General features: G+C 46.7%; 3 protein-coding genes, 1 long non-coding RNA gene and 2 pseudogenes across 4 annotated transcripts; 5 read left to right on the forward strand and 1 right to left on the reverse strand.

Moving 5' to 3' along the window:
- The first annotated feature begins 13,584 nt into the window (after positions 1–13,584).
- LOC126524303 (TWiK family of potassium channels protein 7-like) lies at positions 13,585–546,712 on the forward strand. The gene is made up of 3 exons (XM_050172643.3): positions 13,585–14,365; positions 358,447–358,781; positions 542,827–546,712. Exons 1-3 carry the CDS (start codon positions 13,897–13,899, stop codon positions 543,229–543,231), a joined length of 1,209 nt encoding a protein of 402 aa, XP_050028600.1. The 5' UTR covers positions 13,585–13,896; the 3' UTR covers positions 543,232–546,712.
- Positions 546,713–620,049: 73,337 nt separating this feature from the next.
- Positions 620,050–622,660, forward strand: LOC140216621 (putative nuclease HARBI1). Its single transcript, XM_072287003.1, has 3 exons — positions 620,050–620,505; positions 620,596–620,737; positions 621,258–622,660. Exons 1-3 carry the CDS (start codon positions 620,050–620,052, stop codon positions 621,437–621,439), a joined length of 780 nt encoding a protein of 259 aa, XP_072143104.1. The 3' UTR covers positions 621,440–622,660.
- A 163,667-nt stretch (positions 622,661–786,327) lies between these two features.
- LOC140216655 (uncharacterized) lies at positions 786,328–787,519 on the forward strand. Its single transcript, XM_072287028.1, has one exon. The coding sequence runs from the start codon at positions 786,409–786,411 to the stop codon at positions 787,357–787,359; it is 951 nt and encodes a 316-aa protein (XP_072143129.1). The 5' UTR covers positions 786,328–786,408; the 3' UTR covers positions 787,360–787,519.
- Positions 787,520–794,476: 6,957 nt separating this feature from the next.
- LOC140216656 (uncharacterized) lies at positions 794,477–852,484 on the forward strand. The gene is made up of 3 exons (XR_011893232.1): positions 794,477–794,699; positions 831,558–831,608; positions 852,230–852,484. It is a non-coding gene; the product is annotated as an uncharacterized lncRNA (long non-coding RNA).
- Positions 852,485–905,092: 52,608 nt separating this feature from the next.
- Positions 905,093–906,290, forward strand: LOC140216622 (uncharacterized; annotated as a pseudogene).
- Positions 906,291–997,384: 91,094 nt separating this feature from the next.
- On the reverse strand, positions 997,385–998,105 carry LOC129383025 (uncharacterized; annotated as a pseudogene).
- Between the last annotated feature and the right edge of the window lie 155,328 nt (positions 998,106–1,153,433).

The following is a 1,153,433-nucleotide window of genomic DNA, read 5'->3' on the forward strand; positions in this document are numbered from 1 at the left end:
GGCAGGAAATACTCTTTCTGGATAGTCGTACAGGCTAATAAAGAATTTTTTATTAATATTGTAGTAAGGAAAAAGAAACAGATGTACCTATTGATCGTGAACATATCAAAAAGATATTCATTTCAAAGGTGATTCATTTGACAATAACGCATTAGTCACCGCATAGTTCTGAGAACCAATCTGTATCTAGCAAAATGAAGAAATAAAGCAATCAAATAATCAAGTCAAGCGTATTCCGCGCGAAATGTTCATTTTAAGCGACGGTAACTATTCCGTGGGATTGGAAATTTGTCTGGTGTACGGAAATGCGATGCGTAGCCCTTTCTCAAATGTTAGAAACGTAAAAACACAACTTGAATGCACGCGAACGCCCACCGGCTACGCACTTTCAAGTACGGCGGAGAAATGGGCCCAGGCTACCCCTGCTGCCTCCTTACGCGAAGCGGAGGCAACTCGCGAACAATCGCGTCTTGCGCGGCGCATTGGCCCCCTCTTCGGCCCCCTCTCCTATTCTACCACGGCGGTCCTAACTCCCGGCATCGGCTCAACCCCCCTTTTGCACCGGGCGCAGTGAAGCGCGGGAGGGTCCGACCTTCGTGTGCGCGGGTGCTTTGTGTCGCAGCATACCAAACGCCTGCTGACGCAGAGGCCACTGCGGGAATCTTAGTCATCGTGATCATCAGCCTATTTTATATCCACTGCAGGACGAAGGCCGTTTCCCTGCCATCTACAATTACCCTTGTCTGGCGCCATTTGATTCCAAATTGCGCCTTCGAGTTTCCCAAGTTCGTCAGAACCAGCTAATTTTTGGCCGTCCTCGACTGCGCTTTCCTTCACTTGGCTCCGATACTGTAACCCTAATTGTCCAACGGTTATCTAACCTGCACATTACATTTATTTCATTCATTTTCATTTATTATACCCCTCAGGGCCAAGGGCATTACACAGGGGGAGTGGTAAATACAAAAGAATGAAGAAGACAAATACAGTTGGTTACATGAGTGTTTAAATGGCACCTGTGTTACAATATTAGCTAAGGCTTCACGGAACTGTTCATAATTAATAAGCCCTACAACTTCGGTGAGAAGATGGTTCTAGTCACGTGAGGTTCCCGGCAGGAATTATTCTGAAAAACTTTTAGTGTTGCATGACAAAATGCCGACTTTGTACTGATGATCAATGCGACGGGATACATAAATTGGATGGGGGATGAGCTGATCTCGTAGAGTATGATGATGGTACAACTTGTGGAAGAGGGCAATACGAGACACTTTTCTGCGAGATGCAAGCGATGGGAGGCAAAGATTAGATTTCATGTTAGTTATACTCGCTGTGCTGTTGTAGTTAGCAAGAATAAAACGTACAGTTATTTTGAAACCTCTCGAAGTCAGTGATTAGGTTTTCATGAGCAGGGTCCCATACCGGAGTCGCGTATTCGAGTTTGGGTCGTATTAAAGTTTTATATAACAAAAGTTTCAAATTAGTAGGTACGCTGAAAAAGTTTCGAAGTAGGTAGCCAAGCGTGCTATTAGCGTTTTTTTTAATTATGCTCTCAATATGAAGAGACCAGCTTAGGTTAAAGTTATGTAATTACCAAGATATTTATATGAAGAAACTGATTCCAACGATATGTTGTTAATGTAGTACGACGGTATTGTAGATGTTTTTCTAGAAACACCCATGACTTTGCATTTGTTAATATTGAGCTCCATTAACCATTCATTGCACCAGTGCCTTATAGTGATAAAGTCCGACTGAAGTAATTGAATATTGTTAGCATTGGCAACTTCTCTGATAATGACGCAATCATCAGCGAACAGATGGAAATGGGAGTTGATAAGCGAGGGAAGATCATGAATATAAATTAGGAACAGTAGAGGTGCGAGGATGGAACCCTGTGGAACACCTGAACGGACCTCTGTAAAACCGGAGTTAATGCCGTTGGCACAAATAAATTGCGAGCGGTTGAGAAGAAAACACTCAATCCATTTCAAAAGGTTACCGCCTATGTTAAATTGTTTTAGTTTATGAAGTAATAGTTTGTGACACACCTTGTCGAATGCTTTTAGATAATCTAAGAATATACAATCAGCTAGTGATCATTTGTCAAGAATATGGTGTAGTGCATGTGTAAACGATATTAATTGCATTTCATAGGAGTAAGATTTACGAAAACCGTGTGGTGCTGAGGTAGAAAAATGAGTTGAATTCAAGGAAATTAACCAGGTTGGTAAAAGTAATATGTTCGAGCATTTTACAGCATGTACTGGTGAGAGATATGGGACAATAATTATTAGGGGATGCTTTGCTGCCGGATGTATACACTGGAATCACTTTGCCTATTTTCCACTCATTAGGTAGCGTACAATGGTCAAGGGATTGCTGGAAAAGTTTGGCTAGTATGATAGAAGAATAATATGAAGTGCTCTTTAAGAATTTCGAGTTAATACAATCGTATTCGGGAGCAGAATGAATGCATAGTCTATCAATAAGCTTACCGACACCGGATGGAGCAACAATTATGGAGGGCATGGTAACATAGTTAAGGTGCTGTGTACTTGGCCTATGTGTGCTAGATGTGGCCATGAAATTTTCTGAAAATGTATGGTTTAGTATGGTGGCAGAAAGGTCGGAAGGAATTGGAACACCGGAAGATTCGGTTAAGACAAGGCTGTTGTCAGTCGAAGGAATAATTGCAGGCAAAAATTTGTAAACATTAGTGGTAAGTATTGAAGGGAGAACATGTGATTCGAAGTGCTTTTTGGCGTCTTTGAGCGCTGGCACATGTGCGTTTGACGCCGCAGTATACGATGCCCAGCGTTCAATTGTTGAAGACTAAATCTAGTGCATTCGCCGTGGTAGCTGTTATTCTAGTTGCCTGAGTCCAGATCTGAACGAGTCAGAATACTGAACACACATCTAAAAAGTCACGAGCTTGAAGTGAGAGTGGGGATATTAAAAGGGGGTTGGTATTCCATGTTATGTTTGGTAAATGAAAATCGCCAAGTAGTAACAGCGGTGATGAAGGAAAGCGTGTTGCAACAATGTTAACAGCGTCATACAGTTCGTTACTAAAATTTGGTAACGACGAAGGTGGACGGTAGCATACCCCTATTACAACTTTCTGATGATTAAGTGTTATTGTTGACCATACTAATTCTAGTTCAGTCTGCACGTGTATACATGATGATGGTATATTATTGGAAATTGCCACAAGCACGCCGCCGCCTCTCTGCGTGCTACGATCACAGCGATAGAATGAGAAGCGATGAGCATTGGCGAAGATATCAGCGTCGCAGGCATGCGCAGTAAGCCGCGTTTCCGTGAGCGCGATTATTTTAGCAGAACATGTATCGATTGCTGATGCGAGTGAGTTGTACTTGTTAAGGACGCTTCTGATATTAGTAAAAAGAAGCGATACTGAAGCCGAGGATGTCTGGCCACTACCCCTCACTCGTTCCTACGAAGTGTTACCCGCCGTGGTTACTCAGTGGCTATGGTGTTGGGCTGCTGAGCACGAGGTCGCGGGATCGAATCCCGGCCATGGCGGCCGCATTTCAATGGGGGCGAAATGCGAAAACACCCGTGTACTTAGATTTAGGTGCACGTTAAAGGACCTCAGGTGGTCGAAACTTCTGGAGTCCTCCACTACGACGTGCCTCATAATCAGAAAGTGGTTTTGGCACGTAAAACCCCATAGTTTAAATTTTTAGGAAGTGTTGGCAGAGATAGCGGCAGAGGGCGAGCTGGCGTGTGCGCTTCTCCTATCAGTGAAAATGGCAGTGATAGGGTCATACGTGCAAGATTTCTTGTTCATAAGTAACTTGCTGTGGCGCAACTTATGGGTTGGGGATCCAGGATGGGTTTTCGGAAAGTCGAGCAACTTTTTTCATGTCAGACGTGTTGGGACCGAGTAATCTTCACTAATGGTGACCTTACTTTCCTTCAGGCTGTTGCGTTTGGCGAGTATTAGGTCTTTCGTTTCGAGGTTGAAAAATTTTGCGATGATAGGGCGGTATTTGTTAGGTGTGAATATTCCTAAGCGGTGCGCACGTTCGATTTTGTGAAGGGAAAGGGGCGCAGTTAGGCAATCACTAAGGATAGAAGCCAATTTTTCCTCAGTCGCCTGCCAGGCTTCATCGGAATCTCGGAGGCCTTAGAAAATTAAATTGTTACGCCGTGACCGGTCGTCAAGATCATCCTGCCGTGATTGCAAAGTGGTGACCAGTGAAGAAAGTTCGTCTGTGTGAGTGTGTATAGTGGCAATACCCTGGCTGAGTTCGTCTAACCTTTTACAGTTTTCCTCTAGCTCATCTAACCGGTTTTGAATCGCTGTGATTTTGGTTTCAATGGATTTCTGTCCAGTTTTAATAGCTTTCACGTCAGCTGCCAATTCCGTTTGTGTTTTAGAACTATGCAGCGAACGGGTGTGTACGTCCTTTAGCAAGTGAAAAATAACTTTCATCTGTTCAGTGGGATCCGATGGTAAATATTCAATATCTAAAAAGGCTTCCGAGCGGGCGGTTGTGGGCCCAGGGTTGCTCTCAACATCTCCCGCGCGCAACAATAAAAGGGTCATACAGAAACATTCACAACAAATTTCGCACAACACTTGTGGACACGGGAACATCAATAAGCAGACGTTATTGCTCTTCTTAGCATACAAGGGAAGGTTTGTATACTACTGCATAGCAAACGGGGAGCAGTTCAGTGCTCTGTCAAAGATACTGTCGCCATGTCCACTGAAGCAGCTGTTGCAGGGCCGGCTTCTCATGTACTGGGCCGAGGATGATGTTGCTGTCGATCCGAGGGGTGTTTTAAGGTCGAGTTATACGGGACAGAATGAGTCGACAAAGGGTGCGAAAGCAAGATGCAGTGAAGGCACCTCGTCACTCGCGCAGGCGTAGCGATGGTCCATGGTTACGGGTGACAGAAGCTGGCATATCAGGTCGCATGGTCCAACGGTTATCTAACCTGCGCGTTACATGATCTGCCCAACTCCATTTCCTTCTCTTAATGTCATTTAGAATATCGGCTATCAACGCTCGCTCTCTGAACCACTCTGCTTTCTTCTTTTAACGTTATGCCTGGCATTCTTTGTTCCATCGCTCTTTTCGCGGTCCTTAACTTGTTCTCAAGCTTCTTTGTCAGTCTCCAAGTCTCTGCCCCATATGTCAGCACTGGTAAAATGCACTGATTGTACACCTTCCTTTTCAATAATAATGGTAATCTTCTAGTAAGGAGCTGACAATGCCTGCCGTGAGCGATCCTACCCATTTTTATTCTATGGATTTCCTTCTCGTGATCAGGGTTCTCTGTGATTAGTTGACCTAGGTAAACGTACTCCTTCACAGACTCTAGAGGTTGACTGGCGATCCTGAACTCTTGTTCCCTTGCACGGCTATCGATAGTTATTTTTGTCTTCTGTATATTAATCTTTAACCCTACTCTTACAACTTCTTTGTTAATGTCCCCAATCGTTTGTTGTGACTCGTTCCCAGTGTTCCAGAAGAGGAGAATGTCATCTGCAAACAGAAAGTTGACATATTCGCCGTCTATACTCACTCCTAAGCCTTTCCAGTTTAAGAACTTGAATACTTCTTCCAAGCATGCAGTGAATAGCAGTAGATAGATTGCGTCTCCTTGCTTGACCCCTTTTTTATAGGTATCTTTCTACTTGTGGAGAATCAAGGAAGCCGCGGTATCTTTTTATATATTTCCCAAGATATTCACGTAAGCCTCCTGTTCTCCTTGATTACGTACAAGGTCTTTGACTGAATCACATGCCTTTTCATAATCTACGAAAGCCATATAGAGATGTTGATTTTACTCTGCAGATTTCTGGATTACCTAATTGATCATATGGATGTGATCCATTGCAGAGTACCTCTTTCTCAAGTTTGCCAGTTCTCTTGGTTAACTGAAGTCAAGTGTTGTCCTTATTCTCTGGAAATTATTTTGAAGATTTTTATACAATACTTGAAGTAAGCTAATTGGCCTATAATTTTTCAGTTCTTTAACGATTCCTTTTTTTTGTGGATTAGTATAATGTTGGCATTCTTCTAGTTCTCTGGAACCCTTGAGGAGGAGGAGGAAGTAAACTTTATTGCCCTAGAAAGAGTAATTCAGCGGTCGGGCCGGATGTCTTCATCTTCTATTGGTTGATGCCGATCTCCGGCCTGCATGGTTGGCGCCCCTATTCCAGGGCACCACTGAGCGTGGCTGCTCGTCGGGCATGATCCACCAGCCTCCGTTGGACGCTAGGGTCGCCGCTGGAGAGCACGCTCTCCCACTGCTCCGCACTCGGATTTTCTATTTTGTGGAATGCCTTATTCGTATTGCACTCCCACGTGATGTGATAAAGTGTGGGTATTGCGCCACACCACGGGCATGTGTCCCTGTATTGACCTGGGAACATTTTGTATAGTTTATGTAAATTTGGGAAAGTTCCTGTCTGCAGCTTTCGCCAGTAAACTGCCTGTTCTTGAGTGAGTGTATTGTGAGGCGGGGGATATCTGATCCTCGTCCCTCTATGGTAATTTAGTATGTCAGAGTACGTTGGGATCACTGTCATGATGTCCTCAGGATCTCTGTTTAGGTCCGCTCGGTTTGTATGCTCGCGAGCGATCCTATCTACCCTTTGGTTGCCCTCAATCTCAGTGTGCCCCGGTACCCAAAAGATGGTGTGTCTAATGTGTTTATTCTGTTGGCCAGCGCGGAGGAAGATTTGGAGCGCTTTTAGACCGATTCTGCCGTTAATGTAGTTTCGGCATGCTTCCTTGGAGTCTGTTAGAATTATAAGGGATTTATTTGTGCGGTAGCCCTCCACAGCTGCTAGAGCAACAGCCATTTCCTCTCCCTCGGTTACCGTACAATCCCGTGCCGACGCGCAAGCGATTTCCCTATAGTCCGAGCCTATTACTGCCGCGACGACTCTTTGTTCTTTTTCCCTTCGTTCTCGAGGATATACCGCGGCGTCCGTGTATACCGTGTTCGCCTTGGTTGCTAGGTATTTTTCTACATACTTTGCCCTAGCGTTCCGCCTGGCTGTGTGTAAATTCGGGAACCCTTGAATTGGTGAGACATCTTCAGTAAATCCAAGCAATCTTATTTCGCAACCTTACAAGGCGATAAAGGTGGCCGAAGAAAAAGCTGCTACACTGCAGCTTGACTGGGCTCTAGCCACCCATCAGCAATGAAGACGAAACAGATTTACCATTACTAAACCTTCATAAAAAGCACTGTACCAGACATACAATGAATCCAAGATTACATTACAATCATACACGCCTGTCTAAGGACATGTAGGAAGTAAGAATGAAATAGAAACGCTAAGTACTCATAATATACATACATAATACAATGGCCAACAAAACAATTTTTTTCTATAAAGGACCGCAAACTTGCCACGCATTATGACTCCTCCGTCTTTGAATAAATCGACTGGTAGTCCATCCTCTGTTGCCGCTTTTCCCCGTTTGATGTCTTGCAAGGCAATTCTAACTTCATCCCTAGTTATAGAAGGAGCCTCTGTGACCTGTTCATTACTTCTTCGAATGGAGGAATCGTGGCTACCCTGGTTACTGCACAGGTCAATACGAAATCCTTCCGCTTCTTTTACTATGTCTTCGAGATCACTGATGATATTACCCTGGTTATCTTTTAGTGCATACATCTTGGCTTGTCCAGTGCCAAGTTATCTTACTGATTTCATGCTGCATATTTTTTTTTACTGCTACGTCAGTCTTTCTCACGCTATAACTTCCAATATCAGTTACTTCCTCCTTATTGATCAGTTTCGACAGTTCGGCGAATTCTATCTGATCTCTTGAGTTGGACACTTTCATTCTTTGTCGTTTTTTCTTAAGTCCTTTGTTACTTGGGAGAGCTTACGTACTGATTGCCCTAATGCCTTACCTCCCACTTCAATTGCTGCTTCTGAAGCGACCCTAGTTACGGTTACATTCATGATCTCTATGTCATCCTCATCGCTCTGTTCCAAGGCTGAATATTTCTTTGCAATTACCAGCCTGAATTGGTCTGATTTTAGCCTTGCTACGTCTAGCTCGGCCTAAAAGACAAGTTTTTTTGCCGCAAGTTGAAAGACGCACAAAAGCAAGACACATAAAGACAACACGGGTGGCTTCTTCTGAACAATTTTCTTCTTTCCCCTTGACCAATTGTACTCTTTGTCTCTTCATATTGAGGTGAATCCTAGAGCTTAGTAGCCTATCATAACTTCACTTTACCTTACCTAACACTTCTACACCCTGCACTATGATGGGATCGGCTGAAAGTATGAAATGTATAAATCCACAACAAGCCGGAACGCCAGGCAAGTTCCGGGTTTTGTGATATATATTCGCTAATGTTCCAGGCGACAGCACCTCTAGGATGTGTTTAAGCAAATAAATTTTTTCTTGCAATAGAAAACGTGCTCCGGGAGGCAGCTTGATTGGGCCTGCGAATCCACACGCTGGGCAACGTAAAAATCGTGTGGCGCTGCGTATACTACTTCGGACAAGACACGGGTACACGTTCACGAGGGCTAGCCCTGAAGAGGGTTTCGTCACACTGATCTGCCCACATCAGCCGGAGGTAGGGATGTGAGTGCGCGGTGAGCACTGACGTCAAAAACTGTCTGTGAGGAGGTCGGGCTTGAAGGACCGTCACCAATGAGAAAATTTGCAAGCCCACACGCACACGAAAACGCACCCACATATATACCTACACCGACACACGCGCGCACACACATACGTACGCACGCTCTTTGTTGGACGTTCCTCGTCGGTGTTTCTTCTGGAACCTCCGAGCTTCCATGCTGTGTTATAGCAGTGTGTTAATCAGGATCAAAACGTTGATATAACGCAGTAGGGAAGATATGACGGAGTGCCGTCCAAGTACCCTCTTGACATTCCAACGGGCCCACCACGTGGCGGAGGAGCTTGGTCTTTTTGTCGCGACGTGAAAGCGGCCCGCTACGTGCTAGTGCACGATCCCCGATGGATCTCAATAAAGTTTTTTTCATCCATCGATTGCTGACTGTAAGTTGTTAAAGTTAGATAAATGCCTTTAAATACCGTATATTCAGCATGATAGTCCTTGAGTTAGGCTGGTGCATTGCTGTGAAGTCCGACAGTTGGCCGAAAGGGCGATGTTCAAAATTCGTGCACATTCTTTCGCGTCCATATTTGTACGCCTGCCTCTGATTGACACGAATACCTACTAACTTGTTCAGCTTTCACTGTTTCTGTGCTTGGTGGGTAAGTAGGAGTGGCGTAGCCAGAAATTTCGTTCGGGGGGGGGGGGGGGGGCTCACGTTGCAGCTCGGCCTCCTGCTTAAGAGGAAGCTTTAGCTCGGGTGCTCCTATCTATATAGTTGTAGAAGGAGAATTCGTTTTTCTCGGCAACCACTGCACCGAATTTGACTAGGGTTGTTGCATTTAAAAGAAAAACTTAAATTCTAGCGACTGTTGGTTTCGAATTTTTCAGTTAGGCTGTTAATTATTCATTAAAATTGACCGAAATCGCAAATTCTCAGAAAACGATACTATCAAGTTTAAAACTCTGTAACTCAACAAGCTGATATCGATTCTGTAAATTGCATCTAATAGTACATGTACAGCGGACAAAATTGCTATGTTACACATGAATCTCAAAAAATTTAGTATTATGGAAATACGGCTTTGGAGAACCCTTGTACACAACGTAATCAATTCACCTAAGATACAAATTGACAAACCAAATTTCTCCACTTTGACTGTTATAATAGATGCCGTTTACAGAACCACGATATATGTTCTTGATGCAGAGCTATTAGTTTGTAAACGTCGTGCTTCTAGGTTATTTCGAACTTTCGAATTTTTCAAAATATTCTCAACAACGTTCAGGCCCTAAATCGATATTCCGCTTCCAACAGACACTACAAGTCCACTTTGTCTCTCAAATGCAACAAATTTCATTAAGACTGATCAAGGGGTTATGCCAGAAACGCGTTTCTGAGTTTTGCATGTATTTGAATAGGCCGCGTCGGAGTTGGGGCCGAGCTAATGCTTCCTCTTAAACAATTCGTCTTGAGATCAAATACATGAATAATAACTGCATCGCTATTACCAACGATGCTGCAAACGAATTCTTGAACGCTGCGCACTGTCATAACAAGTAAAATATGTATTTTTTCATAAAATTATATACTTGTATTTGCCAAAAATTGTGCCCAAAATAATTGATATCAATGCTTCTATGTATTTTGTCAATTTATAACTAAAGAAAATATCACACGAACTCTATAGCTATATCAGTTCGAAACCAGCAAAGCAGTGCTGATATGAAAAATATCAAGGCCACAGTCCCAACGTGGGAGCGGCCCGCGTCAACGTATGGTTGACCTTCAGGACCCAATAAAGTTCTCCATACCATACCATGAAACGAACAAGTTGAGGACAAATATGTTAATGAAACTTTGCCATTCAAGAACCTTGTTGACATTCTTTTACATATGCGACGGCCAATGAAAACTCTCAATGACGCTGTCATTTGTTCCAATGTATTACGCAGGAGCAGCTGTCACCGGTCGTGTATCGTCAGTAATTGCACCGAAATTATAGTCACAAGAGAGAGCACGTATAAAAAGAACGAGCTCTGGAAAAATTTACGAGGGGGAGTCAAATGAAAGTGAGCCAATGCGAACATATGTCAAACGGGGTACTTTATTTAAAAGTAGTCTCCATGAGCATTTAGACATTTGTCCCATTGACTAACGAGTCGAGTGATTCCCGTCTCATTAAACTCCTTGGGTTCCTGCTTCAAAAAGTCTGCAACTGACTATTTCACGTCATCGTCCGACACTAATCTGCTTCCCTCGAGCTGCTTTTTTCCGTTGCCCCAAAATGTGGATGTCTCGAGGCGACAGGTCTGAGCTGTATGGCGGTTGTTGCAGCGTTTCCCACTTGAACATTGCCAATTTTGGGTTAACGACATCAACGACGTGGCGACGGGACTTGTTGTAGAACAAAATGACCCCATTCGTCAATTTTCCACGTCGTTTGTTCTTGATTGCGACACGCAGCCGATCCGGCACTTTAGAATATCGGAAACAATTGATAGTCTCTCAAGATTTAGCAAATTCTATCAGTAATGGCCCCCGAAGAGCGAAAAAAAAAGTCAACATCTTCCCGGCGGAAATGACGGCCTTTCCTTTCTTTGGGGGTGGTGAATTGGAATGTTTCCACTGTAAGCTTTGCCGTCGTGTTTCAGGCTCGTAGTAGTGGCACCATGGTTCGTCCCCGAAGGCGGCGTGCTTGCTCCCCGCTTTTCTCCTTTGCGCACAAAAGACAGCCACCATCGTCGGCTCACCCATTCGAGCCTCCCCCCCCCCTCCCTACGCTTTCATTCGCACATACAGCATGCGGCGCGCGGTCACGATGTTATCGCCCGTGGACTTTATACAAAACATGAGGGCAACAGCAACGGTGGGAGTGCGCCTGGAGTGTCCACATAATTGCTATCGCAATAATATGATAAGGATATCCGGCAACTGAAGCGTCCCGTGGCCCATTACTTTCCGCAAAAGAAGTAACAAAATCGAACTTTCACCATACGACAATTCGCTCCGCTGCAACGATGCCTGTTTGTTTTTAGTGTGGCCGGGGCCCCGAAATAAAAAAAAAAACAAAATGAAAGTACTATGTTGGCCACAATCGAATGCCTACTTTGGGCATCTGATGTGGCTACCGACGGAATATCGGAGAAAATGTGAGACACTTGGTCCACCGAGAACCATACGCATACTTCTCGGTATCCTATATTGGCGAGACAAGGGTTTCCGGAGAGGTTGTGCTCAAGCGAACGCGGTGCGATCCGTCGAGTCCGAGCAGTGATGGCGGCGAGTGGCGATTGTTTCTTTTTCTCGTCTGCTAGCCAGTAAGCGTCAAAAACTCTGCCAGGTGAAAATCCACTCGGCCAGAGAAAACCGAAGCGCACCGAAGTTCGCCGCGCGGTGGTCTGGGCAACACGAGAAAAACGCATGCGCTCTGGCTGGCTCTGGCAGCCCGCGGGTAGGGTAGTGGGAATAAAGAAATTGAAGAGGCTCAATTTTTCCTCGCGAATAAAAGTCAAAGTACAAAAAACAAACAAGAACGTAGTTACCTTGGCTGGCTTTAGTGTCTTGACATGGATGCTTTGGTGTAGGTGAAAAAAAAAAATGTAGATATTTTTTCATGTGACATGACGGCACAACTGAACCACCACAATGCTTCGTCTCATCGGACCTCGCTGCGTGCTTTGTCAACTTGTCTGATAGTGTGTTAATTTGGCTTGTGTCGTTGTATGTTCCGATGTAAAACTTTAGAAAAGTCAATGCACCTTTGGCGTCAAATATTTATAGCAACATTAAACCCACAGAGTTCCGCAGTTGAAAATCTAAAGCACAACTTCATTTTCAGTGTACCTTTCACATGAAAAGTTTATGAGAACTTTATACCCACAATGTTTCGGGAATGGAAATTCATGCGATCCGTAGATACCGCGGCGTAGATACCGCGGCGTGCCCGTTCGCCATCAAAACGCCCTTGAAACTTTGTGCTCGGATGGGGCTGCTTGGCGTTATGTTACTCCCGGTGCATGGGCGTTGCCGCGAGATCCAGCCCGAGTTTGCAATGTTCGCGGTGAAATGTGTTTTCGAGCGGGAAAACGAAATTATAGACAGAATTCAGAATGATTTCCGGCGCCGGGGGTTGCTTTGGTCGGCGGTGCATGGACAGCACGAAAAAATTTCGGGGGGGGGTGAAACTCCATAAGCCCCCCCCCCCTCTGGCTATGCCCCTGGTAAGTAGGTATGATCAAGTGGCTTGCAGGGGACCTGCTGTTCATAGAGCCAAGTATTTCGCTCTTTTCTGCCATCACACTTGACTAGAAACATCATCATAAGCGTCGTGGTGTTTGCGGGGCAACAAGCTTAAGAGCACAATACGGCAAAACTCTAGGCGCTTCACCTTGCGTACACTACCGATTAAATTAGATCACTACCGTTTCATGACGTCACCAAAGCCCGTGCTTTTCGCCTCTCGGGGGTGCCTCGGTGAACAGGTCTCGCTAGCAGCGCGGGAGTAAATTAACTCCTTTAAATAGGACCATCCGCCGGCTTCCCTCGGTCGGCGATCATCCAGTCAGCTCTTCATCGCATCCCGCGAATCCGATTGCTCGTGCGTAAATTGCGACCCGTCACCCTTGCTGGTGGACGTAATCTGTTCCATCCAAGACAGGCGACGTCCCGTGGGCCGCACTGTGGCGCATTCATCTCTCTCTAATCCCAACAATGAGAAAGCGTGTAATCTCCTCGCTGCCTATTGTCTTGGCAGGGCTCCCATCGATCGGGCGGCCACTCGGAGTGTGGGTCCGGGCTGCAACGGGGGCCAAAGCGTGCGAGGCGTCACCGAAACCTCCAAGGATGAGAGGAGAAGCACCTAGAATCAAATGCGAGAGACGGGCCGCCGGCAGGAGTCTCTTTGTCATTCTTTGAGCCTCCGCCAGATGGCGATGCGGGATGAGAGAGCTCTTGCATGGCCGCCGCCGTTCCCGCGGCGCTGCGGCGGGAAAAAAGTCGATTGTGTGAAGTTGTGCCGAGCGTGTTCGGGGGGGCGCAGCCGCGACGGTGGCCTCCCGCTGTCTAGTCGTCCGTCGCGTCGGCGACGCTTCTTTCCCGGAGAGGCAGCGCCAGTGATGCCCTGCGAGCGACGCAGCGCCGAGCGCTGAACGACCGTGTTGTTCTCCATTCGAGCAGACGACGGCGATGCCGGCGGCCTCTCGGACGCCGATAGGACGACCAAGTAGTTATTCGTGCTGCCATGGCCGCTGGTCTTTGGTCTCGTAGTGTAGCGTCGGGGCCGACGTGCCACGATGCCCCTGGACCGGTCACCGTCGCGCCGAGGCGGCAGCGTGGTGCGGCGGCAGCGAAGGCTGGCCGCGTCGCCGCCGTCGTCCGAGGGAAGCAAGTGCCGCTCGTGCTGCCGCAAGTTCGCCGCATTCCTGTTCTCGCACGTGGGTCTGTGCGCGCTCGTGGTCGGCTACAGTGTGCTCGGTGCGTTCGCCTTCCGCGCCCTCGAAGGGCCTTACGAGGTGCGCAAGGCGAGCCAAGTGCGCGCCCTGCGCGAGCAGACCGTTAGCCGGCTGTGGGACGTGACGGCGGCACTGAACGTGCTCTACAAGGACAACTGGACCGCGGCCGTCAACGAGCACATCCGCGAGTTTCAGCTCAGGCTGGTGGCCGCCGTCAAGGACGGCTACGATGGCAAGGAGTCTGGCCGCGAGCAGCAGTGGTCTTTCTCCGGGGCTTTCCTCTACTCGCTTACCGTCATCACCACCATAGGTGAGCTTTCCCCACCCCTGCAGTGCTGGGAAGTCGCGCTTCGCTTGTTCGCAGCCCCACAGCACTACGCGCAAAAAAAAAAAGAACCAGAAAAAAAAAAAACCACGTCGTGTGTTCCAAGCGAGACATCCGCATTCAGATGGGAGCTGTCTACTACGGTAAAATTGGTCGATTGAGGTCAGTGGGCCATTCATCCACTCATTCATTAAACCCTGCAACTAATCCGTCATACCCAATTGTTTGCTCCAGAACACTGCACAGAAACCGACGAGGCGTTGTTCAAGGAAAATATGTTTTGCAGTAGATGAGCCTCTTTCTTCGGCTGCCTCTTCTGTAGGAAGCGCACCGTTTGCAAACACCTTTTCGTGACGCCGCACGAAAGCGTGTTTGCGTAGGTATAAATTTAGCGCAAATCACATGGAAACAGTGCCACAACTTGAAACAAGAGCAAATGGTGTGAGGTGTGATTGGCAAATGGTTGCATTGCCAGGCTATACTAAACCACACACATACACGCTATATATATATATATATATATATATATATATATATATATATATATATATATATATGTATATAATAGGAATCCAACAAACACTGACACCAAGGAGAGCATAAGGAAAATTACCTGCGCTTAATAAATGAAATAAACGATAAATTAAGGGAAATGAAAGTGGATAAGAGAGGGAGAGAGAAGTTTAATGGTAGGAAATGCAGAGAGGTCGGCCTGAGGTATATCCCTCTAGCCAGATACTCTGCGTTGGGGGAAGGGGAACAGGTAAAGAAAGAGGTAAGAAAGAGGAGCATGGTGGGTGACGATGACGAGAGAAGGAGGATGTAAAACATATGTATGGCAAGCAATTTGGCATGCTCAAAGCCTACAGTCCAGGCCCGTACTTCTTAAAAAGTTCAGTAACGCCTGGATGGCCTTGAAACTCGATTGAGCGTCTGGCCAAGGGCCTAAAATAACGTCCTCCGACAACGGTGGGCTGTCGAGACGCGTCATTGTTCAACTTTTGACGCTCTTCCACGTAGTTAGGGCAGTCAGAAAGCACATGACTTATAGTCTCATTCACATTGCACAACTCGCAGTCTGGAGAGTCAGTGCGTCCATGAGGTGTACGTAACCGCGCGTAAACGCTACCCCCAGTCTTAGTCTGTGCAGAAGACTGGCACAGCTGCGTTGAATTTTCGTTGGTAGCCTAAATTTCATGGTAGGGTCCAATCTCTGGAGTCGTCTGGGGCGATTATCCGGATTTTCCCGGTGTTTTTCTGTCGATTTTCGGATGACACTGGAGAGGAGGCGGTTGGCGTTTGCTCTTGAAAAATGAATTGCAAGCAGTGACTCTGGTTCTTCGAGTGCTTTCTTCGCTTCGGCATCGGCCAGTTCGTTGCCGTCTATACCACAGTGACTCGGAATCCACTGAAACGTGATGTGGTAGCCGTTTTCTTGCGCTAAAGTGTAGAGCTCGGCAGTTTGAAGAGCCAACACTCTGCAAGCGCTTTCTTGTTGCAGAGCCGATTTTGCGTCACTGAAGGCTGTCCATACTTGAGGAGGCTGTCGCGAGATATATTGCCTCTCTGATTGCCACTCGTTCCGTAGGTGTCTTCTTGTTACACAGACGGTACCACCGAATGCGTTGATGCGCAGGTACGACGAAAGCCGCACCAGACGCATACGACGAGACCGATCCGCCTGCATACACATTCACCGAGGAGTCGTATTCTTTCGACATATATTCAAGTGCTAAATGACTGAGGTAGGCATTCGCGACTTTTTAGAAATTCCGGGAATAGATAGACGTACCCGTATTTTGGACAGTATACCCATGGGGGCATACTTGGAAGGTCAGCAGGGGCAAAGCATGATGGTATGCAGATTCTTGGCATTTAATGTCTGTTGAACAAGTGGAGTGTGGCCATATGTCGGGAAGTGTCAATAAGGGCTGGCGTCCATACAGGCGCAGCAGTCGCCGGAATACTCGAAGAGGTTCGCATCGTAGATAGACAGGTAAAGGGGTGATGCGAGCCTCCTCAATTGTTCCGTAGGTTGAGGCGCAAGTGGATAAAAAAACTAACACTCCCAGGGTTTTCCCGTTTCCCCATCTACAAGAAAGTGGATGGGGAAACGGCGCCGCGGTAGCTCAATTGGTAGAGCATCGCGCGCGCAATGGGAAGGTTGTGGTATCGTTCCCCACCTGCGCCAAGTTGTTTTTTCGTCCACTTTGATTTCCACTAATTTATCGTATATTTCATTTATTAAGGACAAGTAATTTCCTCTATGTTGTCCTTGTTGTCAGTGTTTGTTGGGTTCTTATCATATGACTAATAAAAATGTTGCACCTTGGTTAACCCCCTCTCTTCTCTTTTATATATATCTATATATATATATATATATATATATATATATATATATATATATATATATATATATATATATATATATATATATATATATATATATATATATATATATATGTATATATATATATATATATATATATACATATATGTATTGTACACATAACTACAGCTGCGCCAAAGGGCTACACTTGCTGTGACGAAAGCGTAACACTGGCTCGTATTACGCCCGAACTTCACCAAAACAGCGAGCGCGACGAGCAAGGGTTCGTGTTCGGGCGAAATTAGGAAAAGATGGAAGCTCGGCGCAATACCTTGGGTTTCGTAGACTTCGTCCTCGAGATATATGCAGTCGCCGCAGTCGTCTAGTCTCACACGAGCCCGGCTTTCTGGTGGATTTACGGGGATAGTGGGCGACAATATGAGCGCGCCTTAGAACTCGAGTTTGCCATTTGCTTAAGAATGATGAGCTGCGTGCCTTCTCGTTTTATCCCTCGAGAGGCTAAGACGCGTACCAGCGGAGTCGGGAGACACCGCGGTTCTTTTAAGTGACTTTTCACGTGACAGCTGTTAATACTTATTTATTTTACATACTTTCAAGGCCCGGAGGCGTTACGGAAAGAAGTGCAGAATGAAAAAGAAGATGCAGCAAAATACTGATAAAACACATTTTGTACAGCGATGGGAAGTCATCTGAAGTCGGTGATGAGTGCGACTGATGCGAAATGGCGATTGCAGAGCTCGGCACGGTAAACGCTTGTGGGGCATTTGATACCCCAACTTCCCGGCTGTGGTCGGTGCAAGACGAAATTGAAGATAGAGGTCCGAAAAGCGTTTTTTTCAAAGGAGGATTGAAATGAAACACTTTGTGAAAATGGCATAGAGGGATACACTTGCGTCCTGACGAAAGATTAGGGAAACTTAGGGTTTCTTTCAAAGATGTAGCATAGCATAGCGAAAATAGCTCGACAAAATGAAACTTGCTGCACGATTTCCTACGCTTTCCAAAGTGAGAATTAGTGAAAACTGAGACGGATCCCCAATGGCTGAAACGTAGTTCAACTTGGAGCTTATCTTTGTTTTGTAGATAGATAATTCTAGGCCTGACGGTTGACATTTTGCTTGCTGTAAATAATTAAACGAGTTTATGCGTGTGTGCTTCCCTTACGTCGCCACGACAATTGGGGGCGAGCTCCACCACTGGAGCAGCTGGCGCTGCCGTCGGCGTGACGTGGTATGAGGGATCACGTGGACACAGCGGCCGCGTCGGCTGCTTCGGAAGTGCCGATGCATGCTGAAAACGAAAGCCTCACCGGGGCCGCGGTTCTGGTTGAGAGGTTTTCCCGCTTCGTGTGTCTACTTGACAACACTTGAAAGCACTATCTTCGAAGGCGTCCAGCACGGTAGGCTCGGTGCCGCAGTGGGGGACGTGCGCAACGGAACCCAGTGTCAGCCTTCACACGTACACACGGGACTAGAAGCTGCGTGAAGCTTGGATCGCGAAACTTAGAACCAGCGCGCAGCCATCGGCTCGGGTGTGCAGCAAGCACTTCCGCGAGGACGATTTCTGCCACGGGGCGTCGATGTAGCAGAGAGCGCCGAGACGCTCGCCGGCGCGCGCGGCCTTTCTACCAGCTGTGTAAGGAGGCGCCACGACCACCGATGGGCCGGAAGTGCGAGCAGTATTGCTTTCGCAATAAAAAAGTGAATAGTCGCGGCGGCACATTACAAGTAGCCGTAGGCGTTGAAGGTCTCTAGTTATAACAAAATGATATTTGGACAGCTCTGGTAGTGTCTGCGTATCAATGAATGCTTGTGTACTGAAAATATGTGCATATGCCGAGGCCTTACGCTCGTGGCACGGTTCGAAAGCGTGCTCGCAGCGAAACATTGTGCCCGGACATGCATGCTGGCGCGCAGACGGTCGCTGCATTCAGGTGTTATTCTGTTGTGCTCCATTTCATTACACAGACAGCCCACTATAAGAACATATCTTTTACGTAGTTTTCTCTCAACGTTTGCCTGCCTTTCACGCGGGGACTCAATCGCGGCAACCGCACGCTGTGGGCGTTCACTGTGCGTATTCGGTAAACCATTCTATGCTTTATGTTTGGCCTACATTATTACTTTGACAGCAAATAACTTCTGTCGTTTCGAGGGTACTTACAGAAATGTCCAGCAGGGCTCCTGCGTGGTGTTCTTATTGAGCGCCCACAGCCAAACCTACGAGGAGCGCGTTATCCCTCGTGCTACGCAAGCGAGGCACTTCCGACAGATGGCGACTCCATAAGTCCTCGCCGCCAGTGTATATGCTCATTGTAAAAGGCAATTGTTAAAACTTGGAATCGTGTGCGCATGGGTCGCGAGGACCGCCTAGCAGCTGATAAGTCGTATCCGAGTCTAAAGACATTCGTTTCAAATTCATTTGAAGCGCCCACCTTGAAAGAATGTTACCGCTTTTGCCGAATACTATTTTGTTTTCTCGCGCGGAGCTTGGGTACTATTAAGGGGATCATACAGTGGTTCAAGTAACGCTTAGCTTTTCCCAACTGGAATTCCTTTGTTGGAAACCTACACCACACTCCAAGTGTTGCCGCATCACCTCATCGCAACTGATTTAAACACGTTTAGTCATTTTACGCGCTTTTACATTTTACTCTGGCTGCGCGGTGGCCGCGGCGTCTGCGTTAGTAAATCATAACTAATATTGTTTTTCGGGGAAATGCATATGGAAAAAAGTAACGTGCATGGACGTGTTTATGTCGATCGAGATTGATAGGCGCGAGAATACTGGCACTTCAGTACTGATTGGGTTGATAACGTACAGCGTACGACCACGTCGGCCACAGGTTAGTGACGAAAGCATCTGAAGTGGGGACCGAGAATTAGTAGCAAGCGCGCCCTGTCATCGACGGCGTGAATGTCGAAATACTACGCGCCCACCGCATCCGTGGGGGAAGAGTCCCAATGAAAACGCTTCCTCCGTAGGACATCCGAGTCATGCCCCAAAGTCCGTGAACCGTTTCGGAAACAAGACATCCGTCGGACGGCCATTTCCGGACATCCTACCACGGACGTCCCAAGCATATTGCACATGGACCTTTTCCGACGTACACATAAATAGTTGTCCTGCAAGACCCTTTGTCATTGAGTTTCTTCGTATTTGAATTAAGCTTTCTAGCATATTCTAATTATAATCTGTAGCTATCATGTCTGGGCCTCGTGTGTTTGTCGCACATTGCGATTCTTCTGACAATTTTAAAACTTTAGTTAGTTCAATATACCACATCTCCCCGACGAAAGCTCTAGAAGAATGACGAACACTATACTTCATTTCCACACGCGAGTGTGCGCGCGTAACATGTGCACGCAGTGCATCTGTTCTTGCCTTGTGGGTGCTGTACCTGTTGCACCTGTGACACAGCGTGTGCTACGAACGTAAAATTCAATATAGCAAACACTGTTCAATAGGCCCTGACATGTCCGTGAAGTATACGCAGAATGTCGCCATGATGTTCCTTGCGGAATGAAAGTAATGACCACATGACATGGAAAGTGTAGCCAAACGATCGTGTGAGGGACGGCCCCAGCGACACATCGACACCTCCCAAGGGTATCCATGCCCTGGCAGTGGATGTTCAGATAGGATTTCACTGGAGGTCATTGCAGTCATTGGGGCACGCTTTCGAATGACCAAAATTATTTCTAATTGTAGAAAAGCGTTCGTTTACAAATAATTTTTGAACAAATGATGGTTTGTGTTATTGGAAGAATGCCTTCAACATGAAAAGCAACCATCTAGACAAACGCGGACGGAGCTGCAGTTCCGCTGCCCTACCGACGTCACGTGGGGACGTGGTCACAGACAATGCGCGGTGTGCAGAAATGATTCTCTCTCTCTCGAATTGGAACGGATTGGAACGATATAGTGGGCCGTCCTCTCCAGCGCTTTTGCTCGTGAATGGCGCTCGTGCTGGGAGTCCGTACCCTGCTGTAACGGTCTGTCCCAAACAGCGGGGACTAATAAACGCCTTTACAATGTGTGTATAATATATATATATATATATATATATATATATATATATATATATATATATATATATATATATAAACATATAATGAGTGGAATTCACGAGCACAAGCGCTGGAGAGGACGGTGCACTATATCGTTCCAATCCTTCTCCACAATTACCCTCAGCAATGAAAAGGGAGCCGTCCGTTGACCAAACAGCTCCTTACTTTGAGTGGCTTGAGGCGCTCGACGTTGACAATGTCTCTTTCACGACGGCACATGTCCGAAGACGGTTCAACAGGTTCCATCACGTAGTTGACAGGGGATGCGCGTTCGACGACACAGTACGGCCCCTCATACTTGGGTAGTAGTTTTGAAGAGAGGCATGTTGCAGCAGAAGGAACCGAGAGCCACACAAGCGCTCCAGGAAGGAAGGTGGGCGCAGAAGTGGTGCCACCGCAAGTGTTCTTCTGGCGCTCTTGGCCATTGGAGGTAAAGGCCCGAGCGAGATCTCGGCACTCTTCAGCACGTCTTGCCGTGGCATAAATGGGCGCACATTAAGATGCGTCCGGTAGGTATGGTAAAATTGTATCGTTGGTGTGCGACGGGTGCCGACCGTGCATTAAGAAAAAGAGTGAAAAGCCGGTGGTGCTCTGAGTAGCGGTGTTGTACGCACAGGTTACGAAGGGAAGAATGACGTCCCAAATGGTAGGGTCGGAGGCGATGTGCATGGCAACCATGCTGCCGAGCATACGGTTGAAGCATTCCGTAAGGCCAATGGTTTGAGGATGGTACTCCGTAGTTGTACGATAAACAACGGGGCACTCTTTAAGAATGGCTTCAACTATTCGGATAGGAAGACATGTCCGCGATCACTGAGCAGTCCCTTAGGTGGCCCATGACGCAGGATTAATCAATAAAGCACGAAGGAGGCAACATCGCGCGCTGTAGCTGCCGGGAGGGCGGCAGTTTCGGCGTATCGCATGAGGTGGTCGACTGCCACAATGGCCCAGCGATTTCCAGTTGATGTCAGGGGAAGGGGCTCATACAAAGCGATGCCGACGCGCCCAAACGGCCGGTTAGCACAAAGAAAAAATTGCAAAATGTCTGTTGAGAGGCGGGTTGACGATTTCCGACGCTGACAGTCGGGGCAAGAGTGAACGCACTTCTGAACGTAGCTGTACAACACTCGCCAGTACTACTGCTGTAGAAGGCGCTGGTGTGTTTTCAGAACTCCCGAGTGTGCACACTGTGGATCGGCGCGGAAAGCTGCGCATATCTCGCAACGCAGACGGCGAGACACTACTAACAACCACTGGCGCCCGTCGGGGTTATAATGGCGTCGATGAAGCCGGTTGTCGCGAATGATGAAGGGGTGAGGTTGACGATGCAACGCGCGAGTGGTTTGTTGTGCTGATGAACCAGAAAGCAAGTCTATAAGGGAGGCAATCCAATGGTCCTTGCGCTGCTAAGAAGCGACGGTGGTAATGTCGAGCGAAGAAACGGTAAACTGGGATAGTGAGCAGCAGGCATTGTCGTCAGGTAAGGGAAAACGCCAGAGGGCGTCGGCGTCAGAATCGTGGCTTCCTCAGCGGTACAGCATGCGGATATGGTAATCCTGCAGGAGAAGTGCCCATCGGGCAAGATGACCTGAGGGATCTTTCAAGGACGACAGCCAACATGGTGCATGGTGGTCCGTGACTACATCAAATTGGCGGCATACACATAAAGCCAGGACTTAGTAAGAGGCCAGATGATGGCCGGGCATTTTTTCCTGTCGCAGTGTAATTGGTCTTAGCTTTTCTAAGCGTGCGACTTGCATACCCCACGACATACTCAGCAAGCCCTTATTTGTGCTGGCGCCGACGCCAACACCACTGCCATCCTTGTGCACCTCGGTAGGGGCTGTCGGGTCGTAATGTCGCAAAATTCGCGGATACGACGGAGCTTTGTGAAGGCCTCGTCGCACTCGGATGACCACGAAAATGACGGGTCCGTTACGTTTAAGTAGCTTCATCAAGGGCGATATGATGGCGGCGAAATTCCGAATGAAGCGTCTGAAGTGACAGCAGAGACCTATGGAACTGCGCAATTTATTGACGGACGTTGGCAATGCAATTGATGGCTTGCTATTGCGATTGCCGATGGTGACTCAGTTAGCAAGCCATCAATTGCATTAACATACAAAGAACTGGTTTTTCTGAGGTCGCACATGCGCTCTCGTTCATCCTAGGTCATGAATTTTGAATGCATACTCATGTCGGGTTGATGCTTTGTAGGGGGCGCTTTTGTCTTGGTTTGTCAGTACATATATGTTTGTTTTTCAAAATAAAAATCAGTTGGAAGTCAGCGCTTGTCTTCGCCGTCCTTTTTTGTCCCTCGTCTATGTATGTGCTGTAAGTGACGATTGATACCCTGGGGAACACCCGATAAGACTGCAATATCAGATGAACTTGCGCCTTCAAGAATAACGCGTTGCTTTCTACCGACGACGTACGCTTCGAGCCATTTCAGCAGGGTGGATGGAACTTTGAGGGCAGACAGTTTCAGTAATAATAAGTTATGTGCGACAGAATCAAAAGCTTTTTGAAAATCCAAAAATATGCACTCAACCTGGTTACCTTTGCTAAGTGAAAAAAGCGATATCGTGAGCAAACTCTATCAGTTACATAAAGCAAGAAAATCCCTCTCTGAAGCCGTGTTGCAGTGAACAAAAAAAGTTGTTATCCTGGAGGTGCTTAAATAGATTAGTGTAAACGATGTGCTCTAGCGATTTGCATATGATGCTTGTAAGGGAGATAGGCCTATATTTTACAGTTTTTGTTTTGTTGCCGCTTTTATATACAGGAATTACGTTGGCGCTTTTCTAGTCATCGGACAAGGCGCCGACATCCATTGATTTTGAAATGGTGTTACTAAAAAGGGAGCGACAGAAACTGCACAGTTCTTCAAGATACAGTTCGGAATACGGTCAGGACCGGGTGCCGTGTTTACCTTGAGCTTCTCCAAAAGTAACACTATTCCATGTACTGAGAAATCTATGCCACTCATCTCCATAAACTCATTCACAATATGTAAGCCGTCGGTAGGGTATGCCGATAGGGAAAAAAATGACTGAAGATAACGTTTAAACTGTTCAGCCTTGCCTTCCAGATGCTATAGTTAAAGTCATCTATAATATCGGGAATGTTGTCTCTTACGCGCTGCTTCCTTTTTACCTACTTCTAAACCTGCTTTAGATTATTCTTTATTTTTCCGCCAAGAACACCCAGACACGCACGTTGGGCCCTGCGCATCTCCCGCGTTATAATCTTGTTCAGTTCTTTCAATTTACAATGCAAGGAAGGCTTGGGTGATTGACAGTACCTACGATATAAGCGGTGCCTTTTGTTTATCAAGGTTCGAATGGCGGCATTCATCCAAAGCTTATCTGTTCGACACTTCGACGAAATGGTGCGTGATGGAACATACGCCTGCACTAAGGCCTCGAGTTTTGTCTTCGGTAAGTGCCACGTGGAATGTATATCAAGTCTGTAACTGTGATGTCTAAATTCTGGAAGAAGGGCATCGAGTTCACGCGATAGCGTGACATAGTATCCTCTGTCGTAATGAAATACCGTACGTGGTGGCGGCTTTCTGTGGTGCTCGGCAAAACAGGATAATCTTGCGATTACCACTTCATGGTCGCTTAAACCGGGAATTGTGGTGGTTGAAGAAACGAGGGTGCGATCGTTGCAGAAAATCAAATCAAGTACATTTGCACTACTACAGCCTATTCTAGTTGGGCATTCCACAAACTGAAATAGGGAATGAGTGTCAATCATTTCACGAAAAGCAGTATGAAGAAGCGATGTGGTCTTTATATTCGGTTTAAGAGAGACCCATTCTATATTAGGTAAATTAACATCGCCACCTAAGATAACGTAAGATACATCCATGGTTAGTAAGATGTTGCTCAATTAAGTAGGGGCTGGAGGTCTGTAAAATGAACCAATAGCGAATGAGGAACCGTTAGCCAGTAGGACCTTACACAAGACTGTTTGGCATGTCTTGCTTTCTCTTTTAAGAGGTATGCTGTTCAGTCCATTATCAACAATGACAAAGACACCACCGCCATGCTTGTTACGGTCCTTCTTGTGTGCATTGTAATTAGGCGGAAATATCTCGCAGGTGCCTATTGTTTCGTCCAACCATGACTCGGTGCCAATGACCACTTGTGGTTTGACCAATTCCAAGAGCGCAGCAAACTCTTCTTTTTTATTCTTGAGGCTGCGGCAGTTGACAGCAATAATTATCAAGTTGGATTTAGGATCTGCTCTTTTCTGCGATGCAGGATTCTTTGATGGCTATTGCACTGATTAGAGAGGCTGATTAGATGGCTATTGCACTGCCGTTGGACTGATTAGAGAGGCTGTCTCGGCATATCGGCTTAGGTAATCCGTCGCTATTACAATCCATCGTTTTCTTGATGACGATGTCGGAAATGGACCGAGCAAGTCCATTTCTACTTTTCCGAACGGAGATTATGGGGGTTCTGTTGGTTGAGGGACGCCTGGACGTTTTAATAGAGGCGTTTTGCGTCTTTGCGAATCCCGACATGTTCTTGCATAATGCTGTACCGAACTCAATAACATTGGCCAGTAGTACTTGGTAATGTTCTAATACATGCGAATGTAGTACAGATTGCCACACAGATTCCTTTTTTGAGTAAGAGCCCAGTGTTACCGTCTGCTATTCCTTCATAGTCGCTGAATACTATGCTTCTTATGGCGGCAGCTATTCTGGATCTTGGGAGTATCGTGACGTCGTCGTCAATAATTTGAAGCACATCAAATGGTTCTTGCCACTTGAACATCACATTGGCGTACTTCGTTGAGAACGACACACAAGGTTCCTACCAGTTGATTACGGCGTCGTTCGCCTGCAAAACGTCCATTCCAATAATCAAATTCCTTGAGCATTCTGACAGGACAATGAAACTAACGCCGTATGTGAAGCCGCGTATTCCAATTCTAGAAGTCCACCTGCCCACCAGGTCGATAATATGTCCTCCGATGGTTGGAATTCGCGGTCCTTTGGAAGGATTCAGCACTTTCTTCAGTCCTCTGGCAAGTTCTTTACTTATCTGAATGGTCTGCGCCTGTGTCTACTAAATCAGTAATTTCGCAGCCGTCTATAAACACACATAAATCGGAAGCAACGTCAATCTTTTAACAACTGCTCTTGCGTCCATCGTTATACTTCGGAATAAGCACTGCAGGCTCTGTTCTTGCGTTGACAGCGGCCCCACATTCACAGGTCGCCAGTATTAGTTTTTCCTACGTGGGCTTTGGGAGTGTCGCATTGGGGCGCTTGAGGATGGTCGTGGGCTCGGTGATCGACACCTCAGGGGCACTGTTCACTGAGGTTGATGTTGCTGTGAAGTGGGAGGGCTTTGGCGCGTTGACAAATACTGTATTTCAAAAGGGCGTTCATTGTTTCATGGGCAAGAAGCGTTTACATAAAACCCCCAAAGTCCCGCACTGCCGTAATCGCATATCCTGTAGAGATGACCAGCTTCGCTGTGCGATTCTATCAGGAGTGCGCCATATGTCAGCCTTCCGAAATCTCGCCTCAGGCGGAGGCGGCATGAACCGAGGTTCCGGTACATGGGTAGTTGCCGTGACGACAGTACGTCCAGGGGATCCTCTAAGTCCCTCGGTGTACGATACCATCGGTCGTACCGGTGACGACGCTTGCGGCTGTGCTTGCGGGTGCTTTTCGTGGACTCCTTATCTTACTTCTTCGCGAACGACTTCTGCCATTGAAGAGACTGCTATAGGGCCATTGTTCAGCTGTTGCCTATGGAGCTCTTCTCGAACCATAGATCTTACGTGTTTTTGTAAGACCACTACGCTGTTCCGGAACATTGCCGATGTTGCATCCACAGATGCGACGTTCATATCGTGGTTGCGGAGGCTCGCTCGATGTTGGAGTGTCCTTTCCATACTTGTCGCCTCGGAGCAGTGTTCGGCGACGGAGCGTGGAGGGCTTCGAACTAAACCGGCAAAAAGCGCGAATCACACTGCGAATCAGATGCCGGAGCTTCTTGCCCTCCCTCACGATCGGATCAGCCCAGCGGAATAAGCGGGACATATCTTCCACATACGCTGCCACGCTTTCGTTGTTTCCTTGGCGTCTTCTTTGCAAAGCGGCTTCAGCTCTTTCCCTGCGGTCTGTGCTCGCATACGTGACCAGCAGCTCCCGTCCGAAGTCATCCCACGACCGGAGGGCAGCTTCATGGTTTTCAAACCACGTTCGTGCGCAGTCCTGCAACGCGAAGTAAACGTTGCGGTGCTTCCAGCCTTCGTCCCATCCATTGTAGTCCGCGACGCGTTCAAAGTCTTCTAATCAGTCCTCGGCGTCTTGGAATGTCTCGCCGTGGAAGCGCTCGGGTGTCCGCGGTTGATCGACGACGATGCGGGTTGAGGCGGTCTGGGATGTCATTTCGGTATTGTCTGCCGCTGCTACTCTAGTTGCCTGCGGCGAAAGAGTAAACTCAGGTGGCTCACCACATAGGCGACGGCTCGTGCGCTGGTGGACAAGCGCGAGCTAGTTGGCTCTGAAATTACGCGGCTCCGGGCTGCTTTCTCCAACTCGAATGAGGCTGGAAATCATTACCGCGCAACTTTCCCCAGAATTTTAACGAACATTTCAAGGAGTTCACGTAGAACTATGTATTGTGGGCTAACTTGGGCCTGGGAGTAAATAAAAAAATGACAGCCACGTTTCAAACAGGATATCAGGAATGCTTTCTTCTCTTTCCCTCTCGAGTGTCGCTTCACCTCTTCTTCTTCCTGTATATCCCGACAACGGTCGCATACGATGCGAGTGCGTGCGCCGAATGCACGTGCCATTATTTCTTCGTCTTTTTCACCAACACGCCGTTGTCCTCTTGGAGGGTGCACGAACCTGCGCGCGCTGTATAAAGATTGTTTCGGCCTTGTCTTTATATACATATATATATATGAAGGACATGGTTCTTCGGCACTAGTGTTTAAGAAATTGAAAAAAGAAACAAGCGCTGGCGCACTTTGACAAGCCAAAAACAAACATTTAATTTTGGCGTTCCGGCCGTGGTCCGACCTTCGTCAAGATTGTGATTGCAAGCAGCGAGGGCTCAGTTTTATCTGTAACGGTGCAGCATATAAAAAAAAAAACTACGTAGGATGTATATCAATGATAACACGCATACATTCACTGAAGTATTGAAAAATAAACACAAAGAAAAAAACGCAGGTAGCCTATGAATACAAATACGCGTACATTCAGTAGCGTCCACAAGGGAGGGTAGTGAGTAATATAAGATCGAAAGACGCAACCATTGGAATGCAGGGGGAGGGGTCACATGTCATCATGGAGCATGCGAGGGGTGGCAGCTGCCAGAAGAGTGTTTCTCTTGTTCTTAATTTGAAAACAGACGCATTTTGTCTACTTTGAAATTTTTCTATTTTTGCGCAGATAATAGAGGAGAAGACGGTTTGAATTGCACTTTTTCTAAATTTTGTTTACAATTTGCTCGGTACTTATTTAACACGTGGGCCGGTGTCACCACTTTAATGACATAGCTCGAATAAACGTCTAGCTGCTAAGGCAAGTTCTCCGTCATTGTGGTCCTTAAGGTCCCTCTCAAAATTGTGAAACTTATGGCTATAGTTTCGTACCAGCTTTGCAGAGGACACCGAAGAGAGATTTGTGGCTCAATGGCATTCGGTGCGGCGAGGGTGCGAATTTGTTACAGGATTCAAGAACACTAACGGCAATTTTGCAGATGAAACAAATAGAACGCATGCTTTCCCAGAGGTCAGGAGACTGTATGTCGTGTGGCCCTTTACTGCTTGGTAAAAGAAAGGGCTTCCTTTTCTTTTTATTTGACACTTTGATGAACAAGCTCAAGTTCACAGAAGCTCGTAAAGAGAGTCCGGAAAGCGGTGCGAGTGAAAGGCTGGACGATGGTTAAAAAACACCATGCGCCAAAGGCGAAGAGAACAAAGACGAATAATTTTATTTCCTTGGTATATGTACACTCGCGCCTACCTTTCCGTGGGGAAAGAAAAAGAAAACGCACTATAGGCGCCAGCCCCCTACATTGTTCACGTGCTGTCCTTGTGAGCGCAGCGTAAAATCCAGACGCCGTATAGCCGTGTGGTCTTACGGACAAGCACAGTAATGATCTGAGATCTCCTGTGCAGGCTGCCTGCACCGGATGTGCTCTGGCCGAAGCCGTAGTGGAGATGCGCTGAAGATCCGGCACAGCTAGTTGTGTCTTCGATATATACTTTGAAATATGTTGTTGACTTTTCTCCAACACGATTGACACGAACCACAGCGCATGTAAGGCAAGCTGAAATTGTGGGCTTAGTCACAGCCCCTTCTTTAGCGCACTCCCGTGGGCGGCGCCATGTTTGATGACGTTGTGCTTGCCTGAAACGGCCTCCTCTGTTTACAAGGGCAGCGCAGGACGCCTGTGCGGCGCAGCGAGCCGCTGTTTCGGCTTGTCGCCGAACAAGACTGAGGGAAGAGCATGAAACTTTTGCCGAAGCTTCGAAGCACATCGTCGCCTATCCCTGCTTCGGAGCTCATTACCCCTTGACTAAAGGCTGCAAGCACTGCCGTACTTTGGACCTACTGGAAGGGGCTACTATATTGATTTCCAAGAAATAGTGGTGCGTACATTCTGCCGCTGTAGAAAAACAGCACTACTGTTATTCGCCCACCGTTTGCCCTTTCTTACTTGTGATCAATGGCTTGTAGGCCACAGGTCGTTATGTTTTTGGTTCAGTAGGTTAGTTCAGGAATGTAATGTAATCACATTATTTATTTTCTATATTCTGCACAATCATTCCGTGAACGAGGCACTCGCTCTGAATTTCCTTATGCCGGGCTCCGAGCGTTGAACATCCATTTTCGCTGTTTTGTTGAAGCTTACATAAAAGACGTATCGTTCGTCACTCGTTCCCGTTGTTGCTCGTGACAAACCTTCAGTCTCGAACGTTCTTACGTAGCATACCATGTAAACAGCTCATTGGTCAGCGTACTCTTTAACGAGTGCACTCATACCTGATGCGTGACTGAATCATAGTGAAGTTCAGGGAATGGGGCTGCGCATTACGATGATGCAGAAAAACAATATTCTGGCGATGCTTTTATCTAAAGATGAATGATGAAAAGGGGCCGCGACGACACCGAGCCACTGCAAAGACAAGCGCACTTCGTTCTCCTCTTCCTCCGTACTTCCTGTAGCTGAAACGTAACACTCCTCATTCCACACACGAAGCCCGCAGGGCGAGTCACGGGGATGGCAGCATTTCAGGCGGGTGACGTGCACAAGCTGCGTCTTCTTAGACCGGTAGGCATTATTAATTTATTTGTTTATTTATTTACAGATACTGCTGTCATGGGCAGGACATGTAATGACGAGGGAAGGTAACCGATGGCTATTAAGGGTTACGGACTGGATTCCAAGGGAAGAAAAGCGTAGCAGGGGGCGGCAGAAAGTTAGGTGGGCGGATGAGATTAAGAAGTTTGCAGGGACGACATGGCCACAATTAGTACATGACCGGAGTAGTTGGATAAGTATGGGAGAGGCCTTTGCCCTGCAGTGGGCGTAACCAGGCTTATTATGATGATAACTGCTGTCTCGATACATGAGACATATAAGGAGTGGGTCCACCAGACACTAGATCAAAACAACATACAATGAATTTGAAACGTAATTACAAAATGTGGTTAGACAATTCTTTCAAAAACTCTTCATTGGGTTTTCCCCGCAAGGAACCAGCAAGGTTGTTCCAAATTTCAACAGCGCTTGGAAAAAAGGAATACTTAAAACAATTTACCAAAGACTGGAAAGGAACAATACTAAGTGGGTGGGAACGGCGCATGGCACGCCCAGTGGGATGACTGAAGGAAATCGTTGCATGAGCGCTGCTTTTTCCGTGTACAATATTATGTTGCAAAATGATACAATTCAAGTGTGCGTCGATGAGCCAAGGGTTCTATCGACAATGCGCATGCGTGAGATGAGGGAGAAAAGTTGCGGCCATATCGGCGAAAAATGAACCGTATTGCTTTCTTTTGTGACTTCAAGCTTACTAATGTCAAGTGCAGTGTGTCAGTGTGTCAAGTGCACATACCACTGAGGCGTACTCTAGTAATGGTCTGACGAGGGCTTTATAAGCTGTTAATTCGCGGTCCTTAGTAGAGCCCCTGAGGGTTCGCTTTAAATATCCGAGTTTCCTAAGTGCCCTAGCGCAAATTGTTTCAATATGAAGGCGCCATTTTAAGTTTTGAGTGAAGGTAACTCCAAGATATTTGAAGGTATTCGCAGAATTTAGGTAGGGCCCATTGGAACTATAGCTGAAACTCAACGGTGGCTTTTTATTAGTGAAAGTCATTTGTACAGATTTTTGGTAATTAATACTGATTTGCCACGCGTTGCTCAAAGCACAAAAGGACGAAAATACGTTGTTAAGAACCCCTTGATATCGTCTGTTAGTTACTCTGGTATAGAGCACGCAGTCATGAGCGTACAATCGCTGTTTCACTGGTGTGTCCCTAATGACCTGTGGGACATCATTAATGTAAATAATGAACAGTAGGGGCCCAAGGACCGAGCCCTCCGGTACCCCAAAGTGACTGTGGCCGACGATGACTGCGCGTGATTAAAAGTAACATATCGAGACCCTTAAATGTAGCCAATCAGCTATCCAGCCATTATTTTGTCATCGTTAATAATTTTACTGAGCCTAAGAAGAAATCTTCTGTGCAACACCTCCCCCCCCCATATCAAACGCTTTGCTATAATCTATGAACATGGCATCAACCTGACCTCGATCAACCTCACCTCGAGACGAGCAATCGAATAGGTCACATCACTTAGGCGATTGGTGATGGCGAAAAGCCCGGTTTAATGAGCCAGACACTTCTGGCACAGGTCGCGCTTGCGAAGTGGTGCCAAAGCCATACTACATACCCTTTGTCGTACGACACATTGTTATGGCGTGAATCGTAGCTGAACTTGAAGCGCTCCAGGGGACGTCAACGTACGGAGCTGAGCTATGCGGCGTGCTTCCTCAGCGAGTCTGGACAATAGAAGAGTCCGCATGAGGAGTAAAAGGTAGACTGGTGTCAATGAAGCTGCGGGGTGGTCTGACATAAAGCCAGAAAGGACTGTAGCCGGCAGTTTCATGCTTCGCAGGGTTGTAGGCATATGTGATAAAAGGCAAGATATCATTCCAATTTTGTGCCTGGAATCGACGTACATCGAAAGCATGTTGGTCAAAGTTATGTTATCGCGCTCGGTGAGACCATTTTTGTACGCGTGATACGGGGTCGCGTGGCGAAACCAGCAAGCACAGAGACGCAACAGCTTTTCGAGTGCGTCGTCCACGAACTGGCGACCACGATCGCTCACAATAACACGAGGCGGTCAACGACGCAGTATAACGGAGGACAGGAGGAAGCTCGAAACATCAAGAGCCGTGGCCGTTGGCATCGCTGCGGTTTCAGCATAATGCGTCAGGTGGTCGACGCAGACTATAATACAACGGTTGTCGTTTGTTGAGCGCGGGAATAGGCCGAGAAGGTCCACTCCCACCATTTCGAAAGGAGATGATGGTGGCGCCGCAGGGTGAAGGAGTCCGACCGGAGTAGTATTAGGGCGCTTGAATTGCTTGCGCTTGTTAAACTGGCCACATACTTTTCTATATCCCGTCGCATACTAGTCCAGTGGAATTGGCCATGAATCGGCATGTTCTGGTGAAACTTCGGTGCCCAGCGGTCGAATCGTGGTGCATAGCACGGATCACGTGGGTTCTCAAATTCTTTGGGACCACTAAGAGGAGGCGGGCGCCTGTTCGTTGAGCAGCTGAGGTGAAGAGGGCACCCAGGCTGCGGTCGTTACGCTGCTCTTCCCAGAAAGTGGCCAGGTCGGGAAAAAGAATGTCGTCGATGGCGGCCAGAAACTGATAGAAATTGTCGGCATCACTGGCACTTTTTGGTAGAGGGAGCCTCGAAAGACAGTCGGTGTCTGCAAGATGTTGGCCACTATTGTAACGGACTGCAAATTCAAATTCCTGCAAATGCAGCGCCTATCGAGCAAGGCGGCCAGACGGGTTGCGGAGACCAACCAATCAACATAGTGGATGGGGATCAGTAACAATCGTGAAGCGGCGCCCGTAGAGATATCAGCGGAACTTCTGGACTGCAAAGACGACAGCGAGGCACTCTTGCTCAGTGCCGGTGGAATTCTGGTCGGCCTTGTTCAACTAACGGCTGGCATAGGCAATGGCATGCTGGGCGTCATCAAAAGGTTGGACGAGGACGGCGCCGAGGCCGATTCGACTCGCGTCGGTGCGCAATTCCGTTGTGGCAGAGGGGTCAAAATGGCGAAGTATGGGTCCGGAAGAGAGCGAGAACTTCAGTTGTTGAAACGAGGAATCGCAATCTGCTGTCCAGGTTAAAGGGTTATCCTTGCGCAGCAATGAAGTCAGAGGGTAGGCAGTATCGGCAAAGTTGGGCATAAAACATTGGAAGTACGAGCAAAGACCCAAGAAGCTCCGCAGCTCGCGTGGAGACTGCGGTTGTTGAAAACCGCTAACTGCAGCCACCTTCTGTGGGTCTTGTCGCACTCCCTGCTTGTCCACTAGATGTCCAAGTACTAGTGCCTCTCGTTGGCCAAACGGGCATTTCTTGGAGTTGAAAGTAAGGGTAGCTTGTTCAAGGCACGTCAGAACAACGTGCAGTCGATGGTTGTGCTCTGCAAAAGTGCGGCCAAAATTGACAAGGTTGTCTAGATAACACAAACAAACCTCCCATTTCAAACCGTGTAGTACCGTGTCCATAAACCTTTCAAATGTTGCAGCCGCGTTGCACAAACCAAACGGCATGACGTTGAATTCAAGCAAGCCGTCTGGGGTCACAAAAGTGGTTTTCTCTTTGTCAGTTGAATGCTTGGGCATCTACCAGTAGCCCAATCGGAGGTCTACAGACGAAAAGTAGGATGCGGAATGAAGGCAGTCGATAACGTCATCGATCCGGGGAAGTGGATACACATCCTTTTCCGTCACACAATTGAGATGCCGGTAGCCGACATAAAACGTCCAGGACCATCTTTCTTTTTCACGAGGATGACCGGCGCAGCCCAAGAGCTAGAGGAATCTTGGATGACGCCCTTGGCTAGCTTGTCGTCGACCTGTTCAGCGATGATCTTGCGCTCTGACGCGGACACGCGGTGAGGATGCGTGATGCCTCATGGGACGCGTGGACGCCGTGTCGATCCTGTGCCAAGTCCGCGTATTTGGAACGCGAACTTTGATAGCGTTCTGCGCGAAATTAAATAATGACGCATCCTTGCTAAGGACGCTGACCAGGGCTTGACGCTTCTCTGAAGACGGTGGCTTGTTGATCATTTTTAAACAAGGCGACGAGTCTTCAGGGACACCGTGGTCAGCCTCGTGCTCTCGGGATTCGTGTGACGTGTCCTCAGTTACAGCGCCTATGCTGAAACTGGTATCCACTTCAAGAGAGTCAAGTCGCATACCGCTGGGTAGCACAACAGACTGGGAGGCTAAATTCGACACCCACAGTGTAGTTGTCCCGCAGGCCACAGAGAGGACGCATCGAGGTACGAGCCCATTTTTCTTCACACCCATCGAAAGCACAGCCTCAACAATTGCATCAAATATATGGGCGTCGACGCCGCGAGCAGCAACTCGAGCTCTGGATAAGGAACGTGCTGGTAAGACAGCATCTTCAATGACGCCGACAACGCGTGAACAGGTTGGCCGGCAAGAGGAGACAGGAAAAGCTAGACAGTACCGCAGTCCACAGTGGCACCGCACTCTTGTAGGAAATCGAGGCAAAGAATTACGTTTTGAGTGAATTGAGCACGCACTGCGAATTCGGCTTGATACACGTTATCGCAGAAATAAACGTTCATGGTGCACACACCAATAGGTCGGAGCAACTCTCCACTCACAGCACGAAATGCATTAGCGTTATCTCACCGGAACATCAATTTACGGCCTAGTCGGGTTTTGAAATCCAGGCTGATAACGGAAACACTCGCTCCTTTGACCACTATAGGGCCAACGTAGCAACATTATTGGTCCACGAAAAGACGAATCTTGTTATGACACATGGTGACTGGCGGAGGCATAGGGGCGTGTAGTTGATGACTGACAACCTCACCTCCATTGGTCGCGTCGGCTAGTTTCCTGGCGGCGGTGACGCCGTCGTGGCGATGGAGACCTGCGCTTGCGTGAAGGCGGCGGCGTCAACCTCTGCACAGAAGGTAGTGAGTCGCTGCCGTAATTCGACCGGTGGTTTGTCCTGCTATCGGAGTCAGAAGGCCAGCGTGTACCGTCGCCGTGCCGATTACTACGCCGATAAAAAGGGCGCGGTCGCTCATGTGACGATGATGACGTGCGACGGCGATGCGGACAAAATCTGGCCACCTGACCACAAAAACCGCATTGGAAGCAGATGGTGCGCTCGCGGGACGCACCGAAATTTAGCACTGCCGTATTACTGTGCGGTAAGTATGGTATACACGGTACGGTATTACCGTTCCGTGCTAACCTGCCGCGATGACCGAAGCCGTTTTAGCTGCGTGTGCCGCGCGATGCGTACGGTAATGTGATGGCGATGATAGTGGCTAACATTGGGCCTTTGCAGAATACAATAACTATATGCTGAGCGCGAAATATTCATTTTGGCGAATACTAAAAAGCTTTAGCTTGCCCATACACGCAGTATTCTGTACAGAAGTGCCCGGCTACGGCAAACGAAGGCGCCAGTCACAAGGCCGGTAGCAACATCTTGTGATACTTTATTCTGAAACATGTGAAACTTTCTTTGTTACATAGGTGTTCTTATCAAGCCATAAAAAAGGGTTTGCTTGTTGTAAATTGCACCGCTGCCGACACTTTACACCAGCAGATAAGTAGAATATGGTTACTCGCTGCAATAAAAACTCTGCGTCTCCTCTAAATAAAGTCTGCATCACCATATGGCGCCACCAACCTGAAGTGTTTTATGCCACTTTTTATTTTGTTTTTCTTTTCGATTATTTTCTCTTGTATTAACTTTTTTTTTCTCATTCAGCCAGAGTATATTGATCGCCTGTTACGAAGGGTACGTACGGCCACAAGCTCAGTTCAGTTCAGCCCAAGTTTACCTTTCGGTTAGAAGGGCTGTCATACTTGCTATCACTTCATCGCTCCGCAGAAGGCAAATTAAAGTGTACTCTTGCCTTGGTCCTATCATGATGAAAAATGCACGCGACACGTAGCCATCCACGACGTGGACTGTGTGACCGACGCATGTTTCTCCCTGTTTTGGCTTGGTGCGGGTGTTTTGCGAGCCGAGCCTTCCGACTCCTTACATTCCAGCATGCCGTACGGAAAGTCTTTCCGTACGGTAAAGTGCCCGCATGCGCAGTTCTCGACCGGTACAGTATTACTGCGCTTACCGTACGGTAACTTGGCGCTGCTAAAACTCTCTAGTAGCAGGATAACTGGCACGGCCGTCCCACTCTTGAGAAACTGCAAGTGGTCTGGGTGAGTAACCGTCGTGTAATTTATAACTGGGATGCGCGTTCATAGTAGGGTTTGGCGCTCTTGAACGAGGAGCGAAGTTGTAGGCGTATACGGAGGCGGCGTTGATGGACGTCTCACGGAAGTCGCAGTGAAAAAAGGGCTCTCGAGCCCACGAAGTCGAGAGGGAAGCTGTCTCACGTTGGTCAAGCTCTTCGCGCACCGTTTGCCGAATAACTGACGCAAGGTCGGATGAAGTTGCGACCGCGTCAACGCTAGCGACGTTAGTTACCTTGGCCAGGCGGCCGAACTTCGGTGTGGTACGCCGAGCTTTCAAGACTTCAAATGTACAGTAGCGCCGAATGACGTCACTTACGGAGTGTCCAGACTGTCTTTTAAAAGACGACCAACTTTGTCCTCTTCTGTCATCTGAGGGGCTAGGGCCTTGCACAACTTCAGCACTTCCTCGTTGTACGTCGTGCAGGTTTCACCGGGAACTTGGACTCGCTGCATTAGGGTTTGCTCTGCACGTTTCTTTTTAGCTGCTGGATCTCCGAAGCACTTCCTGATTTCGTCTACGAACTTTTCCCACGTCGTCATGCTTTCTTCGTGGTTTTCAAGCCACAGAGACGCGGTTGCCTTGAGGAAGAGGGCAACGTTGTTAAGCTGGGCAGTCGCATTCCAGCCATTGAACCGACTTGTGCGTTGGTAAAAACTGAGCCATCCGTCCACGTCTTCCCCGGCTTTCCCGGCAAAGGCTTGTGGTTCGATGTAGGGCTGCCATGGGTAGCTTGAAGAAGGTAGCTAGTTGTCGCCGTCGGAAGACATCTGTGGTGGCAGACCGGCAATTCGGCGACTTCGGCGAAGCTCCATGGATTCGCTTCTGTCGTTGGGTCGTCGTCGTTCTTCGGGGGCGCCGTTGTTTTACCTCGCACCGTCCACCAAAACTGTTACGGTTGGGTGCGTTTGTTTAAAGATGAATTCATGAAAAGGGGCCGCGTTGACATCGAGGCGCTGCAAAGACTAGCGCACTTTGTTCTCCTCTTCCTCCATTTTTCCTGTACCTTTAGCGGATGAATATTAACGCGACAGTGTTAAGGGCCTCGGGTCGTGCCAAAATCCGGTGTCAGTTTCGGGCACCGGCGCTGGCGTCTCGTGGGCGAAAATCCCCTTTTATGTTCTATACAGCACTAAAGTTCTTCTATCTATAAAGTTGCTCATACCTTGTCTTATATTCTGTCTTACAGATTTTTGAAAATGACACCGCACAAACAAATGTAATGAAAAAAAAAAGAACTCCGACAGCGCATGCCTTTATCTTAAATCTTCTCAGACTAAAATATCAAAAGTGCGAAACAATAACGGAAGTAAACTGCAGAAGAGTACGCATTTGGGTTGGTTGGTTCATGATTACGAGCAGTGAAACAGCGCTAAACAACAGGACAAAGAGCCAGCGCTGTTGTCCCCCCTTCTTGTCTTGTTGTTAAGCGCTGTTTTACTGCTCGTAATAACGGAAGATCAGCCCACGCAAGAGGCCGCGTTTCTGCTAGAAAGCTTGCCTTCGTGCAGTGTTCGCCGCCAGCGTTTCCCGGCATGCATTACGGTTACATAAGCTGCAGTGCTGCATAAGAAGCAGTCAGGGAATTTTGAATGCTATCGTGCTCCACTCTTAAAGGCGAAGCTTAAGCGTCCGTCAAATTTTTACAAGCGCGAGCAAGTCTCTACTAAATTTGCAGTGCTATCTAGCCATCATACGTTTCAAGGAACTTTGTCCTCGATAAAATAGCACAAAATCGTTTTGCAACAGCAATGACATCGTTTGAGCTCGGTAATGGTCCAACGTCTTATTGCGGCGTTTTGGGGAAAGAAGGACAAAGAAAACCTAAAAGGACATAGGTATTCAGTAAATAAATTTTGCAGGACGCCACTCACGATTCATGCGTCTTCTTTCGATGCTTCTCCATTGTGAACGTAAGCGCTGCGAGTCAGTAAGCTCCGGCTAGAACGAAACAGTTGTTAATCCACTAAGAAGCAGCCTTACTCAAGCGTGTACGCATAGAAGGTATTTAGGGGACTTAAACGAACGTGTAATTTAGCTTCTTTGAACTGTACAGTGGATTATGAGGATCGCGGTAGCGCTGAAGCCTCTGGTTTATGTCTGTTCTGTAACGTACACGTACATGTGCGCCCTCTCGGAACGTGCCCGCCACGACCGGGAATGTGGCTTGCGTGGCGTCTCTTGAGGCAACAAACGACTAGGCGCAAGAGCTTTATAGTGATTGAACTAGCCGGTGCGTTCAGGGTCTTGTTTCCTCTTTACGAGTGTGGTTGCCCATATGTAAATGTAAAGCATCACCAATAACGTGCCTTTTACAGGAGTCACAGAAGAGTTCCGAGGGTAGCAATGAATCAAATTATTACGTTCCTTCCTGCATAGAAAAATAATATTTGTATAACGTTATACCTTATGAACGAAACGAACTGCTCTGAAAGCTGTCACGAGAAGTAATGATATATACACAGGTGCTGAGCAATTAGCAATTGAGCAATTAAGTTTTCATTTGAGCAGTTTGGCGGCTGTTGACAATCGAAGGTACCGTGTGCAGCAGTTTAGTATTTGATCTATCATCAGTTTTATTGCGATATCAATTGTACGGACATTCCAAGCAAATTTTCGCCGTTGGCGTCGGTGTTGTCGTGAGGCTCCGCATATCTTTAGGTACAGATATGCTACATGCCGTGCCATGTTTATATGCTATACTGTGCATGCTGAATTTATATTGCTGCACTATTCTACCTCTAAACTTGCTCGTAGCAGCTGTTACATTCTTGAATAAGTTGTTCTTCAGAATCATGTGAATGTCAGGCCACTAACACATTTCATGCAAAATAGGACTCGTAGCACTTGCCTTTTGTCTTACATCTTCTCAGACACATCAAAAGTGCAAAAGAATATCATAGCTAAATCCTGAAAGTGGTAAAATTTTACTGGGGCGGCCGTTTACGCGCAGCTTAGTGGAAGCTGTTTGATCTCATTATAGGGCCTACAAATAGTGGTAACGCTTTTCAGGGAACCGTAAATTCTGGCGCGCCCGCATGTTAACGCGTCCGCGTTAGCCAGACCCCCGTATATTTAGAGCAACGTCCGAGGAGCTCAAGCACAACGCCGAGCCTTGGTATCGCAGTCAGGGCTTCGCTTTTCGAGGAAATCCGCCAATTTCGTTTTCCAAATGGACATAATCTGCGAAGCCCTCTTCATGACGAAAGAAACTGGGCGTCGGCTCATTTCAAGGAACCGTCAGCTGGCAATGTCGCGTGACGTTTCACCGTCTCGACTACACAGATCTCCCTTGTATGGACGTGTCGAATCCGCGAGTTATCTCTCACCACGCTTCGTCACTGATGTGTCAAGACGACACTTGTCATTAGCTGCTCGGTTGACCGTGTCAAGAGGCTAGATTGGCTTTGCGTTCCCTAATACGGCGGACTTCTGTCTGTCAAAAAAAGATTTATTTTTCTTTCTGCACACGCCATACCACTGGATGAAATGTTCGTGCCATGTTTTACTGTTTCCGTCAATATTGACACGTGTACTTATCTTTATCGGGCGACCACGTTTCGCCGCCTAACAAGTGTTATCGCACAGCGCGGGACGCGCCTGCATGTATCCGAAGTTTCTGGAAAGTTATTGATGCTTCTATTCGCTGTCTGCTGTCGCCGAACCTTATGTTATCTGATTTTATCGCCTACCGCGAATGGTGTAGAACTTTGTGGAAGGCACGCGGGTCCCAACGATTAGTCTGGAACATTCGACGACTGCTGTATAAAAGCCGACGCGCTTGACCCGCTGATCAGATTTTCGACGATCGCCGACCGTTTTCGCCGCTATCGTTGTGCTATAAGTGTAGCCTGTTTTGTGGGCACAGGTTCGCCCAATAAAATTTAGTTTTGTCGTTCACAGTATTGCTACTGTGTTCTTCAACGTCACCACCAGGTGACAATATCAAGCCTGTCATAAAGTCGGCGTTTGCTTGGCCATATGCTGATTGACTTTCTTGTTTCAGCAGGCGCAAAGTGGAAGTAAGATTTGAAGTAAAAGATAACGTATATCGGTACAATAAATTTTGTGTTCATGAAAACAAGCGTACAAGAAACTGAGCGGACCTTCTTTTTTTTTTTTTGTCTAGAGAAAAAAAACCTTAATAAGTTCAAGAAGCTTTAGCTCGCCCACAATTCCGATACCGCCGATTCAAATGCACGTGAGAAAGCAGAAATATGTTTCGGAGTTAATCGGCCGGACCGATTTTAATGAGATTTATCGCATTTCATACAGAAAGTTGGTTTAGTGACTATTAGAAGGAGAATTTTTATTTAGGGCCCGAATTGATTTACATGAATTTCTGAAAATAGGTAAGTTTTATAGAAACAGAAGGAAGTTTATAAATCCACAATCCTACAAAAACAGAAATTGCATTTTTGTCAACTGCAGCTATTCAAGTCAGTTTATTCGCACCAACGGTAAAATAAAGGTACATGTAAACAATTTGGGCCCATAGCCTTCTCGGCTAGACATGGGCCCACGCAGGAATTACTAGAAACGGCAGGGAAACAACTCGATATTATACATCAGTTTCATGCACAACAATGTTATACAATGGTTGCATACCAAAAGAAAATTAAGACACACAATAACTTGTACAATAAAAACACAAACAGTAGAAAAAAAGAAAAAAAGAAACGTTAGTTTACAATGGATTCACGTATTGATCACTTAGAAGAACTTTTTAATATCGGCGATTGAAATATGACCTAACTAAGTTTGCAGGTACTTTGTTGCATATTATGGCATCAGCAAAACAATAGTTCTTTTACCGTAACCATTGTTAACAATTGGAAAGTTGAGTCGACAGTTGAAAAAAAAAAATATTGTTGGACGAGGTGGATAGACAAAAGCAGATAACGGTAGTGGGATGTTCTGATTCAATATGTGCATGACCGCAAAAGCCAGTGTGTAATCCCTCAAAGCAAAGAATGGTGTAATATTTAGATTATTAAAGAGCGGAGGGGATCTATATGAGAAATTACTATGTGTAATTATCGGAAGAACCCTTTTTTTGTAGTATGAATCTTTGGATTAAATTCGTGTTGTATGCAAGTCCGCAAGGCTCTATACAGTGAATCATGTGGCTGTGAAAACGGCAATAATATGGATTCTTTTGCTGTAGAAAATGGAAAGAACTTTCGATATTTTATTAGGACAAAAGAACCTCGTCTTACTTACTGTACTTTTGTGACGAAAAATGTTAACAGGTGGACCGGGAGCTATACTGAGATAGCGGTTGAACGACTAGGTCTAAGAGGTTTGAGCCAGTTTATATGTAGTTAAATTGTTTCAGATTTCATAAGGATTAGACAAAACAATGTACTTAATTTGACGTATTCATTGTGAATTTATTCTGTAAGAACCATTGGTGTATCTCAGAAAGATCCCTATTAGTATTACTTCCGACCATTTTTATTTCCTGTCCGGACGACAACATCCAAAACGGACGACATTGATACATTTGTTTTTATGTTAAGGGACTTTATTACAGTCTACGGATGGATTTTGCAAATGTCCTGCTTACGTATTACTGGTGTATTTGGGATCTCAGTGTTGTGTATCAGTTTGCGCGTTTTAATTGTACTCATAGGTACATAATTGTGGCATCATTTTACATGGCTGAGCTAGAGTTGCAAACTTGATAATTTGGTTTCCTAAAAAGTTATGATTTTCACCAATTTTTATAATAAACTCGACGGCCTAATTAAAGAATCCGCTTCAACACTCATTAGACTAATTTTTTCTTTGAAATGCAACAAACCTCATCAAATTTCCTGCAGTGGCTGCCAAAAAAAACGATTTCCCTATTTCCATGCATTTGAACAGAAGCCCTTGAGCTGAAGCTTCACCTGAAATGCAGTTGCCTGCCATTGGTGTCCAAAAGAAGTCATGCCATGTAGGAAATACTGTAGTCTACACCTAGCGGACGTGCTCGTTTCGTCTGCTGCTGAAGTTCTGATTGGCTGGGCTGAGGCAGGTGTTCGATCATTCCACGCCAAATCAACCAGCGTTTCTCCACCGTCACAGACATAGTACAATTTCCACATGTTTGCTGAAATTGAAAACTAATTCTCCCCGCTTATTTCTCATTCCAAAAATTTCTAGCATTTTGGCGAAAATTTGTTGTTCTGGCCCACCTGGGCATTGATCAACGTATATTTTTGTAAGGTTTGAAGGGTCAGCAGATTGGCCGAAAAAGAACTAAAATTTCAGTTTTTAGCAAAAAGCTTCGTGTTCATGGTCAAGAAAGTAGCTTTGTTGGTCGGCTTAAAAATATATGTAATATATCCTTTGATAGCTCTACATGTCTGCTAACTACGGCATAATGTGCTGGGGTAACACTTATAACACTCACTTGGCTTCCTTCTAGGTAATCCAGAACCAATATATAAGAGTTATTACAAGCACTTCACGCTTCGCTAATGGAAAATCACTACTACATGAAAAGAACATCCTAACCATTTCAGAACTCGCCAAATATAATCTAGGGATTTTATTCTACAAATACATGACTAAGGAACTACCGTCGATCTGCTTGTCACCTTGTGACCTGATAGCTGATAGTCACACTAGATTTGCACTCAATAATAATTTCCGTCTACCTAAAGTGAGTACTAACTATGGTAAACAGATGGTGGCATTTTCCTCGATATCGCTTTGGACTTCTCTACCACCTACCAATCAAAATGGAAAAATGTATACCAATTCAAAAGGGAACTCAGAGCATTCATAATAAATACTTACTGATATTGTCCGTTCTTTCTAATTTTATTTTGTTTGTATATTGACATGATCTTAACAAGTGTTCTTATTACTCATATGCTATAAACATGTTTTGATATTACTCTTAGCTCTCATCTGTACTACTGTTGCTTTAAACATTGTATACCATCATAAATGTCTTTAACTGGAGGTTCCGATACTCTTTTCGACTATGGGACCTCCTTATGTATACTACATACATGCAATTTTCTGGATTTTGTACGAATAAATAAATTATGAAGTTATGAAATTATACACGTGAGAAGTTACAAAAAGGTATTGATATTTAAACGCAATAAATTATTCTTTGAATTCTTGGCAAGAAAAATAAAGAGGGAGAATGAGTTTTTAGTTTCAAGAAACACCTGGAGTGTTTTGCTTTTTTTTTCAACTATATCTGTGACCGTTAAAGAAACGCTTGTTGATTTTGCGCGGAAGGACCCTGTTAGAAAGGAGACAGGAGCCGCCAGCCAATCACCACTCGAGCAGCGGATGAAACGGACACGTCGACGAGGTGTTCACTTGCGCTGACGTGGCGCATGGAAGGCGGGTACATGACTGACAGGTAATTTTTGCTTTTGCTATGCCGTTGTTTATGGTTGACTTATTCGTTTCCTAGTACAAGAGTGACAATTGGAGCGTTTAGCATCGTTGTCACAAGTGCTGCATCGCAATGCAAACAGAGTGGATTATTGTTTCCATAAAACGACGCAAGCACGTTTCAGGAAATGTGCTTCAGTTCATGTGCACGGACGAGAGTAAATTATTATTTTTATTATTGTTATTGTTATTATCATTATTATTAAGAGAGATTGTCCAAGGATCAAGTGCATAAAGCAGAACGACAATAGAAATTTTCTGGTTGGAGGTGCCACTGAAGCTGCCGTTATGCTGCTTTTTCTACGCCGTCCTAGGCACTAGTGAACATTTGTCTCATGCACGGGTGCGTTAAAAAATAAAGCTCAAACTGCAAATTAAACTTCATGTGTGCACGCACGCGCGCGCTCTCTACGCCCACACTGTTCGCCCGTCCGAACACCGTTGTATTCCTCATCACGACGCTCGTCCTCTGCAAGAGAAGGTGGCGAATTGCACCACTCCAGGGCAATTTTGGGCTGCCGACGCACAGGTGCCGTTAGGGCCGTCCTTCGCCTCGATCCGCTCCTTGGTCCCCAGTCAGGAGCACTGTAGCCTGAATGCGACTCTGAAAATTGTTGTACAACGCGTAGTATGCCCCCGACCCTCCCCCCGCCCTGCCCACCCATTACATTTAGGGCTTGCGTTATCGTAGCGATCGGGGGTTAGTGCGCCACAATGTATAAGAGCCGTCTAATGTGTAATCTATATTGCAGCGACTACAGCGCGGAAACAAAGTCCTTCCTTTCGTCCTTCATCTGGTTCTGCGCTGTAGTCGCTTCCGCTTGTATGCCTCTAGTTATGCATGTGGTGATTAAAAATGTGGGTCCTGGGCGTAATGAATTAACCATCGATTACAAAAAAAAAAAAAAAAATCTTAGCGGTTGTTTAAGTCATTGGTTTTCACTTGTTGACGCATGCATATACATGGCACGGTTAATTTTTTATTTATTTATTTCAATACCCTAAAGGCCCAATGCGGGCATTACATAGGGGGGGATTCATCAAAGAAAACTTAACCATATACAACACAGATGAAGACGGAAATAAACAAGTTAAGAAGCCAGGTACAAGTTAATAAGGGAAAAAATGGCTAGGAAGAGGAACTGAAAAAATTGCACATGCAGGAAATCCCACAAAACAAAACAAAAAAAATTGGCTGGGGCTTAGCTAAGGTTAAGCCTGGATATGTCGAAGCGAAAAGGTTCGGTGATTCGTATGATTTAGCCTATGGATATGCTTATGGTTTAACTTATGGATATGCTTACGGTTTAGCTTAAGGTTATGCTTTATAATTTAGCCTAGTTTAATTAGCGTGCCTGTCGTACTTCTGGCGTTTCAGACTCGGCTTTGCTGCGTCGTTTAGCGAGACGTTCTTCTCGTTGTTCGGCTGTCTCGGACGCTCGTTGAGCTTTCAGCCTTTCATTTCTTTGCTCCTTTTGAGCCAACTCCCGTGGTAGTCACTTCTGTATCGGTAGTATCACTCTCTTCTCCTTCCATGTTGAATGCGCACGCATATTCTTGGCAACCGGTTGCATAGTCGGCCTCCGCGATAAACACGCGCTTGTGGCGAACGTCAAACGACGACGCATAGCGCGCGGCAGTGGCCCCCTGCGCGGCGCGCGACGCGGCAGCGGCGAAAGGTCAGGCCACGGAGTCGGCGGCGGCCACCTGCACCGTGCGTGACGTCACTCGTACTCCGACATACGCCGGCTCGCGCGAAGCGCGGTGTTGACTAGCGTAGTGAAGCTTTTCGCTTCAAAATCGCACCTTCAGAAGTTACAAAACATGGCATCTAACATTTCACGGAACGTTACGGCCGACACGCACACACATTAAAAAGAAAAAAAGAAACAAAACAACGCACATCATTTTACATTGGAATTTTCTAAGTATGACCAAAGAGTTGTTTGAAATGATGATGTTCCAGCGATAGCCGCAATGCTAGAAGGAAGCGATAGCCAGGACCACAGGTGAGTATTTGTATCGTTCTGTCGGAGCGACAGGTAAGCGAGAGACAGATACTTTCCCGAGACACTTGGTCGTTTTGCAACGGAAAATCCTCGAAAATTCTGGCAGTACCTTTCGAATAAGGACAATAAAAAAGTTAGACCAAGTAACGGTTGACGGGGAAGTTGTCACAGACAAAAAGGAAATGGCAGACAGGTTCAACCTCCATTTTCAAAGCGTATTTTCCAGACCTGATGCAAGGATTGATAACACGTCTGTTAGTGATGGCTCAAGCAACATTACCATCTCTTTGGAAGGTGTTACCGAGCTTCTATTGCGATTGGATCCAAAAAAATCAGCCGGCCCTGATTACATTCCCGCAGCATTCTTAAAAAGGTATGCAGAAATTCTGGCCAGATTTCTCGTCGTAATCTTTGAAGAATCTGTAGAGTCAGGCGTCGTACCCCATGACTGGCGTGTTGCGCGTGTTGTACCAGTATTAACGAAAGGAAACCCATCGGAAATCAACAATTACCGCCCAATATCTCTCACCTCTATTCCTTGCAAACTAATAGAGTTTAATATACTCAAATACCTTAACAGCTTTTTAGACACGAATGAAATAATTAGCAACAGGCAACATGGCTTCCGGAAACATTTTTCCACTATTACACAGCTAATCGATACCGTACATAATCCAACAAAAACTCTCGACAGTGGCGGTCAGGTAGATATAATTTTTATGGATTTCTCCAAGGCGTTTGATAGGGTTCCTCACTCCAAATTAATAGCCAAAATGAAAGAAATAGGTATCCCTTCCTGTATCATCGTTTGGGTTATGTCATATTTACAAAATAGAAAACAATATGTGGAAATTGATGGCAACTGCTCCCGCTTCTTAGATGTTCGCTCAGGTGTTCCTCAGGGCTCAGTCTTGGGGCCTGTGTTATTTAATATTTATATTAACGACCTGCTAGGTATTCTGGAACTAAGCACGTCGGCCAGGTTATTCGTCGATGACTGCATTATCTTCATAAGCATTCATTCTGTATCCGATCAACTTGTCCTAAATTCGAACTTGCAGCTCCTTGCAGACTCGTGTAACAAGTGGGATATGACAAATAATTATGACAAAACCGTTTATTTATGTGCTACGAATAAGATCAACAAAATGAAATTTCCGTATGGCATTGGGGACAACATAATTAGTCAAGTGGAAGAATACAGATACCTGGGCGTGACTCTAACATCTGATCTTAAATGGTCATCCCATATCTCCAACATCTGCTCCTCTGCAAGGAAAAAGCTAGGTTTCTGAAAAAATAGATTAGGCAATTCTTCAAGCGTACATAGACTTCAAGCGTACAAATAAATTGTTAGACCTACCCTTGAATACGCCAGCATAGTATGGGACCCACGCACCACAATAAACATAGATAAATTAGAAAAAAATCCAGAGATTAGCAGTAAGGTTTATATATAACCGGTATACGCGATGGTACTCTCCGTCCGCCATGTTACATCAGGCGGCCCTTGAGCCATTGGCTGAAAGAAGAAAGGCTGCCAGCTTTTTTAACTCCTTGTATTTTCATAAACTAGACATTCAGCCACAAGACTACTTCGAAAGGGACACAACCAGAGCCTCACGACACAAACAGAGTCAGAACATCAAGCCAATATTTGCCCGCACGAGTTTCTTCAAGCATTCATTTTTCCCTAAAACAATATCCGACTGGAATTGCCTGCCTGATGACTCACCTCTCCTTTCTTCAACTTTTTGAGAGCCTGTATATAATTATGTGTATGTATGGTTAGAAATGATGACTACCGGTGCATAGTGTGCTTTTTTGTCTATGTACCTGTGTTTGGGGCATGTGCTGTCACAAAGTGTATTTGCTTTGTAATCTCGTTTAGTTTCGTTATTATATTTTCTGGATGTAAATAGTAACTTCACCATTGTTGCTGATCCTAAGGCATAGTGATTACTAACAAATGTATGTACACTCTCCTGCTTGGACCGATCCGGTCTGCAGTATTCTGTAAATAAATAAATAAAAAAAATATGTTTAGTCGTCTTCATATGATCTACACGAGCCGATGTATGCTGCGCCGGGAGAAGATGTGAGCTTGCAAATGGTGTGTTGCTGTGGTAGAGAGTATAGAAAAAGGATAAACGGCTGAATTTTCGGTCCATGACCAGAGGCGAAAGATGGAGCGATATTTTCAGTGCTGTTACACTTTGATACCGAGAGTAACCGGGAAAAATGAATCGAGCAGCCTTGTTTTGTATAGATTCCAACATGTTAATAAGATTCGTATAATGAGGGTTCCAGATTATTGACGCGTATTCTATCACAGGCCTGGTTAGCATGTTGAATGCGTGAAGTTTTTTTATCCTGGTTGTCTTGGTGTTGTCGGCGTTTAAGAAGACCAAGTTTTTTTAAGGCTTTGGTTCAATATGAGTGCTCCAGGATAAATTAGAGCTAAAATTTACACCGAGGTATTTTACCGATGCTGCAGTTTCAATGATAGTGTAGGCATTAGGACTCGTGTTAGCAGCGGAATTAAACTTGAGATGTTTAGTTTTATCTGCGCTAATTACCATTTGCCACCTGCCGCACCAATGAGTTAGCTCATCAAGATCAGTCTGGAGAGCAATGATGTCGCAATGGCTCGATATTACTCGGTAAATTACACAGTCTTTTGCAAATAGTCGTATTGTTGATGTTATGTTCGACGTGATGTCATTAATATATATTAAGAAAAGCAGTTGACCCAGCACCGAACCCTGAAGCAACACCTGTACGTCTTGATAAGAAGCTCCCTAACTTAACTGACTGAAAGCCGTTTGTTAGAAATGCGTTGATCCACTGCGTAGTACGTTGTATCCAGCTGCAGGTCGCATATCTTTATCATCAGGCGGTTATGAGGCACGCGATCAAAGGCTTTAGAGAAATCAATAAAGAAGGAGTCAATGTAGAGGGAAGAGTCGATTGCTTGACGAAGTACGTTATTAACTCAAATAACTGTCTGACAGGATAAATGTTTGCGGAAGCCATGTTGGTTGTTATGAAGCAAGTTGTTCTGGTTAAGATGAGTCATAATGTTAGTCTATAATATGTGTTCGAGTACCTTGCAACATATCGATGTTAGTGAAATTGGCCTGTAATTATTAGGAACGGATCTATCACCAGATTTATATACCGGGATTACATAAGTGGTCCTCCAATCTTCTGGCACACATGTCGTATCGAGTGACTGTTGGAAAATGAGAGATAGCAGGAAAGCTGTGTGTTGGCAGGAAATGTTTAACAGTTGCGCGTTGATACCATCGGGTCCTGGGCTAGTGTGGTGAGGTAGGCGTTCAATTGCACGAGCCCCGCCAAGCGCAGATATGTGAATGGGTGAAAAGGGAATCTGGATATCGGCCTCAGGAAGCACCAGTGGATTCTGAATGGGCAATTCGTCCGTAAAAACTTGTGAGAGCGGCTATTGAATTGTTGTGCACACTGTTCTATAGGTAGGGTGCTGCCGTGTGTACCCAAAAGAACAAGAACCGTACTAGCGCTTTGAGGATTAACTGTGTTCCAGAATTTCTTAGGGTTGGTTTTTATCAAACCAGGAAGTGTAAAATTAAAATATTTGTTTTTCGCTCCAGAATTTTGTTTTTCAGCTATTTTGGAAATGCTTTTGTAGTTTTCCCAGTCTGTAGCTTACTTTGATCGAACCGCTTTCCTAAATGCTCTTTTTTTTCCTATTTAGTGCCCTGTTGACATCTGTGGTAAACCAAGAATCGTTAGTACGTGTGCTTATCATTCGTTTTGGCACGCAGGAACCTTCAATTTCTTTGAGTTTGTCACGAAAGAACTTCCAATTTTCATTAGCCGTACGGTTATGACAATTGGCCTAAAAGTTATTTGTGGAAGTTTCCAGCAACAGGTTCATTTTTTCATCATCCGCACGTGCGTAGTTGTAGATAAGCTTGGTTTTTGTTTTGTCGGTCCGTGGAAGTCGAAGAGAACAGTGCACAACTTTGTGGTCACTTATTTCTTCCAAGACGTGGATGTCTGAGAGCTCAGGATGGGTTAGGATGAGGTCCAGGATATGTTTACCGCGAGTGGGCTCGTGAACAATTTGGGTGAGCTGGTGATATTGAAGTAAATGAAGAAAGTTAATCTTCTCCTGTCGGTTATTATCGGAGCCAACAGTTAGCGTCGTCGAGTTAATCGGGTGAAAATTAATGTCACCAGCTAAAAATAGGAGGCAATTCGGGTGCTTAACAAGGATCTGCTCGATAGCGTCATTTATCAGTTCAATGAATTCAGGTTGGCTACTTGGTGGCCTATAACAGGCGCCTATAATGCAAAACATATGACCAAGTTGAGCACAAACCTCGACTATTTTAAGGGAGAGTCGATAGGGGTAAGAGATGCATGGAAGTCTTTGCTTGTCGCAATGAGCACTCCTCCTCCTCGTCGAGAATCAGCCCTATCTTTCCTAAATAAAACGAACGATGATGGAAGCGCGATGTCGTGACATGCAACGTCTTCGGTTAGCCACGTTTCCGTACCCACGATGATATCAGCTGAGCAGGTATGTGCAATAGCTTTAAGTGCGTCTACTTTGGTATGTATGCTGCGGAAGTTTGCCAAGACCAAGGAGATTGGTTTTGTTTTGTTATGGTTGGCTTTCTTTGCGGTAGACTGTTAATTCTCGAGGGGCGAGTGCTTGGGAGGAAGTTTTTCCACTCTATCTGTTGCCGAATCATACCGGTAAACACCATTTTTCATTTGAAGCTTATCAAATGTTACAGAATAACGGTTGTTTTCTCTGATATTCGCTTTGGCGAAGTGCATGTAGACTTGCATGTAGACCTTTCGGGGAGAAGTCTTCGTCTAGCCAAACTTTTGGTTCCGTGAGATTTTTTTTTAATTTATGTGCATTTTGAAATGCTTCGAGTTTAGATTTACAGTTCAGAAATTTAACTATAATTGGTCGAGCTTGATCAGAACGTGGTCGGCCAAGGCGATGGGCACGTTCGATGTCAGCGCTCTATATCTTAAGATGCTCGCTAAAGAAGTCTAACTATTTTTTCTGTTTCTGCATAACCTTCGTGTTCTTCTTCAGCGAGTCCTTTATTAATGAAGTTCTTCCTTCTCATTCTCTTGTTCACGTCTTCGACTACACCTGTAAGTTCATCGTTTGTTTTGCGTATATCTGTCTTGACGTCTTCTACAAAAGAAGACACGGTGTCGAAGTTTTTCTTCATATCAAGTACAGCGGACATACTTTTCTCTATCACAGCAACACGGTCCTGGATGTTGTTTATGTACTGTTTGATTTGATCTAACGTGTCTGATGTTTCAGCATGACATTGTTTTAACAGTGCGAGCACTTTATCAACCTTTGGTCCGGGGTTTGCTTCGACATCTCCTGCACAAAGCAAAAGTAGGGTCAGGCATGTAGAAAGCAGGAATGTAGTGGATCTCGGGCAAAGTTCACGGACTAGTCCAGCCCCTGATCTAAATCGAGTCTTGTTCACACACATGTACGTGACAGGAAGAAAATGAGCCCATGCGAGCGCGATACGTGCACTAATCCACGCCATTGAAATACAGCAGTTGGGATCCGCGGCCACAGGAATATGCTAAAAAGTGATCAATAAGTAAAAAGGCCTACCTAGAAAGCAAAGTGCACAAGTCACCGATATGCTCTCGTGGCCGCGAATACCAGAAATGCGAAGCCGTAGGGTGGCTTTATAGGCGTCCCTGGTGGTGAGTGTGCTCCAGGCGGCGCTGTTTATGACGTCACAGGACGGGTCCCGTTCCGTGGTGTCACGCAACGGAGTCACCAGTCAGGCGCTCGATGATGCGATTATGCATATTGGGTCTCCTTGCGGAATATCGATTATCAAGACATTGCTGAACCGTGAACTGTCACCTTTACAGTATGCGCTTCCGAGACAGCTGTTATGAGGGTACTGTCTAAATCGTCAACTTGTGTTAGCCGATTGAAATTCTCAGTATAGGCATAAAATTCACGCACAGGCTCTTCTTGGAGTCGTCCCAGTATGCGTAAGCATTGTGCCACTTGCTCATCTCCACGCAGCCCGGTGTCGTCATCCAAGTTATGAAACTCCATCCGACCGGCATATAAACGACGACGCTGCGGCGACACGAACGGCTGCGGTCGGCAGCGCAGTGTGAATTGATGACGCCAGCAAACCACTACAGGTGGCGGCGCTAGGTGCGCTGAAGGCGTCCTGAACATCATCGCGCCTTATCTGTCCGCGTAGCGCCGTCACCAACCGTTCCTCCAGCGGCGTACGGTGCGGCCTTGCGGGCGCCCGTCTCGAAGGCGATGGGGACAGAGTGCGCCGAGTGCTTCGTGTGCAGCGTGTTCTCGCCGCTCAGTTCGCGATCGTCGAACGCGACGGACGGACGGGGTCCCTCACTGGGTAGAAATTGCATTGAAAAGATCTCGTCATCCCGGCCTACCGAAAGTGGATGTCCAGCGAAGCTGCTGAATACCACCACTATAACTGCTGGTGGGGCTATGCAATGCCTTATTTCTTTAGAGTAATGGTAGTAATGATAATTTAGAATAATGGTAGTAATGGGAGTAATAGTAATCTTGACGGAGTGCCGCCGCTGGCCGTATTGCCGTTTCTTTTTCCCTTTCCTGCTGCTCGTATTCACGCTGCTCCTCGGGAGTCCTCTAAATATGCGTTGCCTACTCATGGCGGTGCTGCAACAACAATGAAATTAGTTGCTAGGCTGGTTCTTTTATATAGGAAAGGCTAATGACGTCACTGCCCTGCCGGAAGCTGCCGTCGCCGCGGCAGCTTGCGCAACAGTTCTGGTTATCCGGAAACGTTTGCAGTTGACGCTATGTGCTTCGCATTGTTATCATCAATTATGTGGTTAGAATGCTTGTTTTGTGCTTATTCTTTATTGAAACGAATGCTGTTCTTTGTGTTGTATGCGTGGTTCCAAAAATTGTACGCACGTTTCGTTTGACTTTACCGAGTACTTGAAGCTTGTTCCACCTCCGACGCCGGTCGACCCGGTATAGCACTATTTCAGGGATCGGCCCACGTTTTTGCCCACAGGCATAGACACGAAAAGTGCCGACCAACGAGAGGCTAACAGCTTCGCTGTAAAGGAAATTGAAAACGGGATATTGAGCATGCCGGGATTTTGCATGCTGTCGCTAAACCTGGCGTGTGCATTTTGAAAGTATTTACATCCCCCAGTCACGCAACAAGGGAAGGATTCCTGGCAAATGCTCAGCCGAATGTAGCTTCGTGGATCGGTGCCCAGATGCTGGCTCACTCTATCCAGCAACACCCTTGCGGGACAGCACCTCTGCCCTGTGGCAGTGCCGACAATGCGGCGTCAATCTGCTGCGTCCCATCTGTGGGTGAGTGAGGCCGCCTCCTCATTCTCATCTTCACCCCTTGCCACGACCACCACCACAAGGATGTGCAAGTTGGACGCGCCAATGTCTGCTCTATTGAGGAGCCTTGCTCTCGGTAATTTGTGAAGGGTTCGTGGCCCACGCAGATCATTGGGTCCTGGGATTTAAAATATGATAATTAGTAATCATATTAGACAAGCTGTGATGCAGACGCAGATTCTGCTTACACAGGTTTTTCAAGCGCTATAGCAAACATAATTTTCGTCAGAAAGTAGAATGAGCGAGTACATAATTGCCAAATATTTTATTGAACTTGTTATATTTCGGAATTATGACACATGCTTAAACTTGAAGTCAATGTAATTTGAAGACAAATCCATTCGACTCTTCTAAAACGATTGTGTTCGGAAATATTAATGAAATTAGCGCTCAGCACGCAGTCACTGCGTATTTATCCATGAGCGATGCCAAAATTTTCTCGAGGCAAATATGGTTCTCGGGCGGTTTTCAGGTCATGCTAGGTTCTTTTTAGTGTTGAGCAACGTCTCATTTGGTTTGTGCTTACTGGTACTCAGCATGTCGAAAAGACGTTGTTTGCTTGTGCCTTCTTTATGGTGCGAATGCAGGTTACCGTTGTAATCGTGAAATTAGCGCTGCTTCCTGTTGCTTCCGCTGCATGCCTATAGGCCTTCCTTGAACGAGTGTGTGGGCAGTTTCTACAGTTCCGACGGTTCAGACTAGTAGGATAATCAAAGGCGCGGCTTAAGCACGTTCTAACATGAAGGATGACGATATAAAAATGCATAAAATTTGCGAAATGATGGCAGAACGCGTTTGAAAACCGCCAGCTTGGAATTCGAAGCACAACGAAATGAACGGAGCGGGCGTTGTTGCAAACAGATCATGTGTGCAAAGCAAGTCGTTATAAGTACTTGCGGTGTTACCTTGTAGCACATAAAAGGAATGTTGATTAGTACTTCTTTATCCTGTATTGCTTTCTGCAAGGATAAAAATATGCTAAAATGATTTTTTTTCAGTCGTGCGCAATGCAGGCGCCGTAAAAATTTGCTCGATCAGTATATTTTCGATCGTAGCTTCAAGAATTCGGGTTTTTAGTATTTTTCGGGAGACAGAGAGTTTGAATGCCTTGTCAAAGCTCGGCTCACAGGACCTGGCCATTAGTTGACAGCTTCATTCCCAATTTTTCGGTCAGCTGAAACTCTATGCCGTGCCGGAGCCGAGAACTAGTTCTGTTCGTAGGCCTGAGTGTTTGGTCTTTCCCTGTTGCAGTAACGAAACATTCTTCACTGTACGTCAAAGAGGCATCCAGCAATCACAAAGAAAATTGTTTAATGGTACTTTGCGCGAGTAGTGTGCAAGTGAACATGTTGCATAAGTGCACCGATATATCATTACGTGCCGCAAATGGGCTTCACTTCCAAACTTTATAGTTTCTGGTATGTGAGATTATTGCGTGCTGTCACCTGATCCGGGTATATTGACTTTCTCCTTATAATATAGTGATATACTGGCTTGAGCGACATACCTGCAATACGAAATCTTCTATACAAACGCCGACGTGTCATGCGCGCAACACGTTTGCTTTGTTTATTTGTTTTGCTAGCGCTGCAAACTCGCAAAAAGAAAATGAACCTTGACGTTTAGCAGAGTGATACGGCTATAGGCGAGCATGTTTCCCTTCAAAATGGACGTAGAAAAAGCAAGTTTAAAGGAATATAACCTGCGAAGAAAAACTAAATGCGAGGAATGTAGGGCGTACTGCATTTACGCCTGAAATCGATGGTGCGATGAGAAAACAACGCTGCTGTTTCCCGCGATTGTTTGGAGACTGAGCGCTTTTTAAGGGGCCTGCTTTTGAAAGCGTGCAGCGTTGGTTGATGCCGTGTCGGCTGAGTGGCTGACATTCCGTTAACTGGCGATTGCTTGTCGGTTGGCGTCAAGTGTAACTGCTGCAATTTCGAAATCTGTAGGTATCCAGAAGCATAGTTTCATTGCGGCAATAATACTCCTGCAGGAATGTATCCAGCGTTCCTTCGAATTGCAAAGCAGGAAAATAAAACCGCAAGCATGTAGCTTTGCCCAAAAGATAATGCAGATGGTACCCGAGCGTTATTTTTGATAACGACAATGCCACTTCCAGTGCGTGTGGAGCATGACTAAAAAAAATGTTTGGGATGAAACTGTGTAGTGTTTCCTTTGTTGCTAAAGTTGCGCTTGCAAAGAAGCGAAATAGTTATATCGAACGATTTCGTTAGCACCTCTATAGGGGAACAGCCCTTGTAATATAGTATACACCGTATAGTACGGATGCACCAGATTTCTTTTTTCAAGCTCAAATTCTTTGCACATAGATATAACACAGAATTATCCATATGCAAAAGGAGATGACAAGGCTCAGTGAGTGTTCGCGGGACCTGCTACGGAAATAAAAGGAGTAAAATTCTAAGTAAAAGACAAAGCAAAGGTAACAAAGTTTGTAGCACAAAAAAGATCATATAACGGCATCAAAGCACGACACTTTCAAAGGCAACAGAAGTAAATGTTCACAGGTAGACGACATTAATCGGGCTTCAGGAACTTAAATACTAAAAGGGTCTTCTAAAAATATGCAAGCAAGTTACACATTTCATGTGTTGTTTGAACTATATTCGAAATGATACAGAGGAAAACGTTGAAGTGGAACAGCCATTTTGTTCATATTCCCTTGGTCTAACCCTAACACCGTGTTCAGGGAAGCATGACACAAGAACAACTGCAAGATCATTTTGGTGCGGGGGTAGGAGAAAATGGTTCTTGTATGGTAATTGGTGCTTTATATTACATGTCATTTTGAAAAGACTATGTACGTAGCTCTGTCCAAAAAATAGAATAAAAAGAGAAGCAATAGAAAGGGAAGCGCGAGCAGAGGATATAGTTGTTGTTTCTGTGCAATCAGGCGTGGCGCATGTGCTTATTTTGGCGTGCTGCACTTTGCATAGCTGCCTTTTTCATTATCGTGTGTGCATTTGCAAGAACGCTTAAGAGACAGCAAGAAAGAGGGCTTTCCTCGGGGGTCTCAGACTGTCTCAACCCCCTGAGAAAATAAGTTTGTAAATTACGTTTCTACAGCTTGGCCGGCAACTGGACTCCCCTTTGATTCCGTTTTTCGGGGCGTTCGAGCTAGAAAACTCCCGCATGTATATGCGCACCGCCGTAAAGGAATGCATGGGCCAAACCAACCGAATTTATTGTTAACATGATAAGTCAGTTCTTCCTGCGATCATCGTTTGTCGTAGATATTGTTTAACTGTTTAATCATAGCGATTGTGCGATATCTCTGTATTATTAATATTATCTTTCAAGTATTCATTGTAATCACATATTTCTAAATTCATGTCTCTCACAGACATCTTAAATCCTTTCGGCTCTTGACCAACGCCTGGAGTGGGTAGGTGGCACAGCTTTTAAACTTTCTTTTTATCACCATCCTCAATTGTACGTGACCTGCGCCCAGTGTGACCACACTAGAGCTGTCAAGTCGGTTATCTTGAGAAGGCAGCTTAATTTCTTGTGATCGGAAATGGGGGTGGGGGGGGGGGGGGGTTGACTCCCAAACATCTTTCATCTCTTTGTCAGCAACCGTGTGGTTAATTACACGGACTACCAGATGTCTGTTCTACACATCCAATGTCTTCCTCTTGATCAGGCAAGAACACAATTATTGCTTGTTCTCTTGTACCTACAGTCCTCTTTCGGTCCGTATACCAGTCGCATAAATTGAAACGCGGAGATGAAATAAATCATTAGAACGCCTGTTAAGCGTGGTTACATGGAAGTGCGACGTGTCAGTGCTCTGCAGCCGGTTTCTAAGCATGTAGCACGGCCATATGTACGTTTTGGTATCTGAATTAAGCCGCCGCTAAAGATGCAGGTGAACCCGGAAAGTCAACAAAGCATTGGAGCATTTCATAGCCTGCTGGCCTATGTAATGGTCATCTTAGTTTCCTCAAGAATGTTCGCGTGTCGGGCTGAGCGCACACCGGTCCACGCAAGTCCTGGCGTCCTTCGTTTCCCTGGACTGCCGGCGGTGATACTATCTCGCTACGAGCTGACAATTGAGTGTTGGTTCCAGCTGTGGCAGCCGCTGTACGCTGTGAATTAAAGCGGCTGCGAGATTAGAGGTGCCGCAGGCATTGGTAATGAGTGGCCATGATTGGACGCTGTTATTTTCCTGCATTTGGACATACCTTTCTTTCGTTATTTTTTTGCGTAAATTAAGTGGCGCCGCGCAAGTGGTTTACAGCAACTACCAGCGATTGCGTAAGGTCGGCCATGTCACGGTGCAAAATTAGATGTGCACATTTTGAGTTTCGAAGTTTGGGCCCACCTGCGAGTTCTAAGCGAGTGTTTGTGTGCAGTTACGCTCCCGAAACAGATTTTCGCGTTTACGTTCAAAGGACGAATTCGCTTAGGCAAGTCTTTTTCGGTATCTTCTGCAGTTAGAGGGGCCCCACCGCAGTATACGCGTGAGGTCCTGCATGCTTTATTGGTTATGACGCTGAAGTGTGTGATCCTGCTGTAGAATCTGATTGTACCTTTGGTTAAATGGCGTGTGCCACTTCCTACGCCTTTGATTGAAGAAATTGGCAGGCGATTCAAAGTGGAGTCGAGAGACACGTGAGCAATTTTTGGTTCTAGTGGAGTCACTGCGCTCGAACCCTCGAGTGAGGGGAAGGGCGTCGGACTGCTTCGATTTCAGTGTGACTAGCATTCTCAGGATACTTTCAGTAGTCTGCCTGTCCGTATTTCTATCTGTATGTCTAACTGCGCCTTTAACCGTTTTCCCACCAACTTGGGACACTGCGTAGTTATGGTTTAACGGGCAGTGTATTGCGGGGTGGCTGTTCTGAGGTAAGCGGATCTGAAACTAAGTGTCACGCCAACTTCGGTCACTGTGGCTCTAGGTATGTAAAGCACTTTAATGAACCTGTTGCAACGCCACTGGAGTTAGTGGGTATGTATAGTTGGCTATGCTCCGCATGTGAATGAACCTCGTTGGCGTCACACCGGGCACGTGCAGTTCTTCAGCGAGCATATCTGACGCAATCATGCGTCACCGGGTTTTCGCCCCTGGTCCATCTTGAGTGAACATCTTTCACACCATCTTAGGTCACTGCGTATGTGCCGCAGGGAATCTCTTTGACGCCCACTTGGTGCACTTGAAAATGTTCCGCTAGGCACATGCCTAGCGTGCTTTCTATGACAAAGTGCCTTCTAAAGCACGTGCCTTCTATGACAAAGTGACAATACATGACGCGTGTTGTTGGTGGAAGGCCGGGCTGTCGTCATTGCATTGCTTTAATGCTAATTGACATTCATCTCTGACATGCATCTTCCAGTAATTTCTTACTGCATATCTTCGGACCACATTTTGAACTATGTCGACGTGTTAATTAGCACTAAATAAGTTCTAGAATTCTACATGGCAAAACTACGATCTGATTATGAATCACGGCGCAATGGGGCAAGGCGCGTCCGTGGCGTAATGGTTAGTGCATCGGCCTTTTTGCTTTTTGTGCCATAGATCCTCTTTGAAAATTTGGTCGTCGGATGAATATATATATATGTATATATATAGAATATCTATGCCAACGGCGCCGTTCTCAGTCCCCGCCAACTGGCCCCAGACCTGGCCGGCCGCACCCAGCAGCGGCCAGCCAAGCTCCGAACCACAGCTCGCGCTCAAGAGTCACTTTCTCCTCCACTTCTTCAACTGGTGGGTCCGATGCCGGACTTCCCATAATATATATATATATATATATATATATATATATATATATATATATATATATATATATATATATATATATTGTGACGATTATTCATATTCTCATCTGTACCTACTCATCATGACCGTTTTGGGGCTTGGTGATGGGGCTCTCACTCGGGAGAACAAAGAAGAAACTGGCTGCCTAAACCTTGTCTCACAAGCGGTGCAGTGTGCTGTCCGGTTCCTTCGTCCTCTCGCTCTCGATCTCTCTCCAGCCTCCCCTACGCTACATCCCAGGAGCTCCGCTCGGGTCGCCGCCTCTACCAACTGCACTCGACCATTTACCAAGACCAGCAGACCAGCACGGCGACATCCACCTTGCCAGCTTCTGCGGGAACCCCTCTTGGGACGGTCGCCACCCTTCAGAAGGATCCACCGGTGTTTGCTGGACTTCCAGGTGACGATGTTGAAGACTGGTTGGAGCTATACGAGCGCGTGAGTGACTTTAACCACTGGAACGAAACTACAAAACTTGCCCACGTCGCCTTCTACCTAACCGGCGTCGCGAAAACTTGGTTTTTTAATCACGAGCTCGATTTCGTCAACTGGATCACCTTTAAACACCACCAACGCCAGATTTTCGCAAACTCGTCTGTGCACTTCGATAACGCCAAGAAGAAGCTTGCTGAGCGTGTTCAGCACTCGGGCGAGTCGTACACTTCGTACATAGAGAATGTACATAGAGGATAGGGTGGTGTGTACCTTGTGCCAAGCGGTCGCTGCATTTATAGTGGGCTTAGCCGTACTCCTAGCCTGGTGTGGTTTCAGGACGGTAGACCGTTCGTCGCTATTCGAAACCCTACTTTTTCGCCAGTTGTGCTCTCCCAGGGCACCACTGTGACTTGTTTTACTGACACCGAACCTCTTTCGCAGGTACCGCTTCACACCGAATCACCAGCTTTGTCTACCACAACTGATGATCGTACTGCTGCCGTTGCGTTAACGTTTGCGGTAAATCCTGATCTGACTGCTGCGAAATAAGATCTTCTGGCACACAGCTTCTTATTTGACGTTCACTGGAAGCTTCTGGGGCGCACTTCAGTCATAGCAGATCGCATCGAAACCGAAAACAGTTCGATTATATGCCGCCGCCCGTATGGCGTGCGTTCCGCAGAACGGAAAATAATTGCGGATAACGTTGATGACATGCTCAAAAGAGATATCATTAGGACATTGTCTAGTTCTTGGTCGTTTCCTGTTGTTTGGTTCGCAAGAAAGATCGCTCTGTACGATTTTGCGTCGATTATCGAGCCCTTAATAAGATCACGCCCAAAGACGTATATATCCGATGCCAAGGATCGACGATGCCATTGACTCCCTCCAGGGTGCAGAATATTTCTCAAATCTAGACCTCCGATCCGGGTACTGGCAAATCCCCATGCACGAAGTGGACAAGGAGACGACAGCCCTTGCAAGACCAGATAATTTTACGAGTTCAACGTCATGCCCTCCTACAACATTTAAACGCATGATCGACACAGTTTTACGCGGCCATAAGTGGAAGACCTGTCTCTGTTATTTAGAAGCCATCGTTATTTTTTCTACAACTTTTCGTAGGCAACTTGAGCGTTTGGACGAAATGGTCACATGCATTTCCAACGCTGGACTCAAACTAAACACAAAGAAATACCATTTTGCCAGGAAGAACATCAAAGTGCTGGGCCACCTTATCAGTAAAGATGACGTTCGACCAGATCCTGACAAGGTTGCTCCCGTGCTTCGCTTCCCTCGCCCTGAAAATCAAAAACAATTAAGAAGTTTCTTGGGCCTGGCATCCTACTTCCGCCGCTTCATCGGTCATTTTGATGCAATGACGTTGCTGCTGCGCAAGTAGCAGACGTCGGTCACTGCTTTCCTTTGGACAGATGACTGCGAACTTTATTTCCAAGCCCTCAAGCAAGAATTAACCACCGACCCTGTACTCTGTCACTTTGCACACCGACGCTAGTGGCCACGGGATCGGTGCTGTCCTTCTACAGCGTGATACTATCACACGAAAGAGAGTTGCCTATGCCAGTCGCGCATTAATGGCTTCCGAAAAGAACTACTCGATCACAGAGCAGGAATGCCACGCAGTAGTTTTGGCCATACAAAAGTTTCGACCAAATCTTTATGAATGCCACTTCACGGTCATAACCGACCACCAGGCCTTATGCTGGCTGTCGTCAATGAAACATTTGTCTGGATGCCTCGGTCGCTGGTGGATTTTGACGTTGTCTACAAGTCTGGGACGACGCTCTCTCTCTCGCTGCCCGCTGTCACTCTTATTTTCGAGCGCATCTCTCCATTGCTTGCCCCTTGATGATGAGACTAAGTCTCCACTTCCGTTATTGCCCCTAGCGGTTACTGGCACGTTATCTTCCAATCGCGTCCCTTAGCTCGCCTCGTGCCAACGTTGTGAACCTTGCTGCAACATCATTATCCAACGCCTGTGTGGAACTACTGCTGCACCAAATGCCAGATTACTTCGACAGCTGCGACTATTTAAGCTCGATAACGATGTGCTGCACCGCTACATTTACAACTCCGACGGACACTGCTGGGTACCTGTTTTTCCACGTTCGCTGCGTGCAAAAGTCCTTAAAGCCTTTCACGACGACCCATCTGCTGGATATTTCAGTTTACTTAAAACATACCACCGCTTTAGGAGCCGTTTCTTTTGGCCAGGCATGTCGCTTCTTTCGTCCAGCGGCAACGGCGGAAACGACCTACTTCGCCTCCTCCTTGCCTTTTGCAGCCCATCACATGTCCCTTTGCCATCGTTGGGATAGACTTAGTCGGCCCTCTGCCCATAAAGCTGGCAGATCATCGATGGATCATGACAGCTGTTGACCATCTCACACGTTACGCAGAGACCACTCGTCTAAGCTCTAGTTCGGCCTCCGACGTTGCCATTGTGCTGCGTCATTGTGCACCTCGTGTACTGTTAAGTGACCGCGGCAAGACTTTCATGTCAACAATGATCGAAGACGTACTCGGAGCTTGTGACACAGTTCATAAGACGACGTCCGCATAACACCCTCAAAGAAATGGCTTAACAGAGCGACTTCATCGCACACTAACAGATATATCAATGTATATCGGGCCAAACCACTACAACTGGGACAAACATTTGCCTTTTGTGACGTTTGCTCACAACACCGCTATCCAACGAACTACGGGCACTCACTTTTCTACCTAGTTTACGGGCGTTCACCGACATTAACCATCGACGCCGCTTTCTTCAATGCCCCAACACCTCAGCCAGTATACCCGAACAGTTCGTCTCGACGCTTGAGGAATGCCGCCAACGTGCTCGCTTCAACACAGAAATCAGTCAGCTGAAATTGCAGGCAACGTTACGACATCTCTCTTCGCGACGTCTTCTTTCGTCCTGGAGAGGAAATGCTCTTTTGGACGCACATTCGTACACCCGGTTTGTGTGAGAAGTTTGAATCCCGCTTCCTTAGACCCTACGTTATAAATGAACAAACATCCCACGGGAACTATCGCGTTACTCCCGTAGACGTTTCTTCGGACCATCGTTATTGTGGTTCGGAGATCGTCCACGTTTCGCGTCTCAAACGATTCGTTCGGCGTTTCTGTCCCGGCTAAGTCCAGGCCTCCTAGATGGCTACTTGCGTGCGCGGGGAAATTAATGTGAGCATTACTCATACGCTTCATATTCTCATCTGTCCATACTCATCATCACCGTATTGGTGCCTGGTGGTGGGACTCTCACTCGGGAGAATAGAGACTGGCTGCCTAAACGTTGTCTCACAATATCTATCTATCTATCTATCTATCTATCTATCTATCTATCTATCTATCTATCTATCTATCTATCTATCTATCTATCTATCTATCTATCTATCTGTCTGTCTGTCTGTCTATCTATCTATCTATCTATCTATCTATCTATCTATCTATCTATCTATCTATCTATCTATCTATCTATCTATCTATCTATCTATCTGTCTATCTATCTATCTATCTATCTATCTATCTATCTATCTATCTATCTATCTATCTATCTATCTATCTATCTCTCTCTCTCTCTCTATATATATATATATATATATATATATATATATATATATATATATATATACGTGTGTGTGTGTGTGTAGCGTTCCTAGTTAAAGGACACAATAAACGGAAAGTATTGCTTAAGGAACTGGCGTCCATCTTGTCTACCATTTTATTCTCACGTCCTTCTTGTCTTCTCCTGAACCCAGACTCCTGCGCTTCTTCATCTTCTATTCCAAGGCTCATACCGCTTCACCCTTCCAGGTTTCTTTTGCTAACCCCTCCTGGGGTAATACTTGAAAACTTTTCCAATCGAAGCACATTCAACTGAGCCAGGTTCGCCAATGTACCACACAGTCTTCAATATTCCTTTCTGAGTGGCTGTCTTTGTCGCAGAGTAATGACCATAAAATTTGGCACTGGATTCTCTTGCTCGTTTCCTAACTAGAATGAGGTCGGTGACTTGAATGTCTGGGATATCTGAGCAATGTCTCTTGTAAAAATTTTTTTTTCATTCGTTTACGGTACCTCTCCTCCTGCGATTTCTGTTTCCTCTCCTCGACGATCTTGAGATTTTCTAACAGCCCCAGTTCACGCTGCGCCTGAAGAATAGGGGTTTCTCCTGAAGAAGCGAACTGCGGGCTGCTTGCCAAGCCACTGGTGTAGGAGCGATTGTGATGTCTTACAGCTGCTTCTAAAGAGCATTTCCAACCACCAGGGAAACTATCGTACATCCTGATGTATTTGTTCACATCTCGTATAGCACGCTCTGGAAGCCCATTCGCTACGGGATGGTATGGCGCACAGAATTGAATTGATATATTGTGGTCTCGAGCCCACCTTGCTAGCTTTTCACACTTGAACGCTGGACCGTTGTCACATACAATCGTCCTGGTTGTCCTAAACATATCCCGTTCGAGAAGGGCGATGACACTATTCGCATCTTCTTTTCCTGCCCGTGCCGCGACCATCCTGGTGCATTCATCTATGGCCAGAAGAAAAGCTTGCGTTTTTCGGACTCCTTCTCGTTTCTTATTTAGCTCGGCGAAATCCAGGTGTATAACTTCAAAAGTCACGTTCGAGAGGCAAGGTATTATCATGGCGTCTGTAGGCTGCTTATATTTCACTTTGTTGACTTGACAAATGGGGCATGAACGAACGTATCGATTGACGTCTTCTTTCATGTGAGGCCACGTAAATCTCTTGAATAGCTTGTTGTAGGTGCGCCAAAATCCGTCGTGTCCTCCAGATTCTGGGCTATCGTGGTACAAATAAAGCACCCTGGAAACCAGCGTTGGCGGGACTTGATAGCGACCTTCCATAAAAATCAATTGTTCAGTGCCTTCCCACAATTTAGTTTCATTGATTTCTTCCGATTGTTCGGTCCCGGTCTGTGGGAGACGGTGAAATCGAACTGCTGCAAATAGTTCACCCATCTGGCGATACGTCCCTTAGGTATGGTCATATTCAAGAGATGAGTGAGGGCCTGGTGATCGGTGAACAAAGTAAACTTCGCACCTTCTAGGTACGTACGGAAGTACTGAATTGCTTTAAGGACTGCAAGAGCTTCCTTTTCAGAAGTGGTGTAGTTGACTTCAGGTGGCTTGAGGGTGTAGCTGTAGTAACCTACTACGTGTCGCTTTTCTCGGCCGGATGCTTCTGGACATTTCTGGTACAAGACTGCACCTGTCCCATAGTGTGAGGCGTCGGTATTCAGTTCAAAGGGTAAAGTGAAATCTGGCATGCGTAGAATAGGGTCAGCAGAGATTCTGTGCACCAGATCATGGTAGACTCTCTCACATTCGTCATCGCACTCAAATGGAACTTCTTTCTGCGTTAGGCATCTTATTTTGATGGCAAAGTCTTTTATGAAGGGTCTGAAATGTCCTGCTAATCCCAAAAACACACGCAGTGAGTGTACGTCATATGGTTTTACCAGTTTGGATATCGTCTCGACGGACTCTTGTTTCGTGCTTTTGGTAGTCCCATCAAAGACTCTTCCAAGAAACACAACTTTTCTTTGAAAGAACGCACTTTTCTTAAAATTAACCTTGAGGTGTGCCAAGCTCAAGGCATTTAATACACAGACTCCTGCGCTTCTTCATCTTCTATTCCAAGGCTCATACCGCTTCAATATACATATATATATATGGCAAAAAAAAGCAGGCCGGACCCGTTGGTTCCGTTGGGGTGTTGGAACAAACCCAGCGGTAGTTGCGGCAAGACCATCACAGCAGCAGCACCCGGAGTATCGCGAGAAGTCCCAAATAAAGACTAATTCATTACATTATAGCGTTTTACATGCCAAAACCACGATGTGATTATGGGGCAGGCCATAGTGGGGGACTCCGGAAATTCGGACCACGTGGGGTTCCTTGACGTGCATCTAAATCTGAGTATATGAGTGTTTTTGCATTTCGCCCCCATTGAAATCCGCCGCCGTGATCGGGATTCGAAACGCGACCTCTTGCTTAGAAGTCCAACACTATAGCCACTGTCATAATTTCCATAAAAACGAGATTATCATACAGGACACGCAAAGTTTATGAATCGCGCAGCCTTTAAGTACGCTATACCCTCGTGCAGATGTGTACGCGCGTTCTCGCGATGCTCCATGAGCAATGCTTATCGTTGGATCCTCAGCGCACTGAACGCAGACGCTGCCTCGTTGCGAAACGCAAGGCTGCTCGCATGACGTTCTTGGCACTCGCTTTACTTGCTCGCAGAATGTTTGGGTAATAGCTGTCGGGATCTAATCACCCGTCTCCAAAGCGGTTAGCGCTTGGTGGTCTCTCCTCATCGTGCGATGGTGGAACGAGTAATCGCTGCTCTAGCGGCTCGTTCTCAGCGACGGCGGAGCAAGAGCAAACAATACGCGTCAGCCGGCGCACGAACAGACATCGCTCGGTGATCCCCTGGGCAAACACTCGGTGGCCGCAGGTCGAGCTCGAACGAAGAGATACTCGAGCTGGCTCTCGCGAATGGTCTTCTTCAGCGCCCCGCCTCTTTCCCAAACACAACGGTGTGCGGCCATGCGCCGCTTACCATATCCTATGGGCCGGACTCGTTCATGGGCTCACAGAGCTGTTCCCTATGAAGCGGATCGCTGGCAATAATTCTGAAGTGACGTAATGCGCGACCCATCTGTGCCCGTGCGTGTAACACTGCGTTCTTCCGGCTCGTTCACAGCGGATCTTTTCTCTATAACGCTGACCATTTCATGAGAGTTCCCGCAGAGCAGCGCCACCGCATATGCACAGGCGTCGGTTCGCGGAAGCTCGCCTGCCCCACATCGTTGCGCGCAATTAAGTGCCTCCGAGCGTCATCCGCGCACATGGTGTCGCCGCTGAGAGACGCGCGCTTGGGGGACAACGCCATGAGAGGCGCGTGCGGGTCGCCGCTTTCGTCGGGCGCGAGGGTGGAGGAGGAATAAGCATTTATTGATGAGGAAAAACAATGGCGGAGCGGTGCAGGGTGGGTTCCCAGACTCCAGTGGCCATCACGACCCGCCCAGCTTGGTCCAGGAGGCCCTTCTGGGCCTCGAGGTCAGCAAGAGCGACGATGGCCTCCCAGGGCTCCCTAGTAACGTGAGTACCAAAGGTGAACTCCCATGTTACGTGAGGCAATCAAGGTCATGACGGGCAAGATTTAGTGTACAACGTTGGGTATATCTTATGGTATCTACCGAAATGTGAGTAGGTATGCGTCTGTATTCTTCTATGTTTCTGCGCCTCCTCTACATGTAGTTTGTGTGGTGGGGCGTACTGTTGCCTGGTTCTTCGCTGGTGCTCCAGTATATCGCGGACAATAGGCAATCGTCTTTTTCATCGGTTTGCGTATCTCCAGCTTGGTTAGTAAAGCCTCGAGCTAGAGTGTGTGCCTGTTCGTTTCCCGAGATACCCTCGTGGCCAAGACACCATAAAATTGCATGATCTTCTTTTAATGTGTCGCCTATGATATTAAGGGCGACTTGTGGTATGTTGCCTTGTAGATACATTCTGCATGCCACTTGTGACTCGGACAGTATTAAAGCTGAGCTGTTTTGCTTTTTCTTGTATGCGATAGCGAGAGCAATCGCCGCTGCTTCCGCTGTAGGAGTGCACCTAGTACGTATCGAGGCTGATGTGTGAAGCGTTCCGTGGCGTGTGGGTTGAACTGCCACTATTACATGTCCTTTGCTAAATCTAGCTGCATCAGTATACATTACGTCTTCATTACTGCCGAAGGTTTTCTGAAGATGTTTAGCTCTTGCTTGTCTTCTCGCTGTGTGATAAGTTTTGTTCATGTTGCGTGGGATTGGGGAGACCACTATGCGCTCGCGTATTGTATCCGGCATTGTGGTCGTTTGTTCCTTGGAGTACTGCGGCCGCAATGGGTAGCCTAAACGCGACAGAACGTTTCTACCTGTGCTTGTGAGGTATAGTCGTTCTCTTTGTGTCATAAGAACGGCTGCTCTTAACTCTTCAAATGTGTTGTATATGCCTAGAGCTTGCGCCCTCTCGTTTGCCGCATTCTTAGGAAGCCGAAGCGCTGCCTTATACGCGCCACGTATTAGTAGGTCGATTTGTCTGATTTCCGACGGGGTTAGCTCTTGATATGGTAGTCCGTATGTTATTTTGCTAAGAATAAAAGCCTGGACTAGTGTTATCGTTTCGTTTTTCTGGAGCCCTTTACCTTTCTTTGTAATTCTGCTTATTAGTCTAGCGATGCTCCTCGTGCTTGACTTTAGAGTCGCAATGGTTTGGGTGGCTCATTTGTTACTTTGTAACCATAGTCCTAGTATTCTGATCATATTTATTTCTGGTAACGTCTGGTCACCCATAGTTAGGTGGATGCTCGGTTTGTTTCTGTAGTTACGCCCGTGGATCCGGATAAAATATTTTTCCGGAGCGCATTGCATACCGTTTTGTCCTGCGAACTCCTTCACCGAGTCGATAGCCTCCTGGATAGCTTGTTCTTTTTGCCCTAACGAACCTTTGCAGGCCCATAAGGTGATGTCGTCTGCGTAAAACGCGAAGTTGAGCTCGTTAATTTTCTCAAGTTGTCGTGCCAAGCGGTTCATTGCGACATTAAATAAAAGTGGTGAGAGGATGGCACCATGTATTGTGCCTCTATTAGGCATTGGGAGTTTGGAAGATCGAATATTTTCCATACCTATTGTGGCTTTAAGTTCAGTAAGGAAAGAGCGGATGCAATTGTGGATCTTAATTCCACAGCCAATTCTTTCGAGCTCTTCAAGTATGAGGTATGAGAGATCGTATCAAAAGCGCTTTTTAAGTCAAGCGCTGCTATGATGTTCTCTCCCCCCTGTAGGGATATGTTGCAGCACGTCATCTCGTAGCCTTACGAATATGTCTTGTGTAGAAAGATGTCTGAAGCCGTACATGTTGTGCGAAAGAAGTTCTTGCCCTTCGATAGAGCTGGTAAGCCTGATATAAAGGACCTTTTCGAAAAGTTTGCGTAAGCAGCAGGTTAGAGACACTGGCCTGAGATTCTGCAATGTTCTTGCTTTCCCCGGTTTAGGTATTAAGATGATGGTCGCTTCTTTTCATTGATTAGGAAGTTCTCCCGTTTCCCAGATTTTCTCATTGAAGTATCGGGTTAGGCGTTCCAGTTGCTGATCACTCATATATCTTAACATAGCATTCGTGATGCCGTCCTCGCCTGGGGCTAAGTTACGTTTCAATGCTAGAGCGGCGGCATATACTTCTTGTTTCGTAATGGGTGCATCAAGCGTGGAATTGTCCATGCCTTTGTACTCTCTCTTATGGATGTTATCTCCTCCTGTCCTGATGTATCTGTCTGCCAGGGTTTGGATCAAGGATGCGTCATCCCCCTTAAATTCTCCTACCAATATGCGTAATGCTCTAGTAGTGACTGTTCTTGTATTGTATAGGTCAAGCATGCTCCGCAAAATTGCCCATGTCTTGGTTGTTGAAAACGTTCCTCGTAACGAGTCACAAAATTGTATCCAGTTGTTCGTTTGTAGTTCCCTAGCATACTCATTTGCTTGTTCTGTCAGTTCTATTTTAGCTCTGAGCTTTCTGTTTAAGCGCTTTCTCTTCCATCGTTTAGTAAGACTTCGCCTGCCTTCCCACATACGGACGAGGTGGGGATCCACTACCGGTGTTTTTTCGCTTAGCGCGACGTGCTTTGTGTTAGTTTGGTATGCCTGCATCATTTCGTCTAGCCATTCTTCTATTGTATCTATTTGATGCTGAGGGGTCGGGTAATGTCTATATGCAGTCCAGTCTGTAAGTTTCGCGTTTCTGAAAGGCTTTTTTTAATTTGGGAGTCGTAGTGGAGTAACTAATAATATAATGGTGACTTCCCAGATCTTCATCCAGGTTCCTCCACTGTCCCTCTTTTACGTTAAATGTTAAGATGAGGTCTGGGTACGTGTCTCCGCAGATGCTATTTCCAAGTCTCGTGGGGGCGAGGGGTAAGGTCTCTAGTTGTATGTTATATTTCTCTACTGCTTCCACTAGGTTTCTGCCCTTCTTTTGTATTTGTCCTAGAACCCCAATTGGTGTGGGGAGCATTAAGATCCCCGACTAAAATAAACCTGCCTTTTTTTTCCAGATGTCCAAGTGCCCATTCAAGCATCTCGGGTAACGCAGTCTGCCGTTCTTTCAGTGGGCTGTACACGTTGCCAATAAACGTTTTGGTTTTACTCCTTTTTGTAGTGTGTAATTCGATCAATTTGTGCTCCGTTGAGCATTGGGGATAATAGTGGTAACTGGCCGCAATATTCTTGTGTACCAGCGTCGCCACTCTAGGATACATGGGATTTTGAAGGGTGTAGTAGTCTCTAAGCTTAACTACTCCCTTTACAACTTTCTGAAGACAGATGACGTCCTGTTGAATAATGGCGGCGTCTAAATAAGCTTGTAGCGCTGCCGCTCTTTTCTGAAAAGAGCGGCAGTTCCATTGCCATATCTCAGCGGTGTCCGTGGTTCGGGTTGTTTTACTGGCCATGGTTAGCTACGATTTCGGTTTCCGTCGATTCGGAAACAGCCCCATTTTTTACCTTTCTCGCCGTCGGTGTTTCAGGGTTATTGCTGGCTCTTTTACGTGATGTTTGCTGCAGTTTAGACATTTGTTTGTCCACATAAACTATGTGGTTCTGCACCTCAGCAAATAATTGCTGTTGAAACGTTTGCAGAGCCTGAATTTGTTCTACTACCTGATTCATCATTATTTCAATGTTGCTAATTGTTGTTTGTTGGGCGGCAGGTTTATCCCCTTGTGCTGGTTTAGCTAGCCCAATTTTGGTATTCTGAAACTGTGCCTTCAGCGTTGCCATCTCGATTATAAGTTCTTCTACTGTTTTTAAGCTGACGATTTTCAGAAAGGATTCTTTGGTACTCAGGGTTGGCGGTTATTGGAGCCCCTTTTCGTGCCATCCCCGCCCAGCTCACCTTGCGTTGGGTCGAGTCTCCTAGTGCCACTGAAGTCCTGGATGGGGTAGCGGATCTGGAGGACATTCGGTGGTGTCTGGAGGCGGAGTGGTCAGATAGTCCTTGGTCTCGACTCTTCTGTCGTTCTTGTGATCTTGATTTTCGAATTTGGGCTTGCGACGTTGGAATGTCCCCTTGAGTACGCAGTGGAGGCCAGTACGCATGGGAAGCAGGGAAGCTCCCCTGCCATATATTAGACGTATCGCGGTATGATGGGGCCAAAGAAGGTAATTACCGCTGTTTTCGTTTCACCCAACATCCTAGCTCTTAGTATATCGACGCCTTGCGTACGAACACGTAGGTTGGCTAGCAGGGTTTCGGGCTTGTGTGAGGAACGATGCCATGTATCACTCCTTTCTTTGTGTCGTCGCCTATTGCTGCGTACGCACTCACTGCGTGCAGGCGACCGTTTAAGGCGAGGCCGGTAATTCTTCTTGCAGTATCTGCCACCTCTTCGGTAGGGGTTGAGATAATAAAAATGTTTGATCCTGGTTTCAATCTCAGCAGGCACTGGTTTCCATTCACTTTTTCTTGGCAGGCGTTTACAACTGCTTCTGCGATCTGCGGTGCCGTGAGTTCCCTGATAGGGAGACCTTGGTGAGGGCGCCGATCACTTTAAAGTCGTCCTTACGCAGTGGTGGAAGCCGCCTTGTCTTGGATTTCTTTTTCTTCGCTGGTTGTACCGGGGGCTTGGACGATGGTCCCGATTATTCGTAGCCACCCTCGTGGAAAATGGCCTTCTTGCCCGCTCGTGCGAGCGCCTTCTTTTGGCGCACGGTCAAAACCGTTTGCCAATCTCCGTCGTCGTCTTGGCGTCCATGGGGTCCGCCAGTTTCTTCGGTACACTGGAGGACGATGCAATCCTCATTAACGGTCTCTTGGTATTCCATGTCATCTCGGTCCAAGTCCGAGGAAGTGAGTTGCGCGTTGGGTGTTTTCTCGGGGCCTGCTGCTCCGTTAAACGTTGTCGTCGGTGTTCTTGGCGCTTCCGTAGCTGGAGTCGGCGTAAGCGTCGACATCTGTCGCGGCCGCGTCGCCGATGCGTTCCGCGTACCAGCGGCCGCCGCCTCACCGCCGCCGTTAGCGTTCACACTTCACACACGTTTGGGCCCGTCACAAAGGTTTGGTTTGGTGCTCACCGGAAAGTTTGGTATCCACAGTGTCCTCACAGGTTGCCGAACCTCGTGAAGTCCTCGAAATTCAGGTCACAGCAAAAGATCACTCTCAAAAGGCGAAAAGAGATGGAAGCCGATCCTGAGCTCACCGCTCTAGTCGACGCCACCTAGCGGTCTGGGTGCGAGGGCGAGCACCTCGCTGGATCTAAACTTGGCAGATCTCGTGCATGACTCAGCCAAGGAATACAATGCTGAAGTACAGCTTTATATAAAGTCAGCAAATGTGTACTTTTCAGGGAATGTGATCTGCCACTAAGGGTTAGAACAAATGGTGTTGATGCAAAGGTAGGCAGAGAAGTGAGAAAATGGCGTTCCAGTTTGCATAGCCATGCTATGTCAGAAGAGAGAACAAGATACGAGAGCAGCTGCCGCCCAGTCATTCCTACGCATGCTACGCTACGCATCTATGGATGAGTAGTGTTTAGTCTGGAGCACGGAGTAAGACATTAGGAGGGGAAACTCCCGTCAGCGCGAGCGAGCGCGGGCGACCAGATAAGGTCACAATTGTTGTATGCGCCGACGGCGCCGTATACAGTGGCGGCGCCATGCGGCGCGTGGGAGAAGCCGCAGCGGAAAAAAAATGCAGCGCCCGGGCACGCGGCTCCGGCGCGCTCTCAACGGCGGTAATTTCTTTCCAGGCCGCCAGCCGCCGCCAGCACGATAACGGCTCCGCGGGCTTGTGACTTTCTGGTGGCCGCAAACAGCGGAGTTTCCACTCCTAAATTTTCCTTGCTCCGCGGTCTGGAGGTTCGAAAACAAATGTTTATTAGACTTTCTCAATACGCAAGTAAGGAGCTCGGGCAAAATCCCATCGAACTACTCAAATGGCCTGATTGGACCTGAGACCACTGCCACAGATGTGCGTAGTCACCAGAAGAAAAAGGAAAATGCTAATGAAAAAGCATGCCTAAACCCATTAGCAGGGATGCGTACTAAACATTCAAAGCATTATATTGTGAAAGTAAAATTATATATAGGTGTACAGACAGTGAGTACACTAGTCAAAACTGTTGCTAGCTGTACACCGTAACAGAACTAACTATAGCAGTAAAAGAAACGCGCCCTCTTGCTTCACATCACGTGATAGCGACACATCAAAATTAGCAAAGGTAAAAGCAAGCTTGAGTGTGAATTCGGAAGGTGGAGTGAATACAACAGAAAAGAATAGCATAACAAATGAAAAAAAAATATATAAAGAACTACTGTTAAAATATTTTCAGCAATGTTGGTAGCACAAATAGAAAAGAGCTGGTGCTCGTATTTAGTTCTTGCATGCGGAACATGAGACCTCATGGCGTGCGTTGTGTCATACTTAGGATAGTTTAGTGTAACTTTTGATAGATATGAAATAAAGTTAGTGCAGTTCTTTCCCTCTTGTATAGATTAGCTGGCGTAAGCTGTATATGGAGTGAATGGTACAAATACCGAGGCTTTGGAAAAAGAGTCTGTATGGGCAGCGTAAGCATATTTGGAAATCGCACGAACAGCCTTCTTTTGTAGGGCGTATAGTGTCCTGATACGGACAACTGTTATTATTCCCAGGCTGGAAAACAGTATTTAGGATGAGATTGAAAAAATCCAATTGCGAATTAACAACTTTACCTTTGTCAGTCAAGTGAGCCATAGCTTATCAAGCACTTCAAGTTTGCGCGCGAGTTTTCTAACAACCGTATCTGTGTGTTTGATCCAACTTAAGTGTTCTTTGAAAATAACTCCGATGCTTTTGAGAGAGAGAGAAGTGGTTCTTGTGGGGAAAGGAGGAAAGGCTAGCACTATCTTCTGCAACCCATTCAGGAGCACGGCTCAGCGCTTGCAGGGTCGGCGAGATGGGAGTAAAGGAGAGAGTGGGTAGGAGGGAGAAAGGTAGAGGGTCGTCCTAGCAGCATCAGACCAGTGGGTTCGACAGGAGGAGTAGGCTGGTGATAGACCGTATAGGAGGTGGCCCAGCAGAAGCGAAGTAGTGGCGGATCAGGAAGCTCGAGGTGGTGGGATGGCCATTAGGCTATCCGTCTTTGTAGAAATTTCCTATAGTCTCGCCGAGAGCCCCGACGAGTCGAGGTACTCGACGACATTTAGGAAGGCTGGTAGCTGATTACGACAGGGGAAGAGGATATCTTCCTGTCGTGAACATGGGAGCCCCAGGCGGTGGAGCTCCTGCAGACGTCGGCCGCGTTGTTGCAGGTGAGCAGGGCAGGCCCGCAGCAGGTGCTCTAGAGCCTCTGGTTCACCGTAGGAGGCACAGGCTGGCGAGGTGGCTTTCCTAAGGCGGTGTCGGCAGGCTTCCATCCAGTCGCGGCCAACTCTCAGTCGGAGCAGCAACGAGGCATCCCTTCGCGGGAGGCCATGCTGTGGAAGAGGCCGTGCTGCCCGGCACAGGGATACCCGTTTGTCCCCGGGTGGCAGGCGATGACCTACCAGCGCAGCCTGTGTCTCGAGAAGTCTGCGGCCGTTACAGCAGGGCCGAGGGGGACGCTTGAGTGGTGGGCACTCTTTGCAAGAGTGTCTGCCTCTTCATTGCCCGGGATCCCCACGTGTGCCGGTAGCCAATGCAGGGCTAGTGAGCATCCTGCGTCCTGAAGGGCCGTCAGTCTTGTCGAGAGCAGCGCAACCCCAGAGTTAGCCCTGTCAGGGCTCTGCAGGCAGAGCAGCGCCGCCTTGGAGTCGCAGAAGATGGCTGCCGGTGTCTCTGGTAGCTCCTCTGCCAGTAGGTCCACAGCAAGGTGGAGTCCTGCTAGCTCTGCTGCGGTAGAGCTTGCATCTCCCGGGAGATGGCACAGCTTGCTCTTTTGTAGGGCCGGTGTAACACAGGCTTCTGTGGATGAGCCCGTCTGCGGTATCACGGATCCATCGAGGAAGATGTGAAGGTGGTCCCCAAGTCTCTCTTGTAGGAGAGAGGCTGCCGTCTGCTGTAGGGCACATGTTGGGGAACGGTTCTTCGAGACATCTGGCAGCTCCGTCGAGATAGGGATTGGTGGTCGATGTGGTGGGCGAGGCTTGTACAGCGTTTGTAGGCGTGTCCCCTATGACTTCCTTATAGAGGCCACAGAGCCGTCCCATGTGTGATGCTGGCCAGGAGCGTAGGCGGGTTAGGAGTGCTTGCCCTTCTGCGGCATGGTGTAGGCGATCGATGTCGTAGCCTCTGTTGTAGTAACAGTAGTGACAAGGGCCCGGTACCTGCCTCAGCAAGAGTGGCGGCAACTTGTGAGGTTCGGGGAACTCCAAGTCAGAGCCGTATGGCTGACCGGTGCTGCAGCTCAAGTTTCAGCAGGCGGGGGGGTGGGGGGGGGCAGCGTCACAAGAGGGAGGGCATAGAGTAGCCGTGAAGTGGCTGCAGCTACAATGAGCTGAAGGCCCCTCTGGTGGTACAGCCCTGTCTACGGGCAAGGAGCTGTGAGATCGCCTTGCAGACCCGAAGCGTCTGGGCGCACAGGGTCTAGGTAACCGGCAGCCAGGTCAGCCGATGGTCAATGGGCAGCCCCATGTAGGTGTCCGCCTTGTTCCGTGGGATCTGGACGCCCTCCAAACGCAGCCGGGCAGCTGAGCGGTGGGCTGCTGCTCAGAGATGCAGCAGCAAGGCCTCGGTCTTCCTGGCGGAGATGGTAAGGCTGATGTGGCACAAGAAGACAGCCACAGTGTCCAGAGCTCTCCAGGGCACGTGCCTTGCGGATGTGTCGCGGTGGTCCCCGCACCCATAGGGCGATGACGTCCGCGTAAATTGAGGACTGCACGGGGAATTGAGGGTCGATCGGCAGGGCAGCAGGCAACCTAGTCAAGGCCAGGTTGAAAAGGAAGAGGGTCACCACTGACCCCTGTGGCACGCCTGCATTGCCTGGATGGGGGGTGCTGTTCGATCGACCCACACGTACCCTGAGATTGCGATTGTGCAGTAATGACGAGAGGAAATCCTGCAGGTTGCCATAGATGCCGAGGAGGTGGAGGCCCTGCTGGACGACTGCGTGAGGGAGGCGGTCTGAGTTTACTATGTCGGTGATAAAGGCACTGTTTTTAGGATTCCCTTTAATGTGCGTACGGTGGCATTATGGCCGCACGCAAAGGTATCGCCCTTGTTTTAGTGTTGTCTACGACGAGGGAATTTAGGATGCACCACTCATTGAGCTTGCCTAGAACATCGTTTACGTTGTCTATTACTTTTCTGATTTGATGAGATGTACACATTGCTGGCGTGTGCATAAATGTTTGCGTGTGCGATCGTTTTTGTGATTTGCTAAGTGATCTCACTAGACTCCGATGTAAAAGTGATAGCTCATTATTGGCAGTGGTATTAGTTCACGAATGCTTTTAACGAGCTACGAACCGTATGAGAAGGTGTACCTGAGAAAGTACAATGCTTCGTGATGTTTTCAGCCAAACTTAACCTTGTGATACGAATATCCCGTGCAACGCAGTGCCTCCCTACCCCGTCTTTTTCTTTTGTAGTGATTTCTGCATGGACCGTTCAATCGGTTCCAGGGACGCAGAAGCTAAAAGAACACTTGGCATCAAATCTGTCCCTAGAATAGATTTGTTCACGGCTTTGGTACTTGCAGGAAGGGGGCACGTGCGTGTGTGTGTGTGTAGGTTCTTTCTTCATTTTACTTATTTTTTTTATCCTTCTGTCTCTCACCTATCGGATACCCTTGCCCCTCCCCAGTACAGGGTAGCCAACCGGAGATAATCTCTGGTTAACCTCCCTGTCTTTCCTTTGCGTTTCTCTCTCTATCAACTCCCGTGAACGACTGCACCAATAGCGCGCGGTGACCGGGTCTTGCTAGGCGCGGCAGTGAACTGGGGGCTGTGGCTGCTTCACAGGCCCTCGAAGCCGCACAGGGCCTCGATGACGGCGAGATGATGACGGTTTTCTTTAAAAAATGGCAATACTTGCATAAAATTACGTGGACAAAAGCGCAAAGGAAACTAGAAAATTAACTGGCCAGAAATAAGGTAAAGTAATACTAACGTGTAACGGAGGAGCGTGCCCTCGAAAAAAAAATTGCGCAGGCACCACGCAATGTGAGAATCGATGCTATGCGATGTATTTTGCAGGTACCTGGTTATACAGCATCTGTAAACCGATATTAGGTGGACCAACGTGTGCGTATGAATTGGATAGTCGCGTGTGGTTGGCGACCGTCCCTTTAATTGACGACAGCAGCGCGAGGACGTTGAAGACGAGACGACGGGCTGTAGAACTCTAGCTTGCGACATAGCCATTGTTGGGTTCCGCGTAGGTAGGGAACGAGTGTGGGCGACAGATACATGGATCGCAAAGTCATCAACGACTACATGTTATGCAATCGTACATAGTACATATGGCTATGTGACGGGGCGTATGTCAAACGACGAACGTCGATGACATTTGTACTTGGGCGAGAGAATCCTGAAACATGATTAACTTGGCCGATGATGAAGTCCGTGCAACGTTGCCCAGTTTCTGCGTAGCGCGACCTCCTGCGAGCAAACTACTGGGCAAAGTTGGCTGGCCTCGGAGAGAGAGAGTAAACTTTATTCAGGAACCCCGGTCCGGGTTCGCCCGCTTTGTTCTAGTTGTCTGCCAAGCCGAGCGTCGTGATGAGCTCGATCATGGCACGCACGTAGTCGGAAGAGGAGTCTGCCAGCCGCTCCTCAAGTGTCGTAGGTCTACGGGTGGGTGAGAGTTTGGCAAGGCTAGCCTGAATAGCTCTCGGAGATTGTGCAGTCTAAGACGGCGCCTCAAAGCGCGAGTTCTCACAAGGAAAGAAGGTGAGTGAGTGGTACAATGGCTCACGCGCCTGTTATTTCATAGAGATGGCTGGTTTTGCAGCGACAGAAGTATGCGTGCCATAGTTTGCATTTCCTTAACGCAGGCTGTGTCACTGTAAAAATGCTGACGGTCACGTTAACGCACGCTAAAGAGGATGGATGCGAAATCCTGCTAGCTCACGAGACATTCAGTACATTAATTAATATTTTAATTTAATGGTGTTGTTACCTCCGACTACTTGCTTTCTCCGACCAAAGGTCGTAGGCTCGAGTGCCTTAATTAACTCTAGCCTAATGAACTGAGCCTTAATTGACTTTGCCGTAATTAACACCGAAGGTCGTGGGTTCGACTCCCACCAAAGCTCGAGGGTTCGGCCCTTAGTTTTGGTGCCATTGAATTTTGGTGCCATGATGGCGGACGGTCAACTTTTTGGTCCCATGAGCCGTCGAGTGTTTTCTCCTGAATAAAGAAAGTAAGCGATCGCGCATAACCTCATGGTTGGAGCACCCGTCTGTTGTGCTTGACGGCAGAGGCTCGACTCCGACATCGTTCACGCTTTATTATTATTATTATTATTATTATTATTATTATTATTATTATTATTATTATTATTATTATTATTTATTGAAGCGAGGCAAGACAGGAACCTACATAGGTACTTGCCTGCCGCAAAGTTACAAGAATGGGGCATAGAACGCGTTGCACTAAAGATAAAGAGATCTGTAAATAGTTAAAGAAAGGCGCAGCAGTCTCTTACATGCTGTCCCAGAGGTGTTTACTGAACTTTTTTAGTTTTTCTTTTTCATATTGAGATCTTAGAATTTTGTTAAGGACAAATAAGTGACGGAGATGAGTTATTAGAATTATATGATTTCTCGTGGCCACAAGCAGTGGCTTAGGCCGTCGTATTCGGCGGTTGCTGCGCCATGTGCTGCGTAATAGTAGTTGTCACACGTTTTTTTTTTTTTTCATTCCCGACGTGTGCATTTATGTGCTTGTTTGTGTGGGCTAGTTGTGCCTCCAAGTAACTACTCTGTAATGTGGGCTCATTCTGGTCTAAATGTGCGGCTTGAAGAATGATTAAAAAAAAGAATGTGTTTCTGCGGCGAAAACGAGAGCGAGACAGTAATTTTCGAGAGGGAGAAAAGTGGAACATCAGCTAACTTGCAGCAGGAATGCAAGTTGAGCCTAATGCGAAACACACACACACACACACACACACACACACACACACACACACACACACACACACACACACACACACACACACACACACACACACACACACACACACACACACACACACACACACACACACACACACACACACACGCACGCACGCACGCACGCACGCACGCACACGCACGCACGCACGCACGCACGCACGCACGCACGCCCCAAAACAACAGGAGAGGACGTGCTTCAGCGTTCGTGTGTCGTATGTTGTTGGCCTGTTCAAAAGCACTGCTTCTTGGTTCATGTGTACGTACGAACCGGCCCAAATTACCATTCTGTTTACGTTGAAAGAAACGAAATTTCATGCTTAATGCTGTCTCGTAAATATCAACCTATTTCCGCTAGACCGGCAGAAGCACAGTAAAAAATGTGCCTTGTCTGTCTGAGCTCATTTGAGTGTTCCTGTTCACTGGATCTTCAAGGAATGGCTTCGTTGCTTCCTGCGGCAGCGAGGCTCACGGCGCAGGAAATTTTGTTTCAGAGTCTAACTGATGCTTGCAGAGTATTACTGGTTTGGCATCGCACGACCTCACAAAGCAGAGCGTTCGTATTTCCGTTCACGACAACGGAATGTCGCTTCAGAGGCATCGTTGCTTAGTGTTTTGTGGCTCATTCTGGAGCGCTCGACAGTGCTGGAGGTATTCGAATGATTGTGTTGGGGTTGTTCTTTTTACGAGATCACGATGGTTTTGCATGTATACGGCTAATGCATAATATATGCGCCGTCTCATGGTCCAATAAATTGCCTCCAGAGCTGGCTTCATATCAGAGTGTGCGAGGTGGCTTCCCGCACAAGAAATCAATTGCCTCCCGCATAGAGAGAGGTTCTTTGGAAGGTGATGTTGAAATGTCAAGCATAAAAAAGCGTCAACAGAAAACGCTCGGAACTAGACGACACAAATAGAGTGCTAACTTTAACTAAAGTAATATAGAACAAGTTGCAGCTTGCATATATTTTCTTTTGCCCACCCGTCGTTTCAACCGTGCTACAGAAAGTAACCATCAAACCGCCGCGGTGGCTTAGCGACTATAGTATTGCTCTATTGAGGACGAGGTCGTTGGATCAAATCCGGGCCACAGCGGCCGCATCTCGATGGTGGCGAAATGCAAAAACGCCCGTGATCCCCTGCATTGGGGGCACGTCAAAGATCCCCTGGTGGTCAAAACTCATCCGGACTTCCCCACTATGGTGTGCCTCATAATCAAACCGTGGTTTAGGCACGTAAAACCCCACAATTTATTTTTTAAATGTAACCATCTGATGTCTCCGCGATGCTGGCAATATTTGCATTAGTAAGAAAAGAAAGGAAAGAAAATCATACTAAAAGATTTGACATACGCTTTGCGTGAATGACAACGTGAGGGTCTCCTAATTTACCTTTAGTTACAAGTTCACGCTCGCGCTGTTTTGCATAGCTCTTTGTAAGGCCTGTTGTTGCTATTGATCATCGGTGATTTTACTCCAACTGGCCTGCAGTACCACACTTAGTCCAACATGACTAGCCGAGATGTGATCTGTTGAAGAATTACGAAAGCCACTCTAGAGTCAGACGAGGTGACATGCCCAATTGTATATATTTGCTTGCTACTTACGCACATACTTATGGAGCTCCGCCTCAATAGTTTCCTCGCGTGGTTCACTGTTGTTTTAGAGTTTAACAAATATTGCAGGGTAAATGCCGTTAATGCTTAATGTGGAGTGATAATCGACATGTCTCATGTTATGTCGTGCAGGAGTAGAGTAAAAGTACGAAGAAGAGATTGTAGAAATGTGAAACAGGACAGTAACTTGCTTGGGGAAGTGAGATGGAACGGAGTAGTTCGCAATTCCAGTGATTTGAAGTTGGATAAGATATCTAGGCAAGACGCACACATGGGCTGTGGAATACAGCTCCTTCTCCATGCCACCGGTATGGTGGCATGGAGAAGGAGCTGTATTCTGCGTAATGGCATGACAGCGTGGTAAATAATAATTTGGTGATATTTTATCTGGGTGAGTAGTTAGCTTCTATTTTACAATTACCTACCAGTGCGAAGGTCAGAACATATGTATTGTCGAACATGTATTAATATTCACACAATGAGCGGAGTAAGACGGGAATACACCAATAGAGAGAGAGAGAGAGATGCAAATGAGAGAAAGGCAGGAAGGTTAACCAGAGTTAAAACTTCCGGTTCGCTACCCTGCACTAGTGGAAGGGAAAGGGGAAGTAAAAACGGAAGGAAGAGCGTGAGAAAAATAACAGCGTGAAAAAAAATGAAACGTGGCAGTCGCCTATTAGAAAGGCAATAATGGATACACAAATGGTGCGTGTTATAGTCATGCGATATTATTCGGCAAACTGTATAGGTGTCTATGTATCAGACTTAAGTATGGGCTTCCATATCGACTTCACGTGGGTAGTGTGTTAAATTATTTTTCCCAACGGCAGAGTCTAATCTGGGGCGCTATAACGTGAAGCTATTCAAAACTTTTCTATACCGCTTCTGCAATCACCCCTTCACGATTGGTCAAGAAATTTTCGGGCCACCCCCACTAGGCCTGTTTGTGACGTACACAACATCACGAAAACTGCAATAGCTCCCCATCTGCTATTACGTGTACACACTGATTAGGCGTGATCACAACGAACAAAAGAAAAATAGTTCTTCCTAATTCTGAGCTTCCTTGCCATTAGCCCTCTGCTATTGGTCAAAAGCTTTCGGGCTGCGCTCACTTCGCCTATCTGCCACGCGACGTCGCAAAACTGCGAACACTCATCGTGTCAAAGAGACGTGTACGTGTTAATGGTGCATTAATATGCCGAACAAAATGGATTTTTTTTTTCTGAATAGCCGGAGGATGCCCCGTTCCGAAAGGAGTAGAAAATGGCTGCCCGCCGATCGCGCAGGTACTGGCTACTCGAAGCGACTGGGGAGCATGGATTTATTTGCGCTGTAATAGTGGGGGTCGGGCATGCCAAGAGGGCTAGGTCTGGCCCGTGCCGTCGCCCGACTCATTGACGCCGTTGTTGAAGGGAGGACCGTGTCTTTGAGAACGATGAGTACTGGCTTTATTTACAATATTTGCATGAAGAGTGGAGAAAGTTACGTATCATCAGTCCAGCATGTCGGAATTGGAGCACACTGAGGAGCCGGAAAAGTCTGCTTTAACCCCCTCTGTTTTCCCTAGGCCAGGGAAAACTGTCATCCAAATCGAGCGTCCGAAGTCGTCGAAGGACCCGCGTTGGAGGGCGAGGGTTCACACAATCACTTCCGCGCCTTTGTTCACTCCACACACACAAAGGAAGGGAGCTTCGTCGACAGATATTGTCACGCGTGACTCAAGCTGGTGTGTCTTGGTTTCTGGCATCACCCAGCAGTTAGCTGGAGTGTCTGTTAAACGACCGTGGCGGCTACCGGAGTCCGTGAGGAAACGTCGTATTCCCGGGAGTTTCTTGCACCCATCGTCCGTGAAGGCGATAATGAACCAACAAACAATACTCAGTCCGCCAAACGTGTCCCGCCTTACTGGCGCCGCACGTCTGTCCCAAGGGGACGCATTGTTGGCTTCACGAAGCGATTCGTCGCAACGGGGCAGTAGAGGCTAGAAGGTCAATATCCCCGTTGGCCGATCGTAGCAGCTCAATATACAACTTTTTGCGTGGCTGTGTAGCGTTATTGAGCTCGTTCGGCACGTATGCGACATCGCTCTGCCAACTATTCCTTGCTGGGGATCCGTTTGAGCGGCATTCTTAGCCTTCCGTTGCACGGCGCCGCGATTTTTTGACCAGCCACCGTAGTCTAAGTAATGGAAGCGGACCAATCGCAGACGCTGGCGCCAGCCTCCTCATCAGGTTATTTATTTTTACTGTGCTGGCTCGGCGCCATCGACACCCTCTCCATTTAAGCGTGCTCCTCGCCTCTTGTCAGGCAATTAGATAAGACAAGCCGCTTGAAGTAGGCAATATTAATCGCCTTTGAAGCAAACAAAAGTGACCTCCTATGCAAGAGGAGAGGTTTCATCGGTCTGTTCAGACAACGTTGCGGGTCACTGCCACATGCTGGCGTTAGCGGTTGCGTAGTTTTGACGGCCAGAGATGAGAATAAAAGCAGATTGGAATAGCTTGACGTTATAGGGCGCCTCGTGCACCGCAGTGTCAGCAATATCATATCAGACAGCGGCTTATATTTGCATGTAGGGCACGCTACATGTACGAATAAAAATCCGCAACTTCCTCATTAGAAAGATAAGACATGTTTGTGCAGTTTGTTTCCACATTTTGTGTTCTTCATGATCACCTTGGACGTGGTAGAAACGCGCACTGGTATTTGAGACGAAAAATTTATATTTAGAAGTACCGTTTAACTATTCCTCCTGTAAACCTGTTATATTACTGGTATGGCATATGGGAGTAATAGTTATTTATCTTAAATAACTTAGCAGAAGGGTTTTGGAGGCGCCCCCCACAAATATAAAATGATATTACGGCGATCAGAAGGTTGCGCATAACGCGATACACATAGCAGGTTGCCTTCGGGGTATTTTTTCTGTCAGACCGCGAAATATTGAGTGGGCATGAGACTGCAGGACTTGTTACGTTGTGCTTTCTGTGTTGTTCCTATTTATATTCCGTTTTGTTTAATGTTTGACTCGGAAATATGGAAATTGCCCTAATGAAGTAGCTTTGAAGCGAACCTTTTCTTTGCGAACGACTGTTGTTGCTGTTCTTGTTGCTTAGTGATATGGTGAAATCCACTCTGGGGGATCGGCCATGAATCGAGCGGTGAAAAGAGTATAATGATTTTTTAAGGAAGATGAAGTGAGATGTAATAAGGGGCGCTATAACGTAAAACTATTCCAAACTTTTCTATTCCAATTCTGCTATCAGCCCTCCACGATTGGTGAAAAACTTTTTTCGACCACCCCCACTTCGCCTATCTCTCACGCGACGTCACGAAAACCGCGATACCTCCCGATCTGATATGATGCGTACACACTGATTATGCATGATTTGACAGAACAAAGAAAAACAGTTATTTCTGATTCGACCCCTTTTCGCCATTAGCCCTCGGCTATTGGTAAAAAGTTTTCGGGCTGCACCCACTTCACCTGCCTGTCACGTGACGTCACGAAACCGCAAGAACTCACCACGTCAAAGTGACGTGTACGCGATAAAGATGCATTAATATGCCGAACAAAACTGAATTTTCTTCGGAATAGCCGCAGGCTGCCCCGTTCCGAATGGAATAAAAGATGGCTGCCGCCGATCGCTCAGACGCTGGCTACTCGCACCTGCAAATACACCCATGCACAGCATGGGTGTATTTGCGTATAATAAAACTTCTTGCATGGCCGTGTAACGTTTTCGAGCACTTTCGGCACGTTTACCCCCTCATTCTGCCAACTCTTCTTTGCTGACGGTCCGTTTTAGCGTCATTCTTGAGCTTCCGTTGCATGCCACCGCGATTTTCGACCAGCCACCGCAAGCTAAGTAAGGGAAAGCCGACCAATCGTAGACGCCGGCACCACCCTCTTCATCCGGTTATCGATTTTCAGTGCACTGGCTCGGCCCCATCGAATCCCTCTCCACTTGAGCGTTCTCCTCGCCTATTGTCAGCCAATTAGATACGACAAGCCGCTCAGTGTAGGCAGTGTTATTCGTTTTTCAAGCAAACAAAAGAGACCTCCTATGAACGAGGAGAGCGTTTGATTGGTCTGTTCAGACAACCCTGCGGGTGACCGCCCGGTGCTTGCGCTGGTGGTTACGCAAATTTGACGTCAGGAGACTGGAATAGAAACATATTGGAATAGTTTTACGTTATAGGGCCCAAGTACGTCGTAAAGGTGAAATAATAATGTCTACCGTTAGGGATATGAATGCTCAAATATCTAGATATTGCAGTAAAATTATGCGAACCTAAGAAGCAACAAATCAGTTTCTAGCATGCAATTTGTTTTGTCTGGGACAAAACGGAGTCCGGAGTCCGTTTTGTTATGGAAAGTTGCAGAGGGCTTCACGATCGCTCCAGTTACTATAACACAGTACGGTAGCCCCAGACGGAAACAATTACAGGAAGAGTCAAATTCAAGCCAAGCTTATGAAAGGGTTCTTGTAAAAATCTTTTCCGTTTAATAATGAAACGGTGGCATGTCAGAAGGAAGTGTTGAAGAAATTTACTCTCATTGCATCAAGGACACAGAGGTGGTATAAGTAGACTGGACCTGTGTAGGTAAATGTTCAACGGGGCGACCCGGCATCGTTTTCTAGTGGAGCGCCATTTGTTGTTCGAAGGAAAATTCAGATGCGGGAAATCAGATGCTGCCAACGAGGATTGCTCGAAGTTATTCGTACTAGTATATTTTCCGAATCGCGCCGCAGTGATGAAAGACAAGATTGGTAAAATAAGAATGACGGGACCATCCTGGGCATCTTACTGCGAGTGTATATATTCTTTAAAGGGTAAACCTTTGTTCCTGACGCGCACACCAAGCGAACGAGACGTAAATCTGTTGGGACGAGAGAATAAACTGTTTCTAATTAATTTGACTAGTTAAATGTGGTTAGCAAAGGGCAGACAAATAATCCGTTAAGATTACTGCTGATGAGAGATGGTAATTTGCGTAAAGTTAAAACGTCAGGTAGTCGAATTGAAGAAGGCCAATTTAGATACGGTGATACAATGCCCTTCTCATTACGATATTAGTATCTAGGTGTGTAACATGTTCTTCCAAAATACCATTCTGATATTGATAGAACAAATGTTTACCATTGTTTGGAGAAATATCATGAAATTGAATTTCAGCGACTGCAACAGAGGAATTTACTAACCCCACCACGCATTGGTGAAAATTTAGTGGATCAAGTAGTTTTTGTACCCAAACAATTTGAACGAGACCATTGACGGTTAAAAAATGAGGCCGATTCAATAATGAATACTTTTTGCTACCTCCTCAATGGATATGAATATATATTTAGGGAAGTTTTTGCTGTTAGCACATGAAATAGCACAGAAGGAGAAGCCAAGCGTGCTTCTTGAATATCATTCGCAACAAATTAAGAAAGTCCAAAATGTAATGCATCTCGTTCAACATTTGGAAGCAGGTCCGCCAGAAAGTGAAACGCCGCCATTTGACGTCTCGGTGTGAGCGAGTAGGAACGCACGCACGCTTCCACCTATGAAAGTTGAGTAACGGCACGCGAGGTTCAATGCGACACCATCAGATGGTGTTGCCATCCGCACGTTACTGCGTTGGATTTTGTGGCGGGTGGACGTGTTTTTCCAGGGCTTCGCGGCGGCGACATTTTTTGTGCATGCTTTGAGCTTGCTTTTGTTTTTAACTTTGCTGTTTTTTACGCCCTTAAGTAATAATTGGGTAGTTGTCTATTCTTTTTCGTGTGCGCGGGTGTGTTTTGTGTATGTTTGGTTTTGAAGGATAGTCAGAGCGTCCTTTCGCGCCACGTGCTTCAGCACGTGCAACCGTGTGGAATGTTAAGTCTTTATAGACTTCAAATAAAGTTTATAAAATCTTAACGTCCCACCAATACTAACTAAAAGCACTAATAGCTGTTAGTCTTGCCCCTTCCAAGCTACAATTTAAATAGCAGGTAGAAATTGGCAGAACTTACAGCTATTAGTGGATTTACTCTGTGCTTCGGCATTGGGAATATTGCTTTGGTAGGAAAGTGAGAGCGTGGCCGTGATGGAGCATTTGCGAAAACGTGTCATACCTTAAGTTCGTGCAGCGTTGATTGGTTTGAAGACATTACTGAGAATTACTTTGCGACATTTTAGGAATTTATATTCTATGCGTATCGGTCTTTACTAGAAGGTACATGCTTTGGAAGTTTCGGTATTTTCATTAGAAAAAGCTGTGCAAGACATGGCAAAAAAGACGGGAAAGCGTGCAGTGTACGGGGGGTCCCTCAAGGCAGACGAGGGCATGGATTAGAATGGAGAAGGTATCGAGTCAATCGGCAGACACTCTGATGTCGATGCTAGGATGCAGAAAATGGAGGCCTTCCAGGATGAGCTTGTCAAACAGGTTGAAAAGCTCAAAAATGAGCCAAATATGGAGCTTGATGCACCCAAGATGGTGGAAAAGAAGCTTCAAGAAGCCGCGGAGAAGCTGAGCAGGGCCGCCATTGTGAACGAGAATGAACATAGTCCCCCGACGTGACAAGAGTGGGCATGTCAGCAAAGTACGTGGAATATGTGCAACGCGGGGAGGGGGTAGCGGGAAAAAGCCGCACCTACCTTAATGCGGTCCACACAAAAAACAGGACTGCAGGGGTGAATGCCCCTTGTCAAGTCCGAATCACGCGGAAAAGGATGAGAAAGGGAAGCAGGGAGAGGCCTCGGCGGTAGGAGAGGGTGAAATCTTGATTGACGCCGCGAGTCATATCTGGCTAGATGCTCAGAAGCAATTGTGATGAGGGTGAAAGGCGATAAAAGAGTGGCGGTAGGGACATTTTCAGGGCGGATAATGGGTTCTGTTATGGAGCGAGCGAAAGCAAAGCTCGCGGAAAATGCCTACGTGCACAACCTTGTCATAGCACTAGATGGGCTAAAAGTCGTCCTAAACAGGAAAGGGACAGGACTAGCCCAGCGCTTGGCGAAGGGGGTAGACGATTTGCGCGAGCTCTCCCCTCAGGTGCAGATCGTGGTGTGCACGGTGTCGCAGGTTCCTGTACGTGACGGTCACGTACAAAGAGCCGTTGTGGCTGCTAGTGGGGTGATATCGAAAATGAGCCGACAGAAAGCGTTCGAGGTTGTCGAAGTAAACAGGGGAGTGAGAAAGTGTGGTGGTTTCCAAGGAGACGGGATTGACTTCAACTACAGGCTTGGACGATAAGTGGGCTGTTGATTTGCTGGTCGCGCTGTTGCTCTTTTAGGCGGCCCACGGGCGTTCAGGAGGCCAGAGTAGGTAGTAATGAAGACGGTCCCCTAGGGGAACCTCAGAATAGCACCGCCGTCAATAACAGAAAAATGAGGAAAACAAGAAAGAGAGCTCGCCATGGAATAGGCTACATAAACATAGGGGGCGGCTGAAGCAAGGAAAAGTTTTCAAGAATTTAGGGCAGTTAAATATTGAACAAATAGGTGCGTATGTAGTTACAGAAATGCACCTTTGAGACTCCGAAGAGCTGCCAGTGATTGTGATATATGTTTAGGAAGGGTGCAAAAGAACTAAGTCTGAAAGAAAGGACGGGTGAGTCGGAATGCTCATCCATCAGGGAGCCAAATGGAAAAGAGCAGATTCAAAATGTGAAGAGCGTCTTTGGTTGCCATGTACAATGAGTGCAAAGAAAACTTGGCGTAACGTATTTGTGGACCAGAAATATTTGCACAGAGAAGAATCAAGAGTTCGTGGAGTGCGTAAGTGCTGATATTAAGTGTTTTGAGAATGATTCCGAAGTTATCATATTTGGGTGACATAATTCTCCACATACAGGATCTAGATGGCTATAGCGACAACAACGGGAAGTCAATCCTAGATCATTGTGAGCAACATAATCTTGTTTTCGGGAATACAGGGCCTCAGTGTGAAGGGCAGACAACGTGGGAAGAGGGAAACCGGCAGTTGACCATTGATTACTGTCTGATGACAGAAGGAATCCATAAGTTGTGATAAATGGTCACTGACGAGGAAGGGTGTAGCAGCATAGGGAGTGACCATAAATGCATCATTTTGAAAATGGGATATATAGTCGGGAAAGAGAGATAGGAGTGCAAAATGGCCAGCCCAAATTTCATCCCCATCATCATCATCATCAACATGATTATCATCATCATCAGCCTGGTTACGCCCACTGCAGGGCAAAGGCCTCTCCCATACTTCTCCAGCTACCCCTGTCATGTACTAATTGTGGCCATGTTCTCCCTGCAAACTTCTTAATCTCATCCGCCCACCTAACTTTCTGCCGCCCTCTGCTACGCTTCCTCCCTTCCCTTGGAATCCAGTCCGTAACCCTTAATGACCATCGGTTATCTTCCCTCCTGATTACATGTCCTACGCATGCCCATTTATTTTTCTTGATTTCAACTAAGATGTCATTAACACGCGTTTGTTCCCTCACCCAATCTGCTCTTTTCTTGTCCCTTAACGTCACACCTATCATTTTTCTTTCCATAGTTCGTTGCGTCGTCCTCAATTTAAGTAGAAACCTCTTCGTAAGCCTCCAGGTTTCTGCCCCATACGTGAGTACTGGTAAGACACAGCTGTTATGCGCTTTTCTCTTGAGGGAATAATGGTAACCTGCTGTTCATGATCTGAGAATGCCTGCCAAACGCACCCCAGCCCATTCTTATTCCTCTGATTATTGCAGTCTCATGATCCGGATCCGCAGTCACTACCTGTCCTAAGTAAATGTATTCCCTTACCACTTCCAGTGCCTCGCTACCTATGGTAAACTGCTGTTCTCTTCCGAAACCTTTAAACTTTACTTTAGTTTTCTGCAGATTATGTTTCTACCTTGTCACCTCGTCATACGCTCCTGTAATGTGTAAAAAGGCCACATATAACGGCATCCTTTCTACTTTTGACATTTCAATACACTGAGTGAGAACAAATAAGTTATCATCCAAACACCTACCTATTCTGAAGCCACTCTGAAGTGGTCCCAAAATGCCATTATTCTCTGCCCATGTTTGCAGCTTTAATTTGATTGCGTGCGTTGCTAACCTGTATATTACCGAAGTAATAGTCAACGTAATGGGTCTAAAAATTAATCTGCAGAAAACTAAAGTAATGTTTAATAGTCTCGGAAGAGAACAGCAATTTACAATAGGTAACGAGGCACTGGAAGTGGTAAGGGAATACATCTACTTAGGGCAGGTAGTGACGGCGGATCCGGATCATGAGACGGAAATAATCAGAAGAATAAGAATGGGCTGGGGTGCGTTTGGCAGGCATTCTCAGATCATGAACAGCAGGTTGCCATTATCCCTGAAGAGAAAAGTGTATAATAGCGGTGTCTTACCAGTACTCTCCTGCGGGGCAGAAATCTGGAGGCTTACGAAAAGGGTTCTACTTAAATTGAGGACGACGCAACGAGCTATGGAAAGAAGAATGATGGGTGTAACGTTAAGGGGTAAGAAAATAGCAGATTGGGTGAGGGAACAAACGCAAGTTAATGGCATCTTAGTTGAAATCAAGAAAAAGAAATGGGCATGGGCAGGACATGTAATGAGGAGGGAAGATAAACGATGGTCATTAAGGGTTACGGACTGGATTCCGAGGGAAGGGAAGCGTAGCAGGGGGCAGCAGAAAGTTAGGTGGGCGGATGAGATTAAGAAGTTTGCAGGGACGACATGGCCACAATTAGTACATGACCGGGGCTGTTGGAGAAGTATGGGAGAGGCCTTTGCCCTGCAGAGGGCGTAACCAGACTGATGATGATGATGTTGATGAAGGGCGTCTGACACGCCGGTGGGGAAAAAAGGAGGAAAGCAAAGGGGAAAAAAGGGGGGGATACGCCAAGAAATCAAACGAAGTGTTGTTGCCTATAGCTTGAAATTTAGCGTAGCGAATAGATTCTAAAGCTCCCTTTGAAACGTTTATGTCTATTGGTTGCAATGTCTTGGACTTATGGATAAGGTATGATTCTCTGTATTTTCTTTCTCGTTCAGAACGGTAATTTGACTGTAAGATGTAGAGTTCATCAAAGTTATGACCTGGTTGGTTGAAATGCTCGGCGACGGCTTTGGAAAGCTTTTTAGCTGTGTGCGCGCGATGTCCGTTGAATCTGATGTTCATTGATTGTCCTGTTTCACATATATATTGTTTCTTACAAAAGGAACATTCAAGCATATAAATCACATCCGAACTTGTACAAGTGAAGCTAGATTTGACTTCATGTGACTTGAGATTTGACTTCATTCGCGGTGCTTTTAATTTTAATGTCACTTTGAAGGTGCCGGCAGGTTTTGCACCTAGGGCGACAACATGCTTTTATTACGGGGGAATGCTGGTGGCTGATTTTTGCGTGCACTAACATGTCTTTAAAGTTCCTGTTTCGGCGATAGGTCACCCTAGGTACATCAGGGAACGCTTTTCTCAGACGCTCGTTACTTGATAATATTGGGTGGTATTTTCTTAGGATGTTGTTTATGTTTGGGAGTCCATTAGAATATTTTGTTATAATGGCCGGCTGCCTGTCAGATTCTATTGTGGGCTGTCTCTTCGCCAATTCCAACTGTCTCTCCAATCTTGACGCGGCATCATAAGCTCTATCGAGAGCAACTTGGGGATAGTTCCTTTCTGCTAGCGTTGTTTTAATGTCATTTAGGTGGTGGATATAATCGTGGTCTTCGCTGCAGATTCTTCTTATTCGTTTCGCTTGTCCGACAAAAATTCCTTGCTTGCAATGTCGCGGGTGAGGACTGTTGTAGTCTAAATATTGCTGGCTATCTGTAGGCTTCCGGTAGAGTGTCGTTCTCAGTTTTCCGTTTTCTAAGTAGACCGTCGTGTCCAGGAAGTTGATCTGACTAGGAGAGTGGTGAGCAGTAAATTTAATACTCGGGTGAATGCGATTGAAATGGCTAATTAAGTCGGTTAAGGCGCTTGTGCCGTGTTCCCATATTATAAATATGTCTTCAATGTAACGAAGACAGGTGTGGGGCTTTAAAGGGCAGGATTTCAACAGGTCTGCTTCAAGCTGTCCCATGAAAATGTTCGCATATGTGGGAGCGAATGGCGTACCCATGCTAGTGCCGAAAGTTTGCAGGTAGTGAATAGAATCGAATTCGAAATAGTTGCGCGTGAGAACTAACCTAAGGAGCGATAAGTAAACTTCAGAAGCGTGTGCTTGGGGCTTGATTGCGAGGGATCTAGAAACGGCTTCAATTCCTGCACTCATGGGAATGTTGGTGTAACGGGCAGAAACATCTAAAGTGACTAGAATAGCGCGGTCGGAAAGAATTTGGTTGTCGTTGATGCCGTCGATAATTCGAAAGAAGTGCGGCGTGTCTTGAACGAAAGATGGGAGGGTGGAGGGTATGTTTGACAGGTGGTGATTTAAGAATTTAGATAGTGACTCAGTAGGTGGGTTGTTGTTAGACATAATAGGCCGACCTGGGATTTCTGCTGTAAATATTTTTTCGACCGGAATTTATGTATTTTAAAAAGAAGATAAAAGCGGCCTGCTTTTTTGTTCTTGCGCATCATGAAGCGATATTCAGATTGCGTGATTAGTTCCCTGAAGAGGAGCTCCGCTATTGTGTTTACCACAATATTGCTCTAATCTGAAGTTGGGTTAGACTCGAGTTTTCTGTAATGGGTGTGGTTGCTCAGTTGTTTAGAGGCTTCATTCTTGTACTTTTCCATAAGCCAGATTACGATACTGCCGCCTTTGTCTGCTGGTTTTATTACAATATCATTCATTTGGCAAGTTCATTAAGGATTTGGTTTTGAGCGGGGGTCAAATTTTTGCGTTTCCGGCAATGCCGCGCTGACTCTAGAATTTCCTTTGATATCAGCTTTATGTATAAATCGAGGTCTGGGCACTGTTCAGTTTCCGGTGTCCACGTGCTAGGTGGTCTAAGAGAGTCTCTATCTTCTTTTCCGGCATCTGGTCTATCGAAAAAGAACTCCTTGATGCCCATGCGTCGTGAAAACTCTGTAATCTTTGTGGAGTTCGTGTTCGTTTACTGCGTTCGTCGAACAACGCAGTCCGACGACCGCGTTTCAGGAGATCAACTTCTTTGGGGCTTAGACTCTGGTATATGTCTACTACATTGCTGCAGCGCTCTGGATGCTCGCCTGTAGGACTGTCGCTGGAGCTACGTGTTGCAGGGCTTACATTAGTTTCTTTGGGTGGATCTGCAGCTCTAATATCTTTGCGCTGGTATTTAACTAGTAATTTTTCCTCCTTAGTTTGGACGAATTGTTTAAGTTCTCTTCTTTCCGGTTCAGATAACTTTATGTAGTTGAGTTGATCAGCAATTATCATAAGTTGTTCCTTGCAGTGTTCTTCGAGAATGTCATTAAGGGAGAGCGATGCATTTTCTAGGACAGCATTCCACTTTAATAATAGCCTGGAGGGTAGAGAACCGAGGGCGCATATAACCTTAATTCTGAGACCTTTTGGGGATTTTCCTCTGTTTAATGCAGCTCGTGTAAGTTTTTAGGTGAAATCTGTAATTTGTTTGTTTGGCGACGAGTTTGCGGGATTGGAAGAAAGGGCGAGATTTGTTGCGTGTGCTATCCCTAGTGCGTGGTAGTCATTTCTGTTTAGTTCGGGCAGACGTCCGGGGCGAAATGTGTGTGTGGCGTCTTTTTACGCTTAATTTTCTTCTCGAGGCCTGCACCGATGTCTGTATGTGTATCTGTCTGCGTATCGGTTCGCTTATTAGTGTATGTAGCTGTTTGCGTGGAGGCTTAACTGCAGCTGTTTAATGGCGGACGCACTGGCTTACACATTCGAGATGAGGATGTTAGTTCGAGCTCAGATATTTTTGCAGCCATTTTATTTTGGCACGCAACCATTCACATAATTTTTCTACCCTAATTCACCCTCCTTCGCAGAAGTACAAGAAAAAGTGTACTATTTTTTTCCTTCTAAAACAATCCCATTTTGAGCAAATTAATTGCTGGCGTGTATTTGCAATTTTTTTTTGATCATCTGGATAGTTGCAACACGTCTTCTATGTGTTTTGCTTCTGCAATGTTATTGCCATCACGCCAATAATTTCCAACTATTTTCCATTATTCCAGTGTCACACGACCAATTTCGATCGCGATCAAGTCCGATCCGGATCGAAATTCTCGGCTGCTATTGGTTCCGTCGCGCAGCTTCCGCAAAAGAACCAATCGCGACCGAGAAATTCAAATCGGATTGGGATTGATCGCGTTTAAAAGTGCGCTGTGTGACACCCGTATTACCTGCATTTCGCAGTTTCTTCCAGTTTTCATGTACGTGCCTCTTACGACCTTGCTGCAATAAATTGCTATTTTCGTGTTCTTGACTGTGCAGCAAGTTGATTTATATTTAAGGAACCTGGCACATTCATTTACGATACACCTTTTGGCGTGAGTTACTAGACATACAATATCGTAAGCGATGAAGTTCTACTTCGACAGTTGGCATGATTGTTGCGCTAAGTTACAGCTTAAACAGCAAATATGAATTAATATGAAACTAACGTGAAGTGAAACACCTTTGCAAAAAAAGGAAAAGAAACGAAACTAAAATGAGGGCCACTGAGATTCGGCGGCGTGCGCGACCATCTCCGATACGGCTATGTGCGCTGAGAGCCAAAGTCGGCCGCAAGCGCCTGTGGCAGTGCCCACTCTTTACGTTCACTATCTTACTCTATGCTAGTGCCGCAGATTGCTACTGCTTGCTGGCTCGTGCAGCACGTACCGCTATCGTACGTTACTCATCGCGAAAAACTGTGAAGGATAGCTCAGCGGTGTTCAGTAGGACATTGATGTTTTCAGATTCACTGTTCATTATAGGTGCCAAGTCTCCTCGGATTTTGTTCATTCGCTACATTTCAATGGAACGAAACGGTTATTTCCCTCGGTGCTTTCCTTGACTTTATTTTCGTCCGGATTCGTGTGTGTGTGTGTGTGTGTGTGTGTGTGTGTGTGTGTGTGTGTGTGTGTGTGTGTGCGTGCGTGCGTGCGTGCGTGTGTGTGTGTGTGTGTGTGTGTGTGTGTATGTGTGTGTGTGTTTGTGTGTGTGTGTGTGTGTGTGTGTGTGTGTGTGTGTGTGGGAAGTCGAGAATATGATGAAAGCCCGTCTGGTCCGAATGATGCATACATAAAAGTAAGAGGTCCGGGCACTGACCAAAATGGTTTAAAAGGCTACCGTGCGGGAGCCGAAACGTAAACATATTTTGAAACCATTTTGTTCGGACTCCGGACCTCTTTCGTTTATGTATGTATGTATGTATGTATGTATGTATGTATGTATGTATGTATGTATGTATGTATGTATGTATGTATGTATGTATGTATGTATGTATGTATGTATGTATGTATGTATGCGTGTGTGTTTCTTGACGCCGGGTAACGTTCAGCCATACTCAACACCACCACTTCTTCGCTTAGAGAAGTTCCTAAAACAGCACAGAATTGAAAATATACCGCGCATGCATTGCACCAAAGCCGAAATTAAAGTGCCAGAACTAATTATCTGTACTGCATAAAACAAGAAGTTGCTGCAGTGCGCGCAACGAAACAAAAAAAGATTCCTTTCGGTTTTTCGCCGACGGGATCGATGCGTCTGTGATCTCAGCCGGTGGAGCGAAGATGGTCTGAACACGGCGTTGCATATATTCTGCCTGGCTTCATAAATTGCAAGGAAGGCAACAGAGACAGAGAGAAACAAGACTGCGCAACAGATTTCGCTTTCGCCGAGCTAGCTCTACAGCTGGACCACTTCCCAAAACATCGTCGTTCCAGACAAGCCAAGCATAAGCAACACTTGTTTGTTACGACCGGGCCTGACCTCTTCCTGTAGCGCTTGCAGGTTTGTTTCGAGCCGCTGCAAGTAATGAGACGGGCGAAAGCATTCATCTCGGAACCGTGCGTGACGCGGTGCGCGCTGCAGGCTTACAGCAAACACTGATGCTTATTTCAAACTCACTTTGTGATTATCAGCCCTGCATAGGGCTCGCGTTGCGTTCAGTCGGCTGAGGGCATCATGGCCGCCGTGCACGAACTTTCTGTTTCGGGAGACTGGGCGTTTTCAGAACAATAGTCTTCCCGGCAGGCGCCGAAGTGTCTGAAAAGACGACGACAAAAGCAGCAGTGCTCAGTGGTGAATGCAGCTTGAGGAAGCGCGGCAGTACGAAAGTATTCTGTAGAATCTTTCACTTCTAAACGCTTGTACGGACGACAGCGAGTGTTCGAATCAGTATTGAAATCGACGCTTTTTGGCCGAGATCACGAAAAACGAACGTGAGGAAAACGCAAGTTCTCGCGTCGTACAGCAGCTTGCTCATTTCAGAGATGTTGATGTTACGTAAAGGCTCGTTGCTACGAATAGCTTGCAATTTTTTTTAACACGAACGCAGTGGGTATTTAGTTGCTGTAAGTTGCAGTAATCTACTTCCTCATTGAACCATTATACGCATGCCACAAGGCCGCTGTTTTTAGACGCTCTTGGAAGATTCCATTAGGAACGGCAGGAGGCGTAGTCACTTTTGTTTACATTGCACAAGTCTATGGCGGGTCCTTTGTGAATCCATAGAGCGCTAGCTAACTACTTGAAAGTCGCAGATCGATTTATTCTTTGCTACCATTGCTAACAAGATCTGTCAGCGCAACAACTTGACTAAGACGAAAATGAACAGACGTCTCTTGTTGCATTTTTGTCTGGTTGTTGCGCTCACAGATAATGAACATATTCCAACCCACCATGTCTCGCTACTTGTGCTGTACCATTGCTAAATAATGTTTTGTTTGAGTACGCAGTGTAGTTGTGAACAACTATGCAGAATTATTGTTGGCTGTGTCGACGTTGCACGCAGTGCACTCGACTATAGTGTATCGTGAAAAGAATCTTACATTGCACATTACAAATATTCCAACGCGTTTTCCGAGAACTCTAGAGGAAGCAACATTATCATGGAAAACGTTTTACGAAAGTCAGGCTAGAAATTACACTCCTCATTCTCACTGGTGTGTCTCTATACATGCGGTTATGTGTTAGACAAATCGCACCGGAACTAATTGACTAAGAGGTTCGTAAGTAATGAGACACCAAAAGTTAAGTTCTACGCCAATTAGAGAAAACAACAAATATAACATTAAGTAAACATATTCATCATCATCATCATCAGGCTGGGTATGCCCACTGCAGGGCAAAGGCCTCTCCCATACTTCTCCAACAACCCTGGTCATGTACTAATTGTGTGCCTGTCGTCCCTGCAAACTTCTTAATCTCATCCGCCCACCTGACTTTCTGCCGACCCCTGCTACGCTTCCCTTCGAATCCAGTCCGTAACCCTTAATGACCATCGGTTATCTTCCCTCATCATTATATGTGCTGCCCATGCCCATTTCTTTTTCTTGATTTAAACTAAGATGTCATTACCTTGTGTTTGTTCCCTCACCCAATCTGCTATTTTCTTATCCCTTAACGTTACACCCATCATTCTTCTTTCCATAGCTCGTTGCGTCGTCCTCAATTTAAGTAGAACCCTTTTCGTAAGCCTCCAGGTTTCTGTCCCGCAGGAGAGTACTGGTAAGACACAGCTATTATACACTTTTCTCTTGAGGGATAATGGCAACCTGCTGTTCATGATCTGAGAATGCCTGCCAAACGCACCCCAGCCCATTCTTATTCTTCTGATTATTTCAGTCTCATGATCTGGATCCGCGGTCACTATATGCCCTAAGTAGATGTACTCCCTTACCACTTCCAGTGCCTCGCTGCCTATCGTAAACTGCTGATCTCTTCCGAGACTGTTAAACCTTATTTCAGTTTTCTGCAGATTAATTTTTGACCTACCCTTCTGCTTTGCCTCTCCAGGTCAGTGAGCATGCATTGCAATTGGTCCCCTGAGTTACAAAGCAAGGCAATATCGTCAGTGAATCGCAAGTTACTAAGGTATTCTTCATTACCTCTAATCCCCAATTCTTCCCAATCCAGGTCTCTGAATACCTCCTGTAAACACGCTTTCAATAGCGTTGGACAGATCGTATCTCCCTGCCTGACGCTTTTCTTTATTGAGATTTTGTTTCTTTCTTTATGGAGGACTATGGTGGCTGAGGAGCCGCTATAGATATATTTCAGCATTTTTACATACCGCTCGTCTATTCCCTGATTCCGTAATGCCTCCAAGACTGCTGAGGTCTCGAGTGAATCAAACGCTTTCTCGTAATCAATGAAAGCTATATATAAGGGTTGGTTATATTCCGCAAATTTTCTATCACCTGATTGATAGTGTAAATATCGTCTATTGTTGAGTAGCCTTTACGGAATCCTGCCTGGTTCTTTGTTAGACAGAAGTCTAAGGTGTCCCTGATTCTATTTGCGATTACCTTAGTAAATACTTTGTAGGCGACGAACAATAATCTCATCGGTCTATAGTTTTTCAAGTCTTTGGCGTCCCCTTTCTTATGGATTAGGATTATGTTAGTGTTCTTCCAAGATTCCAGTACGCTCGAGATCATGAGGCGTTCCATATGCAGGGTGGCCAGTTTTTCTAGAACAATCTGACCACCATCCTTCAAGAAATCCGCTTTTACCTGATCTCCCCCTGCTGCCTTCCCCCATTTGCATAACTCCCTAGGTTTTCTTTACTTCTTCCGTCGTTACTTGTGGGATTTCAAGTTCCTCTAGACTATTCTCTCTTCCATTATCGTCGTGGCTGCCACTGGTACTGTATAAATCTCTATAGACCTCCTCAGCCACTTGAACTAACTTATCCGTATTAGTATTTATATTGCCGGCTTTGTCTCTTAACGCATACACCTGATTCGTGCCAATTCCTGGTTTCTTCATCACTGCTTTTAGGCTTCCTCCGTGCCTGAGAGCACGTTCAATTCAATCCATATTATACTTCCTTATGTCAGCTGTCTTACGCTTGTCGATTAACTTCGAATGCTCTGCCAGTTCTTTTCTAGCTGTAGGGGTGGTGGCTTTCATACATTGGCGTTGCTTGATCAGATCTTTCGTCTCCAGCGATAGCTTACTGGTGTGCTGTCTAATGGAGTTACCACCGAATTCTATTGCACAATCCTTAATGATGCCTGTAAGATTTTCGTTCATTGTTTCAACACTAAGGTCCTCTTCCTGAGTTAAAGCCGAATACCTCTTCTGTAGATTGATCCGGAATTCCTCTATTTTCCCTCTTACCGCTAACTCATTGATCGGCTTCTTATGTATGAGTTTCTTCTGTTCCCTCCTCAAGTCTAGGCTAATTCGAGTTCTTACCATCCTATGGTCACTGCAGCGCACCTTGCCGAGCACGTCCACACCTTGTGTGTTGCCAGGGTTAGCGCAGAATATAAAGTCTATCTTATTTCTAGTCGCGTCATTCGGGCTCCTCCACGTTCTCTTTCGGCTACCCCGCTTGCGGAAGAAGGTATTCATTATCCCCATATTACTCTGTTCTGCAGTCTACTAATAACTTTCCCCTGCTATTCCCAGTGCATATGCCGTCACTTATCCGTTACAGTTCTTTCTTTATATGCCACCCATCAGCTTGCATATCTTTATTTCAGTAAAGTTATTTCCTCCTCCTCACTTGGCTTTCGGAAGAGGAACTCCATTATCCCTTCACGCCCGCATTGATTACTCGACCCGCGTTAACCAGACTTTCTGCACGGAGTCCCACTGCGAGAAGCATGCGCGATTCGCATGTTTGCTGCATTAACACCAGCTGGAACATGTCTAGCACCGTTTCAAAGGCACCCACAAAATTGGTTCGTTTGCCCGTTGCAGTCCTTTGGTAGTTGTTTTTGTACTGTGCCGGAATTTACTCTTCAAGGTGCCACAGCCCGTCCAAAGGTGAACTACATCCAGCCCGCCCACAAGCCAGCCAGCAGCGGGATTATGATTTTCCCCAAAGATGCCTTCTGGAATTACACAGATAGGTCGCTTGACGTAGGGCAAGTTATACAAATGAAGTTATAAAACTATGCCTATTTGTTGACAAGCATTGGGAAGTTCCCTACTGTGCTTCTCGAAGATGAGCACACTGGCGTGATTTGTTGCGGTTGGGATGGTTTGTGTACAGAAAACGTTTTCTCTGTCTACAATTCACATTTCCTTGAGCAGCGACTGAATGCCAACATAAAAACAAACCGGACAAATGCTGTAAGAAAACTATGAGGGAAAACCTGTGCCTACCATGATTCAGAAAAAAAGAAAAAAAACCCTAAAGACACGAACAAAGAAACCTGTCGTACGTTTTGGTTACTAAGGGTGAAGAAATGCGGTAACCCATGAACATGACAAGCAAGCTATTTCCTTCAGTGCGCATGTGCGCAGTCTTTCTGTCACACCTTCCCTCTCCCCTTATCTTTTCTTTATATTTCCAAGCGTGAAATAAACCCGGCGTTCTTTGGCTGGAACGACTGTCTCGTTCACTACGGGAGGGGCCTTGCCTCCGCCCGTCAACCATCGCAACAGAAACAACATATTGCCATATGGTGTGGCACAGCAAGGGGATGGAAGAAGAGGAGAACGAGGTACGTCTCGGCGTCGCGCGTCGCCGCCTACGTTATCGTGAAGTGCAACCGACTGGATCTTCATTCAGCATGTATACTCCAGCAGGGTACACGCGACAATTTAGTGGAGGTGCTGCGTACGCTCAACTTCTGCAGGAGAACCCACTGGGCAGCAAGAACTTCGTCCCACAATTGGCGTTGACTCCAGTTCACCGCACAAGCCGGCGAATCTGAGGCCTCGCCCCAGAATTTGGAAACCTCCAGCAAAAAGTGGTGACTGCGACCACTGCGACTTTTACGGGAAGGGTGCGCCGACTTACCTAACGCTGCTGAACCCCCAAGTGCCGACGGCTTTTCATGGCGACACATTGGAAGACGTGGAAGACTGGCTGTGGGAGTTCGAGCGCGTGGCTGCGTTTAACGTGTGGGACAACAACGCCAAACTCAGGAACGTCTACTTCAGCCTCCGGAGCTCGCACGTGGTTTATGAACCGCGAAAGTGCCCTGTCATCCTGGCCTGAGTTCCAGCGCAAGCTACTGGAGACTTACTCCAGCCCCGATCGCCGGGAAAAAGCGGAGCGGGCCCTTCAGTCACGCGTCCAAAAACCCAACGAGAGCGTCACAATGTACGCGGAGGACATGACGCGTCTCTTTCAGCGTGCCGATCCGAGCATGTCGGAAAAGAACAAGGTGCGTCATCTGATGAGAGGCGTAAAGGAACAGCTCTTTGGCGGTCTTGTTTGGAATACGCCCAAGACTGTTGCGGAGTTCCTCACCGAAGCCACCGCGATGGAGAAGACCCTTCAGCGACGGTTGAACCTGCACAACCGACAAGTAAACGCCGCCTGCACTCCGGATTCGCAGGTAGGCTTCGGGTGCGACGTCGCCTGGATTTTCGAGCTCCAGAAGCACCACGGTACGTCGCCACCTCCAGACAGCTCTCTCGCCAGCGTCGTACGCAACGAAGTACAGCAGGCACTGCAGGCACCTCTTTCCAGCAGCGAAGCACCACCTCTGCCAAGCGAGTGCGGGCACTAGACTTACGCAGAAACATTACTGAGCCCCACCCAAGCTTTCGCACCTACTTATGTTGCGTCGCCAGTCGCGTTGCAATCGGCGCAAGCCGCTCCGACAACTCCGCTACAACTTCGAAGACCGCCGAACACTCGCGAGGGAATCAGAGGTTTGGCGAGCAGCCGATCGACGACCGCTGGGCTACACCACTGTGGCGAAGGTGGTCGTATGTATCGGGAGTGCCCCTACCGACGACTCGGACGGCGGGGTTCTTCTATCGATTCGCCTCGACCTAGGTTCGGCCAAAGGCCACCCGGCAACCCAGAATTCCTCGAATAGCAGCGCAGGCCGAGCACATCGCAGCGGCACTCACGCTCACCCTCACCTCGGCGATATTTCCCTGCTCGCGATACCACCTCGAGGACAACGCAAGGGCGATCACCAAGTCCACGCCGGGACAACTGACGTCAGCGACCTTCCGAGGCGGGGCCGGTCATACTCGACGCGCTGAAGACCTCGTATCGCGCCGACCGCCGAATAACGAAAACACGATGACGCCAGAACCAGTTTCCGCGAACAAGATTTCACTGGACACACCTGCGTTGATCGACGGCAGAAAAATGAGTGCACCTGTAGATGCCGGCGCCGATTACTCTATTCTTAGTGGCAAACTGACGAGCATTCTGAAAAACGTTACGTTGCCCTGCGATGGGGCACCACTTCGTACGGCAGGTGGCCACGTCGTCACACCGCTTGGCCTATGCACAGCCAGAGTGGAAATTCGCGGTGCTGCTTTTCTCGTCACTTGTCTAGTTCTGCGGGGGTGTTCCCGCGATTTAATTTTTAGGATGGACTTTCTCAGGGAATACGGTGCCATTATTGACCTCCGCGAGCGCTGCATCACTTTCTCAACACAAAGGGTGACAACACAGACCGACCCCCTTGGACACAGATCCGCACTTCGCGTTTCGGATGACAGCATCACGATACTGCCACGTGCGAGTGTTATGGTTCCGGTCAAGTCCGGCGAGCTACAAGACGGTGAAGCCATTGTAGAAGGCAACATTTCTATGTGGCTTCTACAAAAAAAGAAAGACGGAACGCTTCGTTTCTGTGTTGATTATCGACGCCTCAACGATGTTACTAAGGAGGACGTGTACCCAAGGTACTTGTGTAGCGCGAAGCCTTGTGGAACTTCGTGATAGCCAGACAACGGTCCTCGTTACCAACTTTACCTTTGAGCATTGGCACGTTTTTCGTGGCACTGCCATTGCCTTCGCCGAAGCATCAACGGACATCGTCGAGTGCTTTGCTTCTGAAGTGGACACAGACGATGGTTTGCTCAGAGACATTGATGTAAATTTCGAGCTTACGGACGACCGGAAGAGCGCACTGCAGGAACTTTTGAACGAATTCCGCGCGTGATTCGCTCGGGCTACTAAGGTGGGCCAAACGCCAATCACGAAGCAGCAAATAACGACATCCGCCGACGCACTCCCCATCAAACAACAGCCTTATCGTGTGTCGCCTAAAGAACGTGAGGCAATTCAAGCCCAAGTAAAGGAGATGCTAGATTATGGTGTCATTCAGCCTTCGCACAGTCCGTGGTCCTTCCAGGTCGTTCTGGTCAAGAAAAAAGACGGAACGCTTCGTTTCTGTGTTGATAATCGACGCCTCAACGATGTTACCAAGAAGGACGTGTACCCACTACCACGTATCGATGACTCTTTAGACAGGTTGCGGCGAGCTAAGTATTTTTCGTCTCTCGATCTAAAGAGCGGTTACAGGCACATTGAGGTAGATAAACGAGACAGCGAATAAACTGCTTTCGCCACTCCAGATGGCCTTTACGAATTCAGAGTACTTCCTTTCAGTCTCTCTTCGGCACCAGCAACTTTCCAGCGAATGATGGACTCCGTTCATGCTGGTCTGAAGTGGCAAAGCTGCATCGTCTATCTCGACGACAGCACAGCTCATTGTAGACGTTTTTAAACTCAGCTGCACGACCCATTGAAGGACAACTGCCTATCATCCCCAGACCAACGGCTTGACCGAACGACTGAACAAAACGATGACTGGCATGCTGTCTATGTACGTAGACGTACAGCACAAGAGGTGGGATGAGATACTCCCTTACGTAATGTTTGCCTATAATACTGCTACGCAAGAAACAACACGCTTCACGCCGTTTTACCTCTTTTACGGCCGTGAACTGCAGACTATGTTAGAAGCAATGCTGCCGTGCGACAGCATCGACCATCTGGACCTTGCCCAAGATGCCGAACTTTTCGTGCAACGCGCGGAGGAAGCCCGTCAGCTTGCCCGAGTGCACATAAACAAACAGCAGAGCATTGATGCGCATGGTTACAATCTCCTCCATCGACAAGTCGAGTTCCAACCTGGTGATCAAGTTTTGGTCTGGACTCCCGTGCGCCGAAAAGGACTATCCAAGATGCTTTGAGTCGCTACTTTGGAGCTGACAGAGTGTTGTATTGAATTAGTGACCGGAATTACGAAGTCCTTCCTGACGGAACCGCAATCTGAGATTGTGCACGTTGTGCGGTTGAAACTGTACTATAGCCCTTAATATTCGACGTTTTCAGCCGCTTCGGTTAGTTTTTGTTGTTGCTCGTCCCTTAGTGCCTTGTGACTATATCGCACACCACAGTGATTGTGTCTATAGCCTATGTGTTCGTCCTAGACCATCTCGGCGCTCGCACGTCAAGGCTATGTATGTTTTGCTTGTTTTTTTTTTTGTTTTTTTTTGAGGAGGCGGTAATGCCACATAGTGTGGCAGAGCGAGGCGATTGAAGAAGAGAAGAACGTGGTTCGTCTCGGCATCGCGCGTCGCCGCTTACGTTTTCGTAAAGTGCAACCGCCTGGATCTTTATTCAGCGTGTATACTTCAGCAGGGTATACTCCACAATATTTACAGTAACCGCCGCTAGCAGCCGGTTAATTTATTTACGCCGAGAACCAAATGATTACAGACGATGCAGAAACGCTTAGATTATTTCTTTTTGCTATTTTGAACATGTTATTCTGTTATCGGCGCGTGATGTTTTATTAATACGCCCTGTTTCAAGTGCCAGCGCCGTGTCGTCGTTTTTTCTTCCTTTTTTCGTTGTTCATTTGTGCTTTGTAGCACGTTCAAAATAAATGTTTCTCGTTGTTTGTTTAGTGGAGAACCATCAACCTGGTAATTTCCTAAATGATACTTCGGAAGATTTCATTTCCTTTCATTTATTTACTCTCAAGGCCGTACAGATATTAGAGAGAGGAGTGGCCATAGAAAAAGAAAAAAGAAGGCTAATGAGGCAGCACATGGTCACAGATAGCCAACTTGAACACGTCATGATCTGTGATAGTGACCATGGATGCGGGAAGACGATTCCTGTCTTGGCTTGTTTTCGGGATGAAGGCTTCGAGGTATACATTGCTTTTACACTGAGGCACCTCAGCCTTCATTCGATGATGAATATGGAATGACGAATGGCTCGCTGGCGAAAATGTCATTTTTAGGTCATTATTAGTGTAGTATAATTTATGAAACTGGCATAAGCGGGAAATTCGACCTCGAGTAGAAAGGAGATGTAGAAAGGAGAGAAAGGCGAAAGATGTGAACAATATTACCTAACGGTAACTTCCACCGCCGTTGCACCCGGAACAAGTCACATCTGACACGATCGAGGATAAGCGCCCTGTCGACTTAAGTTGAAGAACTGACGCCACCGGAAAGCACTGATAATATAACGTCTCCCTTTATACTTGCAGCGCAAAACTGAAGCCGCACAAGCTCAGTTGAAACACGTGTGACGAGCGCTGGTCCCGTCCATTGGATTTACTCCTTTGTTTGCGCGTCTTCTCGAATATTCTAGTGTTAACAGTGCAAAACGTAGACGAGAAACGAGACGAGAAAACGACGCCACAAGCGCTGTCTACGTTTTGCGCTGTTAACACCAGGATGGAAAACCAACAAGCCCAAGCTGCTATTCTCGAATATTGCACCGCGAATATAACTGCAAACTGTAGGAACCACTTAGCCGGCCTCACTGACTTCGCAATAGACATTATACGCAGGGTGTCTACCAACCGGTAAAACCGAGAATTCTCAGGGATTTTGAGTATTGTGGAAGAAATCAGGGAAAACTCGGGGAATTTTTGCCTCTATCAGGGAAAATAAGCAGTAATTTTATTGAAAGGGACGAAAGTCGCTGTGATACTGGCTCGAGTAACAGACAGGAATCGTAATGAATCGTCTTTGACGCCCTGTCGTCGGCTGGAGGAGCTGTCAGTGTGCAGTAACCGACCAACTTTCCGGAATACCCATAATTTGGACTGCTTCGCGGCACCACCGCGTACCCCATAAAGTCAATATATCAGATCGTGTGAAATTTAGGACGCAAGAACTCTTCGCCGTCCGATTTCCTGGGTGTTTTTCCGTGACCGCAGGTCCGAAAAGGCATTAATCAAAGCCACGACCGAAGCCGTTTTGCTTACCTCGCCGCCTCAAACCTGCGCTCTCGCACGCAAATCCGCTGGCAGCCGTAGCCACCACCGCGGCAACGCTAGGCCTAGCTACTTAGACGTTCGCTATTAAGGTTCTTGCCGTTGAGAGCCGTGTTTTTTATTGAAAGAATTTGCTGCTGTCAGCAATGGTACGGACTCCGCCTTTGCGGTCCTCGCGATTGGCTTAGAACGATTGGCTTAGAATGGGACGCTAAAGCAGGCCTAGAACGACGCTGGCAAAGGGAGTGTTGCAACCGCACCCGGACACTTAGGCACCTCCTCGCCCGTCTCTACAAAGAGATGGACGCACGTGGCGACTCTCACGGAAAAGCTGGGAGTCGTTATGCAAGAAGCTAGATGGCAATATGAGTTTACCTCAGACCTGGAACCTCTTTAGACAAGAGACTCTACACAGTCTAAGACTACACAAAGACACAACATAACCATGCTCATACACCGTACAAAACATTCATCATTGCCAGTTGTTGGGCCTGTTGGTAAACTGACTTCGAAAGCATATTTAGCGCCAGCAAACAAGGACAGAAGGGAGACGACACCACAATGCGCTAACTTCAACTTGATTTTCATGGAACGCACACCTATTTAACCCTTGCACAGTGGCGCCAGCTCATCCAAATCTTAACCATCGAAAACAGCCGTCTCCTTATCTAACAAGTCGACCGAAGGGGCGCTAACACACGTATCACTATTCCGGCAGATAGCCTGAGCTTCAATAACATCTCGCACATCTTTATCTGTGTGCTTCGCAGGAACCCGGCAGGATCCATGCACCGGCGCACAGCCGCATTCCTGACAGTGATTTGACAGATGACCGTATTGCTTATTTTTCACGTTTAGGCTATGTTCCCGCAATCGGTAATTAAGACACCTTTCCTGTCTGTCCGACGTAATTTTTTCACAGGACAGCGGAAGCTCATAAGCAGCAGCTTATACGCAACACACTGGTGCTTTACAATGATTCGTAGAGCATCCCACAACTCGCTTACGGTATGGGTCCGTTAATCGACATATTTTTGCCAGCTTTTCTGGCGCTGAAAAGACCACTTTTGTGTCCATCCGGCTAGCCATTTTCTTAACACTATGTGGCGTTCTATGCAGGTAGAAGGGTGTCTACCAACCTGGAAAACCGGGAATTCTCAGGGATTTTGAGTAGTCTGGAAAAACTCAGGGAATTTGTGCCTCTATCAGGGAAAATTAGCTGTAATTTTATTGAAAGTCGCGGTAATGCTGGCTAGAATAGTAGACAGGAATCGTAATGAGTCCTCTTTGGCGCACTGTAGTCGGCTAGAGGAGTAGCCAGTGTACAGTCAACGACGGACTTTCCAGATGCCCGATAATTTGGTCGGCCTCGCGGCACCACCAAGGTACCCCGTAGAGTCAATGTATCAGAACGTCTGAAACTTCGGACGCAAGAACCCTTCGCCGTCCGATTTTCCGGACTTTTTACCGTGACCGCAGGTCCGAAACGGCATTAATCAGATCCACCACCGCTGCAGTTTTGATTACCTTGCCGCCTAGAACCGGCGCTCTCGCTCGCAGATCCGCTGGCAGCCGTGGCCACCACTGCGGCAACGCTAGGCCTAGCTGCGACGTTCGCTATTGAGCTTCTTGCCGTTGGGTGCGATGTTTTTCTTTGAAATAATTTGCTGCTGTCACCAATGGCACCGCCTCCACCTTTGTGGTCCTCGCAATGGGCTGGGAAGCTTGGAAAGCGCGGTGCGTTGCATAATGCCGGTTCGCGAAAGTCACCTTCGCCTCTGTAGAGAAATTTTGCTTGTTGAAGCATACGTAAAATTATTGCAGTGAAGCGTAAGAAGCCAGGGAAGGGGCTATTGCCACGGGACACAGTATGTATTCCTTAATTATACACGCGTGCACCCGGTATTTCCTGTCACAGTACGAGCACCGATATGCCTAATACATGTACGACAGGCCTTCAGAGCGTTTTCGAATGTGCCTATGGTGGTTTGAGCCCGTAAGGGCAGTAAATGACATGCATTTATTTTTCCCCAACTGGCCGATTTTTCTGACGTTCTCACGGCCCCTAAGGAGTTCGAAAACTCGGACGGGGACTCTCCAACTGAACACGAAGATGCTTAAAATGGTCCGTGGGGCGAACGAGTTTAGGAAGGACGACAAGAACAGAAAGGACCTACGCATTGAAGAATAAACGGGAAAGGAAGCGTCCTGCCGCCGTTTTGAAGGATCTTGAGCTCAAGAAACTAAGTGTTGACTGATACCGAGATGCAGGTGTCCCCCCTCATCCAAACAAAATAAACTGTTTAAAGCAGTGAAACGCAAAACTGAGGCGTCGTGCGAGGCCTGAGAGTATGTCGGTACAGTTGCGGTTGACTTACGAGCTGTTGAGAGAGAATCTCAATTGCGACAAAGTTCGGGCCTCATACCACTGAGCTTTCTATCAGTTGATAGAAATAGCTCATATTCGAAAATATTTGCTTTTGCATGCATCGCCTTTTTTATTCGTATTTGAGAATGTACGACTCGATTCGCAATTCTTTTCGAAGACATTTTATTTGCTGTGCATTTGCTAACCCGTCCCTTCTATTCCCTTTTCGAATAATGTAAACACTACTCCTTAGTATTTAAACTGGATAAAGTAGTTTTTTTTTTTCATATGCTTACTATAGAGTGACAGCTTCGGGCGATATGGTTTCAGCCCGTCTTGAGGTTAAACATAGTTCCGCATCACTCAGGAAATTTTGCAAAGGCGCTGAGGGAAAACCTGGAAAACTCCGACAATTTGTAAATGTCAACTTGGTAGACACCCTGTATGCGTCATGCAGTTCCTTGTAGCTTTCACCTTTGGCTGCCTTGGGCCAAATGACGCTTACCTTTTGCGCTCATGGGTAAGGGGAGCTTCTGCTTCTGTCTAATATTGGCGTTACCCTACCTCCTGCTTCTTCGCCTTGCTCTCTTCTTCTCTCTCTCATAGCTGCACAAGATGTCTTGGGGTGGATGCGAAAAAGTCAGGTATGCCAAATCCCAAAGTTAATGCACGTTGATGTTGTTTGTTTAAGAACGACTTCCTTAAGAACCAGTTTCATGGCGTCTAAACAAGAATGCGCAATGCATTTTGTGCACGTCTAGCAGTTTTACAAGAGTATTTCTGATCTTTTTACAAAATAGGGAAATAAAATAGCAGGTATTACTGATTTGTGAGAACAAGATTGCGTTGTATTAGTGTGGCGCTAAACTGTTCGCCGCATAAGGTGCCATTAAAGAATAATATTCTGGGGTTCTATGTGCGCAAACCACGATGTGATTATGAAGTACGCCGTAGCGGGGAACCCCGGATTCGACCACCCGGTGTACGTGCGCCCAAAGCACGGCGTTAAGTCCCCATGGAAATGCCGCCGCCGCGGCAGGGAGCCGACCTCGTGTATTGCCATGCGAATCCAGAGTCCCCAAGGTGGACAGAGTGTCCTTCCATATTGCCTTTAATGTGCGGCTCTCTGTTACGGGGAAAGCGAGCGGACCCGCTTGTTCGCACGTGAGTTCTCGAGTAAATCTTTAGGCCCTATTCGACAAGAAATGGGCAATTGTTTTCTTTTTCTTCCTTTTTTTGAATTAACTGTTCTGCATAGATGCGTACTGATATACATGTATACTGTATCGCCCAGCTGCCACGCTCTCAAATGAGAGTAGCAGTATTGTGAATAAATAAATAAATAAAGTAAAACTCCAGTGCTAGCCGCAGCAAGAGAAAAGACAGTGTCTGTCACGTGTTCATACGCGCGCACGACGTGCTTTCAGAGAAACTAAAAACGTCCAACTCGGTCTGCGACGAAAGACGACGTTTCTTGAGAGGTGTTTTAGATCGGCTCTTGTTTTTTTCTTCTTCGTCTGTTCTTGCGCTGACAGATCGTGAGCCTATCCAACTCGCCCAGTTCTCGCTACTGGTGCGTTCTGGATCTACCCCAAGGGGCAATTTCTTCGGTTAATTTATTTGTACAGTTGCAGGCTGTGTTCTGTATACGTATTTCTGAATGTGCACAAAGAACGCTGCATAGAGATCAGCTTATAGAGAGGGTCGGTTTGGCGTCGTCGGCAAAATCAGTTTTTTTAACCTTCTTTTTCTTTTTTTTGTACCGCACTGCTGCCGATGTAGGAGCCGACTTCGTGGCACGTTCGACGCACTTCCTTCTCATCACCCGGAGTGGTTCCCATTCTCGGGTGGCTGCGTTAAGCCGCCGAGTTATCGATTGCTTTGCAATCTCGCTCCATTTTTATTTCGGACGTGCGCCGTTTTGGCGCTTTGCTCTTTGCCGTCGCGCGAGCGGGTCCGACAACGAAAACAAATGCGTCGAGCATCCGGACGATTACGGCTGTCGCGTGCCGAAATAGATGCAGCCCATTGGTGCAGTTGAGTTCCCAGGGAAAATGAGGAGCACGTGCCGGTGTCGATGGTCTTGTCGGCTTCACTATTTAGTCTGCGACAATGCCAGCTGGCTTTGCAGATCTGATCACTCTGGTTCGCCGGCAATACGTACGTTTCTTCCCAACCCTGTGCGGTGATTCTGTTCTGGAGCTTGGTGTGTTATCGACCTACTCTTGAATTGAGGAGTAGCTAAATGGCAAAACGTTTTGCTTTCTCCTCTTTTTCTTACTGGGACATCTGTAACTAAGTGTTCGCAAGGAAAATCTCCCAAAATTTCTCCAGATTAGTATAACCACAAGTGGGAAGAAAAAAACTAAATAACATAAAACAATTGCTCGGAGAAAACAGCTACACAGTTTTATGAGTTTCTCGTCTCCACACTAACATCTAAAATTTAATGATATTTGGTGGGGCGTGAAAAAAACTGGTTCCTTTCATGTTATGGAAAAAAAAAGGCGCACAGAGCACGAAGAACCCTGCTTATTTATTTCCCTAACACTCAAAAGAATTCATTGTTACATTATTGCACCACAAAAGTCCGAGCAGATCTTCCAGGTTAAAAATCTAGGCACGATTTCACGTCAAGCCATTGATTTCAAATGAAAGCGTCAAGACCGACGTAGTTTTTTCAATTTGTGTCCGATTCATCTGAATTGAGGCGATTGGGATAGGTTTACTTCTGTTGCAATAAATTTGTCTAGTATGGTTTCCATCAAGGTTTTGAAATACGTGCATTTCAGCCTTGAGTAGAAAAGGACGTATTGATATCGACCGCTTTTCGGTTTCCCTTTTGAAGCGAAGCTTGTATTGGATCACGTGGGGCGTTGACGAGGTCACGTAAAACCAGTTGCTCCCAGAGCAGCTGTAGGAAAGCGCGGTTTGATGAGTTGACAGCTGCGCCGGCGCCGCAGTCGTTAGCAAGGATATTAGCTGCATAGGCGCGCGCCTTCACGCCACGCGCGCAACCAATCAGAGCCGGTTCGCTTCCGCAGCGCTGGGGAAGCGCAGGAAAGGGTTTCGTGCGCGCTGCACCGGCTTCGCTTCCGCTCGGAAAACGGAGGAACGGCCACGCGTTGTGCGTTTTCTCGAGCCAGCATTCGACGAGCGGCAGCGAAAACTCGCCCGCGCGAGAGGTCGCTATCGGCGCTCCGGTCCAGCCGTCAGAGGTGTCCGAGCCCAGGCAGTCCGATAGCAACGACAAGATCCCGAGCTGATGGAGCGGGAGGCCGAAGCAATCCGTTGGCTGTGGGTTACTCAACCGTGGCGAAGGTCAGGTGCACGCAGCACATGCATCGATTACCATCATTTTCCCCTAGGGGAAGGGTTGGTCACTTTTTTTCTAACGTCCTCCTCCTCCCATCTACTGTTGGAATGCAAGCAACAGCATTGATGACTTTTACTCTGTAGCTCTTGATTAGTACGCTCTTAAGCAAAATTACACCCTTTTGCCACACAACGATAATCTTCCTTTCTTTAAAGCGACGAGCCCGGTACTTCCAAGTCACTAATGGCATACCCGTTATCAGCATGACAGAGCGTTCTCGACAGGAAAGAAGCGAGCGTAGCGTTTTCAAGGAAGGAAACGCAAGCAAGACAGATAACGATTATTTTTGTGTGGCAGATACACCCCAAAGGGCGTACATTTGCTTAAGAGTGTAGCTTTTAAATTTTAGCAATTTTTAATAGCGGTGAGTTCTGCGCTGTTCAAGAGAGATCGAGCATAATCTCATATGACTTATAAAACTTCGCTTGTTTTAAAACAAACTGTTGCTTAGAAGCTCTAAAGCAGCATGTCTGTTAATCTTCAAGGGGAGTACGGTAGCGCGATTAAAAGACGGGACAAAAGAAGACACATAGGGACACACACAGCGCTAACTTCCAACAATGTTTATTATCGAAAACCAGGTCGTACTTATACACTCAGCCAACATGAGTCACAGCCACGTAAACAGATTAACAATCAGAGCGATACATTTTGTGATATGTTAAACCATGCGCAAAAATTTCAGTTCTTTTTCAGAGAGAGCCAATGATGGTTTGCTGATACATGAATCCCCTAGGGCAGCAATCTGCTCGGCTTCTATTATAAGTCTAGTGAGTTCGCACTCATTTCTACCGGTAATGATTGTTGATCCGAAGAGAGGGGAGCACTTATGTTGCTTACAATGAAGGGAGAGAAACCGATCTCATACAAGTTTGTCGACTTTATTTTTGTGTTCGCGCAGTCTATCATTAATGCATCTGCCCGACTGTCCGACGCAATTCTTCCCACACGATAAGGGTATACGATATATAATTGAAGTATCACATTCTTTAAACTTCTTCCTGTGTTTAACTTGGCAGCTAGGGCCACTTTCTTTTCTGGTCTTGCTTTCCTGCGCAGGCTGATTAGTTTGTTGGGGGCTGAAAAAAAACAAATCAGTGTTACGAGCTCGGCGGGCAAATTTCTTTAGGTTGTTCACGTGGCTGTGACTCATGTTGGCTGAGTGTATAAGTACGACCTGGTTTTCGATAATAAACATTGTTGGAAGTTAGCGCTGTGTGTGTCCCTATGTATCTTCTTTTGTCCCGTCTTTTAATCGCGCTACCGTACTCCCCTTGAAGATGCATTACCAACAAGCCCACATCGCAAGCCTCGTGAACTCTATGTCTGTTAATGTTCTTTTGCTGTCGTTCACTTTGATGACGAACGTGTAAAGACCTCGTTTACTGTAACTGGTTTCAACATGTCAAGTTTGTCTTTCTGGACATTAATGAAATGACATACCGCCAGATAATAAAAGGTTGAAAATTGGAGGGTTTTAATCGGAGTCTTCCGTTGCCCTTTGCCAAGTCGTACTATTAAAGCGTACATTCGAATGTATGGGGCCAGCTCATTTGCTTAATATAAGATATATATATATATATATATATATATATATATACCAGTTTACCAGTTTATTGTTTTCAGAAAAGTGTAGGCTTGGGCTGGTTGGTAATACATACTAGAAGTATAGCGCGGGAAAGACGATCGTCTAGCCAGGACAGCTGAATCAGTTGCGTACATTCCGCAATAAACTCTGTGTTGAAAGTTGTCGCTTGTCCTGTCTAGTCTTTGTCGATCGTCCTTCCCGCTCTATACTTCTAGTGTAATTATTGTTTTCAGCCTGCTATGATGTTTTCACTGAGAAAGATACATCAATTTATTCTGTGAGGCACGAAATGATTGCTGTGGCATAAGATTTTATTGCACAACACTGGATGCAGTAGCCAACCATAATTAAAACTCAGAAGATATGATCAGCCACATAGCATATTATTACACTTTCTTAATTCATGCCTTTTTTTGATTGCACGAAAGCTACTGCACTAAAATAATATACTAGTACATACTTAAAAAGCATGATTTTGTACTACGACAAGAATAAATCATCCAAATGTTTATTATAGTGCCTGGGAACAGCTAGAGAGCATTCGTATTGGTGCACATAACGATCAATATGTAAGACAGATTGTACGGAAAACATGAATATGGTAGACAAAATAATGAAGGCTAAACAAATACGGAAAAAAGAAAACAAGCAAGAGTAAAAGGGAGTAAATCATACATTATCTACAGATTCACAAAACACAGCAAATGAACTCTGAAGTATGTCTAGACAGGCACAGTTCTTATATGTTTTGGAGTCGAGTCATATATAGCAGTCTTGCAACAAGTCCAGGCAAAAAATGCGAAATGCTGCCTGGTTTACTGTTGCGGCACGAACAAATGCGTATGATCAAGAAGCTTTGCTGAATGTATAGTGTCATGAAGTACCTTATAGAGGAACAAAAGGTGTTATGTTTTGAATGTAGACGTGCGAGTTGAGGTGTATTTGAGAAGGTTCAACTGTGGTCGCCAGAATGGAAAAAGTGGTGCTTGAAGATAGATATCAATTTATTCTGGAAGCGTTCAGTGAGGTCAGAATTAGATAGGCACGTTGCACACCATCCAACAGAGGCATACTCTAGTAGTTGGCGGCACACAGCAGAATTTCAGAAACACAACACGTCAGTGGAAATCATGCAATATACGGCATGCAATTCAAAGAGCGTGAAGGGCATGTTGTGTAATTATCTACGCGAAGAGAAGCTTAGAATTTTGTCGAAGTACACACCAAGATCTTTCATTTCATCGACCCTAAGGAGTGTAGCATTCCATAGGGTGTATGAAAATTTCACAGGGTGTGTTTTCCTCATATAACTTTATGCCACATTATTGGAAGCATTTAAGGGTACCACCATTCTGCACCAGTTTCAGAGTTAAATTGTGTGTTTGTAGATCGCTACAGTGGTGAACACTGTTGACAGTCTCAAATAGTCGTCGGCACACAAAGCCATGCTTTTCATTTATTAAAATGCTCTTAGCACTAAAAGAAAGCAAGGAATCAATACCGATTCAAACACTTTTGACGCACTGCAGAGGATATATATAGGCCGGCAGTTAATAGCTGCACATCTAGCACCCGATTTGTGCACGGGCAATGTCCATTCTACCTTCCGAGTGCTAGAAAACGTACTAGACTTTAGGGAACTATAGAAGATGCTTGTGAGAACAGGGAACAAGTATGCTTCCTTACGTCTTATGCTCTGCAGAAGAAATACCATCAGCACCACAAGAAAGGGTAGGTTTGAGGCACTTCATACACATGAAAAGAAGGTTTTCATTAACTGATAGCGTACACACCGTGCCAGACTGAGAAGGAAGGTTACTTGAAGCATATTTTACACCATATAGTGACAAACAATGTTCTGCAAAGACATCAGTAGTGTTTAAGACAACATCAGCATTTTTACGAAGAAGACATACATCCTTGGCGCTCTTTTTAGAAGAGGGAGAGCGCACGGAGCTCCAGAAGTATTTTAAATTATGTGTGTCACACTAGATTCAACACAATCAATGTAGTTGTAGTGGCGATTCTAATAATAATAATAATAATAATAATAATAATAATCTTAGCGGTAACTTGGCACTCTAGACTAAAGAAAGCCTGATGCCTGTATGTTAGAGCGTCTGATAGCCAGCCACTAGAGCAGGAATTTGCAGGGTGCAGAAGACACCTGGTTCCCCTCCACGTGCACACACACGCACACACACACACACACTTGCTCAATCACACAGCACGGCCCACACGCACACAGTCGATGGGTGCACACCACACAGGAGTGCCGATTCAGTCTGGTCGCGAGGAAGGAGAATCCAAATGGCCAGGGGGTTAGATAGAAAGCTCTGTATGACTGATATAATCATGGAGTCGTGGTGTCGGGTCATACAGGCGTGATGGCGGCTCAAGCTGTGCTGACCACTTGTTCAAACGAACTGAAGAAGAAAGATGAGTGCTGCCCAGAGAGCCGTCGAGCACCCTGTATAGAATACACAGACTAGTGCAACGTTGCGCTGGTACTGCAAGGTGTGCCACTTGAGGCATTTGAGGCAATCGTCGTGGGTTGGCATGAGTTTGTTACAACCGAAAATACGGGAGTAGAGGGTGCGTGTTGTCCGGCGCTGAACAAGCTTAAGTTTGTTAGCGTCACGAGTTTGGTACGAGCACTATACTGATGAGCAGTACTCAAGTCATGACAGAATGGGTACGAGCACTATACTGATGAGCAGTACTCAGGTCATGACAGAATGATAGAAGTGTAACAGATCCACTACCGCGAATAGATGACGTCATTGATTGCTTACATGCTGCTTCTTACTTCTCTGCACTTGATTTGCGATTGGGATATTGGCAAATACCTATGGACCCTGCCAACAAGGAAAAGACCGCTTTCGTGACTCCAGATGGCCTATTCGAATTTAATGTTATGCCTTTTGGCCTTTGCAATGCTCCTGCCACCTTCGAAAGATTCATGGATACAGTACTACGTGGTCTGAAGTGGGAGATATGCATGTATTACCTCGATGATGTAATTTTTGGCCGCACGTTTGAAGAACATAATGAACGCCTCAGCCTTGTTCTCGACTGCATCGAGAAAGCTGGACTGGTTCTAAACTAAAAAAATGTCAAACACTGGTCCTGGGACATTTAGTCGACAAGGATGGCGTCATACCCGATCCTCGTAAGATTGAAGTGGTGAGCTCCTTCAAGCCACCGCACTCAGCACGAGAACTTCGCTCATTCATTGGCCTATGTTCGTATCTTCGTCGTTTTGTTCCCCGGTTTGCCGACATCGTTTACCCGTTGACAAGTATTTTGCGACAAAATGCGTCCTTCAATTGGACACCAGAGTGTGAAATATCATTCTCTCAACTGAAGTTCATACTAACGTCAGCACCGCTCTTGCGTCACTTCGGTCCATCTTGCCCGACTGAAGTTCATACTGATGCCAGTGGAATTGGGATAGGAGCGGTGCTTGTACAACGTCACAGTGGCGCAGAACATGTCGCATATGCCAGTCGTTGCCTGAGCAAATCTGAACGCAATTATACGGTTACGGAACAGGAATGCCTGGCAGCCGTTTTCGCCATACAAAAGTTTCGGTGTTATCATTACGGTAGATCATTCAAGATTGTCACCGACCATCATTCTTTATGCTGGCTGGTCGGTTTGCGTGATCCCTCTGGTCGCCTCGCACGTCGGGCGCTGCGCCTCCAGGAATACGACTTTGTGGTGTCGTACAAGAGTGGCCGTCATCACGCTGACGGAGACTGCCTCTCTCGGATTCCTCTTGCGACTACCGACTGCGATGCTGAGAATTTTGACGACTGTCTCGCTGCTGTTTCTTCTACGTTCCCTGACGCGGCAGACTTTCAGTGAGAACAACGGAGTGCTGTTACCCTCGATCCGCTTTTTGTCGCCGCCCGTACTTCTCAAGGCAGCGGTGGCTTTACTCTCCGTGATAAATTACTCTACAAAACTACTTATTCCGGGCATGGAGCGCGTTTTCTGCTTGTTGTCCCGGAGAGCCTTCGCTCCGACGTTCTACGCGCCATGCATGACGATGTGACATCCGGCCATTTCGGTTTCGTACGAACGCTACACCGCACGCAGGAGCGCTTTTACTGGCCCAAGATGTACGAAACAACCAAGCGCTATGTCGCTAGTTGTGAAACGTGCCAACGTCACAAGCGACCGACCACCGCTGCCCCGGGTCCCCTTCGGCCATTGACACCGCCCAACACGCCCTTCGAGCAAGTAGGCATTGACCTTTTCGGTCCATTCCCGTTATCTAACAACAAGAACCATTCGATAATTGTCTGCGTAGACCATCTTACACGGTATGCAGAAACTGCAGCCATACCATCTTCCACCGCCGCTTGCGTGGCGGTCTTCCTGTTGCGTTCCGTGGTCCTTCGTCATGGCCCACCACGTGTCATCATCAGCGACCGTTGTCGCCAGTTCACGGCTGATGCCATTGAAGAGTTACTTCGTTTGTGCACTTCACAGTTCCATCATTCCACGCCGTATCATCCACAGACCAATGGCCTCGTTGAAAGGACGAACAGAACGCTGACCAACATGCTTGCCATGTACGTCTCCTCCAATCATAAGAACTGGGACGACGTGCTGCCCTTCGTCACTTACGCATACAACACGGCGAAACACGAAACCACGAACTATAGCCCATTTTATCTCCTCTATGCAAGGTTGCCGCGAAGCCCTCTCGACACTTCCTTACCCTTCGTTCTGCACAGTGAAGATTGTGTATCGAAGACTTTGTGTCTCGTCGAAGAAGCCCGTCGAATAGCTCGTCCTCGTACTCTGGCCTCGCAAAATCGTTCGAAAGAGCGATACGACGACCGTCACGTACAAGTATCGTTGGAAAAAAGTGACTTGGTCCTTCTTTGGACACCGCAACGCAAGCGTGGATTGTGCCAAAAGTTCTTGTCACAATATTCAGGCCCATTTGTTGTTGTGGGCCGCCTGAGCGAACTCACTTACGTCATAGCTCGCCTACTGTGCAACGGTCGGCGATCAAGCAGAACTCAGCTGACTCATATTGCTCGCCTGAAGCCTTTCTACCCTGCTTGTGCATCCTGACTCGCCACACGGGCTTCGTCTGCTTGCGGGGAACTGTAACAGATACGAAAGGCACGGACAAGAGGAAAGAAGAGAAGAGGAAGAGGACGAAGAGTTGGAGAGGCCGAGCTGCGTTACTATCACACTGCGATCATCATCCATCGCCTGTAAATAAAACCATTTCTTCGCAACTCTTCGTAACAGAAGTGTAGAGTGCTCGGAAAGCCTCTGGTCATCAAGGAAGGGAGACATGGGACACAAACCCAAGAATGGGCGGACGCGTAGATACAGAGCTGGTGACATCTGCGGAAAAGTTGAGAGAAGAGCTGAGTGTTACACCCAAAATGGGAATGGCCCGAACCGTCTTTATAGAGATGCCTCCGAGGAAGTACGTTGGGCACGCAGCAGTTTTGTTGGGGCTGATATGCATGGGAGCACTTTTTGCAGTGCTACTACAAAGTTTGTTATTGTACGCCCAGTCGTTCACCTTTACGGAATGTATTTCTTTCAAGTATATATGCTGTGCATCCGCATAATGTTATTGTGGAAGTATTATCTTGTTACTCAAACACATTCTGCGCAGATGCATTAGTAACCTGGTTTTTGAGTTGATCTTTTTCCTGACTACAGTTTATAGTATCGCAGCAAGAAACATTTTCGTAGAAGCTGAAGGGATTCGAGCAGTTTTTAAGCATACAGACTGCACAAAGCCCTGATAACAACTTTTCACCTTCCCCAAAATGCACTCACATCATCTACCTTTTCGATAAACAAAAGGTGAGATAAATAAATCAATTACAGTTTCATTGACTCAGTACTTGCTGCTTCTGAAGCAGGCATCGAAGCAATCCTTGTATACGATGCTACATGCATAGGTCTTGCATGATGCAGGTCCTGCTATGCACTGCACACGGGGCACACGTTGCAAACAGGTTTCTTTTTGCAGTGCTCAAGTATAAGGACACACTGACACAAACGTGACTGCGTTGTCACGTATGCCTCAGTGCGTCAGTGTTCTTGATTGCTACACGAGCGATTTATCTCCAACTAGCCGAAAGGACGGATGCACTTGAAAGAAGTGAGGGAAGGAGCACAGTGAACTTGTACTGAACTGGATTCACATGCTGAATAGAAGAGCGCAGTGTCAGCTGAAACGGGCGGCATGGCTGATAATGCAAGTACTTCCCATAGTTCGGCAACTAGTGTCTTTCGCTTTCGGGTTATCTTTGCCACTGGAAACAGCGCAGAGCTTGCCCGTTAAACTTGAGTCGCCCGACTCCACACGAAACACGCGGCGGTTGACCAACCCAAGTTCCACACGGTTTATTCACCACATCACGCATCACACGACGTCAGGAGTGCCATATTTTAAATCACTGCAGCACCAATCGGACCTGAAAATTCATTTCCCTCGACAGAGTTTCTCAGCTGGGTTCGTTCATTCGCCAGTTACGAACTCGATGGACGGGCTAGGCCTGCGCGGAACGTAAACAACATCGGCGGTAGGTGAGTGTTGATTATCCGGACTTCGGGAGCTGGTAAACATGTTTACATTCGTTTTGAGCACAACAATATACACACGAAACAAGCAGAGATGTTGCGGCAATCGCGATTTGGTTGGCTGCTTTAGCAGACGATCGCACAGAGCCCGGCGGAACCCAGTGGGCAGGTTGGATTAGTCGGCGTCGTTCGAAGTCGCTTCGGATCCACATCGCACTGCCACAAACCATGGTCGTCGGCCGTGTCGTTGTCGGCCTACTATTACAGCAGTGTCTTTCGGGAACACTGTCGGGCGGGTCGTGCGTCCAAAGAACTCGGACGATCGTTGGTGTCGGCGCCTTCGCATAGGCGGCCATCATAGGCATAGTAACCGAAGGCTTCGCAGCCCCCGACTGGTTGACGCCGGCGACGCGTCGCAGCCTCTCATTGGTGCGCGCCAGCGAAGTTTCGTCTCTAACGCGAAGTTTAATGCTCTGTAACTAAGCAATGAAAAGATGATATCACGATTCTTTGAATTGCATCTGATAGTAAATCAAAGCGGACAAATTTGATATTGTCACGCAGGTGACGGTGAGCTGCCTGGCACACAGGCAGACATAAAGGGACACTGCGTCGGCGGTAGACTTAAAGAGAGTTTAGTGGGCGAACTTGTGCCATAAATCAAGCGAACAACTCGGTGACGGCGAAAGCAGCAAGCGCGCCTAGGGCGTTCGTCGGACTGAGACAGCGCAAGCGGACTTGCACATTTCGCGTCCACGATCGAAACGCGCCAAGCGACGCCGGTCACGTCGCTACAAGCCGAAATAAACGCACGCGGCAATAAGTTATAAAGAAATCGGAAAAAAATCTGTAATATGGAAATACAACTTTTGCAGAACCTTTGTACACAACGTAACAAATTCACATCAATAAAAATTGACATGTAGAATTAGACCGCTTTGAATGAACTAATGGATGCCATTTATAGAATCGCGATATCTGTTCTTGATGCACAGCTATTAATTTGTAAACTTCTACTTATATTATTTTCGATCGTTCGAATATTTAGAAATTATTTTAACGATATTCAGGCCCTAACTTGAAATTCCGCTCCGAACAGTCACTAGAATTTCCCTCTCAAATGCAACAAATTTCATTAAAATCGGCCCAGCTGAGGTTATCTCAGAAAAGCGTTTCTGCGTTTTACATGTATTTGAATAGGCCGCGTTGGAGTTGGGCCCGAGGTAAAGCTTCCTGTTAAATATTCATTCTACAAGGCTACCCTGCAGCGGTCGCCCAGTGCCTAGGGCGTTCTATTGCAAAGGTCCATGGTTCGATTTCAGACCACGGCGGCCGCATTTAGATGGGGGTGAGATGCAACAACGCTCGCGTATTTTGATTCAGGCAGACCTCAAATAAGTCAAAGCGGCGGGAACGAAACCGCACACCTTCACTTGTGCGCTCTCGCCGCCTTTCGGGAAGCTGCTGAAGTAGCAGGAAGGCATTTGAATGCATGACATGTAGGAGGAGCACATTTGTGTGTTTAATTGTGTGTTTTGCATAGTCACGATTTGGACTTATTTTTAAAGATAATTTTATTCGTATAGGCGAAAGCAAGCTGTACTTTTTATTAGTATTCGGTGGCAGGGTATCACTACCGCTGCTGATTACTAGTGTTGCCGACGTCCGTACCCACCGATGTAAGACTGCCGTTTAGAAATTGTGTGCATGTGTTATAAGGAAACCTCTATTGGAGTAATAATTTCGTTAAGATTTTATTTGCGCTGCAAAGGGCGTAAAAGTACAAAGTCCCTAAAAATTGTAAGACTCTGTGGCGTTGACCACACGTGATTTCCTGCGGCATTTAAATGTGGAATAAGTGAAATCAAGACGGGTGCATAAGACTGACTCTTGGACGTGAACCAACTCGCCCAAGTAAATATTTTACTAGAAGACTGCTTTGTGGGTCTTTGAATATGGCTGCCTGGCCACCCGTAATTCAAACGCCGCTGACAGCTGATCCTAACAACCGAAAAAAAAAATCAACATAGTGTGCAGATATGGCACCTAGATCCTTTCAAATATTCGGAATTTCAGAACTGCAGGTACCTGTGTGCGCTCAACGTAGTGCTGGGCAAGAGAATGAGAGGCATGCGGGCGGCTGATTCTGGACACTGTCGATAAGTGCAGCGCACATTATCGGTGTAGTAATTGCAAATGGGACGTGGTGGCATTGTTTGAGGACAGAATATGTAAGAAATGGTACGGCTATTGTTTTAACGTTTGTTTCTTTCTTTCGCACCGATTGTCTTGCCGTTCAGTAGCTTATGCGCCGGTTGCCTTGGCTGATGTGGGCTCTCCTTTGCGAGAGTTTCTTTTTTTTTTCTTTTTGCAAACCACGCCAACTTCCGATGAGGCTCGGTGTGTTTCTTCCCGCGTCAGTGCTTATATCGCTCCGAAATGCCTACGTCTTCTTTAAACGGAGGGAAAACACGGGGAAGGCGGGCGATGGAAATTCAAGACCATGAGCAAAACGAGAACAAGGTGAAAACAGGAGCCAACGTTTCGACAAGTGGACCTGTCTTCTTCAAGGCGACATATGGTTTCCTCGCAACAGTATATATAGCAGGGGTTCTTCTAAAGGGGAGAGGGCGTAAGGCGGGTGGGTGCGGCAACAAACGAAGGTGTGCTAGCGTGTCGAATTGAGAATAAAGGAGGGCTGTGCACAAGGCCAGGGACCTGGCCGTCTGTTAATCACGTGTCAACGCTCGCGTGTCAGCCGGCGTGTCAACGGCGTGCACAGCAGCCCCTCTATTGCCTGTTTCGCTGGTGGTCGTGGGCTATCGTGTCTCTGAATGAGAGAATAGAAGGAGTGGCAGAAACCGGTGCTCGTAAAAAAAAAGAAAGAAAAAGAAGAAAATACTGAAATAGTATAAATAAATAAAGGGGGGGACGGAAAGAAGAAGGAAAAAGAGAGAAAGAAAAGGAAAAAAAAATGAAACACTAAGAAAAATTAAAATTAAGGGGTTTTACGTGCCCAAACCACTTTCTGATTATGAGGCACGCCGTAGTAGAGGACTCCGGAAATTTCGACTACCTGGGGTTCTTTAACGTGCACCTAAATCTACATTAGTAAGATCTTGATGAGGGCTAGTTGGTTCATACTTAGAACTGAGGTGAAACAGCGCGAAAAAGACGAGGACACAAGGAAACAAATACCACAGACAAGCGCTTGTCTGTGGTATTTGTTTCCTTGTATCCTCGTCTTTTTCGCGCTGTTTCACCTCAGACCTGAATCTAAGTACACGGGTGTTTTCGCATTTCGCCCCCATCGATAGCGGCCGCCGTGGCCGGGATGCGATCCCGCGACCTTGTGCTCAGCAGCCTAACACCATAGCCACTGAGCAACAACACTAAGAAACCAAACTAAGTGTTGTTGGAGTCATATAAATGGAGTCATATAAAGAAGTTGGCGAACCTGGCTGTGCTTCGGAGATTGTAGGCGTTCTTGCATAGACACCAAGCTGGCAGCGTTTTTCGTGTTTGTGGCGTGTTTTTTTTTTTTTTTTTGTTAAGGAAATGCTGAACACGGGGAGAAAGACTGGCACGGAATAAAAGTAACCCGAGTCTGCTGCAATAACTGCGAATTAAGCTTTTAATGGAAATATGTGCATGCATTTGTTCTCTTTCGTTGTTGCCACGGTGCCCGTTCCTTTCATGTGTCTGGTTGTCGGTATTCAACATGCGAAGCCCGCATGCCCCAATTCAGATCACTCAGAATTAAGCGATGTCTAAATCGGCTGAGCGCTGCCTTTATGATTAGAAAATACTGAACACGGGTAGAAAGACTGGCACGGAATAAAAGTAACCCGAATCTGCTGCAATAACTGCGAATTAAGCTTTTAATGGAAATATGTGCATGCATTTGTTCTCTTTCGTTGTTGCCACGGTGCCCGTTCCTTTCATGTGTCTCGTTGTCGGTATTCAACATGCGAAGCCCGCATGCCCCAATTCAGATCACTCAGAATTAAGCGATGCCTAAATCGGCTGAGCGCTGCCTTTATAATTTGAAGGGCGGATTTTCGATGTCAGCACTCAAGCTGTTCTCCATATATTATTTGGCAGCGCCTACGAGTACTGCATATATAATGTTGTAGGACCATGCCCACTCAACACTTCCAACATGCACATTGTTAACTTTGCTACGAGCGTGCTGGGTGAAGCGGGCTTCCTGGCACTCGGACACTCGTTGTGGGGACATCAAGTGTCACGTACTCGTTCATCTGGTAAGTTGGTTCACGAACACAAATTGCGTTATAAAAAACAAACTTCATTGAAATGACAAGCGAGCACCGATACAGACGAAAATAAATACCTTACAGTATATAAGATGAAAGTATAGAAAAGTACTTAGCTGTGTAGCGGGTGTTATACGTTCTACCAATGTTCCGCGCTCCCCCTTTCAATACCGCGTCCCTCAATATCAACGTCCTAAAGCAACCACTTCGGCTAGACATCGACGAGTACCGAAGAGTCAGTCGGGAGCATCGTCGTCGGTATTGTCGGTAGCACTCCTCTGTCAGCATGTGTGCGTGAACAGCGTCGCACCCGATGACGCCTCGATGGCGTCGCTCGGTGGCTGCAGCGCATCGGCAACTGTGCCGCTTCGTGTCGCGCGCCAGAATAGCTTCGGCCAGTGGTCAAGAACAGCTCGCGCGCGGACGGCCAGAGCCGCTAGCACGCCCTGCGGGTGGCTCTGGACCAGCTGTGCAGCAGCAGCCTCGGTTGCCACAGTGCTGGCGCGAGGGCGGCGCGCCTCCTCCTCTGGGAATGCCGCGCCTTGCCACCGCTTCCGTTCATCTCTGGGCGCCTCCGTCTGCCGGTCTGTAAGATGGCTTTCGTTGTTGGCTTCCTCCCTATGCTATGGTGCGCACTCACAACGGGGGACTGGCCAAGAAGCCCGCGGTTAAACGGATATGGGGAGAGAAAACTTGAGGGAAAAGTATATGTCAGGGTAAAGTTCGAGCTGTACAAAGAATTACAGTAGACACACTAACTTAAGGGACATTTATTGTCTCCTTCAGCCCTCGTTCTTTCGCGCACTGCGTGGTTCGTCGTCCCCTTTTTTGTGCCTGCTTCGTTTGATCTCTTTTCTCTTAGTCAAATCTGGTTCATTCATCCTTCTGGATCTGATCCAGTCTTCCTTCGATTCTCACTTGGCATGCCTGACACCAAGTGTGACGAACGCTTTAAAGCTAGATACGCTCTTACGAACGACGGGTCCTTTCCTGTACGTGTTGCAATTATGACATACAAGCGCGTATAAGAAACATGTAACCCTACTAGGTAATGCGGGATAAGAAATATGCTAAGGTAAAACGTTTGACCACTGCTCTCCGTAATAACGGTCCTCAAGGTATCGGTTCTGACTTATAGCTAGATCCGTTTATACGTGATTGACTTAACCGCAACCGCACATTTATACAATACCGCACTGAGAAAAGCAGACTTCATTGGAGTTTTAAGTAAATACCAAATGTCCATGGAAGGCGTAACAGATGATTCAAATTTCATGTGCACTTCGCTGAAGGCTATGCTTAACTTTGGAAGCGATGGCTTCACCGTAGGCAGTGGCATTCAAAAGCCGAATCTGAAATTACGTAACCGGCTGCACATTGTTCACTCGGTTCGGAATAATTCACGAAACGCTTTTTCACAAAGGTCGGCGCGTTACCTCAGCAACGACCCTCATACTTCGAAGGCGTTTGAGGTCTTGAGAAGGCATCTCTGGAGCCTCACCGGCGGGAGCTATTGCGTCGAAAAGAGTTTAAAAAGCGCTTGCTAATAGCAGAAGCACATGCTATGTTGTGAGGCGATCACGTGAGAAGGTGAACACCGCTCCCCGCAGCAACCACTATCCCGTGCTTCCTCATCCGCAAGTGACACTCCTCCTCTTCTTAGTTCCTTATTGGAGCCTAATGTCAATGTAAGATGAAGCTTACGTCAGACCCACGGCTGGCTTTATCATTGCAATATCAACTAAATAGACACTCCAAGCGCACGGCATTGCCGTGAGGTTCCGTATAAAGTCCAAGGGCCATAAAATCGTTGCCGTGCGCTGTGTGCTGTATATGCGAGTGAAGGCGTGCGAGGGGGAGCCGCCCATTGGGGATCAATCTCGCGCACGCAAGGGAGGGAAACGGCGACGGAGCGGTCCGTCTTCCGTCGCGCGCAAGGCTGCAGGGGAGGGAAGGCATGGAGGGTGCATTCTACTCCGGGCGGCCGCGCGCCCCCGCCCGCTGTATCTTGGAAGCCATCTCCGACGGGGACAAAGTCCGCCGCGCGCTGTGTTGATACGAGTTCGCGTGTATGCAAGAAGTACCACGAAGGTCAATTCGCCCATGGCTGCTGCCGTGCTTCCTCCAGTGTTTTGACTGGGAATTCGCGCGGCCATCGAGTGAGATGTGTTCATGTTTGCTTGTGCAGGCGTGACAACATGCTTGTTAATTTAGTTAGTATGTATATGTTCCCAAGTTAACACTCCCGATAAAACTACTATCCTTACATCGCATAGCTGTCCACTATTTTGCTATCGCAATCGATGTTTCTACTTTCGGGCGAAACTGTGAGTTCCTTTGTACTTCAAGATACGTACTTTGTAATGTACATCATCCTTCTTTTAGTAGAAGATGGACTGTTTCCCGGCGTCCCGATCCCTCGGAAAGGCACAAGGTTCAACTCTTTGGAACACCGCCGTTTATCGTGTTGAACACAACTTTCCATACGAAGGAAACCATAAGCGCACTACCATTTTCTTAAACACCACACTGTGAACGCCACTGCGTGTTCTGTCGAGGCTTTTTCATTCTTCCACGGCGTCGGCAAACCTTGACTTCGCAGCGCCCCTCGAGCATGTGCTCGAGGGGCGCTGGGAGAAGTAGTGGGAGACTGAGAGATTGGGAGTAGTAGTAAGCAATTCACGCTTACTACTTCTCCCAGTCTTACCTGGCCATAACAACAGCCGGGAGAGCACGTTGCGGATGTCACAGTGGAACAAAACACGGAAAATAACGCAATCCAGTGAACACGACGTCTTTGCCACGGTACGACACCTACGCGGCAGCGCACGCATGAGCACACGCCATCGCAACAAAAGCCCCATTGTGCCTCGATAACATAGTCGCTATAGCGAAAAATACCATGTGCGTTCATCCACACTTTCACCAAGCGCGTGGAAGGGATAAGGCCTCGCCTTCATTTTGATTGCGACATCAATTATATGGCCATTCCAGCGCATTCTTGCAGTTGTCGCCGTCGGCGTAACGTTCTGCAGAAAGTGCAAGGACGATAACACCGTCGCCGCGGCCCGTGTGCTGTACTTGCGAGCGAAAGTTTGCAAGGGTCGACGATCGCGGCTCAATCTCATGCGCACAATGGGGGGGAAAGCGGGGAGCTTCCGTTGCCCGCGAGGCACGTGGCGAGGTAGGGATGGAGGGGGGGGGGCGTTCCACTTCAGTGACTGCTGCGTACCGCACGGCCGCCCTGTCTTGAAGCTGATCTGCAATGTTGACAACGTGTGCCGAGTGCTGGTAGCTTTGTATGGTCTGTGGGCTTTCGACGCTGATTTCACGTTGAAGCGAGACGCAGCACGAATATCTGTCCATTCGCTCACTACTGCTGCCGCGCTTCCTCACCCCAGTGTTCTGACAGCTAGTTTTCGCGGTCGTTGAATGAGATGTGTTCATATTTGCCATTGCGCGCTGACACCATGCTTCTTAATTCGCTTAGTGAGAGGATGTTTCCAAGTTTATACGGCTGGTAATACTACTATTCTTACTTCGTAGCAGTCTACTAATTTGCTATCGCAATTGCTTCTTCTCCTTCGTGGCGAAACTGCTACTTTTTTTCACTCTCTTCCCCTCTTGTTGGATGGTGCACCTTTTGAGGCCTTTTCCTGGGCTTCGGGCTAGGAGAAAAAGGGAGGAAAATATGAAGAAGAAACCTTGGTTTCTCTGCAAGAGCGCGTTTAGGATGCTTTGGAAGGTTGTTAATAGTGGGTCTCACCATGTGTGGTTCTGTTACCACCGTGCGGTACCAGGTAGTAGCGGGCGTTCGACTGCGCTATTTCGGAATCGGTCCACGAGAACGGTTGGACAGTCGCAAGAAATCGCGCTCACTTCCCTGAGAACACTCCCTGCCGAGGCTAGTTGACCGACTCGCTAGCAGCGAGTCGGTCAACTAGCCTGTCTGATCAGCTATGCTGACGGGGAAACGGGCTGCTTTTATAGTAACGATGATGTGCAGTCAGTCTCAAGTTGTAGCGTGTTTAGCGGCGTGCATAGGCGTAAAGTTTTGTAGGCACGAATTTCATCGTGCGATCCACACACAGAGCTTGTTCGTTTGGAATGCCTAGTTGAGGGACCATTTAACTCCGGCCCTTATGTGTTCTGTTTGGCTTATGATTCAAAAGGCTACGCCATGGCAGACCTATTGGGAAGCGTACAAGCATTATTATCGTGCAGGATAAATATAGAAAAGCTTCATGTTTTGAACAAGCAACCCGTGACGCCGCTAGCGCGCAGGCGCAGTGGCAGAATAAAGGCGAAGCGCTTTTCGCTATTTCTCGTCGAGCCTCTTCGTGGCCGCCATAATCTGCGGCTTCCTGGGACCACAATGACAAAAGACTCAGAACCAATGCAATCACGCGCTCGTGCCAAAACCAACAAGTTCGTGGAAGGCAACGGTAGGCAGCTATCTGTATGACGTCATGGCGTGGAGCAGGTCTATTGGCGTTGGTACCGGGTAACGCTGTAGGTCGAAAAGATGTCGTAAATATGTTTCACGTGGCTACCACTTTATGGGAAACTTTCTCTGTGGCCTCCGAAGGAATCCCGCACCCTACGGAAACATGAAAGAAAAAGGCGGTGCTATAGCCGTCCGCGCGGTAAAGACGCCCGCGTGTGTGCGGCAAAAGCACAGACCGGAGCCTGGTGATCCGCTTTTCCGGTTCTGGCTCGTGGCTTGTCATTTGCGGCTCTCCATCTTCGGGAAGAACTTGCTGAGCTGGCTTGTTGGCTTACCCTGGATGCCGGAGTCGATCGCTCCTTTGCCACACGCATGCGGGCTTCTTTCTTTGGGCGTACGTTGAGGGCTGTGCGGTCGAGGCCCCCCCCCCCCCCGCAGCGATTCCTTTCTGTGCCATATTTTGGGTGGCTTCCGTCAGATCCTGGTAATAAGGAGGCGTAATCCTAACCTCAGGAAAACGCCTGCGTCGACTATTTTAAAACACGGTCGGCGATTTTCTCATGTTACACCTATGCCACAAGACGTATCGTTACTAATTTTGGTCATTGCGAGCATGCGATGAGCTAAGTAAGTGCGCTGCGGAATATACTCTGAATGTCAAGTTTGTTGAGGCTCTCAGCGCGCAGAAATAGCTTGAGAGGAACGCTGATATCACGTGGTGGATCGCAATACTAATGGGCATGACCGCTATAATCAGAGAGGCGTTTTGTGGCACACTGTGGGATTATGGGTGCAAAATAAAAGTTTGTATTGGACCACCGTTTTAATCCGCTGCTGGCCTAGGAAAAATGCTGTTGCTGGCAGATATGTTGTCAGACTTGTTCTCAACTGTATTTGGTTCACTGGGCTGGTATTTTCGCAGAGAAAAAAAGTGCACAATTGTTTGTGTTTAACCATTTCATCGGTTTTTGTGCGCAATACCAGAGAAGTAAGCCGACCGAAGTAGTACCAGTTAGCCCTACCTGAAACATTATTGAATTATTATGCACTATGGATCTAGTAATAAACCAATGAAGGGAAAGAGAGAGAGAGAGAGAGAGAAACACTCATTTGGAGAAAGGCAAGAACACCCGTGTACTTACATTTAGGTGCACAATAAAGAACCCCACGTGGTCCAAATTTCTAGAGTCCCCCACTATGGCGTGCCTCATAATCAGAATGTGGTTTTGACACGTAAAATCCCAATATTTTTGTTTAGAGAAAGAGTCTTTAAAGGTACGTAGTATATGTACATGAACACATCGTGCACAAACACGCAGAGTTATATATTAATTGACTTATCTGGTGAAGGTCAGTACATCTGAGGAAAAGCTAAGAACGCCCTCCTTGCGAGAAAAACAGTGTTTCCGTGCTTCGCCAAGGATAAAGTAGGCAAAATTAATCTAAAGAAATATGCCTAGTGAGTTGGGCTTCCGTTCCTTCTGGAAGTACGCTCATTCTCTGAAGCTACAGCGGAAGGCCTGTGTACCGCATCTTTATTTTGACCGACTGTAACCCGAGCCTTGAGTGCGCCCTCCGCCAGCGCTTTGCGTAAAACCCTTGGCAATATCACCATCGCCGATTTCCTGGAAGTGTGCAGTCGCTTTTCTCTTCGATTAAAGAACAGCAGGAAAGCCTAGTTTTGGTTTGGCGAAGGTAGTTTCTGTGTGTATCTTGAGCTGCTTTGTTGCTCTCGCTTGGTGCCATTTCTGCGTCCCGGCTGACGACAAACTTCAGCAATCATTGTTCGCTAGAAATTGGCTCGACGAGCGTCACCGCGCGCTTTTCGGGCTAGTTCGTACGGCTGGTCCTCTAACGGCTAGGTATGTCGTTCGAAATCAGTAACCATCGAGTTGAAGCAGAACCGTGGAAGTTGCAACGTCAAACAAGCAGCCGAGGTTAGGTCTTGTAAGCTGAATGAATAAAAAGGGCAGACGGGAAAATAACATGTGACACGGTTTTCAGGGGGCCAAATATGAGACAGATGTATGTATCATTTTGAGAATATTGCTTGCCCACCGAGACGCACTAAGCCTTTCCAGTAGGAATTGTATACCTACATTGGCGGTATACATGCGGTATTTGATGCATCTATTTTAGACTGTTAAGCGAAAGCCAGGAATGTGGTGAACGTGTTTACCTTCAAGTGAAAAAAAAAAGTGCAGTTTCGCGCGACAGGCGATGCATCCATTGTAATGGCAAATTAGTGGACAGTAATACGAGGTAAGCATAGTAGTTTTATCGACCGTATAAACTCGTAAACATAGTCATACTAACTAACAAGCTTGTTGTCAGGCGCGCAAGCAAACATGAACACATCTGACTCGATGACCGCGGAAACTCGTTGTCAAAACGCTGGCGTGAGGAAACGCGGAAGCAGCAGCGAGCAAAGTGACATTCGGGCTGTCTATCGCTTAAACGCAAAGTGAGCGCCGAGAACGCGCAGCACACACAAAGCTACGAGCCACTGATGCAACTAGACTCTGCCACCAACGCAGGTCGCCACCAGCACACGGCGGCCGCAACACGCGCAGCTGGAGTACGACGCCGCCCTCCCCCCTCTTTCTCCTCCCCCGGTGACTTGAAACGTTGAAATAAGAAAGTTTACACCCTTTCGTTTGCATGTTTGCTACACAACAATAATCGTAATCTGTCTTGCTTGCATTTCCTTTATTGAAAACTCTGCGCAGAGCTCGCTACTCTCCTGTCGAGAATGCTCTATCATGCTGATAACTCGCATAAACTAGAAGAAAGGGGGTTGACCGACGGGCCCGATTTTCATTAGTCATATCATAAGAAGCCAACAAACACTGACACCAAGGACAATATAGGGCAAATTACTTGTCCTTAATAAATGAAATAAAGAAACGATAAATTAATGAAAATGAAAGTGGATGAAAAAATAACCTGGCGCAGGTGGTGAATGATCGCACAACCTTCCAAGGACAACATAGGGGAAATAACTTGTGGTTAATAAATGAAATAAAGAAGCGATAATTTATTGGAAATGAAAGTGGATGAAAAAACAACCTGCCGCAGGTGGGAAATGATCCCACAACGTTCGCATGCGAAGTTTATGGGATCAAGTAATTTCCCCTATGCACAAGTAATTTACCTTATGTTGTCCTTAGTCTCAGTGTTTGGTGGCTTCTTATGATATGATAAGTCGCATACCGTTCTTGACTTGGAAGTACCGGGCTCGCAGCGTTGAAGAAAGGAAATGCGGGCAAGACAGATGATGATGATTATTGCGTGGCAAGATGCGACACAAAGGGTGCAATATTGTTTCAGAGTGCACACTCTAAAAGAAAATTACGCCCTTTGGGTTGTATCTTGCCACACACAATAAACGTTATCTCTGTCGTTCGCATTTCCTTTCTTTAACGCTGCGAGCCCGGTCCTTCCCAGTAACGAACGGCATGCGCGTTATCAGCATGGCATAGCATTCCTGACACGAAAGTAGCGGGCGCGGCGTTTTCAAGAAAGGAAACGCAAGCAAGGCAGATGACGATTATCGTTGTGTGGCAGATATACAGCCCAAATGATGTACCTTTGTCTACACTCTAAAAGAAAATTATACCCTTTGGGTTGTATCTTTCCATACAATAAACGTCATTCGTCTTGCTCGCATTTCCTTTCTTTAACGCTGCGAGCCGCCCAGTACTTCCCAGTAACAAACGACATGCGCGTTTTGAGCATGACATAGCATTCCCTACAGGAAAGTAGTGGGTGCGGCGTTTTCAAGAAAGGAAATGCAAGCAAGGCAGATGACGATTAGCGTTGTGTGGCAGATATACACCCTAAAGGGTGCACCTTTGTCTAAGCGTGCAGGAGTGCAGCGCACGACGGAAGGCGCAGCGCCTCCTCCCCGCTTTCGTCTCTTTCGCGCGGGCGAGATTGAACTGCGATCGTCGGCTTCCCTCGCATTCCTTCACTCCCGCATACAGCGTATATCGCCCTTGGACTTGGTACGGAAACTCACGGTGACGCCCATGCCCACGCCGACGGCGAAAACGCGCTATGAGTGTCCATAAATTGTTATCGCAATAAAACTTGCCAGTCATTACGATACTCCCTGGTGCTAATTTTGAGCGCACCTCTATGCGTGTTTTTATTTCGCCCGTCAATATTTTGTATTATGATTATATAGGCACATAGTCTATATTAGGAACAGAAAGCTGTAAGTAGCGTAACTGACGCAGACAATCTGTCTCGTACGGCACATTGCAAACGGAGCGCAGTGTGGTGCTACTGCCCCGCTAATCGGGTGGTCGCGAGAGGCGCGCGTGGGTGACGCGTGAGCGCGGTTCACAGCAGCGTCCGCAGAGACACCTCCGCTCATGCAGCGCTTTGTTTCTGTAGAGACGACGGGCGCTACCCTGGCGCCATATCATAGTTGTCTTCGCCCCGCAGCCTGTCTTGTGCAGTACTACGTTTTTCGTCTCGCGCTTTTGTTCTACCAACGACGAGAGCGGCCGTTTTTCGAGGAGAAATCGTGCCACCAGTGCCAGCAGCGACAGCACCCAAGGGAGCGTCACATCGAGCCTTACTCGTAGCCAGTCGCCATCGCCCTTGCAGGAGCACTGATACCCGTCACACACGCTGGTACCGCCAGACTGGCCTCCGAAGCTGACGCCGCTTTCGAGCGTAGCCATTTCTACCTTACACCTTGCGCATCCACCCGACCAACAATAGTTTCACCATGGAAACAACACACTTCCCAACAGACGAGACTTTCAATATGCTTACCTCCCTCACCATTGAAGACCAAACCTCACCATGCGTGGCTTACGTGTCGCCGCCACCGGGGGCTACCAGAGGAGTCATCACACCAACTGCTGTCCTGCGCAACCCTGCAGGAACCCTCCAGCGCACTCATTCTTCCTGGCTATACTCCTGCCACCCACACCCGCCCACTCTCCTGGGTAGCGTTTCTAGTTAGTCGCTCAATCACCAGCATCTCCCATCCCCTAGCGATTCAAGACATTGGTCACCTTCTAATTGAGCGTGTGCCGCAACGCGCTCGAGCGAATGGTCTCTTCATCCTACATGTATGGGCCACCATACGTGCCTACAAAACAACTTCGAACGCATCTTTACACTTGTGAGGCGCATAGCAAACAAGTGCCCCTTACTCATTGTAGGAGATTTCAACGCCCTGCATACGGCCTGGGGTGACTCGCATGGCACACCGAAAGACCGCCGGGTGTGGTTAGCAGCGCAACAAGCTGATCTCTCCCTATACACCGACCCTACGTCGCCTACACTCGCGGAAACCAGTGCTTGTAAAAACACTACACCAGCGAGCTTCCGTTCCCACATCGCCTCCCTCACGCCACATGGTGCAACACACAAGAGAAATTACTTAGTGACCATTGCATCATCGAAATTCTCGTAAACATTCAACTACCCCGCGGACCTCCCAGATGCTCCACATTTAAGAATTTAGACTCGTTACGATCATGCAAAGCAGCCCGCACCTCCGTCCCCACTACAGACATCACCGAATGGTCCAAACAACTACAAAGTGATGTCCGATCCGTAAGTCGTCCCCTACGAGAGGCCTGCCCAAACGGCACAGTTGACACCCGCCTCCTACTTTTATGGGACGCTAAAGCAGGCCTAGAACGACGCTGGCAAAGCGAGTGTTGGAACCGCACCCGGACACTTAGGCGCCTCCTCGCCCGTCTCTACAAAGAGATGGACGCACGTGGCGACTCTCACGGAAAAGCTGGGAGTCGTTATGCAAGAAGCTAGATGGCAATATGAGTTTACCTCAGACCTGGAACCTCTTTAGACAAGAGACTCTGCACAGTCTAAGACTACACAAAGACACAACATAACCATGCTCATACACCGTACAAAACATTCATCATTGCCAGTTGTTGGGCCTGTTGGTAAACTGACTCCGAAAGCATATTTAGCGCCAGCAAACAAGGACAGAAGGGAGACGACACCACAATGCGCTAACTTCAACTTGATTTTCATGGAACGCACACCTATTTAACCCATGCACAGTGGCGCCACCTCATCCTAATCTTAACCATCGAAAACAGCCGTCTCCTTATCTAACAAGTCGACCGAAGGGGCGCTAACACACGTATCACTATTCCGACAGATAGCCTGAGCTTCAATAACATCTCGCACATCTTTATCTGTGTGCTTCGCAGGAACCCGGCAGGATCCATGCACCGGCGCACAGCCGCATTCCTGACAGTGATTTGACAGATGACCGTATTGCTTATTTTTCACGTTTAGGCTATGTTCCCGCAATCGGTAATTAAGACACCTTTCCTGTCTGTCCGACGTAATTTTTTCACAGGACAGCGGAAGCTCATAAACAGCAGCTTATACGCAACACACTGGTGCTTTACAATGATTCGTAGAGCATCCCACAACTCGCTTACGGTATGGGTCCATTAATCGACATACTTTTGCCAGCTTTTCTGGCGCTGAAAAGACCACTTTTGTGTCCATCCGGCTAGCCATTTTCTTAACACTATGTGGCGTTCTATGCAGGTAGAAGGGTGTCTACCAACCTGGAAAACCGGGAATTCTCAGGGATTTTGAGTAGTCTGGAAAAACTCAGGGAATTTGTGCCTCTATCAGGGAAAATTAGCTGTAATTTTATTGAAAGGATCGAAAGTCGCGGTAATGCTGGCTAGAATTGCAGACAGGAATCGTAATGAGTCCTCTTTGGCGCACTGTCGTCGGCTAGAGGAGTTGCCAGTGTACAGTCAACGACGTACTTTCCAGATGCCCGATAATTTGGTCGGCCTCGCGGCACCACCAACGTACCCCGTAGAGTCAATGTATCAGAACGTCTGAAACTTCGGACGCAAGAACCCTTCGTCGTCCGATTTTCCGGACTTTTTACCGTGACCGCAGGTCCGAAACGGCATTAATCAGATCCACCACCGCTGCAGTTTTGATTACCTTGCCGCCTAGAACCGGCGTTCTCGCTCGCAGATCCGCTGGCAGCCGTGGCCACCACTGCGGCAACGCTAGGCCTAGCTGCGACGTTCGCTATTGAGCTTCTTGCCGTTGGGTGCGATGTTTTTCTTTGAAATAATTCGCTGCTGTCACCAATGGCGCCGCCTCCACCTTTGTGGTCCTCGCGATTGGCTGGGAAGCTTGGAAAGCGCGGTGCGTTGCATAATGCCGTTTCCCGAAAGTCACCTTCGCCTCTGTAGAGAAATTTTGCTTGTTGAAGCATACGTAAAATTATTGCACTGAAGCATAACAAGCGTGGGAAGGGGCTATTGCCACGGGACACAGTATGCATCCCTTAATTATACACGCGTGCACCCGGTATCTCCTGTCACAGTACGAGAACCGATATGCCTAATACGTGTACCGACAGGTCTTCAGAGCGTTTTCGAATGTGCTTGCGGTGGTTTGAGCCCTTAAGGGAGTAAATGACATGCGTTTATTTTTTCCGAGTGGCCGATTTTTCGGACGTTTTCGCGCTCCCTAGGGAGCTCGAAAAATCGCACATGGACTGTGCAACTGTCCAAGAAGATGCTTCAAATGGTCTGTGGGGCGAACGAGTAGCGGAAGGAGGACAATAACAGAAAGGACCTACGCATTGAGAAATGAACGGGAAAGGAAGTAGGCAGCCGCCGTTTTGAAGGAGCTTGAGCTGAAAAAGCGAAGAGTGGCCTGAAGTCGAGATGCAGTTTTCCCCCCTCATCCAAACCAAAACAAACTCTTTAAAGCAGTGAAACACAACACTGAGGCGTCGCGCGCGGGCTGAGAGTACGTCAGGGCAGTTGAGGTCTACTTACGAGCTATGGAGAGAGAATCTCAATTGTGACAAAGTTCGGGCCTCATACCACTGAGCTTGCTATCAGTTGATGTAAATGGTTCATATTCGAAAATATTTGCTTCTGTATGCATTTGCTTTTTATTCGTATTTGAGAATGCCCAACTCGATTAGCATATTTTTTGAAAATATTATATTTGCTGCGCATTTTACTAACCCATCTCTTCCATTCTCTTTTTGAACAACATAAACACTACTGCTTAGTATTGAAATTGGATTAAGTCTGTTTTCTTGTGTTTTTTCATATACTTACTAGAGAGTGACAACATCGGGCGATATGGTTTCTGCATCACTCGGGGAATTTTTCAAAGGTGCTCAGGGAAAACCTGTAAAACTCGGGGAATTTGGAGATGTCAACTTGGTAGACACCCTGCACTACCGCTATCTTCCCTCTGCATTCCGTCCATTGATTTGCAGCGTCCCGAATTGTGCTATGTGACCCGCACCTTCTAGCAGCCCCTCTACGACAGAAACTTGCACTGATTCCGGAAACCCTGCTGCTGATAACCTTCCCGCCTGATCCATAAGACTCGTGCAGATCTTATGGTGGCAAGATTTCTTTAATGAATTTCCAAAGCACGAGTTGGCAATGATCCTCTTGACGAACTTTGAGTGGACTGACTGTTACGGCAACATGGGCTTATAAGCTCTAGGTTTATACTCCCAACACCTGTGCCGTTCCACGAACTCGTGCTGAATATATAAGAAACGCAGCACGTTATCAGTCGGCTCTTCAATCGTAAGAGTAAGTGGCCTAAGGCCTGCAGAAAAAACTTCGTAAATCTTGTTTCTGTAGAATGTGCATCTGGATCGAAAAGGACTAGATAGTCTTCAACGTACCTGACAACTTTAACCACCCTGTGCTCCGACAGGGTACGGTACAGGTTTTTGTTATGGTGAGCTAGAAAAATGTAACTTACTATAGGCGCCAAACATCAATCGATGCAAACCCCCTGCTTTTCAATGAATATTCCGTCATCCCATGCTGCATATGTCGAGTGAAGGTAGCAACTAAGCTTATCCAAAAAGCCCTGAACGGATAAACCGGCTGAAATTTGAAATGAAACTACGCCTACTAGTAAACGCACTCTTCTACGCTGTTCAGGAATGCGGCTGCGCGCCGGTGTATCGATCCTGCCGGGTTGTTGCGAAGCACACAGATAAAGGTGTGCGAGAGGTTGTTGAGTTTCAGGCTATCTGTCGGAATAGTGATACGAGTGTTAGTGCCCCTTCGGTCGACTTGTTAGATAAGGAGACGGCTTTTTTGGATGTTTAAGGTTTGGATGAGGTGGCGCCACTGTGCATGGGCTAAATAGGTGTTGTAACAAGCATGTGACTCTCCCTGGGGCATAATTTTCGTTGGCCCGCGAGGCTCGCTGGCTGCCATGCTCGGTAGGAAACGTTGGGCACCGCACCCGATAAACACCGCCGAGCACAGCTGCTCGGCGGTCAGTCATCATTAGTCACCACCACGCTGCGGAGCGTCTGTCTAACGGAAGGTGCCTCGAGCCCTCCCTCGTTCACGAACCCGGGCGGATCGTGACACTGGCGTCGAGTAGCCACGGATGGTCGCACGCCGCCGCGAGCGGCGAAACACCGCCCCGCGTTACTGCCGCCATGCCGCTGTACGGAAAGCTCGAGCCGTTCGAGGGAGATGGGTCTGCCTGGCCAATTTACGAGGAACAAGTCCACGTGTTCTTCCGGGCAAACGACACACCGAGGCCAAACAGCGGGATATTTTCCTGGCCATCTGTAGGACTCGCGTATTCTCTCCTCCTCGACCTTCTCAAGCCATCCACGCCGCATGTTAAGACGCTGGGTGATCTGCTCGCCATACTGCGCTCGCATTTCAAACCAGCACCGTCCAAACTAATGGAGCGTTTCCGCTTCAGCAACCGGAGCCGCCGGGAAGGAGAGACCCTCGGGCAGTTCGCTGCTGCGCTACGAGGGTTCGCGAGTGCCTGCGTTTTCAGGGACCAGCTGGACTCGCTGCTCTGGGACCGTTTCGTCTGCGGCATCAACAACCCCGCCATGCAGACGCGATTCCTGGACCTTCCCGACCCCTCGCCAGACGACGTCGTGAGTGCAGCGCTGGCAATGAAAGCTGCTGCCAAGGACTCCGGCGAGATTTCCCGTGGGACTGGCTCACCGTCGGCAGAAGTGGCGGTCGACAAGTTGGCGACAAAGAGCTGTACCTGCGGTAACTGTGGTGGTGCCCACTCCCCCTCAGAGTGCGAGTTCTCTGAAGCACAATGCTTCACGTGCGGGAAAACTGGGCACCTGGCACGGGTATGCCGAAGGGGGAGGACGAACAATAGACAGCAGCAGAAGCGTGGTTCAAGCCCACGTACCACACAAGCCCGCGGCCACGGTAGCCGTCGCAAAGGTATGCGGCGGGGGCGTGCGGCAGCAGGCTCAAGTTCTTCAGCGGCCAGACACCACGTCGTGGCCGAGGACCCGCCGATTTTGACATGTGGCACAAATGTCTTGTACCGTCGTCTGTGCCGCCGTACATGCTGACCGTCGAAATCAGCGGGCACCTCATTCCATGGAGCTGGACACAGGGGCCAGCGCGTCTGGCATAGCCGGGAAACGGTTCAAGCGTACCTTCCCCGGCGCGTCCGTCGACGTTTCGGGCGTGAGGCTGCGCAGCTACTCTGGGCAGCTCTACCAGTTCCAGGGTCAGGCACAGGTCAGCGTTCGCTTTGGCTAGAGAGAGGCAACGGGTCGTCGCCGACGCTGCTGGGCCGAAACTGAAATCATGAACTGGGCGTTTGTCTGTCAGCGTACGAGGAGGAAGCCAGCCTGCATGCGGCGAAAGATGTCCCCAGCCTCCTGACCGAATTCAAGTTCCTGTTCCAGCCAGGGGTGGGCACATTCGCCGGCACGAAGGCTGGCATCTATGTACCTGAGAAAGCCTGGCCCCGTTTTTTCAAGCCTCGCCCACTGCCGTTGGGCCTGCAGGACGGGGTCACTCAGGAGCTGCAACGGTTACATTGAGAGGGCATCCTGGTGCCAGTCAAGACGTCTGGATCGGCTCCTCCAATCGTACGAGTCCTCAAGCGAGATGGCAGTGTCAGGATCTGTGGGGATTTCAAGGTTACCATCAACCCCGTCGCTGCCGTCGACAAGTACCCGTTGCCTCGGATTGAAGATCTCTGGTCAGCGTTGTCCGGCGCACAGAAGTTCACCAAGCTCGAACTCGGAGATGCTTACCAGCAGCTGGATCTCCAGGATGCCTCCCGGAAGTATGTCACAATATCGACAACTTTGGCGCTCTTCCAGTACACGCGCTTACCGTTTGGCGTAGCCTTTGCCCCAGCCATATTTCAGAGGGAGATGGACAACCTCTTGAGGGGCGTGAGGCGCGTGACGGTGTACTTGGACTACATCCTGGTTACTGTCAGCGATGACGGGGACCACCTGCAGACGTGTTCAGCGTCCTGGCATGACTGCCGGACGCCGGTCTCAAGCTCAAGCTGAAAAAGTGCATTTTCTTGGCCCCCAGTGTTGAGTACTAGGGACATGTCATTTCCCAGGCTGGCCTAGCCCCGGCTCCACTCAAAGTTGATGCTGTGCTTAAGGCGCCTTAGCCCCAGTACAAGGAGCTTCAGAGCTACCTCGGCTTCATAAACTTCTACAAGAGTTTCCTGCCAAACCTGTGGGAGAATCTACAGCCGCTCCATGTTCTGCTTCGAGATGGCCAGTGATGGGTCTGGAAAAAGGAGCAGGACCGGGCCTTCCAGCGCAGCTCCTTGCTGCGCTGGAAGGCCCGGTCCTGCTCCTTTTCTGCTGCTCCTTTTCTGGTGATTCTGCTGCTCCTGAGCCCAGCAGAATCACCAAGGCTCCAGTGATGGTGCACTTCGATCCTGCCAAGCCTGTTGTCTTTACCGTAGATGCGTCGCCGTATGGCGTGGGAGCCGTCCTGGCACACCGGGACAAGGATGGCCAGAAACGCCCTGTGTCGTTTTCTTATCGTCGGCGTCATGCTGCAGAGCAACGATACAGCCAGTCCAGGAAGGCTTGGCCCTCATGTTCGGTGTCGAACGCTTCCACCAGTATCTGTGGGGGCGGAAGTACGAGACGGTCGCGAACCCCAAGCCGCTGTCGGGGCTCCTAGGGCCTGACAAGGCAGTTCCCGTGCAGGCATTACCTCGAGTGGTACGCTGGGCCTTGAGGCTGGCAGCTTACAGTTACCAGCTGGTTTAACGTCCGGCAAAGAACCTGAGACCTGCTGATGACCTGGGCTGCCTGCCCCTGCCAGAGGTGCCTGGTGCTGTTCCAGAACCTGCTGAAGTGTTCATGCTGGAGCACGCGTACCAGGAGGTGCTCTCCAGATCTGCGGTATCGCAAGCGACTAGCCGGAACCCAGTCCTGTTTCAGGTGATCAAGGCGGTGTCCCGTGGGGAGGAATTGGTTCAGCAAGCTTATAGCCACAAGGCCGCTGAGCTGATCTTGCAGCAGGGCTGCCTAATGTGGGGTTCCAGGTTGGTGATCCCACAAAGTCTCCGGTATAGGGTCCTGCATTTACTATACGCGGGTCCTCCTGGCATGGAAAAGACCAAGATGGTGGCCCGGTCCCTTGTTTGGTTGCCTGGCCTGGTCCAGCAGGACATCGCTCACAGGGTGCAGTGCTGCCAAATCTGTCAGGAGCATCATCGGGCCTCACTTCCTGTGGAAATCACCCCCTGGCCGTTCCCACAGAGACTCTGGTCCCGGCTGCATGTGGATTTATGGGGCCCTTCAAGGGTCATTACTTCCTGGTGGTGGTGGACGCCTTTTCGATGTAGGTGGAGGTTCTGCCTGTCACCACTGCATCAGCAAGCGTGACCATCGCTGCGCTACAACAGGTCTTCGCCGCCGAGGGGCTGCCGGACGTCATCGTGTCCGACAATGGTCCTGCTTTCGACAGCACAGAGTACCTGGCCCGGCTTACGAAGAACGGAATCCGCCTGATGATGTTTCCGCCGTACCACCCTGCTTCAAATGGTGCAGCCGAGCAGGTGGTGCGAACCAGCAAGGACAAGCTCAGGAAGAGCCAGACGGGATTTCCGGACGCAGATTGCCCGGATACTGTTACAGTACCGGACCACGCCCCGTGATGTCACTGGCCGTGCCCCTTGTGAGCTCCTGCTGGACCGGATGGTCAAGGCAGTTCGGACATCTTGCATCGGGACCTCCGGTCCATAGTGCAGCTGAAGCAGACCAAGGGTGCCGTCCCGGGCCTTTGCCGGAGTCGGGAGCTCCAGTTTTCACCAGGAACTTCAGTCCTGGCCCACCCTTGTCCGCCGGACAGGTGGTGCCTCCTGCCAGCGCCTCATCGCTACTCGTCCGTATGCCAGACGGGGCCATGTGGCACAGACACGCCCACCATGTTAGGCCTCGCCTCTGGACCTGGTTAGCACCCTCGACTGCCGCTTTCGAGTTCCAGCACGCAGGAGGACTAGCGGCAGCACGAGTCGCTTCCAGCGGAGCACCGCCCACCTTGGAGGCGGCAAGCGTTGTCAGTGGTGTGGCGCCCGTTGGACCGGTGTCGAGCCCGTCACCACTCACAAGGCTGACCACTGTGGACCCTCCGGACGGAGCGAGGCTGTCTGAGGCAGCACCCGGCGTTGCCGCACCCGGCCGGTCAACAGCGGTGCCCAGGCAGAGTAATCGACGGTGGAGGCCACCGGACCGTTACTCGCCTGGGTAGCAGGCACTGTCGACCCGGCTAGGACGGAGGCAGAGCCTCGTACTTTGAACTTGGACGTTTTTTGTTATCGACAAAGAAACTGGGGGTAAGGGGGTGTAACAAGCATGTGACACCCCCTCGAGCATAATCTTCGTTAACCCGCCAGGCTGGGTGGCCTGCCATGCTCGGTAGGCAGCATTGGGCACCGCACCCAATAAACACCGACGAGCACAGCTGCTCGGCGGTCAGTCATCGTTCGTCACCACCACGCTGTGGAGCGGCTGTCTAACGGAGAATGCATGGACCACTCCCCCGTTCACGAACCCGGACGGATCGTGTCAGGTGTTTCCTAAAAATTAAAGCTGAGGTTCAGTGTTGCGCAATAATGTGTTGTATCCCTTCTGTCCTTGTTTGCTGGCGGTAAATACGCTTTCCAAAATATTCATACCATCCAACAGGCAGAAACTCATACTAACCTTCGCGGTAGCCGACAATCAAGCAAAGCTTCTAAACTCCATCTCAATCATCATCAGTTCCTCCACAGAGACAGAAGAGGCAGCCATCGTGCTTGTTCTCATCGCTACATCTGCCACCACAATTATCAGTGATTCCAAATCTGCCATTCTCAACTATGTCAATGGCTACATATCCCGCACCGCTGCGCGCTTTCTACGCTTCTGGCATCCCCCGCGCCCCGTAACCCTAATCTCCACGGTAGCACATGTCGGTCTCCCGGGCAACGAGGTTGACTCCTTGGCCCAAAGTCTCTTATTCCGAGCAGGAGGAGTCGAGCCCCCTCTACGGCCCGGGGAGGGCGTACTCTCTTTCCGTGATATTCTGTCGCACTGCCAGGACAAACGAAAAGAATATAATCCTCCAGCGCTAACCCTCACCATAGTGCAGGCCGCACTCTGGCGAGGACTGTAAGCTCGGACTGCTTCATGCACATACTACTACTTGCCTGATACCCAAACCAATTCCGCTCAGCAAGACTTTGCGGCAAACCAGGAGACTTCCCACACACCTTCCTCACATGCCCCACCGTCGCACCATTCATATCATTGCCAGTAAATGTTTTTACCGCTACAACGCCTCCGCTCCTCCTCCACTTTCGTCCTCACGTTCTCTTCTTTCAGCTCCCGCTGCGCTTCGCCTTCATCTTCCACTGTGCTCGTTACGAGGTACGACGTAGAGGCACGCTGACTTTCAACGCAGGAACGGGCGCCGATGAGCGGCGTTCTAAAAAGTATGCTGCTTAGAAAGGTGGTTTTTTCGGCGTGGAATATAAATCTAGTGAATAATGGACATATTCAAGCGGAGAACATCGACGTTAGAAAGAGACAGCTAAAGAAAGAAAAGGTAATGCGGGCAGGTTAACCAGGTTGTGCGTCGAATGATAATTTGTGAATGCTGGTCATTTTTCTTGGCCTTTCGTGCTCTCATATGCCTGCAACAGCTTGATAAGCAATAGTGCGGCAACAGTGTTGACACGTTTCGCCGGTGACCGCTGTTGACTGGCTAACAAATGTTCAGCGTTATCACTTAGCGCAAGACGCACCTGCATGACGTGGAACTTACACGAATGTAACCGTTCGTTCTATTTGTTGTGTATGTCCTCGCCGAACCTTGTGTTATCAGATTGCATGTGCAACATGAATTATGTAATATGTTGAAATCACGCTGGTACAGCGATTACAGTAGAACCTTCAACTAGTGATCTATAAAAGCCGACGATGATCGCCCACTGTGTTCGCCGGTATCGTCGTGCTTTCATTATAACTTGATTTATGTGGGCACCGGTAGGCCCGTTAAAAAGTTATGCTATTCGCAATTTTACTGCTGTGTTTTCAGATGCCACGTAGTAATGACGGTGAAAAAACACACTTTGATTAGAATTTGTCATGTTTGATCCCACACGGTAGCATATGAAGGCTTGCTGGCCAGCTGCCTTTTCCTAAACAAACGGCTACACGACATGCGCAATTAAAATGGCGTTATCCGTCCGCCGCGTTGGCCGTGAGCGGCGATGGTTAACTGTCGGGGCTAATATACGCTCAAAGGGACGGTGCCACAATGGTGAGCAGTGGTAGTGGCACACGATATGTGAGCCCTATAACTACGGCAGGTGATCATTTCGTTCACTCTCATTTTCCATTTTCTGAATGTGTGAACATTTTGTTCAAATGAATAAACTTGCGTATGCTTTACTAGGATTCATTGTATGTCATTTTGTGCCATTCTGACAAAGCGCTATGTGGTGGTGGACCGACACAAACGCAAAAGAGGGAACGAGGCACGTACGTCCGCCTTCTGCGTGCTCGTGCCCGTCTGCAACTTCGTGCTATGTTACCACAGCCTCTGTGATGCCAGTGCGTTAACATCACAAATTGTTTTAAGTGGGTGTATATAGTGAGGGCAAGAGAAGACCGTTTCTGAAGTTTGCAGTGCGAGCGATATCTTAAACAAAAAAATATGTCAATAATGTTTGCAAAGTCTGCGAAGGCCTTGATGAACTGCTTCGCTTCCTGCAGGCCTGTAGCGTGTAACTTTGATCCTGCATTCGAGAAAAAAAGAAAGAAAGACGGAAGAAAACAGCTGTGAAGATAGAGAACGAAGAAATAATTTTCCTATGGCGCCTGCCTCGAAACTCGCGATTCTTTTTCTCGCAAGGGTAAAACAAGAGCCCGAGCAAAATAAAAGTACGCGCAACGTCTATTGCTGCAGGGAAATCACCAAACACTGCCATTAAATAAATTACACGAAAAGCATTAACACCATAGCCGTGCGCTGTCGTGGCAACTAAGTTTTGAGGGAGGCAATTTCGCCTTCAGCCTCGGTGAGTGAAGTGGGTGCCAGTGCAAGAAAGAGGGTCTCCTTCCAATCTCGTATAACGCTCGAGTGACCTCGGTCTAGGGCGAAAATAAAAGTTATCGCAAGGAGCCCAGCGCTCTCATGTGGCACCAACGTTCTTTTTAGCGTTCTCTGCTTGCCCGAAAATATTAATCGCTTGTGCGGGAAGCGGTTACCGCCGTGTTTTTGCCTTGCGGCATATCTTCTTTGTGGGTCACTTTACGGCGCTTGTATGTCCGTTTTCTTTCTTCTTTTTGTCTGTGATGTAAATGGAGTTTTCTTAGTTTACGCCTTTCGCATGAGGCGCACTACATTGCTATGCCTTAAGTTGCATTCTGTTGAATAATGCCCCGTAAATGTGCTTGGTAGCTTTAAAGATCGTGCTAGTTAATCTGTCGTGATTCAAAATGTAACGATGGAACTTTTACAAAGGGGCATAAGCCCTAGACCATCCAAGGAGAAGAGCTGGCTTGTTCTTTTCTAATTTTCGGTTTAAACAGTGGTACAAAGTAGTGCTGTTCAATTTTGAAACCTGATATAAAGAGTACGTTACGATGTATTCCATCGCTAAAGTGTATTGTATTTTCTGATGTCAGTCGGTGCTTCCCGAATTTTCCTGCAAGTGTTGAGTCTTTCACGTGTACTTATCGCTACAGATCTCGGAGTTGGTAACATAATTACTTTGGTACCTTACGAATAGCTTGGTACCTTATATTTTGGTACCTTACGAATACCTTTCGAACTGATAAACGATAAATGCTTTATAGATTCGCTTCTAGACGTTGCGAGGCGTTTAGATGGTCGCGTTAATTTCAGTCATCGGCCGTTCTGTTTTGCTGTTCAGTACAAGGTCGTAGGTTTGATGGCTGTCCTCTACAGCCATATATACACGCCGGCGGAGCGTGAAAGAGAAATAAAATTTAAGGTAGATGTTAGGGGAGCTCCAAAAGTTGAAACACGACTAGGAGCCTTCTGCAGTAGCGCTGCTTATACGAGTAGCTAAGCGTAACTTTTCTATGGTAAGCGCCGTCTATAATCTTTCGCCAACAAGTGCACCGCGTTCGTGCCACTATTTCGGAATTGGCAAATCGCCACTGAGTCGAAACGCTTTTGGAAGGCGCTGCTGTCACGCGCTCAATAAATCCCATTGATAATTTGAAAGTATACACTCTGCTCCTCGAGGCGCTTTCCTCCTCGATTCTCCTCGCCTGCCGGCTGCGCACGGCACGCTTTTTTACCTGGGCTCGCGTGGAGGGACCGCAGCATTCTATGGAGGCGTGTTATGTTAAGCCAGTTGCGCGCTCCAGTGGTGTTTTTTTCTGCCGCATGATGAGATGCTTTACTTACTTTGTGCATCTGATCTAGTATTGCTTGTGGTACATCCCTTCATGTGTGACTTATTAAGCGAAAGCCTTAGATATCTGTTTCAAGGTCGCGTTGTGAATTACAGAAAATATCACGTGACCTAAGGAAGGCGGGAAGTGAACCAGAGCATGTGCAGCCGTGTATAAGAGATTATTACTGATTAACAAAGTAATGATTCATTAGTGATTGGATTCAGAATAATGAATGGTATTAAGGAGGATTAAGGTGCATTTAGGATAATTAAGGTGGATTAATGTTGATGTAGGGGGATTAGAGTGAATGAAGGTGGATAAAGGAGTATTAGAAAGAATTAGGGCGACTACATGACCGGGGTAGTTGGAGAAGTAGGGGAGAGGCCTTTGCCCTACAGTGGGCGTCACCAGGCTGGTGACGATGAGGACGATTAAAGTGAATGAAGAAGTATTAGGGTGTATAAAGGAGGATTAATGTGCAGTAAGGAGGTTTATCGTGGATTAAAGCCGCTGAAGGTGGATTAGGGTGCATTACATAGAATTATCGCGCATTAGGGTGAATGAAGGAGGATTAGGGCGGAATAAGGAGAAATAAAGAGCATTAAGGAGGATCATGGTGGAATAAAGTCGATGAAGGTAAATTAGGGTTCATTAAGAAGAATTATCCTGGATTACGCTGAATGAAGGGGTATTAAGGCGGATTAAGGTGCATTAAAGATGTTTACGGTGGATTAAGGTCGATGAAAGAGGTTGAAGGTGGATTATGGTGAATTAGGATGGAATAAAGTACATTAAGGAGGATTAATGCCGACTAAGGTGGATGAGGGATTAGCTTCATTAAGCTTTATTACAGTAGACCTTACAGCCATAATCATCCTTCATCAACCCTAATCCACACTAATCCTCCTTAATCCTTGTCCATGCATCTTAATCCGCCTTAATGCACCCTAATCGGTCTTAATACTCCATCAAGCCTAATTCACCTCAATCCGCCATAATCCACCCTAATGCTCCTTTATCCACCTTAATCCTCTTTTATCGACCTTAAGCCTTATTCATGCACATTCATTCTTTTTAATACACCCTAATCCCCGTCCATAAACCCTAATCCACCTTAATCTACCCTAATACATCCTAATCGGTCCTAATCCTCCGTTATCAACCTTAGTTTACCTTAATCTACCCTAATCGATCTTAATCATCGTGCATCCACCTTATTCCTCCATAAACCTTGTTCATACACCTTAATACTTATTCATGGACTGTAATCCTTCTTATAATATAATAATACGTTTATTTCCAACAACGAAATCAGTACATTCATACAGGCCTGCCGAAGCCTTTGAAGGCTTGAGCGGCAGAGCTTCGCAGGCAGCAAAACCATACACGGTACATAATAGATCATAACCAGCGAACTCGAGTATAGCATACCAGAAAAACAGTTATTAAATTTTATACAGTGTCTAATAGAAGAAGTTTCATCGAGAATAATGAAACAGAAATGCAGCAATGCGTGTGAACGAAATGACCATGAGAGAATATAATCATACACCAATCTAACCGTCATGATGCAAAGGAATTGCACAATCACATGCATGAACACAAGAAATAACGGTAAACAAAAGGAACAAATACGCCTTCACACACAGATACGCCATAGCAGTCTCTTTAACTTGTATTATGTTTTTGCATAGAGGGTGCTGGGGGGTAACTTATTAAAGTAGGTTGGAACATAATGGGCGCGAGCTCTAGTACCGTACCTTGTGGAAGAACGTGGCCTCCAAAATGGGTCCCTGGGCCTTAATCAACGGGAAGAGGTGTAGGGAACTAGGAATTTACTGCACTAGAAGTGTTTTAAAAACAACCGTTTGCATTAAAAAATCGTCGAAATTCGGCATCGAAAATATTTTGTAGCGGTCTGTGTCAGCATTCTGGCTCAGATCATAAGATATGCTTTTAGGAGGGTGTGCAGTATTGCATTTATTCTGTTGTGCCAGCGAACAGCACAGTGCCCGTAAATTGTTATGCCATACCGCAGCAGTCTGTAGCCTAAAGCGTGTGTTATTGTTTTACTTACCGATAAGGGCATGTAATATCTTATTTATTTATTTTTTTATTTTTATTTATTTATTTATTTATTTATTTATTTATTTATTTATTTATTTATTTATTTATTTATTTATTTATTAGTACCTCAAAGGCCCCATTGAAGGGGTACTACATGAGGGGGTGGAATTTCCGCAGTGCATTCCTTCTATGGATGATCTGAATGACGATGAGTCGATCTGATCAACGATGGCGTTTGGCAGGTCATTCCAGTCCCTTGCTGTATGGACGAAAAATGATGATAGATGCGCAGAAGTGCGAGCAGGGGGCGGGTAGACGGCCTTCCCGTGGTTTGTGCGACTTGAAATGCGATGGGCGGGCCTGATAATGGCATTCAGAGATGGATGATAAAAGAATTTATAAAACAGACACAATCAGGAAATTTTTCGGCGGTTCGCTAAAGTTGTGAGATGAGCATTACATTTTAGTTCAGTTACACTTACATGATAGGAATAGGCGGAGAAAATGAAACGAGCTGAGCGATTTTGTACAGATTCCAGACTAATGGAAAGGTTATTTTGATGAGGGTCCCAGATCGCGCATGCATATTCTAATTTGGGGCGGATAAGTGTTAAGTAAGCAAGGGATTTCACTGATGGGGGTGCTAGTCGCAGGGTTCGTCGAAAGTAATCAAGGGCGCGATTTGCCTCGTTAGTAACCTGTGAAATATGAAAAGACCAATTTAGATCAGACGCCAAATAGATGCCTAAATACTTGTAAGTTGATACTGATACTGATATTGTACAGCAGACATGACACGGCGCGAAGTTTTTTGCAAGCGTAAGCAAGGTGGCTGTTCCAAGAAAGGTCACTGTCAATATACAGACCAAGGTATTTTACAACAGGTCAGTACTGTAATGGTCTACAAGAACAAGATGAACAATCTGAACAATGCAAAACAAGAGGATAATCAAGGGCTACATTCCTCAAAGGATTATGGAAGCAGATTAATTGAGTCTTAGATACATTTATATTATTAGGTTATTTCGAAACCAGTCCATAGCTTTTGTGGCAGCAGACTGTAAAGAAGCAATTGCATCGTAATAGCTGTGGGCAGAAGTTACGATCATCGTGTTATCGGCGTATTGATAAACAGAAACGGGTATCACGCTATAGAGGTCATTTAAAAAAATAATAAATAATAACAGGCTGAGTATAGATCCCTGCGGAACTCCAGTATGAATAATGGAGAATGCGCTATGAACTTGTCCAACTGAGACGACCTGACGCCTACCCTGAAGGAAATTTGCTAACAACGACCAGAAAGCACCCCGAAATCCCAACAAGTAAAGCTTCTGTAACAACAGACCATGATGAACACTGTCAAAAGCCTAGCTAAATCAAGAAGGAAAGCACAAGCTACTTTATTATTATCGAAAGCTATATTCAACTGATCGGAGAAATCTTCCAGAAGGGTTTGAGTGCTTTTGCCGCGCCGGACGCCATACTGACTAGGTGACAAAATGCTGTGGGCGTCCAGAAAACTTGTCATCGTTCACAATAAGTGTTTTTCTAGTATTTGAGCAATAGAAGGTAGAATTGAAATTGGGCGATAATTTTCAATTTTATTACGCGCACCCCTTTTGTAGAGAGGTACAACTATTGCTGTTTTCAGTTTTACAGGAATTTCACCACTTGAAATTATGCGATTGAGTAGTGCTAGCAAAGCCTCTTGGATATATTCATATGTTCTGCGCAAATCATTAATGCAATTACCGCCGATTCCAGGAGATTTATTACATTTTAAAGTGAAAAGAATCGATCTTCGCTCTTCCTAGGAAATTGAAGGCAGATACGCCGATTCACTAATACTGTAACGCAAAGTGCACAAATATACCTGCAAGTTTGTGTTTCTAATTAGACGAGAGAAGTTGTTGTTAAACTGATAAGAAATATTTTGTGCGCCGCTGGATAAACCGGAAGGAAAATAATTCATTATATTAGCTCGCGTATTAGTGCCTCTAAAGCTTTTAATTAACGACCATGCTTTCTTACTACTGTGACTAGCAGCTTGACTAGCCATGAAATATGGTGTTCAAGTAATCTTTTCAGCAAAGAACTCCTTAAACAAGATTTGCAATCTTGTCAATAGACCTAAACAGGCGTCCAAAGCTACATGCCACGTCAAACACTCGGGGCAGCTTGTGGCATGCTCGGCGGGAGTGGTCTACGTCATTCCACTTTCGTGCGGCAAATTGTACTTTGGGCAGACGGGACGCTGCCTTAACATCCGCCTTAGGGAGCACCAAGGTGCGATCAGGAATGAAACAGGTTCGAATCTGGCCGCGCATTGTAGAGTTTGCTCATGCAAACCCATGTTTGAACCAACGGAAATACTGTATAAAATATGCATCAAATTAACCGCGAGATTGTAGAGGCCTACTTCATGCATGTGAACTCAGGAGCATGCGTCAGCCAGCCTTCTATCACTCTACAGGATAAAGAAGCCGAATTTTTGAATGGCAAGATAGGCTAACACCCTTGTAAATGTCACTTTACACGTGTTTACATTTTCTGTATATTATAGTCCGTTGCTTGAAATAATAAACCAGTTGTTAGTCTGCGCTCGTGTTGTGTTCTGCCTCTCGTCCTTCGTCCGGGTTGCGCTGCCCACCCATAGGAACATGTTTAAATTTGTCGCGAAAATGTATTCGTTTTGCGGAGCGGATCATGGCAGTAACTTTATTTCTCAACTGCTTAAGTTGGACCCGTAGGTCTGCACAATTTGGGGCACGCTTGCATTGGGCCCAAAGCAAGTCTTTTTCTTTTATTGCAGCAAGTATGGCATACGACATCCACTTGTTATCCACGTTACGTTGCTTGATATGTATTGTTCGGGTAGCACTTGCTTTTAAGTTCTGGAACACTTCTGCGAGCTTGTCATAAAGGTCAGCAGGAGACACTATTGCTAAAAAAGATTTCAAGTCATATTGAGCCACCAGCTTATCAAATATTTTCGTATCAAGCACTGAAATTAGTTTCTTAGAATCTGTGGGTGCTGTCGCAGTATCTGGATAATCATTGAGCCGCAAAGGAAGTAATGGTCAGCAAGTTTAATTTTTACTATAGCGGATTTTACGGCTAGATTCTGAGCGCGAACGATAACGTGATCAATGCAGGACACGGTGAGCTTACCGGCCAAAAATTCCTCACGAGTCGCTTGATGAATGGAGCATTCCAAGCCCCATTTGGAAAGGCTATCGAGGTAATCTGCGATCAAGCCTACAGTAGGACGCTAAAGGTCAATAAATTGATATCACCTATGATACACACGTGCTCTTCGAGCGATAAGGTTGACAATGTGGAATCGAGTTCGGATAAAAAAAGTCGCACATTGAAACTGGGAGGTCGGTAAACCGACAAGAGTATCACCGAAAAAACAGGTGTGCTCAAGCGCAGCGATATCACTTCAGCTTGGGAAAAGGAAAAAAGTTAACTGTGAAGCTGCCCATCTGTTACTTATAAAAACTGCGATGCCTCCTCCTTTTTAGGTTGGACGCGTGTGCGAAAAGGCTTGGTAACCCGGCAATGAATACTGTGGAATGCTCTCGGAATAAATGTTAATTTCAGTCAGTACAAAAGCATCGAACGTTAGGCCAGATGATGAAGTGATGGCATAAAACTGATTCCAATGTTTCCGAAGGATGCGAATGTTCACGTGTGTAACTTTGAAACTGCTGGTGCGGGCATCAGAAAAAAAACAAAAAAACATTTACATCCGCAAAGTCAGTGCATTTGATACTCTCTATGTCAGCCATGTGTAGACAATCTTATCCAAATTCGAGAATTTTTCAACTCGAGTGAAAGGTGCTCCCTCAGACATTGTCGCCAGAACCTTTCCGTTTCTTGTCCACACGAACTTATACCCATTTTCCTTTCCTTTGGAGCGGGCCAACCGGAAGAGCTCCTGGTTCATCCGCGTCAGGTTTTCGTTGATGAACAGACGAGGAAACTTCTCCGGCCGAGCAAGATCCAGGAGACCTTTCCGAGCGCGGAACCATTTTTCTCTCACTAAAGCGTTTTGTGCTTGTACAAGAATAGGCGGGCTAGTGCTAGATTTATTCTGGGTCGGTAAACGGTGCATCTGGCAAATTTCATCTTCCTGGAAATTCCTTAGGCCCAGTTGTCCAGCTAAGTCGCACATGAAGGATTTCAAGTCTTCGCCAGGTTTCAAAGGGAGGCCATGAATTTCAAAGTCGCAACTTGTGCCATATTGCTCAAGTTCATTTATTTGCACCGTCGTTTGGTCTAGAATCTCAGCCTGACGGGCGACTGTACCGGGAACTGACTCCACTTGAGCCTGTAGCTGAGACACTTCGGTTTGATAAGTAGTCACAGTAGAGAGCAGAGAATCATACTTTTCAGAAAGAAAATTGATAGAGGCTTGAATGTCGGTCACCGTATCAGCCATCTTTCCACAAGTTGCCTTGAAAGAAAGCAGTTCCTCAGCCTTCACCGTGAGCGTTTGAACAGTGCTGGTTAGTTAGTCCAGTTTGGTATTAATAGACAAAAAGTGAGGGCCAAGTGAGCCATCGCTATGACTGGAACCGGTACCAGACCTACAAGTCTGACACGTCCATGTTTCACGTTTAACAGTGGACATTTTGGCGTCAAGACCCTCCGTTATCGCGGAACAGTGTTTCCCTAGATGGAAGCTTGCTTTGCAACCGGACCATACAAGGTATTTGCCCTCTACAGGCTTATCGCATACCGAACACACAGAAGACATTGCAGTGCAGTGCAGTCAGCGGCAAAACAGTAAAATGTGTACGTACGAAGGCGGTTTAAGAAGCCTACCTGCCAAGAAACGAAGTAACGTTTCAGTGACACAGGCCGGTTTTGCCGCTGAGGCAGGCTTTAAGTACGTTGCATCAGACACCAGGCGGACCGCGTTGAGCTGTCTTGCACCAGGGGATGCTGCGGAGCCGTTCACGGATGGGACCGTGAATGCAGAGGCCGCATGCGTCGCAGAGCGTCCGTGAGGCCAGCGACCGACGACAGGGATAAGATCCGGGGGATGCCGCCGCGTCCTGCCTGTGAAATCTGCCAAGAAAGGAAGTAACGTTTCAGTGACACCGGCCGGTTTTACCGCTGACTGCCAATACACTATAATACACTATAATCCACCTTAATTCGATCACTAATAAATCATTAGTTAATTTGGCTAATCATTCTCTTATACAGGAGTGGACATGCTTTGGGTCGCTCTGGCCTTCCTTAGGTCGCGTGACATTTTCTCTTCACAATGCCACCTTGAAGCGTAGAGATCTAAAGGCTTTCGCCTTAAAATAAAAAAAAAAACGCAATGTGGACTAGCTAGCGCTCACCACCTGCAATACCGCGGTTATACTTACCACTAATTGTTTCAGGGCTTGCATTCATTGTATCTGACTGACGCACAGATCGACATAAGCTACAAATAATAGCTCCACTACAAGCCGCTATTTTAATTTTCAGTAAAACAGGCAGCTGATTCTAACAATCGCGAAAAGTGCGATCGAGAGGCTGTATCTTCGCACAGAGCGGAAAGCAGAATCTATAGTGCGGCGTTTCCGACTGAATAAGAACAGTTGGCGACGTACCAGGTTACGGAGCCGCCGAAGAATATTAAGCATACTGAGGACAACCGCATTTTTGTGCAACGTTCAAATTATCGCAACGAAAATACTGGTGGACAGGCCGAAAGAATGAAAAAAAATTGCAGCATTGCGGGGTGCTTTGCTACGAGCAATAAGAAACACGTCTCACCTCGCGAACAACGCTGTTCTTTGTTGGAACAAAGTTCTTTCGGCCAATGTTATGCATCCACTGCTTCCTGCGCAAGCCGTCATGCTTTCCTTATGGTGGTATCATAAAAACGGCATAACCATCTTCAGACTTGTTGCTGCAGTTGTATGCGTAACAGCATGGCATAGCGCTAGCACATTGCGAAGGAAACACAGCGTACAGCGTTCGCAGGGTAATATCATGGTAATATCATCAGCAATTTAGAAGATATAAAAAGCAGCGGAAGAATTCTATACTGACCTGTACAGTACCGAGAGCAGCCACGATTCCTCCATTCGAAGAAGTAATGAAGAGGTCACAGAGGCTCCTTTTATAACTAGCGATGAAGTTAGAATGGCCTTGCAAGACATGAAACGGGTCAAAGCGGCAGGAGAAGATGGACTACCAGTCCATTTATTCAAATATGGAGGAGATATCATTTCTGAAAAATTTGCGGCTCTTTATACGAAATGTCTCACGACTTCAAGGGTGGCAGAAAACTGGATGAATGCCAAAATTATACTAAACCGCAAAAAGGGAGCCGTTAAAAGATTGGAAAATTACAAGCCCATTAGCCTGCTTCCAGTAATGTCTAAAGTATCCACCAAAATAATTTTTAATAGACTCAGGGCAACACTGGCTTCAGTCAATCAAGAGAACAGGCTGATTTCAGGAAGTCATGCTCTACAAGGGATCACAATCAGGTAATTCAGGAATCTGCAAAGTGTAATGGACTTTTCTATATGGCTTTCATATATTACGAAAAGGCATTTTATTCAGTGAGGATACCAGCTTTCATAGAAACATTACGTAATCAATGAGTACAGGAGGCTTACGAAGGTATATTTGAATATGTCTGCAGAGATTCCACAGCTACGTTAAATCCCCACAGGTAGAAAGGCACCTATAAAGGAACAGGTCAGGCAAGGAGGCACAATCTTTCCGATGCCATTCACTGCATGCTTGGAAGTTTTTCAAGCTATCAAATTGTGAAGGCTTAGTATTGTGGATCAACGGCGAATAGCTCAACAACCTTCGGTTCGCAGATGAGATTTTCCTGTTCAGCAACACTGGGGACGAATTACAACAAGTGATTGAGGACCTTAACAGAGAAGCTGTAAGAGTGGGGTTAAAGATTAACACGCAGAAGAGAAAGATAATGCTCAGTAACCTGGCAAAGCAACAAGAGGTTAAGCTTGCCAGTCAGCCTCTCGAGTCTGTGAAGGAGTACGTTTACCTACGTGAATCACTCACAGGGGACCCCGATCATGAGAAGGAAGTTTACAGAAGAATAAAAATGGATTGGAGTGCTCACGGCAGACATTGTCAGATCCTGACTGGACGCTTACCACTATTATTTAAAATAAAGGTGTACAATCAATGCATGCTACGGCTGCTAACATACAGGGCAGAAACTTGGAGATGGACAAAGAAGCTTCAGAACAAGTTAAGGAGCGCAAAAAGAGCGATGGAACGAAAAATGCTAGGCATAACGTTAAGAGACAGTAAGATAGCGCCATCTATCAGAGAGGAAACTGGGATAGCCGACATGCTCATTGACGTTAAGAGAAAGCAATGGATTTGGGCAGCCCATGTAATGCATAGGTGTTATAACCGGTGTGCCATTAGGGTTACAGAATAGGCGCCACGAGAAGGGAAGCGCTGTCGACAGCGCTAGATCACTAGGTGGGGTGTTGGCGCAGGACAAGGGTAATTGAGAGGCCTTCTTCCTTCAGAGGACACAAAATGGGCTGCTGCTGCTGAAGCCAGTGTTGCCCCGAGTCTATTAAAAATTATTTTGGTAAATACTTGATATATATATATATATATATATATTGTTAAGATGCGTTATAGTTCGTTTGATTGGACGCTCAGATAGCAGAGCACGTAGCGAGAGGACACAGAGCATCGGCAACACAGACACAAGGCTTCGAACCACAGGTTGTCGTCGTCGTTCTCGAAGCGATGCCTGCTGCGCGTTCTTCTCCAGTACAATTGCCTCCCCGGAAAAGACGAGCCGTCTCGGCGACCTACGGGCAAGATAGCACAGGTGGATCAAAGTACGGCTTGAGCCGCTGAACGTGCACGATTTCGCACCCTCGGCGGCGCTTATCGGAAGGCGGCTCAAGGGGTTCTACCAAGTAGTTCACAGGAAACGTTTGACTGACGACACGGTAGGGACCCTGCTACTTGGAAACAAGCTTTGGTGAAAGTCCAGGGCTGGTAGCGGGAACCCAAAACCAGACTATGGTTCAGGGGCATATGGTACAGGGAGGCAGGTATATCCCGACAGTGCTTCTATAGCTGCTGATCCTCGGAAGCAAATGTGCGGGCGAGCTTTCGGCACTCTTCCGCGTGTGCAGCAGCTTCGGACAGGGAGTGTCAGGGCGATACGGAAGGATGGTGTCCATTGTACAGGAAGGCTCGCGTCCGTAAAGAAGAAAGAACGGGGAAAATCCTGTAGTGGTCTGTGTGGCGGTATTATAAGCGTACGTCACGAAGAGTAGAATTCGGTCCCCATTTGTTTGGTCAGATGCGACGTACATGGCTAACATATCGCCAAGAGTGCGGTTAAAGCGTTCAGTCATGCCATTAGTTTGCGGGTGGTATGCAGTAGTAGTACGGTGAATTACGTTGCATTCCTTGACCAGGGCTTCTATAACATCAGACAGAAAGACGCGGCCTCTGTCGCTCAGCAACTCTCTGGGGGCTCCATGGCGAAGTATGATGTTACGCAGAAGGAACCCGGCAACATTCCGCGCAGATGCATTGGGCAGAGGCGAAGTTTCCGCGTAACGCGTGAGATGGTCTATCGCCACTATCACCCAGCGGTTGCCGTCTGAAGTACTCGGAAGGGGCCCATAAAGATCAACTCCGACCCGGTCAAAGGCCCGTCCTGGGCAAGGCAAGGGTCGCAGCGGAGGAGCTAAGGCATGAGGGGTATTCTTGCGGCGTTGGCAGGCGAGGCAGGAGCGGATATATTGGCGGACGAATCGGTACATCCCGTGCCAGTAATAACGAATTCGCAGGCGCGTGTATGTTTTGAGTACTCCTGCATGTGCGCATTGCGGGTCATCGTGAAACGCTGCACATATGTCCGAACGTAGATGCCGAGGAAGCGCGAGTAACCATTTGCGCCCATCCGAGAGGTAGTTACGGCGGTATAGGAGCGCGTCACGAACAGCGAAGTGGTGTGCTTGGCGACGCAACGCACGTCCAGTAGAAGGCGCTGATGGGTCTGACAGAAAAGCCAGCATAGCAACAATCCATGGATCCTTCTGCTGCTCCGAAAGCATATTCGTACTTTTTGATAATTGGGCCGGCCTGACACTGGGGAGCGAGACAAGGCATCCGCGTCCGAATGTTTACGGCCTGAGCGGTACAGCACTCGAACTTCATACTCTTGGAGGCGAAGCGCCCATCGAGCGAGGCGACCTGGAGGATCTTTCAAGGACGACAGCCAGCAGAGTGCATGGTGGTGCGTGATGGCGTCGAACGGGCGACCGTAGAGGTAAGGACGGAACTTATTTATGGCCCAATTGATAGCCAGGCATTCTTTTTCTGTAACGGAATAGTTTGCTTCCGCATTCGTGAGTGCGCGGCTAGCGAAGGCAACAACGTATTCATCGAAGTCAGTCTTTCGTTGTGCAAGAACAGCGCCAAAGCCGACGCCACTGGCACACGTGTGTATTCCTGTCGGTGCGCTTGGGTCAAAATGTCGAAGTATGGGTTGTGAGGTTAGAAGACGTCGCAGCGTCGTGAATGCGGCATCGCAAGCTGGCGGCCAAACCAAGAGGTCGTGGTTACCCGCCAGAAGCTGCGTCAAAGGCGCTATGATGGTGGCGAAGTTGCGGATGAAACGACGAAAATAGGAGCATAATCCGATGAAGCTGCGGAGTTCTTTTGTGGTCTTTGGTCTTGGAAATTCGGCAACGGCTTGGAGTTTGGTTGCATCTGGGAGCACACCATCTTTCAAAACAACGTGGCCAAGGATGACTAGCTGCCGGGCGGCGAAGCGACACTTCTTTAAGTTGAGCTGGAGTCCAGCATCGGCAAGGCAAGTGAGCACGCGTTTGAGTCGGAACGGGTGAGAAGAAAGGTCTGGGGAAAAGATGACAGCGTCATCGAGATAACAAAGGCATGTCTGCCATTTGAGGCCCCGGAGTATGTTATCCATCATTCTTTCAAAAGTTGCAGGCGCATTACAGATGCCAAAGGGCATCACGGTAAATTCATATAAGCCGTCAGGCGTAACAAATGCCGTTTTCGGACGGTCTGCATCAGCCACCGGGACCTGCCAATAACCGGATCGTAAGTCTAAGGACGAAAAGAATTCAGCGCCTTGGAGGCAGTCCAGTGCGTCGTCGATACGGGGAAGAGGATATACATCTTTCCGGGTTATCTTGTTGAGTCGTCGATAGTCCACACAAAAACGAATTGTACCATCTTTCTTTTGGACCAGCACTACCGGAGAAGCCCAAGGAATGTGTGATGGCTGTATCACGCCGCGTCGGAGCATGTCTCCTACGTGATCAACGATGACACGACGCTCCGTCGCGGACACAAGGTATGGACGTTGGCGTAGCGGCGCGTGGCTGCCGGTGTCGATGTGATGAACGACAGTGGAGGTACGGCCTAAACCTTGTTTCTGGAGGTCGAAAGAAGATGAAAATCGCTTAAGAAGGTCGACGATCTGCGTGCGCTGGCTCGGAGTGAGGTTGGGGTCAATAGACGGAGCAAGCTCTCGGTCACGTGCAGGCGGAGGCGCAGAGACAGGGAGAGTCATGGCGTCCACGTGAAGAGGAGTCGAGTCATCAGGCACATCGTAGACAGAACTCGTGTCGAATTCATCAGCAAAACCGAGGCACTAGCCATGATGTAAGCTTGATGGACACGAAAACGGATTCAAAACGTAAAGTGCGCTGGTGCCCTGGCGAAAGGGAAGGAGGGCAAAGGGAAGCAAGAAGGGATGACGGCGTGCAGCAAATTGAGATGGCGTGAAAAGAACTGTGGAATCGTAGAAAGCAGCACAGGAAACGGGTACAAGGGCGGAAGGTAAAGGAGGGGTATCAGTGGCGGTGGCAACGAACACTCGAGCAGAAGGTGGAGGCAAATCTTCAGAAAGACTGCCGCAGAATGGAGCCAGCGGAAGTTCTGCACAGGCGCAATCCATAATAGCGTGATGAGATGAGAGGAAGTACCATCCTAGAATGATGGCGTGAGAGCAGCGGTGAAGAACAACAAATTCAATGTGGTATAAACTGTCTTGTATGGCGACACGGACGGTACATGTTCCTAAGGGCTCAATTGGTTGAGCGCTTGCTGTGTGTAGCAAAATGGCAGAAAACGGTATGGCGACTTTACGGAGTGTACGGTGAAGCTGGTTGGCAATCACGGACACTGCAGCACCCGTGTGGACAAGCGCGTGAACGGCGATACCTTCGGCAAAAACTTCAATGACGTTCGCTGGGAATAAACGAGGGCTTGAGCAGTTCGAAGAGGTCGCAGTTCTTGCCTCCGGAACTGGGCCTTTTAGTTTTCCTCCACAGCCGGAGGGCGGTGGACGATGGGGGACAGGGAACGTCGACGGGGAGATGGAGACCGACGAGTGTTGAAGCTTTGGGGAACACCAGATGAAGGAGCGAAGTGCGGAACTGGTGGTGAATAGCGGGACTGGGAGTCAGGAGCATTCCCTTGAAGTCTCGCAGTATCGGGAGGATACCAACCTCGCCGGCGGCAGAACCGTGCCACGTGTCCAGCAAAGCCACACGCGAAGCAGATCGGCCGATTGTCTTGCGTACGCCACGGATTATCAACAGGGGGTCTAGGTAGCGGAGCCCAGTTTGGAGCTGGGCGTAGGGGCTGCGGAGGCGCGCAGAAGCCGCTTCTGGGCTCGTAGTTCGCAGCTGCAGAAGGCGAGGCGTAGAAGCCGCTTGTGGGCGTGTAATGCGCAACTTCAGGCGGATGTCCTGGCCTGGCAACGACGGCAGCGTAAGTGAGCGGGACTGTCGCTGAAGGTGGTTGATTAGCGAGAGGTAGTGCGTCGCTGACTTGTTCATGGATGACGCGTCGCAGTTCCGGGGACAAAGAGCACTCGGACGACTGGGTAGCAGGCAGCAGTGACAGTTGGGGCGCGACTTCTTCGCGAACAAATTGCTTGATTTGGTCGAGGACCGAAGAGTGGGCGGAAGCAGCACTAGAACGGTCAGTTAAAGCCGAAACCGTGTCGTCCGGCGCGACAGCTCGGCGCGTGGCAAGGCGTTGTTTGCGGAGCTCATCGTAGCTCAGACACAGTGTAATGACCTCGTCGACCGTTTGAGGATTTTTCGCCAAGAGCATTTGAAAGGCATCATCCTCTATGCCTTTCATGACATTCTTGATCTTTTCAGAGTCGGGCATGGCGGGATTAATGCGCCGGCAAAGGTCAACTACGTCTTCAATGTAGCTGGTGAAGTTTTCACCCTTTTGCTGAGCGCGACCACGCAACCGTTGTTCTGCGCGAAGCTTGCGTACAGCAGGGCGACCGAAGACTTTTTTGAAACAATGGGTAAATGCTGTCCAGGCGGAAAGGTTGGATTCACAATTCCGGAACCAGAGGTTCGCGACTCCAGAAAGATAGAAGATGATGTTAGTCAGTTTAGCTTTGTCATCCCACTTGTTATGCGCACTCACGCGATCGTATGACGAGAGCCAATTCTCCACGTCATGGTCGTCGTTGCCGCTGAAGACCGGAGGATCTCGTTGGCGTAGAGCACCGGAGCCGACGTGAGGCGGTGCTATGGGAGGATCGGGATCGTTAACGTGCACCTAAATCTAAGTACACGGGTGTTTTCGCATTTCGCCCCCATCGAAACGCGACCGCCGTGGCCGGGATTCGATCCCGCGACCTCGTGCTCAGCAGCCCAACACCATAGCCACTGAGCAACCACGGCGGGTATATATATATATATATATATATAGTTTGTAACGCAGGTAAAAGACTAGGTGCATGCTTAAACACCTGGAAAAGTGCCGTTTTCGTTCTCTTATTCTCTTGTTCTACTGCCGAATCCTATGATTGAACGCTTACGTATATTTGCAAATATATGCCCCATATCCTTGGCTAGACCTCTTATTACGGTTTCTCGCCAACTGGCTAACCAGCATGTGCTCAGTAGATTGCATTAGCACACTTTCGGGGCCACCAATGTGAACGCTGTCCTCAGTGAGTCGTTAGGCGTGCCTACAGAGCCATTCCCACTTTTCTCTCTCGTGCGGCTTCGCTGTCCTTTGGTTGTCGCTGTTGCATGCGGCAGCCGCCGATATTACGCCGTCACACGGCAAGTGTGACAGCGTTGGGACGGGGCGCGGGCGCGCAGGACAAATTAGTCGCGGTGTTTTCCTGTCCCGTTGTCGCCGAGCAGCTTTCTTTCCCCACCTGCGTCTCTCTTTCGAGATGACGCTGCTCCGAGGCTGAAGCTGGAAGGACTTGGCTGGTCAAGAGGGGCACCAAAGACCCAGCAAGCGACGTCAGTGGGCGGACTCGCAGTAGTGTCGATTATCCCGACTTGGTGAACTCGTGCACGCAAAGGAACTTGTCTGCTCCGCAGCTGCTGTCGTCATCAATCGCGTAATGTAAGAGAAAGTGTGAGCCACGTAAATTCAGTTGCAGTACACAGGCGGTATATGGATAATATATATATATATATATATATATATATATATATATATATATATATTGCCACGGCCTCGACACAGCTGACAGCCACTCGGTGCGATTCGGTGCCACATGCTAGGCATGTCGGGTGGCTCCGAGAAGAAGAGAACGACGAGAGTGCCAGGACAGCGACATATATAAAAAGATCTTTAGCGTCGACCGAAGTCTTTTGTGGCTTTGTCTGTGACAAACTGGTGGAGGTGCTGGGTACACGTCTATGTACTCTGACCCCCAGGAACAGAGCGCGGACAACCTACGCAAAAGCCGACGGCTTCAAAGACTGCCTCCGGAATACGGCCTCCAAGATCTGCCGAGGATGTCCACCACAACTGCAAGCCAGACACAGGAGACGTACGGTACGGGACAGCCTCCTGCGTCGCTGGTTCTCCACACCCCACGCTGGCCGCGGCCGTTCCATGGTGAGCCTTTTGAGGACGTGGAAGACTGGCTCGACGAATTCGATCGTGTGGCTGACGTCAATTATTGGGACGAGCAGAAAAAGTTAAGGAACGTGTACTTCGCCCTAGAGGACTCTGCCCGAACATGGTTCGCTAACCACGAGCCATCCATCACCACCTGGCAAGAATTTCAAAGGCCGATACGCGACACGTACAGCAGCCCCGCAAGAAAAGAGCGAGCAGAGCAAGACCTTCAGAATAGGGTTCAAAGGCCGAACGAAAGCGTAGCCATGTTCGTAGAAGACATGACGCGGCTTTTCAAGCGTGCTGACCCTGGCATGACAGAAGCGAAGAAAGTACGCCTACTGATGCGTGCAGTTAAAGAGCAGCTGTTTGCTGGACTGATGCGAAGGCCTCCAGCTACAGTAGCTGAGTTCGTCAGTGAGGCGACAACAATGGAGCGAGCCCTTCAACAACGCTCCTCGGTCTACGATCGCCAAATCAACCTGGGATCAGCATCTTCTGTCTCGTTACCCTATGACACCGATGCGCTTCGAGAGCTTGTGCGTAGTGTCGTGCGTGAGGAGCTCGACCGGCTACAGGGAGTGCGATTTCAACCGACCGTAACATCCCTCACAGATATCGTCCGCGAAGAAGTTCGCCAGGCAGCACAGCCATTCGTGCAAACCAGACCTGAAGCCGCCCCCGTACTGACTTATGCGCAAGCAGTGAGGCTACCTGCGCAACCCGGGAACCATCGTAACCCGCCTTCTTCTGAAGAACCGCTGTGTCACTTCCAGGGCCAAGGTTCACGTACAAATATGTACGGGTCCACGAGCCCCCGAATCAATACGCGAAAGTCAGACGTGTGGCGCACACCTGACTACCAGCCACTCTGCTTCCACTGTGGCGAAGCGGGCCACGTGTACCGTGCCTGCTACTACCGAAGAATTGGACTCCAGGGCTATCACCCCGGCGCTCGTCGCCCACGTGAGGGAGAGCGCCCGAGAGAAATCCAGCAATATCTGGCCAGTCAACCTTCGTCGCCGTACGCGCAGTTCCCACCGGTTGAACAGTCCCTGCCAACGACCCGATCTCCGTCTCCGCAGAGGCGCCAGTCACGATCACCACCTCCTCGACGATCGGCGTCACCTAGCCGCTACACTACGTTCTCCGCTTCCGTGGGCAATCGGCCCACGAGCCCAAGTCGGGGAAACTGAGAACAGCGACCTCCGGAGGTGGGGCCGCTGTCCAACGCACTTCGAAAGATCCTCCGCTGCGACACCCCGACGACGACGATAACGACGACAACGACGACTGCGCACCTTCGACACCTTTCTTCGAAAACCCTGAACCTGTTTCAGCCGACATACTCGTTTCTGTAGATAACCACCCGGTCACCGCTCTTGTCGATACTGGCGCCGATTATTCTGTCATGAGCGGACAACTGGTTACGGCACTTCGCAAGGTGACGACACCGTGGCCAGGACCTAAGCTCCGTACAGCCGGCGGTCATGTTCTCACGCCGATCGGCAAATGCACTGCGAGGGTACAAATTCGCGAGGTCACATTTGTTGGCTCATTTATTATACTGGAAGAGTGCTCTAGGCAGGTCATACTCGGCATGGACTTTCTTCGGGAGTACGGCGCAATCATAAACCTTCGCGAGTTGCTTGTCACATTTTCCAGCGAACACGCAACTCATTCGGACGACTACCACCCACAGTCCACGGTGTTACGCGTTTCGGGTGACTGTGCTACTTTACCACCCCGGAGTACTGCGTTGATCACCGTAGAAACAGACGATGATCCTCCCCATCTCGGAATCGCTGAAGGCAATCTGTCAGTCTTGTTGGCTCGACAGGTTTGCGTAGCCCGCGGCATCTTGCAGCTGTCGTCACGGACTGCTCAGATTTTAGTGACCAATTTCAGTCGTGAATACCAGCACTTCGCCCCACGAACTGCCATCGCCTATTTGGAGCCAGTCAGTGATTTTCCCGCTTGTTTAACTGTAGGGCAAAATGATGGAGATTCTAACTGTGACGTACCAGCCAACAGCAATATTGATGTGAATTCTAAATTATCAGGTGAACAACAGGCTAGCATTCGAAGCCTTTTACAGTCTTGCGGACTGTTTCGCTTCAACATCGAAGGTCAACCAAACGCCTACTGCGAAACACAGAATTATTACAAATCCCAATGAAAGACCCGTGCGCCAACGTGCCTACCGTGTTTCTCGTAAAGAGCAAGACGCCATCCGGAATCAAGTCAAACAAATGCTTACCGACGATATCATACAGCCCTCCACCAGTCCATGGGCGTCACCTGTGGTTCTGGTGAAAAAGAAAGACGGCACACTGCGTTTTTGCGTTGACTATCGCAAGCTTAATAACGTTACGAAGAAGGACGTTTATCCCCTTCCCCGCATCGACGACTCTTTGGACCGCCTTCGAAATGCTCGATACTTCTCATCGATGGACCTTCGCAGCGGCTACTGGCAAATAGAGGTTGATGAGCGTGACCGTGAGAAAACGGCATTTATTACGCCTGACGGACTCTACGAATTCAAGGTCCTTCCTTTCGGATTGTGCTCTGCGCCTGCCACTTTTCAGCGCATGATGGACACGGTTCTATCAGGTCTCAAGTGGCAGTCATGCCTTGTCTATTTAGATGATATCGTTGTCTTTTCGGAAACTTTTGAGCAGCACCTCCAGCGCTTACAAGCAGTTCTTGACGCAATTCGTACTGCTGGCCTGTCTTTAAAGCCTGAAAAATGCCATTTCGGGTATGACGAACTCAAATTTTTAGGCCATGTCGTCAGCTACGAGGGCATTCGACCAGACCCCGACAAAACCATTGCTGTTGCTTCGTTTCCAACACCTTCGAACAAACACGAACTCCGCCGTTTTCTAGGGCTTTGCGCTTATTATCGACGCTTCGTGGCAAACTTTTCACGGATAGCCGAACCTTTGCAGCGGCTGACTAAAGATAATGTTCCGTTTGTCTGGGAGCAGGAACAACAAGAGGCCTTCTGTGAACTCCAGAATCGTCTGCGCACACCTCCTGTTCTAGGACACTTTGACGAAGACAGTGACACCGAGTTGCACACGGATGCCAGCAACGTTGGCCTTGGTGCCGTCCTCGTACAGTGGCAAGATGGAGCCGAACGCGTCATTGCGTACGCAAGCCGCACTTTGTCTCCAGCTGAAAGTAACTATTCCACTACGGAGAAGGAATGCTTGGCCGTTGTGTGGGCAATTGCTAAGTTCCGACCATATTTGTACCCACATGCTAGGCATGTTGGGTGGCTCCGAGAAGAAGAGAACGACGAGGGTGCCAGGACAGCGACATATATAAAAAGATCTTTAGCGTCGACCGAAGTCTTTTGTGGCTTTGTCTGTGACAATATATATATATATATATATATATATATATATACACACACCATCAGCCTGGTTACGCCCAGTGCAGGGCAAAGGCCTCCCATACTTCTCCAGCTACCCCGGTCATGTACTAATTGTGGCCATGTCGTCCCTGCAAACTTCTTAATCGCATATATATATATCATTCATTCATCATGGGTGAGGGAGCAAACGCGAGTTAATGATATCTTAGTTGAAATCAAGACAAGAAAAAGAAATGGGCATGGGCAGGACACGTAATGAGGCGGGAAGATAACCGATGGTCATTAAGAGTTACGGAATGGTTTCCAAGGGAAGGAAATCGTAGCAGAGGGCGGCACAAAGTTAGGTGGGCGGATGAGATTAAGAAGTTTGCAGGGACAACATGGCCACAATTAGTACATGACCGGGATAGTTGGAGAAGTATGGGAGAGGCCTTTGCCCTGCAGTGGGCATAACCAGGCTGATGATGATATATATATATATATATATATATATATACATACACACAGGCACGTACCCACTATCTTTTCTTTGGGGGGGGCCATGCCAAGGTAAGCTTTCTATAAAAATAGGGGGGGGGGGGTAATTTTACTAGTATAAACATGAACAATGCCTACCGTTCGCTATAAAAACGCGTAATCCCGCAAAAGAGAAATGAAATAAGGTGTATATCATAGGTAGGCCTATGACATACACCTCTCTTTTACTTGACAAACAAGGAACATCAAATGGACTCGCGCAGGAAGAACACTCCCAAGAAAAAGTAAACAAGCGAAAGTGTAAAATAAGGATTTGTATTAGCGTTTTTTTTAATTAGGTCTGCAAAAATTATAGAGAGAAACGTACCCATTTGGGCAACAATCACAGTTCATTTGTATCCCTCGTTTACTGCTCTACCAATTGACGTGCCGAACCGACGACTCGTGTTCTTATTGGGGAAGTTGCGTAACGATCCGTGGTCACCAGCCCCGCGCAACCGCGTAGAACGCAGGACGCTGCGGTTCTAGACGTACTTCGCCCACTGCGAAAGGTTAGAGAAACACCCGCATAAGCACAGCAGAGAAGTGGCCACGTCAGGCGGCTCGACTGATGACTGTAGAAGCATTATTCAAAACACAGGAAATCATTCTCCACTTCCGGCGGCGTTTCTTCTACTTCCTTCTTAAACAAAAAGATGTTGACCCATAAATATTTACACTAACAATGGTTAAATTTGTTAATTTTCTCTTTTCCTTCCTGTTTGGCTGTTGCCTCGGCTCTCTCCCTTAGTTGATCGCGTAATTTTTAAACTCCTGAGTGCGTTGGGGAGGAAGAGAAAGAAGTGCCCAGAGGTCACTGGTGCTCTGGGCCTCTCGCTGTTATGCAATTTTTTACGTTTTTACCATATTCGTGAGAGTCATTTCATGAAGGACGAGCAAAAAGGTGTTCCCACAACCACCTGAACAAGGTCAGTCGTGTACTTCATCGCTCATTTTTGGACGACGTGCCTTTGGAAGCTCGGACCAGCTCGATCCCTGGGAGAGCTCCACGCCAGAAGCCATGGACTCTGACAGAGAGTACACCGTAGCCATAGGCCGGCGCATGAAGAAGATGCACCGTATGTCGACTGAGACGACTTCATCGTATCAGAGTGAGCAGGAATCCTTCGTGGCTTCTTACGTGCCGCTTTCACCGTCACACAGCGTGAACTTCCTTAGTTGGCAGTTTCTAACCGAATATTTTGAAAGGTGGCCCCTGGGCAACTCAACGAGATCAGGATAAACGCTCGCAAGAACATTCCTAAAATAGATGTGAAAAATTCCGCAATACTGGAGAATTTAGAGACAATACCATAGTTAAGCGCAATCCCCGTCCGCTACTTTATTACTTACAGGAAGGAGACTGATGTTATTGGGTGCAGGATCACTCCAGAAAAAGGCAGAAGCGGCACGCAGAAGCACAAACACACATCAGACTTGTATTGACGCACATAACATACAGAAAACGGCACACACACGCGACAGTTCCCCAAAATACCTCAGACGACATGCAGCTATATATATGTATCGGTCAATTGTAATCTACCTACAGTTCAGGCGGAAGCGCGTATCGCCGTGTCGGAGACCTCGTGTCCGATGTCGGCCAGCGGGGTCGGACAGCAGGGACGGACAGCAGGGTCGGACCGCCTCGCGGGGCTCAGGTGGCCCTGTGCAGCAGTCGATATACTGGAGCCTCCGCGTGCCCGGTTTCCCTCGGCGGGGTTTGCGCTCGGGAGCCCACGGCCGCAGTCACCGGGTCACGTCTACAGCTGGCGGGGTAGCCCTGTGGCCGCTCACCGGAACGCTCGATCACCCCGGTTCAGGACCGCCAGCCCTCCTGGACCAGTTGCCCAGCGGAAGAGCGGGGCGAGGAAGCCTCTCAGCGGGTGACAGCGCTGACTCGGGTGTGGCGTAATGACGCGGGCGGCGACAGCTCCTATGGGTCGGACGCCCTGCGAGGAAGCTCTTTGCCGTCGATCGCCGAACTTCGCGCACTGCTCACGCCACGGGGCCACGGGCCACACTCTCTCGCGCCACGCTTTTTGAGGCGCCACTGCCGACGTTCCCAAATTGGTGTGGATGATGATGATGGCTCTCTCGCGGGTATTTGCGAAGAGTCGCTGCCCTCTTCACCACCGCACGGCGCACTGTCTTCGTATGTTTATGCTTCGCACTCCCGCGTACCACATATTGTCACAGAGACAACGCCTAGTGTGATTTCCGACGTGGAGCTTGAAATCAAGTATGCGTACCTCAAAAATCTTTTGAGGTCATCGGTGCGCATTCTTGAGATTCACCGCTTGGGATACTCCCGATGTCTCAAGTCAATATTTGCTTCTTAGATATTACCAGCGTCTGTCAAAGTGGGCTACGTGATACACAGTGTACGACCATTCGTTTCGAGACCTGTTCAGTGCCGGAAATGTCTCAAGATACGACACGTGAGCGCTGTTTGTAGAAGTAAAGCCACCTGCTCGCGTTGCGGCGGAGAGCATCATATCACCGACTGTCATGCGTCTTCATTTAACTGCCCCAACTGTACTGGCTCTCACGAAGCGACTTCGAAGGAATGCCCGAAGATGAAACAAGAAGTTCGTATTCTTAGAAAAATGACAAGAGACCAATCTTCACGTAAAGAGGCTGCTCAATCTGTTCGCCAAAGTGACCAATGATCACGAAAGAAGGGTCACAAAGCCATTTCAGAAGTAGATAGCGGGGCACACGCACCACGACCACATCTGCCTTTGTGTGCATCGAGAACGGTAACGGAGCCTACTGTTCATTCAAGGTCGTTGACAGCACGCGGCAAACATTCACCTCCTGCTGATAAGGACACGGAATGGCTTTTGCTGCCCTCTAGGCCCACAGCCATGCCAGCGGGCCCTAGTGGTCCTCTGCGCCATGAAACCATGAATTATAGGGCCAATGAAACCGGTGACACTACGGGCAAGCAAGGAGATAGACACAATGAGAAGGAGAGTGTACAGAAAATGCTGAAGCACCTGGTAGAGTCAATGCGTGTGATTTTCGGTGGTCTCGAGAATCCGGCGGCTAAAAGTGCCCTGCAGGTGCTCGCCCCGCTGGAGCCGCTTACCGCAGCTCTTTACATGCTATAAAGCTTTTAAAGCGGAAGCTTTACTACGACAGCCAGCGAGCCATTTCGGCTCGTTGCGCCGTATGCCGTATACAGGCAGCCGTATGCCGTACGCCATATGCCGTGGCCGACGAACGACCTTGAGCCGCTGTTGCCTAGCAACGCCGCAGCCGCGCTCCAACAGATGGCGCCGCCGTCGCCGCTCGCTCCACCAGATGTGCTCCGCTCGGTTAGAGGGAGAGGTGGTGTAGCCTTGCGGGGGGCTTCGCGTCAAGCCTGTTTCACATGATGCGATTTTCGTCGCACCGGAAGTGCGATTTCCGTCGTTTGCGATGAAAATCGCAGTCGCAGTGCCGACCCCCCGATTTTCGGCTGCGACCAACCGGTTGGTCGCACAGTCGCACCGTCGCACCGATCGCTGCGATTTTCCGTCGAAATTGCGCGGAGAGCTGTCAACGGAGCTATTTCGCCGGTTTGTTTTGGAAAATGGCGTCTCGTACGACAAGTGCAATGCGCGCAGACGTGGATCGTCGAATTCGGTACGTACGCGCAGGGAGAATAAAAAAACTTGTACCGCAGATTGCATTCTCCGATTGCTATGCGTTTGTTGACACGCTACACAGCAAATGAAGTGCATTTTCACGTTTGCTTCGTACGCCTTTGCGAGTTGCCAGTGCTAGGAGGTGTTCGATCCCCAGCAGACGACGAGGTCGTCACAATGTTCTTTTGTAAAATCGCGCTTACGGAGCAGCTTGAATTATTTCAACCTCGGCAAGGGCAAATGACAAGACAGCAAAGCACCCGAAGTTTCAACGTTGCGCTGAACGCGGTACTGTTCAGTTGCATTTTCTTGTCGGTTTTCAAGCATGAATTTCCCGATGCATCTTGAAAGCTTATCTTGCCTCTTATTAAATTTGACAGAGCAAAAGTGTAGGCTATCGTAATGAATTTGCTACGATAGCATTAAATTCGTGGTTTGAATAAAATATTACGTGCATGTTAAGTTGCACCTCTTCTCTGGAGAATTTTTTTTCCTTGCACAGAAACCAATAAACATAGACTATGTTGCGGACTTTGTTCACTTGCTCTGCAAGGTAATTAACTGCACAGCTAGTAGATTAATTAAATTGCTTGCTATAGTGGCAAAGTGACGACGTACCCTCCTGCACAATTATGTAGAACTCGTGCAACAATGCGAAAAGCAGGCAAACGGCCTGTTCTTGTGGGGATAAACCAGTACAAAACGACACGCTGAAGAAAAGTAAATCAAAACTGTGCAGTGAAGTCAGCCAGTACAAGCAGTTCTTGCATGTTCACAGCTGATCAAGTGTGCAGAAACATTCATGCCTTACATGTTTCTAGTAAGTTTCTAATAAGTTTGTGATCACATATATTAGTGTGTAAACCCATATAACGATATCCGCTGCGATTATTATCTTTATAAGTAATGAAATACCATGCTACTTGCAAGAACATACATCACCCGAGGATTTTAGAACAAATTGCTGCATTTCAACTATACACAATATGTGGTTTATTCAATAAAGGACCACAAACTGGGCTTTTTTTGCAATGACAAACTTATTCCAAACTTTACTTACATACAGGCAAGAAAAAGAAATTATAGACAGACATATCGTTCTTCAACTTGTTCACCTGCCACTGTGGCTATAGCATTCTGCTGCTAACACAAGGCGAGGGGTTGATTTGCCAGCCATGGAAGTCGCATTTCGATGGGAGTCATAGGTAAAAAAAAGCTCTTGCACTTAGATTTAGTTCACCACCTTATATTGAACCCTTAAACTTCAAAATACTACTGCATAGGGGGGCATACTTAAGCAAAATCTAACACCAATAGAAAGCAAAGGGCAGAATTGTAAAACAACCATCTTTCATGATAATTCGAGTGTGTAAATATTCATTGCATCAATATGTATTGTTCAACAGCACTGCACAAATAAGCATGATCAGGTATAGCAAGTACTCTGTCAGGAAGCTGGTTCTACAGATGTATAAATGTCAAGGCATGAATGCTCATACTACGTCGCACACATAGCACAAAAAAAACCTTTTTCAAGAGTTGTCCCTTCTGGCAGATATGAGTGGGCCATAAGCAGCAGAAACTTTATTACAGGACATTGTGTAATACCGCTTATGAAAGAATGAAGAGAGTGAAGAGGCTTTTAACAGCAGTAGCTCATGCTGCTCTAATAAGAGGAACGATGAGCAAAAACATTTCTGGTAGAGCACTTAAACAGTAACTTTCTGAAAGACAGAAAATTCCAGGTGAGAGTTGGAGGTACATTAGGCCCACACACACCAACAACACAGGCATACTACAAGAAACACTACAGCCTATGGTGTATTACAGTCTATGGGAAAGCTATCTTATACAGAAATCAAGAATGATGCAACAAGCCCTCGACAACACTGCAGACTTTCTTGGCCAGTCTGGCCTCGCTTTCTGATAAGTCAGCTCATATCGACGTTGGCAAAAAAAGAAAGACTAGAATCAAGAACTACCCCAGATTGCACATTGTGATCCACATAGCTGGACAAATATGCCCGCAAGTCAACATCCACAAATCCTCAGCTAGTGTAAGCCCATGACGGCAGAGCCAGCACGTGGGTGAAACAATTATGCAATGCCTGGGCGCAACTTCCACACCTGGCGAAAAGAATAATCTTGAAATAATGGGGGTGGACGAGTGGATACTATAGAAAATCACAGATGCTGTGCTTGTGTCCAAGGTGTGGTACGGTATGCATTACCAGCAGCACACAAAAAAGACAACTCATCGAATACAGGCATCGGGTAGTAATAACAGGTCTTTCCAACTGTACCATGCTTGAAGACCTCCATGAGAAAGAGCTAACGAACAAGCACCTAGACAGAGTAGGGTTGCAGCCTGCAGCACAAATTCTTTGTCTCAAGAGCTCAGAACCTCGTCCCAAGATACTATGCCAGCTAGCATATAAGATGCAAAGACGGCTACCCCTCCCTTCAGAAACACAACCTCGGGAGTACCTGAACTTGAAACATAACAGGCCCATACCGTGGAATTTGGGGGCAAGCAATTAGGCCAGGAGACTGTATGCAACTGCCAAACACACAGAGGAGGTTGCTAATCATGAAGATGCAAGCAAACATAAGGCACATATAGTACACTGATCTGGCAATAGCAGTGTAACAGTAGTATGACACTACATAAACTTAAACCCCATATAACGTTTCGACAAGTGGACTTGTCTTCTTCAAGGTCCACGTGTGGAAACGTTGGCTCCTACTTTCACCTTGTTCTCATGTTGCTCATCGTCTTGAATTTCCATCTCCTGCCTTCCCCGAGTTTTCCCCAGAAAAAGAAAGACATCTTTGAAGGATAGATAAAATTGGTGCTTGATGCAGCCAAACATAAATAAATATGCTACAGAAAGAAAATAGAGAAAAATTCCAAGTGCAGGAAAAAATCATTACAATTGCCAATCCTGCATGCCGGCACCTTTCAAGAAACACTGTTGTTATTCCAATAGACAGACTGACAGCTTGCTTATGCAAGCACATTCTTCCACTTCCATGCCATTGGGAAAAAAATGAGTTTCCTGGAGGGTAATCACATGCACACTCGGTGATCACAATGTTTTTTCCCCTGGACTTGTATATCTATATGTATTTTCTCCTTTTCCCGCTTTTATGTTTGGTTTCATCAAGCACTAGTCTTTATCAGGTTTTATTGCTGTACTACTTTGTGGTAACCTTTATAGATCACTGCATTTTCACAATAACCCTTTTAATTAGAAGTTAGCATACCCTGTTCTTACTGCTTCACACTGTACATTCTTGCTACATTGGCCAAATAAAAGATTTTATAAGGTATCATGAGGGCCATTAAAGTGACTTGTTGCAGTCTAAAAAAAAAATGAATAGCCTGGCTGCAAATGGCACCAGAGAACACATAGGACAAACAAGAAAACCGAGATGATCTAACAACCAAAAGTTTAATGTACACACCGAGTAAATGCTCGCTTACAAGCAATAGACTGAACATACACAAAAAGGAGAAGCAAAAATGCATGTGCGTTTCCTGACAGGAAATGCATCCATTTCTAAAGGAGGCCGTGCTGACAAGATTAACCCAGCATTTTTAGATTTACAGCTTCCGTAATTTCTCTAGGCAGCCGATCTGCACAGAATGCTAGCTTCTTCCTCTACAATGCACGCTCAGATGTGGAGAGTGCATTGTAGAGGAAGAAGCTAGCATTCTGTGGAGATCGGCTGCCTAGAGAAATTATGGATGCTGTAGATGCAAATACACTGGGAGAATCTTGTGTCAGCATGGCCGCTGTTACACTTTCAGAGATGGATGCGTTTCCTGTTGAGATCTGTATGGACACACATCAGATCTTGCTTCTGCTTTTTGTGTAAATTCGATTTATTGCTTGTCGAACAGCATTTACTCGGCATGTTCAATAAACTTTCATTTGTTAATACACCTCATGATTGTCTTGGTCTCTAGCAGAAAGGCGTTCATTCTTTTTACAGTGAAGCTGTATATGCCTAGGCGAAACACTCATGGTCCGATCCCAAAAAACCCTACTGTAGGGGTATGAGCCATTGTTTAAGGGGGTGTGAGCCATTGCATTCGCCTTGCATGATGGACGGAGACATTTCTTGTTGGGTAGACATAGAAATGCTTATGCATTTCAAACATACATTATATCTGCGTATTATTGCAGGGAAGGGACACAGAGGGGGATGGGGTTAAGACAAGATCATGATGTCATTATTATCACAGCAAAGGTGTGGTGGGCCATTGGCTAGACAGATAGTGACGTCGTTTCTCTCTAGCAGCAGTCTCTCCGACTTCCCAATAGGTTCGAAAATGTGTCCCTGTATTTAATTAAATGAAATGTGCAGCCCCAGTGTGTCACTTCGTAACTACAGTGCATAACTGAGTCATAAACATTATGATTAACGCATTACAAAATACAAGTGCGTAACATAATTCAGAAAGACTTTGGTGGACCCACTGGATTAACACAATGAACCACTCCATTGCACTTTCTATGATGGTGATCTTGCATAGTGCAATGTGTGGCATTCCAAATAAAGAATGTGATAAACCCAAGCCAAACATGTGCATAACCTCATTAAGAAACGCAGACATAACCAATAATACAGAAAGACTTGAATAAACCATTGGAATTAACCCAGTGATAAACACCGGGGCTGCACATTTCAGCTTTGCTGGTTCACCGTCTCTACAGGGTGCATGGGCAGTAACTTTTTCTGTTATTGTTTGTTAAGTATTGTATAATGTTGTGCCAGTAAAACACGTTGGGCTAGTTGGTGCAATGTATTGGTACTGCTTTTTTTGCTGGTTTTTTTCTTAATGTTGTGCCCTTCTTCCTTTTGTAACAACTTTTTTATTCCCCCTTGCATAATACTCCAACCTTGCAGCCTGCGAGGTATATAAATAAATAAGTGCATAAGCACGTCATGCATTCATTTTGTGCGTGGAACAAAAACGCATTGATAAGCTTAGACATATAGTCATTGCTTCACACTTTCGAAATGAATAATTATAGCTTGCTATCGACATTGAAGCAGCCTTTCGACAGCTAGAAAAGGAATCAGTTTTTCCAGCTCTGAACATTGAATTGCAGGAAATGCAAGCAGGCATAAAATTCTGCCAATGTAATCTGTTTAGGAATACCAAATTGGAATAAACATTGAGGCTTGCATTTGTACTTTCTCTGGCTGAGCAATCTAGTTTGAAATGACTCCCATAAGCATGTCGTAACAATGTTGATCTAATACAGACTAAATGCATGACTAGCTTAAGAAATCTGGATGATTGCTATATATTACAGTGAAGAAACTATAATATCTAATAACATTAATAATATAATAATAATATTTATTTCCACAAAACAGGCTAACCGTGAGAGGCGTGCGAGGCTGAGCTGAAAGCTGAAAAATTCTACGGCAAGTGCGCCTGCCGTGGGCCTACGATCCTGCATTACGAATAGCGCGTATTGATATGGTCTTCTTGTTAGAAGTTCCGAGTATACTACCAGCGCGAGACACGGGACAACAAAGTGGACGAGAAGCGTGTCTTTTAGAATGCTATGTTACAACGTACAGGTTTCTACAAAAGTGACGGTAACTGCCCGAAATATTTGATGCGTCGGCTTTTGCGCCTTTAGAAATATTTAGAGAGGGCTCCCATATATATATTCGCAGCGCAAGCACGGCGATGGACGAACCAGGCTAGCGCTAAGGTTGAATTTCACAACACGATTTTCATTCCACGTCGTAATCACACAGATCGTTTGAGGCTTCGTTCAGGGGCACACGCGGGCGTTCGGGTTGGTGCTTCTTGTTGCGTTTGGCGTAAGAATATGGCTAGGAGCAGGTACCACATATGCGCAATGACGGGCAATATACACGCATCATTTCTCCAGAAGCTGACGCCGAGCACGGGTAGCGCGAGGATCTTGTTGGGCTGACACGACAACTTCGTGGCAGCCGAATTCCGAATACTGCATATACGGTGAGGGTAGCTATATGAACTTGTCGATAGGTCATCTTGTAGATTGTTGTAGCGCAGGCAGAACGAAACGGTCATAGAATGTAGATAAGACAACACACAGCGCTGAACCACCTGCGAACAGCTGTTTACGTGCGCGATGTCGCACTGAACTACAGAAACCGCCGTCGCGCACCCCAAGACAAATCTTAACTAACGTTTTTAAATTAGTAAACGTACATATTATTTGTTTCTAATCAAGAGAAGTCAATAATATTATAGTGTAAACGTTTTATTCACTACAATAAAAGAATTATGCAGCGTGTGCCACGAAGCCGAACGAGACCCTGGCAATAAGCAACCCTGGGCGTCGCACCAGTCGCATTGTTGAAATCGCAATCATGTGAAATGAGCCCTCAAAAAATCGCATTGCGACGCGTGCGACAGCACCGATTTTCGTCGTTGCAGTCGCAGCATGTGAAACAGCCTTCAGTGTATTAGTCGTTATGGAGAGCGCGAAAGAGACGCAACAACGACAGAACGAACCGAGGAAGAGAGAACGCGCTCAAGAGACGCCAGAAGAAGCGTAGCCATGCAGCTCTTGCTTTTGCAATTCAACTAGGGTTAACCAGAGCTAAACCACAGGCAATTTTTGTTTGGCGCTTGTGCTTAACACACAGGGGAGGCCCACTCACCAGCTTGGTCCCTAGCGCCTTTATCTTTAAGTTCACTTGAATTGGTGACTACAGACTTGATAAGGAACCTGATAGTGGCTTCATGGATGAGATTTCAGAGTGTTTATCATCAGAACTTTGAACTTGCTTTCACCGTTGCGCATCCCTCTTTCTTTGTCATCATCATCCCTCATCACACCTTTATGTCCCCGTTCCCCCTTCACCGATGCAGAGTGCAAGCTAGAGCGGGTTAGCTCAGGCCGACCTCTCTGCCTTCTTTCAAATAAATTACCTCTCTGTATATTCGTGACGGCTCGCCGCGACGCTGGCAGATCCTCGAAACCATATACCCATGATATGGCTTAGAAAGGTGAAAATAAGATCACGCTAAACAGCGTCCGTCATTCAACCGTGCAATAATCATTAAACCCATGAGCAATATGAATGTCACCTGCTTCCTAGTCTGGATTTTCCCAAATTGTGCAGCAGTTTTCGCGCAAATTGGCAACTTGAACCAAGAGTCGCAAGGAGTTTAGAATATACAGACAGACGTTAGGAGGTCCTGACAGTAGCTCCTCAGGATTAAATAAAGTTCGTTGTCTGTCTGTCCGTCTGTCTGTATATTCTAAACTCCTTGCGACTCTTGGTTCAAGTTGCCAATTTGCGCGAAAACTGCTGCACAATTTGGGAAAATCCAGACTAGGAAGCAGGTGACATTCATATTGCTCATGTGTTTAATGATTATTGCACGGTTGAATGACGGACGCTGTTTAGCATGATCTTATTTTCCACCTTTCTAAGCCATATCATGGGTATATGGTTTCGAGAATCTGCCAGCGTCGCGGCGAGCCGTCACTCGAGGAAGTAAAGAGGCAAAATGAAAAGTTAAAGACAGCGGGATTTTTCTCCGGTCGCAACTCGTTCCAAGAGCATACAGACCAGCTTGCTACGAACTGAATCCCTTTCCTGGTCCCTGGATGAGTGTAAACAAAGAAAGTTGAACGAACGAAGCAACAGCGATGCGCATGACCGGTGCCATCGATGGTGGCAACTGAATGCATCGGGACTTATCGCGCGGGCACCGAATCGAAGAGTAAACTGGCCTTCACACCCCAGAAGATGCTGGTAACTACCGCCATCCAAAAGGAGTGAAAGAGGCAGCAAAATGTTGACTGCCGAATAGCTGTCAAGCCTCAAGATTGATTTGGCGGTGCTTTAGGAATGTGTAAAGAGTGGTGACGTGGACAGGGGGGGTATGCCACTTTATTTCGGAGGGGGCCCCGGGCCCCCGGGTCCCCCCTTGGGTACGTGCCTGTATATATATATATATATATATATATATATATGTGTGTGTGTGTGTGTGTGTGTGTGTGTGTGTGTGTGTGTGTGTGTGTGTGTGTGTGTGTGTGTGTGTGTGTGTGTGTGTGTGTGTGTGAAGTTGCAAATGGCATTGATAAAGAGTTAACTGTATGCCAGATCAATAAAAAAAATTCCTTTTCACACATTCGAAGAACAGATTCCATAAGGAAACTGCACCCCTGCAGGGGCGGAGTTTTATGGCGCGTCATTATAGACGCGCCGTCCTAGAAAGCGCAATGATATAAAGTACAATAAAGACTTGCATTATAGTTCCGCAGCACTGGCGTCGTGTAAACGTCCGCGAATGAACCATCTTCAGCGGAATACTAACAGACCCATATGAAATGCGTTTTCAATGCAAGATATGTCGACTGTATCCTCCTAGGAACACTTGTATACGATGGCGAGCATTCACTGTAATCCTTTTCATAGGTAAGTCGCACACAATCACGTAAATATTTGAAATAGCGTAGGTTAGGGCGTGTTGGTATTCCGTAACTGAGGTCTTTAGTGCACGAAAAGGGACGAGTGGCCGAGGCAAGACGCGGACACAGCGCTAACTTCCAACAATAGTTTTATTCCACGAAGCGGTACTCATATATATAGGTAAGAGACAATAGCGTATGCATGCGCACATTTGCTGGTTTCTAAACGAATGAGACAGCAACAAGACATGTGTAATGGGAAGTTAAGATCATATCGAAGATGAAAAAATGACCATGCATAGCCAAACATTTTTTTTGCAATTGCAAGATTAAAATGTCATCTCCATCAGGCGCTCCCCAAACTAGCGATCCTTGCCGCTTTAATAATCTCACGTGCTCTTTGCGTTGGGCTTCTTCCTATCACCGTGCACTGTTTATAAATGGGACTGCGCCCATGCTTTCTGCAGTGAAAAGCCAAAAGCCCCAGTCCTCCAGTTCGCACATTATTTGCGTGTTCACGCAACCTGTCATTGCACCTTCCCGTTTGGCCGATGTATTTTTTGCCGCACGACAGGGGCAGATCACACACATTATTGTTCTCACAAAGAACGTAGCATTCCTTGTGATTTGACCGCCAACTGGGCTTCTCAGAACCACAGTAGCTGGCCGTGCACAAGTTGGACAGCTTGATTGGCGCTGAAAAGATGACACTTACATTTGCGTTATTGCCAATCTTCTTCAGTCTGTGCGAGATATCGTGGACGTACGGTATTCTTGCGCGTTTCTGCTTCACTCGCGCAATTTGCGGTGAAGTAAACTGCTCATCCTGTCGCCCGCGTTTTGCGGTCTTAAGGAGACCTTCGAACACAGCTGTGATGATATGCTGTGGAAAACCGGCCTGTTTCAGGCGATCCACTTGCGCCAGAAAACTGGACAAACACTTGTGAGGACATGAGTGGTGAAGCGCATTCATTAGGGTTGACTTCGCGATGCCCCTCCTAACCAACTTAGAGTGGCTCGATGAAAATGGCAGTAGCGGCTTCTTCGCCCTTGGTTCATATGCCCAGCGCACCTGGTGCCCCTGAAGAAACATTCTTATATCGAGGAATCGCAAAGTACCATCCTGTGGTGTTTCATGCGTAGCAGTGAGCGGTTGTAAATACTTGTTGAAAAGATCTAGCACTTGCGTGACATCAAGACAAACCTCCCCGCTAGGACTTGGATCGAGAAGCACAAGGTAGTCGTCAACGTACCTATACACCTTTTTACATTTGAGTTTTCTAATATGGCATCCAGTATCCTGTTTACACGAGCAAGATAAATGTCACTTCAAATTGGCGCAATACAGCAACCAATGCAAATTCCTTGTTTTTGAAGATAAACACTTCCATCCCACTTGGAGAACGTCGAGCGCAGATACATGGACAATAGTTCAAGAAAACCCTGCGTAGATATGGAGATGGTGTTCACAAACTTCAGTTCATCGTAAGCATCAATAGCCTCTTGAACACATACTAATAACTCATCATGTGGCAGTGAATAATATAGATATTTTACATCTATAGAGAAAGCTCTCAAATTACTGCCTACATGCGTCTTCAGGTAACCTATTACTTCTTCTGAGTTCTTGGTCAGAAAAGGATCCCCCCATTCACTGTTAGCAATTTCAACTTGCGTTGAAGAAAAAGGCTTACCAAGTTTTGCCAAGTTCCACCTTCCGACACTATAATACGCAGTGGCCATTCTGTTTGATGGGTTTTGATCGAAAAAAACATTTCAAGGCTTCCAGATTTTTTACTTTCGATTTCGCGGACCAGTTTACTCAGGTTTAATTTCTGACAAAGCTTCTTAAAACGACTGAAAGCTGAGCTAGTTGGTAAGGATTCATTATGCAAAAAAGACGTGAGGCGTGCAGACAAGCCACTTCTCTACTCTTGTGTCCTGTCTGCACGCCTCACTTCGTTTTTGCATAATGAAAGCTTCTTAGCTTCCAATTTCACTTTCCCAAGTGAGACATCTTTCCTGCTATGAAAAACGGTATCCAAAGCCTCATCTGCCTTCTGTTTTAACGAGTTATGTGGGATGACCGCAAAACCACCTTCCTCATCTGCAGGAAGCAGTGCGAAGCTATTTGCGCGAAGGAAATGTTTCACACGTTTTAAGGGCGCGGCTGGCCTGGATGGCCTAGGTCGCAACACAACATCCACAGCTGCTGAGATACACATTCCTTCTTCATTTCCCTCAGCGCATTTTGAAACGTCTCTAACCAAGGTTAATAGTTCAGGAGCAGACAGTTTAGGTTCAACAGCAAATTTTGGTCCCAGCTTAAGGGTTTTCGATTTTTTACACGTGACACAGAGCCTGATGGAGATGACATTTTAGTCTTGCAATTACAAAAAAAAATTTGGTCTATGCATGGTCGTTTTTTCATCGTCGATATCATCTTAACTTCCCACTACACATGTCTCGTTGCTGTCTCATTTGATTAGAAACCAGTACATATGCGTATGCGTACGCTGTTCTCTGTTACCTATATATATGTGCACCGCTTCGTGGAATAAAAGTATTGTTGGAAGTTACCGCTGTGTCCGCGTCTTGCCTCTGTCTCTCGTCCATTTCGTGCGCTAAAGACGTCAGTTACGTAAATATTCATGCAATATATAATTTCTGGTGTACTTGGATCTATATCAAAGTTGTTGAACAATATTTTTCTGTCATCTTTCGAGAAAATTAACACAAACTTCAATTACGCCTTTCTGTTGCCGCAGACGACGAAGCACAACCGCCTATAATGTGCTTCTAATCCGCGAGGTGAGAGGAAAATGTATGATGCTGCTTCGACATGGCAACCCAAAATGCGATCCTTCATCGATGTGCTTAGGCAACGTCTTCCTTCGATGCCTCCCGCACGCTTCCGTGCCGCTGCGTCATGGCGCGCGCTTACGTGGCGAGGCGATGTGCACTACCGCTACAGGTGAGGCGCGGCTCTCATTTCTGCGTGATTACGAGATTACGCAATAAAGGCTAACAAAATATTGTCATGAAATATATGCCGCGAAGCGCATTATTTCTTTATTAAACCGGATGTATTCCCTTCACGTTTTCTCCCGCTATTCGCCTGTTTCCGTATGTAACGCTCAGCCCCCGCGCTGCGCGAGGGAGCTGTGTGGCTTCTGCAATTAAGACGCGGTGACAGTCGGCAGAGCTCTGTCGCGTCTCTCTGCCGCAGAGGCCGTGCTTTCGCAGACGTCCACTGCTCGTCTCTCGTCGAGATGCACCGAAATGTAATCTTCTTCCACGGGTAATACACATTTTGGTGCCATGTACTTTCAAACTCATTTGTGTCTCCTCCCTTGACTGGCTGCTGCTTCTGCGGCAACCTAGTTTGGGTGAGAAATCAAATAGACCTAAAGTTTTTAATGTGACGAATACAATTTGCGAGGTTCAGCCAGTTTGCAGTGTGTACGTTTGTGTTCACCTAACCTCTCTCACGCCAACTAGGATTCCCTGGGTGTGTGTTACTGGGTTTGAGCGCGCTCATCAATGACCAAAATGAATGATTGAAAAAATATGCGGTGCTTGGCGCAGTCGAACAAGCGTCGTATGAATTCTCAAAGTATTGGCCTCACGTGTATTGAGACATGCGCCACGCGCGGACTCCGAGGCGTCGTCGCTCGACGGCGCGTCCAGAGGGAAGCACGCGGCAGGAGCTTGTCTGCATTCGCGCTTCGTACAGCGTGCGTTTTGGCGGTGCCAATACCGGGTGCCGCTACATAGGTTCGATGCTAATCGCACTAATTTCGCCGATCATTTGCAAAGGCTGAATGTGGCGCTAGTTTTTTACCTTAGCAACACTAAAGATGCGTATGCTTTGTCTACGTACACACAGAAATGTGGCATTCAGCGTGTACCCTTGGTAATTAAACAATAACATGTCTTTGGCGTTAGTAACATGTATACCGTGCTATAATAAGCCATTTTTGCCCTGACCTCTATTCGAGTTGTCGGAGGTTATAGGCGAAAGACAAGTTCACGAGAGAGAATGAAACAAGTTTAAAGATAGATAATTCAGAGAGGTCGGCCTAGGGTCCTCTGGCCAGCTAATCTGCGCGGAGGGAAGGGCAACATGAAAAGGGCGCGATGGCTGACGATGACGAATGAAGGGAGATGCGAAACATATAACAAGTCTGCCCACTCGAAGGCTGGAGACGTCACCTGTACTTGACAAAAATTTCCAAGAAGCATTGATAGCCCGAAAACGTCACGTCAAGCGCCTAGAATAACGTACTCTCACAATGGTTGGCTGTCCATGCGAGCAAGCTTCTTCTGTCGAACTTTTGTCGCTCTTCCCCGTATTAATGCAGTCTCATAGCAGTCGTCCTGTGGTCTCGTGCATTTGACACAGTTCATAGTCTGGGTAACTGGTGCGTGTCATTGAGTGTACTTACGTGTAGCAAACATAACAGGAAGGTTGAAATTACTGATGTGTGTGGCGCTACACTCTGTGAGTTTACTTCTTGTATTCTAAGTAATAAGTGTCTCACATTTATTGTTTCAAGGCATTGTACATTGTTATCCTTAAAAACATTCACCCACGATTACGACACTCCCTAGTGCAAAATTTGAGCGCATCTGTTTAGGTGTTTTAAATTTGCAATATTTTGAGGCAGTGAATTTGAATGGCAATGGCAGGGTCCTCTGCGTGGCGGCGCTGCGCCTCCGCTGGGGCAGCTTGTTCGGCAGCAGTGGCAGGCAAGCACTTCCAGCCGTTGCGTCGCTCTTTGTTCAGAAAGAAAGCGTGACGCCCCGTGTACACGAGGGGTCAGGCAAACGTTTGCCTAGTGGCTATGGTGTTGGGCCGCTAAGCACGAGGTCGCGGGATCGAATCCCGGCCGCGGCGGCCGCATTTCGATGGGAGCGAAATGAGAAAACACCCGTGTACTTAGCTTTAGGTGCACGTTAATGAACCCCAGGTGGTCAAAATTTCTGGACTTCCCCACTACAGCGCGCTTCATAATCATATCGCGGTTAATGCACGGAAAACCCCATAATTTAATTTTAAAGAAAGCGTGAATACGGGAACGCGCGGCTGGTGCGGAGCGCATTCCCTACCGGTGGCGGCGCAGGCAAAGAAGCGCATGCGCACTGGGGCCGAAGCCCACGCGAGTGGGCATCGGGGCCAGTGTGCATGCGATATAAGGTATCGGTAGGTGCGCTCGCCGCATGCCTTAGTAGTGACGTCATCGGCGAATGGTTGATGGCGCACTCTAGCGTGGCGCCATCTTCGATCCTCACCGTTTCCTCGATCCTCACCCTTTCATTATGCTCTCCTCCACTTTCCTCTTTGTGCTTCTGTTGTACCCTCCTGCACTTTCCCCATCGCGCTCTTTTCGCTTTTGCCGCCTTTCATCCTTATCTGCGCTTCGTGTTCTCTCGTCTCGGGCGGCACTGCGCTTTCCTCCTCATCCACTCGCCGTACTCTCATCCTCGCGCTCCGTTCGCTGTCGCCGTCTCCCGTGCTGCGCTGTGCTCCGTGTTCGTTCTGCCGGTTACGCCGACGCCTAGGCCGACGCTCAACGCAGGAATGCGCGCTGCGCTGTAAAAATCGCGTCATAGTTGATGCTGACTGAAAAGTTCACCGACGACTACTACATTCCTGATACCACGTTAGCTTTATGATTGCATTTGGAAAGAAATAAAGTTTACAATTACTGTATGAAATTACAACGAACCGTTAATTTGGAAGTGGAATCGTGTTTCAGTTTAGTTTCAGTTTATTATTCTTTAAATGCAATGAATTTGGTAAGATGCAATATGCAGACAAGGTTATTCAAGGTTACACAATATACAAGGTGTTGAATATTTTCTTAAGATGTGCTTTATAATATTTTTTCGGTGATTCAAAATAATTGAATGAAGGGACGTAGAAGAAAACTCAGGATATTTATTGGATGCTGTAGGCAAAATACCTGTTAAGGGCGTACGCACCATCGGAGCAACGCGCGCCGTCGGTGGCAGAACGCAGCTGCGATGGAGCGGCCACAGAAGCGACCCGCTGCGGCAGTCACGTGACAGCCACGAAAATCTTGCCTCCTCTCTGCGTGTAGGTGCGAGACGTCGCGTGCTTTTTCCTTCGTGTGCTGATTGATCGGCGCTGTATTTACGTTGCTCGTTTTTCACGCGAGGTATGTCTTATGAAGATGGCGACGTCGTTGCCACTAATCGTAATCTGGTTGGTGTGCTCAAGTCTTTGAACGCGTTCTAAAGGAAAGGTGAATGAGATGCTGGGTGTTGCCTCCGCGTCCTCGTATTCAGGGTCCGTCTTCTCGTACAGAATCGGATATGGCGCACTCTCTCCAAATACCTTTCCATAGGGGTGTCTCGGTTTAGACTCATGATTGTAAAAAAAAAAAAAAATACACAGAAGCAAACCTTAAGAATCGGAACATGCGCAAGCAAAAGCTGACGCGAGCAGACGATAGCACGAAACGAACACACCGGCTCAAACCAGATGAGTCGAGCGGTCGGGTGAAACCAGCTTCCCTCGCTGACGTCACTGAAGGTGATGGTGGTGAAAAGCATAGGGGCCGCTCTCATTGGTCTCCGGTGTTCGCGGCTCGGTTGCCACCGCGGAAAGCCGCGAGAGATCGGCCCAGGACCGATGCATCCCGTGGCAAGACGCATAGAGTAAAAGCAGGCTTACCGAGTGGCTGTGGTGGCGTCCCAGTCGGGCAGCCTCCTCGCTTCCAACAAAGAGCAGGCGCAATGACCTGGACTGCAGACGAGGTACCTGGATTTCACGGAAGCGGGCACAACGTGTAGCGACGGATAGTCGCTACAAGGGCTGCCCCCTTGAATGCCGGAGGCTAAGGTTTCAATGGCGGAAGGAATGAAGCGTTCAAGACAGGCTGTTCTCACGTGGTCGCACAACATTGTCTAAGCTTTGTCGCGTACGTCAATGTTCAAGGTATTCTCTGAACGCGAAACCACACGAATGGTGCCTTCATCGGAAGGAGTCAATGGTGGCGCGTGACAGAGTTGCGCCTCATGAAGACGTGCGTGGTTGTGTGCCCTCGTAGCGACCGTCCATCACTAAACGCCTTTAGACTATGCGCGATGCTACGCCTACGCTCTTAATACATATCACTATTTCTGTACTCGTAGACAGCTTTCTGTGGCTATGAATTGAAAGCTACGAAGGCAAAGCTCGCACAAGTGCTTATGAAAACAGTCTCGCGTTTTCATCCTCGTTAGTTTAAGCTGAGGAAGATAAACGATACACACCTTGTTAGCAACAATAACACGAAACACACATCTGAATGTAAAAAAAAAAAAATATTTATTTTGCGGTTTTTCCCTTCGGAGTCTAGGCAAACGCAAAACGGTCGCACGGGAAAGTTACGCCGATTCAGCGTCTGTTCCGAGTAGCCAAAAAGCACTGTCAAATGCTGCCGGACTACTTGGCGCGGTAACACATGTGGAGAACCTCCGCCCCCGTAGCTTTCCTTTCATAGCCACAGAAAGTTGTCCGCGAGTATAGTATCCAAGTACAGTAAAAGAGTCCTCTCTGGCTCAACAGTGGAGTCACAAGTTGTTGAATTGCAGTTGCTGGCATTTCATTAACTGTGCTGCAAGGAAAGGATTGTCTCCGATATTAACCCATGATAAGATGAACTGGACTAGAGACTTCGGGTAAGGCCGAAAGTTAGAAAGGTTCCACGGTCCAGGTGCTTTGCTTACAATCACCTCATCTAGCGATTCGGTACAATTTTTTGATGACGCATCCGAGTTATGAGGTAGGCTGATGTCAGCTTTTTTTGGCACCTTTAAGGAAGGCACTGTTCTTACTTCATTACCTGCTTTAGTCAGCGGGATAAGAACTACGCACATCTTTAAATCTTGACTATGACACAATAGTGTGAAGTCCGGACGTAATTTTAGCGTGGATCAAGCCGGATGATGTATGTTCTTGGTGGACAGAGCTGATGGTGGTATCAGCAGTTGCAGATGACCGCAAATAAGTTTTTGGGGTGCTTTCATTATACTTTTTTTTTTTTAAATTGGTTGGGACGAGCGGAAACTGCAGTGTATGACAGTGTTTTTGGTGTTTATGTAATTACAAAATCACTAAATGTACCTCTTATTATGCGTTTATTGGCGCTCAACGAGCTTCGACGCTGTTCCATTTTTTCTCTTTTCTCTGGTACAAAATAATTGGTCATGGCATCAATTATAATGGAACGGTCGGCAATTCGCAAGAAATATGTCATCGCTATGTTGAACTTGCTTAACTGGGATAAACGAACTTAATATACAGCACAGAATTCTACGTAATGACCAAGGTAATGCAAAGACGACGATAATTTCTCTTTAAGCTTGCAATGGCAAAATAAAGTTTATTGTTTTTAGACAATAATGCAGGAGGAAGTTGCCGGGCAATACGTTGTACATGATCTTTCCATTTTTACCGTGAAGCCGCCTATGGCTAGGATCTGGAAAAACTGTGCACGAGATATTCACAAAAACAATGCGTCGGAGCGATGAACGCTGTTGCGCAAACGCTATTCTATGAAGATGCATACCGGAACGTCAGTGAATATGTATGAAGTAAAAAAATAAAGAGTAAGAAAATTAATAAAAAATAAAAGCAAGAAAGAATAAAAAGAAAAATCAAAAATAGAAAAAAAACACATGAAACAAACAACGAAGTTCTGTGTGTGGGCCTTTCTTCAAGCATAATAGCATAACAACCATGAAGAACTTAATATAGCTATTGAGCAATACAGCTTCGCTGGTCTTACATCTTCGCATAATGGAAGGGCTCTGAATTTTTCTATTCAATCTGGTGCTTAATCATGTCTCGAACGAATCAGCAAGACGTCTGGAGTTAGCTACTTCGAGGGAGGTATCATATATTACCAATACGGACCCTGATTTCTAGCCCGACTTAACTGTCAAGGAAATGGCACCTAGACTAATCTATACCGGGTGGCTTAATGTGTCGTCAATCACATTTCAAGCTATGCCACGCGTTTCCATGTCACACATGTTGCCACAGCAGCATGTCACTTTTTAGGCATGTCACTTTAGGCCGCCGCAAAAAACTAATAGTGAAATCAGCCATCGCTTAGTCAGACCTTTTGCTCCGAGCAGGACACTGGACCATTTTGTAATAGTCAATGAAATCAATCAATCAATCAATCAATCAATCAATCAATCAATCAATCAATCAATCAATCAATCAATCAATCAATCAATCAATCAATCAATTCAACCTTATTTCCCTTGGAATAGGAGGAGTACGGGACTAAAAGCTTGAGCAGCTTGACCAGGTCCCGACCCCTTCACAGTTGGCAAAACAGCAGGATGACGGTCAGTCATGCACGAAGAGTTCAAATAAATCAACAAATATTAAATAACATCGGACAACACAAAATTTTGTAACAAAGCACAAGAACAATACAACGCATTTGCATAGGCTTAAAATGGGATGAACATGAAACGCAGCGATCGACAAGTAGAGGGACAAAAATTGTTTTAATCCACTGTACTTTGGCGTCCATTAAAGAAATTTCACATAGTGCTAGGCGTGTATCTGTATAGTCCAGAGCAAAATATTCAGCTCTTTCCTTATAGCTGGTTTTGCTTTACCGGTCTTAAGGCTGAAGAAGGTGGGAGCTTGGAGGCAATTGAGTACAGGTAGGTTAATAAAGTTCTGAATCTCAAAGGCAACATAGCGGAAAACTTTTTTCGGTAAATAACGACGGTGTATGGGATAAGTGTCCCCTCGTATGACATCGTTAAGCACTTGCTTCGGCAGTTCGAATTTGGACGGAAATTGCTTGATACGGCAGTGGACCCCCATCGACCTAATTCCGCCATTGATGAATGTGGTCAATGATGTTGGTGAATGACACTGTTACAAAACTGGAGACAGCTATTTCGGAATATCACCGCACCACGATTCAAGAAACGGCTGCAAAGTTCAAGAACAGTGTAGGTTCATAGGGATTAATAATTCAGGAACATATGTGCATGAGAAAGATGTTGCCACGTTGGGTTCCTCGCTTGCCTTCCGCTTTTCGAGAAGAGTTACCTGCAGCCGTAAACTTTTGGCTAAGTGCCTGAGAAACCACGGTTCAGAGCGCAGCTGTTAGGCGCCCATTCCTGGGCGAGCGTCGGCATCGTCCCTCGGCGTCTTCGTAACCGAGCGAATGACTATAGCGAAGGGTGAAAAAGCGAACGCGCCGCGCGGAAGGAAAACGGCAATAGCGAAGAGTGAGGAAAGCGGAGGAGGAGGCATGGCGAGAGCGTGAGAAGAAAAGCGTAGTGCCGCGCAAGACGGGCTTTGTGGGCACGATGGCTATGAGATGGCGCCAGGGTAGCGCGCATCTTCTGTTCACTGATGATGCCACCGATGCCATTTATGGAAACAAAGCGCTGCATGTGCGGAAGTCTGTCTGCAGCGGCTGTTGTGAATCACTCCCACGCGCTGCCTCTGGCGATCTCCTAATTATCGAGGCATTCACGCCACACTTCGCGCCGTTTGCAAAGTGCCGCCCGAGGCAGATTGTCCGCGCGAGCCAAAATGAATATTTTTGCAAGTTTGGTTACATTGGATGAAACATGGATTTTTTAACACGAACTAGAAATTGAATTACAATCGGAACAATGAAAGTTCTTCGACTCCCCACCCCCATAAAAACGCATGCGTGCAACTTCTAACTATTGAGGTGACCGTTCTTTAGATCAGCAAGAGGTAGATATGATAGATTTCCTGCTGAAAGTGGCCACCGTAAAGGGAGACCTGTTATGCAAACTTGCTGAAAGAAACTGACGAAAGTCATCAAAATAAGCAGGCGTCGTAGGCTTTTAAAGGGCGTCTTGTTCTTTCCAGACAATGCCCCTCCTCAAAACTCGCATGTTGCGCAAATCGATTCACGTCCCTCTGCATATGAATCTCTTCGCTATCTCTCGCGCACCTCTGACCTGTGGTCCTCAAACTTGCACTCCTCTACATATGAAGTTATTTTTCAAAAACAGGCAGTTTCCTGATTATGACACACTGATGGCCGAAGTCGAGTCATGGATCCAAGTCCAACCTGAGGATTCTACAAGGATGGCATCCATTCTACGTAACACGATGGCAGACGTTCGTGGCTCTCGGTGACAGCTATGTAACGAAAGGGAAACAAATATTCAAAGTTTCGCGCTGATATTAGCCCACCGCAAGTGGGTCGGGGCAAATAGTTATTGACTGTCCGCGGTATCTTGCTGAGGTGTCTATAATAAACACAACACTCCAAGTTGTTGACCTTTTTCTTGACTTGCATCACTGGAGACGCCCATGAATTAGAGGACGCGCTTTGATGGCGTACTTGGCCAGTATCTTCTTCTTTCCATATTGGTCTACGTCGATTTTCGCGTCGGAAACGCGATAAGAGCGCCGGTTAATGGAGTGACATCGCCGGTGTGAATATTATGCATAACTGTGGTCTGCCATAAATGGGCGATTGTAGATGTCAAAGACGTCGGCGCATGACAGCAAGATACGACGAAGAGCTTCTGCTTGGGTAAGTGGGCGGTCTGCAGATATCAGTCATTCTTTCAGAATTGGCACGTGGCGAAGTGATGGCATTGAGAGAACTCGAATGGCTCCGAGTACCGTCAAAATTGCTAACGCAGAAATGTTGCAATAATATAACGACGATACGGTGGCAAGCGTAATACCGCCCGGTAGTGGATGCATAGATAGTCTAAAGTTCAAATAGTCCAAAGATAGTCAAAAGCTAGGTTTGGTTTCCGCGTACGGTGACCACAGTGTGCGGGAACACGACAGAACGCGTCAGTACTACGTTGAGAACTGGAGTAACAATATGTTCACCATCGCCTACAGGAAGACAGGGGCCTAAGTGTTGGTGATAGCTTGGGATGGAGTACAGAGGCGCTCTACATAACGTGAGTGACTGAGAGCATCGGAGAACATGCGAACATCAAAAAAGAGTTTCTTTTGAAGAACGGAGGTCGAGAGGTCTGGAAGGGCTGAGTACGTGGGGAGAAAGTATGGGCCGATCATCTCGTCATGAGGACACTGCGTGAGCAGCACAAAAAAAAAAGTGGTCTGGAACAGGGGCCATCAATCCATACTCGGCAGTGCGCATTGCAAGACATATGTGCTGTCATCGGCGACCCGTAGTCTGTGCTAAATAGTAGCGGTAATAAATTTGCGGAGATTAGCATGGAGGGTAGCGCTCATTACTGAAATGTACGCTCCGCTGTTTATGAGGGCCATAATGGTCGCACTTGTTGGGAACGTTACGGCGCGCAGGTTCTGTCAAAAGAGAATTTTTATGCCGAGTCACTGATGCTGCGTCACCTGCAGGGCTGCACGGCTTAGTTTTGCGGAGCGCAGATGTCAGTTCGTGCAGGGGACGAGGAGCGGCGTGGTTGTGGCGTTAGAGATCGCCAGCCTTGTGGTGGCGATGAACGGTTGAACTTGGAGTGTGGAACAACGGCTTCAGAAGCCTGTGTACCAGGGCTAGGAGAGAAACGTCGAATGTTGCCTTCTGGATGACCAAACTAGGCTCCCGTGCTCCAGTTTGAAGGCGACGGCTACCGACTGCAGCAGTGATGGGCAATGCGTCCGAAGCGAGCGCAGTATAAAGATGTGGTTCGGTTGTCTGCCGTCAGTACCGCGGAGGGTAGACCTGGTTTTGAGGGCATTGGCAGGAGTACGTTCTGATGCGCGGAGAGAACCGACCGATGAAAAGTCCAGGTTCGCGAACTCCTGGCGGACGACTGCTTGTATGAGTGACGGGGTGGGCGGGATGGGAGACTGAACGTCTGGAAAAATGGTGGTCGGCACCATTGGTTCTAGTTCGCAGCGGACAATGTACGTGCCATTTTGTAACACTGTACACAGAGCAAATGTTTGCAGGACTTCACATGATGATGTGGCAGCGCTCGTACGTGAAGGTTCAGTCTTCGACATCCAAACCGTCCGTGCCCGAAAAGTTTCCCGGGTCCAGTGGCTGCAAAAGAATCACTGGAGCTTGTGGCTACTGCGCCGTCGTCGCTTCGTTGTTCATGGCGGAGCAGTGAAGACGCCAACCGTTTCGGAGTTCCGCGGGATAGCGTATATTAACGAATTAAAATCACATACAAATTTGTAACAGCTAACTCTTATTGTTACTGTGACCACATATAATATGCACCGTGGTCCCCCATTGCAATAATGCCTTTATGCCGCTGGAGGAATTATGAATAAATAAATAAACATCCACAAGCAACGCAAACAGATGCAAGGCTCTCACGTGCCTCTGTCCATTTCGTCGCTGTCGTCTTCATCCAACTATGTATATACATCCGCAGCCTTTTCACTGTCTCGCGACAATATATATTCAAACGTGGACTGGATAGCACGAAATTACAGGTCTTGTAATGCGTGGTGTACGTGTATCCAGCAATAGCGATATCTTGCAGACTTCAAGAGTAGGTGTTCTTATATGCTGCGTTAACATACACGAATCACAGGATGTTTAGTCTGCGTGAAAGTGAAGGAGTAGTGTATGCTGATTTATGCGTGCCGAAACTAATGCTTGATAGGCAGTGGTGGCTGTTAAGAGAGGATGGCTATATTCCTGAACATATGCCGTAGCTGTGGACTAGGCGTTGCACATTTTAAGGAATATAGGTGGTTTAAAGGTAGACAAAAACCCAGGGGCACTATGCCGGCCAAAGTAAAGTTTAAAAGAAAATGAAACGTTTCGGCTCCCACACGGGAGCCTTGTTCACAGGCAAAATAAAGTTTTTCGAGCAGCTCGTTTAAATAGTCTTGAACACGTGACGCAGGGAGCGCGCATACACTGACGACAGATTGCCATCGCTCCTGTTCAGAGTGTGTGGCGTTGTCTGAATCATGAACGACTCAAGATAAAGGCGTCGAAATAGCCCTTTTTCCCTGGCAAGGACAAGTGCCTTCCTCCAGTCGATTACGTGGCCGCTTGAAGCGGCATGCTCAGCCAAATAACTCGATTTCACATTTTGTTTTCGGACATCATAATTGTGCTGTTTAAGACGCCTTTCAGAGTCACCAGTTTCGCCAATGTACACGTAGTCGCAATCCACGCTTGGGACAACGTACACAACACCTGGGAATTTCTATTTTGGTAATTTTTCCTTAACATTGACGAGTGATTGTCGTGATTTCTGGTTTGGAAAGTGTGCCACTTGAACATTCTGTGAACGCAGAATACGGCTTAGAGCTTCACTTGTGGACGGGATATATTGTATTCCGGCGCGCTTTTGACTAGAGACAGCATAGGGTAACTGTGGACGTGCCATTTGTCGTTCAACAGCATTCAAGAAAGAACACGGGTAACCGCAGGCTGGTAGTTCCCGCCGTATCGCGCTTACGTCGGCTGCGTAGTCTTCTTGTTTCGTGCAGATTTTCTCCGCGCGTCGTAGAAGCGTGGAAACCACTGCCCTTTTGTGAGAAGCAGGTTGCATAGAGCCGAAATGGAAGTAGCGTCCTGTGTGAGTTGGCTTTCTGAAAACTGCGAACGACGAAGTAGGCCCCTTTCTTTCAATCAGCATATCAAAGAACGGGAGCTTGCCGTCGACTTCTTCTAGCCAACTAGTCCAACAAGCTACTCTCATGTGTAGAACGGATTTCTGAATTTCAGGATCCCGTTAAACTTGCAGAAGCGCGTTACTTGCTGTGAATAAGCAAAGGAATCGTTAGAACAAACGCGGTGCCGGCTTACTTGTAGTCGTCCCCTTGCTTATGTGTTGTCCGTAGTGCGTTATGGTGTGTTTAGTGTCAATAACCATCTCGGCTAAGTTAACGCCTTGCTCAGCCTGCTAAATTGCTTAGCCTACTTTGAAATTCGCCTCGCCTTGCGAGGAAGGTGATTTCCATTGACGCCCAATGCGACCAACGCAACGCGACCGCGGAACCAGCGACAGAGCACGTGCGCTTCGGAACGCAGTCACCATTTCAACGAGAAGGGCCGTGCGTGGCAAATTGAGCAGCAGCAAATGCGAGCGCGCATGCGTCGGACACACCTCGCTGCGCGTTGCAGGCCATTCTAGCGCATGCTCCGTGCGTTCTTTTCGAGGCCTGGTGCCGGGCGGTGTCGAGTGAGCGTCGTCAAGGGCCACCTCTTTGAGCACTTAGGGAAATTGCCTGGGAATGCCGGTTATGCGACGCCGCCGCTGGGCCTTCTCTTTCTATAAATATCTCTCGCGGCCAAGCCCACAAAAAGCAAGACGGACGCTGAGCGTGTGAACTGCAAAGCGAGCGAAACAATCCGCTCCTTATCGCTCTGCATCCCGCGTTGCCGCCGCGATTTGTTTCAGGGAGAATGTAAGCGCAGGGAGGAGGAAATCAAGATGTCTGCGCAGGTATGCGCGAAGGCCCCCCTCCGCATTGCGGGAACAAAGGACGGCAGTCGCTGCGCGCGACACAAAGGCGACGCTGATGGCTCGTCTGCTCCGGACACGCGGCTCGCTGGCCCCGCCGCGTGCCAGCTCGCGGCGTCGCTGCGCACATCGCTGGCGCCCACAGCGGGCGCGTCGTCGAAATGCACGCGTTGATTTGCAGGAGCAGCGTTGCGAGTAGGTCGACTGGGAACGGTTAAGGGAATGCTTCTGGGACACAAGCACGCACAGAAACGAGCGCGCACAATAAAGGGTCTGCCGACATAATCTCTAGAATGCTGCGAGAGGATTAGGGAAATGCGGCAAATTCTGTTATTGCTGAGACAAAACTCCCTCTAACCCTTCTTATGGCGACGCTTTACGGAAATGTCGACTCTTCGTTACATTGAAAGGTTTTCGGAAATGAGGAACAAAAGTTCTGTTTCGGTCACACCGTGCACTTTGAACGAGCCCGATCGCGATCGAATTTCTTGATCGGGATCGGTTCCCCTAGGGAGCTTGGCTTGCGCAAAGGCCCCATTCGCGAATGAGAAATGAAAATCATTTTCGGCAAGGTGGCAATCAAGCGTCCCTTGTTACGTCGTTATTGACCGATGTGTGCCATGCTCGTGCGAAACTTTCAGGTTCAAATTGTCATTGACCGATACGCTTATAATGATGCGGAAAAGTGCGACAGACGATATCATAGCGGTATATTGGAATATAAAGTTACCGTAAACATCTGTCCTGCACTTTATCGTCTTTGTTTTTCTCAGAGACACGACATTCAACCTGGACGAAGGCATCCATTAGCTGAGGCTAAAAGCGGAATGTAGCAATGGTATATTTACTTTCCAGCTCCTTAATGTCAGGATTTATGTACCTGCAAGAGACGAAAACCCAATTAAGGAGTTTTCAGTACCTGTACTAGGGTTAACCGATTCATCTGATATAAAATGAAACCAGCGCAAATAAGATGCTCAAGGTAGTCTCGTCGTCTTTCTCTTGTTTCGCGAACGGTGCGTTCGAAAACCCGCTCATTGATTTATTTCACGACGTTGTACATGTTCACAATTTTCGTCGTCAGCTGTATCACGTTTTGTTGTCTGATGAGCATTCAGAAATGGCATGAAGTAATGCCACGTCGTCTGCGACGTTCCTTCCAGCTAAGGCGCGTGATGTGGGGTTTAAACACCGTTCATACGCTTCGTGTTATGACCATACTCGTGTTATACGTCGACCGTGTAACATCACATCTTATTCTGGCTTCTCGCGATGCATGTTGCTTGGTCGACGAATGAAGGACTCGACGAATGCCTTGCTCGAGGAAGTAGCTCCATCACGGCCACGAAGCGCACTAGCGGCACCCGACTTATGGGTCGTGGTGCGGCGGTGGAAATATGTTACCCGTCGTATGAACTACTAATTGCGTACATTTGTTAGCGAATCTGGCAAGGATATGAGACGTCAGGTCTGCTTTACCTTCTTGTTCAAAGAAATGTCCATGCCACTGACTATGATAGGTTTCGCAGTAATGCTCTAAAATCAACAATTCCTTAATATGCTTTTCTTAATGCCGACGTATTTGCAGAAGATGCCAAGCCTAAACAACCACACAAACTTAACGATGAGTACAGATAACTGAACCTGTGGCATACACGAACTCTTAAATCCGAAACCTGACATATTTTCTGTTCTGCATACACAAAGAAAGTATCGCTTTCTGCGTTTGATTGATTACCGCAGTGCCTCCAAGCAGGCTTTCAAGCGCTCTCTCGATGTCTGAGCAGCAATAAATCCGGGTGTTATAGAAATGTATTGACCTTTCAGTGCATTTGATCTGAAACGTCGCTTTCTGACGTGTACCTGTCAACGTGAATTACCTGAGCATGAAATTGCAGGGGGGAACCTATGACCGTAATGATTTATTGTATTCTGGCTAAAGTTAGGAAAAACAATGAATCTCCCGTAGATTACAGAGATGTGATGCAAGGGAGCTTCAGAATCGGATGTCCTTGCGCTGCACAGACATTCCACGATTTTTTTCTTCTTTATATTATAGAACCTTAAGAACGAAGTTGTATTACCACAGAAGCAATCATTGGTTATTTGCTGCATATTACAGTACTTCTCGTACTTAACCAGACGTTAAAAAAAGGAACATTGCAGTTTTTATTGTCTTCGCAGAAGAAAGAGGTGCAGTAGACTGCATTTGCTGAAATTTCTTTTGTTCAAATTACAGAAAAGCACACTAATCACATTCCATAGGACATTGCGTTCATGTCACTGCAGACAAACATGACATCCAATGCTGGTTATACGTGCGGCCTGTTGAATTGTTCACGAAGTCTGTAAGCGAGTTTACTTTGACAGGAAACTTAATGAGCCCCGCGAGGTGTATGTCTATACGTACATAAACGTGCGAGAAGGTTATTCACATCTTACATATTTACATTGCCGGCGCAGCATATTTCCGGTGCCGTTGGCCTTGCTCGTGAAGAGACTTTTCTACAGCAGCACGCAAGCACACAAATTGCCCAGTAATGCTAACTACTCTATTCGCAGGGCCTGGGCAGTGTACACAATATGATCATCACAAGGTTTAGGAGCGCTTCACTTTTGCTCTACAACTACTACGAAAAGACATACAGAAGGCTGACACCTCGTATGATACCCCGTATTACACAGGGATCCTACACTGAAGAGATTCTAACATTTACTTGTCAGCTACCCATTTTTAAATAAATTACTGGTTTATGCCACGTGTACTCCAAAGTAGGTGCAAGCAAGAATTACTTGTCTATTTTACCATCAAAAAGTTACACATGTAATATAGCACCGCCTGCCTCTTCGCCATCACTCTTACGCCGCTGTGAACCGAGGGCGATTTCTTGAGATGAAAGCGTTCTTCCTTTATTTTTCTTTTTTTTTTGGGGGGGGGGGGATCTTCTGTAAGTATCCACCTAGTCGACTGTCAATGGTGGCCGCCGATGATTGGTTGGAGGTGTGCGACCGAGTGGGGAGGAGATTGCCTCGGGGCGCTTACCTTTTCTGGCTGGTACAATCAGTACTTCAGCTGAGGCCGAAATGAGCAGCCCACTAGGTGGACTGTTATAGAATAATCACCTCCCAGCGCGTCGTAGCGGCCCCTAGGGATCTTTCGCACCGTCGGATAAAGCTGGTGGAAAAGCGGGCGGCGTGCGCGATGCGTCTGATACCCATGCTGCTGCGCAAGGAAGCTCGCCCCTTTCGATCAGAATGCGAGAACGAAGGAAGTGGTGCGCTCGAATACAAACATCCAGTCTGATGACAGCAAGTGGCGTCAACCAATGCAATGCCGTGATTTGAACATGTTCAGTCCCATGCGCGCGTGTGTTTATTCGCATGTGCGTGCGCATTAAACACCGGAATTCGACAGCCTGAGAGCGCGCCCTCGCATAAATGTTTAGCCCGCTCTTAGTAGAACAAATTGATTTACGTGTTAGCGGGATTCAAATAACATGTGTTGACACTAGACAGCGACTCGCGTACTTTCCACTTCAATGTCGTAGTAGCTTTTGGTGCGTGAAAATCGCACAAATTGTGCTCGCAATATTGTTTTGCATCCGCTGAAGAACGTGGCCGTAAACGAATGCTTGCGGTCGCGCGCGTGGTTCTTTCGTTATACGTCTAAGCCTGCGTATCTCTTAAGCATATGTCCATTATGCTTTGCAGTACTTTAGAAATAAGAACAGAAAACCGATATATACATATATATATATATATATATATATATATATATATATATATATATATATATATATATATATATATATATATATATATATATATATATATATATATATATATATATATATATATGTTGTGATGAATGCGAAATGCGGGCGATGAAGGGCATATTTGCAAACAATTGACAAAGAAAGCTAGGGAAAGATGTGTGATCCGGCCCACGTGTAAGCGACCTCATCATCGGTTTCATCGCCCTGCCAAACCTCGCGTTCACCCACGTATCAATCACTCCGGTGGTGACGTTGAAGAACACAGTAGCAATACTGCGAAGGAAAAAACTAACTTTTATTGGGCGAACCTGTGCCCACAAAAGCAGGCTCCACTTATAGCACGACGATAGCGGCGAACACGGTCGGCGATCGTCGAAAATCTGATCAGCGGATCAAGCGCGGCGGCTTTTATACAGCAGTCGTCGAACGTTCCAGAGTAATCGCTGGGACCCGCGCGCCTTCCACAAAGTTCTACATTATTCGCGTCACACACGCATGCATCACATTACACAAGGTTCGGTCAGAGACAGCGGATGGAAGCATCGATAACATTCCAGAAACTTCCGATAGATTCAGGCGCGTCCTGCGCTGTGCGATAACATTTGTTAGGCGGTAAAACGTGTCGCCCGATAAAGACAAACAAGTACACGTGTCAATACCCCCCTCTCAAAAAAAGCATCGACCGGATGCTGCAAACGAAAATACTAAAGAAAGACACCCGTAGCAAAGAGAACAACAAAATAAGGAAGTTCGTCAGCGTCCGTAAAAGGGTTTAAGGCGCACTACGTGGACCACTTCAGATCGTGCGCGGCGCCGCTATGAATGAGAAATGCCGTCAGGCACGACCTCATATTCCAGTGCGCCAATACGTCGGATGACCTTGTAGGGTCCGAAATGACGTCGCAATAGTTTCTCACTCAGTCCTTGTCGGCGTATCGGGGTCCATACCCAAACACGGTCGCCCGGCGGGTAATCGACGAAGCGTCGTCGGAAGTTGTAGCGTCGGCTTTCGGTACGCTGCTGGGTCTTGATTCGTAGGCGGACGAGCTGTCGGGCTTCTTCGGCGCGCTGGAGATAGGTAGCGACGTCAAGATTCTCCTCGTCAGTGACGTGCGGCAGCATGGCGTCGAGCGTCGTCGTCGGGTTCTTGCCGTAAACCAGCTTAAATGGCGTGATCTGTGTTGTTTCTTGCACCGACGTGTTGTAAGCGAATGTTACGTACGCCAGGACGGCATCCCAGGTCTTGTGTTCGACGTCGACGTACATTGCTAGCATGCCGGCGAGGGTCTTGTGCAGGCGCTCCGTGAGACCATTCGTCTGCGGGTGGTAGGCAGTTGTCCTCCTGTGGCTTGTCTGGCTGTATTTCAGAATGGCTTCGGTGAGCTCTGCTGTAAAAGCCGTTCCTCTGTCGGTGATGAGCACTTCTGGAACACCATGGCGCAGCAGGATGTGCTCGACGAAAAATTTCGCCACTTCGGCTGCGCTGCCTTTTGGTGGAGCTTTAGTTTCAGCGAAGCAGGTGAGGTAGTCCATCGCCACGACGATCCACTTATTCCCGGATGTTGACGTCGGAAACGGTCCCAACAAATCCATCTCAATCTGCTGGAATGATCGACGAGGAGGTTCGATCGGCTGTAGTAATCCTGCTGGCCTTGTCGGTGGTGTCTTGCGTCGCTGACAGTCTCGGCATGTCTTGACGTAACGGGCCACGTCGGCGGTCAGACGCGGCCAGTAATACCTTTCCTGTATCCTCAACAGCGTCTGGGAGAATCCGAGGTGCCCAGCGGTTGAATCGTCGTGTAGGGCGTGCAGTACTTCTGGATGCAGCACTGACGGTACAACAAGAAGGTAGCTGGCGCGGACTGGTGAGAAGTTCTTCACGAGCAGGTTGTTTTGTAGCATGAACGAAGATAAACCGCGCTTAAATGCCCTAGGGACAACGTCGGTATTCCCTTCCAAGTACTCGACGAGGCCTTTTAGCTCCGGGTCTGCTCGCTGCTGTTTAGTGAAGTCTTCCGCGCTTATTATTCTAAGGAAGGCGTCGTCATCCTCGTCGCCTTGTGGCGGGGGATCGATGGGGGCGCGAGATAAGCAGTCGGCGTCAGAGCGTTTTCTTCCGGAGTTGTATATTACGGTGACGTCATATTCTTGCAGTCCGAGGCTCCATCGCGCCAGCCGTCCTGAAGGGTCCCTTAAGTTATCTAGCCAACACAACGCGTGATGGTCGCTGACGACTTTGAATGTCCTGCCATAGAGGTAAGGGCGGAATTTTTCTTTAGCCCAAATGATGGCGAGGCATTCCTTTTGAGTCGTAGAATAATTGCCTTCCTCTTTTGAGATCGACCAGATAGCATAAGATATTACCCGTTCAAGTCCGTCTTTCCTCTGGACTAGGACGGCACCGAGGCCTTGTCTAACGGCGTCAGTGTGGATTTCAGTATCGGCGGCCTCGTCGAAGTGTGCAAGTACCGGCGGCGACTGCATGCGTCGTTTGAGTTCTTGAAATGCGTCGGCCTGCGGCGTTTCCCACTTGAACTCGACACCATATTTCGTTAGATGTGTTTGCGTCTCCGCGATGCATGAAAATTCCTTGACGAAGCGCCTATAGTAGGCACACATGCCAAGGAATCTGCGCACTGCCTTCTTGTCGATTCGCTGCGGGAACTTTTCGATGGCAGCTGTCTTCTGCGGGTCGGGGCGTACTCCAGATTTGCTGATGACGTGGCCTAGAAATGGAAGCTCCATTGTAAGGGAAGCGACACTTTTCCGGCTTCAGAGTGAGCCCTGATGACTTGATGGCCTCTAATACTGTCGCAAGCCGCCGAAGGTGTTCGTCGAAATTTCCGGCGAAGACGACGACGTCATCCAAGTAAACAAGGCAGGTCTGCCACTTCAATCCTGCTTAAACCATGTCCAGCACGCGCTGGAACGTTGCAGGCGCCGAGCACGATCCAAATGGCATAACCTTGAACTCATAGAGGCCGTCTGGCGTGATGAAGGAGGACTTTTCGCCATCCCTTTCGTCGACTTCTATTTGCCAGTAGCCAGACTTGAAGTCCATCGATGAGAAGTATTTAGCATTGCAGAGCCGATCCAATGCGTCGTTTATCCGTGGGAGGGGGTATACGTCTTTCTTCGTGATTTTGTTCAGTCGACGATAATCGACGCAGAAACGTAGGGTTCCGTGCTTTTTATTCACTAAAACAACTGGAGACGCCGACGGGCTTTGCGACGGCTGGATGATGCCGTCGCGCAGCATTTCGTCGACTTGTTGTCTTATAGCTTCGCGTTCTGGCGTCGAAAATCGGTAAAGACTCTGGCGGAGTGGTCGAGCGCACTCTTCGGTTATTATGCGATGCTTTGCGACTAGTGTTTGTCGAATCCTCGATGACGTCGAGAAGCAGTCTTTGTATCGTCGAAGCAGACTTCGGAGCTGCTGTTGCTTAATCACGGGGAGACTTGGATTAATGTCGTAGTCTGGTTCGGGAATTATGGTCGTCGGGGTAGATGCGGCGGAATCCGAGCGGACAAACGCATTACTGGTTTCCCGAATTTCCTCGATGTACGCGATCGTCGTGCCCTTGTTGATGTGCTTGAACTCGTGGCTGAAGTTTGTCAGCAATACTTCAGTTTTCCCTCGATGCAGTCGAGCGAGCCCTCTTGCGACGCAAATTTCACGGTTGAGCAGTAGACGTTGGTCGCCTTCGATGACGCCTTCTACGTCAGCGGGTGTTTCGGTGCCGACCGAAATAACAATGCTGGAGCAAGGCGGGATGCTCACTTGATCTTCGAGCACACTCAAGGCGTGGTGACTACGAGGGCTTTCCGGCGGTATCGCTTGATCTTCCAACAGCGTTATTTACTTCGACTTCAGGTCGATGATTGCGCCGTGTTGGTTCACGAAGTCCATGCCGAGAATGACGTCTCGTGAACACTGTTGCAGGATAACGAATGTGGCAGGGTAAGTCCGGTCATGAATGGTAATTCTTGCCGTGCAGATTCCACTCGGCGTGATGAGGTGTCCTCCAGCGGTCGGAATTAACGGGCCTTCCCATTCATTCTTAACTTTCTTCAATTGAGCTGCGATGAGTCCACTCATGACGGAGTAATCGGCTCCTGTGTCTACTAAGGCGGTGACTGCGTGGCCGTCGAGAAGCACGTCGAGGTCGGTGGTTCTTTGTCTTGCGTTACAGTTAGGCCTTGGCGTCGGATCAGGGCTGCGTCGCGTTGACCTGTGGTTGGTACGTGGCGTCGTCAGGTTGTCTTTCGTCAGCGTGTTCTTTCCTGCCAGACTTAGTCGGGACGGCGGTGTGTCGTCGTTGTTATGTCGTCGAGATAGTCTTTTCGGCGTCTTCGTCGGCGGCGGAGGATCTTGGTCTGTTCGACGAACAGCAACCGCACCTTCATCGGTTGCTGCTTTTAGTTTTCCGGATATGGGCTGACGGACCGGCCCCGGGCTGGGCCAGTGTATGGTCGGCGCCCGGCGACAGGTAGCGGCCTGGTGACGGCGAACGGGACGGTCGTCGAGGGTTCTACTGAGTAGCGTCGAGGTAGTCGGCGATGTCACGAGGGCGTTCACCTTCCCTCGGGTGCTGTCCGTTTACGGCGAAGCCTCGCAATCCCAGGTCGCGGTATGGGCATCGGCTGTACACATGGCCGGCTTAGCCGCAGTGGTAGCAGAACGGGCGGTTGTCGGGGGTGCGCCAAATGCCCGTCTTTCTCGCGTAGGTGCGCTGGGCGACGGGTGGTCGTGCTGGTGGCGGCGGACGACGGAATTGCGGCGTTACAGGGCCCTGACGCGGTCACGGAGGGGGACCTTGACAGCGTGCGACGGCGGCGTAAGTCATTGCTTCTGGCTGGGGCTGCGGTAATTGTGGTTGCACCTCAGGAATTCCAAGCGATCGGTGCACCTCTTCTTTCACGATGTCAGCGATCGAGGCCATTTGAGGCAGCGACGATGGCAAGACCTTGCGCCCTATGGCTCTGATGGTCTCGCCTAGATCGCCCGGGGCCAGTGATTGAATTCCGGCGTAGCTTGTTGGCTTGGTGCGTCGGTAGAATCGCCGGTTCCGCAATTCCAGTGTCTTCTCGATGCTCGTCGCCTCACGAAGAAACTCGTCGACAGTCTTCGGTGGGCTTCTTACCATTCCGGCGAAAAATTCCTCCTTTACACCACGCATCAGTAGGCGGACTTTCTTCTCCTCGGACATTTGTGGGTCGGCGTGGCGGAACAGACGGCTGATTTCCTCAGTGAAGATCGCAATCTTCTCATTCTGGAGCTGCGCTCTGGTCTCCAGTAGAGCTTGGGCTCGCTCTTTTCGCACGACGCTTGTAAATGTTTGCAGGAAGCCGCTTCGGAAGAGGTCCCACGTCGTCAAGGTGGCTTCTCAATTCTCGAACCACGTCTTGGCGGCGTCCTCCAATGCTAAATAGACATGTCGTAGCTTGTCGTAGCTTGACGTCAAAGGGTGGAGCTTGTGTCACCGTATCACGAGGCAGAGTAGCGAATGGCTTAGTGGCAGCTGGGCTGTTGAAACGGTTGCAAGTCACACATTTCTTGAGGACCTTTTTCACCATTTGCCTTCCCCGCGCGATCCATTACATTTCCCTCAGTTCGGTAAGAGTCTCCAGTGCGGCGGCATGCAGGAGACGGCGGTGGGCTGCGCTGATCGTTAGCTCTGTGAAGGGATGTCTCTACGGTAAGATAACAGGATGCTTCACGTTGTAGGACAACTCGGCTGCGCTGAGTCTTCCCCCCACTCTGAGCACTCCATCGTCGTCGTAGACGACGCTGAGATCACGTATCGGAGAATCACTTGGCATGCATGTCGAGCGGCGAAGACACTAGAGTTCCTCTTCGAAGGCCTCGAATTGTACCTGAAGAATCAAACATGTGCCTGTTGAACTTATGTCGTAATAGGTCCCTCGTATTTTTGGCCGGGGTGCTTGGCGTTGTGGAAAAATCGTAAAACCCAGGCTGTCACTCGAACCAGTCTAGAGAGGGAGCTATATTTCTGCAGAGGCAAGACGGATTCCTTTACAGTCACGTTGTGATCGCGCAGCGTTTTTCTTTCCTCCTCTGCGATAATCATGTCAGCGGTGCCTTCATGCCTTGGCCAGCAAGTAGATGGCTTCGAAAGCCAAGCAGGTCCACTCCACCAAAGTGAGCTCGACTTGAGTGCCTGAGGTGTGGCTCCCCTTGTCAAAAGGTCGGCGGGATTTTCGATCCCAGAACAGTGATTTCAGATGTGTGGATCCGATCGCTGCTGAATTTCCACCACTCTGTTGGCGACAAAAGGTTTCCGTTGTTGGGCGGGACCTCGCACCCAATGCAGCGCAATAGATGAATCAGTCCACAGATACCATTTGGCTATTGGAAGGCTCAGTGACCGCTCCAAATATTCCCTCAGTCGAGCACCTATCACCATGCCCATCAATTCCACTCTTGGAAGAGAAATTCTCTTAATTGGTCCTACTCGGGAGAGGACCAGAGTAAACTTTGCTTGCTTGACCCCGGAGATGCGCAAATCGACAACTGCGCCATAAGCTTTGGGGCTCGCATCTGTGAAGACGTGTACTTCCTTCCAGCTATCGTTGGGTAAGCTACCATACCGTCTTGGCACTGTTATGTCCGTTAAATGGTGTAGCTGGGTGCGCCACTGCGTCCAAGCTACTTTGACTTCTTCAGGCAGAGGGGCGTCCCACTCAATGCCCAATTCCCACAGTGTTTGAAACATCAACTTGGTTCTCACTGTGACCGGAGAAATGGGTTATATATATGAGCCGATGCTTGAAGAATGAATCGTTTGGTGTTGCTGTCTCGGTCTAGAAAATCTAAGATCGCCTCCATGGAAAATGCTAGGTGATCTCTGTCCTTATCCCATACAAGTCCGAGGACCCGTGAGACACTTTTTGTTGGACATTCCACGTAGCCAAGGGCACATCCGGTTCCTTCGTCATTGAACAGCTGTTGCAGCTTCTTGGAATTTGAGTTCCACTTACGCAGTGTCATGCTTGCTCGATTCATGGCATCCAGTACCCCTCGGTAGAAATCTGTAGCCTCCACTGTGCTCGCTCCTGTTATGAGGTCGTCCACGTAAAGGCTCTCGCTGATGGTTTCTCTTATTTCGAGATAATCTTTTGTCCTGGAAAGATGGTGGCGCACGGTGGCTGCGAGGAGGAATGGACTACTTGTCACTCCAAAAGGGACACGAGTCATTCTCCAGACCTCAATAGGAGGCTCTGGGTCTTCGTTCGTTGGAAGATGTGCATACCAGGGAAATCGGAGAGCATCGCGATCCGCCGGTTGCACCGAAATTTGCAGAAATGCCTTTTCAATGTCTGCACTTAATCCAATGCGATGAATTCTGAAGTTCAGCAAAACCTTAAGTAAATCTGGATTCCTGTTCGGTCCTGGTTCTAGGGCTTCGTTCAGAGATATACAACCTGCATCGTGAGAAGATGCGTCAAAGACGACTCTAATCTTGGTCGAAAGGCTGTCAGGTCTAAAAACTGCACGATGAGGCATGTAGTATAATCTGCTTACATCGTTGTTGCTTTCTTGCGATGGAAGTCGTTCTGCGAACCCTTGTTCCAGGAACTGACGGATAGTCTCGTCATACTTGATCAGTGTCGCCTCATCTTTCATTAACTTCTTCGGGAGGTTAGTGAAGCGCTTCTTTGCAACAGCTTTGTTGTCGGCGAGTTGCATGTTCAAGGGTTTCCAGGGCAGTGCTACCTCATAGCGCTTGTTCATTTTCTCTACCGATGCCGATAATGTGCTCATGACTTCTTCGCTTTCTTCGTTCGTTTGGCCACAAGAGTCGGTAATTCCAATGCTCTCAAGTTCCCGGAACGATTTAAGCTCCTTGGACAAGCTGGTGGTGTCGGCGAACACTCCGGCACGAAGCACTGCCACGGTTGAGCAGTATGCAGCTGAGCTACTGGTGGGAATCGCTCCTTGTAGAGTCCAGCCAAATTCAGTCTTTACCGCAACTAGTGCGCCTTGCAGCTTCTTGACTTCAGCACACAGCAAAGTCCAGTAATAGTCAGCACCAATCAGAATGTCGATCCCACTTCCCATCAAATGGGCTGGCGCAACAGTCATATCTGCCAGTTCATCCATATCCGCTTGCACCTCTTTTAGGATGTCCTCAGGAACGTGAAGCCGATCAGAGCAGATCTCCGGTATTTCCAGAGCTTCGATAGAGTGCTCTTTACGGTCGTATTGACTTCTTAGCCAAATTTTTACTCTTCTGCGCTTCTCTTTGATAATGTTTCCTGCTCCTCCGAATGGGTAGAGTGTGATGTCCTCTTCACCTACGACCTCTAGTTGCAGTTCACGTGAAAATCTTTTAGTGACAAAGCTTCGTTGGCTACCTCCGTCAAAGAGTGGACGAGTGAGCGCTCTTCTATGTCCCTCTGCACATACTTGAGCTGTTTGGAGCAGTACAGTTGTACCTTTTCAGATTTCTTTTCTGTGCAAGAATGCAACTCTGTGGCCTTGTTCTCGGGTGGCTTCCATGTCGGGTCACACATCTGAGTCAGATGTCTTCTGCCACATTCCTTGCATTTTATTCTTTTGTGGCGGCATTCCCTTGAAGTGTGCCCTGTTATGCAGCATCGGAAGCACCGGCCAGCTGCAGTGAGCCTTTTCTTCTTTTCATCCAATGAGATCTTCGCCTGACAATTGTGAGTCGCATGATCTTTTGCAGCACAGAATGCACATGGATCGGCCTGCTTCGAAGCACCCGCAGAAATAAGAGAAGCTGCTGACCCTTTTTGAGGTTTGCTCTTTTCTTTGTCTCTATGTTTTGATTCTCTGGCTGCGAGATTACCAGGTTGCAGTGCCTTTTCCCTGCTCTCTACTTCTGTTTAAAAAAAAAGCTTGGAAACTCTTGATGCTGATCCCTTCATTTTTGCTTGCAGCGGAAAGTCCTTTGTGGTATCCGACAACAATATCGGTTGGCAGCATTCGCAGGAGTGCGGAGGAGAGCAGGGTACCGTAACTGTCTTTTTTGACTCCGACCGCCGTGAGACCAGCGATATTACGTTGCAGGTGGTCATAGAGTCGACGTAGGCCGATGTGCTCCTTTTCGTTCTGTACCGTTGGCAAGTCGAGTAACTGTGTCAGATATTCTTGAATCAACACGTCTCGACGACCGAAGCGCTCTTTCAGAAGTTCGATGACAGTGGTGTAATTTGCCTCAGTCGCTTGAATGCCGGCAATGGCCGCTGCGGCTTTTCCCGAAAGTACCTATCGCAAGTACAGAAACTTCTCTGCGTTGGAGAGGCCGTCGTTTCCGTGCACCGCTTGCTCGAACTGCTCCCAGAAAGACTGCCACTCCGTGGCGGCGCCGCTTAATCGTTGTAACTCGAGCTTCGGCAGTTTCACTGTGCACTTTGCCCCCGCCGGAGGGCCGTCGGTCCGCACCCGCGTCGCCGCCATTCCTGCTTATTTTCTTCGCACGTCTTTTCCTGCTTCTTGGCGGAGTTTTTCCATGTGTGCGACGATACCGTCGTTGTATTCTATGGTCCGTACGTAATTTTGCTCTGCGTCTTGGTCTTTCACTAAAGGCTCGATGGCTGCGTCCACCTCGTTTAGCTCTATTTGGAGGGCGCTAATCCTCGCAAACAATACATTAAGAGCTCCTTCGTCTGCATGACTCTCCAAGAATAAGTCCACTACAGAAATCAGTTTAGTCACTTTAATTCTCAATGCACTTCTTTTCAGTTTGAGCCGTTCCATCGTGGCATCAATGTTTACAGTTCGCTTACCGCGATGGGGCTTGAGTCGTGGTGTCGGTTTCGGTTGAGCGTGGCGTCCCTAGGCCTTGTTGTTGAAGGCGCGCCTCGTCGACCGTTTTCTGCCGGAGGATCGTTGCTGGTTTTCCCCGAGCTCGTTGTGGTGTCGACGTCTGTTGACCTCGTTGCCTCAATAGTAAGTTCGATCGTTTCTCCTGGGTTTCGGCACCAAATATTGAGGAAATTATGGTAGGTCGAAAAAGAACCGACTGCTTCGTTTGAGGTGAACAAAACAACTAAACTTTATTTCGATAGTGATGCCCGTTGCCGAGCGAGTTCGGAGGAGCACAGGGTTGCCCGTTGACGAAAAGAATGAGGCTAAAGTTGGCAGTTTCTTCACGCCACCGCCAGGAATTTTGTCCGGCAGCAGGTGTGCAGGAAGGGTCGTCAACTTCCTTCCAACAAGGAAGTGCGCCGGTGACAGTGGTTCTGGCTCTTGAACATCATCCTATATAAAAGTGAAAGGGCGTGAGTTGATCACGGCCTCCACCTTATAAAGAATCGTGGTCATTTTTTCGAAACTCAAGCTGCTCTGACCTAACACCTTTCACAATGCTACTTTCACAGATCGCATCATCCGCTCGCAGAATCCGCGCCACCAAGCTGCCCGTTCAACAATAAACGTCCATCTGATCTGGTTTCCGGTGAAGTATGACTGCAATTCCTCGACTTGCAACAGCATGAATATGGCCTTTAGATCCCTGGTAGCACACTTGAATGTGAGCGCGTTGTCCGAATACACCGTCGAGCAAATTCCACGGCGTGCCACAAAGTATTTAAAGGCCAAGAGGAAGGCCGTAGCCGACAGGTCGCTGACAAGCTCAAGGTGGACGGCACGTGTCACAGCACAGGTGAAAATAGCGATGAAGCATTTTTTGCTGTCGCGTGACGGTCTACAAATCAAGGGCCCTGCAAAATCGATGCCAACGATGTCGAACGTGTTTCCCTTTGGCGCTATGTCAGCTGCAAGTGGTGATACTCATTCCGTAGCTGGAAGGCAACTTTGTGACAAACGAGGCACTGCTTGATGACTTTCTTTACGGGCTGACGTCCTAGGATAATCCAATATGATTCTCACAGCTGTGCTAGATCATTGCGTACGCCCGTGTGCAGCATTCTCAAGTGTTCCTTCCGTATGAGCAGTGACACGTGAGGGGGGTGACTGCCAGGGAGAAGGATGGGATGCTTAGTCACTGAATCGCAAGCGTCCACCAACTCGCATGAGGCCCTCTTTGTCGAAGTACGGGTTGAAAGGCATAACAGGAGAGCTCTTGCGCAGCGGTCTTCAATTCTTCAGGTTTGAAATGTCGTCGCTGAGCGCATCTTCTTGAGCTTTAGCCAACCAGTATCTTTCGGCGCCAATTACTTCTTCAGCTCGTAATGGGCCAATCGTCTTTCCTTCTTGGTTGTGGCAGTTGTCGAGAAAGCGGCGGACCCACGCGGTTACATACACGACTCTGCTGAATGAACTATAATTCTCAACACTGAGAATTGCCATGAATGACGATGATACTATGAGCATCACCGTCGCCTTTCGCTCTTCCATTTGGCACTCCCCAACCTCCGAGCTCGGCTCACTTATCGTTGCCCGACGCGTGTCATCCTCCTGAAGCCAACGGGGTCCTCTCCACCACAATTCGCTTTCCCGCAGGGCTGGTGGGAGAATGCCGCGGGTGATTAGGTCAGCGGGTTTGTCTGAACCTGGGCAGTGTTTCCAATCCCTGGGATCGGTCAGCGCTGATAACTCTGAGACTCGATTTGCCACGAAGGGCTTCCATCTGGCAGCGTTTCCCTTGATCCAGTACATAGCTACTGTAGCGTCAGTCCAGATGATGGTATCAATGTTCTTCAGATCCAAAGCCTTGGAAACGTAGTGGCATAGTCGCGCGCCAACAAGGGCTCCCATCAGCTCCAATCGGGGTAGCGAGAGGCATTTTAAAGGGGCCCCCTGGATTTGACCATGACCAAGCTGACATTTATTAGTCCGAACGGAGACTTGGTCACGATATATGCGAGAGCAGCATAGGCCTTCGGGCTTGCGTCACAGAAAACATGCACCACTTCCTCCGTATCATCGTTTCTAAAGTCTGCCGCTATCAGTCTTGGAATAGACACTCCTTCAATGCATGGAAGCTCCTTACACCAGCAGTCCCACTCAGGCTGCAATGTTTCAGGCAAGGGATCGTCCCAACCAATTCCCAACTCCCACAACTTCTGGAACATTACCTTTACGCATAATTTTGTGGGAGCAATAAACCCAAAAGGGTCGAAAATTCTTGCCGAGACTTGCAGCGCTAATCTCTTGTTGTCGGCTCTTGCGGAGAGTAAGTCGATGAGGGAAGTTAGGTTGTATTGAATGTGGTCAGTCTGAGCATTCCAACCTACTCCCAATACCTTTGTAGCTGCAGCATGTCCAGCATCAGCGTTCGTTCTTTCCACATTGCCATTCTCTAAGTTGACGAGATCGCGGTCGCTCGACATCCGCTTGTGTAGCCGCATCCCTGCTTGAGACAACATAACTTTTGATTCCTGGCACAAGACTTTACCCTTGTCAGGGCTGTCAACCCCAGTTACAAGGTCGTCCACGTAAAGATGCTTGCGCAGGATACCCGCAGTGTCAGCATACCGTTACGGAAGGCCTTCAAGATGATGGTCCAACATTGCAGCCAAGAGGAATGGGCTCGACGTGACACCGAACAGCGCACAAGTCATCCAATAGGTTACAACAGCTGGAAGTTCTTCCCCTTTATTTGGCGTCATAGCGTACTAGAGGAACTGCACAGCGTTCCGATTGCCCTCTGATAGTGATATTTGGAGAAAGGCCTTTTTAATATCCGCAACGATGCATTGTTGTAAGTGCGGAAATTGATCAGCAGATCAATGAGCTCTGGGTTTAGGTTTGGGCCACTTTCCAAAACATTGTTCAGTGAGAGGCGATTTTCGGCACTTGATGCATCGAATACTACCCTCAGTTTTGTCGTCTGGTTTTCGCGACAAGCAACTGCTTGATGTGGCCTATAGCAACACGGACCTTCCGACATGCCGTAATCCTTGCTGGCTGGCTCTGCATAGCCCTTTTCTATGTAGTCTCTTATACTGGCGTCGTATTCCCTAATCAACGAATCTCCTCCCGTAAGACGTCTTGTTGCAAATTCGTAGTTGTCGCCAAGCTCGTAAACCATCGAATTCCAAGGGAACGACACCTTAGAGCGGCCATTCTCAAAGTTGACGGTTTCTTCATAGTGCTGAAGGACCGCGTCCTCGTGACGAATTGGCTCATGTTCCTTGATACCGACATGCTGGAGCTCCCAGAAGACTTTAGCTGTGCTGATATTTCCTTGTCAATTTGTTCACACACTCCTATCCGTATCACGTCAGCAGCCGAGGAGCAGACTCCTGTTGATTTCCTTGTGCCGACCTGCCCCTTGACTGTCCATCCTAATACATTCGCCACTGCCATTAATTTGAAGCTGAGACGCTTAGTGGATCCCGCGACAATTTCCCTGTAATGATCAGCGCCTATCAAAAGGTCAATATTTTCACTTTCGCCTCCCTGCGAGGCGTCTGTGACTTAGAAGTGAAATCTTGCAAGTTGAAGTAGAACAGAATTTGATGGAGTAGCCATGATATCTGCACAGATGCAAGGAACTGCCAGCGCTTCCACTCGCACCCCTTTTCCGTCGTACTGGCTTCTAAGCCACAGCTCCACTCGACGCGTTTTTGTGCATGTTATGGCTGATTGCTCACCAAAGGCAAATATATTAAGTTCCTCTTCCCCCAGCACCTTTAACTGCAGCTTTTCGGATAGGTTGCGATGGATGAAGGTTCACGGACTGCCACCTTCAAGGAGAAGCCTGACAAGTGTACGTTCATGTGGACCCTCCGTCCAAGCTCGCGCTGTCCGTAGGAGAAACTGCTGCTCCCCATTTCACATCAAGTTATCTCCCGTGCCTAATGAGGACTTCAACACCGTCGCTTGCTCAATCACGGGAGACGAAGATGCATCCCCTTCATCAGCGTTGCGGTGTCTTCTAAAGTCAGGGTCGTACATTGTTGTTAAGTGTCTGCTCTTGCAATGCGCACACCTGAGCCACTTAGCTTTCGTCATTCTCTTACCGCGTGCCCCTTTGTTGTGCACCGGAAACACCGATTATCACGCTTCAGCACCACTCTTATCTGCCACAGACATCTTTGCGTTGCAGTTGCCGGTCTCATGGCCGTTCGAATTACAAAATAGACATCCTGTGCTGTCCTTGATCGGGGTGTGCAGTGCTGCTGCAGTAGGCATGTTCGCCGCTTTAATGTTGCTGTTGCGCCTTTCCTTTGCCAATTCGGCACTGTTGTCACTCGGAGCTTCGGTTCGCTGTATGATCTCCCGCGTTGCAACATCTTTTTTCAAAAAACGCAGGAGCTCTTCCAGCTCACTTCCCTCGTTCGTAGCCTCGGTTTTTCGTTGGTATTCCAGACGAAGGTCGGCAGGCACCACTTTCTTTATTACGGTCAGTAACAAAGTAGCCGTGACATGTGGTGCTCTATAATTACTTCCTTTCTGCTGAACCTCGCCTTTCATAGCGAGAGAACAACATCGTAGTTTCCTTCCGACAAGTCAAGCCCTGCTACCGCAGCCGCCGCTTTTCCTGTCAGGTAGCTGTTGCGGTACTTGAATTTGTCTACGTTTGAGAGGTTCTGGTTAGCTTTGATAGTCGACTCAAATTGACTCCAGAACCCTTGCCACTCTCGAATCTCTCCGTTCCGCGGAGCACCTCAACAGCAGGAACCATTATAATGGCTCAAGACCATCCGATCACGACTTACATCAGCACCGACTCGCTTAGGGCCCATGTTCGTCATATTTCACGGATTCAATCAAGCTTTCTTGCCTGTCTGCCAGAACGACGACCACAGGCATCCTTCTCCAACGAGGTCAGCAAGCATCGTGCCTCCCTACCATCGGGCTTCACACCATCAGCACGTTCAACCTCAGCTTTGTGGCGTTTAAAACAACCTCAAGTGCGTCTTACGGTTCCAGGGATAAGAAAGAAGACCGACCTGCCTACCTTGGCCTTGAAGCAAGCAGCTCTGGATTGTTTGCACACTTTCTACTTTGACCGCGTCCACATATATACGGATGGCTCTTCCACCCAGACCAGCTCCACCGGGGCAGTGGTTATACCATCACGATCACTAAGCATCCGATACAAGATTTCTCACTTGACAACATCGACCGGTTCGGAGCTTGTTGCCCTCCGAGGTGCCGTAGATTATATTAACAACCAACCGGCTAATCGGTGGGCAATATTCTGTGATTCAAAGGCGGCCTTACAATGTCTTCTGTCATCTCTTCGTCGCGGGTCCTGTGAACAACTCGTATCGGAGATACGAGAAATGCACCATCACATGATTGCGAAAGGGCACGACGTCGTGTTTCAGTGGCTGCCTGGCCATTGCGGTATCTCCGGCAACGACGTCGCTGACGAAGCTGCTAAGAAAGCACATGAAGGAGCAACCCTTGTTTCTATACCTTTATCGCGGACTGACGCAGCCCAACACTTAGGCAAGCTAGCGCACCGTATGACATTGGAGAAGTGGCACACACCTGATTTCACTCAACATCGATTGCATTCCCTCGATCCATCTATGCAACTGCGGCTGTTACCAGGGTTTCCGCGTAATGAGGAAACAATGCTGTGCCGCTTACGCTTGGGCGTCGCATTCACGAATGCATATACGTTTTTAATTGGAATGGCTGATAGCGCCGAGTGCAATGCCTGCGGTGTCGAAGAAACTATAGACCATCTACTGTGCTACTGCCCATCATTTGAAAATGAAAGACAAGAACTCTGCACAGCTCTCAACCAGTTAGATAGAAAACCGTTCACCGTGAACAAGATCTTGGGACCATGGCCTCGCATATCGCAGCTACAAAAGGCCACAAAAGCGCTGCTGCGATATTTGAAAGATACAGGATTGAGTCAGCGCCTGCGATCCGGACTGAGTGACTGAACGATATCCCCGGTGGACTTTCTCTTCTTTCTTTAATCTTTCCGTCCCCGTTTCCCTTTCCCCAGTGTAGGGTAGCCAACCGGGCTCAGTCCTGGTTAACCTCCCTACCTTTCATTTATCATTTGCTCTCTCTCTCTCCGTTGAATTTGTTGATTTCGAGCTTGGGTAGCTTTACGGTGGGGCGTATTTGCGAATCGTTTGCGCTAGGTTCTCTTTGATCTGAGGAGTTTAGTGTGCGATCTGATGAAGCATTTGTGCAGCTAATGTCGCGTAGCATGCGTTGTACCTTTGTTTTCGCCACGCTGATCTGTTCTCTGTACATTTCTGAGCATGCAACTTCCTCTTCAAAAGCTTAATCTTCAACGCCTTTTTCTATCTCCTGATCTAGCTCTTTCAGTGAGTTCTCTTTAAGAGAAAGACCAGCTCACCGGTTGATGCGCTGCCGTCCATGGTGGATACTTCGTTGCGCAGCTTGGTTGTAGATGTTCGCACCACGGCCCTTCTTCGCTTGATTCTCTCGATATGCGTCTTTTGACGTCCCTATTCCCGGGTTTCGGCATCAAAATGTTGTGGAATAAAAGACGGAGAAGTTTTAAGTTATGGAAGAATGACAGACGTCCGTTCGCTTCGAGCGCATCAAGAAGACTCCTTTATTTTTGACTAAAAGGTTTAGGAAAGGGGAGAGAGTAGAGAGAAAGGGAAAGTCAGAACACACCGTGCCAAACAGGCATTCTTGCACCCCGCACGTGCAAGAAGCCGCTCCACCCCTGGAAGGCACCATCGCACCACCGATCGCTGTTCGTAGATTGCGCCCTCCAGTAATGCACGCAGTTTGAGGGGTATCAAGTGTTCGGCGCCTTCGGGGGAGGCGGGTAGTCCTCCTTGCCACATCGTCGGCGGCCCCCAGCGCGGGGGGTGGGGGGAGGGCTTTGGCTGAAGAATGGAGGATATACAACAGCGCGTCTGGTTTACCTCGCTGCCTTTCTTTCTTCTATTCTCTCTCTAACTATTGTTTCTGAGTAGGGCAATATATTCTACTGAAGGCTCAACATTACTTGTTCCCAAACAACCTCCTCAACTCTTTCTTACGGATGTTCCGTGAATAACAACATGAAATGGTTTCCCTTTGCCCGACGCCCATTGTAACTAGTCTTGAAGTGGAATGAGCTAAAATAAGGCGCATGGGAAAAATTAAAACAGTGCAACAGCAACCAAACAAAAGCACTATGAACATTGGACTTGCCCCCCCCCCCCAAAAAAAAAAAAAAAAAGGCGAGGAGACGAGACGTGAACCCTTGCTTGGAAACACATTTGCTATACGTAATTTGGTACTTGCAACGTAACGCACCGTGTTTGCTCATTGACTCTGGCGTTGGGCAAAGCACGAGGTCGCAGGATCAAATCCCCGTGGCGGCGGCCGCACGGGCCAAGAACGCCCGTGCGCCGTGCATTGGGTGCACGGCCGAGGAGGTCGCCAGTGCTGCCGTTGCACGACGAGCCTCATAATCAGATCGCAGTTTTGGTACGTAGAAACGCACAATTGAATTTGTTATTTTTTACAGGCACTAGACGTTTCTGACGACTGTTTTAGATAGCAGAACATCTAGGAAATATTTACTCATTATGTATGCATAGCAAATGTGTGATAAAGTTACGGTTTGTGTATGTGTCATATGATCTTTTATACTGCATACTACTTAATATATATATTGTGCACGTTATTATGTAGCGTAGATTACGTAGTGATGTTTAGTATGTGACGATAAAGCTAGTTATCAAAGTCTTAGAATTCTCCCCAGTCTAATGCCTCTTGGTGAAATAAATAAAAAAGGAAGAATAATTGTCAAGCACTACGTTTCCTTAACACTGTAGTATTTGTGCCCGTGTAATCAGGCTCGTCGAGAAGCATTGTATCGCAGCAGGCAGAGGACGTGGTGTGCGCGATACACGTTCGCTTCGCGACTGCGGCCGGTGTCTCGGGGTCGTGGCCTGGGCTGCGACCCCCGCGGCCAGATCGATGGCCGCGTCGCCCTAATCACCCGCGCCTCGCCAGCGCACACACCGCAGTGCGGCCAGATAACGGGCGCCGCAGGACAGAGAGAGTCGGGCCTCCCATTAATTACGCCTAAAAGAAAGAGCGCGCACAGCCTTCGGGGCAGCCGCGTGGGATTTCTGCTGCTTTTCTTGCCGTTCGGCTGCGCGTAAAAATATGCCCTTTAATTGTGCGGTCGAAATTCGCCGATAGATCTCCCGACAGCCTTAAGCAGATGTTGAATATAATGAGCTAGCTTTTGCCGAGTACTGGCATAAATGTGTCTGATTGCTTTTCACATTGCAGGTTTTGCGGCATGTTTCTGAATCTTTTCTATTCAAGTAATTTGTAGTTTTATGTTTGTTTTAAATACTAAAGCCCTCCAGAACTATCGAGTAGTTATTATGCAGCATCACGCGTCACGTTGTCTAATCGTTACACTTACAAGACCCGGAACTTGGTTACCGCACATTTCTTCTTGACTGAGAGATATTGAATTGAGTAGCAATTTCTTAATTACATTCGATGCTGTAGCGTGCCGCTTTTTTAAGCCCATAAACGTTGACATTCTATCGCGACGAAGAATCTTTGACAGTCTAAGAACACGTTTATGTTTCGCGAATCGGTTCTGGGCATACACACTCGATGTCATCCGCGAGCAATGCGTTTGGTTAACGCTACACCCTCCAGGAGGGGCCCAAGGTCTTTCTTTCGTCAGGAACAGAAGCCTCGCTTTTAGCTTTAAGTGGAGCGGCTCACTGTCGTTAGATCGTGTAGAGAAGGGAACCTCAAGGTGTCCATCAACGGGCCATGCGACTTACTACGTCGCGCTCACTTGTCAGCCTTTGTTCACGCAACATGCCCATTGACGATTCGCAACGTAGCTAACGTTGCTCCAGACCACGTGTCTGTGACCGTGCGCGCGCCAGGCGTGCCGATCGCGAACACGGCCTCTTCTGGAATGCCAGCTTACGTTGGAAGCTGTCTACACTGAAAACAAGCAGCGCACAGGACAGGCCTTGGGGCCGTAATTTAAACGATATAGTGCGTATGCTTTCCCTGCTTCGATTGTTTTAATATACAGGTTGTTTTAGGTAATTTGAGCCAAACTTGTAAAATACGCAGATACCACGTAGGTAGACGAAAGCCACGTAATCTTGTTTGCCGTCGCTTGGAGATACTCTAATTATTCTTTTGTATTTCGCCTAAATATATATTTAGTCTTAATTAGTTAATCAACTACTAAATTGTTATAGTTAGATGAAAAGTGTCAATCAGAAAATTCTAGAGCAACATGGAAAAATCCCGATGCAGCTTTCTCTTGCTCAGTACGTGCTACGTAAAACTGCTTGGGCTCTTTACTTGCTCGTCCTGTGTGGCGATGTTCCTGTTTTTGATTTTTCAAGCCTGCAAGAAGCCCGCGAATACACACAAAGTTTCCGTGCAACTAGGCGCTCTGGGCACTTGGCATGCATTCGCAAAGGAGGCATTATGCATCATGAAGCAGGCATCGTTACGTTGTGAAGCACGGAGTAGTCGGGGACTCCGGACTACTTTTCACCTCCAGGGGGTCTTTGACGTGCCCCGAATGCACGGCACGCGGGAGTTTTTCGCCAACATCAAGATGCGACCGCCAAGGCCGGGTTATGCACTGCCGTAGGCGCTAAGCCACCGCAGCGGGTTCGCCGATGATTTGGCTAACGCACAATCTCAGCATAATGCACAATCTGCTTCCATGAAGTGGCTCTTGGAGCTTCAGCCCCCCCCCCCCCCAAAAAAAAAAAAAAATAAATTATCTCGTGCTGTCCATGCACTGTCTACCAAAGCAACCCTCGGCGCCGGAAATCATTCTGCATTTTGTCTAGAATGTCTTTCACGCTCGAAACGATATTTCACCGCGAACATTGCGAACTCCGGCTAGATTTCGCGGCAACGCCCATGCACCGGCAGTCACATAACGCAAGCAGCCCCTTCTGAGCACAAAGTTTCAAGGGCGTTTTGGTGGCGAACGGGCTCGCCGGCGAACCTACGGAGCGCATGCAATTCAATTCCGAAACATTATGGGCATAAAGTTCTCATAATCTTTTGATGCGAAACGTGCATTCACATTTCCAAAGTTGTGCTTCGGATATTCAATTGCGGAACTTTGTGTGTTTACTGTTGTTATAAACATTTGACGCCAAGGGTACATTGGCGTCAGGGTACATTGGCGTCTAAAGTCTTTGATCGGAACATACAACGAGACTAGTCAAATTAACACTCTATCGGACACGTTGACAAAACACGCAGCGATATCCGATAAGACGAAGCGTTGTGGTGGTTCATTTGTGCCGTCATGTCGCATGAAAAAGATCAACATTTTTTTTTTCACCTACGCCAAAGCATCCATGTCGAGACCCTTAAGCCAGCCAGGGCAACTACGTCCTGATTTATTTTTTTCTACTTTGACTTTTATTCGTGAGGACACATTGAGCCTCCTAAATTTTTTTATTCTGACTACCCTACCCGCGAGCTGCCAGAGCCAGTCGGAGCGCATGCGTTTTTCTCGCGTTGCCCCGACCGCCGCGCGGCGCACCTCGGTGCGCGTTTGGTTTTCTCTCGCCGAGTGGATTTTCGCCTGGCAGACTTTTGGATGCGTTCTGCCTTGCAGACGAGAAAGAGAAACAATGGTCGCTCACCGCCGTCACTGTGAAGATTCGACGTATTGCAACGCGCTCGCTTGAGCGCAACCTCTCCGGAAACTGTTGTCTCGCCAGTGTAGAATACCGAGCACTCTGCGTATGGTTGTCGGTGGACCAAGCGTCTCACGTTTTCTTCGATATTCATTCGGTAGCCACATTGGGTGCCCAAAGTAGGCATTGGATTGTGGCCAACATACTCTCCTTTGCGTTTCTTTTTCATTTCGGTGCCCCTGCCCCAAAATAAGAAAAAAAAATACATTGTGGCAGCGCGGCAAATTGTCGTATGGTGAGAGTTTGTTACTTCTTCTTTTGCGAAATGTAATCGGCCACGGCACGCATCAGTTGCCGGATAATATTGTTATGTTATTGTGATAGCAATTCTATGAACATCCCATGCGCATTCCTGCTGTCGCCGTCGCCCTCATGTTTCGTATGCAGTCTAAGGGCGCTAACATCGTCACCGCGTGCCGTATGCTGTATGTGCGAGTGAAAGCTAATGGGGCGGGGGAGGAATAGATGAGCCGACGATGCTGGCTCAGTCTTGTATGCGCAAAGGTGAATAAATGACAGTGTCATTGAGATTTTTCACTGGCCGTTGCATATGCAGAAAAATGTAAACAAGGCTCTTGAATGACAAAGTTTCATTAACATATTTGTCCTCAACTTGTTCATTTCATGGCCTTTACACTTTGCATATCAGTGACATGCACTACTTTAGTGGTTTCGAACTGATATAGTTCTAAAGATCATGTGATATTCTCCTTACTTATTAAATAGACAAAAACATGCAAGCTATGATAGCAGTTATTTTGGGCACAATTTCTGGCACATACGAGTATATAATTTTGTGAAAAAATACATATCTTACTTGTTTTGACAGTGCGTAGCTTTTAAGAATGCGCTTGCAGCATCTTTGGCAATGGTAATGCAGTTATTATTAATATGATTTGATCCCTCGACAAATTAATTGTTTAAGAGGAAGCTTTAGCTCGGGCCCAACTCCGACGCCGCCTATTCAAATACATGTATATAGATAACTGCTGGATCGCTTTTAATGAAATTTGTTGTATTTGAGAGAGGAAGTTTAATTCTAGTATCTGTTGGAAGAGGAATATCGATTAAGGGCCTGAATTTTGTTTAAAATAATTTGAAAAACTTGAAACTGCGAAAAAATAGAAGCAAGACGTTTACAAACTAATAGTTCTGCATCAAGAACAGATATCTAGATTCTTCAAACGGCATCTATTATAAGAGTCAAAGCGGACAAATTTGTTATGTCAATTTGCATCTTACGTGAATGGTTACGTGGTGTACAATTGTTCTGCAAAAGCCGTATTTTGATATTAACAACTTGTTTGACATTCATTTGTAAGGGGTCAATTTTGTCCGCTGTAGATGTACTATTATATGCGATTCACAGAATTGTGATATTATTTTTCATTGTTGAGTTACAGAGTCTTAAACGTGATTGGCAACATACATGAAAAATTCGAATCCAGAAGTCAGTAGAATTTAAATTTTCTTTGATATGCAGCAAATCTCGTCAAATTAGGTGAAGTGGTTGCGGAGAAAAACGAATCCACCTTCTACATGTATTTAGATAGGAGCACCCGAGTTCAAGCTTCCAGTTAAGGAGAAGGCGAATCTGCGACGTGAGCCCCCCCCCCCCCCCCCTTCGAACGAAATTTCTGGCTAGGCCACTGAATCTTAAGGAGAATTATTTAAGTATGATGTCACCCAGGGATCCATTCTTGGACATGTTCTATTCTTCCTGTTCATTAATGATATGGCAAATATTGCGGGACATAAGAAAATAATATTGTATGGCAATGACGCAAACGTATCTTTCCTATGTTCAGACAGATGTAGAGTGCATAAAGAAGCTAGTGCATGGATGAATAATTTCATTATATGGTTAAAGGCCAAGTTCAGTTAAACATAATTAAAAAAATTACCTGCTTTTGAAACCTAAACAAGTAACAAATATTCCATACAGACCAATTTACTTCCAGGGCAGTAAGATTGAACAGTCCACAACAATAAAATTGTTAGGAGTTCATTTCCACAAACACTTTTCTTGGTGCCCTCAGATCGATACGATAAAAAAAGATCGCCCATATTGATAGGGTGTAATAAATAAAGAAAGAAAATAACGGAAATATATTTCTATAATAATCGGTATTTTAAATCATCATCATCAGCAGCAGCAGCAGCAGCAGCAGCAGCAGCAGCAGCAGCAGCAGCAGCAGCAGCAGCCTGGCTACGCCCACTGCAGGGCAAAGGCCTCTCCCACACTTCTCCAACTACCCCGGTCGTGTGCTAATTATGATCATGTTGTCCCTGCAGATTTGTTATTCTCATACGCCCACCGAACTTTCTGCAGACCCCTGATCTTCTTCCCTTCTCTTGGAATCCAGTCCGTAACCCTTAATGACCGTCGGTTATCTCCCGTCCTCATTACATGCCCTGCCCATGCCCATTTCCTTTCTTGATTTCAACGTAGATGTCATGAGCTCGTGTTTGTTCCCTCATCCAATCTGCTCCCTTCTTATCCCCCCCTTGATGTTACACCCATCATTCTTCTTTCCATAGCTCGTTGCGTCGTCTTCAATTTAATTAGAACCCTTTTCGTAAGCCTCCAGGTTCCTGCCCCGTAAGTGAGTACTGGTAAGACAGAGCTGTTATATACTTTTCTCTTGAGGGATAATGGCAACCTGCTGTTCATGATGTGAGAAAGCCTGCCAAACGCACCCCAGCCCATTCTTGTTCTTCTGATTATTTCAGTCTCATGATCCGGATCCGCGGTCACTACCTGCCCTAAGTAGATGTATTCCCTTACTACTACCAGTGCCTCGCTACCTATCGTAAACTGCTGTTCTCTTCCGAGACTGTTACACCTTACTTTGATTTTCGCCAGATTAATTTTTATACTCAACCTTCTGCTTTGCCTGTCCAGGTCAGTGAGCATGTATTGCAATTGGTCCCCTTGGTTATTAAGCACGGCAATATCATCTCTTTATTTGATTTTTGCTGTTCCTGGTTTCTTCTTCACTGCTTTTAGGCTTCGTCCGTTCCTGGGAGCATGCCCAATTCTATCCATATTATTATTTTTTATTTAGGAATACTGTAGCCCTCACTTGAGGGCCATTACAGGAGAGGAAAAAAATATAAATTTCAACACCGACAATACAACGTTATATATTATTGTCAAACACAAATTACAGGGAGAATGATCAAATATACACAGTATACACAGAATGACAGTAAGAATGATCAATTCTTAATTATCCAGTTGCCTGTAATACAATTCTAATAGAGTTTAAAATTCGTTAACATTTTGTGCGGTTACAGTGCTGTCCGGAAGGCCATTCCATATATTAATACACGAATGAAAGAACGAGTATTGCAAACCATAAAGACGTGTTTTATAAGGCTGTACACTAGCACTGTGGTTTAAACGCGCACTGTGTTTTAAAGCGCGGGGGGGGGGGGGGGGGGCGAATGTATGTTTCTTTGTTTATTCTTATTTGATTTCTGGTTATCTGGAAAAATAATTTCATTCGTTGTTTTTCTCGTCGTGTTTCTAGCAATTCCAAGTCGCAACATTTCAACATGTCTGTCACAGAATCGGCTCTCTGATAACGCGAACAAACAAAACGCGCCGCGGTTCTCTTAATTTTTTCGAGTTTATCTCGCAAGTACAGGTGGTGAGGGCTCCAAACTGGGGAGGCGCACTCCAAAACCGGGCGAACAAATGTTATGTACGCAATGAGCTTGAAATGTCTTGGTGCATGCTGCAACTTTTTTGTCAAAAAGAACAGTTTCCTGTAAACCCTAGAGCAGACCTCCTCTACTTGTAGGCGCCAGCACAAGTCATGATTATTAACAACCCATAAGTACCTAAAGCTACGTGCATTCAACAAAGAGTTGTCACCAATTTTATAGTCAAAGGAAGGCGCAGCTTTCTTTGTTGTTATGTGAGCAAACATCGATTTCGAATAATATATTTCCATTCCCCATTTTATGCACCAGGCATGTAAACCTTGGAGGCACCGATTAATTTTCCTTTGGTCGGTTTTATCTGCCACTGTCGTACAAAGCAAACAATCGTCAGCAAAAAGTTTCATTTTAACAGGTGACTCAAGAACACTGGACATATCATTGATGTAAATCAGGAGCAATAGCGGCCCCAATACCGACCCTTGTGGAACCCCAGACAATACTTCTAGTGAATGAGACATGATCTTTTCAATGCGGACGGATTGTACACTACCACTCAAATAGGCTGCAATCCAGTTCACAATGTCTGGAGCAATACCAGCGTTCTGGATTTTAAAAAGCAATTTACCATGCGGTACCTTATAAAAGGCCTTTGCGAAATCTAAGCAGATGACGTCAATTTGTTCGCAGGCATACAAAGCTAGATAAAAATCATGAACCGTCTCTGTGAGTGGCGATATAGTGGATAATACGCTTCGAAATCCATGTTGTGACGAAAAGAAAAAGTAATTGGCTTTTTCTCGGCCCACTGCTATTTAACGTTTATGTGTCTGATTTGGGTCTATTGCAGACTAAGTCAAAAATATTTCAATACGCTGACGATACAGCGCTTGCACTTGAAGTCACTTACTATTGTACTGACAGATATAACTGAAATAGTTGATTGGTTCTCACAAAATTTCATTTTCTTAAACCTTCACAAAACAAAACTGACATGTTTTAAAAACCCCCACAAAACAGTTGCCTTAATGCAGCCACTGTACTTGTACTCATCCCGTTGTTACCTGTGTGATTGCGAAGCCATGCAAATAGAGCGAACAGTTCAATATATGGGTATCAATTTCGACCAACATCTCACTTGGAACGAGCACATCGTTTACCTCTCTAGAAAGATTAGGGCCATTGCGGCTATGTTGTATCACCTTCGGGGGAAATCTCCGCTTCACCTTAGACAAGTAATCTACACAGCATTACTGGAACCTGCTTTAAAATATGGCATTACATTATATGGAAACTGCTCGGAATATAAGAAGCAAGCACTAAATGTCATACTAAAACGAATCGTGAACAGTATATCTTACGGTACCAAATTACACTCGCTTGACATGAAAGAGAAATACGTTGAGTTAGGCATCCTACAGATTCGCGAGCTGTTTTATTTTGTTGTGTTGACGCGGTATTATTATTCAAATGAATATAAAACTCCTGTAAAAAAAGATGTTACATTGAGGAAAACAGAACGTTTTGTTAAACCACGGGTCTATACTAATTATGGTAAAAAAATGAGCAATTACTATGTACCAGCTGTGTTTAATGAAATTCCTGATGATATATGTCTTGCAAGCACCAAGAGAAAGATGATGATTGGTTTACGAGATTGGTGCGTAAATTTATTGCCTTGTGTATAGTTTTACTTGTTTTGTATGTTATCCTGTGCTGTCAGATTTATCGGCAATGTCGTGTATAACATAAAATGCATGTATATGAAGTTATTCTTTTAGAAGATTCTCCACCTGCTGCCTGACCAGCCAACAAGCACAACATGCTTAGGCAGGTCAGAATTTATGTATTTGTATGCTGTATTGACAAATAAACTTTGAACTTTGAACTTTGAAGGAAAAGAATGATATGCTTTGCTGCTGCATGCTCTATAAGCTTACAAATCACAGAAGTAAGTCATATGGGACGATCATTGCTAACTTGATTTCGACTGCCGGATTTAAAAACCGGAATCACAACAACGCTACGCCAATCTTGAGGTAGTGAACTGGTTTCCAAGGATTTTCTAAAGATTATGGTTAAGTAAAATGACACCCATTCAGCATATCGTCGTAAAAATTCACTTGGGATCCCGTCTGGCCCGCTTGCTTTCTTGGCATTAAGCGTAAGCAATTGCTGAAATCTGCCAGCCTGAGTGATTTCTAGTGGGCGCATTGCGCAGGCGCCCAATTCACTGCGCTCATTGTTTCCTTACTCTGTTCGCGTCTTCGTAAATACTGACTGGAAGGATACGTTGAAGCAGTCTGCTATTTGCGTGTTTTACCGTGATCATTTGAGATCCGCTTTTTATCTGGTGTATCTCTTCTTTTTTATCCCTTAAGTGCATCCAAAACTTTTGTGGCGAAGATTTCAGGAACCCAGGAAGCGTTATGTTAAAGTACTTTTGCTTAGATTCCCATGACGCTAATTTTATTTGAGCACCCAAATTGGACATCTGGGCTGGGTTTTGTTTAGTTTCGCGTAATCGGTTTATTCTGTGTTTTAGGTGTATTATTTCCCGAGTTATCCATGGGCTATGCTGCTTTGTTTTTTTCATGCGGGTAGGAATAAATTTATCTACGCAATGCTTGACGATTCCCTTGAAACGTTGCCACAATTCTACACATTCACTAGATGACTCAAGTTCAAATTCACTCATTTATAGACGTAAGTTATCTACTATTGTTGTATCGTCTGCCCGTGCGTAGTCGTTTATAAGTTTAAAAGCAGGCAATCGCCGGCGACTGGATATATCAATTGGTATATCGACAGATATCATTTTGTGGTCCGATATTCCAGGTTCGACTGACACACTATTAGCAGCTATTTTGCAAGATAGGAACACAAGGTGTAACAATGACTTAGCATATAAAGTTTCTCGCGTATTTTCTTCAACAGTTTGCCGTAAATTATGATAAATCATAATTTCCTGTAGTTTTTCAGCACTCGACAATTCCGTATGTTAGGGCGAGAGAGTTTTCCAGTTTATGTGGGGTAAATTAAAATCTCCATTCATTATTAGCCTTGTATTATTATTCAAATGAGTGCACAAAAAAAGTGTTTAATTCGTCCAGGAACTCAGGCGTGGTAGCAGGAGCCCTGTGTAAACCTGCCACTATGAACGCAACGCCATTTAATGAGATTTTGCATCACACTGCTTCTGAAAGACTACAGTCTATACTTTCGGCCCCAACTGATGATTTCACAACTACAGCTACGCCCCCACCTCTTGAGCCCGTATCCCATCTGAATATATTATACCCTGGAGGAACTACACAGTCATTGGGAACTAAACTATTGAACCACGTCTCTGTAATAATAACTACGTGTGGATTATGGGAGAGTAATATTGATCCAAGTTCTGTGATCTTATTTGCAATACTCCGTGCATTCAACAAAAGAAGACGTAGCTATGCGTGCTGCTTAAAATTAGAAGCGCCCTCCGGAGCAGTAGTTGCAGAGAAGCAGTGCAATTTTCGGGCAGTTTTGTCCCTGCTTTGCGCTATCTCCCGACGCTGTCCTCGTGCTTGGTGCCAAATGTGCCATTTGTCTTTTATTTTCAGTTTTTCATGGATCAGTGAAACATTCACCCCATTACCTCTTTCCGAAGCAGCACTTTGCCATAACTTCTTTAGAATTTCCAGCGTTTCTGGTGCATAGTCATTGCTGATGGAGTAGGAGGATCCCTTCAGTTTGTAGCAGTTTTTCATCACGTGCTCCTTTTCCTTATAGACATAGAATCTCATGGCAACCGGCCTCCTTTTTCCGTCTTTAACCCGGCCTAGGCGATGTATTCTTTCTCTCGTTTTTACCTCGATGCCGAACTTGTCCTGAAATACCTCTTCCATGACTACTTTTTTAAATATCAATTTCTGTTTCAGAGGCACTTTCTTCGACACCAAAAACGAGAATATTGTTGCGTCTGCTTCTGTTTTCGTATTCTACCAGTTTTTTGGCTTGTAACCGCACGGCATCCTCAAGAGAATCTATTCTGGCTTTTATTTCCTGGATACCATCTAGTGCATTATATACTTTGTTTATATTTGCATTCAGTTCCCAGATTTGAACCTTAATGTCATTCAAACCACTATCAGCCGCAGTCTGGTTTTCTAGCATCATCTGCAATAGCCGGGCGGTCGTTGGCCCAAGGTTTTCTTTAATATCACCCGACATTATAAGCAGTAACAACATCGACCAACAATCGACAACAGTCTGACAAAATCTACGAGGGCACGGTAGAACTAACAGAAAACGGTTGTCACTACGGAAAGATGGAACTTCATATTGAAAACGAACCTGCAAAAGCAGCAGTAGCGGCTTAGACATGTTGTCCACAGGCTGGGTGCCGTGCCCTCTGAAGTGGCCCCTGTCTCGCTGGTCCTTTAATACTGTTGGTGCCGATGACGTCACTCCACAAGGCAGGTGATCCACCAATGCGTAGGCAGTGATTCTGTCGGCGAGATCATGTGGCAAGTGTGGCGTCCGGTCGCTATCGCTTGAAGAAGCCAGAACGGAAAAACACGGCAAGACCATTATACTTCCTTATCTCAGCTATCTTACGGTTGTTGATTAACTTGGAAAGTTCTGCCAGTTCTATTCTAGCTGTAGGGTTAGGGGCTTTCATGCATTGGTGTTTCTTAATCAGATCCTTCGTCTCGTGCAATAGCTTACCGGTATCGTGTCTAACTAAGTTACCACCGACTTCTATTGCACACTCCTTAAGATGCCCATAAGATTGTCGTTCATTGCTTCAACAATAAGGTCCTCTTCCTGAGGCGAATGGCTGTTCTGTAGCTTGATCCCGAATTCCTCTATTTTCCCTCTTACCGCTAACTTATTGATCGGCTTCTTATGTACCAGTTTCTTCTGTTCCCTCCTCAAGTCTAGGCTAATTCGAGATCTTACCATCGTATGGTCACTGCAGCGCACCTAGCCGAGCACATCCACATATTGTATGATGCCAGGGTTATCGCAGAGTATGAAGTCTATTTCATTTCTAGTCTCGCCATTCGGGCTCCTGCACGTCCACTTTCGGTTATCCCGCTTGCGGAAGAAGGTACTCATTATCTGCAAATAACTCCGTACGGCAAACTCTACTAATTATTCTCCCCTGCTGTTCCAGAACCTATGCCGTATTATCCATATGCATTTAAACATGCATTTTAAAAAGACGAAGGTATTACGTTCTATCCAATGTTTTTTACTTTGCTATATTGCATATGCGCCTAACGCACTGTTCATTGGTTTGGCTAACCACGATTAACACAAACCTTAATTCGCTACATATATTACAGAAGCGCTCTAACGCACAATTTCTAACACTTCATTCAACGACAGCGCACGATCAAATTTTAAGAGCTACAAAATATTACCTATAAGGCAGTTATGCAGGCACCAACTATATTTGGAGATACTACGTCAGTATCGGACAAAGACACTACATTCATTAAATACATGTTATGTAAAACGAACCCCGTGCAACTACGCAGGCGCTTAATATACAAGCCTCGGTCACGCACCAACTACGGAGACTAACGTTTAACTTCACAAATAAGAGACATGCTAAATAGATACCCAACCGTACTACATTTACTGGAATGTGGAATTTGTTCTGAACCCTTCAAAGACAATTGGAGAGCTATCGCTGAGGAATACGAAAGTTCTCAGGATGTCTAAATTTCCTACCAGTGTACTGGAGTCATTGTGCAATAGTGCCTTTCGCAATTTTGTTTACTACTGCCACTTCACTCATGCGGACAGCGATTATATGTAAGCGTAGACCTTCAGCCGCGTCTACGAGGGCAATGTAGTACCGAATGTGCCTCGGGTAAGCCAAAAGAAAATGAAAAAAAAAATATGTGTCGTGTGGCTTGCCTCAAGGATAAGCTCGCTTCGGTTTTAGAACATGTGCGTAAAGCTGCTAATTAAGCAGCACTAAACAGCTGCTAGGGTAATCAGCTATTAGGGGGAATCGCTCCCAGGCTCTCCAGAAGCGTAGAAAAGAACGCGTCGACGGTAGAAATCGTTTTGTTAAGGTTGCTGCATCTTCCTTTAGAAACTGATTCATGCACTGCCGCTGACAAAAAATCGATATGTAGGTAATATTGTTGCAGCATCCTCTCGCAACAGTTACGCCTGCATAAGAATTTGGGCAGTCATCGCATACAACCGGCAGGGGGGGGGGGGGGGGGGGCGTATATAAAATTGCTAGTAGGTACAGTGGGGCATGGCACTTGCGGAGAGGACGGACGTTTGTGCGCATGCGCGAGTAATAGTGGGTGCGAGAGAGGAAAGGTGGGGACTTTTGCTCTTTGAATATACCACTCTGCCTAGGCACTACGGAGGAGTTTCTTAGCGCGCGTTCTATGCGCTTGTCCGTAGGCGGGCCTGCAGAAGTCGCGGGGTGCGGTAGTGCTGAACTTAGCATTGCAAGTTGGCGGCTGGACGTAATTATATTTATTCAATCGTGTTTTTTACTAATTAAATCAACGTGTCACTGTTTCGCATTTTTGGCGTTGCCTCTAGGACACCAAAGCGGCAAGGGGTACATCAAAGCTAGAAGCAGCGTGGACCGTGGGGTGGGGCCGCGGAAGCCGAAGTGTGCCAGGGGTGTTCGCATAAAAAATTGGCTGTTCGCGATAGCGGACAGCCGATCCTATACTCTCCTGGCACGCGCTGGCCTCGGCGAGCCCCAGCCCACGGACCAGTCCGGGTTCTAGTTTTGATGTCCCCGCTACCGCTTGGGTGCCCTGGAGATCCTGCGCCGCCTGCTTTAATGTAACCTAAGGTGCTCTCCTGAGGGCTCCGTTTGCCGGTTATATGTGCCCTCCCAGAGCAGTGCTTGTATAAATGCAATCTAATGTCGCGACGAAAAAAGCGACCCGCGACATATACAACACCAGTCAGAACCTTGCCCCTTCAAACACAGCGATCACCAAAGGGGGCGTCCGTGCCCACTGCCTCACTGCGCGGGCAAGCCAGCGGCGGAGCGTATACAAACTGGACCGCACTCCACAATGCCGGCATGCCTAGGGGACAAACGCCTACAGCACCCTTTAAGAGACCTCCTCCGTTGTGCCTATAGGCAGACACATATTCAAGGAGCAAATGCCCCCAGATTTTCTCTCTCGCACCCGCTCTTACTCGCGCCTGCGCAGAAACGTCAAGCGCTGTGAGAAACTCCACGCTCCGCTGTACTTACCAGCAATGTTAAAAACGAGACCGGGGGGGAGATTCACCGAATGTGTGGCGAGTCAGCTTGAACGCTATGCGCGCCGATTTCTATCTTTTTTTTTGTGTGTGTTTGTGTGTGCATTTACGCAGAGGAAAGACCCAGAGACTGTAGTGCACTGTTCCTGTACGCGCAGGGAAGAGGTTCCACTGGGTGCAGTTTTTGCCTTAGGTTTGTTTCTTGTCCTCTCGTGCTTCTAAGATTGCTTTCTTTTTTTTTCCTTTATCGGACATCGCGGCTGGCCGAGTGCACCCCAATCAGCGAGAAGTTGCATGGAACGCGCGCAGAGTATAACGGGCAGCTCTTGTGTGGCACAACTGTCGGGGCCTTTGTTCTTATCCGCGCAAGAGATCCGCGATGCTTCACCGGACTCATACGCGTGCCGTGCGAAACAAGAAAGGGGCTCGCTCAATTCCTGGCCGCTGCGAATCCTTAGAAGTGTGTGCGCGCGGTGGATGGCCAGCCCACAGCGCATACATTTCATGCAGGGCGCCGGTGAGCCTCCATCCGTGCTCGTCTCTGAGCCCGTGGTTTATGCATGCCGCTGTGGGCACTTCTGGCCCCGGGCGCCAAGTCCCGAGCACGCGGGCTCACTCGCCGGGAAAGGCGCGCAAGGGGTGGGGAGGCGGTAAATGGTCGGTGAATGCGGAAAGCTCCGTCCTCGCTGCGCCGTCCTTCCTCCGTGGCGGCGCCCGCTTCAGGCCGCTTCACGTGCGCTACAGTTTGTGGCGCAGGCATCTCAAGTAGTGCTGAATGCGCTATGCGAGCCTTGCGTTGCAAGAACAACCGAAATGCGCACAACTGCACTAACAACAAGTTCGCGGGATTTAAGCGCCGATGAGAGTTTACGTGAGCGCCACCATCTTCACGTTGCCAGCGCTTGACTGTCCTTCTTGTGTTCAGTGTCCTTGCACAACGACTCTGAAAGCAAAACACAGGTGTTTGTTATTTCTTCATTCGGATGTTCCGGCAGCTGTCTCTGTCGTGTCAACGATAGATTCAATATCTGAGCATGCTGCTTGTGTTTCTGGTGCAAATATCTCATTAATTCTCCAAAGCGTTACCACGTGCGTCACATTGTTTATTACATATTTTAGGCGGCATATTTTTAGCTACTTCACCCACTTTGGATGCTAGCTGTTTCTCGTTCTATAACAAAAAGGCCAGTCGCGTATGGAGGAATAAAAAGCGGAGTGCGCGATTGTAAAGTTTCAAAAGCTCCCTTGCCGGCGTTGCGAACACGTGCACAGTGCGCCGGATCGGGTTTGAAGAACTTCCGCGTCTTCGCCGTTGAGCCATCGCAAACGCTTGCACAGGGCGTGCATATCGCCTTTGCTGGATCACGTTTGAAAGATATCAACTCTCCTATGCCGTCGAAGAATCATATCGCGCGACAACTCAAGCGGCGACACGGAGTTTGGCATCGGGGTTAACAGCTACGTTAAGAAGCACATTACTTTCAAATTCTACTGCGAAATTGACATGATTGGCTTTGTGGTTGGCGGTGAGGTTTTGCGCTGTAGTGTCTGCTAGTGAGTCTACAAAAGGTTTACCGTACGTGTCGGGATGGCATGTCGGTAGGCTCGGTTCACCCACGATAGCCATCGCTGACTTCCAAAATAATCTACGATAGCTTCTGCGACAATTTTTTATCGCAGAAGCGGTTCTCCACCTGCGGCCTTTCTGCATCCGAATGAAACAGAAACTACGTCGTCGTTCGACATTGTAGCACCCGTTGAATGAAGTTTTATATTCTTTCGATACCCTTCGTCTAATCTCTTCGGCGTTATCTCAGCGACATTATTTTCATTTGTTCTCGGCATCAGAGAATTAAGTCTTCGCTTATGATATCGAGACGCCTCGCCGTGTCGCTGGCTCGGATTGACGTGCCTTCAGGCAGAGTGCGCTCTTATTCGTTTATTGTATCTAGCGCCTTGAACCGATTGAAGTACTTTTTGACGCACGCCACTACCCTATTTATTTCTCGACTCAGAAGCGCACGCTTCGCGATCGTGCTGTCACATGAAGGAGGGGGGGGGGGGGGGGGGGGCTAGTAAACTTTTAGGTTCAGTTTTGATTGCTTGTTTGTGAGCCGTAGGGATTAGCCGAGTTTCGCGGCAACATGATAAGGTTCCGTCATGAGAAATCTGTGTATTCATGGCAAAGAGGAAATGTGAACGAGTTACATGAAAGTTAGCTGAACGGGTTAGTGGTAGCACCGCCAGTGTCCGAATGCTTTTGAAACTAGCAAGAGACGCTGATGGCACAATTGTCGAGTACACTGAGAGTATTCGCCAAGCTCTAGTTTGACTGCTTGTGCAGCGTTCGCCAACCTCAGCTTCTGCGCTCAACATCTTAGGTTCACAAATCAGATTGAGGCATTTATTGATTTATCTTTCTCACTATTTTTTTTGAGCGAGGGGGTATTCATGGATCGTTGTGTTTAGTTCACACGCGCCTGCCTGAAAAGTTGCTTTGTTCGTTGCTTCTCTGTCGAGACATTCGAACGAGCATTCCTTAAGACAACTGCCGGCACATTCCCGAGAAGGGAATATGGTTCTAAAAAAAATGGTGTCTCAAGTGTTTCAGCGCAGCCTTGAGCAAAATCTACTATCATTGGGTTACGACAAGCGTTTATGAGTATACGACAGGGCTCTTGTTTGCAATGTCGCTTACACTTTGCTGTTTTCCCAAGTATTCTTAACCATACTTGGTTGACTTCGGGTGTCCAATAATCTGAGTACGATTTGCTGAATTAGAATGTGCATTCGTCGCAGGCGATAGTAAATGTCATATATAGTTCGTCCGGTGCCACAGGTGTTGATTATCTTTTGGCAATGCGGCTTTCGTGTCGCTCGTTCATGCGTGGAGACAGGTTGTGACATTATCGACGATTGCGAAGTCTCTCCTGGTTGATAATGGCTATATTTCATTTTTTGATTGAATATTGCAAAGCGAAGGCCGTGGCACGCCCTACAATTCCTCTGTAGTGATGGCCGGTTCGCTGCTGCCCAAGTTTTGATGAACAACTCCGTTTAATTTAATAATACAGGATTGGGATTAAACCGGCTGCCATCAGTATGCAAGCGACAACATTGGCGCGTTGGTTATGTTCAGTTTGCGCCCATAATGGGATATTAACTGTCACCGTTGAACGTAAAAACATATCCGAACGTAATATATCTCCATTGTGACTCTGATGCTACAAACGTTGCTATGTCGCAAGCGTCCTGCTACGACTGTGTTTGCGACACGCCATAATGGGAGAAAAGTAGAGTTCTGCTGCGATGAAAATCGGTGAAACGGCCCTGAAGGCATATTCAATGTGCGACCTGCTCTTAAACCGGGGCTCCACGCCCGGAATCATGTCAGTGAGTGGTGCCGCTCACACTATACCAACGATAGCTTGCGCACTGCAATGTAAACGCGCACCGACAGCGCTTGACGTTGTCGGCAGCACTACACGTGTGCACTGCAAAGGTCAGGCGTTGATTAATCCTCGGGTTTCAATGCCAAAGTGACAAAGAGCTCAACACTAGGTTTGCTGTGACGATCCTTTCCGTTAAGCTGTGTCAGTCATTCCGCCACCGCCGTGAGGACGCCTCATCACTTTCCGACCCCTGCATTTTCGGTTCACCCAAATTGAAAGGAAAGAGCTAGGCGAGAACTTGGCGCTGCTAGCCCTCTAGGAATGCAATAGTCTGCTCATACTGGGATGATTGTGACATCTTGAAAGCTGCTCGCGCGTTCGTCACGGGCGAACTTGCGCGCTCTTTATTGATCTATGCGACGCGTTTATACGCCTCGTTCTCTCACGGACATCCTGTTGCGTGCACACTGTGACCAGGTCCAACAAGATCGACATACCTCGAGCTTTATGTTAAATACCTCAAAACTGCGTGCTTCAGTGCTATAAATGAAATTCATGAGCGATGGTGGGATTCAACGTCTGTCTTTTAGCGCAGCATTCCAATGCCATGTTAGGGCACGATAGCAGACGTCTTTCTGTTGTGCCGCTCTTTGGACCAACTGGCGCGCGCGTCACGTGTCAGTTTCAGGCATTATTCTCCCCCGGTGGCAGCTTTGAAACGCTGTGCTGTGGGGCACTTGCTGTCAGGCCACGTTTTTCGGCGGAGTAGCGTGACTTGACCTCCAAAGTAGGTCAAGTCCACCTGTAATTCATTGATTCATTTTACTTGTGCTTAACTACAGTTGCACGTTGTCAAATAGGCCAAGGAGAAAGCCGTTAAACTTGACGGCTATAGAAAATCCTTGGTGCCGCTTTTGACGCCCACAGCAGCGGAGCAACATTGTTTTCAATGCACGCAAAGAAAAGAATGGGCAGACACTTTATTAGACTACGTTATACACTGAGACAATACAAAGCATACCAGAAAGATACGGTGCGAATTCATGAACAGCAAAATGTAGGCGAAACATGTTGGCGGGTTGGATTTCGTTGATGTAAAATGTATTTTGTGCTGTTAGAGAGATTTACAACTCATGTCGCTCGTTTCAATTAGCAAAGAACATCGTTAGTTGTGTGAAACTGATTTCTGTAATATTGACGCTCCATTTCAGGCAATACTTTAGCAGTAGAGGCAAGGAAGTTAGGAGCATTTGAATGCTGTTTTAACTATGACTACGTGGCATTTTTGACTGATCAATATTTCTATATTCCGTTTCATACATCAGGCGCAACGCTGTGGAGGCTAGATATACTTTTTGCAGTGGCTGCGTTCGCACTTAGAAACACTTCGGTGTCTTTTGACCGATTTTTCTGAAAATGTTCTTTATATAAGTTCAGTTCTGCATGAACATAAGATTTTATCCTTAGAAGCAGACAGACCATGCGCTCATACGGCTGCTAACACGTTTTATATGACTTTGCTTTTTGTTGTTATTTGTTTGCATCGCGTCGCAGCAGCCTAACGTGCATACTCGCGCGAGCAAACGCCACGAGCGCCCAGTCAAGCATAGACGGAACGCGCGGAGACCGCACTATTTGCGTAGCTTCCACAGAGTTGCACTTGATGTATGACACGGAGTATAGTGTAATGCGTAGGAATCTATAGTTGTAAGCTTGGAATGTCCGCGAAAATATTGTTGTCTTTCTTAATGGTAAGCAAGAATCAATGGGTTATTTTGTAACCGATATAGCTTATTTACTTTTGTGAAAATTTTGGGACTAAGTGCTGAAGCTGGTAAATTACCAATCACACGCAAAGCCTTTTTTTTTTATTGGGGAAGACGCGTAACATTTCTTTCAATGATGGTACTCGAAAACTAAAAGCAAATAATTTATGTAAGAAGCAAATAATGCATTATGAAAGCATATCACGGACTCTGAGAAGAGGTTGCGGCTTTGATTAAGTGTATCTGGTATTGAACTTAGCTTTCTTGGTATTAATTTATGTAATCGCCCACTGTAACAGTGACAAGAAATGAACACCGAGCAGGTTTATACTTTCAACTATTTCGATCTTCGTAGATATGAACAGATTTTTTTCCCGCGGCAACTTGAAAAAAAAATGAACACCGAACACTTTTACTGTTATGTCCTTGCCTTTGGTGTGAAAAATTACCGCCTTGTTTTTTTTAAAATCGTTAGCAGGTAGTTCTTCGTCTAAGTACTTCAATTTTAAAAAGCTGTATTGGCCAAGCCAGAGTTGTGTAATAGAGAAAGATGAAACAAATAGTGTGGTCTTGTTAGCATGCATGTATAATAATCTTAACATCAGGTGAAGTGAGCAGCGATCCTTTGCACTTGAAAGAAACAGTAGTGTACCAAGAACGCTCCCTTTTGGAACGCCTGAAATTATAGACTTTTTTTATACCTTCCTAAAAGACGAATACAGTTATAGGACATAATTGCTTTTCATGCTGGTTTTTAGTGTCTGTTGGTATATTAGGAGCGTGGAAGGCATGTTCTTTAATTCAAGCACCATGGCCAGATGAATATCCATTTACGTGGAAGAAATATATATGTTTATGTTTGCTATGGTAGAAAGTCGCTTTTCATTGCCTGAATGCACAAGTGAAGATTGACCGACGTGCAGTATATTGCCATGTTGATGCTGCATCCTGGATTTTCATGCAGTTTAGATGAAGTGGAAACACACTTCAATGTTGCTTTCCGACATCGGTGACAACAGAGATCTGAATAAATTTGGTGTGAAATTTTGCGAAGCCGGCTGAAAAAAAATGTGAGTAAACCACTTCCGTACAGTTTCACGTACACTGGACTTCATATCCAGAATAACTATATTGAGTAATCGCTTCCGAGTGAACCTTGAAAAAGGTGGAATGCAATGTGCAATGTCATTTTTGTAAGAAGATGCAATGTTTTCTCGAATATCGTAGTTATTGAATTTATCGAATAATATATGGCGATTAATATATGATTAGCTTGTGCAAAATCTAAATATTCCGGTAACATGCTTTCTTTGTTTCAATGGTTTTGAGAATGTATTCTTTGTTATCGAGTATCGCTAACTTGAATTTGGTAGATCGGTTCGTTTGAGAGCCGTACTGCGATTTCGTTTTTAAATTATGATAGACACGGAAGTGGAACAGTCGGGGTAATTTTTTCGGAACCTTTCGCGAAGAGAAGAACAAGGCGGTAGTTCGATACGTCGCGCTTGTCACTTTTTTCTTGAACTGCTACCACTCGTGCAATTTGCGTTTTAGAAGCAACCATTGCTGTCGATATACCAAGGTTTAGTCTATGCGTCAACGCAGGGCCTCTGTTAATAATGACATACTTCATTGGCCGAATATAAAATCATCAGCATCGCAGCTTTATGAACGTTTTATATTGCTAAAGAGGCTTCGGTGACGTGAAAGAATGTATATTCGCTTGACAGGCCATGAATAGTGCTCTGAACTTTCCATGCCGCATTAAAATCTCCCCGTACAAACTATTCAATAAAATAATTAACCATAATGCCATCTATTAGCGTTTTTTCTTCCTGAATGATTTCATTTACGGGTTCATTGCTCTGACCTCGGCTAATTAGGACATTTAATTTGTTCCACTGTTTATCAGTCCGCATTAAACAGCAAGAAATATTTGAAAGTAATATGCATCTCTACGCTTTCCGAACTCTTTATTTAGTGTATTGCCAAAGATATCAAATGCGAGTATAGAAGGAGAGAGAGATAGCAAAGGGAGGAAAGGCAGGGAGGTCAACCAGGCGAGCGTCCGGTATGCTACCCTACACTGGGGGTGCTGGAAAGAGAGAATAGAATGAAGAAAAAAAGCAAGGAAGTGATGACTGGGTATGCAGTGAAGCACCGTGACACCAAAGTGGAGTTCCATAGCTGGTGATCTGCGTGGATGACATCTGAGACGACCAAAGGGCCAGTGGTGGTTGCGCGAATAGGAGGCTGCGGCTGGCTTAAGGGGATTACTCGAGAGTTGCAAGCGCTGGATTAAGAGCATCCAGTATTTGCATTGCACTTAGCGCTGACTGGCTATGCCACTGGCTGCAAAGTACGCGAAGGGTATTTATGAGGGACCGAAGCATCACAGCCACTTGCTGGTCTTCTTTGGACAATTTATCGGTAGTCGGCGATGCGGACTCTACGGCGGTGCGCTGTATCCTTTCACGTGACCGTCGTAGCACCGGCTGTGGTGCCGGCTCTGGCACCCGCTGTGGCACCGGCTGTGGCATCGGCTGTTGCATGGGCCGTGGCTCTGGCTGTGGCTTCAGCTGTGTCATCAGCTGTGACCCCGGCGGTTTCTTCCGCTGTGGCTTCAGCTGTGGTGGGAGCTGTCGCTTTGGTAGCGTGGGCCAAGCTTCAAAATTGGTGTTGTGCGGCACGACCTTAGACTCAACTCCGCCAGGCCTAGGGGGCCGAGGAGGAGTTGTCGGATGTGGCGCGCTCTTCACGGTGGCGTTCTTTAAAGTCCGACGGCGTCGAGAGCGTCGCTTTCTAAAGGCCGAAACAGCCTCCCGACGAGACAAACGGTCTCTCGCCATCTGCTTCAAGACCTCCCTTCCCTTCTTTATTCTGGGACAGTCGTTTGAGGTAGCATCATGGGACCCCATGGAATTGCGGCATTTGGGAATTTGCGAACCGTGGCTACACGGGAATCTGCAGCGTGGGGCTCTGCGAGCAAACTCTCGTGTTCTCGTGCACAGCGCTTACGTTCTCCAGCCTGATAGAATCGCGGCATTGGAGTGGCCTTCGGATAAATGCTCGTGCGGGGTGCATAAAGTGGCCCACCTGGACGTGTGAGGGAAGAGATTCGCCCGTCGTCGCGAGTGTGCATGCATTCCTTAAGAACGCGGTCCTTCTTATGGAGCTCACGTGTGATCGATGACTTTGTTTACTTTTTTTACGTTCCTTGCGAATGGAAGTGCTTTCTGTAAATAGATAAAAAAATAAGCATCGAAATGTTACAAGCCAGTTTAACATAACTGATATTAAAGATATTTCACCAACTGGCTTATACTGTGTCCAAACGAAAATAATCTGCGTGGTATGATGATGGACGGCATCGTCGCATTGCGCCAACTTGGGAAGATTAGTGTCTCTTTTGCAGCTTATTAGCATATGGTGACTTTAGGAATGTGTTGAAATAGCGGTGATAATACAAGTCATGTCAAAACTCACCAGAGACAAGTCTATGGCAGTTTCGGAAGTAGGTATCACTCCAGTGGCTGAAGCTAATAATATTAAAGCAACCATTGCTGCTAAGCACATTTTGAAAGTAAATTTTGTCAGTAATGTCCAGACACATCTCAGCATTAAGGTCGCCACCAATGCTTACATGGTATCGATTTTCATTTGCATAGGAAAATTCACAGAGGAAAACGTGTCGTTCAAAGAAGAAATTCTGGCGCGCTGCCACCGGGCGATCAGCAAACAGCAGCAATCTCAATATTCAATGCAAGTACACACACTATTGCGTAAGTGCTGGTCACACAAGAAAACTCTGCAAGCACATCAGCATTTAAAGAGCTATCAACAACTAAGGACACACCACCACATCCTCGTTTGCGCCTACCCGCATAATACGCGCTATTGTTAGAAAGCTTGGAAAGCTTAACTTCGGTAAGCGTAACCGCAGCTAATCATTTTATTAGACTTTTAAAGAAACATTCAAGTTCCGCTATTTGTTTTGTAGAGACTGAGCATTTAATGGAAGCAACTAAGGTGTTTGCTCTCGTTGTCAAATGGATTGATTAATTTTTTCAATGAAATATACCGGGCGTGAGCCATTTTACTGTCACATAAATACACATACTTGGCATAGCACGGCGAAAAATTACTTTGTTAGAACGAAATCTTCCTTACATTTGATGCAAACCTCCCGATTCCCCTTTATTTTACGCACTTGGACGTTGCCGTTTGAGTAACATGCAAATCGGTACCAATTTGATCTCATCCATGCTTTAACAGCGGCAAAAAGTGTTCCGTAGAACCTAGTTATGCCGGGAGAAATGTAGAAGTTACTCTGGTAATGGGTTTTCTTCTCTTTCAGCCAGCTTTCACGGAGCTGTCGGCCTGCATACCGAATAATGTTTCCGTGCACATTCACATGTTTTGCTGTTAGCCTACGAAGGACCACGATATTCCCCCTTTTCAAGCTGCTCAAAACCTAATCTTCCTGCTGCTCCATTAATTTCAGGGAGCATGTCTTCTTGTAGAGATTCGGGAACTCCGACTATTTCAGTAATGCTATCGCATTTTCAACACCGCCAACGTTTGTCGTAATCGCACGTCAATTGACGCCGTTGATTTGGGAGTTGGATGGGCCCGCTAACGAATGACCTATCGTGGAGCAGTCGCACTTGAAGGATTACGCGTGTTACTGTGCATAGTTTTCCAAGTTTCGACGCAGACGACACACTGAGAACGAAACACGCCCACGGGCGCTTTTCTGTATTCCGTTCTGTGCGCTGCGATTGTTTCGCCCGGTTGCAAAGAGCGTCCACGAAACCGCACCACCAACTTTTAACGTTATGCGGGGGTCTTGTGCGCAACGCATGCTCTGAGGGTGGTCGCTTTGGCTCGCATGTCTTAGATGCCTGATTGGGCAGCATTCTAGCGAACACAGGCGACGTTGCACGCATTGGGATGAAGTTGTTATGAAGAGGATGGCCTTCGCTTGTGGGAACCTTCGGTAACAAATTCGGTTGACAGCTTCGATGTGACCTTCTTTCAGCATGCTCACGCAACATTGCTGGTGTTTAATGCGAGGGACGTTGACAGCGTAGCTTTCAGCGCAACCGCCACAATTAGCGTTCCGTTCGTGTAGCCTTTTCGTTCTTTTGGATTTCACTCAGCGAAGTTCCGAGTTCTGCATACATAGCAAACTAAGTTAGCGACGAAGACGAGTTGCCGCGAATCTTTCGAATATACGTACGTACAGGACGTATTTCACTAGCTATATCTGTGCAAACGCTTTGTTCCTCTGCATTCATAAAAGATTAAAAGTGCTTTTATTTGCACTCTTTTACTTTCAGCTTCTTGAAATTTATTCATCGCTACAAGTGCGTCCTTATTTCGATTGTGCGTTTCCGCCCATCAGAAGGTACTCAAACTCGTGACCTTTACTTCGCTTATACACAATGATTTAGCTATACATACGGCTTAGATGACGGCGCCTACGCCGTAATCGTACCCATATCGCGGCACGACTGAGAGCAGTATTGCGAATTATGCAATAAAACATTTCACCGACAATTACTATACTCCCTAATGCGAAATTTGAGCGTAGCTCTATACGTGTTTTCATTTCCCAATCTCTTGGCTGACGCGGAGAACCCGTCTCGTGCGGCAGTGGGGCGAGACTGCTTCGCTAATTGAGAGATCGCAATTGGCAGCGCGCGGGTAATGCGTGGGCACGATTCACAGCAGCCGCCGCAGACAGACCTCCGCTCATGCAGCGCTTCGTTTCCACGCCTGACGCTTGCTGATCTGGCGCCATCTCATAGCTATAGTCACCGCAGAGCCCGACTTGCGCGGCACTACGCTCTTCTTCACGCCATACCCTCCTCCGCGTTCATGGTTGCACCCTCCTCTTCTGCTTTCCACCTCTCTTCGCTATCGCCGCCTTTCATCCGCGTTCGGTCCGCGGTGCTCGCTCGGTTGCGCCGAGGACGCCGACGCTCGCAGCAGGAACGTGCGCCCAAGAGCTGCGCTCTAAAATGCCGGCGATTTTCCAGATCCCCCGCTCACTGTTCTTCACGGTAATAGGTGTGGAGTACAATGCTTTCACGCAGTCGTCAAATATGTGATGTCCTGGACTAAGTCCCACCGCACTGTAGGCATAGGTTTGTCGCAGGGATCGGATTTTTAACTGTTGTGCTTTGAGATCGCCCGAAAAGTGTAGTATTTTCGCACTAACATCGGTATCTGCTAAATCTGTTCCGATGCAGCCAGACTTAGCGTCCGTGCTTTTTTTTTAATTTTTGGTGGCCAGGGTGTATACGCCGCTTTTATGCCTATTACATTGAGGCGTCAAGTAACTTTTTGAAACAATAACTTGGAAAGTGCTTCGGCGCAGCACCTGTAGTGAAGGAAAAGTACGCGTGCCTTTCGATTGTTTTTCTGAAGAAACCATTTCTATCGGTATGTTGGGAGTATTCTGTCATCACTTTGTTTTCTTTCCACGGTGCTTTATAGAAACGTTTAGCTTTATGTTTACATGTTTAGATATTCGTCATGTCATGGAACTGTAATGTTAACTCTTGCATGGCAAAGTGATAAATACATGTTGACTTAGGGCTAGCTCAGTAACAATTCATATGTCATGTATTCGAAAAGAGACTATGCAATGGGTTGATGTTGTAGTTCAGTGTTAGCATTTAGATGATGATGCCTTATTTAATGATATTGCCACCAATGCCTGTTTTATGCCTGTACTTCTTTAAGAAATCTTTGATACCTGTCGATGAATTTTTTGTGCACCCACGTGATGTAGCCCGCGATAAAGGTTCCGAAAAAAGTTTAATTTGGTTAAAGGTTTTAATAGTTTTTTTTTTTGTTGTTGTTCGCAGCACCGAATCATGCCATCAGGATCACGCGCCTTATTGAGCTTCGCAAGCGCCTAACCAAACGACGTGCACAAGACCCGCCGGTGGGCTCGCGCAGAGAGGGCGTATTGATTACCTGGCGATCAAGCGGCGGGTCAAGGAGGCGAGCTCCCCCGCCGCAAAATTAGTTCGAGGAGCGTGACCGTTGTCCAGATCAGGGATCCGTTATTTGAGTACTCAATTTTCCTTCACCTCGTTTCTTCCGTTGTGCGAGTCCAGCGCTGCACTCCGGTTGGGTGCTTGCGCGTGCTTAAATGAAGGCGATGCCAGAACCAACAAAGAAATCATTTCTGCACACGCAGAACTTGAAAGAGCGTAAGTTTGGACATTCCATAACTGTTCACGTTTTTAGCGCACGAAAAGGGACGAGAGACAGAGTACGACGTGGATAGAGCGCTAACTTCCAACAATTGTTTTTTATTCTACGAAACGGTACACACACACACACACACACACACACACACACACACACACACACACACACACACACACACACACATATATATATATATATATATATATATATATATATATATATATATATATATATATATATATATATATATATATATATATATATATATATATAGAGAGAGAGAGAGAGAGAGAGAGAGAGAGAGAGAGAGAGAGAGAGAGAGAGAACAGAGAGCAGCGCACGCATGCGCTTGAACCTTAAGATATATCGACGATGAAAAAGGGGACCATGCATAGTCAAAAAAGACATTTTGTAACTGCAAGATTAAAATGCTGTCTACATCAAACCACCCTCTGTGTCACGTTTAAAAAGATCGAATTCTCTTTTTTAAAGATCGATTGAAGGCGCGCTAACACAAGCGTTCCCCAAACTAGCGATCTTCGCTGCTTGAATAATCTCGCGTGTTGTTTGCGTTGGGATTCTTCCTATCACAGTGCACTGATTATAAATGCGACTGCACTCATGCTTTCTGCAGTGAAAAGGCAGATGCACCACTCCTCCAGTTCACCCATTACTTGTGTGTTCACGCAGCCTGTCATTGACGCACCTTTCCGTTTCGCCGATGTATTTCTTGCCACATGACAAGCGTAGTTCATAGAAGATATGGTTCTCACAAAGAACATAGCCTTCCTTCTGATTTGCCTGGCAACTGGGCTTCTCAGAACCACAGTAGCTGGCCTTGGACAAGTGGCACAGCTTGATTGACACTGAAAAGATGACGCTTAGATTTGCATTATTGTCAATCTTCTTCAGTCTGTGTGAGATATAGTGGATGTACGGTATTATTGCGCGTTTCTGCTTTTCTCGCGTAATTTCCGTTTAAGTGAACTGCTGATCCTGTCGCCCGCATTTTGCGGTCTTAAGGAAACGTTCGGCCACTGCTGTGATCATATACTGAGGAAAGTCGGCCTGTTTCAGGCGATCCTCTTGCGCCACGAAACTGGACAGACACTTGTGAGGACATGAGGACGCTCGTCGGAAGCCTGTTAAACGGAATGCTTTGGTGGAGGCGGCAGGGAGACATTCTGCATCGTGTCCTTGACTGGCGGCAGGTAGACGAAGTTGTCGCGCTGGAATTGAGGCACGTCACATTGCGAGGAGCTAAGCAGATCACGTTTGGCTTGTTTGTGTTTGTGAGTTTATAGTGTTCACCATGTGAAATTGTGACCAATAAAATGAACAAGTGTTCATGCGCCTTGGCGCCGTGACGAGCCCGACAGCAGCGGTTGCCTTGAAAATCACCACTTGTCAGCACGCAGCCAAATGAATTGCTGTCAGTGATTTCTAGTGAGCTGTCGCACTTAGCTATAGGCATACTGGGAATGGCCACGAATTGTGTGGTTACCATGTGTTAAAACGTACGTTGGTTTGTGCCCTTTCAGTCCCAGTTAAGCTTGGCTTTACGAAACGGCGGCACCGATGGTGTCCTACTTAGTGGTCGGAAACGTCCCATTCATTTTTTTTTTTTTTGCTCCAGGTGCATTTCTGGCATCGGCGTCGCCGTAGCCGTGGTGTTGTGTATAAATTGTTATGCGATGCCGCCGTCGCCGCCCACTCTGCGCCGTATGTGCGAGTGAAAACGTGCGAGGAGAGCCGACGATCGCCGCTTGCACTCGCCAAAGGGAAGAAAGCGGGGAAGGAGCGCGCCGTCTCCCGTCGCTCGCTAGGCTCTCAACGTTGCGAGGCCACGGGGGGAGCGCACCCGCCGTGGTTGTTTAGTGGCTGTGATATTGGGCTGCTAAGCGCGAGGTCTCCGGATCGGATCCCGGCCACGGCGGCCGCATTTCGATGGGAGCGAAATGCGACATCAGTGTACTTAGAGTTAGATGCCTGTTAAAAAACCCCGAGTGGTCCGAATTTCCGGAGTCCTCCACCACGGCGTGCCTCATAATCCGATAGTGGTTTTGGCACGTAAAGCCCCATCAGATCGGGAGGAGGAGAGGAAGGGGTGGAGGCGTTCTACTTCGCCAGCAACTATGTATGTGGCGACTGCACGCGATCACGCTGCCGTATATTGAGAGCTATCTGTTTTGTTGCCAGAGCCTAGGTGCGTCTGCGGCTTGTAGCTTTGTGCGTGATGTGTGTTCTCGGCGCTCAGTTCGCGTTGAAATTATGCAAAGCACGCAGGCCACTTCGCTCGCTGCTTCTGTCGGGCTTGCGCACACCAGGCTTTAGACAGCGAGTGTCCGCGGTCCTCGAGTGGGATGTGTTCATGTTTGCTGTGCGCGCGGACACCATGCTTGTTCATTTATTTAGCAACCGAATGTTTACAAGTCGATAGGGCCGATAAAAGTACCATCCGTACTTCGTATGGCTATCTCCTAATTTGTTATCACAATCGATGCTTCGCCTTTCGGGCGAAACTGTGACTTTTGTTTTTAATTTGGGATTCAACTAGAGTGGATAAAGTCTGAAAAGCTTCAATATGAACTTTTATTTTTCGAGGGGAATATTTTTGTTCACCGGACTGCATCTCGTCTAATATTGTCGTCCTGGGTGAAGGTGGAAGCACAAACGTAGAAAATAGAAAGTAGCGCCATGATCGGATTGAACTTTTGAGAATTACTTACGACGCATATATTCCAGCTCGTTTCTGGGTAAGAACGAAGCATTCGCTATTTCAGTGGTGTTGTGTACCCGTCCAGTCTAACCTGATATTTTCGTTCAGTGTCGCTTTAATATGATGCTCTTTGGAACACTGTGTTATGGAACACTGTGTTAGAAGCATAATTTGTTTATGCTAATTCGCGCACTAAGATACTGTAGCAGATCTTATGTAATTGAAGCAGCAAAGATTGATACGTTCCTCCAGAGCGTTTTTTTAAGTTCTGTTCTATACACTGCTCGCTTGCTCTGACTATGTAATAAACATTTTACGGTTTATTATAATTTGGTGACATGGAAAAGTCAACGTTGCATTCACAAGCGTGAAGCGAGTTACACTTTGTGAGATGAAGGTATAGAGGTTACGGAGTGCAGATAAAGAAGCACAAGGCTTGCATACGAGACGTAGTATTTCTACAGCGAGATTAAGAGCGAATTACATGTTCCGAGCGCACTGCGTGCAAAGGGCGACGTTCTTGCCGTATAGCGACCTCAAGAAAGTGTATGTGAACTTCCCCTCGTTGGGATTCGGCACGTAAACGGGACGATCATTCTGAAACATCACGCTGATCAACTTTGCTACACAGGACTGATTCCGAGAAACGCTTTACTGTATCACATGCACTGCTAGGGCGGAACGCGCAAAACGACACGCAGTGCAGCAACAGACGTTGAAAGAAGAAACAAAACAACGACGTCACTGCGAATGGCGTACAACGACGTGCAACCGACGGACCAATTATGCCATTAGGCTGCGCTAGTCTCTAGAATGCGATTTGATTTCATTCCCACGTGTATTTCTGAGTCTCACGTACTTTGTAACACGTTACAGATTGGCGTCGTTGACAGTGTCAGGAAGAGTCGTTGACCCTGGCTTCCTTCGCCGGCGGCAGACGTACTTGTCATGATCAAAGCAGCATGATGTTTCGGCGTGTAAACGGAAAATTGCCGCAATAGAGGAGTGAAAGATTACCGAAAGTAACTGACGTATTTCGTAAACGCATAGGAGCTATGCCCGAAAAGACTTTGTTTTCATGCACATCGGAGCTACAAAAGTAGACGGAATTACCCGTGTCAGAAAGAAACAAAAGGCTTCTTTTCATGAGCTTCTTTTCGTTCCACTTCCGTCGTGTGATTTGCGCAAGAAAGAGCGTAGGGCACAGACAAGTAACCTAGATAACACATAACACTAACATGCTGAGTACAGCAGCGCTGAGGCTTGGTCATGATGTGCGTGGGTAAGCTATGACACCAGAGAATGTTGCCAGATTATGAAGTTCGCTGGGGTTTGTCGGGGTAGGCTCATGTACTGGTGTAGTATGCGAAACTGGCATTCTACAAAAGGCGTTTTAAAGCCGTAGTACTGGACTGAACAATCAGTGAGTCATTCTGCTTGAGTGGCAGGCTTTAATGATCGTCCTAGCCCAATGTGTGCGCTAATAATAAAGTATTAAGAGAAACGTAACATCAAATACTGTTCTCGAATACTTAGTTTACTTAACATACACTTCAGATCACTAGGCAGTACGGAAGGAGTGGCGAAGCGAGTCATACTGTACTAAAACGTTAACAAGCGCAGGAAATGGTTTGTATATAAAACAATATTATGCAAAAGCTGATTCAGTAGAAGAAACGTCGTTTTTACAGCGCATTATGTCACAAAATAACAAATACACCCGGAAATTGTGCAGGGCGTATCCGATCGAAAGGAGTATCATTTGGTTTTAAAGTATCGGAATGCCTATCCCACGGCCATGGTTTTAACGTCGTGACATGTAGCAGGGAAGGCTTTCTGATCGGCTTGGATGACAACCAAATTCGGGAATAAGCCTGAGACAGAACATCTTAGGTTTGTTTGTTTTTATTTCCTCCTCCCCTTTTTCTCCCGTGTAGAGTACCAGGCTAGAGCAAACTGACTGACCACTGTGCCTTTCTGCAAAATAATTTATGCATCTGTCTTCTTTTCATTGACGTGATGCGCGCATCCTTGTTATCGTTGAACCGTGCAAAACGAACCATGTCATTCTGTCGGATTTCACAAAATTTAGATGCTATGGATGTTTAACTGATGTGTATAATGGTTTTGTGCGTAAGGATGTTTTGTATTACATTGCCAGCTGTCCAACTAGAAGAAGTGGACCCGAGGGGCGCGATTTTTATTATTCGCAAGTATACGAAGCCAAAAGACAATGAAGCGAATGAATGCATAGGTGGCATTACTAGTTGTTTTAGCTGAAGCGTAGCAATGGTAATGGAAATGAACGTGGGCCACTGCTTGCCGCCAGTGGGAGCCGACAACCCCAGCGACACGCGTGCAATGTTCGACGAACTGGATTAACGCAGCGGCTGTTCTCCAGATTTCTTGTTGTTTTATGTACGGGTGCAAGATCTGGCTCTTGGAGCGTTAGCCAGCGCCACACATGGGCGTGAAACATCCCTTTGACCAATGCGTAGTGCGCCAGCGGCTACAGCTGTTAACTGTTACTTATTTACTTGCAGAGGGCCGTAGTAGTAGACTACCGAGGAGAAACGAAAGATACAATGTAAAATGCCCCCATAGGGCCTGTAAGGTATTTTAAATAAATAAATAAATAAAAAAATAGGAACGCAATATTGAAAGCAATGTGGCGAAGTAAAACAAAGAGAAAGAATTGAAACGAAAGCTGTTGATTGTTCAAAAACAACTGCGAAAATGAACATCTGGATAGGGAGCAATTTCGTGTGCTAACAGAAATACGCTATAACAAACAGGTCATAGTGGGGTTGTGAGTGGGTTTGGCTAACATTCACATGGCTACGTTTAGTGCGCGCACACATACATTGCATGCACACAAAAACGGACGGAAGGTCTACCGTCACGGTAACATTTTGGTAGAGCATCGCGTGCGTAATGCGGAATATGGGGTCGCTGTCATCGGCGGCACACTTTTCTTATTATTTTAGGGCGAATACAACAGAATACACACAGTTACAAGGACACACAGACACACACACAGACAGTTACAAGAACACAGGATGAGCGCTGTCTAACAACTGAAATTTATTGACGAAAACTATTTATAAAGAAAACACGCAAAATAAAGCAACTACCCGAGTGCGCAGGGAGCCTAAGACACGTGGAATTAGCGAGCAAGTGCGTCTCACAATCTAGCAGCACTGCAGGTGGCTCAGATATAGAAGCATGGCGCAGCCTTTCTACATGGAAGGCTTCTGCAAGTTCACGAGCCATTCTCTCTTTGTGCCTGATGTGAGGGTTATGAAGGAAAGTTTGCTAACAAGATCTGCAATGCGCTGAAAGTCGAGAGGGTGGCGTTCCTTTTGAGGTATCATTATGCTGGCGCAAGTGTTCATTGATGCAGTTGCCCGTCTGGCCAATGTTGGCTTTTCGGCGAGGGAGAGAAATTCGATAAACTACACCTACGGCGCAGGAAACGCAGGGTTTGCGATTATTCTCAGAGCGACCAACTAAAGTTGATCCGCCTGCTTTTCTCTCAATTGCAGCACAAGCCTTACCTTCTTTACGGTAAGCCGGAAAAACAACATCCATGTGAAAGCCTTTTGTGATCTTAAAATGATCGGACAAGCTATGTACATATGGCATGACAGCAAATTTGCAATTCTTCGTAGTGGCCATATCGTCAGTTTGAACGGGATGAGATTGATGAAGAGATTAAAGAACACGGTAATGAACTTGTTGGAAAAACTAGTGATGTGCTAGCTGAGCCCATAACTCCTTACATTGAAGTTTGTCACCGTGTGCCCACCTGAGGATCTGGCAAATCTAATGTGGTTGTCTAATTTAACAGCAGACAGAAGAGGGACAGTGTTCTTGAAAAAGCGCGGAAGGCTAGGTTGCGAAACAATCAGGTTGGAATTCCTGATGATACCTGAGTATTTATTGATGGGCTCCTCTGTCCCACCTCGAAACGTCTTCTTTCGCTGGCACTAGCAAGAAAGCGCGAATGTCAGTGGCGCTTTGTCTGGACACGAAATGGGAAAGTACTTTTCACGCTAGACTGAGGCCAGTAGTGTCGTGCACATTGCCTCAGCGACTGACCTTCAAAGGATAGCCAAAATTGCGGTGTCTAAAGAAGTTCAACTTTGCTCTCTTTTGACTACACCATGTAGCGTGAGTACAGCTTACCAAGTGAAATTGCTTTGCCTGCACACGCAAAAAACATTTCCGCACTTCACGTGAGTTCACGTTCACTTGCCTATAAGCACGACATACTAACTATGTTTCTAGCCGAGTTTAGTTTTCCATTTGACATTATTTATTTATTCATTTATTATCATGTTCTCTGAAACTTGGTATCTGGAACACAGTGAAATGCTGATCATTGATGGTTACAAACACTTTGCGGCAACGTGGTATACAGTGTGATGTGCTTGAGGAATTCACCTGCGTTACGCCACTTTACCAAGTGCTAAGCGTTTAACTGACAATAACCTGTTTTTTGTGATGTACCGAGCACCTACTCGTTATATTTCTAATTTCTTAGTATTTACTGAAAAGGTCTTAGAGCATCCTACTTTTCAGAATTACAAAGTGCTTCTTGGTGGTGACTTCTTTCATTGGCTCAGTTGTCTTTTGGCTTTCGGTGGTTGCCTGTAAAAGAGAACAACTCTGTTTCTCTTGCTCACCTCGCTCCTCATCATACGAATGTGATTTGGTGTCGTTAAAGCTAGGAATCCTAGATGGCTGTTTCCGCTATTCGCAATGAATGACGTACAGACATTCCACGTTACTGTTATGCTAATATGCTCTCTTAGCTACTTGTATACAACGTGGGCCAACTACCATGCACGCTGGATTTAAGAAAAGCGTGGATTATTCTACTTGAATAAGAGCAATCGTGTGTGACTTAGAGTCTCGTTGAGAAACCGCCGGTGATTTATTTAATCCCTGACATCTAATTATATAAGGAAATTATTTTATCTGATTTTAATTATAGCTGTAATCGTCAAGATGTCAATTAGGCGGGTACAGAGAACCCTGACACAGGTCCAATTGACGTGTTTCTAGTGAGGTACGGCTAAAGTGTTCACGTTTTCCGGTAAATAGAGAAAACCCGGCAAATATTAAAAAATCGCATGATACTGGGCATCCTCGCGCAGGCAATAGAGGCGCCGTCGAACAGTGTCAGTGAGAAAGCCAGCTGAATGATTCGTCTCGCGTTCGGCGCTAACGTACGAAGGACGCATATAAGGGAAACCTTTGTGGGGCCACAGTATGCCTCCATGCGATTTGCTAATTACGATGTAGATTGGAAACACCTTTAAACGATTTTCTAGAAATCGCGAAGCGGTTTGATTGCACACTGCCTAGTACACTCAGTGATACCGCATTGCTGACAACAGTTCTTCGAGTTCCTCAATCTCAACTGCGTCAGCTGGTCTTCCAGTGCTTTGCTGCCGTAAAAATAAAATAAAGAGCAGAAAAGGAAAGCAATAAAGAAGAACGCCGCACAGGAGAGCTGCGTCACTTGATTGCGTTGTTAGACTGTGTGCTCGCCAGCAGTCGCCGAGCTTTCGAGTCACGTGCCACCCGCACCGCAGCGGCTGTGCTCCACGCGGCCCCTGGAGTGATCGCGCGTCTCTCCCATTCATCGACGGCGGTGCATTTAGCGCCCGTTAGCCGCCGCCACAGGAAGCGAGGCTTTCGAGTCGAGGCAGAATGCGACGGAGCAGCGCACGTTGATGCCAGAAGCGCGGTCTCCGGCGTCGTGCCAGCTCCAATCAAATCGCGAGAAAGAGAGACGGAGAAAGGCAAAAGAAATACAGGGAGGTTAACCAGAGATTATCTCCGGTTGACTACCCTGTACTGTGGGCGGGGCAAAAGGATGCGATAGGTGAGAGAGAGAAAATGATAACAAAAGTAAAAAAGGGAAAACACACACACACACACACATACACACGGTACACACGATACACACGAAATGTTTAGGCGCTAAAATCGCGAGAAGAGCTCCAGCGAAGTAGCTCAGCTCTGGCGCGGTGAGGGATTTGGAAGCCCGAGAGTACGTGATGCTTAGTTTTGGACGCCATCGAATGTGGCTTTCTCTAAAGCGACATCGTGAGCGAATGCATCGCGCTGGTTCTGTTCTTGAGAAAACGAGCGCCTGTGTGTATGCAGATGTGCTGCCAACATTGACGTTTATACAACTGAGAGGGAGACACGGTCAACAACATCATTTTTTTTAACAGTTACCTAAAGGGAAAATCTGGTGCTTCAGCTGTACTGCTGTTTGCAGGGGAATGTATGGGAAGGCGTCGTTTCGGATTGAAACATTTCTCGGAGCCCAAAGCACCGTAAACATGCTGGATAGCAGCATTCCCTCTGTCCGAAAGGTTTGACCTTTACTAAAATCTTCGTGGTAATAAACAGCGTGTATATAGTCGATATTTTTTTAATGTTAAGTTAATGCATTTTTTATTAGAGCATGGGAACTCTGCTGTCTTGTGCTGTTATATCAAATGCGAGCGGTGCCGCTGGCAGCTAAAGTTGGAAAAAAAAAGCTCGATGGTCTGAACAAGCAAACCGTATCATAATTTCATTCACCCGCCGCAGGGGCTTGTCGGCTATGCTGTTGCGCTGCTGAGCTCGAGGTCGCAGCATCGAATCCTAGCCGCGGCTGCCCCATTTCGATGGGAGCGGAATTCAAAAATGTCTGTGTCCCGTGTATCGGGGGCACGTCGAACATCCCCTGGTGGTCAAAATTCATCCGGAGTTTCGCACTACGGCGTGCCCCCTAATCAAATGGTGATTTTGGCTCGTATTCAATTGAACAATTTCATTTCAAGAGAGCATTGCACAGAAATGGCACAGAAAAAAGTGAAGCCAGGTGCGAGAAAAGTCTGGCGAACCCCCATGCGGGGATTCCCATTAGCGGCGCAGGGCCTGTTACGAAACTATCTGGGGACAAGAGCGCGAGTGCACATCTGGCTTGCACAAGGAGCGAGACGCGAGAGTGCAGTACCTTGATGCCTTGTAAAATGGTATTTTATGCATAATGTAGGCTCATCAAGAGGAGCTGACACCTCCGAAATCAAGTTGTCGGCCCGATACGGCCAGCGTACGATGACATCAGGCTTCGTGCTACAAATATAATAAGAGGGACAAGTAGGTTCTTGTCTTTGAAGTCTGCGAATTGATGCTGATGGTTTCTTGCACGTAACAGTACATAGTTATTTTAATAGCTCCATGCTTGCGCGCTTTTACAACGAAGCTCTAAGCCTCTAGTTTGTCGAGAGTTTTCGTGGCGTGCTCACCCAAAGAACGCCAGCTGGAAAAGAGGTTTGTGCATGAGTTTCCGCGTAACGGAATCATGTTTTCTCGTATGTCCCAATTACATTGCGACCCTACGATGTCTGTAGGTTGCGTCTAAGTCGTACTTTGCTAATTTTCTGACACATTTTACTTTGAGAAATTCAGTTAATTCAATAACGCACTTGCGCTAAGCGGACGGCCTACAAGAATGAGGATGTGTGATAGTGACGATGATTTATTGGCATCCCCTTTGAAAGGGGGCGTGGGCAAATCGTCACTTAGCGTGATTGAGTTGCTCGGGGATGCTATCAATGCTTTCCCTTCTAGCCTCCTTGCATACACCTCTTTAATCTTCTCTATCTACCTTGTACCACTGCCTATGCCTGTAATGGATCATGTAGGGTCACTCTCTCCCCTGCTTTTTTTGCCGCCAAATTAGTCTCTCGCTTATTCAATAGCTGACCGGTCGATACTTGGATGTACTTTAAACCCGAGTGCTTCCAGAAATTGTACGTTACGTTACATCACTGGGTGAACCACTTAGCATTCCTTTAGGATGTGCTGAATGGTCTCCGTATTTTTGCTGCAACTGCTGTGCTCACAGTACCGCCACCTTGCGACCGCGGTCACTCAGACGGACCTCAAACGGCAGCTGGAAAAGCCCTCGGTCTTTCAGTTGCTGCCTAAGGGATTTATGTTTTCTCGTATATTCGAATAACGATCCGTAGCTATCATGCTTGCAGCTTGTGTGTAAGCCATAGCTTACGCATTTTCTTGCCCAATTTAGTTTTGAACAACAATTCAGTTGAATAAGACACTTCCGCTCGACGGACGGCCCAGCAGAATGGAGCTGCAGCTGCGCCTGCATGCGCGACGCACGTCGCGTGTGGTGGTGGCGCCTCCTCAACTGTCGTCCAACGTCCGCACCAGCTCCCTGGTGCATCCAATTTCGCAGGCTTCAATGGATTCCCGCACTAGAACGTGGTTTCTCGCACATCGTCATTACGTGCTACACAGAACAGGTACAGTAAGGAAGCACTCAATGCGGAGCAGCTTCACTGTCAGCAATGTAACGACGTAGCACCATTTGTAGGCTTATTCTTAAACAAGCACCTAATTTGGAAACCGTGCTAAAAACTGTGCGATATTATCAATAGAGGGAGTAAGACGGAACGGGCTCAGAGTCGACGATTTAAAAAATGGTTCTAGCGTTCTGCACGGTGATACCGCGACGCTTGCGGCATTGGGGCAATGCCGCTCTAGCAGACGCGCAGCGCCCCTGCAACTAATCTGCTTGGGTTTTTATTTCGTTAATTATTTAAACATGCTTCCTGCACAAATGAAAGCGGAAGCGTGTTCTACAGTTTTTCTCAACTAACTTTAGCCAGAGTTTAGAACCAAGGTGATGTTGCTTAAAATTGCTTGGAGATATTCAAATACTTTTTAATGCCGCCTAATTAGATAGTTAGTCATAATTAATTAACTTATCAAATGTTATACCTACACGAAAAGTGGCAATGAGAACATTGTCGAGCAACATAAGAAATTCCTGATACAGCTTTCTGTGGCTGAATACGTGCTACATAAAAGTCTTTCCGAGCGTGAAAGCAGCCCGCAAGTGCACGCAAAGAGCCCCTAGTGGCCACTTTCTGAAAATGTGCAAATGTCTTCCACAGTTCAAATTCAAATTTCTTTATTTCCAAAACAAGTTTTGTGGTTGACAAGGCTAAAAGCTGCGGTCTGCAGCTTCACAGAGACCCGGACACCATATTCAAGGGAGTGCTTGACCTCGACGTGCATGTTCAACCGTTAAACGAAAACATAACAGTTCATCAGAATAACAATACAAAATACTAGATATATTGCCATAAATGGAAAAAAAAAGATTGCTATACAGAAGAAAAAATATGAAGAAGTCGAATATAATGAAAAAAGGGGAAAAATAACATATATATATATATATATATATATATATATATATATATATATATATATATATATATATATATATATATATATATATATATATGAATGCACATATGCATACACACAAACACACATAATACATCAGGTAAAGATATCACATTCTAGAACACTGCAATGTGAAATACAAGCAGACACAGGAGGATTTAGCTTCTGTTAAAAAACGAATTATTGATGTATGTAGCTTCCCGAGAATAGTGGTAGGTACGATTTAAATAAAAAGAGCTGATGGAGTAATGCTAGTGTGGGCTTCACTATATCTTTGTATTTATTGAGGTTTAACAGAAGATTATATTTCAAAGACTGCAGTTTGTAAAAAGTGCGGAAACGTGGTATTATCCAAAAGTCAGGAGAACGTGTACCAACATTGGTATATTGCTGAAACAGTGCTGTTGTGCTAATAAAGTTTTTAAAAGTGGGTGAAGACACATAGAATTAACGCAAAACACGAAATTCATACATATGTTGTATTTTCGTTAATTGTGCAACCTAAAATAGTATTCCGTGGAAGCTAAATAATCAATATTTGCCATATAGCGAACAACTTTCTTTTGTATTAAACAAATCCTCGTAATATTCCTTTGTGTAGTGGTCAACCGTACGAGACTGCAGTAATTAATATGGGAAGCGAACAATGCAGAATAAATTTGTTTTATTTTTCTTGCTTCCACTGAGACAATTGCACGGCAACGCGGTATAGAGCTCCTGTGGTCATTGAAAGTTTTTTGTATAAATTGTCAACATGCGATTCCCATGTGAGATTTGAGCTAAATGTTACTCCGAGAATTTTATATTCATTGTCGATTTCAATTCTGTGCCCCTCGCAGTATATATCCTGTTCAAAATTAATTACTTTATTTTTTGCACGGAAGAAAGGTACGTTAGTTTTAGCTGGGTTAATTTTGAGGCAGTTTTTTTAATTGACCAAAATACGAGCTTCTCAAGGACGTGATTACATCTTGACTCTAGATGGGCTTCATCGGTTCCGGAGAGTAGGATAGTGCTGTCAACGGCATATGTGATAAATTTTGAGCTTGTGTCAATACGGACAATATCGTTTATGTATACGTTGGAAAAAAGAGGACCTAAAATACTGCCTTGGGCACACCAAATTTTATATGGAGGGGAGATTCATGGTAATTGTCAATGTACACACACTGGGCCCTGTTGGCTAAGTACGAACGCAATAGTTCGAGCTGCTTACCACGAACCCCGTAGTCCGCGAGTTTTAGTGTAAGTATGTTATGTTTAAGTGAATCGAATGCCCTGCTGCAATCTACGAAAAGACCGAGAGTTATGTGTTTATTTTCAATGTTTTGTAGAGCACTTTCTTTCAGAGTTAATAAAGCTGTTTCAGTAGAGCGTCCTTTTCTACAACCAAACTGCGCGTCGGAAAGATTTATTTTGTCAAAGAAGTTAGTCATTAGAGAAAACAATAGCTTTTCTAAGCTTTTAAAAAAATTGGTATCACAGATATTGGCCTATAATTTTTTGTATCATTTTTATTGCCCCCTTTGTAAATGACTGTTACCTTGGATCGTTTCAGTGCGTCAGGAATTCGACCTGATTGGATAGCGAGATTAAATATGTGAATAAGCGCAGGTGTAATGCATTCGATAACCTATTTTGTGGGCTTTATTTGTAGGTTATATATATCTAAAGCGTTGCTGTTCTTTAGACCTAGAAATGTTCGATAAACTTCAGCTTCACTTATATCATGCAGAGCAAAGCTCTCAGCAGGGCAATTGCTTGACGGTCTGATAACCTGTAGGTTACTACCTGGAAGGGCATGTTTTATAAACGCTTGGTTAAAATTATCAACAAGCGCCTGACCAACTATTTCACGGTTATTGTGCGTTAACTTTGAGGGCGTTTCCGTTTTACTTTCGCGACCGGGAACCCTATTTAGCACTTTCTATGCGGCGTCAGCTTGCTGTTTCTTTATACCAGAAAACAACCGCTGATAATATCCTAACTTTTGCCGACCTAAGCTCGGCGTTCAGTTTATTTCTCAAAGTTTTAAAATCGTTCAAGTCAGACCGTGCTCTTGTACGTAAAAATGTGTGAGATAATCTATTTTCGTTATTAATAGCTTTCCTGTGGCAGGAGTGACCCAAGGTTTTCTTATTCTGTTTGATGGTTTGAAAGTTGTACAAGGAAAATGTATAGCGTATATTCGCTGAAAAATTTCAATGAAGTTATATTATGGATCATTCACGTTTTTTATTCCGAGTCTAAAAGACCACTCCTGAGCACTGATGTCACGCTTAAATAAATGTAAAGCATCGTCTGATACATGCTGCACTGTAATTGCGTTCCTTCGGCTATATTTATGAACTTTAGGGGGGGGGGGGAATAAAATCATGAAGATTGGGCAGTGGTAACTTATGTCAGAAGCTATGGTCCCTTGCTTCAAAGCTTGCAATGTGCTCCAGCCTTCTTTTTTTGCTTCTTTTTTTTTTGATGACCGGAATTTTCAATTTTACTTGCGGCTGGCGCAGACACCTCAATGGGGCTGATAATCGTGTAGCAGGGGTGAATTTCTTTGGCAAGTAGGGCTGATGTCTTACAATACTTTTGACAAGAGAGAGAGCCAGAGAATAAAAGAAAGGGGGGTTAACCAGAGGCAAGTTTTCGGTTTGCTACACTGCACTGGGGTGGCGGATATAGGGCTGGTAAAAACGACAAAGAGCGAGAGGAGAGAAAAAACGAAAAACAAACGAGAAAAGAAGAAAAGAAAAAAGGAATCGGATAACAGAAAAGGCGTTCCCATCAAAGGCGTTCACACAGGCCGATTGATCTCAAGAAGCGCAGTAGCGCTTGCGCGTCCTTCTGATGCGATGTCAAGTCTCGTCGATGTTTCAGAATTCTTTCTTCCGACAGAGGCCGGTCGTCCAACTCGTTCAGCACGACGGAAAGCCTCTGCGCACTGTACTGCGGGCACTGGCACAGAACATGACGAATGGTTTCCGCGTCGCCCTCAATCAGCACATGCTGCGGTGTCGGCCATCCCTATGCGGAATGCGTAGGCACTTGTAAACGCGACGTCGAACTATAGACTACACAAAAAGGTCGCGTCTCTTCGGGGAAGTCTTGGTGGAAGTCGGAGGCTTAAGGTTGGATCCGGGGTGTATAATCGGGCGTGCATAAAATATGATTCATTCCACTTTTAAGTAGTGCACTGGCGTGCAAATAGGTGGAGCATCTTTGCAGCATCTGTCCTAGACAGCGGGATCGACAGGTGGTTGTCTTCTGCGTGAGCTGAACGAGCAGCTTGATTGGCACGTTCATTGCCAGTGATACCACAATGACTTGGTAGCAATTGAAGAATTATTGCATGACCTCATTCAATCAGGTGGGGTATGGCTTCTGCGATTTCAAGTACCGACTGTCCATGAGGACCGCGCCCTAAGACTGACAATAAACACTGTAGTGCCGTTTTCAAGTTGCAGAAAGTCAACCATTTGTGTGCCGGTTCGTCATTAATAGAGTGTAATGCGACCGGAAGCGCAGTGAGTTCTGCTGCCCTCGACGTTGTCAAGTGAATTGTTTTCAACTTGATAGTGGTGGCTTTTGCTAGAATGACGACAGCTGCTGTAGAGCTCTTCAGCAGGACGGAGCCGACATTGTATTTGTGGGTGTAATACCGGTACTTCTCATTTAATAGAGGTAAGGTATGCTGTTTATGAGACGGTGATGACATATCTGCTTTTTTCCGGACGCCAGGTATTGTCAGGTTGATCTTTGATTGAATGAGGCACCAGGGAGGAGTCGAAGCTCTCGCGGCAGGTGTGAAGCGGGATGGTATAGCCTTACGATGTGCGGACACCGTTCGGCAGAACGAAGCACGTGGTCTCTCCGCAGGTAAAGCGGCTGTATTGTGGCAAGGAGTGCGGTCAAGGGGCTCTACGTGCACCCGTACTGCTTTAACTGTGATGTAGGTCTTGACGAGGTGCTCTCTCGCGATTGCAATAGTTTCCGCAGTTGACGCACTTCGAGGAAGACATAAACAAATCCGGAGCGCCTCAGCCTGAACGCTTTGTACGTAGGCTTGTTTTTCTTGCGTTATTCATTGCTGGCAAGTTGTACGGCAACAAGCCGAAAATATGTACCCTATTTAGTTGCAGCATAGCTCTTGTGCACATTACTTAGGTCTTTCCAACGAAGAACTCGAAAAGGTGACAGATGCCCGTCAACCGTTTCTTCATGTGGATACATGGAGACTCCATGAGATATCTCTTTCAATTATGACACCCAAGAATTTGTAAGTGTTTGTATTGTGGTATCATCTGCCCATTGATTAAAACGCTGCAGTGCGTCATGGGCTTACGCTTAAGTGCCACAAGTGCATATTTATCCAATGAAATCTCTAGGCATTCATTGCGCAAGTACAGTGTGGTCTGAGTGGTGGCTCTTTCCAGGCTTGCGCGCAGCTGTAAGCGTGTAACTCTGGGCGCGCAAACGCATATGTCGTCCGCGTACATTGATAATATAACTGTGTTTAGAAGGTTATCAAGATGACCAATCAGCGCGAGGCTAAACAATGTAGGGCTAAATACGCCTCCCTGGGCTACGCCACAGTAGGTGTAATTTATAGGGGTACGGCCGTCCTCGGTGCTCACAAAGATCGCATATATCCATCTAAACATCCGACCACCGAGGTCAACCTGTTCGAGAGCGGTGAGGATGGCTTCGTGTAACGTTGTCGTACGCCCTTCTGACGTCGACGAACACAGGAGCGCAGAGATGCTTACATTCTTTTTGGTCTTGAACGTAGGTAAGCAGGTCGACGACGTTATCAATCGATGAGCGGCCACGTCGGAAGCCTACCATGGCATCTGGATAGACGTTGTGGTATTCCAAGTACCATTCCAGGCGTCCGAGGATCATCCTCTCAATCACTTAGCCCACACAAGTCGCCAATGCAATCGGGCGATACGATGAAAGCTCCAAATAAGACTTGCCAGGCTTCAGTAGCGGAACTACGCGTCTAGCCTTCATGCTTGGGGGAAGTGTGCTGGTTAGCCAAGATTAATGATACATGTCAAGCAGAACACTGCTCGCCCGCTCACCCAGATGACAGATACCTCTGTAAGAAATCCCGTCAGGTCCTGGTGAAGGCGTCCGTATGCCCAAAGCTAGCGCCGTCTTGAATTCACGGATGAAAAATTGTAAATTTATGCGGGGGTCACGTGGTGGCGGGAAGCTGATGGAATGTGATAAGTTGCTGGAAGCTCTGAGTTGCCCCAGATAATCTGGCACAGAATTCTTCTGCTACACCAATATCTGGTCGCTGATGGAAGAGGGCCAGAGCCTTGGATGGTGACAGCTGTAAGGGTGGTGTCCTAAGCTCTCGTACTGTCCTCCACAAGTGTGGGAGGGGCTTAGAGGGTCTAGCGATTCACAGACAGCAGTCGAGCGTTGTGACTCCAGTTTATCTAACCGGTACTGGATCTTCTTTTGTACGCGTCTAGCAGTCCGTAGATCGTCCATGGACTTCGTGCGTCAGTGTCTACGTTTGGTTGGTCGCCCGATTGCTCGAAGTCGCTCTAATTCTATAGCAAATTCAGTGCATTTCGAAGAGCGCATTAGAGTGCGCGTATTGGCGTTCACTGTGCTCTTGATATTGTCTTCTAAATTATGTAGTATATTACCCTGACAGAGGTCTCCCATAACAGACTGGAATTTCGGCGAGTCCTCTCTTTGGGTTGTGTCATTTGTGTTGGAAGAGGAAAGTCCGCTGAGCTTGACATACGTGGGAATATGGTCACTGCCGTGCGTTTCAAGGTCCGTAAACCATCCAGTACGCCTGACGAGACTTCGTGAGACGAAAGCCAAGTCAAGACAGCAGCTGTATGTGGAGCCGTGGAGAAATGGAGGACTGCCGTCATTTAAAACCCAGAGTTCGCTGTCGGAGGCGAAAGGTGACAAGTCTCTGCCTTCCTCGTTTATTTTCGTACTTCCCCAGAGTGTATGATGAGCGTTGAAGTCCCCGATGATCATCCATGGAGTAGGAGAGGTTGACAGGATGCCTCGTAATCTTTTGTAACAAAATCTGTTTGATGGCCATAAGTAGGCACCCACAGGTAGGTCTTTACTGTTAAGCATTCGAATCGGTTATCGTCATGAGGCGGTATAGGGTGAAGAATGTAAGTGAGGTCACGGCGAATAAACACCATAACCTTGGTGTTTTCAGCAATAGTTGGCTACATAAATAAGTTATTCATAACCGGATAGCCTGATTGAGTTCCACAAGTTCGGCTTGCAGATGATGATGGGAGACTTGTTGGCGTACACGAATTGTCAGAAATCAACGATGCGCGGTCGGAGCTCCCGGGCGAAAAATTGCTGCTTTTCGAACCTCCTCCCGTAAGAAAGTTGCTGGTGAGAAATTGTTTACTCAAGGGCTGCTAGCACCGTACTTAGTGTGTCCAGTACTTGCACTGCACTTCTGGCTGACGTTGTGTGCATGTTCTTTACCAACACGCGAATGTCATTCATAGAGGATCGCAGTAGCGATACCGCTTGCTAATCTGCAAGTCGTACCTCCTCTGATGTTCCTCTACTGGATGTGGCGACTGCTGTTCCTTTCTTATAGGTCGTCTCCTTGAGGCGATGGCCATTCATTTGAAGAGAGACGTTTCGGAGGTTTCTGCCGTCCTGCGTCAGCGCTTGCTGCGCTGGTAACTGCAGGTGACGTCGTTACTTAAATTGATAACGCATTTTTCGAAGCCGTCGCACTCCTACGTGAGGACCGTCTACGGCGACGTCGTCTACGTCGCACTGATTCCGCGGCCTGCTTGTGGGTTGAATTGTCCCTACCCATTTGTTTGAGCACAGAAATTTTTTTCCTAATCTTCCGGCAGTCATTGAAAGAAGCACTGTGAGTGACTTGACAGTTAGAGCCCTTCAAAACAGTCGCACTGCAATTTTGTTCTGAGTGGGGCTTGGCGCATGGGGGTACATGGCAGAGTTTGTGGAAACACCCTTCACATGGCCGATTCTCTACCCGTTATAACATTGCAGCGGTTTTAGCACAAATGGTCGACCCGGTTGCGGAAGTGGCCAACCTTCACGTAGGAGGGAAGGCAGTCACCCTTACGTGTTAATTTCACACAACGTGTCTTACCCAGACGGCCGGCGTGCGCAATAACGTTGTTCTCACTCGCTGGTTTTATGGGAACTGGAAGGTCTGAATCACGGATCTCAATTTCAATGTCATAAACGACTCCTGCAATGGTGGTACCATCGGCTGGGACAATGGACCGAACCATGATGTTGCCCAGCTGCGTTACACGCTGCAGAAAGTTCAGCGCAGTCGGGGCGCAGTCGGGGTCGCAGTCGATGGCAAATATATTTTTCCGTGCGTTTAGCCTCACGTCCTTGATCTCGTTTGGAACAGTGTTGTCAAGAAACAAGGACAGTGCTTGCCTGTTGAGGACGTGCAGATTGTCAGTCGAGTTCTATGGCACAAACATGACGCTGTGAGGCTATCGTTGAAGCGCATGTATTACCGTTACTGAATTGGACACCGCGGATGCATAGACGATCCTTCGCTTTGCTTCGAGCTGCAAGACAGGTTCGAAACCATCTTGCGATGACTTATCAGCTGAGGCGAAGTAGAGCTCAATGTCCTCACTGTCGCTAGATGTATCTCCCCGCTTCCTCGATTGGATTCCCACTGATGAACCGGAGCCGGACGGAGCCTCGGGAGCTTTCACGTCCACCGCGCGCAGTGCGGAGCGGCAGAGCCCACAACAGCAGTGAAAGATCCAGAAAAGTAGGAAGACGGGCATGATGTGTTCCACAGAAGAAGCGCTTCGTCGTCGCCCCCTGCTTTTTGCAAATGTTGAATGCGGCCTCCTTTCTGGCAAGCAAGCAAGATGGTGTAAGGAAATCCGATACAGGTGTGCTTTCAGGACATCTGTAGCAATGTTGACTGGCATAGCAGAATCTCTGGCAATGGCCACTGTTGCTGTTGATGATCTATTTTTGGGCAGAACAAGACAAGTTCTTAGAGCTTGGACTTGCACAATGTGGAGTCTGCGAATATTTGTAATGTCAGTATTTTCTAGTATATGTAAATTGTACCGCAGGAAGCCCCGCAAGAAAGCGCTTTGTATAACTGCAAGATTGATGGTACTGTAGTGCCCCATGGCTTCCCGCCGAGAAATGCGAGAAGTTGCACAATGGCAGCCAAACGTTTCGTCACAAACGAGACGCGAAGGCTTCGAGACAAGTCTCGACAAGAAATCGGTGCGGTGCGCTCGTCCGTTCGGTACATTTTGGCCGTTATTCCGCAAAGCATACTTGGCCATCGCTTCGCGAGTAAAAGCAGCGAGCGCACACTTCTCAGGTGACAGCTCCAGGCCTTGTCTTCTCACGTAGATAAGTTGACACGACTGTTGAAGCCGTGGACTTGTACACGTGTCACTCCTGAAGCCCATATTCCAATGTCGTGTGTATATACGGAGAGCTGTACGGTTTGCTGTAACGAATCGACCACATAACGAGAAACAGGTTGAACTGGGCAGGGCTAAGTACTCCGCCACGACTGGTGTAGCTAGACCGCGTTTGTGCGCCTTCAATCAAAATAAAGAAAAATTTTCTATTCAAATATCTGCGTGTCCAAATTTCTGATAAGCTCACTACGTCTGTGCCGCTAAATCTGTCTTCTGCTGAAATCACGAGATCGCTGCTTCGCAGAGAGCGGTACTGAAAGGTGCTGCGTTTATCTTTTCCCAAAGGCTTGCGATAGGCAACCAAGAAGTTTGTATAACTACAAACCGGCTGACGGGAAGTTGCATGCTTCGGGAAGGGTGCTTTTAGATTTTATTAGAACAGAGAATCTTGTACCACCTTGTTGCAAAACAAACGTGCACTACTCTAGCCATCACTGCGTATCTGCAGTCGGCTACGTTTCTTTGTTATTATTAACCCAGATCGCGCCTACAAGCCAGCGTGTGGTACCATAAGCAGATAACTACATTTCTTAAAAAGGCTATGATTGGGTAACTTACAACAGCGAAGTCACGAGCCCTTAGCTACAGGCAGCAAAGCAGTGGCTCACCCGCTTAGAGCGGTGCCGCAGCATAATTCCCGTTTAAAGTAGCTGCTGCGTTGGCAAAAGCTCACGGCCAGCTCCACCAAAGAAGCCATCGAGCTGCCTTTATTTACGTGTCCCCGAGAAAGGCTGTACAGGCTATGAGTGATTGCGCATGACTATCAGAGAATATCGGCTGCAATTGAGCGGGCTTGCATTAACTTGGGTAAAAAAAGCAGGTCGCCTTGGCTGAAGTTGCTTTGTGTGCCCTTCGTTGATGGTTAGGGATGCTGTATTGGAATCTGTCGCAACTTTCGTGGTGAAATATACGCAGAAATGGTGTGGCCAGAGTTTCCTCACTATGCCTACTTGCCGTAACTTGTAAGCTTCGGATTTTGGAATTTAATTACCTGAGAGGAAGTACAAGAACAGCGCACTGCAATACGCTGCAGCGCCCCTAACATTCGCGCTATGATATGAAGTAGTTGGCTCAGTGTGCGGCTTGTTCAAGGTGTGTTGAAAGAAAATAGATCGTTGGAAATAAGTAATAGAAGTTGTGCGGCGGTGTGCCGGATGAGGTATATGATTAGTGGTGATCGCTACCACTTTCTAATGCTTTTGAGGCGTTATGCTTTTTTAAATGTTTACTCTTTAGCGCTACGCGTAGTTGCTGGTACTGGCCGTACTTTCAACAAAGAATTCTGCGTTTACGGGGCTTGGGCTACACGTGCCTTCACTATGTCCAACGGCCTCTCGGTGCATTTCTCACTGCAAAAACCGCGATGTGGCGGCGAGAACTATAAGTATACCGCTTATGGAGCTGGCTGTTCATATATCTCAAAGGGACTTTTTGCGATATTCTAAGGTGAACTCGATTAATTCACCATGTCATAGGATTGAAACTCCCGTTTGTAATGTGACCTTATGCGCGTACCAGGCAAGTCATCGTGAACCCTTTGTAGCGAATTGCGACTGCGTTCTAGCTGAGATTTCAATCGGCCTATAAAGCGAAGTCGACAAGGCCGTTGAACAAGGCTGTCGAGGTCGTTCGCGACACCGAGGGGCCGAATGGGCAAAACGCGAGCCCATAATGCACCCGTTTGAATGAAGAGGAGCTGCAGTGATGTCTTGCCTTTTGTGCGCAACCATTAGTCAGTGCTCGTGCTGTTTTACCTGACTCCCTCTTACGAAAAATGAGCGCCTGCATTCTTTTCGGTTTGTGGATGCTCGCTCGAGATCGCGTTGGAGAGTAACTTTCAAGTTATCGCCGGTGTCGGATGAACGGCGCCGATCGTCGAGTTCCGTCGCTGTGTGCGCAGAGGAACGTGCACCGCCGTGAAGGACGGCTCGCGGCGGCGCCCGAGGGCGGCGGTGTTTATTCCGCCTTCGTGCGACCACGTTGCGGCTCACGACAGGTCGTTAGTCTCCCGAGAGCAAATCGAGCTCGTCTCTCGCCAGAGAATGTTCGCCGCGCCCTTCCTTTTTTCCTAATCTGCTTCCTTTATGACGTCGTGCGCCGGGACGCACTTTATGCTGACATCGATCGGGGTGCTCTGGGCACTTGGAATTTCTTTTCTGTCTGTTCATCTGTCTTCCTCACTGCATTTCTTTTCTCGCGCTTCGTCTCGTTTTGGTTTTTATATCACGTTTTTTAGCTCATAATGCGCATACAGCTGTTGTTCTGAGGGTTTTGGCCAGAGTCTAGTGACAAGCCGTACAATGCATATCTCCAACGTCCGTGCACTTCTTTGCCACTATTTTCATGCGTCGTGCATGACGCACTCCAAAGTTTCGCAGCTTTGGCTCGTTGAATAACGAAGAGCTTATTTATCACGTGACGGGTGCTCTACCGCAGCATAGTTCTGACCATGTAGTAAAGATATGGTCACTGAGTGGGCGCTTTTATTGAGTGCCGAAAATAAAGCCAAGCGGTGCATTTTAATTTTGCTTCAAAAGAGTGCCGTGTTCTGAAGGGGCGGGTGGGCACGTTAAACGCGGCGTAAACGTTCTGACCCTGTTTTGCTGTATCACGAATGTTGCATTTTGTTCGTTCTGTGGAAGCGTTTCCGAAGTCTCTGCTGACTCTAAAGTTCGCCCATCCGCAAGGAGTCTGTAGCGTCTGTTAGCTCGTTGCATATTTCCTGGATTACAGGTAAAAAGATGCGCATTTCACGCTTGTCACCTGCTCTCCGTCGGGACAACAAGAAAGGAACGCTGAAATCAGCCATTGCTTTGTCTGATTTCACGCTGAAGGAAGATTCTTAGCGATGGTAACAGCTGTTTCCTTTAAACGTATGATTTCTAAAGCAGAAAGGAAAATGAATACAGTATCCTTGCGTGTTCTTGCAAACGCAAGGAAGCAACCCGTGTGATAGATGGACGGATGGTTAGGGGTTTGTGTATACATTTTTCATGATGGATCTCTTAAAACTAAACCTTTACAATGGGACCATAGAAGCAGGGTAGAGCGCTGCAAAATGAGGCACGCGTTATTTCGAACTTGCCGCTCTCCATCTTTGCTCTGCGCCGTCTAAGCGGCGTGATATCGTGCCTACAGGTGGCTGCACATATCCAATTTGCTTGACTGAAAAACTGTCGTGATTGAGCGATGGCCATTAGAGGAAAAGATGTGGACCGAGTGCATGTGAGCAGGAGCCCCCCCCCCCTCAAAAAAACAAAAACAAAAGAAAGGTAGAAAAATCAGCTCAACTTTTGGTGCCGGCATTCCCAGTATACTTTTCAATCAACGAAAGTGTTTTGTTTTATTCATTCACTTTACAAGCTGCATTTTCACAAAACGCTCGTTCGGTGTGTCTTAATATTTGCCGTGTTAATATTATTTGAGTAATACTAAAAATAGAGGCAAATCGGGATAGTACGACGTTTGTAAGCCTTAATATCACATTTATGGAGCTCTTTGGCTGTGGCTGCTCTGTAGTATTGCTGTCTTCTTGTATAGGAAAGCACGGGCGCACAAGAGAAAGACATCCAGTGCTGCTTTCGATGAAAATGCCATGCAACGAACAGATGAAGCCCGGAATCACAGCACCCGGTTTACTGGAACTGCGACAAAAAATTTTGGTCCAGCGCAGTGGTGTTTGAATAAACCCGTTGAGCCTAGTGAAAGCCATGAAAGCTTAAATAAAACTGGCCTAGTGCGAAAAATAATAAGAAGTGAAGCAAAGAACGCGGATCTAAATGAGCACAATTTTAATGTAATCTCCATGTAAGGCCAGTTTGCTGTAAAAAAGTGCCAGAAGGCTCGGAGTCTCGTTGACTACGAAAAATAGAAATCGAATAAGGCAAAAGGGGAAAGCGACGGCAAATGCACCCATTCAGTGCGCAAGCATCCGAATAAAAATAGCGCTGTGCCAGCCAGATGACTCGCCTCAGAGGGCGCTGGCAGAGCTTGGTGTATGCAAGTACGTGAATGCAGTGCACAAGCTGCAGCTAGTGTGCCCGCGAAGTGTGCGTGTCGGCCCACGTGGACAAGTGTTTCATTTGCGAGCAATGAATTGTCTTATCATCGATAGTTGTCTCATGTTGTCCACTCTACCTGTATCATTTTGGCCCCACCTCGGCGCAAAATGACACAGCTCTGACTTGTTAAAAACAGTTTCACTTAGTGCTCTAATTGCAGCGCGATAAGTTTTCGTTGGCTGTCACGGACAATTGAAGGTCCCCTAAACGCGTCTCCTTTCGCATCATCCGGCTCTGTTCCACGTAAACCGGAGCGGCCGTGTAGCCGCGCCGCTCGATGGCCGTCCGTGAACAGACAAGGAGGGCTGCGGAGGCAGGCAGCTGTTGTCGGCGAGGCCGGGGCCACTTCTATTCCGGGGCGCGCCTCGGAGGCGTCGTGACGGCGGGCTATTTTCGAGCCGCCGTCGGACTCGCGCGAACGTTACTCGCCGAAGCGCGCGGAGTGTTGCTTGGTGTATGCGAACTCAGCGGAGAGACTCGCGCCGCAACAAACTATGCGCGCAAGGTGCCCGTCGTTTCTTTTTTCGCGGGCCGCGCACAATGCGCGCAGAAGCTGTCGCTCGTTCGGGGCCTCCGGCCGGGTTCGCGGTTTCACTCGTCTCGCGCTCACAGCTTTGCCGGCGCTCGAGAAGCTCTTCGAGGCCGTGTGAGCGAACGAGGCGTGCGGCGCTGCTACGTTTACGCCAATCATCGGGGACTTGTTTTTGCTAACCGGACGCAGTGGCGCCTCTCGAGATGTTGCCACTTTACCGCGGTTCAGGGCGAGGTTGCACGCGAGGCAAGCACGGACAGCGAGGCAGTACTCGTCGCTGTATTTCGGCTTACCGAGAAAAGAGCGTGAGAAGACTGAGAAAGTGCGAATGCCTCCCAGATGGTGCAAGGATTGACGCACAATAAGATGAACGCCGATGAATCGCCTAATATTACTTATAATGATTTTATAATATTGTTTCTATATTTATTGAAAAATAACAGTTCAGATTTCCGGACCGCTATTTAGCTTCAGTGACTGCGTTTTATGGTTGTAACTTACTAAGGAATAGACTTGCTTTGGTTATATGCGCTTGCTTCTGACAATGGTGCTTTTAAATCGCTACCAATATACCGGGTGCTTCAGCGAACACTTTCGAAAATTCTTAAATGTTGCCTCTGCCAGGCAGCACAGTTCTTGTTCGTCAGCTCGTCTGCTCGAAGAGGCGGACATTACTTGCACGAAAAAATTGCAATGCGTAACCGAATAATAAACAAAAAAACACTAAACAAGTTTTTACATAATTACCATATTACCTACATTGCAATTAGCAAATTCTTTGAGTGGCAGAAGAGCCGCAGAAGCAGCCGCCCCCAGTACAGCAAGGTGCCGTATCCGAGGAGTCGCGGAAAACAGATGAGCAAGTAATAGCTCTTATTAGGCCTTTAATGAATGCCATTCGCGTGTTGCTAGGCAACATGCACGCACCGTCTGCCAGAAGTGCACTTCAAGTACTGGACGCTATGAGTCCGGTGCTGGCAACCCTTGAATAGATCATGGCTCCCGAGCCACTGTCTTTCAGGGATGAGGTCCAACAAGCGATACGATTTTTCAGTGGAATGCCCGCGGACTCAGAGCGCGCATTTCGGATTTGCGTGGCTTCGTGTATGCCATTATGTTTCCGATTATCGTCATTTGCGAGCCGAACTTATCGAACCCGATCAGGCTTTCTGGATATGAATCGTTTATGTCGCCAACAGTTGGTGAAAACAGTAAGGTTTTGGTGTTTATCCGCCGTGAGCTCACTTATATTCATCAGCCTGTGCCACCTAACGACGATAATCAATATGTATGCCTAACAATAAGGAAAAAGAACTTGTCCTTTACCTTTGTGGGCGCCTACCTATCTCCGTCAAGTCCATTTGGTCACAAGAGACTACGAGAAATCCTATCCTCAACTCCCGATCCCTGGTCATCATTGGAGCTTTCAACGCCCATCATACACTCTGGGGAAGTTCGAAGGTCAATGCGAGAGGCAGAGCTCTGGTACCTTTCGCCTCCAGTAATTCACTTTGGCTGCTGAATGATGGAAGCCCGACGTTTCTACGTGGCCCCACATACAGCAGCTGTCATGACTTGGCTTTTGTCTCACGAAGCCTTGTCAGACGTGCTGGGTGGTTTGCGGACATAGAGACGCACGGAAGTGACCATATCCCCACGCACCTCAATATCAGAGGATTGTCCCCTTCCAAAATGCGAGATACCATCCAGAGAGTGGACTGGTCTAAATTTCAGTCTGTAATGGAAGAACACTGCGACGCCAATCCATCGTTCGACTTGCAAGAGGCAATCAACAGCGCGGTGCAAGACACTATGCGCACTCTCGCATGCTCTTCGAAACTGACGGAATTTGATGTGGAACTAGAACGCCTTCGAGCAATCCGACGACGTGCTGAACCAAGATACCGACGTACGAAGACAGGGGGCGATTTACGGACCGCCAGGCGCACGCAAAAGAAGATCCAGCGCCGGTTAGACAAGCTCGAATCGCAACGTTGGACTGCATTTTGTGAGTCGCTAGATCCACGCAAACCTTTATCGGAACTATGGAGAACGGTGCGCGGTCTCCTGACATTCCCCGTACAGCGGTTCCCATTCAAGGCACTTGCCCTCTCTCCAAAGGGACCGGAGATTGAGGTGGCAGAGGATCTCTGCGCCAGATTATCCGGCCAACTCAAAGCTCCTTACATCCCAACGCCTTCGAGTAGTTGTCCGCCACCACGTGATCACCGCATGGATTTACCATTCTCAATCCACGAACTTAAGGCAGCATTAACTGTGTGTGGCCGTGCATCAGCTCCGGGACCTGGTCGAATTTCCAACCGAGCTTTGTGTCATCTGGGTGAACGAGCGAGAGGTGCTGTCCTTGAGCTGTACAATGAATCTTGGAGAGATAGTGCGCTACCAACAAGCTGGAAGACAAGTCGCCTTGTTCCACTGCTGAAGCGTGGCGAGTCGCCGTTGGAACTCCCGTCATATCGCCCGATCGCTTTGGCGAGCTGTGTGGGCAAAGTAACGGAGAGGATGGTCTTAGGACGCCTGGAGTGGTACTTGGAGTACCACAACACCTACCATGGCGGGCTTTCGACGTGATCGATCATCGATCGATAACGTCTTCGGCCTGGTCACCTACATTCAGCATGAGAAATGCCGTAAGCGTCTCAGCGCTTCTTTGTTCCTCGACGTCCAAGGGGCGTTTGACAACGTTACCCATGAAGCCATCCTCTGCTCTCGCAGACGTAGGAGTGGGTGGTCGGACGTTTCAATGGATACGGAGCTATCTCTTCATGCGAACGTTTTTTGTAAGCACCGAGGAAGGCCATACTTCTCTACATTATAGCTGCTGCGGCGTTCCGCAGTGCGGTGTACATAGCCCAGTGTTATATAATCAAACTAATTGCTCTCCTTGAGCACGTGCCAAGCACAGTCAGGTTATCAATGTACGCGGATGACATCTGCATATGGACGTCTGCAGTAACACGCCCACAGTTGCGAGCGAGAATTTAGAGAGCCGCCACCCAAACTGCTATCTACCTCCGTAATCGAGGCCTGGCAATTTCCTCCGAGAAAGGCGCACTAGTTCCATTTACGCGCAGACCCATGACAAACTACAGCGTAATGATAAATGGACAAATAATACCACGTGTTCGATCGAACAAGTTTCTAGGCGTCATAATCGACAGGGACTTTTCATGGAGTCCTCACGTATCATATGTAAAAAAAAAAACGGTTGATAGGCATCTGCCGCCTGTTCAAGTTTTTCACTGGCAAGACTTGGGGAATGTCGACAAGTGCCATGTTACAACTGTACAGGGTGCTTTTTCGGGTCTTTCTGCGATACAGCTTGCCAGCAATAACCAACACATGTGAAACGAATCTACGCACAATACAAAGTGGTCAGGCTCAAGCACTCCGGATCTATCTAGGGCTGCCTCGCAGTGCATCCACAGTGGCTACGATAGTAATCGCTAGAGACCACCTTGTCAAGACCCGCATTGAAATTGAAGTGCTCAGGACCCATATAAGGCATCTAACCAGGACTCCTCGTCACCACTTAGCCTCTCTACCAGCAGACAAACCTCGAATATCTTTCAAACAAACGATTACCGCACATGAATCACTGCCATCTTGTTTCACTCCGGCTACGAGACCTTCGATTCCTCCATGGTGCCTCACTCAGCCAAAAATCGACCTCACAATACCTGGCATCACGAAAAAAGCTGATCTATTATCACCAGCCCATAAACAGGTCAGTCACATTGTTCTGATTCCATGGCACGCGTTGGGGCTGCGGCCACTCCTCAGATAGTTAACGAGTCGCAAATACCAGAAAAATTAAAACTTTATCCTGTGCATTTACAAACTTGTAAAAACGCGGTGCTGCCACAGTCGTGCAGCGCGAAAGAACAAAAGAGACTCGGGTCGCGTAAACAAGGCACTCCGAGAGGGAGCAAGCATAGAGAAAGAAAAAAAAAATCTATGGCGCAAGCGAGAGTGAGGGCGCACGGGGAGAAGGAACAACAAGGGAGGGGAGAGGATTCCAATATTCGCAGACGAAGGCGGCCCCCGGGCGGGAAATTTGAAATGGACACGGGACAGCACACACTTTACTATTTTTGTGCGAGAGCTACCGTGACTCTATACATATCTACACTGATGGATCTCTCTTGCCAAACAGCTCCGCGGCGACAGTTGTGATACCAGCGACAGCCACAACAATCAAATTTAGGACAACTCACGCGACAACGTCGATGGCAGCAGAGCTCGCAGCGCTCTTTACTACCCTTCATTACATTGGTAATGAACAGCCACACAAGTGGACGGTATTCTGCGATTCGAAGGCGGCACTGCAGTCTCTACTGTCACATTTACGACGCGCACCGCACGAGAAGCTAATATTTCACATTACAGAGACGTTACACCATATAAGTGATGCAGGCCATGAAATAACCTTCCAATGGCTTCCAAGTCACTGCGGGATTATCGGCAATGAACGGGCCCATGAAGCTGCCCGCTCAGCCCATATTGAGGAGCACCACGTACCAATTCCACTTTCTAGAACTGACGCAGCATGGAAGCTCCGCCTGCTTGCTCGGCAGTGCACCACGTCGCAATGGAATGAGCCACATTTAAGAAATACTGAACTGTACTCTCTTGATCCAACATTAAGTCTCTGAGCGCCATCACAGCTTCGCCGTGGAGACGCCACGCTCTTGTATCGACTGTGGTTGGGCGTTGCCTTCACCAAAGCCTATGCATTCCGCATAGGGGTGACCGACGCCAAAACCTGTGACCACTGCGGCCATGACGAATCAATCGAACATATTTTATGCACTTGCCCGCATTACAGTCCACACAGGGAATGCCTTCGCCACGAACTTGACCAACTGGACGACCAACCGCTATGGGCACCCTGCAATGCAGTTTGCCTGTACATGTCGCGCCACCTAGCAGTGGCGGTGAGCACCCGCGGGTAGGCCCTCAGTGCCCTCGCTGTCATTTCTCCATTGTCCGTAATGCGCTCAGGCCCGCCTGAAAGCCTGCTTTTCCAATTTTCCAATGGGTTCACCGCGGCCTCTTGGCAGCTCCTTCGTGAGAACTGTGAACAAAAAGAACAAGCGCAGATACTGCTGCGTTAAGGATTGTCACAACCGCAAAGGGGATGTCGGCATCAAATTGCCCGCTTCCCTTCAAAACTTGGGGAAGCAACCCGGCGGCTGCAGTGGATCGTCGTGGTTCGTGTCAGTCTTGCGAATTCTGTTAAACGAACTAAGACTTAAATGCAAAAACAAGAAAAAATAAAATGAAAAATAACCAGCAGCGGCCTCCGTAAAAACACACAATAAAGCGTCAACTACATAAAAACGCATGAACCGATTCCCGTTCTTGTAAATCAGTTTAGATAGTTGTTTAGCTCGTCTTGCTCCAAAACAAACGTGCAGTTGTTGTTAGGTGTCAAATTTAGGTTCGTATGCGCTCCATGCTGGAGCTTTTGCACGCGCTGTGTTTCTTCCTGCGCCAAGATCAAGACGCGAATGCTGGAACCGAGCTCATTCGTGCCGATATTTTCTCGCGCTTAGAACAAGAGAACAAAGGTTGCAGTACACTGCAGCACACGTCGAGTATTCCAAAATTAGCAGTTCTCTCACGCACGCTCGCGTATATTTGTTCAGTCTTCATGTTGTTTAGTCTCAGCTGATTGCTCTCTATGATGCTTTAGCGGTAAAGCCCGACGACAACACCAGAATATGTTCGAGGCACTTTGCCAACGGAGAAAGGAGCACTTGAGGTGCAAGGCACGCTCCAAGTAATGAAGTGACAAATGACAGTTCAAAGACATCCACGGCCGTATTTGCTTACTTAAGTGGCATCAAATAATGATTTGTTAACTGACGTTCGACGTAGTAAGCATGCTTGCTTTGTTGTGACAAATGCCTCGCGACCTGCGGTGGTTGCGTAGTGGCTATGGTGTTGGGCTGCTGCCTGGCCTTGTTGCATTGAAGACTGCGCTATATATGACTCGACTCCAACAAAACATGTAATAAGAATTGTGCCTATATTGATACCTCAGAGTTCATTTCCTGTATTTTGTGTATCTGTAGATAATCATGTATAATTAGCTCCCTTTCACCCCTCCTCGTTTTCTTTTCCGCTATTAGTTTCTCTGTCTCGCATTGTTTCCTCTACCACATTCATGTTTTCAGTACATTTTGTCTCACATATTGCTTTTTACGTGCACCAGTACGAAGGCTCCCTGGGCACTATAATAAACATTTGATTGATTGATTGATTGATTGATTATTAACCCTCTCGTGTGGCATCGCGATGACAGGGTTTTGCTCGGTCGCCGTGCAGTCGGGAGGGGGAGGGGGTAGGTACTCTGATTAGTAAGTGATACATGATCTCAAATTGGCTGGTAGCGATATTGAGTACGTCATGGTAGCGATCTTACTTGGTCGGGTCAACCGAGGCAGCATACATGTTCTTAACATTTACAGTAGTCCCAACGGAAAAAGGCAACGATATAAGGCTCTGTTCCGCAAGGCCGTAGACCTGGCAGGCTCAAGCCCTCTTATTGTCGCAGGGGACTTTAATTCCCTGCTTCATGTCTGGGGTTATAAATATGATACCAATAAGGGTAAGCATCTCTGGCAGAATGCCATGGATCTGGACCTGACGCTGATCACTGACCCTAACTTTCCAACCCGAATCGGGACATCCACGGGTAGAGACTCTACTCATGATCTCATCTTTGTCAAGAACGTGACTGAGGCCAAATGGAATAACTTGGCTCAGAAAATTGGTAGTGACCACTATATTTGTGAGGCGCAGCTTCCTATCGTGGGTAAAAAAGTGCGTGAATTCTCGTACACGGACTGTGATAAATTCCGCAAGCTTCGGGAGGAGAGGCCTCCCTCAGATTCCCGACCTACCATAGAGCAATGAATGGTTCAGGTCCAAGAGGATGTTCAGCGTGCAATCTCTAAGGTCTGCACCGACCTTCCTGTTAAGAAAATGGACAGCAGGTTAGCCCATCTGTTAGAGGCCAAACAGTCCATTCTCAACAGATGGAAGTGTCAACGACTTAATCGTAGGCTATGCAAAAAAATATCTGAGATTAACAAATACATTGAGGAGCATTGTGTAACCGTCTCTAAACGGCAGTGGGAGACGAGGTGTGCAATTCGATAGACGGCCAAATGCGGAATGATAAAACTTGGAGCTTGCTTAAGCATCTGCTTAACGAGAGCAATACTAAGTCTAATCAGAGGCATGTCATTGATAGTACCATACATGAAGCCCCACGAATGACCTCTGAGGATGCATTAATCCTCACGCTTGCTGACAAATATCGCAGTCGGCTCAGGGTGGTCTCCTGTAGATCTCGATTACCAGGGCGAGGCCAATTCCTACCTGGATGCGGAGTTTGGCGTTGAGGAGATTCGTAGGGTTCTACATGGACTGAATTGTAGATCCGCACAAGGGCCGGATTGCATCTCCAACAAGGCGTTGCGAAATCTGGATGACAAATCAATCGCATACTTCACAGATGAAATTAATCAAATTTGGAGGAATGGAACCATCCCATTACCTTAGAAGACTGCTCTCGCAGTACTCATCCCCAAACCTGGCAAAGACCTAGCGTTGGCAACTTGATGCCCATCTCGCTTACATCCTGTGTGGGTAAGGTAGCTGAGCACGCGGTCCTGTGTCGACTCTCCCGGTTCCTGGAGAATAACGACATTTATCCCCTTAGTATGACAGGATTCAGACCAGGCCTATCCATACAGGATACCACAAAACTGATTAACCATCAAATCACAGACGACCCTAGCGGCCGTTTTGGGACTTGATCTCGAGAAGGCCTTCGACAACGTTCTACATTCGCATATCCTAGCCTCGATATCGCGGCTCAATCTGGGTGAGAAATTTTACAACTATGTTAGATCGTTCCTCTCGGATAGGAAGGCTACCCTCCGATGGCCGATTTCGAATCACAACTGCTGGCACTTGGCGAGAGGGGCACGCCACAGGGGTCAGTCATTTCCCCCTGTTTGTTCAATATAGTCATGGCCGACCTAAGCAGAAAGCTTCTCGAGATTGAAGGCATCAAACACACTATGTATGCTGTTGATATAACTATATGGTGCAGAGGAGGCAGTGACGGTCAGGTTGAGGGAGCCTTACAGGAGGCCATAGACACTATTGTAACCTATCTCGAACCCACCGGTCTCAGACGCTCCCCCTTGAAGTCGGAACTATTACTGTATAGTCCCAAGAAACGCGTTCCAAGGCCCAAGGGGTGGATATCGTGAGAAGACAGATACATTAACCTATGTACAAGAAACGGTTGCCGCATGCCCATAGTCGATTCAATCAAGGTCTTGGGCATGATCGTTGAGTCAGGGGGTACAAATGGAAAGACTATACGCAAGCTAATTGCTAAAACTGAAAGAACTGTTCGTTTAGTTTGGAGGGAGGATAACTAAAGGAGGATAACCTCATTCGTCTAATGCATGCCTTCGTTCTGAGCCACTTTACATACCTGGCAGCCATGCAACGATGGAAACGAACAGAGCGGGATAAATTGAATGCACAGCTCAGGAAGATTACTAAGCGGGTCCTCGGGTTACCCGTATACACTTGTACAGAGCGCCTAATGCAGCTTGGCATTCATAATACTCTCGAAGAGATTGCAGAGGCCCAGGAGCGCGGATAGCTAACTCACCTCACTACAACGAAGGCAGGGAGATCCATCTTGCAGGAACTCGGATATCACCCCCATAGAATAGCGGAGGAGTTTTCTGACGTTCCTCCGTCGATTCGTGAGAACATTACGGTCGCGCCCATACCTAGGAACATGCACCCTGATCAAAATCGCGGTAGAAGGAGGGTAAGGGCGGCCAACCTCCTTAGACAAATACACAGTGATCAGCGGCAGGTCAGCTTTGTCGATGCCGCTTCTTGTAAGGGACGTCGGGCGTTCACCATCGTCTCTGTCGATTGTCGGCAAGAAATCACCAATGCTGCCTCGGTTCGGACGAGGGACTCCGAAATAGCTGACCAAATGGCTATTGCACTAGCCTTGCTGGAGAGCTCACGGGATGTCAACTATAGTGAATCAAGACCTGCAGTCAGAGCATTTGAAAAAGGCACGTTTCCAAACAGGCCCTTGGACTTCTTGGTGGCAAGGCAATCACGCACCACTTCATTGATTGGTTTCTTGCACATCAGAGTCAGATAAAGGGTGCTCCTCCCAACCTCAACGAGTCGGCTCACGGGGCTGCCCGTGAACTTGCCCACAGCGCTACCTTCGACAAATCGGAAGTCTACTCCCCAGAGAACAGGGACACGGCCTTCAACTACAATACGATTACTAAACACTACTATATCAGCCGTAGTACCTACTTTGTTCCTCATCCACAGCTCAATAGAGCTCAAGTATTAACGCTCCGTCTACTACAAACGAATACGTATCCGAATCTGTCGCTCTGACATAAAATCTATCCGGATACTTACACCAATGCTACCTGCCACGATTGTGGACAAATAGCTACGTTCGACCACATGCTCTGGTGGTGTGCCCGGTCACCCTCTATCATCGATAACAGCTCGGCCAGATGGCAGGCGGTTCGCCGCAGCACTCTTCTGGCTGACCAACTCTGGGCTGTCCAGCAGGCCCACGATGTGGCCGAGAGGCTCCGCCTTCCGGTTCCCACGTGGGAGCGGCCCGCTTCGTGAAGACTCACGATCTGCAGGACTTCATTAAAGTTTTGCATACCATACCGTACTTCTTATTCTGCATGTTTCCATATCATGGTCCAGCTTCCAGATGGCTATATTGTCGACATTAGATAAACACGCTTCTTCGCTGCTTCACGGGACCGACTACTAACGATGGGGTATTGTTCACTGCTAGCCTTATTAAATTTAATTATACTTTTGGAAATAAAGTTGAAAATACTCCTAGATCATGTCGATTGAGGCTTTCGTCCATTTGTTCCGCGTCGCCTTCAACTTTGCTGAAGCGCGCCAGCTCAGCTGTAACACCCTTAAACAGTAGGCTGCTCAAGTACTCCTCGTTAATATTTACGCCCGATCTCTCCCAGACTAGTGTATCATGCAAGTTTTAACGCCCGGAATAGTAGCAGCGGACACATTGCCATGTTTTTGCTTGAAGATGCATTATTGCAAATTCGTCGAAATACTTAAGGCGGATAATAATGCAAGCATTTCTCGAGTTATTTGCGTTTTTTTCTAAGACAAATTTCCCCCTTTTTTCTCATTTATTCATGTCGAACTACTTGTTTAGTATATACTATCAATGGAGCACTCCTTTTCAACAAGGCTTCGAAAGGCAGTTTGTGAGCAGGTTTCATTGATCAAGCGCGCCATTGCGCAAGCATCGATTGGACACTTGTGCGGCCATGCAAGCTACCTATAAACAAAGTCCGGTCGTGTCAGCTTAGAGAAACAAAGAAGACGGATCGGTTCGTATTCAATTGGAGAGCACGCACGCGATGTGTACCAGGAAAAACAAACTGGCGTCTTATACGCCACCGTCGTTTGGTGCATACGCGTGCGGTTAGCGGCGGCTGGCAGAACGACCCGGAGCGACAGCCGCGCGTTTTTCTATTTGTAAACACGGATTCGGCAGTCGTCGTCACACTGTCTGCAAACGCGCAAGGTCGTACCCTGCGGCGCGGCGGCAGGCTTTGCACTCTCCGTGGGGCGAGACGCTTGCAGCACCGTCATCCTTCTGCCCTTCTTTCTTTTTTTCTTCTGCTGGCGCACTGCCAAGATGAAGATGGTTGCACCAACAGAAATCGAAGTTTGCTGTAAGCAACGGCTAGAAAAGAGAGGCCGCCTCGAAGCGTGAGATCGCCTGTAGGGCTGACGCGGGACGCCTCCGTCGAAAGTAAGCGTTTTAACGCCCTTTGGGGTACTACAGAAGCCTTTTTACATGTTACATCCTCCGTCACATTTAGTTTACTCCTTTCTTACACCCATTTTGCTAAAGACACAGCATCATAAGAGCGTGTGCGCGATCATCATAAAAAAGTATAACAACCATATTGTTGTTGGCGTCCCAGCGTCCATTCCCGCCGCAAAGGAGTACATTTCTTTCCTATAACAATTTTTTTTTATTGCGATACGGAGACTCCAGGCGCATTTATGCCGTGGCAGATGGCGTCGCCGTGAGATTCTGTATAAGTGTGACGGTGAGCCGGCAAACGCGAACGGGGAACGCGGCGAGGATGCGCGCCCTCTCCTGTGGCGCGCGGCAATGGGGGTCAGGCGAAGGAGGAGGGAAGTTCTTCTCTGGCGGCTTCAGGGTGTCCTCGCTCGCCGCTCCGTACATAGTGGAGACATTGCGGCGCCTACTACGGCGTTGGCCATGCGAATCGCGGACGCCGTAGTAGACACTTTCTTGGCGGACGCCGTAGGGACGCGTTGCCGGCGCTCCTGTGTATGGAAAGCAATCTGCGGCGTGGACAAAGTGCGCACCCGCGTGGGCGTCATCTTCAAAACGACCTGCGATGTTTGCCGAGTGCGCGCAGTGCCGGTAGCTTCGTGTGCGCTGTGCTTTCGACGGTTTATTCGCGTTGAAGCGACATATGCACGGAAGTCGATTGGCTCGCGGCAGCTGCCGCGATGCTTCACTCCACCGTTTTCAAAGACAGTTTCCGATGTCATTGAGCGAGGGGTGTTCACGTTTACCTGTGCGCGCGTGACACCGTGCTGGTTTAGTTAAAACACGTTGACGGGCTAGCTGGTTTGAATCCATGATAGAATGGGTAAGCGCAACTGAACAAGGACGTAGAAAGAAGCAGACACGCAATGACAGCGCTGTCTCTGTGTGTCTGCTTCTTTCTACGTCCTCACTGAGTCACGCTTACATATCCTGTGATTGTTAATTTAGTTGGTAGGCGAACGTTTACAAGTTTATACGGCCGATAAAATTACTATCCTGAATTGCTACAGCTATCTACTAATTTGCTATCGCAATTGGTGCTTCGCCTTTCGGGTAGAACTGCTAAATTTTCCTCTCAGCACACAGACAGACATGCGCGGAGGACGCTGTCAAGGAATTCCAAAGAAGGTCGTTTTTTTTTTTTTTTTGCACTGACGCATTTCCCTCATCGTAATTCAAGAAAGACATGAAAGGTATTGCGATGTTAACGTGGGTTAACCGATTTCTGTGATCAGCGATGTCAACAATGGCAGCGACACAGTAATGATATACGATGTTGCAATATATATATATATATATATATATATATATATATATATATATATATATATATATATATATATATATATATATATATATATATACACACAGTGAAGCAGACGCGCGTATGAAGCGGTTTATTGACGTTTCGGCCGGGGTCCGGCCTTCATCAGAACATATATATATATATATATATATATATATATATATATATATATATATATAGCAGGGGCTTAGCCAGGGGGGGGGGGAGCTTTGGGGCTTCAGCCCCTCCAGAAAATTTTTCGTGCTTTCATGCGCCGCTGACCAAACAACTCCCGGTGCCAGAAATCATGCCGGATTTTATCTAGAATGTTCTTTTCACGCTCGAAAAGACATTTCAGCGCGAACATTCCGAAATCGGGGTGCATTTCGCGGCAAAGGCCATACACCGAGAGTCACATATCGTAACGGAAGGAGCCCCATCCGAGCACAACGTTTCAAGGGTGTTTTCATGGGCTTGTCGTGGCATCTCGCGAGGCCGTGGAATCTACGGAGCGCATGGATTTCAATTCTGAAAATTTATGAGTATAAAGTTCTCATATACTTTCTGGGTTTAATGTTGTTATAAATATCTGACGCCAAACGTGGATTGATTTTTCTAAAGTCGTACATCGGACCATTACAACGGGACAAGCCAAATCAATACAGTATCAGTCAAGTTGACAAAACACGCAGCGAGGTCCTGTGAGACGAAGCGTTGTGGCGGTTCATTTGTGCTGTCATGCAAGAGAAAAGAATATCAACATTTCTTTTTGACCAGCGCCAAAGCATCCATGTCAAGACACTAAAGCCAGCAAAAGTAACTACGTTCTTATCTATTTTCTTATTTTTATTCAGAAGGACACATTCATCCTCTTCAATTTCTTTTTGTTTGTTCTCGCTACCCACGGGCTGCCAGAGCGCATGCGCTTTTCTCGTGTTGGCCCTACCACCGTGCGGCGCACTTTGATGCGCGTTCGTTTTTTCTCTGGAAGAGTGGATTTTCGCCTGGCAGAGCTTTGGACTCGTTCTGGCCAGCAGACGAGAAAAAGAAACAACGCATGCTCGTTCACTGTCATCACTGCCGGCACTCGACGGATTAGAACGCGTTCGCTTGAGCGCAACGTCTCCGGAAAATTTTGTCTCGCAGGTGTAGATGCCGAGCAGTATGCGCATGGTTCTCTGTGGACCAAGCGTCTCACGTTTCCTTCAGTATTCCTTCAGTAGCCACACTAGGTGCCCAACGTAGGCATGCGATTATGGCCAACATGCTTTCATTTGCGTTTTTTTTTTTTTTTTCATTTCCGTGTCCCCGTCCCACACACACAAAAAAAATCAAAATAAAACATTGTTACGGCTCAGTAAATTGTCGCATGGCGAAAGTTCGATTATGTTACTTGTTCTTTTGCGGAAAGTAATGGGCCACGGGACGCTTGTTGGCGGATACTGTTATTAGATTATTACGGTAGCAATTATATGGACACTCCAGGCGCATTCCTGCCATCGCCGTCGCCCTCATGTTCCATATGAAGTCCAAGGGCGATAACATCGTCACCGCGCGCCGCATGCTGTATGTGCGTGAAAGCGGTGGGGAGTGGCATGGGTGAGCCGACGATGACGGCTCAGTCTTGTGTGCACCAGGGAGAAAAACGGGAGGAAGCGCGCCGCCTCCTGTCACGCGCGATGCATGAGGAGGAATTGAGGGAGGGGGTGCTGTGGTTGCGCAACGTGTTCATTTGCCTTGTTTGACGCATTATATACAGTGACGTTTTCTTAGATAGATAGACTTATTCGAGACCCATACGTATATTTAAATATCTGGTTGCTAGGTTATGAATATACGTGCAGTGAACTTCGTTTACAGTGACATTTCTCTGCCTTGTATCCAGATTTATCTTGGCATGTGTATGTTACATTTTATTTTCGCATTTCTAATGTACGAGGGCGAGTCAAATGAAAGTGGGTCGACCCACCCCGCGCACTAATGGTTCGGTTCATTATGTGCGAAACATGCGCGTAGCACAGAGGCATCTCATTTACAAAAGTGACACGCAGATGTGAAGACAAAGGTTCTTTAATGCAATCACACACTGGGTTGAACATGTTTGCGTGACGTAATAGACACTCGCAATAGTTGAAGAGCGTGGTGTCAGGAGGTTTTTGACAGGTGAAGGCGTTTCCTAAAAAGAAATTAGTCGCCGTGTGGCTGCCGTGTACGTTGAACATTTCATTTCATTGGCCACTGTAAAGCGTTTGAGAAAACGGTTCAAAGAAATACGTGAAGTCGCAAAGACGATCCAAGATCGGGCCAAAGCCACCGTGCAATCACCTCCAACACAACTGCAAAGACTGATTAGACAAGAGCGGAGGATACGCATCGATTATTTGGCAGGGCGTGTGTACATCAGTCATGGTTCGGGTCACACCATAATTCATGAACATCTCTGTCATCGGCTTTTGTGGCGCAATGGAATACAATATTTTGAAGTACCACCAGAAGACGGAGAGGTTCGGCGCTACCTTGACTCACCTAATCCGGTATCACAATGAGGTGGCGACTTGTCTGCAATTGCGACCGGGGACGAATCATGGTGCCGCTACTGCGAGCCTGAAGCACCACGGCAAAGCTTACAGTGGAAACATTCGAATTCACCACGCCAAGGAAAGCAAAGGCCGTCATTTCTTTCAAAAAGGTGTTGTTGACTTCTTTTCGATCATCAGGGGCCATTATTGATCTAATTTGCTAAACCTGGAGAGACTATCAATCGTTTCCGATATAGTGAATCCTCGTATCAGCTGTGTGTCGCAATCAAGAACAAACGACGTAGAAATTTTAGGAATGGGGCCATCTTGCATCACGACCATGCCCGTGTCCACGTCGCTGATGTGGTTAATACAAAACAGGCAAAGTTCAAGTGGGAAATGCTGCAACGTCCGCCATACAGCTGAGACCTGTCGGTTTGCGACTTCCACATTTTGGGATAAATGAGAGAACAGCTCAATGGAAACAGATTCGCGTCGGACGATGACGGGAAAGAGTCAGTCGCAGATTTTTTGAAGCAGCAACCCAAGTAGCTTGATGAGACGGGAATCACGCTACCCGTTAGTCAGTGGGACAAATATCTAAATGCTCATGGAGACTACTTGTAAGTACAGTACTCTGTCATATACTCGCATTGGCTGACTTTCATTTGACTCGCCTTCGTATATTTTGCGGAACTCCTGCTTTATATATGTGCTCTCTTTTATGACTATAATAGCGGTGCAGTTCCTCACAATACACGACCGGTGCAGCTGCTTCTGCGCAATACATTGTAACAAAGGACAGCGTCATTAAGGTTTTTCTCTGGTCGTTGCATATGCACAAAAATGTAACCAAGGTTATTGAATGACAGAGAGAGAGAAATAGATGCAAATGAGAGAAAGTCAGGGAGGTTAACAAAGTTTAATTAAAATATTTGTCCTCAACTTGTTCATTTCATGGGCTTCACATTTTTCATATCAGCGGCAGGGACTGCTTTGCTGGTTTCAAACTGATATACTTCTGAAGTTCGTGTGGTATTTCCTTTACTTATGAAATAGACAGAAAGCTTGGAAGCATTGATATCAGTTATTTCGGTTATCAGTTATTAGTTAGTTCAAGAATTCTTTTTCAATATCTTTGGCAATGGCAATGCAGTTATTAGTAATGTATTTGATCTCTCGACAAATGCTATAAGGAGGAGGCAGAGCTGCAACGTGAGCACCCTCGCCCACCCCCCCGAACGCAATTTCTGCTACGCCACTGATATATATATATATATATATATATATATATATATATATATATATATATATATATATATATATATATATATATATATATATTTAAGATACCTTAAAGGCCCTATGGGGCATTGTGTAAGGGGGGTTACAAAATCACGGGGGAAAAAAGAGTAAACAGCCTTCTAAAGAGTAATACAAAAAATACGCCTCAGTGCAGGGCTCATCAACATTAATACCAAACACATGTAAAAGGAACAACTGAAGTAATGAAAGGCCACAAAGGTACACTTAAGGAAATAACACGAGTGATACTTAACGTAAGGCACTAATACCAGAAAGCAAAATACACGAAAAATGAACACATCAGGGAGTACAATTCTTGAAGGGATATTTAAGGAAACAGACTCAAAAAAGCAATAATATATACAGGGCATACAAGTGAGCACGTGACGCAGCAAAAAATAGCAATTCACAGGAGCGAGATAGCAATGCGTCATAAAAAAAATCACGAGAAGTTCGAAGCACATTGCCAAGTGTAAGAAACAAGATCAAGTGATTTGTAAGTGCTATTATGAAAAATGCTCGTGTAGGAGATGACGAAATCTTTCTTGATCTGACTAGGAAGCAATGTGATCAGGCAGATTGTTCCACAAGCGAATGGCCGTAGGGCGCGCGGAAAAGTTAAAAGCATGTGTGGTACCGTACATGCGCCCAAAACTGAAGTGGTTATTTAATCGGCGAGATGGGTTCGAGGCGATCTGGATATGTAGTGTAGATTGTGTGGCATTACAAACATATTTGTGAAACAAGGATAACAGAGCGATATTACGGCGAAGAACTAAAGGCTGTATGGAATGATCGAGTTTCATTTGCGTTACGCTGGAGTGATGGCTATAATTACGTGAAATGAAACGGGCAGCTCGGTTTTGGACTGATTCAAGCATGTCAATTAAGTATGTAGAATGCGGGGACCAAATGGATGATGCATACTCGAGCTGTGGACGAACAAATGTCTGATAGGCCAATTTGCGGATGTTGGAAGGTGAATTACTCAGATTACGACGTAGGTAACCTAATGTCCTTGAAGCTTTTGCGCAAACGGCTGCAATGTGGTCTGTCCAGGAGAGGTTTTCGGTTAGGTGAACACCCAAATATTAATACGATACTGTATGTAACAATTCTTTATTATTGATGTTGTATAAAAAATGTGACTTCCCACGCCTACGACTAAAAGAAATTACCTGACATTTTGATACTTTTAAAGCCATTTACCAGGTGTTACACCAATTATTAATTAGGCTAAGGTCATTTTGAAGGGCCAGATAGTCGTCAGTACTGTTAATTGATCTGTAAATAATGCAGTCGTCAGCGAAAATACGTAAGCGAGAAGAAACATTAGGTGGCAAATCATTTATGTAAATTAGGAAGAGTAAAGGGCTTAAAACGCTGCCCTGAGGCACACCAGAAGTAACGTAAGTAGGAGGCGAAGCGATATTATTAACTACTGTGAACTGTTGACGATTCGAAAGAAAATTACGAAGCCATGTTAGAGTGAAGGAGTCAATTCGAAGTGCAGTTAATTTTGCAATAAGGCGACAATGAGCTGCACGATCAAATGCTTTGGAAAAATCAAGGAAAATGCAATCGGTCTGCTGGTTATTGTTCATGTTAAGGTGCAGGTCAGTCGTGAATTCGAGTAACTGTGTCTCACATGATAATCCTTTCCTGAAACCATGTTGATGGCGAAAAAAGAAATTATTGGACTCTAGGTGATTATAAATATGAGAAGCAATTATATGTTCGAGCATCTTGCAGCAAATGCAGGTCGATGAAATTGGACGGTAATTTTCCGGGAGTTTTTATTCCCACTTTTAAATATGGGTATAATTTTGGCCATTTTCCAGTCATTGGGCAGCTCTCCCGATGACAAAGACTGCTTGAATATATGGTACAGAATGTTACTGGATATAGAAATGGTATTTTTTTTAATATCTTGGAACTAATACCCGCCGTGGTTGCTCAGTGGCTATGGTGTTAGGCTGCTGAGCACGAGGTCGCGGGATCGAATCACGGCCACGGCGGCCGCATTTCGATGGGGGCGAAATGCGAAAACACCCGTGTACTTAGACTTAGGTACACGTTAAAGAACCCCGGGTGATCGAAATTTGTGGAGTCCTCCACTACGGCGTGCCTCATCATCAGAAAGTGGTTTTGGCACGTAAAACCTCATAATTTTTTTATCTAATAATATCAATACCAGATGAAGTAGATAACTTCAAGTTATTAATAAGACATGCAATTCCCTCCACCGAGATTTCAATACTTTCCATGAATTGCCAGTCATAATCAGCAACATCAGGTACATTGGTATGATCCTCGCGGCTGAAAATCGATGAAAAAAGACGTACTAAACGCAGAGGGGCATTCATTGTCAGAGAGAGGAGTGCTTGTATCGCTTTGTAAGGCTATCCGGTTTGAGTCACGGTCAGGTGATATAACTCACCAAAATTTTTTCGGATTCGAATGTAAGAGAGAAGGTAAATCTGTGGAGAAATATTTATCTTTATCTGCAGCTAAGACAGAACAGTACGTTTTTAAGGAAAGCCTGTACCTTTCCCACGAAGGAGCATTATTGACGCGTTTAGCGGTATTGTACAGACGTTTCTTTTTATTCCTGAGCTTACGTAGGGCATTATTAAACCAAGGATTTGTTTTGTCATTTGTTATCGAGATCAACAGAATATATTTGTTAATTAGAGCAGACATTTTATTCTTGAAAGATACCCAGTTATCTTCCACCGAGCGATTATAGAAAGAAGGAAGTGGCGTGCGGTTGAAAAATACTTCAAGTTTATCGTTTATTTTAGAGTAGTTTGCTTTGTTATAATCACGTATTATTTTCTTTGAGATCCCTGAAATGGGTAGTGGAACACTGATTATTACCTGAAGTAGATCGTGATCACTAAAGCCGTTTAGATTAATGACGGATTCAGTCGTTTCGGGAGTGTTGGTGAGTATAAGGTCTAGAATGTTAGCACCACGGGTAGGTTTGTTAACGACCAGGAGTAGGTTGAGATCTAAAGTTAAGAAAGTCCACTGATGTTCGACAAGATGATGATAGATTACAGCATTTTATGAGCGGAAAGTTGAAATCACACAATAAGTAAACAGAATGCGCTGGACAGAGCTGGAGGGCCGTGGTTATGCTATTGCGTAGTTCTGTAACGAAAGAAGTGCTGTAGTCAGGGGGACAGTAACAGGCACCTACCAGTAGTTTGGCCGTATTTATGATTACTTCAACCGACACAATTTCAAGAGATGAGTTCGAGTCAATAATAAGTGAAGATAATGATTTTAAGAAGAGCGCCACCGCCTCTCTTGCTAGTTCGATCTTTGGGGTAAATATTATAAGAATGGTTATCAGGAAGAATTTCGTCGTCTGTAATGTCAGGACTTAGCCAAGGTTCGGTAAGAAAGGGAATATTAGATTCGTTATCGTCAAGCAGAGAGCCAACTAATTCGCGCTTGGGCATGATGCTTCGTATGTTTGCGTAAGATAGTGTCAACAAAGACCCAGTGATAGGTAGCTTTGACTGTGGAAGAACCCGTGGGCAAGTGCTTATGTCTAGCTATCTTTGCGACATGAAAACTGTATCAGTGACTTTGTCGTACGTGTAAGTCTAGTTATTTATAAGCAGCCGATCTACTGACAGTTTAAAAGGCACATTTTGAGGTTTCGCGAAGTCAAGCAGCTTCCTTCTATAGCTTGTCGCGTAGCTAGCGAGAAATCTTCACCGATTGAATATTCTAAGCCTTTTAATTTGTGTGCAAATTACAAAATGCGTTGGTTGTCTTTAAAAAAAGTTAGTTTAGCTATTATAGATCTGTTCTTTCCTTCTTGGTATTTACCAAGCCTATTTACGCGTTCAAATTGCGAACTGATTGTTGCAATTTGCAGTTTTTCAGAGCACAGTTTTATGACTTTCTTTTCAGGGGTAGCCCTGTCCTCTTTAGGGTCATCTTCTATCCCGAAAAACAGCAAATTACTTCGTCTGAGCCTGTTTTCTGCGTCCTCACATCTTGAAGTAATTCTTTGCAGCTGATCTGAGACATCACGTAAAGTCTTACTCCCTTTTTCCTTCACGCTTGAGTCTGCAACACTTCCTGAGGAAGTGGCTAACTCAAGCGACGCAACCCTGGCTGTTAGAATGACGAGTTCATTATCAGTGGCAGCTTGTTAGTCCTTCGCGCTTTTTAATTCCGCCAAGAGCGCCTCTTGTGCGGCCTCTATTTTCTGTGTTGCCTCAAGAGCCGAGGCAAACGCATCTGCCTCAGCTTTTGACATTGGACCTGGGTTCGTCTGAACGTCGCCAGAAAGCAAGAGGAGCAACTCAAACATTGCAGAGTAGAGCGAACACAGAAGTAAATTAGAACGCTTTAAAACATCAATCCACTCAACTGGGCACGATACGGCGATCAAACTGCAAGTTGTTACTCCTAATGCATGAAGCACACCGTACGTAACTAATCTGCAATAGCAGTAGCTGAGTACGCTGCATACTCGGTGCGGTGCCGTGCCCCTATATATATATATATATATATATATATATATATATATATATATATTGTAAGCCAACAAACAAAAAGACCAAGGAGAACACAAGCGACATTACTTATACCTAATCATTGAATTACATAATTGCTAAATTAATGAAAATGAAGGTCGATGAAAAAACAACTTGCCGCAGGTTGGGAACGATACCGCGTCTTTGCATTACGCTAGCGATGCCCTACGTAGTGAGCTACGGCGGCGCCCTTTCCCCATCAACTTTCTTGGGAATTTCTGTTTTTACTGTTACAACTAAACTTGGGAGTGTCAGTCAGCGCCAGATCTCACAAACCTTGGCGGCAAAACTTGGCGCCCCCGCCAAGGTTTGTGAGAACTGGCGCTGGCTAACACTCCCAGAGTTAGTACTCGCACTAACACAGAAATACCCCAGAAAGGGGATGTGAAAACGGCGCTGTGGTAGCTCAATTCGTAGAGCATCGCAAGCGTAATGCGAAGACGTGTGATCGTTCCCCCCCCACACAGACACACATGCATACATACATACATACATACATATATATATACATATATATATATATATATATATATATATATATATATATATATATATATATATATATATATATATATATATATATATATGACGAACTTGAGCGATGCTACAAGCTAAACAACCTTGTAGCTTCGCTTACGTTGTTTACGCTTGAAAGGTATCAACATCATTTCTCTTTAGTTATATAAAATTTATAAACAGGGATAAGGTGCCTCAGAAAGGATGCCCAACGTTTCGATAGGAGGACCTATCTTCGTCAAAGGCGGCCTCATCATCCTCGGCATGTTAGTTTTAAAGGGTTAGTGCAGCGACGTCACGTGCGGTTGTTGTCGGTGGCGGTTGGTTATAAAGGGAGAGACTTCATAGATAACGATCGCTCTCGCCTGACGTCGGTGAGTGTGGTTCCCAATACGCGGGGACAAGAGCGGGAGAGTGGTCGGAAGCGGGGAGAAAAGAACAGAAAGAAGAGGAGAGAAAAGAAGGGGGGGGGGGGACACCGAGAAGAAAAAGAGAAGAAGAAAGCACAAGCAAAAAAAAAAGGGGGGGGCATTGGAGGGCGTTGGGGAAGCGAGAGGTTAGGGAGCATTCAGGGGTGTCGTTGGCGGCATGTTGCTGTGGCTTTAGAAGAGCCGGTCAGGCGGTCAGTGCGCGAGTAACACAAAAGACCCCTCGATATAAAAACCATGATTTGGAAGAGTGACTTTAGTAGCATAGCAGCAATGCGTCGAGTAATTTTGAAGTAGTTAAGATGGCGACACGGAGTCTGGGGTGCAATGCATGGGGGAACTGTAAGGCAGCGGCATGGTCTTTCAAGGGACGTTAGCCCCAGTAGCTCAACGTAGGTGTCATTAAGGCGGTATACAGAAGTGGCGATACCCTGTGTGGCTGAGGCGCTGAAAAAGGTATACTGACATCTGGGACTTTGGAATGTGTTGGTGAGGGTGTTTCAAAAGATATATAATAAAAAACTTTAAAAAAATAGAGGAGGGGGAACCTAAACCGGAATAACAAATAGGAGAGTGGTGTGCGCAGAAGCGGATGGGGCAGGTATACATTGAAAAAGGGGGTCGTACAGTAGATATAAACGTAAAAAATGAAAGAGTATATTAAATTGAGCAGTAGGCAAGAAAAAAATTATCGAAATGGAGGAATTGGTGAGGTTGAGAATTAAGGTTAGCTGATGGCCTAATGTGTTTTGTACCTTGGTTGATGATACGAGAATTTCAGATTTAAGTTACGCTTTTAGAGATTCTAAGTTGCCACGTGCCAAATAATTCCAGTCGGGTGTATGCAATTAAACTTGTGTATTAGGTATAATTCCGTATATTTCCTTTCGCGAGGTGAACGGAAATTTGTAGTATATAGAGCCTTGCTTTGTCCAATATATGACCATGTTCATTAAATTGGCTGGCTACTGCTTTAGGTAAATCGTGTTTTGTGTCCGCGCGGTGACCGATGAGTCTTGTATGAATTTGTTGTCTAGTCTCACCTATGTATTGTTTGCTAGAAGTGGCAAATTCTAGACAGTAGACTACGTTGCTTGATGTGCAGGCGAAACCCGAAGTTACCTTGTGTGTGTAATTCGAAGCTGTACTTTTTACTGTAGTTGTAGATTGAATATGTTTGCATGTAGAGCACCTGGGGCGGCCGCAGGGACCGGTTCCCAACTTCGTCTTTGTCCTTAGTTTGGCATGCACAAGAATATCTTTGAAATTAGTGTTGCGTCTGTAGGGTTACTCTGGGAGGGTTAGGAAAATATCTTAAGTTTCTGGTTGCTGGTGAGAACTGGGTAGTATTGACTGAGGATGTTATTCACGTTTGGAAGTGCGTTCGAGAATTTAGTAGTAAGAAGAGGCGTTGTTGTTGTTGTGATCCTCGAACGGGGCTTGAGGACCTCGGCTCGATGAAGTTTCTTTGCAGCGGTGTAAGCTTTTTGAAGGTCACTCTTTGGGTGATTCCTGTTTGATAGGGTTTCTTTAAGGTGATCGAGTCTATCTATGTGCTCTTGGTTTTCAACGCAAATGCGACGTAGTCGTGTGGCTTGGTCTAAAGATGCTTTGTTTGCAATGTCTGGGATGGTGGCTCATATATTATAGGTACTGTTCCTTGTCGAAAGGTTTCCTATACAGCCTTGTCTTTAGCGCACGATTGTCAATTTATATTGTTGTCTCCAGAAAGTTTATGCGCTCAGTTGAGGATTTTGATCTGAATTTTATACACAACAGGTTTTTAAGTCTCTCTCTTTATAAGCAACCGCCACCGGCAACAACCACACGTGACATCACTGCACTAACCCTTTAAAACTAACATGCCGAGGATGACGAGGCCGACTTTGACAAAGATAGGTCCTCCTATCGAAACGTTAGCCAGCCTTTCTGAGGCATCTTATCCCTGTTTATAAACTTTATACCACAGTGTGCAATTCCATCTGTCAGTCCCTTTCTTGAACTTGGTCTTTGGTTACATACGCACACACTCAGGGGCTGCTTCAATGAAGGCAGGACAGCGCGCACATTGAGTAAATAACAGGATCGTATTCATGCTAAACTGAACACGCAAGCAAACTCCTTCATTTTGGAGGTTCTTGCTCTCTGTTGGCCTGCGAAGTCAGCTGAAGGCTCCCCACCCGTGAACTAGCGAGCTACCTTACGTTTGTTGGGGCAGTGAAGGTAATATTTCGTAACATCACACAATGAAATTGCGAACGCGTTCATGTTCCGGCTGCAATGAATATGTTTACTCGCCGCGGTTGCTCAGTGGCTACAGCGTTGCATTGCTAACAAGCTCGACATCGCGCATTTAATCCCGGCCGTAGCGGTCGCATTTCGAGGGTAGAGAAATTTAAAAAAAGAATGGTGGAGTACTTATTTCTTGGTCCCTGTTGGGAAGCCCAGGTGGTTAGAAAAATCCGCAATTGTCGGCTACAGTGTGCTACAGAATCAGATCGTCATTTTGGCACCTGAAACTGAGGAATTAAAGAAACAACGGAACTTTTATTACGCCCGCTCGGTGAGGAACCCGAAAAAGAAGAAAAAAAAAGGAAAGCGTCGCCTCTGCTATCGTCGGTTACCGCCATGTCTTTGCATGGAGGCTCTGACGTCTAGAAGCAACATTAATTGTTGCGAGGGACAAAGACTAAGAGAAATGCGCAGTTTGTTTCTAGACAAATATGGAAAGTAACTGCCGAAAGGTTTATATGTTTAAGTAATGTCTAGGCCGCCAATGTCGCTTTCGTCGTCTGCGATAAGGCCGAGCATGGCTTTCGCCATTCGCTCGGGGGTTCATTTGGGAGGTGCAGGCAGAGAGAAATGCGCAGTTTTTCCTTGACGGACTAGGCATATAACGCTTCGTTTTACAATGAACCATCCAGGCTATCAAATGTAATCATTCTGCAAAATGTTAGCAAAAACAGAGCTGTGGTAAGCGCAAGGCCATTTTCTACGATTGTATGCCTTCTATATTCTACGAAATGTTTACAGCCTTTGAGTCGTATCCTGCCACACAACAATAAAGGGCATGTGTATTTGTCCACATTTCCTTTCTTTAACGCTGCGATCCTGGTACTCCCCAGTAACGAACGGCATGCGCGTTATCAGCATGACGTAGCATTGTCGACGGTGAAATAGTGGGCGCGCTGTTTTCAAGAAAGGAAACGCAAGCAAGGCAGATGACGATTATTGTTGTGTGGCAGATACCCCGAAGGGTGTAAACTTTCTTTAGAGTGTATATAATGGCTGATGTAAGCTTCACCGCAATAGAGATATGTATTTTTCTTATACCATTTGTTACACGAAATATGACACCGGTCAATGGAGGCCTCAGGACCCGAAATTATCAGAAAGCGGATGGCGCAGGACCTCAGGTGCGGTCCTTGGATTGTGGCTGCCAGAGCGTGCCGGGAGGGCGTTCGGGTACAAGACCGGCTGTCGGCGATTCTTACTTTTCGCATCAATACACGGTGTACGCTTCGCCACATTGCATAAAGGTGTTGCGGCGAATCTATATGACTCCCTGGCCGCGACGTCTCCTTTGTTAAGCCTTTCGTCGTTGTTGTTGTGGTTGCCTATTGAACAGCGTGCAGGGTACACAACACTGTCGCGCGCTACATTTCTTCTTTTTCTGCTGCATGCGTACGGCGTTGAAATAATTGTTCAGTGCTTGCCGAAATTTCCGCAGTGTGCACCCTTGCAGCTCCCAACCGAGAAGCACGAATTGTCAGTGAAAACTTCGAAAGAAAAGCGAAAAATTGCGTACGAACCCTTTCCGTTCCCGTTAACGACAGCTTCCCGGCGGAAAAATAAAGAGGAAAGGCAAGAAAAAAAAAAAGACAAGAGGCAGCCAGGTGATCGTGCAGTGCTTCCATTGGGGCTGGGGCAGCTGTGCAGTGCTTTGATTGCGTGAATCATCTGCCGGCAGAGGTAATGCATGGACATGGTTTAATAAAGAACAGTCGCTACCTAAAACGAGTCCGCAATTTGATTGGGCCGGCTGAACTTTAATCTGAGGCGCGAAAGAAGACATGCAGCAGAAGGCCACACACACACACACAAATACGAAGCGTAGTGTTCGCTTTCCCACCCAAACTTAACGTTTAATCGTGCTAAATTATGCAGCGATTTGCGCAAACACTTTTGCAAGTCCCTTTCTACGTGGTGATTCGCTAATAGCGTGATAAACGTTAGTCAGCTGGGCAGCAGTTGCTTTCAACGCGGTGCTAGATATTCTGTGTTTTATCCTGCAGGTTATAAATGTCCTATTGTCCGTGCAGCCAGTATACACTGGCTGCGCTCTGAGAGAGTTAACGCGGTAACGTTTAATCAAACGGGAGCATCGATTCGTCTCTCCTAGGATGAAGGTTTCTTGCTAGCCCGTCAAGACACCTCTGCGCGTTCCAACTTCTGCGAATCCTCACTGCGTGGACACGCCCATAGGCTTCTATAAGTTTCGCGCTGCCGACAGCATGATTAGCGCCGGGCATATAGCCCAGTGCTAAGCGCTCTTTGCTTCATGGTGCGTGTCGTTACCTAACCACGGGCCCATTTCAAAAAGAATTCATAATCACCAGTTGTTGCTACTGCGACGACCGATTGTCTAGAATGTTCTTTCCGACATTCGTGCTTGCAAAATTATCCTTGTCATTAAAATTGCCAGCACACCTTTACAGCGAGATAAACCGCCACGGTGTCGCGACAATACTTCCTTTATTGCAATAATGTCCGTGCGAAGCACATGGATGGATGGATGCTATGAGCGTCCCCTTTGGCACGGGGCGGTGGGTTGCGCCACCAAGCTCTTGATACTATGCTGCCTAATATCCTACCTAGGTTAACCAATGAAAAAGGAAAAAAGAAAACACTATGAACTACCACGTCCAAACTTTCTGATCCCCTATTGCGAATTGTGCTTTTGTACGTCTCCGTCTTTTGTCGTTTCCCTACTTTTCTTCCACCAATCCTCCAATCGCCTCTTACTAACGTCTATTGCGGACCTGCTTGCTTTACCACTGCTCCCGCTGAACCCAAGGGTTTCAAGGAGGCCAGTGGTGCCTAAATCGACCGCTGGGTAGACGCACATAGCGCACGTTGGCAGCGCCCTCTAAGCTGATTACGCGTCACACTTACAGCGATGCTTCCATGTGCTCTTTTTTCCCGCACACATAAACGCACGAAAGCGTACCTCTGAGGCCTTCAGCATCCTTACCCGGAAGTGTAGGAAGCCTATTATCGATTTACATGTTGTTAGGAATGGCCTGCCGAGGTGGCAACATGCATGGCCAGCTGCAGCTGCGAGCGTGGCGAGCTTCCCCGAAGGTACCATGGAAGCCTTCAACACCTGCCGCGGTGACTCGTTTCGTAGGGGCCGCGAGGTGCCGCGTCAACAACCCCTTGGTGCCGCATGACTAAACGCGATCAGCTATAGTTAGTGAAATCGCCAACGCCTTCACGGTTCGACTGAGGCAAGGGGATTTCCTGGAAGGAGATGCCTTGCGGTGCCTTTTCACGGGTCTTTGAAGACGCCAGACAATGGGCAGCGGCGGAAGCCACTGTGCGAAGTCCGCTCTGGAATTTAGAGGGGCCGGCTGGGTCGGGCGTGACCACCTGGCTACGGGGACGCAGGACAATGGACAACACGACGGCCGCGTTGCGAAGGTCAGCGCCGAATGCTGTGAGGGTCGACTGCTTTGACGTTTGACGCTGCTAATCGGCAGTGAAAACTGTGCGCACGTGTGTGTGCAAACCGTCCCGCAGACAGGCGGCTTGTTTACGATGCCGTCGAACGTTTTGCCTCACCTAGGGATCTAGGGAACACGAAGTGTTTAAAAACGGCGGTTGGTCGGCTGCTAGGTGCGCTCGTCGTCGTGCTCTGTACTCGTGAGCTGTGTGCTCCTTTGCTGTATGCTTCGTCTTGCGGGAACCATTTGGGAGTCACGCTAGACTGTGTAAATGTACCACTTGTTTAAAATGTAAATACTGTAACTAAACCCTGTACGCCTAGTTCTTCCCAAGGTGCTCTCTACGACCTTCAACTCCTTCAAATGGTGGCAGCGGTGAGATCGTCCGACAACTCCTACAACTGGTAACAGTGGTGGGATCGTCCGACGAATTTAATAATGTGTGCTCATGTGTTCTATTTCGACAAAAAATTCGAATTTTAGGCTTTTTCTCTAGTTTCTTCCTGTTGGCTTTGCGCGGCTCGCATAACTCTTCATGCTCTCTCTTTTCATGCTCAGTATTTACTATGCGCTAGATATCACATCGGCAATAAGAAACAACAAACACAGCGTAAGTACTTCCGTTTTCACTAGCGATTCAAGCAGACGGTGTTGGGATCAGTTTGTGTTCTGTAATGTACAGGGTCGTCCACTCTTAGTTAGAATGCCGCTCCGTGCTGCCGGCGCTCCGCGGGGCGCCTCTGTCGGGCGCCGGAGAAACTATTGCGCAGGTGCAGTCAGAGCCGCAGGCGGAGCTTCACTCGTCGTCTGCTACAGTGCGCCCTGTACTGCGTTGAAGTGGACTTCAAATTTGCACCGCCTCCGCAGAACGCCGATCGGAGAAACGTTTCTGAATAAACAAAAGACTGCTGAGAAGCCTATCAGCTGCTTTTATCCCGTTGGAGCAACCGTAGCAAAGTTTCCTGCGTGCGTGGTGAAGTTGAAACACACAAATAAGCATACCGGGGAGAAAATGCGCGCCGCGTAATATTCGAAGCTTTGTACTACTGCTGCAGCACTACGATTCGCCAATATTTTTTATTTTTGGCGTCTTGCTGAGTAGCTGGTAATAAGTGTTAGCAGACGACTGCTGTTGTCTGCTGAAATCTCGGAGCAACGAAAATTAATCGGAGCAGAATAGTAATAGTGGAGGTGGAGCTACATTTTCAGTCTCCTATTTTACCTTCCCACAGATAGAGGTAGACGGCCAGGTAGACTCATCAGCGTATGTAAACAATCCTAAGGTTTACCAGGACCTCAGTCTTCAGCTTTGCATGGCTTTGCACAGATAGAGGTAGACGGCCAGGTAGACTCATCAGCGTATGTAAACAATCCTAAGGTTTACCAGGACCTCAGTCTTCAGCTTTGCATGGCTTTAAGTAGTTGCTAAAAGGATATTTATTAAGGCGACAGCGTTTAATTGTTCCTACTAGCGTCCGTCCATTACATTTTAGGTCACGTGGCCTTAATATCACGTGACATCACAAGGTCACGTGACATCACGGTGCAGCGCGTCGTGATGTCACATGATCCCTCTGCCACGCTTGCGCCATCTGCTCTTCTCTTCTGTCACGAAATGAATTCAAGCGCGGCAAATTCAACTCAGTGGAATGAGTCGCAAACGGTTTTCGCCTTCCCGCAGTTAATAAACATCTAAGTGCCTCCAACGAATTTTACACTTCACAGGTGGCCGTAGGAAAATACGCCGTACTGTGTTCCCGCTAAGTTCCAAGTATGTGGCTCGCGTATTGAAGCAGGACATCTTGAATCAGGTGTGTGGACAATTTAGTCAGCCGCCTTTCAATCTGCCTCTAACACTTCCATCAGGGCTTTCGGATGAGCGCTAAAAGCATAACCTTTTCTTCGGTTTACCGTGACACTGCAACTTCCAGGTTGCAAAATTTCTATGACGAAGTTTATCTATAGACGTAAACCGTCAAGTCACCCAACTGTCTGCCGCCGAATGCAACTGCTTTCGTGAGTCATTCGGCGATTAAGATTACAAGAACGTTGCCGTATCACCACTGCGGCCCAAGATGTGATTCCCGCCTGTCTAGACCGAGAGCGCAGGTGCGTCTGGTCGCTTCAATGTTTTCTGCTTGTGGGCCGCACTAAACCGAAATGTCGAGAGTGCCGGTGAACGAAAGGCGGCTAATTGTGGACTTAAGTCTGAGGGGCTATTCGCAGAAACGAATTGCAGCAGAAACCAATCGTGCAATTCACACAGTGAATAGAATAATTAATGCATACCGGAATGAAGGCAGGCTTCAGGATGCCCCTCGGCAGCCTCGTCACAGAGTGAAAACAGATCAAGAAGATAGACAGCTAGTAGCTGCTGTGGTGGATAACCCAAAGACGTCTGTACGGGAGCTGCAAGTGGAGCTGGGTTTGAAACATGTTTCTGCCACTACAAGCAAACGCCGCATTTACGAAGCTGGCCTTAAGAGCAGAACTGGTGCACAGAAGCCGCTGCTGCGTGCTCAAAACAAGGCGAAACGCCTGCAGTTTGCCCAAGACCATGCGGATTGGTCGGTTGAAAACTGGAAGAGCGTCGTCTTCACAGACGAGTCTATTTTTTCTACTAGATGGGACCAGAGAGCTCGAGTCTGTTCCTAAACCTTTCTTATAAATTAATGGGCGGAAACCTTGAAAAATGTTTTAGGAGCATTATTCAGCTTGCAATTTAGCGTTCTGATAAATGTGTATACTTTGCGTAATATAGTTTTCAAATGCGCCGCAGCTCACTTTTTTGTAATCGCATCGGGCAAAGACGGATCGATGTGTCCGGCTTAGGTGTATGTGTATAAAGCTAGTAAAAACAAGCTTGAATACATAACTTAAAGCTTGAATACAGTTGCGCGCAACCCGTTCCGATTTTGACCACTGTCTTATCAACAAGCGTTGATTGCGGGCAGCGTAAAAAAAATTGTGTTGCGCATTGTGCACTGCTTGGAGGGCAATACTTTTCCGTGCACAAGGTGCTCACGCTAAACTACAGGTCAAAATGCATATGTGCAGGTTAAAGCGTGTAGGCAGCATTCAGAATTGATATTTGCCAAGTTTCCTAATGACACTTTCAATAACATAACTGTTTAAATGCACGTCAATTCTCAATTTTTTGTCATTGTTTCTCAGCCACTTGACAGCGCAGCCGATTGAGGCAAAGACAGTGTCGCTAAAAAAGCACCCAAGACATTATTTTTTTTCAGTTTCTTGTGGTCAATCTTGCCTTACATGCCTGAACGAAGATACAATTGAGATGGTAACGGAACAAATACAAAATAACACTAAAAAACGTCAGTTTAGCCTGACATGTTGTATGCAAGAACGTATCTGCATTTGTTCTGCAGACTATAGTTGGTTGCTAGCTGAAGAAACGTAATGTAACGTTTTCCTGAAAAATTATTCGTCTGAATATGGTGTCAGCACATGAGGGAGACCACGGCGCTCAGTGCTTTCCAACACTTCAGCAGTTCTTTTTTTAAAGGAAGGGTTCTGAGGACTGTCGTTACTCTGCATCTTAAGAGGAGGGAGCGAGAAATTCAGCAATTTAGTGGGCTTGACGGGTACCATGCCCCATTTCCATGCATCTGCTGCAACATATGGAACACAACTATCAGGCGCTAACAGAGGGTACTGTAAACCTAAAGCCAAGTTTACTAGAATATATGCCACGTGTAAATCACATGAAAATAATGGAAATACAATATCATGAAGTAGAAACTAGTGAGAAAAGGTCTGCTGTGTAAGCATAAAAAAATAATTTAATACGGCAATGACTTTGCAATTGGGTATTGCAGAATAAAAATTAGCAAATGAACACTGCTTTAAAGTGTGAAGAATATGAGACGTAAGAGGTGAGAGCGAAAATAAAATGGAAGCTGTAATAAATCCAGTCATATGTGCACTATGTTAAAGTATACTTTGAATGAAGTGTTCTTTCTGTGATTTAGGTATGGCAGCGTCAGGACTAATGCTAAGTGCTAGCAAAATATATGTGATGGACGGTAACTGGGACTGTAATTTTCGGCATCCATAGTTGATTCTGCTAAAAAGAATGTGCCCAGCTGGAGACCGACAAAAGTGGCATGTGTGTGAATTTTGGTTAGTTTAGAAATGTTCTGTAGTAGTGCACCATTTCTCTCTGAGCCTTTTACGTCAGGCGAATTACAGATATAGGTAAGTATTTAAAAAGAATCATCCTAAACTCTTGAAGCAAGAGATTACTATTAACCATAAAGAATGCTGGCTATGATACGAATCGTTTTCTTTTGCAAAAGCTGCCTTAAGGTTAAGCTGCAGTGGTGCCCCATGCAAGATGAGTGCATCCAAGGTGGCTGGAAAAAAGGAAGTTGTAAACAAGTAGCCTGATTACCTGAGCTGGAGTAATCTTCATTAGCATGCAGGCTTTGGAAAGGTTGCTATTTTTATGGCTGACTTGTGAATTCTGTGACAGGAGGTTCGGTAAATGTCACTCACACTTTATCTCACTTACATGTGTGATACTTGTATTATCGAACTATTTGATTTGCGGTTTCTTTTCATACTGTATTTCTTGTTGTGAAGACAACAGCTTTAGTTTTCTGCGTGTTTATGATGAGCAAGTTGGCAGTGCCTCAATTATGAAGGTTTTTTTTTATATGTGGCACTCAGATACAAGATAATTCATTGTTAATAACTGCATCCACAAAAATGTTACCTGTGTAGCAAATGTCAATGCTAAATTTTTTATAGAATTGTTCCTGTAAAGATGGAGCTATAACGGACCGAAAATGGCACTTCGAGGCACTCCTGCATTGATAAATAAGAATTCAGAGTTGGTTTCATTGATTACTATAAATTGGGTGTGGTGATTAAATAACTTGACATTAAGTTTGGAGCTGTACCAAGACACCATATTGCTCAGGTATTGAAGGCAATGTAAGATGGTTAAGTCTACCGGAACCATGCGATAAATGTATAAATATGCCTATTGGCAGTATTTTACATTCAAATCCCTGCAGTATTCTTTCTTTGTTCAAGGTGTGCAGGAGTGCATGGGGTGGAGACCTAAAGTGATGTTGAAATATTTAGGTAATTACTGTAGCTGGTTTGCTCTTTTCCGCATTGATGTGGCATTACACGAGTCCTTAATAAATACAATCGAAAAGCTGTAGCCGAAGGCATAGACACTCAAGTGACTTCACTGCTTGTTCAACAAGCGAAACTTTCAGGAACGGTAAACAGCCTTTCAAATTCAAGCTGAAAACAGTAGTCCTGCAGTTGTGCCTACAGTTGATATTCTAACGAGTTGGAAATGTTTACATACCATTTACTGATGAGGAACCACCAGATTGTAGATGTTGCTCTACTGCTGGACCTCCTGACAGGGCATCAGTTGCTGCACTGCCTGTGGTACAAGACAAAAACATGCACAATATTTATACATGGCTACTTCATCTCTGAACAAGTTCAATCAGTCAGGTCGAGCAGGCTGGTTAATATTGCTTACACAAAGCAATGCCAGATTGTAGAACACATAACTGGGCTAGTTCGTAATGATTGATTACAAGTACAGCAGCGAAACACATGATGAGAACAAGAAACTAGGCAGGATGAGTGCTTATCAAGGTTAGCACATATGAAGGAGCCCAGGATACTACAAATAACAGACAACAGAACTAAATTGTCAAAAGGCTAGTTGGCAGCGATGCATGAAAACTGCGACAGACAAGAAAAAGGAAGTAAAGAGGAAGGGTGCCCGCCCAATTTACTTCCTTGAGCTCATCCTCTACAGCGCTGCCATACTCGTAACCAATATCAGATTATTGCATTCACCAAAATACTTTCTACAGTAAGAGCTCATTGTTTTTAATGTAGAACGGTACATGGCAGCACAAGAAAGCCCTTAGCCATGTTTGTGGAGGCAATATGCAAGCAAAAAAAAAATGATTTAATGACAAGCCCTCAGTGCACCCAAGGTCAATATTACACCTTATTTTTAAGAGTTATGATAATCCAGCTAATACTAACTTCTGTGATGCCACACCTGGAACACTTAGCATAACAATATGCCAGTTACCATGAATATCTGCTGAAGCAGTATGATGTTATGTGCAAGATGAGGTGTAGATACATGGAGTGTATTTCCACTAGAGTTGGGGAACTTGAAAAGCTAGTTGTGCAGTGTGAATTGATATGACTTTCTGAGTCACAAAAAAATCCATGGCGTAGCACTGTGTAATGAACAATATGAACCATTGTCTTCAGTTTGCAAGCCTAGATGGCTGTGAGAGAGCAATCCCTATTTTGCCATGTTAACTAGTTCAAACAGCTGTTTTATGCAAACCGTGCTGAATTACAGACGCATTGTGGTTACACACACAGCAATATAAGGCGCTGGGTATCATAGCTGCTATGCCAGATGTTCGGCTTCAAATGGCTATAAAATCGAAACGCAGTGTTCGTGTTCAGAAACGGCAGGAAAAGCATCATACCCAATACTTAGGATGCCTTCGGATGGATTCTGGTCTTTCACTTTTCGTGAGTCACGTTGTAAGCACACTGCAACCTTACATTACAGTGCAGCATTTAATATAGTTGGGTGCCATAGAAAGAAATGGCATGCACGCCTACAGTCGCACAATATCGGCAGACTATTGCTATAATAACTACAAAGGAGATAGATCTAACAAAGCAGCTATTACACATGTCGATGTGAAAAGGTAAACGCTTCCTGAAAAGGCATGTATTTTACGAAGATGGCTATTATGGCAGATGAACATAACTTTCAGCCTCCAAGGCAAATGCCCCGTACAACATAAGCACACTGCAACAAAATATAGACATCATTATGTCTTCGGTTGTTTCGGCTGTTTTTGTTTTTGTGGGACAACGACACATACACATCATGTGCACACGCCTGATAAAAGCAGCATTTGGCAAGCATCACCAGTCCAGGTAGCAAGAACATACCAGCGAAACGTTGTTTGGATCAGTAACTTTTTTAAATGGTTAACTGTGACAATCAATACTTTCACCAATCCGCTGCGTCCTCACGAATCAACTGTTTACACTAAACAGCTCCAGTGAACTGATTGTTTTAATGCAGGTTCTCTGTCAACAATAGTGTTTGAGCAGTATTACTGGTTGCGCACTGCTAAGGAAAGAGGCTAGCGACTAATGGCAGGCACGTTAAACAACCACAGGTGGTTACAATATGGAGTCCACCACATACGGGATCCTGTATAATCATATCCTGGCTCTGTAACGTGAAACCCAACAATTTATTTTTAACCTATCACAGGAGTACCAAACTCCAACAACAAAGCCGGGGCAATATAACCAGTTTGCAGCAGTTCAAGAATTCGTACAGAGGTTTGGTGCAGTACTTAACAAAAACTTACCGTCCACAATCATCGAGGCGAAAAGAATCTGAGGAGTTAGCGACGATACCCTGGATTCCTGCGTCCCGCCCGTGGTCTCGCCGAACGGCCATGCGTCCGCCATTTTGCTTGAAAGCGTCAGGAGCATTGGCTAGACTTCGACACGGCTTCGACTAGAAACCGGATTTTTGCTATAATCACGTGCTTTCGCGTTTGCTGTTTTTTCCTCCGTGAGGGAGTCACACGTTCGGCTTGAGTAAAGTCCCTTAGGCTTGAGCGCTTGCTCTCGGCCTCCGAGTTCGAGGCACGCCGGATTTGTCCTACTCTGCTTCGGGGGATGGAGGCGACCAGTCGAAGATAGCATAAGCGTGAACGACCCTGTACGTGTGACGCCACATGAGAGAGGCGGCGCCAACAGCGTCTGTGTCTGCACGGCGGATCACGTGATGCGCCGAGCCTATATAAGAGGCGTTCGCTGAATAAAAGGGGGCTCTCCTCGATCACCCTAAGGACAGCGTCCTGACTGCGTTCTTGGGACACGGGGTCTCATCGCGACATGGCGTCAGAAGCGGGTGAAGAATCTTTCCTCTGAACGACGCAGCTACGAGCAACGATGTCAGAGAAGCCATCAACGCACCTGTATGGGTTCCAGCAACCGCCACCGCTGGCCTTTGACCGCACGTCAGAGTGGCCAGCATGGATCGAGCACTTCGACGATTACCGGTTTGCAACGGGACTCAATGAACGCTCCGGGGAAGCCCAGGTTCGCACGCTACTCTACACAATGGGACGGCAAGCTCGTGAGGTCTTCACTACGTTCAGGCTGTCAGAGGAAGAGGCTAAAGACTATAAAGTCGTAAAGAAAAAATTCGATGGACACTTTGTGAAAGAACGTAATGTTGTGCATGAGAGCGCCTACTTTCACAGACGCGCTAAAATGACATGAGAGTCTGTAGACCAGTTCGCCGCTGCGCTACATGTCTTGGCGGACCGTTGTGACTTAGGTAGCCTGACGGAACGGATGATCCGAGACAGTCTTGTCGGGCTTCGCGACGCAAAGCTCTCAGAAGCTCTACAAATGGATTCGCAGCTCACGCTTGCTACAGCGCTGGCAAAGGTTCGCCTAAAGGAGAGCGTCCAGCAGCAGCAGTGTACTCTACGGGGAGACTACTGCCAGTCATGAGAACTTCGAGACCAAGGCCCCAACGTTGACGTTGTGGCCCAATAGAGACTCCGGCAGCACGGCCAGGTGCGTCCGCAGGTTAAAGCACCGCCAGCACGGACAACGCGGGAGGAACGCTGTCGCTTCTGCAGCGGCGCCGCCCACCCGAGGACTGTGCCCGGCTAGAGCTGCCAAGTGTCACCACTGCGGCAACAGAGGATACTTTGCTAAAGCGTCTCTGAAGAAAAGGACTACTTCCGCCGAACGAAAGGTCGACGTTTCCGCCGTTAATCAGGAAACAGGAAAGACTGTGGTCGGAGAAGTAAGCGCTAGTGGGAAAGCACAATTTCCTCAGGTGCGCATAAATTCTGTGCCAATTCTTGCTAAAGTAGACTCAGGCGCAAAAGTATCCGTGCTACATTCAACATTTCTGGGTTTACCAACCGGACTAGCGAAAGCGGATGTAGTTTCGCAGGGTGCCGGAAGCAGTAAACTGAACGTGCTAGGCAAATTTGAAGCCGAGATCGATCGGAAAGGGAAAAAGTCCTATCAAACATTTTACGTCGCCAATCCATTGCGCGACATCCTTCTAGGATTGCTAGCAGTAGAAATCTTGGGAATCGTTAAATTTGCTGATGTAGTCAAGTCAGGAAACATGCAGTACGAGACGCGTTTTCCAGATATGTTTCGCAGTCTGGGAACGATGTCTGGCCAGTATACAATCAGGCTACAACCTGGTGCTATCCCACATGCCATAAGCGCTCCACGCAGAGTACCAATTTCCCTCAGTGAGTCACTGAAACGTGAAATAGAGAGAATGGAGCGTATGGGCATAATTAGAAAGGTGGATAAGCCCACTGAATGGTGCGCATGTATATATAGTTCCTGTCGTGAAGCCATCAGGAGACCTGCGATTATGTGTAGACCTTACCAAATTGAACAAGCATGTAATTCGAGAGCGTTTCACATTACCAACGATAGAACAGGCTCTTACTTCACTGTCGGGCTAAAAGTGGTTTTCAAAACTCGACGCTAACTCGGGCTTCCACCAGATGCGGCTCAATAAGTATTCGTAAGAGCTAACGACATTCTTGGCACCATTCGGTAGATATTGTTTGACTCGACTACCGTTTGGAATTACTTCGATTCCGGAATATTTTCAAAAAAGAATGTAAGAGATTCTATGTGGCCTTCCGGGTGTTGTTAACGTTACGGAGGATGTCCTAGTCTTTAGCGAAACAAAAGCTCGGCATGATGAGCGGCTAAGTCATGTGATTACACGCCTAGCAAAAGCAAACGTGACATTGAACAAAGAGTAATGCTTGTTTGGGGTTAAGCAAGTACGTCTTTTGGGCCATATTCTTAATGAAAACGTCATTCATACTGATCCGGCTAAGATCAGTGCTATCCAAGATTTGAAGCCACCCAAAAACGTGACTTGGGTACGAAGCCTCCTACACTTGGTCAGTCATTTGAGACGCTTCCTGCCACATTTAGCTGAGGTCACTGCTCCTATACACGTTCCTTTGCACAAAGATAGAGACTGGCTTTGGGTCTGTGATCAGGAAAAAGCGTTCCAAAACCTCAAAGATCTCATTTGTTCAGCACAGTGTATGGCAATGTACGACGCTTCGCTACCAACAATTTTTTCTGCTGACTCCTTGTCTTTCGGTCTGGGAGCAGTCTTGTTTCAAAAACAAAAAGATAGAGAACGCAGACCAGTTGCGTTCGCGTCTCGTTCGCTAACTAATGCTGAATTCCATTGGCGGAGTCGGAGCAAGCGTTTCTGCTCGTTTCGGAGCAAGTTTGTTCCAATGGCAGAGTGAGGGCGGGAGTAAGGTGTTCCAATGAGAGAGTCGGAGGGGATTCAGAGCGGGAGTCGGTCCGTGGAGCAGAAAAAGATGCTCCGCCAAAATCGGCGGAGTGGACCGGAACTCTGCTTGACGTATTTCCTTTACCACGTTTGTCTGCTGGGGGGCGCCACCGGTCACGACTCGCGAGGAAGCAAAAGCTGCTGCACGCTTGGCGAGATATCCATTCCGCACTTAAAAAAAAAAAAACTAAAAAAAAAACCCAGGTGAACGGCGCTGAAGAGACAAGTGACTGGTGCGGCGGTGCTGGGAGCAAACAGCGGAAGGAAATGACAACACGCAAGGTATCCTGGGTAACTCGGTGATAGAACTTCCGCTTCCGCCTTGCTCCGGCGGCGCAGGTTGTGTTCCACTCGCGGATCTGGAGGCGTTGCTCTGCGCCAGAGTCGAGTGCTCGCTCGCGGAGTCCGTCGGCTGCTCCGACTGCGCCATTGGAATTTCAACATAAAACCGAGCAACGCCACTCCCAGATCGAAAAGGAAGCGCTTGCGCTAACATGGGCAGCGGAAAGGTTTGATGAGTATGCGCGTGGTTTGGACTTAGTTTCCGAAACAGACCCTAAACCTTTAGTATCATTGTTGGGTGACATGGCAATTGACGCTATGCCACCAAGGATTCAACGTTTTTGCTTACGGCTGATGCGATACAGTTTTTCTGTTGTATATGTTCCCGGAAAATCGCTCATCACTACAGACACTCTCTCACGTTCTCCGTTAGCTCACACAAATCTGTCAAGCTACCTGAAGGCCTCTGAAGTTACAGCCTAGTCGAAAGCTTGTTTTTTCGGGGTAGAAACAGGAGATGTTTTCCTGACAAGGCTGAGAGAGGGTCAAGCCAGCGACGCAGTGTGTAGAAGCCTGCGTAAACTGCATTGCTGGTTGGCCGAAGAAACAAAATGTTCCTGGCTATCTTGCACCTTACTGGCAGAACCGAGCATGCATTACGTTGGTGAATGGGCTGTTGCTAAATGAAATGAGGTTAATCATTCCTCAATCTCTTCGGAAAGAAGCACTATGTAAGCTGTATGACGGTCACCAAGGCATCTCACGACGCCGTAGTATACGTAAAGGTTCCATCTGGTGGCATGGTATAGTTGAAGGTTCCACCTGGAGAGAATGGAACCAATGATGCAATCGTCAACACCTTCTTATCCGTGGGAAAGAGTCGGTGCAGATCTGTGTCAAATGAACGGACAACCGTATCTTGTCGTAGTAGATCATCTTTCACGCTACCTATAAGTAGCCGTTCTTCCATCTACACAGTCTGCCGCTGTGATACACAGACTAAAAAGCATTTTCGCTAGACATGGTATTCCTGAATGTATGGTGACCTACAATGGACCCCAGTTTTCGAGCACAGAGTTCGAGCAATTTGCCAAATGATATGGTTTCCTTCATGTTACCTCGAGTCCGAGGCAACCCCAGGGAAGCGGTAAAGTGCAGCGTATGGTACAGACGTTAAAGCATCTAATTTTGAAATCGAATGACCCTTACTTGGCCCTACTACCTTATATAGTAACGCCTAGTGTCTTAGGAGTCAGCCCAGTGGAGATCCTTATGAATAGAAGGCTCATGACTCGAGTTGCAATGCTGCCTCGGCACCGTACTCCAGGACAGTGCTCCCCGAAAAAGGTGGTGGATAATGATCGGAAGGTCAGGAAGAGAGAGAGCTGCTACTTTGACTGACGTCACCAATCTAAACATCTCCCCATGTTGGAAGCAGGCGATATGGTGTGGGTGACTGACTTCGCTACAAAAGGTACCGTGCTCGGACCAGCGCCACAACCACGTTTATACCGTATTCAGCCAGAGAACGGGGTCGATGTTCGACGACATAGGCGGATGCTCAGCCCGAGAGATTAGATAAATAGTGGAAGTTACGAGTTTCCAGATAGTCAGGAACAGCCCAGCTGTGTTTCACTGAATACTAGAACAGGTGACAAAAGGAACGAATCCTGGGTGCTCCTGACTCAAAAGGAGACAGGCGCTAACAATTGCCAGACTAAGACTGGGACGACTACTAAGTCCGGTAGAGTAGTTGGAAAGCCCACCAGGTGGGTGCAGACGAGTATTGTATGAAGTGATCTTGTTCTTGTGGTCCTTTGTTGGTGTGTATCCAACCTTCCGGCCCCCACGTATAAATTTATAAATGCTTGAAAAGGGTGTGTGTTGGAATGAGGTATGTGTTCTGTTACGAGGGTCGTCCAACTCACTGCGATACTTTCTTTCTTTCCCGCTTTAAATGGACGCCTATGCTGGAGGTCTTTTATGCAGTACAAAGTGGCACCTGTGTCCTGTTACTGGTAGACGGCGCTCATTGCCCGCGCTTCTGGATAGAATGATATTCAAAATGATGGACAACAGTGTGAACGTCTACGTGGAACAGCGCGTTGTGATGAAGTTTTTAGTGAACGAAGGCGTAAAACCTGCTGAAAGTTACAGAATATTTCAGGTTCAGTACGGTGATGTGACACTCAGTCGCAGTAAGACATTTGAATGGTGTAAGCATTTCAAAGATGGCCGTATCTCTATTACTCACAATCCCGATCGTCGTGGATCACAGCCCTCAATAATCATTCCTGAGAACATTCAGCGCGTGGAGCAGCTGACCGTAGACAATCGTCGCATCACCTGTCGTGGAATTGCAAGGGTGTGTAGTATGTTGTTAGGAACAGTGAACACAATAATTCATGATCATTTGTTTATCCGAAAAACGAGTGCACGCCGGGTCCCAATGCAGCTCTCTGATTTTGACAGACAGAGACGAGTTGAAGTCTGTAGAGAACTGAAGGGACCCTATGAAATAGAAGGCCAGGATTTTCTGAATGGCATCATGACATGAGACGAAAGATAGGCTCAGCTTTTCAGCCCAGAATCCAAAAGAGCATCGATTCAGCAGAATCATACAAAATCACCACCTCCCAAGAAATTTCGAACAGCTGCGTCTACTGGTAAAGTGATGGGAAGTGTATTCTGGGATAAACAGGGAAATCATTCACGTTGATTTTTTACCCCATGGTGTCACTGTTAACAGTGAGTATTACTGCGTGTTCTGCATGATGTGCACAAAAGTTTACGGAAGAAACGTCCGAGTTTGATAACAAAGGGTGTGGTCTTCTTGCAAGACAATGCACCCGACCGCATGCCGCTCAACGAACATTTCAAACATTCCAGGAACTTGGCTGGCAGATAGTACCACCCCCCCCCCCCCCCCTATAGTCCCGCCTTAGCACCAAGTGATTTCCACCTGTTAGGGCCCCTGAAGGAATTTCTTGAAGGAAAACATTTCAACACTTATGATGAAGTGAACAATGGTGTCCTACAATGGTTCCATCAGTATAATAAATCTTTCTACGCCGAAGCATTTCAGGCGTTTGTTAAACTCTGGGATAAGTGTATAACTGTACCTGAAGCTTGTGTGGAAAAATATATCCACTTTCTAAACTTTAAATTTGTTCTTCTATTTGTTTAAAAAAAAAGTCCCGGATAGACTTAAACGACCCTCGTATGTACACGCGACGCCACATGATAGAGGCGGCGCCAACAGCCTCCGTCTGCACAGTGGATCACGTGATGCGCGGAGCCTATACAAGAGGCGTTCGCTGAATAAAAGAGGGCTTTCCTCGATCACCCGAAGGACAGCGTCCTGACCGCGTTCTTGGGGACACGGGGTCTCACGGCGACACAGACAACGCCATTGGGGCAGGAAACTGCGTCTACCCTCCATATTGAACAAGATAGAATGTTTATTCCCCTCGGCGCGTTCTGGTGGTTCCTTCCCACATGAGCGATTTCATCGTCTAGGCCGTTCTTCTTTAGCTCGACTTCCAGGCAAAGCGTGTACGGTCACAATGTACACGTGCGCTGTCCCCAATTCTGACTTCACAATGGCCCTGCATTCTGGAATCGCCTTGTGCATTATGTCACTTTCCCAAGCGGCGGTTTTGTTATGAGAGTATTCCGCACGGCGTCAAAGCGCAGAAATTGCTTTGCTTACCCAATGTGCGATTGGTCGTTGCGTAGTTTTCTTAACGACGCGCCGACGCGTCAATGGGTGGCAGGAACACTCTTATGCCCCGTTCACACTGAGACATTCGGCGTCTGGAGCGGCGCCCAGTTCGGCGGAACCCAGTTCGGCGGCGGCGAGATCCGCCGGAATAGCCCCTTCCGCGCCGATCGCTCCCGTACCGATTTTTGCGGCAGCTGCCGCCGGATTGCCTCGCCGCCGCGCGGCGCTGACCAATGGGGGAGCGCGAAACAGAACTTCCAAAGAAGGCGGCCGAGTCGCGCTCTTGCAGAGCTGGGCGAACCCACCAACGCCGCTGCCGCCGTCTCTTCGGCGAATGCTTCTGCGCGTCATGCATCGCCAGAAAGGTGCTTGCCAACAGGCCGAGCAGTACTGCCTCTTCTTGCTCGGGGTTCATCATTGTCTTGGCGCAACGTAAACACACGAACTCGACGCGAGCGGAGACAACTGCGCAATTTCGAGCCGCGCGAACATCCGGGATATCCGGAGCTTGATTGGAGGTTAGCACTCTATGGGGCAGATGGCGCTGTATGTCTTTCCGGCGGCGCGGTCCGCAAGCAGTGTGAACTACGCGATTTTCGGCGGCAGGAGAATTCCATTCGCTGTAGACGCCGGATTCCTCAGTGTGAACGTACCATTAAAGAAGGCAGGGAGATTGGAGGAACAAGCCGTTTTCCTCCCTCAGGCCGGTGAGTTCCTCCTTCACGCGCACTTCACATGTCGCGCCATCTTGTGGCAATCAAGAGGGGAGGAACGTTTTTCCCTTGCGTGCGTATCTTGCGACGCTGTCGCCGGTGTGGCCCGAACATCGGCTACAGTAACCTATTTTCGACGGAAAGTAATGCTAAGTAGCAAAACCTAAGGTCCAAACGTTTCAGGACAAGCGACCACCAGTGTCAAACCACTAGCTCAAACGGTAGCTGCGATACGAGAATAGTTCAACTCAAAGCAACGCCCGGCTGCTGACGCGCAGCGAGACAGGCCCGTACTCAGGCATCTGGGCCTGGACACCGCAGATATCAGCCAGCCTTTCTCGTTTTGATGCGTGAAATTGGGATGGGGAGAAGGTTAAGCTATCTCAAATGTGTGCATTTGTGGCCGTTTTGAAGAGCCGTCCGCGGCGGCTTCGAAGCGAAACCAAAATACGCTTGCTGGCGCTGTCGGCACGGAGCTGGGCGGTGTGAGCGCATCACTGCCGCACGCGACGCCGGCAAATCCACAGCTGGAACACAAACGCAGCAACCAGAGCGACGAGGCACTCGAGTGCAGCATACAACCAGATACACAGCTGTATATCCAGCATATCCAGCGGGGACGCGCCGGTTCCTCTGCGTCCCCAAACGGCAGGAGCGGCTTCTCCGTGATGCGTCGTGTAGCGCGCACTACACTACAGAGACAGGAAGCACCGACCAACCATCGATGATGTATTTCGTAAAAGGCGGAGTAGAAGCAAACGTACAAACAAAAATATCCTGAAAATATATTTCAAAAAAGCTTTTACAAATTGCTGACTTCCGCGTTGCAGTTTTGCACATACGGCTGTCGGCATCTGTGAAGGAAAGGTGACACCCTCGAAGATAACATGTAGAGGGACAATTGAAACAATGTAAGAAAAGCCTAATGAAAGGGACAAGGACACGGGGCAAACGGATATGCCCAGACGTGAACGGGAGATCAAGCTAACGGGACACACATGGGTACGGCAGCGTTGTGCACTGTTCGAATGCCGGGACTCTAGACAGCTGCAGGGCGCTGTCGAACTCGAACGTCGGTACGAAGCGAAACCACCTCTCTCTAGCAGAAAGCACGGCAAGCACGGCGCAGACACAGCTTTGCAGTAGAGGCGCTCAGAGAGAGACCGCATACTCCAAAGTCGGAGCTATCCTTCCTGGTCACTTGTCGCGATGGTTATACTTCAACCACTGCGTTTACGCTGTGGTTGTAGTAGTTGTAGCCTAGTAGACTGTATCGCAACAATATTCGTTATCGCGAATCTCCAGATGATGGATATAACACAACAGACAGCAGCAGTTAGCCTTTTGATATCATAAATGTTGTGCGGGGCCAGTGACGCCAACCGCGTTGAGTAATCTTTGGTTCTCGTATGTAGTAGTATCCTGACAACACGGCGAGTAACTTGTATCATAGCCTCCTCGGATGGGATGCTAGTGTTTACGTCCGCTCTCCTCCAGTATCCTTACAAATCGCACGCAACTGCTCATCGTGTAGCACCGACCGACGCCCTCGACGTAGCCGAGTACTTTTGGTCTTCAATAAAACTTGGTGCTGGGCTAGTTGGTGATGCACTATTTCACTTCCCGTGACTGTTTGCGATATTGCAATAAAGAAGGCGGGCGCTGTTGGGCTGTGCGCATATGTTGTGGCTTTCTCAAATATTGAACCTTTTTCAAAAAATAAAATAAACCAGTTGTCAGTAGCGTTTCCTCGTCGTTGTGTCGTCTTTTCACCGTGTGTCCGTCGTTTTTAGCGCTACCATCAGTTTTAAAGAATACTTTTAGTCTGTGGACAGGAAGGGAAAACATGATTTCGAAGGCTTGCTCGAGAGCGGTGGCTTCAGCGGTCAGGTTGGTCACCACGCTGTACGCCCGGCCTCAAGCACGGCACACCGCGCGCCGGCTCGCACAAACTCGCAGCGGCGTGCGGACGCCGCGGATGACAGATTATTTGCCATTTCTGTGTGAAATTAGGCGAGAAAACGTGCAAGCGTTTCTAACAGAAATCATTTTGTAAACGTCAGCGGCTCCTGAAGCGCCATCGGCTGAGGCTTCGAAGTGAGAGGCTTAGATCGCTGTCGCCACTGTGTTGATAATCGAAAGTCGCTGGTAAAAAGCATTCATTATAGTGCGATTTTATATTAACAGGTATGTGTGAATTTCCCGTGCCTATCAGGTGACTATACTCAAACAAGTTTTCTGTCGAAATTTATTGCTGATAAACGTATAACAGAGAGTCACTCACTGGCACTACAATGGCTGAAACATCATGGCTATATGTTGATGCTATAGGTGCCTCGAAGGCATACGGACGTGGGCAGCTCCATCAGTGTTTGTGTATCGCGGGTTGTGGTTATTCGCCTCTTGTCAGTATACTATGCTGTGTAGTGTTATTCTGTCGTGACCTTGCCGAACGGAAAATGCTGAATGGAGCTTCTTTTTTCTTCGGCTTTTAGCGCCATCTATCGGGCCGCTCAAAACTATACACGGTTTAAGAATTCTAAGCCTCTCCATATGGCGCTAAGCGCGTTGTTTACATAAGTGTGCGTGCGTGTTTGCGCGCGACGGTTGTATGTATATCCCTATGTTTACTGAAGCTCAACGCCGCGATGTTCTAGCGATTCTATTATTTTTTGCGCTTCGACAGTGGTTAGAGCGACGCTCCGCCAACGTTATTAACATGATCTGACGGCCGTCAATGGTCGGTGATCAGCGGAGCAGTCGAGCGGAAGGCATCGCTACAAAATCCTGTCGTCCCTTGTATGCGTCAGAAAAAAGCTTTGCGGAGGTGTTTGTTTTTACTTTTTTGTAAATATCAGTAACGTACACTGTGCTTATAACGCGTACATTGTGTTCCAGCTGCGAACTAGTCGTAGGCCTAGTCGCATCCATCGCTTCGCTTGCCTGTTGCCATGTTGGTTTTGGAGAGGGAGGAACCGTTGCTCCAATGCATGAGGGAGGATCCATTTAAAGACGAACATAAGGGACATCGCCGTTTCTCCCTTAATGGAGCAAGGGTCACTCCTTTCTTTCTTAGAGTGAAGGCGTTTCGGGGTCCGGTTACGCTTTTATTTTTCTGCATTATGAACGCTGCCAAAACTACTTTAATACGCGGCTGTTTGAAGAAAACGAAAGAAGGTTTAGGAGGCTGGTCAGATAGCGTGAGGTACGACTCCGTGTACACCCGCCCCTCGCCGTACTGCGCCGCACTAGAGCGCGGTGTGCACGCTTCAGCTAAGTCGGAAATGTCAGCGGCCCGCAACTGAGCCGGCCGCAGACATGCCCGCGACTCTTCTCCGGGGCTCTGTAATCCTACGAATAACGATTGGGCTCTTCTATCCCCTCAAGAATAGTGTGCTCCGAGTTTGTTTTATTCATCACCTTCTTTCCGCCATTACCGTTCTTTCGCAAAGCTGCTTGAGTGCGCATTAGTAACGTTACCGCATAGCTCCTCTTAAGCCCGACACGCCGATGAAGACTGAGAACGTTGAAGCCGCGGATGGTTTGTGACGAAGTGTGTTACAAAATGTACAGCTACTTTGAGCGCGAGTCACGACTAAGCTGAAGAACACCTGGGAATTCACCGCTATAAGTAGAAAAATAAAAGTCACGTAGCAGTGACACGTACCGTACTTGATTCATTAGAGAGCTTTATAAGAGGAGACTAAAATAATGAAGATGGTGTCTAGTAATTGATTCCCTGTACATGCGCGCAGAAGGAGGCACGAAAGTCGTGAGACCACAAGTGAACGGTTAAAGCCGATCGCAATCGAAGTTTCAGAAATACGCACGTCTATAACCAGTGAACACTGGGAGAAAAACGTGGCAAGTGCAGTTTTCTTGGGAGGGCATAGTTTTGTATTTTTTTGCCAATAAAGAGACAGAAATACCCCGATGAAGATCCTGAATGGCGAGCTGCACAGCAAACATGAGCATTACTTTAACGTACGGCGACACTTTTACAGTCAAACATCTTTATTTAAGTAGATAAACTTATGGTACGGCTGTACATTGTAAGGAAGTCCGTTTGAATGCTATTTACGAGTTTAAAGTTTAAAGAATTGTCACCTTGTAATTAGGAACTGCCACATTCACTCCTGTCGGGAACAAACGTACCTATCTAGGCCTAGCGTCAGCTGTGTAATGAACTAGAATAAAAAATATATAATGTTGATGTGTATTTGATAAATTGTTCATCAAAGAGTGAAAAAAAATCTACCTTTACGCAAGGCGATGCTATGAGCAAACTGGCCAGAATATAAAATGCCATAAGTAGAATTCAATAGTCCTAGTCCATTGCGTGCCTTTATATATAATAAAACAGCGTGCAATGTTTCTAGAGAGAATCTTTATTGAGTAAAAGTCCATAAATGCTGGCGTAGCACAAATATCAAGGAATTTGCATTCCATGAAAAAAAAAAAATTCCAATGTACTCATCAAAGCGAAGTGGCGGAGGACTTGCAACAAAGCTGTTCTTGAGCATTCTCTTTGTCGTGTTTTACCCATTCATCAACTCAAACATTTTTTTCTGGGTGGCTTTTGCTTCACCAGACCATAACGACAACGGCCACCAGAGAAAGTGGCCCTTCAAATGGCAAGCTTCAAAACTGAATGGACGAGGTTGAATTTCAATTTTCTGCAAGATATCCAAAGTTCGTGGTTTTTCACTGTCAGAGCTGCAGATAGTATCACAAGTGGCTCAACTTACGGATGAGTAGTCTGACGTACACGTTATTTGGAATCCATTGCCAATGATGATACTTTTGATTTTGATTGGCGTTCCGCTGAGACGGGATAGAGGGTGGCGACTAATATTCACCTAGCCTGCTCCATGTGCGCAGGTTTTGCATCTATTGCAGTCCTTTTTGCCTGTCTTTTTTTGATATTTTCTTTCTTCAATATAGCTTCCACTTTTACCCAGGTTGATTCAGCGAACACTTCAAATTAAAAAAAAAAAAATTGCTTTGGCAGATAGCACAGTTGTAGTCCATGAGCTGGTTTACTCGAAGAAAGGGACATTACTCGCAGAAAAAATTTAGATGCCTAATTAACAAAAATTCAAGAAAAAGTAACTAGTTACTATCTGGCTAATATTGCAATTCACAAATTCCAGCGAGTGAGACTACAAGGCATATCCACTGGAAAGGAATTCTGTGGGTGATGCCATTTACCAGACATGCGCCGTCAAACTTGCTCTGCTCTGTCGTTCTACTTATTTTGTTTTAAAAAAATGCGAAATACGAAAACACCCGTGTACTTAGATTTAGGTGCACGTTAAAGAACCCCAGGTGGTGGATATTTCCGGAGCCGTCCACTACGGCGTGCCTCATAATCAGAAAGTGGTTTAGGCACATAAAACCCCATAATTTAATTTCTTTTTCTTCAAGAAATGACGTTTTATGCATTGAAGCAGGAAAGTGACTAGAGCACCACTGCATTTCTCGGCGAAGTTCCTGAATTAATATCTCGAAACTGGTGTCATCCTGAGAATTCGTTACAAGTGGATCCGCCTTGCGGACTCCGCTTCTTTACTTAAAATCTTAATTAATGATTTTTTTACATAATGAGTTGTATATGCTATTGAACTTTTTGTACAAGTAACGTCCGTGTTTTGGAGTAGACCAGCTTATGGACTTGAATTGTGCTATCTGCCGCAGACACTTCATTAAAAAAAAAAAAACATTTCAAGTTGTTCGCTGAAACCCCCAGTATTATACAATGGCCGCTCCTTGCAACGACTACGATTCTATCAATCTCTCCCTTTCTTTTTTTAGCAACCGTCTATTGCTTACCTCGACTGCTGACCAGTAAGTGCCTCCATCCGCTTTTATTCTGAGCGCATCGGAAACAACGACGATTCCTACGGGTATTGCCCAATCATGCCATGGAAGCGGCCACTAAAGTCAGCGTTCAGCAAAATATTAGTGAAACATTGAAAAATGTTAAGTTTTTCACGTCCCCCTTATTTGTGCTGCAAGCAAAAAACAGTACTTAGCTTATAGGATACCATTCTGCAAAAAGAACGTCAAAAAAAAAACGAGTTTAGGTTTTATTAAGTACGGTGCACGCTATAAGTTAACCTGCACTGTTAGCAGAAATTTGCCGGGATTGCGATTTTTGCCGCTCGTGCGCCTTGAAAACTCCCTCGTGATAAAAAGAAAAAAAATATTACTCTGGCACGCTGGAGTAAAATGCGCTACCTTACATCCTTTTACTACCACCTCTAAGAAACGTAGTAAAAGGATGTCATTAACGCACATTACTAAGTACGGAGTTTTTAGATCACATGGATGGAAGCCATCGTTAAGGAATTTGAAACCACGTGATCTAGTACCAAGTTGACGGGAATGCCTCGGCGAGCCCTCATAAGCGGCGTCCCTTCCAGTGCCGTGGTGGCGCATCGGCCGAGATGTCGCTGTGTTTATTTTAGCGGGGCTCGAAGTACGCACGCCAGCGCCGATCCCGCAAGTGCTTGCTCGGGCGCACAATTGAACAAGTTGCGAGTTGGCTGAGTAGTGAAAGCTGTGTATACGCGTGTTTGTTTGTTTACGCGCAAGGCCTGTCTCACTTGCGTCGGAGCTCCAGCTGCTGTAGCAAGCCAACCATCGCGACGATTTGTCGTCTTTGTTTCCTACGCTATGGGGAAATACGGTTCCACCGTTTCAAGATGAGGCTGCATATTCTCGAATACACCTTACTTGGTGTCGTAACCGGTGAGCTCTCAGGAACAACTCTCAGGAATATAGGCGCAAGAACACCGTGAAGGGAGTAAAAAATAGTCTCCCTATTCTGCCCAACGGCCTTCACTTCCGTTTTTACATGCGAACATACGGTCAGCAGAGAAGTAAGTTTTTAACTAGGTTTGTGCTTAGTATAACGAACACAAAAACGGGAATTCGATGCGGCACAAGCGGTTACTCCCATTTCACGTTACTTTTTGTGTACATAAGTTCCGAACGGCACGAGGTAGAGCCATTATTCCTTTTTGCGATAGATAGAGGAGTGGGTGTGGTTTCATTAAACAAACGTAAAATTGAAAAAATGCAAATTTTTTAAAGGAAGTTAGGTATTTTGAATGTACCCTCATACCTCGATGCGATTGGCGTCGTTGTTCTACATCACTCAGTTCTTGCTGTCTGACCACTTGGGTACCTAACCGTTTCCCCGGCCTCTCGGTGAAAGACCTATGTCATTTTTCCCGTGCTCAGCAGAATCGAATCCGAGGCCCACATCGTCTCCTCGCTGCGCGGGGAATGCCGTTATGAGGCCAAGCCTGCCTACTGTTCGAGCTTTTGCTCGCCTGCGTCGCAGCGGCCTTCGGTTGGTTGGGTTTGTATCCCGGCGGATATGCTTATTGGATGCGAACGGTTGAGTCTTCAGTCTTTCATTGTTCCAGACATCTACTACATCACATGGCTGAGGAGATGGGAAAGAAAGTCGCGACGGCGTGACAAAGATCCCATCTCCCCTAAGTGTATGAGGCATTTGCATACCGACTAATGATCAACTCGATAAGAATATTGCAAATCGTCCTTTCAGCAAATCCTATAATAACAGAACTGAAATGTAAACATGTACCTCAACAACTGCAGAAAGAAAAAAAAAATATTTTCTGGAGCTCTTTATAAGAAAGGTTCTTAGTAGACAAATCATTTAAACTATGGCTATTTAGAGTTGGCGGAAAAGCAAATTTCAATGCTTCCATTCCATAATTTGTGCGCGGACGTGGGACAAACCAGCACTCATGGTGAAGTGTTGTATAGTGATTTGGGTTTTTCCGTCAATTCGCAGTTTCCAATAAAAATGTAATTCTGTGCTTAATTTGCGACTGATACAGGGAGAGAATAAGCAGGAGATAAAGAGCAGCTACTTTCCTAACACAGAAACTTTAGTACAGCGCTATTGAGGGAGCTAAAATAGGTACATTGGCTATAGCTCAAACGCCCCTTTTTGCCCCTATAGCCAATGTACCTATTTTAGCTCCCTCAGTCATCATCGTGATGATAATGATGACTGAGGGAGCTAAAATAGGTACATTGGCTATAGCTGTTAACGCCCCTTCTTGCCCCTATAGCCAATGTACCTATTTTAGCTCCCTCAGTCATCATCATGATGATAATGATGACTGAGGGAGCTAAAATAGGTACATTGGCTATATCTCTTAACGTCATTTTTTTGCAATGTTATTAATATGTCCATATTTGCTAGCGTGGTGGTTCCCCATACCAAGTGGGAGTATGTTGTGTGCGATTGAAACAGAGCAAGATATATTAGCCGCTTAGCTTTTTGAGGCGATGTGTTTTGAAACCTTTGAATTCCCGAAGTCCGGGATAGTCTGCCTGTGTGCTTCAGTGCATGAAACAACCTTTTGTTAACAAATTAACTGGAAGGCCAATGCATTTCTCCGCAAAGTTCGGGAAGTTATACCTCGAAACTGGTGTCATCATGAAAATTTGTTCCAAGTGAATCCGCCTTGTGGACTCCTCGGCCAGAATTTGTAAATTGCAATATGGGCCATAATGTAATTTGTTAAAAATAATTAGTGTGTACTGTAAGATAAGGAGCAGTCGCGCTGTGGCCAGGAGAGAAACAACGACGACGAGAAAGAACAACCTTGTTTCGGTGCTCGATCGGCTACACTACCTCTAGCTGCTCCAACGTTCTAGTCGCGAACGCTTACTGCTCAAAGTGCTTCGCGACAACTGAATTAGTCGATTTCGCATCTCAATTTTGGTGCAGGTATTGTCTGTCGCTTCGAGCAGACAAACTGGTGAAGTAGAATTGTGATGTCTGCTACAGGCAACATTCAAATATTTTTGAAATTGTTCGCTGATGCACTCTGTATGTGAGGTATTGCAGGTCTGATTCCATCTACAAAATAGGTAATAGGTTTTATTTTAAGACCGACCAGGTCTTCACTATTGCTCATTTTCATTTGTTTAAAAATTGACAGCACATCGGCACTACTACAGGAGGGAAGAAACATGCTATCTAGGTCTAATCGGCAGTCCATCAGGCTGCAGTACTGTAAGCAACCTTCGAAGGACTAGCTTAAGTCACTGGCTATGTGGCAGTATGTAAGTGCCGCTGTTCAATGAACCTTTTCAAATAAATATGCAGGGGTTATACGTGCCAAAACCACGATGAGATTATGAGACACACCGTTCTGATGGACTGTGGATCAATTTCGACCACCTGGCCTTCTTTCCACGGGCACCTCAATATATGGTACACAGGCGTTTTTGTGCGAAGCATATTACTAGAGCTCAACCCAGCTCCTCAGGCGCGGCGGTGTCGCCTTCAATGACCTTTGACCCCATGCCATACCACGTGACACCGTGACGTCACGACAGAGGAGAAACGGGGCTCCAACTCGCGCCGTCGCTCGCGGCGTCGCCTTCAAGGCTGACCACGTGACACCGTGACGTCACGACAGAGGAGAAACGGGGCTCCAACTCGCGCCGTCGCTCGCGGCGTCGCGGCGGTATATAAGCAGCTGCGCTTGTTTCTAGGTGGCTTTGGCTCAACTCTTGCAAGATGGGCTGGGTGGGAATCGAACCAGGGTCTCCGGAGTGTGAGACGGAGACGCTACCACTGAGCCACGAGTACGATGCTTCAAAGCGGTACAAAAGCACCTCTAGTGAATGCGGTGTTGCCTTAGAAACGAGCTGTTTCTAAGGCTCAGGCGTGCGTCGCTTGCTCAGGCGCACATTTCGTTGCCGCGCCGAACGCTGCGTTGCTCGACGCTCACCGCGTCCAATGCGCGGCGCGTAGTCGCTGCGCCGTAGCCCATTGTCTTACACCCCTTGGCGGGTCGACGGGAACGCTGTCGCGTTCCACTCTTGAAGGCGAAGCAGAGTAACGCATGAGTTGTTTCTTCGTCTAGCCGAACCAAATATAGCCAAGCAACAGCAGTTCACCAGGCTAAACAGTGGTTCAACAACTAAAATAAAGGCTAGTATGCTTCGCATCCTGGGCTTAACCTTAGCTAAGCCACAGCCATTTTTGCACTTCGCCTTTATCAAAACGAGCTGGCCACAACCGGATTCGATACCGCGTCTTCGATCTTAGCATTGCAACGCCATACCACTACACAACCACGGCGGGTTATTGATGAACCTATTTGATATCATCGTGGGCCACTGAGTACGTGCTACTAGGTCTTTGCCACTCTTCGAATCTCTTTCGTGCGAATTTCGGTCACTTTGTATGCGCCGCTAGGTATGCGCCGCTCTTGAATGGACATCTTTCACGCCAGCTTGGGTCATTGTGTATATGCGTTTCGGTGACTCTATAAAACCGTTTTCAATTCTTTTCATCTCTGAAATTCATCTTCATATAAAAAAGGGGAAAACATCCGCCGAAAATTTTCTGGTTCTGGCCACAATTGAACGCGCGTGATATATATTGGCGCGAAGTCAGCTGCCCACTACAGGCACCGATCGCCAGAGAGAAGACACGAAGGGCGCAGTTGTGCCCCGGGGTTTTTTGCGTGTCGCCCATCATAAAAAGAAGGCTGTTCTGCTTCCGCCAGCCCGTCTTAGTTATTTTCGCGACATTTTACTGGTGGAGGTGGGGGTACGTGCTACCATTGCCGGAGACGCATATAGCCCTGACACGTCTCCTGTGAGTAGTCCTGGAGTGATTACGCCTGTGCACGCACATACCAGCCGCCGTCTGCAAGCGCTCCAAACTGAGCACGGTCTTTTGCCCGAGCGTATACGGACAATGAACCCAAGCCCACCGCCTTCTGTTGCGGTTGTGCCGGTGCAATTCATCATCAACCAGCCGCAGGCGCCCATTGTATTCCATGGAGATGCTACTGAAGACGTGAAAGGTTGGCTAGACCATTTCGAGCGTGTCGCCGACTGGAACGAATGGAACAAAGACCGCAAGCTGTGCAACGTGCACTTCGCGCTCCAAGACTCTGCGAGGACGTCGTTTCTTAACCATGAAACGGCATTGTCTTCGTGGGACGAATTTAGACGACAGCTGAGGGCCACATACTCCAACACGGATAGGAAAGAGAGAGCGGAGTTGTCAATACAGGCAAGATTCCAAGCCCTGAACGAGAGCGTCTCCACGTATACTGAAGACATGGCTCGCCTTTTCAGACGTGCGGAGGGCCTCAGTGGCCGAAGACAAGAAGGTCAGATATCTGATGCGAGGCGTAAAGCAAGAGATTTTTGCTGTGCTTATTCGAAATCCGCCAACTACACAAGCGGACTTCCTTGCTGAAGCGACAGCAATGGAAAGGGCACTTCGACAGCGTGCCAGACAATACGACCGCAACGTGATGGAACTTTCGAACAGCTCCCCTGCCATGACTTCGGGGAACCACCTCGAGGACCTGCGCGAAATGATAAAGGCTGTGGTATGAGAAGAGCTTCAGAAACTGCAGGTAACCGACGCGCCGACAGCACGAATTTCTATGGCAGAGATAGTGCGCGACGAGATAAGGCAGGTCATCCAAGCTCCTGAACGCTACGATGTACACGACGGTGGGAGCCAGTCCGAATGACTTATGCGGACGCACTACCACGACCATCGCTGTACGGCCCCTCAAACGTCATTCGCCCCACTTAAACCGAAGTATCATTCAGGCGTCGCAGTCCACCGTCCACCGAGGTGTTGAGGCCCCGGAATAGCGACGTCTGGCGGGCTCCTGACCTCAGGCCCCTATGCTTTCATTGCGGAGAGGCTGGTCACGTCTACAGGATGTGTCCCTATCGGCTCGTGGATCTCCGTGGGTTCCCTCCAGTGCTGCTCGTCCACGACCTAGTGAGCGCCCTATAGAGATAGAGAACTTCATCGCGCGCAGTAGTAAGTATTTGGGCAGCGAAGGCACGAGGTTGGCCCGTCTTCATCGCCCGTTCGATAGCGATCGCGAAGTCCCGTGTTTCCACGAGACGCTCCTAGGCGTCGTTCGCCCAGCCATACAAACCCGGAAGACTGAGTCAAGTGACCTCCGGAGCTGAGGCTGCTGGCACAGAGCGCATCGAATATCCTCCATCACGACGACAACGACGACAACGAAACGACGTTCAGGTGCATTCCGGTGATCAGCGACAAGTTGTAACGTCAGACATACCGGTTACCATAGACGACGAAGAAGTCACCGCTTTAATTGGCACTGGTGCTGACAGCTCGGTTATGAGCAGAGGCCGTGCGTCAAAGTTAAAGATAAGTTTTGCACAGTGGACTTGGTCGCAGATGCATTACTGCTGTAGGTCATTTAATACTTCCCGTGGGCAGATGCACTGCTCGAGTAAATATTCGCGGATTTACGTACGACGGGGCCTTCATTATTCTGCCCAGTTGCACGAGGAACTTGATGCTTGGCATGGACTTTCTACAGGCGAATGGAGCCGTAATGAACCTATAAAAATCGAGTGTGACGTTCTCACGGCGAAAGCCATAGCAAGCGACGCTGGCAACGAGAACCACAGCGAAAACGCCTTGCGCATCGTCGGTGACAGCATAACGGTACCACCAAGAAGCAGCCTACTGACCCTGGTAACGTGCGACGCATCAACAGCTATGAGGGCATCGCCGAGGCAAACATTCCGTTAATGCTTGAGCGGAACATCTGCATTGCACGGGGCCTCGTCCAGCTTCAGGACGGACACTCATTAGTCCTGCTGACCAACTTCAGCAACGAATATCAGTACTTACCGCAAGGCACAGCTGTCGCTTTCCTCCATAAAATTGTTGCCCTCACGGATGTTGCCTCACTCGGATCTGTTTGGCCTAATTCATTGGAAGCGGCCCACCTGAGCGATCGCATTCAGATTAACTCCGGCTTATCGGACGGACAGAAAGAACTTCTCGACGCTATCAATGACTTTTCTGCCTGCTTCTCTACTGAGTCTAAAGTACGGCGCACCTCGGTTGCGAAACATCGTATTCTTACGGACCAGTCAGCACGCCCGTTCGTCAACATCCGTAGCGGGTTTCAGAGATTATCAGTGATGACCTGATTCAGCCGTCCATAAGTCCATGGGCGTTCCCCTTCGCGATGCTTAAAAAGAAGGACAATACACTACGCTTCTTTGTGGACTATCGACGTCTTAACCTTGTCACGAAACGCGACGTTTATCCCCTGCCACAGATCGATGACGCTCTGGACCGTCTATGCCACGCCCAATTTTTCACCTCTTTGGATGTTAAGTCAGAGTATTGGCAAATCGAAGTAGATGAGCGCGACCGCGAAAAAGCAGCATTTGTGACGCTTGGTGGATTATATGAATTTAAAGTCCTCCCATTCAGCCTGTGTTCCGCACCTGCCACATTTCAGTGGATGATGGGCACTGTTCTCTCTGGACTGAAATGGCAGACGTGCTTAGTCTACTCAAATGACGTTGTGGTGTTTTCGAGGACGTTTGATGAACATCTGGAACGACTCAAGCACGTACTCATCGCTATCAGCAAAGCAAATCTGACTGTCAAGCCTGAGAAATGTCATTTTGGCTTTCAGGAGCTCAAGTTCATCGGACACGTAGTCAGCCCCCGCGGTATCCTGCCAGACTCCGAGAAGCTAACTGCCGTCGCAGAGTTCCCGCGTCCAACTGACAAGAAGGCAATTCAACGCTTCTTAGATTTCTGTGCTTACTATCGTCGATTTCTCGAAGGATTTTCAAGGATCGCCGAACCATGAATGAGATTAAGACGCCAAGATGTACGCTTCGCGTGGATGGATTAGCAACAAGCAGCATTTACAGAAAATTGCGGAGGCGACTGCAAAGAGCGCCCGTACTCGCGGATTTCGGCGACACGGCTGACACAGAAATCCACACAGACGCCAGCAACGTGGGGCTCGGTACCATACTCGTCCAGTGACAAGACGGCGCTGAACGAGTAGTAGCCTATGCGAGCCGTAGTCTGACAAAGGCGGAAGTCAACTATTCCAAGACTGAAAAGAAGTATCTCGCCGTCGGTTGGGCCATCGACAAGTTCCAACCCTACCTGTAGGGCCGACCTTTACTAGTAGTAAGTGACGGCCGCTCACTGTGCTGTCTTGCGAGTCTTAGGGACCCTTCAGGCCGCCTCGCTCGTTGGAGCCTCCGCATTCAGGAGTACGACGTCACAGTAGTTTATCGATTCGGACAGAAGCACCGCGACGCCGACTGCGTCTCACGTGCACCTACACCTTTGAAGCCAAGTGATTTAGAGCAAGACTCCCCGTTTCATGCTGTAGTAGACACTGTCAAGATGGCTGGCCTCCAACGTGCGGACAGTACATTGCTTCCCTTCATCCTGTACCTCTAGGGAGCCGACGTTGTGGTTCCATGACCGGTGTCACGAGCACTGACTTCTTACTGCCTCCGCAACAACGTTGTCTACAAAAGGGACTTCAAGAACAGCCAGGAAACGCTCGTTCTCGTCGTACCAGTTTCAATGCGCGAAGTGTTGCAAGCGTGTCGTGACGACCCGTGTGCCGGAAACCTAGGCTTCGCCAGGACGTTAGCGCGCATATACCAAGAGTATTATTGGCCACAGCTGTTCGCGTCCGTTCAGCACTACGTGAGAAGCTGCCGTGATTGTCAGCGGCGCAAGGTTCCACCTTTGAACCCTGATAGTCTTCTGCAAGCCCTGGAATGGATCAGCAGGTTGGAATGGATCTTTTCGGTCCATTCCCTACGTCGTCCGCAGGCAACAAATGGATATTCGTTGCAACGGACTACCTAATGCGGTACGCAGAAACAAAAGCTATACCCCGCAGAAGATCTGCAGAAGTCACCATGTTCTTTATCCATGACATCGTGTTATGTCACGGGGCCCCTTCCGTCTCAATAACTGATCGAGGGACTGCATCTACTGCTGACTTAATACAGGAGATCGTCACACTGACCTACATCAATCATCGGAAAACTACGGCCTATCACCCACAAACTAGTGAACTAGCGGAGCGCCTCAATGAACTATCGCCGATATGATCTCGATGTATGTTGACGTCGAGCAGAAGTAATGGGACCAAAGTTTACCGTACGTTACTTTCGCATACCATACGGCTATTCAGGAAACCACCCGATTCACACCATTTGAACTAGTTTATGGGCGCTGCGTAACAACACCTTTAGACGCCATGCTCCCGGTCGACAACATAAAAAGAAGCAACAATGCTGACGACATCGTCCAGAAGGCCGGAGAAGCTCGACAGCTTGCTCGCAACCGCCTCCAGCATTTGCCTCCAGCAGAGTACGCCCGCCATTACAACAGTGGCCGAAGGAACAACCAGTACAAGCCCGGCGACTATGTTTGGGTCTGGACACCCATCCGTCATCAGGAGCTGTCGGAAAAATTACTCCGTAGATACTTTGGCCCGTACAAGATCGTCAGTCGACTCAGCGACGTGAACTACGAGGTAGTCCCTCAGAGTACTACTACGAGCTCGAGCCGACGACGGCCAGGAGCCGAGATTGTCCACGTAGTATGGATCAAACCGTACTACGCCCGCGAAGAGGTGTCTGTCTCATAGACTTTCTCCCGCGCCCTCTGTCGCCTTCCGATGAGCGACCGGGACGGTCGCTTTTCACGTGGGGAGTAATGGCGCGAAGTAAGCTGCCCCCCACAAGTGCCGATCGCCAGTAGTCAGCTGCCCACTACAGGCACCAATGGCCAGAGAGAAGATGACGAGGGGCGCAGTTGTGCCCCGGGTTTTTTTGGGTGTCTGCCATCATTAAAAGAAGGCCGCTCTGATTCGGCGAGCCTGTCTTAGATATCTTCGTGGCAATATACACATAAAATTCTTTTTCTACATATTTTTGTTAACACACACGCCATGTGTGGTCTTCGCGGCGTGGACCCTAGATGGCACCGCGTGTCCAGAGGGATGATGTGTTCGCGCAAGAACTTTCTGGGACAATATTACTTTTTGTATAGACAAGATTATTCTTACGTGTATTGCGTCTGCAGTGCGCATCCGCATATAGGACAACGTGTATATAGTATCTCATTGTACCATAACCTAATCACCCGCCACCTACCTTTCCCTGTATTTCCCACTTCCCCTTTCCCCAGTGAGGAGTAGCAGGCTAGAGACACGCTCTCCAGGACGACCTCTCCTCCTTTCTGTTCATTAAAATCTACTCCTCCTCCTCCAGAGGGAAGCGCGATAGAGGAACCTGGTTGCATGCTCATGTGTGACCCATTTCGACAGGGGCCTTATGATGCGTCGGTACGTGACTGCAATGCGGATTGCACTGACGTCGACATTCAGAGTGAAATGCGTAGCGCTGGAATTTCAAGTTCTTTTCTTTTAAGTTTCATACTTGTAGAAATCTTACCAAAGCAAATTCTGCTGATAGGAAATAGTAGGTTCTTTGCCAGGACAGGAGTTTCTGACAGGAGATATCACTGTCAAAATGGCGATGGCAATAAGCGGCAGTAGTGTGCCGAGCAGGGTGATGTAGAAGCAGGGCAATCAAGGAGAGGAGAGCAATCGGACGATTGTCTAGCGTGTTACCGAACCCTGGGGGTAAGAAGGAAGGGGGAATAGAAGGAACGTATGAGGCAGAGAGCGAACATTGCGTGCAGCTGGGTGGATGCATTCGGGGATCAGAAACTGCCACTCAGGTCTTTGCGCATTCATGGCAGCACTATGCACCAACATATTTTTGTGCCAGTGGCGGATGTAGCCACGCTTGGCGCATCTTTATTCAGAAAATCTTTTGTTCTGCCGGTTTAAAGTCGTCTGGAGGGAGAGGCGTTGGACATCGTACTTAGGATAGGCGCATAAAAGATGCTCGATCGTTTTCTCGCACTTTGAGGATGATGCTGAATAGCACTGACTTCATGGGGAAGGATATCGGGTATTGCGAATAGCACGTATGGGACAGGCAATCAGCTTTGGGTTCCTAAAATTTGCGAGGCTGGGCTTGAACGACTGCTTTGTTCTTCCCTTTCTAGATGACACTAAAACGAAAATCCCCAAAAATAAATAAAATAGCCTTTTCTAAAACAAGGGGGAAACAAGAGCATACTGTCGCACTGGTCAGTTCTTTTTTCATATCCCTTACTGAGAAACCGCTCGACTGTCCAGAGAACAGCCACCAATGACAGGTTTCATTCATGTGTTGTTTTCATTTAATCTTCTTTGTTAAAACGATCTGCAAGTCTGATGGCTGGAACGATAACATGGTGTAGGTAGGTATACATCTGCATATATAAATATATCGGCCTTTTCCGAATAAGGTTGTATGTAGGGAGCTGTGGTGTAACGCCCCTTTGCCTTCGTTTTCCGCTACACATTTAGCCCTTCTGTACGAACATGCACCAGCGGGCCGTTATGTCTCGTTTTCTTGGAAGTCAGGAAAGCGATCGGCAAAGGCTTGCTTCTCGCTGTCGCGTCCGAACTTGCGTGCGAGCGGTGTGCGATATCGGACGCCGTGTTTTTAAAAAGTCCTTTGCGCACCGCTTGCTTGGCTTGCGCATTCCACTTTCGAGCACAGCGAAGAAACGAATCGTATATTTAGTGTCTTAGGTAGTATGCCTATAAACACTTTTGCATAAACACATATGGAATATAAAAATATTCCATATGACTTATGGCAAGGTACGTAAGATACTTTATATAGGATCAGCACATAGGTACATTTAGCGGGGGTGTCAGGTAGAAAGGCTGGAGGAATGTGTTTCCTGCTTTCACATTTAGGCTTTATATGGACTAAACTGATAAAAACCAATCGAAAAAGGAAGGCTGGTGGAGATGGGAAAAATAAAAGGAGAAGGAGATAGTGAATAATGTGCACACTTAATTTAAGCAAGACATTGCAGAACCAATTAAAGTTCAAACGCACGTACACTGTCACTCGTTGGCACCGAACACAGTGCACAGCACTAAGTGCCTTACGTCGCAATGCCTGCTGTGGAAAGCTAGAGCCCAAGTAAATTCCTGGAGAGGGCCAATGACTCACCATTGCTCTAAACTTGACGCACAGCTTCTTTTCCACATCGTGGCTACGAAGCGGACAAGTTAAGCGCACGTGTAAAATATCGTCGCATTGGTCACCACAGGCGCATGATCGCGTTGCTCTCAAATACTTTGTGTTTGAGGACGCTCCATTTTATGCAGGAACGCCTTGTTCATGGCCGCACTGCAATCTATGAAAGGATGTTTTTATGTTCTGTCGATGGGCTAACAGAAACTGCGAAATTTAGTTGAAGGTACACGGCGTACGGTGCACTATCGACGTGTGTTCAAATTTATGATTGCATATCGGGCCGTGGGGCTCACGGGCTTGTTTGGTTAGGATGCACGTACATCTAGAGCAATATTAGGTGCAGTTGAAGTAAATAAATTTTTCATGGAGTATTGTGACGAAGTATTGTGTGCATATGTTCGGTGCATTCACCTGTCGTGTTGGTTCTTACGTAATCGCCCCAATACGCAGTTTTCCTAGGCAACAGCTGTTCAAAAGTAAGTTGTCCCCATCGACGCGCCCTGCGCTATTTCTTGGAATATTCATTAAACTTTTATACAAATTATTAACATTGACTGAATAAATAGTTACGTAAGAAAAGTAACAACTCGCAGCCGCCTAAGTGCCATTAGAAGAAACAACCCTCTGCGAATGCGAGTACTCGATCGGCTGTACTGCCCTGCGAACGCGCGACGGCCCCTCTCGGGAGCCTTTTGCATGGCGCTGCTCTCGGCAGCAGGCGCGGTGAGAGGCGCCACCGGGCGGTGGCCACGCTTCGCATGCTTTCACCGGGCGAGCGTGCAAAACAACGATCGGGCCGGCGGGATGTAGGAGGCCAATCCCGGATCGCGTATGTGTCCTGCGGGAGCGCTGACCCGCATTTTCGGTAGCGCCCGTCTCTCCTAGCCCGTGGCGGCGACAAAGCTGGCCAGGGGTATAAAAATAAAGCAAATATATTTCGAGAATGTTCAGTGAGAAGGAAAGTTGCATTTATTCATGATATTGCCTATAGCTCGCAGCGAAGCCATGGCTTTTCAGAGAAGTTGTTAGGTGAATCCTTCAGGGATCACGAGGGGAAGAAACTCGTAAAACGAGAATTCTCATGGACCGCTCGACAGGAACCACCGTTCGCGAGCTCTTTGTCGCGTGAACGAAAACTCACGGATTTCTTGCGCAACGCTGCATGCGGAATGTACTAGGAAGGGCAAGATGCACAACGCAAGCTTCACCGATTTTGACGTGGTGGTATGCTTTGTCCGGTTTGCTGCGAGTCATCCGACGTTTATCTGTAGGTGTTCTCTTATTCCAAGCATGGAAGGCCCTTAGCTCCTGCTGCTTTTCTCCATCTTGACCGCACGAAAACTCTAGTCAACGAGAGTGAAATTATTTTACAAATAAATTATATTTTGTGACGCACCCTTGAAAGGAAGCGGCACATTACGCGTAGTAGAATTATAGAAATTTAATTAAGTTAAGTCAAGCAGGAAGCGCTTTAGCTTGAAGTAAAGTGTTGGAAAATCACGTAAGTGTATATAAAAAATTACCTCACATGTTATTAGGCATAGATGCGTTGTTTCCGCCACTACATTAGCATCCTACCTTCCAAGTCTCATTACATTGTCACCGCAACGTGTTGGATTTAGCAGCTACTAAAGTTAGTTCTTTGTAAAGAGCTAACCTTTATTTGCCTTTGTGTAGAAGCAAAACGCAATAGCGTGATAACGATATCCGGTTTGCTACGCAGGTTTTCGCACGACATGTACTTGAAACGGTGACAGCCTACGCCAGCCGACCGCTACAAAATGCGGAAGCCAATTATTCCACGAATGAAAAAGAGTGTCTTGTCGTCATTTGGACCAGTGCGAAATTTCGGCCTTACTTGTAGGGCGTTCTAAGCGGTGAGTGACCACCACGCCTTGTGTTGGCTAGGAAATTCGAATGACTCTTCGTGCCGGCCAGCATGGTGGATAGCTGGGACTGCGCGAGTTCAACATCACCGCGATCTACAAGTGTGGAGGGAAATAATCGTGCAACCGCCGCGGTGTCTTCGAGGCTACGGTGTTGCACTTCTAGGTCGCGGGATGAAATCCCGGCCACGGAGGCTGCATTTCGATGGGGGCGAAATGTAAAAACGGCCGTGTCCCGTTCCATTCGGGCTGCCCTAAAGATGCCCTGGTGCTCAAGATTAATCCGGGTCCCCCACTCATAATAAGATCGTGCTTTTTGCACGTAAAACCCCAGAATACCATTCAAATAAAGAAAATGGCGGAACCCATCACCTATATATGTATGTATACGGTGATGCGTTAGCATAGTATCAATATAGTGACACAACGTATTGCCGCCGCCAAAACGCGTTATGTATGAGTATGTACGTGTACTGCAGTGGGACTCCTCTTTCGTTCTTTCCTAAGGACATTCGGTGCCACCTAGAGCCGCCGCCGCGAAGCCTGCGCGTGGCTTCCGAAACACATGGCGCGCCCGCGAGCGCTGAGAAACGCGTCATGCGGCAGCCGCGCTCCTCTCTTCGGATGGATGGATGTTATGAGCGTCCCCTTTGGAACGGGCGGAGGAAAATAAAGACTTGGGAAGGAAGAGAACGAAACGACAGATTGAGCGTCGTTTCGTTCTCTTCCTTCCCAAGTCTTTATTTTCCTTTTTTGGGGCAACAATGTATTCATTAGATCCCAACCAACTCGCCCAGTAACAAGTTCTACTCTTGCTATTATACCGCCTAATGTCCTACCTAGGTTGAACCATGAAAAAAAAAAAAAACACTGCGAACTACCACGCCTAAATTTTCTGATCCCCTATTGCTAACTGTGCTTTTGTACACCTCCGTCTTTGTCGTTTCCCCTACTTTTCTTCCAACAATCCTCCAATCTCCTCTGACTAATGCCTATTGCGGACATGTTTGCTTTGCCACTGCTTCTGCTGAACCCAAGGGCTTCAAGGAGGCCTGTGATGCCTAAATTGACCGCTGGGTAGACGTCTTCACATTCTAATAAAACATGCTCCGTCGTTTCTATAGCTTTACCGCAGCAAGCACATGATTCTTCTTCCTTCTTATATCTCGCTTTATAGGTGCGTGTTCTAAGGCATCCCGATCTCGCTTCGAAAAGTAATGAGCTTCCCTTTGAGTTATCATAAACGGTTTCTTTCCTGATTTCGTTTTTTCCTCTTAAGTACTTACTCATGGCAGGTTTCTTTTCCATTGCCGCCACCCATGAGATTATTTCAGCCTCTCTGACTTTCCGCTTGACCTTCTTTGTTGCTGTGTTGCCCACCCAACAAGCCGCATACTTGCTGGTAAGCTTTCTAGTTCTTTTCCTCCACTGTGAATCAATGTTTTTTCCTGCACAGATACCTGAACACTCTCCCAGCCCATTTACTTTCTTCCGTATTCCTCAGCCGTTCTTCATACTCAATTTTTCTGCGAGCTTCCCTCACTTCAAAACTAGTCCAGGCCATATCACCCTGCACAGCTTCATTTGTAGTCTTCCCGTGAGCGCCCAATGTGAGGCGACCCACTGACCTATGGTTCCCGTCGAGTCCTGATTGTACCCCTGATTTAAAGCAAACAACGGCATTTCCAAAAGTAAGTATTGGAGCCATTACACCTTTTCACATACCTCGGAAGACTTCGTACCTATTGTATCCTCATAGCGCTGTGTGCTTCATTATGGCTGCATTTCTCGTCCCCTTTACTGTTATGGTTTTTTCCTGTGTTTCTATATATCTATTGCCATCGTTTATCCATATACCAAGGTATTTATATTCTGTTTCCCGAGGTATTTCTTGGCCCTGTATCTCCACTGTCTGCTCACTGTTTTCATTGAATGCCATAACACCTGATTTCCTAACAATAAATTTCAAACCTAAATTGTTGCCTTCCTGTCCACAGATATGAGCCAGACGTTGCAAATCACTTTGCTTGTTAGCTAGCAACACAATATCGTCCGCATAAAATAAACCTGGAAGTTGCTGCTCTACTACTGTACCCGCCTGTTTGTATGAGAGATTAAACCCTATATTACTTCCTTCTAGCGCCGTCTCCATCCTCACCATGTACATCATAAACAGCAGCGGGGATAAAGGGCACCCCTCCCTCAGTCCCTTGTTGATATGAGCTTTCTCCTCGCTCCTCATCCCTTCCCATTCAACGTTCCCATTCCCATTCTCCTCGCTTCGGACATGGTGCGCCATCTAGCGGAAGTGTCGAGAATGGCCGCCGAGACGAGAAGCGCGACGCGCTGGCGGTGCCTGCGAGCGCTGAAAATTGTTCCCTCGCTTGCCGCACACTCAGTGGCACATGCTGGGTGAGGCAAGTTGGCGAGATGTTCATTCAAGAGCTGCACATGCCCAGTGCATTCATGGCGCAGCTCGCTAAAGCGTTAGCGTGAAAAGCGAACAAGCGCACGGTGTCTACCAACGGGGAAAACCGGGAATCCTCAGGGATTTTGAGTAGCCTGGAAAAACTCAGGGAAAACTCAGGGAATTCGTGCCTCTATCAGGGAGAATGAGCTGTAATTTTACTGAAAGGGTCGGAAGTCGCGCTAATGCTGGCTCGAGAAACAGACATGAATCGTAATGAATCGTCTTTGACGCTCTGTCGTCAGCTGGAGGAGCTGCCAATGTACAGTCAACGACCGACTTTCCGGATTCCCGATAATTTTGACAGCTTCACGGCACCACCACGCACCCCGTAGGGTCAATGTATCCGAACATCTGAAATTTCGGACGCAAGAACCCTTCGCCGTCCGATTTTCCGGCGCTTTTTGCCATGACCGCAGGTCCCAAACGGAATTAATCAAAGCCACCACACCTGCCGTGTTTTGATTACCTCGCCGCCTAGAACTGGCGCTCTCGCACGCAGATCCGCTGGCAGCCGTAGCCACCACTGCGGCAACGCTAGGCCTAGCTGCTTCGACGTTCGCTATTAAGCTTCTTGCCGTTGGGTGCCGTGTTTTCCATTGAAAGAATTCACTGCTGTCAGCAATGGAACCGACTCTGCCTTCGTGGTCCTCGTGATTGGCTTAGAAGTTTGGAAAGCACGTTGCGTTACATAATGCCGGTTCCGAAAGTATTCCAGGGAAGCATAACAAGCGTGGGAAGGGGCTAATGCCATGGGACAGGGTATGTATTCCTTAATTATACATGCGTGCACCCGGTATCTCCTGTCACAGTACGAGCGCTGATATGCATAATACGTATACCAACAGGCCTTCAGAGTGTTTTTCAATGTGCCTGTGGCGGTTTGAGCCCTTAAGGGCAGTAAATGACGCATTTATTTTTTGCAACTGTCCGATTTTTCGGACGTTTTCACGGTTCCTATGGAGTTACAAAATTCGGACGTGGACTCTGCAACTGAGCAAGAAGATGCTTCAAATGGTCCGTGGCGCAAACGAGTGGCGGAAGGAGGACAAGAACAAAGGACCTATGCATTGAGGAATGAAATGGAAAGGAAACGTGCTGCGGCCGTTTTGAAGGAGCTTGAGCTCAAAAGAAAAAGTTTTGGCTTATGCCGAGATGCAGGTGTCTCTCATCCAAACCAAAACAAACTCTTTAAAGCAGTGAAACACAACACTGAGGCATCGTTCGCGAGCTGAGAGTATGTCAGGACAGTTGAGGTTGACGTACGAGCTGTTGAGAGAGAATTCAATTGCGACGAAGTAGAGGCCTCATACCACTGAGCTTTCTATGAGTTGATAGAAATGGCTCACATTCGAAAATATTTGCTTCTGTATGCATCTCCTTTTTATTTGTATTTGAGAATGTCCGACTCGATTTGCGGTTTTTTTAAGAAATGTTATTTGCTGCGCATTTTACTAACCCCTCCTTTCTATTCTCTTTTTGAATAACATAAACACTACTCCTTAGTTTTCAAACTGGATTAAGTCGTTTTCTTTGATTTTCATATGCTTACTAGAGAGTAACAGCATCGGGCTACATAGTTTTAGCCTGTCTTGACATAAAACATATTTCTGCGTCACTCAGGCAATTTGGCAAATGCACTCAGGGAAGACCTGGAAAACGCAGGGAATTTGGAAATGTCAACTTGGTAGACACCCTGAAGCGGCACATACGCAGTGTATATTTGTGGCCCAGCCTGCTAATGTTCCACCCAGTGTCGAATAAATTTAAAGGATCCTCCTTCGTCATTGTAGAGCGGCACATTCCCAGTTACCCAAGCAGGCATCAGTGAGATTCACGGGCCGAGGGGCACGCACCCCAGCGCTCCTCGTCGGCGCCAAGGAGCTTCTCCGGACAGCGGTGCCTGTGCCCGCACCTAGGGTGGCCCACGCCGGCGTCAAAGAGGTTCGTTGAAAAGCGGTACGTATGTGCACATTGCCACATACGCAGTGACCCGAGCTGTTCCGTTAGTTAGTTTGGAACCTGCCACTGCAGCAGAGCAGCCCAATGTACTACCATTGGACCACGCACTACCTAGTCACCCATGTAACACGAAAGCGGTTACGTACATACATGCATGCATACATACATACATACATACATACATACATACATACATACATACATACATACATACATACATACATACATACGTACGTACATACATACATGCATATGTGCGTATGTATGTAGCCCCCTGAATGTGCGCCAAGTATCCCAAGTGCGCTAACGCAATATTATTCGGGTACTGACTAATCTCAAGCCCGCGCATCTATTGTCGCGTCGTTTGAAGGCCAACACAACGATGACACCTTCGTGGGAACAGTAATCGCTCACTAGCTTTGCCTCACTACACTTTCCTGATTATGTAAGCGTTGCTCTCACTTATGAGGACGCGCTATAGAGAGATCCAGTTCATTTAGTTTGCACAGTTATCCTGCTGTCACGGAGTCGTAGACCAATTCAGGCCGCCTTGCAGATAGTCACGTAAACGTTCATTTTTACGTTGCACCATTTCTGCCTACACATCTGTAGCAGTGGCAACGTGGTGACACCTGGTGTGATGTGAATAAACATACCTGTAACATCAGTGTTGACATCAGAAAATGCTCCTATTTTGGGTTTGAGTTGAGGCATGTAGTGGAATAACCATTGCGCCGCAGTAAGTGATACTTTGTATTCACATAGAATGACAGATGATGCAGGCAGTGTACGCTAATTTGTTAATTCAAAAACGTTTATCAAATATTTGCTATTGTGTACTCTTCCTTTTCAATGTCGCTCACTCCTGTTCCAATAAGCGGCAAACCAAAATTGAAGCCGCTCCGCTTACAGTGCACTGCAGCTTACATCGTACCGGGTGTTTCTTTCGGGGCCGTGTGCCTGCTTTCTAATACTTCCAGGTTATTTTGCGTTTGTTCCAGATTAAAGAAAAAAAAGAGGCGTGTATTTTTTTTTATTGATGAAATGGCTGATTCAAACCTTATCGGCCATTCCGAATATTAGCTTGAACCCACGCATGCAAATGAATGAATTTTGAGATTACAGAGAGCACAAGTGAGGGTGCGTGCAACCAAAGTAGCGAGCATTATTCTGTAATCGCGTTACAGCTTGTAAAAAACAGCAAAGAGTTTTGAATGAACTGCGCGGTTGCAATGGCAGCCTCATGCGCACTGCAACCGTGCCGCACGGAATAATAACAAGGCCTGTGCGGCAGACACGGCAGACCTGCTGGCGACGTAACGGTCTTGTCGTTCGACGCTCGATATATGAAAATCAGGAACCCATTTACCATATCGAACGCCATCGCTCAACCAAGTGTCGCTGAGTAACAGGCCGCCTCTTTTGCGCGTGTTCTCCAATTCGTTCGTTTCTCTTTATTTTATTTTTCCACAGCAGGGACTCTCGTCGAACTGTGCGGGAGGCTGCACTGTTTCCGATACGTTCGCACACTCGTCTCGAACTTGCGTCCTGAATTTCTAATAAGGTCTTTTTCATGCATTCTTAAGGCAGGCGCCGGGCCACCGAGGGAGAAAAGGTGTTTAAATGTATGGTTCGCTCGCGACGGCCACGGCTGACTCACGCAGCGGTGGCCACTGTAAATCGTGGTCTGCTCCACATCATCGCCCGCCACCGCTCCCGCCTATGCGCTCCGTCCCTCCGCAGCTCCAGAAGGCGCCAAGCAACGAAAGTGCAGGCACGAACAGGCGGCTTGTGCACTGGCATACAAAATCTGTTTGGACAGCGGCCAAGCTCCCGACTTAAGAAAAAATAAATAAATAAATGTATAATCGTGGGAGAGCTTGAGCTTTATTTTCATTTTTTATTCTTGGCAAAATGCGCAAGAAAGCGAATGTGCTCGTGCGGATATATATTTATTCCGCGTTATTACTTCTTACAGCTGGAACGGCTACTTGGAAACATTCTCGGAATTTTGGCGCCTCGGAACTTGGCCTTGGACGTTTTGACGCCTGAATTAAAGATATCGGTGCAATGTTGGTTCCGTCTCAACATTTGGCTGGTTTTGTTCGTGCGAAGGGCCTTTATTGAAGCACATCCGTACGCTGTATGCTTACTGCCTGATATTTTTCAAAGCTTGTTTTCTCTTTCAAATGCGAATGGGTGCACCTGCAGCGCGTACTTATCGCTGGTTGGTTAAGCGTTGGTGGAGCAACTTGCTTCGGTATCTAGCGCATACATATAGCGTCCGGCCGGCAGGCAGAAGAGGTAACCGTGCCAAGCTCTGCTTCGCCTCCGCAAATACCGTGGAAAGATGTCACGACCACCGCTCTAGCATATTCATAAAAACATAGTTAACTGGGAAGTTAGCACGTAAAAAAAGAAACAGACGCACACACATTGGCGCCTACTATTTTTTTGAGAAAGCCACAATACCGCAGATACAACAATAATGACCAACCTCATGTCTCTTCGTGTAGTTCTGAACATGTAAAAAAAAAACGATAAAAAACAACTCAAAATTTCATGTTCCGATCAAGCAACCTTACCAGAACGTGATGCGAACGAGGTATTTTGTCAAATACTTAGTCTATTCTTACTGTTCTTGTCATTTAGAACAGTTGATTGAAAAGTAAACACCGTTGAGCGACTCCGCGAAGTTTGAATTTACACACCAAAACAGCAGCTAGCTCTCACAGAGGAGGTCGCCATGTTGTGAGGAACACCTTTGCGACGCTGAAAACGTGTTTTTGATGTTACTGTGGCGTCGAAGCACGAGCACAACAAGGAATGAAAAGGTTCAGACAAGCACCTTTTCATTTCTGCTTTTTTTTTCGCTCTCGTACGCCTGCCGTTCAGCAATGCCATTGTCGTCCGCTGAGCGCTAAGGTATTGCCCGCTTATTCTTCGCAAGTACTAGGCGCACCGTCGCCACCACTGCCGGATTCTGCATGAGGCCCGAAAAGAGGACATGTAATCAAGCGTAAATGCAGCGTGGAACCTCCGTGGATATCGTGCCCAGCTCCTTAACAAAATCTTTCCGAAAATTCTGAAACATAATTCGTGCCAGTTAACAGTATCTCTTGAACTAGATTCCTCTCAGAGGCGGACAGAGCACGAGAACTCAGAATAAGTATTTCACTAATTGACGAAGCTTGGTAGTTATCGTTTAATGAAACTAGCTTAGCGCACATATTGCAATTTACCATTTCTATGTAAACGGTGATATCAACAGTCGTATTCACTTGGAACGAATTCTGAGGGTAGCGCCAGTTTCAAGATATGCGTTCCCAAAGTCGGCAATAAAATGCGTCGGCTTTACAGCAATCTTTAAGCTTCAATACATCGAAAGACTTTGTGTTAAATGACTTTATAAGGGCAACAAGAGTTCCTGCTTACCGCAAGTATTGCAACCTGTATCTCTGAACTGGTGTTAGATTCAACTGGTGCTGATTGTTTCCAGGTGGATGTACCTTGTAAACTTGCTCGATTAAGTTCGCTTATCGCACAGTGTGCGCCAATCTAATTAGTTAGAAAGTTCAATAATATCATTTAGTTAATTATTCAGTTATTCATTTTGACTTTCAGTGTAACTAACGTCCACGTCTTCGAGTATTCCAGCTCACTGAGTAGATTTGTGCTATATGTCAGAGGTGATATGAAAAAGTTCGACAGCCATTCCACTCTGGTGAAGGTGGATCGCCAGCGAATCTGTGTAGGTGGTATGATGTACAACAGAGAGATACATAAACATTTTACTGTTGTTTATTATTTCACGCAAGTTAGTATATATTTGTGGTCGCTATGGTAGACGGCCAAGAATTCGATGACGACGACGACAGACAGGTGCTTTGTGAACGTTAAGTCCGAACACGAACGCCTCCGGGTCGCTTCCAGCTTGGGATCAGTGTAGCACTGGGGCCTGAAGCGTTCGAGCATAAACCAGGGCAGCCAATTTTTATCTGGCCGCGCCACGACCCCGTTGAACTCGCCAAACACGAGGACTGGAGTTCGATCGTCATCGACCAAATCGAACAACAATCCAACGTGGTCTTTCATAAAGACCTCTACGTCGCGTTTGGAGAGGCAGGTCGAACGTACGTGGTGGCAGCGACTGTAGTCTTCACGGCATGCACGCCGGCGCAAAACGCCGCGCTTTCTAGATCTCAAGGCCCAACCGCTGGCACGAGTCGGCAAGCTTTGGCACGCGCTGAGAAGCGAACACTTCGCGTTTGTCGGACGAAGAGGGCACGCAACCCGGCCTCGGAAACTCCACCGCTTCCGTTGATGGATAGATGGATGTTATGAGCGTCCCATTTGGAACGGGGTGGTGGGTTGCCAGAGGTAATTGGCGCCATCCATCGGGAGGGCGGGAAAGCAACTTCGCTTCCCTTGCACGGCCTCTTAGATCGGCGTACGCCAAACCAGGAGGCTGTGCCCTTTCGCCCCTCCCTCAACCCCTCTCCCCTTGCCCTCCCACCTAACTCCCTCACGTTCGACTGTCATCGCGCGCGCGCGCCCGCCTGCCCGGCGCCAGCTTAGCCCGCTGCCTGAAGTTTCATGTTTCGTTATTTGCTGATTATCGGGAAGCGTGCGCTGCTGTCCATTGACCAGCGTGGGATGTTTCGTCAGTTTTATGGTCCTAGATAGCGGTGTACTGGTGCTTCGCGATGTTTCACTTGTTTCACGACTCGCGCCGCTCGTCCATCGTGCAGTGGCGCACGAATACCTCAAAAACAAGCCCTGCAAGGTTCTTCCGGCTGCCTAAAGACAACAGGTGAGCCGGCAGACCGAAGGATATCAGAAGACGCATGTACACGAACACGGCCTCCTGCATGTGTGTGCTCCATGAGTCTCCGGACTTCGTTGCGCCTTAATTGTGCTACACGTCCCACTTACCGGTAGAGAAGGCTGACAAATAGATGTTCCTCCTCATTGTCACGAGGTCTATGACTTGTTTTTCTGTGCCAAGTCTCATTCTGCAACTTGACTAGCTCGCCCAGCCTTTCCATTCCGCCCTCAGTGCTTTTTCTGTGTGTCACCGTTCTACAAACGTACTAACAGCTGAAAAATTACCGTTCGTGTTTGTGAATTATCTCGGTAATTGCCGATGGGAAAACCATGCGAACAACCTTCATGTGTAGGCATGATATGCTTTTACTTTATCACACAAAGGAGTGCCTAGTAGGTATATGACTTAGTGCCTTAAGTAACGTAATTTTGCATTGCATTCGTGGTGAAAGGAATGTCGTGCTGTTGGCTTATTTCACCTGGGGAGCTATAACGTAAAACGATTGCAAACTTTTCTATCCATTTCTGCAATCAGCCCTCCGTGATTGGTCAAAAACTTTTTTGACCACCCCTACTTCACCTGTCTGTCAGGCGACGTCACGAAAACCGCATCTGATATGATGTCTACACAATTACTATGCATGTTGTGACCCAACAAAAGAAAATAGTTATTTCTGATTCGACACATTTTGGCCATAAGGCCTCGGCTATCGGTCCAAAGTTTCCGGGCGGCACCTACTTCACCTGCCTGTCACGCGACGTCGCAAAACAGCAAAAACTCACAGCGTCAAAGTGACGTGTACGCGTTAAAAATGCATTAATATGCCGAACAAAACTGATTTTTTCTTCTGAATAGCCACTGGCTGCCCCGTTCCGAAAAGAATAAAAGATGGCTGCCGCCTATCGCTCAGGCACTGGCTACTCGTACTTGCCGGAGAGCATGGGTTTATTGGCGTATAATAAACCTTCTTGCGTGGCCGTGTAACGTTTCCGACCACTTCCGGCACGCTTACGACATCGTTCTGCTAAGTCTTTTTGCTGAGGATCCGGTTTAGCATAATTCTTAACCCTCCGCTGCATGCCGCCGCGATTTTCGACCAGCCACCGCAAGCTAAGTAAGGGAGAGCAGACCAATCGCAGACGCTGGCACCACCCTCTTCATCTGGTTATCGATATTGAGTGCGGTGACTCGGCCCCATCGAATCCCTCTCCACTTGAGCATGCTCCTTGCCTCTTGTGAGCCAATTAGACGAGACAAGCCGCTCAGCGTAGGCAACGTTATTCGTTTTTCAGGCAATGGTCAATGGCAAAATGTTTTCAGGCAAAAGATTAATGATCCTAAACAACAATAAATGTAAATCTATGTCAATTTCCCGCAGCCGTAATCGGCATGACTCTCTACACAATTAATGGCATCCCAATCGACGCTGTAAACTCTATTAAGTACCTAGGTATTACGATCACGCATGGTTTAAACTGGTGCTCGCATATAGCTAACACCATATCATCTGCTAACAAAACCTTGGGATTTCTGAAACGCAACCTCCGCAATGCTCCTCAACAGGTAAATATACTAGCATATAAAACACTGGTTAGGCCAAAACTCGAATACGCATAACCCATATGTCATCCTCATCAGAATTACTTCAGCAACTCATTAGTATCCTTACAGAACCGTGCCGTAAGATACATTCACTCGACATAATCGTATGATATCAGCGTATCACCATTAAAATTGGTCTGGTTTGGACGCACTAGCGCACTGTTGCCGAATCGCGAGCTTATTATTCCATAAATTCTATACCAGCTCGCTTCGCCACGCACCTTACATTTTACCACCTTTAGGCGTATCGCTGCGCACAGGCCACCCACTAAATGTTGCTAACCCTAGCACGCGCACTGTCACCAGCTCGTCATCATTTTTCCATCGTACAGCTAAATACTGTAACGGCGTTCCCCACTACATCGCTACCATCGCCACCTCATCTGCCTTCGTGGAATAAATAACGAGTGTTCTGTCTGTAAAATAATATAGCGGGCAACCTCCTCTATTTTTATGTACCACCCACCCCTTATGTAATACCCCGCAAGGGGTCTTTAAGGTAATAAAATGAAATGAAACAAAAGTGACCTCCTATGAACGAGGAGAGCGTTTGAAAGGTCTGTGCAGACAACCCTGCGGGTGACCGCCCGATGCTTGCGTCGGCGATTACGCAAGTTTGACGTCAGGAGATTGGAATAAAAAACTATTGGAATAGTTTTACTTTATAGGGCGCCCGGTCTTTGAATTAAGAATAGGCCTTTCTGTGAACGCATTCTATGTGCTGCTGCAAAACTGACTACCTTCTGCTCCCCCTTGCCACCGGTAATTACTAAAGTTGTGGCCAAGTGCAAAATAATGAATGTGTATTTCCGTTTTTAGTGCAGTGTTATCTTTGTTCTGCCATGTCTTTTTAGGTTTGTTCAGTAGCAATGAACATGCCACGAATTTCATATACTTTTGTGCAGGTTAATAGGTAAGTTCTTGTGTTTTTTCTTGATATGGCTGCCAATAAAACAATCTTAGCATTTTATTCGATTTTGGAGGTATTTTGCAAGTCATTGTTTTTGCCATTACCAGTGAATTTCGCCTTCCTTTAGTTGTCATGACTATGTCATACACGTTGGACAGTTTTGTGCAATATCTCCGCGAGTATATCAGACGCTCTTCCACACTTTGGTCTTTAGGGCGTTATATAAAAATATGTTATATGTGTGTACATGAAAAGGCCTTCGCGTTTTCTCGAGTTTAATAATTTATTTTTGTTATTTCATTGTCTGTGAACTTTTGTGTTGTTTAGTAGTCATGTACATGTCGTGCCTTTTTCACTTTTACTTTCTGAGTGCGTATTATACCAAGTAATGCAGAAATATTTGTTTTTGGATACGGAAGTCGATAAAACGAAGCGACAGATCTGTTGTGTTGCAAGTGGAATGTATATACGTTCGGGCTGGCATACTCAATGCGTGGACAAGACTGCATGCTTGCTAACGCATGAAGAAGCCACGGCGCACCACTCGCCAGTTCACAAACCGCGCCTGGGGTAGCGTACATGCGCGATAATAAAAAAATAAAAAATGCTCGCCGTGGACAGGCAAAAATAAAGCAAAAGTAAAGGCGCGCGGTGCATGGCGAAGGGTGGAGAGAGAGCGGAGCGCGTGGGCTTAATAAAAACAAACATAAAAAAACGCTAGGGAGAGAAGGCGCTGCGCGGCTGCTGTTCGTGTTGCCATGACAACGTAAGCAATCGTGTGCGCCGCCATTTTTCCTAAAACATCGCCCTCCTGTTAGGGCCGTAACTGAAGGGGATGTTGGCGCTAGCGTCGAAAGAGCATGTGCTTCAAAACAGCCAATGGCAGCCATGCGGAGATTCACCCGTGGGACGCTACTGCTGGACACGAGCTCTGACGCGCGCCGAAGCTCGCTCCTCGGCTGCCGCGCGCTGTTGCTGGACTATTTTGTCTTCGTCCGTCGAAATCCGGCATAAAACAGCCTGTTGTAAACTAAGCTTGAAACAACAAGTTAGTGATCTGTATGCGCTTTTAGGTATAACAAACACGTCTGAATAGTGAATGTACGCCTGCCGCAAGTATTTATTTTTTATTTTTGAAGTAACAATCAGGCAAGCAGTAAAAGCAGGCCATGTTCTATTGTAACTGGTTTAAACATGTCAAGTTTGTCTTTCCGGACATTAATGAAATGACATACCGTCAGATAATACAAGCTTGAGTATTGGAGAGTATACCGCCCGCGCTCTTTTTGTGTTCTCTTCCGCTTTCCCCGTCTTCAGTTGCCGTCAATATGATATGGATAGTTTTAATAGAGGTCTTTCGTTACCCTTTGCCAAGTCGTACTATTCAAGCGCTTATTCAAATGTATGGGGACAGCTCATTTGCATAATATATATATATATATATATATATATATATATATATATATATATGTAGAGAGAGAGAGAGAGAGAGAGAGAGACAGGTTATCTTCACATTTATACTCATCGTCAGCACAAAAAGAATACCACTTTATCGTTTTCAGCCTGCTATGATGTTTCGACAAAGAAAAATATATTCAACTTCTTCTGTGCGGCACGCAATAATTACTGTGGCATACTATTTTACTGCAGAACACTGGATACAGTAGCCAACAATAATTAAAACTCAGAAGAAATTAATAGCACAATAGATATAATCAGGCACATAGAATATTATTATTGCACTTTCCTAATTCGTGCGTTTTCTTTAATTGCGCGAAAGCTACTGCGCTGAAATAATATACTAGTACATACTTAAAAGCAAATTTTATACAACGATAATAATAAATAATTGAAATGTTTGTTATAGAACCCAGGAACAGCTATAGGGCCTTCGTACGGGTGCACTTAACGAGCAATATGTGAGACAAAATATACAGAAAACATGAATGCGGTAGACAAAGAAATGCATGATATAGAAACAAATAGGGAAAAAACGAAACGAGGATGAGTAAAAGGGAGTTAATCATACATGATTATCTGATACCTATACTATTCACAGCCTGGGGCCCTATAACGTAAAACTATTCCAATATGTTTCTATTCCAATTTCCTGACGTCAAATTTGCGTAACCACCGACGCAAGCACCGGGCGGTCATCCACAGGGTTGTCTGAACAGACCAATCAAATTCTCTCCTCGTTTATAGGAGGGAACTTTTGTTTGCTTGAAAAACGAATAACATTGCCTACACTGAGCGGCTTGTCGTGTCTAATTGGCTGACAAGAGGCGAGGAGAACGCTCAAGTGGAGAGGGATTCACTGGTGCAGAGCCAGTGCGCTGAAAATCGATAACCGGATGAAGAGGGTGGTGCCGGCGTCTGCGATTGGTCGGCTTTCCCTTACTTAGCTTGTGGTGGCTGGTCGAAAATCGCGGCGGCATGCAACGGAAGCTTAAGAATGACGCTAAAACAGACCCTCAGCAAAGAAGAGTTGGCAGAATGAGGTAGTAAACGTGCCGAAAGTGCTGGAAAACACTACACGGTCACGCAAGAAGTTTTATTATACGCAAATACACCCATGCTCTCCGGCAGGTGCGAGTAGCCAGCGTCTCAGCGATCGGCAGCAGCTATCTTTTATTCCTTTCGGAACGGGGCAGCCTGCCGCTATTCCGAAAAAAATTCAGTTTTGTTCGGCATATTAATGCATCTTTATCGCGTACACGTCACTTTGACGCGGTGAGTTCGCGCAGTTTTGTGACGTCGCGTGACAGGCAGGTGAAGTGGGTGCAGCCCGAAAACTTTTTACCAATAGCCGAGGGCTAATGGCGAAGAGGGTTCGAATCAGAAATAACTGTTTTTCTTTTTTCTGTCAAATCATGCATAATACGTGTGTACACATCATATCAGATGGGGAGGTATTGCGGTTTTCGTGACGTCGCGTGACAGACAGGTGAAGTGGGAGGTGGTCGAAAAAGGTTTTTGACCAATCGCGGAGGGCTGATAGCAGAATAGCAGTTTTATGTTATAGCGCCCCTGTTTACAGGAGGTATTCAGAGACCTGGATTCGAAAGAATTGGGGATAAAAGTTACTGGAGAATACCTTAGTAACTTGCGATCTTCTGATGATATTGCCTTGCCTAGTAACTCAGGGGACCAATTGCAATGCATGCTCCGAGTTTGGCATATGCGGCCGACAACGCTTTCTGTCTGGCCAGCGCTAGTAGTAAAATCATGTTTTGTCAACAATTAAGTTAGCGTGTTAACGCTACGTGAAACGTCGGCCGCTTCCGTATCGCAGCTCTGTTGGCATTCGCTTTGTTTTTCTTATTGTGTTACACAATAGGTGCGATTGCGATCACTTTATTCCGACGGTTATGCCATGTTATGATAGAGCAGGCAGGCCGGATCGAGGTGCCGTACTCGCTAGGGTTTTTCCTTGCCGTGCTGCGCGTACACTATCACCGATAGGTCGTTTATATGGAGGGTAGGTAATAATAATAACGATAACCTAGAGAAAGGAATCCATTGGCATACTGGCCCTGAAGATAGGTTCATGTTTGCCGAATCGCACCGTATGTATGTATGTATGACTCGGTCGAATGGACACGTACAGTTGAGAGGCTCTCTTGAGATATGCTCGCGGATGACATGCCGATGAAGTGCTGTTTAGCATTTTTCTCGCACACAACTATATAAACGAACTTCCTATTAGCGTGTAGACGAATGATGGGGGCGGCATATAGCTACAGTACCGTACATATTCGCCTGAAGATGAACATTACAAATGTGCACATGGTATTCACGTTTTATTAATTTAATGATGATATATGTGGGCTGTGTGGACCTTTAGGGTGTAGTGTATTGTGCAATGTAGGAATGAAGTATTAAGAACACAACAAAATTTATGGTCATATGACCAACTGAGTAAAATCTGATTTTCAAATGAACAAACCTACCCCACAGGAATGCCACTTGTAGCTATTTCAACTGAGCTACCACATTTTTAGTCACATATACAGCTAGGGTATGCAATTCAATTTTAGAACATGGCTTAATTAGCAAAAAGCTTGCATAATCTTGAATACAATTAATGCATTAGAGGTGCAGCGTTGGTTACTGTACACATTGCATAATCTGTACTGCAGAGCATTTGCATATACTGTTTTGTACTTTCTTCTGCGTGTGGCTGCAAGCCTTTGTTTTCAAGAGTGCACCTAAGAAGAAAAGTGTTTGTGTTCGGTTTGGATGATGCACTCCGGTGGCGAAGAGAAGAAACATGCAAATTATAATATTTTTTATTAAGATAGCTGCATTGGACCAGCAGGACCTACCTTTCATACCATGATTAGGGCAAGACAGATGGCACCTGACAAAATCCAGAAAATGTATCATCCACTCTAAGCAATTGGTGAGCAAGCTTCAATACCATGAGGGACCAGTGAGCCTTGGCTTTGGTATGACAGGAACAGTCTTGAAAATAGCGAAACATATGTGAGTAAGGGACAGGAGTTGCCTCTGTCTGAAACCCACTGATGACTCCATTATAAACGTAAGCAGCACTGCTTGTGCCATTCCCTGCTGCTTAATTTCAGAGCGACTAAGAGATGAACGGAAGGCATAGATAGAAACATTGAGAGGAGCATTATTTATGTTCTTTTGGAATATCATGCTGCACTTACCACAAATTATAAACACTGCAATAGTTGTATCTAGCTTGCTCATTTTAATAATGGCTCCATTCACAGTCTCAACTCAACAGCATAACACAACATGTTAACTTATTGCGCTAAAGTCTGAGAGTGTGTTGATTACATATACTACATTTGGTTACATTTACGTATACTGGATGAGTGAGGGGCATATGAACACACTTAGTGCTGCTTTCCGACTGAGATTATTCAACCCATTGAGCAACCTGACTTTAAACTTTCGCAGGTGACTGTTCAAGTCAATGCACATACATTTGCCCACATCTACTGTTTGTTCTATATTGATTTCTCTTTTACGAGTAATCACGGTGGATTATAAGGGATATTACAATATAAACATTGAAGGCCATAATTATGAAATTAATATGGCCTTTGAAAACAAGAAGCATAGACAGGCCATCAAAATGACAGCAATAATAAAGAATACATTAATTGTTTTTTTAAAAAGAAGCCTAATAAACTTATTAAATCATCCATGACATGCCTCTTAATTGGCTCTTGAAAGTTGAGCTCCAAGACTGGCATGCTGTGTATATCACTGACAGTAAGCACCAGACTAGCAATACCAGAGTAACAGGGGAATCACCCATTGCAATCACCTCTGAAAATTTAGTCAATGGAGTTAGAGAGCTCTTCTAAATCACCTTTCTAACAGCGGAGTAACACTGTACCATTTTGGAACAATACATTTGTGTTTCTCTTACATGACGCAAATACCTCAAATGGATCCCGGCACATATGGGAGAAGTAACCATGAATGGCCCTCCCAACCTCAATGAGAAGGCCGACCGAGCCGCGCGAGAACTAACCCACCGCGTGTCGGACAGTGATGGCCCAACACCCCGCAACCCCCGGGGAAAGGGGAAGGACTGCGGGGAGGCGACGACAACGAAGTAGCGATACGAGACAACAGGGACAGACTGGTCACGTACCACGACATACTGACAAACTATACGAAACAAGGAGGAACATACCCACAACCCCGCAAACAACTCGACAGGTTTCAAGAAACAGATTGGAGGACGTTGCAAACCAGAACATTCCGAAACCCAGTACATTTAAACAGAGTCAATTCAGCACAATACCCAGACGCGAGCTGCAAGCTCTGCAAGCACGAACACGCAGACATGGCACAGATCTCATGGAAGTGCACACAGATCAGATCGATATATGTAGAGGACAAGATAGAACCGGACCTTCTCGAGGAGCGATAGCTAAGCGCTCTGACCAGCTCGGAACTACACGACCAACTATGGGCTATCCAGTGGGCCCGGGCAGCGGTGGAAAGGCTATGCCTCACCGCACATAATGCCCGGGTGGCCTGAGCCTGGGCTGGAAACCTTGGAGATCCTTTTCTCATTAAAGTTATTTCCGTACGTCCCTTCCTGGTTCAAAAATGTTTACCTTCTTAAACGCCATGTGCATCTTTAGAGGCATGACTTATAGAGATACACTGGCAATTTAATCTCTCCACCACGGATGCTAAAAAGTCTCAAAAGGCAAAATGCTACTCGCTGATAGATGCTTCATTTCAAAGAACATTTGCCCTTTTTACACACAATGCTTTGTTTAAGGTCACATTCAGAGCAAGTGAAAAGCACAATTAGGCCTATAATTCCCTGCTTGTAATGATACTTTGTACAAACTTGCTGTGAAACAGTATTGCATGAAGCGACACGGACTCTCTACAACTGCAGAAGATTACTCTTTTCATTCAGGCAGCAGTGACATTTCTTTCCAATCATAATAAGTGAGTCAAGATGCCTGTGCTCACATTATTAAAATTACGTGTATCCTGATGATAAATTGCAGTTAAGAATACTGCGTCCTTGACAGTGCTTGCAAAATTGATGCAGCAATGGCTGTCAAATTTGAGCGTAAAAGCATGTGTCGCATCAGAGCAAACTTTTCGGGGTAGAAAGACGGTAAGTGAGCCTGGCACAAGAGGTGCGGGTAGATACATGTTCTTGATGTTGTTGTGTCCTTTGTTATCTGCCATGGCATTGAAAAGGCCAGAGATGTGTCCCTGTACCTAGTGTAAGCAAGCATTAAAAGTGAGTAGTTGTGAAGCTTGTGTATCTTCTGACAAAGCTATGTGGCTTTACTGTCTTGCTTCAGCTGTTAAATGGCACTCAAGGAATTGGTGTGTCTGTATTTGGGTGATGTTTTATAAAAATGAGGCTGCCTCATTGGTGTCATGTGTGACTTTACCGTGTACCAGCCCCGTTCTGCAGACTCTTGTCATGTATGGTATGAAGCTCAAGTAGAGTTGCAGACATCCATTGTATATTCCTTATTTTTATAGAGGGAAGTACTTAAGGCTGACTGATACTATGCTTCCATCTCCTGTAATAGCAGCGTCTGTACAAAATACATTGGTCCAAAGGAACATCAGTGTACAGCCGTGCCATGGCCTTAAGTCTCTTCTAGCACCCAAGCAATCAGAAGTGACTGCAACATGCAACTTCTTTAAATCACATGCTCATTCAGATTGAATTAGCAATGCTGCTGTGGTGTTCACCTGAGCATGTTCTTGAGCGAACACAGGGAGAGCAGCTATTACCCTCATCACGTTCTGAATAATGATCTCAGTCTGGTCCCTCTGCTTCGGTGAGGGCCAGTAAAACTGAGCCTGATAAATAATATGTGGCTGGAGTACAGACGAAACAACATTACTGGCTATTTCGGTACAATCTTCTCCACATTTAGACGCAATCCTTCATATCAGGTGGAAAGTTGACATTGGTGTCTTCCTTATTTTACCTAGGCAATTTGATCTTGTTCCGGATTGGCGAACATCGAGACCACGGATCCGTACTTCTATTTCTTGTAACAAGGACCAGTGCTGGTAGCCAGGAATATATTGGTGCGTGTGTTGGGGGGGGGGTGGTGGCCGAGGAGGGCAGGGGGCAGGTGAGCATTGTCTGCACATCGCCCCATGCCAGGTAAACAGAAATGTTGGGTTCGGGGGCAAGGAGTTACGTTCCCGGTGTAGAACATGCTGCAAGGCAATGCCGGTCTAGCCTGGTGTGGTTGGAAACGCCTTTCTCAAACTAATTGCCAATAATTGCTAGAAAGCTATATTGTGGCTACTTTTCCTTGCAGCAAGGTGTGTATTGTCCAAAATGAGTGATGCACAAATGATGGATGTCGCTGCACATATTGCTGCCTGCAAATGTGAGCCATATTTCAGGAGCACAGCAGTACTGGACGGTAGTGCGAGCAAATTTACATAATTAGCAAGGCCTCATTATACATACACTGGAGTTAAATGTCATTTTTGATTAAAATGGCTGTGATATATCAGTAGGCTTTGTTATTTGTGGCCATTATCTGGCTTTCGTGCACCCCCTGGATGGGCTGTATTATTCTTGCATCCCTCTGACAACAAACATTTGCTTGTGAGTACTTCTTGCTACCTTTATTACTGATTTCTTTCCTTGATACTCAGATCCCCGTCTTTGCAGTGTGGCCTCTGGCTGTTTATGTTCTTAGGAATGCAGAGTTGTATGATGTTAACATATCTGAAAAGAAGCAGTATACAAACTGAATACACGAATTATAGAAAGCCACTGCTGTAAGATTAGTGGTCAATCTCGCAAAGGGTCAGCTGAATCGGCCACAATGAATAATTTACTGAAGCTATAAAAGCTGCTTTTCTGAATAAATTTCGCAAGACAAACACAGCAATATGCGTGTCATGTTTGACGATAATTCACAATTGCCTGAAGCATATTTGCTTTGAGAATTAATCCCAGGTGCCACAAGCACACTTAATGCAGAAGCTTGAAAGCAGTACAGTAACAGCCACACACCTCTACCACGTGGAATAAAAAAAAAATCCCAGACGGCAGCACACTACTCACCGAGTTAAATAAACAAACACATGTTGTCATTTATTGAAATTGCTCTTTATTTTTAAAAGTTCAATTAGGAACAAGTTACTACAGAGTGTATTAATGTTTATGATTGTGCTGCTTTGCAAGAAAAGTCCTACAAATCAAGATCTGAGGCGGCAAAAAAGGCCTGGAAATGCGCGACATGCAAGAGCGCTGGATTGCGGGCTAGTCGCAGTGAGGATGACGTTGCCATAAGCCTGGCACTTACTTCAATCAACGAGAAGCTCGAGGGCCTGCCGGCTCTGGTAGAAAAAGTGAACAGCATGGAACAGGCAGTTCAGTTTCTGTCAGAAAAATTTGGTGAATTTCGGGAAAAGATCTCTAAGCAGGACAATGAAATTAAAGATCTAAGAAAAAAGTGACAGAACTGGAAGAAAAAGAAAAGTTGCATGCGTCCGCAGAATCCAGTCTTCAACAGCAGGTGAATGACCTAGAGTTCCAGAGTAGGCTACTGAACTTAGAAGTCCATGGACTCCGTGTTAAGGAGAATGAAAACTTGATGTCTTCTCTCAATGAGGTTGCTGAAAAGCTACAAATACCTCAGCTTGTAGAGGCTGACGTTGTATCCGTGCATCGGCTGCCCACGAGGAGAGACTACGTGCCGGGAGTAATCGTTCGTTTCACAAGGCACGAGACCAAAGATGCATGGCTTAAAAAAAAGAACTGCCTGCGGGATGAAAAACCGCGAATTTTCTTTCAAGAAAATTTGACTCGGCAAAGCAGGGAGCTTCTACGATCCGCAAAAGAAGTGGCAAAAGAGAAAGGGTATAAGTTTGCTTGGTACGTTAACGGCAAGGTGCTTGTTCGAAAGACCGAGGGAGCTCATGCCCTTCACATTAAGGATAGGGGCGAACTGGAAGAGCTATAATCGATAGTTTTTTTTATGTGTGTGATAAAGGAAGGATGCAATAGGAGGTGACGTTTCACTTGCCTAATGATGTAGATGAAATGGTCGCAGCATTTTCTGCACCCTGCATCAAATGTATCCATCTGAATACACGATCTGTGAGAAAGAAATAAGGTGCCATGTTTGGAGGAGCTGTTCACCAGATTTTCTTTTGAATTTTCGGTTATCATGCTAACCGAGACATGGAGTACTAATGACTGTGATGTTTTTAGGTTGCCTAATTATAATACCTATTATTTAAACAGGTCACACTCGAGAGGGGGTGGAGTAGCGCTGCTCATTATGGGTGATGCTGAACGTGAAATCATTGAGCCTTATACCGTAATGTCTCCGGACTATGAACTGTTGTCACTGTGCACAAATAAGCGTGTATTTTCAGTGTGTTATCGGCCACCGTCTGGTGATATATCAGCGTTTCTAGAGTTTTATGACCAATTTCTAGCATTTGTGGCTTATAATCATAATTCTAAGACAATAATAGCCAGTGGAGATTTTAACATTGACATGAGTACAAACAGTTATCTTTCAAACGCTTTCAACATGGCTATATTATCAAATGGTTTTGCCAACTTAATTAATGTGCCAACTAGGATTACACCGGAAGGTGAGTCAACAGTTGATATATTTATTACTGATTCCATGTAGTCAAGCGTTAAATTTGGAGCTTTATCGTGTTCAATCAGTGATCACCTGCCGGTGTTTCTGTGTGTAGAATTAAGCGAGTCAAAAGGAAAAAAGTTGCCACCAGTGTTGTACCAGATAATTACAGATGAAACACTGAAGTCTTTTCGCGACGCCCTGATCTCAACAAAATGGGACACTACCACTAACCTTACAGATGCCAATGAGGCTTACGACAAGTTCTTAGATATACTGACCCAACTATACCACAATAGCTTCCCTTTCAGAACACGTAGAAAAAGTAAGAAAACGCGGAAACCATGGATTACTCCTGAATTACTCAATGAAATGAAAATTAGGGACAAGTTATATCAACATTTCCTTCAGACACGATCAACCGATGACCGTGTCGCATTCAAAAAGTATCGCAATAGGCAAACAAAAAAATTGCGACACGCACGCACAGTACACTATTCAACTTTGCTGGACATTGAGTGTCGTCAACATAGTTTGCTATGGTCGAGGTTGAACTCTCTCCTAAATCGGACTCACTCACACAGGCCTTTAACAAAATTACACATTAATGGCAAAGATTTATCCGGTGTTAAGCTCGCTGACGCATTTAATGATTTTTTCACCAGTATCGGTAACACTGGGTCTCAATCCTCTCAGGCTAGTAACTACGTGTGCGCTCATAATGACAACGCAATGTACCTTCATCCTGTAACACTGAATAAAGTTGCGTCCGTTATAAAAGCCTTGAACAACAGCACCAGTTGTGACATAGACGGTCTTCAAGTTGGCCCTATTAAACACGTGGTTGACATTATTGCCCCAGTACTCGCTCATATTTTTAACACGTGCTTCCAATCAGCAATTTTTCCGGCGAAAATGCAGTTTGCAAAGGTTACTGTTATTTATAAAAAAGGAGATCGTAATTATCTGGGAAATTACAGGCCGGTATCCATTCTACCCGCGTTTTCAAAAGTGTTCGAAAGAATTTTGTGTTCAAGGATGACAAACTTCATTGAAAAACATAACTTGTTAACACCACATCAATACGGTTTCCGTAAGAACAAATCAGTCGAGTTAGCATTACTAGAACAGAAAGAATATATACTAACAGAGTTCGAGAACAGAGCAATAGTTGTTGGTATTTTCGTAGACTTTTCAAAAGCATTTGATTTAGTTGACCATAAGATTTTGCTGGAGAAATTACAGAATTATGGGATACGAGGACAATCACTATCTCTTATAAAATCCTACCTTTCCAAGAGAGCCCAAGTTGTTAAAATAGATACTTTTACTTCAAAAGCCAGGACTGGCCATAGCGGAGTGCCACAGGGAAGTATTTTAGGCCCTATACTTTTTAATATTTATATTAAGGATATCGTCAACATAAACCCTCAGGCAAGATTTATTATCTATGCAGATGACACCAGTGTTTTTTTCGCAGGTAATGACATCCATACTCTCATTAAACAATGTAACAGTACAATGAAATCCTTAGAGGAATGGTCGAAACTTAATATAATGAAGGTAAATGAGAGCAAAACGAAAACAGTTATACTTAAGCCGAAAAACAAACATATAACTCTGCATCAAGATATTAAATTAAACTCGCGCAGTATTGAAATAGTCGAGAATTTCAAATGTCTGGGTGTCGTCTTTTCCGCGAACATGTCTTGGGATAATCATGTCAAAAATGTTGTAATCAAATTGAGCCAAATAACAGGTGTAATAGGCCGAATAAGGTACATTCTTCCTACGCGCATCAAACTCTTGCTATATAATTTCCTTTTTTATTCACACTTGAACTATTGTCAGTTAGTGTGGGGAAACACGACATCCAACAATCTAGAGCATATTCACTTAGTACAGAAAAAATATCTCCGACCTACATATAATGCTCCCTACACTGCATCGACAATAACTTTCTTCATGAACACCGGTGTAATTCCAGCGTATAATCTGTACAAATATCGATTAAGTCGTGTCTGTAAGGCAGAAGTCTATAAGAATATTTCTAATCTGCATAAACTCGCCCAATTGCAAACTAGACCACCACATTATAGCACAAGACACTTCGAAGACTGGGCAGTACCGACACCACGGTCAAACTATGGGAAACAGTGTCTGAGGTATACATTACCCACACTGCTAAACTATTACAATTCGGTTGGTTTCAATCTCTTCTCTTCGTCTCTCAATGAGCTCCGGCTTATGTATGTGATCGATTTGTAATACTTCTATGACCATTATATGTGTATTTTTCCTTGATGATCTTCGTGACTTCTTGAGTAATGTATATGATGTGCAATATTTTGTATGTACGGTATACATGTGTATATTTGAATGAAAGAATGTGATGCTGCCTCTGCCCAAATGAGGGATGGGGGACTTGTCAAGCTGTTCAATGGACAGCTTTCTTTCCTCCACCCCCCCCCCCCCCCCATCTGTATCTTACAAGATCTGTACCTTACAAGATGGAAAAATAAACTTTCATTTCATTTCATGTCGGTTTCCATATTACATGCCCCTCTGTGGCAACAAAATGCTGCATATACGCAATCAGTCATGCATGCCCTCCTACAAAGAGTGCATTTTCTGAGTGGAAACTGAGTGAATCAAGTGACATGTGGCTCATTTGTAGTTGCAGGTAAACTTGATGGCTGATAGCACAAAGGGCAAGTAATAGTAGTATAAACTTTATTTCTCTTAGTGGTTTGGGCGGTCGGTGCGTCCCTCAGTTTAGGGCTCCACTGATCTCTGTGGTTGCTTGATCGAGAAGAGCTCTCTGGCTCTCAGCATCTCCACTAGTAAGCCAAACATCCAAGTGCCTGTTACTTGGCACTTGCGGCGTTAGGGGCGAATTGGAATTTGGAGGCTGTAGTTTATACATTCATATTACGTGGGCAAGAGTTGACAGCTCCCCGCACCAAGAACACATACTTTCATAGAATGCAGGGTGTATCTTAGTGAGTATTTGTAGGTGTAGATATGTGTTAGTCGGTACACAGCGCGAATCCCTGGCCTGTTCTTCCATAAGGTTGGAGTGCGGGCGGCTGTATTTTTGTCTCTCTTTTTCCTGGTTTTCGAAGGTGTCGTGTGGGTCAATGGGAGTTCCTTGAAAGGACTGACTAGTGCTCGGATGCTTATTGCTCAAGCAGTTCTGTCCATCCTCTCATTTTCCTCGAGTCCAGAGTGCGCCGGGCACCAAATTACCACTTAGTGCGATTCTCTGAATTTTTTGTGGGACGGTACCCGTCATGCACGAACAGCATCCTGCCTTAGAGTCCGTCATGGCCAATGTAGATTGTTTCTTTTGCTTCTGCATCTCGAAAGGCCAGCGCTATGGCTGCTGCCTCCACGGTGCAGTTAAAGGGTTCCGAATGGAGGTTGTCATTCCTGTGGACCGAATGAAGGCCACTATTTGGAATTTGTCTGTTGCCACTCTACACGCATCTGTGTAGTATATGTCTGGATTTCTCTCACATTTCTTTTGTAAAGCCTTTGATTGCGCTTTTCTTCTGCTTTGGTGGTGTTCCGTGCTCATATTCTTTGGGATTCATGAAACTAGAATTTTCTCTCTTGTTTGTGTGGGTAACAAAACTGTTTTTTCTCAGCCATACTGCTCTATCAGGGGATATACCACATTTTGTAACAGAGCCTTTCCTTGTTTTGTAGAATTCAGATGTTCTCTCTGAGGCGTGACCACATGCCGTGTCATGTTCTTCAAATGTGTTGTGAATACCAAGAGCCTCCAGCTTTTTGGCACTTGTGTTTTTGGGAGCCCGAGCTGCCCTAATGATGGAGCTCACTTTAGACATTTCAGCCTTATTTAGTTTTTGAAAGGGGAGGCTATAGGTCACCCTGCTAATAATGAATGCTCGCACAAGTCTGACTGCCTCCGCTTCTTTGAAGCCTCTTTGTTGTTTTGTGACTCCGTGGATCATTTGTGCCACATTCCTTGTTCTTTGTTTTAATGTTTCTAGCATGTGTGATGCCCTGCTGTTGTCTTGGTACAAAAACTCAGAATACATTCAGGTATGTGGACACCAAGGGCAAGAAACAAGGAAAAAAATTGAGATTGGCTGGGTGGTTTCTTTTGAGTGAGTGAAATGTAACTAAAGTCCAAGTATGCATTCACACGACATCTGCATATGAACACGTTACTAAAATACATCAAAGCCTGACCGAGCGAACAAATTCGCAGGCCTCTTTGAATTTATTCCATCTGTCCTTTTCAGCACTGGTCAAACGTGCAATACATGACTATGAAAACGCAGTTAGTGTCTGTATACAGAAAAAAAAAAACTGTAGGCTGTAACTGCCTGAAACTGTGGTTTCCAATGCACAAACTTTTGTGCATAGATAATTTGATACAAGGAAGTGCTGGTACAGATTTCCCAGTGAAAATGCATGCAGTTTAAAGCTTATTTCACAAAACTGAAAAAAATGAACATAATTGTGTGCACACACTGCGTGCCTCCATTTAACACAGAAACAGGCTGGCTGTTCGCATTGTTCATGCTGCATAACAGTAATTTGCAGCCTTAAAAATAATGTTGCTGTGACGCAAATCGCTCCCAGTTGAAAAAGACAACAGGAATTCCTGTCGCAACTACGGAAATTTCTGTTGTACGACAGAAGTTCCTGATGTTTCTGTAGTTGCGACAGACATTTCTGACATTACGACAGAAATTCTGATGTCCCAACAGAATCATCCTGTCGTGAAGACCAAGAGTTCTGAAGTCGCAACAGAAACGTTCTGTCGGGCAACAAGAGTTCTGAAGTCGCAACAACAACTTTCTATCCCAACAGCGATTCTGACGTCGCGACAGGAACCCTCTGTCGGGACTACACATTTTCGGTCGTGGCGTTAGAAATGTGCCACTTTCTGTCGCCGCGACATAATTTCTGACGCCGCGACAGAAGCGCTTTCAGTCGCGACGCTTTAAAATTGTATGTCAATTTCGCATCGGTGGTGTACCCTGTACTTTTCTCTTGCGCGGTATTCAATCGTGCTTCTCTGAAGCCGGCAATGCTGATTGCACCGACACCGGTATTAAAGTCGACGTGGCAAATTGTTATAATTGTGCCGCGAGGACGAAGCACCATAAATGCCCTACCCGCCGCCTCAAAATCGGCCGCTGATGAAAATCTATCATCTGCGGGAATGGCTGCGTATCCGTTTGGTGTTATTTGGTAAGATGTGGCACACAGGCCTGTGGACTTACATGTGCTGTTACACTGACACAGTTAACTTCCCAGAAATATTGCATAAGCTTTTACAAAGCGGAAAAGAAGTTTTGGGTTGTTCCACAAAGTTGCGTGAAAAGCTGTCTCGCTCGGGTCTCATTATTCTGGTACAGCGCTGCCGAGAGAAGCCAGTATGCTGTCAGAATGAACAATCGTCCATGAATGTTTATGTAGCTATTTTGCATTGAACACATAATTATATACGCGCTCAAAATTGTAGAGCGAGAGACAACTGTCGAAATTAGCAGTAACAACCTTACAGTGTCCCCGGTCACCGTTGTCTATTTCTGTATTTCTTATTTAATATGGATATCCTACAGCAAAACCGACGTTCTAGCACTACACAATTTACCTGCCGATGGTAAGAACACTTTTACTTTTTTAGAGAGGCAGCAGTTGACGCGGTGGAATAAAAGGCATCTTGGCTCTTAAAATGCAAATGTAAACCTAAACGCAAGGTGTTTGTATAGCTAAAATAAAGACAAGGACGCATGTTTGGTGTGGTGCAGTGGTAAGATGCTGGGCTCGGGATACTCCGGCCCGAAGTTCGAATCTTCGGCAGGGAGGTTTATTTTTTTCTATTTATTGTTCTTTTTTCTACAAACAAATTTACATAGCCTCAAAGAGGCCTCTGTGAATTTTTAATTGAATATTGATCAAGAACTACAGACAACAGAACGACAGACTTAAGTTTCCTGTTGTGTTTTTCAAGTGGGCTGTCACTACCTATATCGACACTTAAGGCGAAATGGTTATCAAACACACCTGATGACGCAACTGCAGCACTCTTTGACCCGCCGTGGTTGCTATAAGCGTCCTTGGAGTTGTGCTTAGTATTAAGCACGAGGTCGCTGCTACAGATCATGGTTCTGACACGTAAAACACGACAAATTGAAAAAGAAAAAGAAAAAAGTTGAAACGTCTTCTTTTTGTGTGTGTGTGGCACTAGCTTCTTGAGTTTTCTTGAGAGGACCGATAAGTCTCAACAGCGCGATATAAAAGGTGTGAGCATTATGCGCATAGCGCAATGCTTCCGCGCCGTACTCACCACCGCAGCTTGAAAAGGCCGCGTGAAACATGAGGCAACTGGGCAAGCGGTAATCCGAAACGCGCCGTTTCCAAAGCAGTCGACACCGTACGCGGTCCGATTTTGTGAGGACTATGGGTGAGGTTTCACTAGCCGCTGTCATATCGTGGCGCAGGAGGGAATGCCCGAGTGGGGCCGCGCGAACCACGAAAGTGTATTGTAGTACACAGATCACGTTAAAGCGATGGCTACGCGGTAGCCGATCACCGCCGTGCTGCGCAGTGGGGCAGGTAGCTTTCTTGTGAATTTCCACACTACACGAAACACTCTCCGACGGCCGCCAAAATTACCTCGTAAGCACGCATATAGACACACACGCAGAACTACGATGAGCAAAACAGGTGCCGTCACCGGCGCCGACGACAGTGGCGCTATGCGGGCTTTGCCTTCAGTTCCACTTTTAGTTGATGGGAAGACGAACAGAAGCGAGAACATTCTGTGGCCTAAGCCTTCGAAGTTTTGCATGGTCTCGCTTCCGAAGACAGCTCGTCAGATGCCGACCGGGGCTTCTGGCAGCGCGACAGGACATTGTGGTTGACGAGACGAACAAATCATCTATTATATCGCCCTAAATAAGTTCGCTTGCACTCCGGAAATGTATAGATTTGCAGAAAGAAAAAAAAAAGCAGAAGAACCACTTGGACAATATATCTCTACTTTCTCGTTTCCTTCTCACAGATGTGTAAAAGAAAAAAAAATAACGCATAAAATAAGAAACAGAACTCCGTTTACGCTAAAGGGAGGCCTGTATCTTCTAAACTACCTCTCAAAAAGGATGTAAAATTGAGGTTCTTTTTCCTTCTTTCATCCCCATTTTGCGAGGGAGAGAAATGGAGGACGCTGAACATTTCTGCACCACTGTAAGGGAGCATGGTTTTCAGGCACGTAGTCTCAAGGGAGGTCACATCCCTTAAAATGCCTTTTTCGGCTCATTTCCGTTTACAGTGTAGGTGCTTTGACGCAGTCTTCGAAGGCGTCACAAAGTGTTACATAGTGTCACAGTGTCAATATCCCACCAATTCCCTCTACGTCACAGTATACACTCACAATTTGTCACAAAATCCGGTGTCTTATAAATAATGCAGCAGTGCCTTCATAGCGACTGGCGTTGATGTTCGTGTTGGCCAATTTCCAAGAACGTTGTTTTTTGTTGGCAGGCGCTTGTCCAGTTTGCCTAGCGTGGCTGAGAGAGCAGCTCTTTGCAGGTTGAAACGAGAGCACTGGCAAAGAAGGTGCCCGATCGTTTCGCTGCACTCGCAAAAGTTACAAAGTTCACCATTGCCCATTTCGAGAAGGAAGGAGTATGCATTTGAAAATGCTACTCCAATTAATCCTTACAGGAACTAGAAGGGTGTGGTGACGTCGTGGAAGGTCGGGCGGAACATGGATCTGTAAATTAGGGTCCATAGTAAGAAGGCGCGTGCTTGTGAAGTACGATGAATTCCATGGAACGAACGTTAGGTTGCGCGCTAGCGCGGAAAGTTTTTTGCTTCGTCAGATTGCTCAGCTGCGTCCCCTTTACCATTGCCATGTAGGCCACGGTGACTAGGCAACCACTGATATAGTATGTCGTGTCGTTCAACTACTTGTCGGTGGACTGGTTTGATCTCTGCGTCAAGCTGCTTATATGATCCATGGCGCAGTCCTGAGAGTAAACTCTGGAGGGCTCCCTTGGAATCATAAAAGGTTGACCATAGATGGGGTGGCTGCTCCTGAAATTTGATTGAAGTGCACATACAAACTACCGTGTGTTGATGAAAGGGTGTACGCCTGATATCAGCTGTGCTTTGCTGATTTAAGGGTTACATATAAGGCTGTGCATCTACATTTCGAACATTGACCTCAGAAATGTATTGGGCCTTAAAGCGCGGAAAGAAAGTACGTTACTTCTTGGAAGGCGGACTTTCTTTTATCGTTCTCAATCAAGCAGTCATATAATCGCACACTCTGCGTGTATTGAGGTGCAACTACCGCAACAAAAGTAGAGGTATATTGGCGTAGGCCCATGTTGCACAACCTTGTAACTTGCTACTTTGCACAGCCACTGAATTGTGTGTGATAATACTTGGTCCATTTTACAAGTGCAATGCGTTGATTGGTGTTCTTGATCGCAGGCTACGGGAACATCGCTCCCAAAACCAACTGGGGCAAGATCGTGACCATCTTGTACGCCATTGTAGGCATCCCTCTGATGCTTCTGTACCTGACCAATATCGGCGACATCCTGGCCAAGGCGTTCAAGTACGTGTACCGGCGCCTGTGCAGCTGCGACCACCGCGGGGGCGACTCGTCCAGCCGCCGCGCGCAGGCGGCCTCGTACTACGGATCCTCGACGAGGAGAGTTGCGGGGGGCGCCCACTGCCGCGTCAACCATATTGCACTCGAGGACGGTCTGCTCACGGGAGAGGCCATCAATGGATTTGCGGCCCCGGACCGCATCGGACAGGACGTGAGTGAATGGCTGGGAAGCACCAGCCCTACTCTGCCTTGAATCGCGTGCCGCCGGTCTAGCATGCCAGTAAACTCGGTGGTAGAAGGGATGTGTATCGGGCACGTAGGTATTTTTTTTTTTTTTGCTGTAAGCACGATTTGTCCTAATAGCCGGTCATCTTGAGGCTGCGTAATAACAGTCTGAATTCACTGCTACTTAGCAGAATACTGTGTCGTGTTTTCCAGTAGACCCACCACAATACCGCCATAGTGGAGATGTATTGAAGTAGGACAACTAAAACGTAATTTGTTGCTCGAGAATTTTGATCCACAAGGATTTTTCACATCAATTTTTTCGCTTGTACCTGTCCGTGTCAGTATTGACTGAGGGCTCTGATGTACGGCCACTGTCACAAGGTACATGTCACGACGGTGGTACGCTATGGAGCGTGTTTGAAGTGTTTACAAGTAGTCGGTGCTGTTAAGAAGCTTGCTTTTGGGCACGCTCTCGCTCTTGTGTTCGAATTATTAGGGAACTCGAGCACGCCGCAGCGTCGTGATATCTGTGATGTGTACTATATCTGCCTGCCGGCTGTGATATCTGCCGTTTGTGTTGAAGGAGATCGAGCATAGACAAAACGTGGGCGCCGGTGTGTTGCTCGATGTAACTAGGCGGATATGCAGCATGCCCTGAAAGGTAGTCGGCTTCTTGGTTAAGCAGCCGAGAGTAGTGCACGCTCGAAAGCGAGCATTCTCGAATGCCGAGAACCCAATGAGCCTACTTGAAAGACGGAAGTTAGCACAGGACATACTGGTCAGTTACGATGTTAAAAGTGCGTCCAAACATGTAGGAACGAAGTATTGCTACAGCCCAAACAAGGGCAATGCACTCTTGTTTTGTGATTCAGTAATTATTTTCCGATGAGGATAGGACGCGACTAGCGTACGCAATAACGCAGTCGTGTCACTGATTCCATGGCCGCTTGCACCTGTGCCAACTTCCATCCGATAAATATGTGCTGCAATTCGAGAAGTCGTGAGGGCATCGATAAGCGCACAAAAAGCAGCAGCTTGTGGAGAGCCGCCGTGTTGAAAAAAAAGTTTCTTTTTCAGGAGCGCAGGGAGCGAACGAGCAGTATTGGTGAAATTGTGGATGAAACGACGGAAGTAGAAGGATAAGTCGATGAAGCTTTGTACATCCTTAGCCGAACAGGATACGGGAAGGTTTTTCACGGCGCGAAATTTGTCAGGATTGAGCTGGACATCACACGCGTTGACGAAATGGACCAGTACGCTTATTTTACGACATCCGAAATAGCATATTGAGGATTTTGCAGGCCGTCATTTCAGGATACCTTAAGAAAGGCAGAGAGCCACTGAAAGTGGCTGTCAAATGTTGGTGAAAAAACGGTGACATCGTGGTGGTAGCACAAGCAGTTTGAGTATTTGAAAATGTGAAGAAGCGGATACGGTATGCACTCGATTGTGACCGGCGCATTGCAAAGACGGAAGTGCAGAATTTTAAATTATGGAGGCCATCTGGATCACCAGATTCTTTTTTTTTTAGTGGAGCAGTGGACCAAAGCGATCTGCAAATATTGTCAGCAAACATCAGGAGATGAGAAGTATTTGGCGTCGTGGAGACAGTCGAGCGCGCCGTCTATTTGGGGCAAGGGATGCAAGTCTTTCTTAGTTTCTTTATTCAGGTATTGATAATCAACACAAGACCGTCAGGTGGTGCCCTTTTTGTTGACTAGTATAACAGGAGATGCCCATGGACTAGAAGACGGTTCGATGACGTCTTTGACCAGCATTTTCTCGACTTCTTTCTCGATTATGTCGTGCTCCGCGGCGAAAACGCGAATGGACCTTCGTGTTGTCCCTCGCGTCAACGCGACCGGAACGTCGAATGCGCTGCGCAGACGAAGCTACCGGCACTCGGCGCATGCACTTTGTCCACATCGCAGATCACTGTGAAGATGAGGCCCGGGTGGGCACGCACTTTGTCCACTGTGTCCATCGCTTTCAAGATACGGCGCCCGCGCCGTAAGGAGCAGCCACCGGAGTAGAACGCGACCCTCTCATGCATCTGTCTGCCGCCTTGTCTCGCGCACGAAGGAACACGGTGCGTTTCCCCTCCCACTACCTCTCTCGCGCGCGCAATATCGATCCGCGATCGTTCACTCGCACATACAGCTTACAACGCGCAGAGCAAATATTATCGTGTTTTAATTTTATACGAAAGATCACGCTCAATAATGAAATCTGCAGTCCGGTGTTTATGAGGACCGTAATGGTGACGTCGTCAGCTTGAATGTTCAGAAGGTTACGGTGCGCAGGCGCAGTCAACAGGCGATAGTCATGGCGGGACATTGACGCCGCGACACCTCCTGGAGCTGCACGTTTTCGGAACGTGGTGTCAGGCTGTGCGGAGGACAAGGACTGGGATGGTGGCGGCGATAGAGATCGCCGGTCCCGTGGTCATGATGCATGGTTTAATCTGGAGTGTAGAACGGTGGCATCAGAAGCTTCTGGATCAGGATCAGGAGAGAAACGTCGAATGTGGCAGTCAGGACGATGTCAAGCTCCAGTGCTCCAGTTTGACGGCGACGGCTACCGAATGCGGCAGTGACGGGCAAGGTGTCTTTACCAAGAGCAGTTGAAATGTGCGAGTTGATTGTCGGCCGTGCTCCAGGAAGCCGATTTTCAGTAGCGCGGAGGGTACACCTGGTTGTTGGTGCCATTGGCAGAGTATGTGCGGATGCACGATTAGAAAAGGCGGATGACAAGCCCTGCTTCGCGAACTCCTGGCGAACGCGTGTTTGTGCGAGCGACACGATAGGCCGGTTGCCTGATTGAACGTCTGGAAGAACTACCATAGGGGCTTTAATTTGCGGCGGCTGTCCTCTTTTCACCCTATAGATTGAAGAGACCTTAGCGGGTCCTCGGATGATGATGTGATGGTGATGTTCAGCAGATGAAGAAACTAGCGGATGGCGCGGCAGCTCTTCGCTTGTTCGAAGCCTTGACAGTCCTTAACAATAGCGTCCACCGCAGTGTAGTCCTTGAAAACAGGTAAATGAAGGCTCCGTTGGTTATTACCTTCTAGATGTGAGGAATCTTGTCAGATTCGGTCACTTTAGTGACAACTTTTCGATAAAGGGTGAGCGCGTCCTTTATGTAGGAAATATACAACTCAGTTGTAATTTGGACGCGGGATCCCAGCTATTGCTGCTCGGATTCCGCACCTTCTTATCGGCCAAACGGCCTGCCGAAGAACTCAAGAAGCTTCCCCTTGCAAGCGTATCAAGTGTTCAGACGCTCTTCTTGCGTCTGGTACCACATGTGTGCGGTTCCTTTCAGGTAAGATATCACGTTGACATTCTCACTTGTTGTGGTCGTTAACGCGCTCCCACATGTCGACCCAGTCTTCCACATTCATATATTGCGTAATAAGAATGTCAGATATAAATGATTCTTTAGGCTAAAGAGCTGGCTCGTTATCGCCCTAATTCCGCACCCATTTAGCGGCTTCCAGTGGGTTGTTTAAAACCGCGTTTCTGATCATTACATACCTGTTTTGCCTAGTATATAATACAACTTATTGTATACAATAAGTTGAATGTTCACGTGGTCTAGGACGCTGCCCCTCAAACGTGCCGATTCTGCCGTCTACGGTGAACGCATGGTTTGGTGGGATCATTTAACGCCACTCGGAATATATCTGATACTGAAATTGCGCACAAAAGTACACATGTTTCCAGGATTAAAGTCCAAGTATTTATCACACGCAGCACCAGGCTGATTTTCATGTTTATGGACCAAATATACGTAACAGTTCAGCTTTATCAACCCAAAAAAACAAGGGTACCGGTAAAACAGCAAAACACGTTGTTGGGCTAGTTGGTGCATAGCTTTCAAAAAATGAAGCGCCAACGGTAACGGCACACAAAGAAGGAACAAAAGACAGGACAAGGTGCTACTTGCAACTGTTTATTGAAGTCAAAGGTGGCTGATTATATAGCCATGGGGAGAGGGCGACGAAAAAAGAGGGACACTGATTATGTTAAGGCGCACGTGCGAGAACACCGAAGAAATATTCGAATGGAATCGGGATTAATAAAAACCTAAAACTTATCTGAAAACATGCTTTCATTGTTATAAATATTCAGAGACGGGGTGCTCACACAGGCGTCCCCTCTTTTCTTAATCTGTTTGGTTTTTTGAAACCAGTAAAGTTTCGTTCGTTCTCTGTTGTCCTCGCTTCTCTGTTGGAACTTGAAGCTTCTCGGACGATGATCGGCAGTTGTTGATCAAACGCAGGCAGGAAGCGATGAGATCAGATGTACAAGAAATATTTATAGGTAAACTTTTCTATATACATGGCAGGTAAAACAAATACATTACAAACTCGAACAATTGAGAAACAAAGTCTCACTCTTCGACTGTCTCAATGACTGTTAGAGCCCAGACTCGTTTTAACGTACATAGTACGGAGGCTCACTGATCTATCAGCAATCCTGATTTCAGCCAAGTCTAACGTACATGGTACGGAGCCTCACTGATCTATCAGTAATCCTGATTTCAGCCAAGTCTAACGTACATGGTACGGAGCCTCACTGATCTATCAGTAATCCTGATTTCAGCCAAGTCTGAGGGACAGCATGTCCCGATTTTTATAGTCCAAATATACAAAGAAAAAAAGGCGGTAGGGCCGTTGGCCCGTCCCACAGGTTCAGTTGCCAATCAGAGTGAACCGTTTGTTAAGCCACAACCCACAGGGATGGGCTTACTCTTAAAAATAAACATATTGGAAAACAAAGCTCTTTTCCTTCTTTCTTAAAACTCCGTTGCCCTCTCATTTCTCCGTAGTTAGTGACGGGCTCAGCAAAACACGCCAGGCCCGAACAAGTTATCGCTAGGCCGCCTGAAATCCCAAGGGCGTCTCTAGGCCGCAAATGTCTCGGAAGCAGGGGCGTCGACACCACACAGGCAGTCGCACCCAACAACAAGGCTGGCGATTGCGTTCCGGACGCGTAGAAGAATAGATCCCTGCTCCGTATATGCGGCACGGGGTCAAGGTTGCTAAGCCCTTCTTAACCTCGGCGGCGGCTCCAATTAGTCAGGTACTCGGGCGCCAGACCCACAATACCGTGTACAGCGGTCCCTTTCAAGGCTGGTCCGTGTGGACTCGTGTGACCGTCGTCGGACTGCCAACACCGTGCGCACAATACCGACTTCCCGGAATCGGCACTCGCCCTCCTGGCGCCTGCCTCGACGCGTCACCCAACACTGCGCGGTCCGTGACCCCACATAACACAGAGACGGTTGCCCCGCTGACATGGGGGGGGAAGTGCACCCCCTCTCTATACACACAGCACGTGGCCCATTCGTGACGCTTAAGAACACGAACAATCAGAGCGACCTTACAAAACCTATGCACCAACTAGCCCCACAACGTGTTTTACTGCAATACCTTTCTTCTACAATGGGCCCTTTTCTATGTGTACCTTCCAGTGCGCCGAATCCTTCGGTGGTGGTCTGCCATATCGCCCTTGCGACGTGTCGAGCGAGAACCCTAGGATATTGCATTAGGAAGGGACTTGTGCCTACAGAATTCACCGGTCAGTTCGGTTGCGTTAGACCGTCGGCTGGCCATGTGAAAAGAATGAGCTGGATTCTACGTTCCGAGATATGGTGACAGGTCCGCCTGCTCTACGACTGGCTTCACCTGGTATGCTTTTCGCTGGATCCAGTGAACATTGCAAGTATTGAGCTGCAGTCCCTTCGGAAGCTTGCAGCTCAGAACAGGGAATTTTTATGGCGTAAGACTCTAGCCATCCTTCCCAAAGGAGGCGAAACAAACAAAGCCAGCAGCATGGCGCTGCAAGTTCTCGGGGGAGCCTTCATCCCGGAAGACATCGCTGACGTCCTCAAGAAAGGCCCCAAGTTCAGCTCCAAGCCTAGGATCCGGGCACATGAGCTTCTTTCCTTGAATAGAAGTATTTCCAACAAAGCCACTCCAGAGGACAAGGAAAGGTGTCTTCTGGACGGGGTTGACAGCCTGACCAGAAGTGTGTCTGACAAAGGAACTCGTCCAAGAACCCCCACAAAACGTATAGTCATTTTTTTCAAGGACAATGTTCTTCGACTCCTGCAGGCCGACAAAGAAGGAGGGTGTGTAGCCATGCCGTCGGGCATGTTTAACGAAAAAGCTCTACTAGCCATCCAGAAGAATTTCAAGGTAACGAAAATGAAGCTAGGTAAGGAAAATACCTGTGCCATATCTTGGTGTGAAGACCTTGGACTACAGAAGCTCGCTAATGGCGTCCAGAAATGTAGGGAAAACTGTTTAAATGTATTCTTTACTGCAAAAATGCACAAAGATGCTATACCGTTCAGACGTATTGTGAGCGAAAGAGGTTCCTGGCAAAACAACGTTAGCCGTTACGATCAAAAGCACCTTAACACCTTGGTTATAGATGACCCGTTCATGGTAAAGAATAGCCTTGACATCATAGCTTTTTTACGCGAGACCAAGTCGCTAGGATGCTTGTTTTCAATAGATGTTGATCTTTTTTACTCTAGCCCGCAAAAAGAATTGTTAGCTGTCGTCCTGACCTGCATTGAGATGAACGGGCAGGTATCCTTTCAGAATAGCGCAGGAAATTGTGTGGATAACTTCATAGCACTCCTGGAGTTTTATTTGTGTCGAAGAGTTGTTTGTTTTCAAGGTCAGTTTGATGTGCAAAAGAAAGGAATTTGTATTGGCTCCTGCGTGGCTCCTGTACTTTGCAACATTTTCCTTTCGGGCATCGATAGAGCCCTAACCAAGGTGTTTGACGGAGGCAAAGTGCTCAAGGTTTTTAGGTATGTTGATGATTTAATTTTACTGACGGAACGATCACCCATGACTTACTCGCATACTGTGCAGGGCATTTTATCCGAATTTAAACAGCAAGGCAAAGGCTTAGATTTTTCTTTTGAACTAGCCAAGGACAACAGCTTACAGTTTTTAGATCTTGAAATAACCCTTACTGACGAAGGTTCCTGCTGGATCTACCGACCCCGTGCCCGCAAGGAATTGTTGCCGTATGAGTCTACACACTCCAAGACTGTAAAACGTGCGATTGCCACTGTGTGCCTCGAATCCGCCCTTAAAAGATTTTGAAGTTGAGGAAGGCTGGCTTTCCTTGTTTGGTTTTAAGCGCAGTTTCGGAGGCGCTTTTGAAAAACGTGAAAAAAGAAGCAGTGAAGAATGTCAAACATTGGAAAAGAAAACTGAACCAGGGGTGATACCGTGTTCTCATAAAGTGGCGCATAATCTGTTGTGTCTCAGGTCAATGGGTGATCAGGCAAGGGTTCCAACAGGAAAACGTTGTTTAGTGCCCGAAGCTTACGGGCTCCTGGTTACATCAAGAATCAACGGTTAGCGCACATAACGCGACAACTTGTACGTACATGCGCACTAACAGCAGTCTGCTTATCAGGCGCGTTATCGCCGACACAACATAATCTGAAACACGTTGCCGTGAAATAGAAAGTCCCTGTGGTCTTTTCCGCGCCCCGAAAGCTTGCTACTTTGTGCCGCCTGATTGGTTCTGATGACTCGAAAAAAGTAGGGTGTTCTATTAAACATAAGAAGCCTCTTGTTAAGTGTGACGAAGGGGTCGTATACCGCATACCACTCAAGTGTGCAGTATACCGGCCAAGTATACCGGCCAAACTGGCCGATGTATCAATGAACGCCTGCTGGAGCATAAGCTTTAATTGAAAAACGGTTATGGTTCAAGCTTGCCGCTTGATTGCAAGGCCTGCGGGAATGAGAAGAAACAAGTATGTGAAGCAAGGCTTCATGACACAACAATCATGTTTACAAGTAAAGATTCTGTGGTGCGTGAATTGTTCGAGGCCAACCAGATTAACCCCGTCTCTGAACATTTATAACAATGAAAGCATGTTTTTAGATAAGTTTTAGATTTTGATTAATCGCGATTCCCTTCAAATATTTCTTCAGTGTTCTCGCATGTGCGCATTGACATAATCAGTGTCCCTCTTTTTTCGTCGCCCTCTCCCCATGGCTATGTAATCAGCCACCTTTGACTTCAATATACAGTTGCAAGTAGCGCCTCGCCCTGTCTTTTGTTCCTTCTTTGTGTGCCGTTACTGTTGGCGCTTCATTTTTGGAAAGGTACCGGTCATATATACATCAGTGAAGCATAGAATCACAGGATCCGGCGCAGGAAATGCCTTATGCGTATCCTGTAGTGTGCGACTATTATAGATGTAACTATAGACGATATAGATGTAATTCCATAAATGGGCGTTTATGGAATTACATCTATATTTCCGCATCACTTATTAGAAATTCTCTTCGCCCTGCTGTTGTGTTAATGCTTATTAGTTCACCTTGTCGTATAGTTTTTCACTTTCATTTTATTCTTCACGCACACATAGACATTGTATAAAAAACAGCTTTCCCACAACACAAATAATACCACTTGTGCAAGAGGGAAATGGAATTTAGTTTCGTACAACTCAGCGGTCTCGTGGTGGAAAAACTACAGGTGCCTTCCGACCAGGTGCGGGTATTGTCCATCTTCAATGTCGCAGGAGCTGCAACCCCTGTTGCACCTGTCACCCTTCTCTGCATTCCCGTGGCTACGTTTGTCATCGTCCGTTGTGGACACGGGTGAATGTGCACCTGTCGACGTGTGGTTCCTTCACAAACTGCTTACCAGTCTGCTTTCCTTCAAGTTTGTTCTCGTTGTTTACTTTTTTTCGTGCATGTTTGCATTCACCTCTGTTTTCGTTGACTTTGACATAAGTCAACGCCGATGTTGTTATTCTTGACGCCACTGATACGTTTTTTTTTATTGCACACGCGCAAGTTCCTAAAGTTGGTATTCATGCTTTCGTTTCCTTTCAGTTGCTTCTTTCTCTTCTCACTGAGAAAATGTATAAATTGAATTCTCTGTGCTTGAAGTCGCACTCTTCGTGATAGCAGGGCCCTGGCCGAACCACCAGTAATGTCCGTTTATTTTTCCTACGTGCTTTTATTCTTAGCAGAGAGTGCTAAGAATCTCTGGAACCGGACAGGCCGCCATTGGAATCTGAACCTGGCAACGTTTAACGCTAGTACGTAATCTAGTGAGGCGAGGCTAGCAGTGCTGTTGGAGGAATTAGCGGGCATTAAACGGGATATAATAGGGCTCAATGAGGTTAGGAGGAAAATCAAGCATATACAGTGCCAAAAAGCGGGCACGTCCTGTGCTACCGGGGCTTAGCGGAGAGGTGAGAACTAGGAGTCGAATTCATTATTAATAAGGATATAGCCGGTAACATACAGGAATTCTATGGCAATAACGAGAGGGTGGCAGGTCTTGTTGTGAAACTTAATAAGCTGCAAATAGAAGGTGCTACAGGCCCACGCGCCTACATCCATTCATGATGACCAACAAGCGGAAAGCTTCGATGAAGACGTGGAATCGGCGATGGGTAAAGTCATAACAAAACACACTATACTGCTGGGCGCGGGTAGGCAAGAAGGAGGCTGGAGACAAGTCAGTGGGGGAATATGGCATAGGTTCTACGAATATCAGGGGAGAATTATTAATACAGTTTGCAGAACGGAATAATATGCGGAAAATGAATACCTTCTTGCGCAAGCGGGATAACCGAAAGTGGACGTGGAGGAGCCCGAATGGCGAGACTAGAAATGAAATCGACTTTATACTCTGCGCTAACCCTGGCATCATACAAGATGTGGACGTGCTCGGCAAGGTGCGCTGCAGTGACCATAGGATGGTAAGATCTCGAATTAGCCTAGACTTGAGGAGGGAACGGAAGAAACTGGTACATAAGAAGCCGATCAATGAGTTAGCGGTAAGAGGGAAAATAGAGGGATTCAGGATCAAGCTGCAGAACAGGTATTCGGTTTTAACTCAGGAACAAGACCATAGTGTTGATGCAATGAAGGACAATCTCATGGGCATCATTAAGGAGCGTGCAATAGAAGTCAGTCGTAACTTTGTCAGACAGGATACCGGTAAGCTATCGCAGGAGACGAAAGATCTGATTAAGAAACGCCAAGGTATGAAAGCCTCTAACCCTACAGCTAGAATAGAACTGGCAGAAGTTTCTGAGTTAATCAACAAGCGCAAAATAGCTGACATAAAGAAGTATAATTTGGAAAGAATTGAGCATGCTCTCAGTAACGGCGGAAGCCTAAAAGCAGTGAAGAAACAACTAGGAATAGGCAAGAATCAGACATGCGTTAACAGACAAAGCCGGCAGTATCATTAGTAATATAGATAAGATAGTTCAAGTGGCTGAGGAGTTCTATAGAGATTTATACAGTACCAGTTACACCCACGACGATACTGGAAGAGGAATTTGACATTCCACAAGTAACGCCGGAAGAAGTAAGCCTTGGGAGCTATGCAAAGTGGGAAGGCAGCTGGGGAGGATCAGGTAACCGCAGATTTGTTGAACGATGGTGGGCAGATTGTTCTAGAAAGACTGGCCACCCTGTATACGCAATGCCTCATGACCTAGGGCGCACTGGAATCTTGGAAGAACACCGACATAATCTTAATGCACAAGAAAGGGGACACCATGGACTTGAAAACTTATTGACCGATCAAGTTAATGTCCGTTGGCTACAAAGTACTTACTAAGGTAATCGCAAATAGAATCAGGAATGCCTTAGACTTCTGTCGACCAAAGGAGCAGGCAGGATATCATAAAGGCTACTCAACAATAGACCATATTCACACTACAATCAGGTGATAGAGAAATGTGCGGAATGAAACCAACCCTTGTATACAGCTTTCATTGATTACGTGAAAGCGTTTGATTCTGTCTAAACTTCATCAGTCATGGAGGCATTACGGAATCAGGGTGTAGACGAGCCGTATGTCAAAATACTGAAAGGTATCTATAGCGGCTCCACAGCCACCGTAGTCCTCCATAAAGAAAGCAACAAAATCCCAATAAAGAAAGGCGTCAGGCAGGGAGATACCATCTCTCCAATGCTATTCACAACATGTTTACAGGAGGTATTCAGAGACCTGGATTGGGAAGAATTGGGGATAAAAGTTGATGGAGAATACCTTAGCAACTTGCGATTCGCTAGTGATATTGCCTTGCTTAGAAACTCAGGGGAGCAATCGCAATGCATGCTCACTGACCTGGAGAGGCAAAGCAGAAGAGTGGGTCTAAAAATTAATCTGCAGAAAACTAAAGTAATGTTTACCAGTCTCCGAAGAGAACAGCAATTTATAATAGGCAGCGAGGCATTGGAAGTGGTAAGGGAATACATCTACTAAGGGCAGGTAGTGACGGCGGATCCGGATCATGAGACGGACATAGTCAGAAGAATAAGAATGGGCTGGGGTTCGTTTGGCAGGCATTCTCAGATCATGAACAGCAGGTTGCCATTATCCCTCAAGTGAAAAGTGTATAAGAGCTGTGTCTTACCAGCACTCAGCTACGGAGCAGAAACCTGGAGGCTTACGAAGCGGTTTCTGCTTAAATTGAGGACGGCGCAACGAGCTATGGAAAGAAGAATGATAGGTGTAACGTTAAGGGATAAGAAAAGGGCAGATTGGGTGAGGGAACAAACGCGAGGTAATGACACCTTAGTGGAAATCAAGAAAACGAAATAGGCGTGGGCAGGGCATGTAATGAGCAGGGGAGATAACCGATGCCATTAAGGGTTAGGGACCGCATTCCAAGAGAAGGGAAGCGCAGCAGGGGGCGGCAGAAATTTAGGTGTGCGGATGAGATTAAGAACTGTTTGGGACAACATGGCCACAGTTTACATATGACCGGGGTAGTTGGAGAAGTATGGGAGATGCCTTTGCTCTGCAGCGGGCGTAGCCATGCTGGTGATATATATATTGTGACACGCTGACGAAGAAGATGTTGTCAGCTTGGTCGGAAGAAGACAACGCTCTGGACTTCGCGCGCTGGCTACCATCTTGTCAGCCGCTTCGATTGTTGCAAAGATCCTGTAAATATACGTCTGACTGTTTTTAACCCCGTAGCATTTTTGAAGGAGGTTGCGGGATCATAATCAAGACAGATTTACGCGCCGCGCGCTCCGTGGCTGCATCTACAATGCCACCACAAGGCTAGGATGCTTCGGGCCCGTCGGCACCCACACCCACCGTCATTCTAGCACAACCCCGCGACCCAGGAACCTTGTCTGGCACCGACGACACTGATGTTGAAGACTGGCTTCAACTATATGAGCGGGTGAGCTCCAGCAACCACTGGGATCAGACCATCATGCTCGCTAATATATTTTACCTCGCGGGCACCGCACGCGTCTGGTTTCACACCCACGAGGAGGAACTTACCAGCTGGGACATTTAAAAACAGAAACTCAAAGATTTGTTTGGTAAACCTGTTGGATGTCAGCGCGCCGCCCAAGGAGACCTCGTTTCGCGTGTCCAGACGTGCACTTTATTATATCTCACGTACATCCAAGACGTGCTCGCTCTGTGCCGCAAAGTGGATCCGAAGTTGTCCGGACCTGATAAGGTTGCACATGTCATTAAGGTTATAGCAGATGATGCCTTCCATCTCCTTGTTTTCAAGAATTCTTCCACTGTGCAAGCCATCATTACCGAATGCCGGTGGTATGAACAAGCCAAGAGTCGCCGCATTGCCCAGCCATTTCCCCGCCTTCCCAACACGTCTGCTACGTCCACCTACGAAGACCTCCGCAGTACGCCCACGCCCGATCGCCCTGATGACGTCCTACATATCATCGGACGTGAAATAGAAGCAGCATCTCCTGTCACAACCCCAACCCATGGCCCCGACAAATGCCAGGCGACCGTTTCACTGATACAGTCCGTCGTGCGCAAGGAATTGGCCAGCATTGGCCTGACCAACGTCTGCTCAGTTAATCGACCTGACTACACTCCGTCCAGCACTGGCACACGCACCCGCAGCCTGAATGTTCCAACGCGGTATCGCAATCGCGCCGAATGGCGCACTCCAGCCTATATGCTTCACTTGTGGCCGTATCGGTCATATTTCACGTCACTGCCGGTCTTCGTGGGTTTCCACCCCCCGGTCCTACCTCCCATACCACGGCCCTCATACTGCTCCTCGGTTCCCCTCGCAAACGCAGCCAGTACATTCTGGCGACACTTCTCTGCCTACCTGCTCTAGCCGCTCTCCTTCGCCACGTCGCCGGTTCTCCCGATCGCCACCATCTTGACGATCACCGTCCCCTAGCTCCTTCCGGCGCACCCTTCCGGTAAACTAACGGGTGCTGGACCTGTTGGTGATGCTGCCAAAGCGACCCGACGCAAAAATCCTCTTCTGACATTGCCCACACATCGGAACCTCATTAAAGCGAACGTGGATTATGTACCTGTTACGGCTCTGATTGACACTGGCGCGCACATATCTGTGATGAATGTTCACCTTCCGAATCGTCTCAAGAAAGTCCTTACTCCTGCCCCGTCGCCTGTGGTCCAAGTCGCCGACGGTGGAACACCAGCCGTTATTGGCATGTGTCCGGCTCGCGTGAGTGTCGCCGGACATCATACTTCTGTTTTATTTTATGTTCTAGAGCACTTCCCTCACGACCTCATTCTGGGCCTTGACTATCTCTCTACACATTCCGCTTTGATAGACTGTTCTGCTGGTGTTGTGCAACTCGCTCTACCTGCTGCTATTGACCCTCCCGATAGTGCTCCGACTACGACAGATGCCCTACGTATGACGCTTGGCCACAACGAGTACAGCCGCGTCTTTACCCCATAGGCCCTGTGACTTCTGTCAGGCCGCGACCAGAGCAGCACCGACTCTGCTACAAGGACACGACTTATGACCGATACAGTGGATTTCAGCGAGCAGCAGAGACACGCTACTCACATGACAACAAACTTTCTCGCCACCCTGAGCCGCCTAGCATTTGTTTCGAGGAATATGCTGGGAACCGCGACCCTCCCGTGTTCTACAACTGCGGTTCTACAGAACATATAACTCGGTACTGTCCCCACCGCCGTGAATCACGACTGACACCACCGATGTGCTCGCCACCCGGAACGCGTGGGCAACAGAGCAACAAAGACCGTCAAGCGGAAAGTCAGAGAGGCCGAAATAATCTCTTGGGTGGCGGTAATGGAAAGGAAACATGCCATAAGTAACTACTTTAGAGGAAAAAACGAAATCAGGAAAGAAAGAATTTATGATAACTAAAAGGGAAGCTGATTACTTTTCGAAGCGAGATCGGGATGCCTTAGAACACGCACCTATAAAGCGAGATATAAGAAGGAACAAGAAGCATGTGCTTGCCGTGGTAAAGCTAGGGAAACTATGGAGCATCTTTTATTAGAATGTGAAGACGTCTACGCAGCGGTCGATTTAAGCACCACTGGATTCCTTGAAGCCCTTGGGTTCAGTGGGAGCAGTGGAAAAGTAAACATGTCCGCAATAGGCGATTGGAGTATTGGTGCACGAAAAGTAGGGAAACGACAAAAGACAGAGACGTACAAAAGTACAGATAGTAAGAGGGGATCAGAAACATTGGGTGTGGGAGTTTTCCTTGAGGAAAATCAAACTGATTCTGATAGTGTTTCTTTTTTATTGTTTAACTTAGGTAGGACATATGGCAGTATAATAGCAAGAGCTTGCTGGCGCAACCCACCGCCCCGTTCCAAAGGGGCGCTCATAACATCCATCCATCCATCCATTCATCCATCCATCCATCCATCCAGCGTACTTCACATGACTTCCGGACGACCAACTTGGGATTGTTTCTCGCACGAGACCAGGCGCAGCGTATTCCGCGGCACCTAATCGGAGTTTCACCCCACAATCCAACCGTCCCCATCGCTCTCCGTCCTCTCGGCGCCGTTCTTCCTCACCGTCACCTTGAAATTTGCATGCGCGGCCAATGGAAGTGTGGTCGCTGGACGGTCTTTGCAAGAAATACCTCTGCCTGTTGTGATGCTCAACAACTAAGTGAATGTGTTGACAGAATACAGATTATGGAGTTAGCTGATACTGCGGTGATTGTGTCTGTGATGAGTCTCGCGTTCAACAATCGTCTGGGCCACAAAGTTGTGTTTCCTTGAAACGACGCTGTTACTTTTCGTGGATTAGGCGGCGGTGGCCTCATGCCCTTGGTGTTTGTGCTGTGGGTGTTTTGTTGGCCGGGAAAATGTTTGTGTGAGAATTCCTGGTTCTTCTAGTAGTTCGCACGATGTAATTCTTGGTGTGATTGCAGACAGAAGAATCCATCAGAAGATGGAAGAGGCCGTCTGAAGCCGCGATGATCTCTTTTCTAGAGCCCAATAAATGTTTTCCGATCCGATTGGTGTCGATTTTCTTGAACTGTGCGGCGCTTCCATGGACTGTGGTAGTGCCGAAATATTGTTGGACAAGTTGTGTATACCAGCACATTCCGAACAAAGCTCGCATGGCGAAAACAGGGACACAGTCAGTGTTCTCGATGAAGTGATTGCACCATCATGGTGCCTGACGCCGGTTCGTGTTTCTTCAACTATTATTGATGCTGCTTCCGTTAACCTTGTATATATGCATCTTAGCATAAACTGTGCCAAAAAAAGATGCGGCTGCCCTGCTCTATCGTGTGCATGACGAAAGGAGTCGCCACATTTTGGGCGCTGAACTGTTCCGCCACGCCGATTGTTTTTCCGCGTAGTGCGAACATCGCTCTCTTCGATGACGCCTCGAGCATCTCAATAGCGGCACTAACTGCGGATATCATCACAGCCTGCTTTTCTGGCGTTAATCATCATTCTGAAGAGCTAATGCTCGTTATGATCAGCAAGGATCTCTGTACATCGGAACGGCAAGCACTGGTACAAGTCCTTTCCTGGCATGTTACTGCATTCGACTTCACGCATGGAGTTGCACCCCTTCATTTATTGTCGTCCCGCGCTCGCCGCGGAATAGATACCGGCTCAGCACATCCCATTTGCCAGAAGCCCTACCGATATTCATTCTCCGAACGCAAAGTGATTGCAGGACAAATCTAGAAGATGATGAACGAAGGCGTCGTTGAAGAGTCGTCGAGCCCATGGGCAGTCCCAGTAATCCTGGTCTGAAAAAAAGATAGCTCCTGGAGATTCTGCGTGGATTACAGACATCTAAACGCAGTGATGAAGAAGGATGTGTATTCGCTACCGAGAATCGATGACGCCATTGAGTACTTACACGCTGCTTCTTATTTCTCAACGCTTGATTTGCGATCGGGGTATTGGCAAATACCTATGGACTCTGACGACAAGGAAAAGACCGCTTTCGTGACTGCAGATAGCCTATTCAAAGTTAATGTTATGCCTTTTGGCCTTTGCAATGTTCCGACCTCCTTTGAAAGATTTATGGACACACCACTACGTGGTCTAATGTGGGAGATACGCGTGTGTTACTCCGATTATGTAATCTCAGGTTGTACGTTTGAAGAACATAACGACCGCTTCTGAACAAAAACAATGTCGGTTTGGCGAACGCCAAAAACTGTTCTGGGACACTTAGTCGACAACGATGGCGCCACACCCGATCTTTGTAAGATTGAAGTGGTCAGCTCCTTCAAGCCACTGCTGTCAGCATGAGAACTTCGCTCGTTCGTTGGCCTATGATTGTAGTTTTGTTATTTTGTTTCCTCGTTTGCCGACAGCGCTTACCCGTTGACAAATATTTTGCAACAAAATGCGGCCTTCAGTTGGCCACCAGAGTTTGACGCGTCATTCTCTCAACTGAAGTTTATACCAACGTCAGCACCCCTCTTGCGTCACTTCAATGCATCTTGCCCGACACAAGTTGACACTGATGCTAATGGAATCGGCATAGGAGCGGTGCTTGTACAACGTCACAGTGGCGCAGAGCATGTCGTTGCATAAGCCAGCCGTTGCCTGAGCAAATCTTAACGCAAATATATGGTTACGGAACAGGAATTCCTGGCAGCTGTTTTCACCGCACAGTTTTGGTGTTATCATTACGGTAGACTATTCAAGATAATCACCGACCATCATTATCTCTGCTGGCTGGTCGGCTTGCGTGAAACCTCTGGTCGTCTTGCACGTTGCACACGGCGCCTTGAGGAATATGTCATTGTGGTATCGTACAAGAGTAGCCGCCGTCACGCTGACGGAGCCTTCCTCTCCGATTCCTCTTGCGACTACCGACTGCGATGCAGAGAATTTTCACGACTGTTTCGCTGCTATTACTTCTACTCTCCCTGACGCGGCAGACTTTCGGCGAGAACAACGCAATGATCTTACCCTCCATCCGCCTTTTGTCGCCGCCTGTACTTCGCGAGGCAGCGGCCGCTTTAGAGTTCGTGGTAAGTTCCTCTACAAAAGTAATTACTCCGGGCATGGAACGCGTTTTCTGCTACTTCTGCCCGAGAGTCTCCGCTCTGTCGTTCTACGGGCTGTACATGACCATGCGACATCCGGCCATTTCGGCTTCGTACAAACGCTACATCGCATCTATATATAGGAACGCTTTTACTGGCCCAAGATGTAGGAAGCAACCAGGGGCTATGTCCCTAGTTGGGAAACGTGCCAACGTCACAAGCGACCGATCGCCGCTGCCCCGTGTTCCCTTCGGCTATTGACACCACCTGGTACGCCATTAGAGCAATTAGGCATTGACCCCGTTATCTAAGAATGGGAACCGTTGTATAATTGTTTGCGTGGACCATCTTACACTTTACGCAGACACTGCAGCCATATCCTTTTCCACAGCTGCTTGTGTGGCAGTCTACCTGCTGCGTTCCGTGGTCTTTCGTCATGGCCCACTGCGTTTTATCATCAGCGGCCGTACTCATCAGTTCACTGCTGACGTTGTTGAATATTTGCCACGTTTGTGCACTTCACAGTTCTGCCATTCCATGCCGTATCACCCACAGACCAATGGCCTTCTTCAAAGCACAAACAGAACGCTGATCAACATGCTTGCCATGTACGTCTCCTCCAATCATCAGAACTGGGACGACGTGCTGCCCTTCATCCCTTGCGCATTCAACATGGCTAAACGCGAAACCACGAAGTATAGCCCATTTTATCTCCTGTACGCCAGGTTACCGCGAGGCCCTCTGGACACTTTCTTACCTTTCATTCTCCACACTGAAGACTCTGTATCGAAGACCTTGTGCCTCGCTGATGAAGCCCCTTGAATAGCTCTTCGTACTCTGACCTCGCAAATTGGTTCGAAAGATCGATACGGTGACCGGTACGAACAAGTATCGTTCGAAAAAGGTGACTTGGTTGTTCTTTTGACTCCGCAACGCAAGCGTGGATTCTTTCAGAACCTTTTGTCGCAATATTGAAGCCCATTTGTAGTTGTGGACCGCCTGAGCGAACTCATATAATAACTCGTCTCCTGTGCAAGGGTCGGCGATCAAGCAGAACGCAGCTGACTCATATTGCTCGCCTGAAACATTTCTAGCCTGCTTGTCCATCCTGACAGGCCCTTCGGGCTTCGTCTGCTTGCGGGGAAATGTAACGGAGATAATAAAGGCAGTGAGAAAGAAGAGAGGGTGACGAAAGAGATTTGGAGGCCGGACTGCGCTACCACTATCATCCATGTCCTATAAGTACACTCATTTTGTCACAAGTCTTCCTAACGATATAATGTAAGGACCAGATAAGACAGGCAGAGCGCTGGTGCCTTTGCGTTGCTCTTTCCCTTCTGCTTTCTGCTATTCTCTTCCAGCGCCCGCCTTGCGAGCGTCCGCGGCCACGCTCACTTGACACTCGGTCACGCTGCAAGCTTCCGGCGTGCTTGCAGCCAAGAAACTTAATATGGAGGCAACTAGTCCACGGAGTGAGGTCGTTGTTGGTCAGCCATCTAGCGCGCAACGAACTTTTCGGGTGGGTGGCTCTGACTGTTAAGCCCTGACCTCAAGTCTCGCTGAGTCGCAGGTAGGCAAGTATGGCCGGTGATTCTGCACAATGAGACAGCTGCTCAGTTCATCTGTCGCGTACCTCTTTTCAGTGTTGCCGCTCACTGATCAAGACTCGCCGATGGTAAAGTCTTGCCCATGAGCCCCGTCCACGGAGCAATGCTGGTCGGGCTCATCGCAGGCGCACGTGAAAGGGCAGAAAACAGCTAGCGAAACTGCGCTCAATTCTGCCCAGGAGCGGTATTTATGGGCTTCGTACTTGTCCCATGCCTTGGCGTCACATCGAAGCTGCCCTGCTGCAACCAGCCATATCTTGCTGTCTGGCGAGGCGTGGTGAGCGATGAGCGCGTTAGCTGCTTGCACCCACAGAATGGGGTAATTATGGAATCCATTGATCTCTGATACATCCGAGACAGCTGTTAGTGCTAAGGCTGCTGGCAGGAAATAGGAGGTATACCGGAAAGATGTAGCCCAGCTGCTGCCACAGTAGCGAGATGGCTCGCATGACGTCCGGCAAGCTGCATGCTGAGCCATCAGATTCAAGGGGGGAATCCGAGCAGCACGAGGCGGTGTGAGTGGCGGCAGTACTCATGCCAGTCAGACCCATGGCCAAGGAAGCGTGAATAGCATTCGTTGAATCACGTGCAGTGGCGGCCGCGGTACTCACTGCATCCGAAAGCATGGCCAGCAGAGCGTGAACGGCATCAACGAGGGTGCGATATGGGTTTTAGTCGGTGATCATAGAATGATGTCTGGATAGCGCACCCAAAACGCGCTCACAAGGAACGGTCGAATACAAGCGCTAGTCTTCGTCTGTTCGTTTGTTCTGTCCGTATTTTGTTGCGCTATGCATTCCATGGTGAACGTCATCACTTGGCGGCCAAAGGGTCGGTGAGATCCTGGGAAAGAAATCCTTGGCAAGGTAAGCGTGGACGGTCTTCCCTAGGCGCGGGAGGCACCCATGTTGACAGGTCCCTCGCGGCCTGTCTTTAAGGCCGGGGTGCCTTATGCTGCATTTTCTTCGGCTGTGCTATTCTAAGAAAGAGAAAAGACAAGCAGAGGGCCGGTCCCTTTAAGCTGTTCTCATGAAGGTTGTTGTATCGTAAGGTGTAGGGTAGCTGGGTCAGGAGGCCAGACGCACCGAGCCACACTCGGGGCCCTCCGTCCCAGAAGAACAACCACGACTCCAATCGTCAGCGATCATATCTCTGTCTTCCCTCTCTATCTGCTCCTTGACTGCACCAGCCTTCTTGTGGCCACTCTGACATCAGGTATGAAAGTAACATGGAAACCGAAACTAGAAACGAAACCAACTGCACAACAACGACACAACATACACCTGCCCTTAAAAGAAAAAGAAAGAAACTAGGAAAGAAACTTGCACACTTCACAAAGACTGTCTAAGGGGTCACAAAGTCACTCAGCCATGCTGGAGTTCGGCGGATTCTAGTTCTGCGTTCCAACTGTGCTGTAACACTTCTGGATGTCGATGGGGGCTCTAGTCGATGCTCCTCTCCACTTTGCTCGTTCTCTGCTTGATCTGTTCGTTCGGTGGTGTCAAGAACGCCAGGGTGCTCAGCTGGCATAATTTGAGGCTCGGAAACAACAGGAAAACTGCATACCAGTCGCCAGCCACAGGAGCAGCTGTTGTCAACGGTGAGCCTCCTTGACGACCCGTGTAGGGCACCTTAGACAGCCCCTCGGCATTCCATGTGTTGTTGTCTTCCAGGGTGAAAGCACTATTTCCCTTTTTTACCCACTATCTTCAGGGGTCCACTGTAGGACAAATCGCCTTTCCTCTAAACATGAGGATCTTTCGCCCTCACGAAGTCACCCGTACGGAACGTTGGCACTTTCGCCCCTCTTTTTCGATCTGTATACTCCTTGCTGCTCATTTGTTTATCTCTCACCCTCTTCCGTAATTGGGCAATTTCTGGTGCCGGCTTGTAAAAGAAACCTGGGTCTGGCGATATGCCCACTATGTCCAACATGGTGCGTGGAGCACGTCCATGCAAGAGTACAGCTGGTGGAACGCCCGTTGTTGCATGTGGTGTACTGCGATAAACAGCCAGGTGCTCCAATAATGCTGCCTGCACGTGCTCTTTAAAAAAAAATTAAATTATCGGGTTTTACGTGACAAAACCACTTTCTGATTATGAGGCACGCCGTAGTGGGGGACTCCGGAAATTTCGACCACCCGGGGTTCTTTAACGTGCACCTAAATCTAAGTACACGGGTGTTTTCGCATTTCGCCCCCATCGAAATGCGGCCGCCATGGCCGGGATTCGATCCCGCGACCTCGTGCTCAGCAGCCCAACACCATAGCCACTGAGCAACCACGGCGGGTTGCACGTGCTCTTTCAAGACCCTGTTGAAACGTTCCACCTGTCCGTTACTTTGAGGATGATAAATCGATGAGCAGGACTGCTTAATTCCGTGCTTTCGGAGAAAATCCTCGAACAGGGTAGACTTCAGTTGCCGTCCATGATCTGGTTAATATCTCATCTGGGTACCCCTCTCGACTGAATACTGCTGTCAAGAATCCGATTACAGCATCAGTTGTCACACTTCAGACAAAGGATACTTCAGGCCACTTGGAATAAAGGTCAAATAACGTTATTGCAAACTTGCAGCTCTCCTTAGCTCTTGTAAAGGGACCGACAATGTCCAGCTCTAGTTTCTGCGAAGCACGGCCAGGTAGCGGAATGTGTTCCAGTGGTGCTACTGCGGGCTTGGCTGACTTATCTGCCGCTTGGCAGACACTGCAAGGCGAGATTGACTGCTCTACTTGTTTGTCGAGTCCTGGCCACAAAGCTGCACGCGAAGCCTCTGCTTTGTGCGCACAATCTCTTGGTGACCTTCATGCGCCGACTCCACGAGCGTTGATGTTGATGCAGCTGGTATGACCAGGCGCTCATCCCGCAATAGAAGGCTGTCCATAACTGTCAACTCATCCCGCACGTAGAAAAAGGGCCGCAACTCAGGCTGAAGACTGCAATTCGCCGGCCATCTAGTTGTGACGTAAGTCATCACCTGCTGTAGCAGCAAGTCGGATTGAACAGGTTCCTGAACTTGTTCTTGTACGTTTGACAGAGGGAATCGTGATAGAGCATCCTTCACCTTGTTATCACTTCCACGGTGATATAGTACATCAAAATTGTAGTACAGTAGTCGTGCCGACCATCTTGCAATTCGGGTAGAGCGGCGGTCTGTGCCCCTGGATGAGAGGAGAGTCACCAGAGCTTGATGGTCAGTTCGTAGCTCGAACTTCCTTCCCCAAAGAAAAACGTGCCATTGTTCACACGCCCATACGCATGCGAATGCCTCCTTTTCTCCCACCGAGCACTTGCGCTCCGTTTGCGACAGCGTTCGAGACGCGAAGGCAACGGTGCGGAGTTCAATTCCGTACCTCTGTTGTAGCACTGCTCCCAGACCGTGGTCGGAAGCATCTGTAGTCACTACCGGAAGTAGCGAGAGGTTAAACATGTGCACGGCCTTCCTTGTTGCGAGTAGTTGCTTCACCGCACGGGTGCTTTGAGCAGCCTTGTCGTCCCAGGAAAAAGAAGCTGCTTGACGAAGTAACTCGCGAAAAGGCTCTACGACGTCAGCAAAGTGAGAAACGAACTTTGCATAATAGCTAATAAGGCCAAGGAACGAACGTGGCTCTGTCGTGTTCGTGGGCGCTGGGGCATAAACAATAGCTTCCACCTTCGATTTCAAGGGTGACAAGCCGTTGTGGCTGACGACATTTCCCAAGAATGTCAGTTCTTGCGCATTGAACAAGCACTTTTCGTTAAGCCGCAGGCCAGTCGCTGAGATGCATTGGAGAACATCATGAAGGTTCGCAGAGTGCTCAGCCGCAGGTGTACCGTAGACGATGATATCGTCTATGTAGCAAAGTACACCCCTGCAGCTTCTCAGGATTGAAGTCATCATCTTCTGAAAAGCGGCTGGTGCAGAGGCGAGGCCGAAACACACTCGACGGAACCGAAAAAGACCATCGTGCGTAATGAATGTCGTCAGACCGCGGCTTTCAGGCGTTTATTCCAGTTGATGGTAGGCTGATGCCAAGTCAATTTTTGAAAAGTGTGTTGTCCCTGCTAGCTGATGTAGTAAGCCGTTACTATGGGGAAGAGGAAATTCATCAACGATGATAGCTTTGTTGGCTTCACGAAGGTCCACACAAAGCCGAATGCTGCCGTTCTTCTTTCGGACCACTACCACCAGAGAAATCCATTCAGAAGCATCCACTTTCTTGATTATACCTGCTAGCTCAAGCCGCTGTACTGCCGCAGAAACTTGTTCCCGAAGGGCCAGAGGAAGTTGACGTAGCTTAGCGGCCACTGGAGTCACATCCAGCTTGCGGTTGATGTGATGAGCAAAGCCTTTTACTAGTCCTGTCTCATCTGAGAACTAGTGGCTGAATTTCTCGCGAAATTCCAGAGGTGGAAGGTCGGAAGCAAGACTTTTCATTTGCAGGCATTTCAACTCAGCCCCATGTATATGCAAGTCCAGGCTCCTGATCGCGTCCAATCCAAGTACTGCGGTTTCTTGCTGTACAACATACAAGAGAACAGGGACAGTGCGTTGCTTGTAAGCAACGGTAGCGGGAAAACAGCCCATCACCGAAATCTTGCTGTTAGAGTAATCCAATAAAGCAACAGCAGGTGGTAGCAACGCCTTCATACTTTGAAAATGCTTCATGTAAATATCCTCCATTATAATGCATACTGACGACCCTGTATCTACTAAAAAGTTCACAGGAATGGCTTGAACTTGCAGTTCGATGGAAATGCTGAGGCGCGAAACGCCGGTCAGACATGCGTCCGCTTGCACTTGCGTTACGCGTTGCTCGGCTCTCTCGGCACTTGCGTTACGCGTTGCACGCTCTCTTTAAATTCCGAACTGCGGCACATAACCTGAAAGTGACCTACTTTTCAGCATCCAGAAAATTTCTTATGTTTAGCGTTGAAATTCGGCGAACTTGCCAAACGTCTAATCAACCCGCAGCGGTAGCAACGACGCTGCTTCGTATCCCTTGCAGATGCCGGCTGCGTCTGTTGACACTTCAGCGGCGGGGGCGTAAACTCTTTACGGCGACCGTCACGCGACTTCGACACGGAAGCCCCTGAATGTCGTCCGTACTTCACCTCCTCCGCTGCGCCGAACTACCGAAGGCTCTTCCAACTGGCTTCGTAATGCTCTGCTATTGTAACTGCCCTGTCCGAGGTCAGCTTTGTGCCTTCGAAAAGGAAACGCTCACGAAGCCTGTCCGATGCGATACCAGAAATGAGTTGGTCGCGGACAGCTATGTCAGAGGATCCCGCGGACTCACAGTTCTTTGCTAGTTTGCGTAAATTAGCAATGTAGACATCCGTATGCTCACCCGGATTTTGTATCCTCTGTTTGACGCGGTGCCGTTCGACAAGCACATTCGTCGTGGTTGAGAACTGGCGGTCACAAATGCACAGCGCGTCTTGAAACGCATCTTTAGACGCAGTTTGGCTTGTAGAAGTAGTATGCTGATCTGGGACTGGTACCGTGGGAGTAGTAGCAGACAGAATAGTAGCACCGTTCGTCGATGCGTTGCGGAATTTACGTTGCCCCTCGACACCAAGCGAATGCAGGAGTATGGCTCTCCGCCGAGACACAGCAAACCCGGTGGCGCCCGACGCTTCCAAGTAGGTAGAAAATAGTTCCTTCCACTGCTTCCATGGTATGCGTGACTGACCTGGGGTTTCCAGAAATGCAGGTGGAGGCGTAAGTCCCGCGAAACTCATCGTAAGGCCAGCTCGTCGCCAATATGTTGTATCGTAAGATGTTGGGTAGCTGGGTCAGGTGGCTAGACGCACCGAGCCACACTCGGTGCCCTCCGTCCCAGAACAACAACCACGACTCCAATCGTCTGCGATCAAATTTCTCTCTTCTCTCTCTACCTGCCCCTTGACAGCACCAGCCTTTTTATTGCCACTCTGACGTCATGTATGGCGTAACAAGAAAACCGAAACTAGGTACGAAACCAACTGCACAACAACGACACAACAATGGTGATAATGATGATGTCCCTATAATAGTGCTCGTGCCCACCCTGGGAGGTTGGCGAAGAATATGCTCTTTGCATATTCTGTTCGTCATTTAATTTTTATACTGCTAGTTTTAGAGCTCAGCTCTTAGGCGCCCGTTCCTGCGCCGAGCATCGGCGTCTGCGTTGTCCCCCGTAACCGAGCGAACGAGCAGAGTGAAGGAAAAGAGCGAACGCGGAGCTCACGGGAGAGGAAAGATGGCCATAACGAAGAAAGCGCGAGGAGAAAGCGTAGGCGGACAGTGCAGCGGAACCGTGAGGCGGAAAGTGGAGGAGGAAGCTATGGCGAAACCGTGAGAAGAAAAGTATAGTTCCGCGCAAGACGGGCTCTGCGGAGAAGATGGCTACGAGAGGGCGCCACAGTAGCGCGCGCCGTCCATGTGGAAACAAAGCGCTGCATGAGCAGAGGTCTGTCGGCGGCGACTGCTGTGTATCGCGCCCACGCTTCACCCAGGCGCTGCCTCTCGTGATCTCCCGATTAGCGAAGCAGTGGCGCCACACTACGCTCCGTTTGCAAGGTGCTGCACGAGACAGATTGTCCGCGCCAGCCAATATATCGCGAAATGAAAACACGTATACAGCTGCGCTCAAATTTCGCGTTAGGGAGTATCATTATCGTCGGTTACTTTCTTTTTTTGACACAGTACGTAGTAGAGGTGCAAAGTATTGCTGCAAGCCCACTTGATGAAGTTTTATCCAGCACTGCAGAATGGAGTCATGAGCTAACATTTGGAAAACTACTTCCTACTGAGTGGCCACAGAATCGTTCTCTGTAGTGTTGCCTGAGTGGCGTAAACTGCAGATGCTTGTATATGTACATGGTGTTCCAGGTAACTTGGACCAAGACTTTGAAAAAAAACCTATGCGTTCTTCATAATAGAAATCGCGTGGATGTTGTTCGCGTTTATCTAAACTTATAGCACCATTTTTTCACTAATTAGCCGAGATAAATTAACTAACTTTTTTAAATATAGCTTGAACGTTCAGGCGTCAATAGGAAAGTTCTGAAGCTCCATAAATATTCCCCAACTCAGGCGCTTCCAACGAGATAGACTTAGCGTGGCCGTTTTTATTCGGGAAAAACAAAAGCCCGCGGAGTTTAAAATATACCACGTGACAGCGCGCTCTGTGCGCCCGAATGCGCCACGATTACAGCGCTCTCAACCGTGCTTTGTAAAAAAATATCGCTCCCTTCGCGCCTTTCGTACTGCGCACGACAGAGCGTCGTGTTGTGCTTGGTTCCGAGATAGACGCCAGTGGGTTCCGGCGGCAGTTGAAATACAGTGCGTCTCCCATTTCTGCGGCGATAATTGCACCCTCACGCTAGCAGAATGCATGCGGAGGAAAAATGACCAGCTCATGAGTTCAAATTTGAGAGCAAGACTCCAACAAGCAAACACGCATTTAGCAAGCTTGATAACGTCGTGTGGATTACGCTGGTTGTCACAAAAAAAAGAATTGTAAACTGACACGAAAGGTTGCGTTTTAGCTTCCTGTCCATTCCCAGTCGGAAAAGGATTTGTAATTTCATGCTACTTACGTACCTTTTCCACGTCGTACAAAAGTTTCACACAGATGACTCTTTTTATGGATAACGGTTGTAGATTTATTCGCTGTGATATCTGTCTAAAGAATGTGTTCAAACAAGTCGCCCTTTGCCATAATGCAGTATTGGCACCGTTTCAGCACGTCCGATGTAGATTTTTTGATGACGCGAGGCGGTATCTCGCTGCAGGCCTCAGAAATCTCCGCCTTTAGCGCTTCTGGTGTAGTTGTAGGTTTGCGGTACACTCGGTCTTTCACATGTAGCCACAAGAAGAAGTAAAGAGATGTCAAGTCCCGTGACCTTGCAGGCCATGCCACTGGTCCATGCCGCCCGACCAACTGGCGTTTGAAGGCTTCGTCAAGCAAGGTTCGGGCAAGGCTGCTGCTATGAGCTGGTGCACCGTCGTGCTAATACCAAGTTCGCTTTACAAACTCATGCGGAAGATCACAGCGAAGATCTTCGACTGGGCCTTCCAAGATGTCGTTCACGTACCGGTGAGCAGTGAGCGCGTGGTCAAAAAATATAGGGAAAATTTTTCTTCCGTCAAAGATACCGCACTGAATGACAATTGGTACTGGTGTCTGGTCTACGCCACCCAATGTGGATTCGTATCGCTCCAATAATGCGCAATGTGGACGGTGATTTGAGAATTTCTGGGGAAGGTTGCCTCATCTGTCCACAGCACTTTGTCAACAAAATCTGGTATTTCGTCACTGTTCACAAGGATGCAATTTGAGAAATCAAGCCACCATTGAAAGTCTCGTTCTTGCAGCTTTTGATGCAGTTGGAGGTGATACGCACGCATTTCAGCCTTCCTAAGAACTCTTGACACTGAAGAATTTGAAATGCCGACCTCACCACTCACATCACGCACGCTGGATTGAAGGTTCGCAGTCATGAAAGCCAAAATGTCTCCTTTAGTGTCTTCACTGATGGTCTCCTTTCTGTGCCACGTCTTCTTGAAGCTACCTGTTTTTTCAGCGTCAAGTAACTCCTCATAAATGTTTTGTGCTAGGTCTTTCCCCACATTGCCAATTTCGGTATACCTTGTCAGCTTTCCTCTTGTCGCCCCGTGCCGCTCCCAAGGCTGAGACCATGTTCGCCTTGTGCTCGCTTGAGTACGGCATGCTTTCGGCACTGCTAACAAATTCTTCGAAAAGGTTGCGCGGCACCACAGTAATAAACAGTCGAGCTCATCGGCATTTAGCCGCTGGCACAGCTTGGAAGAAAAGCGGCGTTGTAACAAGTGATGCTCTCTCTCGCGCAGGTTCGAGATGTATGATGCATGTATTGTGTGTATTTTTTCTATTCCGCATCGACTTGAACGCTGCAAAAGAAGTGCTCTTCTCGTCATGTCGGAATAAACGGCTGATGACGGCGCGTCCTTCGGCGACAGGCGCGAGCGGCTGCTGTCGAAGCGCTTTTTCAGAGCGCCATCGCCAGCCGCTACCGCAAATGGCAGAACCGAGCTAAGGTTGAAGCCCTTTCTCGTAAGTGAAGGGAAGGCGCAGTGCTGGCGATGTTTTTTGCAAACCACTCATGAGAGCGCTGTAATCGCGGCGCATTCGGGTGCGCACAGCGCGCTGTCACGTAATATTTTTTTATACTCCGCGGGTTTTCATTTTTCCCGAATAAAAACTGCCACGCTATGTCTATCTCGTTGGAAGTACCTGGGTTCGGCAATATTTGTGAAGCTCCACAACTGTCCTATTGACGCCTGAACGTTTCAAGTTATATTTATAAAGTTGATTAATTTATCTCGGCTAATTACTCAAAAACGACGAACACGAAATGGTAGTGTAAGTTTAGACAAACGCTAAGAACATCTACGCAATTTCTGTTCTGAAGAACGCATAGGCTTTTTCAAAATCTTTATCCAAGTTCGCTGGGACACCCTGTATATTCTCACTTGGAAAATACGGCCACTCCAAATGCGGAACGAACAAAGTTCCTGCAGCAGTGTGATGGCACGAGATGGTCTCCGTTCTGAATTCATGAACTGAAGGTTTATCTGATGCAGCAGAAAGACACAAGTCTTGTTTCAAAAGCCTGCAACTAGTTTAGCTTGGCTGGAGCAATGATTGATGCAAGGAAGCATAGTGTGGCTCCAAGATGGATGTTGATTCTCGATACACTCTGAGGGGTGGGACTGTAGAATGTGCGGCGTTCTTCTTTGTTGTTGCTGCTGTTGTTGTTTTTCAGACAGAAGCTGCGGCTAGATTCAGTGCACCACTTGACTGGTTTCCTTGGGCTGCATGTCATGTGGCAGGATGAAGGGAGGACTAAAACATTGCGGCACTTCGTGTTTACATTATTTCAGGTCCGCGGTTTCAAAAAGAGCCCGAAGAAGTGGTGCGATGTATTTTCGTTACTTAGCTATTTTGTTCACACCGTTTGGAACAGTCGTGCCATGCGAATCCATCACTGTGGCCCCTCAGCGTTTCCATACGAGTGTCACTGCGCGCAAAAAGAGGAATGTTCCAGGTGCTCCGCAGAAAAGCGGGCTCAACAGGGGGATCGCCCTAGCGCAACGGCCTTCTCCATCGCTCAATGTCAGGAGAGCCGGAGTACTCGGGCGGTATCCGCAAATCCCGAAACACGTGAGACACGCCGAACAACCGTCCTTCACGCCTGCATACCTAGTCCTACGAAAGCACAAAAATAAAGCACGTCTAGATACTTTGTACGTTCAGGCCCATTCGGCATTGCGAGAACGCCGGTCAATAGCACCCTCTATTCCACAATTAGCAATTTCTGGCTGTACGAGCCTGTGGTAATTAATGTTTGGCAACGCAATAAATCTTATCAACTGATTGTACTGCAGTGGGAATTTTCTAGAATGTTGTGCATGAAAAGATTAGTTGTATGCATTGCCTCACGCAAACAATGGAAATTGCACGACGACAAATTCGTACTCAGCGCACGAAAAGACACATACGCCACTTTTTCCTGTTCCTGCTAAGGCAAATGAGTGAAGTCACACAACGTTCAGGTGAAATGAGCTGTTGCGATCGGTGTACACTAGTTTCCCGTGCAGCAACGCAGGACCGTGGATTATAAACAATAGCGCAACCAAATATACGCGCAATAAAACCACAGAATCAACGGTTACCTGTTCGCACGTGACTGAGCGTGTGACTGGCTATGCAGTATTGGTTGACGCTCGCTGTGGTTAGACTGTTGTCCAGAAATGTGCGTCGTTGGTGAATGCAAAATTTCTCGACAATTACAATTCGGAAAACTATGAGACTCAGTTTTTCTAGCTTGTGGTTGCGCATGTACTCAACGATCCTTAAACAGACCGTGGAAGCGCGATATTTACTGCTGCTTTGGAATCCGCATACTTAGAGCAACTGCTCTTAGAGCAACTCTTAAATCACAATTGTTTTCTGTTTTTCACGTAGCACAATGCAGATAGCTCGCTGTAAACCGTCGGCCGATTTGGTTTCGCTCGGTACCTGCGCAACATGTGACGCAGGCGCTGTGTGCCTACTTCGGGCGAGGCAGGTTAGGAAATCCACTGTAGGATCAGTTAATTCTCCTATCTGGCAGTTTTGAAATAACAATACAAATGCATCAGTGAAACTTTGGAACACTCGTTGACGTTGCTTTATATTGCTTCCCGCGTGGCTCTAAGAAGAACGTGGCGCCCTTGTGACGATTTGGCGCTAGCTACTTCTGTCGACTGCAGAACCCTTTTGTTGTCGGAAATAAAAGTCCATATTTTGTCCGCGTAACTCAATAAGCGAAGATGCGGCTTGTACCACCGGTGTCTCCGAGATTCCAACTGTGCACACGCTTGTGCGGTCCCGCAGGGCATGGTACCACCAGAGTCCTTCCATATTTTCTGTTCACGAAACTCTGCCGTCACGCTATGTGAGAGGCTTGTGCGCTGCTCAAAGCTGCCACGACGCGGCGCCACTGTGCCTCTGAGAGCGTCGATCGCGTACCGAAACGCTTGCGCGGTGCTAGGCGAGCTGATTGATAAGGTGCGCTCTGTGCACGTGCAGTTCTGGGCTGTTTAGCTGAAGTGGCTGGGCGGGACGACCATGAACAACAGGCGTTGCGTGGTCGGGTGTCGTACCGGCTTCATTGGAACGAACGAAAATGCGTCTTTGACTTGTTTACCGAGTTACAAGGAGGCGCGCGAGAAATGTAAGCGTGCCGAACCGCGACAGGGAAGTAGTGGTGTCAACTTTGAATGGAGATGTATGCACGCGTTTGCGCGTGAAACGCTTCGGCGCCTCGGACATCATCATTGCCAACAATTTCGATATAAGCTGCGGCGCCGTGTCAAGCGTGAAAAGCCAACCCTGAAGCCTGACTCCGTCATATGGATTTTTGATGGCCTTCCAGCTTACCTCACAAAACTCAAACCACGGTCCTGCTCATCGAAAGTTAGACCCCCATGCACATGACCGGGTGTGTCGTCGGGTACGATTAAAGATTTCCGATTTTTTTTTCGTCAGATTAAGAAGAAACTGCAGTATTGGTGCTGTGGTTACTTGTGTATGTTTAAGAGTTGATTCGCCTTGCGATATGAAATGCTGGTGCTTTTTAGTTTGTTCTATATAGAAACAATCGATTATGCATTCTGTATGTATAGCCATTCGTTTGGTGGTGTTTACTGCGCCCCAGTGCATTTCTCCTATGTTTCGATGTTCTTTCTTCAGGTTTCTGACATCAGTGCCGTGATCTCCACAAATTCCGTGCATTGTGAATGGTGGAGCATTCGTGACCGCACGCATCTCTGTATTGTCTATATGTCACTTATATTACTTAACAAATAAACGATCGTATTTGTATGCTGTTCTTGCACCAACACGTTTTATTTAACTTTCTGATTGAGTTATAAAACTATCTTTTTTTTTCATTTTTCGACCATGGCAATAATATAAAAGCCGGCGATGAGAATATTTTAACCTTTGAGAAATAGTTGCGCATTAAGAAACAAAATACCAAGTCTCATTGTTTCTGCGTCGAAACTTCGAGCATAATGAATAAGTTACTGACCCTTCTAAACTACTTCTTGCTAAGACAGTTGCCTAATTACAATGCAGCGTGAAGTGCACGGGTCCTAACGCTTCACGTTCGCAATAATCCTATACTGAAATCAGCACCGAAAACATTTAGTTGTGAGGTTTGCCTCACACTCATCCAATCTAAATCTCCTTCCGAAATGGCGTCGCTTTGCCGAGGAATCTGAAGCGCACGCATCTGCTCAGTTTCCTTTTCTTTGTCATGAAACGAAGTGATTATTACGGAAGTAACCTTTGCAATGACTATTTCTTTGTTTTGTTCTCCTGATAAGATACTGCTGACGGTTTAACAGAAAGTGAACAGCCCGGCGGACAACCTGGCGCTCTGCGCAACCGAGAGTTGGCGCTTACACACAACCGTGTGATCATCGCGCAGTTTTTTGCCTCTGTTTACAAATAGCACCACTGGCGCCGTGTTGCGAATGCGCGGTGTTTAATTGCAGGCAAATATTAAAAAGCAGAACCTTTCGAAGCATTCAGACGAACGGCGCAGAGAAAGAAAGCTGGACTGATACCGGCCGGCGACGGCGGCCGCATTTCGATGGGAGGGGGGGGATGCAAAAATACTCGTTGATTTAGATTTAGGTGTAGGTTAAATGAACCCAAGGGGTCAAAATTAATCCGGAGTCCCCCACCACGGCGTGCCTCATAGTCATATATTGGTTTTGGCATGTATAATGCGATAAATTTGTTTTTCTAACAGACCGCAGCAAGCTGCATGGCTGGAGCGGCTATATATATTTTTTTTCTGGACGCTAATTCCATAGCAGAAGATGCGCTCAGGCAGTTATTGATGCGTGTGGAATGTTGAAAGTAGTTACATGCAAATAAAGCGGCGCTTGCGGAAGTTTAGAATACCGATGCTTGCCCACTCTCAACCACGGTGGTAGCGGCGTTCGCATGCCCTCTCATGCACAGTTAAGCCTCTAGCGGCAGGCGCTGGCTATGTACGGAAATGAGGCGGCAGTTTCGTGGCCAGAAAAAAAAAATTCTAAGAACTAAGGAAGAGGAAAAAGGGCCAACCGAGCAGACCTGCTCCACATGTGCTCCCGATTCAGCTTGAAATTCCTGCGGATCGCCCCCTCGCAACGCTTGATTGTCCGCAGCATTCGACTCAGCTCAAGAAACGCCATTCAGACAGACCACGCACGCCCACGTGAGTTTATTCTTCACCGAAGTACTAATCCTGAAACTTGAAAGGTGACGGCCGTGCCCAGCTAAGCCTGCTCACGATCGCCGAGCCCTGCTGCCTGAGGCCACGCGCCTCGCGCCTCCAGATCCACGTGCACGCCGGGACAACGGATTTTTAATGTTTTTTTTCTATCTTCAAACGTAGCCGCAACCTAGCGTTATGGAAGTTGACAGAACAAACTCCATACCAGGAATAACAAATAATGACGCAGAGATGAACGACACGGAGCCGACGTTCGACAGCAACAGCGGGAAAACACTATGCAAGACCGGACCGTGGGTGATGCTAATAGCGCGACATCACAAGAAAAAAGGATCCACCGCAAAGTCGAAGGCGCAGGAGTTCTCATACGAATACAGCACGGGGCAGAACACGAATGATGAAAAACGGCAACAAGCCGCTCAAAAGCCATGGGGCGAAATCAACGCAAGCAAGCCAAGTCCTTGCTGGCCAACGACCCCACCGCTACCAGAAAACCATCACAAGATTGTTTACAGACCTAAAGCCGGTTTGGAAGTATCAAACTGGAAAGACGGAGTGATAGCAAGAAGATTAGCCCGAGCATGCGGAGTCACACCCCAGGAGCTCTACACCAAGGTGATGATACAGACACAGTGGCAACAGAACTTAATCCTGACAAGTACCGAAGAAGAGGATCGAGCACTTAAACTAGCAGAAATAACAAGCATCGAAATAGAACACGCAACATACGAAGTCACACCGTACCTCAAGTCAATTCCGGGCATTGTACGTGTCGTTGTTCACGGAATAGAGGAAGGCACCACCGAGGAGCAGCTAGTAGATCTACTAGCAATGACCAACAAATGCAAAATCATGTACGCTAGAATCCTGGGAAGATCGACGTCAGCAGTGATCACGTTCGAAAGCCCGCACGTGCCGTTCTATGTTAAAGTTGGATGTACGCTCACACGCTGCAGACCCCACAGAAAGTCTGTCGAGTACTACAGGTCTTGCGGGGAGATAGGACACAGTCTGCCCTAATCCAAACGATGAACTATGTGACAACTGCGGAGAATACAACGCTGATCCAAATAACAACCAATGCGAACCGAAATGTAAGCTCTGCGGAATGCCCCATGAAACGGCGAGTAAAGACTGTCGAAGGAAGCTGAAACCGACCCCGTCACCGTTGAGACTCAGGGAGCGCTTCAGATCGAAACAGAGAAGCTTCTGGTACCAGGCCAGCGTAGTAACTACCAACGACAACGAGCACATGATGACCATGTCACCATCACCACAGTCACCGGTTGAGACCGAGCAGACAAAAAGATCCAGATCCAAGTCTGGATCGAGATCGAGGGAAAGAAAACAGAGCGTCCCCCGGACAACGGCAATGGGCGTGGAACACGACAACACCCAGCGCAAGGTAAGCTGGGCCAACGTCGTCATAGGGCACAATCATACGTCCAGGGAAAATAATGGCGTTCAAACCACAAGACGCTCGAGGTACGAAGACACGATAGTGATTTTCCGAAGACAGAACGATGAATTGAAGCGAGAGCTAGAACAGCAAAAGAAGAAAACGCAAGAGAAGGAAGCCAGCACAGAAAAACAGCTCAAATACTTTATGCGAGAAATAGAACTACGGAGAGAACAGACCCAACAATCGCAAACACTACTACCGCGGCCTTCATCCCCACCACCATCATCATCACAAATACGACCAGAGCCATCGACACTGCCGAACCAAGCGGTGATAACCCAGAACGATCTCGAGAGACTTGAAGACCGCATCAACGCCAACGTTACCGTCATGATGGAAACCACACTGTCCCCAGTAACGCAGGTTATGCAAACCACGGTAACACAGATGATACAGACTGGGTTCCAATCTCTCAAGAGCGAAATAGAGAACCAGATTCAGGCTCTACAGACCAAAATGACATAATCCGGAGAACTTTCAGTCAACGCATCCACATGCTAGAAGAAAGAGATAATGCTCGCAAGAAACCTAAGTACCCTGCGAGAGAAGCCTAGATAATCCAGACCCTAAGGGAACAAGATGGCGAAGCTAACTAAAGAGAAAGATGACTACAAGCAACACTCACGGCTCAAAATTTGGCAATGGAACTGTCATTCTATTCGATGTAAAAGAAACAACCTTGCACAATTCTGCACGCAGTTTGACCACGATATTATAGCCTTACAAGAAACCCAAGCTGAAGACTTCAAGGTCAGTGGTTACCTCACTCACGTCACTGACGGTAAAACGATGACAGCAATCCTGACCAAGAAGGCCATCGACGCTCAACGACACGACATCCAACACTGCATCGACCACACCCTCGTCGAAATCGTACCCGAGAAAAGCAGCAGCAAAGCCTATTTATGTTAACTGTGTACAGCCCACCTAAGGACCACCTAAAGGATCTGGACAAGCTAATACCAGAGGTGAAGAAGCTGAGCAAAGCTAACGGGCTCAATGACAGTCGTTGGATATTTTAATGCTCGCCGTGTAGCCTGGGGTTATGCGGCCTCAAAGAAAAAAGGAGAAGATGTGCACAACGTAGCCCAACAACACCTCCTCACGCTACTTAACGACCCGCAGACACCCACGCGCATCGGCAACAGTGTGTCTAGAAACACCAGCCCCGACCTAACATTCGTACACGGACTCAAACAGTATGAGTGGAGCTGCATGGACGAGAATATGGGTAGTGACCATTATATAGTGCAAACAATCATCCCGCACCACAAAGCAACGATGGAGATCGGAAAAGCCAAGATCATGGACTGGCAGGCCTTTCGCAAAAACTAGAGCGCCATTATTGCGACGATAGACGACACAGAAATATGGATCAGAGGAGTCGTGAAAAGAGCCGAGGAGCATACGAGGACAATCCGGCTGTCGCAAGTCAACCCTGTGGTCGACCCCCACTTACTCCACCTGTGGGAGGCGCGGATGGGTCTCGCGAAACGCTGGCAGCGTAACAAGTGCAACTGCAAACTCGAAATTCGAATCTCCAAGCTGATCAAGGAAACGCAAGAGTACTCTGAACAACTTGAAAGAAAGAACTGGCGCGAAACATGTAACAAGCTTCAAGAGACCTTAAGCAGCAAGCGCACTTGGACGGTACTCAAGACTCTCCTATCAAAGAAGGAGAACAAGAACGCCGCAAAACAGAAGGTGCAGAGACTCATACACAACCACCCGGGGAAAGAGGAAGACATTATCAAAGAAGTGAAGGAGATTCACACTGTAGATTCACACTTTGAGGAGTATCGAGGCAACCCAATTATAGAACTGGATTGGCTCTTCACAGAAGCAGAAATGGAGAGGGCCTTGAGCAAGCTCACCCGCAACACGGCGCCGGGGTATGACAGAATAAACAAGACACTCCGGAACCATGACGGACCCTCTGTAGACGCGCTCTTAAAATACATCAACGAGTGCTGGGAACACGGTAAAGTACCACCCGAATGGAAACATGTCTAGGTAACCATGATACCTAAACCCAACAAGCCACTCAGCGTGCAGAACCTTCGACCTATATCCCTCACCTGGTGTGCTGGAAAACTCTACGAGCACATGGTGCGCAACCGCATGATCGAACACCTCAAAGGCAACGAATACGTCCAAAAGACATGTTCGGATTTAGAGCTCACCTGTCCACGCAAGATGTGTTACTGCAGATCAAGGAAAAAGTCATCGACAAACTGGAAACGCACAGCACAAGAGCCATCCTTGCGCTTGACGTGATAGGGGCTTTCGACAACCTGTCACACGAAGCCATACTGCAACACCTCAACGTATATAACTGCGGCGAAAAATAGATAATTATATCAAATCTTTTCTGAAAGAACGGACAGCCACAGTGGGGACAGGCAACTTACGCTCTCAGAAATTTGACATACCGCGAAAGGGAACGCCACAAGGCTCTGTCATTTCGCCTATGCTGTTCAATCTGGCGATGAGCTCGCTACCCAAGCAACTGAAGCAAATAGAAGGGATTCGTCACGCAACATACGCTGACGACCTCACCATCTGGACTACGGGAGGATCGACATGTAAACAGCAAGGCGCTCTGCAAGAAGCGGTTGACACAAAGGAAAGGTACCTGGAAGCATGTGGACTGACTTGCGCACCTGAAAAGTCGGAGCTCTTGGGGCTAAGAAAGCGCACAAGAGGCAGACAACCGCAGCAGATACCATACCCGGTAATAAAGGCGAGAGGCATCATGATTCCGCAGGTTACGACGCTCCGCATCTTCAGACTCCTGATTCAAAAGGACGGGGCCGGGGGAGCAGAGTTGGAAAAAATTCGAAGAACAGTGCAACAAATAACCCACCTTATCAAAAGAGTGACGAGCAAAAGTCACGGACTCAAGGAAGAAGACTGCATGAGAATGATACAAGCGCTGCTCACGAGCATCGTCACGTACGGGACCCATATGAAGAACACTTAACGAGTCAATGTAAACGCCCTGATGAGAAAATCCTACAAAATTTCCTTGGGCTTGTCCCCCTCCATATCCACAGCGAAACTACTCAAAATGGGACTCCACAACACGTGGGAAGAGCTCGTAAAAGCGCACGTCAAACAACTGGAGAGACTAAAGCTGACAAAGACGGGAAGAGCCCTGCTCCAAGATCTGGACTACCAAGTCGAGGATGAGAGGCACCTACCTCAGCGTATCCGACACGAGATCAGAGAGAAGCTACACATAAGTGCCATTCCCAGAAACATGCATCCCGAGTACGACAAGGAAAGGAGACAGGCGAGAATACAGGCGCTCAAGAACATACTCGTACGTACCAAGAGCAAAGATGAAAATGTTATATATGCGGACGCAGCTGCGTACAGAACAAACGACCGACTTGCAAACAGCGTGGTCGACGAGAAGGGTGAACAATTTACAGCCACATCCATGCGTGCCAAGGACGCGAGCGCAGGGGAAGACCTGGGCATAGCCCTGGCGATCGCAATGTGCAAGAAGACCCTGGTTACCGTGGTGAAGGACTCGCATGAAGCATTCAGAAGGTATATGAACAGAAGGATCGCAAAGACAGCTCTACAAGTCTTGAACAACACGGAGATAGAAGGAGCACGAATCCTCTGGACGCCGGGACACGAGTCTCTCGCGGGGAACCAGGCGGCGCACGCCCCGGCTCAAGATCATGCATGCCGAGCCATCTCCGACACGCAGAGAACACGGACCAGCGACTGTGACGAGGATGATGAACGAATATCTAAGTAGTACTCGGATATCTTGGCGCACTACAGGAAGCAGAGGCGTTGCTACTCGCCTGCGCATAAGATGATGAGTAGGGAACAAGCGGTAACCTGTAGAAGTCTCCAGGCGGGAACCTACCCTCATGGAACACTGCTGCACGCCTTGTATCCGGGCACGTACCTACGGGCGTGGCTGCAAGTTCTACCCGCCGGACACACCCAACAGCTTGCGCCATATGGTGCTAGGTGCAGGAATAATCGAGAAGCACCACCGTAATCATCACTACCAGGCGATAACATGCAGAAAGAAGCGGATTCAGAGGAATAATTGGAAGGCCAGTGGGAGGCTTTGCTGGTGACGCAAGTCCACGACAGCCAGCTGCGGTTGGTGAACAGTGCTAGGGCGGCAGCGTGCCATGGCTACTTGGACGGAGGAAGCCTCTGTCGTGTGCTTACATGAACAACCATATATTATCACAGCCACCCGCCTTTGGGCTCAAGAAGCCTGGTCTAACAAAAAAATTTATTTCTCCTTTTCTCTCTAAGGACTCTGCAACTACCAAGCAAACTTCGCCACCGGTATAGTGAAGACCAGCGTTCATCTCTCCCCTTCGCAACTTTTTTGTATCTCAGGCGAACTCGTGAAGTCATTTCACCTCGAAAGAAGAACCATTCCCACCCCTGACCGCAAGTTGAACAGAGCACAGGCAACCATCCTTCACCTGTTACAGACAAATACATACCCCTCCGTCACACGCTATCACATCGTATCTACCTAAGCCACACGTGCGAGATGTGTAAAACTCAATCAGCAACACTCCCCCACATGCTATGGGAGTGCAAACATCAATACCCAGACAATCCCGTGACCCTCTGGCCGAGATGGCACGCCGCCCTGCGCAGCTCCCATCTCGACGACCAACTCTGGGGCTACCCAACAGGCCTACGAAGCGCCGAAGAGGCAAGAACTGGACATTCCATCATGGGAGGTTAGGCCGAGCCGACTAAACTGGTGGTTCTCAATAAAGTTCTCTCTCTCTCTCTATCTCTCTCCTACGAACTCCCTGTTAAAAAGTTAACATTTGTACCGTGATATTTAGATAATATAATTGGGGAAAATTCGTTTGAAAGAAATTTGAGAAGGAATAGCATTTCGCGCTAGACACTCCAGAAGGCAGGCTGCCGCATGATAGCTCAGAAATCGCGATTCCATGTAAAAGCTGACAGCTGCACACAAGCGCGGCGTTGCCCGAAAACCCTGCCCGTCGCTAGCGCCGGTCTCCTCCTTTGGGTCGATATCGCGCAGGGCGACGACAAAAGCGCTTCCTTATCGTTACCGGCTGGCTGCACTCAGACGCCAAGTTCAGCCTGACAGTGATGGAGAGATTGTCTCAGCGCTTGTGCGCGAAACTGCTGCAAGTGATCCCGAGCCTGAGACTACGAGCTCTACTGCGAGTAACGTTACTGCGACTGTCACTGTTGCTGTCTTTCTTGTTTTTTGCGCTTCGAGCGAAAGGGCGTATTTTCGCTCACGTGTGTTTTTGCAATGAACTTTTAACCGCGTCTCTTTGACAGCGTGCGCCCATCAGCTCTCGTTGTACAGTTTGTTTCGTGTCAAATAGGAACGGAACACATATTCGCTTGATCGCAGGAAGCCATAATCGCCATGCCGTCCCTAAACTATTCTGTTACATTTAGGTTTTTCTAGCCCGGAAGATTGTTTACAGGATGAGATTTTATTGTTGTGGAAAAGAAATTACAGGCCCTGAAGAAACATAATTGGTTATAAAAGAATAAAATTTGTTTAACGTAACTGTTGTTATGATTAGGGGCTCAATCCCATCGCTCGTGATCCGTTGTCAAGATTGGAGTCGGGCATGAATTAGAAGGTAGCTGGCCCATGCCGTCGTCCAACTTATCCACGCTGAGGACGTTGATGAAGGGAAGGACTGCTTCTCATCGAGAACGAGGAATATGGGTTTACTTACAGTGTCTACATCAGTATAGCATGACTGCTTAGAAAAGTACATCAGCCTAACATGACTACTTGAGAGTCTGTACGTCAGTTTAACAAGACTGCTTAAGAGAGTCTGCTGAGCAGCCGCACAACAGCGGTTCATAAAAACCCGGTCCTCCTCTTGATTCCAAGGGGACGGAAACCTTCATCCAGTCATTGCAAACACGCCGCCTCTCCCCGGGATGGCTTACACACACATACGGACACACACACACACACAGGTTCACGGTCCGAAACCGACATCACACGAATTTCGTAGAACTCGGAGCGGAACCTTGCAGCGCACCCGGGTAGCCATTGTCCTGCGTCTTGGTCGGTGCGTGGGAAGGGGGCCCCGACGATGTTCCCGCGGCAGATCAGGTCCGCGTAACAATAGTTGGCCCGCCAAACGCATTCAGCCACAATGGCGATTTAGTGATGCCGTGGCTAGAGGTTTGCGGCGGCACTCTAGCAAACGTTGACGCCCGTTGTCGCAACTGGCTGGCAACAGTTTCACCTCAGCTGGGCCGTTCTTAACACGGTTCAAACCTGAGGAGAGTGCGGAACCTATCAAATACCACTTCATTTCCTGCTCGGATTCAAAGTCTACCGAATCTAGTCTAGTACAGTTCTTGCTGGGAGAATTGTAGGAGCTTGTGTGGTGGCTCGCGAAGCGATTTGCAACAACGAACCGATGCGGCACAGTGCACTTTATCGGCAATATCCAGGGTTCATTTCTTGAAAACACTACGTGTGTGTGAGAGGAGCACAGTAAACACAAGCGCTGATTCTAAGATGAACCTTTAATGAAAAACTATCACACTGGATAGCAAGACGTGCGGGCCCATAATTTAAAACTATTTTATTCCAATCTCCTGACGTCAAATTAGCGTAACCGTCGATGTAAGCATCGGGCGGTGACCCGCAGGGTAGCATGAAGCGACTAATGAAACGCTCTCTTCGTTTATAGGAGGTCACTTTTGTTTGCTTTAAAAACAAATAGCATTGCCTACTCTAAGCGGCTTGTTTGATCTAATTGGCTAACAAAATGCAAGGAGCACGCACAAGGGGAGAGAGATTCGATGGGGCCGAGCCAGTGAACTGAAAATTGATAACAGGATCAAGAGGGTGGTGCCGGCTCTGCGATTGGTCCGCTTTGCCTTACTTACCTTGCGGTGGCTGGTGGAAAATCGCGATGGCATGCAACGGAAGGTTAATAATGCTGCTAAAATGGATCCTCAGCAAAGAAGAGTTGGCAGAGCGAGGTCGTAAACGTGTCGAAAGTGCTCGAAAACGTTACACGGTCGCACAAACAGTTTTACTGTACACAAATAAGCCCATGCTCTCCGGCAGGTGCGAGTAGCCAGTGTCTGAGCGATCGGCGGCCGCCATCGTTTATTCCCTTCCCAACGCGGCAACGTTCAGCTATTCAGAAAAAAGTTTTGTTTGGCATATTAATAGCTCTTGAATGCGTACACGTCACTATGACGCGGTGAGATTTCGCTGTTTTGTGACGTCGCGTGACAGGCAGGTAAAGTGAGTGCAGTCCTAAAACTTTTCACCAGTAGCAGAGGTCTAAAGGCGAAAAAGCGTCGAATCAGAAATAACTACTTTCTTTTGTTCCGTCCAATCATGCATAATTAGTGTGTATACGTCTTATCTTATGGCGATTTATCGCGGTTTTCCTGATGTCGCTTGACAGACAGGTGAAGTGGGGGTGTTCTAAATAGTGTTTGACCAATGGCGGAGGGCTGATTGCACAATTTGAACAGAAAAGGTGGGAATAGCTTTACGTTTTAGCGCCTGTTGCCTTATAGCGTCTTTACGTTATACTCATCCGTTGAAAAGAAAATTACATAGAATGCAAGTGCTGAATCACTCATACATATGTATTTTCTTTGTGAGATAGTTTTCCCTTGAGCAGGTTAGTAACAAAGAGGCCAGATCTGCGGAAGTAAAAGTTTAGGTACGGAATTGTGGGAAGGAAGCCTGATACAGCTGAATTTTGTTTGAAGTGTAACGGAGACTAGAAAGCGAAGAGAAGCTAGGAAGCGACAGGAAAAGCACGTTTTAACCTCACTGTCTTTGTTGTGCTTCAGAGAAAACTCAGCATAAGCAGCTTCACAAGCTTCATGAGGTCATGGAGTCTTGTGAAAGAAATTGGCCTATTTTACACGATAATTGCAAGTGTTGAAATTGAGTGGATGGCGGCATTAACAGTGTGTCAGTGCTTTAGTAAAATAAGGACTGTTTGTATCAAACGGCTGTAATAAAATCAAAACCGGGTCACTGAGTGAATACAGTACTAGAGAATCAGTGGATTCCTTTATGGAACTTCTATAGTGTCTGGTGACCCAACCTTAGCGGGCGTCACGCAAACTTGGCGTAAGTGCCGAAAGCACACGCTTCATGTAGACCGCTCAGTACAGGTTCATTGACAACAGAGACAGATAACCTTAAGTTACCAAGCGACTATATCAATGGTGGCTAAGACAACTGCCAGATTGTATGCAAGAAAGTAAAAGATCCAAACTGTGTGTCTTTCTAAACTAAGCGGCGTCCGTAGAAACAACAGATATAAAAATCGAATCAGGTAATGTTGAAAGAGACCTTCAAGGACACGTGTAAACAGATTCTCTGCGTGTTTTAAAAGCATGTGCCTAATAACATATTATAATCATTGCCTCTTTTATCTTACCCTCAGCCGAGACGACGAAAGCACAGTCGAATGTACAGGCGTTCTGTACTTTCTGTCTATACTGGCAAAACCATCTTATGGTTTTTCGTTCCCGGCACCCTTTATCTTTCTGGTGTCCTTATAGATACTTGCATGTGCCTTGTAAGACTGCCGCCCCATCCAAGGCAGCTTCAATATTAACCGAGTTCTCGTGTGTTACGTGTACATAGGAGCGCAATTTTCGTATTTTCTTCTTGACCCCTATGCCTTGCGCGTATGTCCCGTGTGTTCATAGGCACGTCTTTGCAATGCAATGCAAGTTTTTATTGTATGTGTGGTCCTTATCAAAGCAATGAATTGGCCACTGCGGCCTAACGTCTCTGTAGAGATTGGCTGTAACTTGAGAATAAATGAAATCGAGTCAAGAACACTCCGACGTGAAGATGATAAAGCACCCAGTGGACATAAGCTGGGGCCATCAATAGCGACAGCGATGCATAGCAAAAAAGAGCACGCAGAGGGACTGGAAACGATCATAGAGCTTTAGGAAGGTCCGCACGATATTCTGCTCAATATTGCAGTCCAGCAGGATAACACGAGCATTCAAGTAAAGCAGATTATGAACCATAAAGTTCGACACACGAAAACACAGCCACGTTGTCTGGCTTGACAGTATTAGTAGAAAACGCAGCTTCTAAGCTGCACATTCTCAAAAAAGGTTAAAAAAAACACATGCGAATCACAGTATGTTACGATATAAAATTTATGAATCGTCAGTAATGTATCTATATCGAATATTTAGTATATTTATTACTCAGCTTGCGCAGCAGTACCATAGCACGTTCTCCCTTGGGAAAATTACCGGGGACATGCGGCTGCCACTCTGCGTTATTTTCGGAAATAACCCGTGGATACTTTAGTGACGTATACTGAGGCACTAGCTCTTGCCGATAAAGGAGAGAAATAAGGCGTCCATTTTGCAGTGGGAAGACAAGTAACGAGCATTCACTGCTCTAGGAGACATAGGAGGTCCGTCAAGCCAAGAGGCGTGCTCCGACAGATGAGATTCTAAACTGTGGTAGAATGTATTGACCGTCGGCATTAAAATAAGTTTAAAAATGCCAATGAACAGATACAAAAGTTGATAAAATAATCAAGACCGCATAAACGACTGACCCCTGTGGCAGGTTTTAGACTAACTATACGTGTACACGTGACCCTAGCCCAGAAGCGGAATGTAGATGAATAATGCAGATGACGAACACATTTAAAGCAGGCGTCACACTTGCGTACAGCGCGCGAACGGCGGCCGCAGGGGCGCTCCGCAGCCAGCCAGCGCCGTCTAACGGCCCGTTAGGCGCGTCGGCCGCGCGTGCCCAGGCACGTCGGATCTCGGGCCCAGCAGCCACCGTAAGACCTTCGGAAGGGCCCGGCGGCCGCCGTTCGCCCACTCTACGCCATGGCGACGCTGACTGTGCTCAAATGCCCAACAAGGTGGACGGGAGCATGGCTGCTGCGGCGTTCACGCGGTATATTGCGGTAGCTCTAGACCCCAGGAAAAGGAAAGTGACAAGCCCCAGAGCGCCGTGAATGAGTGAATATAATGCCCTGTCTACAGCCAGTTTGGTGCCATTTCTACACTCTTGTGACATCATGCCGTAGTAAGGGCTCACGGGGGAGCAGGACATCGCGACATTTTGGCAGTCGCTACGGCTTTCTCGGTAGTCCTGTCTGCTGCTTCAATGGCCTTCGCAACAAGTTGCAGCCTACGAGACAAACCTTTGATTTGGCAAAGTCCCGCATGCATAATGCGGAACATGTGGTTTTCGGTTCCACCTGCGGTATGTTGTCTTTTCACCAGCGTTCATTCAGCCCTTCTTTTATATCTGTACATTTGAAATAAATACAACAATCAATCTTTTTCTATTCCGTCTATGATTTACTTGTCTGTTTTTTATATGGCTGTTTTCTGTATAGAACAGCGGAATTGCCCCAATAAATAGCACATAATAGAATTGCCCCAATAAATTCTTTTTTCTTTAAACTTTCACAAACGTCTCCTCCAAACATCTGTTTTCAGGCAGTGCGAGATGCGCTGAAAGTTGTCCTGCTACCAGGATTGCACTAAAATTAAGGGTTTAAGTCACATCGGAAAACGTGCATGGTAAAACATACCCGTACAAGGCAACAAAGGAAAGGAAATCTTCGCATATAGACAAAAAGAAAATAGAAGAACTAGTGTCTTCTGGCTAATTAAATTGTTGACAGGTAAGGCTTCAGGGGTGAAAGGAAAGCAGCCGAAGACGAGCGTTCCACACCGTCGGTTGGAAGCATGTTCCAACAGAACTGCTTGTTGGCCTAGTTGGTGCTTGCTAAAAGACATGTTTTTTGCTGCAAATGAACACTCACAAAAGGAAGACACATAAAGACAACACGGGTGGCACTTCCAACTGATTTCTTTTAGGCTGTGACCCAAGAATATATATATATAGCACGATAGATGTATCACTAATGCAATTTGTACCTTTCTTTTTTATATAGTAGGCTTCCATAAGCTCACGTGCAGTTTGAAATTTACTTCTGCCAAGAATCCTAATCTCAGAAAACCGTGGTTTGCACATGCAGGCCTTGCAGTGCGCGGGCAAATGTGCCACGCCATCTTTCATTAGATTTAGTTCGTGTTCCCTGGCTCGTTCATTTATGCAGCGTCCAGTCTGTCCTATATAGGACTTGCCGCACTGAAGGGGAATTTCATACACCACGCCTCCAGCGCATCTCCCGTAGGACGTGCTATGATTCTTGCCACAGCCTTGCGAACCGGTCTCCGCGTGTGGTTTTCGAACAGAATCGAGCCAGTTTGACTGGGGCAGAAAAGTCAATGGGTACACCATACCGGCCTGCCACCTTCTTGAGGTTATGGGAAACCTTACCAACATAAGGAATCACTGCAGATCTTACGGTTCTGGCTCTACCTTCCTCCCTTGTGGCGCTGGTACCTTTAACCTTCTGTAAAAGGCTTTCGGTGACTGAGGTCACCAACGAGTCAGGGAACCGTGCTTCTTTCTGTCGCTTAATCTGATTATTGAACGAGGCCTGCATCGTGTGTGTACACAATTTTTTGAGGGCAGCCTCCAGGCAGAGCATAGCAATTCCACGCTTGACCATTTTAGAATGGCATGAATTATACGGCAGCAACCCTTTCTTGGCACGTGGGAAATATTGCAAACAAGCTTGTCCATCATGAAAGGTTAATCTTATATATAAAAATTGCAGGGTGTTACGCTGTGGGACTTCATTCGTAAACGAAAGCCCTTTACCATTGTCCCTAAAAATGTTTAAAATATCATCGCAGCGCTTGTCTGTTAATAAGGATTAAAAAGGCGTCAATGTATCTAAAAACATTTTAAAAATTTTAAGTGCTGTCCCGTTTAAAAGCCTCTTGGAGCAGGTGGTCAACACTCGACAAGAATATGTTGCACATCAGCGGTGCAATACACGAACCACTGCAAATGCTTCGTTTTTGCAAGGAAAGCTGTTTGTCAAAGGAAATAAAGGTACTATTAAGATAGGCTTCCAGTAATGTTAAAAATCCTCAAGCGTAACACCAGCTGCATTTTCAAAAGCTTCATATGATGCCGCTTTCTTCTATGCACATCTTTACCGCAACAAAAAGTGCATCATGTGGAATTGAATAAAACAGATCCTCAACATCTACAGAAAACGCATTGCCTATGCATTGTTTGTTTCGTAGAAACTGCACTATGTCTTGTGAATTGCCTGCCGAGAAAGGATCATTTACATTGAAAGTTTTTAGCACCTTTAGAATGTGCCTACCAAGTAAGAACTGCCACGTGCCACGTTCGCTCACGATGCTCCTAAACGGCGCATCGGGCTTGTGCACCTTTGCACTGAAAAATATGTTTAGTGCTGTAGCTCTCAGATTGCTAATATAGATTGTTTGTTACGTAGAAACTGCACTATGTCTTGTGAATTGCCTGTCGAGAAAGGATCATTTACATTAACAGTTTTTAGCACCTTTAGAATGTGCCTTCTAAGTAACAACTGCCACGTGCCACGTTCGCTCACGATGCTCCTAAACGGCGCATCGGGCTTGTGCGCCTTTGCACTGAAAGATATGTTTAGCGCTGTAGCTCTCAGATTGTTAATACCTTTGGCCAACTTGTCCATATTGAACGCCTTACATAGCCTGACAACTTTGCTCTTTAGCTTTGATTCAGATTTCCTAATCTGTGCAAAGTTTTTGTGTACAGCTTCTGCGGCTTTCTCATTCTACATTCCTCTAGGAAGTACCACAAAACACCCCTCTTTGTGTCTTCCAAAATAATTAGGTTATGAACTCTGCAAAACGTAACAGTCTTCCGTATAACAGCAGCATCACGACTTGACCTACACCCTGAAGACAACACGGGCGGTACTTCCAACTGAATTATTTCGGGCTGTGACCCAAGAATATATATATATATATATATATATTTATATATATATATATATATATATATATATATATATATATATATATATATATATATATATATATATATATATATATATATATATACGCCTGCGCTGGCTGTTCACAGATCTACATAACCGAGCGGTCAAACAATCTAGTTTCTGATTTATAGAGCACGATAGATGTATCACTAATGCAATTTGTACATTTCTTTTTTATATAGTAGGCTTCCATCAGCTCACATGCAGTTTGAAATCTACTTCTGCCAAGAATCCTAATCTCAGAAAACCGTGGTTTGCACATGCAGGCCTTGCAGTGCGCAGGCTAATGTGCCACGCCATCTTTCATTAGATTAGGTTCGTGGTCCCTGGCTCGTTCATTTATGCAGAGTCCAGTTTGTCCTATATAGGACTTGCCGCACTCAAGGGGAATTTCATACACCACGCCTGTAGCGCATCTCCCGTAGGACGTGCTATGCTTCTTGCCACAGCCTTGTGAACCGGTCAACAGTTTCACTTTTTCAGGGTAACACTAAGCCCAATATAATCATGAAAGAAACTGTTTCATTGTTAAAATGAACCAGCGTTCTTTTGCTGTTGAAACATTGTCTTTAAGAGCCAGGCGTACGTCACAAATACGTTGACTTGGAAATGGCGTTGCCAGCACGTTTTTCCTGTCCTTTTCGCCTTGCGTTCAAGACGAACAACCTCCTTATTAAGCCACGGATTTGTGTATTTAATTCTTTTTGTTTCGTGAGGCACGAAATCTTTGATGCACTTGACCACGAGACTTTTGAAGAAGTGCCAGAGCTCACCGACGCTGCAATCGCTCGCTTGATATAATGAAAGAAAATCAGAAAACGGGCAGTACAACACATCCAGAACGCCTACGTCATTCGCACGTGCTAAAACGAAACGATTCGCACCTGTTTTTTTTTTCTTTTTCGGTATATGACCCAGATCAAGCGTTAGAGTTATTATTCTTGTAGTCTGATATATCCTCGAAGGTGTGAACTACGGAACTTTTCCCGGGCATACCTCTCCCAACAAGAAAAACATCAAGAATAGATTTAGGAATTTTATGAACACGAGTAGGTTCTTTAATTGTGAGAGGGTCATGAAAGGTAACTAAATCAGCGAACTGTTCTACAATAGCAGTGAGAGGCTCTAGAATATCACTGCTCCATTCAATGGATGGTACATTGAAATCACCAGCAATCAAAAGGTTATTGGAGCGGTCGCCATGCATGGTCACAAAAAAATTCATTTAGTACTTCGAAGAAAGCGCTTTTATCATTTGGTGGGCGGTAAACCCCACCTATTACCAAAGTGCACTCCTTGAGGCAAATTTTAGCAATGACGCATTCTAAACCGCGTAGATAAGGTAGTCTGATCAACTGTAATGTTTTTTTGGTACAGAATGGCAACCCCTTCACCCCGGGATTTTCTGTCCTTACGAAGGATACCGCATCCGGATGGTACTATTTCAGTGTCCGATATATCCCTGTGAAGCCAAGTCTGAGTTACTATAACTTATGAGGTTTATGCGAGGGAGCAATATTTTCTAATTTATAAATTTTATTTATATTACTGCGATCATTGAACTGGAGACAAATAAATGGCTTGGCTTTGACGTAACGGTCATTGTTGGTGACGAGGGTTCGTGGACGGGACTAGAAATCTCATTTTTAGATGTCATCCCATTCAAAAATGTCATTTTTAATTTTAATTTTCTCGTGTATCAGCCTAACTTTTTTGCCCAGCTTTCTTTCTGATGTCCACTGTGCTCGCCTAAAGGTACGTTCTTCTCTGTCTGGTGATCGCCGAGTAATCCTCTTTTATAGAAATTCGCTGCCCTTTTAACTTGTAGCCGTTCTTCAATACATTGCTCTTTTCGCGATTGTCTATTAGCTTCAAGATCACTGGCCGTCGTCTACCAGTATTTCTTCGGCAAATCCTATGGATTCTTTCAGTAGACGTTACTTTTTTTCATAGCGTCTTTTCAAAAAAGCCTTGAACAACACTACGTTCAAGGTCCGCCTGCGTTTGGCGCGGTTTCTCTGGAATTCCAAGTACCAGAAGCTTCTTCCTTCTCCCCTAGTCCTCAAGGTCGACAATCGTTTTTTCCATGTCTTTGACTTTTTTGTACAGAGCGCGAGTGACTGACTAGACCTCTTTAAACTGAGCAGCTGATGTTTCAACATTTCTAAATCTCTGTTCGATCTCATCAAGCCTTTTTTGTATTACTTTTTTCCTGCTAGGATCTCGGCCAGTAACTCGTCGGTGGTGGGACCAGGGTTTGACTCGATATCGCTGCAAAGAATCAGCAAAGTACGTGCAAAATCCTGCACAAGCATGGCCACAGCAATAATGTACTCTGGGCATGTCATCTGGTCAAAACAGCGATTACTAGATTTACAAGAACCCGCAGGATTACTGACCTGCAAGAAGAACACGAACGGATTGAGTTCCATGTCGACCTCTGGCCAACTGACTTGCCTACTGAAGGAAGTCGAACGATGTGGCGTATTTATGTCCGGATCTGATGACGTACACCATGCCGCACGTGGCTTGATCCCATTGGCAGCGCAGTTTAGCAGAAACCATACGTTATCGCCGCGGGGGGTCGAATAGCACACACGCACACACACACTCGCACACACACACACGCACACACACACACACACACACACACACATTATGCCTCTTGCAGAGCAAATATCCACTTCTTATTTATACCTACATTCTGCATTGCTGTCATCGCCTGAATTTCAGAGTTTTCTTATTTCTGTTGCGTGTGTTTTTGCGAATATGAGGTATCGGAAAGAAGCCTGCTCATGGCGGTAAGAATGAGCAAAGAAGTCTTACAATGTGATACAAATGTTACGAGGACATCGCGCTAACATCGTTTACGAGCGTTTAAGTGCGACAGTAATTCTATCGATACTTCAGGCGCATTTTTGCCGTCTGCGTCACTGTGATGTTCCGCATAAAGTCCGAGGGCGGGCGATAACATCGTCGACGCGCGTCGTATTCTGCATGTGCTAGTGAAAGTACGCAAAGGAAACACGATTGCGGCTCAATCTGGGGCGCGTGAAGGAGAAAGAGAGCAAATGCGCCCTTCGCGCGAAAGGCCGTGGGAGGAAGGGAGGTTGGCGGGAGCAGCTGCGCATTTCGCGACCAAGCGCAATGGCAACGACGGTCACGACTCTGATTCGCGCGTCATACTGACGCTTTTCTCGAAGCAGCCTACGCTTGAGAAACGAGACGGCGCTTTCGGCGGCGCGCTGCACGTTGCCTGAGCGAAAGCGCACGAATGCGAAACCATTATCTCTTCTGCCCTGCTTCTGTGAGATCAGCTGTCGAAAATACAACTGTTTTTCGCTAACACACGGTGCTCCATTCATGCTGCAAAATATGGAGCGGTTGAGTGAAAACATGTGCAGTATAGTCGGCTGCAAGAATTGTGACGGGCATTTAAGGCATGGAATGAATCTGTGTGCCCACGGACCGCTGCTACATAAGGACTGCCTGTCTTGCCGGCTCTTGGCGATGCACGGCTTTTCTCGAGCGAGTATCCCTTCTTACACGTGGCAAAGCGAGTACAGCCGGTTCTTGGCATATCGCAAATTTCTAGCACGTCATCTACACACATCCACCCAACTGCCACGCAAACGTTCGTCCGCTCCTTCGCCAACATTACAAGCTAGTGAACGGGCGAACGCTTGAATCATTGCGCCGAAGCATGCGTGACGGCGACTACACCGACAGCACATTAGTGCTAGAAGCTGAACGTTTCACAACGGTCCACACAGTAAGCGAATGACTAGCGGTAAATCGTATTTGCTACAGGCTATCACAACGTACAGAATATTACGTTACAAGCACTGGCGCAGCCAGAAATTTTGTTCGTGGGTGGCTCACGTTACAGCTCCGATTCCTCCTTATAAAAGTTGTTAAGGGATCAAATACATGAATAATAACTGCATTGCCATTTCCAAATATGCTGCAAACGAATTCTTGAACGCTATACGCACTGTTAAGACAAGTAAAAATGTGTATTTTTTCATAAAAGGAGATAGGCGTATATCTCAAAAATGGTGCCCGAAATAACTGATATCAATGCTTCCATGTTTTCTGTCTATTTACTAAGTAAAGAAAATGTCACACGAACTTCAGAACTATATCAGTTCGAAACCAGCGAAGCAGCGCATGCCGCTGATGTGGAAAATGTGAAGGCCATGAAATTAAGAATGTAATATTTTAATGAAAATATCTCATTCAACAACTTTGTTTACATTTTTGTACATATGCAACGGCCAGGGAAAAATCTCAGTGACGCTGTCCTCTGTTACAATGTATTGCGCAGTACCAGCTATCACCGGCCGTGTATTGTCGGTAATTGCACCGAAATTATAGTCGCAACAGAGAGCACATATAAAAAGCAGGAGTTCTGCAAAATATACGAGGGCGAGTCAAATGAAAGCGAGGCACTGCAAATATATGACAAACGGGGTATGTTATGTAAATGTAGTCTCCATGAGCATTTAGACATTCGTCCTACTGACTAAAGAGTAGCGTGATTCCCGTCTCATAAAATTCCGTGGGTTAATGCTTCAAACATTCCATGACTGACTCTTTTCCGCCATAGTTGGCAACGAATATGGTTCGCCTAAGCTGTTTTTTCAAATGCCCCAAACGTGGAAGTCGCAAGGAGACATGTCTGGGCTGTATGGTGGATGTTGCAGCGTTTCGCACTTGAACATTGCCAGTTTTGTGTTAACCACCTCAGCGACGTGGGGATGGGCATTGTCATGGAGCAAGATGACCCCATTACTGAATTTTTCACGTCGTTTGTTCTTGATTATGACACGCAGCCGATCCAGCGTTTCACAATGTCGCAAACGATTGATAGTCTCTCCAGGTTTAGCAAATTGGATCGTAATGGCCCTGACAATCGAAAAAATGTCAACACTTTTCCGGCAGAAACGACTGCCTTTGCTTTCTTTGGGGGTGATGAATTCGAATGTTTCCACTGTAAGCTTTGCCGTGGAGTTTCAGGGTCGTAGTAGTGGCACGATGATTCGCCCCGGTCATAAATGCAGACAGAAAGTAGTCACCCTCATTGTGATAACGGATTAGTTAAGTCAAGGCAGCATCGCACCTCTCCGTCTTCTGGCGGTGGTTCAAAGTCTTGGGTAACCATTGCGCACACAAGAGCAAATAACCGAGATACTCATGAATTATGGTGTGACCCGAACCATGACTGATGTTTACACAACCTGCCATTTCATCGATGCTTATCCTCCATTCTTGTCTAATCGGCTCATCAACCTTTGCAATTTTGTTGCGGGTGATTGTACGGTGACTTTGGCCCGGTCTTGGATCGTCTTTGCAACTTTCACGTCCTTCTTTGAACCGTTTGCTCCAGCGCTTCACAGTGGGCAATCAAATGCAATTTTCAACGTGCGCGGCAGCCATACGGCGACTTTTTTTTTAGTGCTATGACATAAGGAGACGTTGACGCACAATTTAACGCACCGGCTTCTCCTTATCTCTTGAATGTTTCCATTATACAACATACAGGGTTCAAGATTACATATCAAATAACCTTTTCACACAAACACCAGGACTTGTCACGCAAAATTTTCACTGGAAGACTACGACGTAAGAAACACATGGTACATACAATATACAAGGTAAATGTCTCCACAGTTATGTAGAAAGAAGTCTCAAAAATACAAACGATACTGTCGCCTAATAACAGAGTCTCTAGTCACATACATCATGTAAATGCATTATCACATATAATCGCAACAGAACACTTTCCATAACATAATGCGCAAACACATGCATATATACTGCAGCATTGAAATGAAAGGAACAATAAAAGCGCTAATAACGTCGAAGAATGCCGCTGTCTTCAAGAAAAATCTTTAGTGCGTTTAAAGCGCTCTTCTGCGAGGACGTTGTGCTGCTTCAAAGGCTACTGTGTTGTCAGGAATGTTACAATGCCCTGGTATCCACTGGAATGCTATTGCATTTTTCGCTTAGCTCGCCTTTGTGAGGTTATTAAGTGTTGGGTATACTATACTATCACTGAACGTTTTCCCTTTAGTGCTGCAGAGTGATGTTAGAGCCGCCAGTGAATAGCTGAATATTACCCATTTTTGCGCATCTCTTACTGACAATATAAATTTTATCGCACATAGGATTGCGAACAGTTAAGCCGTTGTGGACGAAGTCACACGAGATAATTTAAATGATTCGTGTTTGTTGAGGTGCGGTATGATCAATGATTAAGTTGAAGCGGTTGTTGTACTTGAGCCATGTGTATAGACGTGTGTGTATCCTGAATAGCGCATATATATCTGCTAAACAGGGGCGTAGCCAGGTGGCGTTTATGGGGCTTCAGACCCCCCCCCCCCCCCGAATTTTTTTCGTGCCGTGATGCACCGCCGACCAAAACAAGCCCCGGCGCCGGAAATCATTCTGGATTTTCTCTAGAATGTATTTTTTACGCTCGAAAAGACATCTCGGCGCAAATATTGTGAACTCAGGCTGAATTTCGTGGCAACGCCCGTGCACCTTGAGTCCCATGACGCAAGGAACCCCATCCGAGCACAAAATTTCAAGGGCGCTTTGATGGCGAGCGGACTCGTCGCGGCATCTCGCAGAGGCCGCGGAATGTACGCAGCGCATGGATTTCGATTCCGAAACTTTATGGGCATAAACATCACTAAAGTTTTGATGCGAAAGGTGCATTGACATTTCCTAAGTCGTATTTTCCATTTTCAATTCCGTATCTTGGTGGGTTTAATGGTCCTATAAACATTTGACGCCAAAGCTGCATTGACTTTTAAATGTCGTACATCGGACCATACAACGAAACAAGCTAAAACAGCACACTATCAGACAAGTTGAAAGAGTACGCAGCGAGGTCCGATGAGACGATGCGTCGTGATGGTTCATTTATGCCATCATGTCAAAGAAAGGAATAACAAAATTTTTTCACCTGCGCGCCAAAGCATCCATGTCAAGGCACTAAAGCCAGAAAATATAACTGCGTTCTTATTTATTTTTTCTACTTTGATTTTTATTCGCGAGGGCACATTGAGCCTCTTCAATTTTCTTGTTCTCGCTACCCGCGGGTTGCCAGAGCCAGCCAGAGGTCATGCGATTTTCACGTGCTGCCCTGACAACCATGCGGCGCACTGCGGTGCGCGTTCGTTTTTCTTTGGCCGAGTGTATTTTGGCCTCAGAGAGTTTTTGACGCTTTCTGGCTAGCAGCCGTCTACGGAAAGTATTTTATCTCGCCAGTGTAGGATAAAGAACAGCATGCATATGGTTCTTAGTGGACCAAGCATCTCACGTTTTCTTCGATTTCCTTAGGTAGCTACATTAGGTGCACAAAGTAGGCATTCGATCGTGGCTAACGTGCTTTCCTTTGCGTTTCTTCATTTCGTTGCCCCCCCCCCCCCCCCTTCCACACACACACACACAAATAGACATTGTTACAGCGCAGTGAATTGTCGCATGCTTAAAGTTCGATTTTGTTACTACTTTTGCGAAAAGTAATGGGCCACGGCACTCTTCACTTGCCGGATACTCTTATAATATTATTGCGATAGCAATTATATCGACATTCACGGCGCATTCCTGTCGTCGCCGTCATGTTCCGTATGAAGTCCAAGTGCGATAACATCGTCAGCGCGCGCCGCATGCTGTATGTGCGAGTGAAAGCGTAGAGGGGGGGGGGGGGGGGGGGTTGTGAGCCGGTGATGGTGGGTCAGTCTTATGCGCGCAACAGAGAAAAGCGGGGAGGAGGCGCGGCGCCTTCTGTCGCGTGCGATGCATCGGGGTAGCGGAGGGAGGGGGGCGTGCCTTAGGATTGTGTGATCTGTGAATCTGTGATTGCGTAGCATGTTTATTTGCCTTGTTTGACACGTTATACAGAGTGTTTTAGCTAACTTTAACCGGAGTTAAAAAATATGCCGATGCACTCTAACACAACGCGACCAAATGCATGTTGCTCACTTTTGTATGCAGTATGTCACGCAATCTTTGTATTTTGTTTAATTAGATAATTAGTCAAAATTGGTTAACTAGCTTTTCAAGCAACGAAGCTAGGAAAAGATTTCCTACTAGAAAGTTGCAGCGCGGTTTTCAAAACGTCCGAATAAACAGTTTCTGTCTATCTATCTATGAGTATTAGTGTTTTTCAGGTCACTGCGGATGCCCGCGAAATACAAAAAGCACAACGAGACATGCACGCTTGCGCGTCGTGATTGCACTACTCCCAAGCGTTCCGCGCACAAACAGCCATAGGTGCGCTGCCGCTTGAAAAGCGGCAGGGCAGCGACGCAAGCGTTGGCTGTTCGATTTAAGCTAGCAACCGTTATCTCCTGCGCTGCGTAAAGCGACTGACGGTGGTGGTAGGTGGTAGTTCAAGACAGCGATAAAACAGACTATAGTGCATCGGCTGTTAAAGCGCGAGCAATTTCGTGATGCCTTTTTCCAACGAGGAAAAAGCAGACATGATCCTTGTCCTAGGAGCTCCAGGCGGACAGAGATGGCAGGCTGCAAGAATATTTCGAATCTGGCACCCAGGTACGCGATCGAGCGCGATGACAATATTCAACACTTATGAGTCGCTGAAGCAAACCGGCAGCTTCACAAGAAAGAGGCAGAGAGTTTCACTCATAAACAATGAGGTTAGCTCCGACGCTTTGTCTTTCATGGCGGCTAATCCACACGCTAGCACGCGCAGCGTGAGCGCACAGCTCGGTGTGTCCCACTGAACTGGCTGGATGATATTGAAAACAGCTGGACTGCACCCTTATCACCTGCAGCTAAAGCAATGCCTGGAGTGAAGGGATCTTCAAAAGAGATTCGATTTTGCGAATTTGATTTTGATTCAGGAGGAGCAGGATTCTGACTTTCTCACCAAAGTATCCGGGCTGACGAGAGAACTTTTCTCGAAATTGCCAAGTAAATATCCACAACGTATAGTATTGGAGTGAGCAAAATCCCACTGGCTGGGAAGATCCCGCCACCAATATCAGTGGTCTTTTAACGTTTGGTGCAGAATATATGACAGCACAGTGATTGGCCCAGTGTTTTTTAACAACACTCTGACCGGCAAGAGGTATTTGAGTTCTTCAAAGGGCCGGTTGAAGACTTCTGCTGCAACATGCCACTAGCGCGGCTTGACGCAAATTGGTATGAACACGACGGGGCCCCTGCCCACAGCTGCAGTCAAGCACGAGCATGGCTTGATGTTACCTTCTCAGAGCAACGGATAGGGAGAAATGGGCCTGTCCTGTGGCCGGCAAGGTCACCCGACCTCAGCCCTCTTGACTTTTTCTTGTGGGGTTATATTAGGGATTACGTATACACGACGGAAACGACGACTCCAGAAGCGTTACAGGAGAATATAACTGAAGTCTGCCACAGCATTTCACCGACGGTGCTCAAGGCAGCGACAGCAAGCGTTCTCAGAAGATCCCAGTCTTGCATCGCTGCAGAAGGTGACCTCTTCGAGCGCTTGCTGTGAAAGTGCATGAGAAATAAACGTAAATTCAGTGAAAGACTGCGTCTGGTCATTTAGGATACTCTTATTCTACCATTTTCAGCCTTCTGAAAACTTGTTTTATTTTTTTTATTTAGGGATGTTCAATTTGCTTACAGGTATCGCGAAATGACGGGCCTGTTGCTTCCAGCAGCACAAGCGATAACCGATGCTTCTGCTTACCGCTATAAGGAACTTTGGCAAGGGGAGCACATCACCGGTGTAAATGGCACTGCCAACGTCTACGTGGACGCCTTTCAAGCGGCTGCGTGCCTATGGCTGTTTGTGCGCGGAACGTAGGGGAGCAGTGCAATCACGACGCGCAACGGGCATGTCGCGGGCAGGATCAGTCAGCTGAAATACACTAATACTTATTTTTACGTATACAAAGACAGAAACTGTTTATTCCGACGTTTTGCGAACCGTCCTGCAATTTTCTAAATGTAATTTTTTCCTAGCTTCGTTACTTCAGAAGTTGGTTTAATAAACTTGATTAAAAACCTAGTTAAGCAAAAATACAAAACATAGCGTGACACACTACGTACAAAATTGAGCAACACGCACTTGCTCGCGTCGTCTTAGAGTGCGTCGGCATACTTTTAAACTCTGACCAAAGTTAGCTGACGCACCTTGTATACAGTGACTATTGCTTAGATACTTAGATTTATTGAATACTTATACGTTGGTTCAAATAGCTTGTTGCGAGGTTTTGTGGATTCATGCAGTGAACTTTGTTTCCAGCGACACGTTTTGGTTTTTATCAAGCTTTATCTTCGCATTTGTGTATGCCATTGTACTTCGAATTTCTAACGTGTATTTCGCAGAAGCGCTGCTTTTTATATGCGATCTCTGTTGCGACTACGATTTCCGTGCAATTACAATACACGACCGCTGACAGCTACTCCTGGGCAGTGCATTGGAACGAAGGACAGCGTAACAGAGAATTTTCCCTGGCAGTTGCATATGTACAAAAATGTAAACAAGGTTCTTGAATGACAAAGCTTCATTAAAATATTTGTCCTCAACTTGTTCATTTCACGCCCTTTACATTTGTCATGTCAGCAGCATGAACTGTTTGCTGGCTTCATACTGATGTAAGTCTAAATTTCGTATGATATTTTCTTTATTATTAAATAGACAAAAAGCATGGAAGCATTGATATCAGTTATTTCTGGCACAAGTTTTGGGACACAAGAGTATATTCTTTTATAAAAATGTACATATTTTTGTAGTCTTGACAGTGCGTAGGTCCAAGAATTCGTTTGCAGCATCTTTGGCAATGCCAATGCAGTTACTATTCATGTATTTGATCCTTCAACAAATTCTGTGAGGAGGCGGAGCTCCAACGTTAGCCCCCCCCGAACGAAATTTCTGGCTACGCCACTGGACACAAGAATATATTCTTTTATAAAAACATACATATTTTCCTATCTTGACAGTGCGTAGCTACCACGAATTCCTTTGCAGCATCTTTGGCAATCGCAATGCAATTATTATTCATGTATTTGATCCTTCGACAAATTCTGTGAGGAGGTGGAGCTCCAACGTGTGCCCCCCCCCCCCCCACCGAACGAAATTTCTGGCTACGCCACTGGACACACGATTCTTTTATAAAAATATACATATTTTTGTAGTCTTGACTGTGCGTAGCGTGCAAGAATTCGTTTGCAGCATCTTTGGCAATGCCAATGCAGTTATTATTCATGTATTTGATCCTTCAATAAATTCTGTGAGGAGGCGGAGCTCCAACGTGAGCCCCCAGAACGAAATTTCTGGCTACGCCACTGGACACAAGAATACATTCTTTTATAAAAATATACATATTTTCCTATCTTGACAGTGCGTAGCTACCACGAATTCCTTTGCAGCATCTTTGGCAATGGCAATGCAATTATTATTCATGTATTTGATCCTTCGACAAATTCTGTGAGGAGGTGGAGCTCCAACGTGTGCCCCCCCCCCCCCCCCCACCGAACGAAATTTCTGGCTACGCCACTGGACACACGATTCTTTTATAAAAATATACATATTTTTGTAGTCTTGACTGTGCGTAGCGTGCAAGAATTCGTTTGCAGCATCTTTGGCAATGCCAATGCAGTTATTATTCATGTATTTGATCCTTCAATAAATTCTGTGAGGAGGCGGAGCTCCAACGTGAGCCCCCAGAACGAAATTTCTGGCTACGCCACTGGACACAAGAATACATTCTTTTATAAAAATATACATATTTTCCTATCTTGACAGTGCGTAGCTACCACGAATTCCTTTGCAGCATCTTTGGCAATCGCAATGCAATTATTATTCATGTATTTGATCCTTCGACAAATTCTGTGAGGAGGTGGAGCTCCAACGTGTGCCCCCCCCCCCCCCCCCCCCACCGAACGAAATTTCTGGCTACGCCACTGGCCACACGATTCTTTTATAAAAATATACATATTTTTGTAGTCTTGACTGTGCGTAGCGTGCAAGAATTCGTTTGCAGCATCTTTGGCAATGCCAATGCAGTTATTATTCATGTATTTGATCCTTCAATAAATTCTGTGAGGAGGCGGAGCTCCAACGTGAGCCCCCAGAACGAAATTTCTGGCTACGCCACTGGACACAAGAATACATTCTTTTATAAAAAATATACATATTTTCCTATCTTGACAGTGCGTAGCTACCACGAATTCCTTTGCAGCATCTTTGGCAATGGCAATGCAATTATTATTCATGTATTTGATCCTTCGACAAATTCTGTGAAGAGGCGGAGCTCCAACGTGAGCCTGCCCCCCCCCCCCCCCCCCGAACGAAATTTCTGGCTACGCCACTGGACGCAAGATTATTTTATAAAAATATACATATCTTTGTAGTCTTGACTGTGCGTAGCGTCCAAGAATTCGTTTGCAGCATCTTTGGCAATGCCAATGCAGTTATTATTCATGTATTTGATCCTTCGACAAATTCTGTGAAGAGGCGGAGCTCCAACGTGAGCCTCGCACCCCCCCCCCCGAACGAAATTTCTGGCTACGCCACTGGACACACGATTCTTTTATAAAAACATACATATTTTTGTAGTCTTGACTGTGCGTAGCGTCCAAGAATTCGTTTGCAGCATCTTTGGCAATGCCAATGCAGTTATTATTCATGTATTTGATCCTTCGACAAATTCTGTGAAGAGGCGGAGCTCCAACGTGAGCCTCGCACCCCCCCCCCCCCGAACGAAATTTCTGGCTACGCCACTGGACACAAGATTATTTTATAAAAATATACATATTTTCCTATCTTGACAGTGCGTAGCGTCCACGAATTCGTTTGCAGCATATTGGGCAATGGCAATGCAATTATTATTCATGTATATGATCGTTCGACAAATTCTGTGAAGAGGCGGAGCTCCAACGTGACCCCCCCCCCCGCTCGAACGAAATTTCTGGCTACGCCACTGGACACACGATTCTTTTATAAAAATATACATATTTTTGTAGTCTTGACTGTGCGTAGCGTCCAAGAATTCGTTTGCAGCATCTTTGGCAATGCCAATGCAGTTATTATTCATGTATTTGATCCTTCGACAAATTCTGTGAAGAGGCGGAGCTCCAACGTGAGCCTCGCACCCCCCCCCCCCCCCCGAACGAAATTTCTGGCTACGCCACTGGACACACGATTCTTTTATAAAGACATACATATTTTTGTAGTCTTGACTGTGCGTAGCGTCCAGGAATTCGTTTGCACCATCTTTGGCAATGCCAATGCAGTTATTAGTCATGTATTTGATCCTTCGACAAATTCTGTGAAGAGGCGGAGCTCCAACGTGAGCCTCGCACCCCCCCCCCCCCCCCCCGAACGAAATTTCTGGCTACGCCACTGGACACACGATTCTTTTATAAAAACATACATATTTTTGTAGTCTTGACTGTGCGTAGCGTCCAAGAATTCGTTTGCAGCAGCTTTGGCAATGCCAATGCAGTTATTATTCATGTATTTGATCCTTCGACAAATTCTGTGAAGAGGCGGAGCTCCAACGTGAGCCTCGCACCCCCCCCCCCCCGAACGAAATGTCTGGCTACGCCACTGGACACACGATTCTTTTATAAAAACATACATATTTTTGTAGTCTTGACTGTGCGTAGCGTCCAAGAATTCGTTTGCAGCATCTTTGGCAATGCCAATGCAGTTATTATTCATGTATTTGATCCTTCCACAAATTCTGTGAGGAGGCGGAGCTCCAACGTGAGCCCCCCCGAACGAAATTTCTGGCTACGCCACTGGACACAAGAAAACATTCTTTTATAAAAATATACATATTTTCCTATCTAGACAGTGCGTAGCTGCCACGAATTCATTTGCAGCATCTTTGGCAATGGCAATGCAATTATTATTCATGTATCTGATCCTTCGACAAATTCTGTGAAGAGGCGGAGCTCCAACGTGAGCCTCGCCCCCCCCCCCCCCCCCCGAAAGAAATTTCTGGCTACGCCACTGGACACACGATTCTTTTATAAAAATATACATATTTTTGTAGTCTTGACTGTGCGTAGCGTCCAAGAATTCGTTTGCAGCATCTTTGGCAATGCCAATGCAGTTATTATTCATGTATTTGATCCTTCGACAAATTCTGTGAAGAGGCGGAGCTCCAACGTGAGCCCCCCCGAACGAAATTTCTGGCTACGCCACTGGACACAAGATTATTTTATAAAAATATACATATTTTCCTATCTTGACAGTGCGTAGCGTCCACGAATTCGTTTGCAGCATATTGGGCAATGGCAATGCAATTATTATTCATGTATTTGATCGTTCGACAAATTCTGTGAAGAGGCGGAGCTCCAACGTGACCCCCCCCCCCCCGCTCGAACGAAATTTCTGGCTACGCCACTGGACACACGATTCTTTTATAAAAATATACATATTTTTGTAGTCTTGACTGTGCGTAGCGTCCAAGAATTCGTTTGCAGCATCTTTGGCAATGCCAATGCAGTTATTATTCATGTATTTGATCCTTCGACAAATTCTGTGAAGAGGCGGAGCTCCAACGTGAGCCTCGCACCCCCCCCCCCCCCCCGAACGAAATTTCTGGCTACGCCACTGGACACACGATTCTTTTATAAAAACATACATATTTTTGTAGTCTTGACTGTGCGTAGCGTCCAAGAATTCGTTTGCAGCATCTTTGGCAATGCCAATGCAGTTATTATTCATGTATTTGATCCTTCGACAAATTCTGTGAAGAGGCGGAGCTCCAACGTGAGCCTCGCACCCCCCCCCCCCCCGAACGAAATTTCTGGCTACGCCACTGGACACACGATTCTTTTATAAAAATATACATATTTTCGTAGTCTTGACTGTGCGTAGCGTCCAAGAATTCGTTTGCAGCATCTTTGGCAATGCCAATGCAGTTATTATTCATGTATTTGATCCTTCGACAAATTCTGTGAAGAGGCGGAGCTCCAACGTGAGCCTCGCACCCCCCCCCCCCCCCCCCCGAACGAAATGTCTGGCTACGCCACTGGACACACGATTCTTTTATAAAGACATACATATTTTTGTAGTCTTGACTGTGCGTAGCGTCCAGGAATTCGTTTGCAGCATCTTTGGCAATGCCAATGCAGTTATTAGTCATGTATTTGATCCTTCGACAAATTCTGTGAAGAGGCGGAGCTCCAACGTGAGCCTCGCACCCCCCCCCCCCCCCGAACGAAATTTCTGGCTACGCCACTGGACACACGATTCTTTTATAAAAACATACATATTTTTGTAGTCTTGACTGTGCGTAGCGTCCAAGAATTCGTTTGCAGCATCTTTGGCAATGCCAATGCAGTTATTATTCATGTATTTGATCCTTCGACAAATTCTGTGAAGAGGCGGAGCTCCAACGTGAGCCTCGCACCCCCCCCCCCCCCCCCGAACGAAATGTCTGGCTACGCCACTGGACACACGATTCTTTTATAAAAACATACATATTTTTGTAGTCTTGACTGTGCGTAGCGTCCAAGAATTCGTTTGCAGCATCTTTGGCAATGCCAATGCAGTTATTATTCATGTATTTGATCCTTCCACAAATTCTGTGAGGAGGCGGAGCTCCAACGTGAGCCCCCCCGAACGAAATTTCTGGCTACGCCACTGGACACAAGAAAACATTCTTTTATAAAAATATACATATTTTCCTATCTAGACAGTGCGTAGCTGCCACGAATTCATTTGCAGCATCTTTGGCAATGGCAATGCAATTATTATTCATGTATTTGATCCTTCGACAAGTTCTGTGAAGAGGCGGAGCTCCAACGTGAGCCTCGCCCCCCCTCCCCCCCCCCGAAAGAAATTTCTGGCTACGCCACTGGACACACGATTCTTTTATAAAAATATACATATTTTTGTAGTCTTGACTGTGCGTAGCGTCCAAGAATTCGTTTGCAGCATCTTTGGCAATGCCAATGCAGTTATTATTCATGTATTTGATCCTTCGACAAATTCTGTGAAGAGGCGGAGCTCCAACGTGAGCCCCCCCGAACGAAATTTCTGGCTACGCCACTGGACACAAGAATACATTCTTTTATAAAAATGTACATATTTTCCTATCTTGACAGTGCGTAGCTACCACGAATTCATTTGCAGCATCTTTGGCAATGGCAATGCAATTAATATTCATGTAGTTGATCCTTCGACAAATTCTGTGAAGAGGCGGAGCTCCAACGTGAGCCTCGCCCCCCCCCCCCCCCGAACGAAATTTCTGGCTACGCCACTGGACACACGATTCTTTTATAAACATGTATATATTTTCCTATCTTGACAGTGCGTAGCGTCGAAGAATTCGCTTGTAGCATCTTTGGCAATGGCAATGCAGTTATTATTCATGTGTTTGATCCTTAGGCAAATTTTGTGAGGAGGCGGAGCTCCAACGTGAGCCCCCCCGAACGAAATTTCTGGCTACGCCACTGGACACAAGAATACATTCTTTTATAAAAATGTACATATTTTCCTATCTTGACAGTGCGTAGCTACCACGAATTCATTTGCAGCATCTTTGGCAATGGCAATGCAATTAATATTCATGTAGTTGATCTTTCGACAAATTCTATGAAGAGGCGGAGCTCCAACGTGAGCCTCGCCCCCCCCCCCCCCCCCGAACGAAATTTCTGGCTACGCCACTGGACACACGATTCTTTTATAAAAATGTATATATTTTCCTATCTTGACAGTGCGTAGCGTCGAAGAATTCGCTTGTAGCATCTTTGGCAATGGCAATGCAGTTATTATTCATGTGTTTGATCCTTAGACAAATTTTGTGAGGAGGCGGAGCTCCAACGTGAGCCCCCCCGAACGAAATTTCTGGCTACGCCACTGGACACAAGAATACATTCTTTTATAAAAATGTACATATTTTCCTATCTTGACAGTGCGTAGCTACCACGAATTCATTTGCAGCATCTTTGGCAATGGCAATGCAATTAATATTCATGTAGTTGATCCTTCGACAAATTCTGTGAAGAGGCGGAGCTCCAAAACGTGAGCCTCGCCCCCCCCCCCCCCCCCCGAAGGAAATTTCTGGCTACGCCACTGGACACACGACTCTTTTATAAAAATGTATATATTTTCCTATCTTGACAGTGCGTAGCTACCACGAATTCATTTGCAGCATCTTTGGCAATGGCAATGCAGTTATTATTCATGTGTTTGATCCTTAGACAAATTTTGTGAGGAGGCGGAGCTCCAACGTGAGCCCCCCCCCCCCCCCCAAAAAAAGAACAGAAATTTCTGGCTACGCCACTGCTGGTAAACTGCTAGTTGTTGAGCAGCTTGAATGAATATGTCTCTTTTGCTAAATATCCCGTCTACTGACAATTCGATTTTTGGAAGTGTAAGCAGCCATGGAGCATATTTGACATCCGAGTTCCAAAATTCATTTTTTGGAAATATGTGAAGATTTTCTCGAATTTCTATATGGACATAACTTCTACCTCGTTTCATTATGTCTAGAGCCAATGGGTGGCTTTTATGCTGTGTTTGAATGTGGAAATAATGTCGGCACGTTTCTGTAGTTCGCATAACTGGAAATGGCGATTGGCGAGCCTCAGCTATTACAATAGAGCTAGAAGTCGCTCGTGGAACTCCTAGACATATGCGTAGTCCTCTTGCTAAAAGTCTTTGAAGTCGCTCTTCTCACGTGTGGGAAAGTCCGTGTAAGATGGGCGCGGAATACGCAATTTTTTGTCGTATTAATACATTGTAAACAGTCAGCATGGACGATAGGCATCCGCCCTATGATGTGTCTGCAAGTCTGCGAAGTACAGTCACTATGGCATTGACCTTGTTTTCAAGTTTCTTTATGTGGGGTGCCCAGGATAGCCGCCTATCAAGTATTACGCCAAGAAATCGATGTTGTGTGACAATCTTTAAGAGTGTGTCCTTCCAGATTAAGAGTAAAATTTTTAACTGTCTCCGAGTGAAAGGCAATACAGCTGTCTTTGAGTGTGATAGAACCATTCCCTTCTCTCTCAAAAATTGGTAAATATATTTATACTGGCTTGCAATGCCATCTGAGGTAGTTGGGCATCAGATCCAGATGTCCAAATACACACATCATCAGCATACAGTGAAAACTTTAACTGTGTTGACAGTCTTCTTGTTAAATCAGCCATGACGCAATTAAAAAGAAAGGAGCTGAGTACGTTTCCCTGTGGTACTACCTTTTCGACAACACGTTCAGCACTCTTTGCTTCACCCGTCTAAACAAATATTTTGCGACCTGATAAAAATTCAGAAATCCATCGCAAGGACCTGCCAGACAGTTCGAGTACCAATATACTTAGCAAATATGAACGTGACTAACAGTGCCAAATGCCCCCTTGACGTCTTCGAACACTGCTATCGTCATGTTTCCACGTGCACGCTCGTGTTCCACACAGGTTACTATATCTAACATTGCATCCATTGTACATCTATGTTTTCTAAAACCTACTAAGTAGTTGGACAACAAATCCGTTTCATTTCACCACCATTGAAGTCGCGCGTCAATCATTTTCTCCATTACTTTGCATAAACAACTTGTCAAACTAACTGGGCGGAAGGATTTAAGGCACAAGGGCGTCTTACCCGGTTTTAAAATTGGCATGATTCAAGCAACTTTCCAAGAGTCAGGTACAGTTTCTTCTATCCCCTAAATTATTATAAATGTCTAAGAAAGCATTTGTACCTGTCGGTCCGAGGTTTCTTCGCATATTCTACGTAATGCTGTCCGGCTCATCAGCGGACTTTTGGCGACATGATGCAATTGCACATTGAAGCTCGCTTAACATGAAAGTATGATATAAATACATTATAATGAGCTATTTTGAAGATATCTACTTGCGCTTCTACGGAAATCCGGTTTGAATGTTGTGGATATAGGTTAATCTCTGTTATGCAGAGCTTGCCAATGGATACTTTACATACGATCAATTCCGGGAAGTCTCAATCAGGGGACTGAATTTGATAAGATGGTAGGTCTTTTCTGACGCATAGGAGCACTCTGCTAAGAGCACCTTGACGAGAAGTCTCGTATACTATATAATTCGAGAGGCGAAAGTCGTCATTGATTCCCGCCTCTTGAATGCAAAGTATTGGAAAGTTGTATCGTACAAGCAGTTTACGAAAGTCAGCACACTTCCTTTGAAGACTGTTGGCTTTCCACTGAAATATGGAGACATTTTTGTAGAGGTTATTCACGTACTGCTTGCCGCAATTTCGGCCCGGATAGCTGACAGAATAGTGCTTCCGGAGGCAACAAGGCTTTCACTACTGGTAGGTTGTTTGCTTCCGGCAGAGCAGATGGGATTGCCTTAAGAGCTGCGAAAAGCATTGGCAAAATCAGTTGTGTCACCGATGCGGTGGTATGTTCGCTATTAGCTGACGTTATTTCTGCAGTAGGTGCGTAAGGTCGCCGAGAAAAATGTGTGCGAATATTGGAGCTTTCTTGTGTATTACTTTCTGCCTGTTGTCGTCTGGGTTTCCGTACCATTGATGCATAAGACTGCGCGCTTGACTGTGATCCTCTTGATTAGTCTCTTGATTGCACTGTTGGTTGTTCTCTTCAGGAGGAATAGCTTGTTGGTTCTCTTGGCTGTGGTGGTTCCGGTGCCGGCTAAATGGGTGATCTTGCACTGGATGAACAATCTCAAGGTTTCGGGCAGGTTCATTGCGTCACGGTTGTCTTCCATGGATAAGTTCATGTCGACGCATTTGTGCCGCTGCCTTGTTCTGAGGGTAGCCTGAGTAGGAGGCGGCATGGTTTCCCGGACAGTTCGCACAATTAGGTTTAAGAAATGACTTGCACTTCTTGTGGTCGAGATCTTGTGAGCAGGTCTTGCATCGACGTGTGCTGCGGCAGGTCTTCGCCCTGTGCCCAAATCTCTGGCAATTACACCAGCGAAGTGCTGGTCCTAGGTATTCCTCGACAGGATGACTGGTGAAATTCAAGAAAATTCTTTTTGGGAAAAACCTTCAACTGTCAAAAACCTCACGACACAACGGTCTTTAACTTTCGGAGTGTGTCTTATGTCATGCAAACATGTTCAACCCGGTGTGTGATTGCATTAAATAATCTTAATCCTCACATCTGCGTGTCATTTTTGTCTGCCTGTGTGCTACGCGCATGCCTCGCACATAATGAACCGAACCATTCTTGCGCGGTGTGGGTTGGCTGACTTTCATTTGACTCGCCCTCGTGCATTAGAAATGCGAAAATAAAATGTAATATACAAACGCCAAGATAAAGCTAGATAAAGGCCAAAAAAGTATCACTCTAAACGAAGTTCACTGCACGTATTGGCCTCGAGCTCCACCACTGGAAAAGCTGGTGCCACCATCGGCGTGACGTGCTAGGAGGGATCACGTGGACATAGCGGCCGCGTCGGCTGCGTCGGGAGCGCCGAAGCGAGCTGAAAACGAGTTTAAATTCCCTCGTACGCTGCGGTCCTCATTTAGTGGCGAAATTTTCCCGCTTCGAGTATCTCCTTTACAACGCTTGAAAGCACTACAATAGGTTGTGGCTGCCTTTGAAGGCGCGCAACATGGTAGGCTACTTCTCGGTGCCGCAGGGCCGGACGCACGTAACGGAGGCCGGCGTCAGCCTTATTCACACGTAGCCGCAGGACAAGAAGCTGCGTGAAGCTTGGCTTGCGAAACATAAAACCGGTAAACAGTCATCGGCTACAACTCGGGTATGCAGCAAGCACAGACGCGAGGAAGATTTCTGCTACGGTGCCCGGTCTGCGATGTTCTGAAAACGCGCACTGAGACGCTCGCCCGAGTCCGCTGCCCGACTAATGTCATGACGGTTTGGTCTATGAACTTGTCGATGCTATAGATACTGGCAAGTTCAGTGGAGTGGAAAGGCAGCGGTAAGAAGCACATTTAAAGAAAAGCATGGTATATGGTCTTGTTTGTGTTATGAATTAATGCACTGGATTACAATAAAGGAGCAGCGGGAAATTGCACGCTGGGAACACCGATAAACCTACAGTGCGACGCAACTCGAGAAATAATATTGAAATGTCAAAGAATTTAGAAGAACAAAAAAAGATTGAATCGTCGCGACGGCACATCACAGTCCCCGTAGGCGTCGAAGTCTCTGCAATGAAATTATTTTTGAACAGCTCTGATAGCGCCCACGCAACAATGTTTGCTTGTATACTGTCAAATGCTCATATTCTGCGGCCTAAAGCTCATGGCACGGTGCGAAAACGCGCGCGCGGTGAAAGCGAAACAGTGCGCGGACAAGCATGCAGACGCGCAGTCGGTCGCTGCGAATCTGCGCGATCGCTGCATTGACGCTTCGTTCTATTACGCTCCATTTAGTTATACAAACACTATAAAAACATATTTAACATAGTTTGCTCACAGCGTTTACTTACCTTTCACGCAAGAAGCCAGTTCGGGAGGCTCCATCGCGGCGACCGCGCGCAGTGGCGTTCACTATACGTATTCGGTAAAGAGATAGCGTCTGTAAACGATTGTGTGCTTTCAGTTTGCCCAAGATTATTATCTAGACAGTAAAAAACTTCTCTCGTTTCGAAAGTACTTACAGAAATGTCCGGGATAGCCGCGTGATCCCTCATACTACGCCAGCGAGGCACTTCCGATAGATGGCGACTCCGTAACTCGTCGTCTCCAACACACAAAACCTCGCAACAAGATATTTGAATATACGTATAAGTCTCCAATAAATCTACGTATCTAAGAAAAGTCACGGTATATTGTCACGTGGTGGTGACGTTAAAAAAAAATTAAATTATAGGGTTTTACGTGCCAAAACCACTTTCTGATTATGAGGCACGCCGTAGTGGAGGGCTCCGGAAATTTCGACCACCTGGGGTTCTTTAACGTGCACCTAAATCTAAGTACACGGGTGTTTTCGCATTTCGCCCCCATCGAAATGCGGCCGCCGTGGCCGGGATTCGATCCCGCGACCTCGTGCTCAGCAGCCCAACACCATAGCCACTGAGCAACCACGGCGGGTGTGGTGGTGACGTTGAAGAACACAGTAGCAATACTGGGAAAGACAAAACTAACTTTTATTGGGCGCACCTGTGCCAACAAAAACAGGCTACACTTAAAGCACAACGACAGCGGCGAACACGGTCGGCGATCGTCGAAAATCTGATCAACCGGTTAAACGCGTCGGCTTTTATACATCAATAGTCGAATGTTCCAGACAAATCGCTGGGACCCGCGTGTCTTCCACAAAGTTCTACATTATTCGCGTCGCGCACACATGCAATCAGTTTACACAAGTTTCGGTCACAGACAGCGCCTGGAAGCATCAATAACATTCCAGAAACTTCCTATACATGCAGGCGCGTCCTGCGCTGTGCGATAACATTTGTTATGCGGTGAAACGTGTCGCCCTCCAAATGGCACGTGTCAATATAATGTGTCAAACAAGGCAAAAAAAAAAAAAAGATATGTCGCGCAAGCACAGGTTCACAGATTAGAGTGTACCCTCCCTCCACTCCCCATGATGTATCGCGAACGACAAGAGGCGGCTAATGGGGCTACTGCAAGAATATGGAAGAAAACGTGAGACGGGGGGCGACGAAATCATAAGTTTTTGTGCATGCTTTGAGCTTGCTTCTGTTGTTTATTTGCTGATTTTTTGCCTTTAAGTAGAAATTGGGTGGTTTTATTTTTCTTTCCTTTGTTTTCTCGTATTTCGGGTGCGCGGGTGTTTTGCAGGATGGTTAGAGCGTCCTTTCGTGCCACGTGCTCCAACGCGTACAGCCGGGTGGGACGTTGAGTGTTTGTAGTCTTCAAATGGTAGCTTGGAAGTGGCAAGACAAATAGCTATTAAAGGTTTTACTGTGCGTGTTTTGGTAGGAAAGTCAGAGCGTGGTCGCGTTGTTGAGAGCGTTTCATACCTTTGGTCTCCGCGGCATTGATTGTTTTTGAAACAGTGGTGAGAGTTGCTTTGCGACATTTTGAGGATTTGGATCCTGTAAGGCACGCGCTCTGCATTGATATAGTACTAAAGTATTATAGCATTTGCATTAGTAGTAGCATTATTATAGTATTGTAGTATTTGCAAAAAGACGTGCAATACATGGCGAAAAAGACGGGAAAGCAAGCACTGCGCGGGGAGTCCCTCAAGGCAGATGTGGAGACGGATGAGAATGGAGAGGGCATTGAATCAACCGGCACGCAATACACAATGTGATGTTTATACTAGGCTGCAGAAAATGGGGGCTTTCCAGGAAGAGCTTCTCAAACAGGTGCAAGAGCTCAAAAATGAGCTAAACAGGGAGCGTGATGCACGGAAGGTAGTTTAAAAGAGACTTGAAGCAGCCGAGGAAAAGCTGAACAGGGCCGTCATTGTGAACAAGAATGTGCGTGACAACGGAACGCAGACCCCCGACGCGACAGGCAAGGGAGTGTCAGCGAAATACGTGGAATGCATGCAGCGTGAGGAAGGGTTAGCTGGAAAGAGCGGCAGCTACCTCGAGGCCGCCGCGCGGAAAAAGCTGCAGCCCAGGGCACAATGCCCCTTGTCGAGTTCGAACCACACGGAAAAGGACAAAGCGAAGCAGGGAGAGGTAGGAGAGAGTGAAAGGGTGATTATCGCCGGCGACTCAAACATGGCTAGTTGCTCAAAAGCAATTGTGGAGAGGGTGAAAGGCGATACAAGAGTGGCGGTAGGGACATTTCCACGGCGGACACTGGGTTCTGTCATGGAGCGAGCAAAAGAAAAGCTCGCGGGAAATGCCAACGTGCGCAACCTTGTCATAGTAGCAGGTGGGCTAAATTACGTCCTGAACAGGAAAGGGACAGGACTAGCCCAGCGCTTGGCGAAGGGGGTGGACAACTTGCGCGAGCTATCCCCTCAGGTGCAGATCGTGTTGTACATGGTGCTGGAGGTGCCTGTATGTGACAGTCACGTACAAAGAGCCGTAATGGCTGCTAATGAGGCAATATGGAAAATGAGCCCAGAGAAACGCTTCGAGGCGGTCGAAGTAAACGGGGAAATGAGAAGGTGTGGTGGTTTTAAACGAGACGGGATCCACTTCAATTACAGGCTGGCACAAGAACTGGGCTGGCGAATTGGTGGTCGTGCTGTTGCTTTTTTAGGGGCCCCGCGGGCGCTCAGGAGGCCAAGTAGATAGTAATGAATAAGGTCCCCTAGGGGAACCTCAGAAGAGCATCGCTGTCGATAGCAAGAAAAGGAGGAAAGCAAGAAAGAGAGCTCGCCATGGAATAGGCTACATAAACATGCAGGGCGGCAGAGGAAAGGAAAAGTGGGCAGAGATTGAGGAGCACTTAAATAGAGAACAAATAGGGGTGTATGCGGTTACAGAAACGCACCTTAGAGACGCAGAAGAGCCGCCAGTTATTGAGAATTATGTTTGGAAAGGGTGCAACAGAACTAATTCGGACAGAAAGGGAGGGGGAGTCAGAATGCTCATCCATCAGGGAGCCAAATGGAAAAGAGTAAATTCAAAATGTCAAGAGCATCTTTGGTTATCAGGTACAATGAGTGGGAAAAAAACTTGGCTGGGCGTTACGTATTTTGCACAGGAAATAAATGCACAGAGAAGAATAAATAGTTAGTGGAATGCATAAGCGCTGATCTCAATGGTTTCGGGAATGGTTCTCAAATTGTCCTATTAGTTGACATGAATACCCACATATAGGATTTAGATGGCTATACCGACTACAACGGGAAGTCAATGCTAGATCTTTGCGAGTAATATAAACTTGTTATCGTGAATACAGGGCCGCACGATGGCCGGGCCGCGTTTTTAGAATTGCGAGTAGGTACAGCGGGGCGTGGCACTTTTGGCGGAGCTCGACGTTTCTGCGCAGGCAGGAGTAAGAGCGGGCGCGAGAAAAAAAATCTGGGGGTTTTTGCTCCTCGAATATATGACTCAGCCTAGGCACTACGGAGGAGGTTTCTTAGAGCGCGTTGTATTCGTTTGTCCCCTATAGACATGCCGGCATTGCGGAGTGCGGTCGAGTTGGTTTGTACACTCCGCCGCTGGCTGCCCGCGCGGTGAGGCAGTGGGCGCGGACGCCGCTTGGTGATCGCTGTGTCTGAACGGACAATGTTCTGACTGGTGTAGTATAAGTCGCGCGTCGCTTTTTTCGTCGCGACGATAGAGCGCGTTTTTTACAAGCACTGCTCCAGGAGGGCACATGTAACCGGCAAACGGAGGCCTCAGGAGAGCACGTGAGGTGATATTAAAGCAGGCGGCGCAGGATCTCCGGGGCACCCAAGCGGTAGCGTGGGGATCAAAGCTGGAAGCAGGGCGGTCCGTGGGTTGGGGCCGCAGAAGCCGAAGCGTGCCAGGAGGTGTTCGCATAAAAAATTGGCTGTCCGCTGTCGCGGACAGCCGATCTTATACTCCCCTGGCACGCGCACGCCTCTGCGAGCCCCAACCCACGGACCAGCCCGGCTTCTAGCTTTGATGTCCCCGTTGGCGCTTTGGTGTCCTGGAGGCGCCGCCAATAATGCGAAATAATGACACGTTGTTTTCATTAGTAAAAACATGATCGAATAAATATGATTGCGTCGAGAAGCCAACTTGCGATGCTAAGTTCAGCACTACCGTGCCCCACGACTTCTGCCGGCACGCCTAGGGACAAGCACATACAACGCGCGCCAAGAAACTCCGTAGTACCTAGGCAGAGTCGTATATTGAAGGAGCAAAACTCCCCTCATTTCCTCTCTCGCACCCGCTCTTATTCGTGTATGCGCGCAAACGTCCGTCGTCTCCGCAAGTGCCGCGCCCCGCTGTACCTACAAGCAGTTCGAAATACGAGGCCGGACCAACACGAGAAAAGCGCATGCGCTCTGCCTGGCTCTGGCAGCCCGCGGGTAGCGAGAGCAACAACAACAAAAAAAAATTGAAGAGGTTCAATGTATCGTCGCGAGTAACAGTCAAAGTAGAAAAATAAATCAGAACGTAGTTACCTTTGCAGGCTTTAGTGTCTTGACATGAATGCTTTGGCGCGGGTGAAAAAGACATGTTGATATTCTTCTCTATGACATAACGGCAAAAATGAACCACCAGAACGCTTCGTCTCATTCTACCTCATTGCCTGCTTTGTCAACTTTTCTGATAGTGTGTTTATTTGGCTTGTCTAGATGTATGGTCCGATGTACCACTTTTAAAAATTCACTGCAGCTTTGGAGTCAAATGTTTATGACAACATTGAACCCACAAATTTCCGGAATCTGATACCTAACGCACGACTTAGGAAGTGTCAATGCACCTTTTCCATCAAAAGTTTATGAAGATTTTATACCCATAAAGTTTCGGAATTGAAATCCATGCGCTCCGTAGATTCTGTTGCGTCCGCGAGATGCCGCGACGAGCCCGCTCACCATCAAAACGCCCTTGAAACTTTGTGTTCGGATGGGGCTCCTTCTGTTATGTGACTCCCGGTGCATGGGCGTTGCCGCGAAATCCGGCCCGATTGCGCAATGTTCGCGCTCAAGTGTCTTTTCGAGCGTGAAAAAGACATTCTAGACAAAATCCAGCTTGATTTCAGGCGCTGTGGGTTTTGGTCGGCTGTGCATGACAGCACGAAAAAATAAGCCCCCCACCCCGCCTGGCTACGTCCATAATTACAGGCGTTTTGCCCACCAAGAACAAATGTATCGCAACCGAGCACAACAACGAGCAATGAGGCAGATAATAAACAATCATATAGTGACCGCCCGGGGAACATTACTGAGTCAGATTCGTGTCGAGCCGCTCCCTAAAAGTATTTGGTAAATAAAGAAGGAAGAGCTAAACACACTGATAGTGATTCAATTCATAAGCAGAAAGCAAGGATAGCTATTTATACATTTTCAGCTCCATTTTATTACAAGCACCGAACATGCTGCCCGCGCCATTTGGACGAAGCTTGATAAGATACGAAAGCGCTTGCATGTCTTTTGAAGCTGTACCAAAAGCTTTGCGTGTCGTCCACCCAGTCGCCGTCAACGACATCCGCGTAAACAGAGGTTTCATGCACAACTACTGTAAACACAAAGGTAATGCAGGCAGCTGAGGCAAGCAATGGACGCGTCACCACGTAGTCAAACATGGCAGCGCCCACAGGCTTGCCGTGAAAAGAGTCAATATGGGGAGATAGCGGGGAGGCGGCGTAGGAGGGAGGGGTGTGGCTTCAACTCCGCCGACATGTGCGTAGTTTGCACGGCCGCGCGCATTCGCGCGCGCCGTATTGGCGGCGAGGACTTGCGGAGTCGCCATCTGTCGGAAGCGCCTCGCTTGCGTAGTATGACGGATCACGCGCTCGTCATAGGTGTCGCTGTCGGCGCTCAATAAATACACTACGCTTGAGCCCTTCTGGATATTTCTGTAAGTACTCTCGAAACGACATAAGTCCTGTACTCTCAAAATAATAACCTTGGGCAAACAGAAAACACAGCAGCGAATGGTTTACAGACTTACCGAATACATACAGTGAACGCCCACTGAGCGCGGTCGCCGCGATGATGTCCCCCGAACCGGTTTCTTGCGTCAAAGGCAGGCAGTCGCTGAAAGAAAACTATGTGAAATGCGTTCTTGTAGTGGGCTGTCTGTGTAACGAAATGCAGCATAACAGAGGAGGAGGAGGAATAAACATTTAATTGATGAGGCAAAAAAATTGCGCAAGGGAGCGATGCAGGGTGGGTCCCTATTCCAAGACTCCAGTGGCCATGGCGACCCGCCAAGCTTGATCCAGGAGGCCCTTCTGTGCCTCGAGGTCCGCAAGAGCGAGGATAGCCTCCCAGGGCTCCCTTAATAATGTGGGTACCTAATTCACCTTAATAAGGTGAATTAATGGTATGATGTTTTTGGCGCACTCCCATGTTACGTGAAGCAATGAAGGCCACGACCCGCACGACAGGCAAGAGCTTGTATACAAGGTTGGCTTTATTTTATGGTATCTACCTAGATATGGGTAGGTATGCGTCTCTATTCTTCTATATTTCGGCGCCTCCTCTGCATTGAGTAGTTTGCGTGGTGGGGCGTACTGTTGTCGGGTTCTTCGCTGGCGCTCCAGTGTATCGCGGACCAGCAGGCGATAACAGAATGGTGCCTCGATCGTACGGGTTCGCAGCGGCCCGTCTGCATGCATGCCTTCGCACGATGTTTCGCTTTCGCTGTGAGCACGCTTGCACCGTGCCGTGAGCGTTAGGCCGCAGCACATGAGCATTTGACCACACACAAGCAACGATTGTTGCCTGGACCCTATCAGAGCTATTGGAGAATAATTCCTTTATAATTAGGGATTTCGACGCCTACGGCGACTTTTGATTTGCCGTCAGAACGATTCAATCTTATTTTTTATATATTCATGGACTTTTCAATATCATTATTCTTGAAGTTGCAATGCACTGTATGTTCATCGGTCTTCCCAGCGAGCTATTTCCCGCTGCTTCTTTTTTTCTTGGTCAAGTACATTAATTATTTGGTGCTAACATAAATGCGAGCACATGCCATGTCTTTTTTTAATGTGCTTCTTAGGATTCCTTTTCCATTCCAGTGAAAGTGCGGGTATCTAGCATCAACTAGTTCATAGACCAGGGCTTCACGGCATTAGCCGGGCAGCGCGTGCTGGCGATACTCACCGCAAACATCGGAGCCTCGATGCCTTAGCAGAAAGCTTCCTCGCGGAAGCGCTTGCTGCGAACCCGAGTTGTAGCCGATGGCTGCTTGCCTGTTCTGAGTTTCGCGGTTAAAACTTCATGCAGCTTCTAGTCCTACGGGTACGTGTGAAGGCTGACACCAGGCTCCGTTCTGTACGTACGGCACTGCGGCACTGAGTAGTAGCCTACCATTTTGGACGCCTTCAAAGGCAGCCACTACCTATTATAGTGCTTTCAAGTGTTGTCAAATAGACACCCGAAGCGCAGGAGATCCCCACTTAATCGGTACCGCAGCGCAGGTGGGACTTAAGCGATAGACCGCGCGAAGGTCATTTCGCTCGCTGCTGCTGCCGCGCCTCCTCGGATAAGTGTTTTGAAAGTGAGTGTCCGCGCCCATCGAATATGATGTGATCATGTTCGCTTGTGCGCGCTGACACCATGATTGTTAATTCAGTTGGCGAATGTTTCCGATTCCATACGGCCGATAAAACTGGGGCCCTATAACGTGAAACTATTCCAATGCGTTTTTATTCCAATCTCCTGACGTCAAATTTGCGTAACCGCCGACGCAAGCATCGGGCGGTGACCCGCATGGTTGTCTGGACAGACCAATCAATCTCCTCTATTATAGGAAGTCACTTTGCTTTAATAACGAATAACATTGCCTACACTCAGTGGCTTGTCTTATCTAACTGGCTGACAAGAGGCGAAGAGCACGCTCAAGTGGAGAGGCATTCGATGGGGACGAGCCCGTGCACTGAAAATCGATAACCGGATGAAAAGTGTCGTGCCAGCGTCTGTGATTCATCCGATTTCCCTTGCTTAGCTTGCGGTGGCTGGTAGAAAATCGCGACGGCATGCAACGGCATGCAACGGAAGGTTAAGAATGCCGCTAAAACGAATCCTCAGCAAAGAAGAGTTGGCAGAACCAGGTCTTAAACGTGTCGAAAGTGCCCGAAAACGTTACACGGCCGCGCAAACAGTTTTACTGTACACAAATAAGCCCATGGTCTCCGGCAGGTGCGAGTAGCCAGTGTCTGAGCGATCGGCGGCAGCCATCGTTGATTCCTTTCCGAACGGGCCAGCCTGCGGCTGTTCAAAAGAAAATTCAGTTTTTTCGCCATAGTAATGCATCCTTTACGCGTTCACCTCACTTTGACGTGGTGAGTTCTCGCGGTTTTGTGACGCCACGTGACAGGCAGGTGAAGTGGATGTCGCCCGAAAGCATTTGACCAAGAGCTGAGGGCTAATGGCGAAAAGACATCGAATCATAAATAACTATTTTTCTTTTGTTCTTTCCAGTCATCCATAACCAGTTTGTGGACGTCATATCACATGGGGAGCTATCATGGTTTTCGTGATGTCGCGTAGCAGACAGGCGAAGTGGGGGTGGTCGAGAAAGTTTTTGACCAATCGCAGAGGGCTTATTGCAGAATTGGAATAGAAACCTTTGGAATAGCTTTACGTTGTGGCGCCCCTACTAACTTTACTTCTTATAGCTGTATGCTAATTTCCTATCGCAATCGATGCTTCGCCCCTTGAGCGAAACAACGACTGTTTTACAACAAAGCTTTCTTTGTTTAAATATATACGAAAATTCGGCGCTATCCATCTCACGATAACTGTCGACGGTAATGCGTTTAGCATTGAATCAATAAAGCGACACAAAGTATTGCTACCGTCCAATTGAGGGATGTAAGAAGCCTGTACTTAAGCGCGGGAATTCTCTCTCGCGCTTCTCTAAGAACTCTAGGCGGCATCTAGCGCCGTAGTGGCAAAGCCAGCGCGTGGCTCCTAAAATTGATGGCGCGGCCGTACGCGCGAGAGCTTAGAAACGCGTCTTATGGCTTACTAGCTAAACTTCCACGCTTCTTTCTGGACACGCTGCGCCACCTGTTGGCGATGCCGAGAAGTCTGCGCGTGGCGTCCAATACGCGCCGGTGCCTGCGAGTCCTGAGAAAGCTTCCCTCGCTTGTCGCTCACCAGGTGGCACGTTCTCAGTGACCCAGGTTTGGGTCATTTGGATTTGGGTCAAAACGGTTTGGAATTTCTGGTGAATGGATGGGCTCCGTGGCGGCGACGAAATCATAAGTTTTTGTGCATGCTTTGAGCTTGCTTCTGTTGTTTATTTGCTGATTTTTTGCCTTTAAGTAGAAATTGGGTGGTTTTATTTTTCTTTCCTTTGTTTTCTCGTATTTCGGGTGCGCGGGTGTTTTGCAGGATGGTTAGAGCGTCCTTTCGTGCCACGTGCTCCAACGCGTACAGCCGGGTGGGACGTTGAGTGTTTGTAGTCTTCAAATGGTAGCTTGGAAGTGGCAAGACAAATAGCTATTAAAGGTTTTACTGTGCGTGTTTTGGTAGGAAAGTCAGAGCGTGGCCGCGTTGTTGAGAGCGTTTCATACCTTTGGTCTCCGCGGCATTGATTGTTTTTGAAACAGTGGTGAGAGTTGCTTTGCGACATTTTGAGGATTTGGATCCTGTAAGGCACGCGCTCTGCATTGATATAGTACTAAAGTATTATAGCATTTGCATTAGTAGTAGCATTATTATAGTATTGTAGTATTTGCAAAAAGACGTGCAATACATGGCGAAAAAGACGGGAAAGCAAGCACTGCGCGGGGAGTCCCTCAAGGCAGATGTGGAGACGGATGAGAATGGAGAGGGCATTGAATCAACCGGCACGCAATACACAATGTGATGTTTATACTAGGCTGCAGAAAATGGGGGCTTTCCAGGAAGAGCTTCTCAAACAGGTGCAAGAGCTCAAAAATGAGCTAAACAGGGAGCGTGATGCACGGAAGGTAGTTTAAAAGAGACTTGAAGCAGCCGAGGAAAAGCTGAACAGGGCCGTCATTGTGGACAAGAATGTGCGTGACAACGGAACGCAGACCCCCGACGCGACAGGCAAGGGAGTGTCAGCGAAATACGTGGAATGCATGCAGCGTGAGGAAGGGTTAGCTGGAAAGAGCGGCAGCTACCTCGAGGCCGCCGCGCGGAAAAAGCTGCAGCCCAGGGCACAATGCCCCTTGTCGAGTTCGAACCACACGGAAAAGGACAAAGCGAAGCAGGGAGAGGTAGGAGAGAGTGAAAGGGTGATTATCGCCGGCGACTCAAACATGGCTAGTTGCTCAAAAGCAATTGTGGAGAGGGTGAAAGGCGATACAAGAGTGGCGGTAGGGACATTTCCACGGCGGACACTGGGTTCTGTCATGGAGCGAGCAAAAGAAAAGCTCGCGGGAAATGCCAACGTGCGCAACCTTGTCATAGTAGCAGGTGGGCTAAATTACGTCCTGAACAGGAAAGGGACAGGACTAGCCCAGCGCTTGGCGAAGGGGGTGGACAACTTGCGCGAGCTATCCCCTCAGGTGCAGATCGTGTTGTACATGGTGCTGGAGGTGCCTGTATGTGACAGTCACGTACAAAGAGCCGTAATGGCTGCTAATGAGGCAATATGGAAAATGAGCCCAGAGAAACGCTTCGAGGCGGTCGAAGTAAACGGGGAAATGAGAAGGTGTGGTGGTTTTAAACGAGACGGGATCCACTTCAATTACAGGCTGGCACAAGAACTGGGCTGGCGAATTGGTGGTCGTGCTGTTGCTTTTTTAGGGGCCCCGCGGGCGCTCAGGAGGCCAAGTAGATAGTAATGAATAAGGTCCCCTAGGGGAACCTCAGAAGAGCATCGCTGTCGATAGCAAGAAAAGGAGGAAAGCAAGAAAGAGAGCTCGCCATGGAATAGGCTACATAAACATGCAGGGCGGCAGAGGAAAGGAAAAGTGGGCAGAGATTGAGGAGCACTTAAATAGAGAACAAATAGGGGTGTATGCGGTTACAGAAACGCACCTTAGAGACGCAGAAGAGCCGCCAGTTATTGAGAATTATGTTTGGAAAGGGTGCAACAGAACTAATTCGGACAGAAAGGGAGGGGGAGTCAGAATGCTCATCCATCAGGGAGCCAAATGGAAAAGAGTAAATTCAAAATGTCAAGAGCATCTTTGGTTATCAGGTACAATGAGTGGGAAAAAAACTTGGCTGGGCGTTACGTATTTTGCACAGGAAATAAATGCACAGAGAAGAATAAATAGTTAGTGGAATGCATAAGCGCTGATCTCAATGGTTTCGGGAATGGTTCTCAAATTGTCCTATTAGTTGACATGAATACCCACATATAGGATTTAGATGGCTATACCGACTACAACGGGAAGTCAATGCTAGATCTTTGCGAGTAATATAAACTTGTTATCGTGAATACAGGGCCGCACGATGGCCGGGCCGCGTTTTTAGAATTGCGAGTAGGTACAGCGGGGCGTGGCACTTTTGGCGGAGCTCGACGTTTCTGCGCAGGCAGGAGTAAGAGCGGGCGCGAGAAAAAAAATCTGGGGGTTTTTGCTCCTCGAATATATGACTCAGCCTAGGCACTACGGAGGAGGTTTCTTAGAGCGCGTTGTATTCGTTTGTCCCCTATAGACATGCCGGCATTGCGGAGTGCGGTCGAGTTGGTTTGTACACTCCGCCGCTGGCTGCCCGCGCGGTGAGGCAGTGGGCGCGGACGCCGCTTGGTGATCGCTGTGTCTGAACGGACAATGTTCTGACTGGTGTAGTATAAGTCGCGCGTCGCTTTTTTCGTCGCGACGATAGAGCGCGTTTTTTACAAGCACTGCTCCAGGAGGGCACATGTAACCGGCAAACGGAGGCCTCAGGAGAGCACGTGAGGTCATATTAAAGCAGGCGGCGCAGGATCTCCGGGGCACCCAAGCGGTAGCGTGGGGATCAAAGCTGGAAGCAGGGCGGTCCGTGGGTTGGGGCCGCAGAAGCCGAAGCGTGCCAGGAGGTGTTCGCATAAAAAATTGGCTGTCCGCTGTCGCGGACAGCCGATCTTATACTCCCCTGGCACGCGCACGCCTCTGCGAGCCCCAACCCACGGACCAGCCCGGCTTCTAGCTTTGATGTCCCCGTTGGCGCTTTGGTGTCCTGGAGGCGCCGCCAATAATGCGAAATAATGACACGTTGTTTTCATTAGTAAAAACATGATCGAATAAATATGATTGCGTCGAGAAGCCAACTTGCGATGCTAAGTTCAGCACTACCGTGCCCCACGACTTCTGCCGGCACGCCTAGGGACAAGCACATACAACGCGCGCCAAGAAACTCCGTAGTACCTAGGCAGAGTCGTATATTGAAGGAGCAAAACTCCCCTCATTTCCTCTCTCGCACCCGCTCTTATTCGTGTATGCGCGCAAACGTCCGTCGTCTCCGCAAGTGCCGCGCCCCGCTGTACCTACAAGCAGTTCGAAATACGAGGCCGGACCAACACGAGAAAAGCGCATGCGCTCTGCCTGGCTCTGGCAGCCCGCGGGTAGCGAGAGCAACAACAACAAAAAAAAATTGAAGAGGTTCAATGTATCGTCGCGAGTAACAGTCAAAGTAGAAAAATAAATCAGAACGTAGTTACCTTTGCAGGCTTTAGTGTCTTGACATGAATGCTTTGGCGCGGGTGAAAAAGACATGTTGATATTCTTCTCTATGACATAACGGCAAAAATGAACCACCAGAACGCTTCGTCACATTCTACCTCATTGCCTGCTTTGTCAACTTTTCTGATAGTGTGTTTATTTGGCTTGTCTAGATGTATGGTCCGATGTACCACTTTTAAAAATTCACTGCAGCTTTGGAGTCAAATGTTTATGACAACATTGAACCCACAAATTTCCGGAATCTGATACCTAACGCACGACTTAGGAAGTGTCAATGCACCTTTTCCATCAAAAGTTTATGAAGATTTTATACCCATAAAGTTTCGGAATTGAAATCCATGCGCTCCGTAGATTCTGTTGCGTCCGCGAGATGCCGCGACGAGCCCGCTCACCATCAAAACGCCCTTGAAACTTTGTGTTCGGATGGGGCTCCTTCTGTTATGTGACTCCCGGTGCATGAGCGTTGCCGCGAAATCCGGCCCGATTGCGCAATGTTCGCGCTCAAGTGTCTTTTCGAGCGTGAAAAAGACATTCTAGACAAAATCCAGCTTGATTTCAGGCGCTGTGGGTTTTGGTCGGCTGTGCATGACAGCACGAAAAAATAAGCCCCCCACCCCGCCTGGCTACGTCCATAATTACAGGCGTTTTGCCCACCAAGAACAAATGTATCGCAACCGAGCACAACAACGAGCAATGAGGCAGATAATAAACAATCATATAGTGACCGCCCGGGGAACATTACTGAGTCAGATTCGTGTCGAGCCGCTCCCTAAAAGTATTTGGTAAATAAAGAAGGAAGAGCTAAACACACTGATAGTGATTCAATTCATAAGCAGAAAGCAAGGATAGCTATTAATACATTTTCAGCTCCATTTTATTACAAGCACCGAACATGCTGCCCGCGCCATTTGGACGAAGCTTGATAAGATACGAAAGCGCTTGCATGTCTTTTGAAGCTGTACCAAAAGCTTTGCGTGTCGTCCACCCAGTCGCCGTCAACGACATCCGCGTAAACAGAGGTTTCATGCACAACTACTGTAAACACAAAGGTAATGCAGGCAGCTGAGGCAAGCAATGGACGCGTCACCACGTAGTCAAACATGGCAGCGCCCACAGGCTTGCCGTGAAAAGAGTCAATATGGGGAGATAGCGGGGAGGCGGCGTAGGAGGGAGGGGTGTGGCTTCAACTCCGCCGACATGTGCGTAGTTTGCACGGCCGCGCGCATTCGCGCGCGCCGTATTGGCGGCGAGGACTTGCGGAGTCGCCATCTGTCGGAAGCGCCTCGCTTGCGTAGTATGACGGATCACGCGCTCGTCATAGGTGTCGCTGTCGGCGCTCAATAAATACACTACGCTTGAGCCCTTCTGGATATTTCTGTAAGTACTCTCGAAACGACATAAGTCCTGTACTCTCAAAATAATAACCTTGGGCAAACAGAAAACACAGCAGCGAATGGTTTACAGACTTACCGAATACATACAGTGAACGCCCACTGAGCGCGGTCGCCGCGATGATGTCCCCCGAACCGGTTTCTTGCGTCAAAGGCAGGCAGTCGCTGAAAGAAAACTATGTGAAATGCGTTCTTGTAGTGGGCTGTCTGTGTAACGAAATGCAGCATAACAGAGGAGGAGGAGGAATAAACATTTAATTGATGAGGCAAAAAAATTGCGCAAGGGAGCGATGCAGGGTGGGTCCCTATTCCAAGACTCCAGTGGCCATGGCGACCCGCCAAGCTTGATCCAGGAGGCCCTTCTGTGCCTCGAGGTCCGCAAGAGCGAGGATAGCCTCCCAGGGCTCCCTTAATAATGTGGGTACCTAATTCACCTTAATAAGGTGAATTAATGGTATGATGTTTTTGGCGCACTCCCATGTTACGTGAAGCAATGAAGGCCACGACCCGCACGACAGGCAAGAGCTTGTATACAAGGTTGGCTTTATTTTATGGTATCTACCTAGATATGGGTAGGTATGCGTCTCTATTCTTCTATATTTCGGCGCCTCCTCTGCATTGAGTAGTTTGCGTGGTGGGGCGTACTGTTGTCGGGTTCTTCGCTGGCGCTCCAGTGTATCGCGGACCAGCAGGCGATAACAGAATGGTGCCTCGATCGTACGGGTTCGCAGCGGCCCGTCTGCATGCATGCCTTCGCACGATGTTTCGCTTTCGCTGTGAGCACGCTTGCACCGTGCCGTGAGCGTTAGGCCGCAGCACATGAGCATTTGACCACACACAAGCAACGATTGTTGCCTGGACCCTATCAGAGCTATTGGAGAATAATTCCTTTATAATTAGGGATTTCGACGCCTACGGCGACTTTTGATTTGCCGTCAGAACGATTCAATCTTATTTTTTATATATTCATGGACTTTTCAATATCATTATTCTTGAAGTTGCAATGCACTGTATGTTCATCGGTCTTCCCAGCGAGCTATTTCCCGCTGCTTCTTTTTTTCTTGGTCAAGTACATTAATTATTTGGTGCTAACATAAATGCGAGCACATGCCATGTCTTTTTTTAATGTGCTTCTTAGGATTCCTTTTCCATTCCAGTGAAAGTGCGGGTATCTAGCATCAACTAGTTCATAGACCAGGGCTTCACGGCATTAGCCGGGCAGCGCGTGCTGGCGATACTCACCGCAAACATCGGAGCCTCGATGCCTTAGCAGAAAGCTTCCTCGCGGAAGCGCTTGCTGCGAACCCGAGTTGTAGCCGATGGCTGCTTGCCTGTTCTGAGTTTCGCGGTTAAAACTTCATGCAGCTTCTAGTCCTACGGGTACGTGTGAAGGCTGACACCAGGCTCCGTTCTGTACGTACGGCACTGCGGCACTGAGTAGTAGCCTACCATTTTGGACGCCTTCAAAGGCAGCCACTACCTATTATAGTGCTTTCAAGTGTTGTCAAATAGACACCCGAAGCGCAGGAGATCCCCACTTAATCGGTACCGCAGCGCAGGTGGGACTTAAGCGATAGACCGCGCGAAGGTCATTTCGCTCGCTGCTGCTGCCGCGCCTCCTCGGATAAGTGTTTTGAAAGTGAGTGTCCGCGCCCATCGAATATGATGTGATCATGTTCGCTTGTGCGCGCTGACACCATGATTGTTAATTCAGTTGGCGAATGTTTCCGATTCCATACGGCCGATAAAACTGGGGCCCTATAACGTGAAACTATTCCAATGCGTTTTTATTCCAATCTCCTGACGTCAAATTTGCGTAACCGCCGACGCAAGCATCGGGCGGTGACCCGCATGGTTGTCTGGACAGACCAATCAATCTCCTCTATTATAGGAAGTCACTTTGCTTTAATAACGAATAACATTGCCTACACTCAGTGGCTTGTCTTATCTAACTGGCTGACAAGAGGCGAAGAGCACGCTCAAGTGGAGAGGCATTCGATGGGGACGAGCCCGTGCACTGAAAATCGATAACCGGATGAAAAGTGTCGTGCCAGCGTCTGTGATTCATCCGATTTCCCTTGCTTAGCTTGCGGTGGCTGGTAGAAAATCGCGACGGCATGCAACGGCATGCAACGGAAGGTTAAGAATGCCGCTAAAACGAATCCTCAGCAAAGAAGAGTTGGCAGAACCAGGTCTTAAACGTGTCGAAAGTGCCCGAAAACGTTACACGGCCGCGCAAACAGTTTTACTGTACACAAATAAGCCCATGGTCTCCGGCAGGTGCGAGTAGCCAGTGTCTGAGCGATCGGCGGCAGCCATCGTTGATTCCTTTCCGAACGGGCCAGCCTGCGGCTGTTCAAAAGAAAATTCAGTTTTTTCGCCATAGTAATGCATCCTTTACGCGTTCACCTCACTTTGACGTGGTGAGTTCTCGCGGTTTTGTGACGCCACGTGACAGGCAGGTGAAGTGGATGTCGCCCGAAAGCATTTGACCAAGAGCTGAGGGCTAATGGCGAAAAGACATCGAATCATAAATAACTATTTTTCTTTTGTTCTTTCCAGTCATCCATAACCAGTTTGTGGACGTCATATCACATGGGGAGCTATCATGGTTTTCGTGATGTCGCGTAGCAGACAGGCGAAGTGGGGGTGGTCGAGAAAGTTTTTGACCAATCGCAGAGGGCTTATTGCAGAATTGGAATAGAAACCTTTGGAATAGCTTTACGTTGTGGCGCCCCTACTAACTTTACTTCTTATAGCTGTATGCTAATTTCCTATCGCAATCGATGCTTCGCCCCTTGAGCGAAACAACGACTGTTTTACAACAAAGCTTTCTTTGTTTAAATATATACGAAAATTCGGCGCTATCCATCTCACGATAACTGTCGACGGTAATGCGTTTAGCATTGAATCAATAAAGCGACACAAAGTATTGCTACCGTCCAATTGAGGGATGTAAGAAGCCTGTACTTAAGCGCGGGAATTCTCTCTCGCGCTTCTCTAAGAACTCTAGGCGGCATCTAGCGCCGTAGTGGCAAAGCCAGCGCGTGGCTCCTAAAATTGATGGCGCGGCCGTACGCGCGAGAGCTTAGAAACGCGTCTTATGGCTTACTAGCTAAACTTCCACGCTTCTTTCTGGACACGCTGCGCCACCTGTTGGCGATGCCGAGAAGTCTGCGCGTGGCGTCCAATACGCGCCGGTGCCTGCGAGTCCTGAGAAAGCTTCCCTCGCTTGTCGCTCACCAGGTGGCACGTTCTCAGTGACCCAGGTTTGGGTCATTTGGATTTGGGTCAAAACGGTTTGGAATTTCTGGTGAATGGATGGGCTCCGTGGCGGCGACGAAATCATAAGTTTTTGTGCATGCTTTGAGCTTGCTTCTGTTGTTTATTTGCTGATTTTTTGCCTTTAAGTAGAAATTGGGTGGTTTTATTTTTCTTTCCTTTGTTTTCTCGTATTTCGGGTGCGCGGGTGTTTTGCAGGATGGTTAGAGCGTCCTTTCGTGCCACGTGCTCCAACGCGTACAGCCGGGTGGGACGTTGAGTGTTTGTAGTCTTCAAATGGTAGCTTGGAAGTGGCAAGACAAATAGCTATTAAAGGTTTTACTGTGCGTGTTTTGGTAGGAAAGTCAGAGCGTGGCCGCGTTGTTGAGAGCGTTTCATACCTTTGGTCTCCGCGGCATTGATTGTTTTTGAAACAGTGGTGAGAGTTGCTTTGCGACATTTTGAGGATTTGGATCCTGTAAGGCACGCGCTCTGCATTGATATAGTACTAAAGTATTATAGCATTTGCATTAGTAGTAGCATTATTATAGTATTGTAGTATTTGCAAAAAGACGTGCAATACATGGCGAAAAAGACGGGAAAGCAAGCACTGCGCGGGGAGTCCCTCAAGGCAGATGTGGAGACGGATGAGAATGGAGAGGGCATTGAATCAACCGGCACGCAATACACAATGTGATGTTTATACTAGGCTGCAGAAAATGGGGGCTTTCCAGGAAGAGCTTCTCAAACAGGTGCAAGAGCTCAAAAATGAGCTAAACAGGGAGCGTGATGCACGGAAGGTAGTTTAAAAGAGACTTGAAGCAGCCGAGGAAAAGCTGAACAGGGCCGTCATTGTGAACAAGAATGTGCGTGACAACGGAACGCAGACCCCCGACGCGACAGGCAAGGGAGTGTCAGCGAAATACGTGGAATGCATGCAGCGTGAGGAAGGGTTAGCTGGAAAGAGCGGCAGCTACCTCGAGGCCGCCGCGCGGAAAAAGCTGCAGCCCAGGGCACAATGCCCCTTGTCGAGTTCGAACCACACGGAAAAGGACAAAGCGAAGCAGGGAGAGGTAGGAGAGAGTGAAAGGGTGATTATCGCCGGCGACTCAAACATGGCTAGTTGCTCAAAAGCAATTGTGGAGAGGGTGAAAGGCGATACAAGAGTGGCGGTAGGGACATTTCCACGGCGGACACTGGGTTCTGTCATGGAGCGAGCAAAAGAAAAGCTCGCGGGAAATGCCAACGTGCGCAACCTTGTCATAGTAGCAGGTGGGCTAAATTACGTCCTGAACAGGAAAGGGACAGGACTAGCCCAGCGCTTGGCGAAGGGGGTGGACAACTTGCGCGAGCTATCCCCTCAGGTGCAGATCGTGTTGTACATGGTGCTGGAGGTGCCTGTATGTGACAGTCACGTACAAAGAGCCGTAATGGCTGCTAATGAGGCAATATGGAAAATGAGCCCAGAGAAACGCTTCGAGGCGGTCGAAGTAAACGGGGAAATGAGAAGGTGTGGTGGTTTTAAACGAGACGGGATCCACTTCAATTACAGGCTGGCACAAGAACTGGGCTGGCGAATTGGTGGTCGTGCTGTTGCTTTTTTAGGGGCCCCGCGGGCGCTCAGGAGGCCAAGTAGATAGTAATGAATAAGGTCCCCTAGGGGAACCTCAGAAGAGCATCGCTGTCGATAGCAAGAAAAGGAGGAAAGCAAGAAAGAGAGCTCGCCATGGAATAGGCTACATAAACATGCAGGGCGGCAGAGGAAAGGAAAAGTGGGCAGAGATTGAGGAGCACTTAAATAGAGAACAAATAGGGGTGTATGCGGTTACAGAAACGCACCTTAGAGACGCAGAAGAGCCGCCAGTTATTGAGAATTATGTTTGGAAAGGGTGCAACAGAACTAATTCGGACAGAAAGGGAGGGGGAGTCAGAATGCTCATCCATCAGGGAGCCAAATGGAAAAGAGTAAATTCAAAATGTCAAGAGCATCTTTGGTTATCAGGTACAATGAGTGGGAAAAAAACTTGGCTGGGCGTTACGTATTTTGCACAGGAAATAAATGCACAGAGAAGAATAAATAGTTAGTGGAATGCATAAGCGCTGATCTCAATGGTTTCGGGAATGGTTCTCAAATTGTCCTATTAGTTGACATGAATACCCACATATAGGATTTAGATGGCTATACCGACTACAACGGGAAGTCAATGCTAGATCTTTGCGAGTAATATAAACTTGTTATCGTGAATACAGGGCCTAAGTGTGAAGGGCAGATCACGTGGGAAGTTGGAAACCGCCAATCGGCCATTGATTACTGTCTCATGACAGAAAGAATTCATGATAAGTTGAGAGAAATGGTCATTGATGCGGAAGGGTATAGCAGCATAGGGAGTGACCATAAACGCATCATTTTAAAGATGGGATATGTAGTTGGGAAAGAGAGCAAGGAGCGCAAAATGGCCAGCCCAAATTTGAACGCTGAACAAATAACAAATATAGTCAGTATAGTCGAGGAAGAACTTGGCAAATGGCCAAATAAAGCGTGGGAACATAGTGGGCTTCTAAGTCTAATAACGACAGAAATACGGAAAGAGAAACAACATATTCGCTGGAAAGGAAAAAACAAAGTGAAAAGCTGGTGGAACAGGGAGATACGAGAAGCGATCGCCGAACAACAGAAAGCATCTCGAGAGCACAGGCAGGCAAAGAAGGAGCAGTTGCCACAGGATAAAGTAACCAGCAAATGGGAAATATGCCGGGAGAAAAACTCTATCGTTCAAATACTCGGGCAAGTAAAATTAAAAGGTGAAAGTGAAGGTTGATTGTCAGAAATACGTGAGAAAAAGAAGGCCACACCTACAATATTTTGGAACCACATAATGTTATTAGGCACGAAGTCAACAAGAATACAAGAACATATCCTAGACAAAGATGAAAACAGACTGGAAGGAGATAGGTAATAAATTACATTCGAAAAATAACATCCGTATCTTCCCAAGGCAATGACGAGGTTGTATTTGAAGAAAAAAAGAGCATGAAAGAGACCCAGGCGGAAATGGAGCTGGTGCTGACAAATTTCAACTGGTAGAAAGCCGAAGAGAAAATTTCTAAGCGCACAGCCACAGGGCTAGACGAGGTTCCCGTCAGCCTGATTAATGAACTAGGACCAAAAAGCAAGCAAGCTCTGGTGAAAGCAGCGGAAGAAACTTTAAAATATAGACGAATACCAGGCAGTTGGCGACAAAGTAGAATCAATTTAATTTATAAAAGTAAGGGGGAGAAAGATAGAATTCACTCGTATAGACCGTTGACCATTACATCGGTAAATACAGGCTAGGAATGCAAGCAATCAAATTAAAGCTTCAAGCTTGGGCAGAGAATAATGGCATTTTGGGTGAACTTCATCATGGCTTCAGAATAGGTAGGCGTTTAGATGATAACTTATTTGTTCTTACTCAGTGTATTGAAATATCAAAAGTAGAAAGCAGACCGTTATATGTGGCCTTTTTAGACATTACAGGAGCCTATGACAACGTAGACCGCAACATCTTGTGGGATATTCTGGAAGGGGAAGGCTTAGGTGACGATTGTCTACAGCTTTTGAGAGAGGTTTACCTAGAAAATACCGTTTGCGTTGAATGGGAAGGGATGAAAAGCGAGGAGAAAGTTCATATCAAGAAGGCGCTGAGGCAGGGGTGCCATTATCCCTGCTGCTGTTTATGATGTACATGGTGAGGATGGAGAGGGTGCTAGAAGGAAGTAATATCGGGTTTAATCTCTCGTACAAACAGGCGGTTTATTTATTTAGGTTTATTTTATGCGGACGACATTGTGTTTCTAGCTAACAAGCAAAGTGAATTTTAACGTGTGGCTAATATCTGTGGACAGGAAAGCAATAATGTAGGTTTTAAATTTAGTGTTAGAAAATCAGGTGTTATGGTATTCAATGAAAACAGTGAACAGACTGTGGAGATGCAGGGCCAAGAAATACCTCGGTTAAGAGAATATACATACCTTGGTATATGGGTAAACGAAGGCAACAGATATATGGAAACACAGGAAAAAAACCATAACAGTAAAGGGGAAGAGAACTCAGCCATAATGAAGCACAGAGCGCTATGGGGATACAATAGGTACGAGGTCCTCCGAGGTATGTGGAAAGGTGTAAAGGTTCTAGGACTTACTTTTGGAAATGCAGTGTTTGCTTTAAATCTGGAGTACAATCAGGACTCGACGGGATCCAAAGGTCAGTGGGTCCCCTCGCTTTGGGCGCTCACGGGAAGACTACAAATGAAGCTGTGCAGGGGGATATGGGCTGGACTAGTTTTGAAGTGAGGGAAGCTCGCAGTAAAATTGAGTATGAAGAACGGCTGAGGAATATGGAAGAAAGTAAATGGGCTGGGAGAGTGTTCAGGTATCTGTACAGGGAAAACATTGATTCACAGTGGAGGAAAAGAACTAGGAAGCTAGGAACTGGTATGCGGCTTGTAGGGAGGGCAACACAGCAACAAAGGTCAATAGGAAAGTCAGAGAGGCTGAAATAACCTCATGGGTGGCGGCAATGGAAAGGAAACCTGCCATGAGTAACTACTGAAGAGGAAAAAAAACGAAATCACAAAAGGAACCATTTATGATAACTCATAGGGAAGCTCATTACTTTTCGAAGCGAGACCGGAATGCCTTAGAACACGCACCTATAAAGCTAGATATAAGAAGGAAGAAGAAGCATGTGCTTGCTGCGGTAAAGCTAGGGAAACGACGGAGCATGTTTTATTAGAATGTGAAGACGTATACCCAGTGGTCGATTTAGGCACCACTGGCCTCCTTGAAACCCTTGGGTTCAGCGGGAGCATTGGTCAAGCAAACATGTCCACAATAGGCATTAGAAACAGACGGCTGGAGGATTGGTGGAAGAAAAGTTGGGAAACGACAAAAGACGGAGAAAAGCACACTTCGCAATAGGGGATCAGAAAACTTGGGCGTGGAAGTTCATAGTGTTTTTTTTCTTTTTTTCATTTTTAACCTGGGTTGGACATTAGGCAATATAATAGCAAGAGCTTGGTGGCGCAATCCACCGCCCCGTTCCAAAGGGGACGCTCATAACATCCATCCATCTATCCATCCAGGTTGGCAAGAGGTTCATTGAAGAGTGGCACATAGCCAATGAATTTATGGCGCTGCCTGCTAAAGCGTGGTGTAACGTGCCAAGGGGGACGACGCTTACAGCAGCATGGTCAGTGCAGGAAAAAACAAAGGTTTATTGAGAGCGTGGCTTATAAAGACATGAATGCAGCGCGCTGTACACACCGCGCATCACCGATCCGCATCCGCGCTGATATAATCAGTACACGTGTCAGATACATCCTCCCTCGGGCAACAAACAAAAAGAGAGACTTAGATACATATACACATTTGCCAAAACTTATGACACTTGCTGGAAATGTTCATCATAATGAAGCTTCTGGGGAGGCCGGACGACACGAGTCGACCTTCTAGTAGCATGCGTCGGTTGGATGCCAGGCGAAGGCTCGCCGTCACTTGCTGGTAGCATTGATCCTACGGCTGTTTCTAGAGATGACGTCTCGGTGACTTGCGCTGTTGGTTCAGCTGGTTCTGCAGGCGCCGGCGCACGGGAGTTTTCATAAGGTGGAGTCTCCTCGCAGTCGTCATCACTTTCACCGCTATACTGTTCACCCGTCCTAAGTAGATGTCGGCGGTTGCGCCGCAGAACACGGTGTTCTTGCGTTCGTACCAAACAGGAACGTGGAGCAGTTTCACCAACCACCTTCGCTTTTGGGGACCACGCAGGCGCATCCTGAAGCCTCACCTTCGTGCCTCTGCGCCGTATTGGCAAAGGCTTCCCGGCCTTGGCTTGGTGGTGCTTCCTCACAGGGGTCCGGGACACCCTACCGGGAAGGTTAGAACGAAGTCGCCTTCTTTTCAGAAGCTCACCCGGAGAATGCCCATCTTCCAGTGGTGTTGAGCGGTAGGCTAGTAAACCCAGCCAGAAGTCCTCCCTCGCCTCTCGAGTCTTTTTTCAGGATGCGCTTTACGATTTGGACACCTTTCTCAGCCAAGCCGTTCGACTGCGGATAACGGGGGCAGGAAGTTGCATGCTTGAAGTCGTATGTTTTGGCAAATCTGGCAAATTCATGGCTTGAAAACTGGGGTCCGTTATCCGTGCAAACTTCTACAGGTACGCCGTACCTGGCGAACATGGCGCTAAGGGCTGCGATCATACTTGCTGCAGTTGTGTCGTCAAGTTTCTCAACCTCAGGGAAATTGGAAAAGGCGTCGTAAGCAACCACGTACGAACTTCCAGCATAAGAAAAGATATCTACGCCGACCCTATACCAAGCACATTTTGGAACTGGCTGCATTAAAAGTAGTCATGTGGTTGCCTGTACGCATACTTTCGGCAGGTTACGCAGCTTTCTACAAGCGCAGCTATTTCGCCGTTCAGACCGGGCCAAAATACAAGAGTTCGGGCCCTCTCTTTGCACTTTTGCAACCCGAGGTGGCCAGCATGTATTCTGTTCAGGATGCTTTGTCGCATACTCTTCGGTATTACAACTTTCGAGCCCTTCAGCACTATTCCATTAACGACTGACAGCTCTTTCGCAAAAGGCTTGAGTTCCCCGTTCACCGGCTGCCCGCTTGTTAAGCTCTTCCTCACGGCCTGTAGGTATACGTCACGAGACGTTTCTTGCTGCAGTAACCGCTGCGTTTCGGAAGTGACCATGTAGCCCAAGGAATGCACCGCACGGATCTCCACGTCATCTGTGGTACCAGAAGTAGTGCCAACTTGATCTTTGCCCTGGTGAGCCGTTGAGCGTGGCATGTCAGCGAGAACCAGCTGTTCCCCGGCAATGTACTGCAAGACAAAGTTGTATTTTAGTAGCCGCAAAAAGAATCTTTGCACTCGCGGTGGCATGTCGGCGATTTCCTTTTGTGCGATTGCTATAAGCGGCTTATGGTCTGTTTCGTTAAGCACTTTTCTTTCGTACACAAACTCGTGAAACCTTTCAGAGCGAAAACAAATTCCGCGTGCCTCCTTTTCAATTTGTGCATAGCTTTGCTCGGCTCGGGTTAATACACGAGATGCATACGCTACCGGTCGCCATTCACCATTGTAGCCTTGCAATAATGCTGCGCCGACACCTTCCTTTGATGCGTCGCACTTTATCTTACTTTGTCGTTGCGGATCAAAGACTGGAAGCAGGGGGGTGGTAGTCAAAACTTGCGTTAAGATTTGCCACTCTTACGCGTGGTTTTCTGTCCATCGGAACTCTGCGCAGGACTTGATAAGCTCTCGTAAAAGCGTCGTTCGCTCGGACAACCGTGGCACGAATTTGCTGAAATAGTTCAGCACTCCCAGCCTCCGCTGGACGTCAGTCTTGGACGTTGGTGTCGGCATGTTCGCCAGGCTTTCGATAAGCTTTGGGTCAGGCGATATGCCCGTTTGGCTTATGACGTCACCAAGGAACTTGACTGATTTCACACCGAACTTGCATTTCTGCGCGTTGAAAGTCAATCCTGCTTTCTCGGCAGCCTTAAGCACTTCCGTCAACTGTCCATCGTGTTCTTTTTTACTGGAACCCCAAACTAAAATGTCGTCAATGTATACCAGCACCCCAGGTAGGCCTTCGAATACTTGACTCATGGTTTGTTGAAATACCTCCGTTGCGGACGAAATGCCGAAGGGCAGACGCAGAAAACAGTATCTCCCAAACGGTGAAGAGAAAGTGCAGATCTTAGATGTGCGCTCGTCAAGCGGTATCTGATGATAGCCGCAGTTCGCGTCAAGACAGCTGAAGTACGCGGCATTGGTTAAACGGGCTTCCAAATCTTCGCGCCTAGGAAACGGGAAATGCTGCTGCTTTATGTACTTGTTAAGAGCTCTGGGGTCCATGCACACCCGTAGCGTGCCATCTTTCTTTTTTGCCAGAACTAAAGGACTGGTCCAGTCAGTAGGCTCGTTCACTTTAACAATTATGCCAGCACGCACCATTCTTTCAAGTTCCTTCTTTAGAGGCTCTTCCAGTGCCAAAGGAACTCGTCGAGCTGGTTGCACGACTGTCACCGCTTCAGGTTGCAGGACCATGCTGTATGCCTGCTGCAAACAACCTAGGCCCTCGAAGACATGCCTCAATTTCTTGAGAAGTTCGTCGTTGGAAATCTTGTCTACGGCGCCTACTTTACGCTGGACCAGCCCCAAAGCCTCACTAGCTTCCAGCCCGAGTATGGCCTAACGGCCATTTTTCACAACAATAATTATGACCGTAGCAGAAGTATTACGAAGCCTTACTTCCTGCGTAGACGTTCCATAGCACGCTATGGTACCGCCGTTATACGCCCTGAGCACCGAATTCGTTGGCTTCAACTCTTCAGCTCCCCTCAGTTGGCGGTAAATTGACATGGGAAACAGGCTTGCCTGCGACCCCGTGTCCACTTTAAAGCTTATCTCGCGATTGTCAACTTGGATTTTAACCGTCCAATCCCTTTCCTGACTAGATGTCGTGATCTCGAGAATGTCGAAGTTCTCGTCGTGCTGTTTTTTGACTTCGCTGACTACCGCTGACGCGCAACTACTTGCAAAGTGGTTCAGCTTGTGGCACAAACGACACCTCTTTCCAAACGCTGGGCATTGCTTCGGTTTATGCCAGCGGTTGCACTTACGACAGTGAAATTGTTCTTTTCCTTGCTTCCACTCTTTTGAGGGTAGCGCCGTGCGCCTCGATACGGCATCGACTCTGTCTTCCCCGCTCCGCCATACTTCGTTTCGCTGTGCTGCCGTCTCCGCTGCTTTACACATTTGCTCTGCTTTTTGCAAAGTCAGTTGGCTGTCGCGAAGCATTTTCTCCCGTAGTCTAGGATCGTGCGTGCCAAATACGATCTGGTCCCTTATCATGGATTCTTGCAAAAAACGAAAATCACACTGCGCTGCTTGCTTTTTCAGGTCACGAACAAATTTTTCAAATGGTTCACCCTCCGCTTGCTTTCTTGAACGGAATACATATCTCTCGTGCACTTCGTTGCTCACTTCGGCACAATAGGCATCAAACTTTCTCACCACTGTACTGTAGTCGGTCTTGTCTTCATCCAGCGCGAACTGGAAGTTGTTGAAGACGTCCAGCGCGTTGTCACCTGCCATGCTCAGCAGGAGGGCTGCCTTCGATGCTTCCGTTTTCGGCTGGTCCTTTGTCGTCATTGCCTGCAGAAATAACTCACATTTCTTCTTGAAACGCTTCCAGTTTTCCGTGACGTTACCCGTCAGCCGCAATGGCTGTGGTGCCTTCAGCAGGTCCATAACGCGCTCTTCGCGGCTACGATTCCCCTCAGGCGTCGACAGGCAGCGGAGCAACTTCTGACACCATGTAACGTGCCAAGGGAGACGACGCATACAGCAGCATGGTCAGTGCAGGAAAGAACAAAGGTTTATTGAGAGCGTGGCTTATAAATACGTGAATGCAGCGCGCTGTACACACGCTCTCAATAAACCTTTGTTCTTTCCTGCACTGACCATGCTGCTGTAAGTGTCGTCTCCCTTGGCACGTTACACGTGGGGCTGCTGTCCTTGAGGAACATGGGTTTGATTCCTCTCAGCATCATATATGTTTAGGAGATGTTTTGCCTCATTTTCGGGTAGTATATTCCTTATGAAACATACGTAGTTACCCACGCTGGCGTCAAAGAGGTTCATTGAAATTGCGACACGCTTCTACTGGTACATACCCATTGACCCATGTTGGCATCAAAGAGGCTTATTGAAGACCAGCGCAAACTTACTGGCGCAGACCTCCAAGTCGGCGTTAAAGGGTTTCCTCGAACAGCGGTGCATCTATCCAGTCCCGCATCTACACTGACCCTTGTCGGCGTGAGAGAGGCTCCTTGAAGAGCGCCACATGTGTAGGCATTGCCTCAAACTGAGTCGCCTAAATTGGTCCGCCAATTGGTTTGGGACCCTCGTTTCTCAGCACAGCAACTCGGCGCGCTACTCAATCGACCATGGTCTACAGAGAGACCCAGGCCGGCGGGAAAATGGTTGCAAACATACAACGCCCTTGAAATGTTCGTGAAGGACCCTAAGAATGCGAACGCATTAAAACATTTCTGATGTCTCGCTGGATGTGTCAAAGCAAGCTTATCTATTTTTACTTGATAGATGGTAAAATGTAGTATATTTAACAAATTACACGTTCACTGTATGCTTGCTTCGAGAAAACTGCTTGCTCAAGCTCGCATTTTTCGCATCAGTAGATAATGTGATCGATGAATTCCTTGCATTTTCTGGGGTCAGAGTGGTGCATGGCGTCGGTGGGCAAGTTATTCCAGTCTTTGACTGTTTGTACAAAAAACAATGAATGCGCACGGGCCGAAGAACGTGCTGCTGGTGGATAAATTACCTTTGCATGCCTAGTGCGGCATGAAGTCCGGTGGGCGGGAGCGATTGCAGATGGGGAAGGCGATGCGTGAGAAATTGACAAAGGCGAGAAATTTTGCTTCGCGAGGCTAAGGTTTTAATATTGTCGCGGGATTTAAGGGCAGATACGCTGGTGTAATATGAATAATCCGAATAAACAAATCTTATCGCACGGTTTTGGACAGTTTCCAGTGTATGTATATAGTTAGATTGAAAGGAGTCGCACACTGCACATGCGTATTCCAACTTGGGCCGAACTAGTGTTAAGTACGCTTGGATCTTTAGCGACGGAAGAGCAAGTAATAAATTTCGTCGCTAGCAGCCAAGTGCACGCTTAGCGTCGTCAGTAACTTGTGATATGTGCGATGACCAAGAAAGATCGGAAGTTAATTTTATGCCTAAGTGCTTACGGGGAGAGTTTCTGATCCAGAAATGGTGTACTTAATAGTTTCGTACGGCTGTCTACGATGAAATGAATTTAGCATGATTGTTTTTAATATTCAAGCTCATTAACCATTTTTCACACCATGCCTGAATGCGGTTAAGATCTAACTGAAGAATGGGAGAATCGGAGGGATTAGGTACAGGGCGGTAAAGAACGCAATCATCGGCAAATAGCCGGATGTCAGATTGAATGTTAGTGGGAAAGTCATTAATGTAGATCAAGAAAAGTAAAGAAGCAAGGATAGTGCCCTGTGGTGCGCCAGAAAGAACGGGGCACATATGGGAAGAAGTGTTAGCGTAAACAAACTGCTGACGGTTAGTAAAGAAGTCATGTATTCAATCAAAAATCGGGCGGCTTAAATTTAGGCGTGATAGTTTTAAAAACAAGCGTTTGTGCGGAACTTTATCGAACGCTTTTTCGAAGTCTAAAAAGAGGGCATCTACTGGTGTGTTAGTAACTATACTAGAGCTAATGTCACTCACGAATAGTGCAAGCTGTGTGTCACAAGATAGTTCCTTTTGGAAGCCGTGTTGGTGAGGATAGAAGAATTTGTTAGCTACTAGGAATTTTACCATGTCTGAGTAGATGATATGCACCATAACTTTTGAACAAACACAAGTTAAGGAAATGGGACGGTAGTTGGCATTGATTATGATTCATTGATTAATATTGTTTGAGGAATTCATTGATGTATTGGCTCATTGCAATATTTATTCATTAACCTTAGCGGTAGGCGAAGTAGGGTCAAGCGTAAACCAATGGCGACACGTCTAAGCATCCGGGCATATAACTCCGCTAATGCTGATCGGAGTTGCGCACACCTGCTCGTCATTTTCACTGTATGCTCATAGTATTCCCAAATATTTTCTTGAATTGGAGCAAAAATGTACATACACAATTATTTTATAGGTACTTCTAGGGCATTTCTAGTATATTTCTGTACCTCTATGAGTATAGCCTGAGTGGTAGGGCACGTGAACCCTCTTGGAATGTACTGAAGGTTATCCTATCGTACTATTTCTGTTCATAAACGAGAAGAAAGGGGGTTAACTGAGGGGCCTGATTTTTATTAATCATATAATCACAAGCCAAGAAACACTGACACCAAGGACAACATAGAGGAAATCGCTTGAGCTTAATAAATGAAAAAAAAGAAACGATAAATTAATGGAAATGAAAGTGTATGAAAAAACAACTTGCCACAGGTGGCTAATGCTGATCTCCAAGAAACGATCACGTCCTCGTGGCGCCTGCGGCAGAAAGGATGTTCTACATCTGCCGCCACGGTTTGTGAATGGTGGCGCTCGCTAACACTCCCAGGGCTCTACTAGGAAACATAAATACCCAAGAAAGTGGATGGAGAAACGGCGCACCGGTAGCTCAGTTGGTAGAGCATCGCACGCGAAATGCGAAGGTTGGGGGATCGTTCCCCACCTGCGGCAAGTGGATTTCTGATTCACTTTAATTTCCGTTAATTTATCGTTTCTTTATTTCATTTATGAAGCACAAGCAATTTACCCTATCTTGTCCTTTGTGTCTGTGTTTGTTGGCTCCTCATATTTCTGTTTCTGGAATATATGTACAAGATAATGGTTTTCGCATAGCTTAATGTTGGCGGGGCCTACTGCCTGACATTTTCTTTCTATCATAATGTTCGGTGCCTTCCTCCTCTTCTTCCCATGGTAAACGAGCAATAATACAGTAAAACTCCTTGATACAAAGCAGGCCTTATTTCAGTTCTCCTTAGGAACACACGTGTTAGCTTGTAAAATGATTTACCCGAAAATGCCTTTCGATAAATTGCTGAAATCCTCAGCCACGCCATAAAATATACTGAAAAAGGGGATCCCACCGTTTGATTTAGTTGTTAGCCACTTATTCGCTCTACTTCAATTTGGCTTTGCTATTCGATGTGCTCTACCGCGCGTATGTCGCGATGCATAATATTGCCCCCAGAGAACAACGAATGAACGAGCGCTCTCCCAGATTTGCCGCCGAATATCTAGTGGCCCTCAGACTGCGCCGAAGCTAAGCGGCACCACAGAAGCGGCGCCGATTGCGCCTGCGCCGTTCTTGCCGTGCGGGTCATCGATCAGCAATCATGAATGAGTGCTGGATGCACTTCGCAAGACCATCGCTCACCGTTCGGCGGCTCACCGCTGGGGCGCGCTTCCCGATTCTCCCGAGAACCGAACGGATGAAGGCGCGTGGGTCTTCTTCCCTTACGTCGGCTCGTGCTGAACCAGCTAGGCGTGGCCAGTATAGCGGAAGATCCAGCAGAGCTATGCCACTTCCTTTGTCGCAGCCGACTTTACACTCTAAAAACAAAGAGTTCCGTGGACTCTCTTCGAAGGAGTATTTGCTTGTCCCATATTGCACTCTATTTTTGAGAGTAAATGGACCCTCTTTGAGAGGGAGTAGAATAACTCCTCCAAACCGAGTACTTCCACTCCTACAAACCGAGTGTTTCTACACCCCCAAACAGAGTGCTTGTACTGCTTCCGAAAAGAGTGATAGTACTCTTCCTAATAGTGGAAAAGCTCGATGTAGAGCCATGGTCACGTTAGAAGGGATTCGCAATATTTACATGTGGGGAATATTCGATTCCTTCAAAGCAGCTCCTGCACTTATGCTTGGTGAATTAGATGTAATATGTTGTCACCGAGTTACTCAAATGAACCATTTTCTCTCTTAAATAGTCAAAACCTTTATTGATCATTCACAAGACAAACTGAATAATAATTGGAGAAACATGCTGACTGATATGACCTAGTGGCCACAAAAGCAAGAACACTTTATTCACAAGCGTATACATTTTATAGGCAGGTGTGACGTCACATATGAGATAGTACCAGCGCCGTTTCCATGCGGCGCACGTTATCACATTGCCTTCCATCTAACATTTATTTGTATATTTTGCAAATTCCTCGTGCTTTAAACAGTCCGGTGGCTTGCGGGTGCGCGTGCTGCGCCGTAGCGGTTCCCTTTCCGCTGGCGCTGCAGCTGACTGTGCCTTCGGCTGTGGCATCGACGTTAATGGCGTAGATGCCGTTGGCGGTGTTGGGCAATCTGTGCCGGCAGGTGGAATAGGCTGTTGAGCTTGCTGAACTGGATGTGTTGGAGCTGCGTTTGCTGCGGCCGATGACGTGCTATCTGCTGCAATGTCGCAGTGCTGCGTCACAGGATTTCCGAGTCTCGACTAGGATTTTAGCCTTGCTGCTGGGTCAGCATGACGTGACCGCAAGTGGTCGGCGTGCGTAAACAGGAGTTGTTCGCGCACTTATACAACATACGTCACAGCACTTACAACCTGGTGCACAACACCTTCCTCCCACGAGGCACATTAACCGCGCGCAGTTTTCACAAGCACTTGATCACCAACATCAAACAAGCACTCCCTCCCGCGACACCTATCTCGCTGTTCTTTGAGTTCCTGCTGCTTGGTGAGCATTGCTCTCGAAAAGTCTGGTTTCAACAATGCAAGTTTCGTGTGTGGCTGTCGTTTGAGAAAAAGCTCAGATGGTGTCTTTCCTGTCACACTACTGGGTGTTTCGTGGTATGCCATCAAAAAACTGTCAATACGTTCCTGGAACGAATAACGTGTACCTGGCGAATCGCTTTCCAAGACTTGCCTCATCAGAGCACGTTTCACAGTTCGCACGGTTAGCACTCGTTTGAGCCAAATCTACATGCACGCGTGACCAGCATCTAGTTGGATAACTCCATGGATGAAGTGGTACAGGCTGGGCTGCGGGTTGCACTGCCTGGCATATTTTACATTTCCTTACGTACTCTTCTATGGCTTGGTCAATTCCAGGCCACCAAACGAAACTGCGGGCCAGCATTTTCATGCGACTTGCCCCAGGATGTTCACAGGTCGAGCACGCGATACCTCAGCACTTCAGGGATAGCTACCCGGACTGCCCACGTTACGCAGCCCTGCTCCAGTGATAATTGATCTCGGTGTACGTAATACGCCTTGAGTTCTTCTGAGCAGCAACTAGGCCAACTATTGAGAGTAAAGTCAACTACACGACCTAATGTCAAACATCGTCTGGACGCTTTGGCGATTTCGTCGGCTGTCAATGGAAGACGTTGAAATACTGACATACATTCTGCCGATTCTTCTTCAGCCGGCACTACTTGAGGCAATCTGTACAAGGCGTCAGCCACATCCATGTTCTTTCCGTTACGGTATTTAAGGCGGTACCTGTAGGCTGCAAAGGTCATTGCCCAGCGCTGCATGCGTGCTGCAGCTAACACTGGTGTAGGCTTTCCTTCGCCCAAGATACCAAGTAGCGGCTGATGGTCGATGTATATTGTAATGTTCCGCCCATACAGATAACGGTGAAACTTTTAAGTCCAAATATCATGGACTAAAATATTGCGGGTGCACGATCCGCACCATATAGAAGGCGCTGAAACTGGAACAAACCCATACTGGTGTGCACAGTCAACAATGGTCGTGACTCGGCATTCAATGGTACCTGCCGATATGCTGCGGACAGGTCAAGAACACAGAACACTTTACCGCCTACAATTGTTGATTACAGGTCTTCTAGCTTGGGTAGAGGGTAATGGTCTGTTTCTAACACTGGATTAATGTAATTTTGTAGTCTCCGCAGAGCCTAAGACTGCCGTCTTTCTTGGGCACTACCACTAGCGGGGTTGCCCAGTCGCTATGTGGTACTTGTCGCAGCATGCCTGTTTCCACCATATCGTGGAGTTGTTTTTCCACTTTTTCTTTAAGTGCAAATGGAACAGACCTGGCACGACAAAATGCTGGCACAGCGTTTGCATTCAGGGCTATTTGTGCATAAAAATTTTTGACAGTGCCTAGTGCCTGCGAAAACACTGCAGGGTACTTTTTCTACAATAAAGCAACTCTGTCCTCTGCAGTTACCTGACCAATCTCGCCCCTAGTCTAGCTTAAGACGTTCAAGCCAGTCCCGCCCAAGCAATGCTGCTAGTTTCCGTCCCTTATCTTTAACTACTACTATTGGCAGCATCATGCTCTGATCTTTGCACACAACCGATACTTCACACTGCCCTTTAAGCATCATTTGTTCTCCTGTGTACGTGCGAAGTTTCACTTTGGTGGGCTTGCATGCGATATGGGCAAAATGAGAATCGTACGCGTGCTCTGGTACCACACTCACAGCCGCTCCCATGTCAATTAGCATGTTAAGTGGTTTACCTTCCACCTGAATATTGACATCAAAAGACGAGTGCCTCATATTTACAAAATAATACACTTCGTGCTCGGAATCCTCATCAGAACATTCTACTGCATGTGCTCTCGTTGACTGCGCTGCTGTGCGCATTTTTCTCAAGTGTCCTACTTTTGAGCAATTACGGCACACGAAGTTTTTGTACGAGCATACGCTTGCAGAATGCCCTCTGCCGCATCTTTCACATCGCTCTTTCTTAGGTACGTGGCTCACTTGCGCCTTTTTAGTCCATTTCTTCGAATGGCTCCTAACTGCATTTAACGACTCTTCCTTGTCCCTTCCTTTCATAAGCGCCGCCTCTCTTGCAGCCATTTCTCGGTCCAAGGCAACATGCAGGCACTTTCAAAGGTCAGCTTCTCTTCCGGGAACAAGGCGCGATGGATCTCCTCAGTCCGTACCCCTGCCACAAGCCTGTAGCGGAGAGCATCCTCTAGGAAATCGCCATAGTTGCGTTTCCTAGCCAAGTGCTTTAACTCCACTATGAAATTTTCTACGCTTTCACATTCGTGCTGCGTCCGTTTATTAAATCTACAGCGCTCAGCTATCACCGAGCTTTTTGGACTGTAATGCTCTTTTAGCAAACGCTTGGCTTCCACATATGTTGTCTCGCTTGGGGAAGCTGGCGCCACAATGTTCTTGAAGGCTTCATAAGCTTCCGCTCATATCACCGTCAAGAACACCGGTAGCTTTTTCTTCCTGCTTTATGTCATTCGCTTGCACAAATAGTTCAAATCGCTCTAAGTAAGATTCAAAATTCTGCAACTTAGGATCAAACTCGGCGATCTTGCCTACGCGCGACATTTCTGTCCGTGAGTAGGAACCGTAGCGTCACCTCTGTGCTGTTCCCGTTGTGGTCGTTGTTGCAGACTGGTGCTAGATTGCTCTTTGCCGGTCTGTCCCGCGTCCGCAGGACCTGTTGCCTGAAGCTTCGATATCGGTCTCCGCTCGGGTTGCGCTCCGTAGCCCTTCAGCATGAAGCTTCGCTCGCTGCATTCATGTCGGCTTCGGTTGACGCATGTGCGGGGGCGTTGCTCGTGCCTCGCTGCAGTCTGTCGCACGTTGCAGGCATCGGTGTCGTGCTCCCAGAGCACGTACTCGATAGGAAGATCTTTTAGGTCGCCAAAATGCGCCTACTTTTCTGCCGTCCAGTTCATTCGCCACATTTGCCTGCGTAGTTTAAGCATCCTCGTCGGCAGTTGGTATGATCTAGCGGCCACAAAGCAAGAACAGTTTATTCAGAAGCGCATACATTTTATAGGCACTTGTGACGTCACACAGCGCCGCACGTTGTCACACTGACAAACACATCAAATCAAATTACAATGATGCCCATGAACTTTACAACACATCTTGTAATAAAACATAAGTATATTCTCTAAAGTTTCATCTGTATTACGTTGTAGAAATATCCTTTATATCGAATTTGCTCCACTTTTTCAAAAATAAAGTATACAATAGAAAGTTAAACATGGAACGTGTGCAAACTCAGAAAGTATTGACACTACGATTGAAGAGAAATGCACAACATTACTGGCCAGCAAACACATTTCTGGCACAAAACACATGCACTTATATGGCAGAGGTTACCAGATGAGGTGCTAAGCATAGGGCTTGTAACGTAGATAAATTATGCCAGAAACTTTTTTTTTTTTGTGCCATATTCTAAGACAGCTGGTCATCTGATTTGGTACAGCGTATGGATGTTCCCGACTGAGTACCACGCATTTAGAAATGTGTTGTATATTCTCATGTGAGGCAACAGGTCGAGCTAGCTTTGCTTATATATCACATAAAGTGATTCATGTGTGGGCTGCACGATATTGTTTCTAACCTGTCTTGTCGTGGTTCTGCAGCAAAATCATTCCCGGCCTCGAAGCGATATAGAGGCGCATCATATTTCCTATTCGGTTGGTCTCCTCATGAAAGTAGTTTCCTGGTGCAGTTGGAATCGATCCATTACACTTTCTCACAAATAAATAAAATGTAATTTACAATATTATCTAGTGTGTAGCAAATGAGTATAAAACTGCAGGGAGCATTGGCATTAAAATCTAGTGCATCAAATTTCTTGTCAAATATGCCAGCTTTTCATTTCTATTACGGTATGAATCATATACTTCTGAGGAGCAGCTTGCGTAATTATATCATCAATTATTGTGACTAATTGAAAATGCAATATAACTAAGGTATAGCATTGCTTCCGATGTGAACCCAAAATCAGACGTGATGAGTGCAGGCAGGGAAATGTAGGAAAAGACAAACAAGGAAGCAAATCATAAACTGGTAAAGGCAACATCCTGTTTCACACATCCCTTCCATTCACGTGGATTTTGCATGCGGCTATGCATATACCACAGCGTCATTACAGGAGGTATTCAGAGACCTGGATTGGGAAGAATTGGGGATAAGAGTTAATGAGAATACCTTAACTTGAGATTCGCTGATGATATTGCCTTGCTTAGTAACTCAGGGGACCGATTGCAAGGCATGCTCACTGACCTGGAGAGGCAAAGGAGAAGGGTGGGTCTAAAAATTAATCTGCAGAAAACCAAAGTAATGTTTAACAGTCTCGGAAAAGAACAGCAGTTTACGATAGGTAGCGAGGCACTGGAAGTGGTAAGGGAATACATCCACTTAGGGCAGGTAGTGACCGCGGTTTTGAATCATGAGACTGAAATAATCAGAAGAATAAGAATGGGCTGGGGTGCGTTTCGCAGGCATTCTCAGATCATGCACAGCAGGTTGCCATTATCCATCAGGAGAAAAGTGTATAAGAGCTGCGTCTTACCACTACGGGGCAGAAACCTGGAGGCTTACCAAAAGGGTTATACTTAAATTGAGGACGACGCAATGAGCTATGGAAAGAATGATGGGTGTAACATTAAGAGATAAGGAAAGAGCACATTGGGTGAGGGAACAAACGCGAGTTAATGACATTTTAGTTGAAATCAAGAAAAAGAAATGGGCATGGGCAGGACATGTAATGAGGAGGGAAGATAACCGATGGTCATTAAGGGTTACGGATTGGATTCCATGGGAAGGGAAACGTAGCAGGGGGCGGAAGGAAGTTAGGTGGCCGGATGAGATTAAGAAGTTTGCAGGGACGACATAGCCACAATTTGTGCATGACCAGGCTAGTTGGAAAAGTATGGGAGAGGCCTTTGCCCTGCAGTGGGCTTAACCAGGCTGATGATCATGATGATGCTGGTTGTTGGTTCATTGTGCATATACTTGCACAATGAACCAACAACCTGAAACCAAAACTTTTTTTTTACTAAAGTGGTTGAGATGCGCTTAATTAAGAAAAATTATCGGGATCCACAGAATTTTATCTGCGTCTCAAGACAAGTACATATGTGTCTGGAAAGATTAATACATCGCTGCACTGTACACTCTATTTTATGTCCACAAATTTACCATTTTCAAAAATGCTTTCATTTTACTTTGCTTTATAAAAGGTATGTCTGCAGGAGCCATCAAACTAAGGGGCTTTTGCTTGATTAACACTATTTGATCACATCCACAAATTGATGAACAAGAGTTCCACTTAGATGCTCTCAGTTCTTTGCATTGAACACATCTCTGCCTCCACTAGCATACTCAGTTGGCAAGTAGATTGAGTCACCCTTATCAAAATATTGAGAACCTGCCAGAAGCTATTATATGACTATTTCACAGAAGGAGAAACCACAATTTTACATTTTAAAATATTTTTCAACTGCAAGTGACTCTGCCTTCTATCTGAGACGTAAGGTGCGCACCACGGTGTACACAGTTAAAGGCCTCAATTGCGCTTTCATTTCGCTTCGGGAGGCACGAGCGGTTCTAATGAACTGGTTTTGTGAGCACGCATGTAAACGGTAATGACTTCTTAATCATGGGATACCTTGCTCCCAATGCTTCTGCTTTCTGGAACCTAAGAGGAAGCCATATTTCTAAAATTATGTGTAAGTACACATAAAAAGGAAGACATGAAAATCTGTCTGCTTCATGACAGCATTTAAAATACAAAATAACAGTGGTTAGTATTTGCACTATTGCATTCACGTGCTGTTATATTATGTAAGCACCTAAGCAAGCATGAGCTGTTGCTTTTTATAGTGAACACAGGGTTCATTGAAGTATGTATTATGTCACTAAGCAAATATGCAATTTCATTGTATCAGTATTTTTGTTTGTCACACGGGTATATCTATTGAGAGGCAAGGCAAGAAGCAGTCACTCCTCTCAAAACTAATCAGCTTTTTTAAAACACATTTCCAACTTTTCAGTGACACTTGCTCGTTTGTGTTTGTCTCCAGCGAGCATACTTGATCTTGACATTCCCATCAGAAACATTACATAATTCTACCATGTTAAGATGACTGCCTAGAGTACGTGAGAATTTTCATCTTGGTGTGACATACTGTATTTGAAAGTTTTGTTGACATTTATTCAAATGGTACAACCACTATACCCCAGGGTGTCTATCAACCAGGAAAACCGGGAATTGTGAGGTATTTTCAGTAGTCTGGAAAAACTGAGGGAGAACTCGGGGAATTTGTTCCTCTATCAGGGAACAATAACTGTAATTTTCTTGAAAGGGTTGAAAGTCGCGGTAACGCTGACTCGAGTAAGAGACAGGAATCGTAATGAATCGCCTTTGACGCCAGGAGTTGCCAGTGCACAGTCAACGAATGATTTTCCGGATGCCCGATAATTTGGACAGCTTCACGCACCACGGTTTCCATTGAGTGTATGAATTGAATTGTATGACTTCGCCATTATGCACAAGTCTGGCAAGAAACACGATGACGCTAACGCTGTTTCTCGTTGTCCTCTTCCTGCGCACCCGCTTCGACATCTCGGCAACTCTGTCGCAAAGCAGCTCTGCGGATCCTGCTTCTACGCGCGTTTGCTCTTTATGCTCAATAGACCGCCTTTCTCCAGACGACGACCTTACTTTCGCATCTCGCCAACGGGCTTGACACATATTGTCGGCGTATGATAAACTACCTCTCTGACGCGTCTCGCCCACCTAACACGCGGCTTCGACGCGACGTCGCACAATTTAAGTGGGACAATCGCGTGCTGTATCGGACAATCGTGTGCTGAGCGACCGTGGAATAGCTTTTCTCTCTCAACTTTTAAATGAAGTCCTGCGAACCTCTGGTACCACCCACAAGACAGCTTTGAGCTACCATCCACAAACTAACGGCTTGACAGAGCGATTTCATCGCACGCTTGCAGTTATGATCGCCGTATGTATTAGGCCTGACGACGAAAATTGGGACAAGCCATTTGTCGCTTTCGCCTGCAACACGGCCCTTCAGCGCACCACCGGCTCCTCGCCATTTTACCTAGTTTACGCACGGTCGCCTACTTCCCTTCTCGCGGTTTCTTTCTTTCATGCTCCTGCCAACCCATCTACATCGTCTAGTGAACAATTCGTTTCACGACTCGCTCAGCGACGCCAGCGTGCCCGCCTAAATGAAGCGGCCAGACAACAAGACCGGAAGATAATTTATGACACATTCCATCGCGTTGTGCGCTTCCGACATGATGACGTTGTACTCCTCTTGACTCCCCTTCGCAATCCTGGTTTGCGTGACAAGTTCCAACCGCGATTCATCGGGCCATGCATAGTCTTGGAGCAGACATCACCCGTCAATTATCGCGTGACTCCTGTTGTCGCTGCAACAGACGCCGTTTGCCAGTACCGTGGTCGTTCACGTCTCCCGCATGAAAACCTTCACGCGGCGTACTTCGTCGCTTTAACCTGCGGCCAGGATGGCCGCTACCACGCGGGGGGGAAATCATTGTTGGTGTCTATTACGCTCGTCTTCTTCATCTCTATGCTATCATCTTTGGGTGTGTGCCTTTGCTAGTTCGACGCCCAGTACTCGGGCCAAAATAACGTCGCTCGAACAGAGGCGGCATAATATATATTGTCACGGGCTAAGGCAAGAATAAGCAGCAGTATCAGCAGCCAGACACGAAAATGTCAGATGTTGTTGTTGTTGTTGTCCTATGTGGCCGTGGCACATACCCACAGTGGGGGATTGGCCAAGAATCGGGCGGTTTAATTAGGTGCCTAAAAATAATAATGAAACAAGGGAGTTAACAATTTGGGCGTGTGAGCTTAAAAGTAAACGTTTTGTGTCTGGAGAAAAAAAAATAGATAATCAGATGAAAACCGGGTATAAGAAAATAATAATAATAATTACAATAATAATTAATAATAGATAAGAAATAAAGGAAAGCTATGGTAGGGAGGGAGAACGATCAATCTAACATGGAAAACGATTGGTTTCAATTAGGTAATTTTGGATCGCCAAGCAAACATTTCTGTGGCTGAACCCAACAATGGAGGCTCCAAAAGATAGGATCACAGGCACTGATAAAGTTAGACCAATAGAGCGAAGCGGCATTTCGAGTAGTCGTTTTCTTATAATAGAAAACCGTCTGCAAGACAACAAGAAATGGTCGATTGTCTCCGCTTCGCCACAGAATGAGCATAATGGTGAGGGGACCAGACCAGACCTGTGGAGGTAGAAGTTCAATGCAGGTATACGGCAGCGCAGCTTCGTAATGGACACTTTAATTTTCCGTGTTCGGCAAAAATCTCTGTTCCAAGGGTGCAGGAGATGTCCGTAATCCTCAGAGTTAGTAATTGCGGAGCCTGATACGGACTGTATAATGATACTCCTGCGAAATCTAGCTGCAGTAACATAAGCAGTCAAAGGGCAGCAAGGAAGAATCGGGCCACTTATCGATGCCTTGGCTAGAGAGTCTGCAATTTCATTAATGATTAGTCCTTTATGGCCAGGCACCCAAATCAAACGCACGCTTCTCAAGTAACCAGGTACCAATGATTGAAATGTCCTCATCACGCGAGAATCACTAGAAGCAGTAAGGGATGAGCACAATGATAAAGAATCAGTGACTATCACGGCTGACGTAATTGATGGTCCTAATTTGCGTAATGCCAGCACCACGGCCATGAATTCAGCTAAAAAAATCGGTATGAAATCTGGCAGCCGAAGAGAAAATGTCCAATCGAGAATCGGGGAAAATATTCCTACACCTGACTTTTCTTCACATTGTGAAGCATCTGTAGCAATTACAACGTTTGTTTGAAGGTATTTCAGGTGATCTTGTAATATACCGTAGAGAATACGGTGTGGAAGTAATTTTGCATTATTAGGAAAGATGTCATCAAATTGAATATCCGTGGCAACAGCTCTGTCGGTAATAGGAAGTACATCGCATATGCGCACGCCCAAAGAGTCAAGTAAGTGTTGCACGAATATAATTTGCGGTTTATGCAGTCGCGGCGAGATGACACCAAAAAACAACGCAGGTTGTGAAATAAAGATTATTTCGGTATGACGTAGTGGTGATTCGTAAATCCTTAAGAACGTCTGCACCGTCAAAAGCCGGAACCTGCACGAAAGTGGCGGAACACGGGATTCTAGATAAAGAATAGAATTTGCAACAAATTTAGGAAGACCTAAACACAGACGTAATGCCTCTCTTTCTAAGAGGATTAGAGGACGGGACATGTAGGCTGGAGCTCCCGAGAAGAGCACGCAACCAAATTCTAATACAGGGCGAACGTACATACGGTATATCATTAGGAGTGTATCTCTTCTCAATCCTATTCGACGACTGCTTAGCCTACGCAATATGCTAATTGCACGGGTACCTTTCCCAGTCAACAGATCTATGTGTGAGCGCCAGTTGAGAGAGGCGTTATAAATAATTCCGAGGTATTTAACAGATTCCACCTGCGGTATGTCTTGAAGGTGGTAAGACAATGAAATGTGCACTATGTCACGTATCGGAAAAACGAGAGCAGCACATTTGCTGGCATTGAGTGTGAAGTGACTAGCATCTAACCACCTCTCCAGATCATAAAGGTAAGTTTGCAGTCGTTGGTATAGCGTGTGGATGTCGTTTGCAGATGCAAAAAACGCAATATCGTCTGCATAAACATAAGTAGTTATTTCTTGATGACAAGGTAGTGTGCTCATGAGAATATTAAAAAGTACCGGGGAAAGCACTGAGCCTTGCGGTACGCCTCTCGTTTGTTTGTGTTTAGAAGAAGAAACGCCGATTTCGTAGCAATAGAATTCTCTTTCACCTAAGAATGACTGAATCCACGCTACTATATACCCAGGAACACCACAGGAAGTTAGATACAAGGAGGACGGTTCACCAGCTGGCGCAAGATCCTTGACTTCGTCGTCTTCAATCACCGTTTTTGCTGGGCACGCAACGCTGGCTCAAAACACCAGGTGGCATTATTCCCCCTCCCAATGGAGCATCGACTCGATGCTCGAACACAAAACGTACATGGAAACTAGACAAATCAGGTAAAACAAAAAAAAAAAGGGGGGGGGGACGCGCTAGCACACATACGGAAATGCACACGGAAAAATGTGTTCTGTGGTCGGGAACAAAAAAAAAAAAGAACGCTTCAAAGTTCTTTGGAGGAAGACGCGACGACAGCAAAAAAAAAAAGAGAAGAAGGTTGTTTCACTAGTACACTTCACCGTGTAAAATACGGCTTGAGGCGGACCACATGTACAGCCTCTGCGCGTGGTAAACAGCGCTTGGGCGATGGCAGGTCTCCGTCTGGAATCACTTCATAGTTCACGTCGCTTACACGCCTTAGTACTGTGTATGGGCCGAAGTACTTGCTGAGGAGTTTCTCGCTGAGGCCTCGCCGTCTAATGGGTGTCCAAACCCAAACTTGGTCACCAGGCTCATAGGTCACTTGTCGATGGTGGAGATTGTACCTTATTGCATCGGTACACTGCTGCTGTCTTATGTGCACGCGGGCCAGTTGACGCGCTTCCTCGGCGTGCTGAATGTACTCCTCGACGTCAGGAGCTAACTGGTCGAGCTGGTCGGTATGTTCATATGGCATCATGGCGTGTAGCATAGTTTGGACATCTCGACCATAAACGAGGCGGAATGGCGGGAAGCGTGTAGTTTCCTGCGTGGCGGTGTTGTACGCAAACGTTACGTACGGTAGGATTTCGTCCCACGTTTTGTGCTGCACATCCACGTACATAGCGAGCATGTCTGCCAGTGTTTTGTTTAGTCTTTCTGTCAAGCCGTTAGTCTGAGGGTGGTATGCAGTGGCCTTTCGATGACTCGTGTAGCTCAGCTTGAAGATGTCATTCAGAAGCTTTGCCGTAAATGCCGTCCCTCGGTCAGTGATGATGAATGACGGTGCGCCATGCCGAAGCACAATGTGATGCATAAAAAACTAGGCAACTTCAGATGCTGTCCCGCGTGGTAGTGCCTTCGTCTCAGCGTAACGCGTCAAGTAGTCAGTTGCGACAATGATCCACTTATTGCCGGAGGAAGACAAGGGAAATGGTCCAAGAAGGTCCATTCCAACTTGATCAAACGGCGTACGCGGAGGGTCGATGGGTTGTAGAAGGCCTGCAGGCTTGAAGGGTGGTGACTTGCGGCGCTGGCATTCACGGCATCCTTTCACGTAGCGTTTGACGCAAGCAGTCAGTCTAGGCCAGTAGTACAGTTGCCGTACCCTGTCCAGAGTCCTTGAGTAGCCCAAGTGACCAGATGTTGGCTCGTCGTGGCAGGCTAATAGGATGTCGTCGCGAAGGGCTTGAGGTACTACTAGTAGATGTGGTTTGTCGCCGGAACCTGTGTTTCTTTTGTATAAGATGCCCCCTCGTAGGCAAAATGACGACAACTGTCGCGAAAGTGGGCGAGGAATGGACGCGATGCCGCCTTCTAAGTGATCGATGACGGGTCTTAACTCAGCGTCCGATCGCTGTTTAGCGAGCAGATCCGCCCCGCTGAGTGCTCCCAGAAAGGCGCTGTCGTCTTCCTCATCAGGATTCTGAGATTTAACAGGTGCCCGTGATAACGTGTCAGCATCTTCATGTTTCCTGCCTGACTTGTACACGATGGTGATGTTAAATTCCTGGAGTCGCAGACTCCAACGTGCCAATCGTCCAGAAGGGTCTCGGAGGTTGGTCAACCAGCACAAAGCGTGATGGTCGGTCACAACTTTAAATGGCCGCCCGTAGAGATACGGCCTAAACTTTGTGGTAGCCCAGATAACCGCGAGGCACTCCTTCTCTCTGGTGGAATAATTGGACTCTGCGCGTGACAGAGTGCGGCTCGCGTAGGCGATAACTCGTTCAGTCCCGTCTTGTCGTTGCACCAGGATAGCTCCGAGACCGATATTGCTGGCGTCAGTGCGTACTTCTTTGTCGGCATCCTCATCAAAATGACCGAGCACGGGAGAAGAAGACAAGCGACGTTGTAGCTCCGTAAAAGCGGTCTGTTGTGCATCAGTCCAGAGGAATGGCGTGTCGTCACGCGTAAGGCGAAATAGCGGATCTGCAATCTTTGAAAAATTTTCAATGAAGCGTCGATAATATGCACACAAGCCCAAAAATCGTCTCACACTTTTCTTATCGGTTGGAGCGGGAAAAGCTGCTACGGCAGCAGTCTTCTCAGGATCAGGCCGAACGCCTGCCGCGCTTACGACGTGACCAAGGAACTTCAGTTCCTCGTAACCGAAATGGCATTTCTCTGGCTTGAGTGTAAGGTCAGCCGATCGAATGGCTTCGAGTACATTCCGAAGGCGTCGAAGGTGCTCGTCAAAAGTTTCCGAAAAGACAACGACATCATCGAGATAGACGAGGCAGCTTTTCCATTTGAGGTCAGCGAGAACGGTATCCATCATTCGCTGGAATGTGGCTGGAGCGGAACAGAGGCCGAAAGGGGGTACTCTAAATTCATAAAGGCCGTCCGGAGTCACGAAAGCAGTTTTCTCGCGGTCACGGTCATCGACTTCAATTTGCCAGTAGCCACTTTTCAGATCGATAGAGGAGAAATACTTCGCGTGCCTCAGCCTGTCCAGAGAATCGTCGACACGAGGCAACGGGTACACGTCTTTCTTTGTGACGTTGTTTAGCTTCCGGTAGTCTACACAAAATCGAAGCGTGCCATCTTTCTTTTTAACAAGAACGACTGGCGATGACCAGGGACTGCATGAGGGCTGGATTACGCCTTCGTGAAGCATTTCCTTCACCTGCGTTTGAATAGCATGTCGTTCGGTCGGGGAAACACGGTAAGGCTGTTGCCGTATGGGGGGCACGTCGTCATAGGTGATGATACGGTGTTTCGTAATCGATGTTTGACGTACCTTCGACGACCGTGCAAAGCAAGAGTGGAACTCAAGCAACAGCTCGCGCAGGGGTTGTCTGTTCTCTTCAGGAAGCGTTGGACTAATGTCGACGTTGCGTAGAGGTGCTTCAGCAGTGCCGATTGCCTCGGAAACAAAACACTCAGTGACATCGGCGATCGGGTCGGCGTAGGCCATGACAGTACCGGGGAAAAGGTGCCGGTGTTCGTAGCTGAAGTTGGTGACAAGAACCTCACAGTGGCCATCGTGGAGATCGACAAGGCTTCTTGCTACGCAAACACCATGAGAAAGCAGGAGAGAGCGATTGCTTTCTACGACTGCTTCACCGTGTATGAGCTTGTCACATGCCACTTGAACCACGACACTTGCACGCGGTGGTAACGTGACAGCGTCGTCTATAACACGAAGAGGTGCTCGAGGGTGGATGGTGTTGGTCGTCGCTGTGGCGCTTTTTGTCGAGAAAGTGACGAGGCGTTGTCGAATGTTGATGATAGCGCCGTGCTCCCTGAGAAAGTCCATGCCGATGATTAGGTCTCGAGAACACTGGGGGAGAATGCTCAAACTGGCAACGAACGTAGAGCCGCGAATCTGTATTCGTGCCGTGCACATGCCGAGTGGTGTGACGATGTGCCCGCCAGCTGTACGAACTGGCGTTTGATTCCAAGGCGTGGTCACTTTCTTCAGAAGGGTGGCCAGTTTTTCGCTGATTATAGAATAATCCGCTCCAGTGTCCACTAAAGCAGTCAATTCACGACCGTCAAGCAGTACAGGAATGTCCAAGGAAATTCTGTTTCTGTAATCAGCAGGTACTGTCGTCGTCGATGTATCGTCGCTCCGCGTACGCGTCAGTAGGGGTCCTTGAGCACGTCCAGACTGAGCGGCCTCGCCCCCAAAGGTCGCTGTGGTTAGTTTTCCCGTCGTGGGCTGGGCGACCGACCCTGCACCACGCTTGAATACGTACGGCGAGTCGGAGAAAACCGCCGCGGCGAAGGGGAGCGTGACTGGTGTCGAGCTGATGGAGATCCGCGCTGCTGGGCAACGTATTCTTCAATTTCAGTAGGGCGCTGGCCGAACCTAGGTCGCGGCGAGTTCGCTGAGAATCCGCGTAGTCCGAGCTCTCGATAGGAGCACTGTCGGTAGACATGCCCAGCTTCGCCACAGTGAAAGCAAAGGGGACGGCGATCAGGTGCCCGCCACACGTCTGATTTCCTCGGGGCCTGTCGGTGGTCCTGGTAATACGAGGCAGCTTGGACGGGCTCTAGCATGGCCGGGCGCGCGGCGCGATGCGGGGAGGGAGGTGGGGCAGGTTGCCTCAAGGCTTGCGAATATGACATATGTGGGCTGTCATTTCTTAGCAGTCGAGCTTCTGTATTGAAGGGTGGTTCTTTTAGCGCATGCTGGACTTCGTCACGGAGAACGCTGGACAAGGAGCTGAGCGTCGGCTGTGAAGGTACCGACAGTTTCTGAAGTTCTTCGCGGATCACGGAACGAATGAGCTCTCGAAAGAAATCGACGTGACCCCCGAGAGCTCCGAAGAAGTCCGTAGGTGAGGCAGTGTTCACTTGACGTTCGTATGATGGTGTCCGCTGGCGAAGAGTCTGCTCCATGGTGATGGCCTCGGAAAGAAATTCTGACACAGTCTTGGGAGGACTGCGCACGAGACCGCCGAACAGCTGCTCTTTTACTCCGCGCATCAGGTACCGCACCTTCTTTTCTTCCGACATGCTGGGGTCGGCTCGTCGAAAGAGACGCGTCATGTCCTCGACGTACATTGCGACACCCTCGTTCGGCATTTGTATGCGGGACTGGAGATCACGCTCAGCTCGCTCTCGGCGATCAGGGCTCGCATACGTCTCAAGAATCCGCCGTTTGAATTCTGCCCATGAAGTTAAGGCATCTGCACGGTTCTCGTACCAAACACGTGCGCCATCGTTAAGGCTGAAATAGACATTTTTCAGCTTGTCTGCGTCATCCCACTTGTTGAACGCGGCGACACGTTCATAGTGCACCAGCCAATCTTCAACGTCCTCATGTATGGCGCCGTGGAAGGGATTCGGCGTTCGCGGATTGAATAGCGTACAATGAATCGGCGTTGTGCCTTCCATACCGGTTGGGGTGGTCGGAGCTGCCATTTTCTCTGGGAGGAGTCCAAACTCAGGGGCTTGTCCACGGATCCTTCTGCTGGCGCGGTGTACAGGCGTAACCACCGGTACGGGGCTGGAGCTCCTGCTGCCCGGAGGGGTTTGGTGCATAGATGAGATTACCCAGCACCTCCACCAGTTTGTCACGCGCTAAAGCAAGAATAAGCAGCAGTATCAGCAGCCAGACACGAAAATGTCAGATACAAGGAGGACGGTTCACCAGCTGGCGCAAGATCCTTGACTTCGTCGTCTTCAATCACCGTTTTTGCCGGGCACGCAACGCTGGCTCAAAACACCAGGTGGCAATATATATATATATATATATATATATATTGCAGTGTCAAATCGACGGGTGAGTTGAGAAGAAAAACTCGCCTTTCTTATTCGTCCTTCAATGGCATCTTTGTTTTCATCGTCGCCAGATCGAGTTAACCTTCTATCGACTACGAATCTTATATGGTGTCACCTTGCACGCGGTGTTTCGCGCACTTGGCTCGACCAACGACAGAATTATGGCCGAGCTTCTTGACGCGGCATTTCTCCCGCTGGTATCTGTTCGCTTTCTTGTTCGCAGACCTCCCTTCGCCTCTCCCACGGGATCAATCTTAATTTCATTCTTGCTTATGAAGCGCTCGTCTCTTCTTATTACGTGACGAAACCCCGTTAATCTTCTCGCTTGAACCTCGGCTCGGATGTCCGGACCTTCGGCCTTTTCATGGATGTCGATTGTTCCAAATTTCCTGTTCCCTGGTCGTTCGTACTGCTCACCCGAGATCGCAGACAATTTATCTATTGTGCTTTACAGCCGCTTAGTGACCCCGAGTGCAGCGAGAGGCCACTGCCGCGTAGAGAGATATATTTATTCTCAGAGGAAAGCTGAGACCCGCATTGCTGTTTTCTAGACAGCTATTCGCCGCTGGAATAAGAAGGAAGTCGCACAAAAGTGCCGCATGAAAGTAAAGATGACGGTAATAAGGATACAATTAAATACAAGTGGGAGGAGGAAATAAAGGGAGAAGGCAGGGATGTTCACCAGAAATGCGTCTGCTTGGCTACCCTACTGCAGTAGTATATCCGCTTTATCTCAATAAAGTCGGATAAAGTAAATCTTGCCAGGCCTTCATGACCTGGTAAGCTCAGTAACATTGTTACCACTGATTCCGCGGAAGTGCCTCCTACTGCGGAGCACGAGGTCGTGGGTTGGATTCCCGGCCGCTGCGGCCTTGTTTTGATGCGGGCCAAGCGAAACAACGGAGGTGTCCTGAAAACGAGTTACGCGTCAAAGCCGAGGTGGCCAAAATTATTCGAGGGCCCTCCACTATTTCGTGTCTCATGGGACGTCGAGTTTTAAAATTATATAAATGTTCCACGTAAGTGTGAGGCTCGGAGCAGGAGCTGTGGCGCTTGAAAGTAGCCTGGGGCCTGACGAACCAACCGACTGAGCTATCTTTCCGGGCAACATCGAAGGGTGACGAGTTCAAATCACCTGTTATGTTCCTTTTTTTTTCCGCCCCTTTTTCTTTCTTTTTTTTCTTTCTTTTAATGTCTTTTCCTTTATTTTATCACTGTACGGGAACCCTCCTAAAAAAAAAAAAAGAAAGATATATATCTTCAAATATGTATGGCCTCACACTCACATGTGCAGGTCATAAATACCAGGTTCTCTAGCCGAGTGCCATCCATGCGGTATAACCGAGCTCAGATTGGTCCACCTTGACTGACGAAGTAGGGCACCACTGTAGGTTAAATGAGGCGTACAACTCCTGCGGGACCTGCCGTGGTTGCTCAGTGGTTATGGTGTTAGACTGCTGAGCACGAGGTCGCGGGATCGGACCCCGACCACGGCGGCCGCATTTCGATGGGGGCGAAATGCGAAAACACCCGTGTACTTAGAATTAGGTGCACGTTAAAGAACCCCAGGTGGTCGAAATTTTCGGAGTCCTCCACTACGGCGCGCATAATCAGAAAGTGGTTTTGTCACGTAAAACCCCATAAATTAATTTTTAATTTAACTCCTACGGGGACGGCAGAGTATCCGTCTCCAGTGCAAGAGGACCGTGATTCAAATCCCGGTGCCGCGCTATTCTCCACCGGAAAATACAAAAAAAAAAGAACCGTGTGTTGAGAAAATTGCACAAACAGGCCTGGAGTGCGGCCTGATCCCGGTGACCAGAACCGGTAACGCACTCTCTCACCAGAGCAGGATTGGCCACCCTGGTGCAGTACTTGGCCACAACCTCCTATATGAATACAACAATCGAACCCCGGCCCTCAGTCCCCAGCAGCCGCGAAGCAACTGACCACGGCGGCGGTCAGATCTGTGACGCTGCAGAGGGTGCTAAGAACACCTGGCTCCGGACAGGCCGCCATTGGAATCTGAACCTGGCAACGTTTAACGTTAGAACGCTATCTAGTGAGGCGAGTCTAGCAGTGTTATTGGAGGAATTAGAGGGTAGTAAATGGGATATAATAGGGCTCAGTGAGGTTAGGAGGACAAAAGAAGCATATACAGTGCTAAAAAGCGGGCATGTACTGTGTTACCGGGGCTTAGCGGAGAGACGAGAACTAGGAGTCGGATTCCTAATTAATAAGGAAATAGCTGGTAACATACAGGAATTCTATAGCATTAACGAGAGGGTGGCATGTCTTGTTGTGAAACTTAATAAAAGGTACAAAATGAAGGTTGTACAGGTCTACGCTCCTACATCTAGTCATGATGACCAGGAAGTCGAAAGCTTTTATGAAGACGTAGAGTCGGCGATGGGTAAAGTCAAAACAAAATACACTATACTGATGGGCGACTTCAATGCCAGGGTAGGCAAGAAGCAGGCTGGAGACAAGTCAGTGGGGGAATATGGCATAGGCTCTAGGAATAGCAGAGGAGAATTATTAGTAGAGTTTGCAGAACAGAATAATATGCGTATAATGAATACCTTTTTCCGCAAGCGGGTTAGCCGAAAGTGGACGTGGAGGAGCCCGAATGGTGAGACTAGAAATGAAATCGACTTCATACTCTGCGCGAACCCTGGCATCATTCAAGATGTAGACGTGCTCGGCAAGGTACGCTGCAGTGACCACAGGATGGTAAGAACTCGAATTAGCCTAGACTTGAGGAGGGAACGAAAGAAACTGGTACACAAAAAGCCAATCAATGAGTTAGCGGTAAGAGGGAAACTAGAGGAATTCCGGATCAAACTACAGAACAGGTATTCGGCTTTAACTCAGGAAGAGGACCTTAGTGTTGAAGCAATGAACGACAATCTCATGGGCATCATTAAGGAGTGCGCAATAGAAGTTGGTGGTAACGCCGTTAGACAGGAAACCAGTAAGCTATCGCAGGAGACGAAAGATCTGATCAAGAAACGCCAATGTATGAAAGCCTCTAATCCTACAACTAGAATAGAACTGGCAGAACTTTATAAGTTAATCAACAAGCGTAAGACAGCGGACATCAGGAACTATAATATGGATAGAATTGAACAGGCTCTCAGGAACGGAGGAAGCCTAAAAACAGTGAAGAAGAAACTAGGAATAGGCAAGAATAAGATGTGTGCGTTAAGAGACAAAGCCGGCAATATCGTTACTAATATGGACGAGATAGTTCAAGTGGCTGAGGAGTTCTATAGAGATTTATACAGTACCAGTGGCACCCACGACGATAGTGGAAGAGAGAATAGCCTAGAGGAATTCGAAATCCCACAGGTAACGCCAGAAGAAGTAAAGAAAGCCTTAGGAGCTATGCAAAGGGGGAAGGCAGCTGGGGAAAATCAGGTAACAGCAGATTTGTTGAAGGATGGTGGTCAGATTGTTCTAGAGAAACTGGCCACCCTGTATACGCAATGCCTCATAACCTCGAGCGTACCGGAATCTTGGAAGAACGCTAACATAATCCTAATCCATAAGAAAGGGGACGCCAAAGACTTGAAAAATTATAGACCGATCAGCTTACTGTCCGTTGCCTACAAAGTATTTACTAAGGTAATCGCAAATAGAATCAGGAACACCTTAGACTTCTGTCAACCAAAGGACCAGGCAGGATTCCGTAAAGGCTACTCAACAATAGACCATATTCACACTATCAATCAAGTGATAGAGAAATGTGCAAAATATAACCAACCCTTATATATAGCTTTCATTGATTACGAGAAAGCGTTTGATTCAGTCGAAACCTCAGCAGTCATGGAGGCATTACGGAATCAGGGTGTAGATGAGCCATATGTAAAAATACTGGAAGATATCTATAGCGGCTCCACAGCCACCGTAGTCCTCCACAAAGAAAGCAACAAAATCCCTATAAAGAAAGGCGTCAGACAGGGAGATACGATATCTCCAATGCTATTCACAGCATGTTTACAGGAGGTATTCAGAGGCCTGGAGTGGGAAGAATTGGGGATAAAAGTTGATGGAGAATACCTTAGCAACTTGCGATTCGCTGATGATATTGCCTTGCTTAGTAACTCAGGAGACCAATTGCAATGCATGCTCACTGACCTGGAGAGGCAAAGCAGAAGGGTGGGTCTGAAAATTAATCTGCAGAAAACTAAAGTACTGTTTAACAGTCTCGGAAGAGAACAGCAGTTTACGATAGGTAGCGAAACACTGGAAGTGGTAAGGGAATACATCTACTTAGGGCAGGTAGTGACCACGGATCCGGATCATGAGACTGAAATAACCAGAAGAATAAGAATGGGTTGGGGTGCGTTTGGCAGGCATTCTCAAATCATGAACAGTAGGTTGCCACTATCCCTCAAAAGGAAAGTGTACAACAGCTGTGTGTTACCAGTACTCACATATGGGGCAGAAACCTGGAGGCTTACGAAAAGGGTTCTGCTGAAATTGAGAATGACGCAATGAGCTATGGAAAGAAGAATGATGGGTGTAACGTTAAGGGATAAGAAAAGAGCAGATTGGGTGAGGCAACAAACGCGGGTAAACGACATCTTAGTTGAAATCAAGAAAAAGAAATGGGCATGGGCCGGACATGTAATGAGGAGGGAAGATAACCGATGGTCACTAAGAGCTACGGACTAGATTCCAAGAGAAGGGAAGCGTAGCAGGGGGCGGCAGAAAGTTAGGTGGGCAGATGACATTAAGACGTTTGCAGGGACAACATGGCCACAATTAGTACATGACCGGGGTAGTTGGAGAAGTATGGGAGAGGCCTTTGCCCTGCAGTGGGCGTAACTAGGCTGATGATGATGATGATGAAATGTTTGGTGGATGTTTTCTACGCTTTTCAATTCAGTAGCCCCCCATCAGGCCGAATGTTTACCCTTAGCCCCGCTCTTTAGAACGTTGAATCCGATAAATGAATGAAAACTAATCTCCTAAAAGGATTTCCTAAAGAAATGACAGACTGGCGATTACTTGCAGAAATGCAGTCTTTGTCGCAAGTAGAATGGCGACGCACAAAACGCGTTCGATATCCTCCGGCGTGATGCTCTTCCCATACTTAGGGCTGTCTGCTGGGCCACTAAGATGGCAATGGTGTTGGGTAAAGACCACGGGACGTCTCAATTAATGTAGAAGGCTTGAGCGGCTTCTTTTGCTGTTGCATGGTTTCCTGAATAAAGGCTCAGAATGGTTCTGAAAAGTAGGCAGGCTTTGTGCCTCTCCCAGTGGCAGCTGCCTCATTCCTCTTTCCTCCTCATTTCTCTTTTTGTGATTTGTACATGCGAACTTTTATATCGAATGATAATGATAACAATTACCTGGATTGAATAAGTGGAGGCCAGGCTACCGTCTATGGCGGTAGTCTGGCTGAGACCGGTAATGTGCATGAGCGTTGGGCATGATGTAAAGCATACCGGGAGCATCTTTGGTCGCAAAAGCTAACGAAATCTAACGAGAACTGCGGATACCGCAACGAGGCCAATGGGAAAAATCTACTTGCAAAAGGTTTAGGCTATCCTGCGGCGACGTTTCTGCATCGTCACAATATGACCAGCTCATGCTTTGCACGTGCACACCGTGAGGCTGCTTTGCTGCTTTTCACCAAGTCACCATTCGGAAGTCGTGTTATCTAAGGTGTGGGAGGTCTTAAATCTGATTGGTATAATTTGGAATTTCACCTAGTCTGCGATACATCCGCAAACTAGGTAAAACATCCGGTATGTCAGCTGTCGATCCTTATCTAACCTCTCTTACTTCGGTCGCTATAGGTGAGTAGTGTTTTTTCGAATGGGTAGAGGAAAGGCTGTTCTGAGGGAACCGGGTTCGAAATCCACCGTTGGATAAACTTGGCCCACCGTGAAACTGGGTTTGCTCAGGTCTTCAGCGAGCGCAGAATAAATGGACCGGTGACGCCAAATGGGGTCACGGGGTATTGTGCCGCTGTTCAATTACAAAAAAAAAGAAAAAAGAATTCCTTTAGCACTTCTCCGGTGCGAGGCGTGCACGGAAACATCTCCCGAAATGTCAACCTGAAAGCTCCGAATACTCATCGACTGATGCGAAACAGCTCATGTGTTCACCTGGAGAAAGACATTTGCGGTGTCAGCGCTAGTAGATGACCGCCTACTTGAGGAATAAGCACGACTTCGCCGTTCATAAATCCGTAGCAGCAGCGAAAGAAAAGCACGTTCGTGTTATGATACGAGTTTGAATGCCAATGGTGGTGGTTGTGGGCAATTCTTTTTGTCTTCGCCATAACGATATTGTTGAACTCAGGATAAAAATGTGACTTGACGACACTGCAACGTCGAGGACGACAACTGCGCAATAACCACAATGCTATTGGTACAGCGAAATGGATAGACTTGATGGACAGACTAGAAATGGATGGATAGAGGGAATTAAAACAACAACAAGAAATGCAAATAAAACAAAAGAAAAATTCACATCACTACCACAACGCGACGTGCCCGTGACCAGCTGTGCAGTGAACTATTTTGATGCCGCTATTTAACTAAAAGCTCGGCCAGTAATTATTGCCTGTGAATAAAATGAAAGCGCGTAGAAAATGCGCGGTGGCACCAAAAAACACAAGCGTGCCATTTGCTTTGTATTCGAAAAGTGGAAAGGTCGCACGTCTTCTAATGGAGCAAGAAGACGACGTCATAGCCAGTCTGAGGTACAAGAACCAAATTGATTCCACTCGCACAAGTACGTACACAATATTCTCCCCGTTTTACATTCTCCAGCCCTTAGTTTCATTCCAATAAATATTACAACCATCCGCGGTGGCTTAGCGTCTATGGTATTACGCTGCTAAGCACGAGGTCGCGGGATTAACTCCCGGCGGACGCATTTCGATGGGGGCAGCATGCAAAGACGCTCGCGACTCGTGGATTCGGGGCACGTTCTATATGCCCTGTTTCTCAATACTAATCTGGAGTCCCTCACTGTGGCATGCCTCGTAATCAAATCGTGGTTTTGGCACGTAAAGCTGAAGATTGAAAAAAAAAAAAATTGTTATTGCAGTTTGTGCTTCTTCTGAAACTACCCAGTTCTTGGACTATACCGCATTCCGTGTTTTCGTCGTTATTATCGCTTTATCCTCATCTTCAATATTAGGGACAGCGACACGGAAGACGCAGGGCCGTGCACACCGGGGCTGCTTGCGTCCGTTTCATATTGACACTTGTACCTCACATTTTTGCATTGACCGCTGCTCATTAGTTAAACACGGTTACAATGTCACCGCTCGCTGCAAAACGTGCCTACATGTGATGGAACTTTTCTGGATGCTTTCGCTGATTTCATAGCAAACTAATATCGTTTAATCATGTCGGTGCGCGGCACAATTTCTGGTGTACCATGTGGCACGTACGCGAGCAACAATGATTACGATGGAATGTACGAGTTTGGTAAAAGGAAATCGATGGACGCACCTGACAGCCATAACTCTGCTGTCATCGTTGCATGCTTTCTCTGAGCACAAGTTCGTCCAACAAGGAAATTACATTTAACTCACACCTTCAGCAGTGTCTTATTCTTGACTGCAACCACAGCGTAACAATGAGGTAGAAGTGGTGGGTACCGCGTCGTTTTCTTTCCACGCTACATCGACTGGCACTGTTCAGTTCCTTCCGTGCACGGTGCTTATGACAACAGGAAATCCCAGAAGACTCATCAGTGTAGCAGCCTATGTCCGTCACTCTCCTATAGTACTGCACCTTGGGATGCGTTCAAAGTCTTTCGTTGCTTTGGATGAATGGAACGCCACCATCTCGGCCTGTGCGCCCAGTTTCGTCTGGTCCATGTGCTGCAGCCTCTATGGCAATCTACAGGAGTACGTAGAATGTTCTTTACCTGTTAATAAATAGAAAAATATTAAATATTAGAAATATCAGAAAAATTTTAATACTTATAAAGATGTTAAATAGAAAAAATATAAACTTAGAAGAAAATGATGGAGAAACAGAAAAGTAGTGTGAGCCTTGGAATTAAAATCATATTCCACAGTAAAAAAAAAGCTACAGTGCCGTTTCACGTAGTCAAAGCAGTCGACGCCCGTGTGTATGGCTGCCATAGCGCACACGACGCTATCCTCTCGCATTGAAGGCCGGGCTCGCGCGGCCGCGCCATACGCAGCAGCCGCCGGAGTAGAACATTCTCGTTGTAAACATTCTCTTGCCATCGAAATTACCTACCATGGGGTCAGCGTGCACAGGCAAACATGAGCACTCCGCACTTGATGACCACGGACACTCGCTGCCAAAACACTAGCGTGAGGAATCACGGCAGCAGCAGCGAGCGAAGTGACGTTTGTGTTGTCTTCGCTTCAGCGCAAACTGAGCGGTGAGAACACAGCGCACACAAAGCTACGAGCCGCCGGCCCAACCCCAGAAAGCATACTCACTTTTCCACTGCTGTCGCTGAACCCAAGAGCTTCAAAAAAAAAATTATGGGGTTTTACGTGCCAAAACCACTTTCTGATTATGAGGCAGGCCGTAGTGGGGGACTCCGTACATTTCGACCACCTGGGGTTCTTTAACGTGCACTTACATCTAAGTACACGGGTGTTTTCGCATTTCGCCCCCATCGAAATGCGGCCGCCGTGGCCGGGATTCGATCCCGCGACCTCGTGCTCAGCAGCCGAACACCATAGCCACTGAGCAACCACGGCGGGTCAAGGGCTTCAAGGAGGCCAGTCGTGCCTAAATCGACCGCTGGGTAGACGTCTTCACGTTCTAATAAAACCTGTTCCATAGTTTCTCTAGCTGTACCGCAGCAAGCACATGCTTCTTCTTCCTTCTTATATCTCGCTTTATAGGTGCGTGCTCTAAGGCATCCAGATCTCGCTTCGAAAAGTAGTGAGCTTCCCTTTGAGTTATCATAAATTTGTTTCTTTCCTGATTTTGTTTTTTCCTCTTAGGTAGTTACTCATGGCAGGCTTATTTTTCATTGCCGCCACCCATGAGGTTATTTCATACTCTCTGGCTTTCCGCTTGACGTTCTTTGTTGCTGTGTTGCCCACCCTACAGGCCTCTTGTGAGCTTCCTAGTTCCGTTTCTCCACTGTGAATCAATGTTTTTCCTGTACAAATATCTCAACACTCTCCCAGCCCAGTCACTTTCTTCCATATTCCTCAGTTGTTCTTCGTACTCAATTTTACTGCGAGCTTCCCTCACTTCAAAACTAGATCAGCCCATATCACCCTGCACAGCTTCATTTGTATTCTTCCCGTGAGCGCCCAATGCGAGGCGACCCACTGACCTTTGGTTTTCATCGAGTACTCATTTTTCCCCTGATTTAAAGCAAACAACCGCATTTACAAAAGAAAGTCCTGGAACCATTACACGTTTCCACATACCACGGAGCACCTCGTACCCATGTATCCCCATAGCGCTCTGTGCTTCATTATGGCTGCATTTCTCTTCCCCTTCACTGTTGTTTTTTCCTGTGTTTCCATATATCTATTGCCTTAGTTTATCCATATACCAACGTATTTATATTGCCACATGGTGTGGCACAGCAAGGGGACTGAAGAGGAAGAGAACGAGGTTCGTCTCGGCATCGCGCGTCAACGGTTAGGTTTCGTGAAGTACAAACGCCTGCATCCCCATTCAGCGTGTATATTTCGGCCGGGTATACGCGACAATTTGGTGGAGGTGCTGGGTACACCCAACTTATGCAGGAGACCCCACTGGGCAGCAAGAACCTCGCACAATTGGAGTTGACTCCAGTTCACCGCACAAGCCGGCGAATATGAGGCCTCGCCCCAGAATTTGGAAACCTCCAGGATAAAGTGATGACCACGACCACTGAGACTTCTACGGAAAGGATGACGCCGACTTACCTAACGCTGCTGAACCCCCAAGTGCCGACGGCTTTTCATGGCGACATATTTGAAGACGTGGAAGACTGGCTGGCGAAGTTCGAGCGCGTGGCTGCGTTTAACGAGTGGGACAACAACGCCAAACTCAGGAACGTCTACTTCAGCCTCCAGGATGGCGCTCGCACGTGGTTTATGAACCGCGAAAGTGCCTTGTCATCCTTGCCTGAGTTCCAGCGCAAGCTACTCGAGACTTACTCCAGCCCCGATCGCCGGGAAAAAGCGGAGCGAGCCCTTCAATCACGCGTCCAAAAGCCCAGCGAGAGCGTCACGATATACGTGGAGGACGTGACGCGTCTCTTTCAGCGTGCCGATCCGAGCATGTCGGAAAAGAACAAGGTGCGTCATCTGATGAGAGGCGTAAAGGAACAGCTCTTTGGCGGTCTAGTTCGGAATACGCCCAAGACAGTCGCGGAGTTCCTCACCGAAGCCACCACAATGGAGAAGACGCTGCAGCAACGGTCGAACATGTACAACCGACAAGTAAATTCCGCCTGTACTCCGGATACGCCGGTAGGCTTCGGGTGCGACGTCGCCTTGCTTTGCGAGCTGATTCGCTCAGTGGTTCGCGACGAGCTGCAGAAGCACCACAGTACGTCGCCACCGCCAGTCAGCTCCCTCGCCGGCGTCGTACGCAACGAAGTACAGCAGGCACTGCAGGCATGTCTTTCCAGCAGTGAAGCGCCACCTCTGCCAGTGAGTCCAGGCGGAAGACTTACGCAGAAACATTACTGAGCCCCGCCCAAGCTTTCGCACCTACTTATGTTGCGTCGACAGTCGCGTTGCAATCGGCGCAAGCCGCTTCGATAACTCCGCTACTGTACTTCGACGACCGCCGAACGCCCGCGAGGAAATCAGAGGTTTGGTGAGCACCCGACCGACGACCGCTGTGCTACCACTACAGCAAAGCTGGTCATGTGTATCGGGAGTGCCCCTATCGGCGACTCGGCCTGCGGGGTTTTCCATCGATTCGCCTCGACCTAGGTTTGGCCAGAGGCCTCCCGACATCGCAGAATTCATCGAGCATCAGCGCAGTCGGGCACATCACAGCGGCAGTCACGCTCACCATCACCGCGGCGATATTTGCCTGCTCGTGATACCACCTCGAGGACGACGCAAGGGAGATCACCAAGTCCACGCCGGGAAAACTGACGTCAGCGACCTTCCGAGGCGGGGCTGGTGATACTCGACGCGCTGAAGACCTCGTATCGTGCCGACCACAGAACAACGAAAACACGACGACGCCAGAACCAGTTCCCGCCAACAATATTTCACTGGACATACCTGTGTTGATCGACGGCAGAAAAATGAGTGCACTTGTAGATACCGGCACCGATTACTCCATTCTTAGTGGCAAACTGGCGAGGGTTCTGAAAAAAGTTACGTCGAGGCACCAGTTCGCACTGCAGGTGGCCACGTCGTCACACCACTTGGCTTATGCACGGCGAGAGTAGAAATTCGCGGTGCTGCTTTTCTCGCCACTTGTCTGGTTCTACGCGAGTGTTCCCGCGATTTAATCCTTGGGATGGACTTTCTCCGGGAATATGGCGCCATTATTGACCTCCGCGAGCGCTGCATCACTTTCTCGACGCAAAGGGCAAACACAGCCCGACGCCGTTGGACACCGATCCGCACTTCGCGTTTCGGACGTTCGGAAGTGTTATGGTTCCGGTAAAGTCCGACGAGCTACAAGACGGTGAAGCCATTTTAGAAGGCAACATTTCTATGTTGCTGACCCAAGGTATTCGTGTAGCGCGAAGCCTTGTGGAACTTCGTGGTAGCCAGACAGCGGTCCTCGTTACCAACTTTAGCTTTGAGCATCGGCACATTTTTCGTGGCACCGCCGTTGCCTACGCCCAACCATCAACGGACATCGTCGAGTGCTTTGCTTCTGAAGTGGACACAGACGACGGTTCACTCAGAGACATCGATGTAGACTCCGAGCTTACGGACGACCAAAAGAGCGCACTGCAGGAATTTCTGAACGAATTCCGCGCGTGCTTCGCTCGGTCTACTAAGGTGGGCCAAACGCCGATCACGAAGCACCGAATAACGACATCCGCCGACGCACGCCCCATCAAACAACAGCCTTATCGTGTCTCGCCGGAAGAACGTGAGGCAATTCAAGCCCAAGTCAAGGAGATGCTAGATGATGGTGTCATTCAGCCTTCGCACAGTCCGTGGTCGTCCCCGGTCGTTCTGGTCAAGAAAAAAGACGGAACGCTTCGTTTCTGGGTTGATTATCGACGCCTCAACAATATCACCAAGAAGGACGTGTACCCACTACCACGTATCGATGACTCTTTAGACAGGTTCCGGTGAGCTAAGTATTTTTCGTCTCTCGATCTAAAGAGCGGTTACTCGCAAATTGAGGTAGATGAACGAGACCGCGAAAAAACTGCTTTCGTCACTCTAGATAGCATTTACGAATTCAGGGTACTTCCTTTCGGGCTCTGTTCGGCACCAGCAACCTTCCAGCGAATGATGGACACCGTTCTCGCTGGTCTGAAGTGGCAAACCTGCCTCGTCTACCTCGACGACGTGGTTGTTTTTTCGGCGACATTTGACGACCACCTGAAATGCCTGCGGACAGTTCTCGAAGCCATCCGATCGGCTAACTTCACCCTTAAGCCTCAGAAGTGTCACTTCGGCTATAAGGAGCTTATGTTTCTGGGACATGTGGTCAGCGCGGAAGGCGTTAGCCCCGATTCCGCGAAAACGGCCGCTGTAGCCACGTTTCCAACACCGACCGACACGAAAAGTGTCCGACACTTCCTGGGCCTTTGCGCATACTACCGGCGTTTCATCGAAAATTTTTCGAAGATGGCGGAGCCGCTGACTCGACTCACGAGGGACGATGTATCGTTCGTCTGGGCCTCAGAGCAAGAGACGGCTTTCACTGAGCTTCGACAGTGTCTGGTGTCAGCACCAGTTCTGGCCCACTTTGACGAGGAGGCGGACACGGAAGTTCATACAGACGCCAGTAATGTCGGTCTTGGTGTGGGGCTTGTACAACGGCGGGAAGGTATTTAAAGAGGGATTGCCTACGCACGTCGCACACTATCGCGTGCAGAGACCGACTACACCACTACGGAGAAAGAGTGTTTTACCCTCGTATGGGTGCTGGCCAAATTTCGACCTTACCTCTACGGCCGCCCATTCAAAGTTCTAACCGATCATCACTCGTTATGTCGGCTTCCAAATTTGCGGGACCCTTCTGGATGACTGGCACGGTGGAGTCTACGTTTGCAGGAGTACGACGTGACCATCGTGTACAAGTCGGGTCGCATACACGAAGACGCTGACGCACTCTCGCGCGCCCCTATCGACACTACCGACCAAGACATTGAGGACGACGGCGTTTTCCTTGGGGCCGTAAGCGTTACGGATTTGTCCACACGGCAGTGCGCAGACGACTCACTACGACCTATATTCGAACATATGGAAGAACGAATCCCATCAATACCCCGGCACATCGCTCGAGGATTGTCGTCTTTTTGTTTACGACATAGCGTCTTGTATAAGAAGAACTCCGCTGCCACCAACAAGACATTAAGACAGGCACCTCCGTGCTGAAGTTTTATTCGCCTGCCATGACGAGCCTCCGTCTGGCCATTTGGGTTTTACGCGAACGCTTGATAGAGTGCGCAAATCCTACTACTGGCCGAAACTTGCCGAGTGTGTTAAGCGGTACGTCCAAGCCTGCCGTGTATGCCAGCGCCGAAAGTCGCCAGCTGTGAAGCTTGCGGGATTGCTGAATCCGATTGACCCACCTGGCAAACCTTTCGACCAGGTCGGCATGGATCTTCTGGGCCCGTTTCCACTGTCATCTTCTGGCAACAGGTGGATAATCGTCGCCACAGACTATTTAACGCGGTATGCTGAGACAAAGGCGTTGCCTCGAGGCACAGCTTCCGAGGTTGCCCAGTTTTCATACAGAGCATCGTCCTATGACATGGCGCCCCATCGCACGTCATCACAGACCGAGGCAGAGCCTTTACAGCGCAGCTCATTGAAGACGTTTTTAAACTCAGCTGCACTACCCATCGAAGGACAACCTCCTATCATCCCCAGACAAATGGCTTGTCCGAACGACTGAACAAAACGATGACTGACATGCTGTCTATGTACGTAGACGTACAGCACAAGACGTGGGACGAGATACTCCCATACGTAACGTTTGCCTATAATACTGCTACGCAAGAAACAACACGCTTCACGCCGTTTTACCTCGTTTACGGCCGTGAAGTGCAGACTATGTTAGAAGCAATGCTGCCATGCGACAACATCGATCACCTCGATCTCGCCCAAGATGCCGAACTCTTCCTGCAGCACGCGGTAGAAGCCCGTCAGCTTGCCCGAGTGCACATAAAGAAACAACAGAGCATCGATGCGCAACGTTACAATCTCCGCCATCGACAAGTCGAGTTCCAACCTGGCGGTCAAGTTTTGGTCTGTACTCCCGTGCGCCGAAAAGGACTATCCGAGAAGCTTTTGAGTCGCTACTTCGGACCTTACAAAGTGTTGCAGCGAATTAGTGACGTGAATTACGAAGTCCTTCCTGACGGAAGCCAGCCTCCCTGACGTCGACAACCGCAATCTGAGATTGTGCATGTTGTGCGGTTGAAACTGTACCATAGCCCCTAAAATTCGACGTTTTCCGCCGCTTAGGTTAGTTTTTGTTGTTGCTCGTCCCTCAGTGCCTTGTGACTAGGCACTTGTGATGGCCTAGGACTTGAGTCCTAGGACATCTCGGCGCTTTCACGTCAAGCCTATGTGTGTTTTCATTCTTTTATTACTATTATTATTATTTGAAGAGGGGGTAATGCCACATGGTGTGGCACAGCAAGGGGACTGAAGAGGAAGACAGAACAAGGTTCGTCTCGGCATCGCGCGTCAACGGTTAGGTTTCGTGAAGCACAAACGCCTGCATCCCCATTCAGCGTGTGTACTTCGGCAGGGTATTCGCGACAATATTCTGTTACCCAAGGTATTTCTTGGCCCTGTATCGCCACTGCCTGTTCACGGTTTTCATTGAATACCATAACACCTGATTTTCTGCCACTAAATTTTAAACCTAAATTGTTGCCTTCCTGCCTACAGATATTGGCCAGACGTTGCAAATAACTTTGTTTCTTAGCTAGCAACACAATGTCATCCGCATAACATAAACCTCGGAGCTGCTGCTCTACTACTGTACCCGCCTGTTTTTATGAGAGATTAAGCCCGATATTACTTCCTTCTAGCGCCCTCTCCATCATCACCATGTACATCATAAACAGCAGTGAAAATAAAGGGCACACCTACCTCAGTCACTTGTTGATATGAACTTTCTCCTCGCTCCTCATCCCTTCCCATACAACGCAAACCGTATTTAAAGCTGTAGACAATCGTGACCTAAGCCTTCCCCTTCCAGAATATCCCACAAGATGTTGCGGTCTACGTTGTCATAGGCTCCTGTAATGTCTAAAAAGGCCACATATAACGGTCTGCTTTCTACTTTTGATATTTCAATACACTGAGTAAGAACAAATAAGTTATCATCTAAACGCCTACCTATTCTGAAGCCATTCTGAAGTTCACCCAAAATGCCATAATTATCTGCCCAAGCTTGAAGCTTTAATTTGATTGCTTGCATTGCTAGCCTGTATTTACCGATGTAATGGTCAACGGTCTATACGAGTGAATTCTATCTTTCTCCCCCTTACTTTTATAAATTAAATTGATTCTACTTTGTCGCCAACTGCCTGGCATTCGTCTATATTTTAAAGTTTCTTCCGCTGCTTTCGCCAGAGCTTGCTTACTTTTTGGTCCTAGTTCATTAATCAGGCTGACGGGAACCTCGTCTAGCCCTGTGGCTGTGCGCTTAGAAATTTTCTCTTCGGCTTTCTTCCAGTTGAAATTTGTCAGCACCAGCTCCATTTCCGCCTGGGTCTCTTTCATGCTCTTTTTTTCTTCAAATACAACCTCGTCATTGTCTTGGGAAGATACGGATGTTATTTTTCGAATGTAATTTATTACCTATCTCCGTCCAGTCTCTTTTCATCTTTGTCTAGGATATGTTCTTGTATTCTTGTTGACTTCCTGCCTAATAATTTTATGTGGTTCCAAAATATTGTAGGTGTGGCCTTCTTTTTCTCACGTATTTCTGACAATCAACCTTCACTTTCACCTTTTAATTTTACTTGCCCGAGTATTTGAACGATAGAGTTTTTCTCCCGGCATACTTCCCATTTATTGGTTACTTCATCCTGCGGTAACTGCGCCTTCTTTGCCTGCCTGGGCTGTCGGGATGCTTTCTGTCGTTCGGCGATCGCTTCTCGTATCTCCCTGTTCCACCAGCTTTTCACTTTGTTTTTTCCTTTCCAGCGAATATGTTGTTTCTCTTTCCGTATTTCTGTCGTTATTAGACTTAGAAGCCCACTATGTTCCCACGCTTTATTTGGCCATTTGCCAAGTTCTTCCTCGACTATAGTGACTACATTTGTTATTTGTTCAGCGTTCAAATTTGGGCTGGCCATTTTGCGCTCCTTGCTCTCTTTCCCAGCTACATATCCCATTTTGAAAATGATGCGTTTATGGTCACTCCCTATGCTGCTTTACCCTTCCTCATCAATGACCATTTCTCTCAACTTATCATGAATTCCTTCTGTCATCAGACAGTAATCAATGGTTGATTGCCGGTTTCCAACATCCCATGTGATCTGCCCTTCGTACTTAGGCCCTGTATTCACGATAACACGTTATGTTGCTCAGAAAGGTCTGGCACTGACTTTCCGTTGTTGTCGGTATAGCCATGTAAATACTGTATGTGGGCATTCATGTCACCTATAGGTTAATTTCAGCATCATTCCCGAAACCCTTAATATGAGCGCTTATGCGTTCCACTAACTCTTTATTGTACTCTGTGCAATTATTTCCGGTCCACAAATACGTAACGCCAAGCCACATTTTCTTCCCACTCATTGTAACTAGTTTATCATTGCCTATTGCATGCGAGCTCTCTTTCTTGCTTTCCTCCTTTTTCTGTTATCGACGGCGATGCTCTTCTGACGTTACCCTAGGGGACATTTTTAATTACTACCTTCTCTGGCTTCCTGAGCGCCCGTGGGCCCCCTAAAAAGCAACAGCGCGACCACCAAGTCTCCAGCCCACTTCTCGAGCCAGCCTGTGGGTGAAGTGGATCCCGTCTCGTTTAAAACCACCACACCTCACTTCCCTGTTTAATTCGACAACCTCGAAATCTTTCTCTCGGCTCATCTTCCACATTGCCTCATTAGCAGCCATTACGGCTCTTTGTACGTGACTGTCACGTACAGGCTCCTGCGGCACCGTTTACACCACGATCTGTACCTGAGGGGATAGCTCGCGCAAGTCGTCCACCCCCTTCGCCAAGCGCTGGGCTAGTCCTGTCCCTGTCCTGTTTAGGACGTCATTTAGCCCACCTGCTCCTATGACAAGGTTGTGCATGTGGGCGTTTTTCGCGAGCTTTATTTTGCTCGCTCCATGAAATGCGTGTGAAAAAAAGTTCGATAAAATTAAGGGATTACGCATTGTACGAAAAATCGCTCATTCTTTCTTTCTTTTTCTTTTCCTTTTTACAGCCGATGAAATGTGCTACAGTGCAGAAGTCAAGTCGTTCTCGGACGCGAGAGTGCATAATAGAACGTTATGTTCATTGGAATACGACATGTGCCTGTCGTGCTTCTGTGAGCTCTGAAGCACGTAAAAACAGACGTTAGCGCGAGTTGGTAACACATATTTGAAACAAAACAGCGCGGTATTCATGGGGACAAGAAGGGGGAAACGACACGACACAGCGCTCGTCCGTGTCGTTTCTCCCTTCTTGTCTTCGTGAATACTGCGCTGTTTTGTTTCACATATCTCGTAAGCACAACATTGCGCTTGCTGGTTCCATACTTCTCCAACTACCCCGGACATGTGTTAACAGTGGCCATGTTGTCCCAAAAACTTCTTAATCTCATCCGCACACCTATCTTTTCGCCGCCCCCTGCTACGCTTCCCTTGCCTTGGAATCCAGTCCGTAACCCTTAATGACCATCGGTTATCTTCCTTCCGCAGTAGATGTCCTGCCCATGCCCATTTCTTTTTCTTCATATCAACTAAGATGCCATTAGCTCGCGTTTGTTCCCTCACCCAATCTGCTCTTTTCATATCCCTTAACGTTACACACATCATTCTTCTTTCCATAGCTCGTTGCGTCGTACTCAATTGATGTAGAACCCTTTTCGTAAGCCTAGAGGCTTCTGGTCCGTAGGTGAGTACTGGTAAGACACAGCTGGTATAAATTTTTCTTTGGAGGAATAAGGGGACCCTGCTGTTCATGATATTAGAATGCCTACCAAACGCACCCCAGCCCATTCTTATTCTTCTGATTATTTCAGTCTCATTATCCGGATCCGCGGTCACTATTTGTCCTAAGTAGATGTATTCCCTTACCACTTCCAGTGCCTCGCTACCTATTGTAAATTGCTGTTCTGCTCCGAGACTGTTAAACATTACTTTAGTTTTCTGCAGATTAATTTTTAGACCCACTCTTCTGCTTTGCCTCTCCAGGTCAGTGAGCACGCATTGCAATTGGTCCCCTGAGTTACTAAGCAAGGCAATATCATCAGCGAAAGCAAGTTATTAAGGTGTTCTCCATTAACTCTTATCCCCAATTCTTCCCAATCCAGGTCTCTCAACACCTGCTGAAAATACGCTGTGAATAGCATTGGAGAGGTCGCATCTCCCTCCCTGACGCCCTTCTTTATTGGGACTTTGTTGCTTTCTTTATGGAGGACTATGGTGGCTGCGGAGCTGCTATAGATATCTTTCATTATTTTTACATGCGGCTCGTCTACACCCTGATTCCGTACTGCCTGCATGACTGCTGACGTTTTAACTGAATCAAACGCTTTCTCGTAATCAATGAATACTATATATAAGGGTTGGTTATATTGCGCTCATTTCTCTATCATCTTATTCATATTGCGAATATGGTCTATTATTGAATAGCCTTTACGAAATCCTGCCTGGTCCTGTAGTTGACGGATGTCTAAGGTGATCCTGATTTTATTTGCGATCACCTTAGTAAATACCTTGTAGACAACGGACGGTAAGCTGATCGGTCTATAATTGTTCAAGTCCTTGGCGTCTCCTTTCTTGTTGATTAAGATTATGTTGGTGTTCTTCCAAGATTCCGGTACACTCGAGGTCATGAGGCATTGCGTGTACAGGGTGGCCAGTTTTTCTAGAACCATCTGCCCACCATCCTTCAAGAAATCTGGTGTTACCTGATCCTCCCCAACTGCCTTCCCCCTTGGCATAGGTCCCAAGGCTTTCTTTACATCTTCCGGCGTTACTTGGGGTATTTCAAATTCGTCTAGACTATTCCCTCTTCCATTATCTTCGTGGGTGCCGCTGGTGCTGCATAAATCTCTATAGAACTCCTCAGCGACTTGAACTATCTTATCCATATTAGCAATGATATTGCCCGCTTTGACTCCTAACGCATAAGTCTGTTTCCTACCTATTCCTTGTTTCTTCTTCACTGCGTTTAGGCTTCCACCGTTCCTGAGAGCATGCTCAAATCTATGCATATTATACTTCCTTATCACGTAATCAACGCTTGTTGATTACCTTCGAATGTTCGGCCAGTTCAATTATAGCTGTAGGGTTAGAGGGTTTCATACATTGGCGTTTCTTAATCATATATTTCGGCTCCTGCCGTAGCTTACCGGTATCTTGTCTAACGATGTTACCACCACCTTCTATTGCACACTGCTTAATGCTGCCCACATGATTGTCGTTCATTACTTCAACACTAAGGGCCTCTTCCTGAGTTAAAGCCAAATACCAGTTCTGTAGCTTGATCGTGGGTTCCTCTATTTTGCCTCTTACCGCTACCTCATTGATCGGCATCTTATGTACCAGTTTCTTCCGTTCCCTCCTCAAGTCTAGGCTAATTCGATTTCTTACCATCCCATCGTCACTGCAGCGCACCTTGCCGAGCACGTCCACATCTTGTATGATGCCAGGGTTAGCGCAGAGTATAAGGCCTATCTTATTTCTAGTCTCGCAATTCGGGCTCCTCAATGTCCACTTTCGCCTATCCCGCTAGCGGAAGAAGGTATTCATTATCCGCATATTATTCCGTTCTGCAAACTCTGCTAATAACTCTCGCCTGCTACTCCTAGAACCTATGCCATATTCCCCCGCTGAGTTGTCTGCGGCCTGATTCTTGCCTACCCTAGCATCGAAGTAGCGCATCAGTATAGTATAGTCTGTTTTGACATTACCCATCGCCGATTGCACGTCTTCGTTAAAGTTTTCGACTTCCAATAGGACGGAGGAACTGGATGCGGGCGCGTAGATCTGTACATCCTTCAATTTGTACCTCTTAATAAGTTTAACACCAAAACCTACCACCCTCTCGTTAATACTATAGAATTCCTGTTACCAGCTATATCCTTATTAATCAGGAATCCGACTCCTAGTTGTCGTCTCCCCGCTACGCCCCGGTAGCAACGGACGTGCCCGCTCTTTAGCACTGTATTTGCTTCAGTTGTCCTCCTTACTTTACTCAGCCCTATTATATCCATTTACTGCCCGCTAATTCTTCCAATAGCGCTGCTAGACTTCGCCTCACTAGATAACGTTCCAGCGTTAAACGTTGCCAGGTTCCGATTCCAATGGCGGCCAGTCCGGACCCAGAGAATCTTAGCACCCTCTGCTGCATCACAGGTCTCACCGCTGCCGTGGTCAATTGCTTCGCAGCTGCTGGCGTCCGAGAGCGGGGGTTTGATTGTTGTATTCATATAAGAGTTTGTGGCCAGGTACTGCACCAGGGTGCCCAATCTTGCTCTGGTGAGGGAGTGTGTTACCGGTTCTGGTCACCAGGATCAGGCCGCGCTCCAGGCCAGTTTATGCAATTTTATCAACACGCGGATTTTTTTTATTCTGGTGTAAAATTTCGAGGCACCGAGATTCGAACCACGGTCCTCTTGCACGCGAGGCGGATGCTCTACCTCTACGCCGTCGCTTCATATATATATATATATATATATATATATATATATATATATATATATATATAGATAGATAGATAGATAGATAGATAGATAGATAGATAGATAGATAGATAGATAGATAGATAGATTTCTAGATTCATTGTCACGTGCTAGTGACGGTCGAGGACACAGGAACAAAACTGTGAATGGCGAAAGTAACATTATTGGGTGAACCTGTGCCCACAAGAACAGGCTACAATGAATGCTCAACGAAAGCGGCGAACACAGCCGGCGATCGTAGAAAATCTGATCAGCTCGTCAAGCGCGTCAGATTTTATACATCAGTCGTCGAATGTTCCAGACCAATTGCTGGGACCCGCGTGTCTTCCACAAAGTTCTACACCATTTCGTCACCCGATGAAACCAGATAACACAAGATTCGGTAAAAACAGACAGCGGATATAACCATCGATAACTTTCAAGAAACTTCCCACAGATGTAGGCGCGTCATGCGATGTGCGATAACATTTGTTAGGTGGTTAAACTCGGTCGCCCGATACAAGAACACGTGTCAATACCTCGCTCTTAAAAAAAAAGCATCGTCCCGATGCTATAAATATCAGAGAACAAAACATAAAAGCACACTGATTAAATAAATATAACAACACAATGAAAAGAAATAAAGTCCAAAGGTCAGTTATGCGAAGTCCCAAAGTTCATTAGCGCTGGTAGTACGGCTTGAGTCAAACAACGTCGACTATTTCAGGTCGTGAGCGGGGCGCCGCTGTGATTGCGAAATGCCGTCTTGCACGACCTCATAGTCCAGTGCGGCAATAGGACGGATGATCTTGTACGGTCCGAAATAGCGAAGCAACAGTTTCTAAGTCCTCGTCGGCGTATAGAGGTCCAAACACAAACACGGTTGCCAGGCTGGTATTCGACGTAGCGTCGTCGTAGATTGTAGTGTCGGCTGTCGATACGCAGCTGGTTCTTGATCCGTAGGCGGGTGAGCTGTCGGGCTTCTTCGGTGCGCTGGAGATAGGCGGCGACGTCAAGATTCTCTTCGTCGGTAAGGTACAGCAAGATGGCTTCGAGAGTCGTCCTTGGGTTCCTGCCGTAAACAAGCTTCAACGGGGGGATCTGCTCTGTTTCTTGCACTGCCGTGTTGTAAGCTAAGCTTACGTACGGTAGGATGGCATCCCACGTCTAGTGCTCGACGTCGACGTACATTGCTAGCATGTTGGCGAGGGTCTTGTTCAGGCGCTCCGTGAGACCATTCGTCTGCAGGTGGTAGGCATTGTCCTCCTGTAGCTTGTCTGGCTGTATTGCATAATGGCTTGGGATAGCTCTGCTGTAAATGCCGTTCCTCTGTTGGTGATAATGACTTCCGGAGCACCATGTCGCAGCAGGATGCTCTCGACGAAAAATTTACCACTTCGGTTGCGCTGCTTTTCAGCAAGCTTTCGTTTCAGCGAAGCGGGTGAGGTAGTCTGTCGCCACAAGAATCCACTTTTTCCGGTTGTTGACGTCGGAAAAGGTCCCAACAAATCCATCCCGATCTGCTGAAATGGTTGGCAAGGAGGCTCGATCGGCGGTAATAATCCCTCTGGTCTTGTCGGTGGTGTCTTGCGTCGCTGACAGTCTCGGCATGTCTTGACGTAAATGCCAACGTCGGTGATCAGGTGCGGCCAGTAATACCTTCCCTGTATACTCGATAGCGTCCGGCAAAATCCGAGGTGCCCAGCGGTCGGATCGTCATGCAGGGCGTGCAGTACTTCTGGACCCAGCGCCGAGGGAACAACAAGAAGGTAGTTGGCGCGGACTGGTAAAAAGTTCTGCTTTACAAGCAGGTTGTTTTGAAGCGAGAACGAAGGCAATCCTGCCCTAAATCTCCTAGGGACAACGGCGGTGTGCCCTTCCAAATATTCGACGAGGTATTTTAGCTCCGGATCTGCTCGTGGCTCCTCAGCGAAGTCTTCCGCGCTTATTATTTCAAGGAAAGCGTCATCACCCTCGTCAGCTTGCGGCGGCGGGTCAATGGGGGCGTGTGATAGGCAATCGGCATCAGAGTGTTTTCGTCCGGACTTGTAGGTTACTGTGATGTCGTATTCTTGTAGTCTGAGGCTCCACCGCGCCAGCCGTCCTGAAGGATCATTTATGTTCGCTAGTCAACACAACGCATGATGGTCGCTGACAACATTGAATGGCCTGCCATATAGTAGGTAAGTGCGAAATTTTGCTGGTGCCCAAACGATGGCGAGGCATTCCTTTTCGGTGGTAGAATACTTGCGTTCCGCTTTTGACAGCGACCGGCTAGCGACCGGCACCCGTTCAAGTTCGTTTTTCTTCTGGGGCGGAATCTTATAACGGTTCGCAATACGAACCGTTCGCTTCGCCGCTTACGTCACTAAATGTGCCACTCCCAAGCGGATGGTGGAAGAAGGGGAGGACGCGACCAATTGATGAGAGGGTGCCACCTCTGCAGTGTACGTCATTATATGACGAGCTAATCGAAGAATCGCAGTATGTTCTGCTTGCTAAATAAATGTAAAATATAAATTAAATATTATACGCCAAGTTCTGAAGTATAAACGTGTGGTGCCGGACGTTTACGCAATGCAGAAGTAATTTATTGATGTCATTCTTTTTCATTCTCAGCCGACAGGCGGTATCGCTAGCGTAAATGAGTTGGCATAGCGCAGCGCTATATGTCGTCTGCTATCAGGAGCTCGCACGATGCACGCAAAAGGAACGCACTGCCAGCACTTCTTATGTAGCGAGCGCGGCAAAACCGTGAACTGGTTCTTAGGGACACCTTTACTAGCCGACTATATCAATTTTCCTTCTTTTTTCGCCCTTCGTCATCGGCTCGGATATGACTCGCTCGCCGCCGCGCTGCCGCTATATCCTTGCGATCTGCCCCATGGCGCGTCGCGTGATAGGAGCAATGGAACTTGAAATCGAACATTACGATATACAGACTCTGCATTGCCTTCGCGAAGTAAAAGTGAAGAGTGTGGTGCTGACGCTGTGCCGTGAAATTGAGGAACAAAGTGTGGCACTCCCGAACTAGAGAAAAAAGGGCATCCAAAAAAGAGATCTCCACAATATCTTCGCATCCTGACTGTATAGTTTTATCAGCCGAACGAAGGAAGCGCTGAACCAGTCTATGTTGAACCCTTCTGATTGCTGAGCGGCGATGTGCGAGCTATCCACTCTGGCGATAGCACTGGGAATTCGATCTCACCATGCAATTATCTCCTTGGCATTGGCTTTGAAGCGTAGGTCACGGCAAAGCTGACCCATCCCTACTACCGGCCAACACAATAATTGCGAGAGCAACATTGTGTACAGTGTCGGCAGCAGAGATCTAGGCCATTCCGATGAATGCTTCGCGTCCGACCGACCTGTGGGAGCTGCAAACCGGTGGCGATGAACCGCAGTGCGCAATATTCCTTGCGCTGCGTGGAATGGCCGCAGGTACGCCTGCACCCATGTCTCCTCCATTTGATAGCGTAGCCTGCAAAAGGTCTACTTAGAAAGCCGGCAAGGGCGGTACAACTCATTATCTGTCACTTCTTCGAACGCGTATCGCACTTCCAGCCGTGGCCGACACCGAAAGAGCAACGCCAAGCAGACGACGAAGGCCTTCGAAGCAACCAGCGCACGCGCGCGCGACGTGCGCGTGTCTCCGGGGTCGCGCGACCGGCGCGCGCGGCCGGGGTCGCAAGCCAACAGCCCAGCCACTGTAACAGAACCCAATGCGGACTACCCCTTAGCTGGTTCCTACGACCGGTTTGCTTTGAGGATGATTGTCAGATGCCTGACGTATTCATAAATTGCGATACCGCCCCGCTGCCTCTAATGACCTGTGACTTAACCAAAATTTTGGCCAATCAGGTGAGACCAAGCGAACGGTTCCGCAACCGAACCGTTATAAGAGTCGGCCCCTGGACTAGAACGGCACCGAGGCCTAGGCAGCTGGCGTCAATGTGAATTTTGGTATCGGTGACCTCGTCGAAGTGCGCATGTACCGGCCGCGACTGCATGCATCGTTTGAGTTTTTGAAATGCGTCGGCCTGCGGTGTTTACCATTTATACTCGACGTCACATTTTGTTAGACGTGTCAGCGGCTCAGCAATTCGTGAAAAGTCTTTGACAAAGCGCCTGTAGTAGGTGCACATGCCAAGAAATCTACGCACTGCCTTCTTGTCGATTGTCTGCCGAAACTTTGCGATGGCAGCTGTCTTCTGCGGGTCCGGGCGGCCTCTAAGTTTTCTGATGACGTGGCCCAGGCATAGAAGCTCATCGTAGGCGAAGCGACCCTTTTCCGGCTTCAGAAAGAGCCCTGATGCCTTGATGTCCACTAGTACTGTCGCAAGCCGCCTAAGGTGATCGTCAAAATTTTCACCGAAGACGACGACGTCATCCAAGTAAACAAGACAGGTCTGCCACTTCAACCATGCTAACACCGTGTCCATGACGCGCTGGAACATTGCAGGCGCCCAGCACACTGGCGTGATGAAGGTGGTCTTTTCACGATCTCTCTCGTCGACTTCTATTTGCCAGTAGCCAGACTTGAGATCTATCGACGAGAAATATTCCGCGTTGCAGAGCCTATCCAATGTGTCGTCTATCCGTGGGAGGGGGTATTAGTCCATCGTGAACTTGTCAAGTCGACGGTAATCGACGCAGAAACGTAGGGTTCCGTCTTCTTGCTTCACGAAGACTACAGGAGATACGCACGGTCTTTTCGACGGCTGGATGATGTCGTCGCGCAGAATTTCGTCGACTTGTAGCCTAATAGCTTCACGCTCTCGAGTCGAATTTCGGTAAGGACTCTGGCGAAGTGGTGGAGCGCACTCTTCGGTCATTATGCGATGCTTTGCGACTGGTGTTTCTCGAATCTTCTGGGACGTCGAAAAGCAGCCTTTGTATTGTTGAAGCAGACTTCTGAGCAGTTGCTGTTTAATCATGGGCAGATTTGGATATATGTTGAAGTTTGGTTCGGGAACTTCGATCGTCAGGGTAGATGCGGCAGAATCCGAGAGGACAAACGCATTGCTGGCTTCCAGAATTTCCTCGATGTATGCGATCGTCGTGCCCTTGTTTATGTGCTTGAACTCCTGGCTGAAGTTTGTCAGCAACACGTTCGTATTTCCTCCGTGCAGTCGAGCGCTCCCTCTTGCGGTGCAAATTTCACGGTTGACTAGTAGACGTTGGTCACCCTCGATGACGCCTTCTGTATCGGTGGGTGTTTCGGTGCTGACGGAAATAATAATGCTGGAGCGCGGCGGGATGCTCATTTGATATTTGAGCAAGACACAGGCCAGATCCCGACGCCAGATACACCGACGCGGCAAAATATCCGCAAAGAAACGCTTAAGCCCTGAGCGTCAGATTCTCAGGGCAGATAGCTAATGTCTGCCACAGTCCGTGCACAAAACCCCGATGGTGCAGAAGAGGTAGCGATCGCCCTAACAACTACCACGTGCATGGACGCAGCTGTCATCTTCTCCTATTCTGAAGCAGCTGTCAGGAACTATGCTAAGAGTCGCGTGTCGACAGAAGCACTGAAGATATTGAAGCACAGCAGTACTCCGATCCCATACACCTGCGTGACATGGGTTCCTGAGCACGAGGGGTTGTATGGGAACGAAGCGGCGCACGCCCTGGCCCGAGGCCACACCTGCCGGGCCAACCCTTCCTGCTCTCGAAACGCCCGGTCTGCGTCAGCGGAGGCAGAGACCATACTCAGGGATCCTTCAACATCACAGGCTAGAACGCAGGGTGTACCCACCACCTCGCCCAAAGCTCAACAACGAAGAAAGCGCTACACTCAGAAGACTGCAAAGTAATCTTTACATCCACGGAATACTAGCTCATGCATACACTATACCCAACGCTCCAAGGCTACCACTGCACAATGTGCGGCGTACCGGACACCTTAGCGCACCTGATCCTCGTATGTCCGTGGCACCTAGACAAAGACGCATTGCCTTCATCGAGAGACTGTTGTAATGCCAGACAAGAAAGCGAAGACCTCATAGAAACGTGGGAGGCGAAGCTCGTCTCCGAGGCCTTGGAACAACAACGACGCCTCGTCGCCAGGGCCAAGGAGACAGCGAAGGCCAGAGGGTTCCTGGAATGAGGAGACCTTTACCGAGAGTAGAACCGGGGCTTCTCCCGGGATACTGTTTTAAAAATAAAAGTTTATTCCGCCTCGTCTGTCAGGAACTCAGCTACGGCCTTCGGTGGGTTTCGGATCAGTCCGGCGAAAAGTTCTTGTTTTACCACTCGCACAAAGAAACGCACTTTTTTCTCTTCGCACATTTCCGGGTCGGCGTGCCGGAAACGATGGGTCATCTCTTCCATGAAGACAGCGATGGTCTCATTGGGTAGTTGCCCTCGGTTTTCCAGCAGAACTTCGGCCCTTTCTTTTCAGACAATGGTCGTGAACGTCCTCAGGAAGTTACTGCGGAACAGGTCCCATGTTGTAAAGGTGGACTCCCAGTTCTCGAACCAAGTCCTCGCGACATCTTCCAGGGAAAAGTACACATGTCGTAGCTTACCCTAAGAGGTCCAGTTGTTGAAGGTCGAGACCCTTTCAAAGGTGTCGAGCCAGGTTTCCGAATCCTTCGACGTAGCTCAAGAAGGTAGGGGGCTCTCTGGGTTGTTGAAGTACGATGGGTGACACGGGGGCTGCCATTGTGTTTGTGTTGGACACAATCTTCTTGGTCTTCTCAATTACAAGTCCGTTTATACTATTGGTAGAAGACGACATATACTATTGCCAAGTGAGTAACTGAAAATAGAGTAGAAATTTTTGCGAGTAAATGTCACTAGATTGCATTTGTTAGTGTTCAGGGGCATTTGCCAATCCGAACACCAGTCAGTGACACAATGAAGGTCATGTTGAAGAGCGATATGATCAGCAGGATAGCGGATTGGACGGTGATAACGCAGTCATTCGCAAATAGTCGAACATTGGATATAATGTTAGATGGCAAGTCATTGGTGAAAATGAGGAAGAATAAGGGTGCAAGGGCACTTACTGGACTCCCGCTTCTCTAACCAAGTCCTCGCGGCATCTTCCAAGGAGAAGTACACATGTCGCCGATTATCCTTCAGAGGTCTTGTTGTTGAAAGTCGAGACCCTTTGGAAGGTTTGGAGCCAGGTTCTCGGATACTCCGACATAGCTCCACGGAAGGTAGGGGGCTCTCTGGGTTGCTGACGTACGATGGGTGACACTGGGGCTGCCATTGTGGTTGTCTTGGCCACAATCTTGGTCTTCTCAGGTAGAAGTCCGTGCTCCGCGGACAGCTGTTGTAGACGGCAGCTTGCTCGATGCTCCGGGACTACGTTAGTTTTGTCTTTGCCGTCTGGGCTTGGATAACGGCTTCTCGGGGGCGTCCGGTAAATGAACGAACATCCACCAGATGGCACGTGCTAGTGACGGTCGAGGACACAGCAACAAAACTGTGAATGGCGAAACTAACTTTATTCCGCGAACATGTGCCCAAGAAAACAGACTACACTCAAAGCTCAACGAAATCGGCGAACACAGTCGGCGATCGTCGAAAATCAGATCAGCTCGTCAAGCTCGTCGGTCGTCGGTCTGACCGATATACTGCATATGACACACTGAACATTCAAGCAGATAGATGATGTTAGTACTGTCGCAAGTGAAGACACCGTTGATTTTAACAGAAAAATTGGATGCTGTGCTTCTAGCAGTCTTTGATGTAGTCATATGTGTACAAACTTTACAGCAGGGCTTATTGCTTAGTGTGTCATATGCAGTATATCGGTCAGACCGAAACATCTTTTCGTATCAGATTCAACAACCACAAAGCACACGTTAACAGCTTGCCACACCTTTGATTATCTAAACATGTTCGACTGCCAGGTCATACGTTTGACAACATCAGAGCTACAGTAATGCAATCAGGTTTCAAATCGCACCATGATCGAGAAGTACGATAATGCTTTCTCATTCATAAATTTAACACTGTGTCATCTGGTATCAATGAGAGCGTAGGAAAAATGTCGTGCCTTTCTGCCATATCTTGATCTGTATGTTCTTGTTCAGAATTGCCAAACCATGCCAAATCAATTTGTTCCTTGTTTTGCCATGTAGCAATTGATAACATTCTGTAAGTTCATGTAGAATCATCGTGATACTATAATTATATTTCATACATATCATTTATTGTGCTTAAGGTATAGTTACTGCTGCACATTTTCTATTATTATTTGCAAGTGTACACGTGCATGTACTGCTGATTATGTTCACGTGCGCATGCCCACAAGAGCGGTTGCGCATTTGTATCTGTGTGTATTCTGACGAAGGCCCTGCCACTGCCCAAACGTTAAAACAGAAGAAAAGGCAATTTTCGTAAGTGTGCTCCGTCGTTTCTTCAACTATATATATATATATATATATATATATATATATATATATATACATTCTCACCGCGAACATACAAAACGCACTTTTGCCAGCCGGTGAGCAACACCGCAGTGCCCATATTTCTGCTCAGGAGGCTTGCGACAAGGGGCTATGCATCGTAGAGCGTCCGAATCTAACACCACAGGTGGTAGGCAGCTCTCGACAGCACGTCACACGAGCATAATGTCTACGCTTGCATACAGAAGGATTCTGTTGTGCATTCGTTGTGCACTTCCCTCGAGCTGTTCGATCGCTTCTTCTCTCTTAAGCTTCCCGACCGTCGGTTCCTGCTGCCAAGCGTTTCTTTTTAATATATGCCTCTTATTTCACCACTCGAGATTTCGAACCATGTGCGCGAGAACAGCGCCGTTCTTTTGCCATCTGTCGCGTTCGCACGTGCTGCGTGTTGATCTGCTCGTACCAGCCTTGTTTACAGAAACAACTTTCCATACTCGGTTGCAAGCGGTCTTTCTCGTTCTCTGAACGTTCGCACTGCTACCGCACAAGCTGGGAACAGCAAAAGCTTCTGAAGCTTGCAGCGCCCGTTCTATTTTGTTGTTCCGAATCTAGTGAAGAAAGTGTTGCGTGGCGCACCATCTGCGTCGCACTTCATCTTCCCAGCAACATCTCTGCGCCGTTCATTTTCGCCCCTTTCCGCCGCCTGGATTTTGTCCATACCCGACAATCCCACATGTTTCGTTCAGCGCCTTTGTAATCATTCTGTTGTTCAGGACTATTTTTAAGAACAGCGGCATATCTATTTTCCAGCGAGAAGAGCTAATTTCCATAGGCAATTGGGATGACTGTAGGGCCACTGAAAACGCACAACATAAATCATTCATAGGCAAACTAGCACAAACAGCTTTGTAAACGGAAATTTCAACAGAAAGTCAGTAAATCATTGACGAGATTTTTCAGAATGCCAATGCTTCATGGTAATTAGCCTTGCCCAAACTGGTAAGTAAAGCTGAGATTGAGGCACCTTCTGTGAAGTCTCTCAAGCTAACGCCTAATAAAGACGAAATTGATTTTTGTAAAACTTTTCAAATTCTCTATGTTCTCTTTCACGAACATATGGCATGGAATTACCATACTGAACACATAAGCCATAAGATTTGGAGGGTTTTAGGTGTGTTGCGCGGGTTTCGGAAAATATTACCTGCAAGACAAAAACTATTATTAGATAATTGACTTTTCTCGTCATATTTATACCATTGTTATTTGGTTTGGTCCACAGACTCTAAAGCATGATTAAATACTCTGGTCATGCTGGAAAAAAGATTATCTGTGGTGTATTGAAGGTGCATCACCTAACGCACCTACCGCTTCATCATTTGAATCAGTAATGAATTTTAAGAGTAAACAGTTATTACGAACACCGCCTTGGGCAACTTTTAAATCAGAAATACGCAGATGTACCCTCTTACGTACATTTCCCGATTTGCAACCAAATCCAGCCATCTCCTCACTCGACATACGGAAAATTAAAATCAAATGAAATCAGTTTGTTTCAAATACATTTTTTCACAGATCTTGTTTGCTGGTCAATCTAAGCACATCGTGCTTCCTAGAAGACCTAGCAGCAGGTGGTACAACTTTCAATAGAGATATGAAACATACAATTACCATTCAAAATTATAAACTTCAAAGTAAAATATTCTAACACACAAAAAATAAATACTACGTTTTCCAGTCACGTAACAATCCCCCCATAAAATCACATATTACAGTAAACAGTTGAATACCACTTCCTCACATTTGTCATCATTTTACCTTTTGAATTGATATCATACAGTGTTGCATCAAGTTCATTAAAAATATGAGGGACATAACCCTTTCTTGTTTTCTTTCCATAGTTTCTTAACACCTTGGGCTTAAAATACCTTTCTGTTTTTCGTAACGCAGCATCTTTTTTTACCAACCACGTTGTGTTTATGAGTCACAGCGTTGCATACTTAAGGCAACAGTCGTTTTCTTGATTTCCCACTTTCGACAAGCAATTCAAAAACGTGCATGACGGCCTAAATAAAATGCCGATTTCATAGTGTCACTAGATTTCATATTTTTCTTCTAAATGCAACAAACATCATGCTTATTGTTGCAGTGGTTGCCCAGAAAACATTTTATCCTTCCCCATTTACTTGCACAGGAGGTCCGGAGCTAAAGCGTCCTCAAAACAAAGAATGCTGTATATCGCGCAATTGTGTCGCATCAACACGATGTTTTTAGTAGCGTGCGCCTCCGCATATGTCATACTATAGGTTGCCGTATGCTTGGCGGTGGCAAACAGAACACCTGATGCAGAAATGTAAGGTAGGCTACCAAGGGAATACATTTTCAGATAAGAAGTGGCAAGATTGTGTCGCAGAGGTTACGTATTGCGCGATAACGCGATGTATGCTCGACGTTTCAAGCACCCGTCAGTGCCGTTGTTATTGAAGTGAACATGGCGGTCGATTGTAGTTTATGCCGCCAATTCAGATGTTTCCACAGCCAAATGAAACGCGTCTTGCAGCGTGATCATAGTCACATTAATGAAGGACACGATATGTTTCTGGGCCTTAGACTTAGCGCTGCAGAGGTAAATTAGGGTGTCACTAAGGAAAGAAGCGTAAAGCAGCAACATTGAGTGATTTCGCCAGCCAATGAGACGCCTTCCATTTAAGTTGCAAATTAAAACAAGATCCATCAAAATGTATTCACCTCACTTACAGTTAAGATGCACACAAGCAGTCGCGTATGTCTCGTCTTCTGTCTGTCATTTCTGCATTGTTTCTGCGCTAAACGCTAGAATAGAGGTCGTGTCAACAAGGCCGAAACTCAACACCTGCAAAGATGTGTTGACTTCACTAACCTTCGCTAGGTATATCTAACCGACCTTGTTGGCTTAGTAAACCAGAAACGCGGAGCATACCCGCACAAAAAATTATTGAGAAGGCATTGAAATATCCTTGGTCAATGTTGAGTTTTTATTGAGGAATAATTGAGAGTTTGTTGGAGAATTGTTGGGTTGAGTGTTGAGGACTTTTGAATATAGGCGACTGAAATTTAATTGAAACACCATTGGGCACTTCAATGTTGAATAATTGTTAAGTTACCATTGAAAGTCGATTGTACTTACACGGCCCGTTGTGTTCGCTTTGTTGAATGGTTGTTGAGTTACCACTGATTCTGCGTTGAACTGACGTTGTGGTAGTTCTGTTGACCTGTTGTTGAGTTATTATTGCCACAGCACTGTAAGCACATTGTGGCACAGTTGAGATGGCATTGAGATTTCAGAAGTCGCCATTGAAATATTATTGACGTTTCGTTGGGCTAGTGGATTTTTATTCATATCTGTTCACACTTGGATGCCCCGGTGCCTGCTCATAACTTTCCCAAAGACAAACAAAAGCAAATGAGAGACTGATGCATTTGAAGTACCTTTATTTACACTAAAGATGCGTGCACATGAAACATTATTACAGTACATAAGGCACCACTACATCGAACCTGGAGGCATAGGCTATTACCTACAGCACTCTAGCAGCGTAAATACATCTGAAGAAACCTATACATATGAATTCAATCAAAACGATCATTGTGGTCTTCACTTTCGACTTGCGTTTATGACTAGAAGGCAAATCGACTATAAAGGCAGAGCTTAAGCATACCCTTGTAACAACCAACTTTGAACACATGAACACTTGAAGGTGCTTGCGTCTGAATACACAAAAAACATCTGAATATGTTACACTAAAATGTTTCGCACACTAACACATCACAGGAAGAGCTACGGCTGACTGTGAGAAGGCAAAATAACAGACGAAACAAATGACTTCATGTAAATATATACAAGCTTTAGCACACGTCCTTCAGCGCAATTAAAATTTAATGAATTACCAAAGTAGACTTGCCTGAGCTTTGTCTTCGAGATATATATAGTGTCATGTTGCCCAATTATTTTATAAAATAACATCTTTCAGCATCTATTAATTGACGAGACATCATTGAGAAAGTTGTCGGGCATGGTGAACCCCTGAATCATATGTTTCTCACGAGCCAGGTTTGCTTTCTTCAGAAATAAACTTGTAAAACTTTTGTGTAATGAATGGAGCTTATCTGCGTGGCACAAGTCAAGAACAAACAGTACACCATTTGATTATGTTAATTTGGGGTTTGAAGAGTTTGTTGGTGGCATTTCCTCAATTTAGTCAGCTCATTTTCAGGTAGTCTTTCTGGACTTGCATGAAGCTAATTAGAGCACTTTTTGGGGCCTTTTTCCCTATACCCAGCAACTAAGTGGTACCTCAGTCAATAAAGAGATAAGGCAAGGCTAATACCTTGAACGATAAGAGAAAAAATTATTATTTAGCACAGAAAATTGGTAGTAACACACGGCTAACACAATTCCAAACAGCCAAATAAATGGTCACCTGCACTTTCAGTATCAAGTACCCCAGAAATAGTCATAAAGGATGAGAAAAGGTTCCAATGACTCGACAGCCAGATTGGTGAGACAGTGAAAAACGCAAATAAACGCATATACGAAACACCAATTACCTCAATTTCGCAGGTAAAATGTTATTAAAATAGCACCAGAATTTTGCTGCATAACATACATAAAGGTTGCATAAAAATTGGGACAAAGCAGTAACTGAAAGACGGAGGGAGCTACAGCACCGGTGTTGAAAAAAATTACAAGGAAAGTGATACATATGCATATTTAAGCTCAGAATTTTCGCTCCAACGTATAGAAAAGCAACGCATGCACTTAGAGCATAAAAAAGGTTCATGTGCCTGGAAATGCAGCACAGTACAAAGAAGCGTCATGAGAACCGAAAAGTAAATCTTACTACGAATGCTTGCAACCTACAATCAGCCATGTGCCGTGTCATGCCTTGAATGGATGAAATTTATAAATCTTACAAAGGAAGTTACCATCACTCTTATTGGCTTCCTCAGGGGACTCCTTGATGTTGAACTAGAAAAAATGTACTTAGTGTTAAAAACAAAGAGAAGATAAGACCCTATAGCGTTCTTCCTGAAATAAACAGCGCAAATAACTTCATGTATCAATTCTATGGACAGTTCGCCAATTCGGTGTACATTTACATTTGACAACCACCCAAAGAGAGACGAGAAGGATAAATTAAGGTAGGAACACACATGAACGCTGACTCAACTTGAAGTTTATTCGTGAAGACAAAGATTTTAAACACTGGCCAACTTCACAACGAAAAAGCCATGGATGCGCATCAGAAACAGCCCGGCACAACAAAAAAGGACCGAAATACGTCCTGTAGAATAAACATGTGCGTCAAAAACTAACAAAAACATGAAAACTGAAAGGTTTGTCCTGTAAGTAATATTTGGAATGACTTGATGACCTCGTGCTTAGCAGCCCAAAACCATAGCCACTAAGCAACCACAGCGAATAATATGCACCTTTCTTTCATATCCCAGTTTGATCATGGGTGCCGAGTTCCAAGTTCGTCACTGAGCACTCACTGGGAGCAAAACCTCCCGAACACGCGATGTCATCAAGTCCTTTCTGTTTTTCCTGGCAAGACAAAGCGGACACTTCTCTGCTGTTGCCGCGGCGGTGTCCACGAAGCCGCCACGGCTGAAGATGCACTTCACGCCTGCTACCTAAAGTTATTTTTGCAGCCGAATACAGCAGAGTGGTTACCCGCCGAGCTTGAGTCATGTGACATCGCAGAAATACAAGGAAGAACGCGTTAGAATCGCACTAATTTGCAATTAAACCGCTACCTTTCCAAGCTGCCGCTGCGAGAAAACGGAATCAGCAAATACCAGTATGAGGAGGAGAGCGGCGCGGCGCGCTGGTTCGGGGCTACGTTCCTCCTTGCCGAGGGCCTACATGTAGGAACGCGGAGAGTCAGCGCGGGGGAGAGGGCGGCTTCCGCCAAACTTTGCACGGCCGTGCGTGGTCGAGCACCCCATCTTGAAAGGGACCTGCAGACTGCTCAAACCTTCGTGCGCGCTGTGTTCTAGCCGTCCTTGCGTTGAACCGAAAGATCACTTCGTTCGGTGCCGCGCTTGCCCAATCGAGCGCTTTACTTAAAAATTGTACCAGCGCAAACACATGCATGCAGAAAGTAACAAGGACGAGACACAAGTGCTGTGTTACACAAGCGCATCCTTGTTACTTTGTGGATACATGTGTTTCCACTGTTACAATTTTTAAGTCAGCTATGCACCCAGAAAGAAGTTTCAACGAGCGCTTTGACAGCGAGTGTCTGCGCTCATCGAATGCGATGTCTTATGTTTGCTTGTGCGCACTGACAACGTGCTTGCTAAATCACTTAAGTAAGCGAATGTTTCCAAGTTTATACGGCCGATAAAACTGCTATCCTTACTCCGTATAGCTCTCAAAAATTTAGTGTCGCAATGAATGTTTCGCCTGAAAGGCGAAACATTCATTTTTTTTTAGATTGTCAATTCACACAAAAGAATTAAATATATCATCACAAAATATCAAATCAATAGTTCATCGATAATCAAGCATACAATTTTGATGAAATATCAAATTGAATATAAAGTCAATTGAATTTAGTCACATCTAATCTCCCAGATACACAGCTATTTCGAAAAATGAAACATAATATATATCCAAAAATTCAAATTGGTTAAACATTTCATAAATATTCAATCACGTGAAAGTTTTGAATTGTTCGATGTAGTGTTGTTGTGCTTCAGCAAAATGAGGGGATATATTCATTATAAAAAGTAATAGTGTTCCCGATTTTAATACCGCAGAATTGTAGCCGTTCACCGTGTGCATTATCAGCGAGCGGAAAATTAAATTACCAAGAGAGAATTCTATAGTGTGACAAGAAGGCGCGCGAAACAATTACAGATGAAAAGTGTGATTGTAGTTAAGAATGGCGTACATGCTTACACCAACCCACGTTTAGACGACACAGTGAACACTCTCTGCAGTGCAAAGTTTATTTTTGTGTGTGTGTGTGTGTGTCTGGCTGGATCTCAAGAATGGATCTCAATAATCTCTGATGTAATCATATATTTTTAAGATGTCTAACTAATTTGCATTTCTGCATGTATAATATTGGAAGAGAACAGAAGTTTACAGCAGGTAGCGAGGCACTGGAATTGGTAAGGGAATACATCTACTTAGGGCAGGTAGTGTCCGCGGATCCGGAACATGAGACTGAAATAAGCAGAAGAATAAGAATGGGCTGGGGTGCGCTTGGCAGGCATTCTCATATCATGAACAACAGGTTGCCATTATCCCTCAAGAGAAAAGTTTATAACAGATGTGTCTTACCAGTACTCGCGTACGGGACAGAAACCTGGAGGCTTACGAAAATGGTTCTACTTAACTTGAAGACGACGCAACGAGCTATGGAAAGAAGAATGATGGGTGTAACGTTAAGGGATAAGAAAAAAAAAGCGGATTGGGTTAGGGAACAAACGCGAGTTAATTGAAATCAAGAAAAACAAATGGGCATGGGCAGGACATGTAATGAGGAGTGAAGATAACCGATGGTCATTAAGGGTTACTGAGTGGGTGCGAAGGGAAGGGAAGCGTAGCCGGGGGCGGCAGAAAGTTAGGTGGACGGATGAGATTAAGAAGTTCGCAGGGACAACATGGCCACAATTAGTACATGGCCGGGGTAGTTGGAGAAGTATGGGAGAGGCCTTTGCCCTGCAGTGGGCGTAACCAGGCTGCTGCTGCTGCTGCTGCTGCTGCTGCTGTTGCTGATGATGATGATGTACAATATGTTTGAGTATACGGGAATACCTACAATAATGTCGAAAGTAGGTCTCGTAGAGTTTGGAATCCTGGAGAACAAATGGCCGCTTAATGCCATGGCTTCTTCGAGCTACGCGATCGTCGTACCCTTTTTGAGGTGGTTATATTGTTATATTCTTTGCTGCAGTGGGTCAACATCACTTTCGCTTTTCTCTCTATGCAGTTGACGAATTTTTTCAACGAATATTTCATAGCCGATGAGTTTTATAGCGTACAATAGGATAAGAACACAGAAAGAAGGGGTACACGCCGATTTACATGTCTTTATGTCGAGGAAGAGAAGCACGCATATAGGCAACATGAGGAATCGTCAGAAGTGCGCAGTTTGCAAGGCTCACCTATCTTTACGCAGATAGGATAACTTTTTAAACGAAAGGGCGATTGATGGTTTTGAAACGCAGTTATCCCCTAATCTATCAATAATGTTGACTTCGATAATTTCGCGCACTTGTGACGACTGCTGATGTAGCCTATATACAAGGCGTTTCTTTTTAGCTGCACGGTATGTTTTTAAAGATTGCCTATGTCAGATAGCAGAATTCTAATCCTTGATGTGTATCACGAGGTGAGGCGGCCATTACTTCTACGAGAAAGCGATATGCACAATTGCATAGTTAACGTAAATACGCTAATTCACCTTTAATTTATTAAATTATGCCATATCTTTCAATCTGAATTATAGCCGCTGAGTTAGCACGGCGTATCCACTTGGAACGAATTCTCTGGATAACACCAGTTCCGAGATGGTAACTTTTAAATTGTCCGTCGAAAGGCATTGGTGTTCCAGTTAGTTGTGTGCTTCAATGCATAAAACAGCGGTTTCTTAAAAAGTAACTGTAACGACAATGCATTTCGTCGGACACCATGGGAATTAATACCTCGTAGCTGGTCCTGTGCAGGGAATTTGTTCCAAGTGGATACGCCGTGCGAATTCAGTGGCTGTAATTGCAATGTGTGGCGTACAGTAATTAATTATGCAAAACAGATTCAATCAGCAAGCGGAAAGACTGGCCGCTGCAAGGTGCCCTCAATCAACGATAACAGGTATCACGGAATCATTACACCAGGGGCAAAAGATGACTCGCGGAATCGACAGTGATCACGAAGAGAGCAACCAGAGGAGAAAGAATCTGGCTGCAATGCTTTAACTGCACACAGATTTCACACAATCTAAAAACTGGTTGCTATTCTAAATCCATGTGAAATGTAAACCTATGTAAATTTCACACAACCTAAATAGTTTGTTTTTTCTGCGCCTTGCAAGTGGGATAACCTATGTAAGCGAGTCTCGCAGCACGAGACACGAAGGGTTGATACGCGATACCAGTCATGTGAATAAGGTAGGTAGGTTCGACACGTGTGTGGTTTATAGTATTCACATTACCTGTGTCGAAGAGTACGTAGGGCAGTCAGGTAGGCATGTCAATGATAGGATGTGTGAGCATACCAATTTAGTTCTCACAGCTACGGGCAGCAATCTACTGTTACGCTGTAAACAATGTAGTGGCACGGGCCTTTTGAACAGCGTTTCAGTAGTTCGGAAGGATAAGATGCAACTGAAAAGGGAGAATATAGAAACTTTTCTTATTTAGAAACATGGTCCCGACAAGTGTGTGAGCGCGACGTTCGTGCTCCTGACAAACAAAGAACTCCGGTTTCTTAATGGGGATTATCCCTTGTACATTGAATGATTACCAGATCAAAACTAATGAAACATCAAGGCACCGTCATAGTAAGTTTATCCCATTTCCGACTATAAAAAATAATTGTTTCAAGATTCGTGAAAATCAGCCCAAATCATTTTTATACCAAAGCCTGGAAAGAAACCACAACTGACGAACTTAAGGCCCATATCACTGACATCCTGCGTCGGTAAACTCATGGAACATGTGGTTCTCACACGTCTCACGAGATACATGGATGATGGAGGACTTTACCCACATACCATGGTTGGATTTCGACCAAAGTTATCGACGCAGGATATTACGCTCAAACTAAAACATCAGATCATAGATGCGGTTGATAAAAGTCTAGACACTAAGGCAATACTAGGTCTCGATCTAACTAAGGCCTTTGACACCGTCACGCACAAGGCCATACTACAAAATCTCCAAAAGCTGGATGTAGGACGTAAAACATACGCGTACATCAAAGACTTCTTGACAGATCGTACCGCAAAGATTTCAATTGGAGAATCCAAATCGGACGCGCTCAAGCTAGGTAATAGGGGTACCCCGCAGGGCTCAGTCCTATCTCCCTTTCTATTCAACGTGGCAATGATCGGTCTTCCTGCGAGAATCGAAAAGATAGAAGGACTCGGACACAGCCTCTACGCGGACGACATCACCCTTTGGGTGGCGGGTGGAAGCGATGGGCATGTGGAAGAGATTCTTCAAACAGCAGTAAACACGGTGGAAGACTACATCACAGACAAGCGACTGAAATGCTCCTCGCAAAAATCAGAACTTCTGCTCTATAGGCCCACATGCCGGGGTCGAAAAAGCATTAGGGAAAGGCCGGGCATTGTGGTCACAGTAGAAGGCACCACGATACCGATACTGGAGAGCCTGAGAATACTGGGACTCCGCATATCCGAAAACGGCCATAACGGAGAAACCATTAGACTACTTGACAATAGTGTTCAACAAACAATCAGACTAATAAAGCGGATATCCAACAGGCACTATGGCATGAAAGACCACAATCTCATCCGATTAATAGAAACATTCGTAATCAGTCGTATTGTATATGTGGTTCCTTACATCAAGCTCTACGCTGCGGAGAAAGCCAAGATAGACTGCATTATTAGAAGGGCGTATAAGCAAGCCTTGGGACTTCCGGCAAATACGTCAAACGAGAAATTCTTGGAGCTCGGCGTGCACAACGCATTAGACGAACTTATTGAGGCCCAGAGAGTAGCGCAGTATGAAAGGCTTACGCAGAGTTTGACGGGGAGACACATCTTAGATGACATCGGAATAAGCTACGAAGCACAGCACGGAGTGCGGAGAGACATCCCAAGGACAATAAGGGAACATCTATCAATACCCCCAATCCCCAGAAACATGCACCCGGAGTTTCACCAAGATCGAAGAAACGCACGAGCGAGAGCTCTCCACAAAAGATTCCGTAGTGCCAGGGACGTGGTCTATGTGGACGCGGCGGAGTACGCAAATGGACAGAGTATGTCGATAGTTGCTACGAGTCTAGGGGGTGACTGTAGAATTAGTGGGACGGTAAAAACATGGAAGGCAGAGATGGCGGAGGAAGCTGCCTTAGCACTGGCAATAGCCTCCACGGAAGCTAACATCGTAGTAAGCGACTGCAAGACAGCCTTGAAGAACTATGCAAAAGGAAGAATCTCGCCGGAAGCACTGAGAATTTTAAACAACTTTCGTGGAGATCGCGACATTCACATTATATGGACACCCGCACACTCCTCCCTTCCCGGGAACGAAATAGCGCACAACCTGGCTCGAGAAGTGACAGGTCGAGCAGGTGACACGCAACAAATACTGGGAACGGAGGGAGACCGGATGACCAGCTTTAACGAGATCACCAAACACTATAAATTGGGAAGGGCCCATTTCCCCCCGGCACACTCCTCTTTAAATAGACGGCAAGCGACGGCATGGCGCCTCTTACAAACAGATACATATTCGAACCCGCTGGCCTACCACCGCTACTACCTGGACCTTTACACGGATAGATGTAGATTCTGTGAAGAAAGGGCGGACCTACAACACATGGTTAGGGCTTGTCCTCGTACACCCATACAGAATAAAATAATTAAGACCAGAGAGCAGTGGGAGACCGCGTTGCTCAGCTGTGCACCGGAAGACCAACTCAAGGCAATCCAGCAGGCCGAAGATGCCGCCAGGGCCCAAGGGCTTGAGGCCGTCATTTAGGTAGAGGCCTAGGTCTCAAATCTGCTCTGCACAAATAAAGTTTATTCCTCCTCCTCCTCCTCCTCAAGATTCGTTATTTTCCCCGAACTTCTATAGACTGGAACTCTCTTACAGATTCTGCTGTTCGGTCGACATCGTTAGCTGAATTTCTACGCCACTTAGAAAATTTCATCTATGGCAGTAGCACAGGGCGATGAGGTCAGATTGCTGCTGCATAAGATGGCTGTTGTTCTGATTTCTGAGTGATGCATTTTTGTTTTGTTTGTGTGCGTATTTCACGAGATTATTCTGTATAACTATACTGAATAATGTACAACTATGGTTTTCAATATGTTCTGTACTACTTATTTTGCTGTTCAGTGTCGTTTTGTTTCTTCCCACTCCTGTTACAGCCCCTGAAGGAGGCTGACAGTATTAATAAATGAAATGAGTTGATGTGCTTGCACGAATTCTTCGTTTGGTTTTGGGGGACGTCGGTTTTAAGAAATAAAGTAACTTGTTTGTCCAGCTTTCTTCCTGTTCGTTTCTCTGTGCCTTTCCTCATGATATTTTCTGGTTTTCTTTTTCGCTTGCAGACATCCGCTTGCGTAATAACACCATGGTAACTTTAATCGCTATCTGGCGAAAGGGCGTTATTAGCCGACAGCGTTATTGATTTTCACAGCAAGTTGAAGACTTCGTCGTGTTGGCTCAGGAAGGCAATTATCAGCATTGTGTCATGGAAGCAATGCCGCTGAGTGGCAAAAGTCGGAGGCTAAATCTGATCAGGAATAATAGAGCTCGATCTGCAGGTCTAAGTCGGCATTATTGGGTGACCGCCACTCTGTGGATTCCAGGCCTCCTATGCAGTTGACTTTTTTTTTCAACTTTGCAGTGATTGGTCCACTGATACTAGAGCAGTCTGGTCCTGTGTCAACTAGAGCGGTGACTTTGAGGCCCTCGATAACCACGCCGAGGTCGCGGCATCTGATCACGGCTGAGTATAGTGATGTGACATAAGATATGTCCAGTGATTTCAGTGTTTGTGAACATTATATCATGTGAACGAAATAAGCGAACGAAATATCGTAGCACATCAGAGACACGTACGGTTCTTGAATGTCACGTGGCGCCTTTCGTTGAGGTTCGTACGCAGCGTGGGATATTAATGTGCGTGACCACTTTCCCGTGTACATCGACGTCTCATTTTTTTTTTAAATTTGGTCATGGTGACAGGAATCTGAGGCTTGAGACAAGCTCATTCGGCGGGAATAGCTGGCATTTAAAAGCTTTGCGTTTCGAAGTCTTAATGCGATTGGACGCATTCTCGCCATTTTCTTTTTTTTTCCTCCTTTATTTCGCGGCGCACGCCAGATGATTGTACCGTTTCCTGCTGGTACAGAAAGGCTAAAATACAAATCCTGTGTAGAGGTAGTGAAATATGGCAGAGAATTTGTGTGTTTGTGTGTGCATTAGGTCTCTCTCTCTCTCTTGGTAAAGCTGTTCCACCGTTTTTATTGCTCGCTTCCGCAGCCATTAGAGCCAATTTCGCTGTGTGGCGATGGAGAAACCGTACTCAGAAACCCGAACATCTCATCAAGATTAGTGGCCGCACAAGAGAATAAAGGACCGCGAATGAGGCCACTTTCCTTCATGGGGAAATTTAATGGCGCCTTGATGCCTCTTAGGTGTGGCGCTGGAAGACAAGGGTTCGGGCAAGTGAAGCCGTCAGCGAGGAGGTCCCCTGCTGCCGCATATTATGAGCCAGGCGCGTGCACGGGGCGTCGCTGCGCGTCGGCTGCCCGAGCGCTTCGTGTCGTTCCCGCGGTGCGTCCCCGCGGCAAGGCGATTAATGGCCGACGGCGCGCAGCTGTCGCAGACGCCCGCCATGTGTCGCCATGAAAGGTTGGGTCGAGGAGTGCGCGGGAGACGTCAGATTATTATGGAAACGAAAAGGAAAGCTCGACGAGGCATTTTCGTCGCATTGTGCGGCGTTTAGGCGTGCGCCTCTTTCCCACAATTTTTTGTTTACTTCCCACGCCGTGCACACGTCGCGCTATTAACGCAAGTTGGCGGCGCTGCTAATATGTTGGATCAACCAAAATAATGGTGTCATTCCTTCAGTAGTCTCACTTGTTATGTAGGTAACGTGATCAGTATTACTTACTTTCCTGTGCCTCTTACCGTGATACGAACATGTACTTACACTGAACTTATGAAGGCGTTTCAGTAGCCGGCGAGAGAGAAGCAAGGAAAGCAGTTTACCAGAAAAGTTCTGAGCCAATGTAAAATAAAAATCATCAGCAAGGAGTCACTTCGACAAAGGCGTGTGAATTGCGCGGATTCTATATGATCAGCTTCCTGTGGTTATACGCTGCCATGTCACTACAGTACGCTCGCAACCTACTGGGTCAGCTGGTTCGATGCTTAGCTTCTTAACAAGTGAGGATAGGCTATTGTGCCACAGCAAGATACCATATCTCTGGCAACGTATTCCGTATCACGCGTCGTTTAGCGCTGTTCCCAAGTAACCATCAGGTAGTTCTGCACACGAAGTTTTATACTGGACAGACGTAGAATTATTTTGTGACAGAGGGAGTGGCTAAAACTAGATATCATCAGTCTTCCGCTAACATCAGCTGCTAATATGCTTGTCATATCGCTTTCCCAACATTTAGATGCTTCCCTGAATCCTGCGTATGTATGTGCGTCGGAATTGATATGATTTGCAGTGTTCCTTTTTTTGTTCCTATTGCTGTTCTTTATTCGCTATCCTTGCTTTTTGTTAATCTTTGCGATTTGTCATCTTATTCTTACTCTCTGCTTTCCTTCCCCTCCTTCATATATTTCATCTGTCGCCCAGTCTCAAGAGTAGGTGAGCGTTGTAGCCTTGTGGTGGCACCTCTAATACTGCTGCTTCTTTTCTCTTTCTGTCTAATTGTACACATGTTTTAAAACCTAGTAACAGCGACCGTTGCCATTTCGCCTACACATCGACGTGAACTCCAAACTCGACATGAAGGCTAGCCGCGTGCGTAGTGCAATTAATGCAGATTGTTCCGTCAGGTCACTAGATTTCATAGGTCGGCATAATAGATTGATGCTCACTCGTACTGACTCACAGACGTACTGACGCGCAACAATATTGTAAGGTATGACATTTCACGTGCCAGAACCATGATCTGATTTTGAGACACGCCGTAGTGGAGGACTACGGAATAATTTGGACCACCTGGGGTTCTTTAACGTGCACCTGAATCAAAGCACCCGGTCGTTTTAGCATTTCGCCCACATTAAATGCTACCGCAATAGCCGGGATTCGACCCCGAGACCTCGTGCTTAGCAGCCCAACACCTAAACAACCACGGCGGGTCTCACCAATATTTTCGCCGGCTATATGGTCACTCACACTCATGTGCATTCACACTTGCCGGCACCCATTCACATTCCTACTCGCACCCGCCCATATTCGCCAAGACTCACTCGCGTTCATAGTTATTTCAACTCACACTTAGAGGCACCAACTGACCCTCATGTTCACGTCCAATCTCAATCACCGGCGCATTCTCACAAACATGCTTTCGCTCATGCTCGCCGACGCTCGTTCGCGTTTTTACTCAAGTCCACTAAAACTCACCGTCACCGAATTTCCTCGTACTCACGTTAACCACTATACATGTTCACCTCCAGCCAAATTCGCCCACACACGCTCTCCTTCATGTGCCCGATTACTAACACCGTTGGTCACTCACTAATGCTCCCTCTCAAGCCTGTGAAATGAGTTTGCAACGTTTACGAGCCGCTGTACTCATGAGTGAGTACGACGGACTATGCGTGATTTTTATCTTGACGAGGTACTGGAAGCACCTTCGAAACGCTGTGGTTCAACGCTGGTGAAACTGAATTTGTGCACAATTATCACAGGTGCGAGAAGCCGACAACAGTGCGGGAGGACTTCAGCAGCGCCTTTCTTTTTATTCAGCAATATGCCGTATATATAGCAATATCCGAGCGAATTCATGGCGGAAAAGTCGCACAATATCATCTTTCTTTGTACTAATAGTGCTGACGCCAGCGTCAACAACTGCACAGCCTGTGCATAACAAGAGCTTTGTAGCACGCAAACTTGATCGAGCAGTGCGCTGCGGTTAGCCGTTGTCAACAGTTTCGTTATAGTCAACCGTGTGGTTGCAGGCGTGGGGTAACTGCTAGACCAGGGATTTAGCTCGAGCTTGCATTCCCAAGTAATACTGGTAAGGTCAAGAAGAAGCCACGACGTCGGAAGAGCTGCTCGGGATACACCGTTAGGCGCAGTCTGCGGGCTTCGTCGCGTGGGCTCCATTTGGAGCGCACAAAGTAATTCGATCGAAGTAGCCACCAGCACCCGTCGCCGGTGTTGCTTCGAGTTAGAGCCATGGTATTTCAGGTGACGGCGCCATTACCGTAGGCAGTGCGCGAACCAGTGTTAGCAAACAGTTTTGTAGATGCAAATGAGTGGAGCACGTTTCTTCTTTCTTTACGCCCAGTTTTTGTGAAATAGCTTGTTTGTACTGACCCTGTGCATGCTGCACACGGGCATGGGAATTGGATTCGGTCGCAAGAGATTGTTATGTCGTCTCGGCGGGACGCCGCGTTTTTCGTCGCATGACCTTTGAAGAAATGTTTAGGGCTACGGGGGCTGCTTGGCGGCTCACGTCCAAAGTTGCTGGTTAGATATGTAAATATTTTGTTTCGCTTCGTCGTATTGGTAGTCATTTGGGCAAGTAGAGATTCAGTGTAGAAATATGCGGGTGTGTTTTTAAGTTTTATGCAATTTTTCTGCCTGCCAATGCGCTCTGATTAAAATCCCGCAGGCACAGTGAAGCCGAAGTATTAAGCTTACTTTAACAAATTGTGTTTTTGTTTCAAGCAAACATGAATTGCTTTTAAAGGCTTTTTTCCTGATTGAACAATTTTCAAGGAAGTATGTTTGGCGCTTGTGTTCTTCCTTCGACAAGAGATGCCAGGTGTGCGGTGTCTGAGGCTTATTCCCTAGTTGATCTGTCACGCGCTTTGAAAATCAGTTTCATGCAATACCGAATTTGACGCTATTTGCCCGCTTTTTAAGAGGACAGTGACCGAAAAAGTTTTGAGAGAATCTTTCATCGGTGGATTAGTGAAAGAAATGTTGAATACTTGCCATTCTAACAGAAAGAGAATGTTCGAATGCTAAAATGTGACATAGAAGTTACGACAATATCGAACTAGATGGCGCGCCCAGGTACCCAGGAAACGTGTGATAACTTCAAGAAAATTAAACGGAACATCTGACGTTCTCTGACTCCGTAGCCCAAACAGGTATCAAGCTTACGTAGGAATAATTGTTTGGCACAACAAAGTTGACAAACTTGATGCGTGTGCTGCTTTGTTAGGAAGAGGTCGTTTTCGAGAATCTAGGAAAGATGTACTTTAACTTCAATTTCGGGTTTCATTGTATCTGCTTCAAGACATGTACGTGTAAGCCGCGCTTTAGAGAATTGTCGCACGTAATTTCTGTAATGGTACAAAGTTTCGAACTTTGGTGAAATGTTCTTTATGGTATTTATCAATCATGAAAATCAATTAATAGCCGGCGATGCTTTATTTGCTTGTAACTACTCTAGTGCATCAAACTATTTTGATTCATCACTACAATACGCATTACTTGAATAAATCCATAACATTGAATATACGGCAGTATATATTACTGAACTAGACAATAGCAACGAATAACTCCGGTATGAATAATAGATGGACTTGTCAGAAAAGCTAAGAAATGTCTGCAGACTTCAGCAATTCCTTTGGCGCTAAGATAATTTCTTGCGACAGGAGAAACAGGGGGAGGCCCCGGGGGGTTGCTCTCAAAATGAACATCGGTCTCAATCTAAACCACGCACTTGTTGCGGCACGACTATCGCCTCCAGAGCAGGCGAAGAAGAAGATAGGCTCACGTGCAGGTAACGCGAGAATAGAGCACGTTAGCGCGCATGGCCTGAGAGGCCGCGGTGTCGGCCGCTCCTAAGATAACGCTGCAGCACCATGGTTGGCTGGCCTGAATAGAACTTGGCTACGGCGGCTACCTCTTCGCGCAGCCTTGCCACAAATTAGTGACCCGGACGAGCGATCACAGCCATTCCGACTCTACCAAGGCGAGTAGTGACGCGGCCTCACACGGTCCGGCAGACGTCCCTCGATTACGAGGTGTCCGGAAATTCTACGTCGAAATGCCGGACACCTGGTTCATACAGCGGCGCTGCCATTTCCTTCTCATCAATGTTCCTGGCCCCGGCTGCTGCCCGCGCACTCGGGGGCAGCAGTCTTTTCTCACTACGTCACCTCGCGCGCTCACTCAGATTCGCTCTCGCCATTGCAACCGTCGCATCATCAGCATCTTGCTATCTTGCCGTTAAGGCCGCAATATACTCCAACAATATAACACTGAGAATTGGACTGCTCATTAGCCAATGTTAAGTTTATTATGGGTCAATAAAAATGGATAAAATGCTGTATTTTTATTTTCAGAGAACTGGCTTTCTACAAAAGCTGTAAATTTATGTAATCCAAGTGCTCAGGACTTTTACTGTGTGTAAAAAATGGTCTCAGAAAGATACTTTATGCAGCAGTGCAGAGAGGCGAGGATGAACTTTCAAGACTTGAAAGTCAGGTTTTGCGTGTTTATACGCGTATTTACCATTGAAGCGTTCCTAGTAAAGGTATGCCAAATACCACGTAAGCAAGAAAATAATTGTACAACTGATCTCCCACTGGTCTCAAAGTTTGCGTCGTAGTTCGTCTAATCCACATAGCCTCTTGGTGGCTAAGACAGAATGCGTGGACTTGAGCATTCCTGCACCGAAGCAGGGAGTCTAAACTGCTTACAAGCGAATGCTTTCATTGCAGAGTGGGTACAAGTCACTTCAGTCCAGAAGATGTCGCTGACTTACATGTATTTACCTGCATCTTGATGTCTGCTATCGGCCTGCTTGGCATCGTCACTAAGGCTGCCAACGCTCTAGTGGACGTAGTCGGGACAAGGTTGTGGTGGGAAGCAGGGGCAGGAGCGGCCAGGTTGTACCTGCAACAAATCTCCACACATCCTCTTATTCCTTCCATGTCGCAATTTACAAGAAAACTGCAGCAGTTTTCTGCACAACATGGCTACCAATACAAATAAAGGTAAAGGGTTAGGTCCTACAACACAACTAGAATCCCAGCAAAAATGAAACGGCACTTATGTTTATGAAAGTGCAAGGAATGGCAAAAAGTAATGGGCAACCGGTCTGTGCGTGGAAGCTCGGCTGAAGCCTGGGCTCATGCCACCAAGTGATCTGCCACTCAACTGCAAGCCTTCCATCTTAAACTGTCGTATATATTTACGTGCGTCTTTTTGAGCTGCATTAATACAAGGTCAACATCTCTTGACACAAGTAAATCACCATGCTAATTCACTTGACGAATTCCTATGGTCGTTACTGCAACAAAGTGCAAGTTGAAAATGAAGCTAGGTAGTGAAAAATAACTATGGGCTTCTGTACGTCTTATCATTGTTTTTCTGGCCTTTTCTTGCTCTAGCAGTAGAGTACATAACCACTTTCACATTCTTGACGTTTCACCAGTCTAATTTTTATTCCATAATGCATAAAACTTCAGCAAGAGCAATAATGCTTCCTTTTAACAGTAAATGGTAACAGAACAAGAAATTTCGCTCGAGCCAACGATTTGACAAGAGGACTTGTCTCCTCCTTCTTGTTGAAACATTGCCTCCAGCGACGCTCCTTGTTCTACGGCTCTTCATCATTTCAAGTCTCTCTCTCCCTGTGTACATCTGTCTGTTCAATGTCCTGTGAGTGAAAGTGTAATAACAGAGAATTAGTAAATGTAGCTGACGAGAAACTTGGACTTGGTGGTAGATGACGACACAGTAAGTGCGCAAACTGAGACAGGGACAAAAGAGAGTCGTATGTGTTTCTCCTCCAGCCACGTCTCGTCTTTGCACGATTACCCTGTTTCTTGCAAACGTATTACCCTTTGCAGAATAATACTAAAATCAATAAAGATAGCAATGAGGACACAAAAATTACAACAAATAGCATCATATGCTAATTAGATATGCGAAAGTGCCTGCTACGAGTTGCCTCACCCATACCATGCTGGATAAGATGGCTACTTCCTGTGGCTCTTTCCACTTCTTGAATACCTGAAATAAAATACATTTCAAAATTACAAAAATATGCAGGACGACAGCAGTAGAGGAGGAGATGACACAACATTGTTTCTTACAAGAAGGTAAACTAATCTCTGATACATGGAAGACGAAATTTCTTTGATTAAATTGGTAGAAAAATATGCCACACTTAATTTCATTCAACACTGTCAGTTTCTTGGTATAAAAACTGGTATTTCAGCACGGAAGCAGTAAAAATAATAAATAGCCTTCTACTTCTACAACAACATATCCTAGAGTGGTTAAGTCAACTACAGCTGTATATACTTAAAATCCTTATATGCACATTATAATAGCCAAGGCAGGATTAACGTGGGTTCATATGCAGCTCACTGGGAGGAACAACTTTGCAATAAACTCATTTCTGCTTGCCAAATATAAACACTAACATAAAAATACAATTAAGGGGGCCCTTCTTTCCATAAAAGACAGGACACAAAATAGAAAATCCAGTAGTATTACAAATTCCCCAAAGAACAAACCCAGGCTTCTTAAGCCCAGTAGTTTTTGCTATTAAAGGTTGCAGCAAGTTCACGCTTTTAAATGGTGACAACAGTGAAAATAAATAAAGATTACGTTAAAAATATTGCAAAAAAGGTTGGCTTAGAGTTTAGCTACTGTGTTTCTGACTTGCAGCTAAATACGCATTGAATTTCTGTTGTTTCAGCACCGTGGCCTATGCGTTTTGCCTCTTACGCTTGTGCATACAGCCGTTTACCGCTACGAAAATATATGTGGTGCCTCGTCACCCGACACTACATACAGCATCGTTGTGCTTTTATTATTCCCGGTAATATACCTTAAGAGCTAATGAATCTTGAAGATATACAACCTGTCTTCAACGTTCTCGACGCCCTGTCTTCACCAGCGAAAGTTGCACTGGTGCTACTATTGTATCTACATTTGAAGTTACGCAGTACTTCATAGTCTGCGGATTTTTCAATCCGACAGGCCGCTTGTCACTAGGATCGTTAAGAACGGTGTTTCTCATAGCAGTAAAGCGTTGTTATAACTTAAGATGCTCTCCTGAGGCTTCCGTCTGCCAGTAGTATTTCCGCTCACATAGGCGCGCACATGTCTAAGAAATGTCTGCTGCCAAGAGCAGCGTCGCGCAAAATGCATCCAAACCGGAAGGGCCGATTACGCGCCCTTTGTAAACTCAGGAATAGAAGCTGATGTGCTTACCTGATATGTTAAGAGAAATATGGCACAGGTGACTCCCCGCTTATAGGCTATCGTATGCATCTCGCCGTCTCTGTGCGTTGCGATCTCTCATATCACAATGATAGGCGCAGTGCAAGCCGCAACACTTCGGGTGGTTGTCAAGGTCCGGCTAGCTGCACTTGCTCGATGTCGGCAAAGACGAAATCGGCGCCACGCTGCTGCTGGCAGTGCTTCTCGTCCCAATCACATAGCACGGAAAGAAGTTGCCACCGTAACTTGCCGCAGCATCCGCTTGCGTCCCCCCAAAAGCAGCGCTATCAGAACCACTCGACAACGTACTCGCGCATAATACAACCACCCATACAACGGAGCTATAAAATGGCGTCATGCTTTAGATGGCTTCGGCTTTGGATCATTTCGGACCCGCATCACAGTTGCCCTAGCTTCGGTTTTCTTTCCTCGCGTTGTCTTTCTCAGTTTTTCTCACTCATAATTTTGCGTCGCGTAAATAATGTTCACGAATGAAGCAGCCATAAATTTGAAGATCTGTGTTGCAATAACAGCTACGTTCACTGCACAGAAGCAAAATTTGTTGATCCGAGTGGGGTTACGTTTGAAATGTCTATCGTTGGGATTTAGGAGCGTGCTCGAAGTGTGAAGACGCAGCGTAATTGTGTTTAATTTGCGTAACTATTACAGTGCGGCCGCTCTCGATCTCTGTCGAGTGCGGTTTTCTCTGATGTAAGGTACAACTATAAAGACCCCCATGTTGCAGAATAATCTAGTGCACCTGAAGCTGCAGAACTCCTGTATTTTCTCCACAAGCTCTTGCGTCTGTATGCCGCTGTCACCAACTGCGAGCGTAGTCATTTGGCAGAGATTTAGCTACGCATTTTTTAGGAATATCGTTCACAGCTTTATCACAGCGTAAATAAGCAGCGTGGCTTCTTCCTCGTCAAATTTTCGCGTTTATTGCAACAGTAATTACATCGGCGGCGCAATATCTCTGTCGGCGTTGCCGTGAGTTTACGTGTAAAGTCGAAGTGCGATAAGATCATATCCCGCGCCGTTGGCTCTGCGCGTGAAAGGAAGTGTTTGAGGGTAAGTCGAGATGGATAGCGGCTGGGTGGGTGCCCCATGTATATATAGGAGGTGACGCGATAAAAAGTGCTCAAGCCGGGGGAAGGGAGGCGCTCGTTCAGCCCGCCTCTCCTCCTCTCGCCGTGCTCTCGCCCGGCCTTGCGCCACCCTCGCCCTGTCTTGGAGATTATCTACGATTAGTGCAAAAGTGCGAGGCGCCGAGGTAGCGGAATTTCAAGTTTCGGAGACGTGTTGAAGGAAGAGGCAGCAGAAGCATGCGGTCCCCTCTGTTCGCGCCCTTCACGCCAAAGCTGTGACTGTGAGTGTTCGCTATCTTTGAGTGAGATTCATTCTACGTCTACTAGTGCGCGCGTGACCCCGTACTTGCTAATTTAATTAGTAAGCGAATGTTTACTGCAATTTATGCATCCGATGAAACTACGAACCTTGCTTCGTGTAGTTGTCTAATTCATTGCTATGGCTATCAAAGCTTCGCCTTTAAAGCGAAACTACTACATTTTTGTTTTGATATTTCTAAAAGGGCTCGAAAGCAATGTTGCGTGCGCTATTGTTTCTCTCTGCTCGTGGAACGCAAGGCACCTGGGTAGCCCAGTGGCTTTGGTGTGGCGCTGCTGAGTTCGCGGTCACGGGTTCAATGACAACCGCTGCGGCCGCATTCCAATGGGGGCAGAATGCAAAAACCTTCGTACACCGTGCATTCCGTGCACGTTAAATAATCCGAGCTGCTGACTATGAATCTGCTGTTCCGCATTGCCGCGTGCTTCGTAATAATATCTTGGTTTTGGAATTTAACTCTTCACAATCAAATTTTACGTCGCGGAACTAGATTTACAATTGACACTGTTGAATACGTCTACTGAACTTAAGTTATCTTGTTGCGGGCTCAGTTTAGTAGCCATCACTTTTTTTTAGATTTACTTATGGTCAGAATCCAGTGTGACAAGTCCAGGTCTTCCTTACCACAAGAAAACCAACTCTGTGATTTCAACAGACATGATCAAGGAAAATCAACATTTAGAATTAGAAGACCTTGCAGAACACAACAAGAACGAAAAAGTGAGACACTGCATTAAAACCTGGACACGATCCCTAATTGTCGGCCTAAGCCCGAAGCAAGCATAAAGCCAAAAGAGATTATCTGGTAATTCTTCTGCATTATAATCGTTCTCTCGGCAAGACTTATCTCGAGTTACTGCGATTATTTTGTGACTCTACTCGCGCAAAAATGAGTCTTAGCAAAGAAAAAAAAGTCAAGTTGCTGTGACTCACTTTTGACCCGTATTTTCTTAGGTGCACTGCGCAAGGGAAGCACTTCCGACAGATCGCGACTCCGTAAGTCCTCGCCCCCAATAGGGGGCCGGTCATGCGGCAGGCGCAGCGTCGCCGACTTGACGTATCCGACTTCAGCCGGCGCTCACCCGCGCGCCTGAAACGTCGGAGTGTACACCGTTTCTTCAAGGGCGCCACCATAGATGGATGGATGGATTCTATGAGAGTCCCCTTTGGAACGGAGTGGTGCGTTTCGCCACCAAGCTCTGAAGCGAACGTTATAGCACTTGATATCAGCAAGTGTCTTCGTATGTTTCTTAAGGGTTTGGGTAATTTCTAAATTTTTTCTTTTTCTTTCGTGGCTCGCGCCGCTAACCCCGCGTGTCATGACGTGGTCTGAAATGATTTCAAATTTTCTGCACACTGCAGAGAAAGCAACATTATGGACGCGATGCGGACGTTTTGTTACATTCTATACAATCACCATCGATACTCGCCGCTTTCTTACACGTGTGACGTAACATAAATGACATGTAAAGTAACAAATAATTAGGTCATGACACAAATTTAATGACATGACATGCGTTATATGACCTCATGAATGACATGCATGGCATGACGAAATGTATGACATGAAGTGTATGACGTCACATGACACGCGTCACGTGACAATAATTACATTGCGTGCATGATATGAAATGCAGGCATGACATACGAGTGGTCATGTTTGCATTTCAAGTCACGAATGGCATGCGCGTTATCAGCATGACAGAGCCTTCTCGACAGGAAAGTAGTGAGCGCATCATTTTCAAGAAAGGAAACGCAAACAAGGCAGATGACGATTATTTTTGTGTGGCAAATATACACCTCAAAGGGTGTAAATTTGTCTACGAGTGTACATGTGGTGGTATCAATGACATCTCAAGGCATGCATGCTTGTCATGAATGACATTGCATGTATGACATATCAAGAGTAACCTATATGCATGACATAAAATGCAAGACAAGAATGACATGCACGCATGTCATTGCATTCTTGATATGAATGACGTGTCATTATATGAAGAGGAATACATGTGTGATATGCATGGCACCAAATGTATTAACTGCTCCACCACGATCACATATATACCTAGCAGCCCGGCTAGCAATGCACGACATGGTATGAATGGACAAATAACATAACAAGACTTGGCTCACTGACAACGTGAGCAATACTGAAGTGATATCGGACTTACCGAACTTTCGTGTGTACCGCAATGACCGTGTATCTATGCGCGGTGACGGTGTACTGATTGCATTCCGCGAGCTATTGTCTTGTGCAGTCATCAATATTCAGTCACAGCTGGAAGTATTATGGGTGACTATCCATTCACGCCCACAGACCGTACTACTAGGCGTATGTTACCGACCTCCCCACACTACTCCTGAATTTTGCAGCCAGCTTAACCAAACTATGTGTCAGCTTATTCCTGCTCACTCAAATGCACATATACTTCTATTTGGTGATTTTAACTTCCCTCAGATAGACCGACGCACTGACAATTTGTGTTCATCGACAGGAATAACCGAAGCCCGCAACTTTCTCGATATCTGCCTCAATTTTTATATGACCCAGCTACTTTCTGAAGCAACACGTGTTTCACAGGATACATCCAATATCGTAGATCTAATATTAAGCAACCGTTCCGAAAGCCTACCATACATCCATTATCTCAACGAAATCAGCGACCACAAAGTAATTCATGCCGGTTTTTCTTTTCGACCAACAAAGCGCTGAATGTACAAGAAAACGATACAGCTGTATGGCAAAGGTGGTTATTGTATCGGACACGTGTACTGATTATATCAGCGTGGATGCGCATCGGTGATGCGCAGAGTGTACAGCGCGCTGCATTCATGTATTTATAAGCCACGCTCGCAATAAACCCTTGTTCTTTCCTGCACTGACCATGCTGCTGTAAGCGTCGTCTCCCTTGGCACGTTACAGTTATGAAGCAATAAATGAAGGTCTTAGCACATTTAATCCCACATTTCAGACAACATTTGACCACCCTAATGTTGATACCAATTGTGCACGCTTTAAAAAAGCTGAAGGAATTGACAGATCAATTTGTACCTAAAGTAAGTTTCAGAGCCACTCGTCAAAAACCATGGTTTACAAAAACATTAAAAATGCATGAAAATAAAAAGTAACGCCTATTCCGGGTTGCAAAGTTCGAGATCAACCAAATGCATGGGAGAAATACTACGAAGCAGATAAAAACTACCTTTCTGCTCTACTTCAAGCAAAGCACTTTCTTTACCACAAAGAATTTCCCAAGCAACTAAAAACTAATCTGAAACAGTTTTAGAAAACACTGAAAGGCGACGAACCGCGAAAAATCGTGCTTACCAGTGATACGAATGAAAGGATTACGGAAGTGGATTGTGCGAACTTGTTGAACAGCATGTTCTCTACAGTCTTTTCTTATGAAGTGACCGCGCGCTCCTGTTTACCTTTGCTTGACTTTGATTGTGACATATCAGCGATCAATTTCTGCGAAAATGGAATTTCATCCAAAATAGAAAATATCAAATTGTGATCTTCAGCTGGAGTGGACGAAATTAATAGCAAAATATTGAAAAACACCAAACACAACCTATCGCTTTATCTCACCCTAATTTTTTCACAGTCACTTTCTTCAGGAGTCATTCCAGACAACTGGAGGACAGGGAAGGTCGTTACGGTTTTCAAATCAGGTAGCAGAAATTCCCCACTTAATTGCTATCTCTCTAATATGCGCTCCCTGTAAAATCAAGGAGCATGTGACCTACTCCTACATAATAAATTTTCTTGACAGTAATCACTTTTTTCATCCTTCACAGCATGGCTTCCGCAAGGGGTTGTCATGTGAAACACAGCTTGCAGTTTTTCTACATGACACCTACACTAACCTGGATGGTAACATAGAGACTGACGCGATCTTTCTTGATTATGCTAAAGCGTTTGATAAAGTACCTCACCAACGATTACTTGAGAAACTCTCCCTGCTAAATTTACATCGTACTGTAAATGGATTACAGAATTTCTTACTAATCGATCGCAATATATTGTTATAAATAACCATCAATCCACTCCGGTTACATCTCCGGAGTGGATACATTACTTACTCCGGATTAATGACATTAATCGTTAATAAATGCAAAAGCATGTCGTTCACCCGCAGCCATAATCCTCGGACGTTCTCGTACACAAATAATTTGGCTCTAGAATCAACTGACACATATGAATACCTTAGTGTCACTGTATCAGATTACCTCAACTGGCGGACGCGTGTGTATACCATCATTTCAGCTTGTAAAAAAAACTTTAGGTTTCTTAAAACCTCATTTGCGGAAAGCCCCAAATCATATAAAATTACTTGCCTACACATCACTTGTACGACGGAAACTACAATACGCCTCAGCACTCCGGAATCCACATCAAGCACATCTCACCGACGCTCTTGAAGCTGTGCAAAACCGTGCCGCTCGATTCATCGATTCATCATATTCATATGACATCAGCGTCACGTCACTGAAATCGCCATCTGGGCTTCCGTACCTCGTTTGACGTCGGCGCATCGCTTCGCTCTGTCTTTACCACAAATTCTTTTACAGTCCTACCATTCATCAAGCGCCCTATATCACGCCGGCAGCGCGCATATCATACCGGACCAGCCACTCGCAGCAGGTTTCCCGACCACGTTCACGAACATCAACATTTTCAGCCTCGTTTGTTCTTCTCATGGCGCCAGACTGGAACGGCCTCCCACCTACCATTGTTTACATAATCTGCCCATCCGTATTTTTACAACAGGTCATTGACCATCTCCAAATACGTTGTACTTGATTTTTTCTTATACATGTTGTTTGTATTTTATGCATGTATGTATGTGTACAGCATTCAACTCATTTTTGACATCCGTATTTACAAAAGAAGATAATTCTAACATACCCTTTGTACCCGATTTTGATTTCCGGTACATGGCTCCCATCACCATCACTTTAAAAGGCGTAGTCGATCTTATAGATAACCTTAAAATGTCTTTATCCTCTGGCATAGATGGTATAAATTTTAAAATACTAAAAAACACTATACTAGTACCAAGCAAAATTCTGCTACACCTATTTGACCAATCCCTTGCAACTGGTATTCTTCCTACAGACTGGAAGATAGCAAAAGTAGTGCCTGTTTTTGAGGAAGGTAACAGAGCTCTCATGAAAATTACCGTCTAATATCACTCACATGCATTTGCTGCAAAATGTTAGAACACATTATCGCATCCCATATATATTCTCATCTTTAATCTAATAACTTCTTTACCCGAAACAGCATGGTTTCCGAAAAGCATTTTCTTGCGAAACCCAACTACTAGAATTCACGTCAGACTTACACTTAGATATGAACAGTAATAAACAAATTGACTGCGTCTTTTTGGACTTCTCGAAAGCATTCGATCGTGTAGCCCATGGTCGCCTGATATCAAAGCTCTCTGCAATTAAACTTGACTCGCTATCCCTATCATGGATTCGTAATTTTCTTACTAATCGCGAACAGTTCACTGTTGTTGCTAACTTTTCCCTGGCCTGTCTGACGTCACCTCCGGTGTACCTCAAGGCAGTGTACTTGGACCTCCTCTCTTTTTAATTTACATTAACGGCTTACCAAACAATATATCCTCTTCTGTACGGTTATTTGCTGACGACTGCATTGTACACCGTTCTATTAACTGTTCCGCTGACCACGCGGCACTCCAATATGATCTTGCACATATTAGTGATTGGTGTGCTACGCTGCTCATCTCCCTAAACGTGTCGAAGTGCAAAGTGGTTTCCTTTTCCCGTAAAACCGTTAGCTCTCACTTTTCTTATCATTTGGATGCTAACATTGTTGACCACACCACAGAATATAAGTACTTAGGAGTGCTCCTTACTCACAATCTTTCATGGACTAATCACATCAACTCCATTTCAGCTAACGCCTCCAGATCATTAGGATTTCTGCACCGCAACTTAAGAACTGCGCCTTCGCCACTAAGAAAACTAGCTTACATAACTATTCTAAGCCCCAAATTGAGTATGCCTCATGTATATGGTATCCTCATCAAAAATACCTCATCGAACTCCTGGAGAGCATCCAGAATAGAGCGAGCCATTTCATTTCGAAAAATTACAGTACCCAGTGAAGTGTTACCCAAATAAATGTCGATCTGTCGTTGCAACCACTAATCACTCGCCGTGATATTGCCCTTATATTATTATTTCATAGATTCATTCAGACAGTTTTCCTAACCTTATCACACCTTAAGAAAGCATCACCGACCTCACAAAGACTCAACAATCAGTTCAGCTACACTCGAATTTATGCCACAACACACGCTTTTAAGTTTTCAGCTTTGCCCCGTGCGGTCCGTTTATGGAACCCTCTACCAGATAGCAGCGCTTGCCAATCTAAACACAGCGCATTTCGCAATATTCTAACCGACCAATATGCCGTTTCAACCGTCTAACATGTATTGTCTTGTTTTAATTTCTTTCCTGCATTTTTCTACATGTTAATAAAAGAATTTCAGTGATCCTAATTTTTTTACTACTGCATGCATACAAGAACATCTATATTGTTATTATGCTATTATGTTATTGTGTTTGCCGTTCATTGTTTTTGCTCAACATATGTATTTACTGATGTCGCATTAATTTTCTATGTTGCATGCATATTTCTTTCATTATACTGATGTTTCTCTTTCCCGATTCCATACTAATATGTTACTATATTTCCCCCTTTACACAATGCCTTCTCGAAGGCCTCTAAGGTACATGTAAATAAATAAATAAATATGTACGCGTTAATATGTGTGTATACATGTGTGCATATACTTGACTATGTGTACTGTGTATGTATATATATATGCGCGCTTATCTTACTTGAACGAGTGTGAATTCGAATCTAGTACCCACCCCTTATGTAATACTCCTGAAATCGGGGGTCCTTAAGAAAAATAAACTGAACTGAAGATCACAAAAAACATGTCATGGAATTCGTGCCGTCGTTCATGCGTCATGCCATTCATGTCATATATACATGTTTGTCAGCATGCCCGTCATATCATGATGTCGCATTCTTTACATTAATTCATGTGTGCATGCAATTCTGTCAAGTTCTGCACATGTCATGTCATTCGTGCGATGCATGCATATAATACATATCCTGCCATGATGCTGTGGAAGAAAGGACCACGACGGAATCACGACGGCATTTGAGACTAGATCATGCATATCTTGTCATTGATGCCACAAGTACATGTGGCATGCAGTCATGTCATGTGGATCTTTACTAAATGCACTTAAAGGGACTGACAAGTGGCCATAATTTCTTGAGACGTTGATGGAAATGAAATTACTATGATATATAGTTATAGAGTCCAACGCGCATTTTGCAATTTAAGTAGGAATTATAATTTTAAATTGGCAATGAAAGACTCAAAAACCAGTAAGTGGCAATGCCTGGCGGTGAGATCTTGGTACTTCGGATGTATTCTTGCGTAAGACGACTGTTATTAGGTACAGTAGAATTGATGCTTAAAATTGCAGTTGGTATATTGTTAGACACGCGTGCTTTATTCTGTGCTTCGGAGATCAAAAGCGCACGCGTGGCTACGGCAACACGCTCAACTGCGTATCGCGTGCACGAGCATCGTCTCGTTTTCGATCCGATTGGTTTCGTTTTGACTGGTTGAATACGAAAGCAGTTGGACAGAAAACCACGAAAACACGTAGTTACTATCGCTTCGGAAAACATGAATTGCAGGAATATCAACTTGAAAAAGGAAATAATACTTTCTCTCTCGTCTGCCTCGTCGTCTGCCTCCCACTATTGTCGGCGTATAATCGCTATTGCACTCACCTATCATGGTTTCCAGCATGCTTCTAATGAACGACTACATCCTCACCGCATGATGAAAAGTTGTAATAAAATATGTTCCACGGCGTTTTGCGCGTTAGTGCTTCACGATTAGGCAGTCTTACCGGTAAACTTTCCATTGCACAAAAAAATACGTACCATGAAAATTAGTTGTCCGTCCCTTTAAAGGTGCTTTGGTTCAATAAACGAGCACTACATAATCACGATGGCATAAGAGTGTAGATAGATAGATAGATAGATAGATAGATAGATAGATAGATAGATAGATAGATAGATAGATAGACAGATAGATAGATAGATAGATAGATAGATAGATAGATAGATAGATAGATAGATAGATAGATAGATAGATAGATAGATAGATAGATAGATAGATAGATAGATAGATAGATAGATAGATAGATAGATAGATAGATAGATAGATAGATAGATCACGGATCGCGGCCTTTTGTTAATTTTAATTAAAAAAGCTGGCCTCAGGAAACACGTCTCCATACGCGAACTAACGCTACCCGCGCGCCAGCCAACATACAGTATTGCTTTCTCCACATGTGAGCTTTCGGCGTTCTACGTTTTAAGCATGAGATGCTTTTAGCTCCCGTTGACAGTCCGCCGCGGGAGACCTCGGCGCCAGAACTAAGGGAGAACACCGAACTGAACATAACCGATATTTACAGAAATTTCTGCCTGCCGCATGGCGCCTACGGGGCAATTCCCTCGGACCCTTCCTGCCCAAGTTTCCCCTGTTCCAACGCCAACGTAGAACATATCCGCTTGCGTGTCCCTGCAGCCACCACAGCCATCCGTTCCGTACACAACTTGAAACCCTCCTCCTGTCTTTGCTATCACTACCCGTGTCAAATGCCGCCGTCGAAGGAGTGTTCAGCCAGGTGTCGCGCTTTAAAACCAACCTTCGAAACAGAATGTCGAACGAGACATTGGTAGCGCTCCTCTAAGTGAAGTTTGACCTAGCCAGGAGCGGCGGCTGCTGAGAGGATATTAAACTGGGCCAAGAATTTTTGTACCCTTTCAGCTTTGGCATTTTGTACGGACCAAATAATTCCACTTCGCAATAAGCTTGTGATGCTTAATGATAGCATGTGTTTTATGTCTATATATCGTACTATATACTAGAACGCTAACATAATCCTAATCCATAAAAAAGGGGACGCCAAGGATTTGAAAAATTATAGACCGATCAGCTTACTGTCCGTTGCCTAAAAATATTTACTAAGGTAATCGCAAATAGAATCAGGAAAACCTTAGACTTCTGCCAAGCAAAGGACCAGGCAGGATTCCGTAAAGGATACTCAACAATAGCCATATCCACACGATGAATCAGGTGATAGAGAAATGTGCGGAATATAACCAACCCTTATATGTAGCTTCATTGATTACGAGAAAGCCTTTGATTCTGTCGAAACCTGAGCAGTCATGGAGGCATTACGGAATCAGGGTGTAGACGAGCCCTATGTAAAAATACTGAAAGATATCTACAGCGGCTCCACAGCCACCATAGTCCTCCATAAAGAAAGCAACAAAATCGCAATAAAGAAAGGCGTCAGGCAGGGAGATACGATCTCTCCAATGCTATTCAGAGCATGTTTACAGGAGGTATTCAGAGACCTGGATTGGGAAGAATTGGGGATAAGAGTTAATGGAGAATGCCTTAGTAACTTGCGATTCGCTGATGATATTGCCTTGCTTAGTAACTCAGTGGATCAATTGCAATTCATGTTCACGGACCTGGAGAGGCAAAGCAGGAGAGTGGGTCTGAAAATTAATCTACAGAAAACTAAAGTAATGTTTAACAGTCTCGGAAGAGAACAGCAGTTTGCGATAGGTAGCGAGGCAGTGGAAGTGGTAAGGGAATACATCTACTTAGGGCAGGTAGTGATGGCGGATCCGGATCATGAGACGGAAATAATCAGACGAATAAGAATGGACTGGGGTGCGTTTGGCAGGCATTCTCAGATCATGAACAGCAGGTTGCCATTATCCCTCAAAAGAAAAGTTTATAACAGCTTTGTCTTACCAGTACTCACGTACGGGGCAGAAACCTGGAGGCTTACGAAAAGGGTTCTACTTAAGTTGAGGACGACGCAACGAGCTATGGAAAGAAGAATGATAGGTGTAACGTTAAGGGATAAGAAAAGAGCTGATTGGATGAGGGAACAAACGCGAGTTAATGACATCTTAGTTGAAATCAAGAAAAAGAAATGGGCATGGGTGGGACATGTAATGAGGAGGGAAGATAACCGATGGTCATTAAGGGTTACGGACTGGATTCCAAGGGTCGGGAAGCGTAGCAGAAGGAGACAGAAGGTTAGGTGGGCGGATGAGATTAAGAAGTTTGCAGGGACGACATGGCCACAATTAGTACATGACCGGGGTAGTTGGAGAAGTATGGGAGAGGCCTTTGCCCTGCAGTGGGCGTAACTAGGCTAATGATGATGATGATCGTACTAGATTTTGTACCAACCGTCACATATTGTATTAGACTTGGTCTTGCAATTTTTCGTAATTTTTCGTTTAGTGCGTTGTGTTGTGTTAAGCGAAATTATCATGAGCGATAAGCTGGTAATAATACTGGACGCCTGAATGCATGCCATTGCTTAGCGCGTTTATTGCGTGGTGCTATTTGTGCGTTGTTCTTTTCGTGATATTTTGGTGCTCTGGGAAAAATAAAACAGCGCACTTGCAATGAATATCGCAGTTGCCTTATCATTAATTTGCCTGCATGCCTGCGGTTCTGCAATTCTTGCGCTTGTACAGCGCCCGTTTTCCGTGCAGCATGGCCTCCGTCACGATGCGCGCCGAGGTAATGCGTGGTCATGCTTGGAAAATTTAATATGTAGGTATTCTTGCCGATAAATAATTCAATATGCTTAAGAAATGTCTTCACACAAATACGAAGCTTTTTTGGCTACTTTCGGGCTACCCAAAAGTTTCGCTTTTGGCTACGTTTAGGCTACTGCGGAGGCCAATTTGGCTACTTGTGATTGCAGCAATCTGGCAACCGTGCTTGCTGACCTCCGCGGATTGGACGCGACGTATCTTGTTTACCGTGATGAACGAAGCAGTGGACTGTTCATTAAATGTATCATTTATTGGCCTTGTAGTCCGTTTTGGCTTTTAATTCTACTAGTATAAACCCTTATCAACCCTTATCGGTCATTATCAACACTATCAGACTCGATCCAACCCTTATCGCTCTTTATCAAGCTTTATCAGTCATTATCAGCCTTATTGGACTCGACCCATTTCCTAATAACTCTTATCGGTCGTTATCAATCTCATGGGAATCGCTCCGGCCCTTTTCTGTCCTTATCGACCTTATCGGACATGCTTATCAGAATTACTCCCAAAATTACTCAAAATTACTCCCACCATTATCACGCTTTATCGCTCTTTAGCACCTTATCACTCCGCATCGAACCATTACCAACCGCGATGAGACCCATATAACCCCTCACCAATGCTTATCCTGATCAACTCATTGACAGCTTATCAGTTTGTGCAGCGCGACAACACAGATAACGCGGTACAACACATTTATATGGTTCAGATATACTCCTCTTCAGCAAGCATGGGTGTTTAGCCTAGTGTGCAAGACACCCAGCTTCGGAGCGTGGGGTCGTAGGTTCGAAGGTCACTACAGCGAACGTTGTTCTTCTAATTCTCATGCTTGGCATTATTTGTCGAGTACTTCATCGGTCGTGTCTGTAACGCAACACCGCGACATTTTTCCCCAAAGGATATCAACTACATAAGGCTCGATAGAAAACACTTGGGGTTGCGGTGGGTCAACCTATGGTCGGGGGTGGTTTAACAAGAAAAGCAGAACCTAGGATTAACATAGGCAAATAAAAGTACGAGCTGAGCCAAAGAATGTTACGAATTAGGAGAGAAATTCTCTAATGTTTTTTTATGGAGCGCACTGTGTGGCGCCTTATTGTCGGACCAGGAGACCAACGGGCAGATTTCCTGGGGGAGTCGCCTAATAATTGTTACGCCATCAAAGGCTTCGCTTTAATTAGGCAAGGTGGCAGAAGCCTGTAGAGGCTGTTCCAAGCTCGGCTCCTGCGCGCGCGATGAATGGCTTAACCACATATCATTGGAACCAAATTGCAGCAGTATGCGCATCTGCTCCCCTTGGGAGCATACTGGGGGCGCGGGCTTACGGTAGCGCGTCGCTTGCGTAGTATGAGGGATAACGCGGCACGCTCCTCATAGGTTTGCTTGTTGGCGCTCAGTAAGAACACCACACCGGAGCTATCCGGGACATTTCTGTAAGTATTCTCAAAATGAGGAAAGTTTTTTGATGTCAAAATAATCTTGGCAAACAGAAAGCACAGAATGGTTTGCAGGCGCTCTCTTTACCGAATACGTACAGTGAATGAATGCCCACTGCGCGCGGTTTCCGTCATGGAGTCCCCCGAACTGCTGGATTCTTGCATGAAAGCTCGGCACTCGCTGAGAGCAAGCCATGCAAAATATGTTCTTATAGTGGGCTGTCTGTATAACCATAAGGGGCATGAAGAAGGAAGCCGCACTGCAGCGATTGCACAAGTTCGCAGCGACCGACTACGCATGTGCATCATCATCATCATCATCATCATCATCATCATCATCATCATCATCATCAGCAGCAGCAGCAGCAGCAGCAGCAGCAGCAGCAGCAGCAGCAGCAGCAGCAGCAGCAGCAGCAGCAGCAGCAGCAGCAGCAGCAGCAGCAGCAGCAGCAGCAGCAGCAGCAGCAGCAGCAGCAGCAGCAGCAGCAGCAGCAGCAGCAGCAGCAGCAGCAGCAGCAGCAGCAGCAGCAGCAGCAGCAGCAGCAGCAGCAGCAGCAGCAGCAGCAGCAGCAGCAGCAGCAGCAGCAGCAGCAGCAGCAGCAGCAGCAGCAGCAGCAGCAGCAGCAGCAGCAGCAGCAGCAGCAGCAGCAGCAGCAGCAGCAGCAGCAGCAGCAGCAGCAGCAGCAGCAGCAGCAGCAGCAGCAGCAGCAGCAGCAGCAGCAGCAGCAGCAGCAGCAGCAGCAGCAGCAGCAGCAGCAGCAGCAGCAGCAGCAGCAGCAGCAGCAGCAGCAGCAGCAGCAGCAGCAGCAGCAGCAGCAGCAGCAGCAGCAGCAGCAGCAGCAGCAGCAGCAGCAGCAGCAGCAGCAGCAGCAGCAGCAGCAGCAGCAGCAGCAGCAGCAGCAGCAGCAGCAGCAGCAGCAGCAGCAGCAGCAGCAGCAGCAGCAGCAGCAGCAGCAGCAGCAGCAGCAGCAGCAGCAGCAGCAGCAGCAGCAGCAGCAGCAGCAGCAGCAGCAGCAGCAGCAGCAGCAGCAGCAGCAGCAGCAGCAGCAGCAGCAGCAGCAGCAGCAGCAGCAGCAGCAGCAGCAGCAGCAGCAGCAGCAGCAGCAGCAGCAGCAGCAGCAGCAGCAGCAGCAGCAGCAGCAGCAGCAGCAGCAGCAGCAGCAGCAGCAGCAGCAGCAGCAGCAGCAGCAGCAGCAGCAGCAGCAGCAGCAGCAGCAGCAGCAGCAGCAGCAGCAGCAGCAGCAGCAGCAGCAGCAGCAGCAGCAGCAGCAGCAGCAGCAGCAGCAGCAGCAGCAGCAGCAGCAGCAGCAGCAGCAGCAGCAGCAGCAGCAGCAGCAGCAGCAGCAGCAGCAGCAGCAGCAGCAGCAGCAGCAGCAGCAGCAGCAGCAGCAGCAGCAGCAGCAGCAGCAGCAGCAGCAGCAGCAGCAGCAGCAGCAGCAGCAGCAGCAGCAGCAGCAGCAGCAGCAGCAGCAGCAGCAGCAGCAGCAGCAGCAGCAGCAGCAGCAGCAGCAGCAGCAGCAGCAGCAGCAGCAGCAGCAGCAGCAGCAGCAGCAGCAGCAGCAGCAGCAGCAGCAGCAGCAGCAGCAGCAGCAGCAGCAGCAGCAGCAGCAGCAGCAGCAGCAGCAGCAGCAGCAGCAGCAGCAGCAGCAGCAGCAGCAGCAGCAGCAGCAGCAGCAGCAGCAGCAGCAGCAGCAGCAGCAGCAGCAGCAGCAGCAGCAGCAGCAGCAGCAGCAGCAGCAGCAGCAGCAGCAGCAGCAGCAGCAGCAGCAGCAGCAGCAGCAGCAGCAGCAGCAGCAGCAGCAGCAGCAGCAGCAGCAGCAGCAGCAGCAGCAGCAGCAGCAGCAGCAGCAGCAGCAGCAGCAGCAGCAGCAGCAGCAGCAGCAGCAGCAGCAGCAGCAGCAGCAGCAGCAGCAGCAGCAGCAGCAGCAGCAGCAGCAGCAGCAGCAGCAGCAGCAGCAGCAGCAGCAGCAGCAGCAGCAGCAGCAGCAGCAGCAGCAGCAGCAGCAGCAGCAGCAGCAGCAGCAGCAGCAGCAGCAGCAGCAGCAGCAGCAGCAGCAGCAGCAGCAGCAGCAGCAGCAGCAGCAGCAGCAGCAGCAGCAGCAGCAGCAGCAGCAGCAGCAGCAGCAGCAGCAGCAGCAGCAGCAGCAGCAGCAGCAGCAGCAGCAGCAGCAGCAGCAGCAGCAGCAGCAGCAGCAGCAGCAGCAGCAGCAGCAGCAGCAGCAGCAGCAGCAGCAGCAGCAGCAGCAGCAGCAGCAGCAGCAGCAGCAGCAGCAGCAGCAGCAGCAGCAGCAGCAGCAGCAGCAGCAGCAGCAGCAGCAGCAGCAGCAGCAGCAGCAGCAGCAGCAGCAGCAGCAGCAGCAGCAGCAGCAGCAGCAGCAGCAGCAGCAGCAGCAGCAGCAGCAGCAGCAGCAGCAGCAGCAGCAGCAGCAGCAGCAGCAGCAGCAGCAGCAGCAGCAGCAGCAGCAGCAGCAGCAGCAGCAGCAGCAGCAGCAGCAGCAGCAGCAGCAGCAGCAGCAGCAGCAGCAGCAGCAGCAGCAGCAGCAGCAGCAGCAGCAGCAGCAGCAGCAGCAGCAGCAGCAGCAGCAGCAGCAGCAGCAGCAGCAGCAGCAGCAGCAGCAGCAGCAGCAGCAGCAGCAGCAGCAGCAGCAGCAGCAGCAGCAGCAGCAGCAGCAGCAGCCGCCGCCGCCGCCGCCGCCGCCGCCGCCGCCGCCGCCGCCGCCGCCGCCGCCTATGTTATGTCCACTGCAGGACGAAGGCCTGTCCCTGCACTCTCCAATTACCCCTGACCTGCGTCAACCGTTTCCAACTAGCGCCCCCGAATTTCCTACTTTCATCGCTCCACCTTGTGTTCTGCCGTTCTCGACTGCGTTTCCCGTGTGTTGGTGCCCATTCTGCATGCATGTCCGTGCACATTGTTTCCTTTCGGGTCGTGAACTTTAGGCTGCAGCATATCAGCATTTGACACTACACAAGCAACCATTGTTGCATAGACCATCAAAAATCTGTTCAAAATCGTTATAACTAAGGATCTTAATGCCTACGGCGACTTGTGATACGCCGTCGCAACGATTCAATCTTTTTTTCTTCGAAATTCTTGGACGTTTCAGTATAATTTCTCAAGTTGCGTTGCACTGTCTCACTACTCCTTATCTCTTGAATGGTTCCATCGTATTGTTTTATACGTCCCTTAGTATTGCCAGATTGACCAAGGAAGCGCCACAATATTTCTTCGGAAGGATGCAACAAACTACCAGAGGCCTTTCCATCCGCTAGTGTGCTATCCCTTAACTTTCTTGAATGAACCGATCAGGCTGCTAACACGTTGCGGGCGCCTAATATTGTTTCCAAGGCCTCGCTCGTCACAGGACCACAAAGTAGTAGCGCCTTTTTGGTTATTGCGACTCTGCGATATTCGCTCAGTTTAGCCTTAAAGCAGGAAAAATACATAACAACTTTACAGCCGGCGTTTGTGTTATTCCTTCGATTAGTGTTGCGCCAATGTTTGCATCGCCTAACTTTTCAGACCACGAATACTCGCCAACTCGCTCAACATTCCGTGGCTCCTAACAGTGTTTATGGCAGCGGATTACTAATGTTATGTCGGTATCTGCGTTGTAGGGCTTGAAGAGCAACAATCGACACTTTTCAGAACAAAATAATCTACAGCGCACTTTTATGAAAGGCCTGCCATAGTGGCTTGTGACATTCAAGAGCAAGAAAAGCAACTATATGCGAGAATCACGAAAAATGAAGGTGAAGATTAACTGTGCAACGCGAAATTTCCTGTCCCTTTTTAGCGAATGGAAGCGCCCCCCTTAAACTTTAATTGCGAAGCAGTAATTCTATTGCAGAATGGCCAGTGTTTCGAAACCTAGCTGTTCTCGTGGCTGCTTTTATTGAAAAAATTATGGGGTTTTACGTGCCAAAACCACTTTATGATTATGAGGCACGCCGTAGTGGAGGACTCCGGAAATTTCGACCACCTGGGGTTCTTTAACGTGCACCTAAATCTAAGTACACGCGTGTTTTCGCATTTCGCCCCCATCGAAATGCGGCCGCCGTGGCCGGGATTCGATCCCGCGACCTCGTGCTCAGCAGCCTAACACCATAGCCACTGAGCAACCACGGCGGGTCTGCTTCTATTGAATAAACATGACTATTTGCGGAACCGAATATGTTTGGATCTCGCTTGTGTTATTAGGAGTTACGTGCAAAACGAGCTTTGACGCTTAATGTGGCTGGCGCCGCATGACATTTAGCATTGTGTAATTGAGAGTTTTCCGGTGCCGCGGCCTTATAGATTTGTTTGCTATGCCTTGCTTGAAATGCGCAGGCCAAGTTCGATGCTTACGTGGACCCTTTCCTAGACGACTTGGAGGAGCGGCCGCGAGTGACGGTGCCCATCCTGCTGTGCATGACCATCATCGGCGGCTACATCTGTGGCGGAGCAGTGCTCTTCTCCGTGTGGGAAGAATGGAACTACCTTGACGGCTCGTACTTCTGTTTCGTTACGCTGAGCACCATCGGCTTCGGCGACCTGGTGCCAGGGGACACGGTCGTCTCGGACAGCGGCTCCCAGGAGAAGCTCGTCATCTGCTCGCTGTACCTGCTCGTGGGACTTGCGCTGATCGCCATGTGCTTCAACCTCGTGCAAGAGGAAGTGGTGCACAAACTGCGCGCCCTGGGCCGCCGCCTCGGCGTGGTGAGCGACTCTGACGCCGATTCGGACTCGGAATGACGTCGGCGCCGCAGCCACTGCCGACGTCGCGGTCTCGCAGGTGTAGTGCAGTACGTCGAGGTGCCCCTGAGCACGCTTATGAGGACGCGCGTGAGGAGAGCGCGGGCGAGGTCCCGCTGCGCTCCCCAGGTGGCCGAAGAAGACCCGGAGGGTCAGCAGGCGGCGGCCTCGTCGTCCGACGCGACTGGCAGGGGACACTGACGATCAGCGAGCGGCGCATCCACCTACGACTCTCTCGGCACTGTGCACAAAGTAGCGAGTGTCTTAACGAGTACAGCCGCCCATTTGCGGGCTTCACTGCTCGTGTGCTCTTATCCGCTCCGTCGCGGCTTGTGGAAGGAGGCGTGAAGAACCGCTCCCAAAGTTTTGAGAGCCTCGTAGTGTGATCGGTTTTCATGTCCGCGAATCATTCATCTCGCAGTGTTTGATTCGTGCTTAAGCGCTTTCCGCTCCGCTCGGCAACTTTTTTAGCCCGTAGACGCGTATTGGCGCATCGTTGAACTTCATTTGGATTTACTCTTCGAGTTCTTGCTCAGGCCACAGTCGAAACATTCTAGGCATTTGCACTGCTTCGCAATGCAGTGCACAATACGGTATTTGTTGACTTCTGCGGCACTCAGTGAAGGCCGCGGTTAAAGCGTTGCAGTGTAAATCATTGGGGAGCACCCACGGGATTTTTTATCTGGATAGCAAGAATCCATGCACAGCTTTCACTCCAGCAAGCACGTGAGCGCTAGTAACTTCGAACACAGTGCCGAAGAGTGTCAATATGAGCGGGTTGCGAAGCTGATTTTAGGGTACTGCCACTGGCCCGAGACTCTAGAAAGGTGCAAGGTGGCTGGCTCTTAGTCTAAGCGTAATGGCGCCGGGAAGAGTGTCGGGCACGTGCACTAGCATCATTGCACATGAGCCTGCCATGCGTCGACAGCCAATAGCAGCAAACCTCTCAATGACTGTACAAATTTTCGACTGCTCATGCTAGCAATGTGGACGCTACACTTTTCAGGCATGCGATCAGGCGAGTGTCACAGGACAAGAGCATGCTGCCTGGGTCGTAAACATTTTTCAGAAGCACAGTGTTTGGAAGTATTGCGTTTTAACCTCGATGTTCGCGCCAATTACAAGCAATCCTTCAATACGCCCATGACCTGAATGGACGCTCGAACTTCGTACCTTACGAGTACCAGGTCGCAGTGGTGTGTTATAATTACTCTTGGCCGTACGGATATTAATCCGAACCTGAAGGCCCGTTTTTCTTTCATAACCAATCGACCTTGCATTTGCGTAATCGCGATCATACACACTTAAGTCAGAACCGTGTTACGAGTTTTGTAAAAAAAAAAAATAAACGTGTGTCTGGAAAATCGCCTAGGCGCGACAAGATGAATACATAGATGAGTCAACTTTAAGCGCTGATGGGGCAAGAGAGACCCTCCGTTGCGTGAGATCTCCGCTAGGGAGCCGACATAGATCGGCAGCGTTTTTACCGGAACGACTGCAGAGATAGTTGCGGGGGCGCAAGAGTCAATGCTGGGAGCTTCAGAGCACCTCAACATATTTTTACGGCTTTGTTCTGCCTGTAGCACTGTTTCAGCAAAGACGGTCTCTGCTGAAGGTTACAAATTCTTTTATGGCATGCAAAAATAATAGAGGCAGGTATTGGTTAGAAAGGACACGAGCATTTTTTCTTCACATACTATATCAACTGTCCCGAGTCCTTGGCGCTATTTCCGCAGTGCTGCTTATCGAAATATGACAGTATTGTTCCGGAATATTGTGAGTCACGTAATGTCTAACCGTTAATCCTGCGAGCAGAAGCAGAGATCCGGGTCAGGATGCTTTTTGATCTCAGAAAGATGCTAATTTTCTTTTAGTACAGTGTTCATCTGCTCCCACAATGCCAAGTCGAGTTTCTTAAAAAAATATATGTTATGGTTGGTGAGGTATGTCACGTTACCATGACATAAATACCATCCCTTGTGATTTCTATCAAAATCTTTACTGAAGAGTAGCAGTAAGCACATGGCATTTATTTTTTCATATGTGGCCTATAATTTGTGCTACGTTGATGTAACACCACTTGTTGTGAACAATGCCGTCGCCTGAGAAAACAGTGAGTTAACGTACTTTAAAATAGTGAAAGTAAGAAATTTCGCTACACCTTTGCGAATGTGCGCTTAGATGTGAATTGGGTAGGCGCATGCGCAAACACTCACATCCTGGCACTCCGTGCGGCAGTTAGCAGGGTTGAATGTCGGGGACAAAACACTGAAAGGGCGTTATTAATTGGCAATTACTATCAAATTGTTTTTTGTGTGTGTCGCGATAGCGCAAGAAGAAGCCATAGCTTAAGGATGCCTACCGTCACGTTTGAGTTTGACGCTATAGCTACATTTTATAGTAGAATGCTTGTGCTAGTGTGGGGTGGGTGGAGGCAGGGGCTTGCATACTTGTCTGGTGCAGCTCACAAGGAAAGCAAGAGGTCTTGTAACCCGTATTACAAGCAACTGAATGTGGTAGTGTCTGTTCTTAAAGGTGTCCTGGAACAAACAAATCGTTCCGTGGCAGCTTATCCAGCATCTGTCTTCTTCATAAGGCCTAAAAGGACTTGGCTATTGGTTCAAAGAAAGTTTTCTTGATGTTTAAACTTTCTGCGTGGCTCGTAAGGTTGTCTTCCTATGCTGTTGTACAGGTGAGAGCGCTGCCGAAGGACGAATTCTGCTTTTAGGGCTGGGAACTAACGACATAAAACAATCGTCGCAAAATTCAACAAATTAAGGCAGTATATGATGTTCACGCACCCAAGGGTCTCCAGTGAACCAATAAAAATGTGAATGCTGGTCTAAGACAAGTGACTTTCACTTGTGATTTTGTGCGTTTGTTGAGACAGAAAAAAGCATTGTGTGTTCGAGTGCTGGTGCAAAGAGGGCGGTAAGTACTCTCATTTGTTACGATAAGTGCATGCCGCCCTGTTCCTGAAACAGAGATGTCCTATTTTGCTATGCTCATTTCAGGGACAAAAGTAGTGCCGCAGTATTTGATACAGCTGCTACATACTTGCTTCAAGTTTCTTTAACATTCGATTCTTCCTTCTGATATACAAAACTGAGCTCAATATCATGTACAACCGTGTATTACAGGTGCCGATATGCACTTTAGAAAACATAGTAAGAGCTATTGATACAAAACTTGTCTACCGACTTTCCGCTAGTTGTTATCTGACAATTCAAGCTGTGGACTCTAATTTAATCATTGCAACCAGTCTTCACATATCGTGGCATTCCTGTGCCCTTTTACAAGAGTTCACAAATAAAGCTCACGAAAAACCTGTGAGGTCCAGTCTGATGGTCTAGAAGATGGTGCTAGTTCGAACATTTGAAATGTAGACCTTGAAACATTCAAGTACTCTGCAAGTGTTCACCTTGTCATAACCTCAAAAAGAGGAAGCGTTAAGGGTTAATAAAGTCGGTTTCGAAGTGTTCTCCCAGTGGTTCATCCTTAAATGAACATTTTGCTCGCCAGGATTGCTCGTATCACTTGGTCTTTTGTTGCCGAGCACGAGCTCTTACAGGGAAAATCTTCTCGTAGCGGCTACACTCGAATAGCGCAAAAGTACGTGGACGGACATGTGTTTGATTTTGACGTCAGGCTGAGCGATCACGGTAGTCAGAATGAGGGGCGTGGTGTACACCATCCCCAGCATCCAGAGTTCGTCACAGATGGATCAGTTGCTTTGCGCCCATGTCATTGCTCCACTGCACAGTGCCAAAGTCCAAAGCCTTAACGGTCAGCGTGACTACCCATGCAGTGTGGCTTTCCTTTAGCGTATCAAAGCTGCAGTGGTGGCTCAACCGCAGAGGCTTCTTGCTGCTCAGCGTAAGGTCGCGGGCTTTATTGCCGGCCACCGCGGCCGCATTCCATGCAGGGCGGAATGCAAAAAAAAAATGCACCTGCGTCTTAAAACAGAAAAGGAAGCTGCAGGCTAAACTAATGGCGCGATGTTTAGCGAAGAATCGAGCTATCTCATGTTCATTTATCTGATAATGCGCTTAATGAAAGTGAGCGTGACTACTGACGCGGAAGAGTACCCCAAATTATTTACATTCTGGTGTTTTATGTGCCAAGAACACCATGTGGTCACGAGGCGTAGCGGGGACTTCGGATTAATTTCGGCTAGCTGGGCAACATTACAGTGCATCCAATGCAGGACACACAAACCCCCATCGTAGTGCGAACGGCCAGAAATGGAGCCCGCGACCCCGTGTTTAGTGGTGCAACGGCACAGCCACTAAGCCAGTGCGCTGAATCATGGGAGTGCACACCAGACGGGTTAAAATTATTCTTGTGTCCGTCGTTACGGCGTTTCTCAAAGCTTCTGGGCTAGTTTTAACAATTAAACCAGTCATATAATTGCACAATTTTTACGTGCTGCAGGTAAATATTGTCTTGTTTGCAACATCGACGCTTCCTTACCTCGTCAGATTGCACAAGAATGCCGTTCCACCGAGGAGTCTGAGTAGCTCTGCCTACATTGCGCCCACTGACAGAAAACAAGATCCTTGGATACTGGCCTACGCGAACATCAGCGCGATCGGCTATGAAGGCGCTGCTGCGGTATTTAAAAGACACTGGACTTTCTGACAGATTGTGACTTCACTGTGTGACGCAGGATTGTACGGTGCACTGCATAACACTAGGAACGCCTTTGCGGGCTACGTGACAGTGCCCACAGAAACAGTTTGTGTTTACGTGCGTGTGTGTGTAGTTTTTTTTAATCCTTCTCTCTCTCACCTATCGCACCCCCTTGCCCCTCCCCCAGTACAGGGTAGCCAACCGGAGATAATCTCTGGTTAACCTCCCTGTCTTTCCTTTGCCTTTTTCTCTCTCTCTCTGTGCCTACATTTATTGTTATTTTCGTTATTTTCTGGTGCTATTACTGGTCAGAACGGTTCAAGACGTCTGTCGACTCGAAAAGGTACCTTTCGTATCGGAGACCGCGGCTGCTGCGCCACCCGCCGCCTCACAAGGTGCTAGAAGGAACCAAGCTGGCACCGACGAGCACCCCGCCATGACCTCCCAAGGGCTGACACCAGGTCAGAAACGCCAGCTGGTTTGTACAAGCCAGCCTGACTGCAAGCGACAAGACACTGGTGAATCTGAAGACGAGCCAACTATCATCGAGGACGACAACGTGGCGAACCCTTCAGACCTAGACATGGACGAGGGTGCTTTCCGAATTGTGCGCGATCGTAAAGACAGGGCGGAGGGCATTCCAGTGTTAATCACTGCAGCATCCGAAACAGATGATTTAAGGCAAGTAAACCCTATTGTCCTGTATTCTGAGGTTGAAACGATTCTCGGTGGAGCACCAGTGAAGAGCCACTTCACAGCACAGGGAGCATTGCTCTTAGATGTAGAGACAGAAGGACAAGTCAACGTCCTTCTAGAGACCAAATATATCGGCGGCATAGTCATATCTGCCCGTGTCCCACACAGTTATATGAAAAAAAAAGTTGGAGGACGCTTAAGCTTCGCCTTCAAGAGTGGAACGCGATAGCGTTATCGCACCCCGTTCGCACCGCCTACTCAAACGCGCTACGCCAGCCAAACGTCGCGATCGGCAGAGATAGCCGGGCCCCGACGCGCCATGAAGGCGGACGCGGTAATGGGGCGAGTGGCTCGCCACGTGTCGGGGCAGCGTCGTACATTGCGAGGAGGGGGTCTTCTGTGTTTGCAGCAAGATGGCTATGCGTGTGCGCAGAGCACACAAGAAATTTAGCGGAAACGTACTTCGCTACTCGTGAAACTGCGACGTCTGTAAGTTATATGGTCATAATTACCGATATACACCGCAGTATAACTTTCTACGGCACGTTTCTAAGGCAACACCGCATTCACTAGGGGCGATTTTGTCCCATTTCGAAGGAACGAACTGGTGGCTGAGTGGTAGCGTCTCCGTCTCACACTGCGAAGACCCTGGTTCGATTCCCACGAGCCCATATTGCAAAATGTTTTTTTTATTTATGAAGTGCCTTCTCGGATTTATCGCTCACGGCCAACGCTACTGACGCCGACGACACCGGCTTTTCTGCGACACGAGCTCCTTAACGCTGTCGTGTTAAAACACGTGTATTGTTAGAGGAGTCCCTAAATGATACTCGGATGAAGAGCTGCTCACCTACCTGAGACCTCAGGGAGTATTCCATGCAAGAAGAATCATCCGTCGGGTCGAAACCTCGTCGTCTGAATGGCAGTCAAGGCGCACTAGCTCGGTGGTTCTCACATTTGCTCCAAATTCTGAACGCCCGGACATCAACCTTGGTTTCACCAGACACGAGCTTGTCGACTACGTGGAGACACCACCACGCTGTTTTAAGTGTCAGCGCTTCGGACATATGGCTAAGTACTGTCGTGGGGAACAGAGGTGTAAGAGCTGTGGGGGACTTTAAGACGTGTGCAAGTAAAGACAACTTCGTGTGTGGAAATTGCGGCGGTGACCATCCTGCTAGCTACGGTCGATGTCCTGCGCGGACAGCTGCTCAGCGAAGAAATAAGTTGTTTGTTCTGTGTCCAAAGAGTGCAAGCACACCATCGAACACGAAGAAGACGTCCAGAGCGCCACAACTAAATGGTTTGGAAACAGAGTACGCATCTCATTTCCCGCGTCTCACACCGATAAACGAAGTTATTGAGCCAACGCAAACAGTCACAGCCGCTGAGAAACCTGTTCGAAAAGAGTCCGAAAAACGCATCTACGCGGCCGCAGTAAACCGACCTCAAGTACCACTTGGAAACAGTCAGCAGGAAAACTTCCAGCATGTGATACGCGCTTTGTTCACGGCACTACGTTTCCACGTCGCGAAGATGCCTGCTAGTTCAACGAAGGATATGCTGGAAGCAGTGCTGGCTCTTGAGTCAGTAATACTCTGCTCTACTTCCACATACCCTCAGTAGCATAATGGCAATTTCTCGCCCACTTGGTCAATTCCGTTGCCCAAAAGTGCCCTTAATAATGCAATGGAACTGCGCCGGTATTCTACAGCGTCTTTCTGAACTCAGCCTTTTCCTTCGAGACATACCTATACCAATTCTAGCCGTCTTGGAGGCCGGTCTCCCAAATGGAAGGACGATCCAAGGGTACATCAGACATGGAAATCCGAGTATACCGTCATTTGCAAATGGAAGCGCGATGATATACATCAGGCGAGAAATACCTCTCGTCACCTTACCAGTGCAAGACCTTTGTTCTACCTTCTTGGAAGTCGCCGCTGTGCAAGTGTGCCTAGGAAAACGAAAACTCAGTGTGGTGTCGATGTATGTAAGTCCGCGCAGGAAGGTCTCCGTGGAGGCGTTTATAAAGGACCTTTGCATTCGTGGCCCCTCTCCTAGAATAATCTGTGGCGACTTTACCGCACATCATTCGCTTTGGGGAGATAAGACTGCAGATTCCCGAGGCAAGGAACTTGTCGCAGCCGCGGATGCTGCTGACTTATGTATCGCGAACGATGGCAAACCAACTTTCTTCAGACCACCAGATTCATGTAGTGTCATAGACCTCGTTATACATTCTACAGACCTTGTCGTATCGTCAACAATGGCCCCAGACAGGATGGGCAGTGACCACTTTCCGATCTTCAGCAACATCACCGGATTTCACACTGCTGGGCGACAATTCAGTGCTGTGACGCGCTGGGACACATACAGAGAAGCGTTGAATGAATCCCCTGGTGCTGCGGAGCAAAAGAGTGGCTACCTCAAGTTGAAACTGCCAAATCATTTCTCTACTCCTGATTTGAAACTAAAGAACCTCTGCGCAGCGCGTAGGAGAGCGGAGCGAAAACCAATGAGAAAAACAGGAAATACATCATACAATACAAAAATACAATACATACAAAACTGAGTACAACAGGATAAACGCTGTCATTCGTCGTCACACAAAAAGGTTAAGACGAGTTCAATGGGCTGCTTTCTGTGAGAGCTTATCGGCGTTTACTCCCATGACAAAGATATAGGGAGTAATGAATAGCCTATCCGGAAAGATTCGCCTACACAGGCCATTCGAAGCACTGGCTTTAAAGCAAGGAAAAGATTTGCAAACCCTTGCAGAAGATTTTGCAGACGTATACACATCTGGCAGATCAGCTGGAGTATCGAACCCTCTGTTGTCTGAAGCATTCCATACCATGGATACGCCGTTCACCTTTCCTGAGTTGGATTTGGCGCTTTGCAAATTAAGAAGACGCTGTGCTATGGGTCCCGATTTCATTAGCAATCAGATGCTGACAAATCTGCCATATGAAAGAAAACGAGCCCTTCTGGACATATTTAATCACGTCTGGAGCACAGGAGAGATCCCAGAAGCGTGGAAGACAGCATGGGTGGTGCCAGCGCTCAAGTCCGGAAAGGATCCTGCAAACCTCACCTCATATCGGCCAGTATCGCTAACGTCATGCGTATCAAAGTTGATGGAAAGACTAATATGTACGAGGTTAACAGGGTATCTTGAGCAAGGGAATAGACTGTCATCATGTATGACCGGATTTCGTCCACGGTTGAGTGCCCAGGACAGTGTCTTGGATCTACTAAGCCATATCGAGCACCATCGCGTAGACGGCCTTTCCACACTCGCCATCTTCATGGACGCCGCCAAGGCATACGACTGTATGCTTCATACTGGCATCATCAACGGACTCCGAGCCATGGGCGTCTCGGGAAATGCTCTTCGATTCGTCCATGAATTTCTCAGTGATCGATGTGTCCAAGTTAAGCTCGGAAGTATAATGAATGAGAAGCGACGAATTTCCCTCGGCGTCCCACAAGGAAGTGTCCTATCTCCCTTGCTTTTTAATGTTGCCATGGCCAGCCTTCCAGATGCCCTGAAAGTAGGTCGGACGGCAGTTAAAATGTCCATCTACGCAGATGACATCTGGATTTGGATCTCGGGGTACCAACACAAACGTTTGGCCCGGATAGCCCAGACCGCAGTCTCCACTATCGATCGCCACTTATCGACGCTTGGCCTATCTTTATCAGCAGAAAAATCTGCCTTCATGCTTTTCCCGGGAGTGAGATGCAAGTGAACACGTCTGACGCTGAATACCAGAGGGCATTCAATTCTTCGTGCAACTCATGTTCGATTCCTGGGCGTCACCATCGACAACAAGCTACTATGGCGTGGTGCGGTCGAAAGTATTGTGGCTGCATCAGTGCAACGAGTCAACGCACTTCATCGATTTGCAGGTGTACGTCGGGGACACAATCCTATATCCATGCTTAAACTGAACGCTGCACTGATAACAAGCCGCATTCTCTATCAGCTCCCTCTGATATCACCGTCATCGAGTCAATTCGAGCGCTTGGAGGCAGTGCACAGAAAGGGACTTCGCTTGGCGATGGGAGTTCCAACGGCGGCTTCAAACAAGAAAGTCACTAATGAGGCAGAGTCTCTTTCACTCCGCCTCTTGGCATCTCGGGCCTTGCTGACGCAGCTATTAAGACTAGGCGAGTCACGCGCAGGCACGGCGCTTCTCCGGCGGCTAAAAGCAAGAACTTGCCCACATTTCCATGCGGCGCTGAACACCTTCCGATTTTTAGGACTGGAATGGCCTAAAAGAAGTCGCCTTGACCCGCCATGGTCTTTTTCGGACGTTACCTGCAGCCTCAATGTACCCCACCTACCGACGAAACGCACCATTTCAACTGCGGAAGCAAAGTTTATTGTGCTGGACCACTTGAGCACTGTGTTTCAAGGCCATCTACAAGTGTACACAGATGGTTCGGTGTGCGCACAAACAGATAGCTGTGCAGCGGCATTCTGCATACCATCCCTTCATGTGTCATGGTCTGGCCGACTGGATCGCGTAGTTTCCTCTACAACAGTAGAAAGCGCCGCAATCACCGCGGCTTTGCGGAAACTACGGGCCTTTTCTGCGCGAGATGTCGTGGTGCTGACGGATTCCAAGTCAGCATTACAGAGATTACATCGGGGCCTACCTCTAGATAAATTTACAAGGCAGTCTCTGGCACTGATTGACGACCTAACGAGCAAAGGATTTAACATAAGGTTTCAGTGGATTCCATCACACGTAGGAATTGATGGAAACGAGGAAGCTGACGCCAAGGAGAGATTTTTAGCTGGGTGTAACTCCCACAGATCATATTTGCCTGTTATCTCATTCTGTGTGAATATTCTGTCTTTCCAAATGGAGTTTTTTCTTTTGTTTTGGGTATTTCCTAAACCTCTATTTCTTTTTCTATTGTGAAAGTTACTGGCGGAATGTTAGATAATATATTTAATGAATTATTTGATGCGGTTCTGCAGGCTAGGGTCGTTATAGTGAGGGGAATTCACTGCACTGATTTTACATCTTGTTTATTATTGTTTTTTGACTTTACCAAACTGAACTAGCATACACTATCATCCTTTCTATGCATTTAATGTATATTTTCTTTAGTTGTGATTGCTGTATAACTTTTCGCTTTCCTGTAGATTTACTTAGCTGGTGTGTTAGATGTGTCACTTTATTTTTGATATTAATACGATATCATAGCGCTTGGCGCGAGCGAGTGTCGGCCTGGATGCCTGGCTCCAGTGTAAATAGCCTGTAAATAGCCTCTTCTGTCTGTGTCTTTCCACACGCAACAATATATTCTAAGTGAGGAAGGAAAGAAAGCTTTGCGTCGAAGATTACGCCTAATATTTTAATTTCCTTTATATTTTTAGCCCTTTTTCCACTTATTTTTATCTGTGTGGGATGACTATCGTATTGCTCGCCTATTATAATGCAAGTGTGATTTGACAGCATTGAATTCCACTCTCATTTGATTTGCCCATTTGTCTATAGTGTGTGTTATTTTAGTTGCCTATTGCTCTATTTAATTGCTCGATTTGCCTTTAACTACAACTGAAAGGTCATCAGCAAATGCTGAACTGTATGTGCCCTCTGCGAGTTTAATATTTAGTAATTTTGCCGTGATCAATTTCCAGAGCAAATGTCTCAATGGTGAACCTTTTGGAGATCCCATTGAAAGTGTTCTACGTATTTTAATATTATTGTCAGGTGGCAGTGACGGTTAAGACGGCAGCAAAACTGTGGTTAACGAAACGAGCGTTTTATTGGGCGAACTTGTTCCCTCAAAAACAGGCTACACTCGAAGAACAACGCTAGCGGCGAACACACTCGGCGATCGTCGAAAAGCTGATCTGCGGGTCAAGCGCGTCGGCTTTTATACAGCAGTCGTCGAACGTTCCAGAATAGTCGTTGGGACCCACGTGCATTCCACAAAGTTCTACACCATTCACGTCAGGCGATGAAATCAGATAACACAAGGTTCGGCGACAATAGACAGCGAATAGAAGCATCGATAACCTTACAGAAACTTCGGATACATGCAGGCGCATCCCGCGCTATGCGATAAAATTTGTTAAGCGGCGAAACGTGGTCGCCCGATAAAGATAAGTACACGAGTCAATACCCCCCTCTTAAAAAGCATCGACCCGATGCTGCAAACAAATGAAAGTAATAAAAAAAAGCACTCGTAGCAAAGAAAACCACAAAATAAGGAAGCTCGTCAGCGTCCGTAAAAGGGTTTAAGGCGCACCACGTGAACCACTTCAGATCGTGCGCGGCGCCGCTGTGAATGCGAAATGCCGTCTGGCACGACCTCATAGTCCAGTGCGCCAATACGTCGGATGACCTTGTAGGGTCCGAAATAGCGTCGCAGTAGTTTTTCACTGAGTCCTCGTCGGCGTATCGGGGTCCACACCCAAACACGGTCGCCGAGCTGGTACTCGACGAAGCGTCGCTGGAGGTTGTAGTGTCGGCTGTCGCTACGCTGCTGGTTCTTGATCTGTAGGCGGGCGAGCTGTCGAGCTTCTTCGTAGCGCTGGAGATAGGTAGCGACATCAAGATTCTCCTCGTCAGTAACGTGCCGCAGCATTACGTCGAGCTTCGTCGTCGGGTTCCTGCCGTAAACCAGCTTAAACGGCGTGATCTGTGTTGTTTCGTGCACCGCCGTGTTGTAAGCGAATGTTACGTACGGCAGAACGGCATCCCAGCTCTTGTAATCGACGCCGACGTATATTGTTAGCATGTCGGCGAGGGTCTTATTCAGACGCTGCATAAGACCATTCGTCTGTGGGTGGTAGGCCGTTGTTCTCCTGTACCTTGTCTGACTGTATTGCAGAATAGCTTGGGTGAGTTCCACTGTAGAGGCCGTTCCTCTGTCGGCGATGCGGACTTCTGGGGCGCCATGTCTCAGCAGGATGTTTTCGACAAAGAATTTCGCCACTTCGGCGGCGCTACCTTTCGGCAGTGCTTTAGTTTCAGCAAAGCGGCTGAGGCAGTCCGTCCCCACGACGATCCACTTATTTCCGGTTGTTGACGTCGGAAAGGGTCCCAACAAGTCCATCCCGATCTGCTGGAGTGGTCGGCAGGGAGACTCGATTGGCTGTAGTAATCCCGCTGGCCTTGTCGGTGGTGTCTTGCGTCGCTGAATGTCTCGGCATGTTCTGGCATAACGGGCGACATCGGCGGTCAGGCGCAGCCAATAATACCTTTCCTGTATCCTCGATAGTGTCCGGGAAAATCGGAGGTGTCCAGCGGTAGCATCGTCATGCAGGTCGCGCAATACTTCTGGACGCAGTCCTGACGGGACAACAAGAAGGTAGTTGGCACGCACTGGTGAGTTCTTCTTTACGAGTAGGTTGTTTTGAAGCGAGAACGAAGACAATCCTCGCTTAAATGCCCTAGGGACAACGTCGGTGTGCCCTTCCATATACTCGACGAGGTTTTTCAACTGCGAGTCTGCTCGCTGCTGTTCAGCGAAGTCTTCTGCGCTTAAAATGCCAAGGAAGGCGTCATCATCTTCGTCATCTTGCGGCGGCGAGTGAATGGGTTGCAATGTGGGCTTGTTGGTAATGCATCTTCAAGGAGAGTACGGTAGCGCGATTCAAAGACGGGAGAAAATAAGACACAAAGGGAAACACACAGCGCTGTGTGTGTCCCTTTGTGTGTTCTTTTGTTCCGTCTTTGAATCGCGCTACCGTACTCCCCTTGAAGAGTCAATGGGGGCGCGTGATAGGCAATCGGCATCAGAGTGTTTTCGTCCGGACTTATAGGTTACAGTGATATCATATTCTTGCACTCTTTAGGCTCCACCGCGCCAGCCGTCCTGAAGGATCCTTTAAATTCGCTAGCCAACACAAGGCTGAAATGAATTCGTTCCAACTTTTGTCTTTTGCATTACTAAGCATACCATTGTAAGTATCATGTTCTTTGTAGTATTCCTTTTTATATATTTCTCGAATGTCTCCCGTTGCCTTCTGATATCGCCTCCTCAATGCTCGAACTCGTTTTCTTTCTATTTCTAGATCTACTGTCCACCAAGAGTTTGTTTTATTTGATGGTGGTTTTACCTTCTTTGTGTACTTTCTTTCCAGCTTCTCTAGCTTATTGTAAAATATTGCCAAGTTATGTTCTTTATCTTCTATAGTGTTGAACTGGTCGCTATTTTAGGCAAACCAAGAATCTTCCAACATTGTTTCGTAAACCTTTCTCCTACCTTTAAGTGTTGTGCCGTATTTATCCGGCTCTTTTATATTTCCTATTTGTATTTTTATGTACCTATGGTCGCTATTATTAAAGTCCTTAAGAACTTCCCATGTTGTAGTTCCTGAGACAAATGCTGAATTGCTTATTGTTAAATCTATCCAGCCTTTAGCTCTGGAAGTTTTAAATCTAAGGGGCGAGTTTTTTTCATTTAGTATAGCTAGGGTATGTCTTACGACTAAATCTAGTATATTTTCTTTTTCATCGTTTGTTTTGCTTCCCCAAATTTTATTTTGGCATTAAAGTCCCCTGATATAATTATTTTATTGAATTTGACCGCTTAAAGTATGTTCTCTAGCCTGTTTATATGTCTAACCGTATTGTCATGTGGTGGACACTAACAATTAACTAGTACAAATTCTTCCGTATCTATCTGCATTCTTATCACTAGTATAGTATCCTCTACTATTATTGGGAAGCTTGAGATTTTGTCATTGTGGATAATGGTTGCAACTTTAGGATTAATTACATATGCAATGACCGGATGTTTGATTGGGAACCCAATGATTTTATGTTTCAACGCGTAAGGTTCTTGAATGACCAAAATATCGTGTTTATTTTCTTCTTGGTAGTTCTTTAAAGATTCGGTGGCTTTGTATGCTCGTACAAGGTTAATTTGTATGATGTCAATTGTTTGGTGATTCTGGATATCTTGTGTTGAACTGTTTAGCCTGTTAGCCATGGTTACTTCACTACGCTTTACCTCAAGCGCGACAGAAGTAGACTTTTTTCAGTTTGTACCCTGTCCACGTACGTGGGACACTGCCATGCCATCATGGAATGCTCTGCGTCATCCAAACCTTCCAGCGAGCATATTCTACAGTGCGAGTCTGCTTCGCAGTCTTGTTGATGATGACCATTCCTTCCACAATTTGCACAGTGCAGTGTTCCATCGCAGTCAAATGTCGTGTATCCATATGAGGCGCACTTAGTACAAGGTGGAAGAAAGATATGGTCAAACACCGCGCATCTTGTCCACCCCACGTTCAAGATTTTTCTTGGGCCCAATGCCTCTACTCCTTTACGGTGTAGACCAAGGATGACTGTCTTGCCGTTCTTGCCTTTCCATGTTTTCTTTACAGTCATGTCCTTTGCAGAGCAATTCAGGTGATTCTCAGCGATGATCCTCTCAGGGAGGCTTTCTGTGTCAATTTCCTCCTCATCTCCAATCACCTTGACATGTGGCCTGTTTTCTTTTGGCTGCTTCACTCTTAGTGGTCTCAAGTCCTTGTCTTTCTCAAAGATTCGCATCAATTTGCCTGATTCTTCTTTAGATGACGTGTCATGATAATTCCTTCCCTTCCTGGTCGTACTGTGGCATCTTCTATTCCTGTCTGAAGGGGGTCAACATTTTTCTTGATTAGCTCCGCCATTTCTTTCTTCTGTAAAGAGTCGGAGCTAACTATAACTGCGTATGTTGGCTTTGGATTTCCTTGGGTCGATATTGCTTCTCTCTGACCCTAACTTGTGGAGTCTTTTTTCACTGTTGTACTTTGTTCAAGTTCAACTTTCCTCTTCTGAAGTTCTTCTATTCTTCCTTTTTGGAATGCGAGTTCTTGTGCTTGTTCCATAGTGAGGTTTTTGAATCTCGACTGCTCGGTCAAGATAGCCTCGATTTGATACGCAACCTCTTCATCTCCACTTCTAGGGTTGGAGATCTTGATCAAAACCTTCATGGTAGCATTGTCGGTTTTCGTAAGCCTTGCAAGGGCTGAGGTCTTTTCTGACTTGGCAGTTTGCGAGTTGATGGAAACTATCTCTTCTTCTGAGTGTTCCAGTTTATCTTCTTGGGTGCCACCCCTTTTTCCTTGTGGTGGCCTTTGGGATTCCTCACTATCAGAGAATTCCTTCTCTGTTGATGCTTCTGACTTCGTCCCCCTCTTCTCCTCGATTGCTTCACACCTTCCAGTTTCGTTTTCTTGGTCTCCCTCAAAAACTGTAGACGTTGACCCCATGTTGGGTTTGTTTGATTCCTCCTGCCTTGTCGCTTTTAGTTCTCTGTCTTTTTTGATAGCTACTTTTCCTTTTTCGTTTTGTTCACCTTGGTTTTCTGTGAAGGTTCATTCTGGCTTGAGTGCATGAGTGCCACCCCGGCATGAGTGCCACCACTCAATGCTGGGGATCGTTGACACTTCGGCAAGGGTCCGAGCACTGTCATCCTACCCAAGTAGCCTGCTCTTTGTAGAGCAGGCTATCCCCCTTGTAGAGGCCAGTTGCATTCTTGTTTTCTTCTTTGCTTCTGTTCATTCTTGCTGCTTTTCAGTTCTTTGCTGTTTTTTTCCGTTAGTTTCGTCCCTTCAAGATTTTTGTGGACAAAGTCAGCTGTGTTACCCACCGTGGGCGAAATGTGGCAGCAAATGTCTCAATGGGACGTCTGAGGCGTCCAGTGGCCTCAGGAAAGCGCTAGCAGCGTTTTCGCCAAAAAAAGGACCACTACCGCCAGTTTTAGCACAACTCGGCCAACTAAGATGGCAACTATATGCCGCAGGCTTTCAACCTCGGCGTACCAGAGTTCTGTTTTCAATGATTCGCTAATATGAGGATCCGGCGGTTTTTTCTACGACTATGTCCACATATTTATGAATCAACGGACACCAGAATTATTGCTGTTGGTCAAAAATTAGCCAAGTTACAGGTGCTTTTGCCCGACAAGAGGGGAAATCCAAGATGGCGGCGCCCTGTGTTGGCGGGAACGCGATGTTTTTTTGTCACATATTTCTCGTTTTCTCGCGTTGATCCTGCGGTTTCAAGGATGAAATTGGCTACTAGGCTTGTAAGTGATTCTGAAGGAATCTTTGGTTGCAATTTTCACCTTCTTTTGAAGTAGTTATGAGCGAAACTGTTTCTGGAGTGGATAATGGCCGCCCCCGCGGCTTGTTTACATCATAAAAATTGAGTTTTCAGCTATTTCTCGGCTGATTTCTGTGCGGTTTTCGCAAACAGCACGTGCCCGAAGACTTTAAAGTAGAGGAGTAGAAAAGTTGCAGGCTGCACTCACTCATAGCTTGCTGTGAGGTAGAAAAAACTCGAACCAGTGCCCGGAGACGTTGGAGCCGACGTTCATGATACCTGATAGGGACCGTGTTACTTGGAAAGCAGCTTTGAGGAAAGGCCTGGAGGAGTAGAGGGCACCCATAACCAGACTAGCAAGCCAGGAGCAAAGGACGCAGCAGTAATGGATGCATAGTGGTGATGCTTTTGGCGCTACTGGTCCTGGGATATGAACGAACGAGCGAGCTGGTGACATTCTTCAGCGAATGCAGCCGCACGGGATACAGTCGTCGACTCCGTAGCATCTGTTCGGTAGAGTAGAATCGTATCCATAGTGTATGAAGGTTCGTGTCCGTAAAGTAGAAGAAAACGGGAGAACCCAGTGGTGCTTTTCGAAGCAGTATTGTAAGCGTAGGTGACGAAAGGAGGGCAGAATGCGATGCAAATTCGTGTGGTCAGATGAAACATAGATAGGTAACATGTCGCCAAGGGTGTGGTTAAAACGCTCTGTCATCCCATTAGTTTCAGGATGATATGCCATGGTAGGGCGGTGAATGATGCGACACTGCTTTAGCAATGCTGAGATGACGTCGGAGAGATAAACGCGACCGCGGTCACTCAGTAATTTTCGAAATACTCCATGGCGTAAAATCAGGCTTTGAAGGATAAAACTGGCGACGTTTTTTGCTGTGGGAGATAACATGGCTGAAGTTTAAGCGTACCGCGTGAGGTGGTCGATTGCAACAATAGAGTGTGTTAGTTGAGCGTCTTTACGGTACGCTCCGCTCCGAGCTGCCCCGCTAAGCCACAGCGGAGCGGCGGGCGATTTTCACGTTTTAGTTATACGTTTAGCGTAGCGGAGCGGACCTTTCGTAGTTGCAGCGCCCCCTGTCTAAATTCAGGGTAATGAAAGAAAATAAAAACACTTTATGATCACTCTTATACAGTAAAACGTATATATGTATATATATAACTTATTTCTCCATGAAGTATCTAGACGTGCGCTTGTAATGCGTTACCGGTCCGTTTTATCCAATGAAAAATAAAGCGCCGCTTTGGGAAACGCCACGTGTTAGCCAGCGCGCTTGCTTTCTGCATCCAGTACAATCCGTTCTGACGCCAACGCTAGCCAAAGTGCTGCGCGGCACGCTCCGCTCAGGCAGCTTCTAAGCGGACCGTGTTCCTCGCTCCGCTATCCCGCTTACGGCTAAGCGGATGGCGCATGCGCATTCGCGCTTCCGCTCCGCTCAACTGCTTAGCGGAGCGTAAACACGCTCAACTAAAACACTCTAATAACCCAGCGGTTGCCGCTTGGAGTGTTCGGAAGCGGACCGTATAGCTCAATGCTGGCGCGGTCGAACGTTCGCGCGCGACATGGTAAATGCTGCAAGGGGCCGGCGGCATGTTGAGGTGGCGCCCTGCGTTGTTGACACATGAGGCATGAGAGGGCAAATTGGCAAACGAAACGGTACAGACCACGCCTGTAGTACCCAAGCTAGAGGCGAGAGTATGTCTTTAAATACATCTCGCGTGGCCGCATTCTGGATCGCCGTGAAAAGTGGCGCAGATGTCGGAGCGGAGGTGTCGCGTTCATGGAGCAACTACTGGCGGCCGTTCAAGTTGTAGACGGGGGGGGGGGGGGGGGGGGGGGTACATCAGATTATCCCGAATGATGAAGTGCGCGGCTTCGTGAGGGAGCGTCCGAGAGATCGGCACTGGCGAGTGACTGCTAGACAGGAAGTCTAGAAGCGAAGAGATCCATGCGTCGTTGCGGTGCTTTAATGGCATGTCGGAAGCGTTGAGTGCGAAGGCACCGCAGATGGAAATAGACGAGTGGACAGGAATGTGTCTAAATAATATCGACCGGAGCGATAAACAACGCGGATGTCGTATTTTTGTAGGCACAATACGCATCGAGCGACCCGACCAACTGGACCTTTGAGTGAAAATAACCAACATATAGCATGATGGTCCGTTACGATGTCAAATGGACGGACATACACATCAAGACGAAATTTTCCGATAGCCCAAATAATGACCAGACATTGCTTCGCAGTAACCGAGTAGTTCGCCTCAGCTTTCGTAATGGTGCGGCAGGAATACGCGACGACATACTCTTCGAAGGCATCTTAGCGTTGTGCAAGAACAGCGCCGAATCTGACGCAACTAGCGTCCGCGCGGATCTCAGTTTCAGCAGAGGGATTGAAGTGCCGCAGTACTGGAGGCGAGGTGAGAACGCGTCGCAGTTCTTGGAATGCGTGGTCGCACGTCGGGGACCAGGCAATAGGTCAGAACTGGCGGAGAGAAGCTGAGTCAGGGGGGCCATGATAGAGGCAAGGTTACGGATGAATCATCGGATTATGTGCATAGGCCGAGGAAGCTGCGAAGCTCATTCATGGTAGTAAGTTTGGGAAACTCAGATACAGCGCTAACTTTTGTAGGGTCCGGGAAGATACCGTCTTTTGAAACCACATGGCCGAGAATAGTAAGCGTGCTAGTGCGTAAGTGGCATTTCTAAAAATTTAGTTGCAGCCCTGCAGTGGAGAGGCACGTAAGGACTCGCTCGAGGTTGATGAGGTGTGACGCAAAGTCAGTGGAAAAGAACCACAATGCTGTCTAAATAACAGAGGCACGAGTTCTACTTCAGCGTTAGCAGAATGACGTCCATTATTCGTTCGAAATTGGCGGGCGCATAGTAAAGGCCGAACGGCATGACAGTGAATTCATATAGCTTATCAGGTGTTGGAAAGGCTGTCTTTTGGCGATCGGCCTCTGCCAGTGGAACTATCATGTACCCGGAGGGCAGATCCAGCGTGGAAAAAAATTATTCTCCCTGTAGACTGTCCAAGGCTTCGTCGGCGCGCGGCAGATGACGTACATCTTTACGCATTATTCCGCTAAGGCGTTGATATTGAACGCAGAACCGTATGGAGCCGTCTTCTTTAACGAGGACAACCGGAGATTCCCAAGGACTGTTAGCAGGGTGGATTATGCCACGCTCTAGCATGTCGTCAACCTGCTGGTCGATGATCCGGCGTTCAGCGGCCGACTCATGATACGGGCGCTGATATGGTGAACGGCTGCGGAAGCTCGGCCCAAGGATGGTTGGTGAATGTCAAATGAGGCATGAAAACGCTGGAGTGCTTGCTTGATAATTTGTGTGCTGCGCAGGTGTGATTTCTGCGTCGTCGGTACAAGCGAAGACTTCTACAGGGGCATTTGTCGTGAGGGGAGGAGTGACGGCACAAATCGGAAGTGATGCCGTGTTACCAAACAAGGCAGCCGGAAGAACGCAATCGAAAGCTTCGGAGGTCCCCAGGCACTCGCTGCAGAGTAGGGATGCTAGACAGGCGGACGGATTGCACACGTAAGGGCAGGAGAGCCGTCGCAAAAAGTGACGACAGCAAACGGAAGCAGAAAGTTCCGGCGTCGCGCACAAGTGGCCAACGGCGTAAACAGAACAGATGAGTTTGCAGCAGGATAACATGACACAGGGACCAGAGGGGCGGAGAAAGGTGCGTTGTCGATGCCAGACGCGGCGACAACTTTATGAGAATGCTGGCCGTCAGCGTCAAAGCACGGAGCTGATAGCGTAAGTTCAGCACGAGCGCAGTCGACAAGAGCTAGATTGACTGATAGAAAATTCCATCCAAAGATAACGTCGTGCGAAGAAAAAGATATGTACGGCAAAATCTATAATATACATAGCACTTTAAATGACGACCCCGGCTGTGGATGATGCTGACGGCGACGCAAAGTCGGCGTACACAGAGAAAGACAAGTCAGTGGAGTGGTCATTTTGTTCAAATCGGGGCAAACCTTCTTGCTAATACTAGAAATGGCGGCTCTGGTATCAACAGGCGCGTGTACGGTGACGCTGTCAACGGACAGTTAAATTTCGTTCGCTGGGAAAGAATGAGGCTTTGAATTGTTCGTCGTAAACGGGCAGTTCTTGCCACTGGAACTGCGACAGTTAGTTTAGCTCTCAGGCTGGGCTGGGTCGGCGAACCTTTGGGGAAATGGATCGGCGACGGCGGGAAGGCGACCGGCGGGAAGCGAAGGGGTGGCGACTGTAAGAATAGCCCGGAGGAAGATTGTACGAGTCATGACGCGGAAGTCGAACAGGCATGTAGGTAAACGGAACCTGCGATGGTGACAGAATCGTGCTACGTGGCCTGGCAAACGGCATGAATAGCATACTGACCTGTTATTACACTCTAAAAACAGTTTGCACCCTTTGGGGTGTATATTTGTCCCACAACAATAATCTTCATCTGCCTTGCTTGCGTTTCCTTTCTTGAAAACTCGGCGCTCGCTACTTTCCTGTCGACAATGCTGCGTCACACTGATAACGTGCGTGCCGTTCGTGACTGGGAAGTACCGGGCTCGCAGCCTGAAAGAAAGGAAACGCGGGCAAGACAGATGACGATTACTGTTGTGGGACAAATATACACCCCAAAGGGTGCAACTCTTTTTAGAATGTAGGTGTTGGCCACGGATTGACAGGGGCTCCAGCAGCCGAGTAAGGGCCGGGAATCGGACGTGAAGGTGGCGGCTGCGTATGGAAGGTGCCGGTGGTCCGGTAGGCGTAAGAAGCCGCATGAGCATATGGCTGGGCGACAGCGTTAGCGTGAGTTAGCGGTACAGCAACTGGCGGCGGAGGAGGGGAAGGTGGCAGCACCGCGGCAACTTGCGTCTGAATTAGGTGACCAAGCGAAGGAGCCAAAGTTATCGACGGCTCGGGTGTGCTAATCACCACAGAAAGTTGGCGTGCGCGATTTCCTGGGGCATGAACTGCTTTATCTGCGGCGTTAAAGCGGAAATGTAGATAGCGTCGTGGCCGAAATCCAAAGGAGATAGATCCACGGTGTGTTGCTGAGCAGCATGTGTTCAGGCACGCTGATTGCTCAGATCGTCGTACTGCTGACAGAGCTGTATGATCTCGGTAATCGTCTGCGGACACTTTGCGACGAGCATCTGAAAAGCGTGGTCATCGATGCCTTTCATGACGAGGTTGATCTTGTGAGATTCGTCCATAGCTGAGTTGACGTACTTGCAGAGCGAGAGAACGCCTTCGATGTAACTGGTGAAATTCTCGTATTAGCTCGACCATCTAAGCGCTTCACTGCATGAAGCCAAGGGATGGCGGGACGGCGGAAGACCTCTGTCAAAGTTGTGAAAGCCGACCAGTTGGTAAGATGGGATTCAAGATTGCGGAACCATAGGTTTGCCACGTCCGTGAAATAAAATATCAACTTAGTGAGGTTGGCGTTGTCGTCCCACGCTTAATATGCCTATGTGTAACTTTTGAACAGTGCATGTTGTGGACTGCGCATGTTGAACCATTGCTTTCCAGTACATCCAGAATCCCGGGCATCGTGTCGGGGTGCGTTTTTCATTACCAAAACTGTTAAACTTCTCAACTATAACTCATATAAACTACTGCCAACCTAATTAGGGCACGAAGACTTTGACAAATATCTGTAGAAGCACATAATACAGAAAAACATATTATTCGTGCTATTACAAATATTCCCGATGGCTGTCACGTTGCACCACTTTTTCCTGAAATTTATCTAATTACTGCACTAGATTATTATCGCACAATTCTTACTAGGCGGGGCCACGCAGGCCTTAAGAGTGATAAATGTGTAATTACCGTTTCTAGACTAAACCAGATGACATTTATTTCACTCGTTCAAGCGTGGGATATACGAAGCACGTACACAATACGGGAAAGAAATGCTGCGATTTCTTTTGCGCTTTCTATTAAATCCACTGACCCGCCGGATTGCTTAGTGGCTATCCCAGACGGCACACTTTCGTCCATAGAACATCCAAGGGACATTTCTTTCTGGACATCCGGATGTCCTGCGGACATCCATTTACCTCCACGATACATCTGAAGGACATCCAGTGGACCACCCGTAGCTAGACCTTTTAACATACATAGACAGGTCCCTGGGACATCCAAAGACGGATATTCGGATATTTATTGCAGAAAGCTTGCGGACCTAAATTTAGGCACTAATCACTTTTTACATGCTTTTCACTCTTAAAATCATGCAAGCATAGCTGAAAACTAAGAATTCCATGACCTACACGGAGGTTTTAATACCTTTATTTCAGAAATGTAAGCACGAAGGTACAAAATATATAGATCTTCAAAACATAGCAGCAAACTCGCTGTAGTACAACACACAGTTGGTACATTAAATAATGTAACTAGACTATCACACTTTAAACAATGCCATAATGTAAAATATCAATCTTTGAAATAGCGCAGCAAACTCGCAGTAGTAAAACACCCACTTGGTACATGAAATGATGTAACTAGACTACCACACTTTCAATGCCATATTGTAAAATATACATCTTCCAAATAGCGCAGCAAACTCACAGTAGTAAAACACCCGCTCGGTACATGAGATAATGTAACTAGACTGGCGCTCTTTAAACAGTGCCATAATGTAAAATATACATCTTCGAAATAGCGCAGCAAACTCACAGTAGTGAAACACCCGCTTGGTACATGAATTAAATGATGTAACTAGACTGCCGCACTTTCAACAATGCCATATTGTAATATATACATCCTCGAAGTAGCGCAGCAACCTCACAGTAGTAAAACACCCGCTCGGTACATGAAATAATGTAACTTGACGGCCACTCTTTAAACAATGCCATAATATAAAATATACATCTTCGAAATAGCGCAGCAAACTCACAGTAGTGAAACACCCGCTTGGTACATGAAACGATGCAACTAGACTGCTGCTCTTTAAACAATGCCATAATGTAAAATATACATCTTCGAAATAGCGCAGCAAACTCACAGTAGTGAAATTAACACCCGCTTGGTACAAATGATGCAACTAGACTGCTGCTCTTTAAACATTGCCATAATGTAAAATATACATCTTCCAAAACTGTAGCAAATTCACACTAGTAAAACACCCGCTTGGTACATGAAATAATGTAAGAGACTGCCACTCTTTAAGCAAAGCCATAATGCAACTAGGTTTACCCTTTTTAAAACAAAGCACTACTCAGGATATTACAACACAAACTGTAGGCCCTAGAATAGAACACTCGGGAGCATGATATGACTAGCAGTAGTGGTGTTTAAGCATGGTCAGTGGTGCTTTAATGCAACTTGCAGAACTAGGACACAGGTCATGACTAGGATCGTAAGGTGAGTTATTGAGAATCAATGCAGTTTTCTACTTTTTAAATAGCAGTAATTGCATTATAGCAAGAAGACATCTGTTAAAGGAATGCAACTTATATTTACTAATGATCTTCTAGTTTTCAACTAAAGTCCTACAACTAAAACCTTTTGAAAAATGCTTGGCATGCCTCCCAGCACGCTAAAGAATTTGGCATAATGCATTTTCCACAGTCATTCTCGGTTTTGGTCATCAGAAGGTGGCCACACGGGAGCAGCACATTATGAGGCTTTGACACTTCTATTTGCTGTCGTCGTTTATGCTGCCTACCGGCTGAGGCCCTATGTAGCAGCAAGCAGATGACTGAGCAAGCCGGAGTGAGTGTCGAAACCCCATGATGTGTTGCTTCTGTGTGACCACTTCCCGATTACCAAAACCAAGTCTGGCTGTGGGAAATGCATTAGACTGAATTATTTAGGACGCCGTGAGGCTTGCCATAATTTTTTCTAGCGTTTAGAGTTGTAAGAACTTCACTGCATACAAAAAAAAAAAATGTTCGTAGTCCTTAAACGCAAAATGTGATACCTAAAAACAATTCACCGTGTTTAAAAGGAACATCTGTACTAGAAACAAGCTCGTGGCTCCTAAATGGAAGTTATGCAACTAGAATACATTCTGCAGCTCTGATATATGCAAGTAAAATACAGATCTTGTAAGTACAAGTCTTCTGCAGAACATAAAGCCCAGTACAATACCTGGATGGAGGTGCTATGAAACACGAGTTGCTTCAATACATACTGCAATAGTGGACACAAATTATAAAGCTTCAAAGCATCTCACTTGACTAAAACAGAAGTCATTGGTCTAGGATAAACTGGAACTGAAAAACCTTCAGTACCCATAAAACACTCCATGGAACAAAAATGCACCTAATGATGTTTTTGGACACAAGCTCGAGTATACTTGAAGAGAATTGGTGGCATCTTGAACACGTGGTTTTAGAAGACACCTCATCCGCAAAAAGGCTTAAAGCAATAGTCCTCCCGTCTGCTATTCTGCCCAGAGGGAGGAGAAAGAAAAAAAGGGCAGTATGAGGAGAAATGATAAAGATAAGCAGTAGGATAGCATGTCAGGTAGCAGTATACCGAAGCATTTTGAAACCTCACAGACAATGCAGTAATGATGCAGCATTTTTAACATTAGTATTCGTGGCAGCACACATAGAAAATTAGACATTATGCCATCCACCCAATTGCAGCAATTGGGTGAATAAAAATTACCGTATTTACTCGCATAATGATCGCACCTTTTTGTCAGAAAGATTGACGCAAAATCAGGGATGCAATCATTACGCAGGTTAAATTTCCTGCGAAAAGAAAAAAAAAATTTTTCAACCCGCGTTTGCTGCGGGACACCAAAAAAAATTGCGGCCGGCGGAGCAAGCCGAACGCGATGTTTTATTATTTTCGTGAGCACATTACGGCGCATTGAAACAGTTTCTTCCGTATCAGTAATGAATAATAATGTTAATATCGGCAAGTTTGCGGCAATAACAGCCATGTCCACTTTGAGCGGACAGAAACAGATGGGCGCTCTCAGTTGCCAGTGACATAGAAATACGTGGCCGGCATGCTGCAGAAACTGTGGCGTCTGTCTTCACTACTATCCTAAAACGGCACGTTTCCTCTAAGGGTGGGTGAATATCTTAGCTGTGTTACAAGCGTCGGCGCATGAATAGGGTACACTTTTAACGTATCAGTGTAAACGTGGCTACTATTGTTGCCGCTCGCGATTTGTTGCGTGCCCACAAGTGCAGACGAGAAGAATCGAAAGACGCCTTTTTTGTTGTTGACAACCGTTGTAAAGCCTACACATAATAACGGCAGGTTTGGTTGCAGCTTTGTTTTTTAGTCATGGACGTGCGGAAAGTGATGAAAGTAATGAAATGAGGCATCTACTTAATGTTTGGTGCGTGCAGACTGCTTGGTTTGTCTTGAGGAGTCGTTCGCGTAGCATTCGACAGATGGTAAGCGTGATCAATATTAGCTAGACGGCACACGACATATCGCTGCGGCAAGTTCGGGGTGCGATCATTACACAGAAAATAAAAAAAATCTAATTTTGACGAGAAAATTCAGGGGTGCGATCATTATTCGAGCAAACACGGTATCCAGGTGGAGGGATCGAACCCAGATCTATTGATTTTTGTGGATGGGGGTGTGATTTGCTCTCTGCAACAGGACAAAAATCGGTGCTCGACATTGGAACTGTGATTTTGAATAAAGAAAGGAGTTTCCTTTGTCATGAATTGATGAATATGGGTGGATGGGATCATGTATTTTATTGAAAGGGAACCCCTCCACCCTTATATATTTCTGTATAAATAAACAACCGTTCACTATAAGCTAGCCCTCAAGTTGATGTGTGCGTGGCGTAATTACAGCATCGACGCTAGCCATCGCGGCGTGTCTACTAGCAATCAGAGGCGCCCGCATTTTTAGATATCTCCCATAATTTGACGCGAACTTCATTAGCGCTTTACAAATTTTTCTACAAAACCTTCCTCATGCGCTTCAGGAAAAGTCCAAACTGTGTGACAGTGTTACGCCATCAAATTGTGGGTGCAGAAGTAGAGCGAGAACAAAAAAATAAAGAAATTGCTGTGGTTTGGTTGTGGAAGCCCAGAAAAGGAGAGCCAACGTTCTGACAGAAGAGCCAGTTTTTGTGGCAGCTCTTTCAATTCTGTATATAATTTTTATATGGTCAGTGCAATTGTACATGTCATGCAAGCATGCATTGCTAGAAACCTGAAAAAAAACACTAAGTGGCAGCAAATGGGTTAAGTAATCATCCCTGGAATGTGTTCTGGAGTGGCTGAGTAATACAGCAACAGTACTAATAAGATGTGAAGAAAAAACATGCATTTTGGAGCAGCTACATGTCGAGATGCCATAATGTTTAGGGTTGAAGAGGTTTCCAACATTCAATTGCTTCTCATGCTTGTGCCTTGTCGACCTTCTCATGTCACAGCTATTGTTCCTGCCTTTGTGCTCAAATACTCCAGAAGACCTTACAATTTCAACAATGCAATCCACTTGTTGCCACTTTCCTTTGAAGTTGTCACACTGACATGACATCAGCACACTAACACAGCTCTTTAAGAACACAGGTGCCCACAGAAATAGCTTCAGTTTAATCGTTATGATGTCCAAATTTGACAGAAACCTTAATTTAGATGACCCGCTGTGGTCGCTTAGTGGCTATGGTGCTGCGCTGCTAAGCATGAGGTCGCGGGATCAAATCCCGCCCACAGCAGCTGCATATCAATGGGTGCGAAATGCGCAAGCACCCGTGTACTTAGATTTAGGTGCACATTATAAAGAACCCCAAGTGGTCTTAAATTATTCCGGAGTCCCACACTACGGTGTGCCTCATAATCACATCGTCGTTTTCGCATGTAAAACCCTATCATTTTCTTTAAGTTCAGATCTCATTATTAATAAGCTTATAGATAACTGTCCTACAACGTATGAGATCTGCTACATTGAATAACATTGTATAGTTGAAAGAATTGCTATCTCTCCTGCTTTATATTTGGGTATTTTTCCAAGCCATAACCGGCACCCACTACAGTGGCTCATTAAGTGCGGATTATCATGCAACGTCCTTTACACTACATGACTCTTCTGCAAAAAAAGCTAGAAAAAACAGAAAACGAGATGCTCTACAAAAAGCGTCAGTGTTGCTATTTACATACTTCAAAACGTAACTAAAACAAAGCCCAGGTATACTTAAATTTTTGTGCATTAAATGTAACAATCCTATCTTTCCTATGCAAAGATAGATGAAGACAGTACAGCTAATACACACTGATAACAGCCACTGTATGTTATTTAATGTACAGATAAAAGGCAGAAACAAATCAACACAAGTTGTTTTCAGGCTCAATTAAGTGATGGGCTAATGAAAGAGTTGCATAGCCATTCCTATGCCTAATGCACAGTTAGGCGTAGCTATGCCTAATACCTCTGTCACACTGGGCGTTTTAATGTCATTCGAATCGAATGGCATTTCGTGCAACGAACGTCATTCGCCCGCGGAGGTGCCACACTCGAAAAATAATGTCATTCGGTGGCGATCATCCCGAAAAAACATGGCGACTAAAGTAGAACAAGTTGGGTATAAAGTGCTAGCATATGTGCAGATAAAGTTCTTGGTGTTGGGTTAACCAAAACATGCAACCAGGAGCCCGAGTGTTTACAATATGGCCGACGAGCAGAGTGGCGGTGGCATGGGCGGCGGCCAGACACTGCTGAGCTGGAGAGTAACAAAATTTTGTGACAGTCTGCCGTATAGATTTTGTCTCTTTAAAGTAAAAAGTCCAATAACTCTATTGCTGTCACGGACGTACCGGTATGTCTTCGCGGACGTACCGGTATGTGCTTCCCCCCACAGTGTCACTGACGTACCGGGACATTCTCTATCGTGCGTTCGAAATTTCGCGCCTGAGCGCTAAGCTGGCGCTCCTGGACTGGCCGTGCCATCTGTTGAATCTTTCAACAAATTCGTATTTTCGCCCCACACTGTGTTGTTGCATGTTTTGAAGAGTATGGTGTGATTGCCACTCGCCCTCTCTCTTTACTGGGTGGCACGTTCGCTGGATCATGCGTCCCGCGCGTGTGGTTATGGGTTCAAGGGTTGTTCTGCTATCTCCGCTGGTTTGAAGGTTTTTATTTTTCTTTTGTTAGTGTGCCTGCTACGGCGCGTCAAGTTCAGGGGCACGCGCCCTTGCCTCTCCGAAAAGAGACCGACACATGATCGATTACTGCTTTCGCTCTCTCGCCGCACCCTTGCTTCCGAGTTGCAGCAGTAAACGTAAAGCCCAACGAACTTTGTTTTAGCCTTTTTCCATCTCCCTCTGTCTTTTTGATCACACAACGTCCCATTCCTCTCTGTTGTGCGGGCGACTCAAAGCACATCCTCCCTGCGCGCGGTTACTTTCGGATGGCTGAGTGTGCTGGACCTTCGTCTGCTCATTGGAGCGGTGGCTCTTCCGATTCAGAATACGAGCCGAGCTCAGATTTGGACTAGGACAGCGTCTCATGCGAGAAAGAGGTGAGTTCCGCATCGTCAGATTCGGATGTTGAATGGTTATAGTCACGCTGATGATGATGTTTACCAACAACAGCTGCAGAGCACTGAAACGTGCATATTCCATTGACTATGTTATATCTAAAGCAATCATAATCAAAAATGAATTCCTATGTTCATTCTCTGTTATGCTCATTCCCTGCAACCAAGCCGACACTGGGGGTGCGTCACGGCCAGGAAGGTCCGACAGCAAAAGGGTTAAACACGGAAAAGTTATTATTTCTTTACGAGTACGGCTTTTAATTTGCAAACGCTCTGTCCTGTTTTGCTTTGTTTCTGGGGTTGAGAGTACACATTCGCTCCGAGTGCGAAGCCCAATGAGTTTCTCGAAATCATTCGAGTGCGGAAGTCATTCGGTGCTAATGACATTAAATATCACTGTGTAACAGCCGAATAATGTAATTCAATGCTAGTGCCATTTGATTCGAATGACATTAAAACGCCCAGTGTGACAGGGGTATAACTGTGCATAGCATATCTTAAACGACACCTGAGCAAACGTATGAAGTGGCTTTAATTTATATTTCAAATAAGTTTCACACGCTATCTTCATGTATTTACATTAAACATATTTTTAAAGCTGTTTCAGAAGAATCTGCCTAAATTTTCTGCAGGTATGGAACATCAGCCAAGGTTTCTGCTGCGTATAAGCTAAACATGTAGCACTTGGACATACATTGCCAACTTGCAAGCAATAAGAAGGCATGGAAACAACTCAATCCCTTCTTTATTACTTGCAAGTATGAATTAACGCACCACCTCAAGTCATGTGAAGTGTTGCAACTTGCTCTATTAGCCCAATTCTATTTTTTCAGTTAGCAACCGTATCCCATCAAACCATATGCATGTTTATGATATTGACACGTAAATATGGTAGTTCTGACATTTAAAAACAAAACAATCGGAAATCTTGTTTTAATGTTGGGACAAGTTTTATTTGTAATTAACATGATCTATATGCCTTGACTTAAGCAAATACCATGACTTAAGTGCAACCATATAAAAAATTTGCAACGAAACCTTCTAAAAATATAAAGTAGAAATACTTGATATTTACTGCTACACGCAGGCTGATACATTTTTGCAGATGTTGAAAATTTGGGAGAACTCAACATATGAGCCATAATGACGTGGACAAGGTTTCTGCACGTAAGTGTAGGGAAAACATTAAAGCAACGTAACTAGCATTCATATGCTGCCATTTTAACCTCACCTTCACGTGTCTCTGACCCCCTCTCTTCCATTAACCCTCTCAGGAGCATGACGAAGCCATGACTTAGTGGTTGACTCAACATCATCCCTTGTACTTTGTGGCAAGCGCCTCCTGACAGCAGCTGGAACAAAGCAACAAATTTACATCAATGAATAGAACACTGCCCATCTAAAGTGCAGTTTGAAAACAACCAAAAGGAAACTTTGCCCTCTGGTACTGGTTGCAGAAGTGGTGTGCTAATGTAATAGTGCTAACACACAGATAGGCACACCAGCAAGAGTACGGAGAGGTAGAAAAAGCACAGGTGCGGGATGCTCTTTGTCACTATCGTTGTGTCACATAAGATGGTATGCATTATGCTGCCTTATCTGATTTGACTGTTAAACAATTTTGTTACTCTTCTCATGGGTGAAGTTTCTCACACATAGCGAAGCACCTTGTAAAGCAAGCATTACACAAAAGACTCAACGAGCATATAACTGCATAAGAGGGAACACATACTGAACAAATGCTGACACAGCCGAAGATCAGCAAACATCCGTTTTCCTTTCTTTCGATGCCATGAGTACTCAGCAGCCAGCTTGTCGGCAAACAGGTATATAAGCATACGCTTCACTGCCGCATTTGGGGTCCGGCCCCCAAGTTGCACGAGTTCGTTGACCTGGAAAACCAAAAGGCAGCCAACCAGATTCAATATTCCTACACTAAATCATTTTCACACACCTAACAGTTCTGCACTTTCAATGCACACTTTCCAGAGAAAGTAGATCTATAGCTTTACATGAAATAAATAAATAAAATAGGCAACACGTGCAGCCAGTGCCATTTTTGACAAGGCAGACAGAATGTTTGCAAATTCTTAATAACTTCCCTCGGAGAAAATAATGCCACCAAAGAATGTGAACAAGAAACCAAAGAACTGAAAAGCCCCAAAAAGGGTCATTCAAGAAATTTTGCACAAAGTGATGTTAGTTGACCGGTGGCACATTTTCTATGAGACTGCCTACACATGAGCGGCATTGAGGCTAACTGATATTTCAGCTCACCAGGACATTAGCATCCTCTGGACCAAGCGATGCTTCAAAGTTCAGAAGGGCATCCACCGTCTCAAACGGCTGCTGCACTAGTACAGCGGGTGCAGAGGTCACCTTGCCTTGAGCCACACAGGCATCCAGATTGCTCAGAATTTCCTGTACAGTCAGCCTCATGATGTTTAACAGCCGAAGTACCTGTGATTGAAATTCTGAATAATAAAGGAAGAAGTTAATGATTTCAACAGAGCAACCATGATGTGCGTGAACAAGCATGACAGCCATGTACTACGCTTCAGACAGATGCTCACATTGCAAGTTATATGGTATGGCAGACAAGTCAAAAGAAGCTAATGCCTTTTGTTTACTAACAAAATACTTGAGAGCAACTAGTATACAAAAAAGCATATATTACAGGGGCGCTGAGACACTTTCCTAACTAACCATCGAAAGGCCTCACTTTCAAAGTATGTCATCCCAAAAATCTCATGGTGCAAAAATTATTTGACTCCTTGAACTATAAGTGGAGCTATTGCACCAATACCTGGCTGTCTCTCTTTTCATGTCTGCTAGCATGCTGGAAGCTACACAGCGGAGAAGCCAAGAGGGCAAAGCCCCATCCAAAAGTTCAGTGTCGCGGGGGCGACAAGGCCCGTTGTGGCACGGCGGCCACAGTAGACTGCGCTATGGAGCACGCCATTGCCATACCGGAGGCCATGCGCAGCAGACGCAGCTACATGCTGTGTAAACATAAATTTTTTTGTCCTGTTGAGATTCACAAATAAATTTAATCGCACAGAAGTGTGGCCCCTAAAAAAATACTGTGTAGTTCAGCTTACCATGTGGTGGTAATGTGACTGGGGCAGGCGAAGCAGCTGGCAAAGCTGGTGCAACTGGCACTGGTGTTACGGCTGGCACTGGCGGTATGGCTGGCAAAGGTGGGGCAGCTGGCACACATGACGTAACTGGAAGAGGCGAGGCTGCTGGCATGGGTGAGGCCACTGGCAGAGGTGACACAACTGATGCAGGTGAGCAAGGCGATGCAGGGAAGGCAGCTATTCAAAGACAGGGTGTCAAGAGACACGATGAAATTAGACAAGCTTGACAGCAGCTCTGCCAACAGCTTTACAGTGCCGCAGTGTCTACAGGTTCAGAGCAACAGCTGAATACCAACTAATAGAAAGCTTTGAGCTGTTATGATATGTGGATGAGCTGCAGACAAAGCTGCAGTTACAAAGAGAGGTGTTTAGGGAATTAATGTTACATATGCAGAAACGTCATTTTCAGTGGCATCGAGTGCATTGGATATGCAGGTTTCTTAAAGCCAGTCTGGATAAGCTCCAAACTGGCTTTACGGTGGGCGTGACGGAGGAACTCTGTTAGCTTTGTACTTTTACTACCTTTCTTCACGAATATAAGTCAAGATTCCTTGGTAAAAAACTAGGTTGATAGCTCATTTTGGGGCAGAATTAAAAAAAAGAGGGTAACCGATATCAGTATAAATATGCTACTATATCTAATGACGATGTGAGGGAGAGTCTGTTCTATACATATACTAACATGGCACACAAAAGCAAATACTTGCTATTTGCTTTGCACTGGTTTAAGGAAATCTATAAAAATTGGTAAAAAGAATTATGACATGCACATGTTTACTGTAAAGGCAGTATCATAAAAAATGTAGCAAATTATCCCTTTTAGATGTTCACACAACACCGCAAAGATAATATATCCCTTCCCTTCTGAGCAAGAAGGAAATGTTCTGTCTGCAAGTGAAGACTTAATTGCTGTAAAGACAACATTCAGTTAAACAATTCACACAACATGTAAAGCATAGAGTTCCACAAGCAGACTTGGTCAACAAAGTGGGCATGACAACAGGTAGACTCACCCTGGAGAAAGTTCACTGGCGCTGGTGGCGGTGGCAAATCTTCAGAGTGCTGGCTGTCAGACGACTGGCAAGGTTCCCACACAACAGCTGGGGTTCTTCTTTTTTGCGGCGGTTCAGAGTCGCTCCCGAGGTCTGAAGTGTACTGCGACTTGTCCAACTTCCTGCGCGCTTCATCATATGATCCTAGAAGTTCAACAAACAATAGCAACAAATTACTTATGTACTGAAAATCATCACCTAAACTGGCATTGTCATAGTGCTACAGCGAGTTATGAGATTTCCAAAAACTAGAGGTAGACGAATATGAACTTTTTCGAATACGAATACTAAGTACCAAGCATCCAATAGTCAAACGCAGATGCATATATTTACAGCAGGAATATTTATTTTGGTATAGTTTGGCGGCACACATGTATTGACTAGTACAGAAAGGACTGCTATCAGGAACAGCTGGTCAGCTTTAAAGAAAAGATGACCAGTCTTCATTACAAAAACTGCATGAATAGCCTCTCAATAACATTACAGCCTGGTTGCGAACAAGCTCTCCAAGAAAGAATGGCTGCTGTATAACTAGCTTTCCAAAAACGCTAAATAAATGGCTGCTGAAAAAAAGACCAGGAGTTTCAGAAAAAGAAAAAGCTACAGGCTTCTCCGACCAATCAGCTGGACGAACAAATCTTAAAAGTGCTCTTCCACGCCCTGTCATCTGCTAGTGGCGAGAGCTGCAGCACAGGTTGCGGCAGCATCTACGAAGACTGCAAGTGAGCAGCGAGATCAGTTGTTGTGATATCAGTGGTAGAAAATTAATTCCATGTTCACTCTGACACCAAAAAGATGCTACTTTTCCAAGATATTGCATGGTACGGAGGAGGGTAGCAGAAATGGCGGAAGCGGAGGGTTCATAAGGAGGGCTCGACCATGTCCCATGAAATGGTGGCGCTGCCTCTTGATCCATCTTGTACAATCTACATCACTACATGTACAATCTACTGTCACTACATCTCGATGCGCAGAAATCTGCGCTCGCAGGTCCCGTAGCCTTTGCTCCACTGTGAGGCACTACTGAAATAGAGTAGAAATACTTCCTTGTTTAATAGAATGAAAATTTACCCGTTAACTGTTAATAGCTGTATTCAAACTTGGAATATTTGCCCATCCATAACAAAAACTACTGTGCATGCATAGTGTGAACTATCATTGCATGTGGTGGAAGTAGTATGACCCCAGGAAATTTTGGAAGACCAGGCTAACACTCAATAATTGCAATAGTATTTGCATACAGGAAGTGGCCATGTGGAAGGATTCATATGCACTTACATTGTCCATGTGCAGTAAACAAAACCGTTAACAATTATATATACGTGTTGATGAGCAGCAACAGTGGCACTTACCAAACAGCCCCTTCACCTGGACCTCGTATCCTTGCCATGGTGGCAAGTAGGAACATGGATGTTTTTTTCTTATCATAGATGTCAGTCGGTCCAATGGTACTTTAGGCCACATGCATATGTCGTCCGAGATCCATGAGGATGGCACAACCTCTACCTCTTTTCCACCAATAAAATCGACAATTGCATAAGCCATCTGGAAACAGAACTTTGCATGAACATAGACCACTTTTTCTTCACAGGAAACAGAAACATCAAATTAAATGAAGCGTTGATTACAACACTGAAAGGCAAGTGTTACGCAGACCCACTGGTAGAATGAAAACAAGCACACGAATTACGCAATTCAGTTGGTGTGGATCTCTGGAAGAACTATGTACTAGCTGGCGTGAGGCAGCAACAACATTTTCTTCGGATTCCTTAGAGGCCACACCGTATTCCTTGACAGAGTGGAGACCAAAAAAATTCCTATTCGTGAGGACTCAAAGGGTGATGTGTAAAAGTCTTCTCTGTGATTAAATTCTTGTCCAACAATGCAAACTTCGTTTGATGCTTTCAGATAGCAAAACTACTGCACAAGAATAATGTGACCGTCAAGCATTACACAATTGTTGCCAGTAGACCCACTAAGCAGGAAAGTGCCACATCTAGCTGCACCAAATTCAAGACCAGTGCAATCGGGGGGCAAAGGTCCAGTGTCCTGCGGGCGAATGAGCTCAAAATCTGTTGGGCCTTCAAGAAACACATGTGGCAGCTGTAACCTTTCCAACATTCTATTTCGTAATTGTTGTAATGGCTTCTCGTGCTTTCGAAGCTCCTTTTTGATATGACGCATGTTATTTTCAAAGGGGAAAGCGTTGAACGTGTCAACAGGACCATGAAACTTAATATCTTCAGCAAGGTGTATAAGGCAATGGACATTGTATGAAACGTGTTCTTCTCCATAGATTGTAGTGAAGGAGTGAACAAAGTGCCTCAGTAGAGCTCCAGCATAGTCGGCATGTTGAGAACACAATTCGTTGTTGGCGAGAATGGAGAGTGAAGAATGCAGAACTGTGAAGTTACCATACAACTTGGGGCTTAGCACAGATTTCAGTATAAGAGGGCCGGTGTAAAACAAAAAGTGGCGGAGTTCTGCAGCTTTCCACCGTTCAACTTCAGTAACAGGACGTGTCTTTCTGCAAAATTCTATAGGAATGTGCAGCTTCAAATTTTCAGTGGCCTCATTCATGAGCTTGCGCTCAAGTGGGCCAAGACGAATGGACAGTCGCCCAGTCAGCCAAAGCATCAAAAGTTTTTTTACTACACCAAGCAGCACTAAATGCATATAGCCCAGTGGAATGTCTCTCACTGTGTCAAGTGGCAAATCAACAAGAACAGAGGTACCCCTCTGTTCCACATCTTGTTGTCTACGAAAGCTGCTATCAGAGCGCATTTCACAACCTGTCTCCAGAAGAACTACCCTGCCTCCTCTGTAAGAACCTTCGCATGCGCACTTCGGACAACTACTATAGCCAGAATGGCCTTTAGTCGAAAGGACGAATGAGCACGCCGGAGCATCACATATAATTGCCTTCACTGATACAGTAATACTGCAACCACTAACGATTAGGCCATCTTCAAGCAAGCCATTTAACTCGGTTACAAATGGTAAAAGAAAGTCATTTGCAGACTCTAGCTTGCTTGGCCCAACAAATGCACCAACGAGAAATGGAGTTTGTTTGTTGCAGTTGACAATAAGGCACTGTATCGGCCAAAGTTGAACGTTGGAACTTTTCGATAATGGTAGTCCGCCAATATTAAACGACAACAACAGTGTTTCTGGCAACTGACCACAACCACTTAATGCTTGCAGCAATCCTCTGTGAAGCCCGAAATGACAGTAATGACCGGGAGAAAGAACAGTAATAGGGCATTCGAAGCACGACCCTCGCGGCGTTTTCAAAAGAGTGCGGGCGTCCCTCGGAAGAGCCGAATGACATGGATGCTGCCTCAAAATTTTTAAAAGGTCACTCAGTGCATCCCTTTTTATCCTGTGGCTCACGGCCCATGCCTGTAACTCTCTACCAAGGTTTTCACTGTCGCCGGTAGCTGACTCGTTGCTGAAAGTGTCGTCTGGTGATGGCCCAAGGTCTTGCAAATAGAGCAAATTGCCGCAAACGCCACCCGCAGCAGATGAATCTGGGTGCAATGTCGTATCGGTCACGCCAACGGACTGCGTCGCGACACTGGCATCTGACTGCGGTCGACAAAACAGCTCTGACCAGTTTTCATCGGAGGTAGACCCATCAGGGGCGCTACGATCTCCGTTAGGACAGTTATCCAAAGGCACCACTCCAGCCGAAGTTCCATTATTGGGCGAGAACACACGTTCGCCTAAGATGTCTACAAGTTGTTTACACTGCTGACCAGCTCGCTGAGCAATGCGGATCCGCTTATTTTCAAGCTCCATAGTTTCTCTCCGTCAACTACACGCATACGTGCCAGGCGGAGAGCACTGAATTGAACATAAGGGGCACCAACCGACGCACTTATCACTACACACCGTCACTTGACACGAAGAAAAACTTCTCCAAAAAGAAGTACTCGCAAAAAAACTTACTGTGCAACAGGACAATGCCGAAACAGTGTCCAGGAAAAGTCGTCGCGGCGTCGAACTGCGAGCGCGGGGACAATAACGTTGGCGGGAAGCCCATGGGAAGCCTATAGGTGCGAATTGCGGAGTTGACAACTGGATTGACCCGGCTTGTTACGCGTAGTATGCGTGAGCGAGCGAATCTCGAAGGCAGTGTTCTTGCGCACTAAGATTTCAGAGGCGATTGCAGGAGCCAAAGTGACGTCAAGGTAGCCTATTATAGTTCATGCTTTTAACACCACTAGAAGGCTACGTTTACATGGACCTTACGAGAGCGGATCGTTGACAAACATATATCCATGACCTCCATGACGTGTATTCTGACTTCGCATTCACTTTTGTTGCATGCAGTCAGCAACAGCACGGCCTTCGAGATTGAAGATTTATACCGATCGAGCGTTAGCCGTCGTTGGGCCCTGGATTTGGACAAGACGTCCCACGATTAATTTAGCCATTTGGCCTTCCCTCCATATAAAGCACGGCGCGTAAAAACAGTTTTTACGAAATATTTTTTGCGTAAATACACCGTTAAAAACTTAGCTGCACGGATATCGTAGCAGACGCCCAGTGCGTCCTAGAATGGAAACACGTAACTGAAGCGTTCATTCGCATCCTTTGTAATAAACTCAATAATTAACCTGCGGACTGCAGCATCTATTGCGCGCTCATTGCGCCAAGCTTAAAAATTAATTGTACAGCCGACGTCCACACACGTACTCCAGCGTATATACCCTACACACTTCATCGGTGGCAATTCAATTGGGCCGGGCGAGAAGCGCGTAAATTAATTACTGGTTTAATTTAAAACTTACTCCATTGTTGTAAGTACTGCGAACGACCCCTTAGGTGACCCTGTCGCAATGTCCGCATTGGGATTCTTATTGTAAGTCCGGTGGATGTTCGGACACGGCTTCGGACAGGCTCAGCATACATCCGATATAGTAAGTACCGCAAACGTCTCGTGGACGTTCCGCTCGCGACGTCCGCTTAAGGACGTTCGCTCTATGTCCGGCGGATGTTTGTGCTCGGCTCCGGACATGCGGACCTAAATCGGATATCCGTCGGACAATGCGTGCCGTCTGGGATATGGTGGTGAGCTGCTACGCACGAGGTGGCGGTATCGAATCCCGGCCATGGCGACAGCATTTAGATAGGGGAAAAGCACCCGTGCACCTAAATTTGGGTGCACTTTAATGAACTCCACGCGGTCCCAATTTCCGTAGTGCCCACTACCGCGTACCTCATAATCAGATGGTGGCCACTATTACCATCGGAGGGTTGCAGTCGCCAATCATTCACTTCGGCACGAAAGGCACACCGCAAGGATCGGTTCTGTCCACTTTTCTCTTTACCGTGGCTTTACTTGGACTACCGCCGGAATTACCTAGCATCCCCAACCTCAAGCATAGCCTCTAAGCATATGACATCCCCTTGTGGGTGACCGCGGGCTGCGACGGGCACATCCAAGACAACCTGCAGCAAGCCATCAACGAGGTTGCTGCATACGTATAACCGCGTGGCATGGTGTGCTCCCAACAGAAATGGGAGCTCCTTCTATACAAGCCTAATTGGGGAGGTCAACGTCCTGACCCTCATGGCGCCCCCCCCCCCCCCACCCCGAGATACATCTCCACGTGCATCAGCAACGCACACCTACAGTACTTAGCACCCGTATGTTTGGCGTACGCATCCAACAAAACGACATAAACACGGATACTCAATATATTAGATACTCATGTACACTAAACTACTCGCCTCATAGCACGCATCGCAAATCGACATCACGACATGAAAGTAAACAACCTGATATGCCTGGTAGCTACCTACACCTTGAGTGCGAGCACCTATGTCACCCCGTAGCTCAGCCTTAGCGCAACTGACAAGCTCAAACTCTATACCATGATCAAGATAGCCTGTAAACAAGCCCTACATCTTGCCATTTCCGCCTCAAACGATAAACTGGACGCCCTCGGCATTGACAACACCATAGAGAATTTTATTGAAGCTCAGCGTATTAGCCAATACGAACGACTCGCCAATTTCACCACGGGCAGGCACATTGTTGGCACCCTGGGCATAACCTAGACCACGCAATTTCGACCAAAAGTAGCCGTCCCTTCGAATATTCGCGCTCAACTAGTTATCCTGCCCATACGTCGCAATATGCACCCTGAACAAAATCAGGAGCGACGTGTAGAGAGGGCTAAATGGCTAAAAAAGCACTACGACCAAGCTGCAGACGTAGCCTACGTGGACACAGTGGAATACCCCAACGAGAACGCCATCGAGGTCGCCGCAGTCGCGGGGTCGCAGTACCGCCTCGCCGCGACCGCATCAATACTCAGCAATCAACGCAAAGAAGGAGAAGAAACGGCCATTACATTGGCCTACGCCTGTACCAATCTACACTGTATCATCAGCGATTCCAAAACGGCCATTCCGAACTACACTAGAGGAATGATAGCACCCCAAGCACAAAAGGTACTTTCCAACACTCCTCTCTCAAGGCCACGTCACGTCCAGATAATGTGGGCCCCTGGTCACTCGGGTCTGGCTGGAAACAAAGCCGCCACGATGCCGCCCGAGCTCGCGCACACCGGGTGCATAATCCTTCTCCTGCGTCTTCCAATGCTGACGAGCCCTGAGTTCTGCACCGCGGTCACATGCGGGACCAAATGGTCACATTCAAAGAAATCCTCCTCCATTACCGCAGTGAGTGGTTACGCTACCCTCCAGCAAGCAAAACACTGAATATATCACAATCCACCACTTGGTGACTACTCCAGACGCGAACTTTCCTAAACCCAGTGCTATACAACCGCATTTGCCTAGATGCATACTCCTTACTCTGCCAAGCGTGCGAGGCTCGCGCTGACGTCGATCACATTATTTGGGCATGCCCCGCCACACTAACACCCACCGCTCTAACACCATATGCATCATAACGACGGCCGAGCAGTGTGAGACTTTGCTGCTCAGCCTGAACCCAGAAGAGCAGCTCCGGATGGCCGAAGACGCCGCAAGAAAGCAAGGACTTGCCGCTTTCGCAGGAAGGGGGGGACTGAAGTTAGCCTCCGAAACCCCGCAACGCCAGGACCCCATGAAGGGCACAATAACGTGAATCTCTCTCAGAATCAGAACGTTGTTTGGCGCGTAAAACCTCATAATTGTTTTACCTTAAATCTAAAAACAATCTGAAAGCATCAATTACGGCACTTCATTGTTTTTTTATGTTTTTCAACTGACACTTGATTAGCATTTTATTTATGCCGCTTTATCGCTTTTTTGTGGTTTCGTAGAACTAATGTTTCTTGTACTTTTTGATTATACCAGGTAATTCAGTCAGTCCACCTCATTTATAGTGGTTGCTTTAATTTTAGACACCATGCACTGTAAGTATGTTTCGATTGGATCTGTGCTCCCAGTATGTCAGAGGTTACTCTTCTGTTTATTATGCAAAATGTCTATTTTGTTTGCTTTGACTCTATTTTTGCATTGCTGTATTTGCCTGTCCTTGCCCTTTGCAATGAGTCATGTTCGCAGTCAAGCCTGTGTAGCTGCTTTTCGAGCTCGGGCCTCAGCATCCCGAATGTTGGAACATAATTTTATTTTATTTTCTTAGATTAAACATAACCACACTAGACAGAATTAATGAAGCCAAACAAAGTATAAGGGAATGTAATTGTTATGCTTTGTTGAAATGTAGAAGCAGTAAAGTGAGAGAACGCCAGTGCCAACGCGCGCTTATTTCTATGTGGGTCTGTTTGCTTTTTCGCAAAAGGAGCATAAAAAACATAGTGGAAAAACAAGAGGGAGTAAACTGTCCGTGCGTTCGCTAGGCCTAGTTGCCGAATATAAAAAAAAACATACCCACAATATTCAAAAAGATAGCCACAAAGAAACGGTCAATTAGAGTCGTTATTTTTCACCACTATGGCGCAGTGAATTTGTCCGGAAAAGTATGTACGTCTTAGTGCTTATCAAAGCGTAGAAAAGGGCTGTTAGGTCTTTCGGAAATATTTCACTGCCTCCGCTTAACGGGGTCTATGCAACTACTTCGTTGCTGAGATTGGCGGAGTATAATTGCCGTGGTCAGCATTTCGCCACTAACATGTACTGGTCAGAACACAGCTTACACTAACAAGTCGACAAGGGTGTCGTTGTGGACCTTTTGACTCACCATGTTGAGGCGCATTTTCTAGCGAAAAAAAGAACACGTATCGAGCAGGCACACTTTCGTTTGTTTTCAGCAGCAACGCCGTGTGTTTCCTATTTGTACTTCATTGTGTGCGATAGTTTTCTTGCGCTAGAATATTGCCTCAAAATTTAACAAGACCTTAAAAAGCTAGGATTCTTGCGAAGCGCTCCTCCGGTAGTACCACCACACACAAAGCGTTTTTCAAGAACCTCTATTTTCAAGAAAATTATGTTCACAGAAATCTTGAGGCTTGAAATTACTAACAGCGGTAGAACAAGCAATGCCGCTAAATTGAAAGTTCGGGCAAGAGCACTTGTCTTCTTTAAAAAAGAAAAAAGAATATTTGATGATTACAAGTGTTCCTGTGAGAACGTTGGCTTCAGCGATATTCTTTGTTCTACTGTTGTTAAGTGCAAAGTGTGTTAACATAAAACACCCTCATAGACGATCTTAGCGTATAGCGTTACGATATAGAATACATATGAAAAGTCCGACAATAACAAAACAAAATCAGTGTAAAAGGAACTTTCGTTTTATTTACTACGGTTCTAACTGGAATTTCCTGCCTTCATTTGATCTCGCTTCAGTAAAGCACATCCCGTTTCTGAGCGGTGCCTTGCCTAAATTCTAAAACCTTTGTTCACCTAGGTTAATGAAAACTGTTACGCTTCGCCAAGTAATTGCGTACATATTCTAAACGCGTTACGGGAGGAAAGCAGCACAAACGTAATATTTCATCGTTTTGTCCTCAAACATGTTTAATTAAGTAACCCTTTCTTACGTAAGCGGTTGAACGTTGGAACTGTTTGCTGGCAAAACCTAATCGCTGCCTTGATAAGGATTCCAGAAAGCGCATCGCGGAGTGTTCAAGTTAGTATGGTTTTGTAGTTTGTTCGTGGGTTCTATGCATGTTAAGTTCTTTTTTCGCGTTGTCTGCTGTACACATCACGGGCATATATTTTACTGCCATTCGTCGTGTTTGTTTCATGTGGTACTACCCCACTCCTGCAAGAGCCTTTAAATAAAGAGGAAATCAGACATCCACCCTTTCGTAGCAACTGCTACAAAGGAAACTCATACGGGTTCCTCGAAAGAAAAGCCTCGCAGTTGAAGGAAAAATCGCCCTGGTCCGGGACTGGAACCCGGGATCAGCGGCGTTCCGGGGAAGCCGCTCTACCATCTGAGCTAACCAGGTGGCCAGCAGATGGTAGGGGCGAAGTCGAATTTGTCGACAACTCAATGCACAGGCAAGTGTTTTGACGTAATAGTTCTGCGCAAACCCGCAAGGCGAAGAGAAGTAGTTAAATAAGGAAAAAATCCGACATCCACCCTTTCGTAGCAACTGCTCCAAAGGAAACCCATACGAATTCCTCGAAAGAAAAGCCTCGCAGTTAAAGAAAAAATCGTCCTGATCCGGGACTGGAACCCGATACCACCGCCTTTCCGGGGCAGCCGCTCTACCATCACAGCTAACCAGATGGCCAGCAGATGGGGCGAAGTCGAATTTGTCGACAACGCGAAGCACACGAGAGAGTTTTGACCCAATAGTTTTGCGCGAACCCGCAAGGCGGAGAGTAGTAGTTAAATAAGGAGAAAATCCGACATCCACCCGTTCGTAGCACTGCTACGAAGGAAACCCATACGGGTTCGTCGAAAGAAGAGCCTTGCAGTTGAAGAAAAATTCGTCCTAGTCCGGGACAGGAACCCGGGACCACCGGCGTTCCGGGGCAGCCGCTCTACCATCTGACCGAACCAGGTGTTTAGCAGATAGTAGGGGAAAAGTCGAATTTTCGACAACTCGAAGCACAGGCAAGTGTTTTGACGTAACAGTTCAACGGAAGCCCGCAAGGTGGAGAGAAGTAATTAAATAAGGAGAAAATCAGACAGCGACTCGTTCCTAGCAACTGCTACAAAGGTACCCATACGGGTTCCTCGTAAGAAAAGCTTTGCAGTTGAACAAAAATTCATCCTAGTCCGGGACAGGAACCCGGGACCACCGGCGTTCCGGGGCAGCCGCTCTACCATCTGACCTAACCAGGTGTTTAGCAGATGGTAGGGGGCAAAGTCGAATTTTCGACAACTCGAAGCACAGGCAAGTGTTTTGACGTAACAGTTCAACGGAAGCCCGCAAGGTGGAGAGAAGTAATTAAATAAGGAGAAAATCAGACAGCGACTCGTTCCTAGCAGCTGCTACAAAGGAAAACCATACGGGTTCCTCGTAAGAAAAGCTTTGCAGTTGAACAAAAATTCGTCCTAGTCCGGGACAGGAACCCGGGACCACTGGCGTTCCGGGGCAGCCGCTCGACCATCTGAACTAACCAGGTGACCAGCAGATGGTAGGGGCGAAGTCGAATTTGTCTACAAGTCGAAGCACCTTATGGGTTTCCCCGGAACTATTACGTCAGAACTCTTGACTTTGAGTCAAACTGTTGTGTGAGCGACGCGACTACGACCGGAGCAGAGGGCGCGGCACCTGTCATGCGGACAGCATGGCTCACCCGCTTCTACTGTTTTTGCAGGTTGGTCCTCAGTGCACTGATTGTTACTACCGAAGTGACGACAGATCTTTGGTTATCCTGCCGTGCCCTCGCAGGTTTTGGTGCATTCTTATTGATAGTTGGTCCATGATGTTGCTATTAGTGTCAAGAGACATAGAAGAAAATCCCAGGCCTAAATCGGCCGAGCTGCTGCAAACAATTATAGAGAATTAGGCGGCGACTGACTGATCTTCGACTATCCTCAATAAGCGAGAACACCGTGCAGTTAAATGCAAAAACAGATCGACTGACTGAATTCCTTGTCATGATACAGGAAATGAACAAGAAAATTGGGCATCTTGAGGCTATAGTTCGGCACAAGGCTGAAAAATTGATCGAGTATAAAAACCGCAGCTGGCGTAACAACTTGTTGGTTTTGGGAATCCCGGAGGAAAGCGGTGACTCAGAGGTGAACTTAAGGGCAGCTGTCGTTGAACTGTTTCATGAAAAAGTGTGGGTTCAAGGTAAAACTAGAAAGAATTCATTGCATTGGCAAAAAAAAAAGTAAACGACCGATACCAGCTATTATGAAGTGTAATGATACCAGAGAAAAGGAGCAGGTACTGAAGAACTGCAAAAAAAGGAAAATCAGTTAGTATCAGCAATGATTATGCGAAGAAAACAGTAGATGTGCGACGGAAGTTGTGGGCGAGCGCGTCTGCCGAAAGGGCGAAGGGCGCGAAGGTATTTTTGATCGACGACAGGCACAAGGTAAATTATAAGCTTTACGTATGAGACCATGAAAACAGCGCACGTTTCCTCCTAATCCCCAGAGATAAGAACACGCATCGCTCACAAAGGACAGATGACAGGCTTGATGGTTCTGGTCCCTCAGCCAGTCCCAGCGATTCTCCGTGTACTTCATCCCTTTTATAGCTCCGAATCTTGTCACTGAATGCAGACAGTATTGTTAATAAGGTAACTGAGTTAGAATACGTGTTGCTGACGAAGACCGCTCATGTGCTAGTGGTAAGCGAAACATGGCTGAACAGCAATGTACCTAGTCACTGTATAGTGCCACGACGCTACCGAATGTTTAGATGGGTTAGGGACACTCGTGGTGGAGGCGTTACGATTAGTGTTAAACATCGCATTGATTTTACAACGATTTAAAGTACTATCCCTGAGATACTGCGGATCAAATTTACTTACGCGAGCACTGTATATCTTGTTGGCGCAGTATATAGGCCACCTGCCACTGCACCTGAGTTTTTGGATAAGCGGAATGATTTCTTATGCAATTATTTGGGCCGTAACAACAGACTAATAATGACCGTGGACTTTAATCAACCTAATATTAACTGGGACAGAATACTACCTGGGCACGTCGAAATTTCTAGTAGCGAAAAGCTGCTTCAAATAATGATCTCGCACAATGACAACACGAGGGTAACGCCTGAATCTCGCCCACTGTTGGACTTGGTGTTTCTTTCGAATAAAATAGGTGTCTATACAGTGTCTGTGGAAGATGGTCTATCAGCTCATAAGACGGTTCTTGTACACATAGTGTCTAGCGCAAGCACTCGTTCCGAGGCGTTTATACCTGTGCAAGTTTAAGATTATAGTCGGGCAGACGACACATCTATTCTTGATTTCTCAGAATTGTCATGTGACCAGTTTGAACTTGTGTGCGATTGTGAATCGGTTGACGAACTATGGTAGCGCCTCAAGAAAATCATAAGACATTGCGTTGATAGTTTCATACCAACTCGATTAAAACATATAATACGACGGAACCCTTCGATTAGTCCACATATTATTTATATTAAGCGCAAAATAAAGCGCTTACGCAAAAGGGAAGGTATCTCCGCTGAGGTGTCGAAATTGCGAAAGGCATTGAAAATGGCTCTGAAGGAATCAAAAGAGCGGTTCTCTAACCAAACAATAAATACCTTTATGAAAACATCACCTCAAAAATTCTGGCTTTACCTGAAAGACGAAAAAGAACAAATAAGATGCAAGTTAACCATGTAATACTAACGCAAAAAGCAAATATTGCGAGTCATTTTAACAATTTCTTCTAATCAGTTTTGTCAGTGCCTAGCAGCAATTGCGCAGGCGCCTGTCTGCCATCTTCCTTTTAGTGTGGGATGGAAAATCTGGTCGTCACTCAAGCAGGCTTTTAGATTCTAAGAAGGCTGGCGGGCCGGATGAAATGCCAACATAATTTCTAAGGCGATACGCGGAGTGGGTGTCAGTTTTCTTAAATTTAATCTTTGTGAACTTATTGCAAACTCACTCGTTGCCACAAGACTGGCGTTCGCCGTGATTACTCCTGTTTTTAAAAGCCGTAACCAATTTCTAATAAATAACTATCGCCCAGTTTCCCTGACTAGCGTCTGTTGTAAAGTCTTAGAGAATATCATAAGTACGCATAGTCTCGTTTTTCTTGAAAGTAACGACTTCTTTTATCAGCACCAACATGGTTTGCGAATGGGAGTGTCCACAGTAACCCAGCTCATAAAAACTACTCATTATTTTACTTCAGTTATAGACAGCCAAAGGCAAATTGACGTCATCTGCGTAGACTTTGCGAAAGCTTTCGACAATGTTTCACACAATAAATTACTTTTCTAGTTACAGAAAGCAGGAATAAATGATACCATTCTAAAATAGATTGAAGCCTACCTACACAATTGCAGGCAGGTTGTGCTTGTGGACGAGTGCTTGTCCCCTCCGTTAGAAGTGCTTTCTGGTGTCCTCCAGGGGTCCGTTTTGGCCCCGTTGCTTTTCTTGGTTTATATTAATGACATTACAGAGATTTTCATGTTCTCTGTGGAATTAAAGCCTTTTGTTGACGATTGTTTCATTTATTCTACGGTAACACACATTGACGAGCAAATCAGAATTAACCGGGTCATTCATTCCCTTCACCTTTGGTGTGATAAATGGGACATGGAAATCAATTGCAACAAATCGACTTTTACACATGTTACTGACAAATTCGTGTGGCGCTATTCTTTTATAACATTGCAAACAAAAAACTAAGGAATGTAGATACATTTGGGTATTTAGGGGACACAATTTCACGTAATTTAGACTGGTGTAAACACATCGATATCCTGCGCTCGACCGCTTCACAAAAACTGAAAAAGCTGGAACATACAACGAAGGATTCCAAATTAATTGCTTATAAAACTTTCATACGCCCATCTTTAGAATACGCTTGTGTTGTCTGGAACCCCCCCCCCCAAAAAAAAAAAAATGAAGTGTAAATAGACAAACTGGAAAGAATTAAGAGAATGGCTGCTGAAAGTACGGATGGCTGAAAGTACGGACTCGGCAACAACTATTCTGCGTTCGTGTGGGCTTGAGTTGCTGGAAACATAAAAGGAAAAAAGCCAGACTTAAGATTTTCTTTGAGATACTTCAAAGGATATTGAAGATAAAAAAGGAAGAATGCGCCCAGTCCTCCGCAAATCGTAGCGAGATAAAAAACCACAGCAGAGCCGTCAAGCCTTATAACACACGTGTTGATGTTTTACGTTGTTATTTCTCCCGGATGTTATTGAAATGTGGAATGCGTTACCTGATGTTATTGTAGATCAGACAGATGTGCACAAACTTGACTGCTTGACTGATATTTTGTATCGTGGACATCCAACCTGATGCTGTGAAATTTCAAATTTCCTTGTGTTCTACTATTTTCCCTCCCTGTAACAACCCTCAAGCGAGGGTTAACAGTATCAAGAAAGAAAGAAAGAAAGAAAGAAAGAATTCGACTTCGCCTTACCATCTGCTGGCCGCCTTGTTAACTCAGATGGTAGAGGAGCTGCCCCGGAAAGGCGGTGGTCCCGGGTTCGAGTTCCCGGACCAGGACGAATTTTTCTTCAACTGGGAGGTTTTTCTTTCGAGGAACCCGTATGGGTTTCCTGTGTAGCGGTTGCTACGACTGGGTGGGTGTCTGATTTCCCCTTTGTTTAATGACTTCTCTACACCTTGCGAGTTTTCGCAGAACTATTACGTCCAAACTCCTGCAAGAGCCCTGAGAGCCTCTAGTACTTCATCATCATCAGCATGGTTACGCCCACTGCAGGGCAAAGGCCTCTCACATACTTCTCCAACTACTCCCGTCGTATACTAATTGTCGCCATGTCGTCCCTGCAAACTTCATAATCTCATCAGCCCACATAACTTTCTCCCGCCCTCTGCTACGCTTCCCTTCCCTTTGAAACCAGTCTGTAACCCTTAATGACCAACGGTTATCTTCCCTCGTCATTACATGTCCTGCCCATGCCCATTTCTTTTGCTTGACTTCAACTAAGATGTAATGAACTCGCGTTTGTTTCCTTACCCAATCTGCTCTTTTTTTATCCCTTAACGTTACACCCATCATTCTTCTTTCCATAGCTCATTGCGTCGTCCTCAATTTAAGTATAACCCTTTTCGTAAGCCTCCAGGTTTCTACCTCGAACGTGAGTACTGGTAAGACACAGCTGTTATACACTTTTCTCTTGAGGGATAATCGCAACCTGCTGTTCATGATCTGAGAATGCCTGCCAAACGCACCCCAGCCCATTCTTAATCTAGTGATTATTTCAGCCTCATGATCCGCATCCGCGGTCACTACCTGCCCTAAGCATATGTATTCCCTCACTACTTCCAGTGCCTCGCTACCTATCGTAAACTGCTGTTCTCTTCCGAGACTTAAAGATTACTTTAGTTTTATGGAGATTAATTTTTAGACCCACCCTTCTGCTTTGCCTCTCCAGGTCAGTGAGCATTTATTGCAATTGGTCCCCTAGGTTACTAAGCAAGGCAACATCATCAGCAAATCGCAAGTTAGTAACTTATTCTCCATTTACTCTTATCCCCAATTATTCCCACTCCAGGTTTCTGAATACCTCCTGTAAACATGCTGTGAATAGCATTGGAGAGATCGTATCTGCCTGCCTGACGCCCTTCTTTATTGGGATTTCGTTGCTTGCTTTATGGAGGACTAAAGACGCTACTACTTATAGGTAAATAAAGATAAACCAGTGATCAGCATCCGGTCTTCGCGTCTGCAGTTTGTATATAAATGAGCACAAAAGAGCGTGCGCTGTGCCGTGAGAGCGCAGGATCTGCCGCAGTCGGGACACCGACAGGGGTAATGTGTCAAGGTGCTTTTCTTTTCGTTGGGCCACACGCCTCTTTCCTTGTCAACGTAAATCCTCAAAAAATCGTTGGTGCTCAACATTTAGAGCAAAGCGCGATCGCAGGCCGCCAGAGCAACTGTGCTACTCTGAGCAGCCCCGTTGAACGTTGATTGTCTATAATGGGGATTATCAAGTAGCCAGGTAGCTTGGCGTTCTGAGAAAATTTATGCATTTTCAGGCGTTCATCTAACAGCTGTATTTGCGCTTGGGGCCAGAACCTTGTTTTCGAGCTCACAGGCAGCTGTACAGTTTGTAGAGGGCTGGCGGAGCAAGAAGGATTGAACTGCTTTCTTGCACCACCGCCAAATGTCTCGTATCGGACGTAGGTCCAATGCCCTGCTAACTAGCGTGTTCCCATTGGAATAATAGAATCGTCTTTAGGGCATTGCTTTTACATGGCACATATACTTTTTCTTTCTAGTTCGATGAGCAGAGCTCCTAATGCAGTACCAGTCTTCTTTACATGCTCGAAGAGCTGCTTCTGATACCATGGACAGCCATTTAATATTGGTTGGGCGAGTTCCACTTGATATTTTTGATAGCTCGGTGGATGACCCCAAAGTTTGGCTTCAGTGACAGAGTCCGTTCCGCTCAGGCAAAGTACTCCGGCATGTAAACCGGGCATCACGAGTTCATAAAGTCCATTAACTCCTGTGCGGCGATGCTACATGACAATGGTTGTGGCATAGTGGCATTGACGTATTTTTGTAGCCTGTGCGTCTATGCTACCCTCACTCTTTCCTCGTGTAGGCTACAAAAGAAGCGAGAATTGCGGAGGCTGAAGTGAAGGCAATGGCAACCAGTCTCAGCTTGAAGGGGGCGAGCAAGCTGGGCCGCAGAAAGGCAGGATTGATTAGCACATGGATACAGGCGCGAGAAGCTTTCACTCGGTCCTCGAGGCGTTTCTATAGATGAAGCGCTGATCTCTCAGAGATGTAAAGGTGGAGAGGATGCTACTGGTGTTGGGAAAGTGAGATATCAAAAACAGAACTAAAGGGAGCGCGGACCCACAGAATCACAGCCTCCACGCATCGACAAGATCTCATCGTTAGAAAGCAGGCACCCGTAGAAAAACCTGATCATCTCTCGACGTCGAAAGAATAGCCAAACGGCAAAGAGCGGCGATTGCTGAGTGGCGGTGAATGCGATTGCTGGGCTGGGTTTCTCGGGAGTTTAGATGTGACGTCTTCCCTCGAGCAGGTTGAGCTAGCTAGAGGGGAACTACCGTGAGCTTCATTGCAGACGTTGGTTTGTCTTCTCTTACGTCAACTACTAAACGTCAACGTGAAAGCAGTGAAGACGCGGCTAGGCGAACTAGGCGGTATTGCACGGCACTATCTTGTTGAAGCTTTTCAGCGGATTGTAGACTAAGTTTCCATACTGCTTAGCTCGGTCTAAAACCTGCGTTTAAATAACTTCTCCTTTGCCTAGTTCCCCGTGTTGGGGAATGGCAGATATAGTGACGATCCAATCAAGTTCCCCCAATTGTATCACAGCTCCTTCCAAGATCTTGGCCACGCCCCTTTTAATTAGGGGCAAGGGACCTGGTAATTCCCCCCTGCTGTTAGAGGTCGCACACATGTATTGCGCCACACACGCACACCCTTGAGTCCGTGGCGGGCCTCTATTCTCCGTTCACAAACAGGAGAAACGACGGCAGCCGGCCATACGGTGAAGTAGGCTCATACTCTGTCAGCAATTTGTGGACACAGGATTGCATAGAGACACCACATATTTCGGAGCATTCGCACCCTGTCTTCTTAGCAAGTTTCTCTATGCACGTGCGGTGCAGAGAATACACAGGGGTTCCTACAAAAAGCCGTCGAGGCGTCATGGTCACGCCAACCACAACAAAAAATTATCTCTAATCCTGCCTTCGACGTCTTCCGGCCGCTTGCCCGAGTGGCCGGCAGTAACCATCTTGCTCGCCGGTTTCTATTCCTGCGACCTTGTGGCGCCTATTCATCGATGCTTGGCCGAATCGAAGAATGCTGCTACGTGAAACTGTTTAAAAACACGCCCTTTGTGATTTGTTTTATGTACTCAAACACCCTTGTGAATGGCTGATTGTTCATTCTGAAAGGAACTTAACACAATAACGTCGTGTCTTCTTGCGAAACAGGTTGCACAAAGCACAAGTTCGCTGTGTGGTGGCAAATACTTCTGTTATTTTGGGCATTTAAATAGCAAATAAATTGAACATTGACGTGGTAGAGATGGCGTAGATGTATTAACTGTTTCTAATATTTCGGGAGAACTTGCAGCAGGATACATAGAGGATAAAAGATCATGCGGATCGCATGCACTATGGGGAATCATTGTATGCGAAGCTTTCTAGGCTGTTTGTGTTGATTGACGATAATTGGCAGTGATGTTGATGACGAATGCTTATGTTCATCAGGGTTAAGTGCAATATGAGGGTTGTGAGCTGCTGTTAAACGTTTCCTTGCGTGCATCACTTGTGTTGGCCACATAGTACACAAGACATGTTGATACGTGTACTTGTCTATCTTTATCGTGCCGCGTTTCGCCGCCCAAAAATGTTATCGTTCAGCGCAGGGCGTGCCTGTATGTATCGGAAGTTTCTTGAATGTTATCTATGGGTCTATACGCTGTCTGTTGTCACCGAATTTTGCGTAATCCGATTGCACGTGAGCGTGACGTAAATTCGGTAGTACTTTCTGGAAGACCCGCGAGCATCAGCAATTTCTCTGGAACCTTCGATGACTCATCTAAAAAGACGTACCGCTGTTCAAACCCGCTGATCATATTTCGACGATCACCGACCGTGTTCGCCGCTATCACTGTGTTGTGAGTTTAACTTGCTTTGGTTGTTACAAATTCGCCCGATAAAAGGTCGTTTCGTCATTTGCAGATCTGCCGCGGTATTATTCACCTTTACTAGGAGGTACCACGTGACATCTGGCGTTCATTTACTGAACGCCGCTGCACAGCCGTCAGCCAAGCACGAGCCACGAAGACAACGCTAACGTAGCCAAGAACCAGTGAGGTAACGGCATGCTGCATGGACTGTCCCCGGAGTACGAACTTTTGCCTGAGAAGGCCAGAAAGTACACAGCCACGACAGCAGCTACAATGGCAGCAGCAGTGTCACCAGCAGCAACCCAGGAAGCCACCGACGTCCCGCGCTACATTTCAAGATCCGGAAACCTGACTAGAGACGCATAAGAGGGTCGCTACATTGAACAGCTGGAACAGCAACGAAAAGCTGCGCAACATCTAATTCGCATTAGCAGTCGCCGTCACGACTTGGTTCGAGAATCTAGAAGCATAGTCAATGACCTGGAACCTGCTTTGTAATGGCTTCCTGCACACACTCACAAGCGTCGTGCGCAAAGAGCGAGCCCAAGCCCTACTAGGAACCCTAGTGCAGTTGCCCAAAGAGACTGTCGCGACCTTCACGCAGGAGATGGCCCGCCTTTTCCGGCAGAAAAAAAGTACGCTTCCTTATGCGGGGCGTCATGCAAGAGCTTCTCGCCGAACTGACCCGCAACCTGCCGAAGACATTGGCTGCGTTTTTGACAGAGGCATCGACGATTGAGAAAACTGTGGAAATACGCTCCAGGCAATATAACTGCCTCATTGCGCAATCCAAGCACTGGGTTCAGCGACCTCCAAGAGATTATCAAAGTCATTGTTGGCGAAGAATTGCGCAAGTTCTTGTCGTCGTCGCAACCTACTGTGGTCTCGGTCACTAACATGGTCAAGGAGGAATTACAGTGATCACTTGGAGTTCCTCAGATGCAGCCGCAATCGCCAAAAGCCCAGCCAGGAGTGATGACATACGCTGCCGTCACCCGACGCCATGGTCCCCCTCCGCACCCGTGCAAAGCCTGTTTCACATGATGCGATTTTCGTTGCACCGGATGTGCGATTTCCGTCGTTTGCGACGAAATCACAGTCGCAGTGCCGACCCCCCGATTTTTGGCTGTGACCAACTGGTTGGTCGCACAGTCGCACCGTCGCACACCCGCAGCGATCGCTGCGCTTTTCCGTCGAAATAGCGCGGAGAGCTATCCTGGAGCTATTTCGCTGGTTGGTTTTGGAAAATGGCATCTCGCACAAGTACAATGCACGGAGACGTGGATTGCCGAATTCGGTACGTACAAGAAAGGAGAATAAAAAACTTGCAGCGCAGATTCCATTCTCCGATTTCTATGCGTTTGTTGACACGCTACACAGCAAATGAAGTGCATTTTCACGTTGGCTTCGTACGCCTTTGCGTGTTGTCAGCACTAGGAGGTGTTCGATCTCCACGAGACGACGAGGTCGCCCCAATTTTCTTTCCTTGAGTAGCATGCAAAATCGCGCTTACGGAGCAGCTTGAATTGTTTCAACCTCGGCAAGAGCAAATGACAAGACTGCAAAGTACTCGAAGCTTCAACGTTGTGCTGAACGCGGTACCGGTCAGTTGCCTTTTCTAGTCGGTTTCAACCATGAATTTCCCGATGCATATTGAAAGGTTATCTGACCTCACTTAATAAATTTGACAGAGCCAAAGTGTAGGCTATCGCAATGAATTTTCTACGTCAGCATTAAATCTATGGCTTGAATAAGCAGCGTCGTTAATTCGTTTTCGAGTATTAAACGCACGTTAAGTTGCACCTCTTCTCTGGAGAATTTCTTTTTCTTGCACAGAAACCAATAAACATTGACTGTGTTGCAGAGTTTGTATCCTTACTGCACCTGTATTAACATTTGCTTTGAAAGGTAATTAACTCTACAACTAGTAAATTAAGTAAATTATTCGCTTGCTATAGTGGCACAGTGAAAACGTACCCTCCTGCACCGTCATGTAAAACTCGTGCAACATTGCGAAAGCAAGCAAACAGCCTGTTCTTGTGGAGATAAAACAGTAGAGAACGACACGTTAAAGAAAAGTAAATCAAAAACTGTGCAGTGATGTCAGCCAGTTGCATCCCCCTTCCTATGAAACTTTAAATATTTTAAGTACAAGCAGTTCTTGCACGGTCAGAGCTGATCAAGTGTGCAGAAACCTTCATGATGCCTCACATGTTTGTAATAAGTTTGTGGTCACACATATTAGTGTGCAAACCCACATAACGATATCAGCTGTGAAAGCTCTCTTTATAACTAATGAACTACCATGGTACATGCAAGAACATATCGCCCGAGGATATTAGAACAAATTTCTGCATTTCAGCTATACACAATACGGGGTTTATTCAATAAAGAACCACAAACTTTTTTTCCAATGACAAACTTATTCAAAATTTTACTTACATACTGGCAAGAAAGAATGTCTATAGACAAAAATATTATTCTTCAATTTAGTCACCTGCCACTGTGGCATTCTGCTGCTAACACAAGGCGAGGGGTTGATTTGCCAGCCATGAAAGTCGCATTTCGATGGGAGTCATAGGTAAAAAAAAGCTTTTGCGCTTAGATTTAGTTGATCACCTTTTACTGAACCTTTAAACTCCCAAATACCATTGCACAGGGGGGCATGCTTATGCAAAATCTAGCACCAATCGAAAGCAAAGGGCACAAGTGTAAAACAACGATCTTTCGTGATAATTCGAGTGTGTAAAAATTAATTGCATCTATATGTATTGTTTAACAGCACTGCACAAATAAGCATAATCAGGTATGGCAAATAGCCTGTCAGAAAGCTGTTTCTACAGATGTATAAATGTCAAGACATGAATGCTCATACTACGTCGCACACAAAGCACAAAGAAAACCTTTTTCAAGAGTTGCCACTTCTGCCAGGTATGAGTGGGCCATAAGCAGCAGAAGCTTTATTACAGCGTATTGCTTAATACCACTTATGGAAGAATAAAGAGAGCGAAGAGGCTTTTAACAGCAGTACGTCATGCTACGCTTATAAGAGAAACGATGAGCAAAGAAATTTCCGGTAGAGCACTTAAGTTAAACAGTAAATTTTCGAAAGGCAGAAAATTCCAGGTGAGAGTTGGAGGTACATTTGGCCCACCCGCACCAAGAACACAGGAATACTACAAGAAATGATACAGCCTATGGTGTACTACAGTCTATGGGAAAGCTATCTTATACGGAAATCAAGAATGATGCAACAAGCCGTCGACAACACTGCAGACTCTCTTGGCCAGTCTGGCCTCTCGCTTTCTGATACGTCAACTTACATCGACGTTAGAAAAAAGACTAGAATCAAGAACACATTGTGCCCCCAATATCTGGAGAAACATACCCGCAAGTCAACATCCACAAATCCTCAGCTAGTGTAAGACCATGACGGCAGAGGCAACACGTGGGTCAAACAATTATGCCATGCCTGGGCGCAAATTCTACACCTGGTCAAAAAAAAGATGATCTTGAAAACATGGGGGTGGACGAATGCTGTGCTTGTGTCCAAGGTATTCTACGAAATGAATTACCAGCAGCACACAAAAAGACAACGCATCGAATACAGGCATCGGGTAATAACAGATCTTTCCGACTTTACCATGCCTGAAAACCTCTATGAGACAGAGCAAACGAACAAGCAACTAGACCGAGTAGAGTTGCAGCGTGCGTCAAAAATTCTATGCCTCAAGAGCTCAGAACCTGGTCCCAAGATATTATGACAGCTAGCATATAAGAGGCAAAGACGACTACCCGTCCCTTCAGCAACACAACCTCAGGCGCGCCTGAACTTGCAACACAACAGGCCCATACCGTGCAATAAGAGGTTAAAAAATTAGGCCAGGAGACTATATGCAACTGCCAAACACACAGACGAGGTTGCTAATCATGAAGATGCAAGCAAACATCCGGCACATATAGTACACTGGTGTGGCAATAGCAGTGTAACAGTAGTACGACACTACATAAAATTAAACCCCATACAAGTGAGTACCATTCCAGGTCATCCTACACCTAGAAAAGCTGAATTGAAAGCAATCAAAGCAGCACTTGTAGTGCACATTTGTAGCCTACAACACCCTGTACACCTGCATGGATTCACCAGAAACTGTCTGGGCCTGCACATCACAAGGGTTTGTCAGGAAAATCGGGAGATTGACACGTGACTTGCAGGTATGTGGCCAAAAATTAAAAAACAGTATACATAGCCATGCAGATATTCCATGACACAAGCAGGCTTACGATCCCGACATAAGAACTGAAAACTGGACGAGTTAGTGTGTATTCATTATTAACTAAAGCGCAATAGATATACAACGGACAAGAACCAAGCGCTGTGTGAGTTCGCTTCGTTCTTGTCCATTGTATTTCTGTTGCACTATAGTTAATGAATTCATGAGGCTGCACAGGAGACAAACGATACACCTGCCCAAGGCACCGATTTCACATCCAAATCTCCGCGCGCACCCGCACACACAAGCAGTATCAACAGGATGGCACCTGAGACGGATGAGGGCTAACTTCCATCTAAGGTTCCTTGCAAAATCGTGGTGAATACGAACAAGAAACACTGTTCTTATTCCAATACACGGACTGACAGCTTGCGTACGCAAGTACACTCTTCCAGTTTCATCATGCTATTGAAAAAAAAAAACCAGTTTCTTAGAAGGTAGCCGCATGTGCACTTGGTGATCACGTTCTTTTTTTCCTGGACTTGTAGGTTTATTTGTATTTTCGTTCTTTCCTGTTTTTGATTATGTTTGGTTTTATCAAGCACTAATTTTTGTTATGCTTTCTTGCGGTGCTACTTTCTGGTAACCTTGATAAGTCACTGCATTTTATCAATAAGCCTTTTATTTAGAAGTTACCGTACCCTATTCTTACTGCTTCACACTGTACGCTCTTGCAACATTGCAAAAATAAAAAGTTAAAGAAGTTACACAGAAACATCATAAAGGCCAAAAAAGTGACTTGTCGCAGTATAAAAAAATAGATAATTGCCCGGCTGCAAACCGCACCAGAGAACACATAGGACAAACAGGAAAACCGAGATTGTGTAACAACCGAAAGTTTAACGTACACGCCGAGTAAATGCTGGCTGACAAGCAATAAAGCGAACATACGCATAAAGGAGAAGTAAAAAATTAATGTGTGTTTCCTGACGGGAAATGCATTCATTTCTAACAGAGGCCACGCTGACAAGTTTCTCCCAGCGTTTTTAGATCTACAGCTTCATAGCTTCCCTAGGCAGCAGATCTGCACAGAATGCTAGCTTCTTCCTCTACAATGCATGTTCAGAAGTCGAGAGTGCACTGTGGAGGAAGAAGCTAGCATTCTGTGGAGATCGGCTGCCCAGAGAAGTTATGGAAGCTGTAGATGCAACGACACTGGGGGAATCTTGTGTCAGCTTGGTCTGTGTTACACCTTCAGAGCTGGATGAGTTTCCTGTTGGGATTGGTATGGACACACACCAGTTTTTGCTTCTCCTTTTTGTGTAACTTCGATTTATTGCTTGTCAACCAGCATTCATTTGTTAGTGCGTCTTATGATTGTCTTGGTCTCTAGCAGAAAACTACTGATTCTTTTTACAGCAAAGCTGTTTATGATTATGCGAAACACTCGTAGTCCGACCACAGGAACCCTACTGCAGGGGTATAGTTTAGGGGGTTATGAGCCACTGCATTCATCTTACGTGACAGAAAGACAAATTTCTCGTTGGGTAGGCATAAAGATGCTTATGCATTGAAAACATATACATTTATCTATGTATTATTGCAGGGAAGGGAACAGAGGGGGACAGTGTTAAGAGAAAATCATGATGTCATAATTACCTCGCAGCAAAGGTGTGCTGGGCCATTGGCTACACCGATAGTGAGGTCGTTTCTCTCTCGCAGCAGAACGCACATGCCGCAGTCACTCTCAGGCTTTGAAATATGTTCAAAAATGTGGCCCTGTAAGTCATCAAATGAAATGTGCAGTGCCGGTGGGTCACTCGGTAACTACAGTGCAGAACAGAGTCATAAATATTATGATTACCATGTTACAACACACAAATGCATAATTCAGAAAGACTTTGATGGACCCGCTGGATTAAAACAATAAACCACTCATTCCACTCTCCATGATGATGATAGTGTGAAGCGCGATGGGTGGAATTTCAAAGAAACGATATAATAAACGCAAGCCAAACGTGTCTGTAACCTCATAAAGAAACGCACACATAAACAATATTTCAGAAAGACTAATATAATGTGGGAATTTATCCAGTGATAAACACCGGAGCCGCATATTTCCGCTTTACTGGTTTACCATCTGTGCAGGATGCATGGGCGGCAATTTTCTCTGTTATTGTTTGTTAAGTATTGTGTAATGTTGTGTCACTAAAATATGTTGTTGGGCTAGTTGGTGCATTGTATTCGTGTTTCTTTGTTAGTTTTTTCTTAATGTTGTATCCTTCCATTTGTAACTGCTTTTTTATTCCCCCTCACCTAATACTCCAACCTTGCCGCCAGCGAGTTATATAACTAAATAATACATAAGGACAAGTCATTGATTCATCTACATAAACCTCGCACCATCCCTTCCCCATTAAACGTCAATGCGTTGATATCTCGCAGTGTGCATCTACATGAACTGCCTTTTGCATTTGGTATAGTTTGTGTACAGTGTACTGCATAAACATTGCATGACATTAAGGTTGTGACCTACATCCACAAAACAGGCTAACCGTGAGCGGTTAGCCTGCTGAGAGTGGTTAGCCAAGAGACACAGGACAACAAAGTGGACGAGAAGGGTGTCTTTTAGAATGCTATGATATATATATATATATATATATATATATATATATATATATATATATATATATATATATTCAAAAGATACGCACTGCGATGGACGAACCAGGCTAGCGCTAAGGTTGAATTTCACAACACTCTTTCCATTCCACATTCAGTAATCACACAGATAATGTGCGGCTTCGTTCAGGGGCAGACACGGCTTTCGGGTTGGTGCTTGTTGGTGCTTTCGGGGCAAGATTGTGGCTAGGAGCAGGCCCAGCATATGCGCAATCACGAGAAATATGCACACATCATTTCTCTAGAAGCTGACGCCGAGCACGGGTAGCCCGGGGATCTTACAGGGCTGACACGACGACTTCGTGGCAGCCGAATTCCAAATACTACATATGTGGTGAGGGTAGCTACATGAACTTGTTGATAGGTCATATAGTAGATGGTTATGGCGCAGGCAGAACGAAATGGTCATAGAAGGCAGATGGGACAAGACACAGCGCGGAACGACAGCTTCGAACAGCTGTTTACGCGCTCCGTGTTGCACTGAACTTAAGAAACCGCTGTTGCGCACTCCAAAACAAATCTCAACTTCAACACGTTTTTAAAAAGATATTGATAAAAAAAGTCACCAATATTATAATGCAAACGTTTTGTTCATTACAATAAAAGAATTATGGAGCGTGTGCCGGGAAACCTGGAAATAAGCAACCCTGGGCGTCGCACCAGTCGCATTGTTGAAATCGCAGTCATGTGAAATGGGCTCTAAAAATCGCATTGCGACGCGTGCGACTTCGCCGATTTTTGTTGTCCAGTCGCAGCATGTGACACAGCCTTAAGAGCCTCGCAGCGCCACATTTCCGTCGTCCTCCGCCGCCGCTGCCAGCACGCCCGACTATCGCCCAGCACAGCGTTCCAAGGAAAACCGAGGTTTGGCGTGCCCCCGACCATCGTCCGCTATGCTATCACTGCAGCCATTGGTACTATGAGGGTTCGCCGACAGCGCTCCGCTCGCGTAGCAAGGTGAACATCCCCGCGACATCGCCAACTACCTCGCCGTCATTCAATGGAGCTCTAGACGACCGTCCCGTTCGCCTTCACCGGGCCCCTGTCTGTCACGACAGCGCCGACCATACAGGCAGCGCCTGTCCATAAGCCCATGTCCCCAAATTAAAAGCAGCAACCGATGGAGGTGTGGTTGCTGTTCGTCGAACTGACAAAGATCCTCCACCGCCGATGAAGATGTCGAAAAGGCTATTTTGATCGCACATCAAAAATACGCCGCCATCCCGGCGAAGCCTAGAAGCAAAGCTGACAAAAGAAGATCTGACGACACGACGTTCCAGCCAGAGGTCAACACGACGCAGCCGTGATCCGACGCCAAGACCTAACTGCAACAGAAGACAAAGAACCACCCATCTCGACATGCTTCTCGATGGCCACGCACTCACTGCTTTAGCGCACACAGGAACCGACTACTCCATGATAAGGGGACCCATTACCGCCCAGTTGAAGAAAGTTAAGACTGCGAGGCAAGGCCCTCAAATCTGGACAGCTGGAGAACACCTAATAACGCCGACTGGAATCTGCATCGCAAGTACGCACCTAGACTGCCACCTTCGTTATCCTCGGACAGTGCTCACGAGACGCCATTCTAGGCATGGACCACTTGAACAAACACGGCGCAATCATCGACCTGATGTCAAAGTCCATAACGCTACACGAAGATCAAGCGATACCACCGGAAAGCGCTCATAGTCACCATGCATTGAGTGCACTTCAGAACCAAGTCATCAACCCGCCTCGCTGCAGCAATACCGCTTCCGTCGGCAGCGAAGCACCCGCAGACGTAGAAGACGTCTTTGAGGGCGACCAACGTCTACTGCTCGACCGTGATATTTGAGTTACAAGAGCGATCACTCTACTGCACCGGGGGAAAGCGAAAGCGATGCTCACAAACTTTAGCCAGGAGTTCAAGCACATCAACAAGGGCACGGCGATCGCAGACATCGATGAAATTGTGGAAACCAGCAATGCGTTTTTCCTCTCGGATTCTGCCACATCTACCCCGACAACCATTCATCCCGGCCTAGACTTCGATGTAAATCCAAATCTCCCCATGAGTAAGCAGCAACAGCTCAGAAGTCTTCTTCGACGAAACAAAGACTGCTTTTCGACGTCATTGAGGACTCGACAAACATCAGTTGCAAAGCATCGCATAATGACCGAAGCGTGAGCTCGACAATTATCGAGTTTCGACGCGAGGAAGTTAAACTATAAGGCAACAATTCGACGAAATGCTGCGCGACATCATTCAGCTGACGAAACGCCTGCGGGCATCTCCTGCACTATTGGTGAAGAAAAGGGCGGAACCCTACGTTCTGAACAAGATCACGTAGTAGGATGTATACCCCCTCCGACGGATAGACGATACAGTGGATCGGCTCAGCAACGCTAAATACTTCTCGTCGATGGATCTCAAGACTGGCTACTGGCAAATACAAGCCGACAAGAGCGATCGCGAAAACACCGCCTTCATCACGCGATGTGGCCTTTATGAGCTGAAGGTCATCCAATCGGACTATGCTCAGTGCATGCACCATTCCAGTGCGTGATGGACATGGTATTGACAGGATTAAAGTGAAAGACCTGTCTTGTTTACTTGGAAGACGTCGTCATCTTTTCGGCAAATTTTGACGATCACGTTAGGCGGCTTGCGACAGTACTACACGCCATCATGTCATCAGTGCTCACTCTGAAGCCGGAAAACTGCCGCTTCGCTTACGGCGTTCTGTTAGTAGACATGTCATGAGCAAATATGGAGTCCCCCTGACCCGCAGAAGACAGCTGCCATCGCGAAGTTCCAGCAGCCTATTTACAAAAAGGGAGTGTTTAGATTCCTTGGCACGTGTGCCTGCTACAGGCGATTTGTCAAAGACTTTTCAGCCACCGCTGAGCCGCTGACACATTTAACTAAAGGTGACGTCGAGTTCCAGTGGGAAATGTTGCAGGCCGACGCATCTCAATAACTCAAACAGCGTTTGCAGTCGACACCGGTACTTACGCACTTCGACGAAGAGGCCGATACAGAAATCCACACTTACGCCAGTAGCTTAGGCCTCAGTGCCGTTCTAGTCCAGAGGAAAGACGGTCGCTGCCAAAATCTACGGCCGAAAAGGAATGCCTCGCCATCATTCGTACTACAGCAAAATTCCGCCCTTACCTATATGCCAGGCCGTTCATAGTCGTCAGCAACCATCGCGCGTTGTGTTGGCTAGAGAATTAAAGGACCCATGAGAACGCCTGGTGCGGTGGAGCCTCAAATTACAAGTATATGATGTCCCTATAATCTACAAGTCCGGACAAAAACACTCTGATGCCGACTGCCTGTCTCGCGCTCACGCGGACTCGCCGCGCCAATACGACCAAAACAAGGACGCCTTTTCAGGAACACTAAGTGCAGACAACTTTCCCGAGCAGCAGCGAACCGACGCGGAGCTCAAATGAACTGCTGACTACTACATGGCAAGACCGACTTTTATCTCGAAGTATTTAGGCGCAGATTTACTTCGTTTTTCTTACGAAACGATATCCTGGTGAAGAATATTTTACCAGCCCGCACGAACTACCTTCTAGTTGTGCCCGCGGTACTCCAATCAGAAGTTCTGCACGCCCTGCATGATGGTAAGACAGCCGGGCACCTTCGGATTTCCCGTACACGTGCAAAAATACAAGTTGCATTGGCCGCGCCTGACCGCCGTCGTCACCTGTTACGTGATGACATATTGAGATTTCAGTGACGCAAGAAACCACAGAAATAGCCGGCGGGATTACTACTGCCGATCGAGTTTTTTTGTCCACAGTTTCAGCAGATCGGGGTGGATTTGTTTGGACGCTTTCAGACGTCAACGTCTGGAAACAAGTGGATCTTCGTGGCCACCGACTACCTTACCTGGTACGCAGAAAGAAAATAACCTGCCCAAAGGTAGCGCAGCGGAAGTAGTCAAATGTTTCGTCGAGAACATCCTGATGCGACGTTGTACGGGCACAGAAACGGCTTTTACAGCAGAGCATAGTGAAGCCATACTGCAGTACTGCCAAACGAGTCATTGGATGACCGCAGCCTGCAACCCGCTGACGAATGGCCTAACTGAACGATTGAGAAACACGCTGGCCGACATGTTAGCGATGTATGTAGACGTCGAACAGAAGACATGGGATGCTGTGATCCCGTTTGTCACATTTGCTTTCAGCGCGGCAGTGCAAGAAACAACATAGATGACGCCGCTCAAGCTTATGTAAGGAAGAAATCCGAGGACGACTGTCGACGCCATGCTGCCGCATGTCACCGATGAAGGAAATGTCGACGTCGCCGCCAATCACCAGCGCGCCAAAGAAGCCCGACGGTTCTCCCGCCTGCTCATCAAGAACCAGCAAAGGACCGACAGCCGGCACTACAATCTTCGACGATGCGACGTCGAGTACCAACCCGCCTACTGTGTTTAGGTTAGGACCCCGATACGCCGACGAGTACTTAGTGAGAAACTACGGCGATGCCATTTTGCACCGTAGAATATTATCCGACGCATTGGCGCACTGGACTACGAGGTAGTGACAGACGTTATTTCGCAGTAACAGTCGTGCCTCTCGCGAGCTGAAATACTCCATGCCGCCCTACCAGCGCTTACGAACTTTGGGACTTCCTTTCTTCTTTGCTTTGTCACACTTTTTTTCTAGCTGTGCTTTTGTATTAACGAGATAGCGTTAACGAACCCGTCTCGCAGAAAATGCGGTCGCAGCCTCGGATGTCGTTTCGGTGAAAGGATTTTCGAGCCACCCATACCGAGTCTCTCCATACGACGCAAGCAATTTACTGAAGTAATTGAATTTCTCGGGCTAATATACTTGCAAGAATTGTAATCTATGACGTATACACAACCTACAGACATGATAGCTCTCCGATTGTAATTTGACTTTACCAGGAAACATAACTCTGTTACGCGAATACTCAAACAAACCCATTTTCCAGCGTTTCTACCAATCACCAACCAGCCGCGGCATCCCCCATTTGCACGCGCCGGCGCGCGCGTCTCGTGGGCCACGGAGCGCTGCGCCCGGTTCCTTGCAGTACCTCCAGCTGGCGCTCACCTCCGTCGCCTCGCGGCCCACGCAAGCGGGCGCGTTTCTGCCAGAAAGCCCGCCTTCGCACATAGCTTTCGCGGCCAGCGTTTCCCGCTGAACATTAGGGTTACATACGCTCCAGTTGCCGGGATGCATGAGAAGCAGTCGGAAAACTTTGAATTCTATTGCGTTCCGTTCTTAAAGGCGAAGCATAAGCGTCCTCCAATGTATTTCCCTCTCTTGTTTGCTGCATCAGGACGACGCTATATAAGAGGGGGGTAGACACGTGTACTTGTTCATCTTTATCGTGTGACGGCGTTCCACCGTCTAAGTTATCCCTCAGCGCAGAACGCGCCTGTATGTATTGGAAGATTCTCATTGTTATCGATGGGTCTATCCGCTATCTGTTGTCCCCGAAATTTGTGCAATTTGATTGCATGTATGCGCGACGCGAATCGCATAGTGCCTTCTGGAAGACACGCGGTCACGAGTGATTTCTCTGGAACCTTCGATGACTCATGTAAAAAGACGATGCGCTGGAGCCGCGGATCAGAGTTCGACGATCTCCCACCGTGTTCGCCGCTATCGCTGTGTTTAAAGTGTAACTTGCTTTGGCGGACAGACATTCGCCCAATAATTTACAGATTTGCCGCTGTATTATTCATCGTCACGACCACGTGACAACAAAGCCAGACGCGTTTGCTTGTGGATTTTTTATGGGATATTGGTCATTGGTTGTGAGAAAGTTACCACTATCAGTGACTCACATGGCGAATTCTGGAGAATTGGAATAGTGCCTTCTGGTGAAAGTGCTTAACTTTAAATAAGTTACAGGGCTTTACGTACCAAAACCACAACCCTTCAGGGCTGCAGCGCATGAATATAAACGCTGCAGAAGCCCTATAACGTATAACTATTATAATCTCTTTTTATTTGAATCTACAGACGTCAAACTTACCTAACCGTCCATATGAGTATCGGACAGTAACCGGTAGCGTTGTTAAAACCACCTAATCAAACGCTTTGATCTTATATAGGTTGCTTTTGTTTGATATTAAACAGAATAGTATTGCCTACTTTGACACGTTTTTCTGATCAAATAGGCTTACATGGGGCAAGGAGTACGCAGAAGTAGTGCGGGTATCGGTGGCGCCAGAGCAACGCAGTTCAGGTAGATAACGGGCCGAACAAGGTAGAGCCGTCTGGGATGGGCCCACTTGACCTTGCTTAGCTTGTGGTCATGGTTAGAAAATCGCGGTGGCGTACAACGGGAGATTAAAAATGGCAGTGAAACGGATCCTCAGCGAACAAGATATGGCAGGGTGGTGTCATATACGAGCTCAACTGGCTCGAGGACTTTGTACGTTGTAATATAGTAAACGTAAAGAATGGACACTCCCGTAGGTGCTTGCGGCCGAGTTTGGCTCTCATCGCACCTAGCGGAATCGGCGAAATGCAGCAGCTTCCTCCACAAGCCTCCAATGGTCACCGCTCGCCGCCGAATCTCGGAGGCCATGAGTTCAGTTTTGTTTCTTTGTTTGGGGGGGACCTATAGGTTGCATAAATTGGGTAATTTCATACAGGCGCTTGTGCCGCTGTTTATATGTTGCCATGATGAGCGCACAAAGCTGCTTCTCTTTATTTTAGCTTTAATTAAATTCATAATTGTTATGTTTCAAGGTGTAACTTAGCGCAACAATGAAGTCAACTATTGAGGAATTGGAACTTTATCGCTTCTAATATTGTACGTGTAGTAACTCACACCAAAAAGAGTATCGCAAACAATTGTGCCAGGTTCCTTTTTTATATAAATCAACTTGCTGCACAGCCAAGAACACGAAAATTGGAGCCAACAACTTATTGCGGCAAGCTTGTCAGAAAAGTGACGGACACATGAAAACGGAAAGAAACTGCGAAATGCAAGCAATAGATATTAGTCGGAAATCATCGGAGTGATGGCAGTAGCTTACATGAGCAAAACAACACACACAAAACGTGTTGCACTACCCAGAGAAGAAAAAAAAAAAACATACTACACGGACATGCCAGCAATCAGTTTGCTGAAATCGGGATTCTTTTAAAAGTATTAAATATTGCTATTCTTTTTGTACTTCTGTGAAGGAAAGGGCATTAAGGTAGCAAAATTATGTGAATGATTGCGTCAAAATAATATGGCTCCAAAAATAACAGGGCACGCACCAACATCCTCACCTCGAATGTGTAAGCCAGTATGTCCCTCATTAAACATCGGCAAAATATTGGCACCTTAGTCAATTAAGCACTTTGCCTGTGTTGGCGGTCTTCACCTGCTGTCCTCGAAGCCTTGCAATCGTCTTCTGATACTTGGAAATTTACCCTCGAATATGCATGATGTCCTTCGGCTGTGGAGTGTATTTTGAGGAAATTATAGTTGAGATTCCGGCAATACGTAGAATGACAGGGAGAAAGTAAGCAACACTAAAGGCTTAAAAGCTATTGAATGTAGAAGCTACATTCCTTCGTGTAAGCAATACTGGAATATTCAAAGATTTAGAATGGAGATGCTACGTTCCTTTGTGTGATGCACATTTTTATGATCTCAGATCAAATAAGCACTGTTATAAATGTTAGGAAACAAGAAACTTTCTACGGTAAGGACCCTATAATAATTAAATCATGGAAACACTTATCTTCAGCCCAATGCAAAACAGCTAACAACGTTCGAGCGCACATAGCCTGCTACAGAGTTTGAGAGAGCGCGCATTATTGCATTATTGCCATACTGCAAATATTGCACCTCTACCACTGTAGAAGTAGCTACATTTCTTTTGCAAAAGTAGAACAACCTATTTTTTTCAGAAGCCGCTGTGCGTAACATAAATCTATCTGCATCGAACGGCATGTCTTCATAGGCCCAATTTCTTAACGAACTATTCTATTTTATTTTCTAACTCCGTCATTGACTGAAACTTGCCTCGGAGCTCGGACGCTGCCGCGTCACTGTTATCGCAAGCATCACCACTCCATGGCTGGGCATGATAAGAAAAAAATAATGCGAAAGGAAAATCAGCGTTGCAAATGGGCAATAGCTGTTAATGGCTTCAAGGCTGCCGTTACTCGTTTATGCGGCTAACAGTGACAGGCCGAAATACGAAGACAATATGGATTTAACAACGTGCAAAGCAAAACAACTTATGAAACGGTGACGAAGCAGTAGTCCCAGACCCTGGAAGAAGAACACAACAAAAATCCTCGGGCGCATTTTACAGAATAACGACGCCGCAAGCCCGGCGAAAGGGCCTGACTGGGCTTCGCATGTGTCGGGTTGTGCCACCTGTCAGGCTGCTAGCCGCAGCCACATTTTTCTCGATGTGCTCTGCCACCTAGCTGAGTCGGCGAAGGTCGATAGGTCGGCCGCGAAACGGCTCGAGTGTCCGCACTTGTCGTTCACTGTGTTACTTTACGGTGATACTGCCACGTAAAGGAATTTAGCATATGCGAATAAACCCTTTCTCCCCTGCATCTGCGAGTAGCCAATGCCATAGTGATAGGTAGGCAGACGTGTTCTATTTTTGGGGGGAACGGGGCCGTCTCCAGCTATTACAGAAAAAGTTCAGTTTAGTTTAGAAGAATGATGCATCTTTCATGTGTACATGTCATTTCATGCGTACATCTCTGGTTAACCTCCCTGTCTTTCCTTTGCCTTTGTCTCTTCTTTTGACGTGTGAGCTTTCGTGGTTTTGGAGCATCGTCTGATACCAACGCCAAGTTAGCAGAGCGCGAAGTTTTTTTTACCGTTAGCGCAGAAGTTATGGCGAAAAAAAAGTACTGTATGAGAAAAAAAAACTATTTTTACTTTGTACGGTTTGATCATGCATAATCAGTCTGCGGACGACATATCAGATTTTCATGACATCGCATGATGCACAGGCGAAAAGGGGGTATGCCGGAAGCATCTTTAGCAATAGTGGAGGGCTGAATATAGAAATGGAGTACGTTATAATGCCCCAGCTTCTGCTTTTGCGGCGACATTGTGGATAATTACAAGCATCCAGAAGGATTGTGAAATGCCCAAAAAGCTTTAAAGTCTATTGCGGCAGCACATTGCAAAGGAGATATGTTTTTGGTGTCGTCTGTCCTGTTTGCGGCGCTTTAACCATACATACTCCCCGACACGGCGTGCCAGATAGCAGCTGCCGATGCGCCGGTGGCGGTGAAAAAGTGGAAGGAGGAGTAACGGAAAGCTTCGCTTCAATGATGTCAAGTAAGATCTCGCAACTCTGCATCGTGCAGAAATTACAACACTGTCTCCGCAAACTCAATGTTCGTCACCCAACGGCTATAGTTTTCAGGTACATCTCTCTCCATGGTGACGCAATGTTGCCGTGAACTTGGGATTAACAAGACTAGAATTTCAGAAGTGGTGCTAATAAATGCCAGCTACGATTGATGAAGAAACGTTAATGAAGCTAGAGCATGTAAAACTGATTTAAAACGTCAATCGTCAACAGCACCACTTGAGACCGGGAGATAAAAGAGAACACATGACATGTGTTGTTTTTGCTTGTCCATATCTTATGTGGTGCTGTTCAAGGTGGATTGTTATATACTTGCTCAATTTCTGATCATGATAAGATTTCAAGGCAAATGCGCATTTCGAAGTGGAGGTGCATGCTGAACGCAGTATCCTTTTGTGAGTGATCTGCGAACCAAACGTCGTCAAAGGTCACCTTCATAGAGGCCTTTGCTTTATCGATGTTTACCATCTGACGAAGCCGAATCCGGTCACTCTGCAAGAATATTGTGAAGAAATTGTTCTCTGTGTTAGCAGGATAGGCTCTCTATGGCAACCATAGACAACTGCCGCGTCTGAGTATCTAGCTCACTTAAATTTCTTTGCAGTGCTTCATGTCATTGCACTCGAAGTTTGTTGTGAGAAACAGCCTTGCCATAATCCAGCATGCACTCGGTTTTCTCTACAGCAGTGTGAAGTTAGAAGAGTGAATGTCGTCTGTCAGCGGTTCAGAGCGGCAAAGCCGGCTGTTTTCAACGAAAACGGTACGCTAGATGTGCGGTGAATGGTTGGAAACTCCATTGGAGAACAGGTCCACGCTCTAATAAACTGTAGTAGCTTCTTCTCTAGCGTGTTAATGAACATAATCACGATTCTTTTGTGCACAGTTCGCTTAAGATGTCGTTGCTGCCCGCTACGGTTAGAAAACAGTAACTCTTCTACGACTTCGCCCAGCGAAGAACGAAAAACAAGCGCGATAACTTAAAACCATGTCAAATAGCCTGGGATAAACTCCCCCTAGGTTGTCATTACCCTTCAACAGCTGTTTAAAAAATGTCATTATTATATGCAGGAGAACAGGATTAGATTTTGAATTTGTAGTTTGCTACACTTTATATTGTTCCTACGCATGCTGAATGCCGTACGAAAAGTGTAAGTGATTTTTAATTATTTCTGCTTAAACGGTGTTCCGGAACCATGACACTTGTTTGGTTTATTTACCGCAAAAACAAAATACTATGTAGTATGCCTGTCGCGCAGTTAAAGTGATTAGCTTTACCGACTTATGAGGATAAGGAAAAGACATTTAAAATGCATGAAGTGTGATATTGGTTACATAATGTTTTCTTTCTATATGTGAAGCTGCAAAAAAATTCGCAGTTCCGCCACAGGTGAAGCACCGATTCCAGTATCAAATTAGTGGACTGCTGCACGAAGTAACGATAGTAGATAGTAGATAGACAGTATAAACTTGTATTAAATATTCGCTTACTGACGAAATTAACAATTACTGAATGTGTAAGCGCGACTGAACGCGGACGGAAAGAAACAGACACACAGAGGCAAAGCTGTCTTTGTGTGTCTGCGTCTCTCTACGTCCTTGTTCAGTCGTGCTTACACATTCTATCATGGATTCAAACCAACTAGTCTGTTGATCATGATGTGTAGGGTTTTTTGGCGCAAGGGCTAGTTATGGCCAAAGAGCGCCAAGCAATGGTGTTATGCACTCGGTGAGGAAAATAACAACAAAGGGTATAGTGGCTGTTTATGACGAGATAGCGCGGCTGTATAGAGGTAAAACCAGAAGCAAGATATGACTTGTCAGGCGTGCTGTTAATCTAAAAGTTATAGCATGAAGGTGTCAAATACTAAAAACGTATATATGTCAGTAGCACAACTGCCTCAACGAGGTCCCTATAAGGGAAAGTGTCCGGAGGCAAGTGCTATACAAAGCGCTGCTTTTGCAGCAGGAGCCTCTGATTAGAGGCCGTGCTACGAAACTTGTGGTCCTAGTATTTGTAATGCGCCAACGTCCTGTAAAACGTTAAAAACTGTTTTAGGGTTACAAAGCGGGTCAGAACTAAGGAACATACCCGGGTGTAAAGGGATATGCTGTCGGTAGGCTAGAGGGAAGTGCTTTTTTCTTTAGATTCCGCTTCCCGACGCTCCAGCAGGACATGGAGGACGATCAATGTCTCGCCACATTTACAGCAAGTTGGAGCTTCGCTACCTGTCAATAGATAAGAGTGTGTGCCATAGGTACGGCCTATTCTAAGGCGGCAAAACGTGACTTTAGTTCGCCGTGTTCTGTTATTGATGCGTAATTTCCTAAGTGTGGCTTAATTAAATGCAGTTTATTGGAAGATTTAGCGTCCCACATCTGCTGCCAATGCCTTCTAAGTTTTTTGTGCAAAAATAATTTTAGGTCTGAAGGTGGGATACCTATGGAAGAGTTGCCAGCTTTTGTTGCGACGGATTTGGCAATTTCATCAGCAAGCGTGTTGCCCTCGATGCCTTTGGGCCAAGGCACTCAGCATGCTATGATGTGTTGATTAGACGTATATAATTTGCACAGGATTCAATATAGCTTAGTTAGTATGAAGTTCTTGAGTTACATCAGAGATTTTACGACAAAAAGGGAGTCTGTAAATACAATGGCTTTCTGTAGTTTTGTTCTCTTGATTTGCTGACCAGCAGACAGTATTGCGTAAGCGTCTGCGGTGAATATTCTTGTTTCCGGGTGCATAACGTTGGATTCAGATAACGATGGGCCGACAGCTACATACGAAACGCCAGCGTGCGACTTCGAAGCATCAGTGTAAAATTCCGTGTACGGGTACTTGTGCTGGAGCTCTATGAAATACATTCTAATGTGTGCCTCTGGAGCATGTTTTCCAACCTCTACGAACAATGTATCGCATTCTATATGCTGCCACTGTCACGGCGGCAATGGCTTCGCTGGAACCGTGAGGTTTTGCTCAAGAGTCGGAACTTCTATTTCCTCAGAAAGTTTTCTGCAGAGAAAATGCTTCTCCAGCTGCAGGTTGATTATCAAACGGCTTTGCAGATGTGAGGTCGTTTATAGTTTCACAATACGGATGGTCGCGGTTCGCGTTAACTTTCAGAAAGTAAACTGGATTACGACCTCTGAAGATGAAGCGACCACTCGTTGGCTTCAACGTAGAGACTCTCTTCAGGACTCATCCTGAAGGCACCGGTAGCCAGGCGGATACCTAGACGATGAATAGAGTCAAGAATCTTTAAGGCGCTTGGAGTGACAGACTGGTAAACCACGGCCCCATAGTCTAGGCGTGTACGTATAAGGCTTTCGTACACATCCTTGAGGCAGTTCCTGTCACGGCCCCATGTTGCGTGCGACAAGATTTTCATAATGTTCATTGTTCTTAGAAGTTTGTACTTGAGATATCTTAGGTGCGGAATGAAAGCTATTTTTTATCCAGAATAATGCCCAGAAATTTGTGTTGTGTGTTTACAGGTATGCGCTGTCCATTTAAGTCTATATTGCGATCTGCGGTCAGTCCTCTCTTTCCTGTGAATGAAGCACATAAGTTTTTATTGGGATTTACTTTAAAGCCATTTTCTCTGGCCCATTTAGACACATTCTTGAGTCCAATTTAGATGTGTCGTTCACAGATTGCGAGGTTACATGACTTGAAACCGATCTGTATATCATTTACATGTAGAGAGTAAGAACCCGCCGTGTGGTATTGCTGAATGAAAGGAGATTCTTTTTATGATGAAAATCGTACAACTCAGTAAGCCTTCCTGCGACATCTCAGTTTCCTGTTTATATGGTCTGGACAGAGCATTCCCAACTCTAACGCGGAACGTTCGATTTGATAAGTAGCTTTCAATTATCGTAAGCATATTCCCGCGAATAACAATTTCTGAAAGATCTCGTAATATTCCAAACCGCCACGTTGTATCATATGCTTTTTTTCTGTCGGCGAAGACAGACAGAAAAAAAAAACTATCTGTGTATAAAAGCGCCGCGAATATTTGCTTCTATGCCAACAAGACTGTCTGTTGTAGAACGGCCTTCTCTAAAGCCGCACTGATAAGGATCGAGCAGTTTGTTTTCTTTAAGGAAATGTAAAAGCCTGCGGTTTGTCATTTTTTTATAAAGTTTGCGAAGACAACTTGTTAAAGCAATGAGACGGTAACTTTCCACTGAGAATGGATCTTTACCTTGTTTTAGAATGGGTACTACTATGGCTTCTCTCCACACCAGTGGAAGGTACCCAGTTGCCCAGATAGTGTTAAAGAGGGACAGCAGGGTCATTTGAGCGTCAGATTCAAGATGCTTTATCATCTCATACGCAATACGGTGGGCTCCGGAAGCAGAGTTTTTACAAGTGTTTAATGATGCTCTGAATTCCGTAACACTGAATGGACGGTTGTAAGGTTTCTTTTCATCACACTTTCTTTTGAATGGCTTGCTTTCTGCAGATTGTTTTATTTTTTAAGGGAAGACTCCGAGTAATGTTCGGAGCTGGGCACATTGCTGTCCAAGGGCGCTAGCGTGGTCTTCAGGGTTATTGCCTTGGACATCGACTAAAAGCAGGAGGTAAGGTTGCTGGGCTACACATTTTTACAACCGATTCCATACTTTTCCTTCTTGTTTGTAGAAGTAAATGCCGGAGACGCATTTTTCCCAGCTTTCCCTTTTAGCAGTGCACCGTGTTCGTCTTCCTAGGGACATTATATGTGTTTGAAGTTAATGAGGTTCTCAGTTGTTGGAGACTGGCGCTGCCTGTTCCAAGCCTTATTCAGTTTTTTTTTTGTGGATTCCTGTAATCCACGTTCCACCAGGGCACTCGCCTATTCTTCGGACCCCCAATCCTTTGTACGATGCACTCCAACGCGGCGTCAATCATAAAAGCGGTAAAATGAGCAACTCCGTCGTTTATATTAAAATCGTTAACAGTGTTTGGAGCCATATACGTCATCGTCTTAAACTTTTCCCAGTCGGCAGATGCAATGTTCCATCGAGAGGCATGTGGGGAAGGACCATGTTCTTTTGTAGATTTGAGGCACACAGGAAAATGGTCACTGCCATATGGGTTCTGAATAACATTCCATTCTAAACAGGGTACTGAGGTTAGGGATGCTACGCTTAAGTCTATGGAACTGTATGTTTTATGTGAAAGGCTGTAAAATGTTGGTGGTTTCCTATTTAGCAGGAAGGCTCCTGACGAAAACAGGATTTGTTCTATTATTCCGCCTCTTGCATCGCATCGAGTATCTCCCCAAAGAGTATTGTGTGCATTGATATCCCCAACCAATGTGTATGGGTCTGGCAGGGCATCTATTAATACCTCAAGTTCGGTTCTATGGAGCCGAAAGTTAGGCGGTATGTCGAGAGAACAAATGCTAATTAGTTTTCCAAACAATAACGCCCGAAGAGCAATTGCCTCAAGAGGTGTTTCAAGTTAAAGAGCACGGTATGCAACGGACTTATCTGCTATTATTGCTTCACCGCCAGACGAGGTGTTGGCATCGTCACGGCCCTTGCGGAAGATGGCGAATTGGGACAGAAAGCCTGACTGTTCATTTTAGGTATGTCTCTTGTACACACAGCACCTTGGGATTATATTTATGTACGAGTTCTTTTACGTCGTCGAGGTTGTGGAGGAGACCTCTAACGTTCCAATGTAATATTGGTGTATCCATGTTGTTACTAATATGTACTGTGTGTTTAAGAGAGCGAAACTACTTTAGCCCACAGGGTGCTTTTCAGGCCCCTTGATGCAGGTTTAGTCTTTTTTGACGCGCTCCTGAGAACTGCGCCGATACTTCGGCCTCTGGGACGCCGACGCAATTTGCTATGTATCCCTCGCCTCCATCGAGGCGTTGGATGTCCACTCGCGGGTGTTTCGGGCTTCTCTGCGCGTACAGAGGCCCTTGAAGCACTAGAGACCGCAAACCCTGAGGGCTGCTGCCTCTTGCGGGGTGGCGGAAGAGCACTAGTCCCGCAGTGGGGGCGAGTGGTGATGCCGCCGGTCCATTTTGGGTTGTCCTAACGGCCGCCGAGTACCGTTGTGGCTGTGCCTCCAGCCGTGCCACTTCAGAAAATGTAGGTCCCTGTGCAATAGAGAGACGCTTGCGCGCTTCTTTGAATGATATGTTTTCTTTTACTTCAAGGGTTATGATTTCTTTTTTTCTTCTTCCATGAAGGACTGGAGCGAGAATAAGTGGGGTGTTCGCCGTCACAGTTTGCACAGTGGATGGGGTCGTTGCACTTGTCCGCAGAATGGTCATGGGACTCGCACTTTGCACAGGTGGTACGGTCTGGGCAGCTCGGAGAGCCAAGACCGAGTCCTGGATTTGGTACGTTTGCTCTTACATTAATTTTCATATAGATGGTTTTGATGCTTTCGGGGAGTGTGCTGGTACGAAAGGTAAGGATAAGGTGTTTTGTGGGCATTTACTTATCGTCTCGGCGTATCTTAATTCGTTGTACATTCGTGATATGCTGCTCCTTCCAGTACTCTAGGAGCTTTGCCTCAGTCAATTCTAGAAGGTCCTGTTCTGAAGCTACACCTCTTGGGCTGTTGAGATAACGGTGAGGGGTTATTGAAATTGGGGTTTCACCTAATGAAACAAGATGTATCAATTTGCCGTGTTGTTTTTTATCACGAACGTCAAGGAGTAAGTCGCCACTGGCCATTTTCGTAATTTTCTATCCAAGGCCCAAAGTGTCAGTGAGGTATTTCACAACAACAAATGGAGAAAGCGTTCTTACAGTCCTTTGATTCGTTTCGGTATGGATGACGTGCAAATGTGGGAAGATGTCCTTGCTCTTGGCAAAAAAGTTGAAGGGTTTATCAGTGCATCCTCTTTTCAAAAGCGGACGAACAGGTAGCTTTAAGAATGAGCTCGAAGCCATAGAAATATTCAAATTTCGACAGCTGTGCCAGCCACCTACAATGGAGCCCAACAGGGGGACGTGACAAGATTGTGTGTGAATGCAGCCTGCCAGCACCAAGCAGTACACCGTCCACTGTAACCTATAGCACATACCCAAGATTGGATACATTACACACGGTTAACCCTTGCCGCCAGCAAATTCGGAAGTGAGAAGTGAAAAGAAGATAGGAAAGATGAAAAGGGTGCAGGAAAGGTGAAGGTTGCAGTGGAAGACAGGAAAAGGCAACTGCCAATTTCCTCCAGGTGGGTCAGTCTGGAGGTGCCGTCTATGTGAAGCAGAGTCCGCAGAGGTGTGTTGCCTCCGCCCGGGGGCCTTAAGGTCCAAACATCCAGCATAGGCTCAACACCCAGGATCCTCGTTTCCCCAGACACGGCTAAGCCAGGCACGGCTACACGCGGGAGGGTTCGACCCTCATGTACTCGGGTACGTGGTGTCGCAATGCACCAAGCGCCTGCTGACGCAGGCGTGCCTGCGGGGCACTAGTCTGTCATCATCATCATCATCAGCCTGGTTACGCCCACTGCAGGGCAAAGGCCTCTCCCATACCTCTCCAACAACCCCGGTCATGTACTAATTGTGGCCATGTCGTCCCTGCAAACTTCTTAAACTCACCCGCCCACCTAACTTTCTGCCGCCCCCCGCTACGCTTCCCTTCCCTTGGAATCCAGTCCGTAACCCTTAATGACCATCGGTTATCTTCCCTCCTGATTACATGTCCTGCCCATGCCCATTTCTTTTTCTTGATTTCCACTAAGATGTCATTAACTCGCGTTTGTTCCCTCACCCAATCTGCTCTTTTCTTATCCCTTAACGTTACACCCATCATTCTTCTTTAGCTCGTTGCGTCGTCCTCAATTTAAGTAGAACCGTTTTTGTAAGCCTCCAGGTTTCTGCCCCGTAGGTGAGTACTGGTAAGACAAAGCTATTATACGCTTTTCCCTTGAGGGATAATGGCAATCTGCAGTTCATGATGTGAGAATGCCTGCCAAATGCACCCCAGCCCATTCTTATTCTCCTGATTATTTCCGTCTCATGATCCGGATCCGCCGTCACTATTGCCCTAAGTAGATGTATTCCCTTACCACTTCCAGTGCCTCGCTACTTATTGTAAATTGCTGTTCTCTTCCGAGACTGTTAAACATTGCTTTAGTAACTAAATTAACCAGCACGGTGTCACGCGCGCACAGATAAACATGAACACATATCGCGGAAACTGTGGAAACACTGGAGTTAGGAATCGCGGCAACAGCCACGACCCAATTTACTTTCGTGCATCTGTCGCTTCAACGCGAACCAGACGTCGAAAGCACAGCGTGCGCGAAGAAGCTACCGGCACTATGCGCACTCTGCAAAGAGAGCAGATCTCTTTGAATATGAGGGCCGTGCGGGCGCGCACTTGGGCCACGTCGCAGATCGCTTCCAAGACACACGAGCATCGGCAACGCGTCCCTACGGCGTCCGCCAAACAGCGTCCGTGATTCCCGCGGCGAAAGTCGTAGGAGATACGCCGCGGTTGTCTAGATAGTGATCTAAGGAAAGGAAGGAGTGCTGGGGTGCGATTTTGTAGGAATTCTCTTACTTTTTCCATGCCTTTTGCCGCCATCACTGAGCAGCCATTGGTCGAAAATGACCGGGCCGCGCCCATTTTGTCTGTCAATCACGCGACGTCAGGAACCCGCAAAAACTGTAATCGTCATCGTGACGTTGACGCACTCATTATGCGGAGCAAAAGGCACGGATTTTCGGCACGGCCAGAGGCAGCGTCGTTTCCGAAGGCATAAAAAAAATGGCCGCCCCTCTGATCGCTGTGGCCGTGGCTCTTCGCCGTCGCCGACGTGAACAGGGAGAGCGAGACGACGCGTTTGACATGCCGGATGACCATTTTCGACGGCGTTTTCGCCTCTCGAAGGGAACGGTGCGGTTGTTGTGCGAGGAACTGGCGGGGGAACTAGAAGCTGAGCGAGCGACGGGACTGTCGGTGGAGCGGAAAGTGTTGTGTGCGCTGCGCTTCTTTGCTACCGGGAGCTTCCAAGCGTCCGTTGGGAGCGAGGAGACGATCCGTGTGTCGCAGTCGACGGTGAGCGAGTGCGTGCGACGTGTGGCAGAGGCTGTCGTGAACGCAGGGGCCCTCAACAAGTGGGTCCATTTTCCAAAGACAGCCGAGGAAAAGGCAGCCGTGAAGGAGGGTTTCCTTCGGCGCGGCGTTATCCCCGGCGTCATCGGATGCGTAGACGGCAGCCTCATAGCCATTATCGCACCCAAGGGTGAGCGCAAGGCTGTGTTCATGTGCCGCAAGGGATACTACGCCCTCAACTGCATGTTCGTAAGTAAAACTCACGTTTTCTGCGATCCTTTTTGAAAGTTACGTTGCTCTTGCCAACGGACACTTTCTCTGGTTTACGTTTTGCCTCAGATCTGCGACGCGGACATGAAAATCTTGGCCTTGGACCCTACGCGACAGGGGTCGGACCACGACGCTTTTGTCTGGCGGACGACATGGTTGCGCCGGCGGTTCCAAGCGGGGCGCATCGTGAATGCCGGGGAATACCTCCTCGGTGAGAAAAAAACATTTTGTTTGGCGCAGTCACGCTTCAGCAGCGCAGAACGCCGTGTCCGCTCCAACCCAAACTTTTAACCAAACCACAAGAACATGAGTAATTCCGGAGTAAAAAAAGAAAATTAAGACATTGACTGCCACCATTGGCAATGTTCGAAGTGTTAAGTTACAAGCACAATATGTGTCTGCGAGGAGCTGACGAAAGCAACACGTATTAGTGCTTTCTGCACCCAGTGACTGCCAGAAGCAGAAGAAATGAACACACATTAGTGCTACTGCTACTTCTGTCACTGATAGCACCAACAAGTGTTGATTTCTTGTTTGTGGCACGCACCGAGTAGTGCACTTGTAAATTGTTTAAGAGTTTGTGTCGGGTATGGACATGCTCAACTCATGCTTTTACTTGGGACTTGCAACCCTGAAGTCTACCTTTGTTGAATGATGCTGTAGCTTTCCTCAGTTGACAACTTGCCTCTCGTCAGCGGAGTACTCAATGTACTATTTCCATCTTTGTGCAGGTGACAGTGGCTACCCCTTGGAGCCGTGGCTCCTGACCCCGGTTCCTGGCCATCCTCCAGTGCACACAGCCGAGGGGCAGTACAACACAGCACATGCCGCCATGCGTTCCGTAGTGGAGAGGTGCATTGGGCTCTTAAAGAGCCGTTTCCGCTGTCTTCAGCGATATCGCACCCTCCTCTAAGAGCCGGAACGTGCAGCCAACATTGTCGCGGCATGTGCTGTGTTGCACAACCTTCGCCTTTCTGAAGGCGACGAGTCAGGCGATGACAGTGATGACGACAGCAGCAGCGGCAGTAGTAGTAGTGAGCTTGACAATAACGGCGACCCCATGCCACACAGTCTGCCGCGTAACACGGGCTCTAGAATGCACTACTTGAGAGGGCGGGCTGTTCGCGACAATGTCATTGGCATGTTTGGCACAACCCGTGCGTAGCACATGCGTTATTTGAGGAGCGTGCGGCGGCAGCTGCGACGTCAACAGCAGCGTCAGCATTGCTAGGTGCATGCACAGTTTTAAGTAATTGCATTGTGCATTTCATGCTGTGAAATTGCAGTTGATGTCTGCGTAATGCAAAGCATTCATGATTTGTTGAGAAATGTAAAGTTGTTAAAAAAATTTAATTATGGGGTTTTACGTGCCAAAACCACTTTTCGATTATGAGGCACGCCGTAGTGGAGGGCTCCGGAAATTTCGACCACCTGGGGTTCTTTGACGTGCACCTAAATCTAAGTACACGGGTGTTTTCGCATTTCGCCCCCATCGAAATGCGGCCGCCGTGGCCGGGATTCGATCCCTCGTGCTCAGCAGCCTAACACCATAGCCACTGAACAACCACGGTGGGTACATAAAAGTTGTGTAGTGAAGGGTTATGTAAAGCCTGCACTTATAGTAAGTAAAACAGTATCGTTAGAGGTGACATATGAGATTGAAAGCAAGCTAAAAATAAGTGCATATTCAAAGTGTCTGCCACAATTTGCTTGTTGCTGCTGTCGTCATCTAGATGCATGTAGCCTGATTCTTACTCGTATCCCCTTACGCATTGATGGACATAAGCGCCTGTCTCCTCACATTCTACTAGCACAGAGAAGCTCACAGAAGCCAAGATGTACAGTGCACGTCACACCTTCCGCTCCATGGAACGTGCTGTTGCATGCGCAGCTTCTAGGTCCTACACCATTTTGTCTCGCAGCAACGGCAAAGTTCCTTTCGAGTGACGAAAATGCCGTCCAACTGGTCATCCGACATGTCAAACGCTGTGGCTCCCGCGAAGTGTGTGCACGCACGAGCAGTTGATAGATTTCAACAAAGTGACCTCACTTGTATATAGCAGAACTCAGCAATGTTAAACAGTAATATTTGTACAGTGCAAGCTAGCACTAGAAATGTGGTTGCGATGTGTAAATAAAAACACTAGAGGAAAACTGCACCTTTCTGTATTTCAGCCTTCAACATACACTTGTTTATGCACACATCACATGCGACAGTCTCTACATTGAAGAAGTGTGAGAATAATGAGTACTCAGTAGTAGAGACATTATGCAACATATCACAGACACGTTGGGATAAATATTGGATCACATTGTTCTTGCATCATAATATATCACAGGTAACGGCATGCATCGTTTAAGAAAACTGTTGTACACTGCACAAGTACACAGTAATAACAACTGGCTTAAACTGCACCAGAAACAGAAATGAGCAGGTGCTTAAATCACACGCCAACCGAATATTTATCGCAGCGAAATGTATAGGTACATCACTACATGTGAAAGGAACATGCTGTTGTGGCGCTCTGAAACTGAAAGAGCCATAGCGCCATATTATGATATTCAGTAAGACAAACTGCATAAATATAACACACAAATTGCACCACAAGGGCTAAAATACAATGTATCACAACCTGAAAGATTACTGAATGACAACAAAATGTTTGATAATGAGACAGATGTGCAAGAAAAGAGACATTCCAGCTCAGTAGGTAGTGACACAAACAAATATGCAACAAACAAAAAATAAACATTACAAATGAAAAGAAGGAGCATAGGCAAGGAATTTTCATAACTTTTTTCTTTTTTGCTGTGTATATTGACAGGTTGCTTTCGACATTATAGTAAGGCCTGAAAATTTCACCATTCGATGACAAGGATTAAATTGTAGAACACTTGCAGTGTGGCGTCGTGCTTAAATTGACATGACAATAACTAGGCACCTCAAAATTGCAGCGCCACAGTCGGAATGCCCGCACACACAAGCCCTACAGGCACTTTTGCAGGTGAGCCTGATGGTGTGCACGCTCTTATGGCTGAAGTAAACCTTGAAGAAAAAATTTATGCTGCAACGGCTATGCTACTTATGGTTGCATTAAAGGGTGACTTCAGCAATTATTTATTTGCAACCTAGCAATATTTGCCCTTCATATCAATAATACATCAGCAAATTTTAAGATAAGTTACAAATTCCTTGCCTATGCTACCTTTGCATCCTTTAATTATGTGGGGCCTGAAAGGGGGGAGGGGCTTGGCGGCCACCATGCCCCAGTGCAGCTAGCAGCAGCTGAAGCAGGCGCTCGTTGGTCTCGTGCGACCGACGCGCCACTTCGAGGCGCTGCGACTGCACTTCCCGCATTCCCGCCACCTCCTCCCCGAGGTGCCGCAGGCTCTCCATGTGGGCCTCGTGGTGCTGCCGCAGGCTCTGCAGGTGGGCCTCGTGGTGCTGTTAGCAAAGATGTGTAATTAGTTTTATTACAGAAGCTCAGTAACAAGGCCGTGTGTTGCATTCATCCCCATTTGCAGGCTATTGTCTTGTCATTGTATATTCAAACACTGGAAATATCTTTCTGGCCCATCAAACTTGTGCCGTCGCATTCCATTAAGATGTGTTACATTGCTATACCTGCTTCCTTGAATTCAACGCCACTTTTTTCTTTTTGCCACATAATTGCGTAGATATTTACACGTTATATCACGCGAATGTGTACAAGATATCACCACAGGACTACACGTATACGTTATGCTTGTTCACTGATTAATATAATTTTTAGAGAGGTCATATGCTCATCAATTTCATACGCAGAAAAATATACATCTGTGGCCTTACACATACCTGCCGGTTTTGCTCCAGCAGTTGTTCACTTGAGGCTGTCGTAGGCACCACAGGGGAGATGAAGGCTTTGTCGCCGGTGTAAAAGATGACGGTATGCACTCTTGATGAGCGCTAATCACTCGTGAAAAGGTCGCTTGAGGTCTTTCGGCTGGTAGGGAGGTCAAATGATGGTCGGGGATCCTTGACAGATGGCGAATGTGCGCTCTGAGAGAGTCGAACACTACGTGTGTCTGGATCATATGATCCCCAGCGATGGCAATTGTTGCTGCTGTTGACGTGCACCGAGGCAGCCCTAAACACGTGCGTAGGGCTTGACCTTGTATGCTCTCCAAGGCGCGAAAGTTCGTCTTGCATGCATTTGACAACACTGGTAGACTGTAACGTAGGAGTCCAAGAAACAGTACCCTGTAGAGCTGCATCATAGAACGGACTGGTGTACCCCAGTTTCTGCCGCAGAGAAATTTAAAGACCTGAGCAATGGCAACCAATTTCTTCTTTAGATAGACGCAGTGAGGGCTCCACGAGAGGTTGCGGTCAATGATTACACCCAGAAAGCGATGTGTCTTAGAATAGGATACCGCTTGACCATTGATTGAAACAAGATACGATGACATTTGTTTGCGCGTAAAGCCAACCAATGCGCACTTTTCAGTAGACACGCTGAGGCCTTGTTCTCGTAGATAAGACGCCGTCATGGTTGCCGCCCGCTGAAGCCTGGCTCGTACCTGAGGTCGGGTCACCGCAGAAGCGCAGATGCAAATGTCGTCGGCGTATATTGAAACGTGAACTGACCGCGGTAGGTACTCCGCTAGTCCTACCAAGACGAGGTTGAACAGAATGGGGCTCAACCCTCCAACTTGCGGCACACCACGCCTGATGTAATGTTCCGAAGTTGGGCCGTCTTCAATCTGTAAGAAAAAGTACCTCTCAGTTAAATAGTCCCGAATCCGTTGATACATCCGGCCACCAACTCCAACAGCCTCAAGCGAGTTCAGTATGGCCTCATGGGCGACGTTGTCGTATGCTCCTTTAATATCTAGAAAAAGTGCCACTGATAGGCGCTTGAGGCTTTTTTGATTTTGGACCCAGGTTACGATGTCAATGACGTTGTCGATGGACGAGCGACCTCGGTGAAAGCCCGTCATGGCGTCCGGATAGATGTTGAATCGCTCTAGGTACCATTCCAAGCGAGCAAGAATCATTCTTTCCATCACTTTACCGACGCAGCTCGAAAGCGCAATCGGACGGTATGATGAGAGCTCAAGCGGAGAATTTCCAGGTTTCAGAATAGGGATCAAGCGGCTCGATTTCCATTGTCTGGGAACGGCGCCGTTCTGCCAAGACTCATTGTAGTAGCTGAGCAGCTCATCACGTGCGTCATGTCCAAGGTGGCATAGGGCAGCATACGTGATGCCATCAGGTCCTGGTGACGACGAACGCCTGCAGGTCGCCAACGCAGCACCGAGCTCTTCGAGTGAAAAGAGCACGTTCATTTCTGGTACACGTGCCTCAGGGATGTCATTCAATGCTGCGTCAGTAATGGTGGCCGCGGACCCAGCAATCCGTGCACAGAACTCTTCAGCCACTTGAAGTTGCGAGCGGAGTTTGTATAGGGCCAGAGCAGCAAAGGGCTTCCTTTGATGCGGAGATGAGCGAAGTCCCCTAACAGTTCTCCATATGGGCGAGAGCGATTTTCGGGGATCAAGCGACTGACAGAAAGTTTTCCATCGCTTGTCATCCAGTTTATCTATACGACGCTGTACTTTCTTCTGTATGCGTCGTGAAGCCCTCAGATCCAAGACGGACTTCGTGCGCCGATACCTCCTCTCCGCCCGTCGGCGTTCCGCACGAAGCCTCTCCAGTTCCATATCCAAGTCTGTTCGCCTTGCTGACCTTGTGAGCGAGCAGATGGATGTTTTCAATGTCTCTGCGATTGCATCTTGGATAGTGTGTGAAAGGCCTTCTCGACATGCGTCATCCATATCCTTCTTAAACTTTGTCCAATCAACTATACGCAAGACAGTAGAAGAGCGTTGCTCAACTTCTCTGATCTTTATGTATGTCGGAATATGGTCACTTCCATGTGTTTCAATGTCCGTAAACCAGTGGACGCTCGAGGCAAAGCGCCGTGACACCAAAGTTAAGTCCAAGCAGCTACTATAGGTGGTGCCCCGCAAAAACGTAGGGCTGCCGTCATTCACACAGCACAAATCATGGTCGGCAGCAAAGGAGGCGAGACTCCTGCCTTTGGAATCAATTTTAGTGCTTCCCCATAGCTGGTGATGCGCATTGAAGTCACCTGTAATAACCCAGGGGCCATTGTTCATCAGTAATATTTTCTTGAGTCGTTCGCCGTCAAAGTGACCCGCTGGGGATATGTAGGCTCCAATTAGTGTGAATGACACATCTTTCTTTTGGATATTCAGGCAGACATATTGGTTGTCGTCGTGGGGCTCTACCGCGTTAGCGACATATGTAAAGTCCGTGCGGATGTAGATGATTACTTTCGTGCTCGCACCGCATGTGGACGAGACGAAAGATTCGTAACCGGACAGTCTGAGTGGAGTTGATGTATTTGGTTCGCAAATGACCAGTATGGGAAAGCGATTTGTAAAAATGAATTGGCGAAAGTCTGCTATGCGGGTCCTTAGACCCCTAGCATTCCACCGAAAGATCGACGCACTTTTAACTTCAGTGCGGAAGGGGACTATTGGTCGAGCCATGATGCTTAAACGATGCTAGCAAGCACTGGATTTAGTGCATCTAGTATTTGCAGAGCACTTCGAGCTGCTGGGGTTTGCAGCTTGTTCAGTATGATGCGCATTGTATTAATTAGCGATTGCAGCATATCAGCCACCTGCTTGTCTTGGTCGCACAAATCACTGACAGTAGACTTCGGGGGTTGTCCAGCAAAATTTTGCTGTGATTCTGTCGATGGATGCTGTCGTTTCGGTAGAGCCGGCCAAGATTCTGCAGGTGTGGTCTTCTCAGTTGCCTTGTTCTTTGCGGTCCTTTCGACAGTGTCTGGCCCGGGCGGCAGAGGAGGAGGAGGTGTCGTAGGAAGTGGCATGCGCGTCGCAGAGACAACAGCCTTCCTTGAGGGGCGCCGGCGACGGGAACGTCGCTTCCTGACTTTTTCGGCTGCTTCGCGATGAGATGAATGATCTCTCGCCATCTCTTTCAAGATAGCCATTTCCTTCTTAATATGCGGGCATTTCCTCGAGGAAGCTTCGTGTGACCCTCCGCAGTTTGAACATTTCATTACAGTCGCGCCACATTTATCTGCAGCGTGGGGCTCGGCGCAACGGGGGCATGCTGCCTGATTTTCGCAGACGCTGCTCACGTGTCCCAGTCTCATGCATTTGCGGCACTGAAGAGGTTTCGCAATGAAAGGCCGCACTGCATGTCTGAAGTGTCCCACCTTAACATGCGAGGGTATATATTTACCCTTGAATGCAATCTTCACGCAGCGTGAACTGCCTAGCCGCTTGACATCAACAATGACCTCATCTTTGGCCGGCTTGATAAGAATCGGCAAGTCGTTATTAAGGATGGCGACGTCTACGTCGTAGATAACGCCACAGACTACGTCAGATCCCAGAGGGATGTAAGAGCGCACCTGAATGCCATCGATGCCCGTTACGCTGCGTAGAGTGTTCAGAGCAGCCGCATGTTGGACATCAACCGCCAGTAGATTTTACCGAGTGTTGACTCGAATGTCCGATATTTCATTTGGTACCAGGGCTTCCAGTGACATCGACACAGATTGCCTGTTGAGTAGCTTCATGTTGACGGTGGGAAGCAAGGGCACGAATATGATGGTATTGGCGTCCGGCCTCTGCGTGTGTCTTACTGTTTGCGTGCTTGATGATGAGGACGTCCTGGTGTTTCTTCTCTTCGCTCTGCGGCTCTGCACCAGCTGGAAGTCGTCATCGGAAGTGTCCTCGCTGCTGAGAGAGTAGACATGGGTGTCCTCGCTGTCGCTGTCGCTCTGCTGACCGTTCCGCTTCCTGGAGGCAGCCGCCGCTGACGCCGCCGTCGCCGGCAGACGTGCGGGGTCGTCCACTTCCATCACGACCGAGCAGGGAGCGAGGACCAGCGGATGAACTTAGATTTTCACAGAAATAAACTGGAGCAAGGAAGAACAGCTCTGTGTCAAAAACACTTTAGAGGCAAACATTCTGTCCATGCTAAGCGCTTGCATAAAGTGCTCACTACGACTTATTTCTGCCTTTTTATACCACTAATGTAAAAAAAGGTGAAGTCACTACTCACATTTAATGTTGTAGCAGCTTCTTTCTCGGAGCGTATCAGTGCAGGAAGTATTACCGATGCAGCGATAACTTTGACGAAGCTATCGTTATGTCATGGTGGTGCCCTATGGAAAATGCCTTGACAGTTCTCGATCCACTATGTTGGAAAGTTTCACCTCGGGGGCTACGGACAATTCTTCTTGGCCCTTCCTAAAGAAGAAATTATCACACGTCAGACATGCAGCGAAAACCACACGACAATCAATGCAAGCACTACACGAGCAATAGTTACTCACCTCAATCAGTATCTGGCGGGGGCGGGGCCGCAATTACGGGCGCGCAAGGGGCTGTCAGCTGTTCAGACAGACACGCTAGGGGCTGTCAGCTGTTCACAGGTAAACAAAGGCTGCCATTTTGCGAGCGCTCAACGGCATGGATTGGATGCACATCCGACTACTATGTGGCTACGACTTCAAAAATAGAGCACTTGCGTTTGCATTTCTTTGGACTGCGGCAGCTTTTGCGTTGTAATGTAACAAAATGAATTTGCTTTACGCAGCATGGAAGTCCGCTTTTATTAAGTGCCGTTTTACAAAACAAATTTGCTATACAGTCCCGGAAAAAGAGAAGAGAATACGAAAGAAACATCCGGCCAATGAAGGGAGCTTCTGATTGGACGATGCAAGAAAACGTCGTGCCTACGTATACACAATTTCCAAAATCGGTGACGTCACGCCACAAGGCATTGGCATGAAAAAAGTCATTTCTACAAAATCGCACCCCTGGGTTGTTTCCACTATCTACGGGGTGGCGGGTGAGGAGGACATCGAGGCACCCTAGCAACCGCCGGAGAAGAACGCCCCTCCCCCTTGCCTCGCCTACCTGCCTCGCGCACGACAGGAGAGGGCACGCATCTGGGCGGCGTTCCTTGCCCGCGCACGGGAGATTGAACCGCGTACGTCGGCTCACCCTCGCACGCTTTCACCCTTAAGCGGGAGACACACGGTACGATTCGGCGTCCGATCCGACGTGCGGCGCCGCATGCTCCGGCATTCGGCATACGACGATTCGGGGCACACGGTGCGTGCATCCGAAAGATTGAGCGGCGCGTAAGCTCCGCCCAGATCCAGCCCCCCAGCTTGACTTTATAGCCACGTCGAGAAACGCAATATGAACAACTATGTACAACACTGCTTCGCTTTACACGAACTCTGTCAATAAAATCATGCCTCTGCAAGTGACAGAACACTTCACGACGGCGCGTTGTCCACTGACGACTCCGCTAACAGCCAGCGATAGGGCCGGTAGACCTAGCTAGGTAGACGGCGCTCACGATCCAACCCGAGCTCGTCGAAGAGCGCTTGTTTGCCAAAACAATTAACACTGTACACTTGGGTCGCCCGTAATTAAATACAGTTGGTTGACTCGACGCAGTCGTTGCGAAGGGCAGACGTGCAAGCGAAGCGAGCAGCCTCGCTCAGACGGTCGGTGTGGGATGTCTGCCCGCGAAATGCTCTTGCGTCACGGCTCCCGATCTCGCCAGTAGCTTAGTGCTAGTGTACTAGGCGCTGCTTTGCATAACAGGCACATGTTCGAGATAATTTTACTGAACTGGTAACTATTTCTTGTCGGAAACAAACTGCAGCAGGCAAGAAAATAAAGAACACTGCGAGAAACCGGCCAGCCAGCGCCGCCTCCGTGGAGGGAACGTCGGACAACGTCACATGCCAGCCGCGCTGTCATTGGCTTCGGCCAGACGACGGTGCGGTTGCCGGACGCGTCGGACGATGAAAATCTGCCCTGTTTGCTGCGCGCCGGACGTCCGATCCGGCGCTTCGGCACGGCAAAACACGTCGATTCCGGCTGCCGTTCCGGCGCGTCGGACGCCGGATCGGACACCGAGTCGGACCATGTGTCTCCCGCTTTACGGAACGTCATGACGACGGCGACGCAGAAATGCGCCTGCAGTGTTCATGGAATTGCTAGTGCAGTAAAAGCTGTTTAATGATTGCTGGCTGTATTAAATATGGAAGAAAAAAATTGGAAGGGTTTTGTAGCCTAGTAATATTTTAATTACTAATAATTGACTGGATTTGCTACTATCTTACTTACCGTACCCAGTTTGTGGAAGTGAATGGACAGATTTCCCAGACAGCCTGGGTAACATCGGGAGTCTCCCAAGGAAGCGTTCTGGCTCCCCTTTTATTTCTAATTTTTATTAATGACCTACCCGCAAGAATCACAGGAAACATTAGGCTATTTGCAGACGACTGCATCCTTTATCGAAATATTAACTCGTATGATGACCATATAACATTAAACAACAACTTGAAAGCTGTGTCTAACTGGTGTGCCTACTGGCAGATGACCATCAATACTAAGAAATCTGCTGTTCTTTCAATCAACAGAAAAAAAAAACAACAACTTGAGCTTTATGTATATCGTTAACGACGTGCCGCTAATACGAGTTCATGAACACAAGTACCTCGGATTAACGTTAACACATGACTTCAGATGGAACTCCCATATAACTAATGTTACAGCAACTGCAATGAGACGCCTTTTCTTTCTTGGAAGACACCTCCGACTAGCACCACCCGATACAAAACTTCTGGCTTACAAAACTTTCGTCAGGTCAGTCCTTGAGTACGCAAATGTTATCTGGTTTCCACACACTAAACAACTAATTAAAAAACTAGAAGGTGTACAAAGGAAAGCTCTACGGTATATATACAATAAACGTAAATTAACAGACTCGCCCACCGAACTACTTAACAAAGCCGGAATTTTAACAGTACAAAACCGAGCTGTACGAGCCCGTTCTAAACTTATGTACCAGCTCTTACACATGAAGCTTAATATTGATACCTCTAGATACATCTCCAGAAATGAAACACGGCCAACGCGGCATAAAAACACACAAACACTCAATGAGCATTCTTTTCATACCGATTGCTTTAAGAATTCATTCTTTCCTTTAGCGATAAGAGAGTGGAATAAACTAAGTGAATCCATTAGTAACAGCTCCTCATTAGATACATTTGCTAATTCAGTGGAAGAACACCTCCTTGCCTTACAGCTCTGACTTACATAGTCAGGTTTGTTACCGATCTTCATAGCCTAACACTTTAATCTAGGAGTGTTCCTTTTGTATGATGCATCATACGCATGACTGCATCCTGTTTGTCATGTTCATTAGGTATTGTATATCACATGTGCTTTCAGGTGTTTTTTTTTTCTTCTTTCTTGCTTGGTTTCTTGTTTTCTCAGATTCTTCCTTGTTATAGTATATTGTACCCAAATATTGCATTTGTGATGAACTACTTAATTCTTTTGTTTAGTGAAACCAAAACCTTTACAATAACACACTTATGATTATATAATCTATTTATATTCTTTGTTCGCAAATACTACCATATCTACTTGCCCTTCCTGTTATGATCCCATGAGGGATTGACCAGTATGTCAAAATAAATAAATAAATAAACAGCGCATTTCAACTACACTGTGCCTCGCTTTAGCGTTCATTTCTGAAAAAAAAAAAACTGACGCGCCATTTGATTTCTGCGCAGGTGGATTACCAGCAAAGCTCTTTAGCACACGAGCTAGAGGTGACACATATTGATACGTGTACTTATCTTTATCGGGCGACCACGTTTCGCCGCTTAACAAATGCAATCGCACAGCGCGGGACGCGCCTGCATGTATCCGACGTTTCTGGAAAGTTATCGATGCTTCTACCCGGCTGTCTGTTGTCGCCGAACCTTGTGTTATCTGATTTCATCGCGTAGCGCGAATGGTGTAGAACTTTGTGGAAAGCACGCGGGTCCAAACGATTAGTCTGGAACATTCGACGACTGCTCTATAAAAGCCGACGCGCTTGACCCGCTGAGCAGATTTTCGACGATCGCCGAGCGTGTTCGCCGCTATCGTTGCGCTATAAGTGTAGCCTGTTTTGTGGGCACAGGTTCGCCCAATAAAAGTTAGTTTTCTTGTTCACAGTATTGCTACTGTGTTCTTTCTTCAACGTCACCACCACGTGACATCTGGTGGAGGTGCTTGTGCGTTCATGTACCGAACGCCCCCGCAAAGCCGCGATACAAGCCCGAAGCCCGAGGACAAAACCGACACCGCCCAAGACCAGCGTGCTAGCCGCAGACTGCAAGGCCTGCCCCCAGAGCACGGACTTCTACCTGAGGCGACAAAGAAGATCGTGGTCAAGACAACCTCAATGGCTGCCCCAGCGTCCCCCGTTATCCTACAACAATCCCGGGACCCACCGACCTTCCATGGAGCAGCGACTGAAGACCCGGAATCTTGGCTGGAGACCTACGAGCGAATCGCGACATTCAACAACTGGGACTCCGACGACAAGCTGCGGCATGTCTACTTCGCCTTAGAAGACGCCGCCAGAACGTGGTTTGAGAACAGGGAGTCGACCTTGACTACGTGGGACCTGTTCCGTAGCGGCTTCCTGTGCACCTTTACAAGTGTCGTGCGCAAGGAAAGGGCCGAAGCTATGCTGGACGCCCGAGTGCAGCTACCAAACGAGAACGTTGCCATCTTTACGGAAGAAATGACCCGTCTGTTCCGCCACGCCGACCCGGATATGGCCGAGGAAAAGAAAGTTCGCCTACTCATGCGTGGTGTGAAGGAGGAACTTTTCGCCGGGATGGTAAGAAGCCCACCGAAGACCGTCGAAGAGTTTCTTCGTGAGGCGACGAACATCGAGAAGACACTCGAAATGCGGAACCGGCAATTCAACCGCCGTACAAGCTCTACCCCCTACGCAGGAATTCAATCACTGGCCACGGACGATCTGCGCGAGACCATCAGGGCCATTGTGCGCGAAGAACTGCGCAAGGTCTTGCCTTCGTCGCAGCCTCAAGTGGCTTCGATCGCCGACATCGTAAAAGAAGAGGTGCACCGATCGCTTGGAGTTCCTGAGGTGCAACCAGAACCACCGCAGCCTCAGCCGCAAGCGATGAGCTACGCCGCCGTCGCCCGCCGTCAAGGTCCCTTTCCACTACCGCGCCAGGGCCCCGTAACGCCGCAATTCCGTCGACCACCACCGCCGCCGCCAGCACGCCCACCCGTCGCCCAGCGCAGCTACCCGAGGAAGACTGACGTTTGGCGCGCTCCTGACCACCGCCCGCTCTGCTACCACTGCGGAGAGGCAGGTCACGTCTACCGACGATGCCCATACCGAGAGATGGGACTGCGAGGTTTCGCCATTAACGCGCCGCGTCCACAGCTTGGAGAGCGCCCACGTGACATCGCCGACTACCTCGCCGCTACTCAATGGAGCTCTCGACGACCGTCGCGTTCGCCATCACCAGGCCGCTACCTGTCGCCGCAGCGCCGACCATACAGTGGCCCAGCCCGGGGCCGGTCAGCGAGCCCATATCCGGAAAACTAAAAGCAGCAACCGATGGAGGTGCGGTTGCTGTTCGTCGAACTGACGAAGATCCTCCGCCGCCGACGAAAGCGCCGAAGAAACCATCTCGACGACATAATGACGACGCGCCACCGTCCCGAGGAAGTCAGGAAGCCAAGACTGCACCGACGAAAGACGACTTCACGACGCGACGTACTAGCTTCAATTCAACACGACGCAGCCGTGATCCGACGCCAAGACCCAACTGCAACGCAAGACAAAGAACCACCGACCTCGACGTGCTTCTAGACGGCCACGCAGTCACCGCCTTAATCGACACAGGCGCCGATTTCTCAGTCATGAGTGGACACATCGCCGTCCAGATGAAGAAGGTTAAGACTGCATGGGAAGGCCCTCAAATTCGGACCGCTGGAGGACACCTGATTACGCCGACAGGAATGTGCACGGCAAGAATTACCATTCACGACCGGACTTACCCTGTCACCTTCGTTATCCTCCAACAGTGTTCACGAGACGTCATTCTCGGTATGGACTTCCTGGACCAACACGGTGCAATCATCAACCTGAAGTCGAACTCAATAACGCTGTCGGAAGATAAAGCGATACCGCCGGAGAGCCCTCGTAGTCACCACGCCTTGAATGTGCTCGAAGACCAAGTGAGCATCCCGCCCCGCTCCAGCATTGTTATTTCGGTCGGCACCGAAATACCCGCTGACGTAGAAGGCGTCATCGAAGGCGACCAACGTCTACTGCTAGACCGTGAAATTTGCGTCGCAAGAGGGATCGCTCGACTGCATGGAGGGAAAACTGAAGTGTTGCTAACAAACTTCAGCCAGGAGTTCAAGCACCTCAACAAGGGCACGACGATCGCTTACATCGAGGAAATTCTGGAAACAAGTAATGCGTTTGTCCTCTCGGATTCCGCCGCATCTACCCCGACGACCATGGTTCCCGAACCAGACTACGACATTAATCCAAGTCTCCCAGTGATTAAGCAACAGCAGCTCAGAAGTCTGCTCCGACGATACAAAAGCTGCTTTTCGACGACATCGAGGATTCGACAAACACCAGTCGCCAAGCATCGCATAATCACCGAGGAGTACGCTCGACCACTCTGCCAAAGCCCTTACCGAGTTTCGCCGCGAGAACGCGAAGCTATAAGAGAACAAGTCGACGAAATGCTGCGCGACGACATCATCCAGCCGTCGAAAAGCCCATGGGCATCCCCTGTTGTCCTGGTGAGGAAAAAGGACGGAACCCTACGTTTCTGCGTCGATTATCGTCGTCTGAACAAGATCACGAAGAAGGACGTATACCCCCTTCCACGGATAGACGACGCATTGGATCGGCTCTGCAACGCTAAGTACTTCTCCTCGATGGACCTCAAGTCTGGCTATTGGCAAATAGAAGTCGACGAAAGAGATCGCTAAAAGACCGCCTTCATCACCCCAGACGGCCTCTACGAGTTCAAGGTTATGCCATTTGGACTGTGCTCGGCGCCTGCAACGTTCCAGCGCGTGATGGACACGGTTTTAGCGGGATTGAAATGGCAGACCTGTCTCGTTTACTTGGATGACGTCGTTGTATTCGCCGGAAATTTCGACGATCACCTTAGGCGGCTTGCCACAGTACTAGAGGCCATCAAGTCATCAGGGCTCACTCTGAAGCCAGAAAAATGCCGCTTCGCTTACGACGAGCTTCTGTTCCTAGGCCACGTCATCAGTAAATCCGGAGTACGCCCCGACCCCCAGAAAACAGCTGCCATCGCAAAGTTCCCGCAGCCCACCGACAAGAAGGCAGTGCGTAGATTCCTTGGCATGTGTGCCTACTACAGGCGCTTTGTCAAGGACTTTTCACGCATCGCCGAGCCGTTGACACGTCTAACTAAATGTGATGTTGAGTTCAAGTGGGAAACGCCGCAGGCCGACGCATTTGAAGAACTCAAACGACGCATGCAGTCGCCGCCGGTACTTGCGCACTTCGACGAGTACGCCGATACAGAAATCCATACTGACGCCAGTAGCCTAGGCCTCGGTGCCGTTCTAGTCCAGAGGAGAAACGGAGTCGAACAGGTGATAGCTTACGCTAGCCGGTCGCTGTCAAAAGCCGAAGGCAACTATTCTACAACCGAAAAGGAATGCCTCGCCATCGTTTGGGCTACAGCTAAATTTCGCCCTTATCTTTATGGCAGGCCATTCAAAGTCGTCAGTTGCCATCACGCGTTGTGTTGGCTAGCGAGTATAAAGGATCCTTCAGGACGACTGGCACGGTGGAGCCTCAGACTACAAGAATACGACATCACTGTAACCTACAAGTCAGGACGAAAACACTCCGATGCCGATTGCCTATCACGCGCCCCCATTGACCCGCCGCCGCAAGATGACGAAGATGACGCCTTCCTTGGCATGACAAGCGCGGAAGACTTCGCTGAACAGCAACGGGCAGACCCGGAGCTAAAAGGCCTGGTGGAATATTTGGAAGGGCACACCGACGTTGTCCCCAGGGCATTTAAGCGCGGATTATCTTCCTTCACGCTTCAAAACAATCTCCTCGTGAAGAAGAACTTTTCACCAGTCCGCGCCAACTACCTTCTTGTTGTCCCGTCAGGACTTCGTCCAGAAGTATTGCACGCCCTACATGACGATCCGACCGCTGGACACCTCGGTTTTTCCCGGACACTATCGAGGATACAAGAAAAGTATTATTGGCCGCGCCTGACCGCCGACGTCGCCCGTTATGTCAGAACATGCCGAGACTGTCAGCGACGCAAGACACCGCCGACAAGGCCAGCCGGATTACTACAGCCAATCGAGCCTCCTTCCCGACCATTCCAGCAGATCGGGATGGACTTGCTGGGACCCTTTCCGACGTCAACAACCGGAAATAAGTGGATCGTCGTGGCGACAGACTACCTCACCCGCTTCGCTGAAACTAAAGCACTGCCGAAAGGTAGCGCAGCCGAAGTGGCGAAATTCTTTGTCGAAAACATCCTGCTTCGACATGGCGCCCCAGAAGTCCTCATCACCGACAGAGGAACGGCCTTTACAGCGGAGCTCACGCAAGCCATTCTGAAATACAGTCAGACAAGGCACAGAAGAACCACGGCCTACCACCCGCAGACGAATGGTCTTACGGAGCGGCTGAATAAGACCCTCGCCGACATGCTAGCGATGTACGTCGACGTCGAACACAAGACCTGGGATGCCGTCCTGCCGTACGTAACATTCGCTTACAACACGGCGGTGCAAGAAACAACACAGATCACGCCGTTTAAGCTGGTTTACGGCAGGAACCCGACGACGACGCTCGACGCCATGCTGCCCCACGTCACTGACGAAGAGAATGTTGACGTCGCTAGCTATCTCCAGCGAGCCGAAGAAGCCCGACAGCTCGCCCGCCTACGGATCAAGAACCAACAGAGGACCGACAGCCGACACTACAACCTCCGACGACGCTTTGTTGAGTACCAGCCCGGCGACCGTGTTTGGGTTTGGACCCCGGTACGCCGACGAGGACTCAGTGAGAAACTACTCCGACGCTATTTCGGACCCTACAAGGTCATCCGACGTATTAGCGCTCTGGACAATGAGGTCGTGCCAGACGGCATTTCGCATTCACAGCGGCGCCGCGCACGATCTGAAGTGGTCCACGTGGTGCGCCTTAAACCCTTTTACGGACGCTGACGAACTTCGTCATTTTGTTCTTTTCTTTGCTACGAGTGCTTTTGTTGATTACCTTCGTTTGTTTGCAGCATCGGGTCGATGCTTTTTAAGAGGGGGGTATTGATACGTGTACTTATCTTTATCGGGCGACCACGTTTCGGCGCTTAACAAATGCAATCGCACAGCGCGGGACGCGCCTGCATGTATCCGACGTTTCTGGAAAGTTATCGATGCTTCTACCCGGCTGTCTGTTGTCGCCGAACCTTGTGTTATCTGATTTCATCGCGTAGCGCGAATGGTGTAGAACTTTGTGGAAAGCACGCGGGTCCAAACGATTAGTCTGGAACATTCGACGACTGCTCTATAAAAGCCGACGCGCTTGACCCGCTGAGCAGATTTTCGACGATCGCCGAGCGTGTTCGCCGCTATCGTTGCGCTATAAGTGTAGCCTGTTTTGTGGGCACAGGTTCGCCCAATAAAAGTTAGTTTTCTTGTTCACAGTATTGCTACTGTGTTCTTTCTTCAACGTCACCACCACGTGACAATATTTTAGACCAAAAGTATGAGCAAATTTTATTTCTCTTGCGCGGTGACAGCAGTCATCCCGAAGAAAGACACGTGCACACTCACTTTTATTTTGATCGGCGGTCTTGCGACTACTAGTGGCACGCGATCGCTCAAATACATTTTCTTCATCGCTGTGCCTTCGTCAGAGGTCCTAGTAGGATCATGTTCGCATCCTTCGCTTCATTCTATGCAAACGCTTATGCGTCTCGTTACTTGAATATGCATTTACAAACCTAATCGATGGTCATCGGGAGGATAGGTATGCACACACATTCTCGCATCACCTGTGTTAAAAAGTGCGTAAGCATTTCTATTACTACCCAGCGAGCAAGTTGTCTGTCACGTAAAGCAATGAATGGTTCATATCCCCGTAAGCAGCCAAGCAAGCAAGGAAAAGAAACAATATCATATTCCCGAGAGTCTACTGATGTTGAAAATAGTACCTATTTATAACTAATCTACTGAAAATACCTATCAAAGTGATGAGGCGTGTAAGCTTTTGCACCTAACGAAACGATTTTGCATCAAATTCTGGAGCTGAGTTTTTGTGCACGCAGATTTGTTGGCGGACACAAAAAATCCACGGAAGCCTAGCCACAAACCCCTTCGCTGTTGAAGACGCCGCTTCAAGCGGGGGCAAGAAGTCGTGCCTAATGCTGTGTGCAACTAATGTGGCACCCGATATGGTAAGTTACCTCTTCGCGTGGTCAATGGGGTCGGCGTCGGGCTAACACCCGCGTCCCGTTTGCAGGTTTTCGTGCAAACATTTCAAATTATACCGAGCCCAAAGTGCGCCGCTCGGCTACCGCCTTGCCGTTGCCGGAAACAAAATCCGGCACGTTGGCGGCGCGCCTCCTTGCTGGCAGTCGGCTCGTGGCCTGCGCGCACTTCTGAGGGCGGCACATTCCCCAAGGCTCGCCGCGCTACTTCCCTAAGTGGTCGAGCGTCTGAAAATCCCTTTGGAAAATCCCTTTGACCCCTTCTGTGCTTTCCGCTTCTCTGCGCGCCAGCGAAAGTGACGTTATGCATATTAAACATGCGCACGGCGGTCGTTTGCATTTGCGCCCCGAAGAACATGAGGCTCAAGTGCCCTCCACGTTCCAGGCATATTTTTTTTCGTAAACCTAATAAGTGGTGCTGTGCCTGATAAGAATGATGTCTTTCGCTAGTTATTTTTCTTTGGTTGTTTACCTCTGCGTTGAGACAGCTTGCTCCTCTCGGTTAAACCGTGTATCAGGGTAATCACAAAAGAAAAAAGAAGAAAAAGAAAAAATGGAGCTCCCATTCTTTACCAGGATGGAAAGGCGTTGCAAACATGGTTTCCTCGAAACTTATTTATTCATATTTCATCGCAGAACCTATGCTTTGTGTTCACGTCATTCGCATTGCAACTCTTTCAAGTGCGAAAACACCGACACATTGCTCTTCCTTGTCTGACAGCTATACATCTCGAGATGTAACAAAAAAATCATCACAGCTTAGCTTTACTAAAACACAATCAAGCGTGCTTCCTCTCAATGGAATCCGCTCTCTGGCTGCTTTGTCTCTGGCATGGCAAGTAAGAGCCAAATACAAGATCTGCAAAATGCATTGCGCTTTGGCAACGCGGGTGGCGCCGTCTCGGTTTCTTCATGACATATATTAAATGTGGGTGTAAATGTTAACCGGATTAGCTATAGTGCCATGCCGCTATAAGGCGCCTACAGTGCCGCAAATAATATTTATGCCCGAGGTGTAATTCAAGAGTAAGCGTTCCTGTGATGATATAAATTTCTGAAGCCCCGCTAACAGCTCTTGGTTCACCCAGATGACAGTCTCAAGGAGCGTACTGGTTCGAAGCGGACACATAAGGCGGCCGTATACAGTGTAAAACAAAAATTCTTCAATTTACGGTGAAACTTTGCCGGAAACTTGTCCGTAAATAAAAAACAGGGTTTCGATGAAAGGGACAGTCCGTAAAAATAATTTCCGTTAAATTAAAAGCTTTGAGCTCCCTCGCACGGAATTGGTCGCATTTTGCAAATGAGAAACACGGTGAGTTTCGTAAAACGCAAATACTGTAACTTGAACCTCGCACTTGCCATTACTGCACATGCCCGTACTTTGTTAATGAAAAAACGGGGACTTATTTGAAGATCGGACAGACCGCCGTAAGGAAAGTTATGCAGATAAAAGACACAAGAATAACTAAAAGAAACACGGAAATGCCATTCATTTCATTTTTCTTGTGTCCATGTTTTCTATGCTTGCATTTCCATACCATGAATCCATACGAACTCGCTCAACATTTTGTTGCATAGTATCGACAGCTGCAAATGCTGTTTGCTAAATTTCTAAATATCGTAAATGACAATGATGCTGTATATCTCCGGCGAAATTCTTTCCTTAATTGGAATAAGTTATTTTGGGCGATGAACCAACCAAGTTAATTGTACATTAAAAAGCGGTTAACTCGCAACATTTAGGATATAGCAGGAAACAGGGCAGAAATCAAGACACATAGGACATGCACAACACCGAACGTGCTGTGTTTCCCCGTTTCCTCCTAGTGTCTTTGTCTTACTTCTGCACAGCTTATTCCTCATGTCAGCGTTGAGATGTTGCAGTTGGGTTCTGCACACGACATGTGCACTTCATACATACAAATGCGTGTCCAAGAAACAACAAGCCACTTGAATCTGAACAAACCTGTGTTTATTGTGCTTTACTGAAAAAAATAACTTCCATGAGTAGACAGTAGAAATAGTCTGACTAGAGGAAAGATTGCTTGAGAATGAGAATGTCTAGCTGCTTGGCAGATGCCTTCGGCGTTGCCTAAAACATAAAAAAGAGCAATCGATTCATCATCATCAACCTGGTTACGCTCACTGCAGGGCAAAAGCCTCTCCAATACTTCTCCAACTACCCCGGTCATGTACTAATTGTGGCCATGTTCTCCCTGCAAACCTCTTAATCTCATTCGCGCACCTAACTTTCTGCCACCCCTCGCCACGCTTCCCGTAACCCTTAATGACCATTGGTTATCTTCCTTTCTTATTACATATCCTGCCCATGCCCATTTCTTTTTCTTGACTTCAACTAAGATGTCATTCACTCACGTTTGTTCCCTCACCCAATCTGCTTTTTGATTATCCCTCAACCTTACACCCATCATTCTTCGTTCTATAGCTCGTTGCGTTGTCCTCAATTTAAGTACAACCTTTTTCGTAAGCCTCCAGCTTTCTGCCCCGTACGTGAGTACTGCTAAGACGCAGTTGTTATACACTTTTCTCTTGAGGAATAATGGCAACCTGCTGTTCATGATCTTAGAACGCCTGCCAAACGCACCCCAGCCATTCTTATTCTTCTGATTATTTCAGTCTAATGATCGGGATCCGCGGTCACTACCTGCCCTAAGTAGATGTATTCCTTTACCACTTCTAGTGCCTCGCTACCTATCGTAAACTGCTGTTCTCTTCCGAGACTATTAAACATTAGTTTTCTGCAGATTCGTTTTTAGACCCACCCTTCTGCTTTGCCTCTCCAGGTCCGTGAGCATGCATTGCAATTAGTCCCCTGAGTTACTAAACAAGGCAATATCATCGGCGAATCGCAAGTTACTAAAGTATTCTCCATTAACTCTTATCCCCAATTCTTCCCATACCAGGTCTCTGAATACCTCCTGTAAACACGGTGTGAATAGCATTGGAGAGATCGTATCTCCCTGCCTGACGCCTTTCCTTATTGTGATTTTGTTGCTTTCTTTATTGAGGATTACGGTGGTTGTGGAGCCGCTATAGATATTGTCACGGTTATAAACTATTTACACGATGTATTTACACGATGCGTATATATACAGGAGCACAGAACCCCGAGAGGCTGTTGCCACTTCGTCGTCTTTACCGTCGACGACTTTGTTCTCTTTTCCACCGTAACACGACCCCTGGCAAAAACAAAGAAAGAAAGCGCCGTCCTGGTGCTTCAGACGGCGCCGTCGGTGAGGGCATAGTATGGCTTAAGCCGAGAGACGTGTACGACGTCAGGAGATATGGAACAGGGTGGCATGACGGAGGTCTCGGGGATTATCTCGTAAGTGACATTGGTCACTTGACGTAGAACACGGTAAGGGCCTTTGTAGCACGGCAGAAGTTTCTCAGAGAGCCCCACTCGGCGGCAAGGGGACCAAAGTAGCACGAGAGAGCCTGGTAAAAAATATTTGTCTGGATGGCGGCGATTGTAAGCGTCTCGTTGAGATTCCCGTGACGCCAACAGACGAGTACGGGCAAGCTTGCGCGCATGGTAAGCATGGGCGATGGCGTCGCGGGCATACTCGTTCCTCGCATCCTGTATCAAGGGGAGGGAAGCGTCGAATGGTAATACTGGGTCACGACCGAAGAGTAAGTAAAAGGGGGAATACCCGGCAGTATCATGGTGTAATGAATTATAGGCGAACGTGACGTAGGGCAGCGCCACACCCCAGTCCTTGTGGTGGGATGAAACGTATTTCGATAGCATGTCTGTAATAGTCCGATTATGTCGCTCAGTAAGGCCGTTGGGCTGGGGATGATAGGAGGTGGTCAGTTTGTGCTTGGTAGAATATGATCGTAGGATATTGGGGATGACTTGGGAGAGGGAAGTGCGGCCGCGGTCAGTAATTAGCTGTCGCGGGGTGCCATGTACTAAAATGATATCCCGGAGTAGGAAATCGGCGACGTCGGTTGCGCAGCTCGTGGGAAGTGCCCCCGGATGCCTCCCCGGATGGGATCGGTGCAGTGCTTTCTAAGGATTCATTATGCAAAAAAGAGAGGAGGCGTGTAGACAGGACACAAGAGTAGAGAAGTGGGCAACACGAATTCCGTCTAATCTTGTGTCCTGTCAGCACGCCTCACCTCTTTTTTGCATATGAATCCTTAACAACTGCTCATCTTTCTGTCATTCTATCGTTGTAGGGGACGGGGTGCGTCGGCCCATAGGCTTTCATTCTCGGGTACTGACGCAAGTCGAGCGTAATTATTCGCAGCTGGAGCGCGAAGCTCTGGCTCTAGTTTCTGGGGTCTCGAAATTCCGACAATACCTACTCTGTAAGCCAATCACACTGTTGACTGACCATAAGCCGCTTGTGGAACTTTTTCATGCAGTTCGGACTGTAGTATTGATGGCCGCCGCCCGAATACAGTGATGCGCCCTGCTGCTGAGTGCATACGACTACGCCATCAATCACCTGGGGGGAAAAGACAACGTCCCAGCAGATTCCCTCAGCCGACTGACTCCCAACGTCCGCAACGTCTCAGCCAGAGACACTGGAAGAAACCGGGAATGGCGAGTATGTGTTGCTCACGGAAAACCTCTATGACGGTGTTGTGTCCACAAAACAACTGGCAGCTCTCACCTCGCACGATGGCGACTTAGCAAAGGTGCAAAAATAGGTGCGGGAAGGATGGGCAAGAAACTTGTGGTCCAAGGACCTGCATTTGCGACCGCACTTCAACCGAAAGGTTGAGATAACATGGAGTCATGGGCTTTTATACTGGGGCAATCGCGTAATCATGCCTAACAGCGCAAGAGCGTGAATGTTACGCCTGCTGCATGATATCCATCAAGCTCAATGGAGTGGCTAGGCCACTCCCTGCTGTAGTATCCCGGGTTTGATAACGAGATTGAGAACATGCTTAGGTCGTGCCCCAGTTGCGTACAAGCAGCGCCTATGCCTCCCAAGAAATCTCCAGTCACAAGGTCAGAAACTGGCGAGCGTTGGTCCAGGCTGCATATTGACTTTACGGGGCCGATCGATGGACACATGCTACTGATCGATGATGATTCACATAGTAAATAGATCGATGCAGTACCCTTGAAAAGCACCACAACCCATGCCACCATAGAAGCCCTTCACACCTTGTTCGGTGCGTTCGGATTGCCTCGGACGCTTCTACCTGATAATGGTGCGCAATTTACAAGGGCTGAATTTTGGGAGTTTACGAAGCTGAATAACATAACGCATATCCGGACAGCACCATATCATCCGCAGTCCGACGGGCTCATGGAACAAGCCGTGCGAACTGTTCGAGTTTTTGAAGAATAATGTGTATGGGTCTTTGTTAAACATGCTTGGCAAGGATTCGGCACAGGTACCGAAGGACGCCTTTTGGGCTACGAGGTCCTTTTTGGCTACGAGCTCCGCTCCAGACTGGACTACGCAGTGGCACCACCGGGGCCTCTTTGCCCGCATTCTCCAGTTGACCGTCACGCTTTTGGTGTGTTGCAGCCAGGGGAACCTGTCTGGGTGAAGGACATTGGGCGAGGCGCCATAGATCCCAGCCCTAATCACGTCATCGGACGAAACTCGTATGGTGAACGCCGATGGTCCAGAGGGGGCGAACATTCGTCGACACAGCGACCAGATCAAGCGGGGGAGCTTGATCCTGAGCGCCAAGAAGGAACCGCCAGCATCAAAGTAGTTGGGACCCCAGGGAAGGGGCCAGGAATACGTGAGGCAGCCCCTAGCACCCCGACACCCGCACTGCGCCGGTCGAGCCCGGCACGAGAACCCCGAGACCGCTATGTACCGTAGAATAACCGAGATGCTACATAGGGATGACGTCACGCCAGCATACGGCAGCAGTTATCGCCGCTGTTCCTCCTCCTCACACTCCCTGTCTAACCGTCTTGCACAACGCCTATATTAACAGGCATCAAAGCAGTAAACGCTGTCTTGGCGCAGCCACCGCTGTGTATGGTCGAGATTCTTCATGCACTGAGGATATAGTCGTTCGCTGGAAGCATGCTGAAAGTAGTGATAGGTGAGCGCGATAGCGACGGTGGCGTGATTACTGTGAGACAGCATTATGTTGTCTATCAAGTCAACGTTCCTGCGATTCATGTTTTTGCAAGTGTTAACGTTATTTCTGCATTATTAGCTACGTGTTTTCATGGTTTCTAGTCCTGGGGAGCTATGCAGGATGCGCCGAGTTTGGCGAAACTCGGGATCTTCACGAGCTCTGGCGACACCCCAAGATGAAAGCACAAATGGTACCGAGACACAGTTTATCTTTCGACAAGCCTCCAGCTTCATTGGTTTGTCTAGATTCATTCTGGGTGGCTATCATTCCTTGGGCGTTGCCTTCTGGGCGGTCGACAAACTGGGGCTCACGTGACCATACCGTCGGTGCATGGTCGCGCCTTCTTTCACTGGTTTGTCGTTCCACCTAGTGCATTACACGCACAAGCGAGTTATAAAACAAATGCATTTAGTATAATATTATTAGTTAGTTTAACGTGGTTTAAAAGCATTTTAAAGCTTACAAGATGTACACTGAATGTGTATTCGACTAATTTGTAATTTAGTACGCTTCGCATTATACCAGGAGGGAACACTGTGGTGGCGTCATCACATACATTCATCGGGCGAGCATGGCGGCTAAACATCGCAGAGGCCCAGTATAAACAAACTCGTACAACGAGCTTGCAGTGCGTGACGTAGTGATCAGACTCGACGTTGACCACGATATCTTGGATAGTTCTGTTCCTCCGTGAGCAATCTTTTCGTGCACCCCGAAAGACTCCCAATAGCTTCGGCGATTTTACAGATTATACAGCGCACCTACTGTTCACGGCGCAATGCTGAAGAAGCAACTTGCCCGGTGCTGCTTCTTTGAGTGCGCTTAGTTCCTCCATTCTGCTTGACTGCGAGCGTCACGAATATTGCAATGTGTGTGCAAAAGGAAGACAGCCGATATAGCTACGATGCGACAAGGAGGTGGTGCCGACGATAGATCTCGCAACCAACACAGTGAAGGAGACATTGACAAACTGCAGATAAGTATATTTCTACTGTTTCATATTTAGCATAATAATAGTGCACTGATTAAGTCACTTTCGTAGTAACGAACTGAATGTCCAGCAGTTTAATAAAGGCACTGAGAACCAATGAGTGTTCGTGCTTTTACATGTACGTGGGCCCGCGAAAATATGGAAAAAATAAAGGTAACCTTCACTAACTTGGTGAGATAACAGAAATTCATCAGTGACATTCAGCCCGCAGAATCTATGGAAGAGTATCTTTATCCAGGTTAAATATCAATAGCAGGTACTGATATAAAGCAGGAAACTTATACAAAAATTTCATGGGTTGAACAGCACATCGGAGGCATTCCCGAATCGTGATCGCCACGTTACTGATATCCTTGAAAAATGTTTAGAATCATTGCATTCTACCAGTTATGCAATATGGGACATAAACCTGGAGGTTAACAAAGAAACTTGAGAAGTCGAGGACTGTGCAGAAAGCGAAGTAAAATAAATTGTTGGAGATAGCATTAAGGCAGGAAGATGGTGGCGTAGTAAACCGTGGCAACTGATATGCTAGTTGAGATTAAGAAAAAAAAAATGGAATCGGTGGGCAGGCCATGCACGTCTTCAATCACTTGTTGCCAATATATAACAGGTGATTACATAAGCGTGACAGAATGGGTGATAAGGAGAGAGAACTGCAGCCGAAGATGGTAGAAAATTGCGTAATGGGACAAAAATATGATGTTTGTAGGCATAGGATGGAATCAGCTCGCATATGACGGGATTGTAGGGAGCGGCATTGGTTTTGCAGTGAACAAAAATAGGCTTGTGGTGCTGACAGTAGAGACTCGTGAAGGTTCGAGGACACCTCAGCTGTTGGCACACTAATAAATATTACAATTGACTCTGAAAAAAAAGAACCCGTTATGAAAAATAAAGCAACATTGTCCTGACAAATTGTTTTATTACGCATACACTAAAGGCTTCCACAGTTAAAGGCAGTTAGTACCGATAGTGCAATGAGCATTTTTATTTGCAAATAATGGCTTATATGCGGTTGATTCATTTCAACAATCCACTTTTTCTGCAGCAAAACATTCTGCTGCTGGAGGCATTGAACCGCCTGGTGGCTGTAGGCGAGCGCCAGGCACGTGCTCTTGAGAGTGTGGCAAGGTCCAGAGGGCTGCTCTGCAATAGTAGGATCAGTGCAGTCACTGCTTTCCAGTCGAGCCCCCAGAACACACCTTATAAAGGAGCTTTCAGTTTATTATTTTGTTATTCAAGAGCATGAATAAAATTATTGCAGTAAACATTGTGCTGTGCATATTGGGACACTTGTAACATGCACTTGATGTCTCTTCAAAATGGGCAAACACGTAAGACAACCTGGACCGTGTAAATGAAAAAGACACTAATGCAGCATATACGTCATTGTGCTGTTTGTTCTTTCTATGTGCAAGAATACAGTGGGTGTTGATTAGCCACAAGATGAACGGTGTGTGTATTTCACAATGAAAAGACAGGAAACAGCATGACCTTAATAATGCTATCACCTATAGACTGTGCACATGAATGCAACACTCCCCGATTTAAACGTGCCATTACATGCATGTTCGATACCACATATTCTTTAACAATGTCATATATTTGCATGTACTAATTTTCACACAGCTTAAGCCCATGCATAGCTCACTTGTGATGTATCCATTTCATAGGCCAAACAATTGTACACTTTGCCCTTTTGTGTTGTATGAAAAGTGGCATCCTCTAGTCGGATACAACTTCACAAGACAGGAGAGGCCCCGCCCAGATGACCAAAGCACAGCAGCCGATTGCCTCCACGTATAAAGAAATAGTCCCTCTCCAATGAGCGGGTATTAGTGCGTCCAGCGGCAAGATGTCAGTGTAGAGTGTGTGCCCGTTGGTGCAGGCTTGTGTTCACCTGCCGTTGAAGTACAGATTCTACGGCCTCCTAAAGTTGTACCCGACTATAGAATCACGTAATGCCTTGCACTGGTTGCACATATTTTAGCAACTTGATAGCACACAATAATCAGGAACAGAAATCTATAAAGGCACCCAAGCAAAGCTGGCTGGCCACATTTCTATTATGAGGGGCTGTAGAAAGTTCTCGCCAAATATTCCCATGATATCCTTGAAAAAGAGGTGGTGTTTGGCACTTCTTTAGAATCAAAAACTGATTACAGTGAATGTTGTGTACCACGTTAAAACGAACTCAGCTTGGTTATCTGCACAGCATGTAATGGAAGCTTGTGCTTCACATAGGAAACAAACTGCTCTGTCCAGTACAATTGTGGAGTTCGGTGTGGCACCTATTATGTCATTAGTGTCAACATACAAATTTTCAAAGGCCATTCAGTTCACCAATATTTTTGTATGACGGTTCTTTCAATCAGTGCTTGTATTACATGAGCAGGTGGATTTCAAAGCAAAGCTTTGTTTGCAAACCTTCAGACTTCCATAATTGTGTGGCAAGGCACTGGCACGGTGACGAATAGCTCACACTTCCTCGGTCCTGCACCAAAGAGGCCCAATGCTCTAGTTATTAAGCCACAATAGCGCACATCTTTGAAATGTCCCAACACGAATTAGCTCTCTAACAAATCACCACAAGCATAAAATTTTGCTGCACAGGTGTATGCACGTGCCATATTCTGTACCACTAAACTCGCAGGGATCAAAGGGGCAAGCATTAAACAGCCTTACTGCTGCCGTTACCATCATCATCATGGCACCAATAGAAAGACAGTGCTGCGTTTCAGTAGAGGGAGTGCCGGAGGGAAAGGCGTGACAGCGAGGCTTACAATAAAAATAGCAGATACAAGACATGTTCAATGCCAAAATATGCTGCATGTCGCTCATCCTACTTTGGCATTGCGGCAAGCTTTTACGCGTTTGAGCCTGTCACAGTTTGTTTAATCATTGCTCTAAGGCTGTACAAAAGGTCTATTCGCCCTGCAATCTTTATTTTTATCATGGCGGGTTAAAGACCCACCTTTCATTGGCATCTGCACCACATTTCTACCGATATGTAATTTTGCCTTGGTGGTTCACGACATCTTCACGCACACCGAGTTCTGCAGAGCATTGGATCTGCATTGTTCTACTGCTGAAGAATTAGAGCCCCATTATGAGACGTAAATATACGATTTGTCCATACAGAATAACGCTGCCCCCCCCCCCCCCCAAAAGAAAATACACTGAACCACTGGCACATTCACCAACAGTGAACACAGCAAACACTCTGAAGTATTTTCTTCATGCAAACCAGCACACTAAGATTCTCAATGCATTTTCATTTCGCCATAAATGCATAGGCACAACCTGCTTGGTGCGACATCCGCATCTCGCACTGCAACGAATTGTGCAACGCCTTGCTGTTTCATAGTGCGGGCGATAGATGACGCATGACCAAAATTCAGCATTATGCATACTAAGTAACTTGTACTAAGTACTAAGTAATCTCACAAAAAACCCCAAGTTCTTTATGAGATTAGCATTCAGAGGGTACTTCACACAATTTGTGATATTCATTTATCTATTTATACTTCATTAACCTCTTTCCCCAAAAAGTGAGCCATTTGGAAGGCACCCTGATAGACAAGTAGAACAATCGGTAAAAAGTCAGCAACCAGCGAAAACGTCAGTATCACAGGCTGCCGCATGTGTGATGTCGGTAACACAAAATTTAAGTCGGCTACACAGAAGTGACAAATTTGGCAATATGATGCGTCTAGACATTGCTTCAATGCTAATCACAGTAACGCCGACATTGAAGGCGCCTTAATTCCTAAGTACGTTCCGTCGACACACCCGACTACGTTCGTAATGTTTCCGCGAAGTAAGAAGCGTTCTTTTATAAATGCCCGCTCAGCCGCAGTCTTCGGAAAAGCCATCCACCGCTTCCGCACTGCCGCATCGATAAGCGCGTCATACACATCCCTGACACAGCGGCTCACAGTAGTTTGATGACGTCCAATGTAACGCTCGGCGCCGACGCTTCCCTGAAAACTCCCAGTCCCGCAGAAACGGAGGGCGCAGAGGACTTGCTCTTCGACGGTGAGCGAATGAAGCCCGCCACGCTGTCTCCACAGACGAGAGTCTTCGCCTAGCTCGTCACAGAGCCGGCGCACTGATGTCTTCGACAGGCGAAAATGACGCTGAAACTCCACGGCGGTCATGTACGTGAACGGGTCCAGACGGTCATACTGACGCTTGCTGCCGCTGGATGCAATAACACAGGCTGCTGCTGCCGCCGCCATGTTCCCGAGTTGAACTCGGAGGGGGTTTCGCTATGTACGAGTTTAGCACGAGTTCGCCTGTCAATCAAAGCCAGAGGTCACGCCCCGCGCGAGGCATGTAACTCTTTCGCGCGCACCCACCACGGTTGGGCCACGCCCAACTTATCTGTCTACAACAGCGACGCGGTGCCGAGCTGAGAGGCATCAACAATATTCACCACAGACATAAAACACGCACAACGCACTGTCATCGGTGATGTACTACGCACTACTATCAAAAATAAAGCGTTGACTGTCGCTGCCTTATGCATATGTCTTCTAGGGCTGAGATGGCCCCACAGCACGGTTTTATTGCCTGCATTGTGGCGACGTAGCGCACAGTAAATAATTATCTGCGCGTCACTGTAGCTGCTTGCAAGGCGTCGATGCGCCGAGGGTGACGACGATGCTGAGGAGTGCATATCGCAGCAGTCGTTTGAGATGGCTGCTCATTCATCGGCGATGTATCGGAGCCACAGCGTCGCAAACAAGATCAGCGTCCGAGTATCGCTCGCCCTTCTAGACCCAGTGCAATGGCATTTCTTCATCACAAGCACTGCGCACTCAACAGTTCCAACACCTCTCTCCGTTCGAAGTCTGATTTCATAACTGCACACAAGAGGCCTCACCTGCCAAATGCGATTGCTGCGGTGTCGTTACGATATCCTTCTGCGATCGCTGCTGGGTCCAGCAGAGGTGATCCGCAAGCACCTTGGAGTGCACAACACACTGAAATACTGCGTACATGCGCTCAGAGGCACTTTCACTGGGCAAGCGATGACAAGCGATGAATTGTGTCGCTAGGAAGCACGCACTTCTTCGCAATGCATCGCCGAGGCTTCGCGCACAAAGATAAACTGGTACATTTTCACTGAACTGCGTCACTACGGGCACTACGGACCGCCATTTTGCAGCGACAGCCGTTGTTGCTGTTGTAGCCTGCGATGCGTGTGGCTCCTACCCACGATGGGGGATTGGCCAAGAAATGGGTGGATTATTCGAAATGATTATGGAGCATAAATTTCCTAATAGCTATTGAAATAGGATTGAATAGCGCTTAATTACCTGTTAAATAAAATCAGGAAGGTCATATTGAATGAGTAATAATTATTTTAAAGGTAAAAACAAAAAGAAAGGAATTTAGCAGGGCATTCGTTTAGATTCCGTAAGAAATGTTCGGACAGCGAAGCATGCATCCCTGTGGCTGAATCCCAAAGTGGACGCTCCGAACGAAAGAATTGAAGGTTCTGTCAAGTCCAGGCCAATTCTTCGAAAAGGTATTTCCAACCATCTTTTTCTAACCGCAGTAAAGCGGCGACAAGATAGAAGAAAGTGGTGTATCGTCTCTTCCTCATTACAAAAAGAGCAGAGCGGGGAGGGAACCAAACCCGACCTGTGTAAATAGAAATTCAGCGAGGGTACGCGGCAGCGTAATTTGGTGAGGCAGTCTTCAAGCATCTTTGTGTCACAGGATTCGCTATGCCAGGGAACTGCCAGGTGCTTATACTCTGGAGAAGCAGTCAAATGTGGGTTTGATAAGGCTAATCTTATTGATCGCATCCGAAATCTTGCCGCCGTGATCTGTGCTGTCACTGGTAGAATAGGAAGAACAGGGCCGGATAGTGATGCATTTGCCAGTGAATCAGCGGTTTCATTAAAAAACAAACCTTTATGCCCTGGCACCCAAATAAAATGAACACATTGCACATGGGCTGGAACTAGTAAGTGGAATAGTTTTAGCATGGGTGACTCATTAGTAGCGGTAAGGCAAGAGCATACTGAAAGGGAGTCAGTCAGAATGGCAGCCATTGTAATAATTGGGTCTAATTTACGTAAAGCTAGGATTACTGCTAACAACTCGGCCAGAAAAATAGGCACAAAATCAGGCAACCTTAAAGAAAAAGACCAGTCGAGTGCAGGACAAAATATTCCAATGCCAGCTTTTTCCTCGCACTGTGAGGCATCTGTTGCAATGATAAAGTTTGTTTCTAGGCTGCTTAGGTGGTATTGCAACATGGCGTTTAAGATGCCGTAAAGGAGTAGTTTCGCGTGGTTTGGGAAAATGTCATCGAACCTGATCTCTGGGTAATTTGAATGCGTATTATCATGAAGCAGCTCGCAAATTTGCACATTTAGTGGTTCAAGTAATGTTTGCACAAATATAATCTGTGGTCTATGAAACCTGGGCCAATGAAGAGGAAAAAATAATTCTGGATCAGAGAGGAAAATAATTTGAAGGCGGTTTAATGGGGATTCATATAGCCTTAGGAAAGTCTGAACTGTCAGAAGGCGAAATCGGCATATTATGGGTGGGATTCTTGGCTCCAGGTATAATACGGCATTCGAAACGTATTTTGGGAGGCCTAAGCACAGACGTAGCGCCTCTCGTTCCAACAAAACTAGCGGCCGAAGCTTGTATGCTGGATCACCGGAGAATAAAACGCATCCAAATTCTAACACCGGACGAACATACATCTTATAAACCATCAAGAGGGATTTTCTTCGCATATCTGTTCTCCGGTTGCTCAACTTGCGCAAAATGCCCATTGAAAGAGCTCCTTTTGTCGCAATATATTCAATATGCGGCCGCCAATTAAGAATTCCGTTGTAAATAACTCCAAGGTATTTTAGTGACTCTACTTGTGGGATATCTTCGAGATGATAGTTAAGCGATATGTATATTGGGTCTTTAACGGGAAACACAAGGATAGCACACTTATTAGCATTCAGGTTTAAGTGTAAGCTATCCAGCCAGCTTTGCAGTTCCCTTAGATACGACTGCAGTATTTCGTAAAGAGAGTATATGTCGCTAGCCATACCAAAAAAGGCAATGTCATCAGCATAAACGTATGTACTGACAGCTCGGTGAACGGGGATTCTGCTCAGTAAAGTATTAAATAATACTGGTGAAAGTACCGATGCCTGAGGCATACCTCTTGTTTGCTTATATTTACTGGAAGAATAGCCACTTCGAAAACAATAGAACTCCCTGTCTTTTAAAAATTCATGCACCCATGCTACAATATAGCCTGGAAAGCAATGGCTCTGTAACCGATTCGTTAAAATTGTATGTTCAATGCTGTCATTGGCTTTACATATATCTTAGGTAACTGGAGCCGCGTATTGTTTTTTCTGTCTGGCGATGTTAATGCGACTTTCAAGGTCTACATGCGCGTGCCATATTGAATAGACAGATCGAAATCCACTTTGACAAGGACTCAACAATCGATTGTCGTCAATAAACTCTAATATGTGTCCGAGAAGCACTCTTTCAAAAAGTTTCACTATGCTTGATGTCAACGCAATTGGTCTGATGTTGTCGATAGTATACTCTGCGCCTTGTTTTTTAAGTAACGGAATAATTTTGGCGATCTTCCAATCTTGTGGAATCCATGCGTTACCAACAGAGTAGTTTAGCAACTTCAGAAGCTCACGTGGAGCTTCTTGAAAGAAAATCTTTAACATTGCATTTGTTATGCCGTCCGGGCCAGGCGCTGTAGTTGGCAACTGTAACATAAGCTTTGCTGCTTCCGAATAGGATATCTCCTTGTAGCCCGAGAATGCAGGAGAAAAAGCAGGAGTTTGGAGGCGCGTTGCGAACCGACTCTCCAGTCCTTTAGCCAGTAGTTCTAAGGACTCCTGCATTTCCTGTGAGGTATAGACGATTGAGTGTACATTAATGCTCATTGGGAGTTTGTTTCTAAAACGAAGGTAATTAAATAAAGCACGTTTGTTTTTGGATTTAGATAGATAATCAAAATGGTTTTTATCGTACTCATCTTTTGCATGTTTAATAGTACGTTTGAAGGTTGCCGAAATAAGTTGATAATCTTTCCAATTTTGTGGGCTCTGATTACGTAGAAGTTTTTTCCAAGCAGCTTTCCTTCTTCTATAAACTCGTGTGCACTCGCTGTTCCACCAGGGACTAGATGAGGAACGCTTAGCTGTCTGAATTACAAATTCAGACTTTTGTCGGGACGTCTGTAATGCTGAACAAATATTCAAGCCAATGTCTTCGTCATTAGTATTACTTAGTGACGCAATGGTGGACCGCAAGCAGTCTTTAAATTTTTTACAATTCACAAATATTCTTCCTTGTCGTTCAACTGATGTTAAAGGGCATGCAATTTCAAAGTATACCGGGAGATGATCACTGTTTGTACAGAAATCAATCATTCTCCAAGATGTCACAGTGCCACTTGTGCTAGAAAACGTCAAATCTAACACTGAGCGAGATTGTCCGCGGACAAATGTAGGTCCACTGGTATTAAGGCATGTAAAGTTTTTATCTATGGTCCAGTTCCACAGACGTGTCCCACCTGAATCTGTTTTGTAACCCCAAGACACGTGATGCGAGTTGAAGTCACCAGTAAGAATGACTTCATTTTTGCAGCTGGCAAGCGCACTATCCAATTGGTATTTACTTTGTACTCCCGTAGGGAAATAAGCATTTTTAATTGAAAATGTACGGTAGCCTGGGATGCTAAGGTGCACTGCCAAAATTTCACATTCCGGAGACATTAAATTGAAAGCTATTTTCGCCTTATGGCAGAATTTAGATGACAACAAAATCATTAAGCCACCTCCTTGTGAAAGGCGATCTAATCGAAAAGATCGAAAATCTTTAAATAGAAAATTTTTCTCAGGAGTAAGCCAGGTTTCTTCTAAGAGTATGACGTCAGGATTAAGCTGAGTTGTTAAGCAATGTAAGTCTGTTGAAGCAGAAAACAGGGAACGACAGTTCCACTGTAGCTCTTTTAAAGAAGCTATGGTGATGATCTAATTGATATAGTTACTTCAGCGACTACCGTCGCAATGAACTTTCTTGGACGCCAAAATGAGAAATTGGATTACCCTTTTTGTTTTTGTTGTATGGACAAGAAGCAGTTACTGGAGACCCAGTTCGTTTTTGCGGCCTGGTATCATGACCTGTTTCCATGTCGACCTGCGAGTCTGACTGAAGCGAAGAACAAGGATCAGATCCTACAAATGTTGGGTCCGATGTGGTACTCGGCGCTAGGACTGAACTGGCTACCTGTTCTGCAGCACTAGCAATCGATTTGGTTATTGGTGTCGCAGCTGTTTGCAATAGCTGTGTCATCTGCGCAGTAAACACTTGGGAAAGACAGTCGGTAACACTTGTGACAAAATGTTGCATAGCCTTTGTCATTGCTTTTTCTACGGCCGATTCAATGAGTTTCGACAAGTTGCCTTCCTGTAAAGTAGATTGCCTCGCAGTGACGCCAGCGTATCCAAAGGCTCTATCCTTGACGACTGCAATAGCTTCTCGCCGCGAACATCGTCGCCTGTCAATTACTTCGAGTACCTGTATTTCGTTAGCTCTAGCCGAGCAGTTTGCATTGTCAGCCGCATGGTTTCCTCCACATAGGCAGCAAGTTTCGGCTTCAGCTGTGCACTCATTGGGAGAATGATCGGCACCACAGGTGCGACAGCGTCCATTTGATTGGCAGCCTCCTGCACTATGGCGAAAACGCCAACAGTTCCGACACTGAAGTGGACGGGAAGCGAGAGGTTCCACTCTAAAAATAAGTGGCCACACTTAGAGTTCAGAAGGGCAGGACATGCCAGCAATGGTAGCAATAACTGATTCTGTGGCAACTTTTTCTCCATTTACCAGTCGGTTACACCGGTATACAGCTATGACGCCAGCATCAGACAGTTTCTCCAGAGTCTCAGTTGGGCTCAATCGATAGTCTACGCCCCGGACAATGCCTTTAGTGCATGCTAGATGAGGAGGAATAAACGCACTCACCGGGACAGATGCGAAAGTGTTACACTTTAGAAGGTCTGCGACACAGGTCAAATATGATGACCTACAGACTATCCCACCTCTGCCAAATTGTCGGACATCGCTTATCATCTGGAAATGACGCGTCATGGCCTGGAGCTCGTCCTGAACAGCTTGTGGGTTGTTCAGCCGGATGAATCTACCGTTCGAGGGCACCAGCGCGACAGGGATGCTGCTAACACCGCTGCGGAAGAAAGATTGCAAAGGCAAATCATCAGGGGAAAGGGAGGCTGACCAAGGGCTGTGCCCTTGCCCAGGAGAGTTTTTAGACATCAGCGTTGTTTCAATCACGGATAAGTCCTACAAAAATAGGATAAGTAAGATAACTAGGTCAAATCCACCCAAAACTCAGCCAAACCACCAAGTAAGTTCCAGCTTGGGCACACCGGGGCGGAGATCGAACGCAGCAGATCGAACGCAGTCCGTTGCTCCCGTATTTGTGACTAGTGTGTCGTTTTTAGTTGGTTAAGCGGGGGCCTTGAAGCGCCTGCGATGAACAGCCGTACCGCGGCGCTGCGTTTCTATTCCCCTAATAGAGAAAGAGTGGGGATCACTGACATATTTGAGAATAGCACTGTAGTGCCCCTAGGCGACTTCTCACCGTAAGAACTGCGTCGTGCGTGCGACCCGCTTCAATGTATCCGCTTCTAAGCATTCGCCTCTGTCGCCACTCGCGGCAAGAAGTGCATAATTTAATAATTTGCTCGATCTCCGTTTGCTACCAGAAATTTCTAGCATTCAGATCGAAAAACAGACACTTAAAGAAATAAAAATGTTCGTTATTTTATTTGTTGTATTTTAACGTATTCGTTTGAGCGAAAGCGTAGGTGCAAGAATGCGCCGCATGTACCCTGTTCGCATTCGATGGAGGATAGAAAGATAGTGCACGAAAGAGGAGGCACGCCCTTGACGCGCCCGGGAAAGGCGTGGCAAGCGGCTCACGGCAAGTGTGCAGACAGACAGCGGGACACTCACGGTATTGTTAAGTTGCGATAATTCGTTAATAACAATACGCGGCGCTGGCGCGTTTCGTAGTGCAGCCGTCTGCGCTTGAAACGTGGAAGCAGCGTGCCGCGCAGGGTGCGCTCATGTTGTTGTACGCGGCTTTTTGTCTACATATTTTGTTGCCTGCAGCCTTTGCGCGTTTCACGCTATCTCCGCTCACTGACTGCCGTCGAGCAAACTCGGGTAAAACTCGGGTGAACGAGAAACTCGGCGCATCCTGCATAGCACCCCTGCTTTCGTATTTAAATAGTCTAAACGAAACTAATCCGACCAGAAACTAAGAGGATGATTTTACACGAGATACCCAGTTCAGCGTAGTGCCGTAGCTATGTATGAGCTTTTGAATTATGAAGCATAGAATAAAGCGCAAGTGCCTAATAATATATTAGCTGCACTTTTAAGCAATTATTATGTTGTACTTAGTAACAGCCGCCTTACGTACAGTAATTTCATCGACTACATCCGAAGTATCAAGATTTACCCGACAGGCCTCGCCCCCTACTGGCTTCGGGACTTTTTTTGCCGATTTAAAATTGTAATTCCTACTTCAATCGTGAACAGCGTGCTGGATGCTATCACTATAAATCATGGTCATTTAATTCCATCATGGTATAACAAGACATTTCGCCAGTTGTCAGACCCTTTAAGCGTCCTCCAATTTTTTTTTTTCGTGCTTACATTCGAGATACATTTGGATAAGTTCGCCCTCTGCAGCGATTCGCTCTAGCTTAAGTTGCCGAGATGAACAAGAAGTGCTCTGTGCGCAAGCATGATGTCGCTCTTGTGGATGTCAAGAGTCGACCGTCACGGGTCAAGGACATTTTGTTACGACGGGATGGGCAGAAAGGGCTTCCCGTAGTCGAATGTGAAAACATATATAAAAATAAAACTGCAAATAAAAATGGCTATGTTTGGCTACAAATTTCTATCGCCCCTTTTTTGTGTTTGGCTACATTTGGGCTACAATTTCTCTAGCTTTGGGCTACGCCGCCTTGCCAGACCTGGCAACACTGTTTCTCCTTAATATGTCACAGACACGTGATTACAGACACGTGCCCGCTAAAACTGCCCTTCGATGCGAGAGCAGTCTGGTTCCTTTAGTCAGCTCGACCGGACTTCGTACTGGACTAGTAGGGGGTGTTCGATCAGGGAGTGGTAGCATGTACCCCGCACCTCCACCAGAAAAATGTAACGTAGATTGAAGACGGAGTCTTACAAAACAGACGCTTCTCTTTAATGGCGGGCCTGAAGAACGTGCAGCTCACGCGCTTCATCGTCTTTCATGGCGCCGACCTATGCGCGCGCCGTCCCGCGGTGCGGGAGCCCCACATCATTGTGTGAATATGTCTTTCTAAGATTATTCATTTGCGACAGAAAGTTCCTTAAGGAAATTCACAATTCAATGTACCTCGTGAGGAACTTGGATTATTTTCACGTTCCCTACGCAGATGGCAAGGTGTGCAACGAAGAACAGAGCAACAATAGTACCCCAGCTGTTCATGTCCGGCACACCGTTGCTTGCCGTAGGTACACGGTTGAAATGAAATACTGGTTGTAAACACGACAAAACTGCTAATTCCTACGTGGAATGTACAAGGTTATGCACTTAAAATCGTACACATTTAAAGTTGGGGTTTGCAGCCAAGTAAAAGCCACCGGAATGCGCCAAAGCGCTGCGAACTCCCCTACCAGCAGCAAAACCAACTGTTGTAATACCATAAAACTGGATGCGAATCCCGTTGTCGTTTGCTACTTAGTCTTCTTAAGGTTGACTTGAGGGCTCTGACATCCGTTGCAGTATCACCTGCGCGGGATGGTACGACGAAGGCTCCCACGACGCAGGGTGATATGAGCCCAGAAAGCGACTCGTTATAAAACTTGATTGCGAGTCAGCGCTGGCCCCATCGGCTTTTTGTTCTTTCTGCCATGTCTTCTTGCGTGGTTAAAATGTTCTGTGTCGTTCTCTGCTTTTATGGCCTCTGTTCGCCACCTGCAACGAATTCGCAATAAACTGCTTTGCGCAAAATAATTTATTTTTATTTATTTATTTCACAATAACCCTAAAGGCCCTCTAGGGAGGGTATTACATAGGGTAAATGTTACATAGGTGAGGTGAACAGTGCGTAATGTAAATACAATGGAAAAACAAAACTGGGAAAAAATTAGTTACAGTGCATCAACGTACAAACAAAAAAATAATGATAGTTATCAGTACAGCAACTCTAAGTGGTTTGTAATGTGACACTGTCGTGGAAGCTTGGTTAACGGCGCATTAACAAACAAAAAAAGGAAAAAAAAAATATGTTTACAAATCAGAGAGCCAGACGTGATATATTAGGTATTCATGGTACTGCGTAGAGCGTCTGTAAATTTTAAGGCATTTGTTTCGGTGACAATGTGCGATGGCAGATTATTCCATTCTTTCGAGGTGCGAGGTATGAATGACTGACCAAATGCGAGCGAATGACACATTATGCATTTAACTTTGCAAGAATGATCCCGACGCGGAAAAATGACTGAGGGTTTACGCATGAACTCGTTATGAAGGGATACGTGATAGTAGAGCTTATGGAATAGTGTTAAACGAGATATATTACGGCGAAGTGACAAGGCTTCAAGTTCGGCGCGATTTTTTAATGCTGTTATACTTGTTTCTCGTGAATAATCTGAAAAGATGAAGCGTACAGCACGGTTCTGCAGGGCTTCTAAGTCAGTTATTAGGTATGCTTGATGGGGATCCCATATGGCTGACGCGTACTCTATTTTAGGGCGTATTAGTGTTGTGTATGCCAATTTGCGTAAGTGTACGGGAGCTTGTTTGAGGTTATGTTTAAGGAAACCAAGCGAACGGTTAGCAGAAGCGAGGATATGGTTAATGTGATTATTCCACGTCAAGTTAGGGGTTAAGTGTACGCCAAGATATTTGTAGCTGGAAACTTGTTCAACAAGGCTGTTGTTTAAGATGTAAGATGTTGATGTTCGGGGCGCCCGATTAGTAAAAGACATGAATTTAGTTTTAGTAAGATTTAGAGGCATTAGCCAAGTTGAACACCATACTTTTATTGCGTTTAGGTCAGATTGAAGAATGTCGTGATCATAGTTAGAGTGAATATTACGATATATGACGCAATCATCAGCAAATAGTCTGATATTGGATTTGATGCCTTCTGGTAGATCATTAATATAAATTAGAAAAAGTAGGGGCCCAAGCACACTTCCCTGTGGTACACCAGATGTTACGGGGACTAGAGATGAGTTCTGATTGTTAACCGATGTAAATTGCATCCTGTTAGAAAGAAAGTCTTTTATCCATGTTACAGTCAATGTTCAGCTGTGTAAGTTTGTGAATAAGTCGACGATGAGGGACACGGTCGAATGCTTTTGAATAATCTAGGAATACGGCATCTACTTGAATTCCGGTGTCTATTGATGAATGTATGTCGTGAATAAAACCAGCGAGCTGAGTGTCACATGAATAGCCTCTGCGAAAACCGTGCTGTTGCTTAAATATGAGGTTATGTTCTTCAAGGTAGTCAATGACCTGGGAATGTATGATATGTTCGATTAATTTACAAATGTTACTTGTTAAAGAAATTGGTCGATAGTTAAGCGGTGAAGAACGATCCCCAGACTTGAAAAATGGCACTACCTTAGCCACCTTCCATTCGTGAGGGATAACGCCTGCTGATAGTGATTGTGAAAATAAGGCGGACAGTACTGGAAAGATGCTTGGGGCAATATTTTTTAGAATTGTTTTATTTAAGCCAGTATTATCAGTGGAAGATGAAATCTTAAGATTAGTGAGGAGAGAATAAATTCCAGAATCGGTAATTATTATTTCCGGCATAAACGAATCAGTGCGAGTCATGGTGGCTAGCGGTTCCAAACATTCGCGCATGAATACCGATGAAAAAGTTTCGTTCAGTAGTTCGGAACAATCAGTGTCAGTTAACGCTGCGCCGTCATGATCAGTAAGGACGATGTCAGCATTATGCTTGGGATTAATGACACGCCAAAAGCGCCGAGGGTTAGTTGTTAACATCGATGATAGGTCCCGTTTATAGAATTGTCTGCGCGTGGCTTTGAGTAAACTTTGGTATTCTTCGTCACATGCTTTGTACCGACGCCAGGATTTAGATAATCGATTTTTGTCAGCTTGCCTGAATAATCTTTTTTTCTTGTTATTTAGGCGACGAAGGTTCAGCGAAAACCAAGGAGCAGTGTTATCGGATTTTATGGAAATGACCGGGATGTATTTATCTATGAGATTAGTGAGTGCGTTTTTAAGTAGTAACCAGTTTTCTTCTACTGTCCGCGACAAGTAATCTCTCAGAAAGTCGATAGAAAAAAGCGATAGTTCATTGTTAATGCGATCAAAGTTAGCTCTTTTGTAACACCTAATCTGCTTGCTGATAATTTGCCTTTTGATAGGTGAAGGAACAAAGCGACCAGTTATAACATCATGATCGGATAGACCAGTAATCTGAGTTATTTCAGAACATATATCTGGATTGTTCGTTAGGATCAAATCAAGAATATTAGAAGAGTGCGCAGAACTTCGTGTCGGGCTTGAAATTAATTGGGTTAGGCTGAAATCAAGACAACACTGGAGGAACGCATGCGACTCTGACTGTGTGCTATAGGTTGATTGTGTGGACCATGCTATGTCTGGGAAATTAAAATCACCAAATATGATTACATTAGAATGTGGAAACCGATTAGTAAGTTCAGTAAAAATGCGATGAAATTCCGCTGTGAACCCATGAGTAAGGTCCGGTGGGCGATAAAAGACACAAATAATTACGTTACTTGATCTGAATTTAAAACAAGTTACTACGCATTCAAGGAAAGTGCTAATAACAACGGGCATTACAATATACTGTCTGTTTATTGCAAGGAGGACACCACCACCTCGACGATTTTTCCTATCGCAACGAAAGATATTAAAATCAGCTTCACAAACGAATATGTTTTCATTAGGAGTAGCATCGTTCAACCAAGTTTCAGTTAATGCTATTACTGTTGCCGATGTTGAGTCGATTAGTGAAGATAGTGCGACATTTTTAGACATAACGCTTCTAATGTTAGTGTATAAAAAGCAGCAACCGTCCTCAGTATTAATCGTACTATTTATTAACGTTTGTGGTGTTTGTGGAACCTTAGGTGCAGCTGAAAATTTGGCGCTATGTCAAACTGGAGACACAACCGGGGAAACGAGCTTCGCACAATTTGCTTGAGTGTCCCATACGTATACTTCCTCGTTAATTTTTAGTTTGTTAAAGACAAGGCTTACACGGTCTTTTTCTTTCTTTATGGTTTTAGAGAACTGCCAAAGTTTACGTCTTTTATCGCGAACCGCCTCAGAGTAATCACGAGAAATGCCAAAGTTAGTATCTTTCAGCTTGTGGCCATTACTAAGCACTGTTTCGATTTCTTTTTCATTGAAAAACTTCACAATAATTGGTCGAGTGCGTTCATTTGAAAATCGTCTGAGGCGATGCGCACGTGCGATTGAAGCTGTTGATACTCCTAGTTGATCTTTGCAGAATTTAGTTACTATTTGCTCGGACGTTTCCCAGTCTTCCGAATCACCCGTGTCTTGAATGCCATAAAAGAGGAGATTAGAGCGCCTTGAGCGGTTTTCCAAATCGTCTATTTTATCGTGCATCATCGATATATCACGCTCGCTGCTGCTGCTGCAAGACTGAGGCGACACTCCTGGTGCAAATTTTGATTCTAAATCCTGGATTTGATTTTGCATTTTGGCTAGATTAACTTCTTGGCTTGAGATTGGTCTCTCTGAGGAAAGTGACTCAAGTTTACCTTCAACTTCATGTACGCGTTTAGTTAGTACTTCAAGATCATTTTTTAGTCCAATGTGTATGTGTAACACTTTGTTCACTGATTCCAACAAGTTAGAATTACTCGCTTCCAAGCGTTGTACGGCACTGAATACCATGTCAAGTTTTTCTTCTTGTGCTTTCGTCATTGGACCAGGGTTCACTTCAATGTCTCCGCCTAGCAATAACAGGCGCAAAAGATACAGTGCTTTATGCGCAAACCGCTTGATACCGTTGGACATATCAGGGGGCCACGACACCGCAATGAGACAAGGATTGTTGCTACGATAACATGAAGCTTCAAGGTAACTAACCTGTACGAGTGCAAACTGTGAGCGAAACATTCCAACTGCGGTGGCGTGGCCCGAAGTGTGGAAGAAGGGTGCGAGGTTATATTCAGGTAGGTCAGCTGACATGGTTCCAAGTTGCCAGCCGAGTGGATGACCATCAATTAGGTTTGGCAACGCGACTGGTGGATCCCGGCCGCTCTTTGTAGAAAATGGCTCGCTGCTTGAGAACTGGTTGTGGTAGTAGCATTCGCTCAGCCGAGGCCAAGCCAGTGGTGCCGGTGACGTGGAACAGGACTGACCAAGCAACGCCACGAACAGGACCTGTACGAGTGCAAACTGTGAGGGAAACATTCCAACTGCGGTGGCGTGGCCCGAAGTGTGGAAGAAGGGTGCGAGGTTATATTCAGGCAGGTCAGCTGACATGGTTCCAAGTTGCCAGCCGAGTGGATGACCATCAATTAGGTTTGGCGACGCGACTGGTGGATCCCGGCCGCTCTTTGTAGAAAATGGCTCGCTACTTGAGAACTGGTTGTGGTAGTAGCATTCGCTCAGCCGAGGCCAAGCCAGTGGTGCCGGTGACGTGGAACAGGACTGACCAAGCAACGCCACGAACAGGACCTGTACGAGTGCAAACTGTGAGCGAAACATTCCAACTGCGGTGGCGTGGCCCCTGCGGTTGTGTAAGCTAACAAAATTTCTTCTTACGTTCAAAGCTTAGTTCAGTTATTTTGAAACATATGCAGTAGTTGTTTTGTGAGAAAATAGAGTGAAGTGGATCGAACTGCTGGCTACACGAAATATAAAATCCAGCGACTAAGGCATGCCGAAGAAAACAGCACAACCGAAAGAAAAAAAAAGTGAGAGGAAAGCAGCAACAAGAAATAGCGCAATTATGGAGTACGACATAAATGACACTTAGCCTGCTACCATAGAAAAATCCGTCTCCATTCTACCCTGTGAAAGTGGATGCACAACGAAAATGTTGCCGACGTTAGACGACGTTACACAAACACCAGCACAAAGAGCGACGTACCGCACGCGCGCGCGAACTTGTGCAGAAGTGCAGCCTACATCTTCATTCTTCCAGGACCTCCGACAAGCGCAAGGGACTTATTGAACTGACTGAAGTTTTCCGTGCAAATTGCGTCAGACAATTCGTAAGGTATGACTGTCACACAAGCTGCACACACGATAGCTTCGAATTGTATTTCTAATGTACGATAAAACATTGCTGTTAACCGGGGACTCAAGGACAGAGCCCTTTTCCAGCTGTCGTTTGAAGCCCGTCTGATTGGCGGCGGCCGTTAGGTGGCGGTATGGTTTGAGCTTGCTTCTGTTTTTGATTCTCTGATTTTTTTTGCCTTTAAATAGTAATTGGGTGGTTTTCTCTTTTTTGTCTGTCGTATTTCGTGTGCGCAGGTGTGTTTCGTGTACATTTGGTTTTGCAGTATGGTTAGAGCGTCCTTTCGCGCCACGTGCATCAACACGTGCAGTCGGGTCGGACGTTGAGTGTTTGTAGCCTTTAAATGGTAGCTTGGAGGTGGCATGGCTAATAGATATTAATGGTTTTTAGTGTGTGTTTTGGTAGGAAAATGAGAGCGCGGCCGCGTGGTTGAGCGCGTGCGAGAGCGTGTCATACCTTGGGTCTCCGCGGCATTGATTGCTTTTGAAACAGTGGTGAGAGTTGCTTTGCGACATTTTGAGGATTTGGATTCTGTGCTTATCGGTTTTTGTTTAAAGGCACGTGCCCTGCATCGTTATAGTATTGTAGTGTTTGCATCCGAAAAAGCCGTCCAATGCATCGCATGAAAGCCGGGAAAGCTGGCAGTGCGGGGGGGTTCCCTCAGGGCAGGTGAGGGGACGGTCGAGAATGGAGAAGGAATCGAGTCAACCGGTACACACTATAATGTTGATACAAGGATGCAGAGAATGGAGGCCTTTCAGGGAGAGTTTCTGAAAAAGGTGGAACGGCTCAGAAATGAGCTAAATAGGGAGCCTCATGTACGGAAGGCAGTTGAAAAAACTTCAAGCAGCTCAGGAAAAGCTTAACAGGGTCGCCATTGTGAACGAAAATGTGCGTGACAACGGAACGCAGTCTCCCTATATGACAGGAGAGGGAGTTCCAGCAAAGTACGTGGAATGCGTGCAACGTTGCTGCTAATGAGGCGATATGAAAAATGAGCCAAGAGAAAGGCTTCGAGGTTGTCGAAGTAAACAGAAGTGAGAAGGTGTGGTGGTTTTAAACGAGAGGGGATCCACTTCAGTTACAGGCTGGCACAAGAAGTGGGCTGGCGATGTGGTGGTCGCACTGTTGCTTTTTTAGGGGTCCCACGGGCGCTTAGGAGGCTGGAGTAGGTAGTAATGAAAGAGGTTCCTCAGGGAACCTCAGAAGAGCATCGCCGTCGATAACAGAAAAAGTAGCAAAGCAAGAAAGTGAGCTGGCCATGCAATATGCTACATGAACATGCAGGGCTGCAGAAGAAAGGAAAAGTGGGCAGAGATTGAGGAGCAGTTAAATAGCGAATCAATAGGGGTGTATGAGGTTACAGAAACGCACCTTAGAGACTCGGAAGAGCCGCCAGTGATTGAAAATTAGGTTTGGGATGGGTGCAATAGAACTAAGTTGGAAAGGAAGGGAAGGCGAGTCGGAAGGTTCATCCAGCAGGGAGCCGAATGGAAAAGAGTAAATTCAAAAAAAAGAGAGAGAGGAAAGGGGGAAGGCAAGGAGCTTAACCAGAGAAAAAGATCCGGTTTGCTACGGTACGCTGGGGATAGAGGGGAGGGGGAGTTAAAGTAGTAGCAAAGTAGAGATAAGGAAAGAAAGGAGCATAGGCACACAATCACAATCGGTCACTATCACCGCGTACTGTCACCGCACAGCACAGTAACATTTGCAGCGCTATCAACATCTGTTCAGGCTACAGCCACTTGTCCAATTCTGTCACCCTCAAAAACCGCAATACTGCCCTCGTCGCCCTCTGCTGCGGTGGCTTGTGATGGCGGCATTTTAAAATAAGTTCCTCTGCGAGAGGTCTTCGGTCAAAGCGCCCTATAGCGATTGCGAGTGATTGTCTCTCTAAATTGTAGCGAGGACAGTCAAAAAGAAGGTGTTGAAGAGTCTCCTCGTTACCACAGTCTTCACACGAGGCGTCGTTGACCCATCCGATTCGGTAAGCAAAAGACTTGGTGAAAGCCACCCCTAGCCATATTCGACAAAGCAAGGTAGCTTCGCGACGGCAGAGTCCAGCTGGAATGCAAAGCCGTATAGAGAAGTCAAGATTTTGGAGTCGGTTGTTTTGAAAACTTCCTGCGTTCCACAAGGAGGACGTGACGACACCGCTGAGCATTCGAAGTTTTCTAGCGGCATCTGTCCTTGATAACGGTATCGGCTCCTCTTCGTCCCCTTGAAGAGCCGACCGAGCAGCGTTATCAGCGTGTTCGTTCCCTATGACTCCGCAGTGACTTGGAATCCACTGAAATAATGTCATCATCATCATCATCATCATCATCATCATCATGATTTATTTTCCTTAAGGACCCCTGTCGGGGTATTACATAAGGGGGGGTTACAGAAGATAAGGATAGAAGCAAAGATATGGTTACAATTTCTTACAAGACTCAGCCTGTGGATTCACATTAAAACAAACAAACAACAACAGCAAAAAAGCCAAGAGGCACACTGAATAGAATGCAAGAGCTAATCACCAAAACAGTCACAATGCGAGATGGCAATCGCAAAAGAATGAAGGCACAGTACGGTCATTATAAGGTTAGGGTTTAAGGTGATCAGTAAGCAGCTGCTTGAAGATAATGGGGTTGCGCTCATTGACAACTCTATCTGGTAAATTGTTCCACTCTATAATGGCGCTAGGCAAAAACGATTGATTAAAGGAAAATGTTGAACCATGCAAGCGCTGGATGCTGCAAGAGTTAAAAAGGCGACGAGATGTACGGGTTGGTGGGATTAGAAGCCTTCCATGCAGTTCGCGGAAGTTATAATAAAGTCGCTGCAAAAGGCACAGTTTCGCAATTTCCGACGCAACACCAATGGTTCGAGTCCTAGAGATGATTTAATCGCACTGACACTTTCTTCACGGCTGTACCTGGAAGTGATGAATCTAGCGGCACGATTTTGTATTGATTCTAACATATTAATTAAGTAAGCTTGGTGCGGGCTCCAAATAGCTGAGGCGTATTCAAGTTTACTTCGAATAAAAGTTTCATAAGCTAGTTTTCTTGTGGATGAGGGACACAGCGCAAGGGTACGTCTGACGTAACCAAGTGATTTATTAGTGTCGGTAGCCAATTTTGTTATATGGTCGGACCAGGTCAACTTCCTATTAATAGTAATACCGAGATAACGATACGATTCAACGTAAAGTACGAGTGATTCTTGTTAGAGTGTTTACGGGACACCTGCATAACTTTACATTTGGAGATGTTAAGTTTCATTAAAGAGTTGGAACACCAGGTTTCTAACGAATGTAAGTCTTTTTGGAGCGTTGCATGGTCGGCTGGGTCTGTAATGCGACGGTAGATTACGCAGTCATCTGCAAAAAGTGGGATATTGGATGATATGCCGTTGGGAAGGTCGTTTATGAAGATGAGAAAGAGTAGGGGGCCGAGGACGGACCCCTGTGGTACTCCGGAGATGACGCTAGCAGTGGTTGAGCAATGATTTCCGATAGCTGTGTACTGGAATCGATTAGTAAGAAAGCAACAGATTCATTACAGTGCGAGAGGGTCGAGACCGAGGCATGAAAGTTTGGCCAAAAGCCGCTGATGGGGAACACAGTCAAATGCTTTGGCGAAGTCTAGATATATGACGTCAGTTTGAAGTGATGAGTCTAAATTCAGGTGAAGTTCAGTAATAAATTCAAAAAGCTGTGTATCGCATGACAAACCAGGCCGGAAACCATGCTGATTGTGAAAAAAGAAGGAATGATCACCGAGGTGACATGCTATTTGCGAATATATTATATGTTCTAGGAGTTTACAGGGAATACTTGTTAGGGAAATGGGGCGATAGTTGGAAGGATCAGAGTGGCTGCCTGACTTATATACCGGTACGACTTTACTAATCTTCCGGTCAATTGGAAGAGTGAATGAGTGACTCCACGTGACTCAGAGTGAGTCACGTGGAGTCCTTTCTCAGTTAAGGTATGGATTAGTTCCCTAATCTCAAATACCAGTTGTTCGTGTGGTCGGCGCCGCAGGGCTGATAGCAAAGATTGCAGTGCTGCCTTCGAGTCACTGAATATTGACCATCTTCGAGGTTGTTCTTGGCTGACGAGACGAAGTGCAGCGCGAAGAGCGGCAAGTTCCGCAGCCATCGGTGTCGTTGAGTGACATGTCTTGAAACTGATGGTGGTGGCTTTCGGTGGGATGACCATGGCCCGCGAGGAACCCTGGAGAGTTGCCGATCCATCAGTATAAATATGTACGTGTTCGGCGCACCTCTCGTGCAAAAGGAGCAGAGTTAGTTGTTTAAGAGCAGGTGATGACAGCTCAGTTTTTTCCTGATTCCTGGTATGGTGAGGTGCACTGCAGGTCGAGCCAAACACCATGGAGGAATTGATGGCTTAGTTGCGGGGGTGAAGCCTGATGGAAGGCAGGTGTAATACTCCGAAATCGTAGTACAAAATGATGCCTGTGGCCTTTCTGACGGTAGTGTTGCCAGATGGTGGGAACGGGCACGGGCAACGTGCCTAATGTGCACTCTCAACAGTTCTACCACAATGTGTGTTTGTATAGGTTGGTCGCGTGCAATCGCAATAGTCGCTGCTGTCGATGTGCATTTTGGCAAACCAAGACAAACCCTGAGAGCCCGAGCTTGAATAGCCTGTAGAGCACGAAGATTTGTCTGGCAGGTGTTGGTAAGTACGGGCAAACTGTATCTCAAGAAACCCAGAAAAAGAGCCCTGTACAATTCCAACATTGCATGCACTGACATTCCCCAAGTCTTTCCTCCGAGAAACTTGAAAAGTTGGGAGATTGCTGTCAGATGCTGTTTCAAGTAGGTCACGTGCGGGCTCCATGAGAGATCTCTATCACTGGTTATGCCAAGGAATTTGTGAGTCTTCTCATAAGAAATTATCTGGCCATTTATTGAGAAGGCGTAGGGTGTCATTGGTTTGCGAGAGAACGCCATCAGTGCACATTTGTCTGACGAGATTTCAAGACCTTGGTCGCACAGGTATATAGCTGTTAGAGTAGCAGCTTTTTGAAGTCTTGCGCGTATCTGAGGACGTGTCACACCTGAGGTCCATATACATATGTCGTCGGCGTTCATTGATATCTTGATCGCTGCTGGCAGATGATCAACGAGACCAATGAGTGTGAGGTTGAACAGGGTAGGGCTTAGTACACCGCCTTGAGGAACACCTCGGTACGTGTAGTGTCATGCGGTTTTACCATCACCGGTACAGACAAAGAACGATCTCATGAAAAGGTAATGAGAAATCCATTGGAAAACTCGACCACCTAGGCCAACCATCTCAGGAGCATCGAGGATAGCCTCGTGAGATACGTTATCGTATGCTCCCTTGACATCCAAGAACAAAGCTGCAGATAATCTTTTGCTTGACTTTTGAAGCTGGACGTACATAGCGAGATCAACAATACTGTCTACTGAAGAGCGATATCGACGAAAACCAGCCATGTAATTTGGTAACATGTAGTGTTCCAGGTACCTCTCCAAGCGGGCAGGGATCATCTTTTCCATTATTTTTGCCACACAGCTGGCCAGCGCTATTGGGCGGTATGAGGTGAGTTCAAGTGGGGACTTGGCTTGCTTCAGGAGAGGAACCAAGCGGCTTATGTTCCATTCTTCGGGGAACATGCCATCCCGCCAAAATAAATTGTAGAGATGTAACCGTTCTCTCCGTGCGCCATCACTCAGGTTGTTCAAGGCGCGGTAAGATATTCCATCTGGTCCCGCGGATGAAGAAAGGCTGCATAGAGCAAGAGCTACTTCTAGTTCCTCCATTATGAAAGGAAGATCCATGCGGTCGTCACGTGAAACAGGGATGCGACTGGGGGCTGGAAATCCTGGACCGATTGCTTGGCCAGCGATCCTTGCACAAAAGTCTTCTGCAACATCAGCCTCCAGCCGCCCCTGGAAGAGCGCCAGCGCTTTGAATCGGAAGCGTTGTACAGGGAGGGAACGTAGACCACGTATGGTTTTCCAGATGTGCGAAAGTGGCTTTCGGGGGTCTAGTGACTGGCAAAACCTTGTCCAACGTCGAGATGCCAATCTATCCACGCGACGTTGAAGTTTCTTTTGTAGTCGTCTGGCTGTCCGAAGGTCCTCGATGGATTTTGTACGCCGGTAACGCCGCTCCGCACGACGACAGAGTGCACGAAGTCGCTCCAACTCTATATCCAATTCCGTGTGCTTCGAAGAAACCGTGACTGTGCGCGAGGCGTGTAGCATTGGAGACTTGATTGTCTCCTCTAATCCAGAGGACAAGCCCTCTCGACAAGCATCTTCCATGACGGATGTAAAATTGGTCCAATCAATAAATCGAATGGGCCTTGACATTCCTTTGATGACAAGGTACGTGGGAATGTGATCACTCCCGTGTGTCTCGATATCCGAAAACCATTTAACATACCTTGTGAGAGAGCTGGAGACGAAAGCTAGGTCAAGACAGCTGCCATAATTCATGCCTCGTATAAACGTAGGGCTCCCGTAATTCAGGAGTGAAAGGCCGTTGTTGCAGGCGAAGTTTGCAAGTCTTTCCCCTTTTGCATTTGTCCTTGCGCTTCCCCATGCTATATGGTCCGCAATAAAGTCTCCGATGATGACATATGGAGCAGGGCACACAGACAACATGTTCGTTAATCGTTTGGGATCAAAAATACTTGAAGGCGATATATAAACGCCTACAAGTGTAAACATGAGTTTGCCCTTTTTAATTGTTAGGCAAAGGTATTGATTCTTATCATGAGGCGGAATCGGCTGGCGAACATAGGTCAGTTCTCGACGAATAAAAACGATGACTTTGCTGCATGCATCAGCTGTTGCGGATATAATAAGCTTCGTATCCCGATAATCTCACTGGTTTTGACAGATTAGGCTCACATATGACAATGATTGGGAAAAAATTAGTATATATATACTGACGAAAGCCTCAAAGGCGTGCTTTTAGTCCTCTTGCGTTCCACTGTATGAGTGACGCTGCCTTGACTTCTTCTCGAAACGATGGGCGATGGTTCGCCATGTCTCTATTCGAGGGACTCAAGCACTGGGCTTAAGGCGTCCAGTACTTTAAGTGCACTTCGAGCAGACGTAGTTCCAAGGTTCGACAGAATCACTCAAGTGGCATCTATGAGAGGACGCAGCATTGAAAGGACTTGATTATATGCTTTGGGCGTGTCATCAGCGGCAGGAGTAGGCTCCCGAGAGGGCTTGACAATCTGTAGTTCTGTGGGAGATTGCTGGCTCGGAAGCGCAGGCCATTATTCTTGAGACAAATTCCTTTCAGGCGACTTTCTTGTGTTGTTCAGCCTCCTTTGGTCCTGATTGGAGAATGCGGGTGCTACAATGGAAGCGGCGCTCTTCTTTCGCGGCTCTGCCTTTTTTGAGGAGGTTCGGTGACGCCGATGCCGACGCCGGATCGTCGCAGCAGCCTCCATGTATGTCGAATTGTCCCGAACCATTTGCTTGAGAACAGCGACCTATTTCTTGATGCGAGGGTAGTCCCTAGACGAGACAGCATGGGAACCATTACAGTTGCCAAACTTTAGGACAGTAGCCCGGCACGTCTCCTCCGCGTAAAGTTCAGCACAACGGGGACACAGTATCGAGTTTGGGCAGACACCCTTGATATGTCCAAGCCTAAAGCACCGATGGCGTTGAAGAGGCTTTTGCACGAAGGGCCGAACAGGGTGTCGGAACTGACCGACTTTGACGTGTGTTGGTGGGCAATCTCCTTTCAAAATCAGTTTGACGCAGCGCGATGTTGCAAGGCGGCTTACACGCGTGATGACAACACCCTCACTTGGTGGCTTGACAAAGGTAGGCAAGTCCGCGTTGGGAATGGCGACATCGATGTCATAAAGGACACCTGCTGTGGATTCATCATCAATCGGGATATAGGAACGCACTTCGGCGCGCCCTAGCTCCGAGATTTGCTTCAGTTTTTCGAGCGTACTTCCGTCGGCAACATCGATTGCGAGGACATTTTTGCGTGTATTTATCCGAATGTCCTTAATTTCATTCGGCACGACCCCTTCCAAGAAAACAGATAGTTCTTGCCTGTTTAGCAATCGGTGGTTGTTTGAGGGCTCTTCGGGTACGAACACGATGGCATGAGGCCAGCGTTCAGGCCTTGACTTCAGAGTCGCCGTGCTCGCTTGCGTTGATGGGTTCGCGTTGACAGTCCTCCTTTTGGCCCTCTCTCTGCGGACAGTGATGAAGCTATCATCCGATGAGTCTTCATCCGACATCGAGTATAGGTCAGTGTCCTCGGTTTCACTGAGCACGCTTCCTCTCTTCCCCGTGAGGGACGGCCTTGATGACCTCTGGCCAGGAGGGCCTCTGGAAGGCTCTGCGTCCATGGCCACAAGACCGGGAGCCGAAGCACCAGGAAATTCCGAAGATTTCGTCAGAAACCAGAGAACACAGATAGAAGCGTTCTAAGAAGAAGGCTCTTCGTCGAGTAAATTCAAAATATCAAGAGCATCTTTGGCTATCAGGCACAATGAGTGGAAAAAAAACTTGGCTGGGCGTTACGTATTTGTGGACCGGAAATAATTGCACAAAGAAGAATAAATAGTTCGTGGAATGCATAAGCGTTGATACTAAGGGTTTCGGGAATGGTGCTGAAATTATCCTATTAGGTGACATGAATGCCCACATACAGGATTTAGATGGCTATACAGACAACAACGCGAAGTCAATGCTAGACCTTTGTGAGCAACATAACCTGGTTATCGTGAATACCGGGCTAAGTGTGAAGGGTAGATCACGTGGGAAGTGGGAAACCGGTAATCAACCATTGATTACGGTCGGATGACAGAAGGAATTCATGATAAGTTGAGAGATAGGGTCATTGATGAGGATGGGTATCGCAGTATGGGGAGTGACCATAAACGCATCATTGTGAAAATGGGATATGTAGTTTTGAAAGAGAGCAAGGAGTGCAAAATGACAAGTCCAAATTGAAGGCAGTACAAATAACAAATATAGTCACTAGAGTAGAGGAAGAACTTGACGAATGGCCAAATAAAGAGTGGGTATATAGGGAGCTTCTAAGTGTAATAACGACAGAAATACGCAAAGCGAAACAACATGTTCGCTGAAAAGGAAAATAGAAACCGAAAAGCTGGTGGAATAGGGAGCTACGAGAAGCGATCGCCGAACGACAAATAGCATCGCGAGAGCACAGGCAGGCAAAGAAGGCGCAGTTGCCGCAGGATGAAGTAGCCAGTAAATGGTAAATATACCGGGAGAAAAAGCTTATGGTTCAAATACTGGTGCAAGTAAAATTAAAAGGTGAAAGTTAACGTTGGTTGTGAGAAATACGTTAGAAAAAGAAGGCCACACCTAGAATACTTTGGAACCAGATAAAATTATTAGACAGGAAGTCAACAACAATGAAGCAACATATCCTAGACAAAGATGAAAACAGACTGGCGGGAGTAGCAGCAATAAATAACATACGAAAAATAACAGCCGAATCTTTCCAAGGCAATGACGAGGCTGTATTTGAAGAAAAACAGAGCAGCTAAGAAACCCAGGTGGAAAAGGAGCTGGTGCTAACACATTTGAACTGGAAGAAAGCCGAATAGAAAATTCCTAAGCGCACAGCCACAGGGCTAGAAGAGGTTCCCGTTAGCCTGATTAATGAAATAGGACCAAAAAAAGGAAGCTCTGGTGGAAGCAGTGGGAAAAACTTTAAAACATAGACGAATACCAGACACTAGGCGACAAAGCAGAATGAATTTAATTTATAAAGGTGAAGAGGATAAAGATAGAATTCACTCGTATAGACCGTTGACCATTACATCGGTAATATACAGGCTAGCAATGCAGCCAACCAAATTAAAGCTTCCACCATGGGCAAAGAATAATGGCATTTTGGGAGAACTCCAGAATGGCTTCAGAAAAGGTAGGTGTTTAGATGATGACTTATTTATTCTTACTCAGTGTCTTGAAATATCAAAAGTAGAAAGCAGGTCGTTATATGTGGCCTTTTTGGACATTACAGGAGCCTATGACAACGTAGACCGCAACACATTGTGGGATATGCTGAAAGGGGAAGGCTTAGGTGACGATTGTCTACAGCTTTTGAGAGAGATTTACCTAGAAAATACCGTTAGCGGTGAATGGGAAGGGATGAGGAGCGAGGAGAAAGTTCATATCAACAAGGGACGGAGGCAGGGGCGCCCTTTATCCCCGCTGCTGTTTATGATGTACATGGTGAGGAAGGAGAGGGCGCTAGAAGGAAGTAATATCGGGTTTAATCTCTCATACAAACAGGCAGGTACAGTAGCAGATCAGCAGCTTCCAGGTGTATTTTATGCGGACAGCATTCTGTTGCGAGCAAACAAGCAAAGTAATTTGCAACATCTGTCCAATATCTGTGTACAGGAAGGCAACAATTTAGGTTTGAAATTTAGTGTTAGAAATTTAGGTATTATGGTATTCAAAGAAAATAGTGAACAGACAGTGACGATACAGGGTCAGGGAATACTTTGACTAACAGAATATAATTACCTTGGTATATGTATAAAATAACAGTGAAGGGGAATAGAAATGGGCAGCCTCAATGAAGCACAGAGCTCTATGTGGATACAATAGGTACGAGGTACTTTGAGGTATGTGGAAAGGTGTAATGGTTTAGTTTGATACTTAGTTTTTGAAATGCGGTTGTTTGCTTTAAGTCAGAGGTACAATCAGGACTCGATGGTAACCAAAGGTCAGTGGGTCGCCTTGAATTGGGTGCTCACGGGAAGACTACAAATGAAGCTGTGCAGGGTGATATGGGCTGGACTAGTTTTGAAGTGAGGGAAGTTCGCAGTAAAATTGAGTATGAAGAATGACTGAGGAATATAGAAGAAAGTAAGTGGGCTGGGAGAGTGTTGATGTATCTGTACAGAAAAAACATTGATTCACGGTGGAGGAAAAGAACTAGGAAGCTCACCAGCGGCCTGTAGGGTGGGCAACACAGCAACAAAGAACGTCAAGCGGAATGCAGAGAGGCTGAAATAATCTCATGGGTAGCGGCAATGGAAAAGAAAGCTGGCATGAGTACTATGACCTTCGCCGCCGTCGCCCGTCGGTCAAGGTCCCCCTCTGCGACAGCGCCAGGGCGCTGTAACGCCGCCATTCCGCCGTCCACCGCCGCTGCCGCCAGCACGCTCGCCCGTCGCCCAGCGCAGCCACCCGAGGAAGACGGACATTTGGCGCGCTCCCAAACACCGCCCGCTCTGCTGTCTCTGCGGGTAGGCCGGACATGTCTACCGCCGATCCCCATACTACGAAATGGGACTACGAGGGTTCGCCGTCAACGCTCCGCGCCTACGGAAAGGTGAACGCCCTTGCGATATCGCCGACTACCTCGCCGCCACACTGTGGAGATCCCGACGACCGTCACGTTCGCCATCACTAGGCCACTACCTGTTGACGCAGCGCCGTCCATACACTAGCCCAGCCCAGGGCCGCTCTGCCAGCCCATATCCGGAGCACTAAAAGCAGCAACTGATGGAGGTGCGGTTGCTGTTCGTCAAACTGACGAAGATCCTCCGCCGCCGACGAAGACGCCGAACAGACTATCTCGCCTACATAACAATGAAACGCCGCCACCCTGACAAAATCTGGAAGCAAAGAGTGTGCCGACTAAGCCGACCTGACGACGCCACATAGCGGCCACAGCTGAATGCGACGCAGCCGTGAACCGACGCTAAGACCTAACTGTAACGCAAGACAAAACTACCGACGTCGACGTGCTTCCCGACGACCACGCAGTCACGGCCTTAGTGGACACAGGGGCCGATTACTCCGTAATGAGTTACACTGCCCTCAAATTTGGACGGCTGGAGGACACAGGACACCTCATTACGCCGAGTGGAATCTGCACGGCAAGAATTGCCGTTCATGACAGTGCTTACCCTTCCACCATCGTTATCCTCCAACAGTATTCTCAAGAAGGCATTCTCGACATGGACTTCCTGAACTAACACGGCGCTAACGTCGACCTGAAGTAGAAATCGATAACGCTGTCGGAAGATCAAGCGATATCGCTGGAGAGCTCTCGTTGTCATCACGGCTGGAGTTTGCTGGAATATCAAGTGAGCACCTCGCCGCGCTCCAGCATTATCATTTTCGTCGGCACCGAAATACTCGCTGACGTAGTAGGCGTCATCCAAGATGACCAACGTCTAAAACTCGACCGTGAAATTTATGTCGCAAGAGGGTTCGCTCGACTGCGTAGCGGAAAAACGAAAGTGTTGCTGACAAACTTCTGCCGGGAGTTCAAGCACTTCAACAAGGCCAGGACGATCGCCTACATCGAGGGAATTCTAAAAACCAGCAATGCGTTTGTCCTTTGGGATTCTGCAGCATCTACCTCGACGACCCTAGTTCCCGAACCCGACTTTGACATAAATCCAAGTCTCCTTACGATTAAGCATCAACAGCTCAGAAGTCTGCTTCGATGATACAAAGACTGCTTTTCGGCGTCATCGAGGATTCGACAAACACCAGACTCAAAGCATGGCACAATAACAGAAGAATGCGCTCGACAACTCCCCCCGAGCTCTAACCGAGTTTCGATTCGAGAATGTGAAGCTATAAGGCAACAAGTCAACGAAATGCTACGCGACGACTTCATCCAGCCGTCGAAAAGCCCGTGAGAACCTCCTGTAGTCTTGGTGAAGAAAAAGGACGGAAACCAACGTTTCTGCGTCAATTATCGTCGACTTAAGATCCCAAAGAAGGACGTCTACCGCCTCCCATGGGTAGACGACGCGTTGGATCGGCTCTGCAACACTAAATATTTCTGGTCGATGGATCTCAAGTCTGACTAGTGGCAAATAGAAGTCGACGAGAGAGATCGCGAAAAGACCGTCTTCATCACTCCAAATGGCCTCTACGAGTTCAAGGTCATGCTATTCGGACTGTGCTCGGCGCGTGGAATGTTCCAGCGCGTCATGGACCCGGTGTTAGCAGGATTGAAGTGGCAGACCTGTCTTGTTTACTTGGATGACGTCGTCTTCGCCGGAAATTTCGACGATCACCTTAGGCGGCTTGCGACAGTACTCGAGGCCATCAGGTCATCAGGGCTCACTCTGAAGCCTGAAAAGTGCCGCTTCGCCTACGATGAGCTTCTGTTCCTGTTCCACGTGATGAGCGAAACTGGAGTCCGCCCTGACCCACAGAAGACAGAGGCCATCGCAATGTTCCAGGAGCCCATCGACAAGAGGGCAGTGCATAGATTCCTTGGCATGCATGCCCACTACGGGTGCTTTTTCAAGGACCTTTCGCACGTGACTGAGCCATTCACACATCTAACTAAATGTGATGTAGAGTTCCAGTGGGAAACACCGTAGACCGACGCACTTGAAGAACTCAAAAGACGCATGCGGTCGCCGCCGGTGTTTGCACACTTCGACGAGTACGCCGATGCAGAAATTCATACTGACGCCAGTAGCCTAGGCTTCGGTGCCATTCTAGTCGAGAGGAAAGGGACTTGAGCGGGTGATACCTTACGCTAGCCGTTCGCTGTCAAAACGGAATCTAATTATTCCACGACCAAAAAGGAATGCCTCGCCATCGTTTGGGCTAAAGCAATATCTCGGCCTTACCTATATCTCAGGCCATGCAATGTCGTCAGCGACCATCACGCGTTCTGTTGGCTAGCGAACTTAAAAGGTCCTTGATGGCGGCTGGCGCGGTGGAGCCTCAGACTGCAAGAATACGGCATCATTGTAACCTACAAGACCGGGCGAAAGCATTTTGATTCCGATTGCCTATCACGTGCCATCATTGTCCCGCCGCTGCAAGATGATGAGGATTACGACACCTTCCTTCGAATTATAAGCGCGGCAGGCTTCGCTGAACAGCTACGAGCGGACCCGGAGCTAAAAACCCTCGTTAAGTAGTTGAAAGGGCACACTGACGTTGTCCCTAGAGCATTTAAGCGAGGATTGTCTTCGTTCTCACTTCAAAACAACCTACTAGTAAAGAAGAATTTCTCACCAGTCCGTGTCAACTACCTTCTTCCTGCCCCTCAGCGCTGCGTCCAGAAGTACTGCATAACCTGCATGACGATCTGACCGCTGGGCACCTCGGATTCTCCCAGACGCTATCGAGGATACAGGAAAGGTATTATTGGCTGCGCCTGACCACCGACGTCGCCCGTTATGTATGCACACGCCGAGATTGTCAGCGACGGAAGACACCAGCGACAAGGCCAGCGGGATTACCACAGCCAACTGAGCCTCCTTGCCGACCATTTCAGCAGATTGGGATGGACTTGTTGGGAAACTTTCCGATGTCAAAAACCGGAAAGAACTGGATTGTCGTGGCGACAGACTAGCTTACCCGCTTCGCTGAAACGAAAGCACTGCCGAAAGGGAGCGCAGCCGAAGCGGCGAAATTCTTTGTCGAGAATATCTTGCTGCGACATGGCGCCCAAGAAGTCCTCATCACCGACAGAGGAACGGCCTTTACAGTGGAGCTCACCCAAGCCATCTTGCATTATAGTCAGACAAGGCACAGGAAGACAACTCCCTACCACCTACAGACGAATGGTCTTACGGAGCGCCTGAATATGTCCCTCACCGACATGCCACCAATGTACGTCGACAACGAACACAAGACCTGGAATGCCGTCCTGCCTACGTAACCTTCGCCTACCACACGGCGGTGCAAGAAACCACAAAGATCACCCCGTTCAAGCTGGTTTTGGGCAGAAACGCGACGACGACTGTCGACCCCATGCTGCCGCACGTCATCGACGAAGAGAATCTTGACGTCGCCAACTATCTCCAAAGCGTCGAAGAAGCCCAACAGCTCGCCCCCCTACCGGTCAAGAATCAGCAGCGTAACGGCAACCGACACTACAACCGCCGACGACGCTACGTCGAGTACCATCCCGGCGACCGTGTTTGGATTTGGATCCCTATACGCCGACGAGGACTCACACTCTAAAAAAAGTTTACGCCCTTTGGGGTGTATATTGGCCACACAACATTATTGGTCATCTCTCTTGCTTGAATTTCCTATCTTGAAAACTCTGCGCTCATTACTTTTCTGTCGAGAATGCTCTGTCATGCTGATAACGCGCATGCCGTTCGTCACTTGGAAGTACTGGGCTTGCAGCACTAAAGAAAGGGAATGCGGGCAAGAGAGATGACGATTGTTATTGTGTGGCAAATATGCACCCCAGAGTTTGCAACTGTTTTTAGAGTGCAGTGAGAAACTATTGCGACGCTATTTCGGACCCTACAAGATCATCCGATGTATAGGAGAACTGGACTGTGAAGTCGTGCGAGACGGCATTTCGCATTTACAGCGGCGCCGCCCACAATCAGAAGTGGTCCACTTGGTGTGTCTTAAGCCCTTTTACGCGCGCTGACGAACTCCCTTATTTTGTTGTTTCTTTGGTATGGGTGTCTTTGTTTATTACTTTCGTGTGTTTGCAGCATCGGGTCGATAGTTTTTAAAAGGGCGGTATTGACACGTGTGCTTGTTTATCTTTATCGGGTGACCACGCTTCACCGCCTACCAAACGTTATCGCAAAGCGCAGGACGCGCCTGCATGTATCAGAAGTTTCTGGAATGTCATCGATGGTTCCACCCGCACTTTGTGACCGAACCTTGTGTAATCTAATTGCATGTGTGCACGACGCAAAAAACGTAGAACTTCGTGGAAGGCGCGCGGGTCCCAACGATTACTCTGGAGCATTCGACGACTGATCTATAAAAGCCAACGCGCTTGACCCGTTGATCAGATTTTGACGATCGCCGACTGTGCTCGCTGCTGTCGCTGTTCTTTAAGTTTAGCCTGTTTATGTGGGCACAGGTTCACCAAATAAAAGTTAGTTTCGTCTTTCACATTATTGCCACTGTGTTCTCTATACGTCACTACCACGTGACAATATTCAGTTTATTAAATTAAGGACCAGAAACTACTTTTTTGCAGTATGCAGTTTTAGTTTAGCGTTTGCAACCAAACGTAAAAGCGTTACGTACGTAAAGAAATAGCGTCCTCCTCCCTGCGCATGCTCGGAACGTTATTGGGTTTCTGCAGTTTACGCTCGCTATGATAACGTACGCTATTTCGCGAGTTTATCTTGCGTAATACTGGGCAGTTTAAGTATAGCTTAAAACGCTTGCATTAGCGTTAGCGTGCGACGCAACGCTAACGCAAAGAAAGGCTGCACTGCGTGGCACAAGGTAGTGTTTTAGAATAGCGGAGCGGAGAAAAGCGCTAACGCAAACGCAAACATATACGGCGCCATCTAGACTTAAAAATACGAAGCGCTGGAAAGCCAAATCCACACGAAATGTCGAGCTGATTCAATGCCAAATCCGCAAGTGTGTCCCTAAGTCAAGCTTATCCAAAGCCACAGTTGCTGCGGTAATTACGCATGTAGGTGTTTGGTTTCAGTGTTGTTTTGTCGAGAGTCGCCGAAACACACCGATTATTCTTAGCACGTCGCGATCGAGTGTTCTGTGGGACCCATATTACCTGTCCGTTTTAAGTTGCGATGACGTAGACGCCCTCATGCTTCGGGAACGAGAGTGACCGCGCAGGTTGCACGTGTCCTCAAAAAGCGGCCTGCTCAACATCGAGGCTATTCAGGAGGGGGCGTTTCGCCAGCGATTTCGCTTCCAGAAAGCGGATTTCCCACTTCTTGCCACTTTTTTTATGCAACAGGCGCCCATCTTGACGTTCGTCCGAAGGGGTTCAAGGCGAAATCCTCCTTCACAGGCACGTACGCAGGATTTTTTTTCAGGGGTGGGGGGAGGGGGCAACCCAAGGTAACACTTCTATGCAAATGAGGGGGAGGGTACTTTTACTAGTACAAATGTGAATAATGCCCACCATTCGCCATAAAGACGCGTAAACCCGCAAAAGAAAAATGAAATACCGCATATCTCACAGGTACACCTGTGAGATACACCTCTTCTTTACTTGGCAAAGAAAGAACCACATCAAATGGACTCGCGCTTGAAAGATGCGCTGGAAGAACCTTGCCAAGAACAAGGTAACAAGCGAAAGTGCCAAATAAAGATTTCTAGTAGCGTTTTTTGAATCAGCTCTGGAAGAATTATAGAGAAATGAATATTTGCGGTGCAATCACAGTTCTTTTGCATCCCTAGTTTACTGCTCTACCAAATGCCAAAACCGATTCGTGCTGTTATTAGGGAAGTTGCATAACGATTCGTGATCCCCAGTCCCGTACAACCGCGTAGAACGCAGGACGCTGTGGGGTTGTAGGCGTACAGAGGCCACCGCGGAAGGTTAGAAAAACACCCCCATTAGCACAGCAGGGAAGTGGATACGTCAAGCGGCTCGATTCATAACTGTAGAAGCGTCATTCAACACAGGGAATTATTCTCAACTTCTGGTGGCGTTTTCTCTACTTCCTTTTTAAATAAAAAGATATTGATCCATAAATATTTTCACGAACAATATTCGCTTTTCCTCCCTGTTTGGCTGTTGCCGTGGCTTTATCTCTTAGTAGATTGCTTAATTTCTCATCTCCTTGTGACTCTTGTTTCCAGTTGCCAATTTTGCACGAAAGGTGCTGTACAATTAGAGAAAAACCAGACGAGGTAACGGGTGACAGTCATATTGCTTATGAGTTTAACGGTTATTGCAGGGTCTGATAATGGACGCTGTTTCGCAATATCTAATTTTCCACCTTATTTAACCCATATCGCAGATATATGGTTGCGAAGATCTGCCAGCGTCGCGGCGAGCCTTCACTCGAGGAAATAATGAAGCACAAGGAAAAGTTAAACGCAACTCACAGTTTCTCCGGCAACAACTCGTTCCACGAGCAAACGACCACCTGACTATGAACCGAATCCATTTCTTGGCCCCTGGATCAGTCTAAATATGGAAAGTTGAACTAACGAAGCAGCCGGGATGCACGTGATCGTTGAATAGATGGTCAGATAAAAATTTTGTTGTACATTATAAATAAAATAAAATAATATAATTAAAACAATAAACTACGCCCTGCCTGCTGCAACAGATGGTGACAACTGAATTCATCTTGAGTTAGTAGCGCGGGCCCCGAATCGATGAGAAAACTTGTCTCCACACCCCAGGAGATGGTGATAACTACCGCCATCTAAAAGGAGTGCAAAAATTCACAACCATTCCACTCTGTGAAGATGGAATGGCAGCAAAAACTGACGACAGTCAAAGCTCTCAAACGAAAAGCAAAGTGTTTCACCTCCGCTGCGAATCGGCGTGAAGGTATGTGAAGCTCGTCAAGATTGGCGTGAATATCGGGCCAACTCGCGGTGGAAATGAAGTAGGCGTTAAGCACTACGCATACGTGGGCCGATCCCGAATACAGTGCAACACCGGGCTGAGCCCCGGCGGAGGTGAAGCAGGAATTAAAAACTCCCCATGCATAGGCCATTCCAAAGATATTGCAATACCAGGCCCACCCGCGGCGGAGGTGAAGCAGGCGTTAAGCACTCCTCATACGTGGGCCGATCACGCAGATGGTACAACACTGGGCCGACCCCCGGCGGAGGTGAAGCAGGCATTAAAAATTCCCATACGTAGGCCATTCCAAAGATATTGCAATACCAGGCCGACCCCCGGCGGAGGTGAAGCAGGCATTAAGAACTCCCCATACGTAGGCCGATTCCAAAGATATTGCAATACCAGGCCGACCCGCGACGGAGGTAAAGGAGGCATTAAGAACTCCCCATACGTAGGCCGATTCCAGAGATATTGCAATACCAGTCCCACCCGCGATGGAGGTAAGGAGGCGTTAAGCACTCCTCATACGTGGGCCAATTCAGAAGATAGTGCAACACCCGGCCGACCCCCGGCGGAGGTGAAGCAGGCATTAAGAACTCCCCATACATAGGCCATTCCAAAGATATTGCAATACCAGGCCGACCCCCGGCGGAGGTGAAGCAGGCATTAAGATTTCCCCATACGTAGGCCATTCCAAAGATATTGCAATACCAGGCCGACTCCCGCGGAGGTGAAGCAGGCATTAAGAACTCCCCATACGTAGGCCGATTCCAAAGATATTGCAATACCAGGCCCACCCGCGACGGAGGTAATGGAGGCGTTAAGCACTCCTCATATGTGGGCCAATCCCGAAGATAGTGCAACCCCGGCCGACCCCCGGCGGAGGTGAAGCAGGCATTAAGAACTCCCCATACGTAGGCCGATTCCAAAGATATTGCAATACCAGGCCCACCCGCGACGGAGGTAAAGGAGGCGTTAAGCACTCCTCATATGTGGGCCAATCCCGAAGATAGTGCAACACCCGGCCGACCCCCGGCGGAGGTGAAGCAGGCATTAAGGACTCCCCATACGTAGGCAGATTCCAAAGATATTGCAATACTAGGCCCACCCGCGGCGGAGGTGAAGCAGGTGTTAAGCACTCGCCATACGGGTGTCGGTCCCGAAGTTAGTGCAATGGCGGCCCGACCCGCGGCGGAGTCGAAGCAGGCATTAAGAATTCCCCATACGTAGGCCGATTCCAAAGATATTGCAATGCCAGGCCCACCCGCGGCGGAGGTGAAGCAGGTGTTAAGCACTACTCATACGTGGTCCGATCCCGAAGATAGTGTAACACCTGGCCGACCCTCGGCGGAGGTGAAGCAGGCATTAAGAACTCCCCATACGTAGGCGGATTCCGAAGATATTGCAATACCAGGCCCACGCACCGCAGAGGTGAAGCAGGTGTTAAGCGCTCGCCATACGTGTTTCGATCCCAAAAGTAGTTACATGCCGGGCCGACCCCCATCGGAGGTGAAGCAGGCATTCCAAAGATATTGCAATGCCAGACCCACCCGCGGCGGAGGTGACGCAGGCGTTAAGCGCTCGCCATACTTGGGTCGATCCCGAAGGTAGTGCAATGACGGAACGACCCACGGGGAAGGTAAAGCAGACATTATTAACTCCCCATACGTAGGCCTATCCCGAAGATATTGCAATACTGGGCCCACCCGCGGCGGAGGCGAAGCAGGCGGTAAGAGCTCCCCATACGTGTGCCCTTGCCGAAGACTCCGAAGGGCACATTGTAGGTTGCGGAATCTTGGACCATTTATTCACTGCCACCAGGATGGGTCCACATGATGATTTTTTCTGTTAACGGACACCGAAAAAAAACTAAGGAAGTTAGTAATACACTGCTTTCGCTGTAAAAGGCGGCAAAATGCTGACCGCCAAGTAGATTGATTTGTCGGCGCTTTAGGAATGCGTGTAAGGACTGGTGGCGTGGGTTGATAGGGGGGGGGGGGGCGGGGTGCCGCTTAATTACGGGGGAGGGGGAGGGCCCGGGCCCCCACGGGCCCACCCTTGGGTACATGCCTGCTCCTTCAGGAGGTTCACGTCGTCGTCGTTAGTTAAGCGCACATGCATTGTGACCACAGCAATGACCACACTACTTTCATTTGCCGCGGAAAACGTGGCATGCATCGGCTTGACATGCGGCTTTACACTAAGCGAACGAGCGAAATACACTTAGGCGCCATCTCCAGGCGGATACAGCAAACATGAGCAAACATAAGCAAACCTTCTCGTTAAGCCTACTGCGCCGCTAATCGAGAACGTATATCGTAAACAACGCCCATTTGTCACCTGTACTCCGCTGTCGAAGCATCATCACACAAATCTAATGCAAAAACAAGCATTAGTGGGGAACGAATGAGCCGGACAATGCCGGCACACACACCCATGCAGACACACACACACACCCATGCAGACTTCTTTTTGCAATAGACAGAGTGACAGCTTGCTTATGCAAGCACACTCTTCCAGTTCCATTCCGCTGAAAAAAAAAAAAAACTCGTTTTTTGGTAGGTAGTCGCATGCGCAGTTGGCAATCACAATGCTTTTTCGTCGTGGACTTGAATATTCATTTGTATTTTCTCTATTTCCTGTTTTTGATTATGTTTGATTTCATCAAGCACTGGTTCTTCTCAGGCTTTGTTGATGTACTACTTTCTGGTAAGTTTTATCAATCACTGCATTTCCACAAGAAAACTTTCAATTAGAAGTTACCGTGCCGTGTTCTTGCTGATTCACACTATACACTCTTGCAACATTGCGCAAATAAATAGCTTTGTGAGGTTTACTGAAGCTTCATGAGGGCCAATAAAGGGAGTTGTTGCAGTGCAAAAAAAAAGTGAAGAATAGCCTGGCTACAAATGGCACAAGATAACACATAGGACGAACAAGAAAACCGAGATGGTCTAACAGCAGAAAGTTTAGTGTACATGACGAGTAAATGCTGGCCGACAAGCAATAAACCGAACATACACAAAAAGGAGAAGCAAAACCTAATGTGTGTTTCCTGACAGGAATAGCGTTCGTCTCTAACGGAGGACCTGCGGACACAAGATTTTCCCACTGTCTTTAGATCTGCAGCCTCTATAATTATTCTAGGCATCTCATCAGATCTGCACAGAATGCTAGCTTCTTCGTCTATGCTGCGTGCTCAGATGTCTCGACATGCGAGCGTGGATGGTAGAGATAGAAGCGAGAATTCTGGGAAAAACGGCTGCCTAGAAAAATTATGGAAGTTGTCGATGTAGAACGTTAGGATAATCTTGTGTCAGCATGGCAGCTGTTACGCTTTCAGAGATGCCTTCGTTTCCTGTCGGGATCTGTACAGGCACCACATTTGTCTATGCTTCTCCTTTTTGGGTAACTTCGATTTATTTATTTACCAACCAGCGGGTTTACTCAGCATGTTCAATAAACGTTTATTTTTTAGTGTGCCTTATGTTAATCTTATCGCTAGCAGAAAGGCGTTCATTCTTTTTTCTGTTATTGTTTGCTAAGTATTTTATAATGTTGGGCCCTTGCTGTTGTAACCTATTTTATTCCCTCTAGCCTACACTGTAAAAAAAATAGCCTTGGTTTACAGAAAATTGGCTGGTAATTTGTGACCGAACACTTCCGTAATTAAAGAACGGTCATTTCCGTGGAACGTACAGCTGTAAAATAGAAATCGTAATACAAGATACGGGTGCTTTCGTATTCAGGAAACGGAAGAGTCTGTATGCTAAATGAGTAATATACGGACAAACCGGTAAAATACAGATACTTTCTGTATTTAGAAAACGGATGACTCTGTGTGCTAAGTCTGTACTAAACGGGCCAACCGTAAAATACAGATACCTCCCGTTCTCAAAAAACAGGCAAGCCTGTATGGTAAATCTGTATTAAACGGGGTAACCGTTAATATACAGGTACTTTCCGTATTGAAAAAACAGGGGACTCTGTGTGCTAAGTCTGTACTAAACGAACCAACCGCTAAAATACAGATACTTGCCGTTCTCAAAAGACAGGCAAGGCTGTATGGTAAATCTGTATTAAACGGGGTAACCGTTAAAATAAAGATACTTCCCACATTGAAAAAAAAAAAACAAGCGACTCTGTGTGCTAAATCTGTACTAAACGAACCGACCGTTACAATACAGGTGCTTCCCATATCTGGAAAAGAAACATTCTGTAAATTGAATCCTTACTATTTTATGTTTTACAGAGCATATGCGATTTTGTAGAATGTACGTAAGCTATAATGCAAGTTTTGTGAAGGTGTCTCATTACAGCAGCAGCAGGTCTGCATTGAGGAAAATTGTCATGCCAGCAAACTGATGTATGTATACATTCTAAAATAATGACTGCGCTCTGTAAAACATTAAATTTTAAGGGTTCAATTTACAGAACAGCTGGAAAGGTCATACATTTATCACTTTGCGATATGAATAAAACACACAGTGAAAAAAATCAGTCGACAAGTTCCTTAGTAAGCAGAAGCAACTTTATTCTCGTCAAGTGTTTGCCCTACACCCTTTCTAGGTGAAAGTACACTTGACCCTGCACATCCGGCCAGACTAAGCTTGCTGCCATAAGAGAAATAAGTAGGATTGTTGGTGAACTTTCATCCTAAGGAAAGTGGCACAAAAGGATAATCACAGAACACAAGGTGGTAACTTATGTTTTGGGGAAGCACGACCATCGATCAACATTGTTGAGTCAAGGGATGTTGCTGTAGCCAACATTTTGACAATAGTACATGCGTCAGGGCAGCAATGACTTTACTTGGCAGCATCTTTATGTATGCAAGCTCACTAACAACCTCACTGGAGAGGAGGAAAAGCTGGTGCATATAATATAAAAACAATCATTGTAAAAACTGGGGGAAAAGACTATGTCAAGATGTCTTCAATTAAGAGCAGGGCAAATGACGACAAAGACATGACTGAACCATATAGACTAAACACAGACTGAACCAAATATTAAATAAATGAATACATCAAAATTAAACTGTGTGCTCTAATAATATAACAGTGAACAGCCTGTGAAAAATTAAATTCAGACAAGCAATTATGAGTGCTTGTCTAACAAAATGTAAAATTGTGAAAGGTCGATTGCTGCTTTTATTCATTTGACTATCATCATACCTTGGCGGCGAAGAAGCAAATTGACAAGGACAAGGTGACGACACACATGAATACACGATACTTCGTGATACTTGTGTCTTCGCCTTGTACTTGTCAGTGCACTGCTTCACCACCAAGGTGTGATGATTAATCGCCAACTAGCCGAACTTTCCACATTACTGAACTTCAATTGACTGTTGATCATTTTAAACGTCCATCTTACTGTGAACCTCTGTCTCACTTCAACATGAAAATGAGGCATTTTTCTAACAAGTCTAAGCTCAGATGCTATTTTATTTTACTAGGAGCAAGAATTATAGACAGTTCTGAGTGGGGCATTCAGCAGTATCATCCACAGCTGTAAGCTTAAGATTTAACTGTCTGAATGCACCTTAGTTGCTGAACAACCGCTTCTTTTTTTATTTTCTTGCAACACAAATGCATTCCATTATATACAGCAGTGAACAAAATATATATTTTTTATTTGGGTCTCGTGAGCTAATTGTTCAGATTGTTGGTGCTGTGTTATGCCATACCGCTAGCCTACGGCAACAATCTCTTGGAAGATACGCACCACCACCTCATGTGAGTCACGCCACACAGCCCCCCAACACTTCACACAACCTGCATATTCCAAGAATGTATCACAAGGAAACCAAATATGCCAACCAGTATGTGAAAATATCTGCATGCTGGTGAGCTTTTTAATGATAAGTGAAGAGGTTAGCCGAGCAAAAAAAAAAAGAAAGGCTTCGCATGGCACTACAGGTTTAATTTAAAACAAGATCAAAGGATACGATAAAAGAAAACAAGAATACACACGTATCCAACTGCAGACAAACATGGAAAGTAGAATCAGTGAGCAGTATGAAATTAACACAGTGGAAACTGGAGCGTTATTATGACACAAAATGTTGCCCGTCGCTAAAGTGGAGCGAAAGGTACAGAGATGGATGACATGTTATCGCTTGATGGTGTCATAAAGCTCCACTTTTCACTTTTGCATTTCATGGCGCTCACTGCTTTCCCTTTCAGAGTTGGTGGGTGACTGGATGCATATTTTTTCTTTTGTCTCATCCTTTGATCTTTTGTTATAAGGGATAATCGTTTTTAAGCTTTACGGATTTTTTAAAGATCACCTGTGTCTGATAGCATATTTCTTGTCTTTGAGCTGTATTATTTGCAGAGGCAAACATTACTAGCACAAGAAATCCGAACAGATAAATAATTAAAAAAAATTGCTCATTAACTTCCTAATTACTTTCCAGTAGGTATTGCGATTTATAAATTGTAGCCAGTGAGATTGCAAGACATATCCACTTGAAATGAATTGCTTGGATTACACTAGTGTCGAAGTATTACCCATAGTATGGGGTGAAATACATGGGCATTCTGGTTACTTTTGAGCTTCCATGCATGAGTGTCTTGTTAAAAAGGTAAGTGGAACAACAGTGCATACTTGCAGCGAGTGGTATGGTGCATATCTCATAACTGGTATCATTCTGCAAATTCATTCCAAGTGGATACACCTCGCAAACTCACCAGCCACAATTTGTATGTGCTATAGGTGCCGCAAAGTAATTAAACAAGAAATTAACCAGTGAATTCTTTATAATTCGTTCAATACGTGCTCCGATTTCTTGTGCAAGTACTGTCCACCTCTGAATAATTCAGCTCAATGACTAGAATTAAGTTATCTGCAGCAGGCGATTTTCAAAAGTTCTGTTAAACTTACACATGATCACCCATTACATTTTAAATTATGGGGTTTTATGAGCCAAAACCTCTTTTTGATTATGAGGCACGCCGTAGTGGAGGACTCCGGAAATTTCGACCACCGGGGGTTCTTTAACGTGCACCTGAACCGAAGTACACGGGTGTTTTTGCATTTCGCCCCCATCGAAATGCAGCCGCCGTGGCCAGGATTCAATCCCGCGACCTTGTGCTCAGCAGCTTAACACCTACCCATTACATTAAACCTGTAATAGCTTGCCAAGCCTCTTGCTAGGATAACCTTATCACCCAAAGGAATTTCTCCCAACAGCACGGACATACTTTCCTATAATGGTAGTATATAGTTTTTTTTGCGATACACTTTGGGAACATGCAAGTTGCGTGCAGGAATGGTGGGCTGTGCAAGGTGAGCAATGTAAGATGGCAATGCATGTTCAAGGGACTATTGCCTTAGGCTAGTGGTATAGCATAATGTAGCACGAACATACCGAAAACAACCGAGATGTTTGTGATTTCTTGAAGCAGTTTTAACCCGCCATGGTTGCTTAGTAGCAATGGCGTTGGGCTGCTAATCACGAGGTCGTGGGATCAAATCCCGGCCATGGTGGCTGCATTCCAATGGGGGCGAAATGTGAAAACACCCACGTACTTAGATTTAGCTGCATGTTAAAGAACCCCAGGTGGTCCAAACTTTCAGACGGCGTGCCTCATAATCAGATTGGGGTTCTGGCACGTAAAACCACATATACCAATTAATTAGGCAGTTTTAGCCCATTTTAATCTGTTTCGTGACGATACTGTCATCTAAAGAGCTGTTCAAATCTTCCAAGTTTTTTCTGTTAGGCTGTCACCAAGCTTTGCACATAAATTGCACATAGTACCTTTGTTGAATTCACTCAGCCATCTTAATTCACTGAAAATCACACTGGGACAAGACAACAGTGCTCAACACAACTGCTCCTGTACAACAGCCAACGCAACTGAAAGACACGTCGCACGATGTGGCAAACCTCTGCCATATGGTCTTCTCCAATATAAGTAAGCTTGGAAAATTTCTAAACAGGCCTTCTATGCCTAACCATCTTGGGTGCAGATTTCTTGACCAACTCTGGCCTTACTGCTAATCTACATTCCCATTGCCTAGTGAATACAATAACCAGTCTATACAAGGCATCCGTAGGCCTTCCACCACTAGCACATGAAAAGCACCACATAATTATCTCCATTCACATCCATCCTAACGAACGTTCCTGCTATAACCAACCAGCCTGGAGCTCCAACATAAACACAGATTAATGAGGAATCACAGGTACAGCATAAAACACAATCAATCTTCTTTGCGCACATCAGCCACTATCTGGTGTTCCATTCAGGTTCTGAAAAGAATTAATGAACCACTATAAGTATACAAAAGTTTGTAAAATGCAACAGGTGAATTAAAGCGCTCAGTTGAGATTTGATTTATGAAGTAGATTGTGCTAAACTTGTGCAAAATTTTCAGGTAACAAAAGTGAACATTAAAAAAATATATAAAACAATTACAGTCGAACCCACTTAAACAATATTCAAGTACTACGAAAATCCCATTGTTATAATTGATCATTGTTATAACCAGGTTGCACGAAAAAAGCAAACTAGGGGATGGCACAGCTGTTGTGAGGAAATTATAATGAAGGGGAGGCCAGTGCTCCTCCCCATCACATTGCTCCGTCTGGCTGCTGGTTGTGTTCAGTCGTCTAACTGCTTCCTAGGTGCTCCGATCGCATGTAGCAAGCCATGGCTTTCAGCGTTAAAGAATGGCACTGATATAACTGTAAAGAGGGGTCATGGGTTGCAAGCGATACGCGAGCTCCGCTGAGGCGTTGTTTTGGTAGCTCCAAATGGGGTCTTTTAAAAATATGTGGGAAGGTTGCCGCGGCAGCCTGCCAGCTTGCGAAATCCAGAAGAAATGCTGAGGCAAGATTGCCACAAGCGTCTCACGACGTACTTCTCACTAGCTTGCAAGAGGAAACCCTATGTCCATCAGCGTTGCCTACATCCTTCTCCAAGGCATCCAGGCGCTCCACGTAGTGCAGCGGAAGCTTCCTCGTGAAAACGAAGCACCGGAGAAACTGAATCATCCGCTGGGCCTCTTGTAAGGAAAACGTTGAGGCAGCCTGATCTACGGTGTCATCGCTGCCGTCGTTGCCATCACTATCCGATGCAAGCATGTTTGCTACGATCGCCTCATCAGTTAGAAGCCTTTAGTTTCCTAATCTAACTGAGCACTTTCTTTTCACCCGCAACATTGTGCATTGACGATGATTGGCAGGCAGATCAGCCATCTTCCGTTTCGGCGGCTAGTCAAACGAGGCTGGGAAATCACGCAGCCAGGAACGATTTCGACACAACCAACAAAAACAAATGCGAGCGATTAAGCTGTTTACAGAACTGCGCTGAATGAGGAGCCAGCAAGCAATCTGGGAGTAACACAGTTGGTACGGTCTGTGCATGTTTCAGAGGGTGGTGTGGCGTAGAGATATGCGCAGAGCCCATTTGTGTTCAGCGGGGTGGAAGGGCGATGGGAAAGAGAAATGCGAAGAAGGCTGGAAAATGAGCGCGCGGCGGCTCTCAGGGCCATGATCCAGCAGCTCGAATTTCTCGTTTTCTTTTTTTTTCTTTTCAAGGATTTCGCATTTCACTACCTTTCGGCACAGGCACCTAGCAGCTAGACTTCATCATCATAACCAATAATGCGGCATCAAGGCATTGTAGTAAGCGGTTTATTTCACCATGGAACGCATACAAAAATTGATGGTGCAGCAGCTTCTAATTGTTATAGCTAATATAATGTTAAAACATGTATCGTTATAAGTGGGTTCAACTGTATAAGCGCAATGATGAGGCTTGAGGTTATGAGAATTGTTGACAATGGGTTTTTACTCCTAATATCACACATAGGCTACAGGGGCATTGTAGTTGAGGCCTCAACATTAAATTTAGGCATCCACAGCAGGACAATGCAGTGGGTAATTTTAGGCACCACAACTGCACCTCTAGGGGTTGCAAATCTACAGCTTGAATTTTTGCACTTATGCATGACAATAATTGTCTGACACATTTTAATAATTATACAGTAATCCTTCGGAGATGTTTCTACTTGCTGCAAGGCAGGTATAAAAGAGCCAACTTAAATGCTCCCATTAAGGTATACAAAATTCGTTGGTCTGTTTCTGTGTACATTTCATAATGTAACAGTCCTGTACATAAGAAACAAAGCCAAAAATGCACTTCCTACTCCTATTTCTTTCGGAGGCATTGTGCCAGCTTCACTACCTTTGTAGGAATAGCCAAACGGCGGGCATTGCCCTGGGATGTGCTGCCTTTGCAGGGATTAACATCACATATTTGCCTGCCAGAATACCAGTAGTAATGTGAGCATCTCTTATCGCCATAGATCTGAATGACTTCACTTTCACAAGCCTTAAGTGCTTTTCATACTATTACATATCCACATCCAAACAGCAGCAGAGGATGAGATGATTAACATTTGAGAGATTTTAGTTCCGATATCAAAAGTGCCGAAATTATTGAGTCTGTTGACAAGAACAGATTTTAGCTGCAGATATAAACACTTTTGCCTTACAGTTGTTTCAACATCTTACAAGTGTTAGTGCTTGTGAATGTTCTGACACCCCTAAGCCATGGTGACAAGCCAACGAGCACCACAAAGTCTAGCTTTTCAGACAACCAAATGTTTAACAATCCCTTGCGTTGGTCGAGTTGGGAAGAAAGTGCCCAACCAAAGATTGCGACAAAAGACCTGTAGGTGTAATTCCATACCTCCATAAAGTTTCAGATAACTTGAAAAAGGCCGCAAACCGACACAATATCAATCTGGTTTATTCAGCACTTAGTAAATTGTCAACAGTGTGTAACCTTCAAAACAAGAAGCACCAGAAATGCATCCAATTTCATTCTAATCACTGGACTAATTACACCGAATGCACTTCAGATATTGTCTATCATATACCCTTAGATTGTGGACATGTATATATAGGACAAACCAGTGCTTCAATGACAGGGCTAGACAGCACAATAATGATGTTAGAAAAGCATATAACAGTCACTTGGCTGAACATTGCAAAAAGTGTGCATGCACACCCATGGTTGGAGACACAACTTTCTTGTGGCAAGGGTACACAAGAACACAACACGAAATAGTTGAAGCATATTTCATAAGGAAAGCAAGTTACAAGTGCATCAGCTGTCCATCTTTGGTTTTGCAAGAAAAAGTGACATTTCTTTTGAGGTATATAGGCACATGAAATGATTCACCATGCAATCGTGCACATGATCCGATTCATTCACAATCTTTTGTGTGCATGGTGATGAGTGCATGATGTTCCTGATGTGCAGATCATAAATAGATGATCGTTTGAAATACACGTTAAATGGAAGTAGCACCAGTCTTCTCGTATGTGTTTCTTTTGTCTTTGTCTTTAGCGCATTTTTATGAACTGTCCAAATCTTTCCTTTTGTTGCCAAAACTTCTGGATTTGAAAAATGGGTTTACTTTTCTATAACATGCTGCACTATTATCAATATACCGTCAGAAATAACGATGTGTATATCTTTCGTATAAACATTCTCAGTGATAATGAAAAGTTAATCTGCTCCAGACACCCACAATTTCCTATCAATCATAATTAAAGATATCAACAATTTGTCTTCATAGATAGGCAAAAGCTTGCGCACTAAAATAGCACAACTCACCTCTGAATTAACTCAAGTGTTGTAGCTGCTCCCTTTGCATAGGTCATGTTAAACACATAGTAGCGTAAGAAGGCAAGACACGCTGCCTCTATGAAGCCAGTGCTCTCCGTAAACAACAGCTGCTGCTCGCAAACAACAAAACATTTCTTCTCAAAGATGCCTCCTGCAATGATACATAATACACATTTTATAAGCACCAATGAAATTTCTATAGTTGATATTCAATATGCAACGGAGACCACATCTACATGCTAGTCATATCAGTTAATACTTATTCAAACAAACTACTGGTGCCAATTTTAAGTAATTACGCTACCTGGAGGGTCTTTTTCTGCAAATACGTACAAAATTGAGTCTGCCATACTTGTTGAATACAACACTATGGCACGATAACCAAGTGCCTTAAAGATAAGTAAATTCAGTCCTATAGTCCTTAAATCTGCGTGCTATTTGAAGGTGTTTACCTCGGCTAGGACTGTGAGCATTGCATAGCCACAGGAATACGACAAGCTGAAGTGCATTAGCTCCAACTTTACCGCCAGATGTTTAATTACAAAGCTACCATCAAAGTAAAAGAAATACTGCAAGCCTGTCGCCTGCTTTTCCTGCAAGTCAAGTTATGAAAGACAGAAGCATTTGCATATGTTTTACAAGCTAAACAGGTATTTCTACCATCTTAGTTTGCTTCTTATTTTGGAGAGCTTGGTTAGATGTTTCACTCTTCCTTATGACAGGCTTTGCTACTTTCGTAGTTAACACACTTATGGACAGGCTTAAATATACGGCACATAAAACTAGAAGAACAGGTGCTGTTGCAAAGGCATACAGTCGCCGACTGATTTTTCGGATTTCAAAAATTTGGACATGCTCGATTATTCGGTCTGCTTCGCGCCACGGTAATTCTCCCCATAGACCATAATGTATAACACCTGCTGAAAGTTCAGACACCTTGCAACCTCTCGTCTGATTTTTCGGATACTCCTTAAGCCAACTCGATCGAGAGCACCATGCACCGACTCTGACCGGTGCATGGTTCGACTTGCTGAACGCCATTTTTGTTTTGAACGGAGCCTCCTTGCTGCCCCACGAAGCGGCGCTAATGCAAATCCCCTCTCATCATCATCGTTTCCGCCTGGTTCGTAGCTCCAGCAGTTCCGGTCTCAGCTTAGTAAGCCATGTCAAGACAATCCAGCAGCGGATTTGTTTCTTTCTTCGTGCACGACGCTGCGAGTAGGCCACGTTTTTCGTTTGTACGAATGGTGTCGGCTTGACGGCGTGGGGATGCTTGCTTTGTGTGCTATGTTGAGGTTGCGGTGATGAAGCGCGGCATACGGAAACATCACGTCAAGTGTCTAATGGCGCCGACAGTGCCCGCTCAGACTGTGCTGGGGAAGGCCGGCAAGCGGGTGCCGGGAGGGCTAGGATTTGTCGCCTTCCGATGTGCTCCCTGCTGACGCTGAAACGGTTCTGCCGAGACCTGCACAGTGGTTACATTGCGATTCCGGACACCGTCTCATTTGATTTTTAAGGTGCTGATACTGCTGTACTGATATGCGCAGAACTCGACGACGGCGAGATCACTCATCAGGTTTCTGCTGCACCGCCGGAGGACGATGACATCGATTAGGAAGATGACACACCATGTGCTACGTTGCCGTCGCATGCGGAGCGTGTACAAGCAGTGACTGTGACCGTGCGACTTTCTCCGAGATTCAGGCTTATCTGATTGTGCGTAAACAGAGCAGCTTGCAACGGCGAATTCACGATTTCTTCAAGCCTACTGCCGAGCCCGAATAAGTGCGTGGAAATAAAGGATTTCTTTTTTTTTCTTAATCAGCTTTTTTGGACACCTGCTTATTCGGACATTTTCGCAGTCCCCGTGAGGTTCGAATAAACGGTCGACGACTGTATTGCACTGAATTACAGACTTTAAACATTAGTGTCTTACGTAATGAAACCACAACTGGTGTAGGTGGAAACTCGTCCATCACTTCCGTGATGCTTGTACCTTCCTGTGAAAAGAAAGAATAGCACTTGGGAACTAAAAGATGACACATACCAAACAGCCCCAGTGTATTTCCAAAATGGAGGCAATTGAATATACTGAATTAGTTTCACAGTGCTCTTGAGTGGCAATACGGATTTTCCAGAAAAACAATAAACTATGAGGTGCTCAGTGCCAGCTGGTGCCAGTAAAGAGCTTCAAATTTTAAAGACATTTCATGTTTGTGATCCTCATTAGGAACTACAAGGTAGTACTAGTGACGAGCACTATCAAGCAAGGGAAGTGTCAGCCAGAACCAACATCTTGACAAGGGGGGCTTGATTTCATCAGGTACCATGAAACTTGTCAAAATGTTGTCTTCAGGCTGAGGCTTTCTTCGTTCAACTACAACTGATTACATTGTCTCGACTTGTGACCACTCTGGCTTGTTCGCATGATACAAAACTTGGCTTTTACTAGCTTCTTAAAATTCGAAATCTGAAGTACAGTCAAAACCACTTATAACAAAATTAAGTGCCATGAAAATTCCATTCTTACAACCAGGTTGCATGAAAAGAAAATCAGACGGAAGGACGGCATAGCTGTTCCGAGAAAACTAAAAAGCCCGGGAGGTCAGTTCTTCTCCCCACTACCTTCCTCCATCCAGCTTCTGACTGTCTTGACTCGTTTAACTTTTTGACTCTGCTTCCTGCATGCTACAATCACGTGTTGCTAACAAGTTGCGGGTGTCGGCGTTCAAGAATGGCACCGCAATAAAACTGCAAAAGAAAGGTCACAGGCGGGAAGTGATATACAAGCTCAACCGAGGCATTGCTTTGGTGGTCCCAAAATGCCCCTTTTAAAAAATACAGGGAGGTTGCCGCAGCAACATCTCAGCTTGAGAAATCCAGAAGAAATGCTGGGATGAGATCGCAACAAGCATCTTGCCACATGCTTCCCAGTGGCTTGCACGGGAAAACCGCATATCCGTCAGCCTTGTTTGCTTTATGCGAAGCTTGTTGACATCCTTCTCCAAGGCATCCAGATGCTCCATGTAGTGAAGCGGATGGTCCCTCGCAAAAACAAGCACATGTGGGCTTGAATCATCTACAGAACCTCCCGCGGGGACAATGTTGTGGTAGCCTGCCCTACCGCATCAGCGCTGCCGTCGTGGCTGTCACTGTCACCATCCGATACAAGCATGTTCGCAACGATCACCTCCTCGGTTAAAAGCACTTTGTTTCTATAACTATAGCAGTGTGCTTCCTTTTCACCTGCAACATTGTGCATTGCCGATGATCAGTGGGCACATCAGCCATCTTCCGTTCCTGCGGCAAGTCAACGTGGCCAGGAACGACTTTGATACAACGAACAAAGATAAGCACGAGTGACTTAATCCCTTCGGAGAAGTGCGAAGAATGAGAGCCATAGAATAAAGAACCAACCACCGATGAATCAACTGTAAGGGCCAAGCACTGGACCGCAATGGTGCGGTCCAGTCATGTACAGAGGGGTGGAAGGGTCGGTAAAGATAAGCGCGAGGCTGGCATGCAGCTCTCATGGAGAGAAGCGCGCGGCAGCAGTTCGGGTGGCAGGCGATTGTGCAGCGGCTCGCATTTCACTTTTTTCTTTTCGAAGATTTCGCATTTCATTACCTTTTGGCACGGACACCCAACAGCCAGACTTCATTGTTATAACCGACAATACGGCACGGGGACATTGCAGTAAGCGGGTTATATCCCCATATAAAACATACAAAAGTTGATGGTGCAGCAGCGTTTCATTGTTATAACCGGTACCTATAAGTGGGTTCGACTGTATGAAGCTTAAACCGAGGAATTGCTCAAAGAAAATTGTATATAGCACTAGCCTCTGCGTAGTAAACATTGAACAATACCAAGATTGCTGTGCATTCTTTTCTTTGCATAAGTACACATGCAGTCACCAACTCATCATTTAGATTTGACCGGCACATTGCTGCATGCTATAGCATGTGTCTGTATTTCAATATTTGACGCGCTGTCCCCACAGATAGACGAAGGTACAACAAATGCATGCACTGAACCTCCATCCCATGGCAAATTAGAGAGATGTCGACCATGCTCTGTAGTCGAATTATTGTGACCTTCTTTGGCAAAAGTCATTGTACGGCACTTCATTAATCAGAGCCGTTATTGGCACACACATTAAGGGTCAAGTTGGTATCACGTGAAGTTGCTTGATGACTCCAAGGGTCAAATGGTTATTATAGTAATAAAGTATTTTGCCTGGGACAATGTTGCTATTACCACGTAAAAGAAGAAACACTGGGTACGCAGAACTTCCACAACAGACTGCTATCAGAGGTAGCACAACATAGCAGCTTGCCTTGGCTTGTCCCATCATTTGGACACGGTGCGACTAGTACACTGATCAACTAGACTTCAGTAGTTTTCGTTTTGAGAAGGTTGTTTGGATTTTGTTGGTGTCTCGTCAAGACAAAAATACTGCTGTTTCTGCTCCAGTTGATGGCCAGTTAGGCAAACGATCATGCAGGTGGAGTCACAATTATCAAACGATGCGCTGTAACACGTTAAAACTTGCGGTCTATATTAAGTTTATGGGGCCGAGTGGTGGTGCCAGGAGAGTGAAGAATATAGCATGTCCAAATTATTAGTACCTCCATAATTGGTTGGCAACTGTATTAATACCATACTTGCCTTCATACACACATGCCTTGGCATGCCTTACATATTTACTAAGCAATGTAGACAGCATTAAATGAGCACTGGTACTGCCCCAAAAATCTGAGATCAATTTTTGTCCCTGCATTTGTGAGCTTTCCACACTGTTGTAATAGAATAAAGCTTCAACTGTGTAACGGCTGAATAAATGAAAACACCACTTCTTAATACAGCCAGGTTAAAACAAGCTAGAGACTGAAAAATTAACAAAAACAGAAGGTGCTGTTGACATGGAGTAAACTCTTGCACAAGTCAACTTATACCCCTGTCAAGCGGCCAAGCTAAGTGCACATAAGGTAAGTGCACTCAGTTTTAAGTGCACTTTTCCAAATCTAAACATCGCAACCTGAGTGTACTCGCAGAAGAGTGCACTCCGGTTGGAGCAGGTTCAAGGAATACACTTTGCAGGTCGGGTGCATAGCCTCGCTGCCAGCGGTTTCAGCGAAACAAAATGTAATGCATAGAAAAAGGACACAGAAGTTCATTCCAGCTGTTGAACAGCTTTTAAGAAAATAATCAGAACAGATCTCACTGATATTCTATTCTAGCAGGATCAAATGCCACTTGATTGCACACCACCATCTTGTTCTGGATAGGCTAGGCATTCATCTTCTCCGTCCGTGACTTGTAACGCTCTTATGATACAAATATTTTCGTTTTTGTTGAGTAATTATAGATTAAGGTTGTTTTATTCATAATACAACAAAAGCAATCGCTTTAGAATCGCTTAGAAGTTTTTTTTAATTTTAATCTACATCTTCAAAAAACATTACTTTACTTGGTCGCCATTTTTTTTCCTGCAAGTGCGCTGTTTTACCGTTTAGCACCGCGTAGCCTAAAGTGTCACTGAAGGTCCCGAAGTGGACTCCCCCTAAGTGCACTTGCCCTCTTGACAGGAGTATTATTGCATAAGTAGAAGGCGACATTATTGACATGTCTCTAAACGGTGACATTGAACTGCCAAGTGAGCTTTTCCATTATTCACATTATGCGCCTCTGGGAATGCAGGAACATTCGTTACTTTCTCTTCCATCTGGTCCTGTCAGGTGCACAATGGGTGCAACTTTTCATGGCATGGTTATGGTGCAGGTCTATGCTACTACAGGATCACAACCTTTATTTCTCTTAGCAGATCTAGCCTCCTGATCACATCTAAAACATATTTTGTGGTGGCCATATTAAGAGGCGATGTAATTATTTGCTGCACTCTGAGGGAATCGAGTTTTCAACAGTGCTACTTGGCCAATAGCCGTCCATTAGGAAGAAAAACAATTTTACAATTGACAGACCTTGAGCTGCTGTATCTTGGTGTCTACCACATTCACTGAGCCAAAACGTAATTTTGCTGCAGTTTTGGTACCACTTTAGCTCTTTAGGAATTTTAATTGAAATGTTAGGACAGCACTGTTTCTAAAAATCCAGCAGCATAGTGTGCATTGAATTACACAAAACAAGCATTGCTTACTTCAAGAACACGAAACAGATCATCTGGATCATCCTTGAAGTAGGCAGCCAATAGTGGAATGGTGGCTTCTTCTTTTGCATGCTGGTTTCCTTTCCCCTCCAGAAGTTCCACCTTAACCATCCACTGCACAAGTTCTTTCCTTGGTGCAGTTAAAGCGTCCAAGTGTTTTTATGAACAAAGGTGCAACGCCAGACAGGTTCTCCTCAAATATGCCTTGGAATTGAGTAACATAACCCAAGTAAGGAAAGAATACACCGAGTCAGTGCAAAGAAAACAGCCAGAAATACACTGTAATTATTTGAAACAGTCATTACGAAAGCAAGCATCTGCAACAGACAATGCTTTCCAACAACTGAAAATATGCCGCCAACAAAAATAACCATGACCATGTCATCAAAAATCAAAGTTCTGCCAAAAGCTCTCAAGGAAGAAAAAACAATTACTCCACCGAAAGAACATCAAAAACAGAAGATTAGCTTACATAACAACCAAGTATTCTCTTATGTTGTTATTAAAAAAAACTGCAGGTACCTTAGGTCATGCCTGAAGTAGGACATTGCTTTAATGGCAGAATTTGTTCATATTGTTCATATGCAAGACATTGCTACAGGTACTATGTGAGTTACTAAATACTGTAGTGAAAAAATAAATTTTGCCTTCTGCGTCACGTGAGTTGAACTGCTCAAAATGTTGGTGCTGCATTATGCAATACCACACTGCCAGGACAATAGTCTTTCGAACATATACACACTTCAGAACACACAAAAAAGTCACATGGAGCGAGGTCAGGCGGCTGCACCCCTTACTCACCTGACCTCGCTCCATGCATTATTTTTTTCCCTGGAATCAAGAATGACATGAAAGGACTGCGATTTCACGATGTAGAAGAGGTGAGGGGAAAAAACTAGAGGAGCTATTAGGCTACCAAAACAGACGAGTTTGAAAAATGTGTCGAAGAATACAATCGTAGATTGGACAAATGTATTAAGTGTAATAGAGTACCTTCAAAGTGGTAAGGTTGTTTTGTAAAAAAAAAATATACAGTAATTTAAAACTAATTCCGGTTACTTGTGGGTAGCCCCGTCGTATACTAAATAAAAATATAGAAAATCTAACCTCCGTTGTCGTGAAGATGTAGCGCCACCTATTGACATTTTTGATGAAGTATACGACATGTTACCCGTCATGCCATCTATATATAAGATTTTGAACCAACCATACCTCCAGCCCGGCAAATTGCGGCTTTGGCAATATGCCCCTTGTAAAGGATGTTGACAAACGGCGTGGACGCGGAGAGGTAGTTTCGCCCCAGGATTGTGGGAGGTCGCCATTTTCGGGCTTCGCCGAGAGTGAAACCAGCCGGGCGCTTCGGTAATGAGTCGGGGGGCGCTCTTTGGCGGCAGATATAGCCCGCGCCGACACCTCGGGACATCTTAACCTGTCGCGCGTGCGGTCGTGAAACGAAGGAAAGGGTGCGACGTTGGGGGCCCTTTGGCCCGGAAGCGCGGACGGGGGCGCCCTGCTGGGACGGACCACGGGCAAAGCGTCGTTAGGGCGTCAATGGCCATGCCCGGGGTACAAAGGGGCAGCTTAAAGCCAGAGGGATCGGTGACCCGACGCGCGGTCTCTTGAAAGGCAGGTTGGCACCCGAGACAAATCCATCTGTGCACTTAGCTTTACGGGCCCACCGGAGGAGACGAACCATGCACAAGACGGCATGGTGAATCGGTGGGTGCACTTCGGCAGGGGTGCCCTTTGCGGCACGCAGTGCGCGATGGTTTAATTAAGGTGCGAGGATGGGGCGACGCAGATGGTCGTTTCCCGTAAGTGTTCGTCAAAGTGTCGGGAGGCTTTTCCATATATGTCGCGGAGACGAAACGGTTGGGATGTTATTTGTTTTTCTGTGTCTGGTGGTTCCTTTCTCTCCCTCTATCTCTCTGAATGTTCCGAGGAACGCAGAGAGAGGGTCAGAGAAAGAGAGTGTCCAATGAGTGACAGCCCAGTTGACCCAATCCGGTCATTAGGGTGTCGTGATTTGCCGTAAGGGGATTCGGGAGGAGCAACTGAAGGGTTAAAACCTGGCTCCCGACCTCTCACGGTGGTTCCGGGCGCAGGAAAGGTGCTCTGCACTTTCGGCTCTGCCGAGTTAAGGCGCCGGTCACAGTGTAACCCAAGGGTCTTGACGTACGAATGGTGCTATGCACTATCGGCTATGTCGAGTTGATACGTCAGACCCACTGTAAATTGCTGTCAATGTAAATATCGTGTACATAAAGTCTATTCTCCAAGTGCAACGTCTATGGCGTCCCATCTCTGATGGAAGAGGAGAAACGACGACAGCTGAAGAACAGTTTTCTACCAAGTAAGCTGGTTACGCCAGCTTGGAGCACTCGGTGCTCACGAGTGTAAGAAGGAAGAAGCTAGAAAATTTACTCCCCTGTTGTTGGGTCCAATGATTTGCCAGCTTTGGTAGCCAATGAGTTAGTATTAAGCTATTAGAATCCAGCAGCATTAATGCCTTCAGGTAGCATGTGTGGGTTTATTTACTGGTTGCCTTCACCCAAAAGGATCACATTCTCGTGACGCCTTCGACAGAAAGGATGTTCCACGTCCGCCACCGAGGTCTGTGAGCGGTGGCGCTGGCTAACACTCCCAGGGTTCTACTAGGACACATAAATACCCAAGAAAGTGGATGGGGAAACAGTGCCGCGGTAGCTCAATTGGTAGAGCATCACACGCGAAAAGCGAAGGTTGTGGGATCGTTCTCCACCTACGGCAATTTGTTTTTTCATCCACTTTCATTTCCAATAATTAATCGTTTCTTTATTTCATTTATTAAGCACAAGTAATTTCCCCTATGTTGTACTCGATGTCAATGTTTGTTGGCTTCTTATGATATGACTATTAAGCTTAAGTTACACATCAGAGTATAAACAAACACCAAGGCCAACATATGTGAATTATGCAAACCAGAGAACGCCTTCCACAAACCTGAACACTGTTTATGCATTGCATAAAATGCTGCATTTACTTCCTTCATGCTTTTGGAACATGAGATCCTGACGCCTCCCAATGATCCAGATAATCCTGTACCGATGTTTCAGTTTTTGATGGAAGAGCTCTTGCTTAGCGAAGTTGTTAAAGGGATGATAAAACCATCTCTGTTATACCCAAAGGTATCACCTTGAGAGTATCTCACACGAAGTGCTTCTTCACAGGAACATTATGTCCGCACATCAAATTAAATAAAGGTACAAGTGATTAAACATTACCATCCTTTCAAGCTGCGGCATTCTCCCTTGACATTTTGCCAAGTGGCCATTCCTACAACCTTCTTGGAAACAAGTTGCAGTGGAGCGAGAGTCTGTTACATTGATTTGAACTGAGCATTTCTCATGTCCCTTTTTAATGCAGTTTTTTTCATTACTGTGGTGATGCTGGCCTTAAAATGAAGTTCATGTGCAGCACTCGCCTTTAATACAGCATGCATTAGCTGTAGATAACCCTCTACACACACCTGCAGTGCCAGGCAAGTGCAATGCAGCATCAGTACCATTAAAGGGGCCCTGAACCACTTTTTATTGAAGTGGAGAAAGACTTTTGAAGTGAAGATAGGCTATTTCAGAACCACTTTGCCGCAAAAAGTACTTCGGTGCGTTCAGTAGAAGCGGAGTTATCGACAATCAAACACGGCCTCAGCTGTGCTCCCCTTCCTCCTCCAATGCCTTGCACTGCGAAGGCTGCGGCGGAGACATCACCGTGGCGCGCAGTTCCAAATCCTGATTTGGTGCCTATGCCGCGCTAAACGTAAGCCAAACGCAGCTGTCCTCAGAGAGCCGCAGCGCGCTTGGCCACTGGACTCGTGGCAGCACCTCGCGACGGCCGCGGTGTGGCCAAGCACAGCGACCAATGGCAGCCGCGTATTGGAGTGTGCTTTATGACGAAATAGAGGATACAGAAAATTGCGAGGAGCATGGGGTTTTTGAAACGAGAGCGTTTGAGAAAAAGGTGACTTCGTGCTCCGCTTGAGAGCTCCACGGACCGCGTACGACAGCAGAACTTGGCTGAGATGTTTACAACAGCGTATGCTATGCGCGGACTATGTTATTTCACCAAGCCCGCGGGGTGGTTCAGGGCTCCTTTAATGCTTTTGTCGGTGAAGATATCGCTGCACCTACATTCACGTAAGAAATCCTGTATGTTCCATCAGGTGTCCTTGCTACCATGTCATTGTTAATCTTTGTTGCATTCTTTTTCATCCCTTGCCTTTCTCCATGTAGCCACACAAAGCTTCCAAAAAGCCCTGCTTTTCGCAGAAAGCTCTTCATTCTACTACATCCCTCACATGCATGTTCAAGTTCATGTGTACAAACAATCCACAATCTCCAAGCAGAAATGTGCCACTGACTTGAAGAGACGACTCAATATATAACATTTGATATTAAAAATATGCTTCAGTGAAGTATTCCCTACATCACACGGGAAGTCAATCAGATTGCTCACCGAAGTGACATTACTACCCCAGTCTACACAGAATGCAGGTATTTTAAAGTCAATAAATTACACGGTTTACGCAGAGCACCTAACTTTGTATATTGATGAACACAGGGATCTACCCTACGACTCAGTTCACTTCTACATAGCCACGAAAACTGTTTCAGTGTGCCTCCTTTGTAGCAATTGCTACGAACGATTGGATGTCTGATTTTTCCTTTTATTAGCGTTCCTCTACAGTAAGCACAATGAGTAAGCCAAAAGAAGGCACACTAAGACCATGCGCTGCTGTTTCGGATAACATTTCAGACTTTGCTTCTAGAGGCCATTTCTTTTGTCTGACCTTAATTGTCTTGTGGAGTGCTTTTCAATGTATGCAACAAACACTGGTAATGCATAGACATAAGTATTTGCCATTAGAAGGAGCTCTTACCCTCATATTTTTGCCAAGGAGCTGACAGGCATGCTTGTAAAAAAAGGACTTGTGGAAGAGCAATGGCCACTCCTCTCTGACTTCTGCCGTGCTATGGACTGGTCTGTCAGAATTTATGAACCTTCGTTGTTCACTGTAGGTTAAATCCATACAGGTCTGTGCCAAGGGTACATTTATGTCTCGCAGTGTCTTCTGGGCCTCCCCTTTAAGAAACTGGATTTTTTCAGCTACGGTTTCGACTGGTTGCAAGCACACTGGCTGCCAATTGGCACAGCCATATGACCATTTCTTGGTCTTCACGCATGATGGCAATCCCTGCTGTTTCACACGGCCCAAATTCTCTACTCTGTTCTCAAGTTGCTGGAACAGGGAATGATATCTTCGACCAAACACCTTGCCATTGACTGTGCGGTCCTGAAGTCAAGCAGGAAAACGCCTTACCACGGCCTCAGCAACACTGCGGATGAACTCTCTCCTAGGCCGTGGTGAAACCTGCATCATGTCATGCGCAATGCACCTTACAAGATCTCTCCTTTCTCCGGGAGGAAGTGCCTGAGGTGCCTCTAATGCCACTTGAACACTTCTTGGCAGACCCTCAAAATAAAAGTTGAACTTAAGTGAGCTCACTTCTTCTTCAAAAATTGTCACGCAGTCGGCTTGCGAGATGCCTAAAGTAATGGAAAATGCAAATCTGTCAATGCGCCAAGGCTGTACTAACACAAGGGGGGTGGGGGAAGAGGCGGTAGTATTCTTTAAATGTCTATCTAGTAGAAATGTACGTTTTAGCTGCTGATGAAGTGCTGATTGGCTGGACTGGGGTACTAGAGAGAAGGAAACAGGCACCCACAGCAAGTTTCCTTCTCACTTGTTCAGCTCTAGCAATTAGTGGCAGCTGAAATTGACATTTCACTTGGTGGGCACTTACCGAATACCCTCCTGATGTGTGAAATATAAGCAGCTGCAAGACTTTTGGCTTTACACACAGTACTTCTACACATCAACAGGCTTTCTGAAGTAACAGAGTGCAGCTGCATTGCTTACAGTGCACAGAGAAGTTTGTACCGAGCCTTCAATGATACTGAGTGGTCTTTAAGCCTGTCATCATGGCAGTGGCGAGTCAGGAACACCATGCCACTCTCGCAGGGCATAAATTGAAAACCCAAAACTGATTTTTATTCATTTTTGTGTCTTGTGTAAATGCACTGAAAATTTGAACTTGTCGACCCGGTGATTCTAAGAAAAATTAAACCAATGTGGTTTAATGCAGTACAATAAAGTACTTCCCGCCAACTTCAAAAGTAGCTGCATACAAGCATTGATTTAACTTTCTTTTTACCTCACCTTTCAATTTATGTAGGTTGCGTGCCCTAGAGAAAGTATAAAACGAAATGTCAGCCTATAGACATCAACACAGTCATCTGTTCTGCCCCAAAAGTAATGCCCAAGATTCTGCAAGGTTGTAACAATTTATGCATTGACCAGACAGCCCACTAACTTATACTGGGTAAACACTGAGCACTGTAGAATGAAGGTCATGGCCATCACATACCTGTCTGTACAAAGAATGTGTCTGTACTTCATTTGTCAGAACTGATGTTCATGCACGCAAAATCAGATTGAAGAGAGCATATTCTATGAAACCACTTTGGTTATATCAGGGTTGGGCAGTTGCATCGGTGTAACCTTAGTGTACGCCAAGCATTCGGGCAACTTTAAGTAGTGTGTTTATATAGTTGCTTTACCATGCTCGCTGCAATAGATCACTGCTGTCAAATTTCCTTGCAAACAGTCCATTGATAATTCTGACATAAAATTTTTCCTTATTTTGTTCTCAGTGCATGCCCCCAATGATTTTTTCAAGCAATATTTTCAATAAGCTTAGATGCAAGAGTCCACTGTGTTCTGTCCTGACCTGCATTCCCATCCCGCCATGAACCAAAAACAGAAAGGTGCTAGGTATTATTCAATTACATTGGATCTGAGTGTAACAAATTCAGGAATTTCAGGAACCATTTCTGCAATTCATGATACCCATTAGGTCAAAATTCAACTGGAGTCCCCCTCTGCAGCATGCCTTATAACCATAGCAAGGGTTTGGCGTGTGAAATCCCAGAATATAATTATTAAATATAAATGTGACAAAAAGTTGCGTGCCAAGAAGTGCTGCTTCCTGGGCCAGTTGGTTCATACTGATACTTGAAGAAACTGCAATCCACCTTCATGTTTGCGTGTCATTTTTTAGCTGGTTTCCTCAAGCATCATTGTGTGCCAAGTAGCCAAACACTCAGCTCTTCTAGGAATAATGTCGAAATGCAACAGTCTATCATACACACATAATTAGTAAACAAAACACATTACACATTTTACCTGAAGAACCATGCTCCACTGGTGGTATAACTTGAGCAACTATAAAGATCCCATCATCCAGAGGGAGCTCCTTCAATACATCTTGAAAGACATCTTCTTCAAGAAGAGTCCAGTCTTTCAAAAAAACCTGTTTAAAGGTAGTGGCATTATCTTGTTACACGTATTACCATATGAAAGCTTCACCAATTCGTGCACAAATGCGCAATTACCAGCGATCAGGCAAGGTAATTTTGCTGTAATTGCAACACTATAAAAATTTTATCTTCCCAATTTGTGGCCTCAGAACATGCATCACATTATATTCGAGCTTGTCATGCAAATATGGTCTTTATCCTTTCTGGTGCTTCAAACTGCAGAAGCCAAACCACTAGACACCACAATGATCGCTGCTGCATACTGATATGCAGGCACTTCTGAAGTAGGGTTGGCAATATTGATGAATGTTTAACAGATTAAATGTATCTCACAAAATTATTAATCTTCATCTATGTCCACCTTTCATTTAATCAACTTAATTGATTAGGCCTGTTCGAGTAATCGTTTTCGAGAGTTAGACAGGAGTGGCGTGAAAATTTCGAAGTCGTACTGGAATGCTGGCGCACGAAAAGACTGTGTAGCTGTGGTAGAGCGACTGTCGACTTTTATTCCGGGTCCCGAGTGATGCCGAGCACTTTCCATCTCTGCTCCCTCATTGGACATGCCACCACGCTGCCCTAAGCCGGAGGCTTGAAATGCCCTCGCAATTCATGGCCTAATATAGCAACCCAATCGTTGATTGTTGTGCCACTCCCAGTCCACTAAAGACGTGCCACACCATGCACGCCGGTTTGGACCATGCGTTTCACATAGCGATGGAGTTCATGTCAGTTCCAGCAAATCTACAGCTTAAAAGCATCTATCTAGTATGCTGCTTGTATGGCCATTAAAAAAACATGTCGGTTTCACCCTAAACTCCCAGCCAATTGACATTACTTTGCTATGTAGAATAGAGTATGTGGTTTAATATGTTAAACCAGTAATTCTTTTCCTCCTGTGTATAGAAATTTTTTCCATATGTCAGTTGGACTTCAATTTTCACTTGTGCAATTTTTTGTTTGTTTAACTGCACTGTACAAAGATTCACAAGAGCCATGTATGTTATTTAATTCTGCCCTAAGTGATATTTTTTAATATATACTGTTCCTTTCCAACACCGCTAGTGTAAACTATACTAGTGTTTATCAAGTTAAAGATTGTCCTTCATTAAACGTTTACACACTCATGTTTCAAACTTTGTTCCACCTCTCAAACATTAAAATAGGGTCTTACAAAAGTATATAACCAAGTTTCAACCTTTTTAAAAGTGCCCGGCAAAAACTTTGATTACTTAGTTAATCAATTAAAGACCGTGCATTGTACGCAATTAATCAATTGATGCTATGATGATGAATGATTAATCGTTAATCACATAAAAATTAATCGGCCATCCCCATTCTGAGGTGCTGCCTGTCAATATCCTTGGTGCCATGGAGGACGATGTTTTACAGGTACCTATTCTTATGCACCATTCCTCTTTCTGTGCCAGCATCACTACGTGATAATTACAATATATATTTCCTTTATTTTTCTGTGATCGCAAGTCCCCCCTCACATTATAGTCATGGTCGCATTATTTACAAGAAAATACAGTACTCCAGCTTCTGCAGTGAAAGAAAATTCGCCATCAGGAATAAAAGGGGTGAGGTGCTTTTTACATGCAACTTGTAATGGGTCAAAATACCTTTGGTACTGAATAAAGCACAGACAACAGGCTCAGCTGTTTCTTGTGAAAACAGAACTAGAAAATTGGATCTCAATTACTTTGCCAATCCCTGATGATGATACTAATGTAAAGGTCATATTGCTACGTAGGAAGACACCGACTAAAAGCTATTTACAAGCATATTTACAAGGCAATACGCCGCAGTTGGCCAACAGGCAACAGCCCGCGCTAGCTTCCAATCGTCGTCGTCGTCTTCTTACTGCTCGGCTCTTCGTCATTGGAAATACTATCCCGTAGCAATATTGTTACAATGATTTTCACACATTCAAATGCTGAAAATGGGTAGCTTCATTAACCAGTTATTTCTGCCCATGAAAACAAGGGCAAATCATTAGTTCACTTTAGCTGCAGAGCCCCTACACCCCTTGGTTGCTAAGTGGAATGAGGTAGCCAGTGCCACAGAGAAAAATAAAGCTATGCACCCAAGCTGCTGGCACGTGACTGAAGATAAGGGATCGGTGCATTGCAAAGATTTACGCCAAGACCTAGATGAAGCACGAGTGTTACCTTTGCATTTTCTGACTTGCAAATGCCTTTCTCTTCTGCCTGTGCTAGCACTTCTACAAGGGTGCTTGCTTGTGCCATTTTTTTCATGCTGCAGTCTCCATTCCATATCTTTAGGAGCGGCATTTCTCCTGATGTAGTTGAAGCAGCAGTTACATTTACCAATAAATTCAATCTTTCATTTGGGAATATTGCTGTGTTTCAGCTGCTCAGAAGCTGTATCCCAAGTGGAAGCATTCTGTTCAATGCAGCAAAACAAAGCCATGCTTGAACTAAAGAACACTTTATTTGAGGCACAAAGTGCATAGGCAAAAGAAAGAAAATGGTTGTTGTATCTTCACAAGACCACTACTTCAAACTAAAACCAGTTTTTGAAAACGAAAACCATAAACACAGCCACAGCAAGGACAATACAAAGCAATGGGTACAATCACAGTACAGAGGATCTTAAGGGATATTGAAGACAAACAACCAAAGCACTCTACAGTGATTAATACTTCCATAACCAATTGCATTAATTTTGCAGTAGGAGGGCCATTGATATACGAAAAAAATGAAACCCAAACTACTACTTTTTGATTTTCAATCCAAAACCCCCATGTCGATATGCCAGTTTGATGTCACGGGTTTAAAGTTGCAAACTGTCCCAAAATGCTTGCTTTTTCTACTGAATAGCAATATTAAGATAGACCAGAGTTCCTTTTTATAATGCGCGCCAGCTCATTTCCGCATGCTTCTGCTTCGTCTTCTGTTGCATTCCGATAAATATAAAGGTATTGTTTTGGTTGTGGTACTAATTCTGTTGCAGGCCCTAACCATTCGCAGTACCTCCATCTGCATTGACAGCTGTGTTAGCCAGGCAACTATGCTGCATCTTTGTTGCAAATTGCAACACAGTAGAACTGCAAAAATTTGATCAACTTTGCGGCACGTACATACTGGTGGCTCCTGGCCCTGACAGGGTTGGCTGTCACCAGCCGCCCCCTTTCCCTTCTCTCCTCTCAACTCCTCGTCTTAACTTCGTCCACTTGACAGTTGGCAAGTATCTTCCCCCATGTAGAATAGCTAAATTTTCAAAACTTGTTATGCTCAGTCTTTGGCTAGCTTAGAATACGTTGTAGTTCATCTTCACCAATGAAAAATAAACTAGTCCTCAGTAAACGCAATCTAAACCCATGACGTCACAGCAAGATGGCGTGGAAACACCATTCATTGTTTTTGCGTCTATTCTGACTTGCCTCTCTCAGCAATTGGCTTTTTTGGCATTGTACAAACATAATTTACTAATAGAGCTGAACTTAATTTTCTGTTTAATGTCCCTTTAACAGGTAATGATGCTCAGAGTTTTTCACAGAAAGAAAAATTCAATCTTACAACAGAATTGCCATTAAACGAGTATGGCTGGTATGTTGTTCTGTCAAAAAGTTAATGTGCATGTAAAGGAACTGTTTCCTCTGTTGAGTTTTGCAGACCATACAGTTCAAGGGCAGGTAAAAGTGCCGCAGGTGTGTGTCGAAGCAACAAGGCTACCGCGTCACTCCGGTCTTTAACAATGGCAATCACGGAACAAAACACTATACTTAATCGTGTCCCTCAGACAAGCACATAATCATCACATGCATAAGTGTAGCCCTCTACTGTAGCTTTCTTTAGCAGCACACAGTCATCATAGAAGTCTTTTCTCTTCAAACTGCCGAGTACTTTTAACTGCTCGGACAGGCTCATGCCTGTGAACTCACTGGCAATACAAAATAAGCCACGTGCCGCCAAGAATGATTGAAAAAGCTGATGCCGTTCACTCAGTGTCTTGGTGACGTTCTTGTAGTTCCTGACAGATCGAATACATTCTTTAATGTACTGATGCTTACTTTCGAACCTCATCGTCCACACATGACAAAGTGGGCCGAAGTGCTGCAAGAGTTCACTGTAATGCATGTTGCTATGGTGCTTTGGCCTGAGTTTGTCTCTGGGAAACAGTTCACAGCGAGAAACAACATAGTCTTCAATCAGCACTTCCATTTATGCAACCTGGGCAGCTGTTATCTTTGGAGCCATTAGAAGGTCTACTATTTCATGAGCGTGATGACAAGCTCCCAAACAGCATCACTCATGTCTACTACTTTGGTGCCAAAGTACACAGGAAATAATCTCACCAAAGTCCAGTTCTGGAGTGCATGGCCTCCGAGTTTGTTACTCTTGCGGGATACTTTAGCAGGCTTGTTACGCAAGTCATGAGCATTAAGCTTCATGGCAGAGATTCTGTTGTTCAAGTAGCCATATGTGAACCAGCCTTTGTTCACAAGGTAACGAATGCATAGTGCCAAATCATATTGCACCACACCTTCAAAAAGGTCATGGCCAATGCATGACGGCAAACCTGGGTTGCAAACATGAAAGTGTTTTAGAGCATGGAAAGGAGAATTTCCAGTCGAACCACAGTCGCTCTGCACACCATTTCCATTGGCAAGGCGGCCTAAACTTTCATTATAATTTTTTGGGGGTACGACTTTCACCAACTGCATTAGGCGCCTGCTCAAACTCTGCGCGGGTCACAAGGCAAAATCTGCAAAAGTACATGGATGTGCTAAAGTTCTGTGTAAAGCCTCCCACCATGTGGCTTCCAAGATTGTCACCTGCAATGAAACTGAGGCGCACAGCATAGTGAACCTCATTAATTGACAATCCTGAGCTTTCAAGACTGACCAAATCCTTTATCAAAGGCTGCAAAACTATGTTTAACCCGAACTCTCTTATATCCTTGTTGCGACAAAGCATCACCAGCTGCAAGCTTTCCACATTTGATCTACAATGCACTGGCACATTGCCTAGTGTCATGGACACACCAAGCAACTTGAAATTTCCTTTTGCATATCCCAACGGATTTACAATTTCAAATTCATCTTGGTACGGTATGATTTGTATCACATTCTCTTGTTCTCTAAAAGGTTGGCACAAAGTAAAGTCACTGAAACAGTCATCAGACATCAGACGTAGCCAACTCATTGCTTGCAGGTGAAAAGTGCCACAAGAATTGTATAAGGTCTGCTACTGGCACATAGTGGCAAATGGAAGCACTGTGTTGCCTGTTGAGGCCTAAATGAATCTCAGATGGGCTCACATAACAAAACTTATTTTTGTAGTACTTGTACCGTTGATAACATGAAGCCAGCGTTTGCGATGCTATGTTGAGGCTGTCATTAGCAAGACGAGACTGCACTGCAGCAAAGGTCTCATGTGGAACAAGTGTGGCTACCTCTTTTAGTGATACATCCTGGCTCAACCTACGAAGATTTTTTATGCCTTCTGCTATATATTGCACAGTTCTAGCTAGCACATGGTGCTTGGACTCAAGTTTGAGAAGTAACAAAGCAAAATTCTCTCTGTAAAGGTCATTTTCAGAACTATGTGCACTGGCTTCCCCACAAGAACCATCCTTTGAACTTTCTTCTCAAAGATTCATTACTTGATTACCTAAAGCCGTTTGGTCTTCCAGTTCAGGACTTAGGTTTGGTGCCTGCGTGTGCTGCAAAGCACTCTTTGCATTGTGGCATCTACACACATGCGTCCAAAATGATGCACCAGAACGCAGTACACTTGTACAACCTTCAAACGGACAAGAAAAGCAATTCAAACCACAGTTAAAGTGGTCAGCAGTGTGCGAAATGAAGTCTGTGCGAGTGGTCTGTAGTCTCTCACATTGCGACACAGTACACTGATAAGTATTGCAGTGTAGCTGGCGCTCGCTGATTTGGTTCCTGTGATGCCTTGAGATATGTTGCCTGAAGCTCCCGTAGGTTTTCAATACAGCATGGCACTCCTTGACGTGACATAAGGCACGTCAAGCTACTGTGGAAGGCGAAATGTTCAAAGTAGGACTTGAAGGTTGTAAACGTTTTTGCGCAGGGGCGGCAAGTGTTCATCTTGCATCACTGATGATGGCGCTACAATAGAAAAAGCAAATTCTTTTGTAAAACTATTGTACCCTCTAACTACTCCAGATTTAATAAACTTGACTAAGTTTCTATTTTCTGCACTCATTTCCATCTTCGTCACATGAAAGCAGACTGACGAATATACGCTGTTTGCCACAGATACTGATTATTATTAGGCTTTGCAGTCAGATTACACACAGGTGCACTACAGACATAAGATAAAACAATGTAATGTTCTCTAATGACAGTGTTTATATACCATTCTGTTAGCATGATGGTAGTTTAACATTATGATCCAACACACCTGTGACGGCTTGTGAAATCCACAAGACTTTCACTATGCACTGCGAAGTGCTGAAATACATACGCTCAGCCACACTTAACTGGCAAAGAGATGAACTATCTCAGTCACTGAAGCACTACGCCTACTTCTGTGTCCTGTCGGCAAGTGAATGAGAGCGAGTGAACTGTGGCATCGTCGGCAGATGTTACTACTAGTAGACGGTTCCAACTGCAATACGGTATGTAATTACGACAGTATTCCTTAATAGCCGCTGCTAAAATGTCCACTACTTCTATTTACTGATGTTACAAAATGATATCTCAGAAAGTTTACAATATATGAGACGATACCATGATTTTTGTGTGTCCCATCCATAGAAGAACACGTGAATGATCAGAACATGCCCGACGCGTCATCTGTCTTGCTGTGGCAAAAACTCTCTTTTCCTTCTCACCTGACCGTGACTTTACAGGGCCATCTGAATGCAATGTCACTGCCTAGCAGGTTTTTCTCTTCAAATACTACTTTCTCCAAGGTTAAGACACACCATAATTTACTATCATGTTCAATATGATCTGCAACGCACAATCCGTGGCCAGAGAACTAACGTGAAACTCTCAAGAAGCGGGTTGGGCCATTTCATACACATTCCTTCTGTGCTTTCCATCATCAGCTTCTTTACAGTGAAAATACACTGGCCCACTGAGCTACGTGATGCCCTAAGCCCTTAGTTCAGCATGCTTCGTCATGGTGCATTGCTGCCTTAGGAAATGTAAAGGCATATATTAAAAAAAAGATCATACAATGCACGTACTGACATCTCTCATAACGATCAACATAAGGAAAACCAAACAGTGCTACAACTCCCCACACAATTATACCTCTGCCATAAGGGGAGACTTGATGCCATTTGTATGTAATGACATTCTCTCCATAAAATGACACTAAATACTCTGTGCTGCTACATGGCAGAATATTGACACTGAATATGAACGTGTCATTTGCAGATGATGGCAATCAAAATTTGTCAAAGGCAAGGAGGTACAAAAAACTTTGTTTATGTGCAAAATGTTTTAAAGTATATGTGTCTTTAACAAAAAATTATTTTTAGGATGACAAAGCAGCAGAACAGCCATTTAAAATTTTGGTACAGCTCCTGGCACAGCAACAAGCACTTTTGGCACAGTGTCAAACATATCTATATGCCACATGCTGTGTCAATTTTAATTGAACTAGTCAATAAATATAGAAGTTGGCTTTATGTCCACCAATAAGACATTTCAACTAGAAATTACCATAGTAGTGTAATTTATGTTGAATATAATGTGTTCCCTACAAGCATATTGCGTCGTAGAGGCGCTTCTACAATTTAGGCTTGCAATAGGTGCTGCACATTTGGCATGCTTTAAGCAAAGAAGCGCAAAAAATATGCCGAACTAGAGCACTTCAAACAGACCACACCCTAAGACATGCCCGCTTAAACCAAAGCTAATGGGAAGATGTCCACAGGTGTCTTCTAATGCGCACAAATTTTTTCTCCATAACCGTGCAGTGCAACACACCAAAGCTGATGATATTTCAACCACACCATCTGCTTCCATCATCATGCAGGGTCACTAAGAAGGTCCTTATTCATAAGCAAATACATTTCAACAGTTGAGTAGATGTACTACAAGATATTTTTTAATGTCGCACCGCCAATAACAATACTAAATATTGTGCGACCGGACATTATCCGAGACTCCTTTTCGAACCGACATCGTCCTTGAGTGAGCTCCGTGCAACACTAGTACGAGGAGTACTGCAGTGCTGCACGAAGGGCACGAAAAAAAAAGAACAGTACAGCCGCACATTGTAACCAGCGTTTTTGGAATGTAGCACACTGGAACATCAGCCAGAAATACAGGCAATACGAACAGCACGCTAACAGTGAATTGAGAACCTATCGCTTCGGCTATATCTGTGGTTGTGGCTGCTCCATTAACTTCGTGCATTAAGTACTGGTTTCAGTTTTATTATGAAGGCAACATCAACAGTAGGGAGCTCTTGTTCTTATACCTCTTTAGGTACAGGCATGGCACAATTTTATATCAAAATTGTTTTTGGGAGCAGAATGGCACAGAAGTCCGCCCTTGGCATAACTTAGATCAACTGGCAAAGCTATTTTACCATTACGGTGCAATTTTCATCTGCAAATCTTTTAATACATTTCTGTGCTCGTAGAGATTGCACTTATGACATGGTGCTAAACACAGCCTAAAATGCACTTGGCAATGTTGTTGGGAATGAGAATACTAAAAATTTTGGAAAGAACTAAGTTTAATGTTTTGTTACCCTAAAAAATGAAAAAACAAGAAACAAACAGTCAAAATTGAAAGCATTATTTGCTGTAATTATCTGCTTACTTTTTATGATTTTGTTTGTTTGCAGCCTCTCTTCACTAAGAAAACTCATCCGGTACAGAAGCGTATTCGAACTGATTCAGCAAAATGAGTTGTTTCCAAATTCAATTTTCTCTAATGGTACATCTGTTGTGGCTTTGACGGGCCGGCGAGACAGAGGACCTACGGCATGAGGCCTAAACAGTTGAGGCACGCAGCGCCTCAAGAAAGAGCCGGACTGCTTCAGTCGGGGACCAGACCAAGAATGATTTTATTACAGCGAGGGCAAATGCAGCAGGCAACTTAAAGCGCTTGGCGCTGAGTGGCACCCTGATGTAAACGACCGAAAACAAAGCCGTAATCCAACACAGGATACCACAACATCCACATGTAGCAACCGACTATTGACATTAAATGCAGATGTCATTAGACACCATCATCATCATCATCAGCCTAGTTACGCCCACTGCAGGGCAAAGGCCTCTCCCATACTTCTCCAACTACCCCGGTCATGTACTAATTGTGGCCATGTTGTCCCTGCAAACGTCTTAATGTCATCCGCCCACCTAACTTTCTGCCGCCCCCTACTACGCTTCCTTTCCCTTGGAATCCAGTCCGTAACCCTTAATGACCATCGGTTATCTTCCCTCCTCATTACATGTCCGGCCCATGCCCATTTGTTTTTCTTGATTTCAACTAAGATGTCATTTACCCGCGTTTGTTCCCTCACCCAATCTGCTCTTTTCTTATCCCTTAACATTACACCTATCATTCTTCTTTCCATAGCTCCTTGCGTCGTCCTCAATTTCAGCAGAACCCTTTTCGTAAGCCTCCAGGTTTCTGCCCTGTAGGTGAGTACTGGTAAGACACAGCTGTTATACACTTTCCTCTTGAGGGATAGTGGCAACCTGCTGTTCATGATCTGACAATGCCTGCCAAACGCACCCCAGCCCATTCTTATTCTTCTGGTTATTTCAGTCTCATGATCCGGATCCGTGGTCACTACCTGCCCTAAGTAGATGTATTCCCTTACCACTTCCAGTGCCTCGCTACCTATCGTAAACTGCTGCTCTCTCCCGAGACTGTTAAACATTACTTTAGTTTTCTGTAGATTAATTTTCAGACCCACCCTTCTACTGTGCCTCTCCAGGTCAGTGAGCATGCATTGCAATTGGTCTCCTGAGTTACTAAGCAAGGCAATATCATCAGCGAATCGCAAGTTGCTAAGGTATTCTCCATCAACTTTTATCGCCAATTCTTCCCACTCTAGGTCTCTGAATACCTCCTGTAAACATGCTGTGAATAGCATTGGAGATATCGTATCTCCCTGTCTAACGCCTTTCTTTATTGGGATTTTGTTGCTTTCTTTGTGGAGGATTACGGTGGCTGCGGAACCGCTATAGATAGCTTCCAGTATCTTTACATATGGCTCATCTACACCCTGATTCCGTAGTGCCTTCATGACTGCTGAGGTTTCGACTGAATCAAATGCTTTTTCGTAATCAATGAAGGCTATATATAAGGGTTGGTTATATTCCGCACATTTCTCTATCACCTGATCGATAGTGTGAATATGGTCTATTGTTGAGTAGCCTTTACGGAATCCTGCCTGGTCCTTTGGTTGACAGAAGTCTAAGGTATTCCTGATTCTATTTGCGATTACCTTAGTAAATACTTTGTAGGCAACGGACAGTAAGCTGATCGGTCTATAATTTTTCAAGTCTTTGGCGTCCCCTTTCTTATGGATTAGGATTATGTTAGCGTTCTTCCAAGATTCCGGTACGTTCGAGGTCATGAGGCATTGTGTATATAGGGCGGCCAACCTTTCTAGGACAGTGTTCCCACCATCCTTCAACAAATCTGCTGTTACGTGATCCTCCCCAGCTGCCTTCCCCCTTTGCATAGCTCCCAAGGCGTTCTTTACGTCTTCCGGTGTTACTTGTGGGATTTCAAGTTCCTCTAGACTATTCTCTCTCACCTTATCGTCGTGGGTGTTACTGGTACTCTATAAATCTCTATAAAACTCTTCAGCCACTTCAACTATCTCATCCATAATAGTAACGATATTGCCGGCTTTGTCTCTTAACGCACACATCTGATTCTTGCCTATTCCTCGTTTCTTCTTTACTGGTTTTAGGCTTCGTCCGTTCCTGAGAGCCTGTTAAATTCTATCCATATTATAGTTCCTTATGTCCGCTGTCTTACGCTTGTTGATTAACTTAGAAAGTTCTGCCAGTTCTATTCTAGCTGTAGGGTTATAGGCTTTCATACATTGGCGTTTCTTGATCAGGTCTTTCGTCTCCTGCGATAGCTTACTGGTTTCCTGTTTACCGGCGTTACCACCGACTTCTATTGCGCACTCCTTAATGATGCCCATAAGATTGTCGTTCATTGCTTCAACACTAAGGTCCTCTTCCTGAGTTAAAGCCCAATAGCTGTTCTGTAGCTTGATCCGGAATTCCTCTATTTTCTCTCTTAGTGCTAACTCATTGATCGGCTTCTTATGTACCAGTTTCTTCCGTTCCCTCCTCAAGTCTAGGCTAATTCGAGTTCTTACCATCCTATGGTCACCGCAGCGCACTTTGCCTAGCACGTCCACATCTTGTATGACGCCCAGGGTTAGTGCAGAGTATACAGTCTATTTAATTTCTAGTATCGCCATTCGGGCTCCTCCACGTCCGCTTTCGGCTAACCCGCTTGCGGAAAAAGGTATTCATTATCCGCATATTATTCTGTTCTGCAAACTCTACTAATAACTCTCCTCTGCTATTCCTAGAGCCTATGCCATATTCCCCCACTGCCTTGTCTCCGGCCTGCTTCTTGCCTACCCTGGCATTGAAATCGCCCATCAGTATAATGTATTTTGTTTTGACTTTACCCATCGCCGATTCCACGTATTCATAGAAGCTTTCGACTTCCTGGTCATCATGACTAGATGTAGGGGCGTAGACCTGTACAACCTTCATTTTGTACCTCTTATTAAGTTTCACAACAAGACATGCCACCCTCTCGTTAATGCTATAGAATTCCTGTATGTTACCAGCTATGTTCTTATTAATCAGGAATCCGACTCCTAGTTCTCGTCTCTCTGCTAAGCCCCGGTAGCACAGGACGTGCCTGCTTTTTAGCACTGTATATGCTTCTTTTGGCCTCCTAACTTCACTGAGCCCTATTATATCCCATTTACTGCCCTCTAATTCCTCCAATAGCACTGCTAGACTCGCCTCACTAGATAACGTTCTAGCGTTAAACGTTGCCAGGTTCATATTCCAATGGCGGCCTGTCCGGAGCCATGGATTCTTAGCACCCTCTGCAGCGTCGCAGGTCTGACCGCCGCCGTGGTCAGTTGCTTCGCAGCTGCTGGGGACTGAGGGCCGGGGTTTGATTGTTGTGTTCATATAGGAGTTTGTGGCCAAGTACTGCACCATGGTGGCCAATCCTGCTCTGGTGAGAGAGTGCGTTACCGGTTCTGGTCACCGGGATCAGGCCGCACTCCAGGCCTGTTTGTGCAATTTTCTCAACACACGGTTGTTGTTGTTTTTTTCTGGTATTTTCCGGTGGAGAATTGTGCGGCCCGGGATTTGAATCACGGTCCTCTTGCACGGGAGGCGGATACTCTGCCGTCCCCGCAGGAGTTAAATTAAAAATTAAATTATGGGATTTTACGTGAAAAAACCACTTTCTGATTATGAGGCACGCCGTAGTGGAGGACTCCGGAAATTTCGACCAACTGGGGTTCTTTAACGTGCACCTAAATCTAAGTACACGGGTGTTTTCGCATTTCGCCCCCATCAAAATGCGGCCGCCGTGGCCGGGATCCGATCCCGCGACCTCGTGCTCAGCAGTCTAACACCATAGCCACTGAGTAACCACGGCGGGTCCCGCAGGAGTTGTACGCATCATTTAACATACAGTGGTGCCCTATTTGATCAGTCAAGGCGGACCAATCTGAGCTCGGTTATACCGCACGGATGGCACTCGGCTAGAGAACCTGGTATTTATGACCCGCACATGTGTGGCCATACGTAATTGAAGATATGTATCTTTCTTTTTTTTCATTTTAGGAGGGTTCCCGTACAGTGATAATATAAAGGAAAAGACATTAAAAAGAAAGAAAAAAAAAGAAAAAGAAAAAAAAAAGGAACATAACAGGTGATTCGAACTCGTGACCCTTCGATGTTGCCCGGAAAGATAGCTCAGTCGGTTGGTTCGTCAGGCCTCAGGCTATTTTCAAGCGCCATAGCTCCTACTCCGAGCCTCGTACTTACGTGGAAACGGACTGATCTTGTCCGGGAGGGTCGGTCCGGGAGGGTCGGTCGAGTGGTTCGAAGGCATACTTTCTTGGAAAAATGGCTGCCCGAGCAGAAGAGCGAACTCGAGCAGCTTTAGAGACTAGGAAAACTGCCTTAAAATATTTAGACTTGAGGGAAAGCTTCGTTAACAAACTATAACACGGCAATCAGCACTCGAATACGACGAGAGAAATTATTGAGACGTGGAAAATTTTCTTGAAATTAATATGGTTTGCGAGACAAATGCTTGTAAGTATTGAACCTCTTAAAAGATGAGGGGAAATATGCGCTCACCGAGGGGGCATCATCCGCACGAGACCACCACCAGGCACCTTACTGAGACGTGGAGGGCATTGCGGCCGGAACAAAGCCTCCTGTCCCCGCCGGCCAAGAGGGGAAAACGCGCTTTCCGATCGCTCAAGGTTGCGCGGACATAGTATAACTCTAGCGTCTAGGAGAAGCTTAACCAGGTGCGATGGCGGCACGCATAGCGTGGGAAGCTAGCCGCCAGAATAACTATCAGAAGGGCTGCTGCTGACGAGGGCGAAATACCTTCGTGTAACTATAATAACCCTAATAGGACTACTTTCGAAAGAAAAAAAAAAGTAAACGGGCCAGAGGGCATACTACGAGAGCTATGGCTGATAGCTTTCTATATATATATATATATATATATATATATATATATATATATATATTCATCTCATCTATGGGATCGCATGCGCGCGCTGTTGCTTTGTGTCTGCGTGTAGTAGTTAAGAGAGCCAGTTTAAAGGCGGAGAAGAATGAAGGAAAGTCTCTGAAGCAAAAAGTGCTGACACATGACATTAAATCTACTAGTGTGATCTGGGTCACAGTAGCTTAGACGTGGAAGCTTTTTCCTCCGTAAATGCAATTGAAGGCCTACTTAAAGTTTGAGCATCTGATGGATGTGGGAAGCCACCATAATCTGGCGACTAATTTTATCTGCATTCTTAAATAAGCACTCATCCAAAAAGCAGCGAACGCCATGGTGTACAACAAACCTCAAAAGGCTTCTTAATAAGAAAAAGCGCCTCTTCCGTTCTGCAAAGCTCGGCAGCAGTGCTTGTCGTTGGCACGCTTATCGCCAAGCTCTTTCCGCATATCGCTCTTCCATGAAAAACGCCAGGAGTGACTATGTCAACATTACGTTTCCCTCGCTATTGTCTACTGACCCATCCATGTTTTGGAAAAGCGTTAAACCAATGAAGGACACTGTAATAACACTTACTTATTCCGATGGGCGCGCTCTGCACAACGAAGAATGCTGTTCCATTCTAAACGACGTTCTTTCGGAATGTTTTTCCGATTCACGAGCAATCTCAGTGCCGAAGCTATGCGACAGCAGGTTTTTTTCCAATGGATTTTCTCGTGATTGAATTTGAAGGAGTCATTAACTTAATCAGGAAACTTAGGCTGTCGTCTGCCTGCGGAACTGATGAGATAAACGCGAAATTTCTGAAAAACACTGAAGTGTACTCTTCCATAATATTGTCACACATTTTCATCCAGTCTCTCCAGTGCTCTACTTTGCCGACTGATGGGAAGGTGGGGAAGGTGATTCCCGTCTTTAAATGCGGTAACCAACACTCTGCCTTAAACTACCGACCAATTTCTTTAACAAGTATCCTCTGTAAAATGCTTGAGCATTTAATCTATTCTAACCTTATAACATTTCTTGAAATCAACTAATTCTTCAGCAGGTTCCAACACGGCTTTCGTAAGCACCACTCGGGCGAAACTCAGCTTCTGTCTTTTACGCATGATGTCATCTTAGAACTAGATAATAGAATTCCGGTTGATTGTATGTTTCTAGATTTCGCAAAAGCTTTTGATAAAGTTTCGCACCAATTATTACTACTGAAGCTCAACACGCTGAACATGGACCCCAATATTCTCAAATGGGTAGAATGCTTTCTGACTAACCGCACGCAGTACGTAACCGCTAATGATTGTTCCTCACATTCCTGTGCAGTTAAATCTGGCGTTCCGCAAGGCTCAGTTTTAGATCCTTTGCTCTTTTTAATATTGCTACGGGATAGTATTTCAAATGACGAAGAGCCGAGCAGTAGGAAGACGATGACGACGATTGGATGCTAGCGCGGGCTGTTGCCTCTTGGCCAACTCCGGCGTATTGCCTTGTAAATATACTTGTAAATAGCTTTTCGTCGGTGTCTTCCTACGTAACATATCTGGTGGAGGTGCTATTCACAGTCATCGCTCACTGTCCCCACGACATCATCATCGGCTTAGACTTCCACTTCGCACATTCTGCTCTCATCGATTGCTCCGCCAGTACTCTCCGCCTCGACCTGCCTGTTCTGGATCCCGCTGAACAACACCCTACTCGCCTCAGTTCCGTCGACTTCGTTCGCTTGCCACCTTCGGCACTGACTTACGTTGACTTAGTGTCATCCCCACCAGTCCCCGACGGTCACTACATCGCGGCTCCTATGCAAGACGTCCTCCTTACACATGGGATCACAATACATCATACAGTTTTATCTATTACGGCGAATTGCGTCTGCCTGCCAGTGGTCAATTTTGGCTTGACAACACAAGTGTTGCCACGCGGGATGTCTCTGGCCCAACTTTGCCCATTCGAGGATCACTCTGTAGCATTGATTTCAGTAGACGACAATTCAGCCGATCCTCCTCTACCATCGCAGTCGGCAACATATACCATCGCCAACTTACAGAAAATGATTGCACCCGACATGCCGTCCCAGCACGCTCGTGCGCTCTACCGCGTTCTGATTTCCTACCAAGATATTTTTGACTTTAACGATCGTCCTTTGCCCCAAACAACAGCTGTTGAACATCGCATCAATACCGGCGATGCCCCTCCTATTCATCGCCGCCCGTATCGAGTATCACCGGCAGAGCGTCAAGTTATTCACACCGAAGTTCGCAAAATGCTTGCCAAGAACATCATTGAACCGTCATGTAGTCCATGGGCGTCACCTCTTGTGATGGTAAAAAAGAAGGACGGCTCATGGCGCTTTTGCGTGGATTACCGGCACCTTAACAGGGTTACCAAAAAGGACGTGTATCCCCTACCTCGGATTGATGACGCCCTTGACTGCCTCCACGGTGCTCGCTATTTCTCCTCTATTGACCTTCGCTCCGGCTATTGGCAGATTGCCGTGGACGATCTCGACCGCGAGAAGACTGCCTTTGTAACACCCGACGGTCTTTAGCAATTCAAAGTGATGCTGTTCGGTCTATGTAACGCTCCTGCCACTTTTGAACGCATGATGGACTCCCTTCTTCACGGTTTCAAATGGTCGACGTGCCTGTGCTACTTGGACGACGTTATAGTATTCTCCCCAACATTCGCTACGCACCTCGAGCGTCTCTCAGCAGTCCTGGACGTTTTTCGGCGAGCCGGTCTGCAACTCAACGCATCGAAGTGCCAATTCGGCCGTCGCCAGATCACCGTCCTTGGACATCTCGTTGACGCGAACGGAGTGCAACCGGACCCAGGCAAGATCCATGCTGTTACGCACTTCCCTGTTCCAAAGTGCGTCGAGGATGTGCGCAGCTTCATCGGCCTTTGCTCGTACTTCCGCCGTATCGTGGAAAATTTCGCGGCCATAGCACGACCACTAAGCGAGCTTTTGAGAAAAGACGCCCCTTTCCAGTGGGGCGATAACGAGGCCTCTGCATTCTGGCTTCTAATCGACCTTCTAACAACGCCTCCCGTTCTGGCCCATTTCGATCCTTCTGCGCCTACCGAAGTCCGTACTGATGCCAGCGGTCACGGAATTGGCGCAGTACTGGCACAACGTCAGCGTGGCCACGACCGTGTTATCGCTTACGCCAGCAGGCTCCTCTCGCCCGCGGAGCGCAACTATTCCATTACTGAGCATGAGTGTCTGGCCTTAGTTTGGGCGGTTGCGAATTCCACCCATACTTATATGGCCGACCCTTTTCCGTTATCACAGACCATCACGCGCTTTGCTGGTTATGCTCATTGAAAGACCCTATAGGAAGACTTGGTGGCTGGGCCGTACGCCTCCAAGAATATTCGTTCTCTGTCACCTACAAATCTGGCCGACTACACAAGGACGCTGACTGCCTGTCTAGCTACCCGGTAGACGAGCCTGACGACGCTGACAGTAGTACCGCCGACGGCATTTTCCCTGTGTCTGATTTCGCTAACATCACCGATGAGCAGTACAGAGACCTATCGCTAAGAGCACTCATCGAGCGTCTGCGCTCTACACCTACCGACGTATCCGTTCGCCGTTTGGGTACTCCAGGGCGGCATTCTGTACCGAAGGAACTTCCTCCCTGAACGGATCTGATCTTCTTCTTCTCGTGCCAAAACATCTGCGACAGACTGTGCTTTTTGAGATGCATGACGCACCCACTGCAGGACCTCTTGGGCCAACCCGCACATACGACCGCGTCCGCCGCCGCTTCTTTGGCCTGGTCTCGCTCGCTCCGTCCGACGCTATGTAGCTGCCTGTGATCCCTGCCAGCGTCGGAAAACACCTCAGGTGCTACCTGCCGGTCACCTCAAGCCGATCACCGTCCCTGTGGAACCGTTCTTTTGTGTTGGACTAGACCTCCTGGGTCCCTTTCCCACGTCATCCACTAGGAACAAATGGGTAGCCGCCGCAACTGATTACGCCACCCGATACGCTATCACGCGGGCTCTTCCTACCAGTTGTGCCACTGACGTCGCGGACTTTCTCTTGCGTGACATTATCTTACTTCATGGCGCCCCACGACAGCTGCATACTGACCGTAGTAGTAACTTCTTCTCGAAAGTTATTGCCGACATTGTGCGTTCCTACTCCACTCAACACAAGCTGACTACCTCGTTCCATCCCCAAACGAATGGCCTGACAGTGCGGTTAAACCATACTTTTACCGATATGCTAAGTACGTTTCCAAGAACCACCACGACCGGGACATTGCCCTTCCTTACGTCACATTTGGTTATAATTCTTTCCGGCGCGACACCGCCGGATTTTCACCATTTTATTTGCTGTACGGTCGCGAACCCACCGTGCCCCTTGACACGGCACTTCCTCCTGCTGCGATTTCAACATACGAGTATGCCCGCGACGCCATCGCCGCCGCCGACGATGCCCGCAAGCTTGCCCGTGGTTGACTGACGGCCTCGCAAACCACTCAGCAGCGTCAGTACAACACCCGCCACCGTGACGCACCATTCTCGCCTCGTGCGGTCGTCTCCTGTGGTCTCCCTCTCGTCACTTCGGACTTTCAGAAAAGCTCCTTTCGCGATACACAGGGCCCTACCACGTGCTGCGCCAGGTGACGCCTGTGACGTACGAAATTGTTCCTGTGGGTTAAACCTCGTCAACTGCTCTGGCATCTAGTGATGTCGTGCACGTAAGTAGGCTCAAGGCCTACTACAGTGCTTCTCAGTCCGACCTTTAGTCGCTCCGGGACGGCGCTTTTGCCGCCGGGGGTAGTAGTAAGGAATAGTATTTCCAATGACGAAGGGTAGAGCATTGAGAAGACGACGACAACGACGGGAGGCTAGCGCGGGCTTTTGCCTCTTGGCCAAGTGCGGCGAATTCCCTTGCAAATATACTTCTATATAGCTTTTCGCTCGATTATACAAGTCATGTGCTTGTACAAGCGACCACTGTCTCAGCCGTCCTGACTGCCACATAATGGGACGCATCGTGGAACGCCTCGCACGTCGTGGCAGCAGTGACAGCAGCGTGTCCCTCCGGCCACGCTGATACTGTTTTACGTGCAAGCAGGATCATACCAAACACGAGTCTGCAAGAAGTTTGCATTGGCACCTACGTCGCCATGGCAACTGATAGCCAGCGGCGGTCAACCAGCGACAAGCAACAAGCGACCACTGTCTCATGTGTCCTGACTGCGAAATAATCGGACGCATCATGGAACGCCTCGCACATCTCGGCAGCAGTGACAGCAGCGTGTCCCTAGGGCCGCGCTGATGCTGTTTTAAGTGCACGCAATGTGATCACTTTAGGCTCCATTCTGCAAGCCCTTTGCATTGGCACATACATCCCCGTGGCTGCAGATAGCCAGCGGTGAGCAACCAGCGACCACTGTCCCACTCGTCCTCACTGCCACTTAATCGGACGCATCGCGGAATGGTTGGCACACCGCGGAAGCAGTGACAGCATCGTGTGCCTCCGGCCGCGCTGATGCTGTTTTACGGGCAAGCAGGAACCTCATATCAAGGTCGATTCTGCAAGTCGTTTGTCTTGGCAGCGACATTCCCGTCGCTACTGATAGCCAGCGGCAAGCAACAAGCGACCACTGTCTCATGTGTCCTGACTGCCAAATAATCGCACACATCTTGGAACGCCTCGCACATCTCGGCAGCAGTGACAGCAGCGTGTCCCACCTACCGCACTGATGCTGTTTTACGGGCACGCAGGATCCCCATATGAAGCTCGATTCTGCAAGTCATTTCATTGGCACCGACATCCCCGTCGCTACTGATAGCCGGCGGCAAACAACAAGCGACCACTGTCTCATGCGTCCTGATTGCCGAAAAATCGGACGCATCGTGGATCGCCTCGCACATCACGGCAGCAGTCAAAGCAGCGTGTCCCTCCGGCCGCGCTGATACTGTTTTACGTGCACGCAGGATCATCATTTTAGGCTCCATTCTGCAATTCCTTTGCATTGGCACATAGATCCCCGTTGCTGCTGAAAGCCAGCGGCGAGCAACCAGCGACCACTGTCCCACTGGTCCTGACTGCCACATAATCGGACGCATCGTGGAACGTCTCGCACATATCGGCAGCAGTGACAGCAGCGTGTCCCTCCGGCCGCGCTAATGCTGTTTTACGTGCACGCAGGATCCCCATATCAAGCTCGATTCTGTAAGTAGATTGCATTGGCACTGACATCCCCGTCGCTACTGATAGCTAGCGGCAAACAACAAGCGACCACTGTCTCATGCGTCCTGATTGCCAAATAATCGGACGCATCGTGGGACGCCTCGCACATCACGGCGGCAGTCAAAGCAGCGTGTCCCTCCGGCCGCGCTGATACTGTTTTACGTGCACGCAGGATCATCATTTTAGGCTCCATTCTGCACGTCCTTTGCTTTGGCACATACATCCCCGCGGCTGCAGATAGCCAGCGGTGAGCAACCAGCGACCACTGTCGCACTCGTCCTCACTGCCACATAATCAGACGCATCGCGTCACGGTTGGCACATCGCGGAAGCAGTGACAGCAGCGTGTTCTTCGGCCGCGCTGATGCTGTTTTACGGGCACGCAGGATCCTCATATCAAGCTCGATTATGCAAGTCCTTTGTCTTGGCACCGACATCCCCGTCGCTACTGATAGCCAGCGGCAAGCAACAAGCGACCACTGTCTCATGTGTCCTGGCTGCCAAATAATCGCACACATCTTGGAACGCCTCGCACATCTCGGCAGCAGTGACAGCAGCGTGTCCCACCTGCCGCACTGATGCTGTTTTACATGCGCGCAGGATCATCATTTTAGGCTCCATTCTGCAAGACCTTTGCATTGGCACATACATCTCCGTGGCTGCAGATAGCCAGCGGCGAGCAACCAGCGACCACTGTCCCACTCGTCCTCACTGCCACATAATTGGACGCACCGCGGAACGGTTGGCACATCGCGGAAGCAATGACAGCAGCCTGTCCCTCCGGCCGCGCTGATGCTGTTTTACGTGCACGCAGGCTCATATCAAGACCGATACTGCAAGTCGTTGTATTGGCACCGACATCCCCGTCGCTACTGATAGCCAGCGGCAAGCAACAAGCGACCACTGTCTCATGCGTCCTGACTGCCAAATAATCGGACGCATCGTGGAAAGCCTCGCACATCTCGGCAGCTGTGACAGCAGCATGTCCCTCCGGTCGCTCTGGTAGTGTTTTGTGGCAGGCAGGATCATCATATCAAGCTCGATTCTGCAAGTCGCTTGCATTGACATTGAGATCCCCGTCGCTGCTGATAGCAAGCGGCGAGAAAGACGCGACCACTGTCGCACCCATCTTGACTGCCACATAATCGGACGCATCGTGGAGGGCCTCGCACAAAGTGGCAGCAGTTAGAGTAGCCTGTCCTTCCGGCCGCACATGTAGTGTTTTGTGCACGCAGGATCGTCATATCGAGCTAGATTCTGCAAGTCGTTTGCATTTACACCTACGTCACCGTCGTTACTGATAGCCACGCTCGAGCAACCAGCGACCACAGCCCCACCCATCCTGACTGCCAAATAATCGGACGCATCGTGGAACGCCTTGCACATCTCGGCAGCAGTGGCAGCAGCATGTCCATCCGGCCGCTCTGGTACTGTTTTGGGACAGGCAGGATCATCATATCAAGCTCCATTCTGCAAGTCGCATGCATTGGGACCGACATCCCCGTCGCTACTGATAGCAAGCGGCGTGCAACAAGCGACCACTGTCGCACCCGTCTTGACTGCCACATAATCGGACGCATCGTTGAGCGCCTCGCACATCGCGAAAGCAGTCAGAGTAGCGTGTCCCTCCTGCCACGCTGATACTGTTTTGTGGCACGCACGATCGTTATATCGAGCTGGATTCTGCAAGTCGTTTGCATTTGCACCTACGTCCCCGTCATTACTGATAGCCAGGAGCGAGCAACCAGCGACCACTGCCCCACCCATCCTGACTGCCAAATAATCGGACGCATCGTAGAACGCCTTGCACAACTCGACAGTAGTGACAGCAGCATGTCCCTCCAGTCGCACTGGTAGTGTTTTGCGGCAGGCAGAATCATCATATCAAGCTCGATTCTGCAAGTCCTTTGCATTGGCAGATGCATCCCCGTGGCTGCTGATAGCCAGCGGGGAGCAACCAGCGACCACTGTTCCACTCGTCCTGACTGCCACATAATCGGACGCATCAGGGAACGGTTCGCACATCGCGGAAGCAGTGACAGCAGCGCGTCCCTCCGGCCCCGCTGATGCTGTTTTACGTGCACAGAGGATCCCCATATCAAGCTCGATACTGCAAGTCGTTTGCATTGGCACCGACATCCCCGTCGCTGCTGATAGCTAGCGGCAAGCAGCAAGTGACCACTGTCCCACTCGTCCTGAGTGGCACTTAATCGGACGAATCGTGGAAGAGTTGGCACATCGTGGGAAGCAGTGACAGGAGCGTCTCCCTCCGGCCTCCCTGAAACTGTTTTACGTGCACGCAGGATCCTCATATCAAGCTCGATTCTGCAAGTCGTTTGGATTGGCTCTTATGTCGCCATCGCTGCTGATAGCCAGCGGATAGCAACCAGCGACGAATTTCTGACACGTGCTCAACCAGATAGCCAGATACATCCAATAGATGTGGATAATATGGCCCAACTTGGAGATTCAGTATGTCCATTAGATATCCACATTTATCCAGAAAACGTTGCACGGATATACTATGGATCCTCGCAAATGCATCCGAAACATCTAAGTAGCAAGGTGTGGGGGTGTCAGCGCTGGATATTTATTTATTTATTTATTTAAAGACACCTTACAGGCCTCAAACTGAGGCATTGAGTAAGGGGGGCAGTACATAGAAAATACATTGAATACAAGACATCTATAAACCGTATCTGTTTACAACCTACAACCAAAGTACAACTGAGATGAAAAAAGAATTATTTAGATCACGATTCCCTAGGCAAAAGAAGAACCATAAAAAAAACATAATATAATAACAAGGAATAAATCACACTGATTGTTTTCAGTGAAGTCGTGTAATTAATAAAAACAGTAATGATTAAAAACAATGACAGAGAAGTTACGGACGCGACATTCCAACGAAACGGTAAACATATCGACATAACAGTAATAATGCGAAAATAAGCTGTAAATATAGTGCAAGTTTAGAAAGCATTGTGCGACAAACGTAAAACTTCACTTTTCTTTAGTCATGTATTCAGTCAAGGCATCACGGAATGAATCGTAGTTAGATTGGCTTGCAATGCTGTCCGGGAGCGAATTCCATATTCTGATAGCACGAGGAAGAGCAGAGTAATGAAATGCCTTTGTAGACCCGTAAAGGCGGGCATAGCTGAAATGATTATGAAGCCTGTGTGACGTGGAGTAGGGTCGTTTCAAGCATGCGGGTGTTCGAGTGGAGTGAAGGAATTTGTGGAACAGTGTTAAAAGGGCAATGTCTCGGCGAGTGCTCAAGGATTGTAATGAAAGCTTAAGTTTTATTTGTGTAACATTAGACTGGTAGGTGTAATCGTTCATGATGAAGCGGCTTGCTCTATTCTGGATTCGTTCTAGCGTTTCAATTAGGTATTTCTGGTGAGGGCACCAAATGGAAGATGCATACTCGAGCTTGGGACGAACGAAAGTTAGGTAAGCTAGCTTGCGAACATTTGAAGGAACATTTCTTAAGTTGCGTCGCAAGTACCCCAAAGATTGGGAGGCTTTAGCTGAAATGGACGTGATATGCTCTGTCCAAGAAAGATTTGATGTGAATAGATCCCCTAGATACTTATATTGTGTAGCTGTTGTAACAGTGTAATTGTTAATATGGTAGGGATACTGTGAGGTTGCCGACTTCCGGGTAAAAGAGATTACTTTGCATTTTGTGGTATTTAAAGTCATTAGCCATTTATTGCACCAGTTATTGATTTGTTGAAGGTCTTGCTGAAGAACGAGATGATCATCTGAGTTTTTAATAGGGCGATAAATTATGCAGTCGTTGGCGAATATTCTGATGTGGAGGACAAATTTTGAGGTAAATCGTTAATAAATATTAGAAAAAGCAAGGGACCGAGGACGCTACCCTGTGGTACACCAGAAGAAACGTCTGTTACGGAGGAAGAGTAGTTATTTGCAATAGTAAACTGCTGACGATTACACAGGAAATTTCGGAGCCATGACAAGGTAAGACAGTCTAATTTAAGTGCGGAGAGTTTTGATATTAGGCGACAATGTGCGACACGGTCGAATGCCTTCGAAAAATCAAGGAACAAGCAATCAATTTGTAAGTTATAATTTAAGTTAGCGTGTAGGTCTGTTGTAAATTCAAATAACTGTGTATCGCACGAGAGGCCCTTCCTAAAGCCATGCTGATTATGAAAGAGGAATTTGTTAGTCTCAAGATGTGTGTAAATCTGCGAAGTGATAATGTGTTCAAGCAATTTGCAGGGAATGCATGTCAATGAAATGGGACGATAATTCTCACAGGAGTTCCTGTTGCCATTTTTAAATACAGGTGTAACTTTCGCCATCTTCAATCTGCGGGAAGGTGTCCTGTCGCAAGTGATTGTCTGAATATGTAAAAAAGAATTTTGCTAGATATTTCTACCGTATTCTTTAAAATCTTTGAGTTTATGCCATCTATGCCACATGAAGAAGACATCTTAAGGTTATTTATGAGAGAAGAGAGGCCCTCCAAAGTGACTTCAATAGGTTCCATGTATTGGTAGCCTAATTCTGAAACAACAGGTATATTTGAAGTGTTCTCTTGTGTAAATACAGAGCTGAAGAATGAATTAAAGACCTCCGAACATTCACTGACTAGAATAGAAGTATTGCTGCTGTTTTGTAATGATAATTCATGTGATTCGTTGTTAGGCTTTATTATTTTCCAAAACTTGGCAGGATTGTTCTTAAGCAGCTCAGGAAGATCATTAAAAAAATATTTATCTTTACCTTCGCCTAAAGCTGAGCAGTACGATTTAAGGTGCGTTTTGTAAATCTGCCACGCTGCTGATGTGCGATCTCGCTTAGCGATATTATACAAGCGTTTCTTCTTGTTCCTCATGCGCTGAAGCTTTTTAGTAAACCAAGGGTGCAACTTAGCGTTAGTTATATTAACGAGTGGAATATACTTGTCTACTAGTGCGCACAGTGTATTTTTAAACATGAGCCAGTTTTCTTCAACGGATCTATCGTAAAATGATGGCCAGATTGTGTTTTCGAAGAAAGTTTCAAATTCTGAGATTATTGTTTTATAATTGCCTTTATTGTAATCACGAATTTGTTTTGTAGTTTTACCCGTAACCGGTGGCGTTGTGTTTATCGTTATTTGGAGCAAATGGTGGTCGCTGAAACCATCCAAATTTTCTATGTGACCTATTGTTTCAGACCTATTGACCTATTTTTTTTATATATGTAATATCTCATGGATATGCACATTAAGAACACTTACGTTCATAGGACATCATTATTCGTCATGCATGCATGCACTGGGCCTCTTCAATTTGTTGTCCCAGACTGCTTGAGACGCCACTACAGCCAGTGTTTATTGGCGTACGCAGTTTTTGAGACAGTCCTGGGCTGTTTGGGAGAACAAATCAAAGTGCCACTGTTACTAAGCGAAGAAAACTTCGTTGTCACCACCTGCATTTTTATTCTGAAACTTCTTACTGGTATCAACCGTTTGACAAGTACGTAATGATGTACACAATATTTGCAGTGAAATACAATGGCAGACTGTTCCATTCTCTCCAGTAAAATAAAACACAAATGGCACACTATCAGACTTCTCATGAACAAAAACAAAAGTCACATATAGAAACATCAAAGCACCATTTGACTAGCCTTGTATTCAGCAAAAGAAATATAGAAACAACGTAGTGATACATAAAAGAGAGCAACAGCTGAAGGCCCAAAATAGCAATATATCCTATAGGATAAACAATCTGAATACCACCAATACGTTAGCACAATGATAAATTCTGTAAGAGAAGCATGCAACACCCGGCAGCAGAAGGGTGCCAAATTAGCTTCTCCATGAAGGGGAAAAATTTTTAATACAGGTGGTGCATAAAAAATAGTTTTAACATTTTGTTCTCACACGATGAGGAAGTCATTTTCCTCGAATAAGTAAGCATGCAGTATAAGTAAAAAAATTGTATGCTCTATAAATTATTCGAGTAGAATAACTATACCATATTTCCATGCAAGTGAGACTTCAGCCAATTCGTGCGTAGATTCATGGATCATAAGGAATGTCAATGTAATTGCAGTTAGTGGTTATCTGGTACCACAGCATGCACTAGTCAACCAAATGCAGCGGTACCAGGCCAAACCATGCTGCTGAGAGTGCTGAGCCACTCGCAGCAGTAGCAGATCAGCCCTTTCCTTTTAATCTGTCTCCCTGCTTCCCGTACATTCAGCCTGAGATCACATGACATTTTAACATCACATTTAAAAAACATACAGCACTACATAAAATCCAATCATGTGCCACAGAAGGCCAAAGCATTAATTCAGCTGATGCTGGAGACGAGCTGCTACATCTACATCTCTGTAGCATTATATTTTCTTCTCAGGCTGCAGCCCTCCACAGTATGACCACTGAAATCAATGTCCTTATACACCAATACACCAGAAGGTGTAATTTTGAGATACACGGTTTCCCCGTTCAGCATAACGAGGACTTGATATCTCTACTGGGTCAAGTGGCGGAAAAGCTTTATATAAAGTTTCAGCCTTCAGAGATTTCTATTTCACACAGGCTACCAGCTCGCAAGGATACCATTCGGGCTTTTCTTGTACAAACGCAAACTGCAGCAATCAAGCAAAAGTGGCTCGATTCTCACAGTTGTCTCCCAAGTCTTGTTTTTAAAGGAATGGATCCAAATACTCGGCTATATTTCAGCGACAATCTGACACGCGCTAACCGAGATTTATTTCGTCAGGCTCGCCTAAGAGGGAAGTAAAAGGACTACAAGTTAGTCTGGACACGCAACGGAAGGGTGCTGGCCAGAAAAGATGAAGGTGCTCCTCTCGTTCGCATTGATACTTCAATTGACCTCGACAAACTCCTGTAAATATGTATGTAGCTAGACCACTCTCGTTTCACGCCTTCTCAGAAGTTCATAACTTTTTTAGTGCTAACAGCGGTAATGCCTACACTGCCTCCAATGTAAATATCCACATCGTCCGTAAACACTGCAATCATTTTTGCGTTTCAACTTCGCCTTTCCTGTCTATCTGTGACGTCTTTGTTTTGACAGAAATTAATGTTCCTGCTGATGCCATGTCTTCTTATTCTATACCAGGTTATAAGTTGTTTTCATACACTCGCACGTTACGTAAAGGAGGGGGCGTGGCCGCATTTGCGAAAGAAAAGTGGTCTGTATCAGAAATACCGCTTTCCTTTTCGCAAGCTGAAGTTCTTGCTCTGCGACTATGCTCATCTGAGACTTCATTAGCTGTTTTGTTTGTTTACCGGCCGCCTTGTTACAATGTTCGCTTATTGTTATCAGAACTTGACACGGCACTGTCATCCCTATCTCTTGACGAGAACGTTTGTGTGCTAGGCGATATAAACAGCGACACCCTCCGCCCCACTCTGCCACCTGTTGTCGACTTTCTCAATCTATTATCTAAATGGGGATTAGAGGGTATTGTAGATTGTAGCGTGAAGAATTTCTGTGTGGAAAGTTGGTTAAATCCTGCATTGACCATATTAATGTTCGCTGCTGCAATATTGCGATGCAGGCAGCTGTTGTTGAAACCAAGGTCGCTGATGATTATTTCGTCTGTTGCCTTCTTGAAAAAAATACCAAACCTTCGAAAGTCAACAGCATGAAAAAGGAAATTTGCATTGTTGATCGTAAGCTCTTTGACGGATGCGTCACAAAGCATGACTGGCAGTCCATGTTATATACACTATCTCCAGCTGATTTATACGACCATTTTGTTCAGATTCTCCGCTGTTATAGAAACAAATGCACCTGGTTTGTAAAAGTCAGATTACGACGCAAAGAGAACAAATGGTTATCGCCACAAATATTAGCGGAAATTAAGAAAAAAGACCTTATGTGGGCCCAAGCTAAACGGGCTCCAAGTAGTCCGGAGCTACTACTGAAATTTAAAGCATGTAGAAATCGAGTGAATTCCATGATTCGGCTCGCAAAGCGAAATCATATGCGCCAAAAACTCAAAGAAGCTCATCCTGACATGAACAACACGTAGTCTCTTGCAAACGAATTCAGAGGTATATGCAAACGTGGTGGCCGCCTGTTACCACTTGAGTCCCATTTTTCTGCAGATGGGGCAATTGTTTCAAATGAATTTAATACATACCTCTCGCACGTTTCTTGTACTGCTAAACCACACCCTGATCACTGTACTTTAAGAAACAGCGTATTCAAATCTGCGCACCTTCCTTCTCTATCAGAACTTGATCTGAGATCAATTCTTTTTAACCCAAAAGCTGGAAAACCCTCGGGCGTTGATGGCATTTTTGTGGACGAGTTGCGCAGAAATTTTGATGCTGTTAAATATGTGCTGTTATCACTGCTGAATCACATTTTAACCAGTGGTATTATTCCTACAGAAATGAAAAAAGGCCATAGTCATACCGCTCTTCAAGAGTGGTGCACGATATAGATACTAAAATTATCGCCCAATTTCAATTCTGCGGTGTATCTCTCAAATATTACAAAAACAGCTGCCGCAAGTCATGTCGAAATACCTCGATGCCAGTAGCATTATTTCAAGTACGCAGTATGGTTTTGTGCCAGGCCGAGGCACACCGGCTCTCCTAGAGGATATTTCAGACATTGTAAATTGAGGTTTTGATGCTAACCAGGTCGTATGTGCTCTTTTTCTTGATGTTAACAAAGCTTTGGACAGTGTTTGCTATAGTCTTTTGTTATATAAACTTTCCTTGGTGGGATTTCGTGGGCTTTTGCAAAAACTACTCTCTAACTTTTTGGAGGATAGAACGCGGTTAGTCTCCATTGGGCAGTACCGGAGTAATACAACTTCAATAAAACTGGAGCACCTCAGGGACCAATATTAAGTCCACTTCTTTTCAATCTATATGTGAATGACCTCGCCGCTGCTATCCCTACTTTTACATTTCAGTACGCAGACGACAGAGTTATCTTGTCTCAAGCTCCCCGTTTTTCAGATGCAATCTCCCTTTTACAAGATGCAACGATTAGCGTTATGAACTGGTTCACTAACAATGTCATTAAACTGAACGTCTCCAAAACACAGCTTATATGTTTCCATAATCCTTTGAAGAAAATTGGTTTAAATCTTCCATTACTGGCACACTCTTCATCTTGCTCCCCCTGCACCTGCTCACCCGTTCCACATGTTTCAACAGGGAAATACCTCGGCGTCTTCTTCGACAGCGACTTCGCTTGGAATTCACATCTGGCCCATATATGCTCAAGATTACGTGCAGTTTCAGGTACATTATATAATATTAGATATAACATGCCACTCTCCGTTCGCAAAATGGTTTTACAAGCTTTGGGTTATGGCATGCTTCGCTGTGGGATTACGATGTACGGTCACTGCGCGATTCAATCGAAAAAATGAGTCAACTCTATCCTTCGATCTATTCTGAAAATTATTGGTTGTGATTTAGGATTAACTAACGGCACTGACCTTTTCAAAGCCTTAAGGTTGCCAGATTTTAACGCCTTTCTAACGGAAACAGCCATCCTGAGGCATTTCTGGTCGCACAAATACAAGGTCGAATATGTTCCTGCTCGTTGTCTCCGGCCGAAAGACCGTTTTCGTGTGCCTCACTGCTCTACCAAATACGGTCAGCGCACTCGTACTTATTTCATCCCTTCCTCTCTCAATAAACTACCAGCAAGTGCCTTTCGTGCGAAATCAAAATATAAATTAAAGCAAATTCTTCGTCGCATTAACTGCTAATCCCTTACACGGTTGGTTCTTTCATGTATAATAAAACCCTACATAACTTTATGTTACTGGAGCAAGTACATCAATTTATTTATTTCGTTATACACCTACTGAAGTGTTTGAATACAGCGTGAAAAGATTACTTTCGTTTTCTTTCAGTGCCTTGTTCCCTGCAGATCTGATATGTATATTCCTGTCTCTTTCTGGATTCCTATTTTGATTGTTTTTCGTTGGCTGTTGTCAATAGGATAATTGATGGTTTTTAAGGTATACACAAACGCCTGATGCATGTTTTCTTGCTCTGTTTTAAGAATGCTGGGTAATGTTACTTTTGCGCGTAGGCTACGTGGTTTGTTTTCATTTTGCTTCCTGATTGCTGTTTGTGTTTCTCTTATATGTCTGTTCCTGCTAACAATGTTTCTGCATATCTTGTTGTATCCGCGACATTACATTGTGTCAGACGTTGTCTGTCGGCTCAGCCCTTCAAGTTCAATGCGGCTTTGGCAGGCCTATTATGTATTAGTGCTGGCGGAATTCCTGTGTCAATAAAGTATTGTTATTATTATTATTATTATTATTATTATTATTATTATTATATCATTGGTAGCAGTACCAAATCATACACTGGGCTCAACATAGCAGCAGTAGTTAATTTCACTGGCACCCACAGCAGTACTTCCAAGGAAACATGTTGCAGCAAGTGCTCATAAAACGTTTTAACGTATTGTTCTCACTCTTAGAAATGAAGACTGTTATAAGGAGGAAGTTCCTTAATTTTTGCCTCATTTTTCTCGAATATGTAGGCATGCAGCCCAAGTACAACAATTGTATGCTCCATAAATTATTCAAGTAGAATAACTATATTTCCAAGCAAGTGATACTACAGCCAATTCGTGTGTCGATTCATGGATCATATGTAATGTCAATATGATTCCCGTTAGTGGTTACCTGGTACCACAGCGCACTTGGTACGCAGTAGTTAACAAAGTGCAGTGGCACCAGGCCATACCATGCTGATGAGAGTTCTGAGCCACTCGTAGCAGCATCAAATCAGCCCTTTCCTTTTAAACCGTCTCAATGCTTTCCGTACACTCAGCCTGACACCAGGTAACAGGTGTCACCACATTTTCGGAAATTTGTCACATTTTCGGAAACACTCACCACTACTTATAGTGCAATCAGCTGCCACGAAAGGCAGCGGAACGAAATGCATTAATTCAGCTGATGCTGGAGACGAGCTGCTACATCTACATATCCGTAGCATTATCTGGTTTGTGTTCACCAGCCTCAACATAGCAGCAGTGGTTAATTGCATTGGCCCCCGCAGCAGTGCCACCAGGGAAACATGTTGCAGTGAGTGCTCATGTTAAGGTTGCCACTTGAAAGGGAACATTATTTTTGTGCGCTGAAGATAGATTTAGCCTTGTATTTATTACCGTGATTAGAAGTTATACCGGTAACAGTTTCATAAGAGGAAGAAATTTTTTCAGCACTCCTAAAGGCACACGGTACAATATTACGCGGGGCTGGAGGGCGAATCGTACTTGGAAGATCACTCTCTTGCTGGCTGGCTTGAGCACCTTAAACCTGCAAAAGAGGACAGAATCTTTACAACTATGCAAACACATCGCTTATTACTTACCCCGTATTCAGATAACCACCCATACTTGAAGCCCATGCTTGACTGTCACTATAACGACAAGTGCGAACGTGCCCAAGACACTCACCGTCTCTCCTTGGGCGTGTTCGCGTCCGGCTTTATCGCTGCCAAATCAAGCATGGCCTTCAAGTTAAGGCACATTTTTGAATGCGCGGGTAAGATATTCAAGGTAGCTTAAGACGCCTAAAGCAACCGGTTTTCAACTTCTCTAAATTCAGTGATTAGGTTAAAATCCCAGAGTATAAATTCACACCTATAGCATCTTCATCATGGAGGCAGATCTAAGGGATCTGCTTAAATAGTACCACTGACAATAAAATGGTCCTAGCAAGCAGTTGAGCACAGCAAAGCTTTATATAATGTGAAAAAGGATCGGCTGTTGAACACGTGAAAGTATATACGTTGCTTGTGCCTACAATGATACGAGCACGTAATACTGCACGCTATACACAGGAGCTATGTAAACATATAGAGGAGCAGCAAGGCGTGCAAAATATCACGTAGCTCTACAGCCAGCCCTTATAATAAAAGACTTCCAAAGCATTGCATGAACGGTGACTACCTCACAACATTGAGCCCCACTATCGAAAACGTGTGCCAGAACCACTGAAACCACCGTGCCGTTGTGCACAAAACCTGCGGACCACGAGAAGCACGTACAGTACAAGAAAGACTAGGACGAGTACGAGAGGATGAACTGAAACACGGACAAAGGGAGACAAACAAGAACGTCGCTGTTCTATCGCAAGCAAGGTTTGGGTCCGGGCTAGTTGGCATTCCATGCTATCAAACGTCACCTACAGCGCATACATAGACGAGGGACAAAAAAAGGACGATCTTACAGCGCATACATAGACGAGGGACAAAGAAAGGACGTCTTACAGTGCATACATAGACGATGGACAAAAAAAAGGACGTTTCTTACAGCGCATACATGACGAGGGACAAAAAAGGACGACCTTTTCTATCGCCATTTGTTTCGGGTTGCAGTTCAGCTGCTCAAACTAGTCTCACCAATTAAGAAACACCACCGACATGCCTTGAAGGGTACTGCCGAAACCGCTGGGCGTTTGCGTGGTGCATCAGCTCTTTTGGCCCAAGCTAAGCACTCATTACCTGCATAAAATAGAAGAAAGTACAAAAGCAAACCACCGACATACCTTGAAAACCATGTGCCTGCTGACGACCGGACACCACTGCAGACATGGCGAGAATAAGAAATGAAGTGCCACAGCATCAGCACCGCAACCTAATAGTGGTTCATTGTGAGAACGGAAAGGTTGGCGCTGTCTTGCTATCTTCTGCAGCCCTTCAGGGAGCACAGCACAGAGTAGCACGGTGGCCTCAGCCATAGAGAAAGCTCAGCGCCAGCATTGGAGCAGAAGTGCTCGCATACCATGCCGCATAGGCTAGCTTGCTGCGCCATTGCAGTGGCTGCGCTTATGGTGATGTATGACAGGCACGCTACTGTGAGAATAATTGATGATTGGACAATAATACTGCGGAAAATCTCTTTGAATCATTTACCTTTTCTGACGTCTTTAAACAACATATTTCATTAAGTGCAAAATTTGTGGCGTGCTTCCGGCTCCTTGCTTTCGAGCACGCTTTTGACGCACATGGCCTCTGAGATGTAGTGCCGGAGGCCACGCAATGGACTTCCACACGGGAGGTTTGCCACAGTTTAAAAACGTTTGGTGGTGCTGAACAAAAGCTGAGTGCCTTGATATAATCTTCATGCAGCTTTCTACTATATACATAAGTTCATTCTCAAACATAATGTACCTTGTTTTTTCAATTACTTTTCCAAGGTCAAAAATAAAGAAGTCATTCATCGCAAAAGAAGAAAAAAAAAAGAAGGGACGTCTATGGACATCTATTCCATGATCACTCATGATACCGCGCGATTGTCGCACCAAACTACAGGCTCCAACTGCGCAGCATCGTCCACGTCAAAATCATAGAAGCATGGGTGGACAATGCGAAAGCTTTGGGGGGCCTACAATGCACGTATATAGTACAAATTTCATGTAAATTCCATGAACATCCAAAATTTTGTCTTTTGTACGTCTGATGAATGAACGAAATGGATGTTCATCGGACATCCAAAACTTTGATGCCATTGTACGTCCCTTAGATGTATGTGCAAGCAAAGAGTGTCCACAGGACATCCCATTTTTTGCAGGATGTTTGGATCAATCCGGCACATCTATCGGATGTTTGTGGCTATCTGGGGACTGGCATATAATCGGACGCATCATGGAACGCCTCGCACCTCGAGGAAGCAGTGACAGCAGTGCGTCCCTGCAGCCGCGCTGGTACTGTTTTACGTGCACGCAAGGTCATCATATTGTCACGGCTCACTTGAGACAAAAGCGGAGACGGTACTTAATCGCCACAATTAGAACGGGCATTCAGTTCAGGCTTCTTCTTCTCTAGCACCTCGCTTGCACACACGAGGTCGTCGTCTTCGTCGTCAGAGTGGGCGGGCACAGATGGCGTCGCGGCATTTGCCCCCCTTCCAGAAGGAGCATCGTCCCGATGCTCGGAGGGTAGCACCCGGTGTCCAGTCAACCAGAGAGCGTCCATGTCATTCAGAAAAATAAGGTTTCATGTGCACCACGTGCACAGTCTCAGGTAGGTCCTGACGGCGCCTCGAGAAGAATGGGCTGCCAGGCACGACTTCATAGTTGACGTCGCTAAGGCATCGTAGGACCTTGTATGGTCCGAAGTATCGTCGTAGAAGTTTCTCTGCGAGCTCTCGGCGGTGTACTGCAGCCCAAATTCAGACTCTCTGGCCGGGCTGGTAGACGACGCATAGATGGTGTTGATTGTAACGTCGGGCATCGCGGTCTTGCTTGGTAGTTATGCGAACGCGCGTGAGCTGTCTTGCTTCTTCAGCGAGCTCTTTAAAATCTGCGGCGTCAGTCTCGGAATGGCTGGAATCATGAGGAAGCATATCATTCAGCATTGTAGGCACTTCTCGACCGTGGACGAGATTGCATGACGTCATTCTTGTTGTTTCTTGCTGAGCCGTATTATAAGCAAACGTTATATAGGGTAATATTTGGACGCAGTTCTTTTGTTCCACATCGACATACATGCACAGCATGTCTGCGAGAGTCTTGTTGAGGCGCTCCGTAAGTCCATTGCTTTGCGGGTCATAGGATGTCGTACCTCTGTCTGCCCTGCAGCAATGATGACCACGAGGCCGCTGGAGCACCGTGCCTCAGGACGACCTTTTCGATGAACTGTGCGGCCTGGGCTGCTGCGCTGCTCAGAAGTGCCTTGGTTTCTGCATAACGCGTGAGGTAATCTGTCCCAACTATGATACACTTATTTCCAGCCGCAGATATTGAGAATGGGCCCAAGGTCCATCCCATTTGTGCAAATGGCGTTTCCGGCTCTGGAACGGGGTGTCATAGTCCGGCAGGTTTCGTAGGTGGCACTTTTCGTCGCTGACAGTGCAGACACGTTCGAACCTATTGCTTCACCTGTGCTGCGAGCCGCAGCCAGTAGTACTTCTCTTTGATCCGTGCTAATGTTCTTGTGTAGCCCAGGTGGCCCGAGGTAGCCTGGTCGTGACAGGCCCGCAAGATTTTACTGGGGAGAGTTTTAGGGATGACCTGTAGAGATCTCTTCCATGTTGAAGAGAAGTTCCTCCTAAAAAGAACACTGTTGCGTATGTGGAATGTTGACAGGTCCCTTGAGAATAATCCGGGCTTGTTTGTGGTGCGACCTTCTAAGAAATCAATTAGTGAAGCGAGCTCCTGGTCCTCTTGCTGTTGTTGAGAGATGGTGGTCGCATCGACAACTCATAAAAAGCCTGCGAATCATGCCCGCCTGACGACTCAATCGGCGATCTGGAAAGGTGGTCAGCGTCTGAGTGCTACCTTCCCGGTTTACGGACTACTGTCACGTCGTACTCTTGAAGCCGTAGGCTCCAGCGTGCCAAATGTGCAGATGGATCTTTCATATTGGTCAACCAACACATCTTTCATATTGGTCAACCAACACAGAGAATGCTGGTCACTTATGACTTGAAATAGGCGGCCGAATATGTACGGGCGGAACTTGGTAATTGCCCATACAACAGGCAATCATACCTTCTCTGTGGTGGAATAGATCGAGCCGGCACGTGACACTGTTCTGCTTGCATGAGCGATGACTCGCTCAGCGCTGTCTTGCCGCTGAACAAAGACGGCGCCTACACCCTACGTTGCTAGCGTCGGTGTGGATGATTGTCGGCGCATCCACACAAATTGGGCAAAAAAAGGCAGAGTTTGTAGAAGGGGCCGCAACTCGTTAAATGCCACTTCCGGCTCCTCGTCCCACACAAACGTAACATCTTCTCTCGTTAGGCATGTGAGCGGTGAGGCGATGCATGCAAAACCCGCAATAAATCGGCGGTAATATGCGCATAGGCCCAGGAAGTGTCTGACTGCCTTCTTGTCCGTAGGCCTTGAAAACTTTCCGACGGCTGCGATTTTCTCAGGATCAGGTCTGACACCTGTGCGACTTACAACGTGGCTTAAAAACTGTAGTTCTTGATAGCCAAAGTAGCACTTTTCAGGTTTTAAGGTAAGCCCAGTGGACCATATGCGTTGAAGAACTGACCGTAGCCGTCGCAGTTGTTCATAAAATGTGCAAGAATAAACAATCAAATCGCCTATGTACACTAAGCGATTCTTCCACTTAAAATCTTAGAGAACAGTATCCACTAGCCTTTCGAACCTGGCTGGGGCGGAGCACAAATCAAAAGGGAGAACATTGAATTCATCAAGCCCATCAGGCGTCACAAAAGCAGTCTTTTCGCGATCCCGCTCATCGACCTTTATTGGTCAGTATCCACTTTTTATGTCCATCGGTGAGAAGTAACGTGCATGCCGTAGCCTCTCGAGGGAATCGTCGATGCGTGGTAAGGGACACACATCTTTTTTCGTAACCCGATTGAGCTTGCGATAGTCGATACAAAACCGCAGGCTACCATTCTTCTTCTTATCGAGTACCACAGGTGATGCCCAAGGGCTTTTTGACGGCTGGATGACACCATCTTCTAGCATTTTCTTGACTTGTTGCTGTATTGTTTCACGCTCTTTCAGAGTCACGCGATACGAATGTGGTCAGATGGGTATTGCTGTTACGTGCGTAATGATGCGGTGTTTCGTCAATGGCATTTGGCGCACTCGGGACGTTGTAGAAAAGCAGTCCTTAAAATGATCAAGCGGTTCTCTGAGCCTTTCTTTCTGTTGCGGCGCTAAACCTGGGTCAACGTCAACGACGGATGCAGATGGAATCGTATCGGTGGTTGATTCCTCGCTTACAGCAAAGCAGTGTTGGACGCGGTCAAGTTCGTCAAGATATGCCACTGCGGTGCCTTTACTCATGTGCCGACGTTCATTGGTAAAATTTGTAAGTAGTACCTCCGTGTGAGCTCCCATTCATCATCATCAGCCTCGTTGCGCCCACTGCAGGCCAAAGGCCTATCCCATACTTCTCCAACTACCCCGGTCATGTACTAATTGTGGCCATGTTGAACCTGCAAACTTCTTAATCTCATCCGCCCACCTAACTTTCTGTCGTTCCCTGCTGCGGTTCCCTTCCCCTGGAATCAAGTCCGTAACCCTTAATGACCATCGGTTATCTTGCCTCCTCATTACATGTCCTGCCCATGCACTTGCTTGCTCCTTCACCCAGTCTGCCCTTTTCTTATCCCTTAACGTTACACCCATCATTCTTCTTTCCATAGCTCGTTGTGTCAACCTCAATTTAAGTAGAATCATTTTTGTAAGCCTCCCGGTTTCTGCCCCGTACGTGAGTTCTGGTAAGACACAGCTGTTATATATTGTTCGCTCAAGGGATAATGGCAACCTGCTGTTCATGATCTGAGAAAACCTACCAATCGCATCCCAGCCCATTCTTATTCTTCTGATTATTTCAGTCTCATGATCCGGATCCGCGGTCACTACTTGTCCTTAGTAGATGCATTCCCTTACCACTTCCATTGCCTCGCTACCTATCGTAAACTGCATTTCTCTTCCGAGACTGTTAAACATTACTTTAGTTTTCTGCAGATAAGTTTTTAGACCCAACCTTCTGCTTTGCCTCTCCAGGGCAGCGAGCATGCATTGCAATTGGTCCCCTAAGTTACTAAGCAAGGCAATATCATCAGCAAATCGCTAGTTACTAAGGCATTCTCCATTAACCTTTATCCCCAATTCTTCCAAATCCAGGTCTCTGAATACCTCCTGTAAGGACGCTGTGAATAGCATTGGAGAGATCGTATCTCCCTGCCTGACGCCTTTCTTTAGTGGGATTTTGTTGCTTTCTTTATGGAGGACTACAGTGGCTGTGGAGCCGCTATAGATGTCTTTCAGTATTTTTACATATGGTTCGTCTACACCCTGATTCCGTAATACCTCCATGACTGCTGAGATTTCGACTGAATCAAACGCTTTCTCGTAATCAATGAAAGTCTAAGGTGTTCCTGATTCTATTTACCATTACCTTAGTAAATATTTTGTAGTCAATGGACAGTAAGCTGGTCGGTCCATAATGATTCAAGTCTTTGGCGTCCCCTTTCTTATTGATTAGGATTATGTTGGCGTTCGCCCAAGATTCCGGTATGCTCGAAGTCACGAGGCATTGCGTATAGAGGGTGACCAGTTTTTCTAAAGCAATCTGCCCACCATACTTCAACAAATCTGCTGTTACCTGATCCTCCCCAGCTGCCTTCCCCCTTTGCGTAGCTCCAAAGGCTTTCTTTACTTTTTCAGGCGTTACTTCTGCGATTTCAAATTCCTCTAGTCTATTCTCTCTTCCATTATCGTCGTGCTTACCACTGGTACTGTACAAATCTCTATAGAACTCCTGAGCTACTTGAACTATCTCATCCATGTTAGTAATGATATTGCCGGCTTTGTCTCTTAACGCATACACCTGATTCTTGCCTATTTTTAGTTTCGTCTTCACTGATTTTAGGCTTCCTCCGTTCCTGAGAGCATGCTGAATTCTATCCATATTATAGTTCCTTATGTCAGTTGTCTTACGCCTGTTGATTAACTTGGAAAGTTCTGCCAGTTCTATTCTAGCTCTAGGGCTAGAGGCTTTAGTACATTGCCGTTTCTTGATGATAGCTTACTGGCATCCTGTCTAAAGGAGTTACCACCGACTTCTATTGCACACTCCTTAATAATGCCCACGAGGTTGTCGTTCATATCTTCAACACTAAGGTCCTCTTCCTGAGTTAAAGCCGAATAGCTGTTCTGTAGCTTGATCCGGAATTTCTCTATTTTCTCTCTTACCGCTAACTCATTGATCGGCTTCTTATGTACCAGTTTCTTCCGTTCCCTCCTCAGGTCTAGGCTAATTCGAGTTCTTACCATCCTATGGTCACCGCAGCGCACTTTGCCTAGCACGTCCACATCTTGTATGATGCCCAGGGTTAGTGCAGAGTATACAGTCTATTTCATTTCTAGTCTCGCCATTCGGGCTCCTCCACGTCCATTTTCGGCTATCCCGCTTGCGTAACAAGGTATTCATTATCCTTATATTATTCTGTTCAGCAAACCATACTAATAACTCTCCCCTAATATTCCTCAAGCCTATGCAATATTCCCCCACTGATTGTCTCCACTGATTTGACTGACCTCCGGTTAGGCTGACGATACCCTGAGCGATGGCGACACCTTGATGGAACAGAAGTGCAGTTAGTTGCTCGGCCACGCCGTCCTTATTAAAGTGTTCTCCGCAACTGACGGAGACAAGACTGCATGATAGTGGTGCTAAGCAGACGTCTTCGTCGGCGACACGTAACGATGTACGTTGGCCTTTTCGTCGTGGCTCCTGTCTGTACTAGTTGACAAGGCTATCTCGCCGTCCGGTATGTTAACCACGGCGCCGCACTCCCGCAAGAAGTTCATTCCAAGGATGAGTGATCTGCAGCAACCTTTTGAAATCATAAAAGTGGCGACAAAAGCTGTATTTCCTATCTGGAGCATGCAGTAAATTTTCCTGTAGATAGCATTACCTGCCCCCGGAATTTTGCATATAAGGGCCTGTCCATTGCATTTTGACTATCTCAAGCCGGCCTACCATCTGCTCACTCATTATCGAAAAGTATTCGCCAGTATCAACTAAAGCTGTCACGTGGTGCCCATCAATCGTGAAGAGTAGGTCGGCACTCAAAGATTCGTCGGCGTTCCGTTTCCCCGGGTTGCCGATCTCGTTTCTCTGTAATGATGGGGTATTTTTGGCAGTTCGACCACTTGCAACCTTCCCCTTGGAGGTTGCTGATTTCAATTTCACCGCCGTGGGCTTGGAGAGCGGCCTCTTACCATGTAGGCGAAACTGCGACGGTTCGGCGACGGTTCGGCGACGTTTCGGTTCGGCGTTCGGGAAAGCATGAATGAAGGTTAGCTGAGCTGCTTTGTTCCGGAGCGACATTTTCGTCGAAGCCTGGATGTCTCTCTAGAAACTGTCGCGCAGTGGCAGGTGGCATTTCCGGGATACCACGCTGGCGATGACGGCAAAAACGATAAATGTCGGCGATCAGCAGTGTGCCATACGTCGGTCCTGCGAAGGTGGGGTCATCTGAAATGCTCCCTAGGTCGACGGATAGCGGGCGACGGATAGCGTCTGCGTAGCTATATGCACGTGGCTCGAAGCGCGGCTCGAGACACGGCTCATGGAGTGGCTCAGGAGATGCAAATGCTTGCCGAATTTCTTGGCGAACAACTTCAGCGACCGAAGCCACAGTAAACTCCTTAAGTGTCGCAGTTTGTGTCACGATCCACCCGGGTTCGTGAACAAGGGAGGGCTCGGGGCACCCTCCGATAGACGGACGCTCCGCAGCGTGGTGGTGCTGAACGATGACTGACTCCGAGCAGGCGTGCTCGTCGGTGTTTATTGCAGTGTGGTGACCAATGTTGCCTGCCGAGCTTGGCAGGCCACCGAGCCTGGCAGCGAGCGAACATTATGCCTGAGGGGGCGTCACATGCTTGCTAAACCCCATTACCCCCAGTTTGTTTGTTAAATAAAAAACAGACGTTCATAGTCAAAATATGAGGCTCTGCCTCCACCCAAGCTGGGTCGACGCTGCCTGCTATCCAGGCGAGTAACGGTCCGGTGGCCTCCGCCGTTGGGTACTCCGCCTGGGCACCGGTGTTGATTGGTCGGGTGTGGCAACGCCGGGTGCTGCCTGAGCCAGCCTCGCTCCATCTGGAGGGTCCGTAGTGGTTGGCTTCGTGAGTGGTGCTGGGCTCCACTCCGGTCGTACGGGTGCCGCACCACTGGCTACGGTTGCCGCATTCGAGGTGGGTGGTGCTACCGCTAGCCCTCCTGCGGGCTGGAACTCAGAAGTGGCAGTCGAAGGTGCTGGCCAGGTCCCTAGGCGAGGCCTGACATGTGTCTGTGCCACATGGCCCCGTCTGGCATGCGCACGAGCAGCGATGAGGCGCTGGCAGGAGACACCACCTGTCCGGCAGACCAGGGTGGGCCAGGACGGAAGTTCCTGGCAAAAACTGGAGCTGCCCACTCTGGCAAAGGCCCGGGACGGCATCCTTATGCTTCTGCTTCAGCTGCTTCAAGAGCACTGTGGATCGGAGGTCTGGATGCAAGACGTCCAAGGGTGTTTTGACCGTCCCACCCAGCAGGGGCTCACAGGGGGCACGGCCAGTGACATCGTGGGGCGTAGTCCGGTACTGAAACAGTATCCGGGAAATCTGCGTCCGGAAATCCCCAGCCTGGCTCTTCTTAAGCTTGTCTTTGATGGTTTGCACCAGCCGCTCAGCTGCACCATTTGAAGCAGGGTGGTATGGCGGAACCATCATCCGGTGGATTCCGTTCTTCGTCATCCAAGCCAGTTACTCTGTGCTGGCGAAAGCAGGACCATTGTCGGACACGATGACATTCGGCAACCCCTGGGCGTCGAAGACCTCTCGTAGTGCTGCAATGGTCGCGCTTGCTGATGGAGAGGTGACAGGTAGAACCTCCACCCACTTCGAAAAGGCGTCCACCACCACCAGGAAGTAATGTCCCTTGAAGTGTCCCCCAAAATCCACATGTAGGCGGGACCAAAGCCTCTCTGGGAACGGCCAGGGGGTGATTTCCACATGACGCGAGGCTCGCTGATGCTCCTGGCAGATTTGGCAGCTCTGCAGCAAGTGAGCGATGTCTTGGTCCAGGCCAGGCCACCAAACATGGAACCGGGCCACCATCCCGGTCTTTTTATGCCAGGATGACTCGCGTGCAGCAACTGCAGAACCCTGGACCGGAGACTCTGTGGGATGACCACCCTAGAACCCCACAGTAGGCAGCCCTGCTGCAAGCTCAGTTCAACGGCCTTGTGCCTATAGGCCTGCTGCACCAATTGCTCTCAACGGGACACCGCCATGACCACCTGATACAGGACTGGGTCCCGGCTAGTCGCTTGAGATACCGCAGATCTGGAGAGCACCTCCGGGTAGGCGTGTTCCAGCATGAACACTTCAGCAGGTTCTGGAACAGCATCAGGCACCTCTGGCAGGGGCAGGGCGGCTCAGGGCATCAGCAGGTCCCAGGTCATTTCCCGGATGGTAAACCAGCTGGTAACTGTAAGCTTCCAGCCTCAAGGCCCAGCGTACCACTCGAGGTGATGCCTGCACAGGAACTGCCTTGTCAGGTCCCAGCAGCCCTAGCAGCGGCTTGTCGTCCGTGACCGCTTCGAACTTCCGGCCCACAGATACTGTTGGAAGCGTTCTATACCGAACATGAGGGCCAAACCTTCCTTGTCCAGCTGGCTGTAACGTTGCTCTGCAGCATGAAGCCGTCGAGAAGCAAACGACAGAGGGCGTTCCTGTCCATCTTTGTCCCGGTGTACCAGGACGGCTCCCACAACGTATGGCGACGCATCTACAGTAAGGACGACAGGCTTAGCAGGACCGAAGTGCACCAGCACTGTAGCCTTGGTGATTAGCTCCTTGCTGCGCTGGAAGGCCCGGTCTTGCTCCTTCTTCCAGACCCATTGATGATCATCTCGAAGCAGAAGATGGAGCGGCCGTAGATACTGCGACAGGTTCGGCAGAACACTCATGTAGAAGTTGATGAGGCCCAGGTAGCTCTGAAGCTCCTTCTTGTTCTGGGGCTTGGGTGCCTTGAGCACAGCATCAACTTTGCGAGGAGCCGGGGCTAGGCCTACATGGGAAATGACATATTCCAAGTACTCAACGCTGTGGGCCTGGAAAACGCCCTTCTGCAGCTTGAGGTTGAGGCCGGCGTCCTGCAGTCGTGCCAGGACGTTGTGCAGGTTCTGCAGGTGGTCCCCGTCATCGCTGCCAGTAACCAGGATGTCGTCCACGTACAACGCCACGTGCCTCATGCCCCTGAAGAGGTTGTCCATCTCCCTCTGGAATATGGCTGGGGACGAGGCCACGTCAAATGGTAAGCGCGCGTACTGAAAGAGCCCCAAAGTTGTCGATATTGTGACATACTTCCGGGAGGCATCCTGGAGCACCAGCTACTGGTAAGCATCTATGAGTTCGAGCTTCGTAAACTTCTGTCCACCGGACAATGCTCACCAGAGATCTTCAATCCGGGGCAGCGGGTTCTTCTCGATGGTAGCGACGGGGTTGATGGTAACCTTGAAATCCCCGGAGATCCTGACACTGCCGTCTCGCTTGAGGACGGGTACGATGGGAGCGGCCCATTCAGATGTCTTGAAAGGTACCAGGATGCCCTCTCGCTGTAAGCGCTGCAGCTCCTGGGTGACCACGTCCTTCAGGGCGAACGGCAGTGGGTGAGGCTTGAAAAAACGTGGCCAGCCTCCCTCAGGTACATAGATGCCAGCACTCGTGCCGTCAAATGTGCCCACCCCTGGCTGGAACAGGGACTTGAACTGGGTCAGGAGGCTGGGGATGTCTTGCAACGCATGTGGGCTGGCTTCCTGGTACTCTGGCACACGAACGCCCAGTGCATGAATCCAGTTTCAGCCCAGCAGCGTCAGCGACGACCCCTTCGTTATGTAAAGGGGAAGGGTTGCCTCCCTGTCGCCAAAGCGAACGCTGACCTGTGCCTGACCCTGGACCTGGGAGAGTTTCCCGGAGAAGCTGCGTAGCATCACGCCGGAAGCCTCGACGGACACGCCGGGGAAAGTACGCTTGAAGTGTTTCTCGGCCATTACTTACACGCTGGCCCCTGTGTCCAGCTTCATGGAAATGGGGTGCCCGCAGATTTCGACGGTCAGCATGTACGACCGCACAGATGACGGTACAAAACCTGTGTGCCACATGTCGGAAATCGGCGGGTTCTCGGCCACGACGTGGAGCCTGGCCGGGGAAGAACTTAAGCCTGCTGCCGTGCGCCCCCGCCGCATACCCTTGCGACTGCTACCTGGCCGCGGCCTTGTGTGGTACCTCGGCTTGATTGAGGCTGCTGCTGCTGGTTGCTGTTCGTCTTCCCCCTTCGGCACACACGTGCCAGGTGCCCAGTTTTCCTGCAAGTAAAGCATTGTGCTTGAGATAACTGGCACTGTGAAGGGGAGTGGGCACCACCGCAGCGACCGCAGGTACTGCCTCGCCGGCGTACTTGGCGGCAGCTTCCATTGCCAGCACTGCCTTCACGGCGTCGTCCATCGAGAGGTCGGGAAGCTCCAGCAGTCGCGTCTGCATGGCGGGGTTTTCGATTCCGCAGATTAAACAGTCCCGGAGCAGCGAGTCCAGTTGGTCCCCGAAAACGCAGGCACTCGCTAACTCTCGTAGTGCAGCCACGAACTGCCCGAGGGTCTCTCCTTCCCAGCGGCTCCGGTTGTTGAAGCGGAAACGCTCCATTAGTGTGGACGGTGCTGGGTCAAAATGCGAATGCAGTATGGCGAGCAGCTCACACAGCGTCTTAACGTGCGGTGTGGCTGGCTTGAGAAGGTCGAGCAAGAGGCTGAAGACGCGAGTCCCGCAGCTGGCCAGGGAAATGTCCCGCTGTTTGGCCTCGCGTGTGTCGTTTGCCCAGAAGAAAACGTGGACTTGCTCCTCGTAAATTTGCCAGGCGGACCCATCTCCCATGAACGGCTCGAGCCTTCCGTACAGCGGCATGGCGACAGCAACGGGGGGCGGTGTTTCGCCGCTCGCGGCGGTGTGGGACGATCCGCGGCTACTCGTCGCCATCCTCGTCGCCAGTGTCACGATCCACACGGGTTCGTTCACAAGGGAGGGCTCGGGGCACCCTCCGATAGACAGACGCTCCGCAGCGTGGTGGTGGTGAACGATGATTGACACCGAGAAGCCGTCCTCGTCGGTGTTTACTGCAGTGCGGTGACCAATGTTGCCTGCCGAGCTTGGCAGGCCACTGAGCCTGGCCCCGAACGAACATTATGCCTGAAGGGGCGTCACATGCTTGCTACAGTTTTCTTCGCAGTCTCCTCCCGCACTATGTCTCTTATCAGTTGAAGCAGCGAGGTCTTGTCTGTCACTGTCAGTACTGCGGCTCCTACAAGCGCATCGTTAGTCAGGCGTTCGTATTGCAGGCAATGCTGCTCGAGGGCCCGCTCGATTGCTTTGGTTTCCCTAATGAACTCCACGGTTGTAGGCGGGTTACGCACGAGACCAGCGAATAGCTGTTCTTTGACGCCGCGCATGAGATGACTCAGCGTCTTCGAAACAGGCATGTTGGGATCCGCACGCGAAAGAAAAGAAACATGTCCTCCACAAACATGGAGACACTTTCGTTGTGCTTCTGAATGCGCAACTAAAAAAGGCGTCGTGCATTATCTAGACGATTAGTGCTTCCGAAGGTATCAAGTAGACGACGGCAAAATTCGTCCCTTGTTGTCAAATGTGCCTTGTGGTTTTGGAACCACGTCCTTGCGCTACCTTCAAGAACGAAGTACACATTGGAAAGCTTCCGATCTGGATGCCACTGATTGACCATAGCTATGCGTTCTTACTGCTCCAGCCAGTATTCGGCAGTCTTCACACGTGTCAACATAGAAGCTTGTGGGGACTAGATTGTTTCAAACAGGCACCGGTGTTGGACTTGCAAGCGCCATTTGTCTGTGAGGTCGCTGAGGAAGTTCCTTGCAAGAGACCGAATTCCGGGCACATACCTTGCAGGCGGCGGCTGCCACGGTGCACAGGTGTCTCGACGCGTGGATTATGTCTTGAAGGGCTGGATGCAGGGCTACTCGGAGGACTCGTGCCTGTCATTAGGCGATGATGCGATACCCAGTACCTCCCCCAGTGTCACGGCGCACTTGAGACAAAAGCGGAGAGCAGTATTTAATCACGACAATTTGAACAAGCGTTCAGTTCAGGCTTCTTCTTCTCTAGCGCCTCGTTTGCACATACGAGGTCGTCGTCTTCATCGTCAGCGTGGTTGGGCACAGATGGCGTTGCGGTAATATCAAGCCCGATTCTGCAAGTCGTCTGCATTGGCACCGACATCACCGCCGCTGCTGATAGCAAGCGGCCAGCAACCAGCGACCACTGCCCCACCCGTCCTGACTGCCACATAATCGGACGTATCGTGTAACGCTAGCACGTGCACGCAGGCTCATATCAAGCCCGAGTCTCCAAGTCATCTCTACTGGCACCGACATCCCTGGCGCTGCTCATGACCAGCGGCGAGCACCCAGCGATCACTGCCCCAGCCATCCTAACTGCCACATAATCGGTCGCATCGTGGAACGCCTCGCACATCGCGGCAACAATGACAGCAGCGTGTCCCACCGGCCACGCTGATACTGTTTTGCGGCACGCAGGATCATCATATCAAGGTCGATCTTTCAAGCGATTTACATTGGCATGGACATCCCCGTCGCCACTGATAGCCAGTGGCGAAAAACCAGCGACCACTGCCCCACCCGTCCTGACTTCCACATAATGGGACGCATCGTCGAACGCCTCGCACATCACGGCAGCAGTGACAGCAGCGTGTGCCTCAGGCTGCGCTTTTACTGTTTTACGAGCACGCAGGATCATATCAAACCCGAGTTTGCAAGTCGTGTACGTTGGAAACGACATCCCTGTCGCTGCTGATGGCCAGCAGCGAGCAATCAGCGACCACTGCCCCACCTTTCCTGACTGCCACATAATAGGACGCATCGTGGAACACCTCATAATTCGGGGCCGCATTGACAGCAGCGTGTCCGTCCGGCCGCACAGATACTGTTTTACTTGCACGCAGGTTCATATCAAGCCCGTGTCTGCTAGTGGCCCGTATTGGCACCGACATCCCGGTGGCTACTGATAGACAGTGGCGAGTAACGAGCCACCACTGCCCCGCCCTTACTGACTTACATAATCGGACGCATCGCGGAACGCCTCGCATATCTCGGCAGCATTGACAGCAGGGTGTCCCTCCGGCCGCGCTGATACGGTTTTACGTGCACGCAGGTTAATATCCAACCCGAGACTGCAAGCTGTATGTATTAAAACCGACATCTCGGTCGCTGATGATAGCCAGCGGCGAGCAACCAGCGACCACTGCCCAAACCCTCCTGACTGCCTCATAATCGGACGCATCGTGGAACGCCTCGCACATCGGGGCAGCAATGACAGCAGCGTGCGCCTCCGGCCGCACTGATAATGTATTGCGTGCACGCAGGATCAACATTTTAAGCGCGATTGTGCAAGTCATCCGCATTGGCACCGACATCGACGTCGCTGCTGACAGCCAGTGGCGAGCAACCAGCGAATATTGCCCCACCCATCCTAATCGCTACATAATCGTAAGCATCGTTGAACGCCTGGCACATCGCCTCGCACATCGCGGCAGCGGTGGCAGCAGCGAGTCCCTCCGGCCGCGCTGATACTGTTTTGCGTGTAAGCAGGATAATGATATCACGCTCTATTGTTCAAGTCGTTTGCATTTGCACGGACGTCATCGTCGCTGCTGAGAGTCACTGGCGAGGAACCAGCGGCCACTACCCCACCAATGCTGACTGCCACATAATCAGACGTATCGGGGCACGCCTTGCACATCTCGGCAGCAGTGAGAGCAGCGCGTTCCTCGGGCCGCACTGATACTGTTTTGCGTGCAGGTAGGTTCATATCGAGCCCGCGTCTGCAAGTCGTCTGTATTGGCACCGACATCCCCGTCGCTGCTGATAGCCAACGGCGAGCAGCCAGAGACCACTGCCCTACCCGTCCTGACTACCACATCAACGTACGCATGGTGGAATGCATCGCACACCGCGGCAGAAGTGACAGGCGCGTATCCCTCCGGCCGTGCTGTTACTGTTTTGCGGCACGCATGATCATCATCCACGAACAAGAATCTTTTGGATGTTCTCGTCGACAATGTTCCTGTGTGCGTGTTGATTGACACCGGGGCGCATGTGTCCATTATGAGTGCCGCTCTTCGCCGTTAGCTCAAGAAAGTTCTGACGCCTGCCCCGAACTGAGTTGTACAAGTGGCCGACGGAGGGACTGTCGCTATTGTTGGCATGTGTTCTGCCCGACTCAAAATTGCTGAGAGACACACCGTCGTTCTTTTCACCGTCATCGAGCATTGCGCTCACCAACTCATTCTCGGTCTGGATTTTATTGCCCATCATTCTGCCCTCATTGACTGTTCAGCCGGCTCACTTCGCCTTGACTTGCCTCTTCTTGCCGACCCTGTGGACCCGCCTCCTAGCCATCTGAGCTGCCTAGATTTTATTCGCCTACCACCTAACTCTGTGACACACGCCGACTTGTTGTCCTCACCAGCTGTACCTGACGGCAATTACGTAGCCGCGCCAATTCCGGCCGTTATGCTTACACATAGTGTTACCGTGCCGCACACTGTGCTAAAAATTACTGCCAACCGCACCTGCCTTCAACTTGTCAATTTAGCGCTAACCGCGCAAGTTCTGCCTCAGGGCATCTCCTTGGCTATAACTCGCGCTTTGCAGGATGAGGAGGTCGAGCCATTCATAGTGGAAGATCGTTACAGCTCAGCCCATACCGTGACGTCATCGCACGGTACTGACGTCGACATTAAGAAGATGGTCTCCTCTGACCTTACACCTGCTCAAGCTGAAGCTCTTTGCCGCGCTCTTGAAGGCTATCGTGACATTTTTGATTTTGACAACAGACCCTTAGTTCAAACGTCCGTCGTGACCCATCGCATAAATACTGGCTATGCGAACCCTATTCACCGACGTCCATACCGTGTTTCTGCGTCGTAACGAGCTGTTATCCAATAGGAAGTCACAAAGATGCTTGTAAAGGAACTTATCGAGCCTTTCTGTAGTCCCTGGGCATCTCCCGTCGTACTTGTCAAAAAGAAGGATGGAACGTGGCGCTTTTGTTTAGATTATCGCCACCTGAACAAAATCACAAAAAAGGATGTGTATCCTTTGCCACGTATTGATGACGCTCTAGACTGCCTGTACGGTTCCACCTATTTTTCTTCTATCGACTTACGGTCCGGCTACTGGCAGATATCCGTCGATGACATGGACCGAGAGAAGACTGCATTTGTTACCCCTGACGGCCTTTATCAGAGTAAGGTGATGCCTTTCGGTCTCTGTAACGCGCCCGCCACCTTCGAACGAATGATGGACTCTTTGCTTCAGGGGTTCAAGTGGTCCACCTGTTTGTGCTATCTGGACGACGTCATAGTTTATTCGCCCACATTCGACACGCATCTAGACCGTCTTTCAGCGATTCTTGACGTGTTCCGCCGCGCCGGTCTTCAGTTGAACTCGTCGAAATGTCATTTCGCTCGCCGCCAAATGGCCGTCCTTGGACCCCTTGTAGACGGCAGAGGCGTGCGACCCGATCCGGACAACATTCGCGCCGTTACGAATTTTCCTGTTCCGAAGTCTACCAAGGACGTTCGTAGTTTCGTAGGGCTGTGCTCTTATTTCCGACGATTTGTGAAGGACTTTGCGACCATCGCACGTCCCCTTACCGACCTCTTGAAGAAAGACGCCCCTTTTTCTTGGGGTCCTGACCATGCCGCATCTTTCTCGCAGCTGACTACTCTCCTTACCACGCCTCCAATTTTGGCCCACTTTGACCCGTCTGCCTCAACGGAAGTTCGAACTGATTCCAGTGGTCACTGCATAGGAGCAGTGTTAGCACAGCGCCAGCGCGGACATGATCGCGTTATAGCCTATGCCAGCCGACTTCTATCACCCGACGAGCGCAATTATTCGAACACAGAGCGCGAGTGCCTCACTCTTCTGTGGGTTGTTGCGAAATTTCGTCCATACTTGTACGGACGCCCCTTCTGTGTCATCACTGATCACCACGCCCTCTGCTGGCTATCCTCGCTCAAGGACCCCACGGGACGACTCGCTCGCTGGGCGTTACGCCTGCAAGAATATACCTTCTCCGTGGTATATAAGACGGGACGCTTGCACCAGGATGCCGATTGTTTGTCCCGCTATCCCGTCGACAAGCCGGCTGATGTGGACGCCATCGCTTGCGTTTTCTCTGTGTCCCAGTTGCTTCAAATCGGCAACGAGTAACGGCGCGATCCTTCATTACGCGCCCTCATTGACCGTCTGGAGTCAACTCCTGGCGACGCCTCTCTCCGGATGTTTCTCCTTAAGGAGGGGGCATTATACCACCGCAATTTTGATCCACACGGCCTTGACCTTCTGCTCGTCATTTCATCGCACCTGCGTTCGACTGTCCTCCAGCAACTTCACGATGCTCCCTTGGCTGGACACTTGGGCGTCTCGCGCACATACGACCGTGTAGGCCGTCGATTCTTTTGGCTGGGTCTCGCCCGCTCCGTGCGGCGCTACGTTGCCGCTTGTGAGCCCTGTCAGCGCCGGAAGAAGCCCTCCACACCTCCAGCTGGATGTCTCCAGTCGATCGACATCCCACCCAAACCTTTTTTCCGTGTTGGTCTAGACCTTCTTGGACCATTCCCTCTCTCGGGCTCCGGAAATAAATGGGTCGCCGTCGCTACCGATTATGCTACGAGGTACGCAATCACCAGAGCCCTCCCGACCAGTTGCGCTACTGAAGGTGCCGACTTTCTGCTCTATGACATCATTTTAGTGCACGGTGCTCCGCGTCAATTACTCACTGACCGCGGCCGAAGCTTTCAGTCGGCAGTCGTCGAGGACATCCTCCGCTCCTGCTTGACAAAGCACAAGTTCAGCACGTCCTACCACCCACAGACCAACAGCTTCATGGAGCGCCTGAACCGGACCATCACCGACATGCTTTCCAGGTACGTTGGGACCGACCACCACGACTGGGATCTTCACTTACCATATCTGACGTTCGCGTATAATTCATCGCGTCACGACACCGCCGGCTATTCACCATTCTAGCTCCTATATGGCCGAGAAACCGTGTTGCGCTTGGACACTTTGCTGCCCTCGGCCACACGTTCCGCCACTGAATACGCCCGCGAGGTGATCGCACACGCCGACCACGCGCGCCAGCTCGCCCGATCCCGTCTCGAGGCCTCACAGGAGAATCAGAGATGCCTCTATGATTGCCACCATCGTGACGTGCACTTTTCTCCGGGTTCTCTGGTGCTTCTCTGGTCACCCGTTCACCGTGTGGGCCTTTCCGAAAAGCTCCTGTCGCGCTACACTGGCCCTTACCGTGTGGTACCAAAGTGACCGATGTCACGGATGAAATCATCCCCGCCGATCTCTCAGCGTCATCATCAGTTGCCAGCGACATCGTTCACGTGGCAAGACTAAAACCATACCACACACCTTTCACCGCGGATGTGTAGATTAAGCACCGGGAAGGTGCTTCTACAGCCGGAGGTAATGCTACGGAAAAGCCGCCACAGTGTGGCTGCACTGAGGAGGACGAAGACGACGTGTGTGCCGATTTGATATAGCGTCGCCATTTTGGCTCATTGAGCTTACCTGTAAATAAATTGTAAATAGTATTCGGCTTCAGCTTCACGTACCAATATTAAGCTCGATCCTGCAAGCCGTTTGCATTGGCACATACATCCCCGCAACTGCTGATGGCCAGTGGCGAGCAAGCAGCGACCTCTGCCACAACCGTCCTGACTGCCACATAATCGTCCGCATCGGGGAGACAGCTGCCTGTCCCTCCGGCCGCTCTGATACTGTTTTGCGGCACGCGCGATCATCATATAGAGCTTGATTCTTCAAGTTGTTTGCATTGTCACGGACATCGCCGGCGCTGCTCACAGCCAGTGGTGAGCAATCAGCGACCACTGCCCCACCCATCCTGACTGCCACGGAAAAGGACGCATCAGGGAACACCTCAGAATTTGGGGCCTCAGGGACAGCAGCGTGTCCCTCCGGCTGCTCGGATACTGTTTCGCGGCACGCGCGATAATCATATCAAGCTTGATTCTTCAAGCTGCTTACATTGGCACTGACATCGCTGGCGCTTCATACAGCCAGTGGCGAGCAATCAGCGACCACGGCCCCACCCATCCTGACTGCCACATAATCGGACGCATCGTGGAATGTCTCACACATCGCGGCAGCAGTGGCATGATACTGTACTGCGGCACGGAGGATCATCATATCCAGCTCGAATCTGCAAGTCGTTTTCGTTGGCACACACATCCCCGTCGCTGCTGATAACCAGTGGCGAGCCACCAGCGACCACTATTTTACCCGTCCTAACTGCCAAATAATCGGACGCATTATGGAACACCTCCCACATCAGGGCAGCCGTGAGAGCAGCCTGTCCCTCCGGCCGTGGTGATACTCTTTTACGTGCACGCAGGATCATATCAAGCCCGAGTCTGCAAGTCGTTTGCATTGGCGCAAACATCGCCGTAGCTGCTGATAGCTAGTGGCGAGCAAGCTGCGTCCACTGCCCCACCCGTCCTGACTCGCACATAATCGGACGCATCGTGGAACGCCTCGACATCGCGGCAGCTGGGAAAGCAGCGTGTCCCTCCGGCCCCGGTGATACTGTTTTACATGCACGCAGGTTCATATCAAGCCTGAATCTGGAAGTCGTCTGTATTGGCACCGACATCCTCGTCGCTGCTGACAGCCAGCGGCGAGCAAACAGCGATCAAAGCCTCATCCATCCTGACTGCCACATTATCGGACGTATCATGTAACGCCTGCCACATCGCGGCAGCAGTGAGAACAGCGTCTTCCTTCGGCTACACTGATACTGTTTTATGTGCTCGCAGGATCATCATATCAAGCTCGATACTTCCAAGCCGTTTGGCACGCACATCCCCGTCGCTATTGATAGCCAGTGGCGAGAAACCAGCGACCACTGCCCCACCCGTCCTGACTCCCACATAATGGGACGCATCGTGGGATGTCTCGCACATCGCGACAGGAGTGACAGCAGCGTACGCCTCCAGCCGCGTTTTTACTGTTTTACGTACGCGTAGGATCATATCAAGCCCGAGTTTGCAAGTCATCTGTATTGGCACAGGCATCCCCGTCGCTGCTGATAGACAGTGGCGAAACTCCAGCGACCACTGTCCCACCCATACTTACTTACATAATCGAACGCAACGTGGAACGCCTGGCACCTCCTGGCAGCAGTGACAGCAGGGCGTCCCTCTGGCCGGGCTGATACCGTTTTACGAGCACGCAGCATCATATCAAACCCGAGTTTGCAAGTCGTATGTATTGGAACCGACATCCCTGTCGCTGTTGATTGCCAGCAGCGAGCAACCAGCGATCACTGCCGTACCCATCCTAACTGCCACATAATCTGACGCGTCGTGGAACGCCTCGCACATCGTGGCAGCAATGACCACATCGTGTCCTTCTGGTCGCACAGATACTGCTTTACTTGCACGCAGGTTCATATCCCGCCCGTGTCTGTTAGTCGTCTGTAATGGCACCGACATCCCTGTCGCTGCTGGTAGCCAGCGGCGAGCAACCTGCCCCACCAATCCAGACTGCCACATCACCGGACGCATCGTGGACCGCCTTGCACATCGTCGCCGCAGTGACAGCTGCGTGTCCCACCGGTCACGCTGATACTGTTTTTTGGCACCGAGGATCATCATATCCAGCTCGATTCTGCAAGCCATTTTCATTGGCACACACATCCACGTCGCTGCTGATAACCAGTGGCGAGCAACCAGCGACCACTGTCCTACCTGTCCTAACTGCCAAATAATCGGCCGCAATGTGGAACACCTCCCACATCACGGCAGCAGTGAACGCAGCGTGTCCCTCCGACCGCGCGGATAATGCCTTACGTTCACGTAGGTTCATATCAAGCCCGCGTCTGCAAGTTGGCTGTATTGGAACCGACATCCCCATCGCTGCTGATAGCAAGCGGCGAACAACCAGCGACCGCTGCCCCTCCCATCCTGACTGCCACATAATCGGGCGCATCGTGGAATGCCTCGCACATCGGGGGAGCAGTGACAACGGCGTGTTCCTGTAGCCACGCTGGTACTTTATTACGTGCACTCTGGATCAACATATTGACACGTGTACTTATCTTTATCGGGCAACCAGGTTTCGCCGCCTAACAAATGTAATCGCACAGCGTGGGACGCGCCTGCATGTATCCGAAGTTTCTGGAAAGTTATCGATGCTTCTATCCGCTGTCTGTTGTCGCCGAACCTTATCTTATCTGATTTCATCACTTGACGCGAATGGTGTAGAACTTTGTGCAAGGCACGCGGGTCCGAACGATTAGTCTGGAACATTCGACGACTGTTCTTTAAAAGCCGACGCGCTTGACCCGCTGATCAGATTTTTCGACGATCGCCGACTGTGTTCGCCGCTTTCGTTGTGCTATAGGCGTAGCCTGTTTTGTGGGCACAGGTTCGCCCAATAAAATCTAGTTTTGCCTTTCACAGTATTGCTACTGTGTTCTTAACGTCACCACCACGTGACATCTGGTGGAGGTGATTTACGTTCATGTACCGGACGCCCCCGACAAGCCGCAATCCAAGCCCGGACCGCAAAGGCAACACCAGCGCCGTCCCGGAACATCGAGCAAGCCGCCATCTTCAACAGCTGCCCCCGGAGCACGGACTTCTACCTGAGAAGACCAAGAAGATTGTGGCCAAGGAAACCCCGATGGCAGCCCCAGCGTCCCCCATCGTGCTGCAGCAGCCCAGGGAGCCTCCGACGTTCCGCGGTTCAACATTCGAGGACCCGGAAACCTGGCTCGAGACGTATGAGAGGGTCGCCGCATTTACCAGCTGGAACAGTGACGACAAACTGCGTCATGTCTATTTCGCATTGGAGGACGCCGCCAGGACGTGGTTCGAGAATCGAGAAGCCACTTTGATGACGTGGGACTTGTTCCGAAGCGGCTTCCTGCAAACATTTACAAGCGTCGTGCGAAAAGAGCGAGCCCAAGCTCTACTAGAGACCAGAGCGCAGCTGCCGAATGAGACGATCGCGATCTTCACTGAGGAAATGACCCGTCTGTTCCGCCACGCCGACCCGGAAATGTCAGAGGAAATTGCGGAACCGGCAATTCGACCGACGCACCAAGCCAACAAGCTACGCCCGCGTTCAATAAGTGGCCACCGACGACCTGCGTGAGACCATCCGGGCAGTCGTACGAGAGGAGCTTCAGAAGATCTTCTCTTCATCGCAACCTCAAGTGGCCTCAATCGCCGAAGTTGTCAAAGAAGAAGTCCAGCGATCGCTCGGAGTTCCCGAGGTACAATCACAATCATCGCCGCCCCAGCCAGAAGCGATGACCTGCGCAGCCGTCGCCCGCCGTAAGGGTCCCCCTCCACGACCGCGCCAGGGCCCTGTAACGCCGCAATACCGTCGTCCGCCGCCGCCGCCGCCAGCATGCCCACCCGTCACCCAGCGCACCAACGCGAGGAAGACGGACATTTGGCGAGCCCCCGACCACCGCCCGCTCTGCTACCACTGCGGCGAAGCCGGCCATGTGTACCGACGATGCCCATACCGCGACCTGGGATTGCGAGGCTTCGCCGTCAACGCACAGCGCCCGAGGGAAGGTGAACGCCCTCGTGACATCGCCGACTACCTCGCCGCCACTCAGTGGAACCCTCGACGACCGTCCCGGTCGCCGTCACCAGGCCGCTACCTGTCGCCGCAGCGCCGACCGTACACCGGCCCAGCATGGGGCCGCTCTGCGAGCCCATATCCGGAAAACTAAAGACAGCGACCGATGGAGGTGCGCTTGCTGTTTGTCGAACTGACGAAGATCCTCCGCCACCGACGAAGACGCCGAAGAGACCATCTCGACGACATAATAAGGACACGCCGCCATCCCGGCGAAATCAGGAAGCCAAGACTACACCGACGAAAGACGACTTGACGACGCGACGTTCCGGCTCCAGTCCAACACGACGCAGCCGTGATCTGACGCCAAGACCCAACTGCAACGCCAGACAAAGAACCACCGACCTCGACGTACTTCTCGACGGCCACGCAGTCACTGCCTTAGTCGAAACAGGGGCCGATTACTCCGTAACGAGTGGACACATCGCCGCAAAGTTGAAGAAGGTTAAGACTGCATGGAAGGGCCCCCAAATTCGGACCGCTGGAGGACACCTCATTACGCCGACTGGAATCTGCACGGCAAGAATACCCGTTCGTAATCGGACTTACCCTGCCACCTTCGTTATCCTCCAACAGTGTTCACGAGACGTCATTCTCGGCATGGACTTCCTCGACCAACACGGTGCAATCATCGACCTAAAATCGAAGTCAATAACGCTGTCGGAAGATAAAGCGATGCAGCCGGAGAGCCCTCGTAGTCACCACGCCTTGAGTGTGCTCGTAGATCAAGTGAGCATCCCACCTCGCTCCAGCATTGTTATTTCGGTCGGCACCAAAACACCCGCTGATGTAGAAGGCGTCATCGAAGGCGACCAAAGTGTACTGCTACACCGTGAAATTTGCGTCGCAAGAGGGATCGCTCGACTGCATGGAGGGAAAACCGAAGTGTTGCTGACAAACTTCAGCCGGGAGTTCAGGCACATCAACAAGGGCACGACGATCGCGTGCATCGAGGAAATTCTGGAAACCAGTAGCGCGTTTGTCCTCTCGGATTCCGCCGCATCTACCCCGACGACCATGGTTCCCGAACCAGACTACGACATTAATCCAAGTCTCCCCGTGATTAAGCAACTGCAGCTGAGAAGTCTGCTCCGACGATACAAAGGCTGCTTTGCGATATCATCGAGGATTCGACAAACACCAGTCGCCAAGCATCGCATCATCACCGAGGAGTGCGCTCGACCACTCCGCCAGAGCCCTTACCGAGTTTCGCCGCGAGAACGTAAAGCTATAAGAGAACAAGTCGACGAAATGCTGCGTGACGACATCGTCCAGCAGTCGAAAAGCCTGTGGGCATCCGCTGTTGTCCTGGTGAAGAAAAAGGACGGAACCCTACGTTTCTGCGTGGATTATCGTCGTCTGAACAAGATCACGAAGAAGGACGTACACCCCCTCCCATGGAGAGACGACGCATTGGATCGGCTATGCAACGCTAAATACTTCTCGTCAATGGACCTCAAGTCTGGCTATTGGCAAATAGAAGTCGACGAAAAAGATCGCGGAAAGACGGCCTTCATCACCCCAGATGGCCTCTACGAGTTCAAGGTTATGCCATTCGGACTGTGCTCGGCGCCTGCAACGTTCCAGCGCGTGATGGACACGGTTTTAGCAGGATTGAAGTGGCAGACCTGTCTCGTTTACTTGGATGACGTCGTCGTCTTCGCCGGAAATTTCAACGATCACCTGAGGCCGCTTGCGACAGTACTAGAGGCCATCAAGTCATCAGGGCTTACTCTGAAGCCAGAAAAGTGCCGCGTCGCTTACGATGAGCTTCTGTTCCTAGGCCACGTCATGAGCAAGTCTGGAGTCCGCCCCGACCCGCAGAAGACAGCTGCCATTGCAATGTTCCCGCAGCCCATCGACAAGAAGGCAGTGCGTACATTTTTTGGCATGTGTGCCTACTACAGGCGATTTGTCAAGAACATTTCACGCATCGCTGAGCCGCTGACAAAGCTACCTAAATGTGACGTCGAGTTCAAGTGGGATACGCCGCAGGCCGACGCATTTCCAGAACTCAAACGACGCATGCAGTCGCCGCCCGTACTTGCGCACTTCGACGAGCACGCCGATACCGAAATACACACTGACGCCAGTAGCCTAGGCCTCGGTGCCGTCCTGGTCCAGAGAAAAGATGGACATGAACACGTGATAGCTTACGCTAGCGGGTCGTTGTCAAAAGCGGAAGGCAATTATTCTACAACCGAAAAGGAATGCCTCGCCATCGTTTGGGTTACAGCGAAATTTCGCCCTTACCTCTATGGCACGCCATTCAAAGTGGTCAGCGACCATCACGCGTTGTGTTGGCTAGCTAACTTAAAGGACCCTTCAGGACGGCTGGCACGGTGGAGCCTCAGACTACAAGAATACGACATCACTGTAACATACAAGTCCGGACGAAAACACTCAGATGCCGATTGCCTATCACGCGCCCCCATTGACCAGCCGCCGCAAGATGTCGAGGATGACGACGCCTTCCTTGGCATAATAAGCGCGGAAGACTTCGCCGAAAAACAACGAGGGGACCCGGAGCTAAAAGCCCTAGTCGAGTATTTGGAAGGGTACACCGACGTTGTCCCTAGGGCATTTAAGCGTGGATTATCTTCGTTCACGCTTCAAAACAACCTACTCGTGAAGAAGAACTTCTCACCAGTCCGAGCCAACTACCTTCTTGTTGTTCCGTCGGCGCTGCGTCCAGAAGTACTGCACGCCCTACATGACGATCCGACCGCTGGGCATCTCGGTTTCTCCCGGACGCTATCGAGGATACAAGACAGGTATTACTGGCCGCACCTAACCGCCGATGTCGCCCGTTACGTCAACACATGCCGAGACTGTCAGCGACGCAAGACACAACCGACAAGGCAGCGGGATTACTACATCCAATCAAACCTCCTTACCGACCTATTCAGCAGATCGGGATGGACTTGTTGGGACCGTTTCCGACATCAACTTCCGGAAATAAGTGGATTGTCGTGGCGACGGACTATCTCATCCGCTTCGCTGAAACTAAAGCTCTACCGAAAGTTTTTCGTCGAGAACATCCTGCTGCGACATGGTGCTCCCGAAGTCCTCATCACCGACAGAGGAACGGCTTTTACAGCGGAGCTCACGCAAGCCATTCTGCAATACAGCCGGACAATCACAGGAGGACAACTGCCTACCACCCGCAGACGAATGGTCTCACGGAGCGCCTGAACAAGACCCTCGGCGACATGCTAGCAATGTACGTTGACGTCGAGCACAAGACATTGGATGCGGTCCTGCCGTACGTAACATTCGCTTACAACACGGCGGTGCAAGAAGCAACACAGATCACGCCATTTAAGCTGCTTTACGGCAGGAACCCGACGACGACGCTCGACGCCATGCTGCCGCACGTCACTGACGAGAAACATCTTGACGTCGCTACCAATCTCCAGCACGCCGAAGAAGCCCGACAGCTCGCCCGCCTGCGAATCAAGAACCAGCAGAGGACAGACAGACGACACTACAACCTCCGAGGACGCTTCGTCGAGTACCAGCCCGGTGACCGTGTTTGGGTTTGGACCCCTATACGCCGACGAGGACTGAGCGAGAAGCTTTTGCATCGCTATTTCGGACCGTAAAAGATCATCCGACGTATTAGCGCACTGGACTATGAGGTCGTGCCAGACGGCATTTCGCTATCACAGCGGCGCCGCTCACGACCTGAAATAGTCCACGTTGTGCGACTCAAGCCGTACTACAAGCGTTAATGAACTTTGGGGCTTCGTGTAACTGACCTTTGGACTTTGTTTCTTTTCGTTGTTTTGTTACCTATGTTTAATAAGTGTCCTTTTGTGTTTCACTCTGTTATATTTGTAGCATCGGGACGATGCTATTTAAAAGGGGGGTATTGACACGTGTACTTATCTTTATCTGGCAACCACGTTTCGCCGCCGAACAAATGTAATCGCACAGCGTGGGACGTGCCTGCATGTATCCGAAATTTCTGGAAAGTTATCGATGCTTCTATCCGATGTCTGTTGTCGCCGAACCTTATGTTATCTAATTTCATCACTGGACGCGAATGGTGTAGAACTTTGTGCAAGGCACACGGGTCCGAACGATTAGTCTGGAACATTCGACGACTGTTCTTTAAAAGCCGACGCGCTTGACCCGCTGATCAGATTTTTCGACGATCGCCGACTGTGTTCGCCGCTGTCGTTGTGCTATAAGCGCAGCCTGTTTTGTGGGCATAGGTTCGCCCAATAAAATCGAGTTTTGCCTTTCACAGTATTGCTACTGTGTTCTTAACGTCACCACCACGTGGCAATATTAAGCCCGATTCTGCCAGTCGTACCGCATTGGCGCCGACATCCCCGTTGATGCTGATAGCAAGCGGCGAGCAACCAGAGACCACTGCCCCACCCGTCCTGACTGCCACATCATCGTACGCATTGTGGAACGCCTCGCCTATTGCCGCCGCAGTGACAACAGCGCGTCCCTTCGTCGACGCTGATACTGCTTTGCGGCAAGCAGGATCATCATATGAAGCTCGATTCATCAACTCGTTTGAATTGGCATGGCATGGACACCGACGTCGCTGCTCAAAGTCAGTGGCGAGCAACCTGCGACTATTGCCCCACCCGTCCTAATTGCCGCAAAATCGTACGAATCGTGGAACGCACCGCACCTTGGAGCAGCAGTGACAGCCGCGTATCCCTACGTCCGTGCTGGTAATTTTTTGCGGCACGCAGGATCACCATATTAAGCTCGATCCTGCGAGTCGTTTGCGAGTCGGTTGCGTTTGCAGCAGTTAACTGCCAAATAATCGAACGCATCGTGGAACGCCTCGCACATCCGGCAGCGGTGACAACAGCGTGCTCCTGCAGCCGCACTGATACTGCTTTACGTGCACGCAGGATCAACATTTTAAGCGTGATTCTGCAAGTCGTCCGCATTGGCAGCGACATCAACGTCGCTGCTGACAGCCAGTGGCGAGTAACCAGCGAATATCGCCCCACCCGTCGTAATTGCCACATAATCGTACGCATCTTGGAACGCCTGGCACATCGCCTCGCGCATCGCGGCAGCAGTGGCAGCAGCGAGTCTCTCTGGCCGCGCTGATACGGTTTTGCGTGCACGCGGGATAATGATATCACGCTCTGCAATTCGCTTGTATTGGCGCCGACATCGCCGTCGCTGCTGATAGCCAACGGCGAGCAGCCAGACACCACTGCCCCAACCGTCCTGACTGCCACATCATCGTACGCATCGCACACCGCGGTAGCAGTGACAGGCGCGTATCTCCCCGGCCATGCTGGTACTGTATTGTGGCACGCATGATCATCATATTAAGCTCGATCCTGCGAGTCGTTTGCATTGGCACATACATCCCAGTCACTGCTGAGGGCCAGTGGTGAGCAAGCAGCGATCTCTGCCACAACCGTCCTGACTGCCATATAATCATACGCATCGTGGAACGCCTCGCACATCGCGGCAGCGGGGACAGCAGCGTGTCCCTCCGGGCGCTCTGATACTGTTTTACGGCACGCGCGATCATCATATCAAGCTCAATTTTCAAGCTGTTTGCATTGGCACGGACATCGCTGGCGCTTCTGAGAGCCAGTGGCGAGCAATCAGCGACTACTGCCCCACCCATCCTGACTGCCGCATAATCGCACGCATCGTGGAACGTCTCGCACATCGCGGCACAAATGACAACAGCGTATTCCTCCGGGCGCGCTGATACTGTATTGCGGCACGGAGGATCGTCGGGCTCGCTGATACTGTATTGCGGCACGTAGGATCATCATATCCAGCTCGATTCTGCAAGTCGTTTTCATTGGCACACACGTCCCCGTCGCTGCTCATAGCCAGTGGGGAGCAACTATCGACCACTGGCCTACCCGTCCTAACTGCCAAAGAATCAGACGCATTGCGGAACACCTCCCACATCACGGCAGCAGTGAACGAAGCGTGTCCCTCCGACCGCGCGGATAATGTCTTACGTTCACGCAGGTTCATATCAAGCCCGCGTTTTAAAGTCGGCAGTATTGGCACCGACATCCCCGTCGCTGCTGATTGCATGCGGCGAGATACCAGTGGCCACTGCCCCACCCGTCGTGACTGCCATTTAATCTGACGCATCCTAGAACACCTCGCGCATCGCTGGCACCAGTTGGCAAAAGCGTGTCCCTCTGGTCACGCTAATACTGTTTTATGTACACCAGGATGATCTTAACAAGCCTGAAACTGCAAGTTGTCTACATTGCCAGGAACATTCTTACCGCTGCTGTTAGCCAGCGGCGACCAACGAGCTACCACTGTGCCACCCATCGTGACTGCACTTTAATCGGATGCGTCGTTGAATGCCTCGCACCTCGCGGGCAGCAGTTTTAGTAGCGTGTCCTTCCGGCCAAGCTGATATTGTTTTACGTGAAAATAGGATAATTATTTCGTGGAACACCTCACTGCCTGATTCTGCGAGTCTTCTTCATTAGCACCGAAATCCCCGTCGCTGCTCATTGCCTGCGGCGAGCAATGAGCGACCACTGGCCCACCCATCGTGACGGCCATATAATATGATGCATCGTGGCACGTCTCGCATATCCCTGGAACCAGTGGCAGAAGGGTGTCCTTCCGGCCGCGCTGACACTGATTTACGCGCACGGAAGAATCATATCAAGTCTTTTACTGCAAGTCGTCTTCCTTGGCGCCGACATCCCCATCGTTGCTGATTGCCTGCGTCGAGCAACCAGAGTCCGCTGCTCCGCCCATCGTGATTGCCATATAATCTGACGCATCCTGGAACGGCTCGCACATCACTGGAACCATTGGCAAAAGCGTGTCCCTCCGGCCACGCTGATACTGTTTTTAGTGCAGGCATCAATCATATAAAGACTGACTCTGCAAGTCGTCTACATTTTCACGGACATGCCCACCACTGCTTATTGCCGGCGGCGAGAAACAAGTGACCACTGCTCCACCCATCGTGACTGCCATATTATCTGACGCATAGTCGAACGCCTCGAAGATCGTGGGCCCCAGTGGCTGAAGCGTGTCCCTCCGGCCACGCTGATACTGTTTTTAGTGCAGGCAGCAATCATATAAAGACTGACTCTGCAAGTCGTCTACATTTTCACGGACATGCCCACCACTGCTTATTGCCGGCGGCGAGAAACAAGTGACCACTGCTCCACCCATCGTGACTGCCATATTATCTGACGCATAGTCGAACGCCTCGAAGATCGTGGGCCCCAGTGGCTGAAGCGTGTCCCTCCGGCCACGCTGATACTGTTTTTAGTGCAGGCATCAATCATATAAAGACTGACTCTGCAAGTCGTCTACATTTTCACGGACATGCCCACCACTGCTTATTGCCGGCGGCGAGAAACAAGTGACCACTGCTCCACCCATCGTGACTGCCATATTATCTGACGCATAGTCAAACGCCTCGAAGATCGTGGGCCCCAGTGGCTGAAGCGTGTCCCTCCGGCCACGCTGATACTGTTTTTAGTGCAGGCAGCAATCATATAAAGACTGACTCTGTAAGTCGTCTACATTTTCACGGACATGCCCACCACTGCTTATTGCCGGCGGCGAGAAACAAGTGACCACTGCTCCACCCATCGTGACTGCCATATTATCTGACGCATAGTCGAACGCCTCGAAGATCGTGGGCCCCAGTGGCTGAAGCGTGTCCCTTCGGCCACGTTGATACTGTTTTATGCGAACGCTGGATGATTGTATCAAGCCTATTTCTGCAAGTCGTCTTCATTGGCACCGAAATCCCCGACGCTGCTGATTGCCTGCGGCGAGCAACAAGTGACCAATGCTCCACGCATCATGACTGCCATATAATCTGACGCATCCTGGAACGCCTCGCAAATCGTGGGCACCAGTGGCAGAAGCGTGTCCCTCCGGTCACGCTGATGCGGTTTTATGCGAACGCTGGATGATTGTATCAAGCCTATTTCTGCAAGTCGTCTTCATTGGCAACGAAATCCCCGACGCTGCTGATTGCCTGCGGCGAGCAAGAAGTGACCAATGCTCCACGCATCATGACTGCCATATAATCTGACGCATCCTGGAACGCCTCGCAAATCGTGGGCACCAGTGGCAGAAGCGTGTCCCTCCGGTCACGCTGATGCGGTTTTATGCGAACGCTGGATGATTGTATCAAGCCTATTTCTGCAAGTCGTCTTCATTGGCAACGAAATCCCCGACGCTGCTGATTGCCTGCGGCGAGCAAGAAGTGACCAATGCTCCACGCATCATGACTGCCATATAATCTGACGCATCCTGGAACGCCTCGCAAATCGTGGGCACCAGTGGCAGAAGCGTGTCCCTCCGGCCACGCTGATGCGGTTTTAAATGCACCAGGATGATCATATCATGCCTGATTCTGCAAGTCGTCAGTTAGGGCATCGACATCCCCGTCGCTGCAAATTGCCTGCGGCGAGCAACCAGCGACCACTGCTCCACCCATTGTGACTGCCATATAATCTGATGCATCGTGGAACGCTTTGCACAACGCGGGCAGCAGTGGCAGAAGCGTGTCCCTCCGGCCACGCTGATGCCGTTTTACGTACTCGCAGGATGATCATATCATGCCTCACTCTGCAAGTCTTCTGTATTGGCACCGACCTCCCCGTCGCTTCTAACTGCCTGGGGCGAGCAACCAGCGACCACTGCCCCACACATCGTGACTGCCATTTATTCTGACGAATCGTAGAACGCCTTGCACATCGCGTGCACCAGTGTCAGAAGCATGTCCCTCCGGCCACGCTGATACTGTTTCACGTGCATGCATGTATCATATCAAGCCTGATTTTCAAGTCGGCTTCATTGGCACCGACATCCCCGTCGTTGATGATTGGTTGCGTCGAACAAGCAGCGACAACTGCTCCACCCATCGTCGACGCTATATAATCTGAGGCATCGTGGACCTCCTCGCACATCCCGGGAACCTGTGGCAGAAGCGTGTCCCTGCGGCCAAGCAGACACTGTTTTACGTTCAGGCAGGAATCATATAAATACTGATTCTGCAAGTCGTCTACATTGGCACCGACATCCCCGTTGCTGCAAATTGCCTGCGGCGAGCAACTAGCGACCAGGGGCCCAACCATCGTGACTTCCATTTATTCTGACGCATCGTAGAACGCCTCGCACATCGCGGGCACCAGTGGCAGAAGCGTGTCGCTCCGGCCACGCTGATGCTGTTTGAGGTGCATTCAGGATCATCATATCATGCCTGACTCTGCAAGTCCTTTGCACTGGCACTCACATCCCCGTCGCTGCTATTTGCCTGTGGCGAGCAACCAGCCACCACTGCCCCACCCATCGTGACGGCCATATACTCTGATGCATCGTGGAACGCCTCGCACATCGTGCGCACCAGTGGCGGGAAGCGTGTGCCTCCGGCCACGCGGATACTTTTTTACGTGCAGGCAGGATGATCATATCAAGCCTGTCTCTGCAAGTAGTCTTCATTGGCACTGAAATCCCCGTCGCTGCTGATTGCCTGCGGCGAGCAACAGGTGACCACTGCTCCAGGAATCATGACTGCCATTTAATCTGACGCATCGCGGAACGCCTCGCACATCGTGGGCACCAGTGGCAGAAGCGTGTACCTCCGGTCACGCACATACTGTTTTACGTGCAGGCAGGATAATCAGATCATGCCTGACTCTGCAAGTCATCTGCACTGGCACAGACATGCCCGTCGCTGCTAATTGCCTGCGGTGAACAACCAGCGACCGCTGCTCTACCCATCATGGATGCTATATAATCTGAGGCATCGTGGAACGCCTCGCACATCCCGGGAACCAGTGGCAGAAGCGTGTTCCTGCGGCCACGCTGATACTGTTTTTGATTGAGGCAGGAATCATATAAAGACTGATTGTGCAAGTTGTCTACAATGGAACCGACATCCCCGTTGCTGCAAATTGCCTGCGGCGAGCAACCAGCGACCACTGCTCCACCCATCGTGACTGCCATTTATTCTGACGCATCGTGGAACACCTCGCACATCGCGGGCACCAGTGGCAGAAGCGTGTCCCTCCGGCCACGCTTATGCTGTTCGACTTGCATTCAGGATGGTCATATCATGCCTGACTCAGCAAGTCCCCTGCACTGGCACCGACAATTCGTCGCTGCAAATTGCCTGCGGCGAGCAACCAGCAAACACTGCCCCACCCATCGTGGTTGCCATTTATTCTGACGCATCGTAAAATTCCTCGCACCTCGTGGGCACCATTGGCAGAAGCGTGCTCCGCCAGCCACACTTATACTGTTTGATGTGCACGCTGTATCACTGTATCAAGCCTGATTCTGCAAGTCTTCTTCATTGGCACCGACATCCCCATCGCTGCTGATTGCCTGTGCCGAGCAACCAGCGAACACTGACCCAACTATCGTGACTGCCATCGTGACTATCGTGACTGGAATGGACCCGCCTCTTTTCTTCGCCGCCTATCGCCTCCCGGACCCAGCCGGAAAACTAGGCACTGCAGCTTCTGGAGGTGAAGCTGCGATGTCGACCCTACCCTCAAATCCTTTGCTCACGTTACCTATTAACCGAAACCTTCTTGACGTTGACGTTGACAGCTATCCTGTCACGACACTCATTGATACAGGAGCACATCTTTCTATACTGACGCATCGTAGAACACCTCGCACATCGCGGGAACCAGTAGGCAGAAGCGTGTCCCTCTGGTCACGCTGATACTGTGTTATTTACACCAGGATGATCTTATCAAGCTTGATACTGCAAGTCGTCCACAGTGCACTCACATTCTTACCGCTGCTTTTGGGCAGCGGCGACCAACGAGCTACCACTGGGCCACTCACCGTGACTGCACTTTAACCATGAAGTGAAATAATATGGTCATCAAAAGAGTCATGAAAGCGATGCACACGAGCCTTGTAGCTTGCTTACTTGGTATGACATCAGTAAAAACACTCTGTGCAGCGATGCTGTCAGAAGTGCGGCAGAAGTGGAGATTGAGGAGACACAAATATAAACTGTTGATGTTCTACATATAATAGACCAATAATAAATCAGCATTCCGCAAGAAATATGGAAAAAGGGGTAAGCCGCACTCGCAACGACGAATGCTATGAAAACAGTACTGTTTTTGCAGTAAAATTGCCTATAGGTCTATTGTAAAAGATCATGCCAACTGAATAACCAATACGAAAGCATCAAGTTGCTCCAATAAAAACCTTTGTTGCGCGTCACACCAGACTGGGATGTAAGATCTAGGTTGTGTTGTAGCCATTATGCCCACACGCAACGCTTAAAACATGATTAAACCGCTGAGTAAGCTGATTAGCACTTCACAGATGGTATCACACAATGCTGTTTTCTATGCCACGGAAAGATTCCAGCACGTGGGGGCCACAATGTCTCCTAGGTACCACTATAGACGTAGGGTGTCAGCAAGCGCGGACTAAGGATTTTGCCGTGTGCATTGATGTAGTCTACCACATTTGTTTTTCTTGGGGGCACAGTCATATTGGGGTAACAATGTTCTGCCTTAATATTTATCGCAGCGAGCACTGCAGCCAGCTACCCGCCGTGGTTGCTCAGTGGCTATGGTGTTGGGCTGATGAGCACGAGGTCGCGGGATCGAATCCCGGCCATGGCGGCCGCATTTCGATGGAGGCGAAATGCGAAAACACCCGTGTACTTAGATTTAGGTGCACGTTAAAGATCCCCTGGTGGTCGAAATTTCCGGAGTCCTCCACTACGGCGTGCCTCATAATCAGAAAGTGGTTTTGGCACGTAAAACCCCATAATTTAATTTTTAACTGCAGCCAGCTAAAGGGAGTTTCTTGTTCACACCTTGCCACAGATGCAGACGTGGTTCATTTTTATAGGCACATTTGTTGGGTTCAAGAAAGAACACAGAGTAACATAAGAACTACATTCCTTCTAGATTTAAGGCCTGGTGCCAGGTGTTAGCCATTGTTTTAAAAATGTTACAAAAACGGGATACATTCCTTTTTGAAAGTATTTCTTATATCAGCTTGATACTCCCTGGCTTATTATGGGTGCATGTGCTGTGGCTTTTTTTTAAGCCTGTTTAAAACGTCATTTTCTTTTCTAGTGTGTTCCAGTCGCAAGGAAGTCGCAACTATATTTTCATTTCAGGAGCCCTTCACATGACATTACATAATTCCTTCACATGTTGCAACTAAGCTTATTTTTTAAACACATCGCTTTCTTTCAGCGTCAAAAAGAAATCTAAGATAAAACAAGGCAAAAATGGCTGCTTATGCATTTGTACGATATTCCAAGTGAGAGGGGTGAAAAGTACTTAAGATTTCTACGCTTTCTTAATTTTTCTACCATATGTACGAAATTTCTGTATAGGAATGAAGCAAAATCACTTTTGCACTACCCTATAACAGAAACTAAAAATGACAAACTGAGCTTTTAAGAGGGCCCTCAGAGGGGCCCAGTCCGTGTGTGTCTTCATTTCTCGCCGAACTCTCGCTGCACATGGCTGTGAGTGCAGCTGAGCACACACGCAGCCTGCACACCCTGTTCTAGAGGTGATCTGACGTGTGTGGAAACAGTGGACGTGCTGACATGGCGTGGCATTATGTGCACAGTCTTCCCTCGTGTTTAGTACTGGGGGCTGCACAATCTGTAGTTTCAGAGATGCATTGAAGCGAGAGACAAACAAAGCATTCGCCCCCACTGCCGGCACTTTTCATGATAGCGTCAATCCACTGCGTGTGACAGTATGAGCAAGGACGGAGTGGATGCGAAAGCAGAGCTGGGCTTGCTTTATAGTACTTATTTGAAGCTATCGTTGACAAACCATGAAACCACATATTTGGTCGCCGACTCTCAAATTCAAAATTTTTTTCTTATTCAAGTTTGCTTTTTTCTGACTGCGGTCCATTCCGTGGGAAACCAATCATTTGCAAATGTACTTATTCGACTAAAAGGTTTAATCTCAGTACAACAAATCAAATTGCTGATTTTAATGGCTTCGTTATGTCGGGGTTCAACGGTACATACCTCCAGAAAAAGCCGACTGTCGTCTGCTCACACTCCGCCGCGCCCACCCACGTAGGAATAAACCTAATTTTGGTTGGCCACGTTGCTTATCGGTGCAATCGCTGTCATGTGTCCACCCATACACGCTTTGTCAGCTACCCGAAAACCTCAAAGAACAGCTGTATTTTGCTTATGTGCATTTACTCAAATAAGCATGTGTTTGCTTGGATCCCCGTACTATTGAGTTAGCTGGTATGCTTGAAAAGGTTCAAAATACGGCAGTTAGATTTGTAAGAGGAAGTCGTACTAAAAGGCTTTGTATTACTGAGAGTAAGGGTAAGCTGAAATGGAAGGATTTTGAAAATTGGGAAATCTATACAATTGAACTTACTTTACATGTATATACTGTTCCAGACATGTAGAGATAGAGAAACTTATATCAGGCTATGATCATACTTCACATGAAAGAGATTGCAATAACAAAATTTATTAATTTCCTTTTAGTTATAGGTGATGCCTCCCATTGCGTTTTCTTTGGACCAAAGGGTCTGCAAGGTTTTTCCACCTGCAAATGTTTGCATAGTTTGCAAAGATAATTCTCTCCCTGCTTTGTGTGCTTGATTTGAATGTAAGTTACATTACACAGAATGTATACCCCCGACTGCAATGCAAGTACAGGCGAAACAGGTACTAAATAAATAACCACGAAAGCATTTTGGAGGGCACAAAAATAGCATGTGCAATAAAGATATACGTAGATGTCCCGTCGGTGTCGCTGTAATACAAGCAATTGTGATATCGGGGAACTGAGCAAAATAACTAAATCTGTGCTTGCCAAGCTATGGCTCTCATTTGGATCTTGGTTGCGACTTAGCTACCATAAGAAGTTGTGTTTTCTTTGTTTTGTCTTGTCCTTTTTTGTTAAAATAATTTTTAATTTGTTTACAATCGTTTGGGTTTTCATAGCTGTGTCACGTGCACATGTGACCCATAATGCCATCTGGAAATGAGTGGTTCTTGGTATTTCTCACTGCCTGTAATTTGTTCAATGTGTATGCTAAAGCCAATAGAGCACCAACCAGTAGAAACCAGTCTGTTGTTGAATTTGTTTTCTTCTTTTGGTACGAGTGATCTGACTGGTTATGTGCCCAAATCAACAATTAGATTATAAAAACAATGTTTATTATAACATTGTCATTCGTTTTACTTGTAGTTACCCTATTTCAACTGGAGAGCCCACACGTTCTGGCATGTACATTTAAGTAGAACAAATCTTTTTGCGATTCTTAGTTCTCAGCACGTGAGAGCAGTGCTAAGGACACAAAGCGAGTCCACATAGAAAATTGTATGGTGCACTGTGCACTCACTGATAATTGATCTTTTTTTGCAACAGAGAAGCAAATAAATATGCAGTAACGTTTTGTCAAGGCACGAAAGCAGATAAAAAGGCAGCGGGTGGCCACATAAAAATGTGCCGTGGTTGTATTTTTGTTAACAAGCATGTCATTTTCCTGTACCTTCAGAAAACAGATGCTGCGCTTATACATTCATATTTTTGTTATTTTGTGGAATTTTATTAGTTTCTAGGTTAATGGTTGCTGCTTTTGCTAATATGTTGCACTTGTGAAATTCAGGCCGCCATCTGCACTGTTTACAGTGTATATACCCTAATGGTCACATTATAGTGGTGTTCAATCGTGAAGGCTCTCATTCAGATATAGACTTGTCTGGTCTACATGTGCTTTTCTTCATGCCAGAGGAATAAAATATACCATTTTTGTGTCAGAAGGAAGGAAACTGAGACTGTCGTCTATTAGTGCGCATAAATCTATGCTTTGTTGCTTTAACATTTTTGTATAATTTCAAGAACTTATTTGGTGCAGTTCTGTAACATTCACACTCTGGCTTATCCACTTAGGTATAAGGAAGAAAGGAGAAAAAGTAAAGCATTGCAGTGGATTTAACCTAATTGTCTTGATTCTTGTTTACCTTCTTGGCCTGGCAGGTTTTCTTTTTGGAAAAGCATATGTACAAAAACTTGTTATGGCCAAATAGGCTGATGTTTGTGAGGCTTTGCGAGCACCACCATAACGTGACAAAAGCAGTGTGTGGCCATTTGGTTATACAAATTCTGGTGTACTGACACTCCAAAAGTAAAGAAAGAAAGATACGTATGCATATGACACAAGCACCGGATCTCACTTGAAGCTTTAAAATAAGGAAACAGGCAATGTTTAATAACAGGTGGAGACATGGTCTGATGATACCTGTTAAAAGAAATTCTTCGTGCAGTGCAACTAATGGATCACTGATATATTTGTCCTTCTTTTTAAATATTGCAAGACACAATTGCCTTGCATGTTGTCAGGTCGTAATACCTGGCTACAACGGAAGTTTTGTGGAACACAGGACCACAGTCAGCTTCTTCGCCGTGTTTAACACTGTGTGAGGGAGGGTCGTTTCACACAGATGTCTCATGCTCCCTCAATCTCCCTGTTTTCGCCATAATAGAGCATCGCATTTGTCCGATGTAAGCATGACCTTATAATGGCAGAAGACTACACGATTCTTGTGGCCTAGCTCACTGGAGGCATATTGCGCTTCAAGCCACAACCACCCTTTTTCATGTTATGGCTTCTGCTTTGTGCTGTTACAGCACAAAACTCTCCTAGCAAGCGCCTGAGAAAACAATAATTTGAGCAACTAAATAAGCCATGAAGATGGAATAAAATGAATGAGATGTGTGAAGTAAAAAAAACTGGCCGCAGTTGGTTAATATGCATTTGTGATTTTCATGGGCAATTGTGTAGTTGGTCCCTACGGACAAACATTTCTTTCTGTATGAAACATGTGAAGAGAGATTTGCTCAGGTGTGAGAAAAAAAGAAGGCTGAAGCCAGGAAAACAAATTAGTTTGTTGCGTGTGGCATAATTTGCAGGTGGTGCACTGTGAAACGGAGGTTATGTAGAGTCTGCCATTCCCATCCGGTAGTGCTTGCATTGCAGAGATACACATTGTATTAATTTAAGATTAGGGCTACTGAAGTTGTTTGTGTGCAACAACTCTCATCCGCGCATTGTGATGCACTGCAAAATAGATTGGTTCATCGAGTTTTCTTCAAAACTCGTCGTAGCCATAAATTACGACCAGACGTACCTAAGATAATTAAACTTTGGCAGATTCACACGAGAAGGACAAAGGCATCAGTCATTCTCAGTTACATTGCACGAAGAATTTGTTTTTGAATGAATGACATAATTTCACGTCACTATGTGTTTTATATGGTGTCTGTTTTCTTATTAAAGCCAGGGTTAATGTTAGGCGCTTGTGTCCTGCATGTATTTGTCTTCGTGTGCTTCAGTGGTGCCATTACGCCAGAATAAATTCATGACAGGAGCTGCCAATCCATGAAGTTATACTACATTGGGATAAGTACGGCTGGCGGCTGAATTTGACCAGTGCGAAGTAGCAGTAAGAACTTCAGAAGGGTAGAATTTTGTGTCATTTGGTGATGCATATAACAGTATGGTGAAGCACAATAGATGGAACAGTGTCAGGCGAGACAAGGGGGACAACTGCTACTGTCAACTGTGAAAGTTTGCTGGAAAGTTTTGTTGCAGCAGGCCAATGCGTGCATTATCCTGCTGCAGCGAAATTTCCCAATGTTCATAGTTGTCAGTAGCACTTGCGCTTTCTACATTATACTTTACCGTACTCTAATAGCAGTAACAACAGCAACCAACTGACCCGAGCAATAATCAAAGCCCCAAGAATACAGCATTCCTTTACTATCAATTGGACACGCTAACACACCTTCCCTCGTTGGCGCACCCTCTCGCCTTACACCCTCTCCCCTTTAGAGGTACCCGATCTATATATACTGTGGCGAGGAAAGCATACGTCGCCTTGAAGACAAGTCCACTTGTCGAAACGTTGGCTCCTGCTTTCACCATGTTCTCGTTTTGCTCATCGTATTGAATTTCCAGCTCCCGTATTCCCCGTGCTTTCCCTCGCTACGGCATGTCTAATAATCAGGAGGTGAGTTCTGGTTCGTCCGAGAGAGATGCAAATGAGAGAAAGGCAGGGGTCTGGTTCGTAAAATACAATAATTTAAGTTTAATAGCTTGCTAGGAAATACAGCGCAATAACTACACTAAATTATTTAGCTCGTTTGTGTGATGAGTCCTAATTTCTTAATTTAATACTTTGACCTTTATCATCACATTTGTGCTCGTCCATGCAAGATACCACTGATCAGCCTCATTATACAAGCCACTGTTAATTGGCGGTGGCTTCGCCAAGCAAGCTCAATTCTGTTCAATTCGTCTGTGCATAAGTGTAGAATGTCAGTACAAAGTAACAGTTCAAACACGTGGTTCTGTAGTTACAGTTCAATATAAAACGAGATAAGATTTCTTAGCATTTCTTTCACTTGCTAATTTTAGTGCGTTAGGACATGTAGAATACTAGTAACGGGCATGCTTACAATATACGCTGTTCCTTTTTAAATGCAGACAATTGTTTTACTGGGGCAAAAATATGCTTCTTCAGGGCCAGAAAGTGAACATGTTATGTTTCTTACATTCGGGTGTCTAATAAATTTTCTTCTGTGCCACCATCCCCACCATCCCCGCTCGTGGAAAATCCTCAAACATTTGATTGATAGCACCACCACCCGCTCATATCAACAAGATCGCCTCACCAAGCTTTTATTCACAGAAAGCAAAACGCATGGCCAGGACCACGTTAAGAATAGCTTATGTGAAAAGTACATCCCATCTGGGCCCACTCAACCTCACGGCCAATACACAGGGACCTCCAACCCTGCCCTTGATGAAGATTTCAGCGTGGCAGAGATTCATGCTGCCCTACATAAGCTGAACAGCCGTTCGGCGCCAGGCCCAGATGGGGTTACGAATAAAACACTAAGAAATCTAGATGACCCCTCGGTGCAACAACTCACCGAATACATCAACAACTGCTGGCGCCAGGGATCAATTCCCCCGACATGGAAAACGGCCAAAGTAATTCTCATCCCGAAAACCGGTAAGCCATCTAGCCTCGCCAATCTCCGGCCCATATCGCTAACTTCATGTGTAGGCAAGGTCATGGAGCACGCACTCCTAGCCCGTGTAAACACTCACCTCGAAGACACATGTGCTTACCCCCACGCGATAATTGGCTTTAGACAGCATCTTTCCACCCAAGACGCTATGCTCCAACTTCAGCATCAAATCCTAGATGGCAAATCCCGTCACACGAAAGCGATCTTGGGCCTCGACCTCGAGCGCGCCTTCGATAATATAAGGCACTCCACCATCCTCGAGCGCATCTCCTTGCTCAACCTTGGAGAACGCACTTATAACTATGTAAGGGACTTTCTATCCAATCGGAAGGCCTTCCTGTCGGTCGGAGACATTCGATCAGAGGAACTCTCCCTCGGCAGCACGGGCACACCGCAAGGCTCTGTCATTTCCCCAATACTGTTTAATCTGGTTATGCTCGGATTAGCACAAGAACTACAAAAACTCGACGGCATTGAACACACCATATAGGCCGATGATATTACGATTTGGGCTGCAAAGGGCAGTGACGGCCAAATCGAAACTGCCCTACAAGACGCCATTGACGTCGTAGAAAATTATCTTGAAGGCACGGGACTCCGCTGTTCCCCCGAAAAGTCGGAGCTTCTCCTATACCGACCCACACTCCGTGGACGCCCCCCGCGGGGCTCCACGACTAAACGCCAATACGAGGAAATAGAGCTCAACCTGAGGGATGGCAGACCTATACCCGTGGTCCCTTGCATCCGCGTTCTTGGTATGACCATAGAAGCCAACGGAGCTAACTCTACGGCTATCTCAAAGATCCTTCGACAGACCGCCAATACATCCAGACTGCTGAAACGAGTGACCAACCGGCGAGGGGGTATGAAGGAAGACAGCCTCATCCGCCTTGTCCAATCTTTTATCGTCTGTCACATTACTTATGTTGCGCCCTTTCTGAACTGGTACAAAGCTGAAAAGACTAAACTGGACATCATCATTAGAGGAGCCTATAAGCAGGCCTTAGGACTACCCAACCACACCAGCACGGATCTTCTACTACAATTAGGTATCCACAACACGCTAGACGAGTTAATCGAGGCCCAACGTCGATCTCAACTAGAGCGGCTTACTCTCACGGAAACGGGCCGCAGCATTCTAAACAAGCTTAATATCACCTACCACCGTCAACATGGAGACAAACACCCAATACCACGCGAAATTCAGCAATGGATACACGCCGACCCTATTCCGAAAAACATGCACCCAGACTACAACAAAGAACGCAGGAAGGCACGAGCTACTTCCCTCATCAAAGCTTACGCCAACACAGCGGGTGTCACCTTCGTCGACGCAGCTGAGTACCAAGATGGACGGCGCTTTGCGGCGGTTACCACAGCAGGCGGCTTGCTCCGACATGCTGCCAGCATCATTACAAAAAATGCCGAGACGGCCGAGGAAGTGGCCATTGCCCTGGCCACTCTTGACCCATCCTGTCACACCATACTGAGCGATTCTCGAGCAGCAGTCAACAACTACATCAAAGGTCGTATTTCTCATCAATCACTCCGTATCTTACGACAAGCCCCGCATTCGTCTGAAAATCAAATCACCCTCGTCTGGATCCCAGCACACGCCGGCGTTGTCCACCCGCACCTCACCAACCTCAACGAGGTTACACACTCCGTAGCACGAGGACTAGTCAACCGTGCCGGAGACGGTGCAGGTGCACCCGCAGGGCGCGACCGCCTTACAAGATACAGTGACCTTGTCAAGTCATTTTACCTCGCAAGAAGAACCTTCCCCACCCCTCACCGCAAGTTAAACAGGGCACAGGCAACCACCCTTCGCCTGCTACAGACGAATACATACCCCTCCCTCACACGCTATCACACTATATACCCCGACATCTACCCGAACCAGACGTGCAAGGTCTGTAAAACTGAATCGGCAACACTCCCCCACATGCTATGGGAGTGCAAAGATCAATACCAAGAGCTTAATCCCGTGACCCTCTCGTCGAGATGGCACGCCGCCCTGCGCAGCTCCCATCTCGACGACCAACTCTGCGCGACCCAGCAGGCCTACGAAGCGGCGAAGAGGCAAGACCTCGACGTCCCATCGTGGGAGGCCTAGGCGCAGCCGACAGAACTGCTGGTGTTCATTAAAGTTTACTCTCTCTCTCTCTCTCTCTCTGTGCCAGAGTGTGTCTCGTGTATTTTTCCTATGAGCAAGTAGCAAATGCTCTCGAAGGCGTTTGCTGGCCTTGGAGGCACTGCAGATAACTAGCATTTTCGCCAGGACGAATGTATAAAAGCTTTGCAATGAGGGGCTGCGTGATCAGTAAAAGGAAAAAAATGAAGAAGTGCGGCGACCGGTTCATTCGCCATTGGATCAGGTGTGCGCGTGACTTGGTCAATTCAGCGCTGGCACTGTGCCACCGATTGGGCCACGTGTGGCGAGCACGCGGCGAAATGCTTCGTGGCGGTACGCCGCGCCTACGCAGTGGCAGACGGAATACCGCAGGCCATAGTGTCGGACGCCGGCGTTCGCTCCGAGCAGGCGCAACGCATCTCGGGTGGCAGCTCACGGACGGCCGAGTTCCCTTGAGCCTTGGGGCCGCTATCTTGTACATGTTCGAAAAGCCGACGTTCGATTTCGCCTCACGCGATTGGACTAGATTGGCCTAGGCCGCGTTATCGGCGCAGCCTGGACAATCGCGCGAGGCGAAATCGAGCGTCGGCTTTTCGAACGTGTACAAGACAGCGGCCTTGCCGGCGTGCGATACTTGGGCCTGCGATGTTCCGTGTGGTGCTGTGTAAGCGCGCGACCCGCGCCACCAAGCGTTTCGCTACGTGCTTGCCACACCTAAACTAAAATGCCTTTAATTCCTTCGCAAAACTCCCATTGTACCTCGCTGTCAAATGGGGGTGAAGTGGACGTATTACGGTACCCCCGTTGTGTGCCGAAATAATGTCCACTCCAATGGGAGTTTTGCACGCAGTAATGTCACAAGCACGCAGTAATGTCACAAGGACCAAGACGATTTATTATGCTTGTCGAACGAAGAATGTCAATGGCAAGTGTATGCACACCAGAAGTAGCACATATATTTAGCAAAATTTAAGGGTTTCATTCATTGTGTCATGGAGTGACAGATTCTAATTCTGGAGGATTGGTCAGGAATATACATACCCAGTGACACATACAGAATGAATAAATGATAAAAAATGAACGAAATCAAATATTACTTAGTATATAATTCGCCATTGCATTAAAAGATCTGTGTGATTTAGAGATACATGGGCGCCGATATTATATGCTCAGGTTTTGTGCACAATTTTTTTTTATTGTTATCACGCAGAACAGCCGGGGGCTTGCTTACTGACGGTACTTTTTCAGCCAGCACACATAGCGTAAATAAGCTCGTTTCCTAGTACTACCATTCGGTGCACATACAACCTTCGTATGCACGTCCACAATGTATGCCGGCCCAGAAGCAGCCCCGCCAAACAGCTAGACAGATTATTACCTAGCTTTTATAATGAGGTAGCAATCCATATTTATTTACAGTTTGCATTCAGTGCCCATTCAACTTTGAGATTCTGAATGGCCGTGGCATTCTGAACGCCTTCAAAAATCATGCCATCACAAACGAAAGCAGAAGACTGTTTGACAACTTTATGTTGCGTGAATGTGGCGCGCAAAGTATTTGCTCTGGGCGTTTCGGACATCTCGCTGAACATGATGCCCCCTTAAGGTTTTGATGCTTGTGTCACAGCGCCGCTTTTCACTTCACTGAACGGAACAACCTAGGCTATTTTGTACCTGTTGAGGAAGGCCACACACCGTGAAAAAGTCCTCTTTTTTTCATGCGTTGTAGAGCTGCCGAGGTGATCCCGAGCGCCACAACGACGTGTCATCGTAGACACCAACGCTAGCGGCCCAATTCTATAGTCTCTATGTAATCGGCTTTCAAACGCTCTCGCGTGTGGCGTGCGAGTGGCAGACAAATCGCGAATAAAGTGCTTTTATGGCTTCGTTCGATGAATTGCAAGGCTTTTCTCGACTGAAAAAAAAAAACTTGGAGGAGGTTAAGCTTCGCCTTCAAGAGTGGAACGCGATAGCGTTATCGCACCCCGTTCGCACCACCCACTCATTCGCTCGGCATGCTCTTGAGTCACACAAAGACGAAACATGCGCCTAAGCAAGCGGATCGAACCAAAGAACTCGGTGTCTCGGAGGAAGAAACGATCTACACGAGCCAAAAGTCGTGATCGGCACGGACAGCCGGGCCGCGACGCGCCATGAAGGCGGACGCGATCGTGGGGCTGACGCCTCGTTGGGATCGTCCTCCATCTCGCTTGGAAGCACCACCCAGACGCATGACTCCTCGCCAGCAGCCCGGCACACATCGCAGGGGACGCTTTCCCACCAGACGCGCTACGGTGCAGCGATCACGTCAGAGGCGTCCCGCATCGGACGCTGCAACTAAGAAGCGTGCTGTGAGCGGAAAGAGGAGCCGCGTCGCGTAAACACGAGGGTTCGAGTGACGCATGCTGGAAGTTGGAAGGGGAGAGAGCGAGGAAACTTATTAAACACAAGAGTACTGGGGCATCCTCGCACCAGTCCCTGCACGGCCCCAATGCACTCAAACGAGACGAAGGGGAGAAGCGGGCGAGTGGCGCGCCACCTGTCGGGGCAGCACACTACATTGCGAGGAGGGGGTCTTCTGTGTTTGCCGCAAGATGGCTCTACGTGTGAGCCAAGCGCAGAAGAAATGTAGCCGAAACGTACTTCCCTTCGCGTTGAACTGCGACTTCTGTAAAATAAATGCTCATAATTGCCGACATACACCGCAGTATAACTTTCTACGGCACGTTTGTAAGACAACACCACATTCACTAGAGGTGCTTTTGTCCAGGACGTGCTATCATGTGCTCCCTTGTAGGGGAGGTTTCAGCGGCCCGTGTGGGCCGTGGTATCAGGTGTACTGAAAAGCCGGCTGAAGACTACCAGGTTGTTCTGCCTCATCTGCCCACAGGTGCTTCTGTTTTAAATACCGTTTTTTTGCATGCCGATGTGAAAGCCAGGCCATATCGAGTGGAGCATGTCCGAGATAGCCTTGCACGTCTTTCGTTGCTGCCGGAAGTGGTTGCCCTCGGGGCATACCAAATGAATCACCTGTGGGCAGTGACGTTTAAGGATGAGGAAGGCAAGAGGAAGATATTAGAAGCTGAAGCGTTCAACGTTAAAGACCACCGCTGCATGGTCATCGACCCGCGCGACCGAGGTGTCCGACTGAAGCTATACTGGCTGCTTCATGGCGTACCGGACGAAGACGTGCGAGTGGCTTTGGCGCCGTTTGGAAAAGTGACGGAAATTAGCAGAGACAAGTGGAAGGTCAAGGGCTGCATTGACAAAGGATCAACCACCCGCTCGGTGACGCTGAAATTAAATGTGGGCCTCACTGTGGACGACCTACCACACCAACTGCGTGTTGCTGAGGATATGGCGCTCGTCTTCGTTCCTGGCAGAGCGCCGCTCTGCCTCCGATGCCGTGGCATCGGACACATCCGGCGAGAGTGCCGCGTTCCACGATGTGGGGTCTGTCGTCGCTTCGGCCACGATGATTCCCAATGTGTGCGCTCTTATGCCAGCGTTACAGGCCCACTCCAAAGGGACGTAGTATCCGAACACATGATGGACGCCGCAGATGCCGAAGAAGCTAGCAGGGAGGACAACGACGTGGCGAAGACTCCTGCAAAGCCCCTTGAACCCTCCCCAGGAGCTGTCCAGGAAGCGAACCTGGGGGGTGAGCCCTCGGCTGCAGCCCCGGAAACGAAGCCAGAGACTACAACATGCGACGCAGGCGTGAAGGCAGCAAGCGCGTCATCGTCACTGCCGCAAGAAGTCGGCCAGGAAGCAACGGACGTCGAGATGCTTATGACCGGAAGCATCGCTGCAAAGCGTGCTCACGAAGACACTGGCAATACAGGAATAACTACTGCGTCAGGCACCGGCGAACCTCCAACGAAGGCATCGACTACGCGGCGGTCTAAGATTAAACCGAAGTCGAACGTGCCGCCTGGCAGTAGGGTGGCCCCTAAAACGCCTCCGCCCTAGCGGAGGACCCGTTCCAGTAGCCTTCAACGATGACCACAAGAACCCCACAGCTTCGATGTGAGTAGGACGCTTGGCCAAGCAACCCCATGAGATGGCGTCTAACTTTAAATCTAGCCTACGCGTTGCGACATTGAATGTGCGAGGAATGTGTTCACGCAGGCGGCAGTGCCAGATTAGTCGCATGCTTTTAGAGAATGACGTTGACCTTCTGGCTGTACAAGAAACAAAAATTGAGAGTGAGGAGCAAACAGAACAGATGGTTCAAATTTTTCGATCTAGATACAGTGTATGTGTGTGCCATGCTGTTGGACGGTCAGGAGGCTGCGTCATTTTTATTCGCAATAGCATATCGGTTGTAGAAAAAGTGTCCACCTGCGAAAGTGGGAGACTTGTCGCATGTGATTTTATTTTTGCTGGTCTACTGTGGCGCGCTGTGTGCATCTATGCACCGAACAAAATTCATGAACGCGAAATTTTTTTTAAGTATGCTGAAGGATTTTTGAAAACAGAACGACATGTTGTGTTTCTTGGGGATTTCAACTGCGTCTGTACAGCTGAAGATAAAACGACGAGCCTCAAAGTACGCGATAGAAGCGCTGAACTATTGAACGCGATAGTAATTGAGAGAGACCTTGAGGACATTGGTTATGCAATGACGCGAGATGGCCAAGTACGGTATACGCACTTTCAAGGTGATTCCCATGCGAGGCTTGATAGAATATACGTACCGGCGAAGTTTGTACCACTGTGTTCCTCTTATGAAACACAATATCTCAGTTTTAGCGATCATAGTTTGGTCTCGATTACGATTGGCGAAAAACGAAAGAGCGTCAAGTTTAATTGGTTCCTGTGGAAGTTCAATGAAAAACTGCTGCAAGATGAATTGTTTGTCACGAGAGCCAAGGAGTATCTTTCAAATGCCCTGCATACGGAAACCAACTGTTTCATATCAGTGTGGGAGCAGTTTAAATGCGACATTAAAATTGCTGCCATCGATAGAGCATGCGTATTGCGTCACAAGGAAAGGCAACAAGAGAAACAGTTACACAGCGAACTGGTGTACATGTTAGGGGTAGAACATGAAGTGCCTGGAGCGTTTAAAAAAGAAATACGAGAGGTGAAAACGAAACTCGAGTTGATCGACGAAGATAAGTACCGCGGCGCAATGATAAGGGCGCGCACTGAAAAGTTATGGCTGGGCGAAACGCCCACTAAGCGTGTGCTAAGTGAAGAAAAGAAGCATGCTGCAAATAAGGAGATAAATGAAATTCGATATCACAACAAAATTACACGAGAAAGCGAAGAGATAAAACATGCATTTGTTGAATTTTATACCGAACTTCTTGGAGGAAGAATTTATGACCCCGAGTACTTCAAAGCCCACTTTCTAACTCTTATGCCAAGATTAGAGGACACGGTTAGAGAATCACTGGAATCTGAAATTACCGTGGCCGAAATTGAAGCGGCAATCGATGACTTGGGTAATGGCAAGTCACCTGGGCCAGATGGACTGGGTGCAGCCATATACAAATTTTTTAAGGCAGAAATGGCAGTGGCTTTACACCGAGTGATCGCTGAATGCTATGAAAAAAAACAAGCGCCTCTCTCGTTCAGGACAGCGCACGTAGTAATGATCCCCAAAACTGACGATCCTGCAAAATTACTTTCAGTTGAGTCCTACCGTCCCATTAGTTTGACCAATACAGATTATAAAATATACATGAAAGTGTTAGCTAGAAGGCTCCAAAACGTTATTAAGTCCCTCGTTGGCCCGCATCAAACCTGTGGCATTAAAGGTAGAACAATTTTTACAAACATACACATAGCAAGAAGTATTCTGGAATGTTGTGACGCAATGCATGACCGCGTAGCTATGATTCAGCTAGATTTACATAAAGCGTTCGACAAAGTTGTACATGAAGTTCTGTTTTTATTGCTGGAGCACGTAAATGTTGGATCTGTAATTACTGAAGGTGTTAAAATGGTGTATCATGATTGCACAGCCAAATTAGTGATCAACAAAGAATTAAGTATGTCAATTCCTGTGCGGTCGAGTGTGAAACAAGGATGTGCGCTGTCCCCTCTACTTTTTGCGATATACTTGGAGCCGTTTTGTTTACGTTTGTTTGCAACACCATGTATTCGAGGCTTCACTTTTTTCAGCAGTGAAGTTAAGGTCTTAGCGTACGCGGACGACATAGCCGTGTTTTGCACCGATGCTAGAAGCGTGCAGGAAGTTGTCAGTGTTGCTAAGGTGTTCTGCACAGCAACTGGTAGCGTGATTAGTTGGCCCAAATGCCTTGGATTTTGGCATGGCAACTGGCAGAGCACACCCGAGGTGTACTGTAATATGAATTGGACTGTCTCCCCCGGAAAGTACCTCGGTGTCCCGCTAAATAACTACCTCAATGCTGATGAATATTGGTCTGAGGAAAATAAACGCGTCAAAAATGCTACCGATAAATGGGGAGGCCATAACTTTTCAATGTTCGCAAGAGCTTCCGTTTGTAATATGTTCTTAATTGCAAAAGTGTTCTACGTGTTGCAAGTGATGGCCATGGCAAGAACTTCGGTTCAAAAAATCCACCGAGTGTTTGCGACCTTTATTTGGGGTTCGCAATGGGAGCGCACAAGCCGGTGCAATTTGTTTCACAAGGTGAAAAATGGTGGGCTAGGGCTCTCACACCTGTTTTTCAAGCAGCTGGTAAGCAGATTCTTCTTTGTGCGGGACCAAACTGATGTGTTTTTGAGAACTGTGATCCAAGCACGATTGCATGATTATCTATCTGACTTTGTCGTGTCATCTGTTTCTTTCGGAGCTGGACCGCTCAGTCCTTATTTGCGTGAAGTGGTTACTTCTGTACGCCTGCTCAAGGCAAGGTTCTCATATGAATACTTGTGTGATGTCACGAAAAAGCGTTTGTATTCTGATATTCTCGATGTATTTTTACCATTACCGGTTTACCGAGCTGCCTACAGGCTAGGTCCTGAGCGCGATGTGCTAAAGCGCGTTAAAAAAATGCCAGTGAGACCCTCTGCTAAAACGTTCTTTTTTCAATTACATACCGACACTCTCCCTGTGAAGCCATGGTTACAAAGCAAAGGTCTTTTTGTACCTTGGTCGGTAAACTGCTTAATCTGTAATAAGCCAGAATCAATCGAGCATATTTTTATTGACTGCCATGACGCCGTTTTTCTGTGGGACGTCCTACAAAGAACACTTAAAAAAGAACTGCCGATAAGCCCTTTTGGAATCCGGTTTCTTCCACGTGCTGAAACAGGGGAAGCGCCGAGTGATATGCTAATGCTGCTTTGCATGCACAGCGTGTGGAAGACGAGAATGGACATCAGGCATTGTCATATACAGGCTCACTCAGCAAGACACTATTTTGTTGAGAGCATTATATACACACGCGACTTGTTCAGAGAACTATGTGAACCCCCGGAATGGCTTCCTGTACTAGACGAATTGGCTTCTGTGAAGCCCTTTTGAACACCTTACACTGGCCGAGCTGTGGCTGGTGTTTTTAGAATATGTACATGTCGTGTATTTGATCTTCTTGTTTGCGTTTGTGAAAAGGCAATAAAGAAAAAAAAAAAAAACTCATGGCTGGGTGGTAGCGTCTCCGTCTAACGCTCCGGAGACCCTGGTTCGATTCCCACCCTGCCCATCGCGCAAATTGTTTTTATTTATGAATTGCCTTGCGCCATCTTTTGCTTACGGCCAACGCTGCCGACGCCGACGACACCAGCTTTTCTGCGACACCAGCTCCTTAATGCTGTCGCATTAAAAAAGCGCGCGAATTCACGTCTCGCGTTAGGTGGACAGCGAGGTCGGTTTATCGTCTACAGGGGGGCAAATTTTGGACGATAGACTATAGAAGATCGGCATCACTGCAGCCTCCATGCCAACGGCAATACCACTGTGAATAGTTTCGTTCAATAGAACATTACATGGGCGCTAAAGAATATTCTCTATAGCAACAATCTCTCATAATAATGCAACTTAGTGTAAAAAGGCTCGTGATTACGAATATGAAAAATGACTAAAGCAAAGCGGTTCCTCAACTACCGAAGTAAATGCCTATACAATGGTCTTAAGCAAGTAAAATCGATTTCTCTATTGCTGAAAAATATTTATAACAACAAGGATATTGGAATTTTACAAACACGGATACTTCCTTCTTTTTTTAATCACATGCGCAAAAAATACTGCAGTATATTTTTCGGCTTAGGTACTTGTGCTTTAAGAAACGTAGTATTTCCAGTAGAATACAGACACTACATTCCCGGCAGTAGTCTTGTAATAAAAATTCGTAACATTTTCTGCAGTAACAAAATGATGAAATGGACAAATGACGTATCTCGTTGAAATGTTTCTTGAGATACAACTTTCTCGGTTTTGTGCTTTTCTATAAGAGCAAGGTTTGAACATTTATAGAATTCTCTTTGGCAATTTTCACTAATACTTCGAATATTTGCACAGCTCAGCACAATTCTTTCTTAATTGCAACACTAGCATCACTTGTTGGCGGAGTTGCCGTAATTATCATCTGCCATGGGGGTGCTGATAAAGTTTTCTGCTGTGAATGACACATGACCCGAAAACTCCGATCGGATCGAATAGTATTTCGATAACATACACTGCTCTCTTTGGCTTCCGAAATCGTTAGAAAGGAAAGAAGCCGTCTTAAAAATTATCATTACAGAAATTTTCCTCATGTTAGAATGCCGCAGGCAGAGTTTAGCTGAAAGTGGCATTGTAATCTTAACGTTTCTTGAGAGGTGAGTTGGGCACCATGCAATCTTGTTTATTTTATTGAATTATTTCGAAAACCTAAAGCGCCTTTAGGACATAATGGTAGGGCGGGTGTATCAATGCAAGCGAAATTTCAAAAAAAAAAAAATTCAGCAACGATTGCGATACTCCCTGATGCCAAAATTGAGCGGAGCTCTATAGATGCTTTGGTTTGGCGATATATTCGCTGGCGCGGACAATGTAGCTCATGCGGCACATTGAAAACGGAGCGAAGTGTGGCGAGACTGCCTCGCTAATCGGGAGATTGCAAGATGCAGCGCATGGGTGACGCCTGCGCGCGATTCACAGCAGCCGCCGCAGACAGACCTGCACTTTGTTTCCATACATTTCCACCACATGCCATCGGTGAACAGACGATGGTGCGCTACTCTGGCGCCGTCTCGTAGCGGTCCTCGCCGCTGAGCCCATCTTGCGCGGCACTACACTTTTCTTCTCACGCTCTCGCCATACCCTCTTCCTCCACTTTCCGCGTCATGGTTGGGCTGCACCCTCCTCCACTTTCCTCCTCGCGCTCTCTTCTCTATCGTTATTTTTCATTTCCCTTTGACAGTAGTGGAGAACTTAGTAAAGACGAGGACACACGAACACACGGGCGCCCGTGTGTCCGTGTGTCTACTTTCTTGTCACCGTCTTTACTAAGCGCTCAACTTTGTGGGATTCTCCTCCGTGCTCTTGGGACAAAGGAACGACAACACAGTAGAGCAAACAATCACAAGGGCATTTATTGCACCTTTCACAGATCAGTGCCTGCTAGCCGAGTTGCTATCCTCGCTCTTGGGACAAAGGAACGACAACACAGTAGAGCAAACAATCACAAGGGCATTTATTGCACCTTTCATAGATCAATGCCTGCTAGCCGAGTTGCTATCCTGAAAACATGCCGATGGGCGCGCGACAAATCTAGAAGTCCGACTCACCGCGACCGGATAGCGAGCGAATATGTTCGCCTCATGCTGGATCCCAACGCCTGGTCGTTCGCATGTACGGTCACGTGAACGGTGGCGTGTTCCAAGGCGGCCACGCGAGACGGTATCGCAGAAGCATGGATCGGCGCACGCGCGGTCAGACACGTCCGTACTGCTTGCTGTTCCGAACCAAAGATGAAGCGCCTTGTCTTTCGGCGCCCAAGTAACCCCGCCTGTCAGCGGCGTTAGCAGCGCAACACTCGCGCCATCTCTCGTACTGCGCTTCAACCACTCCGACCACCGCGGGCGCCAGGCCACGCGAGCCGTGCGGGAAAACAATATATCAGGGGACGCGTGAGAGTCGCGCATCCCCACAACTTCTGCCATTTAAGATCTGACAACAAGGCCATTTTGCCATACTTTCGTCTCCTGCTTCGCACCGCGTTCGCTCTTTCATCGTTCGCTCGGTTACGCCGAGGGACGCCAACGCTAAACGCAGGAACAGGCGGCGAAGAGCTGCACTCTAAAATTGCCAGCCCAATCTAAGAAAAGAAAAACATGGCGGCTAAAAGTATAGTTGGTAGACAAAAGTTAAAACAGGGTAGAAGACAGAACAGTATAATGGCGTACTACAGGGTACCAGGTTAAGACCCTGCTATCAGTGTTGTCTAAGAAGTTAAGCGTACATACCACCTCATCAAATAGCTAATTCTATTCGCGAATTGTGCTGGGAAAAAAAATAAATGCTTTACTCGACAGCTAAATAGTTGTAAAGTTTTACTATTGCTTGAGGTATCTGTACGTCCGGAAACAGCGCATATATATATATATATATATATATATATATATATATATATATATATATATAGAAGCATGTGTACGTGCGGTAAAGGCTGCGCAGCTTGTTCACGCGTTTATTTGGTCTGAAAATCTTTGCAGCGTGCACAATGAGATTCACCTAAAAAACGTACATTTCCTAGAAACCGTGGTAATGACGCTGTTGAATGCGACATGAACAGGACCTCGCGATGGCCGGTCTTTTGATGAAACAATGTGGCTACGCTACCTTATGCCAGCTCTACACAGCAGTTGCAGCGATATAGAGTCAAGAAGTGAGCCGAACGAATCGCATCAAACGCTGCTAGGAACTATTGAGAACAATTTTATTTCAGGCGCACATGTGCATCTCCTTTTTTCCATTGAAAGTAGAGAAGCTGTGAAATGATTGCATCGACAAGTGCTCGAAATCTGAAGAAAGGAGTGTATGAAGAGCCTCGCCGCTAGGACAATAATGTGTCCCAATGTATTAGTTCCAACAATACAAGTCTAAGTGCTAGTAATTTGAGAATTACCATTGGTCAAGTGCGTAGCTGTTCATCCTGTTAAGCGTCCGGCCCTAACGTTTCTTTCGTGATAACGCAACAAGGCGCGTATTTGCTTGCCTGAAAGCCTTTCGAAATGCAGCGGGCACGACGTCTTGCCAGTTCGTAAAAGATGCTGAAACACAGCACACGCTAATACCTTGTCGGACAAAATAATATTCTGAACAGCTTCTCTAAGCAAGCCAGCGCAGTTTCTGGGGATGCATTCGTCAGTGTGTTCTTTCGTGGCCCTCGGTGCGTAGACACTGAACCGTTTTATTTCACTTGCACCTAAAGAGCCCCAGAGATTACATGAGGGATGGGCGGAGTTGGCTAAAACAGTTACACGAGCACAGCTTTGAAATTATGAATGATGCATAGCATTGGTACCAAGCCTTTCCAGTTCCTTGCATGCTGTTGTCATAAAAAAAAAAAAAAACTAGCGTTGATTCTCGGTAGAAAATACGGCTTCAGCATGATTTATGTCGCCGCACAGGTGAGGAGCCATTCAAACAGCTGAAATTTGAACTGGCGGGTGGTGTAATTTGTCTAAAAGCACTGTCTAAAGTTACGATGTCGTAGTGGAACTGGTATGGGCATTAAGTTCAGAAAGGCTTGATTGGTAAACATATCCAGAATAAATAAACTGAGCTTCTTGATTTCGAGCTCACTGGAGTAAATTAGGCAGGTTATGTTGACTGAGATCCGAAACAAAGCATGCATATATTCTAACCTAGGGGAGAACAAATAAAACGTAACCTAATAATCCCACTGATGGTGAGCGCGTCTTAGGTTGCGGCGGCTATTGGCGGCATTGGCTATGTTAGTTATGTCACGTCGTCAAGTTAGTTTTTCTGAGATGGTAATACCGAGGTATATGCACAACTTAATGGCTGTTATTGCTGAGTGGATGTGATGTATTTTGCTGATTGGAGAAGCTGTCTACGAGGAAAAGAGACTAGCAATCTTTTTAATAGTATTTAAGGTTATTAGTCATTCGTTACACCATAATTCAATATGCTTGAGGTTATTTGAAAGCACGTTAATATCGAAACTGTTTGTTATGGGTCGAAAATGACAGAGTATTCAGCAAACAATCCATTATTGAAGGAGATCTCAGTAGCAGCATGTGTAATGTATATTGGAAAGAGTAGATGTCCGGAAATTGTGCCTTGCAGTACGCCTTAAAGGAAAAATAGAAAAAAGAACACAAGAACCAGGGCATGTGGTCTAAGTTTCCTTACCGCGGTATAAAGTTCTTTACATTTCGGGTAATATTAACAGTGGCAGAAAACGGGAGAGATGATAGCTCGGCTTCATTCGTTTGGTTGAAGCCAGGGTGGGCCCGACTCCGTAGTTACATGAATGAAGACAAGTCTGTTGCACTCTTTACACTCTATATACAAGAGAATGAGCATTGGTGAGGAGTATCAGGGGTAGTCCTGGGAGGACGAAGTGCGTGGTGGCGGAATCTTAGACATATCGCCACCTTGCCTACGCCGGCAGTATTACGGTCAACCTCCTTATAGTCTTTTGTTTTATATAAATACCCTCATTGTCGCACATGCCTTGCCAGTGCGTTTAAAATCGACGGCGACAGGAAGGCTGTAGGTCTCTAGCGTGGGTACGTGAGATAAGTTTTATGAAAAGTGTTTTATGGGGACTCTAAATGGCAGTGCTGAAAGGTGGGTTATCAAAAGAAAAAGCGAACATAATCTAGCATCACACATAACTCGGTAGTCATTTTATTGAACTCAATAATGAAGCTAGGATATTGTATCTTTATTTTTTCATTTGTGAGGATTTGTCGCAAGGTACATGGAGAAGAAAGGAGAACAAAAGCTTAAAGCTCTACGTTGGGCAGGAACTGCAGCAGTATCTCTGCGAACTTATTTGATATCCCTCAAAAGTTCTAGTCTTCGGGTAGGTCTGCCGTCAGTGAAGCCGTTCGTAAATGTTTAAGCATAATCACCCGCATTCTATGGCACAAATAAAGCAGATGTAAAGCACGTGACGTTGTTACTGGAGCCGAGTACATGGAGGGCAGTACATGGAGGGCAGTGTCTTGGTAGTCCTTGGACCATCCTCAAGCACACGCAACTGATGGTGAAGGAACCACTCCAGCTCGTTAGAATGGCGCCGATTAACGCAAGGGAGATCACCATGGATGCCTATGATGTGCAGTTGATAAAAACAATAGGTTATATTGCTGACTATATCACAATTTCTGGTATAAGAAGCACTTGTAATTAGAGTTCACGCAAAAAGCTACTTATATATACATCAACAATTACAGCAAGTGCCATACAGGGAATATTTAGCAAGACTTGAATAAACATTTCTTAGTTGTAAAATGTTGTCTGGTTGAATAAATGTGTGGCCCGTCAAGAAATGCTCTTGTATATGCCGACTTATTAAAGGCAGGCTGTTTCAAACTATAAAGTATCCCAAAAGTAAAGAAAGAATGTGTTCGAAATAAAATCGGTCTACTGAGATTACGTTCTCTAGAAAAGTAGCAGGACATGGGACCTTCTTTCCTATATGTGCCAAGTGCGCTAAGGAAATAGACTAATGCCAAAAGCGCGGTAATGTTCCGTGAAAGTTGGCGGGAAGCTTTATCCCGTAATGTCAAGCAGCTGTTTCGTCATGCAACCGTAATTTGTTTCCCTTTCCTTTATTTGCGTCCTCTAAAATAATTGGACGTCCCCATGGAGGCCTATGATTTGCGGTTGATATAAACATTACCTCATAATGCGGACGAAATCACAGTTCATGGTATCAAAAGTACTTCTAAATAAAGTTCACGCAAAAGCCTAACAATATTGACACGTCTACTTGTCTTTAGCGGGCGGCACGTTTCACCGCATAACAAATGTTATTGCACAGCGCAGGACGCGCTTGCTTGTTTCGGAACTTTATCGAATGTTATCGATGGTTCCATCCACTGTCCGTTGTCGCTGAACCTTGTGTAATCTCACTGCCTGTATGCGCGACGCGAATTGCGTAGATCTTTGTGGAAGGCATGCGGCTCCCAGCGATTACTCTGAAACATTCGACGGCTGATCTATAAAAGCCGACTCGCTTGACCCGCTGATCAGATTTTCGACGATCGCCGACTGTGTTCACCGCTATCAATGAATGAATGAATCAATCAATCAATCCATCAATCAATCAGTCACTCCATCAATCAATCAATCAATCAATCAATCAATCAATCAAGAAGTGAGCTTTATTTAAACAAATCAAGTAATGTGTACAAAAATAGTTGGACCAATAGCCTACGTGGCTAGTAGCTGGTCCAACACACAAAAGTACATATACAGGTCAACCAAATACATATCTGCTCAATGAGTAACAGCATTTTTTACATGAACAAGTACTTTTTTCAAGGAAGAGCTATTACGTTTGGCTAGACAAGACGAAGCGTTTACATACAAGGTCAAAATTTCTGGTTACTTTTATTCCTACAGGCACAGTGTTCCAAGTTATAGCACCAAAGAACTCTATTAATCGTTCACCGCATACATTGCTGCAATAAGGAAGGGTTAAGTTAGTTTAAGAAGTTAGTTGCTTGCCTGGTGTTTGCACGTGGGAAGTTAAATATGGTGTGGAGGATCGTTGTGCTTTAAGTGTAGCCTGTCTTTGTGGGCACAAGTTCGCCCAATAAAAGCTAGTTTTGTCTTTCGCAGTATTGCTACTGTGTGCTTTACCGTCCCTACCGCGTGACATCTGGTGGAGGTGCTTTTCGTCCATGTACCCCGACAAGCCTTGATCCAAGCCTGGACCGCGAAGAGAGCGCCAACGTAGTCCCACACCATCGAGCAAGCCGTCGTCTACAACAGCTGCCCTCGGAGCTCGGACATCTACCTGAGAAGACCAAGAAGACTGTGACCAAGAGAACCACAATGGCAACCCCAGTGTCACCCATCGTGCTTCAACAACCCAGAGAGCCCCCTATATTCCTTTAAACTACGTCGAGGATCCGGAAAACTGACTCGAAACCTTTGAAAGGATCTCGACTTTCAACAACTGGACCTCTGAGCATAAGCTACGACATGTGTACTTCTCCTTGGAAGATGCCGCGAGGACTTGGTTCGAGAACCGGGAGTCCACCCTTGCAACATGGGACCTGTTCCACAGTTACTTCCTGAGGACGTTCACGAGCGCTGTCCGAAAAGAAAGGGCCGAAGTTCTGCTGGAAACCCGAGGCCAACTACCCAATGAGACCATCGCCATCTTCACAGAAGACATGACCCGTCTTTTCCGGCACGCCGACCCGGAAATATCTGAAGAGAAAAAAATTGCGTTTCTTCATGCGAGGCGTAAAACAAGAACTTTTCGCCGGACTAATCCGAAACCCACCTAAGACTGTAGCTGAGTTCCTGACAGAGGCTACGACGATTGAGAAAACTTTAGAAATGCGCACTAGGCAATATAACCGCCAAGTGCTCACGCCTCAGTGCACCATCCAAGCACTGGGCTCCGCTGATCTCCAAGAGACCATCAGGACTATTGTGAGCGAAGAACTGCACAAGGACTTGCCTTCGTCGCAGCCTCATGTAGCCTCGAACGCTGACATCGTGAAAGATGAGGTTCAGTGATCGCTGGGAATTACCGCAGCCCCAGCCAGAAGCGATGACCTACGCCGCCGTCGCACGCCGTCAATTTCCCACTCCGCGACCAGGCCAGGGCCCTGTAACGCCGCAATTCTGTCGTCCGCCGCCGCTGCCGCCAGCACGACCACCAGTCGCCCACCGCACCTACGCGAGGAAGACGGACATTTGGCGCGCCCCCGACCACCGTCCGCTCTGCAACCACTGCGGCGAAGCTGGTCTGCGAGCCCATATCCGGAAAACTAAAAACAGCAACCGATGGAGGTGCGGTTGCTGTTCGTCGAACTGACGAAGAACCTCCGCCGCCGACAAAGACGCCAAAGAAAACACCTCGACGACATAACGACACGCCGCCGTCCCGATGAAGTCTGGAAGCAAAGAATACGCTTACGAAAAACGACCTGACGACGCCACGTACCAGCCACAGGCCAACGCGACGCAGCCGTGATCCGACGTCAACACCTAATTGTAACCCAAGACAAAGAACCACCGACCTCGACGTGCTTCTCGACGGCCATGCCGTCACCGCCTTAATATACACAGGAGCCGATTACTCCGTCATGAGTGGACCCATCGCCGCCCAGTTGAAGAACGTTAACACTGCATGGCAAGGCCCTCATATTCGGACCGCTGGAGGACACCTCATCACGCCGACTGGAATCTGCACGGCAAGAATTACCGTTCATGACACGACTCGGCATGGACTCGGCATGGACTTCCTGAACCAACACGGCGAAATCATCGACCTGAAGTCGAAGTCGATAACGCTGTCAGAAGATCGAGCGATACCGCCGGAGAGTTCTTGTAGTCACCATGCCTTAAGCGTGCTCGAAAGTCAAGTCAGCATCCGGCCTCGCTCCAGCATTGTCATTTCCGTCGCCACCAAAACTTCTGGCGACGTAGAAGGCGTCATCTAGGGTGGCCAACGTCTACTGCTAGACCGTGAAAGTTGCGTCGCAAGAGGGATCGCTCGACTATATGGAGGGAAAACTGAATTGTTGCTGACAAACATCAGCCAGGAGTTCAAGCACATCAACAATTGCATGACCATCGCATACATCGAGGAAATCCTGCAAACAGGTAATGCGTTTGTCCTCTCGTATTCCGCCGCATCTATCCCCACGATCATGGTTCCCGAACCAGACTACGACATTAATCCAAGTCTCCCCATGATTAAGTAACAACAGCTCAGAAATCTGCTCCGACAATAGAAAGGCTGTTTTTCGACGTCATCGAGGATTCGACAAACACCATCGCAAAGCATCGCATAATCACAGAGGAGTGCGCTCGACCACTGCACCAATGCCCTTACCGAGTTTCGCCGCGAGAACGTGAAGCCATAGGAGAACAAGTCGACGAAATACTGCGCTACGACATCATTCAGCCGTCGAAAAGCCCGTGGGCATCCCCTGTTGTCTTGGTGAAGAAAACGGACGGAACCTTACGTTTCTGCGTTGATTATCGTCGACTGAACAAGATCACGAAAAAGGATGTATACCCCCTACCACGGATAGACGACGCATTAGATCGACTCTGCAACGCGAAATACTTCTCGGCGATGGATCTCAAGTCTGACTACTGGCAAATAGAAGTCGATGAGAGAGATCACAAAAAGACCGCCTTCATCACGCCAGACGGCCTCTATGAGTTCAAGGTCATGCCATTCGGACTGCGCTCGGCGGCTGCAACGTTCCAGCGCGTCATGGACACTGTGTTAGCAGGATTTTAGTGGCAGACCTGTCTTGTTTACTTGCATAACGTCGTCGTCTTCGCCGGTAGTTTCGACGATCACCTTAGGCTGCTTGCGACAGTACTAGAGGCCATCAAGTCATCAGGGCTCACTCTGAAGCCAGAAAAGTGCCGCTTCGCTTACGATGAGCGTCTGTTCCTACGCCACGTCATCAGCAAGTCTGGAGTCCGTCCCGACCCGCAGAAGACGGCTGCCATCGCAAAGCTCCCGCAGCCCACCGACAAGAACGCAGTGCGTAGATTCGTTGCCATGTGAGCCTTGTACAGGCGCTTCGTCAAGGACTTTTCACGCATCGCTGAGCCGCTGATACAGCTAATTAAATGTGACGTCGAGTTCAAGTGGGAAACGCCGCAGGCCGACCCATTTCCAGAACTCAAACGACGGATGCACTCGCCACCCGTACTTGCGCACTTCGACGAGGACGCTGATACCGAAATCCACACTGACGCCAGTAGCCTAGGCCTCGGTGCCGTCCTAGTCCATAGAGAAGATGGACATGAACATGTGATGGCTTACGCCAGCCGGTCGTTGTCAAAAGCGGAAGGCAATTATTCTACAACCAAAAAGGAATGCCTCGCCATCGTTTGGGCTACAGCGAAATTTCGCTCTTACCTATAGCAGGCCATTCAAAGTCATCAGCGACCATCACGCCTTGTGTTGGCTAGCAAATTTAAAGGATCATTCAGGACGGCTGGCGCGGTGGAGCCTAAAGGGTGCAACAGGCAGACAGACAAGAAACTTTAATTGGTCCTAAGGGACTACGTTGTCGTAGTCGCAGGCCGCACCTGCGCCGGGGGCGGAAGACCGTGATCTTCAGCCCTGTCGCAGGCCCTTTGGACAGCCCGAAGCTGGACTTGAAGGTCGTTTCTCTTGACGGCTTCATCCCAGTCTTCTTGTCGTTTTAAAGGCGAGTGGCGCAACGCAGAACATTGCCACAGCATGTGGTTCAATGTCGACCGTTCCTCGCCGCAGTCTGGGCAGCGGGGATCCACACCCGGAGTGTAGTGGCTCAGCCTCGAGCGAGACGGAAAGGAGCCCGTCTGCAGCATTCTCAGCACCGATGCCTGGGGTCTGCCCAGCTTCGGGTGAGGAGCCGGATACTGTCTGCGTCCCAGCTCGTAATGAGTAGTGATCTCGTGGAAAGTAAGCAGCGGGTCCCTGGTTCGGTCGATCCCCTGCGAAGCCGGGCCCCTCGGACTGGCGCGGTTGATGAGACCTTGCGCCTGGTCGTGGGCCGGCTCATTAGGGTTAATCGAGCCGGGGGAGACGTTCCGCCCCATCTGAGCCGGGAACCAAGTGATGACATGACGGGCCGTGCCAGTCTTGCGGGTCCTCAGCACCGCCGCAGCCTCGACCGAGACCGAGCCGGCGAGAAAGGCCATCGCCGCCGACCTGGAGTCCGTGAAGATCTGCGTGCGCTTAGGTTCGCACAGCGCCAGCGCCACTGCGACTTGCTCTGCGACGGACGCCGTCGAGCGCTGTATAGACGCCGCATTCAGGATCTTGCCCTGGGGGTCAACCGCCGTGGCCACGTACGAGTTTGATCCGGGATACCGCGGCGCGTCGACAAAGGACGCGAGCTCTGGGGTTTGCAGGGCAGTCCTGATGAGTGCTCGGGCTCTGGCTGCGCGCCGGGCCTCGTTGTGCCGTGGATGAACATTCCTCGGGAAGGGGGAGACTCGAAAGGTTTCGCTTTCACTCTGGCAAAGCGGGACGGCGCACGACTCCTCGGCCATGGCTGCCAGACCCGCCATCTCGAGTATTCGGCGGCCGGCCTTGGTGGTAGAGAGGCGAACGATCTGTGCCGTTTTCTGCGCTTCGACGACTTCGCTCAGGGTGTTGTGGACCCCGAGTTGCATCAACTTCTCCGTGCTGGTCGTCATGGGGATGCCGAGGACTCGTTTAATACTCTTCCTCGTGAGTGCGTCGATCTTGTTCTCCTCCGAACGTGACCAGTTTAGCGCAGAAGCCACGTAGTTGATATGGCTCATAAGGAAGGCGTGGAAGATCCTTATGAGGTTGGCTTCGCTGATGCCCCCCCTCCTGCTCGTCACTCGCGAAACAAGTCTGAGCATGTTCTCCGTCTTCGCACTCAGGCGCGCGATCGTTTGCGCGTTGCTGCCCTTTGCATTGAGGACCAGTCTGAGCACTCTCAGAGAATCCACCCTCTGGATGCGCTGACCCGTCTTCGTTCTGAGTTCGATCGGTACTTGGTCCAGCATCGTGTCGAACTTGCAGCCTTTTCTGTCGGGTCGATACAGCAAGAGTTCCGACTTAGTCGGCGAGAGGACAAGTCCCGTGCCCTCGAGGAATTCTTCCGTGACTTGCAAGGCCTCTTGCAGGGCCCGCTCCACCGCTGCGTCCGACCCACCGCCGCACCAGACGGTGATGTCGTCCGCGTAGATAGTGTAATTGAGATTGACGGCCCCGATTCGGTCGAGTCGGACTGATAGGTCTCTCATGGAGATGTTGAAGAACAGTGGAGATAACACCGCACCCTGCGGCGTGCCGCAGGCTCCCAGTGCGTATCCGTCCGACTTGATCTGGCCCAATTTGATCGTGGCCTTGCGATCACTTAGGAAAGAGCTCACGTACGCGTGAAAGCGTTCGCCGAGGTTCAATCTCGTCACAGAGTCGAGGACCTGCTTGTGCTTGACCGTGTCGAAGGCCTTGTCGATGTCCAGCGCCATGATGCCGCGGACGTCTCTCGTGACCACGTCGACTATCTGCCTCTTGATCAGCAGCATGACCTCTTGAGTGGACAGCGAGGGTCTGACGCCGACCATATTCGGCGGGAGGAGGTGTCGTTCCTCGACATGCCTCGATATTCTGTTGTGGATGACATGCCCCGCCACCTTGCCCACGCCAGATGTGAGCGAAATGGGTCGCAGGCTGTCTATGGCTGGTGTCTTGCCCGGCTTCGGAATTAGGATCACCGAGGCTTCTTTCCAGGCATCCGGTACAATGCCGGCCTCCCGGACATCGTTTATTTCTTTTGTGAGCAGTTCGATCAAGCCTTCGTCTAAATTTCGAAGGAGTCTGTTCGAGATTCCATCCGGCCCGGGCGCCGATCTTCCGTTGAGGCCTTGAAGGGCCGCTCTGACTTCCGAGACGGAGAAGGGGGCATCGAGCTCCTCGTCCGCCTTGCCGCCATAGGCCGGGTAATCTTCTGGCCCGGACTGCCCGATGGGGAGGTAGCGACGCGCGACTTCGTCCATCACTTCGTTCATAGATGCGCCTTCGCTATTAAGCTTGTGGACCAGCCTATCGATAGCCAGAATGTGGTTTCTCTTAGACTGGGTATCGTCCAATAACTGCTTGAGGAGGTTCCACTTGCCTCCCGCACGCATCTGGCCGTCGACGGACGCGCATACTTCGTTCCATTGCTGCTGGCCGAGCTCTTTGCAGTGCGATTCGATCTCGCGGTTGAGGGCCGCAATCCTCCTCCGGAGGTTGCGATTCAGCTTCTGCGTCTTCCATCTGGCCGTGAGGCAATTCTTGCCTTCGAGCAGGTGCGCCAGTCGAGCGTCCACGCGATCGAGCTTGAGTTCCATTTCGACGGTCCTGGTGACCGCAGCTACATCCTTCTTGAGCTGCGCTACGAGGTCCGCAAACGACTCGTATTTTTCGTGGTCGTCCTTCCTTCTCTTTCGGAAGGCGTTCCCGTCGACTATTTCGAAGGCCCTCTGCGGGGCCGCGCTGACCAGTAGGGAGATTTCCACAATGTAGTGGTCACTTCCCAGGTTCTCTTGTAAGTTGTGCCACTCCGCTCCCGACGCGTTCTTGACGAAGGCCAGATCTGGGGTGGTGTCTCTCGAGACCGAGTTTCCCATGCGTGTGGGGTAAAGGGGGTCGGTTATCAGTTCTAGGGAGCTGTCAGTCGCTGCCTGCAGGAGTCTGCAGCCTTTGGGAATGCTTCTCACGCAGCCCCAGGCTTCGTGCGGCGCGTTGAAATCTCCAGCCATAACGAGCGGCGTCTCCCTCGCCTTGGACGATGCCTTGGTTGTTAGGCTGTAGAAGGTCTGCCGGTTGTCCCTAGGCGAGCAGTAAACATTGATAGCGTAGACGCTGTTCTTGAGCCAACTGTTTGGTATGAGCTCGACGAGCAACGCTTCCAGCTTGGTGTTGCCAAGACGGAGATCGTGCTCCTGGAAACCGCACTTATTTGCAATAAGTATCGCGATGCCGAGCCCATTCGCCGCCAAAGAGGAGACAGCTCGGTACCCCTGGAGGGAAATCGTTTCCATTCCCGTTTCCTGTAGCAAAATGACGTGGGGCCTCTCTTGCGGCTCCCGGGCCTTGATGAACTGCACCAGTTGACGCCTGCGCCTCCGAAAGCTGACGCAGTTCCACTGCCACACGATGAGCTTACTATCCGGTCTGGCCATGGTTGGGCATGTTGGACCGGAGCTGGGCTGAGATGCCATCTTGCTGGTCAGCCCACGACTGCTGGTTGTCTTGTAGCATTTCACTGGACACCGCCTCCGGCCTGGCGGCGTCACTGTAGTGTACGTCACATCGCTTGGCAAGCTCGTTCTCAAGCAGTTGCACTCTGAGTAGAAGGGCCTGGTTACTCTGTACCAGCTCGGCAAAGGATTTTTGCATGCGTTCCAAGGACCTCTGCATGGCAGCCTCCGCCGTGCTCACGTCCTCAACAGTACCCTGGGAGGAGGTGGCTCTGCGCTTGACCGCTCTTGCTGTGGCCCCTTCTTCCGTAGACGTTTGCCTTGGCGCGGCCGCTTGAACGGCGCTGGCGTTTCGGAAGGCCTCAAGGTCGGCCTTCGTTCTTCGGATTTCCTCCTTGAGACTGGCGTTTTCGTTCATGAACGGCGCGATCCTGGGATCATGCGCCCGCTCGCTCTCCTGTGCGGTGGCGTGTTGCGTCCGGCCCGTCTGCTTCATCTGTTTCACTTTGTCGGCCCAGGTGGGACCTCCTGCGATGCGCACGTTGGACTTGGAGCGGCCCCTAGATTGAGAGGGCCCTCGTTGCACGGAGCGCTCATGTGAGCGGGAGCGCGTTACATACATCGGCCCTGTGGCCCAGTGTCCCACAACCGTAGCACACATCAACTTGCCTTCTGTATAGAGAGCAGGGCAGCATGCCTGCTCCACACATGACAAAGTTCGGCACCCTCAGTCCGTCGAACAGGACGATAACCGTAGTGGTGGTCTTGATGCGATGCACCTCCAACGCGGTGGGGTTCCGCCGGTGTACGATCATTGCGCGGAGCTGAGCGTCGTTGAACTCGACGTCGACTCCCCTCACAACGCCCTTGCATGTATTGTCCGAGGCGGCCATGTACGCGGCCACTTCAATGACGCCTTCGCGCAGGTGTATCTGTTCAACGATCGCGTAAGCACGCGCGTTCCTTTCTTCTGGTGTTGAGACGATGCAGATGTTTTGCACGTTATTTGGGCAGACGATGTGTTCGCCAACCTCGTCGGGTGAAAGCGGCGCCGCCATAGCCAGCGCCTGTGCCACTCTAATAGTGCTGATCTTTTTCACGTCGAGGCCACCCCTCGGCCTAACGATGACTCCCATATGGTCCCGTGGCAGTCTCGGGAGCCTTGAGGCTGCGGCTAGCTTCTTCAGCGCGTTCCGCTGGGCTGCCATGTGGCGGCCGCCCCTGGCGCCTCCCTGTTTTAACGGGCTCGGCGTCGACTTCGAAGTTTCTTGCCTTGCCTTTTTAGTCTTGCCCGTTGCCGTGGTCCAGCCGGGGCACCTTGCTTCTTCGGGGGTGATTTCTACCCCCTCCACCATCTCGACTTCGGGCATGATGCCCCACCACCCCGGAGTTAGGTCAAGGCCTAGCCCGCACTCCTCACCGGCGTTAACCCGTTAGGGTTAGCTCCGCCCGGCGTGGCGAAAAGTTCAAGGTCGTATAAAAGTTCCAGAAAAGCACCTACCGATATAAATCCGGTATCGGCTTGATCCCCGCAACAAACTGCGTCGAATGATGCACAGTGTTCAAGCGTTTTCGCGGACTGTACCAGCGAAAACATTTGAGGAAACGGGAGCCAATGTTTGCGCGTCCGCACTTCTCGGCGCCCCCTGGCGATCATCCTAAAGGGTGCAAGAATATGATATAACTGTAACCTATAAGTCCTTACGAAAACACTGTGATGCCGATTGCCTCTCACGCGCCCCCTTTGTCTCGCCACAGCAAGATGTAGATGATGACGACGCCTTCCTTGGCATTTTAAGCGCGGAAGACTTCGCTGAACAGCAGCAAGCAGACCCGGAGTTGAAAAACCTCGTCGAGTATTTTGAAGGGCACACCGATGTTCTCCCTAGGGCATTTGAGCGAGGATTGTCTTCGTTCTCGCTCCAAAACAGCCTACTCGTAAAGTTCACGAGGGTTGCAATGTGGGCTTGTTGGTAATGCATCTTGAAGGGGAGTACGGTAGCGCGATTAAAAGACGTGGCAAAAGAAGACACATAGGGACACACACAGCGCTGTGTGTGTCCCTATGCGTCTTCTTTTGTCCGGTCTTTTAATCGCGCTACCGTACTCCCCTTGAAGCTACTCGTAAAGAAGACCTTATCACCAGTGCGCGCCAACTACCTTCTTGTTGTCCCGTTAGGACTGCGTCCAGAAGTATTGCACGCCCTGCATGACGATCCTACCGCTGGACACGTCGAATTTTCCCGGACACTATCGAGGATACAGGAAAGGTATTATTGGCCGCGCCTTACCGCCGATGTCACCCGTTATGCGAGAACATGCCGAGACATTCAGCGACGCAAGACACCACCGACAAGGCCAGCGGGATTACTACAGCCAGTCGAGTCTCCTTGCCGACCATTCCAACAGATCGGGATGGACTTGTTGGGACCCTTTCCGACGTCAACAACCGGAAATAAGTGGATCGTCGTGGGGACGGACTACCTCAGCCGCTTCGCTGAAACTAAAGCACTGCCGAAAGGTGGCGCAGCCGAAGTGGCGAAATTCTTTGTCGAAAGCATCCTGCTGCGACATGGCGCCTAGAAGTCCGCATCGCCGACAGAGGAACGGCCTTTACAGCGGAGCTAACCCAAGTTATTCTGCAATACAGTCAGACAAGGCACAGGAGAACAACGGCCTACCACCCACAGACGAATGGTATTACGCAGCGTCTGAATAAGACCCTCGCCGACATGCTAACAATGTACGTCGGCGTCGAACACAAGACCTGGGATGCCGTCCTGCCGTACGCAACATTCGCTTACAACACGGCGGTGCACGAAACAACACAGATCACGCCGTTTAAGCTGGTTTACGGCAGGAACCCGACGACGAAGCTCGACGTAATGCTGCGGCACGTCACTGACGAGGAGAATCTTGATGTCGCTACCTATCTCCAGCGCTCCGAAGAAGCTCGACAGCTCGCCCGCCTACAGATCAAGAACCAGCAGCGTACCGACAGCCGACACTACAACCTCCGACGACGCTTCGTCGAGTACCAGCTCGGCGACCGTGTTTGGGTATGGACCCCGATACGCCGACAAGGACAGAGTGAGAAACTATTGCGACGCTATTTCAGACCCCACAAGGTATTGTAGGGCCTGTATTGCAGGGACGTATTGGCGCGCCGCCCACCATAGTCCTCCATCAAGAAAGCAACAAAATCCCAATAAAGAAAGGCGTCAGGCAGAGAGATACGATCTCTCCTAGTGCTATTCACAGCGTGTTTACAGGAGGTATTCAGAGACCTGGATTGGGGAGAATTGGGTATAAGAGTTAATGGAGAATACTTTAGTAACTTCCGGTTCGCTGATGATATTGCCTTGCTTAGTAACTCAGGGGACCAACTGCAATGCATGCTCACAGACCTGGAGAGGCAAAGCCGAAGGGTGGGTCTAAAAATTAATCTGCAGAAAACTAATGTTTCACAGTCTGGGAAGAGAACAGCAGTTTACCATAGGTGGTGAGGCACTGGAAGTGGTAAGGGAATACATCTACTTAGGACAGGTAGTGACTGCGGATCCAGATCATGAGACTGAAATAATAAGAAGAATTAGAATGGGCTGAGGTGCGTTTGGCAGGCATTCTCAGATCATGAACAGCAGGTTGCCATTTTCCCTAAAGAGAAAAGTTTATAAGAGCTGTGTCTTACCCGTACTCACGTACGGGGAGGAAACCTGGTGGCTTACGAAAAGGGTTCTACTTAAATTGAGGACGACGCAACGAGCTATGGAAAGAAGAATTATAGGTGTAACGTTAAAAGATAAGAAAAGAGCAGATTGTGTGAGGGAACAAACGCGAGTTAATATCTTAATTGAAATAAAAAAAAACAGATTGGCATGGGCAGGACACGTAATGAGGAGGGATGATAACCGATGGTCATTAAGAGTTACAGAATGGATTCCAAGGGAAGAGAAGCGTAGCAGAGGGCGGCAGAAAGTTAGGTGGGCGGATGAGATTAAGTTTGCAGGGACATCCTGGCCACAATTAGAACATGACCAGGGTAGTTGGAGAAGTATGGGAGAGGCCTTGGCCCTGCAGTGGGCTTAACCAGGCTGATGATGATGATGATGATTGGCGCGCTGGACTGTGAGGTCGTGCCAGACGGCATTTCGCATTCACAGCGGCGCCGCGCACGATCTGAAGTGGTCCACGCGGTGCGTCTTAAACCCTTTTACGGACGCTGACGAACTTCCTTATTTTGTTGTTTTTGCTACGAGTGCTTTTCTTTATTACTTTCGTTTGTCTGCAGAATCGGCTCGATGCCTTTTAAGAGAGGGATATTGACACGTCTACTTGTCTTAATCGGGTGACATGTTTCACCACCTAACAAATGTTATCGCACAGCGCAGGACGCGCTTGCATGTGTCGGAAGTTTCTGGAATGTTATGGATGGTTCTATTCGCTGTATGTTGTCGCCGAACCTTGTGTAATCTGATTGCAGGTATGCGCGACGCCAATGGCGTAGAATTTTGTGGAAGGCATGCGGGTCCCAGCGATTACTCTCGAACTTTCGACGGCTGATCTATAAAAGCCGAAGCGGTTGACCCGCTGATCAGATCTTCGATGATCGCCCACTGTGTTCGCCGCTATCGTTGTGCTTTAACTGTAGCCTGTCTTTGTGGGCACAGGTTCGCGCAATAAAGCTAGTTTTGTCTTTCGCAGCATTCCTACTGTGTTCTTTAACGTCACTACCATGTGACAATATATACATTTACAGTTACTTGAATAAACATTTCTTACTTTGATGCAGGGCTGTTCTTTGTCGCTCCCGTTTATTTCTGTGAAAATCTAAGTGCAGCGGCTGGACCGCGCTCTCTGCTCGGTCGGGATGGAAGTGGACCACCTTGGACGTCTGTCGGCGATGACGGCGTCAGCGGCGGCCGCTTCCAGGAAGCGGACTCGTCAACAGAGCGACGGCGAGAGCGAGGACATCCACGTTTACTCTCTCAGCAGTAAGGACCTTTCTTACGACGACTTCCAGCTTGTGCAGAGCTGCAGAGCGAAGAGAAGGAATACCAAGACGTCTTCATAGTCAAGCACGCAAACAGAGACACGCAGAGGCCGGACGCCAATACCATCATATTTGTGCCCTTGCTTCGCACCGTCCACATGAATCTGCTTAACAGGCAATCTGTGTCGATGTCACAGGAAGCCCTGATGCCAAACGAAATATCAGACATTTGTTTAAATAGCCGAAAAAATCTACTGGTGGTTGCTGCCCAGCATGCGGCTGCTATGACTACTCTACGCAGTGTAACGCACCTCGATGCATTCAGGTGCGCTCTTATATCCCTCTGGGATATGACGTTCTCACCGGCATATTCTACGACGTCGACGTCGCCATCCTTACTAACGACTTGCCTCTTCTTAACAAGCCAGCAAATTATAAGGTCATTGTTGACGTTAAGCGGCTAGACAGTTCACGCTGCGTGAACATTTCATTCAAGGGTAAATATATACCCTCGCTTGATAAGATGGGACACTTCATAGATGCAGTGCGGCCTTTCATTGCAAAACTTCTTCACTGCCGCAAATGCATGAAATCGGCACACGTGAGCAGTACCTGAAAAAATCAGGTAGCATGCCACTGCTGTGCCGAGCCCAACGCTGCAGATAAATGTGGCGCGACTGTAATGAAGTGTTCGAACTGCGGCAGGTCGCATGAAGCTTCATCGAAGAATCGTCCACATATTAACAAGGAAACGGCCATCGTGAAAGATATGGTGGGAGATTATTGATTACATCGCGATGCCACTGATAAAATCAGGAATCGACGTTCCCATCGCCGGCGCTCCTCAATGTAGGATGCTTCCTCTGCGACGCGCATGCTACTTCCTACAACAACACATCCTGCTCCTCTGTCGCCAAGGCCAGGCACTGTAGACAGCTCCACGAAAAACAAGGCCAATGAGGAGACCAAATCTGCCGAATCTTGGCCTTTCTTACCAAAACGACAGCATTCACCAACAGAATCACAGCAAACTTTTGCTTGACAACCGCCGACCTCTACTGTCGGTGATATGTGCGACCAAGACAAGCAGAGGTGGTCGCTCAGTGGCTATGGTGTTTGGCTGCTGAGCACGACATCGCGGGATCGAATCACGGCCACGGCGGCCGCATTTCGATGGGATCGAAATGCGAAAACACCCGTGTACTTAGATTTACGTGCACGTTAAAGAACCCCAGGTGGTCGAAATTTCCGCAGTCCTCCACTACGGCGTGCCTCAGAATCAGAAAGTGGTTTTGGCACGTAAAACCCCATAATTTAAATTTTAAGACAGGCAGGTGGTTGTTATGCTGCAATCACTACACTGTAAAAAAAAATTTGCCTTACTTTACAGAAAATCTGCTGGTAATTTGTGACCGAACACTCTTCCGTAAATTAAGAACGGTCATTTCCGTAGAACGGACAACTGTAAAAGAGAGACCGTAATACAAGATACGAGTGCTTCTGTATCTAGAAAACGGAAGACTCTGTATTCTGAATCTGTACTATAACCGTTAAAGTACGGTGCTACTCGTATTCAGAAAACGGAACACACCGTATGCTGAATTTGTACTATAACCGTTAAAATACAGGTACTTGCCGTATTTAGAAAACGAAAGACTCCGTATGCTGAATCTGTACTATATCCGTTAACGTACAAGTGCTTCCCGTATTTCCTCTTGCAGAGCATATCCATTGTTCGGAGAATGTGCCATCGGGGACAAAATTGCCCAGGACGTGCGAGTAGACCGAATTTTATGGTGCAGTATTTGCTGGGATTAGCCGTGCTGACATCTGCGTTCGGAATGTGCATACGTGACCCACTGTTTTCAGCTGTCTTGAACAGAAATGCGATTTGGTCAATGCTCGCACTTCCAGGGTACTTTTGTCCACGATAGTACATCTCATTTAATACAAATGTCATGAAGGCAGCTCATAGCCGAAGCAGCAGGTCAAGTCACCATTGATAAAATTGTCTTGCCGACACACTGATATGGCTGCAGAGATAAAACACTTTGCACTTTGTGATACGAATGCATTGCATGGCATATATACAAAAAGGTGCAACATTTCAGTCTTCAAGTTCTTAGATCACAGAAGCAACTTTATTTTCTTCAATCACTCGTCTTGTACTTTTTGCTGGTGAAAGTTGTTCTTGACCCCAAATGCTTGCAAGGATAAACTTGCTGCTGTTAGGAGAAACAAACAGTATTCGTGAATATCCATCCTAAAGAAAGCGCCAAAAAAAGTATAATCACAGAACATGACAAGCAGTAACTTCTGTGTTAGAAAAACATGTAAGTAGACCAACAGTGTTGGAACAAGGGATGTTGCTGTAGCCAACATTTCGACATAGGTGCATGTCATCAGGGTAGCAAATGTTTTCCTTGGCTGTGTTGGTTTGGGTTGTGCATAGCTCAGGCCCCTAGCCTCATTGGGGGAGAAGAAACTGGTGCATATAATAGGTCAAGAGAAGCCAAAGCTTTAAAATAAAGGAAGGAAGGGTGTGCTTAACAGTGGTGATTGTGATGGAGCGGGTATGAGCACTGCTGTCATTTCCTGCTAACAGTAGGGGTGACCAAAACAGAAAACGATGTACACATGTAAGCAGTCATTAATTCAGTAGACCTAATCTTCCCAGAAGACAAAATAGGTATCAAGATAAACAGTCTGCACTTTTGGAAAAAGGAAACGAAGAATTAAGGAAAATAAATTTTGTATCAAGATGCATCTGGTTAAGATCACTGTAAATGGTACCTAAATGAAGGCACATTATGAATACATATTTTGTTGAAAGCCGATGAAGGAAAGATATATTAACCAAATATTAAAAAATAGGGACATCAAAATTAAACTGGGTATGACCATAAAACAGTAAACAACAGCCTGTGGAAAAAAATGGGATGGACAATATGATAACCAGGTGCAAGATTGCAAAACGTCGAGCGCTGTTTATATTCATGCTGCTGTTGACGGCTTCAAGTTTCTGTCTTCCTGTGGAACCTTTGTCTTACTTGAACAAGGAAATGAGTCATTTTTTAAACAGGTCAGTTCAAATGCAGTTCAAAGCTTCAGCATTATTATAATGAAAGAAATATTATGGGCAGTTCTCGTGGGTGTGCTTTCATTCACCAGTTATTTCCACCGGTGTAAGCTCAAAATTTAATGCTCTAAATGAACCTTAGCTCCTGGCGAACTATTAGCTGGTCGTTTTTTCAACACAGATGCCTGCACATTATATGTGTTGGCAAGAGCGCGAGCGAGCTACATTATACTTGTTGCCACAACCAAAGTGAAACTTCGTAACAGTAAGTTAAAAAAAAACCAGCATTCCACAATACCGATTCAAGTCGTCTGGAAAAGTTGCTTAAGTTATTGTACACCCCCTACCCCACCAGACACAATTATACACCACACTGACTCTCATGGTGTCAACCATGCTATTACAACACTCACTAGGCATCAAGTGAGGAGAATTAGAGGATAAGAGGGCACAAAGCTTTTTGTTAGAACATCAAACGTGCTTTACATTAATGCTACATTCCAGCTAACAAAGGAGCAGCCGGTTTGTGAGATAGTGACCAATGCATACGAAAGCTAATGACATTCTGTGCAGCAGAATGTTGCCGATGAGGTGTTCTGCGCACAAGTGCACTCTTTCACACAAAATGACATCCTGCAGTCAAACCTTGTGCCAACATTAGAGTGAAAAACACCACAGTGGAAAGCAAAGAGCGCTAAATTTCTTGAAAATTACTAAGAATTATTCAATTATTCATTATCCTTACTGTTCATTAAAGATTCACAGATAGTTCCCTACGGGTGCTGTAAACAGGCACCCTGCTTTTGCAGTCGTAGCAACAATGATCGGTGGCACAGACAAGAAGAAATGCTCATGTAGTTTATGCAAGAGTATACCCTACAAATTACACCCTATTTCACATTCCAATGTGTTAGAAGAAGAGGAAAAAAACTATATTCTGGTGGAGGCTGCATACCCCAGTATAGAAGAAACAAGTGCAGCCTAACCATTGCTGTTGCCGATGCCTGTGCACTAGCAGCTGCATATAATATGGCAGTTACAATTGTTTTTCCACAAGCACTGCAAGCTGCTGCCGGTTGACCAGTACACAGCTGTAATAAATTAGGGCAAGTTAAAGCGCTCTAATGGATTTATCTCATATGACAGAATTGGAATGCAATATTCTGCAAATAAGTGAAGCGCAATGTGCCATCCCATACAATGAAACACCTTTGAAGAATCTGAATCACCACCTACACTCTTAGGCAAAGTTACACCCTTTGGAGTGCCCCTTCTGCCACACGACAATAATCGTTATCTGCCTTGATGCGTTTCCTTTCTTGAAAACGCCGCGCCCACTACTTTCCTGTCGGGAATGCTATCAAGCTGATAACGCGCATGCCGTTCGTTACTGGAAAGTAACGGGCTCGCAGCGTTAAAGAAAGGTAACGCATCAAGGCAGATGACGATTATTCTTATGCGGCAGAAGGGGCACTCCAAAGGGTGTAACTCTGCCTAAGAGTGTGGGCAGTGACGAGGGAAGTGAGTGTGTTCTGTGTAAAGTAGTGCACCTGTATAACCTAAAGCTTTGGAGAATGCATTTAGTATCAGCTGTGAAGGTTCCTAATTTTAATAGCACACAGTAAAAACCTCCATGAAGTTTGCGAAATGCCTTTTTGTTGTTTAGAGGTAATGACAAGTAGAGCCATAACATGTACATAATGGATTTCGTTCCCAAACAATCAAAGTGAATCGCACCACCCTAAGTGTTATGTGCCTTCTGTCTCACATTTTCTGTCAAAAATTGTTAGTGTCGAATGCTGCGATCGGCAGAGAAACGGATTTCTGGAGCAATATAAAGTATTAGGTACCGTGATCTCAGTTCTTTCACTGCTGTTTAAGCATTATCGGGTCTTAAAGTAAAAAAAAAGAGGAATAAATACAACATGCATATTTCACGTCACAACCCTCATGAAGTATTTAGTAGTCTGGATTATAAAGGGTTCCACATTTACAACGCAGGACAGATTTTATTCCACTAAAAGAATGGCATCATGCCGATGATTCTGCATTTGGTGCAATATTTATTTGTATTTAGTTCAGTTGGAATGTGTGTGCATTGTCAGCGATATCGCTTGACATGTTTTAGAGTGACCGTTTTACCAATTTAGGCCAATTCGTATTCGCAAATAACCTTGTATGACACCAAGAACTTGCTTAGCAGGAGTATTTCTAACATTTGCAAGATATGAGGCTCTGGAATGCATATCTAAGCTTGGGGTGCACGCCGCCCTCTAAGTTCATCAGCAAGTTTCTGAAACTCATCTACAAGGTTTCTTATGATGAATGTAAAGTTGCTTGAATGGGAGAAATAGGGAATTTAAACAGGTGATTATGCAGCATAAGAATGATGTCAGCAAGAAGCAAGCATCAAGAAGCACTGTCCCTCAATCTGCATAGACTATCAAACGCAAGAATTATTTGGGATGATTTAAAATTCTGGCATTGGAACGATATGTGTTTAATCTATATATAAACTTTGATTATTCACCCTACTACCACTACCTTCACCAGAAACGTTCATAATCATTATCATATCTATGCCACATCATCCTAGCCAATATTCAAGCCTTCATAAGCTGCTTTCTTATACTGCTAATTCTCTGTGGGAAAGAGGTGTCCGTATGAAGACCAAATCTTATACTTATTACCCGTTTTGTGATAAATGATAAGGGAAGAACATCACACCAAAAATGCATTGAGCTTGAGCAAGTTCTATGTTTTGAAGCTGTTGATTCTTTTTTCCCTTTGCCATCTTTGACCCACCTGGTTAGCTAAGTACACAGAAAAGCTGCAGGAGAAAGGTGGGGGTGCCAAACTAGACTTGTGCCCCAGGGGACCTTTTTACGGTCACTGGAGGAACTGCCTGTGGCCTCGGCACCTTCCTTGAGGGCCATGGCCATGTCTAAGAAACCTTGTCTCCACAGGCTGCATAAAGAAGGATAATTTTCTGAGGTCAGTCTTTTTCTTAAAAGAACCCATTTCAGTTGTATTCGTGGCTTTGCACCACAAAACTGACACATTACTGGCCACTCAAGACACTTTAGGTGTATTCGCAGGCTTATTCCTTGGAAAAACACTTTATGTAGCACACAATGAGTAACAGTAACAGAAAAGCGTATCGGGAGGCTTTCATATTGCTCTACAACTTTTCACGGACACTTTTCATTTAATTATTTGAGATGTTTATTAACAATTAAGAATTATGTAATTAGGCAGAATGCAAAAAATAATCTGAGTATCTCCAAGCGATGGCAAACAACATCACCTTCATTCTGTCTAGTTACCACGCATTTACATATTTCTAAATCTTGGTGCACAATAGGACACCCTGTAGATCAAAAAACAATATTACAATTTTCATAATCATCTGTTCTGTGTTAGTGGTGGCTATGACTGCTTCAAGTTATTCTTTCAGTATGGTAGAAGCAGTTTTGAAGTAAAATTGTTTTGCATCAAGGGCATGTAATCTAGAAAATCAAGCAAAAGGTCAAGTTGTGTTCACTATTCAGATGTTTAACTACGAAGCTACAGGAAAAGGAAACAGGACACAACACCTAATAAACAATGCAACATTTGAAAATCTCAATTGAACAAGAAACCATTTTTTGAAAACGCAGAAAAAAGCCACCAGCTTACGTCGAGTACAGCCTTGCTATGTACGCCAAGTGAAGTTGTTACCGCAATGCTTGGGCACCATATGAACTAACAATCAACAAGTTTGAGCAGAATATTAACACCACTAAATGAACTGGCCTTTGAAGATTCTTGATCTGAAATCCTCAACGACTTGTTCTGGTGTTTATTCTGTCGAGCTCAATCTGCATTCTCAAAAGCTGGCTCTCGGCCATAATTTCTCATCATCAGTGTAAGTCATCAGCGTAAGCCTCAAGATAGGGTTGACCTGTAGATAAAGTGGATAATGCATGACAAACATCATGAACACTTACATGTTAACCAGAGGGTTCACTCATGCAGCCATGAAATTATGTGGTGCAGACACATGATATATTGAAGCTGGTTTTGTGAAGTGTTTCATGCTTCAAAGGCTTCTTCTCCAGTTGTGAAAGCTGTCTCCACTAGCTAAATAAGCGTTTAGAATAAAAAAAAGAACTTCAACATGCTCACAATACATTGGCCATTTGGAAGTAACCAGCAGTCTTTTTGGGCTCCTAGGTTGCCTGGAGCAAACCTACTATGCCACAGTACTTGCGTTACCCAGTACCAGCCACTTTAAAATGCAATGTGTTCAGAGCCCTTTCCCTCCATTTTTCTGCTTTGGAAACAGTTTACCATGAGTTCAGTAGGCGTCGAGAAAGGGGACAGAAAACACTGTGCGCTACTCATTTCTAATATGTTTTGCTGGATGCAGCACACCGCACCGGATGCAGGTGAAGCCAGTGGAAATGCGGTGTCATGCAGTCGCTTGTCCTGGAAGCAGGGCATAAGGTGGACTAACTAGTACGTGCGATCAGATAATATTGCTGCCGAAAAAATTTTCCTTCTGGTTTTTCACATTTTAGGAGGTCTCTACATGTCTGGTAAGCGTTTTTATGACAATCTGAACCCGTATACGATAGTGTTCTCTTACATGAAATTTTTTCTCATTCACCAGTGATTCCATTGCACGCCACCTATGTTAGTGACACTGTGGACACTGCAATGCAAAAATTGTGGACACCTCGAAACACTGCTTGAGTAGTTTATGGCACATCAGGCAGGCATGTTAGGGGAAGAAATGCCACACACCCATGCAAACGAAGTGCTGCTGCAAAGTTGTGAAGCACCAACTTCCGGGACAAGGTTGGCTTCAGTCGAGGGCGCTCGATGTGCTGTTCATCCCCTGTAGTAGAGATCAGTGGTGTGGACCCTTTTATACTGGCTTTCTTTTCTGGTCGGAACCTTGGCAACAGCTTCGACCATACTTTTTTGAACCTGCAACATGTGCAGAGAAAGTCACATCACCGTGCCTTGATTGTATGGCTTTATTGTTCTACACATTCTATCAAATCATTAAAAAATACAGTTCGCACATTTTTACTACTGTATATAGACAGTCTAGTTGCTAGACACGCGAACCATTACCATCCCTCTGACAGAATGCAACAATAGAAGCATACACTGTAAAGCTACACTAAAATTTAAATTGATGTGACACCGTATGAGCATACAGTATGCTTACTGTATGCTCTAGCTCTGTGTCAAGTAAAAGTTAATTGTCGATCATTTATGGTGTATTTCTACTTATTCTGGGTCATCAAACTGTACAATCAATGTTCCAAGTTTACACATTGTTGGCTTTTGATTGCCTATTTGATCCGTTTCCCACTTACGCATGCAGTAATACCACTGTAGTAAGGAAAAAGTTAGAAAAAGAAATGCCGTGATAATCTTCCACATTTGCTGAGGGCAGGAGCAATGGCCAATAGCATGTGGTTGAAGCTACATAAATACTCAGTTTTCACACAGCTTAATTGTTAGGCAAGTAATAAAGAGGTACGCTGTGCGCCTCTGCATGACCAATAAAATCTGACTACTTGACACTGCACTAAGGCTGCTGCTTGGTACTCTTTGGCAGTTCGGCTTTGGTTTTCTGACACAGGATTGTTTAGGTACCAGTAGTTTACTTTGCGATAAAATGAACTTGGAGCACTGGTCATTTGCTTATAAATAATGCTACAGCAAGTATAACACAAGGATAGGAATAAGGGTCTCATAGAAAAAGTACATACACATTATGATTATAATGTTATGTGATGCCACAATGAAACAGAAAGCAACGCATAGAAGTGGACGGCACTTACATGCCAGCAAGGTTATTGGACAGACAGTACTTCATAAGTGCCCGCAACACAGTCAAACAAGGCAAAGCTGCATTTCCTTGCGTTCAACAGAATGCGTTGGCGGGCTAGTTGGTGTGAATACATACATATTTCGTTTAGCGCAAAACAAAGGACACAAGAAAGACGACAGCACAAGGCGCTACTCTCAACAGACATAAGTTTATTGCGTCACTCCTTTATAGATAGCGGAATCTAGAACATGCGCACTGAGCACCATGTGCAGGAACAACCAACATCCGATCACAAGAGCGCACTCATGCGACGTAATCCAAAAAACCATATTGAGCACTGCACAAGGTTAAAGGAGGCACTCTAATGCACTGTGACCCCAATAACTGAATGAAGAAAGCTTCCGATAACTGTCAGGCAGTAGTATCACAGCACTTTTTCAAAATCGTAGTATCACAAAACATGGCTTTGCACTTTCATATTTTACAATGTTGAGCCAAATGGGAACCTGTGCCTGTTGGTATGGATCGCTCATGTTCGCAGTGTTTCGTGACACTGTGATTTTGAAAAAGAGCCGTGATACCACCGCCCGAGAGCTATCGGAAGCTTTCGTCATACAGTCATTGGGGTCACAGTACATTAGTGTGCCTTTGTTAACCTTGTACAGTGCTCAATATGTTTTTTTTTGTTCTGTCGCATGAGTGTGCTCTAGTGATCGGATGTTGGTGGTTCCTGCACATGGTGTTCACAGCGTATGTTCTTCTAGATTCTGCGGTCTATAAAGGAGTGACGGATTAAAGTGATGTCAGATGAGAGTAGCGCCTTCTTCTGTCGTCTTTCTTGTGTCCGTTGTTTTGCGCTAAAAGAAGTAATTATGTATTCCTTGTGCGTGTTTGAAGACAGCTCCACACACAGTAGTGATTTCAGTATTGCTGCCCAGTGGTTTAGCTCACCGCAGTTTGAAGTTCCACAATATATAAGGAGAGAAAACTGCATTATAGTCTTGTTGAAAAGAAGAATATAACGTGAAGTGCATTCTGAGGCCAGAAAATATCGAAAAAAAATTTCATGATGCACCACTGTGCAGGGTTTTTACAAAGTCAAATACATTTAGTGCAAATATCACGCTACGATGGTACAAATTGGTGGTAATCTGTAACAATATAAAAGGCGCCCTAATGTTACAACAAAAGTTGACATAATAATAGCCCTGTAAATTTTAGCATGCAGGGGCACCACTTGGTTAAACGATAGCGATGTAATGTCTATGTGTACAAGTATTACCCATGCATTTCTGCCATTGTCCAAATGGCAGTAATGAATGGGTAATACTTGTATACACATAGATATTACATCACTATTGTTTAACCAAGTGGTTAAACTATGTCTGCCTCATACGAGATTAGAATTAAAGCATAAATTATATATAGCCACCCTAACAGTAACACCTCATTTGAACTTCACCGTAAGTTGACGCCTGTTGATGCCAGCCTCCCCCAATGCTAAACTGTGCTGCATGCTTTACAGAGAAATTATAGTGGTATCACTTAACTCTGAAGCTATTCAGGACTGCAGCATTGTAGAAGACATCTACAAATGTCCCATTTCATGTATAACAGCCTGAATTGCTTGCACATCTTACCAAGTGCAAATTAAGATTACTTCCCCTTGTTTAGCATTTTTGCCTGCTAGACCACAATCCAATGACATCAATATATTGGCATATTACCTCAAAGAACATAATTTGGCTTATAGATTAACACCTTCGCATAGTGCCACAGCTGCACTCTGTCATATGCGTTGCAATCATAAAGGAATGCTTGTACACCAGCACTCCACAGTGATCACCTACACAGCTAAGTATATGCTCATGATTCAGGTAGCAAATAGCCAAGAGAAAAAAAAATCCACTCACTTTGAGAGCTACAATACTGCGATAACTTGAGAGAGATGGACCCATTGCAGGCAGCAGACCTCTTCTCAGCTCCAGCCCAACAACAGCAACTTGCCTTTCAGTAAAAGAAAAGGATTAATTAGTAATGATAAGTTACCTTGTTTTTCCTGAGTATCAATACAATCTGACTTTCATGCATATCCACTCTCCGCTTTAGTAATACAACGGAATTATTCGTAAAATAGAGCCTATGATGATACCATTCGCTTCTCTTATATGTCCAAATTTTTTCGCACTGATACACCGTTTACTGCTTGCTTACTGACACGAATGCCTTGACTCCCCAAACATCATTCGAAGCAACACGTCTTGCTGCACCGCAAAAAGTTGCACCAAGTAAACACGGCAGAGCAGCCAGAGCGAAGAATATATTTATCTGCTCACAATTAAAACGTGCACCCAAGCAAGAAAGTAACGATCACAGGTAGTGAGTCACTGCTATTGCCTCGAACGTTTATTTCCGTATTCTAACAGAAGTTCTTGTGTCGGATACAGTATGCTCTCAAGCCAATACAAGCGTCAATACAAGTGCGCAACTGAACGCAGTTTTATTCTACGCTTTTAACGCGAGTGAGCAAAACGTTAGAAGTACCACACGGAAATTGCGATCGAGCCGATCGCGCTACCACTCGAATTGATCTGAAAAGATAGGGTGATCCCTTTCCAGATTCATGCGTCATTTTTGCCCTAAGACGTTGCATAGTGGTCTTTTGAAACAATATTTCTGTTCGCGACACCGGCTTACCACACATCATTTTAACACCTACGTTATGCAAACCAAATAAGATTAAAATGGGCTTACCTCATGAGCAAGTTACGAGCGCGCGTAGACTGTTGAACACCCGTTGAGAGCAAGCAGGCTATCCGTGTCCAAGTGCATACGTGCACCCAAACACAGGACAACTTCTTCGATGCTGCAGCGTGCAGAGTTTTGTACACGAAGTGAAAGACATCCAGCGCAAATATCTCCGCGCGATGACGGCAGATGACGAGCGCACAAGCGTACACAACACAGCGACAAATTCGGAACTTTGCCAATTCGAACGTGCCGAGACCCAAGCAGCGTAACCATCCATCGTTTCTGTTCTTCGTTCCCAATGCGTCAATCTCTCTTCATTGGGGTCTTGCTCCACTCTCGAGTACAAATCAAGAGATATTTACGGCAAATTAACAACTTTTACAACACCACACGAAAAATTCCGGCTGACTACACATGTGCAGCCACGGAGGAAGGAAACTAAGGAGAGGCCCTGACGTCACTCTTTGTGAAGCAAAAGTGAAGCCGGAAGTTGGCGTTGCTCATAGCGATGCTCCGCCTTTTGGGCCACCCTCCTCTCTTTTTGCATCTTTCGCGAAACCACGCCGCGCTGCGCGTGGTTTCGCGCGCGGAGCGCGCGCGCTCGCTCCGCAGCAATACTAAACAATCGCGATGTCTCGATCATTGCGTTGCCGTTGCCGAACCCATGTTAAAAGAAGTTCATAATGAACTTCTCAAATTGAGCCGTGAGGTCGAATCGGCTGCTTTTACCGGCTTTTATGAAAATAAACATGCCCAAAAATAAGGCCAACCAACTGAACTGTTCTCATTAACCTCAGGTACCGGCCGCTACCCAGCTCTTGCGTGTTTTTTAAAAAAAGGTCCCCTTTATCGCTGCCTTCTACTTGCTTTTCTCTGCTTGGGCTTCCTGGGGCTCTCATACGGTCTTGCGAGCTAGACGTCTGGCGATGCGAAAAAAGATGTACGCATTCTTACTGCACTGCAAGAACGCACTGGAGACACGTACGACACACCAACCCATTTGCGATCCATTTGGAGTTTATGAGCACAAATACATTCTCGCTTGAGGAATCGTCGTGCTTTATTGAACAAACTTCGGGTGGCCGCGCATCACTTCGACAGCGCGCCGGCGAGGAGGCAGAATGTCATTTCTGACTCTGCGTTTAGGTTCATTGACTGCGGCTTGAGGTGCCTTCTTCGCACGGTAAGCGAAGCGTCACGGAACCAAAGTTTTGCGATAGCCAGCGCACAATGCAGAACAGTACGCGCGTGGAACTGGTCTACCTGGCCATGACTGCTTTTTCTGCGTTTATTTCCCAGCGAGCGATGCGCGAAAGGCACCGTTTTTTCAGTTTTCGTTCCGCGCACGAGTTGTGCGGACGCTTGCCTAGGTATCCGCTCATCCAATGCCTAGTTGTTGTGTGCCACGATGAAAGTCGCGCACGCCGAAAAGTGGACCGCCCATATCTTTTCACGTGTAAGTAAATTTCCTTATGTGGTTGGTGTTTTATCGGAGGAAAAACTAGAATTTATGATACACGCATTCACATAGCGATAATAATTCTATAGTTATAGTATAACAGTAAAATACTTTATTCGCACAGTAAAAGTTATCATCTAATACATATGCGCGTGATTCTTCATTATCAGGTTTCCCGGTGACACCGTTCGTGCCGCAAGTGCAACATGCGCTGTCAAAAGCAGGAATCACTGACCTGCAAGGCGTTCACTGTACAGATTCTGAAACGCATCGGTTTCGGTCTGCGATGGCACGTTAGCATGATTCCGCTGAAGTTGAGGCAAAATTTCCCGCGGATATTCCTTGGTCCGTTGTCAGTGCCGTGGCGCGGTACATTGCGTACAGCGTTACATATGCGCGTTCATTTCACGAGCTTTAGTTCCTCCTGTCCCACATGGCCACAGCAACATCCGGCAGAGCACGGTGCAGGTAACACAGCGCAACAAGACACGGTGACTAACGCAAACCCGCCCACACAGCGCCTTTGCCACGGCACGAAACCTACCAGAGCAACATGTGTGAGCACTCAAAACCATAACAACGCCGCCATTGTGGCCCAAAAGGCGTGGCCATACACCAAAAAAAAAGAAAAAAACAGCAAGAAACTGAGAACCCATACGTCATTTCAGCCACACTTTTCTCCTAGCGCGCGGAGGCGGTAGGGCCTCTCCTTAGTTTCCTTCCTCCGTGTGTGCAGCCCTGTCTGCCACTCCTAACTGACGCGCAGCGCACGCTGCTCCCTGGTGCCGCACTCTGTGAGCGCGGAGAACAGAACTGAATCGGTTTCGTTTTCGCTTTTGTGCTCTAGTTGCTGGCACTGTAAAATAATTGCTTGACAATTAATTGAATTCTAAAAGAGGAGAACGCTTTCTCTCCCACAAGTTAGTGAATTTTATACAATGGGAGAGAGAATGCAAGAAGCAGAAAAGCAGGGAGGTCAACCAAACCGTTCGCTACTGGGGATAGCAAACCCATGTGCTGCAATGATGTGCAAAGCAGTGCACTGCGATGCGTCCTTAAGCTCTAGTATAGTGATAAATTGGGCTAGTTGGTACATGTAATGAACGGGTAAATAATGAGTTGTGTCATAACATTTACCCATGTATAAAGCACGTGGAACTAATGGTGGTGCATTCTAGGTCAAAAAGAAATAAAGCTTTAATCGGTATATCTCGGCACTGGGCATTCTTTTTTTTTCGTCTTTTTTTTTTCTTTTTGACAGTACACACAGTACTAGCACGGTAATAGGTCCTTCATCTTCAGTCACCTTCCAGTAGTTTGCACACACGTTGGTGCATGTTCGTGTTCGTTATTCCGCCGTACAAGAACGAGTGCGCTTACCGGTCTTGTTTCAAGATGAAGTACCGAATGTTCGCGATTACATCTTACCGCAAGAATTAACACATGAACAGTGAAGATTATGCGTAACTGATTTGTCTTAATGAATGGGCAGTTATTGTCAGAGACGGGATATGTTGTAAATATTATGGGAATGAGGTAAACCAACTACATTGAAGTTCAGCAATGCCCTTTGACACTTGGGTTAATTGCTTGCCGCATTCGAAAATTTCATCCGACCGTTGTACTTGGATCTATAGGCCGCCAGTCCCCTTCGAGACCATTTGTTGCCAAATGTAAACGCAGTTACGGTTATTATACCACTCCCTGCGTTTCGGTACGGATTTATAGTGCGCACAATTTTTGGCGTAAAGAGAACCAATGTCATTCCCAGTGCACCAGTACCTGAGTGCAGCAAGCTTGTTTACATATGCACGTATGCCCACGCCTCTTCGTTCACTTAAACATATATGCTGTATTATTAACTACAAAGAGCTCAATTTAAGAACATTGCGAGAACACGCATATATTTGCCCATATATCATCAGCGTTACAAGGCCCATATGCGCGGCAAACTGCGACCGGAATAGAAGATGTGTATATATATTTATACGATCTGTTATTGCAACTTTTGGTAGAAGGCTAGCTCTCACATATTGTACGTATCTTCATAATGCGTACAGTTCGCGTGTTCAATAAAATATTGTTAGCTAAAACTTTGTGAGTACGAGCGCTCATTCAGACAGCTTAAATTTTCTCACAATATATATATACGGAAGTTCGCATAACAAAAATACGGAATTCTCACTGTTTCGTCCAACACAGTGTATAGCCGTTAAATGCATTACAACTAAATGTCCCTAAAGCTTAAAACGGAGAGCACTTTCCGTATATTAACGGCAGATTTTGCCGTATTTTTGAAATGTGACATACTTTCCGTATTTTTACCTGCAGTTCTCCGTATAATGACGGAAATCCTCCGTATAATTACGGAAATTTTTTACAGTGTAGTTAACACAATGCGCATCATACTGAACAAGCTACCAACACCAACAGATCGAAGTGGTCTGCAAATACTGGATGCACCATATCCATTTCTTGCTAGCATCGTTGAAGCATCATGGCTCGACAAATAGTCCCCTTCCGCACTGAAGTTTTATTCATATAGGTGGTTGTGGCCAATTACGGCACCAGGGTGGCCAATCCTGCTCTGGTGAGGAATTGGTGGTGGGAATTGGTGGTGGGAAGAATTGGGGATAAAAGTTATTGGATAGTACCTTAGTAACTTGCGATTCACTGATGATATTGTCTTGCTTAGTAACTCAGGGGACCAATTGCAATGCATGCTCACTGAACTGGAGAGGCAAAGCAGAAGGGTGGGTCTAAACATTAATCTGCAGAAAACTAATGTTTAACAGCCTGGGAAGAGAACAGCACATTACGATAGGTAGCGAGGCACTGGAAGTGGTAAGGGAATACGTCTACTTAGGGCAGTTAGCGAGCGCGGATCATGAGACTGAAATAATCAGAAGAATAAGAATGGGCTGCGGTGCGTTTGGCAGGCATTCTCAGATCATGAACAGCAGGTTGTCATTATCCCTCAAGAGAAAAGTGTATAATAGCTATGTCTTACCAGTAGTCACGTACGGCGCAAAAAGCTGGATGCTTACGAAAACGGTTCTGCTTAAATTGAGGACAACGCAACAAGCTATGGAAAGAATAATGATGGGTGTAACATTAAGGGATAAGAAAAGGGCAGATTGGGTGAGGGAACAAACGCGAGGTAATGACCTCTTAGTTGAAATCCAGAAAACGAAATGGGCATGGGCAGGACATGCAATGAGGAGGGAAGATAAGCGATGGTCATTAAGGGTTACGGACTGGATTCCCAGGGAAGAAAACCGTAGCAGGGGGCGGCAGAAAGTTAGATGGGCGGATGAGATTAAGAAGTTTGCAGGGACAACATGGCCAAAATTAGTACATGACTGGCATAGTTGGAGAAGTATGGGAGAGGTCTTTTCCCTGCAGTCGGCGTAAACAGGCTGATGGTGCTAATGATGCACTGAAATTAAAGGTGCGTCGATTTTTCAATGGAATGACAGAGGTCTAAAGACCCGTATAGCAGACTTTCGCCAATTCAGGTTTACAATATGCTTGCCTATACTGGTCATTTGCGAACCAAAGGCATCAACGACACTCAGACTGTTCGATTACGAATCTTTCGTCTCGTCCACATGCGGTCCGAGCCCGAAAGTAATTATCTACATCCCCGCGGACTTTTTATATGGCGCTAACGCGGTAGCGCCTCAGGACGACAACCAATATGTCTGCCTGCATGTCAAAAAAAGACTGTGTCATTTAGACTAATTGGAGCCTACATATCCCCAGCGGGTGACTTTGACGACAAACGACTTAAGAAAATACTATTAATAAGATTGGCCCGTGCGTTATCACAGGTGACTTCAACGCGCACCGCCAGCTATGGGGTAGCACTAAAATTGGTTCGAGAGGCAGGAGTCTTGCGTCCTTTGCTGCCTGCCCTGATATGTGCTTTGTGAATGACGGCAGCCCTACATTTCTGTGAGGCACGATCTGGAGTAGCTGCTTGGACTTAACTTTGATGTCAAGTTGCTTTGCCTCGAGCGTCCAGTGGTTTACGGACATAGAAAGACATGGAAGCGATCATATTCCAACCACAAAAAAATTACAGGAGCTGAGCAACGCTCCTGTACTGTCTTGCGTATAGTCGATTGGCTAAGGTATAATACGCATATGGATGACGCATGTAGGGAAGGCCTTTCACACGCTCTCGAAGATGCAATCACTGAAGCATTGAAAACACCCATCAGATCGCTTACAAGAACAGCAAGGTGATTAGACTGCGACATAGAACTCGAGAGGTTGCGTGCGACACGCCGACAGGCGGAGAGAAGGTATCGGCGCGCGAAGTCCGTCTTGCATCAGAGGGCTCCACGACGTATACAAAAGAAAGTCCAGCGTCGTATGGATAAATTGGAATACAAGTGATGGAAAACTTTGTCAGTCACTTGATTACCGAAAATTGCTCTCGCACATATGGAGAATGGTTAATGGACTTCGCTCATCTCCGCACCAAAGGAAGCTTTTTGCTGCTCTGGCCCTCTACCAACTTCGCTCAGAACTTGCAGTGGCTTAAAAGTTCTGTGCACGTGTTGCTGGGTACGAGGCTATCATTACTGACGTAGCACTGGATGACATCTGTGAGGCACGTCTACCAGAAATAACCGTGTTATTCTCCCTCGAAGAGCTCGACGCTGCGTTGGTGACCTGCAGGCGTTCTTCGTCACCAGGACCAGATGCCACCTAGGACGTGACGAACGTGGTCAGCTGCTCACTACTCCAATAAGTCGTGGCAAAACGGCGCCGTTCCTACACCATGGAAATCGAGTCGCTTCATCGCCATTCTGAACCCTCGAAAGTCTCCGCTTGATCTATCATATCGTACGATAGCGCTTTCGAGCTGCGTCAGCAAAGTGATCGAAATAATGATTCTTGCTCACTTGGAATCGTACCTTGAGCGATTCAACATCTATACGTACGCCATGAGAGGCTTTCGGCGAGGTCGTTCGTCAGTCGACAACGTCATTGGCAGTATAACCTGGGTCCAAAACAAAAAAAAAAGCCTCAAGCGCCTGTGAGTGGCACTTTTTCTAGATATCAAAGGAGCATACGACAACGTCGTCCATGTATCCATACTGAACTGAACTCATTTGAGGCTGTGGAAATCGTTGGCCGGATGTATCAATGGATTCGGGACTGTTTGACTGAGAGATGCTTTTTCTTACAGACCGAAGACGGCCCAACTTCGCAACATTTAATATGCCCTGGTGTTAACAGCTCCAAACGTAGATGGGATACGAGTCAAGAAGACGACACCACAAGCGCTTGTGCTTGTGGTGTCGTCTTCTCGTCTCGTGTCCGGTCTACGTTTTGCGCTGTTAACGCCAAGATGGAAAATCAGCAAGCCCAAGCTGCTATTCTAGCGGAATTACATCTGCCGTGATGTGCCGCAGGGGACAGAGTTGAGCCCTATATTGTTCAACCTCGTGCTCGTAGGACTAGCGGTGCACTTACCGCAGATAGTTCATGTCTGAATATACTCCGGTGACATTTGCAGCTGGGCTTCTGCGTTGACTCACCCTCAGGTACGAGCTAGGCTTCAGAGGGCGGCAGCCATGACGGCGTCGTATCTCCGAATACAAAGCCTCAGTGTGTGCTGAAAAGTGCGCATTGGTTGGCTTTACGCGCAAACAAATGTAATTGTATCATGTTTCCATCAATGGTCAAGCTGCCTCCTTTGTCGAGACGCATCGCTTTCTGGGTGTCATCATTGACCGCAACCTGTCGTAGAGCCCTCACTGCATCTATCTGAAGAATTTGCCATTGCTGAGATCTTCGAATTTCAATGCGGAAAGAATTGTTGCGCATCAGTGCATTCTTTGATACATCTGTACAGGGTACTCTTTCTCGGACTCTTACGTTACAGTCTACAAGTTTTGTTCAACACATACAAGACGAACCTCCGCGCTTTGGAGAGCATACAAGGTTAAGCCGTAGGCACGTGTTTAGGGCTGCCTCGGTGCATCTCAACAGCAGCAGAAACAATTGCCATTGCGGGAGACCATATGATCCGGACACCCGTAGCTGTCGACTCTCTCAGAGTGCACATTCGCCATCTGTCAAGGATCTCCGACCGTCATTTAGTCTTCCTACCAGCCGAAAGACCTCAAGCAAGCTTTACAAGTGTGATTAGCGTTCATCAAGAGTGCATACCGTCCAATTATGCACCGGTGCTGCAGCCTTCATCGCCAATGTAGTGCCTGCGACCGCCTCGAGTGAATTTCGCTATTCCTGTAATTACAAAGAAAGCCAATCATCCATCTCTGATGCAACTCATGCTCCTATTACTGCACCAGTCGCATCATGACCGCATACATATTATACTGATGGTTCGGCCTCACCTGCCAGCTCAACTGCTGCATTCGTCATTCCAGCTAAGCAGGTTACAGTTAGATTCAAATTGTCACATATGAGTACATCTACGTAGGCCGAACTTCCAGCTCTTCATGCCACTATGAAATATGTATGTATGAAGTATGATGTATGTCATCGATTAACCGACAGAGAAATTGGTCGTATTTTGTGATTCTGAGGCAGTTCTTTACAGTATCAAGTCTGCATTCCATCACAGAACTTACGAACAAATGACATCTGACATCAGGGAAGTGCACCACCATGCTCTGGCAAGGAGGCACAGCATTATCTTTCAATGGATTCCAGCTCACTGTGGCATCGCAGGCAACAACCTTGCTGACAAGACTGTCAGTTATTCGCACGAAGACACACAGACGCGTCAAACACCTTTCGCGAGGTTGGACGCTGCCAGGGAACTTCGCCTACTTGCACGCAAAAAATAGCAAGATCTCTGGAGTTCAAGTGCCTTCAATTGCCGATTGCATAAACTGGACCTACGCTACGGCTACAACTGCCATCTAACGCTACCCGCGGCGAAACAACCTTGCTGTGCCGCTTGCGCTAGGGAGTTGCATTCACGAACGCCTACTCCTATGCTCTGGGAATAGCCGAGAGCCAGGTGTGTGACTCCTGTGGGCGGGAGGAAAACATCGAGCACCTATTGTGTACATGCCCTCCCTACGATGCACCATGCCTCTCCCTGCGGGTAACTTTAAACCGACTGGACTCAAGACCGTCCTCCGAGTGAAAGATACTCGGACCGTGGCCACACCCGTTACTAGCACGAAAAGCGACCCGTACACTTGTACAATACTTGAAGTGCACCGACCTAAAAGACCGTTTATGGTGCCCCTGTGCACCCTCACACACGCCCTCAGCGCTTACTCTCTCCTTTTTTTCCTCTAGCTATTCCCCTTTCGCCCACTCCCAGTGTACGGTAGCGAACCGGGTGCGCGTCGTGTTGACCTCCCTGCCTTTCTTGTCTTTGCGCTCTCTCTCTAAAATAAGCGTTTACCCTAAACTCACTGGAAGACGTATGAACCCGCAGTGCCCTGTACAATGGAATAAACGGGTTCATAATGGCAAGCCCTGACTATACGGTTCGTGAGCCATCATTTAACTGGTTTCACCTTTCATGCGACGGCATTGTGAGAAACACTGCGCAGAAACAGGGCCAACAAAAGACCAAGGCTAAAGCGAGCTGACTATCAAGTCTTGGTTTATTCACAAGAGCATATAAAATTCGTATGGAAATATATTAGACATAGCCTACGTCATACCTACGTGTGAACAAAGAGTTGAACATAAGGAATCAATGGGCCGCCCGTCAACCATGGTGAAGCGAAGTGCAGTTTATCAGGCAGATGAATCGGAGGCTATTTCAAATTAAAATATAAAGAAAGATATCACCGATAATAGAAACGATCGAAAGCTGCTACCAACCAAAAAGACAATAGCAACAAAATAAAGTGATGGTGATTACAAGGTAATTGCGGAAAACAAATTGAGCAACGACAAAAAAAAAAACGTGCATTTGTCAAGATATGTGATCTCCTTGCCAAATAATAAAACGCCAGGTGCGTTCATTAATGTCGCTTTGCGATGGTGCGCTCATTCGAAATTCGACATGCTCGCTGTTAACGAAATTTCCGTAGCGCACAGGCCTGTTTCATTGGCCCTGCTACTGCGTGGTTTTTCTCGGAATCTTCCCCGACGAGCTAACCAAACTGTACACTCTTGTATCGTACAACTGCATCCATTCATGTGCTATTCTTACTGCTTACGCCTTTATGTACCTGTGGAGTGAAGAATGCACAGATATTTTGTTTCCCTTTTCAGCTGCCTTTGTGATGGCCCTGGTCCAAGAGGTACGCATGGTGCAAAAGAGACGTAAGAGACAACATTGATTCTTTAGAAAGAGGTGAATTGAGGAAAACAAGAATGTAGGGTGGCTCGGTTATCAATGACTTTTGCATTCAATATATGTATAGTCATATCATGAGAACGCAAGAAACAGTCACACCAAGGACAACATAGGGGAAATTACCTGTGCTTAATAAATGAAATAAAGAAACGATAAATTAATCTAAATTAAAGTGGATGAAAAAACAACTTGCTGCAGGTGGGGAACGATTCCACAACCTTTGCATTTCGCATGCGATGCTCTACAATTTGAGCGGCCGCGGCGCCGTTTTCCCATCAACTTTCTTAGGTATATATGTTTCCTAGTAGAACCCCGGGGGGCTTAGCCACGCCACCCCTCACAGACTTTGGCGGCGGATGTGGAACATCATTTCTGCCGCAGACGGCACGAGAACTTGATCATTTTTGGGGGAGGCAACCGGCCAATAAACCCACACATGCTACCTGAAGGGATCAATGTTCCCTAATATGACTATGACAAATATGACCAATAAAATATCGGGCCCCGCGGTTAGCCCCCTTTAATCTCGTGCATATATATATATATATATATATATATATATATATATATATATATCAACGTCGAATTTCGGATCCCGTGCACAACATCTGCAGGCTTGGAGTGACGCATCTCACGGGCAAAAGATGCCGAGAGCGAGTGGGGCTATACTAATATACTAATCCAGGTACAACCAAATTAGGAAGGGCCACTAAGCTTCAACAAGACACACCCTCACCAGAACAGGAATTGGCCTTCCTGGTGCAGTATTCGGCCACCCCCTCCCACATCGCGCACTCAATTGCCCAAACGCCCACAGTCCCCAGAAACTGCGGAATATCTGACCAAGGCGGCGGTCGGGCCTGAAACGCAGCAGAGGGCTCTAAGAATCTCTGGTTCTGGACAGGCAGCCAACGGAAATGGGTCCTTGCTACGTTCAACACCCTAACCCTCTCGAACGAGGCTAACTTAGCAAGACTCTTTGACGAATTATCAGACATTGTACGGGATGTCATCGGCCTTAGTGAGATTAAAAGAACTGGTGAGGCTTATACATTGCCAAATAACGGACATGTCCTGTGCTATAGAGGTCTCCTAGATAAGAAGCAATACGGCGTAGGATTCCTTATCCATAAGGATATAGCGTGCAACATTGACGAATTCTACAGCATTAAAGATAGGGTAGCTGTAGTCGTAACCAAACTTCATAAGATCTATAGATTAAAGATAGTACAAGCCTGCGCTCCAACATCTAGTTAGCTGATTAGGAAGTAGATCAGTTTTATGAAGATGTTTATTTTAATTTTTTTATTTAGTCATACTGTTGGCCCGGAGGCCGTTACAGGGGTGGGATACAGCACAGAAAATAAAAGATATCATAATGTACGTTATACACAATGCACGCAAATTAAACATAAAACACTCTTTTGAGCATACATTCATAAAAAAAACTGGGATACTAGTGACAGCACAAATACAACAGCAATATGCAGAGACAATAGAAACAATGTGTGTTAATCTAACATAATGTACATAATTTTGTTTAGGACATAATTTGCCTATGATTGTTTTCAAATTGTGCTACGGTATCACAGTGAATAATGGTTATTGGTAGTCTGTTCCGTTCATTTATTGTTCTGAGGAAGAAAGAATATGCGCATGCATTAATGTGCAGTTGACCTTTCCGCAAATTATGTTCATGTGTACCTCTTGAGGTTTTGCCTTGTTTTGGTGCTAAATAGGGAGTAGTATTTTTGTTAAAATGCTCTTTCCGAAGCAAAAAACGAAACTTAAGTCTGGCTACATGGGTCGTTCGGCTAAGGTGGGTAATTTAAGTAACTGCAACATTTCTGTAACAGAATCAGTTTGCGAGTAACGAGACAGAATAAATCGAGCAGCTCTTCATTGGACTCTTTCAATCACGTTTGTCAATCCTGTTTCATAAGGGTCCCATACAATACTGGCGTATTCCAGTGTCGGTCTTACCAGATATAGGTAGGCAGTTAACTTAGTGTCTTTCGAAGCGAGCTTCAGCTTCCTACGCTAAAACCAGAGTTTAATTACTGCTGTCGAACAAATCTTCTTAACGTGCTACTTCCAACTCAGGTTCTTGGAAATAGTTACGCCTAAATATTTAAGGCTATCAACTGCGGCAAGTGTAAATGAACCCAGGGTGAAGTCAACAACATGTTTTGTCTTGTGCGTGGCACGAAAACAAAAGTTTTATTTCTGCTAATTTTCATTTTTGAAATTTCACACCACTGTTCAACCACCTGCAGAGCTTCGTTAAGAATTTTAGAATCGTCCTGGTTGTTTATTTGTTTATAAAGGAGGCAATTATTTGCGACAAGTCGCACCCTTATGTCTTTGTTAATACATTGCGCAATATCGTTAACATAAACAAGAAATAAGACTGGACCCAATACAGACGCTTGTGGAACAACCGATGTGACGTCTAATAATTCCGATTTGGAGCCATTAATTTCTACGTACTGAGTTCTGCCTGTTAGGTATGCACCAATGCATTGTGTTACATTGTAGTTTATGCCAAGATGAACCAACTTATCAATTAGCTCTGAATGAGGGACTCTGTCGAAGGCTCTGGACATGTTAAGACAAATACTGTCGATTTGCCCCTCGTTATCCAAAGCCCTCGCAAAATCATCACTTGTTTCAACCAGTGGCGTCACTGTCGAAAGATTTCGCCAAAAACCATGCTGATTGGAATATAGAAGTTTCTGCCTTCCAGGTAGGTGTGTATTGATTTTGATATTACATGCTCAAGAAGTCTACTGCATACACAAGATAAGGAAATGGGGCGGTAATTTTCAATTTTTTGCCGGTGTCCAGATTTGAAAACTAAAACCACCTTGGCCACTAACTAGTCATTTGGGACGCGTTTTTCTTCAAGTGATGCTTTAAAAATCATCGTAAGATAGTGTCCAACCATTTTCCGCATATCTACCAAAAAAATCATTTGGTATATCTTCGGGACCGTTAGATTTTTTTATGTTAATATTTAGCACGAGGGAAACGACGCCTTTGTACGTTACGTTTACGTCCGTCATTTCCGAAGAACGATGAGCAGGCATCTGATATTTCGACGCATCACCACCAGACCACGGGAAAAAAAAAAAAAAGACTGAGAAAACGTGTTATAATGTGAGGCCATCATTCCGTGAACGTGCAGTACTGAACCGTTCATGCTAATGCTATGTGGGTTATTTTCGGCCTGTGATGAGTGATGCCAAAAGCGATGTGGGGAGGAGACCGTAAAGTTGTACAAGACATCCACCCGTTCGCAGCAATTGCTACAAAGAAAACCAATTCGGGTTCCTCGAAAGAAAAACCTCAGAGTTGAATAAAAATTCGTCCAGGTCCGGGACTCGAAACCGGGACCACCACCTTTCCGGGACAGCCGCTCCACCATCTGAGCTAACCAGGCGGCTAGCAGATGGTAGGGCGAAGTCGAATTTGTTGACAGCACGAAGCATAAAGGAAGTGTTTGACGTAGTAGTTCTGCGGAAACCCGCAAGGTGGAGAGAAGTTCTGAGGCTTTTCTTTCGATGAACCCGTATGGGTTTCCTTTGTAGCAATTGCTACGAATAGGTGGATGTCTGATTTTCCCTTTATTAATTATTTTTCTCCACCTTGCAGGTTTCCGCAGAACTACTACGTTAAACACTTGCCTTAATGCTTCGTGTTGTCGACAAATTCAACTTCACCATACCATCTGCTAGTCGCCTGGTTAGTTCAGATGGTGGAGAGGCTGTTCCGGAGAGGCGGTGGTCCCGGGTTCGAGTCCCAGACCAGGACGAATTTTTCTTCAACTCTGAGGCTTTTCTTTCGAGGAACCTTTATGGGTTTCCTTTGTAGCAATTCCTACAAACGGGTGGATGTCTGATTTTCCTTTTCTTAATTACTTCTCTCTATCTTGCGGGTTTCCGCAGAACTACTACGTCAAAGTTGGACACGGTTTCTGTGTAATACTTCTCTTTGGCTGTGTTAAGCTTAGTTCGTAACTGCCGTGATAACAGAGCTATTTTTTCGTGGTTCCTTTTTCTCTTCCGTCTCTTTAAGTTAATTATATCTCGGGTTACCCATGTATTTTGTTTCTTTTGTCTTTGTTTTCGTAACGGTACAAATGTTGAGATACAATACGAGACAGTATCTTTAAACCGCAGCCACAAGTTATTGAAGTCACTTACCGCTCTGAAACTGTCCAACGTAAATGATAAGTAGTCGATAATGCCCGTGTCATCGGCTCTGGCATACTGGCGAAAAAATGTGGTCCTTTCTTTAATTCGGGCAGAAGTAAGATCGATTTTAAGTTCAACAGAAATAAGTTTGTGGTCAGATTGCTCACTTTGAATTAGTGCTGTGTAATTATCCAAACACGCATCAAGAAAAACTAAGTCAAGCGCAGACTGCGCTGATCCTGCTATACGTGTGTTTTCACAAACAATCTGCGTCAAATCATGATTAAAGGCGACATCATGAAGAAAATCACAGGAAGCCCGTTCTTTCGGATCTATTGTCAAATTATTCCAGTCAATACCACCAAGGTTAAAATTACCCGCAAGAATCAGCTTACATTTCGAAGGTTTAAGTCCCTCCAAGTGGCGTTGTAAATCTTCTAAATACGATACGTGCGTGCTTGGTGGCCTGTACAACGCTCCAACAATAAATGACGAATTTTCAAAGTTTGTTTGACACGAAACACTCTCGTGATTCGGAATGCCTTGCATCTGTAGGCGCTGAATATTTTCTTTCACTATGATGGCTACACCTCTTCCACGCGATTCTCGATCATTGCGAAATATTTTTCGCCGGGGGGCATAATTTCATGATCTTTTATTTCGGGTTGAATTAGCGATGAGAAAAGTGAAAACTCAGTATACTGTAGTAATTACGGCGTCGATTCTAGGAGCGTTAGATGAGAAATGCTGGTAGAATTCGCAGAACGGAATAAGCGTCGAATATGTGAACACGTTTTTCAAGAAGCGTAGCAACAAAAAGTGGACCTGGAAAAGCCCAAAGGGTGAAACAAGAAATGAAATTGACTTCATATTTTCTGCTGAGCCCAGCATAGTGCAGGTAGTAGAAGTGATGGGTAGGGTATAGTGCAGTGATCATAGGTTAGTCAGGGCTAGGATTCAGCTCAGTTTGAAGAGCGAAAGAGCGAACTTGGTCAAGAAGAAAAGGTCAACCTTGAGGCAGTAAGGGTAAAAGCAGACGAATTCAGGCTGGTACTAGCAAACAAATACGCAGCCTTAGAACAGAGAGATGATGACATAGAGCTAATAAATGAAACCGTAACTAGGTTGGCTTCAGGGCAGTAATTGAAGTGGGAGGCAAGGCACCAAGGCAGCTAGTAGGCAAGATCTCCCAAGTAACAAACGACTTAATGATGAAGAGATAAGATAGAATTCGCGGAACTGTCAAAACACATCAACAAGGCGAAAATAAGTGATATTCGAAACTATAACGTGAGAAAGACTGAAGAAGGCGAAAAAATGGACGTAGCCGGAAACCAGAGAGAAAGAAACTTGCCATATGACAACCAAGATGTATGCACTAAAAGATAAGCAGGGTAATATCATCAGCAATATCGAAGGTATAGTAAAAGCACAGGAAGAATTCTATACTGATCTGCACAGTACCCATAGGAGTCAGGATACCTCAATTAGAAACAGTAATGAACAGGTTGCAGACAGTGGCGTAGCCAGAAATTTCGTTCGTGGGGGGCTCACTTTGCAGCTCGGCCTCCTCCTTATAGAATTAGTCGAGGGATATATATATATATATATATATATATATATATATATATATATATATATATATATATATATATATATATATATATCTGTCATTCAACAACCTTGTTTACATTTTCGTACATATGCAACGACCAGGGGAAAATCTCAATGACGCTGTCCTTTGTTAAAATGTATTGCGCAGGAGCAGCTGTCACCGCTCGTGTATTGCGAGCACATGTAAAAAAGCAGGAGTTCTGCAAAATATACGAGGGCGAGTCAAATGAAAGTGAGCCAGTGCGAATATATGATAAACGGGGTACTTTATTTAAAAGTAGTCACCATGAGTATTTAGACACTTGTCCTACTAACGAGTCGCGTAATTCCCGTCTGATAAAACTCCTTGGATTGCTGGCTCAAAAATCTGTAAATGACTACACCTCATCTTCCGACACGAATCTGGTTCCCTTGAGCAGTTTTTTTCAAATTTTACCAAATGTGGAAGACGCAAGGCAACAGGTCTGGGCTGCATGAGGAATGTTGCAACATTTCCCACTTGAACTTTGCCAGTTTCGTATTAACCACATCAGCGACGTAGGAACGGGCAATGTTGTGAAGCAAGATGTTTCCAATGCTCAATTTTCCACGTCGTTTGTTCTTGATTGCGACACGCAGCCGATCTGACCTTTCACAATATCTGAAATGATTTAGAGTCTCTCCAGGTTTAGAAAATTCGATCAATAATGGCCCCGAACGATCTAAAAAGAAGTCAACACTTTTCCGGCAGAAATGACGGCCTTTCTTTTCCTTGAGAGGGGTGAATTCAAATGCTTCCACTGTAAGCTTTGCCGTAGTGTTTCAGGCTAGTAGTAGCGGCACCATGAGTCATCCCCGGTCACAATTGCAAACAAAATGTCGTCACCCTCATCTGGGGTTCTTTGACGTGCACTTAACTCTAAGTACACGGGTGTTTCCGCATTTCGCCTCCACCGAAATGCAGCCGCCGTGACCGGGATACGATCCCGCGACCTCCGTGCTCAGCAGCCCAACACCATAGCCACTGAGCAACCACGGCCTTTTCAATTGTGTTGGGGATGATTGCACGGTGGCTTTGGCCCGGCCATGGATAGTCTTTGTAACTTTCATGTCCTTCTTTGAACAGTTTGCTACAATGCTTCACAGTGGCCAATGAAACGCAATGTTCAACGCATACGGCAGCCATATGGCGAATAATTTCTTTTTGGGAAACATCTTCATTTGTCAAAAACCTCACAACACCAAGCTGTTCAACTTTTGGAGTGTCCATTATGTCACGTAACCCTGTTCAACCCAGTGTATGAGAACATTAGAGAACATTTAACCTCACCTCTGCATGTCACTTGTAAAGGAGATGCGTATGTGCTACGCGCATGCCTCGAAAATAATGAACCGAACCATTATTGCGCGGGGCGGCTTGTCTCACTTTCATTTGACTCGCCTTCGTACATTAGAAATTCGAAGATACAATGGAATATACAAATGTGAAGACACAGCGTGATACAGGGCAAAAATTGGCAATGGAAACAAAGTTCACTGCGCATATACAGAAAACCTCGCAACAAGATGTTTAAATATGCGTATAAGTCTCCAATAAATATACGTACCTAAGAAAAAGTCACTAAATATAATGCGTCAAACAAGGCAAATAAACAGGTTGCGCAACCACAGATTCACAGATCACAGCACCCCCCCCTCCCTCCACTCCCAAAATGTATCGCGTGCGGCAGAAGGCGGCGCGCTTCCTCCCCGCTTTTCTCCCTTGCGCACACAAGCGAACGCGTTGCAATCCGTCGAGTCCCCGCAGTGCTGGCGGCGAGCGACTATGCATTGTTTCTTTTTCTCGTCTGCTAGCCAGAAAGCGTCCAAAACTCTGCCAGGTGAAATTGCAGTCGGCCAGAGAAAAACGTACTTCATTAAAACTTCTTTCTGGGCGAGTTGGTGCATACTTGGCATAAAAATTGTAACAGCGCAAACACATGCAACCACTAAGTAGCAAAGACGAGACACAAGCGCTGTGACACAAGCGCTTGTGTCTCGTCTTTGCTACTTTGTGGTTGCATGTGTTTGCGCTGTTACAATTTTTATGTCAAGAGAAAAACGAACGCGCATCCAAGTGCGCCACGCGGTTGTCGATGCAGCACGAGAAAAACGCATGCGCTCTGGCTGGATCGACAGCCCGCGGATTGCGAGAATAAAAAAAAAAAAAAAAGATGAGAAAGAGGCCTAATGTATCCTCGCGAATAAAAGTTTAGGTAGACAAATCAATAAGAACTTAGTTACAATGGTGGCTTTAATGTCTTGACATGGATGCTTTGGCGCAGGTGAAAAAAATTCATATTCTTTTCTGTGACCTGATGGCACAAATGAACCACCACAACGCTTTGTCTCATCGGACCTCGCTGCGTGCTTTGTCAACTTGTATACCGATGTACGACTTTAGAAAGGTCGATGCACCTTTGGCGTCAAGTGTTTACAACAGCATTAAACCCACAAAGTTCCGGAATCGAACATCTAAAGCACGACTTTGGAAATGTCAATGCACCTTTCGCATCAAAATGTTATTGGAACTTTATACGCACAAAGTTTCAGAATTGAAATCCAAGCGCTCCGTAGATTCCGCGGCCTCCACGAGATGCCGAGACGAGCCCGCTCGCCATCAAAACGCCCTTGAAATTTTGTGCTCGGTGGGGCTCCTTGCGTTACGATATGTGACTCCCCATGCATCGGCGTTTCCGCAAAATCCAGCCCGATTTCGCAATGTTCGCGCTAAAATGTCTTTTCGAGCGTGAATTCAGGACGTTCTAGACAAAATCGAGCATGATTTCCGGCGCCGAGAGTTGTTTTTGTCGGCGGCGCATGACAGCACGAAAAAATTTCGGGGGGGGCTCAAGCCCCATAAGCCCCCCCCCCCCCCCTGGCTACGCCCCTGGTTGCAGAGGCTTCTCCTATAACTAGCGATGAGGTCAGAAGGGTTTTGCAATACATCAAGTGAGGAAGTGTGGCAGTAGAAGACGGAATAACCGTCGATTTAATAAAGGATGGAGGAGACCTAACGCTTGGAAATCTGGCGGCTCTTTATACGAGGAGTCTATCGAGGGCAAGGATCCCAGAAAACTGGATGAATGCAAACATTATACTAATCGACAAAAAGAGGGACGGTAAAGAATTGAAAAATTATAGGCCCATTCGCTTACTCTCAGTAATATATAAAATATTTACCAAAATAATCTCCAATCGAAGAAGGGCAACACGCGACTTTTGTCAATCAAAAGAACAGGCTGCTTTCAGGAAGCGATTCTCTACAATGGATCACATCCATGTCAATAATCTGGTTATCGAGAAATGCGCAGAGTACAATAAGCCTCTGTATATGGCTTTCATAAATTACAAAAAGCCATTTGATTCAGTACAGATACCAGCAGTCCTAGGGGCTTTAGATAATCAAGCAGTACATACCGCTTACATAAGCACCTTAGAAAATATCTGCAGAGTTTTCACAGCTATCTTAATTCTACACCAGAAAAACAGGACGACAAATATACAGAAAGGGCTGGGACAGGGAGACACAATCTCTCCAATGCTGTTCACTGCGTGCTTGGAAGAAGTATTCACGCTATTAAACTGGGAAGGCTTAGGAGTAAAGATCGACGGCTAATATCTCAGCAACCTTCGGTTTGCCGATGACATAGTTCTATTCAACAACAATGCAGACGAGTTACAACAAATGATTGAGGACCTTAGCAGAGAGAGTGTAAGAGTGGAATTGAAGATTAATATGCAGAAGAGAAAAGTAATAGTAAATAGCCGGGCAAAGCAGCAAGAGTTCAGGATCGCCAGCTGTCCTCTAGAGTCTGCGAAGGAGTACGTTTGCCTAGGTCAATTAATCACAGGGAACTCTGATCATGAGAGGGAAATTCACAGAGTAATAAAAATGGGTAGGATCGCATACGGCAGACATTGCCAGCTCCTGACTAGTAGCTTACCATTATCATTGAAAAGGAAACTGTACAATCAGTGCATTTTGCCAGTGCTTACATATGGGGCAGAGGCTTGGAGACTGAAAAAGAAGCTTGAGAACAATTTAACCCTCCCCTCCGGGCCCAGTCTGTGGAGCAGATGAAACAATAGATCATTTTTTTTCATCTTCTGCCACCGCTTTACTTCTCTAAGAAAAAATATTCTAGAATCAAGATTTACACAGCTTGGTTTAAGCTTTTCAATTATAAATATCCTTTCTCTAGGAGCCTCCTCTCTGGGGAAGTGCCACAGGGTTATTTGCTCAACCGTGGAGGAACTTCTAATTGCTACAAAGAGATTGTCTCGAATTCTTAAACATTTTATTTTTGTTCATTTCCTCCAGTTAGCTTTACCAATTTTAGTATTTAATAAAGATTGCCTAATTTCATCCAAATCTTGGCCAATCCCCCACAGTGGGTATGCGCCATTGCATAAGGAATACCATACCATACCATTTAAGGACCGCGCAAAGAGCGATCGAACGATGATTGCTAGGCATAACGTTAGGAGACAGAAACAGGGCAATTTGGATCAGAGAGCAAACGGGTATATGAATGAATGAATGTTTATTTTGACAGAAATAAAATACAAATAATCTCTGTCAAAGAGGCTGACAAAAAGGCACGAATGCCTGACTAAGTGTCAGTCCCCTTCCCCGACCCATTCCCAGTGCACAAAACACTCAAGCAAACAGGGCAAGCATGGTACACAAAGTGGATACATACACAAAAAAATGAAAAGTACATGAAATACGTAACAGCAATACTGAATTTGATTTGTGTAGAAAGAATGAACAGTCATACCTGAAGCGACAGCAAATACATGTTAACTTTTTTTTTAAGTGTTTAAGGACGGTGATTCATTTATTATAGTGAGTAATCCAGGGTGATGATTAAAAAAATCTGCAACTATGAATGCCTGCTTTTGCATGGCGTAATTGGTACAGATCTTGCCCTTGTTGTAGGTTAATTGTCTTGTGTTGTATTTATGTTCATTCGGGAGGTATGTTTTAAAAAAGGCGCTTTCATTGAGGCTTATTTCTTTAAATATTGCAATGGCTGTTTTTTTGTTAATAAGGTTTTCTAATGTTAAAATACGATTCTTCTTGAAAAGCGGAGCGGAGTGGCTTCTATAGGGCGCATTCTCAATTACCCGAATCATGCGTTTCTGTATGGTTAGTAAACTATGGATGTTGGTTTTCGTCGTGGTACACCACACAGATAAACAATATTGGAGGCGCGAATGCACTAGGCTATAGTATAATTGTTTTTTTTAATCTAGAAGGTAACAGATGTTTTAATTTATTAATAACACCGATGGATCTTGCAATGCTGGTTTTAATGTTGTCGACATGACTGGACCAGCTTAAGTTTTCTTCAAACGTAACACCAAGGAACCTCTGGCACGTAGAACGTATAATGACTTCATCACGGAATTGTAATAGTAAGCTCTCATCAATACTTTTGTTACGAGGCCGAAAAATAATGTATTTTGTCTTTTTAGTGTTTAATTCCAATTTATTTGCTCTAAGCCAGTTTGAAAGATTACTGAGCCAATTATTTGCTTCTTCCTCGAGAGTAAGCAAGTTTCCACCAGAAAAGAAGATATTAGTGTCATCAGCATACATGATTATGTCAGGTGTTAGAGGCACGTTTGTGATGTCATTAATGTATAATAAAAAAAGAAGTGGCCCTAGGATGGACCCCTGCGGAACACCGTATTTGATTTCACCCATTGCCGATTTGGAATGACAAATGTTTGTGTACTGTAGTCGGTTGGTTAAATAATTTTTAATTAGGTTAAAAGCAGTTCCCCTAATGCCGTACTCACTGAACTTTTGTAACAAGATATCGTGTTTAATGGAATCGAATGCCTTTTTAAAGTCAAGAAATATTCCTGTTGTGTACAGCTTGTCCTCAAAGTTACTTATTATTTTTTCTTTGATCTTTAGCAGCGCCATTTCAGTACATTGGTGTTTTCGGAAACCGTATTGCTTTTCTGTTATAATATTATTTTGAGTACAGAAATTTAAAATTCGTTCGTTAATGACCTGCTCTACTAATATGGAAAAGATTGGGAGAACTGAAATCGGTCTGTAGTGGTTCACGTCATTCCTGTCTCCCCCTTTAAAAACTACCGATACCCGTGCAATCTTTAATTCATCGGGGAATGCGCCAGTGCACAAAATTAAATTGCATATGTGTGACATCACTTTACAAATATGCAGCGCCACAGCTTTTATTGGTTCTGCCTTTAAGTCATCCACACCACATGCTGTGCAATTCTTTAACTTTAGAAATAAGCATCTTATTTCAGCCTCATTTGTTGGTGCAAGAAATAGCGATCTGCTCATACTACATGGAATATAAGACCTGTAACTTGGGCTATCAGCATCAAACGCATCAGACGCGCCACATTGTAAGAAATGCTGATTAAACTTATCAGCCAGCACAGTCCCTGTGAGAGATACGCCTTTATCCATAACTTCAAAAACAGGATTACGGTCACTGTTCGGAAGCAGATCATTCAATGTTTTCCAAACTTCTTTTGGATCATTAAGAATATGAGTGAACTTATTCTCATAGTACCTCTCTCTTGCCAGTTTTATATCACGGCCCAATTTATTCCTGATTTTTTTGTAGTTCATTAAGTACTCTGGTTGCCTTGTCTTTATAAAAGTAGCATTCTTTATAAAAGTAGTATTCGATATTCGAATTGACATCAAGAGAAAAAAATGCAGCTGGGCAGGTCATGTAATGCGCAATTTAGATAACCGTTGGACCATTAGGGTTACAGAATGGGTACCAAGAGAAGGGAAACGCAATTGAGGACGACAGAAGACTAGGTGGATTAGGGCGGCCAGAATTTGATGCATATATATATATATATATATATATATATATATATATATATATATATATATATATATATATATATATATATATATATATATAGAGAGAGAGAGAGAGAGAGAGAGAGAGAGAGATTGAAGACCTATTATAGAAAACACATATTAAAAGTGTGAAATGTAGAAGAAAATATTACACCGTTGCTTTTCTTAGAAATAATATCGGGGCAAAGAAGTGCAGGGCAAAGGAACTCTTGATTGCTTGTTCGAGGTTTTCAAGGGTTTTATAGCTATTGAAATGAACACTACTAACCTAACAAGGTTACTTGCTACAACTCTAGTTAGATTTTTTTCGAAATATTATATAGCTACACAGGAAGTAGAATACTGAAGTCCTAAAGAAATATGGTATTCCGCATGCCGAGGCAGTACAGCAGAGTATGACAGATCCATGATAAAGGTCTCCAGAATAATTTTCCTCACTTGAGTTTCTTTAAGTACGTCAAAGAAAAGTACAGGAACTTGTTTACCCGGCTCGGCTTGTTTCCTCCTTCGTATGTTGTGCTGTAACAGTTCTAGAATGCAATACCAACTCGCCCAATCCTCAACCCTAGTGAGCTTGTTTGCATTTCACCCTTAGTGAAAGGCGGCTACAGGGGTGACCTTTTGCTCAACGGCACAACGCCTTGGCTAGGAAGCCACGTTGGCGGGTTTCATGTATTTCACGTCTTACATGTGGAAACCTGTAAGCCAGTTTCTCTCTATGTTCAGACAATTGAATGCTTCCTGAATAACAGGTAATAATGTCTGAGAGGAAAGTTTCTAGGCACTCTAAGAAACACAAAAGAAAAGAATGAGATTATATATATATATATATATATATATATATATATATATATATATATATATTGTAATGGAAGCAGACGCACCGCTGTGTATGTGCCGTCTGAAGAGGAAGACGCAGGGCCGTGTCGTGATCTCGAGCGACGCCCGTGCTTCAGACAGCCCTTGCAGTGCCTCGATTTACCTTGCGTTCCACAACGTTGTGAACGAGAATAAGCCTCATCGCATTTGGTGGAGGTTGCTAAGATCCTTCGCCTCGTCCTGGAGCTCCGCACTCGAACCCTGCCAACAAGATCGCCTTGCACTATGCCTGATCCCGCCACCTCGTTGCCTGCACCACCGGCTGCCACTGTCATCTGCGCCGGCGTCCCTCGTCAACGCGACCCACCCATTTTCAGTGGGACCGCCGAACACGACGTGGAAGACTGGCTCTCATCGTACGAACGTGTAAGTGCCCATAACAAATGGGATGGCCAGTCTAAGCTGACCCACGTGCCGTTCTACCTCGTCGACGTAGCCAAACTTTGGTTCTTCAACCACGAATCAGAATTTACAAGCTGGTCGGCGTTTAAGACTCTGTTTGCTGAAGTGTTTGATCGCCCAGCTGTGCGTAAGCTACGCGCTGAACAGCGTCTACGCCAGCGCGCACAGCAGCTTGAAGAGACATTCCCCAGCTACATCGAGGATGTTCTCGATTTGTGCAAGCGGGTAAATCCCAGCATGCCAGAGGATGACAAGATCAAACACATCCTCAAGGGCATCGAGGACAGCGCATTCCAGATGTTGCTGGCCAAAAGCCCAACTAGCGTATCCGTCCACATTAACCTCTGCCAGAGCTTTGACGAGCTGCGCCGCCAATGTTCCATCGGCCGCCAGAACATTCAGCACGCCGATTCCGTCTCGAGCATCGCGGTTTCTACTGAAATAACGAACTCGACCCTCTCGCGGCATATCAAAGTTTTATCCGTGTAGAGGTCGCCAGGCAGCTCTCGCTGCTGCCTCACAGTGACGCACCTACGGCAGCTTTGCTCCAACGCTGCAGGAAGCCATCCGAAATCAATACCTGAAGCGCTTCCTGCAGCTCCTACAACCCCCCACCCAACCCTATGAGTGTGCCGCTGGCCCATACCAACTTTGCCAATCACCCTACGTCGCTGCCGCTGAGTTATGCAGCCGTGGTTGCATGGCCACCTGCGCAGACAATTTCCTTTTCATCGCCCATGCATCCGGCTTCATTTCCAGTTGCCCGACCGTCACCACACTTTTTTCGTCCCACCGAGACGTGGCGCACTCAAGACAACCGGCCTGTCTGCTTCGCCTGCGGCATTGCTGGCCATGTGGCATGCTTCTGTCGCCGCCGCTTTGACACGCCCAGCTACGCACCAGAATACGCCACCACGCCTCCATTATCACCGCGACGTCTCGACACTGATCGCCGGTAGGAAACTCGGCGTCCCCTTTCCCCTCGTCGGCGTTCGATTTCGCCCCTGCGTCGTCGAGTTCCCACTGTAGATGGAAACTGACTGCTGCAGTTCCTGAGGCAAGAACTGCAAATACATCGACGTTCTCAAGACCTCAATCTTCGCCGCAAAATGTAATTACCGTTTTTGTAGAGGGAGTAGCAGCAGTGGCGCTAGTCGATACTGGAGCAGCCGTTTCCGTCATTCACGAGGGCCTTTGCCGCAAGCTACGAAAAGTGACTACAGCTCGCTCTGGCCTGGTGCTCGCCACTGCCAGTGCGCAGCGAATTCACCCTTCAGCTGTATGCACGGCCCGTGTCGTCATCAACGACGTTCTGTACATAATCGAGTGTTTCGTGCTACCATCGTGCTCTCACGACCTCATCCTTGGTTGGGATTTCCTGTCACGTCATCATACAGTCATTGACTGGTCGCGTGCAGAAGTGTCGCTTTTACCGCTATGTGAATCACTGCCGACCAGCTCTCCTCACTTTGCCGACAAACTCACTGTTGATGCCGACACAACCATACCTCCTGAGTCGTTGATGGCTGTTGTCTTGTCGTCTGATGCCGCATCTGACGCCACCGTAGTGTTCGCGCCGTCCGATGTGTTTGCTCAACGCAAGGGCATTGTTCTTCCGTTTTCCGTGCTTACTGTAACATCTGGGTCAACTGTGATGCTGGTCACCAACTACTACCAGTACCCGATCAGCCTACTGCGTGAAGAGACAGTAGGATACTTCGAAGTGGTCGACTACGTCGACGACCTCGATGTTCCTGCCGACTCCCTCCGTCACGTTGACGCCATCGCTTCGGTGTCCGGCTCATCACCTTCAGTGGGTTTTGACAAGGCCATCAACCCTGCACTTTCCCCATCTCATCGCCGCCAACTTCACAAGTTTCCTTCACAAGTTTGTCTCTTCTTTCTACTGTCATAAGACGTCACTGGGCCGTGCCACCGGTGTTTCTCACATCATCGACACCGGTTCCCACTCCCCCTTGCTATAGCGCCCGTATCGCGTCTCTGCCGAAGAGCGCCGAATCATCACGGAGCAAGTGGACGACATGCTCAAACGTGAAGTCATCCGTCCCTCTCAAAGTCCTTGGTCTTCACCTGTCGTATTGGTGAGGAAAAAAGATGGCTCCATTCGCTTTTGTGTCGACTACAGAAGCCTAAACAAGATAACGAGGAAAGACGTTTATCCTCTGCCTCGAATCGATGACGCTCTCGACTGTTTACAAGGCGCAGAATACTTCAGTTCCTTGGATCTGCGTTCCGGGTACTGGCAAATTCCAATGGCCGAGCCTGACCGTCCGAAAACCGCATTGGTTACACCCGATGGCCTCTACGAGTTTAACGTCATGCCCTTCGGGTTGTGCAATGCGCCTGCTACTTTTGAGCGTATGATCGACACCATCCTTCGTGGGCACAAATCGAAGACCTGTTTATGTTACCTCGACGGCATCGTCGTCTTCTCAACCGATTTTCCGACGCACCTCGCTCGCCTGCATGACATTCTGACCTGTCTTGCCTCTGCCGGTCTGCAGCTTAATCTCAAAAAGTGCCGCTTTGCTGCAAGCAAGCAAACCATATTTGGTCACGTTATCTCGAAAGACGGCGTCGTCCCGGATCCAGACAAGCTTCGCGCTGTTGCAGAGTTCCCAAGGCCCACGTCTATCAACACCCTCAGAAGTTTTATTGGCTTATGTTCTTATTTTCGTCGCTTCGTACGGAATTTCGCATCCATCATGGCGCCTTTGACAAGTTTACTTTCCGCCAGTAACGGCATAGCAGCATGGTCACCTGAATGTGATGCAGCATTTCAGCAGTTGCGCCACTTGTTGACCTCACCACCGATTCTTCGCCACTACGACCCTGATGCTCCCACGGAAGTTCATATTGACACCAGTGGAGTTGTCCTTGGCGCGGCCTTAGCGCAACGGAACGCTGGCTATGATGAATACGTCGTCGCTTATGCGAGCCGCACTCTAAAGAAAGCGGAATTAAATCACTCCGTCACAGAAAAGGAGTGTCTAGCGATCATCTGGGCACTAAGCAAATTTCGCCCATACCTTTACGGCCGTTCTTTCGCCGTTGTTACTGACCACCATGCCCTTTGTTCGCTTTCTTCCTTGAAAGACCCGTCTGGACGCTTGGGGCGTTGGGCGCTTCGCTTGCAAGAGTACGACATCCGCGTCATGTACTGCTCCGGTCGCAAGCACTCCGACGCTGATGCGCTCTCTCGCTCCCCACTGACGCCTGATTTGGCGTCGTTGTCAGCTTCCTCGTCCACCCTGTCACTGTTCACCATCACTGACATGCTCACAGAGCAGCGCAAGGACCCATCCCTTGCAATGTTACTTGAATACCTTGCTGCTCCATCTGATGTCCCTTCGACACGAGCACTGCGTCGCCAAGCAACCCACTTTTCAGTGCGGGACAACATTCTATATCGCCGAAACTACATGCCCGACGGACGCAAATGGCTCCTCGCTATACCTCGTCATATGCGCTCTCACGTCTGCGCGTCTTTTCACGCTGACCCCCTAAGCGCTGATGCCGGCGTCCTCAAAACTTACACAAGGTTGCGTCAGCGCTATTATTGGAGAGGCATGTACAATTTTGTGCAAAAGTACATTCAGTCTTGCACTACATGCCAACGAGGCAAGACACCTGCACAGCATTTCACAGGACCGTTGCAGCCGCTACCATGCCCGTCTCGTCCGTTCAACCGCGTCGGCATCGACCTCTACGGCCTGTTTCCATGCAGCGGGCGTGGAAATCGGTGGATTATTGTCGGCGTAGATCACCTTACTCGCTACGCTGAGACTGCAGCACTGCGAGCAGCGACCGCCCGTGACGTTGGATTTTTCATCCTTCACAATTTTGTTCTTCGCCACGGTGCTCCCCGAGAATTACTGAGTGAGAGGGGCCGTGTCCTCCTGTCGGAGGGCATCCAAGCCCTCCTCGCTGAGTGGAGGATAATTCATCGCAAATCGACCGCGTACCATCCCCAAACCAACAGTCTGACCTAGCGCTTCAATCGCACATTTCGCGACAGGTTGCGGATGTATATTTCATCCGACCACTCCAACTAGGACACCGTACTCCCTTTTGTTACGTTCGCGTACAACACCGCGACGCAAGCGACCACCGGCTTTCCCCCCTTTTTCCTTGTGTATGGCCGTGAGCCTTCATGCCCTTTGGACACCATACTGCCGTACCAACCTGACGCTACAGAGTATACTCCGCTTTCCGAAGTCGCCAAATATGCTGAAGATTGCCGTCAGCTGGCACGTGCCCTGACTAGTGAGACTCAAGAACGTCAAAAGACAACACATGACCGTGCTCATCAACCACCGCACAACTTTGCTCCAGGTTCGCTTGTGTGGCTTTGGATGCCAGCCCACATTCCTGGCCTTTCTTCCAAATTCCTGGCGCGTTATCACGGTCCATACCGTATAATCGAGGCCTCTTCACCGGTCAACTACATCGTCGAGCCACTCACAGTGTCACCAGACCTGCGTCGTCGTGGGCGAGAGACAGTACATGCCAACTGCCTGAAACCGTACTACGACCCGCTCGTCTTCTCCGCGCCCTGAGTCGCCAGGATGGCTACGCTTTGCTCCCGGGGCATTGTAATGAAGCAGACGCGCCCCTGTGTATGTGCCGTCTGAAGAGGAAGACGAAGGGCCATGTCGTGATCTCGAGCGACCCCCGTGCTTCGGACAGCCCTTGCAGTGCCTTGATTTACCTAGCGCTCCACAACGTTGTGGAATTGATTTACATAGTGTTCCACAACGTTGTGGAACGCTACGTAAATCAAGGCACTGAAAGGGCTGTCCGAAGCACGGGGGTAGCTCGAGATCACGGCACGGCCCTTCGTCTTCCTCTTCAGACGGCACATACAAAGGGGCGCGTCTGCTTCATTACAATGTATATATATATATATATATATATATATATATATCTTGCTACATCGGTGAAGGCTTGTTTCATAACTTAATCCTGTTTAAGCTCCGTGCGATATTTAGGACGCTTTTTATGTTTGTCTGTTGAATTTTTTACTTTTTTGGTATAAAACACGATAGGTCAGCCACTTAGTTATAGCCACAATAATAATTATGTGTGTCCGAGTCTGTCTGAGTCAAATTTGTTAGCCTTTGAATAATTCATGAGACTGCAGTGACTCCTCTGACTCCTCCAACTGTGGATTCATTCACCGCGACGATAGCAGTAGATATAATTGGCTAATAATGCTTTCAGCCTTCTCAAGAGCAGCTTCTTTGCTCTGCAACAATCTCTTCATTCACCACAGCACCGGTAGCTGTTGACTCTTAAATACATGCCTCTTCAATACAGTCACTGTAGCACACAGCATGATGCTCAAAATGGAATGCACCAAGTTTGCGTGATAGTGCCGTTGATAGTGCCATCCGCCTCCCAATGCCAAACTGTAGCTGCTCGCCCGCCACCGCCACAAGTAATCGAACTGACAGTTGGACCAGATGGTACTCGACTGCCATGGGTATTTGAACAAAGCGCACAGGCCGACTGCGCGGGTAGCCCACATCCACACTAGCACGAGTAGTTGAACGTGTAGCTTGATCAGGCATAGTAGTGACTAAGCGTAATACGCTGCCCAAATAGTCGGTCTCTATTAGCCGGAAGCAATTGTTTGACTAGGCGTAGTAGTAACTATGAGTATGAATACGGGTTAATTGTTCCTGAGCCAGAAATATTATTTTACAACTACCGGTATTTTGTAAGTGCAAAATGTGTGGGACACCACTAGCTTCCAGGTTTTACTATATATGCACTGCCCACCACGAAGACGCTCGCACCATAAATATGGAGGGCCTTTCAGTCTCCGGTGCCGCACACCACCGACATAGCGCCGCTGTTGTCAGAACAATCGAAGTGGGTCACACGCGATAGCAAAGTGCACAAGGTGTAGCTTAAACCACACTCTGCGACATTCGCGAATAATGTCACCAAGTGTGCCCTCGGTTCTGTCATCAGCAACAATTCAACTTGTTCACTCGTGTTTTCAGCTACGCACTTCGTGTACAGATGCAGCGAGGCTGCCACATTTTGCACTGGTTATAATCATCACTTTTCTAGGTACCCGCCGCCATAACGCAGTGGCTATGACTTTGCGCAGCTCAGCTAGAGGTCATGGCTGCAATCCCGGTCGCGGTGAACGAATTTCAATGGGGGTGACATGCAAAAAACATTCGTGTACCTAAATTTACTTCCAAGTTAATTAACCCCAGGAGAGCAAAATTATTCATATTCAGATCGCGCTTTGGGGAAGTAAAACCCAATAATAATTATTATGCTTAGTTTCAATACATTTGTAGCACACAATTATTGCAATATTTTCTGCAAAAACATCTACATAAGGCGATTCTCCCGACATTTTCTGACATACCGTTTCGACGCCTCCTACACAGGTTCTTTCCAGTTTGTTGTTATTTGAATCATCATGAACATGACACAATTTTATGTGGATCTTTGCAACTCTGATTTCGGGAGGGGGGTGGTAGGGTCAAGGCGTTGACAATAGATAGATGTCTTCTGTTCCTCTGCCGCACCGATATCTTTCTTTTCATATCCCGAACAGAGCTGCTCTACTGCGAGGGCGTTCGTTGCACCCGCCAGTGCGTTCGTGAACATGGCGAGTGGTCAACAGGCTACTGCAAGGGCTCCCGCTGCTTCTGCACCGCCGACCGAGAGTGGCTTCGGAACCTAAGCCGTAGGAGTGTCCCGGAACCACTGCCACAATTCGCTCTCACACAGTGAAGAACGGAAAGATATGCGATACTGCAATCCGCTTCCGAACAGACAATCGTTGGGCATGAACCATTTAAAAAAAGAACACTTGTCCGTTCATTCGTTATTTATGCATCGTGCAATAGAGGAATACCTAATCGAATAGTTGCACCTGACGCTTTGGAATAGCTCATAAACATACAAATGCGCAACAGGAAGAACTCCTTCGCCTTTATCGTTGTTTCAAACATCGTACCATCCGAATTTACTAATATAAATGCGGACAACTGGACGCGATGGCAACCTCTAGAAGCGCCGACGGCGCAATTTTTCTTGTGCCAAAAGTGAGATCACGTGACATCGCGTCGCCTCGGCGATTCAATCCAGCAATTCAGGAGGTTTATTTTATTTTGATTTTTCCCAAACGATGGCCTTTGTCGTTGAACTCTGCTGATTACCGTACTAGAAAAGTACAAAAGAAAAATGCTCGGGACCGTCTAAATTCCTTGTGATATGCTCACGGCAGTATGTGTCCAACAAAGACCGGGACTATTTCATATTTGGGTCGGATTGATCGTTTTGAATCCAGCGACAATGCCTGACCTACCACAACGTAAACTGGTCTGAGAATTTGTCGGCAACCCTGAAGGGTTTGAGATCACTCTTCAAAATCTTGTAATCAGGCAGTTAACTTGCATGAGGTTGTCAGCGATGAAGAGCCAATTGGGCTACCGTTGTTGATAACTCTTGCAGAAGTGAAAACAAAAGAATAATTATTGGCCTCGTTTTTAAATTCTTTTTCATTAGCATTGCATCTGGAGAGAACTTTGACTACTACATTTCAAGTACTTCCAAAAATGCTTCACCGCGCTTTTTTTCCTTCAGGGTCGAAGTAGTAGTAGTAGCAGTACTAGTAATGATGCTAGCAGCACTGGTAATTATTGTTGCCGTTGTCTAAGATTTGTCTTTTGAAATAAAAAATTATGATACATCCGAGATTAGCGTGCAGGTAAAAGAGAAACATGCGAGTTCCGCCGAAAGAAAGCATCAGCTTTGAATGAATATTGAGCGAATTAAATACGGGATCAACGTAGGCTCTCATTCTACAACCTCCACTAATCAACACCCTAGTAGACCGAAGAGCTAGGCCAAATTAACAACTCGAAGCGCGCAAACAGTGAATAGGACAATTCAGTTCTGCGTAAAACAGCGGACAGGAAGTACAAAATTGCTGGCTATCTCGTAATGGAAAGTAGTTGAAAGCATGAAATGAAAGGGCAACTGGCAAAGCAGATTGGTTGGAGTTGATACCAACCACAATCTTAAGATGGGTGTAGTGCATGTTCGCCACGGCCCACCTCACCACACCTCACCGCGCCACGCCATACTGTGCACTAGTCCATTTGGGCACTGCCCAGCTAGCAGAAGAAAACCGGCTTAAGGTGGCACCACAGGCAGTCAAAGACGCCAGGGAGGCAGAGCGCACTGCCCAGCTAGAGAAAAATTGCCTCACGGAGGAGTCACGCAGCATGGCGCCATCTCTTGAGGTGATGCAAAGCCCGCGCCGCGGAACTCACGGACCGCTGGCGGTCAAAGAGAGCACAGACAACCCTGTCTAAGTGCCAGAAGATGACAGTTAAGTGTATTGTGTTGTGGATCTGCTTTTGAACGTCACTATTGGAAATGGTCGATAAAACTTTGGAGTACTAGAAGTTACAGCTTGAGTGATATTGTGAACAAGCATCGGGGACTGACTGACATGGGCACTGTAGCGTATGTAATGTGGTCTTAAAGCAAGGCTTGGGTCCAGAGACTGCATTTTCTTCAGTTTTCGCTGGGTGCCCGGAGGATTTCTTTTTCTTCTCGAAGCCTGCACGGATAACCTCGTTTGAGTGCACGGGTAACGGCTCTAGTGTTTCACTCAAGATGACGTGAAAGTCGTCGACAACGGGATCTATAAGCATACCATGCTTAAAAAAGAAACGTGTATCAGCAGGAAGCTACAAAGCAAACCACTGCGAGTGTCATCGTCATCATTTTACTCAACTGGCGTCTCCTTGCACGTGCGCCGGGAACAAAACATGCAGTTATGTCCGTTTTAACCATGAAATGCTTAAAATTTGTCCATCACGTGAGACACGTGAGAGAAGCTACAAGCGCTCAGCAAAGTGAAGTGAAGGACTGTTGTCCACACATTCATTGAAATCACCCATATACCATACGGAACAACATTCGTTTTAATATAAAAACAAGCTGAAAAATTATTATTATTATTATTTGTTTTGAACACATATACACATATACACAGGTATCAGGAAAGGGAAAGCGAGGAGCAGGCTGGCAACTGCCACCGGAAGGGGCACAACGCCTGCCTACTCTTCTGAAGGGAGGTGACAGCAACACAGAAATGGAAGATATGAAGGAGGGGAGGAAAAAGGAAAGAGGAAAGGAGAGCAACAGGACAAACCTAAAGACCAAAGTAGAACACTGCAACAGGACAAATCTAAAGACTAAAGTAGAACTCTGCAGCCGGAATTAAAGTGACGCCGCGTCGAACAGCCTCCACAATTATTAACGACATCCATGGCTAGTTCGCTATGCGGCTAATTGTATTCTCCATGATGAGACGCCAAGTAAAGCTACACGTAATCCCCGTTTCACCGGTAGTCGGCTCACAATGTACACTATAAGGTGTTTGAACCCGCCACCTCCTATCTTCGAAGGAAGAAGCGTTAGGGTACAGTACTGATCACACACAGTAGCGCCGGTCACTGAAGGACACGCTACTACGGAATGTCGAATGTTCATGCTACAAACGTGAACCTAAGTTAGTTAGTTCTATAAAGCTTAGTAGGGCGCGATGGGCCTGATCACGTTTAGATGCACAGCCACTGGTGTATAAACATTCCTCGAGTGTCGCACATCGCAGGCCAAGGAGATGATAGTTTCTCACTAGCGACATGCGCTGCGCACTGAAAGCGGGACACTCAAATATAAGGTGCTGAAGTGCCTCGTAGCAGCCACAAGACGTACACAATGGACTTTCCGCACGGCCTTGTCTGTATAAACGTTCGTGCACGTTCACGCAACCTACCCTCAGCTAAAGCAGTTGTGCTCTAGCGCGACGAGGCAAGCCTCGACCACGAACACGGGGCGGGAGCGTTCCATTTGCGACGCGCTGATCTGGATGCTGCTTGAGTAGGTGGCGACGAATCAGCAGACGAGCATCATCAAGCTTGCACAAAATTTCTGGGCAGTCACAGTTGTTATGAACGTAACTTGAAGCGAGCCGATCAGCCTCTTCATTTCCGGCGATTCCTATGTGTGAAGGTATCCATTGAGCAACGAGAGATACCCCACGTGATGTAATTTTGCTCGCAGAGTCATTAATACTGCGCACAAGTGGACAATCAAGCTCACTGCGTTGTAACCTGTTAAGGGCAGCACGGGAGTCCGTAAAGATGACAACCTTCGAAGTAATTAATTCCTCTTGCACGTATTTCAGTGCAACATTAATCGCTGCTAGTTCCGCAGTTGTTGACGAAGTTGGATGAGGTATTTGAAAGATACGTCGTACTTGAGTTGAAGGGCAGTAAAAAGCTGCAGAGGCGCCTTGACCGTCGTTGTGTACAGATGCATCTGTGAAAACTTGAAGATAATCTGGAAACTGTTCGAACAAGTGAGACTGAGCCAATTAGAATATTGCCGAAACAGCCATATCAGACTTTTTGTGCATGTCAGGGATTGTGAGGAAAATGGGGAATACGTGTTTCGTGATACCTTTTGCAGGCGGAAACGTATCTCAAGCAGCATGTTCCTAAATGGTAGTGATATCCATAAATAATGCCGCCATTTTTCCCATGCGAGATAATGGGCGGTGAATCAGACGACCAAGGAGCGATTGACCATTCGATGCGCGGTGCAGACGCTCAATATGATATAGAGCTCTCTGATCTGCTTGCAGCCTCAGGGGTAACTGATGCGTTTCAGTAAGTAATGCAATAGATTGCGCCTCACGAGGTAATCCAAGCATTAGTCGAAGGGCAATGCGATGATCTCGCTCCAGTTGGGCCATCAAACTAGGTGGTGTGTTCAAAATTGGTAATGCGTACAGCATGCCTGAGAGTACAGATGACTGGTACACCTGAAGAACCGTTGTTTGGTCGCAACCAGCACGTCGAGCACTCAAGGCGGCCACATCCTTAAGAAGGAAGTGTGATTTGCGTCGTACAGATTTAACGGCAGGACGCCAAGAGATGCGATCATCTACAATTAACCCCAAATAACGGTGTTGTCGCACCCAGTTTATAGGCGTTTCGTCAAGATACAGTCGGCTCATTGTTCGACGAGCGCGTTGTTTAGGGTGATATGCTATTGCAGCCGACTTAGCAGGTGATATGAGCAGGCCAACTTCACCCAAGTACTCCGAAGTAGCGTTGAGAGCTCTTTGCAAGCTTGCACGAAGCCGCGGACTAAGGTGCGAATGGCCGCTTATCCACAGAGCAATGCCATCTGCATAGACAGCTATGCTCACATGGAAGTCAGTGTCTCGAGGCAAACGACTTGGAAGCGCGGCGAGTACCGCGTAAAACAAAAGCGGCGATAATACGCTGCACTGTGGAGCACCGCACTTCACATTTCGGTATTCACTAGTTACTCCTCCGACACGCACTTTCATCCGGCGCTCCGATAGAAAATATGCACAAACTGGAGCAGACGACCCGAAATTCCCGCGGCTGCAGGAGCGAAAATAATCGCCTTATGTGGAACTGAATCGAAAGCTTGCTGTATGTTTAGGGAGAGCATGTAGGCGGAATGCTTGTTTTCTTTAGCAAATTCGAGTGCTGAGACAAGGTCTGATATGCTGTCCAGAGCCGAACGGCGGCGACGAAAGCCACTCATGACATCAGGGAAAAAATTCAGCTCCTCTAGCCTGACATCTAAGCGAAACAAGACCATTCGCTCCATTAACTTGATGATCTTTGAAGTTAGGGATATTGGTCGGTAGGACTTGAGGTGCCTTGCCGGACGCCCGGGCTTTCAAATTGGTATTACCACGGACGATTTCCACTCAGCAGGGATTATACCGGTTCTCCCTATTTCATTATACTCGTTCAATATACGGTCATGGAAACTCTTATCAACGTTCCGCAATGCTTGGTACGTAACAGCATCTGCGCCTGGAGCAGTGCGGCGTTTGGAGAGGCTCAGCGCGTGTCGCAGCTCCTCCAGAGTGAAAAATGCCTCGTCCATCTGGCAAGCTGGACCGTGGGAAGCGGTTACGGTGCTGTGACTTGTCAAAAAAGGAAAGTCGCTAATTGTGGTGTCACTGGATGCAGGAGAGACGAAAATGTCTGCAAATGACTCTGCTATTACTTTTGGTGACTGGCCAGTCGCTATGTTCAATGTAGCCGTAGGATTCTTGCAGATTTCAGGAGTGCGGAGAGCCTTCAGTATGCGTCTACATTTCCAATACCACTTCCAGTATGCAACGAACTACACAAAGCTTCCCAGCTCTTGCGACGAAGCTCTTTTGTATGCCGCCGTATGGCTGCATCAACGCGATTGTACATAGTCCAGTCGGTGCGTCGTTTAGAGCGCTGTGCCCGTCTATAAGCGCGCCGTCGACATGCGCGGAGCCGCAAAAGCTTTAGATCGGGATTTGGTTTGCCGATATTCCGTCTTCGTTCTACTGTAGCTTTTTGTAAGCACTCACTCATAAGTTTAAATAGGCTGTCTTGAGATGGTGCCTCTGAGATCAGCTGTCGGAACTTGTCCCAGTTAGTAACTGTATAAACGACATCCTGGCGACCCGCAGTATGTGTTGGTGTTAACCAAATGGGTAGGTGATCTGAGCCCCACGGGTCGGGTTCACATGACCAGGCTAAGCACACATCTCTCGTTGTTATCGCAAGGTCTATAGTCGAATGCTCCTTTCCTCTACCAATAAATGTAGATGAACCGTCATTCAGTATTTGGAGATCGTTCTTGATAATGAACTCGTTAATCTCTGCCCCACGATTGTCTTGGGGACGGCTACACCCTCGTGGATGGTGGGCATTAAAGTCTCCGCATAACACAAACGATGCACCACACCGAGACACTAAGCACTCAAGTAGCGAGGTATCGGAAGGACGTGTAGGCCTGTTGTATATGCTTGCTTCCGTCGTACACACACCTCTGAGGCTCACCGTAACAGCTACACACTCAAACTCTTCGTCACAGATGCCGTCTGTGTCAATAACCGCGAAGTCCAAGTCAGCACGAACGTACACTGATGCTTTTGAAGCATTACGCGTATGCGCCGCCTCCACACACTGGAAAGAGCCACAAGCCGGTTCCGCGCATCGAGTGTTACTGTGGACACCCACGAAGCCTGGCAATTGATATTCGTCTTTCCTTACGTTAGTTTCCTGAAGCGCTATAGCGTCTGGTGGAGTCTTTATAGCGACTAGTCGAAGGGCTAAATCAGCGTGCCGCGGTCGCATCGACCTGACATTCCACTGCAGCACAAAGGGGCGAGGCTGCGGACAACTGTTCGAATTGTTTCCGGTAAAACGTCTAGCGAAGGCCGTCGAGGACAGGAACGAGTACCTCCAAAAGTTGCTCTCCTGCTGACGCTGCTGGTGTCTGGGGACCGGCGATTAGAGATCTGATGACGTTGACAAACATCTTTAGAAGATTGACAAGTTGCACATCGTCGTTGGCTGATACCGGTTTAAGTACTGTGTTGCAGTGCTTTCCACCGTGGTCGAAGTCTTTGTAGATACTTGTTCCGGCGTTGTTGATGGAAGCGCTGGCCACGATGTGTCTGCGAGGCAGAAGGTCCGCCCGCCTACTTTCTGATGTGTTGTTTCTTTGTCGCTCTTTGAACGCGCTGCTTTTCCAGTCGCTGGGGCAGCACTACGGCGATGGGAGCTCTCATCTCCTGCTGCCTTCTTTATGGCTTTTTCTTTTAGTGCCTTTAGTTCATTCTTCAATGAGGGACATCCTTTATCCGTTGCCAAATGTTCACCATTACAGTTAGGGCACCGATATGCCTGACTTTCACAGGAATCTACCTGGTGATTCCCACCGCATTTGGCACAGACCAGATCTCTGGTGCAAAAGCCCTGAACATGACCAATCTTGAAACATTTATGGCATTGCAAAGGCCGTGGTACGAAAGGTCGAACAGGATAGCGCAAAAGTCCAGCCTTTATATGACTAGGCAGCTTTCCAGAGGCGAAAAGTATCTTCATGCACTTTGACGTGCCCAGCCTTCGAACGCTAATTATTTTGCATGGTGGCGTGCAAACGATCATGTTCTTAAAAACGTCGTCTTTCAGATCCAAGTCCACATCAGATACGACACCAACCACTACATTTGCACCCTGTGGTATGTAGGGACGTGTGTGGACCCCACAGATTTCAGACAAACCAAGTAGAGTTTGCACCATCTTATCGTCAGTCGTGTCAACGGCAATGACATTTTTCCAGGGGTTCACCCGAACCTCTTGGATTATTCCAGGGGCAAGTTTGAAGAAGAAATCATTAAGTTTCTGTCGAGAGATAGCATTCAGGCTTACCATCGCGTCGATGGGAATGAAAGCTACTGTCGTAGTCTTGATGGTGCTGTATATGATAGTCCCTCCACTTGAGGACGACGCCGGAGACGTCCGTCGTGGGCGGCGGTGCTTGACAGGTATGAAAGCATCCGAATCTTGCGATCTTGGGTCAGCTCGGAATCAGTAGCGTCGGACCCTACTGCCGAACTGAGCCGTTTCCGAGCCGCGGGCGGTCTATGCTGACCGCCAGACGCGTCCAAGACCATATCTTCCATGGCATGCTCCGCGGGGAGGATCTCCCAGCAGAGTAGAAGACTTCATGGTTCAGCACAAACGTCGTCGCCTATTGCTGATGCACGAAAATAATATAAACAAGGAAAAACTGCAGCACCAGAAGAAAACCAGCAACCGAGCACAGTAACTTCGTCGTCGTCCACCTAGTATCGCAACCATCAATAAAGCATGGCATACCCCCCTCGGCAAATCTAGTGGCGGTTAACACCAAAGGCCGTGGGTTCGACTCCCACCAAAGGTCGAGGGTTTCAATGCCTTACTTAACTTTATAATAATTAAATGTGGCTAATTAACTTCACCTTAAAGGCAACGGTCGTGGATTCTAGTGGCCTAGTGAACTCCTTTTTAAACCTGCTTTATCACGAACCTGGCAACGTTTAACGCTAGAACGTTATCTAGTGAGGCGAGTCTAGCAGTGCTATTGGAGGAATTAGAGGGCAGTAAATGGGATATAATAGGGCTCAGTGAAGTTAGGAGGCCAAAAGAAGCATTTACAGTGCTAAAAGCGGGCGCGTCCTGTGCTGCCGGGGCTTAGCAGAGAGACGAGAACTAGGAGTCGGATTCCTGATTAATAAGAACATAGCTGGTAACATACAGGAATTCTATAGCATTAGCGAGAGGGTGGTATGTCTTGTTGTGAAACTTAATAAGAGGTACAAAATGAAGGTTGTACAGGTCTACGCCCCTACATCTAGTCATGATGACCAGGAAGTCGAAAGCTTCTATGAAGACGTGGAATCGGCGATGGGTAAAGTCAAAACAAAATACAGTAGACTGATGGGCGATTTCAATGCCAGGTAGGCAAGAAGCAGGCCGGAGACAAGTCAGTGGGGGAATATGGCATATGCTCTAGGAATAGCAGAGGAGAATTATTAGTAGAGTTTGCAGAACAGAATAATATGCGGATAATGAATACCTTTTTCCGCAAGCGGGTTAGCCGAAAGTGGACGTGGAGGAGCCCGAATGGTCCGACTAGAAATGAAATCGACTTCATACTCTGCGTGAACCCTGGCATCTTACAAGATGTAGACGGGCTCGGCAAGGTGCGCTGCAGTGACAGTGATGGTAAGAACTCGAATTAGCCTTGACTTGAGGAGGGAACGGAACAAACTGGTACATAAGAAGTCAATCAATGAGTTAGCGGTAAGAGGGAAACTAGAGGAATTCCGTATCAAGCTACACAACAGGTATTCGGCTTTAACCCAGGAAGAGGACCATAGTGTTGAAGCAATGAACGACAATCTTATGGGCATCATTAAGAAGTACGCTATAGAAGTCGGTGGTAACGCCGTTAAACAGCAAACCAGTAAGCTATCGCAGGAGACGAAAGATCTGATCAAGAAACACCAATCTATGAAGGCCTCTAACCCTACAGCTAGAATAGAACTGGCAGAACTTTCTAAGTTAATCAGCAAGCGTAAGACAGCGGACATAAGGAACTATAATATGGAGAGAATTGAACAGGCTCTCAGGAACGGAGGAAGCCTAAAAGCAGTGAAGAAGAAACTAGGAATAGGCAAGAATCAGATGTGTGCGTTAAGAGACAAAGCCCGCAATATCGTTATTAATATGGATGAGACAGTTCAAGTGGCTGAAGAGTTTTATAGAGATTGATACAGTACCAGTAACATCAACGACGATAAGGTGAGAGAGAATAGTCTAGAGGAACTTGAAATCCCACAAGTAACACCGGAAGAGGTAAAGAACGCCTTGGGAGCTATGCAAAGGGGGAAGGCAGCTGGGGAGGATCAGGTAGCAGCAGATTTGTTGAAGGATGGTGGGAACACTGTCCTAGAAAGATTGGCCGCCCTATACACACTATGCCTCATGACCTCGAACGTACCGGAATCTTGGAAGAACGCTAACCTAATCCTAATCCATAAGAAAGGGGACGCCAAAGACTTGAAAAATTACAGACCGAACAGCTTACTGTCCGTTCCCTACAAAGTGTTTACTAAGGTAATCGCAAATAGAATCAGGAATACCTTAGACTGCTGTCAACCAAAGGACCAGGCAGGATTCCGTAAAGGCTACTCAAGAATAGACCATATTCATACTATCAATCAGGTGATAGAGAAATGTGCAGAATATAGTGAACCCTTATATATAGCCTTCATTGATTACGAAAAAGCATTTGATTCAGTCGAAACCTCAGCAGTCATGAAAGCACTACGGAATCAGGGTGTAGATGAGCCATATGTAATGATACTGGAAGATATCTATAGCGGTTCCACAGCCACCGTAATCCTCCACAAAGAAAGCAAGAAAATCCCAATAAAGAAAGGCGTCAGACAGGGATATACGATATCTCCAATGCTATTCACAGCATGTTTACAGGAGGTATTCAGAGACCTGGAGTGGGAAGAATTGGGGATAAAAGTTGATGGAGAATACCTTAGAAACTTGCGATTCGCTGATGATATTGCCTTGCTTAGTAACTCAGGAGACCAATTGCAATGCATGCTCACTGACCTGGAGAGGCAAAGCAGAAGGGTGGGTCTGAAAATTAATGTACAGAAAACTAAAGTAATGTTTAACAGTCTCGGAAGAGAACAGCAGTTTACGATAGGTAGCGAGGCACTGGAAGTGGTAAGGGAATACATCTACTTAGGGCAGGTAGTGACCACGGATCCGGATCATGAGACTGAAATAACCAGAAGAATAAGAATGGGCTGGGGTGCGTTTGGCAGGCATTCTCAAATCATGAACAGCAGGTTGCCACTGTCCCTCAAGAGGAAAGTGTATAACAGCTGTGTCTTACCAGTACTCACCTACGGGGCAGAAACCTGGAGGCTTACGAAAAGGGTTCTGCTGAAATTGAGGACGACGCAACGAGCTATGGAAAGAAGAATGATAGGTGTAACGTTAAGGGATAAGAAAAGAGCAGATTGGGTGAGGGAACAAACGCGGGTAAATGACATCTTAGTTGAAATCAAAAAAAACAAATGGGCATGGGCCGGACATGTAATGAGGAGGGAAGACAACCGATGGTCATTAAGGGTTACGGACTGGATTCCAAGGAAAGGGAAGCGTAGTAGGGGGCGGCAGAAAGTTAGGTGGGCGGATGACATTAAGACGTTTGCAGAGACAACATGGCCACAATTAGTACATGACCGGGGTAGTTGGAGAAGTATGGGAGAGGCCTTTGCCTTGCAGTGGGCGTAGCTAGGCTGATGATGATGATAATAATGATGATCATGTTCGCTATCGAACATGATAAGCGAACGACCGATTAGGACTGAGCTTAAACAGCGAGAATAAAACAAGGACACAAGAAAACAAATACCACAGACAAGTGCTGACTGCCAACTGGAAGTTTGTTTGACATTCACCAGCCATCTATGCCTTATTCAGCATAGGCCTGCGCACATCTAGTCGCAAAAATATCTGCAAATCACCAACATCATAATCGTTCATCCAAGAACGCAATTTCTTTTCCCGACAGGGCAAGAGAGGGAGTGCTCACACATTTATCTCCTTCCTTTCTAATGTGATAAGCCTCTACTATTTCCCTTGCCCTCTTACGTTTTCCTTTCCCGGTGAATTTCGTTTTTTTCAAATATGGGAGTGGAGTGACACTTCTTACAGTGTCCTGCTAATGACTCATATAGTCATTAGTTAGGTTATTGCTGTGTTGACGAGCTGTTTCATTGAAACACTGTCCCGTTTGACATATATAAGTTTTTCCACAGCTGAGCGGTATCTGATAGATAACGTTGCGCCTGCACTCAGTGAAACGGGATTTATGTTTTGTGATGCACAGGGGCCTTTCGCGCTTTTTCATACGATTACATATCGAGGACAGCTTACATGGGGCACTGAAAAGCAAATTAATGTTAACTCTATCGGAAAGTTTCTTTAGATTGTGTGACTTGTTTAAGTATTTCACCACGTGCGCTTGTCTCTTGTTTTTATTCTTTTATTTTTGGGTAATGTCGGAACTTTTCTTTTTCTACAAGATGGCTTCACATACAGAAGTGATCACAGAACTGGGAAAGCCTGCGTTCTGTAATCGCGCTATCTGATTTAAAAAGGTTTGATTGCACTCATGCTCACACGACTTACTAAGTGCTGCCTTAATGCACGTGGTTGCTATGCCTCTCTTAATCAATTTAGAGTGTGCGCTGTCATAGCGCAACAAGGTTTTCTTAGATCTGGGGATGATAACCTAGTTGGGCTACGACAGCGCACACTCTAAATTGATTAAGAGAGGCATAGCAACCACATGCATTAAGGCGGAATTTAGTAAGTCGTGTTAGCACGAGCGCAATAACGTTTTTTTTTAATCAGATAGCGCGATTACAGAACGCAAGCCTTCCGAGTTCTGTGATACTGGGAATACTGTGATATGAGAATACTGTGTGTGGGAATTCTGGGATACTGATACTGGGATACTGGCAGTTCTGCGATACGTTTATATTGGCTGGATCAAGCTCAACAGCTTTGATAATGACATCGGGCTGCGTGAAGATGAGTAAGAGGCACAATGCTTACGCATACTTTCGCATGCTTACTTACGCATGCTTACGTGGCGCATGCTTAAGCATGCTTACGTAAGCATACTTACGCATGCTTACGCAACTACCATTCGAATTTATGCATCATTTTTCTTCTTACCGCTTCCATGTTCTTCGTCTTACGTGCTGCCATGCACTTAACATTTGTCCGAGGAAGAGGGTGCCACTAGTTTGAGTATGAGGGGAGAATGTGCAAAGCTAGCTGCTACATACTTTCAGTGACTATGTGTATTACCTGCCGCTTCAATTTCTTGCGTGCCGAACAGCCTAGTATTCTGATGAATTTGAATCTTTTGAAATTTCGTTTCAAGCTTATTACCGTCCACTCGTGTAAGATAACTCTGTTACTTGGTCGAATGAGCTTCGTTCTGTTTGTCTTGCCAAAAGCACCTCCTTGTTGTGACACTCGCAGGCCATATTGTTGATTTCACCTGGCGGCTTTCTTTTTGATAGCACATATGTCATCTTCGTTATCTTTCTTGTTGCGGTGGAAATACATTTTGGCAACGTCAACAATTTGAAACGCGCTTATAAGTGCGCAGTCACTAGCGCAGTGGTTCAACGTATGCTCTTGGCAGGCACGAGCAGAAACCAAAAGGGAAACAAAAAAAGCAAGAACTTGGCCGTTCGCCGTTTATTGTAATATTTTGTGGCTTCTAGATTAAAGGCACGGATCATCGATTTAGACGAAATCTAATTAGCGTAGCACATTCCTAGGCTGCGTGATACTGTGTACATGATGGTTCAGGGAAATCCCTGTTATTTCGTACATAGCAACACCACTTTCCTAAAGCTTGGCACAAGCTTTGTGTGTATAGGTTTGTTGCCGGCAAACGAAAAAGTACTTAGACGCACCACTGGAGTTGTCTAAGTATGCGTGAGCATACCCCCCAATTTCGAGTTGGACCGCCCCAAAATTTCAGTTTGCCGAACCCTAATATAGGCTTCCCCACGGAATTTCTGGGGAGCCCTGTGTAATCCCGTGGGTATGCATAAATCTGATGATTTGGATGTCCTTTATATCAATGTTATAGTTCTTCGGTTTCAATTGTTCCTTATCACTTATACAGCTACCAGTTATCTACATTTGTACTACTATAAAAATTAAATCCTTTAGCTTGGCAAATTAGCATTACTTGGCAGATACAATTCATTACAGGTTTCGCGGGACAGATTTTCATGGGTTTTCGCCCGAGAATGCTTACTCATTAGTACTGTGTTTCCGATTAATGTGAATGTAACCAGTTCAAAATAGTTTGAACTTCTCTTCTGTCCCAATATATTTGCTGCATGTGGGAGTTTTTTTTTTTTTGATACCTTTAGCAAACACCGAGGCGAAGTCATCGAATTGGACAAAAAGGTTGGCCTGCACCTGCCTGAGCAGCTACACTACGCAGTCTATCGTCGCACTGCCTAATCCTCGGAGAAGTTATGGAAGCACAAAAGATTCAGACATCCCCTTCCCGGTGATTAGGCCAGAGCGCAAACTTCATCCGGTCGTCGTAGGGAGCGAAGGAAATGGCGCCGCCGGCAAACAAGAGCTACTTCGCTGCTCCGGTAAACAAAGCTACCTCCCATCGGCGACAACTTCCCATGGTAACAACCATCCAGCAAACCTCAGCGCTTCGTTTGGGACCGGGAGATTGCTAGGACCCCATAAGCAGAATTATCTGTCATCTTCCGATTCGCTCCTGACGCTAATGAGCTCGCGAAAGCGACATGTTTCGGCCACGCGTCTTTTTGTTGTGTTTTTTTCGCGCTTGAGCTTTTTTATAGCTTTCTGGAAGCGCTAAACATCACCGATTAACCTGGCAGGAACAAAGCTGTGCCGAAATTGCAGGACTGTCTCTTACACAGGGAAGCCCTACAGCTTCTTGCGTTCCGCGTTCAGTCACACATAGATACTATCAGCAAAAGTGCATCGTCAGCTGTAATTGCTCTTCGTCTCATTAAATGATTAGAATATGGCATTAAAGCGAATCCAGAACACGCAGTTTCACATGCTTATCACGTCCAAATGAGGCGTATGGGTACCTGCAACCGATACCAGGTCGTCCTTGGATCTTGTCAAACTTATAGGGGATATTATTAGCCATCCAGGTTCCACACCCTCTACGAAAAATCACTTAGTCTATACCGCTTAGGATTCACTACATCCTGGGAAAAATCACATTAAAATGGGGACTTTAATAATTTATTTTTACATTGCCGCTTCCTTGCAGATATTTTATTTTTACGACAGCGTAAGAAAACAACTTAATCTAGTGCGTAAGAATCGCTTATATTTTGTCTAGAAATACTTTCATCTTCATCCATAATATTGTTGCAGGAAGAAAGTAGGCCCACGAGTGTAAAATAATGTATATTTACAATTGAGGTATATGGCGTTCAGGAAACTGCCAAACTTCGTCTTCCTCTAGTCTAATTCAACTTCTTCCTTCCCTTCACCGTAACATCACCTTCCGGGCGGAGTAGCTCCGTCCCGATGCAAGTATAGAGCCTCACTTACTGGGGGGACATAGGGCTTGAGCCTGACGACGTGAACAACATCGCTGGTGACGTTGGGAGGCACTGAAGGCTGACGGACTGGGGCGATCTTGAACGTCACGTCGCACACTTGGCGTAAGATCTGGTACGGAGCAAAATAACGGGAAAGTAGTTTTTCCGACAAGCCGACGCGACGTGAAGGCATCCAGAGAAGGACAAGAGAACCAGGTGAAAAATGGGAGTCTCGCTGCCGAAGGTCGTAGCGTCGCTTTTGAGAAGCTTTCGAGACTGTGAGGCGATGACGGGCGACTTCTCGGGCCTGGGCGGCTAAGTCAATAGCATCGTGAGCATAAACAGTGCTGGGTGATTGTACTGCGGAAGGTAGCAAAGTGTCAAAGGGCAACGTGGAGTCGCGGCCATAGAACAGGTAAAATGGTGAAAATCCGGCAGCGTCGTGACGGGACGAGTTGTATGCGAAAGTGATGTATGGTAAAGCGACGTCCCAGTCGCGGTGATCGTCGGAAACGTGCACGGCTAGCATTTCAGTTAGCGTGTGGTTGAGTCGCTCGGTGAGGCCGTTCGTTTGAGGGTGGTACGCGGTAGAAATCTGGTGTTCTGTAGAATAGGAGCGGAGCAGATCGTCGACGACCTTCGATAGAAAGTAGCGGCCGCGATCCGTCAGCAACTGGTGAGGGGCGCCGTGGTGTAGGATGAAGTCGTATAGTAAAAAGTCGGCGACATCCGTAGCGCAGCTGGTTGGTAGCGCTCGTGCGATGGCATATCTCGTGGCATAATCTGTTGCTAGAGCAATCCATTTGTTTCCTTTCATGGAAGTTGGAAAGGGGCCAAGGAGGTCTAGGCCCACACGGAAGAAGGGCTCTGTAGGGATATCAATTGGTTGCAGCAAACGAGCTGGAGGTATAGCAGGCGTCTTCCGGCGCTGACACAGGTCGCAAGAAGCGACATAACAGCGCACACAGCGATAAATGTCGGGCCAGAAGAAGCGGTGCCGCAGGCGGTCGTATGTACGAGTGATGGCCAGATGTCCAGCTGTAGGAGCGTGGTGAAGTTGCTGGAGCATGGCGAGTCGAAGGTGCTTGGGAATGACTAGGCGGAGCTCCGGGCCGTCAGGACGAACGCTACGACGATATAAAGTTCCATCGCGCAAGGTGAACATCCGGAGGGACGGGTCATTGGGCGAGGAGCTTAGGCGTTCCATAAGTGTTCGAAGAACAGGATCTTTGCGCTGCTCGTTACCAATATGGAGGAAGCAGGAGAGGGATAGAACACTGATGTCCGAGTCTGCATCGGTATCGTCCGATTGATCCACGGGATTGCGGGACAGGCAGTCAGCGTCTTTATGCAGGCGCCCAGACTTATACATAATAAAATATGTATATTCTTGTAGACGCAGTTCGCAACGTGCAAGTCGTCCAGTTGGGTCCTTCAAAGAGGAGAGCCAGCAGAGGGCGTGATGAACGGTTACGACGCAGAAGCTCCGACCGAAAAGGTACGGCCGCAATTTCGCGACCGCCCATACGAGCGCGAGAAATTCTCTCTCAGTAATGGAGTAATTTCGCGCGCGCGTGGAAAGAAGGCGGCTAGCGTAAGCGATGACATGGTCTTGGCCCTGTTAACGCCGAGCGAGGACAGCGCCGATGCCATGACCACTCGCGTCAGTTCGTACTTAAGTGGGCGCAGATGGATTAAAGTGTGACAGAATTGGGGAAGTTGTAAGCCGCTCAATCAGGGCTGAGAAGGCTTTCTCCTGCAGTGGTCCCCAAGAGAAAGAGACGTCTTTCTTAAGAAGGTCAGTGAGAGGGTGAGCGATGTCGGCAAAATTTTTCACAAATCGCCGGAAATAAGAGTATAAGCCCTGAAAACTACGGACATCGTTTGTTGAACGAGGTACAGGAAAATTTCGCACGGCGTGAACTTTCTGTGGATCAGGTTGGATTCCGGCGGGCGTTTACGAAATGGCCGAGGTTGTTAATTTCACGGCCACCGAAATGGCACTTGGAGGAGTTTAGCTGAATGCCAGCCCTGCGAAACACGGAGAGTATGATTATGAGGCGCCGCAGATGGCTCTCAAAGTTCGGCGAAAACACAATCACATCGTCGAGGTAACAGAGGCATGTAGACCACTTCAAGCCGCACAAGAGAGAGTCCATCATGCGCTCGAATGCAGCTGGCGCATTGCACAAAACAAAGGGCATGACTTTAAATTGATACAGACCATCCGGTGTGACGAAGGCGGTTTTCTCGCGGTCCATCTCATCGACGCTAATCTGCCAATAGCCGGAGCGGAGGTCTATTGATGAAAAGTATTGGGATCCGTGAAGGCACTCAAGAGCGTCATCAATGCGAGGCAGGGGATAAACATCCTTCTTTGTTATGCTGTTGAGGTGACGGTAGTCAACGCAGAAGCGCCACGAGTTGTCTTTTTTCTTTACTAAGAAAACCGGCGATGCCCACGGGCTACTGCAAAGTTCAATGATGTCCTTGTACATCATCCTGTCTACCTTTTTCTTATGATGGCCCTTTCTGTTGCGGAGACATTATATGGCCGCCTATGAATGGGGCTGGTGTCACCGGTGTTGATGCTATGCGTGACAACAGATATCTCGCCAGGTAAACGGTCGTCCAAATCAAAGATGTCTCGATAAAATGACAGGAGGTGACGAAGAGCTGCTGTTTGCTCGGAAGGAAGGTCATGGGTGATCAACTTAGAAACATCGTCTGCAGGCGTCGAGTACGGAGGAGTGGGAGACAAACGTACGTTGGTACTCAGGAAGGATTCAGAGGTCAAAGAAGAAACCTCAAATACTTCCAAAGGACTGATATGCGCTATGGCAATACCGTGTGGCAGCACATGCGACGAAAATGCAAAAATGAGGATGGGCACCCGAGTGCAGTTTTCGCGGATATGGATTACGGTGCTCGGTAGGGCAATATTGCGCGACTAAAGCACATCAGTAAGCGGCGACACGACGTACTCGCCATCAGGTACGGGGGGACAGGGCGTCAGGAGGACATTTGTAGCCGCTTGTGGAGACAGCCTTGCAAACTAGGCAGACCATAAGCGGTGTGAAGCACAAGTTGTTGCGTCGGCAGGAAGCGGCAGATCCAACTGTACAACACCTGCGGAGCAGTCAATTTGGGCAGAGTGCTTTGAAAGGAAGTCGAGGCCGAGAATTAGGTCGTGCTGACAGTGTTCAAGGACGATAAATAGAACAACGGTATAATGGCCCCCGATGGTCACACGTGCTGTGTACATTCCAAGGACAGGTGAAGTACTCCCAATGGCCTAGTAGGCACAACAGAAAGAAGTGGTGAAAATATAGAACATTTGCAGTACAATACAAGAATAGAAAATTAAACTATAAGGCACTTTGAACAGCGATCTTGAATTAGTGCTGTCACAAATTGAGACTGTGGAGGCGAGAAGACCATTCAGTGGCTGTTCTTTGTAGAAAGGAAGAATGGCACATCACTTCTGTGTTGATGGTTGATGCGAGACGAGATGTAACTTGGTGTGGTAAAAATGTAAAAAGAGAAGGGTTAAAGTAGCATATTCTATGAAAAAGACAGAGACGAAAGTACTTGCGACGTAACCAAAGGTAAGGTAGACCTAGTGCTATTTTCATCGACGGGACGCTAGAATGACGTGAATAATTGGTGAGAATAAAACATGCGGTGCAGTTCTAAATGCTTTCAAGGGAAATAGCAAGACTGGCATGAGCAGGGACCCATATGGATTGTTGTTGCGGATAACGCTAGCTTTTCTACGTGAAAGGACATAAAATGCTTTCGCATTAAAAATCCACTATATAAACACATTGCTCAACGTGCGGGCGGGTACACGGTACTGAGATTTATGCACGAATGCATTCAACACTCTTCAGTTCTCGATTTAACCCCCTTCTTCGAGCAAAATCCCACGTTATGTGTGGTGTATACCTTTAACATAGAGTGTTTTGTTCAAAAAGGGTGCTAAAAGGGTGCGTGCACGGGAATAAATGCAGTAAACACCCCTATGTACACCCATTTGGGGTTAAAATGTTTAATGTGTGGGATACTAGAAATATTTTCAATAGCTTTAAGTTAAAGAGCCTAAAGTTCAAAAAGAAAGATGTCCCGAGTGAGTAAAGAATGGAGCTCCAAATCGGCACGCTAGCAAAAGGATTGATACCCTAGGCACTTCCACTGCTCTATATTTCCGGACCATGGATGGAAATACCGTGGCGTATGTCATTTACATACAAGTGGTAGAAAACCCGAGTGAAGTAAATTTAAGGGCTATCAATATAAATATAAGGCGATAATGCAACCACAAGACTGTTATTTACTGATCGTGGGAAGCTGGAGCGAGGACCGGTAGATCTTGAAATTAATGCACCTCTTCTCCGTTTTAGTGGCTTTTATATGGATCAGAAGGTTAAGCTGTGGCAAAATAAGGCATCAGTGACCTATGTTCCCTGGTCTACAGCGCACAACCAATCAAGGTCGCCATTAAATAACCTGCAGGGTACTGTGGGCTCTTTTGATGGCAAACATCCTTGCCATATTCCGCCGTTAAAGACACAGTACACAGGGTGTCCCAGCTAACTTTAGCCAGAGTTTAAAAATATGCGAATACCATGTAGATGAACAGAACAAGGTAATGTTGTTTGCCGACGCCTGGAAATACCGAAACAATTTTTTCACTACGCCTTATTAGATAAATAGTCTTAATTAATTATTAAAATTTTCAAGTATTATAACTAGATTAAAAGTGTGAATCAGAAAATTGAAGAGGGAAATGAAAAGCTCCTAATGCAGCTTTCTTTTGCTGAATACGCGCTATGTAAAAATGTTTTTTCGAGGGTGAAAGGAGCCCGCAAATGCCTAGGCCACTCGAGGCACTTTGAATGTATTGGTGGACTTTTTTGACGCTCGGAAAAACACTTTCTTGTAGCACGTATTGAGCAACAGAAAGCTGTATCGGGAGTTTTTCATGTCGCTCTACAATTTTCTCGTTGACACTTTTCATTTAATTATGATATATGAGAACTTGATTCATTAAAAAAGAAAATTTCTGCAATTGGGCACAATGAAAAAGATATAATTTGAGTATCCCCAAGCGACGCAAAACAATATTACGTTGATTCTGTCCCGCTACGTAGCATTCGCATATTTTTAAACTCTGGCTAAAGTTAGATAGGACGCCCTGTATAAGGTGGATCTGACAGAAAAAAAGCAAGTCAGTCTATACTTAGGGGGTCTGTTAATTGCGTAGTGGATTCCACTGGTCATTTGCAGTTTCATTTGCATTTCATTTGTACAAAAAATTGACACACGCAGTATGTTGCAAAGACGCTATTCGTCGTTAGTGACACCAAAAGGAAGGCTAACGCGTGCCCCTTTGATTTAGGTGCTCAACGTCGGGTTACGAAATCCAAATGTGGGATGGAGAAAGAAGTTCAGTATTAAAAACTACTCGTTTTACCCGCCGTTAAAGTGATAAATACCCTTCTGCGCCTGCGAATGCCACGCGTAAATTTTCGGGTTATATTTGCCGCATTTTTGTTCACACAAGGGTGTACGACATCCATGCAGCGTGTCTTAACCCTCTACGTTGTAACTCTGACGCTTGCTAGCTATTTCCGTTCATCACGCCGGGGACAGACTAGACTGGAGCCTTAGCCAGGACTCGAGTGCCTAGAGGGATGAGCAAATTATACAACTTTGGAATTCCTTATTTTACGACGCGTGTCGTGAGAAACAAAGCACCCGGGGAGCATGAAACGAATGGAAGCCGAGCACAAAAGCCACCCAAAATTGCAATGGCCATTTCGAGCTGCGCCTGCGAAAGCACGAGGGAGTGGAGCAGCCTGGCGCGAGAAACCAGCCCTGCAGATTCTTGCAAATCGATTGAGCACGCCTTAAAATGACCGGGTCATTTGCCGGGCCGCAAAATGGCTGAGTGGTAGTACTCCTCTACTAGCCATGCATGAAAACGCGAGCAAGAACCCACACGCTCAAAGACGCAGCCAAATGAAGCACCGCAAAGAAAACTGAACTGCCGCTTCCGTCGATATGTGGAATTATCTGCGCTTCACATTCAATAGCGAAGCCCACATTCTTTTTTTTCAGTAAAAGTACGTTCCGACCATACATGACACCTAACATACAATATAGAGGAATGGTAAAGAGCTTCTGGACTAAACAATGACTGCTTAGTGATCTAGAACAAACAAACTAGTTTGTCTTCATATGACTTATGAGCGTTTTTTGCAGATTTGTGTTTTGCGTACTAAATGCGCACAGGGTTAACGCAAATATAACGTTCAATAAACGTATATTAAGGTTGCACTAATAAAAATACAGATATCTGAGCCTACTTATGATATGGCACGCATTAGTTTAATGAAGCTTTGATTGTTTCAGAAGACGCCAAGCATTGTAATGCCTTCAGGCTCTTAATACTTATATATACCCACTGAACGAAATACATTCAAAAACGAGTGTTGAGAAAAAAAGCACATTGTAAAGCAGAGTGGTCAGAGGACCTTTATGAGACACGGACCGTGAAAACGTGATGCCGATTCATACTATTTGTATGTGCGTGTGCGTCCAGTGTGTGTGCGTGTGTGTATGGCGCGTTTTCGATGCATCAGTTCCAAAAATATCAATTCCACTGGGAATTCAATGACTAAGCCAGTGGACCGGCGTCGATAGTTACAATTTGGAGCGGGACCACTTGCCGATATGACGCTAATGCCGCTGTTGCTAGTGCAGGCACCTTTCATTCTTGTTTCGGCGGTTCGTGTCGAAGCAGCGGAACATGGGGCATGGCCTTTTTCGACCGATCCCTGGTTAACGTCTGCAATAACTCAGCTATCGTCCACCCATGTGCATGAATCATCATCTGTCGTTGGCAGCATGCGTGGTGCGAACGACGGATGGATCAGCGAGGACCAACCAATCGACTTCGACCAATAAGACCCACGTGATGCCGATCAAGCCTATATAGACACTCGGCACGATGGCTTCGTAGGATTTGGAACCGGCACACCAGCCGACATGACGGTACTGCCGCTGTTGCTGGTGCAGGTACTTTTCATCCTTGTTTGGGCGGTTCCTCTCGAAGCTGCGGAACACGCGGCATGGCCTTTTGCGGCCGAGCCCTGGATAATGTCTGCACTATATCGGCCATCGTCCACCCGTATGCATGAATCATCATCTGTCGTTGGCAGCATGCGTGGTGCGAACGACGGATGGATCAGCGAGGAGCAACCAATCGACTTCGACCAACAGGACCCACGTGATGCCAATCGAGCCTATATAGACACTCGGCACGATGGCTTCGTGGGATTTGGAGCCGGCACACTTGCCATCATGACGCTAATGCCGCTGTTGCTGGTGCAGGTAATTACTATCCATCTGAATCGCAGAAGCTAGTGTGTGCGTTGACGGCTCCTCCCACGATGCCAAGTGTGTGTAAGAAAAATCGCGGATTCAGCATGCGCAGATTGCGTCTGAAGAGATTCCGTTTATTTTACAAAAGAGTGCTCTACCTGATTTTGTTGCTAATACTCGCGGGGGACGTTGAACTAAATCCCGGGCCTACTAACACACCGGAGATGGAACTGCTGCAATGTTTGCACAGTGGGCAGGAAACTTTAATTGCAAAGCTGAACAGCATCGAAGCCGGGTTCGAAAGGAATCAGAACATGCTGATGGAAGTGAAAAATAATCTTAGCCAAACTCGGAACCAGATAAAATACATCAGCATGATTGTTACAGAACCGGCAGCTATAATACGGCATCTCATGCAACAGGTAAACGATTTGCAGAAGAAAACAAACGACCTAGAGAACAGAACTCGCCGGAAAACTCTTGTTTTCTATGGTGTTGAAGATAAACCCTCAGAATCGTGGGATGAATCCAAACCTATGGTAAAGAATATTTGCAAAACGAGCCTTGGAATAGAACTCGGGTCTCTGGAAAGGGAACGCCGCTTCGGACGTTATAACGAAAATAGAAAAGACTGATTATTGTTAAATTTTCCTTCTACAACCGGCTTCGCGCAGTGCTTCTTAATGCTAAAATATTCATGGATTCACAGTGCAGCGTACGCGAAGATTACTGACCTGGAACAAGAAGTACTAGGTAGAAGTTATAGGGAATACGCTAAAGCAAAAAGAGAAGAAAAGAACAATAAAGTGGAACTGAATTTTCACCTACTTATTATTAACGGCAGGGCTTTCAGGTGGCCCGAATACAAAGAAGTCGTCCAATTACGTAGGCAGTGAGAGACTAGAAAAAGCAGAAGTACCAATGTCGAGAACTCGTTGCTGTCATCGTTAACTGCCGAAGTACAGTTAACAAAACAGTCGAGCTTTCTGGGTTGATAGAAAGTGCTGACACTGACATAGTCCTTGGCACCGAATCTTGGTTAAAGCCTTGAATTGCTGATAGTCAGGTGTTTCCACAAAACTACGTCGTCTATCGCAAACATAGGCCCCCTGCAGATGCGGGTGTCTTTTTGCTTCTTCATTCATCATTACAGTCTTAAGCAATTGATTACGAGTGCAATGCACTGGAGTCTGTATGGTTCAGTATAGTCTTATCTGATAATCTCACGTTCAGTGTTGGAGTGGTTTATCGCTCGCCCAGCTCAGATATTAGCACAGTGCAAACATTATATGAAATTCTCACCGAGGCGTCAGCTAAGACGATGCTTCTTGGAGGTGATTTTAATCTGCCTGGGGTTTCTTCGGGCAATGATACATGCAGAAGTTTTGGCGGGCGCATGAACCTTGCGATGGAAAATATCGTGGACACCTTTGGTCTGACGCCGTACGTTACCGATCCTACTCGCAATGATGCTGTGTAGGCTTACTGTTTTGTACCTCGCCGGATTTCGTAAGAAATGTGACTGTCATTCCGGGAATTACCGAATATGTTGCTGTTGTTGCCGGCATCCTAAACGCAAAAAACCATGCGAAGCTATCTACGTGTAGAAGGGTCTACTTTTACGATAAGGGTGACTACGATGAAATTTCTAAAAAGCTTCGTAATTTCTTTTCTGTTTTCGAGTGCTCATCTGAGGAGCGTAATATGCCTGATATGTGGGACAATTTTAGGCATATGTTACTCGAGCTGGTAACTGCACAAATCCCCAATGTTGATTCTCCACAGCTTAAAAAGCACAAACAGTCATGGGTAACAACACATTACTAAAAGTTATCAAGAAAAGGATGAGAGCATTTGATGCATTCAAGAAAAGCAAACAAGCTGCCCATTTTGCAAAACTACATACGATTACACGCGAATATAAGCTAAAGATAGGAAAAACTAAATATGACTACTTCACCGAGCTGAGCAACAAAATGAAATCAGACACTAAAATGTTTAGGAAGTACATAAAAAAGTGGGGTTCAGATTCCTTAGCAACACAAAAGTTAAATTATAATGGTAAAATAATTATGGAAGACAGGAGTAAAGCTGCGTGCCTAAACAACTTTTTTTCATTTTGTAATCCCTTGGAATGGATTCCAAGGGAAGGAAAGCGTAGCAGAGGGCGGCAGAAAGTTAGGTGGGCGGATGAGATTAAGAAGTTTGCAGGGACAACATGGCCACAATTAGTACATGACCGGGGTAGTTGGAGAAGTATGGGAGAGGCCTTTGCCCTGCAGTGGGCATAACCAGGCTGATGATGATAATGATTCTTACCCAAACAAACCTGTCATATTGATCGACATATAATGAATATTTCGCCTAAGCTTCCTGCTGAGCTTAGCGTTAATGGAATTTAAAAAAAAAAACTATTGAAGGATGTTGATGAGGGTAAATCTGAAATCCAGAATTTCTCCGTGGAATGTTTGAGTTCACGTGGGGAAATTCCATCCGGATCACTAGATGTTTAGACAAGTTTTCCACAGTGTACATGGTCATAACGAAGTGCACAGGCTGAACCCTCATGATTCTGCTCTTATTTTGCTGCGCAGGATGCAAGATTCCAGCACAGCCATGCGCTGCACTTATTGGTCAAAGATACTCAGAGAATGGCGTCGCTGTATTTCGTAGTTAAATTTGAGCAGCATTTTTTTTTCTAAAGCTAAGCGCCATTTACTGCATAAATTACATATTTGCAGCTCTGTGTGTAGCGTACATTTTTTTTACTTTGAATCAACTAATATGCTCAGTTCACTATATTTATACTGTTTAACACAACCACTTCGTGCTGGCAAATATCAATAGTGTGATGTTTAACTTAAACTTATGCACGACTGCCTGTGTTCGAAGCTTCTTTTAGCAACCAGAGTATGGCTGATTAAATAAACAATATTTGCTCATATGCATGCTTACATGCTACAGCAAGCCCTAATCTTGCATTACCGCACCTAAGCGCAAATCATCTCGAAATTTACAATATAATTTAAAACACTTCATCCACCTTATGTGGGCAACAAAATCCTCTAATGAACAGTGATTTGTTTTTACAAGGCCCCTATTGATACTGCAGTTTGCACCCAAACATTAATAAATATGGAATATTTCAGTCTCTTGTTTTGTAGTAAGAAAATATTCTATCCTGAATGACATATTATATAAAAGAGCAGCGCCTTCGGGTTACAAGACAAAATATCAAAAAACTGGAATTGTAATTATAAAATCTGCTACACAGCATTTTCCGCCCATAAAAGGCTCCTTTCAAATAAGAAAAAATGATTTAGGAACTAAAAATTCTACAAGGATTTCATGCTCAAGTCATGTTGCTGAAAAGCGAGAATTTGAAATAATGCTCCGGGCTTAAATGTTATATAAAGCAAGTCAATGTCAGGAAAATATTGTTTCAGTCTATCAAGAATGTTGGCCAGTTAAGCCTTACATCGACTTTGTAAATGAACTTTTTATAAAGGCTTGCCATGACATTGGTGTACAAAATAACATGTGTTTCTTGTCGTGCGCTTGCTCTGAATTTTATGTATTTCCCTAATAGACCTTTGCAATATCCTTTTTTTCCAAGGCATCAAAGCTTCGAGGTCAACTGAGGCTCTTTCAGTGCTGCTGTATAGTTTCTCCTCTAATAAGCACAAATTCGATCAATATATATAATATTATTTTAAATACTTTTGTGGGAAATGTAAATGTCCTTGTACTTACAAATGTGTCTGGTGACTGCGCGTGCTTAAACTTACTGAGATTTATGTATATTTGTACTCTGTGTTGTAGCATGCAATAAATACAGTTACATTTTCTTCAAAATGTAGCATGTGTCTTGCCGGTCTGTGTTGCATGTTATACGGATCTGGAAATTCTGATAACCGTTGCTGTTGATATACATGCTCGAACGTGTTGAACTAGCTAGGTTGTATTTTCGCAGCGGAGAGAGGCTTTGCAGTATACACTCTGAATCACTTATATTCAATGTAATCCACACGTAAAGGTGTGTATGCCCAACGAAGCTTCAAGGACGGCTATTGGACCGCGGTTTACAGCCGAACTTGAACCTACTGGCTTACATTAGAGTTACGCGTGGATCACTGCACGTAGTAGTAATTTAAGGCGTGTGCTGTCGAGTCTGCCTTCTATGCACACTAGAAATAAAAGCGTGTACACCCGCCCAATGCCCACGTAGTTAAGTGCTAAGGTGGACTAGCAGCCTTACACCCCCAGTTTATTTTTCTGGGCACCCTTAATCTAGGGTGCTATAATTGCCCCCAAACCGTAGGGTGTAGGCAACAGCACCCTTAAGGTGTCCGCCTGGCGACAAACTGCTTTACAGATTTACACCCTTGAGGGTGTTAAAGTGTTTAGTGTGTAGATATTGACGCCGTTATCGCAGCGTGCGCGGGGCGCTGGGGAACTACAGGAAGCAGTAAGACTGACATTGTATCTACAACACGGTTTTGAGAACGTCTGCATTTGGAGATACCAGTTGTACGTGGGGATAAAACGCCACGGCCGTAGACTAAAATGCAGGTGCGTTTAACAGTTCTGCTCCATGATTTAAATCTACGCTGGATAGCATGTAACGATTTTTTATACCAAGGAATTAGCAGGCTGGTTCACGCGTGGGACACTCATCACCCTGTAACAGGCAGAGCAGAAATCGCAGAGCAAGCAGCCGACAGCCGACAAGCACGGATGGAAACGCAAACCCACCACGAGAGCTTGGTTGCCCAGGCACCGCGCGGCAGACCAGATCCGTGCTGGCCGACCAAAGAAGGATCCATAAAAAGACTGCAATGGCTTAGTATTCCGTAATGTTGGCTGTACAACGTCACAAACGTAACACACGCGGGCGCAAAATACAGACTGTGCAAAATGGCTTCTTTCTAATAACAGTAAATCATACCCTTGAATATCTTGAATAATTCGCCTTAGATATTAAAGAATTGAGAACCACACGGAGTATCATATGCCATCATAGGTGTAATCAAGGCCCAAAATACGAATAGAACTGCTCTTTTGAAGACGAGAAAGGGTACTTAGACGTGTCTGTGTGGAACCACTGAACAAATAACGATATTTTGAAAACTTTAGCGCTGCACATGAAATATTTCCGTACTCAGTGAAAATTCGAAGGCTGTGGGATAAGCTGTGTTCATTCCTGGGATACAATGTGATGTCATCGGCTAAGGCTGTAACCTTCACAACACCACTGCCAAGGACTGGCAGACTGCGCACGTGAGGGTCTCTCAATACCGAGCACAGAAAGGGCTCCAGGCTGAGCACAAAGTGTACACGAGTGACGGGAAATGGCACCCTTTCATGACCATCAAGAAGTATAGTACTTCGGATATTTCAATAGGCATTCCTAATAAGTTCAGCAAAACTTGATCAAAAGCCGAACGAGGTCAGTACATTAAATATGTAGCGATGTTCAAGGCGATTGAATGCCTTTTCTTGATCTAGTGGTACCAAGAGTCCTTGTGCTGACCAGGTCAGCGTGTACGTCATTATGTCACGCGTAACGAACCAGACACTGCGTATCTCTCCATCAGGCACCGAGAATGCCTGATGGGGTCATATTAATGAAGGCATCAGGCTTCCCTAGCGTCAATATTGAGAAGCGTGGTTGGCCTCCATTTCTCTCGACGAACGCTCGATGGATCTGGATGGATCGTGCTTAGCTATCAGCACAATACTGCCGTTGCCAAAACTAGCCGCAAATTCAAAGCTCCCAAAGAAGCGGCTGGAAACAGGTACGAAAGCGGCACCAATATCTTCCCAGAACGTTAGATAAAACCCAACGTGTAACCCGTCTGGCCCTGCGGCCGAGCCACATTTCATGGAAGATAAACCGGCCTTCCCATCATCAGCTGATGGTCGTACACAAAGACGGTTAGCTACCTCAGGTGGAACCTGAGGCAGCCACCAAAGCATTGTACGAGATCCTCGAGAACAAGATATATTTGCATACTCGTACGCGCAATATTTTCAAAATGCGTTACAAAGAGCGAATAATCACGCGCGGGAGGCGATGTACCAGGAAGTGCTGCGGGGCCGCAGAACCGAATGCATTCGGTTCTGCGTATCTCACGCTGCCATGACCGCATCAGTGGGGTCATTTGATTGACCGGAAGAGCAATACGAAGCTTTGCAGCAGTATCCGCCAGTTCTTCTGGCGAACGTCGTCTGAGTGCAGGCCCTTCAACTGAACAATGCAGGCGCCACTGCACCTTGAGCGTGCCCCATGACTCTGGGTCAGATCTAGAAGCAGAGGCGCGTAAGACTCTTGACAAAGAAGGCCACGAGCGCACGTCATGGCGAACGCGGATGTCTAGACACCAAAGTTTTACTGATGAGGTAGCAGGGAAGCGGATTTCAAGTATAACTTGTCCGTGATAGGAAATATAAACAGGGGATGAAGGTAACGTTATGACATCATATTGGGAGACATACTGAGCTAAATTGGTTGGTACATACGCACGGTCTAACCTGCTTGATGACGCGCCGCGTCGCCACGACCAGACAAATAAAGAATCACGAAAGATTTTATATGTATCCAGCAACGAAAAGTGCTGGACGAGGCGACGCAGCTCCGGTGCGTTCCAATCAGAGCGACCGCAGCCCGGGCCTTGACATGCGCTCGCGTGTCTAAAACAAAATTTAAGTCCCCGACAAGCACCACGTAACGACCGTCCCGGAAATACACGTCTAAGGCACGAAGAAAATCAATTGACTCAGTGGCTTGCGTAGGTCAATATATGCACAAAATCCGTAACCTAAATGAAAATAGTACATAATCAAATGCCAATATCCGCCCTGCCCCATTATAAAAATACATCATCTGCTTGCAAGAGAGCTTTGTTGAAAATAATACCGACTGCGCTAGAGCGTGACGTCAAGAAAGAGAAAGAAAAACAGTCTAGATTGAGAGTGCGTCTCAAAGCAAGGACATGTACAATGGTGCAAAATTTGTTTCTTGAAACATAGAATGCCACAATTTTTATCGTATGCCACGCTGATAACTTCGGATTGTTTTATAGAAGTGCGGAACCCCTGTGTGTTCAATGAAATTATATTTGGGGAGTCAGCCATATTTAATTAAAAATGTCATCAAACTGACCTGTTCGTGTTGTCCAAGTCGGCGCCCCTAGAATAAGTCCAGGGGACATGCAGTACACACTCCACTTGTTCGACCCTTTCGAAGAAAGCCGAGGTTTTTTGGCCACTGTAACTCGGCGCGTCAATTTGGGGCGCCATCTGATCCAGAGGCTGAAGCATGGGTACGATTTACGTCTGGTGGGGCCGCCATTCTTGCGTCGAATTCATCCAGGCTGGGCGAGAGTCCAACGCTGCAATTAACTCCGAGGCTTAAGACGTATTTTGATGATAATTGAAGAGCAGTGGCACCCACGATGATAATGAAAGAGGGAATAGTCTAGAGGAATTGGACATCCCACAAGTTACGCTAGAAGAAGTAAAGGAATTCAGAAGAGTATAGGCTTGGGCTGGTTGGTAATACATAGTTACAATAGAAGCATAGCGCGGGAAGGACGATCGATAAAGATTAGACAGGACAAGCGCTAGACAGGACAAGCGGTTGTCCTGTGTAGTAATTGTCGATCATCCTCCCCGCGCTTTGCTTCATTCCACATGTGCATAGCTCCCAAGGCTTCCTTTACATCGTTACACTAGAAGCATAGCGCGGGAACGACGATTGACAAAGAACAGACAGGACAAGCGTTTGTCATGCCTAGCCTTTGTCGATCATCCTTCCCGCGCTATGCTTCTAGTGTAAGGAAGCAAAGGAAGCCTTGGGAGCTATGCAAAGGTGGAAGGTAGCAGGGGAGGATCAGGTAACGGCAGATTTGTTGAAGGATGGCGTGCAGATTGGTCTAGGAAAACTGGCCACCCTGTATGCGCAATGCCTCATGACCTCAAGCGTACCGGAATCTTTGAAGAACGCCAACTTAATCATAAGAAAGGGGACGCCAAAGACTTGAAAAATTATAGACCGATCAGCTTACTGTCCGTTGCCTACAAAGTATTTAGTAAGGTAATCGCAAATAGGATCAGGAACGCCTTAGACTTCTGTCAACCAAAGTATCAGACAGGATTTCGTAAAGGCTACTCAACAACAGACCATATTCACACAAGCAATCGGGTGATAGAGAAAAGTTCAAAATATAACCAACCCTTATATATATTTTTCATTTATTACTAGAAGGCGTTTGATTCATTCGAAACCTCAGCAGTCATGCAGAAATTAAGGAATCATGGTGTACACGAGCCGTATGTAAAAATACTGAAAGATATCCTTAGCGGATTCTCCGCCAAGTAGTCCTGCATAAAGAAAGCAACAAAATCCTAATAAAGAAAGGCGTCAGGCAGGGAGATGCGATCTCTCCAACGCTATTCACAGCGTGTTTACAAGAGGCGTTCAGAAACCTGGATTGGCAAGCATTGGGGAAAATACCTTAGTAACTTGCGATTCGCTGATGATGTTGTCTTGCTTAGCAACTGAGGGGACCAATTGCAATACATGCGCACTGACCTGGACAGGCAAAGCAGAAGGGTGGGTCTAAAAATTTATCTGAAAAAACTAATGTTTAACTCTCTGAAGAGAACTGTTTACGATAGGAAGCGAGGCACTGGAAGTGGCAACGGAATACTTGTATTTAGTGCAGGTAGTGACCGCGGATCCGGATCGTGAGCCTGAAAGGGGCGTGAAACCAGTATGGCTGCAACAGTGCACTTCACGATTTTACTACTGCTTATGCAGGTCGCCGGCGTTTCTTCCACATTGGAAGGAGCCACTTCGCAAGCACTACGAGCGCAGACAACCCTTGAGATCCTACATAGCACTTGATGACGACAGCGGGATGACATCGGCTGACGATCCGGATTTCGGCGCATGAGGGATTCTTGCCAACAACCATTTCAGTGATTAGCGGCTGGACGGTATCTATCTGCTTCATAAAGCAGCTCTCTTCAGTGCATTGACGGGGTATGACACCGGGATGGCTGCAACAGTGCACTTCACGATGTTTCTACTGCTTATGCAGGTTAGTAATAAGGAATCCTCTTTTTTTTCGTTGTTTAGCTTACTGGTTTCACCTTTAAAATTGTTTCATTGTGTTTTGTCGCAGTCATCTACGCAAAACCGTTCAAGAAAACAGTTTCGCCTGTTTCGCCGCTTCTCGTTTTATTCGCTGCTTTGGATATTATTTGGCGACATTAAACTGAATCGCGGACCTTCTACTGAGGTGACCTTGCAGCAGCAAGCTAGAACACGATTAAGGAGATGCTAAACAGCATTGAATCTGTAGAGGCTGCAAACAGGCTCGCTATAGACGAACTAGGTGGTCGTATCAAATCTCTTGAAGCAATGTTAACCAACATTGATGAAATAAAATGGTCCGTGACGGAGTGCAACCAACAGTACGAGACTCGGGGTCGAGCTATCAGGTCCTTAACGTCAAAGGTTGACGACCTTAACAACCCTACTAAAAGGGGCCATCTAATTATTCATGCCATACACAACCAGCAGGCTAACGAGACAAATGTCGACTCTGAGAAACAGGTCTTGTATATATATTCTTCGAAGTTGAGAATTTCCACTGTTGAAATAGAAAGGGCTTATCGGTTAGGACGCTTTCGCACTCAGCAGAGTAGGCCTAATATTGCAAGTTTTGCCTTGTGTAAAAAAAAAAAAGCGCGCGCTAAGTAACGCATAAAAGTTAAAGGGTGCTGCAATTGGTATTTCTGAAGACTTTTCGGAAGCAATGCGAAAGAAAAGAAAGATCTTGTGGGACTATGCAAAGCTACATGAACGGGCCGGCGTTACGGCTACCCCTAGGTATGATTGCCTAGTTTTGAACGGGCAGAAGTTCGTTTGCGGTGATGTAACAATGCAAGTAACCTCAGAGAGGTGACGAGGCCCATCTAGCTTTCTTAAGCTTGCTGTTATTTTACTGAATTGTAGGAGTATAAAAAAATATGAATTTTCCGCACTCATTGATGCAGTAAAGCCTTCAGTCATTCTTGGCACAGAATTCTGGTTAGACCCACACATTCGTGATCACGAGGTATTTCCAACAGGATACGCCTGCTACAAAAAGGACAGAAATTGTCATGGAGGAGATGTATTTATACTCATAGATAACAGCATTAGGTCTTCACAGATTCAAGTGGATGTCGGCATATGTGAAGTCATATTGTGCAAATTAGAACTTCCGAATCGTGTGATCATTACAGTATGTAGCATTTACCATCCTCTAAATTTATCACCAGACGTTCTTATCTGTTTTAAAGGCATAATTGATGGAATGCATACGGATACCATGGTAATGGGGGGAGACTTCAATTTACCGGACATTAAATGGGATACATCGCATACTATCACAGCTACTGGAGTAAATAATACAGAAATGATGAATATGGTGAATCTGTATGCACTACACCAGCTAGTCCTCTCGCCAGCACGGGGAAACAATATTGTGGACTTGTTGCTAACAAATCGACTCGATTTTGTGCATACAACACTCGTGATTCCTGGTATAAGTGACCACCAGGCTGTCGTGGCGATATAACTAGCCTATGTTAAAGCCACAAGCCATGTTAACAGAAGAGTGTACATTGCAATAATCAAGCGTTAGACGCCTATTTTATAGTGTTCGAAGCAATAGCCGAGTGTAGGAGTGTGGATCAGTTATGACGGTTATTGAAGCAAAAGATACTGGAACTGCGTGAGCGGTTTGTTCCATCTTGGGTACTGACGACGCGAAGAAGCAAAAACAAACCTTGGTTTACGACAAGGTTGCGCCAACTAGCGCAAAAAAAAGCACAGAATTTATCGCGCCTTTTGCAGAACATCATCAAGAGAAACAGAGGAAAAACTGAAAGAAATAAGTCCAGAAGTTAAAGAAGCAACACGCACTGCCAAAGACAGTTATTCAAAAACTATTCATTCACGATTAAAAGATAAACAAAAGAACTTGGGAGACACGTGAAAAAGAAGGGAAAGGATGTAGTAAATATTCCCCTTCTCGTGTCCGGTTCATGATGACACTGACAAAGCAGAATGCTTCAACGGCTACTTCTGTTCCGTTTTCGGTCCTGCAAAAATGCCTTCTGCGGACGAGCTAACGCTGCTCGAAACGACAAGTGACACGAATGGAGTTGTAATTAGCATGCGCGGCATCGAAGCGGTGCTTCGAAGGCTTGACACTTCTAACACCTGTGGTGCCGATGACTTACCAAACTTCTTATTCAAATCATGCGCTTAACCGCTTTCCAAGTAGTAAAAATAATTTTTGACAAGTCGCTTCTCGAAAACTCCCTGCCTGATGACTGGAAAACAGGTATTGTGGTCCCTGTTCATAAGCCTGGCCCTAGAAGCGACGTTTCAAAATGTCGTCGAATATCATTGACATTTATCGCATGTAAAATACTAGAGCACATTATAGTTACCAGAATTGTAGCTCATTCGAATACTAATTATGTGATTACACCCTCCCAACACGGATTTTGTAAGGGGTTTTCTTGTACTACACAGTTGTTAGAATTCACAAATGATATTGCTTCTGCTTTGGATAAACGGCTTTCAGTTGAATGTATCGTCCTCGATTTCAGAAAGGCTTTCAACACGGTACGCCATTCATTGCTCATAGAAAAAATGCATAAATATAATATTCACCCGTAGGTTGTCTCAAAGGTTAAAGAATATCTTACCCTGCGCCGGCAGGCCCTGGTTGTAAACGGGGTTAATTCGCGCCCGCACGAAGTTACATCCTGTGTACCCCAGGGCTCCGTCCTGGGGCCCTCACTTTCTTTATTGTATAAAAATGATATTGGGGAAGGTCTGACATCGCAGCTAAGGCTGTTTGCAGATGACTGCGTGTTATATAGGATGACTAACAGCATGGATGATGCCAGTCTGATTCCGGAAGACCTCAATCTAATTAGTGAATGGTGCACTAAGTGGCGCATGCAGATAAACCTAACCAAAACAGTCAACATTCCATTCACTCGAAAGAAGAACGCTATAAATTTCTCTTACACTTTCAATAACACATTAATAGCTAAAGTCATCATCATCATCATCATCATCATCAGCCTGGTTGTGCCCACTGCAGGGCAAAGGCCTCTCCCATACTTCTCCAACTACCCCGGTCATGTACTAATTGTGGCCATGTTGTCCCCGCAAACTTCTTAATCTCATCCGCCCACCTAACTTTCTGCCGCCCTCTGCTACGCTTTCCTTCCCTTGGAATCCATTCCGTAACTCTTAATGACCATCGGTTATCTTCACTCCTCATTACGTGTCCTGCCAATGCCCATTTCTTTTTCTTGATTTCTTGATAGCTAAAGTAACAGTTTAAACATCTAAGTGTTTGGTACGCCCCGGAATCATGGCAGAAACAGGTTAACTATGTAACCGCTAAGGCTGGGAAATTGCTAGGTTTTCTTCCTAGGAACTCCAGAGCATTCAGCCCGTCTACACATAGCTGCTATACAAAACGTACATATGGTCCGTCCTTGAGTACGCCTGCGATGGCACGTGACATTGATAAACTTGAGAGGGTACAGAATCTAGGTGTGTGGTACGTGTCAGGTCGCTCCAAAGTTAATTTTAGCGTTACGAGTGCTAAGGAAGAGTAAAAAAACGGCATACCATGGAGGTACGACGCAGAAGGCTGAGACTGAAGCTTTCCCATTCCATGTACTACGGTACAAGTGGTATAGAAAGGGACTAATATATAATGCCGCCTCATGTCCTATGACAACGCGTGGACCATGCGCTAAAGGTACGAGAAGTTGCATGCAAGACAGAACTGCATAAGAATTCATTTTTTCCAAAAACTATACAAGAATGGAGTAGGAAAGCTCCGGTGTCGTCAACGTCGTGTCAAATGATGCATTTCTTGCCCTGTTGAAGTGACTCCACTTGTCCGTTTTTTTTTACCTTTAGGTTGAATTGCCCATGTATAACTTACCGTGTTTTGCAAATTCTGGAACTTTTGTTGAACTTTTCTTGTTATTGTTTTCCTCTCACTTCGGGTAAAAAAAATCTTTTCTGAACCTTTCTAACTATTTTGTAGAACCTCCCCCCCCCCCCCCCCCCCACTGTAATCCCTTTTGGCGCTTGGGGTTTCTGAATAAATAAATGAATAAATAAGTAAATAAATAATCAGAATAATTGGAGTGGGCTGGGGTGTGTTTGGCAGGCATTCTCACATCATGAACAACAGGTTGTCATTACTCCTCAATAGAAAAGTGTATAACAGCTGTGCCTTACCAGTACTCACCTACGGGGCAAAAACCTGGAGGCTCGCGAAAAGGGTTCTAGTTAAATTGAGGACGACGCAACGAGCTATTGAAAGAAGAATGATGGGCGTAATGTTAAGGGGGGATAAGAAGAGAGCAGATTGGGTGAGGGAGGAAACGCGAGTTAATGACATCTTAGTTAAAATCAAGCAAATGAAATAGGCATGGGCAGGGCATGTAATGAGGACGGAAGATAACCGATGCCCATTAAGGGTTACGGATTCGATTCCAAGAGAAGGGAAGCGTACCAGGGGGCGGCCGAAAGTTAGGTGGGCGGATGAGATTAAGAAGTTTGCAGGGACAACATGGCCACAATCAGTACATGACCGGGGTTGTTGGAGAAATATGGGAGAGGCATTGGCCCTGCAGTGGGCGTAACCAGGCTGATGATGGTATGATGACGATGATGATAATGATGTCGTAGCGGCAGGGCTGCGGGATTTATTTCGTCACCACCGACAACTTCTGCAGCCAGGGGCTCATTTAGATGAAACGGGTGCGGCGTTGTAGGCGGCGCGATTGAGGTTGATGAAGTCACAGCAGAATTAATTGGTGTTTCGACTGCAGAAATTGCAGGGCCAGATCTTTTAGCCGTGTTTAGAACCTCACTGTGATTGCGACGACTCATGGTAGGTAGCAGCGGAAGTGGAGGCGCTATCGGCCACAACCTGCGTGTCCTTCGCTGTTTGAAGGCCAGCGAACATGGTGTGTTACGGTCCGCCGCGTGACCAATAGCACGGTCTTCTTTTTCGGTAGAGGAGGCCGGTGAACATGGCGCGTTGTGATTGCGCGAGCTGCATGCCTCTGTCATTTGCCGACGCTGGTTGAAGCGGTGTCAGGGCAATTTCTTTGGTGACGGCGTCACGCGCAGTCGCGACCGCCGCTGCTGCAGGAAAGGCTCCAGCCGTAGCGTCTGAGCATGAACGCCGCACAGGGGCACGCCACCGTAGGGTGACCTTTCCTTATTCCCGTATTTTTAGGTATATACATGTGCCACGGCTTTTTATATGACATGTGATATATGGGCGTTACAGTGTCACACCATTCTATCAGTAAAGTTGCTCCTACCTTGTCTTACGTTCTTAATAGAATTATTCCTCGGTATTTCGAGAAAGACAAACCACAAATATCATCAAACAAAACACTCACAGATCATGCCCTTTATGTTAAATCTTCACAAACTGAAATATTCGAAGTGCGAAACGATAACAGAAACCTGAAAATAATGTAATTTTTCTGGCGCGGCAGCGCACAACCTCGAAGAAAACCGTTAAAAGTATATATGATTACAATGCCGCCGATACCACAACCATTTCAAATGAACTAGAATCATTCATAACTGACTACACAGTCAACTTTTTTGAACGTACCGTTTTGCAGTCTAATCCACGTAAATTGTGAAATATTGTTGGTGGCAAAGAAAGCAAAACAATCCAACTAGCCCGTTCTGACAATATCGCGATCCCTCCGAACCAGTGCTGTTCCGTTTTGAATGATGTATTTGCTTCCGTTTTTCATAAATGTGCTCCTGCCACTCTACCATCGGTAACTAAATGCTCTTATTTACCAATGAACTCCATTTATATAGATTAGGTCGGCATACAAAAGTTGATTAAAAACCTGAAGTTATCTTCTTCATCAGGTGAAGATTCAACTAACTGTAAAGTGCTTAAAATTACTGAACCATATTCTTCCATTATGCTTTCGATGCTCTTTTCCCAGTCTCTAGATTCCTCAGTTCTTCCAAGCGATTGGAAGGTTGGCAAGGTTGTTCCGGTCCCTAAATCAGGTAACACTCATTCCCCCGATAATTATCGTCCTATATCACTGACAAGTATACCATGCAAAATATTGGAGCATATCATACATTCTCATCTGATTGATTTCCTTGAGTCTAATTTCTTCTTTTCGACTTAACAACACGGTTTCAGGAAAACATCTTCATGTGAAACGCAACTCATATGTTTCACTATTGACCTATTTAGCCATATATACTGATATGGGCTTCGATGTAGACTGCGTGTTTTTGGACTTTGCAAAAGCTTTCGACACTGTTTCGCATGATCTCCTCATTCTTAAACTTAGCATGCTTAACATTGACCCTAATGTACTAAACTGGATTAAAAGCTTTCTGTCTAATTGAACTCAGTACGTTTCAGCTAATGAATGTTCATCCTCTCGCACTTCCGTAACATCGGGCGTACCACAAGGATCGGTACTGGGACCTCGGCTTTTCCTGATTTACATAAACGACCTTCCTAAATGCATTTCCCATTCGTCTATCAGGCTTCTCGCAGATGACTGCGTCATTTATCGCAAAATAACTAACCGCACTGATTCTGATAAGCTTCAAGACGATTTTAGAAGCATATCCAACTGGTGCGATAAATGGCTCATGCGGCTAAACGTTAATAAATGTAAAACAATGTGTGTATCAAGCCGCACTAACACTGACAACACGCGTGTTTACTTACTTCACGATACTTCTCTTGAATCCGTCAACTCGCACAAATACCTAGGTGTCCATATTTCGCGTAACTTATCATGGCATACGCACATCAAACACGTCACTAATAATGCTAACCGTGTTCTTGGATACTTGCGTCGAAATTTCTCTGCTGCGTCTATGCCGATAAAGCTTACCCTCTACAAAACATTAGTGCGACCAAAGCTAGAATATGCATCCACCGTATGGGATCCCCATCAAATCACACTGATAAACACAGTACAATCCATCCAGAATCGCGCAGCACGTTTCATCTTATCTAACTATTCCCGTTACGCCAGCATTACTTCCATGAAAAACAGACTTACATTGCCGGAGCTTTCATTGCACCGTAACTGTTTTAGACTTTGTCTCTTCCACAGGCTGTACCACCCCAACCCACTATTAAAGGATAATCTTATTACTCGCCCTTCATGCATTTCATCCCGTTTCGATCACATGTTTAAAGTTGGTGTTCCATATTTTAGAACAAAAATGTGTCGTGGTTCTTTTATTCCTAAAACCAGCACCGACTGGAACGACCTTCCTCCCTCCATCGCAGCCATTTCTGACGTTGGCAATTTCAAGACTGCTGTATTTTCTGCCATTTTGTAATACCTAATATTGTATAATTATGTACTGCATTTTTTCACTTACCACTCCTTTCTGTAATGCCTTCGGGCCAGGAAAGTGTCCGAAATAAATAAATAAATAAATAAATAAATAAATAAATAAATAAATAAATAACTAAATAAATAAATAAATAAATAAATAAATAAACCTGCACTATCGGGCCCCACAAGAGGCCGCATTTCTACAGAAAGCTCACCTTTGTGCATAGCGTTCGCCGCCAGCGTTTCCCGGTAAATGTCACGGTCGCATAGGCTGCGGTTACCGCGAAGCGCGAGAAGTAGTCAGGAGATGCTATCGCCTTCCAATGTTAAAGGAGAAGCGTCATCCAAATATTTTACAGCTATGCCGCAAGGAGTAAAAACAACCGTAATGACAAAACATATGTGTCTACTGGTGGCGGTATACGTCAGGAGAAAATCAAACGCATTAATGAGTTCGATACGAGGGAGACGTTCAAAAGAAGATGAACGCTTGAAGTGATAACTGTAGCAGAGGAAGGAATATTGTTGAAGCCAAAGTTACGATAAGGGGCCTTCTACAGTGCAAGCAGTTGCTTTGCTGCCGCTTGCTACCATGAGGAATAAAAAACTTTCTTTTTCAAACGGTTGGCTTGAGTGACATTCCTTTTTCTACAATATTCGTTACTTCGCTCACTCGTGCACACGTGTTTCCTTGGCGTGCAGCCGCATGCAGCAACAAATAGCCGAAAAGCTGCTAAATACAAGAAGCGGGAGAACTGCTGAACCAGCGTCGCCTGTTGACGTCGGACAATGCTCCCTTGCTGGGTCATGTACACTACTGCTGTCTCGTGTGGAGTATGACGCCTGCTACAAACATAAACGGGTTATTCTTGCTTCAAAAAAAGGTAATACGTAGCATCTGTAATGCTGCAGTAGACGCTCACACTGCACCTCTATTCAAACAGTTGAAATTACTCACACTGCATTATCTGTTAGGGTTCAGGCAAATGTACACAAGCACAATGTAGTAACGAAGGAATTCAATAAACTGAATAACTTAATAAAAATCCTGACCTATTACAAGTACAACGAATGAAATTCTTGAATTATTACAACATTCAGAGAAAGTTTACTACATTAACCGAACGTAAAATGTTTAACGTGATCACAAATCATAAAATAACGCAAATAACTATATACAGAATCATCATCATCATCATCATCATCATCATCAGCCTGGTTACGCTCACTGCAGGACAAAGGCCTCTCCCATACTTCTCCAACTACCCCGGTCATGTACTAATTGTGGCCATGTTGACCCTCCAAACTTTCTAATCTCATCTGCCCACCTAACTTTCTGTCGCCCCCTACTACGCTTCCCTTCCCTCGGAATCCATTCCGTAACCCTTAATGACCATCGGTTATCTTCCCTCCTCATTACATGTCCTGCCCATGTCCATTTCTTTTTCTTGATTTCAACTAAGATGTCATTAACGCGCGTTTGTTCCCTCACCCAATCTGCTCTTTTCTTATCCATTAACGTTACACCTATCATTCTTCTTTCCATAGCTCGTTGCGTCGTCCTCAATTTAAGTAGAACCCTTTTCGTAATCCTCCAGGTTTCTGCCCCGTACGTGAGTACTGGTAAGACACAGCTGTTATACACTTTTCTCTTGAGGGATAATGGCAACCTGCTGTTCATGATCTGCGAATGCCTGCCAAACGCACCCCAGCCCATTCTTATTCTTCTGATTATTTCACTCTCATGATCCGGATCAGCAGTCACTACCTGTCCTAAGTAGATGTATTCCCTTTCCACTTCCAGTGCCTCGCTAACTGCTGTTCCCTTCCGAGACTGTTAAACATTACTTTAGTTTTCTGCAGATTAATTTTTAGTCCCACCCTTCTGCTCTGCTTCTCCAGGTCAGTGAGCATGCATTGAAGTTGGTCCCCTGAGTTACTAAGCAAGGCAATATCATCAGCGAAGCGCAAGTTACTAAGGTATTCTCCATTTACTCTTATCCCTAATTGTTCCCAATCCAGGTCTCTGAATACCTCCTGTAAACACGCTGTGAATAGCATTGGAGAGATCGTATCTCCCTGTCTGACGCCTTTCTTTATTGGGATTTTGTTGCTTTCTTTATGGAGGACTACAGTGGCTGTGGAGCCGCTATAGATATCTTTCAGTATTTTTACATACGGCTCGTCTACACCCTGATTCCGCAATGCCTCCATGACTGCTGAGGTTTCGACTGAATCAAACGCTTTCTCGTAATCAATGGAAGCTATATATAATGGTTGGTTATAATCTGCACATTTCTCCATCACCTGATTGATAGTGTGAATATGATCTATTGTTGAGTAGCCTTTACGGAATCCTGCCTGGTCCTTTGGTTGTCGGTAGTCTAAGGTGTTCCTGATTCTATTTGCAATTACCTTAGTAAATACTTTGTAGGCAACGGACAGTAAGCAGATCGGTCTATAATTTTTCATGTCTTTGGCGTCCCCTTTCCTATGGATTAGGATTATGTTAGCGTTCTTCCAAGATTCCGGTACGCTTGAGGTCATGAGGCATTGTGTATACAGGGTGGCCAGTTTTTCTAGAACAATCTGCCCGCCATCCTTCAACAAATCTGCTCTTACCTGATCCTCCCCAGCTGCCTTCCCGCTTTGCATACCTCCCAAGGCTTTCCTTACTTCTTCCGGTGTTACTTGTGGGATTTCGGATTCCTCTAGGCTATTCTCTCTTCCATTATCATCGTGTGTGCCACTCGTATTGTATAAATCTCTATAGAACTCCTCAGCCACTTGAACTATCTCATTCATATTAGTAATCATATTGCCGGCTTTGTCTCTTAACGCATACATCTGATTCTTGCCGATTCCTAGTTTCTTCACTGCTTTTAGGCTTCCTCCGTTCCTGAGAGCTTGTTCAATTCTATCCATATTATACTTCCTTATGTCAGCTGCCTTACGCTTGCTGATTAACTTCGAAAGTTCTGCCAGTTCTATTCTAGCTGTAGGGTTAGAGACTTTCATACATTGGTGTTTCTTGATCAGATGTTTCGTCTCCTGCTGTAGCTTACTGGTATCCTGTCTAACGGAGTTACCACCGACTTCTATTGCAGAGTCCTTAATGGTGCCCACAAGATTGTCGTTTATTGCTTCAACACTAAGGTCCTCTTGCTGAGTTAAAGCCGAATACCTGTTCTGTAGCTTGATCTGGAATTCCTCAATTTTCGCTCTTACCGCTAACTCATTGATCGGCTTCTTATGTACCACTTTCTTCCGTTCCCTCTTCAGGTCTAGGCTAATTCGAGTGCTTACCATCCTGTGGTCACTGCAGCGCACCTTACCGAGCACGTCCACATCTTGTATGATGCCAGAGTTAGCGCAGAGTATGAGGTCTATTTCATTTCTAGTGTCGCCGTTCGGGCACCTCCACGTCCACTTTCGGCTATCCCGCCTGCGGAACAAGGTATTCATTATCCGCATATTATTCTGTTGCGCAAACTCTACTAACAACTCTCCCCTGCTATTCCTAGTGCCTATGCCATATTCCCCCACTGCCTTGTCTCCAGCCTGCTTCTTGCCTACCTTGGCATTGAAATCGCCCATAAGTATAGTGTATTTTGTTTTCACTCTACCCATCGCCGATTCCACGTCTTCATGGCGTCCGGACAGGCCGCCATTGGAATATGAACCTGGCAACGTTTAACGCTAGAACGTTATCTAGTGAGGCGAGTCTAGCAGTGCTATTGGAAGAATTAGAGGGCAGCAAATGGGATATAATAGGGCTCAGTGAAGTTAGGAGGCCAAAAGAAGCATATACAGTGTTAAGAAGCGGGCACGTCCTGTGCTACCGGGGCTTAGCGGAGCGACGAGAACTAGGAGTCGGATTCCTGATTAATAAGAATATAGCTGGCAACATACAGGAATTTTATAGCATTAACGAAAGGGTTGCATGTCTTGTTGTGAAACTTAATAAGAGGTACAAATTGAAGATTGTACAGGTCTACGCCCCTACATCCAGTCATGATGACCAGGAAGTCGAAAGCTTCTAACCAGAAGTGCTTCTGGTTATTTACCTTGCAGTGGGAGAACGGTAAACGGGAAGTAAAGACGAAAAAGATAGCGGGAAGGCATAGCATACAAGCGAAAAAAAAGGAAAGGTGGGGAATGTCTTCCCACTTGAGTGTAAAAACTTCAAGGGTGCATTGACAGACTTGTGGTGGGATGACTGTATAAGTCTCTGTTCCAGGACTGTCGGCTCTGCTACTGATCCGTCTTCAAGACGGGCCAGCTCGGTCGCGAGTTACAGCCTGCATGCGCTGTATGGAGGACATTGGCATCTAATCTTTTCAATTCTTTTCACGCTACCGCTGTTGTCACAAGATGCACTACCTTTTCTTATGCGGAAACCAAACGATTTTGTAAAAGTGACACCAAAGTACTGTTATCTAGAGTCCGGATAGTCCAGATGGAAGACCAAGTCGAAGACAGGGGTCCAGTCGACGCATACGTGTGTGCTGGAAACTATATGTGTTCCACAAAAATTGAGTGGCATCACTCGCAAACACTCCATGGTTCGCTGCTGCATCTGACTTTTGATAGCGGGATTGGTTCCTGCACGACCTCTTCTTGAGCGGATCAATCTACCAAGGCCGACCATAAAGTCGGTACGTCTCTCAGCTTAGTAATGTTGGCCGATCCCCAAGGCAGTGCAGTTTAACTTATTGTCTCAAAGCGCTGGCTGCCTCAAGGAAGGGATGCGAGAAATTCGCGTATGACAAATACTCGTAGAGCCTCAAAGAACTGTGGCACGAGAGCAGCGTGCATGCGATCCTGGTCTTTGTGCCGCGTGCTACAAGACCCTTAGGAATTAGATATCTTCACTTCTAAGAACAGTCCATAATGACACCTATGAAGGTAATCAACCAACTTCATCTTTTAGTCGTTCGTGCACCATATTCTAAAACAAAACAAACTCAGAACCATAGCCAACTTTCGGCTTGAAGACATGCAGCGTCTGCGAATTAACTTTACAAAATATTTTGACGGTGTTGGCATTTTGTAGACGGTTATTGCAGAAGGGGGTCCTGATCGTCAGGCATTCGGCATTCACGGAAGGCAAATATTTACTAACATTCGTAAGATTAGGTGCCTGCTGAAGTGCTCTGACTCCAAACAGTATTGCAGTTTCTTAACCTAATCTTGAGAATGATTTCGGCAACGTCTGGTGTGAAAACTTGCTTTCCACCCTCGAAAAGGTTAATTTAAACTACGTAATTACTAAGGCGTGGAGTCATATCGTACTGAAATTGCTTTATGGGACTGATAATCAATGAGACATCGGGGACCTCCATTCATATCAAGTGTAGAAATGTTGTCTGGCCATCACTGAAAACGAATGTATTCAAGGTTTTTGTCTGCAGTTCACAGAAGTCAACTTATGTGCATGTTTAGAGAATGTGGCCGCTTGAAGCAGGGTTCAGAAAACGTTCTGAAACTTTTAGCGTTCTGATACGATTCTCTAAAGTTATAAACATATTTTATATGCCGCAAATACCCAGGACTCTGGCATGACAAGTGACCATCCATCCCGGACACTTCTGCAGATGTTAATGGGGTAACGGCACGCTTGAAATGTCTATGAGTGTCACTCGGCGTTCATAAAGAAATGAACGAGTCCTCTCAGCACCAGACGACAGAAGTGGAAAAAAGCGAAAATAAGGAGGTCGGCCATCTGTCAGTACTCCCTACCCGTACAATATATAATATCTTCTTAGAGCAGTGTACGTAATGTAGATCCTGCATTGTTCTCAGTTGAACGGGAAAAAGTATTACAGCATTATGTTTGCTGTTTTCATGCTGGCGTCAAGCTTATATAGTGCAGCCGTAATAACCTTTTCACGCACGCAAAGAATGAAGGGCTACGGTTAGAGAAGGTTTTTGTAGGCCAGGTTGGGAACATATCTTCTTTTTTTTTTTTTGCAATGTGAAGACCCCACATTGTGCGCCTGAGCTGAAGCATAGGCGAAGAACTCTACCCTTCGAGGTGGGAACTGGAAGCACGTCGTGCCGGGTTCGCGGGTTTTTTATGGAAATTATTTACATTGTTCTTTTTTGATTGCCCTATTCTCGAATAAATATTTCCGTAATGTGAAAATAAAGAAATTGCACAATATTGAAGGCCGAACAATACATGTTACGAAAGAAAGGTAACCAATTATCATTACAATGACTTATTTGAAAAATGTAGTTGATTACAATTACTACTTACTGCCATACGAAAGTAATTGAGGAAATTCTCTAGTATTCGGTTATTTTACCGTTACCTTCCTCACTACTTTTATTAACATTACACAAATGCAGTAAATGCGCCCTCTGCCGCTCTTCGCCGGTTAACTTCACGGAAATGTAATTTAAAAATTTTCTTCCACAATCTTCCCTCGTTTCTTCTAAAGAAGTGACACTAAAACCTCGCTCGATGCGTGCGCTAGAAAACACAGTAGTATTGTAAAGTACGAACAGCTTGTGCACCGGATTTTTCATTGTTACTCAATGCCATGGGATCGGGTCTGGGGCCTCCATGAAGCGCACCGCTTCGTGGTTGCTGGGCTTAGAGAAAGCCGTTAGCAGTTTAGATATCAACGATGAACTCAACAGATGCGAGCAAACATAGTTGTTTCAGCAAATGGGGGTCAAATTTGTAATGTAATTTCATATGGAGCTGCTTATAATTCAGCCCTAATAACACTGCTAATATGTAATGATCGCATTAATAAGTGCACATGCAGCACGTATACAATAAATAGACACACGCGCGTTTAACGGCCAAAAACATTCTATTTGTATGAAAGAAGCCATAGACTGCACTATGCGAAGAAGAATTCAGCAGTAGCTACTAGTGCCTATGAAAGTCGCATAAAAGTGCCTCCAGGAGCGACTGAAAAAGACAGTTATTATAAAAGAAAAGCTGAGACGTCGAACTTCCAAGAGTTGTGCACAAATCTGTAAGCCCTCCATGTTCAGATGACCGAGGTGTAGCTGCACTAGGCCGAGTGTGGGAAAAATGTAGCCAATGTACCTTTGTTCCCTTTGGACATTGTACTTCCCGTCAAGTTTACCTACTCAAGGATCTCTAATGCTATAGCTCGTCGCGTTAAAACTGTTGATGGAATGATTACTGAAGAAAAGTTGTTGAAGTACAGTGAGCATTACCGGTTAAACACAGCAATTATTAAAGTAGAATATTACCAAAAAGCGTAATTCATAATAAGAAATTATTTGTAATTCGTTAAGTACAAGTGAAGAGGCAAAACAACCAACAGGCAAAACTCTGTTTTGCTTGTTTTATTGCACAGGACCATAATCAGTGGAGGCCTCCGTTTAGACGTCTTGAAGCATGTGAAGAAAATGTCAGTGCCCATAAGCAATAAGATCTTACTTACGTTGCACATAAGAAAAACGCCTTTGAAGAAGGGTGCTTTTTTCTTTTTCTTAGGTTCAGAATTGTCTTATTTGCGAAAAAATGTAACAGATCTAATGTGCCGTGATGGAATGTGTTTAGAGTGAAGCTTTCCGTAAATGGATAAGGAGTGCTGAAACACATGTTCGTGTTTATTCAATCTTAGCACAAAGGGAAACCGATTCGTGTTCGACAAGAATGCACTGCGCATTTGAATGCGTCGAGCGTTGTCGGAGTTGAAAGAGGCAAGCCTGCTTCCTGCGTTATTGTGTTCGGGTTACCCGACCTCCCCTTGAAGGCGCAACCGTCCGCGCCGTTGCCATGGCGGAGCTACGCGTGCGCAACGTCACTATATCAAGCAACGCCGAAGGAACAGACGTCACGATTTGAAGTGTCTCCTCAGCGCAGCACGAACAACGCGTTAATGGGATAAGGTTTCAGTCGGTCTTCGCTCATTTGTTCCTCAGAAGTGTTCGGTTAAACTAGCAATATATATATATATTACTTTGCATGATTTTCAGTTGCCTATTCTTCTTGGTTAGATATAAGTAGGTAAAGAATATTTGTATTTTTTTCTACAAGTAGGGTTACTTTACTTTTGTACGACGCATTGGTAGTACAAGACGATGGTCGTTACCAGGAAGAACACACGCGCGCGTTGTTCTGAGTGAGAGCGTTCCTACGTGTTGGAAGAAACATGGTTTGAGTCGGTACGCGATGCATGCAAATGGCAGTTTTTGTGCATAGGATATGTCGTGACTAGGCCGTCTGGAGCAGGCGAAGAATAAGCTAGCTAAGCGGATTTGAAAGCTAGAAAAGGAACTTTGGAGCGAGCAAAAGGAAAGGAAGGAGGTAGAAGTTGAGGCAGAAAGCGTAGAAACGAACCTGAGGGCCACTATCCCGAAGAGCAATGGTGAGGGCATTGCGGCCTTCGGTGCCGCTTTCGACGGTGATCAGGAGGAAAACTGTCGGCTTGCCTTTGTTGGGGATTCACAAATGTGTAAAGTAGAGCCGGTGATAACAGAGAGTTAAGAGGAACCTTTAGCTCGAGTGCTCCTATCTAAATAGATGTAAAAGGAGAATTCGCTCTTCTCGGCAACCACTGCACGAAACTTGACAGGATTCTTGCATTTAAAATAAAAACTTAAAATCTAGTGAATGTTCGTTTCGAATGTTCCATTTATGTCGTCAATGTTTTGCTAAATATTAACAAAATCGCATATTTTCAGAAAGCGAGACTGTCAAGTTTACCACTCCGTAACTCATCAATGCAAAATTGTATCACAATTCTGTGAATCGCGTCTGCTAGTAAACCTAAAGCGGACAAAATTCATATGGTGCACATGAATGTGAATAAACATAGTGATGTGTAAATACAGTTTTGTCAGGACCCTTGTGCACAACGTAACAAATTCACGTAATATAAAAATTGACATATTGGATTTGTCCGCTTTGAATGATCTAATGGATCCCGTTTAAAGAACCGCGATATCTGTTTTGACGGAGAGATATTAATTTGTGAACTTCGTGTTTCCATCTTCTCGAACTTTCGAATTTTTGAAAACTCTTAGAACAAAATTCAGGTTCTAAGTCGAAATTCCGCTTCCAACAGACACTACAATTTAACTTTCTGTCTCAGATGCAACAAATTTCATTGAAATCGGTCCAAGGGTTATTTCAGACGAGCGTTATTGCGTTTCAATGTATTTGAATAGGCTGGGTCGCGGTTTAGCCAAAGCTAAAGCTTCCTTTTATGATGCAGGCAGGCAAGTCCAATATAACGCACTTCCGGGGAACTCAGATAGGGAAGTGATAGCTTAAACCAAGCACATGAGGGACATGATGGAGCAGAGGCACCTAAAGTTAATAATAAATAAACTCGTGGATGCACTGCAACGACAGGGGCAAATAGCCAAAAGGGTTGCTTGTCTGCGGAATCTTTCAAAGGAAGTCCAAATTGCAGTGTACATGGAGTCAGAGGTTGGAAGGCAATGGAAAGGGCAGTGCTTGCAGTAAACAGGTAAATGTGGACGCTAGCTAACACAATGAATTTTACCAGGCATTAACATTAACTAAGAAATGCACCAAACAGGCCGTGAAGGCGCTTTTCTGTGTGACTGGATACATTTTAGCGATTGTGTGACGACGCCAGTTGCTACACAATTGTTAAAATGTATCCAGTAAAGTTGTTAACAGGAAGAATAAGTATGGTGGACAGATAACGTGGTAATGCGGAAAATGGCAGTGATGTATAGAGTCCGCCTTAGTCTCAAAAATGTCCTGCGTACAACTACACGAAGTGATGGTATAAGGATAAAGTGCCTCAGACAGGCGGCCTCGTTATCCTCGGTATGTTAGTTTTAAAGGGTTAGTAGAATGACCTCACGTGTGATTGTTGTTGGAAGCGGCTGGTTGTAAAGGGAGATACTTCGAAGAGAATGAGCGCTGTCGCCTGACGTCCGTGAGCGTGGTTCCTAAGACGAGGGGCAAAGAGTGGAAGAGTGGAAAGGCGGGGAGAAAAGAAAGAAAATGGAAAAAGAGAAAAAAGACACCAAGAGGGAAAAAAGAAAAAGAAAAGATAAAAGTACGGCATGAGAGGGTGTTGGAGAAGCGACAGGTTAGAGAGCATGCAGGGGTGTCGTTGGCGGCAAGTTCTTGTGGCTTTAAAAAAGCCGATCAGGCGGTCAGTGGTCGAGTAACAAAATGACCCAAGAAGGCATCAGGTGAAAGAATGACTTTAGTAGCGTAGCAGCAATGGATCGGGTAATATTGAAGGGGTTAAGATGGCGACGAGGAGTCTGAGGTGCGGTGCATAGGGTAACTCGAAGACAGCAGCATGCTCTTTCAAGGGACGTTAGCCCCAGTAGCTCAACGTAGGGGTCGTTACGGCGATATACAGAAATGGCGATACCCTGCGTGGTTTAGGCGCCGAAAAAGGTATCCTGGCGTCTGGGAGTTCAGAACGTGTTAGTGAGAGTGTTTACAAAATATTTATAGAACAAAAAAACAAAAAAGGGGGTCCGGAACCGGAATAATGTTAGAGAAACATGAAGTATATAGCCGGGGTAGCGATCATAAAGTTAGCTTTGAATTTGGGAGAGAGACGCAGAAAAGGAACCCCCCCCCCCCCATTGGCACCAAAATTCCTCAATTTAATGAAAAACAAATGCCAGAGATCGCAAAACGCAAAAAAAAAAAACGTGGACAAGATAACGTAGGAGTTTCCTGGAACTGTCTGGAAGTTATGCCTAGAAGTCTGGAACTGTTATAAAACAACAGTACAAGGCAGGCGCGGCAAAAAAAGTTATTGGATAGGAAAAAGAAAACCACGGAACTGTTGCAAGGAAATAAAGCAAGATATAATGAAGCAATAAAGCAATAAAGCAAGCACGAGAGCCTAAGCAGGCGTTAAGGGATCATCAATGTGACCAGTGGCAACGTCCTCAAGGATATTGTTGATACGCATGCGCAAGCCTGGTCTGCTTGCGTCTAAATACACCTGTTTCTCGCAATAAAGCGTTCCTTCTTTTCCTGCTGCACGGCTGTTAACGTGGTGGCAGCGGTGCGATAGGCGGTTCGTTTTGCTACCGCCGCCAGTCGGCAATGAATGAATCTACGGACCCACCACAAACGCCCATTGCAAGAATGGCGTCGACTCTGCTACAGCCACCAAGGCCACTCGATACGAGTAGAGACACGTTTCATAACTGGACCGCATGGAAACGTGAGTTTGACCTTTTCGCTAGGGCGACGGGACTGACCCTGCAGCCTGAGCAAGTTCAAGCCGCAACTTTTCTTATGACGATAGGCGAAGACGAGAGACGAACGTACTATGCTTTTAAGTTCGACAGCAAATATGAGAAGAAAGAACTCAAAATCCTTTTAGCAAAGTTCGAGGCCCATTGCAAGCTATCTGAAAACCTAACCATTAGCGAATTCCTATTTGGCTCCAGGGACCAACAAGAGGAAGAGTCCTTTAAAGGGACACTAAAGGGAAAAATTGATTTCTTCTGCATCAGTAAATTACCTTTCTACGACACCAAAAACACCACTCTTACCACAATAAGACGCTTTGTAAGCCAGAAAAAGCGCAAGAAGGAAAAACGGGTGGCGACGCCTCCTTGAGACTCTCGCACCTGGTCGCTCAGACGTCATGGATTTTGATGGCATCTTCTAGGGCCTACTTTAAGTATATAGAGGTACAGATTGACTACATTGTGTTCTCAAGCAAGCAAATGTTAAGCATGGCAAGTTTCGAGAACATTTACTCAGCCAACTCGGCCCAAATGCGAAAACATACTTTGGAATCCCTGACGTCACACTGACGTACCGGCGTCGGGGTTCCAGCGCGCAGTTCAAATACTGATACATAGACCGCCATTTTCTCATCTAATAATCAAACGTATATGTTGAAATGACTACCTGCAGAGTTCTCAAACAATGCTCTATTAGTCTAAACTGATTTATTGTTTCGCTTTAGTGTCCCTTTAATGACTGGCTCACGGAACTGCGAATTCTCGCTAGCAGATGGGAATTCGGTGAGCTGGAGGAACGCCTGATACGAAGCAGAATAATTCTCGGCATGAGAGATAAAGTCTTCCAGCAGACGCTTCTCTCGGAAAACCCCTCGTTTTCAAAACCAGTAGAAATGTGCCGCGCACGACAACAAGCACAAGTACAACTTTGAGAAATCAGAGCCAAGACGGCCGACGCGACAGTCGCCGCAATCAAAGCGAGTACAACGCCTTGCTCCAACTGCGGTCTTGAAAGGCACACAAATGGGAAATGTGCGGCTCAGGGCAAACGCTGCAACAACTGCGGTAGAAGCAATCATTTTGCTCTAATGAGCCGTCGGACACAAGAAAGATCAAGGTCAACGGCACGCGTAAACAGGTTGCTTTAGGAAGTGAAGGAAAGTACTTCCTGGGCACGCTAAAAGTATATGCTATCGCCAGTGAGGACCATTGGTCGGCGGCAGTTATTATCGTAGGAGCAGTGATTGATCGTGAAATCGACACGGGAACCAACTGTTGCATCATGACTGAGACGATGCTCCAAAAATTAACTACACAGTCGGCACAGCCATGCTCGACCACTTTGCGCCCCTTCTTCGGCCGCAAGCAAACATCTTTGCAGAAAATCCCCTTGCCTACATCTTCAAAGGCTGAGAATTGTCTAGCGGAATTTTTTATCGTACCCAAGACCATGCCAGTAAGAATCAGTGGAAATATTGCAGAACGCTTGGGACTGATATCCCGCGTACGCTAGCTCAGTCGACGCACTGCCAAGCGAGGAGCCAAGCGCCGGTTTTGGTGATGTGTTCCAAGGCCTCGGAGAACCGAAGGGTGTTACGTACCACATTGAACTCAAGCCACAAGTACGAGGCAGCGTCAAGCCAGCCTGAAAGGTGGCCGTTGCTCTTCAAGAATGGGTGAAACAGGAACTCGATGAAATGGAACCCGACCTCGTCATTGCAACGGTAACTGAACCTACTGCCTGGTCAAGCTCCATGGTCGTAGTGGTTAGAAACGACAAAGTACGCATTTGTTTAGATCCCTAGGATTTGAACAAGGCCTTACTGAGAGAGCACTATCATATGCCAACATTAAAAGATGTTTCGCGCCTGCATGGGGCAAAGTACTTTTCAACTTTCGATGCATCGTCAAGGTTTTGGCAAATTAGGCTACACGAAGAAAGTTGGTAATATGCACTATGAGCGCTCCCTACGGCCGCTGCCAGTTCTGCGCATGACCTTTGGGATTGCCTCTGGCCTGGAAGTTTTTCAACGGGCAATGCACCAAGTTGTAGAAGGCTTGAGTGGCGTCGCAGTTGCAATGGATGAAATTCTAGTCTAGGGAAATTCTCCAGAAGAGCATGACAATGACCTAGCAGCTTTACTTGTACGCTGCAGGGAGCATAATCTAGAGGTAAATAAAAAAATACCATTTTTAGAAGCCGCAAGTTCGCTACATGAGACATATCCTCACACAAAAAGGACTTTGTCTTGATCCCGGCAGTGTGTAAGACATTTTGCAAGTGATGCCACCGAAAAATTGTAAGGGACTGCAAGTTTTTCTTAGGATGATTAACTTCGTGGCGCGCTTCATCCCCAACATGCCTTCACTGTCCGTGCCCCTTTGGGAACTATTGAAAAAAAACCCGACGTGGTTCTGGACATAAGAGACTGAAGAAAGCTTCCAAGGCCTTCGCGCCTGGCTAACAAAGGCTGCTGTTCTTGCCTATTTTCAGAAAGGAACACCGACGACGTTGTCATTAGATGCAAGCCAGAAGGGGGGGCGGCAGTTCTTTTGCAAAACGGACACCCAATCACCTACTCGTCACGGTCGCTTACCGAAGCGCAAAAGAAATATCCGCAAATCGAGAAAGAAACGCTACCCAGGTGCTCAAGGTTTGACTACTACGTGCTAGGCCAGGCAGAAGTCATCATCGAATCTTATCTTCGCTCCCTAGAGTTAATATTTAAGCAACAGCTTGGTGGGCTCGGTGGCTGTGCCACAACACGGTTGCATAATCCACTTGTCTTCGCCATGCAGGTGCACTCGCCCTCGATCATCTGCGTCATGCTCCCTGCTGTCCTTTGCGCTACCTGGGCGACCACGATTGAGCGTGCGCCGTGGCGCGGCGCGGCTGACGGAAGGACATTGTGCGCAGCAACTTCCAACCCGCTGACTCAAGTCAACCTGACACTCAGCGCAGACTGGGAGGCCCCATCGTCAGCAACAACACTCACCGTGCCAACTATAAAGGAGCAGCGACCATCCACCGCACCCTGTGGGCTCGGTGGCTGTGCCACAACACGGTTGCATAATCCACTTGTCTTCGCCATGCAGGTTGGTAACCATCGAACTCTATTCACAAAAAAAAAACCAGCAACTACTTTTTGGTACAGCTTCCGAGACCCCAGTGTTGCCTTGCTACCTGTATCGAGTGCTTTCATGTTGTTCGGTCCCTATTACTGATGTGCGGTGACATTGAGAGCAACCCCGGCCCCGACAAGCTAGACGTAATCCTTGGCGAACTAAAAAAGATGTCTACTGGCCAGACAGAATTGGTTAAGGAAGTGCAAGAGCTTAAGGGCCAACTGCTCTCAATGGACCAGAAAATGACTAATCTAACTACGCGTCTCAACGCATTAGAAACTCACTGCGAAAGTCTATCTACACTCCGCAATGATCTGGAAGGGATTCAGGCCACTTCGGCTGCAACGTCTCGTTTAGTTGGTGTGCTGGAAGCTCGTCTAGATGACGCAGAGAATCACTCTCGGCGCAATAACCTACTTTTCTATGGTTTACCAGACACCAACCCCACTGAAACGTATTCGCTTACAGAAGACTTGATCATTCGCCACTGCTCGAACCACCTAGACACCCAGTTGAGCCCTAACGACATTGAACGCGCCCATCGCCTCGGACGACACTCTAAGGATAGGAAACGCCCAATTATCGTTAAGTTTACATCCTTTAAAACTAAAGAATCAATTCTTTCTAAAGGTTCAAAATTCAAAGGTACAGACTACAGCGTAGGGGAAGACTTTTCGCGCCGCGTTCAAAACTGCCGGAAACATCTTGTCGCTTTTGCCAGGGCGAAGTCCGTGCCTTTTTCCCTGAGATTTAAAACTTTGCATATTGGCCCCAAACGTTACGTTTTTGATGAACTTTCAGAATCTGTAAAAGAAATATCTTAACAATCAACTCATCCTTGCCGGTCATCGCGCTATCCCCCACCTACGCCATGTGCCAACGTTTCACTATCAGTAATCTTTACTAACATTCGCAGCTTCCTGCCGAAACGCGATATCGTATCGAACCTTGTAACTTAGTCAGGCAGCAATCTACTTATATTAACCGAAACGTGGCTGAACAACGATATCACTGACTCAGAAATTCTGTTTGACCTGCCCAACTTTAATCTTTTTCGCGCTGATCGCAAGTATTCTCGTGGGGGAGGAATCCTAATTGCAGTCAGCGAACAATTGTCTTGTTCTGCCATTAATGTCGCGTCAGACGTAGAAATGCTGTGGATTATGTGCCGCGCCTCACCTCTGACGTTATTACTTGGTGTGTGTTATAGGCCACCTCGCAAAAGTCCCGACTTTCCCCGCAAGCTTCACAATGTTCTAAATAACCTAGTATCAAAGCACCCTAAAGCACACATCCTACTATTTGGGGACTTCAATTACCCCAATATCGACTGGAGTAACCAACCTCAGCCCATAGTTAGTCAAGAAGAGCCGAATGACTTCATTGACGTTTGCCTTAATTTTAACTTGACCCAAGTTGTATCCGAACCGACACGCGTCGCAGGGGCAGCAGCGAACACTCTGGATCTCATACTGACCACTCATCCAGAAAGTCTTAATTTCATTACAGGCCTCCGAGAAATCAGCGACCAGAAAGTAATCTATGCCAACTTTGACTTCTCACCTGAATTAAAACAAACTTCCCAGAAAACTATTAGGCTCTACGATAAGGGAAACTACGAAGCAATCAACTCTGAAATAACGAACTTTCCGTCGGTCTTTGAAACGTCCTATCTTTCCAGAAGCGTAAACGAGAACTGGACCCTTTTCAAACATAAAGTTATCGAACTAACAAATAAATACATTCCGTCATGCAGTTTACGAAAGAGTAATCAGAAACCCTGGTTCACAAAGACACTGAAAAGGCTCGAAAACAAGAAAAAACGCGCATTTCGTACAGCGAAACGCCACGCAAACCCCCACGCATGGGAAAAATATTATGAAGCTGAGGACGCACACTTGGCCGAGATTGGACGTGCTAAGCGTTCATTTTACGAAGTAGTACTACCAAAAATGACAGTTGATAACCCCAAGAAATTCTGGAAGGTGATAAACCCGAAGGAAGCACGCGCTATCACCCTCACTAACAATGCTGGTGAAATCGTGGCTGATTCCGAGTGTGCAGACATCTTTAACACTGCATTTTCATCTGTTTTTACCGACGAATCCGAAGCACCATGTTTTACATTACCACTTATTATTACTACAGCCATGGACGCCATAACTTTCAGCAGTAGTGGAATTTCGTGCATAATAGATAAAATAAAGAATTCATCTGCTGCCGGCATAGATGACATCAATCCAAAAATTTTGAAAAATGCTAACCCAGCCTGTTACAGTATTTTCTGTTTATTGTTTTCACAATCACTCTCCGAAGGAACCATTCCAGACGACTGGAAAGTGGGGAAGGTCGTTCCCGTGCACAAAACAGGTAATACTGATTCTCCTCCTAATTATCGGCCCATTTCATTAACAAGTATTCTATGCAAAATCATGGAACACGTCATTTACTCCCAAATCATGCAATTCTTAGATTCCATTAACTTCTTTCATCCGTCACAGCATGGTTTTCGTAAGGGTTTTTCGTGCGAGACTCAACTAGCCATTTTTCTTCATGACTTTCACGCCAACCTTGATATTAATCTACAAACTAACACCATCTTTTTGGACTTCGCTAAGGCGTTCGATAAAGTACCTCATCAACGCTTGCTTCTTAAACTTTCCCAGTTAAACCTACATCCAAACATCATCGCGTGGATTAACGAATTCCTCACGCATCGCTCTCAGTCTGTCTTCATTAATAACCAATCCTCTAACCCACTCCCAGTCACCTCTGGCGTCCCGCAGGGTTCCGTCCTCGGTCCCTTGTTATTCCTCATTTACATTAACGACTTACCCCAGTGCGTATCTTGCCATATCCGCTTGTTCGCTGATGATTGCGTTATTTATCGTTCGGTAACTAACCCTTCTGACCAAGAATCCCTTCAGGCAAACCTAAACCTCGTGCTCAACTGGTGTTCGCAGTGGATGATGACACTCAACCCTAACAAATGTAAGTACATGTCTTTTCACCGCCGTCGCAACCCTTTTGTTTTTGAATATTCCGTTTCTAACTCCCCTGTTGAGCTCGTCCAGTCTTACAAATACTTAGGTATCACCACTTCTGATGACTTATCTTGGCGACTGCACGTAACTAACCTAATATCATCAGCTAATAAAACATTAGGTTTCTTAAAACGTCACCTGAGGGAAGCCCCTCCACACGTGAGACTACAAGCATACATATCATTTATCAGAACTAAACTGGAATACGCATCGCCCATCTGGAACCCTCATCAAGCATATTTAACAAATGCCATCGAAGCTGTACAAAACCGAGCTACCAGATTTATTCACTCTTCATACTCATACGACGTTAGCATATCATCTCTAAAATTACAATCAGGCTTGTGTGATCTTTCTGCTCGCCGTCGCATTGCCACTCTTGTTCTGTATCACAAGTTCTTTTATTCGCCCCTAAGACATGAACCATACATCTGCGCACCCCCACCACGCAGATCCCATCGCATCGGTCACCCTCTTCAAGTTTTGCGTCCACGAGCCCGTACTACTACCTTCATGAACTCATTTTTTTTTCACGAACAGCAACTGACTGGAACGGCCTTCCCCACCATGTCGCTGCCATAACCTGTCCATCCACATTTTCGACTTCTGTGAACGCCTGCATTTTTTAAACCCCACCCCTTATGTAACACGCCGAAAGGGGTCTTTAAGGAAAATAAAGTGAAGTGAAGTGATGTGGTGAACAGCTGTGTAAGTGCCCGCTACACTTGCAGCGAATGAGACTCACTCTTCAGAGGTTCTCTATAAAAGCGACTTACAAGCCAGGAAAAGAACTGTTCCTAGTGGATGCGCTGTCACGCTTTCCGAACAAGACGGAGCTGAAGGAAGAATCGCCAGATTTTCAAGTACTTCCTCGTTGTTCGCTTCCAGTGTCTGATCGGCAAATACAGGGCATCCGTGAAGATATACTGAAAGATGCAACAATGACTGAATTGTGTAGCTACTCAAGCAACGAGTGGCCCGAGAGCAAGGAACAGGTATACGAAACCCTACGCGCGTACTGGAATTAACGCGGCGAACCCCATGTCGAAGATTGTTTCCTCCTAAGAAGCAACAAACTCGCCATTCCCCCAACAAAACGACAAGAGGTACTCGCGGCACACGGGGGTGACGAAAAAATTAGGGCAACAGCCCAAGAAGTAATATACTGGCCTGGCATGTCGGCGGATATTGCAGATCTCGCGAAGACGTGCCTACTTTGTCAAAGGTACAAGAGCAGGAACGCCAGGTTACCCATGATTAGTCACGATATACCTACTTTCCCGTGGCAAGTAGTCGGAGTCGACCTTTTCTACCACGAGTGCGATGAGTATCTTGTTATGGTAGATTTCTATTCTTATTTTTTGAGACCAAGCAGATGCGTCGAACAAAAGCAGAAGCATTGACAAACGTCTGCAGGCCGATTTTCGCCCCTCACGGCATCCCAGCAACGATATCCAGTTGCTTGATATCCAGTTACCATTATATAGGGGATAATGGCCCTCCGTTCAATAGTGCGTGATGTCGCGTTTTTTCCACACAGTTGCGCATCGTCCACGAGACTTCCAGTCCGCATTACCCTCGCGATAACGGCATGGCTGAAGAAGCAATGAAACTACTCACGAAATGTCCGCATGGAATGCTGCAGTTCTACAGTACCTTGCTACAATGGAGGAACATGCCAAGGGACGACCGCCTAAAGTCGCCCGCACAACGACTCGTGGGCTGTCAGACCACCAAACCTTCGCGCGTCAGACGGTCAGGCCGTCTAAACCGCCAGTACTTCACTGATACCTCGAACCACCAGCGGTGCCAACCGAAATTGTCCGAAAGCGACTCGACGAAATAAGGCACAAACAACGCGTCTTCTACAACAGAACAACTCGAAGTCTACCGGATATTCATAGGGGCTCCACGGTGAATGTTTATGATACGACACACAGGACATTGGCACCAGCAGTTGTCATAGGCCCGGCAAGTACACCGTGCTCTTATGTCGTTGCGACAGAGAATGGGCAGCATCTACGACGCGCATAGAGTTTCTAAATAAATACCCTAGAGGGAAGTGCGCCACTAATGTCTACGGGGGCTCTCCTGAGCGTGCACCAACCTATGTGGGAATGATGGGAAGTACAGGCTTCAGATTGACTTCGATCTTTAGACCGGCTGTGTTTGATTAAGGCGCAGTAAACGAAGCTATACGCAAATATTATGGCGTAAAGTTGACTTTTATTTCTGCAGTGTCTTATATAATGCGCAACAGGTTACATAAACTTTGTATGACTTTGATATTGAAGCACTTTTTACTATGGTTTACACCAGGACACACCAGGGTATGCATTCTTGTGCAATTCTGTTCCTGATTTAGTGCCAGAGAATAATTACATATTGATTTTTACCACAGCAATAGCCACCGTGCATGTACTTATATAAGATACTCATGAAGTATTTATGGAAACAAAAAAATCTTTTTTGTGAGAAAGTGCTGCGCCCTTGAGAGGAATGCTTCAAGTGTCGTCTGCTACGGGGCCTGCTCGCTGCGTACGCGAGGGTTTTCTCGCAAACGGCAGGCACTTGCGAACTCTCTCGCTCTTTAGAAAGGCTGCGTCGGCTGTCACGATTGCTGAACGTCTTCAAGTACTTTTAAGCACATCTGTTGCACTGCTAGCAGGGATGCATGAGGCATCCTACGAGTATGCTTCATTTTATTTTATGTTGACTTACCGCTTCCGAAGCGTTACGGCGTGGCTGTACACTTACCCATTTTGCGACACTAGACTAAAACCAAGAAGCCGCAACCTGTCCTACCACAAGTAAGTTTGTGTTTTCAAAGTCCTGAAACACGCATTTCAATGAGCACATAAACGAGCAATGCCTGATGAAGCCCTCAATAAAATTTGATTGTCAAGCCACTAGAAGTACAACGGTCAATGTCTTGTATTAGTAGTGCTATCTTTTTCCTATTCTGAAGTTTCATAAAGCACGTCACGCTACAGCGCCAACCTAACACACACAACAAACCAAGGTCCAAGCGGTCAAGACATGCTCGTTCAACGTCTACGATGCCGTCGCTTCCTCGTCGGGGCTTCGACACTACACCGCAACACAAACATCGTCCCAGCCGCTGGCCCAGCGCTATCACCACTTCGAGCAACAGAAAAAAGCAGCGAGCTTCCCGTTGCACTGTCCCACTGCAGGTTATAGCAATCGCGCTTGGAGCAAAACCAAAACTGTCAAAAATACTTGTATACTAGTTCTCCAGTGAACAGAATGCCAATTCGTAGCCTGTACTTCCCATCATTCCTATATTGTTTATCTGTGTGGTGTACCACGACGAAAACCAACATTCATAGTTTACTAACCCCACAGAAACGCATGATTCGGGTAATTGAGGATGCGCCCTATACAGGCCACTCCGCTCCGCTTTTCAAGAAGAATTGTATTTTAACATTACAAAACCTTATTAACAAAAAAAAAAGCCATTGCAATATTTAAAGAGGTAAGACTCAATGAAAGCGCCTTTTTTAAAACATACCTCCCGAATGAACATAAATACAACACGAGGCAATTAACTTACAACAAGGGCAAGTTCCGTACCAATTACGGCATGAAAAAGCAGGCATTCATAGTTGCAGATTTTTTGAATCATCACCCTGGCTTACTCACTATAATAAATGAATCACCGTCCTTAAACACTTTAAAAAAAAGTGAGCATGTATTTGCTGTCGCTTCAGGTATGACTGTTCATTCTTTTGTACACAAATGAAATTCAGTATTTCTGTTACGTATTTCATGTACTTTTCATTTTTTTGTGTGTATGTATCCCCTTTGTGTACCATGCTTGCCCTGTGTGCTTGAGTGTTTTGTGCACTGGGAATGGGTAGGGGAAGGGGACTGACACTTTCTCAGGCATTCGTCCCTTTTTGTCAGCCTCTTTGACAGAGATTCTTTGTATTTTATTTCTGTCAAAATACACATTCATTCATTCACTCATTCATGATGTTTGAACGATCGCAGTGCCATATTTCCCTCTAGTCATATTGATATCAAACTATATGACGACGTACGAGGGAGCACCTGAGATTAACAGATGGACAAGCTTTTTCCCAGCAGAACGAGTGTAGGATAGCAACCCCTCAGTCCCCCCTCAACCATGCATCACCGATCAACAAGCACCTCAATAAGCGCTCCGTAGAAGCACACGAAAGGGTAGAGAGCCGCAACGGTATCCTCTACCAGAACGCCGCACATAGGCAGTTCAGTGGAAGCTGTGCGAATCGACTTCGTAGTTGGTTGTTGAATCTTTCGTACAAATTTCTGTTTTTTTCCTCAAAGGAAGTAAGATGTGACCAGTGGCAACGCCATCAAGAATATTGTTGATACGCATGCGTAAGCCTTGTCTGTCTGTGTACAAAGACGCCTGCGTCTCGCAATAAAGCGTTCCTTCGTATCCTGCTGCTCGCCTGTTTACAATCACAAAGGAGAAAAGTTGGGAACATGCGAAGAAGTGCTCCTTAGATGGAACAAATAACGAGAAAAGGGCGGTGAGTGAACTCTTGCAAGAGAAAATTAAATTCGGAAGTGAACATTGGGTGCCTAACATTCTGTGCCTAAATTCGGATATGTTGTCGCGGTTGGAAATTAACCAAAGATGGGTAGGCCGGCCCCTTTTGGGATCCCATGGTTAAATCACAAATAGAACACTGCAGCGTGACATGATCGGGGTCGCTTTTGAAGCCAGAGATGCGCAGAGCAAAATGAGATTCGAAGAACGATTCAGACACATGGATGAAAATAAATGGGCGGCTGAAGTAAAAACATTATCCGTAGCACAAAAGCGCGGATACATGATCGGGGAAAAAGTCAATGTTGGCAACCAAGTACGGGGTAATTAAAAGCGTGTAATATATATAGCAGGAGTCCTTAGAAAGTGAAACAGAGACAGCGAATTGGGTGCAAAGAATGGAAACAAAAAGACCAAGGAAATTCAGTAATGTGGAAAGTTGGGCTAGTTAGTGAGTAATCATACCTGCAGGATATGCAGGAATGCAGGAATGAATGCAGGAATTGAAAAACATGTACTGTGTACATCAGCCTATAAGTTGATTCGTTATGTGCTCAATGGTTATCAGAAAGAGCGCAACAGAAAAGATTTTGACAGCAAAAAAATTGTGTCAATACCATATGCACACAAAATTGCGCATAACTTAAGAAACGTAGGTTCAGATATCGTCTACAAGGAGTTTTTTCAGCACCTAATAAACTAGGGAAAATATGTACCGGACTGGGCCGTAGAGCTTCAACAAAAATGATCCCAAGTGCACGGTCAAGCATAAGGAAACACTTGTCGAGTGCAGGTCATCCGTTGTCTACTGTTTGCCCATATCGTGTGGAAAAGTATACATCGGCCAAATGGGTCGTTGTGTAAACACAAGACTTTTGGAGCACAAAAGGTCACTGAGTGGAAACACTCATTCTCACATTAAGGGGCACTGCTCACAGCATGGGTGCTGGCCGCTTTACAATGATACTACAGTTTTATCGCACCATAAGGACCAGCTAACCAGGAAAACAATCGAAGCTTTTCACATTCACAAGAGGGGAGAGGATTGTATCAGTCAGTCATCTGTACATCCATCCTTTTTGGAAGTACAATAAATGAAAAAAGTGTTAAAAAAGTGTGTAAAAAATGTTTGTTAGCGGTGCAACAAATACGATAGGACTGCAAACCATGATAGATAGCTGCCATATCTTTGACGCCCGAGTATGCGTGGGCAAATGATTTTTAAAAAATGCGTTCATTCATGCCTTGATTTTCTTTCACGCCTGAGGGTGCGCAGGTATATAAATATGAAGTATGTGTTCCGAAATAAAATAGTTGCGAGTGCAGCGAGTGTCTTCTTTTCTTGTGCGTCTTCACTGTGTCCGTGTCAGTGCGCTGCTTCACCAGCAAGGCAAGACCAAGGAGAATTGCAAGAATGGGAAGAAAGAAATCGGAAGGACAAATCTGTGTCGTAACAGAAATGGCAGTGCTTTGCTATCTGAGGCGCCAGTTGGTTGCCTAAGCAAAAAAAAAAAAGTAGCCGGAGTGAATGTTCACTACAAGAGAGGGCATGCGTATGCTGCAGTAATATCTGGACACCGTTCAACAAATTCTAAGGGAATGCGAAGTGATTCGCCCAGGGAGACCCATGAGTTTACGCACACCTCCCAGAAGCGCTTGAAGTGGAAGGAAAGATCAACCGGTCAGTAATCGAGATATGCATGAGACAGTTAGTGTATCGATGGAAAAAAATGAAGGGAAGAGATTGATACGACCTCAACTTTTACAAGCATAGGTAGCGGTTGAAAGTAGATAGAGAATTTTTGAGGAAGGAAGAAAGATGTCATGGAGATGTAGAAGGTGTTTTCTTTAGCAGCACCAAAGTCGAAAAAATGCCTGCGGCAGCTATAACACTTATACTCTATGATCTAAATTAGTAGATCAGACGACCATTACTCCGGCAAGAAAAAGAATACTTGTATAATTCTCAGAATTGGGTTAATTAACGTTTTAATTAACATCACGGCCACTATATCAATCTACCAATTATAACAGGTGAGTTCGGAAGGCGTTTTCACTTGGAACGAATTCTCAGGACTGCAACCGTTTCGAGATATAAATTTTCAGTGCCCGACGAAATGCATTGGTGTTCCATTTGCTTTAGTGTTTCAGTGAATAAAATGGCGTTTTCTTTAAAAAAATTTCCTGAAAAAGGTAACTGTTCCAAAATGCCTGCTTCACCTAACGCTTACAAGATTTAGCGACAATTTGAGTGAGTGCGCCGCGAAGCTTAGCAGGAATTTAGCGACCTCTAAATCTCACTTTAGTGACAACCCTAAAAGATTATGGCAACATTGGTTAAGGGCCCCAGGCCATTTCCACGCGATGGTGCGATGGCAGCGATGGTGTACCTCGACTTCGCAGCAGAAAAACCTGAGTCGAGGTACGGTGCACCTCGACTAAATACCACTGCAAACCTTTTTCACTACGGCATGATACATCGTTGGTGGTAATAATCCCGATCAAATAGTTGCCATGGTAACATTGACCTGTCCGTTGCACTGTGTTTACGGATGATGCCGAGTCTGGGCTTCTGCACCCCGTTCTGAAATTGCAGCGGCAAAGCCTCTGCAGAGGATGTACTCGAAAATCTTTTTTTCTGGAGCAATGTTTTCCTGCTTACTGCTCGGAGCACACGTTGCCCCGGAAGCAGAACAGCTTACCAAGAAAAGAGCTTAATAGTCTTGCTTTGCCGTAGATAACTGCTGCACGTGAAGAAGGAAACAAAAGAAAGCAGCTCTGCCACAAAAAAGTCATACTAAACGAAGAACGCCGAGCGAAAGTTAGGCACTGGCCTGTTCGTGTGTGAAATTCAGCTGCAAAAGAGCGCGAGCCTGTGTTTGCGCTTGCGCATGCGTAGGAAAGAAAATGAAGAAGCAGATAGGCAAAGCGGCGACCCGGCATCTTCCCTGTGGCGTCGGTGCGAGAGTCGCGAACCGCCGTCCAATCAATCACAATTTCCTCGGGAAAGCGCTCAGACCACGTAGCTCCTTCCCGGGCGTGAAGCACTGCCATGCCAGCCACATCAGCCTTCGAGTGAAATAAGTTGTCTGTTTTTTGCGCTTTCGTAACTTTTTTATGGCATCGTCTATCTAATGTGCCCTTTCATGCCGGAAAAAAGTGGCATTGGAGAATTTCATAACACAACAGAAACGTCAAACCAAGAAATTCATAAGGCGACCGCGTACTGCTGATAATATTATTCTTGAAGACATTCCTACCTCTCGAAAGGAAACAAGTACCTGCGCTTACATATCATAACATGCAAACTAGCGGAATCCCAACTCCGCTACCCCTATGGTAGTGGAACAAACTGCCTGCTCACATATGTTATGGAAACGTTTTGCATAGAAGCCTGCATTCTTATCCTAATAAATTGAAACAGTTAGCTGCCCAGTAAATTAAAGAAAACAGTTTGCAGTTCTAAATGATAGCTTTGCAATGCCGCCACTTTTCGGCATTTGTTTTGACACATCCACAATATTTAAATAGACAATATCGAACAAAAATAAATTGTGCTGATCTTAAGCGCTCTCGGAGCCGGTTTAAAGGGACACTAAAGCGAAACAATAAATCAGGTTAGACTAATGAAGCATTGTTTAAGAAACCTGCGGGCAGTCATTTCGAAAGAATAGTTTCATTATTACATGAGAAAATGAAGGTCCAAGTATCAGTATTTGAATTCCGCGCTGAAACCCCAGCGCCGGTACGTCAGCGTGACGTCAGGGATTCCAAAGTATGTACGCGCATTTGGGCCGCGTTGGATGAATAAAGGTTACCGAAACTTGCCATGTTTAATATTTCGTTCCTTTAGAACACAATGTAGTCAATCTGTACCGCCATATATAATTAGTAGGCCCTAGAAGATGCCATCAAAATCCAAGACGTCACAGCCCCCAGGTGCGGGAACTTAAGTAGGTGTCGCCACCCGTATTTCGTTCTTGGGCTTTTTCTGGCTTACCAAACGTCTTATCATTGTAAGAGTGGTGTTTTTGGTGTTGTAGAACGGTAATTTACTGATGCAGAAAAAATGATTTTTCACTTTAGTGTCCCTTTAAGGGAAGCTTTGATTGCTGCTTGCGAAGGACGCTGTTGTTGTTTAATGACTTTTTTGCAATAAAGAGCACACGACCAAGTTGTATACATTTTCACTAGGAAACTAATCGCTCAGCATAAACTTGCGTCGATGTAATATATGGGTGCTACGCATCACGACGAATGACTGGCGTTGACATGACGATGAAGCAACCACGAAGGCATGATGACCACTGTATGACGACGGATCAATGATGGATATAGACTGACGACGATGAAATGACGATGACGCTAGAGACGATGATGAGACGATGAATACTGAATTACAATGCAATGACAACGTAAGATATGTGTTACTGGAGCGATGACCAAGGCACTGCGACGAAGGAATAACCCCAATGAAATGAAGGCAAAGACGCGGTGATGACGACAACGTCGTGTGAGCACTCGTGTAGCACCGCGCCGCCTCGGTTCGCATCAGATCTGGGACCGCCTAATTGTGCAGGAACGCAGCCAGCACCTGCCACGTGGTGCCAAAAAGCAAAACAAGCTTAGCTCTAAAACACTAGTTATTTACAACTGCTACTGTACCATATGTACACATAGTACGTTCATCGCTCGAGAACATCAGCCTAATAGATGTATTTTTTAGATATGTGTGTTTCTCTACTTGGTGCTCACCAAGTGTACATAAAACCTCGCACTGCAGACAATTCAAGCTCACAAATAATGGCACAGCTACAGGCACAAGCGATCTCGAGGACAACTGTAGTTTTCTAGCTGTCCTAGAAAGTTTTGTCCAGGTACAGAAACAGGCGAGTCGATTTGCATCTGCGACCGCTCATCGACTTGCTTAAAAGGCACAGCTGGCACCCCCCCCCCCCCCCCACTCCGGAAATCCACACGTCATGTGTCATCCTCTTGCCTAGGGAACCACGTGCTCTGCTAACACAATTTCTACCCCAACGAACACTTTTAGGAAAAAGAGAGTAAAAAGTGAGTCACGGCAACTTGACTCTCTTTTTTCTTACGAAGACCCATTTTCGCGCGGGTAGAGTCACAAAACAAGAGTCAACAATTGTGTATGGGTCGTTTGACTCTTAAGAGCACGCGAAGAGTCATCGTGGAAGATCGCGACTCCTCTGATATTCGAGATGAGTCTGGCGAGAGAAAGATTAAAATGCTGGAGAAGAAATACCAGATAACGTCTTCTGTTTTAGGCAGTCTCTCGGGTTCCTGTCCTGGTTGTAATGCGGTGTATCATTCTTTCGTCCTTGTCATGTTCTGCAATTACATCGAACTCTAAATATCGATTTTCCTTGAACATGTTTGTTAATATCTCACACGCTTAAGCGATAGCTGGCTTCCTATGCTAAGGAAGACCCGGATTTGTCACACTGGATTCTGACCATAAGTAAATCTTAAAAAAAGCATTGGCTACTGAAGAGACTCAACAGTGTCGATTGTAAATGTAATTGCGCTACGTAAAATTAAATGTTGAGGATTTAGGTTCCAAAATCAAGATGTTGTTATGAGGCGCACGGTAATGGAAAACTGCAGATTTATTTTCAGCAGCTCGAGTTATTTAACGTGCACGGAATGCACAGTGTACGCGCGTTTTCGCATTCTGCCCCCATTGGAATGCGACTGCTGCGGTTGTGATTGGACCCGTGACCTCGAGCTCAGCAGCGCAACACCAAAGCCGCTGGGCTACCGCAGTGCGTTGCGTTCCGCGACCAGAAACAAATATTAGCGTACGCAGCACTGCTTTTGAACCCCCTAGAAATGTAAAAACAAAAACGTAGCAGTTTCCCCCCAATGCTGCATGAACCACTGCACGAACAACTGCACGAACCAAGGTTCGTAGTTTCATCGCCTGAACAAACTGTAGTAAACAATCGCTTACTCCGTAAATTAGCAAGCACGGGGTCGCGCGCGCACGTGCAAACATGAACAGATCTCACTTAATGACCGCGAACACTCGCTGTCACAGCGTCGGCGTGATGAAGGGCGCGAACAGAGCGGACAGAACGCTTTTGCAGCCTCGTCCTTGAAAGCGTCTCCGAAACTTGAAATGGCGCTATAAAAGCGCCCTCCCTCTCCCCCCCCCCCCCTTGCTTTGCCCCATCGGAAATTATCTCCAAGACAGAGCGAGAGTGGCGCCAGACCGGGCTGTCGCAACGGCCAGAGGAGAAGCGTGCTAAACCAACGCCTCCTTTCCCGGGCTTGCGCGCGTTTTATCACGTGACCACCTATAGATACTCGGGGGCACCCATCCAGGCACTATACATCTCGGCTCACTCTCGTACACTTCCTCTAACGCGCACAGCCAACGGCGCAGGATAGGATCTTATCGCACTTGACTTTATACGTAAGCTCACGGCAACACCGACAGATATATTTCGGCGGTTGTGTCCATATAATTGCTATCGCAAAATTCGCAATAAATAGGAAATTTTATTAAGGATCAACCACGCTGCTTCTCCATGTCGTGAGAGAGCGGTGAACGATAGCTCTAGAAAATGCGTTGCTAAATCTCCGCCAAATGACTACGCTCGCATTTGGTGACAGCGGCACACAGTCGCAAGAACTTGTGGAGGAAATACCGGAGTTCTGGCAGCTTCAGGTGCACTAGATCATTCACTAACATGGGCGGCTTTGTAGTTCTACCTCACATCAGAGCAAACTGCACTCGACAAATCAAGGGCAGCCGCACCGTTATAGCTAAGCAAATTAAGGACACTTACGCCGCGTCTTCACAGTGCGAGCATGCTCCGACAGCCCACTGATAGATATTTCAAACACAACCACGCTCGGACGAGCAAATTTTGCTTCTGCCAAGTGAACGTAGCGGGTATTTCAACACGCGTGTTAAATTCATGGCTGTTTCATTCGTGAACATTACTTAAGTGACATAAAATTATCAGTGAGCAAAACAGTTTTTATTTCAACGCGAGGAAACAAAACCGAAACTAGCGCAACTGTTTTGCTCAGTTGTGCAGATACAAAATGATCCAAAGCCGAAGCCGTCAATAGCATGACGCCATTTTGAAGTTGCACTGCATCACGCGCGAGTACGTTGTCGTTGAGTGGTTCTGAAATCGCTGCGTTAGGGGCGACTGCAACCAAGCGTTGCGGCAAGTTACGGCGGGATCTTCTGTCCGTGCTGTGTGATTGCGACGAGGGGACCGCCGCCAGCAGCAGCGTGTCGCCGATTTCGTCTTTGCCGACATCGAGCAAGTGCAGCTCGCCGGACCGCCACAAGCGCCCGAAGTGCTGCGGTTTGCACTGCATCTTTCATTGTGATATGGAAGATCGCAACGGACAGAGGCGACCAGATGCATACGAACCACTACCAGCGGGGACCTGTGACTTGTGCCATATTTCTCTTAACGTCTCAGGTAAGCATATCAGCTTTTGTTCCGAGTTTACAAACGGCGCGTACTCGGCCCTTCCGGTATGGCTACATTTTGCGCCACGTTTCTCGTGGCAGTTCACTGACGTTTCTTAGGCATGCGTGCGCGTATGTATGCGAAAATACTACTGGTAGACGGAAGCCTCAGGAGAGCATCTGAAATAATTGCAAAGCTGTACTGCCAGGAGAAACACCGTTCTTAACGACTCTAGTGACGAGTGGCCTGTCGCATCGAAAATACGTAGAATATCAAGTACTGCGTAACTTGAACTGTAGATACAATACTAGCACCAGTGTGACTTTGGCTAGCGAAGACAGGTAGTCGAAAAGACAGCTTGTGTATTCTGAAGATTTACTAGCGCTTTAGGTATATTACCGCGAATAATAAAAGCGCTACAACGCTGTATAGCAGTGTCAGGCGATGTGGCAGCACATATATTTTAAGAGCGGTAAAGCGGCTGCATGCACAAGCGAACAGACACAGCGCTTTAAAAACGCTGAAACAGAACAAATTTTATGTGCATTTGGCTGTAAGTAGAAAACACAAAACGCATTAGCTGACAATCTAAGCCTATTTATAATGTATTATTTTTACGTAATCTTTATTTTCACGGTTGTATATATTTAAAAGCATGAATATGCTGCAACATTTATATAGCAAATCCTACTAGGCTTACATAACGTGGCTGTGTTATGTGGTGAAATTGTAATATTGCTACTGGATTTTTTATATTGAGTCCGGTGTTTTATGAAAAAAAGGGTCCTTTTATTTGTAGTTTTATGTTAGTGCGTATAGTTGCCAAGCAGAAATGAGTTCATTGCAAGGTTTTACCTTCCAGTGAGCTGCATATGAACCGAAGTTTAACCTGTCTTGGCTATTGTAATGTGCATACAACAATTTTAAGTATATACAGCTGTAGTTGGCTTAGTCGTTGCAGCATACTTTGTGAAAGTAGAAGGCCATTTATTATTTTGCTGCTTCCATGCAGAAATACCTTTTTTCTTGTACCAAGAAACGCTGACAGTATTGAATGAAATGAAGTGTGGTGTATTTTTCTACTCATTTAATAAAGGAAATCTCGTCTGCCGTGTATCAGAGATTAGTTTACCTTCTTGTACTAAACAATGCGCTATGTCTTCGGCTACTGCTGTTGTCCTGTGTATATTTAAATTTTGAAATGTATTTTATTTTAGGTATTCAAGAAATGGCAACAGCCAGAAGTCGCCATCTTATCCAGCACGTTATGGGTGAGACAAATCGTAGCAGGCACTTTCGCATATCTCATTAGCATATGATGCTATTTGTTGTAATTTTTGTGTCCACTTTCCTGTCTTTATGCATTTTACTATTATTGTGCAAAGGGTAACAGTTTTACATTGAGACAGAGTAATCGCCCAAAGGGGAGACATGGCTGGAGGAGACAACACACACAAGCCTCCCTTGTCCATATCTCTATGTTGCGCAGTTACTCTGTCATTATCTACCAGCAAGCCCACGTTCCTCATCAGCTACATTTACTAATGATCCGTTATTACAATTTCATTGACATAACATTGAAACTACAGAGATACACAGGTAGACAGACTTGAACTGATGAAAAGCCATAGAACAAGGATCGCTGGAGTCAATATTTCATCAAAGAGAAGGAGATTTTTCTTCTCAAAACATTGGCTCCAATAAATTTTCTTGTTCAATCACTATTTACGATTAAAAGAAGGTATTATTGCTCTTGCTGAAGTATTATGCATTATGGCATAAAAATTAGCAGGGTGAAATATCAGGAATGTCTAAATTCTTGTATATTCCAGTGCTAGAGCGAAAGCCAGGAAAACAAGATGTAGAGAACCACATTTTCATTTTTCACTGGCCAGTTTGGCCAGCTTCATTCCGACCTTGCACTTTGTTGTATTAACGACCACTGGAATTCGTTAATTGAATTAGCTTGGTGATTTACTTATATTAAGAGATATTGAACTTGTATTAATGCAGATTAAAATAATGCCTGTAAAAAAATTTGCAATGACATTTTAAGGTGGCAGGCTTGCAGTTGACTAGCAGATCACTTGATGGTATGAGCTCAGGTTTCAACCGAGCTTCCACGCACAAATCAGTTGCACATTTTTCTTTCATTGTTTAGATTTTCATAAACATAAGTACCGTTTCTTTTTTGTCGGGCTTCTAGTTGTGTCGTAGGACCTAACTGTTTACCTTTATTTGTATTGGTAGCCGTGTTACACAGACAGCTCAATTTTTATTGTAAATCGTGACATGGTAGGACTAAGAACAATTGTGCAAATTTGTTGCAGGTACACTATGGCGGCTCCTACTCCAGCGTCCTACCACCACCCTGTCCTGACTACGTCCACTAGGAAGTTGGGAGCCTTTGGCGGCTTCTGCCACTGCATCCTGCCGCCACCATGTCCCAACTACGTCCACTAGGGAGTTGGCAGGCTTAGTGATGATGCCAGCAGGCTGACAGCCGACAGAAAGATTCAGGTAAATACCTGTAACTAAGCGGCGTCTTTTTGAGTGAAATGGCTTGTAGTCACTCAGCAATGAAAGAAGTAACTTCAAAGCAGTTCAGACTCCCTGCTATCTGTGCTGGGATGCTCAAGTCCATGCATTTTGTCTTAGCCGCCAAGAGGCTATGTGTATTAGGCGAAATGCGATGCAAATTTTGAAACTACAAGAGACCACTTGTACAATTTTTTTCTTGCTTAACACAAAAACTACTTTGATAAAGCTTTACCAATTTAAGAACAATACAATGTACTCTCATACATGGTATTTAGCATAAATTTACTAGGGCTTCCTCAATGGTAAGTAGGCCGATAAACGTACACCAAAACTGAATTTTTTTTCCAAGTTCATCCTCCTCTCTCTGCACTGCTGCATAATGTATCTTTCTGATACCATTCTTGCACGCAGCACAAGTCCTAAACACGTGGATTGCATAAATTTGCAGCTTTTGCTGTAGGTGACTTCTGTGAAAATAAAGTTAATAAGCTATTTTGTCCATTTTTAATCAGCCATAATAAACTGAGCAGTGGCTAATAAGCAGTTAAGTTTTTGGTGTAAGGCCTCTCTTCATTGTCGTTAAAAATTTAGCCCTCTTAATGAAGGAACCAAATTTTTGGCTATGCCATTTTATGATGCATACTTTGGTGCGTTACACAAAATTTGACATAATGTTTATGCCAGTGAAAATTTTTTTCTGCTTTAAGTATTGCGTGAAATTGAGATTTGTTCTATATTGAAGTGCCCTCAGATTTCAAACAGAAATTCCAAGTGGTCGTGTGCCAGGTTGGAACAGCTGGCATGGAATAGCCTACTTACACAAATAGGGAGGGTCATGTACCCTTGACTTTATGTTAAGATACTATTATTGATCCACAAAAGACAAAATGAAGGATTCCATCCTATAAGCAGCTCTTCACATTCATTTACACTTTTAAACATTTATATACCTTGAGTCTGGTGACTTGTGTCTGTTTTCATCATCTGCTATGTGCAGATGGTAAACTTCAGATTTGCCCTATGGTACAGAATATTTTGGTGCTTAAATATATGGATCTGTGTTTTTCAGGCTGCCTCGAAATTTTACCCAAGCCATGCCGCACACTTGGGCCAAGCCTCTTGCGAACGACGTATAACCGGGCTCAACGCATGAGTGTCGAGTGAGTCCGGAGATCAAGGCAACCTGCTGTGCAACCAGCGTGCAACACTTGGTGACCCCTCTACGTGTTCCATCAATTTCACAGCTGTGCTTCAGCTCCCATGTATCCAAACAGCATCACTAGCTGTGATCACTTATCGAACCATGGATGAATGTTGGGGTGGAGTGATTTGAACATTCTATTTGTCTCTTCAAATTCTTTGCAAATATTTCTGCTATTATAATTCATATTTCTTTAGTACCTAGTTTTTAATAGTTCCTTTCTCTTAGAATTCTCACCATCTACTCCTGCTATTATAACGTATACCTTCTTTTGTACTTGTGTATGTAATTGATAGGTCCTTAATTCTTGTTATACAGAAGGCCAAAATGCCAACTTACGGCATTTTTTCTTCCTTTGATAACCTACAGCACTGCAATGTGTTCGAGAAATGTAACATAACACGTGCTCTGGTGCAGGATAAATTTAAGAGCAATATATAGTACTTACTTCAAGTACCCGTTATTTTTGAAAAACTCAAGGATATGGGAGCACAAGAAAGAAAATATTGAACTAGAGAAACATGGCTTCCCCTCATAAGTCTGGTAATAATGTGACTTCCTTTCACTGCAAAGATACTGGTACTCGCATACAAGGTTTGAGACATGAAAGCTATGATACCCTTGGCATTTCTCAGTGCTTATTTGCCACACTGACGAATGTCAAAGGCAGCATAGGTTTCATGCACACATTGGTTGTATTACACCTTTTGAGTATTGCATTTCTCAAACACTCAGGTTTGCAGCAGTGCTTTAAATAGCAGATGTATTTCCTAATTTTCAGAATTTGTTAGTGCAAGAGTAACGCTACAGATCATGTAAAAATAATTTTACAGACTATATGTCCATGCATGCATGCTTCTTCTGATGATGTAGTGGTGCCATGTGGTTGGGGGATGGATGTCTATTTCAAGTTTAAATATTGGCTTCCAGGCCTGGGTTAGTCTCCTACACTGAGTATTCTAGGTCAGAGCCTAGTTACTGGAGGAAAGTGAATTAAACTAGGAATTATAAACATCAAAGGTCTTGTTCGGGACACTAATGTAACAATCAGCAAGGTTCTTTGTACATTCATTTCCAGATTTGCGAGATTATATATTGACCGGTGTCATTAATGCGAGAACAAATATTTGTTTATTCTCACGCTAGAGTTGGCTGCCCCCATTCGCATACAACCCCTTTACAGGCTAAAAATTCAGTGTATTAATAGGCTGTTTTTTGGTTTTGCGCCCTCAGCGTTAAGGATGCAAACGGTGACATACAACAGAATGCAGAAAAATGTCTAAGGAATGCAAGCAGGGCGTGGGGCGTTTTAGGCAGATGCGTGCGTGTGCTATTTGTAAAACTCCCTATGGTATGCCTCAAGGCATTTTCTAACCCTTTGGTAGAAACACTGACACCCACTTACGAAGGGGAAATGCTCCTCGAAACAACATTTCTTTAAATTATTTGTACTATAGATTTGAGTTTTATATAGATTTGAATTGTCATTGGTTTTTGTGTAGCTGCTTTTGTTTATGTATGTCCTACATAGTGGCAATACATTTTTATTGGCACTTTCTTATGTATAAAAGTTTCGCAAATAATTTCATGCTGTATCTTATTTAGCTTGTTGTATACCGCAAAGTAGCGCTACCTATCCAAACAGCTTGTACAATTACTGGAACAATGCAAAAAATATTAGGCCACTTTAAATATTTTTTACAGATTGCAATTTCAATTAAATATCGGTATTCTGCATATTTTGAAGAGTTTGTATGCCAAATTTCATTTGTATAGGAAAATTATAAGTACACAAGGGCATTCTCATGCTACTGTGAGAAAAAATTATTGAAGTATTCTCAATAATTTTTTTCAGAGTACATTGCAAAGTATGCACGATTAGTAGGCAGGCCTGCCTGCCTGCCAACTAATCTTGCATACTTCTAGTAATTTTATATGCTGTTTGAATAGATATCGGCACCTTGCAGTCTACAGGGAGCTGAGCTAGCTGCAGCAGGCTGCTTTTTGTGAACATTTAATGCACAAGAAAGTGCCCGCAAATATCACTATGTATTTTGCCGTTGTGTAGGACATAACTCAAGAAGCAGCTAAACAAAAACTAATGGAATATATGAAATCTGCATGAAGAACTCTACAATTGGCTCTCTTTTCAAACCTCTAGTACAAATAATAAAAATATTTCGAGTATTATTCAATCAGCAAAACGTTCCCCTTGCTACAGTGACCTACAACATAGCGACGCAAAGTTTAAGGCAAGTCCTTTTGTCGAAGCGAATCTGGGCTGTCTTCCCAAGAGCTTCTGTAAAAGACGGTGAATTTTCCTGCATTTGCCAGAAGTGCAATACTAAAATGTTTGTGAATGTGCAATTGGTATTGGCACGCTAACAGAAAAAAAAACACAGTTCTGTGAAATGTAGACTTGATTATAACTTTGTTGGGCATTTAAATTTTGACTCCATATATTTATTTTGTGTTTTGTACTGAGTGTTTCAGCGGTGACTGCCACAAATTATTGAACATAACTGCTTCATTACAGTGCGACAATTTTCACTAACAGAAATTTATAGCAGTGGCAGGCATTAGAATTACAGTACTCAATAATGTCTACTTTGTAAGAACTCAGACTAGCACCAGTTCTGAGATACACATACCCAAAAAGTAATGATGAAATAAATTTCTCTTCCACACAGAATTGTCCCACAAGGCTTACAGGAGGCTTTTTGGCAAAGTAATGTCTGAAAGATCAAAGCATGTTCCACCAAGTATGGTGACAAATATTTCAGAACTGCCAGTCTGAGGACTCCTACAAACTAACAATACCTTCAGCACTGACTAGCTTCAATAATGGGATGTCAGCATTTTGCTGAAATTAATGAAACTTCAATTATCGTGATCTTGTTTAAGAAGACATTTGAAATTAGCATGCAGTTCTAATCTCTGTCACTTTTGTAAATATTTCCCAATTATTTTTTCAGGCTAGAGTTTTTGGTAATAATGGTATTCATTGCAGAAAGAGCTAGTACATGGCATTTAATAAAAAAAGGTACTGGTCATTGTAGATTTTGTGTCTTGAGCATTTGTTCTGTTCCACCGCTGTTTCTTGAAATCTGAAATGATGTACCCATCTCTTTGTTAGCGATAAACAGGGAAATCTGTCAGTATGTTTTGTTTAAAATGGAGCTGATCAACCCAATAGTTAGGCTATTTGCTAATTATAAATTACAAGGATAATAGTACAGGACCATAAAAACAGATTGATGCTGACTCACAACTACGCCCAGCTACATCCACGCAGCTGTGCCACACAATGTGCATGTGTTCAGAAGAGCCAAATGCCCTAGAGAGAAAGCAACAGTAACTCATTGTTTGTCATCTTGTAAAAGCAGATTACGGGCTAGGTGTAATTTATGCTCAGTAAATACATAAATCAGTCATGTGAGGTGTCTCGCTTTAGGTTGCAAATTCGAACTTTTTGTAATCTTGCTTGTTTTTATTTTGTTTTCTTTGAGAGCATGAGTGACTTGATTGCCTTGGCACCTATTGTCAAAACTGTTTCATCACTGGGAATCACGATAGTTTATTTACTCATAAAATTCCCAGTAACTGATATGGTAGGCTTCGACCTTAATTCTCATCTTTCATATGTTTATCTACCAAGTAGTTGTATCGTTCATTGAGACGTATCCACGCAATGCACAGTGGGAACCCAAATTATAAATATCTGTTCTTGCTTTCTACCCTGCTCTACAACATAATGAAGATAGAAAGCAAAACTATAACTTTGCAATTGTCCCCCATAACCAGAGTTTCTCTTAGAATTTGAAAAACAAAATTGACATCCTGCTATGGTGTGAGAGTTGCTTTGGGCACCAAGTGAACTGCGTAGCACCTGTGCTAGAGTACACAACAAAGCAGAAAATCGCACCAGATTGGAATGGCAGTGGTAAGTTAAGAACAGATGTTTTATTTCACGCACCATTAATGTGGCATATCATCTGCTCCTGTTTTGTGGGAACGCATACATTGGGAAGACAATTTTTTGCACCAATCTTACCTTAGCGGGACACCAGAGAAAGGTAGAAATCAAGAACAGGTATTCACACTTTGTTGCCCACAGTGTATTATCTGGATGTGTTTCACTCTACAAAAGACTGCTGTGGTAGATAATCATAAAGACAAAAGAATTAAAAGAGGTATGTGTCACTCATCCTTCCATGACATCCAGTGTTTACAGAAACACTTCTTTCTGTATATGTGCCAAGCAGTAGGGAGGCTTTACGTAAATCAATCATGATTTCCAAGTTAAAAATCGGAATAAGGACAATCACAAGAACATTGTATGAGTGATTTGAAAATGTGGCAGCTAATGTAACTTATTTACGTATGCGCTGAGGGTAGATTACAGCCAGTGCATAATCTGCTCTTACAGGATAACTTGTGATGAGTAAAAGAAACTTTCCTCACATCTTACTCTTTGTTTCTTTTGGGTCTTGGTGCACCATGTATATTGTTACAGCTGCATGCATGCAGCTGGGTATAGGTTATGTGTTCAGCTTCCTCCCTTGTCCTCATTATTCATGTGCTATCTTTGCCGTAACAAAATACAGCTACCTGTGCTACATATTTTGTCAGCGTGTTTGCGTTACGGCAAGTTTTGTATTAGTGGTTATTGCAATCTGTGAAATTGTCTGTGTCAGCTACTATACTTTGTCTTGGAAAAGTACGTTTGTCAACATAAATAAACAATTAGTATAAATGTTGCTGTATTTATTTTTGTAATATTATCTGTTGTGAAGCTTTTATACACTGTTGCATGTTGTTTGACAGAATAAAATTGATGCACAGCTTTTTAATGTGGTATTTTTCAGATCAATTTTCAACTGACGCCAACACGCACACGTTGTGGGGGAAAAGTGCCAACAAGAGTACCATAAGGTAGGACAGCTGTTTTTACTGTTAGATTGGATTATCAATTGCCAAGCAGTTGTTTTTAGCAAGCATAGTATAACGCATAGATTATGTAATATAAGTTGGAATATTGTTTTTATTGCACTTGATTATCTGGGTCTCCTCTGTACATAAGTGCAGCCTTTTTTATTTGTTATGTGTAGCTTACTTGCTTAAAATGTTAAATCGTAAATTCTAAATAAAAACATGTCTCGAAGAACAATGAAATAGGTTTAAATTAGAAATGTTTTGACATTAGGGACTTGTGGAGCGCTGAATTGAACTTCTACATGAGTTACATAATATTTTGGGGTCTCGTTATGGTTCCGAGTTGCATTGCAGTGTCATGCATATGCACCTGCAGGCTACATATATTTAAGACTGTTTTGCTTGGTTGGCTATTGATTCCAGTTTAATAGTAATGAGAACTGTCTTGCTTTCACGGTGATTCTGTGCTGACTAATACATTTGAATTTTCCAGAAGACAACAAAGGGTGATGAAATGTTAACTTTTTGTTGCTAACTTGCCATGTCTTTTTTGGCAAGCTTGCTATGGGTTCTTTCGTATATGTTGTCTTTTCACAGTAGTCATCTTGAGAACTAGCCGTAGTCGTGCGTACTTACAGCAAAAGTTGGTGACACATTTTGAAAATCGGCTCGACACTGCCATCCGAGAGTCAAACGACTTACATGGATTAGTTATTTTACTCTATTTACAAGAGTCCTGCACCACGCACTAAGGGTAACTTGACACACACTGCTGGAGTCATCAGACTCATCAAGAATAGTTACCCGAATCCTTCCGCAGTGGTCATGTGACCTTTAACTTGAGTCGTCTGACTCATGCAGAATAGTTAACGGACTCCCTCAGCACTAGTCGTGTAACTCTTTTGAGAGGGTTAGCAGACTACTACAAGAGAGTTGCATGACTATTGTGTGTGGAGTCAAGTAACCACCTTGTATCGAGCACAGATAGTCTCGAGACTCTCTGCCGAAAGAGAGTTCGGGTGTCTCCCACAAAGTGTGTCGTATACGGGGCGAGTCCAGACTCTTCGAAAAGAGTAAGAGGTACTCTTTTTTTTCTTAGTGTGAAACCACCCACCTGCTCATTATCGCCTGTGAGCTCCGCGAAGCAGTTTTATGAACGTGTCGCGACGAACTGTCAGCTGGCCGCACCGGCTTTACGCGTTCATTGGCGAGGATTCACCAAATTACTATTGTCTTATATCACCCAAGACTATGCAGCATCATGTTAAGACGTGCCGTGAATATCAACGCCGCAGTATTCCGCCTGTGCGACCAGAGGGATGCCTCAAGCCTTTAAACAAAGATCTTTTTAGCATGTCGCTATGGACATACCGCAGTTACATTTCGCGCGTCCGCTACAGACGACCGATGGATAATGTCCGATTGTCTTTCACAGTACTCTGAAACCAAGATGGTTCAGTGAGCTATTGCTTCCGACCTAGCCTTTTCTTCATATACACGATGGCCATCTGTCGTTAAGCGCTGGCCGTAGTCATCACAGATCGAGTCACCGCTTTCACTGCCCAGCTTGTGCGTGAAGTCATGCAAATAAGTAGCGCCGCACACGGAAAAACTACCGCGTACCACGCGCAAATCGCTTAGCTGAGCGCCCTAAGACGAGAGTTGCTGACATGCTATCCATGTACGTCACAGGTGATCGCAAGAACTGGAATGATCTCCTTCCATACAATACTTTCGCCTACAAAGCTGCGATTCAATGCCTCCCGGGGTTCTTTTCGCTGACTCCCGGGACTCGAATTACCACCACGCTGGGCGCAATGGTAATGGACGCATGTGTCGTCAGAAACATGGTAGAGTGCTCTCCTGGATGCTAGCTTGCTTGGCAAGCGTGCCCGAAAGGCTCGTCAGCTTCCACGGCGGTGTATTCACTGTCAGCAAGCCTATGACGCTCACTGTAGCCTAGGTCTCGTGGTTTAGTGTCCGCCTCGCATGCGGAAAGCCATGGGTTCAAAACCACGTTACCGACAATGGGCTTTCTTCAGGGATATACTGCCCAGGGAAAAGAGCCCACGCCTTGAAAAATATTGTCAAACTAAGTGGATAGAAAAAGAAGGAACAGAGATTAAATTTTGTCTCACCAACAAAGCAGTGCCAATAATCAATCAATCAATCAATCAATCAATCAATCAATCAATCAATCAATCAATCAAAGGTGTTTATGAATAGCCCAGGAACAACATCGAGCGTGTTGTTGCTAGCGTACTTGGTAAAACGATCCACGGGGAAAACAGTGCGCGCCCACACAGACATACCTACACACGCGCGCATATATAAAAAGAAATAATTTCGCGAATACAGATTTTCACAGGGCATAATATGTGTACCCGATGAGAATACAAAGTGGATAAACAGAAAAGGCATTAGAGAATGAAGGAACACACAAGAGATATGACAGTTATTCTTCAGTTCCTGAAATTCCTCTGTAACTCCTCTCAGGAAAATATTAAAAGTTAGGCATGAAGATATTCAGGTATTATGAACGCGCGGTATATGTCACCTGCACTCTAGATAGGTAACAAAAATCTGAAGGCTGAAAAGCGCGTTGTTTCCTTGTGCTTTTCTGCGGAATGTAAAAGCGCACATTCGAAAGCAAGTGCTAGGAGCAGATTTTTTCATGTAATAATTATTTGTGGAGGAAAAGAACATCCGATTTGTTGCGTCTACAGCTGAGGGTAGGTAAGGTGTGCGTCTGTGTTAGCTCGATGGAGAACCCTGCTGTGCGTAATAAAACGATAAATTAGGTAGTATTATCTCTGCACATATCTGCCCTGCCTTATGCATAATGATGCATAGATATATGATATCGAGATCGCGTGGTATGAAACTGTTTTATTAAGGAAGTGTATTATTTAAGTTCTTTCAATACATTAAGTTGAATATTGAATTGACTATATCTTTATTTCCAACAAATTGGCGGAAGCAGGGAAGAAAAGCTTCAAGTGCTACTTGAAAAAACACCCTGCCTCCTATGATCGCAGTACATGGGCAGCGCGGAGCTGCCCCGTGTTTTCGACAATACAAAAAGACAGTTTTGAAAAAATGCATGAGAAGCACCAAGTGAGAAGTGAGTAGTTGCGCGTAGAGAAGTTACACAACATTTCACAAATCACAGAAGAATATATATATATATATATATATATATATATATATATATATATATATATATATATATATATATATATATATATGTAATTTCCAGAAGAGGGTTGTAGCGCCGAAAAAAACAACACATAGCAAGCGAGACGGGACAGGCGCATCTCCCGTCTCGCTTGCTATGTGTTGTCTTTTTCGGCGCTACAACCCTCTTCTGGAAACCTGCACCAACTAGCCCCCCAACAAGTATTACTCACATATATATATATATATATATATATATATATATATATATATATATATATATATATACTTGAGTGGTGCTACAGGGTAAAGAGAACAAGTATTTAACTTCAACAGTTTCGATCGGTGGACCGCTCTTTATCAAGGTGTACAAAAAAATGGCAGTTCGGCCCTGGTTGTGCAGACACCAGATCGGTTGCCCGGTCGTTCTCATATACATCAAACCGAGAGGGACAGTTGTGATAGTGATTGACTTTCGGCGCTTTGGCAGATGTACAGCTGCCTTTGGCAACTATGCAGGACAAGAGGAAGGCGGAGTCCCATGTATGTAGAGCAAGGAGACCAGTGAGAAGAAAAGAAAGAGAAGAAAAAGAAGAAAAGCAAAAGCAAAAAGCACACAGGAGGAGGGAGACGTAAGTCGGAGAGTGAAGGGGGCGTGAAGTAGCGGCAGCTAGGTTCCTGTTGACCCGAGGCAAGGAGGGAGAGAACGGTCGCTGCGCAGCCCCAGTGCGCGTGCTGCCGTTGTAGCGGGAGAGAGGGCAAGTTGAATCGGGCGGCGGGGCGCACAATAGAGAAGGGGCCCAGAAGGACGACAGAAAAGCGGCAACTTGTCACAGTACACTTATACAAGGCACGGCCCGTTCCGGCAACTCTGTGGTCCAGCTACGGTGGGAAAAATATATGAATAGAATTCCAGGCATATATTCCTTTTGGAACTATTTCAAAAAAAAAAAAATATATGCGTGGCATTCGCAAAGCAAGTGCGCCCCTGGGCTTAGCTTTAGGGAGCCGAGTTAAATAGCCTCCTTGTGGTCCAGTTTCTGAATGTTTAACCGACAGCTGACATCAAGTCAGCTCGTGCGGATTCCAAGAAGGGGCAATAGACCAGAACACGCTAGCCTCGCACCCAGACTAACCGAACGCATACTCTCGCACACGGATTGCCCGGTCGACCAGCGCCATTTTGTATTGGGCTGCCAAAGTGTGTTCGCCGGCGACCTGTAGACATGGCAAGCGCCAGCTCTAGGACTCCAAAGTGCGGAAATGTGCCCGTTCACGCGGATCCAAAGTACAAGAAGGCATCTGGGCATCGTTGCGTCGTCTTTGGATGCCAAAACAACCTGCGAAAAAGGAGCAGGTTGCTTAGCGCTGTTTGCGAAGAGCACAACACACGTAGGAAATCGTGCCGGTGCGGTGTTTTCAGCCTGCACCGATTTCCATCCGCAACGAAGAATGACAAGCTGCGCCACCGGTGGATAGCTGCAATGAATAGGAAGAACTACCAACCCAGTGAAAATGCACGAGTGAGTATTCGACCTGTGTACATTTTGGTGCCACGTTCAACTTTGCGCCCTACGAACGTAATATGTGTAACACGCAGGTTTGCTCCGAGCACTTTCTGGACAAGAAGCCTACAGAGCAGAATCCCGCGCCGGTGCTTCGCCTTGGCTATAACAAAAAGGCAAGCCTTTTCGTGTTTTCATTCAGGCAGAGCTCCCGACGTTTAAGCGGAACAGTTAAGTTTGCGGTTAGCGATACTTGCAGCTGGCGCACGGCATGACCATTAAGCGTGAACGACAAGTTGTAGGCAATAGTATATTGCCCTGCTGGTGAGCGTTATTGCTAATGAAAGTAAACCAAAGTCTGCTCGTCACGTAGCATGCGTGCACAAAAGCGTAAACGACGACTGCTCGTCGCCGAAGGTGTTGTTGCAGCGCGCCTGTCTTTACGAGCTGGTTTTGCAGGTGGCATCCGTAACGAATTCATTTGAGCCTCCTGAGCTCTAAACTGCGTTCGGGCTGTTATGCGGGGCAAAGCGCAAAATTTTTCCGTTCATATGGCAAGGAAAATAAGGTGCTTAATTATTGTTGTATTTTGTAACAAAATTTCGCTCGTTCTCACCAGTTTTTTTAGTTTTCTTTTCTAGGGGAGCGCCAACAATCCGATATGGCCTCGCACAAGCGAAACAGGTCTGATGCCAGGTAGCTGCAGTTGGTGGGGCTAATATCTTGGAATGCAGGTGCGGTTGCTGTCTTGCACCAAAGGGGTCCCTGATGATGCAGCTTTAAGTAGGGATAGTAATTTTATGTGCCCTGTCATGGTTTGTGCAACTGTACAACACCTGCATCTGTCATGCTCGCCCTGTTATACGGGCTTTGACTGCACATGTAGTTGAACATTATAACTACTGTAGTTCCTCATTTTCCAATGAGTGCAGGTTTAGCATCGTATGCTGCTTGTTCGAGTGCTGTAGGCTTGTGTTCTGAATGTTGTACCCTTAAGTGGTTGCACGATACAATTGACCTGGTGTATTTTCTATTTCATTTTGAGAGGACTTTATATCTTCGCAACAGTGATGGCATGGGAAAGAACTGCAGCCCTTCTTACTATAACATCTATTTTGTTTTCAATGTGCAGGTGGTGAAGGGCAGGCGTCTGCTAATCAGGCAGGCTGTGAGCCCAGTCAAACGACCTCGCCAGTTGGTAGCCAAACGCTGCCAACCCAGTAGTGACCATGACAAACAAGACCGAACTGGAAGTGCAGAGGACAGTGTTCAGCGTGCTTTAATAATATATGGCACAAACACAGTACTGTAAATTCCTTCACAGGTTACGTGCCAAAAAGCTCACACGTGTTCTAGCATATAGCTCGCGGTTTGTACAAACGTAATAGCGTACTTACCCCATGTATTCGCTTCTGCAGTCTGCACAGCACTCATTGTGGCCATTGCGGACTTGCATGAGCTCTTGAAGATTGATTGAATCGAGACAGCGAAAATTACAGGTTAGAAAAAACGCAAAACACGCCTTCCGCCCAGCTAAATAGCCCAAGTTTCGCTTTCGCGCCGGGTCGCATCTCCCGGCGTGGCAGCCCAGGCCTGCTACTTCGCGGCGCTTGGGATAGATGGCGCGACCAGCGCTCATCAATATGGCGGCGCGCTTTGAATTCACGGTGTTCTGGTGTATAGGCCACTCAGAATGACCACTTGAGCACCAGGGTGCAGGAAACTGAATTTATTAGTATTCCGCTCGCCACCTTGAGGTGCATGCGGAGGGACGAGCAAGCAGTAGCCAGCGTCTCAATTTTAGAGTACAGAACATGTATTTGCGCTTCTCATGCACTCTCACTCTTTTTCTTCTTACTGACCTCCTTGCTCTACATACATGGGACTCCGCCTTCCTCTTGTCCTGCATAGTTGCCAAAGGCAGCTGTATATCTGCCAAAGCGCCGAAAGTCAATCACTGCCACAACTGTCCCTCTCGGTTGGATGTATATGAGAACGACCGGGCACCCGGTCTGGTGTCTGCACAACAAGGGCCGAACTGCCATTTTTTTGTACACCCTGATGAAGATCGGTCCACCGATCGAAACGGTTGAAATTAAATACTTGTTCTGTTTGCCTTGTTGCACCACTCAAGTTCTTTACGTTTGAAAGGTAGCCTGAAGAATTCCTCTTTGCCTACTAGATATATATATATATATATATATATATATATATATATATATATATATATATATTTATATATATAAATGTAAACCAGAATCTCTACACTCAACTAATCTGCTCTCCTGAAATAGCTGACCGTATAAATATGATTATTAGTCCTGCTGATTATGTCGAGAAAATTGTGATGGGGTATGGGCACATGTATCAATTCCAGATTTGTTGTAAGCATTAAAAAGCCTTGGTAAGTTGTTTTTTAGCATTTTTTAGCTGCAATTAGTTCTAAAATGGGGCACTGTTCAGGGTTCTCTGTCTCTTATGAAGCATGAGGGGACACGTTCTTCTAAACATAATAATTTAACAAGGGATAGATCGCTTTTCCTGTTCACGTGATAAAACTTCTGCAAAAGTCGACGCCTATAAATTTTGTTCACAGTGGTAATTTTAAACTTGTCAAATAAATGCTCGGTGTGTGTGTTGTACGGAACATTTCCCAGGACGCGTACTATCCTGTAGTGTAATAAAAATATATTTTTTTTAAATTTCGTATCAGTTGTAGTGCCCCATACGAGGTGACAATAATTAATAGGAGAGACGAATAATGCGTTATATAATAGTACTTTAACTAATGTAGGAAGAAAGCATCGATTTCGGTATCTGTTTATTATACCTGTTATCTGTTATGTATATTTATTTATTTACTTCTTTAACAATGTCCTTACAGGCCTCGTATGAGGCATTGGGTAAGGGGGGCGTTACAATAAGATAAAAGAGTATATAGAGCATATAAAAACATAATAGGCATACATTAATATTTGACAGTGGAAAAATGTATACATATCTTATACAAGTATTAAAAGCATTGTACAAAGTAACAAGGTCTGTAAAGTGCATATTAGAAAAAGACGAACGATACAGTTCCTTTAATAAAGAATGAAAAATAATGTTGCCACTCAAGTACAAATACTAAACAATACTAAAAAATACAAGAATAATAAGCGAAATGAGCTCATAAACAAGAGAGCCCATAATTGAAAAAAAAAAGCATCGTGCACTTTATTGAAGTTACGCGGTGGAATATGAACTGATGAGCTGGCGGAATTTATCGGGATTAGGATGGGAGACGATGAAATCTGGAAGAGCGTTCCACAATCGAATGGCACAGTGAAACTGTGCTATTCGATCGTGGAACGCTCTTCGATGTTATGTATCTGTACTCTGTTATGTTATCTGTTTATTATACCTGTTATACCTGTTATGTTGGTAGTTTTGATCTGTGTCGCGCACCTGATCATCTGTGCAGGGGACGTTGAAACAAACCCAGGTCCTGGCAAGGTAGATCAAATTATGAATCTTCTCAAAGAACTTTCTGCGGCTGATGAAAAATCTCAGAAAGACGTGTGCATCAAACTCAAGGACGTCCAGTCGAATATTACACATGTCAAAAGAAGGTTGTCACAAATTGAGCAGCGCCTAGAAACAGTTGACAGCGTTCACAAAGATGTATCCAGAGTAGGCATGCTTGTGCAGGTAACTCGGGATCAGGTTCGAACTATTGAACTCAAACAAATTCAACAAACCAATCTTGTCGTGGATGATGTGAACATCCGAATGCGGCGGAACAACCTTATATTCAAGGGCATTCCCAAGGAAAGAACTGAGAAATGGAATCACACGGCAAAACTAATTACAGAGTTTATAACGAATACATTCGACATTCAGCCTAGTTGTATTGAAAGGGCTCACAGACTGGGACAGGAAAAGCCGGGATATAGTCGCCTTATAATAGCGGAGTTTTTGAACTTTAAGGATAAAAACAATATCCTGAGGAATGCATTCAAGCTTAAAGACGTTGCATCTGCTCGAGTATGGGTAGAAGAAGACTTTTGACCGCGCTTGCGGCAGATCAGAAATAAACTCCGCGATTTTGCTCGGACTAACCGCCATGCCAACGAAAAATTCAAGCAAGTTTTTGATAAACTAGTTCTTGCCAATAAGCACTGTACATTTGATTCCTCGGCCAATAATGTGGAAGTTCTCCCAGACCACCAGACACGTAGAACAAACGAATGAACCTGAAAGAACCCATTCGAATAACACCTTGTCAATCATAGTATCAAATTTCCGAAGTCTGTTAAACAAACAAGATCATCTGCAAGCCCTTATTGAATGCTGTTCCGCGGACATAGTCCTTGGTACCGAAACTTGGCTGTGCTCTGATGTAGCTGACGGCGAACTATGGTTTTCGAATAGTTTTTCTTTGTTTAGAAAAGACAGAAGAACATCTAGAGGCGGTGGCGCCATAATTGCTGTAAATAAGGAGTTCAGTGCGCATCTTGTTGACACTTTCTCCGTCCTGGAAAAAGGCGTCTGACACGCCGGCTGAAAGAAAGGGGGGGGGGAGAGGAATGGAAAAGAAAAAAAAGAAAAGAAAAAAAGGGGGGTGGGGATATGCCGAGAAATCCAACTAAGTGTTGTTGCCTATAGCTTGAAGTTTAGCATAGCGAATAGATTCTAAAGCTCCCTTTGAAACGTTTATGCCCATTCGTTGCAATGTCTTGAACTTGTGGATAAGGTATGATTCTCTGTATTTTCTTTCTCGTTCAGAAAGGAAATTTGACTGTAAGATGTCGAGTTTAAGTTCATCAAAGTTATGGTAAAATGCTCGGCGATGGCTTTGGGAAGCTCTTTAGCTGTTAGAGCGTTTTTTAGCTCTTTAGCTGTTAGAGCCCCTACCTCCTTCCTTTTTTGCTCTTCCTGAGCTGCGCTACAGTCCTAAAACAGTCTTTAGCTGTGTCCGCGCTGTGTGCGTTTATACTGACGTTCATTGAATGTCCTGTTTCAGCGATACATTGTTTCTTACAGAAGGAACATTCAAGCAATAAATCACATCCGAACTTGTACAAGTGAAGCTAGATTTAACTTCATTTGTATAAATATATAACAAAATATTCTAATGGACTCCCAAACATAAACAGCAGCCTAAGAAAATACCACCCAATATTATCAAGTAACGAGCGTCTGCGAAAAGCGTTCCCGAATGTACCTAGGGTTACCTATCGCCGAAACAGGAACGTTAAAGACATGTTAGTGCACGCAAAAGTCAGCCAACAGCATTCCCCCATATAAAGGTATGTTGTCACCCAAGGTGCAAAACCTGCAGGCACCTTCAAAGTGACATTAAGCCCCCCCCCCCCCCCCCCCTTAATCCAGCGCTGTGTGCAGGGGTGCGATTTCGACAACTGTACGGCTGGCACTTCCTGCGTCGCTTTCCGCACTGAAAGCTTGAAACGCCCATCAATTCTAATGGCGGGGCATTTGAATATACAGCTCTAAAGGCAGGCCAACAAAACAAATTTCGCGCCTTCGAAAACAAAATGACGTCGATTCTGTTTTTAAAAGATATGGCGTAACATTATTTTTTCTTCCTCCGGGAGTGTTCCCTCCACATACAGATGGCGCTAAGCCCCATGAACTTAGGCGACGATTGTCTACAACATTTGAGAAAGATTTACCTAGAAAATACCGTTTGCGTTGAATGGGAAGGGATGAGGAGCGAGGAGAAAGTTCATATCAACACAGGACTGAGGCAGGGGTGCCCTTTATCCCCACTGCTGTTTATCATGTACAGGCGCGGCCACTGTTAGAGGTAACATGGAGCGGTTGGCCGCGCTCTGCGGAGCTCCACGACGGGTGCCGTGCGAAGTATTGCGTCACAAGCGCAATCCGCACCAGAGGCGTAGTTAGGTGCTGCGTCGTCTGCTACAGTTCCTCCCACTTCGCCGCGAAACCTAGATCGCGCGCGCGCTTTGGAGTACACAAATCGTCTAGCAATGGTGCGTCAAGAGGTAGTATTCTAAATCAGTTATGATAGCACACAGGCATGCTGTACACCTAAAATTTTAACTGCGCCTTTTATTTCTAAAATGTCGCTATTGTCAGAGAGGGTCGAATTCAGAATTCGCTTGCAAAGGAAGCAAAAAATCACACGACAAACAAGGCATATTTATGAACCTATGCTCCAGATTTATTATATAGTAAATACGAAGAAGCCCAGACCATGGCTGCGAATGAAGCTTAGATTAAGGTCTCCTTCGTTTCGAGCACCATGGCTACAGTCTTTTGTGCCAGAGCGCGTGTGGTGAAGTGGGAGGAACCGTAGAAGACGACGCTCAGCTAACTTTGACTCTGGCGCTGATTGCGCTTGCGCCGCAATACTTCTCACGGCGCCCGCTTGGTGGTCCGAGGAGCGCGGCCACGCACGCCGTGTTACCTCTAACAGTGGCCGCGCCTGTACAGGGAGAAGATGGAGAGGGCGCTAGAAGGCTGTAGTATCGTGTTTAATTTCTCATACAGACAGGCGGGTAAAGTAGTATATCAGCAGCTTGCAGGTTAATTTTATGCGGAGGCCACTGTGTTGCTAGCTAACAAGCAAAGTGATTTGCAACGTCTGGCTAATATGTGTGGACAGGAGGGCAACAATTAAGGTTTGAAATTTAGTGTTAGAAAATCAGGTGTTATGGTATTCAATGAAAACAGTGGACAGTGGCGATGCAGGGCCACAAAATACTTCGGGTAACAGAATACAAATACTTTGGTAGATGGATAAACGAAGGCAATTGATGTATGGAAACACAGGAAGAAACAATAACAGTTAAGGGGAAGAGAACCGCTGCCATAATGAAGCATAGAGCGCTATGGAGATACAATAGGTACGAGGTGCTTCGAGGCATGTGGAAAGGTGTAATGGTTCCAGGACTTACTTTTGGAAATGCCGTTGTTTGCTTTAACTCAGGGGTACAATCAGGACTCGATGGGAACCAATGGTCAATTGCCTCGAATTAGGCACTCACGGTAAGACTACCAATGAAGCTGTGCAGGGTGATAAGGTCGTTTTGAAGTGAGGAAAGATCGCAGTAAAATTGAGTGTGAAGAACGACTGACGAATATGGAAGAACGTAAATGGGCTGGGAGAGTGTTGAGGTATCTGTACAGGAAACACATTGATTCACAGCGGAGGAAAAGAACTAGGAAACTTACCAGCAAGTATGCGGACTGTAGGGTTGGCAACACAGCAACAATGAACGTCAAGCGGAAAGTCAGAGAGGCTGAAATAATCTCATGGATGGCGGCAATGCAGAAGAAAGCTGCCATGAGTAAGAACTTCACAGGAAAAAACGAAATCAGGAAAGAAACAAATTATGATAACTCAAAGAGAAGCTCATTACTTTTCGAAGCGAGATTGGGGTGCCTTAGAACACGCACCTATAACGTGAGGTATAATAAGGAAGAAGAAGCATGTCCTTGCTGCGGTAAAGCTAAGGAAACTATCATCATCATGATCATGATCATCTTCATCAGCCTGGTTACGCCCACTGCAGGGCAAAAGCATCTCCCATACCTCTCCAACTACCCTTGTCATGTGCTAATTGTGGCCGTGCTGTCCGTGCAAACTTCTTAATCTCATCCGATCACCTAACTTTCTGCCGCCCTCTGCTACGCTTCCCTTCCCTTGGAATCCATTCCGTAACTCTTAATGACCATCGGTTATCTTCTCTCCTCATTACGTGTCCTGCCCATGCCCATTTCTTTTTCTTGATTTCAACTAAGATATCATTAACTCGCGTTTCTTCCCCCACCCAATCTGCTCTTTTCTTATCCCTTAACGTTACACCTATCATTCTTCTTTCCATAGCTCGTGGCGTCGTCCTCAATTTAAATAGAACCCTTTTCGTAAGCCTCCAGGTTTCTGCCCCGTACGTGAGTACTGGTAAGACACAGCTGTTATAAACTTTTCTCTTTAGGGATAATGGCAACCTGCTGTTCATGATCCGAGAATGCCTGCCAAACGACGCACCCCAGCCCATTCGTATTCTTCTGATTATTTCAGTTTGGCACGAAGTGGCAAGGATTGATGTAGAAGAAAATTGGCTGTTCTGAGGTCAGTGTTTAGTACGTTTCTCTACTCTACACGCAAGTGTTATAACTTTTTCAGCAAGCACAGATTACCAACCAAATCAGTTCCCATACTATAACATGAACTAGTGGGACATCATACCTTTTGGATAATGAGAGGAAAGTCCCCCACCTGACAGTAGCATGAAGCATTGTGCTACTCTTGGTTACATGACTTATAGTTTTTATAGAGTGTTCTCACCCTTTTGCATTTCTGCTGTACTGATTTGCCACTTTTCACTCAAGTACTTGAAAACAATGGTTTTGGAAATTGTGATTTTGCAGTTATTATTGTTTCTTATATTTTATAAGTAATTAGAGTAGAATGATGTTCCTCAGCATTGCTGCTGTAATAAGTGGGCTGGGAAGCTTGTTCATGACTAATTTTGATTTTCTCTTATCATTCTCGGAATTAGTCTTGGATGAAGATGTTCTGCAATAGACTTGCCTTTGATTCTGCTTAGTGTATACCTGTATGATTCCTACATATGCTGTCAAGCTGACAGTTTCCTATGCCTGAGGTGTGTATGTGTACACACGCACACACACACACACACACACACACACACACACACACACACACACACATGTATATATATATATATATATATATATATATATATATATATATATATTAAGCATGATTAGTGGCCGTGAGTGTAAGGATTGATGTCTTCACCAGTGCTCTTTCTCGCGTAATCTCTAGTGCATATTGAAAGAGATACCTGTGTATGAGAATACACAATGGCAATGGCAAATGTGAAATGCTTGGACTTTCAGCAGTTTTGACTCGCTTAGTATTTTAGACACTACGGTTGGCTAGAGCTTGACAGCAGCGTTATGATGAAAAGCTTGTGAAATTCGCTGTTTCATAAACAAATGCATATATATGCGCTTTGTTGGGATAATGGAGGAACGAAAGAAAAGGAGAGACCTCAAAGTTTCTGTATGCTAAGAAAATGTGTGGTGGAAGCCAAGTGGCATTTTAGGCTTCCCTGTTTTTGTTTATGGAGCAAATAGCAGTAGCTAAGAGAGCTAGCCATACTCTCTGACAATTCCTTGGGCAGTGCAATGTGTGGGGCAGCAGCGGTTAGTTCCGAGATGAGAAATGGCGGGTAGAGAGGAAGAGCTACTATAAAAGTTGAAAGTGCCGGTCCGAGAATTAGCTGAGATTTGCATCTGCCTTTGATCTTTTTAAAGTACCGCTTTCTTTGCCTCTTCCTTTGACTTTCCCACTGCTGCTGCTGCTGTAGCAGCTGCTGTCGGGCACACCGCATCGGGAGTGGTTCAGAGCGTGTAAGTACATGGAAGAAGCGTGGCAGAAAAGGAAGAACCGATGCAGTCGCGAAACGAGCTTTGCCACTCTTCACTCGCGGTTCCCATACAAGAGAATGGGGGTTACGGAAAAGGTGCTGTGAGAACGCAAGGAAACGCTGCTGTAGACATGACAGTAGTTGCAGGCAAATGGAATAAATATAAGTTCAAGTTACGGTACGGTACGTTTCTGCTCTTTCTGAAAAATAAGCACCATGCAGATTTGTCAAGTGGACAACCTACTCGGGGTGTGCTGAATCATAGCCGTATTAAAGCACACCTTTAGGGTCAAGGCGACACTACGGAAGTGGTCACACGCCAAATCAACACTTCAGTGCCCGCTGCAGTAGCTTTGTGGCTATGACAGTGTTTGAGGTCGCGGGTTTGATCCTGATCGCGGCAGCTGCATTTCGACGGCGATGAAATAAAATATGCTTGTGAACTTAGATTTAGGGACACATTAAAGAAAGACCACGTTGTCAGAATGAATCCAGAGTCTGACACTGCGGCGTGCCTCATATTCCGATTTCTATTTTGCCATGTACAGCCCCATAATTTAATTAAAGTTTAATAGTTGTGCCATGATCGAATGTGCCACGTGAGGCAATGAATATGCTCAACTCTCTCTCTCTCTCTCAGAGGTCATGGAGTGTGGCGCAAAACACCATTTCAAGCAAACGCCTCCCCCTGTGTGTTTTGTGTACTACGCAGAAAAACAGCAGTGGTGCACGCAAGGCAATGTTTAACATCAACTCGCCTTCAACATCACTGCTAATTATCGTCGATCAAAGCAAAATGCACAGAAAGCTTCGCTTACACCGATTCCTACATTGCATGGGAACTGCATTATTTTTATTCCTGTATGAGTAAAGCTGAAAACTGAAGTAAAACTGAGTTTGGATATTCAACTCTACGATACGGTTAGCCTAGTTTTGAACATTTGGTTTTGGTTTGCAGGCATTGCATAGCGATTGAAATCTACAGCTAGAAGATGGCAATTCTTCAATTACCGGTAGCTCAGCTGCTTGAAGAGTGTGCCAACTTATCAGTAGAGTAGTACGCTAAAGAGCAATGTAAACAATTTGAGAAGCAAGCTATATATGTTTATTTTCTTGATTTTTCTGTTGCTCAGTAAGGTCTCTAAAACTATAGACAGTTGCGAAACTTTGGCCATGGTCCATGGTTCCATGGTCCGTTGCTTGGATGTTGGTTACTAGCTGCTGGAAAAACAATGCTAAGAAGAGTGTGCTGCTTTACTGTTGCATTTTTGATAGTACATTATGCAATGCATCTGTATACTACAAAGATCGTAACTTGTTAGTAACATTGCTGGGTAGTTTTTCTACACGAGGTATGTATTGGCATGCCTAGTGATAAGGTACAAGTTACTGTACAGCATGAAAAACACTGAGCTGAACAGGCAGAAGTCATGAGACTCAGCACTAATATTAAATTACTTGGTAAAATATACTAGAGAGATTCCCTAAGCAAACTATGACGCTTATGCATAAGAAATAATAATTCTTCTAATAAAGCAATTGACACTGTGCTGACAGAGACATCTCGTGAACGTGATATCTTTTTGGTATTGTGAATCCTCGCATTAGGAGATCACCCTCGTTACTCTGATTAGTACATTCCTTTACCAAATGGAGGCACACACATGCTGCAATGTGATGACAATCTGCCTCCTGCACACATTTGATTGCGCAGTTCTTTTACTCGATCATGAAGAGAATGGCCAGGCTTTTTGAAAGTGTTTACTACGTGTAAGGTGCATGAGCTATCAATATCTGCAAACTCAGATTATTTTCTTGAGTATGTGGTTTCAAGGTGGGTGTTATGGAGTTGGCGTGGAAAGGCACTGTTGCTGCAGTAGACGAAAGGGTTGCATGGTTGCTACACATCACAAAAAAAGTAACATGAGAACATGAGGCAAGCTAAAGACTGCATGAGCACTCAATAACATCAATAAAACAGTTCAGCAGGTAAAGGCTGATTGTGAGACTAAAGGGTGTACTTCTCACACAATAGGAGGCTGGTGGCTGACCATGTGAAATTGGGGTTAATGGCACATACTTCTGTAGTGATATTATTTGATATACAGTTAAGTGCAAACCTTAAAATTCATTTATTAGTGTACTTTAGCATGAATTTAAAGCATTTCTTTGCTTCATCGTTTGAAAGAACATTGTGCTTGATAATTGTTATCTCAGACAGGGTTACTGCACATCCTCGTAAAGGCTGAATTGGCTATCTCGACATTGCGTGGGAGTTTCATTTATGAAGAGTATACAGCATCCATTGCTGAACATATCTAAACCAAATCTCCTGTTCCAGTGAAAGTATACTGCTCTTTTGACATGAATTTCAGCAGTGTGTAAAGAGAACCAGCATGTATTACTTAGGTTGAAGGAACAGCGGGTTTGTATATGTAAATGTTGATTGTTTAATAGATGCATATCTATTATGTGTACACAACCTGACAATTTGCATATACATATATTTACCGTTGCATTATTGATTTTAAACTGCATGCTATGAGGCTCAATTGTGTTGGTGCAGTTCAAAGAAAACACTTTTCATCGAAAATCACCTTTCTCTTAACATAGTAGGCAAATATATTATGTCTAGGTGCACTGACAAGGCTTATGCAATTAATAAAATACCAATTCAATGGCGTAGTAATGGCACTTGCCAGGGGGCGTTGGGCTTTGGGTGCCAGGTGCCAGGTGGAGGGGGGTTTTCACGTATGCCTGTCATTATGCCGGCTTGACTGGGCGTAAACAGTAGCGGAACGGTTGATGTGCTGGGCGTTCCTGCGATGCGCTCATGTCCCACCATGGTTTGTGTATCGTCAATATGTATACAGTGTTCCATTTATCAGTTGTGCATTGTTTGTATTCGTTTTGTACCAGTTTCGCGGTATTGAATAAAAACACTGTCTACTAGTCATAGCTAATTATCTCTGTCAGTTTGTTGCTGTCACGATGACATCCCACAGGGCGGGGTATGGAACCCTATTCTCTTTACCCCAACTATGTTTGCCCTTGCTGAATTAATACCTAAGACAATTCGCCAATGTATGCTGATGATATTTCTCTATGGCCTTCTGCGGTGACTCGCCTTCAAGTGCGCGCAAGAATTCAGTGGGTAGCCTCCCGAACTTGTTCGTATCTTTGCGAACAAGGCCTAAGGCCCGTATTCACAAACGGAACTTACCCTTAACTTATGACTTAAGTAGCCGGTCGATGCTTAACGCGTTTCATACACCAATCTTGTACTCAAAGTAAACTTTAATCGAGACTTGAGTGCCTCAAAGTAAAGTACGGTCATTGGCAACCTTAAGTGCGACTTTCGCTACTCTCGCCTAGCAAGCAAGATGGCCACCTGCTACGGCAGCCTCGACGACTTTGCCGATTTCGCCGGACGTGTGCGCAATATTACGGAGGATGAGGCATACCGATACGTGTCGCCATTACGGCCACGGCTTCAGGATCGACAGAATCGCACGGAAGTACACAACGACGCGGAATTCTTGTGGTGGTACCACTTTTCCAAGCAAGCGGTTGCTACGGCTGTTGGAAATGCTGCCACTGGTCCCCAAATACAACGAACGCGGTCACGCCGTGCCACCGCTGCTCCAGCTTCTAATTACGCTGCGATTCTACGGCGCCGGAACATTTCAGGTTGTCACCGGGAACCTCCTTAATGTTTCGCAAGCAACTGCATGTGTCTCGAATCATTGCATGAATATCAAGCATGATTGCCGAGACTTTGTTCCCGCAGTTGCCAAATGCTAATGATTTGGCATCCGTAAAGGAGGAGTTCTACACCATCGCATGGTTTCCTGGTGTGAGCGGGTGCATTGACTGCACTCATGTACCCATCAGAAGTCCCGGAGGAGATGACGCGGAGGTTTTTCGCTGTCGAAAGGCTGCGATGGCGCGAAATGGACTCACGGAGCACGGCGCGTTCTTCTTCGGAAAAGTTTGTTTTCCTTTTTTCCATCGTCCGCGCGTGTTGAGAACACGCAACGCACACACACTCTCTGCGCAAGGACACCGCAAGTTTTCAGCAGAAAAACCAAAAAAAGTCGGGACAGCGACACACAGAACCGCAGTGGCTGCGAGAACCAACGTCAGCTTGTGGCCAGACGAGTTTGAGCAAAGCGCTAAAACTAATCCGTTCTTTGTATTTTACTCAGAAGGATGCGCGAGCAAGCACTGCAACAGTTATATCCACATTACTCTGCTGCAAAAATTATTTTTTTGGGGATTGAACCTATCGTACACGTAAAATATTTACGTATCCTCGACACCAGACGACATACTTGACTCGAAAAGTGCTACTTTCGAAAGCGATACTTAAGTGCCCTTTTTGAAGTGCTCGCCTAAAACTTTCCTAACACTTGTACTTTTCCCGCACTTATTGACGCCCTACTTAAGTTCTGCTTCTGAATACGGGCCTTAGTGTGTCTATCGAAAAATGTGCATTAATCGCGTTTTCGTACAAACCCATGGCACCGTACCCTGTTTTCCTCAGTCATCAGGGTACCAGATACCTGAAGTATCACCGCTTCTTAGGTGTGATTATTGACCGGCACCTTTCATGGAGCCCCCACTGCATCTACCTGAAGCGGATACTAATCTTGATTGTACAGATAATGAGATTCCTGTGCGGAAAAAGCTGCGGCACGTCGGTAGGTTCCATGCTGCAGCTCTGCAAAGCACTGTTTCTGGGCTCTTTACTGTACAGCTTACCTGGTTTTAGCGAACACATGTAGAACAAACATTCGTACTCTCCAAAGTTTTCAACGCCAGGCTCCACGGACATGTCTTGAACTACAACAATGTGCCACGACTCATGCACCACCCATGCTTACTAGAGACTACTTGGTTCCAACATAAATAACGACTGCCAACCTCAAAGCACACATAACCCAGTCACTATATTGCTGCTTTACCAGTACAAATACTTCAAGCCACATTTCGCAAACTTGTTGCGACACATCAAGGCTACCTTCCGTCGGGCTTTACCCAGCAGCAAGACCACTGTTACCCTTCTGGTGCCTACGACATGTACAATGCGCCTCATGATTCCGGGAATTATGAAGACCCGTCAATCAACAGTGGCTCTACGTCAGTTCAGACTGTCATTACTGAACGAGACATATGAAGAAGGAACGCAGATTTACACTGATTGATCTTTCTCAGTCACCAGCTCCACAGGCGCTGGTATCATCCCTGCCTTACAAGTCACAATTACGTTGAAACTGTCCCATATCATGACCTCTATGGCAACAAAACTTGCCGCTCTACATGCAGCTGGTAATTACATCGAACAAGCCAAACCTTGAAAGGGGGTCGTTTTTCGTGACTGCAAGGCAGCCCTTCAGATTCTGCAGTCAGCCTTATGATGCAACACCCATGAGCAAATTGTGTTTAGACCAGTGAGATTCTCCAGCAAGCTCTCATAAACGGACATTACATCTTCTTCCAATGGCTTCTGGGGCAATGTGGCATCGTCGAAAATCACCTTGCTTATGATACCGTCTGGTCAGTCCATAAAAAAACCGTGACACTTCCTATAAGCTTATCATGAACAGACACTGCGAGGGGTCGTTTACTTGCTCAAACCAAGACTCAAACTTTGTAGAACACCCCAATTATCTCCAACTGCCATCTCCACTGGCTGGATCCTACATTGAGGCTCCAGATTCCATCGAACTTCTTCCGCCGTGATGCAACTTTACTGTACCACCTCTGGATAGCGGTTGCTTTTACGATAGCCTACTCATTCCTTATTGGAATGACCGACACACCAATTTGTTACTTGTGCAAATGTTAAGCGACGATTAAGCACGTGTTGCGTTTTTGTAATCTCTATGAGAGCGAATGCGACATTCTTCAGATGGTGTTAAACCGAATAGATAGCAGACCATATTCAGAGACTAAGATTCTTGGACCATGGCACCACGCGTCGCAGGCTGACAAATAGATGTGGGCACTGCTACGTTTCATAAAATCGACTGGCCTCAGTGACTGATTATAGGCGCGAAGTTATGGACAGAGCACGTACTCACTCTGATAGTACCTTCTTCCCTCCTTCTCCTTTTCTTCCCTTGAAAACCTTTGCCTGTCTGGGGTAGCAACTGGATTTGCGTCTGGCTGACCTTCCTTCCTACCTTTCCTTCCTTCTTCTTTTCTTCCTCTACCCCCTCCTGCTGTTGTTGTGTGACTTCATCTCACAAATAGTGTCCTGTTTTTTTACAGAAAGGTGAATTTTGTTTTCATGATGATATCTCCCGGTGTTCTATCAGGTTACATGTTTTTGTGACCACTAGGAACTCGGCATTGTGCAAAATGTGCAGATAATTAATAAATATATAATAAACAACTGCCTAATTAGCAATTACAGAGGAAACATTGTAATTTGGGAACTTAGGACCCAAACTGATATCATGAAATCAACAAAATCTTCTCTAAACGAAATCGTCTTGGGTGCTAGAGCATGCAGTACTTTGGCACTGTGGGCGGCCTAATATCGCAGTACCGAAAGAAATATGAGAGAGTGCACCAGCAACGGCGATCTCTCTAGTGTGATTGGAAGTGCAGGCCAACAGTAGCATAAGCTTTCTCTGGCATGGCCATCATGGTAACCTTATAGTTTTTTGCATGGTGACGCCGGGAATGGACGCGGAGCATGCTCTTTTCTGTTTACAATCTTGTGGCAGTACCGCAGCTCGGATGATCATGTTTGCTAATAACAGCAAATAAAGAGAGTCTTTATGGATCAGAATGAAAAAAACTCGTGATTGTCATAGCATTGGCACCTGCTCCGCCCTCAGCAAAAAAAGCAGGTGGTGCTTTCTGATAGTGTGGGGAGATCAGTAACACTGACACATTATTTAATTTTTGTTTTGGTTCAGGGCCGGTGGCAGCCAAAATGCTGCACGCCGTAGTACACCTACAACAATATTTGTGAAGTTCTTGTTTGGCAACATATGATTGTCTGGCTTAAATTTTGCAAATGCAATAGCGCCTCTAAAATCGCTAATTAAAACTTTATCTGCATTGGCTGTCAAGCCTCGCAGTCTGACAGGAGATGTGCAAATGCACCTATCACAAGTTATCCGTGCAGCATCCTGTGCTATTTGTTGCAGAAAATAAAACAGCCTGTATAAATGCTACATTAGCATCTCTGGGAACGAAAGCGAAAAGGGGAGGGTCCAAGGCGGCTGTGCTGGTGCTGAAACACCACCCCTCCTCCCCGGAAATTTTCGATATCTTCGTCTTCCTTACTACACCAGGAAGGGCGACGGAAGGGGGGTCAGGGACAGAGGACCTATGGGGCCTGGGTGCCAGACGACCTAAAACCGCTCGATCGACGCGCCACCGCCGCTTGGTCGGTGGAAACGAGTAGGAAGGGCTTTAAGACGACCTAGCTACGCCACTGCCAAGTTGTTATGCGTAATTAGGTGTTTTAATGCTTCGCTGTCCGACGCTCGGACGTATAGGTGCGTAAAATAAATGTACACGACGTAAATTTCGAACGCGGTTTACTTGAAAAAGTCGATACCGCAAAGGTAAAATTATCGCGGTAATCTTTCGGACAATGCGTCCAGGGAATGGCACGGCTACCTCGCCACTGAGATCATCAACAAAACTACACATCAGCAACGTTACGCAATCGGAAAGTGCAAGCAAATGCGCCAATAAAACAAGCTCGTTCACATCAGTTTCTTACGCGATAACATGAGAGAAACAATAAAACAATGCTATCTATAGTAGTTCTGCGTCGTAGATGTGTGTGCTCGATCGAGTCAAAATTTAACATTCAGATAGAAGTGGTTTTAACGAGCGCACTCATTTTGGTCGAGCGAGGCTGCTGTGTCAAATGGCCGTCACTTGCAGACTGTTTGGCGTATAATAAAAAGCAACCAGTGTATCTGAAAGCTAAGTGTGTCAGCATAACATTGCGCACAAATACAGCCGTCTACACAGCCACATTTCATTCAGCGAAGCGCCGCGGCGATCGAGTGCGGCGTGCCGGCAGATTTCGCTGAAACAGCGGTATCGGCACCGCGCCATTTCGCCGCTTCCAGCTTGCACAGTGCGAAGGAAAATGTGGTCTGATTCAAATCACTACGAATGAAAACTGAATCATCAAAGCAGTTGTCAGTTCAAATCCTCCATTGGTATGCACGTACGAACTCGTTGACTGCGCTACATATCTATCATGAACGTAAAAAGCCTGATCAAAGTTTGTCCATTCCAACCCTCGAGGAATGGTTCCATTCTTTCGGAGCATGAGAAAGTATAAATATACGCGGATTTGCGCTTTCGATAAACGGTTGATGTCTGGTACGGCAGTCGATCGGCAGTTTCGTCGGCATTGCATGGAAGTTCCCTGAAGCTCGCACACTGCGAGGACTCGATCGCGTTCGTCAGTCACGTGGCTGTCGGCCTATTATATATACATTAAGTGGACTGCCTACTAGTTTGTTTGTGAAACGCATTTAAGAAGGCCGAAAGTGCTCAGCATATATGAGGCACATATATGATTCTGCAATCGTATTGCTGTTGGAAGGCGTCTTGAAGGGACATGATCAGAAATCGTATTTCTGTTGAAGGGTTACCTATACGCTTGAGGGACCTTCCGGAATCTCATCGGTGTGGGAAGCGCGCCCATAGAAAGCCTTGAGGGAAATCCAACAAGCATATTGCTGTTGGAGGCTCGCCATAAGCAGGTTTGAGGGACCTTCAAGAATTTTATTGGTGTGGGAAGCGTGCCCATAGAGCGTCCTGTGTGACCTTCAAGAATCTTGATGGTGTGGAAAGTGTTGCGACAGGCTCTCCTGAGGGACCTTCAGGAATCCTCTCGGTGTTGGAAGGGCGCCAACAAGAAATCCTGAAGCACCGTCAAGAACTTTGTGGGTCCAACAAGATCGCTGTCAGATTTTTTGACTGGGATATATACTGAGGATGGGCAAGGCTTGTCGTTGAAATTTGTGCCTGTACAACTGAGGCTATGCTGGGTCCGCCAGAAGTAAAACCAGAAAGTTCTGCTTCACCGTGGATAAGTTTGGCTTGGCCACATACTTTTTATTGCATGATGGATGACACCACAGGGTAGTATGTTTCTGTACTGGCAGACAACTTTTCAAAATGATGTCTTCATCTTGTAGAAGCTCTGACTGAAAACACCTGATGTCAACCTCACAAAACAAAGAATGCAAATCCCTAGGTACTCACATCATGGCTTAAAAATGAATATAAATTCAGGGGTTTTGCGTGTCATAAATATAATTTAATTATAAGACGTGCCATAGTGAGGGACTTCCGATAAATTTTGACCATCTGGGGTTCTTTAACATGCACCCAATGCACGGCACACATGTATTTTTGCATTTCACCCCCATTAAAATGTGGCGGCTTTGGCTGGGATTCTAGCCCTTGGGCTTAGTAGCGCAGCACCATAGCAACTATGCCGCCACAGCGGGTATGTCATGGCTGGTCACTTGCCAGTTCTCCATGCGTTTTCTGCTAACTGCTAAAAGTAAAAAGCGACAAGAACATTTCGTGTGCAAAAAACGTCCCTCCGGTGATCGAAGGAGATGCATTTGAAGCGAAATCAAGACCTGGTGTAGATACTGCTGCATGGAACTGTGCACTATTCGTTGCTTTGGTCTTCAGAATGCTCAAAGCCAAGTTACACGGGCATTCATCAATTATAGTATTGCTGTTTTGGAGCAAAGAACACATCTTTTCAGCTAAGCCATTTCCTTGTCTTCTAGTAACCCACCTGAACCAGTGGAATTGTGCTATATGCGACAAAGATAAAATATATAAAAGATGCAAGAAGCTTTTATGTCCTCGTTATATAGCTCACATTGAATTATCAGCATTGTTTGTGTTAATAAAATTACAGTAGATGACATATATTGTAGCAGAACTTCTGCTTAAGCTACTCAGTCAGACGTACTAGTAGACATATAATAGCACGAAAAAACGGGCTCAAAGCGACACATTCACAGCGCTGGCACCGAGTACCACCTGGTTTAATTCTTCGAGGGAGTATAGGAATTATGACCACATTTACTCTTTTTGGGCTAGTGATGAGCCTGACTTGTCCAGTGGTTTCGTTTTACTGACTGGGAGCCATGAACAAGCGGCAATGTTTTCATCAGTTTCGTGTGTGTGATGCCAGTTTCTGAGCAAACTGATATTTGAGGGCGCAGTGAGCAGAAATTGTGCAGCGGTTGGCTTCCTTGGATTTTAAAAATTGCATTGCAAAGTAACGTGGCTGCAGTGGCAAAGGTTGCCTGTTCAGTGCAGGAATCACATATCATCAAAACATGCCACGTATTTCTTCATCTGAAGTAAAGAATCGAAGCTGGAAAGCTGGAAAACTAACACCTCATGTTTGGAGCTTCAAATTAATGATTGGGAGGAATATTTTGGCCCCTGGTGATCTGTTTAGAAAAAAAAAACGCCATTTTTGCTTATTGCTCTGTGGTTTACTTTTCGTACCACACCTGCAATAACATGTTTCATGGAGGATAAGAAAAGCACGCTTGACTTTTTTTTCAAAGATTATGCTTCATGTAGGCTGTTTCTGCATCCTTGTCTGCTTGCAACTCAAGAACATGAGAACCAGCAAGTAAAAGACACCAGAAAATTCTAAACAAACTGCTCATATTTCAGTAATGAAAACTGTTCACGAATAATGTCTCATAAAAATTTGTTGGAAATTTCGGTGGTTTTCTGAAAATGAAATTGGCATGAAAAAGGTTAATGTTGTAAGGGGCACTAAGAACAGTAGCCAAACAAATTAGGCACCACACGCAACATGCGTAATGAATCGAAGTTAAATGCTCTATAAAAATTACATGTTTTTGACGAGATATGGTGATTATTTTCTGACACATGTCGATGTTTGTTTGCTAATGTGGAAAACCTCAATCACCTCCCTCTCAGCTCTATCAGGGCTCTTCGCAACTAACCTTATGCGCTGGAAAATGGGGAAACACCCACAGCTCGTATGCGCAGCCATGTGGCTACTGTAGATATTCTTTATGCAAGTTCTGGGATCACCCACTCCCTCATTGAAAGATTGATAATGATTACGGTTACTAATACTCGTTTCCATCCAGGAGCAAAATCAGCTTGTAGTTGGTGCTACTCCTATAGATAGGTGTTTCTCCTTGTTTTTTTCTAAAAAATCATCTTGCTTACTATTGCTGAAAACTGGGAGAGTTGGTTACTGGTAATAGGAAACATAGTTACGACACTATAAGATGAAATGCACAGGATGGGCACTGCACATAAACTTGTTTTACAAAACGAGTGTGATTATGTGCATGCATGAAAGGCTCACATATGCAGCAAAATACGTGACATACTATGCGTGACATATAATATACATCACTAAATACTATACGTGACATATAAGATACATCACTCATTTTATTTCGTGTGTACCGTACATCTTGTTCAAGTAATCAATTTTTCTATACGAGATATCAATAGAAGGTGTGCCATTTCATTTATCGTTCTGTCTGGCAAGGCCCTTATATATGCGTGCGCACATTTAGCCCTACATTTTCTGAATATTGTGTGCTGTCACATTTTGCCATGTATTGACATCTTTTACAATGTCCTGCAAGTTTTTCAGACCTTGCTAACACGCTAACATGAGCAGAATGCTCAGCCTGTCTTTGAGACGCCTTTGGATGCCTTTAATGCCTTCAGCAGCAAGTGTCACGCAGGATATGCCAGGATTTGTGGTAACGGCAGTCTGAGGGAGCATCGTGCGCAGATGCAGGTGGTGACAGCATCTGTATATCTCACAAAACAATGTGAAAGATGCCAAACTGTGCCATAATTTGACTGTGCACATTCACTTTGCAAATATATAAGGAAGGGGAGTGCAGATTTGAATACTAGGCCTTTTCCATCCAAGAAACCAATAACTGCATTAAGAAACATTCTGCAGCGGTTTTGAATAAAGAAGTTGGTTGCTTGATCAAAATGTCTGATCAGCGGGCATAATGAATCACATAGGCTCTATGTCGTCTATTGAGAAATTTCCTGCGAATGTGTTGTTTTTATGTATCTAATTATTTAGTGAGGTCGCTTGATGTCCAGCACCCATTCTCTGCATATCATTTTGCTATTTTGTTTTGTCTTAGAACTGTAATTGTGTTTCATAAAACCTTACAATGATAAAATTAGATATTGGGGCTGTTTGGTATTTTCATTCACATTCTTCTTTTTGTTATTTACCTTACCACGTAAGCATTTTTCTGGAGCACTTGCAGTATTTCACCATGATCTTGTATTTACCAGCCAGATGTCTGTCTCTGAACAGCCCAAACTAATTGTAGCATGCAAATTTGATGCATCTTGAATAGAACTGCATAGTGAACGTATTGCTAATAATATTTTTGAGGCGAGGATTCACTTCTGTAACTGCCGAGTTCTGCAGCGATAAAAAAGCAGAATGCTTGCATCTTTGTAATCTGTAGATCCCTTTTTCTTTGTATCATGTTTTATCTGACTGCCTTTCACGTTGCAGTTGGTAACGTTGCATATTATCTTATTTCTTAAAATTAAAATTTTCCAAATAGTTCCTAAAATGTTTTTGTCCTCACATTTTCTGGAATATCTTCACCAGAAGGACAACTAGCAGTTTATCTGATTTACCACATTTACAGGCAACAAATCAACCATAATAGTAGGGTCATGCTCATTGCTTAAAAGCTGTTGAAAAATTTTGCACATCTGAACGTTCCTTGAATTCATGCAAGTGAGTGCTGTTTATGAGATGGCTGAATGCTCATGTGGTTGGTTTTTTAGGGCAATGTGAAAGAAAAACCCCAGTACCTCTGTGTTGCTTTATGATGTGCAACTGGATTTATAATTACATCGGTGAACTGTGTATGCACTCTGAAGATATGCAGATTACTGCTGGTGCTCTTGTATAATCTGTTCGCTTATAAAACAGCACATTATATTATCACGAACACGTTCATTTTACTAGTTTTTGTATTGTGTTGTCATGATTTCCTTTCATTGTGAGTGCTGCTAGGCATCCTAATACCTAATTAAAGAGCTTCTGCAGATATAAAGAGTTGTATAACTGCGAGTCGGCCTAGTTGGAACATATTCATATTTATACTTTTTGTGCGCAAACAAACAGGGACGAAGAATAGGGGAAACACAAGGACGAGCGCTTGTCCAAGGAAGCGCTCGTCATTGTGTTGCCCCTATTCTTCGTCCCTGTTTGTTTGCGCACAAAAAGTATAAATATAAAGAGTTGATTTGATATTTCAGAACCTCTTAATCACTGCAGCTATTTTTCTTTAAAACAGACGGTTGGGCGAGTTGGTAAGACATATTTGAAACAGAACAGCGCGGCTTTCACGGGGATTGACAAGCAGGGAGAAACAACATGGACGAGCGCTGACTTGCAACTGAAGTTTGTTGCTTGGAACGAAGAATATATACTTCTGAACTAAACGTAACAGCGCAAACACCTAAGACGAGCCACAAAAAGGTGTTGTTAGTTGTTAGTCAACGCCAGTGTGTGTCGTGTCTTTCTTTTTGTGGCTCGTCTTAGGTGTTTGCGCTGTTACGTTTAGTTCAGAATTATGTACCAACTAGGCCCAAATGAAGTGTTACTGAAGAATATATAACAGCGCCATCCAACAGAAGAAAAAAAAAAGATACATATATTCACAATCAATCATACACACTGCACTGAAAAGGGGAGATACCTGTAATCATCATATCCCCGCACTAAAAATGCTAGTTGTTTGGACGTAATGGATAAGGAGGGGCTACTGACGCATGCGTCTTTTGACCAGGCGATGTGCGTGCTTCGAAAATTTCACGGGTTAGTTGGTTACTATGTTTACTTAAAATTTGTGTTCTAGCGAAGTCGGGGTGGCAGGTCCTGGTATCGCAGTCTCTACAGTGGATGCCCAGATGCCCTTTTACACTATTATGGGCACTGTTGTGTTCCTTCAGGCGTTCATTAAGGCATCTCCCCCTTTGACCGACATAAAGCCTGCCACATGACAACGGAATGGCGTAGACAACTCCCTCTTTACAAGAGACGAATTGATTTTCATTTTTGATGTTGCACTCGCTTGGAACGAAATCATTATTAACCAATTTGCACATCTTCCCAAGCTTATCCGGCACCGAAAAAATTACTTTGACACTTGCTCTGTTAGCTATCTTTTTTATTCTATTGGAGACATGATGAATATAAGGCACTACAGTGTTCTTTTTTTTTACTTTTTCCTTTCCTGTCGTCGAATATACGCTTTGTTCGTTTCTGCTTTTGCTCAAACTACTCAGGATAGTCTCTGACACTAGCAACTGCTTGGGATAACCAGCCTTTACCAGACGATCTGTTTGATGATTGAAGCTATCTTGCATGGAGTGTGTGCATGATTTGTGAAGCGCTTTATGATAGCATGATTTAGCCACTGCTCGTTTAAACAGCTTAGAATGAGATGACGTAAAAGGTTGCAATGGCTTATTGCTTCGTGGTTCGTAAGACCAACACGTGTGATGTTGCATTAATCTGAGTTTGATATCCAAAAATCTGGTGACATCGTTTTCTGGCCCTTCAGTAGTTAATATGAGCGGATGAAGGCACTGAGCAAAAATGTCTTTGATCTGCGTAAAGACAGCGTCAAATTTTTCCACACTTGTGTCTATAAGAACAAGAACGTCACCTACATTACGAAAACACTGTAAAACCTTGGACCCTTTCAATTTATCTTGGACTCTTCTACCCTTTTCTGCTAATAACAAATCACTAAGCACGGGGGCTATGCATGAGCCTATGCAGACTCCCCGTTTATGCAGGTAAAATTCGCCGTCCCAGGAAATGAATGTAGAACTTAGGTACAATTGAAGTAGTTCTAGAAAGCCGCCGACGGATACGCCGGCCTTGTTTTGCAATTTAATTGATCCTTGTCGGTCAACACATTCCTCTATGGTCGAGAAAAGCTCATTATGCGGTAGTGCAACTTGTATGATTGATTGTGAATATATGTATATTTTTTTCGCTTTTTCTGTTGGTTGGAGCTGGTATATATTCTTCGTTCCTAGAAATAAACTTCAGTTGCAAGTCAGCGCTCGTCCGTGTTGTTTCTCCCTGCTTGTCCCCGCAAAAACAGCGCTGTTCTGTTTCATATAAGGTCTTTTAATTATAAGCTCTTTCTTCTCTACAAAATAGCGGTTCCTAAGTTGGTTATTGGCACCTATAAGCCACCCTAGCTGGATGAAAATTCTTTTCGGAAATTGCTGTAAGGTCTATTACATTTATTCATGTCAGAATACGAAGTCACTCTTTGCAGTATAAAACAAAACATTATTGGTCCATCTCAATTATTAAAACATTCCGGAAAGCTTTGTGGTCATTAACAGAAAAACTTGTTTATAGCTTTTTCAGTGCCCTGATGTTTCAACCTTAGCCTACAAGATAACGATGCTCACACGATGCGAAATTCTCGCGAAGTATTCTGTGTGTGCAGTCTGCAACTTAAACGTAAGAAGTCCGGACACGGACGAAAATGGTTTAACATAGTTATTTATGTTACGGCTGCCCCACGGGAACCCCACGGCCCTCTTCCTTTTAAATATGCATCATCCCAACTAGACGGGCTTCCGTCATACTCTCGACTTCATCACGCCTGCGACTGTACAATGGGCTATCATTTTTCCTATAATCTGAGGTGGCCAAGATACACTTGGCGTGGCAGCATTGAATGGCCTAGCACTGTCAAATAATTCATGATGCTTTGTTTAAATATTCATGTGGTGTCAGTTTGCAATACAATAGTACTTAATCTATTTACGTTTCGTTTTTCAGAATTCTCCCTATCATGCACTGCCATCAAAAGTACAATGGCTTTTTGTATGGATTCCTTTCCTTTTGAGGGCCACCGCTGCTTGCAGAACATTACCAGCCTGCCTGCCTTGATCTTTTTGTTCCATGCGGAAGAAGAAAATACAAAATGCCTACTTTTTGAAATGCATGCATGGCTCCAGGTAATGCCACCTGCCGTTGGGGTGTTAGGGCTTTTTGCAGAGAAAATGTTTGTAATGACGCCTTATGTGTGCCCTGGAGGCTAATTGCTGGCCTCTTTGCCTGTGTAAAAATTTCACACTTATGGATACTGTTAAGGTTCCTGTATTAGATTTTTTTCACATCCTACAGAAATTTTTGTTTCAATATAAAACGAAAAATTATAGTGCTGCTGAAGGTGATCAGCAGAGGTCGAACAAGTGTCATATCAGGTGGAGAATTTTTTTTTTTATGAAGGGGATTTATCTTCGTTAGCGTAACTATTTTCCTTGGCAGTATTTATATAGCTCACTTTTCTCCACTTTATGGACATCTAGCAAAAGTCGTGGGTATATAGAGTAGGGTGAGGTAAGGTTAAATGCTCAACATGGCGATTTATATGGGATAGCGAAGTGCGTAGAAGTAGGGGAGTTTGGCAGGTTGCTGACACCGATTTCTATGAGCAACCTTGGTGTTTGCGTCTATGTCGGTTATATAATGTGAAGCGTCCTTTGAGGCAAGCCATTTTGAAAAAAGTCCTCATATTTGTGGAAATTCAGTACGTGCCCCTGGGGCTACCATAGGCATGTGTCACTGTGGCCATTTGTTATGAGGGCCTGGGGCCACTGGGTATATGCAGCTCTTCAATGAACTTTTTTTGACAACGAGGCTAAAACTCCCTAAAAGGTCAAACCTGCTTTCAGTGTACTTTATAAATCACTAATACGACCTAAACTTGAATACGCGCCATCTATACGGGACCCTGGGCATGAAACTCTTGTATCTTATCTCGAATTTATTCAAAATTACTCCGTTCTCGTCAGCTTTTCAAATTACAACCGTACCGCAAGTATCATAGCCATGAAAACTAGCCTTTCCCTCCCCCCTTTAAAATCTCGCCGGAAAATCAGTCGCCTCAATTTATTCCACAAGGTATATCATCACGTCACGCTACACGACGATATTATTTCATCCCCGGAAGGCATCTTCCATCGCATCGATCATCGACACAAGGTTGGCATCAAAAAATGCAATACTAAAGCTTTCTTTTCTTTCAGTCATACCGTCCCCGGACATCTGTCGAATGGAACCACCTCCCTCCCGATATTACAGCTATTGAAGATAACTAACGATTTCGCGATGCACTGACAACGTTTGTTTATTTTGGAGAATGTTGAAACAGTGTTCTAACAAGATTCCCTGTATTGTATTGATTGTCTTTATAACCTACATTACGCACTCCCCTCTGTAATGATTTGGTCTCTGAGGGTATAATAAATAAGAGTAAATAAATAACTATTTGCTTTTAATTAGTGAACTTCTTAATTATAGTTTGAATCACGAACATGTCAAATACAAAGCTGTAGGGCCCCTTAAGTAACCTCCAAATCAAGCATTTATTTCGTACTGAATTGTGTGTGGTCGTTTTTTAAGTAAAATACAAATGCCTGCGATAATACGTGAAATAACAAATAAGTGCCCGCTCGCGCGCCGCTACTCAAGTGCTTCCAAGCAACCTTTGAAAGATTTACGGCTGCATTCGTTTATTGCAACATCGTTTAAGGCTTGATCATGTAGGGGATAAGCATAGCATAATAGGATAAGCGTCAGCTTCTGCGGAGGTAAGAATGTTGTGCTCGATCATGAGGCACTCGCAATAGCTTCAACTTTCGCGTACATGAGACAAAGCTACAAAAGAAATTCTGCCAATATTAAAAAAAAATGTGCGCGAAAAGCACGAAAAAAGTAAAAATGACCCTCTCGGAACAATTGACATGTGTACTGGTTTACATTTTTTGCGTGACTGTTTTTCAGCGTCTGACAAATGTTATCGCTCAACACAGAACGCGCCTGCATGTATCGGTAGTTTCTCGAATGTTATCGAAGGCTCTATCCACTGTCTGTTTTCACCGAACCTTGTGCAATCTGATCGCATGTGCAACGCGAATTGTGTGGAACGTTGTCGAAGCCACGCGGTTACAAACGATTACCATAGAGAAAGAAATTCAACAAGAGGGGAGAGTCGGGGAAAACTGGCAATAGGAAATACATTATGCTAGTATTAACGCTGACCGTTTGCTGCGGCGAGCACCGACAAAAAATAAAAAGAAAAAGAGAATGTGAAATGAAGTTAAGAGACATTGCTTCCTTTTTTTAATTGTTTTCCCGCAAAACTAAAAATATCTGCGTATAAATTAAATTATGCTTTGCGGTTGACTTTTCTTCCGTTGCCTAGCGACAGGCGAATCACGCGCCAGATTCATCCGTCATTCGTTCGACACGCCGCCGAACCGAGCGAGACCGGCTGCGCATCTGAGCGTTGGCCTGTTCGGCGACCAGTCTGCATGTTTTTCTTCTTTACGATTTAGCCTGGTTTGTTGGGCTCCAGCGGAATTCTGGCATTCCTTCTGCACTTCGACACGGCACCATTGCACTATTGGACTACGGCAAGGTGAAAAATTTTGTTCGACAGTCTGCGACGCATTTCAAGCAATTAGGCTTAATGCGCGGAAGCTAAAGAATGGTGACGCAGTTAGCAAAAAACAGCTCGGCCGCCGTGGCACAGATAAGTTGAATTAATTAATGACTCGTACTGGGAGATGTTTTCGACGCTTTCTATGAGCCCAACATTATTTTAGCTTATTTCGGTAGTTTTCGGGCACGCTGGTCGCACAGAGCGCTGTGACGCAGTTTTGCGTGCACGTAATCTAACTAGTGAACTAGTTAGAACCATCATTCAAGATGTAGACGTGCTCGGCAAGGTACGCTGCAGTGACCACAGGATGGTAAGAACTCGAATTAGCCTAGACTTGAGGAGGAAACGAAAGAAACTGGTACACAAGAAGCCAATCAATGAGTTAGCGGTAAGAGGGAAACTAGAGGAATTCCGGATCAAACTACAGAACAGGCATTCGGCTTTAACTCAGGAAGAGGACCTTAGTGTTGAAGCAATGAACGACAATCTCATGAGCATCATTAAGGAGTGCGCAATAGAAGTCGGTGGTAACGCCGTTAGACAGGAAACCAGTAAGCTATCGGAGGAGACGAAAGATCTGATCAAGAAACGCCAATGTATGAAAGCCTCTAATCCTACAGCTAGAATAGAACTGGCAGAACTTTCTAAGTTAATCAACAAGCGTAAGACAGCGGACATCAGGAACTATAATATGGATAGAATTGAACAGGCTCTCAGGAACGGAGGAAGCCTAAAAACAGTGAAGAAGAAACTAGGAATAGGCAAGAATCAGATGTGTGCGTTAAGAGACAAAGCCGGCAATATCGTTACTAATATGGATGAGATAGTTCAAGTGGCTGAGGAGTTCTATAGAGATTTATACAGTACCAGTGGCAGCCACGACGATAGTGGAAGAGAGAATAGCCTAGAGGAATTCGAAATCCCACAGGTAACGCCAGAAGAAGTAAAGAAAGCCTTAGGAGCTATGCAAAGGGGGAAGGCAGCTGGGGAGGATCAGGTAACAGCAGATTTGTTGAAGGATGGTGGTCAGATTGTTCTAGAGAAACTGGCCACCCTGTATACGCAATGCCTCATAACCTCGAGCGTACTGGAATCTTGGAAGAACGCTAACATAATCGTAATCCATAAGAAAGGGGACGCCAAAGACTTGAAAAATTATAGACCGATCAGCTTATTGTCCGTTGCCTACAAAGTATTTACTAAGGTAATCGCAAATAGAATCAGGAACACCTTAGACTTCTGTCAATCAAAGGACCAGGCAGGATTCCGTAAAGGCTACTCAACAATAGACCATATTCACACTATCAATCAAGTGATAGAGAAATGTGCAGAATATAACCAACCCTTATATATAGCTTTCATTGATTACGAGAAAGCGTTTGATTCAGTCGAAACCTCAGCAGTCATGGAGGCATTACGGAATCAGGGTGTAGATGAGCCATATGTAAAAATACTGGAAGATATCTATAGCGGCTCCACAGCCACCGTAGTCCTCCACAAAGAAAGCAACAAAATCCCTATAAAGAAAGGCGTCAGACAGGGAGATACGATATCTCCAATGCTATTCACAGCATGTTTACAGGAGGTATTCAGAGGCCTGGAGTGGGAAGAATTGGGGATAAAAGTTGATGGAGAATACCTTAGCAACTTGCGATTCGCTGATGATATTGCCTTGCTTAGTAACTCAGGAGACCAATTGCAATGCATGCTCACTGACCTGGAGAGGCAAAGCAGAAGGGTGGGTCTGAAAATTAATCTGCAGAAAACTAAAGTATTGTTTAACAGTCTCGGAAGAGAACAGCAGTTTACGATAGGTAGCGAAGCACTGGAAGTGGTAAGGGAATACATCTACTTAGGGCAGGTAGTGACCACGGATCCGGATCATGAGACTGAAATAACCAGAAGAATAAGAATGGGTTGGGGTGCGTTTGGCAGGCATTCTCAAATCATGAACAGCAGGTTGCCACTATCCCTCAAAAGGAAAGTGTACAACAGCTGTGTGTTACCAGTGGTCACATATGGGGCAGAAACCTGGAGGCTTACGAAAAGGGTTCTGCTGAAATTGAGGACGACGCAACGAGCTATGGAAAGAAGAATGATGGGTGTAACGTTAAGGGATAAGAAAAGAGCAGATTGGGTGAGGCAACAAACGCGGGTAAACGACATCTTAGTTGAAATCAAGAAAAAGAAATGGGCATGGGCCGGACATGTAATGAGGAGGGAAGATAACCGATGGTCACTAAGAGTTACGGACTGGATTCCAAGGGAAAGGAAGCGTAGCAGGGGGCGGCAGAAAGTTAGGTGGGTGGATGACATTAAGACGTTTGCAGGGACAACATGGCCACAATTAGTACATGACCGGGGTAGTTGGAGACGTATGGGAGAGGCCTTTGCCCTGCAGTGGGCGTAACTAGGCTGATGATGATGATGATGAATCTAACTGGGACAAGTTTCGGCGCTTTCTCTAACCCCCAACATTATTGCAACTAATTTCCTTACTTTTCAGGGTACTTTTCAAGCGCAGTGGCCGCGCCTGGCGTTGTGAAGCGGTTAGTGAAAAGCAGCTCGGCCTTAGCAAGCACTCAAGTTTCGCGCTTTAATGCACTGAGAAGCCAAGTTTGTGGCGTTTTCTCTGACGCCCAGCATTGTTCAAGATTAATTTCGGTACTTTTTTGTTACTTTTGAGGCAAGCTCGCCGTGCCTGGCTTTGTGACGCAGTTAGCGAAAAGCAGGTCGACTGTGTGGCGAACTTTTTTCGCCTGTACTGAATCGTACTGGGACGTGTTCGTGACGTTTTCTCTGACGCCCAAGATGATTGTAATTAATTTCATTGCATTTTGGGATAATATTGAGGCACATTGGCCTCGCCTGTCGTGACGCAGCGAAACGCAGCTCGGCCGTGGTGACAAAGTTAGTTTGGCGGGTACTGAATCTTACTGCGATAAGTTTGCGACAATTTTTATGGCCCCACAACAACTTAAACCTTCTTTCGGTACTCACGCTTGTCGAAAAAGCAACGAGCAATTGCCAAGAGTGGTAACACGGGAATGTGTTGCCTGCGCCGGCAGAACGCGCAGGAGATAACTCCAAGGAGCTCAAACACTGGCAACTTGTAATTGGAAAATTCTGTCTTCTGCGCGTCTGAAGAGGCTTTGCACTTACGCATTTGTCTTGAGTGCGAGTAGAAGGAATTCTACAAGCGTCCCTTATGGTCTGGTTGAGTGCCTGTTTTGTGGCCACCTCTGTGTATTCGAAGAGTACTATCACGTCAATTGTAGCTAAATTCTTTTGGAAACGCGCAGTAGCCCGTGGACTCGTGTTCTTAAACACTTTAAGAACAGTTCACACCCTTTGGCGTGCCCCTTCTGCCACACAACGATAATCATCATTTGCCTTGATGCGTTTCCTTTCTTTAACGCTCCGAGCCCCGAACTTTCCAGTAACGAACGGCACGCGCGTTATCAGCAGGGGCACTACAAAGGGTGTAAACTGTTCTATGCTGATAACGCGCGTGCCGTTCGTTACTGGAATATTCCGGGCTCGCAGCGTTAAGAAAGGAAACGCATAAAGGCAGATGACGATAATCGTTGTGTGGCAGAAGGGGCACGCCAAAGGGTGTAAACTGTTCTAAGAGTGAAGGGACACTAAAAGCACATATTAAGTCGAGGTAAAATGATAAATTAGTGCTGGAGAATCTCTAAGGCGTCCATACAATCGCAAATCGAGCCCTAATAATCGAGAAATTGAGGTAAATGCAGGGCATGATAATAGACACACCCGTGACATTCAAGTATTGGCCGATGACGAAAGCACTCAGTTAAAATCCGTCACTAGTACCCAACCACTCGTTCCACAAAACATCATCGTGTTGTATTATAAGACGAAATAAAATGCTACTTCTCTAGTTCTGTTTAACTTTTCGAAAAAAGATATCATTGAAATGTCCATCGACAACGACACAGGCGGTCGAAAGGTTTCGTTTTCCCTCCACTCCGCGCCGCCCACGCTTTCGCGTTTCAGTAGCTATCGCGTAGCGTTGCACTGGTTTTGCTGGTTCGCGAAACTTCCGACTAGCTGCAAGTAGCAGAGAATTAAACTTCCATGTGGTGTGGTGGGATGCCCGAACGGTCTGCGCCACTTGACCGAAAAGAAGCTGCAGCCGCGAATCCGCCGCTCGGTCGTGGCTCGGTGCTGCCGTCTGTCGGGCGCTGTTTTACTCACCGACGGCAGCAAAGGGCGCTGATGGCGTATTCAACGCCACCAGTCCCCCTATTGGGTGGCGGGAGATATAAATTTCGAAAGAGGTATTCGGATCCTTCAGATGCACTTTTCTCGTAAACTAAATCTCTTCTTGGCAAGAAACAAGCACTGCGACGTTTCTGGAATGGTATTCAGACAGTCCACGTCGACTTAGTATTCGCCTTTAGTGTCCCTTTAAAGTGCAGGAAATAAGTCCCTGTAAGAGCGGAGTGCTTGGAATAGGATGTTTTCGAGGTGTGTACGGTGTTGTTTGGGATGAGTCGGCTATTTTCTACGCTGTGTATGTAAAAGCGAACTGCTTTCCTTTGTAATGCCGCCTATACATGACTTTCGCAAAATTTCGCCTCTACACGCATTATTCGTATGTGACAATAATAAAATGACACATGCTTGTCATTTAATTTTTTCAGCTGATGTCGTCCGGTGTTTTGTGCGGGAAGTACTGCTGCTTACCAGGCGCCACAACGTTAGATGAATGCACAAAAAGCCCGCAATGAGCATTTCTATATAATAAAACAAACAGTTCCTCACTTCACAAGGCGGCTTGCGTCTTTGTAAAATTGGACGTCGCGCATATTCGATGGAGGGTTGTAAAGATCGTTCGCAGTCATTTTTACTTTTACTATAACAATTCCGCACGAAAACCGCGCGCGGTTGAGCTGTAGAAGCGAAAAGAAACTCGTCGATCAGCGCAGCTAGCGTAGTGCGTCAGCTAGCGTTCAAAACGCGCAAACCCAAAACCGAAACCGGAAATGCGGTTGAGGTATTAACGCCGGCAGCTTGGTACGCTGCAGGTAATTTGGCCGCTGGGCTCTATGGGAGTGTGCGCTCTTGTTTAAATCCCTTCTCTATGCGATTACTCTGGAACCTTCGGGGTCTCGTGTATAAAAGCCGACACGCTTAACCGGGGAGGTCGCATTTTCGACGATTCTCGACTGTGTTCGGCGCTGTCGTTGTTCTTTGATTGTAGGATGTTTTTGAGGGCACAGGTTCGACTAATAAAACGCCAATTTCGTCACTCAGTTTTGCTGCTTTCGTCACCGTCAATACTACCTGACATTACATTTAGTCATCGCCATCATCAACCTGGTTACGCCCACTGCAGGGCAAAGGCTTCTCCCATACTTCTCCAACTACCCCGGTCATGTAATAATTGTGGCCATGTTGGCCCTGCAAACTTCTTAATGTCATCCGCCCACCTAACTTTCTGCCGCCCCCTGCTACGCTTCCCTTCCCTTGGAATCCAGTCCGTAACCCTTAATGACTATCGGTTATCTCCCCTCCTCATTACATGTCCTGCCCATGCCCATTTCTTTTTTTTTTACATTTGGTACAGTTGGCATCGCAATACAAAATTTGCAAATCTGGTTACGCCACCTTTGCCGCATCAAGGTGGCAACACTAAAGGAAAATAAAGATGTTGACCGACGTAATAATAATGCGTTGTAATTGGTATAATATTAGATGATTGGTAGCTCTAGAAAAAGATTAAGAACTGATTACATCGCCGTCGCCGCATTGAGGTCGTAACAAAAAAGAAAAATGAAGCGAATACATGCAACCGTTATCATATTTGAATAGATTATTGACAGCTTTAGAAAAATATTTTTTTCGGTCACCGTGTCAACGTCGTAACAAAATATGAAAATAAAATATTTTACGACGGCTGTTGTGTTAGACAAAAAAAAAACTCTTGGTTCAGTTGGTACGGTATATATGCAGTATATATGGATAACTCGTGAAGTTAAAATATGTAATCGTTATGTAATCATTAGAAAAGGAAAATAGAAAAGGAAAATAGAAAAGGAAAATAGAAAAAGCTGTTTCGTGGATACAAGAAATCGGTTGTGACGGCGTTTCAGCTCATTTCATACAATGTATCGGCAAAATAAATGCATAATTGCTCAAATTAAGACATGCAATCGTTATAATAATGTAATAGTAGATGATTGGTAGAGAAGACATGCATCAGCTAATTAAATAATTAATTAAGCAGAAATGAAGTAGCAGCAGAGCCAATGAGCAATCAATTTAATTGATTAGCAAAATTAGGAAAATAGGCAATTATCAAAATTTCTGCAGCATCGGAACTTTACTGCTGGCACAGTCAAACACTACAGCGGTTAGTGCGCCTGATTGCGCACGGTCAGCCGCGCTTTTTCTTACTGCTAACGGAGACTGTGCTACGCAACAGAAGCTAACGTTTACCTGTCATTAACGCAGTAATGAAAATAACCTAACTGTGTGTGTACGTAACAATTTTCTCGTGACTGTGTCCTTTTCACTACAGGTGTACAAGTGATTTAGATAAAATGCGAATGTAGAAGTTTTAGTTGAAGTAAGACCGAAACATAAACCGTTGTTAAAGTTCGACTACGCTGCCGATGGCATTGACCAACGCGCAAGTAAAAAAAAAATTGCTTGTTTCGAATCTTGCAATGTAGTTTGCACTTTACTTTTATAACGAGGAGGGCTGCCTTCTGGCATAGAGAGAGAAGGACCAGGTAGAATTTATTATTACGAATGCAAGAGTTGATAGTGGGGGAATTCCAGCAAGATTCACTGCACAAGGTAGCTTGTACCTAATTAGTACTAGAGATTTTTATTTATTTATTTAATCAGTTACCTACCTCACATTCTCCCGAAGGCGTATTGCGTGAGGGGAGGATACAGGGAATAAGCAAAACGAAAGGAGTACTAAGAAATTATACGTTGTTAGCGAGTGAACATGAAAGAACAAAGATGTAACAATATAAATAACGTGATAAATGAAACAAAGCGACTTTGTGAAGCAGCAAAAAAGGAGTACCAAGAAATTATACAAATTGTAGCTGATCAAGAGGAAAGAACAAGTCTCTGACAATGTTATCGCAATACAAAACAAACATTCAAACAAAACAAACAAACAAACACTATACAACTTCGCTTAAAGTATTTACTTAGGTGCGCAGTATGGATTAGTTGTGATGAAATATGAAAATAATATGTAAAAGCGTGCTTTGAAAGCTACAGGGTCAAGAATTTCAACTATGTCGTTTAGTAGGCTATTTCAATGCTTAATGGCACATTGTAAAGCGGAAGAATTGAAAGCATTGGTTCGACCAAACATACGCTGGAAACTCAGATGATTATGCAGACGCCGAGATTTACGAGATTGACGAGTAAGCGTCAGGATCCACCCTGTCGGGTGTCGCGTGCGTGCTATGGACTATTTTGTGAAACAAACAAAGCAATGCTATGGTTCTTCGTGATTCAAAAGATGACGGGTATAAAGGCGACTTAATGCTAGTCACGCTGGAGTCGCGGTGATAATCCCTGACAATGAAGCGAGCAGCGCGGTTTTGGCCTGACTCAAGAGTCCCGATTAGGTAAGCTTGATGAGGTGACCAGATAGGGGCTGCGAATTCCAGTTATGGACTTAGGAATGTCTCATAGGCGATTTGTCTGGTGAGGGCAGGAACATCGTGCAGGTTACGTTTAAGATAACCGAGCGTACGTGATGATTTAGCAGGTTTTTTTTTTATGTGCGCAGACAATGACATGTTAGCCGTAAGGAGAATGCCGAGGTACTTGTATGAGTTAGTGCGTGTGACGCGGTTTTTATCCAGTGAGTAATCGAAAGCGGAAAATGTTTTTTTGCCGGTGAATGTTATTAGTTTTCATTTATCAGTGCTTAGGGTCATTTGCCAAGAAGAGCACCAGTTAGTAATGCAGTCAAGATCTCGTTGGAGAGCGACGTGATCGGAAGGTGAGCAGATTTCACGATAGATCACACAATCATCTGCGAACAAGCGAATGGATGAGATTATTTCGTATGGCAGGTCTTTAATATAGATCAGAAAAGGTAATGGTCCGAGTTCACTTCCTTGTGGTACACCAGATGCTACATCGCTGATACTGGAAATAAAGTTATCGACGATGGTGATTAGCTTACGAAATGACAAGAAATTTCTTATCCAAGATACTGTTAGAGAATCGATGTTTAAGCATGAAAGTTTAGCTATGAGACAGCAATGAGCAACGCCATCGAAACCTTAGCGAAGTTTAGGAAAATATCCGTAGTAAATTCGAATAGTTGCGTTTATCATGATAGTCTTTTCAAAACCATGCTGATGTTTAAAGAAGAACTTGTTAGTTTCCAAGTGATTTGCTACGGTTGAAAAGATTATGTGTTCTACTAACTTAGCGGGAACGCCTGCGAGTGATATTGGGCTGTAATTGTTAACAGCACTTTTATCGCCAGATTTAAAAAAAAAGGATAACTTTACCGACCATTAAGTACGGAACTTCCCCTGTTGAGAGGGACTGTTGAAACAAGCAAGAACCCGCCATGGTTGCTCAGTGGCTATGGTGTTAGGCTGCTGAGCACGAGGTCGCGGGATCGAATCACGGCCACGGCGGCCGCATTTCGATGGGGGCGAAATGCGAAAACACCCGTGTACTTAGATTTAGGTGCACGTTAAAGAACCCCAGGTGGTCAAAATTTCCGGAGTCCCCCACTACGGCGTGCCTCATAATCAGAAAGTGGTTTTGGCACGTAAAACCCCATATATTATTATGAAACAAGCAAGAAAACACTGTGCTAGAGGGTACTACTGTACAGTTTAGGATGTTTGTAGTTTACACCGTTCATGCCGGAAGAAGTTGATATATTGAGGTTGTTGATCAGCTCAGCAACACCAGTGGGTGTTATATTGATGGGGGCCAGGTATGGATAATCCAGATCAATGGGTGTTGGTATTTCCGAATGTTCTTCCTTTGTAAATACGGTCATGCAGCAATTGTTAAAGATAGATGCTGAAAGCTCTCGTACTATCGGCAAGCAGAACTATCAAGTATTTGTCAAATGTTGCAAACTTTGACGGGAGAGATCGTTTTCCAAAATTTTTTTGGGTTGTTTTGAAGCAGTGATTGCAGATCGCAAGAGAAATACTTTTGCTTGGCTTGACGCAGGGCATTGCAGTAGGCTACATTACAAGACTTACGTTTGCTCCAAATACAGGTGTGTCCACACGTTTGGCAGTCCTGTAACGACACTTCTTTTTATATTTAGACAACGAAGAGCTTTACTGAACCATGGTTTCGATGAGTTAACGCGAAATGAAACCTTTGGTATATGCGCATGTGCTAATTCTATTAACTTTTCTTTGTACGGGCACCAATCCGCTCAGAAAAAGTTGCTAAGAATGACGACGTGAAGTTTTCGAAACCATTGTTATTAGCGCTGACGTTTGCTCTTTTGTAATCAAATATTTGTTTAGTTTTCAGGTGACGTGAGCATGAAGGTGTATGAACTGTGAACTGTAATAATCGGCGTTCACTGAGCCCATCCGCCAAAGTGATAGTGTTAACCCTATCGGGCGCGGACGATAGAACAAGATCCAAAATGTTATTGATACGAGTTGGTTGGTCTGTTAATTGCACCAGTGAAAAATCAAGTATCAGTAGAACGAACACACAAGATGCACGTGATTGGTCTCGCAAGTTTTGCCAGTCAATGTCTGGAAAGTTAGTCACCGAGAAGAAAAATGTCAGCTTTGTTATATTTGGATCGAATAGAGCTAATGTTGTCGAGTAATTGGGAAATGGGGGGGGGGGGGGCAGTTGTAGGTGCTCTCAGGTGGTCTGTAGCACACCTTAAGGTAAGGCACCACCTTAGTGCCTTACCTCCTACTGCAATTGCTGCTTCTGAAATTAGCCTAGTTACAGTTTAATTCATTAGCTCTGTATCATCCTCATCTCTTTGTTCCAAAGCTACATATTTGTTTACAAACACCAGCATGAATTACTCTGATTTTACTCTTACTGCTAATATGCTGACCTGTTGCTTCCAAGGAGGTTAAAGAAAAACTGCTTGAGTGGAAGCTCCCGCAGTCTCTCACTAGGAAAGGTGAAGCCAGTGCGTGTCTGTCCATCACCTGAAATAGGGCCTTGTCGAGTGATGTCCGCTTACAGATTAGGTAATTTAGGTATGTTATTGTAATGCTAATGTTATGTAAGCTAATGAGAAAATAAAAGCTGGCAGCATCCAACGATAAGAATAATTTCTTCTTAAAATTGATAACGTTCTCCTCAATGCATTATGACAGGATATTCAGATTTCACACTAAAACCAGTAATACAGAGATACACGTAGATAAGTGTGTCTGGTAAAATAAGCCATGATTAACCAAGGAGCTTGATTACCGCGTGGGAAGTGTGCTACAAGCGCTTCTTTATAACTTTTATTGTTTATTTATAAGTTCATCCTGCCGCTTCTGTGCGGCTTCACTTCCGCGACATTGTTTCTACTACAGACGAATGTCTTTAACCTCTTTGGTTTGTTCTGGACTAATTTTACTCTTTTTCTATGCATATTCACACGTGGTAGTGACTTTGAAGAACACCGTTCAAAAACTGGAGATGGCGAAACAAACTCTTTATTAGGTAAACCGTTGCCCACGAAGCAACTTACACTCAAAGCATAACGATAGCGGCGAACACAGTCGGCATCGTCGAAATCTGATTTGCGGGGCAAGCGCGTCGGCTTTTATGTAAAACTTGTCGAAGGCTCTAGAGTAATCACTGGGGCCCGCTCGGCTTCCAGAAAGTACTACAACATTCGCGTCGCTTACGCACTCAGTATATACAAGGTTCGGTGACAACAGGCAACTCATAGAACCATTGACGACATTCGAGATTCTTCCGAAACATGCAGGCGCGGCCTGCGCTGAGCGATAACGTGTAACGCTTGTTAGCCGGAGGGAAAGCGACCACCCGAGAAACATAAACAAGTGCAGATGGCAATAGACAGTTATAGTTACACGTACGTCGAGGCTTCACGTACGCAAACGTAAAAAGCCTACGTGCCTTACGTGCACGCCATCTGAAACGCTTTTAGCTACACGTACGCTACGCACGCCAAGAGGGACCCCGTAGCTACATCTATCGGGAAATGTGAACACGGCGGTAGCCAATTCAATCCTGTCACCGCGTTTCGATGCAAGCCGTCTGCGCGCGCGCGGCCCGCTATCGCTTGTTCGTGATCTCGGGGAACTCCCGCACGAAGCTGTCTACGTGCGCAAGAAACGCACGCAAAGAATTGAATCTCACGTACGTCCGTGAGACGCGCGCGCGCCCGCTACGTTGTACGCATGCGCACTGCTGACACGTAGAAGCTCTACGTACGCAAAGCCTCTACGTACGTGTAACTAAAACTGTCTAATATTGCGGTTCTGTCACGATGTGATTTGCGTAGTGCGCGACGCGGTGCGGTGGTTGGAGAGGACAAGAAGCAGACGAAAAGTAGTGCGCGCCTCGAGTGGAGTTCCGTGTTGGTTGGAAAATGACAACGTCGAAGAGTGTACTGCACGTGAACACGCGGCGCAAGAACGGAGACTAAAAGAAAAAAAAAGCCAATCCAGTCAGAAGAAACCACGGAGCTTCAAGCAGCCAATGAGCAAACGACGAATCGGCCAGAGTGGCAGAAAAGCCGCAATGGCCGGAGAGAGAGTTCTAGGAAGCGACGCCAGGAGAAGGTCGGTGTGAAGTTCACAATACCAGAGCAGACTACATTGCGGCTGTCCTCAACAAGAGGAGAATAAAGATAAGCGAGGCTCGTGCAGCGAATGAGAAGGGGCTCACGCGACGGAGATAGTTCGAACGCCGGCGCGACTAGGGCCACGAGGCCTACGAAACCCACATCTACCGGTGAGGTTCACTTGACCGGGCGTCCGTCTTCGGGACAGGGAACGCCTCGGGTCGTTTCACGACACGAGACCTCGGAATGGCCTGCTGCAGCCTCGAACCCGCCTCTAAGGGCGAGGTTCGGAAGAGCAAGCGTCCGTCATCGAGACGAGGAGCGCATCGGCTCGTCGTCTTGTACGAGGCCTCAGGTCTGCCTGCTGACATCCCGGAACCCGCTCCTACGTGTGAGGTTCGTGTGACCGGGCGTCCGTCATCGAAACGAGCGCCTCTGGCCGTCTTCTTGCTCGAGACTTTGGAATGGACTGTTCCCATCTACGGAGCTGTGGGACACGTCCACCTTTTCCGACCCCGTGCTGCTGCGTCTGCTCTTCCAGGCCGGTCATCACTCTACGAGCGAGTGTTCCACCTCAAGGACTCTACGTCTCACCACACTCCGGACTTCAACCGCAACCTCGTGAGACTACATTTTTCCTGTTTGCGAAGAACCTTGTATGTGTGCGTCTAGTTGAAGATATTCATGTTTACGTGCCGTCTAATATAATTGTCGTGCGTTTTTAATTGTGCACCGTCTCCTCAATCTTCCTCGCGTCACACGCTTTGCAACGTGTCGATCCTAACCATCACATATCTGGGGTCCGCGACAGGACCGCCCTTACGCTATCGAGAAGAGCATCACATTGCATATGCGTGTCTGATGGGTGAGGATGGAGACAGACAAGCTTACGGGAATTGGAAAAGAACTGCGGTTGACTGGCGGGACGCTTAAACAATGGGTAGACGAAGAGTGCGCACGCGAAAGAGAAGCGCGTGAAGCACGTGTGGCTGAATACAATGCAGCAAAACAAGCTGATGTTGAAGCGTTAGCTAGATCATAAGCAGAAAGGGAAGTGCTCGAGCTCCAGTTAAAGTTGAGGGAGTTAGATGCGACAGCAGGTAGCATGTCTACTGGGCAGCTCATACAGAGTGTGCGCGCAGGTGCTACCGAGAGCTACCAAAGTCCGCACAAACTAATCCCAGCATTTAACGAAGAACGCGATGAGTTGGATGCATACATTCAACAATTTGAGCTCGTCGCAACGAGCCAGGGCTGGCCACAAGGCAAATGCGCCCTATTGCTACGCCTCTGCTTGACAGGCGTAGCTCTAAATGTTGTCATCGGAATGGCACCGGACCGCATGGACTATGCGACGCTAAGAAAGACGCTTTTGCAACGCTTCAGGTTCACGGAGGAAGGCTACCGAAGCAAGTTTCGGTCGGCGAAACCCGATAATTCCGAAACTGGTAGACAGTTCGCCGGTCGTCTATAGGGATCTTTTGATCCCTGGCAAGAAATGGCCAATACGGACTGGACATACGATGCTCTGTGGGCCAAGATTGTCTCGGAACAGTTCCTGATGACTTGTCATGAGAAACTGACAGTCTTTTTGAGAGAAAGGAATTGTCAGGGACTTGACAAGCTAGCGGAAGCTACTGATTATAACCTGGAGGCGCAGGGGTTAGTTAACCTTGGCAAAAGTAAAAAAAAGAGAGAAAACCTAACAAGCCACCAGGTCAAGCTCGAACCCCTGAGCGACAAGAAAATAAGGAAAGGCCACGCTGCTTTCTTTGTGGTAAACGCGATCACAGAGCTGCTGATTGCTGGACCAATAGGAAGGGTCCAAATAGAAATACATCTTCCTGTGGAAAGTGCCGCCGCACTGGGCATACGACAGGTGACTGCCCCAAAAAACCCAACAGTACCGACAAGACTCCGTGCTCGATGCAGCAAGTAGACGTGTCCAAGGCAGTTAACAAAGACACGCAGATCTTGCGTCGAGTTTCCGGAAGTTCGGAACGCGGGAAAACGCAAACGCACAAACGAAACGAAAAGTCTATGCCTACTGCCGAAGGTGTGCTTGAAGGACATCCCGCTACTGTCTTGCGAGATACGGGATGCGACTCGATTACTGTCCAAAGGTCCCTCGTACCAGACAGTAAGCTGACAGGAAAGATTTCCTCGGTCTGTCTTCAGGATAGAAGATTCAGGAAGCAACCTGAAGCAAACGTGGAGATCGCGTCACCGTTCTTCACAGGCAAGACTTGGGTCGTATGCATGGACAATCCTTTATATGATATTATCCTGGGAAATGTGAAAGGTGTATGGTATGCCTCCTATCCTGATAATGAATGGAAAAGACATCTCTATACATTGAACCCTGCGGATAAATCATTTAGAGCAGAAGGTGGTAACCATTCTACCAATGAATCCATGTCTGCTGACACTTTATCATCGGCTGCTAAAGAAAGCAGGGACAAGTCGAAAGTGGCAGCGAAAACCAGACAGACAAGATGAGGTTCGCATTCGTCACCAGTAGCAGCTATAAACCCCCTACGCATCAGTCCAAACGACTTGAGAACCAGGCAAAGGGAGGAAAGCAGTCTACGCAAATGCTTTGAAGCAGTGTACAAAGAGATGAAGACTAGGTTCGCTGACGTCCAATTCTTTGTAAAGGAGGGAATTCTTTACCGAAAATACACACTGCGGTCAAAGAAACAAAAGCAACAGCTGGTCGTGCCCAGAAGCCTTCGTCATATTGTGATGACAATGGTTCACGAAGGGATCCTTGCAGGACACCGGGGAATAAAGCGAACCACAGACCGTCTGTGCGAAGAGTTCTACTGGCCTGGAGTCCAATCAGACATCACGCGCCTTGTTAAATCGTGCGATACATGCCAGAAGACTCTTCCCAAACATTTAATAGGTCCAGTTCCATTGGGAAACAATCCCGTCATTGATACCCTGTTTAAGAGAGTTGCCATTGACATTGTGCGGCCATTATCTCTCATGTCAGGGAAGGTAATAAGTACGTTCTTACAATGGTCGATATGGCAACGCGGTACCCTGATATAGTGGCACTGCCTAGCAATGAAACGAAAAAATAGCTGATGCGCTTCTAGAGATGTTCTCTCGTGTCCGACAGGAGATAATCAATGACAGAGGCACATCATTCTCGTCACGCTTGATGAAGGAGCTAAGCCGGCTTCTCTCTTTTACGCAGTTACCAACAACTCCATATCATCCGATGGCAAATGGCCTTGTGGAGAAGTTCAATGGCACCCTTAAACAAATGATAAGACGAATGTATCAAGAGAGCCCGCAAAAATGGGACCGGTACTTGGTACCATTGCTCTGCTTGTCGTGAAGTTCGTCAGTTAAGCCTGGGTTTTGCACTCTTTGACTTGTTGTATGGCCGTTATGTCAGAGGGCCCATGACTATATTGAAAGAATTACGGACAGGTGATCATCTTGATGACACGAAAACCTCGTAGGAGTATGTAGTTGAGCTACGGAAGCGTCTTGACACTTGTCGTTTAGCCAAGGAAGAGCTTCAAAAAGCAAAACTTGTACAGAAGAAACACAACGACCGGAAGGCCAGACCACGTCATTTAGCTGTTGGAGACAAGGTTCTGCTACTGCTCCCTTCGGACAACAAAAAATTGATTCTTACGTGGAAACGGCCATTCACTGTACTTGAGAGGACAAATAACGTCGATTACGTTATTGACCTCCGGACAAGGACGGCGCTATTACATATAAATCTACTGAAAACGTATGAGGAACGGCAACGTATATCACCACCATTACCGGAAGAGTCAGCTGCGTGTTAGACGGATGACACCAGATTTTTTGAAACCTTTCGCACTCCGCATCGACGCATCATGAACAATTATAGGCGCCATACTTATGCAGCTTCATGAAGGAATTCTACACCCGGTGCCCGGTTTCATATGCAAGCCGCCAACTACAACAACAAGAAGTTGCATTTTCAACAGTTCATACTTATGGATTATGACTCCCCGGTTGAGTACAATAAAGGCAGCGAGAATGTAGGCGCTGACTATATGAGCCGGTTGCCAAGCACATAAAGAGTGTGTCAGCGAAAACATGGTGTTTGAAAAGCATGAACTTCAAACTGGCGTAACTTTAATGTCGAGCAACATTTGCTGGCAGGTTAGCATTGTGGATTTCTTTTTCATCCTATATCGTGGTATGGTGACTTGTTGCTGTTGTGACTCATCATGCCGAGTATGTGGTGCTCCAAACTGCAGTGCTGTGGTAATTTTTATGTGTACTCATACATACCGAGTGTGCGGTGCTCGGAACTATGGTGCAGTGCTAATATTATTGTGGTGGGTGTGTGCTACGGTGCACCAACGAATATCAAGTACCCTCAAGTTCTTTGAACGAAAAAAACTTAAGTGGGGGGTGATTGTGAAAAAGTACTCGCAAAGTACGGAACACCAGAGCAGAATACGTTGCGGCTGTCCTCAACAAGAGGAAAAGAAAGACAAGCGAGGCTCGTGCAGCGAATGAAAAGGGGCTCGCGCAACGGAGGTCGTTGGAACGCTGGCGCGACTAGGGCCACCGGGCCTATGGAACCCACATCTACCGGTGAGGTTCACTTGACCGGGCGTCCGTCTTCGGGACAGGGAACGCCTCGGGTCCTTGCACGGCCCCGAGACCTCGGAACGGCCTGCTGCAGCCTCCAACCCACATCTAAGCGCGAGGTTCGGAAGAGAGCGTCCGTCATCGAGACGAGGAGCGCCTTGGCTCGTCGCCTTCGTCGACCATCGTCGACCATCGCAGGTCGGACTGCTGACATCTCGGAACCCGCTTCTACGCGCGAGGTTCGGGTGACCGGGCGTCCGTCATTGAAACGAGCGCCTTGGGCCGTCTTCTTGCTCGAGACTTTGGAATGGACTGTTCCCATCTACGGAGCTGTGGGACACGTCCACCTTTTCCGACCCCGTGCTGCTGCGTCTGCTCTTCCAGGATGGTCATCACTCTACGAGCGAGTGTTCCACCTCAAGGACTCTACGTCTCACCACACTCCGGACTTCAACCGCAACCTCGGGAGACTACATTTTTCCCTGTTTACGAACAACTTTGTATATGTGGGTCTAGTTGAAGATATTCATGTTTACGTGCCGTCTAATATAATTGTCGTGTGTTTCTAATCATGCACCATCTCCTCCATCTTCCTCGCATCACACGCTTTGCAACGTGACGATCCTAACCACCACAGTCGGCCACTGGACCGGGAGTGGAAGAAAGGCCGTCGGGTTACAGACCCGAGCCACCAGGACTTCACCCGATCGGGGCATCGTGCCAACCCGTTCCTGTGCGTCGCCACTCTATTCGATCGTAAACTGCTGCCCGACGCCGGCGGGCTTCTGCGTCCGTGGGCAGGACGAGAGCAGTCGGGCTACGGGCCCGAGTTCCATGCGCAGCTGCCTCGCCAGAACGCCGCCGCCATCTGCTCGTGCCGCCTGGCTTCCCTCTCCAAGCCAGAGCTACCGCGCTCTGGTTACCCGGTCAACGGTCCAACACCCCAACCTTTGGTGCGACTTCACTTCTCTCGTCATCTTGGCTCCGGTTCGTCACATCGAGACGATTTGGCGCCCTCGCAGTCGTGGTCAGCGCGGACTCGCGTACTGTTAATACCATCCTGGCCCTATGTGTATTTCTTGCCGTGATGTCTTTGAGTGTTTATTTTATGGCTTTTTATCCTCGTCCTAGTTTTATTAAACGTTTGTGTGGGTGTTTTTGGAACAAACGGCTTTGTCCTCAATTGACCTCTCAGAGGCTCCGCCTCAGAGAACCGTCTGAGCCTTTAAATAAAAGAACCTGCATCGCAGACCTAAACCCACCTCCCTCTAGAAATACTGTCACGTCCCGGATATTTGTGTGCGTGAAAGAAGACTGCTGTTTAAGGTGATTGTTCACTATACATTAGGGATTTGACTGTGCTCCACAATGTCTGCCATGCTGCTTTTCGGCGTTATAACAAAACTGCCATGTAAACTAGCAAATATCGAAAGCCAAAAAGGCTGCCGACATACTCAAAGGCATCGCGCGCAGCAGATCATTCTTATCTGTGTGCAAGAGTTGTGCGACAGTGAAGGACATCATGAAGAAATGTTGGCAGTTCGGGGAAGGTGAAAGTCGGCACACGAGTGTACTCGTGTGCCGACTCTTTGCATCCTCATCGCGCGAAGATCGGTACCAGCAGTCCATGAGTGGCATCACGGTGTACATTGTCCTTCATGTGATATACTACGCTCACACCAATTTCATCCCCAACTCGCGCTGCAAGGAATGACGACCAGGCCTCTCGCTTATATGTGCAGTTGCCAGACTGTTGCCGGTCGCTGGCGTCGGTCGCCGGACCAACTGGGCCTCTCTTGGATCACGGCTGATCTTCACACCTCATTTCGTACCGCCTGGCTTCAGCTGAGTTTCTACAGCCAATTTGTTTGTCTCGAAATTTGACCTACCTGCCGACGTTATAATAAAAATAGTAATACCTTTATTGCCAATAATCATATCAATACATTCATACAGGCCTGCCAAAGCCTTTGAAGGCTTGAGCGGCAGAGCCTGGCAGGCAGTAAAACCATGCACAGTACATTAACAGATTATTTATAAGTGGCGAACTCGAATATATCATTCCGGAAAACGGTTATTAAAATTTATAGTGTCTATGAAATAAATTTTCATTGAGCATAACGAAACAGCAACACAGCAATGCATCTGAAAAAAAAATGACAATGAGATAATACGTAACCATACACCAATCTGACCGCCAAGGTGCAAAGGAATTGCACAATCACATATGCGAACACAAGAAACAACGGTAAACAAGAGAAACAAATGCGCTTATACATATAGATACGCCTTATCAGTCTGTTTAACTTGTGTTTCGTTTTTGCACAGAAGGTGTTGGAGTTAATTTATTGAAGTAGGTTGAAACATAATGGGCGCGAGCTCTAGTGCCATACCTTGTGGAACAAAGTGGCTGACAAAAGGAGTCACTGGGCCTTAAGCAAAGGGATGAAGTGTACGGTACTAGGAATTCACTGTAGCAGACATGTTTTGAAACAACCTGTTTGCATTAAAAGATCGTTGAAATTTGGTATCGAAAATATTTTGAAACGGTCTATCTCAGCTTTCAGGCTCAGATGATATTCTTACGGGGATGTTGGGAGTATAGCAGATCGTATTTACAATGTAGCGTTCCTAGTTAAAGGACACAATAGACGGAAAGCATTGCTGTGGAACTGGCTTCCGTCTTGTTTACCTTTTATTCTAACTTCCTCCTTCTGTTCTCCTGAACCCAGGTTCCTGCGCCTCATACCTCTTCATCCTTCCAGGTTTCTTTTGCTAACCCCTCCTGGGGTAATACTTCAAAATGTTTCCAATCGAAGCACATTCAACTGAGCCACGTTCACCAATGTACCACACAGACTTCAATATTCCTTCCTGAGTGGCTGTCTTTGTCACAGAGTAAGGACCATGGAATTTGGCACAGGATTCTCTTACTCCTTTCGTAACTAGTATCAGGTCGGGGACTTGAATGTCTGGGATATCAGAGCAATGTCTCTTGTCAAATTTTTTTTTTCATTCGTTTTCGGTACCTCTCATCTTGCGATTTCTGTTTCCTCTCCTCGACGACCTTGACATTTCCTAACAGCCCCAGTTCACGGTCTGCCTGAAGAATAGGGGTTTCTCCTGAAGAAGCGAACGGTGGGCTGCATCCCAAGCCACTGGTGTAGGAGCGATTGTGATGTCTTACAGCTGCTTCTAAAGAGCATTTCCATTCACCAGGGAAACTATTGTACCTCCTGATGTATTGTTTCACATCTCGTATAGTACGCTGGGCAAGCCCATTCGCCGCAGGATAATAATAATAATATAATAATAGTCTTTATTTCAGACAACAAGGTCTCGGATGCAAGGGCAAAAGGCAGATGTGCTCTGCCTGACGGGACCCAAGCACCCGAATAAACACACTCAGAGCCTGTGGGAAAAGAAAGAACATAATACTGTACTGTCACATACTCAACACAGTTTTATACAAAGTAAAAAAAAAACCGAACAAGGTACAAGCTTTTACAATATTAAAGGAAACTTCAAGATAAGGAAACGGAGGATCAAAAAAAAATTCTGTATACACAACCTATTGACTGTTAGGACAGGAAAGGATGTAAGCTTTAACATTCTTTTTGAAAGAGTTCAGGGACACGCATTTCTGAATAATTTCTATGGCCTGTGTATGTCTGTTGAGAAGACTGGGAATTAAGTATCAAAGCATTTGGGTTCCGTAGTTTGTCCTCACAAGTAGAGTTCTGTAATTGTCACGCCTTAATTTGCAAGGCACATTACTACTAGAGTGCAATTCAAGACATTTATAAGGATCGAACTTGATTTCGTTATAGACGTAAGAAAGCAATTTAAACTCATATAATTGATTCGCTTTTAAAACAGAGTGTTCTAAAAAGTACACACCTGTGTTGTCGTTATACAAAAGATTTTCGACATATCATATCGCTTTTTTCAGTAATGTTATCAACCTCATAAGATTAGGTTTGGTTGTAGACCTCCATATCAGTATACTATAGTGAAGATGAGAACGTATTATAGTGTAGTATAACTGCCATTTCAGCCATTTGGGAAGAAGGTTTCTAATATTGTGGAGCACACTGGGTGACCTAGATACCTTGGCATGAATTTTATTAATATGCTTGGACCAGCTCAAGTGTTCTTCGAACAGGACGCCTAAAAACGTGTAGTAGACACACGTTCAATTGCATTGTTTTCGAATGTAATTTGAAGTTCAGAATCTTCAGGTTTGTTGAGTGCTTTAAATACAATAAGCTTATTTTATTCACATTTAATTCGAGTTTATTTATATTCAACCATACTGACAATTCTTGTAACCATGCATTAGCCTCGACAAGTATATTATCGAGATTCATCCCAGAAAAAAATACACTGGTATCATCTGCATAAATAATTATTGTAGGAGTTCTAGGGATGGCTACTATATCATTGATATAGATAATAAAGAATATTGGACCTAGTATAGACCCTTGTGGTACACCACATATTGTTTGCTTCGTTTGTGAGCGATGGCCATTCAGACATGTACACTGCACGCGACCGGACAGATAACTGCGAATCAGATTTAAGGCAACTCCTCGAATGCCATACAACGGTAGCTTATAAAATAAAATATCATGTTTAATAGAATCAAATGCCTTTTTGAAATCTAAGAAAAATCCGACTGTGAATCGTTTCTCATCAATATTAGACAGTATTTTTTCCTTTATACTAAGTAGTGCCATTTCAGTTGATTTACTGTCCTGAAACACGAACTGTTCTTTCACAAGAATTTTTCTGGTGCCCAGAAACTTGCATAGACTTTGTTTTATCAAATATTCCAGTAGTTTAGAAAACAAAGGAAGGACAGATATAGGCCTATAGGTATTTATGTCGTCATACGGGCCACCTTTGTGCAAAACAACCACTCTTGCAATTTTCATACCGTCTGGAAAAACACCTTGGTCTAAAGCATCATTACCAATATGTTGTAGTGGCGAGCTGATTAGATCGGCAACAGCAATATTTGGTTCGGTTTGGCTCAATTTCATCTGCTCCAGCCGCCATGGGTTTATCTAGGTTTCGAAGGAACGTGAACACTTCGTGTTCACTACACGGCTTTAGGAATATAGAACTTACTACTGGAGAGGCAATGTATTGGTTAATTTCATGCTTTCTATCTTATTTTTGAACAGATTCACCAGATTCACCATGGTATGGCGCACAGAATTTGATTGATATACTGTGGTCTCGAGCCCATCTTGCTAGTTTTTCACTGTTGAATGCTGGACCGTTGTCACATACGATCGTCCTGGTTGTCCTAAACATATCCCGTTGGAGGAGGGCGATGACACTATTCGCATCTTCTTTTCCTGCCCGTGCCGCGACCATCCTGGTGCATTCGTCTATAGCCAGAAGAAAAGCTTGCGTTTTTCAGACTCCTTGTTTTTTATTTAGCTCGGCGAAATCCAGGTGTATAACTTCAAGGGGCACGTTCTAGTGGCAAGGTAATATCATGGCGTCCGTATGCTGCTTATATTTCACTTTGTTGACTTGACAAATGTGGCAAGACCGAAGGTATTGATTGACGTCTTCTTTCATGTGAGGCCACGTAAATCTCTTGACTAGCTTGTTGTAGGTAGCCCAGATTCTGGGCTATCGTGGTACAAATAAAGCACCAAAGAAACCAGCGTTAGCGGGACTTGATAGCGACCTTCCATAACAATTGTTCAGTGCCTTCCCCCAATTTAACTTCTTTGATTTCTTCTGATTGTTCTTCGTTGTCCTGTATCATCAGTCTAGACAATGCACCTGCATCAGTGAAAAGGGGTCCAGGTCTGTGGGAGACAGTGAAATCGAACTGCGGCAAGTATATCGCGATACGTACCTTAGGCTGGGTCATATTCCAGAGATGAGTGAGGGCCTGGTGGTTGGTGAACAAAGTAAACTTCGCACCTTCTAGGTACGTACGGAAGTACTGAATTGCTTTGAGGACTGCAAGAGCTTCCTTTTCAGTGGTGCTGTCGTTGACTTCAGGTGGCTTGAGGGTGTAGTTGCAGTGGCCTACTACGTGTCGCTTTTCTAGGCCGGATGCTTCTGGACGTTTCTGGTACAAGAGTGCACCTGTTCCACAGTGTGAGGCGTCGGCATTCAGTTCAAAGGGTAAAGTGAAATAAGGTATGCATAGAATAGGGTCAGCAGAGATTCTGTGCGCCAGATCCCCGTAGACTCTCTCACATTCCTCATCCCACTCAAATGGAACTTCTGTGTTAGGCGCGTTAGGCATATTGTTTTTATGGCAAAGTCTTCTATGAAAGGTCTGAAATATCCTGCTAATCCCAAAAATACGCAATGAGTGGACGTCATATGATTTTACCAGTTGGGATATGCTCTCGACGGACTCTTGTTTCGTGCTTTTGGTAGTCCTATCAAACACTCTTCCAAGAAACACAACTTTTCTTTGAAAGAACGCACTTTTCTTAAGATTAGCCTTGAGGTGTGCCAAGCTCAAGGCATTTAATACCTGAGACAGGTGTTCCTGATGCTCCGCCTCTGTTATGGAGAAGACGATAATATCATCCATGTACACGCTACAAAAGACACCTAGGAGAGGCTTCAGGACTTCGTTCATAATCTTCTGGAACCATGCTGGCGAGTTTTTCCAGCCGAAAGCAAGCCGGTTATACTCGTACAGATCGAAGGGCGTGATAAAACCAGTGTACATTTTTGTTTCTTCGGTTAGCGGGATCTGCCAGAAACCTTTGCATAAGTCAATGCGTGAAAAACTCCGGCAACCACCTGTCTCATCTATAATCGTGTTTATCTTCGGCATAGAAAATGGTATATGTTCTGTCTGGCGATTGAGAACCCTGTAATCTGTGCACAGTCTTAAAGTTCCATCTTCCTTCGGCGCAATAGTTATGGGAGAAGCGAAGGGTGACACCGAAGGCCGGATTATATCGGCTTCCAACATCTCCTGCAATTCTTTCTTCAACCATTTCTTGTGCTCTCTTGTCATGTTATAAGGTGATTTTCGGATGACGGGCTTGTCCTTTAGTTCTAAAGGCACCTTGTGTGACTTCATCACTTGTGGATAGCTCCCTATGCATACCAGTTCAGGGTAGGTCGTTGCAATATCCTCCGCGTACTTAACTCGTACGTTTTATTTTCTACATTGTTGCGTCTCTTCCCTTGATAGTCCTTCCACTAAAACCGCATCCTCCCAATATACATTGATTTTCAGTTTCTTTACATCTGGTATGTATACCAGAAAGTCGTACGTCACCCCCTCTATCACCAGTACTTCACTCTCTATTTCATGACCTTGGAACTCGATGCTTACTGCGGCCCACTGATTATGCATGGTCACTTTTCCATCGTAACCTGGCACCCATAGTACTCTTCCACTACGCAGGTGACTTGCATGTTGTGGTGTTTCAGCCCTGGCCGGACGCTGACCGCAGCCGGGCAGCGGGCAAGAGGTACCTGAGCCTGGCTCCGATCCCGGTACGATGACAACAGCCTTTATTTCACTCAAGCAGCATATCTATATAGCAAGCACTCATGTGACAAGCGACGTCACGGACAGACGACGTTTCAGGCATCAGGGCGAGAGCGCCCGAAAACACAGACACATGACATGCGGCACAGGGGCTATCAGCACATCTCCCCTTTTTCTAAAGAGATACAGCAGCTTTTGCAGCGAAACTTATCACTACAGCCAACAAAAGATGAACACTTTTTAATGGAAGCAACCAATGTTCAAAACAAAATAACAGTCAGTTACTGAACCTATATCGGTTTGGCGGTCGGACATGACGGCCAAATTGCGTTCTATATTCAGGAGGGTCAGTTCATCGCAAAGGAGTATTAGATGGATCGGCAGGTGCCTTGTTTTTAGATGGATTAGTTTCCCGTTCCATTTCTCCCTGACTATCATATGCCTGCGGAAACTCATAGCTACCTCCTTCTTCCTCGCAGTCATTCCTCTGGGAAACAAAGTGAACCAGGAATTTCCTGTTTTTTTCTAGGACTACACCAGTAGAAGTTCTAACTACATACGAGCTCGGACGTTGTGCAAGACGCAAGACTCGCGTTTTCACTTTGCAGTCTGTCACCCATACTTCCGCTCCAGATGGTTTGAGGACTGGCAGCGAAAGAGCCCTATGCTGACTATTGAAGTACCTACGCTGCCGCTGTCGGAGGGTTACATCGCGATCTCTGAACTATTTCAGGCTCACCCTCTGGGGCAGAAGGCTCTTGGGAGAGACAGGAACTGCTGTGCGTAGCCGCCTGCCCATCAGAAGCTCGGCAAGGCTTTTTCCAAGTTGCCCTGGGGTGTCTCTGTATGCTAGCAGTGAAAGATCGGTGTCCTTAGCTTTTATAATCAGCCGTTTAATTGTTTGGATCAACCTTTGTACTTGCCCATTTGCCTGGGGGTATCTGGGGCTCGTAGGCACAGTGAGGAAGCCATAGTCGCTAGCAAACGACTGAAATTCTCGAGATACAAATTGTGTTCCATTATCCGACATGACAAACTCTGGTATGCCATGTCTTGCAAAGAAACTTTTCAGGTGCATTATGACAGTGAAAATTTTTGTCGAAGATAGCAAGGCTACCTCTGGGTATCTAGAAAAATAATCTACGACCACCAAATGCTCTTTTCCCTCAATATGGCAGAGATCAACGCCTAGCTTTTGCCAAGGACGCTGTGGAGTGGTGGCCGGAATCATTGGTTTCGACTTTTGTTCCCTGTGCTCCGCGCACACTGGGCAATCGGTCACCAAAACTCTCAGCTGGTGACTCAACCCAGGCCACCATACGGACTCTTTGGCTCGAGCTCTGCGTTTTTCAATTCCTTGGTGACTTTCGTGCAAGTGCATCAAGATCTCTGCGCGTAATTTTTGTGGGATCACCAGCCGCACACCTTTGAGTAGCACACCTTCAGCGACTGTCAGCGTTGCTCTTTCCTGCCAGTACGGACGCAAGACCACCGACCGCGATGAGAACTTTGGCCAGCCTTCCAGGTTGAATTTTACGGGAGCTTGACAGTCTTCATCGGCTGCTTGTTCAGCTTTGACTCGTTCAAAAAGGCTAGCCTCGACGGCATTTGTCACACAGCCAGAAACGAACTTGGCGACTTCGCCAACATCAACGCATGAGCATCAATTTCTTTTCTCTGAATCGGGGCCCTAGACAATACATCTGCAGTAACGAGGCTCTTACCCGGGACATGTACAACCGCAAAGCTGAACCGCATATGCCTCATGCGAAAGCGCTGAATACGAGGTCGCAAAACATCTAAAGGTGATTTTCCCAACAACGTTACAAGTGGTTTGTGGTCGGTTTCAAACAAAATTTCAAGACCTTTGATGTACCCTTCGAATCGTTATGCAGCCCAAGTCACACTCTAAGAACAGTTTACACCCTCTGGAGAGCCCTTTTTGCGACAGAACGAGAATCGTCATCTGCCTTGATGCGTTTCCTTTCTTTAACGCTGCGAGCCCGGTACTTTACAGTAACGAATGGCATGCGCGTTATCAGCATGATAGCATTTCCTGTCGGCAATGCTATCATGCTGATAACGCGCGTGCCGTTCGTTACTAGAAAGTACGGGGCTCGCAGCGCTAAAGAAAGGAAACGCATCAAGGCAGATGACGATTATTGTTGCGTGGCAAAAAGGGCTCTCCAAAGGGTGCAAACTGTTCTTAGAGTGCATTGCCAACGCTTCCTTCTCAATCTGACAGTATCTGGTTTCGGCAGGCGTCAACGAGCGTGACGTAAATGCAACAGGTCTTTTTTCATTGTTTGGTTGAACTTGCATTAGTACGGCCCCCAAACCGAATGATGACGCGCCTCGCGGCACAGCCGCATCGCCAACGCGCGGCTCGTCTCGGCTCGCGCTGTTGATTGCTGGCGTCCGTTTGGACAGTGCTTCGGGCTGCTTCGCCGTTCGCGGTTGCTGTGCCTTTACATTAGGAGCCGCCACTAAACCTTTTCTCAATTGGTGGAGGTGCTCGGTACTCAAACCCCGTCGCTTGAAACCCTGGAGCTGAGATCAAGAACGCTACCACCCGCCATGACCGACAGCTCCTCCCAAACGGCACCGACGCCACAGTCCTTCACCTGCACCGGCGTTCGACGACAACGGGACCCCAAGGTCTTCAGCGGTGCAGACGACGAAGACGTAGAAAACTGGTTTGCGTCATATGAACGGGTGCGCGCACACAAGTGGGATAATCCAGCCAAGTTAACTCACGTCATCTTTTATCTGGCTGGTGTTGCCCAACTGTGGTTTCACAACCACGAAAGTGACGTGCCCACATGGTCAGTCTTCAAGACAACCTTTACGGAAGTGTTCGGCCGACCCGCTGTTCGCAAGCTGCGTGCCGAACAGCGCTTGCGCGCCCGAGCACAGCAGACGGCAGAAACGTTCACAAGCTACATAGAAGACGTCGTGGACCTTTGTAAACGAGTCAACGCCGCAATGCCCGAAGCTGAGCGAAATCGCCATATACTGAAAGGCATCGATGACGGCGCATTCCAGATGCTCCTAGCCAGGAATCCGCGCACTGTCTGAAGTTGTCAGCCTATGCCAAAGTTACGATGAGTTAAGGAAGCAACGCGCTTCGACTCGGCGTCCTTTGGGAAGCGACGACTTGTTGGCGAGCCTTGACAACATGTACGACCCATCCTCATTCTTTCAGCGGGTCAAGGACTTTGTGCGTGAGGAAGTTGCCCGCCAACTTTCTTTAGTCCCCTTCACTCAGGAGCCCACCTCCCGTCTTCCAAACACGCTCCGCACCCTCATTTCCGAAGAGGTCGCCCAAGTTGTCCCTTCCGCACACCATCAGCCGCCTGCTGCCGCGAATCTCAACTCTACGCGGGCAGTGCAGCCTGTCGCCACGCCTCTCACCTATGCGCAGCCAGTCCTGCCTGTGGCCGCGTCTCTTACGTACGCGCAGGCAGTACGCAGGACTCCACAGGCGTCTTTCACGACCCAGTCCCAACCGCTGCCACCGGAAGCCCATGCTACATCTTGGACCGCACCGCGAGCTAATCCTTGGAGGACACCTGACCATCGACCCATCTGTTATTCTTGCTGCACTCCCGGACACGTCGCCCGATATTGCCGCCGTCGCCCTCAAGCGTTCGGCGACGCCTCGCGACCCTTCCAGTGCGGCAGCCAGCCATTTCGCCAATACGCCGCTCCTTCCCCCCAACCGTACGCTCGTGCTGACATCCCAGAATTTCCTTCGCGTCGCTTGCCATCCCCTCGCCGACGCTCGCTCTCCCCAATGCGTCGGCGACCCGCACCACCTGACCAGGAAAACTGAACGTCGCAGTTCAAGAGGCAAGAACTGCGCCCCATTCGAACTCTCAAAGTCCTCGCGCCTCTCCTGCTAACGTGGTCGAAATTTGTGTAGAAGGTGTTCCTGCATTCGCTCTTGTGGATACCGGCGCAGCCGTTTCTGTGATAGCCGCCAAACTGTGCCGTTCGCTGCGCAAGGTGACCACGCCGCTTTCTGGACTGTCGCTTCGTACGGCAAGCGCGCAGCACGTCACTCCGCACGCAGCCTGTACTGTACGTGTGCTTATTCACGGCATTGTTTACATCGTCGAGTGTATTGTTCTTCCCACCTGCTCGCTTGACGTCATCCTCGGATGGGACTTCTTATCCAGTCATAAAGCCGTGATCGACTGCGCACGCGCCGAAGTTGAATTTTCTCCTTGTGACGCACCCTTGGACGAAGATTGCGACCGCCCTTCTAAACTTACCGTGCGCGAGGACACAGATATTCCACCTGGCTCCTTCGCCCTCGTACCCGTCTCTTGCGATGCCATCGCTGATGCAACGGTCCTCTTCACACCGTCCGACGTCTTCATGAGCCGTAAATCTTTCCCACTACCCTTCGCGACGCTTGACATGGCTGGCGGCTGCAGCAATATATACTTTTACAATCCCCTCTGTGCGCCTATTACATTGCTTGTTGGTGAATGCCTTGGCTTCGTGGAACTCCTCGACTCTTCGTCTTTGGTTGACGTCCCTGGAGACTCTTTTGATGTCGACCCCGGCCAACCATCTTCGATGTCCGCGCTTGAGGAAACGTCCAGGGATGCGTTCTCGAATGCCATCGCCGATACCCTCACACCTGCCGAACGCGCCGACCTTCTTGATCTCCTGCACAAATTTAGAAGTTCATTCGACGTTTCACAACCTCACCTGGGCCGCACGTCGGAAGTGCAGCACTACATTGACACCGGTTCACATCAGCCGTTACGTCAACGACCCTACCGCGTCTCTGCCGAAGAGCGTCGTGTCATTACCACCCAAGTCGAAGATATGCTGCGCCGTGATGTTATTCAACCTTCGCACAGTCCCTGGGCATCTCCTGTCGTTCTCGTTCGCAAGAAGGACGGGTCTATTCGCTTTTGCGTCGACTACGTCGGTTAAATAAGGTAACACGCAAAGACGTCTATCGTTTGCCGCGCATCGATGACGCCCTCGACAGTCTTCAGGGAATTCTTCTCGTCCCTTGACTTGCGTTCAGGGTACTGGCAGGTTCCGATGGCTGCGGCCGATCGCCAGAAAACCGCATTCATTACGCCTGACGGCTTATATGAATTTAAGGTGATGCCTTTCGGGCTTTGTAACGCCCCTGCCACCTTTGAGCGACTCATGGACAACACGCTGCGTGGCCTCAAGTGGTCTATATGTCTGTGTTACCGCGACGATGTCGTGGTTTTCTCGCCTGATTTTCCTACTCACCTGCTCCGCCTCAGACAAGTTTTGACCTGTCTAACGAACGCTGTCCTTCAACTGAACCTCAAGAAGTGCCGCTTCGCCGCGCGAGAGCTCACCATTTTAGGCCACGTTGTGTCCAAGCACGGCGTTCTACCCGATCCTGCAAAACTTCGAGCAGTCGCTGAGTTTCCGAAGCCTCAGACCATCAAATAACTTCGAAGCTTCGTGGGCCTATGCTCATATTTCCGGCGCTTTGTTCGAAATTTCGCATCGATCATGGCGCCATTGACTTAGCTTCTACGCGGTGACGCCGCCCTCTCCTGCTGGTCCTCTGCATGTGACTCCGCCTTTGCTACGCTGCGTCGTCTTCTCATCTCCCCACCTATGCTTCGCCATTTCGACCCGTCAGCTGCAACTGAAGTACATACAGATGCCAGCGGGGTCGGTCTCGGCGCCGTACTCGCCCAACGAAAGCCGGGCTACCCCGAATACGTAGTCGCCTATGCGAGTCGCACACTGACGAAGCCTGAGGCCAAATACAGCGTGACCGAAAAAGAGTGCTTGGACTTAGTATAGGCACTTGGCAAGTTCCGACCATATCTGTACGGGCGCCCATTCGACTTGGTCACAGATCACCACGCGCTTTGTTGGCTCGCCAACTTGAAAGATCCCACTGGCCGCCTAGCCCGTTGGGCACTACGCATCCAGGAGTACGATATTCGCGTCGTATACCGCAGTGGACGCACACACTCCGACGCAGACGCCTTGTCTCGTTCACCTTTACCTCCAGACTCGGCCTGCGCAACAACTTCCGCACATTCCGTGTCATCTCTCGACATGGACTCCTTTGCAACCGCACAACGTCGTGACCCGTGGATCGCTTCTCTTTTCGACTATCTTTCTGGATCGTCCACCATCCCTGTATCCCGAACCCTCCAACGCCAAGCAGTTCATTTTGCCATTCGTGACCAGCTGCTGCACCGACGCAATTACACTCCTGAAGGTCGTCGGTGGCTTCTGGTGGTTCCCCGCAGCTTAAGGTCTCAAATATGTGCCGCTTTCCACAACGATCCGCAGTGTGGCCACGCCGGAGTCTTCAAGACGTACGAACGAATTCGCCACCGCTACTACTGGCGCGGCATGTACAATTTTGTACACAAGTTTGTTCGGTGCTGTCTTGACTGTCAACGCCGCAAATCGCCGCCTTTACGCCCATCTGGTGCCTTGCAGCCGCTCCCGTGCCCTGCCACACCCTTCGATCGCGTCGGCATCGACCTATACGGCCCGCTTCCTATGACGCCAGACGGCATTCGGTGGATCGTAGTTGCTATTGATCATTTGACACGCTACGCCTAAACTGCTGCTTTACCAAGTGCTACAGCGCGGGATGTAGCCTCTTTCGTCCTACATCGCTTCGTGCTTCGAAACGGCGCACCTCGGGAACTCCTCAGCGATCGAGGTCGCGCCTTCCTCTCCGAAGTCGTCGAAAGTTTGCTTTCGGAATGCCATATTATTCATCGGACAAGCACGGCATACCATCCACAGACTAACGGGCTCACAGAGCGATTTAACCGCACACTTGGTGATATGCTCTCTATGTACGCGGCATCTGATCATGGTAACTGGGACCGCATCCTTCCATTCATCACGTTCGCGTACAACACCGCGATCCAGGCCACTACGGGATTTTCACCTTTCTTCCTCCTGTATGGCCGCGAGCCTACGCATACCATAGACACGCTCCTTCCATACCGTCCTGACGCCTCCGAGTGTCTACTTGTTTCCGACGTCGCCCGACAAGCCGAAGAATGTTGCCAGCTAGCGCGCTCCTTTACGGCAGAGCAACAGCAGCGCCAAAAAGTAAACCGCATCGACACGCATCCAAACACGACCTACGCTCCAGGCGTTCTTGTGTGGTTGTCGGTCCCTTTCCAAACGCCGGGGCTTTCCTCGAAACTCGTCCCAAAATTCGCAGGGCCTTACCGAATCTTGGAGCAAACATCCCCGGTGAATTTTCTTATTGAGCCCCTGTCACCACCTGAAGACTTGCGCCGGCGTGGACGTGACATTGTCCACGTCTCGCGTCTCAAGCCCTACCACGACCCTCTGCCTCCCGATTCTTAACCCTTTCAGGCCCAAATTAATTCTGTTCAACATAAAAAATTGGTCTTTACATATTGAGATGTGCATGCTCGTATGAGTCAAAAAAATATTAAAAATCGGTGCTTGTACTTTTCAATCAAAATTTATTTAGTGATTCCAAATGGAATCAGTGGGACCTGGTGGGCTGAAAATGCTTTAATGCAAACAATACGTGAAAAGTCTATTTTAAATGAAAGTCTTTGAAACAGTTCTTTCCTTTGTTGAGGCAGAGGTGTGTGCCACATTTCTCGCACCGAATGCGGGAGTAAGAGACGATACAGAGCTTGCACCTCTGCTTCGTGTCACAGTGCACAGGCCAGTGAGCCGTCCTGTCTAAGCGTACATCTTGAATTGGTCAGAGGCATGAATTGGCTCTTTTCGGCGGCGGCGTGTGAGATGCAGGACGGCCGCGCTTTCGTTCTTCTGATGTACCCGCCTTCAGGAGAGCCTGGGCAACTTTCATTCGGAAGTCAAGAAGAGGCTGATGTCGCATGCCAGATTGAACACAATGCCTCCTGTACAGCAGCCAGGCATTCACCACACAAACATCAATGATGTGAAACACAATGCGCAGATAGTAGCGCTTGCCGCGAATGTCACAGCGATATAGTTCCACCAACATGTCACACAAGTCGACACCTCCCATGTAGCGATTGTACTCTCGTATAATTGCCGGTTGCTCAACAGTCACATGAGTGCGGCTCGTCGTGCTCCACCTCTGAACTTGTCCAGTTGGTTTCACTCCAACGTAAGATGATACCAAGTGGACTGCTTTATTATCATACCACTTTACGGCTGCGATCTTGTTTGTTGGCTCATTCTTTACGTCGAAGCTACCTCGTCCCTCCTTCTTCAGCGCAACGTCGCCCTTGAAAGTGCAACCCCGTAGGCGGTTGGGGCGTACAGTCCCCACTGAATGAATTCCCCTTAGTTTTAGGGCACATACAAGGCCATATGAGGCAAACCAGTTGTCAAAGGCTACTTTGAAGCCCTTGTTCGGGGAGAGATCGCTGGTCAATTTGAGTACGACATCTCCACTGATGCCGAGCTCTGATGCTTCAGTGACAGTGCCTTTACCTACATAGATATCGTATGCATATATGATGCCACTAGCACCTGCTCTGGCAAAAACTTTGATGCCCCACTTATGAGGCTTGTTCTTGATGTATTGTTTTAGAGGACATCTACCTTTGAACGGTATGATCATTTCATCGACCGCATTGAGCTCTTCAGGTTCAACTTTGGCCATGTTTTCAGAAACTCGCTTGAGCAATGGCCTTACCTTGAAGAGCCTGTCATGCTCGGGGTGTGTAGGAGCAGTCACGTGGCTGTTATCATTCACGTGGAACAGTGTTCTCAGTTTGCTAAAGCGGTTCCTCGGCATCACGTCCGCTACAGTGCTGAACCTTGTTGCTCCGCTCCAATAGTTCTTGTAGGACGGCATCTTCACAATTCCAGAGATAACATGTATGCCTACAAACTGCTCCATTTCTTTAGCTGTCGTTTTTACAGAACTTCCAGTAGTCTGCACAGAGTACAGATTTGTCTGGTCTGAGAAGTTTTCAAAAACCGAGTCGTCACAAAATAACTTGAAATACTGGTAGGGCGATGGTAATTCATCTGGTGGAGATCCAAATTCTTCATTGTATTCCACCTGCAAGGGGAGTATGTCATCATTCGCCCACAACAGCGCTTTCTTCTTTGAAGATTTTTTCGTGCGATCATCGACTTGCGGCAGCTTTGTACTACTGTTTACATCTTCACCAGCATCTTCATCATCGCTGAAGTTCTCAGTCTCGACTTCAAGGCCGATATCATGGGCAAGATTGTCACTTGTACATTCTAGTCTATTTTTTCTAGTTTGCACGATGACTTCTTCTTCATCTTCATCGGACGAATCAATGTCTACGTCTGACACGTCACCTCGAGGGATCAGAACAAGCTTCGCAACTTCTTTCTTTTTCCCATAAAACTCGCACGTGCTGATTGTCGCCATCTGTTCCGAAAGAAAATGTTTCCGCATTACGGGGGTATTTCACAAACAATGTTTCTCATAAGCTCATATCAACAGCATAAAATCGCAAAAAGCAAAGCTAGGCTCCACCAACTATACAGGCTCCTGACGCGATAATGATCCATCAGATAACAAGCGCCGAAAACATGGCCAAGTACGGCATGAAAACGAAAAAATAAGTATTTATAACATGTAAATGTTACCTCTGCGCGGAGTTCGAGCCCGAACAAACGGGCGATTTACTCAGTGCGGTAACCTCAATCAAAAATGTACCGCGTGCGTAGCCGGTGCCGCTACGTCCCAATGATTCCATTTGGAATCATCAAGATTCGCTAAGTTCTCCGGTACCCACAAATACTTTCCGCTGAATAAATTTATTGCGAAGAGATAGCGTAATACCTGATAGTCAAAGTCCAAAAGTTCGAGACAAAAATAAAATAGTTGTCTTACCTGTCAACGGCGAAAAGAAGAGGTGATCTCAGCGAATGGCGGGAACCGTGCAAATGATTCTTTTATTTTTTCGCTCACAGGTGGCAGCACTTCCTTGACTCTACCAGGTTGCCAGCATATGTAGAGCAAAGGCTAAATATGAGGTTTAGCGTAAGAACAACCTTTTTTCTTTAACCCGGAGCTGCCCACTGATCCACAAAATTGATGATTCCATTTGGAATCACTGGGCCTTAAAGGGTTAAGGCGCCAGGATAGCTCTTTTTGTCCGGGGGGAGATTGTGAAGAAGAAGACGCGCCTCGCGGCACAGCCGCATCGCCAACGCGCGGCTCGTCTCGGCTCGCGCTGTTGATTGCTGGCGTCCGTTTGGACAGTGCTTCGGGCTGCTTCGCCGTTCCCGGTTGCTGTGCCTTTACATTAGGAGCCGCCAATAAACCTTTTCTCGGGTACTTTACATCACAGTTAGCCATGACGCGCGTCGAAGAGATAACGTCTTTGACATCCGACGGCGCTGGCTCTTGGGCTGGTCCCCGCATCCATTCCGAACCCTTCAAAACTAAGTGACGTAAAGGTGCCGTTTTGGAAGCCAAATCTGGTATGAATCTTGCCAAATGATTAGCCATACAGAGCGGGCGTCGAACGTCAGACACGTTAGCTGGCGTCGCACGTTCTTTGATAGCACGAACTTTTTCAGGATCCAGCTTGATGCCATCTCGACTAAGCACACAGCCAAGAAATTTTATCTCTGTTACCCCAAAAGAATACTTTTCTTTGTTTAGCGTAACGCCCGCACTTGCGAGACGATATAAAGTTTGACGAAGGAGCTCGTCATGTTGAGCCTTGTTGTTGCCAAAAATGAGCACATCATCGATCTTGTTTATCACGTCTGGGATTCCTTCAAGTATCTGCGACATTTTCTTCTGAAAGAACTCAGGTGCGGACGTTATTCCAAACGGCAGTCTTTGAAAACAGTATCGGCCAATAGGCGTTATGAACGTAGTTAACTGGCTTTCGGGCGAAAGCTTACTTTGAAAGAAGCCAAAGTTGGCGTACAACTTCTAAAACACAGAGGCCCCACTTAAAAGACCGAGGCTATCATCCACTGTCGGCATGACATAGCGCTCGCGAAGTACACTTTTGTGTATTTGCGTCAAGTCAACGCAAACACGAACCGATCCATGTGGTTTGAGTACTGGCACAATTCCTGGAGACAATTCTGTTGGTTCATCTACTTTGCGGATCACACCATCTCGCTCCATACGATCGAGCTCCTGCTTAACTCGGTCAGGCAAGGGAAAGGCTATGCAACGAGTAACATGAATTGCAAAAGGTATCGACTTCAGCTTTAGTCTAATTTTGCATTCTCCTTTTATCGCTCCTAGACCACTGAAAAGCTGCGGGTAGGAAGCTTCGACGCCTGTTGCGCTACTGACGAGTCGGCGAATTCAATAACTTCCAGAGCCTGAAGCGCTGGGAGACCCAAAAGTACGTAGCGTAATGGTGAGACCACATACACGATTTTCTGTACAGTCTTTTGTTTCCACTGGATAGTTGCATGAAACTTTCCCAAAACATTTAATGGCTCGTTCGACGGGCCTGTTAGGATTAGGTCGCACTTTTCTAGCCTGGTAGGCAAACCGGGAAACGTTGAGGGCACAACGGAAACTTCGGCACCGGAATCTACTTTAGCGAACACCGCAGTGCCGTTCATGACCACCTGTACATGCCGAGAATTAGAGTACTCCCCGTTCACCGCGCCAACGAAATACGCCCCCTTGTCCATATGGAGAGATGAAAGTTGTACCTTCTTTCCATCACGGGCAGCCTTTTTCAGACATACAACTGCAAAGTGTCCGGAACAACTGCAGTAGTTGTGTTTCGCTGCTTTTGCTGGGAACAAGGCTCTGGGGTGCGCTCCTTGACCGCAGTTGGGGCATGACCCGGGGGTGCCTGGTAGGTAGGACTGTGCCCTGTGGCGCCGACCTTGTATTCGAGGTAAACAGTTCTTTGACGAGCTGCGCGAGTGCTGTCCTGAAGAATTCTTTCCGGACTGCCCTTGCTTGCTTACCGCGTCAAGATTGCTGGTCGCCGCTACCAAGGGTTCGTCGTCGGTTTCTCGCAGTTGCTGCTGCTGTCGTTAGACGGTCTCCTTTAAGTGCGCTTTTGCCAAAGCGCTGGTGAGAGTCAAATTCGCATCAATTTGAAGCGACTCAGAGAGCTTAGCATCCCTGAGGCCAACCACGAACCTGTCGCGAATGATGCGCTCTTTTTCCTTGCAGTCGCACCGATCCGCAAGCGTGTGCAACGCGGTAACGAATTGATCGATTGACTCTCCAGGTTCTTGAATGCGACGGTGAAAGCATGCGCTCTCATAAACAAGGTTCCTTGCGGCGACGAAGTGCTTGTTAAACTTCTTTCTGACGGTTTCGTATTGCTTCTGTTCTTCGGGTAATGTAAAAGTAGAGAAGATTTCTCTTGCTTGCCTGCCCATCGTATAAAGTAGAGTCCGGACCTGCGCTTCTTCACTCCTCTCATTTAGGCCCGAGAGGAAGCGGTAGTCATCAAGGAGCTGGATCCAAGAAGGCAATGCGAACGTCCGGTCGAAGTCAAACCTTCGCGGAGCTGGAACCGTGAACATGCCGTTAAAGGGCTTGACTGCGTTGTCTTCTGACATGGCGCCTGTTGACGAAGTTAGGGCAACGGCCCTCGAATGCCAGAGGATCCCACTTCTGACACCATGTGGTGTTTCGGCCCTAGCCGGACGCCGAGCGCAGCCGGACAGGGGGCAGGAAGGATCTGAGCCTGGCTCCGATCCCGGCACAATAACAACAACAATCCAGCGTTGTCCTGTCTTTTTATACTTCTTGTACTCGCGCCCGTACTTGCTGGAAGCCATTATACCTTCACCATTCACCAACTGGCCCAGCAAACTACTCTACTAAACAACAACCTTCATTTCATGCAAGCAGCATATCTATATAGCAAGCACTCATGTAACAAGTGACGTCACGGGCAGACAACGTTGCAGGCATCAGGGCGAGAACGCCCGATAACGCACACACATGACACGCGGAATAGGCGCTATCAGCACACGTCTAACAGCTTGCCATTTATTATAGTCACAGAAGCCCCGCTGTCAACCAAAGCCATCTGTTTGTCTGTTTCCCACTTTGACGGGAATGTGAAGTAGGCTAGAGCAAGTTAAATAAACAGTCTCTGTTGTGGTCATCGGGTCGGACTGATCACCCTTGTTTATTAGTTTTTTGTCGTCGGAGGCTCTTGAGCATCCGAAAGTAGGGGGACAGGGCTGTTGTCGACGTTATTCACTCGACCTCTGGGAGCGCACGAACTCAAGTTCTCTGTGCTGCCTGCAAGGCGGCTCGGTTCTCGCTGATTACGACTTGAGCAACCCGCGTCGGTCGGTCTGAAGCGACTGTTTGAGCTAGCGCTTACATTTTCTTCTGAAATAGATGGTATGTCGTGAAGGCACTCCAGGAGCCAATCCATAGTTTTAGGCGACCGTACTTGCATTTGCGTCAGGACTTCCGAGTGCAGTCCGTGCATTATCAGTGCTACTACGGTAGAAGCAGCAAGCATATGCTCGGGCAGCTTTAAAAGGCGGCGTTTTTCAAAGAAATACTCGACGAGGAAGCCCTGCTTGGATTTGAAATGAAGCGCGGCGTCCCATCTTTGCACTGGGTTGCTTCGGAATGTAATAAAGAATTTTGCCTTCCACTGGTTCCAAGAGTTGCCAGCATCTTCAGTAATGTGCAGATCGTACCACTTCCATGCAGCACCTCTTAAGTAACTACGCATGTTAGTAATATTGTCTTCATTAAAGTGCCAGTTGTTCTTCACAGCGGCATATTCGTAGAATCCAAGCCAACTTTCAGGACTTGAAGACATGCCGTCGAAAGCATCGATTTCTACAAATTTAGTCACCGGCTTCTCAGCGTTTAGAGAGCTTATAAGCGATGTCACCAGTTGGTTTTGTTGCGCAATTTCTTCTCATTGTAGCCGAAGAGCTTACGAAACGAGGCTCACCTCTTCCGCCGAAGACCGTGATCCAGAGTCCTTTCGACGCATCGGTTGAAGAACTATTTCATCGAAGATCACCAGAAACAGCTTCACTTTTACAGCACCCTTCCGATGTAGTTCAGCGGTGTATAAGGAAGCTTTCTCTAAAATCAGGTTCACGAGTTCTGCCAAGTTGAGTTCGCGAGGTAGTTCCACCGCTGGTTCATCTTGAGCATGGTATCACGAAAAGATGATCTCTGCGGCGTTCTCCTAAAAAAAAGAGGTCACCCACATGTTGAAGTCAGTTGTCGGCTGCGCCAAAATAATGTAGCATTCCTAGTTAAAGGACACAATAGAGGGAAAGCATTGCTGTGGAACTGGCGTCCATCTTGTCTACCTTTTATTCTAACTTCCTTCTTCTCGTCTCCTGAACTCAGGTTCCTGCGCCTCTTCATCTTGTATTGGAAGCATCAACCGTTTCAATATATACAAAATGAGTCAGATTAGATAAGATGGCTGATTACCAACAACACGCAGCAGCCAGCGTCCCGCGATCTTCTCTTTCATTCTTCCGTAACAGGACCCCCGGGTGTTGAAGCGCCGCCTCGGCGCATGGTAGGCGCATAATTCCGAGCGAAGTATGGCTTAAGTCGCGAAACCTGGGCGACGTCAACGGGCGTAGGACTTGAGGACGCATTAAACTGTAGCGGCGCAATCTCGTAATTTACGCCGATAACTTGAAGTAGGAAATCATAAGACCCTGTGTAGCGAGAGAGAAGCTTCTGGGAGAGGCCAACCCGACGACATGGTGACCAAAGGAGCACCCAAGCACCTGGCGCGAACTTACCATCGCGATGGCACTGGTCGTAAAGCTCTTTTTGTATATGCTGCGAGGCTAATAAACGAGATCGGGCGACTTGACGTGCCGTGTGAACGCGATCAATGATTTCAGGAGCGTACTCAGTTGCAACATCTGGCACAGAAGGGAGGACGGTGTCAAACCGCAATGGGGGGTCGCGACCATACAACGGATAACAGGGTGACTATCCTGCGGTGTCATGTGCGGACGAGTTAAACGCGAACGTCACGTAGGCCAGCGTGGCGTCCCGATTGCGGTGATTGTTGGAGACGTACATCGACCGCATATCTGTGATTGCTCGATTGAGACCTTCCGTAAGACCGTTCGTTTGTCGGTGGTAGGCGGTGGACAGCTTGTGCTCAGTGGCACAAGAGCGGAGGAGTTCGTTAACAAATCTAGACAAGAACGAGAGGCCACGGTCTGTAAGTAGCTGGCGAGGTGCACCGTGGTGGAGAATGACGTCGTGGAGGGGAATATCGGCGACGTCTGTCGCGCAACTATTCGGCAACGCCATCGTTATCGTGTAGCGTGTCGCGTAATTAGTCGCGACGGCGATCCACTTATTCTCTCTAGTCGTCGTAGGAAAAGGGCAAAGCAGGTCAAGGCCTACGCGAAAGAACGGTTTAGAGGGAACTTCAATTGCGTGGAGTCGTCCGACAGGTGGCAGGGGAGGTTTCTTCCGACGCTGACACAATTCGCAAGGGGCGACATAACGACCCACAGAGCGGTAGAGACGCAGCCAGAAGAACCGGCATCGTACGCGGTCGTATGTACGCAAAATGCCAAGATGTCCCGCCGTTCGAGACTGACGCATCGCAGATGACGAGGACCGACAAGGAGCAAATCACAGCCGTCAAGGTTGATATTGCGGCGGTAGAGGATGCCGGCGTGCAGAACGAACATGCGGTCGGTGGCGTCACTGCTGCCAGATTGCACTCCGGCGATGATGAATTGTAAGGATTCGTCGCATTGTTGTTCAACGCGCATGTCGGTCATGTCAGTAAAAGCCATCACGCAGGTAACGGGATCATGCGCAGCAGGATCAGGGGGATCCACGGGGTGACGAGAGAGGCAGTCAGCGTCCTTGTGCAGACGTCCAGACTTATTGTAGAGAGCAAACGAAAATTCCTGCAGCCGCAAAGCCCATCGACCAAGTCGTCCTGTCGGGTCCCGGAGGGGAGACAGCCAGCAGAGTGCTTGGTGGTCTGCAATGACCGAAAACGTGCGGCGGTACAAATATGGCCGGAACTTCGCGACAGCCCAAACTAAAGCCAAGCACTCCCGCTCGGTGATGGAGTAATTTCTCTCGGCAGAGGACCGCAGGCGGCTGGCGTAAGCTATTATGTACTCGGTACCATTCTGTTGTTGGGCGAGAACAGCGCCGATGCCATGGCTGCTTGCGTCAGTGTGGACTTCGGTCGGTGCAGATGGATTAAAATGGGCAAATTTGGGAGGGGTAGTCAGAAATCCTATGAGAGCGGCGAACATGTGAGCCTGCTCCGGGCCCCATGAGAATGGCGTGTTCTTCTTTAGAAGATCTGTCAAGGGCCGAGCAACGTCGGCGAAGTTTTTGACGAAACGGCGAAAGTAAGAACACAGGGCGACGAAGCAGCGCACGTCAGAAGCAGAACGTAGCACAGAGAAACTGCGTATAGCACGAATTTTTTTCTGTATCTGGTTCAACACCAGATGCGTCAATGAGGTGTCCCAACACGGTAATCTGACGGCTCCCGAACTGACACTTCGTGGAGTACGATTGAAGACCGGCTTTTTGAAGACCGTGATAATTGCAACGAGTCGGGTAATGTGGTGGCCGAACGTGGGAGAAAAAATAATTAACGTCATCAAGGTAAGACAGGCAGGTGGTCCATTTGTAGCCTCGCCAAAGACAGTCCATCATAGTGTAATGAAGTGTATTGAACAGTTCAGTTAGTAGCGTCTGTTTGTAATCGAGAAGGCAGGTCACGCAGAGCAGGAACAGCTGGTTGCCTGAACGGCTCACGCTCGTGCTAAGCACTGGCGATACGGCTGGCCCACTGGTTCCACTGCAGGCACGGAACAGACGATTTGGCTGGCCTTGTCCTTGTGCTCTTCTTCTTCATTACAATTACCCCCGGTGCAAAAGCGGAGCCATCCTGGCGACTTACGACGTGGAGACGAGCGGGTCATAGAATTGTTTCAGGCGGTTAATGTGAACAACATCCCGCCCACGGCGGCGCTTCTCGGATGTCGGTGTCAGCGGCTCTATGAGATAGTTCACCGGAGCGGTTCGTTCGACGATGCGGTATGGTCCATCATACTGTGAGCGAAGTTTGTCGAAAGTCCAGGCGTGGTAGAAGGCACGGACGACAAGACAAGTGTGCCGGGAGCGAAGTTCGGATTCGTAGCGTCGGCATCCCGATTTACTTTTTGTCATTGTTGGTCGGCGGAGGTGAACTTTCGGGCCAATTGACGGCATTCCTCGGCGTATCGGGCGACGGCTGAAACGGGAGCACACTCTGACGTGTCTGGTTTATAAGGCAAAACGGTATCGATGGTATGGGAAAGATCGCGACCGTAGAGAAGAAAGTATGGAGAAAATACTGTAGTATTTTGTGTAACCGTATTGTATGCGTACGTGACAAATGAGAGGATGATGTCCCAGTTTGTATGCTCCGATGAAACGTACATGGCGAGTGGTGACTTTAATATGCCAGATGCGCAGTGGATCAATAAGCTGCCAGTACTTCCTTCGTGCACATCCCTGTCGTCGGCTTCTTACAACCTTTTCGCAATGCACGGTCTTTATCAATTCGTGGAGGGACCAACACGGCGCCATGGCAATGCCGCTTCCACCTTAGATCTTGTGATTTCAAACTCTCCTTCGTTGCTGCAATCTGTTTCCGTAGTTCCCGGAATAAGCGACCATGATGCAGTGGTTGCCCGTCTCGTTGCTCCCAAGCCGTACATACCACCACCGAAACCAAGAAAAGTTTATTTCTTTGATAGCGGAAATTACTCTCGTATTTCTGAAACGCTTGAGTCAAACTTCGGCATTTTCTCAGAACAAAGCAGCACTGTATCTGTCTCCGAGTTATGGCTGCTGTTCAAGGAACAACTTTTACAGCTCATTGACTTGCACATTCCATCTAAGCTTCTTTCTGTGAAACACCGAAAAAGTAAACATTGGTTTGATAAACTCATAAAGGTACTACTTAATAAGAGGAATCGTATGTTCAAACGGTATACAGAAAAGCCTGATCTACTACAATTTTCTAAGCTTCGACAACTTGCTTCTGAAATCCAGATGAAAATCACACAAGGAAAAAAGCGGTATTTTGACTCTCTTGGTTCTAGAATTAAAGAAAATCCAAAGGAACTTTGGAAACTACTGAAATCAAACAGCAAAGACCATGTTGGTATCCCTCCGTTATTCCACAATAGTGCAGCTGTTACTAGTGATAGAGATAAATCAAACTGTTTATTGAATACTTTGTTTCTGTGTATTCCACGCTAGTACCTCAACATCTTTCAGTCTTCTTCAGCAACGCGCTTGATGATATGCCGGATATTGCTTTTCACCACCTCGAAATAATCAGCCTTCTCCAAAAATTAAAACCGCACTTGGCACCAGGTCCAGATAGGATACCCAATTTTGTTTTGAAAACCTGCGCACATATCATATCAAGGTATCCAAAGTACTGTATCACAAATCTCTTGAAACCTCCGAATTACCTGAAGACTGGAAGATGGGTGACATTGTTCCGATTTATAAAAGCGGGCTCGTGACAGTGTCATGAATTATCGACCTATATCTTTAACGTCTGTGTGTTGCAAAACCCTGGAGCACATAATTTAGACTAATATCTTTACCCACCTTCAAAACAACAGTTTCTTTGTTCCTTACCAACATGGATTTAGAGCTGGTCACTCATGCGTAACTCAGTTAGTGGAATGTACCCATGTCGTATTCACATCATTTGACAAAGGTTTGCAAACAGACTGCATACTATTAGATTTCCAGAAAGCGTTTGACAAAGTGTCCCATGTTCTCTTCATAAGCTTTCACTTCTTAGTTTACCAGAAAACATCCTTTATTGGCTCAAAAACTACTTGAGAGGCCGTTTACAAAGACTGGTTATTAATGGCACAGAATCAGAATACGCATGCGTATCTTCTGGCGTTCCGCAGGGTTCCGTCGTAGGTTCTCTTCTATTTCTTACATATATAAATGACATTGGCACAGGAATCACCTCGAAAATCCGGCTGTACGCAGACGATTGCGTCCTTTACAGAGAAATTAATAATGATTCCGACCGAGTAGTATTACAGACAGACATAAATAAAATTTCTTCATGGTGTGACACATGGCTTATGTCCCTCAACATCTAGAAATGTAAGCACATTTGTTTAACCCGCAAGCGGCAACCAATCCGTACACAGTATTACTTGAACGGCTCCCCTTTATCAGAAACAAGTGAAGTTAAATATTTATGTGTCACATTTTCCGCCGATCCGACATGGAATCGACACATTCAAAGCACCACTTTAAAAGCAGGGCGCGTACTTAATTTTATTAAACGGAACTTTAGGCACGCGCAACTAGATGTAAAGAGAACACTTTACCTTAGCAACGTTCCCCCGTTTCTCGAATACACGTCTGTTGTGTGGGACCCGCATACACAAATTCTTGTCAATAGCTTAGAAGCGATACAGAAACGTGCGGCCCGTTTCATAACCGGCACTAACTCATTTCCTAGCAGCATCACAGAAATAAAACGGCACATATGTTTGGAAGATCTTTCACTACGCCGCGTTCTTTCCCGCCTCTCTTTCCTTCGAGATACCGTCTTCAATCGCACACCACTAAACAAATACACTTATCTACAACCACCAACATGCATATCCGGGCACCGCGATCACTTACTTAGGATAAAAGAAATATGCGCGTGCAAAACAACATACCAAAACTCCTTTTTTCCCTGTACAATACACGAATGGAACCTGCTGCCTCCTGAACTAATTGAAGGTGCTTCTGGTGTCACATTTCCCACTGCTCTCCAAGCATATGTTTGTTGATAAAAATGCACTTGCCATTTGAAACTTTCTTTGATGTTTATGTTTTCCAATGTTAGCCAGCGTGCTGTGTTAATGAGTGTATCTTGTTACGTGGGCGAAACTAGTTCTTAGTGCTGTCTCATGCGCTCCCTCAGAATGTAACACATGTATGATTAGTATTGTACCCATGGTCTGAAGTGCTTAACCTTTTTAAGAGCGCGCATTCTTGTATTATATATTGATTATCTCTCCTCCCTACTGTAATGCCCAATGGCGAAGCAGGTATGTAAATAAATAAATAAATAAATAAATAAATAAATGGGAGGGTGATGTCCCAGTTTGTATGCTCCGATGAAACGTACATGGAGAGCATAGCACCAAGGCTGCGATTGAAACGCTCCGTAAGCCCGTTAGTTTGAGGATGGTACGCCGTGGTGGTCCAATGAACTATGCGGCATTCAGCAAGCAGAGCTTCAACCACCTGCGACAAAAACGCACGGCCTCTATCACTCAGGAGCTCCCGAGGTGGGCCATGACGAAGACTCAAACGATGGAGGAGAAAGGGTGCAACGTCACTGGCGGTCGCTGCAGGTAGAGCAGCGGTTTCAGCATAGCGTGTGAGGTGATCAACTGCGACAATAATCCATCTTTTGCCAGCGGATGTTAGCGGTGGCGGCCCGTACAGGTCAGTTCCCACACGGTCGAAGGCACGAGCAGGGCACGGAAGCGACTGTAATAAACCGTGGGAGGGATAAGGCGGAGATTTGCGGCGTTGGCATTGCGGGCACGAGCGGACAAGCTTTTGGACAAAAGTAAACATTCCTCGCCAGTAGTAACGTTGCCTCAGGCGCTCATACGTCTTCAAAACCTCTGCGTGTGCACATTGTGGGTCAGTATGGAAAGACGCGCACCTGTCGGAACGCAAAATCCAAGGGATAACCAGGAGCCACTTGCGACTATCGATCGGGTAGTTGCGTCGATACAAGAGGTTATCCCGAACCGCAAAATGGGCAGCCTGGCGACGCAGGGAGAGGGAGATGGGAGGTGCAGGCGAGCCAGAAAGATGTAGAAGAGAGGCCACCCAAGGATCCTTGCGCTGTTCTGATGCGCAGGTGTCGATGTCGACCGAGGATACCGCCTCAATGGTGGAGAGGCAGGCCGTGTCGGCTGGCAACGAAGAGCGGGACAGAGCGTCAGCGTCAGTGTGTTGCGACCTGAGCGGTAGATGACGTGTATGCCGTATTCTTGAAAGCGCAGAGCTCAGCGGGCAAGGCGTCCAGACAAGTCTTTTAAAGAGGATAACCAACAAAGGGCGTGATGGTCAGTAACGACATGGAAAGGCCTGCCATATAAATAAGGGCGAAACTTCCCGGGTGCTCAAACGATGGCCAAGCATCCTTTTTCTGTCACGCTGTAATTGCGTTCGGCTTTGGTCAGCGCACGCCTGGCGTAAGCAATGACCTACTCGGAGTAGCCAGGCTTGCGCTGTGCAAGGACAGCGCCAAGGGCAATACCACTGGCATCGGTATGCACTTCAGTTGGGGCGGTGTGGTCGTAGTGTCGCAGCATTGGCGGAGACGTCAGGAGACGGCGTAAGGTCACGAACGCGGTGTCGCATGCAGGAGACCAGGAGGATAGGTCTTTGGCGCCACTTAAGAGTTGTGTCAGAGGTGATATAATTGAGGCAAAATTGCGAACAAAGCGTCTGCAGTAAGAACAGAGGCCGATGAAGGCGTGGAGTTCTTTGACTGTCGTAGTTTTAGGAAACTCTGCCACATCCAGAAGTTTTGATGGGTCGGGGCAAATGCCGTCTTGTGATACGACGTGACCTAGAATCATGAGCTTGCTCGTGGCGAACTCGCACTTTTTCAGGTTCAGTTGCAGGCCAGCGTTGGTCAAGGACGTCCACACTCGTCTAAGGCGAGGAAGATGCGTGCTTAAATCAGGGGTGAACCCAACGATGTCGTCGAGGTAGCACAAACACGTGCTCCATATTGTCCATCATTCGTTGAAACATAGCAGGCGCATTGCATAGGCCAAATGGCATCACATTAAATTCGTATAAACCATCTGGAGTAATGAACATAGTTTTAGGGCGATCAACTGCTGACATCGGGGCCTACCAGTAGCCCGAGCGGAAATCCAACGAAGAAAAAATTCAGCGCCTTGCAAGCTGTCCAGAGCATCGTCAATGCACGGTAGAGGGTAGACGTCTTTTCGCGTTATCTTAATAAGACGGCGATAATCGCCGCAGAACCGAATAGAACAACCTTTTTTTGTGACGAGAACCACCGGTGATGCCCACGGGCTATTGGAAGGTCGAATGACGCCGCGCTGAAGCATGTCGTCCACGTGCTCACTGATCACCTGACGCTCCTTGGCGGATACGCGGTACGGGCGCTACAGCAATGGCGCGTTGGAGCCAGTGTCGATGTGGTGGCTGACTGTTGACGTGCGACCCAGAGTAGGCTAAGCGACATCAAAAGATAAGCGCAACTGGGCAAGCAGGTGAAGAAGCTGGGAGCGCTGCTTGGAAGTAAGGTCATCGGCAATGAAAGGTGTGAATAAGTCAGGTGATGGCGGAGCAGAAGTGGAAAGTGCACAGAAGTCAATGAGCTCTGCATAAGAAGCATCCGGCACGTCGGTTATAAACATGTCAGCAAGAGGCTGAACATGGCCAAGTGCTTCACCGCAAAGAGCCGTCAGGGCTGTAGGAAGCGGATTGCAGACAACGATGGCGCTGAGACCAGCTGAAATGTCAAGCGTGGAGAAAGGGAGAGGAACATCTTTGCGGGTTATGAAGAGTTCCGTAAGAGTGAAGAGGACAGTGCCTTCAGAGACAGCGCCACAGAAGACGGGAACAGAGCAGGCGAGTACGGCGGTATGGTGATGTCTTCCCGAAGACTACCTTAGCGGGAAGAGAAGGGGCGCCGACGACGGACACATCACACAGAGGCGATAATTAAACTTCAGCAGGCGCACAATTGATGACGGCGTTATTTCGCGAAAAAAAGTCCCACCCAAGTATCACGTCGTGATAGCAGGGCTGCAGAATCACAAGCTCCACAATATAGAGAACGCCCTGAATAACAACTCTAGCTGTGCATGCTGCTAAAGGCTGAACTGGCTGGGCGCTTGCTGTGCGAAGAGAAAACTCAGAAAGTGGCGTGTTAACTTTTCGTAAGGCGCGAGAGAGGCGTTCGTTTAGGACAGACACGGCTGCTCCAGTATCAATTAGCGCAACGGTAGGGACGCCGTCGATAGTAAGGTCGACAGCGTTCGAAGGCGACAATGGATTACTTGTACAGATCCATGGCGACGCAGTTCCTGCCTCCTGAACTGCGGCGCTTAGTTTTCCTCTTGCGTGGGTGAAGGGCGCCGATGCATAGGAGACAACGAGCGACGACGCGAGGAAGGCGAACGACGTGTAAGGACCGGGCGCTTGGCTGGTGGCCTGTTCGACTGCCGACTAAAATAGGTGTCGTGAAAAGGTTGCACGTCGACGTAGGGAGGCGACTGCGCGAACCCATCAGAGTGCAGCATGCGGCGGTGGCAGAGTCGTGCAACATGGCCGGGAATACCGCTGGCATAACATAGGGGCCTGTTGTCTTGTGTGCTCCAAGGATTATCAAACGCAGGAGCAGGTCGATGAACGGGATGATGAACGGGTGGTAGCGGCCGTGGATGTAGCGGAACATGTGGTTGACGAGGAGGCTGCGCGGCGCCAGGGTACAGCTGATGCTGCATTGGTAGAGCCTCAGCAACTTGCTCTTCAGTAACCCGCCGGATCGTAGGGGCGAGCGGTGTAAGAGGCTGTGACAGCAGCGGCTGCTGTTGGGGTAGCTCAGCGAAGGGCAGTAGAGAAAGCTGACGTGCAATTTCCTCCCGCACAAAAGCTTGGATTTGTGTGAGCAGGGGGGAGCGATCAGGAAAGGCTGTCATGGAAGAGAGGGCCTCGTCAGCCACTGAGGGGCGCCTGGTCAAATCGCGGTGCCTCCTCAGCTCGTCATAGCTTTGGCACATGTTTATGAGCTCTGCTACGGTGCGCGGACTCATGGCGATCAACATTTGGAAAATGACATCGGCGATGCCCTTCAAAATGTGCTTCAATTTCTCAATTTCGGGCATAGAAGCATCCGCACGTTTGCATAGGTCGAGAACCTCTTCGATATAACAGGTGAATGTTTCACCTGGTTGTTGCGCTCGCTCTCTTAAACCGCTGCTCGGCGCGCAACTTGTGGATGGCGGGGCGACCGAAAACTTCAGCGAAACTGGCCTTGAACACGGACCAGGACTGAAAGTCGGCTTCGTTATTTTTAAACCACAGGTTAGCCACTCCCGCAAGATAGAAGATGACGGCATTTAACTTGGTGGTATCGTCCCATCGATTGTGCAAGCTCACCCGTTCGTATGTAGACAACCAGTAATTGACGCCCTGCTCATCCGTACCGCTGAAAACCGCTGGATGGCGTTGCGGGACAGCGCCAGAGCAGGCAACGGAGGGTGGCGGCGACGTCGGCTGGGGAGAGTCAGGCATGACGGGAGGCAGAGTCCGAGACCGGTGTTGCAGGGTGTAGATGTTCTTGAATACCCCGCACCTTCCACCAAATGTAATGGAGTGTATTGAACAGTTCAGTTGGTAGCGTCTGCTCGTAATCGAGAAGGCAGGTCACGCACAGCAGGAACAGCTGGTTGCCCGAACGGCTCGTGCTAAGCACTGGCGATCCGGCTGGCCCACCGGTTCCCCTGCAGGCACGGAACAGACGATCTGGCTGGCCTCGTCCTTGTGCTCTTCTTCTTCATTACACTACTTTGATATGTCGCAGGAGAATTGTATAGGCCAAATGGCACGACTTTCAACTGATATAAGCCATCCGGCGTGATGAAACTCGTCTTCTCGCGATCCATTTCGTCATTGGAAATCTGCCAGTATCCGTATCGAAGATCGATGGACGAGAAGTATTTAGCTCGGTGCAAGTAGTCCAAGGTGTCAGCGATGCGTGGTGATGGGTAGACTTCTTTCCGCGTGATCTTAAGTGGCGATAATCGACGCAAGAACCTCAGGTAACATCTTTCTTTTTCACAAAGAGGACAGGCTAAGCACAAGGACTGGCTGATGGCTCGATGACCCCTTTGCGTATCATTTTGTCCACTTCTGATTGGATGACTCGACGTTGAGCATGCGATACACGACAGGGACGGCGACTAAGAGGATTTGTGTCTCCAGTCTTTATACGGTGCTGAACAACAGATCTTTCACCTAAAGGCCTGTCGCCGAAAACAATGATGTCACTGTACGATGCAAGCAGGTGACGTATGTCCGTGGCCTGTGCAGAGGTGAGGTCAGGTGCAATAATTTTTGCGAAGTTATCCGTTAAGGAACCAGAGCTGTGAGCTGCAATTGGCGCTAATAAACCACTGTCGGCATTCAGACTCTCAATGTCATATTCGAAACCACTAGAAATACTGGCCAAGAACATACCGGCCGGGGTCACTTGACGGCACAGGCTGAAGGTCAGAAGCGGTAGAACAACGTCGTTGTTAGTAACCGTGACCAGCGTATGCGTAGCAGCAACGTTGCGGTTCAAAAGCATATTGATGATAGGGCAAAGCACATAGCCACCGTCAGGAACCAGTGGTTGGGTGGTCAAAGTGACGTAACTGCCTCGGGTGACAGACGCACATCGCGAAGCGAGCACAAGTGCGATGGGGTGGTGCTCGGAGCATCGGCGACTTGAGGCAGTTCCAACTGAAGAACGCCCGTTGCGCAGTCGATGAGAGCAGAATGAGGGGATAAAAAGTTCAATCCAAGAATAACGTCTCGCGGGCAGTTGTAGATCACAGCAAAGAGAACAGAAGTAGGGCGGCCACCTATACTTATGCGTGCAGTACACATTCTAAGAAAAACCAGCACGTCGCCTACGGCCACACGAAGCACTCGGGCAGCTGCTGGGGTGATGACTTTTTTAAACGTCTACGTAGCTAGCACTCCTCACAGATGCAAGGGTTCGAGTGCGAACGAGTGCTTGGGGAGGTAAGCCGTCTATTTTAACGTGAATTACACTTCTTCGTATAGGCACAGACAGAGAACTGGCTGCAGTAGCCGGCAATGCAGCACCACATCCGAGGGCTGCATTTGCTAGTTCTCCAAAAGGGCGCGGCCAAAAGCCGCAGGGTGTGACAGGCGACGTGGCTGCGATGATTGGGAAGATGAGCGACGTGCTTGCGGTGAACGAGACTGGTGTCCGCGCGGCGATGGTGAACGGCTGTGCCACGTGTTCCTAGCAGAGTTGTCGGCGCTGTTAGACTCAGCTGTGGGCGAAACATTGCGGGCATTTCCATCAAAGTGGCTCAGGTTGGTCGGCGGGCGAGGTGTTGAGGGCCACGAGTTGCGACAGTATCGGGCGACATGGCCAATGCGGCAACAAGTGAAACATATCGGCTGGTCATCCGCAGCTCTCCACTCAATCGGCTTGCGATAACGCGGAGAGAAGCGTCGGAGTGGAGCGAAAATAGGAGAAGGGCGTTCGTTATCTCTGGGATTGGCGACAGCACACACAGAATATAAACCAATGTTTTCAAGTTCCTGGAGAACGACGGCTTGTACGAGGGGAACTGAACATGTGGTATCATCAGGTCTGCGCCAACAGAAAGCTGCGGGCGCCATCGCATACAGTTTACGTGTAACGATTCGCACCACGTCCTCTGATGGCAACGCATGCTGATGTGCGGGTTGATCTTCACACGTCGACGTTGCGGCAACATTGGGAAGTCGGGCGAATGGTTGCAAGACGCGTCAGCTTTTGGCCTGCTCCAATTGTCGGCACTCTTTAATGATTGCATAAACTATACAGAAGCTTTTGCCCATGAGGAAACTGTACGCGTCGTCAGCAATGCCGTTCGGCACGTGCCCGACCTTCTAAGCTTATGTCATGTAGTGATCGGTTTTACGACAAAGTCGCAGCACAACCTGGGTGTACGAGGCAGGACTCTGTGGGGGATTGCGCACGGGCAGCAAGTTCCTGCTTTGCGGCAATTCTACGGCCGGCTGGTTTGCCAAACAACTCTGTCAAATTCTCTTTGCATTGGTCTCAGCTGGTTAGCACCTCTTCGTGGTTTTCGTACATCTTTGCAGTGCCTCTTAGGTAGAAAAACAGGTTAGCTAGCGTAAGCGTAGGGTCCCATCTGTTGATTCCACTAAAGCTTTCGTACATGGCCATCCACTCTTCAACGTCGGCGCCATGGGTCCCGCAGAAAGTTCTAGGATCCTTGGGTTGCACAACCGAAGGTGACAGCGACGCAGCATGCGAGAATGACGTCATCATCATCATCATCATCATCATCATCATCATCATCATCATCAGCCTGGCTATGCCCACTGCAGGGCAAAAGACTCTCGCATACTTCTCCAACTACCCCGGACATGTGCTAATTGTGGCGCAGAGTATAAAGTCTATTCACTTGTAGTCTCGCCTTTCGGGCTCCTCCACGTCCCCTTTCGGCTATCCCGTTTGCGGAAGATGGTATTCATTATCCGCATATTATTGTGTTCTGCAAGTTCTACTAATGACTGTCCCCTGCTATTTAGAGCCTATGCCATATTCCCCCACTGACTTGTCTCCAGCCTGCTTCTTGCCTACCCTGGCATTGAAGTCGTCCATCAGTATTGTGTATTTTGTTTTGAGTTAAGCCATCGCTGATTCCACGTCTTAATAGAAGCTTTCGACTTCCTAGTCATCATGACTGAATGTTGGGGCGTAGACCTGTACTACCTTCAATTTATACCTCTTCACACCAAGACCAGCCACCCTCTCGTTAATGCTATAGAATTCCTGTATGCTCTCAGCTATATCCTTATTAAACAGGAATCCGAGTCATATTTCTCGTCTCTCCGCTAAGCCCCGGTAGCACAGGACGTGCCCGCTTTTTTACGTTCCCGCTTTTTCTTTTCCCCTCCTTACTTCACTGAGCCCTATTATATCCAATTTACTGCCCTCTAATTCCCCAAATAGCACTGCTAGACTCGCGTCACTATATAACGTTCTAGCGGTAAACGTTGCCAGGTTCAGATTCCAATGGCGGCCTGTCCGGACCCACATATTCTTAGCACCCTCTGCTGCGTCACAGGTGTGACCACCGCCGTGGTCAGTTGCTTCGCAGCTGCTGGGGACTGAGGGCCGGAGTTTGATTTTTGTATTCATATAGGCGGCTGTGGCCAAGTACTGCACCAGGGTGGCCAATCCTACTCTTATGAGGGAATGCTTTACCGTTTCTGGTCACCGGGATCAGGCAGCACTGCAGGCCTGTTTATGCAATTTTATCAACACGCGGATTTTTTTCCTTTTTTTTAATCCGGGGGAAAATTGCGCGCACCGGGATTCGGACCACGGTGCTCTAGAACGCGAGGCGGATGCTCTACCTCTACGCCACCACTGCAGCGTTCCCTCGTCACGTCTATGCTAATTCGAGTTCTTACCATCCTATGGTCACTGCAGCGCACCTTGCCGAACACGTCCACATATTTTATGATGCCAGGGTTAGCGCACCAGTATGAAGTCTATTACATTTCTATGGTCACGTAGAAGGGTAATGGTGCGCCGGTAATGGTGCGAAAAGTGATGCGACGTCCACTGTTGAGCTCCGTTTCCAGCCGTGGCACCCCGCACCTCTCACCAATATGTTACGGGGATGCTGGGATTTAGCGAAGATTGTATTTACAATATATATACAGAATGAGTCAGATTAGATAAGATGGCTGACCACCAGCAATCCGCAGCAGCCAGGGTGCCGCGATCTTCTATTTCCTCTCTTTTTTCATCCTTGCGTAATAATATGATATGTTTTTGAAGAGGGAGTGCAGTATTGCATTTATTCTGTTGGGCCACCGAACAGCACAGTTCCCGTAAATTGTTATTCCATACCGCAGCTGACTGTAGCCTAAAGGACGTATTATTGTTTTCCTTACCGATAAGGGCATGTAATATCTTATATTGTAAGTATACATGACAGAGCGCGAAGTTTTTTGCAAACGTAAGCAAGGTGGCTGTTCCAAGAAAGGTCAATGTCAAGATATAAACCAAGGGACTTTACAACAGATGAGTACTGTAATGGTCTACAAGAACAAGATGAACAATGCAAAACAAGAGGATACTCAAGGGCTCACTTCCTCATAGGGTTATTGAAGCACATTACTTGCGTCTTAGATACATTTGTATTAATTAGAGTATTTGGAAACATGTCCGTAGCTTTGTGGCAGCCAACTGTAAAGACACAATCGCATTTTAGTAGCTGTGAGCAGAAGTTACGATCATTGTGTCATCGGCGTATTGATAAAGAGAAACGTGTATCATGCTATAAGGTCATTTACAAAGATATAAAATGATAACGGGCTGAGTATAAATCGCTGCGGAACTCCAGCATTAATAATGGAGAATGTGCTATGAACTTGCCGAACTGAGACGACCTGACGCCTACCCCGAAGGAAATTTGCTGACAATGACCAAAAAGCACCCCGAAATCCAAACAAGAAAAGCTTATTTAACAACATACCATGATGAACACTGTCAAAAGCCTTGCTACAATGAAGAAGGAGCGCAGAAGCAACGTTGTTATTATCGAAAGCTATACTCAACTGACCGGAGAAATAGTCCAGAAGGGCTTCAGAATCAAGATCAGAATCAGAATCAGTTTTTATTTTCCTGAAGGAAAAATGGACCCTAGACATAAAGCTGCTCATTGAGCAGCTTGACGAGGCCTGGAGCCCTACAGACAGCGGCAACAGCGGAAAAACAGCAGTGTATATCGTACACCCATACAAGAAAAAAAAAACACGAGAAACAGAAACAAAAAGAAAGAAACGGTTCGCACCAAGCTCTGAAGAACGAGAAAAAAATATTTACATTCACATACACCAATACAAAACTATATTGTACGCTGACAATGTTATATTTACACGTACACGCGCAAACACCAGTAGAAGCGGCGCTCATATGCCCATATATATACATATATGTACAGCAATGAACTAAGCGCAGTATAATCATGAACATATATGTACACCTACATATACACTCACATATACACACAAACCCCTCAAGTGCACACATGTATACCTTCAAGTTAAATATTTTATGAAGGATGAACTGCTACGAAAACGGAGAGCGAGAGAGAGAAAAAAAAGTTTGAGTGCTTTTCCCGGGCCGGAAACCATACCGACTAGGCGAAAAAATGCCGTGGGCGTCCAGAAAGCTTGTCATCATTAATAATTTCTAGTATTTGAACAACAGGAGGCAGAATTGAAATCGGGCGATAATTTTCAATTTTATAACGCGCACCGTTTTTATAAGGAGGTATAACTATTGGTGTTTTCAGGTATACAGAAATTTCACCACTTGAAATTATGCGATTGAGTACTGCTAGCAAAACCTCTTGCATGTATTCATATCTTCTGCTCAAGTCATTAATGGAAATACCATCAATTCGAGCAGATAAATTACATTTTATACTGAAAATAATCGATCTTTGCTTTTCCTGAGGAATTGAAGGCAGATATGCCGATTCACTAATGATGTGACACAAAGTGCACAGATCTACCTGTACGATTGTATTTCTAACTACACTAGAGAAATAGTTGTTAAACTGATGAGAAATATTTTGTCTGACGCTGGATAAACTGGAAGGAAAACAATTCATTATATTACCTCGCGTATTAGCGCCTCTAAAGCTATTAATTAAGGATCATGTATTCTTACTTGTAACCAGCAGCTTTAAGTTTGTCTGAAAAATGTATGCGCTTTGCGGACCGGTTAATGGCCTTAACTTTATTTCTCAGGTGTTTAAACTTGACCCGTACGTCTGCATAATTTGGAGCAGCGAGTATGTCAGACGACATCCACTTGTTATCCATGTTACGTTGTTTGATATGTATTGTTAGGATAGCACTTTCTACTAAGCTCTGGAGCACTTCTACCAGCTTGTCATATAGGTCAACAGGAGAGATTATTGCTAAAAAGATTGCCAGCCACATTGAGCCACCTGCTTATCAAATATTTTCTGATGAAGCACTGAAATTAATTCTTTAGAGTCGAGATGTTGTGACAGAAGTATCTCAGTGAATCCTGAGACAGACTATACGACAGGCTATAGTTTGTAGCTATAAGTTATTTTGTTATATTTAAGTTCTTGCTGCCCTGAGCTGACAGGCAGTTTCACCTTTCCCACGATGCTCGCTTTTTTTTCAGCCTCTTTTCAGTTTCTAGGGAATTTTTCATAGACCTTGTAACCATAGCACACTACCTGACCATGGTGCTAAAAAAGTAGTTTTATTTGCCTGAGACCTTCTGCAAGACTCTCGCTCCTTGTAGTTCATAAGCTTCCGCAATTCAGTGTCGATTCTAGATCAATTTGACGACTACGTTACATGAAAGTCGGCCATGATGAAATGGCTCTGGCAGTGAAGCTATTTAAACCAACTTTCCGGCGGACACGGCAGCCTCTTTATCCGCTCCGAATGAAACTTGTAGTAAGAGGATGGCATTTGAAACGCACGGGTATCGGAATCGGTGCTTGTGCCGGTGCCCGGGCATGAAAAGCGCGAGTGTGCGCAGAATTGCTGCGCGGATGCAGCGAGATCGGCTCGTTCGACGGGGCCGACAAGCTTAGCGGTGCGGGACAGAAGGACAAGCACTCGCCAGGCACTGCGGATCGAGCGGCCGGCCACGTCCCCGCGTCGCAGGTCCTACCGTTGCTGAACCGGGTTTCACCCCGGCTCACAGCGCTGGCCTCGAAGGCTACCTGGAGGATCCTGCTGTGGCCGGGCTTCGCCCAGGCTCCTGACACTCCCGAGGCAGGCTGTGTTGTGGCGTTCACCTACGTGCTGCCTTCTCGAGGGCGAGCTCCGTCCCGGCTCCTGTGTTGTAGAGATAGGCTGCAAACGATGTTCATCACCGTTCCTCACCTGCCGAGGCCCGGCTGCGCCCCGGCTTCCCGAATTGTCATAGAGACTTGCGCCTGAGCTTCGCCCCATTCAACGCTACCCCATCACTGCGGCTTGACTCTACCATCATTGGAACTGTGAGTGGTGCACAACCTGAACTGAGTTTAGCAACTAGAGTGGCAAACCCGTTAAATTTACTATCTGTATTTATCCTTATGTGTCTCTGTCTAGTCTCATGTCTGGGGTCCGTGTATAAATTCGTTCCTCTATGTCTTGGGTGATTCCTTAGTTCGTCTCGTTGACCTGCGCCCACAGATTTGCCCACAATTTTTGCGAGCCTGCCAGGATCGGCTTTATATTCTTGCCGACAGCTAGACGCACAGAGAGAGAAGTGGTTCTTGTGGGAAAGGAGGAAAGGCTGGAACTATCTTCTGCAACCCATGCGGGAGCACGGCTCAGCACGAGCAGGATGGCGGAGATTGGATTAAAAGAAAGAGAGGGTAGGAGGGAGAAAGGTAGAGGGTCGTCCCAGAAGCATCAGAGTAGCCCGGCCGGGAGGGCCCAGTGGGTTCGACCGGAGGAGCAGGCTGGAGGTTGACCGTATAGGGGGTGGCCCAGTAGACCTGAGGTAGTGGCGGATCAGAAAGCCCGAGGTGTTGGGATGGCCGTTAGGCCATCCATCTTGGTAGAAATTTCCTATAGCCTCGCCGAGAGCCCCGACGAGTCGAGGTACTCGACGACACTTAGGAAGACCGGTAGCTGATTACGACAGGGGAAGAGGATATATTCCTGTCGCGAACATGGGAGCCCCAGGCGGTGGAACTCTTGAAGTCAGCCGCGGTGCTGCAGGTGAGCAGGGCAGGCCAGCAGGAAGTGCTCCAGAGCGTCTGGTTCACCACAAGAGACACAGGCTGGCGAGGTGGCTTTCCCAAGGCGGTGTCGGCGTGCTGCCGTCCAATAGCAGCCAATACGCAGTCGGAGCAGCAACGAGGCATGCCTTCGTAGGAAGCCGTGCTGTGGAAGAGGCCGTGGAGGCCGCCCAGGGATACCCGTTTGTCCGGGTGGCAGGCGATGATGTGCCGTCGCAGCCTGTATCTCGAGAAGTGTGCGGCCTTTACAGCAGCGCTGAGGGGGACGCTTGAATGGTGGGCACTTTTTGCAAGAATGTCCGCCTCTTCATTGTCCGGGATCCCCACGTGTGCCGGCAGCCAATGCAGGCATAGGGAGCATCCTGCGTCCTGAAGGGCCGTCAGTCTTGAAGAGAGCAGCGCAACCTCAAGGCTAGCCCTGTCAGGGTTCTGGAGGCAGAGCAGCGCCTCCTTGGAGCCACAGAAGATGGCTGCCGGGGTCGCTGGTAGCTCCTCTGCAAGTAGGTCCACAGCAAGGTGGAGTCCTGCTACCTCCGCTGCGGTAGAGCTTGCATGTCCCGTGAGACGGCACAGCTTGCTCTTTTGTAGGGCCATTGCAACGCAGGCTGCTGTGGGTGAGCCCTTCTCCGGTATCACGGATTCATCGACGAAGATGTGAAGGTGGTCCCCAAGTCTCTCTTGGAGGAGTGAGGCTGCCGTCTGCTGTAGGGCACATGCTGGGGAACGGTTCCTCGAGACACCTGGCAGCTCCGTCGAAATATGGATTGGTGGCCGATGTGGTGGCGATGCTGTACAGCGTTTGCAGGCGTGTCCGCTATGACTTCCTTATAGAGGCCACAGAGCCATCCAATGTGTGATGCTGGCCGGGAGCGTAGGTGGGTCAGGAGTGCGTGGCCATCTGCGGCATAGTGTAGGGGATCAATGTGTTGTGTTGCAGAAAGAGTAATTACAGGGGCCAGGCACCTGCCTCAGCCAAAGTGGCGGCCACTTGTGAGGTTCGAGGAACGCAAAGACAGAGCCGTGCTACTGACGGGTGCTGCAGGTCCAGTTTCTGCAGGCGGGGTGGGGGCAGCGCCACAAGAGGGAGGGCATACAGTAGCCGTGAAGTGGCTGCAGCTTCAAATAGCTGCAGGGCCCACCTGGTGGTACACCCCTGTCCACGGCCAAGGAGCTGTGAGATCGCCTTGCGGACCCGAAGCGTCTGGGCGCACAGGTCCTTGGTAGCCGGCAGCCTGGTCAGCCGATTGTCAATGCGGAGCCCCAGGTATGTAACTGCCTTGCTCCATGGGATCTGGACGCCCTCCAAGCGCAGCCGGGAAGCTGAGCGGTGGGCTGATGCTCTTTGATGCAGTAGCAAGGCCTTGGTTTTCCTGGCCGAGATGGTGAGGCCGATGCTGCACAAGTAAGCAGCCACAGTGTCCAGGGCTCTCTGCAGGGCCGCACGTGCCTTGCGGATGTGTTGCCGTAGTCCCCGCACACATCATCATGATCATCATCAGCCTGGTTATGCCCACTGCAGGGCAAAGGCCTCTCCCATACTTCTCCAACTACCCCAGTCATGTACTAATTGTGGCCATGTTGTCCCTGCAAACTTCTTAATCTCATCCGCCCACCTAACTTTCTGCCGCCCTCTGCTACGCTTTCCTTCCCTTGGAATCCATTCCGTAACTCTTAATGACCATCGCTTATCTTCCCTCCTCATTACGTGTCCTGTCCATGCCCATTTCTTTTTCTTGATTTCAACTAAGAAATCATTAACTCGCGTTTGTTCTCTCACCCAATCTGCTCTTTTCTTATCCCTTAACGTTACACGTATCATTCTTCTTTCCATAGCTCGTTGCATCTTCCTCAATTTAAGTAGAACTCTTTTCGTAATCCTCGAGCGTGTCCTCCCCGCACACATAGGGCGATGTTATCTGCGTAGATTGAGGATGGCACGGCGAAGTGAGGGTCGATCGGCAGGGCAGCAGGCAACCATGGCATGGTCAGGTTGAAAAGGAAGGGGCTCCTGTGGTACACCTGCAGCGACTGTACGGGGGGTGCTCTTCGATTGACCCACACGAACCCTTAGCGTGCGATTGTGCAGGAACGACGAGAGGAAACCCCGCAGGTTGCCACAGATGCCGAGGAGGTCCAGGCCCTTCTGGACAACTGCGTGAGGGAGGCTGTCGAAGGCACCCTGTACGTCGATCAGCAAGAGCATGACGAGGTCCCCGCCGGCCTCGGCGTCCTCCAGGGTGGACAGCATATCAGCGATGGAATCTGCAGTGTACCGCCGCCGCCGGAAGCCCGTCTGTTGGCCTGCCAGGAAGCCGCGAGCACGGGCCACGCAGTCCAGTCGTGCCAGAGCCATGGCCTCCATCACCTTGCAGGTAGCGGAGGTGAGGGAGACCGGTCGATAGGATGAGTTCCCTAGCCGGTTTTCTGGCCTTGAGGATGGGTGCCACAATGGCTGTGCGCCATGCCTCTGGCACCTGTTCTGACTGCCAGATCTCACTTGAAGCACTCGAGCAGGCGCTGTTGCTCGCTGGCGGCCAGGTTGCGGAGCATCTGTGGCGTTACACCAGCTGCTCCTGGTGCGCCGCGGCGTTTCCCTCGCCTCAGAGCCGCCTGGAGCTCGTGCAGGGCAAGTGGCTTTTGGCAGAGGGCAGCGACCTGGCTGGACGTCCAAGCAGGGTGGATGCTGTGTAGACAGGTGGGCAGCTAGGCAGGGGGGTGTCCGACCGGCAGGATGGCTGCACTCTGTGGTACGGGAGGGGCGAACCGGTCCACCAGAAGTTCCGCGAAGGCCTCTTCGCTGATTCCTAGTGAGATGGCCACAGGGAGGACGGGTTGACGGCTCCTCCTCTTGCCGTTGAGTCATTTGAGTAGTCACCAGGCTAGGAGCCCCTTGAACGGTCCTTGATGCTGGAGCACAGGCTCACCCAGCTCTGGTTCCTCCTGCGGCGGGCCTGTCTTCTACTGCAGGCGTCCACTCGTCTTTATTCAGTCCAGTGCTCTGCCTTCTTTGTCCAAATTACTCTGCGCTCCATGAGGCACGCAGATTGAGTAGGCGGAGATCTGGGGTAGGGGTGTCCGGTGGCGCAGAGCTGTGAGCGGCAGCCGCTTGGGCGCACTCCGCGATGGCATCGAGAAAGTCACAGCGATCGGCCGCCTCACTGCAGTGCTTCCTAAACAGAGACCAGTCTATGACGTGGATAGGTCTCGTCGTTGGCTTCCTTCCGTGTACAGAGGTGATCACAATGGGAAGTGGTCCGAACCCCAAGTGTCCGGAGTTGTGTCCCAGGAGTAGGAGCACTGTTCTGTGGTGAGGGAGAGATCGATGGCTGAGTTCACCCCTCGGCGGACATAGGTGGTTCCTCCGCTGTTCAGGATCGCCAGTCCGGCTGTGCTGATGGCGTTGCGGAGGGTTCGGCCTCGGCTGGAGCAGCGGTGACTTCCCCAGTCTGTGTGGTGGGCATTGAAATCGCCACACAGGACTGCCTGCTTCCCGAGGCGTAGAGCCTGCTGGTCAAGGATGAAGGAGTCCCATGGATTTCCTGGTTGTATGTATATGCTCGCCACGGTCGTCTCTTGGCTGCCGAGACGCACCGTTATAGCACAACACTGCAGCGGCCCTCCTACGACGTCGGCCATTGGAACCACAGCGTGCGCCAGGTTGCACCGAACGTAAATGGCTGTCCGTGGCTTGACGGGCTGGTGGGCGTCGTCCAGGCACGGCGCGTCCGTGCATCCGCGTGTCGTGCAGGTGGTGGCGCCTGAGCAACCGGTGTATCCCGGGAGTCGCAGGTCCTCGGCCATCACGTAAACCTCCTGCATAGCAAGCACGTCGTAGTCGCTCTGCAGGAGATGTAGGGAAAGGTCTGCGTGTCGCCGCCGCAGAGAGTTAGCGTTCCACTGGAGAACACTCGGGCGGCGGCGACCCTTCCTTGCTGTTGGCTGATCAGCCATGGTGGTGGGCTGACTGATGGCAAGCCACTGCCTGCAGGCAGATGGTTCGGAGCGGTTGGTCAGCTGGCAGCATGGTGCTGACTGCTTCCAATATGAGCAGCAGATTCGCAACCAGCTGATCCACGGTAGTCTGGGCAGCACGCGCAGCAGTGTCCTGTTTCTGCTGGCGGCGGGAGGCACGATGGGCTGGTACCGGAGACCTGGGTGCCGGGCTGGGGCCCTTCAGCGCGCTGGCATAAGATCTCGCCGGAGGTGAGGACTGCTGCGGCCGCTGCTCCTCGCGGACTGCTGCCCTTACAGCGCGCTTCGACAATGGCGAGGTCGAGGAAGCCATGATTGTGGCCACCTTGCGTTCTTCCTGCCATTTGGGGCAAGCGGGAGTGTCCGCCCTGTGGGAGCCCCCGCAGTTCCTGCAACGTACGGCCTGGCAGGAGACGTTCACCGCGTGGCTTTTGCCACAGGAGATGCAGTCGGTCGGCCAGTGACAGGACTCCAGGACGTGCCCGAAGCGGCCGCACTGTCGACACTGTACTGGGCGGCCACGATGTTGCGCCTGTGGTTGACGCGAACCGCTGATACACCGGGCGATGAAGAGAGCGCCGCGGCAAGTGCGAGGCGCGGTGTTCCTCGGAAGGCTCCACCAGGCGCCGAGGGACGGAAGAGCACCGTGCCGACGACCTCAGGGTCCACCGGGAGCGCAGAATTCTCCAGGGCCCGTGTACGCCACCTGTCCCCCTTCGAATGCACCAGAGTGAAGCCGTCTGACGTGGGCTGACGGGCAGGTGGTGTCCCCCTCTGTACTTTCGCTGCAGGCACGCTAGGGGTGACCGGGGTAGCAGGTTGGCGCCGCGAGTCGTCGGTTGCTTCGGGAGAGGAAGGCGAGAGATCGGCAGGCTCTTTTCTCTGCTTCTGCTTCTTCTTACCTTTTGGCTTCGGCCGCGGAGCAGTCTGGCATGGCGGGTCCTTCGGGAACTGCGCCGCGGGGTGCACAGGGCCCTGCGGTGACAAAACGGTGGTTGTCTCCTCTGCCAGCTCCATCGCGTCGGTAACCTTCTAGTGTGCAGCCTGACCACTGGCAGACGATGCTGCGGGGGGCGCGCCGCCATCGGGAGCAGACGGCGCGACGGAGGTGGTGCCAGGCACGTCTTCGCTCGGAGAAGGCGCGAAGGAGGTGGCTGTCGCCCTCTCCAGAAGGGCTTGCTCCACGTGGTCGCTGGCTGCTGCGTGCTGCTCCGAGCTAGGAACAGCGCTCGACGGCTGCTTGCGACGCACGGCCGCCTCCTCATCGTCGCTGTCTGTTTCGCGGACACGTTTTCTGGAACTGGACAGGTCCATGTCCTCGTCGTCAGAGGGAGGGAGCGGGATTGAAGCATGGGGCTCCTCGTGTGCTGGGGGCTCCGAGGCTACCTCAAGGGCTGCCGGCTTCGTGGCGTCTCCTGGGGTATCCGCAGGCTGGGGCGGGGGGGGGGACCCCAGGCAGATCGACGGAGGTGGCCCGTTGACTGAGCCACTCGCCCAGCATGCGAGTGGCACGGAGTTCCAGGTCCTCGCTTGCCCGGAGTTCGTCGAGGGACGTGGGCCGAGGGTCACCAGGCTCAAACTGGCGTGGCGACGGATTTGAGCCCACGGATTTTGAGAGAGTACACTCGATCGGCCAGGACACGGGCCTAGCTGTTGCCGCTATCCACGAGTGGGTTAACGCGAAACCCGCAATAGGAATGGACCTCCGCGCGCAAGCCCGCGTCGATCAGCGTGACAAATGGGAGGTGCAGGAAAAACTGCTACAAGTCGAGGAACGTGTTCTGCAGCTGAAGCTCAAGCTTCAAGAGCGGGCAGCCAGTTCTAACGCGGACGATAATTGTCGGTCAGCAAGCGACGACGCGACTGCATGGACTGGGCTGGAAAGGTGTAGACCGCCGCAGAAGATATTACCACCCTTTAATGAGACACGGGATTACCTCGATGTCTATGTATAACGAATTTAATGTGTCGCGGCGTCTCAAGAGTGGCCACGAAACAAATGAGTCCTTTCGCTCAGTTTGTGCCTAACAGGAACGGCCTTATCGGTCATCCAGCGACTGGGCTCTGCCTCTGTCGCTGACTATGATCAGGTGAAGGCCGCGCTGTTGCTGCGATTTCGGTATGCCGCCTAAAGTTACCGCGAGAAATTTGGCAAACCGAAAGAAGAGGAACAACAAACGGGTCTCCAATATGCCTCTCCCCTAGCGGGTCATATCGGCCGTTGGAATGATAAAAGATTGATGAAACGTGCGACGTACTTCACGACGTAATCATTTCAGAGCAGTTTATGAGGGGATGTTCACCTGCGCTGCGAGTATTTTTGAAAGAAAGAAACTGCAAGAAGTTGAGTACGCTGTCCCAGAATGCTGACTGCTTTTCGTAAGCCCAAGATCTCACTCATTTGGGCAAGGACAACCTTCGGAATGGCAGCATGAGGCAGAGTAGTTGCAATATGTAATCTGAGAAGTAACCAGTCAAAGCCTACAATGAATGCTTTTGTATAATAAACCAGGTCATCATGCATATGATTGCTGGTCACGAACGAGAAAAAATTATGCAGATCCCACGCACTGTGGGAATCGGTGTAAACGAAGCTTTCCGTGCTGGATACTTTGATTAACGATAATTAGAGAGATTTTGACGGCTAAAGCTCAATTTTTTCAACGTTTAGGCTAACGTTACCTTGCGTTACCTTGCGTGCACTACTGCTGTTTGTCGGCGTAGTACACAGAACACACAGGGAGGGGTGTTTTCTTGAGGCGTTGTGCGCCATATTTTATAACTTCTGAGAGGATTGAGCGTTGTCATTTCCTGACATGGCATGTCGCGTTCTCGCAGAAGTATTAAACTTGAATTGGATTATGGGGCTGTACGTTCCAAAACCACACTCAGATTATGAGGCAAGCCTGCTTGGTGGACTCCGGATTAATTTTGACACCGTGATATTTTTTAACGTGTCCGCTAATCTAAGTGCACGTGCGTTTTCTATTTCGCCCCCGCTGAAACGCGGCTGCTGTGGTTGGGATCAAATCCACGACCTTTAGCAATTTTATAGCCGCAAAGGTAACGCGGCGGCCACAGAAGCGTTGATTTGACGGTCGACCGCTTCCGTGGCGTCTCTTGTCTCCTGCAGAGGCGAGGAAAGGGCGCGTGGCGCGCCATTCCTCCTCTCTGGCTTGTGCGACCCAGGCGCGGCGCTGCTTGAAAATATTTCGATCGCGTGCTGCGGAACGATTTCGAAATGAGTGAGATCCTACTTTGTGAAATTTACGCAATGTACGTTGATATAAGGTCATCAGGGAAGCCTTTCAGGGCATCGGTAACTACAGTGCGTGGAAATATCTATTGGGGACGCAAACAAACGCGCATTGCAAGCCACGGTGTGTGTATGTGTTGCGAACTATATTGCGTATATCGGTTTTATTTCAACGAACGGAACCAGTGTCTCTGCATTACCAGCATGAAATGTTAAAGCTGCTCACAATCTGATCACTTGGCGTAGGGACTAAAACATAAGAGCGCACGCTCGTGCGCGGCTAACGAAAGGCAAACACTAAACATTTTAACACCCTTAAGGTTGTAAATCAGTTTGTCGCCAGATGAACACCCTAAGGGTGCTGACTGTCTACACCCTACAGTTGGGGTGCAAATGTGCACCCTAGAGGAAGGGTGTCCAGCAAAATAAATTTAGGGCCACGGTGGCCGCATTTCGATGGGGGCGAAATGCGAAAACACAAGTGTACTTAGATTTAGGTGCACGTTAAAGAACCCCAGGTGGACGAAATTTCCGGAGTCTTCCACTACGGCGTGCCTCATAATCAGAAAGTGGTTTTGGCACGTAAAAACCATAATTTAATTTTTAAAATAAATTTAGGGTGCAAGGGTGCTAGTCCACATTAACACCTATCTATGTGGGTGTTGGAAGGGTGTACACCCTTTTATTTCTGGTGTGTATGGAAGGCAGGTTCGGCAGTACACGCCTTCAATTACTATGTACAGCGATCCACGCGTAACACTCGCATGTGCCAGAAAGTTCAAGTTCGGCTACCAAACGCACCGTCCACCAGCCGGCCTTGAAGCTTCGATGGGCATGCACAACACCTATACGTGTGGATCGCATTACGTATTAGTAATTCATGGTGTATTTTATATTGCAAAATCTGTCTTCACTGCACAAATACAACCTAGCAGATTTGACACTTTTGAGCATGAATTCAACACCAATGGTTACCATGATTACCAGCACATAACATGCAACACAGACTGGTAAGATATATGCTGCATTTTCAAGAAACATGTAAACATATTTATTGCATTCTACAATACAGAGTACAATAGATACATAAATCACATGAAATCTAAATATGCACAATCACCAAACACATTGGTAAGTACAAGAACATGTATATTTCATACAAAGGTATCTAAAATATATGTATCGCTCAAATCTGTTCTTATTAGAGAAGAAACTGTATATTGGCACTGAAAGAGCCTGAGTTGACCTCGCAGTGTTTTGAGCCACATACAGGAATAAATGTTCAGTGTTAGGCTCCAATGAACGAAAATTCAAGTTTTTGCCTTGAAAAAAAAAAGGGATAATGCAAAGGTGAATTAGGGAAGTAAATGAAATACAGAGCAAACGCACAAGACACCTGTTATTTTGTACACTAATGTAGTCGCGAAGCATTCTGAAAAGTTTGGAAAGTCGATGTAAAGCATAACTGGCCAATATTTTTCAGACTGAAACAATACTTTCCAAACATAGACAAGCTTTAAGTAAGGTTTAAGCCAGGTGCATTATTGATAATTTTCTCTTTCCAACAAGATTACTTGAGCATGAAAAATATGTAGAATTTTTTAGTGCCTACATAGTTTTTTTTCTCTTCTGTGAAACGAGAGTTCTCTGGGCTAAAGGTGCGGTGTAGCAAATTTTCTAACTACAATTCCACTTTCTATAAATTTTTGTTTTGTTACCCGAAGGCACTGGTCTGTTATACAATATGTAGTTTGAAAATGGGTTCTTTTCTTACTATATTTCAAAAGACTGAATATTCCACTGTTACTACTGTTTGGGTGCAAAGTGCAGTAGGAGGCCAGATAAAAAGAAACCACTGTTGATTAAATGATTTCGATGAGCACAAAGGTGGACAGTGTTTTAAAATACATAGTAAATTTCAAAATTATTTGCACTTAGATGTGTAATACAAGATTAGGGCTGCTGTAGCATGTGAGTATGCAAATTAGCAAATATTGTTTATTAAATCAGCTATACCCTGGTTACTAAACGAACACAGCACAGGCAGTCATGAATAAGTTCAAGGCAAGTATCACACTGTTAACATCTGTCAGCAAGAAATGGTCGTATCAAACATTATAAATATACTGAACAAGGGTGGTTTCTTGGGATAGTTACCAATTCATGATAAAAAATGACGTACAGCGCGAAGGACAAGGACTCCGAGAGACGACATACACTGCTCTGACTTCCAACAATATTTTATTCCGTTGCCCCATTGTGTGCATATATGTATGTACAAGAGCGGGCATGCGCAGAAAATGAAACAGAGTCACAAGGGGTGTCTAGCAGCAAGTCATTGTACTAAGAACATGGTCACTTGAAAAAAAAAAACATTACGATTTCTATCTCTTGAGATAGAAGAATTGGCTAGGGGTGAGCGCAATAGAGGGGGCGCTAACGCCCACACTATTAAGTTTTCTGGTGAAATCAGCTTTTATAATTTCCCGGGTGAGCTGTGCCTCGCTAAATGTTCCGTATCTTCAAAGAGGGGCACGCAGCCGCAGTCCCGGCAATGGACGCCCAAGTTGCCTTGAACAGCGTTGTGGACATTGTTATAGTGCTCTCTTAAACGATCGTTTAAGCACCTGCCTGTCTGTCCAACAGGGGAATTTGGTAAACCACATTCGTTGCACGTCACAAAACGTGTCTGTGCCCGACAGAACAACAACACTGACGCGATTTAGGCGTGTTTAGGCGTGGTCATTTACTTCCCTAATTCACCTTTGCATTATCCTTTTTTTTTTCAAGGCAAAAACTTGAATTTTCGTTCATTGGAGCCTAACACTGAACATTTATTCCTGTATGTGGCTCAAAACACTGCGAGGTCAACTCAGGCTCTTTCAGTGCCAATATACAGTTTCTTCTCTAATAAGAACAGATTTGAGCGATACATATATTTTAGATACCTTTGTGTGAAATATACATGTTCTTGTACTTACCGATGTGTTTGGTGATTGTGCATATTTAGATTTCATGTGATTTATGCATCTATTGTACTCTGTATTGTAGAATGCAATAAATATGTTTACATGTTTCTTGAAAATGCAGCATATATCTTACCAGTCTGTGTTGCATGTTATGTGCTGGTAATCATGGTAACCATTGGTGTTGAATTCATGCTCAAAAGTGTCAAATCTGCTAGGTTGTATTTGTGCAGTGAAGACAGGTTTTGCAATATACAATAAACCATGAATTACTAATATGTAATGCGATCCACACGTATAGGTGTTGTGCATGACCATCGAAGCTTCAAGGCCGGCTGGTGGACGGTGCGTTTGGTAGCCGAACTTGAACTTTCTGGCACATGCGAGTGTTACGCGTGGATCGCTGTACATAGTAATTGAAGGCGTGTACGGCAAGGTACGCTGCAGTGACCACAGGATGGCAAGAACTAGAATTAGCCTAGACTTGAGGAGGGAACGAAAGAAACTGGTACACAAGAAGCCAATCAATGAGTTAGCGGTAAGAGGGAAACTAGAGGAATTCCGGATCAAACTACAGAACAGGTATTCGGCTTTAACTCAGAAAGAGGACCTTAGTGTTGAAGCAATGAACGACAATCTCATTGGCATCATTAAGGAGTGCGCAATAGAAATCGGTGGTAACGCCGTTAGACAGGAAACCAGTAAGCTATCGCAGGAGACGAAAGATCTGATCAAGAAACGCCAATGTATGAAAGCCTCTAATCCTACAGCTAGAATAGAACTGGCAGAACTTTCTAAGTTAATCAACAAGCGTAAGACAGCGGACATCAGGAACTATAATATGGATAGAATTGAACAGGCTCTCAGGAACGGAGGAAGCCTAAAAACAGTGAAGAAGAAACTAGGAATAGGCAAGAATCAGATGTGTGCGTTAAGAGACAAAGCCGGCAATATCGTTACTAATATGGATGAGATAGTTCAAGTGGCTGAGGAGTTCTATAGAGATTTATACAGTACCAGTGGCACCCACGACGATAGTGGAAGAGAGAATAGCCTAGAGGAATTCGAAATCCCACAGGTAACGCCAGAAGAAGTAAAGAAAGCCTTAGGAGCTATGCAAAGGGGGAAGGCAGCTGGGGAGGATCAGGTAACAGCAGATTTGTTGAAGGATGGTGGTCAGATTGTTCTAGAGAAACTGGCCACCCTGTACACGCAATGCCTCATAACCTCGAGCGTACCGGAATCTTGGAAGAACGCTAACATAATCGTAATCCATAAGAAAGGGGACGCCAAAGACTTGAAAAATTATAGACCGATCAGCTTACTGTCCGTTGCCTACAAAGTATTTACTAAGGTAATCGCAAATAGAATCAGGAACACCTTAGACTTCTGTCAACCAAAGGACCAGGCAGGATTCCGTAAAGGCTACTCAACAATAGACCATATTCACACTGTCAATCAAGTGATAGAGAAATGTGCAGAATATAACCAACCCTTATATATAGCTTTCATTGATTACGAGAAAGCGTTTGATTCAGTCGAAACCTCAGCAGTCATGGAGGCATTACGGAATCAGGGTGTAGATGAGCCATATGTAAAAATACTGGAAGATATCTATAGCGGCTCCACAGCCACCGTAGTCCTCCACAAAGAAAGCAACAAAATCCCTATAAAGAAAGGCGTCAGACAGGGAGATACGATATCTCCAATGCTATTCACAGCATGTTTACAGGAGGTATTCAGAGGCCTGGAGTGGGAAGAATTGGGGATAAAAGTTGATGGAGAATACCTTAGCAACTTGCGATTCGCTGATGATATTGCCTTGCTTAGTAACTCAGGAGACCAATTGCAATGCATGCTCACTGACCTGGAGAGGCAAAGCAGAAGGGTGGGTCTGAAAATTAATCTGCAGAAAACTAAAGTACTGTTTAACAGTCTCGGAAGAGAACAGCAGTTTACGATAGGTAGCGAAACACTGGAAGTGGTAAGGGAATACATCTACTTAGGGCAGGTAGTGACCACGGATCCGGATCATGAGACTGAAATAACCAGAAGAATAAGAATGGGTTGGGGTGCGTTCGGCAGGCATTCTCAAATCATGAACAGTAGGTTGCCACTATCCCTCAAAAGGAAAGTGTACAACAGCTGTGTGTTACCAGTACTCACATATGGGGCAGAAACCTGGAGGCTTACGAAAAGGGTTCTGCTGAAATTGAGGACGACACAACGAGCTATGGAAAGAAGAATGACGGGTGTAACGTTAAGGGATAAGAAAAGAGCAGATTGGGTGAGGCAACAAACGCGGTTAAACGACATCTTAGTTGAAATCAAGAAAAAGAAATGGGCATGGGCCGGACATGTAATGAGGAGGGAAGATAACCGATGGTCACTAAGAGTTACGGACTGGATTCCAAGGGAAGGGAAGCGTAGCAGGGGGCGGAAGAAGGTTAGGTGGGCAGATGACATTAAGACGTTTGCAGGGACAACATGGCCACAATTAGTACATGACCGGGGTAGTTGGAGAAGTATGGGAGAGGCCTTTGCCCTGCAGTGGGCGTAACTAGGCTGATGATGATGATGATGACGCGCATACAGAGCCTTGCCTGCTTTTCCGTCACTGAGAAAACAACTGTGATTCCTGCATATTGCCCAATCGTTTTTAGTCTATGGGAGACATCATGCACATACGGTACAACTGTAAACCTTTGTCTTTCAACCGGCTGGTTAATTGACTGACCGGGCTCATCACGTTTTGTGCACCTCAGAAGCTGTTCTGCTATCGCTAAAATTAACGGCGAAGGGTAGCCAGCTCAAGAAAGGCGATCAACCTGGGCAGCAAGACTATGTTGGATCTCGTGTGAGCAAGATTTATTGAGGTTGTTAACGAGGCAACACTTAATACCTCATTTAACGAGCTTTGGGTGTGCAGAGTTAAAGGGCAAGAGTGACTTCTTACTTCTGGGTTCGGAGCACCAGCACACGTTTGTTCTCAAGGCACAACCTGATATCTAGAAAGCGCGAGGAATCATCAATAGGGACCTCATTCGTTAGTTCTGGAGGCTGCATCTCTTTCTTAAAGATCTCCAAGACTCCCGAAGCAGCAGGCTCGAAAGCGTGATCAGTGCCATCAATAAATGCCAGGTAGTCGTCCACAAACCTGCACACTTTGACAACAGGAGACTCATCTAGGTGACCTTGAATATTGCGATCATGATGAGCTAGATATATATCACTTTGTGGCGGCTCCAGGCATGATCCTATACAAACACCATTCCTTTGTATATTGTATAGGATCATGCCTGGCGCCGCCACTAATATTTATCTAGCTCATCATGATTGAAATATTCAAGGTCACCTAGACGCATCTCCCGTTGTCAAAGTGTGCAGGTTTGTGGATGACTATCTGGTATTTATTGATTGCACTGATCACGCTTTTGAGCCTGCTGATTCGGGATCTTGGAGATCTTTAAGAAGGAGATGCAGCGTCTAGAACTAACACATGAGGTCCCCATTGATGATTCCTTGTGCTTGCGAGATCTCAGGCTGTGCCTTGCAAACAAACATGTGTGCTGTTGCTCCGAACCGAGAAGTCACTCTTGCCCTTTAACTCTGCACATTCAAAGCTCGGTAAACGAGGTATTGTAAAGTTTTGCCTGCTAACAGCCTCAATAAATCTTGCTCACACGAGATGCAACATAATCTTGCTGCACAGTTTGATCACTTTTCTTGGGTTGGCTACCCTTTGGCCTTAACTTCAGCCATAGCGGAACAGCTTCTGAAGCGCGCAAAATGTCATGAGCCCAATCAGTCAAGGAACCAGATGGTTGAAAGACAGGTTTGCAGTACTACCGTACATGCATGATGTCTCCCATAGGCTATAAAAGATTGGGCAACGTGCAGGAATCAGTCCTTTGCTCAGCGCCGGAATAGCTGGCGAGGCTCTGTAAGCGTGTAAACGCGCCTAAATCGCGTCGGAGTTGTTGCTCTGTCGGGCACAGAAAACGTTTTGTGATATGTGCAATGAATGCGGTTTACCAAATTCCCGTATTGAGGCAGTAAATATCTTGGACAGACAGACAGGTGCCTAAATGATCTTTTAAGAGAGCACTATAACAACGTCCATAACACTGTTCAAGGCCACTTGGGCATCCATTGCCGGGACTCTGGCTGCATGCCCCTCTTCGAAGATACGGAAGTTTTAGCGAGACACAGCTCAGCCGGTAAATTATTGAAGCTGAATTCACCAGAAAACTGGGTGGTGTGTGCGTTAGTGCCCCTCTATCACGCTGACCCCTAGTGAAGTCTTCTATCTCAACAGATAGAAATTGTGATGTTTATTTTGCTCAAGTGACCATGTTCTTAGTAAAACGAATTGCTATTAGTACACCCCCTGTGACTGCCTTTCCTTTTCTGCGCATGGCCCCTCTTGCATGTATACACACGATGTGGCAACGCAATAAAATATTGTTGGAAGTCAGCGCAGTCAGTTATGTCGTCTCTCGCAGTCCTTCTCCTTCGTGCTGTACGTCATTTTTTTGTACTGAAGAGTGTATATTAATTGATTCAAAATTAGAAGAAATATAGTACACATTTGAGCTGCAAAAATGCAATCTATGCAGCAAATGGCGTTTAGCATTCAAAAGGAAAAAAAATGCTGTTCACGGTTAACCATGAGATGCAGGGACTCCATTCTCTGAGCATCTTGACCAATAAGTGCAGCGCATGGCATAGCTGGAATCTTGCATCCTGCATCAGCAAAATAAGAGAATCCTGAGAGTTCAGTCTGTGCAATTATGCATGCACACTGCGGAAAATTTGATAAGGCAACACGCTCCTGAAAGTAACAAGCTCAATTAATGTGATGGCACAATGCACAGCTCGGGCAACTGGGCAAGACAAGTGAAAGGTAGGAGCAATCTCTATTTTGCAAATTTAGGAATTGCGTGTTACTCTGAACACTAAACCACTATGTCATTGTGAATACAACATGGCACATACAGCAGCAAAAGCAAATTAATGTACAGTAGCCTTTTCACCACTCAAAATAAGAGTGAATAAAATTTAAAGGCACTACCAATGACATCTCTCAACAACATACATTTGTCCAAGAGTGTGTATGTGACCTTAATATAAAATTGACATTACGAAATCTGCAATATATCTGTGCATTACACTTTATGAGTACTGCAGCTCACAACTTTACGGGATATGGCACATTACGACTGAGATGCACAAGACATGAAAAAATAACTCTTTTTACACATTGTTACACTAGGAAACAAAGCGTACTGTTTTACAGAGTGCACACAAAATCAAAATGAGAAACCTCCACTGGCATTCTCATTTGTCCTGCATGCAATACATGCATCCAACCCAACGATCGTCAACTCTCCAGTGCAGTTTATTAGACCCTTTCTGTATCTTAAAATTTAGTGTATTTCTCATTTACTAATTTAGTAAGAATTGGCATTTCGGCATACTTTCCTAGAAAATTTAGCACGTGTTGTCAACTATTTTCCTTAGAGCACGCCCCCTTCTTATAATGGGTTAGCTTGGCAATACGCTCACAAGTAGTATTCCCTTATTTAAACTTATCATCCTTCCTCATGCTGCCACTTTCTACTTCATGCTCTAAACTGTGATGTCCCTCCTACAGTTTATGTTAATCTGTGACTATTTACATGGTCCTTCTTTCTGTAGCCTCTCAACTAGAGCCTGAAATTTGTTGTCTCCTAAAATAATCATCTTTACGCCCGAAACATATTGCACGGTTACCCCTCACGGGGGGGGGGGGGGATGTATATAAGTGTTCACACATTCAATGAACCGCAGAGCTACAACCATTTCTCATCCTGTGTTGCCACTACCCTTGTGAGTCGCAATAGTTGTAAATTGGCTATTGGCTACCTGCCCTCTCTCGCTTAAAAGTACATTTTGCCACATGGAAAATGACCACAAGCATTGCATTTGATTAAATGAGTGCTCCTGTGCATGTTTTTTTTTCTCGTTCGTAATGACTAGGTACAACATGGTCAAGTTGTCTGAAAACTCTCATGCCCCAACCAATACATAGTTTCAAAATTATGAAACATTCATTTTTCAAGACTTTTCCCAAATTAAGCATTCGACAAATTTTCATGATGCAAAGGAGGGAAGGTTGTACTTAGAGACAATGATAGGCCTGCTATATCCTGCAAAACTGTGTGAAATGAAATATGCTTGCAATCGTAATTAAAAAATGAAATTATGGGGTTTTTTGTGCCAAAACCGCTTTCTGATTATGAGGCACGCCGTAGTGGAGGACTCCGGAAATTTCGACCACCTGGGGTTCTTTAGCATGCACCTAAATCTAAGCACACGGGTGTTTTCGCATTTCGCCCCCATCGAAATGCGGCCGCCGTGGCCGGGATTCGATCCCGCGACCTCGTGCTCAGCAGCCTAACACCATAGCCACTGAGCAACCATGGCGGGTGCGTGCAATGTTCATGAGCAGCTAGCTCAGTACAAGAAATAGGTGCATTGCATGCGGAAATGTTTTTTAACGCCCACGAGAGGTCCTGGTTCCTTGTAATTTCTTCAAATCCCTTGCAGTCTAGATTGCGATCCGGCACATTTTGATTTTGATATTATGTATTCAAAATGAAAACAGCTCAACTTTTATGGTTTTGAGAATTATATGGGAATAAGTTAAAGGTAGAAGAGTGTAATGCAATGAGCAAATAACAAGCTCATTACAGAGAGTAAACAAATATTGCTTTCCTGCAAATAAATTGGTAGCAGGAAGATCATACGAAATTAGCACTGAATGCACAATAAAGAATATGATGTTGCAATGCCCCATTCTGTGAATATTGTTGCACAAAGAAAATCCTGATGATTAAAGGCCATCAAGAAAATGCAAGTGTATACTTTGGATCAGCAGTCATACCTGCAGTATGCAATGTACCATCGGCAATATTTAAAGCCCCACACAACTGCACATGATATCAAGCTTAGGCCGCCAAGGAGCCTAAGAGTTTTAAAATATAACTTGACTTACTATATTACACTATACACCTACATCTACTTACAATGTTGCCTTCCAAACTGCTTCCAAGAAGACATCAACCATCTGTCTTGAAGGCGAATGCAAGTGGCTTGCTCTTGATGGAGTGCACCAAGGCTGGGCATTGTGAAAGTGCTGCTATCATCGGCATGACCTGCGAGAAACGACGCTCTAAGTTCAAGATAAGCAAATGCTATTAGAACAAGACAAGATCACTGGCAATGACCCTCGTTTTGGTTTGCATGAGAAAAGCCAAAAATATGGGCTTTGCGCTGCTTGCTGAAAAAGAAGCAAACGTCCTTCCAGATGTTGCAGTCATGCATTAAGATTTTCACACAGCTGCATGTCTGTATGCTCATATGGTGCTGTCGCTACTGTGCCAGCATGCTTTGCATAGCTTATTATTTAAAGATATATTGATTATTGTGTGTTCTTGCCAATTTTTGGCAAACAGCGCCAGCAAAGTAGCAGCTCATTTACACACATACTCCCTTGTGAGGAGCGAATTCACACACATGCACGCATGCATGCGCGCACACACAACACACACACAACACACACACACAAGCCTCTACCATATGGGCAGCTTCCCACGCTTGACACACTTTTTTTTATCCTTTGACACTCCTACTGCTAAGACATAAAAAAACACTTTGTGTGATCAACCCCAAACTCCTCAACCTACACTTCCAGCTTAAACACTTTCTCGAGAGCCAGGATAAGCCTTCTAGCTTCCCCAGTGCTCCAAGCTGTAGTTACGAACTTCAATAGGGCTATAGGCGACAGCTCTCGAAGGGCATGCAAACTACCCGGAGAGACCTAAAGCTTTAATATGGTACCTCAAAAGCACAACAACAACACTTCAAATTTTCAAAACTCATTAAAGCTCCTGAAGACAATTGCTATATACGTAGAACGTCTCGAATAACCTGCCATTAACAATTTTAGCGGTTGTCTGCATCAACGGAAATCTGGGCTAATGGGAAATCCACGTCTTTAAGACCAGAATTAGTGTAATGACGAAACACACTACCAGATTTCTTAATCATTTATTTATGCTCTGGATGTAACGTTCTGTTTACAATAACAATCAAGGATATCGATTCATCAGGGGCGTGGGAGGGAAAAAGGACGAAGCGTATACCTGACGCCTTCCCACTGGTCCTCCCGAGAAACGGCGCCTCATACAGCAGTTGTCCAGGGTGGCTTGAAGCCAAACTCGGCTTTCAGGCGGCAACACTCGCTGCACCAAATTGGAAAAGTTTATTGCGAGTAAAACTCAACCGGCCTTATGGAATACACACGCACGCACACGAAACGCACTCGCGCGCACACACAAATACACGCACTCTCAAAGCGCAGACACAAAAGCGCGCACGCGCACATTGATAAACACAAACAAGCACACATACATGCAGGCAGACACGCTAACACGTGCACGCACGCACACACAGCGACCCACAGAAACACACTCACAAAACACGTACGCACTAGACACACGCAAACACGCCGGCTCATACAAACCAGCATGTACGCGCGTGCACGCACACAAACACACACAGCGAGCTGAGCGCGCACGCACGCACACACACACGCACACACACGCACACGCACACACACACACACACACACACACACACACACACAAATCGAGCCGAGCGCGAGCACGCACACACGCAGACAAAGCGAGCCGAAAACATGCAGAAGGCGTCCGGCAAGCAGCAACACGCGACCGCATCAGGGAGAACCAATACCGCGCTGGTTCTTTCGAAAGGTGGCAAAGCCAGTCGTCCTTTTTCTACGCGACGCAAAAGTGGTTGACCACATTTAACAGAAGTGCGAACGACCGTATTACAAGAAGCCGCGTTGAACGCACAAGAGAATCACATCTATGAACGTTCAAGCGCTGAGAAACAAAGCGTAACTAGGCAGGCGCACGACGCCCGATGTAGGTTTCACAAACATTAGTCACACGGGGCGCGATCAAGGTAGTTAACTTGCCCTACTAGGAGTGCAGCTGTGCTTGCTCTTACATTATGCTACGAGATTACAGTGAGATACTTCTAGAGCGAACAAAACAAATACCAAATAAATGGGCACTTGCCTGAAATTTCCATTATGCCAGTACTACCGACCGGGCACGTTGCAACTTCTCGTTTCAGCCTTCGTGGATCCATCTTCCAGTGCATACGAGCGCTTTGCTTTGAAGTGGGGCACGAGTAACACACAAAGCACGCGCCACGTCTTTTTCTACACCGCGCACAAAACTAATCACACGTTTAAGATGATTTCGCACAGCGAGATACGCGAACACAGGCAGCAACAGAATTCAACGATGGCGCAGATTCCGCCTTCCCGTCCTGCCGCGCGCCGAAGTGACGGTACAGCGGCGTTCCGTCACTTCCGGTCGCTTTTCATTTGGCAGGGGGTGGCCGCTCAAATTGAACGTTTAGTCTGACAGGTTTGCTTGCTCGCATGGCCGCCTGTTTGCTGCTGCTTCGTTGTGGTCTCTAACTAGAGCGGTGAGGCGGGTGGGTAGTTGCTACTAGGTTTCGTGCCGAGCATTCTTTTTTTTTTGGGGGGGGGGGGGGGCGGAGGCGAGGGCACAGTCTGTGCTGCATCACTGAGGGTAGAGTACACAAATCGGGACCGTGAGCGAGACGATCGGCGCTCTTCTGCTGGTGCGATTAGGTTATTCGTTCCGTCCGAACGAAGCAACCTTGCGAGGTCACGGCGTAGTTTCAGCGATATCCTGGCTCGATAAAGACGCTCACATCTTGGTCGTGTGACAGCGACGCGTAAACATTTATGAGGAGACTGAAGACTGCGTTTGCAAGAGCGTATGCTGTGGATAAGAAATTACAGCTTTGACGACACCAGCCCTTAATATATAGGCTGACCCTTACAAACTGTATCTGAGGATGCGCTTAGAAAGCAGATCAGTAGCTTAGTAAACGTCGGAATAAATTAGGCATGGTACGTGGAAATTCGGGTTTGAGAACATCCAACGTGATCACGCATATATGAATGTCTTCTTTATGGCTTCACCATGCAAAGTGTACGTTGATGCCATTGTACAGCAGAGGCTCGCCTAACAGCACGTCCCTGTTTGTTCAGCAATCTATCCAAACAGCTTCTTCCCTTTCGCCACGTTTTGTTGGGCCGAAATATTCGTGCAGAATTGTGCAAGTTGCTCGCGTGTTTTCGTTCTGCTACTGCAGTTTTTCTAGAAGTGTTTAATTGCATGTTAATATTACTGTGACCACGAAATATAATGATAATTATATTGTAAGTGAAAGGGCGTACTTTTCCTGGATGATACATTTTTGGAGTGGCCGTCATGCCAGTAACGTCAGAATCCTTGAAAAAAAATCGACAGTCACTTAGGAATGCGAAAACTTAATCACTTCACGCATCTACACTTGCAATTGTTACGTGACCGTGATACGTTAGTTCATACATTGTCACGTGTCCTACACAATTCTACTTTAATCTCCCGTAATCCATCATGATATAGTTTGTACGAACCTTAATGCAATTCATTCCACCCTTATTCACATTATTTCACATTAATTACCCATAGTTGCTTATAATTAACGTTTTTGTATTTACTACCTTCTGTATCACTACGGACGTCATACAAGACGGTGATGACGTCACCTTTTCTTTATTTATTATACATACTTTCAAGGCCTAGCAGGCACAACAGAAAGAAGTCGTGAAAATATGCAATATTTGCAGTGCAAGGCAAGAATAGAAAATCAAACTGTAAGACAATTTGAACGGCGATCTTGAATTAGTGGTGTCACAAATTGAGACTGTGGAGGTGGGAAGGCGGTTCCATTCAGTGGCTGTTCTTGGCAAAAAGGAAGAATGGCACATCAATTTTGTGTTGATGGTCGATGCGAGACGAGAACTTGGTGTGGTGAAAAAATTTTCTTTACGAGAAGGGTTAAAGTAGCATATTCTATGGAAAAGACAGAGACGAAAGTACTTGCGACGCAACCAAAGGTCAGGTAGACCTATTGTTCTTTTCATGGACGTGAGGCTAGAATGACGTGAATAATTTGGGAGAATAAAATGGGCGGCGCGGTTCTCAATGCTTTCTCAATGCTTTCAAGTGAAATGGCAAGATTGGCATGAGCAGGGTCCCATATGCATTCTTGTTGCACAGAACGCCAGCTTTCCTACCTGAAAGGACATAAAATGCTTTCGCATTTAAAATGGAATGCATAAACACATTGCTCAATGCGCAGACTTATACACGTTACCCAGATGTATGCATCAGTGCGTTCACCACCCTTCAGTCGCCGATTTAACACCCTTCTTCGAGCAAAGTCACACCTTATGTGTGGATACACCTTTATGATAGGGTGTTTTGGCCGAAAAGGGTGCTGGAAGGGTGTAGTCAGGGGTGTAAATGATGAAAGAACCCCTTTTACCACCCATAAGGGTGTTAAAATGTTTAGTGTGCGACCACGCCACATTTAAGCGGCAGGCGCTATCAAATATTTCTGATACACGGGTTTCATTCTAACGCATTTCAAGTCTAGGCTTGAAATCACTATATACCTACCCTAGCCTCCTACATGAGTACAATGGCGCTGCTCAACACAGCGATCGCTGCGGTTGGTGAACTAGCATGACACAAATATAAGCTATGTGCTTCGGCGTTGCCTTTTTGCCCTGTAAAGTCATAACATATGAGAGGGATCGCATAAAAAGAATGCGATGGCTATTTTTGAGGACACAATTTCCGTAATATATCTGGGTGCGTCGTAGAGAACGAAACGAACTCAAATGAAAAATAAAAATTTGGTTATCATCCTCTTTCTTGAAGAAGAAGGCTAAAATGGGCTAACGGCGCAATACGACCTCGCATTGTGACGCCACACAACATTTATAGATCTGTAAACGTTGTTGCCGTATGCTTTGACCATGCGCTATATAGAAGATATCTGTGGAACATATATAAGATATCTGTAATCCAGCCCCTACACTGCTGAGGACTCTCGCGCAGTTCGTAAACGGTCGCTTTGCTGGACAAGCTTTATTCACACTTAAGGTACGCTGTTATTACTAAACAAAACTCTTATTCACGGGTAGAAACCTCATTCACCGAACCAAGTGGTCACGCATTGCAATCTGCAGCTAACAGTTTCAATGCTTGTGAAAGTTTAACAGCACAGCTGTTATCGCAGCAGATTGGCACCTATGCTGTTACCGTTGTCGCGTATGTTTTATTGTTCCTAAACCGCAGCTTAGAACTAGAGGATAATATTGCAATTAGGTCACATTAGTGAATGGAACATTCAGAAATACAGAATTGATCTCTGAGGCTGATTGTAGGTGCATTCAAACATCGCCCTGCGTGCTCCGTCCGCCTCAATGCCAGCTGAAAGTCCGGTCATACCGACTTAAACCACTTCCGTACTTCTCACAGAACCGTTCACCACATATAAATAGACCACACCAGCGCAAAAACTAACGCCAGAAACTACCGCCGAGCGTATACCTGCCATGCAAGTGTGAGTGCTCGCCCAAGTTAGCATGCCGACTGCCCACAGATGGCTCCACTGCGTAACAATATAAAGGCGCCCATGAAAAAACGGTCTATATACACGCTCTAAACCACCCCCCGTCGCGGTACGTGCGACTGCACCCCAGAGCAGCTGCATTAGTCGCAGCAGCATCAGCGGGAAAGTCGAAGGAAGAGGCAAACAAAGCTTCGCTTTAATAATAAGTCCGGTTCTGGCTGGTCCAGTGGTAAAACCAGTTCGTCTGTCGAAACATCCAGGTCGCAAGAAAACCAAGCGTCTTGTTTACTCTCGACAGAATATTGGGCTACGTACAAGACGGTACTGGAAAATGGGTACATCTTGCTACAAAGCGGGGAGGTCGTTCCAGTCGTTAATACGACATGGACGCATATTCTGACTGCCTCTGATGTAGAAACTTTGCCGGTGACCAAAGGATGACTCGAGGGTAAGGCCGTAGCTGTGCTCAGAGATACTGGTTGCAATACTGTAATTGTTCGACAAGGACTCATTCCAAAGACTCATTCCGCTTAGACGAACACAAAGGCCAGTATTTCTGTTAGACCGCACTGCATTTCATTTGCCAGAGGCAGTAGCCTTTCTAGACACGGCCTTCTTCACATGCATGGTGCGTGTCAAGTGCATGCAGAACTCGCTTTACCATTCATTGTTGGGGAACGTCGTAGGTGTTAAGCCGGTTGCTCATGTAAACCCACATCATCCACAACAACATCATGGAGCGGGCCAATGAGATAGTACCGCGAGCGACATGGACAACATGGCCATTTTGACGGTACGTCCTGCAGCGGAAGACATCCAGCGTTTTCCTGGAAGTCATGGGAAGTGCCCTCAAATGTCCTCCAGAAAGAGGAAGACGTAACCAGAAGACTTGAGCTTGCAGCTCTTCCAAGTAGAAGGCCAAAATGTCTGTGTAGGTGATAGCGCTGCAGCTGCAAAGGGAACTCCAGCACGCCCCATGACCAATGTGCCGGCACTAAAACTCTCAACCACCCTTATAAACATAGCGACTCTTGAGAACTTGCAAAGAAATGATGAGTCCTAACGACGCTGCTCTGAAAATGTCGGTAAGGCAATTATGACAAACAATCGTGAGATTTATCGTCACTTGTCTGAAGGAGTATTCGGTCGAAGACACAAGATGCCATGTGGGAAGGAGTTACAATAGGTTGCTGTACCTAGACAGCTCAAGGGCAATGTCCTGTAGCTGGCACACGAGAGAATTTTCCCAAGTCATCGAGGAATATCCCAAACGACTAACCGCATTCTCGCCGAATTTTGCTGGCCAGGTGTGCAATCTAAAACGAAGAGGTTCGGGAAGTACTGCGACGTCTGCCAACGGACTGGTCCTCATCCTCTAGTCAGCCATGCCCTAATTCGCGCCTTGCCTGTTAATCACTTTGGTCCGCATGGGCATTCATATCGTTGGCATCGTCGCAAATCGGCTCTATCGGCGCCGTCGGTATCGTGGGAGAAAAGGATTTTGGCGAAACGACCGGACCACAAGAAATATCCACGAGAATGATACTGTCTGTATTTTACAAAAACTCACATGTCAGCTCTTACTGTAGTTGGTAAGCTCTTACCTCTGGCTTTTGTAGCAGATCTTTTATACCTTCTCTGATGAACTCGGTACGCTGCGTTACGTGGGTTGATTCGCCGCGCCATACCTCACCGCCACGTCGTTCTTCATCATCATCATCAGCCTGGTTACGCCCACTGCAGGGCAAAGGCCTCTCCCATATTTATCCAACAACCCCAGTCATGTACTAATTGTGGCCATGTCGTTCCTGCAAACTTCTTAATCTCATCCGCCCACCTAACTTTCTGCCGCCCCCTGCTACGCTTCCCTTCCCTTGGAATCCAGTCCGTAACCCTTAATGACCATCGGTTATCATCCCTCCTCATTACATGTCCTGCCCATGCCCATTTCTTTTTCTTGATTTAAACTAAGATGTCATTACCTCGCGTTTGTTCCCTCACCCAATCTGCTCTTTTCTTATCCCTTAACGTTACACCCATCATTCTTCTTTCCATAGCTCGTTGCGTCTTCCTCAATTTGAGTAGAACCCTTTTCGTAAGCCTCCAGGTTTCTGCCCCGTAGGTGAGTACTGGTAAGACACAGCTATTATACACTTTTCTCTTGAGGGATAATGGCAACCTGCTGTTCATGATCTGAGAATGTCTGCCAAACGCACCCCAGCCCATTCTTATTCTTCTGATTATTTCCGTCTCATGATCCGGATCCGCCGTCACTACCTGCCCTAAGTAGATGTATTCCCTTACCACTTCCAGTGCCTCACTACCTATTGTAAATCGTTGTTCTCTTCCGATATTGTTAAACAGTACTTTAGTTTTCTGCACATTAATTTTTAGGCCCACTCTTCTGCTTGGCCTCTCCAGGTCAGTGAGCATGCATTGCAATTGGTCCCCTGAGTTACTAAGCAAGGCAATATCATCAGCGAATCGCAAGTTACTAAGGTATTCTCCATTAATTTTTATCCCCAATTCTTCCCAATCCAGGTCTCTGAATACCTCCTGTAAACACGCTGTGAATAGCATTGGAGAGATCGTATCTCCCCGCCTGACGCCTTTCTTTATTGGGATTTTGTTGCTTTCTTTATGGAGGACTATGGTGGCTGTGGAGCCGCTATATATATCTTTAGGTATTTTTACATATGGCTCGTCTACACCCTGATTCCGTAATGCCTCCATGACTGCTGAGGTTTCGACAGAATCAAACGCTTTCTCGTAATCAATGAAAGCTATATATAAGGGTTGGTTATATTCCGCACATTTCTCTATCACCTGATTGATAGTGTGAATATGGTCTATTGTCTTTACGGAATCCTGCCTGGTCCTTTGCTTGACAGAAGTCTAAGGTGTTCCTGATTCTATTTGCGATTACTTTAGTAAATAGTTTGTAGGCAACTGAGAGTAAGCTGATCGGTCTATAATTTTTCTAGTCTTTGGCGTCCCCTGTCTTATGGATTAGGATTATGCTAGCGTTCTTCCAAGATTCAGGTACGTTCGAGGTCATGAGGCATTGCGTATACAGGGTGGCCAGTTTCTCTAGAACAATCTGCCCACCATCCTTCAACAAATGTGCTGTTATCTGATCCTCCCCAGCTGCTTTTTCTCTTTGCATATCTCCCAAGGCTTTCTTTACTTCATCCGGCGTTACCTGTGGCATTTCGAATTCCTCTAGACTATTTTCTCTTCCATTATCGTCGTGGGTGCCACTGGTACTGTATAAATCTCTATAGAACTCCTCAGCCACTTGAACTATCTCATCCATATTAGTAATGATATCGCCGGCTTTGTCTCTTGACGCATACATCTGATTCTTGCCAATTCCTAGTTTCTTCTTCACTGCTTTTAGGCTTCCTCCGTTCCTGAGAGCATGTTCAATTCTATCCATATTATACTTCCTTATGTCAGCTGTCTTACACTTGTTGATTAACTTCGAAAGTTCTGCCAGTTCTATTCTAGCTGTAGGGTTAGAGGCTTTCATGCATTGGCGTTGCTTGATCAGATCTTTCGTCTCCTGCGATAGTTTACTGGTATCCTGCCTAACGGAGTTGCCGGCGACTTCCATTGCACAATCCTTAATGATGCCCACAAGACTGTCGTTCATTGCTTCAACACTAAGGTCCTCTTCCTGAGTTAAAGCCGAATACTCAGAATAAATAAATACCTTTTCTGTAGCTTGATCTGGAATTCCTCTATTTTCCCTCTTACCGCTAACTCATTGATCGGTTTCTTATGTACCAGTTTCTTCCTTTCGCTCCTCAGGTCTAGGTTAATTCGAGTTCTTACCATCCTGTGGTCACTGCAGCGCACCTTGCCGAGCACGTCCACATCTTGTATGATGCCAGGGTTAGCGCAGAGTATGAAGTCTATTTGATTTCTAGTCTCGCCGTTCGGGCTCCTCCACGTCCGCTTTCGGCTATCCCGCTTGGTGAAGAAGGTATTCATTATCCGCATATTATTCTGTTCCGCAAACTCTATTAATAACTCTCCCCTGCTATTCCTAGTGCCTATGCCATATTCCCCCACTGCCTTGTCTCCAGCCTGCTTCTTGCCTACCTTGGCATTAAAGTCGCCCATTAGTATAGTGTATTTTGTTTTCACTCTACCCATCGCCGATTTCACGTCTTCATAGAAGCTTTCGACCTCCTGGTCATCATGACTGGATGTAGGGGCGTAGACCTGTACAACCTTCATTTTGTACCTCTTGTTAAGTTTCACAACAAGACCTGCCACCCTCTCGTTAATGCCATAGAATTCCTGTATGTTACCAGCTATATTCTTAATAATCAGGAATCCGACTCCTAGTTCTCGTCTCTCCGCTAAGCCCCGGTAGCACAGGACGTGCCCGCTTTTTAGCACTGTATATGCTTCTTTTGGCCTCCTAACTTCACTGAGCCCTATTATATCCCATTTTCTGCCCTCTAATTCCTCCAATAGTACTGCTACACTCGCCTCACTAGATAACGTTCTAGTGTTAAACGTTGCCAGGTTCATATTCCAATGGCGGCCTGTCCGGACTGGGGTAAATGTAGTAGGAGGGTGGCATTTTAAGTGAGCGGGCGTCGTAATCTGTGTTTGTGTCGGTGTGCGGGGCCGAAAAGCGCGAGTGTGCGCGTGATTGCTGCGCGAGACCCGCGAGATATGCTCAACTGACGGGGCCGACAAGCTGAGCGTAACGGTTCAGCACGAAAAGCTCTCGCGGGGCACGTACGGCACTACGTACGTACGTACGTACGCCACGTACGGCACTACGGCACTAGCCCAGCTGCAACGGGCTTCGCCCTGGCCCTCAGCGCTCTCCACTATGGCTACCTGGCGGATCCTGCCGTTAACCCGGCTTCGCCCCGGCTCCTGACGCTTCCGAGGCAGGGCCTGTTGTGGCGTTCATCGACGTGCTGCCTTCTCGGAGCCGAGCTCCGCCCCACCTCCTATGTTGCTGCGATAAACCGCACTACGGCGTTCATCGCCGTTTCTTACACGCCGAGGCCAGCTTGTGCCCCGGCTCCCGTCGCTGTAATAGCGACTTGCGGCTCAGCTACGTCCCAGCTAACGCTATCCCACAGCTTCGGCTTGACTCTACCACAATTGGAGCTGTGAGTCGTGCAGAATTTGATCGTAGTTTAGCGGATAACCTGTGAAATGTACTATCGGTATTTATCCTTATGCTTCTGTGTCTAGCCTCATGTCTGCAGTCCGTGTATAAATTCGTTCCTCTCGGTCTTGGGTGATTCCTTACTATCTATGGCTGACCTGCTCCCACTTATTTGCCCACAACACTATTCCATAAATGAGCGCGATTGGTAAGCATATAAATTCGCAGTATAAAAACATTGTCTTTCATGACAAACTGTCGCATTTCGTCGTGACACCATTGACTGCTTTGCGCGAATTCATCAGTGGGAGACTCAGCTGTCCCACTCAGCCACTCGGCTTTGTACCTTCAGGAGTAACCATACCCTGCTGGCGAAACGTCAGTGGTCTGTCTAATTTATGACCGATCTACATGAATGTGCTTCTTTCAGCATGTTCGTTATTTGCGTTATGGAAATCGAGACCATAAGGGTGCTTCCTTTCCCTTTTCTTACACTTTCCTAATAAGTGAGCTAATTTCCAATTCTATTAGTTTATGTCATATTCTTGCTGTCATGTCGCATGCTCTCACCTGAAGTTCTTTCACTTTTGCCTGAGCAAGCCCGTTATTGTCATGCAAATAAACATAACTGGAGCTCATTCCCCCAGAACATAACGCCGAATAAAACGCTGAAATATTCTGGACAACATCAACAAGCACCGTAGTACTCAATCTTCTGATCATTCTATGCGCAAGATTATATTTTTCAGGGTGCGATCTTGTATTGTAGAAATGTCCTGGCAGATGTCTCTGGTGTGCTAGTTATTTTTGAGCAGCGAAGATAAGCCGTCACTCCGCAACTCCAAGTTGTCCTGGCGGCAGGCAATCATGCCTTGCCACGCACGTATGAGCACGTCGATTCAATTGGGTTGGCATATAATATTCTCCGCGTCACTATGTCGGCGCATGGGAGCTCTGCCAGAGCTTGAAAAAGTCATCCATCGAACATTCTTCAGCTTCTTAACATACTATGCTAGTGATTTCAATAAGGAGTTTTTCAACTTACTCTGCTCTTTCCCTGTGTTCACCATTGTAAACTCTGTATTGATCGCTGTGATTACCAATTACGTCCAACGGTAAGCTACCAGTAAAGCCTTTGCGGCCATCTGCGCAACTGATATCGCAGGCTTTCTTCAACACGGCGTTGACGTTCAACACGGCGATCCTCGAGTACTAATCCAGGAATTCGTAGTGTCTACTCCGATACCATCGCAGACACTACTAGCTCGTGCTAGACACAGTACAAGCACGAAACGACCTTAACGAAGTCATAATCACACGTAAGTCGACATACTGTCGAGATACATTTCCGTGGACCACCGCGATAAGAGCGTGGCCCTGTCTTTAGTGACATTCGCGTGTAATTCCTCGCTATACGACACTGCTTGTTAATCATAAGTTTTTCTTTTTGTCGACATAAACATACTACGCAAGCATGTCTCCTCTCAATAAAGTTTCGGCTTAGTATGCGACCTCTCATAGGCATAGTGGTGTTGCATTGACTGATCGCACAAGTGAAATTGCTCGAGCCTACTAATCCGCTTAACACCATTACTAAAAGTCTTTATGCGAGAGCCACACCTGGATCTTCCATTCATAGTCAGAACCTGTAGGGCTCGTTCCGCGCCTTCGTGCCGTGTTGCACCTATGCCCGCGTTGCGAGTCTCAGACCTTGACACACGTACTTCATCCCTACATCGAACCTATACTTTCTTGCGTTCTTGCGGCTTAGTGCATCTCAATCGCCCGTAACTACATTTTAAAATGTCGCAAGAACTAGATAGAAATTCAACTCTCAAGCGCATATACGAACGCGCAGTGTAGAACGCATTAACGCGTCTGCTCTTTCTTCGTACGCTTTTTCACCGCGTGCAAATCATTCTAGTATGATTTAGACATTACCGGATATTTTACTTATGCATCCAGGAGCCTGTAGACCGAGTAGTAATGGCTTTTTCAGTATAGTGGGCCAAGATGAAATACTACGCAGTAAACTTATAATCGATTATAACAATCTTACAAAGAATATGTACTAAAGAATCATTCGAAACCATAGCGTTGGCATCCGGGCAAAGGACTGATTTTGGGACGCTGACTGTAATGCTATACTTTCCTAGGTATACTTTGTGGCGCAAAATACATTTCTGGAAAAGGGACAGAAGAAAGGGAGACAGTGAAGCGCCAAATGCTATATATAAAGGCTTATAAGAACTACCATATTGCTTAGATTTGCTGATCTATTTCCAAGATGCATGAAACGCCGAAAACAGATGGTCGCTGTGTGCCAGCTTCAATGCCACTCTTCCTGTGTAACGTTGACGATTTCGCAATCCGTAGATTGCTCCTTTATCAGAGCATAAACTAAAAGAAAACGTGGAAGACACACAAGGGGCACGACACCGTTTCGGACATGGAGTGTTCAACCGTGCTCACGTTTGAGGTGTCCCTTCTTCTGGCGTTGCCTGTTACCCTGTGCACAAGTGACCCGTTTATCTGGAAGCAGCCACCGGACCGCTTCACGAATTCGACGCAACTGCCAGCCGTGGGGGACACTCACTTCATCTGCCGGCAACCCGGATCGTCAAAGCCAACTGCTTCGACTGACAGTATTGGCTGCACCACATTAATCGACCATCCCCATCCGCCGCGCCAGGCAACGACACCGTTTCGTACATGGAATGCTCACCCCTGCTCACGTTTCAGGTGTCCTTTCATCTAGCGTGGCCTGCTGCCCTGTGCAAAACTGACCCGCTTATCTCAAAGAAGCCACCGGCCAGCTTCACGAATTGGATGCAGCTGCCAGTCACTTCATCTGCTGGCAACCGGGATCATCAAACCAACTGCTTTGACTGACAATATTCGCTGCACCGCATTTATGCGACCATCCCCATCCGCCGCGCCAGGGCACGACATCGTTTCGGACATGGAGTGCTCATCCGTGCCCACGTTTCAGGTGTCCCTTCATCTTGCGCTGACTGCTACCCTTTGCACAACTGACCCCTTTACCTGGAAAAAGCCACCGGCTCGGTTAACGAATTGGACGCAACTGTCAGCCGTGGTTGGCACTCACTACATCTGCTGGCAACCAGGATTCTAAAAGCCAAGAGCTTCGACTGACAATATTTGCGGCACCGCATTTAAGCGACCATCCCCATCCGCCGCGCCAGGCAACGACACCGTTTCGTACATGGAATGCTCACCCCTGCTCACGTTTCAGGTGTCCTTTCATCTAGCGTGGCCTGCTGCCCTGTGCAAAACTGACCCGCTTATCTCAAAGAAGCCACCGGCCAGCTTCACGAATTGGATGCAGCTGCCAGTCACTTCATCTGCTGGCAACCGGGATCATCAAACCAACTGCTTTGACTGACAATATTCGCTGCACCGCATTTATGCGACCATCCCCATCCGCCGCGCCAGGGCACGACATCGTTTCGGACATGGAGTGCTCATCCGTGCCCACGTTTCAGGTGTCCCTTCATCTTGCGCTGACTGCTACCCTTTGCACAACTGACCCCTTTACCTGGAAAAAGCCACCGGCTCGGTTAACGAATTGGACGCAACTGTCAGCCGTGGTTGGCACTCACTACATCTGCTGGCAACCAGGATTCTAAAAGCCAAGAGCTTCGACTGACAATATTTGCGGCACCGCATTTAAGCGACCATCCCCATCCGCCGCACCGGGGCACGACCCTGTTACGGATATGGAGTGCTCACCCGTGCTCACGTTTCAGGTGTCCCTTCATCTGGCGTTGCCTGCTGTCCTGTGCACAAGTGACCTGTTTATCTGGAAGAAGCCACGGGATCGCTTCACGAATTGGACGCAACTGCCAGCCGTGGTTGAAACTCACTTCATCGGCTGGCAACCAGGATCATCAAATCCAACTGCTTCGACTGACAACATTGGCTGCAGCGCATTTAAGCGCCCATCCCCATCAGCCGCGCCGTGGCACGCCGCCGTTTCGGACATGGAGTGCTCACCGGTGCTCACGTTTCCGGTAGTCCCTAATTTCTAGCGTTGCCTGCTGCCCTGTGCACAACTGACCCGTTTTTCTGGAAGAAGCCACCGGACCGCTTCACGAATTGGAAGCCAGTGCCAGCCGTGGTTGACACTCACTTCATCTGCTGGCAACCGGGATTCTAAAAGCCAACTGCTTCGACTAACAACTTTGGCAGCACCGCATTTATGTGACCCCATCTGCCGCGCAGGGCACCACCCCGTTTCGTACATGGAGTGCTCACCCGTGCTCACGTTTCAGGTGTCCCTTTTTCTTGCCTTGACTGCTACCCTGTGCACAATAGACCCGTTTATATGGAAGAAGCCAACGGCCCGCTTCACGAACTGGACGCAACTGCCAGTCGTGGACGATACGCACATGAACTGCTGGCAACCGGGATCATCAAAGCCAACTGCTTCGATTGACAACATTGGCTGCATCACATTTAAGCGACCATCCCTATCCACCGCGCCGGGGCACGACGCCGTTTCGGACATGGTGTGCGCATCCGTGCTCACGTTTCAGGTGTCCCTTCAACTGGCGTTGCCATCTGCCCTGTGAACAACTGACCCCTTTATCTGAAAGAAGCCACCGGACCGCTTCACGAATTGGACGTAACTGCCGGCCGTGGTTTAAACTCACTTCATCTGCTGGCAACCGGGAATCTAAAAGCCAAGTGCTTCGACTGACAACTTTGGCGGCACCGCATTTAGGTGACCATCCCCATCCGCGGCGATGGGGCACGACCCCGTTTCGGATATACAGTGCTCACCCGTGCTCACGTTTCAGGTGTCCCTTCATCTTGCGCTGACTTCTACCCTGTGCACAACTAACCCGTTTACTAAATGAAGCCACCGGCCCGTTTAACCAATTGGACGCAACTGCCAGCCGTGGATGATAGTCACTTCATCTGCAGGCAACCGGGATATTCAAAGCCAAATGCTTCGACTCAAAACATTGGCTGCACCGCGTTTAAGCGACCATCCCCATCCGCCGCGCCGAGGCACCACCCTGTTAAGGATATGGAGTGCTCATACGTGCTCATGTTTCTGGTGTCTCTTCACCTTGCATTGACTGCTACCTTTTGCACAACTGACCCGTTTATCTGGAAGAAGCCACCGGACCGCTTCACGAATTGGAGGCAACTGCCAGCCGTGGTTGAAACTCACTTCATCGGCTGGCAACCGGGATCATCAAAGCCACCTGCTTCGATTGACCACATTGGCTGCATCGCATTTAAGCGACCATCCCCATCAGCCGCGCCGTGGCACGCCGCCGTTTCGGACATGGAGTGCTCGCCGGTGCTCACGTTTCCGGTGTCCCTATTTCTGGCGTTGCCTGCTGCCCTGTGCACAACTGACCCCTTTATCTGGAAGAAAGCACCGGCCCGGTTAAAGAATTGGACGCAACTGCCAGCCGTGGATGATACTCACTTCATCTTCTGGCAACCGGGATCATCAAAGTCAAGTACTTCGACTGAGAAAATTTGCTGCATCGCATTTAAGCGATAATCCCCATCCGCGGCGCAGGGGCACGGCACCGTTTCGGACATGGAGTGCTCACCCGTGCTCACGTTTACGGTGTGCTTTCATCTGGCGTCGCCTGCTGCCCTGTACATAACTGACCCGTTTTTCTGGAAGAAGTTACGGGCCCGCTTCACGAATATAACGCAATTGCCAGCCGTGCGTGATATTCACTTCATCTGCTGGTAACCGGGATCATCAAAGCCAAATGCTTCGACTGACAACATTGGCTGCACCGCAATTAAACGACCATCCCCATCCGCTGCGCCGGGGCACGACACTGTTTCGGATATGGAGTGCTCATCCGTGCTCACGTTTCAGGTGTCCCTTCATCTGGTGTTGCCATCTGCCCTGTGCACATATGAGCCCTTTATCTGGAAGAAGCCACCGGCCCGGTTAACGAGTAAGACGCAATTGCCAGCCGCGGATGATACTCACTTCATCTGCTGGCAACCGGGATCATCAAAGCCAACTGCGTCGACTGACAACATTCGCTGCACCGCATTTAGGTGACCATCCCCAACCGCCGCGCCGGCGCACGACCCCGTTTCGGACATGGAGTGCTCACCCCTGCTTACTTTTCAGGTGTCCCTTCATCTTGCGTTGACTGCTACCCTGTGCACAACTGACCCGTTTATCTGGAAGAAGCCACCGGCCCGCTATACGAATTGGACGCAACTGCCAGCCGTGGATGATACTCACTTCAACTGATGGCAACCGAGATCATCAAAGCAAACTGCTTTGACTGACAACATTGCTGCACCGCATTTAAGTGACCATCCCCATCCGCCACGCCAGGGCACGGCACCGTTTGGGACATAGAGTGCTCACCAGAGCTAACGTTTCAGGTTTCCCTTCATCTGGTGTTGCGTGCTGCCCTGTGCACAACTGACTCGTTCATCTAGACGAAGCCACCGGACCACTTCACGAATTCGACGCAACTGCTAGCCGTGTATGACACTCACTTTATCTGCTGGCAACCGGGATCATTAAAAGCCAACTGTTTCGACCGACAACATTTGCTGCACCGCATTTATTCGACCATCCCCATCCGGTACGCCGGGGCACGACACCGTTTAGGACATCGAGTGCTCAACCGTGTTCACGTTTCAGGTGTCCGTTCATCTGGCGTTGCCTGCTGCCGTGTGCACAACTGACCAGTTTATCTGGAAGAAGCCACCGGCCCAGTTTAAGAATTGGACGCAACTGCCAACCGTGGATGATACTCACTTCATCTGCTTGCAACCGGGATCATCAAAGCCAACTGCTGCGATTGACAACATTGGCTGCAGCGCATTTAAGCGATCATCCCCATCCGCCGCGCCGGGGCACGACACCGTTTCGGACATGGAGTGCTCGCCCGTGCTCATCTTTGAGGTAGGTTACTTGAATCGCTGTTCTTGTCTGAAAAGTAGCAACCGCTGTCTTTTTGTGGTGTCGCGCCCCTGTGAGCTACTGTCACTACTGAAGCGTGCACAATCTTGTTCACTTTATGCATACGTCGGTTACGCCTACTTCTATCCGGCGATATCGAACCAAACCCCGGGCCGGCTGTGTTGGATAACGCTCTCGAAACTTCGCGACGCATTGAATCCGGTGAGGACGAGATTCGGAATGACCTGCGAGCACTAAACAATTGGCTGGCGTCAGTTGATTTTGAGCTAAAGCAGTTGTTGACTAGTTTCCGGGCGAATAGAAAGCCTCAGAAACCAGCACAAATCTTCTGCGGCTAAGTGCACGGAATTAAAATATTGTTACGTAGGAAGACGCCGACGAAAAGCTATATACAAGGCAATAGGCCGCACTTGGCCAAGAGGCAACAGCCCGCACTAGCCTCTAATCGTCCTCGTCGTCTTCACCCTGCTCGCCTCTTTGTCATCGCAAATACTGTTCCGTAGCACTACCCCCGGCGGCAATAGCGTCGTCCCGGAGCGACTAAACGCCGGACTCGGAAACAGTGTAGTAGGCCTTGTGCCTAATGACGTGCACACCATCACTAGATACCAGAGTAGCGGACGAGGTTGAACGCAAAGGAGGAATTTCATACGTCACAGGCGTCACCTGGCAGAGCGCGCGGTATGGCCCTGTATATCGCGAAAGGAGCTTCTCTGGAAGTCCGACGTGACGAGAGGGCGACCACAGCAGCACAAGCGCACCAGGCGAAAACTATACGCTACGGTCGCGGGCGTTGTACTGACGCTGCTGAGTGGTTTGCGAGGCCGTCAGTGGAGTACGGGGAAGCTGGTGTGCATGGTCCGCGAGGGCGATGGCGTCGCGCGCATAATCGCTTGTTGAGATCGCAGCAGGAGGAAGTGCCAGGTTCGGGACCGTACAATAGATAAAATGGAGAAAATCCGGTGGTGTCGTGCCGGGAAGAATTGTACGCAAATGTGACGTAAGGAAGGGCAATGTCCCAGTCGTGGGGGTCCTTGGAAACGTACTTGGACAGCATATCGGTAAGAGTACGGTTTAACCGCTCTGTCAGGCCATTGGTTTGATGACGGTATGAGGTAGTTAGCTTGTGTTGAATGGAGCAGGAACGCACAATATCGGCGATAACTTTAGCGAGGAAGTTACGACCACTGTCAGTAAGCAGCTGTCGCGGGGCGCCATGAAGTAAGATAATGTCACGCAAGAGAAAGTCCGCGACGTCAGTGGCGCAACTGGTAGCGAGAGCCCGCGTGATAGCGTATCGGTTGGCGCAATCAGTTGCGAAGGCTACCCATTTGTTTCCAGAGGATGACGTGGGAAACCGACCGAGGAAGTCTAATCCAACACGAAAGAACGGTACCAGACGGACGATGATCGGCTGGAGATGACCGGCAGGTAGCATCTGAGGTGTTTTCCGACGCTATCAGGGATCACAGGCAGCAACATAGCGTCGGACGGAGCGAGCGAGACCAGGCCAATAAAGCGGTGGCGGACGCGGTCGTACGTGCGGTTTACCCCCAGATGTCCTGCAGTGGGTGCGTCATGCATCTCAAAGAGCACAGTCTGTCGTAGATGCTTTGGCACGACAAGAAGAAGATCATGGCCGTCAGGGAGGAAGTTCCTTCGGTACAGAATGCCGCCCCGGAGGACATATCGGCGATCGGATGCGTCGGTAGGTGTAGAGCGCAGACGCTCGATGAGTAATCGCAGTGATAAGTCTCGGTACTGCTCATCGGCGATGTTAGCGAAGGCAGACACAGAGAAAATGACGTCGGCGGTACTTCTGTCGGCGTCGTCAGGCTCGTCTACCGGGTAGCGAGACAGGCAGTCAGCGTCCTTGTGTAGTCGGCCAGATCTGTATGTGACAGATTACGAATATTCTTGGAGGCGTAAGGCCCAGCGACCAAGTCTTCCATTAGGATCTTTCAGTGACCATAACCAGCAAAACGCGTGATCGTCTGTGGAAGCGGAAAAGGCTCGGCCATATATGTGGGCGGAACTTCATAACCTCCCAAACTAGGGCCAGACACTCCCGCTCAGTGATGGAATTGTTGCGCTCCGCGGGCTACAGGAGCCTGCTAGCGTAAGCGATAACACGGTCGTGGCCTCGCTCGCGTCGTGCCAGTATTGCACCAATTTCGTGACCGCTGGCATCAATACGGACTTCAGTAGGCGCAGAAGGATCGAAATGGGCGAGAACGGGAGGCGTTGTGAGGAGGTCGATTAGAAGCGAGAATGCAGAGGCCTCGGTATCGCCCCACTGGAAAGGGACGTCCTTTTTCAAAAGCTCGGGTAGTGGTCGCGCCATGGCCGCGCAATTTTTCACGAAACGGCGGAAGTACGAGCAAAGGCCGATGAAGCTGCGCACATCCTTGACACACTTTGGAACAGGGAAGTGAGTAAGAGCATGGATCTTGCCTGGGTCCGGTTGCACTCCGTTCGCATTAACGAGATATCCAAGGACGGTAATCTGGCGACGGCCGAATTGGCACTTCGATGCCTTGAGTTGCAGACCGGCTCGCCGAAAAACGTCCAGGACTGCTGAGAGGCGCTCGAGGTGGTTAGCGAAGGTTGGGGAGAATACTCGTCTAAGTAGCACAAGCACGTGGACCATTTGAAACCGTGAAGAAGGGAGTCCATCATGCGTTCAAAAGTGGCAGGAGCGTTACATAGACTGAACGGCATCACTTTGAATTGATAAAGACCGTCGGTTGTTACAAAACCAGTCTTCTCGCGGTCGGGATCGTCCACGGCAACCTGCCAGTAGCCGGAGCGAAGGTAAATAGAGGAGAAATAGCGAGCACCATGGAGGCAGTCAAGGGCGTCATCAAACCGAGGTAGGGATACACGTCCTTTTTGGTAACCCTGTTAAGGTGCCGATAATTCACGCAAAAGCGCCATGACCCATCCTTCTTTACCAGTACAACAGGTGACGCCCATGGACTACATGACGGTTCAATAATGTTCTTCGCAAGCATTTTGCAAACTTCGGCGTGAATAACTTGATGCTCAGCCGGTAACACTCGATACGGACGGCGATGAATAGGAGGGGCATCGCCTGTATTAATGCGATGTTTAACAGCGGTAGTTTGGGCCAAAGGACGATCGTTAAAGTCAAAGCTATTCTTGTAGGAAAACAGAACGCGGTAGAGCTCACGAGCGTGTTCGGACGGCATGTTGGGCGCAATCATTTTCTGTAAGTCGGCGATGGTACAAGTTGCCGACTGCGATGGTAGAGGAGGATCGGCTGAATTGTCGTCTACTGCAATAGATGCTACTGAGTGATCCTCGAATGAGCAAACTGGGCCAGAGACATCCCGCGTGGTAGCACTTGTGTCGTCAAGCCAAACCAGTGGCAGGCAGACATAATTTGCCGTAATAGATAAAACTGTATGATGTACTGTGATCCCGTGTGTAAGGAGGACGTCTTGCATAGGAGCCGCGATGTAGTGACCGTCGGGGACTGGTGGGGATGACACGAAGTTCACGTAAGTCAGTGACGAAGGTGGCAAGCGAACGAAGTCGACGGAACAGAGGCGACTGGGGTGTGGTCCCGCGGGATCCAGAACAGGCAGGTCCAGGCGGAGAGTACTGGCGGAACAATCGATGAGAGCAGAATGTGCGGAGAGGAAGTCTAAGCCGAGGATGATGTCGTGGAGACAGTGGGTGATGACTTTGAATAGCACGATAGTGGAGCGATCGGCGAAGGAGACGCGGGCGGCATACATACCAATTACAGGGGCTGTTCCGCCATCGGCGACATGGACAACAGGCGTTGTGGCGGGCGTGATTATTTTCCTCAGCTGGTTAGGAAGGTCAGCGCTTATTACCGACAAATCCGCCCCAGTGTCTATGAGAGCAGATGCAGAAACACCGTCGACTTGCACGTCAAGAAGGTTCAGGTGAGTGGGCATCGTCAGTAGAGGATTTGGCGGCGTATGGAGCAATGCAGCGTCACCTCGAGGCTCTGCATCGTCTAGTTTCCCGGCTGGGAGCGGCGTCCGAAGGTTGTCAACGAATAGGAGCGACCGGGTTTGGGGGAGCGAGATTGTCGTCATTGGAGAGAAAGCGAACGAAAATAGGGGCGGTTCGGCGCAGAAGAATTTGTGGCGGCATTATCGAAGAGGGCAGCATAGGGACGAGAAGGGCCACCTTGGGCGCGAGAGGGGCAGTATAAATATACCGGTTCAGGGAAATCGAGCGACTGCGACAGTGCCGAGAAATGTGCCCGATTCGATGGTAGTGAAAACAAATGGGCTTGTCGTCTGCAGTGCGCCATTCAGATGGGTTGCGGAAACGTGGTGGGTAAGAAGATGCGGGACGGGGCGGAATTGAAGAAGCCGGGTGGGTATCAGGGCAATGGGCCGAGCAGATGGTGTGAAGGCCCATGTTTTCGAACTCCTGGCGGACAACTGCCTGGATCAGGGAAACCGTGACTGCAGGTGCGTTGGTGGGGCTGGAGTCGAAGGCAGCCGGATAGGCGGCCTCAATCTCACGCCGGACGATCTTGGTAATATCGCCAGTGTTGTTGGGACGAGGAGCGTCGGCACAGGAAGATGTCGCTGGGGTGTTGGGCAGACGGGCAAACTGCTGGTCGATACGTCGACTTTTAGCGAGTTCTTGGCGGCGGCATTCTTTTATAACTGCATGCACCGTCGCGACGTTGTTAAAAACAAGCAAATTGAAGGCGTCATCGGTAGTGCCTTTATGGATGTGGGATACCTTGTCTGACTCAGTCATGTGGTTGTCAACTTTGCGGCACAGAGCCAAGACGTCCTGAATGTACGTGACATCGGGCTCTGTTGACGTCTGCACACGGCCGGAAAGCGCCTTCTGCGCGGCAAGTTGGTGACCGTAGGGGTTGCCGAACAAGTCTCGGAGCTTCTGCTTAAGCGAATCCCAACTGGTGAGCTCATCTTCGTGCGTCCGAAACCAAACTCTAGGTGTGCCACCGAGGTAAAAGACTACGTTGGCGAGCATAATAGTAGGGTCCCAGCGGTTATTGTGGCTGACGTGTTCATACAGGCTGATCCAGTCATCGACCTCTTCCCCATCTTTGCCCGAGAATCACAGGATCACAGGGAGCGGGGAGAGTGATGTACACTCTAAAAACTAGGAAGGGTATCGCAGGAGTGAAGCGGCCGGTTCACTCTTCAAAGCGTCGTTTTACTCTCGCAAAATGTCGAGGAGAGTGAAATGCATTGTTCACTCTGTCACCAAGGAGAGAGTGAAATGTGCTTTTCACTCTCCCCTTCAGAGAGAGAGTAGAATGCCCGTTCTACTCTTGCGGCAATAGAGAACAAAACGCAGCGTAATCTTCTGCTTCAACTGTAGGTGGCTGGCCCCGAACATGGCAATGTATCATTCATGCACGCTGAGCAAAGAACACATCGTTTTGCTTCTAAGAGAACAGGCCGCCGCAGTTCAAAGGAACGCGTAGCGAGCGCTCTACTTTTTCACTCGGAGTTGCTCCACCGCGCGCGCGCGCGCGCTCAAGATCGCGGAACAACACAGCAGCGGAGAAAGGTGATCCGTCCACCCTAGCGTCCACCGAGCAACAGCGAAGGCCAGCCAAGGGAGATCGTGTGTCAGCCATCTCGCGTCGCCACGAAAACACGACAGTCGTTCGTCATGCCTTGGATATAACAACAAATCCTCCACGGTAAGTGAATTCTAACTTAGGTGCACATTCTCCGTATATGTCATGCTATCGCCAGGAATTCGTCGCTGCGCTTAGCCGACGCGACAAAGGACTAGGCATACGCGCTGTCTCTCGATGTCAATCGAAAAAGCCAGTCGTCGCGATAACTGCATGTGATTTTATCACTTTGCCGTTGTCCGTAAGAGCTTTAAATATCGCAAACACTGCCAGAACTATGGTATGTTCAATAAGACGCCAGGCGAGAGGATGCTTAAAATGGTTCGTTCACCAGCCCGTGATTCCGAGCCTATGCGGAGCGTGATTAGCGTGCGTTTTGTGTGTTTGAATTTATTCAGTTTGGCAGTCTACTGTGTACGGAACGCTGTTGAACTAAGCAATCACATAACAGAAGGCGTCATTTTGCTGGCAGCATGCTTTCTTTATAAATAAACCGCGCGCTTGACGGTGTCTCGCGCAGGCGGAATCTGCGACAACTGAAGTTACGTGCAGCACCAGTGCTAGTTGGAAACTTTGCCGCAGGCATTGAGCTGCATGCTGCAAGAGGTCAGTTGGGCGCGTTATCTTGAACTTACTGAAAACGCATGAGGAATCCATGTTTTATGCAGAAAACAGTATAAACCCCCATATAAGCGATCTTGCGCGCGGCAGCTACAATCGACGCGATGGAGATGGCTGTCGCGTTCGCTCGTCGCCTACAAGTCGTACTCCGTGCGAGCGACGATTTTGAGCGACGCCTTCCCGGTGTTGCCGGCATGAGGGCTGCAATCACGCGTGACGCGTGCTTTAGTAATTTACGTTGATGTATTTTACTATAAAAAGTAGCATAAAATATTTCCGGAGGTCTTGGAGTAGGTTCTTATCCTTGCACGTATAAAAATTGAATCATTTGCTCGTTCCGCGGGACAATCGGTAGTATTTGAGCGATGTACATCCAGTTCCGGCATCGCGCTATTGGCTAGTCGCTCATAGCACTTCCGGGCGACGAGTGACGATTTCTAGATTTCCAGAACCGAGCCATCTGTTCAAGCGACGGCCCGTTTTGTCGCTCGAAGCCGTCTCTCGTCGCCGTCGCGCACTAAATCGCTCTCAGTGTTTATCCCTAGGACTGAACTGTTTTTGCTCATGTATTAAAATGGTGTGATTATAGGTCTGGTTTTGTCTCCTGTTGCGGTTTTCGTGCATGGTGCGAAACTGAAAGGATGCTTATGTCTACGAAGTCGGTGAATTGTCGAGCAGCTAGTTATGCGTCGGCATCGAATATAACGGCTGCTGTGTGGAATTACAATTGCAGGGGCGCTTTGCATACGCTTATTGTTTTGGACATGCCTGTGCATTTGATAATATGAGTTGGCGTGTCAGAGTTATGTCATATGAACAGCTAAATCAGCCTTCCTCTGGGGGTTACAAGCGTAATGTGTGCATTTTGCTATTGCATGGCAGATCAAAATGTGTTTATCGCTTGAATATTTTTAGTAGAGAAATAAAATATCAAAATAAAATGTTGCTTTAATTCCGTGTTACCAGACTGTCGTACACAGAACAATAGGTTGGTGTAATAAACTAATAACTGCGGTTTAACTGCAAAATTTACATGCCTTCAAGAATCTAAAATGCTAGATTTCAAACTGCAGCAGTAGTCGGGTCTGTCAAAAATGAACTCCATTGCGCACCTCATACATGAAAATAAGTTCATCCCTTTTAGTAAGCTTAGATCCAGGCCGCAGTGAACTTTCTTGTTAGTATTGAAATGTGGGTAAGCTTGCCATAACAAGCCTTGTTGCCCTTTTTTATAGGCACATCCATATATCCATTGAACTGAAGGACAATATTTTCATCCCTATTGAGCATCATGTTTGCAGCTATAATCCTCAAATTATGGCTTCAGCAGTGGCACAGCCAGGGATGGTGCGGGGGGGGGCACACTGGGCATGTGCTTAAGATGTGTCACAAGTGGTGTTTGCCATACACCAGACTCATGACAGACCTATGACGTCTGAAAATGACCAATATTCTATTCATTAGCAGGAGTATTCTAACATTCGTGACAAACAAGGATTAACTGTTGGTTATTTGTTTTTTGCTTAAATCTAAAAATTGAAGTTAGTTTAGCAGTTGACTGTTGCAGTCATTTGGATGTTTTGCATGCATTTCACTAGGAAGACTAAGAGCTAAGACTTCCTTTTATTGCCATGGCCTTGAATGTCTTGATGTTGTTTTGCACCATGCCCTTGTGTTGACTTTTGCATATGATATTTTTCAGGCCCCCGCTTTATATAACGCAAGAAGGCAGCTGCAAGGACACGAGGATGTGAAAGAGCCAATGCAGCGCAACTTCACGTAGTGCAGAGGAGCCAATGCCAAAAAATCAAAATACATTGGCATGCAATTTGGACAAGAAAACTAGTATGTGGGTGTATTGGGTGTACCATTTGACCAAATGTCAACAAAATCAAGATACAGTTTGTTACACCAAGATGAAAATTCTCACATGCTCCAGGCAGTCATCTTAACATGGTATATTTATGTAATGTCTCTGATTGGAAAGTCAAATCAAGTACGCTCTCTGGAGACAAACGCATAGCAGCAAGAGTCATTGAAAAGTTAGAAATGTGTTTTAAAAAAGCTGATTAGTTCTGAGAAGTGACTGCTTTTTGTCTTGCCTCTCAGCCGATACATCCCTGTGATAAAAAATAGTGGTACAATGAAATTGCATATTTGCTTAGTGACATGATACATACTTGCAATGAGCACGGTGCCTGTGTTTACTATAAAAAGCAACAGCCCATGCTTGGTTAGGTTAGGCCCACTACAACATGCAGATGCTTGGTTAGGTTAGGCCCACTACAACATGCAGGCATGGGTGATTGGCGCTTTTTTTATGTCTGTGTCGTGAGGTTTATTGACATACGTATAGGTGCAGTGGCACGCAGTATGGCTAGTACAAAAAAAGGGGGGGACAGATATATGTAGCTCACTGTACACGACACAGGGCAAAGGAAATCCGTGTTCAGCAACTATATTAAATGCCATGTATGTAAATTTTACAACTCTACTCATTCGAAGCGTGCAGAGGTGCATATTGAAGAAAAGTTTTCCAGGGTACATAATTTAGTGCGTAATTTACACTAATTTTGCTCTAACCACGAGACATAATAATTTGAATATACTGCACGGAAAAACCTAGAGCGAATTAAATTGTGTGTCAGCTTCGTGTGTATACATATAGTCTTTCCTATGCGTTAGGTTTTTCGCGTAATGCATTACCAGTTGACAGCCTATCTTATCATGTGTACTCTGTTTACATTACAGTTGTTTATTAGTTTACTCATTTGTTTTGCAACTTATGAAATGCCGGTGTATATATATTTTCAACATTTGACATAACCCTGTATGTTTTGTAGGGACAACCCAGGACGTGCATTTCTCAGCACCCAGTCAACTGCCAGAAGTGACTCAAACACAGGCCACCAGTAAGTGGACATCAGTTGCAATTTCACATTGTGCAGTAGGCCACTGCCTTGTACCGAGGTTCTTTTTTTTAATGAGATGATGGTGTCGTTCTAATGTACATTTTGACCACAAAGGTGCGATCATGTCTCACAGAGGCATATATCGTTGCTATTCTCTGCGAGGGACGTGTTCTCGTGTTCGTGAAGCATTTGTGTTTGGCAGTATTGTCGCCCAATGAGTCGGATATAAACACTGTAACTCGCCACTGCCGGCAAGTAGTTGCGAGAAACGCATTATGACGCTGTGAAGTTATTTCAACAATTCGAAGGAAAGTTTTGCAGCAGGAAAAAAGGTTGCTATTCCAGGTAAACATGTCTTTTTCTCACAAGTTATTTAACCAAACTGTGGATGCGTGAAATTCGTGACTTATGAATCGATTTTAATTCATCCTTTAGTAATGCTTCTAAAAGAGACTAGAAATAGCAGGTGACTACCTCTCCAATCAGCAGATCATACACTTACAGTCATAAGTGGTAGTTCCATGCAGTCTCGCACTCTATATAACCTTTCCTTTCAGCAGCATTGGAACTGGTGGCTGCGTTTTCAGAAGGAGGAGTGCACTTGGTACTGTATATGTATGTGTGAATTCGGTTTTTTTTTGTATGTGTCGGCTCACTGACACAAACAGTGCAAAAATCAGTTGTACCATGAGGCTGACGACGCCTTCTGCTGCTAGAAATGCGGCACTTCATATTTTATAGTACTGCATGACATTTAAACCAAAGCTAGCACACAAAATGATCAAGAAAACTAACCGCTGTTGTAGCTGTTTTCCTCAAAGAAAACTTGTCCTTTATGGGCTGTGTTAATCTGAGCTCCACCAATGTTTCAGTAGTATTATCCCTTAGTGAGTGAGAGATTGGGGGCAATTAATCATGTTAGTGTTTAAATGGTGTCCTAATTATGTGTATTTGTTCCAACAAAGTTGTCTAGATTACTTTATTGTGTAGTGTAAAGCTTATGAAACCATCAGCAACTACTGAGTTGCTAACATGCATATGCGTTTGTCACTATGCAGGTGGCACTCGGCTGTACCACTGCAGTGCTGCGGAAATTGCCAGCACCAGCGGCTTTGCAACAGCTGTTTCACAGCATGTCGGTATGTGCTAATTTATAGTTATGTTGGGACGGGCTAGTATTATGGACCACTGCTACTCTGTATTGTGACAGATCCATATAATAAGTGATGTAATGGGCACAGCGAAAACCTGTGAATGTTTTACTATGGTACATAAAAAGGCTCTCCTTTTCGTCACTGGAGCAGGGGAGAAGAGCATGCAGGCACTCCTGAATGTACATATGTATATTTCAAAACATGAGAGAGACATATATATGTATACACACATACAATTAAACTAAAGGCAGGGACATTCTATCTTTCGTCTTGAATTTACTTGTACAGTGCAAAATTACAACACAGACCACAGAGAAGCCCGCATGTTAACATGTTTGATACACACAATAATTGAACAGATTTGATACTTCAGGTGCGCTATTTTACGCAAGGGGGAGGGAAAGGGGAGAAAACCAGAAAAAAGAGTGAAGTGGAAAAGAAAAGAATCGTGCCAAAAAGCATGAGAAACATCGTGCAGCCAGGATCGCCAGCAGGACATCTAAAAAGCACTCTGATAAAATTACATACAGGGCAACTGTACGTATTGTTTGTTTCAATCAACTCAGATCACATGCAGCCATTACTGCAATCAAGTTGTTTCCTTATGTCATATGAGGGAGTGATGTGGGCCCAAAAAACTGTTTAGAGCTGAAGGATTATGTTCCATGCTAGCCTCATTACCTGCTTTTCTATCATTGTTATCAGCTGCTTATGTTAGGGACAAAAAGTAAGAGTATGAGCTTTTTCCTGATTCGCCATTCCAAACAACATGTCTTTGTGACTGTGTACATGCAGATGATCCATAGATGAAAAATATTCAGTACAGTAGAATCTCATTACAAGATACACTTGGTTGTAATAGACATGTGAAAATGGTTTGGTTGGTTTTCCGATGTTTGCCACGTTAACAACACTGTACACAAGAGACACCTTTGTTACTAATGACTTTTTAAGTATTCACTACTTCGAAGGGACACAACCCAGACACATTCACTTCATGCACCTTGTGTGCTACGAAGAGCGTAAAGATCACGCAATCCTCACACAAGTCAATTGCGCATGTCTCTTTAAGCATGAACTAGAAAAGGAGGGCAACGTCGACAGTGCAGGGCAGAAAGTGTCGGCAGTTGAAGCTGACGAGCGTCTAAGAGCACCTCAAAGGTACTGCGAGCAATAAGGCTTGCAAAGTGGAGTGTTTAACTTCCAGAAGTTAGGAAGGAAGCTAACACAATCTACAGTCACTAAAAAGCTGTGAATGTCTTCTTTAAAGGGTCCTAAACCACCGAGGTTGAAATTTAGTTGCGGTGTTGCAGTTGTACATGTTAAGGCAACGAACACGTAGCCACGATAATTTTTCGAAACGGTGCAGTAATAGGGGAGCTACATGTGTTTAATTATCGAAAAGTAGTCCCCGCTCATTTTACTCTTTCATCTGGTGCACGCCATCTGGACAGTATCATCTTTTCCTCGCCTAGTACACCTCCAAATGTTACGGGACAGGCCATCACCAACGAGCTCTGTTGCTGCCGCACAGGCCCGTCGTCCTGCGAGGGGTGGCGCTAATGACCTCGCCAATACAATGGAACTGCATGGTGACTCTAGTTGAAGAGCCTCATAGGGAGACCCTTCCGTTGGCGTTTCTGTTCTTTGCCCCCGTTGGCTGCCCACAATGGCATCGCGAGCAACGCGACGAGGAAGGGGGAGTGTGTATTTGCTTGCAGGCCTTGCCGGCAGTCGTACACTTTCGTTCGACCAATCGACAGCACCAGAAACTGGTGACATCATCAGAGACAGCCTGGTGATGTCAGGACAAACTGGGGGGTGCAGGATAGGCCCAGAGAGGCGCACGGGGTCGTTTTCTTCATATTGTGGTGCTCCCACAGTGCGTAGCACTGTGGCGTTTGGCATTGTCGATTGTGACGGCATTCTGATTTTGATGCGCTTGTTTACTTTAAATGTTCAAAAGATGTCGAGAAGCGATTTAGGGCCCTTTAAGCCACCCTGAGCAATTATTCCTTCAGATATATCTAAACATACCTTAGCGATGATGCATAATAAAGTGATCTAGTCTGGCTCCTCAGTGTTTTAAAATTTTTGGTTTCGAGAGACATGTTTCCCGTGCCTCTCGATTATCTCTTCTAATGAGGCTTAACTGTAATGTACACACACAATTGTGTAACTCCTCCAAGTATTATTCATTAAGCCTGGTCACTGATGTGCAAAGCTTGTGGTTAAGTTTTGATGTCCGTACTTTCTAGAGCTATGTTTATTAATTCAGGCTGTTCTTATTGTTTCTTCGATGCAGGATACAATGCCTACGAAATTATTGGCCCTGATGACGATAGCCCTCAAGGGGCAAACGACATCTCTGTTGCAGAAGTGAGACCGATACCACCTGAAGTTACCATGACAGGTGACATGGTAGCAATAGATACAGAGACGGCCATGTCTACTGCAGCTGCAACAGTGTACGAGGCAAGCAGCAGTGTGTCAGCATCAGCAGCAGTGTCAGAAGGAACCGCACCAGGCCTGGTAGAGCAACATGTGTGCTATCACTGTGACTTTTTTTGTAGTGCATACAACTCATTTGCTCAACATAGAAAACCATTTCACCACGACTGTGAGCCAGTGTTCTTGTGCAGCAAGTGCAAGACTAAGTTAGGTGTTATAACACAGTACAAGCATCACTTTAAGATATGCAAACATATTACAGTTGTTGCCTCACAGTTGTTGCCTCCCCAGCCAGCCCACATAGCGACAACAATGTGGAACACATGGTGGGACACACCTCTTCCCCATTAGAAGATAGTAGAGACTGTCAGTGTTGTTGCTAGATTAACTGGCCTTTGTAGGCAACTAGAAGGACAACACAGGTGTCATAAGATTGTTGTTGATGTTGTTGTTGAAGAGGTAAAAAAGAAGTTTGATGCAGCTGAAGTGCCAACTGATATTGAGCAAATCAAAAGAACCACCTGAGAAAGCAGCACTATCGAAATTTGGGTATCTATGTGCCACCAACTCTGGTAAGGATGGCATAGGACAGAAGTGTGATGAAAATCACACAGACACTGCTGTTCCATCACTGGTCACAGTGAGCAGTGACTTGTAGGGCAAGAGTCAACTGAAACGAACATTATGGCATAGTGTCATGCTCCCATGTCACCACTTTCCATGTTATTCTGCATGATACAGCTCAACCTCCAGAAACGAGACGGCAACTTGTCTGTAAAAAGCTTTCACAAAAAATTATTCATAACACTATTAACACAGCAGTACCTTCTTTTTTTGTGGGTTTGAGGTTCCCGGGTATCCATTATTGGAAAAATTGCGGAAAAAAAGAATATGTGTCGTACTTACACCTTTTTAACAAGTACGAAAGGAAAAGAACTTTTCTAGTCATGGATCTTCATCATACTATCAAGTTTTTAAATGCTTTTTATAATTATTATTACCAGTTACATCTGAGTGCATTGTATGCATTTAGCAGGTGTAAAATCAGGTCAGTTGGATCAGATGCCTTATCTGCAAGAGAGCCCTATATTCAAGAAATTTGAAATAAAATAGGTACGTTAGAGACGCAGTCTTTTAGCACTTTATTGCGTGTGGTTTAAGCATTGCTCAATACTTTTGTGGATGGCAGTTTCAACCGGCACAGCACTGCACTTTGTCACGGTCACGCGTCTTCAAAGCGATGTTTACCATTTGTGTTGATCTGTTTGTGTATTCATAGAGCAAGTTTTTAATTTTTTCCGCATTCTTGTGCTTGCACTAAGCTTGTATAAGGCAGTTACAAAATGTGCGTCACTATAACGAACTGTTCTGTTGGGCTTACACTTGCAAATAATAGTGTTCAGATGGCCGCACTTCTTTGTAAGTGCACCGATAGCTTTGTGTATGTTCTCATGTTTGTATAAAGCTTATATAAGCTAGTTACAAAATGTATGTCACTAAGCATTGTGATATTCTTTAAAGAACTGCTTGGTTGGTTTTACACTTGTGAATTAGTATTGAGGCAGTGGCATTTCCATGTAGGCCCACTGCTAGCTTTCTGTGTGCTCACGTGTTTGTATTAAGCTTTTACAAGGGTGTTACAGCATGTACGTCACTAAGCGCTGTGATATTTTTAAAGAACTGCTTTGTTGGTTTTACACCTGTGAGTAATAGTACTCAGGTGGCACTAGTCATGTGTAGGTACACAGGGACCATTTGTATACATTATGCTCATGTAAAGCAGTTACAAAGTGTGTCACTAATCATTGTGATATTTGTTGAAGAATTGTTGTGATGGTTTTACACATGTGAATAATAGTGGTCAGGACACAGTACTTGCGATGTATAGTTGAATTTATACAGTGGCAAGACATGGGCTGTATACGTACCAAAAGAAATGTATGTCATTATATTGTTGTGATTATTACTGTTTGGATTTTATTAAACTCTAATAAAATTGTTTCTTGTATCTATTGAGGTATGGCAATTTGTCATGCAAGCAAACTGAGGACCTGAACTCGTGCATACAAATAAACAGCTAATTTAAGAGTATACTGCTCATATTCTGCGGAACCAGTTTAACAAATCTTGTACTACAATGCTGGAAAAATGACAGAGCTGACAGGGATGTACAGAAAGAGTTCTGCACTGGCTGAAAGAGTTCTGCACTGGCTGAAGGACTGCCCCACACTGGAGTTGGTAATGTTGCGTTTATTGGAGTAGAACGGGAAATGCACTTCTATTGAAAACGTGACAGTCAATGCAGAAACATAAGGCAGACGAGCAGGTGCACATTTATTTCAGGGCCCTCCATGCCTACTACTGCATTTCTAGTCTTCCTGTGCTCTTCGTATAAGCCACTGTTCAGCCAAGGTTTTTACTCCATGACAGTTGTTCTACTGGGTTCGTAGCAATATTGAAGCAAAAAATTCAATGGTTTTCAAGAACTTTCGAGGCCCCGACACAGTAACTTCAAGGACCTCGTGCGATTTTTTTAGTAGTTTGGTCTAGCAATAACTCGTTCAACAACATCGTTAACTTTAATGCAAACAAAAGAAAACAAAACAAATCGCATTTCACTGATTTCAAACATTTGAAGGACTGCTAATTTGCCTTTCACCGCCCATCACTAAACGCACACGAGGAAGCATTTCAATAACGCGCTCAAAGTTTTTCTGCAATAGCACAATTAACTACTTGGACCTGCAACATTTGCAGTTTTTGAATACTGTTTGGTTTGACAGTGTATGTGATGTCATCTGTTGCCTCAGCTTTTCACCATCAAATAAGCAATAGTCATTTCTAATTTCCTTTTATTGTGTCTGTAGCTCTCGATTTACGCATCACGGCTTTCCTTTGAATGCCACAACTGTTGAGCTTCCGGCTTCTTCTCCTCCAAGTACATTTGTCGCCGGTTCCATGTGTCTAAAACTGGTATCTGCAGCTCCTTTGTAATTTCAACTTTAAGGACGTCGCTTTCCTTCTATTACCTCCACAGACAGTTCTCTGTGACATGCGAAGAGTGTCACAGAAGGAAAAAAAAACGCTTGGCAATGTCTGCTAAGTCTAGCCAAGTGTACAAATTTAAGGACTTTCCAGTACTTCTAAACATTCCAGGGTTTTCAATGCCTTGAAAATGGCATTTTAGAAATAAAGGGTTTTCAAGGATCGCTACAAACCCTGGATTCTAGCACCTAAATAATTTGACAAGCTTATTTTGGCATGGAGTTCGGAAATTCATGCTTTTTAGCTAACGCTGCACTATCTCTGTACATTGAAGCCACGAGAGCGCAACCATTTTGGAGTAAAGAAAAATACTGAATGCTTTTAATACCACTCTTTTTCTATGGAGCTTCGTATTGCCTAGTTAAGTTTACGAATGTGCCTGGTTTTGGTGGGCGTTTTTTCGACATTTTCTGGGAGAAGTAGATGACTAACCCCCATATTCAGAAATGTATCTTAATACAAAGCTTATGCTTGACTTATATAAACGACGCCTGGTGCGAACGTCCCCCAGACGCTCACTGCCTTTCTTTTGGTGCGTTCACGACTTTCGTCATTTAGATCAAGTCAAGCATGGGCTTCAAGTTATGATGCATTTCTGAATATGGGGGTAAGCGTGCGCAATTCCGGGCAACGCATTGTGCCATTGACACTGAGAGGAAACGGGGCAAACAAAGTTAACGCCCTATGCTCCTAATCTTTCGCGTACCTGTGGTGTTCGTGCATCGTGGAAGAAGAAACAGCGCAAACACCAGGACGAAAAAAAGCATCAACCACACCAGCGCTTCGTGGTGTGGTCCATGTTTTTGCGTCGTCCTTGTGTTGCGCTGTTTCTTCTTCTAAAATGCTCAACCAACTAGCCGGCAAGTCCATCCTGTGCATATATATTGAACACACGTATGAGTGTAGATGGTGTTCGAAGCTTTTAGAACGAGCACTGCCACAGGATACGAGCAGTGCACGCGTAACAAGTGGACACATTAGTCATTTAAACATGCGTGCCAATGCATGTGACGCGGCTATCGGCATAAGCAGTCTCCAAATGCTGGAATGCATGCTCTTCAAAACGCTAACGATCCGCTGCTAATGCAGGACAACAGCTCACAGCGGACTGAACCAAACTCTAAACTAATGCACTTGAAAAGAACGCCTATACACGGCAGCGTGAGGCACGTCGAAATGCCTAGTACTGGCGTCGCGGTTGACCACATACGAATGGAACTGGCGGAAAAAATAAACAGAAATGCTCACCAGTATACGCGCGAATTAAATTCACATACGTGGATGGTTGGCACGATACTTTGTATCCGCGTATTTTCGGAGAACATAAAATGCATGGACTGGAAAAGCACTCGATGGTGAGCTGAACGGCACATTTGTTATTTTTCTGGGGTGACGGCAAGCCGTGAATAGTTCTCACGTTGTCGTCTACGTTGTATTCCTTCGTTAGTCGTAGCAAGGAATGGAAATGATGCAAACGCAAACGTATTCCAGTACACAACAGCACAGCACACTGCAGAGAAACTCCACCCACCGCAGCAGATTCCTCAAATACATTTGTTATATACATAACCTCTAAAAGAACACGACTGGGCGTGGTGTCTCTGTGGTGTAATGGCTAGGATGTGTGCTTTGAATTGTATAGATGCGAGTGTACGCGGGTTCAAATCCACGTGATGTATAGAGCAATGTGGTTCTTCATAAGTATGTGATTCCCTTGACTATTGTGTTCTAATTAGACTATGTGACTCCTGATTGTGAAAGTTGCGAAGATAATTGCGGATTAAATGTTTAATTAGCTTTTTTTTCTCCACAGTGGCGTTCGGGGCGCATACGCATAGGCCGATTCCGAGCAGTCACACCTCATGGTAGGCAGCAAATAGCCAGGAAAAATGACTTTAAAATCCTGCATAACTTTGCTCACGCCTATTCTGAAGGCCACTTGGAATTGGGCCACTGACTCTGAGGAGCCGCCTAGGGAACGGTATATCAACGGCCCTAATTTGATCTGATTTCCTGCCTGCATGCGTGGCCAAGACTTCGCTAAGAGGGTATAGGGAAGAGTACTAGCACTCTGTTTGAGGTGGTAGAAGTATTCGGTCTGGTGGAGTGCCATTACCCCTACGGTGAGAGCATAAGCTTTCTGCGGAAGAGTACTAGCACTCCCTGTGGGAAGAGTATTATCACTGCGGAAGGGTACTAGCAATCCCTTGCGGTGGAGTAACAAAACTCTGTCAACAGGAGTTGACCTACTCTCTCTCAAAGAGGGTCGATCTACTCTCGAAAAGAGAGTGAAATATGGGACAAGCCGCTACTCGCTCAAAGAGAGTGCCCGGCACTCTCTTTGTTTTTAGAGTGTAGGTCGTCGAAGTGGCAGCAGCTGTAGGAGCCGGCGGAGTCGAGTTGTCGTCGCCGGGAGCCATGAAGGCAGGCTCGACGTACCTTCCACTGCGAGGCTCCGTGACGAGGTACAGGAAACGTCCACCTCCACGAGATATGTTACGTAGGAAGACGCCCACGAAAAGCTATAGACAAGTATATTTACAAGGCAATACGCCGCACTTAGCCAAGAAGCATCAGCCCGCGCTAGCCTCTAATCGTCGTCGTCGTCTTCACCCTGCTCGCCTCTTTGTCATCGCAAATACTGTTCCGTAGTAATATGATTTAGTCGAAAACGCTAAACATGGAAGAAACAACTTCGTCAGCAACACTTTGGCGCAATTTACTACGTCTGAACCCCCAAAAATTTTGACGCCACATAAGTGAAACTAATGAAGATAAACATAAATATAAAACATAAATTATAAGTAAATGACTGAATTATATACGAACCAAGGGAAATCGCAGAAATTTTTTATCCGTATTTTCACACTATTACCTGAGCTAGACGAATACGATTATCAAGGATCTCTGGCGACAGCTGAAAAAACAGTAGTTATTACTCGTGAAGGTATCACTGCTATGGTTCTTAATCTGAATATTAAAATGTCAGCAGGCTCTGACGGCATTGCAAACGCATTTCTTAGACGCTACGCAGAGCATAATTCTCGATTTTTTACGATCCTGTTTAGCCTTTCAGTAACTACAAGTGTCATCCCAAGTGAATGGCGCATTGCTCGTGTTACACCCATCCCCAAGAAGGTGACCGGCTTTCTGTAAATAATTGCCGCCGTCTCGGTCATAAGCACTTGTTGCAAGCTGTTGGAACATGCTGTTGCATGTAGCATTCACGAGTTTTTTGTTGAGCGTAAAGTGCTATCATCACATCAACATGGCTTCAGAAAAGCTATGTCCATAGTCACTCAGCTGGTTTGAACTATGCATGAGATCTTGGGTGTACTTAACATCACTGGAGAGGTTGATATTCTGTTCCTTGGACTTTTTGAAGGCCTTCGATAAAGTGGCACACGGTAAGCTATTGTATAAATTAGAATGCCTCGGCCTTCCTACCTTCATTGTCTGACGGATTAGCGCGAATCTTTCAAATAGAATCCAATTTGCAAAAATTTTAAATCTACACATCTTCCGTGCTGCCTGTTACCTCGGGAGTACCACAGGGCAGTGTTTAGGCCCGTTACTGTTTCTTATTTATGTCAATTTATTTGTGTAAATTACGTAGTTCTTGGTGCAGTATCTATGCGGTTATTTGCCGATGACGGCGTCGTATTCGAAGATATTTCCTCTGTTAATGATCACATCTTGCTACAAAACAGTATCTGTGCAATTGGAGATTGGTGCAATCTTCGGCAAATGGTAATAAACTAAGAAAAAACAGTACTACTCCACGTTACTAGAAAAAAAGCTAGTTAGCGTATTTACGTACTCAATTCATAACAATCCCATTTCAGAAGTTGACAAGTTCAAATATCTTGGCATTACGCCAACAAAGAAGTTCACGTGCTCTGAACATATATCGGATATCTGTGTAGCCAGCCTCAGAAAACTATGGTTCCTCAAAAGGAAATTGAAAAACGCACCAATTTGTAGAAAACTTCTAGCTTACAACTCTTGCATAAGGTCAAAACTGTAGTATGCTTCCGTCGTATGGGATTCGCATTACAAGAAAGATAATGTGCAACTTAAAAAATTTCAAAGGAAAGCAGTTAAATTTATTTTTCGTAAGTACGAATGCCTATATTCCCCTTCAGGTTTAATGAAACTCTATAATACACCAACGTTGGAAGCCTGTAGAAAAGTTAGTCGCCTATCATTTTTTTTCACAACTGCCTTTCCGGAAAAATTAAACTAGCTCTCCCAAAATCTGTTGGGCGTCTTAGTAGGACAACGCGACAAAATCATGATCAACTTTGCTCGCACAAACGCATTTCAATATAGTTTAATCCTGCTCACAGTCGCGGTATGTAATTCTTTGCCACCTAGCATATCTACAACTTATGACTTTGTTAGGAAAATTCAGTGCCATATTTTGAATTCCTAGCCTTACTAGTTATTTTACGCATCTGGTCAATTTGTTAAGCATTCCTACTGCATGTGAATTGTGCTTTTCTCTTTTAATGACCACATTTGTCAAACAAATTTCATGACACATTGTCTTGCGTTTATAATATGTATTGGCGTCCTGTGTTATTCCCTTGCATTGTTTGATTATGAACTTCTGTATTGTGTATGAAACCCCTCCTGCTCTAGCGAAATCAATTGCTTGCAGTATTTCAAATAAACGTGGCAGGAAGTGTCATACGACCAGCGCCATATTAGTTATGCATTTATTTACACAGTACTGCAGGCCAGTAACTTGGCCCTAGCAGGAGGGGCTACATAATATACATACAACGTAATGAAGATTAACAACAACCAAAATCAAGTAAACACGAAGGTCATAGCAATGTTCAATCATCGAAGTTCACAATGTGAGACTCGAGTACCTTCATAAAGTCGGCCGATTCAAAAATGTTTCGGGGCCAAGAATTCCATTCAGACACTGTTCGGGGGAAAAAGTGTGCGTCGGTTCCAGCGAAAATTGGCGATAAAGAGCATTCATGGCTATGTCTAGTTGTCCTTGTAGTTAAACGTTTTATGCAATTGGGAAGTATTAACTAAGTTTTTCCCAGCAAGGCAATTGTGAAGAAACCCAAGACGACTCATTTACCGGCCAGCCTCGAGAGTCGACAAATTGCACTCCTGAATCACTACGGAGGGCGAATCGTGCCTTCTGTATCTATCAAAAATAAATCTTGTGGCCTTTCTTTGGACTATTTCGAGTTGCAAAACACAATTCTAACAATGGGGATCCCAAGCTTCAGCAGCATACTCTAGTTTTGACTGAATACATCTATTGTAAGCTAACATTTTGGTACTAACTGGAACATGTTTAAGCGTTTTTTTTTAAGGAACCACAGCTTCCACAGGGCTGATGAAGAAATGTAGAATATATGCGCTGACCAAGCAAGCTTATTATTTAGAGTCACGCCTAAGTACTTATATTGGGAAACTTCTAATACAGGTTGGTTATGGAGTTGATAAGAAAACGAACTAGTAAATTTTTTTTTCTTTGTGACACGTGAAAGTTGAGTTTCCTCCGAATTCACCCCAACGCATACACCAATCATCGATTGCCAAAAGACTTTTTATTGCAACAAGAAATGATCATTTGTGGGTGATATTTTCTTAAAAGCAGCCCAATCGTAAACAAACATTCTTATGGATACATCATGAGGCACTACGTCCACCAAATCATTAACATAAAGAAGAAACAGTAGCGGACCTAAAACACTCCCCTGTGGAACGCCCGAGGGAACAGGCAGCGCACCAGATGGACTATGATCAATTTCCACAAACTGCTTTCTGTCGGCTAGATACGAGGCAATCCATAGAATAATGTCGAAAGGTAACCCTATACACTCCAACTTATAAGATAATTTTCCATGAGGCACTCTATCGAAGGATTTCGATAAGTCTAAAAACAGGAAGTCAATTTGACCGGACTGGTCAAGTACATTTGATATTTCGTGTACCGTCGAAGTAAGCTGTGTGGTTGTAGATAGACCGTTTAGAAATCCGTGCTGATTGGGAGACAAAATATTGTCTTTATTATTGAATTGCTGAATAAAACTCACGATTATGTGTTCCGAAAGCTTGCAACAACTCCTAGTAACAGAAACAGGACGGTAACCTTTAGGAAGTAGCCGGTCACTGGCTTTATGGACAAGCGCCACATCGGCTATACGCCAGTCAGCTGGTACAACACCAGAAGTTATTAAAAAGTTAAACATTGTGGTCAAAACATTTGAGATTTGTTGAGCGTAGCGCCTTAAAAATGCATTTGACAGTCCGTCAGGGCCAGGAGACTTCTTATTATCTAGCTTCAATGGCATGTCTAGAACCCCCTCACTAGTTATATCCAACTCATTTTCTATTACAGGAGAAACATTCGGCAGGTTATATTCATGCATTGAAAAAACAGATTGAAAGTACTGAATAAACATCTCTGCAATAGAAGTTGGGTCATTCAGAATTTTATCATCAACTTTGACTTTCTTAATCTCCTTTTTACTTTGACTGAGGTAGCGCCGGATGTTTCTAGCGTCACTTTCTGTGAAGTCGGCAATAGTGTTGTTAAAAAAGCTGCTTCTTGCTTGTTTTACTGTACTACGCAGATCATGATTTAGCTGCACAAATTGTGGAGTGAATGTTTTCTACTTCTTTCTCAGGCGTTTAATTTTTCTTTTGATTCGTACTATCTCCCGACTAACCCAGGGTTTCTTTACGGTGCTTTTGTAGTATTTTTAACGGTATGAAATGTTGAATGCAGAACTTAAGTGCAGAATAAAACTGTTGCCACAAACATTCAACGTTGTTGGTGCTAACGACAAGACGCTCTTCATAATAATTATTACGGCTGTGTCATCGGCTCTATTACGATCTGTTACTGTAGCTGGTGAAATGTTTCCTTTTTCATCTCCGGAAACGTCATCATCATCATCATCAGCCTGGTTACGCCCACTCCAGGGCAAAGGCCTCTCCCATACTTCTCCAACCACTCCGGTCATGTACTAATTGTGGCCATGTTGATCCTCCAAACTTCCTAATCTCATCTGCCCACCTAACTTTCTGTCGCCCCCTGCTACGCTTCCCTTCCCTCGGAATCCAGTCCGTAACCCTTAATGACAATCGGTTATCTTCCCTCCTCATTACATGTCCTGCCCATGCCCATTTCTTTTTCTTGATTTCAACTAAGATGTCATTAACGCGCGTTCGTTCCCTCACCCAATCTGCTCTTTTCTTATCCCTTAACGTTACACCTATCATTCTTTCCATAGCTCGTTGCATCGTCCTCAATTTAAGTAGAACCCTTTTCCTAAGCCTCCAGGTTTCTGCCCCGTGCGTGAGTACTAGTAAGACACTGCTGATATACACTTTTCTCTTGAGGGATAATGGCAACCTGCTGTTCATGATCTGCGAATGCCTGCTAAACGCACCCCAGCCCATTCTTCTTCTTCTGATTATTTCACTCTCATGATCCGGATCAGCAGTCACTACCTGCCCTAAGTAGATGTATTCCCTTACCATTTCCAGTGCCTCGCTACCTGTCGTAAACTGCTGTTCCCTTCCGAGACTGTTAAACATTAGTTTTCTGCAGATTGATTTTTAGTCCCACCCTTGTGCTCTGCCTCTCCAGGTCAGTGAGCATGCACTGCAGTTGGTCCCCTGAGTTACTAAGCAAGACAATATCATCAGCGAAGCGCAAGTTACTAAGGTATTCTCCATTTACTCTTATCCCCAATTCTTCCCAATCCAGGTCTCTGAATACCTCCTGTAAACACGCTGTGAATAGCATTGGAGAGATCGTGTCTCCCTGGCTGACGCCTTTCTTTGGTTTCTTTATGGAGGACTACAGTGGCTGTGGAGCCGCTATAGATATCTTTCAGTATTTTTACATACGGCTCGTCTACACCCTGATTCCGCAATGCCTCCATGACTGCTGAGGTTTCGACTGAATCAAACGCTTTCTCGTAATCAATGAAAGCTATATATAATGGTTGGTTATTATTCCGCACATTTCTCTATCACCTGATGGATAGTGTGAATATGATCTATTGTTGAGTAGCCTTTACGGAATCCTGCCTGGTCCTTTGGTTGTTGGAAGTCTAAGGTGTTCCTGATTCTATTTGCAATTACCGTATACCGTTACCGTATACGTAGTCCAGCAGATATATATCAGGTTATGGTCAGAAATTGTAGGTTCAATCTGTACTGTTCTCGAGGTAAATTTTTCAGAAATAAATAGGAGATCCAGAATTGCATTTCCAAGGGTGTAAGCTCTCACAATCTGATCAAGATTAAAAGTAAGCATTAGATCAATTAGAGCGTCAGCTACTACAGAATATCCGTACTGCATGTTATTCCAATCAATGGGTGGCAGGTTAAAATCTCCGGTTATAATTAGGATTTGTTTAGGAATTTTAGCAGGTAATCGTATAGCCTGCTGAAAAACAAGTCATCAGAGAAGCAACCTGAGAACCATATGAAAAGCAACCTGCAGGCGTGGCTTAGGGTTGCTGTTATTTATCTGATCGTTACAGCCAAAAATATGAGCGTTGCCCTTTTAAATTATTTCAAGTTTGCTACAGACAACGTGCGTTAAGAGTAGGAGGCAGAGACAAGAGAAGAAGGGGTCGGGGAGGAGGGTCAGTGACTCGCTGAGCAGCCGCAATCGGTGCCGGAAAGCCGAGTGAGGCCACTGCCTGTAAATTACCTCGGTGGTTAATTTGCAGAATACTACCAGCAAGCTAACGGGTGCATGGCTCTTTATTTCGTTAGCGTATCCTTTCCTCTGCATTAGTATAATTTTGACAGGTCAGTGTAGCCTCTGTCACCCTTACGATATTATCAATATTGTCATGGACATTATTCTGCTTTTCGTGTACTGCATACATCGCGCTCTTTAGAAAGCCAAGTTACCTTCTCACTGATTTCATGCTGACCCAATTTTCTTGCTACTTCCTCAATTTTCTCAGTGCTATTATTTCGAACTACGGCATCGATTCTACGAACACTATAGGGAGATGCTGGAAAGTAGAAAGTGGACCTGGAAAAGCCCTAATTGTGAAACAGGAAATGAAATTGATTTCATACTTTCTGCCGATCCCAGCATAGTGCAGGATGTAGAAGTTATAGGTAGGGTAATGTGCATTGATCATAGCTTTGTGGGGGCTAGGATTCCCCTCAATTTGAACAGAGAAAATGTAAAACTGGTAAAGAAGAAACAGGTCAAGTTAGAGGTTTTAAAGGTAAAAAGTATACAAATTCAGGCTGCTACTCCCATACAAATCTGCAGCCTTACAACAGAGAGAGGGGGCAAGGCACCAAGGCAACCACTAGAAAAGCTCTCCCAAGTAACACAGGACATAAAAAAGAAATGACCAAGAATGAGTGTCCAACTCAAGAGATAAGATAGGATTCGCGGAACTGTCAAAAGTGATCAAGAAGCGGAAAATAAGGGATATTCGAAATTATAGCGTGAGAAACACTGAAGAAGCCGTAACTATTGAACGCAGCCTGAAATCATCGAGAAGGAAACTTGGCATAGGACAAACCAAGATGTATGCAGTGAAAGACAAGCAGGGTAATATCATCACCAATCTCCAGGGTATATTAAAAGCAGTCGAATAATTCTGTACTGATCTGTACAGTACCCAGAAGACTCAGGAGTCCTCCATTCGAAACAATGATAAAAAGGGTATGGAAACTTCTCCTATAACTAGAGAGGATGTCAGTAGGGCCTTTCAAGACACGAAATGGGTAAAAGCGGCAGGATAATATGGAATAAAAGTAGATGTATTCAAACATGGAGGAGACATAGGGCTAGAAAAACTGGCGGCTCTCAATACAAAGTGTCTATCGACTTCAAGAATCCCACAAAACTACCACAATGCAAACATTATACTAATCCACAAAAAGGGAGACGTTAATGAATAGAAAAATTATAGCTTACTCCTAGTATTATATAACGTATTTACCCAAATAATCATCAATAGAATAAGGTCAACACTGGACTTTAGTAAACCAAGGGAACTGGCTGGCTTCAGGAAGGGATATTCTACAATGGATCACATCCATGTCATTAATCAGGTTATCGATAAATCCGCAGAATACCGAAAGCCTTTCTATATGGCTTTCATAGTTTACGAAAAAGCACTTGGTTCAGTAGAAATACCAGCAGTCACAGAAGCATTGCGTAATCAAGGAGTACAGACAGCTTACGTAAATACCCTGGAAATCATCTACGGAGATTGCACAGCCACCTTATTTCTACACAAGTAGGAAGATACCTATAAAGAAAGGAGTCAGACAAGGAGACACAATCTCTCCAATGCTATTCACTGAATGCTTGGAAGAAGTATTGAAGCTATTAAACTGGGAAGGCTTCGCAGTCAATATCGACGGCGCATATCTCAGCAACCTTCGGTTTGCGAATGACATTGTTCTATTCAGCAACAATGCAGACGAGTTACAACAAATGATTGAGGACCTTAGCAGAGAGAGTGTAAGGGCTCATTCACACCGGCGACTGACAGTGGTCGCGCGACCAAGTTGGTCGCAAAGCGACCAGTCGCAAATGGTCGCAAACGGTCGCCTTTCTTGAAAAGCGACCGTTTTGGGCCAGTCGCTCTCTGCGCGATTTTTCAGTCGCGCGACCGTGGTCGCAAAACTGATAAACCAATCAGCGGCGCACCGGAAGTGATCTTTCATGTGTCTACATCCGGCCTCCTCCGGCGTCGCGTTCAAATTCCGCGTAGATTCCGAGAGTTCTCGCTGAGAACGATAATCTCCGGGATTGCGACTTGCGGGTCACGCTAAGCCGGGCTTGACGGTGTGAACATCAGTCGCCTTCGGTCGCTTTTTGATTGCGAGTCGCAAATGGTCGCGCGACCTCCTCAAGTCGCCGGTGTGAATGTGCCCTAAGAGTGGGATTGAAGATTAATATGCAGAAGGCAATGATAATGATAAATATCCGGGCATACGAACAAAAGTTCAGGATCGCCAGTCGGCCTCTAGATTCTGTGAAGGAGTACGTTTACCTAGGTCAATTAATCACAGGGAGCCCTGATCATATGAAGGAAATTAGTAGAAGACTAAAGATGGGTTGGATCGCACATGGCAGACATTGTCAGCTCCTGACTATAACCTTACAATTATCATTGAAAAGGAAGGTGTACAACGAATGCATTTTGCTAGTGCTGACATATGGGGCAGAGACCTGGAGACTGACAAAGAAGCTTGAGAACAAGTTAAGGACCACGCAAAGAGCAATAGAACGAAGATTCCTAGGCATAACGTTAAGAGACAGAAAGAGGGCTGTTTGGGTGAGAGAGCAAACGGGTATAGAATTTATTCTAATTGAAATCAAGAGAAAAGAATGGAACTGGGCGGGTCATGTAATGCGTCGGTTAGATAACCGTTGAACCATTAGGGTTAGAGAACTGGTACCAAGAAAAGGAAAACGCAGTCGAGCTCCGTAGAACACTAGGTGGAGCGATGAAATTAGTGAGTCCGCGGGCGCTAGATGGAATTGGTTGGCGCAGGACAGGGGTAATGGGAGATCGCCTTCGTCCTGCAGTGGACATAAAACATGATGATGATGATGATGATTATGATGATGATGGGATGTTGCGCACTTCCCTGATTTGAGATACTCTAAGCATTGGCTTAATAAAAGGCGGATCACGTGTTTATATAGCGAAGACAAATGCCTACCGTACGCAAACTAGGAGTCAGCGAAAAACGAGTTGTTTTTTTCTCGATAATAATAGCATAAAGTCCTAAAGCAGAGGCATAAAAGATTCGCATTGGCTAGAGTTTACGATTACGCATTAGACACGTTTAGGTTACGCGTACGCTTCGCCATTAGCTATAGGTGTACCTTTAGGCAACGACTTGCTGCAATATTTGCGAAGAATGGTCATTTCGGGTTATGATTCATAAGGCTAGTGAGAAGATCGCTTCCAGATCCGACCGAAAAATGTTTGTGTCAAGGCCATGGCGCTGTCTGAGCTCGTCTGAGCCGTGGGCTGTTTCGGCTGTTCCGGTTGGTCCGCTCGAATACTACATGTTTTGTTTTGCCCTACGAATTCATGACACGGAACAAAGTTTCTTTACAAAGTTTCTTTACAACTGTGAGATAGTCCATCTTCCAACACTATATATTTCGCTCTCAGTTTCCATATTCTCGATCTTGCTTTTAACAAAGGCTCTCACAAAAGTGCTGTCGGATGATTTCTGATAGCGCTGCCCCTACATAAACGCAAACATGCACCAATATAAACTGTATCAATGATTTTCTAAACAAAATGAATATATTAACCCCTCTTCAACATGGTCTCAGGAAGGGTTGTTCCACTGTTACTCAATTGGTCTCAGTCATACGTACTTTCACAACTATTTTAGATAAACCCGGGCAAATTAGTGTTATTTTTTTACTGTAGGTTTAGTTCCTCACGCTAAACTTATTTTCAAACTTAAAATATTTGCCTTGCAAATTTTATTGTGGATTGGGTTTCCGCTTACCTATTTAATCGCACACAGTTCGTTAATATAAACGATTACTGCTCATCCAAACTTCCGGTTACATCAGGCGTTCCTCGCGGAAGTGTTTTAGGACCCTTGCTTTCTTTAATATATATTAATGACATTGGTAATCTTATCCCTTAACATGTCGAAATACGGCTACTCGTTGACGATAGTGTTATATTTAAGCAAATGGATAGCGTAGACGATCAGGTGCTTGGCACGAGGACTTGGCACGAGGACTTGCTTGCCGTGCCGGTCCGAACCGAACCGACGCCCACTACCATTCCGCGGAGCATGAAGATCACTTACTAACTTACAACGACATCACTAAATATTACTACTTGGGGCGTAGGCAATTCCCACTGCCAGACGTAAGATTGAACAGGGCTCAGGCAGTCACGCTACGTTTACTGCAAATCATGACGTACCCCACTCCGTATTTCACAAATAAAATTTACCCCGAAAGAGAAATTAAGCAAGAATGTAACGTGTGCGACGACATCATTGACATCAGACACATGCTGGCGGGCTGTCCCGCGACTAACGCCGACCCCGAAGAAAAATGGCTTTACTGGCACTAGATGATATCAAGCTCTTCTTATCAAGATCAACTACGGGCTGTCCAGAGGGTCCACGATGACGCCATAAGGCTCGGCCTGGCGGCGCCGACGTGGACGCGGCCAGCCTCGTCCTGAAAAGACCGGGCTTCAAGACACTAATAAAGTTTTGTGAATGAATGAAATAATTGCATGAATAATCTTTATCAGTGATGCAACCAAAGGGGTATGAAGCTAAACTCCGAAAAAAGAGTGCCTATGAATGTAACTAGAAAGAAAAATTACTTCTCGTTTCCTTATACGCTATCATCTCACCTACTCAAGAAAGTCAGCGAATATAAGTACCTTGACGTAGCAATAGCAAAGAATCCACGGTGGAATAACCACTGATCTAAAGTAGGTGCATCCGCCTTCTGTAAGTTATGCTTACTCAGATATAATCTTCGACAAGCCTCTCCATCCGTGAAGCTGTTGGCCTATAATTCAATCATTAGACCTGCCCTCGAATACGCATGTATTATTTGGGACCCACACTCTAAGAAAAACAATGGTGCTCTAGAAATGATTCAACGTAAATCCACTCGGTTTATCTTTTTTCGATACCACGTGACGCATTCCCCAACCTTTATGATGCAACAAAATGATATCCAGGAACTACGTCGCAAAATTCTGAGATTAAAGTTTCTTTTTCACTTGAAAAACAACCATCTCGGATTAGACCCTACTCCGTACATCCAACCTCTGATACCACAACTGACTCAATATCACCATGCTGAATCCATAACACCATTTAGAACACGCACTAACACATTCAAGTTTTCATTGTTTCCACGAACGATTACACATTGGAATGCTTTGCCGCAATGTATGCTTCAGAATAGTGGCTCATTCCACGCATTAACGTCATAATGTGAAGCGCTTTTCTTTTCTTTTCTTCATGCAAAGTACTGTCTTTCCTAAAGGTTGCAATGTTTACAATTGTTTTCACGGCTATGAGGTGCTCTTTGATGTGTCATGTTTATGCATATATTATTTTTCCCTCTCTTCATGATCTATTATGATTTCTGTTTGATGATTTAACCACTGCTTGTGTAAACATTTTTGATACCTCCCTCCCCCCCCCCCCCTTGCATGGGCCCTAGTTTGGGCCTGCAGTATATTGTAAATAAAATATAATAGAACTACGCTCCGACAGGCCCAGCGAGCAGCCATTGCTGTGACCGTGGGCCGGCGAGTCCTGTTTAACGAGCTTTTCTTGGAGCCAAGGCGGAAACGAATATTGCACGGCAGGAGGGCACGGATTCTTGCGGGGCGCCGAAAAGACAAATCCGTACCACGCGCCTCATTCTCATGTAGGCGTTCCGCTCGGGCGGTCGTGGCTTGGCACGCGCCCAAGAAACAAGCGGGGCGTCGAGGCCCCTGCTTCCACCACCGACGCACGTTCCGCATACTGCGAGGACGTCGTGCAACCAGATGCCACAAGACGTGCGATGTGCGCAGTGGGTTCACCTGCGAATGCTCTGCGGGTCCCCAGTTGGGTCGTATTGCCGTTTAATTTGTCACTCTCCTGTTAATGTGGCTGTCTGTCTATGGACGTCTGTGCGCGCCGAGCAGCATTCAAGGCGGCAGTGCCCGGTCTATGACTGTAGCTTGTCGGCAACTGTATTTCTTGATTGGCCATTATTGACGTCCAAAGCAATACGTACCCAGTTCTTAAGGGAATTAGCCGTCCTAGTCCTTGACGTAGAAGCTCTGCATGGCAGGCGCATGCGCATTGTGACACTTTATGCTCTGAACGTGCATTTACAAGCACGTGCACAAGTTCCGCGAAAGGTTGCATGGTAGGTGCTGTATAAACTTGGGACCCCGTAACTCCTGTAGGACTTGTAAAAGGGTCCCTACAAACGTAAGAGCGTGCAGGTTGAAAGCGCAGTGAAAAATATTTTCGACAGTACAACCATATTCCATCATCATTACTTGTGTGATACAAGCATGAAAGAGCAATGCTTAGTTTTGCAACTGATGAATTACTGTTTTGGCGTTATATCGGTCGGTAATTAATTGCGAAGCTGTGATGCAGCATATCAAAAAGAAAATGGGCCGTAATTAGGAAGAGCGTTCGGCACAGCTAGGGTTCTTGGCGTGATTGACTGCATTGTTTATGCAACAATAAAATGAGGAACTTTTATTGAAGGGCATAAAATAATTTTGTACATGATTTCTTAAAGCAAGACCAGAAGAAAGTAGTGAATTAAATGTTGTACAGGTAATATTTTAAGGATGGGGTACGCGAATCTAACTGAGCCTATTCTTTAGAGCTGGAGCATAGCCCGGGCACACTATTGCAACATGCTGGGCAATAAGGTGGTGGGTACACGCGAGTCGTAAATGGTAACTGCGTACCTAATATGCGAATGTACGAAGCAGACATAGAGAGTACGAAGTGTGTGCAAGGGAAAATTTCGCTTAATATCTGAAATGTTGGGATGTTCTTGTAGACAGTGAGTACAATTTTATGCATGTGTTTATGCCATTCTAGTGGCTGTCAAGGTAAACTCCTAAAAATTAGCGTTTTGCCAGGGACAGCTGTGATGAGTTAACAATTTTCCTGTCGGCAATCGGGCATCTTTCGCTGCGAAGGCTGGGTACTTGCTTTCCGCTTTGTTTGCTCTAAGACAATAAGATTCAAGCCCGCTTGACATTTCCTGCAAAACATCGTTACCTCTTTTGTGAAGTTTTGTATCCCTTTCGGCTACTAAGGATATATTAGTATTCCCTGCATATAAGGTGCAATGCTCTAAGAGATGGTTGAGTAAATCTTGATATATGCCTGAAAGAATAAAGGGACTAATATGGATTGATGACTTATTTCGCTGTTAGTTATTACTCGTGGAGACGCCGTGTTATTAGCCACTACATATTGTGGGCGGTTTCTCATGTATGTCCTGATGAGGCCTAAAGGTGGCGCCAACAATACCCCACGTCTCAAGTTTTTTTCAGCAAATAATAGTTAACTTTATCAAACTAACAAATTGGGCGAATGGTTTCGATTTATTGCTAGAAAAAGAGCGAATGGACGATAACTGCAGGAAAATGTGGGAGTAGCGCTTATTATCAATTGAAATTGTTTTATTAGACAATGAATGAACATACTTTAAATTTATAATTCTTCAATAAAACCTTGTCTGATTATAGTATGCGCCAGTCTTCCATTGTATACTTCTGCTATCTTTGTCGCCTCGGGCTTTTTCTACCATAGTCCAATGTGCCATGTCATTGTTATCAGCGCTCTATCTCTCTCCCTCTTCGTTCCCTTCTCCCTATTTCCTGCGCAGCGAGTAGTAGGCCAGAGGAAAAGCTCCCCCGGCCAACCTTCTCTCTTTCGGGCAATGAATCTTCCGAGTTCGCAGGTCTGCTTTAGTCGGGTGTGCAGAGAATGTTACATTATACCGACGCAAAAGGTAATAATCCTTTTAAACAGAAACACCAACCTTAAGCAACGTTGGCTCTTTGATATTTATAATATAGCGCTTATAGCGACTATGTATAGCCATATACGTAAACAGCTAAAATGATATAACAAGTAATCAGTTTGGCCAAGACGTCATCGCCCACCTGTCACTTTAGTAAGGTATACGAATAAGTGAGGCTACATTAATGGGAAATGTGAGCCTTTGCAACGCAGTAGACGAGTTCGGTGAAACATCAACATCTACGGGTGCTTACAGCGTCCGCTTCACAGCGTTCTCACACCGTCCTTGTCTCCTGCGCTACAAAAGCTCATATATCAACAATAAGCAACTCGCCCTGACAAAGATACCATTATTCTTTACCAAGAAAGACGTTGAAACGCTCCTATGTGTCGGAGGGTGTAACATTGATGATGCCGCATTTTCTTTTAGAAGTTTTTACCTACATGGAAATAAAAATAAGCTTCAGAATTGTAGTCGCTGTTGGCATATCGTGAAACATCAATTCCAAAATTTCATTATGGCTTCCTTCTCTAAGCAGGAAGAAGTCCGGATCTGGCGGCGTGATTAACAGAAATACCCCAACGGATAAGTACCCAACCTAGTACAGTGATATTCAGCACGTGCGGATTTTGTAAGGTTGTAAATATAATAAACCCGTAGTCAGGTTATTTGATTTAAATCAATAAAGAACTGTGCAGATTCCATGCACTGTGCGAATCGGTGTTGGTGAAAGTTTCGTTAGCCAGCGTGGCTAAATGACGCATTTCGGCAAGAGACGCGTTGCGGATTCAGTTGGCGAACGCGTCCCTCAGCCTTGCAGAGAAAGAGGCATTGTTTTTAGCATTAAAACGTGCTGGATCACACGACACGCGGTGCCTGAACTGCCTAGAAAGCCACAGCGGGACTGCTACGTGAAGTAGTGGTGTTGGGTGCCTGCAGGATGAGGTGTCTATCGATGGTGACCAATGAGTGCTCAGATCTTGAAGAGCGTTCTGAACGTCGGCGAGGTAACAGCGAAGGAATGACGCTGTGTTGTTATCGACGCCACCAACCAGGATGTATGCGTGAAACTGCACGGGTTGCGTCACAACATCTCGGATGAGTACGTGCGGCCTGGTTTGGTGCCGTACGGAACGTTAACCAACATATGCAGACAGAAGTGGCGTGCTCAAGCCATGACTTGACAAGACGTTGGCTACACGTTTGGTTGCCTCAAATATCCACCCGGGGACAACACTGGAGGGCTTGCCGCATCGCGGGAACGTGGCTGTCGGGTAGGGTGTACTGGTTGCAACTGGGCAGAGCACCCCTCTCGCTTCGCTGCCACTGCACGGACCACATACGCCAGCATTGCCGTGTGCCTCGATATGGTTTCTGCTACAGTTTTGGACATAAGGAAGGCCAGTGTGTGCGCACATACTCCAGTGCTCTAGCACCCGTGAGCAGCGACGACATTTGTCACGTGCTTATAAACTAAGCCGACACTAAAGAGATCGGTAGGCGACAAGCTCGTGCATACGGAGATACTAGGTGCGCCTCTGCATACAGGGTTAAAACCAACGGCTGATACCTTTTTTTGTTATTCCCCTGGAGCATTAGAAAGACACTACGTGGCTATCGAAAGAAGAAATGCAAAGCGCTAAGGAAAAGACTGAATCCTGGGAGGGTCGCGATATTTCCATGTTTCAGCGCGTTACTGAATGTACTGTATTCTATACTAGTAAATTGTGCTACCTTCTAGAGGTATTATTTATTAGGCCTGTTAACGTACTTCAAGGACTATTCGCAAGCTTCGTTTGAAGTTGCGCATGGGAGCGTGCAAAACGCACAATGTCGCTTCACCCTGTAAACGGTGGAGCACTCCGACATTCCTACTTATTTATTCTACAGATTGCGTCTAGCGCTACGTTTATTCGAGGCCAGAGTGATATCTTACTGCGCAAATTGTTGCATCTGCATTAGAGAAACGTTTTACCCTAATTCATTGTATCTCGGTGCATGTTCAGGAATTATGGGACACGCTACTCACGTGAAATGGTTTGATCCTTTCGCATGTAGACGACATGATTTTACTAAGAGTAACTAACAAATGCCAGTCGTTCTGGTGTGAGCCTCTCCTCTTGTCCTTTGTGTTTCTTTACTGGCTTTTTCCTTCAAGTATGTACCAACCGGCCCGCATTTCAACCCTTTTGCAAATGCCAGAAGAAAAACAAGTTATGCAAATTTGGTTGTTAGTTATATTGCTTGTGCCCTTGTACAAGACAATCAGTGGTACGGGTCAACGACACGATTTTCTAAAGAGAGCGAGAAAAATGCCCCTAAATTTTTTTTGTAAAATAATTAGTTCCTAATGTCCACCATCAAATTATGGTTAGTTGAGAGGGATGTAACGTTCATTAGACCACTCACTCCCTAATATGCTACAAGCCGGTAACTATAGACAACATGTTCCTTCACGTACAATACAACATGTAACGTACAGCACAAAAATACAATACACGAGACATCTTTAACTGCGATGTACTGCAACAAGCTTTGAAGTAAGCCCTATGAATTACGCCGTATGAAATCCAGTATTGGTCCGTAGAAAACAAAGAAGGTATTCTCTATGGCTTCATAACTATGAGCCTTCACAGTATTCACACCAGGACACGTGCCTGCGTATATACACAAGGTGATCATTTTTAAATATACGAAATTTTTAAACATTGTCTGTGGCACATAGCATAATATTAGTTCGTGAGCGGGAATATTCAGAGGCGGACATCACTTGTACGGGACAACCAAAACATATAAACTAATTACGAAAAATTCAAAAAACTCATTCCAAGTGGATACGCCTTGCAAGCTCAGCGGCTACAATCTTTCAATTGCAATTTATTTATTTATTCATTTAAAAATACCTTACAGGCCTCAAAGTGAGGAATTGAGTAAGGGGGGCAGTATATAGAAAATACATAGAATACAAGACATCTATAAACCGTATCTGTTTGCAACCTACAACCGAAAGTGCAACCCAGATGAAGAAAACAAATTATGTTGTTCACGATTCACTAGGCAAAAGAAGAAAACCTAATATAATAACAAGGAATAAATCGCACAGCTTGTTTTCAATGAAGTCGTGTAATTACCAAGCTCAGAGTGTTAAACAATAATAATAAAAAAATGGCATAAAATTTACGGACGCGACATTCGAACGGAACGGTAAACATAGCGACATAACGGTAATAATGCGACAATAAGCTCTAAAAGATAGTGCAAGTATAGAAAACATTGTGCAACAAACGTAACACTTCACATTTCTTTAGTCATGCATTCAGTCAAGGCATCACGGAATGAATCGTAGTTGTACTGGCATGCAATGCTGTCCGGGAGCGAATTCTATATTCTGATAGCACGAGGAATAGCAAAGTAATGGAATGCTTTTGTAGACCCGTAAAGGCGGACATAGCTGAAATGATTATGAAGCCTATCTGACGTAGAGTAGGGTCGTTTCAAGGATGCGGGTGTTCGAGGGGAGTAAAGGAATTTGTGGAACAGTGACAAAAGGTCAATGTCTCGGCTAGTGTACAAGGATTGTAATGAAAGGTTAAGTTTTATTTGTGTTACACTACACTGGTAGCTGTAATCGTTTATGGTGAAGCGGCTTGCTCTGTTCTGGATCAGTGCAGCGTTTCAATGAGGTATTCCTGGTGAGGGGACCAAATGGGAGATGCATACTCGAGCTTGGGACGAACGAGAGTTAGGTAAGCTAGCTTGCGAACATTTGAAGGAACATTTCTTAAGTTGCGTCGCAAGTGCCCCAACGATTGGGAGGCATTAGCTGAAATGAACGTGATATGCTCTGTCCAAGAAAGATTCGATGTGAATAGAACTCCTAGATGCTTATATTGTGTAGCTGTTGTAACAGTGTAATTGTTAATATGGTAGGGATACGGTGAGGTTGCTGACTTCCGGGCAAACGACATTACTTTGCATTTTGTGGTAGTTAAAGTCATTAGCCATTTATTGCACCAGCTAATGATTTGTTGAAGGTCTTGCTGAAGAAAGAGATTATCATCTGAGTTTTTAATTGGGCGATAAATTATGCAGTCGTCGGCGAATATGTTGATGGTTGAGCACAAATTTTGATGTAGGTCGTTAATAAAGATTATGAAAAGCAAAGGACCGAGGACGCTACCCTCTGGTACACCAGAAGAAACGTCTGTTACGGAGGAAGAGTAAATAAGAGTAAAAAAGAGCAGTAGGGACAGGTAAGAGACACAATTTCCAATATAATGTTATTAGAAAATAAATTGCTTGAATATGTATTCCGTTTCTCGTACAATTAAAATCCGCCTCCAGGAATAATTCAACTGAAGGACGAGAATTATGGTATCTGGCAACGACGATGTTGAAAAATGTAAAACTTTGAAATGATCACCGCATATACAAGGTGTCCCAGATAACTTGAGCCAAGAATTTAAGAATTAAAGGTGCGTCGGGAGTGAATTGAACCGTACGCATACTATTCGCAATAGCCTATAGTAACACAGACAAGTTGTTTTGTTTTCCCCATAACTCACTAATTTATTAGGTTAATTACCCAGCTTTTTAATTATTGGATGAGTATGATACGCACATTTGTAGAGCACCTTGAGAAATCACTGATCGAGTTTACGATACGTCTCACGCAATCCTTTTTTCCGGGTTGCAAAGAAAGCCCGCGAAATATGAAAAAAATGCCACGTGACGGAGCGTTCGCACAGTGATATTGTGCTGCTCTCAAGCGCGCGTTCGGTAAACAAAGTCGGTTGCACCGTAATTGGCGACGAGGAAGCGGCATGGTGTTGTTTATCTCATCGGCCGCGTCTCCACCGCCAACGGAAAGAGGCGTCGGTGATGGAGAGGAGTGTAAATTATTGCTCTATATAGGTCCACGGAGTAGAGATCCGCCAGAACCTAGGCATAAACAGCTTCGCTGTCAAAAGGGGGACAGGTAAGAGACACAAGAGCACCAACTGCCAAGTGTCTATTAACGGTCAAAGGAACAAAAAGAGTGACTTCCAAGCATGCGCAGTAGAGTGAAAGCGTGGCGCCAAACATGTCATCGCAAAATATGGCAGCAGCAAGGGCAGCCTGACGAGACCTTCTAAATCTTGTCCGCTATCATTGCAGCATCAAGTGCGCGGCCAGTATTCATCAGTGTTGGAAGCAACCGTCGGCAAGGAAGGCAGGCAGCTTGACGACGACAATACGCTGGTGACGTCACGTCCATCAGGGAAGTGCCTGCTACAAAAAGGGCCGCACTTTCACCGAGGAATCACTTGGCAGCGGCAAGGGCATCTGACGAGACTTTCTAAATCTCGTACGCTATCATTGCAGGTTACAACGTTTTCCATACAGTGAAGTGCCATTTCTGTCCTTTCTGCCCAAACTGCTGCCAACGCCGTTGCTTGTGTGCACTGTTTTGTTGCATTTGAGATGGATGAATCTGCTGAACTTAGGAAGGAAATGCGCGAATTTCAAGTTAAACTTGAACGGGATCTAAGAAAAGAGCTATGGGAAGTAAATGCAAGTCTCGAATTTTTCAATAAAAATCTCGAGGACAGAAAGAAAGAACGTGATGAGCTGGCAAAAGTAAACAAGGAGCTCCAAGTGGCTAATGAAAAGTTATTAGGAGAATGCCAAGCGCTCAAGACGCAAGGGTTACAGCTCGAGGATCGAGTGGCTTTCTCGGAGCAGTATTCAAGGAATCGAAATATGGAGATTAAAGGGATACCTTTCTCTGAAGATGAAAACCTTCCTGAAGCTCTTGATAAAATAGGGGAGGTTTTAAAGGAGCCTATTGCGAAAAGCGACATTGAAATTTGTCATCGCGTCCCTGCAAATAACCCCAACACTGTACCGAATATCGTTGAACAGTTCAAAAGCCGTCCCAAGCGAAACGCTGTGCTTCAAAAAGCACGTAAAATGCGCTTATCAACTGAGAACCTGGGTTTTTCACCAAACTCGCCCCTGTTCATCAACGAGCACCTTTGTCCAGCACTAAAAACGAGTACTCGGCATGGCTATTGAACAAAAGAAAGCAAAAGGGTGGAAATTTGTCTGGACAAGCAATGGTAGGGTTCTTGCACGGAAGGATGAGTCGTCATCGATTCTGTACCTTCGCAATGCTCAGGACGTGGAAAAAATGGTTTAAGTGTCTTCACTTCTTTATATTTTGCATCTCGCCTGTTATATGGCTCAGTCTGCGCACGACATAAACACCACATTTAAAACCTCGAGAAAAATCGGCTTGAGCTCTTTTCTTCTGAGTATTAGATCAGCAAGGCATAAAGAAGACGAGATTTCTATTCTTGAAAATGAATTTGGTTTTGATTTCGATGTAATAATGTTGACAGAAACATGGTATTCATCGGATACAGAGGTTTACAGGCGTGATGGATATAATAGTTTCTTCCTAAACAGACCTAATAAACACGGTGGTGGAATTGAAATTCTCATCAAAAATAGTCTAGAATGCGAAATAATTCCTGAACTATCTCTGTTGATTGAAGATTTTGAATGCCTATGCTTGAAATCAAGGAAATACATCTACTGTGTGATCTACCGACCGCCAAACGGTCAATTCAATCAATTAATTTCCCACATTGAATTGCTATTCAACTACGTGAAAGTAAATAATTTTGAATTATTACTTGCGGGTGATTTCAACATTCATGTGCTAAAATTTTGCCTTGCGCAGGAGACCTTTCTTTTGGCAGTAGAAGCAAATGGTCATGCTATCACTATTAAAACTGCAACACGTGTTACAATGTACACAGAGACTTTTATAGATCTTTTTATCACCAACAATGATGTAAAAAGTGTAATATCAGGAGTTGTATGTAATGACATAAGCGACCACTTTCCGATATACCTTTTTGTTGAATGTGAAGAAAAAAGAACGCATGCGCAAACTCCGATGACAGTAACTATCCAGAACATCACCCCTGTAACTTTGGAATCTTTGTACTCGAGTCGTGTGAATGAAAACTGGGATGGTGTATTCCACTGTGACACTGCAGATGAGGCGTATGAGACATTCATATCCATTTTTAAGCGAATTTGCTGTGAAGAATTTAGATAAATTATTTTAAAGCCACATCATAACAACCGAAAGCCCTGGATCAGTCGTGAGTGTTTAAGACGAATAAAAAAGGCTAGATTATATAAAAAGTTTGTCAAAACGAGCTCACTTTTAGATTTGAAAATATTTAAGCAATATAGAAATAAGCTGAATTCGTTCCTGAGAAATGAAAAGCGGCGCTTCCTGCAGCATCAGTTCCAACAGGAATCCTGTAAGGATAGTGCAGACGTATGGAAAAAAAAATAAACAAGTTGCTAAACAGAACCCCATCGTTGCCAGTTATCAAATATCTCGTTTTTCAGCGCCGCCGCATACATGGTACAGAACTTGCCGAAGAATTTAACACATTTTTTAAAGATGTCAGCAGTTCTAAAAGCCCTTAATCTCTGAGCAGCTCAACTCCTAGGAATAACCGCAGCATTTATGTTGATCGGACGGATGAACGCGAAGTATGTAACATCTTCAACTCGTTGAAAAATAGCAAATCACGCGATATTGATGGCATACAAATTATTACAGTTAAATATGTGCTGAATGTTATTCCCCCCTACTGACTTATATATATAATCTGGTGTTATCAACAGGTTACTTTCCCAAATTAATGCAAATCTCCAGAGTAATTGTACTTTTAATGAGTGGCGATAAAAACGATATGTCCAACTATCGACCGATTTCTATTCTGCCGATTTTTTCTAAGGGCATAGAAAGAGTAATTCATAAAAGACTCATGAACTTTTGCAATAAGTTTCACCTCATTAATCCATCACAACATGGTTTCCGCCCAAACAGGTCCGCTAAAACAGCCTTACTGATGCAAAAAGAGATCCTCCTCGAGGCACTCGAAAACAGGGAGATATGCATAGGTGTTTTTGTGGATTTCTCGAAGGCTTTTGATCGCCTAAACCATCAAATACTACTCACTGAGCTAGAAAGATATGGAATCCGTGGCACTGCAGCTTGTCTACTAAAGTCCTACCTACAGCATCGATATCAATGTGTAACAAGAGATCAGCATGCTTTAACGTTTCCACCTATAAGCGCTGGAGTTCCACAAGGAAGTATTTTATGACCGCTACTGTTTATGATATACATAAACGACATAACTGATATCAGCAAACTTCCAAAATATCTTCTGTATGCAGAGATACGAGTCTCTTGATTAGGAGCAATAACATTCCATTGCTCATTTCAAACATAAACAGTGTACTAGAAAAGTTGAAATCATGGAGCGCAGCAAATTCCTTGATAATAAATAGTAAGAAAACAAAAGCGAAACTTTTTCATCACCGGCAGAGCATCCTTACATCAGACATTAGGCTAAAAATAGACAATTCTATTATAGAGGTGGTAGGCACAGTAAAAACACTAGGAATTTTCTTTAACAAGAACATGAGCTGGGACCTCATATTAGCTCCACTTTAACCAATTTATCAAAGTGCGTCGGAATATTCGCGAAATTTTGCTCCTATCTACTTGTATCGATTAAACTAATAATATACACCACATTATTCATGTCACATGTTAACTATACTGTTTCCTTGTCTGGGGCGCTACTACTTAAACTAACCTGCACAATATACACATGCTGCAAAAGAAAGCAGTACGTTACATAGCAAATATTGGCTGCCTCGCACACACCGAAGAATTGTTTAAGCGATTCAAAATCATACCCGTTCATAAGCTATGCGAATTTTTCTTAGCCGTAAGAAATAAAAATCTCTTTTTCACAATGACAACTTCTTGATAGCATTGTCATCCCTTGAATCAACCTCAACGCCATACTCGTTTCGAAAACACGAACGTTGGACCATTCCCTTTTGCCGTACAGAACATGGTCGACAGATGATGCGTCATGCAGTTCCAAGCTTACTAAATAAATTCCTATTTGACCGTTTTTCTCTTGAAACATCTAGTACACAAACTCTAAGAAATCATTTTTTGTAAGCCGCTGTATTCCCTTTGCATTAAAGTCTGACACGAATGACATTTGCATCGCTGTTAACACCTATGCATTGTGTATTAATGAGCATGTACGGAGAGTTTATATCGATTATTCTCAATTTCACTTATAACGACTTTTCTGTATTGTACCGCTGTATTCCCTTTGCGTTAAAGTGTGATACGAATGACATTTGCATCACTGTTAACACCTATGCATTGTGTATTAATGAGCATGTACCAAAAGTTTATATGGACTGTTCTCAATTTTTTGAATTATGTTTTGTTATTTAGTGTGTGTGGATTTTGTACTTTTTTTTAACTTTTCACCTTGCTGTACGCCATGTAGGGGGGTTCGGGCTCCCTCAAGCGAAAATCATTCGCTTTTTTGCCTGAGCCTACCCACGTCATAATGATGTAAATAAAACTGACTTGACTGACTGACTGACTGCTTATCGAAAAAGCGCACTTGTAAGGTATACAGCGTGATGGAAGTGCCACTAATGCAAGCGATCCGTTCCCTCGCCGTATGATCGCTGATTTTGCGCATCTTCCTTCGCACTGCAAAATTAGCTCGTCTGTGCCACGCTTAGCTCAAGATTATTGCGAAAGCAGTGATCAAATGGCATTGCACTTCTCGAAGCATTCCATATATGACGGAAAGACTGAGCTTGTGTTATCGGCACTTCGATCACGCTGTATAGCTCAGTAGTGTGATTCTATTGATACACATATTTTGTGATGTGTTTGGCGTCACGCTTTCACTCAAGTGCGCCTGCTTGGAAGTCTTCCTGTTTGTACCTTTGGCCGTAATGTACAGTTGGTAGTGGGCGATCCTCTGTCTCCTAGCATTGTCCCTGTTTTTCCGTGTTCTCTATACGACACATAGAGGGTGTTTTTTACCTGCACCAATTCTTTAAAATGTACGTATTGTACGTATTGTACGTTTTTAGTGTACGTATTGGAAGCCTCTAGATACAGAGCAATTCGCACACATTTATGCCTAAATAGGGAAGTTATGGTACCTTAATTTCTACTTATCAGCAATAGGTGGCAATAGCAACTTAGCCCTTTGGGGCCCGTCCTCGGCACTACCTATCCCAACAGTCAAATTTTGAATAGCGCATGTTATGTGGTAGCTACGCGAACAATTAGTGCCCCTTGGCAGGCTCCTTAAAACCGAAACTGCCTGGAAAAAGAGCGTCTGTGTCGTCGCTGTCGTCTGTATCGTCGCTGTCGTGTGTGTCGTCGATCATTAATGGCGGAAGCCTGGACCGCAAGAAAAAAAACTATTTCAGTATTTCAATCGTGAAACGAGGAGATTCTGACAGCTGTTTTATTAGAAAGCATTAAAGCACCAGCTCACTATTGTCGACTGGGTGCTTTTAACAATGTGTTCCGTTGATCCTGAGTGCGACGTTTGGGAAGTGTCGTTTCGTTAGATTTTTACAGGACACTGCGAGGTCGTCGCTGCTTCGCACGAAACAAAACTGCAGAAAGAAGTACACGCTGGGCCGGCGGGCTGCCGCAGCTAAAATTGCGCTTCGCGGTCGATTTTGTGCGCAAGCAGTGCGAGACGTGGGCGGCATACAACTCTGTGGCTCAGCCTTGTTTCCTGGCGCGCCAAAAGAGCCCGCTTTCCGAACTCGGTGCCACGCTCGGCTTGCGAGTGCAATTTCCCAGCAGCAACATTTTGCTCATTGTCTTCCCCTAGCGAAGCGAAAGATCTTCCTATGTGGTTATTCTTATTCTGCGCATGCTACTGCTACTGTACGGACTTGCAAAGTTCCTACGCTAGGGATGGGTACGTGGACGAAATGACACGATTCCCGATGAAAAGAGCCTAAATAAAACTTGCAAGACATCTACCGCAGTTGTTTATACCTTTTGAATGCATGCACACTTAATGAGCGTAAGTGCAAGAATGATTATTTGATGTTCGATGTGGCGTTCAAAGCGTTCGTTGAATCAAGAATGAACGCCATGAGAGGATGCAAAAGGCTAGTGTAGGCAAGTGATAAAAAACTAACAAAGAAAGGAGCGACGACGTGACCCGACTAAGCGCGAACTATCAACTATATTATGACGAATAGCATTCTTTGCCTGCTTCAGGTATATTAAGCCTATCAAATCAGAACAAATCATGTTTATTTTCCAAAGAACATTTGGAAGCAGGCCAGAACAAAAAGTGGAAGCTAGTCCACTTGACGAGGGTTCGCGTCCCCGTTTACAAGGCACAGCGAAAGTGACAAATGGACAAGCGAACAACAGAATCAACTATACATAACCAGATAATAACTAGTGCACAAAAACGCAGGCATACAAATAAGAAGAAACATAATCGTATCAACATATAAGTAAACTTTAAATTTGTTTTGAAGATATTATTCGGCACGTAAAAAAATGTGCGCAGTCTTGCTCTTCTACTATTTTATATCGTTACTGCCTCTTTGTGTAGATAATTTATTAGCATAGGAGCAGAACAGCGAAGCATTCGCTCCCCGTAGGATGTTCTCGAAAATGGTATTTGCCAAGGTTCCGTGCTGCGAGTGGGATATACCGGCATCCTATTTGTCAGATCCGCAAGGGAAGCTAATAAATTTGCAGGATTGTTGATGCTTTACTGATATCTTATCGCCAGATGATACGAGTAATGATTGCGATCAGAAACTAAATTAAAGCGATGTAAAAGTGGTTTAGTATGAGCGTGGATTGCATTGCATATATGTCGAAGATATTTTTTCGGAGTACGGGTATGCTATTTAAATTCGTTTTTGTCGTTTAGCCCCAGACAACGACACAGTAATTAAGATGAGAAAGTAAAAGAGCATTGTAAATATTTAGTTTAATCTCTTGCGGTAAAAAAAAAAATGGAACTTTGCTAAAATACCAACAGACTTTGCAATAGGGTTTGATATGTACATCCCAGGACAAGTTTTTATGAAAATGGACACCAAGAGCTGTAACGGAGTGAACAGCTTCTACAATCTCATTATCGAGGATAATTTTACCACGGCGGCCGCATTTCGATGGGGGCGAAATGCGAAAACACCCGTGTACTTAGACTTAGGAGCACGTTAAAGAACCCCAGGTGGTTAAAATTTCCGGAGTCCTCCACTACGGCGTGCCTCATAATAAGGAAGTGGTTTTGGGACGTAAAGCCCCATAATTTAAGAGAATTTTGTCTTTTAGCACAGCATGTGATTCTTTGGGTTAAAAGAGAATTACCTTTGTATTGTTCACGTTTATCTCCAATCTACCGTTTATCTAACTTGCTCCAGGAGTGCAATTTGTCAAGGCAATCGTTTCTATGTAGGTGAAGTTTAGTAGTGTAAGAGTTTTGAGCAGTAGTGTCCTATCATCCGCATAAATAACAAATGTCAGTTTCACGCCTATTTTAATTATGTCGTTAATGTAAATGTTAAACAGAAGGGGACCAAGGATGCTCCCGTGGGGAACACCAGCATTCACATCTTTAAATGAGGAAAGGGCATCGACTATCGGTACGGCTTGTTTACGAAATTTTAGGTAACAGGTTGGAAGTTGCAGGGGTGAGCCTCGTATTCGATAGAGCTCAAATTTTTTTTAGCAACGTTACGTGGTTCAGGCGATCGAAGGCCTTTGAAAAATCCATATACACCAGCTATAAATTCTATCTCTTCAAAAGTTTTTAAAATTATTTCCTTTTGGTTTAATAAAGCAAGTTCTGCTTATCTGCCCTTGCGAAAGCCGTAGTGAGCGTTAGTGATTAAATTAAAGTTAGAAGCAAAATTTTCCGTCCTACCATGTATTATTTTTTCTAGTGCTTTTCAGAACACTGGAAGAATGGAAATGGGGCGATAGTGAAAAAAACTGGTTTTTATCAACTCCTTTGTGAATCACAATTACCTTATAGAGTTGCATCTGTTTGGGCAGCTTGCCAGTAGTAATCGCTCGGCTATAAATATGTGCGAGTGGTACTGCAATTATATGAATGGTGTACTTAACAGGTTTTAATTGTACTTTATCCACATCGCAGACTTCGCTATTTTTAAACAGGTTAAATGTCGTTATAACCTCATTCACACTCGTAGGGTGCAGACATATACCATTTTTATTACTCTGCATTTGATTAACAGCCCTAGAATAGTGCGAAGTGTTCACTAGATTGACAAAAAATAATTGAAAGCTTCAGCCAATTTGCTGCCCTTCAAAACCAGACAATTTATGCTGATCTCTAGAGCACCCTGAGTGGCAGGTGAGCGATTCAATAATTCATTTATCCGTTTCCATACTACATCTGCCGTTGCATTACATTCCAAATTCAAAAAAAATGAATAAGCATTCCCGTTTCGCGTTACGAAGGAAGGAGGTTGTAGTGTTTCTATGCTGTCTATATTATTCCCAGTCATCAGGGATTCTCGTGGACAAGAACTTTCTAAAAGGTTTTTCTTTCGTGTTTTATCAGTTTAAGGGATAAGTTCGAAATGCACGATCGGCTGGATTTCTTTATAGTAATAAAAGGAAATGACTCATGCTAGGCTTCTTTAAACAGACATAAGAAAGTATCATACGCTTCATGAACTGTATCCGCGTGATATGTAGTGTCCAAATCTATACTTTTTATCTTACCACGAAATATTTCAAGCATCATACTATTAATGTTTAGAATTTCCCGATTAACTGGAAGTTGTCTGCCAATTCTCTGGTGCGGCGACCTAATAAGCAGGAATGTAGGTAAGTGATCGCTAATATTGTAGGCGAGAACGCCACCTATTTTTCATGCGGTGCTAAATTGGTAATGAATAGATCTGCTAATGTGCTTGTGGCCGTTGTAATGCGTGTTGCCGTTTTAACTGTGCAGTGAAGACCATTCGAATCTATAAGCGTCTGCAACATGTGCCGCGGGGTGGATGTGTCCAACATGCTAATATTAAATCTCCGCCAAGAACAAGTGTAAAATGATTTTCATTTACATACATAAACAGATCTTCAAGGGGGGCAAAAAATTGAGTAAATTCCCATTAGGCGGGCGGTACAAGACAGCAAACATATGCTCATTGGACTGGACAACAAGACTTTCTACGTCATTCGTTATTGACGAAACGTTTTCCATTAAATCGCATCTGACCCTTTTCACATAAGCAACCCACCACCATTGCGGTTATTCCTGCCTTCCGAAAAACTGCTGTAGTTTTAAAGTTTTGGAGTGTCACATTCTAATGCATGCCATGTTTCGGTTATGAATATGAAGTCAAACTTAAAATTGAAACTGTTTACCAGAATACCTAACTGATCTTCTTTCTTTCTTAGCGACCTTACAGTCAAGTGGAAACATGTGAATCATTTAATATTTTCTAACAGAAATATTTTATTTACGTCATCGGGTGGAACGGCCATTCTTTTGTGAACAGAACAAAGAAATACAGTTAAGTAGGCCTACTGAATCTTATCGGTGTCCTGTGCACATCTCACTCGGACAATTCAGGAGTCTTTATGTTCATTTTTACGCACGAGAATAAGACCATTCTTGACCCACACGAACTTCCAGTTTGATGCTCTCTGTTTCTCAATGGCCATGCCCAGGAGGAGCTTCAATTGTGGTCACAAATGTTCGTTCACAAAAACGGGCTCATTTTAGGAGTGGCCAAGGTCGCTCATGGTAAGCCTAATCTTTTGCGCCTTTTGAAGAAAGGCGTCACGCTTGTAGCGGCTGTTAAACCGCACGACAATGTTAGCTGGCACCTGGTAGTTGCGCTTTCACCCTGTGCATGACTTCAATGTCATCCGGTTCAACCTTATGCTAAAGCGATGCTCCGATTTGGCACTATTTTTACAAGGCCTTCATCTTTCCTCTCCTGCACTCCCGTGATTTCGACGTTGCAGTTCCGGGCGTATTCTGCATTAGCTGTGATCCTGAGCTCTTGCTCTGCTAGTTCCTTTTTCATTTGAATGCATTTGGTCCTGAGAGTCTCGTTGGTTTTCCTTATCTCCTGGCTTTCCTTTTCGAGGGTTTCATTCTTTTCCATGACCACTTCAAACCTCGCGTTGAAATCTTCAAGGCTTTGCTCAAAATCGTGAAGTTCTTTCCGTACACCGAGTTCAAGCTTACTCTTGAATTCTTTCATTTCCCTTCGCTAGTCCTCTCTTAGTTCTTCAAAACGCGAAGCTATGGTGTTTCACATAGAGCACCAGCCAAACACGATAGAAATTATTGACAGCAGCCGAGTACGACAAGGAAAGAAATAGAATAGGACAAGCTTCGAGCTATGAAAACGAACCAACCTGGAGGACGAAAATGTAGACGCACGCTCAATTCTGCGCTCTCTCCTATGGTCTCGCTGCTGCCAAGTGACCGCTTGCAGCGACCACTACGGCTTTTGTAGTCTCCGTTGGCTCCCGCCGCAGATGCAGAAGCGTTTAGCGGAGGCAATGACGGGAGCAAGTTGCGAAGTTAAACGCAGTCGCAGGCCACAGTGGTCCACGGCTAGATTCCGCTCCTGGCTTATCTGGAGCACGAAAAAGTAAACGCACGCTCAATTCTGCGCGCTCGTCTGTCTGTCTGTCTGTCTGTCTGTCTGTCTGTCTGTCTGTCTGTCTGTCTGTCTGTCTGTCTGTCTGTCTGTCTGTCTGTCTGTCTGTCTGTCTGTCTGTCTGTCTGTCTGTCTGTCTGTCTGTCTGTCTGTCTGTCTGTCTGTCTGTCTGTCTGTCTGTCTGTCTGTCTGTCTGTCTGTCTGTCTGTCTGTCTGTCTGTCTGTCTGTCTGTCTGTCTGTCTGTCTGTCTGTCTGTCTGTCTGTCTGTCTGTCTGTCTGTCTGTCTGTCTGTCTGTCTGTCTGTCTGTCTGTCTGTCTGTCTGTCTGTCTGTCTGTCTGTCTGTCTGTCTGTCTGTCTGTCTGTCTGTCTGTCTGTCTGTCTGTCTGTCTGTCTGTCTGTCTGTCTGTCTGTCTGTCTGTCTGTCTGTCTGTCTGTCTGTCTGTCTGTCTGTCTGTCTGTCTGTCTGTCTGTCTGTCTGTCTGTCTGTCTGTCTGTCTGTCTGTCTGTCTGTCTGTCTGTCTGTCTGTCTGTCTGTCTGTCTGTCTGTCTGTCTGTCTGTCTGTCTGTCTGTCTGTCTGTCTGTCTGTCTGTCTGTCTGTCTGTCTGTCTGTCTGTCTGTCTGTCTGTCTGTCTGTCTGTCTGTCTGTCTGTCTGTCTGTCTGTCTGTCTGTCTGTCTGTCTGTCTGTCTGTCTGTCTGTCTGTCTGTCTGTCTGTCTGTCTGTCTGTCTGTCTGTCTGTCTGTCTGTCTGTCTGTCTGTCTGTCTGTCTGTCTGTCTGTCTGTCTGTCTGTCTGTCTGTCTGTCTGTCTGTCTGTCTGTCTGTCTGTCTGTCTGTCTGTCTGTCTGTCTGTCTGTCTGTCTGTCTGTCTGTCTGTCTGTCTGTCTGTCTGTCTGTCTGTCTGTCTGTCTGTCTGTCTGTCTGTCTGTCTGTCTGTCTGTCTGTCTGTCTGTCTGTCTGTCTGTCTGTCTGTCTGTCTGTCTGTCTGTCTGTCTGTCTGTCTGTCTGTCTGTCTGTCTGTCTGTCTGTCTGTCTGTCTGTCTGTCTGTCTGTCTGTCTGTCTGTCTGTCTGTCTGTCTGTCTGTCTGTCTGTCTGTCTGTCTGTCTGTCTGTCTGTCTGTCTGTCTGTCTGTCTGTCTGTCTGTCTGTCTGTCTGTCTGTCTGTCTGTCTGTCTGTCTGTCTGTCTGTCTGTCTGTCTGTCTAACCTCTTACGCCGACCCAGCGGATCAAGTTGACTACCTGCTTGGGCCACTGGGTGTGTTCTTTTGGTCGTGAAGCCTTCGTGGCAGTTTCATTGTCATTCCAGCTCCATGATATCTTACGCTCGTCATACTGTCGTCTTCGCGCCTCCTACACCGGCCCAGTGGTCCAATGGTCTAATACCTTGGGTAACTAGGCGCGTGTTAGGAGTCGTAAAACCGTCGTTTTTTCTGCATCATCGTCATTCAAGCTTTGTCATCTGGCGGTCTCCATGCCATCGTCATTAAACCTTCAGTGTGACGCAGTCGTCATGACGCTGTCGTTTTATCATTCTCATCACTACAGCAACATCATATCTTTGTCTGCATATCGCATTCGTCTTTCGATCGATGTCAATCTTCATCATTTTGTTATAATCGTAGTGTGGTCATTAAATATTGATTACGCAGCCGTTATCATGCCGTCATCGTTGGGCAGTCGCAATCATGGCTTCATTGTCAGACCGCCATCGTAATGATGTCGTAGTCGTGCCACCGTCGCTCCAGCTTCGTCATTCCGCTCCTGTCCAGGAGGGGCGGTAGAATTTTTTATCGGAGGGGGGGGGGGGGAGCAGCGCACCCACATTAAGTGGGTTTCTTTGGGGGGGGGGGGGGGGGCAGGTAGGCAGAAAACTTATGCGTTGGGTTTTGACTGTGTTTAACTGGAGTGAAGACCTTCTAAACACATCAGTGTGACTAAGGTATTCCAGCATAGTAGTAGCATGTAAATTAAAATTTAGCATATTTAAACAGCAGTGCTTCTGATATTTCAATGAAAATTTATATAATACATGGTACAGCACATACATAATAAACAGTATTAACTAAAAAAAAGACAGGTACCCAGCAGCAACAAAATAACATCTGTCAATTAGATTGGAATATAACTTCAAAGGAGTCTATTTTACAACAGGAGAGAGAACCAACACATTTAGGCAAAGTGCATATCAATTCAAACTTTGGTAAACACGCGCTACATTACAAAAAAAAAAAATTTATACACTCCTGTGGCGCCGGCTGGGGATTCTAAACGTTGAAAACGGGAAGAAGAATAACAAAAAGGTACATGGGAAAAAATAACAAGGACAAATGAAAGACAGCAAACAACTGCAAAAATAGACCCCGCAATAAGCATTTCTGTCAGCACCACATATTAGTACAGCAGGTTTCACAAAGCAAATAACTGATCTCCGACTATACAGTGTTCACGACAGAAGCTAGGCCACCAACGTAGCCTCGGACGGCACCCTAAACGAATTCCCGGGTAGATGAAAGGGGCCGAGTAAGATGCCAATGCATGCGCTGTAAAAGTGGAAGACAAAACACAGGCGGGATTTATTCGATGGTGAAGCGGGTGTGCTGACACCGGTATAGGTGTGGGCGTTACGCCCGTACCACACAATCTTCCGGCGAAAGCGCCGCAGAGATAATGTGGTATATTCAGGTGATAGAGAAATGTGCGGAATTCAACCAACCCTTCTATATAGTTTGCATTGATTACGAGAAAACGTTTGATTCAGTCGAAACTTCTGCAGTCATGGAGGCATTACGGAATCAGGGTGTAGACGAACCGTATGCAAAAATACTGACAGATATCTACAGCGGCTCCACAGCCACCGTAGTCCTCCAAAAGAAAGCAACAAAGTCCCAATAACGAAGAGCGTCAGGCAGGGAGATACGATCTCTTCAATGCTATTCACAGCGTGTTTACAGGAGGTATTCAGAGACCTGGATTGGGAATAATTGGGCATACGAGTTAATGGAGAATACCTCAGTAACTTGAGATTCGCAGATGTTCATGCCTTGCTTATTAACTCAGGGAACCAATTGCAATGCATGCTCACTGACCTGGAGAGGCAAAGCAGAAGGGTGCGTCTAAAAATTATTCTGCAGTAAAATAAATTAATGTGTAACAGTCTCGGAAAAGAACAGGAGTTTACGATAGGTAGCGAGGCACTGAAAGTGGTAAGGGAGTATATCTACTTAGGGCAAGTAGTGACCACGGATCCGGATCAAGAGACTGAAATAATCAGAAGAATAAGAATGGGCTGGAGTGCGTTTGGCAGGCATTCTCAGATCATGAACAGCAGGTTGCCATTATCCCTCAAGAGAAAAGTGTATAACAACTGTGTCTTACCAGTACTCACGTACGGGGCAGAAGCCAGGAGGCTTACGAAAAGGGTTCTACTTAAATTGAGGATGACGCAACGAGCTATGGAAAGAATGGTGGGTGTCACGTTAAGGGATAAGAAAAGAGCAGATTGGGTGAGGGAACAAACGCGAGTTATTGGCATCCTAGTTGAAATCAAGAAAAAGAAGTAGGCATGGGCAGGACATGTAATGAGGAGGAAGATAACCGATCGTCATTAAGGGTTACGGACTGGATTCCAAGGGAAGGGAAGCGTAGCAGGGGGCGGATGAGATTAAGAAGTTTGCAGGGACAAAATGGCCACAATTAGTACATGATCGGGGTAGTTGGAGAAGTATGGAACGTGCCTTTGTCCTGCAGTGGGCGTAACCAGGCTGATTATTATTATTATTATTATTATTATTATTATTATTATTATTATTATTATTATGATACCAGTCTTAGCAGTCTTATAGCAGTTATTATTATATAGGCAGGCGCCGGCAAATCGTGACCAGAGAGTGACCGTTTTTTACGTTGCTGTCGGCAGGTTACGTGGCTGCATTCCTATCAGCTTGTGGGAGGATCTTCTGTCTGCAAAGGCTGCTTCGTCTTGGAATATACATCGGCGAACGCGGAATGCTCAACTGTGGCCGGGGACGCTCCGCCGATGTGGCTGAAGTCAACACCCCTGAAGTCATGTCCATCTGCGGTTATTTAAACCTCGCTTTCGCCGGGCTTCTCTGCAATCGGCAGCAAACCATGACCAGCAAGTGACCATTTTTTACCTTGCTATTCGCAGGTGAGTCATTGTATCAACCTGCTTTTGTAGTTTTTCTCACGTGTCCTCGTTTGCCGCTGACTGCAACAAGATGCCGAATATTTGTGCTGTTTGCCCCCCAGGTGGTACCTGCAGATGGTCAATTTTTAACGTGCTCTTTGTGCAAGCGGGGGTATCATCTTGGCAAAAGTTGGTCGGGGGTTGCCGAGGGTACCTACACTGAAATGACGTCCCAAAAACGCGAAGCTTGGTCTGGCCAGACATGTAGGCAATCTGGATCCACCAATAGCAATGTCTGGTTCTCACATCAGTTAACAGATGTCAAGAACAAGCTGGATCAGTTTACAACAATTGTAGAGGCACTTGTAGTTTGAGATGGAAGAACTTCTGGAAATTAAAACCACGCGAGAAAAGCTGACCGAGACTGTTGGGGAAATGCTGAAGTCTATTGAGTTTCTGACCTCAAGATACGATTCCGTACTTTCGGCGGTGTCCGATAGCCAAGCTGAACTTGGCCAGCTTCGTGCCCAGTGCGAGACGTTGTCATCGACCTGCAGTCCTCCACAGCATGACCACTGAAATCATGCCCTTGAGCAGTACACCAGAAGGTGTAATTATGAGATACACGGTTTCCCCTTTCAGCATAACGAGGACCTGGTATCTGTACTGGGTCAAGTGGCGGAAAAGCTTGATATGGAGTTTCAGCCCTCAGATGTTTCTGTTGCACACAGGCTACCAGCTCGCAAAGATTCCATCCCGGCTTTTCTTCTGCAAATGCAAACTCGAGCGATCAAGCAAAAGGGGCTCGATTCTCGCAGTTGTCTCCCAAGTCATGTTTTTAATGGAATGGCTTTACATCCTCAGCTATATTTCAACGACAATCTGACAGGTGCTAACCGAGATTTATTTCGTCAGGCTCGCCTAAGAGGGAAGGAAAAGGACTACAAGTTTATCTGGACACGCAACGGAAGGGTGCTGGCCTGAAACGCTGAGGGTGCTCCTCTCGTTCGCATTGATACTTCAATTGGCCTCGACAAACTCGTGTAAATATGGATGTAGCTAGACCACTCTCGTTTTATACCTTCTCAGACGTTCATAACTTTTTTATTGCTAACACCGCTAATGCCTTCACAGCCTCCCATGTAAATATCCACATCGTCCGTAAACACTGCAATCATTTTTGCGCTTTAACTTCGCCTTTCCTATCTATCTGTGACATCTTTGTTTTGACAGAAATAATGTTCCTGCTGATGCCATGTCCTCTTATTCTATACCAGGTTATAAGTTGTTTTCATACATTCGCACGTTACGTAAAGGAGGGGGCGTGGCCGTATTGGATGAAGCCATGTGGTCTGTATCAGAAATACCGCTTTCCTTTTCGCAAGCTGAAGTTCTGGCTCTGCGACTATGCTCATCTGAGACTTCATTAGCTGTTTTGTCTGTTTATCGGCCGCCTTGTTGCAAGGTTCACCTATTCATATCAGAACATGACACAGCACTGTCATCCCTATCTCTTGACGAGAACATTTGTGTGCTAGGCGATATTAACATCGACACCCTCCGCCCCACTCTGCCACCGGTCGCCGACTATCTCGATCTATTATCTAAATGGGGATTAGAAGACATTATAGATCAAGCAACGCGGGAATAATTTCTGTGCGGCAAGTTGGTTAAATCCTGCATTGACCATAATAATGTTCGGTGCTCCACTTTTGCGATGCAGGCAGCTGTTGTAGAAACCAAGGTCGCTGATCATTATTTTGTCTGTTGTCGTCTTGTAGAAAATGCCAAACCTTTGAAATCAATAGAATAGCATGAAAAAGGAAATTTGCATTGTTGATCCTAAGCTCTTCGACGAATGCGTTACAAAACATGTCTGGCAGTCCATGTTATATGCCCTCTCTCCAGCTGATTAATACGACCGTTTTGTTCAGATTGTCCACAGTTATAGAAACAAATGCACCCAGTTTGTAAAGGTCAGATTACGTAGCGAACAGAGCAAATGACTATCGCCACAAATATTAGCCGCAATTAAGGAAAAAGACCTTGTGTTGGCCCAAGCTAAACGGGCTCCAAATTGTCCGGAGCTACTACTGAACTTTAAAACATGTAGAAATTGAGGTTATTCCATGATTCGGCTAGCAAAGCGAAATCATATGCGCCAGAAATTTAAAGAAGCTCGTTCGGACGTGAAAAAGACGTGGTCTCTTGCAAATGAACTTAAAGGTATATCGAAACGTAGTGGCCGCCTGTTACCACATGAGTCCCATTTTGCTGCAGACAGGGCAACTGTTTCAAATGAATTTAACACATACTTCTCGCAAGTTTCTGGTACTGTTAAACCACACCCTAATCACTGTACTTTAAGAAACAGCGTATACAAATCTGCGCACCTTCCTTCTCTATCAAAATTTGATCTCAGATCAATTATTTTTAACTTAAAAGCTGGTAAATCAGCGGGCGTTGATGGCATTTCTTTGGACGAGTTACGCAGAAATTTCGATGCTGTTAAGTATGTGCTGTTATCACTGCTGAATCACATTTTAACCAGGGGTATTATAACTACAGAAATGAAGAAGGCCATAGTCATACGGCTGTTAAGGAGTGGCGCACGAAATAGATACGAAAATTATTGCCCAGTTTAAATTCTGCCGTGTATCTCTCAAGTATTAGAAAAGTACCTGGTGCAAGTCATGTCGAAGTACCTCGATGCCAGTAGCATTATTTCAAGTACGCAGCAGGTTTTGTCCCAGGCAGTGACACACAGGCTCTCCTTGAGGATATTTCAGAGATTATAAATTCAACTTTTGATGGAGGAAGTAGAAGTCGACCTGTGCGGATGTGGAATTTTCGGCTCCCGCTTCTGTACACGTTTTCGGACTGATTTATGTGATTCCTAGCAACGAAATGTGCACTATTCGACACACTTTCTTCTAAGGAAGACGCCGATGTCCGATTTTTCTTCCGGTCAGTGAACTTTTCAATTTCCGAGACTTTTTAGTTCAGACCACGCTGCAGCTCAGCTAGCCCTACCCGACTTGGCCTATCACCGGGGGCGAGGAGCGAGCCCAGGCCTCGCTCGTACATGTGCGCGGCAAGATGCCCGCTATGGATACCGTCGTGGAGGGAGAGGACATCTCGAAAGAAGAAGCGAATCGCCCAGGCTGGACGACGGCTATGGGCAGAAACAAGAAGGCCAAACCGCGACCGACCGTTCCGGACCGAGGCAACGAGGGACGAGCAGAGACGAAGGGCGGCTGCCGCACGGCTGGCCCGCAGAGCGCGATCAAGCGCCTCGTCGCCGCATCGAGGCTCCCCCCCCGGCTACCGAGGGACCACATTCGCATCTTAGTGAGGCCGAGAGACGGCCTCGACGTGAAAAAAGTGAGTCAGATTCGCCTGGCGCAAGCGCTAGCAATGGCGGCCTCGCTCCCACCGAACGAGACCGAGGAAGACATCGTTTGTCCGAACGCAACCCAGAACATTCTCGTCGTGTCCACGCCGACTGAGAAGAACGCCAACGCATACGCCGGAATTCACAAGTTTCACCTAAGAGAAGGCGCATACAATGTGGCCACATACATTGCGGCGCCGGACAACACGTCCAAGGGGGTCATCAGAGGAGTGGACCCCGAAATGAACAAAGCCCAGCTTCAGGCCATGATCGTGAACCAAAGAAATCCCAAGGCCTTGGAAGCCAAGCGGATCAAAAACACCTCGACGGTGGTAGTGCTCTTCGACGGCATGAAAGTGCCGAACTATATCATGTGTGGCGTAAGCCTAATACGCTGCACGCTATACAAGCGGCAAAACGACGTGTGCTACGGGTGCGGTGACTTGGGCCACAGAGTCGACGTGTGTCCAAATCCTCACAAGAAGAGGTGCCGCGGCTGCAGAGTCAACGACCCGGCTGAAGACCACCAGTGCTCGCCCAAGTGCGCCCTCTGCGAGGGCCAACACCCGACGGCGGACAACAAGTGCAAGCAACGATACCAAATCCCTTACGTCGTGCGGCGCAGGAGGCGCCGACGCAGAAATGCCAAGAAATCGCGGCTGCAAAGCCAGCCGCAACAGGTGGAAGGTAGATCACGCGATTCCAGCGTGGCAAGCGCCCCCAGACGGGGACGTTCGACAACGCCGAAACTACGACAGCGCAGCCGATCGAGAGGCCGTTCCCTCTCCAGGGGGCGCTCCCGCTCCCAAGTGCGCATTCAAGAGGGGCCGACCTGGGCGTACCGGGCCAGGCCAAAGCCGCAACCGAAATCACAATCAGAGGTAACGCAGGTAGCATTGCCAAAGCATAACAAGGAAGACCCTAGAATAGCTCAGCTAGCGGAAGAAAACGCGCGCCTCAAAGAGGAGATTAAGAAAATGAGGGCGGATTTCGAATCGTTTCGGAAACAAGGTTCCACTTCTCAGCTAGCCGAACAACAGCAGCAGCAGGTGGCGCAAAGTACACCGACCCCGCAAGGGGAGCAGTCGGTTCGCTCGGTCAAACGCAGGGCCCCTCCCCTGACGGAGGAGGGAAACCTGGCGGAACACGAGTCCAGCAGCATCCTATTGGGAATTAAGCAGTCGATTAGGTCTTTGCAGCTAATGGTCCAGCAACTAGCGGAAAGCATAGTAGCGCTCGCGGCAAGAGTGACGCGCATCGAAGCACACATGGCGCCTGCAGGTGCTAAACAAATCCAATGTATCAATCATGGCGAACAACCCAACTAGAGAGCTGGTCGTGTGGCAGTGGAATTGCGCTAGCATCAAAAAGCGCAAGGCTCCCCTGCTACAGTTCGTTGCCTCACAGGCGGACAAACCGCACGTCATAATCTTACAAGAAACTTTGGGTAGCGAGGCGACCTTGCCCGGCTACCGGGTCGCCTCGTCGAAATTCGAACAGGGTAAGCGCGGAGTGGCAACGCTCGTCGCGAACAAATGCTATTTCCAGGAACGAGATTTCAAATTAGGCAACGCGAAAGCGGAGGTAACCGCGATCGAAATCATACCGAACAGTTGGCTGAAAAACAGCGTATTCGTAGTGAACGTGTAAAGTCCGCCGTCTGACCGCAGACAATCGTTCACGTCGATAATAAGGAAGGCGGCCTCAATGGCCAGGGGGGTCCCGCTAATAGTGGCAGGATATTTTAACGCGCCCCACGGAGCCTGGGGTTATGCAAGGCCAATGCCTAAGGGAGAACGGCTATTGGAGGCAGTCGCTATGTGCTCGCTAGAGCTGGTGTCCGACCCCCGCTATCCGACTCGACTAGGCACGTCGGTGGCGCGGGACACGATGCCCGACCTGGCCTTCGTCAAGAACGTGCGAGGGGCCGAGTGGCGCAACCTGCACGAGAACCTCGGCAGCGACCACTGCATACTGGCGGTGACGATCCCCGTCAAGGCGACACCACCGAGAGAATTTAAGGTCACCGACTGGGACGCCTTCCGCAAAATAAGGAAGGAAGACAAAAGCAAATATGCGGACCTAGACAGCCTTTTTAGAAGGCTCAAAGAGGACGTTAGCACCGCGACGAGGGTTGTCCAAACTGAACTGAACGTGGACAGGATGGACGCGAGATTGGCACACCTATTAGAGGCAAAGAATTCCATCACGGCCAGGTGGAAAACGCAAAAACTAAATCGAACACTGCGAAAGAAAGTAGCGGCACTAAACCGGGAAATCGAAGCGCACTCGATCGAGCTTTCCTAGCAACAGTGGAACGAGGTGTGCGCGTCGGTAGACGGACAAATGAGAACCAGGCGCAAATGGAACCTCCTAAAGAAACTGTTAGACGACAAGCAATCCAAAGGCAATCAGAGATTGGCAATTGATAGGATTTTACACAAACAAAAGGAGCAGAGCAAAACGGAGAGCGAGTTCCTAAAGGAGCTGGCGGAGACGTATCTGCCACTGGGCCCGTCAGGCGATGGCGACTATCCACAATACGCCGGCACAGAGGTCGAAGAACTCGACGCGCCCTTCACGGAATTGGAAATTTGGGATGCCTTACAAGGCCTCAACGGACGCTCCGCGACGGGCCCTGACGGGGTCTCGAATAAACTGTTAAGAAACCTAGACGGAAAGTCGGTCGAGAAGCTCACCGAAGAAATCAACAGAGCGTGGGAAACGGGACAAGTACCAGAGGTCTGGAAAGAGGCCTCGGTCATACTAATACCGAAACCCGGTAAACCACTTGCGGCGGAGAACATGCGGCCAATATCGCTGACCTCGTGCGTAGGCAAGACGGCGGAACATGCCATACATAACCGAGTATCGCGGTGCATAGAGAGAGAGGGCCTCTTCCCACATAACATGGTGGGCTTCAGACCGGGCCTCTCCACACAGGACGTAATGTTACAACTCAAAAAGCACATAATCGACGGCATAACCAGAGACACCAGGGGCATACTGGCCCTGGACCCAAGGAAAGCGTGCGACACGGTGAAACACAGATTTCTAATGGAAACGATCTCGGTGATGGGGCTCGGCCAGAAATTCCACTCTTACATAGGCCCCTTCCTCAGAGACAGGAAAGCCACGATCAAAATAGGACAGGCCACGTCCGATTGGTACACGCTGGGCGCGAGGGGCACCCCACAAGGGGCGGTGCTCTCCCCGCTATTATTCAATCTAGCATTGAAAGGGCTCTCGGACCGGCTGACGAGAGTGACCAACGTCAATCACGCCCTGTACGCAGACGGTATTACGGTGTGGTGCCCGGGAGGGTCCGACGCAGAAGTCGAGTGGGCTCTTCAAGAGGCGCTGGACACAACGGAAGAGTACCTGAAGGAACCGGGACTCCGTCTGTCACCCAGCAAATCGCAACTGTTGCTCTACAGGCCATCGAAACAAGGCATGAGGAATTTGACGCCGATCGATCAAATACCACTCAAATTACACACGAGTGACGGCCAGCCGATGCCCAGATTGGACACTATAAGAATCCTGGGGCTGCTAATTGAGGCTAAAGGCGGTAACACGCAAACGGTCATGAGACTCACGTCCAAAACGGAGAACATGCTCCGGCTGATCCTCAGGGTGACCAACCGCAGGGGAGGGCTCAGCGAGAGCAATCTCATCAGACATTACCACGCCTTCCTCATGAGTCACGTAAATTACGTAGCCTCGGCGCTAAAATGGACCAAGAGAGACGCGGCCAACATAGACACACTGATGCGCAAGAGCATCAAGAGGGTGCTAGGTCTTCCGATCAGTACAAGCACGGAGCGGCTCGATCGGCTAGGGGTCCACAATTCGCTAGCAGAAATAATCGAAGCACAGACCAAGGCACAGGTCGTGCGGCTGTCGTCCACCAGGGCCGGCAGACGCATCCTAGAAGGAGCAGGGATAAATTGCGAGGCAGAGTGCAACGCACGCAGCGTCGCGCTCAGCGCGGCGGTCAGGGGCACTTTCAAGGTAGAACCGCTTCCGAGAAACGTCCACTCGCAATTCAACGAGGGGCGCCGAAAGGCGAGGACCCGAGCACTGCTGAAATCGACCGCCAGCTGTCCGGGACTGGCGGCATTTGTAAACGCGGCCCACTACGGGCGCAGCGACCGGTACGCAGCCGTCTCGATACGCTGGGATGGTACGATCATTAACGCAGCATCGGTCAAGGGGGTAACGTCCGAGGTGGCCGAACAGGTGGCAATAGCCATGGCAATGAGGGACCCCGAACGTCCTTACGTATGCACAGATTCGCGATCAGCGGCCAGAGCATTCGCCTCGGGCTCGATATCGCGATACCTCGGCAGTGAGGGAGCCGCGGGTCATCACATCCTCAAATGGTTTCCAGCCCACATGGGGGCCGACGTGCACCCCGACTTTCCCAACGCCAACGAGCTGGCACACGTACGCACGCGAGGACTCACGCACCGCAGCGATCGTGGCGAGCGAAGTGGCGAGGAGGGAGGGGAGCACCGAGACCCGCTGCTCACCTTCAACGAAATAACAACGCATTATCAGCTGTCGAGGAGGACCTTCCCGCTCCCCCACGCTAAACTTACTAGACCACAGTCATCTATATTCAGAGTGCTGCAAACAAGGTCGTTCCCCTCGAGAGGCAGAATGAGCCTTTATTCACCGGAATTAGAGCCGCAATGTCCGGATTGCGGCGAATCGCACTGCTCGCTATCACACATGCTTTGGCAATGCTACGCGTTAAGCGGCACCGTGTTCAGCAAAGAAGAAGACTGGATGGACGCCCTGCGAAGCGACGACCACCAGACCCAGCTCCGGGCCGTCCAGAGGGCTCACGAAAGGGCGGCGGCTCACGGGCTTCCCGTCCCAACGTTGGTGCGGCCCGCGACCCCTGCCTACCACTAAACCAAGAGTAGGTGGGAACGGGTTCCTCAGGACCCAATAAAGTTCTTTCCTCCTCCTTGATGCTAACCAGGTCGTATGTGCTCTTTTTCTTGATGTAAGAAAAGCTTTCTACAGTGTTTGCCAGTCTTTTGTTATATAAGCTTTCCTTGATGCTACTTCGTGGGCCTTTCCTAAAACTACTCTCTAACTTTTTGGAGGATTGAACGCAGTTAGTCTCCATTGGGCAGTACCGGAGTAACACAACTTCAGTAAAAGCCGGAGTACCTCAGGGATCTATATTAAGTCCACTTCTTTTCAATCTATATGTGAATGACTTCGCCACTGCTATCCCTACTTTTACATTTCAATACGCAGACGACACAGTTATCTTGTCTCAAGCTCCCCCGTTTTTCATATGTAATCTCCCTTTTAGAAGATGCAACGATTAGCGTTATGAACTGGTTCACTAACAATGTCATAAAAATAAACGTCTCGAAAACGCAGCTTTTAATTTTTCCTAATCCTTTGAAGAAAATCAGTATAAACCTTCCATTACTAGTGCACTCTTCATCTGCTCACCCGTACCATGTGTTTCAGCACTGAAATACCCCGGCGTTTTCCTCGACAGTGACTTCACATGGAATTCGCATCTGGCCTATATATGCTCAAGATTACGTGCAGTTTCAGGTACATTATAAAATATCAGATATTACATGTCACTCTGCGTTCGTAAAATGGCTTTGCAAGCTTTGGGTTATGGTATGCTTCGCTATGGGATTACGGTGCACGATCAATGCGCGATTCGATGGAAAAATAGAGTCAACTCTATCCTTTGATCTATTCTGAAAATTATTGGTTATGATTTAGGATTAAGTACCGGCACTGACCTTTTCAAAGCCTTAAGGTTGCCAGATTATAACGTCCTTCTAACGGAAACGGCCAAGCTGAGGTATTTCTGGTCGCACAAATAAAAGGTCGAATATGTTCCTACTCGTCTCCGGCCGAAGGACTGTTTTCGGGTACCTCGCTGCTCTACCAAGTACAGTCAGCGCACTTGTACTTACTTCATTCCTTCCTCTATCAATAAACTACCAGCAAGTACCTTTCGCGCGAAATCAAAGTATAAATTAAAACAAATTCTTTGCCGCATTAACCTCTAATCCCTTTCACGGTTGGTTCTTTCATGTATATAGAAACCCTACATAACTTTATGGTACTAGAGCAAATACATCAATTTATTTGTTTCATTATACACCTACTTATATGTGTGAATAGAGCGTGAAAAGAGTACTTTTGTTCTGTTTCAGTGCCCTGCTCCCTGCAGATCTCATGTGTATATTCCTTTGTCAATTTTTCCTCCTATTTAGATTGTTTTTTGTTGGCTGTTGTCAATAGCATAATTGATGGATTGTAAGCAATATACAAACGCCAGATGTATCGTCTCTTGCTCTGTATTAAGAATGCAGGGTTATGCTACTTTTTAGCACAGGCTACGTGGTTTGTTTTCATTTTGCCTCTTGATTGCTGTTTGTGTTTCTCTTATATGTCTGTTCTTGCTAACAATGTTTCTGCATATCTTGTTGTATCCGCGATATTGATCAGCATCATTAGCCTGGTTACGCCCAGTGCAGGCCAAAGGCCTCTCCCATACTTCTCCAACTACCCCGGTCATGTATTAATTGTGGCCATGTTGTCCCTGCAAACTTCTTAGTCTCATCTACCCACCTAACTTTCTGCCGCCCCCTGTTACGATTCCCTTCTTTTGGAATCCAGTCCGTAACCCTTAATGACCATCGGTTATCTTCCCTCCTCCTCATTACATGTCCTGCCCATGCCCATTTCTTTTTCTTGATTTTAACTAAGATGTCAATAACTCCCGTTTGTTCCCTCGCCCAATCTGCTCTTTTCTTATCGCTTAATTTTACACCCATCATACTTCTTTCCATAGCTCGTTGCGTCGTCCTCAATTTCAGTAGAACCCTTTTCGTAAGCCTCCAGGTTTCTGCCCCGTACGTGAGTACTGGTAAGACACAGCTGTTGTAATGGCAACCTGCTGTTCATGATCTGAGAATGCCTGCCAAACACACCCCAGCCCATTCTTAGTCTTCGGATTGTTTCAGTCTCGTGATCCGGATCCGCGGTCACTACCTGCCTTAAGTAGATGTACTCCCTTACCACTTCCACCGCCTCGCTGCCTGTCGTAAACTCCTTTCTCTTCCGAGACTGTTACACATTGCTTTAGTTTACTGCAGATAAATGTTTTGAACCACCCTTCTGCTTTGCCTCACCAGGTCAGTGAGCATGCATTGCAATTGGTCCCCTGTGTTAATAAGCAAGGCAATGTCATCAGTGAATCGCATGTTACTGAGGTATTCTCCATTAGCTCTTATCACCAATTCTTCCCTATCCAGGTCTCTGAATACCTCGTTTAAACACGCTGTGAATCGCATGGGAGAGATCGTATCTCCCTGCCTGACGCCCTTCTTTATTGGGGTTTTGTTGCTTTCTTTATGGAGGACTACTGTGGCTGTGGGGCCGCTATAGGTATTTTTAGTGTTTTTACATATGGCTCGTCTACACCCTGATTGCGTAATGCCTGCGTGACCGCTGAGGTTTCGACTGAATCAAACGGTTTCTCGCAATCAATGAAAGGGTTGGTTATATTCCGCAGATTTCTCTATCACCTGATTGATAGTGTGAGTGTGGTCTATTGTTGAGTAGCCTTTACGAAATCCTGCCTGGTCCTTTGGTTGACGGAAGTCTAAGGTGTTCCGGATTCTATTTGCGATTACCTTAGTAAATACTTAGTAGGCAACGGACAGAAAACTGATCGGTCTATAATTTTTCAAGTCTTCGGCGTCCCCTTTCATATGGATTAGGATTATGTTAGCGTTCTTCCAAGATTCCGGTACGCTCGAGGTCGTGAGGCATTGCGTGTACAGGGTGGCCAGTTTTTCTAGAACAAGCGGCCCACCATCCTTCAACAAACCTGCTGTTACCTGATGCTCCCCAGCTGCCTTCCCTCTTTGCATAGCTCCAGAGGCTTTCTTTCCATCTTCCAGTGTTACTTTTTGGATATCAAATTCCTGTAGACTATTCTCTCGTCCATTATCGTCGTGGATGCCACTGGTACTGTATAAATCTCTATTGAACTCCTCAACCACTTGAACTATCTCATTCATATTAGTAATGATATTCTAGGCTTTGTCTCTTAACGCATACATCTGATTCTTGCCTATTCCTAGTTTCTTCTTCACTGCTTTTAGGCTTCCTCCGTCCCTGAGGGCAAGTTCAATTCTATCCATAATATACATCCTTATGTCAGCTGTCTTACGCTTATTGGTTAAATTGGAAAGTTCTGCCAGTTCTATTCTACCTGTAGGGTTAGAGGCTTTGATACATTGGTGTTTCTTGATCAGATCTTTCGCCTCCTGTGATATCTTACTGGTACCCTGTCTAAAGGAGTTACCACCGACTTCTATTACACACTCCATAATGGTGCCCATAAGATTGTCGTCCATTGCTTCAACACTACGGTCATCTTCCTGAGTTATACCGAGTATAATATCCGCGATATTACGTTGTGTTAAACGCTGTCTGTCGGCTCTGCCGTTCAAGCCCGATGCGGCTTCGGCAGGCCTATTGTGTATTAGTGCTGGCGGAATTTCTGTGTGAATAAAGTATAATAATAATAATTATTATTAGTATTATAATCATTATTGTTATGATACTGGCATACTGGGGCAGACGTATGCGGCAATTACTGTGCACAGCATCAAACATGTCGAGAACACACTGAAGATCTATCTTATTGATAAGAGATTGCTCGACCGCAAGCACAGCTAGGTCGCTCAGACGGTATTCATCATCTTGCTGCAAAGATAAGTCGTTACTATTTGAGAGCATGAAAACGTACGCTCGCAAGTTGATGACTATACCGGTATTTATTTATTACATACTGCCGACCATTCGGTCCAAGCAGAGGGGCAATAGAATGCATATACAAACGAAAGAGAACGAATTGGGAACAAGGAAGTGCAAATTTACGTAATTTTTAATCATACTGTGTCTGTAAACTGTCGTTCCAGTCTGGTATTGTTCTGAAAAAAAAAAGAAAGTTAAAACGTGTCTGTTTGAACATAATAGGGTGTTAGTGAGTTCGAATGATGCTGTCTTGTGTGCGGCGTTATTCCAGGCGTTATGTAAGTCGGTGGTTTCATTTCAACCCTGCTGTTCAGAAAAAGGGAAAGGAATTCAAGCCTTAGCAGCTTTCAGCGTGCTTCAAGAGTGGGCATGGAATTTTCTTTCATAATATTAGAGGGAAAGTGCAGTCTTGCGTTTTTAGGAAATATAAACGTAACTGCCTTTCTTTGTATTTTTTCAGGACGTGTGATATTTTACTTAGTGTAAGGATCCCATGATATAGATGCATACTCTACATTTGGTCTAACAAAAGAAAAACACCAGAGTAATTTCCCATTAGGAGGGGCATTTTTCAGTTTGTGTCTTAGGAAACACAGTTTGCGGAAAGCAGAAGATCAAATATCATTAATGTGCATGTTCCACGACAACGTGGAAGTCAAAGTAACGCCTGAGTATTTGTACTCAGTCTCACGCACACTGTAGAATCCAGCGTATAAGAAAAGCTTAGTGGTCTTTTTTCTTCGAGTAATACGAAGAAGTACAGATTTAGCAACGTTAATAAACATACCCCATTCATTACACCACTTCAATATGTTATTTCAATACCTTTGGAGAACAGTCTGATCATTCTGACAAGTTATATCACTGTGCAAAATATAATCATCGGCAAGCAGTCTAATTTGTACACTAGGGATTATGGTTTTAATGATGCCATCTATATACATTAGGAACAGTAAAGGCCCCGAGACAATACCTTGGGGCGTCCCTGATGTGACTGTGAGTGCGACCGAGCTATGTTCACCAATAATAACGTACTGAGTGCGTTCGGTCGGGTAAGCAATAATCCAGTTTATGAAATCCAGTCAGGTATGCCAATAATTCTGTTTGAAGAATAATTTGTCGAGCGGGACTGTATCGAAGGCTTTTCTGAAATCTAAAAATATTACATCCATTTGACCATTATTGTCGAAAGATAAAGCACACGAATGAATCACTGATACCAATTGCGTTGCAATCGAATAACCCTTCATTAAGCCATGCTGAAACTCCGTGAGCCCAATGTTTTCAGCCAAGAATTCTTTTATATAGTTTGCCGCGATGTGCTAGGCCACGATGAGCTTGCAGGATTGTGATGGCGGAGAAATGGGACGATAATTTTGTAATTTTACTCCATTCCCTTTTTCAATATTGGAACAGCTCGGGCCGCTCTCCATTCATCGGGAAGTTGTGCCGACAGCAGAGAAGCAGAGAAAATTCTCACGAGAAAGCTGGTAATAGATACAGGATGCCGTTTTAGAAAGATGTTTGGAATTTCCTCAGGGTCACAAAAAGCTTTGGGTTTCAGGTTTACGAACATGTTGACAATTCCAGCATAAGAAATGGAATCCACATCAAATACCTGTTTCACTGGAAGCATAGCAATGCAACCATCTGACACTGCAAAGACACTTTGAAAGTACTCACGAGAAGGCTGTGCTATGTCTTCGTCATTAGTTATTGATATGCCCTCAATTATTATTTGTAAAATAGGTTTCTTTTTCTCCTTCATATGGTTCCAGAATATTGTGGGATCATTTTTAATACAGTTGGGTAGACAGTTGTTATAATAGTAAGTTTTGCGGCAGTGACCTTCTGTTCGGGTGAGTTCTGCGCCTCTTTTATTTTAACAGGATCCCCAGGCTTTTTTAACCTTCTTAGCTTGCGTTTAATATGAATAACATCGCGTGTGATCCAAGGTGTATGTTTGCGAACTTTCTTATTTGTACTAGGAATTAATTTGTTTATGCAGTAGTGACACATAGTTTTGAAGCGATTCCATAGAGAACAGGCATCAGTGATGGTAAAATCAACAAGACAGCTTTCTATGTATTCTATGATGGACACATTATCTGCATGAGATTAAGCTTTGTGGCCAAACGCTGAGGAATAGGTTTGGGCCGTTTGTACAACTGATAAGCTAATGTTCACCAGGCGGTGGTCGGGAAGTCCTTCGTCAACAGAAAGAAAATATTCTAAAACATCCTGGCTACGAAATGCCAAGACGAGAATTGAACAGCAAGTACGCGTGTATTGTCACGGCGATGACACCTAGCTTGACAACTTCGTGGAAGGTTAGTTTATATTCTCCCAAGATAGTCACCAATTCCAGCAGTGCCTCTATCTTGCAGTACCTTTCAGCATCGATGCGGTGAAGTTTCGTTACCAGCTTCAACGCTTGCCAGCTTCAATCACACATCAAATATCTCGATCCCATAGAAAAGTCTTCGTATCGCCGAGGTCTCGCGCCCATGTCACTCGATGCTATCCAACCAAGTCTCGGCTTTTGCATTATGGCTGTATCCAAGTCAAACAAAGATGACCCTGGCAGCACTGACAAGTTTCAGGATGTCACTGCATTCTTTCAAGTCGACACGGAACTTGTGCCAATTGGCAGAGTGCCAATTGCCTGTCGATAGAAAGTCGCCGAAAAACTCCTTTGTAGATGCCCGGTCGGCTGCAAACACGTGGGTATCGCTTTGCACTTTTTCGTACGCCTCGTCGTGCCGCTTGGCAATGCGGTCGTCCTCGTCCACTGGAGTCCTTCCCTTGTGGCTTCCGGGGCCCAAGTAATGGTGTCCTGGAAACAGCATCACTGCATAAAATAACAACATACGGTAGCGGTAGCGACCACAACACCAGCACCAATAGACGCTACTATTTAACCTAACCCAACCTAACCCAACCTAACCTAACCTAACCTAACCTAACCCAACCCAACCTAACCTAACCTAACCCAACCTAACCTAACCTAACCTAACCTAACCTAACCTAACCTAACCTAACCCAACCCAACCCAACCCAACCCAACCCAACCCAACCCAACCCAACCTAACCTAACCTAACCTAACCTAACCTAACCCAACCTAACCCAACCTAACCTAACCTAACCTAACCTAACCTAACCGTTGCAGTTGTAGAAGAAAAATCACAACGCTTCAACGCTTTCGATGTCACACGCATGGGGCTCAGCGAAAGGCTTAAGTAAGGAGATGTCCATAACATCCTCACTCCGGGCGTGGAGGGCGCCAACTCCGCAGAGTAAATCATTATTCTCCGTGAACCGCAAAATCCGCTCCGCCATCAGGTGGTCCAAAACGGGTAGAAAGAGTTTGACTCTGAGTGTTTCCTTTGAATCTAGAGACGCTTCTATCAGTGCATACTGTTCTAAATGAAGCGGAAGGCGCATTATTCTCTGCTTTTCTCTTTGAGACATGCCGTTCTCCTCAGAAATACTGGCGTTTTGCGCCCAGACAGCCTAAAATGCGTTCTGCAGCTTTCTAACTTCGGGGAACTCGTCATGGACTGTGTGTGTCATTAGGCTTGCCTGACTAATATTAAGGCGAAAGCCTTTAATGGCTCATGCTCGCGGCCACAGCGGTGTCCGTTCGCAGAACATGTCACACTCCGCTAGGGGGCCCTCATGACGCCAGTGTAGTGGCGCACGTACTGCGCATGCGCCCAGTAGATCGCGCCAACCTCGCGCTCCAAAATTCAGTCGGCAAACGCTCCGTGCTAGCCGAGTCAGTCGGATGTCTCCGAAGCGCGCTCGCGCTGCCGAACGAAAGCGCTAGTCGCGGCAGGCTCAGCGGCAATAATCGACTAGAAAAGAAAAGCGGTTGAAAGCCAATGAACGGATGCGACCGAAACGACTCAACTGATCTCCTGGGACGAAGGCAAAGAGGCAGAACGCAAGCGACAACAACGCCTTCGGAACAATCTCCAGCAACAGCAGCAACAACAAGGAACTTCAAGTGGGGAATGCGAGCTCCCAAGATCAACGTGAGAAAGCGTCTAAAGCGACTCAACACGTCTCCCGGAATTAGTGCTAAATAGATAGAACGCAAGTTACAAGAATGGTTGATATGAGCACCACGACCAAGTCAATCCTCGGAAAGAGAAGCACCCGTTCCAAAGCGCCCCTCTCACACAACTACGCTTGTCTCCGAGACTGCAGTTTGTTGCGGCGATTGTACTACGTGACTTCAACCAAGACGCCAGGAGTAAGCACAGCTTCATTCAAGGAATGCGAGACACCCAAGCGCTAAAGTTAGTGACGCCAAGAGACACGGCTCCAACCCAACGCGGCATCTGTCTAGACTTAGTCTTCGAAACATACGCCACCACAAGACATTTAGAGTACATTTCGTGTCACTTCACACATCACAAGGCAGGCATCATGGACATCGATCCAGAAAAGCATCATAGCTTCACCGATCCCGAGCGTCAAGAAGACATCTTTCCCGGTGAAAACTTTGAAGCAGAGACGGGATCCACAGAAGAACAAGTACCAGTAGAATCAGACAACAAATGATTTAGTCAACATCACAGTACATTTAAATCAAACAGAGCAGTTCAGACAACAGCAACAGAGGCAGTCATAGAAAGGTTTTCGCCTACCGCTGTTTAGCTCAGCAAAGTTCCCATACAATTTGCAGTCTCTACTTTGCAACAATATGGTCCTTGCTTGCATCGACAATAAGTACGAAGCACTTGGAGGACTTTATCACTTCCTTCAACCTTGTACTGTGATATGGCTGAGAATTTCGAGGATCTGGTCTCGTACCGAGGGATGAACGTACTTCGCGTTCGCTGCTCCACCATTCAGTTGCTTTCTGATAATATCGTCATATTTGTCAAACAACTTCTAGAGCTGAACGAAATTTTCCTTCTTTTCACTTATGGAACTTTCATCGCAGCCCCTCTGAGCGATTCCCTGAACGGCAGTGAGGCGCAAAATTTCTGCGACTATTCATATATAGAGGCGATTTTCCTGCACCTCGCTGGAGTGCACGTTTCTGAGATATGTTGCACCTGACTTGCTCTATCCTCCCGATTTCATCCGCGTGTAAGAAAACCACGATGTCTGGCAAGACTTATGCGTGAGTGAGTTTTCGTGCTTTCTGAAACCGGCATCTTTTAAACCGAAGCTTCCTTTGCCTCTTCGACATTTCACTGCCGCCACCGCCGCTGCTGCCGCCGTCGCGCCGCCACCGCTGCTTCTGCTGCTGCTGCAGCTGATTGCCGTTAACGCCGGCCACGTCGGCACTAGTAGAGACCCACGTCACTGACGGCCGCCATGACGACGCGGTAGAGATCTGGCCATGTCGCAAAACATAAAAGGCATGCGCTATCGGTGTTTTTTTTCTCCATTACATTTGTTTATTACCTATCATTGTGAAAATGCCGAGGAATAACTTTGTAAAGAATGTAAGACAAAGTATGCGCAACGTGGAGGGCCTACGCGGTTGTGGTCCAGAATGATTATTCGCCAAGCGACGCCTGCGCCGTCGACGACAGATTTTCTGCGGCATGGGGCCCTTCACCCTATCGCGTTAGTACATGACGGGAGTGTGGAACAAAGCAAAGACGAGCCGAAGAGCTCGTGTCAGCATTTACGCCTCGTAGCATGTGAACAATGCCCTCTAACGCCGTAACTAGGCGTGACCCCCCACAAATGCAGTGCAGGCGCTCCCGCGCTTGTCTCCGTGCTCTACCGCAACAGCCTCACTACAACGCTACAACCCAGAATGGCGCCGACGCGTGCAGTTAGTGCCGAGCAGTCGAAGGCTCGCATAAAGCGTCGAGCGGAGCAGGCAAGGTAACATTGCACATCTCGTCACGACTATAGTATGTCGCCAATATATCACCGCGACCTACCGTCAATGAACCAAAAGAACAGACAAAGCTTCGCCTACATCGATTCCCAGTGTGTGGGATCTGCATATTTTTTGTATGGCTTTTTTCCAGTTACTGTATCCACCGTTGACAAACACAGATTTCTTATTGGCACCAGCAGAAAACATTCTGCAAGGGTAACACAAAGCGGGGTCAGCCTGCGCGCTGTGCTTCAACCAAGAAAATAGGCGGTAATCGTCCGAGTGCAAACTTCTGCTCAATTTGCCTTCTTACATCGAAATTGGTTCAGTATTGACTTTGTGGCTGACTCTGTTTTAAATTTCTAAATGTCCAACTGGCCTGCACGGCGGACATCCACATCCGAGGCGAGGAATTCAGTCGCAGAATCACGTACTTGAGTAACATGTATTTTGAGTATCAGGTATTTGAGTAAAATAGCTTGAGTAACTCCAAGCGACCGCAAATAACATTACCTTATTCCTGTCCACCTACGCGGGATATGCATATTTTTAATGTTTGGCTCAAGTTACGTGAGACACCCTGTCTACCACCCCAACTAGCAGCCTAAAATATCTACATGCAATATGATATGCTTCTTCTCACCTCAGTTTCACTCACCTGAAAACCGTAATCTATCTGTTTACTACGCAATATAGCATTGAGCATGACAGATTTCACGAAACACATCAAGAAAAGCGAGCATTTGCCCCTGATACCGTGCTTCACTCTTAAAAACATAAGGACTAAAGCTGCAACAATTAGACCAGTGATGAAAAACTCGCATGATGGCACACGAAGCACCAGTGGAACAGAACCGATAGCAGAGTGCACGATGTTTGCCGTCTGGAACGCGCAAAGTACACAGAAACACGTAGCCTCTTTTGAAAGATGGCGTCAAGCCCGGGCGCATCTCTTTAAGACAGCCGTCATAAAGCTAGCTACTTGCGTATGTCCGAGCAAATAACTTCTGACAGCTCTGAGAGTCCGCAGACAGCCTGTGATTTCTAGTAAAACGAATGAAATTCTGGCAGCTCTCAGACTGGTGGGCGGAGCTTCCGAAGCTGATTGAGAAAATTGAACGCGGGACTGCAATCCCAAGCAGTCCGGGATTGTAAGGGACTGATAATTCAAGAGCCCCACTGATGCTTTATCTTCTCATCCTACGTAATGTCTTCGTACTGATCAGCTCAAACTGTATAGTGAAGATGACTAAATTGACCTATTTTTTGAAGACTTTGCATTGTGTCCTATTCAATCAAGTTTTATTTAAAACCTACAATGAGTGACGTGAATTTTGCCATCATTCCAAAGCATCAGTCTCTTGTTGGTGCTCTGAAGACAAGCTGCCTGATGAAGGCAAGCCTCTTGCCCAAACATTGGCTCTACAGACAGCCGTCGTTCGACAACTGTTGATGTGTTTTTAGAAGTGAGAATTTAGCCAGAAACATTTCAACAAAGTATGCAATATTATGGTGAACTTGTTTCATAAAACTTCATCAGTATACCTGACCTTTCACTAATTTTTGCATGTAAGGGAATGTTATGAAAGTGATGCTGGGAACAGTTGTCCCCGACTTTTAAACGTATAAATGTTTGTACAATTAGGCACGAGAGCTTAAGTTGGCGCATGGCTCATCATTTTATTTGCAGAAAAATTCAGCAGTGAGAAGCAATTGTATCACTAATGACTTTGAACAACTTTTTATAATTATTCATTTGTAAACACCTGTTGTCAAACAGACTAATCAATAAAGTTTTGAACACATTTGTCATCCAATTTTGTCATCCCCCTATGTAATACCCTCGTTGTGAGGGCCTTTAGGGGATTCTTGAAATAAATAAAATAAATAAACATTGCGCACAAATATAGCACGTACTACACAAAATAAAGCCTGTAATAGAACTTACCAAATAAAATATGTACAAATGAAAATCTGCAATGCCACTTACCAAATCTGATACTGTGGCGGCAAGTCAAATGGCTCCTCAGTAATGCTTGCTTCCTTCCTGGGAAAACAAGAGGCGTTAGGCTTACACTGGCAACACCAAAGCACACAAGCTTAAGCTGCAAACAAGTGCCCCAGAACATCGGAAGTTCTAATTCGATAACGTCAACCTACTTAACCATCTTGCAGATATTCAATGACAGAATGCACTTTCATGGAGCCTCAACTGTATGGAATATATGCTGTAATACAAACATCCTAGCACAGAATGAAATTGAATGTAATAAAATTCTCAGTAAAACTGTATTTCCTAGCAACCCCAGGTCGTTCTTTGCGAAGTGCAACAAGTGATTGCCTAACCTATACACTCTTAAACAAATGTACACCCTTTGGGGTGTGAATTTGCCGCACAACAATAATCGTCACCTGTCTTGCTTGCGTATCCTTTCTTGAAAACGCCGCGCTCGTTACTTTCTTGTCGAGAATGCTCCGTCATTGTGATAACGCTCATCGAGTTCGTGACTCGAAAGTACCGGGCTCGCAGCGTTAAAGAATGCAAATGCAAGCAAGCCAGATGACGATTATCGTTGTCTGGCAAGATACGCCCCAAAACGTGTAATTTTGCTTAAGAGTACTTAGAAGGAGGAAAATTCGGGATCCTTTCTGGTGAATTACTGACCATATCTCTACCGGTACCCAGCAATACAACAGTGAATTGCAAGTGCTATATAGATTTAAAAAACGGTTCAGTGGTACCAAGCAAGTGCAATAAATACATTGACCATACGTCTTTGACAGCACGACTAACTCAGTTGTGCTATCAGCAAGATACCTAGACAAGAGCAAATGCATTCAGGAGCTGCCTAGGCCATCTAGCACTAGTACATGGCTATCATTATCATTTACTAACATTTTGTATGATACTAACAACGATATTGTGGCACTGACGGAAACCTGCGTTCATAAATACGTAATGAACAAGGAAATTTTCCCCTAAGTAGCTAAAGTAGTTAAACTTATACAAGCGTGATCGTTTCGTTAAGACAGGTGGCTGTATCCTTATCGTCATCAAGAAAACGCTTGCATCATACCACGTACATAGTGATTCTTCTCTGTAAATAGTGTGAGGCACCCGCGCAACGGCATCGGTCAAGGTCAAGGTCAAGGTTGGCGTCTGCTACGGACCGCCAGATTATGATCTCTCCTTCATTGCTAAACTTCATGGCAGTATTACTTCTGCCATTCAAACATGCCAAGCTGAATTCATTTACCTGGCTGGTGACTTTAACTTCCGGAAAATTGACTGGCAGAATTTGTCACCCTCGTGTCGCACCTCAGCGGAGCTTATCAGCCTTAATTTAAACTTCAATTTTTTTCTAGTGATAAATCAGCCAACTGGTGGTTCTAACGTTTTAGTTCTTGTCTTCTGCAGTTCACCTGAAACGATTGGCGAAGTTCTGTACTTCGATAGTTTTAGTGATCGCAAGCTTATTCATTTAGAGCTTACTGTCCCATAAGCATTTCAAGGTACTACAACCACGCGAATTCGCGATTAGAATAGAGCCGACTATAAAGAAATGAATAATAGGCTTAATGACTTTTCCATTCAAACGCTGTTGCCCTCATTTTTGGATAGGTCTGTTGAACACAACTGGGCGCTTTTTAAGAACCTGATAATCAATCTAGTGTACATATATGTTCCATTGATTTCTATCTCAAATGACAAATTTAAACCATGGTGCACAAAAGCTCTCCGTCGTCATCGAAATCAAAAGAAACGTCTCTACAAAAAGGTCAAGCTTTTGTCCACACCTTCGGCTTGGGAAAAATACAGGGTATGCTTAAAGTCTTATTGTTCTGCTGTTCGCGTTTCTTGGGATAAATATTTTTCTCACGACCTCCCCTCTCTTTTAAAATCCAATCCTAAAAAGTTTTGGCGTGTGATATCTCCCGACAGTGTTAGTAATCATATTTCACTTAGCAATGATGACCATCTACCACTTTCAGATAGTGAATGCCCTCATGCATTTGACAGGTACTTTGCCCGCTAACATATCTTCTTGTCTACGACCCTTTGCTGATGAGTGCATCATTTACCGCTCCATTAATTCATGGATGATCATGTCGCCCTTCAAAGTGACCTTAACCTAATTGCCGGATGGTGTAATAGATGCGCATGACACTTCACACGAATAAATACAAGGTTATCTCTTTCAGCCGCAAGCCTATCAATTCTAACTTCTCGTATCTCGTAGATGTCACGGTATTGTCTCAGGCATCATCATACAAGTATTTAGTTATTCATCTCACGCATAATCTTCCATGGGCCGCGCATCTCAACACCATTTGTTCGAAAGCTTCAAGGAGACTAGGGTATCTGTGTCGGAACCAGCGGAATTCCCCTAACAATGTTCGAAAATTGGCCTAACACTTGTGAGGCCACAGCTAGAATATGCAGCATTCATGTGGTCCCCATATCAAAACTACTAAATAAACGTGTTAGAATCCGTACAAAATAGAGCCGATGGCTTCATTACACGTAACTACAGTACCCTTTCGAGCGTAACAGAGATCAAACTTGATATCTCTCTTGAACCATTATATATTCGTCGTTCAATCGCTCTTTTATGCTTATTTCATAAATATCGTCACTGCACCAGGCAATCGGCGTTACCTCTCGAAGCGCCGCCACGCATTTCGAGCCATTTACATAATCAGTACAGCATCAAGCGCATACACGGAAGAATACAAGCCTTCAATTTATCAGCCCTACCACGTGCCACCCTTCTTTGTAGTGATTTTGCCGATATTTCATCCGTAGGCAACCATCAATCATTCCATGGTCAGCTGCGCGAATACTTTCAAGCGAAGCGTGACGTTAAACCTTCTCTTGTATAAAATATCGCACTTTTTGGTTATTGTGTTTTTATAAACCCCTGCTTTAACTTTCTTTCTTTAGTCATGTGTCGGACATTTGTGCTGTGTTTATATACCAGTGCTTTTGTGTACTTTGCTCTTATGTTTGTTGCTGCTTTTTAGTACTACCCCTGTGCAATGCTTTCCCTTTTCCTTTTTTACCTGTATATTTTGCATTTATTATAATATCCTTGTTCGTCCCCCTTACTCAATGGGATCTTGGCCCTGTAAGATATTGTAAATAAATGAATATATACATAAATAAATAAATATTGAAATCAGTCGACATTGTTGAAGGAATTTTATGACAGCCTGCAGAAAAAAGTTGTTGAAACAAAGAAAGGGGCAGGGGGAGAAAAGACAATAAAGAAGTGGAATAAAATAAAATGTAGCCTGTGCTGCGCAGCTACTCAATGCAGTTTTATTACAATTGTCATGTACAAAACAGCAGATGTAAGAGATGAAGACCCTCAGGTGGTATTTTGCGATGATCTTTCGAGAAACTATTTCAAGGAACGTGTCTTCATAATTATATTCATGTAATCTTCACTGAAACGAATGGCATAAAGCTTATACTTGTTTACAGTTTCATAGTCAGTCATGAACAGGGCGCACGCGGGAGTTGAAGAAACATTTTTATAAAATGCTGTAGAAACTCGCAGAAAGCAAGTCGAAGGTAAGTTTCTATAACCTCTCACAACGCCGAGCTTTGCCTACAAGTATTGTAACATTTACTTGCAACATGCAGCAGTGTTTTCACAGACGCAGTTTTAATCACTGTCACAAGCTTTGGAAACAAAAGCACATAAGTGCTAAACAAGCCCATATGATGCACTACCCTGGCTGCATAGTCACTTTTATATTCACCAACACGTGTCTATAGATTATGTCATCCGTTTGATAGCTTCTGATCATGTTCCACAGCATGAATCTCATAACTGCAAATTCTGCAAGAATGTGATACCTACCAATTGCTTGGGGACCACGAAAATACGGGAGAAGGCTAGACAACAGGTGTATTTGTCCTGCGTAGTTGCAGCTGCAGGACAGCGGGATGTTGTAAACAACCGCACAGTTTATTAACTTCTGCATGTGCTTATTGCTACACTTCGCGTCAATGCCTAATCTGGTTCACTTTTTGCACCCAGATTGCTTGACGTGATAAATAAAAGTTTTAGCTTACCTTGTGAAAGTGATCTAACAGTGGTTACTCCACTGTAGGGCAATGTTAGACCGGGGTGTAGAAGTTCTCCTCCACTTGTTAATGCCTCGACTTATTGAGGACGCTATTTGGTGCTCCTGTTACAAAGCTTCACAGCCAAGTAGTGCGCTGATGCGAAAGTAGAATACCCTCCTTAAAATGTGGCGCATTGATAAAGTGCACCTGACACTCACAAACGACAATTCTGAGGTCCATAAATGGAATATACCTGTCTAGTGGTAGCTTTCCTCCCTCCATGAACTCGTCTAGCACTGTAGAGAAGACAGAAAACAAATAACTCTACACATTTAGTTGCCTTTCTTCACGTCTTATAGGGTAGAAAGTTTCCCATGGAGTAGAATACCCTTGCTAGGCTGGTTCTCGCAATAGGTGGTGTTTTGCGATTAGTTGACAGTGTTCTCGGAGGTGAAAAGTCTCTACTAAAAGGGTTAAGCTACCTTTTAATGTCTCCTACACAGTACCACGCATGTTCAAATAAGCAAAACTACTTCTGAAAGGCTAGCTTCGCTATCTGGGCCTGAATATTTCCTGTGGTGAGCATTGTGCTGGAGCTACGCCCGACAATCAAAGGGGTTTCGGCCTTTTCTGTTAGCGCACTTCAACAGTGAAGCATGTTGTTGTTAAAGGAACACCAGAGAGCACTCTTAACACTTGGTACCACCCCGAAGTGCAAGGGCGCTTCCATAACCAAGTACAATCTTTGCTTTTACCAGTGCGTTCGCACTGCTTTTTGGCGTGCGTCGCCAAGAAGCTTTTATTAGAGTTGAACGTAGGTGACATCAAAGGTCAGAGAACTTCAAGGAAGCCAAGGCCTACGACTGTTATGCAATCTGTAAACAAAGGCAGCTGTCAATGCAAGCAAATTGCTGGGAGAGTGTGAACTACTTTATTATTTTCTGCGCCAAGCTATCTGGGCCCGTACAAAAATGTTAACCGGGGCATTCCAAGACTTGAAGTTCGTATCAAGAAGTATGCGCAGGAGTTCACAGGAAGTGCGGTTGGTGCTGTTTACAACATTACACAGTCTTGCGGCAGCATTTATGTGGGACGAACAGGCCGACGACTCAAGGGTTATCTTACAAAATATGCACAGACCCTTGACACATTATGTGGGAACAATGTAGATATTGATGCTGCTTTTTGCAGTTGTACACCAAATGTTTAGCAATGAAGTATCCTTATGACACATTTTCAAAGCATACACAACTTGCAGAATCGCTCCACTATGGTAGCGTGTCATCAATTAATCTGCTTGGCAAATTGAAGTATTCAGATCAACTGCAGAAGCGTTCTGAATCGGGCTGCTTGGTGCATGTTTAGAAGTGAATCGAATAGGACTACAGACCGGACAAACGGAGTATGTTGCTCTTTCTGTCGCCCCCAATTTGTACTGGTAGTAGGACTGTTCATTCCCTTTTAAATATTCATATATTTTGGTCGCCTGAACACGCGACACAGCTGCGACATCAGGCTGTAATTTTACGTTGGTACGTTGCCTACCAATGTTGCACATAAGTAATTAGTTCGTCGCCTATTCACCTATTATAGTTAGCTCAACACTAGCTCAAAGGGGGATTACTAGTCGCTAAACTTGGTTACGATTAAGCCCATGCAAGACAGTGCTAGTGATCAGTACGCAGGGTTTTTGCATACTGATTAGGACAACACTAGAGCAACAATAATTTTATTAGTGCATGCTCTATCTGTTGCCGCAAATCCTGAATTCTGGCACTATTACTGCTTTTCAAACATCACTCATATGTGCAGCCAAGTCTGGTATGAAACAGTATCACTTCCAAGTCGACGACCTCATGCTGAACCAATTTCTTGCCACAGGAAAAGAAATAAATTATCTTTTGGATCCATATTCGAAAATTACTCTGCATGCATAGGCCTCCATATAGGCACAGCTTACCAGAACAAAGAGCACCAGTCAACGGACGGCTTTGGCACTGGTGTTGCAAGCAGGCCTCCATGGCTGAAAAACTGAGTACAAACCGGCACACAGACATCCTTCACTGGCACAATAGCCGCAATTTAAATACTAATATCAGGAATTTTTAGACTGGTCGTCCTCAGTAAAGCAAAAATATTTTTTTTATACAATTACGCTCTTGCACATAAGCTTGTCCCTGAGTTGCTGATTGCTGTGGCATCGTTTGGTATCGTCAACGGTATCATTCAACAAATCTAAAGAAAGACTGCACGAAGCACCTTCTATTCGGCAAAACAATAGACATTTCGAGCTACCGAACTCACAACATGCGTTCTAGAATAGTTATTGCAGCGATGCGTATGTGCTCAGAATTAGTATATGCACTATGGACAGTCAATATTAGAACCGGCCTTTAACATCAGTGTTGGCACATCTTTTGATTTATTTTTTTACTAGTGTGGAACATTTGTAACTTTTGAATGTCCATTACACACTTTTGGCCTGCCGCTATTCTGTGTAAAGTTCACGTTAAAAATTACTTATCACATGCATTTGCTTTACAATTATGGCGGCATATGGGTAGCCTTTACATGCTGACGTATCGCGTCAGAACGTTGATCGTCAGCCTGGTAGCTGTCAGAATTAAAAACAAAAGAAAAATGTACTAGAAACATTTGATGCAGATGCCAGCTAGCAAAATAATCCATTTCTTCTTCAGCGATCCTTAATGGGTGTCACACCGACAATTCCAACTGCGATTGAGCACGATTGCTCGGGCTCGATACCAAATTAATGGGCACCGTGTGACACCGGTGCCACCTAGTGGATTAGTGGACCTAGTAGAGTCCACCTAGTGGACTGTCCGTTTCGGCCGGTGCTAATTGGATGCAGCTGCACCAGAGAGGAGGAGATGAGAGGCCCCTGCCAATCAGCAGCGGCCGAACTGGACAGTCCACTTGGTGGACTCTTACGGCATACCACCCCCCCCCCCCCCCCCCCCCGCAAGCTGTGCACTCAGACATTGAGTGGGCTTCCGTACATGGACGTCGTCTGCGTTTCAAGTTAGAAGTTTATTACGATTTTAACAATACAAGATTGCCGCAGCGCCGGAGCAAAAGTCCGTAATGTAAATAAACCTTTTTAAAGCGCAACTTTCTTTTCCTCTTCCTTCGACTTTACCACTACTACTGATATTGCTGCTGTCTGGAACACCGCATCGGCGGGTGGTTCAGGGCGCGTGTATACATGACAGGAGCGCGGCATAGAAGGCGACGTGAGAAACTCACTTGGACTTTGCACCGCGTCGCAGATACCCTCTGGAGCTCCCTACGCGTCGCCACCTTAGCCTCTTGATAGCTGTAATTATCCGAGACCAGCGCAAAATCATTGCAGAATCTACAATGCTTACCTTCAAATTAACGTGCAAATCCAGAGGCTAGCTAGATAAAATGGTAGAGAGGAGGGTGTAGAGGAAGCAGCGATAGGGTAGAACAGACGCAGTCGCTAAACGAGTGAATAGCAGCCTTGCCACTCTTCCCTCGCAGTTCTGATTCAACTGGAAGGGAGGGGGAGATAGAGAAAAGATGACATGAGAAGGCAACGAAACGCTACTTCTATAGACGACAGCGGTTGCGGGGAAACGGGATAAATTTAGGTTCAAGGTGCCGTATGATGCGTTTGTGCTATTTTTGAAAAATAAGCGCCATTCAAGTATGTCAAGTGGGCAAGTTAGGCAGGGCGTGCAGAAAATAGCCGCATTAATTAATGTACACCGCAGGGTCTAAGCGACACCACAGTAGTTTCGGCACGTTAAATCAACGCTTCTGTGCCCGCCGCGGTAGCTTTACGGCTATGCCACTGGTCGAGATCACGGATTTGATGCCGACCATGGCAGGCGCATTTCAACAGAGGCGGAATAAAAAAAACGCTCATGCACTTAGATTTAGGGACACGCCAAAGGACACTATGGTGTCAATATTAATCCGCAGTTAGCCACTATGGCGTACCTCATAATCCGATTGTGGTTTTGGCACGCACAGCTCCATAATTCAATGAAAGCTTAATACTTCTGCCATGGTTCGTTGTGCCATTTGAGGCTATGACAATACTCAATCCTTTCGGAGGTTATAAAATATGGCGTTCAACAATGCCTCAAGCAAACAACTCTGCCTTTGTGTTCTATGTACTACGCAGACAAACAGCAGGAGTGCACGCAAGGTAACGTTTAACGTAAACTCAGCACGCTTGCGTTGGTCTGAACGTTGACGAATTGAAACATTCGCCATCATCATCACCGTTAACTATCGTCAATCAAAGCAAACAGCACAGAAAGCTTCTCTGACATCGATTCCCACAGTGCGTCGGATCTGCATAATTTTGCCTTCATTCCTACTACCGGGCGTACTCATCAATAGGCTTGGTGGATTCCTGGACCAAACTCCACTTTGAGCCGCATCACTCTCAAGTACGTCGGTATTCGGCGCACGTGTCCTAACTGATAGGCAATTCGCCTTGCGGTGCGAATGGCTGACTGTAAGTGGTGGCGTCGTGCAAGGACGAGTGGCTTACTGGTCATTTTTGAGCATAGGCAGTGTTGTCCCGACGGTTTTTCAGTGGTGGTGGTGGTAAACTTCATTGGAAACGGGAAGGGTAAATGGGCAGGTGGCTCAGGGATCGGGCTCAAGTAAGTCCCTGGACCTGGTTGGCCTTCTCGGCTCAGTCCACCAGTTCAAGTTGTCGCTCGACGTTTTCTGTAAGAAAACCTGTGGCTTAGAAAGGTCATGACCTCTCAACTCGTTTGACGCCACTTGCGATTTTGTGGCCGAGGCTATTGCATCCGAGGCACAAATTTGCTGGTTCACGCAATCATACCGAAAACCAAAGAAAGGCAGCCCATTTTTAAATCTATTTAGAACCGTTGGAACCATTTTTATGTCATTGGGGCAGTTCACGGTTTATTTCAAGAGCCTATTCTATCACAAGCGCGAGGGTAATTAGTTGTGATAAAGAATTTTATAATATATTGTCATGCTTAAACAAAGCGGTCGTTTCTAAGCGGCGCTGCTCTCACACATCTGCCTCCAAATTATGAGACATCAAAATTGATATTTTGTTTATACCGCTAACCTTGGATCGGCTTGTCGGAGCACCTGCGAAAGAGAGAAAGAGGGCAGGCGGTAATATTGGGGGTCAGCCCCCCCCGTGCCCCCCCCCCCATCTGGCGCAGCCCCTCCTCCTGTCATTCCATCACCGTCAGGCAGGTTTCGTTATACAGTCATCGCCACGCCATTGTCACCATGCACTCGTCGTCATCCGCTTGTCCTCACGCCGCTGCGATGCCGTCATCTTCAAGGCATCGTTATCATACATTTGTTGTCATACTGTCAAAGGGATGCCATCGCGGTCGTTCCGTCGTCGCGAATGTAACTTCCACATCGAACTCTCGTAATGCAGCTGTCGTCATGCCGTTGTCGTCGTGCTACCGTCAAGCTGTGCTTGCACCGTGCTCACCACACCAGCATAGTAATTACCATGCCGTCATTCAGTCGTCGTCTTATACCTTCGTCGATCCATAGGCGCCATTTCTTGGTCCTCATGGTATCATAATCATACAGCAGCCATTTATTCATATTTACGCCGCCGTTGTCGTTCCATTGCGTCATCGTCACACAGACGCTGCCATTAATCTGTTAGCATACCGTCGTCGTCATTCCCGCTTCTTCATTCGGTTGACGTCATACCTTCACCGTCACGCCATCATCCCGATACAGTGGTCATTATATTGCCCCCGTGTCATCTTTGTCACCTTGTCGTCATTACAACATCGTCATAATTTCCTAATCGACATTTTCATTTTCATTTTTTCATTTTATTTGGGCGACACAAATACAAGGTTTGCCACCAAGGTAAGGCAAAAGGAGGACATAATCCTCCTCGCTAAGGCTTTTACCTCGCAGGAGCAGCAGAAGTAGAAGTCAACTGATAAAACAAAGTACAACTAATAAGACACAAAACTTCAAAACTATTTACAGCAAAAGTTTAAACACATTAAAAAGTATCAACCGTTTGCCAACTAGCAAGTATCAATCATTGACATTCCATCTGCTTCATTTCATCTTCACTACATCGACATCAAAGAGTCGTCGTCATGCCTCTATACTCTTGGGCGATTTTAGCAAGCTATAGCTATAGTGCCAAATTTTCTTACCAAAACTGGAATTGGCCTCCCTGGTGCAATTTTCGGCCACAGCCTCCCTGATGATATTTACAATTAACCAATGGCCCTCAGTCCCCAGCAGCTGCGGGGCACCTGACCAAGGCGGTGGTCAGACCTGCAATGCAGCAGAGGGTGCTAAGAATCTCTGCATCTGGACAGGCCGCCAATGGAAACTGACGCTGTCAACCTTTAACATCGGAGCTCTGTAGAGTGAAGCTAGCTTAGAAGAACTCTTTGAAGAACTATCAGACGTGACGTTGTTTGGGATGTTATCGGCGTTAGTGAGATTAAAAGAAGTGGTGAGGCTTATACATTGCGTAATAACGGCCATGTGCTCTGCTATAGAGGTCTCCTCATAAGAATTAATACGGGGTAGGACTCCTAATTCACAAGGACATAGCAGGCAACATTGACGAATTCTACAGCAGCATTAAGAAGAAGGTAGCAGTAGTCGTAATCAAACTTAATAAGAGGTATAGATTAAAGGTAGTACAAGCCTACGCTCCAACATCCAGTCACGATGATGAGGAAGTAGATCAGTTTTATCAAGATGTTGAATTAGCGATGAGAAAAGTACAAACTCCGTATACTGTAGTAATGGGCGGCTTCACTGCAAAAGTGGGGAAACAGCAGGCTGGGGAACAAGCAATTGGCAACTACGGCGTCGATTCTAGGAATGCTAGAGGAGATATGCTGGTAGAATTCGCCGAAAGTAATGAGGTGAGATGAATGAACACCTTTTTCAGAAAACGTGTCAACAGAAAGTGCACCTGGAAAAGCCCTAATGGTCAAAACAAGAAATGAAATTGATTTCATACTTTCTGCCGATACCAGCATAGTGCAAGATGTAGAATTTATAGGTAGGGTAAAGTGCAGTGATCATAGGTTTGGGAGGGCTAGGATTCACTTGAATTTGAACAGAGAAAGAGTAAAAGTGGTCAAGAAGAAACAAGTCAACTTAGCGGCTTTAAGGCTAAAAAGCAGACAAACTTAGGCTGGTACTTCCAAACAAATATGTAGCCATACAACAGAGAGAACATGAAGATGAGGTAGAGGTAATGAATGAAACCGTAACGAGACTGTCTTCAGAGGCAGCCATTGAAGTGAGAGGCGAGGCACCAAGGCAACCAGTAGGCAAGCTCTCCCAAGTAACAAGGGACCTAAGAAAGAAACGACCAAGAATGAAAGTGTTCAATTCAAGAGATATCATAGGACTCGCGGAATTGTCAGATCTGATCAAGAAGCTGAAAATGAGTGATATTTGAAATTATAACGGGAGAAAGACTGAAGAAGCCGTAAAAAATGGACGCAGCCTGAAATCAGTGAGAAGGAGACTTGGCATAGGACAAACCAAGATGTATGCACTCAAAGACAAGCAGTGTAATATCATCACCAACATCGAAGGTATAATAAAGGCAGCGGAAGAATTCTATACTGACCTGTACAGTACCCAGAAGACTCAGGAGTACTCCATTCGAAACAATAATGACCAGGATACCGATACTTCTCCTAAACTAGAGATGAGGTCAGAAGGGCCTTGCAAGACATGAAACGGGGAAAAGTGACAGGATAAGATGGAATAACAGTCGATTTATTAAAAGATGGAGGAGACATAATGCTAGAAAAACTGGCGCCTCTCTATACAAAGTATCAATCGACTGCAAGGGTCCCTAAAAACTGGCACAATGCAAACATCATACTGATCCGCAAAACGGGAGACGTTAAAGAATTCAAAAATTAAAGACCCATTAGCTTACTCCCAGTATTATATAACATAGTTATCAAAACAATCTCCGATATAATAAGGTCAACCCTGACTTTAGTCAACCAAGAGAACAGGCTGGCTTCAGCAAGGGATACTCTACAATCGATCACATCCATGTCGTCCATCAAGAGGTCAATACATCCGCAGAGTACCATAAGCCTCACTATATGGCTTTCATAGCTTACGATAAAGCATTTCGTTTAGCAGAGATACCAGCAGTCGTAGAGGCGTTGCGTATTCAAGGAGTACAGACAGCTCACGTAAATACCCTGGAAATCATGTGCAGAGATTCCACAGTCACCTTGTTAATACTACTCTCTCCGCATGGTACAGAGGCCCCTTTGGGCTCGCAGCCCCGGCCGGGGCGACGAGGATCTCCCACGGCTCCCTATTGAAGATAAACATCTCAGGCGAGTTTGCTTCGTGTCGTCTTTTCGTACATTCCAACGTCACATGTGATAGTAACGGCCATGCAGCGCACCATGGACAAGCCATAGCGGCAGCTTCACTGGACACACCTCTTCACAAGAGGGAAGGCATCCGGATATGTTATTACCGACCGATGTGATATGAACGCGATATACATTTTTTTTAAATAACCCTGTAAGCTCTGCCAAATAGCATCTCCTTATACGCGGATAAAGTGAGCATCCGTTTGGTCATTATGCTTGATGCAGTAAAAATTGTTTTCGTACGAATAAAAAGAGATAAAAGGGTGCAACAATCTGTGATCGGTTGTCATGCTAGCACTGCCCCCGATATTTTTATGTCACTTGATGGTATTGGAAACACATTTCATGGTTACTTTTTGTCGTCTATGAGGACACGACTATCTATGTGAAAATGACGTGAGTTTTCTAGAAAATTGGCGGCAGGAATATATTAACGGTGTCCTGAACCATTTTTTATCGAAGTCGAGGACTCCATTTCGCGTTAAATCTAAGTACTGCACAATACTTTGTCCCGAAAAGTACTTCAATTCGTTCAGCAGACGCGAAATAATTGGCAGTCTAAAATAGCCTGTGATCACATAAATGAAGTAACACATAAACACACATAAATAAGTAACACATAAATACCCAAGAAAGTCTATGGGGAAACCACACCGCCGTAGCTGAATCGGTTACAGCATCGCACGCGTAATGCGAAGACGTGGGATCGTTCTCACCAGCGGCAAGTTGTTTCCTCATCCATTTTCAATGTCAGTAATTTATCCTTTCTTTAAATAAATTTATAAGTGCAAGTAATTTCCCTTATGTTTTCTTTGGTGTCCTTATTGGCTTCTCATGATATTGTCACGTGGTGGCGACTTTTAAGAACACAGTAGCAATACTGTGAACCAGAAAACTAACTTTTATTGGGCGAACCTGTGCCCACAAAACAGGCTACAATTATAGAGGTGAACACGGTCGGTGATCGTCGAAAATCTGATCAACGGGTCATGCGCGTCGGCTTTTATACATCAATCGTCGAATGTTCCAGACTAATCGCTGGGACCCGCGTGTCTTCCACAAAGTTCTACATTATTCGCGTCGCGCACACATGCAATCAGTTTTCGCAAGGTTCGGTCACAGACAGCGGATGGAACCATCGATAACATTCCAGAAACTTCCGATACATGCAGGTGCGTCCTGCGCCATGCGATAACATTTGTTAGGCGGTGAAACGGGTCACCCGATAAATACAAGTACACGTGTCAATATGATGATTAAAAAACCAGGCCCCTCGCTTAAACACCTCCCTTCTCGTTCTTAAATTTGATCATTAATATAGAGTATGTCATTACCAATGCTAATCGTATGCTGGGGTACTGATGGCGCCACTTTAAAAAGCGCCACCTACGTGAACACTGAAGAAACTTAAAATACCGTATCACGCTCTAAACTTGAATATGCATCTGCAATATGGGAACCCAGTTTCATTAATCTTATTATTTCACTTCAGCTAGCAAAACAATATCTCTGTTCATTTGATTCTTTCTGATTATAACTGTACTGCGAATATTACCTCACTAAAAACTAACCTAGCACTTTTTCTACTTGGTAAACGCCAATAAGTCTCCCATCTTTCGCTATTCTACAAAAAAAAAATTCCATCACACGACTTCACGACGACTTCATACTGCGGCCGCGGTACATTTCAAACCGCGTCGCTCATCACAGTAAGGTCGGAATCGACTTATGTTACACGAAGTCTCTTACAGTCTTTTATTCCCCGTACATCTCAGCAATGGAACTATCTTCCCTGAAGTATCGCAGCCATCACCGATAACAAACATTTTCGCAAAATAATTAGCTAACATTGTGTAACAAGGATAATTTATATATTACCAAAACTCATTGCACTTGTTTATTATTTACTCGACTCCTTTGTAACACCTTCCCTCTCTAATGCCATGTGTGCGTGAGGGTATAAAGTTGTGTATATATATATATTTATAGTCAGGATGCCACGAGAGGGACAACGGCACGACGATCACCAAAATTACAAAAGATAAGACGTAGTAGGGCTAACCTAACGTTCGGCCATACTGATTGTACCGGCCGCATCTTCTGCAGAGCAAGCACAGTCCCATTTAACCTTATATCCCTGCCCGTTTCATTTTTAGTGGAGGCGCAGAGTATTGCACAAGACGCAACTCCGCAGCGGGCTTGTCATCGGCCTTCCTACCATGCTGTTGACGACAAGGCCGCTGGGTTAAGCACGGCGTCAGCACCCGGCACACCCGGGCCATCAGCATTCACGACATCTCAACCGTCAGTCGTCTTAACCCATCCGCGCAACCCCTGCACCTTCTCTGGTAACGGCACCGACAAAGTCGACATCGAAGAATCATTTCGCATATACGAACGCGTCGCTGCGCACAACCGATGAAACCCGATATTCCTGCTCGCAAATCTTCTCTTTTACATCTAGGGTCCAGCACACACACGAAGAAGAGTTGATCAGCGGGGATGTGTGCAAGCAAGAAATTCGCTACCTCCTCGGCAAGCTTGCTGGTCGTAAGTGCGCCGCTGCAAAGGGCCTATGCGGTCGGGCTCAGACATCTACCTAGTCGTAGGTTGCGTAGATCCTTGATGCCCTAGCTCTTTGCTGCCGCGTTGATGCCAGTATACCCGAGGCTGACAAAGTAAGGCACATTCTGAAAGGCATCGCCGATGATGCGTTTTTAAAGACTACTTGACGGTAGACAACAATATCCATGAGCCGTCGCATTGCCGGAGAGTTCGTGCGGCTTCCCAAGACTGCCGCTACGTCGTCATGCGAAGACGCTCATTCGGCCCTTCAATCCTTCACTGCAGATAGCGTTGTCTGAATTGGGCGGCGCGATATCGAGGCTGCATCGCCATTTTCTTTCGCGCGCCTTTCTGAGGCAACGCAAGCGACGATCTCCCGCATCCACGCAGTTATCCGTGAAGAACTGGCCGACGCAGAAAGTCAGCCCGTGTACTCCATCACACGCCCTTCGGTTAGTCCTGCCCCTCTTCATCGACCTCCACCGACGTTTCGACGCTATTGAGATCCGGCCCAATGGCTAACACCAGACGACAAGCCCATGCGCTTCCATTGTAACGGCGTGGGGCATATTTCTCGCTATCGCCAACACCGTCAGCCAACGTTTTCACGCTCCACGTTCTCCTACCGCCACAATGACAACCACCGCCAGCCGTTTCACAGTCCAAATGACCCGACATGCCATGACCGTGGCCCTTCTGCATCCCTCAGACGCTCTAGCCGTTCGCCGTTGCCGCACAATCGTGGCTCCCGCTCGCCCCTGCCCCGTTGTCTTTCATCGCCTCACCGTTCTGCACGCTCATCCCCGGAAAACTGAGAATCGCAGCTCCGGGAGGTGACGCTGCATTGGACTCTCGACCTAAAAATCCTATTCTTACCTTGCGGACAGATCAGACCCTAATCGCCGTGAAAGTTGATGCGCTACCTTCACTGCCTTGATCAACACCGGCGCACACATCTCGGTCATGAGCGCTGATCTCCCGAGGCGGCTCAATAAAGTGCTCACTCCTGCCGATTTCCGCGTCCTACGAGTCGCTCATGGGGAACTCCCACTGAGCTTGGAATGTACACATCTGTATTGTTCCTTGTACTTGACCATCGCCCTCACGACGTGATCCTTGGCCTTGATTTTTTATCTGCCCACTCAACTGTGATTGAGTGCTCGGCTGGTGTACCCAAACTTAATTTCCCTGATGTTACCGACCTTACCGACACCGTACCGATCCAGCTCTGTTGCGCCGACTTTGTTGGTCTATCTCCGCAGGCACTGACTTGCATCACTGCTGTTCCCAACCCATGTGTACCGGATGGTGACTATGTCGTCACTCCCTGTGTCAGTGCCTTACTTTCGCACGGTGTATCGTTTCTTCACACCCGTATCGCACACCCGTATAATAACCGTATCGACTAACAAAACTTACCTTGCGCTCTTGAATTTCGGCTTCTGCCCTCAGGTACTCTCCAAAGGGATCTCTCTAACCACACTGTCGCCGTCGCACGAGTACGAGCGTTCTTCCCTCTCGCATCCTCCGTCCTCCCCCAACTCTTCCGCCGCCTGCAATTCTCATTCCACCACTTCACCTCCAGCGCACGATAACCTTGCCAAGATGATAGCCCTAGACCTTACCCCCACACGAACTGAGGATCTTCGTCATCTGCCCACACCTTAATCCGGCATTTTTGACCTTGACGGTCGGCCTTTGGGATAAACCTCCCTAGTTGAGCATCGCATACGTACCGGCGATGCACTGCCTATTCACACTGCCTATGCACCACCTATTCACCGCCTATGCACCGCCTATTCACCGCCTATGCACCGCCATATTGTGGGTCACACGCCGAGCGCCGAGTAATACAACAGGAGGTTGATAAGATGCTTACCAAGGGCATTATTCAACCATCGTCGAGCCCCTGCGCTTCTCTTGCTGTCTTGGCAAAAAAGGACAACGCCTGGCGATTCTGCCCAGATTACCGCCAGCTACACAAAATAACAAAGAAGGATGTCTATCCACTGCCACACATAGACGACGCATTAGATTGCCTACACGGCGCGACTTATTTTTCATCGATAGATCTGCCCTGCGAGTACTGGCTTATTGCCGTCGATGACATGGACCGTGAGAGGACAACATTTGTTACGCGAGATGGCCTTTATCAGTTTCGGGTCATGCCATTCTGCTTGTGCAACGGTCCAGCCACCTTCGAGCGTATAATGAACACGCTCTTGAGCAGCTCTAAGTGGTCTATATGCCTTTGTTACCCCGAAGACGTCATCGTGCTCTCGCCGACCTTGGTCACACAGCTGGAACGCCTTTCGTCTATTCTATCCATCTCCCGTGCTGCTGGCCTACATTTAAATTCTTCGAAGTGCCACTTTGGTTGCCGCCAAATTACTATCCTCGGTCATCTCAGGGTCTCATCTGTCGTCCGCCCCAATCCAGCAAAACTTCGTGCTGTTCTCCATTTTCCTGTGCCGACCTGCGCCAAGGACATCCGCAGCTGTCTATGCTTATGATCTTATATCTGTCGATTTGTCAAAAATTTTGCGTACATTGCTCGGCCTCCGACTGACCTTCTGAAGAAAAGTACCGCCTTCTCATGGGGTCTTGACCAAGCTGCTGCCTTCCAACACCTCATCACCCTGCTCACTACTCCGCCAATTCTTGCTCACTTCGACCCATCTTCCGCTACAGAGATCCGTACAGATGCTAGTGACTATAGAATTGGCACTGTTTTAGCTAAATGTCAACGTGGGCATGACAAAGTTATTGCGTACGCAAGTCGCCAGCTTTCATACGCTGAACGCAATTACTCCATTACAGAGCACGGTTGCCTCACACCCGTATGGGCAGTCAGCGAATTCCGGCCGTACTTATACGGTCGATCTTTCACTCTTAACACGGACCATCAAGCTCTCTATTGACTATCGACATTTAAGGATCCAACGGCTCGTTCAGGTCGCTGGGCACTGCGTCTTCAAGAATTCCCCTACACAGTGGTGTTCAAGTCGGGTAGGCTACACCAGGATACTGATTGTTTGTCTCGGCACCGCGTCGACGGTCTTGACTCGAGTGATGCAACTACTGGAATACTCATGCTCTCCGCCTGCCATCACATAGGCGAGCAAGAAGCACGTGATATATCCTTGCGCGACCTCATCAGCCGCTTCCATTCTGACCCGTCAGACCCCTCGCTTAGCTTGTTTCTCTTTTTGGACCGCATCTTATACCGCCAAAGTATGCGCACATAAGGGCATGAACTGCTGATAGTCATTCCTTCTCATCTCCGGGTAACTGTACTCGCACAACTCCATGATGTCCCCACCGCTGGCCACCTGAGTGTTTTCAGGACCTACGACCATGTACGGCGGCGCTTTTTCTGGCCTGGACACTACCGTACTGTGTGACGTTATGTCGCTGCTTGCGAACCATGCCGACGTCATAAGCAGCCTCCTTTGCTTCTGGCTGGAACCCTCCAGCCAGTTGATATACCCACCGAACCGTTTTATCGCGTTGGCCTTGAATTTTTGGGCCCTTTTCCTACCTCCCGAGCTGGCAATAAGTACATCGCCGTTGCAACGGATTATTCAACCCACTATGCCGTCACAGGAGCGATCCCGACCAGTTGTGCTACAGACGGTGCAGACTTCCTGCTCCAATACATCATCTTACACCATGGAGCTCCTCACCAGCTTCTCACAGAGACGGACCGTTACTTTTTATCTCGGGTTATTGAAGATCTACTTTTTTATTTTTTACTTATTTTATTTACAGAATACTGCAGGCCAACTTGTGACCCAGGCCGGAGGGAATACGTTCATACAGTAATGTAACTAAATACGTTCAATACACTCTTGTGCCACGAAACACAAGTTCACGACACCATACCACCCTCAAATGAACGGCGTCACTGAACGCCTGAACCGAACACTTGCAGATATACTCTCAATAAGCTCTGGGACGCCGCGCTTCCATTTGCGACATTCGCCTACAATTTGTCATGTCACGACACCACTCTTTCCTCCCCCTTTTATCTCTTTGGTGGTGACCCGACATTGCCTTTCGACACGCTCCTGCCAACTGCTCTCGAGTCCCCGTCTGAGTACGCTCGCGACGCTATAGCTACAGCCGCCCAGGATTGTCAAATTGCCCACCGTCACCTTTCTAGCAGTGCTATTGGAGGAATTAGAGGGCAGTAAATGGGATATAATAGGGCTCAGTGAAGTTAGGAGGCCAAAAGAAGCATATACAGTGCTAAAAAGCGGTGACGTCCTGTGCTACCAGGGCTTAGCGGAGAGACGAGAACTGGGAGTCGGATTCCTGATTAATAAGAACATAGCTGGTAACATACAGGAATTCTATAGCATTAACGACAGGGTGGCAGGTCTGTTGTGAAAATTAATAAGATGTACAAAATGAAGGTTGTACAGGTCTACGCCCCTACATCCAGTCATGATGACCAGGAAGTCGAAAGCTTCAATGAAGACGTGGAATCGGCGATGGGTAAAGTAAAAACAAAATACAGTATACTGATAGGCGCCTTCCATGCCAAGGTAGGCAAGAAGCAGGCTGGAGACAAGACAGTGGGGGAATATGGCATAGGCACAAGGAATAGCAGGGGACAGTTATTAGTAGAGTTTGCGGAACAGAATATTATGCGGATAATGAATACCTTCTTCTGCAAGTGAGATAGCCGAAAGTGGACGTGGAGGAGCCCGAACGGCGAGACTAGAAATGAAATAGACTTCATACTCTGCGCTAACCCTGGCATCATACAAGATGTGGACGTGCTCAGCAAGGTGCGCTGCAGTGACCATAGGATGGTAAGAGCTCGAATTAGCCTAGACCTGGGGAGGGAGCGGAAGCAACTGGTACATAAGAAGTCGATCATAGAGTTAGCGGTAAGAGGGAAAATAGAGGAATTCCAGACCAAGCTCATCATCATCGTCAGCCTGGTTATGCCCACTGCAGGGCAAAGGCATCTCCCATACTTCTCCAACTACCCCGGTCATGTACTGAGGGCCGGGGTTTGATTGTTTTGTTCATATAGGAGGTTGTGGCTAAGTACTGCACCAGGGTGGCCAATCCTGCTCTAGTGAGGGAGTGCGTTACCGGTTCTGGTCACCGGGTTCAGGCCACACTCCAGGCCTGTTTATGCAATTTTATTGACACGCGGATTTTTTTTTAATCCGGTGTAAAATTGCGCGGCACCGGGATTCGAACCACGGACCCCTTGCACGCGAGGCGGGTGTTCTACCTCTACGCCACCGCCACCGCCACCGCAACAATAGACCATATTCACCCTATCAATTAGGTGATAGAGAAATGTGCGGAATATAACCAACCCTTATATATAGCCTTCAGTGATTACGAAAAAGCATTTGATTCAGTCGAAACCTCAGCAGTCATGAAGGCACTACGGAATCAGGGTGTAGATGACCCATATGTAAAGATACTGGAAGATATCTATAGCGGTTCCACAGCCGCTATCAGGGTGGCCAGTTCAAGCTACAGAACAGGTATTTGGCTTTAACTCGGGAAGAGGGCCTTAATGTTGAAGCAATGAACGACAATCTTGTGGGCATTATTAAGGAGTGTCCAGTAGAAGTCGGTGGTAACTCCGTTAGACAGGATACCAGTAAGCTATCGCAGGAGACGAAAGATCTGATCTAGAAACGCCAATGTATGAAAGCCTCCAACCCTAGAGCTAGAATAGAACTGGCAGAAATTTCGAAGTCAATCAACAAGCGCAAGACAGCTGACATGCGGAAGTATAATATGGATAGAATTGAACATGCTCTCAGGAACGGAGGAAGCCTAAAAGCAGTGAAGAAGAAACTAGGAATTGGCAAGAATCAGATATATGCGTTAAGAGACAAAGCCGGCAATATCATTACCGATATGTATGAGATAGTTCATGTGGCTGAGCAGTTCTATAGAGATTTGTGCAGTACCAGTGGCACCCACGACGATAATGGAAGACAGAATAGTCTAGAGGAATTCGAAGTCCTACAGGTAACACCGGAAGAAGTAAAGAAAGCCTTGGGAGCTATGCAAAGGGAGAAGGTAGCTGGGGAGGATCAGATAATAGCAGATTTGTTGAAGGATGGTGGGCAGATTGTTCTAGAGAAACTGGCCACCCTGTATACGCAATGCCTCATGACTTCGAGCGTACCGGAATCTTGGAAAAACGCTAACATAATCCTAATCCATAAGAAAGGGGACGCCAAAGACTTGAAAAAATATAGACCGATCAGTTTACTGTCCGTTGCCTACAAGTTATTTACTAAGGTAATTGCAAATAGAATCAGGAACACCTTAGACTTTCGTCAACCAAAGGACCAGGCAGGATTCCGTAAAGGCTACACAACAATAGACCATATTCACACTATCAATCAGGTGATAGAGAAATGTGCGGAATATAACCAACCCTTATATATAGCCTTCATTGATTACGAAAAAGCATTTGATTCAGTCGAAACCTCAGCAGTCATGAAGGCACTACGGAATCAGGGTGTAGGTGACCCATATGTAAATATACTGGAAGATATCGATAGCGGTTCCACAGCCACCGTAGTCCTCCACAAAGAAAGCAACGAAAGCCCAATAAAAAAAGGCGTCAGACAGGGAGATACGATCTCTCCAATGCTATTCACAGCATTTTTACAGGAGGTATTCAGAGACCTGGAGTGGGAAGAATTGGGGATAAAAGTTGATGAAGAATACCTTAGCAACTTGCGATTCGCTGATGATATTGCCTTGCTTAGTAACTCAGGAGACCAATTGCAATGCATGCTCACTGACCTAGAGAGGCAAAGCAGAAGGGTGATTTGCAGATGTTTTTGCGACTGATGTGCGCATGCCTATGCTGAAGAAGGTGTAAATGTCCGGTGATTTTCGAATAAACTTCCAGTTGGCAGTCAGCACTTGTCTGTGGTATTTGTTTCCGTGTGTCCTCGTCTTTCTCGCGCTGTTTCACCTCAGTTCTAAGTATGAACCAACTAGCCCTCATCAACATCTTACTAAGTTCCAGACAGTTTCGATGCCTCTGTAGAGCCAATGCATCTAAATTGTGTGAAGAACGTTTTTGTCCCTCATTGTGTGGTATCCATCGGCAACGGGCGTGCTGGCTTTTAGACGGCCAGCTGCTCGGGAGAAACGGTCCTGCTTCGAGACGGCTTGAAACTCGCCTACTTTACAAGAATACACGTCTTCGTCAGCAGCCGTACTAACAGACCCGCCGTGTGAACCTGCTGACCTTCGCCACGTCTCAGACAAAAAGCTTCTGTCTATGATAAACAAGTGGCTCAGTACGAGGAAGCGCCATACCCTGGTGGAGACGCTTTCTAAGCGTCTGCCAGTGTTTGACTTTGCGCAGCCACACAAGGCGTTCTCGATTTCCGAGTCACGAACATGCCATACTATCGATACGGGATCTGCAAGCCCGATCAGGAAAAAGCCTTACCGCGTGTCGCCTAACGAGCGCAAGATAATCGGGGAACAAGTGAGTGATATGATGAAAAATTGGATAATACAAGAGTCCTCGGGTCCTTGGGCAGCTCCGGTCATACTCGTCAGAAAGACAGACGGTAACTGGAGATTTTGCGTCGATTAGCGAAGATTAAACGCCGTGACAAAGAAGGATGTCTACCCGCTGCCCCGGATTGATGATGCAATTGATTACGTTCATTCGGCCTTTTATTTTTCTTCGACAGGCTTGCGCTCAGGATACTGGTAAATCCCTATACAACCGGCACACAAGGAGAAAACAGCCTTCAGAACCACGGATGGATTATTCGAATTGAATGTGATGCCATTCGGGTTGTGCAACGCTCCAGCAACCTTTGAAAGGTTCATGGACACCATTCTGCGTGGGTTAAAATGGAACATCTGTATGTGCTATCTTGACGACGTTGTTATACTCGGGCCCACATTCAATGAGCACAATACGCGCCTGGATGTTGTCCTCGACTGCATGAAAAACGCTGGCCTGGTTCTGAACTGCAAGAAACGTAACTTTGGTGACCGTCAAACCATTGTGCTGGGTCATCTTGTTGACAAAGACGGTATCCGGCCTGATCCCCTCAAGACGGCAGCCGTTGAGGCATTCAGTGCACCGCAGTCAGTGAAGCAACTTCGTAGTTTTCTGGGTCTTTGCTCTTACTTTCGCCGATTTATTCCTGGTTTTGCTGACGTCGCTTATCCTCTGACAAATCTGCTACATAAAGACGAACAGTTTGAGTGGACACCCGAGTGCGATTCTGCATTTCGTCAGTCGAAGTTCCTGCTGACCTTCCGACCTATCCTTCGCCACTTCAATCCTACTGCGCTGACAGAAATATACACAGATGCTAGTGGTGTTGGTCTGGGTGCCGTCTTGGTCCAACGCTATGACGACCGTCTGCACGTGATTGCTTATGGCAGCCGCTCATTAATCAAACCTTGACGCAATTCATGGTGACAGAGCAAGAATGTCTCGCTGTAATCTTTGCGGTTCAGCGATTTCACTCGTTCTTGTACGGACGCCCATTCCTAGTCGTCACAGACCACCATTCCCTGTGCTGGCTCGTGAACCTTCGTCACCCTTGTGGTCGCCTTGCGCGCTGGGCTTTGAGGTTGCAGGAATATAACTTCACTGTTTCCTACAAGAGTGGCTGAAAACATGCTGGCACAGACTGCCTTTCCCATATGCCGCTTACCACGACAGACTGCGACGCAGACGATTTTGATCATGTTGTGGGATGTCGTGTCTGCCGAAGGACGAATCCCAACATAATATCGTAACGACTCTTTACTCGACTAACGATGGCAGCGGACGGGCATACCAGCGCTACGTTCGCACCAGTAGCGGAAGGTAGAAAGCGCTCCTTCTTAGCCAGGCAGCCTGTTTTTATAGCCACTGTCGGTGATGCATACCACGGGTGATGCGGTGGTGGCGCTATGTTTTATCGGCCACGCAGTCCAGCGTGCAGCTGTGTTATGCTGGGCCGGATGATAAGAAGACGGAGCGTGCGCAGAAATATGCGCGGAGTGTGTTGCCACAATCTCGTCGCTTCTGTGACATCCGCTTTTCCAGATATCGATGTGTTCAAAGCAGAACAACGGACAGACACCAAATTGGAGCCACTCTTCACTTTTGCCCATTCAAGTGCAACAAGCAGCTACTGTGTACGTGACGGGCTCCTGTACAAAAGGACTGCTCAAGCCCGGGTACTCGCTTCCTTCTAGTGGTGCCGGAGCGTCTACGGCCAGCAATCCTTCAGGCTATGCACGATGACCCTACCTTTGGTTACTTAGGCACTGTGTGCTCCTTTTATCGCATTCTAGAACGCTTTAACTGGCCCCGGATACGACATTCGGTTGAGTTGTATGTCGCCAGCTGCATACAGTGCCAACGTCGGAAACGCCCAACCACTGCCACATCTGGTCTCCTTCAACCTGCGCCGCCTCCCAGCTCTCCCTTTCGGCAAGTAGGAATCGATCTGTTAGGCTCTTTTCCAAAGCCATCTAAGAGGAACCGCTCGATAATTGCCTGCGCCGACTATTTCACACGCTATTGCGAGACGGCGGCTATACCATCAGCCACTGCCACCGAAGTGTCGCTCTTCTTACTTCACGCTATTGTTCTGAGACATGGACCGCCTGGTGTTATCATAAGCGACCCGTGGCGTCGATTCACGGCGGATACCGTGGAAGAGTTTGTGCGCTTATGTAACTCGCACCTCAGGCAGTCGACGCCGTATCATCCGCAAACGAACGGCCTCATTGAGCGCACTAATCGAACAATCGCCAATATGCTTTCCATGTATGTTGCGTCCGATCACAAAAATTGGGATGAAGTTCTACCGTTTATTACTTACGCCAACGACACCACCAAGCACGAGACAACCATCTACAGCCCCTCCTTCCTTCTATATGCTCGGCCGCCCCGGTATACGCTCGACAGTGTCCTCCCTTTTTACCACCACGAGAATTCGACGGTCGCCGATACGCAATGCCTCGCTGATGAGGCTCGGACACTTACGCGTCTGCGGACTTTGGCATCACAAGAAAACTTCAAATGCCGCTACGACGCCCGACATCGGCCTGTTCCCTATCACCCTGGTGAGCTCGTCTGGCTTTGGACTCCCACAAGGAAGCGCGGTTTGTGCCAAAAGCTGCTGGCAAACTACGACGGACGGTATATTGTCATCGACAAAGTCAGCGAAGTGCACTACACTCTCGCACGCCTCACGAACACTGGTAGACGTTCTGCTAGGACACGAGTCGAGTATGTCGCACGGTTGAAATCATACCCGCCACGGCAAGCTAGTTTAGTCGCCCAGTGGGCTTTGTCTGCGAGGAGATGTAGGTTACGTCCAAGCGCGTAAAATGGACGCGGGCACCAAGAAGAAAAGGGAAGAGAACAAAGACTGTGCAGCCGTTCCTGCTCTCGCACGCGTAAATAAACCCCTTTTCCCCGTGCTTGTAACAATATATATATATATATATATATATATATATATATATATATATATATATATATATATATATTGTCAGGTGGTGGTGACGTTAAGAACACAGTAAGAATACTGTGAAAGGCAAAACTAGATTTTATTGGGTGAACCTGTGCCCACAAAACAGGCTACACTTATAGGACAACGAAATCGGCGACACAGTCGGCGATCGTCGAAAAATCTGATCAGCGGGTCAAGCGCGTCGGCTTTTATACAGCAGTCGACGAACGTTCCAGACTAATTGTTGGGACCCGCATGCCTTCCACAAAGTTCTACACCATTCGAGTCACGCGATGAAATCAGATAACACAAGGTTCGGCGACAACAGGCAGCGGATAGAAGCATCGATAACTTTCCAGAAACTTCGGATAAATGCAGGCGCGTCCCGCGCTGTGCGATAACATTTGCTAGGCGGCGAAACGTGGTCGCCCGATAAAGAAAAGTACACGTGTCAATACCCCCCTCTTAAAAAGCATCGACCCGATGCTGCAAACAAACAAAAGCAATAAAGGAAAGCAATCGTAGCAAAGAAAACTACAAAATAAGGATGTTCGTCAGCGTCCGTAAAACGGTTTAAGACGCACCACGTGGACCACTTCAGATCGTGCGCGGTGCCGCTGTGAATGCGAAATGCAGTCTGGCACGACATCATAGTCCAGTGCGCCAATACGTCGTATGACCTTGTAGGGTTCGAAATATCGTCGCAGTAGTTTCTCGCTGAGTCCTCATCGGCGTATCGGGGTCCATACCCAAACACGGTCGCCGGGCTGGTACTCGACGAAGCGTCGTCGTAGATTGTAGTGTCGGCTGTCGGTACGCTGCTGGTGCTTGATCCGTAGGTGAGCAAGCTGTCGAGCTTCTTTGGCGCGCTGGAGATAGCTGGCGACGTCAAGATTCCCTTCGTCAGTGACGTGCGGCAGCATAGCGTCGAGCGTCGTCGTCGGCGCTCGGCGCGGACTGGTGAGAAGTGCTTCACAAGTAGGTTGTTTTGAAGCGTGAACGGAGACAGTCCACGCTTAAATGCCCTAGGAACAGCGTCGGCGTGCTCATCCAAGTAATCGACGAGGCCTTTAAGCTCCGGGTCCCCTCGTTGTTGTTCGGCGAAGCCTTCCGCGCTTATTATTCCAAGGAAGGCGTCGTCATCCTCGTCATCTTGCGGCGGCGGGTCAATGGGGGCGCGTGATAGGCAATCGGCATCTGAGTGTTTTCGTCCGGACTTGTATGTTACAGTGATGTCGTATTCTTGTAGTCTGAGGCTCCACCGTGCCACCCGTCCTAAGGGATCCTTTAAATTGGCTAGCCAACACAAGGCGGGATGGTCGCTGACGATTTTGAATGGCCTGCCATATAGGTAAGGGCGAAATTTCGCTGTAGCCTAAACGATGGCGAGGCATTCCTTTTCGGTTGTACAATAATTGCCTTCCGCTTTTGACAACGACCGGCTAGCGTAAGCTATCACGTGCTCATGTCCATCTTTTCTCTGGACTAGGACGGCACTGAGGCCTAGGCTACTGGCGTCAGTGTGGATTTCGGTATGGGCGTGCTCGTCGAAGTGCGGAAGTACGGCCGGCGACTGCATGCGCCGTTTGAGTTCTTGAAATGCGTCGGCCTGCGGCGTTTCCCACTTGAACTCGACGTCACATTTAGTTAGCTGCGTCAGCGGTTCAGCGATGCGTGAAAAGTTCTTGACAAGTCGCCTGTAGTAGGCACACATGCCAAGAAATCTACGCACTGCCTTCTTGTCGATGGGCTGTGGGAACTTTGCTATGGCAGCTGCCTTCTGCGGGTTGGGGCGGACTCCAGATTTGCTGATGACGTGGCCTAAAAATAGAAGCTCCTCGTAAGCGAAGCGGCACTTTTCCGGGTTCAAAGTAAGTCCTGATGACCTGATGGCCTCTAGTACTGTTGCAAGCCGCCTAAGGTGAACGTCGAAATTTCCGGCGAAGACAACGACGTCATCCAAGTAAACAGGACACGTCTGCCCCTTCAATCCTGCTAAAACCGTGTCCATCACGCGCTGGAACGTTGCAGGCGCCGAGTACAGTCCGAATGGCATAACCAACCTTGAACTCGTAGAGGCCGTCTGGGGTGATGAAGGCGGTCTTTTCAGGATATCTTTCGTCGACTTCTATTAGCCAATAGCAAGACTTGAGGTCGATCGACGAGAAGTATTTAGCGTTGCAGAGCCGATCCAATGCGTCGTCTAGCCGTGGGAGGGGGTATACGTCCTTCTTCGTGATCTTGTTCAGACGACGATAATCGACGCAGAAACGTAGGGTTCCGCCCTTTTTCTTTACCAGGACAACAGGGGATGCCCACGGGCTTTTCGACGGTTGGATGATGTCATCGCGCAGCATTTCGTCGACTTGTTGCCTAATAGCTTCACGTTCTCGCGTCGAAACTCGGTAAGGGCTCTGGCGGAGTGGTCGAGCGCAATCTTCGGTTTTTATGCGATGCTTTGCAACTGGTGTTTGTCGAATCCTCGATGACGTCGAAAACCAGTCTTTGTATCGTCGTAGAAGCCTTCTGATCTGTTGCTGCTTACTCATAGGAAGACTTGGATTCAC

The sequence above is a fragment of the Dermacentor andersoni genome, chromosome 3 (assembly GCF_023375885.2).
Source record: "Dermacentor andersoni chromosome 3, qqDerAnde1_hic_scaffold, whole genome shotgun sequence".
NCBI lineage: Eukaryota > Metazoa > Arthropoda > Arachnida > Ixodida > Ixodidae > Dermacentor > Dermacentor andersoni.

What these genes read in the sequence shown, in the direction of transcription:
- LOC140216655 (XM_072287028.1), top strand. Translation starts at nt 786,409, where the DNA reads ATGAATCACCTGTGGGCAGTGACGTTTAAGGATGAGGAAGGCAAGAGG.
- LOC140216621 (XM_072287003.1), top strand. Translation starts at nt 620,050, where the DNA reads ATGCCGGATGACCATTTTCGACGGCGTTTTCGCCTCTCGAAGGGAACG. An exon ending in ACGCCCTCAACTGCATGTTC is followed by an intron (nt 620,506 to 620,595) that starts GTAAGTAAAACT and finishes GTTTTGCCTCAG; the next exon opens with ATCTGCGACGCGGACATGAA. An exon ending in TGCCGGGGAATACCTCCTCG is followed by an intron (nt 620,738 to 621,257) that starts GTGAGAAAAAAA and finishes ATCTTTGTGCAG; the next exon opens with GTGACAGTGGCTACCCCTTG.
- LOC126524303 (XM_050172643.3), top strand. Translation starts at nt 13,897, where the DNA reads ATGCCCCTGGACCGGTCACCGTCGCGCCGAGGCGGCAGCGTGGTGCGG. An exon ending in TACCGTCATCACCACCATAG is followed by an intron (nt 14,366 to 358,446) that starts GTGAGCTTTCCC and finishes TCTTGATCGCAG; the next exon opens with GCTACGGGAACATCGCTCCC. An exon ending in CGGACCGCATCGGACAGGAC is followed by an intron (nt 358,782 to 542,826) that starts GTGAGTGAATGG and finishes TGAAATGCGCAG; the next exon opens with GCCAAGTTCGATGCTTACGT.